Genomic DNA, 1,153,433 nt, shown 5'->3' with positions numbered 1-1,153,433 from the left:
AAAAAAAAAAAAAATTATTATTTCCTATGATTTCTAAAGTTCTCCTTAGACTCTCCTTCCCTACAATATTTCAACTGGTGAAAAACCCAACCAAAAAATATTAGTTCCTTCGTGGACGTTAGTCTTTACTGGTTGCCCAATCCATTCACCTTCCCCTGATTTTGGGAAAATGCCCCTTCCTCATTGTATGTGGTCATGGCAGTGAAGGCAATTGCCTGTCTTTGGAGACCAAGTGTTCCAGATCCTTTCCTGGTTGTCCCAAGGGTCAGCTGTGTGACTTAACCCCAGCCGATCAGTTCTCTCTCTTCTGGGACTAGGAATATTGAGCCAATGATACAAGAATGAAATAAACATTGCAGAGTTGATTTCGTTTCAGTGGCAATAAGAAGAAGTGTGCTACCCAGACAAGGTTTGCCATGAGATGGTTCTGTTCTTCCTGCTTCCTGGTTTTCTAAACCCTCTTTTGCTCCTCTCTGTTCACAAGACTTGTCTTGCAGCCTCTTAGCCTGTCATCCCCACATACACAAGCACCATATCCATCCCTTCCCCTAGCACGAAGGTCCTAAATAAATGTACTTTGGTTTAAGCTAACTAGAGTCAGTTGTTGATCGCAATTAAGGTAACTGATAGAATATTCTAGAGATGAAAGTGAAATGACAAAAGATAATTTGCAAACTATTTTTTATTGAAACAAACTACTTGTGAAGGGAAAATTTGATAAGTTATTTGCTATGTGGAGAAACAGACCACACTGTAAGGCCGGTTGCCTCGCCAGGAGCTCAGACACACCCATCCCTCTCCCTGCCTGAAACTTATGTCACCAGAATACACCCATCATCTAGCTTCACCTTGGAAATCCCCTCTGCACTCAGCACTAAGCTCTGCACTCGGCACCTAGCCCACTCACTGGAAATCCCGCCTACCTACCAATAGCAACTTACCCCGTCCATATCCTGTTTCTGCACAGCCAATCAAACACCTTCCCTCCCTATAAAACCCCATGCCTGAGAGGAGTTGGGCGTGATTTCTCTGGACTCTTTCCCCGGGACCATAGAACCTCACCCGGGAGCCGAATAAATTGGCGTCTAATTGTTCGCATGCAGGCCTCAGTTTCCTCATTTTAAACTCGGCAATAAACCTCACAAGATTATAACCCTTACACACACAACTTATAATTAAATGTATTTTAAACTATTTTTTCTTTTAAATAATTTTAGTATGTCCTGGGAAAATGGAAGCCATCAAATTTTAAAAGATAAGGAGGCAGTTAATGATGTAAGGACTGTCCCTCCACTTTATGACAGAGTTAGGGAGGAGGGTATTAATAAATAATACCAGAGATTTTAAACTTGACAGAGTGAAGCCTGAAAAATTCTAAAATTTATCTAGATTAGGGAGAGTGCTGGATCAAAGATCAAATGACCAGAGTTATGGCAGTGGAGTGAGCAGATGTGACAAGAGGACATGTCATCAATGGCCCCAATTAATGCTCTTGTTGACAGGCAGCTGAGTCATTAAATGACAGTGAACGAAGAACTGTGAATGAGAAGAGAATCCATGAGTAGGAGAAGACAGCATAAGGAAACCAAATGATACATGCACAGCTTGATAATGGCTCCACTCAGTTAATGCCAGTTATTAATTTTTACTGATAAACTTCAGTATGTAGGTATCACCAACTTTATTAGGAAATTACTTTTCATGTATATGTCTGCTATTTTAATTTTTTGAAATGATAGGGAAAAAATGCAAAGATGAGGAATTCTGTGTTATAGTAATGTACCATATCATGGGCAACACAGAGCTTGGACTGAACGGGTGAGAGAGTGTTTGTGTGTGCGTGTGTGTGTGTGTGTGTGTGTGTGTGTGTTGAACATAAATATACAGAAAAGCAAGAAGAATGAATGGAAATAAGCTTGAATTGCCTGAATCTAGATTCATGCTGGAGAGAAACAAAACCAACATAAAGACTGTAGTTGAGACTATAAGAAATGATGCATGCTTAAGGCGTACTGGGAATAGAAAAAAGAGCAGAATTCTAATAGAAGAGTTCTGAGAGAAATGCACGTTAAAGAGAAAGAAAAGGCAGCAAAAAAAATTAAAAATATATCAGAGAACCTGGCTGAAGAACTACCAAGGGAACTAAGAAAATACACTACTCAAGAGAAATGCCGCACACATCAAAAAAATGCTGATAAAGACCTCCAGGTTGAGTTGTGTATAAATGCATTATTACAGCATTGCAACGTTTTTCTGATTTTTAATTAAAGTGCATTTATTACTAAACTTGGTAATATACTGAAAAGCATTTGGAATATACCAAAGATCTATTTTGACATTTTACCACAATATAATTGTTTCCAGAGAATGCGTTATGTGTATTTTAGTGGCAAAAATGACAGTCAGGGGCCAGGTACGGTGGCTGACACCTGTAATCCCAGCACTTTAAGAGGCCAAGGCAGGAAGATGATTTGAGGTCGGGAGTTTGAGACGAGCCTGACCAACATGGTGAAAACCCATCTCTGCTAAAAATCCAAAATTAGCTGGGCATGGTTGTGCATGCCTGTAATCCCATCTACGTGGGAGGCCGAGGCAGGACACTCACTTGATCCAGGAGGCAGAGGTTGTGGTGAGCCGAGATCTCACCATTGCACTCCAGCCTGGGCAACAGCAGTGAAACTCCGTCCCCCACCAAAAAAAATTAGTCAGGGACATCAAGACTGCTGGCAGCAAAAAAAATGTGTGCTTGGCTAGCATCGAAGGATCAAAGTGGGTTGAGCCAAGTCAATCCCAGACATAGTTCCACGTATTTATGATTTGTTTTGTTATTCTGCATGGCAAGAAAACTACTTTGGACTCAAGCAGGCTTGTTTGAGCTCAGCTCAGCTCCTTTCTAGGTGTGTGATCTCACTTATTTAACTTCTTCAAGCCTCAGTACCCTCATCTATAAAATGTAACAGATAATATCTACTTCAGTGAGGGTTGCATTCCCTAGTGTTCTTCATTAAGCCTGATTATATATAATGTGTTTGATATTGGAGTTATTTTTTAATGCCTGTATCTATCTGGTAAGATTTCAGAAGCTCCAACTTATGGCTGGGTGCGGTGGCTCATGCCTGTAATCCCAGCACTTTTGGGCAGATCACCTGAGATCAGGAGTTCAAGACCAGCCTGGCCAACATGATGAAAACCCATCTCTACTAAAAATACAAAAAAAAATTAGCCAGGCGTGGTGGTGCATGCCTGTAATCCCAGCTACCTGGGAGGCTGACGCAGGAGAATCACTGGAACCCGAGAGGCAGAGGCTGCAGAGAGCCAAGATCACACCACTGCACCTCAGGCTGGGTGACAGAGCAAGACCACATCTCTAAAAAAAAAAAAGAAAAGAAAAGAAAAAAAAGAAGCTTCAACTCACTTGCCTTCTTTCCTTATCCCTGTCAGCATCAACGCCTCCACTCCATTTGCAGATTCAAACCCAAACTTCCCACTTCAGATTAAATCCTTTGGCTAAAGAATGTCCTGGTTTAAAAGATTAAAAACAGCGAAAGATAATGCATTAGCCTTGTCAGTCAGTTATGTATGCCCCAATCGATAAGTTTATTAAATTTTTGGCTGAGAGTGTATTTCAATGGGGGTTAAAAAGTCATTGGAAGTCCTGAACCCATCTGGAATAGTGGTATAAATGTATCATCCTGAGAAGGAAAACAGGGCAAATTGGGAAACCTGGAAGCACAGAAACAAACTTTATCTTCTTTATGAATATCTCCCAGGATCTAACTTAGTTTAGAAAGTGTTATTTCAGGCAGGGTGGAGAGAGGAAAAGAAAGCTCTGTTCAATATTCAACAGTTATGGCTTTCTAAAGTGCCATGAGGGTAAAATATAAAAGCTTTTATTAAAATTCAGGCATTCATAATACATTTTTATTTATAGATTGCCTTTATTCCCAAAGCTCTTGGGACTTTGCAGACACATTACAATTCAACCTCAATTTATCTTCACAAGTGTGTCACTAAAGTGTGTAAGGAGTACGTGTAACTCTATTATCTGCAGATTACAGATAGAGAAACGAAAGCAGAGACAGATAAAATAATTTATCTCTGGCCTCACTACACGTAAGTGGTTGAGCAGGGAACAGAGCCAGTCATGTAACAGATGCCTCTCCTGTCAGATAAGGACATCACCATCCCATCCCAGCTAGCACCTGCCTTGCTCTGAATCCTTAGTACAGACTAATAGAAGGCTGGAAAGATGGAGGTTCCTACTCAGAGAAATAAAAATGAACAGTTCAGTCTCTGATAAATCATTGCTGATAAGGTTGCTGTGGATTTCGGGGCTGTTAGGTGAGCCAGAAGTTGAGGCCAGTCTAAAGGGCAGAGCTGTTTTCTGTCCATTAGGTGAACAACTGAGTGCTCTAAAGTCTACTGTGCCTTCCCCCATTCCTGCCTTTAGCCAGCTTCAAGCCCAGAGTGGCCGAGCAAGTCACATGCAACTTCAGCTCAGCTGAATGTGTCCTGAATCCTAACCTAAGCCACCCACCAAATCAGAATCGTGCTGCAGCCACTCTCTCTGTCTAAGGTAAAACTGGAGCATACACCACTCTGACACTGAGCTAAATTCTGAGACAAGACTTTCACTTTGTTTTTCCATCAGTTATTTTCTTTTAAAAGTCACTGTTTGGAAGAAAACAAAGGAAAACCTAGCATGAACATTTTCAGGAAAGGATAATAAGTGAGCACTCGTTCATTATTTTTGTTTGTAAAAACCTACTGTCCTTTCCTGGGAAAAATGAAATAAGATGGTAGAATAATCACTAAAATTGGATGTTTAAGAATAAGTGGTTAAGATAACTTATTTTAGATAAAAATGTAGAAAACCTTAAGTCAAAGCCTTTCTTATTGCTTACGATTGCGACAAACGTGAATTTCGGTGAACAAAACTGGATTCAAAAATTCATGGCTGGCTTAGATACAAACTTCGCACTCTGTCGCTTGAAGCAAAGCAAAATAAAGCCGCCTTTATTTTTATAGCAGTTTCTATTCCTCTAAACAGACCTCACAATATAATTAAATAGTATTACTTCCTCTTCCAAAATGTTTTACATTTTCTTTTATCTATGCGTTGTTAGAATGTTGCCACTGCTCAAAATGTACTTCCCTTCCATCCCAATTAATAGTGATAAAAGGTTTGATTCACTAGGAAGTTATAACAACCCTAAGTTTATATGTGTCTAATGCTATGGCCTCAAAAAATGTAGAGCAATAATACATCAGAACTACAAAAAGAAATATATAAATCCACAATAAGAGGGGCAGATTGTAACACAGCTCTTACTAACCAGTAGAAGGAAAAGACAAAACATCAGTAAGGATATGGAAGATTTGAATACGAGCGTAGCAGACCTGTCCTTTTCCAGTACACACAGAATATGGTATTTATGAAAACTGGGTTCTCAAGAAATTTAAAAAAAGAACAGGAAATTAAGCCACAAAGTTAAACTAAGGAAATATTAAAGCTAAGAGCAGAAATTGGTTTCTGTCACATATTCCTGTGTTTCCGTTTTTGTTGTTCTGTTTTTAATAACTCTTTCAAAACCTAAAAACCATTCTTTGCTCACTGGCCCAAACAAAAACAGGCCATGGGCCAGGTTTGGCCTGAGAACTAGTTTGCCAACTCCTGCTTTAGATCATACAGACATTAAAATGATCATAGCAACATATTGTAGGCCAGACACAATGGCTCACACCTGTAATCCCAGCACTTTGGGAAGCCAAAGCAGGATTACTTGAACATAAGAGTTCAAGACCAGCCTGGACAGCATAATGAGACTCATCTCTACAAAAGAAAAAAAGAAGAAGAAGATATTATTTTAAAAATTTCGTGTCAATCAATTTTAAAATTTAGATGACATGGCTGGGCATGGTGGCTCACACCTGAAATCCAGCACTTTGGGAGGCCGAAGCAAGCAGATCACTTGAGGCCAGGAGTTTGAAACCAGCCTGGGCAACATGGCAAAACCCCATCTCTACTAAAAATATAAAACTTAGCTGGGCATGGTGGTGCACACCTATAATCCCAGCTAGTTGGGAGGCTGAGGTACAGAATCACTTGAACCCGGGAGGCAGAGGTTTCCATGAGCCAAGATCATGCCACTACACTCCAGCCTGAGCAACAGAGTGAGATTCTGTCTAAAAAATAAATAAAATAAAATTTACGTGACATGGACAAAGCACAAGCCACCAAAACTAAGACAAGAATGAAAAGTCTAAATGGCCTGTTAAAGATACTGGATTCTCAGTTTAAATTCTTCCCACAGAGAAAATGACAGGCCCAGATGGTTTGCTGGTAAATTCCACCAAACGTTTAAACAGACTTTTCTAGAGAACAGCAAATGAGAGGCACTATTTCACTTTATTTTTGAAGTTATTATGATAACGTTGATATAAAACCATGACAAAAATCTACAAGAAAGCAAAAGTCTAAGCCAATATCACTCAGAGCACAGACTGAAAAACATCCTAAACAAAATTCTAACAAACCAAATGTAGCAAAATATAAAAATCTGAGTTCATTCCAGAGTGCAAGATTGGTTAAAGATTTAAAAACCAGTCAGTGCAATTTATCACATTAGTGAAAAAGAGAAAATTCATATGATCATTTAAATAGATGGAGAAAACACTGTGATAAAATTCAAAATCTATTCGTTATAGAAATTTGCATCAAACTAGCAATACAAGGTAGTTTTCTTATTTTGATAAAGAGTATGAAAAGGAAAGATACAGCAAGCATTATGCTGAGCAGTGAAATGGTGAAAGCTTTCTACTGAGATCTGGAAAAGGACGAATATGTCTGTCGTCGTCACCACTTCCTTTCAACATCGGAAGAAGGTAGCCACCAGTACAGAAAGGGAGCCCAGCTAATACAGAAAAACAAAAGGGAAGGAAAATGAGGGATAGGGAATGGGGGAAAAGACTAGAAAGAAAGAAATAAGAAATAAAACCCAGATGAGATGTGCATGTGTTCACGGAAGTGCCAAAAGAATGTCAGAAAATTAGCATTAATAAGACAGTTCATCAAAATTGCTACATAAGTAAATAAATGTATTCCTTTTCCCACTTTAGGTCAGGAGGAATATTCTCCTGATACCATCCAGATGCCCCAGTGGCTCCTAAATATATTACCTTATGCCAGCAATAAACAGAAAATAAAATTTTTAAATGATATTATTTATTATAAACCAAAAATGTTAAATTATTAAGTATTAAATCTAACAAAAGACATGTAAGACCTCTAAACAGAAAACTATAAACCACTGGGAGACATTGAAGAAGACTAAAACTAAAGGAGAGGCATACCATGTTCATGCATTTGAAGACTCAATAATGTAATGTCAGTTTTTTCAAACTGCCGTATAGAGTCAGTACAATCCCAGCTAAAATCTTAACCCATTTTTAAATGTTTTATGTGTGTGTTTATATTTATGTGTATGTACATTTGTCTTGTTGTTGTTGTTGTTATGGAATTGGAAAAGCTGGTCCTAAAATGAAAATTCATTAAAATGCAATTGGGCCAGTCTGATTCCAAAATGGAAATATATGGAAATGCAATAGATTCAGAATAGTAAAGATACCCTTGAAAAAGTACACGATGCAAGGACTTACTCTAACAGGACATTGTTACACCCTAACTGTAAAAATAATTAAGACAATATGGTATTGATTAAAGAACAGGCAATAAAACAATTAAATGAAAACAAAATGCTAGAAATAGAGCTGTTTGTACCTAGATCCTGAACTGCAGCTAACACGGCACTTCAGAATAGCAGGGAGAGCAAAACTTGACAAGTGTTGCCGATAACATTGGATCTCCCCAGAGGTGAAAAAAAAATGGACTTTAAACTCAATCACACACCATTCAGAGAAACCAGTGCCAGAGAGATTGCAAATTTGTGTGAAAAAACAAAATTCTGAAGCTTCTAGAAGTTAGTAGAATTTCTTCATGACCTCGATAGAATTGGAAAAGACTTCATAAACAGGACACAAAAAGCAAAATCCTAAAAAGAAAGACTTATTAATGTTACTATATCAAGTTTACTGAGACACCAATAAGACAGTGAAAAGTAAAACACAAGTAGGAGACAATATTTTTAATACATATAAACAATCCTACAAACCAATAATAATAATAAAGGTGAACAAATAGAAAAATGTGCAGATTTGAACAGCCACCTCACAAAAGATGATATCCAATAGTCAATGAGTGTATGAACATATGAAAGGTACTGAGTTCACTGGTTAATGTAAACTCAGGGAAAATGTAAATAAAAGTAAAAGCCATCCGTGTGGCTAAAACTTAAGACTGAAAATACCAGTCATTGAGGCATCCCCTGTTGCTTGGCGTATAAAATTAGTACAATGTGCTCAGCAATCTGAGGACTGAACGCAAGCACACTGTAGGATCTGGCACTTGCACTCCTAGGCACAGATGCGACAGAAATGTGTACATACATGCACTAAGCACCATGTAGAAGGACGTTCTTAGCTCCACTATGTGTTCTTGCCGCAAACTAAAAACACCCCAAATGCCCATTCACAGTAAAATCGATAAATGAATTGTAGGTGTGATTCTATAATGGAAGATTTTTAAATACTGAAAAATAAAACTTACAGTTAAAATAAAATCCTGGTTAAATTTCACAAACACGTTGAGCACAAGAAGCCAGCCATGAAGGCATTTACATTGGGTAGCTTCTTACTATAAAATTCAAAACAGACAAAACTAAACTATAGAGTTTGGCAACACAGGCCTAGAATCTGTGAAGCAGGCCAGGCAGCGATTCCAATAACGGCCAGGGGAAGATGATGGGGTGCCGGCAGGATTCTGTCTCTGTTTTGTTACTTTTCATTTAGGTTTGGGGGTACAAGTGAAGGGTCGTTACATGGGTAAACGTGTGTCACGAGGGTTTGTTGTACATGTTATTTCATCACCCAGGTGCTAAGCTCAGTACCCAGCCGTGATCTTTTCTGCTCCTCTTCCTCCTCACATCCCCCGCCTCAAGGTGACCCCGATGTCTACTGTGTTTCCTTCGTTGTGTTCATAAGTTCTTCCCATTCAGCTCCCACTTACAGGTGAGAACATGTTGTATTTGGTTTTCTGTTCCTGTGTTAGTTTGTTAAAGATAATAGCCTCGGGCCGGGCGCGGTGGCTCACGCCTGTAATCCCAGCACTTTGGGAGGCCAAGGCGGGTGGATCACGAGGTCAAGAGATCGAGACCATCCTGGTCAACATGGTGAAACCCCGTCTCTACTAAAGATACAAAAAATTAGCAGGGCATGGTGGCGCGTGCCTGTAATCCCAGCTACTCAGGAGGCAGAGGTTGCGGTGAGCCGAGATCGCGCCATTGCACTCCAGCCTGGGTAACAAGAGCGAAACTCCGTCTCAAAAAAAAAAAAAAAGATAATAGCCTCCAGCTCCATCCGTGTTTCCACAAAGAACATGATCTTGTTTTGCTTTTGTTTGTTTTGAGACGGAGTCTCGCTCTGTCGCCAGGCTGGAGTGCAGTGGCATGATCTTGGCTCACTGCAACCTCTGCCAACTGGGTTCAAGGGATTCTCCTGCGTCAGCCTCCCGAGTAGCTGGGACTACAGGTGCATGCCACCATGCCCAGCTAATTTTTGTAGTTTTAGTAGAGATGGGGTTTCACCGTGTTGGCCAGGATGATCTCAATCTCTTGACCTCGTGATCCACCCACCTCAGCCTCCGAAAGTGGATCTTGTCCTTTTTTATGACTGCATAGTATTCCATGGTGCATATGTACCACATTTTTCTTTATCCGATCTGTCATTGATGGGCATTTAGAGTGAGTCCATGTCTTTCCTATTGTGAAAAGTGCTGCAGTGAAGATTTTATTTCTTGCTCTGGGTGGTGGTTACATGCCTTATGAGAAATTGTTAGGCCACACGTTTTTTTGTTTTGGGTTTTTTTTTTTTCTTTTGAGACGGAGGTCATCCAAACTGGAATGCAGTGGCACAGTCTCAGATCTCTGCAACCTCCACCTCCCACGTTCAAATGATTCTCCTACCTCAGCCTCCTGAGTAGCTGGGACTACAAGCACCTGTCATCATGCCAAGCTGGAGTTTCACGCTGTAGGTCAGGCTGGTCTCAAACACCTGACCTCAAATGATCCAACCACCTTGGCCTCTCAAAAAGTGCTGGGATTATAAGTGTGAGCCACTGTGCCTGGCCTATATATGTTTTAATTGCAAAATCTAAAAGCTTAAAGTGTGAGCCACTGTGCCTGGCCTATATATGTTTTAATTGCAAAATCTAAAAGCTTAAAAAAAAAAACCTTCAACTAGAACCTGTTGGTGGTATCCAGTGACACTGCTACTCACAGCAAATGGCCTCTTAAATTGAGCCCTGGCCTTTGCATTGTGCCTTCAATAATCATACATTAAAGCACAAGACAGCAATTTTTTTTTTTTTTTTTTGAGACTAAGTTTTCTCTTGTCTCCCAGGCTGGAGTGCAATGGGGCGATCTCGGCTCACTGCAACTTTTGCCTCCCAGGTTCAAGCAATTCTCCTGCCTCGGCCTCCCAAGTAGCTGGGATTACAGGCACCTGCCACCATGTGGCCAACGAATTTTCACAACACAGCAATTCTTACAGACGCTATCATCTCACTCATTTAAATAAAATTTAGAGTTTTTCTTTTTCTGCAAAGTGAATTGTAAGAATTTTCAGAAGAGAAAGAGCAGCAAACATTTCAAACCACATGTAGTTTTAATTAAAGCTCTCCTAGTAGAAAAAAAAGCTATCATCAGCTGCTGTACTTACCCCCGAGGACCTCTGTAGGAGTGCTCTGCTTTCCTTAGAACTGCCAATGTGCACGCACACTCGAAACCGTTGAGAGATGGTGGCAAAGATCCTCACCTTGTGTGGCAGCCCATCACAGGAAGGAGCCCAAGTGAGCTCTCTCTTCACCATGGAGCTGCCTGCCACCCAAGACAGGCATTTCACGTGTTGGCTGTAGCGGCCTTCACCTCCCTTGTCATTCCAATTAAGCTACTAAAATTAACACAGAAGTCCCAGCTGCTTGGGAGGCTAAGGAGGAAGAAGCATTTAGCCCAGGAGTTCAAGAAAGACCATGCGGGGCAACATACAGAGAGGCCCTGTCTCTACAAAACAAAAGCAAGTTTTTTGAATTAGCCGGAGTATGCCTGTAGTCCCAGCTCCTGGAGAGGCTGAGTCAGGAAGATACGTGAGCCCGGGAGTTTGCTGCAGTGATCTATGAGAGTGCCACGGCACTCCAGTCTAGGTGACAGGTGAGACCCTGTCTCTAAGTAAGTAAATAAATAAGTGGAAGTACTTCAAGCTAAACTGTTAAGGTAGATGCTCTTAAAGCGGTCAGAAATGTGTGCCCTGACTTCTTAGCAAGATGCTTTTCTACTTCGTTAACCTCAAAAAGAAAAAAGTCTAAAGGTCACACCTATATTCATGTGGCTTCATTGATTTCCTCAGTTTCTATCCACTAGATGAACGTTTACTGTCTCCATTTTTTTTTTTAATTTCTATTTGATATGAGCGAGTAAACATTTATCCTTTAAAATCCTCTCCACTCACCTTCACCCTCCCCCAACCAAACCTTAACTTTTCCTGGGCTAAAATCTCCGCTAGTGTCCATAGACAATGATACATACCGAGAGCAAAATAAATCAAATGGGAAATTTAATGCACTCAATACAGGTGAGCTATAAGTCACTTGTTTTATGAAGAAAGGATAACAGTGTTTCTCATGCTAGAGCACACTGGCTTCCTGAACAAAGTTCAGTGCTTAAAGCTGGGGGGAGAGGACCTATTTCTGAAAACAGATAAAGCAGAGTTTTTCAATTCCAGGTTAAATACGAGAGAAATCTCTTAATGAAGATATTTTTCAGACTAGAGCAAGCTCCTGAGGGACACAGGTTGAAGTGACATCATTTGAGACATTTAAATTATAGTGAATAAAGTTCTCAAACCCACCACAAAGAAACACTCTTTGCAGAACTCATGGGAAAATGACGGGATTTATAATAGGCCTTTTCTGTGAGGAGGTTAGCCTACACGGCAGACCCACTGTTGAATCAATGTTATTCTAAGTGGAGTGTGGCGTATTGTAACTCAGTTCCTCCTTCTGTGGAGAAGAGCATGAATGGGTAGGTTAGCCAAAAAATTAATAGGCTTTTTTAAAGCGGCATATTTCTTCCCAAATCCTAACTAATTATATGAGCTTTTCCTCAAGAATGACGTGCTTCAATGCCCATTTTCTTTCGAGTATTTTTTTAAATGTTATCTGCTCCCCAAGACTTCCAACCCGCTTTCTCTAACAAACCAGCATGTAACACAGGAGTTCTGAACTAACACAGCTTTGAATCTCAAATGTTTAAATTTAAATATTCTGCCTTTTCGGTCAAGTGAATTTAACAGTGACCCTCCAAGGATTTTCCACCTCCAGGGTGGCCCAGCACAGCCCTCGTTAAGCATGTAGCACTCCACAAAGAGTAAATCACTTATTCAGAATCAGCCCTTACGAGCTAGAAAAACCACCTTTCAGAGAGTCTCCATTTCAAAGGACAGTTGCCATGTTCTATAAGCCTATTGATTTTTCTTCATTGCTGGGAGAAAGAATGTAAACAGAACTGCGTATTTACCCATGGCCTTTCTGATACCTTTGCTCTGAGAGCTCAGCGCTTCTGTCCCACGTGTATGAAAGGCTGCTATTTCCAGAGCTGGTCCATGTAAGACGATTAATGAATGGCCAGACAAAATTCTGATTAATGCTCCACAATTAAGATTCACCTTCACTTCAAGAGCTTTTTATAAGTTCATAGTTTTGGCCCCACAGACTTTCCCCCTTGGTAACTGCGAACGTTTGACGGCCACTGTGTTTGCTGCCTGTAACATACGGCTGATTGAATCGAAGTTAGGGAAAGAACCAGCGGATTCCTAATTACGATCCACTCCATAGATCTGAAGCCTGAATAAGCAGGAAACAAGGGAAGGCTGCAGAGCCTAGGAAACCTAACATTATAGCGGTGCTTGTACCAGGATGCGAGTATTTCTAAAAAGGCCTGAACATCATTTGTTTAGCGTTTGCTCTTTCTGTCTTTTAATCACGCAAGGCAAAGAAAAATAAGATGGAGATTTGTTTTTATCTATGTGATTTTTGCACATCTGGACATTGGACATGTGGTATTCTCATAATCATATATTAGTACACATTTGCATTTCTAATAAGGCAAACACACTGGATTTTCATCTTATATGTTCTTCTCCATCCTCAACACTCCAGTTATGAAGATACATGTATATATTTTTTAATGTATGTTTCAATTTCAAATGAATTTTTCTACAGCAGTTAATGGTAACTCACGTCCTTTGAAATGCTGCCCTCAGGCTGAAGAGTAAGGCAATAAATGAAATATTCATTAACTATTGCTGCTGAACATTTAACTAACAGTGCAAGGCACAGCACTAGGTGTCAAAAGGGTAGTCACATAGTGAGACACAGCTTTTCCCTTTGTTTTCAGTGCTTGGGGAAGTAAGCAAGGTGAACAATAGCAGTATAATGTGAGACAGGTCATGGACTATACAAAACAAGCATATGATTTGATTAATGCCTTCCACTAGCCCATGCATGCTATGAATGAAACCTAACACAGTGACACATAATAGGTTTTAATAAATATTAATTATGAATTAATAAAGGAAGGAGGGAATATAACATACAGTTACATTGGTTGGACTTTAGAGGAAAATCACTTCTGATTGTGGGATTCTAGGTACGCTTTTTTAGGAAAGATTTTGGTTTAAGTCTTAAACTAATGAATTAGCTTATAGTGGGTATGATGAGGGTCGCTCTACAGAGATGGTTCAAGCATAGGCAAAAAAGTAAGATACAGGATATATTTGGGTGGCACAATTAATCTAATTTGTTTGAGGAAGTCATCTATAATACTTGACTTTTTTTCAGCATGTTATAAATTTTATAAAGACACATGAAAAAGAGTAGTGGGAGACAGACCTAGGAAGGTATATTGGGAAGAGATCTTGGATAACCTTGATTACATACAGGTTAATGATGATGACAAAAAGCAGTAATCCATCAATGTCTGCGGGTTAATTCAAACGGTAACCATTTATTCATCACAGGAAATGTTCTCTTTTCTGAAGTCTTTCAAGAACTCATGTACTGAAATTAACATATTAGAATAGTAAAGATAAAGTAATGGCTGTCCCTAGAATTCATTCTCAGGATCAACTTGGTAGGTAGCAGAGATGGATCGTTCCACTGAAAATTGACATCTGTATTAGAAACTTCATTCCTTCTCCCTTTTTCTTTTTGGCAGCTTGCCAGCCATAACTAAAAATAACTCAGAATGTTAATTTAAGAGGTGATATCTATGGTGTCTTTATCTGCTAACAATCATATTTTTATTATAAGAACTTAGAAGAAATAAAATATCTCACTGAAAGGCTGTGTAGTGCTGAGAATGTAGTTTCTTTGGAATTTGTGGCAAAAACTATCAGTTGTTTACACCAACAGCTGTTCTTCTCTAATAGTATATGAACATTATAAAATCCATTGTTTTCGACAGCAAATATAGATACCTAGAGACTTCCCGGAGTACAGTCTAAGTTTCTGACTTTCCTTACTAGTGTGATTATGTGAATAATTTGTGGCCAATAAAACATAAGCAAACTTCCGTGTACAACTTCTAGAAAGAGAAGAGATGTGACTTTCTTCATCTCACTCTTCACCTTGCTGTCTGGAATGTGAACATGATGGCTGGAACCTGATCAGCCTTCTTGGATCAGGAAGTAGCCTGGGAATAGGGATAGAGCTGAAGAGAAGGTGCTGTATTCTTGAAGATTGTGAAGATACTATGCCATTTCAGGCTTTCCTGTGGGTTCTATTCATAGGTATTAAATAAAAGTTTACATTATTTAAGTTCCTGTAATCTTGGGTTTTCTGTCACTTGCAACTACATACAAACTTATATACTTTGAAATGTAAATAATTTGAAATCCAGACCCATCTCACATGCAAGGATACACAAAGACTGAAAACAAAGGGATGGAGAAAGGTTTACCAACCAAATGGAGAGCAAAAATAAACAAATAAATAAAAAGCAGGAGTTGCAATTCTCGCCTCTGATAAAATAGATTTTAAAGCAACAAAGATATAATGGTAAAAGGATCAATGCAACAAGAAGAGCTAACGATCCTAAATATATACGCACCCAATACAGGAACACCCAGATACATAAGACCTATAAAGAGACTTAGCCTCCCTAGACTCCCACATAATAATAGTGGGAGACTTCAACATCAATATTAGATAGATCAACGAGACAGAAAATTAATAAGGATATCCAGGACTTGAACTCAGATCCGGAACAAGTAAACTTAATAAACATTTATAGAGCTCTCCACTTTAAATACACAAAATATACATTCTTGTCAGTACCACATCGCACCTACTCATAGGTTTAAATGAAATATCGATCAGCCATTATTAAGCACAATTATTGGCATAAAAGAGGTTTTCAATACCCATTTTTAGAATAAAGCAACATTCCCATTCTCTCTCCCTCTTTTTCTTCCTCTTTCTTCCTCTCCTTCATTCCTTTTTTTTTCTTTTTTCTTTTGTTTTTTGTTTTTTTTTAAAAAGAGCTTATATAGAATTCGTTTCCCTAATTACACATCATAACCCAAATGTATATAACAGGATCTTCTGCTTAATGTTTCTGTATTTTCCTATTCTACAGCTGAAGCAGGACTTTAAAAAAAAAAAAGAAATGTTAAGAAGTGAAAGAAATTTTAGGAATAATAGCAATATATAAAGCATCTTACAGTTAAATTAGAATGTTGCTAAGGAAATGTTCATTCTTCCCCGTTGTATAGAAGGAACACACTTCCCTACTGATGGATTTGGCCATGCGACTTCCTTTAACCAATAAGATGTTAGCACACATGACCTGCGCCAAGGCCAGAACTGTGTGTGATTGAGTTTGCCCTCCTGCACGCCCTCCCAGGGCCATGAAAAGAGCTTCTGTTGGATAGCTATTACTTCACAGACCAAGTCCCAAGAGGAGTATTCATGAAGGCCACTCAAGCCCAACCCTCAGCCAGAGCTTGAAGAAGCTGAACTAGAACTCACACACAAAGGAATGTGCAAGAAATAAATACTTGACAATCTTAAGTCACTAGATTTTGTGATTGTCGTCCAGCATTAGCTGGCTAACGTGCATCTTCTGCAGACTCTGTTTAAATTCGTCAGGATTTTAGGCGTTGAGAACTACAGGCTATGGTTTTCAATCCAAAAAATCATCCCTACAATTCACTACGGCATTAAACCAGCAGATGACCAACATTTTAGTACTGGTAAAGTGACTTGAATATACAAATGCTTGGCTGGGTGCGCTGGCTCACGGCTGTAATCCCAGCACTTTGGGAGGCCGAGGCGGGTGGATCACCCGAGGTCAGGAATTCGAGACCAGCCTGGCCAACGTGGTGAAATCCCATCTTTACTAAAAACACAAAAATTGTCCAGTCATGGTGGCACGTGCTTGTAGTTCCAGCTACTCAAGTGGCTGAGGCAGGAGAACGACTTGGACCTGGGGGGGCAGAGGTTGCAGTGAGCCAAGATCGCCTGCCACTGCCCTCCCGCCTGGGCAACAGAGCGAGGCTGTCTTTAAAAAAAGGTACAAATGCCTAATTCATATTTACACTACAGTATGACGCTATGTAAGTAAGGTCAGAAGCCAAGGTATTTGTACGCGCAACGGCTTTTACAGTTTTAAATAGAACTCATAGACTCATTTGTCTGAAAATGTGACAGTATCGCAAGCAACTGCCTTTGCCATGACTACCGGAGCATTTGAAGTTCTCCTTTTATGTGAATAAACTGGAGGAAAGTAACGTGCTTACACCACTTATTCCCTCGTTTATTTCCCTCATTCATTGCAACTGACATGCCAATCATTCCTGTTGAGGACATTCATAAACGACAATTTCAAGAGGTACAAATGATGGCGAGAGGTTTTTTCTTTCTTTTTTTGTTTTTTGTTTGTTTAATTATTTTGCCCAAAACACTCTCTAGCCTTAGAATCCAATGTTTTAAATTCTCTTTTGGGCTTATTTGCTTAGCTGCCTGAGAAAGCCGTCATCTCCTAATCTTCCTAATAAAACTCTCTTCATTTGTTCCGTTCTCCTGCTTCTCTCCAGCGCCATCACCACATGCATGTAGACATATTTTCCCTCTAGTTTGCTCTTCCTTGCTAGCAGCGGCCCCAGACACTTGACTGTGGACTCACGGGGCTGTCAGGTATCCATAGACCTCTCCATGAGCTCACCCTTGTTAGCTGCAAGCTTGGCTTCCTAAGCTGTTCTGCAGTCTTTCACTTGCCACCCATGCAGCAGATCGGCCAGTGACTCTCCATCACTCTCATTACCCCTTCAACACTTCACTGCGTTTTCTTTTTTCTTTTCTTTCTTTTTCTTTTTTCTTTTTTTTTAAAGAGACGGCGGCTCACTCTGTTGCCCAGGATGGAGGGCAGTGGTGCGATCTTTGCTGACTGCAACCTCCGCTTCCCCGGTTCCAGCAATTCTCCTTCCTCAGCCTCCCAAGTAGCTGGGAGGCACCCGCCACCACACCCGGCTAATTTTTTTGTATTTTAGTAGAGACAGAATTTCACTGTGTTGCCCAGGCTGGTCTCAAACTCCTGAGCTTAGGCAATCCACCCACTTCTGCCTCCCAAAGTATTAGGATTACAGGCGTGAGCCACCATGCCCCGGCAGTTCTTTCTTTTTTCTGTAATAAATCCAAGCTCCTTCCCTTTTCTATTATACATCTCTTGTTCCAGCAATACTTATAATGGCTCTGATTCCCCAACCAAACCATTTGTCTATACGGCATTTACTTTCCACGATATCCTGTTCTCCTCCCACAACCACACCATTCACTACTGCCATGTGGTACTCAAAAGCAGACCCTTCTGAACTTTTGTGCATCAGAAGGCATATAGCGTGCCAGGCTCAGTGGCTCATGCCTTTAATTCCACCACTTTGGGAGGCCAAGGCAAGACGATCTCTTGAGCCCAGGAGTTAAAGACCAACCTGTCACGCCTGTAATTCCAGTACTTTGGGAGGCTGAGGCAGGTGGATCGCAAGGTCAGGAGTTCAAGACCAGCCTGACCAACATGGTAAAACCTCGTCTCTATTAAAAATACAAAAATTAGCTGGGTGTGGTGCCACATGCCTGTAATTCCAGCTACTCAGGAGGTTGAAGCAGGAGAATTGCCTGAACCTGGGAAGTGGAGTTTGTAGTGAACCAAGATCATGCCACTGCACTCCAGCCTAGGCGACAGAGTGAGACTTCATCTCAAAAAAAAAAAGACCAACCTGAGCCATATAGTGAGACCCCCAACTCTACAAAAAACTTAAAAATTAGCCAAATATAGTGATATAAGCTTATTGTCCCATCTACTTAGAAGGCTGAGACTGAGGCTTAAACCCAGGAGACTGAGGCCACAGTGAGCTACGATCACATCCCTGCACTCCAACCTGGCCAATAACGCAAGACCCTGTCTCAAAAAAATAAAACAAAACAGCTAAGGCGTATAAGAGCAAAGATAGAAGTCGTCTTGGGTTTTTTGTCTCAGTAGCCTAAACCCACCGTGTGCTGGAGGCCGTCATGAACTCACAGGAGTGCTGTGGGATGTTTAAACTGTTAACTACCAGACACAAACTGCTACTATTAAGTTGTTTGAACCTATTTGATAAATGAAACCATTAGGGTTTTGGCATTTTGTTTGTTTACTTCTTTCTTTCTTTGCCTTAGTTTAAGGATTCTATGAAAAAAAACGGACATAGTAAGGACACTATGAGCCTGGAAAGGCAGGGAACCTCTGTAGAATAGTAAGGGCTCAGGGCACAGAAAAAATGTAGGAGAAAACACAGAGTAAGAGCAAGGCTTGCCCTTCACCGAGGCCCTGACTCCCGCGAGACTCCTCGGCACAGAGAGGTGAGGAAACGAAGGGAGGAATGGGTGGACCCAGAAGAGCGGAACCCAGCTTTTCCTAGAGCCCAGCTTCTTTGACATTCAAAGAAAACCCAGATAAGCATGTGGGATTTATTGAGCAGAGGAGACTTGAGCCCTATTTTCTTAGTAGCGTCTTAGAAATTGGCAAGAGAGGGTCTTAGCCTCCCCCCAAACTTTACAGAAATCAGCATGACATGGGAGTAAAATGTGACTCCCACGAGCCCTAGAAAGGCATGAAAGTAGCTGAGAGCAGAGGACCTCACTCAGACAGGAATGAAGAAGCACCCATGACAATGTACACTGTCTTGGTCAGCTCTGGCTCCCAGAACAAAATACCACAGACTGGTGGCTTAGACAATAGGCATTTATTTCTTACAGTTCTGGAGCCTCGAAGTCCAAGATCAAGGTGCCAGCAGGGTCGGTATCTGGTGAGGGCTCTCTCCTTGGGCTGCAAATGGCCACCTACTCAGTACACCTTCACATGATGGAAAGAGAAAGAGTGAGCTCTAACTTCTCTTATTCTGCTAAGGACGTTAATCCCATCCTGGGGCCCCACCCTCATGACTTCATCTAACCCTACTTAACTCCCAAAGGCTCTACCTGTCAACGCCATCACACTGGGTTAGCACTTCAACCTAAGAATTTCGGGATGAATGTTCAGTTCATAACATACGTGGACAAGACAGGACGATGGGTGTCTTGAGATGCGTGTGTGATCAAATGTCCTCTTCCGCCATAAAGGCTTAGAACTAAGGAAGCACACCAGGTCTTAAATGCAATCCAAGGAAAGGGGAGGTAAAAGACATGGGGAAACTGACCACAATTAAGTTTCCACCACGCTGGAGGAGTAGGTGTTCGAATAGAAATTAAATTGGGTTATTGAAAAATAAACGTCCATTTCTGACATAATTTCTTCTGTGGACTAAGATTTAAACCAGCTCTGACTGCACATAAAATGGAAGTGATTTCACCACTATTGGGGCAGGAGCCATTTTTAAACGATTCTGTTTTCCTTTCTAAGACCAATACCCTGTCTGAGCACAAAGAAAAAATGTGTTTTGATCCCCCTGACGGAGATTGTGACTCAAAATTCACCATGCCCACTGTGACACATTTTGTAAATATTAGAGTTAGAGGGCCGGACGCGGTGGCTCACGCCTGTAATCCCAGCACTTTAGGAGACCGAGGTGGGTGGATCACGAGGTCAAGAGATAGAGACCATCCTGGTCAACATGGTGAAACCCCATCTCTACTAAAAATACAAAAAATTAGCTGGGCATGGTGGCGCGTGCCTGTAATCCCAGCTACTCAGGAGGCTGAGGCGGGAGAATTGCCTAAACCCAGGAGGCGGAGGTTGCGGTGAGCCAAGATCGTGCCATTGCACTCCAGCCTGGGCAACAAGAGCGAAACTCCGTCTAAAAAAATAAAAGAAAATATTAGAGCTAGAAGGAAACACTAAGACTGTTTCTTCAGTGGTTTCCAGGCTTTTTTAAGCTCAAATACTTTTTCCCAAATGGAATATTCCAAATAGAATATTATTAGAGACCCCAACATATAGCATGGATTAAAAGTGATATGATGTTAACAACATTTTATTCTTTATTTTTTTTTTAATAAAGATGGGGTTTCACCATGATGGCCAGGCTGGAACCTCAGGTGCTCCACCCACCTCAGCCTCCCAAAGTGCTAGGATTACAGGCATGAGCCACTGCGCCCGGCCAACATTTTATTCTTAATTCAAATGTATAATATGTATTAATTATACAAGGGACCAATGATAGACTGTTTTATAAATGCAGAGAAATTGAAAATTACAAGTTATTAGTGTGAGCTATAATCTTAAATCAGACATGTAGTTTTAAACCAGACAGGATGCCCAGTTTATTTCTGTATATTGTATTCTCCATTTCTGTTGCCTGATTTATGAGATAAATAGTTGGAAGTGGTAATAAATTTCTAATAGCTTACCTTGTTATCTCAGGTTATTCTTCAGTGTTCTAATTATCTATTATAATGTAACAAACCACCTTAAAACTTAGTGGCTTAAAATGACAATTTCTGAAATTTAGGAATTCAGGCAAAATCTAGCTGGTTGATTCTTTTGGTCAATGTCGCTGTAACTGGAGTCACTCGTCAATGGTACTCAAGTCACAGATGACCTGATCTGGCGTGGTCGAAATGGCCGTACTCACACGTCTGATGCTTTAGTGGGCACAGGGAGGAGGTAGGCTCAGGTGGGCCTGTCTCCCTCTGCATACACTCAGAGCCTCTCCGTGAGGTCACTCTGGCAGGGACTCAACTTCCTTGCATGGTGGCTCAGAGGTCCAAGAGTGAGTGTTTCAAGAGACCTAGGCAGAATCTGCAAGTCTTATTATAACCTAGCTTCAGAAGTTCTGAAGATACCTTTCAAAATATTCTATTAATCAAATGAGTCACTAAGTCCTGCCTAGGTTCAAGTGTCCATGGAGTTGAGCAAATTGATGGTGGCCCACTTGAAGAAAAGTTAGCACATCCGGGGAAAGCAAAAAAAGGCATTCGAAAGAAAAATGACATTTCATTATTTATTAAGTAATAATATCCACAAACATTTCTTAATTTATGTGTTCAGTGTGGAGATAATCGGTAAGCATTACTTCAGGCCGCCATTGTGGTGGAGAAATAATTTTCAGACATATATTATGAAATTAAGACATGTTAAGTGGTCTCATTTTTAAAATCCCAGGTGCCTGATGAATCATTTTGTCAGACATTTTCTGATATTTTCAAAACAATGAGATTTATGCTAATTCGTGTATCGAGTCTCAGCTTTGTTTTCATTTCTTTACCGGCACTTTAATCTATAGCTGTAACTCACTGGGACCTTGAATTCCAAACACACATAAGCTTGTCTAGGTTCTAGAACTGAGTGCCCTATCACTACAAATAATCCCGAAAAGCCTACAATTGAAAGCTTAAGCTTTAATAAAATTGAAGTTTGTGTGGCATTATCTAATACTGGTGGGAAGATGCTAGAATCTTTATAATCGCTAGTGCTTGTCTTATACATCCTATGATGACGAATTAAATACATCTTGGCAACAACTGTTCTATAAGCCACCAATCCTTTGGTGCTTTTCCCCTCTACTACTGCTCTTATACAAACTGTAAGCTTTATTGCCGAGTTTAAAATGAGGAAACTGAGGCCAGTATAACAAAATGAAAATCCAATTTATTCAGCTCCCTGGTGAAGTTCCATGGTCCCGGGGAAAGGGACTTGGGAAGTCCTGCCAACTTCCTGGGGCATGGGGTTTTTATGGCTAGAAGGAACGAGCAACAGGGGGTGCTCTGATTAACTCCAGGGGAGCGGGATTGAGACGGGGCGGGCCGCTATGGGTTAGCGGGTTGTTGGGCGGGTTTTCCAGTGGGAGAGCCGGCCAGGAGCCTTGCATCAGCTGGAGCCTTCCAGGGGAGCATGCGGCAGAGCTAGGTGCCAGGTGCAGAGCCTGGTGCCGGGTGCAGAGGCGGGTGTGTCCAACCTCCCGGCGAGGCAAGCGGCCTTACGCAAGCATGGAAGACATTCCTATGTTAGCAGTATTTGCACGCTGATTTTACCAGTCAGCTTTGCTTTCTGGTTGCTACGTGTCATTCATTTGACAAATCATCTTCACACCTGCCTCATGTATCACAAACTAAGCAAAAATGAAAAGCATTTGCAATATCCATTGTGCATACGGAGGCATATAACATGCCAGGCTCAGTGGCTCATGCCTGATGTAGACATTTCAGGCATGAACTCTTTGTAAAGATTTCATACCATCTCAGCTTCCTAACCAGGGCATCAAGTTCTTTTGATGCATTCTTAAATCCTCTTTAGCATACGTTATCAGACAACGTTACTGACCTGCATCTGTATTTTTTACTGTGTCATATTGGTTATCTATTGCTGTATAACAATCCACCCCCAAAGATCTGTGACTTCAGAAGCCAACTTATTGTTCTTAATAATTCTGTGGGTTAGATAAGCTGTTCTCCTGCTAGTCTTGCCTGAGTTTACTCCTGTGTTTGCATTGATCAGGTGGCTTGCCTGGGGCCAGAGGATTAAAATAGATTCACACAGACGTCCTGGGCCTTGGTGCTGGCTGTTAGCTAAGCCATCTTCCTGCATGGTTTCTCATCATTTGGTAGCTAGGTGGCTTTACGTGGTGGTCAAAGCATTCCAAGAAGGAAAGGCAGGTGCTCCACTGAAGGTCGAGTGTCTATACAATATAACTTCAGCAACCTTCTATTAGTGACAGCAAATTCCAAGGCAAGACCAGATGCAAGGAGCTGGAAAATAGATTCCTCCTCTTGAAGTGAGGAGCTGCAAGATGGATGAAAGAATCTGGAATCCTTATTCTTAGATGCACAAAATTGTATTTCAAAATGGTGTTATAACTTGCCGTAGAACACAGAAGTATCTTGCAAGGCAATCATGTTGGAGATTTGGTCATTCTTGCTACCACAGAGCAAATCCCAAACGTAAATAATGCTTCATTAAAAGCGACTGTGCTTTTATGTCTTTTCTTTCTAACACTCTAATCCACTGGAACCCTGAATTGCCAAACAAAAGTGAATTAGCCTCATGGGGACTGAAGAGAATTTTCTGCATATTGCTTTCGTTTTGCATACCCCTGTCACTTTGGTCAATAAAATTTAAAGACACATTTAGTACTTTATAGACAACGTGTTTTATCCTAGGCTTGATCAATACAGTATGTCTGTCTTAAAGTGTGAGCCTGATCGATATCACAATTTCCATCTTGACATTTGCTTTTTAAATATCCTGGTTTTAACCAGCAATCCATTTCTAGTTGCAGGGGTAACTATTCCACGACATCTAAAAATATGCATATGAACATAAAAGTGAAACCCAAAACACCAAAGCATGTTCACTGTATTACGAAGATAAGGTAACAAACACACAAAATAAAAAGCAACCATTCAAACATACTGCCACATGCATGCTTAAGAGGAGACACAGAAATTGGTCACTTACGAGAATATCACTAATGATGACGTGAACGAAAGCAGGCCAGTCAGACGTGTGCTTGTCTTGCTTGTCATTTCTTTGGTGACGGACTGTGCATTCATTTGCATAGTTTCCTGTGAATGGGCAGAGGTGGGAGAATCACTTGAGCCCCGGGAGGCGGAGATTGCAGTGAGCCGAGATCACACCACTGCATTCCAGCCTGGGTGACAGAGGGAGACCCGGTCTCAAAAAGAACAAAACAGTCATTTTTATAATTTACACTTCCTAGAACTAAAAATAACCGAATTTTCCTATCAAGTTTGTGCACACACACACGCACAATCTCACAGAATAACATAAAACATCACAAAGAGAATGCATTGCCATCAGCATTCCCTTTGGCCAATGTGGAGCAAATCCTCCTCTTGGTGTCTTCAGCAGCTCTAAGTTTTTAAGTTAAATAAATCACAGTGAAGCACTCTTGCTGACATACATTTTCAAAGTCGGTTTTGATTTTAGGGCTCTGACTCACCAAACTACTTACTGACTTAATTTCTCAGATACAATACCACATAGATGTAATCAAGAACCAGTCCTCCCAATTGTCAAAAAAAGACAATCTTCTACTCTTTCATAACTGTAGAATTATTACCATCCTCGGCATACTTTGAAAACTTTATGCCAAAGACTGAAGAAGAGACAATATCTAGTGTTGAGGAGGCTTCAGGAAACTCAGTATTCTAGGTTGGTACAGTAGTTCTAGAGGGCAGCTTGGCAATAAGTATGAAATCGGTGTTTTTAAATCATCCAGGTCTTTCAATTAAGCAATTTTACTTCTAGCAATTTAGCTTAAAGAAACAATCTTCTTTGTACATAAATTTTACTAGAAATCACAGTATTTTAAATATCATTAAATTAGCAACTACCTAAATGTCCAAGAGTGTAAAACTGGTTAAATAAACTGTATTATGTTCAAACATGACCCAGTAGAACACAGTGACTAAGATCTCAGTATCTGCAGTGATCTGAATTTGAGTTCAAGTCACATACTACCTGTGTGACAGTGAGAAAGTTATTGAAATTTGCTAAGTCTCAGCTTCCTCGTGTGAAAACAACCTTGCAGCGTTATCGTGAAGATTGAGTAAGTATTTTAAGTATTTATAGCTCTACTACACAGCAAGTGCCAGTAGATCTGAACCACTAATATTCTCGTTGGTTTAATTGAATTGTTTGGGAGCCATTACAAATCATTTTATAAAAGAATCCTTAATCATATGGAGACAAAGAGTTACAACAGTGTATTCACGATGATGCCAAAATGGTGCATGCATTTATTCTCACAAAAAAATCACCGGCAGACGATCATTAACATGTTTAAAATGGTGTCCTCTAAGTGCTCAAGCTCTGGATGATTTTCATTGCTTTACTTTTCTTCCGGAAAAGTCAAAATTTTCCGTAATAACCAGTTTTTGTTCCATATGCAGAAAAGAAGACATGATTTTTTAAACCACCTTTACACAAGTTTGCTGCTTAAACTGTACACCGGGTTTTCTCAGTTGAGTTTTCCATGAAGAGAAAGCAGACTTCAAGCTAAGCCAGTGTCTTGCTGAGTGGAACGAGTGTCCACCACCCCGAGGAGATCTTCCAGCCTCCATGTAAAGCAAGTTGCTCACCTTTGTGCTTTTTTTTTTTTTTTTTTTTTTTTTTTGAGACGGAGTTTCGCTCTTGTTACCCAGGCTGGAGTGCAATGGTGCGATCTCAGCTCACTGCAACCTCCGCCTCCTGGGTTCAGGCAATTCTCCTGCCTCAGCCTCCTGAGTAGCTGGGATTACAGGCACGCACCACCATGCCCAGCCAATTTTTTGTATTTTTAGTAGAGACGGGGTTTCACCGTGTTGACCAGGATGGTCTCAATCTCTTGACCTCGTGATCCACCCTCCTCGGCCTCCCAAAGTGCTGGGATTATAGGCATGAACCACCACGCCCGGCCTATAATTTTTTATTATTAGACATGAGGAAACACATAGTTTCCGTGAAGAAAATAAAACTTTCTCTAGTTCTAAACTTTGAAAAAAAGTACATGGCATTTGGTGTCATTGATAATGATCAGAAGACAATGCCCTCAGTGACCTACAGCAGTAAACAGAGATTAGTTCTAATATATGTACTAGGTAGACGCGGCTCTTTGGGCTGGTTCTAAACAGATCAGACGCTGACACTTGTTTAACAGTTATATACCTAACGAATACATTTAGTGGTAGTGTAGTGCAAAGAGTAGCCCTGTTCTGGGCTGATCAATAATGAAATAAATTACTTAGGTCTCCTGTGTCGTAATTATAAATCGATCACTATAATCATACTATTCTACCCTTTATAGAATTGCTGTAAGAATTAAACAGAACGTGCTTTGTAAATTGCTATACAAATGCTATTTCTTTAAAACTATGAGCCGTTTGATGGTAAGAGCTGTATCTTCTTTATCTCTGAACTCCAACATCCCATCTCCTCACCACAGGAGTAGGCCAGCAAAATGTGCTTATTGAGAAAGCAGGAAAAACGACAGAGAAAGGCAGAGCAAATCCTCCTCTTATGCCCCTGGAGGTTACTTGACTACTCAAATTTTACTAAATGATTGCACTTTTAGTTTCCTGAGTATCAAAACCAGTTCTGTCTAAAGAGCTAAAAGGTAACGAAAAGCACAAAGGTGGGCCGGGCACAGTGGCTCAAGCCTGTAATCCCAGCACTTTGGGAGGCCGAGGAGGGTGGATCACGAGGTCAAGAGATCGAGACCATACTGGTCAACATGGTGAAACCCCGTCTCTACTAAATACAAAAAAAATTAGCTGGGTTATGGTGGCTCGTGCCTGTAGTCCCAGCTACTTGGGAGACTGAGGCAGGAGAATTGCCTGAACCCAGGAGGCGGAGGTTGCGGTGAGCCGAGATCACGCCATTGCACTCCAGCCTGGGTAACAAGAGCGAAACTCCGTCTCAAAAGAAAAAATTATGCAATTGATTATGTTTCCCTTGTTAGCTTGGCTTCCCAAGAAGCTCAAAGCCAATAGAACCCAATGTAAAAGTAGATACCCAGCAAATATTTGGTAAATGAATGAAAGAATGGAAGATTGAATGAATCAGGAAAGCAACGTTGTTGGCCCTTATTATTTTTATAGATGTTTTCTTTAATCCTTCTATTTCTGTTTATATTTTATTATTATTTTGTGTATTTGTATTGTAATCAGCCTCAAATCTCCTGCAGAATAAGACAGAAAATAAATAAATCAATAAACAAATATTTGGGTGGGAGGAGGGTGAGGGATAAGAGACTACTCATTGGGTGCAGTGTACACTGCTCAGGTGATGGGTTCACCAAAATCTCAGAAATCACCACAAAAGAGCTTATTCGTGTAACCACACAACACCTATTCTCCAAAAACCTATTGAAATAAAAAATCAATTTTAAAAATGAAAAATTTTAGTTTATAAAAAATCGATTGCATATCTTGAATATTAAGATTTTTATCCAAGAATTCCAACACAAGAGCCAACGCTTCTTAGCAGCAGGGCAATCTCTGCGTGAATCTAGACGTTCATTTTTACCGCTCCCATGAGGCAGTAAATCAGGATTTAATTTAATGGAAAGAAAGAGGTGACCCTGTAGAAGCGCTATACATTTTAAAGGCCCATTTAGGCTGGGCCTGGTGGCCCACAGCTGTAATCTCAGCACTTTGGGAGATCTCGCTGGGTGACCGCTATGCACAGTATAATGTTTCTCAGCAGCACCCTTACTCATGCTCTGCTCCAGCTGCAACCTGGCTAACTTCTAGGCATCCTTTAAAATAAACTCAGGAGTCTCTTCCTCCAGGAAACCCTCCTATCATCTCCCCTAGATACCTTGTTTCTACATCTTCTAAATACTGAATGTAAGTATCTATCTGTCTGATTTCGGCTCACTGCAACCTCCGCCTCCTGTATTCAAGCAATTCTCCTGCCTCAGCCTCCTGAGTAGCTGAAACTATGGGCATCCGCCACCATGCCCGGTTAATTTTTGTATTTTTAGTAGAGAGGGGGTTTCACCATGTTAGCCAGGGTGGTCTTGAACTCCTGACCTGAGGTGATCTGCCCACCTCAGCCTCCCAAAGTGCTGGGATTACAGGCATAAGCCACTGCACCCAGCAGAGAGAGAGTTTCAAGGCTTCATCATGGATGTGAAATGCAGCAGAAGACTGAGTTAAAGACAGAAAAGCATCCTGAGTTCTGGCAGGTAAGAGGTTAGCAATGACCTAGAAAAATACTTTCATTTTCACTGTTGTGATCGAAACCAGACTGAAGTGGAATGAAATAAAGTAAAAGGGAATTGAACATGTGAACCGCAAACGGAGCTGACTTTTTGGAGAAGCGCGTATGAAAAGCAATGGCATAAGACTGGGTGGCAGGGGGAGTTTGCAAGACTTGTCTGCCCCTGAACTTTGCTGTCAGTGTTTCCTGTAGGTGAGAGAATCCACTTTTTCATGAGCTAAACCTCAAGATGCGCAATTTGATTGTGCTGGCAACAGCAGTTTCATCTTTGTCCCGGATGACTCTGCTAGGGAGTTTTTCAAATTGCTCTCAGCACATCCGTGAATTGCTCCACTCACTCTCTTACTCCACTCCATCAATTTGATTGTCATGTACCTCCTTTCCTGTGCCTAACCCAAAGAGCTGACGCCTCATCATCACGGCCTAGATTGTTAGGGAGCGGCTGCATTCCAGGGCCTTCCTTTGGAGATGAAGTTTTCTGATTTGTCAAGCGATGCTAATAGCATTTCTGGGTAGATATATTGATAATGGTAGTAGAAGACCCATCAATATTTTAAAGAGGATTCAAGGGCCCTATAGTTTCTTTTTCTTAGCCTGATAAAGAATTGTACATTTTATACTGATGCAGTGTTGTTTATGAATTACATTTTTAAAAATTTATGGATACTTCAGAGTTACAAGTAAAGCATGACCCACTTAATTTAGCAGTACAAACAGAAAGAGGAAAATACTCCCTAAAATTACTTTATAGGATTCGCCTTATAAATTATTCATTTCATTAATGCGGAGACTCATTCAAACATTTATTGAGTGCCTACCAATCGCCACAGGGTATGCACAATATTACATGGGAGCATAGACAATCAGTTACATGACTTTGCCTGGGAATGTCATCCAAGGCACTGGAGACAGTCATGCTTGATCTGAGAATTGAAGCGTGAATGGGAGCTTAACAGGTGGACCAGTTGGGGAAGAGCATGTTTTAAAGAGGGAAAAGTTTTGTTCAGGATGAGTCATAATGGGTAAACCAAAAATGGAGGAAGCAGAGAGCAGTCAGAAAGCTATTGCAGTCACCAGTTCGGGTGAGATATGATTACCTTACTTTGTAACAGTTCCTGTCAGGAGCTGGACAGGTTTTAAAAGTGTAGTGTCTGACCTCAAAAAACCTTACATTCCAGGAAAGTCTGTAAATACTTTTGTAAGAGGCCAAGTAAAAGACAAAATGGGAACAGTTAGGTATGGTTAGAGAAACACCTTCTCCTTAAATCCATGATGCTGTTGGTTACATTGTGTCCCCCTGAAATTCATACATGGAAGTCCTGATTCCCAGTGCTCTAGCGTGTGACCTTATTTAGAAATAGGGTCACTAAACATGTAATTAATTAAGATGAGATCATGCTGGAATAGGATGTACCCCAATCCAAAATAATGGGTGCTATAAAAAGGGGAAATCTGGGGACACATAAACACAGTGAGAAGGCCACGTGAAGAAAAAGGCAGAGATCAGAGTGACGCTTCTACAAGCTAAAGCACACTAAAAATTAACGGAAGACAGAGGAAAGACAGAGAATCTGAAGAACAGATTCCTTCTCAGCCCTCAGATAGTGCTCAGCACCCTGTTGAAAACTTCATCTTGGGCTGCCAGCCTCCAGAACTGGGAGACAACAACTTTCTTCTGTCTAAGCCACCTTGGTAGCACTTTGCCACGGCAGCCCTAGAAAATGAACACATAGGCCTTCACAACCATTCCATAAACAGCCTTTTTTGTCAAGTCAGCCCGATGCCATCAAGTGTGTAGGAGTGCGGCTAGCGTTCATGAGAAGACCTCCAGCCAGAACGTATCACCAAGTACCCCAATGTTTAAGAAAGAACCATGTCCATGTCAGGGCCAAATCATGTCTGTCTTAGAGCTAACAGGTACAAAACCAATAGAAATGTGGTGTTCTAGTATTTATTTCAAAATCTATTCTTCTATTCCCTAGAGTATTCACAAAACCTTCCATTTGTCGTGACTCAGCTGGCTGCCTTCCACTATTCTTATTTTGAGCCATTTATTTTTCATCTATAGATTCAGCCCCACCCCAAATCCAAAATTAAAGCTATCCGTACTCAGAGATTATTTAATAAGCTCTGTGTCAGTGGGTTAATCATCTAATCTGCTTGGACAACGAGCAAGCTTTGTTCTAGAAAATTAGACCTCGTTTTGTTCTTTAAGATCAAATCCCCAGGTTTGGGGCCTGTCTTCAAAGACTAGGTCACATTGAACCTCCTTACATTAAGTCTCAATTACTGAGGCTGTTCCATGACTTCCCTGGTGACTCACGCTGCAGCTCACACCTCCCTGACGATCTGTGCCAACTTGGTGGATCTGCCCGGCTTCTGGATCCTTGCCTTCTCTGCTCTGACATGTCTAGCCACTAACTAGGCTCTGGTTCTCTTTCTACTAAGCAGTGAAGATTTTATTTTCCAGTTTTAAAAATACATTTGGCATAGCTGTTAGTATAAGTTACGTTATGCTGTGAGAACAAACAGCCCGAAACTCAGCACTTGAAACAACTGAAATTTCCCCCTCGCTTCTACTGTATGCCAGTTAAGAACCTCAGCTGTGGTGATCTGCTCTCCTCACTCTGGGACCCAGGCTGACAGTAGAGTAGCCACCACCTGGAATATCACCCACCAAATGTGGTGGTCAAGGGAAAAAGAGCTCTAAGGGGTCTGCCTTGGCAGGTAAATGCTGCAGCCTACAAGTGACTCACATGACTTTCACTCAAATGTCATCAGCTAGGAAATTCCGTATTTGATAATTCTGGAGAGGAGAACTGGATGTTTATAAGTGACACTAAGGACTACCACACTTGACAATTATTATTTATTTAATAGCTTTTATGTCATCTAGGTCCCTTTTTCTTGTTCACAGATTTCTAAATTAAAAAAAAAATAGCTATATAATATGCACACGGTGCTAGACCTGACAGATACTCTGAGAATAAATATTCCATAATCAAATAACACCCGTTGGGAAATACATTTTGTTTATCTCTTAGATATTCATTTACTGTCTATTAGCATTTTAAAACCTCTGCAATATTTTAAAAAGAAAAGCCTGTTTAATTTTACTCAATCCAGAATTTCCCTAATTTATTTAACCACGACTTTTTTTTAAGTACGATGTATGATCAGCCTAAGTAAAACACTTGGGTTGATATCACATTACCTTTTAATTTTATTACAACCCTACAGGGTTAGCTAAGAAAGAGTGTGTTAAAATTAAATTTTTTCTCTTTATTTTTCTAAAGATTTTGTATGGAAGAAAACTAAAATTATTGGTTTTGATAATCGATGAATTTCAAGTACATATGATTTATTTCCCACAGATAATTCAAACTTTGTATTGAAGAACGTTTTTTGAAAAGTCAAAAATATTTAATTGCATAATGAATGAATTTCCACAAATTCAAACATTAAATTGCCAATACTTTTCTAAAAGTAGTTCTTGCAAAGTGTTATCAATTGAGACAAGGTTTCACTTAGTGTCAACTTTTTATATTTGATTTTATTTTTTGCGACAGGGTCTTGCTTTGCCACCCAGGCTGGAGCGCGGTGGCACAATCATGGCTCACTGCAGCCTTGATCTCCCACGTTCAAGCAAACCTCCCACCTCAGAGCCTCCCATGCAGCTGGAACCACAGGCATGCACTCCCATGCATAGCTAAGTTTTTTATTCTCTTGTAGCGACAGGGTCTCACTGGGCTCGTCTCAGGCTCCTGGGCTCAAACCATCCTCCTGCCTTGGCCTCCCAAAGTGCTGGGATTACAGGTATGAGCCACTGTGGCAGGCCTGAGTTTTAACTTTGAATATTTATCTTTTGCCTTTCCTTTGTAATCCTATTTTAATTCTAAAACAGACTTCAAAGGGTGGCTTTTTAAAGGAACATGTTATAAATTAACTGCATTTAGTTTTACCATATGTTTTTCTATTATTAGGTATAATTATTGATTGTGAATCAATGTGACTTAAGATAAAGACTTATATCTGGATAGAAAAGTATTTACTGAAAATAAAAATAATCATAAACTTTATAACCTCTATCATAATATGTTTTTGCAAGTTAAAAAAAGCTGTCTTTTTAAATTACACCATTGCACAAAATTCCTTAGGTCACTCACTGTGAAAAAAAATTCTAGTTCAGCCTTTATGTAAGTTGAATATTTCTTTTATTGCTCAATGACTTGCAGGCTTTTTTTCTCATGACTATAAGGTATGATATCATATTTCTAAACCATATTTCTAAATCTTTACTCTTTCTTAGTTTCTTTTCTCTCTATTTAGAAAAGGTTGGGTCACATTTTCTTAGCAAATTACCAATTTTCAGTGTTAGACATTTGTTTCTTCATATGTATTTTTATATTTCAGAGTATTCTTTTCTCCAATATTCTTATACTTTCCTAGTTTCCCTACTGAACGTCAGCCCATGCCTTTAATTAGCTCACATTTGCTAGCCAAAGGCACATTTCCTTGACCAAAGATATGCTCTCACTACTAAAAAAAAAAGGTATTTCTGACCAGGCACCGTGGCTCACCCCTGTAATCCTGGCACTTTGGAAGGCTGAGGCGGGCAGATCACCTGAGGTCAGGAGCTCGAGACCCGCCTGGCCAACGTGGTGAAACCCTGTCTCTACTACAAATACAAAAATTAGCTGAGTGTGGCAGTGGGCAAGTGTAATTCTAGCTACTCAGGAGGCTGAAGCAGGAGAATTGCTTGAACCCGGGAGGCAGAGGTTGCAGTGAACTGAGATAGCGCCATTGCACTCCAATCTGGGTGACAGAGGAAGACTCTGTCTCAAAAAACAAAACAAAAGGTATTTCTTATAAAATTCTTCACTCCTCCTTGCCATACCTACACAAACACACACACCACAAACACCAATAACAGCTACAATCACAAAAACAACAATAAAAACCAGTTCTTCCACGCCGAGATGCCATTCATCTTCCTCTAGGAGTCTGACCGAGCCTCAGCAAAACAACGTGTTTAACAGCAGTAGCCGAGCTGATTGGCGGCTGATTTAAAACACATCTAACCAGTGTTTCCGGAAAAATGGAACAAAGCTGTAATAAACAGAAAGAAGTTGTTACACCCTAAACTTATTACGGGTAAAGGAAAGATCCCTTTGATTTATATTCTTAGTCTAGACAACGGGGTACGACTGAATCCATGCTGAATCCCAAATTACCAAACACAATGGGATTTCTTTGAATTATGAAACAGTACAACGTGATGAGGCTAATCTGACCTGTTACTGCTGCTTCCTTCACCTCCAGTAAATGTGGCAAAGTCACATACTCCTTGTGGTCTCCAAGTCCAGCTTGGTTGTAACTTTCATTGTGGAATTGTATTAAGCATGAAGAAGTCCGTTTGGTTCTTGAATTAACCCTTTATGGGCAACGGCAAAGTTTGGACATTTTATCTCTCTTATTCTTTTACCTTATTTCTTAATTTGTTCAGGAGCTAGAAGGAAAAGAAGGACACTGCTGGGTGGACCTCTACGGAGACCCCAAAACTTGATAAACTGGCTGTTAACATTGATAAATCAAAGAGAATGCGTGGTGGAATTAGAAGGAAAAAAGCATGCAGGAGTGGCCTTTGGCGGGGTAAGAGCAGGTGGTCGAGGGACTTAGACTTCAGCTTATGGCAGGCAATTTCGCCTCAGTGGTTTGTAGAGGCTTAGACTAGCCAAGCACATTTAACAGATGGGCAGGTGCTTTTTGCCTGCTACAGACTGGGAGTGAAGCCTTGAGTTTTCAGCCATGTACAAGGGTGACTATCATTTCTGGCAGCTTTGTCCTGAGATGAGCAACCTGTTTCTATAGAAGCAGGGGCTCTACTTGTATGTACTTGTATGTAGCTTCTTGTCCACTTGGACCATTCTGCAAAAGTGCAGAGACCAACTGAGCCTTGCATAACTGTGCAAAACTCACCAATGTCAATCTGCAAACAAATGTGCTGGCCAGGTGGATCTCTGCGAGGGTAAAAGCAGCCACAAGATGCAGACTGCTACATTTACTACTACTTGGATACAGTTTTCCTTATGCAAGCAAAGGAAACAGTCAACTAGGGAGAAAGAGCCTTAGAGTACAGATCTTTGAGGGTTTTTTTTGAGATGGAGTCTCACTTCGTTGCCCAGGCTGGAAGGCTCATTGCAACCTCTGCCTACCAATTTCAAGCGTTTCCTGTGCCTCAGCCTCCCGAATAGCTGGGATTACAGGGGCCCACCAAAATGCCTGGCTAATTTTTGTATTTTTAGTAGAGACAGGGTTTTGCCATGTTGGTCAGGCTGGTCTCAGACTCCTGGCCTCAAGGGATCCGCCTGCCTCAGCCTCCCAAAGTGCTGGGATTACAGGTGTGAGTCACCGTGCCCAGCCAGACCTTTCAGATCTTAAGGGATAAAACAAATTTTGCTGTTTTTACTGCGTTTCTCAGCCAGGCCTAAGACTTCAAATTAACCAAAGGAGTACTCAGTGTCCAATGAACCCTAAAGTGACTCTAACTTCAAATAATCTGCTGCCAATTTAAGAAATGTGCTGCTCAGTGTTTGGGTCCAATACTGCCATTGTGTGAGGAGGAGGCGAACTCTGGAGGACCTCATCTTGACATCATGTGTTTTGTCCATGGGCTCGTCATCCCCAGCAGTTGATAGCAAGTTCGCTCAGCATATGGTGATTACATACGAGGGAGAAAATTCCTAGCAGACTAATTTCTTAGCTCTAGGGGCCTCTAAGAAATGAGAAATTAAGAAGTTTTGAGTACAGTACAGACTCTGCATATGAAAGAAAGAAACTTCAAATGACACCAGGTAACTGAACCGCCACCATTGGCAAATTGCAGAATTTCGCAATGTCTCACATGACCATCTCAATTAAAAGTAGCAGAACGAAAAGCAGATTTTTATCCTAGCCATGATAAATGCACAATACAAAGGGTAACTTCTTTCTGGGAAAGGTCTAAATGGAAGATTCTAGATCAAAGTTTCCAGACAGTTGGAACTTTTTTGTGGGAGAGAGTGTCCTATTGGCAGAAGCAGGGACCAAGAGTCAAGGAACCCTGGCTTTGTTACCTGCAATGATTTTCTTTTCTACCTTGTCCATCTGTAAAACTAAGGATAGTGTTATCTTCAGGAAAAGTTCAGCAATGATACGTTGAATACAAACTACACGTTTGTGTAGGTCCTAGAACTCTCACCTGAAATATTGCAAGCATGGAAACTACACTTTGGCCGGGCACCGTGGCTCACACCCATAAACCCAGTACTTTGGGAGGCTGAGGTGGGTGGATCACTCGAGGTCAGGAGTTTGAGACCAGCCTGGCCAACATGGTGAAACCACCTGAAACCACCTCTTTACTAAAAAAATACAAAATTAGCCAGGCGTGGTGGCACACACCTGTGATCCCAGTTACTCAGGAGGCTGAGGCAGGAGAATTGCTTGAACCCAGGAGGCGGAGGTTGCAGTAAGCCGAGATCACACCGTGGCACTCTAGCCTAGCTACAGAGTAAGACCCTGTCTCAAAAACAAAAACAAAAACAAAACCCTACACTTTGTTAAAAGTATTTGGAGCATATTTTAATATGCAGCCCTTTCCTGTGTAGTCTTGATTTTTTTAATTATCCACCTTTCTCCTACCTATTTTTTCCTAGTTAATAAACCAGACAACACAGTTTCTGTCTTATACCAGCCACAGAAATACCTGTTGGCTCTTCTGCCATTGCTCCCTTCACTCTATGAGACTGCCGTGTCACTGCGTGGTAGGCTACGGCAGAAACCCCGTAGAGGCATCAGAAATCATTCTAATGGCACTGCTAGTCCCTACCCAACATACTTGCTCCTAATCAACCTGGAAACACCCCGAGTCCGTCTGTACCCTAGATCTAGAAAGACACAGGCCTAAGCTCAATGATAAGGTAAGAAGCCACCTTAGTATAATTCCGTTGCTCTCAACCAAGATTAATTTTAATTTCAAAACGAATCCAGAGTAGGGAGAAACCAGTTGCATTCAGAATCATTTTGTAAGACCTCATCTAAACCTGGGTGGAAACATTTAAAGCAAGTCATAAAACAACACACTTTACTAAATAGTCCCTCCCTCAGGAGACTGCTCCATTCCCCTCCCAGCTGAGGAGAAAGAAAGGCATCGGAAGCAGAGGCCCACTTGCATCCCACTGAGAATCTCAGTTGTTCTGAAGAACTGCCACTGCTGGCTCCTTTCACTTGTCGCAAACCTGGCTTAAGAGTAGTCACCTTATTCCATGCCTTCCTCGTCATTGTGGTCAAGAGGGTTAAGTCCTGTGTGGAAAATACATAGATTTCTGCGCATGAGCTCTTTGATCGGTCTTATGTGTCTCTCCATTTGTAAAGCAAATTGGACTTTATAATGGTAAACTTCTCAAGGACGGGAATATGTTTCTGAGCTGTGTGAGTGTGTGTGTGTGTGCATTTCCCACCATAATGAGCAAACTGTAGTTCTTTTACGGTGTTTTATTTATATGTACTTACAATTATCCTTTTGGTGCCTGTGTATCTTTTTGCGTGTGTTCCTACACAATACTAAACTATCACATTTAGCAGAGCGATAACAGAGTTTTCTATTTAAAGCTTCCTTTTTCATCTTCCAAGTCGTTCTAGAATGGTCTAACATCATCCTCTTACCTCACTGCCAGATACTAGTTCATCAGGGTGACATAGAATTTTAGTTCTTACATCGTTTTTTGTTGTTGTTTTTAAGAATGGGGCCTTCCTCTGTCACCCAGACCGGAGCACAGTGGCACAATCATAGCTCACTGTGACCTTGAGCTCCTGGACTCAAATGATCCTCCCACCACAGCCTCCCAAGTAGCTGAGACTACAGGTGTGCATCACCACCCCTGGCTAAATTTCATACATTTTTACAAAATGAATTGTGTAACACAACTTCACTAGCCAATGCAGGTCACCTTTCTCTATAACTACTAAATTAAAAGGATAAGAGCCTCCATCTAAGGGAGTGCAGGGAGTCCAGTCCCTCCCCTGGATTTGATGAAGATCATAAATTCTCACATTTCACAAATCCGTCACGGGTGCTTTGGGTCAACTGCCTCTGGGCTGCTACGTGCTGTCTGGAGGCTAGTTAGTCTCCCCAGAATGTAGACACAGATTCCCCAAAAAGCATAAAAATAAATGCCCCCCCCACCTTGAATTCAGAAAATACTGCTAACCCACATTTTAGCATATTTTCCTAAGGCCTGAAGAAATTGCAAGGAATTATAATAAAGAAAAGGGAAAAATGAATGTTGATGTGAGATGTTCATCCTAGAACCTGCAGTCTATTGGCATGCCATTTCAAAGGGACTCTTCTGGCAGACTCTTTCTTTGGACCCGAGGCTTTGGCATGTTCAGAGAAAAACCATTTAACATTCTCAAGATAAAAGCTCTTCTTTTCTATCTCTTCTCTCACAAATAACATATCCCCAAGCCCTGTCTCAAGCTCAGCTAGAAGAGGCAGAGCCAGGTCATATAACCAAAGTCTCTTCTGAGAGATAGTTACCCCCAAAATAATTCAGGAGACTTGATCTCTATTAGGGAATGACTTTATCAATGGGCTTCCCCATGGTAATTGTGGGCACTTAATCTACAAATAGCCAGCTTTTAAAAATGCTGTTTGCTTAATTTACAAATACTCCGCTCAGGAAATATGAGTCCTGTCTAAACAAAGGAAGATGGTGAACCTCAAGGCAAACACACCTTCCCACCATCTGTGCGGGAGTTGCAGGAAGGAAAGCTTGATGGTTTAGAATGTTTTAACCCCTTTTCCAACCATCAGGAATTTCTGTCAGGACCTATAGTCCCAGATTACTGCCACAACAGTATCATGAACATTTTTAAAGCATTACTATTTCTATAGAGTTTTGCCTCTGTAGACAGAAAGGCATTAAAGGCTTGTGTCTCCCTGTTTTCTTGCATTCAAGCACTTTCCCATCACAATTAAGCTTATTGGTTTATTCCTAAGAGCCTTCATGCTTGTGTTCTTGGAGCATTCAACTGCTGTTACATTTGGGAGGTGTGAAGTTAGTAAGGGATTGGCTTATGAACCACTTCGGAAGTAGCCTTCAGGAAAGTACTTACGGCCAGGCACGGTGGCTCAGACCTGCAATTTCAACACTGTGGGAGGCCAGAAGATCATTTGAATCCAGGGCTTCAAGATCAGCCTGCGCAACATAGCCAGACCTCATCTCTACTAAAAATTAAAACTAAAAATTACCTAGACATGGTGTTGTGCACCTGCAGTCCCAGCTATTCAGGAGGCTGAGCTGGGAGGACATGTGAGCCTGGGAGTTCGAGGCTGCAGTGAGCCGTGATCGCACCACTGCACTCCAACCTGAGTGACAGAGTGAGATCCTGTGAAAGAAAGAGAAAGAGAAGAAAGAAGGAAAGAAAGAAAGAAAGAGAGAGAGAGAGAAAGAAAGAAAAGAAAGAGAGAAAGAAAGAAAGAAAGAAAGAAAGAAAGAAAGAAAGAAAGAGGAAAGAGGAAGGAAGAGAAAGAAAGAGAAAACACTGATTACCAGGAAAAAAGGTAGGGCATTTTGTTGGTAAAAGAGTCACTGAAAAAAAATCTGTGAACCACGGTTTCAAGGGAAGCTTGTACTTATTCACCCTTCGAACTTCGTCATCTTCTGATGGGTGTGGTAGGCTTACTCAAAGAGAAAGAAGACTCCCAGAAGTTTCTCTATCCTTATCTTGAATTGTGGTTGTTTCTGCAATACAGAGGTAGTGTTTCACTATTTGGTCTACTTTCTTTATGTGCCACAAATTCTGTGATATTGGGAACCTCAACCAATTCAGTAAGAGTTGAAGGAAGAGAGAGGACGATATATAGTCCTTAAAAGATTGCCAAAGGAGGGCAAAACACTTTGGATACTATTTCAATCAGCTTATCATATTTTAAACCTGCCTAAGAATTTATGTGTAACCCTCAAGTTAAACAACAGTTGACATGCACGCATTCTGATAAAACTTGATTACCTAATACACTTTAAATTTCAGCATTAGTAGGAAAAAACATTTTTACTGGCAAAATTATGTCTTTTTTTTTATATAAAAATTAACATATGGAAGCATAATCTTAGGAAATGTGGTTTGTTTTATATGCATGCGTCCAACTCTAAAACCAACTTTATTGTTCCACGTAATTATCCAAATCCTACATATGTATGTTGCTACGTACTTAAAATATTCATTGTGATTATATTTGAACTTCTAATGAATACCCGGGACAGCAAAGACATGTCTGAACAGGTACATCGGTGCGTCATTAAGTGACACGTGTGTCCCGTGTATCGCAATCTTCCAAAGCTCCAGCACTCAGAGCTTTCTATCATGCAGGTTTTTAGAGCAGTATTTACTTTTTACACTAACATGATAAGAACACAAAAGACTTATTTTTTTTTTCTGGCCACTGAACTTTCACGAGAATGTTATGAGAACCTCATGTCCTACCGCGGCAACCCCCACCCTTGACTGTGTTGCCCAATAAAGACCAGATTTTCCGAATATTATGTTCTAACTGGATTTGTGACAATCATAAGTCAATCAATAGGAATCCTGTGCATGTGGCAAAGTCTATTTTAATAGTATTTTGAACTGAAAATAAGCAAGATTTTTTTTTTTTCAGACAGGGTCTTGTTCTGTCACCGGCTGGAGAACAGTGGCACGATTACAGCTCATTGTAACCTCAGACTCCTGAGACTGTAACCTCAGATCGTCCTATATCAGCCTCCTGAGAGCTGGGACTACAGGTGCCACCATACCTGGCGAATATTTTTTAGAATTTTTTGTAGAGATCGGGATCTCACTTTTTTGCCCAGGCTTGTTTCCAGCTCCTGAGCTCAAACCATCTTCGCCCTTCACCCTCCCAAAGTGCTGGAATTACAGATGTGAACCACTGTGGCCAACAGAAGCGGATTTAAAATTGTCATATCCAAAGAATATTACCCTAGCTCAACAGCTTGTTTTCATTCACATGTTCCACAGCATTCACTCTAAGTAAATATCCATTATTGTTCCCCAAATCCTTTTGGGGTCAGCAAATAATACTTTAAGAAAAAGTTTGTGGGGGGAAAAGGAAACTTTAATTACTTTCCATGGGACATTTGTTTCCTTTATTCCCAATGGAACAAAAGTGGTTCTTAGACCTAATTCTACAAAACCCGTGTAGCACATCGAGGCTAAAGACATGTATGCAATCACTAAGTCAACTGCACATGTGAGCAAACATGAGGGTAGAAAGACAATAGAGCTATTATGTCACTATACTATTATTCTAGTGGTCTCCAGAGACATCTTAGGAGAATGTTAAAATGCTCCCGTTATTATAACATTCTTTTTCTTTCTTTCCTCTGATGAAGAAGGTGGATTGATAACATAACATTTTTAAATTTTTATTTATTTTATATTTTTGGAGACAGGGTCTCACTTTGTCACCCCGGCTGAAGTACAGTGGCACGATCTCAGCTCACTGCAGCCTTGACCTCCTAGGCTCAAGCCATCCTCCTGCCTTAGCCTCCCTGGTAGCTGGGACTACAGGCGTGAGCCACCATACCTAGACAATTTTTGCATTTTTTGTAGAGACCTGTTTTTGCTATGTTGCCGAGGCTGTATTGAACTCCTGAGCTCAATCTGCCTACCTTAGCATCCCAGAGGGCCGGGATTACAGGCATGAACCACCACGTCTAGCCTATAATATAGCATTTGTAACGATTATCTCTAATTGTCTGCTAGAGAAATCTTATTTTGATACATGAATTAATAATTATAATTCAGAAAAAGTTTCAGTGGTATCCAAAGGAAAGATTTGACTGATATGTGAATGTGCTTGCTTATGAAATCAAAGCAACTAGAAAATATAATCACTTTAACTAAGGCCAGATAATCGAGGCAAAGTACCTGACCAGTGGCAATTGCCATTCAAGCATGGCAGATGTTTCGCTCTGGCATCCCGCATTTGCAGGCTGATGTTCAAACGTTTTTTTCCCCAAATCATTTCTCAGGGCTCTGCGTCCCCTGCTTTGAAACAGGATGCTGTTGTTCCCATAACATGAAGTCTATTCTCTAGGGCAGCCAGACCTCCGCTGAGGGCAAATCATTCTCAGAATCACTGCTCTGTTCCCATGACCTGGACCTGATTAAACAAATTACAGTGGCAAGCCCAGGAGTATTCCTCCAACCAGTTAGGCAGAAACTTGGGACAAGGCACCGAGGAGAGCAACAAGGCACAGCTAATTTTTTTTCTGGCAAGGAAAAGGAAAAAAAATTGACACCATAAACAAGGGATGGAATTCTATAAACCTCGATAGTGACGGTGAACAATAGCGTGAAACAAATAAAACATCATAAAATGACAAGCAATTACAGCCTCTGCAGTAAGTAGGTGAGCAAACCTGATCTATTAACTAGCTCAGATGTTCCAACTACAAAATTTATGAATCTAACAAAATTAATAGTATAATAACCAGTGCTTAAATTTTATATTAAAAACTGCCCATCAATGCACCTTCATCTTTTCTATATTTTGTTTTTTCTGTGTCTCTGGTCTAATTGACTGGAGTCCATCTTGTTTTAAAAGCTCATCACCCCAAGATCAATTCTACTGTTTAAAACAGGCAATCTTCCCACAACTTGTAAACAGAAAACTTGTCTGGAAATAGCCTGCTTTCTTTTCCTTTGTAAATGTTAATCAAACTTAACAGCATAGACTTGAAATTCAATTCAGTTTGGTTAGACATGAATTCAACTGACTTTAACACTTTAAATAATAAAACCATTAAGACAAAAGAGGGTCTAGACATTGCCTTATCAATATTCAAAACGGATATTTACAAGTGTTTCCCAAGTAAGGCAAGTCATAAGTATCTGATTTAATAATAGTATTCTTTTCCGCAACTAGTGTATATTGGGGAATTGCATCCATGGACAACTCCAAGGTCAAAGTTCTTGTAATACCATCTTTATATAGTTAAATGGATTAATTAGCAAAAAGATATCGATATCCCATCTTGAGAATATAATAATTCAGGCAGGCTATGGTCAATTTGTTTATTCAATAATAATTTATTGGGCACCAACGTGTATCAAACCCCCATCAGGGCATGAAAATCACCATAGACAAAACCAATATCTTCCAACATGTTCCACACTCATTATAAGAAGAAAGGAGCTTTCAGCAGTAGAGAAAGCTTTGCTTTTCCACAGGTCTCCCATTGTTTGTGAGAAAAAAGCTGTTTCTCATTTTCTCTAAATAGGGAGGCTTAAGATCACGGACAAAAATGAAATGAGAAGAGAGTAGATACTGATATATTTCTCTGTGGGGCAGAGGATGTACAAACAGCTATGCCCTGCCTTCTGTCTGGAGATTCCAACAGAAATGAGGATGTGGGATGAGACAGTGGCACAGGCATAGAGGTTAAACAGGGGAGGTTTTGAAGATTCCTACCCTTATCAGTGCAGACCATTGTTAAAGACCAAAATCATTAAGCTCTTGTTACCCACATTTTTTGTTGTTTTAGGGGCTCATGTTTCTCTCAAGCATAGTGTGCTCTCTGCTCATCTTATACATTAAAAATTACTAAGCAATAGGAAAATTTTGTCCTGAAAGACAGTACAGGCTGGGCGCAGTGGCCTACGCCTGTAATCCCAGCACTTTGGGAGGTCAAGGTGGGCGAATCACCTGAGATCAGGAGTTCAAGACCAGCCTGGTCAACATGGTGAAAACCTGTCTCTACTAAAAATGCAAAAGTTAGCCGGGCGTAGTGGCACACACCTCTAATCTCAACTACTCGAGGGGCTGAAGCAGGAGAATTGCTGGAACCTGGGAGGCGGAGCCTGCAATGAGCCAAGATCATGCCACTGCACTCCAGCCTGGGCGACTCCATCTCAAAAAAAGAGAGCAAGACTCCATCTCAAAAATATATATAGTGCATATTTATTTTTCTTTCAATAATTCTATCTTTATAGCTTGTACCTCTAGCTCACAGTAGCCATCAATGTAGTAACGCTATTTTTTTAGACATTAACATGACTATACGCATCTTTTATTGGACAGTAGCAATAAGAAAAATCTTGTTTGTGAAGTGTTTCATAGCTTACAAACCACTTCCACCTACATTATCTCATTTGATTAATGACCCTGGCAGGTGGCTAGGGCAGCCATATTTATCTTTGCTTTATAGAAACCAAGACTTAGAGAGGTTATGAAACAGCTAAGGCATCACAGTGAATTGCAAGTAGAGCTGAGATTTAAACCTTAATCGTGTGTATTCCAGCCCAGATCACGCGATCCTACGTCAACGTCTTATTTTCATGCTCTGTCTTCCACCCCAATTAAATTATGCTACCAAGACTTTTAGCCATCACTGCTGTAGGTGTTGCTAAGACAAATGGTTTTATCCCATCTTTAGTTAGCATATAAGCAATAGGTAATAAGTAAAAAGTCACTAGCTATCACTCTGCGTAAAGGAACCTGAAAGAAAGGGTTAATCATCATGCAAAGAGGATTATGAATGGCCTAAAGAGAAGAAAGAAAATAAAAGAGCAATGGTCCACGATAAAAGGGTCTTTTTAAAAATGTTTATTAGAAGAGCATTTCATCTGAAATTTTAATAAAATAATTATCCTCTTCGTGATTGGCTAAGATATTAATCTTGCTGGAGTAATGCTTTTATCTTTTAAAAGGTATCTGTTTGGTAAGACGGGCTGAGGATAAAATATTTAAGCTATTTTTAAGTCACTGAGCTTTTCAGTGACTCTTGACGCCAGGTCCCCATTTGATGCCTTATTGTACTATTCACTAAAAGCAACATGGTCAGCCACTTAGAACACCGCTTCTGGAAAGTTGCCTGGTCTCCCTCCACATTTTCAGATTTTTTTTTTTTTTTTTTGAGACGGAGTTTTGCTCTTGTCACCCACGCTGGAGTGCAATGGTGCAATCTCGGCTCACCACAACCTCCGCCTCCTGGGTTCAGGCAATTCTCCTGCCTCAGCCTCCTGAGTAGCTGGGACTACAGGTGCAGACCACCATGCCCAGCTAATTTTTTTGTATTTTTAGTAGAGACGGGGTTTCACCATGTTGACCAGGATCGTCTCAATCTCTTGACCTCGTGACCCACCTGGGCCTCCCAAAGTGCTGGGATCACAGGCTTGAGCCACCGTGCCTGGCCCTCAGATATTCAAATTAATAGAATAACATTTGAGATTGTTTCTGTTTAATGCAATTCACCAGCGGGTATAGAGCACCAGATGCCAGGCACCACAACATACAAAGACCAATAAAACTTAGTCCATGAACTCAAGAAACTTGAGAGAACAACTTCTACATATATAGCAATGTTTACTGGAGCCTGAATTTATATCTAGTCAATAACATTTTGAGCTGAATTGTCAGCACTTTTCCCTTTTTTAACAATGCTTCGTGCCTAAGAGATGGGCCCTGTGACTCTCTTTGTCACTAATCCCAGCAACATAAGATGTGATCGGCTGGACAGTGGCCCAAGCTGGACTAATTAGATCCAACTTAACGGAGAAAGAAAGAGGCAAGGAAAGACACAGAGACCCCTTATAACACAGAGGACACAGAGGCTCTTATAAATGAGCTCTGGGTTATGGGTCAGCTAGACTCAGGAAATGAGGGCTCTGGATAGGCCAGGCATGATTTTAGAGTTGCCAGGTAAAATACAAGCATGCTCTATTTTTGTTTGCTAAATCTGGCAACCGTGCATGATGTGCCATATAAAAGGGGAGTCAAGAAAGCTATTCTGCAAAAAGAGCAGAAACAGAGACATAACAACAATTAACAACTATGGTGAAAGTGTAGTGGGGAAGAGGGTAAGTTTCAGGAAAGGAAAAAATATCCCAAGGGTTGCCTCAGTCACTGACAACTTTTCAGCCCTTGGCTTCAATCCCTTGAGAAATGCAGCTGTATTTCTTGCCCTTGAGTTCTGTGAGATACCTTGCCTGTTTATGAGAGATTCTTTTTTCTTTAGCTAGCTTAGAGGAAATATGTTTCCTATATCAAACATGTCCAAAGGCATATATAATGTCACATTTTAAGAAAAAGTTTTTATTATTTCACAAATGTTAAAGAATTCACAGAGTCCACAAAACAGATGAATAGGAAACTTGTTTCTCATTTACTGAGTAGGAAAGTTTGCCTCAAGTACAATGAGATGTCTGGATCAGTACTTCTACAATGGCATTTTTGGAAACCTGCGTAGGTCTCCTTGGTTTCCTAGAAGGATCGTTAATGAGAAATGTACATTCTAGGTGTTGTTTGAAAATGTTGCCCCCAAAGGAAAAAGTATCTGCAGGATAAAGTTAGACTTCAGGCGTAGCTCAATTTCCATCATGCTGATTCCTCCTGTTCCTTTTCCTGGCCTCTTTCTTTCTCCTTTTCCTTTTTCTCCCAGGTCTCATTCTTTACTCTCCCTGCCTAAATTCCTCCAGAGGGGAAAAAAAGGCCATCAAAAAACTCACTAACACCTTAGTGTAAATTAGTTGAAAGTGCTATTCACACTCTACTATTTGCATTTTATTTTATTTATTTATTTATTTTATTTTTTTGAGACGGAGTTTCACTAGTTACCCAGGCTGGAGTGCAATGGTGCGATCTCGGCTCACCACAACCTCCGCTTCCTGGGTTCAGGCAATTCTCCTGCCTCAGCCTCCTGAGTAGCTGGGATTACAGGCACACGCCACCATGCCCAGCTAATTTTTTGTATTTTTAGTAGAGACGGGGTTTCACCACGTTGACCAGGATGGTCTCGATCTCTTGACCTCGTGATCCACCCACCTCGGCCTCCCAAAGTGCTGGGATTACAGGCTTGAGCCACCGCGCCCGGCCTAGTATTTGCATTTTAAAAGAAGACCTATTTCTGGGCTTCCCAGAACAACGACGTGTACACAACCGTATTTAATGTGGGGTGGACATAAATTAATATTAGGTCGTGGGTGAGACAGTCATCACAGTGAATATTCAAGCAGATCATCTTGGTCTGCATCAGTCTACTCAAACTGGGACATAGTTAGGGCTGGAGGTGCTGTGGCTCTAGGAAAAGGACCCATGGATAGGTAAGCTAGGGACAGTTGCCAACGGAACAATGGCCCAACTCCCAAAAGAACAAAGAAACAGAGCTGACAGGGACCGACCTGAAGGAAGGGCAAGAGACATGATCTAAAACATGCACTCGGTTTGTATTTCCAAGGTTAGTTGCAAGGAGAGGCTGAGTAAGGGAACTATATTGCGAGGTTCTTGAACCTAAACAGAGCACAGACAGCTAGGCATTTGAATTTTACCCACAAGCTGTCTAATTGTTCTCTCTGTCCAAAAACAGTTTGCCCTGCCTAAAACTTTACTACCTGCACGTTCTTTTTATTATTAAACAATCTCTTTTTGGCATTTTAAGGAAGATTATAAGTCGTTCATACCTTAATAAATGGTGAAAAAAAAAAAAAAACAGTCCGTTCCAGGCTATATTTTAAAATGTGGGAATGTTTTGTAGTAGCACAAACACTTCTGCCTGTAGTCCCAGCTACTGGGAGACTGAGGCAGAAGGTGCCCAGGAATTCAAGGCTACAGTGAGCTATGATTGTACCACTGCATTCAATCCTGAGCAACAGAGACCCTAGTCTCTTAAAGATAAATAAATAGACTGGAAGCAGTGGTTCATTCCTGTGATCCCAGGACTTTGGGAGGCAGAAGTGGGAGGATGGCTTGAGTTCAGGAGTTCAAGACCAGCCTGGGCAACATAACAAGAGGAACCCTAACGACAACAACAAAAATTAGACAGGTGTGTGTGCCTATAGTTTCAGCTACTCAGGAGGCTGAGGTGGGAGCATCTCTTGAGCCCTGGAACCTGAGGCTACAAGTGAGCTATGACTGTGCCATGGCACTCCAGCCTGAGCCACAAATGAGATGCTGTCTCTGAAAAAGATTTTAAAAACATTTAAGTAAGTAAGAAAATAAAATGTGGAAATATTCTTATGGTTAGGGAGGAGCAAGAATTAATTTGGAAATAGGGGGTACTTCGAGGGGCAGGCAGGCCCAGTTATGACAGGAAGGCAGCACTGATGACACTTAGTATCTAAAGTGCTAGAATTATGAGACAAGAATTGGAAGCCAAACCCAAAAAAGCCTTTAAATTCAATTTTTCTAGTTTACATTTTCTACAGCGTATCCATCCCACAAGATGACTCCCAGAACCCAGATGGAAAGAGCAATATATAGTACCTTTACGCAAACTGCATCCTTTCCCCCAGGTGGTGAAGAGCTATCCCAGGATCCACAGCCCAGTGAGCAGAGGGGCTGTAGATTCCAGCCCCTTCTCTGCATTTCCTTAGCTGGGCATCATTGTGCACAACTTACACAACCATATGTGCAGCGTTCCCCTCCCCCGGTCCTCCTCATACATACGTCTACATGGTACTTAATGAAACGTGACTCAACCATTAAGACCCAGCTCAAGTAGCACTTACGTTGTGATTTTCACAGGAGAGGCCTCTCCTCCACTGCCTTATGCTAACACTAGAGATGCATGGTAGTATAGTGAGGAACAGTACCAACCCTGGAGCCAAACTGCTTGGTTGCAAATCCCAGCTACTTCATCTCCCACCGTTCCTTTATCTATAAGATGGAGGAATGTAAGTAACGATCTCATCAGTTTGTTATGGATATGAAACGAGATAATACATGTAACGTACTTAGAACGGGATTCGGGACATAATGAGCATTCAGTAGATACTGGGAATTGCTGTAACCCAGTTGATGCTGATAGCCTGTCGTTATCCCAGTGAGTTTTTGATAGGCTGCTATGTGCCTAACTAACTTTTCTAGTCAAGGGAAATATTTTATTCATTTTTGTAGCCCTAAGACCTGGTTAAAAAAAAAAATTACAGGTTCTAGAAGATACTCTGTATATTTTTTAAGAATAAATGAATAAGCCTCAGGGATGCAAAAGCCAAGGAGATTCCTGTCTTGGGAAAACAGGATTCCAGAGGGAGAGAAGTCCCAAAGAACGGTATATGCCACATTTCTGGCCGAGAAGCCCAGGTCCACGTACACAGAAAGTAGAGATGGTCTTGTGCTCTGAACCTTTGGCACTGCAGAAAACGCGAACTTCCCGTTGCTTGAGGGCCAAGGAGAAAAGGTCTGTGGAACAGTGGGTGAAGAGAGGATTCCTTCCGAGACTAGACCCTGCCAACCCCAACTGAGAAGCGCCTCCTCCCATTTGTTTCATAAAAAAGGTGAGATGGATCCATGTGAAATGGGGCAAGCCTCTGACTGGCCAGGCTCAGGGATAATTGTCAATAGTAAACAGAAGGGACTTTAGATTACACATGTTTAGCATAGGAAGCACACCAGGACATTGGATAATGCCTAGAAAATGTTGGTACTCAATAAATAAGTGTTAGATTAATTCACAAATTATAGAAATAATAACATAGTGAACAAATAACAGGAATTTGACATTATCTTTTTTTTTTTTGAGACGGAGTTTTGCTCTTGTTACCCAGGCTGGAGTGCAATGGTGTGATCTCGGCTTACCACAACCTCCGCCTCCTGGGTTCAGGCAATTCTCCTGCCTCAGCCTCCTGAGTAGCTGGAATTACAGGCACGCGCCACCAGGCCCAGTTAATTTTTTGTATTTTTAGTAGAGATGGGGTTTCACCATGTTGACCAGGATGGTCTCGATCTCTTGACCTCGTGATCCACCCGCCTCGGCCTCCCAAAGTGCTGGGATTACAGACGTGAGCCACCGCGCCCGGCCAGGAATGACATTATCAATCAGTCAGTCGTGGTGGCCAATCCTCACATTATATTGTGAAGGTGGCTGGTTAGCAATGGTCTTCAGTGTCCTGAGGAACACTGGGTCAGGGAATTACTAAAAGTTCTGCAGTCATTTGCATTCGAAAAAGGCTGCATGCTATACAGTGAAGATTTCTTTTAATTAATGTAATAAGAACTCTGCTTAGCTTCGTTTGGTTAATGGCATGAAACGCTTTTCCCCTGCAGAGTGTTCAATAGTCTGACTATCTCAAAGTTTGAAAAACACATAAAACTAAAAAGAAAAGAGAGAATAATCAACTAGATGCAATAAAAAACGGTAAGGGAGACATCACCACAGATTCCACAGAAACACAAACCATCATCAGAGATTATTACAAACAACTCTATGCACATAAACTAGTAAACCTGGAAGAAATGGATAAATTCCTGGACACTTGCCTCCTCCCAAGCCTAAACCAGGAAGAAGTCGAAATCCTGACTAGACCAATAACAAGGGCAGAAGTTGAGGCAGCAACTAAGAGCCTACACCCAAAAAAAGCCCAGGTCCAGATGGGTTCACAGCCAAATTCTACCAGACATACAAAGAGGAGCTGGTACCATTCCTTCTGAAACTATTCCAGACAATCCAAAAGAGGGAAGAATCCTTCCCAAATCATTTTATGAGACCAACATCATCCCGATACCAAAACCCAGCAGAGACTCAACAAGAAAAGAAAACTGCAGGCCAATATCCATGATGAACATAGTCGCAAAAAGTCTTCAATAAAATACTGGCAAGCTGATTGCAACAGCACATCAAAAAGCTTACCCACCATGATCAAGTAGGATTCATCCCGGGGATGCAAGGCTGGTTCAACATACGCAAGTCTATAAACGTAATTCACCACATAAACAGAACCAAAGACAAAAACCACATGATTATCTCAATTGATGCAGAGAAGGCATTTGACAAAATTCAACAGCCCTTTATGCTAAAAACCCTCAGTAAACTAGGTGTTCATGGAAGGTATCTATTTATGACAAACCAACAGCCGATATCGTTCTGAATGGACAAACACTGGAAGCATTCCCTTTGAAATCTGACACTAGACAAGGACACCCTCTCACCACTCCTATTCAATATAGTACTGGAAGTTCGAGCCAGAGCTAGAAAAAGAAATAAAGGATATTCAAATAGGAAAGGAGGAAGTCAAATTGTCTCTATTTGCAGATGACATGAGAGTATATCTAGAAGACCCCATCGTCTCAGCCCAAAATCTCCTGAAACTGATAAGCAACTTCAGCAAAGTCTCAGGATATAAAATCAATGTGCAAAAATCACAAGCATTCCTATACATAATAACAGGCTTAAAGAGAGCCAAATCAAGAACGAACTGCCATTCACAATTGCTACAAAGAGAATAAAATACCTGGGAATACAACTAACGAGGAACATAAAGGACCTCTTCAAGGAAAACTACAAACCACTGCTCAACAAAATAAGAGAGGACACAAACAGATGGAGAAACATTCCATGTTCATGGTTAGGAAGAATTGATACCATGAAAATGGCCATACTGCCCAAAGTAATTTACAGATTCAATGCTGTCCCCATCAAGCTACCTATGACCTTCTTCACAGAACTGGAAAAAACCACCTTAAACTTCATATGGAACCAAAAGGGAGCCCACATAACCAAGTCGATTCTACGCAAAAAGAACAAAGCTGGAGGCATCGCACTATCGGATTTCAAACTATACTACAAGGCCACAGTAATCAAAACATCATGGTACTGGTTCCAAAACAGAGATATAGACCAATGGAACAGAACAGAGGCCTCAGAGGCAACACCACACATCTACAGCCATCTGATCTTTGACAAATCTGATCTTTGACAAAAACAAGCAATGGGGAAAGGATTCCCTGTTTAATAAATGGTGTTGAGAAAACTGGCTAGCCATGTGCAGAAAGCAGAAACTGGACCCCTTCCTGACACCTTACACTAAAATTAACTCCAGATGGATTAAAGAGTTAAACATAAGACCTAACGCCATAAAAACCCTAGAAGAAAATCTAGGCAAAACAATTCAGGCCATAGGCATACGCAAGGACTTCATGACTAAAACATCAAAAGCATTGGCAACAAAAGCCAAAATAGACAAACAGGACCTAATCAAACTCCACAGCTTCTGCACAGCAAAAGAAATAGTCATTAGAGTGAATCAGCAACCAACAGAATGGGAAAAAATTTTTTCAATCTACCCATCTGACAAAGGGCTGATATCCAGAATCTACAAAGAACTAAAACAGATTTACAAGAAAAAAACAAGCCCATTCAAAAGTGGGTGAAGGACATGAACAGACAAAAGAAGACATACAAGAGGCCAACAAACATATGAAAAAATGCTCATCATCACTGGTCATTAGAGAGATGCAAATCGAAACCACATTGTGATACCATCTCACACCAGTTAGAATGGCGATCACTAAAAAATCTGGAGACAACAGATGCTGGAGAGGATGTGGAGAAATAGGAACACTTTTACACTGTTGGTGGGAGTGTAAATTAGTTCAACCATTGTGGAAGACAGTGTGGTGATTCCTCAAGGACCTAGAAATAGAAATTCCATTTGACCCAGCAATCCCATTACTGGGTATATATCCAAAGGATTTTAAATCATTCTACTATAAGGACACATGCACATGAATGTTCATTGCAGCAATGTTTACAATGGCAAAGACCTGGAACCAACCCAAATGCCCATCGACGATAGACTGGACTGGGAAAATGTGGCACATATACACCATGGAATACTACGCAGCCATCAAAAGCGATGAGTTCGTGTCCTTTGTAGGGACATGGATGAATCTGGAGAACATCATTCTCAGCAAACGGACACAAGAACAGAAAATGAAATACCGCATATTCTCACTCATAGGCGGGTGTTGAACAATGAGAACACATGGACACAGGGAGGGGAGCACTACACACTGGGGTCTGTTGGGGGGAATAGGGGAGGGACGGCGGGGGGTGGGGAGTTGGGGAGAGATAGCATGGGGAGAAATGCCAGAAACAGGTGATGAGAAGGAAGGCAGCAAATCACACTGCCATGTGTGTACCTATGTAACAATCTTGCATGTTCTTCACATGTACCCCAAAACCTAAAATGCAATAAAAAATGAAAAACCCATAAAACTAAAGTTAAATTTATGCTTAGAAATATAAACTATAATGCATATTTGAAAACAAGAGCAATTTCTGGTACGAAGCCATGGCGTTTAAAAAAATTTTCTGTGGTGGATAAATACTGTTAGTGTTTCTATTTTCATTTTATTTTAATTATTAATTATTTATTGAGATGAAGTCTTGCTCTGTTGCCCAGGCTGGTGTAGTGGGGGTGATCTTGACTCACTGTGATGTCCGCCTCCCAGGTTCAAGCAGTTCTTCTGCCTCAGCCTCCCAGGTAGCTGGGACTACAGGCATGCACCACGATGCCCAGCTAATACTTTGCATTTTTAGTAGAGACAAGGTTTCACCATGTTGGCCAGGATGGTCTTGATCTCTTGACCTCCCAATCCACCCGTCTCGGCCTTCCAACGTGCTGGGATTACAGGCATGAGCCACTGCACCCAGCCCAGAAGTTGTTTTATCATCCCAAACGGAAACTTTACCCCTCAAACAATAACTGCATATTCCACTCTTCCCAGCCCCAGGTAACCTCTATGAATTTGACTATTTCTGTCCCTATGAATTTGACTATTCCATTTACCTCATATAAGTGGACTCATACACCCTGGCGTATTTCACTTAGCATCATGTTTTTAATGTTCATCCATGTGGTAGCTTGTATCAGAATTTCACTCCTTTTTAAGGCTGAATTATATTCCATCCTACGAAATATAATTTTATTCTATGTATATACCACATTTTGTCTATCCATTCATCTGTCAATGGACATATCAGTTGTTTTCCTTCTGGCTACTATGAAGAATGCTGCCGTGAACATTGAGAGAGAGGGAAAGAAAAAGAAAGAGAGAGAGAGAGAAAGAAAGAAAGAAGGAAAGAGAGAAAGAAAAAAGAAAGAAAAGAAAGAGAAAAAGGAAAAGAAAGAAAGAAGGAAGGAAGGAAGGAAGGAAGGAAGGAAGAAAGAAAGAAAGAAAAAACGGGTCAGGTGCAGTGGCTCATAACTGCATATATTTCCAGGATTTGGGGAGGCTGAGGTGGGAGGATCACTTGAGCCCAGGGGTTTGAGACTAGCCTGAGCAACACAGCAAGACTCCATCTTTACAAAAAGTTTAAAAATAAGAAGTATGTTCTAAGCTATAGAACATAAGTTCTGTTATTGTACATTTTAGTAGTCATCGTTTTAAGAAAAGTAACTTTACCACAATCTTTATGATTGCCCAATGTACTAAGTCAATCTTATGTATCAAACACTGAAAGACAGAGAACGATGGTTCCCAAACCACTCTTGGAAACACGGGGCATAGAGCAGGTACAGTGCCCAGGGATCAGAGATCAGACAATCCATGTACATATATATATATATATTCTCAATCAATGGATGATAAAAGTACAGCAATTATCAATAACATCATTAAAAAAATTTTTTTAAGTTGAGATGTGTATTTGGCAGTATTTACAAGCAAAAAAAAAACCAGCAACGTACATAGCAGAATAGAAAATGAGATTTTAGGCCGGGCACAGTGACTCACGCCTGTAACCCCACCACTTTGAAAGTCCGAAGCAGGCGGATCACCTGAGGTCAGGTGTTCAAGATCAGCCTGGCCAACATGGAGAAAGCCCATCTCTACTTAAATTACAAAAAGTAGCTGGGCATGGTAGTGGGTACCTGTAATTCCAGCTGTTCAGGAAGCTGTAGTTGAGGAAGGAGACTCACTTGAACCTGGGAGGCAGAGGTTGCGGTGAGCCAGGATCCCACCACTGCACTCCTGGTTGGGCGACAGAGCAAGACTGTCTCAATTTAAAAAAAAAAAGAAAGAAAAAAAACAAAACAATATGGGATTTTAGAGTAAAGGAATAACCAAGTTTAATGCAAAGGTTCCTCTTTTCTTTGTTTTGAGACTGAATTTCACTCTCGTTACCCAGGCTGGAGTGCAATGGCGCCATCTGGGCTTGCCGCAACCTCCCCGTCCTGGGTTCAAGCAATTCTCCTCCCTCAGCATCCTGAGTAGCTGGGATTACAGGCATGTTCTGCCATGCCCAGCTAATTTTGTATTTTTAGTAGAGACGGGGGTCTCTTCATGTCGGTCAGGCTGGTCTTGAACTCCCAACCTCAGGTGATCTGCATGTCTTGGCCTCCCAAAGTGCTGGGATGACAGGCGTCAGCCACCGCGCCTGGCCAGAAGGTCCTCTATTAGACAGTACGCTCCTGTGGTTTGTCCAATTCCTTTCTGTGTGTTGTATTCAATATTGCTCAAAAGGAATTGTCATCTGTAGATCGCAGACATCTTTTATTATTATTCTGAAATTTCATTATGTTTCCCTCTAAAGATAATTAACATTAGCCTTTTCTTATAATCCTTCTAGAAATTTTTCTCTGCATAATATTTTACTAATAAAATTGAGATTAAAATAGCACCAGACTACCCGTGTGTGTGTGTGTGTGTGTGCGTGTGTGTGTGTGTGTGTGTGTGTGTGTCTGGCTTCTTTAACTTCAGACAGATTTTTGAAAGTTGCCTTTTTACTTCACAAAATGTAATGATTATAAAAATAATTTTTTATCAGGCTGAGTGCGGTGGCTCACGCCTATAATCCCAGCACTTTGGGAGGCCGAGACGGGCAGATCACGAGGTCAAGAGATCGAGACCATCCTGGCCAACATGGCAAAACCCCATCTCCACTAAAAATACAAAAATTAGCTGGTGTGGTGGCGTGCACCTGTAGTTTCAGCTACTCAGGAGGCTGAGGCAGGAGAATCTCTTGAACCCGGGAGGCAGAGGTTGCAGTGAGCCAAGATCGCGCCACTACACTCCAGCCTGGCGACAGAGCAAGACTCGGTCTCAAAAAGTAATAATAATAGTTTTTATCTATACAATTACAATTACAAATGTAAAGATAAGTTATTGCATGAGATTCTGAATGAAACTATTGTCCTAGTTATTTTTACGGGTAGGATTTGTTAGATGAGCACGTATAAAAAGTGCTCTGCAAGAAGTCTTACTAATGTTCCTATCCATGTGTGTTAGTTCACTTTCTGTTGCTACAAAGGAACACCTGAGACTGGGTAATAAAGAAGAGAGGTTTGTTTGGCTTACAGTTCTTCATGCTGCACAAAAACGGCACCAGAAACCACTTGGCTATGGCAAGGCCTCAGGAAGCTTTTACTCATAGTGGAAAGTGGAGGAGGAGCAGGTATATCACAAGGCAAGAAAGGGAGCAGGAGAGATGGCAGATCTTTTAAACAACCAGATCTCGCATGAACAAATAGAGTAAGAATTCACTCATTACGAAGGGGATGGCACCAAGTCATTCAGGAGGAATCAGCCCCCATGACCCCCTCATCTCCCACTTGGGGATCACATTTCAACGTGAGATTTGGAGGGGACACATATCCAAACAATGTCACCATGCATTTCAAAACAGAGTCTTGGCTGGGCATGGTGACTCACACCTGTAATCTTAGCACTTTGGGAGGCTGCAGAGGGGGAATCGCTTGAGCCCAGGAGTTTGAGAACAGCCTGGGCAGCGACAGGAGACCCCATCTTTACAAATAAAATTAACCAGATGTGGAGGGATGCACCTATAGTCCCAGCTACTCAGGAGGCTGAGGCAGCAAGGTCACCTGAGTCCAGGAGGTTGAGGCCATAGTAAGCTGTGACAGCAACACCATACTCCAGGCTGGGTGACAGACTGAGACTCTGTCTAAAATAAAATTAATTAATTAACTTAATTAAAGAATAAAAAAATAAAATAGGGATGATGCTAGACAGAGAGTAAAGAGCATTTTTAGACATTTGTCTCACAATGTCCAATTGCCCTCCAGAAAATTCGTATCTATTTTAATTCCCAGAAGTGGTATATGAGAGTTCCACCTTCCCTGCAACCTCTATAGAAAACGGTATTTTCCCCTCAAGTCCTTTTTCTCCAGCCAGTACTTAAATAGTGCTTAAGAAAAGGACTCGTGTTTCATAACTGTTTCTCTCATTCCTAATACAGTGTCTGCCACATAGTCCTCGTTCAAGAATATTTACTAAAGAAAATGAATGAATAATAAACATTCTTCTAAGGTAAACATGAAGTGGATATGGGGAAATAATAGAGTGCAGAGGGAAAAAAAGGAAAAACTAAATAAAGAATCAGGAGGCTAGCTCTGCTGGTAAGCCATTTTATCATTAAAGGCACATAATTTAACCTATGTGACCTCTTCTCATAGGTTATGTGACCTCTTCTCATAATTTAACCTATGTGACCAAGAACTGGCTGCATGGGTGTTGGACCTGTACAGTCACACAGGGCCCTTACTCAGAGGCACCTGTGATTGATTTACTGTTCTGCTGTTGCCTTCTTGAAATGCTGAATCATTTTCAGCGGGAAGCCCGACATTTTCATATTGCAGTGTGCACCACAAATGATGTAGCTGCTGCTGCCTCTACTTCCTTAACTGTAAAGCAAGATAGTAGAGAAAATGAGGCCAATTCATGCCATAGCTCTTTGATTCTATGAGTTTTTCCTGAGCTCAACCCAAGAGGCTATGATTTAGGTACATACACATCTCAGAACAGGTTTGAGAGGCATTCTAATTGCTTCATGAAGATTCTTCCTTCTGTGAAATACTCACCCCTTTTCTTTAAGCCATCGCCAGAGTGGTCTCCTTCTGCCATTCCTTCTAATTCTGCTTCATAATTGCATTGGATTATACTTACTCCTACAATACTGCAACCCTTCACCTTTAAGTGTGAAGGGACTGGAAAACAGAAAGTTCCTTTTGATGACAAATTCTTCTGGTCTGAAAAGAAAGACTTAGCCAATACAGTTTCCTATAATGAAGGTATTGAGCAGAAAAAAAAGAAAGACTTTGAAAGATCATCTTGAGCTTCTAAGCAAGTCATAAATAATCAGAATCTTAGTACAATGTGGTTCCTTTCTATTTTGTTTAACTGTTTCTAAAAGCAACTCATTTCCATCCCCAAATTAAGTATAATTTCATAGGGGACAATTCTCATATACAACATTTAGGAAGGAAACAAATGCTGCTCCAGGTTTACTTTTGGGTAAACATTTTGAAAATAAGCAATGAACTATGGAGGAAAAAAACACAGCAAGCTGCCCAGAGATGGGAACTCCTTGTAAATTACTACTAATCTCAATTACCTGTCCTTCTTCCCTACTCCAGAAAAATGCCATCTTTATTTTAAAACTTTTTTTTTTTGAGATGGAGTTTTGCTCTTGTCACCCAGGCTGGAGTGCGACCAGGCGATCTCAGCTCACTGCAGCCTCTGTCTCACAGGTTCAAGCGATTCTCCCTGCCTCAGCCTCCGCAGTAGCTGGGATTACGGGTGCCCACCATCACGGCCGGCTAATTTTTGTATTTTTAGTAGAGATGGGGTTTTGGCATATTGACCAGGCTGATCTAGATCTCCTGGCCTCAGGTGATCCATCCGTCTTGGCCTCCCAAAGTGCTGGGATTACAGGCGTGAGCCACCGCGCCCGGCCTATTTTTTGAGACAGAGTTTTGCTCTCGTTACCCAGGCTGGAGTACAATGGCACAATCTCGGCTCACCTCAACCTCCACCTCCTGGGTTCAGGCAATTCTCCTGCCTCAGCCTCCCGAGTAGCTGGGATTACAGGCACACGCCACCATTCCCAGCTAATTTTTTGTATTTTTAGTAGAGACGGGGTTTCACCATGTTGACCAGGATGGTCTCGATCTCTTGACCTCGTGATCCACCCGCCTCGGCCTCCCAAAGTGCTGGGATTACAGGCATGAGCCACCGCGCCCGGCCAGTTCTTAATTTTTTTCTAATGTTTACTCTTTAGACTTCATTATATATAGAACAAACCACACGATTTAAATCTTCTTGACAACTTTGTCTTATTCCTAATCATTATTATTAACAGTGCTTTTCTACAGAGTATGTGTTTGGGAGAATTTTCATAATATTGGCATTGTCGATATTCCGAGCGCTCACTGAGCGCTGAGTAGACAGAATTTAATCATAACATATGTCTGTCAGCGCATAGTTGGCAAAGGTTCCCATTTTGGTTCAAGATTTCTGTCAAGTCTGCTTTCTGGTTGCAATAATATGATGATTTACTTGGAATGGGTAGTCTATAAAGAGAGTAAAGTGGTGGAACCCTTGGAAGGTCAGCTAACTTTTGACTGTTACAGTTCAAATGAAGATATCGAAGGAGGTAAGAGTGTAATGACCAAAATAAGTTAAAGCAGCTTCTGGGTTCGCCTCTCTCTCGGGAAACAAGGTAAGCAATGAGGGAATCTGGCTCATGGGAGACTTATTGAGGCATATGGTCAATTTTACGTATGTGATTTTGAATGTGTGTGCAGGGATTCATACATTTGCCCATTCGTTCAGAAAAGATTATTGAGCACCCGATATGTACCAGGAATTGTGCTACGTGCTGGTGAACAAGATGGATGTATCAGATAAGATTAAGTTTCACTGAGAGCAGCGACTGCCCCCCCCAAATAGCATTAGCTTAATGAAGACAGAATTTGATTTGTCCTTAATTTGTAAGTCTAAAGGAAACAGTCCAGAGCAGTTATGTTGGCTCTGCTGCCCTGAAGTCCTTAGGGACCCAGGCTGTATCCGGGTGTCTGCTCTGCCAGGCCTAGGGTGTGGCCCTTGTCTTCATCATTCAAGACAAGCTAAACCTTTCCTATACACATTCCAAGCAGCAGGTAAGGAGGAAAGAAAGAAGCAGGGCTAAGTTATTTGCCAGCCATTGTTTAAGGAAGTGTTCCATAACCTGCCACATATTTCTCTGTTCTAATTTACCAGAACCCAATCCTGGGGCTCGCATCTAGGTACAAGGAGCCTGGGAAATATGTATTTTGTTCAGGCATCAATGTGTCCAACTAAAAATGAGAGGAGGTCTTATAAGGAAGAAGTGAAGTCAGCGAGTTCTGCCATAGATCGCCCCAAATCTATTGTCTCTAATATCTGAACAACCGGAGGAGAAAGAAAGGAGGGCAGAGTTAGCTAAAAACGTAACTTATGAATTTCAAGGAATACCTGTAAAGGTGATGACAGTTAACAACACAACTCAAGTAGCACTTTTTCTAGGAAGATTTCCCTGACCACCTCTCCTCACAGTCACAGGTGGATGCCCTTTTTACAAGTTTTATCTTCCATCTCATGCAATATCTATCATGCCATTTATCGATGATACAATAATGGTCTGTTTCTCTCTTCCCAGCGCTTTCTCACCTCGACTTGACTATAATGCCTTCAATGAAAACCTGAATTTATATGTCTTTGCATCTTCAGCATCTCTAGCCTAATGTCTAACATATATTAGATTCATGAAAAGTGTTTATTACTCAAATTGATTGAATAAATTGCAAACAAAAAATCTCTACTCGAATGTCATAAAGGTGCTGTAGAGTAATAGCATAGAGAGAACTTCTCCAACTATAAAAATATTTGGCACCAAATTTTTTGCTTATGAACGCAAGAGAATCTTTTGTTTCCATCAGGACTATCATCTGATCTTCTGAAATGCTAAATGCTGGTGACAAACAGAATTGACTGCATTTTGTCAATGAGGAATGTTAAGACAATTACGAATAGTTTAAAATCATTCTTTTATCAAGACTATGAAAAATACTTTCTGAAAATACTCTGTAAAAAACATAAATAGCGAATTCTATCTACTTTATGTAAATGGTAAAGTTGGGCTCAGGGTGACATAATTTGAAATCGAATAACACATTGACTTTCCAACCAATGTTGTCTCCTGGGTCTATACTCTCATATAATCCCGGTGGGGCAGGCCTGCAGTGGGCAACAGTTTCCACATAGCTCAGTCTCCCCGCTTCCCCGTTACCCCACATGGCATTGTAAAAAAGAGAGAACTTCAAGCTGATATGATTCATTTTCTCAGCCCTTTTCAGTTTAAATCTGCTCACATTTCTTATTGTAGTTATTCATAACTTTTTCCTGATTTTCTTAGGTCGGACACATATGTTCTTCAGATCAGAAATTCAACTGGTAAGATACTTCTGAATTTACAACTGCTTGGTTTTAAGAAAAATGTATCCAAGACAGAGGAGTTTGTTCAAAAGTCTGAATTTTTTCCCTTAGCACTGTACACTGCTGTTTTATGATTCATTCAGTTGCAAAACAGTTGTTGAATCCAAACTATGCACAAGGCAAGCCTATGATAATGCACAAATTCGCATTTGCATTAAATTTTCCTTAATTTGGGCTGTAAAATACATTACAATTAACTAAAGATACGGCATTATGTATCATTATTTATATAGTCCCACAAGTAACTGGATCAAACATTGAATTAGAAATTCAGGGAAACTGGTTAAAATCAAGTGTGTGTGCGGGCGTGTGTGTGCGTGCATCTGTGCATGGGCGTGTGTGTACGTGTGTGTGCATGCGTACATGTGTGTGTGTGGGTGTGTGCATGTGTGCGTGTGCGTGTGTGTGCGTGCGTACATGTGTGCGTGTGTACATGTGTGCGTGTGTGTGTGTGGGTGCGTGCATGTGTGTGCGTGTGTGTGCGTGCGTGCGTGTGTGCATGTGTGTGCGTGTGCGCGTGTGCGTGCGCATAACTTTCTATTAAAAGATATGAATGGCCAGATGGGAAACAATTTCTTGCCTTAAGCAAGAACTGATCCAAATTATTAAATAAAAATAGTCCATTTAGAGTCTACTTAGAGAGTACCCATGTGCTGTGTAAAATGCTAATGAGGAGGGAGAAAATTAGTCTTCTTCATTCTTTCCCTTATCCCTTGAGCTTAGGGTATGAGATCTGATAGCCATGGCCACTTACAGCTACACATATCTTCAGTGATTATAAATTTACACAGGTTTTTCCTCCCAGTTAACATAGCTAAATTTTATTTTATTCTCTAACTACTACACATTACTTTTATCAATACTACTTTCTCTAAGAAGAATTTGTACATAAAGGAAGGACCATAGGTTTCTTTAACAAACTAAATATAATGCTGAATTCTTTCTGTCCTTCAGTGTCTTATTCAAAATATCTATAAATCCTTAGTAATTTTTAAGCCAGGTAGACAGCTCTGTGGAAAGCAGCTATTTTCATACACTGCTATGCTGCTCTTGGGCCCATGCCATTTTTTTCTCTTCTATATGGGACAGTCTATAAAAAGCTAAACGGAGTGTTAAATCTAAGAAAGGATAGAAACATAACTCACTGGCAGGTCACAGTAATACAAGCAGAAATAAGTATCAAATATGGAGTGCATTGTAAAACATAGAGCATTATGTAAATATAAGTGTTATTCTTCATTCACTTAAATAAAGTTTACTGAAGGCTAGATGATGAAGATAAATAAGATGTTTCATTTAGGAAGTTTAAGAAGGAGAAAAAGATATAAGCTATCATGTCATTTCAGTAGTTAAGATACGTGAGTATGGTAGGAGTTATCAGATTGGTCCAAAGGAATCAGGGATGGTTTCATATCAGAAGTAACTTTTGGGCGAAGAAGTTAAACATTGCTAGGAGAAAGAAGGCATTCTAGGGAGAGAGAGTGGCACGTGCGGAGGCTTGAAAGAACCCGGCTGGTTCAGAGAGCAGTGGACCATTCCATACGGCTGACACGCAGACCTGCAGGGCTTAGCTCAGGAAGGTCCTCGAATGACAAACGACAGGCTTGGGATTTTATCCTGTAACTGTTTTGAGCCATGAGAGGATTTCAAGTAAGAAAGAAACATAATTAGATTTGCATTTTTGAAAAATCATTTGGGTGGCAGTGATGAGTGCTCATATTAGGATATGGAAATAAGGAGGAGATAATCGTGTAATCTATTTAATGGACAGATAATGCAATTTATCGACTGACTAGGTGTGTGGAAATGATTTTGAAGTTTCTGATGCGGGTATCTGGTTGGAAGCTGGTACCATTCACTAAGAGGGTAGATGGGCTGTCACAAGCATTTGGAGGAAAAGTGACTTGTTTTGGCATGTTGGGTTTGAAGTATTTAAGGAACATCCAGAAGGAATGTTCCAGAAGAAACATGTCTAGAAGGAAATTTGATTTTCTAGAAATTAGGAGACAGGCCTAGGGTGGAAATATAGATTAGGAATTAAAACCCTAGGCAGTAGCTTTCATATGTTAGTGTATACAAGAATCACCAAAGTGCTTGTCAAATGCCAATTCCATTGTCTAACCCTCAGAAGGTCTGGTTGAACGGGTCTGGGGAAGGGCCCAGGAATGAATTTAAATAAGCATCCCCAGTGACTTGGTTGCAGATGATCTGTAGAACACGCTTCGATAAATATTGCCATAAGAGCAAGAGAACTACAGGAAGTAGTGCCATAAAAGCGAAAAGTGGAGGGCTTCAGGGAGTAGCAGTGGGGACTATGTCAATATGGTACAAAGGCCGGAGAAGCTCAGAACCAAAATACCCTGCACTTGGGAGCTTACAGCATGGCAACCGGTGACCCGGAAGAGCAGGCACGGTGACGTGGGGAGAGCAGATGACAACCGCAGCAGGTAGAGGAGTGACTGGGCCTGAGGAAACAGACACAGTGAAGAAGCTTGGCTCAGAAAGGAGTATCTCATGGACAGAATTTAAAACCTAATGTCCGAAGAAGGTGGTTCAAGCCCCAAGTCTACCACTTAATGGCTACGGTATATAATATGGATGAGAAGCCCATTTTCCTGCTTAGAACGTGTTATAACGTCTATGTTAAAGCATGCGTGTGGAAAACACTGTCAATTGCGCTTCCGAACTTTTTTATTAACAAGCCATCCAAGTGGCAGAAAATCCTAAACAATTCTATAGAGCAGACGTCTGTTCACTGTGACAAAACATCCCCAACTTCAGTCACCGGCGTGCACCGGACTTTAGAGGGAAAAAGTGTCATATTTAATGTCTTAAATAGACCTATGGCTTCACTTACCCCGTGAGGATCCAGAGGTCTGAGTGGGAAGTGGAGGTTAAAAGATTTGTCTAAAGTCACACAACTAATTAATGGCCAGGCCAAGTGTAAAATTCAGCCAGACCCCTGACTCAGCGTTCCCCTCCCGACCCTGCCCCCTGCTCCCGCAGTAGAACATACTTCTTTCCTTAATTCTCTGCTATTAGAATTTCCCTCCTTCTCTTTTATAACAAAGAAAAGTAGATAATTACAGTTTCCCTGATGGAGGTAAAGAAGAGGTGTTTCACTTGAACAGGTCCAGGGTTTCAGATGCAAGCTCCCTGAAAATATTTTAAACCATCTCCTTCCTTTTCATTCTCCATTCCTCCGGGCAGATGCCCTAAACACTGTCTAGAATCCCTGCTGTAGTCAAGAGATCAGCCAGCAGCCAAATAACTAGTGCTATTACATATTTCTTTCAATTCTCCCTTTTCATAACTGAAGAGCACCCCAGAACATCAACATTAAAAGGCTGTGGTTCAGGATAGACCTTGACAGGTTCATGTGACACCCTTGAAAAATAACAGTTACAGAAGATTTATAGTCCATGACAAGGATGGAGATGCTGCTTCCCACACTCCACTTACATCTCCATCTCCCTTTCTAAGCTGCCCAAAATAAGCCAAGTCTTTTATTTGCTATCACCCAGCAGAATGGTAGGGACCCTATACAGTCTATAGTGACTGAATGAATGGGTGAAAGAAATAATTTTATTTTTACCTTTCTGTATCCAGTTCCTAACAGAAAAAAGTTTTGATAAATTTGTTTCAAAATGTTATATTTCTTCTCTGCCTTAGACCTTTGTCTCCGGTCTTTCTGCCTAGATTTCCATGAAGCTAATTGGATCATATATTTTGCCCTTCCCTGTGGACTTTTGATGATATATAACAGCTTACTGTTGACTAGTTAAAAGTCACAGGAACTGTTTACAGTGTTCTTTATTTTGTGGCTGGGTGTGGTGGCTCACACCTGTAATCCCAGAATTTTGGGAGGCCAAGGTGGGTGGGTGAATCACCTGAGCTCAGGAATTCAAGACCAGCCTGGGCAATGTGGTGAAACCCCATCTCTAACCAAAAACAAAAAAACTTATCCGGGGCTGGTAGTTTGCGCCTATGGTCCCAGCTACTCAGGAGGCTTAGGTGGGAGGATCACAAGCCTGGGAAGCGGAGGTTGCAATGAGCAGAGATCACGCCACTGCACTCCAGCCTGGGTAACAGGGTGAGACTTCATCATCTTTATTTTGTGAATTAATAATGCAACATGTGATATACGAGGCACATCACGCATCATTTAATAATGTGATATATGAGGTATGGCAGAGATATTTGGAAAGACAACCAAATAAAAGTCACAGAAGTTTGCTGGTAGATTTTAATAAACATTTATATATGTATGAATTACAGATGCTTCTTCATGGTAAAAGGAATTATTTTCTCTCTCACGATCCTCTTTCTCCACTTTTTAGAACTCATACTTTTTTCCCATTCCCTTTAAAAAGGGAAACAAATTGATTAGCTGCTTTCTCAGATGTCACCTTCTTCTTTTTCCTTTCACATATTTTAGAAAACTTAACTTTGTGTTTTTCTTGTCATTGTGTTTTTCTGCTTTGTTTGAACTATAAGCTCTTTAGAACAAGGATTTTCCTCCGTTATATGGAGCGAGTGAGGTTTATTTTTAGCGCTCAGTACTTGTTAAACCTCTTGCTTCGGCTGTGCTGTGATCATCATTGGATAATCCTTCTCCAAAAGGCAGATCATGGCATGAGAAATTGAATCGTCTTATCGGATGGAAATATGAAAAAATAAAATAAAATAAAGCAGAGGTTAGATATGAGTTTAGATCTGAGTCAGTTATTGAAGGGGTATGGGATGATAAATGAAAAGAGGGAAGGCCAGGCACAGAGGCTCACGCCTGTAATCCCAGCACTTTGGGAGACCGAGGCGGGTGGATCACGAGGTCAAGAGATCGAGACCATCCTGGTCAACATGGTGAAACCCCGTCTCTACTAAAAATACAAAAAAATTAGCTGGGCACGGTGGTGCGTGCCTGTAATCCCAGCTACTCGGGATGCTGAGGCAGGAGAATTGCCTGAACCCAGGAGGCGGAGGTTGCGGTGAGCCGAGATCACGCCATTGCACTCCAGCCTGGGTAACAAGAGCGAAACTCTGTCTCAAAAAACAAAAAACAAAAAGGCGGATATTCAGCCAGGTGGGATGGCTCACGCCTATAATCCCAGCACTTTGAGAGGGTGGATCATCAAAGGTCAGAAGTTCGAGACCAGCCTGGCCAACATGGAAACCCCCTCTCTACAAAAGAAACAAAAAAATTAGCCAAGTGTGGTGGCACATGCCTGTAATCCCAGCTACTCCGGAGGCTAAGGCAGGAGAACAGCTTGAACCCAGGAGGCGGAGGAGGTTGCAGTGAGCTGAGATCGTGCCATTGCACTCCAGCCTGGGCAGCAGGGTGAGACTCTGTCTCAAAAAAAAAGCGGGGAGGCTGGAGGGGATATGTTATTGGGAAATAACTCTGTTGGGAGGTAGAAGCATTGGGAAGAAAATCAAATTCAGTGACCATTCTAGTGCTGACTCAAGATTGTGGAGATTCTGTGGTGGGAAGGGCATGAGTCTTACCTCACTACAGTGAAGGAGACTCACATATACACACAACTACAAAATAAAGCAGAACTAGATAAAGACATAGTTACAGAGACAGGGTACTCTAGAAAGATTTTAAGATACAGTTGTATTCATTAAGGATGGAAATTATTCATAGTGCCCATCTTTCTAATATTGAGGCTGCTTTAACTGGCTCTTGGAAGCCCTAAGGGCAATTATTTCCCCAAATCAGAAGCATGCCTCTTTTTGTATATGTGCCCTAAGTTTTTTATTTACTGCTTTTCCTAAATTTGGGTACATATTATAGAATTGTTATGTAAGATTCTAGACTGCCATTTAAGCACTATGAATGCGATTTCTTAAGATACATGTTTTTAATGAAGAGAATTTCTAACGCTTTTTGAAATGTGCCTTGCACTAATGAATCTTGTAATGTCAAAAGATTTAGAGCTAAAAGGAATTACCAATACTGTATATGGTCAACTTACAGACTTCCCAGTAGTATACAGTCAAAAAGTCTAATGCTGGGGCCGGGCACGGTGGCTCAAGCCTGTAATCCCAGCACTTTGGGAGGCCGAGGCGGATGGATCACGAGGTCAAGAGATCGAGACCATCCTGGTCAACGTGGTGAAACCCCATCTCTACTAAAAATACAAAAAATTTGCTGGGCATGGTGGTGCATGCCTGTAATCCCAGCTCCTCAGGAGACTGAGGCAGGAGCATTGCCTGAACCCAGGAGGCGGAGGTTGCGGCAAACCGAGATAGCGCCATTGTACTCCAGCCTGGGTAACAAGAGCGAAAAACTCCGTCTCAAAAAAAAAAAAAAAAAAAAAGCCTAATGCTGTAGCTGGACTAACTGGCACTAGATTTGCAACGTTATGATGATATTAAAAGATTCACTTTAGATTTTTTTATTTGCAATGACGGCACAATACAGACAGTAGCTCTCGATTTTCTTGCTGTATTATTTCCAGTGACCACTGATGCTAATGTGGAAAACTTCCTGCTAGTTATTCATTGATTAAAAAAAAGAGTCATTTTTTTCCAGAGACTGGGCAGGAGATAAGATGTCAAGAAGTAATAAGCAGTGAAATGAAAGAGGAGAATGCAAAGGAGCCAAAAGAGAAAACATGAAAATGATGTTATTTTTTCCTCCTTGTGTATGCAGATGGACAGGAAAATTATAGCAGTAATTGCAGACTCCTTTTCACTGCAGACAGAATGGCCTTGGGGAATCAGAGCATGGGAGAAAAAGTTCAGTGAAACTGCATTCTCATCCAGGCCCCACATGACTTGCTGGATATGGCTTTGTCCAAGGTCATTTACTCTTTCTGTGCCTTAGTTTCCTTAAATGTTGAAAAACATTATTTGCCTTTTTAAGTTACTGAGAAGATGAATGAGATCACGCTTCCGAAACACCCAAAACTGGTCACAAAAAGGTGCTATAAGAATACTAAGTAGTACTATTATTATTGAACTGTGCATCCTGTTGGAATGAGTCATCTTGCTGCAAAGATGCATAAGTGATTCCAAGTGTGGTAAAAGACCAGAGACAACGAGAAGAGTCAGTTACTCTTAGATGTCGTTAAGGGAGAAGATCTCAGTCGCAGTGAAATCTGCCCTGTTCAAAGAACAAAAGCAGGAGGAAGAGAGACAAGATTTTTTTTTTTTTGAGACGGAGTTTCGCTCTTGTTACCCAGGCCGGAGTGCAATGGCGCGATCTCGGCTCACCGCAACCTCCGCCTCCTGGGTTCAGGCAATTCTCCTGCCTCAGCCTCCCGAGTAGCTGGGATTACAGGCACGCACCACCGTGCCCAGCTAATTTTTTGTATTTTTAGTAGAGACGGGGTTTCACCATGTTGACCAGGATGGTCTCGATCTCTTGACCTCGTGATCCACCCGCCTCGGCCTCCCAAAGTGCTGGGATTACAGGCGTGAGCCACCGCGCCCGGCCCGACAAGACTTATTTTTTTAACTACAGGCATACCTAGGAGACACTGCTGGCTCATTTCCAGGCCACCACAATAAAGCAAACACAGCAATTAAGTGAGTCACACAAATTTTTTGGTTTCCTAGTGCATGTATTAGTTATATTTACAATATACTGTAATCCATTAAGGGTGCACTAACATTATGGCTAAAAAATGTACATAACTTAATTAAAAAATACTTTAGTCGGGCACAGTGTCTCACACCTGTAATCCTAGCACTTTGGGAGGCCAAGGCGGGTGGATTACCTGAGATCAGGAGTTCGAGATCAGCCTGGCCAACATGGTGAAACCCTGTCTCTAATAACAATACAAAACTTAGCTAGGCATGGTGGCATGTGCCTGTAATTCCAGCTACTCAGGAGGTTGAGACAGGAGAATTGCTTAAACCCTGGGGAAGGAGGTTACAGTGAGCCAAGATCGTGCCACTGCACTCCAACCTGGGCAACCAAGCGAGACTCCATCTCAAAAAAAAAACAACTTTAATGGTAAAAAATGCTATTGATCATCTGAGTCTCCAGCGAGTCCTAATCTTTTTGCTGGTGGATCTTGCCTCATTGTTGTTGATGGCTGCTGACCAGTCAGGCTAGTGTTGATGGAGGTAAGAGTGGTTATTGCAGTTTCTTAAAGGCAATAATGAAGTTTGTTGCATTGACTGACCCTTCCTTTCCCGAAAGATTTCTCTGTAACATGTGATACTGTTTGATAACATTTTACACACAGTATACTTCCTTAAATTGGAATTAATCCTTTCAAACCCTGCCACCGCTTTATCAACTAAATTTATATAATATTCTAAACCATTTGTCATTTCAACAATGTTCACAGTGTCTTCACCAGGAGTAGATTCCATCTCAAGAAATCACTTTTTCTTTGCTCATCCATAAGAAGCAACTCCTTCAAATTTTACCATGAGATTGTGGCAATTCAGCCCCATCAGGCTCTACTTCTAATTCTAGTTCTCTTGCTATTTCCACATTTTTAGTTACTGCCTCCACTGAAGTCTTGAACCCCTCATCCACAAGGGTTGGAATCAACTTCTTCCAAACTCCTGATAATGTTGATCTTTTGGCTTCCTCCCTTAAGTTACAAATGTCCTTGATGGCATCTAGAACGATGAATCTTTTCAATATACTTTTTCCAGATCCATCCAAAGACCCACTACCTATGGCAGCTATAGCCTTATGAAATATACTTTCTACATAATAAGACTTGAAAGTCACAGTGACTCCTTGATCCATGAACTGCAGAATGGATGTTGGGTTAGCAGGCATGAAGGCAACATTAATCTCCTTTTACGTCTTCAGGAGAGCTCTTGGGAAAGCAGGTGCACTGTCAATGAACAGAAATGTTTTGAAAGGAATCACTTTTTTTATTTTGAGCAGTAGGTCTCAACAGTGGACTTAAAATGTTCAGTAAGCCACGACAGATGTGCTGTCATCTTTGCTTTGTTGTTCCATTTATAGAGCACAGGACGAGTATAGTTAGCATAATTTTTAAGGGCCTTAGAATTTGTGGAATGGTCAATGCGAACTGGCTTCCACAGCTGCATTATCTCCTAACAAAAGAGTCAGCCTTCCCTTTGAAGCTTTGAAGCCAGACATTGACTTTTCCCCTCTAGCAATGAAAGAAAGTCCTAGATGCCGTCTTCTTCCAATAGTAGGCTGTTTTGTCTACACTGAAAATGTTTAGTGTAGCCACCTTCAATGATCTTAACTAGAGTTTCTGGATTATTTGCTGCTTCATCTTGTACTAGTGGGTGATGGAGATGGTATCTGTCCTCAAATCTCTGCTAGCTTCAACCTTTTCTTCTGCAGCGTCCTCAGCTCTCTCAACCTTGATTAGGCTTTGGCTAAAGGGAATGCTGTGGCTGGGGTGATTTTTCCCCAGACTACTAAACTTTTCTCCCTATCTGCAATAAGGCTGTTTTGTTTTCTTACAATTAGTGCATTCACCGGAGTAGCATTTTCAATTTCCTTCAAGAACTTTTCCTTTGCATTCCCGACTTGTCTAATTATTTGACATGAGGCCGAGCTTTTGGCCCCTCTTGGCTGTTGACACATCTAAGCTTTATCGTTTTTAGCTTTTGATTTAAAGTAAGAGACATGCAACTCTTCCTTTCACTTGGTCACTTAGAGGGCATTGTAGGGTTACTGGTTGGCCTGATTTCAATATTGTTGCATCTCAGGGAATATGGAGGCCCATGATGAAGGAAAGAGAGGAACAGCTGGACGGTGGAGCAGTCAGAACACATGCATTTATTAAGTTCCCTTTCTTACATGGGCTCAGTTCATGGTGCCCTCAAAACAATTCCAACAGTAACATCACAGATCCCTGATTACAGATCACTACAACAGGTACAACGATGAAAACGTTTGAAAGATTTCAAGAATTACCAAAAGGTGCCACAGAGACACGTAGTGAGCAAACGCTGTTGAAAAACGGTGCTGACAGACTTGTTTAATGCAGAGTTGCCACAGACCTTCAATTTGTAAAAAATAAAATATCTGCAAACAGCAATAAAGTGAATTGCGATAAAACAAAGTAGGCTTGTACAGCAAAGCGGTTATACAAATAGACTTTTGAAGTCCTCCAGTCAGTTTGAATCCAGGCTTTGGCAGGTATTTCTACGACTGGGCAAACTACTGTGTTTTTAAAGTTCATTTTTCCTATCTGCAAAATGGGGATTTTCATAGATTGTACACACACACACACACACACACACACACACACAAGGGTTTGTTGTGGGGATTTAAAAATGTACACCGTCACAAGGACTCAGTAAATTAAGCTATTATTGTGATTTATTGGAGACAGGGGGAAGTAAAAATCCACACTGATATTAAACGAATCTTTAAAAACAAGTAAAAAGAGAGTTTTTATAAGATACGACTTAAGGGGCCTACGAAGGGAAAAAACTTGTTTTGTCAAGTCCAAATCCACTCGTATTTCATGGGCCCGCATGTAGCCCAACCTTTGATATCTGGCGCACAGCAAACAAACAGGAAAAGCCTTTCGTGTGCTGTAATAAAAACAGCTTTCCATTTCAGAACGATAAATATATCTGGAAAATCAGTCGGCTCTCCAGCAGCTCTTACAAAACAGAGCTCGGACGCTGTTTCTGTTGTTTGGCGGAGACAAGTCCGGGGCGCGGGGAGGACGGGCCGCCTTTGAATCGCGCCCCGGGACGGCGAGCCTGCGGGCGAAGCCCTGGGGCAGGACGCGGCTTTTCTTTTTTTTTTCTTTTTTTTTTTTCCGTTTAATCGATCCCGGAACCTGAGCGCGGCGGAGGGGGCGGGCAGGCGGGAGGGGCCCGAGGGAGGCGTCTGGCCGTGGGGCGCGGCCACAGCTCCCATCCCCCGAGCGCGCGGCGGGGCGGCAGTCCGGCGGCCGCGGGGATGCGGAGGGGCGGCGACGGGGGCCGGACCCTGCCGGGGCGGCGGGGCGGGAGCCGCCCGAGGGGGTAGGGCGCGCGCGGGGGCGCGCCGGGCCGGAGAGGCGCGCTCCGGCCGCGCTCGCTCCGCGCTCCCTTCGCTCGCTCGTTCCCTCCTCCCTCGGCGGCCGCGGCGGCAGCAGGAGAAGGCGGCGGCGGCGGCCGGGGATAGACATGGCGGCGGATCTGAACCTGGAGTGGATCTGCTCCCTGCCCCGGTCCTGGACTTACGGGATCACCAGGGGCGGCCGAGTCTTCTTCATCAAGTAAAGAGCCGGGGCCGGCGCGGGGGCGGCGCGGGGGCGGGAGGGCGGCCGGCGGGGCTGGGGGAGCGGGTCTGTGCCCTGAGCCCCTGGGCTCCCCCCGCGCCCCCGCTCACGCCCCTTCTCACCCCTGCAGCGAGGAGGCCAAGAGCACCACCTGGCTGCACCCCGTCACCGGCGAGGCCGTGGTCACCGGACACCGGCGGCAGAGCGCAGGTAACGCCGGGCCCGAGTGCAGTGGGGCTCCGCCTGGAGGAGGCGGCAGAGCCCGGGCCGCCCGGCTCCAGACAAGCTGCCCCCAGCCGCGGACCCCGGAGGCGACGCGGTGCGGCGGGGCGGGGCGGGGCGGGGCGGGGGCGCCGCAGGTAGAGGGGCGCGGGGGGCTCTGCCGCAGGTACAGGGGCGCGGGGGGCTCTGCCGCCGGGACTTCCCTCCAGTCTCCGGGCGTCTCTTTCTCCCCAGCCTTCCATCAGCACCGGGAGGCGGCGCCCTCTTCCTGCGCCCTCTCCCCCTTCCCGAGCTAGACGACCCCTGCGCCCCAGAGTGGCGGCGCTCCCCTCCCTGAAACCTGGACTCCTGGGCTTTTCGTCTGCGGACGCCCCTCACCCCCGGGTGACTCCCTGCTGCCGTCTTCCCCCCCACCCCCCCCCCAGCAACCTTTAGGAAGTCCTTACCCCCTCTCCTAAAAGCCCCCGAGCCCGCTCGCCCGCCGGGATAACAGAACCACGTCCTCCCCCTCCTCCCGGGAGCGCTGCCTCCTGCTGTGCAGCCTCCTCCTCCTCCTCCTCCTAGGTGGGAGTTGTGGGTAGGTGGCTGATGGAGGAGGAGGAGGAGGAGGACAGGACTTCGGGGGCGCCGCGATGGTCCCTGGCGCGGAACGGCTCGGGAAACGCATGGCGCGTTCCCTCCTGCCACAGTAGGAGCAGCCGGAGCCGGAGGAGGCGTTCGCAGCCTCTGTCGCTGGCGATCCTGATTCAAAGTCCCCGGCAGCCGCACGGAGGTAGCACAGACTGCCTGGAGGCGGTGGGCGCGCGAGGGGGTGTCCCGCGTGGGCAGAGGGGTCCATGGGGAAGCGGCCCTCTCGGGTGGCTTGGGGAGCTTGTTTGAATGCTCAAGTGTGAGTGGAGCTGGAAAAAGGGCTCGTCGTAGTTTCGGTGCTGGTCTGGGTTTCTTTTGTCATTCTTTGTTTACATTCGTGAAACTTGTTTGTCTCTGAAATGTAACATGTGTTCTCTTCCCGGCCTGCCTCTAGTCCTGGTGACTGGAATGGAAAGGCTTGAGAGCGGTTTGGATCCGAGGCGAGGCCGGTTTCAGCAGTCCTCAGAGCTGGCCCCTGGGGTGCATTCCCTCCGACTCTGACATTCCCCGAATCTGTTAGTTGCCAGGATATTGAACAAACCTGCCTCTCTGTTAACAGTGCTGGAGTTCACTGAAGTGACTAATGTCTCCAAATTTGCAGAAAGGTGGGGGAGGAAAGGAAAGGCTGGTGTAGCGAGCAGGATGAGGTGACATCTTTAAGGCATTTCTGACTAATACACGTTTCTCAACTCCCCGGTGCAGGCTTCTGCTTCAATGTACCTTTCTGGTGTTCTACACGCATATTCCAACCTTGATGACCTCTTTGCTTTTATGGGTAATAGCAGATTGATTTCATAAAAGAGGATACGGTATTTAAGTTAGATAGGCTAACTATCCTATGCAGTTATGTGTGATACAAATATTTGTCCTGGTTACCCCCACAGATCTGATAACAAACAGGCCCCAGAAAAATTTTACTCTGTTATGTGATTTCACATTTTTTTTTTCCTGGTTTGGTTTACTTTGCTTGGACTCTGTGGTTTTGTATACATATCAGTTGTTTTTATTTCCACAAGGTATTTTGATGAAATCCAAACAACTTGTCATTAATAAGTAATATGTACCACATAATAATACCATTATTCACCTGAATCATTCCCAACGTTACTACCTGAAACTTGGTCAAATTTTTAGAAACACACACGGAAGTATTCCATGACATTTCTTTTCCACTAACTAAGTACCTAGGAAGTTCTCCCTTCTCTTCGGTGACACTTCCTAGATGAATTCATTTGTGTAGCTGAAAAATATGGTCTTAAATAGACACCATATACCCAAGAGGCAGGCGTTGCCTGTTACACAGTTTTGGTTTTTTGCTAGTCATTCATGGGTGTTTCACCCAGGATTAGGAGGCTTCCCTTTGCTTTCTTGGGTGCCAGAACATAGTTCCTCTCCACCCTAATACGTTAGTGTGTACTGAGGTCAGATCATCTCTAATATTGTGGATACTTTTCCGGTGGCTTTAAATTTGAATTGCTATTTTTCAAAAAAATGATATCTGCTATTGTACACTGAACACTGTTTTTGTTAGAAATCTACTTAATTGAAACAGCTAATAAATGAAAATGAATAATTAAAATGGATTGAGGCTTATTTTACTATTATTGAAGTAATACTAATTGTAATATATGTATTGTTTTAGATTTGCCTACTGGCTGGGAAGAAGCATATACCTTTGAAGGTGCAAGATACTATATCAAGTGAGTTTTTTGACTTTCATATTTTTTCCTTTGTAATTAGAATGCTGTGATTCCTCCCTGCTCAGTTGAATAGTTGTATTGCCAGTCATCACCATGATTTTCTAAAGTTGATCATATAATGTTGACTATGTTTTTTATTTATATAGTATTGGAATTTTGAGAGAAAAAATGGCACTCAGTCGTCTAATGTTACTTGCCTGGAATAGTCATTGACGACTGATTTGGAAATTAGATCATTTATGGCCACTTTAAAAAATAATTTTGTTTCCTTTTTTTTTTTTTCTTTTGGACTAGTCCAGCTTCATCAGAATATGACCACAATTACCAACTTTTTTTTTTTTTTGGTGCTTCTGTGTATATTCCTGGGTAATTGAGGATTGTAGTCTTTGGTCATTAGCTGTGTGGTACTTAAGATTTTGGTCTTTGATTATCTGTGCTAAGAGATAACAAAAAAACTTCGAGTCATGTGACAATCTTTTTTTTTTTAAATGAACCTTGTTCATATGTATTTTCACCAAGGCTGTTAATAGGTAGCAAAAGTGATGTAGAGCTAAGCACATTTTGACGACAATGGCGGTCAAGGATTAAAAATAGAGATCATTACTGAATATTTCATGAGCGTGTATTGCTTCAGTTTATCTAAATATATCTAAGTCAGGGTATTTTATTGATATGTTTGTTTAATAAAGGCTTTAGTAGAGCTAGAGAAAAGATGACCACTCAGTTTCAACCTTAAAACCAGTTCTTTAGAAAACTGAACGAATTTCTGTTCAAACTCAATAACTTAGTACGACTTGGAGATGATGACAGAGCCGGAGGTATTTTAATCCCCCAAGGGAAAATAGTGGTTTTGTCTTTTTATTTTTGTGTTAGAAACTATTTACCTAAGAGCTTGTTTTTATTGTTTAACATTTTTTGTTGTTTAATTTTAATAAACTGAGATGTGAAACAGAATAGTGAAATGCCAGATTTGGTTAAGACTTCAGTAGCTGGGGAGGAAGGCAGCAAAGCACACTGCCACGTGTGTACCTATGCAGCAGTCTTGCATGTTCTTCACCTGTACCCCAAAACCTAAAATACAATTAAATATATATATATGTATATATAAAAGACTTCAGTAGCTGGGGAGGAAGGCAGCAAACCACACTGCCACGTGTGTACCTATGCAGCAGTCTTGCATGTTCTTCACCTGTACCCCAAAACCTAAAATACAATTAAATATATATATATATGTATATATAAAAGACTTCAGTAGCTGGGGAGGAAGGCAGCAAACCACACTGCCACGTGTGTACCTATGCAGCAGTCTTGCATGTTCTTCACCTGTACCCCAAAACCTAAAATACAATTAAATATATATATATATGTATATATAAAAGACTTCAGTAGCTGGGGAGGAAGGCAGCAAACCACACTGCCACGTGTGTACCTATGCAGCAGTCTTGCATGTTCTTCACCTGTACCCCAAAACCTAAAATACAATTAAATATATATATATATGTATATATAAAAGACTTCAGTAGCTGGGGAGGAAGGCAGCAAACCACACTGCCACGTGTGTACCTATGCAGCAGTCTTGCATGTTCTTCACCTGTACCCCAAAACCTAAAATACAATTAAATATATATATATATGTATATATAAAAGACTTCAGTAGCTGGGGAGGAAGGCAGCAAACCACACTGCCACGTGTGTACCTATGCAGCAGTCTTGCATGTTCTTCACCTGTACCCCAAAACCTAAAATACAATTAAATATATATATATATGTATATATAAAAGACTTCAGTAGCTGGGGAGGAAGGCAGCAAACCACACTGCCACGTGTGTACCTATGCAGCAGTCTTGCATGTTCTTCACCTGTACCCCAAAACCTAAAATACAATTAAATATATATATATGTATATATAAAAGACTTCAGTAGCTGGGGAGGAAGGCAGCAAACCACACTGCCACGTGTGTACCTATGCAGCAGTCTTGCATGTTCTTCACCTGTACCCCAAAACCTAAAATACAATTAAATATATATATATATGTATATATAAAAGACTTCAGTAGCTGGGGAGGAAGGCAGCAAACCACACTGCCACGTGTGTACCTATGCAGCAGTCTTGCATGTTCTTCACCTGTACCCCAAAACCTAAAATACAATTAAATATATATATATGTATATATAAAAGACTTCAGTAGCTGGGGAGGAAGGCAGCAAAGCACACTGCCACGTGTGTACCTATGCAGCAGTCTTGCATGTTCTTCACCTGTACCCCAAAACCTAAAATACAATTAAATATATATATATGTATATATAAAAGAGTTCAGTAGCTGGGGAGGAAGGCAGCAAACCACACTGCCACGTGTGTACCTATGCAGCAGTCTTGCATGTTCTTCACCTGTACCCCAAAACCTAAAATACAATTAAATATATATATATGTATATATAAAAGAGTTCAGTAGCTGGGGAGGAAGGCAGCAAACCACACTGCCACGTGTGTACCTATGCAACAGTCTTGCATGTTCTTCACCTGTACCCCAAAACCTAAAATACAATTAAATATATATATATATGTATATATAAAAGACTTCAGTAGCTGGGGAGGAAGGCAGCAAACCACACTGCCACGTGTGTACCTATGCAGCAGTCTTGCATGTTCTTCACCTGTACCCCAAAACCTAAAATACAATTAAATATATATATATGTATATATAAAAGACTTCAGTAGCTGGGGAGGAAGGCAGCAAACCACACTGCCACGTGTGTACCTATGCAGCAGTCTTGCATGTTCTTCACCTGTACCCCAAAACCTAAAATACAATTAAATATATATATATGTATATATAAAAGACTTCAGTAGCTGGGGAGGAAGGCAGCAAACCACACTGCCACGTGTGTACCTATGCAGCAGTCTTGCATGTTCTTCACCTGTACCCCAAAACCTAAAATACAATTAAATATATATATGTGTATAAAAGACTTCAGTAGTTTATTAACAATAACAGATACCTAGCTAAAGTTACCTTTATTTCATTAAGCCTAGAAAGTTATTTTTACCGTGACATTTTTAAGATCATGTTACACTTCCAGTAAATTATAATTACCTGTATGGTTCTTTATTCTTTTGGAAAGATACTTATATAAAATGACAAGGGCTTTTTATAGGTATTAGGAATGCTTGCTTTTGGATGTAGAAATAGAGATGGTATGGTCCTCTGAATATTTTTTGGTGAAATATTTTATTTGGAGATTATACTGTACATTATGAGATGGCCTAAAATAATACTTGAGTGAAGTGCAGTCATCTAAAAGTTTTCTGTTGGTTAATTTTTGCCACGAGAGGGATGCTGCTTTTTTTCAGTGTAGTAGGATGGTGCTTATGAAGAAAAGAGTTTTTCATTTTGGGTTATTTATTCAATGTAATTTTTTGACTACTGTACATTAAGCGTAGCTCATCTTATAAAAATAGAGGTAACATTTCAATTTTCAATAACATTTTAATTTCTTTGCCTGCATTCTTGGATGAATGTTTATTTGACAGTACAAAATCTTATTCTGTGTGGGCTGAGTATGTATGTTTTAATTTAGAACTAAGCTGTTAAGACACTGAGTGAGTTTCTTTTGTTTTACGAGCCATTTTGATTAGATTTTCTTTTATGTTTACTTAAACAAATTAGAATTTTATTTGAGTGCCATGTCTAATGCCTTAAGTAGGTTTCTCTGGAAGATTAAGACAATATTAAGAAAGCTGTAGTGATTTTACTTTAACTATAAAGACATTTTTAAACCTGCAGGTTTTAATCATTTTGGTATTCATAGACACCCAGTAATTGTGTCCAAAAGTAGATAAGTAATTTGTAATATAATGAAAGTAATTTCTCCTAAAATTGAGCATAGTATAGCATATCACTCATTAAATGTTAAAAAAACTAACCATTGATGAATATATGATATACTGAATGTTAGGTGCTACTGCTCTATCTTTCTGCGTTATGTCAGAAGGCTGATTTCTTTTAAGATTAGTTAAATCCCTAATGTAGGCTGTAATCGCCTATCAACTTTTTACTTGTTTGTATTGTTGTGAGCAGTTAGGGATGTTTTATGATTCTAATAGGATGGGGGTACTACTTTCATCTGAAACTTCACAGTTTGGAGAACCTTCACATGCATTCATTCCTGACGTAGTCAGAATTATTACTTCCTTTGTCACACGCATAATAAAACAGCAGAAACATGCCTTTGGAGCTTCTAGTTTGCAAAGGCAGCAGGATGAGAGACCCCAGGAACATAAACTATATTTAGAATATTAGAGTGGAGGAAAAGATAGGAGTCTGAAGTAGGAACGTGATTAATGTTGGTGGCTATAGTTTTTCACTGTTGTTTCTTTCTCAGGTGAAGAAAGCTTGTTATTTATCAACTTTTATGTAAAGGAGGTTACAAGGTTATCAGAGTAGATTTTTGTTCACATGGGAAGTGGAAAGATAGGAAGGCCAATAAAAGACATGACAGCCCTTTTAGTGTTCCCAATCCTGTGTTCTGGAAGGTTCTCACAAGAAGGGAGACCTAAAGAATTGGAGTGGTTTCTACTTCCGTTCTGAAGTGAAGCACATGGAACTCTCAAATTCTTCCTCTCCTGAACAAATGTTGGTTGGTGTTAAAATTGGCAGGTTACCAGAAAGAATTTATCTTTGGATTATATTTTGATATTGACAGTTACATCTCCGTAGGAGGTAAGAGAAGGGAGGGCCTCGTAGTGGGGAAGTCATAGGAACTGAACTGCTCTTGACCTTCTTAACAACTCTGTAGCTCAGTCTTCACATCTTCAAATTAGGCTACCTGGAAAAGGGAACCTCTAAATTCCATTTCTAAGTTTCTTTGAATTTTATACTGTTCTGGGATTTATAATATTCTGGAAAACAAGGAACTCACAGTCCTAAGAAGAGATGATGTGGGAAATATGGAAAGCTAGCTTTTCTTGTAAGAGAGTCTGTTCTGTCTGCCAGACTGGAGTGCAGTGGCATGATCTTGGTTCACTGCAATCTCTGCCTCCCGGGTTCAAGGGGTTCAAGCCATTCTCCTGCCTCAGCCTCCTGCATAGCTGGGACTACAGGCACACACCAACACGCCTAGCTAATTTTTTGTGTTAGCCAGGATGGTCTTGATCTCCAGACCTCGTGATCCACCCACCTCTGCCTCCCAAAGTGCTGGGATTACAGGTGGTGTGAGCCACCTCACCTTGCCAGAAAGCTAGCTTTTCTATCCTGCTTAACTATTTATCCTTCCTCTTTAAGATTTGAATAGACAACCACAGATAAGTCTGAAGTATATAGTGCCAGAGTTATGTGTACTTTCTTTTGCTGCTTTTTGTGCTTACCTTTCCTTGTAAAATGTTTGTATACATATCTTATAAACAGATAGTATTGCTAATGTCAGCAAAGGACTTGATCAGAATAAGAGTTGTATAAGTTTGCTTTAGATAATCCATTTATTTTTTACAATTTAAAATTGGTTTTTTAATACAGGTTTGCAGCTAGATAACAAAATATTTAATATATGGGAATGTATTTTCCTTTACATCCATTTGGCCAAAAAAAAGGTAAAATATGAAAAAGCTTATTTATTTATTTTTTTGAGAAGGGTCTCACTCTGTCGCCGGGTTGGAGTGCAGTGACTGCGTCATGAAACACTGCAGCCTCAACCTCCTGGGCTTAAGTGATCCTCCCACTTCAGCCTCACGAGTGGCTGGGACCACTAGTGTGTGCCACCATGCCTGGCTAATTTTATTTATTTATTTAATTTGTTAGTTAGTTAGTTAGTTTTAGTGAGAGGGTTTCCCTATGTTGTCCAGCCTGATTTTGAACTCCTGGGCTCACACAGTCCTTCTGCCTTGGCCCCCAAAAATGTCGGGATTACAGAAATGAGCCATGGTGCCCGGCCAAAAATCTTTATGTTTTAAAGATATTTAATACTTTTTTTCTGAGTAAAGTAATTTTTCTATGTACCCTAAGCTAGCCAGCCTCTTAATTATACGACTGTGTGTTTGTGTGTGTAAATACATACAGAGTTTGAGTTTGATTGTTGAATTTCCATATTGTTTTTATAACTTAATTCATGCTATTTATCTTTATGAAGAATGCTGAAAATTAACATGAGTGAATTTTATAACTTGTAAAGTGTGGCTTGAAGTATTCCTTATTCGTACTAGAAACAAGTAATTTAGCCCATAAAGCACAGAAGAAAATCTTATACTTTTGAATTATAAAGCTTTCTGCTTACTCCTTGAAAATGCTGCTTGATGATTCTGTAATGACAGGTCATGGTAGCTTACAATGGATGTGTCATTCATTATTCTTCTGTGGTTCAAAGCTTTAAGATGGTTAACTTAGAGTGCCAAACAAATCTTAAGGCTCTCTGAATAGTAAGAAACTTTGTTCTGATTATTTCAAGATCATTGCAGCACTGGGGGTCAAAACAATATTTGCAGGGTATAAAAGAGTATGCAAATTTTGTGAAGTTATGTTTTCATACTGCTTTTTTTAACTTAAAATGCTAAGTTCTGATAATTGAATTTTTTCTTAGATATGCAAATAGAGAATGAGGTTTGTTTCAGTGTCTGCAATAGCTGGATCTAATGTATGCTAATTCCAAACTTAACCACAAGTTGGCTTGCAAGTGTGGAGGAGAATCAGTTTCTTCAGATTTTCACAATTCAAAATGTGAATGAAGATGGGGAATCTTTACATAACTGCTGTAGAGACATTAGAATGTATTAACTATATGTTTGATATTTAAAGTAGCTTTATACCTTACTTTTTTTTTTTTTTTTTTGAGACGGAGTTTTGCCCTTGTTGTCCAGGCTGGAGTGCAATGGCGTGATCACAGCCCACTACAACCTCTGCCTCCTGGGTTCAAGCAATTCTCCTGCCTCAGCCTCCCAAGTAGCTGGTTTTTCACGTGCCCGCCACCATGCCCGGCTTATTTTTTATATTTTTAGTAGAGACGAGGTTTCACTATTTTGGCCAGGCTGGTCTTGAAATCCTGACCTCAAGTGGTCCACCCGCGTTGGCCTCCCAAAGTGCTGGGATTACTACTGCACCTGGCCAAAAACTGTTCATACTTACTGTAATGTTATAACCAAATTTTGATTACTAGAGCTACATAATGCTTTAGAACACTTCGTGGGCATTATATTTATTTTTCATTTTTATAACAAAAGAGTTTGGGACTGTTAATATGTGATTCCTTACATGTATAAAGCATTTTATGCTAATTCATTAGGTACAAAAACAATTACGAACTACGATCTCAGCTTTCAAGGAGTTGGTAGCGTAGAGATAAATAGGCAGTGCATTGAAACAGGGAGATGGTGTGGGGAACACAGACTTACTTAGTGCTGGGCACTTCAGCACGGCAGTAACTCATGATCCTCACAAGAGCCTTGTTGTTGTTCTCTTTTTCAAGTTGGGGTGCCAGGCCTTCCAGCCACAGTGGTCTTTGTCGTGGAATTCTTTTACCCTTATTTTTAGCACCAGGACCACTGCTCAGAGCCAGGTTTGCTCAACATCCTCCTCGTATTTCCTGTGATGTAGTATAATGCCTGGCATCTAGTCAGCCTCTAAATTAGTGGTATCTGTGATGATGGTACTGCTGCCCCCTAGTTATTTAAGGAGTTAAATCAAGATGGAGAAAGAAGAGTCCCCACAACGCAAATGGTTGTATTTTAAGAACACTTTCTGGATTTGTCAAGGGATTTATCCTTCCCTAATCTGGGTAGACCCCTTCATTTCTTCTTCTCAAAGCTGGCTTATGTTTAGGAAGGGGGAGGAAGTGAACAAGACCAAAAAGACAAAAAGTATTGGAAGAGTTGATGACTCAGAGACGGGGCCTTACGTAGAACCTGTCTGTCCTGTACGAGATGGAATTTTTTTATTTGTTAGCAGATACTCTTTTCTTGTGATCGTTTCATTTTTTAGAATAACAGATTAATGTAAGATGAGGTTAAGGGTGAAAAATTACGTGTATATGTGTATGTGTAAGAGTTAATGGTGTAAAAAATGACACTAGGCCAGGCGCAGTAGCTCATACCTGTAATCACCCAACACTTTGGGAGGCTAAGACGGGCAGACCACTTGAGGTCAAGAGTTTGAGATCATCCTGGTCAACATGGTGAAACCCCGCCTCTACTAAAAATATAAAAATTAGCTGGGCATGGTGGCCAGCGCTTATGGTCCCAGCTAAATCAGGAGGCAGAGGTTGCAGTGAGCTGAGATCACACTGCACTCCAGCCTGGGCAACAGAGCAAGACTCCATCTCAAAAAAAAAAAATGATACTAATTTTCTGTCAGTTTGAGTCATGAGAATTCAGAGGAGGGAGAAGCAGCCTAGGCTGGGCTGCCCTGGAAAGACTTGAAGAGGTGGGAGTTGAGCAGGGCCTGAGGGTATGGATGGGATTCAGATGGGTTGATAAGACTGGCAGATACATTCCTGGCGGTGGGAACACGGATTATATGTGTAATCAGTAATGCTAACGATGCTCGTTAGTGATGCTTATGTAGAAGATGCTAGGATGATGGGAGGTGAGTCTAGGAATGCTGTTTGGAACCAGACTGTGTCTGGGCTTTGAATGTCAGGCCGAGGTTTTTAGTTTCTGGGCAAGCCTTTGCAGTGTTTTTCAGTATAGCATTAATTATACAAGATGAAGGTTTTTAGGGAGATTTTAATACAGGCAGCATGGATTGAACAGGAGCAACCTGGGAATCAGGAAGACCATTTCTGAGTCTGTTGCCATCATGGGGTAGTTACTTGAACCAAGTTGGTGGCAGCTGGAGTGGAAAGGAAAGAGGCCGTTGATCAAAGATATTAAAGAGGAGTTGACAGGCCTTAGGAGTCTTGCTGAGCAAGGAGGTTGACAGGAAAAAAAGAGGTCAGAAGCTACTCAAAGCCTTTGTGTCTGAGCAGCTACAAGAATGATGATGAGACCCTTGATGGAATAAAGAAGTACATGTGGGAGGGGGAGCCCTGCACAAATGGTGGTTTGGTTTTGGAGCTGTGTGGGAGGACATAGCATTTTAGGGGGCTAAAATCAGACTTTCACAAAGGACTCCTGCCACTACCTCCTTCTCCCCTCATAACAAACAAACACAACGCACTCCCCTAGCCTGTCTCAGCTACCTAAATGACTGTCTGCCTCTTTATAATAGATTCAGGCTGGGAATTTCATATTCATCCATCAAATTATTCATTAACAAATGCTTATTGAATATTTACTGTGTGCCAAGTACCTTAAGCCTTATGAATGAAACACACATGGACACTATTTTTAAGGACTTTATAGTTGAATTAGTGGGGGAGCCCGTAATTAAATAATCATACAGATATATAAGATAGACTGTGATAAATGCTACGAAGGATACCTAATGTTTTGACTACATATATTGAAAGGCCTTAGCCCAGTGTGGGAGTTCCCGAGAGAGCCCTTTGGTGTAGTTAAGCTCTGAACCCTCGCATAGTGGATCACAACAGAGCTGTGTAAAGTCACTGGAAAGGTGGAGAATAAATAGCCTCCGGGTCTTGAGATTGGACCACAACCTGAGTGAAATCATTGCCATATGTGAAGAAAGACTGGGGATGGAGTTGGTATGGTATGGCGATTTAGCAACAGGAGGAAGCTGCTGCCGACGTTGCTCTTTATCATCCGATAGAGAACAGTGTTTAGCCAGCCGATTTTAATGATTATCTCAGGCCTCGTGGCAAGGTCTTCCAGTCAGCCATTCTATTCTTTCAGTTCTCTTGAATACATTTTGAACTCATAGTTATGTGCCTTGGTGATTAGGTTACAACAGTAAATGAAATAAACTAAAAAATTCTGCCCTTCTGGGGAGTGGGATGATAAGGGAGAGAGTGTCAGACAGAGTAAACAATAAATAAGTACATTTTATAGCACATTAGACTACATAATCCTCGAAGGAGAAAGTCTACTTTTTAAGTCTACTTTGGTTTCAAGAAAAGGAAATGCGGTACTACTAAAGTCTATACGATCGTTAATAGTGTGGAAGAAGAGAAGCAGACTAAATCTGAAAATACTGAAATGAGTGGGTCTGGTAGAAACCCAGAAGAAATAGAGTGGTCCTCATGAGGTACAGATGATAGGCATTCAAGGCCCCTGGGGAACGTCTTGGTCATTAAGGAGTGTCCTCTGAAATACTTGGGAATTATTCTCTGAAGTGACTGGTAGCCACCCGTGCCCAAGAGAATCTTTTGAACTGTTAGTTCTCTGAAGGCAGAGATAGTCTTACACTGTAGCCATCTTTATGTTTCCAGTGCCTGGCACGTAGTAGGCAATTAGGTTTGAAACGAAGCCCTAGAGCAAATGAGAAGAAAAGCCTCTTTTCCTAAATCTGAGCATCCGAAGGCATTTCCTTGCTTCTCATTTGTCATCTAAGTCAGAACTTTGAGTGTTGTAAATGTAAGTGACCCAAAGCCAACTAGTATAAACAGAAAGGAAACTATTTTCTTTTTTTCTTTTGGAAACAGATCTCACTGTTGCCCAGGCTGGAGTGCAGTGATTCAATCTCGGCTCACTGCAACCCCCGCCTCCTGGGTTCAAGTGATTCTCCTGCATCAGCCTCTCGAGTAGCTGGCGTTACACATGCCCGTCACCACGCCCAGCTAATTTTTTTTTTGGTATTTTTAGTAGAGATGGGAGTTTCACCATGTTGGCTAGGCTGGTCTCAAACTCCTGACCTCAGGTGATCCACCTGCCTCAGCCACTGTATCCGGCCACGAAACTATTTTCACACTAATTTCAAGACTGACACAAATTAATTTTTCAAGGCTTTTCCTCACCTGCTTCCCGCCCACCCCCCACGCCCCTGCCAACAGAAAGCTTCTCTTTAACCAGGAAAATGGTTACCTGCACCCCCAAATTATACCCTTTTAGCTTTTGAACTTAAAATGTAAGTTTTCTTCTCTAGTTGCAAATAAAAAGATCTTGCACAGGACTTTTGACTACCGTGGATCACATGGCTGTTCCTAGAGTAGACACTGGCCCACTGGTCTTCAGTCATTGTCTGTCCTTAGCTAGAGCCACGGCACTAATATTGGCAAGCCATCCAGAAACATGTAATTAGAGAGGAAGGCCCAGTTCATGCACGGAAGTCAAGATGTGAAAGACTAAAAGCCCAGAGGTCTTCCTATAATATAGTGCAAAATGCCTAAAGGCCAGGAATACGATGAAGCTGAGCATCTGTAAATTTCTGAGAAAATAAGTAATGGTACCAGTGATCTTCAAGGGAGGTTTTTGCCTTGTGTTGCAGAAGGAATCGTTCAAGTTATTCGGGATGGTTCAGGCCAGGAACAGGGAGGGTGAAGGGAAAGTGCTGAATTTGGAGGAAGAATGAGTAGAAGCCAATCCTAGATTGGCTGTCCTGAGGCAAGTGACTTTGAAGAAACCAATTTAGCACAAGTAGCAGTAGAACTTCGCCATGGTAGAAACCTCACCCTGCTAGGTGAGGCCAGGGATTCTCTCTGGTGCTTCTGAAGTTACTGACTACTTGAAGAGTAATTCCCAGTGTCAGTGCTTCAGTAATGCTGCCAGTGGCTGCTTGCTGTAGATGCTGTCTGCATGGGGAGTGCTTTTTGTTCCCTATCCCTTCCAAATAAGTTGTATTCCTTACATATATTGTTTCTTTGGGTAGACATGCTCTAAAACAATTTGCCTCTAGGTGAAAATTCCAACTTTTACTGAAGTGGTTGAAGTGGCATATCATTAAATGTTAAGGCCAGGTGTAGTTGCTCACACCTGTAATCCTTACACTTTGGGAGGCCAAGCCAGGAGGATTCTTTGAAGCCAAGAGTTCAAGACCAGCCTGGGTAACACAGTGTGACACCCTCCCCCCAACCATCTCTACAAAAAAAAAATTTTTTTAATTAGCTGGTCATGGTGGTGTACCCCTGCAGTCCTACTTCCTCCAGAGGCTGAGGCAGCAGGATTGCTTGAGCCCAGGAATTGAAAGCTGAGGTGAGCTATGATCGTGTAACTGCACTCCAGCCTGGGCAACTGAGTGAGACCCCATCTCTTAAAAAAAATTGTTTAAAAGCTGTTCAGCCCAAAATATAAAACTCAGTAAAATAGGACAGTATAACAAAATTTTGAAAAGAAATGAGGAACTCCTTGCCTAATTTTATACAAAAAAATGATATAGGGGAAGGAACATGTTGAAATTAGTGTTAATTTTTTCTCTGGAAAATTCATTCCTATTTATTTTGAAAAAACGATTCTGTTCTATCACAACATAGATGTATTCTGATGACAGTAGCTTTTTAGTACATATATATAAGGTGTACATGTTTTGATATACATGTTTTGATATATCAAGCAGATTAACATATACGCCTGTAATCTACTCAGTCAGGACATTCCCAGTATACAGTACATGACCTCAGTCTCTAAGTTTGTTCATCCTCTGTAACTGTAGCTCTGTACGCATACCCACTTTGATATACATAGTCCCATCCTGCCTTATTTCTACTGTTTTTATGTGTTTGACTTTAAAAAAATGTTTAGCTCCCACATGCAAGATCATGCAATATTTTTCTTTCTGTGTCTGATTTATTTCACTTAGCATAGTGTCCTCCAGTTCTATCTATGTTGTCACGAAAGGCAAGGTCTCATTTTTTAATAAGAATATGATGAATAATATAATCCACTCATCTCTTGATGGACATGTAGGTTATTTCCTTATTTTGGATATTGTCGGCAATACTGCAGTGAACATGGGAGCGCAGATATTTCAGTGAGGTGCCAATTTCATTTCTTTTGGGTAGATACTGAGAAGTGGGATTGTAGATCACGTCTGTTAGTTCTATGAGGAACCTCCATACTGTTTTTCATCATGACTACACTAATTTATGTTCTTACCAACAATGTACAGGGATTTCCTTTTTTCTGCACCCTTGCTGGCACTTGCTTGGTCTTTTTTGATATGGCATTTTTTTAAAGTTACTAAGGAAACATCACAGAATTATTCCAAATCAAATAATAAAAGTATATGTTTAGTGTGTATGCTTCTTTTTAACCTGTTTTATAATGTTGAATTTTTTTTCTTATAAAAGCAATTTATTTTCACTGTAGAACATTTGGAAAATACTAAAGACTATAAAGATGGAGAATATAAAACTCATCACAGTCCTGTTATGCAGAGAGAATTTCTACTAATATTTTGACAGGTTTGCATAATTACATATGCAAATCTTATTGTGTACAAGTATATGCATATATAAATGTATATTATATATGCAGCCTATATGCATCTATTATATATAATTATATGTACAATTATGTATGTGGCACATATGCATTTATTATGCATATATAATGTTTCACATTGACAGTTGCATGTATATATTTTTTTAAAGATTTGAGTCTTACTGCTTTTAATAATACTGTGTCCAATCCTATTTTTATTAGCCGTATTGGTATCCTTATTATATATTTATTCAGTAGAAGACTTTTAGTAACTATGATGTTCTGTCTTAGGAATATATGATTTAATGATTCCTCTTATTCAGGTGACTTGGTTGTTTGTGAGTTTTTGCTGTGAGAAAAGTTGTTATATGAATATTCTTGTATGCATGTCTGTTTTACAAAATTGGAATTGAGAAAATACATGACCGTTGTACGTGGTTCATTACTTAACATCTGCCAAATTGCCCTTTAGAAAATTTGTGCAGATTTACGTTCTCACTGAGAACATATGAGAGAGTATGAAAGGGCCTTCATTTCTCTGTAACTGCAATAAGTGCTTCTGATTGGGTAGATGAAATTGAAGAGGTAACTGATGGAGAGTCTTTGTGGATTATTACTAGAGATTCAGTTGGTTTGAAACACACATTAGTCCTTCAGTTACGCGTGGCTACATAAACAACTACCCCAGAACTCAGTGGCTTAAAACAATAATGATTTCTAATTTCTTTCTTTTCTTTGAGTTGACTAGGCTCAGCTGTGCTGTTCTTCAGTTCCATGCAGTGTAACTGACGTCCCTTACTCAGCTACAGTTAGCTGAAACTTGGCTGGGTCTGGAACACACACCAGCGTCTCTCCTCATGGTCTTTCATCAGTTAGTCTGTCTTAAATTTTCTTTAAAGTATGGCAGTTGGCTTCTACGAGGAATTATCCTAGGAGGACACACCACAGTTTTCAGGCACTTACAAAACTTCTGCTTATATCATGCTTGTCGGTGTTCTCTTGGCTGATGTTAGTCAAACTCAAAAGTGGGAGGAGAACTACACAGGGGTGCGAATACAGGAGTGTAGGACGTTGCAGTCTACAAATGTGATGGACAACCAGAGATGGTAAGTATCAACCAGTATTGCAGCTCTGTTCAGTGCTAGCTGTTTGAAGCTCTGTATGCAGAAGCATTTGGAGACTAACGTCTGGATCATTGGGAAAGCATATTGTGATAAGCTGGTGACTTATGCAAGGATTTTGGTGAGGAAGTGGCTATACTGATGTGTTTACCATTACTAATTTAATATCTGTTAATTTTATCATAAAGTCACAAACTTAGAAAACGTAAATCATGAACTCAAACACAAGCCCAAATATTTTAAAAACTTATGAGTACCTGAGTAAATTGAGTCTTAAACTTTAGTTCATTCTAGTTTCGCATTGACAGTTAATACAGTTAGTAGTGAAAGATAGAAATAATTGGTGTCTTAAGGCTAGATTACTTCGCACAATACCCATGCTTTCCACCAGGACTGCTGTCTCCCACTGATGAGTGACACAGCTGTAGCAGAATTCAAACATAAGGATCAAAGTCCCTATACTCGTGATCAAGATAGTAGCGTCCTGGGTTAGATGAGGGTGTAGATATCTCACATATGGATTATTTGTGTGAAGGGAGTGAGTGTGCGAGAGAGAGGAGAGAGAGAGAGAAATTTTAAGTGCTTGACTGAATGGTCAATTTGACCTTTGGATTAACTCTATGATTATTGTAATTATCAGTGGCAGCATTTGAGTAAGAGTAGCACTGTAGCCCTCTGCCTTCCAAGGGAACTTACAGGAAGATGTTCCTCCTCCTCCTGATGCAGGAGTGTAGAGTCCTCGTTGCTGATTTTTCCCATCTACCCCACGTTCTGATCTCCAAGAGGTGATAAGTATCAGCAGTTTAGGGTCCATTCTTTTACTCTTGTCTCGTGGCATGTACATCCTTGTATTATATATAAATATTTTAACAAAAATGGGATTGTCCTACATGTAGTATTCTATAGCTTTTTACGTAATGAATATCTTAGGTCTTTTCATAGTCCTGGTCAGAGGTCAATATCATTCTTTCAGTAGCTATAAAACATGCCTTAGTCATTTTGTTATACTCCTGTTGTTGGACATTGAGGTTTTTTTCTGTTTTTTCTCCCCTCAATTTCTAAAAGTATGATAGGGAAAACATTTAAACATAATCTTTGTGGTCACATGCAAATATTTTTATAAAATAGTTGTTAGATGTGGAATTGCTAAAATAGGCTGTATTTATAGTTTAGCTTTAGTAAGTTGTTACAAGATACTGCTAAACCCCGTAAGTGGAGTTCAAAAATTGGAAATGTTTAAATGCGTAATTGTAAGATTGAGAAATAGTATTTTTTAGTAAGTCTGTGGAGCTACAAAAGTGACAATATGGGGCCAGGTGCGGTAGCTAAAGCCTGTAATCCCAGCACTTTGGGAGGCCGAAGTGGGTGGATCACGAGGTCAAGAGATCAAGACCATCCTGGTCAACATGGTGAAACCCCGTCTCTACTAAAAATACAAAAAATTGGCTGGGCATGGTGGTGCGTGCCTGTAATCCCAGCTACTCAGGAGGCTGAGGCAGGAGAATTGCCTGAACCCAGGAGGCGGAGGTTGCGGTGAGCCGATATGGTGCCATTGCACTCCAGCCTGGGTAACAAGAGTGAGGCTCCGTCTCAAAAAAAAAAAAAAAGTGACAATATGACACATTGTGCAAAACTGACTGCATAATGATTCAAAAAGCCCCAAATAACAATACATTCACTTCCTAAATGCCTTTGAGAATTACCATTGGAGACATTTGCTAATCACATTCAGATTAGTTTTTGGATTTTCTGTTTGGTTTGCTATTTGGCAACTTTTTTCCAAAAGTCCTAATTATTTATCCTCACTTGTATTCTTGTTGGCACTTTGGTATCACTGTACTTAAGTTTTGGCTAGTTCGATGGACATAAATGGTATCTTGTTTGAATTTACATGCTCCTGATTTCAGCCATGCTTGGTATCTTTTCCAATATTTATTGCCCATTTGTATCTCTTCTGTAAATAAATTTCCTGTTTCATATATTTTCTGTGTTTTTCTGTTGAGTTATTTTTCTTTGTGATTTATGTTAGATATTTATTTGTATTTTTGATGTCTAGGCCAGTTAGCTTAGATATCTTGAAATATTTATTTGTATTTTGAACATTATATATGTATTTTTTTTAGAAATTATATGCCTGTATTGCTGTCAGTCTGTGTCTTACATATTAGTAAAGCTTGTTTTTTCTAATTGTTATTTAGAAATAAGTATAAATAGAGGTACTAAGTGTTTTCTCCTTCACCCCAGTGGAAAGCCCAGTGTGCACCCACTTAGGCAGTTAGGAGTTCAGAATGTAATATGCCTTAGACCAGTAGCCAGTAAAAACATGCTCTCTGTTTTGTGATCACAGTGTCCACATGTGATCATGACCCTGTGGGCACTGAGAATTGTAGTGAAGTGGAAAGAAGCAATGGGTTAGACCCTGACTTTCTTACGTTAGTTAGCTGTATTGTTGTGATCAAAACCCTGTTATGTGCCAGTTTTCTCTCATGTGAAATGGAGAGGATAATTCTTGTCTTGCCCACTTTATAGGCTTGTGATGTTGTGAGTTAATTTATATGAACAAACTTTTAAAAACTGAAACATTACATAAAGATGTAAAATACGTGGGTATGTGTTTTGCAAGTTCATGCCATTGGGTTTCTAAGAGAATATGCCTCAATATCATTTATGCTGGAAAACAACTTAAAATGCATAGCCTGCTCATAGTGGTTTAGAAACGTGATCATTTAGTCTTCCTCTTATATAGATTTTACACCTCTTGAAAGTACGAACTGTTACACGTAAGTCAGTGAGTATTTGTTGATGGTGTAGTGTTCACTCAATAATACATGTCTTTCTTTTTTCTATTTAAGAAAGCTTTGTAACTTAGGAATGAGAAATCTGTTTCTTTGTGAAATGCCTAGACGGTGATACTAAGGAGGAGAGCTTTCCTTAAAGAGAAAGTTTAGGGCTGCAGATACAAGGCAGGACTTAGCTTGAATGTGTTTTACGGGAATGAAGAATTGAAGGTGTTGTAATAACAGGGACACTTACATAGGTGAGTGGAACTGAAAAACAAGGAGACAATACTGAAGGAAGTATGTGATACAGTGTACCCAGAGGTGACTATGAAAAGACAACTTTGAAGGAAGGTGTTGCTGGTGTTTGAAAAACATATTTTGCAGTTTTTTTTTTTTTTTGAAAGTGAGTCAATTTTACTGCAGAATGAATTATCAGTGAAGGGGTATGGTGGGGAGAGAAGTAAAAGAACCGAATGCCTCATCACTAATAAGAAGGAATAAGAAAATTCGAATTGCAAACTATGTAATTAAACAGGTTTGAGATATTTTATTTTTAGAGACAGGGTCTCCCTCTGTTGCCCAGGTTGGGGCATGATCAGAGCTTACCTCAACTTTGAATTCCTGGCTTCAACTGATCATTCTGTCTCCCAAATAGCTGGGACCAAGGTGTGTGCCACCACGTCTAGCTAATTTTTTTTTTTCTTTAGAGAAGGGGTCTCACTGTGTTGCCCAGGTTGATCTTGAATTCCTGACCTCAACTGATCTGCCTGCCTCGGCCTCCCAAATTGCTGGGATTAGAGGCATGAGCCACCATGCCTGTGAGGTATTTTAATTGTAATAATGTTCAGGTTCTGCAAAGGTGCTGGGGGTTAGACACTCTCAGGCATGTACCGTTGGCTGACACAGGCAGAGCCCATGACTAGTAGTAGCTTCAGTAGGCTGGGACCTGTGGGTGATGTTCACATTCCTCCTGAACCCTCTCTTCTCACTTGATTCTCAGAACAACCCCACAGTGTAGGAAACAGGACAGGCCTGGCTCAGTTCAAGTCAGCACACTTTTTATGCTTACCCAGATGAATGGGAAGAGGAGGTAACATGTATAATACCTACTTTAAAAAACTTAATTACTTAAACTCTTGGGGAGGACTGCAAACGAGAAATTAAATTCTTTTGAGAATTTGGAAAAGTAGATGCATTTCTGAACTTTCTATCAGAAAAGAATGATGAAGATAAGGAAATCAACTAGTTAATTTTTTTTTTGGTTGCTAACAGAAGAATCTCAGGTTCTTTCACACCTAATAAGCTGGACTTCTACAATATCAAGTCAGAGCCCCCTCCCCACACCTGCAGTTATGAAGGATGTTTAGTTCAGCTGCTCTTTTTTTCTCAGCAGGTTCTCTAAAAGAAGCTCTAGAAAGGAAAAAAAACTATTATTGGTAGGAGAAGTAAAGTTGTTTGATGGGATTGTAAGTCTTTACCGTATATAACAGTTCCTGTCTGGCCTGCTAGTTAAGCCTCATTACAGAAGATGAACCTGAAATTAAAATATTTAACAATTACTGGTTTCAGTTCCTTAAATACATTAATAGAGACAAGTAATAGATTATCAGAGTTGAATAGAGTAAATCATTATAATCCTGCTGTATCAGTTATTGTTCTATAACAAACCATTCAAAAACTCAGAGGCTGAAAACAGTAACTATATATTATTGTGCGTCCTTTTCCTGGGTTGGCTGGGCAGTTTCTCTGGTTTGTTTCTCTAGTTTCTGTGGGGCCTACTCTTGTGTGAGATCAGCTAGTCAGGTCAGAGGCTTTGCTGATCTTGGCTGGTCTAGGATGGCCTTATCCAGGATGGTGGGAATGACTTGGCTCTCTTCCTCTAGCAGGCTCAGGCTTGCTGTCTGATGAAAGCAGGCATCCACCCAAGTAAGCAGAAGCACCTGAGGTCTCTTGAGGCCTGTGTTTGGAACTGGGATAGTTATCACTTTTATTGTTTTCTCTTGGCTAAAGGCCAGTTCAGATTCAAAAAGTGGAGAAACGGACTCCATCTTTTGACGGGAGGAGAGTTGCAAACTAACGTTGTACAAGGTTGTACATGACAGGGAGAGGTGGAAGATGGAGGCATTTTTGTAATCCATGTAAAGTCCATGCTGAAAAAATTACCGAACCCAGCTAAAGTTTAGGTTCTTCAGTTTCAAATATGGGATTACACTTGATCCTGGACACACTGCTGATCATATATGTACTCCTTAGATTATATAGAAAATTATTATGTGGACATGTGTGCAATTCTCTTCTTTACTACAACTGTTAATTCCTAACTCCTGTAGGATAGGGTTATTATGTTTTTTTCTTTTGATGCCCTGTTCAGTTGGTTTGGTACTCTTATTGGGGCTGTGTCAGTTAAAGGTCCAAAATAGACCTGACTGCTTCTATTTTGGGGGCATGGAGGAAGGTATCATAGGTCTCAGTGCGCTTCTGAGAAGTCTTTCAAGCAGATGACCTCCCCTGTTCTGCCCACACCCAAAGCCCACTGACCAAGCACTTGCTGTCATGTTGCCCTGCCTTGTTTTCCCTGTAGCACTTACCACTGGTTCAAATTCTTGTTTACTTAACATGTTTTTCTTTTTTTTCTGTCTTGTGACATGAGCCTCACAGGAGTAGGGACCTCCCTTGACCCTCTTTACCACTAAATTCTCAGTAAAGAATAGTGCCTTTCTGTTCTTAGGAAATGCTCAGTGAATATCTTTTGAACACATGTAATTATTTTGTAATAAACAAGTCAATTTGTTAAAATACAGTGTGTTTAAATGGTATGTCTGTGGTGCATTGCAGACACTTGTTAGGTGTTTATGGAATCTTGAAGGAGGCCCATGGTCAGCAGGAACTCAGGGAAAATGAAAACTTGAAGCCACAAAGGGTTTTTCTAGATGAATCCAGTGAAAGGCAGATGAGCGGGAGAGTTTAGGTTATAATAAATTTATTGAAATGTTGAACTGTTGGACTTCAAGCCGGGAAGGAGGGAAGTAGAGCAAAAGTAATCTGATAGATTGGGATAGAGATTCTTCCAAGACCAGAGAATTCCCACAGGGAAGTAGTTAAACGTGTCTACTGTGTGGTTGGGGGTTTGGTGGTGCAGTGTGATCACTGAAGTAGTGATTTTAAATGTGCCAAGTTATGGGTGTGACAGGATTCTGGGATTAAGAGAATGGATGGCTCAGGTAGTTGAAGGACCTTGAGGGGGGGGATGAGGAATAGTATCTGTTCTTTGAGAGAATGCAATAGGATAGTTGATGGGTAAAGTCCTTAGCAGCCAAGGTACTGAGGTAATGCTTTGAAAAGAGATTGAGGGTATAGAGGAGTTTGCTAATTATGGAGCACCATTTCCATAGATAGTTAAATTTGTAAGATAGAGGTGGACTGTAGACTAGGTCGGGGATGGAAAAAAACGAAGCCTTGTAGGGCTTTGCCAGGTCAGTAAGTAGATGGATTGAGAAAAGGATTGGAGATGACGTGAATTTGGGCATTGAGAGGCTTGCTGAATTTAGTTTCAGTGGACTCCGAGAGAAAGGTGACCTTGGGACTTAACAAACAGAGGCCGTGACTCATTTAGGCAAGAGTGGTGGTCAGCCCAGGAATTTCTGGGTTCTGCCTGTGCTCCTCAAAGGGCATTTAGGTAGGTAGATTGTGAACTCTTCGTAGCTTACATGCTAAGCAGTGATATACTCATTTAGCAGCTTCCATATTTCCACTGTAGTTTTTCAGAATATTTTAAGTATTTTTTATTAGAAATGACATTTTCCAAATGTAAACTCTTTAAAGATGTAAAACCTTAGTGACATATGTAAATATTAAATAACAGTGTTTTAATTAATGTATATAGTAGTGTCGTCAAGTCTAAAATTCAAGGATCTAAGCTTGGAACCTGGACTTACAAACCAAAAAATCAAGTAACAAGATTTTCAGATTAGTATTTTCTATTTTTTGGTCATAAATTTTTTAACCTTGATTTTAGCAGTAGATATTTTAATGTAAATAATTAATCTTTTTTGCTGTTAGTCATTTTGAAAGTTCAAACTGTGTGATGAACCAGACCAAAATTTCATAATCTTTAAACCGCAAAGTTGCTTAATAGGCAACAAAGTAAGCAGGACAGCAGTGAAAGATTTGACAAATTCACAGAACCACCTGGAAATGATTTAGGAAAAGCTTTTGACTCTAAGCTCATAGATGGAGACTCTGTACATGAAGAATAATTAATAGCAACTACATTCTTGTCTTTAGGTCTTTGGTCAGATTGGTTTCTTTGAAAAGAGCAAAACAAGTTAAGATAATCTGTGTAATATTAATTGCCCATGCAATGCGGGTCAGTTTGTTTTATGCAGGTAGCGATAGTATGAACTTAGGGTCAAACCATATTTTTTACTATACTATTTATATATGATGGTAAGAATTAAAAAGGAAATCTTTGAGTGTGTACTTTATTTATTTCACTGTGGCAGTTTAATTAAATGCCAAATGAATATAACATTTGTCAGACATCAAGAAAAATAAGGTGAATAAGCACTGCACGTGATATCACCTTAAAATATACAACGTGTTTTTTATGTTGAAGAGTTCCTCTAGGAACTGTAAATAGGAGTGTAATTGAAGTTGTAAAGTATGTGCATTTCATTTTGGGAATTTCTTTATTACAGTCTTTTGCCCATAATATGTGTGGCAAATTTACTCTCCTGCGTTGTAGCTTACCTTCACTTTCCTTAAGGGATCTTTTGATGAACAGAGTTCTTGATTTTAATATAATTATTTGTCAGTCTTTTGTAAATTACCACAGGGTTTTTAAAAATTAGTATTATTCCATTCCAGTCCTTACATTTCTTTACATTGCTGGCTGGTATTGCCAGGACATTGATAGATGGAAGCAGCCACAGCGCTGACGTAAAAATGAATGCTTCTCATTTTCACCACTAAGAATGGTATCGGAGGAAGATTTTTGGAAGGCATCCCTGCCAGATAAGGAACTTCTCTATTTCTAGTTTGGTAATAACTTTTATTATGAGTTTAAGTATTGAATTTTATCAACTATTTGTTCTGCATTCATCAAGATGATTTTTTTTTAATTTTAGTTAAGTTATTCAGTGAATGACGTGAATTGTATTAGTACTCTTGTTGATGCTAAACCATTAATGGTAAACCTTACATTGTTGGGATAAACCTAACTTGATCACGAAGTACTTTTTTTTCCCAAGTTTGTATTTTTTAGAGCACTTCTAGGCTCATGGCAAAATTTAGTAGAAAATGCATAAAGTTCTCTGTTACGCACTGTGGACATCTTGCACCACAGTGATACATTTGTCATAATTGTACCTATTTTGTCATCATTGTCAACCAAAGTTCATAGTTTACATTAGAATTCGCTCCTGGTGTCTGTGTTCACTGGGCTTTGACAATTGTAAATGGCATGTATCCACCATCTAGTACCATACAGGATAGATTCACCTCCCTGAAACCGTCTGTACATTGTTCTTTTGGGTTTGTTGATACTTCATATAGACTTTGATATTTATGATAATAAAGTGAAATTGCCTTTAATTTTAGTATCTCGTACTGTCATCATCTGGCTTTGATAGCGAGGTTTCTCCAGCCTCGGAAAATGAATTGGAAGTTGTTCCACTTTTTATGCTGTGGAAGTTTTTATGAGATTAGAATCAGTCAGAGAAGGGGATATTAGCGTTCTCAACTGTTGCAGTGACATCTTGTTTTCTCTGTGTAGCTCTGTTCTTTTATTTTGAAATTATATTATCAGATGCATTTAAGTATAGAATTGTTATGTTCTGTTAAGTGTAGAATATGCCATCAGAATGAAGCCAATGTTTTTATCAGGAGGGGACCTCTACCCGTAATACTTGTGGCCTTCTATCTTGTCTGATTTTGATATGTAAACTTTCTTTTATTTAGCATTACTTACTCTTAATTTTTTTTTTACCTTTAAAAAAATCAGTTTATCCATATATTTGGATGTGTTTTTTTTTAAATAGCATGTAATGAATTTTTTCAAGTTTTATAAACTTTTTTTTTAACTTTTAGTCAACTTATGATTGTTGGTATGTTTAGGTTTATTTATGCTTTATTTTGTTCTTTCTTCTTTTCCTTGTTTTCTTGTTGGTTATTTAAAGGATAACTTATATGCTTTTAAAATTGTGTACAACCAAAATACTTAGCAATGGATAATCAATTTTTACCTCAGTATTGGACTTACAAGAAACTGGAATAGATTTCAGTATGTACCACAAATTCAGTGAGAAATTATTCTGGAAAATGCCCAATAAAAGGTTTTCATAATTTTGGAAGAAGTAGTTGGAAGAAAGCTGACTCATCCCTTACTTGTGAGAAGGGTTAAATGTGCTACTTAGATGCCTTTCACGTTTTTTTTGTTTGCTTGTTTGTATTCGTTGATGGAAGTAGAATGTATGGAGTGTCTTTTAGATTTAAAAACTGGAATCTACTAGTAACTGATATTTATATTGGCCTTTTTGTAATTGAAAATGTTGTCTTTTATAAAGGCATCAGACAACACCAAGTGCCTTCTGAATTACAGTCTGTACCTTGTGAGTACAGAGAAATGACAGGCTTTGCACTGAAGGATTTCCTATGCCCCAGCAATGTCTACTGATGTCAAGTTAAAGCCAAATAAGATTGAGAAACCTTTCTGTATGTGTCAGTATTAGGTCAAACCTCTGGGTTTACACGAGTGCTGCTCAGGCATCAGAAAGAAAGTGAGGAAAGGGGTGTGCTGTAATGGAGTCAGAAACGTGGGAAGGAATACTACAGGAGTTGTGCATGTGGAATAGAGTGCCACTGGCAGTTTCCTTCAGTTGCCTGTCTTGAAGCAGATTATTCAAAAGATGTGCCTAGGAATTCTTAGTCCTCATCGGAAAGCTCATTATCACTGGGAAGATTTCACAAGCTCTATGTAAAATAAATATGTTTTTATGATATCAACTGCTTTACCTGGCAAGAAGTAAATTCAGACAATCCTAAACCTGTTTTGACCACGAGATTGCATAAAAACATTTCTTTTAGATGCTTCTGAGTCATGAACTCACGATCATTTATTTAATAAGAAAGAGCCTGCTGGGAATGGAAGAAACCTACATTCTTCTAGTAAGTCCCCAAACCTTGGTTTTCCTTCACGTCCCTTTCATGTATGTGTGCATTTTGCTTAGTCTTAAGTCAGCCATTTCTAGTGCAGTTTGAGGACCTGTAAATTTTTATATAAGCCTAGGAATCAGTATTAGGGCTTTAAATGTGACCTATTTTCATCAAATAAAATCTGTTTTCCCTGCAAAAGAAGGTAACAGTTTTAAAGGTGTGAACCATAGTCTTGGACATAAAGTATTGTTAGTCTTTGTCCTGAATTTTTTACTACTTTGCCCTCAAGATTATGAGGACCTTCACTTAGGTAACAATTCTTATTATAGATATAATTTTTTCCTCATAATCCTCCTAATAAATCAAATACACGGAGAAGAAGAGCGACCATTTCAGGATTCTGTGAAACTTGAACATGAGAATAATACCTCACTGTCTTGAATATACACATACCCCTAGAAATAACTCAGATCACTGACTGAAAATAAGTCATCTGTGGTTGAAGATCTTTTTCTTCAGAGACATTCCTGAAAAGTACACATTGAGTAGCCCCGTTCTCTGTAATAGATAGGACAAGCAGACCCAGAAGTTCAGAGAAGGTAATTTTTATAATTGCTACATGTTATTTTTGTTTGCTTTTTAAAAGAATTATTTGTGTTAAAAAGTAGTTTCCATGTTATAACCTTGCTTTTGAGCTGTCCTGTATCAGTTATCGTGGAGAAGTTCTTATTGCAGGGACCGCTCTGGAGTGTGTTCTTTCATTGTTGGGGGTGGTCAAAAGGTTAGGAGCGTGTCCTTCTTTGTTTTTTTTTCTCTTTAGGGAATGACCAAGCCAGTCATTACAACTTCCGTGAGACACAAGAGGAAATAATTAGAGGTCTTTATGCAGCAGTGTGAAAAGTTGGCTTTTTACTTCAGAAAACTGATTTTTTTCATGTTCAGTAAAAAAGCACACACAAGTTCAGTATGCCAGTTAGAGTAAATATTTCTAGGAGCCAAAATGATAACATTGATGTTAGTTCTTACTGTGATCTCCTGACTCTGCTGCTGCTTCTACTTGTCACGTCCAAGAAGACTGTTTCTTAAAATAGAGCTCCCAGCAGTAATTTTTCATTATATGGCCGCATGGTGCATATATTTGGTATGAACTCTGAAAAGAGATTATGATGTTGACATCATAAGAATTTGCCTCCTTGTAGAGAGCATTCAAAAATGCATGCATTTAGGTTAGGCATTGACTATGTATTGGGAATGTATAAAAAAAAAGCTGTACAGGTCGGCCGTGGTGGCTCATGCCTGTAATCCCAGCACTTTGGGAGGCCGAGGTGGGTGGATCACTTGAGGTCAGAAGATCAAGACCAGCCTGGCCAACATGGTGAAACCCTGTCTCTACTAACAACAACAACAAAAAAACAAGTTAGCTGAGCCTGGTTGCATACCTCTAATCCCAGCTACTCAGGAGGCTGAAGCAGGAGAATCACTTGAACCTGGGAGCCAGAGGTTGCAATGAGCTGAGATTGAGCCACTGCACTCTAGCCTGGGTAACACACTGAGACTCTGTCTCAAAAATAATGATAATATGTATGTGTGTGTGTACACACACACACACACACACACACACACACAGCTGGCCCTTACCCTTGTGTATGTTATAGTCAAAACACAAAATCCCCACACTGAGTTTAAAATACAAATAAAAAGTTTTAAAAGTTAGGCCAGGTGCAGTGATTCATGCCTGTAATCCCAGCACTTTGGGAGGCTGAGGCAGGCAGATCACGAGATCAGGAGATCAAGGCCATCCTGGCCAACATGGTGAAACCCCGTCTCTACAAAAAAAATCATCTGGATGTGGTGGTGCACACCTGTAGTTCCAGCTACTTGGGAGGCTGAGGCAGGAACATTGCTTGAACCCAGGAGGTGGAGATTGCAGTGAGCCAAGATTATGCCACTGCACTACAGCCTGGGCAACAGTGCGAGACTCCGTCTCAAAAAAGAAATAAAAAGTTTCAAAAATTCAAATAAATTTACTTTTTGGTTGAGTGGGAAAAGATGAAATTAAATGAATACTTTATGTCAGATAATCTGCCAGGCACTGGGGATACAAAGAGGAAATAAGCAGTCTACAAATTCTTAGAACTTCATAATTGATTTTATTAATAGTCATTATTTAGTAATGCAACAAAATTTACTGATTTTAAATCCTTGTCCACTTGTTTTATATGTTATCTTCTGTTTATGGAGCACTTTTTTTTTTTTTTGAGACAGAGTTTCGCTCTTGTTACCCAGGCTGGAGTGCAATGGCGCGATCTCGGCTCACCGCAACCTCCACCTCCTGGGTTCAGGCAATTCTCCTGCCTCAGCCTCCTGAGTAGCTGGGATTACAGGCACGCGCCACCATGCCCAGCTAATTTTTTGTATTTTGAGTAGAGACAGGGTTTCACCGTGTTGACCAGGATGGTCTCGATCTCTTGACCTCGTGAGCCACCGCGCCCAGCCTATGGAGCACTTAACTACGTTCCAGGCAGTCTGCTGGGTCTTTTATATGCATTATGTCATTGACTGCATACACCATACAACCTACCCACCAGTTATTGAGCATTTATGTACCTGTCACTGTGCAAGCATTAATCTTAAAAATGAGGAGCCTAAACGTCACAGGGCTGGCCAAGCTGGGATTCAAGCTTGCAGCAGGTGGGTCTGCATTCTACTTAAAAGGATTTTTTTAGCAATTGTGCTTTATGATAAGACCCCCGTCTACAATGTAAACATACATAGAAGCAAACAGCTTTGCATTCAGTTTTATTCTTTATTCCTTTACTTAACATCTGGATCCCAAAAGGTCATCAGACTGTTAAAAATTCACCAGATTGAGAAAGAGGCAATGGAAGAGTTAAGTGATGCCTCACTCTGGAATAATTAGTCATCATTTTGGGTAACATATATAATATCTTATGACATCTTTATATAAAACCTCTACTCGTGTCAACTAATAGAGCTATTGCCGTAAACTTGGATCAAGTTTATAATTGAAATTTTAAAAATTTAAGTCCTTAAACTTAGATTTGAAATTAGTGTATTTTCTATAATCAAGTGTCCTGTGTAAAGGTGGCCATATTATGCTGGTGGCATTGAAAATTTCTAGCTTGAAGAATGTCTACTTTCAGTACATTTTGTGGATTTCCTCATCTTGGTTTTTTATTTTATTTTTTATTTTTTATTTTTTTAGGTTCTGGGCTTCCACCGACTATGGTTTTCCATTTAAAAGAACGAAAAAGAACTAGTACCTAAAATTTGCTATAAAAGACATGTCACCTGCTTTAGTGTTACCTCATTGCCATCTGACCGTATCCCTGCCCTCCTGAATCCTGTGGCTGTAGTGGAAGTCCTGTGTAGGTTTGAAGGGTAGACCACAGACCTACTTGTAGTTATGATCCAGTGGCATCAGCCGACCTCAGAATATACCACCTTATTTTATTAGTGACTTAATTTTCTTACTGTAGTAAATTGGGTATGATTTTAACTTGTTCGTTCTTTGTATATGTATACTTTAAATATACATATTTTCTATATGTATATTTTAACTTGTACATGATCAGACATCTCTATCATCATCTCTGAATTTAAATTAGAATTCTTTAACTCCTGAATAATTCAGCCGATGTTTTGCAACTTGAAACGTAAGACCAGACAAGTTACTGAATCTAACATTTCAAATATTTTCTAATGTGCTTTTAACTTTTGCTGGGCACAAATGGAAATTCTCAGCCTCTGTCATTAAAAAAAAAAAAAAAAGGGTTTGTTATTGTTTGGTAAGACAGATTAAAACACAGCTGGGAATGAAGTAGTTAGCCCAGTCTCACAGACATCAGCCTCCCTCTGTTTATTTCCTCCTGTTTAGATTCCTAGAAGCAAACAGCTGTGCGTTCAATTTTATTTTTTATTCTTTTACTTAAAATCTGGATCCCAAAAGAAGTAAATTGGGCATTTAGGTTTAGAAAAGCTGCCTTATCTGTAATTTTTATTGCCCTTTTCAGTTGAAACAATGATATATTCATAATCATAAAATTTTTTAAAAATAGTTACCCAGAATCTCACCATCAACATGTTCATATAGTTTACTCATAACGTAGGTATCATTCAGTCTGCTTTTCTCAGTAGATGATCGCTGTAACATTTTCTTACATATCTACAGATTCATAATCTTAACCTCTGCTGTTCTGTTACTGTTTATTCTGTTATTAAACATTTCATTCAAAATTATGTACAGTTCCAGGCCGGGCGCGGTGGCTCAAGCCTGTAATCCCAGCACTTTGGGAGGGCGAGGCGGGCGGATCACAAGGTCAAGAGATCGAGACCATCCCGGTCAACATGGTGAAACCCCATCTCTACTAAAAATACAAAAAATTAGCTGGGCACGGTGGCGCGTGCCTGTAATCCCAGCTACTCAGGAGGCTGAGGCAGGAGAACTGCCTGAACCCAGGAGGCGGAGGTTGCGGTGAGCCAAGATTGCGCCATTGCACTCCAGCCTGGGTAACAAGAGCAAAACTCCAACTCAAAAAAAAAAAAAAATACAGTTCCAAAATAATATTACTTTCAGTGATGAATAATGTACATTTTAAACTTTACTTTAAAATGACATTTCTAGACTGATTAAATGTTTACATTCTCTTAAAGCCATTTATGTCATACAAATTAGCATAGGTCTGCAGGTTTCAGTTCAAAGGATGTCAGGTATAGGTAAATAAAAACTTTAATTTGAACAATTCAAATAAATAGTCAAAGTATTTGAAGCCGTTCTTTTCTTTTTTTTTTGAGACTGAGTTTCACTCTTGTTACCCAGGCTGGAGTGCAATGGCGCGATCTCGGCTCACTGCAACCTCCGCCTCCTGGGTTCAGGCAATTCTCCTGCCTCAGCCTCCTGAGTAGCTGGGATTACAGGCACGCGCCACCGTGCCCAGCTAATTTTTTGTATTTTCAGTAGAAATGGGGTTTCACCATGTTGAACAGGATGGTCTCGATCTCTTGACCTCGTGATCCACCCGCCTCGGCCTCCCAAAGTGCTGGGATTACAGGCGTGAGCCACCGCGCCCGGCCTGAAGCTGTTCTTAAAGATAGTCAAGGCCTTGAGGAATGCATCAGAGACCCCAGTGAATTCATTTTTTATGTATATACAGGAATGCATGGTCGTATATAATGATGTATGTGTAATTGGCAGTAGTAAGCTGTTTATTATAGAAGTTGATGTCGGTCCTTGAGATGACAATTTGTGGATGGTGGAATTAAGATGATCTTGTGGTGGAGCACAGTTGGCTTCTGTGATTTGTTTCCTGATGGGCCCCCACATAGCTGTCATTTTAGTTAACATTGTTATTTATCTGTCATTCACGGATTTACTTTTATACTGTTAAATCTATTTTTTAGTATGTATTAAGTAAATAACTTTTTATGTTTTAGTTTTTTCTCTTCTCTTAAAATTATTTATTATGACATGTAGTCACAGAATTCCAGTGTTCTTATTTTTAAGATAAAGTTAATATTATTGAGCACAGACAGTCATCGCAGCCCATTCTTACCATCACCATCATCATCATCATCATCGTCACCATCATCATCATCATCATCATCACCATCACCATCATCATCATCATCCGTCCTACAGTATGACTTATACTTGGGTCAGAGATTACTCCTTTCATTCTTTTTAAACCAAAACCTTCTTAAGTTGTTTTATTGCAACCAAAGGGGACATAACAAAAATAATACTATGTGAACAAATACATACTTTTTCTGAATATAAAGGAACATATGCTGCTATTGGGAAATGTAGAATATCACATCAAAAATATTAATATCTGTACTCTACCACTGTATGTGCAAACTATTGACATGTGTTTTTTCAATTTCCTTCCTATACATTTATATAAGAGAATTGGGATTATAGTACACATATTCGTAACTTGATTCACTTAATGTATCTTGAGTGTTTCCTGATAAATATTCATGTACATCTTTTTAGTAATTATTAGAAAACCTGCCCATACCAATGGTAAATCCGCTGCCTTTTCAGCCTTCTTTTGTCAACTGCTGATGAACCTTTTTTATATAATAATAAACAGTGCTATGTCAGTTCATAAGTTTCAGATTTTTGGCATTTTAATGTTAAACCTTGTGGGGGTGTAGAAGCTTACAATCTCAATGTTATCCTAAGAATTTTTGCTCCTCAGGAATTTTATGGATAAATACTGAAAGAGAATCAATAATAACAGTATTAGTAAAAGCTCACATTTATAAAACAAGGGAGTAAGGTTTTGTTTTCATTTAAATCAAAGGATTTATTATAGAAACACTCATCTTTTAGTCTTTGAAATGTCCAGCACTGTTTTATTTTTTAAATCTATTTGAGTTTTTGCTATATTAATACTTTAAGTTAGAAATGTTCAGATCAATCTCTGAATAAAGGGCTTAGGACAATTCTCTGAAGAAAGGGAGTAGGAAAAGCACATATTTTATGTTTTTTTCCCCACTCTTTACTTCCGTAATTTTAAAGGAAGAGAAAAATGAAATGTGCCAGTTGCCCTCACTTGTGCCCTCAAGTGCTTGTTCTCACTTCCCCGGCCATAACTTATTTGATTAATCATTGGTTCTTCACTGGAAAAACACTTCAGTAAATGTCATAAAACTTCCATCTATTTGATACCCGATTTATAAGAAAACCTTTTGGCTATTAAGAACTAACAGATTTACTAGATAACTGCTTATTAAAACACAGAATCAATACCCTGCTCCCACCCCCTCACCGTGTCTCCACCCCGCATATTTGTGGGCCTCCCAACAGAATTCCATTTGAATTTACAGCTTCTCAGGTGATCCAGCGCGCAGCCAGCCAAGGGTGGGAACCACCGTTTTAAACTGATTAATGATAAAATTTTGCTCAAAGTAAAAACCAAACTTCCGTAGATTTAAAATAGGACTTTTGCTTTCTAAAGTGTTGGCCTTTCTTGCTGTCTAGGATTAGCAGATATCGAGATATTGATAGATTGAGAAGATACCAGTAAAACCATTTCTAGGAGCAAAACCTTTTTGGCATTGATAGAAGAGGATTTACCTTTGTGTTTTGGGAAATTAACCAAGATTGAGTATGTGGGTGCCAACTTCCAAACAGAACGGAGCATATTCTTTCCTTCAGGGGAAAGAAGTAGAATCTTGATTATAGTCAAACTAGGTGTTTCTTTTTAAAGTAAGTATCTGCAATAACTGTAATTTGATATGAAATATCTAAATTCTATTGGTGACAAATCAGAGGTACTGCTAATACATTGTGGCTTGTTGTATATATCCGTAATGGAAGGAAATGCTAAATTTTAATTAAGGAATAGTGAAGATAAAGGGAAATTTATTTTCTACCCGACTTAGTGGGTTTTCTGAATTCATCTCTAGACCTCTTGATTCCTTTGGATTTCATTACATTTGTTAGGGGCTGTCTTCATCTAAAACTTGTTTATTTCAGCGTATAGAAGACATTACATTGAAATAATATGCCTTCCCCAATAAAATATACCAGTGAACATAGAAGGCAGGCCAAGACTGTCATATGTATTAAATTATTAAGGATTTTTAGGGTTCAGTCAGAAGCTGTTTTGCACACTGACAAATATTTATGGGGTGCTTTCTATGCTGGGTACTGATCTAGCCTGTTTTACATACATCATCTAAGTTTAGGTGTTCTCTGTTTTATGGGTTGCATTTACCTTCTGCTCTTTAAAAAAGACATGTGAAATGGTTGACAAATTAAAGCACGATGAAAATAAGATATGAATGAAATTAGCAGTAAGTTAGCCTTAAAAAAAAAAAAAAAAGGCGGAGAGCCTGTGGTCCAATACAGGGACAGGCCATTTTTCTTTTTAATGAACTTCAGCAACTTTCCTGAACAAAGATAACCTAATGAACATTAAATTGATATAGAACAAGTCATTTAATCTCCCTGCCTCTCAGTTTCCTCATAGACTCTGGCAGCTAAGTGCCCTGTCTGCCTCAGAGAGTTGTTGTCAGGACTAAGGAGACAATGAAAGTAGAATCTAAAGTGCTGTATTTGTGGGCAGTGATGGTGGTGGTAGGAAGTAACTCATAATATTTAAAGTGTGTGAGGTGTGGCTAACACGACTCAACCTAATAATTTCACAGTAGGCTAGGACTCTGTAGACTAATCTAGTGTCTTCGTTTTATGCAGACAAAAAAAACCTAATATTTATTTGGTGCCTTTTAAGTGTCAAGAAACATTGCTGGCTCTTTTTTGTCTCCTTTAATACTTTAATATATTGTGTCCTTTAATACTTCTAAAATCATTTGGCAAAGGTAGGTATTGTAAATTCTCCCTGCCCCCTTTTAAGCAGATGAGAAACCCAAGACACAAAACGTAGCGAGTCCAACATCATGGCTAGTTAACCGTGATCCAGAATTCGAATCGACTTTCATTTGATCGTTTCTGCCATACTGCACAGGCTGCTTTGTCTGAGATACGGGTACTACCTTCAAATGTTATCTCTGCTATTCATCACCGATGAGTTTCAGTGTCCTGGAAAATTGTTTAACTTCTTGTTTGTGATTTTATTACAAGTTTTTCAGTATGGGCTTTCCATCTGTCTTCTCTTTCGTGTTCTCTTGGGAAAAATAAAATAACTCACTTGGGGCTGTTACAAATTTCTAATTTTCTGATTTCACCTGAATCAGCAGTAAATACTCAAAGGCTCTTTAAATGGCCCGTAACCCCCAACCACCTCTCTAGAGCTTATCCACCCACACCCTTCTCTCTCAATAGACAAAGTTGGCTGACAAGAATGTTCTTTCTCGAAATTTTTCCTTCTACCAACCAAACTAGGAATTGTATTCCATGTTTACTTCGATTCTTCCTGTTTGAAGGAGTGACAATTATTCTTCTCTCTCAAGGAATTCTTCTTCCCCTCCTCACTTACTGATTTCCACCCCGCAACCAATGCTCTTTAGATGTTTTTTCAGTAGCACTCTTTTCACTTTATTTCTTCAAATCAGAAAACTCGCGTAAGCCATTCCTTTTCTGAAAAGATTTCTTTTAACTTGTCCTCATTTTTGATATTTTTCCCACTTCTTTCTCTCCAGGTTATTTGTTTGTTTGTTTGTTTTAGGTGGAGTCTCCCTCTGTTGCCCAGACAGGAGTGCAGTGGTACAATCTCTGCTCACTGCAACCTCCGCCTCCCAGGTTTAAGTGATTCTCCTGCCTCAGCCTCCCGAGTAGCTGGGACCACAGGTGTGTGTCACCGCAGCCAGCTAATTCTTGTATTTTCAGTAGAGTAGGGGTTCCCCCATGTTGGCCAAGCTGGTCTCAAACTCCTGACCTCAAGTGATCCACCTGCCTCAGCCTCCCAAAGTGTTGGGATTACAGGCGTAAGCCACTGTTCCAGGCCTTTTCAGAATTTTTTTTTTTTTTTTTGAGACCGAGTTTCGCTCTTGTTACCCAAGCTGGAGTGCAATGGCGTGATCTCGGCTCAGGGCAACCTCCGCCTCCTGGGTTCAGGCAATTCTCCTGTCTCAGCCTCCCGAGTAGCTGGGATTACAGGCATGCGCCACCGTGCCCAGCTAATTTTTTGTATCTTTAGTAGAGACGGGGTTTCACCATGTTGACCTGGATGGTCTCGATCTCCTGGCCTCGTGATCCACCCGCCTCGGCCTCCCAAAGTGCTGGGATTACAGGCTTGAGCCACTGCTCCTGTCCTGGCCTTTCCAGAATATGTTTTAGTAGCCAGATTCATTGACTCCTTTTGAATGTAGCTGTTATATTAATCTTTCTAGTATTAAAGATAAACATTATATTAATCTTTCTTCCTTGGCACCATTGCCCACCCTTTGAAATCTGCTTCTTTACCTGACTCAGCACTGCTGTCGATGGAATCTCTCTCTGCTTCTCTGAGGGCAACTCAGTCTTGTCCCTTCGCTCATCTTCCACCTTCCATGCTGGCGGCTTTGCTTGCGTTTATCTTTCATGTATACTTATTCTTGATATCTGTTCTCCCTGAGTGGCCTTGTTCTCTCGATATATGTTATCCACAGTCACAGTTGAAACCTCCTGAAGTTTTATCTCCGGCTGTCTTTCCCCAGCCTCAAACCCTTTTTTCCATTTCTACCTATGGATGTCACAGACTTTTCTCAATTGAAGATATTCCAAAGTAAACACATTCTTTTCTCCCTGCCCTTTTTCCTCACCTCAACTCCTCCATTTTCCCTGTTTTTTTCCTCAAAAGCAGCCAACCAACTAACCTCAACAAAGCTCAACAAACCAACTGACCTCCCGAAAATAAAACATCAACAGTGAAAATGCCCTGCTCTGTCTTTCAGGAAGACCCCAGTCTTTGGGACACTCACACACTCAAATTATGCAGAAAACCTTAAGGGTTATAGTTTTGGAGCTGCTGAAAATTCCTTTTCCTGCTGGGGTAGAGATGACTGTCCCGCCGGAGGATATATCGCAGGTCTTCAAAGTGCTACGTGATGCTTGGTTTCCCAGTTTAGCAGTCTGTAAATGGCTTTGTAAGAAGCACACACTGTCTGTCTCATGATCACAGCACTATTTATGTCAAGCTTGCACACATGTATCATTGCGTCCGATACATGCCTGATGCTCAGTAAACATTTGTCACTTTATTTAGACACCTAGGATATGATGAGTACGTCACCTCTTTTCTGTTTACTCTAGTTTTTTTTTTTTTGAATGTATTACATTTTGGATCAAAAGAACCTTCTTTCTGGATAGGAACTTTTTATGTTATTGCATCCTGGACATCATTTTACAGGTTTTTAGAGAGCGTTTATTTAATCAGTTGTAAATTGGCAGTGATAAAATCTCTGACATTCGGAGGTGCGGTCTGGGGGCAGGAAAGAGTTAAACTAGAAACCTGTAATACCTGTTCAACCTGTGCTTTAACCAAGGCTAAGAAGTGTCTCTGTAGGATCCACTTCAGGGAACTTCCTACACTTCGGAGTTGGTACTATCATTTAGCCTCTAAACCCTCTGTGCTGGTCAAGCTGTTGAAATGCACAGTTACCCAATGAACAGTTTCAAGAGGGTTCATAAAAGGGAAAGCACAGTAAGTCCTCACTTAATGTTGTCAGTAGGGTCTTGGAAGCTTCAAGTAAAAGGACATTCAACAAGTCCTTGAACCTTGTTTTCCTCCTTGTCATTTTGTTACAAGGTTGATGGAAAAAGACATGGTTTCACTGTACTTCATCTCATTTTATAGACGGCAGCCGAGGCGAAAAGGAGGCAGTAACTGCGCAAGGTCAGATAGGCAGTCCGCAGTAGAGCTGGGATCTGGCTCCCAAGTCCCTGTGTTTCAGCTGCATTATGCTGCCTCTCATAATGTTCTTTTTTTCGATAAACTGTGTGTGGGCTTCTAAAATAGTAACAGTTCTTTATATAAAAGGGGGGAAAAAGTCTTAAATTAGAGCAAGGTTGAAGAAAGTTCAACTTAAACTTAACACTTGGCTGAATTTTATCTGGCTTATTCCGTATAGTATTGACCTCATCATGGTTCTCAAAGTCTTGTATCTAATGTTATGTAACTAAATGGCAAAAGACAGCAGTGTTGCCTCATTAGCTCTGCTTTGGCCTCTTTTATTTTTAATGTCTGTGGCTGTCTTTTCCTGGGTGGGCCCTATGTGCCCATACTCATCTTTCACACATTATTGATTATCACACCTAAGTGACCTGCCACATCCCAGATTTGTCCTTGTATACCTGACCTGACTAGTGGCTGTGATCCAGGAACTTTCCTCCCTGGCACCTGTGCAAAGATGAGTGGCTCCCAGCTGCTGAGAAGTTCCAGATCATGATTTCTCTAGTCTCTGCAGTTTACTAGTTAAGTATATCAGTTTTCCATGTTTGTGACTATAATGATGTGGATAATGATAAGCTGAACTTTAAAGAAAAAAAACCCTGTGTGTTTCACCTTTTCGTGCTTCTCTTCGAAAGCTGTAATGACTGCGGCAACATACATTTATTTATTTTTCCTAATTATGTGAATCATCTGAACTTTGGTTTGTCAATCTTTGTGATTCCTGTTAATATGTAGTCTATCTTATAGTTGTTTGAATTGAATTACCAAATTAAACCATTGGCTTTAAAACTCCTAAGTATTATCTGTCTGCTACCAAAAACATTAAAAACATTAAAGAGGTCACTAAGCATATATATTCATCAAGACACATAGTAACTACTCCCTGTAGACTTACCACATCATTAACAAACCAGTACTCTTCACACACCCATGCCCCACCTTTTCCACCTCATTGTTTACCCAGTGTATCTGTTTAGGATCGTTTCCCCTTTTGCAATCCATGCTTTGCGTAGATCAGTAATGAAAACCATCTCCAGGGTAGCCTTGGAGCAGTAGTCTGATCTCAGATTGCTCTGGGAGCTAAGAAGAATCTAGCCAGACAGCTAAAAAGAATGTCAGTTTCAAAAGGAACACTGAACGTAGCCTACTTATATGACATAGAAAACTGGCATCAGAAGCAGTTGCTTCTTTGAGTTAGGAACCTATGCAGAAAGAAGCTTTGATTTTTTTTTTTTCGAGACGAAGTATCGATCTTGTTACCCAGGCTGGAGTGCAATGGCGTGATCTCGGCTCACCACAACCTCCGCCTCCTGGGTTCAGGCAATTCTCCTGCCTCAGCCTCCTGAGTAGCTGGGATTACAGGCACGCCCCACCATGCCCAACTAATTTTATGTATCTTTAGTAGAGACGGGGTTTCACCGTGTTGACCAGGATGGTCTCGATCTGTTGACCTCGTGATCCACCCGCCTCGGCCTCCCAAAGTGCTGGGATTACAGGTGTGAGCAGAAGCTTTGATTTTAATGTCGGCATTATACTTGCTAACAACACTCTGCAAGTCTTCTGGGGCTTTTTTTTTTTTCCTATGGAGGCATGGTTGTGGGCAGAGCTGAGATAACTTTGTGTGTGTGTGATTCTTAGTTATGCTGACAGCTTTCAGGTTTTGAAATCCTGTGTCTTACCTATTGGTTTGACCTGTGTTATCCACACTTTCTCATCTCATCTCTTTCATTAATTTCATTCGCTCAACCCAGAGATGATTGTTTGACCTCTGCTTTGCACTAGGTGGTGTGTTTTCACTGGGCTTCCGTGTGAACAGAGACATGGTCATTGTACATACGGAGTCTTCGTTTTAGTGGGGCAGGTAGTCCTTAAACAGTTGTCGTATAAATAAATGTAAAGTTACAACTGTGGTAAGCTTGGTGAAGGAGAAGAATGCAGTGTTGTAAGATGTCTGCAGCAGGTTGACTACATTGAGATCCACAGGGTAAATAGGAATCATGCAGGCCAAGAAGGGAAGATAGGTCACTCTAAGCATACCGTCATTTGCCAGAGTCCTCTGGAGGGAGGAAACATGGCGGGCTTCAGGAACGCGAAGTGTGTCTGCAGCGCAAAGGACCGAGAAGCCTGGGCAGGTTGAGGCAAGTGGTACCGGGTCATACCAAGCAGGATCATGAACGCCATGGTAAAGACCGTCTTCAGGTTTTTTGTAAGAGCAGAAGGATCCCCAGGATCATACTTCTGTTTTGGACAGCTCATCCTGTGAGAAGAAATGAGAAGCCTGAAAGGAGATAGGAAAGTCAGTTGGGAGGCTCTGACGGATATTATTTAAGTCAATGTTCAGTCAGAAATTGGTGCTCAGATTCATCATCTTTGGGCTTTGTATTTGGGTTTTGCATAGTAGAAGCTCATCTTCCCATTTGCCTTGCAAAGAGCCATGAAGTCTACTTGAAATAAGTGAAGGTGAAAGTTACTTGAGATCCCTAGCTGTCTAGCCTCCTGCTCTCAGATGATCAACTGTCATTCTTGAAGAAGCAGCTCAGGTGAATTGAGGTCACAAGTGCCATCTTGGTTTCTGATTATTTCAGGAGTTTTCTCTTCAGTTAGATACGGTGGTAGCGGTGGCAGCAACAGCAGAAGTGGTAATTGTAGAGATAGTAGCAGACGTACATTTATGTCAGACACCATCCTGAGTACTGTACATACATACATTCATTTCTTTCTCTTTTTTAATATACATTCATTTATTTCTCATACGGTCTTATGATGTATTGCCTGGAAAGATTTCTGAAATTGCATAGTGGCCTGGCATGGAGGCTCATGCCTGCAATTTCAGCACTTTGAGAGGCTGAGTGGGTAGATCACTTGAGGCCAGGAGTTGGAGACCAGCCTGGCCAACATGGCAAAACTCTGTCTCTACTGGAAATACAAAAAAATTAGCCGGACATGGTGGCATACACCTGTAATCCCAGCTACTCGGGAGGCTGAGGTATGAGAATCCTTAGAATCTGGGAGGCAGAAGTTGCAGTGAGCAGAGATCACCCCACTGCACCCCAACCTGGGTAACAGAACAAGACTCTGTCTCCAAAAAAAAGAAAAAGAAAAATTGCAAAGCGCAGGTTGAATTCAGACAGGTTACTTCTAGTTTACAAGCTCTTAACCATTCCTGTAATTGGTGAAAGGTCTAAAATGTCAGGTTAGAGAGGTTAGGTAGAACCCAAGGTCAACACCATCCACTAAGTCACAGAGGCAGGATTCCAGCCCAAGGATCTGGGGCCCAGGCTGTATTTCCAGGTGAATTACAGATACCAGGAGAATAGTTTAATTAAAGAAGGTTGGGTTGCAAATGTCTACAACTAACCGTTAGCCTATTTTGTAGACATTATTTTACATAGCTGAGATCACATTTTATATGTAACATTGAAATCATAATATTCCATTTTAGGGTTACACTGTTAACTTACTAAACTTCCTTTAATTTTACATAAGAAAATATTGTATGGTATGAGAGTAAGAGTGTGTGGCGCTGACCCACCAGAATGGCTACAATGAAAAAGACTGAAAACACAAACTGTCAGCAAGGATGGAGAGCAGCAGCAGTGTAAATGAGCTCTCATACACTGCTGGTAGAAGTGTAAATTGGTGCTAGCATTTTGAAATACTGTTTGCTGGTATCTCCTAAAACTGAACATATGTGTGTATATATATCCTATGACCTAATACTTCCTCTTTCAAGTAAGTACCTAATAGAAATACATATATTTACCAGAAGACATGTACAAGACTGTTCATGGGAGCTGTATTAATAATAGGAAAACAACTGGAGGTTATGTAGCTAAATAAATTGTAGCCTATTCACACAATGAAATACTTTGTAACAGCGAGAGTGAACAATCTACAATTGCATTTAACAGTATGGTTAAGTATCTTTAATAGGTTTTGATGCATGTATCTTCATACCTTTTAAGATATTTTTATACACGTACAGATTTCTTTAAAAGGTAAAACTGCTGGTATTCCACTATATTATATCAGGGTGGGCGAAGCTGCTGAGTATAAGCCCAAAATGTAATGGCAGAAACAGCACAGAAGTTTACTTTTCACTCATGTAACGGTCTAGGATAGATACTCCAGGCTGGGGCTGGATTGGAGAGCTGTTTCTATTCTATGCAGGCTTTCAGGAACTAGGGGCGTTATCTCCATTAGCAGTCTTCAAAATGTGACTCCAAGGCCATACTTTCTGCTCATACTCTATTGCAAAGACCATAATCACAAGGCCACATCATTCTGTGTGGCTAGGTTGAGGGGAGTGTTTGGGGTGGAAATACAGTCTACCTGTGTGCTCAGGACGAACATACTTCGGTAGGCAGTAGTCTTTGGCATGCAGGTTATTTTTGCTGTTTTGTAGTCTGTTTCTTTCTCACACATACTAGTACATTGTGACTGTCTTCACATCACTGAATACAAATCTTATTACTGTTTTTAGTGGCAGTAGATTATTTCATCGAAAAGAAGAGATGGAATATAATTGAATGTGCTTGTATTGGTGGCTCATGTGTTTGAATTTTTGTTATTAACGGTGCTAAGTGAACATCCTTGATAAGAAAGCTGCTTTTTTTAGGTAAATTATTAGAAGCATAAGTAATGGGTCAAAAGATTTGTCCATTTTTAAGATTTTGACACATTTTCCAAATTGGTCTCCTCATTAATCTTCAGTGTCCATTTTTGTTTGGCATGTTAGTAATTTTAAAAATTGATTTTAAATAAGGCTTTTATTTGTATTTTGGCTGTTAATTCTTAATTGCCATAAAAGGTTTTGTTTTGATGTAGTCAGACCTTTTAACTCTCTTTTCTGCCTTCAGTGTTATACTTGGATTTACCCTTAGGTTATAAAATAGCTGTTTTCCTTCTCTGTGTTTATGTTTTTATTTTTTTATTTAGATTTCTAGTCCTTGAAATGATTTTGCACATAGAATCTAACTTTATTTTTGCAAAATGGTTGGTTAATTGTCCCAGTAGCATTAGTGTCTAAAATGCATGCATACATACATTTATATGTGTATGCACACACACATACACACACACACACAGAAATTGTATGAACATAAATAAAATATTTAGAACTGTTTTTATCTTTATAATGAGTGATTAGAGTCCAATAAGGTAGAAAGTAACAGTGTCTGGGTCATTTGAAGCAGAGAATGTAATTTGCATGAGGCTCTGCTTGGCTGGCGTTTCATGTACTCTTGGTGCAATGTCACACCATGAAGACTATGCCTGCCTGTGTGAGTGGCTGCTGGCTATAGCTAAAACAAATTCTTTCCATGGAAATTGAGATCATGGCAACTTCAAGGATTGTGTTTTTCTGATGTGTTGTAGATCATTTTAATTTACTTAACATGTGTGACTTTCAAACTGTTAAAAATAACCAAAGTCCTTAATCCTGGCTAGACGTTTTATTCACAGAAGGTTCTCCCTCAGTGTCTGTAACGTGCATCGAGCAAGTCTGCGGATATGTAGCAAGTGTAAGGACTGTGAAAGAAGGAGCAAACCTCTTCTGCTTGCTTTGCTTGATCAGCAGCCACGCTCAGGTTTGGCGAACAAGAGAAAGAAAAACAAACTTGGGTGCTGGACTGGTCTGGTACCTGAGGATCCCATGGAACCACCCTTCTGTCCTCCCAGGCTTATAGTGCGTATTTGTTAAAGTTCCTTTGGTCACAAAGACAGAAACTAAGCCCTAACTTCATCAAAGTAGGCTATTTATTAAATTAGTTATTGGAAGGATTCTTAGAGTTTGCAGTCTTGAAGGAGTTGCTGCTCAGCTGAATGTTGGGGCAGGGCAAAGATCTGGGTCCGTGAGCCGTGAGAACCTCTGTACTCTCTAGAGTGCTGCCGTTTGTTACAAGACAACTGTGACCACTTCCTCAGTCATATCCTAATTCCCAAGAGAGATCATCTGATTTCCTTCATGTATAGGAGGATAGCTGCATATTTAGTAAATTAAATCATATTAGTTTCCTAGTTTCAGCCTGTTTTTCTCATGCTTCAACCTAATAGCATAGGCATAGTTTGCTGGGACTCTGCTATGAGTCATGGGATGAGTTAAGAGAATTTTGAGGTGGTAAGCCTCTGCAGTTCATGTCTACCACATGGTCCTTTGATCTTCTCCAGTCTACGGATCTTGATTTCGTCATATTCCTTTACATTTTGCTACACGCCCCTAACCCCCTCGCTGAACAACCCCCCCGCCCCTGCCCCAACTGTGGATCAGACTCCCTATCCAGGGAAGCCAAATGCTGCTGGGGAGAATGACACACCGGCTGATATTTCACTCTTTGGCTGGGGGTTTTCATAGTCCCCACAACCTTCCCTAAGGCACCCATTCACCCCGTGAATCCGTTTAATTTCTGTTAGTTGATGATTCCACGTTGAATCGCAGGCTGTGTCACTGTTCTAGTCTAAAAGTGTGATATGTGCATCAGTTAGTAGAGAGACTAAAACTACTTCATACTGGTTGAGGGCTTCCATTTGTTCTTGACCCCATCCTGTTACCAGAAGGAGTTCTTGATCAGTTTCGAAACATAGATTTCAAGTTATAAAGCCATATGTTTTAAGGAGAGATAAGCTTCAGATTGGCTTTAGGATTTAAGCTATTCTTAGACAATCAGAGGGAACCACCTTCTGGCTGCCATTTTGCTGTATTTCTTTTTCTTTTTCTTTTTTTTTTTGAGACGGAGTTTCACTCTTGTTACCCAGGCTGCAGTGCAATGGCGCGATCTCGACTCACCGCAACCTCCACCTCCTGGGTTCAGGCAGTTCTCCTGCCTCAGCCTCCTGAGTAGCTGGGACTACAGGCACGTGCCACCATGCCCAGCTAATTTTTTGTATCTTTGGTAGAGACGGGGTTTCACCATGTTGACCAGGATGGTCTCGATCTCTTGACCTCATGATCCACCCACCTCGGCCTCCCAGAGTGCTGGGATTACAGGCGTGAGCCACCGCGCCTGGCCCTTTTTTTTTTTAGATTGGGTTTCACCATGATGGCCAGGCTGGTCTTGAACTCCTGACCTCAGGTGATCCACCCACCTCGGCCTCCCAAAGTGCTGGGGTTACAGGCGTGAGCCACCGCGCCTGGCTGCTATATTTCTTTTGAGGTATTCTCTTTGGTGGGCTTGACAGTTTTTGAGATTCACTGTTTATTGAAATTCTGTTTTTGAATTCAGTCAGTGGGAAAAATATTATGTTTTATGTATAAATAGGCTATTTTAATACAAAATGAAGCTTCAGAGTTTGTATAACCAAAGTGAATTGTATCTTATTTATGCCACAGATGAAACAAATCATTTGTGGCCTGTACATTTGTGGAAACCACAAGACCCCAATTTGAAGGCAGTTTATTGCAGTGATTTTAAAAACAAAAGTGCCCTACCAGTTACTTGTGAGTAGAAGAAACAAAATTTGATACTATTAACAATATTTTTGCCTGTGTTTGAATATTAAATTCATTTAAAATTCTTCAGTTTCCCATGCATTCCCCCTCCCATACATGCACCTGCAACATACACGTACACATTCTGATGTTCATAATGCCTTACTGCAAATAATAACAGCAATAAGAAAAGGCTCTTCAAATGAATTTAATAGCAACGGATAATATGAAATTACAGGATTCCTTCTAAGAATGTGTTATAGTCAGAAACACAGTAAAAGGTAAATGAATAATGGTGAAATAATGAGTCAGTATGCTGGAGGTAATGGCAAAGTGAAAAGAGCTGGGCATTGGAATCATCCAGAATTAGCTTCGAATTCCAGCCCTGATTCTAGCCATATAACCTCTGAGTTTCTGTCTCTTTTTCTGTAAAGTAAGCTAATTTTTGTATTTTTAGTACTGACGGGTTTCACCATGTTGGCCAGGGTGGTCTCAATCTCCTGACCTTGGGAGCCACTGCGCCTGGCCAGGTGATTTTATAATTAACTAACTTATTATTATTCATTTCTGGAGACCACATACTTTTTTGAAACTTGCTGTCTTTTCTTACATACTTGGTTCACAGTAAGCAGCCCACCTGGCTGGGAGGGTAGGGTAGTTGAATTACTTGGGAGGATAACTGTGTCACAGCCCCTGCATTTATAAAACCACAGTTGTAAAACTCTTGTTTATAGCTGTAGTCTGTTACCATTGTGTCTTTTGGTGTTTGACTAATAGGTCAATTGTAAGAAGTTTATAAAATATTTAGTCAAGTGAAAACTTTTCTGCAGTTTGGTATGTAGAATGAGAATAGTAATTAATTGTGATAACTATATTTCTCCTTGCTTTTTCCCCTCCCTTTCTCCAGAGAAAAACCCCAGAGACCTTGACTTGACCTATAGTAGGGGTGTGCTACAGAGAAACTGGTTTATTTATAGCTTGAGGATTGTGATGTCAGGTGATTCCTGAAAAGACTGTGATGGTTAAGAAGAAATCGATTGAGAGAGGCAGTGAGCATTTACATTCCGTGCCAAGACTTTGATGAGAAGACTGAGGAAGATGAAGATAATCAGTTTCTTCAACTGCCTCTGGGAAGATTTTACTTTTTCTTTTAATATAAAAATGAAGAGACACTCAGTATCAGCTGTGGGTTGTAGCAATACCCTGTAAAAAGTAGCTACCTGTAAATACAGATTTACCAAGCTTAAGGAAGCTCGATTTAGCTATTCTAAAATTTATGTGAATTTATTTATATTGATAAACAATTTTAATTAAATTGTTTTTTGTTTTGTGAGACAGAGTTACGCTCTGTTGCCCAGGCTCCAGTGCAGTGGCACCTCCGCAGGGACGGGGATTCCGCCAAGTTGGCCAGGCCAGTCTTGAACTACTGACTTCAAATAGTCAGCCTACCTTAGCCTCCCAAAGTGCTGGGATTATAGGCATGAGCCGCCATGCCTGGCCCTTTAAAATGTTTTAAAACTCTTGACTCTTGTAATAACAGTTTAAAACACAAACACGTTGCACAACTATACGAAAATATTTTCTTTCTTTATATCCTTATTCCATGTGGTCTTTATATAAAACTTTTTTTTTTTTTAAGCTTTTTAAAGTTTTTTTGTTAAAAACGAAGGCACAAACACACACATTAGCCCAGGCCCACACAGGGTCAGGATCTCCAGTATCACTGTCTTCCACCTCCACATCTTGTCCCGCTGGAAGGTCTTCAGGGGTGGTAACACTCATGGAGCTGTCGTCTCTTGTGATAACAGTGCCTGAGGCTGTTTATAGTTAACTTTTTAAAAGTAAAAGTAGAAGGAGTACACTCTGAAATAATAAAAAGTAGAGTCTGGAAAATACGTAAGCCATTAACGGTCATTACCCAGTATGACGTTCTGTATGTAATCGTACGTTATACTGTTATATGATTGGCAGCACGAGAGCTTTGCCTCAGCATCACCGTAAACAGTTGAGTGGTGTTTTGTGGTATGATATCGTGATGGCTACAACTTAACTAGGTGATAGGAATTTTTTTGCACCATTATAATCTTAAGGGACTACTGTTACCTGTGCTGTCTGTCGTTGACCAAAATGTCATTATGTGGTTCGTGGCTGTATTTGCAGATCATATGTCTGGCAAAGAAATTGTATCCAAACAACATAAAGGACTCTCAAAACTCAGCAATAAGAAAACAAACAACCCAGGGTGTAAATGATTTGAGCATGATATAAAGATATACAGATTGCAAATACATACTTAGATAATCTGCTTAACATCAGCAGTCATTAGGGAAATGCAAATTAAAATCAAAGTTATGTACATTGCATACCTATTAGATAGGTTCAAAACAAAGCAATGGAGACAACTGTTTGCTTGGTTCAGTGCTTACCTTTACCAGACACAGTTCTCCTCTGTATAAAACTAACTCATTTGATCTGTCTGCTTGGTTCAGTGCTTACCTTTACCAGACACAGTTCTCCTCTGTATAAACCTAACTCATTTGATCTGTTTGCTTGGTTCAGTGCTTACCTTTACCAGACACAGTTCTCCTCTGTATAAAACTAACTCATTTGATCTGTCTGCTTGGTTCAGTGCTTACCTTTACCAGACACAGTTCTCCTCTGTATAAAACTAACTCATTTGATCTGTTTGCTTGGTTCAGTGCTTACCCTTTACCAGACACAGTTCTCCTATGTATAAAACTAACTCAATTGCTCTTTTGCAGTGACCCTTAAGATAGCACCGTCATTATTCATATTTTCAGGCGATGCACCTGAAGCACTGATAAATCAAATTGGCTACAGACACATGGCTAGAAAATGGCGGAGCCAGGAAAGTATCACAGAATGTCATGAACGATATCTTTATTACTGTGTACCATATTCAGTGTGTCATGTGCTTTGGGGTGTTGAAGTAGTGGGGGTGACCATTCCGTTGTGTCTTGGTTACGTTTTGCACCTGGGCAATAGAATGGGAAAGTTTTTTTTTTTTAAAAGAAAATTGCTACTGATTTCCCTTTCTTATATGCATACACCATACACATAAAATTTTACCATCTGTTTATGAAAATATACAGTTCGAATTTCTTTGTGTTGCCAGTTTTCAATCTCTGCCCATCAGCATAGTGAAGAAAGGATTCTCCAAAAAAGACGTGCTCCATTCTTGGAGCGAGACACAGCTGATGGTGGGGACAAAACCAGTGCTAGCTGGGAGCAGTGCTTTTTTATTTTCTCCCCCCGCAACGCCCAGACACAGTAATGATATGGTACTGATACTTTTTATTAGCAGTACGACCTCAAAGATTCTCAGATCACTCAAATTTGAAGCTGTCATTGTCCCACAAATTTCTTTGGCTCCAGGGAACATGCCACAGAGGAGGAATACAGCCTAGGGGATAGCGTAAGGTGTCATGTTGGATCTATCGGGATTAACCTTACCATTTAAAAGGATATCATGTATTTTTATGCTTTAAGGGTTTGAATTTGGTCATGTCTCATTGGAATAATAGTTGTCTAGATAGTTCATGATAGTCGTGATAAAAAATGAGGAGCCACCATCAAAAATCAAACATTACGTTTTAAGTATTGGAATTAGGAGGTTTTTACCTTTCAATTCTCGTAGACTGAAGCTACTGTTGCTATAGCAATGATTTTCCACCTACATATAATTTGTGTTTGAGATAATTTTTTCTTAAACACATTTTAAAACTATAAAGTGAATAAGCGTAGGCATCGTAGCACCGAAATAATTCTTCAGATGGGAGAAAAGTAATTTGTTTTTGAAAATATCATGAGTAGAACCATGAAAACCCAACTACAAATCTAATTTTATTTTAAGATGTATCTCATTTAATACAAGGTTTGAAAAATTAAAACAATATAAATGCCAGTAAAGGGCATGTTATTATTCTGGCAACAATGAGCAGTGGGCTCTTAAATAGGTTTAGTTTCTTTCGTAGCTGTTCCTGCTAAACTGCTCATAAAATGATTATCAGAAAGTCACACGGGAGGTGGTAAGTTAATTCTTTGAGTATATTCAGGATATGTGTATATTTCTCCAAGTTTCTAATATTCTGAGGATTTTAAAAGCGAACATGGATAGTATAACGTTGCTAATCTTTTTACAATATGATTTGAGTCTTATTTTTAACATATACTTCATGTGATTATATTTATTATTTTTTCCTTCATAATAATCAGTTACTTCATTTTGTCCTGTAGTTGTTTCATGCTCTAAGAAAAATTTTGTAAGCTCTTAGAGTCGTGGGATGTGTACTTGGAAGCAGGCCTAGGGACCATTCTGCCCAATTTTTTTTGTTTTTTTGACTGAGGAGCTGATATTCTGAGGGCTAAGGTGACACCTAGGTCATTCGGTTTATTGCAGCAGAGCTGAGATCAGAATTAGATTTAAGCTGGGCTGGGAGCTGCAGTGGCTCAGGCCAGTTGTCCTGGCACTTGAGGAAGCGAGGCTGTGTTTCGAGGTCAGCCTGGGCAACATAAGAACCTCGCATTCATAACAAAGAAGAAAAGACTTACCCTGGGTCTTTTATTATTTACGTGATGCTGTGTCTTTGTTAGCCCCTTCCACACTAGTGGGCCACTTGGTTATATTTTTATCTGTACAATAGATTTACGCATATAAACATAAATCTCCATGTGGTCATCTCCGTTGGATTTAGATTAATAAGTTCAAGAATTCTAAACAAGGAGTTCATGCAACACAGGGAAACTACAGCCAGGCTTCGAAATTGTTTTGTAAGTGAGAGAAATTTTATTTGCATATGTAGCGATTTAAATTATTTGATTCCCATTAAGAAAATAATGAGCAAGCTAATATGTGCATAAAACATGGGAACAGTGAAAGTCAGACTAAAAGAAACAAAAATGGCCAATTTTTTAGAAGCCAGCTGGAATGAGGTACCTTATTCCTCTATCAAACTGGCAAAAATTTCAATATGGGAATGCCCCTATATTAGTGAAGGCAGAGGGAACTAGTTAGTCCTTTTTACTACTGATAGGAATGTAAACTGTAAAAATAGTATTTTACATTTATCAGTCCGATACCTGCAGATTTACCCTGCAAGTTTAATAGTAAAGTATTGATATTAGGTTGAACTTCCATATTGTTTATAAGGATGGCCATTGAAATGTTGTTAATACACACAGCACAAAATAGAAATTAAGCAGATGTTTTTTAGTAGTAAACTAGTTTTATAAATTATAGAGCAGTAGATTATATGTAGCAATAGATTTATATATGCTAACGTCTAGTATTAAGAGGAAAAAAGCAAGTTTTAAACCATGTTATATACTAATAAATTTATTTATACTTTTTTATTTAAAAATTCTGGCAGGACACAAAAGAAAATGTTAGCAATAATTACTTCTAGGTTTTATTGGGTTTTGACGTGGATGAAGCAGAATAGATTTTCTTTTACACTTAAATCTTTTGTAGTTTGTGGAAAAAACTATAGATGAACACTATACACGTGTTATTTTTAAGAAAGTTTGAAACAATAAAGTGTGTATACATTGCTTAAATCCTTTTGCTTAGGTACTGTGACCGAAGAAATCTTTCCCTAATTTTGAGTAAGTTTGTGAAGTTTGTTCTTTATTTCTTTATAATTTATTTTCTCTTAAAGAAAACAAACATATTTAGTACCAAGAGTAAAGTAAAGTATATTGGGAGTCAAGTAACAAAGTTTCATAATCAGTAGGATTCTGCCCGGCTTGTACCCTGTGCCTCAGTATTCATTTAGGAAGATAGGTTTGCCTAAGAGGTATGGATTAAAAGCCAGAAGGGAGTCATTTCTGAATTCTATAATTCTGTTTCTGAGTCTACATGTTAAAAATAAAAAATCTTCAAAATAGTGAAAAGTGAATATAATACAAATGTCTGACAGTTGACTTACTTTATTAAACCATGAGGTAACAAGATAGAATGTTATGTGGCTTGCTTTGGACGGAGTTCTCCAGACTCTGCCTGTCTGCCTTTTATTTAGGATAAATAAGAAAGGACATAGATAATTTAAATTAAAAAACAGAAAGATGGAGTCACATTATGTTGCCCAGTTTGGAGTGCAGTGCTGTTCATGGGCATAATGCCTCCACTGATCAGATCAGCACAGGAGGTCTGACGTGCTCTGTTTCCAGCCTGGGCCACTCACCGCTCCTTAAGTGATCTGGTGATTCCCAACCTGCTCTGTTTCCAGCCTGGGCCACTTCACCGCTCCTTAAGTAATCTGGTGATTCCCCCACTCCCAAGAGTTCCCCATATTGATGCTGAGCTTACTTTGGACACGCTATCAACATAGCATGCTGCAGCCCAGGACTTTTGGAGTCAAGCAGTCCTCCAGCTTCAGCTTCCTAAGTAGCTGGGACTATAGGTGCAAGCCACCATCCCTGGTACCTTTCTCTTTATTAACGGAGAAGATTGACAGCTGTTGTCTAGGTATTAAGTCTTGTACCAAACTGAAGTGTTCTCCTTGATGTAGGCTTAGGTATAGGCAAGAAAACTGAAGAGGAAATCACCTTATTTTGAGACATAGGGCGTGTTTTTTTTTTAACTTTATGTATTTACTTGAATTGACAAATAATAATTGTATATATTTATTGTATGCTCCATAATGTTTTGAAATATATATACACTGTGGAATGGCTAGATCAAGCTATTTAGCATATACATTGCCTCACATATTTATCTTTTGTTTTTGTGGTAAGGACACAAATATCTCTTACCAGTTTTCTAAGAATACAATATGTTGTTATTTATGTCACTTTTAAAAATATTGAACATAAAGATATGTTAATGATGTGTTAACAAAAATACGATACAAAATAGTACCGGTGGTTACAATTACTCTTTTTGAGTATATATGACTACCAGACGTGTGGTAGAAACCAGATTTCATGTATTATCTCTAATCCTAATAACAAAACCTATAATATTTCATTAGATAGATAAGGAAACTAAGGGTAAGAGAGGCAGGCCAATGCAGTTGTGAATGTAGACGAGCTTCATTTTGAAAGCGTTAGGAGCCCTTGGATGAATTTCCACTTCAACACATCTGATACGCTGTGCTGTATTGTCCCTCGGGAATAAGTTTTGTGCTCTTTTTTTGATAATACTGTTTAAAGGATCATACTAATTTTAAAGCACACCAAGAGTGGACCTGGAGCCTGTTTGAACTCTGTCATGACAAAGCATTGGATTTCTTTATACTTCCTTTCCAATTTATAGTTGAGGATAATCAGTCCTGTGCTATTAAATATTTATTTGCTTTTATAACTTATAATTTATAGGTGCATTTTTAGTTCTAGGGAATCAGTAAGAGGTAATTTCCCTACTCAGAAATGCTTGATTTGGCTTTCTAGTGGTAGGAATATTTTCTGCCGTTATTAATTTTCTGTGATGTAGCCAGTGCTGATGATCAGCCTCTGCGTGACTAATTGGATACCTGTGTGAGTTCACTGTGGAAATATAAGCTGTAGCTGTGAAACTGAGCATACGGTTCCTTAATGGCAGTTGAGGCTGTGATGTTAGCATGCTCATCTTCATGCTCCTGCACACAGCTTCCACGGCTCGTGGTGTGCCGTGATTAGGGTTCAGGAACCACTGAGCACTCACCCCCCACCCACCTTTCGGAAGTCTCCTTGGTCTGTTACTCCAGTGTGCTGGCCAAGTATTGTCTTTTCCTTTGTGTGCTGTGACATGAAAAAAATTGAGGATGCATTCACTGGTAGCAAGCCACATGTTTATAAATGAGTACGGCACAGAAATTGGTTTGATTTTTCTCTTGTACATTACATTTTGTTCAGAATTCATTGTTCCCTAGGTAAATGCAAGAGAGGGAGAGAGCTGAAACATCAAACTGATCCCATCAGGAAAGACAGTAGCATATTCGGGGGATTATGCTAGTATAATTTTGTAGAAAATAAAAGAAGTCACAAGCTAGAGAGACAGGTGCAGCATTGCAGCTGCATGAAGTGGAGCATGTAGTTTTCCAAGTAGATAGTTAATTTTATTCTTAGTTTTCATGATTGAAGTAATAATGTTGATAAAGTGAAATAAATTAAAATACGATGCTGGGAAAATGTGGAATGATAATACTCAGTAGCTTCTGGGAACCTGCTTACCTCTTTTTAGTGAGAGATCCAGGGTTTTTTCTGGTTGATGTAGATCTGGGCAGAAAATGGCAAAACTGATTTCAGCTCATGACTTCATTCCTTTAATTGTGTCCTTAATCTGCTTTACTGGATGTTAGTTTCCTTAATCTCTACAAAGGAGTTCTGGGCTAATATGCAGTGACATCTGTGAGTTGATTTCTTTAAAACAACAACAAAAATAAAAAACAAAAAACCCTCAAAACACAAAGTAGTAGAAGTAGAAGCTATAGTGGCTGGTGGAGTGCTACTGGGCAGGTTAGTCCCATTTGTTGAAATCTAGAAATCCATATATGTCCTAGTTGATTTATTCTGCTTGGGATTAGAAATCAAACGCTTAGGGTAGAGGAGGAGATTTTGCGTTCGTTTTAATTGCAGATACACATTACCTCTTTAAGAAATTTCTGTGACTCATATGATTATATTACGTTTTTATGTGAGACATTTAATTCCTTTGCACTGGGAAATTAGTTTTTCAGTTGCAGTTTTTTAAAAAGGTGAAATCGACTGCTTTATTTAACTGTTCTTCAGTGCTCTTTTCTTTATTTCATTTTTAATCCTACACATGATTGTTAGGGCCTCTGTTTAACAGTATGTATTATTTCTATTGAAACAGAAGAAACAGTTGTGGTGCATTGCAATCTCAGTTTTATAAATGTATGCGTATGGCTAAAGACTGGAGGGGAACCTGAAAAAAAAACTGAACAAAAGAATGAAGTGTTAGTTAAATATAAATTTTTAGAGCATAAGTTTTTCCCCGGTATTTGGGGGATTGGGGGCTTGTGGTTACAGGTGAGTTAATTAAGTAGCTGAAAGTTAGCCTCTTACTTGTAAGGACTCACAATAATACCCTTTTTTAGCTGACAATTAGAGATACTGAAAAAAAAAAATAGAAAAACGTTTTTAAAGAGAAAGGGTCTCACTATAATGCTCAGGCTGGACTTCAGCTCGTAGGCTCAAGATACCCTCCTGTATCAGCTTCCTGAGTAGCTAGGACTATGGCATGCCTGTGCCATGCACCACCACGCCTTGCTAACAGGATAAATTTGTATGAAAAGACTTGTAAACAAGTCTTTCAGAGGCTCCCCCCACCAACACACACGTGGTTAATGCTATACTTAGTTTTTATACCTTGTATCAGGGTGCAGTGCACTGGTGATTATTTTTCAGAGCACCGAAATGCCAGAGGTAGTAAGCAGATCTCAAACCTGTCAGCTTAGAGGTTTATTGTGTGTATCTGCTCTTTGAGTCTAAAAGGGATTAACAGCTGAATATAGACTTTAAATCACCATTGGGATTTAAATTTTTGCTCTGAAAGACTAGGTCATTTGACAGTAATCAAGAGTATTGTCATTCTCAAGACTGTTTTGCAAGTCCGGGAGAAAACCCCTCTATTATTAGCCCATAGGGGAGTCATCCTCAGGGCTGAGGCATGTGAAATCTGGGGTACTTCACACAGAGAAATAATAAAAAATATAAGGGGATTTGTCTTGTGGATGAATCCAGAAAGTTCTAGATTAGCAGTAAGCCCATAGGCAACAATTTTGTCAGATTCCAAGGATTAATAGTATTTAAAATGCACCTTGTTGTTACTTTTGATTCACAAATAATTTTACACCTGCAAGTATATTTTAGAAATTCACCAATATGAAGACTATTTGGCAAAAAAATTTTTACAGCGATTGATTGTTGCGATTATATTTTTAAAGACCCGTGCAATACAATGATGATTTAAAATAATGTTGGTCATATGAGTTTTTAAAATTGAATCATTTGTTATTAGAAGTAATATAAATATCTAAAAAATATGTATCTGGCTGGGCACGGCGGCTCAAGCCTGTAATCCCAGCACTTTGGGAGGCCGAGGTAGGTGGATCACGTGGTCAAGAGATCGAGACCATCCTGGTCAACATGGTGAAACCCCGTCTCTACTAAAATACAAAAAATTAGCTGGGCATGGTGGTGCGTGCCTGTAATCCCAGCTACTCGGGAGGCTGAGGCAGGAGAATTGCCTGAACCCAGGAGGCGGAGGTTGCAGGGAGCCGAGATCGCGCCATTGCACTCCAGCCTGGGTAACAAGAGTGAAACTCCATCTCAAAACAAAACAAAACAAAAAACCCAAGCTGATTCCTCAGACTGTGCTTTATATTCATCTGCGGCTCCTGAAAAACATCAGCCACAGCGTTCAAGCCTAAGCCCTGCTGAGACCCACCAAGTCGGACACCTCTGGGGTGGAGCCTGGGGATCTATTGCTAAAGAACTCCACAGTGCAGTCAGGGTTCAAAACCACCGTTGTAAAGTTTTATGTCTCACATGGATGGGCAGATAGTTGAAAAAGCACATTTAAAAATCTTCTAATTATCTTGTAGTAATTATAAAAAACAATCCATTTTGATTCTCTAATACAATGGAAAACATCAGATTAAAAAGAACTCTGAATAACATTTCACTGTTTACTCGAGATGACCTGAACTCTCGGTATAATGAAATGGAAGACTATCACGTTGGCTAGCCACAGACCAATACCCGTATGAATTAGAATTGAATTCTGCTTAGATCCTAATCATGGAACTTAAATTTAGCACTAAGATCAGATTATTAAAGGAAAACAATGTGATTAAATGAAGTAGAACAATAGTCCCTACAGTGCGTTATCTTTTGAAAATATTTGAAATCTCTTGAATGAAGCACAGTGATTGTGTAACATTAAAATAAGGATTCTGAAGGCTTAATGTATCACTAGCACAACATAATAAAAGATGATACTTAAAAGTATTATGTGGCTGTATTTGTTGTTTTTTTGATATTTTGAAAAGCCCTTTAGGGCCAGGCGCAGTGGCTCACGCCTGTAATCCCAGCACTTCGGTAGGCCAAGACGGGTGGATCACTTGAGGTCAGGAGTTTGAGACCAGCCTGGCCAACATGGTAAAACCTCGTCTCTACTAAAAATACAGATAAAAAACTAGCCAGGTGTAGTTGCAGGTCCCTGTAATCCCAGCTGCTCAGGAGACTGAGGCTCAAAAATTGCTTGAACCCTAGAGGCAGAGGTTATGGCGAGCCAAGACTGCACCACTGCACTCTAGCCTGGGCAACAGAGTGAGACTCTGAATCAAAAAAAAAAAAAAAAACCTTTAGAGAACAAATGATTAATCTGAGGCACCTATGGTAAGGTAATGGACAATGGCAAGGATGTTTTTGCTGATGGGGACGATTTGCATTCGGCTACAATTCCACTCCATTCATTAGCTTCATCAGAAATAAAAGGATTGTGTGTCTAGGTCTGCGTGAGCCCAAAGATGACTACGGCGATGTAGTCCTTGCTCTGAAGAGATCGTGTATTACATAATTTGCTTTCCGTCTTAGGATTTAAATAGTTATTCTTAGCAGCCGTTATATTTCTAAGGCAGCAAAACATTTATATTGTTGGATTATTTTTTATTTTTATCTTTTAGGACTTATACCAGTTAAAGCCCAGAACATTACTCTTGAGCAAGAGTAAGAACACATGCTCCTAACATTTCAAGTTTTTTGTTTGGCCAGATGAGGGCACTTTTTCTTTACATTTCTAGAATTTGAGCTGGGAAGAAGACTGTTTCTTCCCATCCAAGCTATTTCTTTCTTTCTTTCTTTTATTATTTCCAGTGAATCAAATGGTTTTGGCATTTTTGAATGTTTTAATTGTGCTGTATTCTCATAGATTCATCTTTCCATCGATCCTTCCCGAAAGGAAAAGCTTCAGTTTCTTGCAAAGATCTTGTATATGGGAACTTTAAAATGAATCACAAAATGGAATGGAACCAAGGTAGTTTTAAGAAAATACACATCCATGTTATTTGTAATTTTGCGTATAGTTAATGATGGAAGTTTAAATGTACTTTTAATTTAATTTGAGTGCTCTGACAATAGCAAGATGAAGTGGCATTGACTAGAACCTTCCCTTCCCCCTTATCATATTTCTAGTGCCTGCTTTACATTGAGTTAATTTTGTCTTTCATTATTGCCGTCAGAATTATACAGAAGTAATGGAGAAGAAATAACATACCAGAAACATTTTGTCTGCTGCTTAGAAATAAAGAAAAAATAAATATAAGTACAGAACCCAACAAGTATAAGTATAAAATATCAGAAATGCGGCATATTTAGCTTCCTTATTTGCTGTGAAAGGCCAGACCGAATAGGGTGAGGTTTTGAAGGCTGTGAAATGTACAGATACAGGCTATCTGCTGCAGCGTCAACAGCCTGCAGAAGAAAACCCAAGGCAGTAATGTTTAGGTTTATCTTAAAGGTCCCGCAAAACAAAGCTGTTGTCATTTCATCAGGGATGAGCCAAAAAAAAGTTTATGTTTTCTGAAAGTTAAGTTTCTGAACAGCGATGAAGCAGAGCTTTTGCTAGAGCTTAAAAACCGCTAGTGAAAATAAACACCAAACCATGATTGACTTAGAGGAGATTAAAGGGGTTTGGGGGAAAAGCAAAGATGAATTCAATGTGCAGGTTTGTTTAAAATTCCATACAACTTAAGGAGTCATGAAAAGGAAATATTATTGTATTTTGCATATATATATGAGTATGAATAGTATTTCCCTCGTATAGATTAAAGAAAGCTGTTATCGTTATCAGCTGACTCTGGAAAGAGGCGTCAGCTTAGTGAAGCCAGCAAACCTGAGTTTCCTCTGAGTGCCAGAGAGCGACTGCAGTCATATTCTCTCTCATGAGCACCAACTCTGCTGAGGTACCTTTCCTACATGTTCACTTACTCTTATCAACAACCCTGAGGGATAACGATTAGTATTACCATTTTACAGGCGAGAAAATTTAGAATATTAAGTAATACGCTGAGTGTCATGGAAACTGATGATAATGAATTTCTCAAACCAAAATTCAGATTATAATGACACTTTAATGTTAAGAGGCATATTACTGAGAAGCCAGTGGTTTGGGTTTCAGTGATGGTTCTCAGTCTGCTCTGCCCCAAAAGGCCATCTCTTGGTGTTTAAAGAGACAGCAGCTAGGATGCTTGATACTTCAAAGGAAAGATTTTTTTCTTGTTCTTTCTTTTTTTATTTTTATTTTTTTGCGATGGAGATTCGCTCTGTTGCCCAGGCTGGGTGCAGTGGTGTGATCTCAGCTCACTGCAGCCTCTTCCTCCCAGGTTCAAACAATTGTCCTGCCTCGGCCTATGCGTAGCTGGGACTACAGGTGTGTACCACACACCCAAGTAATTTTTGTATTTTTTGTAGAGATGGGGTTTTACCATGTTGGTCAGGCTGGTCTCAAACTCCTGACCTCAAGTGATCTACCCGCCTTGGCCTCCCAAAGCGCTGGGATTATAGGCACAAGCCACTGTGCCTGGCCTTATAAGGAAAAATTGGTTAAGGCCTCTGCAGAAACCATGTATGGTGCATTTGGATGGACTGTTGTTTTAGTCCTTTGGAGGAACAAAGTTTCCTAGTGTTTAATATCTACCATTATTATTCTAAAAGTAATTTTTAAAACCCTCAGGGAATGGCTGTGAAAAAGAGGAGAAAGTACTGATTTTTAAAGTTTCATTCTATTCCCTGACTTTTTGCCTTATAAATTTTGGTAGCAGTCTCGTTGCCTAGACCCCGTTTACCAAGCCATAGTCTATTTGAATAGTAAACCCCCCAAAATCTGATTTTATGGCTGAGAGATCTTTAATAAAAATGACTCCCTCTCCCTCTTTCTCATTAAACATTCACTGGGGACTTTTTTATATAGCAGCTATTTGTGCTTGGCATATAGGTTATAGATGTAAGATAGAGCTGTGCCCTTGCTAGTGAGTTTATAGTCTAGTGTAAGAGTTCAGTAAGCATGCCAGGCATCACAATGAAATGGGATAAGTACTATGCCAGTCAGTAGGATGCTGTGAAAGCATACCCCAGCCTTGTGAGGAGAGAGGGGAGGTCTTCATGGAAGACATAATGTCTGAATGATCAGATTATTTCACAGATAGATTGAGAGGTAGGAAAGGCTGATTTTGTTGAAAAGCATAAGTGATAGTGATGTTTGTTTTGAATATTTTGGTTGTGGCTATAGGTTTTGAGATCTACATGGGTTTTTAGTAACTTGGAAATGGAATTTTTCAACGAATTTTTAGCCTGGAAATGAATATCTGAGAGTCATTTGAATAGATAGAAGAGAGGACACTGGGGAATGCCTGTAAGACTCAGAGAGGTAGAACTCCCCTAATGCAGGTCCTGGAAGCCACAGTCAGAAGACAAAACAGTACTTCAAAGGGTGTTTGTTATGTAATCAGTGGAGGCAAATGCAGTGCTTCCAAGCTGAGGAGGCAGAGTGAGGTATCAGTTACTTAAATGTCAGCAATGTAGTGCAATGTTAGATTTAAATTAACGTTTTAGAAATGTACTTATTCTTCTCTGTACCTTTTTTTTTAAACATTGGTTCTTAACTTCGGAGAGGGGATTCATGGACCTCTTTGAAACTGTGAAGAATGGCTATAGATATACAGAGGTGGCATACATTTCTTTTGTGCCCTGCCCATCCTCTGTTTCTTCTGAGAATCCAACTCACATTTAACTTGGAGAAAAACTTGTTATTTGGTACTTGTTATACTCAGGACTGGTCAATATTTGTTCCATGCCTCTTGATCCTAGTCATGGACCAGGGGTGTGCACGTGACGTAAGCTGGACCAGCGAGACTTGATCCTGGGACTTTCTGTGAGCTCTGGAGAACAAGAATGTCTGATGTTGGATTTGAAGCTATAAAGATGTCAGCCCAGAGCTGCCCTGGTGGGGCAATACAGAGAGAAAGGCAGAAAGAGGAGAGGGGTAGGGATGGCTTGGGAGGAGGAGAGAGAAGGGCAGGAGATAAAGAAGAGAGAGAGAGATAGATACACACCTGATCATATTAGTTGAGTCTCTGGATCTAGCCATTCCTGAAGAATGCAAATGATTCGGGGGTCTCCATATCTGTAGGGGTCCAATGAACCAAAACGTGTCTCCACTTTTAACATTGTACTCCACAGATCTAGATGGTGTTGTTATTAACTAATTAATGACTGTCCTTGGAACAACTTGATCTTTGTTACACACACATACATACACAATATTGTTATTTATTGTAGTTGAGGGGATGGAATATTTTTATTAATGCCTTTTAGATTAATCAAGAATTAACACATCTTCCTTTGTGAAATATTGGGATTGTATTTTATCTGTTATCTGTCTCTCTAGGCTCATGAATGTACTTGCCAAGAGCATACATATCTTAGGAATCAGACCGTAAACCCATAGGCGCAGCATAATTTGCCAGAGGTCCCCTAAAATACTAATATAAGGCGTCCCTGGCTCTAGCTTGGTTAGGTAACTTGAAGAAAAAGAAAAATGGCTGTGCTAATTTTGTTAGGAGTAAGCTTTCAGTTCAGTAGAAAATGACAATACGTGAAAATATAATTCAAGGAACTATTTGCTGGGTGGTAACACTAGAAACAACAGCAGTTGGAAAGTACTTGATATATGATAAAATATCCAGTGGCCTAGTCACATCTGCCTGAGATCATACAGGTTTAAGTTAGGTTGGCCACAGTGAGGGCGATTATTTCTTTCCGGGCACTGCGCTTGGCAGTCATGTAGCTCCTGGCAGGTTCTCAGTAATGTTTGTTTTGATGAAATAGAACAAGAAACTTGGATTATAATAACGTGGAGAACTGAAAATGAGATTGAATTTAGTATACCGAATTTACTTTTCTTCCTCTAGAATAATACCAACTACTTTCTAATTAACAGCCAGAAGAAAAGGGGTAAGAGTAAAAAGTTTACATTGAAGCTGAGTCCAGTCTGCGTTCCCTCTGGTCGTATTTTCTTGAAACTGGCCCAGCCTGTGGTTTTTTGCTTTCTTCCTTTTTTTAAGAATACCGTTTATGATTTGTATCCATACCTTGAAGTCCTCTATTCTGACTGAGCTTTTTATCTGTAAGCTTTTTTGGGCATTTTATGCAGAATTTAATATCTTACTATTTTTTCAGAAGCATTCCTTTCTCTTTTGTGCAGAATTTGTATTTTATTCCTTCCGAAAGCTTTAGGCATTTTGTGAAATCAGAAGGTCAAGGAATAACAATATGCTGTTTCTGCCCTCTGGTGGTTGAAAGAGATGTTGCAAATAAGGAATTGCAAAGATGTGTCTTCGGCGACTCTCACCACCCGTGGCATTTTTGGTTTATTTTATTCCAGTTGCATTAATTGGTTCACAAATTTATCAAACACGTAATGAGCTTCTATATGACTGAGCTTATCAATACTCTAAAGTGCCTTATCTAGTAGCATTCTGGCCACTAGAGGCAAGTTAATATCTGTGAGGCCTTACAAATGGAGTTCCAAAAGCCCACTTTCGAGATCTAGATCTGACTTTTTGAACTCCAGCTTTGGATTGCAAAGTGTTTTCCTATCTACATCTAAAATTTCTGGATACGCTGAACTTCAGGTTGGTAGAACACATGATGAATGAAAATTGAGGAAATACTGCGTCAGTTATCAAGCAGTTTAAAACATCAGTAAGTATTTAATTTCTCAGTTTCTGTGAGTCGGGAATCATAGAAGTGACTTAGCTGGCTGGTTCTGGCTCAGGTTCTCTCAGGAGATTATAGATAAGATGTTGGTCTTCATTATAGTTAAGATGCAGGCTTGTCTGGGGCTGGAGGAACTGTTTCCAGGTTGATCCGGGTTATTAGCAGGTGGCCCCAGTTCTTCAGTCATGGTGCTTGGCTTTACCCCTAGGGAGTGATACAAGAGAAGGCAAAGAGAAGCCACAGGGCTTCAGTGACCTAGCTCAAACGTCAAGTTCTGCCATTTCTGCAATATCCTATATAAAAGTCAGATCTTTTTAGTGTGGATGTAGACTAGAAGATAGATAAGTCCTCAATGTTCCCCGTCTATTGCTTTTAAATGGAACGCTTAGAGAAGTAGGAAAAGAATGCTAATGAGATGAATGAGTGTTTCTATCTTGCTGGGATGTAGAACCCACAAAGGTAACATACAGGAACATATTTTTATGAAAATGGAACTAGACCACTTTTTTTTTTTTTTAATGTGATCTATTTCAATTTATGGGTTTTTTTTTGGCAGTTGAATGAGAAACATTTCTTCAGATAAAGTGCTTAGTAAGTGGTGGCTGACCAAGCTTTGCAGAAACGACTCCCTGCTTGCTGAGATTCTTTAACAAATTACTTATGTATTTGTGTTTCTTTCTTCAAGTAATGTCAACCATTTTTGGTCTGCCACCTGTCAGAACATTGCCATTCTCATCAAGGTCATTATGAAAAACAGAAAAAAAGCGAAGTCGATTGCGTGGTTAGGAAAGTGTGGCCACTTCACACATGCAGGTTTGAACATTGCTAGGTTATTAAGAGCAGGTACAAACAGAGTCGAAGTAAAGAAGTTGTCTAGACTAAATTTTTCTGATATTAAGAACATGAGGACTTTGAAGTAGAATAGAAAGGAAAATTAAATTACCAATCCTCTCTGCTCCTACCCCCAACAGTGTTACTCCCTCCTCTTGCTTTCATCCTATCTTAATACATTTTTTTCATAAATAAAATCTATTTTCAGGTCAGCATGTTATTTTCACGTTGAAAGACAAAAATTATGCTTCTATTGTAACGAATGTATGAGAAAGAAAAATAGAGGAAGAGAAGAATAATTTAAAATATTAAACTTTTATTAGTCTTTCATATAAAGATTTCAGTATCATTTTAGATTAGAAATGATGCTCCTGGTTCTGGAATTTTATCGAGGCTTCCGGTAATGGCCAAGTTAGAGGAAATATTTAAATGGAATAACTGTATCAGACCACGATGCTTGTTCACCTTCAAGGTCTTATTTTGCATATTCAGCTTATGGAAGTACTGTATTCATAAACTTTTTTTGTTTGTTTTGTTTGAGACAGAGTCTAGCTTTGTCTCCCAGGCTGGAGGGAAATGGCACGATCTCGGCTCACCACAACCTCCACCTCCCAGGTTTAAGCAATTCTCCTGCCCCAGCCTCCCTAGTAGCTGGGATTACAGGTTCCCACCACCAGGCCTAGTTAATTTTTTTAATTTTTTGTATTTTTAGTAGAGACAGGGTTTCAGTGCGCTGGCCAGTCTGGTCTAGAACTCATGGCCTTGTGATCTGCCCGCCTGGGCCTCCCAAAGTGCTGGGATTACAAGCATGAGCCACCGCACCCAGCCTGTATGAATAAACTTGTAATCCCTAAAGGCAAAAGAACAGATTAGAATACATATTATATTGACTTAGACTATATTCCTTTTTCAAATTAAATTCATTTTTTATTTTACCTCGCAATTGTCTGTTCGAATTTATAATTTACATACAAGGGCATTATATATACTTAATGGTAAGTGGGGTTAAATGTGAAAGAAAACCTTTTCAATGACCAATGTTTATTGAGCTTTTATTATACACCAAGACCTCTGGTAGCTTCTGGGATCACAGTGATGAATAAAACAGGCTCTGTCCCGGAATTTTTCCACCTGTCCAGTTTTTACACAGGTAAATAAAGTGTGTTTAAACGGATGTAACCTGAGACTATACAGATACCTAGTTTACCAGAGAAGAACCTCCCAAGATGAAGAGATTCACGGGGTCTGAAATAACCCAGTGCACCTGTGCCTGGAACTAGACAAGGAAGACGGGTTTCCCAGCCATGCCTGGTGAGAGGGACGGGGGCCGCACTGTGCAGGACCTAATGGACTCATCAAAGTCTTGGCATTTTCGGAGGATTCAGTGATGTGAGAATTAGAGTAGAAACAAGGAGAATAGCTAAGAAGCGATTGCATTTGTCTACATGAGGAAAGATGGTAGACAGGTGAAGAAGGTGGCAGCAGAGATGGGGCAGGTAGAGCATTTGAGGAGGAGATTTTGCACATAGACTACACAGGATTTGTTGGGTTAGAAGGGGGAGTAAATTGCAGCCCTGTGATTCTTGCAGCTGGGTGGAGGTTTGATGCTCAGAAATGGGAAAAAATATTAGTTTTTTTTTTTGAGACGGAGTTTCGCTCTTGTTACCCAGGCTGGAGTGCAATGGCGCGATCTCGGCTCACCGCAACCTCCGCCTCCTGGGTTCAGGCAATTCTCCTGCCTCAGCCTCCTGAGTAGCTGGGATTACAGGCACGCGCCACCATGCCCAGCTAATTTTTTGTACTTTTAGCAGAGACGGGGTTTCACCATGTTGACCAGGATGGTCTCGATCTCTCGACCTCGTGATCCACCCACCTCGGCCTCCCAAAGTGCTGGGATTACAGGCTTGAGCCACCGCGCCTGGCCCAAAATATTAGTTTTTTGCGGGGAAATGGTAGGGGGTCAGGGAGGAGTTGTGGATTGAAGGTTGGACATCAACAGAAATTCGTTTTTGGTAGGTTAAGTTTGAAACGGCTGCGGGAAAGCCAATGGGAGTTTCAGGCAGGGAGTTTGCTGTACCAGTGTGGACCTCGGGAATGGGTCAGGAAAATAAATTTGACACATCAACGTATTCATGCTATTCAGACTATTAAACAGACTGCTCTCGAGTCTTGTTTAGACCAGTGAGAGGACTAGAGTCACTTAACTGCTAAAATTTTATTAATGTAAATAACTCCTTTTTGAAAAATTAATAAAAGTGGAACTGTTGCTTAGAAAAAGGCTCTTTTGAGAACAGCCCGAATTTTCCTTTCATTCGAGCTTTTGTGATTTAATGCCCCCTCTTTCTATTCTTGACCTCATTCTAGTGGAATTTCATTACTTGCTCTTCTGTACTTTTCCAAAGATATTAATCTGTTTCCTTACTAATTGTTAAAATCTGGTTACAACATGTTGCATCTCCATGTCCTTCTTGTATCGTATATTTTAAAAATTATTATTCTGCTGAGTCTGCTCTTTGAAGTCTTACTTAGTGTCATTTTTTCCATAGTTTCACTTCACCATTTGATGGGAAATACTCAATCTTGAAATCCTCCTTCATCTTGTTAAAAAGTTTTAGGAAATATTTTGTTATATTTACTGGTAATTACATTTTCAGTGATAGAAATACTGGTTTAAAGTGAGGAAAACTTCCTTATGGATAATGATGCCTCTGTCTTGAAACACTGCAAACAAGTAAATGAATTATCAGTTGGATAACTATTTCCTCTTTTGGTCTTTCAGTTCCCCAAATAATTTTTTTTAAAGATAGTCATTCATTCAGGTTAATGCAAAGCACTGTGTCAGGTGCGGCAGGAGAGAAAACTGGGAGATAACTCAAACGGCATTCAAGGTGTGTGCTGCATCTGTGGTCCTCGTCATGAAAGCAGAGACCTTTACATGCTGCACGTGACTGTTGGAATCCTAAAGTCTACTTAGTAGGAAGTATAATTATTGCATGGACATTATAGCGTTAAAAATTAACCTTGAAAGCCTGGCGTGTCTGATTATTTCTAGCGTGTTGGAGAACTGAAGATGATTCATTTAGCCAGAAATTTCAGTTATCTCAGGGTTACCTTAGGTTCCCTATCCGATCTTCCTCTCATTGCTTCCCTTATTCTTATGAGACAACTATTAGGGTGTGTGTGTGTGTGTGTTTGAGACGGAGTCTTGCTCTGTCACCAGGCTGGAGTGAAATGGCTCAATCTCAGCTCACTGCAACCTCTGCCTCCTGGGTTCAAGCGATTCTTCCGCCTCAGCCTCCGGAGTAGCTGGAACTACAGGCACATGCCACATTAGGTGTGTTTTAAATGGGATGTCCCAAAGGAGAAGAGACTTTCCTGTTCTCAGCCCTCTCAAGATAAGCAGAACTGAGATTAGGAAAAAATCGACTGAGTCAGAGCCAGAGCCAACTTTCACAGGAATTTAAAAATATCAGTGTGAAAACAAAATGAGCAGTGCAGCCTAAAGAGAAGAATGAAAATGACGAGGAAAGTGAGCTGGCTAAGAACTGGACGAGTGTGGTGACTAGTTTCCTAGGATGTAAACATATTTGGTATTTTGTGTCATTTATTTTAAATTTTTTTGACCATGACCCACAATAAGAAATAAATAAATATTGGATGACCCACTGTCCACTTTATATAATACTAAAATGAAAACACTTTCTTCCCTTTACCACCTTGTCTTCTGTTTTATTATTTTAAAGTATAGTAGCAAACATCCTGTTAACTGCATTTTATTATTCACTAATGGGTCAGACCAAGATTTAAAAACGAAGTGCCTTATGAAAAGGTAAGATTCACCTGGGCAAGAATGGGAGCGAAGCAGGGCTTGCTTCCCGCATGTAACTGTGGGTCATAGGCCGGTATGTAGAAGTCAGACTGACGCTTCAGTAGCCTGGTACACAGCTTCCCACACTGAGTGCTTTGAGTTACCGTTAAATGTTGAAGTCTAGCAGCCGTCACTACCTTGCGGGCTAATTGGTTGTTAGTCAGTCTCGTCCCCTAAACTCATCTTACTGCCATACAGATGATTATCAACTGCTGCTGCCGAAAACCAAAATGTTCAGTTATGCAAAATAAGATACACTGTAACCTAATTAGATACGGGAATATCTGCTGTTTTCTCAAATCACCCCAAAATATAATGTAATGATCATTTCTTAGCATTCCCTGTTCCTGTGAGTCAGGAATTCTCAAGCTGCTCGGCTGGGCAGTTCCGGCTCAGGTTCTCTGATGAGATTGTAGTTTGATGTGGCCTAAGGCTTTCGTTTCTGCAAGCTTGAAAGCTCAGGCTGGAGGATCACGTGTCTGGCAAGTTGAGGGTGGGTGGTTGGTTTCTTTGCACGGGCTGTGTGACTCATCACATGATGCTTGGCTTTATCCATAGTGACCAAGCCCAAGAGAGCAAGGCAGAAGCTGTGCTGCCATTATGACTTAGCTCTGGGTGTCACTTTTGTCACTTTTTATTGGTGAAAAGGGCCAGGCTTGATCTGTTGCAGAAGGGGACTATACAAGGGTGTGCATACCCTTTGTATAGTCCTTGTGTAGGTTGGGGATCACTGAGGGTCATCTTAGAAGTTGGCTACCATACTTTAAAAGGATATCTTTATAACAATTGACTTGAGTTATTTTTTATTTCTTAGTATTTTTATTTTTTATTTTAATGAAGGAAAAACTGCACATGTAAATGCTTGTTTTATTTTTTGAATTTTATAAAAGCAGACATTTCTACTTTTTATGGGAAACTTGGAGAGAAGTCAAAGGTGTATATAGAAAGGACAAATTTTAGAAAATGAGATTCATGAGGTATTAAGAAAACTTAAATATTAAGGAGAACCCTAATGAAATTACAAGAATAGAAAATAATTTACTCTTGGCCTGGCACAGTGGCTCACACTTGTAATCCCAGCACTTTGGAAGGCCGAGGTGTGCAGATCACTTGAGGTCAGGAGTTCAAGACCAGCCTGGCCAACATGGTTGAAATTCTGTCTCTACTCGAAATACAAAAAAAAAAAAAATTAGCCAGGCGTGGTGGCATGTGCCTGTAGTCCCAGCTACTCAAGAGGCTGAGGCAGGAGAATTGCTTGAACCTGGGAGGCAGAAGGGGTTGCAGTGAGCCGAGATGGTGCTTCTGCACTGCCGCCTGGGCCCCAGAGCCCAACCCTGTCTCAAAAACAGAAAAGAAAAGAATTTATTCTTACTAAAATTGGTAATACTAATCATTAATAAGTGAAAGATCTAGTAAATAATTGGTCGGACGTGGCACTAAACTTTTAAGGAGTGATAAGACCGTCATAGACATTCTGCTTAATTAATAATTTAGATTAGGGGTCAGTAGCTGTGGCTTATGAACCAAATCCGGCCTGCTGCCTGTTTGTGTAATTAAAGCTTTGTTGGAATGCAGCCATACTTATTTGTATGTAATATCTATGGCTACTGTCTCACTACAGCAAAGTTCAGAGTCTTGACAGACTGCCCAGTCTACAAACATTTACTGTCTGGTCCTCTACAGAATGAATGTGTTGACCCTGTTGCAGATTTGAGACTTTTAAATTGTAGGTTAGGTTTTGGAGTGTTTATGAGGTGCATAAATCCAAGGACGGTAGCATGTGAGTGAACTTGAAACACAAGAGGGTGCAATGTTAATGTGGTTTTGATTTTTTTTTTTTTTTTTTTTAAGAAGGAAAGTCTTAATACTTAGAAGAGGGACAGAATATAGTAAGATTCGCAAGAATGATGCTTGTTTAGGTAAGACTTTTGTTTATTAAGATAATTTATGAACTGTCAGCAGTCCCCATGTTGGGAACACATGAAACCGATATTTTAAAAGCAAATATTGTTGATTAAACTAGGTTATTGTGAGAAGGCAGATTAGATTTTTAATCAGTTTCTTACTCCAAATTGAAAGTTAGATATTTATTTTATAATTGGAAGTCCATTCTGATTTACAGAGTTCTGATTTTTTAATTTCTGTGTAGTCATTCGGTACAATTGCAGTTTTGCTACATTGATATATATTGCATTGTGGTAAAATCAGAGCCTTCAGTGTGTATCTGTCACTGGAATAGCACATATTGTACCTACCAAGCAATCTCCTGTCATCCACCCTCCACCTACCCTCCCATCCCTCTGACTCCCTGTATGAGGGCATTCTTGCATTGCTATAAAGAAATAGCTGCGGCTGGATAATTTTAAAGAAAAGAAGTTTAATTGGCTCATGGTTCTGCAGGCTGTACAAGGATGGTGCTGGCATTTACTCTGCTTCTAGGGAGACCTCAGGGAGCTTTTACTCATGGCAGAAGGCGAAGCAGGAGCAGGCATGTCACAGAGCCAGAGAAAGAGCATTAAAAGAAAGAATGGCACAGGGAGAGGTGCCTCACACTTTAGCAATCAGATCTCACAAGAACCCACTCAGTATTGCTACTACAGCACCAAACCATGAGGGATCCATCCCCATGACCCAAACACCTCCCGCCAGGCCTCACCTCCGACGTTGGGGATTGCATTTCAGAAAGAGACTTGGGCAGAGCAGATATCCAGACCGTATCAGTCGGCATCGTCCTTCATTCCGTACTCTGCTTGCATGTGTACTCATTATGTAGCTCCCACTTAGGAGTGAGAGGTGCAGTGTTTGTCTTTTCTGTGTCTTAGTTGTTTCACTTAAGATAATGGCCTCTAATTCCATCAATGTTGCTGCAAAAGACATGATTTGATTCTTTTTCATGGCTGAATAGTATTCCATTGTGTATATGCACATTTACTTTATCCAGTCCTCCACTGATGGACAGTTAGGTTGATTCCGTATCTTTGCTATTGTGAGTAGTGCTACAATACACATAATATGTCTTTTTGATGAAACATGCATTTATCTTTTTGATATAACGAATTCTTTTCCTTTGGAGAGTTCCCCAGTAGTGGGATTGCCAGATCGCCTGGTAGTTCTGTTTCTGGTTCACTGAAAAGTCTTCGTACTGATTTCCATAGAGGTTATACAAATTTGCATCCCTACCAACTGATGTTTTCTTTTAATATGAAAGAACGGTCTAGAGAATATGCCCCTCATTAATACCCTCCTTTTACCCATCTACTGCAGAATGACTTTAGGAGATGCAGATATTTACCAGTTTCATTCCACAGACAGATTGAATACTGAAATTTCTGTGTAAGAGGCACAGAGGATTCAGATTTGTATGAACAAGGGCAAGAGCTCCAGGCACTTGTAAAGCTAGAATTGGAAATCTCAGATAAAACACATTTCTAATGGTACCACCAGCATACATTCCACTGAATTGGCATGGTGATCATCATTAATACCTGCTTTTTAAAACCAATGAGAAGGATTCATATCAAATATACTTTAAGGTATAAAAAGCAAATTATTTACAGGTAAAGCTGGTTTTTTAGCATTTTAATTTCAAAACATAAAAATAGTTACCACTTATTGGGCTTTTATACCGTACTAGACACCGTGTTAGTTACATTTCAAAAATTTTCTTGTGTAATGTTCACAATAATTCCGTAGGGTGAGAAATAGTCTTCCTGTGGTGAGACTATTGAATAAACGAAACTTCTGAACCCTGGAGTTTAACTTGCCCAAAGTTAGTGACAGGACCAGGACTCGTGCCTGAACCATCGCACTCCACATCACACTGCTAGCACACGCACCTGTCATCTTACTCCTGGCTCCTATTATTTCCCTTCTTTATTTCCTTTCCCTTCCTCCCACAACCTCTTTTACTCCATTTCTTTTATTTATTTTTAAATTTGTTAATTATACAACTAATACATTCTTAACAGAACCATTCATGTAGCACAAAAGGATACAAAGTAAAGAGACTGGGTTAAGTGATAGCTCTTGCCTGTAATCCCAGGACTTTGTGAGACCAAGGCAGGCAGATCACTTGAGTCCAGTTTGAGACCAGCCTGGGCAACATGGTGAAACCCTGTCTCTTCACAAAAATACAAAAAAATTAGTCAGATGTGGTGGCACACACCTGTAGCCTCAGCTACTCCGGGGCCTGAGGTGGGAAGATTATTGACCCCAGGAGGTGGAGGCTGCAGCAGTGTGCTGAGATTGCACTATTGCACTCCAGCCTAGGTGACAGAGCGACACCCTGTCTCTCAAAAAAAAACTTTAAAAATGCCGGGCGCAGTGGCCTACACCTGTATTCCCAGCACTTTGGGAGGCTGAGGTGGGTGGATCATGAGGTCAAGAGATCAAGAGATCAAGACCATCCTGGCCCAACATGGTGAAACTGTCTTTGCTAAAAATATAAAAATTAGCTGAGCGTGGTGGCAGACGCCTATAGTCCCAGCTACTCAGGAGGCTGAGGCAGGAGAATCGCTTGAACCCGGGAGGCAGAGGTTGCAGTGGGCCGAGATCACATCAGTTCTGTTATCTGCCTTTTGTGTATGTATTTATGATATATGTGGATGCAGAAATAATGTATGTATGTCCCAGATACCTTCCGTGGCAGCGCACACACTTCTTTCTGCCTGTTATTTTTGACAGCTGCACGATGTGTTCCGTACTGCGGAGGAACTTTAATTTGTGGAGCCGTTCTCTACCTGTTTCCTCTGGCATCTTTCCCTTTGTTGCTGTTTATGTTACTTTGCCTAATCAGCATCTGGTGCTTGCCTTACCTATACTAATTGAGATCATCGAAATGTATCTAGTTTCAGTTTTCCAAAAGCAATAGTTATGTTTTTTCTGTATTTTATTTAGTCTAATTTCTTGAAGAATATTTTGTTTTTGCAACATGAGGTCCTGTGAGTCTTTTCTATAAACTTTTTGAAAAATCTGTCATCTTCCTTTCCGAGTTGTCAACAGAGATTATATTTTAAATGTCAGTACTGATTAAATACTTTTTTAGGGATTAGCTATTTCAATAAAATGTTTTCAGTTAACACATAAAGACAACTTAATAATAGATTCTTCATTGGTCTTTCAACTGTAAAATTTTGTGTATTGTTAAATGCCTATAGTGAAAAAATTTGAACCACAAACTGTCAACAAGTAATTTGTAATTTTCCAGTAGAAATTAAGGTCACTAGCATAATTCCTGGCATCGTATTAGTAATTTATTTAAGTAAAAAATGCAGTCTACCATAATTACTGATATATTGGTTAATTGTGTTGTCGTAATTCTTATTATAGACTATCTTTACTATCTTTTTTAGATAACTATTCTAAAATACAACAGGAGTTGTCAGTATACCGTATTTACTTGAATACAGTAGATGCTGATAAATATCAGGTGAATGAAAGGATGTACGGAAGGGAGAAGGAAAATGGAGGAAGTTGTAATTTGTTAATACAACACCGAGAGTGGTTATATTAAAATATAAAGAATAGGCCGGGCGCGGTGGCTCAAGCCTGTAATCCCAGCACTTTGGGAGGCCGAGGCGGGTGGATCACGAGGCCGAGAGATCGAGACCAACCTGGTCAACGTGGTGAAACCCTGTCTCTACTAAAAATACAAAAAATTAGCTGGGCATGGTGGCGCGTGCCTGAAATCCCAGCTACTCAAGAGGCTGAGGCAGGAGAATTGCCTGAACCCAGGAGGCGGAGGTTGCGGTGAGCCGAGATCGTGCCATTGCACTCCAGCCTGGGCAGCAAGAGCGAAACTCCGTCTCAAAAAAAAAATTATATATATATATATATATATATAGAGAGAGAGAGAGAGAGAGAGAGAGAGAGAATAAAAAATGCCATATCTAGCTAGCAGAAGTATCTCTTACAAAGCAGGAGGAAAACCTACCATGTGATCTCTTGTTCTAAGCAGGTGTGAATGAAAGAGGGACTCCATGGCAAAGGAGAAAAAGCACAGGCTCCTTCTAACCCCTTCCAGCCAGCTCCTAGCAGTGCAACCCTGTTCTGCCTTTCCTCATACGCAGTATGAACGGTGAAACCTCTGTGACAATGTTCCGGTATAACCAAAAGATGATTCGTCTATCCACAACACCCGGTGTGGGTCTTAGCAAATGGTGGTTGCTATCGTGTTGCTGTTAACGCTACTACTCTGGCTTACGGGGTTTTTGGTTTGTTTTCTCTCACTCTCCCTCGCTCTCCCTTTCTTTTAATAGAAGTAGCTTAGAGTAATGATTTTTTTTCATAGTTTATTATTGAATGGGAAAATAAAATGAGGTTTTTGGATTCCAGCACTGATTAACAATATTGACAGAATTAAAACTTTCAAATCCTTGTTCATTGGCTGTGATAGAGTAAGAGTTTAGTTAAATCCTGAGAGCCAACCTGTCCTATTACCTTTAGAAGTGAGTATGCCTCCTGGCAGCCGTAATTCCCTCCCTGCCCTTCTGTAGAGATCCCTTCCCCATTGACTCCAGGCTGCACTTCCAACACTAGGAACCTCTGCCCAGATCTCACTTGATTCACTTCTTGGCAGCATTCAGCATCGCTGGGCCTTGACATCCTTTTTCCTGACTTCTGAGGCATCATCCCCTTCCGGGTTCCATCCTGCTTCATGAGCATTCCTTTCCTGATCGTTTCTCACTGCTCCAATCCTACTGGTCTCTCATTCAGACCAGGCTCCCATACTAGTGTGGCTATTTTTCAAACGTATCAGCCATACTTATTTTGGAAGCTCTTCCGTGTTCCTACCTCTGGGTGTTAACACTGACCTTTTCCTCTGCCTGGCTTTTTGCTCCCTTTCTCCTCATGTCTCATCTTTTGACTGATGCTTCTCCTGACCCCTGTGTTTCATCACCCGAGCCACACTCCTCAGCCACACTCTGCTCTTTCTTTCATAGCACTTACCACCTTCTAAATTACTATGTCGTTTGCTTATTATGATTATGTTTGCTCTTGTCTTCTCTGATGGAAGCTCCCTGAAGACAAAGATTTGTTTTTCCCACAGATACACCAAGCATAGGACTAGGCACGTAGTTGGCATTGTTGAAGTCACAGGGTCTGTCTGGTGTTGTGTGTTTTTTTAAGTCACCTCATTCACTTACGAGGCTCTTTGTACACCCTACACCAGTCACTCACCCATAAATCTTCATCTCCGCCTCTGCTGATCTCCAATATACTGACCTCTCCATATAGTGTCTAATATATACAGTGAGAAAACCACTTTGCCGCCTTTGCAGCCATCCTTAATTTTTCTGTTTCACTCACCATCACCCCATCTCCCCCCAGTGTGTCATCAGGAAGCCTTGTTGACACTCCCCTCTAGAACGTATTCCAAATCTGCTCATTCCTCTCGGTCTCTGCCGCACCTCCCATCTGTGCCAGCATAATCTTTCACTCACACAGCCGAGGCAGCCTCTGCTTTTCCCCTGCTTCTCTCCTCTCGACCCTTTACTATTCTCCACAGTAGCTGGATGCATTTTCATGTAATTCAGATCCTCTCAGTGTCTTCCAGTGGTTTTCCAGAGCCCTTCGAATAAAATCCAAAGTTCCTTGTCTGACTTACAAATCTAACCCTAGTTGACTTTCTACTTGGATTAACTGTTTTCCTGTCACCCTACCATACTCTAGGCACAGAGGCCTTCTTTCATCTTTTAAGATACGATAGGCTTAGAGCCTTGAACCTAACTGGCCACTCTCTCTCGGAATTTCTCTTCCCCCTTTTGTGACTTCAAGTCAGTGCTTAACTGTTGCCCCCTCGGGGCTTTTTCTGACAGTCCATTCACGGAGTCATTGAAGCTGTCTGAGTTCTTTGCATCACCCTTTACACTATCTCATGTAGTCTTTTGTTTATTGAGTTTCTTCCCCCCTGAGAATATATACGTGAGAGCATAGACCTTTTTGCTGCTGTTATACGTAATACACAGAACAGTGTCTGGCACATAGTTAATACTTAGTAAATATCTGTGGAATGAAGGATTGCGTGAATGAAGAAAGGGAGAAGATTTTTTTATTACAAATCTTATAATACTTAAGATAATATTAACTATCTGATTAACACTATCCTTAGGCAGAGTGGGGGGGAAAAGGTGGCTTTTCTGATTTGGGGGAAAGGAGCACTAAGATATATTTATTTTTCTGTCTTTTAAAGAGCAGAATGCAGGAATAGTTATACCCTATCCCCGTTTTTCTATGTACATAGTAAAATATTTAAAACAAAATTTTCTGTGAGACCATTATTCAACAGATTATTTCATGTATGCTTTCGTTTTTTTGTTTTTCTAGCAAAACGTGACAGATTTTCTTACAGTCTAAACATTGTCTAAAAGACAGCTTGAATGCCAGAATAATGTATAGTTAGGTCTATTCATTGTCTTGCCATGCTAAGTAGATGCTAAGGATTTATCAGTAAAAGTCACAGGATCATTAAGTTTATTTTATAGAAATATGTTTTAAATTTTACAATTCTTTTTTGTAAAACAGTAGCAAATTATTATGTAGAATTTATACCTCTGCCCAAGATTCTTGCAAATATATGCTCCTGATTTTGGAGAGATCTTCCTAAAGATTGGATATCTAAAAATCAAAATGTTTTTTTCCTTTTTTGAAAAAATGCCCTCTGTAGATATCTAGGTGGGAAAGCAGTAAAGTATAAATAAAAATCTTTTATCAACATCTAGTGTTAGTACTTCATGACTGGATTGTCAGTGTGTTGTACTGAAAAGTGTCAGTGGTTCGTCCCGAAGGGTGAAGTGGTGGCGGTGATGGCAGCACCTATTTCTAACTTGTAGTTTCTCATTTTCAAGATCCCGTTGCTACTCATGGGTTTTTCTTTCCAATGGTTGGTTAAAATTCAGGCTCGTTTCATGAATACATGACAGCGCGATATTAGGAGCCTGCAGTTGCTCCGTAGCCAGCCACGCTCAACTAAGTTTGATGTAAATATTTGTGCTGCATCATACACTTTGCTGAGATACCAAGTCCCAGTGAAAAGTAGCATTAAACCTTAGGACCTCAGAAGCCATGCAATGAAAGCACGTTCTAAGACTTGAGCTTTTTTTCTGAAGCTGTTGTATAATGGATTCTATATTTTATTCTCTAAGCTAGGTGAAATCTCAAACTTTTTGGAAAGGGTCATAGTTAAAATCATTTTTATCACATAAAAGAAGGAAATCATGTCATTTGCAGCAACCTGGATGGAACTGGAGGTCAGTACGTGAAATAAGCCAGGCACAGAAAGACAAATAGCACATGTTCTCATCCTTCAGTGGAAGCTAAAAAAAAATGAGGTAGACAGTAGATTGATGGAGTACGGGGGAAAGGAGAGGTAGACAGTAGATTGGTGACAGTTTGGGGGAAAGGGGAGGTGGAGAAAGGTTGGTTAGTGGGTACAAACATACAGTTAGATGGAAGGAATAGGCTTAAATGTTTGGTAGCAGAGCAGGGTGACTGTAGTTAACAGCAATGTATTACACGCATTTCAAAATAGCTAGAAGAGAGGACCTAAAATGTTCCCAGCACAAATAAAGGATTCGTACTTGAGGCGATAGATCCCCCAAATACCCTGACTTGATCATGACACTTTCCATGCATGCAACAAAGTATCACTTGCCCCCCTTAGGTATTATGTATCAATAAAAAAACTTAAAATGTTAAAAAAAAGTTTTATCCTTTATTCATCCAGTTGAATAGATTTCCTTTTCATTCTTCCAGAGAGTAGAAGATTTAATGGAAGTCCCAGGATCTGTATGTGGGCCTATGACTAGCTTCACTTCTTGGTCACTAATACTAGTTGACAGAACAGCATATTCTAAACTGATTGTCCTTTATCCAGTAGCTTTCCTGTTCCCCGTTACAAACGTTCCAGACTTTTGATTACTCACCTCAGAATGCTCGTCCCACTCCTCTTTCTTCATTCCTAGCAGATCATTCCTTGGAGAAGAAAATAGAAACCATCAGGCATGAACTGCATTAGCTTTTTCTTCCTCTTCAATTTGAATGTGTCTGTATCTTCCTTCATTTTGTAACCCTTTCCTTGCTTGCTATTTCTGCTTTCCAAAACCAAGGAAGGAATTTTGACAAAAATGCCAAAGGAATTCATTGGGGAAAGGATAATCTTTTTAATAAATCATATTATGGTAATTAGCTAGCCATATGTAAACATAAAAAAGTTTTAAAACTTAAAGCCCTTAATCATAATCGTATTATACACAAAATTAAATGAATTATTGATTTAAATATAAAAACAAAAAATGTAAAATTTCTAGAAAAAAAGATTATTTGTGACATTGGGTCTGGTAAAGATTTCTTAGACATGGTTAAAGACTTATAAAAGAAAAAAATTGATAAACTTCGTCAACATTTAAAAATTTTGCTTTATCTATGTAAGGCACTGAAGAGAATGAAAAGACAAGTCACAGACTGGAAGAAAGTATGCGCGAATGACATATTTGCCAAATAGCTCATATCTAGAATATATAAAGAACTTTTACAACTCAACAATAAAAAGAAAATAGCTCATATCTAGGATACATAAAGAACTTTTACAACTCAACAATAAAAAGACAAATAGCTCATTTTTTTAAATGGGGGAAAATTTTAAATATATTTCAAAAGAGAATATACTCAAATGGCCAGTGAACACATGAAAAGATGTTCAGCATCATTAGATGTCAGCAAATTGCAAATTAAAACCACACCGAGGAACCCGCCAGAGTGGCCATCATCAAAGACCGCCACTGTCACGTATTGCGGAGGATGTGGAGAAACTCAAACGGTTACGCTGGCGACAGAAATGTGAAATGTCGCAGCCGCTTTGGAAAGAGCTTGGCGGTTTCTGGAAAAAATTAATTGAAATTTGACCAAGCAATTCTACTACTTTACGTACAAATCTTTGTGTCAACACCTCGATGCTGCCTAAAAGGAGCCAGACACAGAGACTACACATTGTACAACTCAATTTTTATGCATTTCCCAGAAAGGCAAACTATAGAGACGAAACAAAGCAGTGGTTGGTTGCCTAGGGCTCGTGGTGGACATGGAGAGTGACTGTAAATGTGACCTGAGGGAACTTTTTTGTGGTGATAGAAATGTTATAAAAGTGGATGTGCTAATAGTTGCACAACTCTGTAAATTCACTAAAAGTCACTGAACTGTACGCTTAACCATAGGTGGGTTTAATGAAATGCGAATTATACCACAATAAAACTAAATAAAAGCTGAGTTAGTACCACTTGCCTTGGGTTCGTTACTTTTTGTTCAGTCTTAATTATTCTCTTCACAGTTACTCCCCACTCTTCCCCTACCTCTTTCCATGTTTCTTTACTAATGAAAATTACTGTCAGTAGTTCTGCTTCCTAAGTTCACTGCCCTTTAGATCACGTTTAGACCGTGGGTTTCCATCACCACAAAAAAATTCCAAAATCTGGGTTCAAATTTCAACTCTGTTATCTGTGTGACACTGGATAAGCCTCCGAGTCTCTGTATCCAGATTTTTGTATACCAGCTAGAATATTAATAAGATCTATTACTTGAGGATTTGTGAATATTAAATGAGACCATGTATTTGAAACATTCTCTAAGTGCTCGCTGTCATTCATCCCCTTAAAAAATGACTCATAAGTTGAAAGGCTGTGATCTAGAGCAGTGGCTCTTAACCAGAGGAAGCTCAAAATTTAGGGAGGTTTTATAGACTGGCTTCACAGTGACAGGTCAGGTTGAAAGGTATTTGGACCGAGAGAGAGAGAGAGAGAGAGAGAGAGAGAGTTAGTTTAGGAAACATATCAAGTTTTGCTGGTACAGAAAGGGTAAATCAGTAAGTTAAAGAATAAGTGATTCCCAGCACTTTGGGAGGCCGAGGCGGGCAGATCACTAGATCAAGAGATCGAGACCATCCTGACCAACATGGTGAAACCCCGTCTTTACTAAAAAATACAAAAATTAGCCGGACGTGGTGGCGCACTCCCAGCTACTCAATAGGCTGAGGCAGGAGAATTGCTTGAACCCAGGAGACGGAGATTGCATTGAGCTGAGATTGTACCACTGCACTCCAGCCTGGCGCCTGGCAACAGAGCAAGACTCTGTCTCAAAAAAAAAAAAAGGGAATAAGCGATATATCAAGATTTAGAAAAGAAGGCCTCTAGTTAAGTTTAAAGGATGTATGTAATTACAAGGTGATCTCCATTTTAAATCAGAACACTTAAGCTGGATGTGTAGGAGGCAGGAAATTCATGTTAGAGAGCAGTTTAGTGATATGGAGGAATTCATAAAGTGAATTTGAAAAGAGAAGTACTATGCAGTGTGGCCGGACTTACTGCCTCTTCACCTGTTCTCATCTACCTATTTTTGTAACTATCTCTTTCTCAGGCTCCTTCCCTCTTCCTTTATCCAGGTGAAGAACACTTCTTGCCATCTGCCTCCAGATTCCACCCCAGAATAATTAGCTTTTTATCTTTCTTCCTTCCCAGTGTTGACAGCCTTTGCTTTCTACCCTTCACACTGTCAACACCACAAGTTCTCCAGTCTCCACGCCACCGGTTCCAGGTCCTCCACTGTCCTGCACCTCAGCCGTGACCTGGCTGTTTCCTCTTCTTTCTCTCTCCTGTCTAGTCTAGATCCTTTGTATTCATCTGGGCATTTCAGAAAGTTCACCCCTGTCTCACAAAGACCTTACTAATTCCCTTCCTTAGAATGCTCTCTCTTCCTCTGTACTCTCTAGAACACGGAAGCACCGTTGTCTTTGCTGTAATACTTAGATTAGTTATATGTACTCTTGCCTCATCTTTCCTATTAATTGAACTCTTAAAAACAAAGATAGTTGGCCGGGCGCGGTGGGTCACGCCTGTAATCCCAGCACTTTGGGAGGCCGAGGCGGGTGGATCACGAGGTCAAGAGATCGAGACCATCCTGGTCAACATGGTGAAACCCCGTCTCTACTAAAGATACAAAAATTAGCTGGGCATGGTGGCGCGTGCCTGTAATCCCAGCTACTCAGGAGGCTGAGGCAGGAGAATTGCCTGAACCCAGGAGGCGGAGGTTGCGGTGAGCCGAGATCGCGCCATTGCACTCCAGCCTGGGAAACAAGAGCGAAACTCCGTCTCAAAAAAAAAAAACAAAGATAATTGTACTCATTTTTGTTTCCATTGTGCATTGCATTGTACCATTACTCATATATAACATGTTCTCAAATAATATTATAGATCACAATTAGATTTTTTATTTGTTTCTTTTTAGTGAAGAATTTTTACTTTCTCAGTCAGGAATCACAGCTTTCCTTGAGTCCTGTCGGTAACTTACTCTTCCTACAGAACTGTTCCCCCCATACATACAGTGCTTAGAGCCACAAAACGTAGGCGTATTGACACATTTTAATTTTTACGATAATCTTGTCCCAGGAAGGGCCTTATCTTAGCTGTTTCCATGGAATGACTATTTCCTGTCTTCTTACCTTCCCACACCCTCCCTGTTAGTAGGCAGGATGGTAGAGGATTGTGAGGCTACTGTTCTCAAAAATGAGACATTTATGTAGGAGGGTGATTTACAACAGGGAAGTAATGGAAGTGACCAGGAAGGGTTTCAAGGAAAGGAAAAGCCCCAATTAGTGTATGGGCCCATTTAAAGATGGGTCAGCCCCATTCCGTCACTGATGCTATCCTGAGCTTGGTGTGTGTCAGGTGTTCAGACACCTCCTATTTTTGCTTGTCTACCCAAGGTGAAAGTGGGAGGTAGATGTGAGAGTTTTCTGGCTGGTTTTAGTGGGGCTGTGCTAGATCTGGATTTATGGAGGAAGATTGAAATGGAGCAGAGGATAAACTTGACCATATTTTCATCATCCCAAAGTAATGGCCTTTGCAGCAATTGACTCAGCAAACTAGGTGAATTATGTACTTGACGGCACGAACATGCGTACACAGAATAGTTGATTTTTGTGTCATTTTTTAAAAACTTTTTCTCAAAAATGCAACTTTTTAAAAAGATCATTGTATAAGGTTATCAATATTTGGGTGACCTTTGCTGTATAACTTATAAATCTATTATTTAATATATAAACAACAAATGAGAGAAATTCTGTCACTGTAGTTTGAAGAGAGCAAACATTTTAATAAATACATTGAACATTTCAGTTTATTAGTCTTTATTAATATTTCCAAAGGAGAAATTAAAACACTTACTTTGCAGATTGTTTTACTTTGTGAACAGGTAAGAAGACAGAATAAGAGGTTGAAAAGTGAAATATGGATAGTTTATACTTTGCTTAATTTATCAGTGGTCCTATTTACATTTTGGGATCACATCCTGAATGCTTTGCAACTTTCTATTCATTCTAGCATTTTGGGATTCTTATGTTGACATAGTTAATTCTGTATTGAAACCTAAGGATTTGTTATTTAATAAACACGTAGAAATAATAATTTCTAGTTAAATGAACCACAAAAAAATTATGAAGTTAAAAACAAATCAGTTATCATTTGGTGGTTCTGTATAGTTTATTGTCAGTTAATGATCTTTATTAAATTTGAAGCTTTCTGAGTTTATTTGGAAGTAGGTCATCACATGCTGAGATGAAATACCAAGTCATTTAAATTAGATACTGAGCATGCTTATATAAAGCACTTACTCTTGGAGATTGCAGTGTGGTTCAGATTTCTTCCAGTGGAAAGAGCAGAAAAGAGATCATGGTGTGCCTCTTTGTCATCATTCTGTCAGAAAGCATGTAATTTGTCTCTGGAAACCAGAAACCTGAGACAAAGAAAAGAACGCAGATTTTTAGGAAAAGGCTATTTGGTGAGTTAATTGGCTGTTTTATTCTATTTTGCTCTAATTGGTCAGTTATTCCTAGCTAGTCTGTATCTTTTCTTATATCTGCTGCTCTTTTGTACTATGCTGAAGCTTTATGTAGCAAGCAACTTAGCTGAGATTGGGAGAATTCTTCTGAAATATTTCCATCACATTTCTGAGGTGACACGTTCATAAATTGCTATGATGATACTTTCTCTTGTTCTCCACACATTTTATTTGCTCGCTTGTGCTGAATAATGCTGGCAGAATTGTGTGGTGAGAGACTTCAAGATTTGTCTTTTTGGATAGTTTAGCATTTTTGTTCTTACATTTTTTTTTGCTTTCACGTTTCTATACTATATCTACCAAAGTAATAGGTACCTAAGATCCAGTTCGCATAAGATCAAAAATTCTTTAAAGAAAATGAGAGGGTGTATTACAGTAATATGTACACATATATTAAAAAGGTGGTTCAAAATGAAAGTTTGCTTTGTAATGTAGTTGGTCGTTTAAACTACTCTAAAATAGAATGAAATTGACATTTTCTAAAATATAAGGTGTTACAGTTATTTTATATTCATATTTAGAATTCTGTCTTTAGTTACCCAATTAGCTACAGAAGTGTTACCTGATAATAGTTTTGCAGTTTTAGGCTATTATTTTCTCTGAGCTCATATTAAGGTGATCAATCAGAACATAATCTTATTTAAATGTTTTTTTTTTTTAATCCAAAGTGTTCATGTTTTGCCATGAAGTTAAAGGAGGGTGGTTTTTTTGCATTTTCTCCACATTGTGCTCTTAAAATAATATGTAATATTTAAAATCTATGTTATTTCAGGATGAACACAATTTTGATTATATATTTATAATAAACTTGGCAATCAAATATCCAGAGCCTTCTCCTGGAGATTAAAATAGCGTTACTCTGATAAAGATAAACCATTATACTTTTTGAAGATTGAAAGAAAAAATTACCATATTTATTTCCTTCAGGGAAAATCATGTTTGTTAGGACACATAAATGTCAGGTAGGGAATTTGAGGCATATAAGGTGCTTTAAAGAGTTCTAGAAAAATTACATGGGGGGTGGGAGTGATAGGAAGAGACTACTGAAAGCTTAGTACCTTCAGATGCCAGGCAATTATGTGAGGCTTTCCTGAAATATCTTCATTTTGTGAACTTCCCCCACTATGCCATTTTCCAGGATTGGTACATGTGAAGGAGGTAGGTGTATACTTAAGCTTATATATTCATGAAAAGGGAGTGTTAGCGTTTGGAGATGAGGACTGGGTGACAGGACTCGAGAAGTCTGTTCCCACTTCTTCACACTGACTCACTTGTTTGACCTTGCACATTATGCATGCACTGTTTGTTTCTGCCTACTCTTAGTATACTACTTTACCATGGCAATAAAGCGGTTCATTTATGGTTTCTAAAATAACATTATTTCATGGACTATGACAAAGATTCACGAAGGGTACAAGTCACTAATAGCCATTGTGGGGAGAAAGCAAACAAATTCTATCAAATGTTTTTTTTTTTAACTAAAATATTTCAAGTGTATAAAATCTATAAATTAGTCTTTTGTAGTCTTCGAAACTAATCTCGGAAATACATATTCCATGTGTATTATGTAATTAAATGGTGACAGATGTGGTTTTAACTTCGTTCTCTCATATTTACTGTAAACTGGATGGCCGCAAAATTTTCATGGCAAAATCGTACTATTATACTATTTTACACTATTTTATCTTATTTATGTAGTCCCAGATACCTCTAATCATAAGTCTTCATGATGTTCAATAGAAGAGAAATAATGAGTAGAAGATCTATTAAAGAACAGTGTGGAGACCTACTAAGAAAATGAAAGAAGAATGCAGAAAGAAAAATTATTGATGGCAAAGATCTCTTTGCCAGGTTTCTAGATATTAAGTGTATATCTATATATCTTATTCACTTTCAAATTATTAAATTATCTACTCATTTAATGTAACATCTGCCCATTAAGGAGCACTTATTTCCTTAATTTTGGTGAATCTCTGTAGCGCCTAAAGATCCTAAGTGGTGGTAGATGAAAGGGGGTTTTGTGGTCAGTACATTTGGGGAATAACAGGCCACAGAGGATTGTTCATAGCAGAGCTTCTTGCCCTTTAACATCTTATTCAGAACTTTATCCTTGAACTTCATTTTTTCTGGCCTAGGGGTTACTAAGAAAAATATAAGATGTAATTAATTAAACATTTGGCAAACATTTCAGTAATTGTCACTATAAATTTTTATATTAATATCTGGATAAGTGAAGGAAAAATTGTCAGTTTGCTTTTTATCTTCTATTTTGTAATCTTAGAATTGCAGGGTAATTAGATGTAAAATGTATTATTAGTAGAAAAGGTGATTATAATAGTTATATAAGTTAAAATGGCATTTTTGAAAGCCACTGGGAGTGTACATTACAGTAGGAGTGTAGGCAGCGACTACTTGAAAGATTTGTAATAAAATAGTGACTGAGTAAAGATTTTGATAATTCTCACAAGTTTCCACTAATTAAAGTTACTCCTTAGAATGCAGCATGGTGTTAGTCACAAAGTAGGCATTCAGTAAATGTTTATTTAGACTGGACACGGTGGCTCACACTTGTAATCCTAGTACTTTGGGAGGCTGAGGTGGGTGGATCACCTAAGGTCAAGAGTTCGAGACCAGCCTGGCCAACAGGACAAAACCCCGTCTCTACTAAAAATATAAAAATTAGTTGGACATGGTGGCGGGCACCTGTAATCTCAGCTACTTAGGAGGCTGAGACAGGAGAATCGCTCGAACCCAGGAGTAGGAGATTGCAGTGAGCTGAGATTGTACCACTGCACTCCAGCCTGGTCAACAGAGCAAAACCTCTGTCTCAAAAAAAAAAAAAAAAAGTTTGTCTTTTCACTTTAATTTAAACCTTCTGCCTCTTCATTGAAACACATCATAGTCATGGAGGCAGAATACTTATTGTCTGCCGCACTGGCCTACCCACCTACTTTAGTCAACTTTTTCTTACATTGTATTTTGAAAAATTGATCATTAGATTCAGTTTTCAGCTCAGTTTTCATTTTTTGGCATTCCTGTGAAATTAAAACCTAATATAAATAGCAGTTTTCTTTGCTTTAACTTAATGACTGTACTTGTTCTGAAATCCTTGTTTATGCTAAAAAGAGAGAATACAAATATTAATAGATCTAGGGGCAAGACCTCCTATTCTTAGCTACTTAAAAGCCTAAGATGGGTCGGTTACTTGACCCAGGGTATTCTGCAGATTGAATGTTAGACTCAAATATTTGACAACAGTATGATTGTCCCTGAGAATGGAGATAGATTAAGTTTCCATTAAGCTTAGTATAGAATTGATACTTTTGTGATTTAGGAGCCATATTTATCTCAAAAGAAAGTACTTGAAATTGAATGTGCAATTTATACAGAAATAATGTAAAATATGAGGGGACGTCAAACATTTATGGAAAACACATATTATGATAAATGCATGTACATGGATTTCATAAATTTTTTTTACCCCAAAATAAACTCATACTAACGTGTTAATAGCATGTCTGACCAGGATCTAGTTTGAGGCACTCAGAAGGATAAGATACCAATTTGAAAAGAACTCCTATCAGAGCAACATGAATTCTGCTAAAACTGAAGCAAGAATAAATGTCAAATTTATGATGCAGCTTGGGTGGAAGGATGGTAAAATCACTGATGATTCACAAAAAGTTTATGGGACAACGTTCCAAAGGAGTCAGCAGTTTACCTGTGGATGCCTCATTTTAGGAAGGGACAGGGCGATGTTAAAGATTGAAGTTTGCAGTACCAAACCATCCATATCAACTTGCGAGGGAAAAATAAATCTTGTCATTCCCTAATTGAAGACTGACAGCTGAGATAGGAGCCACCACCACAGACAGCTCGACTGGTTCAGCATACACAAATCTGACTGAAAAATTAGTTGAGCAAATTTTCCACTCAGTGAGTTCCAAAACCCTTGCACCCAGATTAGCTTCAGAGAAGAGCAGAGCTTCCAGTGGAAATTTTAAACAAGTGGGATCAGAATCCTGAAGCATTTCTTTGAAAAATTCTAACAGGAAGTGAAATACGGCTTGACCAGCACGGTCCTGAAAACAAAGCACCATGAGAGCAGTGGCTGCCAAGAGGTGGGAGAAGCGACCCGGTCCTGAGCAGAGGCCACAGCACCAATTCTGGAAGATGCTCAGGCCATGTTGCTTGTTGCCTTTCTTATTCACATCTGCTTATTATGAGAATGTTTTGAGAAGGTCAAAGCTCTGGTAGAAATACGTCTGGGAAATCATCCCCAGGGAGTTCTTCTCCACAACAGCAATGCTTTTGCTCGTTCCTCTCATCAACCAAGGGAATTTTGTGAGAGTTTCTACGGAGGTCATGAGGCATCCATCTTATCATCTTGATTTGGCTCCTTCTGACTTCTTGTTTCCTAATACTAAAAATCTTAGAGGATGCCCATTTTTTTTCAGTTAATAACGTGAAAAAGACTACATCGACATGGTTCAGTTCTCAGGGCTCTGATTTATTTAGGGATGGACTAAATGGCTGGTATTCTCCTTTACAAAAGCGTTTTAACCCTAATGGAATCTATGGTAAGGATTAGTTTGTAATTTTTATCTTTTAAATCCATTTTTCCACAGACTTTTTTAAGTCTCCTCGTAACGTCTTAGTAAAATGCTACAAATATTCAGAGATTTTTATTTCTGACATTTTAAAAATTGTAAGTCAGAAATCTAGTTTGTAAAGGGAAAAAAACCTTTAAGTCCAGAACAGAGGACATGTGACTTATTAATATAAATGGAACTTCTCACCCTAGCTGTCATTTAGCATGAATGATTTACAGTGGAAGAGGTTCTGGGTTTTAGGAGTTGGGATCTTTTCCCATTCTTGATGTCTGGTGTACAGCTTGTCTGCTGTCCAGCACACATCTTTCAGTTATTTTCCATTTCAGATAAGCAGTGATTTTTTTTTTGTCACAAAGGTATTTTTCTGATATATGCATAAATTTTTTGGAGTTATACATTTTCCTTGAGAATAAATATCTGAATTATAGTTTAACTCAGTAAGAAAATATGATTTTTTAAGTATATCAGAAACATATTTTCCCTTTGAGGACAAGTTGTCAGAGGCAGGAAAGGAAGAAGTACAGCAGTTAATATGTAGCCAGTACAATTTATCTGGGAGATGGATTACTAAGGTTAGTAAGTAGAAATTATAGAACAAAGAAGGTGAATGTTGGGAGACTTAACCAGCGTATGTGCGTCCTGGTTGAAAGAGACGTTGTCTTTTTCACTGCCTTTCTCCACTTTCTAAAGAGTTATAAGGAAGCCATGTTTTTTTCATATTTAAAGAGTTGATCTGTTTATAAATTTTAACAAGGACATTCGATAGAGCTACTGTTATAAATCTGGACATTGAAACTTAGCAATGTTTTTTAAGGTTTATGGAGGTGTTGTCTAGGGTTTATGGAAGAATATTACATTATACCCTTTTTCTTTTTTTAAAATACTTTAAAACTATGAAATAATTATTGTAAAAGTACTACAGATATACCAAAGGTATGAATAAGATAGAGAGTTGCCCCTACACTTTATTCTTGGGTTTTATAAGACATACCATGTCCCCACCAACGTGAATAGTGTCCCCCCACTTCAGGGTGTGTACTGACAGTATTCTGATCCCAGAATCTGTGAAGGTTACTTTCTGCGGCAAAGACTTAGCAGACGTGCTGAGGACCTTGAGAATCAGGTTTTCCTTGATCTTGGTGAGGAGGGCAGTGGCCAATGCAATCACAAGTGTCCTTATAAGGGGAGGTGGGCAAAGGGAGACTTCAGCGAGCAGTGTGACTCCTGAGGCAGAGAGGCAGTGGTGGGACCGCAAGCCAAGGCATGCCGGTAGACGTTAGAAGCTGGAAGAGGCGAAGAGCTGAGTTTCCTTTGCAGCCCATGGAACCCCTCTCAACACCGTAGTTTCTGCATATTAAAACTGATTTCTGGCCTTTAGAGCGGACAGAAAATAAATTTCTATAGTTTTAAGTCAGTAGAAGATATCAAAACACCTAGTTACAAAAAAATGTATGTTAAAGATCTTAATTGGCTTATATTTGCAATTCTAAACTCAGGCAAGACCTCATCCTGTAAAATAGAATGAGTATTGTGATGAGCTGAGCAGAGGAGGTTGGCTTTAGTGACAAAACGGAAGCCAAAGCAGGTAACAAAAAACAGATCTGTTGTTTGAAAGTTACTTTCCTTGTAAGGTTTAAAGCAGGAGGCACTGCCTTATCATGCCAGCTAAAACTGGCCTATTCGGGGATTTGGCTGTTATCTCCATTCCTCTCCTGATCTGGCTCGGGGGTGTGAACTCCAGCATGAGTAACTCCATTTTAGTTTGGCCCATTGAGCCTAATTCAGGAGCTCAGTCCAGACCGATGACCTTCTATGAATTTTAATTCACGGCGGCGAGTGTTAGTTTCCTGTGACTCCTGTAACAAATTACCACAGCGTTGGTGACTTTGATGATTTAGTCATACCTGCTAAGTCTCTCACAGTTGGGATCACGTGGAATATTCAATTTTATCATTCTACTTTTCACCTGACTTCATTTAAAAAAATTGTTTTTAATAATTTTGTTACAAAAAGTGATGTATTCTTATTGTAGAAAATGTTTACAAATGGACAAGTAAAAAGGAGAAAAGTCATTCACGATCCTGCTGTTTTAACGTTGGTACTTTGGTGGCTCGTGATTTCTGTGTGTTCAGCTTTACTCTGATGCTGTTGAATAATGGCCATCTTGAGGACAAATGACTTCTTCATATCTCTTTTTTCTAATTTTCTAATGTCTATTAGTTCTAATTTTTCTAAAAGTCTATTAGGCTTTTGTTCATTTTCTTCTTAGGTTTCTTTTAAGGCACTAGAGTTATTGAGTAATGAGTCAGAGGAAGTAATTGAAACTCAGTCATGTTGGGTTTAGGTAAATAGAGAAATTAGTGATCTCATGCTTCTTTCTGTTATAAGGATTAAAAGATCTTGAACATAATTGGCCAGGTGTGGTGGCTCATTTGTAATCCTAGCACTTTGGGAGGCTGAGGCAGGCAGATCGTCTCAGGTCAGGAGTTCAAGACCAGCCAGGCCAGCATGGTAAAACCCTGCCTCTACCAAAAATACAAAAATTAGCCAGGCATGGTGGCCTGCACCTGGAGTCCCAGCTACTCAGGAGGCTAAGGCAGCAGAATTGCTTGAACCCAGGAGGCGGAAGTTGCAGTGAGCTCAGATGGCACCACTACACTCCAGCCTGGGAGACAGCGTGAGATTCCATCTCAAAAAAAAAAAAATACACACATACAAATATATCTATACCTATATTGATCTATATAGATAGATATAGCTATCTGTTAAAACATTACTTTCAAGTAAATCTGTTGGTAAGTAGATTTTGAAAAATTAATCGGCTGCTTGCAGTGGCTCACGCCTGTAGTTCCAACACTGAGAGGCAGAGGCGGGCAGATCACCTGAGGCCAGGAGTTCAAGACCAGCCTGGCCAATATGGTGATATCCCACCTCTGCTAAAAATACAAAAATTAGCCAGGCATAGTGGCAGGTGCCTGTAATCCCAGCTACTTGGGAAACTGAGGCACAAGAATTGCTTGAACCCAGGAGACAGAGGTAGCAGTGAGTGAAGGTCGTGCCACTGTACTCCAGCCTGGGCAACAGAGCAAAACCCTGTCTCAAATAAAAAAAAAAAAAAAAAAAAAGAAAGATGAATCCGTGCTCACTAGCGTAGTTTTAATCTTAAATATGTATAATTTTTGAAGCGTTGCATGACCAGTGTGTTCGTAAATTCATCAAACATATCCTCACAGCATCTACAGGGAAGATATTCCCATTTCAGAAAGAAGAAAACGTGGTGAGAGTGGATTTGTGTGTTTTTTAACTTCAGGTTTACAGCGACCGTAAGTGGCAGAGCCGGAATTCAGGGCTGCTCCGTGTAACTCCAAAATTCCTAATCTCTAAATTGAAGAATTGTTTTCAGTCTTGTCCCAGTACCTATACTAGATTTCTAGGAACTTTAGACAACTTCTAGTCTACCAGGTAGGGGAAATAGGGTCTACAAAAAGATCATTTATGTCAGATAGTGAAATAAACATGGGATCATTTACACATTCCAGACCCAGGTGACCTAAATCTTCAAAGATGGTGACTGATCCCTCTGGAGCAGGTGCTGTGTACAGTGAGAGAAGTATGCGTATTGTGTGCAGTGGTATGGATAGGGAACGATTTCTTCTGGCCAAGGATATGAGAGTGTGGGTGGCCTTTCAGAGCAGACTATGTATGTTGGGTTTGGAAGGATGAGTAAGCATTTACTAAGCATGGTTTCTTTGAAAAAAAAAAAAAAATTGCTAAGCAGAAAAGCAGGGATGCGTGGCACTCTAGACAAGAGTGAACAGCAAGACCAAAAGATTATAGATGTCTTCAGGGAACAGGTCATTCAGTGCTGCTAGAGTATTCAGTGCGAGGTGCTTTTGGGGCAGGGAGCACAGACAGTTGAGGAAGGCAGATCTGAAAAGCCTTGGGTGCCATGCTCAGGAGCATAGACATCACTGTAGGCTTTGGTGAGGGTCGTTTTAAGGGTTTCAGTAGGAGGACAGAACAGAACACACCACGTATTAGATAAACGCAGCAGTGTGTAGGATAAATTGGAGGAGGAGACTGGGCATAGATTCCCTAATGTTTGAAATAGTAGAGTTGAATTCTTCTTTAGAAAGAAAGAAAAGAAAAGACAAACAAAATAGTACAGTTGAAAATGGGACAAGGATTTTAAACTGTGGCAGCAAAAATAAAGATAACATGTAGGTTAAGGAGACAGAACGTTAGGTTTGATGAACTGGGATGGCAGGTAGCAAACCTAAGAGGGGGAACTATTCTCTCTATTAGCATTTGAATTGTGTTTGGCACAAGAATTTTCAGGGGAAAACAGGTTTAACTGGGAATAAAGATAGGACATTTTAAGTCTGAAATACAGATAGGATATTCCTTTTGTTGAGAAGCAAAAGTTGTATGTAGGGCTCTACACAACGTAGTAATACTGATAATACTAATATTATGAGAGCAATATATTTAGAATGTATAGGGTTAGTTAAAACATCAGTATTGTTACTGAATGATAAGAAGATTAATAAGGAATGGGTTAAACCACTTAAGGATGGAGTGTGTCAAATGAGGGAGTATTGGAGGTAGAACCTTCAAGGAATGTCTAGCTGCTGGCGAAGGAATCTATAAATCAGCAGAGCGGACCTGGCAGAAGTGATTAGCATAAAAGAACCAGATGACTGAGATTAGGAAAGCCAGGAGAGGGGACTGATAACCGTCTCAAGTGCTACACATCAGTCCTTTGAGGTGAGGACCGAGAAGGAGCCATCAGGGGCCTTTGCTGGGGCGGTGGGGAGAATAGAATTAAGATTACGGTTCGTGGAGGAGGGAAGGACCTGGGAGGGAGGGAGAAGTACAAATAGCCGTTGTTTGTTTTTCAGCTGGCAGTAGGAGCCAGTAGAGAGAAAAGGTTGAAAATGGAGGGAAGAGAAGAACCAGTTGTTAGGACAACGTGCCAGGAAAGTTGGGAAGAAAACAGATCCAGGGATGTATGATGGAGGGTGGGTTTAACTACCCTCAGATTTAAGAGCATCAAATATTTGCCTGGGGCATGGGAGTGATTAGGAGGGTGGCTTAAGGAGAGTGACAAAAATGTTAGAATCTGCTAACGGGAGAATGAAAGCAAATGAAAGGATTGTCTGCCAGGTAGTGTTAAGAGCCCATCTGAAAGTGAAAGCCAGGAATTGTGTATCACGTCAGTCAGTATGCGTGGGGAGACGCTGCCTTTCATTTGAAAGCTGCATATTTCCTTTTTTTTTTTTTTTTTTATTGCTCTAAAATGTATTCGCTTACTAAAGGCTATTTCTTCTTTTGCAATCCTTGGAACTTCCCAGTCAGTTTAAGCTTGTTTAGGTTAGTCAGCTAGCCAAAGGGGTTTTTTTTTTTTAAATCTAAAATATAAAAACATGTTATAAGTTACAAATAATACAGAAGCTGTAATAGAATCCAGACGCTGAGTAATTATTTATTGAGTGTTTAGTGCTTTCTAGCATGCAGAAATGGCCAAAGAAATATGGCCTCTGACATGTTGATGGCTAACATTTTACCCTTGTGTGTGGAGGTGAGGGGCGGTGCCTATAGCAGTTTGGATAACGGCATCCCCTCCCACTTTGAGTTACGCTTGTTAAAAATTTTAAAACATTCTTACATTTGAAATCATATAATCATATTCTTCTGAGAACATGTCATAAAATGAGCCATGTAAAGAACCCTATTCTACTCTCTGAGACCCCTATAAAAGCTTTAGCAGTTTAAGTCTTAAGTAATTCCGCAAGTTAAAAAAGAATTGTTCTAGCCAATATGAGCTATAATAGGCACTCGATAATTGCCAGCATGGTAAATATAGTATCAGCAGCTTGAAGAAGCACTGACTTTTGGCTTTCTGAATTGATTTGGATCTCCAAAGGTAAAATGATAATTTAACAATAAGTTGACCCCCAGCTTACAATGAAGATGTATTAGAAAAGGTTGTAGAATGTTGAGTATGAATTACATTTCTGTTTACTGTTTTTTTCTGGAAAACTTAAAAGATAAATATAAGTAATAAACTGTAGATAAGTTTAGAAGTAAAGAACGTCACACAATGCAAACTTGCTAAGCACGGAAGTCAGTAACGTTGCTGTAGGTGAACTTCAGTTTTAGCTGTTTCCCGTCGTAAAAGGGAAATACAAGTTACCATGCTGTCAGAAAGAAGAGGCACTTGGGTTCGTCCAGAGAGACAGTTTTACCTTGAATAGAATTTCTTGTGAGGGTTTTTATTTCGGAACACTGGGTGGTATAATGGACAATTTGCTGTTCAAAATTGTTGCAGCAAAATAGGCAGGCTCCTTTGGTTTTTTATTACAGCTGTTTTTGAAAAAAATCTGAGAGAATGACATTGGACACATCTTAGCATAAGTGATTCTTAGAGAACCTAAACTAATGTTACCTTCTAGTAGTTAAATGTCCTATTGGCCAGGCGCGGTGCCTGTAATCCCAGCATTTTGGGAGGCTGAGGCGGGTGGATCATTTGAGGGCAAGGGTTCAAGACCAGCCTTGCCAACATGGTGAAACCCCATCTATACCAAAAATACAAAAATTAGCCGGGCATCGTGGCAGGCGCCTGTAATACCAGTTACTCAGGAGGCTGAGGCAGGAGAATTGCTTGAACCTGGGAGGCAGATGTTGCATTGAGCTGAGATCACGCCACTGCACACCAGCCTGGGTGACAGAGTGAGACTCCGTCTAAAAAAAAAAAAATGTTCTGTTAAGGGCAGAGCCTAGACTGCCTAAGGGATTCACTGCCTGGATGGCTGTGGACCAGGAACTGTTACTAGAACATGGAGGAGATGAAGGTGAGACACAGGTTTTTCATATCATATTTTCTTGTAAATGTGATTACTATCTTCCAGATCTACCGGTTGTCTCCTGGCTACTGTTAACCTCTTAATATGTTAAACATAACCTGGGTCACTTCTAATCCTTCTTCTCTCTCCAGAAAATGTCCTCCCTGACTTCTTTCCTCAATACTGTAATCACTGCTGGAATTACTTTGATTATGTTTTATCGTCATGGCAGTGAGGCTGCCTTAGAACAATATTGCCTAAATTAAGTCAGTGCAGTGGCCAATGTTTGACTGGTTTTGACCTTCAAAATGGCAACACCAAAGATTCATCCCCATGTTGTAATTATGATTTTTAAACTTATCATATCAATTAATATAACATTAAAAGGGATACATGAGGTTTTTCTTAGTCATGCAAAAAATATTTTACTCTGTGCTCTGTAAATACCTACTATATGTTAGGCATTATTCTATATGCCAGGGAGATGAGTGATATTCTGTAAACAAGAGAATTAGGCATGGAGAATGCAGTTTACTCCAGGAAGGGAAAGATGAACTAAAGCAGCATATTACCCAGAATTGCAGAATATATTTGGGCATCAAGGAGTTAATGGAAAGGCTAAATAAATATGTATGGAATGATATATGTGATATGTGAGGAGCTTGGCACACAGCCTAGCACATAAGTACTCAGTAAGTTTTAATTGTGCCAGTTGCTTTTGTTGCTGTCATTATGCCAATTGTGGGATAAGGTAAGGATGCAAATCAGAATTAAAATGTTTAACAGGTATAGATAAAAATACAGCACATGAAGGAAGTTGGAAAAATAGTCCAAGTTGGAAAATTCTTCCTGGGTCAGAGCTAAGGAGAATTCAGTGCTGTGGAAGCCAAGAATGTAAAGATTTCCAGTCATCAAAAGCTGCGTAGACATCAACAGTATGAGAAAGAAGCAGAGACGTTAATGTGGCAATGATGAAACTATCGATTGACCTTTAAGAAAGCAGCTTCAGTAGCATGATTGGTGTGGACTCTTGTGGAGGAGTTTGGCAGAAAGAGAAAGTGAAAGAGCTGAGAAGTGTGCTTCTTAAATTTGAGGATTTACACAATGTTTACAAGCTTTCAGAATAGTTAAATCGATTACATTAACTTTCTATTGCTGGGTAACAAATCATCCCAAAATAATAGTGTGTAAAACAACGATGAATATTTCTGTGGGTCAGGAAATTGCCACAGTTTAGCTGGGTAACTGGCTCAAGATTGTTGGATACCATCCTGGGGGCTGGCTACCACAGGTGGTAAAGAGAGGACGTCAGATGATTTAAGTTATTTCAGTAAATTAGAAAGTAAGATTATCTGCCAAGACGTGTTAAGAAGCTTAAGAATAGTGGAAGTCAGTAGCTTCTGTGGTTGGGGACATGAATCGGAGAGGGATAGGATTGTCAGATAGCATTGTTTTAGATACATCAGAGACAATGCTCCACAGAGAGTAACAACAGGTTACCAGTAATGTTTGCACAAAATGTTTACTCCTCCAGTGTCACATGAGAAAATGGAGTTATTTTTTGCCTAAATTCTAGCTCTTAACTTTCTCTATCATGAAAAATTGAAGATGTCAGTGATTTTTTTAAAAAGTAATGCCATATATTTAATCTAGTTGGAGAGAATAGAGGATAAAAATTTGAGTGCTAAGCACTTGAATAGATAATGTTTTACTCATTTACAAAAGAAACGTTAATTTCATTATATGCAACAAGAGACAACATATTCCTGTATATTTATAAGTTCATGGTCTTTGCAGCAACAGCAAAAAGTCCTGTCGAACAGAAATGTTTCTCCATCAAGTATTTTCCCTGTAAAAATTAGGTCTAAAGTTGTATGATTGATGAGGCTCCAGTGAAAAGGAGTGGAGAGTATTTCAATAATTTGTGTGTCTGAAGCAGTTGATGGAAAAGTTGCCAGATGGCTTTGAATTATCTAATCATATGTATAGATTTGTGTTTACTTATTTGGTTGTATAAGCAGGTTATCCTGGCAATGGAATCACTGTTTGGTTGCATTTTCTTCTATATGTTACTACATTTTTAAGAAAGAAAAAAGCCCACAAATAAGTATTATTTATTGAAAAAGAAACTACAGTTGACCCTTGAACAACAAAGGTTTGAACTCTGCTGGTCCACTTATATGTGGATTTTTTTTCCAACCAAAAGAGGATTAAAAATACAGTATTCCCAGAAACAAAATATGTATATACTAAGGACTGACTTTTCTTTTTTTTTTAAAGACAGGGTTTCACTATGTTGGTCAGGCTGGTCTTGAACTCCCAACCTCAGGTGATCCGCCCGCCTTGGCCTCCAAAGTGCTTGAATTACAGGCGTGAGCCACCACTCCTGGCCCCTGACTTTTCATACACATGAGCTCTGCAAAGATTAGCTTCTGCTGATTTGGGTGCATACAGGGATGATTTGGGTGTAAGCAGGTGATCCTGAAACCAGTTACCTGAGCATACTGAAGAGTGACCGTATATGTGAATAAGACTTAAATTATATTTCCAAATTTGGGGTGGAATCAAACATGTTAGCAATCGTTCTGTTGATTACACTCCTATTTTTAGTCTGGTAAGACTGTATTTATTTTTTATTTGTGTGTTCGAATGTGTCTGTGTTGTTTTCGCTTTTGGAAACAATTACGAAAGATTTGTGAATTATTTCTTTGTATGCTATTCCAGATACTCCTGTTTCCCTTCCTTTTTTTTAGTTCTTCCCTTGAATTGGCAATCATAACTTAGAGACTCTTGTTTACAATACATTGAATACTTGTAGGTTACCTGTTACTATTTTAAAAGCATGCTAATGTAACATTTTACATATGCCTTTATTTTTTAAATACAGTTAAATTTCTTTTAATCTTAGGCTTTAATTGAATTTTTTCCCATGGATTTTTCAGAGGGGAAGGTTATTCTCTGTGCCTAATATATAGCCTCAATTTCTGGTGTCAATCAGAGAAAAATAACTGATATAAGATCTTTATATAATTGGTTTTGGTGTGCATATGGACAGGGGAGTCTTTTAAAAATAGGAACAATAGAAGTACCTTTCTGGTTTTGTCAAGCATACCATAAAACAGCAGTTAATACTTACTCTCAAAAAAGATTTTCTTCTTTCAAAAAACAATTTCACACAAATGATGAGTTGATAAATAGAAGAATGGTAGATGGAAGTGTGGTAAACAAATACAATGTTACATAATTTAAAAACTTAGATGATGCCTATAGATGTTAACCGTACAATTATTTCAACTTTTAAGTATATTTGAAACTTTTCATAGTAAAATGCTGGGAACATAGTAAAATGCTCCTGCCCCACACCAAAAAAAAAGAAAAAAGAAACAATTTCACACAGAGGAAGTCCAAAAACTCTCCAATTGCTTTTTTTTTCATTTCTTTTTTTTTTTTTAACTTTTGGGTAAATGCTTTTATCAGCGTGTGTTCATGGAATGCAGTTTCACCACGTGTGTTGACGGAATGCAGTTATAATTTCTACATAAAATGAAGTTAATTGCCTTTAAATAGCTGTTAGCCACATTTCCAAATGAAATGCTCAATACTTCTTGAGAAAAGTTACCAGTTAACTGACGTCAGCTAGCTTGCAGTCTGCCTCATTAAGTTTGACAGAAGTATGAAAATGAAACATAGTTGTGTGCTGGAGCCCTGATGGTGGACAAACTATGTCACTCATGACTCATTTTACACCCCTGATGGTGCACAAACTATGTCACTCATGACTCATTTTACACAGTACAACTCTAGGTCTTTTATAAAGCCAAAATTGGGTCAGAATTTATAGTGAGCATGTTAAAAGCTATGGTGTGCACTATTTCTTGTGAATGTACCTTAATCTCTTTAATCTTTTCTCTATAAGAGATTGTGACCTTTGGGTTGATTGTATTTTTGTGCTGCTTTTTTAAAAACTGAGAGGTTGAGTAGTTTGTTATTGGTTCTTACATGAAATGCAGACCTGGACAAACTGATTAAACTGATTTGCAATTTGTTGTCTAGCGAATTACGTGAATTTTAAAAGAAAGCATAATTCCTTCATTAAAAATATCTGAACTCAATAAGAAAACAGACAACCCAATTAAAATATGAGCAAATGATTTGAACAGACACTTTGCCAAAGAAAACACACAGATAGCAAATGAACATACAAAAAAATGCTCAACACTTTTGTCTTATAGGGAATTGCACATTAAACAACAGTGAGATACTACTGCACACCCTTTAAATGGCTACAATCCGAAAAACCGGCCATACCAACTGCTGGCAATATTGTGAATCAACAGCAGTTCTTATTCACTGCTGGTTGGAATGCAAAATTGGAAGACAACTTGGCAGTCTCTTACAAAGCTAAACATAGTCTCACCATATGATTCTGTAGTCATGCTCCTAGGTATTTCCCCAAATCGGTTGAAAACATGTCTGTCTACACAAAAACTTGCACTTGAATGTTTACAGCAGCTTTATTCATAATTGTCAAAACTGGAAGCAACCAAGATGTTTTTCAGTCGGCGGATGAATAAACAAACTGCGGTATATCCATACAATGGAATATTATTCAGCAGTAAGAAGAAATGGGCCATCAAGCTGCGAAATGGCATAAATGGGTCTTAAATGCTATTGCTAAATGAAAGAAGGCAATATAAAAGGTTTACATACTGTATTATTATTATACACGTTCTGGAAATGGCAAAACTATTATAGAGTGGATCAGGGGTGTAGGGAATGGGAGAAAGGAGGAAGGGTTGAACAGGTGTGAAGCACAGGGGAGTTTTAGGCTGATGAAACTATTTGTATGATACTGTAATTATAGTTATGTGACACTGTCAAAACCCATTGAAGTGTACAACACAAAAAGTAAAGCCTGACAGTATGCCAGAAATCCTTGGGGATCTCAAAATCCCACGGTAGAATGCAGACTGTGACAAAGGAACCTATTACAAATGTATGACACAACCTCACTGAAGGGCATGGGGCAAAAAGGTGCTGACCTAATTAACTTTGGTAATGATAAAAGGCAAAAGAAACTACACAAATACTTTATTCCAGTAAGGTCATCAAAAACAAGGGAAGTCTGGGGAACTACCATAACCAAGAGAAGGCTGAGGAGACACTATGAGTAAATAGAATGTGGCACCCTAGAACAGAAAAAGGCATCGGGTGAAAACTAAAGGAATCCGAATAAACAGTTGACTTTAGTCAATTTTTTAAAAATATTGCCAGGCCTGGTGACACGTGCCTATAGTCCCAGCTACTCAGGAGGCAGAGGTTAGGAGGATTGCTGGAGTCCAGGAGTTTGAGACCAGCCTGACAGCCTGAGCAACACAGCAAGTCCTTTATTTCTAAAGTGTGTGTGTGTGTGTGTGTGTGTGTGTGTGTGTTTATATTTGTATACATACTTGCACATATTCACACATACACACAGAGTCCAGCTTTCTTTGAGAAAGATCCTCAAAGCTACCTTTTTTTTTATTCTTTGGACTTACAGATACAGATGGGTTGGATTTAGATACATTTGTGTTCATTTCCTAATTAGTGTCTGCAATTTCTGTTTTATGCTTCAAATAATTTTGTGCTTTGTAAAAATCTCGGTACAGTTTCCATTTGCAAATGTAGGCAAAGCCTAATTTAATGATTTGTTTATTAAGGGAATTGTAGAGTGCCCTCACACAAGTGGAGACCTTACATGCATCCCTTATTGCATTCTATTGATCAAAATAGCAATTTAGTTATAACCAGCTTCTTCCTATGAAGATTTTGAAATGGCCTATAATAAAAAGACAATCAATTAATCATATATAAATAAGAGAAAGTGGAAAGTCAGTACCAGAGAAAATATATGTTTGAGTCAGACCCGTAGGGGTAAGTAATTTTTGAAGTGTCAGCACATCAGGTTTTCTTTTAGCTGCTCTTTAATTCTGGAATGACAAGCTCAGATGCCTCTGAGAGCCGGGCAGATGCTGTAAATACGTGCAGCTGGTGAAGTGTAATCTAGTAGGAGGTGGTGGAGTCTCTGCTTACCCTGCCAAAGACATTCACTTGATTGGACACCACACTTGGGAGGTAGCTGCCAGTTTACTTTAATTTTGGCCTAAATTTTTGCTCAGCAAATCAGCTCATATAATCTAAGGGATATTATTAAGTAAACATTTGATTGTTTTATGGAGAAGGGAGGAACAACAGATGTGAGTGGAATTTTGCCCTTTTTTCTTCATTGTTGTGTGACATAAAACCTGGTACTATCCAGATAGCTTTGCAGTTAGGCACACCTAACCAATTTTGATCCCTGTATCCAAACTGTTGCTGAGTGCCTCCCTCTACGACCGTGGGTCCTAAGCGGAAATGTTTGCTCTGCTGTTGTCTCTGGGATTTTATGCCAAGACATTTACACGCACTCTGCCTCTGTTAGTCAAGCATACATGGGTAATGAAAACGATATCACAACTGATGCCTGGTGGACAGTGATCATAAAATGCATCTGATAAGAGAGAAGCCTCCTAATTTCAGCTGTTAAAATGTTTTTATTTTTTAAAAAAGCATTAGAGTAAATTAAGTAGGATACTCTAGGATTATTTATATAGTTGTTTTCATTGTGAGATCATATACCAGTACTTTAGAACACCAGTCACTTATCTGGGAAATCTGGGGCGTTTTGTCTACAGCCGTACTTGTTTGTTTTGTTAGATTTAAATTAGTCACTTTTTCTTTGTACAGGTTTAATTTGGTGTTTCCCAATGCATGGTATGCATATCCCCAATAGTATATAAAATGATTTTTAGGTATGTTGTCAGCTGAGATAAGCCAGTTTAGGCATTTGAAATTGGTATAAAAATGGTCATTTAAACTGTTCCTATAAGAATAGTAGAGCCCCTCTGTTTTTGTTAGACATTCCAAAAAGCACCTTACATCAAAGATTAACTCAGAACGTTCTGGTAGAGGGATCAGCTCAGTTGATGGGATCAAGCAGCAGAATTCTTCACCGCGAGGGAGGAAGAGCCAAATGAAATTCTACACTGGAACAAAGCTGTTTGGCTCTCAGGATAGCCGGATTCTTGTTTCTTATTTATGTAAAGACCGAAGAACCAACCACCTACTTTGAATAGCATTCATCTCACTGTGAAAAAATATTTCCAGCCAGGCATGGTGGTTCAGGCCTGTAATCCTAGCACTTTGGGAGGCTGAGGTGGGTGGATCACCTGAGGTCAGGAGTTTGAGACCACCCTGGCCGACATGGTGAAACCCCATCTCTACTAAAATCTCAAAAATTAACCAGGCATGGTGGTACACGCCTGTAAACCCAGCTATTCGGGAGGCTGAGGAAGAAGAATCGCTTGAACCCAAAAGGTGGAGGTTGCACTGAGCCGAGGTCGCGCCACTGCACTCCAGCCCGTGCAATGGGAGTAAGACTCCATCTCTATATGTTTCCAACATCCCTTATGCTAATTAGTGAACCCTCTGATACAGAATCGGTTAGTGATATTTGTAGTGCCTATGTGACTATTATTTAGGTTGCCTTGAATGTGAATCATTGATGGGTATTTAATATATTAACTGTCTTCTTCCACTGTTTACACTGAAGTGTTTTAAAGTTAATTACAGTATAACAAGGTAGTATGTGGATGAAATATTCTCATTTTAATATTGTGTGTTAGAGAAATAAAGCTATTTTTGAATAAAAATGTGCAATTTTGCAGACACTGCTTAAGAAGAAACTAAGTTGCCTTTTTAATAAAGTAACTCTCAAGTATTTTTAATGACACATGTGGCACTCAGATGTGGCAGAAGTTCAGAGAGGTCCAGAAGTGACTGAGTTTGAAAGTCTGCTGTAACTCAATGACTTGTTTTGTTTTTGTTTTATTTTATTTTTTCCCTGGACAGAATTCTACCATTACCTTCTTTTCCCCCTGAGTTGCTCTTTATCAGTGGGTCTTGCTCCTACTTGGCATTAAGCCAGTTTCTGCATTTCATAGTAAAACATTATCCCAAGGAACACGTACCTTCTTTACAACCAAATAGGGCCATATGAAATTAAAAAAAAGAAATCATTGCATAAAAAAAGTTTAGGTTTAAATGGCCTTCAGTTTTAGAGAATTTAATGAAATATTTCTAAATACATATGACTTAGTTACAGAATTTTAGACAATTTTGCCTCAGTGACTGTCTCCTTCTGCTTAAAGCATTTTCAGTCACCACCGATTAGTGTTCTAATGAAATAAAAGTAATATTTCTTTAGATAATGATAGTGATAATATTTCAAAAGTACATTGCTTCAAATAAATATACTAAGTATACCCATTCTAAAAGCAAAATTTTTGACATTTTAGCCAGGCATGATGGTATGCACCGTTAGTCCCAGCTGACAGGAGGCTGCAGTGGAAGGATTACTTGAGACCAGGAGGTCAAGGCTGTAGTGTGCTATTGTTGTGATTGTGAATAGCCACTCCACTCCAGCCTGGGCAACATAGCAAGACCCCATCCTTATAAAAATGGGGAAAAAATAATCTGCTAAAATTGAGGTTATCCAGAATGGGATGGCACTTTTAGGACAATGAGGGACAGATACCAGTGGAAAGTGTTTTTGCAGTCCCTTGATTCCATACAGTAGGAAGTGCCTATCAGTACTTGGCCTGTAGAGCTCCCTTAAGTCTGCTTCTCCAAGGGTGAGAATCTTTCTATCTCAGTATTTCAGGACCACAAAACTGCTTCATTTTACTCCATCTTTGGGGAGAGATGATAAACAAAGGCCTACTGCCTGTTTCAGAGCCACAGTCAGCTTCCATTCCGCAGGGGAGAAGTATACAGCACTTTTCATTACTCGAGGCAGAAATTGTGGTGGACCAGTGCAAAATTTGCTTACCACATCTAAAACATCTGAGGGCAGGATATTAATTTTCTGTCTCTTTTTTAATTTCAAATTTGCAAACAAGTAAAATTCTAGAACATTTGAGGTTTTAATTATGGCATCTGTAGAGTTTCAGTACAGCATTTGCAGGTCTTGCTTATTATTTCCCTTGTTACATTATACTGTATGGTCCACCTTCTAGAGAGGACCACTTTGATCCTAGTAGAGGAACAAGGCGGTAGGAAACAGTTAATCCCACTTTCCTCATAAGAAGCAAGAAAAGCATTACAAGGGGATATGAGAGGGTCCAAAACGACCAAAGAATTGCCTCAGGGAGCTTCGTAACTGTAAATTATTAGGGTCTCCTTCATCTGTGGTTTAGATCAGAATGCTCTCTAACCTGTTTGTCTTTTGAACAAGTTGGATGTGCAGTCTGGCAATTCCATTTGCAGTGCGAGGATTTATCTGAATGTAGACTCACATTTGAAGTCTTCTTAGAGGGCTGGAGGTGATGAAGATCACCCAGGATATATTCGGTCAGGGGAAAAACTGTAGAAACTTGTGCAATTGAAGCAAGTCAAAATACGAACCAGAACTGATTAAATTCCCACGTCCATCTTCCTTCAGATCTTTACATATTTCATATTAATGCTATGTTAGTTATTAATTGTGGTAAAATTCATATCACAAAAGTGTACAGTTTATTGTGTGCTGCTGATTGGTATTTTAAGGTGTACAGTTCATCAGTATTAATACATTCATTCGCAATGGAATGCAACCATTACTCTATCCAGTTCCGAAGACTGTGGTTCTTTCCACCTTTGGCTATTATGAGTAGTACTGCTGTGAACATTTATGTACAAGTATTTGTTTGGATACCTGTTTTTAATTATTTTGGGATACATACCTGGGTGTTGAATTGCTAGGTCATATGGCAATTTCATGTCCAACTTTTTGAGGTAAACTGTTCTCCATAACATCTGCACCGTTTACATTCCTGTCAACCCTAAATATTTAAATATTTGTGTTGAGGTCCTGAACTGACTCTTGGACTTCCAGATTAAATTGTGAACAATGTGGAATTTTTTTGTTACAGTTAGATAACACTAGCAGATACTGTTAATGAAATTTCTCAAAGAAAAGCTGTGAAACTGGTCCATTTTTAAAGTTTGTGTTTGGACAGTCATAATTTTTTAGGTCAATTATCTTCAGTCATCTGAGCATGCTTTTTAAGAACAGTGTTTAAGAACTGAATTTGCATCCCAGGACTTTGGGAGTCCGAGGTGGGTGAATGAATCGTCTGAGGTCGGGAATTCAAGACCAGCCTGACCAACTTGGAGAAACCCCATCTCTACTAAAAATCCAAAAAGTGAGCCGGGCGTGGTGGCACATGCCTATAATCCCAGCTACTTGGGAGGACGAGGCAGAAGAATCGCTTGAACCCGGGAGCTGGAAGTTGCGATGAGCCGAGGTTCCAGTGAGCTGAGATCGCACCATTGCATTTCATACTGGGCAACAAAAGTGAAACTCTGTCTAAAAACAAACAAAAACAAAAAAAAAAACTGAATTTGCTATGTTATTTAAAGTACTATGCCTCATTGCTTTCTTGTTTTGTCTTTTGTATATAATATGTAGATAACACTTTTGAAATGTTTAGCCAATTTAGGAATCAAAGAGTTATACGGATAGATTAGTTCGAACTGGAGAATCTTTATAGCAGTGTTTCAGTTGTTTTTTATTTGACGGACAGTAATTTTGCTGTATGAAGAAGCCGGTTATACCCTTCCAGTTTCCAATTCAGTTCCTCTTTTGCGATGTTTTCTATTATGTACGACTTGAAGATTTGGCAGCTGAATCTTTTCTTGCTCATGGTTCACGTTTTCAGTTACTTGATACACTGAACGGACTTCTCCATTTTAAATTACATTTGGACTGATTAAGTGTACCTTGTTTTGGTCACAGACTGTGATAGACCACTCTTGGTGCCTACCAAACTGCTATCTGCTCTTCCTTCCAACTTTCTTCCTATTGAAAATAATCCCAATTTTGTTCTGGTGATTTTTTTTTTTTATGTCATGTGCTCTGGGAAGGTAAGCTTCCTCGGCCCCAAGGTCTAAATAATGGTTATTCTTGTAGAGTTAATCCTGTTCCCCATGCCAGTAATTGGTTTAAGCTGAAGAGCTTTTGTGAACAGATTAAACACAGAGTAGTTTTTTCTTTCAAGTAAAGCAGTCTCAGAGATCAGTATTCCAGGTTGGAATCAGAGTTCCTTCCATTTTCTTGCTTCACCATCCTGGAATGAGACTGATCTCTCAAGATTAAGTCATGCTCTGAAATGGCTGTTACTATGTCCAGAAGGTATAAAAATCAGAAGGGCAAGTGAAATAATTTCCTAAGGTCCCCCACCTCATTGGCTATGCCTAATTAACATGCCTGCACCTAGTTGCAAGGGAAGCTGGGAAATGTAGTGCTTTCGCAGGTGCATTCCTTCCCTGGAAGCTGAGCAATAAAAGAAGAATGGGCAGTGGGTAGCAATGACCAGAATCTCTGCCACAGCAGCAGTTGTTGACGGTTAACCAGGTTGTTTAGAGTTCAGTAGCAGCTGTTTTGCAAAAACCTTTATAAGAGAAAGTTTCATTCATAATCTAGACAGTAACATAAATTAAGTGAAACTCGTTTTCAAGTCCATATCGAGTCTCATTTTCTTTCACATTCATTTCTGTGATCATTCACCGCATTACCTCTGGACAATGAGAACCCACAAAGTCCTAGATTAGCGCTTTTAATGGTTGTGGTGGGCTCTTAGTATAGTCCTGTTCACAGTAAGTGAAACTACTTCACGGGAAAATTAGCTTTCTCAAGGGCATTTGTGATAAATCCACACCCTCGCCAATCTCCATGTGACTTACGGTCCTCTGCTGATAAATCTCCTGTGATTAGCACCCTTCTCTCCTTATTAGCTCTCTGTGGCGACTCGCGACCTTCGATCCTGCTCTTCTCCTGCCTTACTAAGCCAAACTAACCATTTCATTTTTACACCAATATTTTGGCACATGACTTCCTGTTTTCTACTCTCCAGCTCCTGCCTGCCCTTTGTAGGATTCAAGCTCAAAGCCCATTTACATTTTTCTCTGGTTTTTTTTTTCTGATCTACATATCTTTTAGCACAACGGCTATTGTATGATGAGCTCTAATTATATGTCAGACACTATTGTAAGACTTTTAATGTTTTCATTCATTTCGTCATAAATATATGAGGAAGATGTTGTCAAACCCATTTTGGAGACGAAGGAAGGACTGAGGCACAGAGAATTATTAGAATAGTTTTCCGAAGACCTGATCCAGAATTCTGAGCTAGTCAGCCTGGCTCCAGAGTCCATTTATGTAGCAGTGTATCTGATATTCATTCTCACTTCTGTTTTACTTCTATACTTACCTATCCAATTTACCTCCCCACACCTATTTTTTGACACTAGATGGCAGTATATGTAACATTGCCAATAAGCTTCCAAAATAAGGATGAGTGGTTTCATTTAAAGGAAAAGAAAAAACTTGTTGACAAAGGAATTTGTACAAATAAAGTGTAAAAACAGACAAAGAAATCTGCCCTCCAGTGTCCGAAATATGAACGTAGAAGTGTGGCAAAGTTGAAACTTGTTTTTGTTTTCTTAAGTCACTCATAGCAGAGAAATGGTTTTTGTTTGTTTGGTTTTGAGGGGAAATAGCCATACCCCAGTGAAATGTGATGTTGGCGGGCAAATGGTCTTGGCTGGAGTTGTTGACATGAGACCACGTAACTGTATTTGTTATGCAGTGTCATGGTGAGTAAAGGACAACTCAGTCAGTTACTTTTTCAGGACCTTTCATTGAGTCAGTGGTAGATAAAAGTGTCTTTTAGGTCCTAAGGCTGTGTCTTAAACAGGAGACTCCATAACACAGTCTGTCCTGTACTGTGGTGGTAAAACTTTTTTAAAACATGGGTATTTTCCCACTTCCCCACAAGAGTAAACAGGAGTTTCTTAATAAGTAAATCAAGCTAACACACAAAGCAACCATTGTAAGAGTTTCTTTGAGGCCTGTTTTTTTGATGATAATGAAACGGGTACACTATCATATGCTTAATTCTATTCCTGTATCAAAAACATAGGATGTATCTTTCAAGCAGATGGTACAAGTGTAGAATTGACTGTCAGAACTTGAATAATGGATGTTTTGTTGGTAAATCAGTCTCTGCAGAAAATGAGTTAGATTTTATTTCCTTCAGAATGAAAATTATTTTATATACAGTTAGAGTGTAAGTCACAAACTACCATTCACAAGTGTACGTTCACATAAATATATGCAATTTTTGTCAATTTTAAAAAGTGTATATTCATCCAAAAGGTTATACTTAGGACCTTCATAAGGAAACTAGAACTGAATTTATAGATACATATATACTTACATACATATATATATTTTTACTCATATAGCTTGAGTTGTTAATTTCATTTTCATCGTATTTACGATTTCATATTCATCAATGTGTTCTTGAATCAGAATTTATTGTGCTAGAATTTGAAGATTCTTTCATAAAGCACGAGTTTTTACAAACCAAATTTTTTATTACCATTATAAAATCAGTAAATTTAAGTTTTTATACTACATTTGTTGCATATATACCCTTTGACTGGAAATTTTTGTAGAACTGTAGTGATTAACTTGAAAATGTAGTTAAAGATGCCAGAGTCCATTAAAAGAGCCAGCACTCAGTCTGTTTTTTTCCATTGAGAGAAATCGCCTTCAAGCACCCAAAGATAGTTATCGAGTTTAAATATGCCAAAGGAGATAAAAATATAACCACACATTTCTCCTATAGCTCAGAAGCTGAGATGCCATATAATAACAAGGACACAGGAAAGAGATGGGATTCGTTTTCTTGCTCAATCATCGCTGCTTTGTAGATTGTATTTCTCATTTTGGTTTGTAATTGGCTGTACGAACGAACTTATTAGATGTTAGTCCAGTCTCCACCTGTCGTGCAAAATAGTTTCTAGTGACGGGTCTTTGAGTTGGAAGTGCCCGTGGCTCTGAAGTTTGCTGCTGATGCTGATTGCTCCCAATATGTAGTACTGGAAGCACCTGAGTGAGGGAGACTGGGGAGATCTCTCTGAGAAGGTAACATTTGAGCCGGACCTGAATAATGTAAATTCGTAAGTTATGACGGTTCAGAAGAAGGAACTTGTGGCTACTGATCTCATGCAAGAAGGGGAAAGAATTTAGAAAGGACTTGGAAGAAATAAGGGGAAGAGAAAATGTCTAAGTCTCTCAGTAAACTGGCCTCAGAGGGCCAACTTGTCATTGAGAACTTGAGAACTTCATATTCTCAAATTAAATGGTTCTGAATGCCATTAGAAGCAAATGTATTTTAGAAGTTGCCACTCTCTGAGGAGGAAGATTCTAGTTTGTGAAGGGCTTTTTTGTTGTAATTGGTCTCTTCCTAAGCAGGTGTTTATGGATTCATTTGATTCTTAAATCATTCAACTCTTCCAATTACTTTTTCTAAGAGTTTGCTGTGTAGTGAAATTTCAACTCTAAAAGAAAACCAAGATGATAGCATGGAGCAAACTTTGAACATTTCTTGGGTAGCAGATGAAACATATCTGAACTACTGTGTCAGCATCAAATGGGGGTGACTGACATTGTGTTTAGAAGTTTTTGGCCCCACACCCACATCAGTTGTCTTTCTTGGTGTCATAGAATTTATTCTTATACTCTACTGCAGTTACGTAGTGGTTACCTGAGCTGTAAGTTCATAGGATGTTTGGAACCTATCTCAGGTAATCATTAGGTGTGAGGGTTTCGTTTCTGTGAGCTGATTTACTCCTTACCTGATTCCCAAGTTTTAGCAGAAGATAATGAGGATGTGAGAGAGAGAAAGACACCGTATTTTCAAATTATTTTGAAATTTACTTTTGTGATTACTTTGGTTTTTCTATTCTTTTTTCTTTCTTTTTTTTTCTTTCTGAGACAGAGTCCCACTCTGTCATCCAGGGCTGGAATGCAAGGGCATAATCTCAGCTCGTTGCACTTTCCGGGTTCGAGTGATTCTCTCACCTCAGCCTCCTGAGTAGCTGGAACTACAGGCACCCACCATCATGCCCAGCTAATTTTGGTATTTTTGTGGAAGTGGGGTTTCACCATGTTGGCCAGGCTAGTCTTGGGGAACTCCTGACCTCAGGTGATCCTCCCACCTCAGCCTCCCAAAGTTTTGGGATTACAGGTGTGAGCCACCGCACCTGGCCTCGTTTTTCTTTTTTTAAAATCAAGAACACATGGCATGTGGTACACCAGAATTAATGAATTTGGAAATTTGGGAAAAGGGGGGAAAGGAGGTATCATTATTCTTATTTTTGCCTCTGTTTAAACTTGGGATTTAACATGCAGTTGTACTGGTATTTTTCTGATGTGAACAATTCGTATAAATGACCTAGACGGTAAAAAGTCAGTAGTCAATGATGAAACCTTTGCATGCATCATGTTGTACAGCACTATTAGGTACTGTATGGAAGAGAGATTGGTAGGAGATTTGTTTCTTTTTTGTTGTTGCTGAGACGGAGTTTAGCTCTTGTTGCCCAGCCTGGAGTGCAATGGTGCAGTTTTGGCTCAGTGCAACCTCTGCCTTCCGGGTTCAAGCAATTCTCCTGCCTTCATCTCCTGAGTAGCTGGATTTACAGGCATGTGCCACCACACCTGGCCAATTTTGTATTTTTAGTAGAGATGTGGTTCCTCCATGTTGGTCAGGCTGGTTGGTCTCAAACTCCCAACCTCAGGTGATTCGCCCACCTCAGCCTCCCAAAGTGCTGGGATGACAGGCCTGAGCTACTGCGCCCAGCCAGAGATTTGTTTCTTACCCATTGAAAGAACTATTTTGAGTTACGTGTGATGAGTAAATCGGTACCAGTTTATGGGATTTAAAACAACTCAGTGCTGGATTGAATTGTTTGAACATAGCCTGTTGGCCATCGTGAAGGAAACTGGGTTACGTAAGTCAAGGTCGAGGCAGGCACTCTGAAGAAGAGAGTGGTTGAAGCTTTAAATGGCACCGAGAAGTAAAGTAACATAAGGGCTGAACAGTTATAAGTATCACATTTAGATCTTTCGTCATTACCACAAACGCTGCTGAGGAATGTGCTGAAACATGTTATTTGGGGGAGAACACTTTGGAGCCCCTCACTGGATTTTTTTCTCTAGCTTTTTAATGAAGCATTGTTCCAGACCTGTAGTAGAGAGAGAACGTGAAAAAAGCATCAAGATGAATTGAGATTTAGGATTCTCCTTGATTTAAAGACCTTTTTAGCTCTGGTGAAGTAGTGGAGCATTGATCCACAGTCTGCCTCGGCTTTTTTTTCCTAAAATGTGGTTTGGGCAGAATTGAGGAAGCTAAACCTGCCATCCGTGACAGGGAAAGCTAGGCAGAATTTTACAAGGAACTCGTGAGAATTGCCCTATTTGTAATGTATTTTTTTTCCTTAAATGAATAGTTTCTCTTTTAACACGGCATCCTTTTTAAATATAACATTTACATTACATCTTAGATGTGTGCTTTTGTAACTACTGCTTCTTCTAACTGAAACCTCCTCTTGAAATAGTCAGGTCAGCTGTCAGTTGAAGCCTTTTCCAGATTCCCCCAGGCATTTAGCCATTTCCTCTTCTGTGCTCTACAAATGCAGTTGTGTGATAATGATCTGTTTACAGCTCTTTCTCCCTCTTATTAAACTGTCACTTCAGGCTGTTAGGGCCTTGAGAGCAGGGACCTTGTCTTAGTCCCCCTTTCACACCATGTTTTCCCTGTGGCAGCCCTTCTGTACACAGCGGCTGAGTGAAAGGGGCCTGATCCTCAGGTTCTACAGAAACTGTGCAGGGTGCTGGTAACTTAGAAACCAACACTTGGTTGACTAGATGCTTCTTGGTATCCCTCATAAGCTTCCACAGTCTCTCGACACATCCCTGCTGATTCGATTTATTGTTTTCTCCTGGCAGCCATACGCAGAGCCACCATGCCACTGTGTGATGATGCAAACATTGTGCTGCAGTTTTATCACAAAAATGGCTGCCTTCAAATGGGGTGATTTTATAGCATGTACAACAGTGAATAAGCCTAAACCAGCTCTGCTAGAATAATACAAAATTTCTTCTTAGTAAGTTTTTAGGGGTGTTTTGTTACAGCTGTCTCAGAGAAAACAGTGAAGGCTTTATTATATAATAAACAGAAGATCAAATTGGTTTGGGGGTAAGATAGTAAGCTAATTACATTTTAATCTTCATACAGTGTTTATAGGTTATGGTTTTGGTTTTTTATTATCTTTTCGTTTCTCTATGTTAAAATATAACATAAATGGGACTGTCCTTCACTTTTCAAACTGTGGAAAAATTGTTTCATTGACTTCTTTTTTATGTTTCTGAGGATGGATTTGTTTTCTTTTATTGTATGAGGAGTTTAAACTTGAACATATTTGAAACTAGCAAAACCTTCACTGAAAAAAATGAGAAAGATCATGAATCACTACTCCAAAACATATGCAAACCCTTCTGCTTACAGCAAACTGTGTTGGCTTGCTTATCTATATTTCCAATTACACGATGAAACAATTTTGTTTTCTCAACTTGAGATGCTATTTTTAATTTTTCTTACAGCAGTTTCATAGGAAAGGAATTTGTTTTAGCACCAGTTATGTTACGTGCTAGATTTAGACAACTCAGTTTGAGGTATCTAAAAATTTTTATATCATTAGCATTCTAACAAGGTATGGACAATATGTCTCGTAAAATGGTTTGCCCATACACTCTTAAAAATCACAGTTTTGGGTAAAGGGCATGAAATGTAGAAGAAATATAGTCGTCCGTCAAATGTCAGTCAGTATTTAAACAAACGCTTATTACGTGGTGAGCACTGTTCTAATTGCTTGGCATGGTTTTTCTCATAAAATTATCAGAAAAATTTCATGAGGATTACATTATTATGTTTATTTTCTGAGTAAGGAAATGGAGTCACGGGGAGGCTCAGTAACTTGCCCGTGGTCAGAAAACTATTGAGAAAAGGAGCTGGGCTTGAACTGGTGTCATCTGACTTCATAGCTGATGTGCTTTTGATCATTAAGCTGGTCTGGTCTGCCTTCTGTGTGAACAGGCATATGAAGAAAGGTTAAACCTTACTTGAAATTAAAACATACACATGTGCACAGTGTGGTGGCTTTATTGCAAAGAAGAATAACTGTCAGTATTCAGTGTGAGCTGACATGTGAGGAAAGGAGAAGTTTAATGCACTGAGGTACAAACACGTGTTGTTACTTCTTTTTGGAGGACAGTGTGTGTAAGTGTTGAAAACATGCGCATGCTTTGACCTATCCATTTCACTTCTGAGAGTTATCCTACGTAGCTCAACACAGAAAAGCACAAAAATGTCTGAGCAGGCATCACAAAAGGAAAGATGGGAATGTAATTGCTGACATGGAAACCTGTCCAGAGCATATTATTGAGTGGAAGCAAGCATGTTGCAAAACATCATGTTTTATTTCCCTCTGTTGAATAAATACGTGTTTATGTTACAAACTGTGGTTTGAAATGATGTTAACCGCTCTTATCTTCTGCTAGTTAGGATACCTTAGTAATCAAATGTCTGCACAGCACAGGCACTCTACCTGGGTTTGCATCCCGTCTGATCACTTATTAGCGTTATTAGCCACAATAATGCCAATTATCATGGGTGGGCAAATTACTTAACTACTTTGTGCCTTAGTTACTTCAGCAAAATGGAGATCACTACTATAGAGTCTATCTTGTTGGGTTATGAGGTTCGCATGAGTTTGTAAAATGCTTAACATAGTAAGTGATTAATAAAACTGAGCAACCATCATCATCATTGGTGGTGAAATTCCAGGTAGTTTTAGCGTTTTATATACCTTTTATTGGTTGAATTTTTTGAAACAAATATGTATCATCTTGGAAAGAACAAGAAAAACTGTTTTTAGAGTCATTTTAGTTGGTGTGCTTACAATTTAAACAAGAAATATCCATTTATTTAGAGATAAGATTATTTTTAATACTCTTAAACGTTTTCTTCTAAAACTATTTGCAGCCGTCTATCGTGGTATTTTATCCTATGCTATATGCCAATTTTAAGGGAATTGAAATCATATTTTACTCTCGTGGCTGGAAGGCGTGCGTAATCACAACAGATTCTGGAGGCTGCAATGACAGACAGTGACGTCATCTGGTGTCAGACTTCCAGAGTGGCAGGCCAGCCTCACAACCACAGTGTTTCCTCAGTGCTTCACCCCACAGTGCTCATTGAGAACAGCGCAAAGACAGAGAAGTTGAGTCTTATTTTTACTCCAGTGTCCTTTTTGCCTGTAGTTGAATATCCTTTTAAGGATTGATTTTGATGAAGGCTGGTGAGTAATTCTTGCTACTTTTATGTATTAATAAATAGCTAATGGCTGAGTGAACAGTAGCCCTTTTCCTCAGTTAATGATCTCTGTAGCCCTAGTGCCAGGCACAATGCTTAGTGCAAAGGACTTACATACTGTACATATATTTTTATAAATGGAGTATTGTGTTGTTTTGTAGAAATGTAAATATATTCATTAGGTTTTCAATTGCTTGAGCGTTTTAAGGTTTGGCATTGGAAATGTCTTCCTCTTAGTCTCTCCTTAACTTTGGCTACATGAATATTGCTTTGAAATGTAAAGATTTTTACTTAAAATCTTATTATTCCTTGTTTATTTTTAACTTACTCGGAGAAGATGCTTGGTTTGCCCCCAGACCTCCAAAGAGAATTAAATGAACAATTCCTCAGATGTTCCTGTGGAGATACTAACATTATATATTATATAATGTTTTTATAAGATGTATTAATATTAGTCTAAACTTACTGATTGAAGCTGCTACTTCTTTAATTTTTTAATTATTTGGGCCATTTCAGTGGTACGATTCAAAGTAGGAATCTTTATTGACCTAAAATTTAAGAGCAATATAATGGTAGGAGATTATGTATTATAAAGATTTATTATTAATAATATCAATTCATATTTCTTTGAATTGTACTATGTCAATTGATTTTGTTGTTTTAAAGGCTTAGTTTAAGAAGTAGGGTGTGTTCGGTTTTTTCTTTTGTTTTTAGACATAGCTATTTTGCTTATAAATTCTCTTTCTGGGTTTCATACGGATGAATGATATTGTGATTTCATTCTATTCGTACTGTACAAACTAAAGCCGATAAAGTCACATTTTGCCATTTTGGGCATAACTGTTTTCTAGCATGTTCAGCAGCAACTTTGTGATTTCAAGGTCTTATAGAAAAATTTTCAAAGAAAGTTTTTTTCTTAAAGAATAAAAAAAGAACAGTTTCTTTTTATAATTGTCCTACTCTAGTTTTTTGTTTGTTTGTTACTCTGGTTTTCAAGTCTAGTTGAGGTAAAGATGATATGAAAATTCTTACAAAATATGTTGAATATTTTCACTTCAGACCCTAACCCTATACATATTTTTGGTAAATCACACAGTTAGCTCATCTAAGTCAGCTATTTATATGTGAATGTGAAAAGAATAACAAGTGTTAGGAATTAGCAATAGCTACTTCATATTATGACTTCCAGTATATGATATGTCCGTACTTAGAAGCTTAGAAATCTAAAAGTAGGGTTTCAGGTTTGCTCTGTTTTCTTTGTCAGTCTGAATCAAGATCCACAATTTTATTCCTTAACTTGCAGAATTTTCAGATTCCAACTAAGATTCTACCCAATTTAAGTATACAGAGGAATATTTCTACTTCCCTTTTAAAATGTATCTTGAATCCACTGAAAGATTGAAGTTTAAATACAGATTTTAAATACAGATTTTAGACTTAATCGCTAAGTGACTGTGGTGATGATGAATTGGAATATTCGCTGTACATTTTAAACAAAGATGTTTTTGAGCATTATGACATCATAGGCCATGGGTTGCTGCTAAAGTTCAAGTGAGGAGAAAGCATTTCAACTTTTTTTTATATGAACAGGAAATTCAATGTGGCAAAAAAAAAAAAAAAAAAGCAGTAAAAGAGGGCAATGAACAGAGCTGTGGGAATAACTTGAAATTAACATAAAAGTTTTACTCAAGAATCAAGCAGTAGAACAGAGCGCTTGTCTGTTTTCCAATGAATAAGGTTTGCTTTGAGGAATGCTTTCCACCAAGACTGTGTAGCCTGCTTGCAAAAGTATAATTGTACTGCTCTTCTTTGTTTGAAATTTAGCCTAGTAAACTCCGATGGAATAGTATTTTTTTTAAGGCCCTTGTAGTGTTAAACTACATTTTTGTTTCCTTGTGGAAGACAGTACAAAACCTTGTGTATATAGGATGCTTAATAAATATTTCAGCATGAATAATGAATTGGCAAAAGCAAGTTAAGTACATGAGGAGGATATCTTGATGTTTGCATTGTAGAGATTCCGTCTTCAATTTGATGATCAAACCCTGCCAGTTAACTGTGCTGTTGCTAGCATCCCATGTGTCGTAGTCTGCTGAAGGAAATGTATCTCCAGAGTGAAATATTGCCGTCACAGCGTCCTGCAGTGGCCACTGGATTTCCCCCCTACATGTGTCTAGTTATTTCCCACTCTGCTCACAATGTCACTGCTGTAGGAATTGGGTTACTTACCCGGCTGTTCTGGGTTTGATTTCTGTCCCGCTCGTGCCTTGTCTGTAAGTGAGAAATTTCTCAGCGCTTGAGGATAATGATTTGGTGACTGAACTGAACCTTAATTAAGACTGTGTGCATCACATAAGTACATTACTATTTGGGCCTTTTCAGAGTTTTAAAAAATGCATTATTTTGGTATTGAAGTAAAAGGAAACCTAGGAGTAGAGCAAATACATTGTTTCAAAATTTTTATAACATTTGATATACATAAATATATTCTTATGCAAAGTCTAAATTTTCAACCACATTTCTGTGTGCCCTTGCCCACTTCAATCTGACTAATCCCACTGATTCCACCAGGCTCAGTTCAGATGGTAGCCACTGCCACATGCCTTCTCTGCGCTTTTCCTTTCTAAACAAGATCAATCCCTCATTGGTTTCCCCCTTGTATTTTGTTTATGGTTATGTGACTCTTCATGTTTATTTATTTATATTTATAATGTTATTAAGGCTGTGTCACCAGTGCCTAGCTCATACAGAATGAATAAAAGAATAAAATTTGTTATGCTACGAGATAGCTATTCTGAAAGAAAGCCAACTGTTTTTTTAGAAAATCTTTGTTTCACAGGGATATCGTTTGACTTATGAGTCAGCTACTTTTTTATTCTTGAAGAAATTGTTTAGATAAAGCTCATGCAGCAATATGAAAATGAATAACTACTGCATGATGAAGAATAAGTGATTAGCAGTTTTTTCCTATTTAAATTGAACCGTTACTCTTGTCAGTTTGACTCTATTGGAAAAAAAAATGTGTTTTATCTACAATAGAATAATTGGATCTTTTAAAATTGTGTGGTTATTTATGTATAGGGTATAATTTGGTTAACTTTCTAAAGTGTATGTGACCACATGCAAAAGAGTAGATGCTTAAACTTTTTCTAATTTGCTGTTTGCTTTCTTCCCAAGGGTGTAATAAATTTCTGTTTAATGCATGCTACAATAAAATACTACCAATCACCATTCACTGGGGAGACTTTTTTTTGAAGACAGAGTCTTGCTCTGTTGCCCAGGCTGGAGCATAACACCATCATCGCCCACTGCAGCCTTGAATCCCTAGGCTTAAGAGATCCTCCCACCTCAGCTTCTTGAGTAATTGGGACTACAGGCATGCAATTCCTCACCTGGCTAATTTTAAATATTTTTTTAATTGTGATTTTAAAATTTTTTTGGTAGAAACAGGGCCTTCTGTTATTGCCCAATATAGTCTTGAACTTCTGGCCTCAAGCAGTCCTCTCACTTCTGCTTCCCAAAGTGCTGGGATTACAGGCTATGTATGTTTTCGAATGCCACATTATTGCTTTTAAATGACGAGACTATTTCTGATCATTGAAATGTTTCTGAGTTGGGGGTCTGTCCAGTTTTACTTTATAAGTCAGTCCCTGTGAGCATTTTTATTCTGTTATATGACTATGTAAGTGCTTTTTTCATCTATCATTCTACAGTAAACTCTAACCTGGGATCACATTATCAGTGTGCCTCATTCATTAAATTGTAGTTGTATGTAAGTCATTATACTTCACAGATGATTCAGAGAGCCAACAATTATTTAAAGCAAGGAAGTAACATAATTCACTTGTTTTCAAGAAATCTGATTCTACTAACACATTCACGTTCAGCTAATGTTTGGTAAGGGCTCTATTAGATACAGCTAATATACCTTGGTGTGCAACCAGATACTTTATCCTTTTAAAAAGGTGGGAGTGGGCCGGGCGCGGTGGCTCAAGCCTGTAATCCCAGCACTTTGGGAGGCTGAGGCGGGTGGATCACGACGAGGTCAAGAGATCGAGACCATCTTGGTCAATATGGTGAAACCCCGTCTCTACTAAAAATACAAAAAATTAGCTGGGCACGGTCGTGCATGCCTGTAATCCCAGCTACTCGGGAGGCTGAGGCAGGAGAATTGCCTGAACCCAGGAGGCGGAGGCTGCGGTGAGCCGAGATCGCGCCATTGCACTCCAGCCTGGGTAACAAGAGCGAAACTCCGTCTCAAAAAAAAAAAAAAAAAAGGTGGGAGTTTTGTCGTGCTGCTTATGGTTGGTTGGTTTGGCTTTTTGGTTTTGGTTCCTGTTCTACAGAAGGAAGTTGAAACATAGCTTAGAGGATGGACTCAGTAGGGAAGAGTCTTGTTACAATGAGGTGGATTCAGATGCTGTTAAGAGTGTCTTGTGTCGTACATGATAAATACATACTGTCTTAATTTTTCAGTTGAAAAATGAATTGTAAAAATAGCCTATAATGGGTACGATGGCTCATGCCTGTAATCCCAGCACTTTGGAAGCTGAGGTAGGCAGATCACTTGAGACTAGGGGTTCAAGACCAGCGTGGCCAACATGGTGAAACGCTGTCTCTACTAAAAATACACAGATTAGCTGGGCATGGTGGTGGGTGCCTGTAATCCCAACTACTTGGGAGGTTGAGGCAGGGGAATTGCTTGAACCCAGGAGATAGAGGTTGCAGTGAGCCAAAATTGTACCACTGTACTCCAGCCTGCCTGGGCAGCAAAGTGAGACTCTGTCTAAAAAAAAAGAAAAGAAAAAGAAATTGTAAAAATAAATACAATTAAAAATAAGAGAGAGAGAGAGTCTTGGAACCATATGCGCCTGCATAGTGGCTGAGTTGTTATTAGCTGTCTGGTCTCATTAGGTAATTTCTGGTGTCTTATAACCAGATATATCACTTAATTCTTGAATACTTGGCAGAAAATTACTTGGGCAAATTAGTATATACATTTTAAGAATCATATTTCTGTTTTAACCATATAGTACCAGTTAACCTTCCCATCTTCTTAAATGCTTAAGTTCAGATTTACTCAAATGACTTACAGGTGAAAGAATTACCTAAATTATGTTAAGCACTTCTGCTTTTAATTTGTCAAGTGATCTAAAATGTAACTAACTGTGCCATAACACTTGGGATGGATGTGATAGCTACATTTTGTTTTTAACTAGCATGGTGTTAATTGAATCATTCTTATATTATTTTCAAATTTGCTTTAAATTCATTAAAAGATGTACATTTTATAATTTTATTTTATTTTTTTGAGACAGAGTCACACTCTGTCATCCAGGCTGAAGTGCAGTGGTACGATCTCAGCTTACTGCAACCTCCACCTCCCAGGTTCAAGCAATACTTATGCTTCAGCCTCCCTGGTAGCTGGGACTATAGGTGTGTACCACCGCACCTGGCTAATTTTTGTATTTTTTGTATAGACACGGTTTCACCATTTTGCCCAGGGTGGTCTCGAACTCCTGACCTCAGGTGATCTGCATGCCTCAGCCTCCCAAAGGGCTAGATGACAGGTGTGAGCCACTGCACACAGCCCATTTTGTAGATTCTTAATGTGTAGGCTGGTGTTACTTGAGAGCTTTTTAAAAAGATAACTTAGAAATTATCAGTGAAAAACCAAATTCTAAAACAGGTGAGTTGGTATGTGAGCCTTTATGTTTTGAACATTTAATTTTTTCCCTCTTAATGTCTGTAATGGTTTCAGCTTTGTACTTACAGTGTGACATCATACTCATATTTTCTCATGGGGTTTAAGTCATCTCCTCTGAGTCAAGCAAGACTTTCAGTTTCTCTTGGATGCAACATATGCTTTACAGGTGTTTAAATTCTTTGATACCTGTAATGGGAGAAATGTGACGTAACATTTCTAAATCTGTTGTCGTGGTAACTTTGTCTGAACAGCCAAAAGAAGAAAATGATTGTGAAGCTTCCAAGGATGAGAGGCATTGGGTTTAAAATTAAACTGGAATTGGGAAAGGTTTCCTTACTGTGCTTCAGATAGAAATGATCCTGGGGTGATGGTAGGCAGTGAGATGAGAGGAGGAAGGAAGAGGAGCAGTGAGGGAGTCCGCAGCATGTGCGTGGCACATCCGCTGTCAGTGGAAGAAGGAAAGTATGGCTTTATTCTGTTCTAGTGTCATTGAACAGAAGATGAAAGGCAGAACCGAGAAGTCTCACTGGCTGTGGGAAGAGCTGGAGAAAGGGGCAGCTGTTGAAGGGTTGGGATCTGAAAAGCAGAGCTGCTCAAGCCTTAGAGGCACTCCTACTTGCATGTGACTTCCTGCAGCTTTCTAAATGCCTTGAGCCTCAGTCAGTGTGTTCATAAAGTGCAAATAACACCTACCTCAGAGGGGCTCTGTGAGGATTGATTGTCAAGGCCATTATGTGGCAGCTGAGTATGTGAGTAGCACTGAGTGAGATGCTCAAGTGGTAGCTGTTATGGTGGTCATCGTAATATTTATTGCTGGGGGTGAGGATGAGTGAGGTTTTCACACCTGATTAATCTATTCTTTTCCCCCAAGAAATTGGAGATCATCCATTTTCTAAATGATGGGAGGAGAAAGAATGGAAAATAAAGGGTTAAGACCTGAAGGGGAATTTGTAGATGACGGGGTTTGAGCGGGCTGTCTGGAAGCAGTTAGCTCTAAGTTAAAGGCAAATGGCATTTAGAACTAAATGTGGGTTAGGGAAATAGATACTTTTCATGTTTTACCCTCAAAAAAATTACAGTCTTTGAGACTGCTAACTCAGTGGTTATTTCTTCACGTAACCAAGACTCAAGAATTCAGTTCCAAGAAAGCCAGAGCACTTTTAATGTTTTTCTTTTGTTCTTAAAACATTGCCTTTAATTGTAGGCGCAATTTTCTGTGCCAGCATATTTTCAGTTTAAAAATAAATTGTAGAAATAGCCCTTGTGGCAGCCAGATTTCAACAGAACATTTTTCTTCTTTTTATTACAATAAAAATAAATTAAAATAGTTAACTATGTAAAACATTAAGAAATTTTATAGTTAATAATAATTTTTAAATTACTTGACTAGCATATATCGAATTGATTTCATAGCTAAATGGCTGCTGCGAACATGTTTTTTAAACCTGATTAAGATTCAGCTGTTTGAGTTGTAAAATTACAAGACATGGTATGATTTTTATTGATGGAAGCTCTTCAATTTTAAGACAAGCCCGAGAGTATAATTGTTTTATAGAGTAATGAAACTAAGGCCAGCTTGAGAACACAGGAAATTATAGTACTCTTTTTGGTTTCAGTAGAAGGATACTGAAAACACAAGTTAAAAGCACACCTCTGAGCTTTTTGCTACATAGTTTTCTTCGTAGACAAATGCAACAGCTTCCATAGTGTCCACACCTCTTCCGCCCCCCTCCAGTCTCACATCATTGTGGCAACTTTTGTGGGTTGGGCGTTTGTAAAAGTCCAAATCATGATTCTGGCTTTGTTGCCGGGACTGGCAGAAGAATTGCCAAATGGCAGCTGCCAAACCACTGTGCTATCCTATTTTTCTTAAACTAAATTAAATCCTTCTCTCTTTCCCTTAAGGGAAATACATGATTCAGAGCAAGTCATACAAATGGGTTCACATGTGAGTTTAGTAAGAAGCAACTGAAATCCCTCCTGTGGGGTTCTAAAATACATACTACTCATTTTGCAGAGTAGATACATATTCAACAGTATTACCATGGTTACTGTACATACGAAACACTGTAATCAAACTTGCTTTGCCTGGTTGTAATGTATCGCTCAGAAGACTAGTATTGGCTGTTACTAGCAATATGTTAATAGCAATTTCAATATCCGTTTTTAAAAAGCAGAGTGGATTTTGGATTAAAGCAGTCACTGAAGTTATTGATGAAATAGAGATTAAGGGAAAAAAAACCACTAAAAACATATGCTCTCACAAGGATTGCATTATGAAAGGTAGTATGTACCCAAAACATTAAAACATTTTTCTGAAGGTAGAAACAAAATATCTAAAGGTCTGAAGTTTGGGTTAAATCACCCTTTTACCTTCTCAAAGCAAGAAATTAGTAAAACCATTTTCATCTTTACCGTATAAAAGAAATCTGCTTTTGAATCTGCTAGCACAGATATTTTCTTGGGGCCATGTTTAAGTTGCTTTGTCTAAGAAAATAGGGTATTTCTGAGCTCATAGCCTCTTCTACCCCCAATCCCACCCCACCCCACCCCACCTTTTTTTTTTTGCTATTATAACCTCATTTTACCCACTTTCCCCTAGGTGGACCACAGACAAAGTTGTGAATCTTGACTGGAGTAAGCTTACCATAACGGTCCCATTTATTGTGCCATGGATTGAATTGGACATGAAATCTCATAGAGACTCTTGAGAAATATAGCCAGGGAGCTTCTGGGAAACTAACTGCAAAGGAATATGCAAAGAAAAACTTTCTTTTTAACTCTGCACTTTGTGGTTCAGGGTCTTACAGCAGCCAGCTTGGGCTTGTGAGGATGCCTAACTGAAAAGCACAGAGCAACCCAATAAAGATGGCAGTGCCAATCCTGAGTCATCATGTCTTTGAAATCCTAAGTATTATTTAAAAATCGGGAATAGTTTCTTTTCATACTTGGTTTAAAGAATATGTCTCATTTACTATGTGCATGGTTATGATTTACCATGGTTATAATTTATGGTTATATGTAAACAGGATATATTCTTTAAACCAGGTATGGAAAGGAACTATTCCTGATTTTAAAATAATACTCGTTATATGTAACATTACTTGAATTTTTAAATTTTTATTTTTATTTTTATTTTTTTTAATTTTTTATTGCATTTTAGGTTTAGGGGTACATGTGCAGAACATGCAAGACAGTTGCATAGGTACACACATGGCAGTGTGTTTTGCTTCCTTTCTCCCCTTCACCCACATTTGGCATTTCTCCCCAGGCTATCCCTCCCCACCTCCCCCTCCCACTGGCCCTCCCCATTTCCCCTCAATAGACCCCAGTGTTTGGTACTCTTCTCTCTGTGTCCATGCGTTCTCATTTTTCATCACCCACCTATGAGTGAGAATATGTGGTGTTTCATTTTCTGTTCTTGTGTCAGTTTGCTGAGGATGATGTTCTCCAGATTCATCCATGTCCCTACCAACGACACAAACTCATCATTTCTGATTGCTGCATAATATTCCATGGTGTATATGTGCCACATTTTTCCAATCCAGTCTATCATCAATGGGCATTTGGGTTGGTTCCAGGTCTTTGCTATTGTAAACAGTGCTGCAATGAACATTCATGTACATGTGTCCTTATAGTAGAACGACTTATAGTCTTGAATTTTTAAATCTTTAAATCTAGTACATTTAGTACTGGATTCATTTCTATGAAAAATCAAATTCTGATATTTTAAAGAACTTCTAATCAGGGTACTTTACCTATAGATATCAGAGGAAAGGTTTTTGCACTCAGTGAAGTTCTGCACGGTTTGGGTCTTACTGTTGGATAACAGGAATTTTAATACCGAATTTCTTTCATCTGTAGGTACTTAATTGCATTGAATAGTTTCTTTATAATTTGAAGTAACTCTCCATTAAGAATGAAATAGTCCCTAATAAAAGACAAAAAACAAACAAACAAAAAAGAATGAAATACTCCCCTCACTTTAATGGGCTTTTATGATTTTAACTGAAAATTTGAAACACCGTATTAACAAACAAGTCTTTTTTTCTAATTGCACATTTTTATTGGGTTTTATATTGAAATGTGCACTTTATGCATTTATTTTGATGAGGAAGAGTGTGTGCGTGGTTATGTTTTTTAAGGAATGCCATTGGCATCCTCCTTTATATGTCTCCTGATGACGGAAAACCAAAGCAATGTAGATGCTATGAAAAGTACCTTCCATTACCCTGGAAAGGGAGGCAAGCATAGCTTCCCTCATTTTCAGAGTGCTGTCATACAGTTAGTTACTTATATAGAAGAAACCTTTTACTTAAAGTTGACTCAAACCTGGTAAATTGTTCTTCCTTCCATAAATAGTTTATAGGAGCTGTGTGCGTTAGCTTTCTCTTTTTATCTAAGCTTCTGGAAAGCTCAGAACTAAAATGTCTGCTAAAAAGTTCAGTGTGGCCCAGGTGCTCCAGTAGTTTCCTACATAATTCATTATTTGGTTTATAAAATACATAAGATTGGAAAAGAATTAGGTCAACTAATGAATTTCCATTTTATCTCCAGTAGACATGTCATTTTAATGTTATATGATTTGATGGAAATATATATACCACTTTATATACACACTGATTTAGTCATCTTAAAATCCTTCACAACCAAATTATTATTAAATGAAATAATAGTTTCATAGAAGCTTTATTAAAGTGTCAGGCCTTTCATTTCACGCTGCTGATTATAGCAAAAGATTAAAACTCTGGTAACAAGTAGGAAAAAGACATAATGCCACAGCACAAGCGATCTGTCTTACTATTTATCAATTTCTTGCTGTCTTTTCTTTTTTTTTTAAAAAAGAAAAGGTGGAAGTGGGGCATTCATTCATTTTATTCTGACCTTTAGAAGGGTATGAACAGTAAGTTGAGCTTGTTTTCTTTAGCCCTGAACTCACTAGAAAAACGGAGTCCTTTTTTTTTTTAAAGAAAGGCAATGTCTTGCTCTGTTGCCCAGGCTGGAGTGCGGTGGTAATCATAGCCCACTGCAGCCTCAATCTCCTAGACTCAAACAGTCCTCCTCCTCCAGCGTGCCGAGTAGCTATTTTAAAAATTAGGTAGGTGTGGTCGTGTGCACCTGTAGTTCAGCTGTTTGAGAGACTGAGGAAGGAGGATTGCATGAACTTGGAAGGTCGAGGCTGCAGGGAGCTTTGTTCACACCACTGCACTATGGCCTGGATGATAGAGTGACATTCTGTCTCTGAAAAAAAAAAAAGAATCAAGAAATTTTAAAAATTAAAATTTTATAAAGTTACAATAAGCTAGGCTTAATTAATTGAAAGAAAAATATTTTTATAAATTTAAAGTTTTTAAAAATATTTTTAATAAATTTGATGTAGCCTAAGTGTCGAGTTTTTATAAAGTCTACAGTAGTGTACAGTAACGCCTTAGGCTCTCACATTCAGTCTCTGCATACTCACCGACTCACCTAGGGCAACTTTCAGACCTGCAAGCTTCATTTATGATAAGCGCCCTATAAACATGTCCCATTTCTCATCTTTAATACTATACTTTTTTTTTTTTTTTTTGAGACAGTCTTATCTGTTTCCCTGACTGGAGTCCAGTGGTGCGCCGCAGCTACCAGAGTAGCTGGGATTACAGGCATGCACCACTGTGGCCAGCTAATTTCTGTATTTTTAGTAGAGATAGGGTTTCATCATGTTGTCCAGGCTGATCTGAAACTCCTGGCCTCAAGTGATCCACCTGCCTTGGCCTCTTAAGGTGCTGGGATTACAGGCATAAGACCATATTTTTAATGTTCCTTTTCTATGTTTAGATATATTTAGATACACAAATATTTGATATTGCAATGGCCATTGGTGTTCAGTACAGTAACATGCCATACCGTTTTTAGCCTACAAGCAATAAGCTCTGCTATATAGCCTAGGTTTATAGTAGGCAGCACCAGCCAGGTTTGTGTACCTGTGCTCTCTGATGTTCACACAACTGTGAAATCACCTAATGTATTTTAAAATGTGTCACCATGTTTGGGGTTGAGTATGATGAAACAAACAAACAAAAATGTTTCACCATAGTTAAGTGACACGTGACTGTGTTTGGGTAGGCACAAAGTCAAACTTCTAATTTAAATAGTTGGCCAAATACTAATATAATGATGACGTATACTCAATATCCTGCAGTTGATAATAGTTGTAATAACCTTTATCAAGTGCTTATTGTTTTCCACATCTCCATCACAAAGTAATTTCCATGAGGGCAAGGATTTTTACGTGTTTTTCACTGCTTTATGATACATTTTAATTTATCAGTTAGGCACAGTGGGCCAGGTGTGCTGAGTCATGCCTGTAATCCCAGCACGTTGGGAAACCAAAGTAGGAAGATCACATGAGCCCAAGAGTTTGAGGCCAGACTGGGCAACCTAGCAATTTTTTCTGTTTTTGAAAAAATTAGGCACCTTAAAAGATGAACTGCATTAACTAATAAAAATGTACCAGCATGCCAGTATCACTGGTCTTGTTCTTTGAAGGAGGGGGGTCATTATTAAGTAAAAGAAGGATTGTTTGAACACAAAAATTGCAATACCTCCACAGTTGATCCAAGAACCAAGGCAACTATTAACTAATGGGGCATCGACAGTTTAGAGACACTGGACAAGGGATGATTCACATCATAGATGGGGCAGAACAGGATGGAGAGAGATTTCATCACCCTACTCAGAACAGCTCACAATTTAAAACTTACGAATTGCTTATTTCTGGGATTTTCTATTTAATATTTTTGGACAGCAATTGACTGAGGGTAAGCGAAACCACAGATAAGGGAGGACTACTGTATATAGATACATATCTATATAGATGTTATATTTATAAAAATATCTGTGTGTGTGTGTGTACATGTGTATGTTGGTTAAGTTAAGGAATAACCTGTGACATAGCTGCCTTTATTCATTTGAGACACAGAGAGGTAAAGTAGGTTGCCAAAGATCACCTATTCGTTAGGTGAAGGAGCTGGGGTTCAAACCTGTGTAGTCTGATTTCAGAACCTGTGCTCTCAACTGCCATTGTTTTCTTCAGCCTCAGTTGTGTTTAGAGAAGTGCAGGAACATGTATTAGTAATGTTAGTAAATAATTGCTTTCCCTGTTCGGTAGACTCAGTTATTTTAAGGGTTATCATAGCCTCGTGCAGGGCTTCCCACCCGCAGTACTGCTGACGTTTCTGGAGGTTTATTTTACGTGGAGCGCTCTGCTCTGCATTATAAAATTAGCAGCACCCTGGCCTCTACCCACTAGATACCAGTAACACCTCCCCAGTTGTGACGTTCAGAATGTTACGAGGGGTTGCCAGATGCTCTCCTGGGAGGCAGAATCACCCAGGTGAGAACCACTTGTCTAGACCTACTCACTAAAACATCCTTGAGGGAAGTCTGGAAGTAAGAGTAGGTAAACACTAGCATCGTATTTAGAAAGGTTTGGACTTCCTACTCGGCCACAGTGACTATAGAGACAAGGTAGGTATTAGTTTGTTCTGTGACCATAGGTATGCTTTATATCAAGACCTGAATGTGGCCAGGTGCTGTGGTTCATACCTGTAATCTCAGCACTTTGGTAGGCCACGGTGGATGGATCACCTGAGGTTAGGAGTTCAAGACCAGCCTGACCAACATGGTAAAACCCTATCTCTACTAAAACTACAAAAGTAGTGAGGTGTGGTAGTACATGCCAGTAATCCCAGCTACCTGGGAGGCTGAGGCAAACTGAGAAGGAATACATTTAACTTTTTTTGTAAGAATGGAAGTAACATTTACACAAATATACACTCCCAATAGATAGTAGTAGGAAAGATATATTTAGGAATCTCAAAAGGTTGGCAGCTGTCACAGTGGCTCACGCCTATAATCCTAGCACTTTGGGAGGCTCAGGTGGGTGGATCACCTGAGGTCAGGAGTTCAAGACCAGCCTGACCAACATGGTAAAACCCTATCTCTACTAAAACTACAAAAGTAGTGAGGTGTGGTAGTACATGCCAGTAATCCCAGCTACCTGGGAGGCTGAGGCAAACTGAGAAGGAATACATTTAACTTTTTTTGTAAGAATGGAAGTAACATTTACACAAATATACACTCCCAATAGATAGTAGTAGGAAAGATATATTTAGGAATCTCAAAAGGTTGGCAGCTGTCACAGTGGCTCACGCCTATAATCCTAGCACTTTGGGAGGCTCAGGTGGGTGGATCACCTGAGGTCAGGAGTTCAAGACCAGCCTGACCAACATGGTAAAACCCCGTCAATACAGGAAATTATCTGGGTGTGGTGGTAGGCACCTATAATCCCAGCTACTCAGGAGGCTGAGGCAGGAGAATTGCTTGAACCCAGGAGATGGAGGTTGCAGTGAGATCACACCATTGCACTCCAGCCTGGGCGACAAAAGCAAAGTTTCTTCTCAAAGAAAAAGGAGGCGGGGCTGTGAGTTTGAATTTCATTGCTTTTGTAGACTGACTTTAATGTTACAATAACAAAATGGTCATTTAAATACCTACATGTTCTTTTTTTTTTTTCCTATTCTTTTTTCAGCCATAATGAAAGGAAAGTGACCTGCAAACATCCAGTCACAGGACAACCATCACAGGACAACTGTATTTTTGTAGTGAATGAACAGTAAGTAGAGTTGATGGAACGCCTGTATTTAAAATAGGGTTAGCATTGAAATTGCTGTTATTTATACTTCGTTCAGTACAGTTTAACAGCTGTCTTATCTGGACATGTGTAGTCAAGTATAACATAATGTGTCATACAGAAATCTGACTTAAATATTTTTTCATGAGGATTGTCATTTCAGAAGCTGTTTTGATGGTACTTCAAACCAGTAAGCTCTAGAGCCCAGGGTGCAAGCCTAGAGAAACTGTAAACTTGGTTAGATTATTCAACTAATTTGAGCTCAGTTTTCTCATCCTTAAATCAGATAGTGGTAATTACTATTTTACAAGAGTTTTATAAGCATCAAAAGAAATATGTGTACGAATGTATCATACTATAAAGCTATTCACAGAATAAGTTACTGCAATTGTTATTGTTTGCCAGTTTGTAGTATCAGAATAATCTTATAATTCATTTTTAATTTTTAGTTGGATGACAAAGTAGAATATCTGCAGTAATGCCTATTAAAAATAAACATGATGGGCCAGGTGTGGTGGCTTTATGCCTGTAATCCCAGCACTTTGGGAGACCTAGGTGAGCAAATCACTTGAGGTCAGGCATTCGAGACCAGCCTAGCCAACATGAAACCCTGACTGTACTTAAAAAATACAAATATTAGCCAGGTGTGATGGCATGTACCTGTAGTCCCAGCTACTGAAGAGTCTGAGGCAGGAGAATCAGTTGAAACTGGAAGGCAGATTCTTCAGTGAGCCAAAATCATACCGCTGTACTCCAGCCTGAGCAACAGAATGAGACTCTTGTCTTTAAAAATAAAAATAAATAAACATGGTAATAATAAACATTTTTGGCTTAGGAAAAGTGTTGGCTGTATTTAAAGTTGTTGTAAGTATTAAGGCCTGACTCTAGAGTAACTAGGATCGAACCACTTTGAAAAAGTAGGACACTCGCATTGTTAACTCCAGGGAAGTGTTATTGTAAAGCGGGTGACATACCCAGCAAGTTCTAGCATTTTGACATATATTTTCAGGACTGTTGCAACCATGACATCTGAAGAAAAGAAGGAACGACCTATAAGTATGATAAATGAAGCTTCTAACTATAATGTGACCTCAGATTATGCAGTGCATCCAATGAGCCCTGTAGGCAGAGTAAGTTATTTTGCTTTTTTATTAATTATTGATAAGGAGTAAACAGTATCTATACCGTTACTCATAATAGACTTAGAATTATAGAATAATCATTACATTTTTATTATTACATGAGATATAAGTAGCATTAGGCTGAAATATAAAGTAATAAGATTATAATTCAATGACTTACATTTTTAAATTTAGAATAATATTAGAAATACAATGATATTTTCGAGAGAGAGTGGACACACAGTTTTAAAGGTGAAGAGTAATGTAGTAGCCTAGAAATCAGATTTTCTGACTATAAGAACACCTTGATTATGCCTTGATTGAGAAAACATTTTTCAGCAAAACTATTGTAATAGTGAATTACGTTTATTATAAGGAAATACATAATTATAATAATAGTATTTTAAATGCCTGTTAAGTTTTTTGAAATAAAATTTTGTTAGGAGATTACAAATGAATATAAATTTTCAAATAATATAAATAATTTTTGATTATTAAGTAACATAAATCCCACAGGCTGAGCATGATGCTTTATGAGTATATTTTAATTAAAATCTGGAAGAAACTGATGAATGGATTGAGGGCCACGAAGTCATTGTCTTGAAAGAAAGTTGAATCCATTCCTCATACTTTACACCAAAACTTTTCTAGATGGATCAGTTGTTGCAGTGTTAAAAACAAAACTATAAAAGCACTAGGGGGGAAAAAATGGAAGATTTAAGAAAAAAAAAAAAAGAGCTCAGAATGCAGATGGGCTTTCTAAATATGACATAAAACCCAGAAGTAACAATATAAAATAATGAGAAATTCAACCACATGTAATTATTATCCATGCAGAGTATCTGCAATTCATATAGCAATTAAGAATAATTTCTTTTATAATTAAAGAAGTGCTTTGAATCAATAAGAAAAGGGTTTATGAGCCAGTTTGGAAACGGACAAATTAATATAAAATCAGTTCTCAGTAAAGAAAATGGAATTTACTCTTAAATAGATGAAAAAAGATGCTCAGCCTCATCCATAATATGAAAAATATTATTTAAAACCAGAAAAAGACACCATTTTCACCTGCAGATTTCCAAAGGTCAGAAAGTTTCATAGCACAGCATATTCACAAGAGTATGGGTAAATAGGCATTCTGTTTATATAGTAAGCACCAAGAAATAATGAAACAAAAGAGTGGATATTAAAATATGCCGTCGTTTCAGAAAAATATTCAAAACCATGAAACCATGAGAACAGTTATTTTAGACAGATAGACACACACGTACGCACAACGATATTGGTTGCCCCACAGAGTGGTGCAGTTAGCTGGGTGCGAGAGCCCAAGAGTGAGAAGTAGATTGATCCTTGTGTATCTTTCTGTGTCTTTCAGTTTTATAATGTTTTTAAGCATTATCTGTCTGAAAGTAAATTAAAATCCATCAAGAAAATATGCTTTAAGAAGAATTTTGTTGATATTGCGCCTTAAAATTCTCTTATATACTGATAAAAAGTTCACAAAAAAACAAAATTCTAACGAAGTATGCTAGATTTCTCTACAAGTAGGAAAGCAAGAGATGATTTTATGTTACGTCATAGCTTCATCGTTTTCACGTTTGTTGGTCACCACTCAATTCCTACCAAAACAAATCTTCATGGTAACCGTAGCACTGTTTTGAAAGATTATACATCCTTGTGCGTACTTTGAAGAATCCAGTAAACTCCATGTGTCTGGTATCATTTAAGTTCAGAGTTGTCCATAAAAAAGAAAACACTATTTCACATTAAGCAGATCCTTCCAGTCTTGTTTTGACTTGATGTGATGTATTTGTTTATATTTAGTAGCTGTATGTTTCTCCTGACTGAGTGCTGTTAACGTTCTTTAATTGAACCTGCACTATTAAATGCAGATATAAAGGGGAAAGTTATATCTTAAAGGTCTGTTAACAGTTTTTTCTCAATGTCTATTCATTTTATATAGCAGGTAGGACAAAATACTGCCACATACTCTGTCTTTCTAAAAACTGTATATCCTATCCAGAGTTTAAAGGAAGGGCTGTAAAACTTGTGGTATCCTGGGGGGAACATTTTGGTGCAGAATCCTTGTATGTCAAGAAAACTAACCCAGCAGAAGTAGAATTTTAGTAATTTATCTGAAAAGATTTAAGTCCTGCAAGTCTTGGGAAAATCTGAAAAGAGATTAAATTTGAAGAGGAAAATGAGCTCAAATATCTAGGCATTACTATCACATTTTCTGTCCTACTCTTTTTCTATTTAGACTTCACGAGCTTCAAAAAAAGTTCATAATTTTGGAAAGAGGTCAAATTCAATTAAAAGGAATCCTAATGCACCGGTGGTCAGACGAGGTTGGCTTTATAAACAGGTATTTTTTTTCTATTTGATATGAAACAAAAGAGAGAATTAGAAGTAACCTTTTTAACGGCATGTACCTAAGACAATTCTATAAAATCATAAAATTAAGAAGGAACTACGGAGAAGCCACCCAGGTTCTTTGACTGCTTGTTATCCCTGAAGAATATCAAGGAAACAGTGAAGATAGAAAAAGGGGTGGACATTACTCAGAACAGAGATTGTATGTTTTGTTATGGGTATTTCTAGATTTAAAATTAAATATATGCTATATGAAAATGTTAGAAACAGCATGGTAAAAGTATCCAGGTAGAAATATTTTTTAAATGTCCAAATTGAAATAAACAACTAAATATTAATACAAGGGTACTGTTCATTTTTCTATTGATAAAAAAATCATTAGAGAAATATACAGTTATATATTTCTCCTCCTTTATATAGAAATTTGGTAATTTCAGATTTTTCTGTTTTTTTTTTTTTTTTTCAGTCTTTTGATTCTATAATATGAGACTAGTCTTTCTTCCTCTTAAGTTTTTTGGTTATGTTTTCTTTCTTTATTTTTTTTTTCTTTTTAATTTGCTCATACAGAGTTTACTGTCAGGCATCCTGGTAAGTTGAGGTTTCTCTTGTTGTATTAACTGGGGAACTTGCTATCTCAGCTTTTTTGGAACCTTACTAGTTTTGGAATTAGTAAAGATGTGTGTACATTACCTCCTTGGATTTTGGCGATTACATAGAGGCTGTTGTTTACTTTCCAGTTTGCAGCTGGGTTTCAGATACGTGGCTGGCAGATAACTGAGGTCCTCAGTGTTCAAAGGCCTTTTTCATTCTCTGATTCTATTTGCTTACAGATTATACAAAGAAAGTTAAATGTTAGTTCATTGGTGCCTGTTTATTCTGTTAAATATTGCTAATTGCTTTCAGGTGACCTAATGATTTTTATTTATTAAGACTCATAATTTTTATTTAAACATCGTTGTCTATACATATATATTTTTTTCCCCAGCGCCTGATCATTGACTGTATTTTAACTATCTGATATTTAAGCTTATCTAAGCCAAAAGATGTTTGCACATTTAGTTTCTTTTTTTTTTTTTGAGACAGAGTCTTACCCTGTTGCCCGCCCAGCCTGAAGTACAGCAGCATGGTCTCGGCTCACCACAACCTCTGCCTCCCAGGCTCAAGCAGTGCTCCTGCCTCAGCCTCCCAAGTAGCTTGGATTACAGGCATGTGCCACTGCTGCCCAGCTAATTTTTGTATTTTTCGTAGAGACAGGTTTTCACCATGTTGGCCAGGCTGGCTTTGAATTCCCTTCCTTCAAATGATCCACCCACCTCAGCCTCCCAAGTGCTGGGATTACAGGCATGAGCCACTGCACCCAGCCCAGTTTCTAATAGAAAATTTGTTGCATGTTTTCAACTAGTCTTTAGAGTAAGTCCAACTTTATGTTCAAATATTTCAGTGCAAAATTGAACCTAATAGCCTGTGGCACTCCTTATTTAAAATAGCTCTTGTTCTTATTTCTTGATACCTTGGTTAATTTAGCATTGCAAAAGTGTTACCAAGTAACTTCTATAATAAGTGTTTATTTTGGGCCAGGCACAGTGCCTTATGCCTGTAATCCCGGCACTTTGGGAGGCCAAGGCTGGAGAATCACATGAGCCCAGGAGTTCAAGAACAGCCTGGGCAACAGAGTGAGACCTCCTGTCTACTTTTAGGTCAGGAGTTCGAGACCAGCCTGGCCAACATGGAGAAACCCTGTCTCTACTAAAAATATAAAAATTAGCTGGGCAGTGGTGGCACACACCTGTAATCCTAGCTTCTCAGGAGGCGGAGGTTGTAGTGAGCCAACATTCTACACTCCATCCTCGGTGACAGTGTGAGACCTTCTAAAAAAAAAAAAAACTTGAAGAAGATATCATATACTGTTTAGTTTTTTTCCTTTTTTTTTTTTTTTTTTTTTTGGTATAGCTGCCAATTTTAAGGTCAAATCTTTTGCTTTGAAAGATTTTACCCATGTTAATTTCTATAGTTCTAAAGTCATTGTTAGATGATTCCCACAGCTAGAAATAAATTTAGAAATAATCAATGCACATCCAAAATGGCCTCTTTTTTTTTTTTTTTTGGTATCTGTTTAATTTTTTTTTTTTTTTTTTTTTTTTTTTTCCAGGAAGGCAGGAAGGGAGGAAAGGAGGAAGGGACGGAGGAAGGGAGGGAGGGAGGGAGGGAGAGAAGGGAAGGAAGGAAATCAAGCAATGAGAGAGACATTGCTGACCTGGATCTAGAGGTCTACAAGTTGATTTCTTTTTTTTCTTTTTTTGAAAGAAGGAAAGAAAAAGGAGTGAAGTAGAGGAAGACAGAGGAAGAAAAAGAGGGAGAGAGAACGGAAATGTTACTTTATTCTAAAAAAAAAATGGGTATTAATAATGTCCAATCAATGTTTCATTTAAACCTATGAGTAGGTGTGATGTGGTATTGACAAGAATGTATATTTTGTATATTTGAAGTGGGGAGCTCTATAAATATTTATTAAGTTTACTTGTTCCGGATCTGAGTTCGAGTCCTTGATATCCTTATTAATTTTCTGTCTCATGGAGTCTAAGTCTCTATGTATCTGGGTGTTAGGATCATTAGCTCTTATTGTTGCATTGATCCTTTTATCACTATATCTTTGTTGCTTTAAAATCTATTTTATCAGATGTGAGAATTGCAACTCCTGCTTTTTATTTATTGATTTATTTTTGCTCTCCATTTGGTTGATAAATCTTTCTCCATCCCTTTGTTTTGAGTCTTTGTGTATCCTTGCATGTGAAGTGGGTCTGGATGTAGCATACCGTTGGGTTTTGGCTGTATCTTTTGATTGGGGGATTTAGTCGAGTTAAATTTAGGGTTACTGCCATTTGATGTTAACTGGCTGTTTTATCCATTCGTTGATGCAAATTCTTCTTTATGTTGATGCTCTTTACTTTTTGGTATATTTTTAGAAAGGCTAATCCTGGTTGTTTCTTTCTATGTGTAATGCTTCTTTCAGAAGCTCTTGTAAAGAAGGCCTGGTGGTAATAAAATCTCTGAGTACTTGTTTGTTCATAAAAGATTTTATTTTTCCTTCAGTTGTGAAGCTTAGTTTGGCTGGATATGAAATTCTGGGCTGAAGGTTCTGTTCTTTGAGGATGTTGAATATTGGCCCCCACTCTCCTCTGGCCTGTAGGGTTTCTGCTGAGAGATCTGCTGTAAGTCTGATAGGCTTCCCTTTGTAATTAACCTGACCTTTCTCTCTGGCTGCCCTTAGTATTTTCTCCTTGGTTTCAACCCTGGTGAATAACGATTATGTGCCTTGGGGTTGCTTTTCTTGAGGAATATCTTTGTGGTGTTCTTTGTACTACCTGGGGTTGAATATTGTCCTGCTTTGCTAGTTTAGGAAAATTTTCCTGAATAATATCCTGAAGAATATTTTCCAGCTTGGATTCATTCTCTCCGTCACATTCAGGTACACCTATCAAACGTAAATTTGGTCTTTTCACATAGTCCCACATTTCTTGGAGACTTTGCTCATTCCTTTTTATCCTTTTTCTCTAATCTTGTCTTCTTGTTGTATTTCATTAAGTTGGGCTTCGACCTCTGATAGCCTTTCTTCTGCTTGAACAATTCGAGTGTTTAAACCTGTGCATACTTCTCAGAGTTCCTGTATTGTATTCTTCAGTTCCATTAATTCACTTATATTCCTCTCTAAGTTGTCTATTCTCATTAGGATTTCGTCAAACCTTTTTTCAAAGTTCTTAGTTTCTTTACATTGGGCTACAACATGTTCTTTTAACTCACAGAAGTTTCTTATTATCCATCTTCTGAAGCCTGATTCTGTTAATGGGATGCGCTCCTTCTCCATCAAGCTTTGTTCCCTTGTTGATGAGGAACTGTGATCATCTTTAGAGGGAGAGGCGTTCTGATTTTGAGTATTCTCAGCCTTTTTACGCTGGTTTCTTCCCATCATTGTAAATTTATCCACCTGTCATCTTTGTAATCACCAACTTTCAAATCAGGTCTCTGAGTGGACGTCCAAGTTGTTCATTCCCAGGGCTGAAATATGAGCAACCCACTGCACCGGCCAAAACAGTGGTGTTAAGACTGATGGTGCTTTTCTGCCCGGGAATCTCCAGTCTGGCTTCCTTCTTGAGTCCGTAATAAGCGGCTCTGCCTTCCCGGAGCTCCAAACGTCGGTCAGAAGGGGAACCAGTCCCGTTTACTCTGCACCGAGAGCTGCCGCGCCGAGGCGCCGGCACAACCACTGCGCCGGCCACAAGAGTCGCGCTGGCAACCCGTGGGGCCCCTCCACTGGGAATCTTCTGGTCCGTGAGCGACGAAAATTCATCTGAAAGTGTGGCGTCCTCTCATTCTCTGAGCTTTCACTGGGAGCTGCAATCCCGAGATGTTAGCGATCAGCCATCTTGGATCGTTCCTCCTGTTTAATTTTTACATGCAATTTTGCTACATTGCATATGAGAAAGTAATTTTTATTAAAATTCTAATTTTGTTTTGAGCCTGATATTTTAGTGAACTAAATTACTTGGAATTAGCTGCCAAATAAGCCCTCTTTTCTGCATGATGAGCAAATTCCAAGCTGTAGACCAAGAAGAAAATAGTTATGAAATATCTTTGTATATTAAGGTTTCTTTATTTACAGTCATTTTAAATCACATTACCTTTGGAATAATTTCAATTCACGTATTTTTGTTGTTGTTGAAGATGAACATGTTTATTAAATCTGGTTTACTAGAATGCACACAATCCTACATGGTTACAGTTGTCTCATCCTAGCAGACGTTTGTATTGAGAAGAGTGAATTTCAGATCGCTTACAAATATGAAACCAAATCAAATTTCCTTAATATATTCCTTTTACATGGTGGTGTTACTTTACGGAGACAAGTCTAGTTGAGAATATCTTAAGGCCCTAGAAAACTACCTCCAAATTTTTAATTGGCCTTTTAGTTAAGTTATGTTACACATATATCAAACATTCCTTGTTTTAAAAGTTTACTTTAAAAAAAATGCACAAGGTGGGCCGGGTGCGGTAGCTCACGTCTGTAATCCCAGCACTTTGGATGGCCAAGGTGGGCGGATCACAAGGTCAAGAGATCAAGACCATCCTGACTAACATGATGAACTCCGTCTCTACTAAAAAAATACAAAGATTAGCTGGGTGTGGTGACACATGCCTGTAGTCCCAGCTACTTGGGAGGCTGAGGCAGGAGAATTGCTTGAACCCAGGAGGCGGAGGTTGCAGTGAGCTGAAATCACACCATTGCACTCTAGCCTGGCAACAAAGCAAGACTCTATCTCAAAAAAAAAAAGAAAGAAAGAAATGCACAAGGCCAGGCACAGTGGCTCACTCCTGTAATCCCAGCACTTTGGGAGGCCAAGGCGGGTGGATCACCTGAGGTCAGGAGTTCAAGACCAGCCTGGCCAACATGGTGAAACCCCGTCTCTACTAAAAATACAAAAACATTAACCAGGCCTAGTGGCAGGTGCATGTAGTCCCAGCTACTTGGAGGCTGAGGCAGGAGAATCACTTGAACCTGGGAGGCAGAGGTTTCAGTGAGTTGAGATCGTGTTATTGCGCTCTAGCCTGAGCAACAAGAGCAAAACTTTGTCTCAAAAAAATATAAATAAATGCACAAGAAGTTAGTTTTTATTGTTTCAGAAATAATCTTTAAAAATGCTGATTTAATGCAGGACAGCACTGGCATGAAATTGTGGAAGAAACGCTGGTTTGTGCTTTCTGACCTTTGCCTCTTTTATTATAGAGGTAAGTTTACCCTAGACTATCTTAGTGTATTATTTTGTAATTGATAAGTAAGTTATGTATTATATGTATGTATTTTAAGTATCAGATACTTTTTTAAAAAGAGTATTATAATTCTGTGTGCTATTTTATTATCAACAAATAGTATCAAACGAATTTTTTCTTCTTTGACATATCATCTGAGTCTTGGGGTTATGATAGAATAAATACGGTACTTCAGACCATCGTGGGTCTGCGTTCTAGTCCAGCTTCCCTAATCTTCGCTCTATAATGCTGCTCGAGTTTGATGCGTTACAGATACAACCCTTGGTTTGATGAGGTTCTTTTCACACGTCAGTTTAGTCGGGTCTAGCTTACGGTTCCGTCAGGCACCCAGTTCTGCTCCACAGCAGATGATATGAGCACATACGGGACTACTATGAGGTATTAGCAAATGAAAAAAATAAATTACAAAGAAATATTTTCATTCTGGACGTTTTTTTGACGAAGCACTGATAACTTTTCTCTGGTTAGTAAATTATTAATTCCGTTTTAAATAAAAATCCAGAGATGTTTCTATTCATATGCCACAATCTCTGAGATACTACAAAGTTTACCTGCCAATGAAAGCCATACCTAGGTGGTGCTCTCCAGAGAAATCTGCCTCAGCTGTAGTACAAAGTCATGAATCTGGATTCTCTCTCCTTCTTCCCTACTGTAAACTTTGGTTGTAAACTGCCACAAGGAATTAGATTGTCAATCCTTGATTAATAATTTATGACTTCTCTTGAGAAGTATAAGTTAGAAGATATAACAGAGTTTTAGAAATGATTAGCAGTTTTTATATTTTTTGACTACACAAAAGACCTGTAGCAAATTTATAGTTGTGTATTGAAGCATTATAATAATTTGGAATTACTAGAATCATTTTCATCTGCCAACGGTACGAGAGAATTCCTGCTGATTCAGAATTAACCAGCCCTATAAAGTTGCATCTTGTCATAGAGTTGTTCCTCAGCCTGCACTTGTGGTATTATCTTTAATTAAACGCTAAGCTTACGCTACACTTTTCCTTAGGGGTTTTCTGACTCTTTCAGAAAGTTAGAAGTTGTATTTCAGGCATTATCCTTAAGCTGATAATTTCTCTTTTCCTCTCTTTTTCAGTATACTTATGGACTACTTATAACAAGAAAATGTTTATTATGTCTAATATAAGAATTTGTTGGATTTTTAGGGGGTGGGTGATTTTTGAGACGAAGTCTCCCTCGGTCGCACAGGCTGATCTCGGCTCACACCTCTGCCTCCCAGGTTCAAGTGATTCTCGAGCCTAAGCCCCCCAAGTGGCTGGGACTACAGGCACACGCCACCACGCCTGGCTAATTCTTTTGTTTTAGAGGCTGGGATTCCCCATGTTGTCCAGGCTGGTCTCAGACTCCTGACCTTAAATGATCCACCCACCTCAGCCTCCCAAAGTGCTGGGATTATAGACGTGAGCCACCGCACCCAGCCAAGAATTTATTGATGTTACTTTTTGGCCAAAAAACACTGAATTCCTTTTAATTTGCTATTTTTGTTGCCCAGGGAGGTGGCGCTCATCACTTTTATTATAATAGGAAAGCTTTTTTTTTTTTTTTTTTTTTTTGAGACGAAATCTTGCTCTGTTGCCAAGCTGGAGTGCAGTTGTACAATCTCGGCTCACTGCAGCCTCCGTCACCTGGGTTCTAGCAATTTCCCTGCCTCAGCCTCCCAAGTAGCTGGGACTGTAGGCATGCGCCACCACACCCGGCTAATTTTTTCTTTGTTTTTTTTTTTTTTTGTAATTTAGTAGAGATGGGGTTTCACCATGTTGGCCAGGATGATCTTGATCTCCTGACCTCGTGATCTGCCCACCTCGACCTCCCAAAGTGCTGGGATTACAGGCGTGAGCCACCGTGCCTGGCCTCTAATAGGAGAACTTTTCATATTTGAAAAATGTGAAAGTGAGTCAGAAACCATGCTAATGGATATAAAGTTCAGAACAGTGGACACTGGGGAGGGCTGAACATAGTACCGATTGGGTACTGTGCTATCTTGGAGGCGGATTCATTCGTACCCCAAACCTCAGCATCACGCAAGTTACCTCCGTGACAGATCCACCTGTGTACTTCTGAACCTATAATAGAAGCTGGGGGAAAAAAAAAAAAAAAAGCTATGCTGAGTCCGAGATTCCTCATTATTAACCACTTGCATTTTACCTGCAGTGTATTTATTAAGTTTAGTAGTTTCCATGCAGGAGGAATATAAAAAAGAAGAAACTGTAGAAACAAGAGAAATATCATTTAACTCGCTTCAGATGACGACTCTGCAGATTGTTGGAAAGAAGTATTTGATATTATACATTTTCACTATGTTATCAATAAGAAATGTTAGATTTTAAGTTAAAATAGTTAGATTTTAGTGAGGTGATCATAGTAGCCTGTATATATTTATTTGCATGTTTACTATTTGGTGAGTACTCTGCTAAGGCTGAGGCAGGAGAATCACTTAAACCTAGGAGGCGGAGGTTTCGGTGAGCCAAGGTAGTGCCGTCGCACTGCAGCCTGGGCAACAAGAGCAAAACAGCGTCTCAAAAAAAAAAAAAAATGGAAAAGATAGATTAAGGCACAAAGGGCATTTGTTTGCCATTCTAATGAACTGTATCCTGAATGCAAGAATAATGATAGGACCAGGAATACAAGTTAGGAAAATCACTCTAGCGCTTTAATTAGAAGCCAAAAGACCAGTTAACAGTGTTGGAGTGTTCCAGGTTATAAATGGCAATTGTGATATTTACCCAGCTGTGACTGCATGCATTTTTTGTCTTACTCCCAAATATCTTTAAAACTAAGTAGAAATGGAGAATCTAAAATGTCACTTGAATCCAGTAAAATGTTGAGATTCTTATGGCTCCTGTCCCAGGTCATGTTCCCCAGGAAGCAAACTCTGTGATGGAGATTAATATGTAGAAAGCTTTTTGGAGAGTGTTGTTCTTGGAACCGTCAGCCGTGGCAAAACGAAGGAAGGAAGAAAACGGCAGAAACAAAATGGGCCGCCATGCACTCTCAGAAAGGCCTCTGCTGACCCCATAGAGAGTTCTTTCATTCCACAGACATTGCTCAGAACTCATTCTTCGTCAGTCTGTGAGGCACTCTAGGTGATAGAAACTAGGACCGAGCTTAGGTCGGGCTTGATATAGAACTAAACAGAAGAATGCTGTGATTAGGAGCAGTTTAAGAAGCTGAAGAACTCGGGATAGTCATTTGACAGAAGATGAAGTTTTTTTATATGCTCTGTCTTTAATTTTATATAATAAAGGCAGTATTTACTTAATGCTTCACTCTCTGTGCCGAGTTTTTTAATGTGTATTAAACCCTCATTTAATCCTCATAACAATCTTTTGAGGCAAGTCCTATTATCCCCAATTGTATAGAAGAAAAAACAGATAGGAAGCATTAATAATGTGCCTAGGATCTCACAGCTGGTTAGTGTTAGGCAGGAAAACAACCTCAGGTAATCTAGGGAAATCACCCTTTGCCATAGTGCCTCTGTCTATCCTGAAGAAGCTTTAGGAAAGATGATTTTATCATGGGACATAGAAGGATGTGTTATTTGGTTAAAATGATTTTTTAGTAAAGATGACTTCATCAGCTGTTTCCGATGATACCCTTTATATAAACATAAACATAAAATTGAATTCAAAATTAGGATGTGACTTATTCTTTTAAATTGTCATATTCTCCATAATTCATGACTGCTTTCCAACTCTTTTTAACCTTTCGGACTAAATCTATACTTTTGTTCATTCTTATACGTATTAATGAATTGTACCAGAATGAGCACAGAATAGTAAAAACAAAATTTTGTTCCATTATTATGAGAAAAGCTATTAAAAAAAAGCCTCCATTTAATAAAACTTTTTCCCTTCTGGATGTTTTGCCAGAAACATTCTAAATGTTTAGAGATGAGGGAAAAATAGATAAAATCCCTTGTTAAGTTTTTGATAACTAGGAAAAAAAAATCACACACAGCAAGCATAATAAAAAGAACTACCTCCCGTCGATGGTTTCTCCTTGGTGAGTTTGTTAGCCTGATGACACAGCTTTATCAACTCCTCTTACGGGTCCATAACAGGGAAGTACGTATTTCAGTTTTCGTAAACGTCTCTGCCGGCGAGCAGCAATTAATGATGTGAATCTGTGCTTTGTCAAGATTAATGTTTGTCATTTTCCTAGGCATGTTTTCTGTGCTTGCCTTGGCCTGTGATTTTGCCACACTACTCTGTTGTACATGACAATGACTAGTAAAATCAGACCTTCAAAGTTAGATATTTTAAAAAGGATGTAATAGTTTGAAATCTGTATTCACTATACTCCAAGAATGTTATGAAAAATAAAAATAAGGCCAGGCGCGGTGGCTCACGCCTGTAATCCCAGCACTTTGGGAGGCCGAGGCGGGTGGATCACGAGGTCAGCAGATCGAGACCATCCTGGTCAACATGGTAAAGCCCCGTCTCTACTAAAAATCAAAAAATTAGCTGGGCGTGATGGCGCGTGCCTATAATCCCAGCTACTCAGGAGGCTGAGGCAGGAGAATTGCCTGAACCCAGGAGGCGGAGGTCGCGATGAGCCGAGATCGCGCCATTGCACTCCAGCCTGGGTAACAAGAGCAAGACTCTGTCTCAAAAAAATAAATAAATAAAAGAAAAATAAAAATAAAAAGTAAATATCTATTCACAGGTGTCTTCATTTACTCAACAAATTTTTTTGAGCTTCTACTACTGTCGTTGTGTCTTTATAGAACTTACATTCTAGTATGGAGAAAAAGATAACAAGCAAATAGCTAAAACATACAGCATGCCGGAGGTGTCGGGAGTAGGCTGTGGTAACATCCCCAAGGGAGAGCAGAGAAAACGTTAATAAATAGCATTTTAAAATACAGTAGTCAAGGCAGGCTTCCTGGATGAGACCTCTGAGCAAAGCCTGAATGACGTAACCCACAAAGCCGTGTGTTTGTCTGGGGTTAGAAGGTTGGAGATTTAAATCCTATCAGAAATGAGGGTTGAATAATGCCATTACTGATATACCAGTATATTTGCAGTGAATGACGTGTAAAGGGGCTTTGTAGAATGTAGTCTATATACCAAGGTATAAATCCTTGCGCTATTTGATATTTTCACTGAAAACTTTATAAAGAGGTGCCTCAACATGAATATAGTTCATTGATGTACAGGAACCTTTGATTTGGCAAAAATAGATCTTAAAGAATTTACCGTGCATCGTGAGAACATTTAAAATTCTAATCAGATGTTAACTTCCCTCTTAGATGAGAAAGAAGAGGGTATCCTGGGAAGCATCCTGTTACCTAGTTTTCAGATAGCTTTGCTTACCTCTGAGGATCACATTAATCGCAAATATGCTTTTAAGGTAAGGAAATAATACAGTTTTTAATTCTGTGTTCAAAACTCGCATTGGTTAAAAATGGATGTTGAACCATAGATTATTACAAAAGCTATTTTAGTTATAGTGATTTTTATATTTAAAATATATTAATTAATGGTCTTGTGGTCGTATAGAAGAATGTCCCTCTAATTAGGAAGCACATGCTAAAATATTTAGGGGTCAAGTGTCTTCGTGTGTATGCTTTCAAATGGTTCTAGATCAAGCAAACACGTCAGAATGCTAATAATTGATAAATACAATTATGGATGTCCTACCGATTATTATAAGTTCTTTCAAGGTTACTATACGTTTGAATTTTTTTTTAATCCAAAAATGTTCCACTTCCTAAGGGTTTGAATTTTTTAATAATAAATTTTGGGTCTGGACACCGCTGCTGACCCTGTAATTGTAGCACTTGCAGAGGCCAAGGTGGGAGGACCACTTGAGTCCAGGAGTTGAGGACTAGCCTGTCTCTAAAACAAACAAACAAATGACTATACTAGCCAGGCATGGTGACTAGTCCCAGCTACACAAAAGGCTGAGGTGGGAGGATAACTGGGCCTGGGAGGTCAAGGCTGCAGTGAGCCACGATTACACCACTGCAGTTCAGCCTGGGCAACACAGTAAGACCCTGTCTCAAAAAAAAATTATTCATAGGATAGACACAGTGGTTCATGTTGTTATCCTAGGGCTCTAGGAGGCCAAGCTGGACAGATAGCTTGAACCCAGAAGTTCAAGACCAGCCTGGGCAACATGGTAAAACACTGTCTCCACTAAAATTAGAAAAATTGGCCAGGTGTGGTGGCATGTGTCTGTAGTCCCAGCTACACAAAAGGCTGAGGTGGGAGGATCGCTTGACCCCAGGAGGCAGAGGTTGCGTTGAGCCAAGATTGCACCACTACACTCCAGCCTGGACAACAGGGTCAGACCCTGTCAGAAGAATAATAATAAATATGGAGGCAGAGTACTGTAAGAGACAACAGTGTTTTCAGTAAAGGTACAGATATGTATATATATGCCCAGGCGTGGTGGCACATGCCTATAATCTGTAATCCCCACTTGGGAGGCTGAGGTAGGAGAATTGCTTGAATTTCCAGGAGGCAGAGGTTGTGGTGAGCCAAGATTGTGTCATTGCACTCCAGCCTGGGCAATAAGAGCGAAACTCCATCTCAAAAACAAAATTGTTATATTAGCCAAGGAGAAAAAGAACAGGGAAGGTATGGGGGTGAGGTTAAGGAGTTGGTTGGGTGATGGATGGCCTCAATGAGAAAGAAAGTAATGTAATTTGAGTGAAGACCTGAGGATAACAGGGGAGTATTTTCATATTTAAATTACCTTCATCAAAATAAGCTTTATCAACAGTGTAAACCAGAAAAACATAATTAAATATTTTATGCTGTTATAACAAAGGTTAATAGTTTGAAAACTTAAAATTATAAGTTTATGAAGTACACATGTAGAGGTGCATGATATTAGGACTATTATTTGGTCATGAATTTAAAATTCATATTGCTTATCAATTTAGCAAGTGTTTATTAATTTGTGCTATTTGTAGGACTTTTTTTCTGGGTTTTTAAGACTCTTAAAAAAATACTACAATGTGAAAATGGCAATAAAAGTGACCATGCCTCGGAAGTATATTGTTTGGTTTAGTTTTAATTTTATCTGTAACAAGAATAGTAATTGGTTTTTCAATTTCTCTCTTGTGTGGCTATTGTTTCCTCTGAATTTATGAGCTGCTTTACTGCTAAGCTTGTTGACGTTGACGCAAATGCATGTCAGAATGGTAAGTAGAAACTTTACAGGCAATTACTGAACACAAGCGTGGAACTTAAAGCTAGAGTGGGTATTTTTACTTTGACATCCTCTGGTAAATATTTCCATTTGGCTGACGGCGAGCATGGGTGGGGTTTCTTAGTGTCTTGAGTCAAGGCTAGAACTGGCTCTTCTTAACACCAGCCCAGTGTTGCTCACATTGATCACAAATATGGGCAGTGATCTTTATTTTTTCAAAATCCCGCTCAGAGGGTCCAGTAATACTTTGTAGGTGGTTTTAATAATCTTAACGTAGAACATTTGAGCTATTTATTTAGGAACAGCTCGAAAAGGAAACACCATTTTGGATCATTTGTAAATCTTTTGTGTTTGGGTGTAGACATCTATAAAGAATTCTATGAAATACTTATAAAATACAGCAATGCTTTTTGAGGCCTAAAGAAATTGCTAATGCAGGAGGGAAATGCCTTAACATGTACATTTCTATGAATTTTGTTGCTGTTTCCTTGGAATATTATTGAATAAAGAGGTGTGGCCAGGCATGGTGGTTCACACCTGTAATCTCAGCACTTTGGGAGGCTGAGGTGAGCAGATCACTCGAGGTCAGAAGTTCGAGACCAGCCTGGCCAACATGGCAAAATCCCATCTCTATGAAAATATAAACATTAGTTGGTCATGGTGGTCCATGCCCTGTAATCCCAGCTAATTAGGATGCTGAGGCAGGAGACTCACTTGAACCCAGGAGGCAGAGGTTGCAGTGAGCCAAGATCGCACCTATACTACACTCCAGTCTGGGCAACAGAGTGAGACTCTGTCTCAAAGAAAAAAAAAAAAAAAAAAAGGAGGTGTGAATTGCAGTAAATGGAAATTGCTGGAAATGTGGGGATGGAAAAGGCACCACTAAATCATGCCTCGCCTCCTTTTTTTCCATGCTCTTTTTTTTTAAATTTTAGAGTGTGCATTCAACTTAAAGGAAAAGAGTGAAGTCAAGAGAAAAAAATTAATATGTTAATAGTTATATTTTTTTCTTGATTCATTTCTGTATCTCATAAAAGATAAGCCAACCTTCTCTGGAATTTGATAGCCGGGATCTGTGTGAGGAATGACTTACCTTTTTCCTCTTTCTTTTACAGAATCCTGTATTTTATTTAAAATGATCGTGTCATTTACAATCAGGCAGCCCATCCAAACATGCGGACCTATTATTTCTGCACTGATACAGGAAAGGAAATGGAGTTGTGGATGAAAGCCATGTTAGATGCTGCCCTGGTGCAGACGGAGCCTGTGAAAAGGTAAAAGCTTGTAGAGAAAATGATGGTGATTTCCACTTCCATTTGATTCCATGCCTTGCAAGTATTTCACTGTCATGGCACATATCATTTTAATAGTCATGGTATGAAATCATTTTTTCCTCAGAAAGCAAGGATCAGTTCTTGTTCTGAATTAAATTAATACACATTTTGTTACTTTGCAGTACCACCTACATTTTATTCCACTTTTCTTCTTTATTCATTTTCACCTATCAGTGGACTGGGGTGAATTCAGAATCCTAACATTCAAACTGAATGTTCTTTCTTCTTACAGAATTACCTTTAATTTCCGGTGAGTACATTTTTAATTGTTACCTTAATGCTACGCAGATTTTTATCCTTCAATATGGTGTTTTTAACATTCTAAATCTTAGGAGAGAGTTTATTTTTATGAAGTTAATTTGTGTTTTTGTGTAATACTATGTTGATGTTTCTAAAGTGTAATAAATTACAGTAAGAAATTTTGATAGTTTCTTCAACATTTCTGATTAATTTTTGTTGTTTTGTGATGAATGTCTCCAGAAGATAATTCATCAAGCATTTAGATTATTTCCAAATATATCCACTTCTTGAATTGTACCTTTTTTATATTGAAACTCCACTACTCAGATTCCTTGATAATACAGATAAGTGCTGTTAAAATTGACCCATGTGTTTTTCCCTGCTTGAAGAAATGAATCATTTTAATATTCCTCTGATTAGATATATTTAATACGTCTAGTCAGAGGAAATCTGTTTCTCAGACTACATAAATACAAGTAGTGTAATTGTTGTTTAAAAATATGTATTCCTGGCCGGGCGCGGTGGCTCACGCCTGTAATCCCAGCACTTTGGGAGGCCGAGGCGGGTGGATCACGAGGTCAAGAGATTGAGACCATCCTGGTCAACATGGTGAAACCCCGTCTCTACTAAAAATACAAAAAAAAAAACTAGCTGGGCATGGTGGCGCGTGCCTGTAATCCCAGCTACTCAGGAGGCTGAGGCAGGAGAATTGCCTGAACCCAGGAGGCGGAGGTTGCGGTGAGCCGAGATCGCGCCATTGCACTCCAGCCTGGGTAACAAGAGCAAAACTCCGTCTCAAAAAAAATAAAATAAAAATAAAAATATGTATTCCTATAATTTGAAGAAAAAAATACGATGCAAATAAATTTTTCTTTTAATCAGGGACAGTTGAGCACGTATCTTATATAAGAAAGATGGTAATGTGCAAGTTGAGCCTTTTTCTCCTCTTCTCAGGAAATGAGGGATTATATAAATGTAGTCCTTTGTTTTTCTTATTCTAGTGTGCATTTTAATAAAGTCTTGGCTTTTTGGCTAAAAGACTTAGGTTGATGTTGTATATTTGTGCTATTTTTATAAATATGAAGTCTAAATCAAGTTACCCAATCAGTAATAATTAGAGCTGGGGAAAAGCTGAAAGGAAGAGAGGGTCTAGGATGTAGTTCTAGGGCATCTATTTTTAAGAAAAACCACCTTAGTCATATGCATATTCCAGATTGAGAGCAGATAGAAGGAAAATCTGTTTTTGGAATTACATGTGTAAAAATTATCTGTATGACATAAAGATGAGGTGGTTCGCGCTGATAATGAGAAAACGTGTAGGTGAAAAGAATTCATTTAAAATCTTCAGACTGAGCACAGTGGCTCACACCTGTAATTCTAACACTTTGGAGGCTGAGGGATCATTTGAGCCCAGAATTTTGACACCAGCCTGGCCCACATGACTTAACACCATCTGTACCAAAAATTAAAAAATTAGCTGGGCATAGTGGCACACACCTGTAGTAGTCCTTGCTACTCAGCAGGCTGAAACAGGAGGGTCACTTGAATCAGGAGGGTGCTGTAAGCTGTGATTGTGCCGCTGCCGTCCAGCCTAGGCAGCTGAGTGAGCAGAGTGAGACCCTGTCAAAAAAACACAAAACTTCAATATATATATATATTTTAAGAGATGGGGTTTCACCATGTTGGCCAGGCTGGTCTTGAACTCCTGACCTTGTGATCCACCCATCTCAGCCTCCCAAAGTGCTGGGATTACAGGCGTGAGCCACCACGCGCGGCCAACTTCAGTACTTTTAACTTCAAAACAAAATGTTTAGGGAATTGTTTAGAAATCTGTATAATAATTAATATTTATGTCCAAATAATTTTAATGTTGTGTATACTTTTCTCAGAATTTCAACTTGTTTCTACTTTATTTTATGAAATTTACCACTCTAATAATTACTCATAGTTTGGGAAGATGAAGATGACGGTTATTTGGCTTGGCTTTTGGCAACCTGATAGTTCACCTGACAGTTCACTGGTTGTGTCCTTACGCAGTTTTCAGCCAGCTGTGTTGGTTAATTAATACCACCTGTGTGCCCAGATTACAATCCGTCATCCTGGAGAAATTACATGTTTTTTCCTACTCCTAGCTCTTGGCATTTTTATCCCACCCTATTAGATTTAGTCATTCAAAGTGAAAGTAAGTATAGGGAGATTCTGCTTGCTTGGTTTTAAGGTAGTGCACTCATTGCTTTATGGCTCAAATACTTAAAATATTTATTAGAACATATCACTTGAGAGATGTAGCATGCAGTTTTTAACTTGCGAGTTCGTTTTCCCTAACTTTTATAAAGTATTTCACCTATTCACCACAGTGTCATAGTCTCATAGTGTACAGATCATTGATAGCCAGAAAAAGAGAACTAAGTATAATATGGATTCTCTGAATAATTTCCATCTCTAAGCCCATTATTTTCATTTTGTATATCGCAGTGTATTTCCTGCAGTAACTTAAATGTCACTTTTTAAAATTAGATCACAGGTTTACGTTACTTACGGTACCTTAGCGTACTTTTCGGAGTCAGCTTTGTTCCATTTAGGGAAAAGTCTTCACATGTGTCTTTTTGACTATTTTTTCAATGATAAATCTTTTTGGGGGGTGGAACACACCACAGTTTTAATTTAAAATAATGCATTTAGGCAAAGCATGGTGGCTCATGCTTGTAACCCCAACAATTTAGGAGGCTAAGGTGGGAGTACTGCTTGAACCCAGAAGTTCAAGACCAACCTAGGCGACCAGTGAGACCCCATCTCTAAAAAAATTTAAAAATCAGCTGGGTGTGGTGGTGTATGCCTGTGGTCCCAGATGCTCGGGAGGCTGAGACAGAAGGATCACTTGAGGCCAGAACGTTGAGGCTGCAGTGAGCTGTAATCATGTGACTGCACTCCAGCCTGGGTTATAGAGCAAGAGACCTTGTCTCAAATAATAACGATAATACTCATGATGACAGTGATATTAATAGCTTTAGATAGACTACAGTAAATATGTTTTAAAAATCTCTTCAGTTAATTTATGTTTAATGTTCAAATTCCTACCCTCCCAAGTAACATGGATACAAGTGCTTTTAATGTAAATTTTCTGACTTTTTTCTCTTCTTGTTTTGAGATGGAATCTCACTGGATAAAAGTCTCCCAGGCTGGAGTACAGTGGTGTGATCTCAGCTCACTCCAACCTCTGCCTCCCGGGTTCAAACAGTTCTCCTGCCTTGACCTCCCAAAGTGCTGGGATTACAGGCGTGAGCTGCCGTGCCTGGCTGAGTTTTATTTTTCAAGAGAAACAAGCTCATAACCTATCTTAGTTAATTTTCCCAACGTCTAATATCACCTCTAATCTAGAAGCTGTGGTTTATGTCTAACTGAAATAAATGGATAGTTCATAAGTTTAAGAAAAATAATCACCTTTTTTTTTTTTCATTTTTTTGTGTGAACATATTCCAAACTTTTAAGTATCTTCATCTATCATGGATTACAGATAATATGTATATAGATCTACATATTTTCCACACATCATAAACATTGGCAGCAGTACCATACCTAGTTTCTGATAGAAGCATTTTTATTTATGGGAATATGGAGGGTTGACTGGCTCCTGAGAGGCCTCCTAGAGTGACATGATCTTGGCAGTTTTGTGCAGGTTTAGACACTTAGCTTGATCTTGTCAGAGCCTGGAAGTGATTAGGCTCAGGGAAAGACCTAGAATAGTGAGTAATACAACTGTCAAGTGGCCTAGACAGAGGCTGTTAACTGGCACATTCTTTCAGTGGGCAGGTGGACATGGGATGCCAGATTCGAACCCAAGGTTGCTTGACATGATGGAATTACACTGGTCATAAGGTCTGTGCCAGCCACTTAGTCACAGATGCCCTCTGATCTTGGTGGCACAATTATAGCCATTTACCAAAGAGGAAGCACGGGCACTTTAAGTGTTCTGTACTTGGCCCAAAGACACAGCTAGTGAGAACAGAGTTGCAAGCTGGGCATGTGCAGTCAGGCTCCAGGAGCTGTAAAATCATACTGAGTTCCCCTTGAATACAGACTAGAAACGTTCATCATACGGTTCAGATCTTAGATAGCATCAGGCTGTAATTTCCTGTTGCAGCCGTTTCCATAACCAGAGTCACGTTTGTCTGATGAGTCAACAAGGAGCTAATCCTGGCTGGCAGCCATGTTGATGCTTTCAAGGGACTAGCTACTATGGTCCTTTAAGAGTAGATTTTGTGGACCGGGCGCGGTGGCTCACGCCTGTCATCCCAGCACTTTGGGAGGCCGAGGCGGTTGGATCACGAGGTCAAAAGATCGAGACCATCCTGGTCAACAAGGTGAAACCCCGTCTCTACTAAAAATACAAAAAATTAGCTGGGCATGGTGGCGCGTGCCTTTAATCCCAGCTACTCAGGAGGCTGAGGCAGGAGAATTGCCTGAACCCAGGAGGCGGAGGCTGCGGTGAGCCGAGATCGCACCATTGCACTCCAGCCTGGGTAACAAGAGCGAAACTCCGCCTCAAAAAAAAAAAGAGTAGATTTTGTGATTTAACTGTCATAAGGCAATCTTAATTTGCTTTATTTTCAGATTCCTAATGATGGGAGCACACATCACTTTTTACCCTCCAGTTCTTGATGTTTTCTTTTTTCCCTTTTCTGTTTATACATTCAGGGGTGTTGGCTTGAATGTTAATGCCACATCATTGGGTATTTGTGTAGACATGTTCACTGTGACCCTTTCCAGTCCTCTTGCCCCCACCCCCATAAAGGATAATTTTTTCTAGATTGAATCCCAGAAGTAACATGGGCATTATTTCATCTGTGATTTTCTTCTCTGATTTCAGAGTGGACAAGATTACATCTGAAAATGCACCAACTAAAGAAACCAATAACATTCCCAACCATAGAGTGCTAATTAAACCAGAGATCCAAAACAATCAAAAAAACAAGGAAATGAGCAAAATTGAAGAAAAAAAGGCATTAGAAGCTGAAAAATACGGATTTCAGAAAGATGGTCAAGATAGACCCTTAACAAAAATTAACAGTGTAAAGTTGAATTCTCTGCCTTCTGAATATGAGAGTGGGTCAGTCTGCCCTGTTCAAACTGCACACTACAGACCAGTCAGCTTAAACAGTTCAGAGAACAGAATAGTCAACGTCAGCCTGGCGGATCTTAGAGGTGGAAATCACCCCAGTACAGGGCCCTTATATACAGAGGCTGATCGAGTCATACAGAGAACAAATTCAATGCAGCAATTGGAACAGTGGATTAAAATCCAGAAGGGGAGGAGTCATGAAGAAGAAAGCAGGGGGTAAGTATCTATCTTGTCATTTGAACCCAGGTTTCTTTGATGCTGTGTTGGTGTAGATTGGTTTCTGAGCTACTGATTAAAATATTGACTTAAATTGTGCTTTAGCTGTTACAGCTTCATTGTATGCCATATCTTTTGTTTATGAAGATCAGATATAAGTATTTATTTTCTGTCTCTTATTTTCTGTCACCCAACTTTGCTAGTGGCAAGGAGTCATCCTACCTGACCAAGCACAAGAAAAGGCTTGGGTTATAGGTAGAGATTGCATTTATTTGGGAGAGGGAGGGAGTAAGCCCTATCCTCCCAGCCCACCCCTGTCATTATCACCTCTTCTCTGACTGTCCTCCATTACCATGTTTCTGCAGCTTGGTGCAATGCAAGGATCTCCTGAGACAAGCAGTAAGGAGGCTGTGAAGGCCTACAGCTCTCTAATTTTCAGTCTTATTCTTGGGCTTTTTGAAAATCAGAATGTACATAACTAAGTATTAAATTCAAGGCCAGGTACAGTTGCTCATGCTTGTAATCCCAGCACTTTGGGAGGCCAAAGCAGGAGAATCATTTGAGGCCAAGAGTTTGAGACCAGACTGGGTAACCTAGCAAGATCCCGTCCCTGTAAAAAAAATTTTTTTTAATTAGCCAAACATAGTGGTGAGTACCTGTAGTACAAACTACTTGGAGGAAGTTGAAGTGGGAGGATTGCTTTTGAGCCCAGGAGTTGGGGGCTGCAGTGAGCTATGACTGTGCCACTGCACTCCCGCCTGGGCAGTAGAATGAGACCCCAACTCTAAAAAAAATAAAAAGTAAATATATTTATGTGAGCATTTGTTTTTGCATGCACTTTTTCGTAATACATTTATTTTACAACTAATATATGCTAATTGTGGGACCACAAAGTAAAATAATGAAAAGATGTACGGTCCAGGTTCTCACAAAGATAATTCTCTAGTAGAGGAGACGTTAAATAAGTAAATGCAATTTATTATGATAAATACAATGAAGGCAGACCAGGGTGCTGTAGAACAACACATTTCAGGGCAACCAACACAATCTTAAGGATTCAGAGTCCAGGAAAACCTTTCCGGAGGAAGCAAAACACAGCTGTGATACAAAGAATGGCATGCACATTACGGCTCAGAGGTCCAGGGTTGATAGAGAACAGAATCAGAAGAAATCCAGTATGGCTTGGTTGTAACTGGGGAAATAATGAGTGAAGAACAAGGCTAGAGAGATAAGCCAGGAGCAATATATTCAGATTGGTGTCTCAGAAATCTGGACAATAAATGGAGAAAGTTTAAAAGTTACTTTAGTGATTGAAATGAGAAGAGGAAGAGGATGTATGCTTGATTGCAAACTAGTCTAGCTCACGATTAAGTTTAGTGCTGGGCATGGCGGCTTGTGCCTGTAATCTCAGTGCTTTAGGAGGCCAGGAGTTCGAGACCAGCCTGGCCAAGATGGTGAAACCCCATCTGCTAAAAACAAAGATTAGCCAGACATTGTGATACTTGCATGTAATCTCAGCTACTCAGGAGGCTGAGGCAGGAGAATCTTATCTCGAAACTTGGGAGGCAAAGGTTGCAGTGAGACAGGATCACGCCACTGTACTCCAATCTGGAGTTCAGCGAGACTCCATCTCAAAACAAAAAATTAAGTTTGAGTACTTGAGGGAAATCAAGAATGACACCCTGCCTTTTTGGCCTGGGCAACTAGGGTGCTTTGGTGCTTTTTACTGCAAAGAAAAGATTTGGGAAAAGAAAAGATAGTGGTTGGATGGGTTATTGAGATAATGCATATGTTAATTAGCTTGATTTAGCCATTCCACAGTTATATATACGTATTTCAAAACATCATGTTCACCATAAATATAATCTTATTTGTCAGTTTTCTTTAAAAAGAAAACTGACAAATGCTCAAATTTACCAGTAATCAGGGAATTGCACATTAAAGAACCAATTAAACATTATTTTTCACTTACTAGATTGACCAAAATCATAAATAAATGAATGAATGAATGCACGAATGAATAAATAAGATTACTTAATGTTGAATGGAATGACAAATATGAATAAGCTTGTATATTACTAGCAGTAAAATAATACAATTTGATTAGACAGAAAAGAAGCAGGAAGTAGTTCTGGGAGGAAAAAAATGAAAGGGTGTTTGGAAATACTTGGAAAAGTAATGAGTTTTGGGAAAACAATAAAAATCCAAATCAGAAGATTTCCGAGTCTCTGCTCACCAGGTTAAATCTCACTTCAAAGAAGAATCCCATTTCCAAAAGGTCATACTTTCTTAAGTTTAAAAGTATATAGAGAGATTCAACAGATATCTGGAAATTAGAGGATTTTCTTAAATTGTTAAGCATAATTGCTAGTTTTAGGTTCCTTTTTGAGAGTAATGAATATTAGTAAAGTCTTTCTGGGACTTCTTTTGGAAATAGACCAACAGCTTCTGAAGGCTGGTTTCAGGTTATTTTGAGCTACGATTTTCTCTCAGTCCCTCTTACGTTTTTGGGTTAACTGTTATGCCAGTTTGTATAAATACTGTTATTTAGATGTTCTTTTGAAATTGCATGTGTCCACTTTGGATCATAGGAAAATATCATCTGTGTTATGAAAACTTCATCATAAAAAATAGTTTGTAGTGTTTTATAATGAAATGATCTTTTCATTGGTGGAAGGAAACGTAATTGTAATTCAATGTATAATTTATTTTTTAAAAAACTTTATGAAACCCTTTCTTTCACTATTGAAGTTCTGATAGGAAGAAAAAGGTTTACTATTTAGTCAAATAGTAGATCCCTGCATCTGTGAACAAAGCTTTAGTTTAATTCTGAGTGGCAGGCGCTGTTAAGATGCACGGTGCCTTAAGTCATTGCTCTGCATGGCAGAACCACAGGGACAGGATGTTTATGCTTGGCAGGCAGCTGCTGGTCAAAGGGGCACTAAATCTGATGAAGGGGCTTAGAGTGTTCATTTCTTAAGCTTTCGGTTAAAAGTAAATCACACTTTGCTTAATTTGAATTTCTCTGGGGAAAAACGTCACTAAAGAGACTTGTAGTTTTGAAAAACAGGTCTCGAAGTGCTAGAAATATATGGGATAAAAATACATTTACTTAATAATAATTTAATTTTTAATTAAAATTCCCCAAATGTAGTTCCAAAGATGCAGAAGAGCCTTTTAATGTCATTAATTAACCAAGCTTACTGAAAAAATATATATCCTACTATTAATGATCATATGATAGGTTGACAGTTCAGGTTCAACATATATCTCTACAACAGGGTCCAGCTCACACGTTAGGGATACTTCAGAGCACTTGACAGAAGTGTTTTAGGGTAATTACGTTTTTGAACTGTAATTTGCACATTTGTTTATAGGCAATTTTTGGTGTGTTTTAGATTGATAATGTATATCCTCTTCCTTATATGTTTCTGTGCGATAGCTCAGTGCTTAATCTCAAGCTTTTTGCATATTAAGCCCACTGTAGTGTTTCTTGAATTTACGAATGACAAACTGAACCAAGGTGTGTCAGGCTCAGTTGCTTTAGTACTGGGGCAGCCTCTTTGATGGAATCAAGTCTCCCTAACTGACATATTTGTACATAGTCATGGGGTCACCAGCTCTGTACCTTTTCCAGTTTCTGACTTTTGTGTGATCAGAGAAACCGAAGGAGGGGAGGAAGACCAAGCAGAAACAAAACGTGAAACAGCTGTGAAGGGAAAGCCTCAAGGAATTGAACTCTTTATAATGGAGACATATATTTTTTTTTTTTGAGACGGAGTTTCGCCCTTGTTACCCAGGCTGGAGTGCAATGGCGCGATCTCAGCTCACTGCAACCTCCGCCTCCTGGGTTCAGGCAATTCTCCTGCCTCAGCTTCCTGAGTAGCTGGGATTACAGGCACGCGCCACCATGCCCAGCTAATTTTTTGTATCTTTAGTAGAGACGGGGTTTCACCATGTTGACCAGGATGGTCTCGATCTGTTGACCTCATGATCCACCCGCCTTGGCCTCCCAAAGTGCTGGGATTACAAGATTGAGCCACCGCGCCCGGCCTTTTTTAAAAAAAAAAAACATAGTGTCACTCTGTCGCCAGGCTAGAGTACAGTGGCACGATCTTGGATCACTGAAACCTTCACCTCCCGGATTCAAGCGATTCTCCTGCCTCAGCCTCCTGAGTAGCTGGGACTACAGGCATGCACCACCACGCCCAGCTAATTTTTGTATATACTGGTTATATAAGAGAAATTGGGTCTCTTTCTCCCTCACTCTACCCCTGAAGGCGTTGGGTGCTTGTCCTAAATGCAGTGGATCTTGTCTGGACGCATTTTGTTCAATTTTGAAGAGCCTCTTTTCTAGTGGAAACATTGAAATCCTGAAAAACAACCAGCACGATGAAGGAAATTTAGCTTAGGAACAATGGTTGAAGTAATTAGAAATATTTAACATACAAAATGAGGCATAGAATTTGGAGCTGTAGAATAAGTTTATGATGCAGTCATCTTCTAGATGAGAAAAGGGGATCCCAGTTTCAGTTGGCCATTCAGCTAGATTTTGGTAGCATATAAAGGGCTCTCTGGTACTGTAAGATTATATCCTTCCTAATTTTATACTGCCTTTTTATTTTTAACTAAGTCACTATGATATATGAGCATGATTGTTTAAAAATAATATATCTTTGGCAAAATTTAAAAATAGAGGTTTTTTAAAAAAATCAATCCAAAAGCTTAGGTATCACTGGCATAATTAAGAGTGGTGCTTTAGAAAGTAGGAGAGCTGCATTTGAGTTCTATCTAGACCTTGAACTCTTTCTGTAACCCCAAGTATGATCTCTCGGACCAGCATGGTGGCTCACGCCTGTAATCCAAGCACTTTGGAGGCCAAGGTGGGCGGATCACCCGAGGTCAGGAGTTCAAGACCAGCCTGACCAACATGGTGAAACCCTGTCTTAAAAAATAATGATAATTATTATATATATATATATATATATATATAGAGAGAGAGAGAGAGAGAACTTGGCTTTCCTGATTTTTGATCAACTACTTTTCCTATGTTACTGTATCTTTAACCCATGAAGAGAAGGTTTATTTAACATGAGATTTTTCTCTTAGTATAAAAGTAACATAATTTTACTACCCCAATAGACCCAAATTACAGAGGTATTTAATTAATTGTTTGCCTCATAATCCAGAATGCACTCAATTCATCACATCTAATCACAGTGAAATCGCTCTCTTTTTTTTTTTTCTGAGACAGAGCCCTCCCTCTGTTGCCCAGGCTGGAGTGCAGTGGTACAATCTCAGCTCACTGCAACCTCCACCTCCCGGGTTCAACCAATTCTCCTGCCTCAACTTCCTGAGTAGCTGGGGGTACAGGAGCATACCACCACACTCGACTAATATTTTCTAGTTTTTATAGAGATGGGATTTTGCTATGTTGAACTCCTGACCTCAAGTGATCCACCTGCCTTGGCCACCCAAAGTGCTGGGATTATAGGGGTGAGCCACTGCACCTAGCCTGAAGCCTTAACAATAATATATCGGTATTTGTGCAGTGTTACTGACAAGTCTTTGGGTCAACAGAGAGCTCTTACATGCAGATTATCAGCGAAGGAGTCCCAGATTATTAAGAGTATGGTCAAATAATTTTCCCATCAGATCTTTAATCCCTTGTGGTCCATGTAATCACCAGTATCTCTGACATTTTTCCAACCAGTAGGAGCCCATATGATATTAGGAGAAAGTTGTTAACTAAACATTGAAAGAAGAGATCCGGAAACCTCAGTTTGTGGAGTCTCAACCCTTCCACATACTTGGTTCATTGAATATGTTGACTTTTGTGTTAGGATGTACATTTACGCCCATGGAGATGATAGTATATGATGAATACTTGTAATCTAATCTTCCTTTTTCTTTTTCTTTATTTTGGGGGTGGGGTGGGGGAGGGCACAGAGTCTCTCTGTTACCCAGGCTGGAGTGCAGTGGCATAATCTCAGCTCACTGCAACCTCCATCTCCCAGGTTCAAGTGATTCTCCTACCTCAGCCTCCTGAGTAGCTGGAATTACAGCCATGCACCACCATGCCTGGCTGATTTTTGTATTTTTAGTAAAGGTGGGGTTTAACCATGTTGGCCCAGCTGGTCTCGAACTCCTGGCCTGAAGTGATCTGTCTGCCCCTGTCTCCCAAAGTACTGGGATTACAAGCGTGAGCCACCGCACCCAGCCTAATCTTGCTTTGTCTAATCTAGATTTTCTTGTGGTGGTGGTTGTTAAAAAGTTATGTTTGGGAAAAATAAAAAATTTGCCAGGCATGGTGGCATACACCTGTAAACCTAGCTACTTAGGAGGCTGAGGCAGGAAAATCACTTAAGCCCAGGAGGTCCAGGCTGCTATGTACTCCACTGCACTGCAGGCCAGGCGACGGGGTGAGAACCTATCTCAAAAAAAAAAATTATGTTCATATTTAGAATCTGAATTATATCTACACTTCTGTTTCTAAAGGGAATAGATGGCCAGGCATTCATGCCTGTAATCCTGGCAGTTTGGGAGGCAAGGGGAAGCCGATTGCCTGAGCTCAGGAGTTCCAGGTCACCCTGGGCAACATGGTGAAACTATGTCTCTACAAAAGTACAAAAAATTACTGGGCGTGGAAGCTGGTGTCTGTAGACCCAGCTGCTCAGGGGGCTGAGGCAGGAGAATCGCTTGGACCTGGAGGGTGGGCTTTGCAGTGAGCTGAGATTGCACCAATCCACTTCACCCTGGGCGACAGAGGGAAACACTATCTCCAAAAAAAAAAAAAAAAAAAGATTATAGGAAAACAAAAATGCTAACTTTACACAGAGTTTTTAATTGACTTCTTTTTTCTTTTTTCTCTGGCTCCCCTACCTAACTTTAAAAAAAAGTTTTTTTATCGTGGATTTCACCTAGCATGAAGTTGGCTCTGTGATAGATTTATAAATTCAAAGAGTGTGTTTATCAAAGTGTTTTTTTTTAAAATAGTAACTGAAATTATATTCTTTCATTTTTGGAAATGGTAATATTTTGTGCTTAGTAATATGCAGTTACATATCCAATTCCCAAAATTAGCATTTTAAAAGAATTATACTTTGCATGCATAATGTACATGAAGCATTTTTAGATTGCTTTAAAAAGCCCCCTGAAAAATATTCCACCATCTACGAAGTGGAATATTAATTCCTATGCTGGAAACATTATAAAATTGCTTAGATTGCAGATTTATATCTGAAATATTGTGATATTTAAGTATTTTATCTTTAAATAATAGAATTCTGAGCTTCAGCTTCAAGTCATTTTTATGTTTCAAGTTAGGAAAAGCTATGAAAGGAAGTTATTCCTTCAAACCCAATGTACTGATGTATCTACTCTCATAAATAACCATGCTTCCTGAAAGAAAACGTACAACAGAAGAGTCAACAGTCAGCATACACTTGCAGTAATTTATTTCCTTTGTGTTTATCAAAGTGGTATGACTCTATGGGTTTTACCATGTGGTATAACTTTCTGCTCTGTGGGTATAACTCACTTTATATTTCCTCGATACGTAGATGAAATATACATACATTCCATCCATCCTAGTCCTCTGATGAGATGTGTGAACATGAGAATTTATTTTTGTAAAAACAAATAAAATATAGGGACAGAATTGACATGAGATTTTGAACATTCTTATTTCTCAAGTGAAGAATAATACTCTTTCATCTTCAAACTATACATTGTGTGAAACTAATAGTCTTTTGTGTAATTGATATAGATGCTGTTTGTCAAACAGAATTTCATAAAAAGATTAAAGTCTGTTAATAGTTTATACCTCGTATGCTATTTCGGTATTTAAAAATATATATATTCTAGGCCGGGCATGGTGGCGCATGCCTGTAATCCCAGCACTTTGGGAGGCTGAGGCAGGTGGATTACCTGAGGTCAGGAGTTCAAGACCAGCCTGGTCAACATGATGAAACCCTGTCTCTACTAAAAATACAAAGATTAGTCAGGCGTCATGGAGGATGCCTGTAATCCCAGCTGCTCAGGAGGCTAAAGCAGGAGAATCGCTTGAGCCCAGGAGGCAGAGGTTGCAGTGAGCAGGGATCAAGCTATTGTACTCCAGCCCGGGTGACAGAGTAAGACTCCATCAACAAAAAACATATATATATATATGTATTCTGGTGTATATTTTATGTACTGGAACAAAAGAAATGTACACTAACTTAGAATATAAATAACTCTCCTTCATTTTTACATTTTAATTATTTTTTTATTTTAGAGTAATTTCCTACCAAACATTACCAAGAAACATGCCAAGCCACCGAGCCCAGATTATGGCCCGCTACCCTGAAGGCTATAGAACACTCCCGAGAAACAGCAAGACAAGGCCCGAAAGCATCTGCAGCGTAACCCCTTCCACTCACGACAAGACGTTAGCACCTGGAGCGGAAGAGAAACGGAGGTCCATGAGAGATGACACAATGTGGCAGCTCTACGAGTGGCAGCAGCGGCAGTTTTATAACAAGCAGAGCACCCTCCCTCGACACGGTTCTTTGAGTAGTCCCAAAACCATGGTTAATATTTCTGACCAGACAATGCACTCTATTCCCACATCACCTTCCCACGGGTCAATAGCTGCTTATCAGGGATACTCCCCTCAACGAACTTACAGATCAGAGGTATCTTCACCAATTCAGAGAGGAGATGTGACAATAGACCGCAGGCACAGGGCCCACCACCCTAAGGTAAAATAGCCGCTGATTTTATGTTAAGTCACTACTTTATAAATGCTGTGTTTTCTTTCTGGTACCCTCCTTTCAGTGTGAGAGACGAGACAATGGGGAGAGAGTCAGCAAGGCAGCTCTTTCTTGTTTTAAAAATTAAATAAAAGGGCCAGGCGCAGTGGCTCATGTCTTTAATCTCAGCACTTTGGGAGACCGAGGTGGGCAGATCACAAGGTCAGGAGTTTGAGACCAGCCTGACCAACATGGTGAAACCCTGTGTCTACTAAAGATAAAAAATTAGCTGGGTGTAGTGGCAGTCGCCTGTAGTCCCACCTCCTCAGAAGGCTGAGGCAGGGGAATCAATCGCTTGAACCCAGGAAGCGTGGGTTACAGTGAGCCAAGATCACGTCACTGCACTCCAGCCTGAGCTAAAGAAGGAGACTGTCAAAAACGAAAAAAAAATTAAATTAAAATCTTTTACAATGTTAAGAACTCATGTATAAAAAATACCTAATTGCAACATTTCATCTCTCAGGAGCACAGGAGCAGTTCTTTTGAGCAGATGGATTCTGTATTCTCTGCTTGATACCGTATCTCATCAGTTCTCCATGTAGGTTAACACCACATGCAGTTCTTGGTTTGTTTTAGGTTTGGGTGTTTTGTTTTGTTTTGTTTTGTTTTTGAGACAGAGTCTCACTCTACTGCCCAGGCTAGAATGTAGAGGCACAATCTCAGCTCACTGCAACCTCCACCTCCTGGGTTCAAGCGATTCTCCTGCCTCAGCCTCCAGAGTAGCTGGGATTATAGGCACGCGCCACCATGCCGGCTAATTTTTGCATTTTCAGTAGAGACGTAGTTTCACCATGTTGCCCAGGCTGGTCTTGAACTCCTCACCTCAAGTGATCCACAGGCCTCGGCCTCCCAAAGTGCTGGGATTGCAGACATGAGCCACTGTGCCTGCCCTAGAACACATGCATTTTTCTTGGCTTTTCATATACTTGCAAATTCTACACCTACCCTCTCTGGCATACCTGCAATTTTATATCAAGCTTATCCTATTGTTTGTGAGGATAAAAGTGTTAACTGTCTTCTAACCAACTGAATATATGGCATAATGAAATATATCCTTAAACACTCAATTTGATATTAGAGGAGCTTAATGTTATGTATACATTTTTAAAAATGGAGATCATGTTTTACTTTGTACATTCAGTTAGTTTAAGCATTGCTTAGTATAGCTTTTTTGAAGCGAATTCAGTGTGTCTTGTATCCCATCAGCTTTTCATAATGCTAAAGCAGTGGTTTTGATTAGTCAGCTAGTACACAGCCAGTTCCTTAATGTCTGTTCTAAGGTGCTCTTTTTTTTCATACTAAAGAATTTCTTGGCTGGGCACAGTGGCTCACACCTGTAATCCTAGCACTCTGGGAGGCTGAGGCAGGCGGATCACCTGAGGTCGGGAGTTCAAGACCAGGCTGACCAACATGGTGAAACCCCATCTTAAAAAAAAAAAAAAAATTTCTTGGCCAGCTGTAGTGGCTCATGCCTATAATCCCAACATTTTGGGAAGCCACGGCCATAGGATCACTTGAACATGGAAGACTGAGGCTGTAGTAAGCTGTGCTTGTGCCACCGCACCCCAGCCTCGGCAACAGAGCAAGACTCTGACTTCAAAAATAATAATACTTGTTTCAGTCATCGGAAGATAAGGGTAAATAAAATAATAATAATAAGTTATTGCTTTATACTATTTTTAAATGCTTATTCTTGTGACAGGCTGAATCTTTCAGCTGCATTATTACGTAAAACATTTGCTTGATATTTCCACAAATAAGCACTTCTTAGAAATTAATAAATTAGGCCAGGCGGGTGGATCACGAGGTCAGGAGTTCGAGACCAGCCTGACCAATGTGGTGAAACCCTGTCTTTACTAAAAATAGAAAAATTAGCCAGGCATGATGGCTCATGCCTATAATCCCAGCTACTCAGGAGGCTGAGGCAGGATTGCTTGAAGCCGGGAGGCGAAGGTTGCAGTGAGCCAAGATTGCACCACTGCACTCCAGCCTGGTCGACAGAGCGAGACTCCATCTAAAAAAAAAATAGGAGATTAATAAATTAATCAGGAATTTTCCTTTGAAGAAATCTTTAATCTGCCTCAAAAAAAGGCTCACTTTGAACTCCATTGTAACAGAGTTCATGTTTCCTCACTTTGTACTTAAAGACTAAATCATGATTGATAAACATGATTTAGTTTTTATAAGAAAAATTTGACCTAATACAACTTAGTGTGTGGCATAACAAAGTGGCTCTAGATGACATGCTCTCGCGGTTAATAGTATTTTTCATGTTCTTACCCAGAATATATCATCGGTTTCCACAGCACATATGAGATGAATCTATATTCTCTCTCCAATTCCCAACTATCTACTACTGCTACTCCTAAAAGACTTCTCCAAAATTGCCAAATTCTTCCTTCAAACTATCCTACCCTCATCCTTGTTCTAGACCCGTGGTTCTCAAAGTGTAGTTCATGGACCCCTGTGGGAGTTCCCTCCCCACGACCCTTTCAGGGAGTCAAAACTACTTTTATAATCATAATAAGGCATTATCCATTTTGTTCCCATTGGCTATGGTGAGTATAATTTCCGGCACCTTAGCATGAATCAAGGCAGTGGCTCCAGACTCTGCTAGTGGTCATTGTGTCTTTCACTGACACACCCTTCAAGTGAAAAATAAAGTATGAGGTTCACTTAAATCTCATTCATGAAACAGTAGAAGATAATTTTATTGTTACATATTCTTCTACTATTACTTGCGATGAAATGGCAAATGCACAAAGCATTCCTATGGCATACCAGAGTCTCACAGGAAAACGTGATTGAGTTGCAAGCTGAATTAGCTCCTTTTTTTGTGAAACACGTTTTTACTTGAACAAAAGGCAATTATCAATATTCAGACATGGTATTTGATAGACACATTTTCTCAAACTGAATGCTATCCTGTCACTTCAAGGGAAAAAACTGACAGTGTTTGTCACTGATGACATTTGAGTGTTCAAGCAAAAAATGGAATTTTGGAAATCACGTATCCGCCACTCTGAACTTGACAGCTTTCCGGTGCTTAAAGATTGGTGGTGATATAAACCCTAGTGATTTTTTTATATTGTATACTAACATATGTCAACATTTGGAACATTGCATAACTCATTGAACCAATATTTTCCAGATGACCAGTGTTTGATATCGCAAGATTCGCTTGAAGTGCAGATAGGCCAGTGGGTATTTTATGTAACAGTATCAAAAGTTCATTGATAAGGTTTTGGATACCACACTAACCTTTAAAAAACAAAATACCACTTTTTTGAGCTATAGCGCAATGTCAAAGATGAACATCTATAATTATCAAGAGAAACTATTAAAGTTCTCTTCCTTTTTACAACTAAGTGTATTGAGGGTAGATTTTTTTTCACATACTTCCACTAAAAGAGATTATCACAACAGATTAAACACAGAAGCAGATACAAGAATCCAGGTAGACATTAAAGATTTGCAAAAGTATAAAACAATGCCACTCGTGCCACTACATTTTCTTTTTAAAAATTTAAAGGGATCCTGAAGCCAGAGAGTTTTTAGAGAACTTCTAAACCAGACCATAGAATTACCCTGTTCAGGCTGGGCACAGTGGCTCATGCTTATAATCCAAGCACTTTTGAGAGGCCAAGGTAGGCAGATTGCTTGAGGCCAGGAGAGACCAGCCAACATGGTGAAACCCTGTCTCTACTAAAAGTACAAAAATTAGCCACGCGTGGTGGCATGCACCTGTGATCCCAGCTACTTGAGAGATGAAGGTAGGAGAATCTTTTGAACCTGGGAAGTGGAGGTTGCAGCGAGCTGACATTGTGCCATTACACTCCAGTGTGGGCAACAGAGTGAGACTCTGCCTCAAAATAAAACAAAACAAAAAAAAGAATTACTCTGTTCATCCACATCCATTTTTGTTTTGTTGTTGTTGTTGTTTTTGTTTTTTTGAGACAGAGTCTCACTCTGTTGCCCATGCTGGAGTGCATTGGCACTATCTCGGCTCACTGCAACCTCTGCCTCCTGGGTTCAAGCAGTTCTCCTACTTCAGCCTCCCAAGTAACTGGGATTACAAGTGCACACCACCACGCCTGGCTAATGTTTTGTATGTTTAATAGAGACAGGGATCTCACCATGTTGGCCAGGCTGGTCTCGAACTCCTGACCTCAAGTGTTCCCGCCTTGGCCTCCCAAAGTGCTGGGATTACAGGTATGAGCCACTGCGCCCAGCCCCGCGTCAGTATTTTATTACACAGAAATTTTAGTCTCTATCATCTTTCATAAGCACTAATAGCAATTTGAAATGGTATTTCATAATATGAATTTAAGATTTCTCCTTGCTGACATTGACAAGAAAAAAAAAAACTTTACCACAGAATTACATTGTGCCTTTACTTTCCTAGCATGTCTATGTGCCTGACAGAAGGTCAGTGCCAGCTGGCCTGACTTTACAGCCTGTTAGTCCGCAGAGCCTCCAAGGGAAAACGGTGAGTAATATCTTTCTTTCCCATACCATGTTTTATTTATGTGCTGCACAGGAAGATACATATCTAACGTAGTTTTTAAGTTTGAATTTTCAGAGGTGTCTCCCAAAGAAAAAACAGTACTGCTTTTGTGCAGGAGATGCTCATCAGAAGAATTTGGAATCACGAAGCCATTTTAGTGTTTTAGTGGATACCTTTTCCTAAGCGTCTGACTGCCTAAATAAAAGATTATATTTTGAAACTTTATGGCCAGGTGTGGTGGTTCATGCCTGTAATCCCATCACTTTGGGAGACTGAGGCGGGTGGATAGCCTGAGGTCAGGAGCTCGAGACCAGCCTGGCCAACATGATGAACCCCGTCTCTACAATAAAAATACAAAATTAGCCAGGCATGGTGGCACATGCCTGTAATCCCAGCTACTTGGGAATCTGAGGCAGGAGAATCACTTGAATTCGGGAGACGGAGGTTGCAATGAGCCAACATCACACCATTACACTCCAACCTGGGTGACAGAGCCAGACTGTCTCAAAAAAAAAAAAGAAAGAAAGAAAGAAACTTTGTTGTATAAGCTAGGTGGGTTTCTTTGTTAATTCCCTTATTCTTAAAACAAGTTACAGTCAGTCATTAGTGGACAAATCCAGCAAGCAGCTATTTGTAGTCAAACTCTGGTGTATGATGTTTTCCCTGTGAATTTTTAGATTAACTTCTAAAGATTAACAGTTAATAAAAGAAACTGATTTACGTATCAGCAGAAAGACCGTAAGAAACATTTACCATTATCATTTCATGATCAGTGTTCTTTTCCATTGGGAAGGAGTTACATTAGCAGGACACTTCCAGTTAAAGAGAAAAGATGACTTTTCCTCAGTTTAGTTTAATTCATTTTTTTAACAAATTTTTTTACTGGCTTTATTGTCAGTAGATAGTTTCTGTAAAGGTGTGATTTTAGCACCTGTTCATTATTTAAAAATTCTCTTCCTGCAGTAATCAAAACAAATTCATCTTCTGTGTTTTGTAAAAACATTGTTTTATCTTTTACACGTTTAGATAAAAGGAAACATTTCCTTGCATTAAGCTACCTGCAGTTTATTTGTCAAAGATTATAAATATTACTTGCTTAAAACAAGAACTTTTAAATGTTGGAATTTTAAAACATTAGATTTTGACCTAACAAATAGGCATTCATCATAAAGTAAATGCTGATCTCGTACCACAAATGTTTCTCTCCTCCTTGCTCCCTCTAGTGGAAATGTAGCATCAAACTTATTTCCCACCTCCTCCTTTCTTCGGTCAAATGTGCCCCTTTATTTGACCTCAAAATCTAAATAAAGTTATTGGTATCTTTCATCCTTTTGAAGATTTCTTAATGTTTTTAACTCCATAAATAATAAACCAGAGTTTCAGTATTTCTTGTGGTATCACTCTGGGTTCTTAGAATATCTAAATCTCTTACCCCACCTTAGCTTCTCCCTGGCGAGACTCCAGGTGCTGGATGTGATGATCATAAAACAAGGATCATCTGGCATCATGAGGTCACGAGACAGGATTGGAATCGGAGCAAGAGCAGCTGTTCTTTTACTCTTCCGTGGCTCATTCTTTAACTCTCACACACCCAACATTCTTTGATGGTTTGGTACACAGTGGAAGTCTCACCTGCGGATACCCAGTTTTATCAGAGGGATCCGATAGCAACCACAGTTTACTTCTACTAACACTTTTTCTGTCTGAAGGCAATAGTTTTTAATATGATTCCAGATACCACTGAAAAACGATTTGTTTTTGAAAAGAATTATAGGAAAATAAAGAGCAATAGCAAATAACAGAACAGAAGAGAGCTAGTGCAATGCCGTGGTGTAGGCAAAACAAACCAATCTCAGAAATATTTTTTAGCCTGGAAGTTCTAAGAGTACATTGCAGCCCTCAAGTGAGGAGAGTCTCCCTTTAGCCCACTTCCATTTTGTAATCATAACAAAGCTCAGAGATATACCAAGTAATACTTGAGGGGCTGTAAGACTGCCAATGCCCGTACTTTACCGTATTTCTAAGAAAAGTCTATCAAATTGGCCCATTAAGGAATTTCATCCACCATTGAAAATTTGTTGGTTTTTTTTTGAATCGTAGTCACCAATCAGGAACCAAAAACAAGTTTTCCCAGAGTGAAGAAGGAGGGTTTACATGCCCATGGAAATTTTCTCTTTTAATTAAAAAATAAAACTGATCTTTTAGTCATTAAAAATGCTATGAAAGCACTAACATTGTCATTTCAGAATAAAACTGGGAAGTGATTAATTGAACCCAGATACCAAGTTTAATAATGTGAAGATATCCAAGTTTTACATTTAATTTATTTTATTTTATTTATGTATTTACTTTGAGACAGAGTCTCGCCCTGTCGCCCAGGCTGAAGTGCAGAGGCACGGTCTCAGTTTACTGCAACCTCTGCCTCCTGGGTTCAAGAAGTTCTCCTGCCTCAACCTCCCAAGTAGCTGGTATTACAGCCATGCGCCACCATGCCCAGCTAACTTTTTGTATCTTTAGTAGACACAGGGTTTCACCATGTTAGTGAGGCTGGTCTCGAACTCCTGACCGCGTGATCCACCCACCTCAGCCTCCCAGAGTGCTGGGATTACAGGCATGATCCACTGTGCCCAGCCTGCATTTATTTTAATTATTTTATGCTCCTTCTGTTAGAAAGTTGGACATGCAGGTATTTGTACTATTGCTAGAAAAGGTGTGATTTTTTTAGACAGCTTACTAAAATATCTTTTGATAATTTTTTAGCCACACTTATATGCAAACCTTTATAATGGTTTTTTGGCATTGTGCTTTTTTGTACTTAACATTTAAATATTCTCATGAGTTCTGAGAAAATGCCTTAATGTACTGTTGTTTCGCTGTATCTTTTAAAGTAACACTGTTCCTTCTATTTCTCTAGATATCTATGCATTTATGTAGGACCTATCATCATAGTGCCTAGGCACTGTGTTTGATGTCAACCATAAGAGGAAACTTGCCAAGAAATATTGATTTAATATCTGTCACTTAAGACAACAATTAATCTGTTTTCCACTGTTTGGATTCTTAAATTGTACTCCTTCAGCCGGAGGAGCTTACACTGCTGCTAATAAAGCTGAGGCGGCACCAAGCCGAGCTGGGCAGTATCCGGGAGCACACGTTAGCACAGCTCATGCAGCTAAAGCTCGAGGCCCACAGCCCAAAGGTCAGCCACTGAGATCTGTCTGTGTTGTCTGCCACCATCACTCACCTCCAGCCACTCGTTGGTTCCTATGATCAGTGTCCTTAGTGTTGCGCATGAGCCCAGACCATCGTGGTGACGGCCTTAGAATCTCCTGTCAACCCTTTGAGAACTCCGCTTATTTATACGTGACTGAAAGAAAATACAGGGAGGGTGCGTTTCTTCTTAGCCTCCCACCCACCCGCTCCCCCAGTCTTTGGTTTTGAGGAAGGAAATGCGTACAGTACTCCACGTATGCGTCAACTTCGTGTTGTTATTCACTGAATACCATGACTTCCACGTCTGGTAAAGCAAATATTGAGAAGTCCTGTAATTTCTAGTAAAACGATGAATTGGAAATTCATTATAGCTTTAATACTGCCTTTGAAATCTTAAAGATTAATTTTAAAATGTCTTCTATTTTTAATGAGTGAACTCATAACCATTTCTCAAAGGGTTTGTGGCTCAGGTTGTATAAGAAACATCTCATTGAAAGAAGTAGTACTATATTACAGGAAATAACAGTTTGCTAAAGCGATTTTAAGGAATTTTTTCTGCTTAATAGTTCATTGTTCATATGCATGTATACTTAATTTCTTACCAAACAAAGTATAATTTTATATGTCATCGGTCCCATTTACAGGGGAGCATGTGCACAAAAGTTGTTGTATACTGTGATATAATAGGTGATAGTAAATTACCTGTTTTTCTTATTTCAAAATTGACCTTTTCTTGAATTCCACATCCTCTTTCTCTATCCCTTTTTTCTTAATTGGTGCCTACTAGAACGAAATTCTTTCACATCATCTCCAAAGGAACACCATATATTTGGATCATCAGGTGGGATTCAGAGATTTTCTTACTTTTTACTACTTAATGGAACTTCTTAAATATAGTACCCTTTTCCAGGTTACTCAGCTATTTCAGTCACTATGAATTAATGACATGACTTTTACAAGTGACAGAATATGATGAAATCCTTGACCAGGTGGATTTAGGAATTCCATCATATACAGGGAGAAAGGACAGGTTTGGAGGTAAAGGGGGATGTAAATGCCGGGCCACCTAAAATTGAGACCCCAAATTCTCTAGACTTCTTCCTTTTTACCCCATTAAAACACCTACTTCTTGAGGCTTATCTTAGCTTGGAGCTGACCTAATTCAAGGAGCAGACACCAAGCTGTGAATTGTCTTGTTGGAAGGCAAGACGGAGGGTGAATGTAGTAGGCTCTGTTTTCCCAAAGCGGGGTCTAAAGATGGGCGAAGTCAGCCGGATACAATGGCTCGCGCCTGTAATCCCAGCACTTTGGGAGGCCAAGGTAGGCAGATCACTGGAGGCCACGAATTTGAGACCAGCCTGGCCAACATGGAAGAACCTGTCTCTATTAAAAATACAACAATTAGCCAGGTGTCACAGTGAACATCTGAAATCCCAGCTACACAGGAGGCTGAGGCACAAGAATTGCTTGAACCCAGGAGGCAGAGTTTGCAGTGAGCCAAGATGTCACACCACTGCACTCCAGCCTGGGTGACAGAGCAAGACTGTCTCAAAAGGAAAAAAAAAAAGGGAAGTGGGCGGGTAGGAAGGAAAGAAGAAAGGAAGATGGGTGAAGTGTATAGTGGAGGTGATTTTCAGTTGCCTGTCCTTATTCCCTGTTTGCCGTGTACTTCCAGTGTTTGGTTTTTGCCAACATGTGGAGAGCCAGTTTTATAGTGACCTACAGTTCATAGCATTAGCTCAGCGGTGGTACCAGGTGTGGCTTGTTGAGGTGAATGTTCAAAACGGAAAGTTGCAATGGGCCGGGCATGGTGGCTCACACCTGTAATCCCAGCCTTTGGGAGGCTGAGGTGTGTGGACCATCTGAGGTCAAGAATTTGAGACTAGCCTGGCCAACATGGCGAAACCCCATGTCTACTGAAAATATAAAAATTAGTCAGGCATGGTGGTGCGCACCTGTAATCCCAGCTGCTTGGGAGGCTAAGGCAGGAGAGTCACTTGAGGCCTGGAGGCGGAGGTTGCAGTGAACCGAGGTCACACCACTGCACTCCAGCCTGGGCAACAGAGTGAGACTTTTGTCTCAAAATTTTGAAGAAGTGGCAGTGAACAAGGAGTGACTCTCTCCTCTTTAGTTTTTATAAAATGCTCTATTAATATTTAATTTGGGAATCTTTTTGTTACAAGACATGATTTATTTCATTGAATGCATTTTTTCATGTAAATTAAGCTAAAACTTATTCTAGCTTGTTTCAAAATGTCCAAACTTGAATATTTTATCAAATAAAGAGGTCACTATGGAAAATGTTACGAGACAAATGCTTGCATTTTTATATTTGCCTGTTTGAAACAAAATAGTAACGTGCTACTTTAAATTAGTTGTATTTAAAGAGAGAGTTTACGTTAGGATAACCCTTTGAAACGTGTTAACTCATTTTTCTTATTTTAATTTTTAAAAGTAACATAGTTTTGTTAGTATAAAGTTTATATACTTTCCACAAAACATTTTCGTCATCACTTTGCCCCATTGGAATGCTTTAAAAAATAAGCATTTCGTCCAAATTTCAGAACTTCAGTCCAGAGATTGAGGCTATTGAAATTGAACCCCAGTGTATATCATGCATTTTGAAAGCAGTCTGATAAAGACATGTTAGCTAATAAAATAGAAATCTGCGTCTTCCTTCAAATTCTGCACTACCAGATAGCTGCTAAGATACGTGAGAAATTTAAAAAAAAAAAAAGCTCCTTTGTATTTAGAGCTACAGATAGTCCTAAAAATAGTGAGATATTAAAAATGAGGTGTAGAAAACAATGATATAAATATGAATTTGAAGTTATCTCAGAAAATGAACCTTGTGGTTTACTGTAATTTATTACTGACCTCTTTGAATCAAAGCTGGAATTGCAGAGACACAGAACTTCAGCAAATTTTAGAGGAGGACAGGTAAATACGTCCAAAACTCCACCATTTGCTAAGAAGCCCCTCCCCAATCACGGTCCCGGGTGGAGCCTGTGTGTTATCCCTCTAAGGCTCATCCCCGTCGCTCCTCTCTAAGCAGGCTTTGCTGAACCTTTTCCTGCTTCGTGCTTGTGGTCCTGCCAGTGACTTCCAAACATCCCAACATGTTACTGATCTCTGTTCTCTCAACATGTCACCAAAGCTTTTCCAGTAATTTACCTGCAGTAAAGTTAGTCCATTTTTCAGTTTTGCGTTAATGAGAAGGATTACAGAATCGTTTGAATGATATTTTATGTCTGAAGTAAGACTATTTTGATAGCAAAAATTGGGCCATTTTCAGGTAATGATTAGATAGCATGTGAAAACATGGTGGAGACTTTGCCCAGAAACTCAGATACGCTTAAATGTATATATCTTAAGGTTTCCTAAAGAAAATCTCTCTTTAAATAATTGTATTAAAAATTTATGATTTCAAATAATTGCATTTAATAGAAATGAAATTACTTAGTTTTGAACTATTCTATATTTTATGTCAGTAGTTGTGGCTATTAAATTATATAACAATAGTTCTTGATAATTTTGAGTTTTAATAAAATTTTTCATTCAGCTGAAACATTTCCAGCTTTTAATCTTGTTACTGCCAGTAACATAACATTTTAGATTACCAGGTCTGTTGTTCTTGTGGGCATTATAGGCTCCCTGGATTTATGAATTGATTTATAAGTTTTATATAACCACAAATTTGAAAGTAAATTATAAAATCTGAAAGAGGAAAAGGCTCTGGTCACATTTTATGCTGTATATCATAACAAATAAACACGTACTAATCTATTCTCAAACTTATTCTGCCTCCCCTAATAGATCATCAGAACAACCCAAGACCAGCCACAAAATTCAGTTTTCCTCCTGCCCCTTGTAAGGTGTTACAGTAATCAGAAGCAAAACTAATTTATTTAAATTCTGTTCATCCCTGTCACTATTCACAAAAAAGATCCAAAGAGTAGTCTCAGAGTTGCTGCTGGAATGTTTAAAAACAAATAAAAAATAAAATTACCTTATCTGAAAGTCTACAGATTTACATAGTAAACAGTCAATCCAAAAACCTTGACTTCTTGTGCCTGTAACTTCAGCAAAATAATCTGGTTCTCACTATCACCATTTATGAGGATGAATCATGTATCGAAGTGGTTTAAAAATAACAATAACTTGGCTGGGCACAGTGGCTCACGCCTGTAATCCCAGCACTTTGGTAGGCCGAGGCAGGCGGATCACTTGAGGTCAGGATTTCAAGACCAGCCTGGCCAACACGATGAAACCCTGCCTCTACCAAAAATTTTAAAAATTTAAAAAAATTAAGTGGGCACCTGTAATCCCAGCTACTCGGGAGGCTGAGACAGGAGAATTACTTGAACCTACGAGGCGGAGGTTGCAGTGAGCCAAGTCTGCGCCATTGCACTCCAGCCTGGGCGACAGAGTGAAACTCTGTCTTAAATATATACATACATATATATCTATACTAACTACATGGTAGAATTTTCTTCAGTTTTTTGTTTCATTATGAAGTACACTATTACAGTTTGTGTATGCTTCCGCGGCCCAGTTAGTATATTATTCGAAGTCCACATTTATGTAAGACTAGCCCTGGTTCGTCATTTTTGTGAATTTTAAGATAGCATTACTGTATACATAGAGTAATCCCAACTATATTTTTTATGTATCTCATCCGTGCTCTGTGTAGAGAATGAATGAATACACAGTACATCAGTAACTCATTTTGTTGCTGAATATTGGAGTTGCTTTTGGTTACAGTTTAGGGAAACTTGCTAGCTTCATCCTAAAATGCATTTACTGAATAGATTGAACATGTATTAGCTTTTTCCATGTTTATTTTTCTGCCTAACAGAATATAAAAGGGGTGGAGGAAGCCGTAAGCCAAGTGTTGCCCTTCCTGTGTCCTTGCCATGAGGTTGGAAGTAAATTTCAGATGACCAGCAGTCAGAGCAGGGTCTCCCCCGCTGAAGATTGAAGTCTCCTGTTGTAGGTCTTTGACAGTGCCATAGTGGCGAGTTGGTATTTTATGAGGGAAAGAGAAAATTTCGGAAAAACACATTTTTTTTTTCTATCAGAACAGGGCAGGTCAAGCATAAGCTGCCTTACTGAGCAAGCATTTTATTATTAGGAGTCCCTAAAAGGTCCCACAGAGCCAGGTGTAAGTCATTTGTTTGAAACAAGAGTAACGGGTTTCCTGGGGAGCTGATTGTAGCCAAACCATTTGATAATATTTGGTTGTAAGATACAGAAGGAGCATACTGGTTGTTGTGGCTCCTTTCCCCTACTGGTTATTAGGCATTTTTAATAGTATCCCTGGTGGTTAGATTCCCAAGCCAGTCCATGAAGCACAGTATCTTACTCTGTGCTATATCTGAAGACTAGACTAACAGTATCACACACCCTACCCACATTGAAGAAAACAGCTCTCTTAAAAACGTACTCAATGTGGCCGGGCGCCGTGGCTCACGCCTGTAATCCCAGCACTTTGGGAGGCCGAGGCAGGTGGATCACCTGAGGTCAGGAGTTTGAGACCAGCCTGGCCAACATGGGGAAACCCCGTCTCTACTAAAAATACAAAAAATTAGCCGGGTGTGGTGGTTCATGCCACCCGCTACTCGGGAGGCTGAGGCAGGAGAATTGCTTGAACCAGGGAATCAGAGTGAAGCAAGATCACACAACTGCACTCTCTCTCCAAAAATAAAAAAGAAGATGGGCAGGAGGGACAGAGATGAAACCCCAAAAAATCTGGAGCAGGATATGGAATAATAATGGCAAAACTCTAAGATTTAATGGATTAGATTAGAATTTAAAATGTAGCCGGGCGTGGTGGCTCACGCCTGTAGTCCCAGCACTTTGGGAGGTGGAGTTCGGCAGATCATGAGGTCAAGAGATTGAAAACATCCTGGCTAACAGGGTGAAAACCCGTCTCTACTAAAAATACAAAAACGTAGCCAGGTATGGTGGCATGTGCCATGCCTCCAGCTACTTGGGAGGCTCAGGCAGGAGAATCACTTGAACCTGGGAGGCAGAGTTTGTAGTGAGCCAGGATCGTGCCACTGCACTCCAGCCTGGGTGACAGAGCGAGGAGCAAGACTCTGTCTCAAAAAAAAGAATTTAAAATGTGTCTCGTAAATTGGCCTGAGAGTGCATATGTTATTATCATGGGTCTGTTCTTACTAGTAATTAATCTGTCCTATTTTTAGCTATATATATATATATGTTTTTAACCAATCTTAGTGCTAACTGGGGAAGACCTCTGTTTCTTGGTGTTCTCCAAACTGAGAATTCATCTTCATCTCTTCGTCATTTTACTAGCTGTCGCTGTGTGAGTCTTCATCTCTAACCTCTCTGGGATTCTCCCAGAGAGCAGGGTCTATAGTGTTGGGCTTTCTTCATGTGGGCTCATTTGCAGGGAATTTCGTGCTATCAAGCTACGAGAGAAGAGAGTGAACAGGGAAGGGATGTTTTATCAACTGCCATGGGCAACTTGGGCCTTATCGGACAGTTGCCTGTTGACAAATGAGTAGAAACACTACAGAATTACCCAAGTGAACAATAGAAGTAGGAAGCATCTGACTGGCTCCCATCCTCCATTGATTAAGGGTTGCCCTGTGAGACCAACTGACCGCCACATTGAGGTTATGCATGCATGGAGTTCCCATACACAAAGTGGTGGACTCAACAAACATCTCTCTACAGTTTCAGTTACGTATACCTCTGGCTGCCTGCAGAGATATCCGTTTGGAGTTTCTGCCTTCAGCACATCCTCAAGGTACGAAAACATCTTTTGTCGTCCTTTCTTTTTTTGAGACACAGTCTCACTCTATTGCCCAGGCTGGAGTGCAGTGGCACAATCTCAGCTCACTGCAACCTCAGCCTCCCGGGTTCAAACGATTCTCCTGCCTCAGCCTCCCGAGTAGCTGGGATTACAGGTGCCCACCACCACACCCAGCTAATTTTGAATTTTTAGTGGAGATGATGTTGGCCAGGCTGGTCTTAAACTCTTAACCTCAGGTAATGCACCCACCTCAGCCTCTCAAAGTGCTGGGATTGCAAGGCGTGAGCCACCACACCCAGCCCAAAGCTTGTCATCTTTATCTTTCAAGTCCCTGACCAAAAAACTAAAGCAAAAAAAAAGCCTGGTTCAGAATATCTGTTACTGTTAACGTTGCTCATACCACAAACCTTATTGAATACATCGTCCTTGAGAAGGAGCCCATGGGCGTGGAGAGCCATCAGCCCTCTTCCTTTACTGTTTGCTTACACCTGCACCTGAACACCCCCAGTGGAAAAGAGGGTGACACACAGAGAAAGTGAGGCCCAGTCTCCTCTACAGGCTATGGGTGGGACAGCCTGACACCAGTCTTTGACAGTCTGGCTCACTGATCAGCAAGAAGAAAAGCAAGTGGCAGACTACCTGGAAGGACCTAAGGTATGACTAAGCCTCCTTGGCATCCCGCCTGCCACTGCCTCACTGTAATGATGGAGATTTTCCAAATTTGTGAAAATGGCAGAATTACGTCACACAGGTGCCTGGAATTGTATAATGTTCTTCTAAAATCTTGTCTGCTGAACATCAGCATGGATTAAAGTTAAACTGATAACTTTAAACTGGAATTAAATGTACTTTAAAAACAGTTTTACTGAAAACCGAAATCATGAGATTCTATAGAACTATCTGAGCAGATTTTTTTTTTTTAGCTGATTACATGTTGGCATGATGTTTGGTCAAGAAAACAAAGACTATCAGCCGGGCGCGGTGGCTCACGCCTGTAATCCCAGCACTTTGGGAGGCTGAGGCGGGTGGATCACAAGATCAAGAGATCGAGACCATCCTGGTCAACATGGTGAAACCCCGTCTCTACTAAAAATACAAAAAATTAGCTGGGCATGGTGGCGCGTGCCTGTAATCCCAGCTACTCAGGAGGCTGAGGCAGGAGAATTGCCTGGACCCAGGAGGCGGAGGTTGCGGGGAGCCGAGATCGCACTATTGCACTCCAGCCTGGGTAACAAGAGCGAAACTCCGTCTCAAAAAAAAAAAAGAAAAAGAAAACAAAGACTATCATAACACCTTAGTAGGCGAGATTCCTCATTACCCTTTAGTCCGCAAAGCTTGGGAGTGTATCCTCTGTAATGCTTTTCCTGAATCTTTGTATACACATGGCAATATTCCTGGGCTCACATCTAGATTTTGTTGTATATCCCATTTTATTGTATAGTAGTCCTGGATGTGTCTTACCTTAATTTTCCTGCCTTTGGATAATAAGTTCCTTGATATATGCCTGTAAGCCTCCACTCTAACATTTATAAGATAGTAATGTGAACCTTTTAGGGTTGTTGAGGATTAATTGAGGTAGTATCTATAAACTCTCTATAAACACAGTAAGAGGAGTTAATAAGCTCTCAGTAGATGGGAAGTCTGTGACTGCTGAAATTGAAATTAGGTTCAATTGCTCATTTAATCTTCCTAAAGGTCCTGCCACATTACGTCTTTTAGCCAACTCTGGAAATTTCACTAACTCCTTTTGCCCTACCAAAAAAAGCCTCTTTTTGTCATGTAAGCCTTCAGTCTACCACTAGCCCGTCACAACTTGGGAAGTAATTCCTCCCCCATAAACCCATTTCTCCAGCCAGTGACTCACCATTTCTCAGACACTTCCGAAGCACTGCCTTCCCTGCGTGGGTGTGTAGTCCCTGTTCAGCCCTACTGTGTAAGTCTCACTTCAGTTCACAAACCACCGCCTTCTGCAACGCCCCACTTGTTTCAGATGCACAGGCTCTTCAGCATATGGACCAGTTACCTTTATCCCCATTTAATCAGATTCCATGACTTGCCCAAAATCACAAGCTAGGATAGGAAACCTTGTATTAATGGATTTCCTTTCACTTTTAAAAAATTTTAACTTCTTTCAAACTTAATGGGTCAGTCTGTTCAGAGTTTCAGGCTGTTGTCTTTGTTACCTGAGGAATATCAGCTTCTGGATGGCTCTAACAAGGTAGCAAAGTGAAAACGAAATTTCCCTATCTTTTCTCAAATGTATAATAGTTATACAGTTCTATTTTTATTTATAAAATTTTATAAATATGATTTTGTAGTTGCAAAATTACAAAAGTAGCTCGTTATAGCAGGCTTTGCTTTTGACTTAATAATTTTACAGTAGGTTTTTCCTCTATCTTAATTTGATGTACATTTTTCAACAAGTTTATCCATTCTGCAAAGATCTGTGGAACTCATTGTAAGGCACTATGCTAGTGCCTACAATGTAGAATTTTTTTTTTTTGAGACAGAGTTTCGCTGTTGTTACCCCGGCTGGAGTGCAATGGCGCAATCTCGGCTCACTGCAACCTCTGCCTCCTGGGTTCAGGCAATTCTCCTGCCTCAGCCTCCTGAGTAGCTGGGATTACAGGCACGCGCCACTGTGCCCAGCTAAGTTTTTATATTTTTAGTAGAGACGGGGTTTCACCATGTTGACCAGGACGGTCTCTATCTCTTGACTTCGTGATCCACCCTCCTCGGCCTCCCAAAGTGCTGGGATTACAGGCGTGAGCCACCGCGCCTGGCCCAATGTAGAATTCTTGAATTATTTTCAAGACCTGGAAGGAAATAAGTTGAATATAAATGCGAAAAACATTTCTAAAATGGATGGAAAAGTGTCATTTTGTTGTTGAAACATAAGCTGATAGATCTTTGAATTAATGGTGGGAATTCAGCTACTCAGTGCTATTTGTAACTTCTAAGAACACAGTTGACCATTAATAAAATCTAGATCCTTGTATCTAGAAGTTATTTTAATTTTGATTTAAAATTCAAATATATTCTAGAGTAGAGTTATCCATGCCAAACACAAGTACCTTTTTGACTAACAGAGATGTAAGATTTTCACTTTGGGAATGTGTGTCCCTTAAAAATGGTAGATTTTAGTGTATCCTTAAAATATTGGCAAAAGATGATCTCAAACCTATGTTCACAGTAAAAGATTTTTGTAATTGATCTTGAGTTCTTTTAATATTTTCTGTTTCCTGTGGATGCCAGGAATAAACATAGTAGTAGCCTTGCTTGAAATTAAAGGAACAATGATTAGGAAAAGGCCATTAAACAAGGAAATTATATTAAGCTACTAAAGTTAATATATATATATATATCAGATCTGTAAAATTTATCCATAGCCAATGTAAGTAAATTATTTGGAATGGCACTAGCCCAGGCCTTCAGAGTTTGCTTTCAAATATACCACAGGTACATAATCTATCTTCTTTGAAAAAAGGGGCAAATATTATAGTCTAGCTATATCTTTATAACAATAGTAGTTTTTTTTCAAGTTTTACTTAAAGGAAAAACATACAGCATAGATAATGTATTCAAATTGCTTTAAAACTTCTGAAGTAATCTCAATAACCCTTCAGTTATAAAGAGACTTATTCACATTCTTCTATTACTGAAGTCACTTCAAATTTCCCTGCTTCTTGTTAAACAGAGTGGTTTCAATAGGTGGTCACACCCTTCAATCTCAGGTTCCTGGACTTTCAGATGTGCCTAGAGAGAGAGTGGAAGGCAGATTTACATTGTTATTATCTAAATGTCCTGTTTATAAAGACCACCCCCCATTCCCTAAAGCCTCATCCTGGGCATGTCTAATTCTTTAGCATTTTAGTTTTGCTGCACATTTTAAGAGTTTATTGATGTAGACACAGGAGGACATTCTTGAGAAGTGGAGTCTTAGGTGATTACCCTCTGGGGTTTTTTGCTTTTGTTAAGACAGATTCCCAACTTGAGTCTTTTCTGAAGAAGTCAAGAACTCAGGAAAAGTCCCTTTTCCACTTAAATGGAAAATGACAGCAAGAGCTGGGTCTTCCTAGTTAACAGCGAAGGACAGAAGCTTTGCCCTGTATCCACCCAGACTGTTCAAGAAAAAGGAGCTATTAGCACAGGATTCAGACTCACGTAAACCGAGTTACAAGACAGCTTGAGCAAAGGTTTCCCCTTCTGTAAATGAGATGCAGATCACAGGAAAAATCCTACTTACTTGACTGGTCTAGATTTTTTTTTTTTTTTTTTTTTGAGACAGTCTCCCTCTGTCGCCCAGGCTGGAGTGCAGTGGCACAATCTCGGTTCACGGCAACCTCCCAGCTCAAGCGATTCTCTTGCCTCAGCCTCCCAAGTAGCTGGGATTACAGGTGCACGCCACCATGCCTGGCTAATTTTTTTTTGTATTTTTAGTAGAGAGGGGGTTTCACCATGTTGGTCAGGCTGGTCTCGATCTCCTGACCTCGTGATCTGCCCGATCCTTTTTGCAGCTTTGTTCTGTTGCGGCTGTTGCCGGAGACAGGGTCTGGCTTTGTCACCCAGGCTGGAGTGCAGTGGCAATCGTGGCTCACTGCAGCCTGAACTTCATTAGGCCTCAGCCTAGAGGGTCTGGCTTTGTCACCCAGGCTGGAGTGCAGTGGCAATCGTGGCTCACTGCAGCCTGAACTTCATTAGGCCTCAGCCTCCCGAGTAACGGGAATCACAGGCCTGCACCACCATGCCCGGCTACTTTTTTGTAGAGACAGGGTTTCGCCATGTTGCCCTCCCAGTCTCCGGCTCCTGGCCTCAAGTGATCCACCTGCCTCGCCCTCCTGAAGTGCTGGAACTGCAGGCATGAACCAGCGCGCACGACCTTTTCTCTTAAGAAAAAGAGTAACTGGCTGGGCGCGGTGGCTCACACCTGGAATCCCAGCACTTTGGGAAGACAAGGTGGGCGGATCACCTGAAACCAGGCGTTCGAGACCAGCCTGGCCAACGTGGTGAAACCTCGTCTCTACTAAAATTACGAAAGAGTAGACAGGCGTGGGTGGCGCAGGCCTGTGGTCCTAGTCACTCGGGGAGCCTGAGTCAGGATTGCCTCAGCCCAGGAGGCGGAGGTTACAGTGACCCGCGCAGGATAGCGCCGTTGCTCTCCAGCCAGGCAACAGTGCAAGACTCCGTCTAAAGAAATAGTTATTATATTTGCCCAGCAGACCTCAAAACTGATAAAGAGGCCAGGATTAAGTATCAGATTTTCTAGATAGTTTTTCTAGTCATTTGGGCTTAAAATTTTCAAGTAAAAATAGGTGTTTTTGTTAGAAATACACTGGCATTACCTAAGTGCATGTCCAAGATGTTGCCACGTGGCTTGTCTTATTTACAGCGAGAGCTGATTATGAAAACTGTGGGCTTGGAGACGAGGTGGGGTGGCCGTTTTCTCGCGGTCTCCAACTCGCGAGCTCTTTTTCCCCATCCCCGGGGCGTGCGTCCGGCAGAGAAACTCAGGCGGTGGCAGCAGCGGCAGAAGGGGTGGCCTCGGACACCCTCCCGGCGAACCGGTTTCTCTTCCCCTCCCCACTGTTTGTTGTGTGTTTGATGTGTCAAAGGGGCGAGAACGCGAGCAGTACCCTGAGCAGCACCACCCTCGTCCCCAGCACCGCGGGCCCGGTGGCGGGGTGGTGGCGGCGACACCGAGGTAATGGGTGACCAATGCCTCCCCAAGTGCCAGCTCTGAACAGATGCGGACTCTCGGTTTTCTAGGCAAGATCTACGCACCGCGCCTGTTCCCACTGGATAACTCAGCTCTGCCCGTCTCATCTCGTTAAGTTCCATGATGCACAACGTCTGACAAACACTGTGTTCCTGACAGAGCTTTGATGGCGTACCACATGCTGAAGGAGCGACTCTTGATAAGGTTAAGGCTTTGTCTCTGTTGGCACCCGCTACCGCAATGGCAGGTGTCGTGCATGGTGAGCGTCTGCCTACTCTGAACGCACTTACTCAGACTGGTGCTGTCCCACTGGCTGCTTTGGGGGCTCCTACTCTTGATCCTGCCCTTGCTGCCCTTGGGCTTCCTGGAGCAAACCTGAACTCTCAGTCTCTTGCCACAAATCAGTTGCTGAAGCTCATGAGTACTGTTGATCCCAAGTTGAATCGTGTGCCTGCTGGTCTTGTTTAACCAAGTATGAAATTGGATACCGCTAGTAAAATAAAGGAAGCGGCCAGACTCGGTGGCTCACACCTGCAATCCCAGCACTTTGGGAGGCGGAGGTGGGTGGATCACTTGAGGTCAGGAGTTCGGGGAGACCAGCCTGAACAACATGGTGAAGCCCCGTCTCTACTTAAAATTCCAAATTAGCTGGGCATGGTGGTGCATGCCTGTAATCCCAAATATGTGGGAAGCTGAGGTAGGAGAATCGCTTGAACCCAGGAGGTGGACATTGCAGTAAGCCTAGATCATGCCATTGCACTCCAACCTGGTCAACAAGAGCAAAAAATAAAAAAAAGAGGAAGCTATGAAGAGTACAGGAAGCACAGCCCCTAATTCTGCTGCTATAGAACCATGTAAGGAAGAGGAAAAAAGAAGGCATTCAAGATCAAGATCACGTTCTAGGAGGAGGAGGACTTCGTTTTCTAGATGGTCAGGAAGCAGATCAAGAGGGTGGGCCGAGCGCGGTGGCTCAAGCCTGTAATCCCAGCACTTTGGGAGGCCGAGGCAGGTGGATCACGAGGTCAGGCGATCGAGACCATCCTGGTCAACACGGTGAAACCCCGTCTCTACTAAAAATACAAAAAATTAGCTGGGCATGGTGGCGCGTGCCTGTAATCCCAGCTACTCAGGAGGCTGAGGCAGGAGAATTGCCTGAACCCAGGGGGCGGAGGTTGCAGTGAGCGGAGATCGCGCCATTGCACTCCAGCCTGGGTAGCAGGAGCGAAACTCTGCCTCAAAAAAAAAAAAAAGAGGGCGATCACATTCTAAATCTAGGAATCATAGATGATCCAAAAGCCCAAGACAGAGAAGATCATCTTCCAGAAAGAGGTAGAAGGTCGAGGAGCACATAAAAAACAAGAGACAAAAAGAAGGCAGAAAGGAGAGGTTCTGAAACCACCAAAAAGGTAGAGCACAGCCAGACGTTCCAGAATTGCAAGCAGAGAGAGACGACGACGAAGAGGCAGGAGCGGAGCAAGATCTAAAAAGCCTCGGTCTCCTAAAGCAAAACTGTCTTGCTCACCGTCCCCTGGGAGACAAAAAAGGAGAAGAAAGATAAAGAAGTGGGGATGAAAGAGAACGATCAGCAAGCAGGAAGAAGAGTAAAGATAAAAGGACCGGAAAAGAAAATCAGAGCATGATACGGACTTAAAAGTTACACGGGATTATGGTGAAAAGGAACAGGGAGAAAGAAGAAAAAGAGAAGAAAGCAATGGAAGCAGGTTCCCCTAGAACACAGGAATGTTCTGTGGAGAAAGGAACTGGTGATTCACCAAGAGAATCCAAAGTGAATGGGGATGATCATCCTCCTGAAGAAGACGTGGATATGAATGAATATTGCCTCTGTGGGAATTCAGCTGTATACATGCATCAGTGTCATCCCTTTGTGTGATTTCTGAATGCTGTATTTGTTCATCTCAAACCTTGATGTACATAGCTCTGAGTTATAAATGGTTACAAAGCTCCCATTATTGATATTATTTACATCGAAAAGCATTTAGAAAATGGTACGACGTAAGCAATTCTTGTCGTGGTGAAATCTGACTGAGTAACCAGGCAGTTTTGCTGTTGCTGCTGCTTCATAGCAGAAATGAAAAGCTGCGTGCATCTACAGCAGGAATGGATTATGTCATCTGATCTCCTTTACTAAGTTCACTTACGTTCATTGCCGTAATAGAGCTATGTAGGAAATGCACTGATTGCATGTTATTGTGGCAAGAAGATCCTAAATATTAAAATCCTGCAACACGATGGATCTACTTATGGTCTTGTTTTTGACATGACGACCTTCTTATAGTTCCATCTGGAAATGAGCATTTGAAATAGATAATCTGGCCAGGTACGGTGGCTCATGCCTGTAATTGTGGCACTTTAGGAGGTTGAGGCAGGCTGGCCAACATGGTGAAAGCGTGTCTCTACTAAAAATACAAAAATTAGCTGGGCATGATGGTGGGTGCCCGTAATTCCAGCTACTTGGGAGTCTGAAACAGGAGAATCACTTGAACCCAGGAGGTGGAGGTTGCAGTGAACCTCGGTCACGCCACTGCACTCCAGCCTGAGCGACAGAGTGAGACTGTTTTTAAAAAATAATAAGACAAAATTAGCTGGGTGTGGTGGCACGTGCCCTTAATCCCAGCTACACAGGAGGCTGAGGCAGGAGAATTCCCTGAACCCAGGAGGCAGAGGTTGCAGTGAGCCGAGATCATGCCATTGCACTCCAGCCTGGGTAACAAGAGCAAAACTCTGTCTAAAAACATATATATATATATATATATATATATATATATATATATATATATATAATAATATATATATATATAATAATATATATATATATATAATAAGACAAATCTTGATACTGTACCTTTTGCTTGACCTCAAGTTGTATAAAACCAATAAGCTGCAGTAGTATTCTTACTGCACACAGTGATTTCACGTTATGTATGCAAAGTAGTTCAGCAACTGTTTCTTTTTTTTTTTTTTTTTTTTTTGAGACTGAGTTTCGCTCTTGTTACCCAGGCTGGAGTGCAATGGTGCGATCTCGGCTCACTGCAACCTCCGTCTCCTGGGTTCAGGCAATTCTCCCGCCTCAGCCTCCTGAGTAGCTGGGACTACAGGCACGCGCCACCATGCCCAGCTAAATTTTTGTATGTTTAGTAGAGACGGGGTTTCACCATGTTGACCAGGATGGTCTGGATCTCTTGACCTCGTGATCCACCCGCCTCGGCCTTCCAAAGTGCTGGGATTACAGGCGTGAGCCACCGCACCCCGCCAGCAACTGTTTCTTAGTTACAGAAGTTTCAACCTTTACTTTCGTGCAGTAAAAACCAAAGCAGGCTATAGTCTGTGCCATGATAATGTACAGTTTTTGAAATTATTTCATAAGACTTTGATAATAAAACCCTTAAAAGAAAATCGTTTAATATCTGAATCATACATCCTCATTTCTATTATGATGAAATAATCTGCCTTTTATAATAACTTTATAATTTAACAATTAAGTAACATATGTAGACTGTTAATACCACTCTTAAAAGGATATCTAGGATTCTCATATTCAAACAAGAAGAGAATTAGCAGTACTCTTTTTTTTTCTTTAAGAACTTAAAGACTGGGTGCACCTTGGGAAGCTGAGGCGGGTGAATCATCTGAAGTCAGGAGTTTGAGACCAGCCTGACCTGCATGGTGAAACCCCGTCTCTATTAAAAATACAAAAATTAGCTGGATGTAGTGGCAGTCACCTGTAATCCCAGCTACTCAGAAGGCTGAGGCAGGAGAATCGCTTAAACCCTGGAAGTAGAGGTTGCGGTGAGCCAAGATGGCACCATTGGTTTTTTTTTCTTTGTTTCCCTGTGCCTGTAAAAGTTAACGCTTACTCTATCCTGTAGTCTGTTAAGTGTGCAGTAGCATTATGTCTAAGAAAACAAAAACCTGCCGGGCACGGTGGCTCACACCTGTAGTCCCAGCACTTTGGGAGGCCAAGGCGGGAGAATTGCCTGAACCCAGTTGGCGGAGGTTGCGGTGACCCGAGATCGCACCATTGCACTCCAGCCTGGGTAAGGAGAGTGAAACTCTGTCTCAAAAAAAGAAAAGAAAAACCTATATTGCTTAAAAAAAAAAAAAAAATATTAATGATCATCTGAGCCTTAGCAAGTCCTAATCTTTTTGCTGGTGGAAGGTTTTACCTCCATGTCTGCTGACTGATCAGGGTGGTGGTTGCTAAAGTTTGGGATAGCTGTGGCAGTTTCTTAAAATAAGACAACGATGAAGTTTCCTACATCAATTGGATCCTCTTTTCATGAAACGATTTCTCTGTAGCATGCAATGCTGTTTGAGAACATTTTGCCAATGGTAGAACTTCTTTCAGAATTGGAGTGCAGTCGGACATGGTGGCTCATGCCTATCACTTTGAAAGGACAAGGTGGAAGGATTGCTTGAGGCCAGGAGTTTGAAACCAGCCTCAGCAACATAGCAAGACCCCTTCTCTGCAAAAAAAAAAAAAAACTTTTTTAATTAGCCACGAGTAACACACACACTTACAGCCCCAGCTATTTGGGAGGCTGAGGTGGCAGGATCGCTTGAGCCCAGGAGGTCAAGGCTGCAGTGAGCTCTGATTGCTCCACTGCACTGCAGTCTGGGCTACAGAGCAAAACTTTGTCTCAAAAATTTTTTTTAAAAAGTACAATTGAACTGAATCTTCTTATCCTTCTGCTGTTTTATCAACCAAGTTTATATATTCCGAATGCTTTGTTGTCATTTCAACAGTGTTCACAGCCTCTTCACCAGGAGTAGATTTTATCTCAAGAAACCACTTTCTTTCCTCATCCGTAAGAAGCAGTTCCTCATGCCCTCAAGTTTTAGTGCGAGACTGAAGCAATTCACTCACATCTTCAGGCTTCATACCCCTCAGACTCATGCATGAGAGTTGGAACCAATGTTTTCAAACTTCTGTTAATGTTGCTGTTTTGACCTTCTCCCTTGAATCACAAATATCTAGTAGAATGGTGAATTGTTTCCAGAAGATTCTTCTTTAATTCACCCATGTCCATCAGAAGAATCACTATCTACAGCAGCTATAGCCTTATGAAATGCACTGCCTAAATAGTAAGAATTGAAAGTTGAAATGACTCCTTGATCCATGGGCTGCAGAATGGATTTGTGTTAATGGTCATGAGAACCACATTAATCTCCCTGTGTGTTTCCGTCAGCACTCTTGGATAACTAGGTTCATTGCCAATGGCCAGTAATCTTTTGAAAGAATCTTTTTTTTCTGAGCAGTAGTTCTCAACAGTGGGTTTAAAATATTCAGTAAAGCATGCTCTAAACAGGTGTGCTGTCTAGGCTTTGTCGTTCCGTTTTTCGGAGTATAAGCAGAGTAGATTTAACATGATTTTTAAGGGCCTCAGGATTTTCAGAATAGTAAATGAGCATTGGCTTCAGCCTAAATTACCAGCTACATTAGCCCCAAACAGTGTCACCCTATTTGAAGCTTTGGAGCCAGGCACTGTCTTCCCCTCTATAGCTGTTAGAGTCCTAGGGAGCATCTTATTCCCATACAAGCCTGTTTTATCTGCATTGAAAATTGGTCACTGCAGCCACCTTCTGTAATTATCTTAGCCAGATCTTCTCAGTCATTTGCTACAGCCTCTTAACCAGCCCCTGCTGCTTCACCTTGCACTTCTACGTTACAGAGATGGCTTCTTGCCTTAAACCCCCTGAATCAAATTCTGCCAGCTTCCAACTTTGCTTCTGCAGCTTCTTCACCTCTCAACCTTTATAGGACTGAAGACTCAAGTTAGGGTCTTGCTCTCTGGATTAGACTTTGGCTTAAGGGAATGTTCTAGTTGGGTTGATCTCTCCAGATCACTAAAACTTTCTCCCTATTAGCAACAAGGCTGTTTTGCTTCCTTATCATTCATATATTGACCAGAGTAGCACTTTTAATTTCTTTCAACAACTTAATTTCTTTACCTTCTCAGCTTGGGTAAATGTTTGTCACAAGAGGCCTAGCTTTTAACCTGTCTCTGCTTTTCAACATGTCTTTCTCACTAACCTTAATCCTCTCTAGCTTTTGTTTTAAAGTGCTAGGCATGCAACTCTTCCTTTCACTTGAACTGTTAGGAGCCATTGTAGGGTTATTAATTGGCCTAATTTCAATATTGTTGTGTCTCCGGGAATAGGCAGGCCCAAGCAAAGGCAGAGAGATGGGGCAATAGCCAGTCACTGAAACAGAAGAGTCACATTTATTGATTTCACCATCTCTTATGAGCGAAGTTCCTGGCTCCCCAGAAACAGCTGTAAAAGGTTGAGCCAGGAGGATTGCTTGAGCCCAGGAGTTCAAGACCAGTCTGGGCAACACAGTGAGACCCCTGTCTCTACAAAAAATTAACTGGACACGGTGGCATGTGTCTGTAGTCTTACCTTATGCAAGAGGCTAAGGTGGCAGGCTTGCCTAAGCCAGGAGGTTGAGGCTGCATTGAGCCGCGATAGGGCCACTGCATTCCAACCCAAGCAACAGATAATAACAGTAATAATTTTTTGAGTTTAACTGATGTGTTCCAAATACGTTGACATTTAATTAGTTTGACAAAATTAATTTATAGTTACAGAAATCAGGTTGGTGGTAAAGGAACATGAGGGAACTACCTGGGTAAATGGAAACATTCTGTATGTTTTGGTTGTTACGGATTTGTCAAAAGTCATTGCTGTACCACTAAAATCTGTCCGTTCTTCAGTGAAGTTGTTTTTCTGTTTTTAATACCCTCACTGCCAAAAAACAGTTGTAGGCACAGAGATTTAAAAATAAATGTTCTAGCCTGAGTGAAACTTTTCATCGGAATACTGTTAAAAGACATGTGTGTGTTCCTTGAGTAAATCTGCATGTGGTATTATACTGTGAGAAAATCCATAGTTATCCCTGAATTGACTAAAAAGTAGATTAAACCAGTCACAGGTTTTTGACTTGACAAACAAACAAATTTTACTGAGTGAAACATTGGCAACTAGACTAAAAATATAATCGTCTAGGAAAAGAGTTTTAAGATTTAGTTTTTTCTTACATTATATTAATACATTTTTGAATTTTAAGATTAATTAACTTGTGTTGTAGACTTAGCTGAAATCAGTAAAGTAGCATTTGCCAGCCACAGTAGAAATGCTTATTTTCTAATAAATGAAAATCACGTAAAGTAAACGCTGTGTTACAAATTGCCGTTATAAGCAGACCTGTCAGCCTACAAATGGTAAAACTGTATTCGTCGTGATTGTCTTTTGAGTGCTTTAACTCAAGTACAGAGCCTGATAAAAAAAGTATTTTTCTGGAGGCAGTAATGAAGTACAACATAGCTGGAAATGTTAAGCTTGGTTTCAGACTACCTTTTTAGGAGCTGAGACATACCAAGTCTTTGCTGAATAAGTCTTAGTGTAATATCCTTGAGTAATTCTGCATGTGGCGTTATACTGTGAGAAAATCCATAGTAGAGTGTCTATAGATGTCAAGATTACCTTTAATAAAATATGTGATTAGGTGATGTGTTCAATATATTATAATATTTGTAGAGATCTAATTTTTTATAACCTTACACAGAACTGAATATCATTTTCAGGTTTATTACTGTATACATAATCAATTAAATGATAACATTTTTCTCCTGAATGTTTAGTTTATCCTTTGAATTACGATTTATCATCTATTTTACTATATGTAGGAATATTCGTTCATTGACTATATTGTGATTATATGTATAAAGTAAAACTAGTTGTAACAATGTTGCAATTAGTAATTTTTTTTATAATCTTGGAAGTATCTCACAGCATTTAACGCTTGTTTAAAATGGTTTATATGAATTAAATCTGTACAACCATGGGATAAAATGTGAACACCTGCACTGTTAGGAAGATATTAAAGTAGAGGCTATATTTACAGTGTCGTCTTTCAAATCTAGCTATGCTGTAAACTGATGTTTGCTGTATGCTCCTCCTGATTTGAAATAGATGAAAGAAAATGAACCTATTATCACCATGGTTCACACAATGATTGAGAACTCGGCGCTAAGACCCCAACTGTACCAGCAAGTAAGGTCTTGGACAGTGAATGATACTGCTTTACCATCTGCAAAATCCCTCAGTGACAGTTTTGATTTATCCTCAGATTTACCCATGACATCAGTGCTTTTCTTGTTTTATTTTTCGTTTATGTTTATTTGGAAAACCACAATTCATCCATGCTTTTCAAGATGCTGCAGTATTCTTAGCATGGCTTCGCTGAACATTTTGCCGTTGAATATTAAATGTGCCATTTTCCTAAAGTTTTTGTGCAGAGTATTTGATTGTTATGTACTTGGAGGTCTGCAGTACATTTGCAAAATTACTAGATTTCCATATGGTTTCATTAACTCTAAAAGCATTATACCTAATTTTTAGGGAAAAGGCTTTGTAAAAATATTTACTTCCGGGGTAGCCCTCCAGTTTCCTCCAACCTAGAGTTTAAATCTAGTTTCTGTACTATGGTATGGTAAAACTTAGAGGGAGCCACTTTTTAACGTACTGGTGGGTATTTCCCCCCAGTATTCTTGCCATTCTCAAGCAGTCCGCAGGACTATCGTATCTTACCCTATTCTTTTTCCGAACCGAAAATGTGTGTCTTGGAGTTGGCTACTTAGGGACCTTAGTAATCTGCAGATCTGCAAAAGAAGTCATATATGTTCCTATCAGACTTTTGTGTATTCATGGTCTAAATGTTTCTAGCTATGTGTTTCTCAACATCAGCTTCTTCCACTTCAGCACCCTCAAATTACTCTGGCCTATGACCTGTTACAGTCTTTTATAAATCATGCAAAAGAAGAAAATTAACTAACATGAAAAATGAATATGTATTTTGATTAAAATATATAAGGCACCTAGTAAAAAGGGCTTGGAGCTCACACCGGCTTTTAAGGCCCCTGTTGGGTTTAGTTGCCATGGGACCTGCATCACAGGGCTGTGTAACTGAAGAACAGATACAGGTGATGAGAGGGTGACTGACATTTCAGGACAGTTCTCAAAATGTTTAAAGCACATTATTAGCTGACTGAAAATAGTCTCAAATTGTAATAAAGAGATTAACAAACTATTAAATATTTAAAGTTAAACAGCTTTACTTATCAAAAGAAAATGGAATCTTTCAGTTCTTAAAGTCACCAGATTATAGGCCTTGGTACTGAATTCCAGAGTACCACACTGAGAGTCTTCATACTTATTCCAAAACTGATACCTTCTGCAGTGCCTGATGCTGCCAGTCAAATGCGTCATTTATAAAATGCTCAATTGACATGCAATCAAAGGGATTTTGTTACAGTGTCACATTTTGCATATTGTAGGTAAGAATGGTAACCTGGATTTCCTCTTTGGTTTGGTTAGTTTTTCTTTTTTGTGGTGCTCAACATTCATGGTTCATGATAGAGAAGTCTGATAGTTTCAATTATTCAGTTGCATTCAAAGTTCTCATTGAGGTTTTCCCAAAATGTGGAGATCTGAAATGGAAAGGACTAAAGGGGGGAGCAAAAAAAAAGTGAAGGTGTCTGAGACTGGCTCAGTATGGTGTCACTGACCTTGCATGCTGAAAGAGCAATAGATTTGTCTAAATGTTCCTTCATATTAATACTTGAAGGAAAACTAAAATTGTACAGAACAGAAAGATCTGAATGTCTAGCATCACTGACCTTGCATGCTGAAAGAGCAATAGATTTGTATAAATGTTCCTTCATATTAATACTTGAAGGAAAACTAAAATTGTACAGAACAGAAAGATCTGAATGTCTAATGTCAGCAGCCATGACTGAGCATGGCTCAGCCACCAGTTATCAGGAAATCAGCGTTGACTCTGAGTGCTATTAAGGGTAGGGAGTCTTCAGACTGTCTTATTTTTATTCAGCCGCTAGTAAAGGACTTAATTATTGTAGGGCATCCTTAATAGATTCAAGTGACAGCCTGACACATTTTTTAAGCTCTGTTTATAAATTTGCACAAATTGAAATTAGATTTTATTTTTTCTCCAGGTTTCCCTTATCATGTAATTATTATCCAGGGAGAATCTTCATGAAAAAGTATAAATGTACTGCTACAGTTTGCTTTTCTGAGGTTGCATTACAATGTTGTATTAATAAATTCTTGATATTTAACTAGAAATACAATGGCAAAATGTTTTATAATGTATTTTTTTCTGATTCATAGCCACTGAGTTTTTCACTCAGGAGGACCTTTATGGAAATGTTTGCATTTTCTTCCTCGGAGAACATCCGAGAAATTACCTAGGAAATAATTTTCTTAAAATTGTTCAAATAAAAAAGACTGAATTGGCCGGGTGCGGTGGCTCAAGCCTGTAATCCCAGCACTTTGGGAGGCCGAGGTAGGTGGATCACGAGGTCAAGAGATTGAGACCATCCTGGTCACCATGGTGAAACCCCGTCTCTACTAAAAATTACAAAAAATTAACTGGGCACGGTGGCGTGTGCCTGTAGTCCCAGCTACTCAGGAGGCTGAGGCAGGAGAATTGCCTGAACCCAGGAGGCGGAGGTTGCGGTGAGCCGAGATCGCGCCATTGCACTCCAGCCTGGGTAACAAGAGTGAAACTCTGTCTCAGAAAAAAAGAGACTGAATCCAGGCCAGGCAAGGAGGCTTATGCCTATAGTCCCAGCAGTTTGTGAAGCGTCAGTCCAGGAGTTTGAGACTAGGCTGGGCAGCAAAGCAAGACCCACCCTGGCTCTACAAAATATAAAAAAGTTAACCAGGCATGGTGGCACACACCTGTAGTCCTAGCTACTCAGAAGACTTGAGACGGGAGTCCAAAGCTGCAGTGAACTGTAGTTAAAATTATACCACTGTGCTCCAGCCTGGGTGACAGAATGAGACACTCTTTTTTAAAATAAATAAATAAAAGCATTCTAGCCCACCTTTCGCAGTTACATTTTAGCACCATAGGTTTTACAGCGTGAGTAATACCAGGGAAATTAATCACTTGATAAGCAATTTGTCCTAAAAGATGCAATATCAACAAATGCGTACAGTCCTATGAGCATTTTCAATATCTGATATTACCAAATTTTAAAATATTTTTCTAAAAATCCTTCTTGGAGTTTATATTTCATGTTCATATGCTTTAAAATATATATAGTTGACATACCTAAGGGATATTGAAGTTGAATTTTAATTAACATAAATGACTTTAACTTAATGCCAAGACGGTTTTTTGTTGTTGTTGTTAAAGAAACTATCAGACTTTATTCTGAAAAGCTTCTGGCATCCTAAATAAAACATAGCACATGTCCTTGTGTAGTTGGTAAAATCTCTGTTACACACTCCTCAGCCTGAAGTTGGAGCAGTGCTCAAGTTTATGTAATTACTACATAGCCCGTTGTTTCATTTGCTTTTCTACTGTTGCTATGATACTTCAAATGAAGTCTTCAAACCAAACCTCCCCTTTTTATTTTTACTTTTTTGCTAAAGTTTATTTGAAAAAATTGATAGACAGTGTTACCATGAACTTAAATATGCAAAACTTGAGTTAACCAGAATGCTCATGAAATTTACATTTTTCTTATTAGTAGGATTTCTTTTTTCTTTTTCTTGTTTCCTTTTTTCTTTCTTTCATTGTTTTTGGTAGGGCAGGGGGTTGGGAGAATGTTGGGATGAGGGGTCAGGATTTTCATCTTGAGGACAAAATAGCAACCTTTTCAATCCTATGAACATGTTTGTTGTTTTTTTAAGGAATAATTTTGTTTTCTCATGCCTCTGTTGGAAAAGCAATGTTTGGCAAAGGGCTTAAGAATTTGATTAGTTGATGTTTAATGAATATGTTTATTGAATAATTTGATAAATGATTTAAAGAAAATTTTTGGTGGTACTAGAAGTAGAAATACCACAAAAATCTGACTGATGTGTGTAACGTTTATGTGGCTACAAAGGATATATCACTCCACAGTAACCACAGTGGGTATTTTTCTTTATTATGATATACTAACTGATATAAAAATAAAGCTGCAATAAGATTCCCTAAATAACAATAGTATCTCAATATCCTAAAGATTTACTGTAAATTACTAAGTTTTCACCTTAATATACCAGTCTTTTTTTCTGTTCACTCTGAGATACAGGGTACTGTTGATATTTTAATCTAGATGTAACACTGTCCACTAGTTATATTCAGATTCTGTGGTCTAGTAAAGCTGTTTTGCATTTAACTTTAAATATTAAGCAAACTACCACCGGGTGTAGTGGCTCACGCCTGTAATCCCAGCACTTTGGGAGGCTGAGGCGGGTGGATCACCTGAGGTCAGGAGTTCGAGACCAGCCTGGCCAACATGGTAAAATCCCGTCTCTATTAAAAATACAAAAATTAGCTGGGCAAGGTGGCCCACGCTTATGATCCCACCTACTCTGGAGGCTGAGGCAGAAGAATTGCTTGCACCTAGGAGGCAGAGGTTACAGTGAGCCAAGATCATACCACTGCACTCCAGGCTGGGCAACAGCAAGACTGTCTCAAAAGATAAAATAAATACTAAGCAAACTATATTTGAGCATCTTAGTAGCTTATGGCCTTTAGTCTTTAATTTGTTATAAATGTGAAAAATGTAATTTTGACATTATCTTACTTTTTTTTATTATGAATCTACCTATTTAAAACTTTTTATTACTTTTTAAATATAGGAATATAAATTATTTTCTTGGATCTAGGTGCTTTAATTTAGAGTGATAGTTGACACTTCTCAGGACACACCTGAGGATACTTACTTTAAATAGTGTAAGAGTATTCTAACTTTGGTGATTAAATTCATTTTTCATGTAATACTCATTTCTATGAAAGTTTTGTGGTTTAACAATCAGTGTGCATACCCTTGAAGAGTCACAGCTTCATTTGCATGAGGTATGTGAAAGTAATGTCTTGAAGTGAAACATGTAAATCCAGGATTTACTGTATGTTTGGAATGCTTATATTTTTACCTTCTCCTGATTCCTACATTTCTAGCTCAACTCAAAGTTATCTCCTGTTTAAATTATGCCTCCTTTTAAAACTGTGACTGTCAAGCCGTTTCTTTCATAGAGAAAACATGCAGAATTGTCATTTATACATTCTTATGTATTATGCTTATATGAAATTTACTTTTTTAAAAAAATTTCTCTGCAAAGGATCCCCAAAGCATATATGAAATTTTATTTTTTAAACTGGAATATAGTTGGGACACATTATTTCTAACCGTACCTTGAAAAATATTGGTGCCATTTAGTAAACATACAATGAGCCCCGTTTAAATTTTTTCTACTATATTTTTGTTACTTTCTCACTGTCAATATAAAAATCAAAAGACAATAAAAATAATCTGAAGTATTGTCTGCAGAGGCTATGATTTTATCTGTGGTATAACTAACTGGGATGGCTATTGAAATCTTGCTAAGCACCATCAGAAGTAAGGATTTGTTTAGCCAAAAGATACTGGGAAGAAGTTTCGGTACACTGAATAATTTCTTAAAATATAATAACACAGCCAGGCATGGTGGCTCATGCCTGTAATCCCAGCACTTTGGGAGGCTGAGGCAGGTGGATCACGAGGTCAAGAGATCAAGACCATCCTGGTCAACCATGGTGAAACCTCGTCTCTATTAAAAATACAAAAAAAAAATTAGCTGGGCATGGTGGCGCGTGCCTGTAATCCCAGCTACTCGGGAAGCTGAGGCAGGAGAATTGCCTGAACCCAGGAGGCGGAGGTTGCGGTGAGCCAAGATCGCACCATTGCACTCCAGCCTGGGTAACAAGAGCGAAACTCCATCTCAAAATAATAATAATAATAGCACAAATGGCGTCAACTAACACACATAAATTTGAACATTGACTCTTCGTAGTTGATAACAGGCTTTCAGTATGAGGTTTTGAATGATTTTCCTCTTTTCAATTAAACCCATCCTTTTCCTTCATTGTCTTTTAGTTCTTAAGACAGAAGAACAAGATAAGTCTATATTGTGTATGTGTGTTTTATATTATGTATATGTATACAGTATGTTACAGGTTTTGTTAAATAAGGTGTGTTGACATTTGAGTGTACACATACAGTGTGTCGTGGGTACTGTGAAGGATGGTTTTGACTGTCGAACTATGCTTGATTCAAATATTTGATTTGATACAGTTGCTATGATTGTATTTGTCAATTTTTTTATTAAAATAATGTGTGTCTTTAAAACCAAGAATGTAAGGTACTGTATTGGTTTTGTTTGACCAGCATATTACCGTGTTTAACAAGCTTCTTGCATACATCATTCTCGTGTATCTTGCATATTATATCTCTGTTAAGTATTTTTCTACTTTGTTGATCTGTGTTTGAATTAAACTTCTAAAAGTGTAAGAATCATGAAAATCTATTTTTGTTATATTGTCATATATATTTAATATAAATCTAAAATATTATAGGCTAAATATATTTTTAAATAAGATGTTTTAAGTTGCTCTATGATTTTTTTCTTATAGCTGTCACAAGATGAAGGCAGAGCCACATTATACAAATACAGACCTGAAGAAGTAGATATTGATGTAAGTATTAGTATGATATGTATTGTCAGTACTGTGTCATATTCTCTGCCAAAAACACTGGAAATAAGCATGACCAAAAAACTTCTTTCTCCCAAGTCCTCCGGAATGACATCAGATAAATTGATATTGTGTGTGTTTGTGCTCTAAATTATTATTCCCTGCCCTCTACGTCCCACTGCTCCCAACTGTTAGCAGTTGAACATATTAAGCATCACTTACATGAAAGTGAAAACTGTTCTGATTTTTAAAAGCTAGAGAATGGCTGGGTACAGTGGCTTACACCGGTAGTCTCAGCACTTTGGGAAGCTGAGGAGGGTGGATCACTTAAGGCCAGGAGTTTGAGACCAGCCTAGGCAACATAGCAAGACCCTGTCTCTACTAAAAATAGATAAATTAGCTGGGCATGGTGGCGCATGCTTGTAATCCCAGCTTCTCTGGAGGCTTTGCCATGAGAATCTCCTGAACCCAGTAGGGAGAGGTTGCAGTGAGCTGAGATCGGGACACTGCACTCCAGCCTGGTAATGGAATTAGACCCTGCCTTAAAAAGAAATTTATGGAAGACTGGAGGCAAAGAAGAATTGCTGTGTTTTTTGGATAAAGAATCAGCCTTTAGACATTTTATCACTACTTCTTTTTAAATTAAATTGCATTTATTGTATATCATATTTTATTTGCCACACCTTCCTCCCTCATTACTTCCCCTGATTTTATTCCATTGAGTTGTACCCCCTTTTGTTTTGTTTTGTTTTGTGAGTCCGGGTCTCTCTTTGTCACCCAGGTTGCGTGTAGTGTCACGATCTCAGCTTACTGCAACCTCTGCCTCCTGGGTTCAGGTGATTATTGTGCCTCAGACACCCAAATAGGTGGGTCTGTAGGAGCACACCACCACACCCAGCTAACTTTTTGTATTTTTTTTTCTAGTCGAGTCAGGGCTTCGCCATGTTAGCCAGGCTGGTCTCGACCTCCTGACCTCAGGTGGTCTACCTATCTTGGCCTCCCAAAGTGCTGGGATTACAGGGGTGAGCCACCAAGCCCAGCCCTGCCTTTTTCTTTTTAACACCTTTCATTTGTGTAACCTGAGCCTTGTTGTCTGACAAAGATAGGGTCGTTATTTGAATAGATAAATGGCAAAGAAGGTAAAGTCTCAGATTTCTTCCTTTTCTGTCATTATGCCATAAAGTTCCTATTTCCAATTTGTCCAGTGTTTTCATTTTGAAATATTAAAACTGGTTTATTGTACTATTAAAATGTTATTAGAGTACTTTCTCATACTTTCATATTTAAGAAATTAGGGATAAATTAGGGTAATATTAAGAATTTAAAACACTAAAACTGATGAAATTTATTTTAATAATTAATAATATTTTTATTTATATTTCAGTTAGAAGTGTTCTGTTGTTTATATTCTATTCTAAGAATCTAAGAGCATGAGTCTTTAAATATATAACAATAGACTCCAGTGAGCATTTTAATTAAGGACTGAATATGTCACTTAACCTGTTTAGCAGATCGTAGAGGCAAAATGCTTGCATGTGTATTTGTAAAGCATTCTATTATCTTTATAAGCTAGATTTTGGTCATAAAACGACTGCTTACGTCCAATTACAGAAAAAATAAAAGACTGCTAACAAGACATCTTCTCTTATAACCTAGGCCAAGCTGAGCCGATTATGTGAACAAGATAAAGTGGTGCATGCTCTGGAAGAGAAGCTGCAGCAGCTCCACAAGGAAAAAGTAGGACAGTTATGTTTATTGTCTACAATTGACGTTACTTTATGCGATTCTTATCAGGACGCTGATAAGTAAGAAGAATTAGTCCAGCGATGCGGAACATTAAGTGTGATTCTCTCTATTGCAACAGTACATGCTTGAGCAAGCTTTGCTCTCAGCCAGCCAAGAGATAGAGATGCATGCAGATGACCCAGCAGCCATTCAGACAGTGGTGTTACAGAGGGACGATCTACAGAACGGACTGCTGAGTACCTGTCGAGAACTTTCTCGAGCCACTGCCGTAAGTACATTTTTTCCCCCAATAAAAGTAACTCAAATACGTAGTTCTCTTTTTTTAATACTGGGCTCTGTTTAGGCTTCTTCTTTATTATTTTAGCAAAAAATAGTGATTTGTTATTAGTGCACTTACCTTTAGGAACAGAAAAATAAAAGATTAGCTTTATTTCTGTAATTAGTGGGCTTTCTGTTGTTTATTTATTTATGAGACAAGGTCTCACTCTGTCACCCAGGCTGGAGTACAGTGGTTTGATCATAACTCACTTGTAGCCTGAATAATCTCTTGGACTCAAGTGAGTGCTGGCGCTACTACACCTGGGTAGACTTTTTTTTTTTTTTTTTTTTTGATACGGAGTTTCGCTCTTGTTACCCAGGCTGGAGTGCAAGGGCGCGATCTCGGCTCACCGCAACCTCCGCCTCCTAGGTTCAGGCAATTCTCCTGCCTCAGCCTCCTGAATAGCTGGGATTACAGGCACGCGCCACCATGCCCAGCTAATTTTTTGTATTTTTAGTAGAGACGGGGTTTCACCATTTTGACCAGGATGGTCTCGATCTCTTGACCTTGTGATCCACCCGCCTCGGCCTTCCAAAGTGCTGGGATTACAGGCGTGAGCCACTGCGCCCAGCCAGTTGAAAACTATTTAATGATTTGGTGTCTGCTCTCGAAATTCCTGTCTTAGAAAATTCCTTCCCTTACCAACTGGAATTAATAAATTAAATCTCATCAACAGGCTTAGAATTCACTCCATCTCAAGGTTAGCTTTAGCTCAGTTGGGAAATTTGTTGAAAATCTCTTAATAAATTAGCCATGGACCAAATCTTTTATCCAGAAAAGGGAAAGAAAATATCTTAATAGAAATGAATTTTGCCAGGAGTGGTGGCTCACGCCTGTTACCTCAGCACTTTGGGAAGCTAAGGCAGGAGGATTGCTTGGGGCCAGGAGTTTGAGACCAAACTGGGCAACTTGGAGAGACACTGTCTCTGTGAGAAATAAAATAATTAGCTGGGCATGGTGTTGTACACCTGTGACCCTAGTTACATAGGAGACTGAGGTGGGAGGATCTCTTGAGCCCAGAAGGTCAAGGGTACGTGATTGTGCCACTGTACTCCAAGCCTGGGTGATAGAGTGATACACTGTCTCTAAAAAAATATATATATAGTAATAATAAATAGAAAATAAATTAGTCTTGTTTGAGTATCCCTTTTTCTGGTTTTTATCCTGTGTAATCACTTTCCTGGTTTCTTTTTCCTTGCCTTCAATGATCAGTGATTATGACAAACCCTCAGAGTATATCCTTCTAAGGCAAGTCTTACTGCATAGAATACAAACTGTGTTATTTGTGCCTTTATGTAAACTTATTTATATTTGTAGCTTAAGGCTGCAAATGTTAGCATGTGCGTAACATCATACTGGGCATATGGTTGGCACTCAGTGAATGTTGATTAGATTTAAATTTGAATTACATTTTTGCTGGCAGAATCTCAGAGGATTCCACTGATTCTTTCACAGTCAATTCATAGCACTGGTTCAAATCTAAGCCCCAAGCATAAGAGGAATAACATTAGCAGCCCTGTAGATCAAAGCTGTGATTCTGAGAACATCTTCTCACCTGGTAGGCCACAAAACTACCCAAAACTAGGATCAGCCCAAGGGAAGCATGTATAGCAGTGGCCCTATACATTTTGTTTATTTTTATTTTATTTTAGATTTGGGAGTACACGTGCAGCTTTTTTAACTGGATATATTGTATGATGCTGAGGTTTCGCGTATGCTCAGGTACTGAGCATAGTCCAAGAGTTACATTTTCAACTCCCATCCCCCATTCTTCCCCTACCCCCAGTACTCCCCAGTTTCACTGTCACCGTCTTTATATCCATCAACGTTTAGCTTCCAGCCGTAAGTGAGAACATGCAGTATTTGATTTTCTTTTCCTACATTAATTGACTTAGGACAGTGTCCTCTGGCTGCATCCATGATGCTGCAAAGGACATGATTTCATTCTTTGTTATGCTTGTGTAGAACTGTGGTGTGTATGTACCACTTCGTCTTTATCCAGCCCACCATTGATAGGCACCTAGGTTGATTCCATGTCTTTGCTATTATAAATAGTTATGTGATGAACGTGCGAGTGCACGTGTCCTTTTGGTAGAAAGGTTTGCTTTCGGCCAGCCGCAGTGGCTCATGCCTAATAATCCCAGCATTTTGGGAGGCTGAGGAGCGTGGATCACAAGGTCAGGAGTTCAAGACCAGTGTGGCCAACATGGTGAAACCCCATCTCTACTAAAAATAGAAAAATTAGCCAGATGTGGTGGTGTGAGCCTCTAGTCCCAGCAACTCAGGAGGGTGAGGCAGGAGAATCGCTTGAACCTGAGAGGCGGGAGGTTGCAGTGAGCCAACATAGCACCACTGCACTCCAGCCTGGGTGACAGAGCAAGATTCTATCTCACAAAAGAAAGATTTGCTCTTTTTTGGATATGTACCCAGTGATGCAATCGCTGGGTCAAATGGTAGTTCTGATTTAAGTTCTTTGAAAACTCTCCAAACTGCTTTCCATAGTGGCTGAACTGGTTTACATTTCTACCCACTGTATAGAAGCATTTCCTTTTCTCTGCAGTCTTGCCAGCATCTGTTTTTTGACTTTTTAATAGTAGCCATTCCGATGAATGTCAGATGGTATCTCATTATGATTTTAATTTGCATTTCTCTGATGATTAGTGATATGGAGCGTTTTTTCACATGTTTATTGGCCATTTATATGTCTTCCTTTAAGTGTCTGTTCATGTCTTTTGCCCATTTTAAAAAATTTTTAAAAATGGGCAAAAGACATTATTTGTTTTGTTTTTTCCTTGTTCAGTTGCTTAAGTTCCTTATAGATTCTAGATAGTCAACCTTTGTCGGACGCTTAGCTTGCAAGTATTTTCTCTCATTCTGTACGCTGTTTACTCTGTTGATAGTTTCTTTTGCTTTACAGAAGCTCTTTACTTTAATTAGGTCCCACTTGTCCATTTTTGTTTTTGTTGCCATTGCTTTTTTCTTTTTTTGAGACAGAGATACTCTCTTGCCCAGGCTGGAGGGCAGTGGCATGATCTTGGTGCACTACAGCCTCCACCTCCCAGGTTCAAGCAATTTCATATGCCTCAGCTTCCCAAGTAGCTGGGATTACAGGTACCCACTACCACGCCCAGCTACTTTTTCTATTTTTAGTAGAGACAGGGTTTCACCATGTTGGCCAGGCTGGTCTTGAACTCCTGGCCTCAAGTGATCTGCCCACCTCAGCCTCCCAAAGTACCACACCTGGCTGAAGGATTCTTGTAGTTTGAGGTCTGACACTTAAATCTTTAATCCGATAGGCGTGGTGGCTCACGCCTGTAATCCTAGCACTTTGGGAGGCCGAGGCGGGTGGATCACAAGGTCAGGAGATCCAGACCATCCTGGCTAACAGGATGAAACCTCGACTCTACTAAAAATGCAAACATTAGCTGGGTGTGGTGGCATGTGCCTGTAGTCTCAGCTACTTGAGAGGCTGAGGCAGAAGAATACCTTGAACCCAGGAGGCTGATCCTTGAGCCGAGATCATGCCACTACACTCCAGGCTGGGTGACAGAGCAAGACTCTGTCTAAAAAAAAAAATCTTTAATCCATCTTGAGTTAATTTTTGTATATGGTGAAAGGAACAGGTCAGTTTCACTCTTCTACATATGGCTAGCCAGCTATTCCAGCACCATTTATTGAATAGGCTGTCCTTTCCCCATTGCTTATTTTTGTCAGTTTGGTCAAATATCAGGTGGCCATAGGTGTGTAGCTTTCCTTCTAGGTTGTGTATTCTGTTGCCTTGGTCTGTGCCTGTGTTTGTCCCAGGACCATGATGTTTTAGTCCGTAGCCATATAGTATCGTTTGAAGTCAGGTAGTGTAATGCTGGCTCTGTTGTTTTTGTTTAGGATTGCTTTGTCTGTTTGGACTCTTTTGGTTCGATATGAATTAAAGAATTCGTTTGCTAGTTCTGTGAAAAACGACGGTAGTTTGATAGGAATGGCATTGAATCTGTAGATTGCTTTGGGCAGTATGACCATTGTGACAATGTTGATTCTCCTAATCCGTGAGCATGGAATGTTTTTCCATTGGTTTGGGTCATCTGTGCTTTCTTTCGACAATGTTTTTTAGTTCTTCTTACGGAGCTCGTTCACCTCCTGGTTAGATGCATTCCTAGGGGTGTGTGTGTACGTGCGGGTGTGTCTACTATAAATGGGATTACGCTCTTGGTTTGGCTCTCAGCTTGAACACTGCTGGTGTATAGAAATGCCAGTGATTTTTCCACATTGATTTTGTGTGCTGAAACTTGACTGAACTCATTTATCAGTCACAGGAGCCTTTTGATAGGGTCTTTAGGGTTCTCTAGGTAGAGATCACATCATCCATTAGGAGAGATAGTTTGACTTCTTTTCCTATTTGGATGCATTTTATTTGTTTTGCCTGATTGCTCTGACTGGGACTTCCAGTATTATGTTGAATAGGAGAGGGGAGAGTGGGCATCCTTGTCTTTTTCCAGTTCTCAAGGGAAATGCTTCCAGTTTTTGCCCATCTCAGTGTGATGTTGGCTATATATTTGTAATAGATGGCCCTTACTATTTTAGGGCACATTCCTTCAATATGGAATTACTTCTTGAGGGCTTTTATCATGCAGAGATGCTGGATTTTATCAAAAGCCTTTTCCATGTAGCTGAGATGATCATACTTTTTTTTTTACTCTGTTTATGCGGTGTCTTACATTTATGATTTGCATATGTTGAACCAATCTTGCATCTTAGACATGAAGCCTACTTTATCATGGTGAATTAACTTTTTGATATGCCATTGGATTTGGCTTGCTGGTATTTTGTGGAGGATTTTTGCATCTATGTTCATCAGGGATATCAGCCTTTGTTTTCTTTCTTGGTTGTGTCTTTACCAGGTTTTATATCAGGGTGATGCTGGCTTCGTGGAATGAGTTAGAGAGGAGACCCTCCTCCTTAATTTTTTTTTTTTTTTTTTTTTTTTTTTTGCATTTTAGGTTTTGGGGTACATGTGCAGAGCATGCAATACAGTTGCATAGGTACACACATGGCAGTGTGTTCTGTTTGCTTTCACCCCTTCACCCACATTTGGCATTTCTCCCCAGGCTATCCCTCCCCACCTCCCCCTCCCACTGGCCCTCCCCTTTTCCCCCCAATAGACCCCAGTGTTTAGTACTCCCCTCCCTGTGTCCATGTGTTCTCATTTTTCATCACCCGCCTATGAGTGAGAATATGCGGTGTTTCATTTTCTGTTCTTGTGTCAGTTTGCTGAGGATGACATTCTCCAGATTCATCCATGTCCCTACAAACGACACGAACTCATCACTCCTCCTTAATTTTTTGAAGTAGTTTCAGTAGAATTAATACCAGCTCTTCTTTGTACATCTGGTAGAAATCAGCTGTGAATCCAATGGATCCACGGCCTTTTTTGTTTGGCAGGTTTTTTATTACAGATTCAATTTTGGAAGTCGGTATGGGTCTGTTCAGTGTTTTCAGTTTCTTCCTGATTCAATCTTGGGAGACTGTGTATTTCCAGGAATTTAACTATTTTATCTAGATTTTCTAGTTTGTGTTCATAGGGGTGTTAGTAATCGTCTCTAAGAATCTTTGGTATGTCTGTGGGATCCATTGTAATATCACCTTTGTTGTTTCTCATTGTGCTTATTTGGATCATTTTTTCTTTGTTATTCTGGCTAACAGTGTATAAATCTTGTTTTTCTTTTCAAAGAACCAACTTTGGGTTTCTCCAGACTGAATGTGGTGGCTCATGCTTGTAATCCTGGCACTTTGGGAGGCTGAGGTGGGCACATCACTTGAGCCCAGGAGTTTGGGACCAGCCTAAGCAACATGGTGAAACTCCATCTCCACAAAAAAAAAAAAATTGCCAAGCACAGTGGTGCCTGCCTGTAGTGCCAGCTCATGGGAGGCCGAGGCAGCGGGATGACCTGAGCCCAGAGAGGTCCTAGACAACAGAGTGAGACCCTGTCTCAAAAAAACAAAACAAAAGAAAAGCAGTCCACAAGAAAGCTAACAGAGATGTGGCACAATAATACTTATGTGTTTCAATCATCCCCTTTGCTAGCCTTTCTATTTTTGTTGTTGTTGTTGTTGGTTTTTTTGTTTTGTTTTTCTTTCTCTATTTTTATTATATTTAGAATTTTGAACAATAAAAAGCAAGTACTTCCTTTAAGATCAGAAGATAGTTTTGTTTCATAAAAGACTTAGAGAAGAAAATGCAAGAGTCATAAACTGGAAATTTTGAATATGGATAGCTTTATAATTGTGGCTAACACTTGAGCCTCACTTTATAAAGTTTGAATTGGTGCCCTTTTAAACATCTTTTTAGTGTTTCAAGTCCAGGCTAAGTGAAAAAATAATAAAACGTAAACATATTTTTAGGTTAAAAAAAGTCAGTTTAGGCCAGGCGTGGTGGCTAACGCCTGTAATCCCAGTACTTTGGGAGGCCGAGGTGGGCGGATCGCCTGAGGTCAGGAGTTTGAAACCAGCCTGACCAATACGGAAAAACGCCATCTCTACTAAAAATACAAAATTAGCTGGACATGGTGGTGCATGCCTGTAATCCCAGCTACTCAGGAAGCTGAGGCAGGAGAATCACTTAAACCTGGGAGGTGGAGGTTGCAGTGAGCCACGATCGCGCCACTGCACTCCAGCCTGGGCAACAAGAGTGAAATGCCATCTCAAAAAAAAAAAAGTCAGTATAGTCATTAGATAGTATAGTAAGGCATGCCATGTTCTTAGTAAGTGGTGATTTTATTTGTGAAGCAGTTATATAACGAGAATAAATTCATTTAAAAATTCTTTTTAAAAAAACTCCTCAAATAATTAAGTACATTATTTAAATGTGAGCCAAGAAATCTCTATATCATGAAGGTAAAATGAAAAAATTAATAACTCAGACTTAACTTTCTTTTGATTGATCTGAAAAATCAGCTGATTCTAATACCAGTGGGCAGGACTGTTATAGTGGGGTATTCGTGACCAAAAGGTTAGATTTTAATTTTTTTGCCTGATCCTCAAAATATACCAATAAAATTAATTTAAATATTATAAGGCTTTAATTTTCCAAGTTATAGTAGTGGACATTAATTTGTAATATTACTTAAAATTGGAAAAAGATGTTTGAGCTTAAATTGAGAAGTTAACCAGGCATGGTGGCTCATGCCTGTAATCCCAGCACTTTGGGAGGCTGAGGCGGGAAGATCATGAGGTCAGGAGTTCTAGACCAGCCTGGCCAGCATGGTGAAACCCCGTCTTTACTAACAATATAAAAAATTAGCCAGGTGTGGTGGCAGGCGCCTGTGATCCCAACTACTTGGGAGGCTGAGGCAGGAGAATTGCTTGAACCTTGGAGGTAGAATTTGCAGTGAGTTGAGATCATGCCATTGCAGTCCAGCCCAACAACAGTGAGAGATTCCACCTCAAAAAAAAATGAAGTTAATAAATAATTATGCTGCACCTAATGCCTCTCCCTCATTTTGATATTAAAAACCTATGTCAATACTTTTCCAAAGTTAGAGATTTTATTTTCTTTTATTTTTGTTATTTTGAAACGGAGTTTGGCTCTTGTTGCCCAGGCTGGAGTACGATGGCTCGATGTCAGCTCACTGCAACGTCTGCTTCCTGGTTTCAAGTGATTCTCCTGCCTCAGCCTCCCGAGTAGCTGGGATTACAGGCGCCCACCACCACACCTGGCTAATTTTTGTATTTTTTTAGTAGAAAGGAGGTTTCACCACGTTGGCCAAGCTGGTCTCCAGCTCTTGACCTCAGGTGATCCACCCACCTCGGCCTCCCAAAGTGCTAAGATTACAGGCATGGGCCATTGCACCCAGCCAATCCTTCCTTAATAAATATCATAGTATATGTCTGCTATATAGCTGTATAGCTAAATATTAAAATCCTCATTAATTTTTTTGGAAGTCTAGAATTTCATTACATCTGAGTGTTTAGACCTGTTTCACTTTCTCCCCCACACTGACCATATCTTTTCTCAGTACGGACTATTTAGAAGTAAGCACAATTAAAATTTACTCGTTCCATACCCTAAACTTAGACAATTAAAAAATAAAAAATCTTGACCAGGCATGCTGGCTCCTACCTGTAATCCCAGCACTTTGGGAGGCTAAGGCAGGAGGATCGCTTTAGCCCAAGAGATCAAGACCAACCTGGACAGCATAGTGAGACCTTGACTTTAAAAAAGATTAAAAAACAATACCCCAGCATGCTGGTAGGCACCTGTACTGCTTGGGAGGACAAGGTGGGAGGATTGCTTGAGCCTAGGGAGGTGAGGCTGCATTGAGCTGAAATCACGCCACTGTACTCCAGCCCAGGTGACAGTGAGAAAAAATTCTGGCCTGGCACAGTGGCCTGTAATCCCAGTTCTTTGGGAAGACTGCTTGAACCCAGGAGTTAAAGACCAGCCTGAGCAACATGGTAAGACCCCAGATTAAAAAATTGTCTGGGCGTGGTGGTACAAACCTGTAATCTTAGCTACTTAGGAGGCTAGGACAGGAGGATCACTTGAGCCCAGGAGGTCAAGGCTGCAGGGAATTATGATTCTGCTACTGCACTCTAGCCTGGGCATCAGAGCAAAACCTTGTCTCTAGAAAACTACAGCAACTGGGCACGGTGGCTCACTCCTGTAATCCCAGTACTTGGGGCGACCAAGGCGGGCGGCTCACCTGAGGTCGGGAGTTCGAGACCAGCCTGACCAACATAGAGAAACCCCATCTCTACTAAAAATACAAAAAATTAGCCAGGCGTGTTGATGCACACCTGTAGTTCTAGCTACTCAGGAGGCTGAGGCAGGAGAATCGCTTGAACCTGGGAGGCAGAGGTTTCGGCGAGCCGAGGTTGCACCACTGCCCTCCAGCCTGGGCAACAGGGTGAGACTACATCCCAAAAAGAAAAGAAAGAAAAGTCTGAAGCAGTCCCTCCTCCTCCCCAACACGCACACTTTTTTTTTTCTTTTATTGGAGTATAACATGTTCTCAGAAAAGCACACGGTTTAGGAGTTTGGCCAACATCTAAATCAAGACATTGAGTTTTACTAGCATGCTAGAGGCTCCTCTCCCAAAAAGAACACTACTAGATTTTTTTTCTTTTCTTCCTTTTTTTTCTTTAAAATTTTTAAAATTATTTTAGAGACACGGCGTTGTTATGTTGCCCAGATGGGAGTGCAGTGACTATTCACAGATGCAGTTGTATCCTCCAACTACAGCCTCCAACTCAGCCTCACGTGATCCTCCCCCTGCCTAGTCTCCTGAGTAGCTACCGCCTAGCACCTGACATTTAAACTATAGACGAGTTTTGCCTGTTTTTGAACTTTTTTTTGGAGACAAAGTCTCTGTCACCCAGACTGAAGTGCAATGGCACAATCGACCCACTGCAACCTCCACCTCCTGGCTCAAGTGATCCTCCCTTCTCAGCCTCCCAAGTGCCTGGGACTGCAGTTATGTGCCACCACAACTGGCTAATTTCTGTATATTTTGTAGAGATGGGGTCTCCTTGTATTTTCCTGGCTTGTCTCGAACTCCTGTCTCAGCCTCCCAAAGTGCTGGAATTACAGGCGTGAGCCAGCACACCCAGCCAATCACCTAAGTTTTTTAAGCTAGTTACAACAGAATATACAAAATAAGATAGCCCTTTAAAAGAGAGCCTTTAGGCTGGGCATGGTGGCTCACGCCTGTAATCTTACCACTTTGGGAGGCCGAGAAGGACAGATCACTTCAGGTCAGGACTTTGAGACCAGCCAGGACAAAATGGCAAAACCCCATCTCTACTGAAAATATAAAAATTAACCGGGCATGGTGGCACATGCCTGCAGTCCCAGCTACTTAGGAGGCTGAGGCAGGAGAATCTCTTGAACCCGGGACGGGGAGGTTGCAGTGAGTGAGATCATGCCATTGCACTCTAGTCTGGGCAAGAAAGCAAGACTGTCTCAAATAAATAAAAGGGAGCCTTTAGCTTGAGGTAAACTGTATCGCTGCTTTTCAAAAACCTGTTCAGGTTATTTTAAGGAACCTTACTTTAACATTGAGTACGCTGCTTTCTTATCCCTGCTGTTGCCGTTGATACACCGACATTTCCCAGCAGAGCTTTACTCCGAACAGTTCAAGACAAGAAATTTCTGATCATGAGAGTTTCTTAGACAGAAATTATTAATTCATTTGACAAGAGTTTTTTTCATTTTTGTTTATTTATTTTTGTGTGTGTGTGTGAGACGGAATCTTGCTCTGTCGCCCAGGCTGGAGTGCAGTGGCATGGAGTGCAGCTTGCTGCAACCTCCGCTGTCCAGGTTCACGCGATTCTCCTGCCTCAGCCTCCTGAGTCACTGGGCCTACAGTTGCACGCCACCACGGCCAGCTAATTTTTGTAATTTTAGCAGGGATGGGGTTCCACCATGTTGGTCGGGCTGGTCCTGAACTCCTGACCTCAAGTGATCCATCCACCTTGGCCTCCCAAAGTGTTGGGATTACAGGTGTGAACCACCATGCCCGGCCTAACAAGAGTTTTCAATAAGTATTTTTTGGTTGACTTATATTTGCCAATACCACACTAGATTTTAATAATAAAATAGTGAACAATATGGACTTTGTCCTTAGTTTATCAGTTTTTACACTCTCTGAAACACATAAAGAGTAACTACACTCCGGTAAGTCAGCATCTCTGAAACAAGATGATACGATGATGTTTGGGGGGTCTTTTTGAGATAGGGGTCTTACTCTGTCACCCAGGAGTGCAGTGACACGATCTTGGCTCACTGCGGCCTCTGCCTCTTGGATTCAACGGATTCTTCCTCCTCAGTCTTCTGAGTAGCTGGGACCACAGACGAAAGCCATGAGGCCCAGCTAATGTTTGTGTTTTCAGTAGAGACAGGGTTTTACCATGTTGGTCAGGGTTGGTCTCGAACTACTGAGCTCAAGTGTTCTGCCCCTATGAGCCTCCCAAAAGTGCTGAGTTTGCAGACGTGAGCCATGGTGCCTGGCAGATGATGTGTTTTTAAGCACCTCTAGAATTACTCTATATGCAACAAATGAGAAGCTCTTAAAGACCAAACATCAAAATCTTCTCTGTGATATGGTTTGGGGATGATGTTTTTCCAAAGGAAGGAAGTACAGATGAATAATACGGTCCATATTGAGTCTTCACAGACAGGATTCCCTGAATTGTTTAAATAGCTAAATTAGTTATTATATTACTGTAAGTTTACTGTAAGTAACATCGTGTCATGCTTCTGATGTTATTGAAATTCCAGTATGCTAAAATACAAAGTATTTTTATTCGTGGAGAACTTTTAATCAAGACAGATAAGAAAATGCTTTATTTATGCCTCTTCTGCATTTCAGGAAAAAAACAGCAGCACAATAATACTTACTTTGCTTAGTAAATTTTTGTTGAATTGAGTAAAAAAAAAGGGGGGGACAAAAATGGGTTATAAAAAGTTCTATTTTGCTCAATGTAAGCTACACAACTTTCTAAAATCTAGACAGTTACGATTGGAGCGATAACACCATAAAAGCACATTTTCCCCATTAAAGTAATGAATACTTTTTGGTTTTAGGAACTGGAACGAGCATGGAGAGAATATGATAAGTTAGAATACGACGTGACTGTTACCAGGAACCAGATGCAAGAGCAGCTCGATCACCTCGGTGAAGTTCAGGTGCACAAGTCTAATGTTCTTTATATTGTTTTATGTAATATTCTTTATATTGTTTTAACTGGTACTGTGTAATCCACCTTGTTAGCGTTAGACATGCCCTTAACAGTGTTTACATGACTAGCTACCTGAGACCTGGATTTGAATACTTTTAATGACGGGAATCTCATCATCTTACAAAGTAGCCCATCCCCTCTTGTTTAAGAGTTCTTTGTTCTGTTGGGCACATGGTGAGCCCTGGAGTGTTCTGTGCTCCTAGCGGTCTCAACTCTAGTTCCTAAAAACATGGCTTCATATCCTTTCACAAGTCTGTCTGTGTCACTTGGTATTGAGATGTTGAATTACGGATTTATCAAGTAATGGATATTTTATCTTTTCAATAAAATGATTCTAATCCATTCTATATTAAAAATTATATTTGGCTTGTTGTCATAACTGACATATTATTACAAGAGGGGAAAATACAATACCACTTGCTGTAAAGAATCCGGTTTATAAGCAAGCAGATCTGAGACCTAGTTCCAAGGTTTTCTTATCTGTAAATTAGAAGTAATAATACTTGGCCAGGTGCAGTGGCTCACGCCTGTAGTCCCAGCACTTTCGAGGCTGAAATGGGTGGATGACCTAAGGTCAGGAGCTCGAGACCAGCCTGGCCAACATGGCAAAACCCTGTCTCTACTATAAATATATAAATTAGCCAGGTGTAGTGGCAGGCATCTGTCTGTAATCCCAGCTACTTGGGAGGGTGAGGCGGGAAAATCACTTAAACACAGGAGGTGGAGGTTGCACTGAGGTAAGATCGCACTACTGCACTCCAGCCTGGGTGACAGTGACGCTGTCTTCAAAAAAAAAAAAAAAGAAATAATACTTGTCTTAAAATGTTGCTCAGAGGAATGGACATGATAATATGTTTAAGAAAATAATATAAGTTAAATTATGCTTATGACCCAAGGTAAATTTGATCATTTTAGTTGGAAATGCATGGATTTAACAGACAAATCAATATAATGAATAAAAGATTAGTGAGTTCGAGACCAGCCTGACCAACATGGTGAAACCACATCTCTACTAAAAAATACAGAATTAGCTAGGTGTGGTGGCACACGCCTGTTGTGATCCCAGCTGCTCGGGAGGCTGAGGCAGGTGAATCGCTTGAACCTGGTAGGTGGAGGTTACAGGGAGCCGAGGTGATACCGTTGTACTCCAGCCAGGGCAACAAGGGTATAGCTCCATCTCAAAAGAAAAAAAAATCAGTAGGGTCGAGTCAGAAAAATCAGCTACCCTCTATCTGTGTTGTCCAGTGTAGTGATGGCCTCATGTAGCTATTAGGCATGTGAAATGTGACTATCGTGACTATACAGTTGTATTTGTGTTAAATATCTAAATTAATTTATTCAATTATTGAATCAGGGTTTTGTTCTGTCACCCAGGCTGGAGTGCAGTAGTATGATCCTGGCCGAAACCTTGAATCCCTGGGCCCAGGTGATCCTCCCACCTCAGCCTTCCAAAGTGCTGGGATTGGCAGGGCACAGTGGGTCACACGTTAACCCTAGCACTTTGGGAGGCCGTGGTGGGAGGATCACTTGATGCTGAAAGTTTGAGACCAGCCTGGCCAACATGGTGAAACCCCACCTCTACTAAAAATATAAAAGTTAGCTGGGTGTGATGGTACACACCTGTGGTCCCAGCTACTTGGGAGGCTAAGGTGGGAGAATCATGCAACTGTATGCCAGCCTGGGCGAAAAGGGAAACTCAAAAAAAAAAATAAAAGTGCTGGGATTACAGGCATGCGTCACCAAGTCCAGTTTGTTGGTTGTTGTTTTTGAGACGGAGTCTCGCTCCGTCACGCAGGCTTGAGTGCAGTGGTGCGATCTTGGCTCACTGCAACCTCCGCCTCCCAGGTTCAAGCAATTCTCCTGCCTCAGCCTCCCAAGGAGCTGGGATTACAGGCACCTACTACCACACCCAGCTAATTTTGTATTTCTAGTAAAGACAGGGTTTCACCGTGTCAGCTATGATGGTCTCAAACTCCCAAGCTCAGGTGATTCACCCACTTCAGCCTCCCAAAGTGCCAGGATTACAGGTGTGAGCCCCCATGCCCGGCCAGTTTAAATGGCCACATGTGACTGGGACTTCTGTATTGGACACTAAAGTTATACTGTCAGTAATCAGCCACAGGCTTAGACCAATTACATAACAACTCTGGGTCTCAGTTTCCACAAATATAAAATAAAATAATAATACTTACTCCTACTAGGTTATTATGAGGATAAATATGTTTAGATTTTTGTATGTAGGATAAAACCAGGCACATAAAATGCGCTATATGTTTGTTAAATAAATAAACAAGGAAACATAACGTAAAACTATAGTGTTAAACATAGTACAGTAAAAAACAGACCAATGGAACAGAACAGTTTACAGCAGACCATGAATATCCACAACGCAGAGAGAGAGAGAGAGACAGAGGGGATTGTTGAACAGCATCTGGCTTTATCAGTTAAAGACTTGCTCTCAATGAAGGCAACACAGACAGAGTAAAAAAGATGACCTCTGGGAAAAGGTATGTTTGACCTCAAAAATTTAACAAGGGATAACTATCTAGATTTGCAAGGAAGTTCTTTTTGATGTGGAGAAATAATGCATTAGAAAAACATACAAAGGATGTGAGTAACTAATCATAGGAAAACTCAAATTACTATCAAGTGTTTGAAAAATAGTTCAGAGTTGGCCAGGCACAGTGGCTCATCCCTGTAATCCCAGCACTTTGGGAGGCCAAGTCAGATGGATCACTTGAGGTAAGGAGTTCGAGACCAGCCTGGTCATCATGGCAGAAGCTCGTCTCTACTAAAATACAAAAAAAAAAAAAAAAAAATAGTTGGGTGTGGTGTCACACACCTGTAATTCCAGCTACTTGGGAGGCTGAGGCAGGAGGATTGTTTGAACCCAGGAGACAGGTTGCAGTGAGCCAAGATCGCACCTCTACACTCCAGCCTGGGTAACAGAGTGAAACTTGGTCTCAAAAAAGAAAAAAGAAAAAAAAATAGTTCAAAGTCAGTAGTAACTAGAGAAATGCAAATAAAATGAAAATTAGATTTGCATCATATACCCTTCCAAATTGGCAAAAATGTGTGTATACATATATATCTTTTAAATTTTATGAAAAAGTAATGCATGTTGTATATAGATGTGTAAGATCTGTTATTTATAGTGATCTTCCCATCCTCTGTGTCAGTATTTATAGCTCTGTGTTTGGCTCTTGCATGAGTACTCTCCCTTTTTTACTTTTTGATGCTTCTAGGCTGTAGCTTGGAAAACTAGGTAACTCAGGTCATGCAGTACCTTTCTGGAGCTGCATTAGTTCATAGTCTTCAGGCTTATAGACTCTTTTTTCTTGAGTTTTTTTTTCCTTTTTTTTTTTTTAATCTTTTAATCAACTCCCAAGTGCTTGGAAGGCTTTGAAAATGTATTTCTTTTTTTTCTTCCCTGAGACAAGAGTCTCACTCTATCACCCAGACTGGAGTCCAGTGGCACAATCTCTGCTCACTACAGTCTCTTCCCCCCAGGTTCAAGTGATCCTCTCACCTCAGCCTCCCAAGTAGCTGGGACCACAGACATGCACCACCTCCCCCAGCTAAGTTTCTGTATTTTTGATAGAGATGTGGTTTTTCTATGTTGCCCAGGCTGGTCTTGAACTCCTTAGCTCAAGCAATCTGCCCACCTCAACTTTCCAAAGTGCTGGCATTATAGGTGTGAGCCACTGTGCCTCGCTGAAAATATATTTTTATCCCTTAGAGGACTTTATAGCATATTGATGGAATACTGATTATACTATAATATCTATAGTCATTAATAATTGATACTCAGTGAAAGAAAATATTGTTCTAGGTGATGTGACAGTTTTTGTACACTATTCCCTATTTTTAAAAATAAAGTGGGCCAGATACGGTGGCTCACACCTGTAATCCCAGCACTTTGGGAGGCTGAGGTGGGTGGATCACGAAGTTAGGAAATCGAGACCGTCCTGGCCAACATGGTGAAACCCCATCTCTACTAAAATACAAAAAATGAGCCGGGCGTGGTGGCACGTGCCTGTAGGCCCAGCTGCTTGGTAGGCTGAGGCAGGGGAATTGCTTGAACCCAGGAGGCGGAAGTTACAGTGAACCGAGATCATCCACTGCACTCAAGCCTGGTGACAGAGCAAGACTCTGTCTCAATCAATCAATAAAAATAAAGTGGACTGGGTATGGTAGCTCATGCCTGTAATCCCAGCTACTAAGGAGGCTGAGGCAGGAGAATTGCCTGAACCCAGGAGGTGTAGGTTGCGGTGAGCCGAGATCGTGCCATTGCACTCCAGTCTGGGTAACAAGAGCAAAACTCCATCTCAAAAAAAAAATAATAATTAATATATAATAATTTAACTTCAGTGAATGACTTTTTTCTTATGCGTGGTCTGTCCATTTTTACTGGTAGACGGAATCAGCAGGAATTCAGCGAGCACAGATTCAGAAAGAGCTGTGGAGAATTCAAGATGTCATGGAAGGACTGAGTAAACACAAGCAGCAAAGAGGCACTACAGAAATAGGTAAGTTAGCTTTGATTTTCTTTTGTGACTGACCACAGTATTACAGTCAGTGTCACTTAGTGACAGGTTATCTGAGAAATGCGTTGTTAGGTCACTGTGCCACACAATCACAGTGCACTTAAACCTGGATGGTATGGCCTACGACACACCTAGGTTATTGGGTATAGCCCGTTGCTTCTGGGTTGCAAACCAGCATGTGACTATATGTACTGAACACTACAGACAGTTGTAACACAACGTTATTTGTATATCTAGACGTAGAAAAGGTAATGTGTTGCACTATGACATGCAGGCTACAACTGGACAATACGTATTTCTCAGCTCTGGCTGGGTGCAGTGGCTCACGCCGTTAATCCCAGCATTTTGGGAGGCTGAGGCAGGCAGGTCACCTGGGATCAGGAGTGCAAGACCAGCCTGTCCAACATGGTGAAACCCTGTCTCTACTAAAAATACAAAAAAAAAAAAATTAGCCAAGCATGGTGGCGCATGCCTCTCGTCCCAACTACTCAGAAAGCTGAGACAGGGGAATCTTGAACCCAAAAGGTGGAGGTTGTGAGTGAGCCAAGATCCCACCACTGCACTCCAGCATGGGCAACAGAGTGAGATTCTGTCTCAAAAAAAAATTAAAAAAGAAATTTCTCAGCTGCATTGTAATCCTGTGGGACTACAGTTGTATATATAGTTTGTTGCTGACCAGAACGTTGGTATGTGGCACGTGACTGACTGAACGTCTAAATGGAATGACACATATAATTGAGTTTCTTTTGTTATTTTAATGAATTTTTCTGAACAGGAGTCTTCTTTTAACATTGAATCAGAGCACAGGTTTCTAAAGTACAAAGCAAAAGCTCTGTCAAGCATACCTCAACAAAAATAATTACTGTCTTGTGTGGATAATTATAAATACCCACAGTGTTTATGCTTCAGAAGTTTTATCCTCACAACAAAAACTGGAATCTTGCTATACCTATTTTTCAAAAATTTGCTTTTTTCTCCATAACAATACAGTATAAGAATACATTGTGTAAGGGAACTATAATTTATTTATCAATTACCATATTGATGGATAATATATGTTGTTTCCAGAGTTTTTTATTTTTGCTGTCATAAGCCATGCCATGGTGAACATTTGTAATACGTGTAACTAAACACATATGTTCGTACTTTCAAAAGGTAAGAAGTAAGCACACATTTTCCATTTTGATAGCTGCAGCCAGACTGCCCTCCTGAAGGGGTATTTCAAATTATATTAACACCAGCGATGTTTGAGAAAACCCAATTCCCCATACTCTTGTTTAAACTAAATATTTCTTTTCTTCTTTTAATGTAATTGGTTTCCAGTTCTGAAAACAATAAGTGAATGATTAGAAACTGAACACTTCGGCCGGGCTCAGTGGCTCACGCCTGTAATCCCAACACTTTGGGAGGCCAAGGCAGGCAGATCACAAGGTCAGGAGTTCAAGACAAGGCTGGCCAACATGACGAAATCCCAGCTCTACTAAAAAAAAAAATTACAAAAATTGGTCAGGTGTGGTGGTGCACATCTATGGTCTCAGCTACTTGGGAGGCTGAGGCAAGAGAATCTCTTGAACCCTGGAGGCGGAGGTTTCAGTGAGCCAAGATCTCACCACTGCACTCCAACCTGGGCAACAGAGAGAGACACTGTCTCAAAACAAATAAAAATAAATTTAAAAAAACACACATGAAATGAAATTATTCTTTTGGCCAGGAGTGGTGGCTCACACCTGTAATCCCAGCACTTTGGGAGGCCGAGGCAAGTGGATCAGGTCAGGAGTTCGAGACCAGCCTGACCAACATGGTGAAAACCCCACTCTACTGAAAATACAAAAATTAGCCAGGCATGGTGGCACACGCCTATAATCCCAGCTACTCAGGAAGCTGAGGCAGGAGAATTGCTTGAACCTAGGAGGCGGAGGCTGCAGTGAGCCGAGATCAAGCCACTGCACTCCAGCTTGGCCAACAAGAGCAAAACTCCATCTCGGAAAAAAGGAAAGAAATAAATTGATTTTTTTTTTTAGCTGTATGTGGTGGCTCATGCCTGTAATCCCAGCACTTTGGGGGGCTGAAGCAGGTGGGTCACTTCAGGTCAGGAGTTCGAGACCAGCCCGGCCAACATGGTGAAACCCCACCTCTACTAAAAATACAAAAATTAGCTGGGCATGGTGGTGCACACCTCTAGTCCCAGCTACGGGGGACTGACGCACAAGAATTGCTTGAACCCAGGAGGCGGAGGTTGCAGTGAGCTGAGATCACACCATTGCACTCCAGCCTGGGCAACAGAGCGAGACTCTGTCTCAAAAAAAAAGAATAACCGTTGTGCTCATAGAAAAACTTAAAAAAAAAAATTTTTTTTTAATAGTATTAGATTTGTTTAATATAGCTGCGTTTTCTAACATTTCTAGGTATGTTAGCATCAAAGCCTTTCTCAACAGTTAAGTACAAAAATGAGGTAAGTTTGGATTGTTTTTCTAACTATAAATTACTTTTAATGCTTCAGACATGAACTAGAAGTAATTGTCTTCTCTAATCTTAGTAACAAAAACACTTTTAAAGTATATTGAATAGGTATTGTTTTAATCTTGACATTTTATTGGGTCAGTAATTTGGTGCTTCTAATATATGATTTTTCTTCCCTTTTTTAATGCAAAAAAATGGAATCTCTGCTTTTTATCTATGTTAGAACTTTAACGTTGTACTTTGTCTAATCTAAGTAGTTTTTGAATACTTACTGTTTCTTATGTAAAATTTAAAGAGTGATTGATAGATAACTTGACTGTGTGTCATCCATAAGGAAATAACTACAAAGAGATACTGTCAACCTAACCAAAAGAATCTGTTATTTTGAATTTTGTATAAAAGCCAGTCAAAGAGATGATTTTTTTTTTCCTCTCTTAAAAATGTGGGGCCAGGTACAGTGGCTCATGCCTATAATCCCAGCACCTTAGGAGGCCAAGGCAAGAGGCTGGCTTGAGTCCAGGAGTTTGAGACCAGCCTGCTAAACATAGCGAGGCCCCCGTCTCTACAAAACATTCAAAGATGAGCCAGGCATGCTGTTCCTCTAGTCCTAACTACTTGGGAAGCTGAGGCAGGAGGATCCCTTGAGCCCCAGGAGTTCAGGGATGTAATGAGCTATGTATGTGTGATCAAACCACTGCAGTATAGTGAGACCCCATCTCTACAAAATAAATCCATAAATAAGGTAAATTGAAAATATGAGTAGGATTTTAAAATCAGTTTTTTCCTTCTAGTTTCAAAATGAAACCCAGTAATTAGTTTTACATAGCAGTCTCTTTCAGTGTTCAGTGTGAAGCTAACCTATATGTCACAGGAAAGAATTAGATATAATTTTATGTTAAATTCCCATTATTGGCTCTGATAAAAATTGACAATCTTACTTTTCATTATTAGACTTTTGGCTTGGCAGTGTCCCTTTTAGTATCTTAAAGTAAATTTAAGTTGATATACCATTGCAAAGAATTTAGATATGCTTAATTCAATCTGCTTATCTAAATAAGGTGACTGTTCTACAATCTTTAGGAAGAGGAAGTAGCCCCACCTCGTCCTCCACTTCCTCGGTCCTATGACTTTACAGAGCAGCTTCCCATAACCCCCCCTCTGCCCAGTGATAGCAGCTCCTTGCTCTGTTATAGCAGGGGCCCAGTTCATCTGCCTGAAGAAAAGAAGATGTATCAAGTTCAAGGATATGCAAGAAATGGATCTCACTGTGTAAGTGGCTGGAATAGCCACAGAATAACCAATCATACATGTCCTCTCATTTTTGAAAGTTTATTTTACACTCAAAAATTTTTTTTATTTTAATCTTTATAACCTCATTTTTAGCCAGCAGTTTTTGGTTTATATATAATTTTATCATTTGTGTCTTTCCTGTTTTGGTTTTGCTATTCTCATTTTTAATATTTTTATAATTTTAATATTTCATGATTTCATAGCATTTTTCATATTTTCATAAAGTGGTAACTTTCCCCATGATGAAGGAGCCATATATCATTTCAGGATATTAGAGGCAAAATTATACCTTAGATCAGAAAGAAGGGAGAAAGAAAAAGACCGTTAGTAGGAATAGTAAAGGGGCTGAGATGTGGGCATTTTGGTCTAGGAAAACTATTCAGAGAATATTTCTGAGGGTGTTGCTAAGGAGAGATGTCACCCTTGAAAATGGGAAATACATTTAGGGTTAAGCAAATAATGTAGGATGTAATAAGCAAAGAGAATAAGGAAATAAGGACTGAGCAAATTTGAGAACAACAAAAAGTCTGTGACAAGAATGTCAGTGCTGGGATGAGCCTCACTTAGACCACCTTCTGAATGAAATTGATTGAGTTAATATAATCATTTTTAGCCCTCAATTATTTCATGATAAAAATGTGGCTTTGTTCCTAAGAGAAACAGAAATACTGTTTTTTGTCGTTTGTTTTTTTTGTGTGTGGTTTTTTTTTTTTTTTTTTTTTTTTTTGAGACAGGGTCTCACTCTATTGCCTGGACTGGAGAGCAGTGGCATAGTCTCTGCTCGCTGCAAGCTCCACCTCCTGAGTTCAAGTGATTCTCCTGCCTCGGCCTTCCAAATGGCTGGGATTATAGGCGTGCACCACCATGCCCAGCTAATTTTTGTATTTTTAGTAGAGACAGGGTTTCACCATGTTGGCCAAGCTAGTCTCAAACTCCTGGCCTCGGGTGATACACCCGCCTTGGCCTCCCAAAGTGCTGGGATTACAGTTATGAGCTACCTTACTCAGCCAAAAATATTCTTTATTAAAACAAACTTTTGCCACTTAAAATTTTTTCATATTTCTTCTTTCCATGTAGTCGTGACATAGGTATATATCCCACATGGCTCACTAGGGGTACTAACTTTCAGAGTTTGATTTGTGTCTTTAGCAGGAAACTTTTAGCAGGTTTTTTTGTATAATTACATGTCTTCCTTTCAAGGGTCCAGATTATAGACTCTACAAGAGTGAACCAGAGTTAACAACAGTGGCAGAAGTCGATGAATCTAATGGAGAAGAAAAATCAGAACCTGTTTCAGAGATAGAAACTTCAGTTGTTAAAGGTCGGCATTTGTAACATGGTTTACGTCTTGTTTTTTGGTGTTTGAAGACCATTTACTGCTAAGATAACAGTAAATTCCATTTACATGTTGACGCATTACATAGATGAGTTCAACCCTTTATCTGAAACCTTTGGAATCTGATGGGTTTCTGAGTTAAGAAATTTTCAGATAGTAAAAGATAAAATGGCCCATAAATGATAGATGCCATCTCAGCCAGGTATGAGGAAGCATTCTTTTTTTTTTCATACTATTTCTACGATATTCATTCCAAGTGCCATAAGTAAATGCTAAAAATAAAAGACAGCTGGGTGTGGTGGTGCGTGCCTGTATCCCAGCTACCCAGGAGGTTGAGGCAGGAGAATCGCTGGAACCCAGGAGGTAGAGGCTGCAGTGAGCCGAGATCACACCACTGCACTGCAGCCTGGGCAACAAAACAAGACTCCATCTCAAAATAAATAGATAAAAATAGTCCAGGCGCGATGGCTCACATCTGTAATCTCAGCACTTTGGGAGGCCAAGGTGGGTGGATCACCTAAGGTTAGGCATCCAAGACTGGCCTGGCCAGCAGGGCAAAACCCCATCTCTACTAAAATACACCAGGCCAGGTGTGGTGGCTCACGCCTGTAATCCCAGCACACTAGAAGGCAGAGGTGAGTGGATCACCCAAGATAGGGAGTTCCAGACCAGCCTGGCCAAATACCCAAAAGTATTTGGGGCCAAGCACAGTGACTCACACTTTGGGAGGCCGAGGCAGGTGGATCACAAGGTCAAGAGATTGAGACCATCCTGGCCCCAACATGGTGAAACCCTGTCTCTACTAAAAATACAAAAATTAGCTGGGCATGGTGGCGCGTGCCTGTAATCTCAGCTACTTGGGAGGCTGAGGCAGAAGAATCGCTTGAACCTGGGAGGCGGGGGTTGCGGTGAGCCGAGATTGTGCCATTGCACTCCAGCCTGGGTGACAAGAGTGAAACTCCATCTAAAAAAAAAGTATTTGGTTTTTTTAAAAGCATATGACTATTTGATCACAATAGCGTGTGAATCAGGAGAAAGTTTATTGGTGTTAATATGCTTTAACATCTTTGTTTCCTTCTGACTCATGGTAATCATCTTGATTAACTTTCAACTTTCATAAGTTTAAGTATGCATACTAGGGTGTAAGATAAAAGAAATTGTCGAGACTGCAGAGAGCTGTGATTATGCCACTTTCACTTCAGCCTCAACAACAGAGCAAGACTCTGTTTCAAAACAAAAAAAATAGACTGGATGGCTTCAAAACTAGTAGGGAGACAAATGGAAGGAGAGAAAGATAATCCAAAAAAGAAAAGAAGTTGGAAAAAAATGCAAAGAGAAAAAATACGTTGGTACAAATAAATCTAAATAACTGCTAATTGCAACAAATATAATTGGACTGAATGCTTTATTTAAGAAGATTGGCTGAGGCTGGGGGTGGTGGCTCACGCCTGTAATCCCAGTACTTTTGGAGCCGAGACAGGCAGATCACCTGAGGTCCAGACCAGCCTGACCAACATGGTGAAACCCTGTCTCTACTAAAAATACAAAACTAGCTGGGTGTGGTGGCATATGCCTGTAGTCCCAGCTACTAGGGAGGCAGAGGCAGGAGGATTGCTTGAACCCAGAAGGCAGAGGTTGCATTGAGCCAGGATCGCACCATTGCACTCCAGCCTGGGCAACAAGAGCAAAACTTCGTCTCAGAGAGAAAAAAAAAAAAAGAGTTGGCCAGGCATAGTGGCACACACCTGTAACCCTCGCACTGCGAAAAGCCAAGGTGGGAGGATTTCTTGAGCCCAGGAGTTTAAAACCAGCCTGGGCAACATGGCAAGATTCTGTCTCTGCAAAAAAACAAAAAATTAGCTGGGCTTGGTGGCACATGCCTTTAGTCCCAGCTACTTAGGAGGCTGGGGTGGGAGGATTGCTTGAGCCCAGGAGGCGGAGGTTGCAGGGAGCTGAGTTTGTGCCATTGCACTCCAGCCTGAGCAACAGAGCAAGACTCTATTTCAAAAGAAAAGGAAAAATACAGAAGCAAAAGTGAAAACAAGTACCTACAGGTTAGCTGTTTTAACATTGTTAGTGGCTACTTTTTTGAGGCCATATTGTATGATTTTTAAAAGCCAAGCAGAAATTAAGGACATTTAGGTTGAACTAACTTGTTAGGATGGTGATAGAGATGTATCAGTGTGACAAAGGGGGGCTTTTTTTAAAAAACAGAGATGGGGTCTCACTATGTTGAGCAGGCTGGTCCCAAACTCCTGGCCTCAAGCGACAATCCTCCCATCTTGGCTTCCCAGAGCCCTGGAATTATAGACAGTGAGCCACGGCACCTGGTCAAAAGGGGGTTTGTTGTCATTAATGTTCTTTAAAATGTCGTAGGCTAATCTGTAGAATTTTTTTCTTCTCTTTTTTTGTTTTTGTGAGATGGAGTCTCACTCTGTCACCCAGGCTGGAGTGCAGTACCGTGATCTTGGCTCACTGCAGCCTCCGCCTCCCAGATTCAAGCCGTTCTTCAACCTCGCCTCTTGAATAGCTGGGATTACAGGCACGCGCCACCACACCCAGCTCATTTTTTTTTGTATTTTTAGTAGAGACAAAGTTTCACCATGTTGGCCTGGATGGTCTGATCTCCTGACTTCGTGATCCGCCCGCCTCGGCCTCCCAAAGTGCTGAGATTACAGGCATGAACCAACCATGCCCAGCCAATTTTTTTTTTTTCTTTCCATTTTTTTAGAGACAAGTCTCACTATGTTTTACTCAGGCTGGTCTCAAAATCCTGGGCTCAAGTGATCCTCCCGCCTCAGCCTCCCAAAGTGCTAGGATTGCAGGCATGAGTCACCATACCTGAACAGAGTTTTATTTTAAAATGTAACCCTACATTTATCTGGTGGTATTATTGACTGATTTTGACTCTGTTTTGTTTTATTTTATTTTATTTTATTTTGAGTTAGAACCTCTTTCTGTCACCCAGGCTGAAGTGCAGTGGGGCAGTCTTGGCTCACTGCAACCTCCGTCCCCTGGGTTTAAGCAATTCTCCTGCCTCAGCCTCCTGAGTAACTGGGATTACAGGCGCCTGCCACCATGCCCGGCTAATTTTTCTAATTTTTTTTAGTAGAGACAGGTTTCACCATGTTGGCCAAGCTGGTCTTGAACTCCTGACCTCAGGTTATCTACCTGCCTCAGCCTCCCAAAGTGCTGGGATTACAGGCATGAGCCCCCATGCCTGGCCTTGACTCTTCAGCTAAATTTGCTTTCTGATTTTAAAAGGGTCAGAAATTAATTAAGTTAAAAGAAAGCAATGCTGTATGAAAGATGTTTTTGTAGAACTTACTGCTGTTTTAATTTTTAGGTTCCCATTTTCCTGTTGGGGTGGTCCCTCCAAGAACAAAATCACCAACACCAGAATCTTCGACAATAGCTTCATATGTAACCTTGAGGAAAACTAAGAAGATGATGGATCTAAGAACGGTATTGCACTGGAAATTTACTTCTAGAAAGATTCTCAGAGCTGTTTATCGCCTGCTTTCATGTTTTCCTTTTCACTGTCTTATCAGAATCCTTTTTGCATTCTCAAGGATAAACATAACAATCTTAGTTATTCTAAAAATGTTGTTTGAAGAATTAGCACATCAGAGGACAGACCTAGTTAATACCTAATTTAGGTTTTCTTTAGATCAGCCTAGACCTGGGGTCATAGTCATAGTCCGCAATTTGTGGAATCTGTTCTCTAATCGCTGTTCTGCACTCCTTGATGCCTTTAAGAATTTCCTTGATGAGAGGTATGGACGTGTCCTGTGGCCACCCACAAGTTAATGGGTTTTCTAGCATTCATGAGGTTGCAGGGCCTTTCAGCTGTGGTTTTAATAGTTTTAGAGTTTGCCAGTCCTCTGGTTACTCTGAGAAACGTGAATTGGAACTGGAAAATAAATCCCATATTTCACGTTTTCATCTGAGATTAATTTAAATCAAACTCTAAACCAGTCTAGTTTTGTTCTTTGGAAAATGCTGAGGATACTGAACCCCCTTTCCCCAAGTATTCTCTAGAAATGTGGGCTGCAAAAATACTTCTTCTTATCTTTATAAATACTCTACCTATTTGATATGAGATAATTTTAAGCTATAAGACATGACTGAAAGGTAGTACATATGCTATATGGCAGGCCGGGCGCGGTGGCTCGCACCCGCAATCCCAGCACTTTGGGAGGCTGAGCCGTGCGGATCATGAGGTCAAGAGATCGAGACTATCCCAGCCAACATGGTGAAACCCCGTCTCTACTGAAAATACAAAAAATTAGCCAGGCAGCCTGGCCGGGCACCTGTAATCCCAGCTACTCGGGAGGCTAAGCAGGAGAATCGTTTAAACCCAGGAAGCAGATGTTGCAGTGAGCCGTGATCGCGCCACTGCACTCCAGCCTGGCCACAGAGTCAGACTCCATCTCAAAACAGCAAAAACAAAAAAAAATATATGGCATGCCAGCATGCCTGGCTCATTTTTTTGTGTTTTTAGCAGAGATGGGTTCCACAATGTTAGCCAGGATGACCTTGATCTCCTGACCTCGTGATCTGCCCACCTTGGCCTCCCAAAGTGCTGGGATGACAGGTGTGAGCCACTACGCCCGCCTTTTTTTTTTTTTTTTTAATGGATAGGGTTTCACTCTGTTACCCGGGCGGAAGTGCTATGACATGATCATAGCTCACTGCAGTCTCCAACTCCTGGACTCAAAGTATCCTCTCACCCCAGCCTCCTGGCTAGCTGGGATGATAAGCATGTGCCACCATACTCTGCTAATTTTTTTTTTTTTATTAGTAAATGATGGGGTCTCACTCTGTTGCCCAGGCTAGATATTCTTTAACAATATTTAAAGTACAGCTACAAAATACATGCCAAAAAACTAAGATGCATTTATATATAAGAAATGTACTGGGCATGGTGGCTCACACCTGTAATCCCAGCACTTTGGAAGGCCAAGGCAGGCAGATCACTTGAGGTCAGGAGTTCAAGACCAGCCTGGCCAACATGGTGAAACCCCATCTCTACTCAAAATACAAAAAAAAAAAAAAATTAGCCAGGTGTGGTGACACACGCCTGTAGTCCTAGCTGCCAGGGAGGCTGAGGCAGGAGAATTGCTTGAACCTGGGAGGCAGAGGTTGCAGTGAGCTGAGATCACGCCACTGTACTTCAGCCTGGGTGACAGTGAGACTCCCTCTCAAAAGAAAAAGAAAAGCAATACAATGTAATGTGTTTAATTAGTATAAAATTATAAAGATCTATGGAAATGAAGACTCAAGATAATATATCATTATTAACATTAGTGGTCATGATTCTGTGATACTGTTGTTTGTTCAGAGAGTTGGGCAATTTTTAAAGATTGGAAGATTTCATTGGAAATAGTAAAGCTAAAATAACAAGTCAACAGTAAAAGGACTATAAAAAGTACGTGTTAGGCCGGGCGCGGTGGCTCACGCCTGTAATCCCAGCACTTTGGGAGGCCGAGGCGGGTGGATCACGAGGTCAAGATATCTAGCCTATCCTGGTCAACATGGTGAAACCCCGTCTCTATTAAAAATACAAAAAATTAGCTGGGCATGGTGGTGCATGCCAGTAGTCCCAACTACTCGGGAGGCTGAGGCAGGAGAATTGCCTGAACCCAGGAGGCAAAGGTTGCAGTGAGCCGAGATCATGCCATTGCACTCCAGTCTGGATAACAAGAGCGAAACTTCGTCTCAAAAAAAAAAAAAAGTACATGTTAAAATCAAGCAGAGGCCAGGCACTGTAGCTCACACTTGTATTCCCAGCACTTTGAAAGGCCAAGGCAGGCAGATCATTTGAGGTCAGGAGTTTGAGACCAGCCTGACCAACATGGTATAACCCCATCTCTACTAAAAACCCAAAAATAAGCTGGGTGTGGTGGCAGGCACCTGTAGTCTCAGCTGCTCGGGAGGCTGAGGCATAACAATCACTTGAACCCAGGAGGCAGAGGTTGCATTGAGTCGAGATTGTACCACTGCATCCCAGCCTTGGGCAACAGAGTGACACTCTGTCTCGAAACAAACACACACAAATATAAAATCAAGCAGAAAGATGCTAGCAGGTTTAGGCCAGGCACAGTAGCTCATGCCTGTAATTCCATTCCTTTTAGGAGGCCAGGTCTGGAGGCTTGCTTGAGCCCGGGAATTCAAGACTAGCCTAAGCAACATAAGGAGACCCCATCTCTACAAAAATTACCAAAAGAACTAGCCAGGCATGGTGGCCTGTGCCTATGGTCTCACCTACTCAAGGGGCTGAGAGAGGGGAGATCACTTAAGCCCAGGAGGTCTAGGTGAGCTGTGATTACCCCATTGCACCCCAGCCTGGGCGACAGAGCAACAGCCTGTCTCAAAAATATATACTTACGTACATACAATTAAAATTAAAATAAGGAAGGGAAAATACATTTTACCATTTATTAAGTGGAAATAGATCATCATAAAGCTCTTCAGGGCCGGATGTGGTGTCTCAAGCCTGTAATCCCAACACCTTGGGAGGCCGAGGCGGGTGGATCACGAGGTCAAGAGATCGAGACCATCCTGGTCAACATGGTAAAACCCCGTCTCTACTAAAATTACAAAAATTAGCTGGGCATGGTGGCACGTGCCTGTAATCCCAGCTACTCAGGAGGCTGAGGCAGGAGAATTGCTTGAACCCAGAAGGCGGAGGTTGTGGTGAGCCGAGATCGTGCCATTGCACTCCAGCCTGGGTAACAACAGCGAAACTCTGTCTCAAAAAACAAAAAAAAGCTCTTCATCCTCATAATCTTCACATTGACTCGATGGAAGAAGAAGGAGTTGTTCTTACTGTCTCAGGAGTGGCAGAGGCAAAAGAGTTAGAAATAGAAGGAGAGGCAAGCACATTCAGTGTAACCTTTATTGAAGAAAATCCTCAGCTTCGCTCCTGTAATCCCAGCACGTTGGGAGGCCAAGGCGGGTGGGTCATGTGAGGTCAGGAGTTCGAGACCAGCCTGGCTAACCTGGTGAAACCATCTTTACTAAAAATACAAAAAATTTAGCTGGATATGGTATAGCAGGCACCTGTAATCCCAACTACTCAAGAGGCTGTGGCAGGAGAATCACTTGAACCTGGGGAGGTGGAGGTTGCGGTGAGCCGCGATCACACCACTGCACTCCAGCCTGGGAGACAGAGTGAGGCTTTGTCTCAAATAAATAAAAAGAAAGAAAGAAATCCTCCTGTAAATGGACTTCTGCAGCTCAATCCCGTGTTGTTCAAAGATCAACTGTGTATATGTGTATGTGTATGTATACCTTATTAAGCATTTTCAAATGACTCATTTATAGAAAATAAGTATTTTCATAGTTTTATTACTAATGAGAAAAGGTGTTTGCTTTATTAGTCTTTTCACAGCCAATGTATGACTTCAAACATTACATTTCCTCAATATGAAAGAAATCTGTATTTAGACACCATACCCCTGCTTTTCTCCTCGTCTGAGTCTTATGCAGTTTTCTTCAGGGTCATGGGACTGACTTGCTCCAGAGCTGCCATATTCTTCTTTTTTTTTTTTCTTTTGAGACAGACTCTCACTCATAGCCCAGGCTGGCACGGTGTTAGCTCACTGCAACCTCTGCCTCCTCCCAGGTTCAGGCGATCCTCCCACCTCAGCATCCCGAGTAGCTGGGACTACAGGCATGAGCCACCACGCCTGGCTAATTTTTTTGCATTTTTGTAGAGATGGGGTTTTGCCATGTTGGCCAGGCTGGGCTTGAACTCCTGGCCTCAAGTAATCCACCTGCCTCAGCCTCCCAAAATGGTGGGATTACAGGCATGAGCCACTGTGCCCAGTTTGCCCTACCTTTTTATGGTGGTGGTGTTTGTTTTTTGTTTTACCCAGATTTACTGGAACTGAATTATGGGGGTGGGTGGGTTGTTTGGTTGGTTGGTTCGTTGGTTTGAGACAGGATCTGGCCCTGTCGCCCATGCTGGAGTACAATGGCACAATCTCAGCTCACCGTAGCCTCCACCTCCTGGGCTCAAACCATCCTCCCACCTTAGCCTCCCTAGTAGCTGGGACTATAGGCATACGCCACCACACCTGCCTTGCTAATTTTTGTATTTTTGGTAGAGATGAATTTTCAGCATGTCGCCCAGGCTGGTCTTGAATTCCTGGGCTCAAGCAATCCACCCACCTCAGCCTCCCAAAGTGCTGGGATTACAGGTGTAAGCCACCACTCCTGGCCCGTATTTTTTTTTTTATGCCAAAAAAAAAATACTTTTTGTTCCTCTTGTTTTCTCTCCTCCCTTATATATCTTCTCTCTTTTTCTTTCTGTCATTGACCATACATCACCAATTACCAGTTAAAGATAAAATAACAATAACTTAATAAACATTTATAGAGCTCTCCACTTTAAATACATAAAATATACATTCTTGTCAGTACCACATCACACCTATTCATAGGTTTAAATGAAATATTGATCGGCCATTATTAAGCACAATTATTGGCATAAAAGAGGTTTTCAATGCCCATTTTTAGTATAAAGCAGCATTCCTGTTCTCTCTCCCTCTTTTTCTTCCTCTTTCTTCCTCTCCTTCACTCCTCTTTTTCTTTTCTTTCCTTCTCTCCTTTCTAAAAAAAAAAAAGGAAAAAAAAAGAACATTATTAGTTCTCTCATAACTTTATTGCCTGGAGACCATTGGTATGCAGTAAGGTTTTTTTTTTGGTTTATTTTGATCCTGTGAGTCTAAAATTCAAAAAGATCTTCCTGGGAAAATGTATTGGGTAAATTGTACTTCTTGTGATTCTATCAAAAAACTTCTCCAAGCAAAAACTATATATACACACACATATATATATATATATACATATTATATATATACATATTATATTATATGTAATATATATTATAATATATATACATATATATGTGTGTGTATATATATAATATTAACCATATATATGGTGAATGTTTTAATAAGTAGTTATATCTATAATTATGGTTACATGACAAATACTCAGATTTGGGGCATTTAAAAAATAAATAAATAAATAACAATTTCATGTGCGTTTCTGGTGATACCTAAATGACATTCAAAGCCTCTTCTTGTGATTTTGAAAACAAACAAATGCACTTTGCAACAGTTTTTATTCCATCCTACTTTTCAAAAGTTTTCACTTACGTATCGATGTGTTCGTTTTTACTTTGAAGCAAAGACCAAGAAGTGCAGTGGAGCAGCTCTGTTTGGCTGAAAGTACTCGGCCTAGGATGACCGTGGAAGAGCAGATGGAAAGAATAAGAAGACATCAGCAAGCGTGCCTGAGGGAAAGGAAGAAAGGGTTAAATGTTATTGGTGCTTCAGACCCATCACCCTTACAAAGCCCTTCCAATTTAAGGGATAATCCATGTAGGACTTCTCAGGTACGTGAATTGCATTTGAGTATTCTTTTGTGTGAATCTAATATCACTGAATTTTGGAATCAGAGCTACATGATGGATGGGTCTTAAAAGGTCTGTAGTACGGATAGTTATTTTATATGATTGAATTCTCGTGATAATAAGCTAAGACAGCTAAGTAAAATGTAAATAACCCTGATGAGTTCAGGAGAGCAGAGCTGAAGTATTTTTTGGATGCCCGGGGACCAGTTGTGGACTTAATGTCTCCAACGGTAACATGATGATACAGCTGCCCAGACTCCTTAGAGACACTAAGAAAATAAAAGGGTTTTCAACAAATGTAAAACGCTATGCAGGTTACCAAGATAGTCCCCAATTCCCCTCTCAATAAAATGTGTATTGCTCTGTGTCCTAATTTAACATGACCTAAACTGTAGCAGGAGGAGCTTCTAGGTAAAGCTCCAAGTGTGCTGACCGTCACATCTCAACTTCAGGCTTATAAAGTGATGCCATTTTGTTTCTTTTCGTTTGTTTTTGTGTCTTGCCCTTTATAAATTTAGAGACAACACGCTAGCCAACCTGTTCAGTAGCTTCTGGCTGGTCTGTCCCTGTTTGTAGACACTTGTCACCTTGCAATAGTATCTTAAAGCTTGTCTGCGGTGGCACCAGCGGAACATGCTTTCCTGTCCTAATGGACTTCCCCTCTTTCCATCTTATAGAGAGCAGGCCTTGCTGATGGAGACTAAACAAAGCAACAGTTGAATTGGGGCACATTCTACAAATTATAAAATGAATTTTATGAATGTTTATTTTTAAAGAGGCGAGAAAAATGAGTGGAATCGTGCTATATATATAAATGTTCTTTGTCAGTTTTTGTAGGAAAACTTCTTCATGAATGGAGATCCGGCTTTGTTCTATTTTCAGAATTAACAGGCACTATTTATAAAATATGTATGCAGGCACAGTATGAGTTTAAAAACGCCATGTGTCTTTTGAGCAGATTCGAAGGAGGGATGATAACATTAAGGAACTGGACACTGTCATTAGAGAAAATGATGTAAAGCCAGACCCTGAAACTCCCGCCGCAGAAATTCTTCAACTAAAAGAAGACGAACCCCAAAATGTGGACTTCAGCAAAGAGGTAGCGAGATTATTTTAGGACAGGCATTCCAAAGGAATAGATTTGTGAAGATTGAGTCAAGTGGTAAGGTTGAAAATAAAATATGTGTCTTTCAGTCACAGAGGCCATGGAGCTAAATGAAAAGAATAAGCTTTCTTTAGTTTGATTGATGTATTCAGCCACGTCCAAATATTCATTAATTGGTCTGGCACGGTGGCTCATGAGTGTAATCCCAGCACTTTGAGAGACTGAGGCAGGTAGATCACTTCAGCCCAGGAGTTTGAAACCAGCCTGGGAAACCTGGTGAAGCCCTGTCTCTATAAAAATATAAAACTTAGCCAGGTAGTCCCAGCTGCTACTGGGGAAGCTGAGTGGGAGGATCACCTGAGCCCAAGTTGCAATGAGCCGAGATCACGCCACTGCATTCCAGCCTGGAAATGCGGCCAGGCACAGTGCCTCACATCTGTAATCCCAGCATTTTGGAGGCCGAGGCAATCAGGTCACTTGAGGCTCAGAGTTCAAGATCAGCCTGGCCAACATAGGGAAACGCTGTCTGTACTAAAAAAATATAAAAGTTGGCCGGGCGCGGTGGCTCAAACCTGTAATCCCAACACTTTGGGAGGCCGAGGCGGGTGGATCACGAGGTCAAGAGATTGAGACCATCCTGGTCAACATGGTGAAACCCCGTCTCTACTAAAAATACAAAAAATTAGCTGGGCATGGTGGCGCGTGCCTGTAATCCCAGCTACTCAGGAGGCTGAGGCAGGAACCCAGGAGGCGGAGGTTGCGGTGAGCTGAGATCGTGCCATTGCACTCCAGCCTGGGTAACAAGAGTGAAACTCCGTCTCAAAAAATAAATAAATAATAAATAAAAGTTAGCACACGCCTGTAATCCCTACTCTGAAGGCTGAGGCAGGAGAATCGCTTGAACCCAGGAGGCAGAGGTTGCAGTGAACTGAGATCACACCACTGCACTGCAGCCTGGAGGGCAGAGTGAGACTCTGTCTCGAAAAAGAAAAAGAAAAACATAAAAATGCATTAATTGAAAATTTAAAACATAATCAGTTAGGGCTAGATTAAATTATCATTAATACCAGTTAAGGAATCTTATATCCCAATAGCTGCATCTTAGCAATATACAATATCTCTAGACAAATAACTTTTTCCATCCTAGTAGTAAAGAATGTTAATATACTTGAACCTAAATTTATTATCTGTAAATATTTGATAAGAGTATGATTGTTTAATAAACTTTATTTTGGAATCATTTTAGATTTGCTAGTCTAATGTGGTAAGAATTCTTTGAAAAGAAAACGTTTCTTTTTATCCTATAGTTAAAAAAAACTGAAACTATTTCATATGAAATGCTTTTTGAACCTGAGCCAAATGGAGTAAATTCTGTGGAAATGTCGGATAAAGAAAGAGACAAAGAAGAGATGCCTGAGGATGTTCTATACAGGTAATATTTAAGGAAAGCAGCGAAGGAATCATTCACAGAACTGTTCAGCTGCTTAAAAATGGTGAACTTCAGAGTTGAAAGTACTGGATTTCAGTCCCCGCGTAGCCACCTAGGAGCTATAGAATCTTGAGCAAGTTATGAAATCTCTTGAACTACCCGTTCCCCAGTTGTCAAAATGGAACTCGGGCTGGGCACAGTGGTGCACATCTATAATTCCACCACCTTGAGACGCCAAGGCTGGAGGATCACCTGAGCACAGGAATTCGAGACCAGCCTGGGCAACACAGTGAGATCTCATCTTTGAAAAAAAAAAAACAATTAGCCAGACATGGTGGCAGGTGCCTCTAGTCCTAGCTACTGAATCTAGCCTATTGTCCTAGAGGCTGAGGTGAGAGGATCACTTGTGCCCAGGAGGTCAAGGCTGCAGTGAGCCATGATTGTGCCACTACACTCTAACCTAGGCAACAGAATGAGACCCTATCTCAAAAAAAAAAAAAAAGAAAGAAAAAGAAAAAAGGGAATAATAGTATCTATCAGCCGGGCACAGTGGCTCATGCTTGTAATCCCAGCACTTTGGGAGGCTGAGACAGGTGGATCACAAGGTCAAGAGATCGAGACCATCCTGGCCAACATGGTGAAACCCTGTCTCTATAGAAAACAACAACAACAATAATAATAATAATAATAGTATCTATCTAACAAGTATTTTGTAAAGATTAATGAGAAAATGTGGCTGGACATGGTGGCTCACACCTGTAATCCAATAACTTTGGGAGCCCAAGGCAGGCAGATCACAAGGTCAGGAGTTCAAGACCAGCCTGGCCAATATGGTGAAACCTTGTCTCTACTAAAAATACAAAAATTAGCTGGGCATGGTGGCGTGTGCTTATAGTACCAGCTACTTGGGAGGCTGAGGCAGAAGAATCACTCGAACCCAGAAGGCAAAGGTTGCAGTGAGCCAAGATTGCACCACTGCATTCCAGCGTAGGGACAGAGTAAGACTCTGTCTCACCCCAAAAAAGAAAGATTAGCAGAACTAGAAAACAGAAATGCTATGGTTGAATGTTACAGGAATGCCTTTATTTCTTAAATGAATAGCAAAACTGAATTTGAAAAGTATTTGGCGATGTCTGATAAGAAAAATATCTCTGCTGAATTTTTGTAATAAAAAGCATAGATTAAAATACATTCAGTATGTTAAAAATTGGAGTTCATAATGATACAGCAACAACAAAAAAATTTCTTGGCCATTTTAAAGGATGCTAAGGAATGAACTTTTAATTCCAAAACTTAGTACATTAAGGGAAAGGATCAGGTGTTTATCATGTTTTTTTCCCCAAACTGTAACCAAATAGTTTGAGGAAACTTTTATTTTTAGATGAATTTCAAGGGAGAGACAGAGTATCATTGCTTCGTGGCCAGGCGCAGTGGCTTATGCCTATAATCCCAGCACTTTGTGGGGCTGAGGTGGGCGGATCACTTGAGGTCAGGAGTTTGAAACCAGCCTGGCCAATAATATAGTAAAACCCTGTCTCTACTGAAAATACAAAAATTATCCAGGCATAGTGGCACAGGCCTGCAATCCCACCTACTTGGAAGACTGAGGCACAAGAATTGCTTGAGCCAGGGAAGTAGAGGTTGCAGTGAGCCGAGATCACACCACTGTCTCAAAAAAAAAAAAAGAGGCCAGGCACAGTGGCTCATGCCTGTAATCCCAACACTTTGAGAGGCTGAGGTGGGACCAGACCAGCCTGACCAACATGGAGAAACCCCGTCTCTACTAAAAATACAAAATTAGCTGGGTGTGTCATTGCTTTGCTAACCCTAATGAAATAATGGGTTTGAACAGTATTCCTCAGTGGCTGCCAAAGCTATTAGCTGAAAATCTGATAAAGAGCTTTATATGAACTCTTTCTGTCATGTTAAAAATGTTAAAAATTTGGGGTTCCTGAAACCCCTGAACTCACCAAGCATTTTTAACATCACAGAAAGAAGCAATCTATTAATGTAGTACTTTATGACACCCACCTAATGAAGTGTTACTTGCCCCTTCAAAACCTAAATCTGAATAAGCCTCAAAATCATAGAACTTTATAGGAAATCTTGAAGGATACAATCATCAGAATCTAGAATGTGACAAACTATATAGGACAGATAGACCAGGTTCTTTTACATATAAATGGCAAAGAATAAAAGGGATCTGGGGCAATTTGTTTTAGATTAAGGTAGACTTTTAAGAAACTTGTTAGGGCTGGGCGCAGTGGCTCACGCCTGTAATCCTAGCACTTTGGGAGGCCGAGGTGGGTGGATCACCTGAGGTCAGGAGTTCAAGACCAGCCTGGCCATAATGGTGAAACCCCATCTTTTAAAAAAAAAAAAAAAAGGAAATTTATTAGGCAGCTGGGCTCAGTGGCTCACACCTGTAATCCAAGCACTTTGGAGGCCAAGGCGGGTGGATCACCTGAGGTCAGGAGTTCAAGACCAGCCTGACCAACATGGTGAAACCCCATCTTCAAAAAGAGGAAAAAAGAAACTTGTTAGGCAATATATGGACCTTGTTTGGATCCTGACTCTCATTCTAAAATGACATTATGAGGCACCAGGAAAATTTGAGCACTGACTAGATATTTGACGGCATTAACATATTAAAAATATGTACTGAAGTACTTACAGATTAAATATCAGATCTAGAATCTGCTTTACATGGTTTAGGGAACAAAGGTCTTTGGGCTTAGATGAAGCAAGACTGGCAGACTAAATTATTGACATGAGTATACAGATTTATTATTTGCTCTATTTTGTTTGAAACTTTCATAAAGAAAAGATTAATTGTAAGAAAAAGTTGTTAAACATAGGCGGTGGGTGGTGTCTTTCGTAACAAAAAAATTAGAAGAAAAATTAATTGTATTCTGTAGTGACAGATTTTTAAATACCAATCTGTTTTCATCAGCCCTCAAGATGAGACACAGATCACAAATTACCAACCCGAAGACCATGTTGAAGAAAATACCAAGAACAACGTTGACGAACAGGAAGAAACTGTTATTTCTTACGAACCAACTCCTGAGGTTTCCAGAGGAAATCAAACAATGGCAGGTAGATAAAAAACATTTCATAATTTTCTCCGTGGTGCTGCCTCTGAACTTCTTAATTTATTTTCCATGGGGAGATTCTAAGAAGGGAACCACTTAAGTACCTGGGTTTGCCCCCCCCAAGTGTACCTTCAGGAGGGGTGCAGCCCCTGCCACAGAGTCTACCCTGGCAGAGGGATAAGCACACTGGTTTTGTTTTTTTCTTTTTGCTTTCAATTTTCACACATAAAGTAAACTTTTTCTAATAAGGAAATCTTTGAGTACTTACAAAATCTGTTCCCAGGGCTAGATTCTCAGAGTATTCACAAACCTGCCACATTGGGAACTCTGGAGGATTTAATATCTAAACTAATTGAACGGGTTTGTTTACTCCAGCCTTTCTATAATCCATATCTGGCTGTTCCTTTAATTGTAGAAAATCATTATCCATGGCATGTTTAAAATCCAAGGCCGGGCACAGTGGTTCACGCCTGTAATCTTAGCACTCTGGGAGGCCGAGGTGGGTGGATCACCTGAGGGGTCGGACTTGGAGACAAACCTAGCCAACATGGTGAAACCTCATCTCTACTAAACATACCAAACTGAGCCAGGCGTGGTGGTGCGTGCCTGTAATACCAGCTACTCGGGAGGCTGAGGCAGGAGAATCACTGGAACCCGGGAGGTGGAGGTTGCCAAGATTGCGCCATTGCACTCCACCCTGGATGACCAAGCAAGACTGTCTCAAAAAAAATTTTTTTGTTCTCTGCTGTTCTCTCATACTTCTTGGACTCTTCACAAACCTTTTCTCCTCACCCTGTCACCCAGGCTGGAGTGCAGGGGCGCAATCTCGGCTCACTGCAACCACCACCTCCCCGGTTCAAGGGATTTCTCCAGCTTCAGCCTCCTGAGTAGCTGGGATTACAGGCATGTGCCACCATGCCTAGCTAATTTTGTTTTTTGTTTTTTTTTTTCATCCTGGTCTCCACATACACACACACACACACACACACACACACCCCTATTTTTTGTAGAAATGGGGTTTCACTACGTTGGCCAGGCTCGTCTGGAATTCCTGACCTCACGTGATCAGCCCGTCTTGGCCTCCCAAAGTGCTGGATTACAGGTGTAAACCACTGTGCCTGCCCCTTTTATTCGTTTTCTTTATGATTTTTAGGGGTAGGGATGGAAAGTAGTGCATATTATTAGCTTTGCTTTTTGTTTTGTTTTTCAGTTTTTTTGAGACAGAGTTTTGCTCTTTGGTGTGATCTCAGCTCACTGCACCTCCACCCCCAACATTTAAGCGATTCTCCTGCCTCAGCCTCCAGAGTACCTGGGATTATAGGTGCCCAACACCACACCCAGCTAATTTTTGTATTTTTAGTAGAGAAGGGTCTCGCCATGTTGGTCAGGCTGGTCTTGAACTCCTGAACTCGGGTGATCCACCCGCCTCCACCTCCCAAAGTGCTAGGATTACAGGCGTGAGCTACCACACCCAGCCAGCTTTGCTTCTTGTAGTCCATAAGTGAAAAAACCATTCCTATGAAACCCCACCACCACTCCTGCCCTTAAGAACAATGAAACTCACATATTCCGGACCATTCTTCTTAGGAAAAACATGTTCTGGATAGAACATCTTCAGTACCTATATAAATATAACATGTTTATGTTATATAAATTTAAATAAAATAAATTTTATTTAAAATAAATTATAAATTTATGTTATCAGTCATATTCCCTTGTAACAAATACTAAGCACTGCCTTTTCCTTTGCCTCCATCACTTACAAGGCAGTATGAGCCGGGCACCTGTGTCATCTCAGCTCTTTGGGAGGCTAAGGCAGGAGTATTTAAGCTCAGGGGTTCAAGACCAGCCTAGGCAACATAACAAGACATTTCTACTAAAAATGATAATTTTCAAAATTTAGACATGCAGGGTGGCACTCAACTATAGACCTAGCTTCTCAGGAGTCTGGGGTGGAGGATGGCTGGAGCCCAGGAGGTCGAGGCTACAGTGAGCTCTGTGATTACACTACTGCTCTCCAGCCTGGGCAACAGAGCAAGACCCTGTGTCAAAGAATAAATAAATAAGGCGGTATGCACAGGAAGTCTCACTTAAAAAAACATTGTCACTGCCAGTTTTGGTTATTATGCAGAAGGTCTGGATCAAAGTGGTGTGTTGGTATTAAAACCACCGCGTTTAAATCTTCTGTAGAATTCAGCTGCAGAGAACCAGAAACATTCCAACAGCAAATTAACCTCAAAGCAAAAAAAAAATTGTAAAGTAGGGTTTTTTTTGTTTTTTGAGACAAAGTCACCCAGGCTAGACTACAGTGGTGCGATCTCAGCTCATTACAGCCCCTTGCTCCTGAGTTCAAGCACTTCTGCCACGGCCTCCTGAGTGGCCAGGACCACAGGCACCAGCTACCGTGTCTGACTAATTTTTATATTTTTAGTAGAGTCGGGGTTTCACCATTGTTGGCCAGGCTGGTCTCGAACTTCTGACCTCAAATGATCCACCCGCCTCAGCCTCCCAAATTGCTGGGATTGTAGCCATGAGCCACCATACCAGGCCCCCCACAAAATTTTTTTTAATAGTCTTCAGGAAACATTTTATACTGAATATTTAGATTGCAGATTAGAAAATAACAGGCTGAGCACGGTGGCTCATGCCTGTAATCCCAACACTTTGGGAGATCAAGATGGGAGGATCACATGATGCCAGGGGTTCAAGACCAGCCTGGTCGACATAGCAAGACCCACATCTTCATTAATAAAAAAAATTTTTAATTTGTTTTTAATTATTTATAAAGAAAAAAATCACAATAGAACCAAATGCATCTATTACTTCCTTCTCAAAACATGTTCCAATTTTTGTGCGATTACAGCATCAGAATTTCCTTCTCCAAATGCGTCTTAAAGATTTTTATCTTCTCACATTTTCTTTGTGTATTTTAGTGAAAAGTCTTTCCCCATCTCCTGAGTCCTCGGCGTCGCCTGTTCCATCCACTCAGCCACAGCTCACAGAAGGATCACATTTCATGTGTGTGTAGTCTCAGAAGAAGTACGTCATTTCCCTTTGCATTTGTGCTTTAGAGATTTTTACTTGAATTTCATTATTCATCTGTTGGTTTAGTGAATTAAAACTGAGATTAGTTCTGGGCTGTACGTACAGATAGTTGGCAGAACAAGGACGCCATATCTTGGAATCAGGGTCGGATTTCTAACATTGGCCCTTCCAGTGATTGCTGTGTGACAGCATTTTCTTTGTCTCTTATTTCATCTTCCACAAAAACAACAAAATTTGGAGGGTATGGCCTGTGCCAAGACTTGCAGTGTTTTGCAGCTGTGCTTCTACTTAATGTTCCTTTCCATAGCCTGACCCGAGAATTCTGTTTAAGTGACTACAGGTTGATTATGTAACGTTTTTTATAGTTTGTGTGACATGTCTGCCCATTGGGAATTTGCTAATTATTGTAAATGACAATGAAATGTTTATGGTACAGCCAACTGGATGGAATATTAAAATCTTTAATGTCTATCTGATATTACCACGCCCAACCTAATTTCCTAAATTCTTTTAAACTTTATGGACAGCCGGGCATACTGGCTCACACCTGTAATCCAGGCACTTTAGAGGCCAAGGCAGGTGGATCACCTGAGGTCGGGAGTTCAAGACCAGCCTGACCAACATGGTGAAAACTTGTCTTAAATAAAATAATTTAAAAAAATAAACTTTGCTGGGCGCGGTGGCTCACGCCTTTAATCCCAGCACTTTGGGAGGCCGAGTCGGGTGGATCACAAGGTCAAGAGATCGAGACCATCCTGGTCAACAAGGTGAAACCCTGTCTCTACTAAAAATACAAAAATGACCTGGGCATGGTGGTGTACGCCTCTAGTCCCAGCTACTCATGAGGCAGAGGCTGCAGTGAGCCGAGATCATGGCACTGCACTCCAGCCTGGCAACAGAGCAAGACTCGTTCTCAAAAAAAGAAAAAGGTATCATGTGTGTTTGTGGGGCCCGGTAGAATGGCTTATGCCTGTAATCCTAGCACTTTGGGAGGCCAAGGCAGGAGGATCATTTGAGGCCAGGAGTTTGAGACCAGCCTGGCCAACATGATGAAACCTGTCTCTACTAAAAATACAAAAATTAGCCAGGCATAGTGTACAGTCCTGTAATCCCAGCTCGTTGGGAGATGGAGGCAGGAGAATCACTTGAATCCAGGAGGCAGAGGTTGCAGGGAGCCAGGATCACACCAGGCGACAGAGCAAGCGAGACCTTGTCTCAAAAAAAAAAAAAAAAAATGGCCAGGCGGGGTCGCTCACGACTGTAATCCCAACACTTTGGGAGGCCAAGGCAGCCAGATCACAAGGTCAGGAGATGGAGACCATCCTGGCCAACATGGTGAAACCCCATCTCTACTAAAATACAAAAAAAAAAAAAAAAATTAGGCATGGTAACGCATACCTGTAGTTGCAGCTACTTGGGAGGCTGAGGCAAGGGGAATCTCTTGAACTCAGGAGGCAGAGGTTGCACTGAGCCAAGATTGAGCCACTGCAGTCCAGCCTAGCAACAGAGCGAGGCTCAAAAAAAAATTGCATTGTGTTTCTTTGCTTTGTGAATTAAGCTATGGATATGAAGGAAAATATCCTTTGATTGTTTTGTGTTTTAGGATTTTCATGGCCGTGCTTGTCAGTTCTGTAGTTACAGAACGTCACCCTTACTTACTCTGGGAAATGGTAATTAATTAACATTGTGGTGTCAAAGTAATTTTCTCCCTCTTATTTTCAGCTATACTGACTTCTGTTGAAACCATTCAGAGCTAAAGACGTGGACCTTCAGCAGTGTAAGAAGATATTGTACAGTATATTTTAAATCTATGAAATTCATAGTTCTGATGCTTTTGGTCACAGAGCATCATTTTATCACTTCTGGAAAATGTTTATTCCAAAACAGCTTTAATGGCCCATATGTACACTCCGTAATGTCAAGGTTATTATTCTGACACCAGCTTGCTGCTATGATTTCAGAGCACACAAGTCAAGGTGCTTTTTAATGTGCAGTCTATTGCCAGAGCTTACTTAGTTGCTGATTTCCAGATTTCGATGTTTCTTAAGTCTAGGTGAATTTATATATATATATTTTTTTTTTTTTTTTTTGCTTTTCATTTTCTAAAGTTAGTTATTATTTCCAATGAAGCTTGTTTTCCTGTTTTGTTTTGTTTTTTTTCTTCCCGTTTTGGCTACTGCAGTGCTTTTGTTTCACACTTGATTTGTAAGAATTTTATATATATATATATTTAAAATGTGCCATTTTATTGCTAAGTGAAGTATGTCCTGTTTTCTGCTATAATTCTTTCTTGGTCAGATTGCAATGTCAGCAGTTACTGCCACACTCCTGTCAGCTTAAACACAAATGTTATCGCTTATCTTTTCTTAAAAAAGAAAAATAAAAACAAAAGTGTAGGTATTTTGAAGTACTGGGCTTATACTTCATTGGAATACATGTGTACAGCAATAAGCAGGTTTTCAAATCCAGTACTTAGTTTGTGTACAAATGTAATTATGTTCATTGTGTATATACTATACAATGAGCACATGTAATGTATTAAAGGCTACTTACTATTGTTTAAATGCAAATGTTCATATCTCATTTCTTTTTTATCATGTTAAATAAATGTTGATGTTCTTAAATTAGTTGCGTTAAAATTTTTGTTCTTTCCAGAATTGAAAGCCTAAGACTCAAGAGACTTCTAGAAGAAAAGGTACTCTGTTAATATTATAACCCTAGACAGCATCATAAACGACCCTTGTCAGTCCAGCCCTCCCATGTCAACGTTGAGGACCTTGAGTCTCAAAGAGATCAATTGACTTGGCCACAATTTAATGACACAATTTTGACCAGAGTGTAGTTTTTCTGACTTTTTCTCTAAGTACATTAGCTCATCACCACTAGAGGAGTTTCGTTTTGTGAAGTCTTCTGCCGTGTTTCTGTTTGTTTCCATGTTTTAGAAAGTAACTTCAAGCATCAGCAGTCCTGCTCTGCTTAGAGATCGGACTTGGAGAGGGGTATGCAAGGCAGCTATTTCTCTGGCGTGGGTAGCTAGAAACCATTTCATCGTAAGTAGGACCCTCAGAGATCGTTTTCTCCTACAATACGTTCTTTGCAGATGTTCACGCTCTTCAGAATCAATTACATTTTCTTCCCTCTGTAACCTTTTGTTCATGCTCTATATTGTTCCCAAAGTACACGGAAATTTGATGCTTTTGGATTCCTGCATAAAGTGGCTGAAACTAAATTGGCATTAGTCAGTCTTTCTTTCCTCCCATGCTATGTTAAAGAGGATTTAGACTTGATTCAAAACGCCGGTGTATAAAGATTCTTCTCCAGGAACACACAAAATGAAATGCAAGTAGATCCAATGTGTGAATGAATCAGAAGTTAAAATGGACACCTGTGTCCATGTTCCAACGTCTAAGATGTTTACATACACCACCTTTCTCTAAAGACGTCACAAAAAGTCTTCTCAAAAGAAACAGTCTGGCTACATAGCAGGTAAAAAAAAGAAAGAAAAAAGAAGCAGTCACCTAATTACTATTTCCCTCTCATCACGGTAGTGATCGTTTCTGACCTTTTTAGTGTGTCGGGGAAACAGTTGCTGTTTACTTGGGTTTTGTTTTGTTTTGAGATGGAATCTTAGTGTGTTGCCCAGGCTGGAGTACAATGGCACAATCTTGGCTCACTGCAACCTCTGCCTCCTGGGTTCAAGTAATTCTGCCTCAGCCTCCTGAGTACCTGGGATTGCAGGCTAATTTTCTTACTTTTAATAGAGATGGGGTTTCAAGCTGGTCTCACAGTCTTGACCTTGTGATCCACCCACCTCGGCTTCCCAAAATGGTGGGATTATCTGTCTGTCTCTTTGGTTTTATTAAGCACATTTTTCGACTATTCCAAGAAGGAAGAATGTTCCTTACTGGGATCCCTAGAAGCCTAGGAAATTTGGAGAGAGCAGCGTGAACTAGTTACGATTCCTGTCAGCATCTCAGAAAGCCAGGTGAAAATTTTTATTCACAGCCAGTTCGGTGCAGAGGCTCATGCCTGTAATCCCAGCTACTTGGGAGGCTGAGGCAGGAGAATTGCTTGAACCCGGGAGGCGGAGGTTTCAGTGAGCCAAGATCGCATCACTGCACTCCAGCCTGGGCAACAAAACGAAACTCTGTCTCAAAAAAAAAAAAAAAAAACGTCCAGGCGCAGTAGCTCGCGCCTATAATCCCAGCACTTTGAGAGGCTGGTATGGGAGGATCACTTGAGGCCAGGAGTTCAAGACCAGCCTGGCCAACATAGCGAGAACCCGTCTGTACAAAAATCAAAAAATCAGCTGGGTACAGTGGTACATGCCTATAGTCCTAGCTACTCAGGAGGCTGAGGCAGGAGGATCACTTGAGCCTGGGAGATCAAGGCTGAGTGAGCTGTGATTACACCACTGCACTCCAGCCTGGGTGACAGATCAAGACCCTGTCTCCAAAAACACAAAAACCAACTCTGTACCTCCTTGTAGATTTTCAGCTTGACAGCTACAACTTTTTATTAATTCAGATAGAAGAAAAGGGCCAGGCACGGTGGCTCATGCCTATAATTCCAGCACTTTGGGAGGCCAAGGTGGGTGGATCACCTGCGTTCAGGAGCTGGAGACAAACCTGGCCAACATGGTGAAGCCCCGTCTCACACCTGTAATCCCAGCACTTTGGGAGGCCGAGGCGGGTGAATCACAAGGTCAGGAGATCGAGACCAGCCTGCCCAACATGGTGCAACCCCTTCCCTACTAAAAATACAAAAATTAGACAGGTGTGGTGATATGCACCTGTAATCCCAGCTACTTGGGAGGCTGAGGCAGGAGAATTGCCTGAACCCAGGAGGCGGAGGTTTCAGTGAGCCAAGATCGCATCACTGCGCTCCACCCTGGGCAACAAAACGAAACTCTGTCTCAAAAAAAAAAAAAAAAAAAATTCCAGGCGCAGTGGCTCACGCCTATAATCCCAGCACTTTGAGAGGCCGAGGCTAACGGATCATGAGGTCAGGAGTTTGAGACCAGCCTGGCCAACATGGTAAAAATAGAAAAATAAGCTGGGCATAGTGGTAGGCACCTGTAATACCAGCTACTCCGGAGGCTAAGGCAGGAGAATCACTTGAACCCAGGAGGTGGAGGTTGCAGTGAGCTGAGATCTGCAACTACACTCCAGGTGACAGAGTGACACTCCATCTCAAAAGAAAAAAAAAGTCAGCGCAGTAAGTGAGCGCAGATGCTTCTTACAGGCTATACCAAAAGGGAATACTAGTTCTTGAAAAATTTTAATCAGTACTTCCCATCTGACCTGGAGCTCAGCTTACCTAACTCCCCCATATTGGAGTGGTACACAACGAGCCTTGGAAGTGTGGAGACCAATGGTAAGGAGGGCAGACAGGTTGGCAGGGCCTTTACTTCAGGTGGACGAATCAGCATTCAGGAGCTACCTCACAGAGCTGGGAATCTTGCTCTAAATAAAGTGCTTCGTGCTCTGGGTTCTGGTGGGTTGATGGCCGTCTTAGTGCTCAGTGTCCTGTTGCGTTGGTGGCTTATCAAGTCCCTCATACCCACCTACCCCCAGTTTATATAGAAAGTTGACAGTCATACTGCTGTTGTGGTGACCAAAAATAAAACATAACATTTTTCTTTTGCTGGCATATGCTCGTAATTGTTTTTAAAAACCCAGCTGGGCTAGATGCGGTGGCTCACACCTGTAATCCCAGCACTTTGGGAGGCCGAGGTGGGTGGATCACGAGGTCAAGAGATCGAGACCATCCTGGTCAACATGGTGAAACCCTGTCTCTACTAAAAATACAAAAATTAGCTGGGCATGGTGGCGCGTGCCTGTAACCCCAGCTACTCGGGAGGCTGAGGTAGGAGAATTGCCTGAACCTAGGAGGCGGAGGTTGCGGTGAGCCGAGATCACGCCATTGCACTCCAGCCTGGGTGACAAGAGTGAAACTCCATCTAAAAAAAAAAAAAAAAAACTCAGCTGAGTGCAGTGTCTCATACCTGTTATTCCAGCACTTTGAGAGGCTGGTATGGGAGGATCACTTGAGGCCAGGAGTTCAAGACCAGCCTGGCCAACGTAGCAAGAACCCGTCTGTACAAAAATCAAAAAAATTAGCTGGGTACAGTGGTACATGCCTATAGTCCTAGCTACTCAGGAGGCTGAGGCAGGAGGATCACTTGAGCCTGGGAGATCAAGGCTGAGTGAGCTGTGATTACACCACTGCACTCCAGCCTGGGTGACAGATCAAGACCCTGTCTCCAAAAACATAAAAACCAACTCTGTACCTCCTTGTAGATTTTCAGCTTGACAGCTACAACTTTTTATTAATTCAGATAGAAGAAAAGGGCCAGGCACGGTGGCTCATGCCTATAATTCCAGCACTTTGGGAGGCCAAGGTGGGTGGATCACCTGCGTTCAGGAGCTGGAGACAAACCTGGCCAACATGGTGAAACCCTGTCTCACACCTGTAATCCCAGCACTTTGGGAGGCCGAGGCGGGTGAATCACAAGGTCAGGAGATCGAGACCAGCCTGCCCAACATGGTGCAACCCCTTCCCTACTAAAAATACAAAAATTAGACAGGTGTGGTGGTATGCACCTGTCATCCCAGCTACTCGGGAGGCTGAGGCAGGAGAATCACTTGAACCTGGGAGGCAGAGGTTGCAGTGAGCCAAGATCAAGCTACTGCACTCTAGCCTGGGCAACAGAGCAAAACGACGTCTCAAAAAAAAAAAGAAGAAGAAGAAAAGGATGCAAGTTCTGACATACTGCCAATACTGCCTCCCCACTTTTTTTTTTTGAGACGAGTGTTGCTCTGTCACCCAGGCTGCAGTGCGGTGTCACAATCTCAGCTCACTGCAACCTCTGCCTCCCGGATTCAAGCAGTAATATTGAGATATAAGGTGCTGTTACAGATACCGTGTTGATTGTTACCTAATGAATTTGTTTGCTTCATTGTGTTATTGTTTTTTGTTGTTTGTTTGTTTGTTTGTTGTCTTTTGGGACAAAGCCTTGCTCTATTGCCCAGGCTGAGTACGGTGGTGCGATTTTGGCTCACTGCAACCTCTGCCTCCTGGGTTCAAGCAATTCTGCTGCCTCAGCCTCCGAGTAGATGGGAGTACAGGAAGCCATCACCACTCCTGGCTCATTTTTTTGTATTTTTAGTAGAGACAGGGTTTCACCAAGTTGGCCAGGCTGGTCTTGAACTCCTGACCTCAGGTGATCTGCCCATCTCAGCCTCCCAAAGTGTTGGGATTACAGGCGTGAGCCTTCGCGCCCAGCCCCATCATCCATTTTAAAAAGATGCAAAGGTTTATACCTTTTTTAATAGGGATTTCATATCATTCCTTTTTCCTCTTGAACTTTTATTTTTACTTTATTTCTCTTATACCTTGTCACAATAAATTATGGTAGGTTAAATTTAATGACTTTAGTTACTTGTAATTCCATTTATCCGTTTCTGTGAAATCTTGTTATTTGGACGTTACAGTCATTCTCTTCTCCCCACCCTGGAGGATTTTACACTGAGGTCAGTAAGATTCAGAGAAGCAGATTTTTATGTGTAAAGCAGAGCTCATGTGGAAGGTGCACAGAACCTCTGGAGCCTTGGGACAGGAAATCAGAGAGAAGGTAACTAGATACTGAGTTCAAGAATGTTATTCTTTTTTTTTCAAGCTGGAGTCTCACTCTGTCACCCAGGCTGGAGTGCAGTGGCACGATCTTGGCTCACTGCCACCTCCACCTCCCGGGTTCAAACGATTCTTCTGCCTCAGGTTCCCAAGTAGCTGGGACTACACTGGAGTGCCACCATGCCCTGCTAATTTTTGTATTTTTAGTAGAGTCAGGGTTTCATCATATTGGCCAGGCTGATCTCAAACTCCTGACCTCAGGTGATCCACCTGCCTCAGCCTCCCTAAATGCTGGCACTGCAGACCTGAGCCACGGCGCCCAGCAAGAAAATTATTCTTGCTCACCAACCCTTGAGATGTTTCTGTGTACTGATTTGAAGGCTGCCCCAGACTATTAGACTTCTAAAATATTTGGAAGTTTAATGATTTGTGCATACGTCTCACTTTACCCACAAAAAGGTTTTGTTCTGTTGTGTTTTGTTTTTTGAGATGGTTTTGCTTTGTCACCCAGGCTGGAGTGCAGTGTTGCAATATTGGTTCACGCCCAGCTAATTTTTGGGGGTTTTTTGGTTTTTTTTAGACGGAGTTTCGCTCTTGTTACCCAGGCTGAAGTGCAATGGTGCGATCTCGGCTCACCGCAACCTCCGCCTTCCGGGTTCAGGCAATTCTCAGCTGATTATAGCCTTGACTTCCTGATTTCCTGGGTCCAGGCAGTCCTACCTCGGCCTCCTGAGTAGCTGGGACTGTAGGTGCATCCTGCTACACCTGGTTCGGTTATTTTTGTTTCTTTTGGTGGTGGTGGGTTTTTTTCCTACTACTACTACTTCTGGTTTTGTTTGTTTGCTTTGTAGAGATGAGTTCTTGCGATGTTACCCAGGTTAGTCTTTTTTTTTTTTTTTTGAGACGGAGTTTCGCTCTTGTTACCCAGGCTGGAGTGCAATGGTGTGATCTCAGCTCACTGCAACCTCCGCCTACTGGGTTCAGGCAATTCTGCTGCCTCAGCCTCCTGAGTAGCTGGGATTACAGGCACGCGCCACCATGCCCAGCTAATTTTTTGTATTTTTAGTAGAGACGGGGTTTCACCATGTGGACCAGGATGGCCTCGATCTCTTGACCTCGTGATCCACCTGCCTCAGCCTCCCAAAGTGCTGGGATTACAGGCGTGAGCCACCGCGCCTGGCCTCCAGGTTTGTCTTAAACTCCTGGGCTCAAGCAGTCTTCCCACCTCAGCCTCCCAGAGTGCAGGATTACAGGCATGAGCTACCACTCTCAGCCAAAGAGTGTATTTTGTGTGCTAATGAGATGACTGGTAGCTGGGGCTCCTAGATTGGCTCTGGTTGGGGATTTGTTGTCAGGGGAACCAACCAGATGACTAAAGGGTTGGACCTTTCAGCCCCACCCCTAGACCTGTGGGGAAGGGAGAAAGGCTGCAGGTTAAGTTGATCGCCAATATTCAATGATTTAGTCAATCTTGCCTATGTCATGAAGCCTCCATAAAGGACACAGTTCCGATGAGATTCCAGATGACTGAATGTATGGAGGTTCCTGGAGAGGGCGTGAAGGGTCCATGCTCCCTACCCTATTAACTCACGTATGCATCTCTTCATCCGTATCCTTTATTATAAGCCATGAATGTAAGTGTTTCCCTGAGTTCTGTGAGCCCTCCTAATAGATTAATCAAACCCAAGAGAGGGTCATGGGAACCCTGGTTTGTAGCCAGTCAGTCCGGGGTGGCTTGGACTTGCGATTGGCATCTGAAGTGGAGGAAGTTTTAGTGGGGCTGATCCTTCCACTCGTGGGAACTGACACTATCTCCAGCTATGTAGCGTCAGAACTGAATTAGAGGACAGCTAGCTGGTATGCACTGGAGAATCTGCTGGAGGTTTGCTTGGTGGGTTGGTAGGGAGAAATCCACACACATTTTGGTGAGCAGATGTGCTACGTTGTAGTGAGGGGTCTCAACAGAGTCTCACATTCTCACTGGCCAGAGCCAAATGGCAAGGCCACCCGAGCTGTTGGGGTGTCTGGGAAAACACGTGTTTCACTTCCCAGACGTTAGAGAAAGGCAGTGAGAAAAGAGTTGAAATGGGTGTTGAGTGAGCCAGGCTGCCAAACAATATCCCACAAACTAACCATCCACCTCACAAACTAATGTCACCTACAGGGAACTGGTTAAATAAACCAGAGAACATCCATTGTGTGTTGTCCTTATTGTATGGTGTGGTTAATCTATGAAAAGCTATTCTGGGAGAGATCCAAGATGGCCAATCACTAGCAGCTCAGGCTTGCAGCTCCCAGCGAAAGCACAGAGAACAAGAGGACGCCACACTTTCAGACGAATTTTTGTTGGTCAAGGACAAGGAGATTCCCAGCGGAGGAGCCCCACAGGTCACCGGCGCAACTCTTGCAGCCGGCACAGCAGTTTTGCCGGTGCCTCGTACGGCAGTTCTCGGTGCAAAGTAAACGGGACTGGTTCCCCTTTGGGCCGACGTTTGGAGCTAATTGAAGGGATTCAGGAGGGAAGCCAGACCAGAGACTCCTGGACAGAAAAGCATCAAGAATCTTGACACCACTGTTTTAGCCAGCACAGTGGGTTGCTCAGATTTCGGCGCTGGGAATTAACAAGTTGGATGTCCACTCAGAGACCCAATTTGAAAGTTGGTAATTACAAAGACGACAGGTGGATAAATTTACAATGATGGGAAGAAACCAGTCTGAAAAGGCTGAGAATACTCAAAATCAGAATGCCCCTCCCTCTACAGAGGATCACAGTTCCTCATCAGCAGTGGAACAAGGCTTGACGGAGAACGAGTACCTTCCAATAACAGAATCAGGCTTCAGAACATGGATAGTAAGAAACTTCTGTGAGTTAAAAGAACATGTTGTAGCCCAATGTAAAGAAACTAAGAACTTTGAAAAAAGGTTTGACGAAATCCTAACGAGAATAGACAATTTAGAGAGGAATATAAGTGAATTAATGGAACTGAAGAATACAAGAACTCCGCAAAGTATGCACAGGTTTTAACAGTCGAATTGATCAAGCAGAAGAAAGGATATCAGAAGTCAAAGACCAACTTAATGAAATGAAATGAGAAGACAAGATTAGAGAAGAAAGAGTAAAAAGGAATGAACAAAGTCTCCAAGAAATATGGGACTATGTGAAAGGCCTAATTTACGTTTGATAGGTGTACCTGAATGTCATGAAGAGAATGAATCCCAGCTGGAAAATATTCTTTAGGATATTATTCAGGAAAACTTTCCTAACCTAGTAAGGCAGGATGATACTCAACTCCAGGTAATACAGAGAACACCACAAAGATATTCCTCAAGTAGAGCAACCCCAAGACACATAACAACCAGTATCAGTCATCCCAAAAACTTACCAAAAGGTAAAAGGTATCTCCATAATGAAGAATCTATATCAACTAATGGGCAAAATAGCCAGCTAGCATTAAATGACAATATGAAACTCACAAATATCAATATTAATCCTGAATTTAAATGGATTAAACGCCTTAATCAAAGACACAGACACCCAAACTGAATAAAAAGTCAAAACACATCGGCACACTCTATACAGATCCATCTCATAAGCAAGGACACACAAAGACTCAAAACAAAAGGCTGGAGGAAGACTCACTAATCGAATGGAGAGAAAACAAAACAAAAACAGGAGTTGTAATTTTCGTCTCTGACAAAATAGACTACAATAGTAACAAAGACTAAAAGAAACAAAGAAGGACATTACATAATGGTAAAAGGATCAATGTAACAACAGGAGTCAATGATCATAAATATATATATGCACCCAATATAGGGGCACCCAGATACATAAGACAGGTTCTCAGTGACTTAGAAAGAGACTTGGACTCCCACACAATAATAGCGGGAGACTTTGACACCACATTGTTAATATTCGATGGATCAACGAGATAGAAAATTAACAGGGACATTTATGATTTGTACTCAGACCTGGAACAAGTAAACTCAGTGAATATCTATAGAATTCTTCACCCCAGGTCCACAGAACATACATTTTTTGTATCACATTACACCTATTTTGGACAAAAAAGAAAAGCTATTCGGCCGGTCACCGTGGCTCAAGCCTGTACTCCCAGCACTTTTGGAGGCCGAAGCGGGTGGATCATGAGGTCAAGAGATCGAGACCATCCTGGTCAATATTGTGAAACTCCGTCTCTACTAAAATACAAAAAATTAGCTGGGCATGGTGGTGCGTGCCTGTAATCCCAGCTACTCAGGAGGCTGAGGCAGGAGAATTGCCTGAACCCAGGAGGCGGAGGTTGCCGTGAGCTGAGATCGCGCCATTGCACTCCAGCCTGGGTAACAAGAGCGAAACTCAGTCTCAAAAAAAAAAAAAAAAAAAAAAATAAGACAGTAGACAAGATAATAGACTTACGCTATGCTGGTATTATTTTTTTTAGGGCTAGTTTTGATTTTAAAATGTAACTGTGTAAGTTGTCTAAAACAGTGTTTTAAATCACCAAAAGCCATTCCATCCAGCCATCAACCAAATCACTTGAAACTCAAAGGGGAGCGCCTGTTTCCTGTCGATGTTCTTGAGATTTCCTCAGAGATGATCCATTCACAGTATCGAATTCTTCCAGACCATTTCACAAATAAGTTTTCACTTCGCATCCTGACCCGTGACTTTCTTTTTGGCAAGCTGATTGGTCTTCTTTCAAAAACAGATTCTATATGCTTGTGGCCTGAGCCTGTTCCTGAAATAATTATCATTTTGTTTCATCAAGTGAGCTTTTCTCAGGCAACTGGGGATGTGCCGGAGTCTGTCCTCTTAGAAATACAAGTGAAATGTAGCAGATTGCCAATAACTATATTTTCCAAAATGGCTTATTTATGGTTTTCCCTTTAAACTTGGCTTTGGATCAACCCAGAAAGTTTTGCAGCTAACATTTAGCGGTCACTCGGGGGGCAGAAGTCGTCATTGGGTTGATTTTAACAGACTAGTTTATCTCCTGCTTCTGGCCCAATGGGACCCTAAAAATGGAAATTTACTTTCTGCTCTTTATTCTAAAACGAAGACGTGATTGCCTGCCAAAAATAAATCAGAGAATGTGGAAGTGTTTTAAGATCCAGAATGAACATTATCAAGTATGTCCAGGTTTTTCTGTGAATGAACAGTATACACGTCTCTTTAACAAAATGAGATCCTGCAGGAAATACTGGTTTATAATCTCCTGCCCCTTTTGCTACATATACAGTGAACAGCTTTTTCTTTCTTTCTTTTTTTTGCCATTGCCCAGGCTGGAGTGCAATGGCACCATCTCGACTCATTGCAACCTCTGCCTCTTGGGTTCAAGTGATTCTCCTGCCTCAGCCTCCCCAGTAGCTGGATTCCAGGCATGTGCCACCACACCCAGCTAATTTTGTAGTTTTAGTAGAGATGGGGTTTCTCCATGTTGGTCAGGCTGGTCTTAACTCTTGACTTCAGGTGATCCACCCGCCTCGGCCTCCCAAAGTGCTGGGATTATAGGCATGAGCTACTGCACCCATCCTCTCGTCTACTATCTTGATCTGAAGGGAACACTAGGCTTTGGTCCTTAACACTATCGAAGCTAAAATGTTCTGGGAGACTCAAGAAAGGACTGTGGTTGCTTTCAGAGAGAGAGTCATTAGTTCTCATAAGATTCCTGTGAATGAACCAAAAGTAGACTCTGCAGATATATTTTGTGGAAACATATAATCTGTGGCCCAGCTGCCTCGTTTCACAAAAGTAACACAAGTAAAAGAAATAAAATTTAAAGGAAGGAAAGAAAGTGGAAATCTGGAAGCAGTAGAAAGGCTAAAAGCATGAGGCTTGGAGGCAGAAGGGAGCAAGGATCAGAAGGTACATCAGGGTGAACTGGAGAGACCAATGAAGTTCACAGCCGGCGACAGAACTCACTGAGAATCTTCATAAATGTCTGATGAAACCCCCAAAGAATATACTGTTTAAAATCAAATTTAGGCCGGGTGCGATGACTCATGCCTGTAATCCCAGCACTTTGGGAGGCCGAGGCGGGTGGATCACCTGAAGTCAAGAGTTAAGACCAGCCTGGCCAACATGGAGAAACCCTTTCTCTACTAAAACTACAAAAAATTAGCTGGGTGTGGTAACAGGCACCTGTAATCCCAGCTACTCGGGAGGCTGAGGCAGGAGAATCGCTTGAACCTGGGAGGCGGAGGTTGCGGTGAGCCGAGATCATGCCACTGCACTCCAGCCTGGGCAACAAGAGCAAAACTTTGTCTCAAAAATAAAATTAAATAAAATATAAAAAGGTTATACTGCACTGAAAATAAATGGAGTCGGATGACATGTCTCTCGTGTGTGTGTGTGTGTGTGTGTGTGGGTGTGTGTGTGTGTGTGTGTGTGGGTGTGTGTGTGTGTGTGTCTCTTTTATATATATATTTATGTATTTATTTTTTCTTAGATGCAGTTTCCCTCTTGTTGCCCAGGCTACAGTGGAATGGCGTGATCTTGGCTCACTGCAACCTCTGCCTCCCAAGTTCAAGCAACTCTTCTGCTTCAGCCTCCGCAGTAGATATGATTACAGGCACCCACCACCGTGCCTGGCTAATTTTTTGTATTTTTAGTAGAGACAGGGTTTCACTGGGTTGGTCAGGCTGGTCTGGAACTCCTGACCTCAGGTAACGCTACCTCAGCCTTCAAAGTGCTGGGATTAGAGGCGTGATCACACCACTGCGCCCAGCAAAGTTTGATTGAGCGCTTACTGCATGCTGGGTGCTGTATGTCCCTGGAGATGCAGCTGTGAGCAAAACAGATATGGCCCCTCCAAGCTCACATGATTTAAACCATGATTTTTTGTTCTGGCAAGGGCGGAAGGGAAAGATTGCATAGAAGACTGATCTAGTGGGTGTGGTGGAGATGTTTGGACTTTCCCAAGGAAGCAAACTTGAGCCGAGATCTGAAGGGTGAGTAAGAGCTGATTAATAGAAGGGAAAGCGGCTTATGAGCCTTTGGTTTAGAAGGAACCTGAAATCAAGCCAGGCCTAGGCTGTAGTCTTTTTTTTTTTTTTTTTTGAGCCGGAGTTTCACTCTTGTTACCAGGCTGGAGTGCAATGGCGCAATCTCGGCTCACCGCAACCTCCGCCTCCTGGGTTCAGGCAGTTCTCCTGCCTCAGCCTCCTGAGTAGCTGGGATTATAGGCACACGCCACCATGCCCAGCTAATTTTTCGTATTTTTAGTAGAGACGGGGTTTCACCATGTTGACCAGGGTGGTCTCGATCTCTTGACTTCGTGATCCACCCGCCTCGGCCTCCCAAAGTGCTGGGATTACAGGCGTGAGCCACCGCGCTTGGCCGACTGTAGTCTTTAACCCCAGAGCAGTGGATAACTGCTGAGGTGTTTTAGGTAGGAGACTGACATGACCAGATTTGCCTTTTGAATAGATAACTGTGCCGCTTTGGTATATTCGCACAATGGACAGGTTATGCTGCACTGAAAATAAGTGGACTTGAATGACATGTCTCAGCAGGAAGCTTCACACAGATGTAGGATTGAGTGGGCTGGGTGGGAAGCAAGCGACAGAAGGATACATACAATGTAATTTTATCTCTGTGAAGCATAAAATATTCATGAAAATATACAAACACATATATGGACACACATAAACATTGTAAAAATATAAAGACCTGCGGAAAAGGATAAATTGCAAAATCGGGATATAGTTACCCCTGGAATGAGGAGAGGATTACAAGACGGACAGAACTGTTTTGTTTTTTTCTTTTTTAGAGATGGGTATCTCACTATGTTGACCAGGTTGGTCTCAAACTTCTGACCTCAAGCAACTCTCCTGCCTTGGCCTCCCAAAGTGCTGGGAATAGGCGTGGGCCACGGTGCCCAGCCAAGGCATATATTTTTTAAAATAAGTTGTTGACCAGGTACTGTGGCTCATGCTTGTAATTCCAGCACTTTGGGAGGCCGAGGTGGGAGGATCCCTTGAGTCCAGGAGTCTGAGACAAACCTGGGCAACATGGTAAACCCCTTCTGTATAAAAAGCATAAACAGGTGGGGTGCGGTGTCTCATGCCTATAATCCCAGCACTTTGGGAGGCCAAGGTGGGTGGATCACGATGTCAAGAGATCGAGACCATCCTGGTCAACAAGGTGAAACCCCGTCTCTACTAAAAATACAAAAATTAGCTGGGCATGGTGGCGCGTGCCTGTAATCCCAGCTACTCAGGAGGCTGAGGCAGCAGAATTGCCTGAACCCAGGAGGTGGAGGTTGCGGTGAGCCGAGATCATGCCATTGCACTCCAATCTGGGTAACAACATCGAAACTCCATCTCAAAAAAAAAACAAAAAAGCATAAACAAATTAGCTAGGTATGGTGGCACACACCTGTAGTCCTAGCTACTTGGGGGTTGAGGTGGGAGGATCACTTGAATCCAGGAGGCTCAGGCTGCAGTGAGCAGTGAGAGTGCCACAGCTCTCCAGTCTGGGTGACAAAGTTAGACCCTGTCTCCAAAAAAAACAAAAGACTTGGCGCAGTGGCTCACACCTGTAATCTCAGCCCTTTCAAGATTCCAGCACTAGCTTTGCGCAGGGGCAGTATTGAAGCCAATGAGGTTGATCCGAGGCGCGATTATTGCTAATTGAAAACTTTTCCCAATACCCCGACTTGAAACATAGTCGGCCCTGGCGATTTTTGAGTCTCTACGGAGACTGAATCTAAAAAAAAAAAAGAAAAGATGGCCGGGCACGGTGGCTCACACCTGTAATCCCAGCACGTTGGGAGGCTGAGGCGGGTGGATCAGGAGGTCAAGAGATCGAGACCATCCTGGTCAACATGGTGAAACCCCGTCTCTACTAAAAATACAAAAAAATTAGCTGGGCATGGTGGTGCATGCCTGTAATCCCAGCTATTCAGGAGGCTGAGGCAGAAGAATTGCCTGAACCCAGGGGGCGGAGGTTGCAGTGAGCCGAGATCGCACCATTGCACTCCAGCCTGGGTAACAAGAGCGAAACTCCGTCTCAAAAAAAAAAAAAGAAAAGAAAGATTCTACCACTGACCTCAACCAAACACCTAGCATTGCTCCTCTTTTTTTGCCTGATAAGAGATCACCAAACAGAGTGGTTATGTTAGGTCTCTGGAGAATGCACAGTAAAGGTTTTCTTTCTTTTTTGACAAAGGTTCTTGCTCTGTCACCCAAGCTGGAGCGCAGTGGCGTGATCTCAGCTTACTGCAGCCTCCACCTCCCGGGTTCAAGCAATCCTCCTGAATAGCAGGAACCACAAGCCCATGCCACCATGACTGGCTAATTTTTTGTGTGTGTATTTTTTGTAGAAACAGAGTCTGACTGTGTTGCCCGGGCTGGTCTTGAACTCCTGGGCTCAAGCGATCTGCCCACCTGAGCCTCCCAAAGTGTTGGGATTACACGTGTGAATCCCTGCACCTGATTCACAGTAAGGGTTTTCATGTCCTCTGCTTCACCTTTATATGTGAGAGAGCTTGAAAACTCCACCCTCTGATCCTTGCCATTTTTGAAACATGGAGAAGCATGAAGCTCAATTGCACATGTGTATATTTCTCCTTTCATAAATATTCATGACTCCTCCTACAGTTTATGGAATATGTATATTGCACCACCCTGATCAGCATAATTTCCTGTTTTCTTCGCCCCTCCCTCAAAGCGCCTGTCTCTGGCTTCCAGCAGAGGGCTATGCTTCGGGATGTCACCTGCAGGCCACCACACTTTATGAGAAATAAAGCTCCCCTTTCCAGACTTATGAACCCCATCCTTCTTTGATTGACAGAATGTAAAAAAGTGCAGCCACTTAGAAAACTGTTTCTGTAACAACTGTTTCCATAACCCGGAAATTTCGCTTCTACCTATATACCAAAAAGAATTGAAAACAGATGTTACAAAAAATGACACACACAAAAAAAGAAAAGAAAAAGATTTATGCAAATGTTCATAGTGACGCTATTCACAATAGTCAAAAGAGGGGAAAACCCAAATGTCCATTAATGGATGAACGGATAAACAAACTGTGGTATATCTGTACACTGGGATATTAGCCATAGGAAGGAATTTAGTACTGACACATGCAGCAACGTGGATGAAACAACGTGTTATGCTAGGCTGCGCTCGGTTGCTGACACCTGTCACCCCAGCACTTTGAGAGCCTGAGGCGGGTGGATCACCTGAGGTCAGGAGTTTGAGACCAGACTGGCCAACATGGTGAAACCCTGTCTCTACTAAAAATAGAAAAATTAGCCCAGGGTGGTGGCTCAGCCCCAGCTACTCAGGAGGCGGAGGTAGGAAAATCACTTGAACCCAGGAGGTAGAGATTGCAGTGAGCCCAGATTGTACCACTGCACTCCAGCCTGGGAGACAGTACGAGACTCTGTCTCAAACAGACAGACAGGTAGATGATAGATAGGTACATAGATAGGGCTGGGCGCGGTGGCTCACGCCTATAATCCCAGGTCAAGAGATTGAGAGACCATCCTGGTCAACAAGGTGAAACCCCATCTCTACTAAAAATACAAAAATTTAGCTGGGCGTGGTGGCGTGTGCCTGTAATCCCAGCTACTCAGGAGGCTGAGGCAGGAGAATTGCCTGAACACAGAAGGCGGAGGTTGCGGTGAGCCGAGATCGCGCCATTGCACTCCAGCCTGGGAAACAACAGAGAAACTCTGTCTAAAAAAAAAAAAAAAGATAGATAGATAGATAGATAGATAGATAGATAGATAGATGACAGACAGATAGATAGATAGATAGATGGGCCGGGCCTGGTGGCTCAAGCCTGTAATCCCAGCACTTTGGGAGGCCGAGGCGGGTGGATCACGAGGTCAAGAGATCGAGACCATCCTGGTCAACATGGTGAAACCCCGTCTCTACTAAAATTACAAAAAATTAGCTGGGCACAGTGGCGCGTGCCTGTAATCCCAGCTACTCAGGAGGCTGAGGCAGGAGAATTGCCTGAACCCGAGAGGCGGAGAATGCGGTGAGCCGAGATTGCAGCCTGGGTAACGAGAGCGAAACTCCGTCTCAAAAAAAAAGAAAAGAAAAGAAAAAGAAGATAGATGGAGAGAGTATTATGCTGAGTGAAGGAATCCATTTACAAAAGGCCACATATTGTATGATTCCATTGATGTGAAATATCCACCATAGGCAAATTCATAAAGACAGAACACAGATTAGCAGTTGCCAGGGGCTGGAAAAAGAGGGAAATGAGAAGTGACTACTTAATGGGGATGCGGTTCCCATTTGGAATGAAGAAAAAGTTTTGTTAATGAGATAGTGATGTCTGCACACTAAGCAGACAGTTACAAATATATGTACTTAATGCCACCTAGTTGTACACTTTCAAATTGTTAAAATGGTCAATTTTACATTATGTGCATTTTACCACAATTTAAAGGGGGAAATGAGGAGGCTCAGTCTCTGCACTTGACCATAACACTCATCTGACTTTATATACTTGCTCATGTTTCACAGAAGGTAGGGGTCCAGGCAGGGTGTTGATGGCTCATGCTTGTAATCCCAGCATTTGGGGAGGCTGAGCATGTGGGAGAATCGCTTGAACCTGGGAGGCGGTGAGCCAAGATCACACCACTGCATTCCAGCCTGACTGACAGAGTGAGACTCTGACTCAAAATAAATAAGTAAATAAAAATAAAAAGAATGGGCTGGCCGTGCATGGTGGCTCACACCTGTAATCCCAGCACTTCAGGAGGCTGTGGCAGATGGATCACTTGAGGTTGAAAGTTTGAGACCAGCCTGGCTAAACCCCATCTCTATTAAAAATACAAAAATTAACTGGGCATGGTGATGGGCACCTGTAATCCCAGCTGCTTGGGACGTTGAAGCTCGAAAATCACTTGAACCCAGGAGGCGGAGGTTACAGTGAACTAAAGTTGCGCCACTGCACCCCAGCCTGGGCAACAGAGTGAGACTGTCTCAAAAATAAAAATAAAAAAATATTAAAACACGCACTCTGAGTGAAGAGCCCCCCCCCAAACAGGCTTCGTGTAAGATGGCTGTTTATTCACCCTGGTGCGGGTGGGCTGAGTCCAAAAATGGAGTCAGCAAAGGGCGGTGGGATAGGATTTGGTTTTATAGGTTTGGGGTGGGTACTGGAAAGTTACGGAGTTACAGTTTAGGGTGTTTTTTTTTTGCAAATTGGGAGGGGGTGGCAGGATGTGGAGTCATGAGGTTGGCCAAGCTGGGAGGGGGTCGTAGGGTGTGGGATCACCAGGCTGACCAAGGTCTGTTACAAAGCCCAGTGGCCATATCAACTGGGGAGGGAATAAGGAACAATTGAGAACATCTCGGGGTCAGGATGCCTGTAATCCTAGCACCTTGGGAGGCCGAGGTGGGTGGATCACCTGAAGTCAGGAGTTCAAAACCAGCCTGGCCATCATGGTGAAACCCCATCTTAAAAAAAAAAAAAAAAAAAAAAAAGGCCGGGCGCGGTGGCTCACACCTGTAATCCCAACACTTTGGGAGGCCAAGGCGGGTGGATCACGAGGTCAAGGGATCGAGACCATCCTGGCCAACACGGTGAAACCCCGTCTCTACTAAAAATACAAAAAATTAGCTGGGCATGGTGGCGCGTGCCTGTAATCCCAGCTACTCAGGAGGCTGAGGCAGGAGAATTGTCTGACCCCAGGAGGCGGAGGTTGCGGTGAGCCGAGATCGCGCCATTGCACTCCAGCCTGGGTAACAAGAGCGAAACTCCGTCTCAAAAAAAAAAAAAAGCTGAGGTGGAAGGATCACATGAAGCCAGGTTGAGAAGCCATGATTCTGCCACTGCACTCCAGCCTGGATGACAGAGCAAGACCGTGCCTCAAACAATAACAAAATAAAAAGGAGGCCGGGTGTGGTGGCTCACGCCTATAATCCCAACACCTCGGGAGACTGAGGTGGGTGGATTGCCTGAGGTCAAGACCAGCCTGGCCAACATGGTGAAACCCCATTTCTACAAAAAAAAAAAAAAGAGAGAGAGAGAGAGAATGTCTCAAAGTTAATTAGGTGTGGCAGAGGTTGATCATTTCTTCCTCCTTTCGTGGTCTTCCAGGTACTTCAGATTTTTCAGAAATTCATCTGCAGTGTCCATGCAGGTCACAGAGGTAAACATGGCCTAAAAGGCCTTACAAAAAATAAAAAGAATGTGGAGATCCAGGTTGATTCCAGCTACTCGGGAGGCTGAGACAGGAGAGTCACTTGAACCCGGGAGGTGGAGGTTGCAGAGAGCAGAGATCACGCCACTGCACTCTAGCCTGGTGATAGAGTGAGACTCCATCTCAAAAAAAAAAAAAGGGAATTAGTCATTACGAAAATAATGCCTTTTCTTGTTCTAAATAAAATAGAAACAGAGGCTTGCTGTGTTGCCAACAATTGTCTTGAATTCCTGCCCTTAAGAAATCCTCCTGCCTTGACCTCTCACAGTGCTAACAGGTGTGAGCCATCACACCCAGCCTGCCTTTCTGAAATAGAAAGACAGCATTCAAGGCCAGGTGTGGTGGCTGACGCCTGTGATCCTAGCACTTTGGAAGGGCAAGGTGGGTGGATCACTTGAGGTCAGGAGTTTGAGACCAACCTGGCCAACATGGTGAAAACCCACCTCTACTAAAAATACAAAAATTGCCTGGGCATAATGGTGCACACCTGTAGTCCCTGCTACTTGGGAGACTGAGGCAGGAGAATCTCTTGAACCTGGGAGGTGGGGGTTCAAGAAAAAACTCCAAAGAAAGGTTTGATAAACAGTTCTGTATGAAAGTTCTTATTCCAGGGACTCCACCCACCTAAGATCCTTGGCTTTTGATAGCTGCTTCCACTGCCTGCTGAATCTTGCCTACAAAGATTACAATCAGATGACACAGGAATGAAGCCCAGGCTTGCTGGCAGGTTGGATGAGAAAGCTTTCCATCTGAGAACGTGCTCTAGAGCTGTGCTGAAGGATAACAGGTTATAACCTGGCTCTGAACTCTGGGAAAGTGCAGCATGTCCCAATAGTGACCTCCTGTTATAACTAGAAAACAGACCCATAAATGTGCAGACAGACTGAAAAAGTAGAGGAGGCCAGCGCGGTGGCTAATGCCTGTTATCGCAGCACTTGGGGAGGCTGAGGCAGGTGGATCTCTTGAACTCAACAGTTTAAGACGCCGGGCGCGGTGGCTCAAGCCTGTAATCCCAGCACTTTGGGAGGCCGAGGCGGGTGGATCACGAGGTCAACAGATCGAGACCATCCTGGTCAACATGGTGAAACCCCGTCTCTACTAAAGATACAAAAAATTAGCTGGGCATGGTGGCGCATGCCTGTAATCCCAGCTACTCAGGAGGCTGAGGCAGGAGAATTGCCTGAACCCAGGAGGCGGAGGTTGCGGTGAGCCGAGATCGCGCCATTGCACTCCAGCCTGGGTAACAAGAGCAAAACTCAGTCTCAAAAAAAAAAAATGAATTTAAGACTAGCCTTGGCAACAGGGAAATGAAACCCTCATTTCCATTTCTACTAAAAATACAAAAATACGTGTATGTGTATATGTATATATATATTATATATGTAAATATATATATTTGATTTATTATATATATGTATACACACATAGGCCTGGCTATATATATGTATAGCTGGGTATGGTGGTGTGCACCTATAGTACCAGCTACTCGGGAGGCTGATGTAGGAGGCTGAGGTGGGAGGATCACTTGAGCCTGGGAGGCGGAAGTTGGCGGTGAGCCCAGATGGTGCCACTGCACTCCAGCCTGGGAGACACAGCAAGACACCATCTAAAAAAACAAATTAGGGGAGAGCGACGGGGATGTTTTTTCCCTGCATTATGTATCTCACTTAAGACACTGAGATGTGACCTGGCAGATTGGCTCACCCCTCTCATCCCAGCACTTTGGGAGGCTGAGGAGAGAGAATTGCTTGATTGAGCCCAGGAGTTCAAGACCAGCCTAAGAAGCACAGGGAGACCCCATCTCTACAAAAAATTTAAAAATTAGCTGGGTGTGGTGCCTGACACCTGTAGTTCCAGCTACTGGGGAGGCTGAAGAGAGAGCAGATGGTTTGAGCCCAGGAGGTCAAGGCTACAGTGAGCAGGGGATGGGGCCGCTGCACGGCAGCCTGGGTGACAGAGCAAGACTCCGTCCCAAAAACAAACAAACAACAACAATGTAAAGAAAAAAACAAACATTAAGTTGTGAAGTAACTGTCTTTAAGTGGAGTCTGAATTATCACTCAGCTTGTTGGACTCTGGTGTCGATGAGGCCAACAGCTTGTCCACAGCGGGTCAGGAGATTCAAACACAGGCAGAGTTCTTCCATCATCAGCATCCCTACTTCCACTTTGTCACTGAAAAAGTGCTGTGATTCCCAAGGGATTTTTTTTTTTTTTTTTTTTTTTGAGACGGAGTTTTGCTCTTGTTACCCAGGCTGGAGTGCAATGGCGCAATCTCGGCTCACCGCAACCTCCGCCTCCTGGGTTCAGGCAATTCTCCTGCCTCAGCCTCCCGAGTAGCTGGGATTACAGGCACGCGCCACCATGCCCAGCTAAATTTTTGTATTTTTAGTAGAGACGGGGTTTCACCGTGTTGACCAGGATGCTCTCGATCTCTTGACCTCGTGATCCACCCGCCTCGGCCTCCCAAAGTGTTGGGATTACAGGCTTGAGCCACCGCGCCCGGCCCCAAGGGATTTTAAGGAGGCGATGTAGACAGGACATTTTCAACACTCCTGGGGAAAGTGTGTCTTTATATTTTTTAAATGTCGGATCAGTAATATCACTTTGATATTCAAGGCCCTGTTCTAAAACAGAAACTTGAGAAACTTAAGTGAATAGCAAGGAAGTTAAGGTTCAAATGCAGTATGTCTCTTCCCAAAGGAAACTTAGACACAGAAGAAAGAGCCTCACATTTGTAAGTGCTTTAAATCCTGATTTCCTTTCAGGTCACAGGTTTCTCTTCCCTTGCCAACCTCATACATAATGCAATGGCTTCAGCTTTTGGTGAAAGCTTGATTGATTCCTTCTCTCTCTCTCTCTTTTTCTTTTGAGACGGAGTTTCCCTCTTGTTGCCTAGGCTGTAGTATAACTGTGCGGTCTCCACTCACCACAATCTCTGTCTCCAGGTTAAGTGATTCTCCTGCCTCACCCTCCTGAGTAGCTGGCATTGCCATGACGCCTAGCTAATTTTTTTGTGTGTATTTTTAGTCAAGTCAGGGTTTCACCATATTGGCCGAGCTGGCCTCAAACTCCTGACCTCGTGATCCACCCACCTCGGCTTCCCAAAGTGGTGGGATTACAGGCATGGGCCACTGTACCCAGCCGATTCCTTCTCTCTCAACAGCAATCGAGAGAATGAAACAATTAAACTTAATAACACAGAGTAGAAAGAAAACTCCTCTGTGTTTCAGCCCTACCTTAGGAAGATCGTGTGGCTTTTGCATAATTTTAAAGAATTTTATGACAATAGTTAAATGGGTTATTTGTATACTCCTAATTGAATCAACCTGTCCAAACAGCTCACAGTTTATGAAGTTAAAGTGTTTTTGAGTAATTAAATAGAAGGTTTTTTAGTAGGATATGTAAGGGCATTTCAAGTGAATAAGGACAGCACCGTAGAGCTCAATTCTGACTTGGGCTCATCTTTCACATAGTCAAACGTTAAGCACCTTCTAGCCCACTTCTTCCTAAACAGGGTAACAAACGACTGTTAGTCATTTTAATCAGTAGAGACTGATACACTTCCTGAAATGGTTCTTTAGGTTTTAACTAACTCCCTCATTTAGTTTCCTTACTAATCAACCTGTAGATATAATCATTACCCAGTCATTATTGTCCTTACAAACACGTCAATGCTATGCTTGTTATACGAATACAGAGAAGACTTTTTGTATACTAATTAGAGCCAAACAGATAAAACCTAAGTTTTATTTCCAAATCTAATGTGTGTGCGTGTGTGTTGTTATTTTATTTTATTTTTCATACAGAGTCCTGCTCTGTCACCCAGGCTGGAGTACAATGGTGCAATCTCAGCTCACTGCAACCTCCACCTCCTGGGTTCAAATGGGCCTCCTGCCTCAGCCTCCCAAGTAGCTGGGATTGCAGGTGCCTACCACAACACTTAGCTAATTTTTTTTTGTATTTTTAGTAGAGACAGAGTTTCGCTATGTTGGCCAGGCTGGTCTCAAACTACCGACCTCAGGTGATCCACCTGCCTCATCCCAAAGTGCTGGGATTACAGGCATGAGCCAACACGCCTGGCCACAGTTGTTTTTCTTGTTTTATTTTGAGATAGAATCTTGCTGTCATCCAAGCTGGAATGCAGTGGGATGATCCCAGCTCGCTGCAACCTCTGCCTCCCGAGTTCAAGAGATTCTCATGCCTCAGCCTCCCAAGTAGCTGGGATTACAGGTGCCTGTCACCAAGCCCAGCAAGAATACAGGTTTTTTTGTTTTGTTTTGTTTGAGACAGAGTCTCACTCTTCTTGACCAAACTGGAGTGCAGTGGCGTGATCTCAGCTCACTGCAACCGCTGCCTCCCCAGTTCAAGCAATTCTTCTGCCTCAGCCTCCCGAATAGCTGGGACTACAGGCATGTGCCACCACACCCAGCTAATTTTTGTAGTTTTAGTAGAGATGGGTTTTCACCGTGTTGGCCAGGATGGTCTCAATCTCTTGACCTCATGATCCGCCTGCCTCGGCCTCCCAAAGTGCTGGGATTACAGACGTAAGCCACTGTGCCTGGCCCACAGTTTTTTAAGAAGACATTTTTGTCATTCTAATGTGTGTAGTGTTGCTGGTGAGGAGGCAGAGCCATAGGCGCTCTCATTCATTGGTGGTATAAATGCATCATGGTTGGCCAGGCGCGGTGGCTCAAGCCTGTAATCCTAGAACTTTGGGAGGCCGAGGCGGGTGGATCAAGAGGTCAAGAGATCGAGACCATCCTGGTCAACATGGTGAAACCCCGTCTCTACTAAAAATTACAAAAAATTAGCTGGGCACAGTGGCGTGTGCCTGTAATCCTAGCTACTCGGGAGGCTGAGGCAGGAGAATTGCCTGAACCCAGGAGGCGGAGGTTGCGATGAGCCAAGATTGCGCCATTGCACTCCAGCCTGGGTAACAAGAGCGAAACTCCGTCTCAAAAAAAAAAAAAAAAGATAAAAAATGGTTGCCAGGAATTAGGTGGGAGGGATGACTAGGCAAAGCACAGAGGATTTTTTTTTTTTTGACTCTAGTTCCTCCGGTAAACAAAGGGTCTGTGTGTGGGTGGCTGCAGTTCTTACTGTAAACACAGGATTTTTAAGGTAATGAAACTATTCTGCATTGATATTACAATGGTAGATAGATACACATTATTATATACTTGTCCGGAACAGAATGCACCACCCCAAGAGTGAACGCTAACGTAAACTACAGACTTTGGGTGGGGATGATGTGTGAGTGTAGCTTCTGTGTAACAAATGCACCGCCCTGGTGCAGGACACAGACAGTGCAAAAGTTGTGCCTGTGGGTGTCGGGGGACATGAGAACTCTGTACTTGCTGCTTAATTTCGCTATGAACCTTGAAACTGCTCTAAAAAAGTTTCTTACTATTTTAAAAATATTGAGTACATCCTACGTTGTGCTACGTGATGGACTGTGGATTCAAAAATGGATTAAGACAACAGCTGCCTTTAAAGAGCTCGTAGTCTTTTTTTTTTTTTTTTTTTTTTTTGAGATGGAGACTTGCTCTGTCACCCAGGCTGCTGGAGTGCAGTGGCACAATCTCAGCTCACTGCATCCTCCACCTCCTGGATTCAAGCAATTCTCCTGCCTCAGGCTCCTGAGTAGCTGGGATTATAGGCCCACGCCATCACACCCAGCTAATTTTTGTATTTTTAGTAGAGATGGGGTTTCCCCATATTGGCCAGGATGGTCTCAATCTCTTGACCTTGTGACCCGCCTGCCTCAGCCTCCCTAAGTGCTGGGATTACAGGTGTGAGTCACTGTATGTTTTAGGTGGAGCAATTACACCACTTACATTCAATGTTAATATTGAGACATAAGGCACTGTTATAGTTATCAGTTTGATTATTAGCTAATGAATTTGTTTTCTTCATTATGTTATTGTATTTTGTTTGTTGTTTGTTTTCTTTTGAGACAGAGTCTTGCTCTGTCACCCAGGCTGGAGTACAGTGGTGTGATCTCTGCTCACTGCAGCCTCTGCCTCCTGGGTTCAAGCAATTCTCTGCCTCAGCCTCTCAGGTAGCTGGGATTACAGGCGCCCACCACCATGCCCAGCTAATTTTTGTATTTTTAGTAGAGATAGGGTTTCATCATCTTGCCCAGGCTGGTTTTGAACTCCTGACTTCGTGATCCACCCACCTCAGCCTCCCAAAGTGCTGGAATTACAGGCATGAGCCACTGCACCTGACCTGTGTTGTTGTTTTATAAGTTCTATTTATTTTATGCTTTTAGGAGTTTCTATTCTGGTGCGTATCAGCCTTTCATTTCAAGATTTAGAACTCCTTTTAACATTTCTTGTAGGGCTGATCTAGTACTAATAAGTTTCCTCAGCATTTGCTTGCCTGAGAAAAACTTTATTTCCCCTTCATTTATTTATTTATTTTTTAATTGAAAACAGGGTCTCGCTATATTGCTCAGGCAGGTCTTGAACTCCTGGGCTCAAGATATTCTCCTCTCAAGCCTGTAATCCCAGCACTTTGGGAGGCCGAGGCGGGTGGATCACGAGGTCAGCAGATCGGGACCATCCTGGTCAACAAGGTGAAACCCCGTCTCTACTAAAAATACAAAAAATTAGCTGGGCACGGTGGTGCGTGCCTGTAATCCCAGCTACTCGGGAAGCTGAGGCAGGAGAATTGCCTGAACCCAGGAGGCGGAGGTTGTGGTGAGCCAAGATTGCGCCATTGCACTCCAGCCTGGGTAACAAGAGCAAAACTCCGTCTCAAAAAAAAAAAAAAAAAAAAAAGATATTCTCCTGCCTCTGCCTCCCTAAGAGCTGGGATTACAGGCCTGAGCCACAGTGCCCGGCTTCCCCTTCATTTATGAAACTTAGTTTAGCAGGATGCAAAATTCCTGGCTGACAATTATTCTGTTTAAGGAGACTAAAGATAAGACCTCAGGCTGGGCACGGTGCCTCATGCCTGTAATGCCAGCACTTTGGGAGGCCAAGGCAGGCAGATCACTTGAGGTCAGGAGTTTGAGACCAGACTGTCAATATGGCAAAACCCTGTCTCTACTAAAAATACAAAAAAATTAACTGGGCATGGTGGTACTCACCTGTAGTTCCAGCTACCTGGGAGGGTGAGGATCACTTGAGTCCAGGAATCCAGGAGGCAGAGTGGGACTGTGTTTCCAAAAGAAAAAAAAGACAGAACTGGCCAAGTGTGGTAGCTCACGGCTGTAATCCCCGCACTTTCAGAGGCGAAGGTGGGAGGATCACCTGAGGTCAGGAGTTTGAGATAGGCCTGGCCAACATGGTGAAAGTCCATCTCTACTAAAAATACAAAAATTAGCCAGGTGTGGTGGTGCACACCTGAAATCCCAGCTACTTGGTTGGCAGAGGCAGAATAATCGCTTGAACCTGGGAGGTGGAGGTTGCAGTGAGCAGAGATTGCACCGTTGCACCCCAGCCTAGGCTACAAGAGCAAAACTCAGTCTCAAAAAAAAAAAAAAAGTCTGGGGCTGGGCACGCTGGCTCACGCCTGTAATCCTAGCACTTTGGGAGGCCGACGTGGGTGGATCACCTGAGGTCAGGAGTTCAAGACCAGCCTGGCCATCATGGTGAAACCCCATCTAAAAAAAAAAAGGGCCGGGCACGGTGGCTCAAGCCTGTAATCCCAGCACTTTGGGAGGCCGAGGCGGGTGGATCATGAGGTCAAGAGATCAAGACCATCCCGGTCAACATGGTGAAACCCCGTTTCTACTAAAAATACAAAAAAATTAGCTGGGCATGGTGGCGCGTGCCTTGTAGTCCCAGCTACTCAGGAGGCTCAGGCAGGAGAATTGCCTGAACCCAGGAGGCGGAGGTTGCGGTGAGCCGAGATCGCGCCATGGCACTCCAGCCTGGGTAACAAGAGCAAAACTCTGTCTCAAAAAAAAAAAAAAAAAAAAAAGTCCAGGCGCAGTGGCTCATGCCTGTAATCTCAGCACTTTGGGAGACCGAGGTAGGCAGATGACTTGAGGTCGGGAGTTCAAGACCAGCCTGACAAACATGGTGAAACCCTGTATCTTAAAACAAAATAAATAAATAAAAAGACAGGAAATCCCTTCTGCTGAGCAGTCTGCTGTTAGTCTGATAGGTTTTCCCTTACAGGTTACCTGATGCTTTTGTCGCTATACTCTTAGAATTTCTTTCTTCATGTGGACTTTCTGTAGCCTAAGGACTATATGCCTCGGTGATATCTTTTTTGCAATGAGTCTCCTAGGAGTTTGTTGAACTTCTTGTACTTGGATGTCTAAATTTCCAGGAAGGCCAGGCAATTTTTCTCAGTTATTCTCAAGTAGGTTTTCTAAACTTTTTGCTTTCTGTTTTGAGATAAAATCTCACTGTCATCTACGATGGAGTACAGCGGTATGATCTCGACTCACTGCAAAACAACCTTCGCCTCTCGGGTTCAAGTGATTCTCCTGCCTCAGCCTCTTGAGTAGCTGGTATTACAGGCATGTACTACCATGCCTGGCTAATTTCGTATTTTTAGTAGAGACAGGGTCTCACCATGTTGGTCAGGCTGGTCTTGAACTCCTGACCTCGGGTGATCCGCCTGCCTAGGCCTCCCAAAGTGCTGCAATTACAGGTGTGAGCCACTGCACCCAGACTAATTTTGTATTTTTAGTAGAGACAGGGTTTTATCATGTTGGCCAGGCTGGTCTCAAACCCCCAGCCTTCAGTGGTCTGCCCACCTCAGCCTCCCAGAGTTCTGAGATTGCAAATGTGAGCCACTGCACCCAGCCAAAACATTTCTTTTTTCTTTTACTTTTTTTTTTTTTTAATATAGAGATGGGGTTTCACCATGTTGGCCAAGCTGGTCTTGAACTCCTGGCCTCAAGTGATCCACCCACCTCAGCCTCCCAAAGTGCTGGGATTACAGGCGTGAGCCACTGTGCCCAGCCCCAGCCAAAACATTTCACTTCATCTTCTTCCTCAGGAACACGTATAATTCTTAGAATTCTTAGGTTGGTGGTTTTACGTACTTATACTTCTTGGAGACTCTGTTACTCTGTTCATTTCTTTTTTCTTTTCTGAGACAGAATCTTGCTCTGTTGCCCAGGCTGGAGTTTAGTGACACCATCTTGGCTCACTGTAATCTCTGCAGTCGGGTTCAAGCAATTCTCCTGCCTTAGCCTCCTGAGTAGCTGGGTCTACAGGTTCATGCCACCATACCTGGCTAAGTTTTGTAATTTAGTAGAGGCGGGATTTTGCCGTGTTGGCCAGGCTGGTCTTGTCCTGATCTTACATGATCCGCCTGCCTCCCAAAGTGCTGGGATTACAGGTGTGAGCCACCATTCCTGGCCTAAACTATTTCTTTATTTTTATTTTTTATTCTTTTATTTATTTATTTTTTTTGACAGAGTTTCCCTGGCTGTTGTTACCCAGGCTGTAGTGCAATGGTGCGATCTCGGCTCACCGCAACCTCCGCCTCCTGGGTTCAGGCAATTCTCCTGCCTCAGCCTCCCGAGTAGCTGGGTCTACAGGCACACGCCACCGTGCCCAGCTAATTTTTGTATTTTTAGTAGAGACGGGGTTTCACCATGTTGACCAGGATGGTCTCAATCTCTTGACCTCATGATCCACCTGCCTCGGCCTCCCAAAGTGCTGGGATTATAGGCGTGAGCCACTGTGCCCGGCCCTTTATTTTTATTTCTTTTAAATTTTCCACAGAAAGGGCATCAGGTCTTTATTTCATTTAACTATTTTTGAATTTATTTTTTGACTGATTTTTTTTTTTTTGAGACAGGGCCTCTCTCTGTCACCCAGGCTAGAGTGAAATGGCATGATCTCAGTTCACTGCAACCTCTGCCTCCCAGGCTCAAACAATCCTCCTGCCTTAGCCTCCTGAGTAGCTGGGACTAGAGGTGTGCATCCCCATGCCTGGCTAATTTTTGTATTTTTTGTAGAGTCAGGGTTTCACCATGTTGCTCAGGCATGTCTCAACTACTGGGCTCAAGTGTCTGGCTGCCTCTGCCTCCCAAAGGGCAGAGATTACATTGAGGTTACCTGCCTGGGCCACTCTGCCGAACTGTTTTTTTTTTTTTTTTTTTGAGACAGTCTTGCTTTGTCACCCAGGCTGGAGGGCAATGGCACTATCTCTGCTCACTGCAACCTCCACCTCCCAAGTTCAAATGATTCTCCTGCCTTAGCCTCACGAGTAGCTGGGATTACAAGTGCCTGCCACCATGCCCAACTAATTGCTTTTTTTTTGAGAGGGAGTCTTACTCTGTTGCTTAGGCTGGAGGGCAGTGGTGCAATCTCGGCTCACTGCAACCTCCGCCTCCTAGGTTCAAGTGATTCTTCTGCCTCAACCTCCTGAGTAGCTGGAACTACAGGCATGTGCCACCAAGCCTGGTTAATGTTTGTATTTTCAGTAGAGATGGGTTTTCACCATAGTGACCAGACTGTTCTGGAATTCCTGACCTCATGATTCGCCTACCTCAGCCTCCCTAAGTGCTGGGATTACAGCATGAGCCAACACACCCAACCTGTTTTTTTTTCTTTTAAATTTCAAGATGGGGTCTCGCTATGTTTCCCAGGCTCATCTCAAACTACTGGGGTCAAGTAATCCACCTGCCTCAGCCTCCCAAAGTGTTGAGATTACAAGCCCAGCAAGGGTTTTAAAATTTTATTTTATTTATTTATTTTTTCGAGACGGAGTTTCGCTCATTACCCAGGCTGGAGTGCAATGGCACAATCTCGGCTCACTGCAACCTCTGCCTCCTGGGTTCAGGCAATTCTCCTGCCTCAGCCTTCTGAGTAACTGGGATTACAGGCATGCACCACCATGCCCAGCTAATTTTTGTATTTTTAATAGAGATGGGATGGTCTCGATCTCTTGACCTCGTGATCCACCCGCCTCGGCCTCCCAAAGTGCTGGGATTATAGGCGTGAGCCACCGTGCCCGGCCTTAAATTTTATTTTTATTTCCCCCTTGAGGATGTCACTTTAATACTTATAGTTTATTGTCACTTACCTTTGGCTCCGGGTGCTTTCCGTGATGAAGATTCCGTGTGTATTCCTTGGTTATAGAGAGTCTTTGTGCAATGGCTTTCTCACACGCTCGTTGTGGGAGCAATGTGCAGGCTGTGTAAGTCATTTCACTGTCTGTTGAGGGGCTGGAATAGCTGAGGTCTCATGAAACGTACCTCACTCCCCAGGATGTGCACTTAGAGAAAATTTTCCCCACTATTTTATTTACTGGGTTGAATAGTTCAGGCTTCAAGCCAGTAGGAACTACCCATGAGTAGAAACTGGCTGCAGCTAAAGCAGGTGGGTAAATGCAATGCCCCAGTGATGGGCAGAGGCTCTACCCTTGACAGAGGCAGCTGGGGAAGCTCTCAGCCAAATGCACTGTCTTTTTTTTTTTTGCTCCCCCCCCCCACCAGTGCACTGTCTTTTTAGCAGGAAGAGAGGGAATCCTCTCAACTCCCTTTCCAGGTCAGCGGGAAGGGGGTCTTCCTCCTAGTTACGCTCCTGACCCAGCATTCTGGCTGTTCCCATAAGACAGGCACCTCTGGTCAGGGAAGGTAGCTCACGCTTGTAATCCCAGCACTTTGGGAGGCCGAGGAGGGTGGATCACCTGAGGTCAGGAGTTCAAGACCAGTCTGGCCAACATGGTGAAACCCCATCTGTACTAAAAATACAAAAATTAGCCTGGTGTGGTGGCAGGCACCTGTAATCTCAGCTACTTGGGAGGCTGAGGCAGGAGAATTGCTTGAACCTTGGAGGCGGAGGTTGCAGTGAGCCAAGATCACTTCATTGCACTCTAGCCTGGGAGACAAGAGCAAAACTCCGTCTCAAAAAAAAAAAAAAAAAAAAAAAGACAGGCACCTCTATTCATCTTCAGGAATACTGTTGTTCCACATAGAGAAGGACTGTGACTCTCCCTCTCATGCAAGCCTGAACTTGGATGGCACTCCTCCTGTGGGGATGCAGTCACCCTGAAGTGTTCCAGAAAGGCTGTCTACGAATGCACCCAGGCCAAGCTCTCATGCTGAAAGCTCCCGCTATGTCTGAAGCTCCCCCTTCTCCAAGACCCTTCATCAGTACCAGGGATGCTTAGTATTAGGGTAGGGCTGCAGGCTTTTCCCACTGAACCTGTGCCTCTGCTGAAAGAAACTTCCCACAATTGGAAATACTGGGGACTCAAGTCCTGGCGCCTGGTTTCTTTTGTACCACAAGGGTTCTCCCTTAAGGTAGGACGCTTCCCTTTCCCTTAGGAGTGGCAGTCCCTGAGGGCCAGACTACTGTGAATACTGCCGCTCCTCTGGGTCTGACTACTCAGTGGGGCTGTCACACTCCAGATTGGTGCTGGGGAATGTCTGCAAGGGATCCCGAGATGTGCCCTGTCGTTAAGTCTCCCAGTAGCAGGTACCAGCACCAGCTCTGATGGGGGTGGGAAGAGAGTGACACAGACTCAGATTTCCTTGGTTACAAATGGCTTAGTGTGTTGGCTTCCTCAAATGCCAGCTGTAGTAGTAAGGTACTGGGCATGTGGACAGACTCAACACCTCCTGGTTGGCCAGGGTGATGCAGGCAACGGCAACAGCTGAGGTCAGGCAAAAGTTTTGTTCTCCTGAACACTGTGTGACTGTGCTTGCAAACCTATTGGGTTACGCCGGTGGGCCTCCAGCCAGGAACTCGTGCTTGCCAAAGAGCACGAGCAGTGGTGGTAACAGCGGAGTTTGTGCTTGGTTTATGTGAGCCAGGGGAAGTACTCTGGCCTCTCAGGCCATGAGTAGAGCCACCCCCCACTTTTTTTTTTAGAAGGAGTTTCACTCTTGTTATCCAGGCTGCACTGCAATGGCACAATCTCAGCTCACCACAACCTCCGTCTCCGGGTTCAAGCAATTCTCCTGCCTCAGCCTCTGGAGTAGCGGGGATTACAGGCATGCGCCACCACGCCCGGCTAATTCTGTATTTTTAGTAGAGACAGGTTTCTCCAGGTTGGTCAGGCTGGTCTTGAACTCCTGACCTCTTGTTATCTACCCGTCTTGGCGTCTCAAAGTGCTGGGATTACAGGCGTGAGCCATTGGCACCTGGCCGGAGCTCCACTCTTAAATGTCCCTGTCCCTTGTGTGACACTACCTGTGCCAGTAGATGGCAAAGCTAGGTGGGGGCTGGGTCAGGCAAGGGCAATGCTCTGGCTCCCCAAACGTCGACACAAGCCGTGGCCGCAGTGGGGATGAAAGGGCAGCTTACTGGCTACTGGAGTACTGTTCAAGGGAAGAGCACAGCCGCCTCTTCTGCACAAAAGAATCTGCATGGGGAGTTGGGGGCAGCTTCAGTAAGCCCCCAACAGCTCCCATCCGCAGTGTTCCACTAGCTACAGTTAGGTAGGTTCCAGGCAGCTTGCACTCAGAACCCAAAAATGCCCCAGGTCGCGGTGGCTCACGCCTGTCATCCCAGCCCTTTGGGAGGCTGAGGCGGGTGGATCACAAGGTCAAGGGATCGAGACCATCCTGGTCAACATGGTGAAACCCCGTCTCTACTAAAAATACAAAAAATTAGCTGGGCACGGTGGCACGTGCCTGTAATCCCAGCACTTTCGGAGGCCCAGGCGGGTGGATCACGAGGTCAAGGGATCGAGACCATCCTGGTCAACATGGTGAAACCCCGTCTCTACTAAAAATACAAAAATTAGCCGGGCATGGTGGCGCATGCCTGTAATCCCAGCTACTCGGGAGGCTGAGGCAGGAGAATCGCCTGAACCCAGGAGGTGGAGGTTGCAGTGAGCCGAGATCGCGCCATTGCACTCCAGCCTGGGTAACAAGAGCGACACTCCGTCTAAAAAAAAAAAAAAAAAAAAAAAGTCCCAGGCCGCGAACCTTCGCGGAGACACAGCAGCCCCGGCTTGAGGCCCCGCCCCTCCCGCGGCCACCACCAGCAACGCGAGGGCGTCCGGCTGCTCCGCGCACTTCCTGCCCCACCCTCGGGCTGCACAGCCGAGGCCGTCCGGGTTCCAGGCGATCGTCGGGCGCATCTCAGCCGGGAGCGTCTCCTGACCCGCGGCCATCGCCTGGGTCGCCTGGCCGACTTCCGAGAGGTCCTCCGTGAGGTAGGGCCAGGAATGGCTTCCCCGTCCCCGCGGGAGTCCGGGAGCGCGTGCCGGGCCCGTCCAGAGCCGCTGTACCCCACGTGGGCTCCGGCCTGCAGGGCGGGCGGCCGGGCGTGTCATGGCGGCCACGCGTGTCAGTCATGGCGGCCACCGCTCTTCCTCTCCGGCTCCGGCCGCCCCAGTGTTGTGTCCGCCTCTCGGTGCAGGCCGCCGCCCAGTGCTTCGTCCGCAGGGTCTGTGGTTTTGTGTCACGTCCCCGTGTGGCACCGTGGAGGGACGTTCACGGTGTGAGCCGCTGTCTTTGCACGTGGGAGGCGCGTGCCGACGCTCCTGTCCGCCATGTTGGGGAACCAGGGTTCACGCCGTTTCTGACGTGCAGCCGCGTGACGGAGGGAAGCGTTTCTAAGACGGGCTTTGCGGGGCGCAGTGGCTCACGCCTGTCATCCCAGCGCTTGGGAGGCCGAGGCGGGTGGACCACGAGGTCAAGAGATCGAGACCATCCTGGTCAACATGGTGAAACCCCGTCTCTACTAAAAATACAAAAAATTAGCTGGGCGTGGTGGTGCGTGCCTGTAATCCCAGCTACTCAGGAGGCTGAGGCAGGAGAATTGCCTGAACCCAGGAGCTGGAGGTTGCAGTGAGCCGAGATCGCGCCATTGCACTCCAGCCTGGGTAACAAGAGTGAAACTCCGTCTCTAAATAAATATATAAAAATAAAGATGGGGTTCAGCAGGAAAGAACCCTGGGTCTGGCCAACGGCTGTGGCTCTCTCCAGGCTCCTCGGGAAGAAATTAAGAACAAAACAGGAATGGGGGAGAGTGTAGTTCTCAGTTCTCTGGGTGGCAGCGGGTCCATTTGTTACGGGTCCAGGCGTATGAAACCCGGGGCCATATATTACAATGTTATTTTTTGCTTTTTTTTTTTTTTTTTTTTTTGAGACAGGGTCTTGCTCTGTCGCCCGGGCTGGAGTGCAGTGGCTCGGGTCACTGCAACCTCCGCCTCCCGGGTTGCGATTCTCCTGCCTCAGCCTCCCGAGCAGCTGGGACTACAGCGCCAGCCACCACTCCCGGCTAATTTCTGTATTTTTAGTAGAGATGGGGCTTCACCAGGTTGCCCAGGCTGGTCTCAAATTCCTGACCTTGTGATCCGCCCACCTCAGCCTTCCAAAGTGCTGGGATTAAAGGCTGAATCCCACCGCACCCAACCTAGTGAGATCTAGCTTATAAATTATTTCTCTCGTGAACCTTGCCTTTGCTGTTCTGGGATTATAGGCACTGGCTGTTTTTTTCCTTTTAATTGTCAGTTTTAATCAGGCGCCTTGGCTCACACCTGTAATCCCATCACATTGGGAGGACAAGGCGGGCGGATCACCTGAGATCGGGAGTTCAAGATCAGCCTGACCAACACAGAGAAACCCCGTCTTAGCCAGCCAGGCATGGTGACACATGCCTGTAATCCCAGCTACTCGGGAGGCTGGGGCAGGAGAATCGCTTGAACCCAGGTAGGGGAAGGGAGGCAGGAGAAATCGCTTAAACGGGTTGGGGGGGGCAGTGAGGGGGCGGAGAGGGAAGGGGGCAGATGTTGCAGTGAGCTGAGATTGCGCCATTGCACTCCAGCCTGGGCAACAAGAGCGAAACTCCATCTCAAAAAAAAAAGTCATTACCAAATTCAGAATCATCCAGATTTTCTCCTATGTTGTTTTCTGGGAGTTTTATATTTTACATTTAGGTCTATAATCCGTTTTGAGTTAGTTTTTGTGAAGGTGTAGATTCTTTTTTTTGAGACGGAGTTTCGCTCTTGTTACCCAGGCTGGAGTGCAATGGCGCGATCTCGGCCCTCCGCAACCTCCGCCTCCTGGGTTCAAGCAATTCTCCTGCCTCAGCCTCCCGAGTAGCTGGGATTACAGGCACGCACCACCATGCCCAGCTAATTTTTTGTATTTTTAGTAGAGACGGGGTTTCACCATGTTGACCAGGATGGTCTCGATCTTTTGACCTTTTGATCCACTCGCCTCGGCCTCCCAAAGTGCTGGGATTACAGGCTTGAGCCACCGCTCCCGACTAGATTCATTTTTTGCATGTGTATGTCCAGTTGTTCAACACCAATTGTTGAAAAGACTATCTTCGCAATGGCGTGATCTCAGCTCACCACAAACTTGCCTCCCAGGTTCAAGCGATTCTCCTGCCTCAGCCTCCTGCATACCTGTGATTACAGGCATGCGCCAGCATGCCCAGCTAATTTTGTATTTTTAGTAGAAACGGGGTTTCACCATGTTGGTCAGGCTGGTCTCAAGCTTCTGATCTCATGTGATATGCTCGCCTCGGCCTCCCAAAGTGCTGGGATTACAAGCGTGAGCCACGGCACCCGGCTGATGAAATACATTTTTACATTAAAAAAAAATGTTGATTTGAAGTAGTTAGTGGTCGGGGAAAAAGAAGTAAAGGTTAGGCATGGTGCCTCACACTTGTATTCCCAGCTACTCAGGGGGCTGAGACAGGAAGCTTACTCAAGCCCAATAATTTGAGCACATGATGGACAACACAGTGAGGCTCTTTTCTAACAAGGACAAAGAGTTAGTCTGGCGTAGTGATACACACCTATAGTCCCAGGTTCTCTGGAACCTGAGGCGGGAAGATTATTTGAGCCCAGAAGTTCACTGCAAGGTTGCAGTAAGCTATTGGTACCACTGCGCTTCAGCTTGGGTGACACAGAAAAACCCCATCTGTTTTTTCTTTTTAGAGACAGGGTTTTACTCTGTTGCCCAGGCTGGTCCTGAACTCCCGGGCTCAAGCAATCCTCCTGCCTTGGCCTCCGAAAGTACTGGGATTACAGGTGTGAGCCACGAGCCCAGCCAAGTCTATTGTTTAAAAAAGTGAAAAATGTAAGGAACATGTTTCTGTTAAGCTATGCTATTCTTTGTGTAAGTATTAAGTTTGGGGCTTAGAGAATACATATGTGTAGCTACTTAAGTACACTTAAAACATCTCAGAAAGAGTTATACGCCTCACCATAACAGAAAACAAAGACTATTTAGAATATTGGTTGTTCTGGAAAGGGAAACTGAGCAGTTGGGAGGCAGAAGTAGCAAGACTTTTCTTGGCCGGGTACCATGGCTCAAGCCTGTAATCCCAGCACTCTGGAGTCCGAGGTGGGTGGATCACCCGAGGTCAGGAGTTCCAGACCAGCCTGGCCAACATGGTAAAACCTTGTCTCTCCCACAAATACAACAAAAATTAGTGCGGTGGCATACACCTGTGATCCCATCTACTCGGGAGGCTGAGACAGGAGAATACGGGTGGTGGAGGTTGCAGTGAGCTGAGATCATGCCACTGTGCTCCAGCCTGGACAACAGAGCAAGGTTCTGGAAAGAAAGAGAGAGAAAAAAGAAAATAGTTTTCTGAATTGCAACAGAGTAAGACTCTGTCAAAAAAAAAAAAAAAAGAAAGAAATGGGAAAAGTTTTATTTTCTGAATTTAATGTGAATTGCCTATTTAAAAAATGCAAAACAGGCGGGGCACTGTGGCTCACTCCTATAATCCCAGCACTTTGGAAGGGGTGTGGATCACCTGAAGTGCGGGAGTTCAAGACCAGCCTGACCAACATGGAGAAACCCCATCTCTACTAAAAATAAAACATTAGCTGGGCATGGTGGCATATGCCTGTAATCCCAGCTACTCGAGGCTGAGGCAGGAGAATCGCTTGAACCCGGGAGGTGGAGGTTGCAGTAAGCCAACATTAAGCCATTGCACTCTAGCCTGGGCAACAAGAGGGAAACTCCATCTCAAAAACAAAAAACAAAAACAAATAACAACAAAAAACAAAAAAAAAAAATGCAAAGTTTTTTGGTTTCTTTTCCGGAAGATATATTTCACATAAATAGAAACAAGCACATATATATCTTTTTTTACCTGGAATAGAGTTTGGCATAGAATTGAGGAAAAATTGGGCAAGGGAAGTCAGGCATTCCCAGAAGAACCCAACCTGACTACAAAAGCTTGCAGCCTTCAGCTAGTGATTTTTAATTAGTTTATTTAATTTTGCAACACCGAAGCAAAAAAAAATTTCCGTGCATCATTTAATCTACCTGCATTAGTGTTTCCCTGGCAGGGGCTGCAAAATCATATTAGTTCAATTACAGAACTTCACATTATATTAGGCATAACTATTTCCCTCGGGTCCTAATTAATAAGGTTGAATCAACTTTCTGCCCTCAGCATTTGCGCTAAAAAAAAAAAAATCCCTATTGCATTATCCTACATACCCTTGGAAAAATAAAAAAAGAGTGAATGAATATCTTGTCTCAAAGGGTTAAAACCTCAGAATTATATTTTTTAAACTCATTGGAAAATGTCTTCCACATTCCACAGGATAAGGAAGGAAAACTATGAAATCACTTTGAATGGATTTGTTCAGCAGGGGAAGAGCTGGCTCCTTTTCCATGTGGACTGCCAAGTTCACCAGCCGTGGGGGAAATGATTTTAGTCTTACTTTCTTCACATACATTTTAAAACTTCAGTCTTATGGAAATGAAAATCCCATTTGGAGATCAGGTTCTTCACATGGATTTAATTTATATACCATTTGACCAAGTCAACCAGACGAGTTTAGCAGAAGGCTTTTTCATTATGATGTTATGGGCTTTGCCTCTGAGTCTTCTTTTCTGAGTTATAGAAAGTCAGTTTAGCCAGTACAGCATCCAATTTAGGCTTTGTACTTAATTACCTTGGGACTGCATTAAAACTTTCTTCTGAGCAATAATTACATTGCCTCTCCTTAAAATGCAAACTCTCTGAATCATAGTCTGATTTCACCTTCCAAAATCTAGAGTTTTCCTAGATTCACTGGTAGCTAAAAATGCTCCAGGGACCTGATTTCAACCCGTAGCTTTGTGGTGTAGTAGATATCAATGTGCAAAAATGGTGCAGACCAGGGCAAGAAAACAGAACATGTAGGGCTTCTCTCTCAAGAAGTTAGACCCTCTCTCTCTAAGATAGGGCCAGCATCCCAGCCTTCACTGCTCAACCTCCTTTTTCTGATCCCACATTATTGTTGGAAAGTATACATGAATAAATTTGCTCTGTCTGACAGAGCCGAAGCCTGTTGGGTTTAACAAAAGACTACACACCAGCATGTGCACCCACACTTATACGTGTACCCTGGGCTTCACTGAAGAACTTTCTGCCACTATTCTTTCCCTTCAAGGGAAGCTGGAGTAAACACACCTCCTGCCACTCCATTATGTCAGAGGTTTGTCTCTCCCATTAGTAAATCCACAGAGAGCAGGGACTTCCTGTCTGCCAAATGGTGTAGATGGAAGGGATTCAAATATTTGAGACAGAACCTGCATTGTGTCTGGCCCTTTAGAGAGGCTTTTCTCTAGCTGAGACGGCCAATTTGAACACCCTGCGCTCTCCCTAGCTTCCCTGTGCCTCTAGGAACTGCTTCTCTCCAGTTTCGTGACCTTCATCTACCCTCTTCCCCAACCAAAAGATTATGTATTCTTTGTCAGAAACCCTACAAAATCCTCGTACATAGTACTTACTTGTTGAGAGGTGGTTTCAGCCCGTGCAGATCTCAGTATCTAAGAATTCTCGGGCAGGACACTTTTGGAAGTGCCGGAGCTTCAATGCAGGAGCTTGAAGAGACCTGTCAGTGAAATGCTAATAAATGTAAATGGCTGTGTTTGAGGAGGGAGGGAAGGCTTAACTTGCTTTACAAGTGCTAAAACGCATAATTGGTTTTGGGTAAACTAATTTTACTTAAACTAAACTTAACTTCCATATCAATGGCAGAGTAATTGCTGATGACAGCAATGATTAAGTTCACTGAAGAAATTCACTGGAAGCTTATAGGGATGTTAACAGACGCGGGACAGCACCCATTTTACTGTAAATTAAAGAACAGGCAGAGCTCTTAGCAAAAGTCACTGGAAGCTTGGACTACAATTGAGAGTGGATCTCCTGAAACCATTTAACTCCGAAAAACAACCAAGTTAGCCTATTCTCATCTAGACCCTTTAGTGTAGAATTTAGTGTTTACTTTCAGCAGGAGTGTTGGAACAACTATCCAGCGGATTTGCTAATTCACAATATTAAAGGAAGCTTGGTCCGGAGTGGGGTGTAGCTCAGTGTTTCAGTTTGGGGACCTCCTCTACTGCAGCCCGTGCCCTGATGGGGAGACCCAGCCTTTCCAGAGAGCCACATAGACTGAAAATGCAGAGAGAATTTCCTCTTCTGTCTTTGGTTCTTAGCTCTTACTGAGCCAGAGGAGCCCCAGGATTTCTGGCCAGGGCCTTTTTGCATCTCTGAAAGGGGATTTTGCAAATTCCTGCTTCATAGAGATGGCAGGAGTAAATGAGTTAATCCATGTAAAGTTCTCAGAACAGTGCCTGGCACTAGTAAAGACTTATAATACATACTTGTTATTATTACCATTATTATTCTTATCTCAGGTTCTGGCACATCTGAGATCTCCATAGTGCTGGAACATCGCCTGAAGGAAATATATTCATTAAAATTTCTATTAAGCTCTTCCAGGGAAACTAGTATTTAATGAGCACCAACTACACTACGGAAAGAAAGCTCTTGACATAGATTGACTCGTTTATTCCTCATAATAACTCTAAAAATTATTGTGCACATTTTAAAGGTGGGAGAATAGACTCAGCGAGACTACGTAAGGTGGAGCTCAGAATTTTCTGGCCTCTGACTGGCTTGGATTTGAAAAGCTGTGTCCGACTCTACATCAGGTCCTTATTCACCTCACCCGTGTGAAAGGCATTAGTCACCAGAGCCCTGTCCATAAGCCAGCGCAGGTTTTGCATTACAAGGGTGCTGGTGGAGACAGCAAAGCTGGGTTCTTCTTATTCTGCAGCTGCTCTCAGCAGGGCTCTATCTGTCCTGAGGTAGTGCCTTTTCCAAGTCACACGAAGGTGTTCCCTGTACTCTCAGAGGCCCTGGAATCTTATGTCTTAAGGTTCAAAATTCAAGTCACATATGAACACCAGCGCTGATGTCAAGATCGCATATTTTGATTCCCAAAGGTATTTATTTATTTTCTGAAATTTTATAGAGATGGAATCTCACTGTGTTGCCCAGGCTAGTCTCAAACTCCTGGCCTCAAACAGTCCTCCTGCCTCGGCCTGCCAGGTGCTAGAGGACAGAGAAATATGTTCCACGAAAGGGGTCCTGATTCAGACCCAACAAAGGGTTCTTGGATCTTGCACAAGAAAGAATTCAGGCAGTCCACAGTGCAAGGTGAAAGCAAGTTTATTAAGAAAGTAAAGAAATAGCCAGGCACAGTGGCTCACGCCTGTAATCTCAGCCCTTGGGGAGGCCAAGGAGGGCAGATCACCTGAGTTCGGGAGTTTGAGACCAGTCTGACCAACACAGAGAAACCCTGTCTCTACTAAAAATAGAAAATCAGCCGGATGTGATGGCGCATGCCTGTAGTCCCAGCTACTTGGGAGACTGAGGCAGGAGAATTGCTTGAACCCGGAAGCCAAGGTTGCAGTGAGCCAAGTTTGAGCCATTGCGCTCCAGCCTGGGGCAACAGGAGTGAAACTGTCTCAAAAAAAAAAAAAAAAAGAAAGTAAAGAAATTAAACAGCCCTGAGGGCTGCTAGTTGGCCATTTTTATGGTTATTTCTTGATAATATGCTAAACAAGGGGTGGGTTATTCAGGCCTCCCCTTCCTGGCCTTGTCTTGGCATTTGTAAACTATCATGGCACTGGTGAGAGTGTAGCAGTGAGGCAGACCAGAGGTGACTCTCGTGGCCATCTTGGTTTCGGCAGGATTTAGCTGGCTTTTTTTTTTTTTCTTTTGAGAGAGTTTCCCTGTTGTTACCCAGACTGGAGTTCAATGGCACGATCTCAGCTCACCGCATCCTCCGTCTCCTGGGTTCAGGCAATTCTCCTGCCTCAGCCTCCCGAGTAGCTGGGACTACAGGCGTGCACCACCATGCCCAGCTAATTTTTGTATTTTTAGTAGAGACGGGGTTTCACCTTGTTGACCAGGATGGTCTCGATCTCTTGACCTCGTGATCTACCCACCTCGGCCTCCCAGAGTGCTGGGATTATAGGCATGAGCCACTGCGCCTGGCCTCTTTTTGTTTTAAATCGTAGAGATGAAATTTCACCCAATTGCCTAGGCTGGTCTTGAACTCCTGAGCATGCAGTCCCAAAGTGCTGGGATTACAGGCATGAGCCACAAAGGTTTCTGAGTTCCTCTCCTGCTCTCACTCTCACGTAACATATTCCAAATGGGGGCAGAGTTCATGTTCATTTCCTTCATCCCAGTTCTACAAGTATCTCTCCTTAAGGGAGAAGTCAGACTGGCCTGGGGAGACTTGGGAGGATGTGTTAAGACCCCAATCCCAGCAAAGCCATGTAGTCCTCCAGGTGTGTGTGTGTTCAGGCAGGTGTTTACAGCAGTGGCCAGAGGCCATGGGCACAGTGAGCTGGGCTAGGAGTCCAGGTGTCTTCTTTCTTCCAACAGCCAGCCTTCCCTTCCCACTAAAGTTTTGCTAAAAGCTTCTAATTTCAACTTTCTCTTGTCTCTTGAGATTGCATGTGAATTTCATGTTTTTTTAAGCTTTCTCTTCTGTTTGGACTATGTAGCAATTTGACTTGGCCACGCCCTTCACTGCAGCATTCCGCTCCCACCCCTCTCTAGCCTAGACAATGAGTCAATGTTAGACTCTTTGGCAACAAAGGACAGACCTGGCAATGCAGGTTTAATACACACATAAGTAGAATATATATGGACAAACAGCATGGTCAGGGTCAGGAGGGACATCTTGGGTTAAGGAGGAGGCTGGGGTCACTCACTGTACTCCAGTGATTTAGCTAAGAGGCTTCCACAAGCCAAGGAGGGGTCGGGATATTGAGTGAGAAGGATTCCCAAATTTCCTTCTGGATTGAATTAGGGTGGGGAGCAGGGCAAAGGTAAACACCGTGGTTAATTTTTCTTTTTTGGGCTTGGGGTGTTCTTGACCAAGGAGAGAGGGAAGGTTGCCTGCAGTAACTATGTTGGGACCTTGTAGGTGGGGTCAGGATTGGGGTTAAAACCCAAGGATCTCATTCCCCAACCTCCCTAGGTTTGGTGTCAGTATGCGCAGCAGCCTGAGTAGAAATACGGGAGAGGAAAAGGGACTTCACCCCTCCCTGCCCTCATCCCCATCTCAGGCTCAGCCGTGCTTGTTCCCGGCACAGTCTCTTCTCAGCACAAGTGACTGGGGACAACCAATGCTGGCTGCTCTAGGGGGTTTGATCTTAGGGGCCAGAGTGGATCCAGTGGTTTCTCATTAGATCCCTGGCTTACACCTATTATAGGTCCATGAGAGGGGAGCAAAAAAAGACCTGCTGGTGGCCGGATGCAGTGGCTCACGCCTGTAATCCCAGCACTTTTGGAGGCCAAGGCAGGTGGATGATCTGAGGTTAGGAGTTCAAGAAGAGCCTAACATTGGGAAACCCTGACTCTACTAAAAATAGAAAATTAGCTGAGCCTGGTGGCACATGTCTGTAATCCCAGCTACTGGGGAGGCTGAGGCAGGAGAATCACTTGAACCTGGGAAGGGGAGGTTGCAGTGAGCTGAGATCGCGCCATCGCACTCCAGCCAGGGCAACAAGAGTGAAACTCTGTCTCAAAAAAAAAAAAAGACCTGCGGCACTCCAATGTCAATGAAAAGTGTCAAGCTCTGTAAAATATTTGGAGATTTATTCTGAGCCAAATATGAGTGACCAGTATGAGTGACCAATGACCTGCGACACAGCCCCAGGAAGGTGGTCGGGCTATAGATTGGTTTTATACATTTTAGGGAGGCATAAGATATCAATCAGTACATGCAAGATGTACATTGATTTCATCCAGAAAAGTGGGACAGCGTAAAGTGGGGGCGGGGGGTGGAGGGGGCCCAGTATCCAGGTCATAGGTGGATTCAAAGATTGTGTTTGTTTTTTTGAGACAATGCCCAGGCTAGAGTGTTGTGGCACGATCTCAGCTCACTGCAACCTCTGCCTCCTGGGTTCTCCTGCCTCAGCCTCCTGAGTAGCTGGGATAATAGGTACCTGACACCACGCCTGGCTAATTTTTATATTTTTGGTAGAGACGAGGTTTCACCATGTTGCACAGGCTGGTCTTCAACTCCAGACTTCATGTGATCCACCTGCCCTGGCCTCTCAAAGTGCTGGGATTACAGGCATGATGAGCCACCTTGCCCAGCCCAAAGATTTTCTGATTGACAGTTAATGGAATAGTCAACTATCTAAACACCTAGAATTAATAGAAAGGAAAGCCTGCCTTAAGGTAAGGGGTTGTGGCCAGGTGTGTTGGCTCACACCTGTAATCCCAGCACTTTGGGGGAGGCCGAGGTGGGCGAATCACAAGATCAGAAAATGGAGACCATTCTGGCTAACGTGGTAAAACCCCATCTCTACTAAAAATACAAAAAATTAGCTGGGTGTGGTGGTGGGCACCTGTAACCCCAGCTATTCGGGAGGCTGAGGCAGAGGTCGCAGTAAGCTGAGATTGCATCACTGCACTCCAGGCTGGGTGACAGCGAGACTCTGTCTCAAATAAAAGAAAGTAAAGAAATAAAGAATGGCTGCTCCATGGGCAGAGCAGTGGCATGGGCTGCTCGAGTGAGTATACTTAACAGTTATTCTGGGGAAAGGAGAGGGCAGTTCCTGGATCTGAGGGTTCCTTCTCTTTTTAGACCCTATGGGGTAACTTCCTGATGTTGCCATGGCATTGTAAGCTGTCATGGTGCTGGTGGGAGTGTCTCTTAGCATGCTAATGTGTTATCATTAGTGTATAATGAGCAATGAGGACAGCCAGAGGTCACTTTCGTTCCCATCTTGGTTTTGGTGGGGTTTGGCCCGCTTCTCTACTGCAACCTGCTTCATCAGCAAGGTCTCTATGACTTGTACCTTGCGCTGACCTATCGTCCTGTGACTTAGAATGCCTTAACTTCCTGGGAATGCAGCCAGTAGATCTCAGTCTTACTTTACCCAGGTCTTATTCAAGATGGAGTCACTCCAGTTCAGATGCCTCTGGCAATTTCAAATTATGTTAATTATATTTTGGGAGATATATTTTAATTTTTTTCAGGGCCTGCTATCTGTCATGAGGGGAAGGGAGATAAAAGGGAAGTCGTGGGAATGTGGTAGTTTCTTTTTGCGTAGAAATAGCCCCCACCTCCAGAGTGGGGAAAATCAGCACCTGCTAAGGCCCTGGCCCCTGTTTCTCCTCAGGAGGAACTAGGTGAGCTAGATGTTTAGACAGCCAGCCAGAGCGTGCACACTGGCACACAGTAAGGGGGTTAGGACCAGGTTAATAAGGAGGTAAATGGGGGTGTGCCCTTGCCCCTCCCCTGGAGGATGGGAGAAAGGAGTGGTCTGATGAAGGTCCAGCCTTCTTCTTCTTCCTCTCCCTTGCTCAGGCCTTGTTCAGCTGGGGAGCCAATTTGATGATCTCCTCACAGGGCTTCCAGATAATGTCTTTATACTTTGTGGCACAGGGGATATGTGTTTTCTGGGTGCCCAGCTCATCCTGCTCAGATATCTTCAGCTCTTGGGTTCTGTAATCAACCACCATAGTGAATGGGTCAGGACAGCAGAGATCTCTGAGGACTAAATGCTCACCTGTCTTTTTTCTTGTTCAAATTCTTGACTAAGGGCCCTGGGCTTATGCTCTACAAACCATAAAATCATGCTCTACAGCTCATGCTCTGCAAACTGGAACATCATCTCACCAGATTTTTTTTTTTTTTTGAGGTGGAGTTTCGCTCTTGTTACCCAGGCTGGAGTGCAATGGTGTGATCTCGGCTCACCGCAACCTCTGCCTCCTGGGTTCAGGCAATTCTCCTGCCTCAGCCTCCCTAGTAGCTGGGATTACAGGCACGCGCCACCATGCCCAGCTAAATTTTTGTATTTTTAGTAGAGATGGGGTTTCACCATGTTGGTCAGGATGGCCTCGATCTCTTGACCTTGTGATCCACCCGCCTCGGCCTCCCAAAGTGCTGGGATTACAGGCGTGAGCCACCGCGCCCGGCCTTTGTTTTGTTTTTGAGACAGGGTCTTGCTCTGTCCCCCAGACTGGAGTGCAGTGGTGTAATGATAGCTCAGGGCAGCTTCAACTTTGTTTAAGTGATCCTCCCACCTCAGCCATTGGAGTAGTTGGGATATAGGCACCACCATGCCTGGTGAATTTTTAAATTATTATTATTTTTTTGTTTGAATCTCGCTCTGTCTCCCAGGCTGGAGTGCAGGGGCACAATCTCAGCTCACTGTAACCTCTGCTTGGGTTGAAGTGATTCTTTCGCCTCGGCCTCCCAAGTAGCTAGGATTACAGGCACCCACCACCACATCCAGCTGACTTTTGGCCTTCCAAAGTTTGTGATTACAGGCATGAGCCACCGTGCCCACCTGAATCGTTAGTTTTTTTTTAGAGACAGGGTCTCCCTGTGTTGCCCAGGCTAGTCTTGTACCTCAAATTTGAGCTATCCTGCTTCCTTGGCTCCCCAAAGTATTAGGATTCCAGGTGTGAGCCCCTGCATCCAGCCCAGATGGTTTTTTTTTTCTTTTTTTTTTTCAGATGGGTTTTACTTAATCTTATATGATGTGACCTACTTTTCAGCTTGACTGTGGCATAATATCACACGACAGATCAAGAAGGAAATCAAACTATTTTACTCAAAATATGTTTCTTTGCTATTTTTACTTTTCTTTTTTTCTTTGCCATTTTTAATTTTCTTTTCTTCTTTTTTTTTGAGATGGAGTCTCTCTCTGTCACCCAGGATGGAATGCTGTGGTGCAATCTTGGCTCACTGCAACCTCTGCCTCCTGGGTTCAAGCAATTCCCTGCCTCAGCCTCTTGAGTAGCTGGGACTACAGGCATGCGCCACCATGCCTGCCTAATTTTTTTTTATTTTTAGTAGAGATAGGGTTTCACCATGTTGGACAGGCTGGTCTCAAACTCCTGACCTCAAATAATCTGCCTGCCTTGGCCTCCCAAAGTGTTGGGATTGTAGGCATCAGCCACTTCGCCCAGCCTCTTTGCCATTTTAAAAAAGCTTTCTTCTACCTGAGTTTCTTGCCATATTTTTAAATGGTCTTGCAGAATCTCTTTTGGAAGCACCAGAGTCCATGAGGCATTTTATTTGTAAACATGTATTACATACCTAGAAAAAGAATCCCAGGATTTTCCCTCCCGTATGTTTTCGTCTTGCTTCCTCATGGTCCGTGATGCCAGCTGAAGTTGTCAGTACAGTGAAGCCAAACTGGTGGGGTGGGATGGAAGCATATTAGTCTATTTTTCGAGATCTTTGAGTTGCACCCCAAATCTGGGGCTGATTACGCCATACCTGTTTAGCCTGCTTGTGAGGTTCACAACAATTTCCCAGCTCTGTGATCAGTGATTTCAGATTCGCCGATGTAACCACGCTTCATGTCACAGTGAGAAACTGACAATGACTTTGACATTGTTTTTTTTTTTTTGAGATGGAGTTTCACCCTGTTGCCAGGCTGGAGTGCAGTGGCGCAATCTCAGCTCACTGCACCTCCCAGGTTCAATCAGTTCTCGGCCTCAGCCTCCCAAATAGCTGGGATTGCAGTTGCCCGCCACCACGACTGGCTAGTTTTTTGTATTTTTAGTAGAGATGGGGTTTCACCATATTGGCCAGGCTGTCTTGAGCTTCTGACCTCATGATCCCCCCACCTCGGCCGCCGAAAGTGCTGGGATTACAGGCGTGAGCCACCGAGCACAGCATTGTGGATGTTCTTGAGAGCGTCAGCCAGGACATTTATGCACATGAGAGGGCCCAGCACTTTTGCAGGCTGAGGCGAATGGATTGCTTGAGCCCAGGAGTTTGAGACCAGTCTGGGTAACATGGTGAAACCCAGTCTCTACAAAAATTACAATAATAATAGAGAAAAGAAAAATCAGCTGGGCTCCATGGTGTGTGCCTGTGGTCCCAGCTACTTGGGAGGCTGAGGTGGGAGAGACTTGAGCCTCGGAGGTTGAGGCTGCAGTGAGCCGTAATCATGCCACTGCGCTCCAACATGGATCACAGAGTGCGACTGCCTCAAAAACGTAAAGAAGGAAGAAGGGAGGGAGGGAGGGCAGGCATGAGAATGGAAGGGAGGGAGGGAGGAATGGAGGGAAGGAGGGAAGGAAGGAAGGAAGGGCAGGCATGAGAACAGAAGGAAGGGAGGGAGGGCATGAGAACTGACCATTCAGAATGCGTGCAAGCCATGTCACATAGCAGGGGGGCCACGGCCCCTGATGCGCCTGTTCCTGTAGTTAGCTGTTTGCTGGTGGGGAGGGTTAGGAAGCTACCTAGGCTTCAGGAGGGTGTTCTGGGAACTCACACAGTAGAATTTACCTGCAGTACAAATACCTTTCAGTATTTTAAAAACCAGTATATTAAGGATGGGTGTGGTGGCTCACGCTTATAATCCCAGCACTTTGGGAGGCTGAGGCAGGTGGATCACAGGAGTTCGAGACTAGCCTGACCAACATGGCGAAACCCCATCTCTTCTAAAAACACAAAAATTTGGCTCGCATCTGTGGTCCTAGCTACTCGGGTGACTGAGGCGGAGGATCTCTTGAACCCAGGACGGAGGTTGCAGTGTGCTGAGATTGTGCCACTGTACTCCAGCCTGAGTGACAGAGTGAGATTCTGTTTGAAAAAAAATTAAAAAAAGGAAACTTTATAAAACCAGTATGTCATATTTGGGAGATCTGGGCAACCATACTTCCTGCTATGTTGTTATATTGCCTTTGTTATATTTTCCTTTAAAAGACCCAAACACCGTAATGTACTTGTGTGTAAATTAACTTTAATCTACCCTGGAAGGGAGGTTAGTTATTATTAGACTTACCCTATTAGGAATTCACACCCTGGGGCTGGTTGGTTATAGTTTGAAGTGCCCTAATCAGAAATCCATACTCCCCAGGTGGCCACTTAGGCATTTCAAGGATTTTTTTTTTTTTTTTTTTTTCAAGGATTTTTGTTAAAATTTATTCCGGAAGTTTCATTAATTATTAGCATAAGGGATGTTACAAATATATTTTCTTTTTTACCTCCTTTTTTTTTGTTTTTTTTTTGAGACACTTGCACTCTTATTGCCCAGGCTGGAGTGCAATGTCGCAATATTAGCTCACTGCAATCTCCACCTACCATGTTCAAGCAATTCTCCTGCCTCAGCCTCCTGAGTAGTTGAAATTATAGGCATGCACCATTGCGCTCAGCTAATTTTTGTAGAAATCAGCTTTCATTGGTAAAATGTGTGGTGTGTTCCAGATATATGGCAGGCAGGGTAGAAATTTCTTCTTTCCCTTTTTTTGAGATGAAGTCTCACTCACTGTGTCACCAAGGCTGGAGTGCAGTGGGGCGATCTTGACTCACTGCAACCTCTGCCTCCTGGGTTCAAGCAATTCTCCTGCCTCAGCCTTCTGAGTAGCTGGGATTACAGGCACGCGCCACCATGCCCAGCTAATTTTTGTATTTTTAGTAGAGATGGGGTTTCACCATGTTGGCCAGAACTGTCTCAATCTCCTGACCTCATGATCTGACTGCCTTGGCCTCCCAAAGTGCTGGGATTACAGGCATGAGCCACTGTGCCTGGCCTAAGATGTCATTTTTTAAAAAAGGACCCTAGCCAGGTGCAATGGCTCACACCTATAATTCCAGCACTTTGAGAGGTCGAGGTGGACGGATCCCTTGAGGTCAGGAGTTTGAGAACAGCCTGGCCAACATGGTGAAAGCTGTCTCTACTAAAAATACAAAAATTAGCCAGGTGTGGTTGTGCGGACCTGTAGTCCCAGCTACTTAGGAGACTAAGGTGGGAGAATGGCTTGAACCCAGGAGCTGAAGGTTGCAGTAGGCCAAGATTAAGCCACTGCACTCCAGCCCGGGCAACAGAGCGACACTCAGTCTCAAAAAAAAAAAAAAGACCCTGACATACAGTAGCTTAAGATAGAGGTTTGTTTCTCTCTGCTGTGTAACAGTCTAGTCTGCAAAGGCATGCAGCTTTGCACCACAAGTCGCTCGGACCCACCTTCCTTCCATCTTGTGGCTTCACCGTCTCCACATGTTGAAGGTGGGTCAGTGACAGAGTCCTGTTCCAGCACATGAGAAAGGAGGTCAAACCAGCATTACACAGGAGAGGACCATATGCAGAGATTACTGTTAACAAATTCTGCTGTCAGTACTTCTCTAGCATCACGCTAGCTGGCATTTTGAATGTAAAAATGTGTTTTGTATTGGTGAAGCTAGTGATTTGTTAAAATAGCATGATGAATATTAGAAATAGTGGAATTAGGCCAGGCACCGTGGCTCACGCCTATAATCCCAGCGCTTTGGGAGGCCGAGCCAGGTGGATCAAATAGGTGAATTAGGCTAGGTGCAGTGGCTCCTGCTGTAATCCCAGCACTTTGGGATGGCAAGCCCGGTGGATCACCTGAGGTCAGGAGTTCGAGAGTTTGAGACCAGCCTGGCCAGCATGGTGAAACCCCATCTCTGCTAAAAATACAAAATTAGCCAGGTGTGATGGCACACCCCTGTAGTCCCAGCTACTTGGGAGGCTGAGATAGGACAATTGCTTGAACACTGGAGGTGTAGGCTGCAGTGAGCCAAGATCCTGCCACTGCACTCCAGCCTGGGGGGGTGAGACAGAGTGAGGCTCCAGCTCCAAAAAAAAAAAAAAAAAAAAAAAAAAAGTGGAATTAAAAGTATTGAAGGTATAAGGATTGCCTATAATAGTTAGAAGACTTTCCTTATGTTTTCATGAATAGCAAATGTTATCTGATACCTTAGGATGCTTTCTGATGCTTGATTCCTAAACTGTCCTATGGTGGGATTTATGTTATTCTTTTTGAGATAGGGTCTTGCTCTGTTGCCCAGGCTGGAGTACAGTGGCACCATCATGGCTCACTGCAACCTTTGCCTCCTGGCTGAATCATTCCCCCCACCTCAGCCTCCTGAGTAGCTGGGACTACAGACATGCGCCAACACACCTGGCTAATTTTTCTATTTTTCTCTAGAAATGGCATTTTGCCATGTTGCCCAGACTGGTCTCAAACTCTCGAGCTCAAGTGTCACCCATCTCAGCCTCCCAAAGTGCTAGGATTACAGGCATGAGCCACCGCACCTGGCCCTATGTTGGGATTTCTAATTCTATGCTGGTGACTAGAGGGCACACACACTGCTCCTGAAATGTGTTTGGGTCTGTCTTGAGTGCATCTGTCATTCTACAACACCTAAAAGGACAGATGGAGACAGCTGAAATCCACTGACTTTACAGAATCAGTTATATTCACAATCCTTTGGTAACTACTGTTTCTACCTAAAAAATTTCAATACTTAGATTAACTAAATATGCTTAGGTTAATTAACTGGGTGTAAGAGAGCATAAAAGGGTCTGGGAAATGTCTCCAGCTGAGCTGCCATGTACTGAAGAAAAGCGTGATGGTTAATTTTATGCGTCAACCTTGATTGGGCTAAGGGGTGCCCAGATAGCTGGTTAAACATTATTTCCAGCCTGGTGCCATGGCTCATGCCTGTAATCCTAGCACTTTGGGAGACGGAGGAGGCAGGATCACCTGAGGTCAGGAGTTTGAGACTAACCTGGCCAACATGGTGAAACCTCGTCTCTACTAAAAGTACAAAAATTAGCTGGCCATGGTGTGCACCTGTAATCCCAGTTACTTGGGAGGCTGAGGCAGGAAAATCGCTTGAACCCAAGAGGCGGAGGTTGCAGTGAGCCAAGATCTCACCACTGCACTCCAGCCTGGGTAACAGAGTGAAACTTTGTCTCAAAAACAAACAAACAAAATTATTTCTGAGATTATCTATGAGGATGTTTCCATAAGAGATTAATGTTGGAATCAAAAATTGAGTAAAGAAGATCTACACTCATCACTGTGGGCAAGCATTAGCCAGTTGGTTGAGGATTCAATAGAACAAAAAAGGCAGAGGAAGGGCCAGGCACAGTGGCTCACCCCTTTAATCCCAGCACTTTGGGAGGTCAAGGCAGGTAGATCACAAGGTCAAGAGATGCAGACCACCTTGGTCAACATGGTAAAACAAAAATTAGCTGGGCGTGGTGGTGCATGCCTGTAGTCCCAGCTACTTGGGAAGCTGAGGCAGGAGAATCGCTTGACTCTGGGAGGCGAAGTTTGCAGTGAGCTGAGATCACACCACTGCACTCCAGCCTGGCAACAGAGCAAAAGGCAGAAGAAGGCCGGGCATGGTGGTTCATGCCTGTAATCCCTTTGGGAGGCTGAGACGGGTAGATCACATGAGGTCAGGAGTTCGAGATCATCCTGGCCAACATGGTAAAGCCCCGTCTCTACTAAAAGTACAAAAATTAGCGGGTGCATTGGCACGCGTGCCTGTAGTTCCAGCTACTCAGGAAGCTGAGGCAGGAGAATCATTTGAACCCGGGAGACAGAGGTTGAGGTGAGCCGAGATTGCTTTACTGTGCTCCAGTTTGGGTGAGAATGAGACTCTGTCTCAAAAAAAGAAAAATGCAGAGGAGGTGTGAACTCTGTTCTTGAGGAGGGACATGCGTCTTCTCTATGTTTGAAACCTCTGGCTTAGACTCTGGGACTGATACCAGTGGCCCCATCCACTTCTCAGCCTTTGAACTTGGTTTGAACTACATAACCAGCTTTCCTGGTTCTCCAGCTTGTAGACAGTAGGTTGTTGGACTTCTATGAGTGAATTTCCATAATAAGTAACATCTCCTATTGACCCTGCTTCTCTGAAAATCCCTAATACGAGGAGGCAAACCGCATACATACATACATAGTCTTTACCATTTTTTGGGACACCTAAGAGTCTATCGTAGCAGAAAGCTTTGGCTTTTATAGCGAAGGAAACAATTGACAAGGACAGAGATGAGTTTATGTTGAGGGGTGGGAAGGACAAGAAATTGAAGGATTTTACTTTTTTTTTTTTTGAGACAGAGTCTCACTGTTGCCAGGTGACAGGCTGGAGTGCAGTGGTACGATCTCGGCTCACCGCAACCTCCGCCTCCGTGGTTCAATCAATTCTCCTGCCTCAGCCTCCCAAGCAGCTGGGATTACAGGCACATGACACCACGCCCAGCTAATTTTTGTATTTTTAGTAGAGACGGGGTTTCACCATGTTGGCCAGGATGGTCTCGATCTCTTGACCTTGTGATCCACCCGCCTCAGCCTCCCAAACTGCTGGGATTACAGGCGTGAGCCACCGCGCCTGGCTTTTTTTTTTTTTTTTTTTTTTTTTTGAAATGAAGTTTTTCTCTTGTTTCCCAGGCTGGAGTGCAATGGCATTATCTCCTATACTCCTAGCACTTTGGGAGGCTGAGGCTGGTGGATTGCTTGAGCTCAGGAGTTCGAGACCAGCCTGAGCAACATGGTAAAACCCTGTCTCCACAAAAAAATACAAAAGTTAGCTGGGATGGTGGCATGTGCCTGTAGGCCCTGCTACTTGGGAGAATGAGGCGGGAGGATCATGTGAGTCCTGGGAGGTCGAGGCTGCTGTGAGCCAAGTTTGAGCCACTGCACTCCAGCCTGAGGTAGAAAACAAGACCCTGTCTCAAAAACATAAAGTAAAAGAGATAAACTAGATAAAAGATTTCTTTCTCCCTTACAAAATGTCCACGGAGTTTCAGTCCATGGAGGCAGATGGCATTGCAAAATGAGGCCATCTAAGATCCAGGTTTCTTCTTTTGTGGTTCTGTCGTTCTCTAATGTGGTTACGGTTATGCATGGCTGAGGCTGCTTCACCCTCACCGCCATATCTGTGTCACAGACCGTGACCAGGAAGGAGATAGGAATCAGATACATGTCAGAAGGAGGATTAGCAGGATTAGCAGATTCTGCAAAAGCAGAAACAAAATAACTCAAGACAATTTACTTGTGGCCAGGCGAGGTGGCTCATGCCTGTAATCCCAGCACTTTGGGAGGCTGAGGTGGATGGATCACCTGAGGTCAGGAGTTTGAGGCCAGGCTGGCCAACATGGTGAAACCCTGTTTCTACTACAAATACAAAAAGTTAGCTGGCTGTGGTGATGCACACCTGTAGTTCCAGCTACTAGGGAGGGTGAGGCAGGAGAATCACTTGAACCTGGGAGGCGGAGGTTGCAGTAAGCCGAGATTGCACCATTGCACTCCACCCTAGGCTACAAGAGTGAAGCTCTATCTAAAAAAAGAAAAAATTACTTAAATTATTTAGGCAGGGCCTGGTGGCTCATGCCTGTAATTCCAGCACTTCGGGAGGCCAAAGTGGGAAGATTGCTTGAGCCCCGGGTTCAAGCCCAGCCTGGGCAACATGATGAAACCCCATCTCTACAAAACATTTTTTAAAATTAGCCGGGTGTGGTGGTGCATTCCTGTAGTTACAGCTACTCAGGAGGCTGAGGCGGGAGGACAGCTCTTGAGCCCCAGAGGTTGAGGCTGCAGTGAGCCACTGCAGTCCAGTCCGGGAACTAGAGCTAGACCCTGTCTCAAAATACATATATATTTTTTAATGTTTTACCAAGATGTAGACACGACAAAGTAGATATATGGGCAGTTAAAGAAATAAGGAAGAAAGTGAAGGAGGAGGAGAAATGGGGGGACTAAAGCTAGCAGCAAAGTAGCTGCCACACGTGCTGAAGAGCAGGAAGTGGCTGCCGCACGTGCTGAAGAGCAGGGCTGCCTGCTGTATTTTGGCTTGAGGCCAAGTTAATTTATCCAGACTGCTGATAGACTTTTTATTTTATATTTCACTTATTAAATACTAAGTTTATGGCCAGGCAAGGTGGCTCAGACCTGTAATCCCAGCACTTTGGGAGGCCAAGGTGGGCGGATCACCTGAGGGGGAGTTTGAGACCAGCCTGGCTAAAAGGGAGAAACCCCTTATCCAGTAAAAACAGAAAATTAGCTGAGCGTGGTGGCGCACGCCTGTAATTCCAGCTACTTGGAGGCCAGAGAATCCCTTGAACCCGTGAGGCGGAGGTTGTGGTGAGCAGAGATCATGCCATTTCACTCCAGCCTGGGCAACAAGAGCAAAACTCCATCTCAAAAAAAAAAAAAATTAAGTTTAGGTTTTTCTTCCCTACCTTCCTAGGATTTGATGGATAAAGTACTAAATGGTATTGTGACTTGTATGTTACAATAAATAGTCTGTCAATTTTAATTTTTTTCCTCAAGTAGTATTGGTTTTTTTTGCATTTAAAATTATTTCATTTTATTAATTTTTTATTTCCATAGGTTTTTGGGGAACAGGTAGTATTTGGTTTCATGAGTAAATTCTTAAGTGGTGATTTGTGAGATTTTGATGCACGCATCACGCAAGCAGTGTATACTAAATCCAATTTCCAGGTGGTATTCTTTATAGCCATGTGAAAACAGACCAGGAAACACACCCAACAACAAACAATGGGTGTGAACACCCTGCCCAAGAACTTAAAAGGAGCCACCTTGCTTCGTACACTGCTCACCAGGCTACTCCTATTTAGCAACCAGTTCTTCTCTATTGCATTTTGCTCACCAAGAGAGAACTAAACCAGCCTGGAATGTCTTATTGCCGCTCACTCTACTGCCCATACCCACATACCCACCCCGAACCCCCATGAACGTATAGCAGCAAAAAGATGAGGACTACCATTCACATGCCTATGAGGACCCAAATGTATCCTAGAACCTGACAGGGACATGATAGTTTTTCTCAGCAGTATAAAAAAGACCAGGACAATTGTAGTGGGCCACCCTCTGCCTTTGCGTGATCAAAAACACCAGAACATTATTTTAAGATATTGGGGCCATAAGGAGCCCTAAAGAGCATTTGGCTTGGCTGGGCATATTGGCTCATGTCTGATGTCTGTAATCCCAGCGCTTTGGGAGAATGAGGTGGGCAGATTGCTTGAGTTGAAGAGTTGCAGACCAGCCTGGGCAATATAGTTAAACCCCGTCTCTACAAAAAATAAGAAAAAATAGCCAGGCATAGTGGCTCACGACTTCAGTCCTAGCTACTTGGGAGGCTGAGGCAGGAGGATTGCTTGAGTCTGGGAGGTAGAGGTTGCAGTGAGCCAAGATCATGCCATTGCACTCCAGCCTGGGCAACAGAGACAGACCCTATCTCAAAACAAAACAAAACTTATTTGACTCAGTTGTCCCAAGGTGGTACATGTTAAAAGGATTTTAGGTGCTACATGAATAGGACTTTAAATAACATTGAATCGTATGATTTGATGAATATGTTAATTAGCTCAACTGTAATCATTTCACAATATATATATATCAAAACACCACAGTGTTACACCTTAAATATATATAATTTTTTGTCACCTATTCCTCACTAAAGCTCTTAAAAATAACATTAAATCCATAATAGGAGAGTTAATATATTTCAATTCTGTTTTAGTCTTTTTTTTGGAGGTTTCAGTGGGACGGGAGAATCACAAGGAAGCAGGTGTTCAGAGGAATGTGTTGAGTAGAGGTGAGGAACTAGGATGTTGAAAAGTAAAAAAAGGAGAGAAGGAGAGGAAGAAAGGAAGAAAAAGAGGGAGAGAAAACAGGAATATTGCTTTATTCTAAAAATGGGTATTAATAATGGCCGATCAATATTTTGTGTATTTAAAATGGAGAACTCTATAAATATTTATTGAGTTTACTTGTTCCGGATCTGAGTTGAAGTCCTGGATATCCTTATTAATTTTCTGTCTCGTTGAGTCTAAATCTCGTTATGGGTCTTATGTATCTGGGTATTAAGATCTCTTATTGTTGCATTGATCCTTTTACCACTGTATCTTTGTTGCTTTGAAATCTATTTTATCAAATGTGAGAATTGCAACTCCTGCTTTTTGTTTATTTATTTATTTTTGCTCTCCATTTGATTGGTAAATTTTTCTCCAACCCTTTGTTTTGAGTCTTTGTGTATCTTTGGATATATCGTTAGGTTTTGGCTGTATCTTTTGATTGGGGGATTTAGTCGATTTAAATTTAGGGTTACTGCCATTTGATGTTAACTGGCTATTTTATCCAGTTAAATTAGATAAAAAAAATTTATCTAATTTTTTAATAATAGAGAGTTTTGAACATTAAAGTTTTTTTGTCAAGTCATAAAATACACGAAAAGACAAAACATGTGGTGGCTATGCTAGTCACCTTTCACATTTTGCCTCTTTCCAACTGCAGTTTATAGAAACGCATTTTACTAAATTGGTAGTTCTCTTAGAACTACCAACCACACCTGCGTATGACCTCCATATTATGGATGGTGTCAGCCAAAGCCGCTGAGTTTCAAGATGGTTATACTGACAGACCTTAACTTGAAAATTATAATCATCATTTGGTCATGTTTTGGTTGGATTACAATCTACAGAATGGGAAAGCTCGCATCAGATTTCTAGTTCTTTCCAGCTTTGAGATCCTATCACTTCCATCCCCCTGTGAGATGTTACCTCTTTTCATACATACTTTCTTTAAACTCCAAGTCACTCAGAGAATGAGGCCATTATGCTGCTATTGATCTCGCTCACCAGCAGGATCAACACACAGAACCTAAATAAAGGAACCTAAAATAAAAGTCCAAAAGGTAACACAGCTGCCAGTTTTAGAGAGTTTTCCAGAAGTATCTCATTTGGAGTATAGCAGGAACCTTAGCTTGAGTCTCAGCTGGGTCTCTTGCTGGGCTCAAGCATGTCTGGGCATGTCTGGCAAACTGGCGGGGCAGGACTACAAGAAACCTGCTGCCGTGGGGGCTGAAGCTGCTTCCTGGAACAGAACTCATTTTAGTGGAAGAGAGATTAGAGAAGCCTTACAAGAAAGACGTAGTCATTGGATGGAGAGGAATAAATGCAGCGTGGGGTAGCTGTTACTCAAATCTGTCGCCAGTCTAGGCCCATGAAAGCATGTCTGGATCCCTGAGAGAAACAGAGCTCCGAGTGAAAACATAAAGAGCTGTTTCACTGAAACCGTATGACATTAGGCATGAGCAGTCTGCTGCGGGGTTCCCCTAACACCACAATCACCATTTCTTCTTCTTATACTATGACTTTGGCAGTTTGGTTTGTATCCCAACTTTTGGCCGGGTGTGGTGGCTCATGCTTGTAATCCCAGCACTTTGTTAAACCAAGGTGGGTGGATTGCTTGAGCTCAGAGTTAGAAACCAGCCTGGGCAACAAGGGAAAATCCCATCTCTACTAAAAATATAAAAATTAGCTGGGCCTGATGGCATGTGCCTGTAGTCCCTAATGCTCAGGGGGCTGATGTTGGAGGATGGCTTGAATCTGGACGGTTGAGTCTACAGTGAGCCGTGATCACGTCACTGCACTCGACCGGGTAACAGAGCAAGACCTTGTCTCAAAAAAACCCAGAAAAAACAAAGTAAACACACACACACACACACACACACCCTGGTTGGTGTCTGCATTACCTAGAACAGCAGAGTCAGGGAAGGGGTCCTAGGTGAGGAGAATTTCAGTTAGTGAAAGACCCTTTCCCCTGTAGGCTGGAGGTGTCCCGACTACCTTAGTAGGCTTGGTAGGTAGAAGAACCAATGACATTCAAATTATTGTTGCTAATTTCACCCCACTAGTGCTGTGGTTGAGTGTGAATATGTCTCCTAATCAAATAGCTCTTATGCAATAGTGTATTAATGGACAACTTAAATTATGTATAGCATTGCACACTCTCCAGGCTGGGAAGAAAGAACTCTGTAACAGTGATTCTCAATTTGTGAAAGACCAGTATTTAAAAAAATTTTTTTTTTCTGCACTGGGTTCAGTGGCTCATGCCTATATTCTCAGCACTTTGGGAGACCAGCCTGGCCAACATGGTAAAACCCTGTTTCTACTAAAAATACAAGAAAAGGAGCCAGACGTGGTGGCACACACATGTAATCCCAGCTACTCGGGAGACCGAGGCAGGACAATCGCTTGAACCCAGGAGGTAGAGGTTGCAGTGAGCCAAGATCTCACCACTGCACTCTAGCCTGGGTGATGGAGTGAAACCCTGTCTGAAAACAAAACATCTGGTAGACCAGTATTTTTGTAAAATAAGTAAAAATGAAGTACCAGAGTAATAAAATAACTGATGACATAAAGTATAAACTCTAGTTTTTTTATTAGATGAGTAATTTTATATAGACACAAAAGTACTCTGTCAAGTTGTTATAAAAGTTTACGAAAACGACTTTTACTACTTACTTAGCCACAGACTGGAAATGCATAGTTTGTGAATGGACACTGAGCTGGGGAATGACTTCGGCAAGAAACTCTGTCACACAGAGCTTCTGCCTCTAGTTCAACACTTCAGTTACTTAACTTTTGAGAGTGAAATAATGACACCCTGTCACTGTGGTTATGGAGGAGAGTGGCCTTGTTCCAAGGAGAGGCATGTGGAGCAGTGATGTCTGTAACTAAACCAAGAGGAAGACACGGAAACTCCAGTTTTCTCCAAAATGTCAATTTCGAAATAGTTCATTTCATCTTCATTCGTGGCTTCGATAACTTGCCTTTTCCATGTGTCTAATCTCCTTTCACTTTTCACTCTTTTTTTCCTTAATAAATCCTTCCCTGGAACTTCTCCCACTTTTCAACCTATCTCCCATACATTAGGTTCTATAGCTGAACAATGTAATCTAATCCTATCATACCTTTATTAAAATATCACAGTACCTACCTGTCAAATCATACACATATGCATACATGAGACAGGATCTCACTCTGTCACCCAGGCTGCAGTGCAGTGGTGCTCCTGGCTTACTACCAGCCTGGACCTCTGTAGGCTCAGGGGATCCTCCCAGCTCAGCCTCTGAAGTAGCTGGGCCTACATGTGTGTGTGCCATCATGACTGGCTAATTGTTTTTTTTGAGATGGAGTTATGCTCTGTCACCCAGGCTGGAGTGCAGTGGCACAATCTCAGCTCATTACAACCTCTGCCTCCCAAGTAGCTGGGACTATAGGTACGTGCCACTATGCCCAGCTAATTTTTGTATTTCTAGTAGACACAGGGTTTCACCATGTTGGCCAGGATGGTCTTGATCTCTTGACCTCATGATCCACCTGCTTTGGCCTCCCAAAGTGCTGGGATTACAGGCTTGAGCCACTGTGTCTGGTCCCCAACATCAACTTTTTATTTATGACTTACTGCAAAAAATTTTTTTTTTTTTTGAGACAGAGTTTCGCTCTTGTTACCCAGGCTGGAGTGCAATGGCGCAATCTCGGCTCACCGCAACCTCCGCCTCCTGGGTTCAGGCAATTTTCCCACCTCAGCTTCCTGAGTAGCTGGGATTACAGGCACGCACCACCATGCCCAGCTAATTTTTGTATTTTTAGTAGAGACGGGGTTTCACCATGTTGACCAGGATGGTCTGGATCTCTTGACCTCGTGATCCACCCGCCTCAGCCTTCCAAAGTGCTGGGATTACAGGCGTGAGCCACCGTGCCCGGCCCTGCAATCTGATTTTTAACTATGGTTAGCTTTCTTGCCATTATTTTTTATGATTTATTTACCTTGTCATGGATAAATATTGATGCTTTTCCACATATTGCTTCTCAGTTTGAGTTCCTCAACATGGAATTCTGTTCACGCTTTAAAATTCAGCTCAAATTAATGAAACCAAATACAGTTATTATATGTTTACTATGCACTTTGTTGAAATCCTGCATTTCTCAGGAATTATTCCTTGGTTAACTCGGACAAACATGAACCCTAATCTCCAGGGCTTAACTCAGTGTCTGGCACACACCCTTGTTGGAGCTCAGAAAATGGTACCCTGAAGTATGGCGCTTTGGCATGCTGAGTACTTTAGTCAGAGGTGTTTGAACCAGGCTGACTCCATTTTGAATATGGGCTAGGAAAAATAAGGCTGAAACCTACTAGGCTGCATTCCCAGGGTGATAAGCGTTCTAAGTCAGGATGAGATGGAGGTCAGCACAAGATACATGTCACAGATACCTTGCTGGTAAAAGGATGTGGTAAAGAAGTAGACCAGGCAGCAGGGCATGGTGGCTCATGCCTGTAACCCCAGCACTTTGGGAGGCCGAGGAAAGTGGAGCACCTGAGGTCAGGAGTTCAAAACCAGCCTGGCCAACATGGTGAAACCGTCTCTACTAAAAATACAAAAATTAGCTGGGCATGGTGGTGTGTGCCTATAATCCCAGCCTCTGGAGGCTGAGGCAGAAGAATTGCTTGAACTGGGACCCAAGAGGTGGAGGTTGCAGTGAGCCAAGATCCCGCTACTTCAATCTAGCCTGGTGACAGAGCAAGACTCTGTCTCAAAAAACAAACAAACAAACAAACAAACAAACAAACAAACAAACAAACAAACACCTCTCAGTTCCAGGAACTGCCCACCCTTTTCCTGGACAACTCACGAATAATCTACCCTTATTTAGCATGTAATCAGGAGATGACTATAAAAGTGGTCAGCCAGCGGCCACAGGCTGCTCTGTCTATGGAGTAGCATTCTTTTATTCCTTTGCTTTCTTAGTAAACTTGCTTTCAAGTTTTACTCTATGGACTTGCCCCAAATTCTTTCTTGTGTGAGGTTCAAGAACCCTCTTTTGGGATTGGGATCGGGCCCCTTTCTGGTAACACTTAGTGTTTTTTTCCTTTTTTTTTTTTTTTTTTTTTGAGACAAGGTCTTATTCTTGCCCAAACTAGAGTGCAATGGCTGATCGCTTATGGCGCACTGCAGCCTCAATCTCCTGGCTCAAGCTGTTTTTCCACCTCAGCCTCCCAAGTAGCTCGGACTATAGATGCACACCACCACACCTGGCTAATTTAAAAAAAATCTTTTGTAGGGATGGGGTTTCATCACATTGCTCAGGCTGGTCTCAAACTCCTGGACTCAAGTGATCCCCCTGCTTCAGTTTTTCAAAGTGCTGTGATTACAGCAGTGAGCCACTGTGCCTTGCCCCCATGCTGAGTACTTTGAACTAAAGGAGATTGGAAAGCCTGAGAAGCAAAGTCTCTGACTCAACTTCTGTCCTGCTGTGTCCCATCCCTCTTCCTCACCCTAAGCTAGTCATAGAAACGAACTCCTCTCCCCTCAAGCAAGTCATGAAACCAAGAAAGATCACTCTCCCGCTTCTCCTTTGAAGACTCATTCCAGAGAAGCCTGCTCTATACCTGGGTAGAAGGAACGCTACGCAGAGAGCTCAAGAAGAATCTGAATAGAAAGGCCTTGCTGGGGTTGCACACTCAGTCTATTAGTACTGGTTCATTCTCTTTTTGTGCGGCCACATTTCTACATGGATGTCCACTTTTCGTTGAATCTAAGCATACCAATGGACAGCTTTCCCCGGGTCGTTTTTTTTTTTTTTTTTTTTGAGACAGAGTCTCGCTCTTGTTACCCAGGCTGGAGTGCAATGGCGCGATCTCAGCTCACTGCAACCTCCGACTCCTGGGTTCAAGCAATTCTCCTGCCTCAGCCTCCTGAGTAGCTGGGACTACAGGCACGCGCCACTAAGCCCAGCTAATTTTTGTATTTTTAATAGAGACTGGGTTTCACCATGTTGACCTCCCAAAGTGCTGGGATTATAGGCGTGAGGCACTGCACCCGGCCCCCTGGGTCTTTATTTCTGAAGGCTCCTGTGTCACATAAGACTTAGGTTACATTTATTATGCTTTTCTTTTGTTAACCTGCCTTTTGTTGTAGAAGTGTTGGCCATGACCCTTATGATGGGTGAGGAAAGGTTTGGAGTGCAGTGGTGTGATCATGGTTCACTGCAGCCTCGACCTCCCGGGCTCAAGTGATCCACTTTAGCCTCCTGAGTAGCTGGGACTACAGGTGTGCTCCAGGGGCATGGTCTCACTGCTGATCTCAAACTCCTGGGCAAGTGATCCTCCCACTTTGGCCTCCCAAAGTGCTGAGATAACAGGTGTGAGCCACCCTGCTGGGCTTCTGATAGTTTTTAATTTAAAATACAGTTTACAGTGTATTTCACTTTAATCCGTTCCTTGTCTCTAAGATTGCCTTTGAAGTTTAAAATGTTTGAGGTTAATAACTGATATTGTACATGCCTCTGAAGGTATCTGTAAATGATAATGTCCCATGTTATTTTTATTTTTGCATTCCCTTGAGGTAACATTTTATATAACAGCTGTCCAAAGGCCTAAAGCAGAGGATGTAATACTGGGTACTCACGGTGTATGAAGGCTTTCCCAAACCGGAAGTGAGCACGGAGGCTTTGATTTCAGGCAGGCAGTTCCATCCTCACTTCCCCTGAGTAGAAGCATCCTTAAAACTGACCTGCCTGGAAATGTGTCCTTGGGTCAGGGTGTAATGTGGGCTCTTTTCCAGTCTCCTTTATTCCAATGACCTCTTCCCTAACTTGCAAAAGAAAGATGGATGCAACAAACCACCATGGAATGTGTATACCTATGTAACAATCCTGCACGATCTGCACATGTACCCCAGAATTTATAATTAAAAAAGGAAAGGCACACTTCTTCCTCATGCTAAGTCTTAGTAATGTCCAATACCCAGGTATGCAAAAACCCCCAGGACACCAAAGAAAGGGACAATTGACTAGAGAATGAGAATGAGTAACACCTCCTTTCACAAGTCAGCTGGTTTTCAGTTACTTGCTTTTAACAAGTAGAACCAGAACCTAATCAGAGTTGTCAGCTGATAGATCATTACAAGTATTGTTTCTTTGTTAGATCTTTATGTGATTTTTGGGCATATAATTTGAAAAGCATTCAAAGAATTGAGTGGCATTACTATAACAAAACTCCATTCATTCTCATCTGCTTTTTTATGCGAACAAGTTTTCTCAGCACTTATATCCATGGAATTGGAAACTTGGAGTAGAACAGATGCTGAACTCTTTCTCAGAAAAATCATCCATTGAAGATCATAACGTATATTAGAAAAAAAGTCCACCCAAGTTCATTTCTGCAAGATACATTAACATTTTGCTTTTGTGTTTAGTACTTACCAATATTTGAAATAGATTTGATTAGTTGAAATAGGCGCTTTATGATCACTGAAAATGTAAAAAACAACTCACATACTTCAATTTATGCACACATTTTTATTACAAGGAAATATGTTAAGATGATCAAAATGCAGTTCAAATATAAAATACATTATTAGGATAAATTCTAGAGGGGATATGGAACATCAATATGAGTTCCAGAATACAATATTTGGAAATTTTCCAAATATAAAAAAGACTATTGTTAAAAAATGGATACTATTGGGTATTAACTCTCTACAGTATTTAGAATCCACTGGCTCTACAGTATTTAAAACATGCGACAGTTGAAATATTTCTAATAAGCCGGAAGAAATGCAGCTGTCATTGTAAACTGCGTAAGAACGTACACAGATTTGCAAAATTGTTTTAGAAGGCTCTTGAACTAAAAAGGTTGAGGACCTTGAACCAAGATGTTTGCTGTGAGTTCAGGGTGTCAACCTCCCCGAGGGTTGAATAAGGGTGAATTAAGACCTGTCGCCCTATGTTGCACATATAAATTTAGTACCTTGCACCGTAGTGTATTTTTGCCCATTTTTTAAGCGCCTCTCTTCGTAGACGGCAGGCTCCTTCCATTCCTGGCGCAGCGCCTGTACAGTGGGGACAATCCCCAAACACCCCCGGAATGAATGAGTTCATCGTGAGACCTCGGAACGCTGTTAAAATCCCCGGCCAGCGTTGGAGTTTTCGTTCCGCGTGTTCCTGGGCTTCGAAGCCCGGCAGGGCGTGGGAAGGCCCCGAGGAAACCCTGAGCACTCGCTGGGGCTGGGGCTGGGGCCGGGGCAGGGGCAGGGGCCGGCGCCGGGCGGGGGCGGGGGCGCGGGCGCGGAACTCGCGGTCGGGGGAGGTGCCGCCTCGTGCCGCCGCGCAGGCGCGCAGCCGTCTCCGCGTGAGTGCGCGTAGTCGCGCGCCTGTCCCCGCGCGGGCTCCGTAGCGCGTGTACAGGCTGACGCAGCTCGGGGGCCCTCCTCCTGCTCTGCAGCGGCTCGGCGTAGTTTTGGGCGTTTGGGAGGGGGCGAAGGAGCGAGAGTCGAAAGAGGGAGGCGGCGGCGGCGGCGACGGGGAGGAGGAGGAGGAGGAGGAGGAGCAGGCGCCGCCATGGCCGCCGCTATCACCGACATGGCCGACCTGGAGGAGCTCTCCCGCCTGAGCCCTCTGCCCCCCGGCAGCCCTGGTTCGGCGGCTCGGGACCGGGCTGAGCCCCCCGAGGAGGAGGAGGAAGAGGAGGAGGAGGAAGAGGAGGCGGAGGCCGAGGCGGTGGCGGCGCTGCTGCTGAACGGCGGCAGCGGTGGGGGCGGCGGAGGCGGCGGCGGAGTGGGGGGCGGCGAGGCGGAGACGATGTCGGAGCCGAGCCCCGAGAGCGCCAGCCAGGCCGGGGAGGACGAGGACGAGGAGGAGGACGACGAGGAGGAGGAGGATGAGAGCAGCAGCAGCGGCGGGGGTGAGGAGGAGAGTAGCGCCGAGAGCCTGGTGGGCAGCAGCGGCGGGAGTAGCAGCGACGAGACCCGATCGCTGAGCCCCGGAGCCGCCAGCAGCAGCAGCGGGGATGGGGACGGCAAAGAGGGCCTGGAGGAGCCCAAGGGACCGCGGGGCAGCCAGGGCGGCGGCGGGGGCGGCAGCAGTAGCAGCAGCGTCGTCTCCAGCGGCGGCGACGAGGGCTACGGGACTGGGGGAGGCGGAAGCAGCGCGACCTCCGGGGGCCGGCGAGGCAGCTTGGAGATGTCGTCGGATGGGGAACCGCTGAGCCGCATGGACTCGGAGGACAGGTCAGTGCTCTGCAGCGTTTCCCCTTCCCTTCCTCCTCTTGAACTCCCGGGCCCCTCAGAGGGGGACCAAGGGGACTTTTTGCCGTGATCCCCCCTGCTCCCCGAATCCTCGGCCCCTCCCCCAGGCTCTCAACTCGGAAATCTTTCTCCGCCGCCGCGCCCCTCTCGCAGCGGATCGCGGCTTCCAACTCTCAAACCGTTCCCCCCCAACTCTCCTTTCCCCGCCCTCTTTCCCCTCGGCGCTGCGCTCCTCACGGACCTCGGGACGGCTCTAACTCGGAAACAGTCCCCAGACGGGCCCAGATCCTCTGGCGGAGCAGAAGAGGGCCTTGATGTACACACGTCGGTACTCAAGGTTAGCTTCATCCAACCGTGTTCGGGAACACTTGACAAGTGTTTCCAATATGGCTGGTCTCGCCTGGATTTAACAGAACTTCCTTGTCCAGGCGAGAGACCCCAGCTATCACTTTTCTCTACTTGAAAACAGGACTGTTCTTTTATTTTAAGTCATCGCCTCCCAGATCCCTCATTTATAGTCAGTCATGTGGTCTCTAACGTGATGTTAACAATCTTTTCTATTTGTTTTGCGAGCATGTCTGGGAGAAAGTTTTAAACACGTATAAATCGTTGTGGAAAAGAATAGTGAATTGATGGTCTTTTAAGATAATTTTGCGGCATCAGAAAGTTAAAATCATAACAAAGTACAGTCCTGAAGGTACAGCGTAGTTTGCGGCTTTATAGTAAAGCTTCAGCGTGAGAGTCATGGTTTTACATGATAATATTTAAAGCCACGCGTTGGAGAGGTCTCGGAAGGAATAAGTATTGTTTTTCTTACTAAAGCTTGTTAGAAGTAAGTGGAGAGTGACAAAAATGAGCATTTTTTTAAAGAACATTTAAAAAGTGTGACAGTATGTGTTTAAATTGTCCTGCCATTACTTTTGATCTCTTTGGGCTAGTTGGATTTTAATGTACTTTTTAAAAAACGAGACTTGCATCGTGCGTATTATGCCACTTCTAAAATGTATTAGCATTTATTTTGACCCATCTGCTTATGTTTTGACAATCAGATTTTTTTTTTTTTATACATGGTCCCCGGAAAAGCATAGCAATGGAAATTTTAGTGGTATATAGTGATTTTTATTTGAGTTTAATGTTGTGAAGTTCTTAGAATTCTAATTAATTGATTAAAAACGAACACTTTAGTTATAATGTTACAAGTAATACAGAGTCCTGGATAATTTGAAAATCCTAGCATTAGATTCTGTTTGACATCAACGTCTAATTAAGAAAATATCTTGGAGTAAAGTAGACTGTAAAAACTTGAGAAAAATTGTGTTGAGGCCGGGTGGCTCATGCGTGTAATCTTTGGGAGGCTAAGGTGGGCGGATCACCTGAGGTCGAGAGTTCAAGACCAGCCTGACCAAAGTAGAGAAACCTGTATCTACTAAAAATACAGGGTTAGCCAGGCGTGGTGGTACATGCCTGTAATGCCAACTACTCGGGAGGCCGAGGCAGGAGAATCGCTGGAACCGGGACCTGGGAGGCAGAGGTTGCAGTGAGCCGAAATCACGGCCCTGCACTCCAGCCTGGGGATGGAGAGAGACTCCATCTCAAACAACAAAACAGAAAAAAAGAAAAAGAAAAATTGTGCTGAACTGTGTAGGCATGGGTAGGAAGGAGAATGTCTTCAAGAAAATTAAAAATTAATGTAAACTGCACTGTGAAGCATGTGCTGTTTTCCGTCTCTAATACTATCACACATCTGAAAGTTGACACTAGTTTATAGAGTCAGCATCTACTACATTTTTCATTTACCAAGTATACATGTATGCGTGCCCAGCATTGTGCAGTTTAAATGTCTGCCATGTCATTCTCACAACTGTGGCGCAAGATAGGTATTATTTTGACTTTGGTTTAACCGATGAAGAGGAAGTTGAGTATCTTACTCAGGACAGTACATAGAGCATGGACATGGTGGAGCTGAATCTGAGCAAAGGTTCTCAAGTCCTCTGTTATTTCCACTTAATAATTCACCTTAGTGGAGTCCTGGCTTGGTGCCTCATGTATGTAAGCCTAGCACTATGGGAGGCCAAGGTAGACAGAGATCATCTGAGGTTGGGAGTTCGAGACCAGCCTGGCCAACACAGTGAAACTCTGTCTACATTAAAATTACAAAAATCACCCTGGAGTGGTGGCATATGCCTATGGGCCTGGAGTTGCTTGAACCCAGGGAGGCGGAGGTCGCAGTGAGCAGAGATGGTGCCACTGCCCTCCTGCCTGGGTGACAGAGTGAGACTCAAAAAAACCCCCAAAAAACAAGGGATATATGTCAGAGTTTTGTTTTTAGTTAGTATCTATTTATTAAATTACTTCAGGAGACAAAGGAATTATTGGCTAAGTAAATTTCAGGAAGTAGAGTTTTGGCTTCATTTGACAGGTATTAGCTTGAATATATAATTTTACATCTTATTTCATAATAAGTATATTGCAGGTCTCACAAATCCAACTAAAGTTAAAACTTGATAACCAAGCAAACTTGGTTTTCTTTTTTTTTTCCATTTTTTGTAAACTTGGTTTTCTTAATGCTTAAACATTAGAGGCTACAAAATACTGTTTAATGTCATCATTTCAGGGTAGTAGATTTGTGACTTGTATGAAGAAGTCTTACTAGTGAAACTGGCTTATGGTCTTGATAATCTTAGTTCTAAAACATCTCCTATTTGCCTTTGAGATTTTTCTACCAGTTATTTTGAATTTGGAAAGGATTCCTAGTTCCCATAAACTGCTGTAGATTACATCAAACTGGATTTTATAGATAGCTTTCATGGTAAGAGAACTTCATTTTTGTAACTAATGGAAGGATAATCTTTTTTTTTCTTGAGATGGAGTCTTACTCTGTTGCCCAGGCTGGAGCTCAGTGGTATGATCTCGGCTCACTGCAACCTCTTCCTCCTGGGTTCAAGCCTCATCCTCCCAAGTAGCTCGAATTACAGGCGGCTGCCACCACACCCGGCTGGTTTTTTTTTTGTATTTTTGGTAGAGACATGGTTTCACCATGTTGACCAGGCTGGTCTCAAATTCTTGACCTCAAATGATTTGCCTGCCTGAGCCTCCCAAAGTGCTGGGATTACAGGCTTGAGGCACCACACCCAACCTCATGCCTGGTATTCTTCTAAATTCTGGGGATACAGCAGAGTATAAAACAAAGCCCTTACCTCAGAGACAATCACGGCACAAATAAGTTGGTAACAGCGAGTAACGTCTATTATGAAGTGCTGTCTGATCTGGAATACCCAAAAGTACTCTATCAATTAGGTGTTAGATGTATGGCAAGAATCTGCAAATGAGTTTTGCAGAAATTTGCATAAGGATATGGTAGACCAAAATATTTCATTACAGCAGCTACATTTTAATCAATTTTCTATGTCTGTGGTGGGCCTAAAAGCCTTCATATACAACCTTTCATTTTAAATTGTTAATATGTACATGCAGAGAGTTATCTTGTAAAAAAAAGGGAGCTAGGTTTTTTTTAGAAGATAACTAGCCGCATGTACGTATTAACAGCAATTAGAAAAGAAGTGGAATGCTTCCTAAATTTGCGTGTCATCCTTGTGCAGGGGTCATGCGAATCTTCTCTGTACTGTTCGAACTTTATCATGTATAATGCTGAAGCAAGCACACCGGTTTTCTGTTGGTAAACAGTTTTGGAATGACTTTCCTAGTAATGGGAATTTGTTGTGGTGGTCTCACTCATGATGAATTTATTTTTGTGATGAATAGTTTGCATTTGTGAACATAATATATTGGTCTTAAAAACTAAGACCCATTGTGCCCCATTTAGTGGTAAGAAATGATGTTATCTTCTCAGATACTTAGTTTTTAAAAGAGCAGCCTAAAGAGATTCTTGGATTATTTTCTGTAAATTTTGACATGGTACATTCAAATTAGAACTTGAGCCAGGTATGGTTGCTCATACCTGTCGTCCCTGTACTTGGGAAGGCCAAGATGGGAGGATCCCTTGAGCCTAGGAGTTCGAGACTGGCCAGGGCGATGTAGTGAGATCTCATCTCTACAAAAAATGAAAAAATTAGCCAGACGTGATGGCACATGCCTCAATTCCTAGCTACTTGAAAGGCCGAGGCGGGAGGGTCATTTGGGCCCAGGAGTTTGAGGCTGCGGTGAGCTATGATCTGCCACTGTGGTCAAACCTGGGTGACAGTCGGAGCGTATTGTAGAGTCAGTGACTTAAGGTTTTGCGGGAGGGGAGACAGATTTTAGGCTTGGGTGGATGATGAGGGAGAGAATCCAGAAAGTCTGAGACATACAGGCAGGAATGAACCTAGCGTGTTCAGGAAACTCCTTCCTAGATCTAAGGATGCACACTGGACTTGGGAATGAAGAATTAGTCGCTCAAGTGAGGCTGTTCATCCCAACACAAGGATGTACATCTCTCAATATAGGTTAGTGAATCAAATTCTTTTCCTTCTCTTCACCTTCTGTCTGTATAACTCCTAGTTCACATTGAAGCCTTACCTTGAACAGGCTGGTTCCTTGTTAGACATATTGCCAGCATTGAGTTCTTTATTGCTTTCACCACAATATGGGTAATTGTTTTTTTTGTTTGTTTGTTTGTTTTGAGACGGAGTTTCGCTCTTGTTACCCAGGCTGGAGTGCAATGGCGCGATCTCGGCTCACCGCAGCCTCCGCCTCCTGGGTTCAGGCAGTTCTCCTGCCTCAGCCTTCCGAGTAGCTGGGATTACAGGCACGCGCCACCATGCCCAGCTAATTTTTGTATTCTTAGTAGAGATGGGGTTTCACCATGTTGACCTGGATGGTCTCGATCTCTTGACCTCGTGATCTACCCACCTCGGCCTCCCCAAATGCTGGGATTACAGGCGTGAGCCACCGCGCCCGGCTGGGTAATTGTTTGCTATTTATCTCTGCTGCTGGATTGTGTGCTCCCTGAGAAGAAAAGCCATGTCTGTCTTGATTGGACTTTATCTGTAGCACCTGGCTGCATAAATGTCATTTATTTCTGAATGTGTTACCTTGAGGATTGAATTTGAACAATAGTTTGCATTGTTTTTCTGGACACACCATCACTAGAATAACTGAGGGAACACTGAGTAGTGAAAGAGCGTGGAGGTGATCTCAAAATTGGCTTTCTTGTCTGTAAAATAGGAGCAGTGTCAGGGTGAGTAAGGTGACACAGACGCGGCATGTCTTTACTTCTTGGACTTACTCATATACCCGTTTCTCGTGAAGAGATGTTGTAGTGGAAAGAATGTTCCAGCTGAGGATAAGTGATCAGTATTGCAGTGTTGGCTTTATTGTCGTCAGGAAATTTGGCAAATCCTTCATTTCTGTGAAGCTCACATTGATTCTTTTTCTTAAAAATGAGGGTCTTTGACAAAACAGTATGAAAAACTTTGGAGCTCAGATGCGAGGATACTGCTGTAGACTTGGCAAGCGCCTTAAATGTAGTTAAGCAAATAGATTATATATTCTGTTCTTCCGACAAACCCAGAATATTGCCACGTGTGGCTTTGCTATATTCAGGATCTCAAGGATATTTTAGGTAGGTTCTTCTGAGTTTAAAAATGACCATATTTCTTTTTTAAAAATTAGTTAATTTTTGAAAATAGAGATGAGGTCTCGCTATGTCGCCTAGACTGGTTTTGAACTCTTGAGCTCACATGATTCTCTTCTCAGCCTCCCAAAGTGCTAGGATTACAGGCATGAGCCACTGTGCCTGGCCAGAAGTCATTATATTTCTGTTTCATATTAATGGTGTGGTATTAAAATACCCATTTGTGTTTATTTTCTCTAGGCTGTAACATTTTTAAAAGTAAAGATCAAGCCAGGCATGTTGGCTCACACCTGGAATCCCAGCACTTTGGGAGACCAAGGCAGGTGGATCACTTGAGGTCAGGTCCAGACCAGCCTGGCCAATATGGCGAAACCCTGTCTCTAGTGAAAGTACAAAAATTAGGAACATGTCTGTAATCTCAGCTACTTAGGAGGCTGAGACAGGAGAATAGCTTGAACCCGGAGGTGGAGATTGCAGTGACCCAAGATTGTGCCATGCACTGCAGCCTGGACAAGAGAGCAAAACTCCATGTCCCAAAAAAGTTAAAGATTGGGTCTCATTTATACTCGCAGAACTTACCTTCTGTACTCATACATTACCTGAATTCATTCTCAGTAATTGGTTGAATTCAACTGAATGTGGAAATACCTGATTGCATATTTCTTCTTTTTCAGTTTCATTAGTGTGGCTGATGAAAGAAAAAGAGAACAGTTGTTTTTGTTTTGTTGTGTTTTTTGCTTTGAGACAGGGTGTTGCTCTGTCTGTCACTCAGACTGGAGTGCTGCGTATCATCACAGCTCACTGCATCCTCAAACTCCTGGACCCAAGTGACTCTCCTGCCTCAGCCTTCAAAATAGCTGGAACTACAGGCATCCACCGCCATGCCCAGCTAATTTTTTCATTTTTTGTAGCAATGGGGTCTCCCTGTGTTGCCCAGGCTGGTCTCGAACCCCTTAGCTCAAGCAATCCTCCCTCCTTGGCCTCCGAAAGTGCAGGGATTACAGGTGTGAGCCACCACTCCTGGCCGTCATTACTTTTCATAAATACTTTTGAAAGTACCAAGATTAGCCTGATGTAGTGGCGGGTTCCTGTAACCCCAGCTACTCAGGAGGCTGAGGCAGGAGAATCACTTGACCCTGGGAGGTGGAGGTGGAGGCTGCAGTGAGCTGAGATCGTGCCACTGCACTCCAGCCTGGGCGACAGAGTGCGACCCTGCCTCAAATAAATAAATACATAAATAAATAAAACCGAGAATAGATGAATTGGCAGTAGATTTTTTAGTGTTTTAAGTTAATCTTGGAAGTTGTTGTTTCAACATGTGTTTTGAGGTGTTGAGTCAAGAATGACTGGTCATTCCTGCCAGACTATATACTGAAATCATTTGATAAGGTTTTTTTCCTCAGTGTTTTCTTAGTAAAGATCTTTTTATGATTTAACACTGAAAAACTCAAATGTAATTGCTTCTTTATAAAATGGGTTGTTCTTCATAGTGGATTTTTTTAAAACATACCATCTTCGTGTATATACATTTTTAATGTCTGTAAAAAGGTAAACCTAAGTTCCTAGTATAGTTGTGTTGAAGTGGAATGTTTCTAGTGTTTGTGAAGGTGTCAACTGTTTGCTGATCTTTTAAGCTGGGTGAAAATGTGGGTGAAGTAATCTTAAAGGGTGATAGATTTGATATGAGAAGTTTAAAGTAATGTGCTCAGCTCATAGTGGTGATAAAAGAATGCAGCCACCTTGTTTCCCATAGACTATATTTCATCATTGTTGCATAAAGTCCCTTTTGGCCAATTTAATGAATGTTGCTGGGTCTTCAGGAAAAAAAACAGTTTGTCTTTAACCAGAGAAATAATTGTGGGGATAGAAAGTAGTCTTTTTCTTGATGATAAAAATGCATTTTAGCTTTTTAAATTACAGTGATAATAGCGTGTAATAATAGTGATACTATCTTGGTTTTGGCTAAGGATTTCTAGTGTGCTTCCAGTTAACTTTTTAAACATTATTTTAGTGTGACAAAGCCATGTATTTTACTTGCCTTAAAAAAATCCTACTTAAGGTTCTTACTGAAAATGATGAGCATTTACTATGTGCAAAGCACTAACTAGGTTTAGGAGTTTACTCTGAACAAAGGTTTTTTTTTTTTTTTTTTTTTGAGACGGAGTTTCGCTCCTGTTACCCAGACTGGAGTGCAATGGCACGATCTCAGCTCACTGCAGCCTCCGCCTCCTGCTGGGTTCAAGCAATTCTCCTGCCTCAGCCTCCTGAGTAGCTGGGATTACAGGCACGCGCCACCATGCCCAGCTAATTTTTGTATTTTTAGTAGAGACTGGGTTTCACCTTGTTGACCAGGAGGGTCTCGATCTTGACCTCGTGATCTACCCGCCTCGGCCTCCCAAAGTGCTGGGATTATAGGCGTGAGCCACCGCGCCCGGCCTGAACAGAGGTTTATTTATAGGTGACAGTACAAATTTACTGGATCATATGGAAGTAGAGTTCCTTCCACCTTAGATGCATCCGAAGGGCCTTAGGGAAATGTGACTTATTTATAACACACACACAAAACACATGTAATAGACACTTGTCTTCACCTTTTTCCCCCTAATTGTTTGAGTTTAAAGAAAGCAAAACCAGGTGGCCTTACAGAATCTAATGTGTCTAAATTCCTTAATCCTGTTTAAGATCAGTTTTATGATTTAGTCTTTGTTCTTCCTAAGTAGAAAAAGTTACTGCCCCATTGCTCTGGGAAGGAGTATTTGGAGTTGAATTTTATGTTGTCATTGTTCTGCTCAAATCCGTTTCCATGGACGAGGTTGTAAATTTGGGACAATTTCTACCTGAGGACAGTGTTGCTTTCTGTGACTGACCATGAATTAATTTTATGAAGATGAGTCGTATTAATCAAATTTAATAGTTTATCTTATTAGTAAAACTATCTGCCTGAATGGGTCAAATTTTATGTATATATTTAATTATCTCTTTTGTGTTACACACTATGAATGTACAAAACCAAATAACTTTTGCTTGTGTGCTACACTAGATGAAAGTTTTGCATACTAGGTGAAAATGTCAGCCTGGTGTGGTGACTCATGCCTGTAATCTCAGCACTTTGGGAGGCTGAGGAGGGAGGATCACTTCAACCCACGAGTTTGAGACCAGCCTAGGCAACATAGTGAGATTCTATTTTTCTTCCTGCCTGTCCCCCTCCCCAAAAGCCAGATGTGGTGGTGCACACCTGTAGGCCCAGCTTCTCCGGAGGCTGAGGTGGGAGGATCGCTTGAACCTGGGAAGTTGAGGCTGCAGTGAACTATGATTGTGCCACTGAACTCCAGCCTGAGCAACAGAGTGAGACACTGTCTCACAAAAAAGTGTCATTTTTTGTTTGTTTGTTGCACTAAAGGAGTGTTAATGCCACTTTGATGTATTATAGGCTATATTTCAGTTATTTCCTAATCAGTAATTCAGGTTTCTCCTTTGAATGCATAGTAGTATGACAGGGGTTTTTTGGCATTACTGTTTTGCACTGGTTTGACTATGGGCAAATCCCATTTTGTGTCTTAGTTTCTCTGGAAGAAAACGGTACTAATAACACTTGTTAGAGTTGCTGTAAGCATTGCAGAGTTAATACATAATCAGCATTGTTCCAGTCATTACAGCTGCATGACAGCCCTTTTCCAACATTTAGTGGTTTAAAACTGCAGCATTTATGCTGGGCACGGTGGCTCACGCCTGTAATCCCAGCACTTTAGGAGGCTGCGTCGGGCAGATCATGAGGTTAGAAGTACGAGACCAGCCTGACCAACATGATGAAACCCTGTCTCTATTTAAAAATAAGAAGAAAAAACTACAGCATTTATTTTGCTTATGAATCTGTGATCTGGGCCCGGCTCTACAGGGTCAGCTCATTTCTGCTCTGCTTGGTATCAGCTTGTAGAAGCACCTTAAAGACTGGAAACTGGAATCAGAATGCTCACTGACTCATGGCACGTTTCTGTCACGTGTCTGGTGCCTGGGCTGAGAACACTCAAAACTGCTGGGGATCAGAACAGCTGGGGCTTCTCAGGCATCTTTCTCTAGCTCTGTGTATGTTCTTCACGGGATCTCTTCAGCTTTGCGGCTTCACAGGAGCCAGATTTCTTATCTGGTAGTTGAGGATTCCCAGGCTGAGTGTTCAGAGAGAGAGCGAGCCAGGCTGAAACTGTTCCTTTTTATGACTTTAGCCTTGGAAGTCTGGCAGTATTACTTCTACAGAAGTCTCAGGCCTGATCAGATTCAAGGGGAGGTAACACAGACCACACCTGTATAATGAAGAAGAGGAGTAGGATGGGATCTTTCAAAAATGACCATGTTTTAATTTTTTTTTTTTTTATTTTAAGACAAGGTCTCACTTGCTGGGTTTCCCAGGCTGGAGTGCAGTGGCTATTCACAGGCACAGTCGTGGCATACTGCAATGTTGAGCTCTGATACTCAAGCCATCCTGCCACCTCAGCCTCCTGAGTAGTTGGGACTACAGCTGTGCATCACTGCACCTGGCGTAAAAGTGGCCAACTTTTGTTATTTATTATTTATATGTTTTTGAGATGGATTCTTGCTCTCTTGCCCAGACTGGAGTGCAGTGGCATGATCTTGGCTCACTGTACCTCTCCCTCTCAGGTTTAAGTGATCCTCCTGCCTCGGCCTCCTGAGTAGCTGGGATTACAGGTGTGTGCCACTACACACAGCTAATTTTGTATTTTTAATAGAGGTGAGGTTTCATCATGTTGGCCAGGCTGGTCTTGAACTCCTGACCTCAAGTGATCCGCCTGCCTTGGCCTCCCAGAGTGCTGGGATTTTTATTTTTATCAAGACGGAGTTTACGATCAGGAGAAGGGCAGAAAAATTAAAAAAAAAAGAAAAAGAAAAAGAAAAAAGCAGACTGAGTTTTCACCATATTGCCCAGGCTGGTCCTGAACTCCTGGGTTCAAGTGATTTGCCTGCCTCGACCTCCCAAAGTGCTGGCTGGGATTATAGGCATGAACCACTGCTCCTGGCCAAAAGTGGTCATCTTTTAAAAAATACAATCTGACACAAGCACATAGAACAATGCAGAATATATAGCAAATGCTCAGTGTTAGCTGCTGCTATAAAAAGTGGGCACAAGATTTAGAGTGCCTTTTCCTATTTTATGTGGTAGGTTACGTAATTGCTTTTTTTTCCTTAAGAGTCATAACATGTAACAGGCAAGATTGTTATGGTTTTTTCTTTTTTGGTTCATGGTTTTCTTGAAGTAACCTGTTTCAGTTGGTTGTTTTAGCTTTTAATCCTTTTGTTAACCCTAGAATTAATATTAGGGCACATAATTGTAATCTGTTTCAATGAAGGGAGATGACAAATGGTAAGAGTTGTGTATTAGGTGTACAATCTCAGACTTCTTAAGATACAGGGGATTCTTAGATACTTTTGCAATGTTTTGAATTTTACCCTTCAAGAAATTTGATTATAAGGGTGGGAGAGACATAGTGTAATCTTTCTAGTATAAGTGGCAGTTTTATAGATGAAAGGAATATCACCTGTTAGATGAATGACAGCTTACGTATTAATGTGATTAGATTAAGACTTCCTTTGTATTGTTGTAATGCTTACCTAGTTTGATCAATAGGCTTTTAAAAACTATGTAGGCTTACTTTCTTCTAAGATTTTTTGTAGAGATTGGGTCTTGCCATGTTGCCCAGGATGGTCTTGAACTCTCGGCCTCAAGCAGTTCTCTCACCTTGGCCTCCCAAAGTGTTGGGATTACAGGCGTGAATCGCCATGCCTGGCCTGTATACTTCTTTCTTTCTTTTTGTGATAGAGGTTTGTTCTTGTTGCCCAGGCTGGAGTGCAATGGTGGTCTTGGCTCAGCTCACTGTGACCTCTACCTCCCGGGTTCAAGCGATTATCCTGCCTCAGCCTCCCAAGTAGCTGGGGTTACAGGTGCCTGCCATCACACCGTGCTGATTTTTGTATTTTTAGTAGAGATGGGGTTTCATCATGTTGGCCCGACTGGTCTCGAACTCCTGACCTCAGATGATCCACCCACAGCCTCCTAAAGTGCTGTGATTACAGGCGTGAATCACCACACCTGGCCTATATACTTATTTCTAAACATAGCTTTTGTCAATTATAAAGTTAAACTAAGCTGGGTGAGGTGGCTCAGGCTTGTAATCCCAGCATTTTGGGAGGCCAAGGTGGGTGGATCACTTGAGGTCAGAAGTTCAAGACCAGCCTGACCAACATGATGAAACCCCATCTCTATTAAAAAAAAAAGAAAGTTAAACTAAGTTCATAATGCTAATTCTTATCCTCTGTTAAATATTCCTCAGACTGGTAGAATTTTTGTCTCCTTACGTCTCATGGGTGTTTGTGGATGATACATATTTATGTCAGTTTTAGCATCCAGTTTCTTTCTTTTTCTGAGACAGAGTCTTGGTCTGTCACCAGGGCTGGAGGGTGGGGGAACAGGATCATAGGTGACTGCAGACTCCACCTTGGCCTCCCAAAGTGCTAGGATGACAGGCTTGATTTACTGTGCCTGGCCTCCAATTTATACCTTTACTCTGTTTGACTGCTTGGCCCTGCAAATCTGATTTGCAGATATGGACAGTTTTTTTGCAATCTCTGTGTGTACCTTAATTCTTTCTTTTCTAAAAATAGAGACAGGGTCTCACCATGTTGCCTGGTTGACTGATCTCCAACTCCTGAGCTCAAGCCATTCGCCACCTCTGCCTTCCCGAGTGCTGAGATTAACAGGTGCGAGAAACTGCACCTGACCACGTTAGTTCTGCTGGTGTAGGGACAGGGATTAGTAGTGAGGACATTTTATTTGGAAGACAACATTGCTTAATGACCTTAATTGTCTTCATTTCCCGTCACAAGTGCAAAAGTGACCAGAACCTCAAACTTGGTACAGAAACTCTAATACTGTTTTTTGTCAACTTTTTTTTAGATGAAGTCTTGCTCTGTTGCCAGGCTGAAGTGCAGTGGCGTGATCTTCGCTCACTGCAACCTTTGCCTCCTGGGTTCATGCGATTCTCCTGCCTCAGCCTCCCGAGTAGCCAGGCATGTGCTACCACGCCCAACTAATTTTTGTATTTTCAGTAGAGGCAGGGTTTCACCATGTAGGCCAGGATGGTCTTGTTCTCTTGACCTTGTTGTCTGCCTGCCTTGGCCTCCCAAAATGCTAAGATTACAGGTGTGAGCCACTTCGCTTGGCCTTACGTCAACTTTTAATTGTTACCCCCCCCCACACACTTGGCTAGTCCTGTAAGTGAAGGGAGCATTCAGAAAGTAATTGTAGGGGAAGGTTTTTAATTGGTTAAGGTATAAGGTGTATGATTTGCAGGCGTGATTAAATGTGAATGGAGATGTGAAGGCTTAAATTAGGGTGGTGGAAACACCAGTGCAGCAGAGCCGTAGCCTTTTTACTCAGTGACATATTTATAGAACATTCTCAAATTTGTCTATTTTAGTTTTTCTAATGTCAGTAAATTATACTTGGTTTCAGGTTTTACCCTCTCAATCCTTCAAGTCGCTGTCCTCTACATTCCTTTAAAGTTAGACATTTCAGTGCTTGCTTTGGAAGCAAATATACTAAAAGAAATAAAGTTGGACATTTTGGTAGGCTAGACCTCACTAAAGATATGGGGAGAAGAGAATGACCCAAAGTTACCAGAAGAAGACTGCTGATAAGGTTTGCCCCGTCCATTTACCTCAGACTTCTGAGATAGAACCTCGCTCTGTCACCAGGCTGGAGTGCAGTGGCACAGTCACAGCTCACTGCAGTCTTGGACTTCTAGCAATCCTTGTACCTTGGCCTCTTAAGTAGCTTGGATTACAGGCGCGTGCCAACATGCCAAGCTAGTTTTTTTTCCCTTGAGATGGAGTCTTGCTCTTGTTGCCCAGGCTGGAGTGCAATCGTGTGATCTCCGCTCACTGCAACCTCTGCCTCTCAGGTTCAAGTGATTCTCCTGCCCCAGCATCTCAAGTAGCTGCTTATTATAAGTGCCTGCCACCACACCAGACTAATTGTTTTTTTTTTTTTTTTTTGTATTTTTAGTAGAGACAGAGTTTCACCATGTTGGCCAGGCTGGTCTCGAACTCCTGGCCTCAAGTGGTCCACCCTCCTCGGCCTCCCAAAGTGCTGGGATTACAGGCTTGAGCCACCGCACCCGGCCTAAGTGGTAGTTTCTTAAAGATTATTTGCAGTGTGTATCAGAAACCAAACTTTTCTCAGTTACTTTAAGACCACAGTTTTGTCCTTTAGTCATGATAACATAAGCATCCATGTATTGCTTCCTATGCTCATGTACCTTGTCATTTAGCAAACTGCTCTTTATAACTTTCTCAATATTGGCAATCCTGTCGGTCCTGGTCAGGTCCGACAAGCAGATACTTGCCTGGAAGTAATTTGAGTCTCAAAGATGGGGCTTTTCTGGATGTATGAGTGAGATGGGCTTCGAATTTTCAAAGGAAACCATTTTTATAATATCATACAGTTGATTGCTCTAGCTGTTGGGAGGAATCAGAATCTGCAATTAATAAGGGCCATTTGATTGATGTGCACATGAAGGTTTGAGAAATACTGCTTTAGGTTATCCACGCGATCTGCACAGTGCGAGTATATCGTCTGGCTTAGGCATTCTTCCAAACAGCAGGCTATATAGGTCTTCACATTTCATGCAATCAGTAAGTGTTCATTGAAAAGGATAGTTAACTGTGTGAAAAGATGTTAACGTGGATGGTTCTAGAAATATAAGTTTAGGTGGATTGTCTCTTGTTACATAACGTATTATAGGAGGAAGGGCATTGCTTTCTGTGAAATCCCTATGTAGCTCAGTGTCCTGTCAAAATCAGAAGTTACCTGTCATTGTTTTCTGTTCTCTGCTGTTGCCTTCATCAGTTGTGAGAATGGAGAAGACCACTGGTGGCAGCATGTGTCTGGGGCCAAAAGGGAGTGTGACGGCTTAGGATTGGGTACTTCCTGGAAGTTGGAGGAGCCTAAGGGGGGCTGTGAAGCAGAACTTCGTGGGCCCTCTTCAGCCTGGGGGAGACTCTGTGTGGGGTGTCTCGAGTGTCCTGGGGACCTGCCTTTGTATTCACCATACCTTCTCGGCCATTGCATTCGCAGCTTGGTCCCCAGTGGTAGGCAAAGCTCCTGCCCTTGACACATTATGCTGTCTTTATGAGGAGCTCTGTCCACATGAGGTACTGTTTCAGATGTGTGATGCCACCGTAGACGGACTCAGCAGTGCTTTCTCTTCTCAGATTTTGGACTTCGTTGTATGGTTCCCTTTCTTTGGGAAAGATAATGAGCAAAAGTACATTAAGTACTATGTAGATAGATTGCATAATGATGTTTCACAGGTATATAAGTCTCTCTTCTTTTTTTTTTTTTTTGAGACAGTTTCGCTCTTGTTACCCAGGCTGGAGTGCAATGGCGCGATCTCGGCTCACCACAGCCTATGCCTTCTGGGTTCAAGTGATTCCTCTGCCTCAGCCTCCTGAGTAGCTGGGATTACAGGCACACGCCACCATGCCCAGCTAATTTTTTGTGTGTTTTTAGTAGAGACGGGGTTTCACCATGTTGACCAGGATGGTCTTGATCTCTTGATCTCGTGATCCACCCGCCTCGGCCTCCCAAAGTGCTGGGATTACAGGCGTGAGCCACTGTGCCTGGCCTTATGAGTCTCTCTTAACCCTCACTGTCCAGTTAAAAAAAATGGTCTTTTTTTTTTTGGTCTTACCAACAGAGGCATTGATTTGGTTTTCAACTGATGTTGGACCTTTTAATCAAGTGCAACATGGTTAAAATGGTATAAAAGGGTGTATACAGTGAAAGATAGGGTTCTCTCTCACTCTTCCCTTCCCCCAAACATTTAGCTGAGTTTTGTATATCTTTCTGTAGCCTTGGAGACTAGCTGTATCTCTGTCTCCCTCCCTCACTTAGGTATGCAGATTGGAACATTACTATGCACTTGTGTGGGTTTTACTTAACTATACCTTGGAGATTGTACCACGGTAGTTCATTGAGTTTTTATTACTTTTCCTGAGATTGTTTATAAATTGGGTATGATTAGTTGTTCACTTAGAATTATTAGTATTTGCCTTGGAATTAAATTAGTATGGTTTATGTAAGTATTTGCTTAGAATTGAATGCTCAAAAAATATAAAGCAAATGATAGAGAAAATAGGTAACCGTGTCAGGGTTAAGGGCTTCTTGATACTTGAAATTTCTAGAGTTTAAATAAAATTTGTATTTCAGTATAGAAAATCACTATTCCCGATTTATTCCTGCGACAACAAACAATATATGTGTATTCAGATCTTCAAGAGCTGATTTCACATTTGATAATCTTATGGAGATTACAGAATTTTAGAATGAAGCCATAGAGTTGCAATTTAGGATCTATATTGATGAGGCAGGTAAATATATATTTACTGCATTTAACTAGCTAGGTAGGTAGTCAGGTGAGCTCAGATACTAGAATAGCTTTTAAAGGAAAGCCTGAGCCAGGTGCAGTGGCTCACGCCTGTAATCCCAGCACTTTGGGAGGCCGAGGCGGGTGGATCACGAGGTCAAGAGATCGAGACCATCCTGGTCAACATGGTGAAACCCCGTCTCTACTAAAAATACAAAAAATTAGCTGGGCATGGTGGCGCATGCCTGTAATTGCAGCTACTCGGGAGGCTGAGGCAGGACAATTGCCTGAACCCAGGGGGCGGAGGTTGCGGTGAGCCGAGATCGCGCCATTGCACTCCAGCCTGGGTAACAAGAGCGAAACTCCGTCTCAAAATAAAATAAAATAATAAAATATAAAATAAAGGAAAGCCTGAGACTTTTTTTCATGTTTGAAGCATCCTACAAAAATATCTTTGCTTTTAAGAATGGGTACGTTTCTACCATGGGCAAGAAAACAAGACTCTGCCTCTACAAAAAGTAAAAACAGCTGGGTGCAGTGCCTCACACCTGTAGTCCCAGTACTTTGGGAGGATTTCCTGAGCCCAGGAGTAGGAGACCAGCCTGGGCAACATAAAGAAACCTCATCTCTACAAAAATTTAAAAAATTTAGTTAGCCATAGTGGTGCCTGCCTGTAGGCCCAGCTACTCAGGAGGCTGAGGTGGGAGGATCCCTTGAGCCTGGTAGGTCAAGGCTGCAGTGGAGCATGATAGCACCACTGCACTGTAGGCTTGGCAACAGAGTGAAGACCATGTCTTAACATCCCTCCACCCTCCAGAATGGGTGCATTTGATGTTAGACACGGATCATTATAAAGCTTACTTAATAAACTAACAAAATTCATGTAAATTTTCTCAGGTGTGAGCAAATAGGTCATATTGTATATAGGTGAATTGTTGTTGTTGTTGTTGTTTTCTGAGATGGAGTTTGCTCTGTTGCCCAGGCTGGAGTGCAGTGGCGTGATCTTGGCTCACTGGGGCCTCCACTTGCCAGGTTCAAGCAGTTCTGTGCCTCAGCCTCCCAAGTAGCAGGGATTACAGGTGCCTGCCACCATACCCAGCTAATTTTTGTATTTTTATTAGAGATGGGTCTCACCATTTTGGCCAGGTTGGTCTTGAACTCCTGACCTTGTGATCCACGCCCCTCAGCCTCCCCAAGTGCTGGGATTGTAGGTGTGAGCCACTGGGCCCAGCCTGAATGTTCTTTTTTAAAATAAGGTATATGCTCTAATAATTGTGGTTGAGTGTCATGATGCCTGCAACTTTCAAATGATTCAGAAAAACAGATTACAGATAGCAAATAGGGCAAAGTGTTAATTGAATTCAGACTTAGGTATACTTTGTGTCTTTGAAATTTTCCATAATAAAAACTTGAGGGGAGGGAAGCATGCCTCTTTAAAGTTAATATAATTTTCACAATTTGACTTGTGGTATTGCTTAAATTGCAAGCAGATACACAACTTTTCTTAGATTTAGTCTGAAAACATTCTTCCTCTTGACACTTATGATTGAAGAGACTTTGATGTAATTTATTATTGAGAAGATTTTGAAAAAAGAAAATAAGTGAATTACTTTTAAAATGAAGGCAGAAATGGGGTACATTTTATTAAGGTGTGAATTTTTGAGTGTTTTGCCTGTTGATATATACCTTAAGTAAATAAAAGAGTCACTACTCTGTAATAGTTTATTTTTGAGACAGAGCCAACAACACCCCGGCCTGTTGTTGATCAGGCTTGAGTGCCCTGATGCAATCTGGACTCACTGCAACCTCCGCCTCCCGGGTTCAAGAGTTTCTCCTGCCTCAGCCTCCTGAGTAGCTGGGATTACAGGCGCCCACCACCATGTCCAGCTAATTTTTTGTGTTTTTAGTAGAGATGGGGTTTCACCATGTTGGCCAGGCTGGTCTCAAACTCCTAGCCTCAGGTAATTCACCCACCTCGGCCTCCCAAAGTGCTGGGATTACAGGTGTGAGCCTCAACGCCTGGACATATGTAATACTTAGTAAATAAAAAGTAAAAGGGATTGATTGGCATTGTCTTTTTTTGATGGCTAGAGTTAATATAAAAAAAAAATTAGGTCCAGGAGAATATTTTTTATTTGTACTGTAGAAAAATCAGAGACCAGTTTTCTCTCTCCTGCTTTTTTATTTAGCAGGGAAAATACTGCAAAGTTTCCCAAATTCTTTGACGTGTAAAGAAGTAGGATGTGGCAACAGTTGTATTTTCAGATTAATGAAAAGACGAGGTCAGCAAGTGATTTGCAGAGCCATAAAGATAATGCTTTGATTGTGAATTATTTACAGCTGGAAACTCTTACTGCCTCGTGCTGCTTTGAACTGTGGAAAGGATGAGATGTGATAAGCTGTGTGTGTGGGGGTGTGGGTGTGGGTGTGGCTTGTTTTCTGTAGGATATAGTATCGAGTTCATGCCTGCCAAAAGTTTGCTGAAATTATTCCATATCTGATTTTGAGGTACTGTCGTGTTTCTGTCTTGATATACTTCATTGCCAACTAATTAATTACAAAGCATTGTTTCCTAATGGGGAATATGGTTACTATGCTTTGTTCACTTGGAGCAGAATGTCAAGTGGTAATCTTAATTAAATATTTATAAGATCATATTCATGTTAGTGAATTTCTAGGAATAACACAGCCTTTTTTCTTCTTTTGTAGCATAAGCAGTACTATAATGGATGTAGACAGCACAATTTCCAGTGGGCGTTCAACTCCAGCAATGATGAATGGACAAGGAAGCACTACTTCTTCAAGCAAAAATATTGCCTATAATTGTTGTTGGGACCAGTGCCAGGCTTGCTTCAACTCTAGCCCAGATCTGGCAGATCACATCCGTTCCATACATGTAGATGGTCAGCGAGGAGGGGTTGGTTTTATCATTTCTTTTTTTCACTCCCTGTTTTCATTAGTTTTATTAATTTATAATTGCTAGTTAGGCTTTTTTGATGATAATAATTTGGGATTATTTTTACACAGGGTTCATTTTTTCAAGTGAATATTTAATAATTATTTCCCATATACTTGATAGAATCAAAGAAAAATAGGCTCTGTGTTGGATTTTAGTTTGCTTTTAGATATGTTATTTTAAAGAAATTAGACTTTTTAACATATGTTAGGTGGCAATATTATACATGAGTACCCTGTATTCCAAGGTTCTGATGTTTTGAGTTGAGAACATTTAGAATTAGGACTGTTTGGTTTTCCTTTGTTAGAGGATCCTAAATTATTCCTGATGCTTAATTAACTGGGGAGACTATTGGTACCAGGATTAGTATGGCAGTTCTATTAAATGACAACCTGAACTCGTTATTTGTGAGTGAGAATTGATCATCTTTCCCAGGTCTTGTCACAGCTGCTTTAGATAGAAAGTTCTGATTAGTCAGTATTGACCTATATCTTTTCAGGAATACATTTAATTGTGTTAGTTCATGTAACTTCTATTGGGTAATGAGAAAAGAGCTAAGCAAATTGGGTAAGCCAAAGGTAATGCACCAAAATAATAATTTACACATGGTTTCAACTTTACCTAGATTTTTGTTGAATGTATTTTTCAAAATTAATGTCGCAGGACTGGTAATTTACTAATATTAGGCCACACGTCTCCTATCAGCTTGCCATCACTATTGAACAGATAACTGAGATGGTAAAAATCATCATGGTTTACGTTAGTGGGTAACTGTTTCCAAGGTTCTATTGATATTTTTTAGAGTATAGTATTGATCTTTTTTGTTTTTTTAAACATCCAGTCAAGCCAGCATTTCTAACATTTTAACTAGTGTTGTCATACTTGAATTTTATTTTACTTTTTTTGAGGCAGAGTCTCGCTCTGTTGCCCAGGCCGGATTGCAGTGGTGTGATCTTGGCTCACTGCAGCCTCTGCCTCCTGAGTACAAGTGATTGTCCTGCCTCAGCCTCCCGAGTAGCTGGGACTACAGGCGCTTGCCACCATGCCTGGCTAATTTTTATATTTTTAGTAGAGACGGGGTTTTGCCATGTTGGTCAGGCTGGTCTTGAACTCCTGACCTCAGGAGATCCGCCCACCTCAGCCTCCCAAAATGCTGGGATTATAGATGCAAGTCACTGTGCCTTGCTGAAGTTTCGTTTAAGACATACTCATCCCTGTCACAATATAATGTGTTAGCAGTCTTTGATTATTCAAACTTGATACGTAAACACTGGGACACTTGTCTTCTTGTTAGAGTTAATATGTATGATATCTAAGTAACAGTAAAATGTTATACTTACATATGATCTGCTAATGAACCATGTCCATCCTACAGCATATTCACTATAAAACTCCGCTCAGTGGTCAGGCGATTTTGGTAACCCAGGCTTCTCCCCCAGGCCATATGTCAGATACTTAGAGCGAAGTATCTTAGCAAGTTGGTTTTCTAGCTTTTGTAGATCAGCCTTTTGTGAGCCAGTGCTTGATGTCACTTGGTATATACCATTTTTGAGCATCATGGCATGATGTTTTTTTGTCACTTGAATTAGCAGTCGTATTTAGAATCACTAGCTATTTGGAAGATCACTGGGGTTCTCTTAGTAGATGTGGGAGAGGGGAATTTCATATTTCTGAGTCCTGGAATCCTGCAAGTTGAATTGGCATACAACCTGATGAGAATTACTGCTCTTTACAGATTTGTAGGAAAAATGCAGTTACAAACAGATTTTTATTAAATTAATTAATTAATTAATTAACTTATTTATGAGACAGAGTTTGGTTCTTGTTACCCGGGCTGGGGTACAAAGGTGTGTTCTCAGCTCACTGCAACCTCTGCCTCCCAGGTTCAAGCAACTCTCTTGTCTCAACCTTCCAGGTAGCTGGGACTACAGGCATGAGCCACCACATCTGCCTAACTTCTGGTATTTTGTAGAGACAGGGTTTCACCATGTTGGCTGGGCTGCTCTCAAACTCCCGACCTCAGTGATCCACCATGACTATTGGGCCTCCCAGCACTGATTTTTAAAATAATTAAATGTATCATGTAATAATCACTGTAACCATATACTTGTATCTTAGTGATGTTATAGAACTAGGTATGAAAATCTTGATATTTTTCCCATAAGTGTAATGTTGAAATGAAAAATCTTCCATGTCATTTCTTGAACCCTTATTCAAAATACCGCTTGATTAGCAATAATAAGATTCTCTAGCTGATTTTAAGAGTAATGCTATTTTGACCAAAGATAGGGGTCCTGATCTTTGAAGGAAATTATTTGCTAAACTATAAATGTAATGCTTCAAAGAATGGAAAAAATGCATCCCAGTTGCTTCCGATATACCAGTTATTGATGTAGACTGTGCTGTTTTTTTTTTTTTTTTTTTTTTGGTAGAGGTGGGATTTCACCATGTTGCCTAGGCTGGTCTCCAACTCCTGGACTCAGTCCATCTGCCCGCCTTGGCCTCTGAAAGTGCTAAGATGACAATAGACTATGTTTTGAGTGCTAAAATGTGAATGAGAGTTTGAAAACTTTGTACTACTATAAAAGACAAGAAAATTCGATCTGATTTTGTGCTTTGAGGTTGGCTTTGTGTTGTTGTTGTTTTGAGACAGAGTTGCACTCTGTTGTCCATGCTGGAGCGCGGGGGTGCAACCTCAGCTTACTGCAACCTCTGACTCCTCCGTTCAAGTGATTCTCCTCCCTCAGCCTCTTGAATAGCTGGGATTACAAGTGTACATCACCACGCCCAGCTAAGTTTTTAAATTTTAATAGAGACAAGGTTTCACCATTTTGGCCAGGCTGGTCTCGAACTCCAGACCTCGAGTGATCTGTCCTCTTCAGCCTCCCAAAGTGTTGGGATTACAGGTATGAGCCACCGTGCCCAGCAGCTTTTGTGTTTTGAAGAGTAGTTGTTGGCTGAAACATCAAATTTTTTTCTTTAAAATATTTTTTTTTTGCTGGGCACAGTGGCTTACACCTGTAATGCCAGTACTTTGGAAAGCTGAGGTGGGTAGATTGCCTGAGCTCAGGAGTTTGAGGCCCGCCTGGTCAACATAACAAAACCCTGTCTTTACAAAAATTAGCTGGGTGAGGTGGCACATGCCTGTGGTCTCAGCGCCTTGAGGGGCTGAGGAGGGAGGATTGCTTGAGCCCAGGCGGTCGAGGCTGCTGTGAGATTGGGCCACTGTACTCCAGCCTGGATGACAGAATGAGACCCTGTCTCAAAAAAAAAAAAACAAAAACAAAAACGTTTTTAATTTACAGTTCGGGGGCATTAAGTACATTTACCTTATTGTGTAATTGTCACCCATTCTCTGTCTCCAGAACATGTAAATTATCATCCCAAAGTGAAATCTGTACCCATTGAACAAACTACTTTCTGCTCCCACTAGTTCCTGGTAACCACAGCTCCACTTTCTGTCTCTGTGTATTTGACTGTTGTAGGTATCTAATATAAGTAGAAAACACCTGATTTTGTTGGTTTAATTATTTTTTTAGATTTCTTATTTCTTCTTTCTCTCTTAAGTGTTAAAGTGTCATCATGGAACAGAAACAGATGAGGAAAAAATTGGTAACCCTAGAAGATTTTATGCTTCTGATTATTGAAAGATGACAATTTTACTGGAGCAGTAAGTTAGCAAGATCTAAACTCTATTAATTTCTGTTCTTTTTCTCATTCTGCTATAATCTTTACCCTGGGAAAAAAACAAAACCATACAACCACTTAGCATCGTTTTTTTCCCTTTTTAGCTGTTAATGTTGCTGTGTTCATGTGGACTTCTTTGGAGGCTGAGTTTAGATTTTCCTGGCCTGATTTCTGCATTAAAATTAAACTAATCATTTAAACACCAAATTATGAATACACTTTTTTTTCTTAAATAGAGATGGGGATCTCACTGTCTTGCCAATTCTGGTCTTGCCTCAGCCTCTCAAAGTACTAGGATTGCAGGCGTGAGCCAGCATGCCCAGATGAGTATACCTTTTTAAAAAAGAAATCATGAGAGTGCTTTCTACAATTTCAAAAATAAAAACAAGACAGGCAAAAAGAGAATCTCTTAGTGTTAAATATGATAGAATTTTTTGTGTTATTTGGTTCATACTTTTTTATTTTTTGAGACAGTCTTACTGTTGCCCAGGCTGGAGTGCAGTGATGGAAGCTCAGCTCACTGCAGCCTCCACCTCCCAGGTTCAAGTAATTCTACTGTATCAGCCTCCTAAATAGCTGGGACTACAGGCATGTACCACCATGCCTGGCTAATTTTTGTGTTGTATTTTTTGTAGAGATGGGGTTTCACCATGTTGTCAAGTCTGGTTTTGAACCCCTGACCTCAGTTGATCCGCCTGCCTCGGCCTCTCAAAGTGCTGGTATTATGGGCGTGAGCCACCATGCCCAGCCTAGGCCCATGCTTCTATGTGTTACTGGTTTCTGAAGGTTAGACTCTGAGTTACCTTACTAATCAAATTTCAAATCCCAGAGTCCTCTTAATATACACCTAAGTCTTGGAAGGTGGGGAACTTGTAGGACTTTAGAGGCTCAATGTAAAATATGTTAGTGTATTTTCTTTCTTGGCTATTTCTCACATAAATACAATTTCTGGAAAGAAAGCTGTTTAGGTTTCTTGATAAACGATTTATTTTCTGTGGTCATTTCAGGTTTACTTTTGCATATATTCTTTGGTGTGTTTTTTGTTGAGGGCAAAGGGTGGAGATTTTGGGCAAGGGAGGAATATGATAGGGTACTATTGGAAGACTTGAATGAGTCCAGTTAACTGTAGCACTCAGGAGGTCAAGGTTGCAGTGAGCTGTGATTGTGCCACTGCATTCCAGCCTGGATGACAGAGCAAAATGCTGTCTTAAAAAAAAATGGTCTTGATGGTACCATGGAATCATCCGTCCAACTCCTCTGCCTGACTTTTGTGTTTCTTTTTTTCTTTTTTTAAATGAGACAGAGTCTTACTGTGTTGTCCAAGCTGGTCTTCAACTCCTAGGCTCAAGTAGTGCTCCCGCCTCAGCTTCTTGAGTTGGTGGGATTCCAGGAATGTACCATCACTCTCAGCTGCTCTTCCTGACTTTAGATGCTGTCTCTCTTTTCTTTTCCTGTCATTTTACTGAAAACAAGATCAGTTACTCGGTATAATTAGGCCTTTATTTTGGTGTGTAGATTATACTGTTAACTTGCTCTGCGTTTAGAATATATTTGGCTGATTTTAATTTACTGGTAGTAACTGAATTTTCTTGTGCATACTTAATCTGACAGGTTAACATTGCATATTTTGCAGTGGATTTTTTATTTACAGAAAGATTTTATGGATTTGGGCACTTTAGGTGCACAGGTGTTTATGCATTTATCTGTATTATACAAGCCATTTTAAGTATAGGCCATTCAAATACATTCAGGTACATACACTGGTACAAGAATACACTGGTTTAAGAATATTGAGCAAAGTGAAGGAGACTCAGACAACCCTTGGCTCCCAGGTTTATACCATCCTTATTCATTTTGGACATTTCAGAGAAGATTCCTGAAGGTAAAACCTATTCTGACAGAAACTCAGTACTTTCTAGAGTTCTCAATAGAAAGCCCAAACCTCCCTGTAACACTGAAATTTTGGACATCTGCACCTTACATGTAAGGCCCTTGAAAGCCTGAAGATTTCTTTGGCAGTCCATAAAAGTATGTATGTTTTTTGAGATGGAGTCTTGTTCTGTCACCCAGGCTGGAGTGTATATAGTGGTATGATCTCGGCTCACTGTAACCTCCACCTCCCAGGTTCAAGCGATCCTTCTCCCTTGGCCTTCCAAGTAGCTGGGATTACAGGCGTGTGTCACCACATCTGACTAAGTTTGTATTTTTAGTAGAGGTGGGGTTTTGTTGGGCAGGCTGGTCGTGAGCTCCTGACCTCAAGTGATCCGCTCACCTCAGCCTCTTAGAGTACTGGTATTACAGGCATGAGCCGCTGCACCCAGCCTAGGAGTCCTCCTATCTCATTATAGTACTGGGACTATAGGCATGCATCACCACGTCTGGCTAATTTAAAAACTTTTAGAGTTGGGATCTTGCTCTGCTGCCTATACTGGTCTGAAACTCTTGTCTTCTAGCCATCATCTTGTCTCAGCCTCCCGAGTAGCTGGGATTCTAGGCACAAGTCACTGTGCCAGTGCAGCGTAACTTGCTGTGTCATGAGAGACTGGACCTTGGATCCCTGTGTCTTATTCTGTTAAAATAGCCAGACCTTAATTTATTTTAAAATAGAAGAACCATGGCAAATTATATTCTTGAACACAATCCTTCCAAATTTGGATATAATTAGAATCCTATGGTATTTGGTTTTTCAGGGTCAATTTTAACAGTGGGAGAGTTTCTAAAAATAGTATAAAAATGTTTTTCACATATTATACATCTAAAAAGTCTCAGGTTTGAAGAAGACCCTTTTGTCAGATTTGGGAGTATTTTTATCAAAAGTCTTCCTAATGCAGGTTAGGAAAGGAAATAGAGCCTTGAACAGCTTTGCGTGTTTTCTTCTTTTTTTTTTTTTTAACGAACTCTTGCTTTTGTCCCCCAGTCTGGAGTGCAGTGGTGCAATCTCAGCTCAATGCAGCCTCTGTCTCCAGGGTTTAAGTGATTTTCCTTCCTCAGCCTCCCGAGTAGCTGGCATTACAGGCATGTACCAACCTGCTTGGCTAATTTTGTATTTTTAGTGGAGACGGGATTTCACCATGTTGGGCAAGCCAGTCTTGAACTCCTGACCTCAAATGATCCCCCGACCTCGGCTTCCCAAAGTGTTGGGATTACAGGTGTGAGCCACTGTGCCCAGCCTTTTGTGCATCTTTCTAAACGTCTCACCCCAGTATCGCTAAACACAGTTAACCTCGATCTTGTATGCCTACTTCATTTGCTATAAAATTTACCAAGCTGAAGATTTTGGTTTTTCTTTGAATCTGAAGGTGTTGCCTTAATTGTGTTACTAGACATTATTCCATGTAGACCGTGCATTCTCACTGATTAAGTAGTGGGAGTAATTGAATTACTCCCGTATAATTTCAGGATCTGCCATTATTACATATTTGCTCATAGAGAAAACAAATTTAGAAGCCAGATACTGTTACTTCTGCCAAATTTAGTGGTTGAGTACTGTTACGGAGAGGCAGTGCTTATTTCAAAGCAACTGAAGCCTGTATATTCTTTAGGAGTAATTCAGAGTAGGGGTCATTTAAGAATCTTTCTAACATGAAGGAGAATTCTTCCGTCACAAAAGTTGTTAGAGGAGTCATGTTGCTATTGTTCCGAAATGCTTTAAGGCATTTCTGTTTACCTGTTAGGTTAGTGCATTAAAAGTAGTGGCAAAAATGGTGATTACTTGTGCCTCAAACTAATAGTATGATACGTGAGAAAATTTTAAACCAACCCTTGATTCTTCTTTATTACTTGGATTGAAAAATAGGACTTTGAGCCGAGTAGTAGTAGTTGTTTTTTTTTTTTTTTTTTGTTTTTTGAGACGGGATCTGTCTTTCAGAGCCCAGGCTAGAAGTGCAGTGGTGTGATGACACCTCACTGCAGCCTTGCCCCCTCTGGCGGGAGCAGGGACCACAGGTGGACACCACCATGCCTGGCTAATTTTTGCATATTTTTGTATAGATAGGGTTATGGCATGTCCTGGGCTCAAACAGTCCTGCCTTGGCCTTCCAAAGTACTGGGGTTAGAGGTGTGAGCCACTGTGCCTGGTGAGTCTAGTAGTCTTGATTTCAAAAATTGATAGCATTATCTGTGTTGTGATTATCAAACAATACTGAATTAATTGTTTTTTTTTTGAGAAAAGGTCTCTTGTCACCTATGCTGGAGTGCAATAGTGCCATCTTGGCTCACTGTGGCCTCCATCTCTTCGGCTCAAGCAGTCATACTGCCTCATTCCCCACTCAATAGCTGGGACTGTGGGTGTGTTTGCAATTATGCCTAGCCAATTTTTATTTGTTACTTTTGTAACAAAAACCAGGCAGGATTTTGGTGTGTCATCCAGGCTGGTCTCAAACTCCTGGCTCAAACCATCCACCCACCTTGGCTTCCCAAAGTGATGGAATTACCAGTGTGAGCCACTGCATTGGGTGCATATAAGTATTGCTTTGTATTTCTTTTCTGCTGTTAGATTTATTTTTAAAAGTTATTTTTATCTCTGAGAACCTTGAGCATTAGTTTATAAACATGTTCTAGGGTTGGGAATTTTGAGTATGAAGGAGGAAGTTTATGACTTTATCTAATACTAGCGCATCTGTCGTAGAGTCAGTCAAATGGCAGTGGTGGTATCGCCTTATTACCCATTTGACATAAGGTGGTATGGTTTTTGAGTAAAAACTGACCTCAATTATTTGTTTATAGACTCAGTTTTTCTAGTCTTTTAAAAAATTTTAGACTGGCTGAAGAAAGGTTCTTCAGTTCCTGGTGTATCTTTCTTGTGTTCTATATGTATGTAGTATATTACAGTCTTGACTCTGATTGCTCTTACCTTAGAAAAGAACAGAGCCTTTAAACGGTTCCTTCAAGATGATGATTGTGGTAGACCCTTCTGTTTGTGATGTTGGGAATCGGTTTTCATCGTTCGGTGTGATGGAAATAGCGTGAGTTAGGAAATTGACATGTCACTGGTAGGCAGATGATAAAGTGCATTGTTGGTCTCGGTGCTTTCCAAACCTACTTATACTTAGTACCCTGAACCTAGACTGTGGATCTATCGCGACTGTAGGGTAGCTTATTTCTGTTGCTTTTATTTAAATTTAATATTTTGTATTCAGTTTGTTCCATAACAAAATTTCTGTTTGAGGCAGGGTCTTGATTATGTCTCTGTGTCATAATCTAGATAAAAATAATTTTTCGTGATGAGAACAGTGTAGGAACAAATATTGTTAGTATGCATGTGAGACCAGACATAGCCGGTAAAAAATTGTACTTCGATAATTCTCAGTCATTCTTTGAAGTCGAAAATAGTATCTTCTAATTACCGTTTATTGATTTCATTAATTTTTTTTACGCCTTGATATTTTCCTGCATTTAAAATTAATGTTCTTTTGTACAATAAATACAGAAATGTAAATATTGGCTCATGGTCCCAGTTCCTAGGGATATATTGCTAATATTATATACATTTCCTTCTGAATGGTATTCTGTGATCATTGTGGTAATTCCTTATGAAGGCGTGGGCAGCGGTATTAAGGAAGTCTCATACTAGGATGTTTGGACAGTTTATCAAAAAGCATTTTGATTGGGTCATACATTCAGTAGCTCTTGTTAGTTGAAGGCTTGTAACATGTTAATTTGAGTGTATGAGGAATCAAACTCTTCTTGAGAAAAGTCATGAGATTAATATCGCTTTGTTTTTCTTAACAGGTATTTGTTTGCTTATGGAAAGGTTGTAAAGTATATAATACTCCGTCAACCAGTCAAAGCTGGTTACAAAGGCATATGCTGACACACAGTGGAGACAAACCTTTCAAGGTAAGGATGTATGTATGTAAGTTTTTCCTTTAATTGATTGATTGATTCATTTATTTATTTATTTTTGAGATGGAGTCTCACTCTGTTGCCCTGACTAGAGTGCAGTGCTGCCATTCTGGCTCCCTGCAACCTCCACCTCCTGGTTCAAGCAATTTTCCTGCCTCAGCCTCCCTCATAGTTGGGACTACAGGTGTGTGCTACCATAGCTGGCTAATTTTTGTACTTTTAGTAGAGATGGGGTTTCACCATTTTGGGCAGGCTGGTCTCGAACTCCTGACTGCAGATGATTCTTTTGCTTTGACCTCCTAAAGTGCTGGGATTACAGGCACTGGCTGTTTTTTTCTTTCAAATGTTAGTTTAAGCTGGGTGCAGTGGCTCATGCCTGTAATCCCAGCACCTTGGGAAGCCCAGGTGGGCAATCATGAGGTCAGGGGATCTAAACCATCTTGGCTAACGTGGTGAAATCTGTCTCTACTAAAAATACAAAAAGTTACCCAGGTATGGTGGCATGTGCCTCTAGTCCCCGCTACTGGGAAGGCTGAGGCAGGAGAATCACCTGAACCCAGGAGGTGGAGGTTACAGTGAGCTGAGATCGCACCACTGCACTCCAGTCTGGGGGATAGAGTGAGACTCCATCTCAAAAAAAAAAAAAAAAGTCAACTTAAACCGACATGTTTCCTAATAGGCATATTTTTGCTCCTCCACATTTTTTTTTTTTTAAAAACAGCTGTTAGTTTTAACATTCCTATACATGCATCGAATTTCAAAAGTAGACGGAGATAAAGATCATTTGATCCAGTTTTTTCTATTTGAAGTATAGGAGAAATGTTGCTGTTGGGTTAGGGTCTTGAAAATAGCTAGTGGGTAGGAAGCCACGTTGGTTTTTGTTGATAATACCTTGTGGTCTGGCTGGGTGCGGTGGCTCACGCCTGTAATCCCAGCACTTTGGGAGGCCGAGACAGGTGGATCACGAGGTCAAGAGATGAGACCATCCTGGTCAACGTGGTGAAACCCCGTCTCTACTAAAAATACAAAAAATTATTTTGGGCACGGTGGCGCGTGCCTGTAATCCCAGCTACTCGGGAGGCTGAGGCAAACCCAGGAGGCGGAGGTTGCAGTGAGCCGAGATCGCCCCATTGCACTCCAGCCTGGGTAACGAGAGCAAAACTCCGTCTCAAAAACAAAAAAAAACAACAACCTTGTGGTCTGATGAGGATTGCTTACAGTGAGGGGTTTCAGTATTTTCATTAGCAAACGACATTGACTGTATGTAAAACAAGTAAAGTATAGGACATCAGGGATTTGATTCCTTTCCCTGGGTTTTGAGGTCACACCCCTGAGCTTAGTTGTAAATCACTTTTGTCAAATTGCATGTATTCTTGGAAATCTTTATAAAGAGCAAGTTTCTGGAAAAATCTTTTCCGTTTATCTTTATGAAAAATTAAATATTTTGGTTTCTATTTATGGAAAGCAGCATATGCTGTAGAGATTAAAAGTTTCTGTATAAAGGAGTTTAATAGTTGATAAGACAACATTCATTTGAATGAATACTGCGCTAGCAGCTTCCCTTGGATTTCACAGGGAGTGAGGTCATTCTAGTGCAGTTGCTTTTAACAACAATTTTTTTGGAAAATGCAATCAACAGGTGAAGATGTTATAACAAAAGTTTACAGTAAGAATTCTTTCTCTCTCTCTTGTTCCTGTTCCCCCTTCCTTTCCAATATATAATTATTATTACTTGTTGCTTGTGAGGTTTTCTAGTATTTTCTTATGCAAGCACAAGCAGATAAATATGTAGTCTCATTTTCCTTTCTTCCTTGCACAAAGTCTAGCAAATTGAATACTGTCTGTATATTGCTTTAAAAAAACAAATTTAATTTTAGAGAAGCTTTAATTACACAGTTTAGTTGTTTTTCAATATACCAAGTTTCTTACATTCTTGAAATATTATACTGTATATGTGTACCTTGCTTTTTTGTTTTAATTTGAATAGTTTTTTTTTTTTCTTCCCGAGATGGAGTCTTACTCTATCTCCCAGGCTGGAGTGCAGTGGCGTGATGTCGGCTCACTGCAACCTTGGCCCCCTGGGTTAAAGCTGTATCTCCTGCCTCAGCCTCCCGAGAAGCTGGGGTTACAGGCGCGCGCCACCACGCCCTGCTAATTTTTGTATTTTTAGTAGAGATGGGGTTTCACCTTCTTGGCCAGGCTGGTCTTGAACTCCTGACCTTATGATCCTCCTACATTGGCCTCCCAAAGTGATGGGATGACAGGCATGAGCCACTGCGCTGGGTTCTAATTTGAATAGTTTTTGAGGAGCAGGTGGTTTTTGGTTACATTAGTTAAGTTCTGTAGTGGTGATTTCAGAGGTTTTGGTGCACCTGTCACCTGAACGTGTACACTATACCCTGTGTGTACTCTTTTATACGTACTGCCCACTTTTCCCTCCTAGTCCGCAGAGTCTAGTATATAATTCTTATGCCTACTCATAGCGTAGCTCCTAATTATAAGTGAGAACACACAATATTTGCTTTTCCATTCCTGAGTTACTTCACTTAGAATAATGGTTTCCACCTCCATCCGGGTTTCTGCGAAAGCAATATTTTGTTCCTTTTTAGAGCTTGAGTAGTACTCCATCGTGTATACATGCCACATTTTCTCTATACACTCATTGATTGAAGGGCATTTAGGCCCATACCATTTTTGTGGTTGCAAATTGTGCTGCTATAAACGTGTGAACAAGTGTCTTTTTCATATAATGACTTTTTGTCCTCTGGATAGATACCCATAGTGGGATTGCTGGACCATGTTATAGTTCAACTTTTAGCTCTTTAAGAAATCTCTGTACTGTTTTCTACAGTGGTTGTGTTAGCTTCTGTTCGCACCAGCAGTGTAAAAGTGTTCCCTTTTCACCACATCCATGGCGACATCTGTTGTTTTTTTCCCTTTTAAAACTGTGGCCATTCTTGCAGAAATAAGGGGTTAATGTGTTGTATATGTTCTTTTGAGAAATGTTTGTTCATGTCATTTGCCCGCTTTTCGATGGGATTATCATTACTGTTTCCTTGATGATTTGTTTGAGTTCCTTGTAGATTTTGGATGCATAGTTTGCAAACATTTTTTCCCAAGTGCTGGGTTGTCTGTTTATTCTGCTGGTTATTTCTTTTTATGTGCAGAAGCTTTTTAGTTTAATTAGAGTCAATCTGTTTATTTTTGTTCTTATTACATTTGCTTTTGGGTTTTTGGTCATAAACTCTTTGCCTAAGCCAATGTCTGGAAGAGTTTTTCCAATGTTATCTTCCAGAATTTTCATGGTTTCAGGTCTTAGATTTAAGTATTTGATCCATCTTGAGTTGATTTTTGTATAAGGTGAGAAATGAGGACCCAGTTACATTCTTCTGCATATGGCTTGGCAGTTATCCCAGCAACATTTGTTGCAAAGAGTGTTCTTTCTCCACTTTATGTTTTTATTATTATTATTATTTTGAGACTGACTCTCGCTGTGTCACCTAGGCTGGAGTGCAGTGGCATGATCTTGGCTCACTACAACCTCTGCCTCCCAAGCTCCAGTGATTCTCCCGCCTCAGCCTCCTGAGTAGCTGGAATTAAAGGCACCTGCCACCATGCTTGGTTAATTTTTGTATTTTTAGTAGAGACAGGGTTTCATTCTCTTGGTCAAGCTGGTGCTGAACTCCTGACCTGAAGTGATCTGCCCACCTTGGTCTCCCAAAATGCTGAGATTGCTGGCATGAGTCAGGGTGCCCGGCCGCATATTTGTCTTTGTTTCTGGGATATCTGTTATATTGGTGTGTGTGTCTTTCATTCTGGGACCATGCCGTTTTGGTAACTATAACCTTGTAGTATCCAAAGTCAGACAAAGTGATGCCTCTGGATTTGTTCCTTTTGCTTCGTCTCGCTTTGGCTTTGTAGGCTGTCTTTTGGTTCCATATGAATTTTAGGAGTGTGTGTTTTTAGTTCTGTGAAGACTGATGATGGTACTTTGATGGGAATTGCATGGAATCTGTAGACTGCTTTTGGCAGGGTGGTAGTTTTCACAGTACTCTGCCCATCCATTCTCGTGGGATGTGTTTTCATTTGTTGCTGTTGTCAGTATTCCCTTCAGCAGTGTTTGGTAGTTTTCCTTGTAGACTCTTTCACCTCCTTGGTTAGGTAGATTCCTAAATATTTTCTTTTTTTGTAGCTGTTGTAAAAGGGGTTAAGTTCTTGATTTGTTTCTCAAGTTCGTCATTGTTGCTGTAGAGAATTGCTATTGATTTTGTGTCCTGAAAGTTTACTGTATTTATCAGATTACAAGCTTTTTGGATGAGTCTTTAGGGTTTTCTAGCTACATGATCATATCATTAGTGAATAGCGACAGTTGGATTTCGTCTTTACCCATTTGGATGTCCTTTGTTTCTTTTCTCTGGTTGCTGTGGCTGGGGCTTCCAGTACTTGATGTTGAATGGAAGTGGTAAAAGTGTACATCCTTCTCTTGTTCCAGTTCTCAGGGGGAATGCTTTCAACTTTTCCCCATTCAGTAGATTATTGGCTGTGGGTTTGTCATAGATGGCTTTTATTACGATAAGGTATGTTCTTTAATCATAGAGGGATGCTGGATTTTTTTGTTATATGCTTTTTCTGCTTCTATATTGAAATCATATGTTTTTTCACATTTTAAAATTCCTTTTATGTGCGGCATCACATTTACCGACTTGTGTATGTTAAACCATCCCTGCATCCGTGGTATGAAACCCACTTGGTCATGGTGGATTATCATTTTCATATGATGTTGGATTCGCCTAGCTAATATTTTGTTGAGGATTTTTGCATCTGTGTTGTCAGGGATATTGGTCTGTAGATTTATTTTTTTGTTATGTCATTTCCTGATTTTTTTTTTTTTTTGAGACGGAGTTTCACTCTCGTTACCCAGGCTGGAGTGCAATGGTGCGATCTCGGCTCACCGCAACCTCCGCCTCCCAGGTTCAGGCAATTCTCCTGCCTCAGCCTCCTGAGTAGCTGGGATTACAGGCACAAGCCACCATGCTCAGCTAATTTTTTGTATTTTTAGTAGAGACGGGGTTTCACCATGTTGACCAGGATGGTCTCGATCTCTTGACCTCGTGATCCACCCGCCTCGGCCTCCCAAAGTGCTGGGATTGCAGGCTTGAGCCAACGTGCCTGGCTGTTCAAGGCATTTTAAAATTTCCATTTTGATTTCATTGTTGACTCAAGGTTCATTCAAAAGTAGATCATTTAATTTCCCTGTTTGTATAGTTTCGAGGGTTCCTTTTGGAGTTAGTTTTCAGTTTCATTCCACTGTGGTCTAATAGGATACTTGATATAATTTAGATTTTAAAAAATTTATTCAACTTGTTTTGTGACCTATCGTAATGGTCTCTCTTGGTCTATCCATATCCTGATAAAAAGAATGTATATCCTGGCCAGGCATGGAGGCTCTTGCCTATAAGTAATCCCAGCACTTTGGGAAGCTGAGGCGGGTGGATCGCTTTAGTTCAGGAGTTCGAGACCATCCTGGGCAACATGGTGAAACTTTGTCTTTACAAAAAATTAAAAAATGAGCCGAGCATTGTGGCGCACACTTGTATAGTCCTAGTTACTTGGGAGGCTGAGGCGGGTGGACTGCCTGAGCTTGAGAGGCAGAGGTTGCAGTGATCTACGATTGTGCCACTGCACTTTAGCCTGGGTGACAGGTCTCAAATAAAAAAGCTATATTCTATAGTTGTTGGGGAGAATGTTCTGTAAATACCTTTAAGTCCTGTTGTTACAGGATATAGTTTAAATCCATTTTCTTTGTCGACCTTTTGTCTTGATGAGCTGTCTAATGCTGTCAGTGGAGCATTGAAGTCTCAGCTATTATTGTGTTGCTGTGTAGCCTGTTTCTTACATCAAGTCCTAGTTGTTTTATACATTTGGGAGCTCCAGTATTAGGTACTTTAGGATTGTTAGATTCTCCTGTTGGGCTAATACTTTTATCGTTAATGTCCCTCTTTTTTTGTTCTTGTTTTTGAGACAGTCTTGCCCTGTCACCAGGCGCCAGGCTGGAGTGCAGTGGCACGAGCTTGGCTCACTGCAGTCTCCGTCTCCTGGGTTCAGTCTTCCAAGTAGCTGGGACTAAAGGCACGCACCACCACACCTAATTTTTTTTTTTTTTTTTTAAAGCAGAGATAGGGTTTCACCATGTTGTCCAGGATGGTCTTGATATCTTGACCTCATGATCTGCCCGCCTCAGCCTCCCAAAGTGCTGGGATTACAGGCGTGAGCCACCGCGCCCAGCCGTGTTTTTGTAACTATTGTCTGATATAATAATAGTTATGCCTGCTTGCTTTTGGTTTCCGTTTGTGTGGAGTATCTTTTTCCACCCCTTAAGTTTATCTGAGTCCTGTGTGTTAGGTTGAGTCTCCTGAAGACTTAGTTGGTGCAGGAGTATCTGCTCCTGCAGATACTTAGTTGGTGGAATTTTCTCCACTCTCCCGTTCAGTGTATTTTAAGTGTAGCCTTTAGGCTATTTACATTTGGCGGTAGTATCTAGTTATGAAGTACTGTTGTATTCATCATGCTTGTTGTTGCCTTAATACCTGTTTCATTTTATTTATTTTTTATCTTCATTGAGTTATTTTATAGGTCCTGTAAGATTTATGCTTTAAGGAGGTTCTTTCTTTCTTTCTTTATTCTTTTGAGATGGAGTGCAGTAAGGAGGTTTTTTTTGCTCCTTGCAGTAAGGAGCAAGACATGGAGTCTTGCTCTGTTGCCTGGGCTGGAGTGCAGTGGCACAATCTTGGCTCATTACAACCTCCTACCTCTTGGATTCAAGCAGTTCTCCCTGCCTCACTCTCCCAAGTAGCTGGATTACAGGCGCCTGCCACCACACCTGGCTAATTTTTGTGTTTTTTAGTAGAGACAGGGTTTCATCATGTTGGCCAGGCTGGTCTTGAACTTCTGACCTCAGATGATCCACCCACCTCTGCCTCCAGAAGTGTTGGGATTACAGGCATGAGCCACTGTGCCCAACTTCCAGTGCCTTTTCTGTTTCTCTGTGTCTTTTATTTTCAGAAATTGTGATTGTTGTCTCTTTCTTTGTTTTTTTGAGGCAGAATCTTGCTCTGTTGTCCAGTCTGGAGTGCAGTGGCTTGATCTTGACTCACTGCAGCCTCCAACCTCCAACCTCCACATCCTGGGTTCAAGTGATCCTCATGCTTCTGCCTCCTGAGTAGCTGGAATTACAGGCGTGTACCACCATGCCTGGCTATTTTTGTATTTTCAGTAGACACGGGCTTTCACCATGGTGGCCAGACTGGTCTTGAACTCCCAATCTCAGGTGATCCGCCCACCTCAGCCTCCCAAAGTGCTGGGATTACAGGCATGAGCCATTGCGCCTGGCTTCCAGTGCAGTTTCTGTTTCTCTAAGAGTGTATTTTATTTCCAGAAGTTGTGACCTTTTTTTGTGATATCTTTCTGTCTGGAGAATTTTTTCATCCGCATCCTGTATTGTTGTTTTAATGTCTTTGATTTGGTTTTCAGCTTTCTCTGATATCACCTTGAGTAGCTTAATAATCAGCCTTCTGAATTCTTTATCTGGAAATTCAGACATTTCTTCTTGGTTTGAATACATTGCTGGGGTTATAGAACCCTGTTTTGTCACATTATCAGAATTAGTTTTCTGGTTTCTTCTCATTTGTTTCGACTGTTTCAGTGGAAAAGACTGGATCTCAAGGCCTGCTGTTCAGATTCTTTTGTCCCACGGGGTGATCCCTGGATATGGTGCTCTCCCACTTCCTCTAGGGATGGGACTTCCTGAGAGCTCGACTGCCGTGATTGTTACTGCTATCCTGGGTTTGGCCATCCAGCAGCAGGGCTACGAGGCTCTGGGATGGTGCTGGGGAATGCCTGCAAGGAGCCTGTGATGTGATCCATTTTCAGGTCTCTGAGCTGTGGATACCAGCACCTGCTCTGGGGGAGGTGGCAGGGGAGTGAAGTGGACTCCTGGGTAGTCTTCGGTTGTAGATACGTTTAGTGTGCTGGCTTTCTTGAATGCTGGTTATGCTAGCAGTGAAGTTGTCACGTGGACACACTCAGGACCTCTGGTTGGCCAGGATGTCGCAGGCAGTGGCGTTAGCTGTTTTCGCCTGGGTTATTCTGTCACGAGTTGCTTTAATGGCCTGAAAACCAAACCAGGCAGGAAGTGATGCTTTGAAGAGAGCACCAGCTGCAGTAAGAATAAATAGGGAGGTGTAAGCTTGCCCTGAGTTGGCCTGGGTAAGTATTTTGGTTTCTCAGGAGATGGGTAGGCTTTGTTTTATATTTGGCTAAAGGGACAGGTAGAGAAATACCATCAGGTGGGAACAGGGTTAGGTGGAACTGGGGTCAGCCTCTCCTTGGGAGGGGCTTGCCGCCGCGACTGTGAGATAGGGGGTTGGTTCTCAGGCCAGTGGGGTTATGTGCCATAGGGGACTTTGGCTGCCTCTGCTGTGTCATACAGTTCACCAGGAGAAGGGGGGATTATGGGAGACCTGGTTGCGAGAGACCTCATCGTGCTCCCACGCAGTGGGTGAGGCTGCTCTCACTCCTTCAGTGTCCTGCTCAGACCTGGCCCCAGGCTTCCCTAGTGAGAAAGCACGGCTCTCAGACCTCGCCCCACCCCATCTGCCTACTCTGTCAGCAACTCTGCGCTGGTATCTGCAGCAGTTCCTGTTCACTCCTCACATCCCTGTTCTGCTCAGAAAAATCCATGTCCGGTTGAAATTGTTACTAATCTCATTTGGAAGCTTCTTTTGCCCTGTGACCCTTCCCTAATTCTACTGGCTGCCTTCCCCTGGTACCCCTGTGCGATATAGTCAGAGATGGCTTCCCTGGGCTCTGGTTAGAGGCTGGGAATGCTTACAAGGCCCTTTTCACTGCTGCTTCTACTTCTTTTTTTTTTTTTTGAGACAGTCAGGCTGTAGTGGCGTGATCTCAGCTCACTGCAACCTCCGCTTCCCGTGTTCTAACAATTCTTCTGCCTCAACCTCTCAAGTAGCTGGGATTATAGGCATGTGCCGCTATCCCTGGCTAATTGTGTGTGTGTGTGTGTGTGTGTGTGTGTGCGCGCGCGTGTGCACCTGCCTGTGTGTTTTCTTTCCCTACGGTCTGGCATGTGAATTTTTTATGTTTTTAGTAGAGGCAGGGTTTTTCCATGTTGGTCAGGTTGGTCTTGAACTCCTGACCTTAGGTGATCCACCCACCTCAGCCCCCCAAAGTGCTGGGATTATAGGTGTGAGCCACTGCGCCTGGCCTGCTTCTACTTTTATATTTTGCATGGTTCCCTTAAATCCATTTCAGCTCTAGATAAGGTTAAATCCTTCTCCCATGATCTTGATTTTCAGATTTCCCCACTGGGGATCTGTGTTTGGAGGCAGGTTTTCCCTCTCTCACACTTTAGGAACTCATAGTTTTTTACCTGTCTTATAGAATTTTCAGCAGTGCTTCTTTGAAAGGATCTGTGAATTTTTTCGGGTTTCCTGGTACATTCCTGGGGTGGTTGTTGGAGCAGAAGTTCATGGTGTGAGTCTCCACGTAGTGTTTGCTCTACCAGAGCGGAAGCTGCGTGGTTGCCCTTTCTCCTGTCTTCATCCTCCTCCTCCTGACTGTACCTTGTTTTTTAAATGTACTTTATACTAGGATCTCTTTACCAGTTCGTAGTGAGTAGTCTCATTTTTCAGCTTTGGCCACTTCCATTGTGTAGTTCTAGCAGTTAAACCAAACTTTGTAAATACACTTGGGTTGCTTCTTGTCTTGCTATTACAAATAGTGCCGTCGTGATGAATCCTGAGTATGTGTCATTTTGTACACGTATAATTATGTATGTAGGAAAAAATCCCCTAAAATGATGTGAGTGGGTGGATCAAAGGTTGATGTAAAATTGGTCATTTTGAGGCCTGGCTCACACTGGTAATCCCAGCACTTTGGGAGGCCTAGGCGGGCGGATCACAAGGTCAGGAGTTCAATACCAGCCTGACCAACATGGGCGAAATCCCATCTCTACTGAAAATACAAAAATCAGCTGGGTGTGGTGGCAGATGCCTACAATCCCAGCTACTCGGGAGGCTGAGGCAGGAGAATCACTTGAACCGGGGAGGCAGAGGTTGCGGTGAACCCAGATTGTGCCACTGCACTCCAGCCTGGGCAACAGAGCAAGACTCTGTCTCAAAAAAAAAAAAAAAAAAAGTAAAGTAATTTTGGCAACTCTTGCCAAATTGTTATTCCCTAGACTTCATGCCATTGTCAGTAATGTCTGCCTTCTCCAGTGCCTTGCGGAGAGCGGTTTGTCAAACTTTTGGATGTTTGCTAATCTCACACTTAAGACATTATACCTTTTTTTTTTTGGTGATACAGAGTTTGGCTCTGTCACCCAGGCTGGAGTGTAGTGGCACAGTCTCCAGTGCAACACCCACCTCCCCACTGCATCTCTCACTGCAACACCCACCTCCCCACTGCATCTCTCTCTCACTGCAACACCCACCTCTCCACAGCATCTCTCACTGCAACACCCACCTCCCCACTGCATCTCACTCACTGCAACACCCACCTCCCCACTGCATCTCTCACCGCAACACCCACCTCCCCACTGCATCTCTCACCGCAACACCCACCTCCCCACTGCATCTCACTCACCGCAACACCCACCTCCCCACTGCATCTCTCACCGCAACACCCACCTCCCCACTGCATCTCTCACCGCAACACCCACCTCCACTGCATCTCTCACCGCAACACCCACCTCCCCACTGCATCTCTCTCACTGCAACACCCACCTCCCCACTGCATCTCTCTCACTGCAACACCCACCTCCCCACTGCATCTCTCACTGCAACACCCACCTCCCCACTGCATCTCTCACTGCAACACCCACCTCCCCACTGCATCTCTCACTGCAACACCCACCTCCCCACTGCATCTCTCACTGCAACACCCACCTCCCCACTGCATCTCTCACTGCAACACCCACCTCCCCACTGCATCTCTCACTGCAACACCCACCTCCCCACTGCATCTCTCACTGCAACACCCACCTCCCCACTGCATCTCTCTCACTGCAACACCCACCTCCCCACTGCATCTCTCTCACTGCAACACCCACCTCCCCACTGCATCTCTCACTGCAACACCCACCTCCCCACTGCATCTCTCTCACTGCAACACCCACCTCCCCACTGCATCTCTCTCACTGCAACACCCACCTCCCCACTGCATCTCTCACTGCAACACCCACATCCCCACTGCATCTCTCACTGCAACACCCACCTCCCCACTGCATCTCTCACTGCAACACCCACCTCCCCGGTTCAAGCAGTTTTCAAGCCTCAGCTTCTGGAGTAGCTGGGATTATAGACAGGCGCCACAGCACTCAACTAAATTTTTTTTGGTATTTTTAGTAGAGACAGGGTTTTACTACATTGGCCAGGCTGGTCTTGGACTCCTGGCCTCCAGTGTTCCTCCCCACTTGGTATCAGAGAAATTACATCTTAATGCAGTTCGTATTAGCATTTTTTCATTATGGGTTAGGTTGAACGTCTTTTCATATTCAGATTTAACCATTCAGATTTTTTTTCTTGATTTTTTTTTTAAATGGTCTTTGGAGGAAAAAATGAAGCAGACAGTAAAGGAATGAATGAGTGAATAAGTAAATGGCCTAATTAATTTTGTGGAGCACAGGTTCGATTACTTTGACACCCAGTGTTCTCTGTAGTCATACTCCAGATCTTGGTCGTGGCATTTGCTAGAAATGAGACCAGGAACTGCTTTCTTAACTTCCCGTCCAATGTGTAGTTAGTAGTACTAGTTACCTCATGGACTAGTAGTACTAGTTATCTTCTTGTTCAGTGTGTGCACAATAAAGAGATTATTTATTAAAGTAAAAGAATCATTTAATAGTTTACATTTTTATTGTATTTCCCTGTGTGTGTGTGTGTTTGTGTGTAAGTGTAAATATGTTTTAAGGCAGCCATTCTCCTGGGTGATGATGATGTATAGGCAGGTTAATTTGAAAGCCTGTACAATTTTTCCCCCCAATCCTCTTCTTAGAAACTGTAGACGTTTCCTATTGGAGAGGGGAAAGAAATTGTCTTTGAAAGAAAAAAGTTAAGGGACATGATTTAGTGAGGTATTTTTCCATACATGAATCACAGGGATTATTTAAATCAACAAAACATTAATGTCTAAAGTATGCAGCACTGTGCTAGGCATTATGGAAATGAGGTAAGGAGAAAAGCAGAGTAGGCAGGATGCCGTGCCTCACGCCTGTAATCCTAGCACTTTGGGAGGCTGACACAGCAGATTGCTTAAGCCCAGGAGTTTGAGACCAGCCTGGGGAGCATGATGAAACTCGATCTTTACAAAACAAACAAACAAAACACAAAAATTAGCCAGCTGTAGTGGCATGAACCTGTAGGCTCAGATACTCAGAACGCTGAGGTGGACGGATCACTTGAGTTCTGGCGGTTGGGGCTGCAGTGACCTGAGATCGTAGAAATTAGCCTGGGTGACACAGAGAGAGACTCTATCTCCAAAAAAAAAAAAGGCCTCTATAATCAGAACTTGCAGTCTTTGGGTTTATACAGATCTAAAGAAACTTAAATAATGAAATGTAAGTTGTTTAGTAGTAACCTATGAAAGATTCTCTGGAAACATGAGTTACAGATCAGTTAAGTTATAACGGGCTGGGAAAGGATAGTGGATGAGTGGCAGGTGACTATTGAGAGTGATAAGGTGATGTTTGAGGTAAGCCTCTTTTTTTCCATTTTGTTTAAAGGTCTGATATAATGTATAGTTAAGTGTCTAATGCACACTTGTTTAACAATTTAATGATTTCTTATGTTTGTATCCACACTTGTGACTACCATCCTGATGGAGAATATTTTCAGTAAGACAAGATTTCTAATGTCCTTTTTTGGTCTGCCTCTTCTCCTGCCCTCCACCAATCTTCCCAGGCTATCTTCTAATTTCTTTCATACTTTATGAACTCCTGTATGAACCTGTAGTTGTATGAATTCTTTTTTTCACTCAACAAAATGTCAGCAAGATTTGTACAAATTTTATGAAGCAGCCATTTAGAAACATTGCTCTGTGGTATTCCACTGTGCAGATAAATCTGTTCTCTTGCTGCTGGGCATTTGGACTGTTTCTAATCATTGGCTTTTTTTTTTTTTGAGACAGGGTCTCACTCTGTCACCCACGTTGCGGTACAGTGGCCTGATCTCTACTCAGTGCAGCCTCAGTCTCCGGGTGTTACTCACACCACAGTCTCCCAAGTAGCTGGGATTACAGGCGTGTACTACCACGTCGAGCTAGTTTTTTGTAGAGAGGGGTTTTGTCCTGTTGCTTAGGCTGGTTTTGGACTCCAAGGCCCAAGCTGTCCTCCCGCTGTGACCTCCCTAAGTACTGGGATTACAGGCATGAGTCATCATACTTGGCCATCTTCAGCTACTATTAACCAAGCTGCCCCATTGACATTCCTTTACATGTCTTCCGATTACACACACATACTCCTTTCTCTTAACTATATAATATCTTAATACTACCAGTCTTCCCCCCCTCCTCTCCCCTCCCCTCCCCTCCCCTCCTTCCCTTCTCTTTTCTTTCTTTTCTTTTTGTAGATAAAGCTTTGTAACCCAGGCTAGAGTGCAGCTGTGTGATGTCAGCTCACTGTAACCTCCAACTCCTGGCCTTAAGTGATCCCCCTGCCTCGGCCTTCCAAACTTAAATGGCCATCCTTTTCCTTCTGGCCATTCTAGTGGATGAGCAGTGGTGTCTTTTATTTCTTCACTTTGTAATGTTGTTGACCACATTTTGTGCTGTGGTTATCTGAATATTCTGTTGTGGGTGAAGTGCCCGTTCCAAGTCTTTGCCAATTGTGTTATTGGGCGGTTTGTCTTTTATTATTGAGTTAATAGAAATTCTTCAAAAACTTTTTAATATGTCTTTTGTCAGATATATGTATTGTAAATAACCTTCTCATGGTCTTTGGTTATCCTTATCCCAGTTTCTAATGGGGTCTTTTGTGTTATGGTGACAATAGGGATCATTTAGGAAATCTTTTTTTTAATACATAATTTATATACATAATATTTAATATTTTTAAGATTACTACAATTCAATGAGACTCCACCTCAACAAAAAGAAAAAAAAAGGAGCATTTAAAAAAGTAAAGTATTTAGGGAAGAGCATATCATATATGTAAGTGATTATGGTAGCAATGGAAAATATTTAAAAACAAGTATTTCTGATTAGTGAGCTTTGACTATCTAGAAGTTAAATGTTAAAGCAATTGTTGAAAAACGTTTCTCATGTTTTGTGGTAAGCAAGATGAAGTAAGGGTCAGACGTAATTATAGCAAAGGCTTGGTTGATGCATAGCAGAGCCTTGCACATTGCATATATATATTATTACATTTTAACTAAATGAATTCTTAAAATAATTATTTGAGTTAATTACTGTTGTTGCCCTCATTTTATAGATAAGGCTAGACTGCACAATCTCAGCTCACTGCAACGTCTGCCTTCTGGGCTCAGGTAATCCTCTCACCTCAGCCTCCCAAGTAGCTGGGACCACAGGCGCACACCACCACATCCAGCTAGTGTGTGTGTGTGTGTGTGTGTGTGTGTGTGTGTGTGTATTTTTTTTTTTTTTGTAGAGACAGGGTTTGTCATGTTGGCTAGGCTGGTCTCGAACTCCTGGGCTTAAGCGATCCACCCATCTAGGCCCCCCAAATTGCTGGAATTACAGACGTGAGCCATTGTGCCCAGCCATATTTAATATGGTCATATTAAATGTGGTCATAGTCAGTGGCAGTTTCCAAATTTCAGAGGCGGAAAGAATCTGGGGTCATTAATTATATTACTCTGGTGTATTTGTCAAAACCAAGAAATCCACTAAATTTCTATTTGGAGTTTTTCTTCCTTTAGACCACCTCTTCGTTATCTGTGAAACTGGTGCTTTCTGATCTGTGTTCTGATAGCCCCTTCTTGATCTTCACAGGACTTCGGGGAATACTAAGATGATCTTAGTACTGGCAAAGACAGTCTTAGTATTGCTTCATCCAAATAAATTTGTTTAGAAAAAGGAAAAATCAACTCAGTAATTCCATGTTTCAAAATTTAGAAAAGCTACTTGGCCACAAACATATTTTTTATTTTTGTTTGAGACGGACTCTTCCTCTGTCTCCCAGAGCAATGGCACGATCTTGGCTCACTGCAGCTTCTACCTCGCAGTTTCAAGCCTCCCAAATAGCTGAGATTATAGGCACCTGGCATCACACCTGGCTAATTTTTGCATTTTTAGTAGAGCGGGGGTTTCACCAAGTTGGCCAGGCTGGTCTCGAACTCCTGACCTCAGGTGATCCACTTGCCTTGGCCTCCCAAAGTGCTGGGATTACCATGTGTGAGCCACCACACATGGCCAGCATACATTAATACATAGGGTGTTTCAGTGCATTTGGGAGAGCACATTTAAAACAGTCAATGTTTGTATTAGTCTGTTTTCACACTACTATGAATATACTACCTGAGACTTAGTAGTTTATAAACAAAATAGGTTTGATTGACTCACAGTTCTACATGGCTGAGGAGACCTCAGGAAAATGACAATCACGGTGGAAGGTGAAGGGGATGCAGGTACCTTCTTCACAAGGTGGTGGCAGAGAGAGTGCAGGGGAACCTGCCATTTTTTAAAGCCATCAGGTCTTGTGAGAACTACTTCACTATCACAAGAACAGCATTGTGGAAACCGCCCCCAGGAGCCAGTCACCTCCCAGCAGGTTTCTCACTAAACATAAGGGGGTTATAATTCAAGATGAGATTTGGGTGAGGCATAGAGCCAAACCTTATCAGTGTTCAACAGCCAGTTTTTCCCTAATCATTGAAATCGGTTTCTTTTTCATCAGAACACTGTGTGGAGTGGCTTGAGTTCAGTGCTAACTGACAGGAGTGAAAATATAAAATATTTGAACACTAAAAACACACTCAGCGAAGTGAAACGGTCATGTAAAGAGTGGTACTGGACGATTTGAAGCAACAGCAGATTCGTCTCTGCCTCATTCTGTAGGATGTTGAGTAGTTGATGCCTAAAATTATTTTTTCCTGTAGGAGAGAATAGTTTGTATTTAAGTGAAATATGTGTGATTCTATTATTTTTCTTTAAAATAAGTACTCGTTAGTTCCAAATTTTACTTCTGTTTTTTTTAAATGATTTTTGATTGATAAATGACCAAAATCAAAGATAAAACAATTTTCTGTTAGAATTCTGTTACCGATTTCATTTCCAGAGACTGAGTCATTGATGAGTAAAATAAACTTTTTTGGGGGGTGGTTAGAGATAGGGTCTCCCATTGCTCCCCAGGCTAGACTCAAATTCCTGGGCTCAAGTGATCTTCCCGCCTTGGCCTCCCAGAATGCTGTGATTGTGTGCACATGGACTGAAATAAACTCTGGATGATGATTCTCTGAGTTGTAGATGCTGCTAGGGCCTATTCTTTGCTGTCTGGAAGAATCCTGGGACAGAATGACTCTTAAGACCCTATAGGGACCATATATAGATAATCCTGAGTGGAGTTATCACAAAATCCCTCTCAATGTATACTGGAGGGCTTACCTCTGAACTGTTGTTATCTCTGCCTTAATTGTACTCAGGTAGCTGTTCTTACCACAGATTTGTTGAATAAACCCGTACTAAACTATGAACCCAGTTGCAAAGATTTTCTTAGATTAATGTATGATTGTACAGTAGGAGTTAGAAACTGCAGGCATAATAACTTCTCAAATAGTGAAGTGAGGAAAGTGAGTTCTGTTTTTCTGTTTGTTTGAGACAGAGTCTCACTCTGTTGCCCAGGCTAGGGTGCAGTGGCAACATGGTGAAACCCCATCTTTACAAAAAGCGCAGCAACAACAGATTAGCTGAGTGTGGTGGCATGTGCCTATAGTATCAGCTACCTGGAAGGCTGAGGTGGGATGATCACTTGAGCCTGGGAGGTTGAGGCCGTGATCATGCCACTGCACTCCAGCCTGGATGACAGACTGAGACCCTGTCTCAAAAAAACAAAACAAAACAAAAAAAAACCCAAAACCCCAAATAAATTAAAAAGTCAATATTGCACTTTTCTGCTGTCTGTTTTAATAGCGTATAACATTAAGAAGGCTGCTAAAGGGTTTGAAGTAGCATGTTTCAAAAGAAAAATACTTTAAAAATACAGGATTCTCGTTGAGTGCAGTAGTTCATGTCCGTAATCCCAGCATTTTGGGAGGCCGAGGTGATTGGGAGACCTCAGGATTGCCTGAGGTCGGGAGTTTGAGACCAGCCTGACCAAATGGAGAAACCCCATCTCTACTAAAAATACCAAATTAGCCGGGCATGGTGGCGCAAGTCTGTAATCCTAGCTACTTGGGAGGCTGAGGCAGAACTGCTTGAACCTGGGAGGTGGAAGTTGCTGTGAACTGAGATCGCTCCATTGCACTCCAGCCTGGCAACAAAAGCAAAACTACATCTCAAAAAAAAAAAAAAAAAAAAAAAGGTCGGGGCGGGGGGAAGTCCAGAATTCCATCTGGGCAGGGTGGCTCATACCTGTAATCCCAGCATTTTAGTAGGAGGCCAAGGTAGGCAGATCACATGAGGCCAGGAGTTCGAGACCACCTGGCCAACATGGCGAAATCTCATCTCTACTGAAAATACAAAAAGTGGCTGGGCATGGCAGCGCGCACCTGTAATCCCAGCTACTTGTTGAGAGGCTGAGGCACAAGAATTGCTTGAACCAGGAAGGCAGAGATTGTGCCACTGCACTCCAGCCTGGGCAATAGAGGGACTCTGTCTCCAAAAAATAATAACAATAATTTAGGAACCCTAGTCACTGTTAGGATATCTAATTCTTTGTCACAAAAACTGCTTAAAAATGATTAATTCAAAATCAGATTTTTGTAGGAAGACGATCTCACTATTTTTGTATTACGTATAGTGGAAATAGCGGTAAACTAGCAGGTCATGAAACTTCTTAACCAAGTTTAAGTTATATAAAGTGAAAAGACTACTTAGTTCTTCATGCTTCCTTTCTGGAATTAGGTCTGAAAATACTAAAATTCGCTCTATGAAGTGAAAAGACTACTTAGTTCCTCATGCTTCCTTTCTGGAATTAGGTCTGAAAATACTAAAATTCGCTCATTTGTATTCCTGTCATGCACTACACAGCATGCCTGATACTATTTCTCTCTTATTTTCTTTTAGTGTGTTGTTGGTGGCTGCAATGCCAGCTTTGCTTCTCAGGGAGGGCTAGCTCGCCATGTACCCACACACTTCAGTCAGCAGAACTCCTCAAAAGTTTCTAGCCAGCCAAAGGCCAAAGAAGAATCTCCTTCTAAAGCTGGAATGAACAAAAGGAGGAAATTAAAGAACAAAAGACGACGCTCATTACGTAAGTGTTACACTCAGAGAATATGTATATATTTGATGGTTTTAAAAGATATCTTAGGATTTTATGCAAATCCACTTTGAATGTCAGCTCCTCTTACTTCTTTCTATTAAAAGTAATAAACGGGTAGGATAACCGTCTGTCAGTGTGAGAATTCAGTGGCACATGTTCTAGTAGCTAAGGGAGTATACGTGGCCTTCAAATGTAAACTGTATAGAATTAGATTCTGGAGCTACTCCGATTCTCTTCTAAAATAAGAACATTTAAAATACAATAATATTGGTATTTCTAGAAATATTTTAGAAAATTTGAACATGTTAAATATGAAATAAAAGTATCTATCAAGTAAAAGTTAAATAGCCCATCTACCCATGCCGGGCGCGGTGGCTCACACCTGTAATCCCAGCACTTTGGGAGGCCAAGGCGGGTGGGTCACAAGGTCAGGAGATCGAGACCATCCTGGCCAAACGTGGTGAAACCCTACCCCAAAGTCATGTGTGTACCTGAAGTGGGAGGTAGAGGCGCAGTGAGCTGTGATCGTGCCACCATGCTTGAACCTGGGAAACAATGAGACCCTGTCTCAAAAAAAAAACCAACCAAACAAACAAACAAACAAAAAAAACCCCACAAAACTGCATGTGGAAAGCAAAATACTTTTTTTTTTGGAGATGGAATCTCCTTGTCACCCAGGCTGGAGTGTAGTGGCACGAGGTGGGGTTTCACTATGTTGGGCAGGCTGGCTTCGAACTCCTGACCTCAGGTGGATTACCTGTCTCAGTCTCTCAAGGTGCTCAAAGTGCTGGGATTACAGGCGTGAGCCACTGTACCTGGCTGATGGCAAAACAATTTGAATGTAATGTTTGTCATAGTACCTAGTCTATTGTAACATACATGCAGCGATTATGTGCTTACTTACCAAAAATGGATCCTTGATGTTTAGATAGAAAATAATTAGATGAGAAGGCTTATAGATGTTGGGAGCAGGAACACACTTTGAAACCTCAGAGTGTAGCTGCTGATTGATTCTCTGTGTCAGCTGGTTAGTTTTAACTGTATATTCTCAATGAAGAAATACCAATGAGTGAATGAAGCTGTTACTGAAAGGGAGTCCACTCTAAGGGTAATTGGAAAGAAAATATAGATTGTACTTTACCCTTTCTTTTGGGATTGATTGGTATAGACACGACTCCAGACACTAATTACAGACTGTGAAGTTAGTCTCTAAAACATGGCAGTCTTTTTGTTAGTACAGAGTTACAGCGGACGAAAGAACAAACCAGAAGTGAAAAGTAAACTTCTTTTATTTAATTTTTTTTCTACCTCATTAACTGAGAAAAGTAAACTTTTAAAAACCTCTGTTAGATTTCTTTGTTGCCTTTTTTTAAGGCAGGGTCTTACTGTTGCCCAGGCTGGAATGCAGTAGTGAGATTATGACTTCAGCTTCAGACTCAGTTCTCCCACCCCAGCTTACCAAGCAGCTGGGTGTACAGGCCTGAGCCACCATGCCTGGCTTCTTATATATATATATTTATTTTGAAGAGATTCGGGTCTCTCTGTGTTGTCCAGGCTGGTCTTGAACTCTTGGGCTCAAGTGATCCTCCCACTTCAGCCTCCCAAAGTGCTAGGATTACAGGCATGAGCCACTGCCACACCTGGCCTTAAGCTTCTTTTTGTTAAACATGTTTATTTTTTAATCAACATTTTGACCTCCTTTATAAAGCAGAAATAACATTGTAGTCATTTTACTTGGATTAATATTGAGTAGCTTGCAGTTGCACATAGAAAATTGCTAAATTTATGTTATGGTACTCAAAAACCAGGTAACTTTTCCACCGGTGATTCGTTATTATTTTGGTCTCAGTGTATACACAGTAATCATTAAAATTTTCTGGCTTTTCCCATTATATACTTGGCATTATCTATGCAATTTGCTACTCTTTGTTTTGTAAAGAGAAGACAGGTTCAGTTAAATACCCAGTTCTTGCTTAGAAACAAATTATCAGCGCTGGCTTAAGAATGTTTCTTTTGACCATGCTGTTTTTCCTCTTACTAACTTAGCTAGTAAGGCAGGCTGTGCAGGGGCAGTTGGCAGAGAGAGGTGGTGGATGAAAATACCTTTTGTTATGTTTTATTGGGGAAAATGGGGTTAGTCCTGAATATATTACTTTATGAACTTTAAAAAGAATCCAAGGCCTTTTCAACTGTTGTGGAGAGCATTGTTAAGACAGTGCTGTGATTTGAATTAGCATGGTTCCAGCTGCTGCAGTTCGCTCTTTCTTTAAAAAGATACTCTCTGTAGAAGTTTAACCTTGTCTAGTATCTTCCTCATGTAATTCAAGAAGATAGTTTTTACATAACTGTGAAAAAATACCCTAAAAATAGCAGAGCTGCTATTTAGCAAATGTAATTTTCTGTTTGATAAAATTTGTTTTTTTTTTAAAAAATCCTTTTTGTTTGTTTTTTCTGAGACAGGGTCTCACTCTGTTTCCCAGGCAGAATACAATGGTGCAATGAGGACTCCCTGAAGCCTTGACCTCCTGGGCTCAGGTGATCCTCCCACCTCAGCCCTCCAGGTAGCTGGGACTACAGGCACACACCACTATACCTGGCTCATTTTTGTTTTTTTATTTTTATTTTTTTGTTTGTTTTGTTTTGGTAGAAATGGGTTTTTGTCTTGCTGCCCAGGCTGGTCTCCTGAACTCAAATGGTCCACCTGTCTCAGCCTTCCAAAGTGCTGGGATTACAGGTGTGAATCACTGCACCCAGCCTGATAAAATTTCTATTTAAAATTTTAAAAAATATATTTTTAATGCTTTTTTTTTTTTTTTTACATCAAAGTAAAGTGGAAAGAATAGTATGATAAATACTTGTAATGCTCTTCTGTTAGAGATTTACCAATATGGTTCATTTGTTTTATCTCCCTACCTGTATACTTTTTTGGTCATGGACCCAATTTTTTCTTTTTTTTTTTAAATGGAGTGTTGCTCTGTTGCCCAGGCTGGAGGGCAGTGGTGCGATCTTGGCTCACTGCAACCTCTACCTCCCGGGTTCAAGGGATTCTTCTGCCTCAGCCTCCTGAGTAGCTGGGATTACAGGCATGCTCCACCATGCCTGGCTAATTTTTGCATTTTTAGTTGAGAGGAGATTTCACCATGTTGGTCAGACTAGTCTCGAACTCCTGACCTCTAGTGATCTGCCCACCTCCGCATCCCAAAGTTATGGGATTATAGGCGTGAGCCACTGCTCCTGGCCATATCCAAAATTCTTAAGATGCATCTCCTAAGAATAAAGATATTTTTCTATACAACCCATCATTATACCTGAGAAGAGAAATCTTTTTTTTTTTTTTCTGAGATTGAGTGTTGCGTTTACTGCCCAGGCTGGGGTGCAGTGGCATGACCTTGGCTCACAGCAGCCTGTAATGTTAGCTTGTCAGTTTGTGATCTTTCAAACTTTTTGCTTTGTTTTGTCTTTGTTTTTTGAGACAGAGTCTCACTTTGTTGCCCAGGCTGGGGTGCAGTGGCATGACCTTGGCTCACAGCAACCTGTAATGTTAGGTTGTCAGTCTGTGATCTTTCAAACTTTTTGCTTTGTTTTGTCTTTGTTTTTTGAGACAGAGTCTCACTTTGTTGCCCAGGCTGGGGTGCAGTGGCGTGACCTTGGCTCACTGCAACCACTGCCTTCCAGGAGCAATCAGTCCTTGTGCTTCAGCTCCCTAGAGCAGCTGGGACTACAGGCGTGCACTACCACGCTTGGCTAAGTTTTGTATTTTTAGTAGAGACGGGGTTTTACCATGTTGGCCACTGAGTCTCAAACTTCTCTAGTGTCAAGTGATCCACCTTCCTCGGCCTCCCAAAGTGCTGGGATTATAGGCATGAGCCACCGTGTCTAGCCCCAAAGATGTTTTAAACTGTGTGTCTTATTAGTTAAAGAAAAATGATGAGCACATGGCCTTACTGTTTGTAGTTTATACATTGTATACGGGCAGTACTTGCTAGAGCGCATTCACACAAAGTTGCTGAGAAAGAATATTGGCAAAGGACGAGAGGAAAAGTTAACGAAAGCATTATTTTATTTGCTTCCTCTGATGGACCATGGCATACACCTGCTTTGGAGACTGCTGTTCCAGTTCGTATTCTTGGTGGTTACACTGGAGATGATGTGGTTAGAGGCTAAATGCATAGCCTGAAGATCGAGCACTCCTTTTATTAGCGTGAATTTAAATGATGGCTTCAGTGTTTAACTTTGAGCGAGGAGTGGTCAGTTTGAGTAACGTAGAGTGATGAGTTATTTTCCCCAAGTGTTTAATCTTCTTAGGAAAAAGCATATATTTGAGGAGCTTGAAGAAAGTACACATTTTTTTTTTTTTTGAGTAGCCACCGATCTAATAGGAAGGTGATTTGTTTCTCAGAACTCTCCCTGCACACCCCTGCAAATATCAAGTACTTTTTCTTTCTGATTTTCTGGTATCACTGCATTCTTAGTCTTTTGGGTTCTGCTAGTTTATTACTAGACGGTGTTTTTATTTTTTGTTGAGGAAATATCTAGGGGAAAGAGCTGTTTTTTTAGGTATGTTCATTTAATGTGCCAGCTGGTGAAAATATTCCCCCATAAAACCTTTGGTGGATTTGTGTAGATGTTCTGAGAACTCTTTGAATAGCCATAGTGTGAGAAATCAGCATATATGTAATTCAGAATATGCTGTACCAGGGAATCGAGCCAACTCTTTTATTAGTAAAATTGAATTTTCAATTACAGATATTGAAAAATTACATGTATTAGTATACTCCACAAATGTAAATAATCAACTTATTTTCTTTATTTTGGGCAACTTTCTTATCAGGAATAGGAATAGAACAATTTATAATAGTAGGATGAAAATTGAAATGTGAAAAATGTTCTTACCAAATTAAATCTTCAGTGTATAATTCTTTTTGTGTGATTACACTAAAATATTGCCTATTCTATATATGTGAAACAGTTTATTTTAAAAAATAGTTAATGCCCCTAGTCCTAACTACTTAAGAGGCTGAGGCAGGAGAATCACTTGAGCCCAGAAGTTTGAGGCTGCAGTGAGCCATGATCACACCACTGGACTGTAGCACCTTGGGCAGCAGAGGGAGACTCTGTATCTAAAAGAAAAAGAAAAAAATCCAGTTATATAACTTATTAATATAAATGGCCTTATGATTTGTAAGGCATTTTTTATATGCATTTGTTTTATTTACCTACAATTGAAAATCATTAGGATAATTTCCATTTTACAAATAATACACAGTGCAATGAAGGTTAAGTAGTTTGCCCACAGTCACACAGCGGATAACTGGTGGAGTTGATTGGTAGCTTTGGTGGACTGATTGGCCTCCAAAAATTTGTTTGTAATTTTATTAGATAATTGTTCAAATAGTTGTTCATAATCAAGAAAATACTTGTCAAAAACCTCAAAATAGGCTGGGTACAGTGGCTCATGCTGGTATACCTAGCACTTTTGGAGGCTGAGGTGGGCGGATCACATGAGTCCTGGAGTTGGAGACTAGCCCGGCCAACATGGTGAAGCCCTGTCTCTACTTAAAACACAAAAATCAGTCTCGCATGATGCTGCACGCGTGTAGTCTCAGTTACCCCAGAGGCGGAGGCACGAGAATCACTTGAACCTGGGAGGCGGAGGTTGCAGTCAGCTGAGATGGCGCCACTGCACTTCATCCTGGGTGAAGGAGTGAGACTCTGTCTCAAAAAAAACCCACAAACTTCAAAATAATACTGTATTGTCAGATCTGTACAAGTTGAAATTCCATGGCAGTACAAAATGGTCATGAGATTTATTTTGTATGTTTGACAATGATGAGTTTGAGACCCTTATGCTGAGGAGAGATGTTGGAGTAAAAGATAAAATTTTATGGAAAGTAAAGTAGCTGAGACGTGGAAATACGAGGTTTGAGGTCAGAACTTAACACACCGAAGGTCAGAAGTAACCTGCATTCACTCATTTGAAACAATGCTTTCCTATGTTAGCCTTCTCATCTAGAGTCCATGTTTTGTTAGCAGATAATATCTTGAATATAAATGCTATTGATACGTACTTGTTAATTATTTCGGTGTTTATTACATATTAGTTATGCTTTTCTAAATATTCTTTATGTTCTTATGTTGACTTTCAGCACGACCACATGATTTCTTCGATGCACAAACACTGGATGCGATAAGACATCGAGCCATATGCTTTAACCTCTCAGCTCATATAGAAAGTTTAGGGAAGGGACACAGTGTCGTTTTTCATAGTACTGTAAGTATTCTTTCATTTTTTCTAATTAAATATAAAGCTTTGCAAAAATATATTCTCACAATCATTTCTAAATCTCTCAATTAAGAAAATACAATTTAACAAATATCACAAGACCTTTTGCTTTATCAATACTGAAAATATTGCTTGTATTATTGGTTGTAAAGCACATATCTCCTATAATTTTACATGTTTGTGATCAAACTGAATATGTTAGCCTTACTTTGAGCTGCTTAGGAGTAATGCGGTGACAGGTCGTATAGTGCTACTGGGTACTGCTGGATTCTGACACTAGGTAGATGAGGTGTCTTTCTGACCTAGGCTGCTCACTTGCACAATTAGAATTTTAGACTCCTTTTAGCTCTAAGAAGTTTCATTCACCTTTCTGTTTACTGCTTGGAGCCACCCCTTCTTACCCCACACACCCGTCCAATGTTTGTTAAACAGAAAATAAGGTTATATTTGCGATTAGAGCTTTGTGAGGAAAGGATTTTAGCCTCTCGTGTTCCCCTCATGTGTCCCACGTGCCTAGAATTTTGCCTGGCGTGTGGCAGGCACTCGGTGTAATTGTTGAATGACTGTGTTGCCAATGTGGAAGGAAAGTACCCGACTTTGAAAAAGCGGAAAATCTAGCTGTTACAACAGAGGGTTACAACAGAGAGTTGTTCTTTCTTCCATGCCTCTTGTCATTTTGTTCTTCAGTCATTTTTAGATTGGTGCAGATTGGTGTCAGTAAGTTAATAAACATACATTATAGACCACACTTTTGGTGATTCTAATATCTGAAAAGTATGTGTTTAATTTTGGCTGTCAGAATACAAAATACAGGCTGGGTGCAGTGTCTGCAATCCCAGCATTTTGAAAGGCTGAGGTGGGCAGATCACCTGAGGCCAGGAGTTTGAGACCAGCCTGGCAAATGTGGGGAAACCCTGCCTCTACTAAAAATACAAAAATTACCCAGGCATGGTGGTAACACCTGTAATCCCAGTTACTTGGGAGGCTGAGAGAGGAGAATTGCTTGAGTTTAGGAGGTGGGGGGTGGGGGATGGGGGTGCGGTGAGCTGAGATGGCGCCACGGCACTGTAGCCTGGGCAGCGAGAGCGAAACTTCACCTCAAAAAAAGAAAAAACCACAAAAAATACAGCCAGGCGTGGTAGCCCACACTTATAATCCTAGCACTTCGGGAGGCCAGGGCAGGCAGGCAGATTGAACCTAGGAATTCAATACCAGCTTGGACAATATGGCAAAACCCTGTGTCTACAAAAGCATGCAAAAAATGAGCCGAGCCTATTGGTGTGCACCTGTAGTACTGGCTGAGGTGGGAGGATTGGCTGAGCCCAGGAGGTCAAGGCTGCAGCAAGCTGTGATTGCAGCACTGCACTCCAGCCTGGGCTACAAAGTGAGATCCTGTCTTTAAAAAAACCACACACACACACACACACACACACACACGTGCGCGCGCACTAAATATGGGTTACTTTTTAATATTTCAATTGAAAAATGCATGAGAATTGAAATACAAAGGTCCTCATTGATACTAGTATCTTGTGTGGTTTGAATCTCTATAATAATGAGGTGTTTCTGCATTTCCTGTTTACTTCTCATGCAGTTGTCCCTCCGTATCCACAGGTTCTGCGACCATGATTCCAACCACCCACAGATTGGTAATATTTCCGGGGAGAAGCACCACAATAAAGATAATACAAATTAAAAAGTACAGTGTAACAACTGTTTACATCATACCGGATTTGTGTGGGAGGCTTTGAGTAGGTCATATGCAACACCGTGTTACTTTATATAAAGGCCTGGCAGAGCATCTTTGGATTCCACTATTCAAGGCAGTTGGAGGTGTCCTTACTTACTTTCCAATTGTATAATTATATATAGCTTTCCTCTCTTTCTTTTGTACATACTTTTTTTTTTTTTAAGACAGATTCTTGCTCTGTTGCCCAGACTAGAGTGCCCTGGCACGATCTAGGTTCAGTGCAACCCCCCACCCCCTAGGTTCAAGTGATCCCCCTCCCTCAGACTCCTAAGTAGCCAGATTATAGGTGCATGCTACCACACCCTGCTAATTTTTGTATTTTTAGTAGAGGTAGGGTTTCTGCATGTTGGCCAGGCTGGTATTGAACTGACCTCAAGTAATAGACCTGCCTTAGCCTCCCAAAGTGCTGGGATTACAGGTGTGAGCCACCGTGCCCAGCCCATCTTGAGTTAATTTTTTATACGGTTAGAGTTCAGTAAGGATCCAGTTTCATTCTTTGGCATATGGTCAGCCAGTTTCTGCAGTGCCATTTATTGAATTTGGGTGGCGGGGGGAGAGTGTGTGTGTGGGTGTGTGGGCGGGAGTGCGGTGCTGCTTATGGTAGACGGCATTGCATTCCTGATTTGGTTGTCAGCTAGAGTGTAACTGGTGTGGAGAAATGCTACTGATTTTTGTATCCTGAGACTTTGCCAAAGTTGTTAATCAGGCTTATGAGATGTTGGTGAAATCTTCAGGGTTTTCTAGGTGTAAATCATAGTGTCAGTGAAGAGAAATAATTTGATTTCCTCTTTTCCTATTTGGATGCCTTTTATTGATTTTACCTGATTGATTGCTCTAGCTAGGACTTCTAGTACTAGGTGGAATAGGAACGGTCAGAGGGGACATCCTTGGGTTTTTTTTTTTAAACATTTATTTTTAATATATATATAGTTTTTGTTTTTGTTTTTTGAGACGGAGTTTCCCTCTTGTTACCCAGGCTGGAGTGCAATGGCGCGATCTCGGCTCACCACAACCTCCGCCTCCTGGGTCCAGGCAATTCTCCTGCCTCAGCTTCCTGAATAGCTGGGATTACAGGCACGCGCCACCATGCCCAGCTAATTTTTTGTATTTTTAGTAGAGACGTGGTTTCACCATGTTGACCAGGATGGTCTCGATCTCTTGACCTCATGATTCACCCGCCTCGGCCTCCCAAAGTGCTGGGATTACAGGTGTGAGCCATCATGGCCTGCTGACATCCTTTGTCTTCCTTTCCCTTTCCAAGACAGGGTCTTACTCTTATCACCAGGCTGCAGTGCAGTGGCACAAACATGGCTCACTGTAGCCTTGATCTCCTGGATTTAGGAGATTCCCCCTCCTCAGCCTTCTGAGTACAGCTGGGACCACGCTGAGTAGCTGAGTAGCCAGGAGCTACCACACCTGGCTAACTTTTTTATTTTTATTTTTTGTAGAGGGAGGGTCTTGCCATGTTGCCCAGGCTAACCTTGTCTTGTTTATGGACTAAATGTAAATGGAGGCATGCTTGACATAATGTAAGTTTTTAAATGTATTATGTAAATTAATTTGTGTTTTTAGTTACCACATAACCAGTGTTTGTGCCCTAACTTGAACTTTTCAGGTGGTGAAACTAGGGACTGTAAAGGTTGTATTACCTTTCCTAGTGTGATCAGTATAGTTGTGTGTTGTTGTTACATAGGGTTTATGGACCTTTACCCCAAACCCATTCAGTGATTCCAGGATGAGAGCTCTTGTGGTATTTAGATTGATATGTGTGATACTTACAGGGAAGATAGATCCTGCTTCAGCCTGGGCATGGGAGCCTGGTAAGGAGCTTACCCTTTGTCCCTCCTTGTGTTGCCAATTGATTGGCAGCAAATATACCAACTAAATGGACACTATTAAATAACTTTATTTAAAAAAAGCAAGATAGAAAATGGAGCAATAGTTAGGTATCAGTACATTCTACTCAAGTTTTAAAGTATTTAGGGTAGAATTGTGTATTTTGGAAATTAGATAAGGATATAAAGGAGAGAGTAAAGAACAAAATTTGGAGTCAAAGGCAAGAAAGTAGAAAATTAGATGCAAAGAAAAGGAAACTTTTTCTGAGATTGGAAGACATGGAGACATGAGTCTGAGGAAAGATGTCCTTATTTTCTTTTAAAGAGCATAGGAAATATAGTTATCTAAATAAGGATGAAACAGTTGGGGAGGAAAATATTATAGGGTTTGCAGACTAGAAAGAGTTAATATGGCTGCTCTGGGGATTTTATGGCGATTCAGCGTGATTAGGGCCTTGCTCAGCAAGGCTGGTTGAAGTCCTCTTTTGAAATTTGGGAACACAGTTTTATGGTAAGTCTGTAATTAGTTTTTTTTTTTTTTTAAAGAGGTCAGTAAGATGTCACCATGTCTAGAGTGTGGCATTAGAGCTATTTTGTGCATTCACTTAAATACTGAGCACTTCCTGTGAGCCAGGCACTAATGATATAGCGGTGAACAAAACAGATTAAAACCAACCAAACAAACAAAAAATAACATACCCCTACTCTAACGGAGGAGACACGGTTAAACAAGATAAATTAGTAAAATCGTAAAACCTCGCAACGAGGGCATAAACCATGCCATTATTAGTGGGGGATAAGCATTTCATCCAGAGGGAAGATCAGATGAAACATCCTTACATGGGAGTATGTTGGGTATATTAGAAAAACAGTGAATAGGCAGAGTAGACAGTGTAGCTGCGGGGAACAAGCGGAGAAGAGAGAGTGGAAGTTAAGTTTGAGAGGTAATTGGGAGAAGCTTGGTTGGACTAAGATCTTGGCTTTTATTCTGTGTGAGATGGGAAGCCATTGAAGGGAGTCGAGTAGACATGGTCTGATTTAGTGATTTTTTTTTTTTTTTTTTCTTGAGACAGAGTCTCACTCTGTCACCCATGGTGTAATGTGGTGGTATGATCCTGGCTCACTGTTGCCTTAAACTCCTGGGCTCAAGCAGTTCTCTCGCCCCAGTCTCCCAAGTAATTTGATCTATAGGAGCGCACCACCAGGCCTGGCTAATTTTTTGATTTTTAATTTTTTTTATTATTTGTATTATTTTTTTGTAGAAACAAAGTTTTGCTATGTTGCCCAGGCTGCTCTTAAACTCCTGGGCTCAAGCCATCCTTCTGCCTTGGCCTCCCAGAGTGCTGGAGTGAGCCACTGTGCCTGGCCTAGTTTTTTAAATAATATTTTCATTTTTATATTTTTGAGACTGTCTCTCTGTCATTTAGGCCTGAGTGCAGTGGCAGCATACCAGCTCACTGCAACCTCTGCCTCCGAGGTTCAAGTGATTCTTGTGCTGTAGCCTCTCCAGTAGCCGGGACTACTACTAAATTAGTGCCCCGTGCCCAGCTAATTTTTGTATTTTTAATAGAGATGGGGTTTTGCCATGTTGGCCAGGCTGGTATTGAACTCCTGACCTCAAGTGATCTGCTCACCTTGGCCTCCCAAAGTGCTGGGATTACAAGTGTGAGCCACCATGCCCGGCCCTTTTCTTTCTCTCTCGTTTTTTCCCCTGAGATGGAGTCTTGCTCTGTCATACAGGCTGGAGTGCAGTGGTGTGCTCTCAGCTCATTGCAACCTCCGCCTCTTGGGTTCAAGCAATTCTCCTGCCTCAGTCTCCAGGCGCCTGCCACCGTACCAGGCTATTTTTTTTTTTAAGTAGAAGACGAAGTTTTACCATGTTGGCCAGGCTGGTCTCAAATTCCTGACTTCATGATCTGCATGCCTCGGCCTCCCAAAGTGCCAGGATGACAGGCATGAGCCACTGCGTCCAGCCTATTTCTCTCTTAGTAAAGAAACTTGCTGTCAGTTTTTACTGAGGTATAATTTCTATATAATAAACTGCACCCATTGAACGTGACCCATTCTGTGAGTTTTGGAAGTTGCAGTCACTGAGGCAGGCCCCACGGTTCCGCTAGAACAATACCAGCACTGTGGTTTCCTGCTGTAGCTTTGTAGTGCATTCCTACCTCCACCTGCTGCCCTAGAAGTCCACTGTTGTGTTTTCCCTCGTGTGGGCTTTAAGACATTCGCTTTAGTTTCTGTGTTGAGAACAAATTGTAGAAAGTCAAGGGTAAGAGTGAAGTGGGGTTTGTCTTTTCAGTATTTCAAGTGAGAATGAGAGTGGCTTCAACTGGAATGTTTGCAGTGGAGTTGAGGCGTGGATTCTGGTTATCTTGGAGTTCCTGTGGACAAGACTTCTGGATAGATACTGGGTTTTAGAATGGGAGGCAACAGCAATGCCAAGGCATTTGGCCTGGGCAGCTGGCCAAATGAATGGAGTTTCCGTGGAGGCTCTCAGGCAAGCAGACTGGGGAGGAGGAATATCAAGAGCTCTAATTTGGACACATTTAGAGGCCTGTAGGGCATTCAGTGGTTCTGCCTCTTAGGCTGATGGGTATGTTTAGAGCTCAGAGGTCAGAGATGTGGCTACAGACAGAAAATACGGGAGAATTTAGTATATTTGTGGTATTTATAGGTATCAGACTGGATGAGATTACGTAGGAAATAAGAGCAAATAATGAGAAAAGTGTAAGGATTGAAGTGGTCGGGCCTCACCAAATAATCATTTCAAGTTCCATAGATTTGATAGAATGGTGGTCTAGTAATGAGCTAGTATCTCTACAGATAAGAGAATAGTGGTTATGATAAACTCGCCATGGAAAAGGAGGCACTGACTTGCATGTGCTTTCATTAGAGCCGCTCCTTTTGATGCAATTCTTAGCTTCACCGTGGGAAGAATATAGATGGTTCCAAAAAAAAGGAAAATGAGGGAACCAGAAATAGTGGCAATAATATTAGAAGTCTACAGAGAAAATAAAAAGTTTGCTCAGGATCATCAAAATAGTTTATGAAAATGAAAAGCTTTTTAGCTATAGAAAACATCTCTGAGGACATAAGAACATAGACACTTACATATATTGTAAGTTTAAAAACCTAGGAGGGAGTGAGGTGCATGCACTGTTAAGTCACAGTGAGGAGGCTGAGGGATCTTAACTGAGGGAAAGTCACAAAGGTGGGATTAATCTGAAGAATGATTTTTTTTCCTCGGGGAGGAAAGTGGAAGGAAGAGACATCCATAATGAGATAAGGTCTTCGTTGGACACAATAGAAAGGAAAGGAGCTAGGTGAGCAAATTCTCCGAAGTTCTGGAACTGGGAAGGTGTTGATGGAGGCACTACATGTTAAACAGAAGCAATTCTGTTAGTAGTAAAAAAAAATCCGGTACTAACTACAAATTTAAGTTTCTGTGTTATCAAAGTAACCTTTGTAGAAAATAACAATACAAATAATGAAACAGTTGATTAAGAAGAGGATATGAGGTACTGTTTGGTTTGCCTGATTTGCCTCATTATATTTTCTTTCAAGCCTTCTCCAGAAGAGGTCAGCAAAATCCTAGTTACCAGTTGGTTGGCTGCTGTGCTTGGTCGGCTTGCATTGTTTTTATGTATTGTTTAATTATAGAGGTATTTTGTTTTGGCATCTCCAGGCCTGTGTTTGGACTTTTTATTTAATTTTGTTGCCAAGTCTAGAATCAGAGTATTTATTTGACTACAGGCTTTTTTTTTTTTTTTTTTAACCCATATTTTAAAAAATAAAAAATCGAAACGGATTCACCATGTTGTCCAGGCTGGCGTGGAACTCCTGGGCTCAGGCAATCCTTCTGCCTCAGCCTTCCGAAGTTCTGCGATTATAGGCATGAGCTGCTGCGCCTGGCCTTACTACAGGTTTTTATATAGTGGAGACAGTGTTTTATTTTTGCTTAAACTTCTGCTTTTACTCAGTCCTAATACTGAGTTTTAGGATGACATTGTAACATTATTTTGTTTGGGTGGTTGAAACTTGATTTAAAAAATTGAGATTAAGATGATTAAAAGACTAAAGTGCTAATTTTCTTTATATGGAAATTTTAAGAGTTAAACATTATTATTTTCTGATTTTATTTTAAGCATTACCTTAATTTGGTAATGAAATGGAAAGTATATTGCTTTTTTTTTTTTGACATAGTCTTACTTTATTGCCAGGCTGGAGTGCAGTGGCGTAATCTTGGCTTACTGCAATCTCCACCTCCTGGGTTCAAGTGATTCTCCTGCCTCAGCCTCTTGGGTAGCTGGGACTAAAGGTGCATGCCACCACGCCCAGCTAAGTTTTTGTATATTTAGTAGAGGTGGGGTTTCACCATGTTAGCCAGATGGTCTCGATCTGTTGACCTTGTGATCCACCCGCCTCGGCCTCCCAAAGTGCTGGGATTACAGGCCTGAGCCATGGCGCCCGGCCTGCTTTTCTTACACTTCTTTAGGTCTTGCTGTTCAGATTGATGTACCATTTAACTTGCATAGATTCCTTAAGCTTAAACCTAAAAACTTATTGGGCTACCTTTCATTTAAAATAAAACCAACTAAAAACAGTAAAAAACTCTAGGACATAATAAGAGGCTTAGGTTGTAAATTAGAGACTTTTCCTTCTCAGTAGTATTTTTTCTTTACTGTTTATTCATTTAAAGATATTTCAGAGACTTTCTTCTTCCTCTTCCGGGGACATTGTCTGCAGGCACTCATGCTGTTGTAGGCTTTCCTACGATACAGCCTCTAACAAAACTAGGGTTGTTCACCTTTACACCAGGAAGGTTGGGAAAGCACCAAAATCTGCATGTGTCGTGTGCCCATGCAGACCTTGAGGTGTTCACGGTGTAAGACCGAAAGTTCTTATGAGAGTGTCCGAAACAGAAACATGGCCTTTGGTGGTTTCACGTGTTGTAAATGTGTTCGTGACAGGATCAAGCATGCTCTCCGTATTGAGGAGCAGAGAATGGTTGTGAATTTTGAAGACACAAGTACAGAGTCAGAAAGCTAGATTAAAACATGAAACTTCTGTGAGTAATAAGAATGTAAAGACTTAAAAAAAAATTTCATCTGCTATGAATGCTTTTGATTGGCTAAGGTAAGCTACATACTTAGATAGCAAAACAAATGGCATTTTTTTCCCTTAATTAATAATGATAACATGGCTTTAGTTTGATTATTTAAAGCTTCTTTAATTCCTTTTTGTTTTTTTCCTTTTGTGAAAATACATGATTAAAAGTGAAGCTGAGGCTGGGTGTTGGGGCTCACACCTGTAATTTGAGCACTTTGGGAGACCAAGGTGGGGCAGATCACTTGAGCTTAGGAGTTTGATAGCAGCCTGGGCAGCATGATGAAACCCCCCGGTACAAAAAACGAACAGAGTCAGGCGTAGTGGCTGCGCTTGTGGTTCTAGCTACTCAGGAGGCCGAGGCGGGAAGAACACTTGAGCCTAGGAGGCAGAGGTTGCAGTGAGCCGAGATGATGTCACTGCACTCCCTGGGTGACAGAGTGACACCTTGGCTTGAAGAAACAAATGAAGTTGAGAAAAGTTTGTTGAAAAATTGAGGTGATTAAAGACTAAAAGAATAAAGAAAAGTAGAAGAAGTTGTGTGCCACGATCTCAGTGCCAAAGCAAACCTGGTTTTTGTTTTTCCTTTTATTGTTTTGAGGTTTGCTTAGAGTAGTACATATTTTAATTGTTTAGATTAGTGGATGTTTTACTTAAACGTATACATTTTTCTTTTGTTTTGGACAGTCACAGTCATGTGGTGTGACTTTGTGCCTTTTACTTTGATATTAGTACCATTGCTCCTTGTTTTGTTTTGTGTGTGTTTTTTTTTTTTGATGCATAGTCTCATGTAGTCTCACTCACTTTGTTGCCCGGGCTTGAATGCAGTGTCAAGATCGTGGCTTGTTGGGACCTCCGCCTCCCAGGTTCAAGCAATTCTCCTGTCTCATCCTCCCGAGTAGCTGGGATTACTGGCATGCGCCAACCACGCCCGGCTAATTTTTGTATTTTTAGTAGAAATGAGGTTTCCCTATGTTGGCCAGGCTGGTCACAAACTTCTGACCTCAGGCGTTCTACTCACCTCAGCCTCCCAAAGTCCAAGCGTGAGCCACCATGCCAGGCCTGTTACTTGTTTTTTTAGTGTTTGTGTGAACCCAGTTTGAAATGACTGCATAGTATTCCATTATAATCATCTGCTTGCATTCTGCATTTATTAGAAATACCTGGGGTAGAGACTGAATTGTCTACCACACTCTGTGAGAGCAGGTAGGCACACAAAGGATTGGCAATAATGGTGTACTATGCTAATGCAGAGTAAGCACTTAGCATTCTGGAGGCATAGAGTAAGAGACCCTTCACTCATTATTAGAGCTGTGGGGGAGGATCCGTGCGGAAAAGGTGATAATGCACGTGTCCTAAAAAGGAGATGTATCGTTGTGTGTGCGCATGGCAGACACTGCATATGCCAGGCAGGAAAGTGCTGAGGTGGTGGGAGTACAAATTTGATGTGAATTTTATTTGACTTAACTGAGACCTGTAGTTGCTTAGGTTAATTGCCTGAGTTAAAATGAGTAATCAAAAAATGGGAGTGTATGTAACTTAAACATTTATTCTGAATATGTAAAAGAATGTTCAGTAATTTGTTATAGAGAGCCAAAGTCACACTTTGGAGTATAGATAAATTAACTGGGGTTTCTAGTCACAATTCTTGAATAAACCAAACTTAAATGTAGATATAATCTAATGATTTGCAGTAGTTATTTATTTATTTATTTATTTATTTTTTTGAGATGGAGTTTCGCTCTTGTTACCCAGGCTGGAGTGCAATGGCGCGATCTCGGCTCACCGCAACCTCCGCCTCCTGGGTTCAAGCAATTCTCCTGCCTCAGCCTCCTGAGTAGCTGGGATTACAGGCACGCGCCACCATGCCCAGCTAATTTTTTGTATTTTTAGTAGAGATGGGGTTTCACCATGTTGACCAGGATGGTCTCGATCTCTTGACCTCGTGATCCACCTCCTCAGCCTCCCAAAGTGCTGGGATTACAGGCTTGAGCCACCGCGCCCGGCCCTGCAGTCGTTATTTATTTAAAGCGGAGCCAGAACTTGTAGACAATTGAAAAGCTATTAGAGATACCCTAATGAGACTTGTTACAGTTTTTGTTCTTGATTTTTACTGTAATTCTGCAGTATATCGCTTTTTAAATAAGTGACCTTTTTCATTTCCTTTCTTTCTCTCTCTCTCTTTTTTTTTTTTTTTGATGGTGTGGGGCCTCACCTTCTCCCAGCCTGGAGTGCAGTGACACTGTCTCAGCTCCTGGGCGCGGGTAATCCTGTCAACCTCAGCCTCCCAAGTAGCTGGTGTTAACAGGCACACACTACCACAGCTGGCTAATGTTTTGTATTGGAACAGGGTTTCCTATGTTGCCCAGGCTGGTGTAGAACCCCTGCACTTACACGATCCTCCCACCTTGGCCTCCCATGCTTTGAGATTGCAGGCGTGAGCCACAGAGGACGTGGACCTTCAGGAAGCCTTCCAAAAGCTGTGAACAAGAGTTTTCATACAAATAAGTCTTTAGTTTTAGTAGAGTGGGATTTGTTTTATTTTACTTTTGTGTGCACAGTACTCTAATAGTATCTGAATATGATAATTGTTCTTCTGTAAAATATTGATGCTGCTGGTGCGCAGAAAGCCTGGAGAGTTATGTTCCGTTCAGTTACAGATCAGTCCAATACTTCTTTTATATGTTCCACATAGTTTGGGAAACTGTTCTCAATATGAGGCTAAGGGAGTTCAAGGCAGAAAAGCCCGAACAGCGGAGGCCTAGAGAGGCCAGATCCTGAAGAGTGTTCTGTACCACACTTAGAGTGACCCTTTCAGAAGTCCTCAGGGGAACTGTTGAAGAGTTTATCAGGAAAGTGATACTACGGAATTTGTACTTTGGGAAAAGCCTTCTGGGTATTGAAAATAGCTTTGATGACTTGAGGAGGTCCAGAAGAAAGGAGACCTGAACTCGGATAAGTTACGGCAGTGGCTGGAGATAATAGGTATTAACAAGTACAGTTCTTAGATCTCAGTGTTGGGATATTTGCTCTCCCCTTTTTAGGCCTGAAGTGATAACGGTGTTCCCTGTAATACAAACATCCTTGAGCACAGAGCTTTTACTGAATCTAGGTTTATTTTTTTAGAATGGAGTTCCAAACGGTTAATTAATTGATTTTATACTAAACACTGCTATAGGTGGTATGACCCAAAGGGTTCATAGAGTAAGAAAAGACCTATGTCATGGGCTTTTCAGCCTTGTGGGAAAGACAGAGAGGTTTGAGTGCTACAAAGCAGGGAAGAACTACAAAGCACGATGTAGTGGCGGTACTATCTTTTCCAGGGTATGAACACTTAAGTTCTTGATTACAAGTGTTTTTTTTATTTTATAATTTTTTTTTTTTTTTAAACATAAGAGATGGGTTTTCACCATGTTGGCCAGGCTGGTGACCTCAGGTGATCCGCCTGCCTCAGCCTCCCAGAGTGCTGCTGGGATTACAGGCATGAGCCACTGTGCCTGGCCCCCCTTTATTTATTTATTTACGTTTATATCTATCTATTTATTTATTTATTTTTGAGATGGAGTCTTACTCTGTCGCCAGGCTGGAGTGCAGTGGCACAATCTCGGCTTACTGCAACCCCTGCCTGGGTTCAAGCGATTCTTCTGCCTCAGCCTCCCGAGTAGCTGGGACCACAGGCGCGTGCCACCATGCCCGGCTAATTTTTGTATTTTTAGTAGAGACGGGGTTTCACCATGGCCAGAATGGTTTCAATCTCTTGACCTCGTGATCTGCCCGCCTCGGCCTCCTAAAGTGCTGGGATTACAGGTGTGAGCCACTTTTTTATTTTTTAATAAGATGAAGTCTTACCCTGTCTCCCAGACTGGAGTGCAGTGGCTCTGTCTCGGCTCACTGCAACCTCCATCTTCTGAGTTCAAGTGATTCTCCTGCCTCAGTCTTCAGAGTAGCTGGGATTACACGAGCCTGCAACTATGCCTGGCTAATTTTTGTATTTTTAGTAGAGATGGGGTTTTACCACATTGGCCAGGCTGGTCTCGAGCTCCTGACCTTGTGATTCACTCACCTTGGCCTCCCAAAGTGTGGGGATTACAGGCGTGAGCCACTGTGCCCAGCCCCAAAAGTGTTTTTTTAACAATGCATGAAAATGATGTTTTGCAAATTGTTTTATGATTTTTTTTTTCATTTCATTATTAGGTAATAGCTAAGAGAAAAGAAGATTCTGGGAAGATAAAACTTTTGCTTCATTGGATGCCTGAAGATATGTAAGTATTTGAAATACCCTGTGTAACATTTAATAAGTTTATGTTTTATTTTTTTAAAATCCTAAGCACAAAAATTATTTGTTATTAAATTCAAACAAAAATTACATTGTAAAACATTTTGAGGTTGTCAGGATTAAAGAGATAATCTGAAAAGTCTTAGACTATCTGGTTTACCTTACAGGCTTTGAAACTTAAGGTTTTTTTGTTTAAGCTGGGAGCTGTGGCTGCCACCTGTAATCCCAGCACTTTGGGAGGCCAAGGCGGGTGGATCACTGAGGTCAGCAGTTTGAGACCAGCCTGGCCAACATGGTGTAACCCCATCTCTACTAAAAATGCAAAAATTAGCTGGGTGTGGTGGCATGCACCTGTAATCCCAGCTACTCGGGAGACTGAGGCACAGGAAGAAGTAGTCGTAGAAATTTTTAATCATTTTTAGGATTTTTAGGGACCTCCAAGCAGTATACAAGCAGCCATAACTGTGCCTTTGTTTGAATCATTTATTTTAAAAATTTGTAAATGTTCTCTAGCATACAATGAATGATATTTTATAGAAAAAGCAGTTGACCAAAAGAAAAAAAATTCTTCTGATTGTGGTTTTGCTGTACATCAAAAAAAAAAAAGGCAATTGACTAGTTTTCTAGCAGTGATTACATTTTTTTGAGTTTTAGTGCCTATTCATAGCACTTTTGACCTAGATGTTTCTCAGTTCAGATATTTCATGTTTAATTTTCTTTTTATCTTTTTAATTAAAATTTTCATTTTATAAAAAGGAAATCAGGGTATCTTACAGAAATTTTGGACAAAATTTTTAAGTATCAAGAATTGAATAAATGTAATTGAAAGAGATTTTATTATGCATACCAAATTCACATATGCGGCCAATAGCTGGGCACAGTGGTTTATGCTGGCAATCCCAGTGCTTTGTGTGGCTGAGGCAGGAGGATCGCTTTTAGGCCAGGAGTTTGAGATCAGCCTGGGCAACATAGTGAGACCTCGTCTCTACAGGAAAAAAAACAAAAAACAAAAAAATTAGCTGGTTGTGATGTTGTCGCCTGTAGTCCCAGATACTCAGGTGGCTGAGGTGGGAAGATGGATTGAGCCCAGGAGGTTGAAGCTGCATTGAGTTGTGATTGAATCGCTGCCCTCAAGACTGGGTGACGGGGCGAGACCCTGTTCCAAAAAAATCAAATTTAGATGTGTGTATTCTAATGTTTTGAAAGTTGATTAATCCAAATATCAAAATACATTTATTTTAATTTTCTTACAGAGTTGAATTTTTTTGAATTTAGTATTGTAGCCACATGCTTTTTTTTTTTTAAATGGAGTTTAATCTTCCAGGGTTTTTATCTATTTATTTATTTATTTTTGAGACAGTCTTGCTCTGCCGCCCATGTTGGAGTGCAGTGGTGCACTCTTGGCTCACTGTAACCTCTGCCTCCTGGGTTCAAGTGATGCCTTGGCCTCGGGGGTAGCTGGGATTACAGCTGTGTGCCACCATGCCCAGCTAATTTTTGTATTTTTAGTAGAGATGGGTTTTTACCATGTTGGCCATTCTAGGCTTGAATTCTTGGGCTCAAGTGATCTTTCCCACCTTGGCCTCCCAAAGTGCTGGAATTATAGGCATGAGCCAACATGCCAGACCCTTTTATTTCTCTCTCAGTAAAGAAATTTGCTAGCTTCCGGGAAACTTGGCTTCCGGGAAACTTGTTCACTTAATATGGACAGAAAATGCCAGAATGTGCAGGCACAGGAAGTGTCAATCTAAAATGAATGTTATCTTACCGTTGACTTGTTTTTTAATTCATAGTCTGCCTGATGTGTGGGTGAATGAAAGTGAACGACATCAGTTAAAAACTAAAGTAGTTCATTTATCAAAGCTACCCAAAGATACTGCCTTGCTTTTGGACCCAAACATATACAGGTAATTTAATTCTTGCCTTTATGTTTTACTTTTTGAATTGTAATTTTCTCTCCCCCAAATTTGGATAAATTAGGACTTAGTTTTCAGAACCGAATTTTAATATCAAGCATATCTTACTACTTCCTGGCATTTTTTTCCTTTGGTGTGTGGACTCACAAAAAGTTTAAAAATTGTACAATCCAGGAAAATAGTATTTTGCTAAAGTTTATATGCTTGTTTAATCCCAGATTTATCTTAAGTAGTAATTTGAAGATAAATGCCCTTTTAACAAGGTAATTTCTTACATAGTAACAGACTTTTGTGGACCTAATACGTTGCATGAGTCTGAAATACCAAAACTGTTTTGATTTTTTTTTTGAACTTACACTTTCTCCAAACTTTCTGAAAGAGCAATTCAAATATTATTTGTTTGTTTTTTTATATGTAGCTTAGAGTGTTCACATTTCTAGTACTTTTATGATTTGAGTTTTTTTAGTGTACTATGCTTATAAAGGTATGGGGGGAAGGAGAAGAGACCAGAATTTCTGTCTGTGTGCTAAGTCACTTTGCTAGGTGCTTTGTATACTTTATCCTCACGGCTGCTCTGTGAGGTAGGTTTTACTGTCTCTGCTTTACAGATTGGAAAACTGAGGCAAGAGGTTAAATAGTCTACCTAAGGTCTACAGAATGTGATTGAACTCCATGGTGCCTCTATCCAAATGAGGTACATTAGAGTGATTTAAAAAGTGGTGGCAATGCTTAAAACCAGCTTTTAAAAGGCAGTCTTACCGAAAGGGCTTTATGTCTTTTTGAATGAAACTTTGTGTATTTTAGCTGTTGTAAAGATAGCTAATTTTATAGTGACACTTTGGAGGACGTATTCATTCCATGATGTACTTTCTGAGTGTTACTCACATAGACTCCTGTAATTTGAGACATTATTCTATGAGTGAAAGTCTAACTATAGACATTTCCATGTGGAAACAGTTTTCCCTACCACAAAAAAGGTGTTTTTGGGTGGGCCCAGTGGCTCATGCCTGTAATCACAGCATTTGGGACGCTGAGGCAGGCAGATTGCTGAAGTCTAAGAGTTCAAGACCAGCCTGGGCAACATAGCAAGACCCTATCTTTACAAAAAAATACAAAAATTAGCCAGGCATCGTGGCACATGGCTGTGGTCCCAGCTACTCAGGAGGCTGAGGTGGGAGGATTGCTTGAGCCTGGGAGTTCGAGGTTGCAGTGAGGCAAAGATCGTGCCACTGCACTCCAGCCTGGCTGATAGAGTGAGACCCTGTCTGAAAAAAAGAAGTTTCTTCTCGAACTTCTTTTGATGAAAGTGCTAATTAATACAGTAAAACTTCTTCTTTGTGGAATGAACTAGATCATCAAGGAGAAGAAGATTGAGAGTAGTCTACTACTAAAAATTTGGGAAGGTTACAAGTTACCACTCAGAGAGTTGTCGAAGGAGCATGGATCTTAAAGTAAGATTAGTCTGTGTTTCTGCCCGGCATCCTACTTCCTTCTTTCAAAGAGTCTTGCCTTCTCACCAAACCAGCTTATTTTTTTCTGCTCTTGTGCTATGTAGGAAGCAATTGAGATATTTTAGTGAAAGTGACTTGAAAAAAATTAAGCTTAGAACAGATATTCTGAAGTTCATAGGAACAGGGTTGCATATTCTCAAATATGTGTGTGATTCCACAATTCTTACCGATTTTATTGTTGGAAATGAGAATGTTATTAGGATATATTAGGTGCTTCTGTGGATTTAATTTTCCTTACCCGTATCCAAAAAACCATCTTGGCTAGGCGAGGTGGCTCACGGCTGTAATTTCAGCACTTTTGGAGGCCGAGATGGATGGATCACTTTTGGCTGGGAGTTCGAGACCAGCCTAGCCAACATAATGAAATCCTGTTTCTATTAAAAATGCAAAAATCAGTCGAATATAGTGGTGCACGCCTGTAATCTCAGCTACTTGGGTGGCCGAGGCATGAGAATCACTTGAACCCAGGAGGCGGAGATTGCGGGGAGCCAAGAACGCATCCTGCATTCCAACTGGGGCTACAGAGCGAGACTGTGTCCAAAAAAAAAGCCACCATAAAACTTACCTTTGACTCTTCATGCTTTCACTGTTCTGAAAATCAGAATTGAGTGTGCTGTAAAGTGGTACAGATTTGCCCTGGTGTAGCAGTCTTTTCTTAAATTTCTGGATTTTGATTTGGAAAACTTGTGAAATTAATTAAAATAAGAAAATTATTCTTTCTTGTTTTTAGGAGAAATAATTTCCTTCTTGTGCACATATCAAAATGAAAGCATGGCAAACCTTCTGAAAAATATATTTCTTCAAAATGAGACAAAATACACAGTTGGCCCTCTGTATCCACAGCTTCCACATCCATGGATTCAACCAACTGTGTATGAAAGCTATTTGGGGGTAAAAGATAACAATACAACAACAAAAAAAATACAAATAAAAGACCAGTGTAGGATAACGCTGGTTTACATAGCATTTATATTATGTTAAGTATTATAAGTATGCAGAAGGATGGATGCAGGTTATTTGGAAATCCTGCTATTTCCTTGGATTTTGGAATCTGCAGGAAATTCTGTTCTGGGGACCCCCACACTCCCACTGTGCATGCCGAGGGACAACTGAATTTATTTGGGATTTAAGCTTCAGGGTTAGTTGTTTCTGAGACCACATCTGTCTGTCTTCCCAGGCTTATCTTGAACTCCTGGGCTCAAGCAGTCTTTCTGCTTTCGCTTCCCAAACTGTTGGGAGGATTACAGGCATGAGCCACTCAGACCCAGCCAAGCGTCGGTTTTAAAGTACTAGTTGCCTAAAATGTATGTGTTACACATGGAATTCTATCTTAGAAACGCACAAGCAGGCGAAATTTAAAACTTCTATTAAGCAACGATTATTATGTAACTAAGTATGGATCCATATGTATAAATGTTTTGGAAATAAATTTTCATTATACTCTATGATCGTCACATTGCCTGTATCTTAGAAATATTTTTAATGTCTCTTGAAGCAGTGTGTTTGATTTAGTTGAATAAAAGAATTTCTTTTTCTCTTTTTCTAGAACAATGCCGCAGAAGAGGTTGAAGAGGTAAAAAATAAATAAATACATAAAAAGCAAACAAGCGGGGACACCTGCAGTCTTAGTCACTGACAATGGGTTTAGGAAAAGTTGCACATTAGAGTCAACCCCTTCCTTTTTTTTTTTTTTTTTTTTTTAAAAAAAAAAAATCCAGTATTTAGGATAATATTTATGCTTAGTGTAAACATTCTGTGAATGAAGTAGACTCTTCAGTGGAATATATTAATATATTACTGTATATCCACATTTTCATGGAATGGTACTGTGGGAGACTGAGCAAACACTCTTTTGGCAACTTAGTAGAACAGCTTCTTAAAGGCTTTGCATGCTTGCTGCTTTAAGCTGCTTTTCTTTTTTTCCCCCCCCTTTAGTGATTTCAGTAGTTTATATTGGAAAGAAAAACAATTACAACATGTGCCCTTACAAACACCAAAAGCACTGTAACGATATTTGTCTTGACAGTGTTTATTGATTTGAAGTCATATTAGGAAGTATTTAGACAATGAAAATTATCAAGAGATAATTTACTTTTCAATTATGATAAATAGATGTGATTGGTTGCCATTTGTGTTCTTTTGCAGAACTCTGATAAGAAAAGTGTTCAATTTGTATTTAAGCAAACAGTGAACGACGTTTGCAATCAACTAAAAATTCGTCTATCGAATTAGGGCTGAGAATTACTGTTAAAGAGTGTTGCAGTATGTCTGGTGGCTCCCTTTGCAGGACTAGGGCTTCCTCATGGGGTACAGTACCTTCATATTTACCTATATAACTAATCTGTTAACGGTTTTTGAAAAACCTTTCAAATTATTTGAACAATCTTCATATTTTCATTTAACCTATATGACTCTAATTTTTTTCTGAGGAAATCATTTGGTTTTTGAGTTGTTTTTTCTTAATGTAAGAAAAATTGTATTTTTTTTACAAGTATCTTCAAACTGAATCTTTTATGCACCAAAGTTGGTTTTGAAAAGGAAAATAAAATCACTTTCTTGCTTGGTAAGCAAGAAGCCATATCGATTTTTTTTAACTTACAGAAATGGAAATATGTGTAACTTGTTAGTATTGTATTAAACAAATGTTGCATAGAGATAATAGAACATTGCTTGTAAATAATTCAGCAGATTTGTAATATATTTTTATATTTTGAAATGTACTGTAGATGTTTTTCTAGAGGCATGGAAGTTAAATGTATATATTATGGTAGAAATAATATTGAAGGCTATGGTAATTCACTAGTGCTGCCAGAGGAATTGTTAATAAAAGCACCTTCTTTAACAATAAATGTCTTTCGCAGACTTAAGGGACTCTGTACTACTGTTAATATCTATCAGAACAAAACAAATTGAACATCCTTCCAGAAAGTCTTTGAGGGAGGACCTATGCCCATAATAGAATTATGGCACTCATTTCCGACAGTGATCATGAAATCAGTTATTTCCTTACTGTTGGAAGGACACGTTGGGAAGTGTGTGGTTATTTGCAGTGAAACTGCAGAAAATACTCCTGATTGAGGAGTTCTCACTTAATACAGTAATATAAAAACCAGCAGTTTTTACACTAAATTTTTTAAAGAAATAATAGACAAAAATATTGAATTAAACCTTTGGTTCCAAAATGGGAAAGGTTCCATGATACATAAATCATTTCTCATTTGCTTTACAAAATTAAAAAATGTAAAAATGATGAGAGACTTTATTCGTGAACAATGGGGTAAAGAGCTATTTACATGAAATGAGTCTTATAAACTTAAATGACGTGCGAAGGAAGGCACCGCCACTGGAAGGCATTCTGGAACGGTTGTTGGTAGGGTATTGTCCGTTTGGTCTATAGCAATGTGATTCTATTTTTGAAAAGCAAAGTGTTTCCTTTGTTTGTTTTCTTTTGCGTAAGCACTTCATCCATTGCTTTATTCTGTATCTGCGAAGTAACCTGCAATCTTTTTTGTTCTTTTTAAAATTTGATTTGTTATGAAATTGCCAAATAGAAGTGTTTCAGATACATAGTTTGTACCTGTATTTTTATTTTATTGCCTTATGTTCTTGTAAGTCATTCTTAATTGACCAATGATTGTAGACCTTGCTTGAGTATTTTTTCTAATAAAACAAAGCAAATCACATATAGCTTCAAATTGTAACAGTTTAATTCAATTTTAAAATGACACCTGAAAAGATACATCTGATATTTTCTAAAGAGCACAGTAAATAAGTTTTTTCATTGTGTAGAAATACTTGGATGTCAAAACCAGATTTCCTGATTCTTGATTAACTACTGAGTATTCAATCACTCATAATTCTTTTGCTGCTTATCTGATGTTGGTTTGATACCATTGATTAACACACCAAAAAGAATGTGGAATTGAAATAAGCTAGATTTATAACTTGTATGTATACATATATACACATAACATCCAATTATGATTGGGTAATAAGTGTGAAAATTTTAATTTGTGGTTTTCATTTATGAATGTCTGGCCATCTGTATTGTTCCTCCTGCCTTCTAGTATGACATATTTGTAATATGACACCTGAGATAAGTCTGTTGTCCAGAATGTATGTATTGCTCAGCACCAAGCCAGCCACAGCTCACAAGCGTGCCCATTTATATGTGTGTTTTCTGTGCCTGCTTTCTCCCTGCATTGGCAGAATTCAGTGGTGAGACCTTAGGTCCTGCAAGCCCCAAATTTTTACTGCAGGTTGGCAATCCCTAATCCAAAAATCTGAAATAAAAAATGCTCCAAAGTCCAAAACTTTCTGAGTGCTGACATCATGCCGCAAGTGGGAAATTCCACCCCAGACCCCGTGACTGGTCGTAGTCAAAGCGTGACTACAACTTCGTTTCACGCATAAAATTATGAAAACTGTCGTATAAAATTACCTTCAGTCTGTGTGTATAAGGCGCATGTGAGATATAAATGAGCTTTACGTTTAGTCTTGGATCCCATTTCTTGAGTCTCATGTATATGCAAATACTCAAAAATTTGAAAACATCCGAAATCTGAAATACTTCTGCTCCCAAGCATTTCGGATAAGGGATACTCAGCCTGTCTCTGGTCCTTTAAGAAAAAGGTTTTGGTTCCTTTGTCTAGCTGACAAAAAGTTTAGAAACATAAACCTAGACCACGCAACTTGCATTTTAATGTGTACTGTTGATCTCGTTAATAAGCCAGTACATTAAATTTTAGTGGAAGATTTAATGTATTTTACAGTAAATATTGCTGTATCAGGTACCTACAACGAATGGTGGTTTTTGGAAGCTTTTACATTGGGTTTTTAAATAGTTATTAATAGTCCTTCATTGCATCAGTTGTGTTTCTGTATTTATTTTACTAAGAACTAAATGATATTTTGTATGTCAGGTTGTGTTTGAACTATAAGGCACATCTGCTTTATCTAAAAGAATCTTGAGGTGGAAAATAGTGTAAAATTTAAAATTTTTTATATTTCTGATAAACTTTTTATATATAAATGTTACCGAAAGTTCTAATAAACTTTTTACATATAAATGTTACCTAAAAATGCTCTACTAAAGATCTTTGTATTTTAATAAGTGCTCCACTAACAATCTTTGGTATTTTTAGTGGAGCATTTTTTAAACTAGTGTACAATTTAAAATTTCTTATTTCTAATAAACTTTTTATATATACATGTTGCCTAAAATAAATACGTTTGCTGATTTTTTTTTTTAAGATTAGAATATTTAGGCCGGGTGCGGTGGCTCAAGCCTGTAATCCCAGCACTTTGGGAGGCCGAGGCGGGTGGATGACGAGGTCAAGAGATCGAGACCATCCTGGTCAACATGGTGAAACCCCGTCTCTACTAAAAATACAAAAATTAGCTGGGCATGGTGGCGCGTGCCTGTAATCCCAGCTACTCAGGAGGCTGAGGCAGGAGAATTGCCTGAACCCAGGAGGCGGAGGTTGCGGTGAGCAGAGATCGCGCCATTGCACTCCAGCCTGGGTAACAACAGCAAAACTTCGTCTCACAAAAAAAAAAAAAAAAAAAAGATTAGAATATTTAAAAAATTTAATGGTTATGAGGCTCTGTAGCTTTAAACTATTACAGTCGTAAAATGTATTCTTATTTTTATCTGAAAAAACTGACGTTGCATAATTTATTGAATCAAGTTTGCATGGTATAACACATGGTTCTGTTAATCTGAAAATTAGGAAGGATTTGTAAGCAGGTTAGAGCAGGAATTGCAACCCAGATTTTTTTTTTCCCTAGGTCAGAATTATTTTCACGGTACCAAACTGCTGCTCACAGAGTGAGAACATGAACGTGCACTGTGACACCACTACAAAGTTGTGTCCAGTGTTTCTGCCACAGCCAGTGCCTAGCATGATCATCCATGGCACAGAATAGTCTCTAAATTACTTGTTAAATGAGTATCATAGGTGAGTAATTCTTATAGTACAATAGTTTGGAAAATTACAGTGATAAACGGTAGTAGGGTTGAAGTGACCTGGCTTAAGCCACATTTTGTGACGTCAGATACCATTTCATAAGAACCTTATTTACCAGATGCAGTGGCTCTTGCCTGTAATCCCAACTACTTGGAAGGTAAGCAGGGAGGATTGCTTGAGGCCGGGAGTTTGAGGATACGGTGAGGACCCCCCTCCTCCACCCCGCCTTTTTACTTTTTAAGATGGTGTCTTGCTCTGTTGCCAAGGCTGGAGTACAGTGTCACGATCTCAGCTCACTGCATGCAGCCTCCCGCTTCCAGGTTGAAGTGATTATTGTGCCTCAGCCTCCCAGGTAGCTGGGACTACACGTGCGTGCCACCATGCCCAGCTAATTTTTGTATTTTGTAGTAAAGATGGGGTTTCGCCATGTTGGCCAGGCAGGGCTTGAACTCCCTACCTCAAGTGAGTCTCCTGCCTCGGCCTCCCAGAGTGCTGGGATTACAGGCATGAGCCACCGTGCCTGACCCCTCCGCCCCCCTCTTTAAAAAACAACAGCAAAAAAATGACCTAATAAAAGGAACTATGCTTCAGTTTGTTTAAATATTCTTAGTGTGTAGGGTTATTGATGTCATATTTTTACATGTTTGGATGTCATATTTTGGCTTACTTAATTTTTTAAAATGTTCTTTTGTTTGTTTGTATTTTGAGATGGAGTCTCTGTTGCCCAGGCTGCAGTGCAGTGGCTTGGTCTCGGCTCACCGAAACCTCCGCCTCCCTGGTTCAAGCAATTCTCCTGCCTCAGCTTCCCGAGTAGCAGGGATCACAGGTGCCCGCCCTCATGCCGGGCTAATATTTGTATTTTTAGTAGAGATGAGATTTCACCATGTTGGCCAGGCTGGTCTTGAGCTCTTGACCTCATGATCCACCCTCTTCAGCCTCCCAAAGTGCCGGGATTATAGGCAGGAGCCATTGTGCCCAGCCCAGAATTCTGTTTTATGTTACAAATAACAATTATTTTTTGAGACAGATTCTTGCTCTGTTGCTCCGGCTGTAGTGCAGAGGTGGGATCTTAGCTCACTGCAGCTTCATTCCGACACTTTGGGTTCAAGTGATCCTGTGGTCTTGGCATCCTGAGTAGCTAGGGCTCCAGGCCGGCACCGCCACGTTGGCTGCCTTTTGAATGTATTGCCCAGGCTTGGTCTTTTAACTCCTGGGATTACAGGTGTGAGCCACTGAACTTGGCCCATTTTTTAAAAAAACTAGTTTGAAGGAATTACCCAATTTTGATTTCTTGGTTTTTGAGATGTAGTCTCTCTGTCACCAAGGCTGGAGCCCAGTGGCGTGATCTCAGCTCACTGCAATCTCCACCTCTCCTGGGTTCAAGCGTTTCTCCTGCCGCAGCCTCCCGAGTAGCTGGGATTACAGGCGTGCACCACCACACTTTTTAGTAGAGCCAGGGTTTCACCATGTTGGCCAAGCTGGTCTCAAACTCCTGACCTCGTGATCTGCCCACCTCAGCCTCCCGAAGTGCTGAGATTACAGGAGTAAGCCAACGCACCTGGCCGGTCTTCTCCCCTCCCACCAACTCTCCCCTCCTTTTTCCTTCTTTCTCGTCTTACTCTTGCCCAGGCCGGAGTGCAGAGGCACGATCTTGGCTCACTGCAACCTCTGCTTCCTAGGTTCAAGCAATTCTCTTGCCTCTCCTCCCGAGTAGCTGGGTTTACAGGCATGTTTCACCACACCCAGCTGATTTTTGTCTTTTTAGTAGAGCCTGGGTTTTGCCAGGATGGTCCTGAACTCCTGACCTCAGGTGGTTCGCCTCCCTCGGCCTCTCAAAGTGCTGGGATTACAGGTGTGAGCCACCACGCCTGGCCTGGTTCCTTTATTTGAATGTTTTTCCTTGATCCTAGAGCGTTGCTGCCCTCAGAGAACCTTTTTTCCTCTGTAGTGTTCATAGGCTTCTGCTAAAAAAATTACATTTTGCGAGACCTGCGAGTTTATGATGAAATTGCAGCGGACTTACATATTTCTGTTGAAAGCTTTCACGAATCTATTTATATTTGGATGCCCCATGGGTCTTGTGTATACATAATTATTACATTTTGGGGACCCTTTTTTTGTTAGAAAAACAGTATTTTTAGAGAAAGGTGTGTAGCTAGGGAATAGTAATAGATTGTGAAACTGATAGCTTCTCTTGAGAGCTGGGCTCAGAGCAAGTAATGTAGGACAGACGCCATCGAGCTTTGCAGGTGAGTGGGTTATCAGGTTCCCAGCTCGTGTCCTCTTGAATTTCATAAATTAAGAGAGAACCTAGTTACTGTTTTTAGTGCCCATGTAGCAAGCGCCAGTCTTTGTAGACGTTAGCTTATTTAAATTTCGGTCTCTTGTTTTCATATGTGGCCTCCCCAAACCTGAAAGATCTGATTTCTTTTTAAATGTAATTTCAGAAGTCAGCGGTTGTTTCAGAATTTGTCCTAAGGATCAATAGTATCTTTTAAAGTAACTTTTAATATTGTTGTAATGACCAGATTGAAGAATTTATAAATACAGAAAGCAGGAACAAAATGGCAGTCTTTACCTTCAACTGACCTCAGCTTCCTGATCTCCTGATTAATATTTTTTTTGTGTGCTTTTTAAAATTGTTACACATTCAGTTCTGTGATTTGATGTTTTTTTTGGAGACAATCTTGCTCAGTCGCCCAGGCTGGAGTGCAGTGCTGCGATGGCCTGCTGTACCCTCCGCCTCCTGGGTTCACAAAATTCGTACTCAGCCTCCAGCATCCCAAGTACCTGGGACTACAGGCATGGATTTCACCTTTTTTACTTACCGCATTCACATAGATCTTTTTTTTTTTTTTTTGGAGACAGTCTGTCACTTAGGCTGGAGTGCAGTAGCATGAATAGGACTCATGCAGACTCCACCTCCCTCATTGAAGCGATTCTTGTGTCTCAGCCTCCCATGCTTCGGCTAGGATTACAGGCATGTGCCACCACGTCCAGCTAATTTTTGTATTTTTGGTAGAGATGAGGTTTCATCATGTTGGCCAGGCTGGTCTTGAACTCCTGACCTCAGGTGATCAGCGACCAGCCCGCTTTGGCCTCCCAAAGTGCTGGGATTAAAGGGGTGAGCCACCATGCCTGGCCTGAAATATACTTTGAATGATATTTGTATACTTTGATTTCCTGGAAGACATTGTTAACCGACTTAAAGAATTTTGTTCATTGTAAATTGTGAGTTGTGTGCATTATAAGCTTTCGCACTGCCAAAATGTTTTCCTTAGGAGGTGGTACCAACGTGAGCTTCCATCGACTGAGTGTGAATATTGTTGCTCATGCTGTGTTGATACTTAAATATTATTCTGGTCAGTCTAACGTGGGCAAGCGGCATAAGTATCTTTCAAGCCATTTCAGTTGTACAGTTAGATGAGTTTTGGTTGCTGTATATGTAATCACCAAAGAACATTTCCGTCACCTTTCATAGGTTCCACCCTGCTTCCTTTCTTCCATCCTCAGCTCCAGGCAACCACTGATGTGCGTGGCACTACAGCAGTTGCGTTTTCTAGCATTTTATATAAGTGGAATCATGCAGTGTGTACCCTTTGGTGTATGTTTTCCAGCATAAATGATTCTGAAAGGCATCAGTAATACTGTAATAAATATTTGCATTTTTTACTTCTCCAGTGCTACTGAACATAGTTTTTCTGTCGTTTTTTATTGTTTATACTTGATATTGGAGACGCTAAAAATTATCTAAAGTCTCTGAATTCAGATTGCCCTTTAAGATTTACTAAATAAATAAAAAAGACTTTTTGTTCTAGAGTATTGGTTGGGCAGCATTAAAGACATCAAGGCAGTTCGATAAAATGAATTTTTGACTGTTTAATCAGTTTTTTTTTTTTTTTGAGACGGAGTTTCACTCTTGTTACTGAGGCTGGAGTGAAATGGCGCGATCTCGGCTCACCGTAACCTCCGCCTCCTGGGTTCAGGCAATTCTCCTGCCTCAGCCTCCGGAGTAGCTGGGACTCCAGGCACCCGCCACCATGCCCAGCTAATTTTGTGTATTTTTAGTAGAGACGGGGTTTCACCACGTTGACCAGGATGGTCTCGATCTCTTGACCTCGTGATCCACCCGCCTCGGCCTCCCAAAGTGCTGGGATTACAGGCGTGAGCCACCGCGCCCGGCTAATCAGTTTCAATTTAAATCCGTTTTTTAAAGGTATATTGCTTATGATGGGGGTCTTTATGTTTTCATGTGCTGGAGACATTAAAACAAGTATAATTTATTGCTGTTGTAGTAGCAATGATATTAGGTCAACTTTTAGCCTCCAAAATAAAAATCATATTAATAGAAGGCAAAAATCTTACAGGACTTAGAAATACATTTAAAGACTTTCCAAAAAGACAACCCTCAAACTACCCAAATGGTATCAAGTGAAATATACATAGAAAATTATACCCATTCAGTATCAGGCGCTGCAAATTGCAAGGCCCTGCTCCCGATGCTGCAGATTTAGCAGTGAAGAAAACCAGCAATTCTGATCTCACAGATCTTAGAATTGTGTGTATGGGGGATGGCGGGCAATATGCAAGTGAGTGAAACACGGTGTAAATGCTGTGAAGAAAACGTGGGGAGAGGGAAGTGAATTTGTGATAGAAATTAAGCGGGGTGCTTGGTAAGCAGGGCCTTACTGAGCAGCCCTGAAGGAGCCGAGGGAGAACACATGCGGGTACCTGAGAGGAGAGGATCCTCATCTGAGAGAACAGCAAACATAAAGGCCCTGAAGCAAGAGCGTTCGTTAAAATGCTTTTTACTTGCTGTTCTCTTAGACTGTCCCAAGTGTGCTTCCAGGTGCTGGAGACACTGCGCCGAACAAAACATTAAAAAATAATCCCACCTTTTTAGGCCTTAACATTTCATCATGCTTGGTGTGTTTGTAATGCTGAGGTGGAGGTGAAGAGATTTCGAGGGCATGGAAAGCCTTAGGAGGGTTTTTTGTTTGTTTGGAGACAGAGTTTTGCCCTTGTCACCCAGGCTGGAGTGCAGTGGCGTGATCTCAGCTCACTGCAACCTCTGCCTCCCAGGTTCACGCAGTTCTCCTGCCTCAGCTCCCCAGTAGCTAGGATTACAGGTGCCCACTGCTGCGTTTGGCTGATTTTTGTATTTTTAGTACAGACGCGGTTTTGCCATGTTGGCCAGGCCGGTCTCTAACTCCTGTCCTGAGATCCACCCACCGTGGCCTCTCAAAGTCCTGGGATTACAGGCCAGGCCGGTCTCTAACTCCTGACCTGAGATCCACCCACTGTGGCCTCTCAAAGTGCTGGGATTACAGGCCAGGCCGGTCTCTAACTCCTGTCCTGAGATCCACCCACCGTGGCCTCTCAAAAGTCCTGGGATTACAGGCCAGGCCGGTCTCTGACTCCTGACCTGAGATCCACCCACTGGCTGTGGCCTCTCAAAGTGCTGGGATTACAGGCCAGGCCGGTCTCTAACTCCTGTCCTGAGATCCACCCGCCTTGGCCTCTCAAAGTGCTGGGATTACAGGCCAGGCCCGTCTCTAACTCCTGACCTTAGATCCACCCGCCGTGGCCTCTCAAAAGTGCTGGGATTACAGGTGAGGCCCGTCTCTAGCTCCTGACCTGAGATCCACCTGCTGTGGCCTCTCAAAAGTGCTAGGCCGGTCTCTAACTCCTGACCTGAGATCCACCCGCCTTGGCCTCTCAAAGTGCTGGGATTACAGGCCAGGCCCGTCTCTAACTCCTGACCTTAGATCCACCCGCCGTGGCCTCTCAAAAGTGCTGGGATTACAGGTGAGGCCCGTCTCTAACTCCTGACCTGAGATCCACCCGCCTTGGCCTCTCAAAGTGCTGGGATTACAGGCCAGGCCCGTCTCTAACTCCTGACCTTAGATCCACCCGCCGTGGCCTCTCAAAAGTGCTGGGATTACAGGCGAGGCCCGTCTCTAACTCCTGACCTGAGATCCACCCACCTTGGCCTCTCAAAGTCCTGGGATTACAGGCCAGGCCCGTCTCTAACTCCTGACCTTAGATCCACCTGCTGTGGCCTCTCAAAGTGCTGGGATTACAGGCGGGAGCCACTGTACCCGGCTGAGGGTGGTGAGGAAAGAAAGGTTTCGATCTGAATTAACCTCTGAAGAATTAACTGATAGGAGCAAAGGCAGAAATGGGAGGAGCAATTAAAAGGCTCTTTAAAAAATCAATGGCTTGAACCAGAATGAATGATGGTAAACATTGGTTGGTTTTGCTGTGAACCTAAAACTTCTATAAAGAACAAAGTCCATTAAAAAAGCGATTGGGATTTGGATTCTCATTTGAAGGTAGATTTGTTGATAGTGTGGTTTGGCATGACAGAGTCAGGGTGGACTCCAGTGTTTTTGGCCTAAACTACTGGTAGGATGGAACTGCTGTGAGATAGTGACGCCAAGGACTGCAGTGTCCAGCAGGGTTGCGGAGGGATGAGTTTCCGAATTCAGCTTTAACGTTTTATTAGACACCCAAGTGGGGGGCGTCGTGAGTCAGAGACTCACATATGATGGGAACGATGTCGGGAACGCTGAGGATGTAATGTACTTTTGAAACCTGTGGTAAGTCATTACACATGCAGGAAGGTAAGTTTATCATTTCACCTCCAGTGCACAGTTCATTCAGTGGGTGTCAGCTTATGCAAGAGCCGGATGCTGGACACTTAGCTGCAAGCAGTAGGGATTAATCTTAGACCTAGTAGAAATATACTTTTGATAAGCTTATCAACCGCCAGGTGGTGGTCAGGAATGATTGGTACATGGTCCAAGTTCTGGTGATTTAAAGAAAAAAAGGAACGGAAGGAAAACTGCTTAGCTTTAAATGCCAGGTTCAGTCAGCCATTTTACCAGGAGCAGTGGGTCATGCCTGTAATCCCAGCACTTTGCGAGGCCGAGACGGCTGGATCTCTTGAGGTCAGGAGTTTGAGACCAGCCTGGCCAACATGGTGAAACCCTGTCTCTACTAAAAAATACAAAAAGCAGCCAGACATGGTGGCTTGTGCCCGTAATCCCAGCAACTGGGGAGGCTGAGGCAGGAAGAGCACTTGAACCCAGGCGTGAGCTAGACCACCTCACTGCCCTCCAGCTGGGGCGAGTAACGTGGGTTAGGTAGCATTACCATTGTCAGCCGGAATAATACCGCTAGTGAACGTTTGTCCAACACCAGGTGCTAGACTCTTCTAGGTTACCTCAGCTGTATTAATTTCTTTAATCCTCCCGAAAACTCTGAGGCTTGTATTCCGTCGTCCTCATTTTATGGCGGGAGAGTCAGGTGTAGAGATGTAATATGACATTCTTGAGATCACATTTGGAATAGTCTTCAGGAGAATTTGTGGATGATATCCCAGAGGAAGTGATTTTGCAAATGGCGTAGGAAGAATAAAATTTGCAAGAGGAAACAGCAAGTGCAAAAAAAAAAAAGTTTACTACAATTTTATGAATTTTTAGTACCCAGCATATACTTGGTACTTGGGATAAAAATGAGTAAGGTGTTCTGTCCACCCCTTCCAGATTTGGGCATAGGAGGAGCATAGTGACAGCGTAATTTCTATACAGTGTGGAGTGCCCTGCTGGAGGTACGCCTGAGGACCCAGCCCCGGAGCATTTGGGCAGGCTCCCCTCAGAGGTGATCTTTCAAGTAGTACGTGGGACTCAGTGACGGAGAGTAGTGGAGGGGAAGATGGAGGCACTTAAGACGGGATTTCTGTGTGCTGCAGAGTAGAACAGCCTTATGTTTAGGTGATGGCCAGGAGTGGGGGGAGCTAAGTCTGAAGAGGTAGGGAGGACCAGTTGTTGAGGGCTTGTGTTCCATGAGCTAGAACTTGGCTTTATGTGAAAGATTTACTAAGATAACTTTTGATGAACCTATGTGAGCGGTGATGGGGAGATTAGCCCAAAGGCTGCTGCTCAGCCCTGCTCCCAGTGAGGGAAAAACAAAATAAATCACTTCAAAAACATTCAAGACTTACTGAAAAGTAAGATTTGAAAACATTAGAATTCATTACTGGGGGAATTAATGTGTTTTGTTTTGTTTTCTTCTGTTCTTAAAATATGTTACCCATTAAATCAATTCCAACTTCTTTGGGTATGATGGGCTACTTTAACTCAGGAAGGTGGTGGTCTTTAAGTGCCTATGTTTTCTTCCTTTATTTCTTCTCTTTTCACAGTTGAACATATTTCATCTTAGAGAATTTTGGTTTTTTATCTCCTGCCTCACTGGTTATTTCTTTAGAGATACAGGATGGGCTGGACACGGTGGTTCATGCCTATAATCCCAGCTCTTTGGGAGGCCAAGGCAGGTAAATCACCTGAGGTCAGGAGTTTGAGACCAGCCTGACCAACATGGCGAAACCCCGACTCTACTAAAAATACAAAAAACTAGCCGGATGTGGTGGCGCATGCTTGCAATCTCAGGTACTCGGGAGGCTGAGGCAGGAGAATCGCTTGAAGCCGGGAGGCGGAGGTTGCAGTGAGCTGAGATCATGCCATTTGCACTCCAGCCTGGGTAACGGAACAAGACTTTGTCTCAAAAAAAAAACTTAAAAATGTGTGTGTGTGTGTGTGTGTGTGTGTGACACACACACCGGATGGCCCACTTTCCCCTAAATGGATCTTTTGTGTCTATTAAAGAAGTGAACGTAGGAGAATGTCGACTCCAGCAATATGACAAGTTAGGCCGTCCTCAATGTCCTTCTTAGCTTACGTTGATGTTGCCCTGGAGAATGACGGTGGTGATGGCGTTTGTGGCTGTGTGTATGCCTGTGTGTGTGTGGGGGGGGGGGGGGCGTGGAGTGCAACGGGATGGTGAGCCGGTCTTGATGGTTTGGGCACAAGTCTTAGTTTCCACCATCCACTGAGGATGTAGGAGATCAAGATGGCCTAGATGAGTTGGGGAATTAGAAATGAGACCTGTGCACCGGGTAGAACTCCTGAAGGGAGTTGGATGAGCTCAGAGGATTAGTTCAGTCTGCTTAAATGTGGTCTGAATGGGAAGAATGAGTACAGATAGGCCTGGAGAGCCAAGATGGAGAGGGAATGAAAATGAGTTAATGTTTATATTGAATTAACATGTGACCACATGTTTGTGGAAGAGGTTTATGGAAATGGTTTTTGGTTTGTGGAGAAATTTTTCTGTAAAGAGGTATTGGAAATACCTCTGTCACAGCTGCGAATTACTAAGGAAATTTAAAAAAAATGTAACTGACATTTAAAATTTTAATTTTGTTGCTGTGTTTCTACCTAGGAAGCAGAAAGCATCTCCTGTTACCACTCTTATCCCCAAGGAAGGGCCCAGCATTGTGTCTTAAAGGTTTGAGCAGTTGTACAACCTGTTTTTACTTCTCAGCCCCAGTGGAAAAAGTGTTGGGTTTTGTGTTTCAAGCCCACCGTGGGGCCCAAAGTGGATCACACAGAGAATAAGAGGATGGGGAGGCAGGGTTGGTTGGAGGCTTATTCTTGGAAGACGCTCCCTTGATGTTGGGAAGGGTGGTGAAGACCTGTATCCATTGGCCTGCGGCCCCCATAATCATGTGTATGAAAATGACTGTTGGAAGCCTGTGGAGGGTGGACATGGAAGGCCTTGGTTTTGAGGATGTTTCTGAATATCTCTCTATAGAGCCTGAGATCGGAAGAGGAAGGGATAGCTGGGACTGCATCTCAGAGACCCCTGACGTGATGTTGGGCAGTGCTTCTGGTGTCTTCAGGTGCAGGAGAAACAATGGTAGCCATGAATCCACCACAGTCCCCTATTTTCCAAGCACGACGTAACTCCCCGAATTCTTATATGATCCTGGACAAACAGTTGGGATGACCTTATCCCAAGTAACGAGAGGGAGAACCCCTTCTTTTAAACCATGTTAAATGGAATGTTCCGTTAACCCTTCTAGCTAAGGGTACGTTGGGACCAAAGCTAATTTGACTAATCAAAATAAGAAATGAAACATGATCTTATTACCAAATACCATGAAGCAAATTCCTACCTACTCACGTTTGGATAATTAAAACTATGGGAGTCAAATGAAAACTGTTTTGCAAATGACACCTTCCAAAGCACTTTGCTTTTGAAGTATTTTTTTAAATGATTAATTTCTCTCATTCTGTCTCTAAGAAAAGAAATCCCATTCACAAATATATAACATATTCATTAATGTTCAGCCTTATAGTAAAACCAAATTACTGTGGTCTCTTTTTTGAAATCTGCCTTTTTTTTTTTTTTTGAGACAAAGTCTCACTCTGTTGCCCAGGTCGGAGTACAGTGGCATTGTCTCAGCTCACTGCAAGCTCTGCCTCCTGGGTTCAAGTGATTCTCCCATCTCAGACTCCCAAGTAGCTGGGATTACGAGTGTGCACCACCATGCCTAGCTAATGTTGGTATTTTTAGTAGAGACAGCATTTCATCATGTTGGCCAGGCTGGTCTCAGACTCCTGTCCTCGTGTGATCCACCACCTCAGCCTCCCAAAGTGCTGAGATTACAGGCCTGAGTCACTGCACCCGGCCAGAAGTCTATCTTTTGATAGAGGGTCTCTCTGCCATATTCATTCTCCAGGTAATGGCAAGTGACCTGGCTGAATGACCCTGCCAGAAATGTATTTGGGTAATTAATGTATTTGCATTTTTGTAGCACTTGTTATACTCCTTATAAAGTTGAAGATCTTCACATGTCTTGGCATAGGGGTTATGTGGGGATTCTTGCTTCTTCCTTTTGAAGATTTGAGTTTTTAGTATTTAGCTATGTGAGTATTTAGCTAGTGGAGAGAAACCATATTGGATTTGTTTTCTGTTCTTCCAGCATTTTCTACCCTTTTCTGCTTTTTTTAAAAAAATGTATTTTTTAGGAAAACACAATGATATTTGTTGGTGATAAAGATATGGTTATAATATCCTTCTGCAGCTTGGAGCGTGCTCTTCTGCCACTCTCCACACCTTTCCTTCCGGATACCTGGCCTTGATCATTCCTTCTTCTGACCTTGGCTTGAGGGTCACTTCTTCAGAACAACCTTCCTTGGTGCCCTGTTGTCTAGGTTAGTCCTCAGTGGTTTAGGTTAATGTCCTGTGGCAGCAAAGTACCCATCATGCTTGTTTCTATCTGTGTCAATGGTCTGAGCTGAAGGGAAAGCCCCACTGGGCAGAAACATACTCAGCATGACTCTTCCCAGGCAGTGTGGAGGATGTCGGGCTTTGGGCCAGCATCCTGGCGTGGTACAGTGAGCATGGCCTCTTCACTGGGCTCTAAGTTCCAGGAAGCCAAGGGCCTATTTCTCTTGTCCTCCCCTCTTCCCTTTCCAGTGTTTATGTTATCTAGCACCCGTTGGCATAAAGCAAACCGAAGTGAACTTGCAAATACATGATAATTTCACTGCTATTCTTCCTTTTATTACGGAGACCTTCGAAACTCGGGTTTCAGTTACCACAATAGCAGATCTTTTTTGACTCATAAGACAAAGCTGGGTATGCGTGTGACCGGGCCGTTTTTCATAAACATGGGATGCGATTTGATCCTTAGCTCCTTGCATGTGGTAAGTTCATTGATGAGGTAATTGGAGCTCAACTCCCTGATCCCTTGAGCGAAGATAATAATGCTGTTGAGAATCTGTTATTAGTTAGTTGCTGTGGGGAGAAAAAGCAGTTGTGTCTAACGGTGTTCGGGTTTTACTAGGGTAGGATATGTTTTGGCGTCACCTGAGAATCTAAAGAACTGGCCTATTTCTAGATAATGGGATCTTCTAGGAATTTGTTCAGCATGGTCTGGGAGCTTATTAGAAAGACAGAATCACAGACGCCGCTTCAGACTTACGGACCCAGAAAACGCTTTGCTTTTGTTTTAGTTTTTGTTCTAGGCAACGTCTCACTCTGTTGCCTAGGCTGGGGTGCAATGGCACAATCATAGCTTGCTTAGCCACAGTCTCCCAGGCTCAGGCGATCCTCCCACCTCAGCCACCTGAGTAGCTGGGACTACAGGCCTGCTCTACCATGGCCAATTTTTAAAAAGTTTTTAGTAGAGGCGAGGTCTTCCAATGTTGCCCAGGCAAACTCCTGGCCTCAACGGCTCCTCCCACCTCGCCTGCAGAATGTGCATTTTAACAGTATCCCCAAGTGATTAATGTGTCACTGCTTTAGTATATTGATTATATCAAAGGCAATTGAGGGTCCCTAAGGAGAACTGTTAGTAAATATTCATTCATTCATTTATTCGTCCACAAAGCAAGTATCTTTTAAGCATTTAATTTTTATTAGGCATGAGTAGGACTGGTCATAATACTAACAAGAATAATACAAGGAGCGTAATATAATGAGCCAGGCATTTTACACAGGATATTATTTCTAATTGTCACGCCAGCCTTGAAAGGAAGACGGCATTAGTCCTATTTCACAGTGAAGTTTCTCGAGGTTAAGTATGAATGCCCCTAACTCAGCAGGTGTAGGAGGGAGCCATGATTTCAGCCCAGTCCCATCTGACATGACCCTTATCTTTCTACCAATTCTGTCCTAAAAACAGAGATAGTTATCTTCAAAGATCTTATACTTTGAACTCCTCGATAAGCACACAGCTCATTTTTGGTGTAGATATGAAAAGGTGAAGAAACGTGGTCTGTTTACTTATGCTCCATGCTAAGGCCTCAAATGGAAAGGGAGTAGAGAGGAGAAAGCAGAACCTTCTACGTTAAAATGTTAACGCTTTTGGGTCCACACCAGATACAATAAATGGAATAAAATACCCATTTGCCTCACAATCTTTTTGTGGAGGAGTAAAAGTTATTTCAAAACACCGCATCTGAAAATCCCTAGAGAACTTTGCATTTCTCAGTGTTTTGCAGAAAATCTTGGGTTTGACCTCAAAATCTCGGTGGCAATGTCAGGTGAAAATCTGGATAGAGAGCAGTGTGATACGTGATATATTCATCTGTGTGACTGTGAGCTGGTGAAAATCAGGATAGAGAGCAGTGTGATACGTGATATATTCATCTGCGTGACTGTGAGCTGGTGAAAATCAGGACACAGAGCAGTGTGATACGTGATATATTCATCTGTGTGACTGTGAGCTGGTGAAAATCAGGATACAGAGCAGTGTGATACGTGATATATTCATCTGTGTGACTGTGAGCTGGTGAAAATCAGGATAGAGAGCAGTGTGATACATGATATAGTCATCTGCGTGACTGTGAGCTGGTGAAAATCAGGATAGAGAGCAGTGTGATACGTGATATATTCATCTGTGTGACTGTGAGCTGGTGAAAATCAGGATAGAGAGCAGTGTGATACGTGATATAGTCATCTGCGTGACTGTGAGCTGGTGAAAATCAGGATAGAGAGCAGTGTGATACGTGATATATTCATCTGTGTGACTGTGAGCTGGTGAAAATCAGGATAGAGAGCAGTGTGATAATGATATATTCATCTGCGTGACTGTGAGCTGGTGAAAATCAGGATAGAGAGCAGTGTGATACGTGATATAGTCATCTGTGTGTGAGCTGGTGAAAATCAGGATAGAGAGCAGTGTGATACGTGATATATTCATCTGTGTGACTGTGAGCTGGTGAAAATCAGGATAGAGAGCAGTGTGATACGTGATATATTCATCTGCGTGACTGTGAGCTGGTGAAAATCAGGATACAGAGCAGTGTGATACGTGATATATTCATCTGCGTGACTGTGAGCTGGTGAAAATCAGGATAGAGAGCAGTGTGATACGTGATATATTCATCTGCGTGACTGTGAGCTGGTGAAAATCAGGATAGAGAGCAGTGTGATACGTGATATAGTCATCTGTGTGTGAGCTGGTGAAAATCAGGATAGAGAGCAGTGTGATACGTGATATATTCATCTGTGTGACTGTGAGCTGGTGAAAATCAGGATAGAGAGCAGTGTGATACGTGATATATTCATCTGCGTGACTGTGAGCTGGTGAAAATCAGGATACAGAGCAGTGTGATACGTGATATATTCATCTGCGTGACTGTGAGCTGGTGAAAATCAGGATACAGAGCAGTGTGATACGTGATATATTCATCTGCGTGACTGTGAGCTGGTGAAAATCAGGATAGAGAGCAGTGTGATACGTGATATATTCATCTGCGTGACTGTGAGCTGGTGAAAATCAGGATACAGAGCAGTGTGATACGTGATATATTCATCTGCGTGACTGTGAGCTGGTGAAAATCAGGATACAGAGCAGTGTGATACGTGATATATTCATCTGCGTGACTGTGAGCTGGTGAAAATCAGGATACAGAGCAGTGTGATACGTGATATATTCATCTGTGTGACTGTGAGCTGGTGAAAATCAGGATAGAGAGCAGTGTGATACGTGATATAGTCATCTGCGTGACTGTGAGCTGGTGAAAATCAGGATAGAGAGCAGTGTGATAATGATATATTCATCTGCGTGACTGTGAGCTGGTGAAAATCAGGATAGAGAGCAGTGTGATACGTGATATAGTCATCTGCGTGACTGTGAGCTGGTGAAAATCAGGATAGAGAGCAGTGTGATACGTGATATATTCATCTGCGTGACTGTGAGCTGGTGAAAATCAGCATAGAGAGCAGTGTGATACGTGATATATTCATCTGCGTGACTGTGAGCTGGTCGCTGATTTCTCTGGCTCTCAGCACCTGTCACTCCCCAGGAGGTAAATAAAGAACACTGCTTTGGATGTAGCTCTGTGAGGCGAGGCAGGAGAACGCTTTTTATTACCAATCACAATTGGTAATAAATTCTGCTTTGTCCTCAGAATGCTGCCTGAGGTCCGGCTCTGTGTCTTCACCTTCTTGTTTGCCTGGAGAGATTCCGGCTACCGGCAACTGATGGAATGAAATGCCTTTGATTGCTGCTCCAGAGTATCGGGACATGCATTTTGCTGGGCAGTAAACACACTGTTCACAGTTATGGTCATTTTTCCAATGTTGCAAGAAAGACCATTTATGATTTTAGCACCAAAAACCCAATGAGATTGTTTTATTAGCCTTATTATAAAAAGACAAAAAAGAAAGAAAAGAGAAAACTATTACAAAGTATCAGCGTGTTCAGGTGAAGGAATAAGATACTTCTAATAGTTTTAAAGCTCAAAGCTAAGGAACTGGGGTATCTAAATGTAGCTTTAGGACTGCCATAGGTCGCATGAGCTTGCTTTCTGTTTGTGAAGGAAAACTTGCCAGTTGAAGAAATGTGGCACACATGCTGTAATATAACAGGAAAGGAAGGCTTTTTGTGCCAAGAAATCATTCACGTGAGCTGAGATCCTTTTAGCAAATCTGGTGGCAAGCTCTTTCTAAAAGCCTGCATGAAGAAGGCGATAATCTGAAATTGTGTTCATGGAGCCACCTTCAGCCTTTCATATGGAGTTTGCAGAGCCCGTCTAAAAGCTCAAATCCAGCCCTTGCCGTTCTGCTTTTGTGCAGCCAAATGGTGCACAAAGACCGCTTCTCTGGCTAATTGGAATAGCTTCCAGGGGGTGGTGATGGTTTTCACATTTATAGCAAGTTCTAGATCTGACTAGAGATGCCGCAGGCCCCCCAAAATGAGCCGTCAGTACTTCAGGGGTGGAGTTAACCAACTAGTGCCTCTCAGAGTAATGTTCGAGTTCAGAACTGCAAGGGCGGACAGTTCACGGGGGGGGCACTCCCTGTAACCTTTGTCCTTTATCACATTTGGCTCCATACGTTTTTCTTAAGTAGTGGCCCCATTTGCAAATCACGTTTTACTTACGATATTTTTATATTGCTGGAAACTCAAAAGCTTTCCGCCTTCAACTCCCTGAGCCTGGGTAAAATTCCACCCTTCTTCATATTTGCAAGTCTGTTTCCTCTTTGAAAGGGAAACACACTGTTTTCATCTCAGCTCTGTGTATTTGACCTTCCATATTACTGATTATTTCAGAAATAAAAAAGGAATTGCTGCCCCTGCATTCTTTTCCCAGTTTGAGTCCTTTCTCAGTTAGTGAGGCCCCTTTGACCTTGACCTCTGGAGAGAATTCAGCAAAGGCAAGAACTGGGCCAAGAATTAAATTGGATCAGACTTCTGAGTAGTGTCCAAAACACTATACTGGGGCTTCTATCATCCTGAATAAGGACCACAAAATGACCCCTACAATTTACTGTCCTCGCCAGCATAAGCATGATAGGAAATATGGGGGATGTTACTACTTTTTTCTTCCTTTTAAATAAGTATAATAATATCACAAAATTACTATAATAATAATTTTGAGGCAGAGTCTCACGCTGCTGCCCAGTCTGGAGTGCAGTCGCACAATCTCTGCTCATTGCAACCGCTGCCTCCTGGGTTCAAGCAATTCTCCTGCCTCAGCCTCCCAAGCAGATGGGTTTACAGGTGTACACTACTGTACCTGGCTAATTTTGGTATTTTTAGTACAGATGGGGTTTCACCATGTTGGCCAGGCTGGTCTTGAACTCGTGACCTTAAATGATCCGTCCACCTCGGCCTCCCAAAGTGCTGGGATTACAGGCTTGAAGCAGCTCACCCCACCCTGCTCTCTTATGAGGACATCACTCTTACTAGATTATGGGCCTATCCTAACTGACTATGACCTCATCTTTTTTTTTTTTTTTTTTTTTTTTTTTTGAGACAGAGTTTGGCTCTTCTTACCCAGGCTGGAGTGCAATGGTGCAATCTCGGCTCACCGCAACCTCCGCCTCCTGGGTTCAGGCAATTCTCCCGCCTCAGCCTCCTGAGTAGCTGGGATTACAGGCACGCGCCATCATGCCCAGCTAATTTTTTGTATTTTTAGTAGAGACGGGGTTTCACCATGTTGACCAGGATGGTCTCAATCTCTTGACCTCGTGATCCACCCGCCTCGGCCTCCCAAAGTGCTGGGATTACAGGTGTGAGCCACCGCGCCCGGCCGGCTATGACCTCATCTTATCTTGATTACTTCTGATTCAAACTAGGAACGCAACATATTGTTTTGGGGGACACACTAGACAGATACCAACTGAGCATCATCTAACTTACTTTGGTATTTTGTTTGGTGGTACCCTATGGAGAAAAGTTTTGGCCCACACTGGTAAGTAATTAAAAATGGGAGGTTGTTTTTTTTTAAAGAATGTTTAACCATGACACTTTGCAATCTCAATTTCAATTTTTTTCAGTTAAATGGATCCAGAAGTCTGAAAGAGCAATATTAGGTAATTTATAGACTGGTGTTAAGTTACTGACAGTGTCTTTGAAAACACTCACCTTCCTTACTGGGGAGTATTCACTTTTGAAAAGGGGTCAATGAATGGACTTCCAAGGAGGCTGAAATCATCGTCTTACTTGGCTGGCGCTGTGTGTTCAAAGCCTGAGTTCTTCAATGGTGACTTATTTTTTGTGCATGTGTGGAGACAAGTTCTCATTTGGTTGCCCAGTCTGGAGGGCAGTGGCACAATCTTGGCTCACTGCAATCTCCGCCTCCCGGGTTCAAGCAATTCTCGTGACTCAGCCTTCCAAATAGCTGGGATTACAGACACACGCCACCACACCCTGCTAATTTTTGTATTTTTGGTAGAGACGGGGTTTCACTATGTTGGCCAGTCTGGTCTGAAACTCCTGGCCTCAAGTGATTAACACACCTCAGCCTCCCAAAATCCCAAAGTGTTGGGATTACAGGCGTGAGTCACCGGTTCCAGCCTCAATGGTGACTTTTGAAAACATCTCGTTAGTGGCATGTTCTGTCAGACGTTCCCTCAGGACTTCAAAAGAGGAATAATAATTTTGTTTTTTGAGTGTAAACTTGGTTTCAGTTGTGTTGCCGACACTTTGCTGCTGTTGTGAGCAGTGATGTGGAAACCACGCACGGCTGAGTGAGCCCATCGCTTAATTAAAAATAGCATCTTAAAAAAAAAACAGAAGTGGGGAGGAAAATAGCGTCTAGGTACTTCACCTGGTACACCTATGTTCTAGAGTTGTTTACTCACTGGAATTTTTTTTTAAACAAAAACGTTATTTATATTTTTATTTGAAATATCTGTACCAGAACCTTGTCTTGAAACTATTAAAAACTTCAATGTTAAAACATACATTCTAGAACTGACTATCCTTATCAGGACAAATGAAGAAGAGAATGAAATAATAGCAATAATAGTGAAACCAAACCTTATGATTTGTAGTTGCTATATAATGAATTTTGCTGTTGTGTGCTGTTTAATATAAACCCTAACCCCAGCTCTGCTTAGCATTAGCTAACTCCTTGTAAAAGCTACCTTCTCTGTCTCCCCACATTCTCAGCAGAGCTCCCAGGCATCTCAAGACTCCTGCTTTTCTTGCTGACCAGTTGCAAGGTCACAGGGCAAGATCACACCCAAAGAATATACAATGGTTTCTCAAAATGCTGTTTTTCAAATGTAACATACATCAGAAAACGTGTTACAAATGAGCTGTTCTTTGTTCTGGCTTCAGGAAACGGAAGCTGCTAAGTCATCCTGGATGTATCGAAAGTACCCCATTTTCTTTCTCCTTTGCTCAGCCTTGGGGTGCTGATCCGCCGAGCTGGTGGCCACCTTAATAAAGTCCTCCTATTTCACCCACTGGTCTTTCCGGTCTCCTGAATATTCTGCCACATAAATAACTCTGAAAGGTGCTAAGTTCACAGGCAATGCCTAAATTAGACAATTGCGAAGTTTTACCAAAAGTCTTAAAATGTTGCAGAGACAACTATTTAGCACAAATACAATGACCATGAGCTTATTTTAGCAATTGCTTTTACCTGAGCAACTCTTTTCACTCCAGAATAGACTTGATTACATTTCAACAAGTTATTCAATGGTATATTAAAATGGAATCTAAACACTTTTTCCCCCAACCAGTTCTATTTTAAATAACACTTCTTTATAGTTCATTTGTGTGGCAAAATATAAAAACAAGCAAAATACAGAGATCAGCAAATCCACATTTTCATCCAGGTGAAGTGAAATTTAAGTTTTATTTATTTTTGGAAAAATTTAATTTTTAAAGAAATTCACCAGATATGTATTTTTTGTGTGTGTTTTTAGTAGAGACAGGCTTTCACCATGTTGATCAGGCTGGTCTCAAATTCCTGACCTCAAATAATGCACCTGCTTCAGCCTCCCAAAGTGCTGAGATTATAAGTGTGAGCCACTGTCCCCAGCAGATACATATTTTGAATGTGTATTTTTGGATTAGATCAGTGATACCAGCCAGTATGATATGGTCTCTCAAGGATATCTGCAGATATGTGGGGGCCATTTTGGTTGCCTCAGTACCTACAAGTACACTCACGCTTAGTTTTCCAGCTCCAAGGATGCTGGGTGACTTATACTTGTCCCACCTTAGATGCCAACAGGGCTTAAACTTTATCAGAAAATAAGAGTAATTATGTTTTTGTAAATGCCTGTTTATTGAACATAGCTCAAACTTTCATAAGCTCTTTTTGATAGAATAAAGAGCTTTCATTTTCACATTTAAATTTTGTTCACATAAAATTTTTGTCGATAACACTAAGTATTTCAATTAGGCAGGAACATCTGAGTTCCCTACTTTTGAGCTTACAGTGTTTTGTTTGAAAATCACGTAATTTGGCAGGACTATGGAACTGCTGTGTAAGATTTCACCTCATGAAATACAAGTTGAGCCGTTTCAGTCACACTAAGAATGAAACTGGGTGACAGATCATTCTCACTGTACTTTCTTGGCTTCCAAAGGTTTTCTGTGAAACTTCACAGGGACTTGCTCTCATATCATATGCTTTTGTTAGAGCAGTGCCAGAGTAACAATGCCAGAGTAACAATGCCAGACTGGCACTTTTCATCAGGAGGTGCAGTTGTGTTTTATTTATCATCATATTCCCTCATTAAGTTTAATTTTTAAACCGGTGATTAATTTCTGCTGATTATATCACTAGAAAAAAATTTAAAAATCTAAACAAAAAGTGTCCAAGGCTTACGATAAGCCTTAATCTTAAAGAATTATCATGTCATGTGTTACTTGTCTGCTTGTTGCTGTACAGCCTTCTTAGGCTTTCTGACAAGAGCCGGTGCGAAGCAGAAGCACTCGAACCTCATCTGGCATTTGATGAATTTGATTAATGCGGGCTGTGGTAAGTCGACTCCCCTGCGTAATTTTATGATAGAGGCCATGTGCAAGTCCAGAAAAAGTGTCACGCAGAATTACTACCTACTCAATACTTAACTATATGCTAGAGATGGCTAAAGCAGCTATATTTCTGCACAAACATGAAGAAGGTGGCATGGAAATTAACATGGTGGTGGTCTGCACAGTGTTCAAAGTTGGCGTTTTTAATGACACTTAAAAAATAGTTAAAATATATAATGGCTGATTTCTGACCAGACTAAACTCTCAGCCTGTCTAATGTTAGCTTGATCTAATCAATTTCATCCTTTTCCTCAGTCCAGTCTTGTAATTGCTATGTCAGTTTCAGTTTGCGGCAATACTAGTGCAAATATGGCTCCTTCTTAAGATTTTTCTTCTTTTCCCTCATGTGGGTCCTGGTTCTAAATTCCCAAGGGCTGACATGATTGACATTTGCCATAGCTGAGGAGGGAGCACTTCGTTTTTGTGGTCTTTCCTTGCCATGGTTCATTGGGCAGTGAATGGCAAGTCTGCCTGTGTTTCTGTGCTTCACCCGAAACACCTCAGCAGAAATGATAACCTTCGACTTTAGCTGTGTCCTTTTTTACTTATGTCGGGAGGCCTGTGCCATACCTTTGATTAAAAAACCTTTTTTTTTTTTTCTGAGACAGGCTGTTGCTTTGTCACCTGGCTGAAATGTAGTGCTGCAGCTCACTGCAGTCCCACGTAGCTGGCACTTACAGGGAGGTGCCACCATGCCTGGCTAATTTTTGAATTTTTTGTTGAAACAGGGTCTTGCTGGCCGGGCATGGTGGTTCATGCCTGTAATCCCAGCACTTTGGGAGGCTGAAGCGGGTGGAGCACGAGGTTAGAAGCCTGGTCAACATGGTGAAATCACATCTCCACTAAAAATATGAAAGAAAACAAATCAGCTGGGCATGGTGGTGTGCACCTGTAATCCCACCTGCTCCGGAAGCTGATGCAGAATTGCTTAAACCCGAGAGGTGGAGGTTGCAGTGAGCCAAGGTCATGCCACTGGACTCCAGCCTGGGTGACAGAGCAAGACTCTGCCTCAAAAAAAAAAAAACCTCAATAAAACAAAAAATCAGGGTCTTGCTGTGTTGCCCAGGCTGGTGGTCTCAAATTCCTGGGCTCAAGCAATTATCCTGCCTCAGCCTCCCAAAGTGTTAGGATTACAGGTGCGAGCCACTGGACCTGGCCTAAAAATTTTTTTAATTTTAATTTTTGTGGGTACATGGTAGGTACATATGTATGGGGTGCATGACATAGTTCGATATAGGTATACAATACATAATAATCACATAATTTACATAATTATTATGTAAATGTAGTATATATCACCTCAATACATTTATCGTTTGTGTTACAAGCAATCCAGTTATTCTCTTTAGTTATTTTACATGTACAATTAAATTATTGACTGTAGTTACTGTGTTGTGCTCCTAGGCACTAGATCTTACTCATTTTTTCTGTTTTCTGTACCTGCTAACCATTCCCGCTTCCTCCCCAGTCTTTCCCCACTACCCTTCCAGCCGCTGGTGACCATTATTTACTCTGTGTCTCCGTGAGTTCCATTGTTTTAATTTTTGTCTTCAACAAATAAGCGAGAAGGCAAAGTTTGTCTTTCTGTGCCTGGCTTATTTCACTTGACATAATGGCCTCCAGTTCCGTCCATACTGTTGCAAATGACAGCATCTCGTTCTTATTTTATGGCAGAATAGTACACCATTGTGTATAAGTACCATATTTCCTTTTTTTTTTTTTTTTTAGAGATGGAGTTTCACTCTTGTTACCCAGGCTGGAGTGCAATGGCGTGATCACCGCAACCTCCGCCTCCTGGGTTCAGGCAATTCTCCTGCCTCAGCCTCCTGAGTAGCTGGGATTACAGGCACGCACCACCATGCCCAGATAATTTTTGTGTATTTTTAGTAGAGACGGGGTTTCACTATGTTGACCGGGATGGTCTCGATCTCTTGACCTCGTGATCCACCCACCTCGGCCTCCCAAAGTGCTGGGATTACAGGTGTGAGCCACCGCGCCCGGCCCATATTTTCTTTATCCATTCGTCGGTTCACAGACACTTGGGTTGCTTCCAAATCTTGTGCATAGTGCTGCAGTAAACATGCAAATCCAGGCATCTCTTTAATGTACTGATTTCCCTTTTTTTTTCCTTGAGACAGCAACTTGCTCCGCTGCCCAGGCTGGAGTGCAGTGGTGTGATCGTGGCTCACTCCGGCCTCAACCTTCTGGGCTCAAGCGATCCTCTTGCTTCAGCCTCCCAAGTAGATGGGATTACAGGTGCACACCACCACACACAGCTAATTTTTTGTATGTTTGTGGAGATGAGGTTTCTCCATGTAGCTTGGGCTGGTCTCAAACTCCCGAGCTCAAGCAATTCTCCTGCCTCAGTCTCCTGCAGCGCTGGTGTTACAGCTGTGAGTCACTGCGCCTGATTTCGACTTCCTTTCCTTTGGATGTACAAGCAGCAGTGGGATTGCTGGATCATATGGGAGCTCTGTTTTTAGTTTTTTGAGGAGCCTCCGAACTGTTTTCCACAGTAATTGTACGAATTTACCTTCCCACCACCTGCATGCAAGGGCTCTCATTTCTCCACATCTTTACCAGCATTTGCTATTGCCTGCCTTTTGGATAAAAGCCATTTTAACTGGAGTGAGATGATTCTCATTGTAGTTTTGAGATGCATTTCTCTGATGATCCGTGATGTTGAGCACTTTTTCATAAACCTGTATGCCCTTTGTATGTTTTTTTTTTTTTTTTTGAGAAACGTTGACTCGGATATTTTGCCTATTTTTAGTCAGATTATTAGATTTTTTCTTATAGAGTTGTTAGAGCTCCTTATATATTCTGGTTATTAATCCCTTGTCACATGGGTAGTTTGCAAATATTTTCTCCTATTCTGTGGGTTGTCTCTTCACTTTTTGTTCATTGTTTCATTTGCTGTGCAGAAGCTTTTTAACTTGATGTGATCCCATTTCCCCATTTCTGCTTTGGTTTCCTGTACTTGTGACGTATTCAGGAAATCTTTGCCCGAACTGATGATGTCCTGGAGAGTTTCCCAATGTTATTTCTCTCTTTTTATTATTATTATACATCATAGTATTTAAAATATTTTCTTTTAGTAGTTTCATCGTTTGAGATCTTAGATTTTCATCTTTAATCCATTTTGATTTGATTTTTGTATATGGAGAAAGATAGGGGTCTATTTTCATTCTTCTGCATGTAGAAATCCAGTTTTCCCTGCACCATTTTTGAGGAGACTGTTCTTTCCCTAGTGTATGTTCTTGGCAACTTTATAAAAAATGAGTTCCCCGTAGATACATGGATTTGTTTTGGGGTTCTCTGTTCTGTTTTGGTTCCTATCGCTTCTGTAGAAGTCAAGTAATATGATTCTTCCAGTTTTACTCTTTTTGCTTAAAGTTTTCTGGGTATTTTGTGATTCCACATAAATTTTAGAATTGTTTTACCTTCTTTTTTCTCTTTTTGAGACAGGGTCTCACTCTGTCACCCAGGCTGGAGTGCAGTGACATGATCTCAGCTCACTGCAACCTCTGTCCCCTGGGCTTACGTGATCCACCCGCCTATGTCACCATAGCCAGATCATTTTTGTGTTTTTTTAAAATTTGAGATGGGGTTTTACCATGCTTCCCAGGTTGAAATTCAGGATTGTTTTTTCTTTTTCGGGGAAGAATGTCATTGGTATTTTGATAGGCATTACAGTGAGTCTGTAGACTGCTTGGATAGAATGGACTTTTAACAATATTGATTCTTCTAATCTATGAACATGGAATATCTTTCCATTATTTGATGTCCTCTTCAATTTCTTGCATCGGTGTTTTATACTTTTCATTATAGAGATCTTTCATTTTTCGGTTGATTCCTAAGTATTTAATTTTATTTGTGGCAATTGTAAATGGGATTACTTTCTTGATTTCTTTTTCAGATTTCACTGTTGGCATATAGAAGTGCTACTGATTTTGGTATGTTGATTTTGTTTCCTGTAACTTTGTTGAACTGATTTAATAGTTTTTTGGTGGAGTCTTTAGTGTTTTCCAAGTATAAAGTCATATCATCTGCAAACAAGGGTAATTTGACTTCTCCAATTTGGATGATCTTTATTTATTTCTCTTGTCTGATATCTCCAGTGCTATGCTGAATAACAGCGGTGAAAGGGGGCATCTTTGTCATGTTCCGTATCTTAGAGAAAAGACTTTCAGTCTTTCCCCATTCAGTATGATACGAGCTGTGGGTCTGTCATAGATGGCTTTTATTAGGCTGAATATGTTCCTTCTATATCCAGTTATTTGAGGGGTTTATTATTAAGGTTGTTGAATTTTATCAAATAGTTTTTCAACATCAATTGAAAGTATCATGGTTTTTGTCTTTCAGTCTGTTGATATGATGTATCCCATTGACTGATTTGTGTACATCGAACTATCCTTGAATCTCTGGAGTAAATCGCACTTGTTCATGATGAATGGTCTTTTCAGTGTGTTTTGTTGATTTCAGTATTTTGTTGAGAATTTTCACATCAGTGTTTATCAGGGATACTGACCTACAGTTTTCTTTTAAAATGTGTCATTGTCTGGTTTTGGGATCAGGGTATTACTGACCTTGTAGAATGAGCTTGGAAGTATTCCCTTCTCCTTTATTTTGTGGAATAGTTTGAGTAGGGTTGATGTTAGTTCTTCTTCCTCTTCTCTTTTTTTGACTCCCTTTCCTGTCCCCCACCAATTCCCCTGCCTACTCCGATGTTAATTCTTCTTTAAATGTTTGATAAAATTCAGCAGTGAAGGCATCAGGTCCTGGTCTTTTCTTTGCTAGGAGACCTTTTGTTATGAATGGCTTCAGTCCCATCACTTGTTAAGGTTTGTTTAGGTTTTGGGTTTCCTCATGGTTTAATCTTGGTAGGTTGTAAGTATCTAGGAATTTACAGTTCTTTTCTAGGTTTTCCAATTATTTATTTTTAATTATTTATTAAATTTTTTTCGTTCCAGAGGTTCTTGGGGAACTGGTGGTATTTGATTACATGAATAAATTAATTAGTGGTTATTTGTGAGATTTTGGTGCACTTATCACCTGAGCAGTATACACTGAACCCAATATTGGTTATTTGTGAGATTTGGTGCACCCATCACCTGAGCAGTATACACTGAACCCAATATTGGTTATTTGTGAGACGTTGGTGCACCCATCACCTGAGCAGTATACACTGAACCCAATATTGGTTATTTGTGAGACGTTGGTGCACCCATCACCTGAGCAGTATACACTGAACCCAATATTGGTTATTTGTGAGATTTTGGTGCACCCATCACCTGAGCAGTATACACTGAACCCAATATTGGTTATTTGTGAGACGCTGGTGCATCCATCACCTGAGCAGTATACACTGAACCCAATATTGGTTATTTGTGAGACTTTGGTGTACCCATCACCTGAGCAGTATACACTGAACCCAATATTGGTTATTTGTGAGACGTTGGTGCATTCATCACCTGAGCAGTATACACTGAACCCAATATTGGTTATTTGTGAGATTTTGGTGCACCCATCACCCGAGCAGTATACACTGAACCCAATATTGGTTATTTGTGAGATTTTGGTGCATCCATCACCTGAGCGGTATACACTGAACCCAATATTGGTTATTTGTGAGACGTTGGTGCACCCATCACCTGAGCAGTATACACTGAACCCAATATTGGTTATTTGTGAGACTTTGGTGCACCCATCATCTGAGCGGTATACACTGAACCCAATATTGGTTATTTGTGAGATTTGGTGCATCCATCATCTGAGAGGTATACACTGAACCCAATATTGGTTATTTGTGAGATTTGGTGCACCCATCATCTGAGAGGTATACACTGAACCCAATATTGGTTATTTGTGAGACGCTGGTGCACCCATCACCTGAGCAGTATACACTGAACCCAATATTGGTTATTTGTGAGATTTGGCGCACCCATCACCTGAGCAGTATACACTGAACCCAATATTGGTTATTTGTGAGACTTTGGTGCACCCATCACCTGAGCAGTATACACTGAACCCAATATTGGTTATTTGTGAGACTTTGGTGCACCCATCACCTGAGCAGTATACACTGAACCCAATATTGGTTATTTGTGAGACGTTGGTGCACCCATCACCTGAGCAGTATACACTGAACCCAATATTGGTTATTTGTGAGATTTGGTGCATCCATCACCTGAGCAGTATACACTGAACCCAATATTGGTTATTTGTGAGACTTTGGTGCACCCATCACCTGAGCAGTATACACTGAACCCAATATTGGTTATTTGTGAGACGTTGGTGCACCCATCACCTGAGCAGTATACACTGAACCCAATATTGGTTATTTGTGAGATTTGGTGCATCCATCACCTGAGCAGTATACACTGAACCCAATATTGGTTATTTGTGAGACTTTGGTGCACCCATCATCTGAGCGGTATACACTGAACCCAATATTGGTTATTTGTGAGATTTGGTGCATCCATCACCTGAGCAGTATACACTGAACCCAATATTGGTTATTTGTGAGATTTGGTGCACCCATCACCTGAGCAGTATACACTGAACCCAATATTGGTTATTTGTGAGACTTTGGTGCACCCATCACCTGAGCAGTATACACTGAACCCAATATTGGTTATTTGTGAGACTTTGGTGCACCCATCACCTGAGCAGTATACACTGAACCCAATATTGGTTATTTGTGAGACGTTGGTGCACCCATCACCTGAGCAGTATACACTGAACCCAATATTGGTTATTTGTGAGACGTTGGTGCACCCATCACCTGAGCAGTATACACTGAACCCAATATTGGTTATTTGTGAGACGTTGGTGCACCCATCACCCGAGCAGTATACACTGAACCCAATATTGGTTATTTGTGAGACGTTGGTGCACCCATCACCTGAGCAGTATACACTGAACCCAATATTGGTTATTTGTGAGACGTTGGTGCACCCATCACCTGAGCAGTATACACTGAACCCAATTTGTAGTCTTTGATTCCTCGCCCACTTTCCACCCTTTACTCCTGAGTCCCCAAAGTCCATTGTGTCATTCTTACGCCTTTGCATCCTCATAGCTTAGCTCACACTTAAGAGTGAGAACGTACAATGTTTGGTTTTCCGTTCCTGAGTTACTTCACTTAGAAAAATAGTCTCCAATCTATCCAGGTAGCTGTGAATGCCACTAATTCATTCCTTTTTATGGCTGAGTAGTATTCCATTGTATATATATACCACAGTTTCTTTATCCATGATAAAAATGTGTGTTTAATCTCAGCACTTTGGGAGGCCGAGGCTGGCGGATCACGAGGTCAAGAGATTGAGACTAGCCTGGCCAACATAGTGAAACCCCGTCTCTATTAAAACACAAAAATTAGCTGGGTGTGGTGGCGGGCCCCTGTAGTCCCAGCTACATGGGAGATTGAGTTAGGAGAATTGCTTGAAGCCGGGAGGCAGAGGTTACAGTGAGCTGAGATTGCACCACTGCACTCCAGCCTGGCGCCTGGCAAAAGAGCAAGACACTGTCTCAAAAAAAAAAAAAAAAAAAAAAGAAAGAAAGAAATGACGTGTGCTTGCATCTGAGTAGCATTCTCAACTTGATTTCATTTTGAGATCCCTATTTCATTTTGAACTGTCACTGTCCCATTTAGTCTAAGCTTTTGAAAATCTTTGTAGACTTCCTGTATATCAAATTTTGATCTGCTGCTTTAGATAAAAACCACAGCTCAGGTATCTCATCAGCAGGAAATTATCTCCCTAGGAAAGAAACTTACTGGCACTTTTGGGACCAGATGCCTATTCCTTGGCCAATTATTGTAATTAAGGGATCAGGTACTTTGCCCAACTTGAGTCCCATAACCTCCTCTGTAGTCCAAGGCATGGGACTCTTGATTGACAAGCACTATAGATACACATGAAGTGTAGGAGGAAGGTACAATTTAAAAAATAAAATGGATACAGGGAAGTAAAATAATAAATGTACATCATTTTAAGCATGGCCCTTGGGCGCAGGCCATTCTTGGTGGCATAACAACTGGATTTCTGCTTACAGTTGCATAAATTGTTCACCATAAAAGAACACCCTGCCTAGTCAGTGAATGGGGCTGATGTCCAGCCTGTGCCTTGCATATTAAACCATCGTGTGCCTATAATCCTCCCAGAGGTGTTTCTTTAACTGATACCCACAAATGTCCCATAGGAGCCTGAATGAAGACCCTCAGAGACCTCTCTTCTGTAGTAGGTTAGTGTATGGTGTAATATAAGAGTTTGGGCTGGGCACGGTGGCTCACGCCTGTAATCCTAGCACTTTGGGAGGCCGAGGCGGGTGGATCACGAGGTCAAGAGATCGAGACCATCCTGGTCAACGAGGTGAAACCCCATCTCTACTAAAAATACAAAAATTAGCTGGGCATGGTGGCGCGTGCCTGTAATCCCAGCTACTCAGGAGGCTGAGGCAGGAGAATTGCCTGAACCCAGGAGGCGGAGGTTGCGGTGAGCCGAGATCGTGCCATTGCACTCCAAAAAAAAAAAAAAATGAGTTTGATTAGCCCTGAATGAAGACCCTCTGAGACCTCTTTTCTGTAGTAGGTCAGTGTTTGGTGTAATATAAGAATTTGATTTTATTCTTTTGTGTATGTGTATGTTTATCCATTTTCCCAAGACCATTTATGGAGGAAACAGTCTTTTCCTCATTTATTGAGGCACTCTCAATAGATTTGAGGTTTATTGTTGGCACCCTCAATGTGATTTTAGTCTTCTTAAATTTGCTAAGAGTTGTTTTGTGGCCTCCTGTGTAATCTATCCTGGAGAATGTTGCAATGTGCCCTTGCAAAGAATGTGTATTAAGTGGAATGTTCTGTATATGTCTGTTAGATTGAGTTGGTCTACAGTGTTGGTCGTGTCTGTTGTTTCTTCACTGATTTTTTTTTTTTTTGGTGTGGATAATATATCCAGTGTTGAAAGTGAGGTATTGAAGTTCCCTTCTGTTATTGTATTGCTGCCTATGTCTCCCTTCAGTTCTGGTGATATTTGTTTAATATATTTCAGTGTTGTGATGTTCGGTGCATATATATTTATAGCTATTATATCCTCTTGATGAAATGATGCCTTTATAGTTATATAATGATATTCTGTGTCTCTTGTAACAGTGCTTCACTTAAAGTCTATTTTGTCTAATACAAATATAGCCACCCCTACTCTTTTTGGGTTACCATTTGTATGGAATATCTTTTTCATTTCTCACTTTCCGTCTATATGTGTCCCCTCGAAGTTAAAGTAAGTTTCTTGTAGGCAGCCTAGAGTATATTTTTTTCAATCCATTCAGCCAATTTTCCGACTTTTCTAGTCCTTTCAATCTATGACTGTCTTCCTTTGTGATTGGATAATTTTTTGGTAGTGTCTATGCATTTATTCTTTTTTCTTTATCTTTTCTGTATCTATTACAGGCTTTTTCTTTGTGATTTCCATGAGGCTTACATAAAACACAGTTTTTTTTAACTTTTATTTTAGGTTTACAGGTACATGTGCAGGTTTTTTATATAGGTAAACTCATGTCACAGGGTACAGATTATTTTATCACTCCAGTACTCAGCCTAGTACCCAATAGTTTTTTTTGTTCTTCTCCCTCCTACTGCCCTTCACTCTCAAATAGGCTCCAGTATCTTTTGTTCCACCCTTTGTGTCCAGGTATTTTAGTCATTTAGCTCCCACTTATAAGTGAGAACATACGGTATTTAGTTTTCTGTTTCTGTGTTAGTTTGGACGATGACCTCCAGCTCCATCCATGTTCTTGTGAAGGACATAATCTCATTCATTTTTATGGCTCTGTAGTATTCTGTGGTGTATAGGTACCACATTTTCACATTTTCTTTATCCAGTCTACCATCGATGGGCATGTAGGTTGGTTCCATGTCTTTGCTATTGTGAATACTGCTGCAGTAAACCTGCATGTGCCTGTGTCTTTATGATAGAATGATTTATATTCCTTTGGGTATATACCCAGCAATGGGATTTCTGGGTCAAATGATATTTCGGTTTTTAGCTCTTTGAGGAATCACCACAATGCTTTCCACAATGGTCAAACTAATTTACACTCCCACCAACGGTGTATAAGCATTTCTTTTTCTCTGCAACCTCGCCAGCATCTGTTATTTTTTAACTTTTTAGTAATAGCCATTCTGACTGGTGTGAGACTATCTCATTGTGGTTTTGATTTGCATTTCTCTAAGAATTGAACTCTTTTTCATATGCTTGTTTGCCAAGAGTTCAAGATATTGAACTCTTTTTCATATGCTTGTTTGCCACATTTATGTCCTCTTTTGAAAAGTGTCTGTTCACATCCTTTGCTCACTGTGTAATATGGTTGTTTTTTCTTATAAATTTACGTTCCTCACACATGCTGAACACCAGACCTTTGCCAAATGCATAGTTTTCAAATATTTTCTGTCATTCTGCCCGTCGTCCGTTTGCTCTATTGATTGTTTCTTTTGCTATGCAGAAGTTCTTAAATTTAATTAGGTCCCATTCGTCAATTTTTGTTTACATTACAATTGGCTTTGGCATCTTCATCATGAAATCTTTGCCAGGGCCTATGTCCAGAATGGTATTTCCTACGTTACCTTACAGCATTTTTGTAGTTTTATGTTTTATGTCTAAATCTTTATCTAGAATTGATTTTTGTATATGGTGTAAGAAAGGGGCCCAGTTTCAATCTTCTGCATATGGTTAGCCTGTTGTCCAAGCACCATTTACTGAATATGGAGTCCTTTCCCCATTGCTTCATTTTGTCAGCTTTGTCAAAGATCAGATGGTTGTAGGTGTGCAACATTATTTCTGGGCTATTTTGCCCCTTTGGGCTATGTGTCTGTTTTTGTGGCAGTACCATGTAGTTTTGATTACTATAGTTTGTGGTATAGTTTGAAGCCAGGTAGCATAATGCCTTCAGCCTGGTTTCTTTTTGCTTAGAATTGCCTTGGCTATTCAGGCTCTTTTTTTTTTTTTTTTTTTTTTTTTTTGGTTCCATATGAATTTAAATTTTTTTTCTAGTTCTGTGAAGAATATCATTTACAGTTTGATAAGTATAACGTTTTGGCTATGGACAGTATGGCCATTTTTAATGATACTTATTCTCCTATCCATGAGCATGGGACGTTTTTCCATTTGTTAGTGTCATCTCTGATTTCTTTCAACAGTGTCTTGTAATTCTTATTGTAGAGATCTTTCAACTCCCTCTTTAGCTGTACTCCTAGGTAATCTTTTCGTGGCTATTGTGAATGGAATTGTTTTCTTACGTTAGTCGTTGTTAGTGTAAAGAAGTACTACTGATTTTTCTACATTGGTTTTCTATCCTGAAACTTTGCAGAAGTTGTTTATGAGACCAAGGAACTTTTGGACAGAGACTATGGGTTTTTTTTTTAGGTATAGAATCATTTGACTGCAAACAGAGATAGTTTGACTTCCTATCCAAATAGGAGGTTTTCCTGTCTTCCTATTTGAATGTCTTTTATTTCTTTCATGATTGTTCTGGGTACCACTTCCAGTACAACATTGAATAGAAGTGATGAGAGTGAGCATCCTTGTCTCATTTCAGTTCTCAAGGGGAATGCTTTCAGCTTTTTCCCATTCAGTAAAATATTGGTTGTGGATTTGTTACAGATGGCTCCTAGTACTCTGAAGTATGTTCCTTTAATGCCTAGTTTGTTGAGGGGTTTGAACATGAAAATATGATGAATTTTATTGAAAGTTTTTTCTGCATCTATTAAGATGACCATGTGGTTTTTGCCTTTAGTTCTGGTTATGCGATAAATCACATTTATTGATTTATGCATGTCGAAGCAACCTTGCCTCCCAGAGATAAAGCCTACTTGACTGTGGTGGGTTAGCTTTTTGATGGACTGCTGCATTTGGTTTGCTAGTATTCTGTTGAGGATTTTTGTGTCTGTATTCATCAAAAATATGGACCTGAAGTTTTCTTTTTTTATGTCTTTGCCAGATTTTGGTATCATGCTGGCCTCATAGAATGAGTTAAAGAGGAGTCCTTCCTCCTCAATGTTTTGGAATAGTTTCAGTAGAAATGGTACCAGCTCTTCTTTATACATCTGGTAGAATTCAGCTATGAATCTCTCTGGTCCAGTGCTTTTTCTGATTGGTAGGCTTTTTATTATTGATTCAATTTTGGAACACATTATTGGTCTATTGAGGGATTCAGTTTCTTCCAGGTTCGATCATCAGTTTCTTCTGGTTCAATCTTGGGAGGCTGTATGCTTCCAGGAATTCATCCATTTCTTCTAGGTTTTTACATTTTTATAATTTTTTTAGTTTTTCTATTTCTGTGGGGTCAGTGATAGTGTTCCCTTTGTCATTTCTGGTTGTGTTTATCTGAAGAAGTATCTTATTTTCTTTATTAGTCTATCTAATCATCTGTCAATTTGATTTATTCTTCCAAAGAGCAAACTCCTGAATTCGATCATCTTGTATGTTTTTTTCGCATATCAATTCCCTTCAGTTCAGCTCCGATTTGGTTATTTCTTTTCTTCCGCTAGCTTTTGGGATTTGTTTGGTTTTGTTTTTCTAGTTCCTCTAGATATGATCTTAGGATTTTAATATGAGATGTTTCTAATGTTTTGCTGTGTGTTTAGCACTATAAACTTTTCTCTTAACATGGCTCTAGCTGTGTCCCAGATAATCTGGTATGTTGTATTTTTGTTCTCATTAGTTTCACAGTGTTTCTTGATTTTTACCTTAATTTCATTGTTTATCTAAAAGTCAATCAAGAATAGGTTGTTTAATTTACATGTAATTATATAGTTTTGACCAATTTTCTTAGTATTAATTTCTATTTTTATTGCACTGTGGTCTGAGAGTGTGTTGGTATGATTTTAAAATTTTGCTGATTACTTTATGACCAATTGTGTAGTCAATTTTAGAGTATATGCCACATGTGGATGAGAAGAATGTATATTCTGTTGCTTTTGGGTGGTGAGTTTTGTAGATGTGTGTTAGGCTCCTTTGGTCAAGTGTCCAGTGGAGGTCCCAGACATCTTTTTAGCCTTCTGCTTCAATAATCTGTCTAACACTATCAGTGGGGTGTCGAAGCCTCTCACTATTACCTAATCTCTTCATAGGTCTCTAAGAACTTGTTTTGTGATTCTGGGTGCTCCTGAGCTGGGTGCATGTATGTTTAGGATAGTTAGTTCTCATTATGGAATTGAACCCTGTACCATTATGTAATGCTCTTTTTTGATCATTATTGGTTTAAAGTCTGTTTCATCTGAAATTAGAACAGCAACCCCTGCTTTTTTTCTATTTTTGTTTGCTTGGCTGATTTATCTCCATCCTTTTACCTTAAGCTTATGGTGTCATTGCATATGAGATGGGCCTCTTAAAGACGGCATCGAGTTGGGTTTTGCTTCTTTATCCAACTTGCCACTCTGTGTCTTTTAACTGGGGCATTTAGCCATTCACATTCAAGTTAATATTGACATGTGTAGATCTGATGCTGCTACCTTACTGTTAGCTGGTTATTATGCAGACTTGGTTGTAAGGTTGCTTTGGTTGCCTTATAGTGTCAATAGTCTATATACTTAAGGGTGTTTTTGTAGTGGCTGGTAAAGGTCTTTGGTTTTTAGATTTAGCACCTTCTTAGGTAGCTCTTGTAAGGCAAATCTGGTGGTAATGAATTCCCTTAACATTTGCTTCTCTGGAAAGTATCTTATTTCTCCCTCACTCATGAAACTTAATTTGTCTGTTTATGAAATTCTTAGTTGTAATTTCTTTTTTTAAGGAGTGCTGAATACAGACCCCCGATCTCTTCTGGCTTGTAGAGATTCTGCAGAAAGATCCATCGTTAACCCAGTGTGTTTCCCTTTGCAGGTGACCCACCTCTTCTCTCTGGGTGCCTTAATAATTTTTCTTCCATGTTTACCTTGGATAATCTAATGATTATGTGCTTGGAGATGGTCATTTCTCTGCATTTCCTGAATTTGAATGTTGGCCTCTCTTCCTGAGGCTGGGAAATTCTCCTGGATGATATCCTCAGGTACATTTTCCAAGTTGTTTTTCTCTTCTTCTCTTTCAGGGATGCCAGTGAGTCATAGATTTTTTCTCTTTACATAATCCCATATTTCTCATCGGTTTTGTTTATTTTCCTTTCTACGTTTTTTTTTTTTTCCTGACAGTTATTTTTGAGAACTAATCTTCAAGCTCTGAGATTCTTTCCTGAGGTTGGTGTGTTCTGCTGTTAATACTTGTGATTGTATTATAAGATTCCTGTAATGTGTTTTTCAGCTCTATTAAATCAGTTTGTTTTTTTCTTATCATAGCATTTCATCTTTCAGCTCCTGGATTGTTTTACTTATAATCCTTAGATTCCTTGAATTGGGTTTTGATTTTCTCCTAAGTCTTGATGATATTCAGTCCTATTCATATTCTGAATTCTGTCTGTGTCATTTCAGCCATTTCAATCTGTTTATGAACCCTTGCTGGGGAACCAGTGCGATCATTTGGAGGAAGGACATTTTTTTTTTTTTTTTGAGACAGAGTTTCGCTCTTGTTACCCAGGCTGGAGTGCAATGGCACGATCTCGGCTCACCGCAACCTCCGCCTCCTGGGTTCAGGCAATTCTCCTGCCTCAGCCTCCTGAGTAGCTGGGATTACAGGCACGCGCCACCATGCCCAGCTAATTTTTTGTATTTTTAGTAGAGACGGGGTTTCACCATGTTGACCAGGATGGTCTTGATCTCTTGACCTCATGATCCACCCCACCCACCTCGGCCTCCCAAAGTGCTGGGATTACAGGCTTGAGCCACCACGCCCGGCCGCCAGGACACACTGTTTGTGAGTTGTTCTTGCACTGATTCTTTCTGATCCGGGCTGATGTTCCTTTGTCTGTGTTGTAATTTGAATACACTCAGTTGACTTCTTTTCCGGATGTTTTCAGAGGGCCGAGGCTTTGTGCAGGGTCTTTGTTTGTATTAATAGCTGAAGTCCTGTCTGATTCCACAGGAGGCTCTATTAGGAAAACATTTTTGGTGTTGAAGTTTGGGCTCTGATGCAGCAGATGGCGCTTGAATGTCATGTCCAATTAGGTAGCCCTTGCTCAGCCTTCTGCGTCCTCGGTGTATCTCCCTGTGCTTGCAGCCGCGCTCCCTCCCAGCGCTCCCGATGTCGCGCTCCCCCGCTCCTCCAGTGAAGCCGCGGAGCTCAGCTCGCCACTCCTGAGATCTGAACCGGGCTCAGGCTTTCCGTTCCCTCGGCAGCCTGGAGGAAGCGGGGGAGGGGACCGTGGCGCTGGCTGTGGAGAGGTCCTTCCCCTTGTCTCTCGGGGATCCACCCCAGAAGGCCGAGCCGCTGCGGCTCAGCGGGACTGGCCCGGGGCGAGGTGGCTGCCTGTGGGCCTGAGCCCGGGGGCCGGCCTGGTAACAAGCAGGGGCCCGGTTCTCGCAGCAGAGACTGGTGTCTTGTCCTCGGGTGGGCGCGGTGCGCTGGAGTGCGGGTGGAGCACTCAGGTTCTGTTCCTGTCCCAGTCGGAGGTGGCAAGGGCCGGGCGGCCGCTGGCGGAGAGGGGCTTCCGGTTGCCGCTGGGAGAGGGGCTTCCGGTTGCCGCTGGCGGAGAGGGGCTTCCGGTTGCCGCTGGCGGAGAGGGGCTTCCGGTTGCCGCTGGCGGAGAGGGGCTTCCGGTTGCCGCTGGCGGAGAGGGGCTTCCGGTTGCCGCTGGCGGAGAGGGGCTTCCGGTTGCCGCTGGAGCTCCACGCCGGGGACGCGCAGAGCTGCGCTGCTGGGAATGTTCGGCAGGGGGCGCTGCGCTGCTGGCCGGAGCCCGCCCTGATCGGGGAAGTGGGGGCCGGGGGCGCACAGGAAAGGAGCCTGGGCCCCTCTCTCAACGGTGACTGCGGCGGGCTGGAGGCGCCAAATTCCCAGGCCTTGTTCCTTCCCCACTCCAAGGGCAGCAAGGGCAGAACTGATGCAGTGGCTGCGACAGGGCGGCTGTCGGTTGCCTTTGGGACCCCTCCCTGGCGAAACTCAGCGCCCCCAGCACAATGGCTGTGCCCAGCGGGGTCCCGAGCTGCGGCCAGGCCTGGTGAAGAGTGGGGGCGGGGGCTCTCAGGGAGGAGAGGCTGGGCTTCTCTCTGCGTGGTGGCTGCCATGCCTCCAGGTTCCAGAGTAGCGACCAGGCCCTTCGTTCCTTCCCTAGCCCCGGGCAGTGAGGGCGGCAGCTGCAATGGCACAGGGGCTGCGGGTTGGCTCTGGGATTTCCTCTCCAGAGAGACACAGAGCTGCCACCTTTCAGGCTGGTTGTGCTGGGGACCCAGGTTGGGAGGCCCTGCCCAGTGAGGAGGAGCCAGGGCGGTCGCCCGCCTGGAAAACAGTCTGGCAGCTTTTCCATGAAGCCTGCTGTCCTGGGGTCTGCTTCCCTCTGGAACCTGGGGCGCAACCGGAGTGAGGACGGCAGAGCAGCAAACATCGTGGCCTGCCTGCATCCTCTGGGATCTGTGGCCCAGGGACGTGCAGAGGGCTGTCCCCAGCTCAAGAGCCGAGGCAGGGCTGACTGTCCTGGGGGTCCCAGGCCAGTGGGTCTCGCCCAGTGAGGTGCAGTGGCGCCAGGCTCAAACTCCCGGGCTCACGCAATTCTCCTGCCTCGGCCTCTCTAAGTGCTGGGATTACAGGCATGAGCCATTGTGCACCCTACCTTTTTTTCCTTATTTTTTCTTCCAAACAGGATATTGAGAGTCAAAAGAAAGGACCTGAAATAATCTAGGCACATTACACTATAGCTATATAATGAGCAAGAAACTTGAGGAAGAGTGAGATTGCCTCATCTGTGGCCTTGGGGAGAGGAGAGGAGGACATCTGGGTTATGGGATGTAGAGTATTACTTACAGGAGATTAGAGTTACGGGGTGATAAGCCCTCTCTCTGCTGGAGGAGGGAGGTGGAGAGAAGCCAGGTGGGTGTCAGGAGCCTGATGCGCTTCACTGGTGTCTGTCTTGAGGCTGCAAATGGGAGCCAAGCTGAAGCTTACAGAGAATTCATCAGCCACCAAGGATGGACTTGTCCCATGTATGGATGGTGGCAGTGGGTCACCTGCCCGCACACCGACACTGAGGAACCCTATCAAAATTATCCAGTCTGTACATTTCAAGGGTTCAGTTACTTCTCTTCCTGTTTTCCCCTCCTCTCTCCAAAAGCAAAGAAAGGGTAATCTTAAGGTTCAGAAGAGTGATTTGTTTTACCCCATGTAGTAAGCAGTTTTCTCACCCCCAACTAATAAACCATCTATTCTTTTCCCATTAAGCAGTTTGTATCACATAAAAATTTTTCATTTGGAAATGAGTCTGTCTCTGGCAGATTCACCATTTATAATAGGAGGCCCTGAACTTTTCCACACTTTCCGTGAAAGCTAAAGTTCATCAGCATAGAAAGAAAAGAAAGAGCTGTGGAACATATCCATACTGTCAATGACCTAATCAGGGGTAGGCAGTGCAGCAACCAGAAGACTTATCCACTGAACGTATGTAGGTTTTTAGTATCTAGTAGATTACACATACGGGACTTTGTAAATTTGAAGGGAGAAGGTTGGAGAATATGGCAAAGTAGGATCATATCCATACTAGTCAGTTAGGAAAAACAAGCTGGGAAAAAATGAGAACAGAATGGATGAATTACATAGGAATTTCTGAAATACTTCAAGAATGCCATGAATTAAATAGGATTTTATGAACTTGCCTGGGAAGCTAATGATTGTTTCTATGAGAAAACATATTTCAGTTTTCAACCGAGGATATCTGGGACATACCTCTCTTTGTCACAATTCCAGAAGAATTCCCAGGAATTTAACTTTCCCTTTCCTCTGGTCTCAGAAGAAGAAACTATACCCTCTTTAAGTTGAGGCTCCATAGAGAGAAATAGGAACAAACTTACCTAAAACACATGGTGGGTCGGAATGTTGATTTTTCTCCCCATGGAGAAAGGGAATTTTACGCCAATGAACGTAGGGTCTCTGATGGAAAGTCATAGCCATCCATATCTGTATAGAATTTTTAAAAAGCTTGGAAAGAGTGGGAACAGAGCCCAGAGCCAAGGGCTTGCTGGAAAAGCCGGACCGGACTTCCCTCCTGCATGTGAGTCTTGACTTCTTCCTGTGCTGGTCAGGGCTGCAAATGGCTGATTAGTATCACTGAAGCCTGACTGGCACAAAATGACATATTAATGGAGTATCTCATTTCCTTTGCATTCTGGGGACGAGTGGGATTGGCTTGATGCCCAGGCATACCCTGTGAACTCATGGAATGGAACTGGGCTGGGCCTGGCTAGCACCTGACAGACCCTGTCTATGAAACTAGGGAACATCATTTCCCACGGATTTGATTGGTTAGAACATGAAACTGACATGGCATGTGATCTGTCTTGCAAAGATCTGGCTCAGAAAAATGTTAAAAATATACTGATAGTTACTAAAATTTTCTCTGTATCTGCTGCTTAGCTGCAATAATTTTGTGGTAAAAACTGTATATATAAATGTATATTTATGCATTTTAGCACATAGAAATGGAAGTATTTGGTGTTATGGAAAAACAGAGGAGAGAGAGAGGTTATCTATCTACCCATCTGTTTTTCCTACCCCCATTTTCTCCTTTTTAAAAGTTAATGTAATAGGTAGATTAAAGACATCTTTAAATGACTGTAAAAATAAAGTTCATGTTTAGACAAATTTCCCAGTTGGAATTCTCTGTTTAAAGCACTCTGTTTTCACGGCCGGCACTGTGTATGTCACATTCAGAGATGTGGGCACATGGGAACCATTTGCAGAAAATGTCTTGGTTTACTTCTGAAACTGACATAATACAGGAGCAGTGGGTAGAGGCTCAACAAGCTGACTTGCTAAAGGCGGCTGTATAATCTTTCTTTTTATTACCACTGACATGCATTTATGAGAAGAAAATGGAAGTTATGGAGTGTAACCAAGAGGTAAATTCATGCTATCTCTGAAAGTGTATGTAACACCCAAGATTTACAGAAATAAGGAAGTTCATAGTGATCACTTATGGCTGAATTCTGGTAAGAAATGTTCAATTTTGGCCGGGTGCGGTGGCTCAAGCCTGTAATCCCAGCACTTTGGGAGACCGAGGAGGGTGGATCACGAGGTCAAGAGATCGAGACCATCCTGGTCAACATGGTGAAACCCCGTCGCTACTAAAAATACAAAAATTAGCTGGGCATGGTGGTGCGTGCCTGTAATCCCAGCTACTGGGGAGGCTGAGGCAGGAGAATTGCCTGAACCCGGGAGGTGGAGGTTGCAGTGAGCTGAGATCGCGCCATTGCACTCCAGCCTGGGTAACAAGAGCGAAACTCCGTCTCAAAAAAAAAAAAAAAGAAGAAATGTTCAATGTTATTTTACACTGAACTCCTTGGACTGAAAAATAATAATTGATTATAAAATAAATGGACAGTCCCAGTTTGGACTGTCAGCACGTCAATGACCAATGGTGGATTGTAAGAGCCTTCCAATTCATCTCTCTAGGCTCAATTTCTCCCTCGTGCAGTCAATCCATCTACAGTCTGCTGCCGGAGTGATCTTTAGCACTGGCCTGCCTTTCCCTGTCTTAAAATGTCGTAATATTTGTTCGATATTGCTTTTGGGAGAGATGAAAACTTGAGGTCTGTTGGTTAAAGCTAGATGAAGCTAGTTTACTTAAAAAATGTGTATATGTGTGTAGTTTACTTAAAAAGTGTGTGTGTGTGTATGATACATACACACACACACACTTTTTCCTTCATACGCTGTGAGCCTCGAAAACCTCACAGTTGTAATAGTTGCCAACTGGGGAATTTGACAGAAAATCTAGATAGCCTGCAGTAATTAAAAAAAAAAAAACAAACCAGAAGCTCTGGCAATGCTAGCTTTACATTTTTGCATAAGAATAATTACATTGTTTCTTTTGGAAGAACATGATTTCCCCTGCTTTTCACAGGATTCTATGCTTTCTATTCTTCTTTTCGTTAATATGATTCTGCTAATTTGTATGATCTATTTGGTATTTACAGGCATTTAAGGGTTTAACTCTTGGACTCTGGGCTCAAGTCCAGGTCCTTAAATTTGTGTATAAGAACCATCTGGTTTACATTAGCTTTTTAAGGCTCAGTCTCTCACATCTTCTCCTCTTTAATTTTATTCTCCAAAAATACAGGTTGTCCTAAGACGCAATATGAGTTTTACCATTTCCAGGCCTTTCTATCCATCTGGAAAGGCTTCTCTATTTACTGAATTATTCCTTCTTGAATTCGTTCCCTGATTTCCTTAGCATTAGACATTCTTTCTTGGTATATATTTCTTGACACTAAACATACTGTACTTTCATTATCAATTATATGACTTTATGTTTTACTTATTTGTATAAAATAAGGAGACACTTTCTTTGATGAGCAGCAGGTATAAAATTCCTTGTGGGGAAATCCAAGCCTTTGAAGAGGAGTAGCTTTGACAAGCTTGTTAGGAGCTGAAGTGGAGGCCTCCAGGTTGAGGTAGGAGCCGTTCTGGGACTGACAGAACCAGAGGAGCCTCTGCATGACTTATGGTTAGGGAGGCGAACAGGAGGCTATGGACTGGGGCTGGAAGGTAAATTTGAAGGACACGGAGACTTGGGAGGAGAGATTTTTTTTTTTTTTTTTTTTTTTAAACAGGGTCTCAGTCTGTTGCCCAGGCTGGAGTGTAGTGGCACGATCCCAGCTCACTGCACCCTCAACCTCCTGGGCTCAAGGGATCCTCCCACTTTAGCCTCTTGAGTAGCTGGGACTTTAGGCACACATCAACATGCCTGGCTAATTTTTTTGGATTTTTTTGCAAAAATGGGGTTTTGTCATGTTGCCTACGCTGGTCTTGAACTCCTGGGCTCGAGTGATTTGCCCGCCTTTGCCTCCCAAAGTGCTGGGATTCCAGGCATGAGCCACTACGCCTGGCCATGAGAACCTTCAAATGGAGGATTTAAAAAGTAAACACCACTAGAAGAATAAAAACACAATTATTTGAAAAGAAGTATAAGGGGCTGAGCCTGGAGAATGGAGTAGGAATAGAAGGCAGGTAGGGTGAGGCAGTTGCTTCTCCCTGTAAGCTGTTTATAGTTTCTGAATTTCAAAGCTCAAGTACATGGAATAGTTTGATACTTATTTAAAATTGCACCTAAATGTAACAATTCATTGTGTGTAATGTGAACTGTGTGCATGATCTAATAAATCACCAAATTTGGAGTGATTGTTTTTCTCATGAAAACCAGTGAAGAAGCTGAGATCTGAGGACTGGCTGATGTGATACTGGAAGTGTCAGCTTGTGAAGGTAAGAAAGCAGCTGATACATTAGCCACATTTGTATTTTTCTAAATGCACTCTCAAAAAAATTATCAACCTAGTACATGCACTTGATTTAAAAACATTTAAGGCAGCCCAGTCTCTCACGGCCTCTCTGCTCCTGTTTTCCAGCTCCAGTCTCATCCTCCAGGGTCAACTTGTTCTAATTCTTTTAAACTTACTCTATATTTAGCTTTTCTGGTTGTTAACCTTATATATGCTAAGGTTAGTGTGGCAGATTATATTTTCTAAAGATCATCATAACAATACCCCCTTTTTCCACAGAACCCTCTAGAAACTGGATTTTCTTCTACCAAGAGGTACAGTATTTGCCCTTCCTTTGAATCTTGGAGACAGCCTCTTGACCGTCTTGACCAATAGACTATTGTGCAAGTGATGTTATGTGACTTCCAAGGCTAGGTCCTAAAAATGTCATGAGCTTCTGCCTTATTTTTTTTGAAATTTTTGTCCTTGGAACTTAGCCATCTTGCTGTGAGGAAGCCTAATACACAACTAGAGTGGTCCAGATCGAAAGGAACTGAGACTTTGGCCCCCAGCTCTGGTGCCCCAACTGAGTTACTAGTTCACATTGAACATCAGCTTGTCATACATGTGCATGAAACATTTTATTTAATTAATTTATTTTTTATTTTGAGACAGAGTCTCACTCACCCTGTCACCCAGCCTGGGGTGCTGAGGTGTGTTCTCAGCTTGCTGCAACTTCTGCCTCCCAGGCTAAAGTGATTCTTGTGCCTCAGCCTCCTTAATAGCTGAGATGACAGGCATGCACCACGATGCCTGGCTAATTTTTGTATTTTTAGTAGAGATGGGGTTTTGCCATGTTGGCCAGGCTGGTCTTAAACTGCTGACCCCAAGTGACCCGCCCTCCTCGGCCTCCCAAAGTGTGGGATTACAGGCGTGAGCCACCATGCCTGGCCTACCTGTGCATGAAACATGTAAAAAATGAATTCTTCCAGATCCAAGTTTGAGCAATATCAGTTGTTGATGCCTAAATTGCAAATTTATGAGCAAAATGATTAGTTGCTGTTGTTTTAATCTGCAGATAAGTTACTATTTCTTGATTTATTGGTCTGAGAGTTTATCTCTTCCTGCTGTACTGATTTGGTTTAGAATCCTTGTAGATATTTTTTATTACTTAGTCTATTGTACCTTTTTGTGGAGTGTTATATCATTTCTCTGTTTTCTGCTGTCTTTTCTTGTGACTACTCCTGATAGGGTGTTTGACTTTCTGAATTCATCCGCAATGTGCCTTGCTTTTTTTCTATACATTTTTGTTTTTTGTTCTTTTCTATGGAATATTTTCTCAACTTTATTTTCCAATGATTCGATTGACTATTGTGGTAGGCTAAATAATGGCACCCAAATATATCTATTCTTAGTCCCTGGAACCTATAAATATTACCTCATATGGCAAAAGGGAGACCACTCCCTTATAAAGCAAAAGATGTGATGAAATTGAGGATTGTGAGATGGAGAGATTATCCCAGATTATCCAGGAGGGCCTAAGGCAATCACAAGTATCCAGAGAAGAGAAGAAGGCCATACTATGAAAGTGCTATAATTTGGATATTATCCTCACCAACATAATATTACAATTTGATCCCCAATGCGGTGGTATGGGAGGCGGGGCCTAGCGGGGAGGTATTTGGGTCATGAGGCTGGATCTCCTGTGAATGGGTTGGTGCTGTTCTCACAGCAGTGAGTTCTTGCTCTGATGAGACTGGATTGATTCTCTTGAGAATGGATTATCTCCCTCGGGAGCATGTTGTTATAAAGTGAGGTTCCTCCTCTTGTTTGGTTCTCTGTCTTTGCACGTGTCAACTTCTGCTTTGGCTTTCTCTGCCATGTTTGATGCAGCATAAAGGAAGTACTTCTGGCTTTGTCAGAAAGCAAGACATGCCCTTGAACCTCCCAGCCTGCAGAATCACAAGCTAAATAAACCTTTCTTCTTTATAAATTATCTAGTCTCAGATATTCTATTGTAGCAACTCAAAATGGATTGACTCATGCTGAATCTTGATTTTAGCTCAGTGATACTGATTTTAAATTTCAGGCCTCTAAAACTATAAGAGTGGCTGGGCACGGTGGCTCAAGCCTGTAATCCCAGCACTTTGGGAGGCCGAGGCGGGTGGATCACGAGGTCAAGAGATCGAGACCATCCTCATCAAAATGGTGAAACCCCGTCTCTACTAAAGATACAAAAAATTAGCTGGGCATGGTGGTGCGTGCCTGTAATCCCAGCTACTCAGGAGGCTGAGGCAGGAGAATTGCCTGAACACAGGAGGCGGAGGTTGCGGTGAGCCGAGATCGTGCCATTGCCCTCCAGCCTGGGTAACAAGAGCGAAACTCCGTCTCAAAAAAATAAAAAAATAAAAAAACTATAAGAGAATAAACTTCTGTTGTTTTAAGTCATTAGGTTGTGGTAATATGTTACAGAAGCCATAGGAAACTGACATAGATGGCAATAGAATACATGAAAAGGTACTCAATATTGTTATTCTTTAGAGAAGTGCAAATTAAAATCACAATTAGATATCACTACATCTCTTCGAATGGCTAACATTAAAAAAATAAACTGACCAGTGTGCATTTAATGAAAAATGGGATATGCAAACATATTTTCTTATATTTGGAGTCAAGAAATTAATAAGAAGGGTCACCTTTGGGATAGAAGTGGGTGGGAAACAGTGAGAGAGTTTTGACTTTTTATATTATTTTATTTTTAAATTCAGAATGTGTACGCATATTTGATTTCTTAAAAATGAAGACTTAGGCTGGATGTGGTGGCTCATGCCTGTAATCCCAGCACTTTGGGAGGCCGAGGTGGACAGATCACAAGGTCAGGAGTTTGAGACCAGCCTGACCAACATGGTGCAACCCCGTCTCTACTAAAAATACAAAAAAATTAGCCAGGCATGGTGGCATGCACCTGTAATCCTAGCTACTCGGGAGGAGAATTGTTTGAACCCAGGAGGTGGAGGTTGTGGTGAGCTGAGATCATGCCACTGCACTCCAGCCTGGGCAACAGAGTGAGACTTTGTCTCAAAAAAAAAGAAAAGAAAAGAAAATGAAGACTTATGCAATAGAAACTTAGGTCTGGATGCCTGTGAGTGAGGCTTTTCGACTGGTAGATTTCATATGAAAGGGCAAGGCCAGTGAGCCTGCTGCCAAGCTGGGGGATCCCTAAGTTCCAGAAGAGATTTGTTGAGGGGCAACAACATGACACTATTATGCTTCTTCCCAACCATCTGGGAAGAATGGTTCAGTCTATTTCATTGGAGATAAATCATTCTTTCCACGGTAGTGGAGGTCTGGGGGTTGTGTGACTGCTGAACATTCTGGTCAAGAAGATAGGGACAAAGAGAAAGCCAGCGTATGCACTTTCAACCCATTTCAGTGTCCAGCTCCATCCCTTTCTCTCACCCTCCATGGTAATCAGTGTTTCTGAGTTTGCAGACCTTCTGGGGCTCTGCTGGGCAGGCTCTCCTTTCTTATCCATAGCCCTCTGATGAGGTTTGTCTCTGTGTTCCCACCCAAATCTCACCTCAGGAATAGAAAACCAAATGTTCTGTGTTCTCACTTGTAAGTGGGAGTCAAGCTATGAGGACACAAAGGCATAAGAATGATAATAATGGACTCTGGGGACTCATGGGGAAGCGTGGGAACAGGTGAGGGATAAGAGACTACACATTGGGTACAGTTTATGCTGCTCGGGTGCTGGGCGCACCAAAATCTCAGAAATCACCACTAGAGAACTTGTTCATGTAACCAAACACCAGCTGTCCCCCAAAACTACTGAAATAAAAAAAGAAAACAGCGATCAAATGTTGTTTCCCGAGGAAGGATATTTGCCAAAACAGAATGCATCATGTTTTTACCAAAACTTGTCTTCTTCTTGGGTCTTCTTATCTCCAAAAAGGTCAACATTGACCAACTACCAAGCCCAACTCGGGGTAATTCTCCACAAAGTACTGTCCTTCAGCCCCGACCTTCCGGTCACTGAGTCTTGTCAGCTTCACTTGGCAGCGTCTCTTAATTCTGTCTTCTCTCCTCACCTGCCTTCGCGATTGCCTCATCAGGCCCTGATTACCTTCCTGTGGACCATGGAAGTTACCTCCAAGTGGTCTCATCTTACTCTTCTTCGTAGTTGTTCTTCAGCTGACTAGAGTGATTTTAAATATTGTAGAAATCGGATCAGATTAATGTCAAGGTCATATCCTTCCGTTGATAAAGATGTTGGTGTTGTATAATTCTTCAAAGTCATGGAGAGCAGTGTTTTAGTAAGTGTCAGTGACTGCTGGAAAGGGGAAAGAGAAGATGGCTGCCGTGCCTGGGATGCGTGTGAAATGACTGAATTTCCATTTTGTGTAAGTGGTAGAGGAGGGTACGGAGAATTAGACAAAGATTGATCTTGATGCTTAGCATTTGAAAGAGTGAGATAAAAGGAACGTGAGGTAAAGATTGGAAAGAGAAGAGAGAAGAGTAAAATTCGAATCGTAACTTTTGTTTCTAATGAGTTGGCAAGCGGCAGGATTGTTGCATTCACGTGAAGGAAATTAGTTTTACAAATTCCAGAGTATCTATAACAATTCCCTAAAAAGATACAGAGAAAAACCACTAGATGACATTGTAAAGGACAAGAAAAAATGTAAAACAGAGAATGAGTTATTGTTCCTTTTAGAATACCAAAAAAAGTTGCAAAAAATATTTTCACATTTTCATGAGCCTAGAATAGCAGTTTCTGACATCTGCAAAGCATCCTGAAATAAGAAGAGTGCAGACCTGGTTGGAGGCATAAATCTAGAATACAGATTAGGTTTGCCTTTTGTTTTATTTTATGAGACGGAGTCTTGCTCTGTTGTCCAGGCTGGAGTGCAGTGGCGCAGTCTTGTCTCACTGCAACCTCTGTCTCCCATGTTCAAGCGATTCTCCTGCCTCAGTTTCCCAAGTAGCTGGGACTACAGGTGTGCACCACCATGAGGTTTCACTGTATGTTGGCCAAGCTGGTCTGGAACTGCTGACCTCTGGTGATCTGCCCGCCTCAGCCTCCGGAAGTGCTGGGATTACAGGCATGAGCCACTGAGCCTGGCCTAGGTTTGCCTTTTAAATAGTTAAGTCTGGTACATCCTCTATTTGCAGCAAGCAAATTAAAAATAAAGACAGAAGGTGGTGGATTGTTCCCGTAATCCCATCTATTTGGGAGGCTGAGGCAGGAAGATCGTTGGAGCCCAGGAGTTTGAGGCTGCACTGAGCTATGATTGCACTCCAACCTGCGCATCAGAGTGAGGCCCTGTCTTTAGAAAAAAAGAAAAAATAATGAAAATTGGACAGCTGACAAAAGAAAATGCGTTTACATCTCACTCTATTAGAAACAGCTGTAAGTGTACTCCTTAAAATCCAACCAGACTGAAATGAAATAACAGAGGCAAAGTGATTTTAATTTCCTGAGCTGGGAAATCTACCTTTTCCAGCAAGACAGAAGATTTATGAGAAAGAGATTATTCATCTATTCAGAATTACCCGGCACAGTGCTATAAGCGTTTGAAGACAGTGGTGATAGGAAGAATAAGAAAATAAAATAGCTGTTTTATTGTGATATGAATAAAGATATTGCCATCAAAGCTTACTCAATAGTGCTTTGAGTGTAGATATATTATAAAAATTAAAAAAAATATTCCAGGAAAAGCATTTTACAATATAAATACCTTATAAGATTATGGGTGGGCGCGGTGGCTCACGCCTGTAATCCCAGCACTTTGGGAGGCCAAGGGGGGTGGATCACGAGGTCAAGAGATCGAGACCATCCTGGTCAACATGGTGAAACCCCGTCTCTACTAAAGATACAAAAAATTAGCTGGGCACGGTGGCGCATGCCTGTAATCCCAGCTACTCAGGAGGCTGAGGCAGGAGAATTGCCTGAACCCAGGAGGCGGAGGTTGCGGTGAGCCGAGATCGCGCCATTGCACTCCAGCCTGGGTAACAAGAGCGAAACTCCGTCTCAAAAAAAAAAAAAGATTAATAAAGGAAATTCTGTATAACTTAAAAACAAAATCAAAAGGAATCCCTGAGCTTCAGTTTACAGATAGGCTATAACAGATTGTATGATGTGTATACATCTATATGACTGGGTAGGATAGACTTTGCACAGAACCTCCTGGCCAAGGTGGCCTGGGCTCTGGTGGAGCTGATTTCGCCAGGAGGAAGGAGGAGCGTTTCCTGATTTATTTTCTTAGAGGAAATAACTTTTTGTAATCCATCCCCACCAAAGGGGGTGCTTTTTCCTAATTCATTAAAAGTCTTGCAGTATAAATATTAATAAAGATCAAGTTTATTGATCTTTATTATAATATGTAATATCTTGTTTATATATATATAAATATAAACAAGACCAAGTTGGCAGTATAAATATTAATAAAGATCAAGAAGAGTCCTTGGATAGCTGTGATAGAACATTGGTCTAGAAATACATAGGCCCAAGTTTAAGTCCTTCCTGAGTCACTAACCATGAATGTGGCCTTAACTTCTCTTAGTCTCATTTCCTCCTTTGCAAAATCACTTGGATTACTTCACAATGTTGCTGTGAGCATTGAAGATGGTAAGTCTTCATTTAGTGAACATACATTGAGCACTTATTATGTGCCGGGTACTTTGTTAAGCTTTGCAGATACAGAGCTGCAAGACACATAGGCCTTTAGTCCTTGCCCTTGGAAAGCTCCATGGGATGCAGACGGACCCATAAATTATAATGCATTGCAATCTTTAACGTGAAAGATTCTATGGACTTACAGAGGATTAAGAGGCCCAAGGCCCTCTTTTTCTTTTTCTTTTTTTTGAGACGGAGTCTTGCTCTATTGCCCAGGCTATAGAGTGGCGTGATCTTGGCTCACTGCAAACTCCACTTCCTGGGTTCAAGTGATTCTCATGCCTCAGCCTCCTGAGTAGCTGGGATTATAGGCACCCACCACTACGCACTGCTAATTTTTTTTTTTTTTTGTATTTTTAGTAGAAATAGAGTTTCGCCTTTTTGGCCAAGCTACTTTCAAACTCCTAATCTCAAGAGATTCACCTGCCTCAGCCTCCCAAAGTGCTGGGATTACAGGCATGAGGTACTATGCGTGGCCAAGAGGTCCTCTCAATGTAAGACCCCCTGACTTCCAATGCTACTCATTAGAAATGTATATAGCTAGATGCATTCAGATCTATAGTACTACGTGTATCTGGATAGGAAAAAAAAAGACACTAGTACGGACCACCTCTGCCACAAAGTTACCTTCTTGCAAATTAGAAAGAGAAATCTCTTCTAGACAGATAAGTTGCAAAAACGTAGCTCTTCTGCAAAGATTAATCAGAAGAAGGCATCCCTTTTGGTGGGCCAGGGCATAGGAGGACCAGATTGGAGTCATCTCTTATACACAGGGCCACTGTATAGGGCACAACCTCAGCCAGTAAACCTGGTAGCTTGGCAGTGTAAAATACTGCAGGATATAGCATACACATGTATATGTGCATGCAATTTAGGGGAAGGAATAATTTTGTGAACTTGGCCTATGTAAACAGACTGATATACTCCTGGAAAAGACCGGAGCAGTTTGCAAAAACTAAGAACCACGTGCCAGCTTTGCCATGTGAGCAGAAGAAGATTTTGTAGAGGTGTTAACAGAGCCCACCAGGAATACAGAAACGATTCTGGGGAGTTAGAACAGAGGAAGTGTAATGCAGGAACTGGTCACCAAGGCGATGGGATTGCCGAGAAGTCAAACAGGAGACGCTGAGCCAACCTAGATATTGGCAATGGCAGGAAGCTAATGTCACTCTTAGGTGGGGGTGACAGAGAGGAGTCAGTTTTGTTGGAGCCCAGAGACCAGGACCACTTTATGGGAAATGAGGCCACCGTAGGCCTAGGCGGTGTGAGCGGTCTCTGCAGAGAGACAGAGCCATTCTGGAGATGTTGGTGAAGGCAGAGAAGGGGGGAAAGAAACCCACTAGCCTCTCCTTTTCTTTACTTCTTCAGTCTCACTCAAATACTCCCCTGGCTGATACCAGATCGCCCAACTACAAGGAACCCTGGAAATGCAGCTGGTACAGCTCAGTACTCCGCTATCCAAAGCAGGCTGGTACAGCCAATGGAAACACATCTGAAGGCTCCAGATTGGTACGGAGAATAGGAAGAAAATATGAGACAGAACTGAGTAACCACAGAATGATACAAAGTTCTTTTTTATAAAGCTGCATGGAAAGAAGCATGTAGGCCCAGCATGGTGGTTCACACCTTTAATCCTGGCACTTTGGGAGGTTGAGGCAGGCAGATCACTTAAGGTCAAGAGATTGAGGCCAGCCTGGCCAACACGGCGAAACCCCATCTCCACTAAATATACTAAAATTAGCTGGGCATGGTGGCATGTGCCTGTAATCCCAGCTACTCGGGAGGTTGAGGTAGGAGAATCGCTTGAACCCAGGAGGCAGAGGCTGCAGTGAGCTGAGATCGTGCCACTGCACTCCAGCCTGGTGATAGAGGAAGACTGTCAAAAAAAAAGAAGCAACATAGAGGAAGAAAAGTTTAAGGTTTCCAGTTAAAATATATTGATATACAATGCCATCTCTCAGAAACTGCCCATTACCCCTGATGTGAGACCCCCTTTAGTTCTCTTGGATGCTGAAATGAAACCCAGTTACTGCAGTTGTGAATCTGGATACCTAGGGCCAATATCAGTCATCCACTGATCCCGCTCTTTGGAATCACACGTCTTTAGAGTACCACTTGGCTGTCTCTTATGCAAGTATCCTCTAAAACAGTGCCGTCTAGTAGAGTTTTCTGTGATGATGGAAACGTTCTATGTCTGTGTTGTACAGTCGGGAAGCCACCAGCCACATGTGGTCACTGAACACTTACCATGTGTCTAGTGTAACTGAGGGACTGTATTTTAAATTTTATTTAATTTTGATTATTTATAATTTAAACTTAAATCTCCATATGTGGCTGGGGCTACCATATTGGACAGATTTTCTATAAAATATTGGGATTGAGCCTTTGGATAATCTCACCAGTTTGTTCCACAAGGAAGAACAGTCTTTACTTTCCAGGTTTTCCCAGAAATTAAACTAACTCAGATCATCAGAATAGGTTGAAATTGCACTGGAGCCTCAGCCTTTGTGAATAATTCTATTATGTCCTCAATGCTTCATGCAACCAGGAGGATTTCAAGCCTCTCTTCCTGATGAAGTCAGGGGAGACAGAGAGACCTGTGGAAAGGTCCCTTTGCCAATATGCATCTGGGGAGAGCACCGAAGTCAGCACTGCAATTGCTTCATGGCCACAGAGTGGCATGGAGGCATCTGGAAGGTTCTTTTTGTTTCTGTTTTTTGGCCTCTGAGAGAGGCACAGGAAAGCCTAAAAGGGGAAATTATAACATCTCTGAGGCTTCCACCAAAGAAAATGGCTCAGACCAAAACCAAAACCAAAATAAAAACAATAATCCCAAAGGATGCCAGAAAGACAGGAGTATGACAGCAGGCCCGAAGCCTGCTTGCATTAAAAAATTAGGGCTCCTTCTAGGGCCACCTGGAGCACAAGTGACCCCTTTGGATGACAAGATCAGAGCAAAAAACCCTGGATGCACTGAACTTACATTTAAACAGAGAAAACACAAAAATGACTAAAATAACTCCCCAGAAAACCTGAGTTACAGGCAAAACAATAAGAGTTATTATGGTACATAGATAATGTAGGCGTGGTCAAGTGTATTCACAGCGGCTTTGTGGTAGTAAAAAAAGAGAGAGAGAGAGAGATTAAAATACAAACAGCAACAAAATAAAATCTTGTCAAAAGTAGAGTGGATAATTTGCAGAATCACTGAGAAAGTAGCACTATACCACCATAAAAATATGTGCATTAGTGTGGAAGAATTTACAAGATATTGAATGGAGGAATGACGTCTCAAAATAATATTTTAAAACATTATATAAGATAGCAGGCAAAGCTGAGTAATACTTCATTTAGGGATACATATATAAGTGGTGGCAACTATTAAAAAAAAAGTAGAGGCCAGGCACGATGGCTCGCATCTGTAATCTCAGCACTTTGGGCGGCTGAGGTCGGGGGTCGCTTGAGCTCAGGAGTTCGAGACCAGTTTGGGCAACATGGTGAAACTCTGTCTCTACCAAAAATACAAAAAAATTTTCCAGGCATGGTGGCATGCTCCTGTACTGCCAGCTACTCAGGGGGCTGAGGTGGGAGGATCACTCAACCCCAGGAGGCAGAGGCTGCAGTGAGCCGAGATTGCACCGCTGCACTCCATCCTGGGCAACAGAGTCAGATCTGGTCTTCAAACCAAACCAAGCTGGGCTCAGTGGCTCACGCTTGTAATCCCAGCACTTTGGGAGGCCGAGGTGGGCAGATCACCTGAGCTCAGGAGTCTGAGACCAGCCTGGCCGACATGGTGAAACCCCGTCTCTACTAAAAACACAAAAATTAGCTGGGAGTGGTGGTGCACCCCTGTAATCCCAGCTACTTGGGAGGCTGAGGTAGGAGAATTGCTTGAACCCAGGAAGCAAAGGTTGCGGTCAGCTGAGATGGCAGCGTTGCACTCCGGCCTAGGTGACTGAGCAAGGCTTTATCTCAAAAAAACAACCTCCCTGCCAAAAAACCAAACCAAACTAAGCCAAGAACTCCGTACCCCCAGCAAACAAACAAACAAACAAACAAACAAACAAAAAAAACCAACCTCCCAAAACCCAAATAAAAGTAGAGTGGGGAGGGAAAGCCAGGATAGTGGTTACCTCTGGGAGGCGAGGGGAGGTGGACTCAGGACATTCCATTTCCAGTTATTTTTCCAGTTACTATTGATTGCATGGCAATAGTAATGCCCTTTTTCTTAACCTGTGTAGTGGGGACAAAGTTTTTATTTTCTTCCTCTTATTATTGAAGTGATCTACAATGCTGAGCGAATAGCATATGTACAATATGATACTTCTCTGTAAAGTTTAAAATCAAGTAGAACCACATACGCTTTCTAAAGTCGTATTAAAAGCTTATAAAAATATACCCCAAATTCAAATTCAAGGTAAGGGTTGATTCAGAGGAGAGAGAAGAATCAAGGATCATGCAGAGTTCACAGCAGCTTGACTGAGGCTGTCATTTTCATTTCTTTAGCCAACTGGGGCTTGTCGTATTTTTATATGCCTGAGATATTTCAACAAAATTATAATAAGCTGAAGCCAGTGGGGCTTCATGGGAGAATCTACAGGTAACGCAGACCCGGAACTGCCCATGGACCCGGAACTGCCGATGGGCCCGGAACTGCCGGTGGACCCGGAACTGCCGATGGGCCCGGAACTGCCGGTGGACCCGGAACTGCAGATGGACCCGGAACTACCGGTGGACCCGGAACTGCCGGTGGACCCGAAACTGCCCAGGGACCCGGAACTGCCGATGGGCCCGGAACTGCAGATGGACCTGGAACTGCCGGTGGACCCGGAACTGCCGATGGGCACGGAACTGCTGATGGGCCCGGAACTGCCGGTGGACCCGGAACTGCCGGTGGACCCGGAACTGCAGATGGACCTGGAACTGCCCATGGACCCGGAACTGCTGATGGGCCTGGAACTGCTGATGGGCACGGAACTGCCAGTGGACCCGGAACTGCTGATGGGCCTGGAACTGCCAGTGGACCCGGAACTGCTGGTGGACCCGGAACTGCCGATGGGCCCGGAACTGCTGGTGGACCCGGAACTGCCGATGGGCCCGGAACTGCAGAGGAGAGCAAACAAAGGAAGCAAACAAAGGAAGAGGAACGCTGGATGACCTGCAGGTACGTGACAAGTGCCGGAGACAGGAAGAAGTCCATAGAGAACCTGCGTTGAGAGCAAGGAGATCAACAGGGAAGCGTTAGGCCTGTTGGCTGGGAATAATATAACGGTAACAGATGGCTGAGAGAAAGCAGAGGGGCCCAGTATCTCATTCATTCACTCATTCATTCATTGGACACATTTTAATGGACTGTTTCCACATGGAAGGCTTTGTTTCTCTGATTTCCTATTTTGTGTGTCTTCTTCAACAGGCGGAAATCACACTGAAGGGATTGAAAAATTTCAAACATAATCGATGTAAAGCAGGAAAGGGGTTATTAAGAGACTACTTCGTATCCTGCACTTTTTATTTGTTTGTTTGCTTGTTTTTGAGGGGCAGCCTAGGATGGGAGTTAAGGTTATGGGTTCTGAAACCAGACTGCCAGGTTTGAATTCCCCTCTACCAATTTTCGCTGTGAGCTTCTGAGCCAGTTGCTTTACTTCTCTATGCCTTAATTCCATAGTCTGTACAAATGTGGATGATGGTGTCTACCTTAGGAGTGGTGTTGTGAGGATTAAGTGAATTAATGTACAGAGAGCTCAGAACACATGCCATATAAGGTTTCCTATTATTATTAGTTCTAGCATCCCTAAATTTACTTAAGTTTGAAGGACCAATTAACACCTTAGAAACCGTGTCAGAAATGGTCATGGCAATTGGTTCCTCAAGAGGACGTGAGTGTGGAGAAATGCAGTGGGGCAGGAGTAGGAAAGGAAGATGATGAGGTGTGTCCAGGTAGAGAAATAGACTGGAAATAAAATTTCAGAAGCTGTTAGTAGCATATCTCAGTGGCTGACCTTAGGAACAGGTATTAAACTCACTGGATACATTTCATTATGAATAAAGGCTCTCCCTACTACTATTTAAGCTAGCAGTTGTGTCTTTGCTTCATATCTGCTATATACTTTCCCCATAGGACAGAGTTAGTTTGGAGTTCTAGCCTTCTTCATGTATTCCATTTCTTGTGACTTGAATGGACAACACTCAACATCAGGGAGGGAGAAGATAATGTCATCTATAAACAACAATAAAAGTTCTAAGTAGCACAAATTAGTAACAGTTTGGAGAAGGGATGCAAGCTTGTTTTGAAGAAGGAAAAGCAAATTCCAGCGTGATTTCCTTCTGATTCATCACAAAAAACTTTATGGGCATTTAAACCCTAGTTCTCTGCTTTATTCACTGATAATGAGGCCCAGAAAGTATGTGTTAATGTTTCGTTACTTTATATTTTTTCCAGGTTTATTTCAGTAAGTAGAGATCTGAAAATAGTATTTTTGAGGTACTTCTATACAGCAATTCTTCTATCTGGGATATTTTAGTATCATTGAAATGTATGTAAATTCTAGATGCATATGTTACTATGCTGAGGATTATTCAAAGCAGCGTAAGTTGATATTGTCTTAAGGAGGCCTTGCCAATTACTGTCTGTGTCAGAGGCTTGTGCTCGTTTTTCTTTTTTTCTTTTTGAGACACTGTCTTTCTCTTTTGCCTAGCCTGGAGTGCAGTGGTGGAATCATAGCTCACTGCAGCCTCAAACTCCTGGGTTCAAGTTGACCTTGCACCTCAGCCTCTCTAGTAGCTGGGACTACATGCATGCGCCAGCTTGCCCAGTGAATTTTTTTTTTTTTAATTTTCTTTCCTAGAGATAGGGTCTTGTTATGTTGATCAGGCTGGTTTTGAACTCCTGACCTCAAACAATCCTCCCACTTCAGGCTCCCAAAGGGTAGGGACTGCAGGTGGGAGCCAGCGCTGCTGACCTGGTGCTTATTATTTTTGCACTTCATTAACAATACCCTCAACTTTCTCTAGCCCTAAAGGCCAAGGATTGAAAATTAAATTTCTGGAGAAAATCCTTGGATAATTTCGCAGACTGGCTAAGCTTTCCGTTTTATTTACTTAATTGTTATTGAACGCCTAAGCCGGTGGGTCATTTGATTCTGAAGACACTGAGTCTAATGGTAGATTTTGGGGGGAACACTTCATTAAGGTTCTAATTTAGTTGGTTTCTTGTGTCACTGTTGATGGTCATTGACTTTCTCTTTCTGCCTATTGATTTCTTGGGGTCCATATGCTTTTTCCAATAGTGTCAATCTGAAGTGGTTTTCTTCTAATAAGAAATGCCAGGTTACTGTCTGGGGAACGTTAAACAACTTGATGGTGATTGTGCTTGGGAGGTGTGTTAGGCAAGGAATTGGCCACCTCATTTTATTTTGCTTGGCTCACTTATCATTTGTTTTAGTCTTGGAACCAAGAAATCGCAATATCCATCTTAGTGTGTGGTCTCTGATTTGGAAGGAATGACTTGGCAAGATTTTTAGAAATATTAAGAGCTCCCTTGCATAATGTACCTACTCAACATAATGGAAAAATGGCACAAAATTATCTCTGAAGTTGCAGCTAATTAATAAGAATAATGAAAAGGGATGTACCCAGAGGGAGCATTTCACTACTTGGTGATAATTTAGCTTTTTAAAACTGTTAAGAAAGAAATCATAACCAAAGCAATAGCAGCAACTTTTCTACCAGAACAGACATTTCTAATTAATTCCTTGGCCATTAAACCTTACAGGCCAATCCAGCTGAGCAATAAAAAAGCAGGGAGAGAAGAATGATGGAGAAAGTTTTCCTTTTTTGACTGTCAGCATTACCAGTCATATTTTTTCACTATTCTAAGTAGCCAATTGTGAGTTGCAAAAATGGCTAGGGAAAAATTATAAAGTCTGAAGTATTAGTTACGTGCTTATTAAAATAGAAATTCCACCTGTGTACTATAAAATTAAGCGATTCTAAGGAAAGTAATAGCTTTTAATATTCCTTCAGTAGGTCCTTTGTGACAGTTTTTGAGTTTGGCTAAAAAGAAGCAACATGGCTCTAATTTTCTTTCCAGAAGATGATGATTTTGGAATGGGAATGCTAATTTTCCTTCTGATTTGTGTGCACAGTCACTTTCCCAAGAATACTGAAACTGAACGTATCTTGTCCCTATTTTCCTTCTGATGTCAGGTCATGTAGTGATTTTCCTTCCGTAACTGCAGGTGGGCAGGGCTCTCCTCTTTCCCTTAGCACCCTTCTTAAATTCTTTGCTTGGATTAACATTAAGCCTAATTTGAATAGGAATTCACTCTCCTGTGTGGCCAGCAAAACTGCAGGTTCTGCTGCTTTTCACATTAAATGGTGTCAAAAATTACTTGAGTTGAGGATGAGAGGCTTTCACTGCACTGATGAAAAATATCTAGGACTGACTGCACTGAATGCATCCCTGTCCAGGGCACACCTCTCAATGTGCGTGCACAAAAACAATGCCTGACTTTCGTGAGTTCTTCGAAATATGTAAGATATGTTGACATGTATCTCGACACATGCTATGGTATTAGTGTTTATGCTCCCCCATCCCTAATTCCTATGATGAACTCAAATCCCCACAGTGATGGTGTTAGGAGGCGAGGCCTTTGGGAACTAATTAGGTCATGGGGGCGGAGCCCTCATGAATGGGGATGAGTGCTTTTATAAAAGAGGCCAAGGGGAGACTCCTAGCTTCTTCCACCATGTGAGGACACAGCCTAGCGTGCTAGATCTTTGATGCTGAATCTGCCAGTGCCTAAATGTTGGATGTCTCAGCCTCTAGAATTATGAGATATAAATTTCTGTTGTTTATAATCTACTCAGTTTATTGTATTTACTAAGAAAATAGGCCAAATACAATAAAGGTATAGTCCAAAACAATAAATACTTTCTTAGCTTGACTGGATCAAGAAAACATAGTTTTTATTATTGTATCCTGAAACAATTGAGGAGGCATGGCAGAGATTTTATAAGAAGAGGAAACTGAGGTGTGAAAATAAAATTAGGCTGGGTGCGGTGGCTCAAGCCTATAATCCCAGCACTTTGGGAGGCCGAGGAGGGTGGATCACGAGGTCAAGAGATCGAGACCATCCTGACCAACATGGTGAAACCCCGTCTCTACCAAAAATACAGAAAATTAGCTGGGCATGGTGGCGCGTGCCTGTAATCCCAGCTACTCAGGAGGCTGAGGCAGGAGAATTGCTTGAACCCCGGAGGCGGAGGTTGTGGTGAGCCGAGATCGCGCCATTGCACTCCAGCCTGGGTAACAAGAGCGAATCTCTGTCTCTAAATAAATAAATAAATAAATAAAAGAAAATAAAATTAAAAGAATTTTCCAAGTTCACTCATCCAGTAAGTGGTGGAAACAGAACTAAAACTCAAGCTTCTGAATCTTTTTTTTTTTTTTTGAGATGGAGTCTCATTCTGTTGCCCAGGCTGGAGTGCAGTGGCGCGATCTTAGCTCACTGCAATGTCCATCTACCAGGTTCAAGTGATTCTCCTGCCTCAGCCTTCCAAGTAACTGGGATTATAGGCATGCACCCCAACGCCTGGCTAATTTTTTTTTTTTTTTGTATTTTTAGTAGAGATAGAGTTTCGCCATGTTGGCCAGGCTGGTCTCAAACTCCTGACCTCAAGTGATCTGCCTGCTTCGGCCTCCCAAAGTGCTGTGATTACAGGCATGAGCCACCCCACTCAGCCCTGAATCCTTTCTAGGTCCCCCCACCCATTAAACCACATTTGTTCTATGACACATTGTATCATGCTATAATGGAGCTTTTAAAAAAATTAATTTATTTTTACACTTGAAAAAATAGAAATGGTGTCTCACTATGTTAGCCAGGTTGGTCTTGAACTCCTGGCTTCATGCAATCCTATTGCCTCAGCCTCCCAAAGTGCTAGGATTATAGGTGTGAGCCACCATGCCCAGCACTATAATGGAGTTTTTAGATGTCCATGAAGATGCAGCTATAGCAAAAATCAAAATGACAATAACATATTTGGGAATGTGAGTGTGAGGGCTGAAGGTACAATTCTACTGTTTTTTAGTTACGTGACCTTGAAATTTTAGTTAAGTGATTTTGTTTTTCCAAGAGAAGCATCCTTCCCCCCACAACCTCCCCCCAACCGCCGCCCACAAAGTATTATACTCCAGAGTTTCACAAGCCTTTCTCTCAATGTGGGTTAGAAAATCTGACCACCTTGTCCTAAATGAATGATGAATTTTTTCCTATATTTTAAATTTTTTTTTGGCCAATGAGTTGGTTATTATTATACCTTCAGTTTATGAATAAAGAATAAAGAAGCTTAGGACTACTATATGTACTATTTCTTTCTTTTTTTTTTTAGACTGAGTCTCACTCTGCCACCCAGGCTAGAGTGTAGTGACTCTATCTTGGCCCACTGCAGCCCCAACCTCCTGGGTTCAAGTGATTCTCCTGCCTCAGTCTTGACTGAGTAGCTGGGGTAACAGGTGTGTGCCACCGTGCCTGGCTAATTTTGATAATTTCAGTAGAGATGGGGTTTCACTATGCTGGCCAGGCTATTCTCAAACTCCTGGCCTCAGGTGTTCCACCTGCCTCAGACACCCAACGTGCTGGAATTACAGGTGTGAGCCACCACACCTGGCCACCACATGTAGTATTTCTAAACTTTTATGAAACACACCGTACTGATGTAGTATCAGGGCAATACACAAAAATAAAGATTCTAAAGAATGAGATACATGCCAGGTGCCGTGGCTCAAGCCTGTAATCCCAGCACTTTGGGAGGCCGAGGAGAGTGGATCACGAGGTCAAGAGATCGAGACCATCCTGGTCAACATGGTGAAACCCCGTCTCTACTAAAACTACAAAAAATTAGCTGGGCATGGTGGCGCGTGCCTGTAATCCCAGCTACTCAGGAGGCTGAGGCAGGAGAATTGCCTGAACCCAGGAGGCGGAGGTTGCGGTGAGCCGAGATCGCGCCATGGCACTCCAGCCTGGGTAACAAGAGCGAAACTCCATCTCAAAAAAAAAAAAAAAGAATGAGATATAAAATATAAATCACATTTCTCCTGTTTTCCTCTTTCCTCTCTCTAACGGATCAGTTGATTTACTGGAGTATGTGCAACCCACGTTGAAAATTGCTGTTCTAAAATATGAAGAAAATATTAATAGCAGACTATATTTATCAAGGACATACAGAACTTGTCAGTGTTTTTGTGACTCAGTTTCACTATTCCAAATCAAACACTGATTTCCAAGTGTGCATGTTAAGAATTAGAACCTTTAGATCTGCTTCATTCTGAAGGGAGAGTTGCTACAATGAAGTAACTTGAAAAGGTTAAATATACCAATAATTCGGAGGTACTTTAACAGGAAGCATATGGAAAAAGTCCCTATGCATGAGACTGTATGTCAGTAACTGAGGCTGACTATAAGACTGAATGTTTATGTTCCCTTAAAATTCATATGTGGAAACCTGCCCCTCAGTGTAATGATATTAGGAGGTGAGTAGGTCATGAAGGCAGAGCCCTCAAAAATGGGACTAGTACTTTATAAAAGAGAACCTGGAGACCTCCTTTGCTCCTTTTGCCACCCAAGGAAGAAGATGGCCATTTAGGCCAGACGTAGTAGCTCATACCTGTAATCCCAGCATTTTGGGAGGCTGAAGCAGGCCAATTACGAGGTCAGGAGTTCGAGACCAGCCTGGCCAACATGGTGAAAACTGTCTCTACTAAAAATACAAAAATTAGCCGGGCATGGTGGTGTGTGTCTATAATCCCAGCTACTCAAGAGGCTGAGGCAGAAGAATTGCTTGAACCTGGGAGGTGGAGGTTGCAGGGAGCCGAGATGGCACCAACGTGGGCAACAGTGAGCCTCTGTCTCAAAAAAAAAAAAAAGAAGATGGCCATCTATGAACAAGGAATTGGACTCTCAAAAGACAATGAATCCGCCGACACCTTGAGCTTGAACTTTCTAGGCTCCTGAACTGTGAGGAATAAATTCCAGTTGTTTATAAGCCACTCAGTTTATGGTATTTTGTATAGCAGTCTGAATGGATTAAGACAGGGCAGAAATTGGTACCAAAAAGTGGGGGTGTTGCTATAACAAATGCCTATAAATGTGGAAGTGTCTTTGAAACTGGGTAACAGATAGAAGCTGGAAAACTTTCGAGGTGCATTCTAGAAACAGCCTACATTGCCATAAATAATCCTTTAGAAACAATGCTGGTGAAGGCTCAGGAATTGAAGGGAACTAACTGTAGAGAAAGCATCAGTCTTCTTAGACAACACCTAAGTGATCTTGACTGGAATGTTAGTAGAAATATGAACAGTAAAAGCTGTTCTGATGAGGTCTCAGACAGAAAAGAACATGTTATTGAAAACTGGAAGAAGGTGGTCTCTGTTATAAAGTCTTCAAGAACTGGCCGAATTGTGTTCCTGTCCCAGTGTTTTGTGTAAAGCAGAACTTGCGAGAAATGAAACTGAGTATTTGGCTGCAGACATTTCTAAGTGAAGTTGAAGGAGTGAACTGATTTCTCTAGATTGCTTGTAATAAAATGAGAAAAAAGAAATTATGGCCGGGCGCGGTGGCTCAAGCCTGTAATCCCAGCACTTTGGGAGGCCGAGGAGGGTGGATCACGAGGTCAAGAGATCGAGACCATCCTGGTCAACATGGTGAAACCCCGTCTCCACTAAAAATACAAAAAATTAGCTGGGCACGGTGGCGCATGCCTGTAATCCCAGCTACTCGGGAGGCTGAGGCAGGAGAATTGCCTGAACCCAGGAGGCGGAGGTTGCAGTGAGCCGAGATCGCGCCATGGCACTCCAGCCTGGGTAACAAGAGTGAAACTCCGTCTCAAAAAAAGAAAAGAAAGAAGAAATTATTTAAAGATGGGATGATTCATCAAAGGGGAGGCAGAACTTAAAGATTTGGAAAATTCTCAGCGTATCTGTATTGAAATGAGAAGCCTGGTTTGAGAGAGAAGAGTAAGGGGGTGGCCGAATGGCTGTTTGGTAAGGAGATTTGTCAACCGTCTCAACAGAAGCTACCAGCTATTCTCCAAGGCGGTGGAGAACCCCTGAAGCTATTCAGAGACCATCGGGGTTGTCCCTTCCATTACAGGCCCACAGTATAAGCATTGGGGGCCGGGAGGGACAGAACAGTTTCAAAGAAGAGGCCGCTGAGGCCTGGTGCCCATAGCAGTGTGACACACAGGCCTTGCCTCACACCGAGGGCTCCATGCCCCCATTCCCTGCACTCCAGCTCTGTGCTCCTCAGCAACCCCAGGTAACGTTCCGGTGGCCCCCAGTGTGACGTGAGCTGTGTTCAGCACAGCTGTCTGGGTATGGTTGTCGCCACCTAGATTTCAAAGGATGAGGCCTCCTGGTAGAGTCATGGTCTTGGGACCCCAGCCCTGGAAAGCTGCAAGGTCAAAGCAGAGAACTGCTATGGGTACAGAGCTGCCTGAAGCTGGGCTAACTTTGGCTCAACAAGTATTCAGGGGCAAGACTGCTGCCTCAATGGGTCTAGAAGATGGGGTCCATGCCCCAGTGGGCCTGGAGGGCAGAGCATCAGGCCAAAGATTCTGCTTAAGCTCTGTTACTTTCTTCTTGCCTATTTTTCCCTTTTGGAATGGGAATGTTTATCCTGTGCCTATCCCACCACTGTATTTTGAAAGCACTAACTCGTTTGGGTTCACAGGTTCACAGTGGAGCTGATGAATCGCCTCACGATGGATTGTTTCTTGACTCTCACCCATATCTGATTTAGATGATATTTAGAGGAGACTTTGGATTTTAGACTTTAGGATTAAGGATGGAACGAGTTAAGACTTTTGGGATGCAGTGAGTATGTGTTACCTGTGAGAAAAACAGAAACTTTTTTGGGGGGCGCTAAGCATGAAATGCTATAAATTGCATACTTAGGTGACACCAATGTTCACGAGTTAGAATCTAAGCTCGATATGATGGTATTAGGAGAGGATGCCTTTGAGAGGTCATTACATCCTGAAGGCAGAACCCTCACAAATCTTATTTGTGCCCTTATACAAGAAGCTCTAAAGAGATCCCATGCCCCCTCTGTCATGTGAGGATACTGTGAAAAGATGGTTCTATGCAACAGGAAGTGAGCCCTCACCAGAATCTGCTGGACGTTCTTATCTCCAGAACTGTGAGAAATAAACCTCTGTGTCTGGTTTTGTTTTTTAGACAAAGTCAGGAATGCAGGCTCTGTCTCCCAGGCTGGAACGCAGTGGCACAATCTCAGCTCACTGAAACCTCTGCCTCCTGGGTTCAAGTGATTCTTGTGCCTCAGCCTCCCAAGAAGCTGGGATTACAGGCGTGCACCACCATGCCCAGCTGATTTTTGTATTTTTAGTAGAGACGGGGTTTTACCATGTTGGTCAGGTTGATCTCAGACTCCTGGTCTCAAGCAATCTGCCCACCTCGGCCTCTCAAAGTGCTGGGATTACAGGTGTGAGCCACCCTACCTGGCCTCTGTTGTTTATCAGCCACCTAATTTAGGGTACTTTATAATGGTAGCCAAGGAGGACTAAGACAAGGATCTAAAGCCTTCTCTCAAGATCTGTTTTAATGACCCATAACTCAACATCAAAGAGAGTATCCAGAGAACATGAGAAAATTAAAGTTTTGTGGAGAATGAAAGTGAGCACATGGATAAGCACAAATACTCATGCAAAGGGCATTTGTCACCTCACCATTTTATCTTATTTTTTACCACTGCTTTGTGATTTTGGCACTTTTTTTCCCCACTTTTTAAAATTTTGTTTTGTTTTTGAGACAGAGTTTCGCTCTTGTTACCCAGGCTGGTGTGCAATGGCGCGATCTCGGCTTGCTGCAACCTCCGCCTCCTGGGTTCAGGCAATTCTCCTGCCTCAGCCTCCTGAGTAGCTGGGATTACAGGCACGCGCCACTGTGCCCAGCTAATTTTTTGTATTTTTAGTAGAGATGGGGTTTCACCATGTTGACCAGGATGGTCTCGATCTCTTGACCTCGTGATCCACCCTCCTCGGCCTCCCAAAATGCTGGGATTATAGGCTTGAGCCACCACGCCCGGCCTTTTTTTTTTTTTGTAAGAAAAATGAAGCTCAGAGAGATTAAGTGACCTTTGTAAGATCACCAGTCACTAAGGGTGGATTCAACCCTGCTCAGGGTAAATCTGGTCTCTCCTCTGTGACACTCTGCCAAACACCCGATTATTCATCGTTCCTTGTCATTCCTGCAGTGAAAAAGGGAAGAAATGCTCCTGAAGTGAGGAACTGGGTATTTTTTCCCGTCAACCGACTAAACCTAGCAGTGTGGCTGAGAATCCATGGGAAACGTGGCAAAGACCAACAGAGGCAAAGGAAACTAGTGGAAGACGCAGGAAGAAAGTATGGAGGACTCGGTACAAACCCTGCATGAGGATAAGAAATATAAATTATATTTTGTCAAAACCAACAGTTTTTTTCCAAATATAGAAAAAGGGGCAGAGTGGAATTTGGATTTATATCCATCTCTCTCTAGAGCCTGTGATGTTAACCCTTTGCTGTACTGAGACTCAGAGGAGAGAGTCTCGGCAGTGGTGAATCCTTTGACCTGATAGGACATGGTGGATTTTCGTTTTTGGCTCTGTGTAAATTCTGTTGTTTCAATGTCCATACAATCAGCAAATGACAATCAAATTGATGGCTTAGCTATCTAAAAGTGCCTCCTGGACATTTCAGCTTCCTTGTGTACTGTGTATGGAAGTGCACATCATCTTGTTTGCCGGCGATTTGTGTTTTCTGGATCCTGATCTAGCACACTCAGATAGGAAAGGCCAAGAGAACTAAAATGATGGGTACTCTCCAATTTTGGAAGAAGGTAGATTAGAAGGGCGGGGCGGGAAAGAAGTAGGAATGTCTTGTCTGGGGAGGTGGAGTGAGTTCCCAGTGGTTACCGGGCTGCAGGGCTGCAGGTGGAGGGTAGCTCTCTGTATCCCAGTAACTACTGAGAGCAGGCAAGGGGTAGCCCCTCAATTGTTGGGTCATCCTCATCAAGCACTTGGAAATGAATGGAAGATTTTTTTGTTGCCGATGACTTGGGTGTGCTGTGAAATTTAATGCCCAGGTCAGAGATGGTACACATCTTGCCATGTCTCCGTCAGGCTTACATCAAGTAGAATGATCTTTCCTCAAATGCTGGTGCCACCCCTGTTGAAATTCACTGTGAGCTAGCCCTACCAACCTCAAAGACACTCTGGCATCAACAGTTGAGGAATGAGGGAAGAGCATAAAGAAGGTTTGAAAGATTCTGGGAATAAACCAGATGTATATTTAATATGTTTTATTCATATGGTTACTGTGTGTGTGTGTGTGTGTGTGTGTGTGTGTGTATTAAGAGATCTTTTTGAAGGCTCTCTTGTGTTATACTGAGAAAATTATTGAATTCCTTCATACATGTTGACATTTATGTGATCTGCTAACATGATTTAAAATTCAGTTATTACAAGGATATGGTTTGGATTTGTGGACCCACTTAAATCTCTTGTTGAATTGTAATCCCCATTGTTGGATGAGGGGCCTGGTGGGAGGTGATCTGGTTGTTTGAAAGTGTGTAATCCTCCTCCTTTGCTGTCTCTCTCCTGCCAACCATGTGAAGATGTATCTACTTCCCCTACACCTTCTGCCATGACAATAAGTTCCCCAAGACTTCCCTCGAAGCAGAAGCCTGTACAGCCCACCGAACCATGAACAGATTAAAGCTCTTTTCTTAATAAATTACCCAGTCTCAGGCATGTCTTTATAGTAGTGTGAGAATGGACTCATAGAGGGGAATGGTTCTTTTAGTGCATTCTCAAAATTCATTTGATGTCATTTTTAAATGTTTTCATCTTTATTCATAAGTGAAATTAGCTTATAGTTTCCTTATTTTTGAATTATCTTTATTATGCTATGTTAATAAGAACACGATAATACCTAATATAAATAAAATGAATTATCTGCTTGAGAATAGAGAAAATAAATTAGGAATTATTTGTACTTTAAAATTTAGATATAATTCAGCTGTTACATTTTCTGGGCCTGGTATCTTTTTAAAAATGATAACCTTTACTTAGCTTTCCAATGTCTTCTGTGATTATTGATCTCTTCAGATTTTCTATCTCTTACTTGGCAAAATATAGTAGTTTTTATTTTGGTAGAAAACTAACCATGTCCTCTAAATTTTCAAATTTATTACTGTCCCTAGAAAACAGAGGCAGAAGCAAGACAAGTGGTAAGGTTTTATTGAAAGGTGACATCCTGGGATAGAGATAGCAAGAAGGGAACAAGAGAGAGAAGGATGGAAAACAAATGGAAATTGGCATGTTACCAAGCTGACCACCGCCTCATGAATTGTGAAGAGTGTGGTACCCACCCAGACAGGACAGTACCAGACAGGCTGTCCGTACAGAAAAGACATGTTGGAATAGTCCATTGGAGGGCAGAAGGGAAGGGATTGCACCATCACCTTTCTCTCATCTCATTTCTCTCCTGTTGGTCAGTGTTTGCCTCGGGGAGTTCAGTCTATGCACTTCCAGGTGGTATCACCTGGCCTCTTTGGGCAGCTCCTGCAGAGGCCGCACCCCACCCTGTGGAATGCCAATTCCTTGGAGTCTGCGTTGGAGTCTAGAAGTGGCAGGAGGTTCAGAACCTTCACGGCTTCAATTGAATTGGGCCAAGAGGGGCCAGAGCTTCTGCAGCTTCGGGCATGATGGAAAGCCATTAGGAAGGTCATGTTTCCAGAGCCTGGCATTCCCCTTAGGACAGAATGAGATAGAGATGTCAGTAGATGCAGTGGTGATGGCAGCAGGGGCAGTTGTGTGGCTGAGGGCCCCTAGAGACAGGTGAAGCTTTGGGAATCTGAGGTGACCGTAACATGTCTCTGCAATATTTCCATATATTTCCATCTATATTTTTGCATGGATATTCTTTTATGATTGTTAAATCACTTAAAAATCTGTGTTTTATCATGATTAAAACTAAACTTTTAAAGACATGTTTATCACCTTGTTATCTTAAAGGTTGTATGTTTTTGCTTTTTCTCTTTTTCCACTAATCAGGTTTGCCAAGAGTTTATTCAAAAAAATATTTCTGTGGATATAGCTTTCTGTTTTGTATATTCTTTTTTTTTTTTCCTGAGTCAGAGTCTTACTCCATCACCAGACGCCAGGCTGGAGTGCAGTGGCGTGACCTCAGCTCGCTGCAACCTCTGCCTCTGGGGTTCAAGCAATTCTCCTGCCTCAGCCTCCCCAGTAGCTGGGGCTACAGGCTCGCACCACCATGCCCAGCTAAGTTTTTGTATTTTTAGTAGAGATGGGGTTTCACCATGTTGACCAGGATGGTCTCCATCTCTTGACCTCGTGATCCACCTGCCTTGGCCTCCCAAAGTGCTGGGATTATAGGCGTGAGCCACCGCGCCCGGCCTTATATTTTAAACTTCTTACATTTACTACTTGTTTTGTTTTTAATATTGATGGGTATTAAGGCATTTAATGGTATAATTTTGGCTTTGAGTATAGATTTACATGTTGCCCATGGATTTTTGGCATGAAATAATCTCCTTTTTTTTTGTTTTTTTGAGAGTCTCAGTCTGCTACCCAGGCTGGAGTGCAGTGGCACGGTCTCAGCTTACTGCAACCTCTGCCTCCCAGGTTCAAATGATTCTCCTGCCTCAGCCTCCTGAGTAGCCAGGATTACAGGTGTGCACCACCATGCCCAGCTCTTTTTTTTTTTGTATTTTAAGTAGAGATGGGATTTCACCATCTTGGCCAGACTGATCCTGAGCTCTGGACTTCAAGTGATCCTCCTGCCTTGGCCTCCCAAAGTGCTGGGATTACAGGCCTGAGCCACTGTACCCAGCCTCCTTACTGTTACTTTTGAGACAATGTGCAAGATACAATTATAATTTTGAAACAGGGTTCTTCTGGAGTGACAATTTCCAATTCAAATATGATATCAAGCAGCTTCTTCATGAAAGATTTGGGTGTCTCTATAGGTCTTTCTGTGGCTCGATCCAAACTTTTCCTTAGGAATCATTCTAAAGATAATTCATGGTAATGATAAATTTAGATAAATACTTGAAATAACCTTAACCCAGTTTTCAGTGTGAATAGACACAGAAAGTCAACTTGGAGCAAACCGTCTTTGTTTAGGCAAATAATCTTTTGTGTTGTCTTCCTCATTCAGGACAGTTGTCCCTGTCACGGCTGATCCGAGTTTTTACTCTGCCGCTATTTTGACCTTGTATGCATGACTATAAATGTTTTAGTCAGTCTTATACAGACATTGCTGAACTTATTAGTAAAATAGTTTTTGGAGTAAACTCTATTAAGCAAATTAAATTTGTGTCCACTGTAGCCTTACTGCCTATTATGGGAAGCAGACCCATCCTGCCTCTTGTGTTTAAGTGACTCTGTTGTCCCATTTCACTCTGGGTCCCATAATTTTCATTGAAATAATGGGACCTATTTCAAGAGCAGCTTTCCCCACTTTATCTTGATTTGTAGAGTTCAACCACTCAAGTGCTTCTCGCTCTGTAGCCCAGGCTGGAGTGCGGTGGCATGATCTCAGCTCACTGCAACTCCACCTCCCAGGTTCAAGTGATTCTTCTGCCTCAGCCTCCAGAGTAGCTGGGATTGCAGGCGTGCAATCTCAGCCACTGCACCTGGCTAATTTTTTGTATTTTTAGTGGAGATGGGGTTTCCCCATGTTGGCCAGCCTTGTCTTGAACTCCCTACCTCAGGTAATCTGCCAGCTTTGGCCTCCCAAAGTGCTGGAATTACAGGCATGAGCCACTGTGCCTGACCTAAAGTGCTTTTCACAAGAACTGACACTTCCCGTAGGCTTTAAATATTTCTCAGTGCCCTGGTGAAGACCTGGAGACCTGGACCTTTTTGGGAGACAAAGCTGGGGACAGGTAAGTTAGTTGCCTATGATAATTTTAATTTATTATTCTCCTCTCTCTCTATCTTTTCTTTTCTTTTCATCATACCATCTGGGAACTCAGCCTCATTTAGCATAGGTCATGACTGACTCCAGATTTAAGTTAAACCACCAAGAAAACAGCTGAAAGCAATGTGGGTTACCTGGCACTCGTATATTGGATCCAGAATTTTTTGGCATTTCTTTCCATGTGTATAAGTTTAGCAATTCTAAAGTTATGTTCTGTTCCCTCTAATCTAGCATTCCCAGAATCCATTTTTACATTCATTCTCTGGTTTCTGGTGATATAAATTAACCAATTCTTGTAATTTGTTGTTGTTGTATATTCCATGGTTTGACTTTGTAACTTATCTTAAAGGGCATGTTGGATTATGTCTTTAGTCTTGACTATGGAAACGAGGAGAGAGGCTTGGGAGGAACTGACACCCCTTGAGTAGCAATGACCTTAGGTGAGGTATTTAAAATCCAGGCTCCTATATTGCCAGGAACAGATTTAATGGATGAGGAAGCAATTTCATCTGGTAGTTTTAAGGGTTTTGGTATCTGGATTCCATTCTAGCTCTTTTTTTTTTTTTTTGAGACAGAGTCTCGCTCTGTTGCCCAGGCTGGAGTGCAGTGGCACAATCTCGGCTCACTGCAACCTCTGCCTCCTGGGTTCAAGCAATTCTCCTACCTCAGCCTCCCCAGTAGCTGGGACTAATTAGCCACCATGCCAGGCTAATTTTTGTAGTTTTAGTAGAGACAGGGTTCGTCATATTGGCCAGGCTGGTCTTGAACTCCTGACCTCGTGACCCACCCACCTCAGCCTCCCAAAGTGCTGGGACTACAGGTGTGGGCCACCATGCCTGGCCCTCCATTCTAAGTGTAAGGGCCCCACTATTTCTCAATTAGTTCCTTAACTGCCACTTAACAGTGGGCTGTGACAGCAACCTACTTCGCAATTGGGCAAATTCAGGATCACATTCTGTCTGAGTTTCAGTAATCTCAGCCAAACAACTGCAAGATATAGGGGACACTTGTTTAGGGCAGTCGCAGAAACCCTTTCATCTGTCCTTGTGTCTTGAGCTGGTAGCTTTAGTATTGAGCTTGACATCTTCCTTCTTTGAGCTTTCCTGTGTGGCAGCAGCGGTCACTCAGTCCGGCCAACAGAAGGTCACTGAATTCCAGGTTACTGCAGGCGGTCGCTTAAGAAACACTTTGGTCCCATGTAAGATGAACCGTCATGGTAATAGGATCGATGGGATCGTTACTACTTTCAAATCCAACTGAGGAAGAAAAGTTAGTCTAAGATTCTTATTTCTTTGTGTGTCTGTTGATAGCAAAATCTTTGGCTTTGGTTATTCTGTGGTTTACTGTTCTTAGTTTGAATCCCCTCTTGCTAGTTATGACAGAAAGGGCTGGATTTGAGGGTGCCCTTTCAAGGGATTGCTGCAACAACTTTATAAAGTCAGGCTTTGACTTTATAAATGCAAACAGATTGCAAGTTTTGCCAATTATATCTAAAGGAAACCCAGCCCGTCCCTGTTTCAGAGCCCTAATCCCATTTCCTCTTACCCTGACGATCATTTCCAGTGAGGACAGTTTTGCAGATATATGTTATCCGGTTATGCCTTAATCCCTTTGGCTCATGTTACTGCTACAAAGGTCAGGCGAAGGTATTAAAACCGAAAGGCAAACCCTACACTCATCTTTAATTGGCAAGGAAACGCTGCATTAAAATGTTTTATAAACACTGTCTTGTAACAAGGCCAAGAACTTACCTATTTCTTCTTTTTTTTCCTTAAAAAGACTGCCAATTGACTCTGATTTACCTTTGCGTAAACTTTTGCTTTTAATAGTAAGCAGACTTTTTTTGCTCTGAGATTGAAGAGTTGGTGGTTTTACTTTTAATTTTTAAGGAAAATAACTACCCCGGTGCCTTTTGATTTTCTGGAAGCCCAAGTCCTGTTTTATTAAAGCCAGTTCTTCAGTAAAAGAACATTGGCAAAGGACTATTTTTGTACTTCTTTCAAAATGACCTTAGGGGGTCCCATGCATAAAGTTTTTGGAATTAAAAAAAAAAATCCTGGTAATTGATGATTGTAGGTTAAGTGACTAGAGTCCCAGCAACCATGAGATCTTTTAGGCAAATAAACTATATTTTTATCCCCCAAACACTCTTTAATACAACAGGAAACAAACATGAAAGGGAGGCCTCAAGGAAGGTTGGCTGTTTATTCTGGGTGTGTTGTTCAGATAGTTGTTCCATTCTTTCTCTCCCTTATTTGCCAATGCTGATGCCCTAAGAGCTATTATTTTGTTCTCTTAGAAGCAGACCGCAGTTTTAGAAAATTTATACAGTTCAGGAGAGGTAAACTCATACAAAATCTTTACTTAATATTTTGTGAAGTTACTATCTCATGAGGTTCCATCTCCATCTAGGAAGCGTTTCAAGAGACTTATCTTTTTTTTTTTTGAGATGGAGTTTCCGTCTTGTTATGCACGCTGGAGTGTAATGGCGTAATCTTGGCTCACTGCAACCTCCACCTCCCAGGTTCCAGTGATTCTCTTGCCTCAGCCTACCGAGCAGCTGGGACTACAGGCATACACAACCATGCCTGGTTAATTTTTGTATTTTTAGTGAGATGGGATTTCACCATGTTGGTCACGCTGGTCTCGAACTCCTGACCTCAAGTGATCCACCCGCTTCGACTTCCCAAAGTGTTGGGATTATGGTTGTGAGCTACTGTGCCTGGCCTGTATTAGTCACATTTTAGGCATTACTACTTGAATGTTTTGCATAAAAAGTGAGTCAGTGATTCATCAACTTTTCAGGTTATTCTTTTGTCGCTTCATTTTGTAAGTTTCTAGGTTCTATCCATGCTTCATGTCTCAATTCATTTGTTAGAAGAGGAAACTGGTTTCTTGAATTGGTTTGAAAGCCTTATGGCTAAAAACTCAAGTCAATAAATTTTTATCAGGGACATAAATATTCACAGGGCACTGTGTTAGACTTTTTTGGAAGCAGAAAATAATTCATGATTTTGTAAACTCGATAGAAGCAAATGAAATAATAAACAGCTGCCTAGGTGAAGATAATCCTTTGCTTTGAAGATTTTCATGCTAAAGCAACTCATTAAGGGCTGGTCTTATGATTATTAAAAACATATGATTACCCATGAGATATGATAGGAGAGGTATTCTGAATATATTCACACACGTGCACTCCATGTCCCCAGTTCTCCAAGCTCGCAAGGCCTTTTATCTAAACTTTTACAGTTAGATATTTCATTCCTTTGAGATCTAGTAGCTTTTTAGACTTTATGAATGCCCTATTCAAGTTCAAGACCTTTTTTCTCTTTCCAAATTTTATTTTAGGTTCAGAGGGCAAATGTGCAGGTTTGTTTCATGGGCAAACTGCGTAACATAAGGGTTTGGTGTGTGGATTATTTTATCATCCAGTGAACAAGCATAGTACCTGATAGACAGTTTTTCAGTCTTCACCCTCCTCCCAGTCTCCACCCTCAATAGGCCCAGACAAGTGAGCACGTGTGGTGTTTGGTTTTCTGTTCCTGTGTTAGTTAGCTTAGGATAATGGCCTCTAGCTCCATTCATATTGCTACAAAGGGCATTATCTCATTCTTTTTTATGGCTGCATAGAATTCAGAGTGTGTATGAACCACATTTTCTTCATTCAGTCTACTGTTGATGGACATTTAGGTTGATTCCGTGCTTTTGTTATTGTGAATAGTGCTGCAATGAACATATACATGCACGTGTCTCTAAGGTAGGACAATTTCTATTCCTTTGGGTACACGCTCAGCAATGGGATGCCTGGGTCAAATGGTAGTGCTGTTTTAAGTTCTTTGCGAAATCTCCAAACTGATTTCCACAATGGCTGAGTTCATTTACATTGCTGTGAGTGGTATATAAGCAATTCCCTTTTTTCTGCTGCCTTGCTGGCATCTGGTATTTTTTTTTGCATTTTTAGTGATAGCCATTGTGACTGCTGTGAGATGGTATCTCGTTGTGGTTTGGATTTGCATTCCTCTGACCATCAGTGGTGTTAAGCATGTTTTCACTTGCCTGTTGACCACATGCATGTCATCTTTTGAAAAGTGTGTCTTTATGTTCTTTATCCATTTTTATTTTTTATTTTTTGCTTCTAAATTTGTTTAATTTCCTTATAGAATGCTGGGTATTAGACCTTTGTTGGATGAATTTTGCAAATATTTTCTCTCATTCTGTAGGTTGTTTATTCACTCTGTTGATAGTTTATTTTGCTGTGCAGGAGCTCTTTAGTTTAATTAGGTCCCATTTGTTCATTTTTGTTTTTGTTGCAGCTGCTCTTTTTTATTTTTGAGACGGAATTTCGCTCTCGTTACCCAGGCTGGAGTGCAATGGCATGATATCGGCTCACCGCAACCTCCACCTCCTGGGTTCAGGCAATTCTCCTGCCTCAGCCTCCCGAGTAGCTGGGATTACAGGCACGCGCCACCATGCCCAGCTAATTTTTTGTATTTTTAGTAGAGACGGGGTTTCACCATGTTGACCAGGATGGTCTTGATCTCTCGACCTTGTGATCCACCCGCCTCGGCCTCCCAAAGTGCTGGGATTACAGGCTTGAACCACTGTGCCCGGCCGCAGCTGCTCTTGAAGTCGTCATGAAATCTTTTTTAGGGCTGATGTCCAGAAATGTATTTCCTAGGTTTTCTTCTAGAGTTTTCATAGTTTTAGGTTTTACATTTAAGTCTTTAACCACCTTGGATTAATTTTTGTATATGGTGAAAGGAAGTGGTCTAGCTTCAACCATCTGCACATGGTTAGCCTGTTATCCCAGCACAATTTATTGAATAGATATTTCTTTCCCCATTGTTTGTTTTTGTCAGTTTTGTCAAAGATTATATGGTTGTAGGTGTGCAGTGTTATTTATGGGTTCTCTAACCTGTTCCATTGGTGTATGTATCTGTATTTGTGTACCATTACCATGCTGTTTTGGTTACTGTAGCCTTGCAGTGTAGTTTGAAGTTAGGTAGTATGATGCCTCCAGTTTGGTTATTTTTGCTTAGGATTGTTTTGGCTATTCAGGCTCTTTTTCGGTTCCACATGAATTTTAGAATAGGTTTTTCTAATTCTGTAAAAAATTAGACTTTTTCTAATTCTGTAAAAGTTTGATAGGAATAGCACTGAATCTGTAAGTTGCTTTGGGCAGTATGGCCATTTTAACCATATTGATTCTTCCCATCCATGAGCGTGGAAAGTATTTCCATTTGTTTGTGTTGTCTCTGAGCACAGTTTTGTAATTCTTGTTATAGAGGTTTTTTGCCTCCCTGGTTAGCTCTACTCCTAGGTATTTTATTTTTTGTGGCTATTGTGAATGGGATTGTGTTCTTGATCTGGCTCTCAGCTTGGATATTGTTGATGTGTAGAAATGCTACTGATTTTTGTACATTGTGTTTGTATTCCGAAACTTTGCTATGGTTGTTTATCAGAGCTTGGAGCTTTTGGGCATAGACTGTGGGGTTTTCTAGATACAGAATCATATTATCTGCAGAGAGAGAGTTTGATCTCCTCTCTTCCTATTTGGATGCCTCTTATTTCTTTCTCTTGCCTGCTTGCTCTGGCTAGAATTTCCAGTACTATGTTGAACAGGAGTGGTGAGAGTGGGCCTCCTTGTGTTGTTCTGGTTCTCAAGGGGAATGCTTCCAGTGTTTGCCCATTTAGTGTGATAATAGCTGTGGGTTTGTCATAGATGGCTTTTATTATTTTGAGGTATGTTCCTTCAGTGCCTAGTGGTGGGTTAGTGGCAGGTGGGCACTGCAGGTGTGTGCCAGCAAGGCGATGGGGTGAGGCCACGAGTGGGTGTGCACTGTGGTAGGTAAGGTCAGCCTGTGAAGGAGCTGTGGTGAGGCCAATGCAAAGTGCTCCTTTCTGGCATCGGAGGCTGCAAGTGGGTACTATTGGGCAGAGAACCTGAAAGAGGTGGACAGAATGTGGGTTATTGAAATCAGACTGGTCCCATCCCATAGACAAGATAGCCATGTTCTGTCCAGGTCCATCAGTCAACAAAAGCCAAACCACCTGGAGGAGCTTGGTGAGCCTTGGGGGATGGGTGTTTATAGCCCGTGCTCCACCTCAGCTGTTCCGTGCCAGACCTTCTTGCCTCATCACAAGCTGGAGTTCCGTCCTGCCACTTCTCCAAGAAGCTCTCTTTGTCAGCTCAAATGTCCATGAGGGTCGTGGGGTCTCCTGCAGCTAGAATTCTGGAGGTCCCTGGTGAGAATGGGCCACTCCTCACCTATTTAATTCTCTACCCAGTAGCTGCTGGGGGTCAGGAACAAGTCCTGGTGCTCTGTAGTCCTGTGCAGGGTTCCCAGCTTCCTTCCCCTTCAGTCCAGGGTCTTATGTGTTCCCTTGGTGTGCTGTCAATGCCTTTCTTATTTCCAGTGATCTACTGGGAGTATGCTGGTCTGCCTGATGGTCTTGTCTTGTGGTGGGAGATGCTCTTCCTGTTGACCATCTTGACTTTTTCCCGAATCAAAGTTCAGGACTTTGACTACATCTCTGTGAGTTCCTAGGAGGGAATATCTTAAAGACTTTGCCCACACCTAAGCAAGGACAGTGGACAGCTAGCTGAGAGCAGCACTGAGGATCCAGGGGCTCTCTGAGACGGAAAGGATCCTGTTTTCTACCTTGGAACTTAGTCTTGCCCTTCTTAAATGCGTCTTACCTGAACTTTGAATGCCCTTAAATTTTACTGTAGAACATATTGTTTGCATTTCACATTTGTTTCCATATTGCCATATAATAGCTTCCTAGCTCTGCTGAAAACATGCTTTTTGTTTAAGATGTGCACACATGCACTTGCCTCAAACCCGACAAACAATGTAGGAATGGAGATAAAGATGATCTCTTGGACTTCGGTGTCCAGTGCAGTAGTAGTTAGAGGTCAGCGTTCAGAATAAATGGCTTTTATGTCCTGTCTTGGATTATAATTGGATAACATAGTGAGTAATTTAGGAAGTGGCAAAGTTGTGTTTCTGTCTCTAAATCCCAAGAAGCTGTCTGTTTTGTTTTGTTCACAAAACAAAATCAGGGCCCAGAAGATAAGCTTTCCCTATTCCATAACTCATCTTAGCTTTTCTCTACATGTGGATAAAAATTAAACCTTTATTTTCTTCTGGATATCATAACCTCTGATTTTTCTGGGAACTCTGGAGGGACAGTGTCTTAATTGCCTAAAAGTTGTTTCTCTCAGAAACTCTGTTTGTTCTTCAGCCAGTAGGATTGGCCAGCATTGTGTCAGAAGAGCTGGACTTTCTCATCCAGCTGAGTCTTTGGAGGAAATGCTGTTTTTTATTGATTGACACCATGTGGAGGAAACTCTTGGAAATGACAGGTTTGGGAGGCGCGGCTTACATTTGCTTTGTTATGATGCCCGGCTTTTACGGTCTTTAAGACTGAACTGTGAAATAAGTTTTTATTTGAAATCAGCTCATTTTTGTCAACACTTGTTGCTCTGACTTAATCGAAGCAATAATGTAACACCACATTAACTGTGTTGTGGCAGAACTGTGTAGGAATGCTGGGCTGCTGCAATTGGTATTTATAGTATACTCTCTTCTTTCCAGTTATCTGGTTCATTCATAGCAGTGATTTCGGGTGCCCCACATCAGTGTTTTTCTTTGCACCTTTGCCTTCTCCCGTTCATTCTCTTCTTCTCCACTGTCCTTTTCACTACCCTTCTTGACTCTTTAAGCTGAGGCTGGAGCCATACTGGTTAATGTCTTTGTGCAAATGCGTCTCTGACCACATTTCACAGTGAAATTAAATCAGAGGGTTTCGTAGGTTTGTTTATAGCTGCTCTTGGTTCCTATTATGAAAATGAACCTTTAAAAAATTGGTCAATAATAGGATGTAAATAAAAGATTTCAGTCAGTCTTAAAGAAGTATCTTACTTGCAAAAGCAGTCTCTATTCAAGAACCAGAAAGCACCAGAGAGCTTTGGGTCACATGTTCATTTGCATTAAAAGCTTACTCTTTCCACTCTGATTTTATTGTGGTTCAGGCGAGTCCCATCTCCATGACTGTGACTTGAATTCCAGGAATATAGGCATGACGTCTTTGTTTTCCTGCTTTTTCACGGATGTATTTGAAAATCACTGTGGTCTAAATGTTTAATTCTGGAAAAACCAAAGTGATAAAGAGCTGGAATTGCTTTATACTCCACCATCTGTTTCACCATTCATCTTCTGTAATGAGAACATCATAGCAGGCTTCCCCACCTATTTCTCTTTAAGGCTCTGATTTAGCGCATACCAGAAAGAGATGAACCATATGCAGGTCTTTCTGGCTAGTGAGATTTTGTTGCCATTAAAAAAAATAACAGTCTTCTATTGAGCAATAAGTTATAGCAGAGGGCAGTTCACTGATCTTCACTCCCAGTTTGTGTACAAACTCTGCAGTAAAACATTTGTGAGTATACCACACGGTAAAGCGAAGTTACCTGGTGCAGAGATTCCAGGCTGCATTTGGATGGGACTTCCTTGTGTTTGCTTATTTGGTTTACCATCAAACTGGTCATGGTTTTACAAGTATTTTAGAAGTGAAACGAAGAAAAACTTAGAAAAATGTGATTTCTAAGCCTCCTACTTCATAGGGGCACACAGCAGGCTGTGGGTTTTGGCTCTGCATGTGAATGCAGAAAGACAGCTGCTAGGTACTATGAAATAGTTAAGTTCTCCATCTGGTTTGCAGTATGTGTGAAGGTTTGCTGCGGATCTGGCCTGACTGCCATGCCCCGGTTAGTTTGCAAATACACTGGTTCTTTTGGTTATAGAACATGAAGAGGGATCCTAAGTGCCTAAGTATCAAACTCTTACACAGGCATTCAGAAAAAATGGTGTAAAGACAAAAGCAATACCACTTTATTTAAAATGTGCTCTACTCAATTTCCAAAAGTCTAGCAAGGACAGAAAAATCTTAGGCCTAGTTTAAGTTGGTGATGACAGTGAAATGAAAAGGAACACACATATATTTGTGTTAGAATTGAAGCTGGTCTAGTACGTAAGATTGAGCACTGTGAATATAATGCTTTTTCTTTGAGAAGATTATTTTTCTTAATAAAACAACCCACATTTTTGTAATTTATAATTATATATGACAATCCCTGTAATTCTTGTTTCAGAAGATTTTGTAAAATCTAATATGTTCTATGTAAGACTTTTACTTTCTGCTTAGAAATAAAGTCATAATATCATTGAATGCTTTTATTTATTCAAAATCAGTTATTGAAGCAATCTCTGGGTAGCTAAGGTAATGCCAGCAGTCTAAATTCAAATCTCCCCATGAATGCTCAAAAAAATATGGAGATTAATGAGAAAAAATAAATCCACGCAAATCCCATGCTTGCAGTATTATTCAAAGACTGAAGGCTCTACAAATTTCAGATTGGTTGAGTGTACAAAAATGAACCCCTATTTCCCGCAGAGTTTCCTCTGAAGCTGTTGAAAGACTTGTGGACACTTGGGGTTGGGGGAAGGGATCTAAAACTTTGCTCAGAAGATAGAAGAGGAAATAAGATAAAATCATTTCCAGAAATTGAAAGTCCAACCTAAATTTTTTTAAACTGAAAAATGTCTAAAAACCAACAGCCATGAAGCAAAAAACATATTCTAAATGGAAAGAAATATTCCCAAATATGGACTTCAAGATATTAAAAGGCATCTTGAAAGAGAAATTCAAAAGCAAAGAATAAGAATGAGCAAAAATTGTTCTCTGGTGAGCAGATGCACGAAATCACACTCCCAAAGGTTGAGGGGGCTGAGAGGCTGAAGAAAAGAGGTTGACAAATTCAGTTTCTCAACAAGAAATATCTAACTGGGACTTACCCACAGCAGCAATGTCCTGGGCAATCGTGAGATGGAAGGTCCCTGCACCTACCCTCCAGAAAGTAATCTTTAAAGAACAAGCATTTGTGGCAAAATGCGTGCTGGTGCTTACATGCTCAGATTTTTTTTTTTTTTTGCCAAGATGTGTGACCGCTGTGTGGATTAGATCAGCAGCTTTATGAGTTACGTATCAAACAATCCAGGCATTGTTTGAAGACATTGCTGCAGAGCACCTTGGTATGTGGAGGTTAAACGTCGGTCATCACGGCGGTGTCCTTTCAAGGTGGCACCTCTGGCCGAGTGCAGTGGCTCGCGCCTGTAATCCCAACACTTTGGGAGGCCCAGGCAGGCAGGTCACTTGAGGTCAGGGGTTCGAGACCAGCCTGCCCAGCATGGTAAAACCCTGTGTCTACAAAAATACAAAAATTAGCAGGGCATGGAGGCACGTGCCTGTAATCCCAGATACTCAGGAGGCTGAGGCATGAGAATCACTTGAACCCAGGAGGCAGAGGTTTCAGTGAGCTGAGATCACACCACTGCACTCCAGCCTGGATGACAGAGCGAGACCCTGTCTTAAAAAAAAAAGGGGGGGGGGGGCCACCACGCCTACCATACAACAGGCTGTTCTTCTACAAAAACAGAAAGAAAAGTACAGTTGCTTGAATTTAGCAAAGAAAAAGATCAAATATCAGAAGGAAAGACTAAATTCTTAGATATAACAACATACCTAACACAAAATCTATTTGAATGGAAATTCGGCAAAAGGAAAAGTAGAAAAACAACCAAGAGAGTGAAAATGAAATAATAAAGGAAATAAAAAAGGTTAGGGTAAAATAATTGGAAAGGAAGATAAGCAAAAAAAAAAAAAAAAAAAAAAAAAAAAAAAAAAAAAAAAAAAAAAAGGGTTGCTTTAGGTATAACTGAAATCCCAGAAGAAGAAAAACAAAATAATGGAATCATATAATAATTAAAACTCTAATTCTAGAAAACTTTCTGGAAACAATAAAATGACTGACTTCATATATATATATGTATCACATATATAGATGTACATATAGATACACACATCTATCTATCTATCTATCTATCTATCTATCTATCTATCTATCTATCTCTATATATATTTTTTGAGAAAGGGTCTTGTTATATTGCTCAGGCTGGTCTTAAACTCCTGGGCTCAAGCAGTTCTCCTACCTTGGCCTCCCAAAGTGCTGGGATTACTGGCGTGAGCCACCACTCCCAGCCTGACTTTATATTGAAAGAATTTATTAGGTCCTGGGATTAATGACTTGGAACAATGAACTTTGAGGCATATCCTATTGAATTACTTATTTCAAGATAGAGACAAAAATCTTCATGGCTTTTAGGCAAAAAGGTCAAAGGAAAAGAGAATTATATTGGCATCAGATTTCTCATGAGCAGCAGAGAAAACAAGGCAACTCAACAGCATTTTCAAGAAAATCAAGGTAATAAAGTTTCAACCAAAGTTTTATATCCAATTAAGCTCTTTAGCTCTGACGGTGATAGAAAAGCGATTTTAAACATGGCGGAGAGGAAGGAAGACACTCTCCTAATGAGCCGTTTCTGAAGAGTCTACTAGAGGATGATTTTCATCCAACCAAAATATGACTGGAAAAACTTCAGCAAAGGACTGAGAAATCAATAAGTTTCATGAATCATTTGGAGAATAAGTGAGACATCATGCCCTTTAGCCCTGAATACTTCAGGTATATATACTAATAGCAGGAATGTTACCTTTCATAACGCCAATATAATTGCCAAAATTAGGATTGTAACGTGGATTCAAGTACTGTGTATCTGTATGAGAGAGGGCGATCGATGGCGAGTCCCAGGTCACAAATCGCTGTTAGCACTCCTGATTTTCTTTCATCTGCAGCCACTCTGTAGTCTTTTGCAATTTTTCATGACCTTCATGTTTTTGAAAAATACAGGCTAATTATTGCATAGAATACCCCTCAGTTTGGGTTTGCCTGATGTTGGGCTAATTCATGATATTTCTTCACTGTCACATTTGGGTTATGCTTTCCTTACAGAATGCCGCAGGAGTAAGTGAGATCCGCCTTTCTCAGAGCATCATATCTGGAGGTACATGATGCTAATTGTCCGGATATTGGTGATGTTAGCTTTAGTGAGTTTGTGATGTGTCCTAGATTTCTCCATCATAAGATAACCACTTTCCCTTGTAATTAATAAGTAATTTTTAAGAACATACTTTGAGACTACATATAATGGCCTATGCCTGATCAAATTTTCATCATTTTTAACAGACATTGATGATTATTACCTGAACCAAGTATTACAATAATGGTTGCCATCTTTCTTCATCTATTAGTTGGTAATCTATTATTAAAAAATCTTCTTGGCTGGATACAATGGCTCACGCCTGTAATCCCAACGCTTTGGGAGGCTGAGATTGGAGAATCACTTGAGCCCAGGAGTTTGAGAACAGTTTGAGCAAGGCAGGGAGACCCTGTCTCTACAAAAAATAAAAAGAAATGATCTGCTCCTGGTGGTGCATGCCTGTGGTCCCAGCGATTCCAGAGGCGGAGGCTGGAGGATTGCTTGAGCCTGGAAAGTTAGGAGGCTGAGGTGGGAAGATTGCTTGAGCTGGAGGTTAAGGGTGGAGTGAGCCATGATCGGTCACACTACTCCAATCCAGCCTGGGCAATGGGGAATCTGTCTCAAAAAACAAAAGAAGAAACTTTTCCTTCCGTTCCATTATTTTCTTATGTTAATATAACTCACAGAGTCTTATTTTATGTAATGTGTTATGTCTGTCATTATTGCTCTTTTATTTTCTTGTTATTTTTGTTGTTGCATTTTTGGTTTTGTGATGGAGTCCCCTCCGTCTCTCAGGCTGGAGTACAGGGGCACACGATCTCGGCTCACTGCAACCTCCACCTCCCAGGTTCAAGTGATTCTTGCGCTTCAGCCTCTCCTGTAGCTGGGACTACAGGCATGCACCACCATGCCCTGCTAGTAGTTGTATTTTTAGTAGAGATGGGTTTCACCATGTTGAGCAGGCTGGTCTTGAACTCCTGACTTCAACTGACCTGCCTGCCTTGGCCTCTCAGAGTGCTGGGATTACAGGCGTGAGTGCTGTGCCCAGCCTGTTATTTACTTTGATGTTCCAGTTTTAATGTTTTTAAGGGACTCATCAAGGTGGATTCCATGTCTTTGATCATGTTTCTGTTGTTCTTTGAGCACCTCCTTACTTTCTGGTATAACAAAATATTTCAGTCTTATCTTGTACTTTTCCTCCTCTACGTCCAAAGTCAGTCATTTTTCCAAGGAGCCTGTGTTCCATGTAGTGGAGAATGGTATGTGGTGCTGAAAACGTGGGCAAACGTTTTTACAGTGTCATTTTTCATAGAGCATTTCAGCATACTGAGCTAGGAGCACGTGTGTGTGTGTGTGTCTGTGTGTGTGTGGGTGTGTCTGTGTGTGTATACAAACGCATGGATATATAAATATATGTATATGTAATTATGTATGTGTGTGTATATGAAATGCATTCAGACTGATATCTCCAGTTCCAGTCCAACACCACAGAGTTCATCATGGTCTTGCTCTTTTCTGTATTTGTTAATTTTCTTACTCAATGGTGAGAAACCTGATTTTCATCAATTCTGTTATTATGAGCAAAGTTGATCATCTTTGCATATAAATTATACTTCTATGTGTTTTCCATGAACTATGTTTTCATGTCTTTAGCCCATTTTTCTCTTGGGCTTTTAGTCTTTTTCCTTCAATTTTTGATCTTATGACTTAGGGATATTATATTAGTCTTTTATCTGCAAAATATGTAACAAATACTTTGTCTTAGATTATTTGTCTTATGAGTTTGCCGTGGTTTCTGTCTTGCAAAAGTTTTTAAATGTAATCATGTTTATCAACCATTTCTTTTATCGGGTTTGTATTTGAAGTCCAGATTGCAGGTAACTGCATCTAGGTTTTTTTGTGGTGCTCATACGGTTTTATTTTTCTTTTTACATTTAGGTGTCTGATTCATTTAAGTTTATTCTAATATGTGGTATAGGTCAAGTTTTAATTATTTTTCTTTCTCCAAATGCAACTTAGTTTTCCCAGCACCGTTTAATAAAAGTGCTTCTTTGCCTGAGTTTTGAGATGCCACATGTACTAGAGTCTGTTGTTTATAGGCTTTCTTTTTTTCTTTTGTTTTTTTTGAGGTGGAGTCTCGCTCTGTTGCCTAGTCTGGAGTGCAGTGGCATGATCTCAGCCTCAGCCTCCTGGGTGCAAGCAATTCTCCTCCTGAGTAGCTGGGACTACAGGTGCATGCCGCCACACTGGCTAATTTTTGTATTTTTAGTAGAGACAGGGTTTCACCATGTTGGCCAGGATGGTCTTGGTCTCCCGACCTCGTGATCCACCTGCCTTGGCCTCTTAAAGTGCTGGGATTACAGGCATGAGGCATCACGCCTGGCTGTTTATAGATTTTCTATTCTATTCTATTGATCGGTCAACTGATGTACTGTTTCCACATTGGTGTGATTAAAGAGGCTTTATAATAGAATGAATATGTAATAGGACTAATGTCTTCTTATAACATTTTATTTTGTAGCTATTATGCACACAATAATTATTGTTTCTTCCTCTAGTGTTTTCTCTGCTGTTACTTTAAAATTTAGTGTTTAAAAATGTATATTTTATTCTAGTATTCAATCTTTTATGCATATTTTAATGCTCTTGTCCCTTTTTTTTTTTCATTTTTGTTTTAAATGAGATGGGGTTCTTGCTAGGTTGCCTCAATCCTGGCCTCAAGCCATTTTTCTACCCCAGCTTCCCAAGTAGCTGGGACTGCAGGTGTGGGTCACCATGCCTGGCTACTTTTATTAAAAATATTTTTTTAATGAGGGGGTCTGTGTCCCCTGTTTTAAAAATTTACTTTTCGTCTTTGGTTTGCCAGTTTCTTTTGAAAACCTTTCCTGTGGCGCAGCGGACTGCCCGTTCTTAACGGTTTCTTTGACTCTCACCTACTGCTTACATACCAATCCGCGGACTTATTTCTATTTTTATCCTTTCCCTCTATTCGCCTTCAATTTTAAATTAAGTCAGAAATTTGTTTCTATGTCATCAGAACATACAATATGTATATATTACTCTCCTGAATTTACCCCCTTCTATTTTTTTCCCTTAAATCTCCCTTCAGTGTATTAATTTTTACCCTTAGTCCTTTTGCACAAATTTTTCCAGTCTTATTTGGTTGGATGAAAATAATCCTTCAGTGGACTTTTCAGGAATGGCTCATTAGCAGAGTGTTTCCTCATTGAGGTGATTTGAATTGAGTCTGTTAAAATCCTCACTTTGATAATTGCACTGTGGTTATGAAAGACAAAACGTGTTATTAGGAAATACACCCTCACCCTGAAGTATTTAGAGGTAAAGGACACGATTTCTCACTTATTCTCAGATAATTCATGAAACACACACAAAGGAAATAATGGTAATTGAGGAATCTGCTGAAAGGTGCATAGAATTTCCTGCAACTTTTTTGTAAGTCTGAAATAATATCAAAGTTATATAAACAATTAATGTGGCACAGGTCCCTGTAGACAGACAGGGGACTCATGGTGTGTAATCCATGTGGCATCTGCTGTGTCAGGGTGACGGGCAGAGGACACCACACCTCTCAACAACCGGGGGCAAACGACATGGTTAGCAGAGGAGGAAGTCACATCCTCACTTGCTTCACGAAAAGTGGAGGTAGGAGAATCTCACCAGCACAGCGGCCCTTGGTCCTACATTAGCGAGTCTGCAGAGGGGTCACGGCTTAGGCTGTGGAGCGTAAGCTGTGCTGAGTCAACGGCTGCTAGAAAGTGTGAATAGACAGATCAGGGCTTTCTTTGCTGTATAGTTCAGAACTCCTGATGCGTTTTACCTGTTTTTTGGTTCTCTTCGTATAATAAGGAGAATGCATATACCAGACTAAAATAAATTTTATATAGAATTTTAAAATCACATACATTAACATATTATTATTTAATATATTTAATAGTTTCTATAACTGCTAAATGAGTTGATTATAGCTGCTCTTGCTACAGGAGGGAAAAACGGGTAACTGTATGAGATGATGGATGTGTTAATTTCTTTCACTATAGTAATGATTTTACTGTGTATCTCATAACAATATGTTATATACCCTAAATATACATAATAAAATGTACTAAAAACCCAAATCCTATGTCACATTGTACACCTTAAAAATTATCATATTATGGCCGGGCGCAGTGGCTCACGCCTGTAATCCCAGCACTTTGGGAGGCTGAGGCGGGTAGATCACGAGGTCAAGAGATCGAGACCATCCTGGTCAACATGGTGAAACCCCGTCTCTACTAAAAATACAAAAAATTAACTGGGCATGGTGGCGCGTGCCTGTAATCCCAGCTACTCGGGAGGCTGGGGCAGGAGAATTGCTTGAACCCAGGAGGTGGAGGTTGCGGTGAGCCGAGATGGCGCCATTGCACTCCAGCCTGGGTAACAAAAGTGAAACTCCATCTCAAAAAAAAAAAAAAATTATCGTATTATAATTATATAGTTATATGTTATAATTAAATATAGTTATATTTACTTTATATAAATTATATACGTTTTATATAAAATTTAATAAATTAAATTTAATTTTATTGGCTTTCCACTTAAGCCCTGGCAACCACTGACCTTTTTACTGTCTTCATGCCTTTTCCAGAATGTCATATGCAGCAGTTGGAATCATGCAGTATGTAACCTTCTCAGATTGCCTCCTTTCACTCAGCAATATGTGTTAAAGATTCCTCCATGTCTTTTCATAGTTTGATAACTCACTTTTTTTAACTGCTGAATAATATTCCCTTATCTAGTTGTACTTCAGTTTATTTATCCAGTTTTTTTCTTTTTACTGAAAGACATCTTGGTTGCTTCTAAGTTTTGGCAATTATGAATAAAGTTGCCATAAACTTGCATGAGTGAGCTTTTGTGTGGATGTAAGTTTTCAACTTACTTGGGGAAATACCAAGAAGCACAATTGCTGGATCGTATGGTAAGAGTGTGTTTAGTTTTGTAAGAAAGTGCTCAACTGTTCCCAAGTGGATGTAACACTTTACACTCCTATCACCATTGAATGAGAATTCCTGCTGTTCCACATCTTGCCAGCATTTGGTGTTGTCAGTGTTTTAGATTGTGGCCATTCTGATTGGTGTGTAGTGGTGTCTCGTTGTTTCGGTTCGCATTTTTCTAGTAATATATAATGCTGAACATCTTTCCATATGATTACTTGCCATCTGTATATCTTCTTTGGCAGAGCGAAACTCTGTCTCCCCCTCAAAGAAAGCGAGAATGCTGATGTTTCTCTTTAAGGAACTGGATTGCTTTCATCTATAGACATTCTGATTTATGTATTTGATAAAGTTTCTCTATTTGCATTTTTTTTATACAGACAGAGTCTCACTCTGTCACCCAGGCTGGAGTGCACTTTGGGAATAGAATATTGTCTCTCTGCTCTGCTGGTTGGAGTAGACAACCAGAGAACTGTTGGCACAGAAGTCTCCTTTCTCCCTTCTTTCCGCAAACTTGTCCAGTCCTGGGAAGTGTGGTGAAGAAATAAATATCCCTGAATACCGGTTTCAGCCGGGAGGCGATAGTGTTGTTTTCTTTTTTTTTTTTTTTTTTTGAGACCGAGTTTCGCTCTTGTCACCCAGGCTGGAGTGCAATGGCGCGATCTCGGCTCACCGCAACCTCCGCCTCCTGGGTTCAGGCAATTCTCCTGCCTCAGCCTCCCGAGTAGCTGGGATTACAGGCGTGTGCCACCGTGCCCAGCTAGTTGTTTTCTTTTGATAACTAGCAGAATTGCATGGCCCCTTCTGTTGGTTATCAAAGAAAAGCTAATGTGCGGGGCTCACGCTGCAGCAGGTAGCTATTTTGGCTGCTTAGTCAGGGACTCATAAATGACTATCAGCATCCAAGGCCTTGGCACTAGGCCTGACGTCCTAGTAATCGAGTTATGCTCCATCCTGTTTACAGTCATTTACGCAGTATTTTGATGGATCCGACAGTAATGAAACTCCTGGGCTTTGGCGTTCTGTAATAATTCACCATATTGTTGAATCCATAGGCAGAAAACAGACTCAGAAACATTTACTGGTACTTATCATGCAGCAAGCATCTAACAGTGTCTGTCACTGCCTAAGCCACGTCCTCCAACTCTGGCCTCGTATCTTCCCTGCAGCCCTCAGCCTCTGCCTGCAGCAGTCAGTGCCCAGTGAGAAACCACTTAGATAATGAGATGGTGGAGATGGGAAAGAAGTGAAGTTAGGTACTCTACTATGAGCAAGCACCGAGAATTTGCCTCATATGGAATCGATGGAACCAGATAGAAGATGGAAAATGTTATGTCATGCTCAGGATGTGGAAACCTCTTGGTTGTATTGAACATTCTCTTGAAGTAATCCATGCTTCTCCAGTACAGCTGCCCTTAGTGGGTAATATTTTTGCCCACAATGACAAAGTGAGTAGAAATATCATGTGGCAAGCAGTATGGTGCGTACCTTTCAAAGCGGGAGTTAATTGATTGGCCATTAGCAGGACTCCACTTTTAGGAAGGGCCCAGCTTTCCCTAGTTGGTAACCCCCTAAGCAGAGAAGAGGTACATGTGGTTTTGAAAAAATGTGTCCATCATCTGTTTTCTTCCTTCAGTCAGTTTGGAATGTACTGACCTTGCTTTGCCCGTTGAGTCTTAGGAAGTAACTGCAGGGGTTTTTAGGATCAGACGAGAAAATGCTCTGAAGGCAGACGAAAGGAAGTCTGTGCAGGGAGCCCCAGCATACGTCAGGGGAAAATGTCTGTGTCTAGAGGCAATCTCCTTTCTTGCTTCTGAACAAGGCTCTGAGTGGGAGGGGAAACATTTGCTGCCTTCCAAATGGAAAGGGCCATCGTGTCAAACTCTTGTTGGCATGAGCTGTCCTAGTAACACCTCTGTCCCTCCCCAGCCATGAGTAAAGATAGAGACAACGCAAACCGGAGCTCTTCATTGCTACCGGCCTCTTCTAAAATACCTTCAATTCGAGGGAGGTTTTGTGTTTTGTCTGGATATCAACTATTGTGAATTTATACTTGGAAATACTTGGTTTCTATCAAATATGAAATATAAAAAATATAAAATTAGCTAGAAAGGTAATGAAAAGTACAAGTTAAACCTTATAAGAATGCACAATGCATTTTAAAAAAATTCCATTTTAGACCAGGTGTGGTGGCTCATGTCTGTAATCCCAACACTTTGGGAGGCCAAGGTGGGCAGATCATCTGAGGTCAGGAGTTCAAGACCAACCTGGCTAACACAGTGAAACCCCATCTCTACTGAAAATACAAAAATTAGCCAGGCATGCTGGCACACGCCTACTTGAGAAGCTGAGGTGAGAGATCGCTTGAACCTGGGAGGGGGAGGTTGCAGTGAGCCAAGATCATACCACTGCATCCCAGCCTGGGTAACAGAGTGAGACTCTGTCCAAAAACAAAATTCCATTTTAATTTTAGATTCATGGGGTACCTGTGCAGGTTTGTTACGTGGGTAACGTGATGCTGTGATGCTGAGGTTGGGACTTCCACTGATCCCGTTACTCAGTGAACAAACCACCCAACCAGAAGGTTTTCAGATCTTGCTCCGCTTCCTTCCTCCTTGTGGAGTCCTCCGTCTCTACGGTTACCATCTGATATGGTCTGGCTACGTTCCAACCCAAATCTCAACTTGAATTTTATCTCGTAGAATTCCCATGTGTTGTGGGAGGGACCCACGAGAAAGGTGATTGAATCACGGGGGCTGCTCTTTCCTGTGCTGTTCTCGTGATAGTGAATGTCTCATGAGATTTAACGGGTTTATCGGGGGTTCCACTTTTGATTCTTCCTCATTTTTCTCTTGCCACTGCCGTGTAAGAAGTGCCTTTCTCCTCCCACCATGATTCTGAGGCCTCCTCAGCCACGTGGAAATGTAAGTCCAATTAAACCTTTTTCTTCCCAGTTTCGGGTATGTCTTTATCAGCAGCAAGAAATGGACTAATTAACTATCCTTATGTCCCTGTGTACCCAAAATTTAGCTCCCACTTATAAGTGAGAGCACACAGTATTTGGTTTTCTGTTTCTGCATTAATCACTTAGGATAATGGCCCCCAGCTACATCCATGTTGCTGCAAAGGACACGATTTTATTCTCTTTTTAATGGCTGTGTAGTATTCTGTTGGTGTATATGTGCCACATTTTCTTTGTCTGCTCCACCGTTAATGGGCACCTCAGTCGATAGCATGTCTTTACCATTGTGAATACTGCTGGAATGAGCGTGTGGGTACATGTGTCTTTTTGGTGGACTGATTTATTTTACTTTGGGTACATGTCCAGTAACGGGATTACTGGGTCAAATGGTAGTTCTGTTTTCAGTTCTTTGAAAAAACCTCCAAGCTGCTTTCCATAATGGCAAAATTACTTTATGGTCCCGCTGACGGCATATGAGCTTCCCTTTTCTCCACAGATTTATGAACATGTGTTATTTTTTGATTTTTTAATATTAGTCGTTTGACTGGTGTGTGATTACATTTCATTGTGGTTTGATTTGCATTTCTCCAATGGCTAGTGATGTTGAGAGCTTTTTCCATATATTCGTTGGCTGCTTACATGTCTTCTTTTGTGAAGTGTGTGTTCATGTCCGTTGCCCACTTTTTAATGGGTTATTTTTTTTCTTGGTTTGTTTAAGCTTCTTATAGATTCGGGATATTAGTCCTTTGTCGGGTGCATAGTTTGCAAGTATTTTCTCCCGTTGTGTAAAACTGCTGGTGCTAATTAGTGAGTCTGCCTCGCTGTGTGAACTACCCATGCCATTCCTCCCTTTCCCCAACATATTCCAAGCCAGCTTTTTATACTCCACACACCCTGATTGTTACACACTTAACAGGACATTAAAATTAGCGTTTTCTTAGATATCTCAAGAAATAACAATTGTAAAACTTCAAAGAGTGGTGCCATGTGACCATGGCCAAAATGTATAAATGAAAAGTCCCAAAACTGGTCTCCAAACTCTTGGCCTAATAAGAATAAGACCTTGCCCTTAGGGAGCTTCAGCCCAGTGAAGCAGTCACACTACCCAATGCAGGAGCCAGGATCCATTCCCAGTACTGGAATGGAGTCACATGTAACATGCCATGAGGAGGCACATGAGGCAGGAGAAGCTTGGAAAAGTGTCCCTTAGGAAGACACCTTTCTTAAACAGGTGTAGAACAGAGGAAGGGATGTTGTAATCCAAGGAATGGATGTGTGCAAAGACCACGGTGCTTGTGCAGATGACCTGTGCTGGAACAGTGGAAGGTTTAAGGGACTAGAGCTTTATGGTGGAGGTGGCATGAGATGAATCTAGGATCTCCTAGGGATGGGTGAAAATGGAACGTTGGGAGCATGGAGATAGGAGGAGGGTTACAGGGGCGTTCCTCAGCCTGAAGAGGGCTCAGTCTGAAGCGGGGCAGTGCTGGCTGGGGCATAGGAGGCAAATGCTGCCTGTAAATAGCTTGGATGTTGCATAAGTAAAACAGGTTACATGTATTTTTGTCTTCTCTGACCCTGTATAGTTTATCAGTGGGATAAGACCCCCTTGCTTTGGGATGGAAACCCAGGCAGGCCCATGACTCTCCTGCTTGCTCTCAGTAAGTTGATTATTCCGCTTCAGTTTAACTGCCTCAGACCAATCTGTTTCAGCTTTTATGTACAAAGTTGTGAGTTGTTTTTCAGTTGCCATGCCCTCCCCGCTCCAAGTTGAAGGTCATATAATCTGAACATGCCCAGAGTAACCAAACGTGTACCCACTAGTATAACCTAAGAGTTCAGATGGAGGAGTGGGGATTGCATTAAGTGGACATCGTCTGGCAGGAGCCAGGATCCACTCAGGTGGAGCCCTGGTGCCACCCCATGGCAGGGTCCAGTCCCTTACGCCTACTGGCATCACCTCATTGTAAGATCCAGTCAGATCACACCTTGTAACCCTCTATTTATAAAACGTGCCGCAGACCTCAGCTCAGGGAGACTGATTTGAACATCTCCTCTTGTCTCCTTGCTGGTCAACCCCCAACAAACCTTCCTCTTTGCAGGAGACTGGTGCTTTGATCTTTGGCTTTCCCTTAGGCAAACAACCCAGTTTGGTGCGGTGACATTAGTTTGCATATACTCAGTCTCAATTTAGTATTTAAAAACGTCCAGTTTAGGCTGGGTGTGGTGGCTCATGCCTGTAATTCCAGCACTTTGGGAGGCAGAGGTGGGAGAACTGCTTGAGCCCAGGAGTTCAAGACCAGCTTGGGTAACATAGTGATTCTTGCAAAAAATAAATAAATAAATAAATGGGGCATGGTGGCATGTGCCCGTGGCGTCAGCTGAGGTGGGAGGATCACCTGAGTGAGGAGTTCGAGGCTTCAGTAAACAGAAACCACGCCACTGCACTCCAGCTTGGGCGACGGAGTGAAACCCTGCTTCAAAAAACAAACAAATGAACAAACAAAAAACAAATAAAAATGTTGAGTTTAATATATTAATTGACACTTAAATCTTCATCAAAGATAAGACGACTCCCCCTCCACCTTCCAGCAGGGATTCTAATGAGTTCCTTCCCCAACCTTGGAATGTCTGGAACAGGTGTGAGGGAACCAGGAGTCTAAAGGGGAGGCCTAGGCGGGTTCTTCTGTGGCTCTCCATCCTCCTCCACTCTCTAGATGCCGTTTGGGCCCCATGAGATGGTGAGAGCTTTCTGTGCCTGGATGACATCTCTCTCTCCAGCCTTGACAGATGTTTAAAGCTGTCTTTCCTCCTTGTGACACTTTTATGAGCCCAACGTGTGCCCATGCTTTGCAAGTTGCAGCCCACTAGATGCGGATGATGCCTCTCCTCTGGCTTGCTGACGCCCCTCTGCTGCGGGTCCTCACAGCACACCATTCCTTACAGACTTCCCCTGTTGGAAGCACCTTGTCCTCCTAGGTGGTCCCTTGGTTGGGAGTTAAAATGTCTCCAAGTCTACCTCCTCTGGCCCTTGGCCACCAGGGATCCCCAGGAGACCCATACACATCTTCACCTTGGCAAACTCTGGGCATGTATGGCCCTTCCTATCCAGTGCAGTAGCCTCTGTCCTGCTGCTACTGGCTGCTGTATTTCTCAAGATACAAGTTGTACACACATCTCCGATGACTTGCAAGACATTTCCCACCCTCTGAGCGGTCCCTTGGAAGCCGCCATTGGGCTTGAGGTGAAGATGGAAGTAACTCACAGTGTGAACAGGGTTCCAAATAAGTCTCATTGCAGATTTTCTATTTCTTCACCTCAATCCTATATTCTAGAGGCCAGGGCTTCTAAGGGTGGTGAAGAGGAGGGCCGGGCCGAGAGTTTGGAAACCAGTTTTGGGACTTTGCATTTGTAAATTTTGGCTATGGTCACATGGCCTGTCTCCTTGAAGTTTTACAATTGTTATTTCCTGTGATATCTATAAAAATATTAAGTTTGTCTGGGCATGGTGGCTCATGCCTATGATCCCAGCACTTTGGGAGGCCGAGGCGGGTGGATCACCTGAGGTCAGGAGTTCAAGATCAGCCTGACCAACATGGAGAAACCCCGTCTCTACTGAAAATGCAAAATGATGCACCACTGGGTGTGGTGGTGCACACCTGTAACCCCAGCTACTAGGGACTCTGAGGCAGGAGAATTGCTTGAACCTGGGAGGCGGAGGTTGCGGTGAGCTGAGATCATGCCATTGCAGCAGCCTGGGCAACAAGAGCAGAATTCTGTCTCGAAAAAAGAAACAAACTAACAAAAATGTTAATTTTAATGTCCTGTTAAGTGTGTAACAATCTGGGTATGTGGAGTATAAAAAGCTGGCTTGGAATATGTTGGAAAAAGGGAGGAATGGCCTGGGTAGTTCACACAATAAAATCATTGCAAATTCATAACATGTTAGGTGCTATTCTGAACATGTTACAAAGAATCACAATCTCAATGGCCATCACTCTGTGAGTGGGTGTGAATATTCCCTCCCCCACGTTTTTATAGATCGGGAGATAGAGGTACAGAGGAGTTAGTTAACTTGCCCAAGATGGCAGAGCTGAAGGGATGGCAGAGCTGGGATTCCAGGCCGGGCACTCTGACCCCACAGAATGGACTCTAAATTGCTGTGTGGCATTGGCGGCCAGAAATTCTGCTAAGTGCTTTACATAGTTTCTCTCACTTAACCCTTTTAATAACTCTATAAGGTATGTGTTACTGTCATCCATATTTCTTATGGAGAAACAATCTCAGGAGGTTAATTAATTTGCTGAAGTTCATGTAATCAGTGAGTGGTGGGGCTGGAATACTAACGTAGGTAGGATTGATTCTCGAGGTTTGCTTGTAGCTGTGGCAATACTGGTTTCCTCACAGAGAATGCAGATGTGCATTTTCTGGGACAATGCGAAGGTGCAGACTGCACCCAGACCCCTGCGGTTCGAGTCATGCCCCCTCACCTCCCAGCGGGGGGCATTGGTGTCTGGCTCTGGAATGCCCTCTTAATTGCTCTGCTATGTAGAGCTCCTACTCCGTGCCTCAACCTCATTTGTAAACTGAAGATGATAATTGTACAACAGTGTGGGATTATTATGAAGATAAAATGAGTTAATATGAGTAAAATGCTTAGAAGAATGCTTAGTGCATAGTAAATGCTCTATACCTGTTAGCTGTTATTGCTACATTGATTCAAGATGGAATCAGAAAATATTGCTGGGTGCAGTGGCTCCAACACGTAATCTCAGCACTTGGGAGGATCACTTGAGCCCAGGAATTTGATACCAGCCTGGGCAACATAATGAGACATCATCTCTCAAAAAAAAAAAAAAAAAAAAGCATAGCCAGGGGTGGTGGCACTTGCCTGTAGTCCTAGTTACTTGGAAGGATGAAATAAGAGAATAGCTTGAGCCCAGGAGATCCAGGCTGTAGTGAGCGGTGACTGTGCCACTGCACGCCAGCCTGGGCGACAGAAAAGAAAAACAAAAAAAATCTTACTGTTAGCATGTGTCTGTTCCTAGGCTCTGAGTACACAGAAAGTACGAATTTAGGTTGTGGAAATCATGCTTTGTTCCTCAACGTTCCCAGGGACGGAGAACTTCTGTACAGAAGTAAATTGGCTCTCTGTCAAGGTGGTAATAATTGTTAGTTTTCTTTTTCTGTTTGCTTATCCTGCCACCTGAATACGACTATAAGCAATTACATAAGAATCAAGGACTTCAGTTTTTCTTGTTAAGAGTGAATTTGAACAGTCATGTCTTGCTGTGATCAAAAGCTTGTCTGAGAAAAAATGATGTTTGTGAACAGGATAGAGTCTTCAGTCTTCCCCTAATTTCTTTCCTTTTTTTCTGTTTCTCGAGACAGACTCTCTCTCTCTCTCTCTCTCTCTCTCTCTCTCTCTCTCTCTCTCTCTCTCTCTCTGTCACCTAGGATAGAGTGCAATGGTACTGTTTCACTGCAACCTCCACCTCCTGGGTTTGGGTGATTCTCCTGCCTCACCCTCCCAAGTAGCTGGGATTACAGACGCACGCCACCATGCCTGGCTAATTTTCTGTATTTTTAGTAGAGACAGGATTTCACCATGTCGGCCAGGCTGGTCTTGAACTCCTGATCTCAGGTGATCCACCAGCCTCGGCCTCCCAAAGTGCTGGGATTACAGGCATGAGCCACTGCGCCCGGCCCCCTAAATTCATCATATGGTCCAGTCTGTTCTTTTGACTTAGATGGATTCATGTATTCAGGGACAGACTATTGAGTGCATCATTCTAGATACTGGGGATACATCCGGGAACAAACAAAACAGACAAAAGCCACCTGCAGTCAGGGAGCTCATATTGCAGTGGGCGAGAGAGACAATGAACAAATATGTGAAATATATAGTAGGTCAGAAGGAAATAAAGAAATAGAGAAAGACGGGAAAAGAGGGGAAATGCCGGGGGAGGGGGTTGCAGTTTTGAATAGAGTGGTGTTGACCTCAAAGGTGGAGGCTGAGGCCCAAATGATAATTTAAATAGCCTGCTAGAGCCAAAGTGGGGACCGTTGTCCAGAAGGCTCAGAGCCCAGTCACCTTGGACGCGAGCTCCCTTTGGCCTTTGTTACAAGCAGGTTTCTAAAGGGAATGTTATCAGTGGACAACTGATACCAAGTTTTTTTGTCAGGAATTCTCACTGGTTTACAGCAATAATGATTTGTGATTGGCCATCCATGGTTAAGTTATAGGGTGGGCTATAGTGTCTAGTGTGGCATTATTAGGCTAATTTATATCTGCCTGTGGCCACAGCAAGTAGTTTCAAGAGATGAATACATAGCTCAAAGCAGGGAGTGGAGTGTGAGTGCTATCATCTGATTTTAATGTCTTTCTGGGCCATATATATATATATATATATATATATTTTTTTTTTTTTTTTTCAAGATGAAGTCTCACTGTGTCTCCCAGGCTAGAGCGCAGTGGCGTGATCTTGGCTCACTGCAACCTCTGCCTCCCAGGTTCAAGCAATTCTCCTACCTCAGCCTCCCAAATAGCTGGGATTACAGGCGTGCACCACCACACCCAGCTAATTTTTGTATTTTTAGTAGACAGGGGGTTTCACTATGTTGGCCAGCCTGGTCTCGAACTCCTGACCTCAGATGATCTGCCCTCCTCGGCCTCCCAAAGTGCAGCGATTACAGGCATGAGCCACTGTGCCCAGCCAGGCCTGATAATTTAAAAGGACCACCTTCCTCCAATAAAAGTTCTTTACTTTTTTCAGTGGTCAGGTTTAGGTATATAAACTGATATAAATGTGATTTTGTTTCAAAAATGGAAAGTTTTTACTATTCAGAGATATAGGCAGATGTATTATGGTAAAGTCTACTGAGATATTATAGTGAGAAAAGTCTGAGGTTTATGATACTCCAGAACTGGGGGAGGGTCACCAGGAAAACAGGTTATAGCCCAAGGCCTCCAAGGGGGAGGCCGTGTCAAGTGGTGAAACAGTGCGACAGGTATGAGGGGGGTCATGAATCGATTTGCTCTACTTTTGTGTATTTTTGGAAACCTCCGTAATAAACAGTTAAAAAAGTAAAAATGAGAACATCTTAACCATGCCCCTAAATTAAGACAATAGGATTCCATTGTAAAACAGACAAAAGTCCTAATCTATAAAGTTACAAAGTCAGAAGATAATCGAGGGTCATGGTCACTTTCCATGAAAAAGTCGCATCAGAAACCTGCTGAGGTCAGGGTGGGAGGTTGGTGAGGGGGCGTGGGATGGGGCACTTGGGGGACAAAAGCCTTGCAGATGGAGAAGCAGTGAGTGACCCAACCTGCCAGTCAAGTACCCAGGCTGTTGCTGGGGGAGAGTTGCTGCCTTGCCTAAGGGGCAGATGGTTTATGATGATGCCGCTCATTTGTATCGTGCTTTGCAGTTCAGTAAGGTCTTTGCAAAGCAACCTGGCAGGGCCGTGTCTTACTCACCATTGCTTCCCCAGGGCCTGGCAGAGATCCTGCGCTCCCTGAGTGCTGAACATTCATTTTCTCATTTCTTCTCCTACAACAAACCTATAGGACAGACAAGCAAGAAATCTGTATTTCCATTTAATACAGATGAGGTGTCAGTTAGGATCGTCAGGAGTCAAATCACAGAGCCGCCTGCTAAGTGGTAAAGACACTTGGCTTTAAGTCCTGTGGGTCTTTCCCTTCAGTCTCGGAATCCATGAAGAAGCCCAATCCTTTCATATAGAGTGACCGGCAGATAATTAACTTTTTGGTTGTGCTGTTTCTTTGAGAGGTGAACAAAACCACTAGTGCCCCATGCCTAGAGTTTGAGGGCCAAATTAAATTTCCTCCTATTGTGTGTGGCCAGAGAAAATAAGAAATTCTGTTAAAGTGTAAACCCAGGCATGAAATTGTCGCTCTTAATCTTGGTATCATTTAACATTGAACAAAGCAAACCAGAACGAGCCCGGCAAAGGCATTTTACATGCTGCTTAAAGTTACATGCCCAGGAAATCATAGGCACATGGCTACGTGCACATACATAGAATTTCAAGTTCAGTGCTTTAAATCTTCTTTCCATATGTAGAATGTTTATGAACAGCAAATACTATAGATGTGACTTTGGGGTTTAATGAAGAGATTTGTATGGATAACATATGTTTCCCTTTGTAGAAAACAATCTCTCAGTCTGTTGAAAATGCCTGAGTATTCAAGTGATCGTGGAATAATTGATTTGACTCTTAAGTCTTAGTTTCCTTCCCATCTTTTTTGGTGTGTCATGGTTCCTGGGAGAGTCTTATTTCTTATTCTAGAGGCCTGCTCAAAATAAGAAAATAAAAATACTTCTGTATTTTTAGTTGATTCTATGTAAATATGCCTTTGACAGATGTAAACATGTTTTAGGTGTTGGGAGGTACATGGTATATTTCAAACTGTAACTTCATGTTCTTTGCTTCAACTTTGAGGGGCAGATTTAATTAGCAGTTTAACCGAGTTTCTTTGCTCCTGGAAGAGCATACTTTAGGGAAGTCATCTTAGAGCAAGTTAGAAGCGAGTCGGCAATTCTCTTGATCTCGAGCGCCGTTTGAAACGGTATGAGTTAGTATAAAGTTACTCTGGCTGAGGATTCATCATCTTCTAAACACACACCTTAAAGAGGCAACAAATGTGTAACAGAACTTACCACAGGGTCTGATTTTATATTTTAATCTCATCTTGGATGTGCCCTAAACTCTGCAATATGTCTCCTGTGGGCTTTTCTAAAGGATCAGCAGTTTGAGATTTGGAAGGAAACCAAACGAATTTTAGCAGAAATGATTAAACCACGGAAACATCTATGGCTAGCCATGGTGATAACGGCACCTTGCCATATTGAATATTTTAAACTGAGGGGCGTGGAGAACATGGCAGAAACAGGGAGGTCGCTCTGCTCTCCTTCCATTCTGCCTTCACCCTTCTCCCGTGGCGCAGGGTATAGAGCCCAGGAAGGATTTTCTGATGTCCTCTGAAGCAGGTCATAAGCCGTTCATGTGAGAGGTGTCTTCCCTGTACCTGGAGGAAAGGAGCAGTCTTACTTCTGAAGGCACAGGGACACAGAGAGGAATCCGTATGAGCAGGCCTTGTTGCATTTCCCCCAGTTTACTTATGCTGTTGAGCAAATGGGCTCACTGCCTGATGCACACTTCTCTTCAAGAACTGTGGCACCAGCTTTTGAGAAAAGAAGGCCTTTATCGCAAAACCAGTCAGCAGAAGAGGCAGGAGGGGGCTCAAATCTGTCTCCCTAATTTGAGGTCTGGGGCGGGTTTTAAAGAATCAGAGGGCAAGGGAAAGGATTGAAGACGGTTGGCTGAGTGGGGTCTGATTGGAGGCCGTCACACTTGACCATTCACAGTAAGATATGTTAAGGCAGATTTTAGCCCTGGATCTTTGGGGCCAACAGAAACCCATGTTTCTGAAAGAGCTGTGTGTTTAGGTTCGGTCATAGTCCAGTCTTCTTGGTTCTGAGGGGAAGGAATCGTTGGTTCTGGGTGTGTACGAGGTGAAAGCTTTTCTATTGCACATGCCTGGGCTACACAATTTGTAGTTTTTGGCTCATTTATGCCCAAATGGTAACTTGACAATTTCTTATCAACAGAATAAGTTCCGTTTGGGCTGGTTTCGTGGTGACACTTACACCCTTTATCCTATCACATTCTTCCGTGACTCCATTCTTCATCAAGAACCTCCTATAAGAAACACTCAGCTTTAACTGTTTCTTTTTGCTTTTGTTTCCTCATGAAGGGTCTCATGACACATAAAACTTATATTAAACGTGTTTGTATGCTTTTCTCTTGTTAGTCTTTCTTTTGTTAGAAGATCCCCAGCCATGAATGTAGAAGGGTAGGTAGGGGAGAAAAAGGGATATTCTTTCTTCACCCGTTGCCAGGTTCATGACTGACACGCACCGCAACAAAGATGGACTAACAAGATAGAAGCACGACATGTTTAAAAAATGTTAGTTTTATGTGACCTGTGAATCTTCAGAGATGAAGACCCAAAGACCCAGGAAAACTGTGTTTTTGTGCGTCGGTTCAATGAACCGTGCTCACTTGTGTAAAGAATGACTGGACAAAAAGAGGCTATGATTTAATGTTAATAAACCAGGGGGAGGACAGCAAAGCACGTTTATTCAGATTCTTCTTGTCCTCGCTGGGTAGCATCCCTGCAGGTACAGGGCAGGACACCTGTCACATGTGGGTCTTCAAAAGATGGGGGGATCGAGAAGGTCAGAGATACCTTTCTGCTTATGCAGTTTTCTCAATTTCTTTCATCTTAAAATACTCAGTATGCCAAGGTGCCATGATCTGAGACAGCATTTCCTGCATCCTATCAGGTAGAAGAAAAAAAGTACTTTCCTCCAGTGACTTTCTTTGTAAATAATAACAAGAAGACCTTTTCTGACATTACAGTTAAAAATATGATCATCACCTGAGAGTCACTTGGACCGATGCGTTTCAGTTGACAAATCTTTTGGGTTTACACTTTAATCACTACTTTCTACTTTTATTGCACATGGTCACCAACTGTGGCGTGGTTTAGTTTTTCGATTTTGTATGCATGAGGTTTTCTTTTTCACTGATTTTTGTATATAGTTGACTTTGTAAATGCTACCTGATGGCCTGAAAAGTGGCATATTATCTGCTTTTAGTGAATGTATCTTTGCGTGCTTGTGTGGAATACTGTGTGTCTTATTTCTAGGCAACACAAACATATGTTGGCAGAACAACACCTTATTGTAGCAATAGAATATTGATTTCTCTTTCTGTAAAAGTACGTGACACTCTGCCCCAAATTCTTGCTTGGTATAAGAACATATTTGTTAGATAAAGAATAGTCAACAATCTCATTGAAAGACAGAAAGGCTACTTGGGTTGTGGGCGGTATGTCTTCCCTGCTGCAGATTATGAGTGTGTTTGGAGCCTTTGTAGCTGGGGCAGGAGTCTTTCAAAAGAGAGGAGACACCGTTTGTCCAATTCCATGTGAATCTCTGGCCTTCGGAGGCATTTGATATGTGAACATGGCTAAAGGATCTCAAGAAGAGAAACTTGCTTCATTGTTAAAGTTATGGGCTCAGCTGTCAGGGTCAGACTCTGCACAGAGCAGAAGGAGGGTTCCCAGGCTCTCTTGCCTACCAACAGGGCCAGCCGCTGGTGCTGCAAAATGGGTCCTTTGAGGGCAAACCTGGAAGAGAAGGCACGTAGACGTTTCAGCAGGAGCCCGCTGGCAGAAAGGAGTGCCGTTCTCTCTGGTATAAAAGAATCTTCATTTGGGACTGTCGCTAATATGGAAGAACAGGGATATTTACCCCCTTGACATTGAGAATGTATGTACATTTAGGTAATTTTTGACCTACTGTAAACGTTTCTTAATTTTTCTTTCCAGTAAATATCTTTTTTGACATATATATTGGCCACTGTGATAAAAATGTAGGGAAATGATGAATGATGTCATACTGTTGTGACTGTCCAGGGGCAAAATTGTCCTGAAATTTCTTAGAGGGGTTCCTCAGGCAAGTCAAATAGGAAGCCACCTTAAAATAAAATCATGTGGGCCACTCTGACGAGAGGACCGCTCTGATCTTGATTTTTTTTTTTAGCATTAATATTTTCCTACTGTTTTAAGTCCACCATTTTCTTAAGACTCGTAAAGTGTGAAATGGCACACCTGCATCCAAGGGATTCGACCGGTGGGGCACCTGCTGCATTTAAAATCTAAGGCTCTCAATAAACCCAGCTTGATTTAAGCCTGACCAAATAGGTACTGAAAATCTTAATGAAAAGGAGCTTGATGTTATTGGCTTATTTTCCACTTTATCTAGTTTCTGTCACAGTTGCCTGAACAATGTTCGATGACTTAATTTACTTTCTGGGGGACAGGCAGCAAAGAAATTCACACAGAAAGAGGAAGACATTCAAGGTGAACAGGTGTATGTAGAAAATGAGAATGTGGACTGGGAAATCTCAGATAGTTGTACTGAAATACTGATTAGACATCACAGAAGGGCCGAGTTCTCCGATAAGTTTACTTGAAATCATAAACACTTTAAAAAGTAGGTTGAAGAAAAAGTGATCTATTAGAAAAGAACATCAGCCAGAAACCAGGAGACTTGGTTTGTGTTTAAAAGAGCCCATGAATTCATGGGCTCCAGAATTTCAGCCTTCAAGGGACTGCTTTCTAGCGCTGTGACTCTGGGCAGGTTGCCTTCTTTTCTGCAAAATGGGCGTGATAATCGTAACCTACCTGTTAGATATTTTCTGAGGACAGAATGAGTGAACTTATGTGAACTGCACAGGACAGTGGCTGGCAAATAATAAGTGCTCAATAAATGTTGAGAATGAAAATTTCCAAGTAATTTAATTTTTTCAGAGCTCAGCTTTCTCATTTCTTTAAGACCAGTTTTCCCTGCTCTTCTTTTATGGGTAAGAAGAGCAATGTTTCCTGCCTTTCTTATATGGGTATAAGAAAAGATCACTGGCCTGAAAGAATTTTCTCTTTAGGAGAAGAGATAAAACATAACAGTCAAGGGCTCAAAGCAAAGTAAAAGCCATCAGAGGCCACTTTGGTCTGGGAGGATCATGGAAGTCTCCCTAACCGTGGTGCCAGCGCCGGTTGCTGAACTTGAGTATAAGTAATAACATTTAGAAAACAATTTTGGAAATGAAATACAGATGTCCAACTTTGTTATGCCAAATAATGCGGTTACAAACCTCTCTCTCCTGCCACCAAATAGCACCATAAATTTATAAAAGAAGTCACTTGAATATGGAAGGAGTTGTCTCCGCCCAAAGACAGTGCTTTAAATGGACTCTGTTTACTTTTACGGCATCTTGTTATGATGTAATTTTTCTTTGACCGCTTTGACTTAGGTGGAATTTAATCATGGGCCAACCCATCTACTTACCAGCGTTTGGGAAAGTCTGCTTTTAAGAGTGTGAGGATTTGAATCTTGCTATTCAAAGGTCATGAATAGCAAGAGGAAAAAGCATTTTAGCAAAGGCATCTGTATAAACAAAGACACAGGGACGCAGTACTGGGACCGTAAATGCTAGCTGCTTCATTAGGCAGGTTCCCAATTCCAGTGGTGTAACAAAGTACATTTGTTTTTCACTTATGTAAACCTGATATGGGTCAGGCAATCATCCTTCATCATGGAGCTATGCCATTTGGAGCACATGCCCTCCAAGGTGACTGGGAGGGGAGGAGAAAGGGGGAGACGGCGCTCGGCTCACAACTGCGTTCACCTGGAAGCGGTGCCTGCCATGAGCAAAACCAGTCCTAGGGTGCCATTCTTAGTGCAGGGCCCTGGAAGAGTGGACGTTTTCATGGGTATTGCTGAGCATCAGGCTGGTCAGCATGGTGGGCAAGTAGGAGGAACACTTTTCTGTTGGGAGTGTGTACAACCCTGGAAGGGGGTGAGGTGGGGGAAGAGTTGGGAAAAAAGCAGTTGTAATGATTACAGCAAGAACGGGAATTCTGGGCTGAGCATTTACGGGTTAAAAGGACTTTATTAATGATTTTGAGCAGGGACTAATTCTAAACTCTTCTTTACAAATAATAGTTACTGCAGGAAATAGTAGATTTGAGGAGAAACTGCATAAATCAGGCAGCGATTCTGAAGTTAAATTTGAAGAACACTACGGTAGTAGAATTGATGGAAATTCTCAACACCTGCTTGTGTATGGGAACAGAGAAAACTGAGAAGAGGGAGACACTGAAGAGCAATCTAAGGCATCTTGTCTTGGAGGTTGGGTGGATGACGTTAAATGACGTAGAACATCATAGGAAGAGCAAGCTTTGGAAAGCAGCGTAACGATTGCGCCAGGTAACTCAGTGCTGCACCTGCTGGGTTTTATGAGCCAGAGGAGTATCCAGACGCAGATGCCCAAGAGACAAACATCGCAGTTTGGAGGAAGGCAGAGATTGGGATTGACATTCAGAAGAAGATAGCTGAAGGCCGGGGCGTGAATGAGGTCTCTGAGTGGCATAAGTGCAGACGTATGGGAGCAGGTGGCAGAAAAGAGCCTTACACATTACATTTGGGCCCTTTTGTTAGCGCAGAGGGGAGAGAAAGTTAAGACGTGAAGAAGCCAGAGTAGGGATAAGAGAGGCCTGGGACAACGGGTGGAGGGGAGGGTCGGGGGTGTGGCTCAGGTCTGCGTTGCTTACTGGTGTCTGCACGTGGCTAGAAGAAAAATCCAACCTGAACTACCAGGAATCAGTTTAAGCTTTCCAACCTCAGATGAGCCTACTGAGTCTTCCTGAAACGCTCTTGAGTTCTCTCTAGTGAATTCACCTTCCCACTTCCAAAAAGGAATATTTTACATTTTCTCCCCTCTCATTAAGCCTCCAACACTCCCTCACACGCCTTACTTTCAGTCGATGACCTTGTTTATTGTGTCATTAAGAAATATGGGCTGAGAATGATGACTGTAATTCCAGCACTTTGGGAAGCCAAACTGGGTGGATCACTTGAGGTCAGGAGTTGGAGACCAGCCTGGCCAACATGGTGAAACCCTGTCTCTACTAAAAATACAAAATTAGCCGGGTGTGGTAGCAGGTGCCTGTTCCCAGCTACTTGGGAGGCTGGGGCAGGAGAATCGCTTGAACTCAGGAGGTGGAGGTTGCAGTGGGCCGAGATCACACCATTGCACTCCAGCCTGGGCAACAAAAGTGTAACTCTGCCCCCACCCCCCACCCCCCCAAAATAAGGAAGCAACCAAGAGACAGTGACGTCATCTTCCCACCATGGTCCCTCCACAATGTGTGTGCAATGATGTCCTCCTTGTCTGGCTTGCCCTGCATCACTAACTCCCGCTCTCCTGGATCGTCCCTATCAGCACCTAAGTGTGCTGGAATAGTTTCCATCTTGAAAAGCTCTTCCTAGCACCCCCACCCCCTCATTTCTACCTCACTTGTCTCTTCCTGATAGCAAAACCCCTCAGCAGGATTTCTCAGCTCAATGGCCTTTGCCTGGTGTTTTCTATTTCCAACTAATCAATCCTCTTCTCACATCCTGCTTTCAGTGCCCTTGTCAACGTCCACAACGATGTCCATCTTACCAAATCCAGTTGTCAGTTCTTGGTACTCATTTACCTGAACGCTTACAAGCTTCTGATGGAGTTGACCACTTCCCCTCTATTGAAATGCTCACTTCTGGGACCCCTCCTGACCTTGCTTGGTCTTCCTTAGGGGCTTCTCTAAATGCAGGAGCGCCCCAGGCCTCTGTCTCCGGATTGTTCTCTACCCACACTTGCTCTCTGCATGATCTTAGTCAGTTATTTGGTTACGAGTACTATCTACGTACACAGGACTCCCAAGTTTTCTCCAGTTCTGACCTTTCCGTTGAGTTTTAAATTTCTGTATCCATCACCTATTTGACATCTGTGATGGAATGACTAATGATAACTTAAACCCAACTGCTCAGAACAGAACTACCGGACCTTCCCTGCCAAGCCCACCACATCCAAGCCCTCCCAGCTCTCCGTTTCCCTTCCTCCAGCACGGGCCACACCATCCCTCCACTGGAGTTTGCAACAGCCTCTGGACTGGCCTTTCTGTTTCCACCCTTGTCTCTTCCCACGCCCTACTTAGGGTGTACTCTGTGCCATAGCCACAGTGATCCTTTTCAAATGGAAATTAGGCACATTACTTCCCATAAAGGTTTTCCAGAATCTTTTTGATAAAACCCAGCACCCCTTCTGGGGACTCCAAGGCCTCTTCTTTCTGACCTTGTCGCTCTCTGGCCACTTCCTGCTTTGCTCATCTTGCTCCAGTCATACCAGCTTCTTCTTGTTTCTCCAGCAACCGCGGACACCTGGATACCACAGCCTTTGCACTGCCGTTCCCTTTGCCTTACTTTCTCCCAGATGCCGAGTGCCTCACTCCCTCACTTGCTTCATCAGGTTTCTGTTCAAATATCATCTCCCGGGAGAAGCGTGCCATGACAATGCTGTCTGAAACAGCCACTCCTTACACCCTTTTCAGCCTTTTTGTTCTGTTTGATTTTTCCTTATGGTCCTTGTCACTACCTAAATTCATATCTATTTGTTTCCTCTTACATTGTCTGCCTTTTATACTGGAACATGAGATCCACAGTGCAGAATAAGGGAAGGAGAATGGTCTGCTTTATTTACATCTGTGTCCAGTGTTGACTGTGGCCCTACTGCTCAGAGGTACAGCTGTCTGGACCGTCTAATCTCTTACTGTGTCTAGCACACAGCAGGAAGTCGATAAATAATGCACTGAATGAATGAATGAGCACATTTTATTGTGTGGAATCCTGCGAGCAGCAGTGAGTGGGATATGACAGGGCTAACCCATGAACGGACTTCATTTCCCATTTTTAAGATTTTGCCTTCGTTGTTGTTGAGAAAGGGTTTCACTGTCACCCAGGCCGTGGTGCAGTGACACAGTCACAGCTGCTGCAATCTCGACTTTCCCCTAGTGTGTTCACTTTCTCCCTTCCAAAGCGACCCTCCTGTTACAGCCTCCTGAGCAGCTAGGACCACGGGTGTGCACCACCATGCTAGTTAAAACATTTCCTTTTGTAGAGATGATACCTCCCTATGTTGTCCAGGCAGATCTCGAGCTCCTGGGCTCAGGCAGTCCTCCCACCTCAACCTCCCAAAGTGCTGGGATTACAAACGTGAGCCACTGTGCCCAGCGCCCCCCACCTTTTTTTTTTTTTTTTAAACCTTTTTGTTTAACTTCTCCCTTCACCCCATCTCAATCCATCTACATGTACGCACGCATATTAGGAAAGCAGGTTTCTTGAGGTAGAAACAAAAACCTTCACTATATTTTGCTTTGACAGAAGGAAAGACAAAGAGTTTCTATTAAAATCTATCACTTGAATGGTGTGATTTAAGTCCTGTTTCAGAAGACAAAAATAGCTTTCCGGACTGGGTAAAGTCCCCCGGAAACAATACAGTTAATTTCATCTATTGTCTTGAGACAGAGCCTTCCTCTGTTGCCTGGGTGGGAGTGCACTGGCGCAATCTCAGCTCACTGCAACCTCTGCTTCCCAGGTTCAGGTGATTTCCGTGCCTCAGCCTCCTGAGTAGTTGGGACTGCAGGTGTGTGTCACCGCACCTGGCTAATTTTTGTACTTTTAGTAGAGATGGGTTTTGCCATGTTGGCCACTCTGGTCTTAAATTCCTGGCCTCAAGTGATCTGCCTACCTTGGCCTCCCAAAGTGCTGGGATTACAGGCTTGAGCCACTCCGCCCAGCCAGCAATATAGTTAAGAACGATTTTTATTTTAACTCTTATCACTCTGTAATTTTGACTCAATCTTTTTCAGGACTATTTTGATTAATAAATATCAAAATGTTAAAAAAAAAAACAAAACCAAAAACAAACCCGTCTATGTGGTAACTGGCAACATTTGGATTCCACACAGGAATTCTGGCATTTTTTACACCTCCACCTTCAATGGCTCCTCCTTCCCCTCCTGATTTCTAGTTCCTCAGAACTCCTACAGAACAGTAAACCCTTTTTTAAAAATTTAAATTGTAAAAACTGCATAACTTGGGGACAGAGGCCGTAAAGTGTTAGAGATCATGCTGCCATCTAAAGGGCGGAAAGGGTAGGAGGCTTCCCTTGTTAGCAGAAGCCGGAGACAGAACTGGAAATTTCACTAGCGGAGGGGCAGGTAAGAACCACTCAGCCTGCTCAGAAAAGCTCTTGCTCTCTCTGGTGACCTGAGGAAGTGAAGGTTGCTAGGTAATTAGCATAAGTGTCTGCAACAGATTTAAAGGCAGGAAATCACATTTGGATCTGATATTAGTCCCCTTTTTTATTTCTGGCGGTTGGGGTGTGTGTGTAGTAGGGGAAGTAGATTTTTACTCCCACAAAAAAAGAGTTTAAAAAGATTATTAACATGGTTGTCTTTGGGTGATGAAAATGTGGTGTTTTATCCCTCTTTGTTCCATTTCTCTGAAGTGTCTTCAAAGTACATTACTACTTAAGTGATTTTTGAAAAATGATTTAATTTTTAAATTTAAATAGGGGTAGGAGCAAGGTTGTTCCAGAAAAGTCTATGCCTTTTGAAGATCGAATTAAAAGAAATCTTTGATCACATTCAAAATCAATTACATTGAAGGGTTAATATGACATTTTGTGTTTTCTTTCTTTGAAGAGGCCTATTTCCCAGGCTCTGCTTAAAAAAAAAGGCAGAGGCTTAAATTGGAGAACAAATTCAATACCACTTAAAGTGTCCATTAGAGTGAAAAGTTAGAATTCCAGAAAATAGTTGGATAGTTCAATAATTTCAGATTTCTATAGCTAGAAGCCTTGAAAGAAATAGTTTGCCTTGTGAGGGATGAGCAGCCCCAGGACAACCACAGAACCACATTTAGGCTGACAAACAGGAGAGTCAGAAAAGAGCCACACACGTGGTAAACGACAGGAAAGCCTCCAAATCTGTACCAGGGTAAACCTGGCTGCTTTGCAAGTTACAGCTGAAACAGACAGATTGAGAAACTCGAGGGCTCCAAGGCTGTAGCACTTTCTGGAGGAAAACTGGAGATAAATAAACATGAACTGAGGTTGGGATTCAGGACCAATCCTTTAGTGTCTAGCCGTGGAACCTCGGGGATTTCCCGGGAGACAGGATCCGAGAAAAGCTAATCAGGCAAGACAAGCCTGGTGTGAGGTTTTGCATTTGTAGGCCTTGGTGGGAAAAGCTAATCAGGCAAGACAAGCCTGGTGTGAGGTTTTGCATTTGTAGGCCTTGGTGGATTTATGTTCTGTAACTGACACCCACTGAGTAATAATAACAGCTGGCAATTGTTGAGGAGTTATTCTCTGCCAGAAATTGCGCTAAGTGCTTTGCCAATATTATGTCACTTAATCTATCTCCAAATCTAATCAATAAGTGCTAATGATTTAGCATATTAAACAACATTCCCCAAACCAAGGAACTTCATTTACTGTCTTAAATTCACACAGCAGGACAGCCTGAGTCCATAAATTTAGCAACAATACTGCAAGGCCTCACTTAGCGTCATCAGTAGGTTCTTGGAAACTTCAACGTTAAGTGAAAGGACGTATAGCAAGTCCTCAGATAACATTCCTTCAATGTCTCATTTTGTTACAACATTGATGAGAAAAAAATTGGTTTGTTATATGTAAATTTCACTTGAAGTCAGTTTCCAAGAACCTGTCGATAATGGTAAGTGAGGACTCTCTGTACTGTGTTATCCTAGCTAGAACTTGTCCTCAGTTTTGCTTGCATACCCATACTGGAATTTTGATAATCAATACTTGTATACTTTTATTTACTGTTATATTGACATAGAGTGTTTTTCATTTTGAGTCGAAAATTTTACAAAAGATGTAATATGTGTTTTAAAACACTCTTAAAAGACTGTTCACAGCGGTGTATGCCTGTAATCCCAACACTTTGAGAAGCTAAGGTGGGAGGATCTCTTGAGGCCAAGAGTTAGAGGCCAGGTTGGGCAACATAGTGAGACCCCATTTCTGCAAAAATTTACAAAAATTAGCCAGATGTGGTGGTGTGTACGTGTCGTCCCAGCTCCTGGGGAGGCTGAGGTGGGAGGATTGCTTGAGCTCAGGAATCTGAGCTTGCAGTGAGCTTTCATAGCTTCACTGCATTCCAGCCTGGGCAAAAGAGGGAGACCTTGTCTCTAAAAACAAAAGCAAACTAAAAATAAAACCCTCTTAAAATATTCAATATTCATGATATTAAAAAATACTGTATTTTTTTTACTCCTTGACATTGTATTTTTACTCCACTTCTCCTACAGAATTTTATCCTGATGTTACATGTGTTTGTACTTCTATGGTTGTTCGCTGCGATGGTTAGTTTTTTGTGTCAACTTGGCTGGGCTCTAGTTCCCAGTTGTTCACCCAACACTGTCTAAGTACTGCTGAGAAGGTATTTTACAGATGTTGTTAACATCTACAGTCAGTTGACTTTAGGTAAAGGTTAACATCTATAAGCAGTTTACTTTAGTTAAAGGAGACTATCCTTGATAATGCGGGTGGTTGAATTAGTTTGTACTTGCACTACTATAAAGCAATACCAGAAACTGGGCAATTTATAAAGAAAAGAGGTTTAATTGGCTTATGGTTCTGCAGGCTGTACAGGAACCATGACTGGGGAGGCTTTAGGAAACTTACAATCATGGAAGGTGAAGGGGAAGCATGAACCTCTTGCATGGCCAGAGCAAGAGGGGTGGGGTGGGGGAGGTGCCACTCACTTTGACATAACCGATCTTGTGAGCGTCTTTCAGGAGAAGAGTACCAAAGGGGCAAATCTGTTGCCATGATCCAACACCTCCCACCAAATCCCACCTCCAACCTTAGGGATTACTGTTTGAGATGAGTTTGGGTGGGGACCCACATCCAAACCATATCGGTGGCGATTCATCTAACTAGGTGAAGGCCCGAAGAGTAAAAATTGAGAAAGGTTTTCTGAAGAAGAAATTCTGTCTCAAGACTGCAACATTAACTCCTGCCTGAGTCTCCAGCCTACCAGCCTAGCCCACAGATTTGTTAAAAGATAAACTAAGTCACATTCAAATTTATAGTTTATTTGAGTGGACAATGAATTATAGGTTGGGCAACTCCAGACCATAGGTAGTTCAGGGCTCCATAGGCAGTTCAGGGAACAAGGGAAAGCTTTTAGATGGTGAATACGGAAGCAAGGCAAAGCAATCATTCCAGTGGAAAGTCCCTAGCTAGAGGTGAGGTGGTGGTTTCTGATAGGCCTGGACTATGACCATTTACATCTAGTTGGGTTTCAGTTTGCTTACATAGGAACCCACGGTGCTGGAGCTGCCTTGGTTTAATGGTCTTCCAAAAATTATTATTATTATTATTATTATTTTTGAGATGGAGTTTCGCTCTTGTTACCCAGGCTGGAGTGCAATGGCGCGATCTCGGCTCACCGCAACCCCCGCCTCCTGGGTTCAGGCAATTCTCCCGCCTCAGCCTCCTGAGTAGCTGGGATTACAGGCACGTGCCACCATGCCCAGCTAATTTTTTGTATTTTTAGTAGAGACGGGGTTTCACCGTGTTGACCAGGATGGTCGTGATCTCTTGACCTCGTGATCCACCCGCCTCGGCCTCCCAAAGTGCTGGGATTACAGGCGTGAGCTACCATGCCCAGCCCCAAAAATTATTTTAACAGATTTCAGGCTTCCAAGGCTCCACAGTCAAATCAGTCAATAACAGCAACAACAACAACAACAACGACAACAACAACAAAATCTCTTACTCTCTCCCTGTTTCTGTCTCTCCATTATCTTCTGTTTCTCTTGAGTCCCCAGCTACATCCAGCCTTGTAAACTTAAATGTAACAACAAATATGTAAAATTTAAGTTAAAAATAACCTATAATTTTTTGTGACAATAAGGTTATTAGTGTTGAAATATTTCTTTGGCATCCAATTATCACTGTAATTATTAATAATCTGCAGCTACTCAAAATGGTATAAATGTATTAAAACACTTGGCAATTATTTTTAAAAGAGAAATATACAGAAAATACATCTCAATTAGATTCACCGAGGTTTATGTTTGTGAAACAATTTATGAGGGCTTGATTAAAAGAATGAATAATTGTATCTTTGATTCTAGAACCATCTACAGGTTTGAGATGGGTGAGAGGTAGACCTTTTCTATTTTTATTTTTAAATTGGAAGAAAAGTGACCAAGAAATAGGAGCGTGCATTCTGAGGCTGTTAACAGTGATAGGAAGAGCACCTGTGAAAACAGAGCATAGGGAGATGGATTACTTTAAAATCCTCTGGGACCTGGTCACTATTCTAAAATCCTTCTGCATCTCTAGAGCAAGTGTGCCCTGCTTGGAAGACTGTTGCTTATTTCGCTGGGTTTCAAAGTTACCCTGTTTCTCGCAAATATCCTGGTGGTGGACCTGGTTTGAACTTAGCAATTTTTGGCAAATCTCTGCTTTCTGCCTGTTTTCTGGCTTCTGTTAATTTGGGTCATGGTCGTCCTTTGGGGTTCATGTCCATGCTGGGTCTGGACTATCTTCTTTCCTGTTTTCCAGGCTCCTGTTCAGGGAGTTTCGTTGGTTTCCCAGTTTTTTACCTCCACCGCTTTATCTTCTGCTATTCACATCCCCAAATGGTGCAATTGCCTATGATCACCTCAGGGGGCTGGACGGCTGCTGGAGGCAGTGGCTGCATCCACCTGTCACCCGCCTTGCTTTTATCAACTACATCACGAGGGACCAATTACATTAAAAAACATCACATTGTGCTTCTTGGAAATCTGGCCCCTTTGCTTCAACCCATTTCCATTTTTTCTCTTTATCAACCTTTTGGTCTTCTGCCCGTTTTAAACTTAATTGCTTTTGTACTTCCTTCTTTGGCTTCAGATGGCTTTGTTTTGTGATACTCTTGATAAAAGAAAAAAACTTCGGCCGAATTAAATTGAAAGGAGTTTAATTGAGCAACGAACGATTCACGAATCAGGCAGTTGTCTGAGTCATAATAGGCCAAGAGACTCCAGGGCAGCCATGTGGTGGAAGATGTATGGTCAGAAAAAGGAAAGTGACATACAGAAAGCAGAACTGAGGTACAGAAACAACTGTGCTGGTTACAGCTCAGCGTTGGCCTTATTTGAGCACTGTTCAGTTGGCTACGTTTGATTGGCCAAAACTCAGTGTAGGCTAGGGTCTGATTGTACCTCCACTTGTTATAGTTCCTGATGTACAGAAAGACCTTTAGGGCAAACTTAAAATATGGAGGAAGGCAGCTGTAGGCTAACCTTGATTTAGCACTCTAAATGCCATTAAAGATCAAACCATAAAAAATAATGTTAAAATTTACTAAAATTTTGAGATCGAAGGAGCATTATAAATCATAATTCCTGCATGTGTGAAATAGATTTTGGTATTGTGCAGAAGTTATTTAAGCCTGGGGGGTCTGAGGGTATGAGAGAAGCTTTTGAGAACCAACATTCCTCTAAGACTTTCCAACCTAGATGTGATGTGGCACATTACACACGTGTTTCTGTCATGCTTTCCATCTTGTCAGGGATGCTACTGACCCCAGTGGTTGATACAGGATGGAGGAAGAAGGGGTGGTGGTTTGCCAGCGTTTAACCTAAACCCTTTCTCTTCTGGGATGCTATTTTATTTTATTTTTTAATTTTTTTTCAAGATGGAGTTTTGCTCTGTCACCCAGGCTGGAGTGCAGTGGCACAATCTTGGCTCACTGCAACCTCTGCCTCCTGGGTTCAAGCAATTCTTCTGCCTCAAGTTCCCAAGTAGTTGTATTACGGGTGTGCACCACCATGCCTGGTTAATTTTTGTATTTTTGGTAGAGATGGTGTTATGTCATGTTGGGCAGGCTAGTCTCGAACTCCTAACCTCAGGTGATCCTCCTACCTCGGCCTTCCAAAGTGCTGGGATTACAGGCGTGAGCCACTGTACCCGGCCTGTGATCCTTTCTTTTGTTCTGTAGGCACCAACTTCTTCTCCTGATGGTGGGTTTTTAAGCTGTAGTTCCCTCGTTCCAGTGGAACACTCTTGCTTATTTCACCTTTAGCCCCTTGCAATCAGGAGGTCAACCTCTGGCTTTTGTTTGCTGGGATTTCATTAGCTTCTCTAAGTAGCTCTATTGAACGGGATGCAAGACAACCTCTCTGCTGGCTCTTTCTCTTACCCATGAAACTCACATAGTACCCATGCTTGTCCATGTGGTGCTTTGTGTTTTTTACAAAAAGGTGCCTGTTCCTCAAGACACTTTATTTCTACCTATGGGGAAATTGTTGTAACATATGCCGGTTTTGTTAGAACAAGAACCTCTATTGCCATCTACGAGAATGTAAATAGACAAACTTGCGATGACTACCGTGTGATAAATCTTGACATTAGATGTTGTATCCTTGAAAGCATACAACTTGCACACCATGCATGGTGACCCTATGCCCACACGTGGTATACAGGAAACACATGATTTGCCTACATGAACTTTGGAAATGAAGGCTGATTCCAACACAGAAGCAAACTCTTCTTTATCTGGCTTTCATGTGTTAGGAGGATTGCTTTACTCTCAGAGGAGTCTTCTTGAAGCTCTCTCTTGCCCTCATGAGGTAAGGGTCAGGTTTTCCCTAAACTCCTTTGCAATGTTGAAGCATTATTGACTAGAGGGGCAAGAACTATTCCCAAATAAATTCTTTCCACAAATTCTCACCAATATTTAATAATATGCTCTTTTGTAACCTTGGTGTACATGAAGGATCTTAAGAGCTATTGATAAGGAGTTTTGGCTAACTCCTTTGCAACTTCTGCATATGGTTTCATACTTTATCATCTATTTTTTTCCTTGGTGTTTCAGTTGTAACTTCAATTTTAACTTTTTACAAGGAGATAGAAAATGCAAATGTTTCTCCAAACATGATAAACATCTTTCTGCCCACTCCAATGAGAATAATTAGTATGGGTAGAATTAATCTTCACTAGAAAACTAAAATTTACCAAAGAATAGCTTTTATCTGTTTGGTATAAGAGCAACGGGGAAATTTTCTTTCAGAACAATTTATTGTGGAGAGTATCATGGGGGTCTTATCTTTGTCCTTTCTGGAAGACATGAAGGATCGTGTGAAACAGATCCCTGAGGGCAGACTAAGAGGAGATGACTTAAAGCTGCAAATACCAAGATTTAAGGTTAAGCATGAAGAATTTCCTGCTATGGAAAATTCTTTAGCACTAGATTAAATATCATAAGACTCTTTCCCCAGTATTGACCTCCAAACAAACTTGGTCGGGTTGGTTCAACCACTTAGTTTCCCATAAGTGTTCATTGATCTCTGTGAGTGGATGACGGTTGACTACACAATTTGTCCGTGATTCAACTAGGAAACTTCTGTTAACAAGATTCAGTATAATTTCTCTTTCCATGAATATGTGGAATTAAATAGCCATTTTAACCTATGTAGACCAAGATAACCTTGTGATCAAGTATCATATTTAAAAAATATATGCCTATAGTTTAAAGCAATTAAATATCCTTACTCGGTTTCTTATGCAAATATGTAAGAGCAGCAGCTGGTGGTGAGGGCCCGTCTTCTATGGTTTTTTCACATCTGTGTGTTTTGTGAAGCAAAGCATCAACTTCCCCTTGTTCTAAACTATGTTTTGAAGGATGCGTGTGTAGTAAAGTTAACAACCGTGGACAATAGAGACTGTATCTCCCTGCAGAGCAGAGGTGTCCAATCTTTTGGTTTCCCTGGGCCATATTGGAAGATGAATTGTCTTGGGCTGCCCATAAAACACACTAACTATAGCTGATGAGCAAAAAAAAAAAAAAAAAAAAATCATGAAAAACCCTCATAATGTTTTAATAAAGTTTACCAATTTGCATTGGGCCGCATTCAAAGCCATTCTGGTTCACATGTGGCCCGTTGGCTGCAGGTTGGACAAGCTTGTTCTAGAACAAAGGGCAGATTTTCTTATCATTTTGTGTGGTAGGCAGTATAATGGCTCCCCAAAGATGTTCATAGCTTCATCCCAGGAACCTGTGAATATGTTACCTCGCATAACAAGTGAAAATTTATGTTATAGATGAAATTAAGAATGCTGATCAGCTAGAGGACCTTCGAATACAAAGGTTATCCTGGATTATTCAGGCGGGCTGAATGTAATCACAGGGATGCTTGAAAGTGGAAGAGCGAGGCGGAAGAGGAGGTTGGAGTGGCGTGATGTGAAAAGGACTCGACTTGCCTTTGCTAGTTTTGAAGATGGAAGAATGGGGTTATGGTCCAAGGCATGCTGGTGACCTCTAGAAGCTGAAAAGCTTGAGGAAATGGAGACGGAATTTTAGTGCAGCGAGGCCCAAGTTGGACATCCGACTTCCAGAACTGCAATATAATACATTTGTATCAGCGAAGCCACTGAATCTGTGGCAATTTGCTTTGGCAGCTGTAGGAGACCGTCCCACCTTGGCAGATAGAGGTAGTGTCCTCCTCCGGGGCAAACATACAAGCGTGCTTGCTATACAATCAAATAAGGCTGGCGTCTCTTCCAGGACATCAGGCAGGCATGCTTATTTCCATTATAGAATATTCAGGTTCTCCAAGTTCAGGGGTTTGATGCTGGTATTGTCTAGCCCTATTTGCGTCGCCTCGTGGGCACTGGCGCTTGGAGGAACTGGCCCAGATGCTAATACCCCGGCTACTGTGGTGAGTAATAACCTCTCATTTGTCTGTAATCCAGGAGTCTCATGTCTTTTGCCAGCATCCATAAACTCTAGCAGGCTGACTTGCTGGTTTGCAAGTAGGTCCATCACAGTGTTTGTTTTAATGCACTTCTGAACATTTCTTTAAACATCTGCTAGACTAGGGCTAAGCAACTGTAATTATTACCTTCAAGATAGTGTTTACTCTGTCTCCGTACTTTGCAGATGAAGTGTCAGGATGCCTCTCTCTATCTTTACAAAGATCAGAGATCAGTTTACAACAAGCTTGGAAATAAAAAACAAAACAGGGTGTTTACCATAGTTGGAAAAGCATCTCTCTCTTCTGACAATTTATGACTAGGGCAGGTACTAAGAAGTTCCCTGTCTCATTTCTCATCTACAGAATTTCCTTACTTCTGCATTTCTCCATTTATCTTTCTTTCTTCGTGACATGCTGTTTGAAGAGAAAATCCTTGGGAATTAGTCTTTCATTCTTTTCTCATGAGAAGCCCTGTCCTCTCTGAATTTTTGGTGAATTAGATTTCTCTCTTGGCTATACCATAAAGGCCTTGGCTTTTACAGCTACTTTCTTGTTTCCAGCTTGAACTCTGTTGTCAAAGTTAAGTCAGTGTGTCAGAAGTCATTTAGACCAAGGATTTTGTTTCACAGAAGTGAAAGCCAAGGCTTCTGATGACCAGAAGAGCTGTTGCCTTGTTTAAGTCTCTCCTGACCTAACTACCTAGTGTTTTGGGAGAAATTGTCTTAACCACTGTCATTTCCACCCTTCTGACACAAGGCCTGGCTCAGTTGCTGGTTTGGCTTAACATGATTGCGTCCCCTCAACAGCTCTAGAAATACAACTGTGAAACTGAAATTACCGTATTTCTAGGTTGACTGTGGCCAGAGAAACTGACCTATGGATGAATTGAAAATAAGCTTATAACCCTGATTTTTTTATAGTTAATTAACTTAGGGCACAGGTATGGAGCCCAACATGTGCCAGGGCCTGTTGGGTCCTGGAACAGTGCCTGGAGTGAGGCTGGGAGGGAAGCTTCCTAAAAGGTTGAGGAGGACTTTATTTGGGAAGAAACTGAGAACAGCGTTCTGGGAACTGGACTGTGTGAGAGTTTGAGTACTCTAGAGAAAGGAGAACATTATGGAGTTCATCTTCAACTTTTTTTAACTAGTAACTTGTCATTTTTTTCTAGTTAGAAACGTGACTGAAACATTTCTTCCTCTTAACAGACATAAAGAAAAAAGGATAGATTTCACTTTTCTTTTGCAATTTTCCTCTTTAAGAAACAGAAAGGTGGCTCACGCCTGTAATCCCAGCACTTTGGGAGGCCGAGGCGGGTGGATCACGAGGTCAAGAGATCGAGACCATCCTGGTCAACAAGGTAAAACCCCGAATCTACTAAAAATACAAAAAAAAAATTAGCTGGGCATGGTGGCGCGTGCCTATAATCCAGCTACTCAGGAGGCTGAGGCAGGAGAATTGCCTGAACCCAGGAGGCGGAGGTTGCTGTGAGCCGAGATCGCGCCATTGCACTCCAGCCTGGGTAACAAGAGCGAAACTCCGTCTCAAAAAAAAAAAAGAAACAGAAAGAAAAAAAAAAAAAAACCTTACATCTGTGGTCCTGGACATAAGGTCTTTTTTCTTTCTGTTTCTTAAAGAGGGAAATTTGGCTCTTGGAAGTCACCAATAAATGACATGGGCCACAGGCTTTGTCTTTTCAGCTGTGGGCTGATAAATCCCTGTGCTTGTTCAGGGTTATATGTCTGAAGTTTGTGTTCCTCTTGTCTGAGGAGTACAAAATAATCAATTTGTTAGTGGAAATTACCAGCTTGATTAATAGACAATCCTAATGTATTCTTTGTAGGATACATTATATATGAGATTTAAATTTGAAGGAAAGAAGACTGGGCCATGTAGAAGTTTGGTTCTTAACAGAGCCTATTCTTGATTGCAGAGAGTTTTGTACATTCTGGTAAGGGTATGCAGTTTTGCATTTTCTGTTCTGAGTATTACAGAAGGAAAAGGGGAAAAAAGCTTCCACATACAGCAGAGATGTACTCCCAAAGCGGGAGACCAGTGAAGCCCTGACCCCTGCTCCCCTCCAGCCTTCAAGGAGCGTGAAGAGCATCCATGTAACAACAGAAGATGCTTCAGAACGAATTATGAGTCCATAGAGATAAATGAATGTCTTTATTTGTTGCAAAGGAATGGCTATTATCAAAAAAATCCCTGATGCTGTCTCTCAGGCTGAACTTATGCAGAGGCAGGAGACAACATGTAATTCACTGACTGAGAAAACTGTAGGTAAGAACACATATGATTTCTATAGCTTTTATGAAAATGAAACTACATTTAAATTTAGGAGCAGTTTATATTGGTTGATATTTAATTAGTTAAGTGGTTAACATATAATATTTAAAAAATCTTTCAGTAGACAGTTTGAGTTAATGTTTATGGTCTAGTTTTTACTTGAAGACATTTTGCTACAGAAGAAACACGTTGTGATTTGTATACCCATTCTTGATATCAGGCTGGCCTTTTGTCCTGTGAAGCTTAAGCTAGTTACCACCATTTATCTGGTAACTGTTTCCAGAATTGAAGGGATAATTCCCGGAGAGAGATAAACTTTAGGAGTTTACTTTTAAGCCTCATAAGTACCAGGAGAACTCAATGACAGGATAAAAAGTTTGTCATAAATATTTTCACAAGATGGAAGACAAGAAAGCAAAGAGCAGGATAAAAAGAATTAAGGAATAAATAAAAATAAGTGAAAATGCTGCATTTCCTCTCATGGGATAGATTTTTCAACAACTCCTGAACTATGACCTCTCAAGTTCTTTTGCAGTTCTGTTCTAAGAAGTAATTAAATACGTGTAATATTTCTGTCTCTTCACAACATGAATTCATTCCTGCTTCAGCCTTAACAATTTTAGTAGAATTTATTGTTTATTCATATGTGTAAATATTGTGGAAAAAAAGCCCTAGATGAGTTAGTGTATGTGAGACATTTAGGCCAGGATTTGGCACATGTCTGTACTTCATAAGTGTTTGTTACTGTTATTTTTTAACAAGAGTAAAAAAAGCTCTTATGACGCATCTAGTATCATTTAAGCTGTTTATGATTAGTCCTCGGAATGCCTTCTGGGCAAAGTTTCCGCAGACCAACACCACATTAATTTGAATGCATTGAGCTGGTTTTCCAGAGGGCTGGATGACATTTTTGACCTTTTAGGATTTTTGAGGCTTTTTCTAATGGCTGAGGTCAAAATCTCCCTTTCCTCATCTCTTGAGTTTTAGGGGCAACCAGAGATGTTTTGAAGTAAACCAACCATTAGATGTCGCTTTCTTCTCACCGCTTTTGGTTTTAGGAAATGTGACCTGGGTTTAAGCCTTTTGATTTTCTTCTTTTTTTGAATGTCTATAAATAGTCTCTATGTCCCAGCTAAACGGGAAATTTAATTTTAGATCAGTAGATAAGAGACAATACTCAACTCCTTGGAATGATGAAATTTTGGGCCTGTTTTAAATTGGCCTGACTCAGTGTCCCTAGTTGACTAAATTTGGAAATGTAGTGTTTGTGTTTTTCTTTCTTACCGAAGTGAGCATGGCATTGTTTCCACACCAGACACTAATGCCGGGGTGTATCCTTATTCAGGTCAAAGCTAATGAGTGTTTTCTTCCTAGCAATCACTGAATGAAAAACATATTCTAGAGTTGCTTTTCCAGAAAACCTTTGTGATCTCCCTCCCCCATCAAAGGGCTCAGAAACATAACAGTTTGAAAAAGAGAAAATGTACTGCTCCTATGGTCTGAACATTTATGTGCCCTCCAAAATTCATGTTGAGACTTGGTATTAGGACGGGCGCCTTCAGCAGGTGATTAGGCCATGAGGCCTCTGCCCTTGTGACTGGATTAGTGCCTTACAAGAGGAGCGAACTGGCTTACGGTCGGTCCCCTTACTCCTTCTCCTCCTGCCCTGTGAGGACGCTGCTGGAGGAACATGCAGTCCTCACCGGACACCAAACCTCCCGGCGCCTTGACCTTGGACTTCTCAGCCTCCAGAGTGGAGAGAAATACGTTTCTGTTCTTTATCAACTGCCCAGTGTCAGGTAGCTTCTTATACAGCACAAATGGATGAAGATAACCGCTAGTCATGATTTGAGGAAAGAACCTGATGAAAGAACATCTTCCTTTCAGTCTTGTGTTTCCGGCTTTCCCTTCATCATTTCCGTTCTGTAGAAGCCTGATTTTGAGCTCTTTGAGACTTGTTTCTTCGGTGGCCATAGGCCTTGCTCTATTGAAGACCTTTAACTAGTAAAGATTGTTCACAACTTTGGGTCTGAGAATGTGCCCAAAATTTATAAAGCACTCATCTTATATGACAGGATTAAAATGTCCATGGATGTCCAAAACCAAAGAACAAGTAGCTTTTTGCATTTTATTTAGCTGACATTTCATCTTGCTTTTGCTCCTGAAATGAATACCCCGCAACCCTTAAAAGGCTCTGTTAGTTTGCTCTGGCTGCCGTAATGAAACGCCAGGGACTGGATGGCTTAGACAGCAGAAATTTGTTTTCTTATGGCTTTAGGGGCCGGAAGTGCAAGATTCGGGTGCCGGCAGTGCTTGTTTCTCATGAAGCCTCTCTCCTCGGCTTGCACACGGCTGCCTTCTCTCTGTATTCTCACGTGGTCTTTCCTCTGTGTGGGGGCCCCTGGTGTTTCCTCTGTGTGTCCAAATTTCCTTTACTTACAATACCAGTCAGGTTGGATTACTGCCCACCCTAGGGCTTCGTTTTAACTTGGTCACCTCTTTAAAGGCCCTATCTCTAAATAGAGTTATGTTTTGGGGTACTGAGGATTGGGGCTTCAACACATGAATTTGTGTGTGTGAGGGCACAGTTCAGCATATATCCCCGTCGGTAAAAAGCAGCCCAGTTTCTTCTGTTTCACATCAATCTCTTTCTGCTAGATACTCATTAAAAGTTTAAGCTTTTTCTATCTCTCAAGGGATCTCTCCTCATTCCTCCTTCTCAAGGTGGTGCATGCAGAAACTTAGTATCCTGTTGAGAGTAGAAGAGGCCTTTGCCCTCTGGGCCTTCACTGGGCACTACCAACTGGACCCTTATCCTCCCTTCTGTGTTTAACCTTTAACTAGGCCTTCTGTGCTGCTGTTTCTCATAGCGGGCTGCTTGGATCCTCTTCTCGGTCATTCTCTTGACTGTCACCACTAGTGGCTGTGAGATAGGTCATTGCCTTGGGTGGTAAGGTCTCTGCAGGCCCTCATTCATTTTCTCCAGATCGCATGCCTCTCCAAGTGATTACAAAAGACTGTAAATTGAATGAAAAGATTACTGCGAGTCTTTCATGGAAAACAAAGCATAGCCTAGTGTTTCCTAGTTATGGGATTCCTTTCCTGGTGTTTGAGCTACTTTACACTTCTGTAAGTTGTAGGAAACTGAAACTGATGTGTATGATTCTTGTCTGCAGCAATATCTAGTGGGATGCGACAGTTTATTGCCCTGCAGACAGCTCCATTTTACATGTATTTGTAAATTTATTACAGCATTATATATGTATTCTTTAAATTCTCTTTGGAGCCAGTTGTAACATCTTACCAGTTTCCGAATTAATTAATGACTTAAATACAATCTTTGAATGGTGCTCAGGTTGTATTTGTATGAAAGTCATTGTTATACTTCCCTTAAAAAAATGGAATTATCTTTCAGGAGGTCGAGATCATTCTGGTCAACATGGTGAAACCCCGTCTCTACGAAAAATACAAAAAATTAGCTGGGCATGGTGGCGCGTGCCTGTAATCCCAGCTACTCAGGAGGCTGAGGCAGGAGAATTGCCTGAACCCAGGAGGCGGAGGTTGCGGTGAGCCGAGATCACGCCATTGCACTCCAGCCTGGGTAACAAGAGCAAAACTCCGTCTCAAAAAAAGAGAAATTATCCTTTAAAAAGTCTGTTGTTCTCAGAATTTCCATGTTACCCATGTGAGCATATACAAATTTCAGAATCTACTACCTGCTTTTCTCAAGTAATGGACGACTGGAAATGCTTGATCTAGGTCATCTAGCTAGCCAGGGGCGGAGATCTGGGGAATTTTTTTGGCAGGAGTGTGGTGGTAGTGGTGGCGTTTCTATCAGGCTATTGCCCAGGAAGGTGGTATGTAGGCCCTAATTTCTTTCTTGGAGTCCCAGGAATTACACTACTCTTGCTTTACCTTTTAAATTATTAATATTCAATTAGTTTTGAGATGGAGTCTTGCTCTGTCATCCAGGCTGGAGTGCAGTGGCATGATCTCGGCTCAGTGCAACCTCTGCCTCCTGGGTTCTAGTGATTCTCCTGCTTCAGCCTCCCAAGTAGCTGGGACTACAGGTGTGCATCACCACGCATTGCTAATTTTTGTATTCTTAGTAGAGACAGGGTTTCACCATGTTGGCCAGGCTGGTCTCAAACTCCTGACCTCAAGTGATCCTCTTGCCTTGGCCTCCCAAAGTGCTGGGATTACAGGCGTGAGCCACCGGGCCCAGCCTGGCTTTTTAATTGTTTCTACTTCCTGCCTTGCTACTTGAGCTTTTCCTTCTGTTCCTATGTGTAGGAAAGCTGCTTCGATGTCATAACCTGCCTTCTTTTTACCTTAAGTCTCACAGTTCAATTTCATATTCTGGACTTAAAAAAATTCATCTCTGAAGGTAAGGCCTGTTGATTCAACTATATCCAAATATAATCTGAAACTTAAAATTGGTTTCCTTTGAGAAATTAATACCATTGATTCAATGTAAGGGAGACCCCTGGAAAAACTGGGAACTAGAAATTAGTGTAAGAAAATATATTCCCTTTATATTTAAAAATATCCGCTTTTTTTTTTTTTTTGAGATAGAGTTTCGCTCTTGTTACCCAGGCTGGAGTGCAATGGCGCGATCTCGGCTCACCGCAACCTCCGCCTCCTGGGTTCAGGCAATTCTCCTGCCTCAGCCTCCTGAGTAGCTGGGATTACAGGCACGCGCCACCATGCCCAGCTAATTTTTTGTATTTGTAGTAGAGACGGGGTTTCACCACGTTGACTAGAATGGTCTCGATCTCTTGACCTCGTGATCCACCCGCCTCGGCCTCCCAAAGTGCTGGGATTACAGGCGTGAGCCACCGCGCCCGGCCAAAAATATCCACTTTTTATGATTGTGATTTTTCGTGTGCATTGAGTATTTGTTGCAATATATAATGCAATGTGTTCTTTGGTGTGAAAGAAAATGCTTCTTCAGCAACATGCTAACTTAGTGATAGATCTCGTGTCTACTTCATATTTCTGGGGAAAATGCTTTGTTAATGCTTTGAATCTACTTTCATTGACAGCGAAGGTCAGTTCAGTGCTCTCACTCTATATTGTTTCTCTGCAACTGTTTTAAAAACAGAGTAAGCTTCTGGCTTTTTTCTAATCACATTTACCCTGAGTCATCTGTTATACATCGCTTTATTTTGTAAGTTGATCCCCTTTTTAATTCAAAGTATGGTTTGATTTCTCACACAGGAGCAGTGTTTGCATTTTGTCGGAACACTCCATGAGACAGTCTAAAGAATTGCCCTTTCTTTTTTTTCTGTAGAGCATCTGGTGACGTGTCCATCCTACATCCCAGATTTTGCTGAGTTTAATATTTTGTCCTTTAATTTATCCAGAACTTACATTTTCTGGCTTCCAATCATCTCCTTCTTAAATGTACTTACTTACTATTCTCTTACATCAGTAGCCAACTTTTTTTTTTTAATAGGCACTTTTATTTATTTTTTTGCATTTTAGGTTTTGGGGTACATGCGAAGAACATGCAAGATAGTTGTATAGGCACACACGTGGCAGTGTGATTTGCTGCCTTCCTCCCCTTCACCTATATCTGGCATTTCTCCCCATGCTATCCCTCCCCAACTCCCCACCCCCCGCTGTCCCTCCCCTATTCCCCCCAACAGACCCGAGTGTGTGATGCTCCCCTCCCTGTGTCCATGTGTTCTCATTGTTCAACATCCACCTATGAGTGAGAACATGCGGTATTTCATTTTCTGTTCTTGTATCAGTTTGAGTAGCGAACTTTTTTAGGAGGGTTAGGTGGAGGCGTATTTTCCACAGAGAATCAAAGAAAGTTTTATTACTTACTAATCCATTGATCAGACTGTGGGAAGCCAGGTTGAAACTAGAGTTTCGGCCATGGTTCAGGGCCACTCACAGAAAAACCATCCTCACATTGTATTCAACTTAATTCCTTCCTTTGCAAAACTAGACATTATTAAGATGGCATAAAACTTTAGTGTTTCTTACCTATTGCTAAAGCCATGTGTGGTAAATATATGAATATCAACACTAAATGTAATTGTCTTCGTCTTTTTCTGTAATAGAATGCCAGAGACTAGGTGATGTGTATGATATATATGAATATCAACACTTGTCTTAGTCTTTTTCTGTAACAGAATGCCAGAGACTAGGTGATATATAACGCAGATCAATGTATTGCTCAGAGTTCCGGAGGCTGGGAAGACCAGAGCATGGTACTGGCATCTGCTGAAGGCCTTTTGCTGCATCACAACGTGGTTTAAAGGCAAGTGATGATAGGAGACAGCAAGACAGAGAGGAAATTGGGCCAAACTCACTTTTGTGACACTAACCCACTCCTGTGATAATGGTGTTAATCCCTTCATGAGGGAAGAACCCTCATGGAAACAGAAGGCAGCCATCTGCAGAGCCGTCGTGACTCAATCACCTCTTAAAAGTCTCACCCCTTAAGACTGTTACAAAGGCAGTCACAGCTCAACCTGTGTTTAGGAGGGGACACTCAAGCCATGGTGGTAATCCGCAGTTTAGAGAGTATACTGCTTTGGAATGCTAATTTTTTTTTTAAATTTTTTCCTGAGACAGAGTCTTGCTCTGTTGCCCACGCTGGCGTGTAGTGGCATGATCTCGGCTCACTGCAACCTCTGCCTCTCAGGCTTAAGCAATTCTCATGCCTCAACCTCCTGAGTAGCTGGTATTACAGGTGTGTGCCACCATGCCTGGCTAATTTTTTGTATTTTTAATAGAGATGGGGTTTTGCCATGTTGCCCAGGCTGGTCTTGAACTTATGACCTCGGGTGATCTGCCCACCTTGACCTTCCGAAATGCTAATTTTAGAATACATTATTTTTACAACTCTTTAATCATAACAATAATCTCTAACAGCTATTAAATATTGAGTACTGAACTCAACATTTTGTACATATTAATTTCCTTCATAACAGGTGTTTGAGGCAGGCAATATTATTACTTTCATTGTAAAGATGTACAGCCTGAATCACACGCAAGTAAGAAACTGCCCCAATATCACAATTTAAAAATGTGCCTGGGATTTGTTTTAATCATGTAAGGTAAGACATGCAGACATGGAAAGGACTGTCATGGAGGAAGACATTTTTATTCCCAGTTCCCTAGACACAGGAAGCACAGCAGGCCATGCAGGGCCGCCTCGGGGAAGCACCACGGTCACTGACGAGGCAGAAAGAACGGGAGGAAAGCATGAGCAAGAATCTTTACTGTGGGTCCACAAGAAGAAACAAGTGAGGCAGGGTACATAGGCTTAGGATTGGCTAGTTCGAGTAATTTCAGGGGGCTCCAGTGTGTAGGGACTGCCTCTAGGTTTCTGGTACCTGGCCCTGGTATGCTTAGGGCAGAAGAATAATGCCTTCTGGAGTGGAAAAGACAGAGAGAGGAGGCGGCTTGAGGTAAAGACTCTGGATTAGTTGGGTTGCATGTGAAAGGCACACTTGCAGGGGAGTGGCCTGCTGTCTTTAAGAATGGGCTACCCCTGTCAGTGGGGCTCCAGATTCCAGAGCATCAAGAACACGAAAATCCCAGCACTTTGGGAGGCTGGTGGCTCACCCCTATAATCCCAGCACTTTGGGAGGCTGAGGCAGTAGGATCACTTGAGGTCAGGAGTTCAAGACTAGGCTGGTTAACATGGCAATATCCTGTCTTTACTACAAATGCGAGTATTAGCCAAGCGTGGTGGCACATGCCTGTAATCCCAGCTACTCAGGAGGCCGAGGCATGAGAATCCCTTGAACCTGGGAGTGAACCTGGAAGATGGAGGTTGCAGCCAGCTGATATACCATTGCACTCCAGCCTGGGCAACAGAGAGAGACTCCACGAAAAAAAAAAAAAAAAAAAGAGAAAAATTTAGTTAAAATGGTCACTCAGTATAAGTAGGAGAATGTGGATTTCTTAGCATTTTGATCAAGGAACTTCTGAACCCACTTGGTTGATGCCGATGGATTCTAGAATGTGACAGATGAGGCTGGAGTGGTAGCTCATGCCTGTAATCCCAGCACTTTGGGAGGCCAAGGTTGGCAGATCACTTAAGCCCAGGGAGTTTGAGACCACTCTGAACATCATGGTGAAACTCTGTCTTTTTGAAATAGAAAAATTAGCTGATTTGGGAGGATGAGGCAGGCAGATTGCCTGAGCTCAGGAGTTTGAGACCAACCTGGGCAACATAGTGAAGCCTCGTTTGTACTAAAATAGACAAAGTTGGCCAGCTGTGGCCTGCACCTGGAGTCCCAGATTCTTGGGAAGCTGAGGCACAAGAATTGCTTGAACCCGGGAGGCAGAGGTTGCAGTGAGCCGAGATTGCACCACTGCACTCCAGCCTGGGCAACAGAGTGAGACTGTCTCCATTAAAAAAAAAAAAAAAAAAGTGACAGATGGATTAAGATCCCTTCCAGTGTAATTTCCATATTCCTGTATGACCGAATGAAGAGTTTCAACAAGCTTTATAAGGCTGCTCTAAAGCCTTATTTGGCATTTGTTGGGTCCCAGCAGTGTCCTTGGTACGTCTTTACATACTGAGGTGGGCGCAGGGGCTGGTCTGCCCCCTTTGCAGTCAACTTTGCGGACTTTGGTTCATCTGCATTGTGATCCTCATCAGCCTGGCTGTGATGGACAAAAAGTTAATAGAGTCGAAGATCTTTACAGTTACAGAAACCACCATGAAAATAATAGTCTCGACTTGCATTTCAGTGCAAAGCTTTAATAGATCAGTTGTAAAAGAGCCTTATATGAATTTATTTAAGTGACTTTTAAGCAAGAATGTTTATATATTTATGCTTTTCCCAGCTGTTTGCAAGATGCTGTTGAAAAAATTTTTTTAAATTGCTTTATTTTGTTCCCCAGTTTGGGAGATACGGTGATCAGAAGGAAAATAAATAAATGTCAAGCTTTGGATAATACAGACTAAAGGTACAATGTGAATTTAGAAAAATGAATTTAGATTGCTTTGAAATGAGCTTAGTCAGGTTATTTAGTATCTTTGGGCCTTAGTTGTCTTATCTGTAAAATCAGAATAATTAATTTCCAGTACTGTCATGAAGTGTAAGTGAAATAATATATGTAAAATAATTAGCAGAGTCCTGACTTGTAGTTATAGACAAACAAATAGGACTGCAATTATTGTAAGTATTAAAGAGGCAGTGCTAACAAGAACAGGGCAGGATAAACTCTAGATATCCATACAAAGCTTTTCCCTATGCCTTATCTCCTATTTCATACTTGCCTGCCTTGCAACTTCCACTTCCCTTACGCTGGGTGAACCGGACCGTGATCTGATGTTTCCCTGTGCGGTGTCTCATGTTGTTTCCACCTGCGGAAGTGCCCCTCTATGACGTAGCACTCAAGCACCTCATCTCTCTCAAAACATGCCACCGGCCACACTCCTTTCTTTGCTATTTCACTGTATTTTCCAAATATTACTAAGGGTGCCTATAGCATGAATCTATGGTTTGAATATTTGTCTCCTCCTAAACTCATGCTGAAGTTTAATCCCCGGTGAGTCAGTATTGAAGGTGGGGAAGGGGGACTTTAAGGGGTGATGGGTCACGAAGGCTTTTCCCTCATGAATGGGAAAATTCATTAATGGAATCATACATTAATGGGTTAACGGATTAATATGGTATCATGGGCGTAGGACTGGTGGCCTTATGAGAAGAGGAAGAGAGACCTGAGTCAACATTCGAGGGTGCTGGCTCCTTCCCCGTGTGGTGCTCTGCATTGCCTTGAGATTGCGCGGCAAGAAGACCCTCACCAGGTGTGGCCCCTTGACCTTGGACTTCGCAGACTCCATACCTGTAAGAAATAAACTCCTTTTTTTTTTTTTATAAATCATCCAGTTTTAAATACTCTCTTATAAGAAACAGAAATGAACCAGGACAGAAAATTAGAATTGAGAGTAGGGTGGGGCTGATAATGAATACCTGACAATGTAAAAGTGGCTTCTGAACTGGGTAACGGGCAGAGGCTGGAAGAATTTGGAGCAGCAGGCTAGAAAAGCCTATGTTCTGCTGAAGGCTTGGAATTGGCTAGTTTGAACAATTTCAATGGGCTTCAGGGTCTCTGTGGGCTCCTTGAAGACTAGGGAAAGTTTGGAACTCCTTGGAGACTGGTTTAGTGCACATGACCTGAATGAAATCTGGACAGTAAAGGCCATTCTAATGAGGTTTCAGATGGAAATCGGGAACAAGGTGTTGGAAACTGGAGTAGCTGGGCGCGGTGGCTCATGCCTGTAATCCCAGCACTTTGGGAGGCCAAGGTGGGCAGATCGCTTGAGCTCACAAGCTTGAGACCAGTCTGGGCAACATGGCACAAGGCCATCCTTATGTCCTTGTTATAAACTGGTAAATAACTTGGCTGTGTCCATGGCCAAGGGCTTCGTGGAAGGCTGAACTTGAGAGTGATGAACTAGGGTGGCTGGCAGGAGAAATATCCAAGCAGCAAAACGTTCAGGCGTCTGCCTGGCTGCTATTAATTGCTTATGCTAAGCTGCAAGAGGGAGAAAATGACGTGAAGATGGAATTTATGATCAAAAGACAAGCAAAGTAGAAAGATTTGGAAAACTCAGCCTGGCCACGTAAAGGGTGAAGAAGCATGTTCACGAGAGGAAACCAAGGGTATAGTCCAGCTACCTTTGCCAAAGAGATTAGCATGGGTAGAAGGGAGCCAGGTGCTATTTCTTAAGATAATGGAAGACGGACCCTGAAGGCATTTCGCAGATCTTTGAGTCTGGCCCTCCCATCACGGCCCATCCCAGGCCTGCAGGCCTACAAGGGCACCATGATTTCGAGGGAGGGGCCCAATGCACACTCCACAGGCTTGCTGCCCAGGGCCACCGTGGAACTCTGCTCCCCAAATTCTGGTGCAGTGCTTCTCGGCCACTCTAACTGGAGTTCAAATGGTCCAAGATTTAAGTAAGCCTTGGCAGTGTCCATGTGGCTCTGATTCTGCAGACGTGGAGAAAGCAAGAGCTGTGGAGGCTTGTCAGCCTTTAGCCAGATTTCAAGGAATGTTGCTAAAGCCTGGGAGTCCAGGCAGAGACCTGTTGCAGGGGCAGAGCCACTGCAGAAAGCCCCCACTAGAGCAATGCCTGAGTGAAAATGCAATGTCGGAGCTGCCACAGAGTCCTCGCCTGGGCAATGCCTAGTAGAGCTGTGGAAGTGAGACCCCTACAAAGTCCCACTGGAGCAATATCTAGTGGAGCCATGGGAACCAGACAGCCACCAGGGCCCCAGAACTGTTGATCCACAGCCAGCAATGCCTGTCTGGGAAAATTACAGGTACTGGACTCTACCCATTATGAGCAGCCATGTGGATTGCTCCCAGTAAAGCCGTAGGGATGGGACTGCCTTAGGCCTCGGAGGCCTAATCCCTACCCCAGTATCTCCAGGAAGTAGCACATGATAGCAAGAAATTATTTTCCAGTTTTAAGGTTTTTTTTTTTTTTCAAATTTATTTTTTTTACTTTATATATATATATATATATATATATATATATATATTTTTTTTTTTTTTTTTTTTTTGTAGAGATAGAGTTTCACCATCTGGTTAGCCAGGCTGGTCTCGATCTCCTGACCTTGTGATCCCCCTGCCTCGGCCTCCCAAAGTGTTGGGATTACAGGCGTGAGCCACTGCACCCAGCCTCCAGCTTTAAGTTTTAATGTCTGCCCTTCTGGCCTATTACTCCTTTATTCTGGGCTATCTTTTCCTTTTACCATGGGAATGTTTACCCTATGCCTGTCTTACCGTTGTATTCTGGCAGTAAATAACTTGTTTTGATTTCATAGGCTTATAGATGAGACTCTGGAATTTGGACTTTTGAGTTGGTGCTGGAAGGAATTTAGACTTTGGGACTATGAGGATGGAACGAATGTGTTTGTATAGGAGGAGGACATGAGTTCTGGGGGGCCAGTAAAGGAATGCTATGGTTCGAGTATTTGTCCCCTCCAAAACTCATGTTGAAATTTCATCCTCAAGGTGGCAGCATTGAGAGGTGGGGACTGTAAGATGATTGGGTCATGAATGCTCTGCCCTTGTGTGTGGATGAATCCATTAGTAGATTAATGGAATAGTGAATGATGGGTTATCATGGGAGTAGGATTGGTGACTTCATGAGAAGAGACAGTGAGGCTTGAGCCTTGCTCATCATCATGTGATGCCCTTTCCTCCCTTGGGACTCTGCAGAGCGTCCCTACTAGCGAGAAAGCCCTCACCAGATGTGGCCCCTCAACCTTGTACTTAGACTCCATGAATGTAAGAAATTTCTTTTCTTTATAAATTACCCAATTTAAGATATCCTGTTACAAGCAACAGAAAATGGACTTAGACCCTCTTTTACAGTCTTATTCAAGTGTCCACTTTCTCTTACTGGACTGTAAGTTCCTTGATGGCAAGGAACTCTGTGTCCCCAGTATAAAACAGATGTGTCTGCCTTAGGCCTTGGGGGCCTAGTCCCCACCCTAGTATGTCCAGGAAGTAGCACATGATAGCAAGAGATTATTTTCTAGCTTTAAGTTTTAATGTCTGCACTGTGTCCCCAGTGTAAAACAAATAGACAGTTGTGAAGTAGGTGCAAAAATGCTGTAGAAACCCAGGGGACAGAGAGCCCACTTTTAGCAGAAGAAACCTGGATATCTGGACATAATCTGATAAATAATAGGGCTTCTTAATTAGAGGACAATGTGATGATCATATGTGAAGATTTTTTTCTGGAGGTGCATGTGGTGGGTGAGGTATTAAGTGGGGAGACTAGTTTTATGGTAAGGGCCTGGATTTGGCAGTGGGAACTGAGAAGGACCAATTTGGGAGACTGTGGAAGATACTACTCCATAGGATCAATGAGACGAAAGCCAGATGTCCCTCTCTTATGGAGTCCAATGGCCTGGCTTGTGTCCTGGCTTTGTCACCCACTGGTTGTGGGACTTGAGAAATTTACCTAGATTTCTGTGCTTCAGTTTCCTGAACTCCATAATGGGAATAAAAACTACCTTGGAAGTTGACGAAATGATACGGTATTTAAAGCCAACGAAGTCTAACACTTATAGGTGCTATGTAAGTTAATCTAAGCCTATTCTGAAGGCGTTTATATTGTATTTTAGAAATTATATGGGGATGATGCAAACATTTGTGTGTGTATGTGTGTGTGGAGAGTGGGTGGGGTGTGTGTATGTGTGTGTGGAGAGTGGGTGGGGTGTGTGTATGTGTGTGTGGAGAGTGGGTGGGGTGTGTGTATGTGTGTGTGGAGAGTGGGTGGGGTGTGTGTATGTGTGTGTGGAGAGTGGGTGGGGTGTGTGTATGTGTGTGTGGAGAGTGGGTGGGGTGTGTGTATGTGTGTGTGGAGAGTGTGTGTGTGTGGAGAGTGTGTGTGTGTATGTGTGTGTGGAGAGTGGGTGGGGTGTGTGTGTGTGTGGAGAGTGGGTGGGGTGTGTGCATGTGTGTGTGTGTGTGGAGAGGGTGGGGTTTGTGTGTGTGGAGAGTGGGTGTGTGTGTATGTGTGTGTGGAGAGTGGGTGGGGTGTGTGTGTGTGGAGAGTGGCTGGGGATGTGTGTGTGTGTGTATGTGTGTGTGGAGAGTGGGTGGGGTGTGTGTGTGTGGAGTGGGTGGGGTGTGTGTGTGTGGAGAGTGGGTGGGGTGTGTGTGGAGAGTGGGTGGGGTGTGTGTGTGTGGAGAGTGGGTGGGGTGTGTGTGTGGAGAGTGGGTGGTGTTTGTGTGTGTGGAGAGTGGGTGGGGTGTGTGTGTGTGTGGAGAGTGGGTGGTGTTTGTGTGTGTGGAGAGTGGGTGGGGTGTGTGTGTGTGTGGAGAGTGGGTGGGGTGTGTGTGTGTGTGTGGAGAGTGGGTGGGGTGTGTGTGTGTGGAGAGTGGGTGGGGTGTGTGTGTGTGTGGAGAGTGGGTGGTGTTTGTGTGTGTGGAGAGTGGGTGGGGTGTGTGTGTGTGTGGAGAGTCGGTGGGGTGTGTGTGTGGAGAGTGTGTGTGTGTGTGTATGTGTGTGTGGAGAGTGGGTGGGATGTATGTGTGTGGGGGAGAGTGGGTGGAGTGTGTGTGTGTGTGTGGAGAGTGGGTGGTGTGTGTGTGTGTGTGTGGAGAGTGGGTGGTGTTTGTGTGTGTGGAGAGTGGGTGGGGTGTGTGTGTGTGTGGAGAGTGGGTGGGGTGTGTGTGTGGAGAGTGTGTGTGTGTGTGTGTGTATGTGTGTGTGGAGAATGGGTGGGATGTGTGTGTGTGGGGGAGAGTGGGTGGAGTGTGTGTGTGTGTGTGTGTGTGTGTGTGTGTGTGTAGAGAGAGAGAATGTGGGGCTGGAAGACCAGATATGCTAGCTTGTCATGTTCTAGGAAACTAACTATCTGAGAGAATACATTAAAGTTTGGGGAGATTGTGGTGCCACAAACGCCAGGATAAATGTATATATGAACTGCACAAATACTATGGAGAATGAGGTGGCTAAGCCTAGTGTGGTGGGGTACGGGACGAAGGGGAAGGAGTAGGGGCAGAAATGAAAATTAGAAAACAATACTATGGAGACCTTAAAATAATTTTTTTTTTTTACAAAAACAGTAAGCAGTATATCACAGCTCAGGAGCTCCAGGACCACTCAAAAAGTGTTTTGTGAATCTTTCAAATCAATAGCACCGATTAGTCCAGAAAAAGGAATGAAAGGACCTCAAGATGGCAGAGTTCTAGTAACAGCGAGAGAGCAGCATGGTCAAAGGCAGTGGAGAGACAAATCTGGAGTTTTCCATCATGGCAAGAGGAGAAATGAATTTTAGCAAATGAAACTTGGGAAAGAGAGTAGGTGCTTAGAAAAGATTTTCTTTAAGAAAAATTTACATATTTTGCTTTTAATTGAAGGTTAGGATACTTTTCTTTATGTTTCTTTTTAGGTTTCCATTAAGAAATTGTCTGAATTCTGACATTTGGATTGTTTGATAATTCCACATGGAATTGTGTGTTAGGATATGACTTAAAAAAATTTTTTTTTTTTGAGACAGAGTCTCTTGCTCTGTTGCCCAGGCTGGAGTGCAGTGGCGTGATGTCAGCTCACTGCAACCTCTGTCTCCTGAGTTCAAGTGATTCTCCTGCCTCAGCCTCCAGAGTAGCTGAGATTACAGGCTTGAGCCACCACGCCCGGCCTACTTTTTGTATTTTTAGTAGAGATGGGGTTTTACCATGTTAGCCAGGATGGTCTTGACCTTCTGACCTCATGATCTGCCTGCCTGGGTCTCCCAAAGTGCTGGGATTACAGGCTTGAGCCACCAAGGGTAAGACTTTATCTTAAGCACATAAAGAACCTTTGATTGCCACTCCAACAGGTTCGAGATAAAGAGTAAAGTTTCATAAAGTATTGATTTGATTTCTATTTCTTTGAATCTTTACATCTACTTCTACATCCTCATTTTTAATTAGCTTCAGAAGTAGTTTTGCCTAAGAACCTGACAACGATCTCTCTGGTATGTAGTTTCTAATTAGAAATATACATATGGGGGCCGGGCGGTGGCTCAAGCCTGTAATCCCAGCACTTTGGGAGGCCGAGGCGGGTGGATCACGAGGTCAAGAGATCGAGACCATCCTGGTCAAAATGGTGAAACCCTGTCTCTACTAAAAATACAAAAAATTAGCTGAGCATGGTGGCGTGTGCCTGTAATCCCAGCTACTCAGGAGGCTGAGGTAGGAGAATTGCCTGAACCCAGGAGGCGGAGGTTGCGGTGAGCCGAGATCGCACCATTGCACTCCAGCCTGGGTAACAAGAGTGAAACTCCATCTCAAAAAAAAAAAAAAGAAATATACATATGGACATACATACTATGTATAATAATATACATAATGTACTATGTATAATAATATATAATAATAATATACATGATGTACTATGCATGTCATAAATGTAGTAATAGACATAATGTACTGTGTGTAATATGTAATAATGTACATAGTATGTATATCAATATACTTAGATGTATAAGTATATATATTGACTATACCTATATAGTCTATATATGTATAAATGTATGTATACGTCAACCAGTCAATCAATTATGTACAGATGGAACATATTCACTACTAAGATGTTAACTCTCCTTTTTCCTTCCTCCCTCCTTCCCTTTCACTTAAAAAAAAAATCTTTCATATCACTAAGGGTAAAGGTATATTATTTCTGATGTCACAGTTGCTTTAAATAATTCTAAACAGCTGATACAGATACCTTCTATCCCATTGACATAGAAGGAGGAATGGGAATTGATAAATGACAAGATTACAAATACTCTAATATTATTGTTAAATAAAACAGTGCTGTAGCAATAGCTCTTCTGAATAGCATCAGATAAGAGATCCTGCTGGTTACAATGGAGGGTTAGTGCCACCATTCCGACTTTCTGGAGAGGTCCTGTTTCCTCAGATAAGTCCTGTCTGCCTGCTTCATCGTGGGACAGAAAACCTCCTTGGGTTCTAGGGATCCTCTAGGTCAAAGACTCTTAAACTGGTGCATTGGAAAGATCTTGAACTCCATAAAGTTAATGCAAATATTATAACCACATTTTTTGTGATCAAATACATATAACATGGATCTACCCTCTTAACAAAATTTTAACTATAAGCATCATGTTGTGCAGCATCTATTTAGAACTTTTTCATTTTGTGTGACTGAAGCTTTATACCCATTGAATAGCAAGTTTCTACTTCCGCTCCCTCCAGCTTCTGCAGCCACCATTCTCCTTGTTTTTTTCTACGAGTTCGACTACTTTAAAAACCTCATAAAATGAAATCATGCAGTATTGTCCTTCTGTGACTGGCTGATTTCACATAGCATGATGTCCACTTTTGTGGAAAACAGTATGGAGATTCTTCAAAAAATTAAAAAGTAGAACTACCATCCCACATTCCCATTTCTGGTTCTTTATCCAAAAGAACCGAAATCAAGATCTGGAAGAGACATTTGAATTCCCATCTTCATTGCAGCAACTCACAGTCGCCAAAAGATGGAAACCACATTAATCTCTATTGATTGATGACCGAATAGAGAAAATCTGGTGCATGCATACAATGCAATATTAATATTATTCATCCATACGACGGAGGAAATCCTGTCACATGCTACCATATGAATTATAGCCGCGCCTTCAGGGAAAATCTTGGGGGAAATGTCTGCAGCTTTCTATCACATTCTGGAAGGAATCTGCGATCCAAAGAAAGCTGAACATCCCTGCATTAAGGCCTGCCTGACACTGAACAAACTCGAAGAAGTTCGTGTTTAGGCCTGTTCTGGATAATTAACGTGCTCATGGCAGTATCCCTGCCCAACTCTTAAAAGGTCTTTTTCTGAAGGTGCTTACTCCAGTCTGCTCTCACTAGGTAGCGCTCCAGAGGGGACACGGACATCCTGTCTTTTTTTTTTTTTTTGAGACAGGGTCTTGCTCTGTTGCCCAGGCTGGAGTGCAGTGGTGTGATCTTGGTTAACTGCAATTTCTGCCTCCCAGGTTCAAGTGATTCTTCTGCCTCAGCCTCTCAGGGACTACAGGCACATGCCACCATGCCTGGCTAATTTTTGTACTTTTTCAGTAGAGACAGGGCTTCACCGTATTGGCCAGGCTGGTCTCGAACTCCTGACCTCATGATCCACCAGCCTCAGCCTCCCAAAATGCTGGGATTATAGGTGTAAGCCACCACACCTGGCCACTAGCATCCTATCTTATGGAAACATACTTATTCCATTTCCTCAGAGTACTGCTCTTTGCTGGGGAAATGCAAATAAACTGAACTGAGGTTAATGGTTTGCTTTTCTCAGATGTGAGTATTTCTTCAGGGAAAGTCAGTGACCTAAACTGATAAAAGCAAACAGTAGAGATTTGAAGCTCGCTCGAGTTAGAATGGTGGATAAGATTATAACAGGGCTGTTCTTCCCAACTCAAGTCATACAACATATGCCTTTTCTATATGCAAGACTGATCTACCTACTTAAGAAAGAAGAAAACAAATCCACTGGACAATGCCACTGAAGATTATTTTTTGCATCTTTAAGAAAATCTTCTTAAAATTAATGTATGTTTGTTTGTTTGTTTTTGGTAGAAAATCTAGCCATTAAGTTAATTGTCTTTCTTAGGACCAAAGTCTCAATAGTTAATGGTTAAGGTTTCTGTTAGTTTTTCCTCTCTGAAAGACTTTGTGGCAGGAGATTACTGTCACATATGACTGAAGAATAAATAATAAATCTTGGATGAAAGTTTAATTTTTTTTCAAAACAGGACACTTCTCATGCTTCTGATTATTTTTGAGGCTGTTCTTTATTAACATTATGACAAGGATTTGGTAGTGGGAAAAGAAGTTCCAAACTTGTTTGACACATAGCTCCCATCTGCCTTTTAGTAAAATTTTTTTTTAAAGATATCTTAGTCTATTGTGCTGCTATAGCAGAATACTTGAGACTTGGTAATTTACAATGAACAGATACTTACTGGCTCAGAGTTCTGGAGGCTGGGAAGTACAATATTAAGATGCTGGCTACTTGCGAGGGTCTTCTTGATCACATGGTGGAAGGTGAGAGGATGAGAGACAGCAAGAGGGAGCTGAACTTGCCTTTCTGTAATGGCACCAACTCCACCTGGAGCTTTCCCGGCCTCATCACCTTCGAAGAGTCCCACCTCTTTAATACTGTTACAGTAGCAATTAAATTTCAACCTGGTTTTGGAGGGGCAAACATTCAAACTGTAGCATAAAGGAGACCTTACCATTTTACGTAATCCTTAGTAAAACTTGTGTGATTCATGTAATGGACACTGTAATTCACATATCGGTTACATTGGGAAGCTTGGGTATTTCCTATGGATTTTAAGTATTGGATAAACTTAAGAACATCTGTATGGAATATTTTCTGCTTGGAATCAAACTCATTTTTCTGATTTAGAAACTAAGAAGAAGCCTGTAGTCACTGCCTTAAAAACTGATCACAAATCAATTTGTAGAAATAGTGCTTCCCATCCCAACCTCACTTTTATTTTACATCATTTTTTTTTTTTACATAACAGATGTGACATTTAAATATTTCTCTAATGTTATTGGCGTAATGAACTTTGTCAAAGAGCCATATGGTTTATGCAAACACAAAGATAATCTTGGAACATGGGCATATGTAAGCTGAATTTAAAAAGCCTGTGAAAATAGTGAAAAGCAGATGGAGAGTTGCCATGGAAATTACCAACACTTAGAGGAAGAAAAATATTACTTTAGGGTCATTGGGCTTTCTAAAGGAATGGTCAGACTTGCAAAATGGTTTTCCTACCCAATTGTCAGTAATAAAAACAGATGTTGGTAGGTAAATATATATTTTATTTACCTATGATTTTATGATTTCATTGCATTCTGAATATATTACAAGTATGCACATTTTTATTGGTAAAGACCTTTTCGTAGTGGAAGAAAATTTAACTATTTATCACTACTTAAGAAATGTTCTTTTAAATTTTTCTGAATGGAAGTATAAGTTGTGACATTAGCTTTGGTTCTTCTTATGTAGGTTTTAATCTTGATATAAGATAAAATTAGTATCAGAATTAAATAGTCTATAAAGAAAGATGACTCAAATTTGCTCTTATAGATGAATTGTACCAATTGTAAAAAATAGAGTTAAGTCTAGATAGCTTAATAAAAGTAATTAAAAAAATCTTTTCGGCCATATTCTTTATTAGAAATTCTAATTGCTAGACACTGCTCTTTATCATAGCTTAATCACAGGGAAAGTTTAAAAATCCCAAAGGAAGTCATTTGCATGCTCATTTGTCCCAGCAATTATTTCTCACCTGATTGTTGTATGTATTCATTTCCATGACCTTTGGAAAAGTCAATAACTACATTCTAATTCTTTCTCCTTTCTTCTGGGGCAATTTCAGTTGCTGTGGTTCTGATGGAATAGACTAATCAAAAGTGGAAAAGAATTAAAGCTGGGGCCGGGGGATTTGGCACATCAACATAACATTTGGTAAAATGTGAAGCTGAATTCATGCTGTTTTTGACCTTGGAAATGAAATACCAAGAATAAAGGAATAAATATCTATGATTCCAACTTGTAGGAATTTATAAAATCTTGTTTCTTTGTAAAACACTAACATTACACAATAAAATTCAATGGGAATTTAAAATGAGAATGCTGGGATCAAATAATGCAGATGGATTAGCATTGAAGTTGTTTTCTCGTTGTTCTTTCTTTCCTTTTTTTTTTAAAGATTTGGATGGTAAATCGTCTTTCTGCAATTGTTTTATGGTTGCCATTGCAATTAAGAAATGGAAAATAAATTTCTGAGATCCAACAAAGTCTGATCTCATCAGCATCAGAACCATGTATGGAAAGAGAAGACAAAACTCAGACCTAAGAGGATAACAAAAGCGAAAGACCAGCGGGAGTGGGAAGAATCCTCATAAGTGGAGCAGTTGAAACTTGGGAATGTATCAGCCTTAGAAAATCGCAGCTGGAGACATCTGTCATTTGTGAGTGTGCAGTGGTTTAGTTGGCTTCATATCTGAGCTGGGGTGCTTGAGATCCCTCATTTGTTTTAGGCAAAGGGAAATCAGTGTTTCTCTTTTGTGAAATGCTTTGCATGTTTAGAAAAATACACATATACAGAAAAGTGCACAGACCACAGGGCATAGTTTTATCAGTTTCCACAAAAGAAGTTATTAATACCCTGACAAAGAAATACACTATTATTAAAGCCCAAAGACCATTCTGGTATAACTATCCAGTCTTTACAGCCCCAGATGGAACCACCACCCTGACTTCTTCTTCTTCTTTTTTTTTTTTAAGACAGAGTTTTGCTCTTGTTGCCCAGGCTGGAGTGCAATGGCGTGATCTTGGCTCACTGCAACCTCCACCCGCTGGGTTCAAGCGATTCTCCTGCCTCAGTCCCCCAAGTAGCTGGGATTATAGGTGTGTGCCACTACGCCCAGCTAATTTTGTATTTTTAATAGAGATGGGGTTTCTCCATGTTGGTCAGGCTGGTCTTGAACTCCTGACCTCAGATGATCCGCCCACCTCAGCCTCCCAAAGTGCTGGGAGTGTTACGAGTGTTAGCCACTGCACCTGGCTTTCCCTGACTTCTAAACTGTAGAATAGTTTTGCCTGATTCTGGAATTTATATAAATGTAATCAAAGAGGATGTGCTTTTTTGGTCTGTCTCTGTTGGCTGAACATTATGTTTGTAAGATTTATTCCTGGTGTTGCATGTAGCAAATCTGTGTCATCCTCAGGGCTCTATAGCACTAACTATTCTGTTGTAGGAAAAGTCCACAATATTTTCGTTAATATTAACAATGTTTTTGTAAACATTTGTATACATTTTTTTAGGGGACATAGATACACATTTGTGTGTGTGTGTGTGTGTGTGTGTGTGTGTGTGTGTGTGTACTTACCAAGGAGTAGAACTGCTGAAGCATATGGTAATCATCTTTAGTGGAAACTGCTGAATAGTTCTTCCCAAGAAGTTTTATGAGAATTTCACTTGCTTTTTATCCTTGTCAGCTCTTGGAACTGTCATTTTTATTTTTACCGTTAATGGCAGATGGTCGTGGTGTCTCACTCTGGTTTCGGTTGAACAAGCTGATGCCTTTAGCTATGTTTATTGACCCTTCGGATATCCTCTTTCGCAAAGTGTCTATTCAAGTTTCTTGCCCGGTTTTTCCCGTTGGATTGTCTGTGTTTTTCTTATTGATTTTAGGAGTTGTCTTGTATTCTGAATCTGAGCCTTTTGTCAGTAAGATGTATTGCAAACATCTTCCACTCTGGGGCTTAACTTTTCACATCTTAGTGATGTCTTTGATAAACAGACATTATTAATTTTAATGTAATATAATTGATCAATTTTTGTTTCTTTTATGGTTAGTGCCTTTTATATTCTGTTTAATAAATCTTTCATAAATTTTATAAAAATTGTGTTTTATAAATTTAATTAAAATATTCTTTCATGATTTATTCCAGGAGTACTATTTTTTTAAAAAATTTAATTGATATATAATAATTACACAGTCAGGTGTGGTGGCTCATGCCTATAATCTCAGCACTTTGGGAGGCTGAGGTGGGCAGATTACTTGAGCTTAGTAGTTCAACATGGTGAAATCCCATCTCTACAAAAAATACAAAACTTAGCTGGGCAGGATGGCGCATGCCTGTAGTGCTTGCTACTTGGGAGGCAAAGGTGGGAGGATCGTTGGATCCTGGGAGGTGGAGGCTGCAGTGAGCTGAGATTGCACCACTGCACTCCAGCCTGGGCAACAGAGCAAGACCTTGTCTTGAAAAACATAGTTATACATATTTTTGGGGTATCATATGATATTTTGATGCATGTATACAATGTGTAATAATCGGGGTAATTGGGATATCCATCAACTCAAACATTGATCTTTTATTTGTGTTGGGAACATTACAGTTATCTTCTAGCTATTTTGGAAGGTACAATAAATTATTGTTAATCATGATTTTCCTACTGTACTCTTGAATGTTAGAACTTATTCCTACTATTTAACTGCATTTTTTTTATCTATTAACTTCTTTTCATCCCAGCTTCTCCCTTCCCTTCCAGCCTCAGGGCACCAGCATTCCACCCTCTGCTGCCGTGGGATCCACTCTTTTAGCTCCCACAGATGAATGAGAACATGTGATATGTGTCTTTCTGTGCCAAGAAGCCCAGTTGTTTTAGCTTTCACATGTAGATAGATCTACGGTATATCTGGACTGATATTGGCATATCATGTGAGGCAGAAGCTCAAGATTCATTCATATTTTTACCTGCGGTTTTACCCAATTGATTCATATCCAGTTGACCCAGCCACACTGACTAAAAAGAACATCCTTTTCCTAACTCATTGTGTGTACTTTTATCATACATCGAGTGGACTCTTTCCTTTTCCATTGACTAATATCTATCCTTTCACTAATTCTCTTAATTACTGCAGCAATATATTAAGTCTTGATACCTGAAAGTGAAAGACTGACTATTCTTTTTATTATTATACAAATATTTGAGCCAGCTTGTTAAATTCATTAAAAATATTTAGCTGCGATTTGGACTGGGATTGCATTGAATCTATAGATCCATTTGGGAGAAAATGATATTTTTACAATATCAGATCTTCTAATTGATGAATATGATATCTCTCTCCCAATAATGTTTTGTATTTTTTTATTTTATTTTATTTTTTGGGGACAGGGTCCTCACTGTCACCCAGGCTGGAGTATAGTGGCACAATCATCTCTCCCTGCAATCTTAACCTCCTGGGCTCAATTGATACTCCTACCTCTCCCTCAGTCTCCCAAGTAGCTAGTACTACAGAGGTGTGCCACTAGGCCTGGCTATTTTTTGTTTTTGTTTTTGGAGAGACGAGGTTTTGCCATGTTTCCCAGGCTGTTCTTGAACTCCTGGGCTCAAGCAATCTATTCGCCTTGGCCTCCCAAAGTGCTGGGATTACAGCCACTGTGCTCAGCCAACATTTTGTAATTTTTGGAATAGAGATGTTACACATCACTCATTAGATTTATTTCTAAGTACCTGATGATTTATTCCAGAATAATTTTTATTTATTTTTGTGATAAAGGGACTTGTATTTAGTAAAACTGTCATGAATGTGCTATCAAGCGCCGTACAGCAGTATGGGTACCCAACCAATTTTGGGATGCAGAAAAACTTGAGTATGTCAGTTGTGTCTTTTCCTAATCTTCTGTTTTTGTAACAGGAGGAGCAGAGGAGGATTGTAGGGTAATCTACTTTTTAATTTATTTTTCCATCGGTTACTGGGGTACAGGTTCTATTTGGTTACATGAGTAAGTTCTTTAGTGGTGCTTTGTAAGATTTTGGTATCCACTGTACCCTGTTTGTAGTCTTTTATCCCTCAGCCCCTCTCACCCTTTCCCCCAAGTCCCCAAAGTCCATTGTACCATTCTTATGCCTTTGTGTCCTCATAGCTCAGCTCCCGCATATTAGTGAAAACATATGGTGTTTGATTTCCATTCCTGAGTTACTTCACTTAGTAGAATAGTCTCCATTCTCAACCAGCACTGCAAATGTCATGAATTCTTTCCTTTTCATGGCTGAGTAGTATTCCATCACACATATATACTACAGTTTCTTTACTCGTTGATTGAACGGCATTTAGGTTGGTTCCATGATTTTTCAATTGCGAATTGTGTGCTATAAACATGCACGTGCAAGTGTCCGTTTCGAATAATGACTTCTTTTCCTCTGGTTAGATACCCAGTAGTGGGATTGCTGGATCAAATGGTAGTCCTACTTTTAGTTCCTTAGGGGATTTCCACACTGTTTCCATAATACTATACTAGTTTACATTCCCACCCGCAATGTATAAGTTTAGTCTGATCACTGCATCCGCCCCAACATCTACTGTTTCTTAATTTTTTTTTTATTTTGGCCATTCTTGCAGGAGTAAGGTGGTATCATATTGTGGTTTTGATTTCCCTAATCATTAGTGATGCTGAGCATTTTTTCATATGTTTGTTGGCCATTTGTACATCTTCTTTTGAGAATTGTCTATTCATGTCCTTAGCCCACTTTTTGATGGGATTGTTTCTAGCCCACTTTTTGATGGGATTGTTTGTTTCTTACTGATTTGTTTGGGTTCGTAGTAGATTTTGGATATTAGTCCTTTGCCAGATGTATAGATTGTGAAGATTTTTTTCCACTCTATGGGTTTTCTGTTGACTCTGCTAACTGTTCCTTTTGTGGTACAGAAGCTCCTTAGTTTAACTAAGTCCCAGCTATTTATCTTTGCTTTTATTGCAGTTGCTTTTGGGCTCTTGGTCATGAAATCCTTGCCTACACCAATGTCTAGAAGAATTTTTCCAATGTTACCTTCTAGAATTTGTACAGTTTCAGGTCTTAGATTTAAGTCCTTGATCCATCTTGAGTTGATTTTTGTATAAGGTGAGAGATGAGGATCCAGTTTCATTTTTCTACATGTGACTAGCCATTTGTTGAAAAGGGTGTCCTTTCTCAACTTTATGTTTTTGTTTGCTTTCAAAGATCAGTTGGTTGTAAGTATTTGGGTTTATTTCTGGGTTCTCTATTCTGTTCCATTGGTCTATGTTCCTATTTTAATACTAGTACCATGCTGTTTTAGTGACTATGGCCTTACAGTATAGTTTGAAATCAGGTAGTCTGATGCCTTCAGATTTGTTCTTCTTGCTTAGTCTTGCTTTGGCTATGCAGGCTCTTTTTTGGTTCCATATGAATTTTAGAATTGTTGTTTCTAATTCTGTGAAGAATTACGGTGGTATTTTGATGGTGATTGCCTTCAGTTTGTAGATTGCTTTTGGCAGTATGGCCATTTTCACAATATTGATTCTACCCCTCCATGAGCATGGGATGTGATTCCATTTGTTTGTGTGTTGTCTGTGATTTCTTTCAGCAGTGTTTTGTAGTTTTCCTTTTAGCAGTCTTTCACCTCCTGGGTTAGTTATATTTGTAAGTATTTTATGTTTTTGCAGCTATTGTAAAAGGGGTTAAGTTCTTGATTTGTCTCTCCACTTGATTGCTGTTGGTGTATAGAAGAGCTACTGATTTGTGTACATTTATCTTGTATCTGGAACCTTTGCTGAATTCTTTTTTTTTTTTTCTTTTTTTGAGACAGAGTTTCACTTTTGTTACCCAGGCTGGAGTGCAATAGCGCGATCTTGGCTCACCGCAACCTCCGCCTCCTGGGTTCAGGCAATTCTCCTGCCTCAGCCTCCTGAGTAGCTGGGATTACAGGCACGCGCCACCATGCCCAGCTAATTTTTGTATTTTTAGTAGAGTCAGGGTTTCACCATGTTGACCAGGATGGTCTTAATCTCTTGACCTCGTGATCCACCCACCTCGGCCTCCCAAAGTGCTGGGATTATAGGTGTGAGCCACTGCTCCTGGCCTTTGCTGAATTCCTTTATCTGTTCTAGGAACTTTCCAGAGAAGTTCTTAGGGTTTTCAAGGTAAATGATCTTATCATCAGCAAACAGTGACAGTTTGACTCCCTATTTACTAATTTGGATGCCCTTTGTTTCTTTCTCTTGTCTGATTGTTCTGGCTAGGACTTCCAGTACTATGTTGAAGAACAGTGGTGAGAGTGGGCATCCTTGTATTGTTCCAGTTCTCTGAGGGAATATGTTCAGCTTTCCCCCATTCAGTATTGTGTGACTGTGGGTTTGTCATAGATGGCTTTATTACATAGAGTATGTCCCTTGTATGCTGATTTTGCTGAGAGTTTTAATTATAAAGGAATGCTAAATTTTGTTGAATGCTTTTTCTGCATCTTTTGAGATAATCATGTGATTTTTGTTTTTAATTCGGTTTATGTGGTGTATCACATTTATTGACTTGGGTATGTTGAACCATCCCTCCATACCTGGTTTGAACCCACTCGATCATGGTGAATTATCTTTTCAATATGTTGTTGATTTGGTTAGCTGGTGTTTTGTTAAGGATTTTATCATCTATGTTTATCAAGGATATCAGTCTGTAGTTTTCTTTTTTGGTTATGTCCTTTCCTGGTTTTGATATTAGGGTGATGCTGGCTTCATATAATGAATTAGGGAGAGTTCCCTCTTTCTCTATCTTGTGGAATAATGTCAAAAGGATTTGAACCAATTATTCTTTGAATGTCTGGTAGAATTCTGCTGTGAATCCATCTGGTCCTGAACTTTTTTTGTTTGTAATTTTTAAATTACCATTTCAATCTTGCTGCTTGTTACTAGTCTTCTCAGGGTGTCTAATTCTTCCTGACTTAGGGTAGGAGGGTTGCATTTCTCTAGGAACTTATCCATCTCTTCTAGGTTTTCTAGTTTATGTGGGTAAAGGTGTTCATAGTATCCTTGAATGTTCTTTAGTATTTCAGTGGTGTCAGTTGTAATATCTCCTGTTTTGTTTCTCACTGAGGTTATTTGGATTTTTTTCTCTATTTTCTTGGTTATACCAATTTTATGTATCTTTTCAAAGTACCAGCTTTTTGTTTGATTTATCTTTTGTATCTTTTTTTTTTTTGGTTTCAATTTCATTTAGCTCTGCTCTGATCTTCGTTATTTGTTTTTCTTTTGCTGAGTTTGGGTTTGGTTTGTTCTTGTTTCTCTATTTCCTTGAGGTGTGACCTTAGAGTATCAGTTTGCGCTCTTTCAGTCTTTTTGATGTAGGTGTTTAGGGCTATGAACTTTTCTTTTAGCACCTCCTTTGCTGTATCCCAGAGCTTTTGATAGGTTATGTCATTATTGTCATTTAGTTTGAAGAATTCTCAAATTTTCATTTTGATTTTGTTTTTGACCCAATGATTATTCAGGAGGTTATTTAATTGCCACGTATTTGCATTGTTTTGAAGGTTCCTTCTAGAGTTGATTTCCAGTTTTATTCCACTGTGGTCTGAGAGAGTGTTTGATATAATTTCAATTTTCTTAGCTTTATTGAGGCTCATTTTGTGGCCTATCATATGACCTATCTTGGAGAAAGTTCCATGCGCTGTTGAATAGAATGTGTATTCTGTGGATGTTGGAAGAAATGTTCTGTGTATGTCTGTTAAGTGAATTTGATCCAAGGCAAAGTTTAAATCCATTGTTTCTTTATTTACTTTCTGTCCTGATGACCTGTCTAGTGCTGTCAGTGTCATAGTGAAGTCCCCACTATTATTGTGTGGCTATCTTATTTCTTAGGTTTACTAGTAATTGTTTTATAAATTTGGGAGCTCCAGTGTTAGGTGCATATATATTTAGGATTGTGATATTTTCTTGTTGGACAAGGTCTTTTACCATTATATGATGTCCCTCTTTGTCTTTTTTAACCGCTCTTGTTTTAAAGTTGTTTTTTTTTTTTTTTTTTTTTTTGGTCTAATGTAAGAATAGCTATCCTGCTCACTTTTGGTGTCCATTTGTATAAAGTGCTCTTTTCTACCCCTTTACTTTAAGTTTATGTGAGTTCTTATGTGTTAGATGAGCCTCCTGAAGGCAGCAGATAGTTGGTTGGTGAGTTCTTATCCAGTCTGTAGTTCTGTATCTTTTAAGTGGAGCATTAAGGCCATTTACATTCAATGTTGGTGTTGAGATGTGAGGTACTGTTGCATTCATTGTATGATTTGTTGCCCGTGTACCTTGTTTTTTTGTTTTTGCTTTTTAACTTTGTATTTTTGTTTTATAGGTCCCGTGTGATTTTTGCTTTAAAAAGGTCCTATTTTGATGTGTTTCCAGGATTTGTTTGAAGATTTAGAGCTCCTTTTAGCAGTTCTTGTAGGGATGGCTTGGTAGTGGTGAATTCTCTCAGTATTTGTTTGTCTGAAAATGACTGTATCTTTCCTTCATATATGATCCTTTGTTTTGCTGGATACAAAATTCTTGGCTGATAGTTGTTTTGTTTGATGAGGGTGAATATAGGGCCACAATCACTTCTAGCTCATAGAGTTTCTGCTGAGAAATCTGCTGTTAGTCTGATAGATTTTCTATAGGTTACCTGGTATTTTTCTCTCACTTAAGATTATTTCCTTCATCTTAACTTTAGATAACCTGATGACAATGTGTCTAGGCAATGATCTTTTTTTGATGAATTTCCAAGGTGTTCTTTATGCTTCTTGTATTTAGATGTCCAGATCTCTAGCAAGGCTGGGGAATTTTTCCTCAATTATCCCTCCAAATATGTTTTCCAAATTTTTAGATTTCTCTTTTTTCTCAGGAACACTGTTTATTCCTAGATCTGGTCATTTAACGCAATCTCAGACTTCCTGGAGGCTTTGTTTATATTTTCTTATTCTTTTTTCTTTGTCTTTGTTGAATTGGGTTAATTTGAAGACCTTGTATTTGAGCTCTGAATTTCCTTCTTCTACTTGTTCAATTCTATAGCTGAGACTTTCCAGAGCATTTTGCATTTTCTCTAAGTATGTCCAATGTTTCCTGAAGTTTTGATAGTTTGTTTTTGCTATTTTCTTGGATATTTCTCCCTTCACTTCTTGTATCATTTTTTGGATTTCCTTGCATTGGGCTTCACCTTTCTCTGGTGCCTCCCTGATTAGCTTAATAACCTCCTGAATTATTTATCAGGTGAATCAGGGATTTCTTCTTGGTTTGGATCCACTGGTGGTGAACTAGTGTGATTTTGGGAGTGGGGGTGTTAAAGAGCCTTGTTTTGTCATATTACCAGAGTTGATTTTCTGGTTCCTTCTCATTTGGGTAGGCTCTGTCATAGGGAAGGTAGAGGACTGAAGGTTGTTGTTCAGATTCTTTTGTCTCATGGGGTGTTCCCTTCATGTAGTACTCTCCCCATTTTCCTATGGATGTGGCTTCCTGTGAGCTGAGCTGCAGTGATTGTTATCTGTCTTCTGGGTCTAGCCACCCAGCAAGTCTCCTTGACTCTGGGCTGGTACTGGGGGTTGTCTACACAGAGTCCTGTGATGTGAAGCATCTATGGGTCTCTCAGCTGTGGATACCCACATCTATTCTGGTGGAGGTAGCAGGGGATGAAATGGACTCTGAGGGTTCTTAGCTTTGGTGGCTTAATGTCCTATTTTTGTGCTGGTTGACCTCCTGCTGGGAGGTGGCACTTTCCAGAAAACATCATCTATGGTAGTATGGAAAGGAACTGGTGGTGAGTGGGGCCCTAGAACTCACAAGAGTATATGCACTTTGTCTTCAGCTACAAGGGTGGGTAAGGAAGCCCTTTCAGGTAGGGGAAGGGCTAGGTATGTCTGAGCTCAGGCTCTCCTTGGGCAAGTCTTGCTGTGGCTGCTGTAGGGGAGGGGGTGAGATTCCCAGGTCACTGTTATCTACCTAGAAGGATTATGGTTGCCTCTGCTGAGTCAGTCAGGTCGTCAGGGAAGTGGGGGAAATCCATCAGCACAGGCCTTGCTCAGCTCCTATGGAATCTGATGGGCAGGTCTCACTCCCATCCTGTGCCCTAACAGCCCCAAGTCTGTTTCCAGGCCATGAGTGAGCAGGACTTAAGAACTTGCTCCAGGCGACCCATCTCCCAGCTGCAAAAGCAAAGGGTTTTGGTTCTTCCTCTACCCCGATGTTTTCCCCTGTGCCTCTGGCCACCCTCCCAAAGGATCCCTGTGGTGCCAGGCCAGAATGGCCTCCTTGGGGACCCAGCAAGCTCCCAGGGTGTTTCCCGCTGCTTCTTTCACCCCTGTATTTCACTCGGCTCTCTGGATGGACTGAGCTCCAGGTAAGGTCAGAAACTTCTCCCACAAACTAGACCTTCAGTTTCCCCAGTAGGGGTGTGTGTTCAGGGGCGGAGGGTCTCACTTTCCCACTTCCACGGCTTGGGCACTCACAGTATTTGGGGTGTTTCCCGGATCCTGCAAGAGCAGTCCTCTTCCTGTAGAGGATCTGTGGGACCTCTTGGGATTCCTCGTTGTTTCTTGCAGTTGTTTGAGAGCTAAAATTCACAGCGCAAGACTCTGCACGCTGCTCTGTCTGTCCGAGTTGGAGCTACAATCTAGTCCTGCCTCTTGTCTGCCGCGGTGGTCCTCCGATGCTTTTTAAATGTTATTTTTAAAATTATATTTTCTATTTGTTTGTTGCCAGTAATACATAATAATATTAGTCATACTTTTTCTAAAATAGTAAGACTTTAGTATGGAACAAATAGTATTTGCTATATATATTTACAAATATTATTTACTCTATATATGTACTATATATATTATTTACTATATATATTATGTAATATATAATATTACAAATATTATAGAAGATTGACTACTAATGACATATCTATTCCAAAGGCAACAATTAGAGCAACACCTAAAACCTTCAACTGTTCTCAGCCTTTGCCTAGTCTGATTATGATTCTTGTTCTGCATTGAGCAAAACTGTGATAATTCCTTTTTCCAAATGTCTTCGATGGTGGAAGATCCCTAGATCTGTTTGCATTTCCCAGATATTTTAAAAGGTGCTACGACTTTTAGCTGTTGCCTGTTCCATATTGATAATGACCAGGGACCAGCTCTGGCCTTAGATGCTTTTTGTATCTTCTCTTCCTCTTTGCCTGGGGCAGGCATTATTTTTCTGTACAGAGAGTCTACAGGTTTTTTTCCCTCAGCAGGAAGAGATAGGAGAGATCGTTTTCATCACATGATCTTCCTTTGTCTAAACAGGTTTCTTTTTCATCCACATCCTCTTTCTCACTGAAGTCTTAAGATGCAAGCTGGTGTATACATTATGTGTTTCATTTTAGTATATGTATTATATATAGTCACTGATTGTTTTAAGATTTTCTTAATTCGTTTTTTTTCCCCTCAAAATATGGCTGGGAGCTGCCTGTGTCACAACCAGTCATGGTGTTTGTTAAAAGCGCAGATTTCTGAGCTCCTCTCCAGATCTATGAATAAGCAATTCTGAAGATGGGATTCAGGGACCATTTTATTTTATATTTGTTTTGTTTTATTTATTTTTGAGACACTCTTCTTTTTTCCTTTTTTGAGACGGGTCTTATTCTGTTGCCCAGGCTGGAGTGCAGTGGCACTAATCATAGCTCACTGCAGCCTTGAACTCCTGAGCTCAGTTGATCCTCCCTCCTCAGCCTCCCAAGTAGCTGCAAATCTTTTGAACCAACAAACAGAAAAGACCGGTTGTTTGAAAGCAAGCAGTTTACTCTGATTTATCAAAACTGTAGGCATGAAGAGCCCGAAGAAGTACCATTTAAGGCATTAGAAATAATTCCATGTGGACATTCATGCTTCATTTTAGTGGTGACTCATTCTATAAACATCCAGTGCTTGAACTGGGAGGAAGTGAGAGATAGTAATGTGCTCTTTTTGGTGGCTTAAACACTGTCCTCTGCTGATGAATGCTTGGGTCTAACTCTTGCCATCTTTTCTCCTGTGAAGGGGGTAAGTGGATGTTGGGAAGTGCACCCAAATGCCCCTTCTGCACTGAAGGAATTTACTTCCCCATTGGTTGCCCTCTGATGAAGAAACCACTTTGCCGAGATCATGACCTCTTCCTGAGGTAGCCTGCATCCAATGACAGGTCCATACCTAGTAGAGAGACCCACTCCCCCATCCCAACTCAGAACAGCATCAAAGAGCTAGTCCAACCTCAGAACCGCTTGTGAGAGTCAGCTGAGGTCTTTTCTGAGATGGTATCTCAGCCCAGTTTCTCATTCTGCCCAATCCTGCTTCATTTTCTTACCCCATAGTTATCAGTCCCTCCCAAACAACCTTCCTGAATGCTAACCTCTGATTCCAAGGCTGTTTCCATGGAATCTAACCTGCTATATAGGGTATTGAAAAGGCATATTTTCATTGTCGTAGGGTGGAAGTCACAATTAGTGTACATAGTGAGTTTAAATACTGATAAGCATAGTAACAGTTCCCAGTTGTAGAATACTAAAGAGACCCTAGAGATTCAGGAGTTATTTAGATCAGTAGTTCTTAAAATTGTACCAAGATATGTACCAGAATGTGTTGAACAGGGTTTTTTTTTTTTTTTAATGTGATTTCCCAAGCTTTACTCCAGACTTTCTGAATCATGATCTTTAGGGGCCGGACCCAAGATTAAAAAAATATTTTCAGGCAGGTGCAGTGGCTCACGCCTATAATCCTGGATCTTTGGGAGGCTGAGGCAGGCAGATCACTTGAGGACAGGAGTTCGAGACCAGCCTGGCCAACATGGTGAAACCCTGTCTCTACTAAAAATACAAAAATTAGCAGGGGTGGTGGCAAACCTGTAATCCCAGCTACTGGGGTGGCTGAGGCATGGAGAAGAGCTTGAACTGGGAGGTGGAGGTTGCAGTGAGCCAAGATCGCACCACTGCATGCCAGCCTGGGTGACAGAATGAGACCCTATCTCGAAATACTACTACTATTACTATTAAAATAATAATTTCCTGGTAATTTTGGTGAAACCAGTGTATAGTTCAGCACTTAAAAAATGACTAACCAGGAATAAAAAGTTTGTAAGTGAGAAAAAATTACAACCCCAAGTGCCTAAGCCCTTATTTTTGCCGTATGTATTTTTAATAAATAAAGATTAAGGTCTTACAGAACATCAAGACACATAGAAAGTGCTGGGTAAATGAAATGAATGAGGGAACAAAACTGCCATCCTCACACAGTTTAATTATTGCCTCTCTTGTGGAGGTAGTCATGTCTAATAACCCATGAGACATTTAGACAAACACTGTCAGACTCCGGGACCAATATAGGAGGAAACTCACACTGAAGCTACTTCTGCAATGCACAAGTTGCCTCGTCTTTCATCATTTCAGGCCATTCAAGCAGAATATGGAGGGCCTGTTGTTCCTGCAGTGGGGATTTCTGCACATGGAAAGAAGTTTAATTAGATTGTCTGGAAGAGTCTACAATGCAAAAGACAGATGGGGGCTCTCTGTCATCAGAGAGGAGAGAGCACAGTTTCCGTGGGATGCTTAAGTAAGGCCTGAGAGTGTTTACTTATGATTTTCAGCACGTCCAGCTTGGAAGAGGGCATGACCTGCAATGGGCTTATAGAGAAAAATGAATGAGCGCTGTGCTGTTTCTTCAAAAAACATTAACACTGGTTAATCTTACGTAGAAAGGATACTATAGGAAGGCTGTGTATGTGTGTGAGATAGAGTATGAGTGGTCTCTTTCCCACCCTATACTCAGGACAGTTCACATAGTCAGATTCCACTGGGTCTCTAATTGAGAGAACAGTCGTTTTTCTCAATGAAATCCAAGTTTTTCCTCCAGAGAGGAGCTTAGAATAAAAATGGGATTATGTTGTCTTATAGAACAACTCAGTACAGGTCACAGTGCATATACTTAATTGAATCTTTTTGTGGATGGCATTCTTTAATGAATTTTTAATAGAAGATACAGTGTTTTCATTTGGTAGCAACAAAAGGGAGAATTGCTTTATAAACATTTTAATAGAAAATGTATATATTGAAAGCTGTACTGCTTCCTCAAGAGGGTATACTATGTTTATTTCCCCAAAGCAGATGGTGCATCAGTATGTGGCCTCAAGGTATTGTCCTTGAAATCTCCAGTGTTCAAGTGAATGGACAGGAGAGCTTTTAAAAATTCCTTTTTGAAAATAATCCATTTGGGGAAGAGCACATTGTCAGGGTAATTTTTGAAGGCAAATATTCAATCATTTTGATTTAAACTCAGTGATCAGGAAACAAAGCATGCTATAATCGGAAGAATAATGAAACAGTGATTCTGGAATTGGTGTTATTACCTTTAACAAGTTGTATGATCATTAACCCCTTTTCTCTCTGAATACTGAAATTTTCTTGATATAGTTTGGCTCTGTGTTCCATCTCAAATTGTAATTCCCTCATCCGGGGAGGAGATGATTGGATCCTGCGCGTGGTTTCCCTCATGCTGTTCTCATGGTAGTGCATGAGTTCTCATGAGATCTGGTGGTTTTAGAAGTGTCTGGCATTTCCCCTGCTTGCACCTCTCTCTCCTGCTGCCATGTGAAGAAGGTTCTTGCTTCCCGTTTGCCTTTTGCCATAATTGTAAGTTTCCTGAGGCCTCCCCAGCCATGAGAGACTGTGAGTCAATTAAAACTCCTTTGTTTATACATTTCACAGCCTTGGGTAGTATCTTTACAGATGTGTGAGAACCGCCTAATATACTCCTCATCTATGAAATACTGGGATAGCTAATCTTTAGGGACACTTTGAGTTGTAAAATAGAATCTAATATTACCTGGTAATTTTGTGTAGGACCCATCAGCAAACCAACTTTCTTGGTTCTACTCACTATATGTAGATGAAAAGCCGTGAGTTTATGCTCTTAATTACCTCTGCTGATCTCTGTCGTAGAGTTACTCTGAGGATTAAAATGAAAAATGAGATAATATATTTAAAGTAATTAGCACGGTGCTTAGGTATAGCATAGAAAATGTTTAATAAATGTCCCCCCCAATCTCTTTATTATTTAGTCATTTAACCTCAGTGACAATGAACCTCGGTGTTTTTTCTAGACATACACACTTAATATTCCACATTAAACATTTCAGTTTTTTGGTAGTTATGACTGATATAAAATTATAGCTAAAGTCCCTATTCTTCAAGGCTTTATGTGAAATTCAGTGGAACTTCTCTTATCATGGATAAATTGCATTGGTATTTGCATGCAAATATGAAATGTTTTTCTTTAAAATTGTTTTCACTATAAAACTAACTTAAGGCCAGGTGCAGTGGCTCACACCTGTAATGCCAGCATTTGGGAGGCTGAAGTAGGAGAACTGCTTGAACCCAGGAGTTCGAGACCAGCCGGGGCAACATAGCAAGACCATGTCTTCTGAAAAAATACAAAAATTAGCTGGGGATGGTGGTGTGAGGCTGCAGTGAGCCATGATCGAATTACTGTACTCGAGAGCAAGAACCTATGTCAAAAAAACAAAAACAGAAACAAAAACAAAAACAAACCTAAGTTATATGCATGAAATAAAACTAGGAAGTAGGAAAAATTTTTCCTACCAAATATCATAGCCATTAATGTTAACATTTTAGTACTTCTTTAAAATTTATTTCATATTTAAGTTTTTAAAATCTTTGATTAGAGCATGTGGTAGATATAATTTAAAATTCTGTTTTTATCAATATTACAAGCATGTCTCACATAATTTGATCTCTTTACAATCATTTTAAGATACAGCTGGGTGCAGTGGCTCATGCCTGTAATCTTAGCACTTTGGGAGGCCAAGTGCATGGATTACCTGAGCTCAAGAGTTCGAGACCAATCTGGGCAACATGGTGAAACCCTGTCTTTATTAAAATACAAAAAATTAGCCGGGCATGGCGGTGTGCACCTGTAGTCCCAGCTACTTGGGAGGCTGAGGCAAGAGAATTGCTAGAACCCTGGAGGCGGAGGTTGCAGAGAGCTGAGATCGTGCCACAGCACTCCAGCCAGGGCAACAGAGTGAGACTCCATCTCTAAAAAAAATAGATGCAGACATTTGAACAATTGTTCTAAATGCTTATTAACTGCTTTTCAAATGACTTTTTGGGGGATTTTCTAGGATATAGTTATATTGTCCACAAATACAGATTTTACTTTTTAACAATTTCATGTTCTCAAAAATTGTCAGTAGTTCGGTGTAGTTGAATCAAGGCTTCAGAGGGTGGGAGTCGGCGATAACCCAGGAGAGAGGAAGTGGACCTGGATCACGAAGTCCCCTCAGTGTTACGCTAATAGTTTTGGGTTTTATTCTGTAGAAATGAACAGACGTGGAAAATGAAATTACATTCTCACTTTACTCCATACACAAAAGCAATTCCATATAGATTATGAAGTAAATGTGAAAGGCAAAAACGTAATGCAATTAGAAGAAACGAGGACTGTCTTCATGACCTAAGCACATGGAATAATTTATAAAACAAACATAAAGGACATAATCCATAGATTTTCACTAACAAATATTTATTGAATGCCTACTAAGCCAGACACTGTTCTATGTACTTGTGCTGTATTAGGGGACTGAACAGAGAAGACTAAAATCCCTCCCCTCACGTAATTATATATTCTTAGACTTTACAAAAAGTAACCCCAATATGTAATAAATCATATCGTTTATAAGAAGAAAGTGAATCCAGATGCCGTGGCTCACACCTGTAACCCCAGTACTTTGGGAACCTGGGGTGGGCAGATCACTGGAGCTCAGGAGTTTGAGACCAGCCTGGGCAACATGGCAAAAACCCATCTCTATGGAAAAAGAAAAACAAAAAACAAAACCAACACCGCCACACACAATAAAATACAACTCTTTGAAACCGCTAATGAAATAATGAACCTAGGCAATAATGATCAATGACTCTGAAGTTCCACTGTATATTAACAGTGTACTTCATTGAGAAAATTGCATTTAAGCAAAGACGTGAAAACAGTGAGGGAGTTTACCATACGGATCTCTGGGGGACAAACATTCCAAGCAGAGGCAACAATGAGTGCCAAGGCTGTTCCGTGGGAGTCTGTCTGAGGGTTAAGAAGTACAAAAAAAGCAGGCCAGTGAAGCTGGAACATAACGAGGAAAATTGTATGAGATGGAGTCAGATTGCAACAGGAAGCCCAGTTATGAGTAACTGGTAGGAGGGAATTGGCGTCAGTTGAATAGAGGAAGGCTGGTTGAGGTAGGTTTGTTGGGAGAAATCAGAAGTTAAGTTTTGAACAGTGTATGTTTGAGATGTTTATGGTACATCCGTGTGAAGTTGTCATGTAGGCAGATGGATATAAAGCTGAAGTTCTGGACCAGAAACTAAATGTGAAAACCATCAACACATAGATAGCACTTATAGCCAGGGAATGGCAGTCAGAGCCCTGAAGGGAGGAAATGGGTAGAAAAATGGAGACAACCAGGACTGAGTTTTGGAGAGACAGGCAGGACAACACACGTTTCAGGTGCTTCCTATCTACACATTAGTAAACTTTATTGTTGTACTTGATTGATTGATTGGTTGGGCTCAACTGATTCTCCCGCCTTGGCCTCCCAGAGTGCTGGGATTACCGGCATGAGCCACAGCGCCTGTCCTGGTAATTGTTTTCCCCCTTTATTTTAGAGCGGGAGTGGAAGTTTATGTAAAAGCTTTAGAGCAGTAAGGAAAGGAAAGAAGAAAAATACACTTGGAAGACAGCCAAGTGGGTGACTTTAGAAACCAAGTGTGTGGCCGGGTGTGGTGGCTCAAGTCTGTAATCCCAGCACTTTGGGAGGCCAAGGCGGGTGGATCATGAGGTCAAGAGATCAAGACCATCCTGGTCAACATGGTGAAACCCCGTCTCTACTAAAAATACAAAAAATTAGCCGGGCATGGTGGCACGTGCCTGTAGTTCCAGCGACTCAGGAGACTGAGGCAGGAGAATTGCCTGAACCCAGGAGGCAGTGAGCGGGGATTGAGCCATTGCACTCCAGCCTGGGTAACGAGAGCGAAACTTCTTCTCAAACAAGCAAAGAAACAAAAACCAAAAAATAAACAAGAAACCAAGTGTGTGTCTTGACCTCTTGACTTGGGGTTTTATACCTTGGCATACTTCCGGTACCTTGAGTTCCTTCTCTCCCCTCCTGAGATCTTCTTGGGAAGCTGCTGATCAGTTTCAGGTGTTTCCTGTCTACATCTATTAGTAGGCTGACCTTCTCTGGCACTGGCTGTGGCCAATGATTACTTTAGAGAAACAGTCAAAAGCTGCCTGACCATGCTCACCTGATAGTTACCCAGCACTCCTGCGGGGGGGTGTGTGTGTGTGTGCCCGAGCGCACGCGCGTGTGTGGGAGTCCTCTCCCGCCCTGCTCAGACCTGACCAGCTACCCGCTACACCATTTTCTTCCTCAAGATTCCAAGACGCCCCAAATCCTTGGGGAAAAATGGACGAAGGTCAGTCTTCGCTAACTGCTTTCTGCTGAGAGGGGCGGCGGTGGTGGTTCTGTGGCTCTTGTCCTCTTGCTGTCAGGGTTGGTTCTGTGAGTTGGTGAGAGCAGTATTCAGCCAGGTTCATGGGAGACGGGCAGAATTTCGCCTGTGTCATGTCCCACTGATAGGCAGTCTAGAGGCCCCCTGTAGACGGGTGACTCTTGAATATTGAGAGGACAGTATTCCTCACGGAGGACCATCTGGAGCTTGAGGGCCTTACTTGGAGGTGAAAAGACATGACTTACCTTTCTGCTTAAAGAAGAACCTCAGGTCTTCCAGGGCCTTACAAGTGTGTTCAGGAGCTGAGGGCGTGACTTCTAGCTCTGGCGTTTTGGACCTTTTCCGTGGCTTAATCGGGTGTGATGTATCCAGCTGGCAGTCTCTGGTACTTACCGAGTCAGTGCACTAAGTATGTTACCTGTGGAAGGTGTCCAAGTCCCATGGTGACAAATCAGTCTGTAGCAACCTCAGTTCTTGCCTCCTCAGAAGAAAGAATTCAACTGAGGGTCATAAGGCAGAAAAAGAGACAGAGGCAAGTTTCAGAGAAGGAGTAGAAGTGTATTATAAAGCTTTAGAACAGTAAAGAGAAAGGCAAGGAAGAAAAGGAAACTGGGCAGAGGGCCAAGCGGGTGCCTTGAGAAACCCAGTGTGCCCCTGGTGACTTTAATTCTATAAATTCTTTATTGCTTATTGGCTATATTTTTACAAAAAGGAATGGTTCTTCATCAATTACTTGATTATCCTGAGGTATAATTTTTACAGCAAAAGTGGGATGAATACTTAATTCTTTATGAGAAAGACAACTATTGATTAAATTTTTTAATGATTATAAGATCATTCAGCTTTTCTTTCAACTCCCTTCAAAGTTATATTCTAATTTGTTATAAATTTTATTTTTCTTTTAATTTTAACCCCATAATCTAGTTATAATTTTAATAATTATATTTTATATTATTAAAACAGTTTTAATGTTACTCTCTCCTTAAATTGGAGGTATTTTTCTTATAAACAGTAAGTGGCTGATTTTATGTTTTAGCAGAATAATCAATTCCATTCATCTTTATTGTAATTACTGATATATGTGTATTTATTTTTATCATCTAATTTTGGGTTTTTAATTTAGCCTTTTTTTCTTTTTTTTCCTTTTCTTGTCTACTTTTGAATTAAGCTCTTTTTCTTTATTCTTATTTCCCCCTCTACTAATACAGATATTATGCATATTCTTGTACGCTTTTCGTAGTTACCATTCTGCTGAACATTATAAAGACATATAATGCTTGAATTATGATCAACCTGCTTACGAGTGAGTCTAGCGTTTGTAAGTATTTCAGTTTTTAAGAACTAAGACTTTAACATTAGTTTTCTTTAGAAAATATTACTATTAAAATCCCCAAATTAGATACTATTGCTATAGGTTTATAAATGTTTTTCAGATTCATCTCATGGTTACCATTTCCTGTCACTGCTAGCATCTTTTGCATCTCAGAGCTTCCTTAAACGCTGTTTTCCTTTTTCATGAAGTGCATATTTTAGGCCTTCTTATAGTGATATCTGTTGATTATAACCTCTGTTCTTTTGCAAATGCCGTTATTTCAACTTAATTGGGAAAGATAGTGTTAATGGGAGATATTGTTTTACCTGAAAGTTGCCCTCTTGGCATTTTGAAGATATTTCACTATCCTTTTACCTTCTGTTGTTGCTCTTGAGAGATTAGTCATCGGTATGTTGTCCTGTCGTAAGTAATAAATTTTTTTTTTTACCTTTTTGGGGGCCTGTAAAATTTTCTTTGTTTTGGGGTTTTACAAACTCACAACATGTGACTAAGTGTGAATTTCTCCCTTTATTTACCCTGTTTGGATTTGTCTCTTGATTCTGAGGATGTGTGATTTCCTTAAGAAAATTCTGGGAAATCATCAGCTTTTACATTATTTAAATATCGTTTTCCCTTTCTAATCTCTCTTGAAACTGTAATTATTAAATTCTTTGATTTTTCATCTCATGGTTTCTCTGTGATGTCTCTGCACTCCCTTACTCTATTTTCTCTCTATTCTTCCTGTTAATCATCTTTTTTTTCACATTTTTCATCTGAGAAACTTCTAAACAATTTCTTCGTAAATATTTATTTACGAAGCTCTCTAATTCTCTTCGGATTTGTTTATTCATCTATTTAACCAGACATTAAATTTCTAATTTCAGTTGTATTTTCATTTTTAGGTCCATTTGGTCTGTCTTCAAGTCTGCATGATCAGTTTTGATAGTCTCTTTGTCCTTCATTTATACATTAATATAATTTTTAAATTATGTATTTCTTTCTATTTATACATTAATAGAATATTTTAATTATGTATTCCTAATTTCTGGTTATTCAAAATATGTAATTGCTGCATGTATGATCCTACCTCTTCTTGATTCTGGTCATGATTGCTTGTTTCTCTGTTATTTATTTTTGAGCTCCTAACCTTGACATTTTATTTTTGGAAATTATTTGAGAGGTGAGTTTAAATGTGTTTCTCCAAATATAATATGTGTTTGCTTTTGCCAGGTGCCCGGGGGGCACTACTGACCTAGGACTATTTTAAACTTACTTTCAGTTTGGAATTTTTCCAATAACAGAGGCAATGGAAATTCTATTCCTGGTCCCATGCAAGGGAAGGCCTGTAATTATGACATCTTAGGTGAGAATTTTTATCCCTCTTCTCCCAGAGCCAAGGCTATGGCAGTATACCTATTGTATCCTCCTATAAAGCTTTGCTCCTAATTCACTCACTTATGCCTATAGGCAGGATTATATGATCTGATTCTCTGCTTAAAAAAAAAAATTCAGGCATTGTCCTTTTCCCCCTGTGTATAAGTTCCATTAAAACCCAATTTCCAGGCCACCGGGGATCAATCCAGCCGGATTCCTAATTTCATTTTTTTGAATCTAACAAAAACCACTATGTGCTGCCACCTCACTCCTGCAAGAATGGCCATAATCAAAAATAATAGATGTTGGCATGGATGTGGTCAAAAGGGAACACTTTTACCCTACTAGCGGGAATGTAGACTAGTACAACCACGATGGAAAACAGTATGGAGATTTCTTAAAGACCTAAAGGAGATCAGCAATCCCACCACTAGGTTTCTATCCAGTGGAAAATGAGTCATTACATGAAAAAGATGCTTGCACACACATGTTTATAGCAGCACAATTTGTGATTGCAAAACTATGTGACCAGTCCAAATGCCTATCATCAATGAGTAGATAGAGAAAATGGAGTGTGTGTGTGTGTGTGTGTGTGTGTGTAAAATGAAATACTACTCAGCCATAAAAAGGAATGAAATAATGGCATTTATAATAACCTGGATGGAATTGGAGACTCTTATTCTAAGTGAAGTAACTCAGGAATGGAGAACTAAACATTGTATTTTCTCACTAATGTGGGAGCTCAGCTATGAGGATGCAAAGGCATAAGAATGATACATCGGACTTGGGGAAAGAGCTGGGGGTGGCGAGGGATAAAAGACTACATGTTGAGCATAGTGTACACTGCTCACATGATGGTGCACCAAGATCTCAGAAATCACCACTGAAGAACATGTTCATGTAATCAAATACCACTTGTTCCCCAAAAACCTATCGAAATAAAAAAGTATTATTCATGCTTCAAATTTAAAAAAAAGTTGTTTTTGCATTTTATCTAGATAAAACTGGTATAGAAGAAATAAAAAGTCTAAATAGATGAGAAACCATGGAATAAATGTAACATTTTAATGAATTATCTTAAAAAATAAATTCTAGATTCAGAAGATTTTATGGGTACTTGAAAATTGTTATGGAATAGATACATGTATAACATTTTCCAGAGCATGGGAAAAGAATATTTTAATACAAAATCCAGTGAAGATGTTCCAATAGCATTTCTGGGTCAATTTAATTTATGCATATTTTGAAATCTTGAACAAAATTCTGTCAAGCAATGTGTTAAAAAATAAATACAACATCAGGCTGGGTGTAGCAGCAAACCTATAGTCCCAACTGCTCATGAGTCTGAGGTGAGAGGATCACTTGAGCCCAGGAATTTGAATCCAGCCTGATCAACATAGCAACCGCCCATCTATCAAAACAAAAAACAAATCACATCTTAAAAACGGTTTTATTTCAGGAACATAAAGCTAATTGACTATTAGGGAATCTAACATTATAGTACAATATGTTATTAAAATCCATATTATTAATGGATCCAGAAAAGGTATTGAGACTATTCAGCACACATTTAGCATAAATGTTTAGTTCCTGGGAATAGAAACACAGCATAATTAAATGTACTTATTTTGAAATCAACAACTAATGTATTACTTCATGGTAAAATGTGGCCTACAGCTAAAGAGAAAATGTCAAGTTGGTGATTTCATTTAAGAATCAATTTTTGTAGCTCAAAATGGGAAAAAACGGAATCACTTAGAGGAAGGTTATGGTCGGAAGAGAAGGCATTGGAGAATAGACCTTTGGGAGTGCCTGCAACGAGTAGGTAGAAACAGAAAATGTGGTGAAAGAGAACCTGGGCAGTGCAGTTTCTTGGAAAATGTAATGAGGAAAGTGTTTTCAGAATACCGACAAAGCCAGATAATGTAATACCACGGAGCGGTTGAGAAAGAAAAGGACGAAGTTATTGGTGACTTTTCAGAGAGGTGTTTCTTTCTTTCCTTTTTGACACGGAGTCTTGCTCTGTCACCCAGGCTGGAGTGCAGTGGTGTAATCTTGGCTCACTGCAACTCCACCTACCAGGTTCAAGCGATTCTCATGCCCCAGCCTCCTGAGTAGCTGCGATTACAGACACGTGCCACCACACCCAGCTAATTTTTTGTATTTTTAGTAGAGATAGGGTTTCAACTTGTTAGCAAGGATGATCTCAATCTGACCTGATCAGCCCGCCCCAGCCTCCCAAAGTGCTGGGATTACAGGTGTGAGCCACCACCCCTAACTGAGAGGTGTTTTAATAGAGAGCTCTGGATAGAATCCGGATTGTAGTTTATTGAGGTATAGCCTGAAAATGAAATAGATACAGTCATTATAGAATTTTCCACCTTGTTTAGTGGTAAAGAATAGGAGAGCAACAGATGCGTGGTAAGGACAAAAATAGATCTCAAGGTTTTGTTTTTGTTTTTGAAATAGGCAGTGGTATTTATAGACTAAAAGGAAAACTTTTTTATGGAGAGATTAAAGATTTAGATGAAATAATGTCTTACATATTTATTTATAAACTAAAAGGAAGGAAACTTTCAGATGAAGAGATTAAAGACTGATGAAATATTGTTTTGGAGAAGTCAGGAAATCATAGGGTAAAATCTAAGTAGTATGAATTAATGGAGACACTTTATTATCTAAGAACGTAAGAAAGGAGGAAAATATGTGTGAGCATACAAAGAAATTGAGGAGTGGGAGGAGGAAGGTTATGGGAAATAATATTAGCCTTGATTTCTGTGAAGTGAGGCCATTTATTGAGACTAAAGATAACATGAGTAGGCTTTTAGGGGCTTAAAAAATGTAGGAAACGTTCTCTAATTTTCTTTGGGAGTGTCTGATGATAAGTTAATCAGGGATGATTAAAACACAGCTTAGCAGAATTAAGTGATGAGCTGAGATGCAGTGTCATCTGGAATGTGTTTCTATTATGGTGTAATTATATATATTTTAGGCCAGGTCTCCCAGAGATCAAAACTCTGAGATAAAAATTTGCAAGCAGGAAGTTTCCTGGAGAGGGCTCTCAGGATTAACACCTGTGGGGGAAGAGAAGGAAGCAGGATTGTGCAAAAAAGAGTGATTAAGTCGTGTTGCATTCTCAACACAGGCCAATGCTCTGGGCGGGCGCCCTGCAGAGACACCCAGCATGAAGGCGAGTGGGCCAGGCTGTTGTAAAGCCATGCTGATCTATGATTGATGCAGGCGGGCCCCTAGTGAGGAAATGTGACTTGGGCAAGGAGCCTCTTCTTAGCTGAGGGCTGCTAGCTAGCAATGCTCCTGCAGCAGGGAAAACAAATCTTAGCACTGGAGGGACTGGGCTCCACATCAGACCACCCCTTCTGCCACTCAAAGCCAGTTTTTTCATATAACTTCTGGGTGTGCTGGGCTCCTTTCCATTGGAGAAGCTTACAAGAGGAAAGTTAATGGATGAAGTGCTGTCTCTTCCACTGAGCTGGGTTTGAGTGGCCATTGATTTTAACCAACTCCTTTCTCTGATGGGTTCCCCTCGTCCTCAGCTTGCAACTCTTTTGGTTTTGGCAGCTTATCTTTTGGGGTACTCAGGTCCTCATCTCTGAGATATCTGAGCTCTTGGTTACCATGCCCCCTTCAGGCAACAGCGGCTGGACTCATCAATTTATCTTCAAATCTGGACAAAGCACACATTCAGAGATGCCCAGATGGATTAGCTGGAGGCCAAATATCTGTGCTGGCAGATCAAATACACTGAAACCCCTCATAGGATAGTACTAACCCTTTCCCAGTAAGCATAGAAGTCAAACTCATACTCATAATACGCGGCGATTGTACTTAAGATGAATCAATCACTGTCCCCTCCAAAGGGGAAAGTGTTCATTGCTTGTATTTGCTGTCAAACGTCTGGTTGGTTTCTTTGAGAAATGGGGTTCACTATTGGTGGAAGGTGGCAGAAGGTAGGTTACCCTTGGTGAGTGAGAGCCATCTTGTTCGGGCCTTCATAGTCTTCATTTCTACTATTGCTACTACATTTATAAACCGGTAATTCAATACTGGGCTGGCCAGTGACAGACTCTGGCTGATACCAGCTGGTTGACTGATTCTACTTGGTTGTTGAATTGTCTTTCCTGTGTTGAATGCTCTTTGGAGGGCGTTAATAATGCAAATATATGTACATTTCATGCCCATTCCTGTAAGTATATCCACATGCCTTTCCTCATGACCCTCTGCTTCTCTCATCCTTCAAGTTTTCTGCAATCAGCTATTTTACCAACTGGCCAAGCTGTATGCCACATGGATATTGGCCTGAAATTTTCTTTAGTTGTGTCTCTGCCAGGTTTTGGTATCAGGATGATGTTGATCTCATAAAATGAGTTAGGGAGGATTCTGTCTTTTTGTTGTATTGTTTGGAAGAGTTTCAGAAGGAACGGTACCAGCTCCTCTCTGTACATTTGGTAGAATTTGGCTGTGAATCCGTCAGGTCCTGGAGTTTTTTTGGTTGGTAGGCTCTTAATTGCTGCCTCAACTTCAGATTTTGTTGCTGGTCTATTCAGGGATTCAGTTTCTTCCTGGTTTAGTCTTGGGAGGATGTAAGTGTCCAGGAATTTACCCATTTCTTCTAGATTTAGTGGTTCATTTGCAGAGATATTTGTAGTAATCTCTGATGGTGGTTTGTGTTTCTGTGGGATTGGTGTTGATGTCCCCTTTATCATTTTTTATTGCATTTATTTGGTTCTTCTTTATTTTCTTCTTTATTATTCCGGCTAGTGGTCTGTTTTGTTGATCTTTTCAGAAAACCAGCTCCTGGGTTCACTGATTTTTTTTTTTTGAAGGTTTTTTTTGTGTGTCTGTAGCTCCTTCAGTTCTGCTCTTATCTTAGTTATTTCTTGTCTTCTGCTAGATTTTGAATTTGTTTGATCCTCTAGTTCTTTTAATCGTGACATTAAGGTGTTGATTTTAGATCTTTCCTCTTTTCTTTTTTGGCATTTAGTGCTATAAATTTCTCTGCAGACATTGCTTTAAATGTGTCCCACAGATTCTAGTACATTGTGTCTTCCTTCTCTTTGGTTTCAAAGAACATCTTTATTTCTGCCTTCATTTCATTATTTATCTGGTAGTCACTCAAGAGCAGGTTGTTCAGTTTCCATGTGGATGGGCGGTTTTGAGTGAGATTCTTAATCCTGAGTTCTAATTTGATTGCACTGTGATCCAAGAGACTGTTATAATTTCTGTTCTTTTGCATTTGCTGAGGAGCATTTTACTTCCAATTATGTGGCCAGTTTTAGAATAAGTGCAATGTGGTCCTGAGAAGAATGTATATTCTGTGGATTTGGGGTGGAGAGTTCTGTAGCTGTCTATTAGGTTCGCTTGGTCCAGATCTCAGTTCAAGTCCTTATTATCCTTGTTAATTTGCTGTTTTGTTGATCCAATATTGACAGTGGAGTGTTAAAGTCTCCCACTATTACTGTGTGGGAATCTTTTTTTTTTGTTTTTTTTTGAGATGGAGTGTTGCACTGTCACCAGGGCTGGAGTGCAGTGGCCCCCATCTCAGCTCACTGCAACCTTCACCTCCTGAGTTCAAGTGATTCTCCTGCCTCAGCCTCCCAAGTAGCTGGGATTACAGGTACCTGCCTCCACACCCAGCTAATTTTTTGTTTTTAGTAGAGATGGGGTTTCGCTATGTTGGCTAGGCTGGTCCTGAATGCTTGACCTCATGATCCACCCTCCTTAGCCTCCTAAAGTGCTAGGGTTACAGCCACCGCACCTGGTGTCTCTTTGTAGGTCTCTAAGAACTTGCTTTATGTATCTGGGTGCTCCTGTATTGGGTGCATATATATTTAGGATACTTAGCTCTTGTTACATTGATTCGTTTACCATTATGTAATGCTTTCTTTGTCTTTTTTGATATGTTAAAGTCTGTTTTATCAGAACCTAGGATCACACCCCCTGCTTTTATTTGCTACCCATTTGCTTGGTAAATCTTCCTCCATCCCTTTATTTTGAGTCTGTGTGTGTCTTTGCATGTGAGACAGGTCTCCTAATACAGCACACCAATGGTTCTTGACTCTTTATCCAATTTGCCAGTCTGTGTCTTTTGATTGGGGCATTTATTGCATTTATATTTATGGTTAATATTGTCATGTGTGAATTTCATTCTGCTGTTTTGATGCTAGCTGGTTGTGTTTTTCCTGTTAGTTGATGTAGTTTCTTCATATTGTCGATGGTCTTTACCATTTGGTATGTCTTTGCAGTGGCTGGTACTGGTTGTTCCTTTCCATGTTTAGTGCTTCCTTCAGGAGCTCTTGTAAGGCAGGCCTGGTGGTGATGAAATCTCTCAGTCGTTGCTTGTCCATAAAGAATTTTATTTCTCTTTCGCTTATGAAGCTTAGTTTGGTTGGATCTGAAATTCTGGGTTGAAAATTCTTTTCTTTAAGGATGTTGAATATTGGCCCCCACTCTCTTCTGGCTTGTAGGGTTTCTGCCGAGAGATCTGCTGTGAGTCTGATGTACTTCCCTTTGCGGGTAACCCAATCTTTGTCTCTGGTTGCTCTTAGCATTTTATCCCTTCATTTCAACACTGGTGATTCTAACGATTATATGCCTTGGTGATTCTGATGATTATATTCCTCTTCTTGAGGAATATCTTTGTGGTGTTCTCTGAATTTCCTGAATTTGAATGTTGGCCTGCCTTGCTAGGTTGGATAGATAATATCTGCCTTGCTAGATATTATCTCCTGGATAATATCCTGAAGAGTGTTTTCCAACTTGATTTCATTCTCCCCTTTACTTTCAGGTACACTGATCAAACACAGATTTGGTCTTTTCACATAATCCCATATTTCATGCAGGTTTCGTTCATTTCTCTTCACTTTTTTCTCTAATCTTGCCTTCTCACTTTATTTCACTGAGTTGTTCTTCAATCTCTGATATCCTTTCTTCCACTGTATCAATTCGGCTATCGAAACTTGTGTATATTTCACGAAGTTCTCTCTTTTTTTTTTTCATCTCCATCAAGTCATTTATGTTCTTCTCTAAGCTGGTTATTAGAGCTAGCATTTTGTCTAACCTTTTTTAACATTCTTAGCTTCCTTGCATTGGGTTAGAACATGCTCCTTTAGCTTGAAGAAGCTTGTTATTACCCACCTTTTGAAGCCTGCCTCTGTCAATTTATCAAACTCATTCTCCATCCAGTTTTGTTCCCTTGCTGGTGAGCAATTGTGATCCCTTTGAAGAGAAGAGGTATTCTGGTTTTTGGATAATTCAGTCTTTTTGCACTGGTTTCTTCCCATGTTTGTGGATTTATCTACATTTGGTCTTTGAAGTTTGTGACCTTTGGATGGAGTCTCTGAGTGGGTGTCCTTTCTGTTGATGTTGAAACTATTTATCTCTGTTTGTTAGTTTTGCTTCTAACAGTCAGGCCCCTCTTCTGCAGGTCTGCTGGAGTTTGCTGGAGGTTCACTCCAGACCCCATTTTACTGGGAATCACCAGTGGTGGCTGCAGAACAGCAAAGATGGCTGTCTTATTCTTCCTCTGGTAGCTTTGTTCCAGAAGGGTACCCAGCAATGCCAGCCAGAGCTCTCCTGTATAAGGTGTCTGTCAGCCCCTGCTTGCAGGTGTCTCCCTGTCAGGATACAAGGGGGTCAGGGAGCCACTTGAGAAGGCAATCTGTCCCTTATCGGAGCTCAAGCACTGTGCTAGTAAATCCATTGCTCCCTTCAGAGCTGCTAGGCAAGGACATTAAAGTCTGATGAAGTTGAACCCACAACCACCACTTTTTCCCAGGTGCTCTGTCCCAGGAAGGTGAGGGCTTTGTTTACGAGTCCCTGGCAGGCTGCTGAGTTTTTTCAGAGATGCCCTGCCCAGCAAGAAGAGAGTCTAGGGACAGTCTGCCAGCGGAGGCATTGCTGAGCTGCCCTGGGCTCTGCCCAGTTGCTGTGTCAATTTTCCAGTGACTTTGTTTACACAGGCGAGGTTAAAACCACCTACCGGAGCTTCAGCAATGGCAGACACCCCTCCCCTTACGAAGATCAGATGTCCCAGATCGAGGTCAGACTGCTGTGCTGGCTGTAAGAATTTCAAGCCAGAGGATCTTAGCTTGCTGGTGTTTGTGGCGGTGGGACGTGCTGGGCCAGATCACTTGGTTCCCTGGCTTTAGCTCCCTTTTTCAGGGGAATGAGTGGTTCTGACTCACTGGCCGCCTAGGCACCACTGGGGTATGAGAAGAAAAGAGAAAACTGCTGTGGCTAAAAGGCTGCCTGGTTTTGTTCTGGAAACCCAGGGTAGTAGTGCTGTAGGCACCGGAGAGAATCTCCTGGTCTGTGGGTTGTGAAGACCATGGGAAATATGCCTTATCTGAGCCTGAGTGTTAGTGTCAGGAAATGTCCCTAATGCGTTCCCTTGGCTAGGAGAGGGAGTTCTCCAGTCCCTTGCACTTCCCAGATGAGGCAGTGCCCCACCCTGCTTCAGCTTGCCCTTCTTGGGCTGCACCCACTGTCTAACCAGTCCCAGTGAGATGAACCTGGTACCTCAGTTGAAAATGCGGAGATCTCCCCAGTTCTGCATTGCTCTTGCTGGGAGCTGTGCACTGGAGCTGTTCCTAGTCGGCCATCTTGGTGGAAAATCTAGTCTGTTTTCCGACCATAGTCATCCTAGTGGGTGTGAAGTAGTAGTACATCCATGTTTTGATTCGCATTTTCCTAGTGACGAGTGATGAATAACATGTGCTTATTATCTATTTGTATGTCTTTCTCAGAGAAATGCCTATTCAAATCATTTTTTGCTCGTATTTTATTTGGGTTGTTTGACTTTTTGTTGTTGAATGGTAGGTGTTCTTTTGGTATTAGATCCTTGGCAGATATTTCATTTGTAAATAATTTCTCTCATTCTGTGAGCAGTCCTTTTGCTCTCTTGATAACGTACTTTGATGCACAAACATTTTTAATTTTAATCAAGTTTAATGTATATTTTTCTTTTGTTACTTATGCTTTTGGGTCTATATTTAAGAAACAATTGCCAAATCGAACGTTATGAATATTTACCTCTATGTTTTATTTTAAGGGTTTTAAAGTTTTAGCTCTAAGTCTTTGATCCATTTTGAGTTAATTTTTTTATGTGGTGTAAGGAATCCACTTTATTCTTTTGCATCAGGCTATCCAGTTGTCTCACCACCCCTTTGTTGAGGACACTGTGCCCCATTGCATGGATTTAGCATCATTGTCAAGAATCAATAGGCTAGAAGTGTATGCGTTTACTTCTGGACCCATCGACCTACATATCTCTCCGTATGTCGGTACTACGTTGTCCTGATTACTTTACCTTAGTGGTAAGTTTTGAAATTGAGGTGTGTAAGTCCTCTTTGTTTCACATTTGGATTATTTTCCCCCCATGGATTTAAGAAAATAGTGCGGTAAGACCCCTTACTATGAGATCTACTGTCTTAAACTTTTAGGGGTACAAACAGTATTGCTAATTATAGGCACAGTGTTGTAGAATGGATCTCTAGAGCTTATTCATTTTGCATAATTGAAACTTCATACCCATTGAATATCAACTCTTTGCACACGTAGCTTTTTTTTTTTTTTTTTTTGAGACAGAGTCTAGGTCTGTCACTCAGGCTGGAGTGGTGCGGTCATAGATCACTGCGGCCTCAGTGGGATCCTCCCACCTTGGTCTCTTGAGGAGCCAGGACTATGGGCAGGCACCACCCTGCCCAGCTAAGTTTTATTTTTAAATTTTTTGTAGAGATACGGTCTCACAGTGTTGCCCAGGCTGGTTGCAAACTCCTGGTCTCAAGCAATCCTCCCACCTTGGTCTTTAAAAGCATTGGGATTACAGGCATGATCCCCCATACCTGGACGCACTTAGCTTTTAATTGTGGACTTATAACCGTCAGCTTTTCATTGCGTTTTTTCTCCAGAGCATCAGTTGTCCCCAGTAATGGCCATCTAATTATATTTTTCTTAGAATTTCTGTTTTCCTGAAATTCTCAAAGTCCCAATAAATTTCTTTCTGTTGGTGTATCCTAGTTTAGCACTGGTGAAAGTGACAATTGTGTTGTCCACTTTGATACAGCTTTTTAAAAATCCAGTTTTGTACATATTCTTTTGACTCTTTCTAGTATGTGTTGGGTAGTGAGAGGTGTATGGTGGACCTAGAATTATCTGGAATCCATCACCAGTGATGAGGTCTTCATTGCCAGCCAGCCAGATGATATTCAAAGCCCGGTATTCCATCTTAGTGTCTGCTTTTCCAGAAGACTCCTGCTACCAAGGCAGACTATGGAATAGAGAGAGTATGTAGGAGACTTATCAGGGGATACTTTCAGGGCTAACAGTTTTTGTGGAAGGATAGGAAGAAGAACTGACTGGGCAGAGGGAGAAGTCACGCTGCGATTCAGTCTTCACGTAGCCTCAGCCAACTTCACAGGGCCTCAGAAGCCTTTTCAGAGTAGTCCCAAATTGGGACGAAGGGACTGTTAATCTTGTGCACTGACCTGTCATTCTATGGGGCTGTGTTCCTGGGTGATGCAGCTATCTTCAGCTGAGGGAGAGCTAAGGGCTAGCTGCCCACAGCACTTCCAGCTGCTGGGAAATAAACCTTTCAGTCCTGAAGTGGGGATCTGGGGAGCAGTCACAGAACCCACTTAATAATTATTCACTAACAAATGTAATTTCAATGATAGGTCTGAGGCAGGTGCAGACTTTTGCATACTTTTCTCTTATTGACACGAAAGAGGGAGTTAGAGCGAAGGAAAGCATTAGGTATAGGAGGGAGTGTAGGACATCTACTGGACGACAGAGAAAGGTGAAGTTGCTGAGACGGAAGAAACACTTCTCTTATTCCATGACTGCATCTAGGAATTCAGCTGTGAAGAAACGGAAGCAGAAGGCTGTATTTATTATTATTACTACTATTATTGTTTGTGTTTTGTCCTTCAGGAGCTTAGCAGAGATCTTGTCTAACTTCCAACATAGTGTGACTTTGCATGGTTTGTAGAGATTTTTTAACCTTATTAAAATAACTCTTTTCAGAGGATTCTTATTTGAGGTGTTATATTTTTGGAGTTCACTAATAGTGTCAATGGCATTTATTTATTGGTGCTTCATATTTGGTTCACCAGGAGGCATACTCTGAGATGGTGTTTATTTTTTAGGGTATGCATGAGGGAGAGCCCTTAGGATCAAACCTTTGAAGAGAGGTAGAAGCAGCAGGGTTGGCATGGGGAGGGGTCTAGCTGTGATGTAGTCTCAGCCAACTCAGTGGGGAGCTCTGGAGTGAGAAAGGCCTGGCAGAGATGTCTTGAACTGGGCCGACATTTCCAGTGCTTTTAAACTCTAATCAGTCATTTGACTGCGGGCCGCCCCTGGAAGGATATGACTTTTAGGGGAGAGGATTCTTTATGGCTGAGACTGAGACAGTCCCAGAAGGGGCTGACAGCAAAAGCTGCATACCCCACAGCTGGGGCCATAGATCTTCCTAGTGACTCCCTCAATGTCACATGGCTCAGAAGTGGTAAGGAATCTAGGATTTCTGACGCCTACTTAGGAGAGTTTCTGTCTTTCTCATGTGATGACCCAGTGGGACCAGCACCAAGCTTGCCAATATGGTCTCTAGGCCTTGTTCTTGGCAGCAGTGGCTGAGCTATGTGGACTTTATGTGAGAGCAATATTTCTGAAAAACCTCAGGTGGCCTAGGTTTAACAGACTAAGTTCCGGGATTGGCTGAGGCAAAGAATTTCTGGCATGGAGTCATTGCTAGTTTACCAAGTTCTCTCAGACAATTTATTATAAATCTGAAGGGACACTGAACTGGCCAGCTTGCTTCCCATTTTTGTTCATTTCCAGGGTGAATACTGACTTTGGCGTCTCTCTGGCTCTCTTTGCTGCCTGAGTATGTCAGTCTTGATCTAAAAATAGCCTGAATCTTAGGAGGTTCAATGTGGGTTCGCTAGGGTTCAATTTTTCTGGGAGTTTGGAGAGGAGGATGAAGGGAGTCATTAAGAAGAGAAAGAAAAGATTTTGTTTGTGGTGAACATGTATGGCTTTGGGCATTACAAAACGAGCCATTGCTTCAGGAAGGCTAGGTTAACATAGAAGAGGCTGTCCATTAACCTTTAAGCAAGCAAGGAATCGTGATTCAGCTGTGTAGACACAGTAGGAGAGAGACAATGACTGATGGCTGAAGAGACAGCATGGAGGTAAAACAAGAAACATGGTCCTGGAGTCAAAAGCTCTGGATTCTAGCTTTTACTCTGCTTCTTACCCAATATACCTTTGGGTCAAAGTCTTCATCTCTCTTGGATTTAGTTTCTCCACATTCCAAATGGGTCTGCTTATGTCGAATTTGCCTTATTCCTTTGATTGTTACAGGGAGCAAATGAAACAATGGATGTAAATAAGTGAAGTTCCATATAAAAAAGGATTCATTTCTTAGGCCCTTTCAGACCAATTCCAGGGCTTTGGGCAGTTTTTGGGACTCCTGTGATACGTACAAAATGTTAGGTGTGCTCTGAATGAAGAGAACAACCTAAACAGGCTTTGTGTGAGCAAGAAGGCTGTTGATTCCCCAAGGTGCAGATGGGCTGAGTCTGAAAAGAGAGTCAGCAGAGGGTGGTGGGCTAGGAGCTGGTCTTATAGGTTTGGCGAAGGCAGTGGAAAGTTACAGAAGTTACAGTTCAGGGTGGTTTTTGCAAGGGGTGAGTGGGTGTCAGAGTGAGGGGGGTGCTGTGTGTGTCACAATGTTCAAGTTCCAGTGTCACAAGTTTGGCTTATCAGTTGAGGCAGAACAACGATGGAATGTTGCAAGGTTGGTTAATCAGGCACTGCAGGAGCTAGCTATTCTCCTCCTTCAGTGGTTTTCTTGTTATCTTAGACTTTCTGGCTTCAGGAGGCCATCTGGAGGTGTACGTATGGGTCAGAGGGGTCACCATGGCTTGACCATGGTGTAATTCATGGTGCAGTCAGTTCAAAGAACCTTGCATTCCTGCCTTTTTATATTAATAATATAAAGGTAAAAAAGTAAAAACCACAAAAAGTGGGGGGCAGTAAAATTTTAGGGGCAGTACAGAGGGGTGATGGGTGATGTTTCTCAGGGCCTCTTTGCGAGGGATTGGGGGTGTCATGGAAACTTAATAATGGGAGACATTTTAGATTGCTGAGACATTTTGGGGCAGGAGTGATAGTGGGGTTGTTAGAAGGAGCATTTGCCATATTGACTGATTGGTTATAGCTTGGATATGATTTTGTAGGAATTGACAGATTAGTCAGAAAAGGCAAGGTCCAAATAAGAGAAGGAGAGGGATAGATATAAGGGCCTGCTAATGGAAGGAGCCATTATACCCGGTTAGAGAGTGGCCAGCTAGGTCCAGAACAATCATTTGCCTGCTTAGGGAGCTTTTGGGCCCTGTCTTGAAGTCTGTTGATGGCGTCATATACAAGGTCAGACTGGCTTAGATAAAAGCAGCCTTTTTCATTTAGGAATAGGCAGAGTCCCCCTTTCTTAGCAGTTAGTAGATTGAAGCCTTGGCGATGTTGGAGGACAGCTGCTGCCAAGGAATTAACTTGGGCTTGGAGGACAGATAGTGTCTGGGTTATGTCTGTAATGCTGGTGGAGAAATGATTAGAGAGACAGAAACGTGGTGATGGAAGGAGTGAGGCCCGCTATACCTGTCCCCGCTGCGGCGGTGGAGACTCCTCATCCTACAAGCAAGGGGATTAATGGAATGGCCTTTTTTTTTGTTGTGTAGGAGTTACAAGGGGGACAAGGAAGTGTTGATTTCCATTGGTAAAGGGGATTTTGGGAGTAAGGAAAATTAAGGTACAGGTGCCTGTTTAGTTGGCAGGAAGACACAGGTAGGTGGAAGAGCTACAGAAGAGAAAACGTTTTTGGCTTAGGCAGAACTGCAAGTGTGAACTGAAAGGTGAGAAAGTGTCTGGGGAGGTCTGGGGTCTTGTACCCGAATACCAAGGGAACTAGCAAGGGCTGTGGCTTTTCGAGGTTGCTGTGGGGTTTGATAGGGTAATTGTGTGGAAGGAGAGGTGTTGTTTTAATGGTGTATGAGAAAGCATTTGGAATGTATGAGTAACTGTTCGGTTGCATTAACAAGGTTAGGTATGAGCAGGCAGGAAGAGAGGTCTGGAGGAGAGTCTGCTGAGCAAGGGGAGGGCGGCCAAGCGTGGCGTGAGACACAGGGTAAATGCCTGCCTAGGCAAAACTTGCTACTGACATTCTGCAGACTGTGAGGCTGGTACGTTCCTATTTCTTGGTTAATGTGGGTAACAGGGCTTTGGAGGTGGAGTGTGAAGAAGCACAAAGAGGGTGGGAGGTTTTCCAGGGGAATTCCTGCGGGTGATTGTCAGGAAATGCACAAGCGGGTGGTGATAGGGATAGTTGTTTGTGCGGTTGATGGTCCAATAACGTGGGGTGTGGAGTTCGTATAGGGTGAGAGGTTATGTAGGTAGGTGCAAAGAAGAGCAGTGACCTGTTGTTATGAGGTATCTGGGGTGTTTCTGTGGAGGAGAGGAGCTCTTCCAGGGGGTCCAGGTGGGGCTGGTTGAAGGAAGTCCAGAGGTGTAAAGAGACAGGAGAGTTTGCGCAGTCTGCTGGTAGGGCGGGGATGGCTGTGTAGGTGGAAGAGGAGAGGGATTTTAGAGCTGCTCGGGAGAGTATAGGGATTTGGCGCTACAGGATGGACGGGGAGCTCTACGTGATTACAAGGCGAAGGTTTTGGACTAACCTGTAGGGCTCGTCCAGTTTTTGGACGGGTAGGATGGGGGTTTTGTAGGAAGAGTTAGTGGAAACTAAAAGGCTGTGTTGTAGAAAGTGGGTAATAACAGGAGTTAGGCATTTTTTTTTTTTTTTTAGACAGAGTTTCGCTCTTGTTACCCAGGCTGGAGTGCAGTGGTGCGATCTCGGCTCACCGCAACCTCCGCCTCCTGGGTTCAGGCAATTCTCCTGCCTCAGCCTCCTGAGTAGCTGGGATTGAGTTAGGCCTTTTAAGGCTTGTGCTGGGATGGGGTACTGGCGCTGGGTAGGATAAGGGTGGTTAGATTTTAAGGGGATGCTGAGTGGTGAGTGAGCAAGGGATGGGGAGGTGGTGTTCTACAGCCTAGGGTTAAGGTAGGGGGACATAAGGGGAGCTATTGAGGGAGGTAGGGCTTGCGGTGGTGCGGGGGGTGAAACGGCATCAATGCGTGTGGCTATAGCTCAGGAATAAAGAGGCAGACAATTTTACTAGGATATCTCGGCCTAACAGGGGAACTGGAGAAGTGGGGATGATCAGGAAGGAACGTGGAAAGGAGTGCTGGCCTAATTGACACCAGACTTGGGGAGTTTGGAGAGGCCTGGAGGCCTTGCTGTCAATTCCCACAGCAGTTAGGGAGGCCAAGGAGACAGGTCCTTGAGAAGAAGGCAGCGAGGAGTGGGAGGCCCCTGTGTTGATTAAGAAGGGGAGGGACTTACCTTCCACCGTAAGAGTTACCTGAAGCTCAGTGTTCGTGATGGTCCAGGGGGCCTCCGAGATGTTCAGGCAGCGTCAGCCTTCAGCTGCCAAGCCACAGCAACGTGAGTCAGACAGTCAGACTTCCAGTGGGGGCCCACACAGACAGGGCAGGGCTTAGGAGGAATCCTGGCGTGTAGGCATTCCTTGGCCCGGTGGCCAGGTTTCTGACATTTGAAGCAAGGTCTGGGAGGGGTAGCTGGATGCTGCAGTCTGGGCGCTTTGAAGTCTTTGTGAGCCAGTGGTGTGGCTGGGGTTTTTCATACAGTAGAGGCAAGCATCTGTAGTTCTGAGATGCCCTGTGGCTGGGCAGCTTCTTCCCTGTTACTGAACACCTTGAAGGCGAGGTTGATGAATTCCTATTGTGGGGTTTGAGGGCCATATTTTGATTTCTGTAGCTGTTTAATGTTAGGGGCTGACTGGGTGATAAAATGCATATTAAGTGTTTTTCAGGGGTGGCAGGGGAAGTAAGGATGATATTTAAGTTACTCCAGGCGAGATTGGAAGACTGGGTTAAGTATTAAAATTCTTGTGTATATTTGGTGGGATCTGATGGACATTTTGTATGGACCACAGAGTTCCCAAAACTGCCCAAAGCCCTGATAAGTGGCTGAAGACTGACGCTGCCTGAACATCTCGGAGGCCCCTGGACCATCATGGACGCTGAGCTTTGGGTAACTCTTACGCTGGAGGGTAAGTCCATTCCCTTTTTAATCAATATGGGACCACCCACTCCACACTGTCTTCTTTTCAAGGACCTGTCTCCTTGGCCTCCATATTTGTTGGATCTGACAGACTGATTTATTTTCCTTTGGGTATATACCCAGTAATGGGACTGCTGGGTCAAACGGTATTTCTGTTTTTAGCTCTTTGAGGAATTGCTGCCAATAGTGTATAAACAATCCTTTTTTCCATAATCTCGTCAGCAACTGTTATTTTTTGACTTTTTAGTAATAGCCATTCTGACTGATATGAGATGTTATCTTATTGTGGTTTTGATTTGCATTTCTCTAATGATCAGTGATATTGAGATCTTTTTATATGCTTGTTAACCACATTTAAGCCTTCTTTTGAAAAGTGTCTGTTCATGCTCTTTGCCCACTTTTTAATGGGTTGTTTTTTTCTTGTAAATTTAACTTCCTTATAGATTATGGCTATTAGACTTTTTTTCTGATGCGTAATTTGTAAAAGTTTTCTCCCATTCTGTAGGTTGTCTGTTTACTCTGTTGATAGTTTCCTTTGCTGTACAGAAGCTCTTAAGTTTAATTAGATATTTGTCAATTTTTGCTTTTGTTGCAATTGCTTTTGGTGTCTTCATGGTGAAACCTTTGCCCATTCCTATGTCCAGAATGGTATTGTTTATGTTATCCTCCAGGATTTTTATAGTTTTGGTTTTCATATTTAAGTATTTAATCCATCTTGAGTTTGATTTTTGTATGTGATATAAGGAAGGGGTCTAGCTTCAGCTTTCTGCATATGGCTAGCCAGTTATGTCAGCATGGTTTATTGAATAGGGAGTCCTTTCCTCATTGCTTATTTTTGTCAGCTTTGTCAAAGGTCAGGTAGTTGTAGGTGCAGACTTATTTCTGGGCTCTGTATTCTGTTCCATTGGTCTATGTGTCAGTTTTTGTACCAGTACCATGTTGTTTGGTTATTATATTCCTGTAGTATAGTTTAATGTCAGGTAGTATGATGCCTTCAGTTTTGTTCTTTTTGGTTAGGGTTGCCTTGGATATTTGGGCTGATTGTTGGTTCCACATGAATTTTAAAATAGTTTTTTTTTCCTGATTCTGTGAAGAATGTCATTGGTAGTTTAATAGGAACAGTAGTGAATCTATAAATTGCTTTGAACAGTATGGCCGTTTTAATGATATTAATTTTTCCTATCCATGAGCATGGAATGTTTTTCCATTTGGTTGTGTCATCTCTGATTTCTTTCAGCAGTGTTTTGAAATTTTCATTTCAAAGATCATTCACCTCCCTAGTTAGCTGTAATCCAAAGTATTTTATTCTTTCTGTTGCAATTGTGGCTGGGATTACATTCCTCATCAAGCTCTTGGCTTGACTGCTGTTGTGATATAGGAATGCTAGTATTTGTGTACATTGATTTTGTATCCTGATAATTTGCTGAAGTTGTTTATTAGCTTAAGGAGGTTTTGGTTTCAGACTACGGGGTTTGTAGATATGTGTTTGTGCAGTCTGTAAACAGGGATTGTTTGACTTCCTCTTTTCCTATTTGCATGCCTTTTATTTCTTTCTCTTGCCTGATTGTTCCAGCCGGGACTTCCAATTATATTGAATAGGAGAGGGCATCCTTGTCTTGTGTCAGTTATCAAGGCAAGCACTTTCAGCTTTTGCCCATTCAATTTGATGTTGGCTGTGGGTTTGTTATAGGTGGCTCTGATTATTTTGTGGTATGTTTGAAGGAAGGTAATAGTACATTTTTTTTCTTTTATTGGAGAAACAATTTAAAGTATTTGTATATTACTTTGGATGATAGGACTTTTTGTAAAGGATTAGATTGTATATAATGACTCAAACAAAATAACATAATTTAGTGATTATGTCAAATATGGTATATGTGTCATTTGGTGATTATATTAGGTACTCTGTCATAATCATGATTATAACATAATTTAGTGATTTTATTAGGTACCCTGTTATGCATAGTCTAAACTGACACAGTACTGAATACAATAAGATATTCAATAAGTCACTATTAAAAAGGAATTCTTACCTATTTAGATTTTTACTGGGGAGGGATACTTATGCTATGAGTAGAAATGAAGACATATTGCAAAGTTAGACAAAGCCCTGGAAAACATTTTTCTTTTAATTTGTATTTTCTGTGTTCCGTATTTACTGGTATTAAATACGACTTTAATTGGTAAGAATCCTTTTAAAGATAACCGGGACACAGAACTGATTAATGACTTGTTAGCATTGTGAGAGCTGGAGACAAAACAGAATGTTCTGGATCCTCAGCCACATTATCATGCCCATTTTAAGGACTGAATACCACATGTGTTCAAACACTCATGTGCCTAATAATCATGCTGAGATTACTGTGGGATTTCTAGAGTTACAGACTAACTTCTTGACTTTTTACCACCTTTCTGCCCAGCTATTTAGTGACAGCATAGTTGATTACGAGTTCTCTCGAAGTAGATGGTTCTAAGCCTGCTGTTCCACTCTTAGTTTTCCTTTCCTGTTCTATGCACTTGTACATAGGATTTAAATTCTCTATATGTTGCAAGCTCTCTGTGCCGAAGGAAACCATCTTTGTTATAAATGCCTGAAAGTTGACTATGTTCTCCCTTTGTTCTAGCTTTTGTTTCTATTATTACAATTAGTATAGTCTACCTAATAAAAAAGGGGGCACTTAACTATTTCCTAAAGGACTTATTAAGACCTTCTGCCTGTATTATCTAATTTAATCTACACAAAAGTCTTAAGATGTAAGTGTTGCCATTTCCATTTTGTAAAGGAGAAAATGAGCTAAGAAATATCTTGTTTGGAAAACCGTATTATTAGCATTCATTCATTAACCAAAGATTTATTGAGGTCAGTTTAAGACACTGAGTGTATGGTTGCCAAAAAGAGGGTCTTACCTTCATGAACCTTATATTCTAGTGGAATCTACATCACAGAACCTTTGACTTTAATACTGACATGTAATTGAACGACCCATACTGTAAAATCCTTGAAAGTAGAGATGATATCCGTAGACTATATCAATTCAATTACTGAATTGAATGAAATTCTGGCAATTAGGATTTATTCTTATCTGCCACCTGCTGTTTCCTCCTTACTGGATGTTTGAAAAGGTGCATACATAGGCATGGGTAGAATAGATGGATAGCCCCTCCTGAGCTGATTTTCTCCAGTGACTTTTCTTCTCCCCAAATTCCCATCAAGGGTTATTTAGCTGAAGGTTCTCTAATTTCTGGTTCCCCCTAGTAAGTGTCAAAAACAACATGGTATAAGAAACCCATAGTCTAGGAACTTGTCCTTGATAATTCAGCACAAATGAATTCATCGGTAAGTAGCGGTGGCTGTTTTCACTAGAGAAGCACAAGTTGAAGTACACTCGAAGAAAGCAAAAGTTCAGATCCTTTGTTCTGGCTGAGGCTTTCTTTTTTCTACCAGGCAACCGAGTATGGGCTAAGTAATGAGGGCAAATCACCAGGCCTAGAGCAGATACATGTGAAGGCAAAGACCAATGCTAAGGAGCTTTTGGTGACATAGGGAAGGAAGTGTGTCTGCGTGTGCGCGTGTGTGTGTGTGTGTGTGTGTCACAGTTTTGCCTGAAGCAGGACTCATATCTGAGTGTTGCCATTTGTAACTACTAAGAACACACCTCCTTTAAGCTTCGTTTCTCTTCGGATTTGGCTGTAAAAAGCCTGCACAGTTTATGTGGTGCTTTCGTTTCATGGGATACGATTATGCTTATTGTGTTAGGCTGGGTCAGCAATGTGTCAGAGCAGTACTGTATATCACTCCTCACCTAAATGCAGTCATGCATTTTCATAAAAGTAGCTACCTCCCCCTTGTGCCCATCTTTCATCTAAAGAGGAATTAAGGGAAGAAATGAAGCAAATAGTGTTTTTATGGATGTTTTTGCTTCATTTAAGCTGCCAGAGTAGTTTTGTGGTCCTAATTTAAAACCTATTATAGTCTAGAGAAGAGCTACCTAGAGGTGGAAAGTAAGAGGGTTTCACGTGGCTAAATGCGAAAGTGATTGTCAATGGCTGTTGGAACAATACTGAGGGCAATGAGGATCGTAGTGTTTTTGAAAAGCAGCCTGCAAATCAAATTCAAGGGGAGAAAAGATTTCTCGTTTTCTTATTTTTGGAGTCAGCAGGATTTCCAGCTGCATGTAATTTCAGGAAGTGATGTGGCTATTTATTCAATAATGCCTTGCAAATTTCCTGGGAAATGATGGAATAATTCTGATGAAGTTAAAGTGGTTATTGAAATATGAGATGTCATACTATTTGCCAAGTGTTATTTCTTGTCCATTTAATCATATGAATTCATTTTATAATGAAAGTAAACTCTTAGCAAAGACTTTCCATAGACATTTTCTAGGACTGAAAATACATTATTGAAATCCAGATCACCAAAGCCGACTGAATTAAATAAACAAACAGCGAGTGCCTCCTGCCGTGCCATGCATGATGCTAGGTATTGGGAAAGCAAAAAGTCACTTCACATTTTTTTTTTTTCCTGAACTCATAGAGCTTAATGACTGGTGGTAGGGACAGGCATTGAAGCAATGGGGCATTCAGACACCTGTAAAATGACAACACTGGGAAGTGCTATGTAGGGAAGGCTCATGGTGCTACAGCAGCATCTGGCATTCATGGAGAGCCTCTCGTGTATGTGGTGTCAAAGCTGAGACCTAAAGGATGAATAGAAATCACATAGGTAACGAGTAAGAACAAGAGTCCTTGAGGATGGCATGTATCGTCTTGAAAATTTCATGGTGGAGGGTAGCAGTACACAGTGGGGTGCATGGTACAAAAACAGGCTGGTGAATCAAGGGCTAAACCCTGAGCCTTGTAGACCAGGTGAAAAATCTTGTTGTCTATTTTAAGATAATAATGAAATAATTTTAGTAGCGGGGGTGAGGGTGGATGAGGGGTGATGCAACCATGTCTCTGCTTTGGAAATATTACTCTGGACGAACCGTGGAGGATGGATGTTAGAGGGTCCCAAGTGTGAATGGCAGAGCAGTTGTGAGGCTCCTAAAGATGTGCAGATGAGAAGGAATGTTAGCAAAGACTATGGATGTGGACATGCTTTATGGTTGGTTTAAAATCAATTTACAGTAGTTTCATCCCAGGTTCGCATCTATGTTCACTCACACGTACACATGAGCTGATGGTTTGTGAGATGTTTGAGAACCCGTTTCTCAGGATCCAGTCCTTGATTGTCTTTTCCTGCTTACATCAGGGAAGCCAAATGCATTTTTATCTCAAGTGCCTACTCTGGTTGACTGGTAGAAGGTCCTGGGAGAGCAATACTGAGAAGCTTCTGCAGTCACATAACGGCTTAGCAATAGAGAGCGCTTTAATAGCTCCTTCCGTGAGCACAGAGTTGGGAGTGGTGGCATGCATGCCTTTTCAGAGCCTTTACGGCTCACATTCCCCATGGCAGACTCACCATTTTTCTGCAGCGTATAGGAGTAGTACTTGTCCCAGCTCTCACAACTGTTTTCCTAGACACTCTGCCTCTTCTCCCTATGCTTTCTGGGATTTTGAAGTGCACCGTCTTGGGTCAGATTCGTTCTTCCTCTGAATGCGCTCAACTCTCTTAGACCCTTAACTACCATCTCTCCACTTGCTTTCTATCTTCTAAAACTTTGTAAACGTCTCTCATTTTCTGATATATCCATTGTATTCTTATTGTCCTGTGGATCACTATGTTTTTAGTAATCTCTTTTGGTCCATTTATATCTTCAGGGTTTCATTTATTCAATTTTCTGTTCGTTCAGTCTCCCATGTTTAATCAAAACTTGTGCCACGGTTTTCCACCTATGCTCTTTGGTATATACTTATTTAACTGAAGAAATGTGCAGCCATCAGAGAATATCGGTGAACAATTCACAATCTCTGTTAGGGCAAATGACTGGGTCTTGACATGTTTTGGCTGTGTCCCCATCCAAATCTCATCCTGAAAACCACTGCCATGATTCAGTTATTTCCCACCGACTCCCTCTCACAACACATGAGAATTATGGAAGCCGAGATTCCACAATCATGGGGATGGTTTTCCTCATACTGTTTTCATGGTAGTGAGTAAGTCCAATGAGATCTGATGGTTTTATCAGGGAAACCCCTTCACTTTGTTCTCGTCTTCTCTTCTTTTCTGCTGCCATGTAAGACATGCCTTTTACCTTCCTGCGTGATTGTGAGGACTCCTCAGCCATGTGAAACTGAGTCCATTCAACCTCCTTTTCTTTATAACTTACCCAGTCCTGGGTATGTCTTTATCAGCAGTGTGAGAAGGGACTAATACAGGTATGATTAAAATATTTTGGGCTTTGGTGTGTCTTTCCAGTTCCATCACTCCCCACACCTCCATAAGCACATTATCATTTCATACACCAATATACCTTTAGTTCACTGTCTTGACATATTTTCTAAGGGCTGTTTGTTGTTGATTATGTTCTCCGAGCTTCAAATTCCCTTCACTCCAGCTATATTCTTCTTACTCTTTGAAATCTGGTTTAGGTGCCCTTTATTTTGAAACCTAACTCCAAGTTACGATTCATATACTCTCTGTCACTCATCTGAATACCTCCTTTGGATTCATAATGTCTTTTGCTTTCTTGATTATAACATTTATGACCATATCAGGACATTTGATTCTCTTGTTTAGTTTATAAAGTAGACTGAACCCCTGGATGACAGGCTCAGGATTTATTCATACAGTATTTCCATGGACCTGTATTACAAAGTAGGCACTTGATACCTGCTTGTGGAATTGATGCTATGGGACTCCACTCCTAGAAGTGATCTGTTTTCATCACTTTAGTTCTAAGGTGCTATCTTCATAGTTGCGCTTCATGGACTCTCATTGTCAGGAAATTAACTGCGCAGAACGTGAGGTTACCAAGGGTCAGGTGCATGTTACTGATTCGGGCACAGGGAATTGTATGAGCCTTGTGAGCACAATGTAGAAATTCTCAATTGTATACACTGCAGGTGAAGTACATTTTATGTTGACGCACATGGTTAATTATTGAGGATTGGCTGACTATTAAAGCAATAGCCTCTTGTTCAATCTGTGTTGATGATGCAAATGGAAAACACAGCTAAAAATATCACTCATGTCTGAAAAAGCCAGCCCAAAAAATAAAAAGCAATTAGCTTGAACAGCTGGAAGCAGATTTTGCCAGCATGTGTGTTTACCGATGTTTGAGTACAGTTGGTTCACAACTTTGTACTTGGTGTAGTAGCATCACTCAAGTCCCAGAGGAGCAAACTTTCCTGATGTAGATATTTTTCCAAGCAGCCCCCTTCTTCCCTCTTCTTTCCCTCGCCCTCAATCATGCACTTAGGAGTCTATGATACATGATGTCAAATAACCTTAAGGACCTAGGAGGGAAAACAGGAGATAACACAGTAAATCAGAGCCAGCGGCCTCTGGGCCTATGTTGTCTATGTCTGAGTCCCAAATGCAGTGTTACCCTGTGACCTTGGAGAAGTTACTTACCCTCTGTGTACCTTGCTTTAAAATGGGCTTACAGGCCGGGCGTGGTGGCTCAAGCCTGTAATCCCAGCACTTTGGGAGGCCGACGCGGGTGGATCACGAGGTCAGGAGATCGAGATCATCCTGGTCACCATGGTGAAACCCCGTCTCTACTAAAAATACAAAAAACTAGCTGGGCACGGTGGTGCGTGCCTGTAATCCCAGCTACTCAGGAGGCTGAGGCAGGAGAATTGCCTGAACCCAGGAGGCGGAGATTGCAGTGAGCCGAGATCGCGCCATTGCACTCCAGCCTGGGTAACAAGAGCTAAACTCCATCTCAAAAAATAAAATAAAATAAAATAAAATAAAATAAAATAAAATGGGTTTACAGAGACATATTTCAGTATTGTTGTAGAATTAAATGACATACTTGTGAATTTCTTAGAAAAAGCTTTGGTATGTCATAATTCTATTATTCATTTATAGTTCAGAGGTCAAATACCAGTTTTGACTTCTTTTGTAGTGATGAAAAATATTCATTCCCAGCTACCTTGTCCAGTGAAAATCACACTGTCCTGAAATTCACACCAGAAACATAGAGTTAGTGCCAAGATCCTTCTGTGCCCTTGAATGCTTCTTAATATTTGTCATCTCTACTTCTATTCTAAAATCCAACTTGTACCTTTCATTTAAAAAAGGGAGCATCTACAGCCAATGAAGGAGTGTATCCTTTCATTACTATTCTGCTTAGTTTCTGTGTCGGTTGATGTTTTTTCTGTAGATTGTACGCTATCAATTTGAATGTATAGCAACATCAAACAAAAAAGCAGAAGTAATTAGGCTTGTCAGTCCCCAAGAATTTTTGGACCCAGTATCCATGAAGTGGTAGGTAGATTATAATACCTAATACAGAGTATCAGAATGAGCTCTTACGGACTCACGCATACTCTCGATGTGGTATGAGATGCCACTGGCCTGAGCTAATGCATTACTTTTTATATGAATGAAGGTATTCAGGGACTTGAGAATAATTTTTCTTAATTAGTGTAACCCCTGCTTCCATTTTCTTTATACTACGCTTTGCTCACTGGTGCCTCCTTTCATGTTGTGTGAAAAGGCAAATTTCAGTCTTGTCTTGATGAATTATTAATTCCAGGATTCAGAGCACAAATGAGTACATATGTATGCCTCTGCACATGCATACCTATGCTTATAAAAAGTGACAACTGGCTAGTTGTGTTGCTCACACCTGTAATCATAGCACTTTGGGTGGCCGAGGTGGGCAGATCACTTGAGGTCAGGAGTTCGAAACCAGCATGGCCAACATGGTGAAACCCCATCTCTATTAAAAACACAAAAATTAGCCAGGTGTGGTGGCACATGCCTGTAGTCCCAGCTACTCAGGACACCAAGACATGAGAACTGTTTGAACCTGGGGAACTCAAGTTGCAGTGAGCCCAGATTTTGCCACTGCACTCCAGCGTGGCCAACAGAGAGAGAATCCATCTAAAAAAAAAAAAAAGTGACAACCTGTGGAGACTTCTGTTTATAACTGAAGATGTTAAAGTGTTAAAAAAAATTTTACATACCTTGCAAAAAGTAAACTACTAAAGCTAATATTCCATAGAAAACTAAATGGATATCAGATAGACTTGTAGAATGTATAATACTGGGTATACCCCCTGAACAAACACTTTAACAGGTTAAGTCTATTAGGGGAAATGTCATAAAATTTCCCTATGGGAACTTTTCTCTGGATGAAATCATCAGGTCTATTAAGAAATAGGGAAAGTTTAAATATCTAAGACTTTTAAAAGTCTGAGAATATTTTAGACCATAACTATCAACACAGAGACTGGCTTAGAGGTAGAGGGAAAATAGTAGGGAGAAACAGATACTTTAGATAATTAATAGTGTGGTATGCTTAGCTATAAAGGGAGGGAAATGAAAGTGTGTACATATCCAGAAGCAAAGAAAGGTAGTCTCTCTTTCCAAAGCTGACTCAGTGCTTATGAGCTAAGTGTTTCACAGTTGGAAAAGTAGGAGGGCAAGCTGATAAGAGAACTAGGAACTACTCATGCATTGTCTGAATTCCTGCAGGGTAGAAAGTGGACACTCCAAGGGTATTGCTCTGTGATCATTAGGAGGGTTTGGAGTCAGACAACCCTGAGGGGAAGTCACGTTCCATAGTCTGTAGCCATTGGAAGTGTGTCAGTGCTCCTGACCATAAATCCACCTTAGCTCAGCTATGCAGCAACCATAATAGCATGCTAGCAGTACAAAAAGAGGCACATAGACCAGTGGAACAGAATAGAGAGCACAGAAATAAGGCCATACACCTATGACCATCTGATCTTCAACAAAGCTGACAAAAACAAGCAATGGGGAAAAGACTCCCTAGTCTGTAAATGGTGCTGGGATAACTGGCTAGCCATATGCAGAAGATGGAAGCTTGACCCCTTCCTTATACCATATACAAAATCAACTCAAGATGGATGAAAGACTTAAATGTAAAATCTAAAACTAAAAACACCCTGGGAGACAACCCAGGCAAGCCATATGCAGAAGATGGAAGCTGGACCCTTTCCTCACACCATATACAAAATGAACTCAGGATGTATTAAAGACTTAAATGTAAAACCTAAAACTATAAAAACACTGGGAGGCCATCTAGGCAATACCATACTGGACACAGAAACAGGCAAAGATTCCATAACAAAAATGCCAAAAGCATTTGTAACAAAAGCAAAAAGTGAAAAATGGGATCTAGTCAAACTTAAGAGCTTCTGTACAGCAAAGGAAACTATCATATTTACCTAGCAGGGGAGATACTATGATCACAAGGGTGGATTTCCCCGGGTGAGGCTTACCTATTGCACCCTGGGTGTGCTGACCCCTGCAGTTTTCCTAAATGTGAGAAACTTGACTGCATAATTTGTGGTAGGAGGGTGACTGAGTTTGCTGCAGCTCCATGAGGGAGGGCAGGGCCTCTGCCTGCTCCATGGAGTGGGAGGTCTGGATCTGTAGCCATGACTTGGGAGGCTGCAGCTGAGCCCAGAAGGGTGAGCCTCCTGCCTGCTACTGGACCTGAGAGCACAGGCTCCATAGCCACAGCTTGGGTGGCTGCAGTGTACCTGGGGAGCTCCCGCCCCAACTCAGAAAGGGCAAGGCTCCCCCCCTCCCCTTTTTTATTGCATTTAAGGTTTTGGGGTAAATGTGCAGAACATGCAAGATAGTTGCATAGGTACACATGTGGCAGTGTGATTTGCTGCCTTCCTCCCTTTCACCCACATCTGGCATTTCTCCCCATGCTATCTCTCCCCAACTCCCCACCCCACACTGTCCCTCCCCTATTCCCCCCAATATACTCCAGTGTGTAGTGCTCGCCTCCCTGTGTCCATGTGTTCTCATTGGGCGATAGCTCCGTATTCAGGTCTCCTGGCCAGCTTGTGGGCTTATGCGTCCTTTTAGATCTGTGAGATAATCTGGGACACTGTCCTGGATTATTACTCAACTCTGCACTTGTAATTCCTGTCCTTGACTGGCAGAGATCGCCTGTTCTGTGTATGGCTGAGGCTTTGGGGGAAGTGCTGGCATTTCTCCCCATGTTATCCCTCCCCGCCCTCCTCACCACCGGCCATCCCTCCCCTAGCCCCCACCACTGCCCCCAGTGAGGAGCATATATGCTCCTCTTCCTGAGTCCACGTGTTCTCATTACTAACACCCGTCTATGAGTGAGATCATGCAGTGTTGGGTTTTCTGAGAATGATGGTTTCCACATTCATCCAAGTCCCTACAAAGGACACAAACTTATCATTTTTTATGGCTGCTTAGTATTCCATGGTGTATATGTGCCACATTTCTTTGTCCAGTCTATCATTTATGGGCATTTGGGTTGGTTCCAGGTCTTTGCTGTTGTACACAGGGCTGCATTGAACTTACATGTGGTTTTTGTCTTTGGTTCTGTTTATGTGGTGGATTATGTTTATAGACTTGCTTATATTGAACCAGCCTTATATCCCCAGGATGAAGCCTACTCGATTGTGATGAATAAGCTTTTTGATGTGCTGTTGCGTTCGGTTTGCCAGTATTTTATTGAATATTGTTCTGTCAATGTTCGTCGTGGATATTGGCCTGAAGTTTTCTTTTTCAGTTGAGTCTCTGCCTGGTTTTGGTATCAGGATGATGTTGGTCTAATAGAATGAGTTAGGGATGATTCCCTCTTTTTGTATTGTTTGGTATAGTTTTAGAAGGAAGGGAACCATCTCCTCTTTGTACATCTGGTAGAATTTAGCTGTGAACCCATCTGGATCTGGACTTTTTTTGCTTGGTAGGCTATTGATTGCTGCCTTGTTATTGGTCTATTTAGGGTTTCGACTTCAGTCCTTGTTATTGGTCTATTTAGGGTTTCAGCTCCTTCCTGATTTAGTCTTGGTAGAGTGCAAGTGTCCAGGAATTTATCCATTTCTTCCAGGTTTACTGGTTTATATGCATAGAGCTGTTTGTAGTAATCTCTGATGGTAGTTTGTATTTCTGTGGAATCAGTGGTGATATCCCCTTTATCATTTTTTTAATTGCGTCTATTTGATTCTTCTCTCTTGGATTTTTTATTAGTCTGGCTAGCAGTCTATTTTGTTGATCTTTTCAGAAAACCAGCTCCTGGATTTACTGATTTTTTTGAAGGGTTTTTTGTGTCTCTGTCTCCTTTAGTTTGGCTCTGATCTTAGTTATTTCTTGTCCTCTGATAGCTTTTGAGATTTTTTGATCTTGCTCCTCTAGCTCTTTCAATTTTGATGATAGTGTGTCAATTTTAGATCTTTCCTTGTTTCTCATATGGGCATTCATTGCTATAAATTTCCCTCTTGGCACTGCTTTAAAGGTGTCCCAGAGATTCTAGTAAGCTGTGTCTTCGTTCTGATTGGTTTCAAAGAACGTCTTTATTTCTGCCTTCATTTCATTGTTTATCCAGTTGAGACTCAGAAGCAAGTTGTTCAGTTTCAAAGTAGTTGTGTGGATTTGAGTGAGTTTCTTAATCATGAGTTCTTATCTGATTGTGCAGTGGCGTGATAGACTGTTTTTTATGATTTCCATTCCTTTGCATTTGCTGAGGACTGATTTGCTTCCAATTATGTGGTCAATTTTAGAGTAAGTATAATGTGGTGCCGAGAAGAATGTATATTCTGTGGATTTGGGGTGGAGAGTTCTGTATATGTCTATTAGGTCTGCTTGGTCCAGCTCTGAATTCAAGTCCTGGATGTCCTTGTTAATTTTATCTCACTGATCTGTCTGATACTGACAGTGGAGTGTTGAAGCCTCCCATTATTATTGTCTTGGAGTCTAAATCTCCTTTTAGGTCATTAAGAACTTGCTTTATGTATCTGGGTGCTCCTGTGTTGGGTGCATATATATTTAGGATCGTTAGCTCTTCTTGTTGGATTGATCCTTTACCATTATGTAATGTCCTTCTTTGTCTCTTTTGATCTTTGTTGGTTTGAAGTCCATTTTATCAGAGATTAGAATTGCAACCCCTGCTTTTTTTGTTCTCCATTTGCTTGGTACATCTTCTTCCATCCCTTTATTTTGAGTCTATGTGTGTCTTTGTACATGAGATGGGTTTCCTGAATACAGCACAGTGATGGGTTCTGACTTTTTATCCAGTTTGCCAGTCTGTGTCTTTTGATTGGGGTGTTTAGACTGTTTACATTCAATGTTAATATTGTTGTGTATGAATTTGATCCTGCCAGTTACTGGCTGGTTTTCTTGCCCATTAGTTGACTCATTTTCTTCATTGCATCTGTGGTCTTTGCCAACTGGTTTGCTTTTGCAGTGACTAGTACTTGTTCCTTTCCATTTTTAGTGTTTCTTTCAGGAGCTCTTGTAAGGCAGGTCTGGCGGTGATGAAATCTCTCAGTAATTGCTTGTCCTTAAAGGATTTTATTTCTCCTTTACTTAATGAAGCTTAGTTCAGCTGGATATGAGATTCTGGGTTGAAAGTTCTTTTCTTTCTTTTTTTTATTGTACTTTAGGTTTTGGGGTACATGTGCAGATCATGCAGGATTGTTGCATAGGTACACACATGGCAATGGGTTTGCTGCCTCCATCCCCCGTCACCTGCATCTGGCATTTCTCTGTAAGTTATCCCTCCCTTACCTCCCCACCCTACTGCTGCCCCTCCCTTGGCCCCCCCAGTGTGTGATGCTCCCCTCCTTGTGTCCACGTGTTCTCATTGTTCGACACCCTCCTATGAATGAGAACATGTGGTGGCTGATTTTCTGTTCTTGTGTCAGTTTGCTGAGAATTATGGTTTCCAGATTCATCCATGTCCCTACAAAGGACACGAACTCATCATTTTTAATGGCTGCATAGTATTCCATGGTGTATATGTGCCACGTTTTCCCTGTCCAGTCTGTCATCGATGGGCATTTGGGTTGGTTCCAGGTCTTTGCTATCGTAAACAGTGCCGCTATGAATGTACGTGTGTGTGTGTGTGTGTGTGTGTGTGTGTCTTTATAATAGAATGATTTATAATCCTTTGGGTATATACTCAGTAATGGGGTTACTGGGTCAAATGGAATTTCTATTTCTAGGTCCTTGAGTAAGTGCCACACTGTCTGCCACAATGGTTCAACTAGTTTACACTCCCACCAACAGTGTAAAAGTGTTCCTATTTCTTCACATCTTCTCCAGCATCTATTTTCTCCAGGTTTTTTAATGATCGCCATTCTAACTGGTGTGTGGTATCTCAATGTGATTTTGATTTGCATTTCTCTAATAATCAGTGATAATGAGCATTTTTTCATATGTTTGTTGGCCTCATATGTCTTCTTTTGAAAAGTGTCTATTCATATCCTTTGTCCGCTTTTGGATGGGTTTGAAAGTTTAAGGATGTTCAATATTGGTCCCCACTCTCTTCTGGCTTGTAGGGTTTCTGCTGAGAGATCTGCTCTGAGTCTGATTGGCTTCCCTCTGTGGGTGACCCGACCTTTCTCTCTGGCTGCCCTTAGCATTTTTTCCTTAATTGAAACCCTGGTGAATCTGATGATTATGTGCCTTGGGGTTGCTCTTCTTGAGGAATATTTTTGTTGAGTTCTCTATATTTCTTGGGTTTGAATGTTGGCCTGCCTTGCTAGGCTGGGGAAGTTCTCCTGGCTAATATTCTGGAGCATGTTTTCCAGCTTAGATTCATTCTCCCCATCACATTCAGTACACTGATCAAATGTAGATTAGGACTTTGCACATAATCCCATATTTCTTGGTCGTTTTGTTCATTTCTTTTCATTCTTTTTTCTCTTGTCTTGCCTTCTGTTTTTATTTCATTGAGTTGATCTTCAACTTCTGATATCTTTTCTTCTGCTTCATTGATTCAACTATTAAAACTTGTGTTTCCTTCCCGTAGTTCTTGTGCTGTTTTTCAACCCCATCAAGTCGTTTATGTCCTTCTCTAAGCTGGTTTTTCTAGTTAGCATTTCATCTAACTTTTTTTCAAGGTTTTAGTTTCCTTGCATTGGGTTAGAACGTGTTCCTTTAGCTCAGAAAAATTTGTTATTACCCACCTTCTGAAGCCTGTTTCTGTCGATTCTTCGCACTCTTTCTTGGTCATGTTGTGTTCCTGTGTTGTTGAGGAGTTGTAATCCCTTGAAGGAGAAGAGGCGTTTTGGTCTTTGATGGTTTCATCTTCTTTTGTGCTGTTTTTTTTTTCCATCTTCATGGATTTCGGGGACCTGCCTGATGAGTCTGCCTATGGAGGTGCTACTGAGTTTCCAGGGTCTCCTTCAGGTTGCTAGGTAGGCTTCCTGTGTCTTTTTTGTTGACACTGGGTGGTTAGGCCCGCCTCTTCCACTGACCTGGAGGCACTGCTGGGTGGTCAAGAACACTGTCCTGTTGATAAGTAGGCTTCCTGTGTGTTTTGTTAAAACACGAAGCCTAGTCCCACCTCTTTAATGGTGGGTTACGCCTTTCCTCCACGGAGCTGGATCAGTCAGGGTTCAGCTCAGACTTAAGCACTGAGACACTGGCTGTGTAACCTGCTAGAGTTAGTGCTTCAGCCCTCTGGGGTTTGTGTGGGACAGTAGGGACCCACCCGGCTGCATGTCTGTCTCCCCACTTTCAGCTCCTTCTCTCTCTGGGCAGGTGGAAGGGGCGATAGCTCCATCTTCAGGTCTCCTGGCCAGCTTATGGGCTTATGCGTCCTTTTAGATCTGTGAGATAATCTGGGACACTGTCCTGGATTCTTACTCAACTCTGCACTTGTAATTCCTGTCCTTGACTGGCAGAGATCCCCTGTTCTGTGTATGGCTGAGGCTTTGGGGAAGTGCTGTGTCTGGACTGGGGTGCCAGAGGAGGAGCCTCCAACTCACTGGTCAGATGTACTTTCTGGGGTGAAGCAGCACCCCTCCCCACCTTGCTCTGCTCTGCCTGGGCATTGCTCACCATCCAACCGGATCCATTGAAATGCACCTCGTACTTGAGTGAGAGAGAGAGAAAGAAGCAGAAATCGAGAGATCTCCTAGCTCTCGATTTCTGCTTCTCTCTCGCTGGGTGTTGTTCACTGGAGTTGTGTCTATTTGGCCATCTTGTTCTCTCCTCTCAGAAACTTTTAAAGAAAGACACTATCTGCTTCCCTTTGGACCCGGTAGGTTTGTAACTTTTCGATATGGTAAATATTGTAGGATATAATTAAAATAAGTACTTATTTAGTTTGTAGAATAATATTTTGGTATACTCATACGCATTGTGTATTTTGGACACTTGGAAAAATGATTATCGTATTTAAGCTCCACACATCAAGTTACTGAAAAGCTCAGAGTTTTCATCAAAGCAGAGTGTAGATAAGTTTTAGAAGTATTTTATTGTATCAAGTTGTAAAGACGCAATTAGACAACTTAGGCCAGCAGATGGCACTCTTACCTTTGTCCTCATTTAAAGAGATGTTTGGGCTTGTGGCAACTTCTCTCATAACTAGATCTCAGAAACTGTTGAGAATTGTATTTTCCTATTTTTATTCAAACGCAGTTTTATAACAAAGCAATACAGCTATTTTTACTTTTATAGAGAAAAGTGGATGAATGGACAAAACCATTTCTATAGATAATCTGTTCAATTATTTGTTAGCACGTGAAAGTTAAGATCCACATGGATGAAAAATGCTCTGCAAACGCGTTCTGTAGTGTAGCAGTGTGTTTTCTTCCTTATTTATGAACGCAGAATCTTAATCTGATAAATCCAGCTGGAAGAACAATAGAATGAGAACAATGCTCCTCTTGTCCTTTGTTTCTGGAATTTCATAATATCTTGAAATCATAGGATTTTTGTGCGATAAGGAGCCTTTTGTGCGATAAGGAGTTGAACATGCAAACTTTTAGGTGAGGAAACCAAGGCCCAGAGAAGTGAAATGACTTGTCCAATTTAAAGGTAGAAATACTTGGTTTTAATTGAAAGCAGAAAATGGGACTCACTGTCTTCAGAGCAAAGCTGCACAGTAACCTTATGCTTTATAATCGTATTTTGCCGTGTTGTTGTCTGACGGCATAGAAGGCAAGGAAGCTTTGGCCACTTGACATATTGGTGGAAATCGATACATTTTCATGCTTTTTCTGCTTTTGCTTTTTTTCTAAATAAAACTTCACAAAGCAGCTAAGAATTCAGAAATGCCTGTCAGATATATCTAACAAGTCAAATCAGGCAAAAAACATGTGGTAGGAAACTTTTTCTGTGGTAAGTACAAATTTAAAGAGGGATGCATACGTCTTTAATCAAATTTAATTTAATAAAAAGGGGGCACACCAAGACTAGGGTAGTCTACATGTTGCAGGCATAAAATTTCCAAACCCTGAACTAGTTAACTGGGTAGTTCATTTGCAGTGGAGATATTTGTGGAACCAGGGTTGTATTTGTGGAACCAGAGATTAGTGGAGTAGGGTATCCAGTTGGTCTTCAAGAATATTAGTATACAAAAAAAAAATCTCGTCCCAGCATGGTGGCTCACGCCTGTAATCCCAGCACTTTAGGAAGCCAAGGCAGGTGGATCACTTGGGGTCAGGAGTTTGAGACCAGCCTGACCAACATGGAGAAAACCTGTCTCTACTAAAAGTGCAAAATTAGCCAGGTGTGGTGGTGCATGCCTGTAATTCCAGCTACTTGGGAGGCTGAGGCAGGAGAATCGCTTGAAGCTGAGCGGTGGAGGTTGCGGTGAGCCGAGATCACGCCATTGCACTCCAGCCTGGTGACAGAGCCCGACTCCATCTCAAAAAAAAACAAACAAAGTCAGTTCTTTATTGTTATGAATCAAATTAAATATGGATTATTCCATTTGCCTGGATAGCAATTTTTTTTTTTTTTTTTTTTTTTTTTGAGGATCACTTCCCTACCTTAGTCAGAATGGGAAAGCACCCAGGGGATTTAGTGAACCAGAAAAATGGTCTCTGTTCTCTGTGTTTGTTGATAGTTGCTGAGACGTTTGTTGTTTCAGTGTGTGTGTCCCTTTTGGAGGCGTTTCCCCTTTACCATTCAGTGCTCCACTGGGCACTGACCCAGAACCTTCCAGCTGTGCAGAGTTCTAGACATTCACACAGAAGCTCTGCTACTTCTTAGGTGCTGTGAAGGGTCAGCGTGTCTTCTCCCAGCCTACGGCCACTGCTCGTGTCCAGCACCCCCAGCTTCCAGTCTCTGGACACCCAGCTCACTTCGGGTCTCGTGGGGCGGAATCCTCCAGGCCCTTTGGGACTGTATTGCTTAATTTGCTCGAGTGGGTCTGAAACCAAAAAGGGTTCCTTGTCTCCTCGGGGTTCAGAACACAAAAGGGTGTCTGAGAGAAGAAAAGAAAAAAAATCATCTCTTTTTGTTTTTGGACGGTGTGTTTTCAGCAAGAAGGATAGGACAGTTTTTAATTTCTCAATAATGTGGCCTATTTCATAAGGCTGCACTTTGTTCTACCCATACATTTTTATGCCGAGTGACAATACAGGAGGAGCTGAAAGGAAGATCCAAATTCACAGAAGCTGCTGCTTCTGAGTGTTGACAGTAACCGGGTCCCTGAGCTCCCGCTTGGTAAAAAGTGGTTGAAGTGGAACAACTGTTAGAAGTAGGCAGAGTAGAGTTCGTGCGGAGGGCGAGGAGCAGTGTTGTTCTCCCAGAGGACAGGCCCCTTCTTTGCAGCCAGGAATGTTTATTGCTGCTTAATGTTCTATTGCCAAACTAGATTTCGTATCTTCTCAGAAACCTTTAGCTTCCTACAAAATAGAATCCTACTCCCTCCTTAGGGACCTTGAAAACTGGCTGGGTTAATTTATGCTGGTGCCTTGTTGTAGTCAATAATAATACTAATTAGGGCACGAAGGCATCATCTAGATAAGTGAGTAAGTGCCTCCCCACCATTTTTTTTTTTTAGTTTTTGATGTATCTCCTAGACTAGGACCTGAGATAAATGTAAATGCCTACAGAATACCCCAGTGAGCAAAGCTCGTCAGATCTGTAAGGCAGAAGAAAAATGTTATTTCTGATATGCCCGCCGATTTCTCCACGTGGTGGTACCACAGCTGGAAGTTGGAGCTGTGCTTCCTCTTCTAGCTCCGCCAGACGGGTTCCTACCTGCTTGTGGGAAACGACTGGGTGCATCTCTCCCCAGCAGCATGTCAGGGCCATCATGGTATAGTTTGAGATCTGCATGGTGGAATTATTTACAAAGAGGGGCAAAGACTAAAAATAATAGCTGGTTGATAAACCAGGACATTACCACTGAAAAATCACATTTGAACCAGCTTTTTGAATAATTTATTAAAACAACAACAATGTAAGGACCTAAAGGCTGTTGGTTTCAACTTTATGTGAAAGGAATACCTAGAGAGAGAGTTCAGGTGATTGATAACGGGAAGGCTGTTCATTCCCCATTTCAGTATATATTAACTATAGTTTTAACATTCCAGCACCACTTTGTTTAACAAAAATTAATTGCCTGGGTGCCAGTGATAACGTATCTTTAGAGCATGCCGCAACTTTGCTCCCTTAAAAGAAAAGTAGAAGAAAATGAGCACAAAGTCTTTTGAGTTAATGTTTTAAGAAGTAGGTAGAGAGAGAATAAGGAATGCTACTGCAGGTGTTATTTTTAGGAAGTTATTTGTACCTTGATGCTCATTGCTTTCCCCACCTCCCCACCCCAGCTTTGCCAGAGATAACTCCTGTGCAACCTAAATCACTTTGACAATTACCGCGGATTTAAAGGAGTGTTCTGGTAATCCTCAGGGGAGCAACTGGATTAAGTGAAACAATAAATAAGCCTCCAGGAAGCTTAGGTATCAAATATTCATTTGAAAAGCAAAACAAAAAAACAAAGGCCAGGTGTGGTGGCTCATGACTGTAATCCCAGCACTTTGGGAGGATGAGGCGGGCGGATCATTTGAGGTCAGGAGTTTGAGACCAGCCTGACTGAAATGGTGAAATCCCATCTCTACAAAAATACAAAAATCAGGCATGATGGCAGATGCCTGTAATCCCAGCTACTCCTGAGGCTGGAGCAGAAGAATTGCTTGAACCCAGGAGGTGGAGGTTGCAGTGAGCCAAGATCATGCCACTGCCCTCCAGCCTGGGCAACAGAGCGGGACTATTAAAAAAAAAAAAAAAAAAGTACAAATGATAGGAGTCTTTCTTTAAGATAAGGAGCCCTGAATTGTTGATTCTCGATTCTGTTGTCTCTGCAGTTGCTGATGTTCACATTTCAAGGATTGTCAGCTGCACAGCTGTAGAATCAGCAAACAGTGCCTCCATATCCCTCAGGAAGTCAGCCATACAGCCTTCCAACTGTAGGAGCATCTCATGTTGACGTCTTTGAATATCCCAGGATCCATCCTGAACCGTAGATGAACTAGGGCCCCAATCTTCAGCATCAGAGAGGGAGATGTTTTCCTGCATTTGGTTCTCACACACCTCTACAGACGTGGCTGGATCCCCTCTTCTGTCCCTCTAGGGAAGAGATGGCCTGGCATGGAGTCTGGCTAGACTACTGAACATTTATCATCATGTTTATGCTCCATCATCTTCTCTTCTTGTGACTTCTGGTCTTACAATCTTTATCCAGAAGTGATTCCCCAATTTCTTAGATCTTATTTGGAGGGAAAATTTGGATGTTTGAGGGCAAGAGAGGCACATGAAGGACTGGATTTGAACCTCCGCATGTCAGATCTTAAAGTTCATGGAATTAGGCACACATTGCTATAGTCAGTGGAACCCTCAAATCTGATCTTACTATAACCCTACGTGATATTTAAAAATGCTCCAGATTTCCAAAACACTATAAAACAAATTATCCGAATTTCAGACATGTGACCATCTGTAAGTGAAGATATTCAAGTTTGATTATGATATGTCCTTGTCTTGGAGTTTATGAGGAGAGTTTATGAGTAGTTTATTCAATAGACATTTCTTGGAGCTAAACATATATATGTGCATATATGTATAAGTATGAAACAAAGAATTTAAAACAATAAAGAAGCTAGAAATAATAGTGTATCACATTTACTGTCCACTTTTCCTATTCCAGACACTGGGATAAGGGCTTTTAAGGGAGTATTCATTAAGAAAATCTAGGATCACACATCTTATAGATTCTAGAGCCAGTCTGTTGGTACATCTGGACTGAGTCTAAGGGTTTAACCTCCACAATACAACAGTCACACTATACAAAATACAGCGTAAATTGGTACCAATGGGACATCTGCAGAATGATTTGAGGAGAAAAAACTTTTTGAAAGACACATTTAAAGCCTAATTTTGACGTACAATGCTGTGGCTCCAGGCTATAGGTTATATTAACAACTTAAAGTACATAGATTTACAAGTTTGAAAATCGGTTAAGATTTTGAAAGGAATAGATGCCACATGTACTAACTTAAATTTACAGCGCAAGTAAGTTACTTCCAGTTCCCATTCCTTCATCTCTCCAGTCCACCAAACACCACTGAGAAAATATCCATCAATTGTCATTTCAACTCAAAACCCTTCCCGTCATCACCTGCCCAGGATTTGTTTCACAAATTCATCTAAGTTGCCCCTTCTCAGCAGAAAACCTTCATGATCTTAGTCCTTATCAGAGGCTCTTATAGACATTGGTGGAATAAAGTCTAATGATTGTTTCATTTTTTATCTTCAATTGTCTTGTTTTTACAGCCACATCATTTTTGTTAATCACACATTCTCATTCCAAACTCCCTCCATCCCTCCCCTTGCAAAGACGAAAAATACACAAAATTGAGCTCCTAATGAGATTGGTGGCAAGTGTTACTTAAAAGTATTCCTTCGAAGACTTGCAGTGGATACAATTCTAAGACAGGAGATGGGACCCTCTTAAAAGATAGAGTTCAATTTAGACAGAAGGGCTTTCTGCTTTTCATTTGTGTTTGTTGAACAGTTGTTTCGTCAGTGGCTGCCTGAGAGAATCTGCCGATGATTTGACTCTGAAACTCTAGAAAAGAGTGCCTGCAGAAGTGAGTGTTCAGAAATCAGCTAACTGCTTCTCTAGACGGGACAAATACCCTTCTTTTTGGAATCCATTCATGCCTTTCCCAAAGGGACATTGTCACACAGTGTTTACACAAGTGCTTCCTATTTGTGACTTTGCCAGAATTGTGTTCTGTGTAATTCTGCTTACACGCCCTAGACTTCTTGAATTGCCAACATTCAGGCATCATTAGTGACCTCATTAATGCCATTTTGATAAAGTGTTTACATCATTGCTTCTCTTATATCTTGTTCTTGACGCATGTTGGGATGTCTGTTCCACATTTCGCCACATCCTTCATTTACCACATATTTGTTTGATGGGGTGTTTTTCAAGTTGCTAGTGTTCTGTACTTTTAATCCTTTTGGGCTAGAACCCAAATATTTGGTGTGCCAGGTCATGAGTGTTGCACCTTGACAAGAAAAATTCCAGTAAAGGCACCATAATGAGAAAAGTACTGTCTCTCCAGAGGTCTCATGTAGTTCACCTCCCTCCCTCAGGGCTACGTCAGGAAGAGTCACTTTTCTTCTCTGTACTTCTGTAGAATAATGACAGCCAGTTAGACTTGGATGTCCACAACTGCTGTTTTTTTTTTCTTTTACCAGTTCTAGGTAATTTCATTTCCACAATGGCTGTCTTTTACAGGGTGTGAGCTGCCTACTCTCTGGAATTGGTTGCTTTCCTGATGGAAATAGCTTCTGCCTCAGATCACCTCATCTTCCCTAGGTCCTGATACTGACTTCCCTGTGTGTTCAGTTACTGAATGACAGCCTTAACCTTAGCCTTGGGCTGTATGCTCCTTTAAACAGGATAAGACGCCCTGTTTCATAGAAGAGCTACGGCCAGGGTTGTCCAGCCCTGCTTTATCCCGGTTGGATCTCATCTGTGTGAAACCTATCTCAGAAATTTCTGCACGAATCTCTGGGGTTAGTAAACGGAGCTTTTGTTATTGGTGCTCCCCTCAGCAATTAGCAATTCCATTTATTCTGTTTTCGATGATCTCTCTTTGTTAAGTAGCAAAAACAATGTTAACTTTCTTTGCTGCTGAACATTTGACGTGCAGGTGTGCACTTTGACTGTTTAGAGGGGTAACTCTATGCAGCTGCACCTACAACAGCATCTACTTCTTGGCTGCCTTCCTTTTTTTTTTTTTTTTGAGACGGAGTTTTGCTCTTGTTACCCAGGCTGGAGTGCAATGGCACCATCTCGGCTCACCGCAACCGCCGCCTCCTGGGTTCAGGCAATTCTTCTGCCTCAGCCTCCTGAGTAGCTGGGATTACAGGCACACACCACCATGCCCAGCTAATTTTTCGTATTTTTAGTAGAGATGGGGTTTCACCATGTTGACCAGGATGGTCTCGATCTCTTGACCTCGTGATCCACCCGCCTGGGCCTCCGAAAGTGCTGGGATTACAGGCGTGAGCCACCGCGCCCAGCTAATTGTTTGTATTTTTAGTAGAGACGGGGTTTCACCATGTTGACCAGGATGGTCTCGATCTCTTGACCTCGTGATCCACCCGCCTGGGCCTCCCAAAGTGCTGGGATTACAGGCGTGAGCCACCGCGCCCCGCCGGCTGCCGTCTATCCAACCCCATCTCTAGCTTTTAAAGTGGTATTTTTGATTCATGGCTGCACTCAGATCATCCGGAGAGCTTTGAAAACATAAAGTTGCAGCCCCAGCCCGGACATACTGCATTGGAGTCTTTGTGGGTAAGAGCTGGGTGTTCTAAAAAATACCTTCTAGGCATTTCTCAAGTGCAGCAGTTACGTCTCAGCCTGTCCATTACTGTGACATTTACTCTACTGGCTGTGATTGGTTTACTCCTTAAACAGGGGTGCACATTCACACTTAAGGGCCAGGTGAACACATGTGGTCCAAGTTGCTGATGACTCTTGTCTCGTGACCACCCTTAGGTAGAAATTGATGCTTTGGACAAGAAAGCAGAGAGAATGCTCTCTGATGACATCTCTTAGCCTTTGAATCAGTTAACCTCTAAATTTGCCATACCTCCGAACTTCTTGTTATTTAAGAAAATAAATTTCTAAGCTGAGGAAACTGAGATCAAAGGGATTAAATCACACGTGGAAGAAACGAAAACTTAAGTCTTCAGTTCAGTGTTCTTTCTATGCATTCCATGAAGATACTTGTCAAACAAATTGGTGAGATTTCATCTCCTTTGGGTATATACCCAGAAGAGGGATTGCGGAGTCATATGGTGATTCTATTTTAATGTCTTTAGGAATCTCCACGCTGTTTTTCATAATGGCCATTAACGTTCCTACCAATAGCACACTAGGATTCCCTGTTCTTGACATCCTCACTAACCTTTGTTATCACTTGTCTTTTTGATAATAGCCCTCCTAACAGGTGTGAGGTGAGTGGCTTTAATTTTTATTTCGCTGATGGTTAGTGAGGTTAAGCCCTTTATAATATACCTGTGGGCCATTTTTTAATGGTATACACTAATTAAATATTTTTAATTTTTAAAAACTTTATAATTGACACATAATGATTGTACATTTTTATGAGGGACAGTGTGATGTTTCAATATGTGTGTACATTGTACAGAGATTAAATCAGGATATTTAATCTCAGTCACCTCCAACCTTTATCATTTCTTTGTGGTAAAACCTTCAAAATCCTCTTTACCAGCTATCTTGAAATACACAATTCATTGGCCTTTTCCTCATTCTTTTTATTTTTTGTTTTTATTTAGTTTAATTTTATGAGTACATAGTAGGCGGTGTATTATGGGGTACATGAGATATTTGGATACAGGCATACAATGTGTAATGCTCCCATCAGGGTAAATGGGGTATCCACCACCTCAAGCATTTATCCTTTCTTTCTGTTGTTAGAAACAATCCAATTATACTCCTTTACTTATTTTAAAGTGTACAATAAATTATTGATTGTAGTCATGCATCTGTGCTGTCAGATACTACATCTTCTTACTCTGTTTAGCTGCATATTTTTACCCATTAACCATCCCCACTTTCCCTGACCCTCACCACTACCCTTCCCATCTTTCTGCTCTCTATCTTCATGAGTTCAATTGTTTTGATTTGTAAATACTACAAATGAATGAGAACATGTGAAGTTTGTCTTTCTGTGCCTGGCTCATTTCACTTAACACAACATCCTCTCGTTCCATTCATGTTGTTGCAAATGACAGGCTCTCATTCTTTTTTAATGGTTGAATAGTACTTCATTGTGTATATGTACCACGTTTTCTTTATCCATTTGTCTGTTGGTGGACACTTGGGTTGCTTCCACATCTTGACTCTTGTGAATAATGCTGAAATAAACATGGGATTGCAGATATCAATTCAAGATAGTAATTTCCTTTCTTTTGGGTATTTACCTAGCAGTGGGATTGCTGGATCATGTGGTAGCTCTGTTTTCGGTCTTTCGGGGAACTTCCCAACTGTTCTCCACAGCGACTGTACTAATTTATGTTACCATCAACAGTATATGAGGCGCCCTTTTCTCCACCTCTTTGCCAGCATTTGTTCTTGCCTGTCTTTTGGATAAAAGACATTTTAACCAGGGTGAGATCATGTCTCATTGTGGATTAGATTTGCCTTCTCTGATCAATGTGTTGAGTACCTTTTCATATACTTTGCCATTTGTATGTCTTTTAAGAAATGTCTATTAGATCTTTTGCCCATTTTTTAATCGGATTATTAGATTTTTTTTCCCTGTGGAGTTGTTTGAACTCCTTATGTATTCTGGTTGCTAACCCCTTGTCAGATGGGTAGTTTGCAAATATTTTTCTCCCACTCTGTGGGCTGTCTCTTCATTTTATAGATTTTTTTCTTTTGCTGTGCAGAAGCTTTTTCACTTGATGCGATCCCATTTGTCCATTTTTTTTTTTTTTGCATGGTTGCCTGTGCTTCTGGGGTATTACTCAAGAAGTCTTTGCCTAGTCCAATGTCCCTGAAAGTTTCCCCAGAGTTTCGTTTTAGGAATTTTATAATTTGAGGTCTTAGATTTAAGTCTTTAATCTATTTTGAGTTGATTTTTGTATATGATGAGAGACAGGGTCTGGTTTCATTCTTCTGCATAGGGGTATCTAATTTTCTCAGCACTGTTTATTGAAGAGACTGTACTTTCCCCAATGTATGTTTTTGGGATATTTGTGTAAAGTGAGTTCCCTGTAGATGTATGGATTTACTTCTGGATTCTCTATTCTATTCCATTGGTATGTGTGTCTGTTTTCATGCTAATACCATGCTGTTTTGGTAGCTATATCTCTGTAGTATAATTTGAAGTCAGGTAATGTGATTCCTCCGGTTTTGTTCTTTTTGCTTAGGATAGCTTTGTGTATTCTGGGTCTTTTCTGGTTCTATAGTCATTCCATGTAAATTTTAGGATAGTTTTTCCTATATCTGCAAAGAATGTTATTGGTATTTTGATAAGGATTGTATTAAGGATTGTACTAAATCTGTTGATTGCTTTGGGTAGTATGGACATTTTAACAATATTGATTCTTCCAACTTAGGAACATGAAATATCTTTATTTTTTAATGTGCTGTTCAATTTCTTGCATCAGTGTTTTACAGTTTTATTGTATAGATTTTTCACTTCTTTGGTTAATTCCTTAGGTATTTTATTTGTAGCTACTGTAAATGGGATTATTTTCTTGATTTCTCTTTCAATATGTCTTTAGGTTTTGCCAAATATAAAATCATGTCATCTGCCAACAAGGATAATTTGACTTCTTTCTTTTCACTTTGAATGCCTTTTATTTCTTTTGCCTGACTGCCCTAGCAAGGACTTCCTGCAATACATTTAGTTAGTAGCTGTAGTCACCCTACTGTGCAATAAAACATTAGAATTTATTCTCCCTATCTAACAGTAAGTTTGGATCCGTTGACTAACTTTTCAGCTCCCTCTACCCTCTGGTAGCCACCATTTAAATCTGCTTCTATGAGGCCAACTTTCCTAGATTCCATGTATAAATGAGATCAAATAGCACTTGTCTTTCTTTGCCTGGTTTATTTCACTTAACATCACAACCTTCAAGTTCATCCATTTGCCACAAATGACTGACTTTCATTCCTTTTTTATAACTGAATAGTATACCATTGTGTAAATATACCACGTTCTCCTTATCCATTCATCAGATGATGGACTTCCAGGTTGATTCTTAGGTATTATGAATAGTGCTGCAGTCACTGTGGGAGTGCAGGTATGTCTTTGATATACCGATTTTAATTCTTTTGGATGTATACCCAGCAGTGGAATTGCTGGGTTGTATAGTAGTTCCATTTTTAATTTTTGAGGGATTTTCACACTGTTTTCCATAATGACCGTCCTATTCTATATTCTCACCCCTGTTGGCCTTTTTTATCTTATTTGGAGAAATATGTGTCAAGTCCTTTGCCTACTTTTTAGTTGAATTATTTATTTTTATGCGATTGAGTTGTCAGAGCTCTTTACAAATTTTAGGTATCAACCCCTTATCAAATATATGATTTGAAAGTATTTTTCCCAGTTGATAGGCTGCCTTTTCATTTTGTTGACTGCTTTCTTGCTGTGATTAAACTTTTTGGTTGGATATAATCCCATGTATTTATTTTTGCTTTTGTAGCTTTAGTTTTTGGTTTGATACCCAAAAAAGCATTGCCAAGGCCCGTGTCAAAGATTTTCTCCTCCTATATTTTCTTCTAAGAGTTTTATGGTTTGGGATTTTACATTTAGGTCTTTTATCCATTTTAAGTTGATTTTCATATCTGGTATATGATAAGGGCCCAGTTCTTTTGCATGTAAAAATCGAGTTTTCCATTTATCAAAGAGAGACTGTCTTTTTCCCATTGTGTTCTCTTGGTGCCCTTGATGAAAATTAGTTGACTGCATGTGTTTAGACCTATTTCTTGCCTCTCCATTTTTCCCATTGCTCTATGCTTCTGTATAGTATATCAGTACTATACTGTTTTGATTACTATAGCATTGTGGTGTAATTTTAAATTAAGAAGTCTGATGCCTCTAAGTTTATTTTTTTCTTTTTCAATATTGCTTTGCCTATTGTAGTTTTTTTTTTACGTTCTATGTAAAATTTTAGAATTATTTTTGTCTTTCTATGAAGAATGCTATTTAAATTTGATAGAGATTACATTAAATCTGTATATTGCTTTGGATAGTATGGACATTGTACCATATTCTTTTAATCTGTGAACACAGAATATCTTCCATTTATTTGTTTCTTTTTAAGTTTTTTTATCTATATTTTATTGTGTACAAGTCTTTCACTTCCCTGGTAAGTTTATTCCTAAGAATTTTTAAAAAATGAGATTGTTTTCTCGATCTCTTTTTCAGCTATGTTGTCATTGGTGTATAGAAATGCTACTGATTGAACTTCATCTTCACTTAAAAGAAATGCTATTGATTTTTGTATGTTGATTTTGTATTCTGTAACTTTACTAAATTAATGTATCCGTTTTAACAGTTTTTTGTGGAGTCTTTAGGGTATTCTGCATGTAGAATCATGTTGTCTGGAAACAGATAATTTTGCGTCATCCTTTCTGATTTGAATACCGTCCTTTTATTTCTTTGTGTTCCCGTGTTAATTACAGCATTATTCACGATAGCCAAAATATGAAAAGTACCCAAGTGTTCCTTGACGGAGGGACAGATGAAGAAATGGAATATGATTCAATCTTAAAAAAATGAGAATTTAAGGTTGAATATTATTCAACCTTGAAAAATGAGATTCTGCCATTTGCCACAATGTGAATGCACCATTTTACTATTTATATGTTTTCTGTAATATAGTATTAACTTCAAATATGCACAGCAGAATTATTAAAAATATAAACAGCCAGGCCCAATGGCTCATGCCTGTAATCCCAGCACTTTGGGAGGCCGAAGTCGGCGGCTCACGAGGTCAGGAGATTGGGACCATCCTGGCTAAAACGGTGAAACTCCTTCTCTACTAAAACTACAAAAAATTAGCCAGGTGTGGTGGCATGTACCTGTAATCCCAGCTTCTTAGGTGGCTGAGGCAGAATTGCTGGAACAGGGAGGTGGAGGTTGTGGTGAGCCGAGATCGCACCACCATGCTCTAGCCTGGGCGACAGAGTGAGACTCCATCTGAAAAAAAAAAAAAAGAAAAGAAAAAGTAGAAACTAAAAAATATAAAAAGTAGAAATTGGTGACCAAAAAAGAAATGGGAAAGCAGTACATGCTTCCAAAGAAGTCACAGTCTCTACGAGGGAGATTAGACAGTTTTCGGAAACCTTGTCAAACAATCATTATAACAAGCTTTTATAGCATGTTAGAGTTTACAGAGAATTTTGATGTCTATTATATATGTTATCCTCTCAAAAAACTCTGAGGTATAGGGTATCATCATTATTATTATTTTTTGAGATGGAGTTTCACTCTTGTTACCCAGGCTGGAGTGCAATGGCGTGATCTCGGCTCACCGCAACCTCCACCTCCTGGGTTCAGGCAATTCTCCTGCCTCAGCCTCCTGAGTAGCTGGGATTACAGGCACGCGCCACCATGCCCAGCTAATTTTTTGTATTTTTAGTAGAGACGGGGTTTCCCCATGTTGACCAGGATGGTCTCGATCTCTCGAACTCGTGATTCACCCGCCTCGGCCTCCCAAAGTGCTGGGATTACAGGCTTGAGCCACCACGCCCGGCCCATTATTATTATTCATACTTTACAGTAGAGGAGATTGAGGTTTAGATAGATTTTACTATTTGCTCAGGATTAGCCAATTGGTAACAGCAGGAGGAGTTAATCCCAGTGAGTCAGGCTCAGAATCAAGTCTCCTTTTTGCTATACCTCTATCTGTGAATGGTCTGATTTGGAATTTTATTGTTTACTCTTTACCTGGCTACAGAGTCACAGAATTGAGAAAAGGATAATGTGATATTACCCCCAGGAACAAGAGCGACTTGGTATACATGCCAGTCTAACCTATATGGGGAGTTGTGGGTTTCTGTTCCTGTATCTCGAAGGTAGGTGAAGTTTGTGGAAATTGTTGAGTTCAAGGGAGGGAAGTTTTTGTCTTGGGATCTTAGAGTCTAATTCCTTCCCAAGCAATTCTTGCTTGGGAATATTGAATATGGGTTAAATGGCTTAAGTTTACCCATCAGTAGGAATTGCGTTCAACCGTGGGAGCAGAAGGCACACTTCTGTTTTATTCCTATATATTTTTTATTATCTGATCTTATGACATTTTGTTGCATCTTTTCTGGATACAGTAGCCACATGCTTAATACACACTGAATGTACAGAAGTTTCTGTCCTGTGTTCCGGAGCTTTCTGGTCTTTTCCCCAATCCATTAAATTCAAGGCAAACAAACTGCCTCCATCTTCCATCTACAAGTTAAACTGCTTCATGACAAGCTTTCCACAAACTTCCTACAAGATAAAAAGAATAGGCTAGAAATATTTCCCTTGCATTGCTCATAATTCTGGGCAGATAGGAAACCAATTAAATGGCACAGCTGGATAAACATTCCAACTATAATTTATAAAGTTCAGACTGTGAACACATTTTCATTGTCTTCTTTCTCCATATGGAATCACATTGTTTCCTTTAATTATTTTTTAAAAAATGTGTTGATGTAAGATGGCATGTTCTTTAGCTAGTTAAAATAAATTTTTGCTGCATTTGAAATGAAATGAATTTTTTCACACTCAAACACACCTTTTTATTATATACTGAATTAGAAAATACAAATCTTATTAAAAATGCTTATCAAACATTGCCTCTAAAAGGTCACTAGAAATACAGGTAGAAGCATGTTATCACTTGACACTAATTTTACTCATTAAGTATAATTTGCAAAAATAGGTCACCACCCCACCATGCAATCAAGGAGAGGAAAAGGAAAGTTGCTATTCTGCAAAAGCATTCCTTTTAGCTTTCAAACCCAATAGCTTAATTTTGGGTAAAATAAGATTGTAAGGTAAGGCCATCAGTTCTAAGTAAGTTGATGATGCCATATATACACCCTCATATATATATGTGTATGTGTGTGTGTGTGTGTATGTGTGTATGTGTGTGTGTGTATGTGTATTTGTGTATGTGTGTGTGTATGTGTATGTGTGTGTGTATGTGTATGTGTGTGTATGTGTATGTGTGTGTGTATGTGTGTGTATGTGTATGTGTGTGTGTATGTGTATGTGTGTGTGTATGTGTATGTGTGTGTGTATGTGTATGTGTGTTTATGTGTGTGTGTATATGTTTAAATTTCAGCTCTGATTTAACACTAATGTACTAGTACAAACCATTTATAGGAACCATTTTATCAGTCTTATTTACAAACACACAATGAATGACAAAGATATGGAAAGTTTTTAAAATTGCAGGTAAATGTGGTCATAGTTTACTAAAGACAAATTTGCATAACTTTTTTAAAAACCAAAGAAAAATGCTTAGAAAGAAACCCCTACCATCTACAGTAGACCTATTGGTCATCACACCTAAAAGACAGATCAATGTAAGGATCATGATAAAATTTGTATTTTCTTTTCATAACATATCAATGAGACCTACTTAGAGGACTACCTACGTTACACGTTCTCTCGTGATTCCGTGAGAATATTAAATTATGGAACGCAACTTTCTACTCCCATGGCACATTACATTTGGTAACACTAATAAGGTAAATTTACATAACACCTAAATTATGATTACGAATGTTTAATTGCATATTTTCCTTTCTGTAGCTGTGACATGTAAAGCTTACATTTGCTACCATCAGGCCTCTTAAACCAAACTTCGTCGTAGTTAATTGTTGTAATTACAGCACTGGTAGGACCTTCATCTATTTAACGTTTAATTACTGTTAAAGTGATCGCATTAATTAATCCATATCGTTTGTCCACGTATATACCATCCCCATCATAACACAGTCTTCCCTCTTCCCATCCAGCCCTGTGCGGCTGTTTTCCACAGGTGGTTCCGTTTTCACTGTGTGCGGCCCCAGTGTAGACACTGCCTTCCTAACGGTTGTCCAGTCTTCAAGAATATCAAGATCTTGCAGCATATAAACTCTAGATGGACCTGAAACAAGCGGCTTCTTTTTGTCGGGACTGAGAGGATCCTTCCTCTTGTTTCTTGGCTGCAGCTCGTCATTGCACAGCTCCGAGGTGGTGTCAACGCTGGGCCTGTCCTCTTCCAGCCCTGTCATCTTCTCTAGTTGACGCTGGACTGTCTCATACAACAGCAGCTTTTCACTCTCACAACGCCGGCGGGAAGCCTGAATTTCACATTCGTGTTTGTTCTTTGCAGATTCCAACCAGAGCTCTCGGTAGATTCCTGCTACCTTTGTACGAACTTGCATATTTTCCTGTGAAGTTGCCTGCGGTGCTTTTCCAGCTGTGACTTCTTGTAGTTTCGCATCCACCCGACGTAATCGTTCTTTATAAAGTTGATCTTTGAGATGGGTAAACTGTTTCTCAAGATCGGACATTTCATCCAAACATTCCACTCTTCCTCTTTCAGTCTTCATCATCCATTTCTGAGCTGTTTCCATCCTCGGAGGCCGATGAGCTCTCGGTGTCGCCGTCCTTGGAGCTGCCCCTCATTTTCGGCGTAGTCCACCTCCGTCTCATCGTGTGGTTGGTCTCCTTTTTTTTTTTGAGACGGAGTTTCGCTCTTGTTACCCAGGCTGGAGTGCAATGGCGCGATCTCGGCTCACCACAACCTCCGCCTCCTGGGTTCAGGCAATTCTCCTGCCTCAGCCTCCTGAGTATCTGGGATTACAGGCACGCGCCACCATGCCTAACTAATTTTATGTATTTTTAGTAGAGACGGGGTTTCACCATGTTGACCAGGATGGTCTCGATCTCTTGACCTCGTGATCCACCCGTCTCGGCCTCCCAAAGTGCTGGGATTACAGGCGTGAACCACCGCGCCCGGCCGGTTGGTCTCCTCCTTATCCCCTCGGGAATGGACCTGCATTTTCCAGCCACGCCGTCGCTTCCCACTCCCGGTGCCCAGCCCGGCCACCGCCGCTTCAGTGAAGGGCGCGTGGAACGCCCCGACCCACCCAGCGGCCGAGCTTGCTCTCCCCCTTGGCCATGAAATGAATTTTTTGAGGGGAACCATTTCGAGGAGAAAATTTATTTACAATAAAGAATATTATTTGAAGATAGAAATGATTGAATTTCTGGGTCTAGCTCAGGCTGTGTTGGCACCTAAGCTTCCCTTCCAGCGTTTCTCAGCAGTTACCTGGTGAGATGACCTATTGGGATAAGTGTATAACTTAGTAACCGCCTGTCGTTCTGCTGAGGATAGAATCATTGCAATGAGCGCTTGGTTTAAAGCAGAGCCTGTTCCAAGTGCTTTACGTGGGTTGTGCTGTTTAGCCCCAAAATGACCTGATGCTGTGCTTATAGTCCCCCGCCCCATTTTGTAGATAAGGAGACAAAGGTATAGAGACGCGAGTAAATTGCTCTTTGTCACCTAGCAAGCTAGTAGGTAAACCCAGGAATTGTGATTCCAGATTTTAACCTTGATGCTGTATTACCTTCCTTCAAAAGAACTGACCAATTGCATTGGTTTTTAAGTGTCCTCTTCTTTCTTGGAACCACTAACTGATCAGCTACTAACTCTGGTCAGCCAGCCTTCAAACGACAATAACAGTTTTCCTTATCTCATTGTCAAAAGGCAGACCAGAAGAAATTACTTCCTGGAAACAATGAGAGAAAGGTAAGTAAGTTTTGTAGCTCTATTTAAAACATGTGGACAAAATTGACTATTGATTTTTTTTTTCTTTCATTTCTTGATTGTTGAGACACTTTCACTTTGCATGTGCTCAAAAATAGAACCATCTGATAAAAATTCCATACCTAAAAAAGTTTCCATTCGAAGTTCAGGGGTCCATGTGCAGGACGTGCAGATTTGGAACACAGGTAAACGTGTGCCATGCGGTTTGCAGCACAGATCAACCCATCACCCAGGTAGTAAGCCCAGCATCCATTAGTGATCATTCCTGATCCTCTCCCTCCCCCAACTGGCCCCAGTGTGTGCTGTTCCTCTCCATGTGTCCATGTGTTTTCATCAGTTGGCTTCCACTTATAAGCGAGAACATGCAAAATTTGTTATCTGTTCCCGTGTTAGTTTGCTAAGGATAATGGCCTCTGGCTCCATCCTTGTCCCTGCAAAAGACATGATTTCGTTTCTTTTATGATTGCATAAAATTCCATGGTGTGTATGCACCACCTTTTCTTTATCCCATCTTTCGCTGATGGACATTTAGGTTGATTCCATGTCGTTGCTATTGTGAGTAGTGTCGCAATGAACATACACATGCATGTGTCTTTATGGAAGAAGAATGTATATTTCTTTGGGTATATACCCAGTAATGGGATTGCTGGGTCAAATGGTGTTTCTGCCTCTACATCTTTGAGGAATTGCTACATTGTCTTCCACAATGATTGAACTAATTTAGACTCCCACCAACAGTGTATAAAGCATTCATTTTTCTGCATAACCTCACCAGTATCTGCTGTTACTTGACTTTTTAAATAATGGCCCTTATGACTGGTATGAGATGGTATCTCATTGTGGTTTCAATTCGCATTTCTATAATGATCACTGATATTGAGCTTTTTTTCATATGCCTGTTGGCTGCATGTTCGTCTTCTTTTGAGAAGTGTCCTTTGCCCACTTTTTAATGGGGTTGTTTTTTCCTTGTAAATTTAAGTTTCTTTTAGATGCTGGATGTTGGACCTTTGTCAGATGGATAGATTGCAAACACTTTTTCCCATTCTGCAGGTTGACTGTTTACTCTGTTGATAATTTCTTTTGCTTTGCAGAAGCTTTTAAGTTTAATTAGATCCCATTTGTTAATTGTTGCTTTGTTGCAATTGCTTTTGGCATCTGTCATGAAATCTCTGCCCATACTTATGTCCTGAATGGTATTGCCTAAGTTTCTTCTAGGGTTTTTATAGTTTTGGGTTTTAAATTTGAGTCTTCAATTTATCTTGAGTTGATTTTTGTATATGGTGTAAGGAAGGGATCCAGTTTTTTTTTTTTTTCCTGCATATGGCCAGCCAGTTCTCCCAGCACCATTTATTAAATGGGGAATCGCTTCCCCAGTGCTTTTTTGTCAGGTTTGTCGAAGATCAGATAGTTGTAGGGTTTGTGGCCTTATTTTTCTGGGTTCTCTATTCTGTTCCATTGGTTTATGTGTCTGTTCTTGTGCCAGTACCATGATGTTTGGGTTATTGTAGCCCTGTAGTATACTTTGAAGTCAGGTAGAGTGCTGCCTCCAGCTTTGTGGTTTTTTTTTTTTTTTTTTGCTTAGGATTGTCTTGGGTATTTGGGCATTTTTTTTTTTTTTGGTTTCATATAAATGTTAAAGTAGTTTTTTCTAATTCTGCAAAGAATGTTAATGATAATTTAGTGGGAAGAGCACTGAATCTATAAATTGCTTTGGGCAATATGCCCATTTTCACAATATTGATTCTTCTTATCCATGAGCATGGAATGTTTTTCCATTAGTTTGTTTTATCTCTGATTTCTTTGACCAGTGGCTTGTAGTTCTCCCTAAAGAGGTGATTCACTTCCCTTTTTAGCCATGTTCCTAGGTATTTTATTCTTCTTGTGGCCATTGTGGATGGGAGAAGGGAGTTCATTCATGACTTGGCTCTTGGCTGGCCTGTTGTTGATGTACAGGAATGCTGGCAATTTTTGTACATTGATTTTGTATCCTAGGACTTTGCTGAAGCTGGTTATCCACTTAAGAAGCTTTTATATATCCCATACTTTTTACTTTACTGCATTCTTATGAAAATAATTCATTAAGTCTCAAGATTGAATTCATTTTTTCTAGTTCACACTTGTAACTAGGAAGTGACAAATTCTCAAATTATTCCAATTGGTTGCTCACTGTTCATGGGTTCTGTGTTAGAATGTGACTGTGTTCCTCCATGGAGGGCAGAAAGTAGATTAGTAGTGGCTAATGATAAGAGGAGTTTACTTCCTTTAGTTTTTGAAATTTTTTAAAAATAAATTTAGCTTTTCCAATATCATATTTTAGATGCTTTAGATACGCAGGGTGTACAGAAGGTACATGGTGTTTCAAAGCTCATGTATTTACAGAGGCAGAGCTGGACTTACTTAGCATAGACCACTTCCAGCTAAATTTGTCTTTCTCTCTCATCTTAATTGCACGTTAATGATTGTAGATACTAGGCAAGCAAAAAACTGTGCTTTGAAGTGTTCTGTCTCTTTCAGAGCTCATTTATATATATAATTTGAAAATGTACCAAATATAAATTCTGCTATGTTCTCAGGAACTGTGGAACTCCTGCTCTGGTTTCAGTTGAACTCTTGATCAGTATCTCCAAGGATGATAAAGATTTAAGAAGCTGAGTCACACTAGCAAGACAGGAAAGAGAAAGGTTGGCAAATTGGAATGCTAATTACCTAATTAGCCCACTTTGCTTCCTTGTGAAGTATTGCCTCTATTGAGCTGTTATTACATTTTTGAAGGAATGTTACAAGAAACAGTCTTATGAAATCTGATGCTCCATTGGCAGTAGAAACGCTGTCAAGTATGTTTCCTACAGCATGGCTCAGTGCTCCATTAGGAAAGTCCCAAGTGATAAATTTCCATGTATCTCTAAGAGATAAGAAAAGTTCTGCCTTCTCTGAGGAGTGATTGTATCTTTATTTCTCATTTTAACAACATAAATCAACCATAACTTCCATTTCTCTTTGACTACCTTAGAGAGAAAAATGAATTATATAGACACTTATGATCTGAATATTTGTTTTTTTACCGGCCTACTGGTGCCTTAAAACTTTCCAAGAATATATTATTATTTATTTTATTATTTTGCTATGTACATTTTTGTTGCATGTTGCTTAAAATTCTTTGCAGGATTTGGTTGGGGTAAAAAACACTATAAATCTAATTTGCTGCAAGAATAACAACTGGGTGAAGAATGAGTTTTGTTCTTTGAATAAATGTATGAGGTCAGACTTCCTTTATGAAAGTAATTCCTTTCCTTCTTCTGTCAGGGAGAATAATCCTTTTCTTTATTCTTTTGATTTTAGTTATTGGGAACCTGTAGATTAAACTGACAGAATACTGATTAGCAAAATTAATAAATGAATGAAAAGGCAGATTTTTCATTTCTATACCTATATGGGAATTCACAGAATCATGTGACTCAAAAATGAGATTAGATTTAGAGGCTTATATACAGTATTAACAGGAAAAGGAGGAGGGAGAATGGCACTTATGGGAAAACATGATTTTTAGAAAAGATAAATGAACGCTTAGGCGAATAGGCGGGAGTTATGTTATTTTGTGACCGTATCTGTTTAGGCAAGTTCTTGTCTCTGTGCTGGTTTCTAATTTGTGGCTGCAGGAGTCCATCTTCCTTGGTTGTGAAACTCCTCAGGGAGGGCATTTATGACAGCTGAGTACTGTTGGAAGATTTTTCTTTTAGGCAGCTGAGGGAAGTTTGTGGCGGGGGGAATGGTGGGAAACAAACCCAACTCTTGACAATGGCATCTTCCAGGTCCCTTCATTCCTAAGAACACTGCTCTTGGGAAGGTAAGTTCATCTGGGTAGACCATTTGACTTTGCAAAATTTGGTTGTGGGTTCCAGAAATACATTTCTCTAAGTTTTAGTTAAATTTAATAGCTTAACACATTCTTCTCTTGGTTAGTAATGATGTATTCCCTAAGTAAATTTCCAGAGAACTGGGCTGACGTTCTGGTGTCTTAAAACTTTGTCTCCAACTCACCATGCAAACCTTCTGGTATTTCCTGTCCGCCACCCCCCCCGCCCCCCGCAACTGGTAAATGCATTCTTTTTTTCCCCCTTTAAATGGCAAATTTGTACTTATTTTTTGTCAGTTGATACTTTTTTGGGGGGACAGAGTCTCGCTCCACCCAGGCTGGAGTGCAGTGATGTGATCTCGATTCACTGCAACCTCCACCTCCCAGGTTCAAGCGATTCTCATGCCTCAGCCTCTCAAGTAGCTGGGACCAAAGGTGTGCGCCTCCATGGCCAGCTAATTTTTGTATTTTTAGTAGAGGCAGGGTTTCACCGTGTTGACTAGGCTGACCTCGAACTTCTGACCTCAAGTGATCCACCCGCCTTGGACTCCCACAAGTGCTGGGATTATAGGCCTAAGCCACTGTGCCTGGCCAATACTTCTTTTGAATAGAAACTATACTATTTAGCACTTCTTGTACCGGATATAGTGACAATTTTTGTTAAAAGTACAGACAAAAAAAATCCTTTCTTTTTCCACTTTCACTTTGTCCTAATTTGTTTGGTTTTTGGTCTAACTAGGGTTGTAGGCTCCTAATTACATGATTCCTGCCCAGATTAGAGAGTTAAGTACCAAAATAGAAAGAAGTTTATTCAAATGCACAAAATCTTCTCAACCAAAAACACGTATCTTATAAAAGATAATGCATATCTTATAAAGATACATCTTATAGAAGTATAAAGTATACCTTATAAAAGTCCAAAATATGTCTTCAGTCTATCTAGGTCCTTATGTCTCAACTATTATCCTGTTTTTGATTTCTGTTTACCAAATACATTCTATTTGTACTGTAACAACTTCCTAATTTATCACTCTGCTGCCTTTCTTTCAATCAAGTCATTTGTCCAGACAATGTGCTTTTTTAAAAGGTAAGAGAAATTGTTAAAGGTTAAAACCCGTTTATGGTTATCTAGTGCCCTTAGCTCAAAACGCTGACTTCTCAACGTGACCCACAAGGCCCTGTGTGATTTTGTCCCTACATCTCATCTGACTATTATTGCCTGACTAGGGTTTTTACCCACTGTGCAGATAGAGCCAAGTACAGAGACAGCAGGTATTACAGCAAAGGAAGAGTTTAATTGTCACAAGGCAATTGAATGAGAAGGATAGCAGGTATTTCTCAAATATGTCTCCCTGAGAATCCAGAGGCTAGGGATTTTAAAGGATCGTTTGGCAGGAAGATTGGGGATGAAACCATAGGAGTGTTGAGACTGTCTTCATGTGCCGAGTCAGTTTCTGGGTTGGGGTGCTGGTCACAAGACCAGTGGAGTTAGTTCCTTAGTTGGGATTATAAGCCACTGGTCTGGTTGGTGTCAGTTGGTCCACTTGCATGCAGAATCTGAAAAACACCGCAAAAACAAGTCTTACGTTTCACAGTAGTGTTTGTGATTCTTGGTTACTAAGGAAAAGCAAGGTAGGAAACAATGACAGGCTACTGTTTATGCCTATGGTTTTGAAGAGAGGTTTGCAAGAGGTGAGATCTCCAGTGGTTACAGCTGCTCGGTTCCTTGGCCAATCTGACTTCTGGAATCCATCAAGGGGGTCTGCATGACCCAAGAATCATTGCTCTTTAAGAGAAAAACAAGTTTATTAATCTTGTAGGCAGCCTGCCCAGAGGCCAGGATAGGAAGATTATTAGTTATTAGTGACTACTGTTCATTGAAATGACTATGTACAAGCAATCATATGTGGAGAAAAGGTCAGTGAGAAGGGAAAATATTTTATGAAAATGTAGGCTGTTACCATAATTCCGATCTCGGGGTCTTTTATTAATTTTATGAAGGTCGTTTCAATACATCATTTAGTATCAACTCCCGTCGTTTGTCCTTTCCAGCCACAGTGACTGCCCTTCTCTTCTTGCAAAGCACCTGCTCATTCTTGCTCAGGGTCTTCGTACGACGTGTTTCCCCTGTCTTGGCCGTCTTTGTCCAGCTTTTTTCAGGGCTAGTTCTCATCATCTGAATGTCATCTTCCCAGGAAAGCCCTCTCTGACTGCTTCCCTTGAAGTCACCCTCTTCTACCCTACTTACTTTCTCTCATATTTCTCTTCATATCACACCACCACCTGAAATCCTGTCTTTTGGAAACAAAGTCTCACTCTGTCACCCAGGCTGGAATGCAGTGACACAATCATGGCTCTCTGCAGCCTCAACTTCTCAGGCTTAAGTGATCCTTGCACCTCAGCTTCCTGAGTAGCTGGCATTACAGACTTATGCCACCATGGCTGGCTCATTTAAACCAGTTTTTATAGATAGGGGGTCTCACTGTGTTGCTCTGGCTGGTCTCAAACTCTTGGCCTCAAGCAATTCTGCTTCGACCACCCAAAGTGTGAAATTAGAGGTATGAGCCATCATGCCTGGCCTAAAATTATTTACTTGTTCATTTTCCTTCCCCTAAACAGAATGTAAACCCAATAAGATAAAGGCATTGTCTATTTTATTCCCTGCTGTGACCATATCTGCTCTAAAATGTACTCAGTGACTCTTTGTTAAGTGAATCATGTCAAATAGAAAGAAAATTGTATTGCTTTCTAAATAGTTACAGGGTGGCAAATTTTCCAATCAAACAGTAAATTCATAGAATGGACATAGAAACGTGGTTTTGAATCTATTTCATGCAAATATTTTGAATACAGTTTTACAGAAATGCTTGGATAGACATTCCTGCACAGTATTATATTTTAGAAATTTTGGAATAAGCGTGAACATCGAAAAGTTGGAAGTACAGTACGGTACTGGACCTGTTTTGTTCTTAAGTCATTTAGTAGTGTGTTGCTCAGTTCTTTGATGTGTATTTCTTAATAACAAGGACATTCTCCTATATAACCAAATCCAACCACCAAATCAGGAAATTTGCAATGATACGTTACTATGGTATATTCCTTAGAATCCATTGAAGCTTCATCAGTTGTCCCCATCATGCCACTGATAGCAAAAGGGTCCAGTACAATTACTCATTGTAATTAGGTCTCATGTCGCTTTATCTTTCTTTGTTTTAGTTCCTTAGTCTTACCTTAACTTTCACGACCTTGACACTGTGGAAAATAAAAGGCCGATTATTTTGAAGAATGATCTTTAATTTGTAATTGTGAGGAACACAACAGATGTGATGCTAAGTTCTCATTGCATCCCATCATGTGGTACCTGATTTTGATTTTTCTTGTTGCTGCTGGTATTGGCCTTGATCATTTGATTAAGAGGGTATCTGCCAGACATCTTCACTGTAAATGTACTCTTTTCCTTTGGTAATAGTAAGTACTATGTGGGGCAGTCCCCTAAGAATATGTGACACATCTCTTTCTCATCAGTTTTTCAATTTATTCATTTATTTAAATAAGTGTGTTTTCTGTTTCCCCCCCCCCCCCCAGTGGATTATACTTTGTTCTTTGTTACTGTTTTTACTTGATATGATACTCAAATTGCTCCCACTTTAGCTGGGAACTTGCTCAAGCTGGCTTTTGTGTCCTTTTGACGTACCTTTACCATTTTTTGTGTGCTTCTGTGATTTTTGGCATAACAAGACATTCAGGCTCATTTTATACTTCACTTGTTTTAATTCTGTCTATAGTCAGCTATTTCTCTATGAAGATTTAGTTTCGTTTAGTGAAGAATGATAATTGAAGGCCAAGGTCTGAATGTTAGGTGTGTTCATTGATAAGGAGGTATCATTGCTTCCAGGTCTTCCAATCGGCAGATAAGGGAATAAACATATACAACATTTACATATTTATAGCTATACTGACTTCCATATGTATGTGCATGTGTGTGTGTGTGTATGTGTATACATATATACGTGTCAAAAGTGGTTAGTTCACATAATTCTCCCAGTTTTAATACTCTCTAAACATATCCGAATATGCCCCTTTGGGGGAGTTTACATGGTAATGGCTTTGTTAGCCTAACTGTGCCCCAAGTCTAGTCTGACTCTTGATCACAAATTTAAAAAAATCTTATCCATGATGGGTATTGTATCCATTGAAATCTAAGAAAAGGTGTTGGCAGATGGGACATTTTGGGGGAACACATAGGGGAAAAGATTGAGAAATGTATACTTAGTATAGAAATACATGTATAATAATACATTTCCACAGTTATACTCTATTTGTTTACATTCATTAGAATGCACCCTTTCCACATCTCCCCCATCTGGGTTCAAGTAATCATTGGTTATGCTTTTGCTACTTTTTAAGCTACAACAAGTTGCTCAATATTTTTAAACCTTGTACTACTTTATTATTATTTACAGGTATTTAATATATCTTATTATATATTTGTGTAATGTGTGATAGTTGTATAAAAATAGGATCAACGTACGATGTGGGAATGGGCAAAATGAGATGCTTAGCAATTTCACACATCCTCAATAAAAATCAGTGCCGAGTCATTTCAAGACTGGTAAGTGCTGAGAAGCTGAGCAGGAGGAATGCAAGCATTTGAAATGTCAGAAATAAGATGTCCACAAAAATGAGAATATGGGCTCTGCCTGATGACTGAGTAACAATTCCAAATACAAAGTTATGTTTTCATAAACCCATGTGAGTGATTGGCCTTCAAATGTTAAAGTCCACTTTAATGTCAGTAAAAAAGAGAAATTATAGTGAAGAGTAATTATGAGAAAAAAAGAACTGCATTGGGATTGGAAACGCCAGTACGCAGGAAGTGCCACAGGTGGGAAAGCCAGGACGCCGGAAGTGCCGCAGGACAGAAAGCCAGGACGCCGGAAGTGCCGCAGGACAGAAAGCCCGGACGCAGGAAGTGCCAGGACAGAAAGCCTGGACGCAGGAAGTGCTGCAGGCGGGAAAGCCTGGACGCCGGAAGTGCCACAGGTGGGAAAGCCAGGACGCCGGAAGTGCCGCAGGACAGAAAGCCCGGACAACGGAAGTGCTGCAGGCGGGAAAGCCCGGACGCCGGAAGTGCTGCAGGTGGGCTTTCCCACCCAGTGAGGATAACTCGTAAGTGGAAGGCAAAGTGGAAACAAAATACCTCACCTGTTAAATGCCTCTTCTGGATTTCAGCCTCAAGCAATATCCCAGACTGGTCTTTTGAAATGACTAACATCAATAACTAATTTACTGCTGTTAATCATTTCAACTTATTAACTTAAAAAATAAAAACATTGTATCAGTTTCCTTGATAATACACCCTTTGACGTCCGGATCTCAATGCTCATTCTTTTCTTTGGCTCCACAACCCTCCAGGAATACCTAAATACCTGAGAAGCAGTTGCTTTTTCCATTCCAGCAAGGAAGAAAGCTAATGAGGGAAATAGCATTTGCCTTGAAGTAAGTTTTTCATTAATTTTCTATCTCATTTAAAAGAAAAAAGCAAAAAGATTTCTATAAAAGAGGCACATATGAAAATCTCTTAAGGATGCTGAATGGTTTAATTAAGAGTCAGTGTTATTTTCTTTTATTGATTTCAATTGGGATATAGAGCATTAGTTTTTTATTAGTTTTTTTTTATTATGGTCATATGGCTTTATAAAGTAATACTATTAAACTAATGTTCTACAGCATAAAAGGGAATTGGTTTATTGTGGTTTTTAATGTTTCTAGAAAGATTAATTTTGGTATAACGATTATTTTACTTCTTGATAGTACTATGGCTTAAAAAGATACAGAGACTTGGTGAGTAGAAATCCATCTTGGTTATAAACCTAGTTTTATGTTATGAAAAAGAAAAGAAAATTTACTTCATATTCTTTGCTTTTTCGTGCATTTTTTTGTTGTTCAATTGCTGTTATAAATACCATAAATAACCAATATTCAGAGTTCAGGATTTTTTTTCCCTCTTAAATATGAAGATAGAGCAACGGTAAGGTTCCTATATTGTCAAGGAGTCCATCACTGCATTGATTTGTCTTTGCCACTAGATGTCCCTGTATTGATGCTCCTTCTACCCCAGAGGCTTCTTTGAAAAGAAACGAACAAAATCAGAGATGTTTGCTACTCTTCAAGTCTTTTTCCTTCTTCTGAGTTAGCACCCTGGGACTTCCCAGATGCGACCCGCTTCTTTCCAGAAGATTAATTCCTGAGGACTGGACAGGAGTGGAATTCAGTGAAACGCGAGTAAAATTAGGTTTAGGCATTGGCCTAAATATATGCATCTGTTAACTACTCAGCCTAGAAAAAAATGTGAGAAGTTGTTAGATTGACAGAGAACATTAAACATGCTAAAATGAGAAGGGGCTTGAATATGAATTACATAATCAAAATGGCAGATAATTTAAAGTTACATTTGGTAATAGTTTTATATTTATGTTTTTTAAAATTTTAGGTTTGGTGGTACATGTGAAGGTTGTTACATAGGTGAACTTGTGTCATGGGGGTTTGTTGTACAGCTTACTTCATCACCCCGGCATTAAGCGTAGCACCCAATAGTTATCTTTTCTGCTCTTCTCCCTCCTCTCATCCTCCACCCTTCAGTAGAGCCCAGTGTCTGTTGTTTTCTTCATGTTCTTGAGTTCTCATCATTTAGCTCCCACTTACAAGTGAGGACATGCAGCACTTGATTTTCTGTTCCTGCATTAGGTTGCGAAGGATGATAGCCTCCAGATCCATCCATATTCCCTCAAAATACATGATCTTGTTCTTTTTTATGGCAGTATAGTATTTGTGTTTGGAATATGAGAATGTTTGGTGTTCTGGGAATGAATGGAAATTTCAGTAATAGGCTCATACAGATAATACTGACCTTCAAGGAAATCTGGAGTTGTTGAAATCTCTTACACAGCTTCTTAATTACTCTTCACTGTTTTCCAGGCTTGACAAAGATTGACTGTGTCAGCTACCAGAAAAATGTGACAAGGTAGCTTTACCCAAGCTAATTTTTTTTCGTAAGTTTGATTTTTACCTCTTAGTTTACCTACAAAAGGAGATAACTGAATGTTTTGATTCAAAATACCTCTTGTTCAATTTTAGTTGTATGGAGTCATACCATTCGATTGAAATAACAATAAAATATTTTTTATACTCTATTTTTAAATTATTATACTAAGTATATTTTTAGTAATAAAATACAATGTTAATATAAATAATCCATTTAAAATCTTAACTGATTAAAAACTTTTGAAGCAATATTTTTTATAATGGTTCATTTCAAGAATATTAGACCCTGTATTTAAAATATTCTAGGCATTCATTTATCAATTGGATATATTTTACCTGATTTTGTGGTTAAATAATCTTTTCTCTTAAATTTAGTATTTCATGATATGTTACTTATACCTCAGTATAGGGACATTTAGGGAAATGAAAAATAAATTAATGTCAAATAACCAAAATTAATGTAACTTTAAAAATCTGCAAATAAAAATAATCTGTATTTCAGGGGTTGCTTTTGTGCAAACTTTATTCTGAGTGTTGAAGAAAAAGACACAGTGGATGCCTAGTCTTCTGTTTGCCTTAATACAAAGTGATCTTTGAGATATGGCAAGCCCAGAGAATGGGAGTGACTGCAGGGGACTCATAAAGATGGTTATTCAGACTGTCTCTTAAACATAGAAAGAAAAGGCCAGGCGTGGTGGCCCATGCCTGTAATCCCAGCACTTTGGGAGGCCGAGACGGTTGGATCATGAGGTCAAGAGATCGAGACCATCCTGGTCAACATGGTGAAACCCCGTCTCTACTAAAAATACAAAAAATTAGCTGGGCATGGTGGCGTGTGCCTGTAATCCCAGCTACTCAGGAGGCTGAGGCAGGAGAATTGCTTGAACCCAGGGGGTAGAGGTTGTGGTGAGCCGAGATCGGGCCATTGCACTCCAGCCTGGGTAACGAGCGAAACTCTGTCTCAAAAAAAAAAAACAACAAACAAAAAACTACAATCTAGAAGCTGAGGAATTTGATATCCTGGACAAAACCCTTGGAAGCATTATTGAATGAAGTTTGTAGGCACTTTCAAGAAGGAGAAAGTGATCGCTGGAAATACGCATGTGAAATAAAAAAGTCCAATTAGAAGTGTGGAGAAATGAGAACTGATGACTGCTGTTAGGAATGCGAGGCGGTGCAGCCGGTTTGGAACAGTCTAGCAGCTCCTCTGATGATTAAACATAGTTCTCATCTGACTCAGTAAATTTGCTGCCGGTTAGATAACCAAGAGAGGTGAAAATATATGTGAACATAAACACTTGCACTTCAGTGTTTATAGCAGCATTATTCAGAATAGCCTAAAGGTAGACACATGTTCACCAATGAGCAAATGGATAAGCAAATGTAGTGTATCTATGCAGTGCGATATTGTTTAACCATAAAAAGAAATGAGGAGCTAATGCTAATGCATGCTACAGGATGAGTGAACCTTGAAAACGCCACGCTATGTGAAAGAAGCCACTCACAGAAGACCACATACTGTGTTTTTCCATCACACGAAGGTTCAGAAGAGGCAAATCCATGTAAACAAAGTAGATTAGTGGTTGCTTAGGGCTGGGGGAGATAAGCCAATGGGGTGGGATAGTTCAAGGGTATGGGGTTTCTTTTTAAGGTGGTGAAATATTCTTTTCTTTTTTTTTTGAGACGGAGTTTTGCTCTTGTTACCCAGGCTGGAGTGCAATGGCGCGATCTCGGCTCACCGCAACCTCCACCTCCTGGGTTCAGGCAATTCTCCTGCCTCAGCCTCCTGAGTAGCTGGGATTACAGGCACGTGCCACCGTGCCCAGCTAATTTTTTGTATTTTTAGTAGAGACGGGGTTTCACCATGTTGACCAGGATGGTCTCAATCTCTCGACCTCGTGATCCACCTGCCTCGGCCTCCCAAAGTGCTGGGATTACAGGCTTGAGCCACCGTGCCCAGCCGTGGTGAAATATTTTTAATTGACAGTGGTTATTGGTGCACCTACCTGTGAATATGCTAAAAGCCATTGAAATGAATGCTTTATTATTAAAAAAAATTTTTTTTTAGCGATGGGGTCTCACCATGTTGCCTAGGCTGGAGTGCAGTGGTGTGATCACGGCGCATTCCAGCTTTCAGACTCCTAATTCCTGTGATCCTCCTGAGTACTGAGACTACAGGTGCATGTCACTGAGCCTGTCTTATTTTATTTTATTTACTTATTTTTGTAGAAACAGGGTCTCGCTTTGCTACCCAGGCTGGTCAGAAACTTTTGACTTCAAGCTATACCACTGTATTGGCCTCCCAAAGTGTTGGGATTACAAGGCATGGAGCACTGCGCCCAGTGAATTGAACACTTTAAATGGGCAAACTGTACGTTAGGTGAATTGTGTATCAATAAAGCTATTTAAAAACGAAAAGAGAACTACTGTTATTTGCTACAACATGATGAACCTTGAAAACATGATGCCGACTGGGAGAAGGCAATCATAAAGGATCGTGTCCTGTATGACTCCATTTAAATAAAATGCCCAGAATAGGTAAATCTACACACACAGACTCGATTAGTGGTTGCCTAAAGGTAATGAGAAGGGGGTGAGGATTAGGCAAGTGACACGTAAGGGGCATGTGGTTAGTTTTGGGGGTAATAAAAATGTTCTACTGTAATCCCAGCACTTTGGGAGGCCGAGGTGGGTGGATCACGAGGTCAAGAGTTCAAGACCATCCTGATCAACTTGGTGAAACCCTGTCTCTACTAAAAATACAAAAATTAGCTCGGCACGGTGGCGCGTGCCTGTAATCCCAGCTACTCGGGAGGCTGAGGCAGGAGAATTGCCTGAACCCAGGAGGTGGAGGTTGCGGTGAGCCGAGATCGCGCCATTGCACTCCAGCCTGGGTAACCAGAGCGAAACTCCATCTCAAAAAAAAAAAAAAAAGGTTCTAAAATTGCTTTCAGTGATCATTGCACAACTATGAATATACTAAAAGCCATGAATTACATACTTAGCACATATACAGCAGAACTTGAAGAGGGTTCAGTAGTTCCAGACCTTAAAGCACATGTGCCATCCTGAGTCATTCTCACATGTTCTCCCGGAATGTGGAACCTCATCCTCCTGACACATGTGGACGCTGCCTCAGTTGGTGGCTATTCTTACTCCCTTCAGGTCCCCACGTACCCTCTGTCCTTGAGTTGGAGACTTTCCTCTCTGGGATTCTGAAGAGGGAGCAAATCACATCTTCTCCTTTTGCCTCTGTTCCCTTTTCTCCATGATTCCAGTGAAGAAAATGCCTGTCTCTCACAAGTTATAGACATAATTTTGAACAAGACTGTTTGATAAAATTTCTTTTATATTTTGAAAAGAATTTAGGATGCTGTAGGTTGGGAAATAATTTGGATTCTATAGTAACAATTGACTAAATGATCCAGAAAGTTAGCTGGTTATTGAAAGTCTTCTGAAGTTCCTGTTATCTGGTACCACTTTTTAAAATGAGTGATGTGAGGAAGAGGGCTATCAATGGCATGTTGACCATATTTCAGAGGGTGTGAAGTAAGAATGCGTTATAAATACATTGATGCCAAACCAGAGTCTAAGATAATTTTGCTAGGTTGAAATGTTGGATCTAATAAGAAACCAGTAGCACAGGAGAAAGGATTATATGGCTAATATTTATATATGTGCAAAACCTCATAGCTTTGGGTTATTATAATATAAATGAACACCTTATGAGAGAAGAAAAAAGATTAATGAAGTCTTTTTTTTTAATATTTAAGTTCTGGGGTACATGTGCAGAATGTGCAGGTTTGTTACACAGATATACACGTGCCATGGCGGTTTGCTGCGTCCATCACCCCATCATCTACATTAGGTATTTCTCCTAATGCTATCCCTCCCCTAGCCCCCTAACTGCCTACTCTTCCTCTCCTACCCCCCAACCTCTGACAGGCCCCAGTGTGTTGTGATGTTTCTCTCCATGTGTTCATGTGTTCCCATTGTTCAATACCCACTTATGAGTGAGAACATGTGGTGTTTGGTTTTCTGTTCTTGTGTCAGTTTGCTGAGAATGATGGTTTCCAGCTTCATTTATGTCCCTGCAAAAAATAAGAACCTATCCTTTTTAATGGCTGCATAGTATTCCATGGTGTGTATATGTCACATTTTCTTTATCCAGTCTATCATTGTTGGGCATTTGGGTTGGTTCCAAGTCTTTACTATTGTAAATGGTGCCACAGTAATCATGTGTGCATGTGTCTTTATAACAGAATGATTTATAATCCTTTGGATATATACCCAGTACTGGAATTGCTGGGTCAAATGGTATTTCTGTTTCTAGATCCTTGAGGAATCACCACACTGTCTTCCACAATGGTTGAACTAATTTACACTCCCACCAACAGTGTAAAAATGTTCCCGTTTCTCCACATCTTTTCCAGCATCTGCTGTTTCTTGATTTTTTAATGATTGCCAGTCTAGCTGGCATGAGTGGTATCTCAATGTGGTTTTGATTTGTATTTCTCTAATGACCAGTGATGTTGAGCTTTTTTTCCTATGTTTTTTGGCTGCATTAATGTTTTCTTTTGAGAAGTGTCTGTTTATATCTTTTGCCTACTTTTGATGGGGTTGTTTTTTTCTCGTAAATTTGTTTAAGTTCTTTGTAGATTCTGGATATTAGCCTTTTGTCATGGGTAGATTGCAAATGTTTTCCCCATTATATTGGTTGCTGGTTCACTATAATGATGTTTTTTTTTTCTTTACAGAAGCTCTTTAGTTTAATTAGAGCCCATTTGTGTGTTTTGGCTTTTGTTGCCATTGCTATTGGTGTTTTAGTCATGAAGTCTTTTTCCATGCCTATGTCCTCAATGGTATTGCCTAGGTTTTCTCAAAGAACATCTTTATTTTATTATTTACCCAGTATTCACTCAGGAGCAGGTTGTTCAGGTTCCATGTATTTGTGCGGTTTTGAGTGAGTTTCTTAATCCTGAGTTCTAATTTGATTGTACTGTGGTTTGAGAGACTGCTATGATTTCTGTTTTTTTGCATTTACTGAGGAGTGATTTACTTCCAATTTTGTGGTCAATTTTAGAAAGAGTGTGATGTGGGCTGAGAAGAATGCATATTCTGTGGATTTGGGGTGGAGAGTTCTGTAGATGTCTATTAGGTTTACTTGGTCCAGATCTGAGTTCAAGTCCTGGATGTCCTTGTTAATTTTCTGTTTTGTTCATCTTTTTATTATTGACAGTGGAGTGTTAAAGTTTCCCACTCTTATTGTGTGGGAATCTAAGTCTCTTTGTAAGTCATTAAGCACTTGCTTAACGTATCTGGGTGCTCCTGTATTGGGTGCATATATATTTAGGATCGTTAGCTCTTCTTGTTGTACTGATCCCTTTACCATTATAAAATGCCCTTCTTTGTCACTTCTGATCTTTGTTAGTTTAAAGTCTGTTTTATCAGAGACTAAGTTTGCAACCCCTGCTTTTTATTTTTACTCTCCATTTGCTTGGTAAATCTTCCTCTGTCCCTTTATTTTGAGCCTGTGTGTGTCCTTGCATGTGAGATGGGTTTCCTGAATACAGCACACTGCTGGGTCTTGACTCTTTATCCAATTGCCAGTCTGTGTCTCTTGATTGGCGCATGTAGCCCATTTACATTTAAGGTAATATTGTTGTGTGTGAATTTGATCCTGCTCTTTTGATGCTAGCTGGTTGTTTTTCCTGTTAGTTGATGCAGTTTCTTCATAGAGTTGTTGGTCTTTACAATTTGGTATGTTTCTGCAGTGGCTGGTACTGGTTGTTCCTTTCCATGTTTAGTGTTTCCTTCAGTAGCTCTTATAAGGCAGGCCTGGTGATCATAAAATCTCTCAGCAGTTGCTTGTCTCTAAAGGATTTTATTTCTCCTTTGCTTATGAAGCTTGATTTGGCTAGATCTGAAATTCTGGGTTGAAAATTGTTTTCTTGAAGGATGTTGACTATTGGCCCCCACTCTCTTCTGGCTTGTAGGGTTTCTGCTGAGAGATCTGCTGTGAGTCTGATGGGCTTCCCTCTGTCAGTGACCCAGTCTTTCTCTCTGGTTGCCCTTTGCATTTTTTCCTTCATTTCAACCCTGGTGATGCCGACGATTATGTGCCTTGGGGTTGCTCTTCTCAAGGAATATCTTTGTGGTGTTTTCTGTATTTCCTGAATTTGAATGTTGGCCTGCCTGGCTAGGTTGGTGAAGCTCTCCTGGACAGTATCCTGAAGAGTATTTTCCAACTTGGTTTCATTCTCCCCATCACTTTCAGGTTCACCGATCAAATGTACATTTTGTCTTTTTACATGATCCTATATTTCTTGGAAGCTTTGTCTTTCTTTTCATCTTTTTCTCTAATCTTGCCTTCTCATTTTATTTCATTGAGTTGATCTTCAACATCTGATATCTTTTCTTCTGCTTGATCAATTTGGCTATTGAAGCTTGTGTATGATTTGCGAAGTTCTCGTGCTGTGTTTTTCAGCTACATCAAGTCATTTATGTTCTTTTCTATGCTGGTTATTCTAGTTAATGTTTTATCTAACATTTTTTCAGGGTTCTTAGCTTCTTTGCATTGGGTTAGAATGTGCTCCTTTAACTCGGGGTAGTTTGTTATTACCCACCTTCTGAAGCCTGCTTCTGTCAATTCATCAAACTCATTCTCCATCCAGTTTTGTTCCCTTGCTGGTGAGTTGTGATTCCTTGGAGGAGAAGAGGCATTCTGGTTGTTGGAGAACTCAACCTTTTTGTGCTTGTTTCTTCCCATCTTCATTTATTTATCTACCTTTGGTCTTTGAAGTTGGTGACCTTTGGATGGGGTCTCTGAGTGAACGTCCTTTCTGTTGGTGTTGAAACTATTACCGTTTGTTAGCTTTGCTTCTGAAAGGCCCCTCTGCTTCAGGTCCGCTGGAGTTTTGCTAGAGGTTCACTACAGACCCTGCTTTACCTGGGAATCACCAGTAGGGGCAGCAGAACAGCAAATATTGCTGCCTTTTCCTTCCTCTGGTAGATTCGTCCCAGCTGGGTACCTGCCAGATGCTGGCCAGAGCTCTCCTGTCTGTCAGCCCTTGCTGGGAGGTGTCTCCCTGTCAGGATACATGGGGGTCAGGGAGCCATTTGAGGAGGCAGTCTGTCCCTTATCAGAGCCCAAGCACTGTGCTGGGGAATCTGTTGCTCCTTCAGAGCTGTTGGGCAGGGATGTTTAAGTCTGCTGAAGCTGAACCCACAGCATCCCTTTTCCTGGGTGCTGTGTCCCAGGAAGGTAGGGGCCTTATTTCTAAGTTTCTGATGGGCTGCTGCCTTTTTTCAGAGATGCCCTGCCCAGCAAGAAGGGAGTCTAGTGACAGTCTGCCTGCAGAGGCCTTGCTGACCTGCTGTGGGCTCTGCCCAGTTGCTGTGTAAACTTCCTGGTGACTTTGTTTACACAGGTGAGGTTAAAACAGCCTACCTGAGCCTCAGCAATGGGGACACCCCTCCCTGCACTGAGCTCAAATGTCCCCAGGTCAAGCTTAGACTGCTGTGCTACCTGTGAGACTTTCAAGCCAGTGGATCTTAGCTTGCTGGTCTTCATGGAAGTGGGGCCCACTGAGCTAGATCACTTGGTGCTCTGACTTCAGCCCCCTTTTTCAGGGGAGTGAGCAGTGTTCCAGGTGCCACCCGGGTATGAGAAGAAGGAAACAAACAAACAAAAACCTGCTGCCCAGTTTTGTGCTGGAAATCTGGGGCACTGTTGTTGTAGACACTGGAGGGACTCTCCTGTTCTGTGGGTTGCGAAGACTGTGGGAAAAGTGTATTATCTGAACCAGAGTGCTAGAGTATCAGGAAAAGTCCCTAATGGCTTCCCTTGGCTAGGAGAGGGAGTTCTCCGGTCCCTTGCACTTCCAGGGCGAGGTGACACCCCACACTGATTTGGTTTGCCCTCCTTGGGCTGCACCCACTGTGTAATCAGTCCCAATGAGATGAACCCAGTACCTCAGTTGGAAATGCAGAGATCTCTCCCCTTCTGCGTTGCTCTCACTGGGAACTGTGCACTGGAGCTAGATTTCTCTTCAGCCGTCTTGGCAGAAATCCCTCAACAGAGTCTTAACCTGCCTTTGTAATTCTGTTCTACGCTTATTAGGTCAGAAAAAGCCTGTAGTATTATCTTTATTTCTGGAAAACATACTGTAAGAAGGATAATGACTTGGAAAGAAAAGGGTCTGGAAATCATAGCATAAGAGTAAAGTTGAAATAAGTGGGAAAGTTTGGGTTGGAAATGCGACACTTTCCCTTGATGCCCAGTCTGATGTAATTAACTTCCTCTTCTCTGTTTTCAGTCCTTGAGAGTGTTATAATTCTGTTCAGAGAAAAATCCGGTACACTTAAGCCTTAGATTCCTGAAGGTGGGACGGTTTTCTATAGTTACCTTTTTGTGCTCTCTAGGATGGTATGAGGGGCTCATATAAATCTCAATGTCATACAGGTTTATTGAAGGGAAGAAGACTTAGACTTTAATTGTCAAATTGGCTGACAGATTGAGGGGCAACTAGGTGATATGTACATACGGGCCCATCCATGACAAACTTTTACTGTGATCAAGAAAAATGCTGACACACAGGAGAGAGCCCAAGGTGGCTGACTAGATGCGAAGAGGTTCTTCCATTGAAAGGCACCAGATCATCAAAGTTTGAATAATACAGTGTAAGAAGAACCTGCTGATTCTGGCTTTGGAGAAAGAGGAAGGGGACTGTGAGCGTCTAAAGGCTGGAAAAGGCCAGGAAAGGGATTCTTTCCCCAGAAAGGAACCCAGCCCTGTTGACACCTTGATCTTAATCTGCTGAAACCTATTTTGTACTTCTGCTCTCCAAAAACTGTAAAATAATACATTTGTGTTGCTTTAAAAATAAAAAATAGACCAGACCATCAAGTAGACTGGAACGCCCCAAAGACTCCATATAGTTCTTTGGAAGGAAGGCATTGAGAGTGCCAACTAAGGACATGGACCCCAGGTTGAAAGAGGAGGAAACTGGGAAGCCTGCATGTAGTTGCAAAGCACCAAGACTCATTCTTGGCCCTGAGTGACTCCCAGGGAAGAGGTGAGTGACATAGTTGTGCAGCAGCCCACTCTTGCCACAGACCTCTAGGGTCCTAGATATAGGAGACCCCATAACACCCATGGACATCTGAGCTGGCAGGGAGAACTGCCTGAAGAGTTGGTAGGGGCTGGTCTCCAGCCTTTGTGGAGCTCAGGTTTGGAGTAGGAATGGCTGCAGTGGAGCAAAGCCATGGGTGTCCATCCCCCAAGGCTTGCCAAACTCCCCTAGGTGGCTTAATCCTTTATTAGTTGGTAGACTTGGACAGAACAGGGTAAGTCTTGCCTGTAGGATAGAGCCAGTCTGATCTGAGTGTGCCTCTGTCTGCTGGTCTCTTCCACGGTCCCTGCATGGGCACATCTGCTTACAGTGTAGCATCAGCTTGCCAGTGACAGCACCATAGCTCTATCACTGACAGACTCCTCATACTCATTGGAGTACTTTGCACATGAATCCCTGCCAGTGCACACTCACTCACAGCCTCCTCCCCACTGGCACACACCTACTCGCAGCCTCTCCCTACACAAGACGTTATGTAAGACCTCGTAACGTTGTAAGTTCTTGCCTGAAGCCTCCTTGGGCTACCTTGTGGGTATGCATGCATAAGTGGACCCCCCCCACCACCTTACCAGTGCACATACATGCTGGGACCTTTGCTACCCTGCCAGAATGCTTTTGCCAGCAGCTCCTGTTGCAGTGTTCTTGCCAGTGGACTAGAAATATCTCACCCTGCCTTTGCAGCAGGTGCTTAATCTGGAAGGGCCAGAGAACAAAGCCCTAGGCCTCGTCCTGGCTCCCCAGGGTTAGAGCATGCAGCCTAGGAATGCCGAGCTGAGCCTTGAATACTTGAAAGCACCCAGAAAGGAAGCTATTGACTAAACTCAACTTATATCACAGTCAAACCCTCATGGGCATCAAAGAATATAAAAGCAAAAAGCCCCACTTTTTGCCCACACAGATGAAGAAGAACCAGCACAAAAACTCTGGCAACTCTAAAAGCCAGAGTGTCTACTTACTTCTAACTGATTGCACTAGCTCCTCAGCAATGGTCCTTATCCATACAGAAATGAAAAAAATGACATGGAATTCAGAATCTGGATGGCAAGAAGCTCATTGAGACACAAGAAGGTTGAAAGTTAATCCAAGGAAAACAGTAAAACAGTGCAAGAGTTGAAAGATAGCATAACCATTTTAATAACCAAACAATTTTCATTTAATAACCAAATGAAAAATTTATTAAGTTGTTGATCAGTTCTAGAAGCCTTTGGAGAGAAACTACGTAGTTTTCTAGATAGAGGATATACGGTCTGCACAGAGAGATCATTTGACTTCATCTCTTCCCGTTTGGATGCCTTTTATTTCCTTCTCTTGCCCGACCGCTCTGGCCGGGACTTCTAGTACTGGAGTTAACAGCAGTGGTGAGAGGGAGCACCTCATCGTGTTCCAGTTCTCAGGGGGCGTGCTTCCAGCTGCCGCTTGTTCAGTATGATGTTGGCTGTGGGTGTGTGGTAGATGGTTCTCAGTATTCGGAGGTACGTTCCTATGATGCCTACTTCGTTGAGAGTTTTCAACATGAAAGAGTGGTGAATTTTATAGAAAGTCTTTTCTGCATTTATTGAGATAATCTTGGTTTTTCCTTTCAGTTCTTTTATGTGGTGTTTCATCACACGTACTGATTTCTATGGGTCAAACCAGCCTGGAGTCCCAGGGATAAATCCAGCTTTATTGTGGTGGGTTAGCTTTTTGATGTTCTGGTGGATTGGATTTGCCAGTATTTTTACTGAGGAGATTTTTTATTTATGTTCATGAAGCATATCGGCCTGAAGTTTTCTTTCTTTGCTGTGTCTCTGCTGGTTTCGGTATCAGGATAATGCTGACCTCATAATATCGGTTATGGAGGAGTCCCTCTTCCTCAGTTTTTTGGGATGATTTCAGTAGGATTGATACGAGTTCTTCTTCATACAACTGGTAGAATTCAGCTGTGAATCCACCTTTTCAAGGGCTTTTTCTGGTTGGTAGGGTTTTTTTTTAATTACTGATTCAGTTTTATGATTCTTATTAGTCTATTCAGGGAATCATTTTCTGCCTGGTTCAATCTTTCAAGGTTGTGTGTTTCCAAGAATTTGTTCATTTTTTTCCCCAGGTTTTGTAGTTTGTGTGGATAGAAATATTCATAGTTACCTCTGGGGATTTTTTGTATTTCTGAGGGGTCATGGTAATACCACCTTTGTCATTTCTGATTCTGTTATTTGGATATTCTCTCTTTCTTCTTTATCAGTCTAGCTGGCAGTCAGTCAATCTTACTTATTCTTCAAAACACCAACTTTTAATTTCGTTGATATATGGTTTTTTACATCTCAACTGTATTCACTTCAGCTCTGATTTTAGTGATTCTCTTCATTCTTGCTTTCCTAGCTCCTCTAAGTGTGATATCAGATTATTAACTTGAGCTCTCTGAAACTTCTCGATGTGAGCATTTAGTGCTATAAACTTTCCTCTTAATGCTGTTTTAGCTGTGTCCGGAGATTCTGGTACGTGGTATGTTTGTTTTCATTAGTTTCAAAGAATTTCTTAATGTCTGCCTTACTTTCATACTTTACCTAAAAGTGGTTCAGAAGCAGGTTGTTTAATTTTCATGTAATTTTATGGTTTTAAGAGATCTTCTTTGTATTAGTTTCTGTTTTTCTTGTGCTCTGATCTGACAGTGTCACTGGTATGATTTCAAGTTTTTGGAAGTTGCTGAGGATTGTTTTATGGTGAATTGTGTGGTCAGTGTTAGAGTATGTGTCATGTGCAGATTAAAAGAATGTTTATTCTATTGTTAGGTGGTGATATGGTTTGGCTCTGTGTTTCCAGTGAAATCTCACCTTGAATTGTACTAATCCCCATGAGTCAAGGCTGAGACCAAGTGGAGATAACTGAATCATGGGGTTGGTTTCCCCAGTGCTGTTCTCATGATAGTGAGTGAGTTATCATGCGATCTGGTGGTTTTATAAGGGGCTTCCCCCTTAACTCTGCACTCATTGTCTCCCCTGCTACCATGTAAAGAGGTGCCTTCCAGCATGATCGTAAGTTTTCTGAGGCCTCCCCGGCCAAGTGGAACTGTAAGTAAGTTAAGCCTCTTTTCTTTCTAAATTACCCAGCCTTGGCTATTTCTTCATAGCAGTGTGAGGAAGAACTAATGTTGGGTGAAGCATTCTGTAGATGTCTGTTTGATCCATTTGGTCAAGTGTTGAGTTTAGGTCTTAACACCAGGGCCTACTTGAGGGTGGAGAGAGGAGAGTGAGGATTGAAAAGCTACCCGTAAGGTATCATGCTACCATCTGTTTGATGAAATCATTTGTGTACCCAACGCCAGCAACATGCAGTGTACGTACCCATGTAACAAAGCAGCACATGTACCCTTTGAACCAAAAATAAAAGTTGAAAAAGAAAAAAAAAAGAAAACTAAATGTTATTGTAAGCTTCTCATTTTTTGCTTGTTTTCTGTACTAACTGATACTGTTCCTCTGAAGACTAAGGGGGAAATTATAACGAGTGTTCCCGCAGAGGAAATTCATATTTAGGGTAGTTTTGACTGGGTCTCTTCAAGCTGTAAGCATCCATGAGAACCATTCATAATTTCTTTGGGTTGTTTTCTCTGGAACTGCATTGTCCACCAGTGGTTCTCTACATTCAGCTAAGCATTCAGGCTCACAAAACGACCATCGCCACACTTGATGCCAGTCCACCTGGAGGGAGCCTTAACTTGTTGGCAGGGTAGTGTTAGGTGTTCCCTGTCATTAAGACTCCTTTTAACAGTTAACACAGCTAATTTAGCCTCTAGAGGTACTTTCTGTCCAAATGACAGCTCAGATGAAAGAAGATGAAATCCGCGTGGGGGTAGGTGTGGAATCTAATTTAGAAGCACCTTACGTTCCACAGGAGTTAAAGTCCCTTGGGACAATTCCTTAGGCATAGCATTAGTTGAGGTTATGCATTCATCTTTACAACTAGCTAGTTAGGCAACTTTAAAGAAATTTTATTTCTCTAGGTCTTTGTTTTCCATGTGTAGAAAATGGGAAGGCAAAATCAAATGATTTTAAAGACAATTCTTGACTCTGATATCTTCAGGTTTTGGAGTGAGGCCTCTTAATGAAGATAGACACACAAAATATTAGATTGAGAATAAAATTTGGCCAAAGGATTATAGTTATGGTAAAATTAAATTTTAACTGATCAATACACAAAAATCTGGAGGATAACTTTGTTCTGTGTGTTCAGTTTTCAAGTTCTATAACTGTAAAGATCTATTAAGTGTAAGCCAGGTACCAGTGTTTATATTCAGGAACCCTGCTTTAATCTCCATCTGCTTGTGCGAATTAATTGACAGGATTTCTGGTGTTTGATTTTTTTCCCTTCTTTTATAATCACTGAGATACAAATTTTATATTGTGGGCTTTTAAACAAAGGAAGAAAGTTACATTTTTGATTATTTTTAAATGACTCTTCATTTATGCTAAGGATCCTGCTTTTTTTTGATATGATGCAGTGCTCCAAGAATCACGGTGACAAATGCAGGCAATATCAGAGCCCCGGAAGGACACTTTCTTGGGTGAACTTTTTCATTATGCTTCATTGAAGTTGCATATTTAAATTATAGCAAGGCACTGAAGCAAAGAACAGATGGATGTGCTCTGGGTCTGAGCAGTAACCTGGATACCTGGTCCACAGGTGTTTTCCCTCATAATCGCTGTGTACATGCACAGTGTCCTAGTATTCAGGGAAATGGCATGGAGGCACGAGGATGTTTTCCCCATAGAATACACTGAAATAGGTAATGATACTTTAGAAAATCATTAAAAATTATATTCCGGGGAAAGCTACTTCACCAGGGCAGATATTCTTGTGTAACTGTATATCCTACGGGTGGGTCTGGAGGTCCTAATTCCACAAAAGGCTACCAGAATTGGAGATGATGTGGCTCTTTTGTTCACCTCTCTTAAATCTTACGTTAATAAGGTCAGTGATATTCCCAGTATATTGAACACACATAAATGGAACCATGTAGTCAGAAAGTAACTTCTTTGAAATTTCATTGTTGTTTTACACTTGTTCAGTAAAGCTGGTAAGTTTTCTTGTCTTGCCCTGAAAATGTGTGCAGTCCAATGAACTTTCTAGACAATCTTAAGTAATTTAGAGTCGATATCCAAAAATAGAAACAGTCCTGCATAAGAGCCATTAATCTTCACTAAGAGATGAACATTGATTTAAAATGGAATATCCTCTTCTCCTGCAATCAAAACCTGCTGAAGTCTGAGAACTGTGTGTCCCCAGAATGAGAGGCATTCATTGGCTACGGGATGGACGTTCACTCTCGTGTCCACCTAGCCTCTATTCCTCTTCTCTTCACTTGCTGCCTTATTTCTAAACTCTCCCATGTTGGTGGTTGGGGAGGAAGGAGAGGACAGAGGCAGGAAAATTTGCTTCTCTGGTACCGTGAAGACGAGGAGGCCATAGTCTGGACACAGCACACGATAAAGCGGATTCTTTCCTGCTGGGCACATGTTGTTCTTCAGAGATGAGCCCTCCATTGCAGTTCCTCTGACACGGGCAAGTGCAATGTGCATTTGGTCTAGTTGCTCCTTTCTTACATTGCCCCAAGGAATAAAAACCTTTGTTTCTTTCTGTTGATGCTTGTTCATTTTTCTTGCAGGCTCTTTCAGCATCTAAAATTCTGCCTCAAGTTATCACTCCCACAGGAGACCACATTTGGTCCAAGAGAAACACTCTCTGCACTAATACATTGGCACTGCTAATTCCCAAGAAATAGCTCCTTTCCTGCTACTTGAGTCCGTTTCTTGCCACTGGGTTCCCGGCAGCAGAGGACACTGCCCCCTTTTACAGTTCCTTTTTCCTGGCTTTAGGTGAAGGGCAGGGCAATTCTGTGAGAAGCCTTTTAAAAATCCCCTTCTGAGTTTCCGTGGTGCTCGTAATCTGTTTCTTGACCCAAGTGCCCGCTATGTGGGTGTGTATTTAGGGATAATTTATTATGCTTTATACTTACATTTTATAACTTTTATCTGTGTTAATCCCCAGTAATACTCATTAAGAAACACATTAGCCAAAATAATGTCATCTGGTGCTAAAAGCGATGCAGGAAAGTACCTCCTTCCTAATCTCCAATCACAACCTTCGTACACTTTTCATGAAGTGTCTTCTCTCTGGTTCTTCTTTTTTGAATAATTTTGCCTCTTGTTGTAGCTTCTCACTTTAGAAAGTGCCTCAGTTGAAATTGTTTTATCACCTGTACATTCATTTTAACTACAATCTAGTGAATACTAATATCCGATAACATAATAAGCCTTTTACCTACATTATCTCAGGAAATCTTCCCACAAACTCAAAAAGGTTTTGCAAATGAGGAAATCAAGTCTCTGGGGATGCAGTCACTCGCCCGAGGTTGCAGGGCAAATACCCGGCTATGCCAAGATTTAGACCCCAAATTCTTTGACTCTGTAGCCCATGATTTTTTCATCTAGACAGTTCTCAGTCTCAGAGCAAGGATTATCATGAGTGTGACCTGGGGCCACCACAAAATATGTAATGACATTGCAGTTGCTGACCATGTCAGATTTCCAAGTCTTTCCCATTTGCTGAAATCGGAGTAAAAATATTCACATGAAGATCTCAAAGCTTGTTTGAAGACTAAGGGATTTTATTGTAAACATGGCTCTTGTGATGGGCAAAACTATTTCTGTCCTAAACGAAACGCAGAATAAGAGATGGAAAAAGGAGAAGGGATTGTTCTTAGAAATTTACTCAGCCACTGAGGTTGGTTGATAATTTCATTCCATAAAACAAATTATTAGTTGCCTAAGGACTAAGACAATTTACTTACAAACTTCACAAGAGTAAATAATTTAACTCTCTGCCATGGAATTGGGAAGCAATTGTCCATTCGATTAATTTTTGGGAAAACTTGTGTACCAGATGACCCAGGTACATGGTCTTCACGTGTGTAGCTGAAGCTGCAGAGAATGTTATTCAGCAGATATCGGATGAATATATCTACAGCAATTCAGTGAGGTCTAAGCATTATTTTGCAGAGTTCTTTTGGTGATAGAACACTGTGGGACCTCACAGTACTGAGACTCATGAGTTGACTGATTCCTTTCCTTGTTGATAAAACTGTGGATTAGACTAATAGCAGTTTCCATGTGTTGTAAGCAGAGATAAATGTATTACCTTGCTTCAGTTTCTTGGGAGACTTAATCCACTGAAACGGAATTGTATCCCAACAGTATTTTGTCTAAAATAGGATTTCCAAATTTCCTCATTGTAAACATAATAAAAATCCACTATACATAATTGAAAAAATTAGAGGATAGAAAAATTTCGACTTGGTCATTCTGAAGCAATAATTATGAACCTTTTTAATGTTAATTCTTTCTTTGGTATAGCTGGGCTCAGGGTGTATATACAATTTCATTACCTTTTTTTTCTTAAGCCATTTTTGTTATAAAATTAAATATATATATATTTATTATATATATATAAAAATATATATATATAGTTTAAATCTTACAAACTATCCAATCAGTGTTGAGATTTTCTAAGTCATATAATATGTATTTTCTTTGTTTTGTTTTGTTTTTAACTTTTAGCATTCAGGGGTATAAGAGCAAGTTTGTTATATAGGTAAACTACGTGTCATGGGGGTTTGGAGTACAGAGGATTTTGTCACTCAGGTAAGAAGTATAATATCCAACAGGTACGTTTTCTCCTCTCCCTCCCGCCCACCACCTTCAAGTAGGCCAAGTGTCAGTTGTTCTCTTAGTGTCCAAGTATTCTCATAGTTTAGCTCCCACTTGTAAGAGAGAACATGTATTTGGTTTTATGTTCTGCATGAGTTTGCTTAGGATAATGGCCTCCAGCTCCATGTTGCTGCAACAGACATGACCCTATTCTTTTTTATGGCTGCATAGTATCCCATGGTGTATATATACCACATTTTCTCTTTTTAATTTTATTTTTCCATAAGCTATTGGGGTACAGCTGGTATTGATTACATAAGTTCTTTTGTGGTGATTTGTGAGATTACGGTGCACCCATTACCCGAGCAGTATATACTTTACCATATTTGTAGGCTTTGATCCTTTATGCCCCTCCCATTCTTTCCCTCGAGTCCCCAAAGTCCACTGTATCATTCTTTACATATATATTATTATATATAATATATTAATATGTTATATATAATATATTAATATATATAGCATATATTATATATATTATATATAACATATATATAACATACAATATATAAAAATATATATTTATATAATATAATATTTATATAATATATATATTTATATAATATATATTATATTTATATAAATAAAAATATACAATATATATATTTTATTTCACTTTAGGTTCTGGGGTACATGTACAGAACATGCAGGATTGTTGCATAAGTACATACATTGCAATGTAGTTTGCTGCCTCCATCCCCCCAACACCTATATCTGGCATTTCTCCCCAGGTTATCCCTCCCCAACCTCCCTACCCACTGCTGTCCCTCCCCTAGTCCCCTCAAACAGACCCCAGTGTGTGATGCTCCCCTCCCTGTGTCCATGTGTTCTCATTGTTCAACACACACTATGAGAACATGCAGTGTTTGATTTTCTGTTCTTGTTTCAGTTTGCTGAGAATGATGGTTTCCAGATTCATCCATGTCCCTACAAAGGACATGATCTTGTCGTTTTTTATGGCTGCACAGTATTCCATGTGTTTATGCACCACATTTTCCCTGTCCAGTCTATCATCGTTGGGCATTTGGGTTGGTTCCAGGTCTTTGCTATTGCCAACAGTGCTGCAGTAAACATTCGTGTGCATGTGTCTTTATAGCAGAATGATTTATAATCCTCTGGATATATACCCAGTAATGGGATTGCTGGGTCAAATGGAATTTCTATTTCTAGATCCTTGAGGAGTCACCACACTGTCTTCCACAATGGCTGAACTAATTTACACTCCCACCAACAGTGTAAAAACATTCCTATTTCTGCACATCCTCTCCAGCATCTGCTGTCTCCCGATTTTTTAATGATCGCCATTCTAACTGATGTGAGATGGTATCTCAAGGTGGTTTTGATTAGCATTTCTCCAAAAACCATTGATGAGCATTTTTTCATATGTTTGCTGGCCTCATATATGACTTCTTGTGAAAAGTGTTTGTTCATGTCCTTTGCCCACTTTTGAATGGGTTTGTTTGCTTATTTCTTATAAATTTGTTTTTCTTTGTAGATTCTGGATATTAGCCCTTTGTCAGATAGGTAGGTTGCAAAAATTTATTCCCATTCTGTTGTTTGCTGGATCACTCTAATTATTGTTTCTTTTGCTGTACAGAAGCTCTGGAGTTTAATTAGATCCCATTTGTCAATTTTGGCTTTTGTTTCTAATGCTTTTGGTGTTTTAGTCATGGGTCCTTGCCTATGCCTGTGTCCTGAATGCTTTTGCCTAGGTTTTCTTCTAGGGTTTTGATGATGTTAGGTCTTATGTTTGAGTCTTTAATCCATCTGGAGTTAATTTTAGTGTAAGGTGTCAGGAAGGGGTCCAGTTTCTGCTTTCTGCACATGGCTAGCCAGTTTTCCCAACACCATTTATTAAACAGGGAATCCTTTCCCCATTGTTTTTGTCAGGTTTGTTAAAGATAAGATGGTTGTAGATACGTGGCATTGCTGCCGAGGACTCTGTTCTGTTCCATTGGTCTATATCTCTGTTTTGGTACCAGTACCATGCTGTTTTGATTACTGTAGCCTTGTAGTATAGTTTGAAGTCAGGTAGCGTGATGCCTCCAGCTTTGTTCTTTTTGCTTAGAATTGTCTTGGCTATGCAGGCTCTCTTTCAGTTCTATATGAAGTTTAAGGCATTTTCCCAGTTCTGTGAAGAGGGTCATAGGTAGCTTGATGGAGATAGTGTTGAATCTGTAAATTACTTTGGGCAGTATTGCCCTTTTCACTTTATACATTCTTCCTAACCATGAGCATGGAATGTTTTTTCCATCTGTTTGTGTCCTCTCTTATTACCTTGAACAGTAGTTTGTAGTTCTCCTTGAAGAGATCCTTTACATCCTTTGTTAGTTGTATTCCTAGGTATTTTATTCTCTTTGTAGCAATTGTGAATGGCAGTTCGTTCTTGATTTGGCTTTCTTTAAGTCTGTTATTGGTGTATAGGAATGATTGTGATTTCTGCACATTGATTTTGTATCCTGAGACTTTGCTGAATTTGCTTATCAGTTTCAGGAGATTTTGGGCTGAGACGATGGGGTCTTCTAAATATACAGTCATGTCGTCTGCAAATACAGACAATTTGACTTCCTCCTTTCCTATTTGAATACCCTTTATTTCTTTTTCTTGCCTGATTGCTCTGGCTAGAACTTCCAGTATTATATTGAAAGGAGTGGTGAGAGTGGGCATCCTTGTCTAGTGCCAGATTTCAGAGGGAATGCTTCCAATTTTTGCCCATTCAGGATGATGTTGGCTGTTGGTTTGTTGTAAATAGCTGTTATTACTTTGAGATATGTTCCATCGATACCTAGTTTATTGAGAGTTTTTAGCATAAAGGCTATTGAATTTTGTCGAATGCCTTCTCTGCATCAGTTGAGATAATCATGTGTTTATTGTCTTAGGTTCTGTTTATGCGGTAGATTCTGTTTATAGATTTGTGTATGTTGAACCAGCCTTGCATCCCTGGGATGAAGCCTACTTGATCATGATGGATAAGCTTTTCGATGTGCTGTTGCATTCAGTTTGCCAGTATTTTATTGAAGATTTTTGCATCTGTGTTCATCATGGACACTGGTCTGAAGTTTTCTTTTTTAGTTGAGTCTCAGCCTGGTTTTGGTATCAGGATGATGTTGGTCTCATAAAATGATTTGGGAAAGATTCCTTCTTTTTGGATTGTTTGGAATAGTTTCAGAAGGAATGGTACCAGCTCCTCTTTGTATGTCTGGTAGAATTTGGCTGTGAACCAATCTGGACGCTGACTTTTTTTTGGTTCATAGACTACTAATTGCTGCCTCAACTTCAGCCCTTTTTATTGGTCTATTTAGGGTTTCAACTTCTTCCTTGTTTAGGCTTGGGAGGGTGTAAGTGTCTAGGAATTTATCCATTTCTTCCAGGTTTACTGTTTTATGTGCATAGAGTTGTTTGTAGTAATCTCTGATGGTAGTTTGTATTTTTGTGGAATCGGTGGTGATATCCCTTTTATTGTTTTTTATTGGATCTATTAGATTCTTCTCTCTTTTCTTTTTTATTAGTCTGGTTAGTGGTCTATTTTGTTGATCTTTTTAGAAAACCATCTCCTGGATTCACTGATGTTTTTTTTGAAGGTTTTTTTTTTTGTGTGTGTGTGTGTGTCTCTATCTTCTACAGTTCTCTTATCTTAGTTATTGCTTGCCTTCTGCTAGGTTTTGAGTTTTTTTGATCTTGCTCCTTTGGCTCTTTGAATTTTGATGATAGGGTGTCGATTTTAGATCTTTCCTTGCTTCTCATATGGGCATTTATTGCTATAAATTTTCCTCTACTCACTGCTTTAAATGTGTCCCAGAGATTCTAGTATATTGTGTCTTCATTCTTGTTGGTTTTGAAGAACATCTTTATTTCTGCCTTCATTTCGTTGTTTATCCAGTCAACACTCAAGAGCCAGTTGTTCAGTTTCCATGAAGTTGCACAGTTCTGAGTTAGTTTCTGAATGCTGAGTTCCAATTGATTGTGCTGTGGTCTGAGAGACTGTTATGATTTCTGTTCTTTTGCATTTGCTGAGGAGTGATTTACTTCCAATTATGTGGTCAGTTTTAGATTAGGTGTGATGAGGTGCTGAGAAGAAGTTATATTCTGTGGATTTGGGGTTGAGAGTTCTGTAAATGTCTATTAGGTTTGCTTGGTCCAGATCTGAGTTCAAGTTTGAATATCCTTGTTAATTTTCTGTCTCATTGATCTGTCTTATATTGACAGTGGAGTATTAAAGTCTCCCACTATTAATGACCTCTTTGTAGGCCATTAAGAACTTGCTTTATGTATCTGGGTGCTCCTGTATGAGGTGCATATGTATTTAGGATCGTTAGCTCTTCCTGTTGCATTGATCCTTTTACCATTATGTAATGCCCTTCTTTGTCTCTTTTGATGTTTGTTGGTTTAAAGTCCATTTTGTCAGAGACTAGGATTGCAACTGCTGCTTTTTTTTTCTCTCCATTTGCCTGGTAAATCTTCCTCTATCCCTTTATTTTGAGCCTATGTGTCCTTGCACATGAGATGGGTTTCCTGCATACAGCCCACTGATGGATTTTGGATTTTACCTAATTTGCCAGTCTGTGTCTTTTGACTGGGGCATTTAGCCCATTTACATTTAAGGTTAATATTGTTATGTGTGAGTTTGATACTGCCATTTTGATGCTAGCTGGTTGTTTTGCCTGTTAGTTGATGCAGTTTCTTCATTGTGTTGATGCTCTTTACCATTTGGTACATTTTTGGAATGGCTGGTACTGGTTGTTCCTTTCCTTGTTTAGTGCTTCTTTCAGGAGCTCTTGTAAGGCAGGCCTGGTGGTGACGAAATCTCTCAGCAATTGCTTGTTGGTACAGGATTTTATTTCTCCTTCACTTATGAAGTTTAGTTTGGCTGGATATGAAATTCTAGGTTGAAGGTTCTTTAAGGATGTTGAATATTGGCCCCCACTCTCTTCTGGCTTGTAGGGTTTCTGCCGAGAGATCTGCTGTGAGTCTGATGGGCTTCCCTTTGTGGGTAACCTGATCTTTCTCTCTGTCTGCCCTTAGCATTTTTTCCTTTATTTGAACCCTGGTAAATCTGATGATTATGTGCCTTGGGGTTGCTCTTCTTGTGGAATATCTTGTGGTGTTCTCTGTATTTCCTGGACTTGAATGTTGGCCTGCCTTGCTAGGTTGGGGTAATTCTCCTGGATAATATCCTGAAGTGTGTTTTCCAGCTTGGATTCATTCTCTCCATCACATTCAGCTACACCTATCAAATGTAGATTAGGTCTTTTCACATAATCCCATATTTCTTGGAGGATTTGTTCATTTCTTTTCATTCTTTTTTCTCTAATCTTGCCTTCTCATTTTACTTCAGTGAGTTGATCTTCAATCTCTGATATCCTTTCTTCTGCTTTGTCAATTTGGCTATTGAAACTTGTGTATGTTTCGTGAAGTTCTCGTGCTGTGTTTTTCAGCTCCATCAATTCATTTATATTTCTCTCCAAACTGTTTATTCTCATTAGCATTTTGTCAAACCTTTTCTCAAGGTTCTTAGTTTCTTTGCTTTGGGTTAGAACATGTTCTTTTAGCTCAGAGAAGTTTCTTATTACCCACCTTCTGAAGCCTGTTTCTGTCAGTTCATCAGACTCATTCTCCATCCAGCTTTTCTCCCTTGCTGATCCCTTGGAGGAGGAAACGGTTTCTGGTTTGGGGTGTTTCCATTCCTTTTTGTGCTGGTTTCTTCCCATCTTGTGGATTTGTCTACCTGTGGTCTCTTTAGTTGGTTACTTTTGGATGGGGTCTCTGAGTCAATGTCCTTTTTGTTGATGATGAAGTTATTTCTCTTTTTTTACTTTTCCTTCAGGCCCCTCTGCTGTAGGACAGCTAGAGGTCCACTCCAGACCCTGCTTACCTCGGAATCACCTGTGGTGGCTGCACTACAGTAAAGGTTGTGCCAGTTTATTCTTCTGTTATCTTTGTTTCAGAAAGATATCCACTGGTTGTCAGCCTGAGCTCTCCTTTATGAGGTGTCTCTTTGGATATACAGGGGTCAGGAAGCTGCTTGAGGAGACAGTTTGTTCCTTATAGGAGCTCAAGTGCGGAGCTGTGAGCTCCATTGTTCCGTTGAGAGCTGCTTGGCAGGTACATTTAAGTCTGCTGCAGTGGAACTCATAACTGCCTTTTTCCCAAGTGCTCTGTCCTGGGAAGGTGGGGCTTTATTTATAAGTTCCTGACATGCTGCTGCCTTTTTTTCAGAGAGTTAGCCTAGTCACAGTCTGACAGCAGAGATGTTGCTGAGCTGCCTTGGGCTCTGCCCAGCTGCTGTGTGAACTTCTTTGTGATTTTGTTTATAGAAGCATATTTAGAAGTGCCTCAGTAATGGGGGTCTGCCTCAGTGATGGCGGATGCCCTTCCCTCCACAGAGCTGGACTGTCCTGGGTCCAGGTGCACTTGCTATGAAACTCTGAATCCAGAGCTTTTCAGATTGCTGGTCTTTGTCGGGGTGGGACCTGCTGAGCCAGATCACCTGGCTCCCTGTTTCAGCCACCTTTTTTTCAGTTGAATGAGTGGCTCTGTCTCCCAGGTGTTCCAGGCACCAGTTGAAACGGCTGCCTAGATTTGTGTGAGTTTGTATGTGGAGACCTGCTGTGCTGGCTCAAACAGCTGTGCTGGAAACTTGTGGCGCTTTTCAGCCTGGGAATCTCATCTGTGGGCAGTAAAAACTCGTTTGGAAATGCAGTGTTAACTCAGCCTGTGCCTTGTTCTCCCTGGAACTGCACTCCAGAGCTGTTCCTATACAGCTGTCTTGGATCATTCTTATGCCTTTGCATCCTCGTGGCTTAGCTCCCACATATCACAGAGAATGTTTGGTTTTCCACACAGCCATATGGTGTTTGGTTTTCCATTCCTGAGTTACATCACTTAGAATAATAGTTTCAGTCTCATCCAGGTCACTACGAATGCTGTTAATTCATTACTTTTTATGGTTGTGTAGTATTCCAACGTAAAAATACCACAGTTTCTTTATCCACGTGTTGATTAATGAGCATTTGGGTTCTTTCCATGATTTTGCATTTGTAAGTTGTGTTGCTATAAACACGCATGTGCAAGTGTCTTTTTTGAATAGTGACTTATTTTCTTTTGGGTAGATACCCAGTAATGGGATTGTTGGATAAAATGGTAGTTCTACATTTAGTGGGGTTTTTTTTTTTTAAAGAGGGAGTTTTGCTCTTGTTGCCCAGGCTAGAGTGCAGTGGCATGATCTCGGCTCACTGCAACCTCCACCTCCTGGGTTCAAGCGATTCTCCTGCCTTAGCCTCCCAAGTAGCTGAAATTACAGGCATGTACCACCACGCCCAGCTACTTTGGATTTTTAACAGAGACAGGGTTTCTCCATGTTGGTCAGCCTGGTCTCGAACTCCTGACCTCAGGTGATCGACCCACCTCCCTCTACACAGTGTTTTCCATAGTGGCTGTACTAGTTGACATTCCCACCAGCAGTGTAGCAGTGTTCCCTGATCATTACATCCACGCCAACATCTACAGTTTTTTGATTTTTTGTTTATGGCCATTCTTGCAGGATTAAGGTGGTATTGCACTGTGGTTTTGATTTGCATTTCCCTGACCATTAGTGATATTGAACATTTTTTCATATGTTTGTCGGTCATTTGTATATCTTTTGAGAATTGTCTATTCACGTCCTTAGCCCTTGCCTTCAGGTTCTTGGTCATGAAATCCTTGCCTAATCCAATGTCTAGAAGGGCTTTTCCAATGTAATCTTCTCTAATTTTTATAGTTTCAGGTCTTAGGCTTAATTCTTTAACAAAATGCACCAGATTCAGGTGCCTCTTCCGAGTTCTGGCCAGGAGGCTCTGGCTGGATTCTAATTGTTACAGAGTTCAGCTAGAGACTTCTTTCTCCCCATGGCATTTACCCCCTTGCTCTTCTGGCTGCAGTTCTGAAGGATTCCTGTGGTACGAGGCAGGAATGGGCTGCTTGGGGACCCTGTAGCCTCTCCCACTCCTTCCTCTACCCCTGTGTATCGCTGGGCTCTCTAGATTGACTCATTTCTAGGTAAGGTCGTAAACTTCTCCTGCCAACAGATCTTCAGTTTCCCCGGTGGGGGTGTGTGTGTGGGAGGGGGGATCGTCCTTTGCCACTTCCTCTGTTGGGACACTCACTGTCTTTGGATTTTCTCCCAGCTCCTGCAAGAGCAGTCTACCTCCTTCAGAGGGTCTGTCAGTTCTCTCGGGATTCCTGCTTTGTTCTTGCCGTTGATATGGAGCTAAAATTCATGACAGGAGCCTGTGCACCCTGCCCTGTCCGTCCAAATCAGAGCTGCAATCTAGTCCTGCCTCCCGTCCACCATGATGATCCCTCTCTCTCTTCCTATTCTTTACATTTCTGGTAAAATTTGGCTCAGAATCATTCTGGTCCTGAGCTGTTTTTGTTGGTAGGCTTCTTGTTATGGATTGAATTTTGGAACTCGTTATTGGTTTGTTCAGGGACTCGATTTCTTCCAGGTTCAGGGTTGAGAGGTTATTATGTGTCTAGGAGTTATCAGTTCCTTCTAGATTTTCTAGTTTGTGTGCATAGTCATGTTCATAGTAGTTTCTGAAGGTTTTAAATATTTCTGTTGGTCAGTGGTAACATCCCCTTTGTCATTTCGGATTGTGCCTAATTGCATCTTTTCTCATTTTCTTATCGTTGTCTGGCTAGCTCTATCAATCTTACTCATCTTTTCAAAGAACCAATTTCTGGATTCATTAATCTTTTGTTTTCTTTTGTGCGTGCATCTCAATTTTTTTTCAGTTCAGCTCTGATTTTGGTTATTTCCTGTCTTCCACTAGTGTTAGAGTTGGTTTGCTCTAGCTTCTCTAGTTTTTCCAGTTGTGATATTCAGTTGTTAATTTGAGATCTCTCTGACTTTTTCATGTGGGCATTTGGTGCTGGTAAACTTCCCTTTTAACATTGCCTTAGATATGTTCCAGAGATTCTGGAATGTTGTAGTTTTGGTCCCATTTGTTTCAGTGAATTTCTTGATCTTTGCCTTAATTTCACTATTTACTGAAAAATTCAGAAGCAGGTTGTTTAATATCCGTGTGATTTTATGGCTTTGAGTGATTTCCTTAGCACTGATTTCTACTTTTACTGCCATGTGGTTTGAGATCATGAGTAGTATATGGTTAGTTTCTCTGAATCTGCTGAGTATTGTTTTCTATTCAGTGGTGTGGTCAGTTTTAGAATATGTGCCGTGTGTAGATGAGATGAACATATATTCTGTCGTTGGGTGGAGAGCTCTGTAGATGTCTGTTAGTTTCCATTGGCCAAATGTAGAATTGAGGTCCTGAATATCTTTGTTAATATTCTGCCTCAGTATCCTGACTGGTACTGTCAGTCGGGTGTTAAAGTCTCCTACTATTAGGCCAGGCGCGGTGGCTCACGCCTGTAATCCCAGCACTTTGGGAGGCCGAGGTGGGTGGATCACGAGGTCAACAGATCGAGACCATCCTAGTCAACATGGTGAAACCCCGTCTCTACTAAAAATACAAAAAATTAGCTGGGCATGGTGGCGTGTGCCTGTAATCCCAGCTACTCGGGAGGCTGAGGCAGGAGAATTGCCTGAACCCAGGAGGTGGAGGCTGTGGAGAGCGGAGATCGCGCCATTGCACCCCAGCCTGGGTAACAAGAGTGAAACTCTGTCTCAAAAAAAAAAAAAAATAAATAAATAAAATGAAATAAAGTCTCCCACTGTTACTGTGAAAGAATGTAAGTTTCTCTGTAGTTATCTAAGAACTTGCTTTATTAATCTAGTGCTCCTGTGTCAGGCGCCTATATATTGAGAATAGTTAGGTCTTCTTGTTGAACTGAACCCTTTTCCATTACATAATACATTTCTTTATCTTTTTTGATCTTTCTTGGCTTGTCCATTTTGTCTGACATTAGGATTGCAACCCCTGCTTTTTTCTGTTTTCCGTTTGCTTGGATTTTTTCTCCATGCCTTTATTTTAAGCCTATGCATGTCACTGTGTGCGAGATGGGTCTTTTGAAGATGGCGTACCATTGGGTGCTGCTTCTTCATCTACCTTGACACTCTGTGCCTCTTAGTTCGAGGCATTTAGCCCGTTTACGTTCAGCGTTAGTATTCATGTTTATGGATTTGATTCATGTTGATAGCTGGTTATGATCCTGGCTTGTGTGGTTGCTTTAGTGTCACTGCTCTGCATGCTTAAATGTGTTTATGTAGTGGCTGGTGATGGTCTTTTCTTTCCATGTTTAGCTCTCCTTTCTGGATCTCTTTTAAGACAGGTCTGGTAGTAACACATTCTCTCAGCATTCGCTTGTGTGAAAATGAATTTATTTCTCCTTCACTTATGAAGCTTAGTTTGGCTGGATATGAAATTCGGGAAGTTTTTTTTAAGAATGCTGAATATAGGCCCCCAGTCTCTTCTGGCATGTAGGAAGTGTGCTGTTAGCTTGATGGGGTCCCTTTGTCGGGGACCTGCTCTTTCTCTCTAGCTGCCCTTAACATTTTTTTTTCTTTCATATCAAACTTGGAGACTCTGATGATTATGTGTTTGGAAATGGTCTTCCTGTGCAGTGTCTTGCAGGGGTCCGCTGTATTTCTTGAATTTGAATGTAGTTCTCTCTAGTGAGGTCGGGGAGTTTTCATGGATGATATCCTAAAGTATGTTTCCAAGTTTCTTGCTTTCTTCCTGTCCCAGGGATGCCAGTGAGTCATAGGTTCGGTTACTGTACAAAATCACACATTTCTTGGAGGTTATGTTTGGTATTTTAAATTCTTTTTCCTTATTTTTGTTTGCCTTGGTTATTTTCGATAGCCAGTCTTTGAGCTCTGAGATTCTTTCCTCAGCTTGGTGTGTTCTGCTGTTAATCTGCACAATTGCATTATGCAATTCTTTTTTTTTCTTTTCGAAACAGTCTCCCAACATTATGCAATTCTTGGAGTGTGTGTCTCAGTTCTATCAGATTACTTTGGTTCTTTTTTGTAATGGCTATTTCTTCTACAAGCTCCTTATTATTTTGTTGTGATTCTTAGGTTCCTTTGATTGCGTTTCAGTGTCCTCCTGAATCTCCATGGACTTAGTTCCTATCTGTATTCTGAATTCTATTTCTATCATTTCAGCCATTTCAGTTCAGTTAAGATAGTGTGGCCATTTGGAGGAAAGAAGGCACTCTGGCTTTTTTAATTGCCACAGTTCTTGTGATGGTTATTTCCCATCTGTGTGAGCTGATGTTCCTTTAACTGTGATGTTAAGTGAGTAGAGTCAGTTGACTTCCTTTCTGTGTTTTCAGAGGGTCAAAACTTTGTTCAGGGTGTTTATTTGTAGCTGATTCTTGTTTTTGGTTTCACAGGGTGAGTGTATTAGCAAAGTATTTTTGGTATTGATGTTTTGTGCTGTGATCCAGTAGGTGGTGCTTAAGTGCAATGGCTGCTAGGCAGGCCCTTGGTCAGTAACATTAGCTCCCCTCTGTTTCTTCACAGTGCAGTCCTACTCCCTCTCACTGCTCTGAAAGTGTGGCTTTATCTCCCACTTGGGTGCTGGCTGCAGATCTCAGCTTGGCACTCCTGGGCCGCACACCACAGCTCTAGGGTAATCCTTCCCCAGCTCTGAGGCAGCAGGAGAAGGGACTTCAGCGGTAGTTGTGGCAGAGGGCCTTTCACTTGTCTCTTTGGGCTCCATCCCAGAAACATGCAAAGCTGCTATTAATCAGTGTAATTAGCCTGCAGTGGGGCAGCTGAATGGTGGGTCCACACCAGTGGGGCCCCGCCTGGTGATGAGCAAGGGCTGTGGGTGGGACCTGGAGGAGACAGACTGGCCCTCTTCTCCTTAAGGCAACTGCTGCTTGCTGGAAGTGTGATTAAAGCACTCAGGGTCTTTGCTTCTTTCCTGGTCTGAAGGTAGCAAGGGCAATACCAGTGGCAAGGGGTCTTCTGGTTGCTTCTGGAAGCTCCACCTCAAGAGAAATGCAAAGCAGCTGCTCTCAGGAATGTTCAGCCAGGGGGTGGGGCAGCTGCTCTGCTGGCCTGATCTGGGGGCTCTGCTTGTTAAAGAACAGGGTGTCGGTCCACAGTTCACAGAGATGAGAGACTGGGCTCCTCTCCTCAGGTGACCGTGGTCGGCTGGAAGCTCGAGTGAAGCCCTTAGGCTCTGTTTTTTAATCTGGACTGAGGGCAGCAGAGGCAGAATCATTGCTGTGGTGGGGGGGAGGGGCTTTTGGTTGCTTCTGGGAGCCCCTCACCAGGGAAAAACAGTCACTAACAGTCAGTGTGTTTAACCATGGGCAGGGCAGCCGTTCTGCAGTCCCTGTGAGGGGCCCTGCCTGTGAAGAATTGTGGGGGCAGTGGGGAGGGAAGGCATCACGAAGAAGAGAGACTGCATTCCTTTTTGTACGGTGGCTACGGTATGTTGGAGGTGCCAGTGTGCCATTGTGCCCTGTGTTCCCTCCCCAGCCTGTGGGAGGTTAGGGTGGTATTACCATAGCTGCAGAGGCAGTGGGGTTGTGAGTTGTCTCTGGGACTTACTCCTCAGAGAAATATAACACCGCCTCTGAGGCACTAAAGTGTTCAGGGAGGGACAGGGTAGTTTTGCTAGAGTCCCAGGTTGGGTGGCCCTGTCCGGTGATGAGAAGCCAGGACGGAAGCCCACATGGAGAACAGTCCAGTCACTTTTCTATGGGAGCTTTGCACTGTTGTGGGGAACCGTGCCACTCCCTAATCACCATGTACTCTCCAGGGCAGAAGGCTATAGCAGCAGGGGCTGTGAGATGGCAAAAATGGTGGCCAGCCTCTCCCTCTGCAAACTTCCGTCTCCACGAAGTGCAGATCTCCCACTAGCCCAGAGCCCTGGATGAAGGAGGGCAGTGGGGTGGGGGGGGGTGGCTGGAGTCCCAGACAGATGGGTCCCACTCAGTGAGGAGAAGTGGGATCAGGGACCCACGTTAAAAACAGTCTGGCCACTTTACCGTGTGTCAGTTCTGCTGTGCAGGGGATCCATGCCACTCCCTAATCACCACTTGCTCTCCAGAGGCTGAAGCCTTATAGCAGCAGAGACTGCAAAGCAGCAAAAATTGGTGGCCGGACTCTCCCTCTGCACACTCCATCCCAGGGAGGTGCAGAGGTGCTTCCAGCCTGAGAGAGAGCCGTGGTTGGGGTTGGCTGGAGTCCCAGGCTGTGGGGTCCCACCCAGGGAGAAGCAGCAGGACACACATAAAAAACAATTTGGCCAAATATCCCTGATGAACGTTGATGTAAAAATCCTCAACAGAATACTTGCAAAGCAAATCCGGCAGCACGGCAATGTGTATATCCAGGGAACTAATTCACCGCGATCAAGTAGGCTTCATCCTCAGGAAGCAAGGTTAGTTCAACAATCGCAAATCAATAAATGTGATTCATCACATAAACAGAACAAAAGACAAAAACCACGTGATTATCTCCATAGATGCAGAAAAGGCTTTTGATAAAATTTAACATCGCTTCATGTGAAAAGCCCTCGATAAACTAGACAATGAAGGAACATACTTCAAAATAAGAGCCATCTATGGGAAACCACAGCCAACGTAATACCGAATGGGCAAAACCTGGAGCATTCTGGTCTCTCTCAGCACTCCTATTTAACACAGTATTGGAAGTCCTGGCCAGAGCAATCAGACCATAGAAAGGCGTAAAAGGCATCCAAGTATGAAGAGAAAAGATCAAATTTTCTTTCTTTGCAGACAGTATGATTCTATAGCTGGAAAACTCCATAGTTTCTATCAAAAAAATCTTGGAACTGATAAACAACTTCAGTAAAATTTCTGGATACAAAATCAATGTAGAGAAATGGGGAGCATTTCTATAAACACAACATCCAAGTGGAGAGCCAGGTAAAGAATGCAATCCCATTCATCAAAAGAATGAAATACCTAGGAATACAGCTAACCAGGAGGGGAAAGATCTCTACAATGAGAATAATAAAACTCTTTTCAAACAAGTCAGAGACAACACAAATGGGAACCATTCCATGCTCATGAGTAGGAAGAATCAATCTGGTTAAAATGGCCACACTGCACAGAACAATTTCCAGATACAATGATATTGGTAGTTCGATAGGAATAGCATTGTATAGGACTAGGAAAAACTATTTTAAAGTTCATACGGAATCCAAAAGGGCTGACATAGCCAAGGCAATCCTAAGCAAAAAGATCAAGCTAGAGGTATCACATTACCCAACTTCAATCTGTATTACAGGTCTCCAGCTACCCAAACAGCACGGTACTGGTACAAAACAGACACATAGACCAATGGAGGAGAATAGAAAGCACAGAAATAATGCCACATACAACCATCTGAAATCCGACAAAACTGAAAAAAACAAGCAATGAGAAAAGGACTCCCCATTCGACAAGTGCTACTGGGACAACTGGCTAGTCATATGCAAAAGATTGACCTTGGACTCCTGTCTTAATTAAGCCCCATACAAAAATCAAGATGGATTAAGTATTTAAGTACAAACCCTAAACTATGAAAACCCTGGGAGGTAACCTAGGCAATATCATTCTGTACATCCGAACAGGCAGGTATTTCACAACAAAGATGCCAAAAGCAATTGCAACAAAAGCAAAATTGGACACATGGGATCTGATTAACGTAAGAGCTTCTTCACAGCAAAAGAAAATACCAGCAGAGTAAATGGACAACCTACAGATGAGGAGAAAATATTTGCAAACTATGCATCTGACGAGGGTCTAATATCCAGCATCCATCTGTGAGGATTTTAAACAAATGTACAAGAAAAATCAACCCTATTAAAAAGTGGACAAAAGACATGAACAGACACTTTTTTCTTTTTTTTTTTTTCAGCTCCTAAGTCATCCTTATTTAGTCCTATGAACGGACACTTTTCAAAAGAAAACATACAAGTTTTTTTCCACGTGCCCAGCAGGCATATGACAAAAAAAGCTCAGCGTCACTGATCATTAAGAGAAATGCTAATCAAAACCATGATGAGATTCCATCTCACACCAGTCAGAATGCCTACAATTAAAAAGTAAAAAAAAAAAATAAGGCCAGGTGCAGTGGCTCATGCCTGTAATCCCAGTGCTTTGAGAGGCCAAGAGGGGTGGACCACTTGAGGTCAGGAGTTTGAGACCAGCCTGGTTAACGTGGTGAAACCCTGTCTCTACTAAAAATATAAAAATTAGCCCAGTGTGGTGGCACACACCTGTAATCCCAGCCACTGAGGAGCCTCAGCCTGGGAGGTGGAGGTTGCAGTGAGTGGAGATTGTGCCACTACGCTCCAGCCTTGGCAACGGAGAAAGACTCTGCTAGGAAAAAAAAAAAAAGTGTCAAAAAACATGCTGGTGAGGTTGCTGAGAAAAGGGAACATTTTATACACTCTTGGTGGGCATGTGGGTTGGTTCAACCATTGTGGAAAGTAGTGTGGCCATTCCTCAAAGAGGTAAAATGAGAACTACCATTTGACCCAGCAGTCCCATCACTGGATGTATACCCAGAGGAATGTGTACACTACTGCACATGAAGACACACGCGTGTGAATATTCACTGCAGCACTTTCACCATAGCAAAGACAGTCAACCTAAAAGCTCCTCGACACATTGGAACATCTGGTCGGGCGCCGTGGCTCATGCCTGTAATCCCAGCACTTTGGGAGGCTGAGGTACGGATCACCTGAGGTCAGGAGTTCGAGACCATCCTGGTCAACATGGTGAAACCCCGTCTCTACTAAAAGTACAAAAATTAGCTGGGCATGGTGGTGGGTGCCTGTAATCCCAGCTACTCAGGAGGCTGAGGCTGGAGAATTGCTTGAACCCAGGAGGCTGAGGCTGCAGTGAGCCGAGATCGCACCACTGCACTGCAGCCTGGGTGAGAAGAGCAAGACTGTGTTTCAAAAAAGAAAAAGAAAATGTACATGTACACTAGCGAATACCATGCAGCTATAGAAAAGAATAAAATCACGTCTTCTGTGGGAGCTGGAGTCCATTATCCTTAGTAAACTAACGCAGGAACCGAAAACCAAATACCACGTGTTTGCATTTAGAAGTGGGAGGTAAACGAGAGCTCAGGGAAGAAAGGAGGGGAACAACAGACAGCTATTTACTCTGCTCCTCGTTCTCCTCCCACCCTCAAGGGGCCTACTTAAGGGTGGAAGGTGGGAGGAGAAAGACGAGCAGAATAAATAACTGTTGGGTGCTAGGCTTAGTACCTGGGTGATGAGATAATCTGTGCAACCTAACAGTCTTGCACATGTACCCGCGGACCTCAAATAAAAGTTAAAACAACACGGAAAAAACAAAACCAGTCTGGCCTCTTTCCTGTGGGACAGCTGCGCTGTGCAGGTGCTCCGGGCCACTCCCTAATCTCTTCTTGCCCTGCGGTGCATGAATGCTACAGCAGCGGGGGCTGCAGGATGGCAACAGGGGCAGCTGGCCTCTTCCTCTGGGAGCTCGTCCCAGGGAAGTGTGGAGCTGCTACCGGCCTGAGTCCAGACGGGCGGTGGCTCTGACCCTGTAGGAGGAGGGTGAGGCCAGTGGCTCTTCCCGTGTAAGGTGCCGCAGTGGCGAGGTCTGCAGTTGCTTCTCAGTGACCGGATTAGGCTCCTTTCTAGGGGGAGTGCATGGGGACCTGACTTTCTCTGCGGCGCCAGCTGCAGCTGCTAATGCAGGGGTGCCCGGGGACTCCAGGCTTCCGGGCCTCCACATGTGGCATGTGCCTGAGTCGGGGCTATGTCCAGGCTCCACGCAGTTCTCCATGTCAGATTGGAGGCCCCAGTGGGGGAGTCACAGGGGAATCACCTGAGCCCAGGCTGCAGAAGTGTGGGTCCCCGGGGACGCTCACTCACTCTCCTCCCCGCCTCGCCTGCTCAGGGAAGCAGCTCCCCTGACTCCGTGCCACTCTCTGATATGAGCTTGTCCTGTCTCACTCCTCCTGGTTCTCTGTGGGTCATTTCCTTGATAAATCCCAATGTGGCCACCACCAGATCTTCAATGTATCCCGTTGAAGTTCTAATAATTACTTGTCGCTCTCTTCTCTCCATGACAGTGGGGCACACTAGTGGTCTCTGGTCAGCTTTTATTTTAGATTCAGGTGGTACATGTGCATGCAGTTCATTACATGGGTATATTGCACGATGCTGAGCTCTGGGGTACAATTAACACCATCACCCAGCTACTGGAGCATAGCACCCAATAGTTAGTTTCACTCCTTTCCCCCTGCCTCCTCCTTCCCTGTAGTAGTCTTCATTTTTGATAGTGGCCATTTTTATGTCCATACGTACCCAATGTTTAGCTCCCACATATAAGTGAAAACATACGGTATTTGTTTTTCTGTTTCTGCATTAATTTGCTTAGGATAATGGCCTCCAGCTGTATCCATATTGCTACAAAGGACCCGATTTCATTCTTTACAGCTGCATAGTATTCCATGGTATACATGTGCTACACATATTCTTTATCCACTCTACTGAGTGGTTGATTCCATGTCTTTGCCGTTGTGAATGGTGCTGCAATGAACATGGTAGAATGAGTTATTTACTTTTGTATACACACACAGTAATGGGATTGCCGGGTCAAAAGGTAACTCTGTTTTAAGCTCTTTGAGATATCTCCAAACTGCTTTCCACAGTGGCTGAACTGAATTACATTCCCACCAGCAGTGGACAAGTGTTTCCTTTCTTCCACATCCTCGCCAACGTCTGTTTTTTGACTTTTAGTAACAGCCATCCTGATTGGTGTGAGATGCCATCTCGTTGTGGTTTTGATTTGCATTTCTTTGATGATTAGTGATGTTGAGCATTTTTTCATATCCTGCTTGGCTGCTTTCATTTCTTGAGAACTGTCTATTTGTGTCTTTTGCCCATTTTTTAACGGAGTTTTTTGTTGTTGTTATTTATGTTCCTTATAGAGTCTAGATATTGGATGTGTGGTTTATTGGATGTATAGTTGGCAAAATGTTTTCTCCCACCCTGCAGATTGTCTGTTTACTGTTGATAGTTTCTTTTCCTGTACAGAAGTTCATTTGTTAATTAGGTCCCACTTGTCAATTTTTTTTTTTTTTTGGGTTGCAGCTTCTTTTGAGGACTTAGTCATAAATTCTTCCCCAAAACTGATTTCCAGAATGGTGTTTTCTACTAGTTTTCTTCTAGTTTGATGTCTTACATTTAAATCCTTAATTCATCTTGAGTTAATTGTTGTATATGGTACAAGGAAGGGGTCCAGTTTTATTCTTCTGCATATGACTAGCCAGTTATCCCACCGCCATTTATCGAATAGAGAGTTCTTTCCCCATTGCTTGTTTTTGTCAACTTTGTTGAAGATCAGATGGTTGTAGGTGTGTGGCTTTATTTTTAGGTGGTCTATATGTCTGTTTTTGTATCACCCCTGTGCTGTTTTGGTTACTGTAGCCTTCTAGCATAGTTTGAAGTTAGGTAATGTGATGCCTCCAGCTTTGTTTTGCTTAAAATTGCTTTGGCTATTCAGGGTCTTTTTTTGGTGGCATATGATTTTTAGCATAGTTTTTCATTCTGTGAAAATGACACTGGTAGATGATAGGAATAGTGTTGAATCTGTAGGTTGCTTTAGATAGTAAGGCTATGTTAATTCGGTTCTTCCAATTCCTGTGAATGGAATATTTTTCCATTTGTTTTGTCATGTATGATTTATTTCAGCAACTGTTTTGTAGTTGTCTTTACAGAGATCTTTCACTTCTTTGGTTACATGTATTCCTAGGTATTTTTTTTTTTTTGTGGCTATTGTTAATAAAACTGCATTTTTGATTTGACTGTCAGTTTGAATGTACTTGGTGTTTATAAATGCTACTGAATTTTATATATTGATTTTGTATCCTAAAATTTTATCGAAGCTGCTTATCAGTTCTCAGAGCCTTTTGGTTGAGCCTCTGGGGTTTTCTAGGTATGAAATGCTATCTGTAGGTAGAAGTAGTTTTAAGTTCTTACTTTTCCTGTTTGTATGCCTTTTATTTCTTTCTCTTGCCTTATTGCCCTGGCTGGCACTTCCTGTACTACACTGAATAGAAATGATGAGAATGGGCCTGTTCCTTGTCTTACTGTGGTTCTGAAAATGAATACTTCCTGTTTTCTCATGCTAAGTATGATGTTGACTGGGTTTGTCAGAGATGCTGCTTATTATTTTGAGGTATGTTCCTTAAATGCCTAGTTTCTTGTCTGTTTTTATCATTAAGCTATGTTGGATTTTTTTGGAAAGCTTTGTCTGTGTCTACTGAGACAATTTTATGGTTTTTATTTTAATTCTGTTTATATAGAGGATTACCTTTATTGATTTGCCTATGTTGAGTCACCCTTGCACCACAGGAATGACTGTTACTTAATCACGGTAGACCAGCTTTTTGTTGTGTTCCTGTGTTTGGTTTGCTGGTATTTTGTTGAGGATTTTTGCATCAGGAGTATTGGCTTGTAGTTTAATTTTCTTATTTTATCTTTGTCGGATCTTAGTATGAGGGTGATTCTGGCTTTGTAGGATGATTAGAGAGGAGTACTTCCTCCCCCATTTTTTGGAGTAATTTCAGTAGAATTAGTACCAGTTCTTCTTTGGACGTCTGCTAAAATTTGGCTGTGAAGCCATCTGGTCCAGGGCTTTTCTGAGTGGTAGGTTTTTTAAAATTATTGATTCAGTTTTGGAACTCAGTGTTGGTCTGCTCAAGGTTTCAATTTCTTTTTAATTCATTCTTGGGAGGTTGTGTGTTTCCAGGGATATTTATCCATTTTCTCTGGACTTTCTCGTTTGTGTGCCTAGAGGTTCATAAAGTCTCTGCAGATTGTTTGTATTTCTGTAGGCTCAGTTGTATTGTCACCTTCGTCATTTCTGATTGTATTTATTTGGATTTTTGGTCTTTTTTTCTTTGTGAATCTAATAGTGGTCAATGGATCTTCTTACCTTCTCAACGAGCTAAGTTTTGGTGTTACTGATTATTTGTATGGATTTGCTGGTAATAAGTTTATTCAGTTTTGCTCTGATTTTAGTTATTTCTTTTCCACTGCTAGCGTGGGGTAAGTTTGTGTTTGTTTTTCGGATTCCTCTAGGTGTGATGTTAATTTCGGATCTACTTAACTCTTTGAGATAGGCAGTTAGTGCTAAACTTTTCTCTTAATAATGCTTTTGCTGTACCTCAGAGATTTTTGCATGTTGTGTCCTTGTTTTCCCTAATTTCAATTTTTTTAAAATTTCTGCTTTAATTTTGTTGTTTACCCAAAAGTCAGTCAGTAGCAAGTTATTTAATTTCCATGTAGTTGTCTGGTTTTGACAGATCTTCTTGCGGTTGATTTCTGTTTTAATTTCACTGTAGTCTGAGAGTATAATTTGTATGATTTTGATTTTTTCAGTTTATTGAAGTTTTTGTGGCAGGACATGTAGTTGATCTTGGAGTATGCTCTGTGTGCAAATGAGAAGATTGTATAATCTGTGGTTGATGAGTGGAATATTCTGTAGTTGTCTATTAGATCCAATTGGTCAGTTGTGGAGTTTAAGTCCAGAATTTGAGGCTGGGCGCGGTGGCTGACACCTGTAATCCCAGCACCCTTGGAGGGCTAGGTGGGTGGATCACGAGGTCAGGAGATTGAGACCATCCAGGCTAACATGTTGAAACCCCAAATCTACTAAAAATACAAAAAATTAGCCAGATGTGGTGGCACATGCTTGTAGTTCCAGCTACTTAGGAGGTTGGTGCAGGAGAATCGCTTGAACCTGGGAGGGCGAGGTTGCAGTGAGCCGAGATTATGCCAATGTACGCCAGCCTGAATGACAGAGTGAGATTCCATCTCAAAGAAACATGATGAACTTTTCTATAAATTGTGGGGGGTTAATGTTTAATAATATAAAAAGAATTAGATCCCTACATCATGTCAGACACACATAATACCTAGTAGATTAAAGACTTAAGTGTGAAGGCAAAACTATAAAGATTTTAGGAGTTCTAATATAGGAGAATATCATTATGATGCCGAGGTGTGGGAGGGTTCTTCAGCAAGACGCCTAATGTATAAACCATTGACAAAGATTTATAAATCCAGTCACGCTAAAGTTAAGAATTGTTATCCACTGGAAGAAAGCAAAAAATGAATTCGTATAACAATAGATAATAGTAGATATAGGAAGTAATCAATAAAAGATGAGAAAGATTTTAAAAAATGAAAGCCAGGCAAACAAATTACTAGGAATTTTGTAGAAGAGGAAATGCTAATGGATCATAAGCATCTGAAAAAGTGTTCAAATCATTTATAATTGGGAAATGCTAACTCTTGTGAAATTGGCAGGTATGAAAAACTTGGACAAATTGCAGTCTATGCATGCATTGGAATATCATACAGCAGTACAAATTAATGACCTCGGCTGGATATATGAGAATGCTTGAATCTCAAAACATTTGCAGTAAAACAAATTGCAGAAGAATGTGTATAGTATGATACCCCTTATAGGAAGTTCTAAAAGACTCAAAACTCATTTTGTGCATTTATATGTGTGTGGCAAACATATAAAGAAAGCAAGGGAATAATTAACATTCAATTCAAAACAGCAGTTGGGAAGTGGTGGCTAGGAGAGGAGGCAGGGATACGGCTGCACCTAGGAGGGGCCCCGAGGGAACCTGTGATTACCAGGAAAGCTCTATTTTTTAAGGTGTGGGGGGCAAGTGCAAAGGTAATCATTTTATTATTTCTCCCTGAAATGTATATTCACATAGGTGGTATATTTTCACAGAAACAGTATAAAAGCATAAATTAAAGTACATTCTACTAAAAATAGAAAGTCTATTGGGTATATGGGCATATAACATTGTTTAACCTCGCTAATAAAGAGAAGAAATTTAAACTCGGAGATTGGTATCTTGATAAATCTTTGAAGGGTTTGCATTTTCATCTTTGTAATATGATTTACCAATATCCATTCAAAAGGAAAGCTGGAAAAAGAAGCCGAAAAGTATCAGAAGAAAATTCTCAAGAAAGGAGAACACTGGTTGATATTTGTAGTTGAGTGTGTCTTACCAAAATACGTTGAGAAAACTTTTTAGAGTCATAGGCAAAGACTACACAAAGGGGGAATTCGTTTTTATATCTGGAGTTGATAAAAACTATGTGTCATATAGATCATTGGTTAGTCCGTCCATGCAGGAAAGGAATGTGTGTTGTCATTTTAAACAGAGGCAGTAAAGTTCATTATATGAAAACTCCTGAATGAGTTACTGCTATCGAGATTCATTCATTAACTCCTGTGGAAGGAAATTCAGGAAGAAGACGTGACGATTTGGGGAGAGGGTCTTAGTCTGCTAAGGAAGCTGCCAACTCTGGAGAGTCATTTAGGAGAAGAGCGTCTTATATGAAGGTCAGCACAGGTCACATCATAGGAAAAGAGCATTTTGGAAATAGAATTGTTGATTTCTATATATACATACCACTCCATTTGCTGACATTCTAGACTTAAAAATGACCCTAGTTTTTTAAAAAAAAACCTCACTTTTACAAAGTTAAACTTAAAAACCCGGGGTGGGGCGGGGGGAGGAATGGTTCCATTTTTTTTTTTTCTTCCCTAGAGCTCTCTGAAAATTTTAGCCTGACAGTGTTTATTCTTACAAGCAATCTTTCTGGTTTTTTATGTTATATAGTTTTCATATTCTCTTCCCAGGACGGTTACTTTTTACCAGTTTGTAGGTGAATTGCATTTGGCATATTGATAGTTAGCAACTAGCGGGAGATAAAGTCAGGCAGGTATGGTTGGTTCTTGAGAAATAAACTTGAAAAAAATTTCAAGAATGCAAAGGAGGATCTTTGAAAGTGAATACGGCCCTGGAAATGAGCAGAAATGGCCTGATGTAGGTGTGATGGCAGATTCTTCTCTTATTTTTGGATGAAATCAGTTTGGAGGGTTTGGCTTTCATCTTATAGTCAGAAAAATTACAGGAAACATTCTGATAGGAAAAAATGTACATTAATGTTATTTTTAAAATACTGAAGCCAGATGGTCTTTTGTTTATCCTCAAAATTCTCTGAGTTGGTATCTGTTTTAGTTCATCTTGTGTTGCTGTAAAGTAATAACTGACACTGGGTAAATTTGTAAAGAAAACAGGTTTATTTGGTTCATGGTTCTGCTTGCTATACAAGAAGCATGACTCTAGCGTTCCTTCTGGTAAGGACCTCAGGAAGCTTCCACTCAACAGCAGAAGGTGAAGTGGGGCCAATGCATTACGTAGTGAGGGAGGAGGCAAGAGAGAGAGGGGAGAGAGGTTCCAGACTTGTATTCACAACCAGATCTGATGGGAACTAACAGAGAAGTCACTCAGTCTTCTGAGAATGGCACCAAGCCGTTCACAAGGGATCCACCCCCATGACCACACCTCCCACTAGGCCCCTCCTCTAACATTGGGGATCAAATTTCAATATGAGATTTGGAGGGGACAAATACCGTAATTATATCAGTGTACACCTAGGAAACACTAATCAAAGTACTCTACCATGGATTGTATGGCCAACTGCTAAGCTAAACACTTCAGTTCATTCACTCATGCAGCAGATGTTTAGCAAGTGCTGTGTGTGTACGTGTGTGCACATGCGTGTGTGTGTGTGTGTGTGTGTGAAAACCTCTGGAAAAGCCTGGGAATAGAACAGGCAGTAAGTCAAAAATGTAGTTACGATGCTTATTTAGACAACCTTGTGATATCATGAAGCAGAAAGACATTAAACAGCCACAAAAGAAAAGGACAGGATTCAGTAAAATAATAAAGGAGAGTACCTAGTCTCCTGTGAAGGTTACATTTTGCTGAGTCTGACAATATAGTTATATTAAATAACTTTTGATTGATTGGATGCCAATAGGATTATTACAGATCTAAGTGTTTTGAGAATTCTTTCACTCATGAAGTTTTCACTTGTCAAATTCCCAATCTTTTCTTGCCTTTCAAAATAGCCTGGAAAGAATAGGCATCTACCTTTGACAAACCTAAGAAATGATCCACAATTCCAAGCCCAAGGAAAATGTAAGTGAAAGAAATATAAAAGATGGAGTCAAGCGTGTTAACTTTGTTTTAATACTATTGCCATATTTTAATTTTATCCATTGTTATTTGAGTTTTGAGAACGATTCAGGCTGCTATTGACGTGGTTTTTCTGTAAGGAGTTGTATGATATAGGAATGTTTTTGTGAATCTTATTTCATACAAATTAATACTTAAACAAGTTTGGAATGAGAAAGTCGGTTTGCTGAAATCTCAAATTTGCAACCTGTTGTATGAATTTGGGTAAGTCTTTTTCTTTTTAATGTTTATTATACTTTAAGTTCTGGGGTACATGTGCAGATCATGCAGGATTATTACATATTTATACACACGCCATGGTGGTTTGCTGCATCCATCACCCTGTCACCTACATTAGGTATTTCTCCTAATGTTATCCCTCCCCAATCTCCCCACCTTCTGCTATCCCTCCCCTAGCACCTCCCCCACCACCAACAAGCCCCAGTGTGTGATGTTCCCCTCCCTGTGTCCATGTGTTCTCATTGTTCAACACCCACTTATGAGTGAGAACATGCTGTGTTTGATTTTCTGTTCTTGTGTCAGTTTGCTGAGAATGATGGTTTCCAGCTTCACCATGTCCCTGCCAAGGATAGGAACTCATTTTTTTAATGGCTGCATAGTATTCCATGGTATATATGTGCCACATTTTCTTTATCTAGTCTATCATTGATGGGCATTTGGGTTGGTTCCAAGTCTTTGTTACTGTGAACAGTGATGCAGTAAACATACGTGTGCACGTGTCTTTATAATAGAAAGATTTATAACCCTTTGGGTGTATAAAATTTGGATAAGTCTTAATCTTACTGTGGCTTACATTTCTTATCTGAAAAAATAGGTATTTTTTCATTACTGCTGTCAGAATTAGGAGATAGCATAAGTAAATTACTTATTACAGTGCCTGGAGCATGTGATTTCTCAAAGCATGAGGCTTCACCAGTGCATCTGTCCATAGAGTTATGTATAAATTGCCTTGCCCATGATAGGTGCACAATAAATCTTATTTTTAAAATGCATCTGAGTATTAGATGAGTTTTTAGCTGAGGCTTTGGTTTTGGTAATCTCAGAGAAGGCGATAATTACTGTATAGAGTATGACAGGAAAAAAATGGACTGCCATCCAAAAATATATTGGGCAATCGTTAGACAAATTATTTGATATGACCACTACGCATCTAGTTTTTATAAAAGTATTTCACCTTTTTATATAACTTGTCAGACTAATTATAGATTAGGTACGTGATAATGTATATATTATAAACAGTGTTCTGTGTGCTGGGCCTGGTACTTAGCACACCCTGTATGCATGTGAGCTATGGGTTGTGAATACAAATGCTCCTTGACTTTCAGTGGGGTTACACCTGACAAACCCACTTACAGTCCAATTATCAGTAGTCAGGACCATCTGTCTGTAGCTCCCTTTGTCTTTTAAGTATTGTTGTCTTCATTCTGCCTTAGAAAGTGTTTTATGATTCCAACTTCCATGTGAGTTTTGGGAGAGAACTGGGTGGGACTTAAGAGGACATCAAATTGATAATTACTCAAGTAACAACAACCAAATAATAAACGTGGTAATTTCTTATTTTCTGCATAATTCTGTACTTTACAAAGAACTTTCATGTAATTGATTTTTTTTTTTAAGACCGAGTTTCACTCTTGTTACCCAGGCTGCAGTGCAGTGGCGCCAATTTGGCTCACCGCAACCTCCACCTCCTGGGTTCAAGCAATTCTCCCGCCTCAGCCTCCTGAGTAGCTGGGATTACAGGCACGCGCCACCATGCCCAGCTAATTTTTGTATTTTTAGTAGAGACAGGGTTTCACCATGTTGACCAGGATGGTCTTGATCTCTTGACCTCGTGATCCACCCGCCTCGGCCTCCCAAAGTGCTGGGATTACAGGCGTGAGCCACCGTGCCCGGCCCGTAATTGATTTTTTTATCCTTTCAACAATCCATTAAGAATTCCCTTCTTCATTAAAGAAGACTGGTGTTAGTCTCTTTCTACCTACTAATTATGAGATAGCAATGGAGCATGGTGGTTTCTCAGAAAACATTAGGCTTCACCAGTGCTTCCTTACGGTTAAATATAACCCAACAGTCCATTACGGTGAGTCTCATACAGACTTTCTCCCCCCTCTTCCTTCTTCTCTTTATTCTTTTTAATGAGAAGAGTGAACCTTAGGGAGAATAAAGGACTTTCTCAAAGGTACACACACAGGAAATGGAAGATCTGGTAACTTGATCACAGGCTTTTACATGCGGACCCCAAGTTATCAACTGCTTGCTGGGTCTCAGATAAGCCAGCCCCATGCACTCATTCCTCATACCCCTACTTTATATATGAAAAAAGACCATCTAGTGTTAGTCTCTTTCCATCTATGCAGTTACATTTTGTTTGCTGATTTTCTAGATGGAAAGTTTTGAGAATCGTGATACTTTGGCCACAATGCCCGCAGGTTTTAACCATCGGTTATAAATGCCTGTGGCAGCAGCCTCGTCGTCCCTGCTCAAAGGAGCATTGTTCATTTTCCTTCCTGTGGTCTCGGGCTGGACTTACTGAGTGGAAGTAGTCCCCCATTTTTAGAAGAGGAACGCTGAGATAGATAGTTCCCTTACCAGGCATTTTATGAATCTTAAAATGGTGTCATTTGTAGTGGTCATCCATGAGTGTTTATTTCAGTGGCATAATAATTTGCTCAACAAATACTTTGTTGCTAAATCACAATGTTGTTGGAGACTTAAAGTGACTTTTTCTCCTGAACTGCTTCGGAGAGAATTCTGTAGTTTTTCTTCAGAGAAAAAACAAGGATGTAGAACGGAGTCCGGCACTCTTCCGTAAACTTTGCACTTGAGAGCCTTGACTTCCAAGGTTGCATCTTGAGTCTTTGAGTCAGTTTCCCCTTACTGTTTCATATATATGATTTTGTTATTAGAGCATTACGGTGATGACTTGGGTGTGGGTTAACCACTCTTAATTGCAGTTTTGATTTATCTATGATTTGGGATTCAGTCATGACCTTTCTCCACCTCATGAATCCACTCATCAAAAGTTGACTGCATAGATTTTTTTCATTGGAAATTGAACTGCTTCCAGACCACAGAGGTGGCTCCTCTGTATGACTTCAAATACTAGTTTCAAGTATCAGAGTGTCTGGGCCAGCCAAGATGTCCTTGAACAATAGAGGTCAGTTCACTGCGGTGGTTCAGGCTTGTGGTTCTCTTTCTTGACTGGAAGTTCTAAAGCTGGAGCCAGAACCGAGACATTATGCTTGCTTCAGATAAATCCCGAGTATAAATTAGTCAGAAATTAAGTAATAGCATTTGGCAAGGGCATGAGAAATATCCCAGGGTCTTGAATATATTTAAATGCCATAAATGGTGAAATTTGAAGCTCATTAAATATGAGGAAATGATTTAAATAATAAAACCCTAAACTTCAGACTCACTGTTATTTTCTTTTCCCACCTTCAATTTCCTGCCAGGAAATAGTGCCGTAGACCAACAATCTTGTGGTTCAACTCTTTGCTGCCAAAGGAGTACATTCAAGTTATCTTAAACTAATTCCTATAAATGAATGTCTGATTCTTAAAAACCTCTGAGGGAGATTCCATAAACTCCTTCAGTAAACTTTAGCAATGTTTGACCTTGCAGTCAAAGGTGGTTCTTAATGTTTAAACTAAACCTCCTTGCTGCTGTCAGACTATCATCTGTGAGTTTGTTTTTATAAATATCAGAGATGGAGAAGATTTATCTTGAGACTACATGAGAAGTACTTGAAATAACACGTTTGCCTTTACTAAATTATTTCCTGAAACAGTTTTTTTTAAAAAATTCTTTCAATGTTATAGGAATAGCTCTTGCATCTATTCATTTAGGATTCTTATTAAATAAATTGTATTTATGATATATAATCCTTATGTAGTGGTAACTTTTTTTTTTTTTTTGAGACGGAGTTTCGCTCTTGTTACCCAGGCTGGAGTGCAATGGCGAGATCTCAGCTCACCGCAACCTCCGCCTCCTGGGTTCAGGCAATTCTCCTGCCTCAGCCTCCCGAGTAGCTGGGATTACAGGCACGCGCCACCGTGCCCAGCTAATTTTTGTATTTTTAGTAGAGACAGGGTTTCACCATGTTGACCGGGATGGTCTCGATCTCTTGACCTCGTGATCCACCCGCCTCGGCCTCCCAAAGTGCTGGGATTACAGGCGTGAGCCACCGCGCCCAGCGAGTGGTAACATTTTTGCTGGTGTGTGGGTTTGGAATGATCCGAGGGCCTTTTCTATCCTGACATTACACACACACACACGTGTATATATATGTATATATTTTTAGTTATTGAATGAATCAGAAAAGCCTGTTTTACCCTAATCTAGTTCTGTTTCTTGGACTATAAATAGTGTGACTAAGACTTGGACAAGGCTGTGAACTTTCCTCTGACTTAATTAGAGCAGTGTTTTTCACTGGTTATTCCCGAGAGGCGGGTCAGATCTGATAGATTAGCTCAGTTCAAATACTGCGTATACCGACTCAACACAAGAATGAAAGCCAGCATATGAGAAATGACACAGATGTGTAGGCTTGAAATAATGTTTTCAAGTTTATATTATGGATGTCTATCTACTCTGCAGTTTCCTCGGATAAAACTCTCCATTCATGAGATTTTATATAAGTTTGGATGTTACGGATTCTCACATTTTTTTGTTCTTGCCTAAACTCCTCTTCTGAAAAATTTCCTCTGAATGTTAGATTATATTTACAACTGTAGTCCCTGTAGTGCCTTGGATTTTCATGGATACCCCATACTCGGCAGGTACCAAATGGAATCTTCCGCTCAGACTTGCCCTCTCCCGTCTTAGTGAGTGATACCGCCATGCATGTGGTTAGCTGCTCAAGCTGGCGTCTTGATTTCATGTACCTGTCGGTTGGGATTAGGTTTTACCCTGTCATAGAACATGCCAAGTCACAGAAACTAAAATGAGATAGCAGTTTGCTTTAGCTGTGCATAAAAATCTGTATCGGCACTTGAGGACTGTATGGTGCCCTATAACATTAAGGACAGTTTTTTAAAGAATATATCTTACTGCCTTTTATGGATGGTGGCATCCAAGTTCCAGACAGCAGGTTAAAGGAAGCGAGAAAGAAGAGCAAATTGCATATGTCTCTGTCTCATCAAAGAGATTTCAAGAAGCTGCCGTATAGACCCTGGAGCTGACCATCCAGTTGGCCCTCTTTAGTCACGTGGCTATAGCTAGATGCAAAGGGAAAGTGGGAGCTGTAGTTTCCATTCTGGGAAGACATGTGCTCTAAATTGGAGGCTTGATCACTATTGAAAAAGGGGGAAATAATGGGTATTGCAGGATAATTTGTGCATTCCCAAACATCCATCAACACACTTACACACTTCTGTTCACACAAGTACAACATCAGCCACTCCATAAGGAAAACAACTGCCAAACACCGTCAAATCACTCATCTACTCAAAGTCCTTGACCTTTGGGTGAGCCGGTCTGTTCTCCGTCAGGGCCGGATGTAGCATTTTGTGGTCTGGTGACCTACAAGCTAAAAGATGTTCCATCTGCCCCGTAAGTGCTAAAAATACAGTGGTACAGGAGGAGCAGAATAACTTCTGGGAGACAAGAAATGCATAGGAGTCACTATCCATAGCAGCTATCAAAATCTGCAGGACAGGCATTATGAAAATTATGAAGGTACTTCTCTCTGGCATTAGAAAAGGTCCTGGGTTTAGTTTATCTGGTGTCTCCTGGTCTGGCTTTCTGGTAACTCCCCAGTGCCATGTTCTCTGTGATGCCTGCCTCTACCCTTTGGGACTTAGTCATTTTCACTCTCGTCCTCTCCACAGCTGTATCGAAGTGCACACCTCCCGAGCATAGTCCACGTCCTACTGGTGTAGATTCGGTGGCCCAGGGATTGCTTTTTGGGTGGGGGGGGGGGTAGCTGAAGAATGCATGGGGTGGATTTCCCTAGAAAACAATGTGAAAGTGAAAGAAGGAACCAGCGATGCTTTGCAGGCAAACATCAACACTTAAGAGTTAGATGGAGAATATGGACCTGAAAAGGAAGAGAGGGAGGAAATTGTCAGGAAGGGGACAGGCATGAATTTGTGATGTCCTACAAATCAAAAGAAAAGAAATTTCAAGGAAGAGAATGTAGCCCAAAATATGTATATAGTGAGGTTTGTAAAAGATACAGAAATCGAAGCGTCTATAATGTTTGGTAATTAGAAGTCCCGTGAGACCCTGCAAAGCAACAACAGTTTCCGTGGAGAGTCGGTGGGCACAAACCCTGAATGTGGTGGGTGCAAGGGTGTAGGGAGAAAACGGAGGCAAGTTTGAACGTGGTTATAAAGATAATCAAAGGGAGGGGGGACATCAGAAAGTTGAGATTCACTCAAATTCTCCTTTTTTTATTAGAGAGAAAAGATAGTATTTCAACTTGCAAGGCAATAGGAATGATGCCGTTTGTATTGACTTGCTCCCTTTCCCAGCTTTAGATCACTCGATGTGCTCTATTACGGTAGGTGGCAGAGACTGGGAATTCAGGATTTTTTTCCCTTGGCAGGTAGTTGGAGGCGTTAAGGAGAAGAAAATTGACCAGAGCTCATTGGACATTTACAGGCTGAGAACAGACTGGAGGAAAAAGAGAAAGTGTTGATACCCAGGAATATTTATTGAAGAGAATTACTTTGTAAAAAGATCAATAAAACATGACCGTTATGTGCAAGACACTGTGTGCACTAATGCAGTGAGCGTTCTCTAAAAGAAGAAACCATCTTTGTAATTCACACTTTTCTGCAGTCGAGTTTAATGACGAGTTCTTTTAAGTCCCTATTACATGATCCATGTAGGAAATTTCCCCTAGGATTTGGTACTAGCATTAACCGTGTCTTCTTTGAGAAACATCACCTGTCTTTTCCTTGTGTGGAGCAATATTAGATCACATCCTTCGACATCTCCCATGCACCAGGCACGATGCCCAACACTTCACCTACATTTTCTCAGGGTGTTCTCGCAATGTCTCTTTGAAGAAAGTACTGTCATTCCACTGGTGAGGTTAAGTGACAGTCTCTCAAATTTTCACTCCTCCTTAGCTGCCAGAAAGCTTAGAGCAAACTTTTAAGCCCAGTCATGGCAACTCACTGACCTCTTCTTTTATAAACACAGCAACAAACAAACGAGAGTGAAAAAGGCACGTCTGTTGCCTTCCTTATAATCAGAAATTCTTAAACACTCAAGTACAATGACTCGATTTTAGTGTAGGCTGCTGTTGTATAACAGCTGACTTATTTTTCACATCATTTTCTCCTTTCAACTTCTTTCATCCTCAAAAATAGTTAAATTCATCCTTTCTTAAGTGATTTTTTGAATATATAATGATTTAAAAAAAGAAATAGGGTACAAAAATTGAATTTTATGTTTAATTCCATTTGAGTAGTACCATTCTATTATTATTATGAGTTGAGTTCCTAATTTAAATTTTAGACTTTTGATATTTTCAATAAATATACAATGATACAAATATCTACTATCACATATGCTCCTTTAGGTCAGGGCTCTTTATATATATAAAATAACATTTGCAACCATATAGCATATTTTACATATATGTTTCTAGGAAGGAATCATATAAGATATTTACATAATTAATAAATTGATTTTTGTTTGTTTTGAGATGGGATCTTGCTCTGTCGCCCAGGTTGGCGTGCAGTGGCACAATCTTGGCTTACTGAAGCCTCAGATCTCTGGTTGAAGCAATCCTCTTGCCTTAGGCTCCTGAGTAGAGAGGCTATAGGCACGTACCACCACTCCCAGCAAATTTTGTAGATTTTTTTTGGACATAAGATCTCACCAGGTTACCCAGGCTGGTCTTGAAATCCTGCCGTCAAGTGATCCTCCTGCCTTGGCCTCACAAAGTGCTGGGATTACAAGCATGAGCCACCACACTTGGCCCAAAATTTGATGTTTAAAATGCAATTTGGAGTAAACATAATTATGAGGAAAAAAATTAATGCTGCGTATATTACTTTTCCTTGTAGATTTTGGTTTGGGAAAGCCTTTTTTTTAAAAAAAAAATCTAGACTGAATAATATCCTATGTAAAAATATGGAATTATAAAATAATTCTTTATGCATCTAAAATAACATTTGGCCTTAATTTTTATGTCCTGTAGAATTTCCATTCAGAAATTTGAAAGTAAGATTACATAACGTGATGTTCAGATGACTCTCAGGCTGTTTGTGTGTGTACAACTTGTTTGGGCAACTGTTCTCGTTCAACTTGAGTAAATATAATTTACATTCCTCCTAAGAGACGAGGACACTGACCTTAATTTCCTCTAGTTTTAGATTTAACTTTGATACATGCAATAAGAATGATAATTTATAAGAATGAGCATTTTCTCATGTTAATCATTAGTCATAAGGATAACTAAGGATGAGTAACTTTTATTTATATTTAAGTGTAATATTTATTTATTTTTAAATTGCATTTTAGGTTTTGGGGTACATGTGAAGAACATGCAAGATTGTGGCCTAGGTACACACATGGCAGTGTGATTTGCTGCCTTCCTCCCCTTCACCTGTATCTGGCATTTCTCCCCATGTTATCTCTTCCCAACTCCCCACCCCCCACTGTCCCTCCCCTATTTCCCCCCAACAGACCCCAGTGTGTAGTGCTCCCCTCCCTGTGTCCATGTGTTCTCATTGTTCAACACCCGCCTATGAGTGAGAACATGCGGTGTTTGATTTTCTGCTCTTGTGTCAGTTTGCTGAGAATGATGGTTTCCAGTTTCATCCATGTCCCTACAAAGGACACAAACTCATCATTTTTGATGGCTGCATAATATTCCATGGTGTATATGTGCCACATTTTCCCTGTCCAGTCTATCATCAATAGGCATTTGGGGAATGAGTAACATTTTCATGCTGTGGCTTTAGATGAATTTGCTCTTTGAGAAGTTGATAATAGAGATAATTGTCTTAAACTTTAAGGTTTTCCCAATTAAAACTAATTTGGAAGCATTTTTCTAAATGTAGAGTAAGTTGGAAGCCTTATGTGTTGGAGTGGATTGTAAATATTTAACACAATAATTGCAGTTAACCGCTGGTCTACCAGGATGCAAGACCTTCTATAGGTCATAATTCTGGGACTAAGTGACTCATCACTCAGATCCCTCTTTAACAAAAGTGTAAGCAAATTTTTCTCATAATTACTTTGAAATAGCAGTCAAATACACGAACAGATAATTTGTTCTATCCTATCAATATTTATTGATAACCCTCTATATGCAAAGCACAACATTCATCCTTTAGGGATAAAAACAGGCATCAAACTTTGCACTCAAAGAGGTTACAGTTTAAGGGAAAAAAATAGACATGTTCACAAAATACATAAGGCCCTAACAGAGGAGCAGATAAAGGGTCTTGCCTGGGGCTTAAGAATTTATCATTTATCTGCTGAATCCCCGAAAGTATTTGACATGACCAAATTAAAGGTGATCAGCCGTAGAGTTTGAAACCCCCCAAAACAGAAACAAATACAAGCCCGTTCCGTGGTTGTGGTGAAGGCGCATTAAACATGTGTAACTAGTTTACTGAACGCTGTGGACTCCAGCTACTTCTGCGGTGCCACAGTGAGCCTTCCTCACGTTGCCTAATAATGCCTCGTACTTATCCCATTTTTCCAGTCACTTTCAGTTACTAAACACTGTGTCTGGCTCAGTGTGAAGCACTGATATCATATCCAATTCCATGGATAGCTCCTTCCCTTTCCCCAGCACTAGCCAGGCTTACGCCTCAAAGACTCCTTTTCTCCTTTTCTCAGTTGGAAGAAAAGATGGCAGGATCAGAAGAGAATGGTTTGCCACTGGGTCACCTCCTCCCCTTCCTTTTTTGGGGTCCTTGTCAGGTCCTAAGGTGTACTGAGTGAACTGGAAGGAAGGACAGGAGAATTTAGTTTTTTTTGTTTTGTTTTTTTTTTTTAGACAGAGTTTTGCAACTCTTGTTGTCCAGGCTGGAGTGCAGTGGCCGATCTTGGCTCACCACAACCTCCGCCTCCGCCTCCGCCTCCCATGTTGAGGCAATTCTCTTGCCTCAGTCTCCTGAGCAGCTGAGATTTTGTATTTTTAGTAGAGACGGGGTTTCTCCATGTTGATCAGGCTCATCTCGAACTCCTGACCTCATATGATCCGCCCTCCTCGGCCTCCCAAAGTGCTGGGATTACAGGCTGAGCCGCTGAGCTTGGCTGAGAGTTGCATTCTTGAATTACACAACTGGCTGCTTTTGGTGTTGGGAAGGCAGCCTGGTCTTTTGTGGGCTGAGATTGGTCTGCCCATTGCTGGTGGCTTCCATTCATGTGGTGTTTTCTGGTGGTGGTGCATACTGTTTTCTTGGGAGTGCTGGACTTCAAAGGAGTAGGCCATCTTTGGGCTTCTTGGGGGCTGTGGTGCCAGCCTTCTTTCCTAGTGAGGGACTGGCAGCTCTAGATCTCATGTCTTCACCTCTGTGCTTTTTCACATGGACTGCTGGGACTCTCTCTGCTGTTCTTCATGCCCCTAGAGAGTGTGAGGGGACTGTGTATGGCATTGCTGCCCATCATCATCTCAGACACACTATGACATGTCCATGTTTGCCTTGTAGGAACAGCTGCTTTAGCATGCCTTCTTTCTTTGGAAATATGTGGTCCAGAAGCAGGCCAAAGTGTCCAAGTTCATATATGTCCCTGAACACATATCATGCTCCCTCACAAAGACCATCATTTTATTCTAATGGTAGGAGCACCTGCTTGGGTGCTCTAGCCTCAGAATCACCCTGCCAGGGAGTAGGGGAGTGACCTCCTTTCTTCCGGGTGAGTGAGTCCCTGGGGATTCTGCCTCCCTTGGCTTCAGGATGAAGAACCCCCCATTTACCTTTATCCTTTTTTTGTTTCTAATTTAAATTTTTAAGTACTGGGGTACCTGTGCAGGATGTGCAGGTTTGTTACATAGGACGTTTACCTTTTTTCTGTATCATCTGGGTCATCTCTTCCCTTCATTTCTCTTTCTCTTTGTTGTCTGCTTATTTGAATTAGATTGTGGTGGATGTAGGAGCTGTTGGCAGAACCAGCTTAGCTGCTGTTTAGTAAACCCCCAGACGGTGTTTGCCCCCATTTTTTACCCCTTTAGGACACTGTACTTAATAAATTCGTCCTCAATTTTGGGTTCTTCTTGTTAATTCTAGGGCAGTGGAAAAATAATCTCACTCAACATCATGTAAAATAGAGTCACCTGCTTCCATACCTAGCCCTGGCTATTTCTGGTATTTAAATTTCTTTTTTAAATAGCAATATAGGAATGGCAAACAAAAGTTCTTTTCAAAGTCATTGTCATTTTATATACACAGCTTATTCAACTTTCTCTCATGGTTTTTAAGATTAGAAGTGTTATAAACATCGTTTCCTCATGCTATTATGAATGACACAAAAATAGTTTCCAGTGCAGAAAAATATTCCACTGTGTATTTGACATTGGTCATTTCACTTGACAATGAATCATTACTTAATAATTTCATAATTTTGGATCACGTGGATAGTTTCACATAAAAATCATGTAAATAATGCTGAGAAGAATATCATTGGACATACATTTTCCCCTCTAACTTGGATTATTCCATTTGTGTGAGCAATAACTACTTTAGGAATGACAGCTGGAGTCACTGAGCTTAGCTTCTCAGAAACTTGGAAAACACTTTGTATTAAACACAGATGTAATTTTGTGTTGTTATCTCTCTAAATGGTATCAACTCTGACCCTGGGAAAGATGTTAATCCCTTCCTTTTGGCTTTTAGCTAGGTTATGTCTCTAAGCTAATTTTGAGTGGAATATTTTTATGATTTAACATTTTATTTTCATGGTTTGGCAGCAAGTGATTTGTTTCTGTGCTGGGATTTTGGCAAAAGCTTTCTGAAAATCTCAGAATTATGTCAACCAATTTACACTTTCTGTGATCCAAGACCATGATCGCTTCCCTGAATTCCAACAACTTGGTAAATTTAGAGGAGCTTCAAGAATGCCTTTTGTGGAAACCATGGTGGAGGTCCCCGATTAGACTTCCTTCTTTAATTAGTTCACCTAGCAGCATAAACCTAAACATTTATACTTTTTTTGGAATATAGCCAGAACTTTAATAAATGCCATCTTGTCAGAGTCTGAAATGAAACAAAACATTGAAAAAGATAACGGCAAAGGTCTTTGTTCCTTACGATGGCACAGGTGGGCTCGGTGTGTACAGCTCATCAGGGAACTGAAAGAATGAGCGGAATGAATGTATTGTTAGGGTTTGACTGCACAACAGCGGATCCCTGAAGCGGACAGCGACCAGAGGTGGATGTGGTACTGCCAAGCGCTCTCTTTTTCAGTTTGAGGGAAAAAAAGAGAGGGCCCTAAGCTCTGAGTATGAGCAAATGAATTTGTAAGGTACAGACCTCTTACAGCAGACATCTACTGTTAATGTAGGTGAACTGACAAGGATCCTTGCTACTAAATTCCTTTGCAGTCACTTCCTGGGGACTCACATTCACAGGGTAGTGCATTCCTGATGATAATGAAATGTAAACACCAGTATCATGATGTGGCTTAGCATCAGCTAGAATTGCAGTTGCTGGTTGCATAGACTGGCTCAAATGAGCTGGGTCACAGCACAAATAGATCTTAAAAGATAGGGGGAGAAATGCCAGATATGGGTGAAGGGGAGGACGACAGCAAGTCACCTACCATGTGTGTACCTATGCAACTATCTTGCATGTCCTGCAAATGTACCCCAAAACTTAAAATGCAATAAAAAGGAAGAAAAACAAAAAAGATAGTAGGCCTGAGGGACCTTTGTTAGTGAGGGAGCTGAATGAATGGGGTTATCATGAATTAGTGTGGGAAGTGAATAAGAATTGCCTGACAGGCCACAGAATGCAAGAACATATTTGTAAATGGTACATCTGATAAAGATCTAACATTCAGAATCCATAAGGAACTCACACCACTCAGCAAGCAAAAAACAAATAACCCCTTTAAAAAGCGGGCAAAGAACATGAACAGACACTTTGCAAAGGAAGACATTACAAGCAGCCAACAAACATATGAAAAATGTTCCATGTCACTAACGGTCAGAGAAATGCAAATGAAAACCACAATGAGATGTCATCTCACATCAGTCAGAATGGCTGTTACTAAAAAGTCAAAAACTAACAGATGCTGGTGAGGCTGTGGAGGAAAGGGAACACTGTACACTGTTGGTGGGAATATCAATCAGTTCAGCCACTGTGGAAAGCAGTTTGGAGATTTCCCAAAGAACTTAAAACAGAATTACCGTTTGACTCAGCAATCCCATTACTGGATGTAATCCAAAAGTACATAAATCATTCGGCCAAAAAGACTCACATTTTCATGGCAACAGTTCACAATAGCAAAGACATGGCATCAACCTAGGTGCTGGTCAATGGCAGAGTGGGTAATGTGATACATATACGCTATGGAAGATTATGCATAAAATACTAAAATCATGTCCTTTGCGGCAATATGGATGCAGCTGGAGGCCATCATCCTAAGCAAACTAACACAGAAACCGGAAACTAAATGCTGCATGTTCTTATGTATAAAAGCAAACTAACACAGAAACCGGAAACTAAATGCTGCATGTTCTTATGTATAAAAAAGTGGGAGCAAAACCTTGGTTACATATGGATATAAAGATGGGAATACTGGATACTGGGGATTACTAGAGGGAGCAGAGGGGGACAAGGGCTGAGAAACTATTGGGCACTACCTGGGTGATGGGATCATTTGTACCCCAAACCTCAACATCACCCAATATACTGAAGTAACAAATCTGCACGTGTACCCAGAGTCTAAAATTCAAGTTGAAATTATTCAAAAAATTATATAAGTATTATAAAAGCAAACAAATGAAAAAAGAAATCTACTCAATTCTTGTAAAAAGTGGTTGATATGATTAGACCTCCCAAATCTCATCCTGAATTGTAATCCCCATATGTTAAGGGAGAGAACAGGTGGAGGTAATTTAATCATGGGGGTAGTTTCTTGTGATACTAAGTTCTCATAAGTTCTGATGGTTTTATGAGTGGTTCATCCCCCTTCTCTTGGCCCTCCTTCTTCCTGCCGCCTTCTGAAGAAGTTGCTTTGCTTCCTGTTTGCCTTCTACCATGATTGTCAGTTTCCTGAGGCCTTCCCAGCCATGTTGAACTATGAGTCAATTAAACCACTTTCCTTATAAATGAAAGGAGAGATGTCTTCCATCATCAAGACAAATCAAAACTGCTGCCTTGGGCAGTTCTTTATAGCAGTAAAAAACTGATTAATAGAGTGGTGTTCACTGTCTCCTAATTAATGTGTGAAGTGCAAGAAGTTATCACTTATTGGAAGTGCTTAATAAATATATGTATATGTGCTTAAAAATGAATAGCTCACCAGAGTTGGAGGTTGGGGTATTCTGAATCATCTTTGGTCTGGAATGCTGCCCAGTATAAAAACCTTTTGCTTGATCAAATAAACTTTGTTTAAAAAAAAAAATGGCTTGATGATTTGGACCTTAAATCCAGATGGTTGGCTAATGTCATTTCCTAAGACTGATGGGGAATAAAATAGTAGGGATTGCACAGCAGCAGGCTGGGTCTGCAGAGAGGAGTGAATCCAAAAAGAATAAGCAGGAGGCATAATGGAAGAAAACTGCAGGAAATTAGAATGGTCAACATTTCGGCTCCCAGCCCAGAGAACTAGCCAGGTTGTTTTCTCAGGATAACTTTGTGTTTCTTTTGGGGAAGTGACATTGGGAAGGAGAAACCCAAACTCAGCTTTTTTCCTATATCTTGAAACCTTCTGTGGATCATATAAATATCTTCAGTTTAAGGAGCATTATCTTTTCATTTGATTTTGATAGGCTAAATAAGTCACACTACTTAATGACTTAAGTAAAGACTTAAAAATAATATACATTTATATGTCAGTCAGTTAAAGCAGAGCTGACTCAAGATGAAACAAAGTGAACTTCCTCTACTCCATTGAGTATCAGCTTAATTCTCTCGAGCTTCTCCTTGTCTCTCCTAATGAGGAAAGATAGCTGAGGAGGCACATTGGAAGATCCTTCTATAGGTTTGTTGAGAGAACACTAAACTAGAATACATTTATCATAATCAGGCTGATGTAGAAGTGAGATTGGAAATCTGATTATGGACACTTTACTGCCTATGACAGAAAGCTATAGGTGGTTTAGGCAAGTCAGGCTAGACATGTTAATGAAGTAACCTTCTCTTCCTCTAATCTCTTTCCAAACTTGAACTCCTTAGGTTTAGGCTCTGAATTTTAGAAGAAGGATTACTTCACAAGGAGATAGGGCAGGACATTTTCTCTCATGACTACTCTGGAGTAAGATACTTAGAAAACAAACAATATTATAAAAGGAGGCCTTTTTCTAAGAAAAGTCAAAAGAGTGTAGGACTGGAGGAGACTCCTGGGACAGCAGAAAGACAGAAGGTTTCCACATTCTCCTGTTGGTGTGGAATGTACATCTACTAAAACCACCACAGTGCTCATGCATCCTGTTGGCCATCAAGACAAATCGCGACATACCAACTAAAGAACATTTAAGAGGGACAAGAAAAAAAATAAAATCCTTCACAAAATATAAAACACATGAGAATTATATTTAAAAATGATGGAAAGTATTTTAACCACCCAAACGAAAAGCTCAAAGATGAAAATTTTGGTAGAATTTGTTGAATTTAAAAATGGACAGAAGACTTCAGATAAAGTTAAAATGGATCCCAGAACCAAGATGGCTGAATAGGAATGGCTGTGGAGTGCTGTTCCCAGTGAGAATGCACAGGGTGAGTGATCACTGCATTTCCAAACAAGTTTTTACTGTCCACAGACCAGGAGATTCCTGGGTGGAAAAGAGCCACGAGTCTCCAACACGGCTGTTTCAGCCAGCACAGTGGGTCTCGGTGCAAAATCTCACACAAATCTGGGCAGCCGTTTCAGCTGGCACCTGGAATGCCTGGGAGACAGAGTCGCCCATTCAACTGAAGAAACAGGGAGCCAGGTGATCTGATTCAACTCTCTCTGTGGTGGGGAAGGGTGTCTGCCATTATCGAGGCAGTCCACCACTACCCAGGCAATTTGCCTTTACTCAGGCAGTCTGCCATTACAGAGGCAGTTCTATCTATACCTCTATAAACAAAACCATAAGGAAGTTCACGCAGCAGCTGGACAGAGCCCACAGCAGCTCATCAACACCTCTGCTGGCAGACTGTGACTAGGCTACCTCCTCGCTGGGAAGGGCATCCCTGAAAAAAGGCAGCAGCATTTCAGGAACTTATAAATAAAGCTCCACCTTGCCAGGACAGAGCACCTGGGGAAAAAAGGTGGTTATGAGTTCTGCTGCAGAACTTAAACATACCTGCCCAGCAGCTCTGAACGGAACAATGGAGCTGACAGCTCAGCACTTGAACTCCTATAAGGGACAGACTGTCTCCTCAGGCAGCTCCCTGGCCCCTATATATCCAAAGAGACACCTCATAAAGGAGAGCTCAGGCTGACATCTGGTGGGTATCCTTCTGGGACAAAGATAACAGAAGAAGAAACGAGCAGCAACCCTTACTGTTCTGCAGCCACCACAGGTGATCCCTAGGTAAGCAGGATCTGGAGGGGATCTCCAGCAGTCTTACGGCAGATGGGCATGACTGTTAGAAGGAAAACTGAAAAACAGAAACAAATAACTTCATGAACAAAAATGACATCCACTCAGACCCCATCCAAAAGTCACCAACTACAAAGACCACAGGTAGATAAATATACTGAGATGGGAAGAAACCAGCACAGAAAGTATGGAAACACCCAAAACCAGAATTCCTCTCCTCCTCCAAGGGATCACAACTTCTCACCAGCAAGGGAACAAGGCTGGATGAAGAATGAGTGTGATGAATTGACAGAAACAGGCTTCAGAAAGTGGGTAATAACAAACTTCTCTGAGCTAAAAGACCATGTTCTAACGCAATGCAAAGAAACAAAGAACTTTGAAAAAAGGTTTGATGAAATGCTAACAAGAATAAACAGCTTAGAGAGAAATATAAATGAATTGATGGAGCTGAAAAACACAGCAGGAGGACTTTGTGAAGCATACACAAGTTTCAATAGGTGAATTGACCAGGCAGAAGAATGGATATCAGAGATTGAAGATCAACTCAATGAAATGAGAAGGCAAGATTAGAGAAAAGAGTAAAAAGAAATGAACAAAGACTCCAAGAAATATGTGATTATGTGAAAAGACCTAATCTACATTTGATAGGTGTACCTGAATATGACAGAGAGAATGAATCCAAGCTGGAAAACACACTTCAGGATATTATCCAGGATAACTTCCCCAACCTGGAAAGGCAGGCCAATATTCAAGTCCAGGAAATACAGAGAACACCACAAAGATATTCCTCAAGAAGAGGAGCCCCAAGGCACATAATCATCAGATTCACCAGGGTTGAAATTAAGGAAAAAAATGCTAAGGGCTGCCAGAGAGAAAGGTTGGGTTACCCACAAAGCAAAGCCCTTCAGACTCAGAGTGGATCTCTCTGCAGAAACTCTAGAAGCCATAAGAGAGTTGGGGGCCAATATTCCACATCCTTAAAGAAAAGACCTTTCAACCTAGAATTTCATATCCAGACAAACAAACCTTTATAAGTAAAGTTGAAATAAAATGCTTTATGAACAAGCAATTGCTCAGATATTTCAACACCACCAGGCCTGCTTTACAACAACTCCTGAAGGAAGCACTAAACATAGAAAGGAACAACCAGTACCAGACACTCCAAAAACATGCCAAATGGTAAAGAGCATTGACGCAGTGAAGAAACTGCATCAGCTAACAGGCAAAACAACCAGGTGGCATCAAAATGGCAGGATCAAATATACACATAACAATATTAACCTTAAATGTAAATGGGCTAAATGCCCCAATCAAAAGGCACAGACTGGCAAATTGGATAAAAAGTCAAAATCCATCAGTGTGCTGAATCCAGGAAATCCATCTCATGTGCAAGGACACACATAGGCTTAAAATAAAGGGATGAAGGAAGACTTACCAAGCAAATGGAGAGCAAAAAAAATCAGGAGTTGCAATCCTAGTCTCTGATAAAATAGACTTTAAACCAAGAAAGATCAAAAGAGACAAAGAAAGACATTACATAATGGTAAAGGATCAATGCAACAAGAAGAGCTAATAATTCTAAATATATATACACCCAATATAGGAGCACCCTGATACATAAAGCAGGTTCTTAATGACTTACAAAGAGACTTAGACTCCCACACAATAATAGGAGGAGACTTTAACACTCCACTCTCAATATTAGACAGATGAACGAGACAGAAAATTAACATGAATATCTAGGACTTCAATTCAGATCCAGACCAAACAAACCTAATAGACATTTACAGAACTCCCGACCCCAAATCCACAGAATATACATTGTTCTCAGCACTACATCACACCTACTCTAAAACTGACCACATGTTTGGAAGTAAATCGGTCCTCAGCAAATGCAAAAGAATGGAAATCATAACAAACATTCTCTCAGACCACAGTGCAATGAAATTAGAACTCAGGAATCAGAAACTAACTCAGAACAGCACAACGTCATGGAAACTGAAGAACTGGCTCCTGAATGTTGACTGGGTAAACAATAAAATGAAGGCAGAAATAAAAATGTTCTTTGAAACTAATGATAGTGAAGACACAGTGTACCAGAATCTCTGACACATTTAAAGCAGTGTCTAGAGGAAAATTTATAGCAATAAATGCCCACATTAGAAGCAATGAAAGATCTAAAATTGGCACCCTATCATCAAAAGTGTATGAGCTAGAGGAGCAAGATCAAAAAAACTAAAGAGCCAGCAGAGGACAAGAAATAAGATCAGAGCAGAACTCAAGGAGTTAGAGAAAAAAAACCCTTCAAAAAATTAATAAATCCAGGAGGTGGCTTTTTGAAAACATCAACACAACAGACCACTAGCCAGATTAATAGAAGAGAAGAATCAAACAAATACAATAAAAAACAATAAAGGGGATATCACCACGGATTCCACAGAAATACAAGCTACCGTCAGAGATTACTACCAACAACTCTATGCACACAAACCAGTAAACCTGGAAGAAATGGATAAATTCCTAGACACTTGCACCCTCCCAAGCCTAAACCAGGAAGAAGTTGAAACCCTGAATAGACCAATAACAAGGGCTGAAGTTGAGGCAGAATTTAATAGCCTACCAATCAAAAAAAGCCCAGGTCCACATGGGGTCACAGCAGAATTCTACCAGACATACAAAGGGGAGCTGGTATACCACTCCTTCTGAAACAATTCCAAAGAACCAAAAAGAGGGACTCCTTCCCAAATCATTTTATGAGACCAACATCACCCTGATACCAAAACCTGGCAGAGACTCAACAAGTAAAGAAAACTTCAGGCCAATATCCATAATGATCATAGATGCAAAAATCTTCAATAAAATACTGGCAAACTGGTTGTAACTGCACATTAAAAAGCTTATCCATCAAGATAAAGTAGGCTTCATCCCAGGGATGCAAGGCTGGTTCAACATACACAAGTCTATAAATGTAATCCACCACATAAACAGAACCAAAGACAAAAGCCACATGATTATCTAATAGATGCAGAGAAGCCCTTCAACAAAATTAAACAGCCTTTTATGCTAAAAACGCTAAATAAACCAGGTATGAATGAAACGTATCTCAAAATAATAAAAGCTATTTATGACAAACCCACAGCCAATATCATACTGAATGGGCAAAAACTGGAAGCATTCTCTTTGAAATCCGGCACTAGACAAGGATGCCTTCTCTCACCACTTCTATGCAATATAGTATTGGAAGTTCTAGCCAGAGCAATCAGGCAAGAAAGAGAAATAAAGGGCATTCATTTAGGAAAGGAGGAAGTCAAATTGTCTCTATTTGCAGATGACATAATAGTATATTTAGAAGACCTCATTGTCTCAGCCCAAAATCTCCTGAAACTGATAAGCAACTTCAGCAAAGTCTCAGGATACAAAATCAATGTGCAAAAATCACAAGCATTCCTATACACCAGTAACACACCTAAAGAGAGCCAAATCAAGAACAAACTGCCATTCACAATTGCTACAAAGAGAATAAAATACCTGGGAATACAACTAAGAAAGGATGTAAAGGACCTGTTCAAGGAGAACTACAAACCACTGCTCAAGGAAATCAGAGAGGACAAAATCAGATGGAAAAAATGTTTCATGCTCATGGTTAGGAAGAATCAATATTGTGAAAATGGCCATACTGCCCAAAGTAATTTATAGATTCAATGCTATCCCCATCAAGTTACCTATGACCCTCTTCACAGAAGTGGAAAAAAAATCACCTTAAACTTCATATGGAACCAAAAGAAAGCCTGCATAGCCAATACAATATTAAGAAAAAAAACACCAGAGCTGGAGACATCATATTACCTGACTTCAAACTATACTACAAGGCTACAGTAATCAAAACAGCATGGTACTGGTACCAAAATAGAGATATAGACCAGTGGAACAGAATAGAGGCCTCAGAAATAAGACCACACGTATACTACCATCTGATCTTTGACAAAGCTGAGAAAAACAAGCAATGGGGAAAGGATTCCCTGTTTAGTAAATGGTGTTGGGAAAACTGGCTAGCTGGGTGCAGAATGCAGAAACTGGACCCCTTCCTGACACCTTACATTAAAGTTTACTCCAGATGGATTAAAGACCTAAACATAAGACCTAACACCATAAAAGCCTTAGTAGAAAACCTTGGCAAAACCATTCAGGACTAGCATAGGCAAGGACTTCATGACTAAAACACCAAAAGCATTGGCAACAAAAGCCAAAATAGACAAATGGGATCTAATTAAACTCCACAGCTTCTGCATAGTAAAGGAAACAATCATTAGAGTGAACCAGCAACCAACAGAATGGGAAAAAATTTTTGCATTCTACCCATCTGGCAAAGGGCTAATATCCAGAATCTACAAAGAACTAAAACAGATTTACAAGAAAAAGCAAAAAAAAAAAAGAAAACTATTCAAAAGTGGGCGAAGGGTATAAACAGATGCTTTACAAAAGAAGACCTATATGAGGCCAACAGACACATGAAAAAATGTTCCTCATCAGTGGTCATTAAAGAAATGCAAATCAAAACTACACTGAGATACCATCTCACGCCAGTTAGAATTGTGATCATTAAAAAATCTGGAAACAACAGATGCTGGAGAGGATGTGGAGAAAAAGGAACACTCTTACACTGCTGGTGGGAGTGTAAATTAGTTCAACCATTGTGGAAGATAGTGTGGCAATTCCTCAAGGACCTAGAAATAGAAATTCCATTTGACTCAGCAATCCCATTATTGGGTATATATCCAAAGGATTATAAATCATTCTATTATAAAGACAGATACACACGTATGTTCATTGCGGCACTGTTTGCAATAGCAGAGACCTGTAACCAACCCGAATGCCCATCGATAATAGACCGGACAGGGAAAATGTGGCACATATATGCCACAGAATACCGTACAGCCATAAAAAATAATGGGTTCATGTCCTTTGTAGGGACATGGATGGATCTGGAAACCATCATTCTCAGCAAACTGACACAAGAACAGAAAATCAGATGCCGCATGTTCTCACTCATAGGTGGGTGTTGAACAATGAGAACCCTTGGACACAGGAAGGGGAGCATCGCATACTGGGGTCTGTTGAGGGGGACTAGGGGAGGGAGAGTGGGGTGTAGGAAGTTGGGGAGGGATAACATGGGGAGAAATACCAGATATAGGTGATGGGGATGGAGGCAGGAAACCACACTGCCATGTATGTGCCTGTGCAACAATCCTGCATGTTCTGCACATGTACCCCAGAACCTAAAGCGCAATAAAATATATATAAAAATTAAAATGTCCTGATCATGTTATTTTTTGAAAACAAAGGCAGGTAAAATTAATATGAAAATATTTAAGAAAAATACTGATAATAAGCAAAAATCATTAAGGAAAAGTGTGTGACTAGAAGAAAAAATAAAAGCAAGAATTTTAAAGATGAGATAGAAGGTAAATACACACATAAAATTAAGTAGCATCACGGAGCAATAAGTGAAGATAATGCCGAGACGTAGAGATTTTTTTCAGAAGACAAAATATAACCTGATTGAGATAGAAATGACTTGACCAACCAGCTTGAAGCCAGCAAGTGGCAGAAATCCTTAGCAAAATTCTGAGTTGGAAACAGTATTTTGTAGTGTGAGGGTCAATTTAATAGAATCCCTAATGGGTAGAGATTAGAGAGGGAAAGAGAAGCGTGTGGTCGTAGACTCCTGCCCATCTGCACACCTTGGGCACCAGAGCCCATGTGAAGATTTGTCAGCAATTATTAGCAGGTGGGCAGAGCCTTGGGGCAGTCAACCTCAGCTGTGTTTGTGGGTCCTGGGCCCTGTAAACTCTACTCTGAGTTTAGGTGGTGCAGATGTACTTCATTTTTGATTATCCATAGTCATGGAAGAAAGGATTAGTTTATGTAATTAAAACAATCTGCATTTGGCTCTGGGGTGTGTGGGTTTTTTTTTTAATTAAAAAAAATTATTCCACATCCCTCTCTTAAACTCTCCCCAGAGGTCATTGCTGTTAACACTTTCCTGTATGTCATTCTTGTCCCTTTTCTGTGAATTTAAAACATGTATAAATATATGCTTGTAGAATCTTGTACGTAAAGAATAGTTGTAGCTAACAATTTAAATATTCACCAGATGCCAAGTACTGTAGATGGCACATATTACTGAGTCTGGCTTTACATGCTTTAATTCATTTAATTCCTGTCGTTCTAATTTTTATTTTAAAGATGAGGGAATTGAGGCAAATGAGCTCTCATAACTTGTCTCAGGCCATCCTGCAAGTGGGGAGTGGAACCAGGATGTGCATTTAGAGTCCCCACTCTTAAGTGTTACGGATGCTTTTCTGCTTCACTAATTGGGATCATCCTATACCAACCTTTTACAACTTACTTTCACTCTTAGGGATCTATCATAGAGATCTTCCTGTGTGAGTACTTATAGATCAACTTTATTCTTTAAATTGCTATATTCTACTATGTATCAAAAGTTATTTAATTATTTCCTTATTTATGAGCATTTAGGTAGTTTGTAATTCTAACTGCCGGGCACATTCATGTCCTTTGACAGATGTTTATGGAGTACCTACAATGTGCTAGGCCTTCTTCCTGGTGTTAAGGAATCAAAATAAACAAAGCCTCTAGTGTCATAGCATGTATTTTCTAGTTGTAGAAGTAGTAATGAAGTAATTGTATTATCTATAGCAAAACAAGTAAATCTATAGGGCAATGGAGAGTAATAGAGCAGATTAAAGGAATAGATGCCATGAGGGTGCCATTGTATGTGTTATAACAAGGTGATGGATCATTAATTTTTTTCCTTGTTTAAAACAATGTTTTGGGAATTATAGACTCACTAGAAGTTGCAAAAATAGAGGTCACATGTGCACTTTGTCCACCTTCCCCAGTGGTCACATGTTACATTAACTATAGTACAATATTGATATAACTTGGCTGTGTCCCTACCCAAATCTCATCTTGAATTGTAGCTCCCATAATCCCCATGTGTGGTGGAAGGGACCCAGTGGGAGGTAATTGAATTATGGGGGCAGTTTTCCTCATGCTGTTCTTGTGATAGTAAGTTCTCATGAGATCTGATGGTTTTATAAGGGGCTCTCCCTTTGCTCAGGTCTCACTCTCCTCTCTCCTGCCACTAGGAGAAGAAGGATGTGTTTGATTCCTTTCCCGCCATAATTGTAAATTTTCTGAGGACTTCCCAGCCATGCAGAACTGTGAGTCAGTTAAACCTCTTTTCTCCATAAATTACCCAGTCTTGGATATTTTTTCATAGCAGTGTGAGAATGGACTAATGCAAGCATCCAGACAAACTGACAATACTGTCTACAGACCTTGACATTTCACCAGGCTTGACAAGCGCTGGTTTGTGTGTGTCTGTATGTGTGGTTCTCTGTAGTTTTATCACATTATCACATGTATAAATTGATATAACCGCCAACTGTTTACTCTTAAGTTGCCATTTGAATGAAACCTGAAGAAATAAGGTGGTGAGCCAGGACATATCTGGATGGAGAAGGCTTCAGGCAGAGCCCAGTAGCAGTAGGAATGAAGTGAATATGTCATCAGTGCAAAGGCACTGAGGTAGATGGGAAGCCAGAGAGGCTAAAGAGGAACTTTGGAGTGAGTGATCAGAGAGGTAGTGGGTTAGGGAGGAGAGTCCAACCATGCAGGAACTTTTAAACCATGGAGAAGGCTGGTTTTTCCTGAGCGAGATGGAGAGTTGTTGGAAGGTTTTGAGAAGAGGAGCACCAGTCAGACTTGTTTTTGTTGACTTGCTGTGGCTGCTCTGTGGCAGGCAAACCAGTCGGGTTGTGAGTGTATGGATTGTTCCCAGGGATTCCCTTCCTAAAGGACGATTATGTGTCCTGACTTGTTACTGTGTGGTATGCAGAGACAGCCTGTTGGAGCATTACCCCCGCTGTGCCACCCAGCCACCCATCAAACTGTCGGGCTTAGACCATGTAATGTTTGTTTAATGGAATGTTTGTAGTATGTTTTGTTTAATAGAACATTTGCAGACAGGACCTGTGAAAAGCCTTACATTAGATTACATGGTTCAGCTCTACTCCTTGGTTCTGTTTGTTGCCGTGAGAATAACAGGTAGGAGATCCTCTTTCATGCCGTATCTTGGAATGAGAAGGCACGTGAGGAAGAGCGCAGCCTGTAGCGAATCTTCAGCTTATACATAACACAATGAGAAATAATGTGAGCCATTAGGACGTCAGGGCCTATTATTGCGGCAAAGTTGACTCATAAAGAGATCCATTGCAGTAAGCTGGATGATGCTGGTTCACACTAGGGTAGCAGAAATTCTTTTGTGCATATAAATTATTTCGGTATGATTGCTGCTTCAGACAACGTGTGCGTACTGTCTCATTGTCCTAAAATTGTCCTCAATCTACGCAAGTATTGACTGTGCAAGAAAATGCCTGTTTTCTTACATATTTTTCATTCTTTTCTAATCTGAGGGGTAACACGTTGTCTCACTGTTACATGCATTTCCACAATTCCTAGTGATATTGAGCATTTTTGCATATTTCTCTTTTAGCTCTTCCTCCTACCTTGAGAGATTAGGTAATACCATCCTACTGTTCCACACTTCTCCCACTTCTGCTGTTATTCTTCAGTTTAATAATATATTTGATGGAGCGTGTACTGCATGCCAGGGAGAGCCCTCAATCTTTTATATATATATTACCTAATTTAACTCTCACAAAAATCTTAGGAGGTAGGTAGCGTTACAGTGTGTATTATTGCCACCTTTATGCCTGAGAAATCTGAGGCCCGAAGCTGAGAAGCAATTCATCTGGAGTTAAACAGCCGGGGTTAGAGGTGGGACTTGAAACCTGGCTGTACTCAGACTGTCCTCCTCCTCCCAATTTCTACATTGCCTCTGGAGCATCAGCCCCACCTGGTCTGATCTGCTCGTTCTTCCTGGAATAAGCTTTGTTTTCCCTGACCTTCTGGTTTATTACATTATTCTCCTGGTCTGCGATGATTTCAGGTCCCTTCCAACTTCCACCCAGTTTTAAAATAGATTCTTCCATTATTTTTCTGATGATTAAATTATAATATAAATTTTACAGCTGAAATTCTCTTTGTGGAGAAGAGCAAGGCACATAGTAGACAAAATATGTACAGAATCACCTTGAACAAAACTCCTTTAATATTATTTCATGCAGACTTTTAGTTCTTTAAGGGGTCGTAAAGTTTTCAGTTTCTATTTCAGTGTTAAGGGAGTCTCTTCCTTGAGATGATGAAGCTTGTCAGTTGAATGAGGAGCCTCTTGATGGCGTGTGTCGCCTTGCCCTGTATTTTAGGTGTCTCACCCATTCTGTGTCCTGTTGTTGCCTCTGTACTTGTCTTCTCATTGCAAGAGGGTACTGGTAAAAGACAGCATGGTGAGAAGCCTCAAGTGTAACACAAGATAAAGGCAAAGCAGGCTGTTGCTTATCCACACCTTGCTCATGTTTTGACTTTCTAACTTAAAAAGTGTGCAGACATTGTCACAGGGATTAAGAGATGATGGCCTCCAAATAGTTTCCTCTGCCTTCCTCCTTCTTTATAACTAAACACACTGTATGTTTCCTTCCACCTCTAAGTTTAGTTTAAAAATGAGCAAATATTAGGTTTTTTAGTTTTTTCTTCTGTGGAAAAATAGCAATTTCATATTTCTTTCTTATTCAATGACAGTAGGAATGATTGCTTTCTCCCTCATTTCTTTGTGTCCTCTACGTGTCTTTGAAAATATGTGTGTTCTAACTTAATTTTCCAGTGTGGTGAAACAGACAAGTGTGTCTGACATGTATTGAACAGGAAATTTTAAAAAAGTTTTTATGTGTAGGGCCATCTGAAGTCAGGCAAGCAGTTAATTAAAGGACATCCATCTATGCAAACAGGAAGAAGTGGTCCAGCTGGGAAGTTGGACCCATTTGGAATGCAGTAAAATCTTGTTTCCAACATGTGTCTAAATTTAGATAAATTTTTTCTTGTTGAATGATTACATAGAAGTGGAATAGGATATTTCTCTAAAAATGTTATCATTATTTCCAAGGTAAGAATTTATTATTTTGTTCAGAATTTACACGAGGCAGTGCATTGTGCTTTGGAAATCATACCTGCAGACTGAAACAAAAACAAATTTTTTTTGCATCTGTGTTCAGTAGGGATGAAACCTTAGGTTACCATGATATTTTACTTTTCAGATTAGCATGGAAGAATTGTTTTTTTAATAGCAAAGATAAGCTCTAAAAGAATTAGAATATTCCATAATTAGGTTGCTATAATTTTTAAAAAAGAGCTAATATTAATTGCCAACGCTTTGGTAATCAAAATATGCAGAAAAATGTCATCAAATGTTGGTACATGGCCCTCATTATTGTGAGTCAAATCATGTTCTCACAAAAAATGGTAGCTTATTTATCTCACTTCTTCCTCCTCATAATGACATTTTGGAATAATTAAGGCAGGCTCCATTAAGCACGTGAATGTTTTTCATAGAAGAGTTTCTAAAATATTGTGAAAACTTTCTTTTCTGTTAAGCTTATCACAGATAAATTCAACTTTCCCTAATGTTTCGGGGAAATCTCATGAACATGTATTATTTGTGGTGCTAGAAGATAGCTCAAAGTGTGCATGGGACAATGACAATCATAATACTTGTGACTACATAGGACATTGTGTGCAGGTATGCTTCCAAGGGCTTGCTTGTATTAGCCCATTTAATTCTAATAAGAACATTGTGAAGTAAGTACTAGTTTCATTCTCATGCTACAGATGAAGCATCTGAGGCAAAAGCCCAGAATGTTTCCATCACCAAGGGGGCCCAGCTAAGAGGCTGTAGTGCCAGGATTCACTTTCAGACAGTGCCCTCCGCAGAGCCTAACTTCTCAGCATTCGTGCGTTACAGCTTCTAAGATAAGTACGGGTTCAGAGTCGAGTCTGAATTTTGGCTTTGCCACTTGGAAGCTGAATGAGAATAAGTTGCTTGGCTTTTCTAAGTTCCAATTTTCTTATCTTAAAATGAGGATGATGATGGCGCTAACATCATAGTGTGTTGTAAGGAAGAAATGATATTCTGTAGCAAAGAGCTTAGCACAGTCATCAATAAATATTAACCTTTGTTGTTGCTTTTTATTACTCCTGTTATGTAAAAGGACGAAAACCTACCAGTGGTCTGTGCTGTGGAGAACTGTCTGCATATCTAAGAAACGGTTCTCAGATGGTTGGTTTTTTCGAGTATGCTCCTGTTGTCTTTTTCCTCATTGGTTATCTATTGTCACTGTTTGGGGTTTAGGCAAGAATGTAGGCTAGAAATCCTGGCTTCACTGTTTCCAGGTTTATCCTGTGGGAGGCAAACTCCATCACTTCTCTAAGCCACAGTTCTTCTTCTGTAAAATGGGGGTCTATATTCTTACTGAAATGCTTGCATAAATTTCACAGAATCATGTTGTCCCTTTGTAAACTGGATAAGAATTTTGAGGAAAAATTATACATATTCAGATGTCTTCAATCTAACCTTCGTAGTATGTGACATTTTCTGTGATTTTATTTCCAAGTTACTCTACTTACTTCATTTTAAATTTGGTCAGAACGAACTTATTCATTCTTATTTTTCCCAAATGCCTGATTGCTTTCGAATGTCTTCTGTTTGTCCTCCCTCCTTAGTGCTGGCAGATTTGGTGTATTTGTTGCCGTCATTGGGGTGGTTTGGTGGGAAAGGTCTCCCCAAGGGAGAAAGCGTTTATCTCTCTCCACCCCTTTGTGGGGAGGGCAGGCTGGCTTCAGTTACCACTTTTTGACACATTAATATTGTTGAAATTGATTGTATGCATCAGTTCTTGAAATAGTTGAGTTCTGCTCTCCATTTTTCTGTCTGCTTTTAATTCAAGCCAATTTCCTTTGGTTCTTTTTGTTACTGCATAAAACATATTGTTACTCTGTGAATAATGAAATGTTAATAATAATGATACATATTTTTAAAAGGAAAACACTACATAGTTGTGTTTGAACGAATTGTTAGGTGTGAAAACAAGCTCACGTCAGCTTTTAAGCTCCTTCTCTACCTACTTTAAAGATTCCTGCTGGGGGCGGTGGCTCGTGCCTGTAATCCTGGCACTTTGACCGGCCAGGGCGGGTGGATCACCTGAGGTCAGGAGTCTGAGACCAGTCTGACCAATATGATGAAATCTCATCTATATTAAAAATACAAAAATTAGCCGGGTGTAGTGGCATACACCTGTAATCCCAGCTACATGGAAGGCTGAGACAGGAGAACTGCTTGAACCCGGGAGGCGGAGGTTGCAGTGAGCCAAGATGGCGCCACTGCACTTCAGCCTGGGTAACAAGAACAAAACTCTGTTTCAAAACAAACAAAAAAAATTCCTAAATTTATTAATCACCTTTTGCTGACCAGACAAAATGGTATGGAGGACAATTTTGCAAGAAACCTGCTGTCATAAAAATAGTCACGTCATAGGGAGAAATGATGTAATGATGTGTTCTAAACACAAAATCTATCACTAGATCTTCCACTTCTTAACATTGTTAAGTTCTCAGTTCTCCATTTTTATACCAATTATTTAAATTTTAGCAAAGAAAATTTGGCAATTATTTGTCCATTGACCCTTTAGAATTTAAACTTTTTTGAATAGATGACATTTTCATATGGCTTTTAAAGATAAATATTAAGGAGGTAGCATTGAAAAGTCTCTTAGCTGTTTTTGATAAATTCATTTTTATACACTTGCCCCTTCTTCTTTTGTTAAATTTGTATGTATCTTAGAAATATACATATAAAAGCAAAAATTAATATATATCCATATTTCATCCATTTCTTACACAACTTGTTTTTGTTAATATATTATAGATATCTCTCCCTATTCATATCTAGAGATAAGAGACATGTGGATATCATTGTTTAATTGGTCTTGTATAGTCACACATTTGAGCCATTTTCTATTTCTTTGCTACTACAAAAAAATGTGGTGAATAGCATCATATTTGGTTGGTGCAAAAATAATTGCAGTTTTTGCTATTTAAATTAATGGCAAAACCCGCAATTACATTTGCACCAACCTACATGTATGTCATCCAGCATGTGGGAAGTTTATCTGTAGATAAGTTCCTAGAATTGAGATTGCTAGGTCGAGGGATCATGTACTTTGAAGTTTTAGTGATGGCCAAGGGGCTTTCCACTGGGCACTGCACATGCCGGTCAGCAAAATGGGAGGCTCTTCTTTTTCAGCTTTGCCAACAAAGCACGTTATCAAATGCTAGGCTTTTGACCCTCTTGTACATGAGAAGTGGTACATTAGTGCCGTTTTGGATTTACATCGAGTTTGAGTGACGTTGAGCATCTTTGCACAGGTTCAAGGATGTGGGTGTCTTTCTCTTTGACTTTCTAGTCGTTGTTTCTGTTAGGTTGTTATCTGTGATGTCAGTCACAATTTTTCCCCCAGTTTGTTACTTATTTTTGGCTTCACTGAAAGTATTTAATAGGAGTTTTAAAATTTTTAATATAATAAATTTGTCAATCTTTTATGGCTTTTGAATTTCGACAGCTGGTTAGAAAGGCAAAAATCCTCTGTCCACAGGTATTGAGGCATTTTGTCCGTGTTTGCTTTTAGTAATTTTATGGTTTGATTTTTCTATATTTAAATTTGTAATTCCCTCGGATTCAACTTTACCTTTTTCCAGACGGTGATTCATTGTCACCACATCATGTACTTTATCTTTTCTTCACTAACATGAGATGCTGTAAGTATTTGGGCTCATGTTTGGGCTTCAATTCTGTTCCACTAGCTTGTATGTCTACTTGCATCTCTGTAATATTCTACTTTTTTCATGAAGTTCTAAATAATTTAAAAAGTTGTAGGTGCCTAGCAGAGTCCCTGACCTCTTTCATGTCTATGATTAGTCAGAATAATAAGTATCTACTTAATGAATTCTTCTAGTATCTCTGCGTGTAGTTTGGCCATGCTGAATGAAGGAATAGGATGATTTGTTTTGGATACTGTATGTGGTAGCAATGAAACGAGTAAATGAGGACAGAGTTAATCGTTTAAAAATATTCCAAAATTTGACATTACATGCAAACCTATGACATTGAAAGAAATTAATTATCTGACTAGAATGAAAATGCTTATGGGCACATTTCATTGTGTCCCCACTTCCAGTCCAGCCCTCTTTTTCTTCATTGTTGGTACTGTTGCCAGGGTGGGCTTTCTTACACATAATCCTGTCAGCCTTTATATGATAATTTGGTGACTCTTCATTGGCTTGTGTGATAGTGTGAAGTTACCATGAGTGGCAGCAAAGCCACCTAACAATCGAAAAATGATTTTTGAGCACAGATGTGTTTGGTGAGGAAGTGCTACATAAAAGAACAAAATAACCTTGTCCCTGATCCCATGGAGCTTGTGGTGTAATAGAAAAGACTGATATTAACTGATAATTACAGTAAAGTGTGACGTGGACCATGACAAGATACTACACTAGCTGTCTAGTGTCACCACCTGACGTGACTCTCTAGCTGTCTAGTGTCACCACCTGACGTGACTCTCTAGCTGTCTAGTGTCACCACCTGACGTGACTCTCTAGCTGTCTAGTGTCACCACCTGACGTGACTCTCTAGCTGTCTATTGTCACCACCTGATAGTGTCACCACCTGACGTGACTCTCTAGCTGTCTGGTGTCACCACCTGACGTGACTCTCTAGCTGTCTGGTGTCACCACCTGATAGTGTCACCACCTGACATGACTCTCTAGCTGTCTAGTGTCACCACCTGACATGACTCTCTAGCTATAAACTGTTGGCAGTTCCCTGAATTCATTATTGTTGTTCATCTCTAGGCTTAAGCATTTGTAACATTGTTATTGGAATACTTATGTGCATTTGGATACATTGCACTGATTCCCTTCATGACTCGGTTGGATCAGCATCTCTTAGGGGAAATACTCTCATACCCTCTGCCCTTCCCTGCTTCCTCTCTTTTCAAATATTATCGAGTGTCTACTGTGTTCGGTGCTGGATATGCATGGTGATCCACAGTAGTTGGATTCTTGGTTTCACATTGTGCCAGATGCTATGCAGTGCATGAAGAATACAAATATAAGTAAGCAAGTCCCGTTTCTAAGAAGATTGCAGGGCTGGGGAGACATATAAAGGAAAACGATCAAACTTGGGAGCAAGTGAAATGCTGGTGATACTCAGAGGATATTATACAAAAGCCTGAGATAATCTTTTTGGGGAAGTGTGGGTTCAAGTTAATGACTCTGGAGGAGGTGGCCCCTAATAGGAGTCCTAAAGAATGAGTAGGTGTTGGCCAATTAAAGAGAATGAGAGTAGGAGAGAGGGCAATTCTTGCCTGAACAAACGTTCTGAAGTGAAGACCAGCGAGAAGAGTACAGCGCACTAAGAGCAGTCTTGAACGTTTCTTGCAAGAGAGCCTTGCGGCCTGACCAGGAAGGTCTGTCTTTGTAGACCCTGAGAGTGAGACTTTATTCAAATGCAATAGAAAGCCATCAAAGTGTTTTCAACAGGGGACTATCATGATTAACATGACTAAACTACTACCCTGACATTTTAGCATAAAGGGATAAGAAGCAGCAAGATTGAAGTCTGGTAATGTGATGCCTTCAGCTTTGTTCTTTTTTGTTTAAAATTGCCCTGGCTATTCGGGCTCTTTTTGGGTTTCGTATGAATGTTAAAATAGTTTTTTTATCTGGTTCTGCGACCAGTGTCATTGGTAGTTCGACAGAGACAGCATTGAATCTCTATGTTATTTGGGCAGTATGGCCATTTTAATGATACTGATTCTTCTGCTCCCTGAGCATGGAATTTTTTTCCTTTTGTTTGTGTCATCTCTGATTTCTTTGAGTAGTGTTTTGTAATTCTCATGGTAGACATTTTTCACTTCCCGAGTGAGCTGTATTTCTACGTATTTTATTCTTTTTATAAAAGCTGTGAATTGGGATTGCATTCCCGGTTTGGTTCTCAGCTTCGTTACGGATGTGTAGGAGTGCTGGTGATTTTTGTACATTGATTTCGTATCCTGAAACTTTGCTGAAGTTGTGAATCAGCTGAAGGAGCTTTCGGACCGAGACCACAGGGTTTTTAGATGGAGAATCATGTCGTCTGCAAACAGGGATTGTTAGACTTCCTCTCTTCCTATTTCTTTCTCTTGCCTGATTGCTCTGGCCAGGACTCCAATAGATGTTGAATAGGAGTGGTGAGAGAGGGTATCCATGTCTTGTGCCAGTTTTAAAGAGGAATGCTTCCAGCTTTTTCCCACTTACTATGATGTTGGCTGTGGGTTTGTCATAGGTGGCTCTCATTATTTTGAAATATGTTCCTTCAGTACATAGCTTACTGAGTTTTTAACATGAAGGAATGTTGAATTTTATCAAAAGCCTTTTCTGCATCTATTGAGATAGTCATGTGGTTTTTGTCTTCGTTCTGGTCCTGCAAAGCTGGAGGCCTTACCTGAACTATACTGAAGCAGGAGAAGCAGACCTCTCAAACACCAAACTGGGAAGGAAGAAGTGTTTATTATTATTATTACGGCCAGGAGCTGGGCTACAATTTGTCTAAATGACCAAGCTCACCTAACAAAGAGAAGCTCTGCCTTTATATAGGCTTACACTTTAGATATTACACATGAAAGAATCTTAGGTTCACAGCCTCAGAAATTACGAGTGAAAGGGTCTTGGGTTTACAGCTTTAGAAATCACATATGAAAGGGTCTTGGTTGACGGGGGGAGTGGGGTGTGGTTTTGATCTCGTTTAAGTAAAAACGATGTCTTCCAGAGAGATTCACACCTGCTATTTACAGGAAGGTGATTTAGGAGGCCCAGTTGGCCAGCCTTTTCTTCTATTGAAATGCATTGTGGAAGTCGAGGGGGAGGTGATGCTAGCTGCCTGGGTCTCCTTCCTCACTATTACTGGCTAATATCCCAAGGAAGATAAATCATTCTAACATAAAGACACATGCACTTGTATGTTAACTGCAGCACTGTTCACAATAGCAAAGACATGGAATCAACCTACATGCTCTTAAATGATAGACTAGATAAAGAAAATGTGGTACATACACACCATGGAATACTATGCAGCCATAAAAAAGAGCGATTGTGTCTTTTGTGGGAATGTAGATGGAGCTGGAGGCCATTATCCTTAGCAAACTCACAGAGGAACAGAAATCCAGATACCACATGTTCTCACTTAGAAGTGGGAGGTAAACGATGAGAGCACATGGCTAAAAAAAATGCAATGATGTGAGTTAATGGACGTGTTAAGTAACTTGAATGTGGTAATCGTTTCATAATGTATGTGAATGTAAAGTAATCATGTTGTCCACTTGAGACTTATACAATCTATTTGTCAGTTATACCTCAGTAACCTGGAAACAACAAGGAAAGTAGTCCAAAGCCAGATGCAGTGACCCATGACTACAAGCCAGTAATTTGGGAGGGCAAGGTGAAAGCATCAAGCCCAGTGGTTTAAGACCAGCTTTGGTAACATAGGGAGTCCTCGTCTCTACGGGAAATAAGAAACATAGCAGCCATGGATATGGTGGACTCATGTCATGACATTTTCTTTTCCCTCTTCCAGGCTTGGAACACCTATGCTTTATCTCTTCATCAGAAGAGACGGACTGCATTTTGTTTAAACTTTTATTTTAGGCTGAGGGGTACGCGTGCGGGTTTGTTACACAGCTAAATTTGTATCACAGGGATTTGTAGTGTAGATTATTTCGTCACCCAGGTGCTAAGCCCAGCACCCAATAGTTATTTTTTTCTGCTTCTCTTCTTCTTTCCACCCTCCCCTCTCAACTAGACCCCAGGGTCTGCTGTTTCCCCTCCGTGTAGCCACGTGTTCTCATCATTTACCTCCCACTTCTAAGTGAGAACACATGGTAACTGGTTTTCTGTTCCTCTGTTAGTTTGCCTAAGGATAATGGCCTCCAGCTCCATCTGCATTCCCACGAAAGACACAGTTTCTCTCTTCTTTTATGTCTGGATAGTATCCGTGGTGTGTATGCACATCTTCTTCATCCTGCCGCATACCTGTCATCCCAGCTGCTTGGGAGGCTGAGGGGAGACAATGTTTTGAGCCCAGGAATTCAAGGCTGCATTGAGCCATGATCGTGCCACTGCACTGCAGCCTGGGCAACAGGTTTAAAAATGGAGGTGGGACTGTCAGGCTTTGGAAGGAGATTACACTTCCATGATGTGGAAGTCATGATGTGGTACTCATTTCAAAGGCTCAGATTTGGAGGAATTGGCTCTCTCGTGTAATTGGACAATTGGACATTTGTAGTGCTATTTTGTGAGCATGAATGCTTTTTATAAACCAGAATTTTACAAACGATGACTCACCTTCACCATCGTCAGGAGATCCTTAAGGTGTTGCTTCACCGGCCAGAAACCTCTGGCCAGCAGTGCCTCTGCTGGGGCTTTGCTTGTGCTCACCGGGCTCATTCTGCCCAGTTGACCCGGCAGAGTGTGCTCAGCCTGCGCTACTGGCTCAGACGCCACGCCTGCCGAATGCATCAGGTCTGGAGCGGGGACAGGTGTGTGAGCGAGTGAGCGTGAGGTTGGGCCGTTGCACACAGCCAGTCATGCCGGCTGTGGCGGGGCGGGCCGCTCCTGGCATAGGCACTGGCTCCATGCTGGCTGTGGCTAGACCAGAAGTACTGCGAATGGCTTCTGCTGTGGGCAGCAGCCCCTGGACGAGGGGAATGCGATGGCACCTGAAAGCTCAAAGCGTCGGGAACCGCAGAGCCCCCAAGAGGTTGTTAGAGTGTGTCACGGTCCTGGCTCTGGAGGGAAGGGCTGCAGCTCTTCTCTCCTTGTCTCCCACAGTGTGGTAAGTGGAGGCATTGTTTCAGCCCTGTTTGTGTTACAGCCGTTCGGTGGGTCCCGAGTTCTTGTTCCACATCGAGGAGGAACGAGGTAGTGGACAACTGGAGGGTGGGCAAGATGGAGAGGAGCTTCTTCGAGTGACAGAACAGCCCTCAATAGACCCGAAGTGGGGAGCTCCCTTCAGCAGGCAGCTTGTCCCCACCAGTGAGTGACGGTGGCTGAGCCTGGGGTTTTTCATGTGCTCAGAATGGAGGAAGTGCATGCTGATCGGTCCATGGGTGGCCACTGGCTGGCCTGGAAAATGCACGGTCGGATTGTCCAGTCACCAGTGAAGTTCTCACTCCAGGCTGTGGATTTTGCCTGGAACTAGCAGTCTGGCCTCCAAGCTTCATGTCGTCCCTGGCCTGAAGGTGGTGTTTTACTTGGGACCTGCCCCTTCAAGCCTAGGAGCCTTTCTGCCTCCCAGTGCCATAAACATGCCATCCATCGTGCCGAGGCTATGCTGAGGGGCACCTGCAGGCCCATGTGGAACTGCCTTCAGCCTTCCTGGGTGCCCTCCCATGCTCATTGGTATCCAAAGTCCATAGGGGGCCAAGGCAGCAGGGGGTGGCTGGTGTGTCAGCGCTGCCCTGAGCACACACACACCTGCCTGGACGTGGCTGGGACACAACATTGTTCTGCCCTGGAGTGGGTGCCAGGAGCAGGAAGAGGACAGGGAGCAGGAGCAGACACTTTCAAGCCCGGGGAGATGGGGGGCTTCCTGGGTCTCAGGGTGTAGAGATGCCCAGGTCTGGGGTTGTGGCTGGGCAACTCTGCAGCCCCAACTTGGTAGGGGACTGAACTCCTGCCTGTTCCCAGCCCTTGCCAGCTCTGTGGAGCATGCAGCCCCAGCCACACCTCCGCAGCTACAGCCTGTGTCCCTACAGCAGCTGCTCCAGATAGGCCACCACCACCGTCCTGATCAGTGTTCAAGTGGCTACTGGGCTCTGTAGGGAGGTGATTTGCAGGATCAACATAGAGGGTCAAATCAGGCAAACCAAAGTAGAGCCTTTCCCTCAAGGTGACTTAGACACACGAGGAAGGTCCATCCGTGACACACTGAAAGACACGTGCACCAGAACTGCTTAGTACAAAATCGCATCTGCTTTTTTGTCTAATTGTGGGTAAAACACAGAACATGAAATTTACCATCTTCACCAAAACAGAAGAATAAGAAGCAAGACTGCAAATGGGAACAGGACAAGTTAGATTATTTTTGTGAGTTCTAGTGCAAAAGGGACACAGTTTGACGATGTGGCGGATGAAGATGGCATGGAAGGCAGAAACGTAGTATGGTGTGGCACGGCAGAGACTTTGATGCATGTAAGCAGGGAAATGGTTTTAGATGGATCGTCCCTGGTGGATAGGTGGGGGTTATTAGGGATTTGAGAATTATGAGGTTAGAGAGAGGAAGATGAGTTTGGAGGCCATGGCAGTACTGTAGGTGAAAGACGGTGAGAATGTGAAACAGGGTAGTCAAGACTAGGGAGAAAGTAGAAGGGGGAGATGGGAAAACTGCACTGAAGGTGGAATCACAGGACTTGATGAGAGATGAGATGTGCAGATGATTGAGACAAAGGTTTCAGAAATGACTAGCCGCTCATTGGTGCATTCTGTAGAGAATGCAGCGGTCGTCCTGTAATCATGTTTATTGAGGTCCATTTGCCTGTCTCCATCACCTCTCACCTGCCTTGGGGTCTGAAGCAGCGCAGCTAAATACCAAAAACAAATGAATCCTCCAAATCCACCAAAGCCAGCTCCAAAAGCACTGATACATAACGGAGGCTTTGGGGCTTCTTCTTGTTCCTTGTGCTTGTGCATTCTAACATTCCTTTTATATATGTAACATTTGTTAAGTGCTCACTGTGTCATGTGAGTTTTAAACAATGGATGTGCATTAGCTGATTTATTGTCACAACAGCCCTATGAAATAGGTTGTGGTTTATTTCCATTTATACAGATAAGGCAACCAAGCCACGGAATGATGAGGCAATTTCCAGAAGATTCCCCAGTTAGTAGTGGCAGTTGGGTCTTGAACTCAAGAAGGCTGACTTCAAAACTTGTCATTGTAATCACTGTACTTTGTAAATAGAATTGTTTTCATTTCTCCTTTTTGTTTATTGTTGGTCTATAGAGGCACAAGTGATTTTTGCATGTTAATCTTGTACCCTGCAACCTTGCCTAATTCATTTATTATTAATAGTTTTCTGTATTATTCTGGGCTGCTGCTCTGACTTTTGTTATGGTGCTTTTTTCTTTCTTTCCAAATGTGTAGCTACTTATTTTAGAATATCCAAGGCCTTTAAAATATCTTTTGTATTTTTAAAATGCTACCAAAAATGTGCTTTTTATTTTACTTTTTGTGTTGTTTGTTGCATTTTCAAGTGCGGAAGGAGTAGTATGTTAAAGACAAACAGTACTGTCATCAGCTTAGCCCACTGAGAGGTTCCGAGCTGATTGTTTTGGTTGGAGAATTACATGGAGTTAATACAATTTTAGTCACTCCGATCAAATGACCCTCATCCAGTTAGGTAATTTAGGTAGCCACACTCATTCTGGCAAATTATGACTGCTCAAATCTGTTCCCAATTTGAAGGAAATGCAGCTATGTAACTTCCTTTCATAGTTAAAAAAAAAAAAGAGGCCAGGCACGGAGGCTCACGCCTGTAATCCCAGCACTTTGGGAGGCCGAGGAGGGTGGATCACAAGGTCAAGAAATCGAGACCATCCTGGTCAACATGGTGAAACCCCGTCTCTACTAAAAATACAAAAAATTAGCTGGGCACGGTGGCGTGTGCCTGTAATCCCAGCTACTCAGGAGGCTGAGGCAGGAGAATTGCCTGAACCCAGGAGGCAGAGGTTGCGGTGAGCCGAGATCACGCCGTTGCACTCCAGCCTGGGTAACAAGAGCAAAACTCCGTCTCAAAAAAAAAAAGGAAGTAACTTGTTTCTCTCTCTCCTTTACTAATTTATGGTTTCCTGATAATCAGGGTTGACTTTTTGTCTCCCAAATGGGTTTTCCCCTGCCCTGTCCCAATTCCATTTTGAGTTTTAAAATTAATTTTTCTTTCATTATTACTCATAAGACACATGTTGAATTTTATCAGCTGTTAAGATGCTGAGAACATATTTTTTCTTCCGCCGTTTTAGTGTCTAACCTAGAACAGTGCTTCCTATTGCAGCTCTGACCTTAGCCCTTGTTTTTGATAGATGTTCAACAGATGGATCATGTCCTAGGGTCTTAAGACTCAGAGAGAGAGAGCTTGGAGGTCACTTTCTGGTGAGAAACTAACCCTCGCTCCCCACTCCTAGTTTCAGAATTTCAGTGCGTATCTTGATTTATGTGGTGCGGTTCTTACTCTCAGTCTCAACACAGAAAAATGAAGACATTCGCATCCAAGGCAGCAGAGAGTCATAAAAAAGCACCAATCGCTTCTATTCAGATAACAGGGCTCCTGGATTCTCAATGATCAAGGGAAGAAAAGAGCCAAGACCAAAAACCACGATTAGGGAGATGGCTTACGAATCTGGCCTCACAGCTTTTCTAAAGATTCGTCCCTGAATTTGCTCCCATTCAAGCAGATTTTCAGTGCACCGAGTTCCCTCTGACAGCATTATGGTTTAGTATCCACACATTCATGTATAGGGGCAGCTGGGTTAAGTAATCCTAACATCCTTCACTTATTCTCACTGAAACTATAGTCTGCAATTCCTCTTGTCTTTCACTTGCATTTTATATTGGATTATGATTATCTCTGCAGATTCATTTCTTTGTACCGAATAAACTTTATAATAAGTGGAAAAAAGTAACATCCTCTATTTTAGACAAGTGTGCTTTCAGATATCTTGGCAGAAAATTCCTTATTGACTCCATTAGTATGATTACATTTTTCTGTCTTGTATTTTACTTAAATTTTAGTATTTTGTTGAAATGCATTTTGTTGCATTTGAAAGCTTCTGTGACCTTCTTCCTCTGTTTCTTAAGATTTGCGAGAGGTAATGGCCACAAACTTATACTGTAGTTAAGAGAGAATATTTAGTTTTCTAAAAACAGAGTTTTATAAACGTGCTTTCAATAACTTAAGCACAAATACTTAGATTATATCTGTAGATTTGGAACTTTAAGTATAAAGGCAGAGAAGTTACATATAATTTATTGGTATTTCAGGATACATGTTTTTTCCAAGTGACTTAAACCTCTTAAATGAATGGAGGGAAAAATCTTTAGATGTTCCAGCCCACATGGCTCTTGGGGGTCTCAGCTGCACTTTTAGGTTGAGATGGCCTAGTGAGGCTTGGCTTGATGGGGCCCTGATCTGTGCACCCACACTCTATTTCGCCCCTACTCTGTCTGTCCCCGGTACTTGGCCTGCTCCTTCTTAGGTAAAGACCCTTGCACCGTTGTGTTCTTTGTCCCAGGAATGCCCCTCCTTTTACTAGTACCCTGCCTAAAGTCTTCTCAAGCCTCAGTTTCTCAGCCTTTATCTTACTTCTTGGGTAAGCCGTGTCTGATCCGCCACTCACTCTCATGAGAACCTGTAGCTTTAAGGAAAAGTACTTACTTGTATGTTTTCTGAAAAGCACACCAAACTATAATTAAATAGTTATTTTTTTATATTAGTCTGTAAGCTCTGGAGGGTTTTTCTCTCCCCTGTGTCCTATAGGCTGGTAGAGGTGGTTTTTTTTTTTTTTTTTAACTTTAAGTTCTGAAATACATGTGAAGAAAGTGCAGGTTTGTTACATAGGTATACATGTGCCATGGTGATTTGCTGACCCTATCCACCCATCATTTAGGTTTTAAGTCCCACAAGCATTAGATATTTGTCCTAATGCTATCCTTCCCCGGCCCCCCCACCCTGCCAACAGGCCCTGTATGTGACGTTCCCCTCCCTGTGTCCAAGTGTTCTCATTGTTCAATTCCCACTTATGAGTGAGAACATGCAGTGTTTGGTTTTCTGTTCCTGTATTACTTTGCTGAGAATGATAGTTTCCGGCTTCATCCATGTCCCTGCAAAGGACATGATCTCATTCGTTTTATAGCTGCGTAATATTCTGTGGTGTATATGTGCCACATTTTCTTTATCCAGTCTATCATTGATGGGCACTGGGGTTGGTTCCATGTCTTTGCTATTGTGAACAGTGCTTCAGTAAACATACGTGTGCTCATGTCTTTATAGTAGGATGATTTATAATGTTTTGGGTATATACCCAGTAATGGGATTGCTGGGTCAAATGGTGTTTCTGGTTCTACATCCTTGAGGTTCAACTAATTTACATTCCCACCAACAGTGTAAAAACGTTCTTATTTCTCCACATTCTGGTAGAGGTTTTAAAATGTCTGTTTTCCATCGATGGGTTCTAGGATCTAACACAGTATTCACATTCCAGTAATTCAGGGAAGAATGAATTACATTTTTTCCTTGTCTTTCTAAAATGATTGAAATCCTTTGTGAAAAGGGCACAGACACAGCATGCAGACAAACAAGAGAAGTAATTGGCACCCAGTAGTAAAGGGCTTGGCGATACTGACATAAAATATTCTGGGAATTTGAAATATTTTAGAGCAAATTCTCCAGTCGAATTTTTAGGAAGGCAATTAAAAACTTTGAATTGGTTGCATCCAAGACACGATAGGCAATATAAAAGCAAATACAGTGCATTGCTACCTTGGCATTAATATTATATCGACTGTGACTGAAATTCCCCTAATCCATTCTTTGCTCTTAGTTCGTGCTTCACATCATAATGTAATAAGTTCAATATGAGTTAAAAGCAATAATGTGTCAAATTCCATTTGCATCCTTTGACTGTAAGCAACCGAGTAATAAAAATCCACACCAGTGTTTGGGAGATGACTCTGGGGCATGGCTCTCCACAGGATGTCTTAAATGCACATGGAGTTGGAAACCCAGTGACACTGGATTCAGAGAATTTGGGGCCGTGGGTCTTATTTTTACAAAGGAGAGTGCAAAAAAACCCAAAAATTTGTTGGTGAAAAGTTACCATATACATATATATTGCAGAGAGAGGGGAAACTCTATCCTAACTAGTATCTGTAGTATCCAGTTAGTTAAAGTGATGACATTTCCTTGGGAACTGGGAAGGAAAGACTAATAACTGTGATGATTAATTTTATGTCAACTTGGCTAGACCACAGTTCCCACATACTTGGTCAAACGCTGGTCTGGATGTTGTTGTGAAGGTATCTTTTACATGAGATTGACATTTAAATCAGCAGACTTTGAGTAAAGCAGGTCGCCCTCCATAATGGAGGTAGAGGGCTTCAATCACTCAAAGGCCTCAAGGGAAAATGACTGATCTGTCCCAGGGAAGAGGAATTCTGCCAGCAGACTGCCTTGAGATTCAAGCTGCAATATCAGCTCTTCCCTGGAGCCTCAGCCTACTGGTTTACCCTGCAGATTTCGAACCTGCTGACTCCCGCAATGGTGAGAGCCAACTCCTTAAAATCAATCACTTTCTCTCTATATATACACATAAACACAAAACACACTACACACACACAAAACACTACACACTACACAGTCACTCTCTCTATATACACACAAAACACACTACACATACAAAAAACACACTACACACACAAAACACACTACACACACACAAAACACACTACACAATCACTATATATACACACAAAACACTACACACACACAAAACACTACAAACTACACAGTCACTCTATATACACACAAAACACACTACACACTACACAGTTACTCTCTCTATATACACACAAAACACACTACACACTACACAGTCACTCTCTCTATATACACACAAAACACACTACACATACAAAAACACACTACACACACACAAAACACACTACACACTACACAATCACTATATATACATACAAAACACACTACACACACAAAACACTACAAACTACACAGTCACTCTATGTACACACAAAACACACTACACATACAAAAAACACACTACACACACACAAAACACACTACACAATCACTATATATACACACAAAACTACACACACACAAAACACTACAAACTACACAGTCACTCTATATACACACAAAACACACTACACACACACAAAACACACTACACAATCACTATACACACAAAACACACCACACACACACAAAACACTACAAACTACACAGTCACTCTATATACACACAAAACACACTACACACACAAAACACACTACACAATCACTATACACACAAAACACACTACACACACACAAAACACACTACACACACTTGGCTCCATTTCTCTAGAGAACTTTGGTGAATATACTAAGCGTGTCTAAAATGATATCTAACAGCTTGTGTGGTTTTGTTTTCATAACTGTCATTTAAAACTTTCTTTTTGTGACTTACAAATCTTTTTTTAAAGTTTCATTTTGTTGAATTTCTCTAAATTTCTATGTTGTTGACAGTTTAAAGCCAAAACATTTATAAATCTCCAGTCTAATCACATTTCTAGAAGCAACACATTTGTCAGTAGTAAACCTTTTACAGAGTAAGATTTTACCAGGAGCTGACTCGCCCACCACGTAGGATGAACCAAATCCTACTTTGTGTCGTCCTCATGCTGTAGAATATACAAACAGCACCTCCTACCTTGGTGTACCCAAGCACACAATGCCTTAAAAGTAAGTGGCAGATACAAGGCTGTTGGGTTTTTTTTTGTTTGTTTGTTTTTTTGACAGAGTCTCGCTCTGTTGCCCAGGCTGGAGTGCAGTCTCAGCTGACTGCAACCTCCACCTCCCAGATTCAAGCAATTCTCTGCCTCAGCCTCCTAAGTAGCTGGAATTACGGATGCCCACCATCACCCCCGGCTAATTTTTGTATGTTTAGTAGAGATGGGGTTTCACCATCTTGGCCAGTCTGCTCTTGAACTCCTGACCTCATGATCCACTGGCCTCGGCTTCCCAAAGTGCTGGGATTACAGGCGTGAGCCACCATGCCTGGCCGGCTTGTTTTTTTCCCTTTCAAAAACATACTTTATATTTCCTCTTTTATTAAATAAACATCAGTTTAGCCTTTTATGGTAGCAAGAAATAAACATTTTAAGAGATCTTTGTTATTATTTATACAAATTCACAAACAGTACAATTAATTGATGAGTTTCTCTGGGTTTCCTTAACTCCATGACCTCATGTGTTGCTGTGGTGGATTCTAAAATATAACCACAAAAAATACAACAAAAATGTACATTCTACTCAAAGGTAATTTCTTTAAAGTCACACCTAGTTCTCCCTTGCACCACTCTGTGCACGGCAGGGAGGCGAATTGCCACATCCCAGCAGGAACTTTTTCCCTTGCTGGATTCTAGAGCATCTGTGAGTTGCATCCCTGAGAGTTTCCCCTTCCTGCCAGAAGAGTGGAGAAACAGTTAAAAATCGGAAGGTGGAAAGTCTACTTTCAGACTCATCCAGAGGAGCTTCTAAGTTGAGAAAGGCCATCACAGAGAAATGACGGGCCCTGAATAAGTAACTGAGACCTCTGTCATTCACCTTCCAATTAATGCCAGTCCTGGCTAAAACAAGGATGCCTCCAGAGCCCCGGTTCAGCGTCTGTGCCCTCCTCCTCCAGAGCCCCGGTTCAGCGTCTATGCCCTCCTCCTCCAGAGCCCAGGTTCAGCGTCTATGCCCTCCTCCTCCAGAGCCCCGGTTCAGCGTCTATGCCCTCCTCCTCCAGAGCCCAGGTTCACGTCTATGCCCTCCTCCTTCAGAGCCCAGGTTCAGCGTCTATGCCCTCCTCCTCCAGAGCCCAGGTTCACGTCTATGCCCTCCTCCTCCAGAGCCCAGGTTCAGCGTCTATGCCCTCCTCCTTCAGAGCCCAGGTTCACGTCTATGCCCTCCTCCTTCAGAGCCCAGGTTCACGTCTATGCCCTCCTCCTCCAGAGCCCCGGTTCAGCGTCTATGCCCTCCTCCTCCAGAGCCCCGGTTCAGCGTCTATGCCCTCCTCCTCCAGAGCCCAGGTTCACGTCTATGCCCTCCTCCTCCAGAGCCCAGGTTCAGAGTCTATGCCCTCCTCCTCCAGAGCCCAGGTTCACGTCTATGCCCTCCTCCTCCAGAGCCCAGGTTCAGCGTCTATGCCCTCCTCCTTCAGAGCCCAGGTTCACGTCTATGCCCTCCTCCTTCAGAGCCCAGGTTCACGTCTATGCCCTCCTCCTCCAGAGCCCCGGTTCAGCGTCTATGCCCTCCTCCTCCAGAGCCCCGGTTCAGCATCTATGCCCTCCTCCTCCAGAGCCCAGGTTCAGCGTCTATGCCCTCCTCCTCCAGAGCCCAGGTTCACGTCTATGCCCTCCTCCTCCAGAGCCCAGGTTCAGAGTCTATGCCCTCCTCCTCCAGAGCCCAGGTTCAGTGTCTGTGCCCTCCTCCTCCAGAGCCTAGGTTCACGTCTATGCCCTCCTCCTCCAGAGCCTAGGTTCACGTCTATGCCCTCCTCCTCCAGAGCCCAGGTTCAGAGTCTGTGCCCTCCTTCTCCAGAGCCCCGGTTCAGAGTCTATGCCCTCCTCCTCCAGAGCCCCGGTTCAGAGTCTATGCCCTCCTCCTCCAGAGCCCAGGTTCAGTGTCTGTGCCCTCCTCCTCCAGAGCCTAGGTTCACGTCTATGCCCTCCTCCTCCAGAGCCTAGGTTCACGTCTATGCCCTCCTCCTCCAGAGCCCAGGTTCAGTGTCTGTGCCCTCCTCCTCCAGAGCCTAGGTTCACGTCTATGCCCTCCTCCTCCAGAGCCTAGGTTCACGTCTATGCCCTCCTCCTCCAGAGCCCAGGTTCACGTCTATGCCCTCCTCCTCCAGAGCCCCGGTTCAGCGTCTATGCCCTCCTCCTCCAGAGCCCAGGTTCAGTGTCTGTGCCCTCCTCCTCCAGAGCCTAGGTTCACGTCTATGCCCTCCTCCTCCAGAGCCCAGGTTCACGTCTATGCCCTCCTCCTCCAGAGCCCAGGTTCACGTCTATGCCCTCCTCCTCCAGAGTGCAGGTTCAGAGTCTATGCCCTCCTCCTCCAGAGCCCAGGTTCAGAGTCTGTGCCCTCCTTCTCACTATTTTGCCAGCCGCTGTCTTGCATGAGGTCTGCCCCATGCTCTTTGTATCCTTTCCCTTGCTTTTCCTTTATTCTTTGCGGTCCTGCTAAAAGACTGGAGAGAATGGAATCCAAAGATTTACCAAACACTTACTATATGTCACCTACTGTTTTAAGTGCTTGGGTCCTATGAACAGGTAGTTTTTTCATCCCACTTTTACAGGTGAGAAATGTTAGGAGTTTGAATAAGCTCCCAGCGCCACGTATTTAACGGCAGATTTGAAGCAAACTAGTTTGAGGCCAGAGCTTATTTACTGTATAAGTGTTATCCTCAGTGCTGAGGGATAAATCAGTGATCTGTTTTTCCCGTCAGATCTGAATTATGACGATGCTGCCAAGATGAGTTAGACGGGATTTCTAGATCCTAGAATGAGATTTGGTATCCAAGAGCTGCTCAGGCTTTTCACGATAATTCTCTAATCATATCCGTAGATTGCATCTTCCTTTTCTCTCTTAGTTTTTAAATTAATAATTGATTCACTTTTATTTGATTTATGGCAACGTTTATTTTATCTGCTGCATAACAAGTCTTTCTAGCTTCTAAATTTTTAATTTATAGCAAGACTAGGATTTCAGAATTAGGCAGTATTTTGTTGCTAGAGAAAGATAATTTTGCCAGAAGTCATTTGATGTATTTTTATGGTTTTCGTCAGCCCCATGAGGCCCATAAAAGAGATTGGAAATCCACCCTTCAATTATTGGAGAAGAATACTGAGGTTTGAAGGGATTTCCCCTGGAAATTAATAATTCCTATCAGATGAGAGATACGAATCCAGAAGGTGAGGTTGATACTGAAGTGCTGGGAAGGGAAGAGCATGGTGCCTTTAAATGACACTGAAGTGGGGAAGGGAAGGGCTGGGTACAGGAGGACGTGGCCCCTGGCTAGGACTCCACCCCCACAGACCTGGGTGAGGACAGGCATTTCCTGCCTGAATGTTGCATTTTCCAACGCCAACCTGCCCGGCCATTCCCCCATCTTAAACCCGAGATCCAGCAGGGCGAGGTGGCTCACACTTGTAATCCCAGCACCTTGGGAGGCAGAGGCAGGTGGATCACAAGGTCAGGAGTTTGAGACTAGCCTGGCCAATATGGTGAAACCCCATCTTTACTAAAAATATAAAAGTCAGCCTGGTGAGGTGGTGGGCACCTGTAATCTCAGCTACTCAGAAGGCTGAGGCAGGAGAATCTCTTGAACCTGGGAGGCAGAGGTTTCAGTGGATCGAGATTGCACCACTGCACTCCAGCCTGGGCGGCAGAGCGAGACTCTGTCTCAGAGAAAACAACAACAACAACAAACCCTGAGACCCTAGTGGGCAGACACACAGGCAGCCAGATGTGAGAGAAGCACATCAGCAGAAGAAGACACAGCGGCTGGTCCTTGAGAGCTCACCAGCAGAAAAACAAGGCAGGCACTGGCAGGCCAACAGGCCATTTAAACGCAGAAGATGTGGAATTTGGCCAGGGCAGTCAGAAGAGAGCCTGGAGCCACCGAGCAGCGCAACTCCAGGGGAAGACCATCTCCCTTCTAATTCCCCCATCTGCTGAGAGCTACTTCCACTCAGTAAAACTCTGTACTCATCCTCCAAGCCCATGTGTGATCCGATTCTTCTGTACCCCAAGGCAAGAACCCAGGATACAGAGAACCCTCTGTCCTTGCAACAAGGTAGAGGATCTGATTGAGCTGGTTAACGTAAGCTGCCTATAGACAGCAAACGAAGAGAGCACCCTGTAACACAGGCCCACTGGGGCTTCAGGAGCCGTAAACATTCACCCCTAGACACTGCCGTGGGGTCGCAGTCTGTACGCTCCCCTAGAGGTTTGAGCAGCGGAGCACTGAAGAAGCGAACCCCACCCTCATCACACAGCCTGCTAGGGGGACAAGGGAACTTTTCCCATTTCAAGGTGATGAGTAGGGAAGCAGGTTACTACTGAGACCTGAGTGTAATCTTAAAAGGATGAACAGGAATGAACTAGTGGAGAAAGTGAAAGTAGAAAGAACATTCCAGGAAGGAGTAAGGAGATGGAGGTTTGAGATCCCCTGGAGCGTGGGGAGAACTGTGAGAGGTTTGGTCTGGCTGGAAGTATGGGGAGTGCCGGACGTGGCACAGGAGTCAGGAGCAAGATGAAGATGTCAGTCACTCTAAAGGGAACTGTGAACGGATTCTGAGGAGGCCGCATGGTGAGAGATGTCTTTGTGGAAGACTAGCCTAGCAGAGCCTTGAGGGTGGACTAACGGGACAAGGTAGGATGCAAGGAGAGAACCTATGAGGCCACTGTTGGTATCAGTTTGTTTGCCCGGCGTCTCTGCCCCGTGTTGGTATCCGCACTCTTCCCTTTTTGGTGTAGTAACTGCTCCTCTCCTACTCCAGATGTGTTTGGGGGAAATGCCCAGTCACAGTTCCCTACTCCTGACTCTTCAGTCAGGAGTAGTGAAACACGTTTCCTAGGAGAGAGGTACACGCTTCCTAGGCATGGGCAGTGATGGTGTCCTATCCCTTGGCACTCTGATCTGTCTAATCAACAGTGTGTGACGGCAGTTAGGTCCCTCAAATTTGGGGTTAGGATTTGTAAATATGCTTATATGGAAGACGGAAGCATTCTCTTTCTTCTAGAATTCCTAAACTGAAATGGAAAACCTGGGTCTCCCTCTGGGTGTTACGTGGGTTTCCTACGGCACTGGGAAAGAAATAGCACAAACCGGGTGCCCTGTAAAATAGAAACGTGCTCTCTGGCAGCTCTGCAGGCTGGAAGTTCAACATGAACGTGTCAGCAGGGTGGTGGTCTGAAGGTTGCAGAAGAGGATTCTTCGTTGTCTTTTCCAGCATGTGGAGGTTCCCTTCAGTCTTTGGCATTTCTTGGCTCCTAGACACAATGTTGAATTAAGTATCACTCCGGAATCCACCTCCATTGTTGCACTGCCATCTTCTTCCTGGATGTCTCTGTCCAAGTTTCCCTGTAAGGGGGATGCTAGTGATTGAATTAGGGCCCATCCTAACTTAGAATAATGTCATCTTTTTAAAAATAATAAGTTAAAACCAATTTTTTTAATTATACTTTCAGTTTTGGGGTGCATGTGCAGAATGTGCAGGTTTGTTACGTAGTTATACACGTGCCGTGGTGGTTTGCTGCACCCATCACCCCGTCGTCTACATTAGGTATTTCTCCTAATGCTATCCCTCCCCTAGCCCCGCAAACTCCAAGAGTCCCTGGTGTGTGGTGTTCCCCTCCCTGTGTCCATGTGTCCTCATTGTTCAACTCCCACTATGAGTGAGAACATAAAGTGTTCAGTTTCCTGTTCCTTTGTTAGTTTGCCGAGAATGGTGGTTTCCAGATTCATCTATGTCCCTGCGAAGGACATGAACTCATCCTTCTTTATGGCTGCTTAGTATTCCATAGTGTATATGTGCCACATTTTCTTTATCCAGTCTATCATTGTTGGGCATTTGAGTTGGTTCCAAGTCTTTGCTCTTGTGAACAGTACTGCAATAAATATACGTGTGCATGTGTCTTTATAATAGAACAATTTAAAATTCTTTGGGTACATACCCAGTAATAGGATCTCTGGGTCAAATGGTATTTCTATTTCTAGGTCCTTGAGGAATCGCCACACTGTCTTCCACAATGGTTGAACTAATTTACATTATCACCAACAGTGTAAAAGTGTTCCTATTTCTTCACATCCTCTCCAGCATCTCGTCTCCTGACTTTTTAATGATCGCCATTTAATTGCCGTGAGATGGTATCTCAATGTAGTTTTGATTTGCATTTCTCTAATGACCAGTGATGATGAGCTTTTCTTCCTATGTTTGTTGGCTGCATGTCTCCTTTTGAAAAATGTCCGTTCATATACTTTGCCCACTTTTTTTTTTTGAGACGGAGTTTCGCTCTTGTTACCCAGGCTGGAGTGCAATGGCGTGATCTCAGCTCACTGCAACCTCCGCCTCCCGGGTGCAGGCAATTCTTCTGCCTCAGCCTCCTGAGTAGCTGGGATTACAGGCATGCGCCACCATGCCCAGCTGATTTTTTTTTTTTTTTGTATTTTTAGTAGAGACGGGGTTTCATCATGTTGACCAGGATGGTCTCCACCTCTTGACCTCGTGATCCACCCGCCTCGGCCTCCCAAAGTGCTGGGATTACAGGCTTGAGCCACCATGCCCAGCCTTGCCCACTTTTTGATGAACATGCTTGTTTTTCTCTTGTAAACTTATTTAAGTTCTTTGTAGAATCTGAATATTAGTCCTTTGTCAGATGGTTAGACTGCAAGAAATTTTTTTTCCCATTCTGTAGGTTGTCTGTTCACTCTGATGATAGTTTCTTTTTCTATGCAGAAGCTCTTAAGTTTAATTAGATCCCATTTGTCAATTTTGGCTTTTGTTGCCATTGCTTTTGGTGTTTTAGTCATGAAGTCCTTGCCTATGTCTATGTCCTGAATGCTATTACCTAGGTTTTTTTTCAGGGTTTTTATGGTGTTAGCTCCTATGTTCAAATTTTTAATCCATCTGGAGTTAATTTTTGTCTAAGGTCTAAGGTGTAAGGAAGGGATCCAGTTTCAGCTTTCTGCATATGTCTAGCCAGTTTTCCCAAGACCATTTATTAAATAGGGAATCCTTTCCCCATTGCTTGGTTTTGTCAGATTTGTCAAAGATCTGATGGTTTTGGGTATGTGGCATTATTTCTGAGACTTCTGTTCTGTTCATTGGTCTGTATCTCTGTTTTGGTACCAGTACCATGCTGTTTTGGTTACTGTAGTCTTGTAATATAGTTTGAAATCAGGTAGCGTGGTTCCATATGAAATTTAAGGTGATTTTTTTCTAATTCTGTGAAGAAAGTCAATGGTATCTTTATGGGGATAGCATTGAATCTATAAATTACTTTGGCAGTATGATTATTTTCACAATATTGATTCTTCCTAACCATGAGCATGGAATGATCTTGCATCTGTTTGTGTTCTCTCTTATTTCCTTGAGCAGTGGTTTCTAGTTCTCCTTGAAGAGGTTCTTCACATCCCTTGTAAGTGGTATTTCATGGTATTTAATTCTCTCTGTAGCAGTTGTGAATAAGAGGTCACTCATGATTTGGCTCTCTGTTTGCTCTGTTTGGCTGTTATTGGTATATAGAAATGCTTGTGATTTTTGCACATTGATTTTGTATCCTGAGACTTTGCTGAAGTTGCTTATCAGCTTAAGGAGATTTTGGGCTGAGATGATGGAGTCTTCTAAATATACAATCATGTCTTCTGCAAGTAGAGACAATTTGACTTCCTCTTTGCCTATTTGAATATGCTTTATTTCTTTCTCTTGCCTGATTGCTTTGGCCAGAACTTCCAATACTATGTTGAATAGGAGTGGTGAGAGAGGGCATACTTGTCTTGTGTTGGTTTCAAAGGGAATGCTTCCAATTTTTGCCTGTTCAGTATGATATTGGCTGTGTGTTTGTCATGAAATTTTTTGAGCTATGTTTTATTAATACCTAGTTTATTGAGAGTTTTTAGCATGAAGGACTGTTGAATTTTGTCGAAGGCCTTCTCTGCATCTATTGAGAAAATCATGTGGCTTTTGTCTTTGGTTTTGTTTATGTGATTAATTACATTTATAGATCTGCGATGTTGAACCAGCCTTGCATCCCAGGAATGAAGCCAACTTGATCATGATGGAGAAGTTTTTGATGTGCTGTTGAATTCGGTTTGCCAGTATTTTATTGAGGATTTTCACATCAATGTTCATCATGGGTATTGGCATGAAAGTTTCTTTTTTAGTTGTGTCTCTGCCAGGTTTTGGTATCAGGATGATGTTGGTCTCATAAAATGAATTAGGGAGGATTCCTGTTTTTGTATTGTTTGGAATAATTTCAGAAGAAATGGTACCAGTTCCTCTTTGTGCTTCTGGTAGAAATTGGATGTGTAACCATCTGGACCGGGACTTTTTTTGGTTGGTAGGGCTGTTGATTGCTGCCTCAATTACAGACCTTATCATTGGTCTGTTTTGGGATTCAGCTTCTTCCTGGTTTAGTCTTGGGAGGGTGTAAGTTTCCAGGACTCTATCAGTTTCTTCTAGCTTTTCTATTTTATTTGCATAGAGTTATTCATAGTATTCTCTGATGGTAGTTTGTATTTCTATGGGCTCGGTGGTGATATCACCTTGGTCATTTTTTATTGCACGTATTTGATTCTTCTTTCTTGTCTGCTTTATTAGTCTGGCTAGCAGTCTATCTATTTTGTTGATCTTTTCAGAAAACCAGCTCCTGGATTCATTGATTTTTTTGGAAGGGTTTTTTGTGTCTCTATCTCTTTCAGTTCTGTTCTGATCTTAGTTATTTCTTGTCTTCTGCTGACTTTGAATTTGTTTGTTTTTGCATCTCTAGTTCTTTTAATTGTGATGTTAGGGTGTTGATGTTAGATCATTCCTGCTTTCTCTGTTGGGTATTTAGTTCTATAAATTTTCATCTACACACTGCTTTAAATGTTTCCCAGAGATTCTGGTATGTTGTGTATTCATTCTCATTGGTTTTAAAGAACATCTTCATTTCACCCTTCATTTTGTTATTTATCCAGCAGTCATTTCGGAGCAGGTTGTTCAGTTTCCATGTAGCTGGGCAGTTTTGAGTGAGTTTCTTAATTCTGAGTTGTTATTTGAGTGCACTGTGGTCTGAGAGACTGTTTGTTATGATTTCTGTTCTTTTGGATTTGCTGAGGAGTGTCTTCCAGTTATGTGGTCAATTTTAGAGTAGGTGTGATGTGGTGCTGAGAAGAGTGTATATTCTGTGGATTTTGGGTGGAGGATTCTGTAGCTGTCTATCAGGTCCGCTTGGTCCAGATCTGTGTTCAAGTCCTGGATATCCTTGGTAATTTTTTGTTGATCTGTCTGATATTGACAGCGGGGTGTTAAAGTCTCACATTATTAGAGTGTGGGAGTCTAAGTCTCTTTAGGTCTCTAGGAACTTGCTTTATGAATCTGGGTGCTCCTGCATTGGGTGCATGTATAATTAGAATAGTTAGCTCTTCTTGTTGCATTGATCCCTTTACCATTATGAAATGCCCTTTTTTGTCTTTTTTTGATCTTTGTTAAAGTCTGATTTATCAGAGACTAGGATTGCAACCCTGCTTTTTTTTTTCTTTTTTGCTCTCCATTTGCTTGGTAAATCTTCCTCCATGCCTTTATTTTGAGCCTATGTGTGTCTTTGCATGTGCGATGGGTCTCGACTCTTTATCCAGTTTGCTAGTCTGTGTCTTTTAATTGGGGCATTTAGCCCTTTTATTTTTAAGGTTAATATTGTTATGTGTGAATTCGATCTTGTCATTATGATGCTATTTTGCCCGTTAGTTCATGCGGGTTCTTCCTAGCATCAGTGGTCTTTACGATTTGTATGTTTTTGCAGTGGCTGGTACCAGCTGTTCCTTTCCACGTTTAGTGCTTCCTTCAGGTGGTCTTGTAAGGCAGGCCAGGTGGTGACATAATCTCGCAGCATTTACTAGTCCGTAAAGGATTTTATTTCTTTTTTTGCTTATGAAACTTAGTTTGGCTCAATGTGAAATTCTGGGTTGAAAATTCTTCTCTTTAAGAATGTAGACTGTTGGCCCCCACTCTATTGGCTTGTAGGGTTTCTATCAAGAGATCTTTCTTTAGTCTGATGGGCCTCCCATTGTGGGTAGCCTAACCTGTCTCTCTGATTGCTTTTAACATCTTTTTCTTTTTTCAACCTTGGTGAATCTGATGATTATGTGCTTTGGAGTTGCTCTTAAGGAGTATCTGTGGTGGTCTTTGTACTTCCTGAATTTGAATGTTGGCCTGCCTTGCTAGGTTGGGGAAATTCTCCTGGATAATATCCTAGAGAGTATTTTCCAGCTGGGCGCAGTGACTCACGCCTATAATCCCAGCACTTTGGGAGGCCCAGGCGGGTGGATCATGAGGTCAAGAGATCGAGATGATCCTGGTCAACATGGTGAAACCCCGTCTCTACTAAAAATACAAAAAATCAGCTGGGCATGGTGGCACGTGCCTGTAATCCCAGCTACTCAGGAGGCTGAGGCAGGAGAATTGCCTGAACCCAGGAGGCGGAGGTTGCAGTGAGCCGAGATCGCGCCATTGTACTCCAGCCTGGGTAACAAGAGCGAAATTCCATCTCAAAAATAAAAAAAGAAAATTAATATCAGTAGAATGACCATGTCCACTCAGTTTGACCATAAGGAAAATAAAACAGCTCTAGGACCAAAAATCCAGCAATTATTTCACTGAATCTGACAACTTTTTATACTCTGTGAAAAATGATGTAAGGTGAAATTTAAACTTTGTCTCTATCATGATCTGTTCTTTTTTTTTTTTTTTTTTTGAGACAGTCTCACTTTGTCACTGTCACTTAGGCTGGAGTACAGTGGAATGATCTTGGCTCATTGCAACCACTGCCTCCTGGGTTCAAGCGATTCTCCTGCCTCAGTCTCCCAAGTAATTGGGACTACAGGTGCCTGCCACTGCACCTGGCTCTTTAAAAAAATTTTTTATTTTTAGTAGAGATGGGGTTTTACTATGTTGGCCAGGCTGGTCTCGAACTCCTGACCTTGTGATCTGCCTACCTCAGCCTCCCAAAGTGCTATACTTATAGGCATGAGCCATGATGTCCAACTCTCATAGTCCTTTCTTTGTCCACACCATCTAGCAAGTATTTGTCACTTATGTAAATCAAAAAGCATGTTTAAGAAAGCCTATATATATATGTGTATATATATATGTATTTAAATTTCTCTTGAATCTTAGGCATTCTCTCAAGACCTGAGAGTCTAAAAACTTCATGTGTTTAATTTGCTGGATTTCAGTCATTCCTTGTATCCACTCTACCTCCTAAACGTTTTCTTTCACAGGCCTTAGCATTTCTCTCTGTCTCTTTTTCTGTCTCTCTTGCTCTCATTTTTCTATCATATAAGTGTTTTTTTTAAATCATTTCCCTAGGGTTGCAAATAATAAGCTCAGTAAGGTAGGAAATACTTGTGTGCAGCACCTTTAAAGCCAAAATGATTTCACGTAATGAAATAACTTAAGTGCTTCTAGTTACGTTAAGTGACTCTCTAGGGGCCAGGCACTTTGGGACAGGCATTAGCTTCCAGGCCACTAGGTACCATTTAAGGAAAGCGGTGGAGCAATTTGCCATACCACAGAGAATTGCGTCTTGTAGATTTATACTGTCTTCCGAAGGACTTACAGTGCTTACGCACAGACCATCTCTTTTGTGCTAAAAACACTCCTAAGTGTTATTCTGTGTTAGTATATTGTTTGCTAGGCACCTCATAGAATTCCTTCAATGAGAGATTATTTGGAGTCCTACTATGTGCCAGGTTGTGTCTGAGTTTACAGAGCAATATGTAGCCCGGTACGCACTTCAGGGTAGCAATCTACTGAGCAGAGAGACCTGAGCAATTTGTACAATAGAGAGGACGGCTGAGGCCGTAATAGGGGTGAATGCAAATGCTCTTGGAGCTCGGGAGACTGGGTAATGAACAGCTTGGAGGATGAGGCTATGAAACTTTGAGAGGAGACTATTGAGCAAAGTCTCAATGACACAAGAAAACACAGATGGAAACCTCTCTCTATCCAATTTCTTTTTCAGGTGGAAACATTCTTAATGTTGAACTTTCTTCCAGGTTATGAAAAACGGCTTGGGGTGTGTGTGTTGGTGGGATTTAGGGAGGATAAAAGGAGAATGTGAAAATAACTTGGGGACCTTTGAGAAGAAAAATACACATCTCCCTAATATTCTCCTCTCTTCCCTTCCCTTTTGAGAACCACTGTTGATGATGGTGATGTGTATTGCTCGTTTATTCTTGCCGTGCAGAAAAATATTAGTAATTTCCTGGAGCGTTACTTCATTAGTTGGAAGAACTAGCTCTGTGTGAAGTGCATTATTTTTGAACTTCTATTTTTAAACATTTTGCTCTATCAAATATATCTTATGAATGACGTCCCCAAATTTAAAGGAATTGTTTTACATAAATGAGGAAGAAGGTATTTGTTCACTCATAAAGTGGTAACAGGTGGCAGAGTGAGATCACTCCCCTTCCTTGGCTAAGGGAGCTGTTAGTTTTGCCCGTTCTCCCCAAAGACAGTGCTAGTTGGAATCGTAGTTGGTTGTTGAATCAAGTAGAATTTAAGAACTGTGAGATAAGCTGTTGAGGAGAGTTATGGATTTGCTCTCGTTTCTATGAGAGCTCTGATTTAGGAGAAACCTTTCTTAGAGATGAGGGATGGTGAGGTCCCTGGGTGAGCACTCAGGAAATCTAGGTGCTGGTCTTGGTCCTGAAACAAAATATCCGTGTCATTTAAGCATCTGGAGATTCATTTCCTTCATCTCTAGGATGAAGTGTTTGGATTTAATGATATCTCGATTCCTCCCCACGGTAATATATTATAATTATGTGATTGAGTAAACTTGATGAAACTTTTCATAACATGTTATATTAGAATATTCATTTGTTCACTGAGTTTCCTCTGTCGGTTACATATTTTACCCCTCTCCTCTGCCTGAGAAATTTCTATACGTTCTTCAAGACTCAGGAGCAAAGAAAACAACTGATGTATTTTGAATATTATCTGTGTATTGGATACCATGATAAATTGAGTGAGCATGTATTTGGGTGATGAACTATACCATGCTGAGGTCTCCAGCCAAAATCACTGAATTACTACTCACAGCTATTCTATGAGATGGTTGTTATTACCCCTGTTTTTCAAGTGAAAAACTATAATTTGGAAAATACTAAGGAATTTAAAGTTTCATTGCTTGTAAGTGATTGAGTAATTTTTTATTTTTTATTTTTTGAGACGGAGTTTTGCTCTTGTTACCCAGGCTGGAGTGCAATGGCGCGGTCTCGGCTCACTGCAACCTCTGCCTCCTCGGTTCAGGCAATTCTCCTGCCTCAGCCTCCTGAGTAGCTGGGATTACAGGCACATGCCACTGTGCCCAGCTAATTTTTTGTATTTTTAGTAGAGACGGGGTTTCACCATGTTGACCAGGATGGTCTCGATCTCTTGACCTTGTGATCCACCCGCCTGGGTCTCCCAAAGTGCTGGGATTACAGGTGTGAGCCACTGTGCCCGGCCATGATTGAGTAATTTTACCCTGGTGTTCTGACCTCACATGTGTTCAGTGCACCGTGACGCCAAGATCAAGTGTCACTGTTTGTAGAAAACTTTCCCAACCCAGTCCTCCATATTCTTTCCCCTGGAGAATCATGGGCCTGTGTTTACTACTGAAGAATTACGTTATATACGTAAACGTACATGTCTGAGATTTCTCTCATTGGAATCTCTTCCATCCTGAAAACAAAGACCCTGTCCTGTTTATGACTGTGCCAGCAATGTTCACAGGTTGGCTTGTTCACATGTTTATAGGCGCCCACCTTGTATTTAGTAGCGTGCTTGCCGATAAAGGGGAAAGAGACTCAGTGTCCAGTTTTGGCTTCTAGAAATGTTAGCTGTGTGACTTTGAGCAAATTTTATTTTTTCTGAGCCAGATCCTATCTAAATTTCAGAGGTTGGAAAGATCAGTGGGGATAACGTAACGTAAGAAAAACATTTCTATTTGTAGAATGCTTCTCTTTGTCAGATACTGCGCTAAACCCTTTAGAAGACTGCCTACCAGAGCCTCCATGATAGGGATCCTATAGGGTTGAAGTGTTGACTGCCTTGCCCGTTTTACAGAGCCAGGAAATAGTATGTAGAGACAGGATTCAAACTCACCTACCTGAAAAATGCCTTTTTATGTTGAAATTCCATCTTCAAAGATAGTATAAACAGCTGAAAGAATCTTGGGAATTCTCAGCTAAAGGGTCTTAATGTTAAGTGTTAAATTTGTGTTTGGCAGTCAGCTAGGATTCAGCAGCTTTTTTTAGTCCTTTTAATTATAGGCATTGGGGCTGGGCGCGGTGGCTCAAGCCTGTAATCCCAGCACTTTGGGAGGCCGAGGCGGGTGGATCACGAGATCAAGAGATCGAGACCATCCTGGTCAACATGGTGAAACCCCATCTCTACTAAAAACACAAAAAATTAGCTGGGCATGGTGGCGCGTGCCTGTAATCCCAGCTACTCAGGAGGCTGAGGCAGGAGAATTGCCTGAACCCAGGAGGTGGAGGTTGCGGTGAGCCGAGATCGCACCATTGCACTCCAGCCTGGGTAACAAGAGCGAAACTCCCTCTCAAGAAAAAAAAAAAAAAAATTATAGGCATTAATCTCTAAAATTGCTTGTATTGCAGCACCAGAAGTCAAGTATCTGATGTAAGTGAAACTCTCAAAGCCTCTTTCTGACTATGTTTCCAACAGAACTGTGGGTAGTATTGCACAGCTGAAGGCAATATTGTATGAGGTTTGAGCCCAGATTTTGGAATAGGTAACTGAAAATAATGTTCCTCATATTGAGTCAGTCAGGATTTCTGCAGACATATTGTGGTGCTTAATTTTGTATGAAAACTTGACTGGGCTAAGGGGTGCCCAGATGGCTGATATAACATTATTTCTGGTGTTTCTGGAGGAGATCAGCATTTGAACCAGGAAGTTGAGTAAAGATCACACCCTCGTGAATTTAACCTAAAATTAGAGAAGGAGAAAAAGACTCACCCTTCCCGAGGCTGGTGGTGATCATCTAATCTGCTCAGAGTCAGATTAGATAACAAGGCAGAAGACGAGTGAGTTGACTTTGAACTGAGACTTCTGTCTTCTCCTGGCCTCAGACATTGGTACTCCTGGTTCTTGAGCCTTTGGACTCAAACTAGGACATGGACCGTTGGCTCCTCTGGTTCCCAGGCCTTTGAGTGTAGACCAGAACTACACCATTGGCTTTCCTGGGCCTCTGGCTTGCAGGTGGCAGTTTGTAGGACTTCTTAGCCTCTGTGATCTCATGAGCCAACTCCTCATAGTACCTCTCTTTCTATATATCTATATATTATGTATTGATCCTGTTGCTGTGGAGAACCTTGATGAATACAAAAGGATAACTGATAATAATGCTCCCTTGAGTCAGTGAGTAATTGCGTAATTACAAGTTAACATGGTTTTTGGACTTGAATAAATCTTTCTTTAAAAAATACGTGTAAAAAGTTAAACTTGTACTTTGGGAGGCCGAGGCGGGTGGATCACGAGGTCAAGAGATCGAGACCATCCTGGTCAACATGGTGAAACCCCGTCTCTACTAAAAATACAAAAAATTAGCTGGGCGTGGTGGTGCGTGCCTGTAATCCCAGCTACTCGGGAGGCTGAGGCAGGAGAATTGCCTGAACCCAGGAGGCGGAGGTTGCGGTGAGCCGAGATCGCGCCATTGCACTCCAGCCTGGGTAACAAGAGTGAAACTCTGTCTCAAAAAAAAAAAAGTTAAATATGAGCATAACAATAACAAACAACAACAAAACCCTTTGGTGACAATAATTCTGTTACTATAAAGCAATAATACTGCCCCTTATCCAGGCCTGCTTTCGAATATTGAGGCTCTGCTAACTGAGACAACGGAAGGGTGTACACGTTTCGTATCGTACTTTATGTGAGGGTAGGTGCTTAATAAGAATTCAATGGAAAAAAATGTGTACGGATGATTCAAACAATTTAAAGTTGCTTCATTCCATGACATTTGCTTTTTATTTTAAGTTTTACTTTAAGTTCTGGGTTACGTGTGCGGAGTGTGTAGGTCTGTTGCATAGGTACACATGTGCCATGGTGGTTTGCTGCACCTATCAACACGTCATCTAGGTTTTAAGCCCCACGAGCATTAGGTATTTGTCCTAATGCTCTCCCTGCCCTTGCCCCCATCCCTGACAGGCCATGGTGTGTGATGTTCCCCTCCCTGTGTCCATGGGTTCTCATTGTTCAACTCCCACATATGAATGAGAATCCCACATATGAATGAGCAGTGTTTGGTTTTCTGTTCCTGCGTTACTTTACTGAGAATGTCAGTTTTCACTTTATTCATGTCCCTGCAAAGGACATGAATGCATCATTTTTTTATGGCTGCATAGTATTCCATGGTGTATATGTTTCACATTTTCTTTATCCAGTCTATCATTGATGGGCATTTGGGTTGGTTCCATGTCTCTGCTATTGTAAATAGCGCTGCAACAAACATACGTGTGCATGTGTCTTTATAGTAGAGTGATTCATAATCTTTTGGGTATATACCCAGTAATGGGATTGCTGGGTCAAATGGTATTTCTGGTTCTAGATCCTTGAGGAATCGCCACACTGTCTTCCACAGTGGTTGAACTAATTTACACTCCCACTAACAGTGTAATTTACACTCCCACCAACTATTTCTCCACAGTCCAGCATCTATTGTTTCCTGACTTTTTAATAATTGCCATTCTGACTGGCATGAGATGGTCTCTCATTGTAGTTTTGATTTGCATTTCTCTAATGATTAGTGATGATGAGCTTGTTTTTATATGTTTGTTGGCCATATATATGTCTTCTTTTGAGAAGTATCTGTTCATATTCTTCGCCCACTTTTTGATGGTGTTGTTTCTTTTCTTGTAAGTTTAAGTTCCTTGTAGATTCTGGATATTAGAGACATTTGCTTTTTACTAGAGGAAAATGCCTCAATTCTGGGATTCTTACTATGAGGTCCATCAACTGTTACAATCCTATAGATGAGTTTCGTGAACTAAAAAATCTTCTGCACATTTGCCAAATTGTACATATAATCATCTTTTTAAGAAACCAAGTTCATAATTTTTATGAGAATCTCAAAGGCATTTTGCCTTCCACTCACTCTAATGCCCACCCTTCCAGTATTCCTTTAATGACTGATACTCCTTAGGCATTTGATGCTGGCCAAAGGAAAGCAAAGGTCTTTCTTACACCTCTTAAGCCCTACCTGAGTTGGTATCTGGTCACTCACCTACCTTTAAGAGTTTCTTTGTTAGGCAACGCACACTGCAACTCTGATGGTAAACGAAAAAAAATTGATTTACGTAAGCTGGCCTGTGCCCTGTTTTTGATATCTGACCTCGCTTCTAAGGTAGTCTAAAATCGTTTGAAATAATATTGCTACGGGCCTGCGAAGTTTCTATAGGTGTTTTCTTCCATGTCCAAAACATGGTTGGGTAAAGATCAGGTGTCTGTCAGCCTCACTAAAGATCAAATGCAACGCCGAGGCTGGTTGCTCATGAATGAATCATCTCCCTACAGCTAGAATTATTCCCCTTAGCAAAAGGTATCATACGCTGAGTTGAGAAAAATGTGGAAGCTGCTGGATTTTAGGTTATACAATTTTTAGTCTCTACCATTAAACACTTTAAATAGAAATGTTCTGGCAGTGAAGCTGACAAAAATATAAGCAGTTCTCATAAAGAAACAAAAGTTAACGCGTGTGATTATTTCTGCCATGTTAATCTACAGCAAAACATGTCCTATTTTTTGGTCTACTTTGGGCTTGAAAGGAATATTTTTTAAAACCCAGTTAATGGAATTTTTTAACCTGTTTTGATCATGAATATTTCAGTCTAAATATTTCTCTCTGGAAATAATCAAGATTGTTTATAATTATAAAGTCGTTTCAGAACAGTGTCAGGATTAATTAATATAGTTAACACGTCCAATCTCTTTTGAAATATTCAAGCTTTGTTTGAGTTTTCTTTTTCTTCCCTGGATGCATGAGAAATTGGAAGCGTGTAAGAACAGTTGGCATAGATCGTTCCTTCTTGAATTCAGTTAAGCTTATCACAAACCATGTCATGGCCAGAGCTTAACGCATTGTCCCCCTTCCAGAAAACCATTTGCCAAATGTAACATGGTTCAGATGGTGGGAAAACTGGGAAGCGTTCGCATTTAACCTAGGCTTCTCCCGCAGTGTGCGAGTTTAGAGATGAGGAGAACGTGCTGATAAGTCAGCATACCTGCCTCCCACCTCCCCCACTTCTGAAAACCACAGAAGCAGAAGCTGGCGTTGTTGGGTCCTTGACTTGGAGTTTTCTGGTCTGAGCCTATTTGGTAGCAACATGTGAGGGTGAAGGGTGCCTGGATGGATAACGATGCATGTTATTTAAAAATATGATGCTGCCTGAAGACTACAGCCAGCTATTTGGCCTGTGAATATGGAGACTCTTTCATCTTCATCTCATTTGGTAATTAGCCCACTGACCCTGTGCAGACTAGAAGCATAAAAAAACATTTTGAAAAGTGCAGAGGAAGAAGGAGGATTAAGACAAACATTTATATAACCAGGAAAAATGACCCAGGAAAGACGGGAAATCTGGTGACACTCTGTTTATCCACAGCAATGTTAAAATAGTTTGTAAGTGAAACAAAGCAGAGCCCTTGAATAAATCACTGAGAAAGTAGAAGGATAGACCGACAGCCAAGAGCATGTCACAAGCTGTCCGTGTGATGTGATCCTCCCCTATTATACCAGACTGATGGCTTTCCATTGAATATCAGCTCTCTCTTTCCCCTCTCCATCTTTTTCCATCATGGAATTATGCGAAAGTGGGCTGCTGTGAATAGGAGTTGGAAGGGGTTGAGGGTGGCATAACTTATTGGAAAAGGGGAGAATATCAGGATGTTTGGGTTCTAATTAACACCCAAACATTAATTTAAATCAGAGGCAGCTTAATAAATGTTTAATATCTGAAAAAAAAACTGCATAGCAATCTTATGAGGGGTAAAAGTCTCACTAGGGTTTCTAGTCATCTGCACTATGAGAAGCTTTGCTCTTCTGAGGTTAGCATAATTGGGGTTGGTCTCTGTCTAAATGCTAAAGCAGGCCAGGTGTGGTGGTGCACGCCTGTAGTCCCAGCTACTTGGGAGGCTGAGGTGGGAAGATCATTTGAGCCCAAAAGTTCCAGTCCAGCCTGGGTGACATAGTGTACACCCCTGTCTCTTAAAAAATAAAAAGCTGAAGCATGGAAGTTATCAGAAAGTTAACTGAACTTTTCTTAACTTATATATAAGTGGCTCTGGTTCAGTGCCAGGTAATTATCTCCAGGGAAGGATAAGCTCTTTTGCAAGCAGGTTTCAAATGTGTGATGGTCTGACTGCTTGCCAGTTAGATGCTAAGAGCCCTAGCCTGGCATGATGAAGGATGCTGCTTGTTTGTAAAGCACATTCTCCTGACATCAGGATTCTGAGAGAAGTCCGTGGACTGGTTTACGCGTGCTTTGCATTCATTCATTTATGAGTGGGATTGCTCAGGTGTGGGTGAGAAAGGCAAACAACAGTTCTTTGTCCTCAAGAAACTTGGCATCTGCTTGAGAAGTAAAAATTTGAATAATCATACAGATTGAGGAAGTGTAAAATGTGAGACGGATGCATTAAATGACGAAAGCATTTTAAGTAAGAATTGCCCTGGATTCAAGGGAGGTAGAGAGCAAGCAGGCTAATCAGGAAGGTTTGTGTGGAAGACGGGCCTTCTTCCACACCACTTCACGTTCATACAGTGCCCCATGGAAGCGTGGATTTTACGTACATCATCTCTTAACTGAGTTTCACGTTATTACAGCCATTTTAAGTTGAGGAAACTTAGGCGTCTGGAGAGGAATTACTGGCTAATTTTCATACAGATAGTAAGGAGTCCTCACATCCAAGTGTGACGTTTAAAGTCCAAGACCATTTCTGCAGCTCCGGGCCTCCTTCATTAATAGGTAATATGCTTAATCCTCATTATTTGAAATTTGCCTCCTGCCCATGTTTATCTGCAACCCTCAAATCAATACTTGCGACCCATTTGCAGTCATTTGAGGTCATACGCAGAGGGGTGAAAGAGTTCACCCGCCCAACAGGCACTCTGCTGGCTGAGGCTAAACAAGGTGACACTCTGGCTTATTTCTGTTCTCATGCCATAATCAAGTATCCTTCTTGCAGTCTACTTAGTGCCAGGCTTTTAGCATTTTTGTACTTTTTGTTGATGATTTCTCTGTTTAAACATCCCCCAAGCACAGTGTTGGACTGCTGTCTATTGTTCCTAACCGCAAGGGGGCTGTGATGTGTCTTCTGGAGGAAATACTGTGTTAGATAAGCTTCGTTCAGGCATGAGTCACAGTGCTGTTGGTTGTAAGATCAACGTTAATGAAACAACACTATGTATTTAAGACGTCGTTAAACAGAATCATAAAACAAAGTTGTATGTTGATCGATTGACAAACATGTTGCGACCAGAGGCTGGCAGGAAGCAAACCCTGTATTTCCCCCAAGGAGCAATGCTTCAGTCTTCACTAATTCAGTGTTCAAGGTGACTTTATAGAATATAACTAGCACAAATAACAATAAATAACTTTACTTAAATGCAGCGGGAGGCTATTGCAGGCAAGGAAATAGTTTGAGCAGACGAATAGAGTTGGAGAAATTAACGGCTATTTAAAACAGAGAAGAGAAAACATTTCTTTTTGTCACCAGGCTGGAGTGCAGTGGTGCAATCTCGGCTCACCGCAACCTCCGCCTCATGGGTTCGAGTGACTCTCCTGCCTCAGCCTCCTGAGTAGCTGGGAATACAGGCACGCCACCACGCCCAGCTAATTTTTGTATTTTTTAGTAGAGACGAGGTTTTACCATGTTGGCCAGGATGGTCTCGATCTCCTAACCTCGTGATCCGCCTGCCTTAGCGTCCCAAATTGCTGGGATTACAAGTGTGCGCCAGAAAATAGACATTTCTAATTGGAATCAAGGTGCAAGAGCAATTGCAGGAGATAAGCTTTAAGATGCCAGATGGTGGGGGGTCCATACATCCAGCTGGTGATTTTGAGCTGAATCTTGCAAATGGATTTAGAGCAAGGATGTCATAAAAACCTCTCTGGGAGGAAAGTAATTTGGTAGGGACGAGCAGGAAGAATTGGGCTGGGAAACAAGGCAGTAAGGAGAGCTGTCGCTATGCCCCCACCTCAGCCGACAGGGATTGATTGGCCGAACAGGAAGCCAGTCCTCTCCAGGTCTTGAGCAACGGAGTGAGGGACAAGCTGACAGAGGTGAAGCCATTTCAGGGAACTGGAGGAAGGTCAAGGAGAAAATTCAAAATAACAAGGAAGGCAATTTAGGAAAGATCCTTAACTGAATGAGGAGCCAGTGTAAATTTTGGAGTCTGTGGGTGGTGTGGTTGTGCTCCTTCATGTGTGTGAAAACAAGGTTCTGAGGAGACCAGGCAACCCCAGGGGTAGCCATGGAGACTGCAGCAAACAATTCCAAATATGTGTTTGGCTCATCTGGATCCCTCTGTAATTTAACAGTCACAGCCAATTTCTAAGTCAGGAAGAACCAGACTGTTCCTTGTTAGGCCTAGCTTTTCTTAGGGCTGTTGCTGGAAGTTCACTGCTTTCCATTCAGATTCAAATCTTGTATCAGAACACACGTGTGCACACGCGATCACACATATGCACATGTACAGGGTGTTCTGTGGCACTCGGTGAACCATGTCAGCACAGTACGTAACAGCCACCAAAAAAGAAAAGGAAAAAGAAAAGAAAGTCTATGGCTGCTTCAAAATCACAGCCGGCGATGTCCGACGTCTTGAGTGGCAGCTTCAGACTTAGGAGGCGGGCTGCGCTGAAGCAATCTCTTAATATTTATCTTGTAATATTTCCGTTAAAATTGACTTTCAGGCCGGGCGCGGTGGCTCAAGCCTGTAATCCCAGCACTTTGGGAGGCCGAGGCGGGTGGATCACGAGGTCAAGAGATCGAGACCATCCTGGTCAACATGGTGAAACCCCGTCTCTACTAAAAAATATACAAAAAATTAGCTGGGCATGGTGGCACGTGCCTGTAATCCCAGCTACTCAGGAGGCTGAGGCAGGAGAATTGCCTGAACCCAGGAGGTGGAGGTGGCGGCGAGCCGAGATTGCGCCATTGCACTCCAGCCTGGGTAACAAGAGCGAGACTCCGTCTCAAAAAAAAAAAAAAAAAAAAAATTGACTTTCAAAAAATAAGTGGAATGAAAGTACTCATGAGTCACCGAGGCTTTATTAAAAAGGAAAACCTGGATATAGATGCCTCTCTGGGTTTCTAATTTCACAAGAATTCACTTAACGTGACACTCACACGTTTCCTCTGCAGCTGAAGGTTTTTCAGTCTTGACCAGGCTCTTGAAGGAATCTCAACCCGATGTGAAAACAGGTCTCTCATCAGGCATCGAGTTTCGCCCTATCAAGTAGAATTCTCACAGTTGAACAGTTTCCTCAGGAAAGCCGCTCCTGCATCCTCATCGAGAACCAACCATTGCCTCCTTAAACGCCTGCAGCAGCCCTGTTAGACTGTGGTGCTTTTCATCATCTGACTGGTTCTAGCCGTGTTTTTTGTATGTGTGTCTTCTCTTTCGATCGTCAGCCCTGCAGGTCAGAAGCCATATCTTGTTTATCCTTCTGTGTCCCACTCTCCCTGGTATACTTTTTTGCTCTGTTGAATCGCTTGGGAATAACTCACCCACCACAGAAACTCAGGTTCTAAGTAATGTAGTTGGTGTTACTCGTCATCTGAGGCTGACTGTAGGTACGAATGAGTTTCTCATCTTCTTTGCAATGAAGAAGATATATTTTGTGAAATAATGTCTAACTGTTTGAATAATGAGAAGCAATTTTCAATGGCTTTTTTTTTCACACTAACCAGCGTGTTACAGAGGGCAGCCTCAAAGATTAACAAAGAAAACGTGGTGATTCTGAGAAGGGTCTACCAGGATTAAAGGAAAGGGGGTTCACCCTTTGGGAGGGAGAAACCAAGAAAAGGAGGAAAATGGGAAATGGAGAGCTTCTTTATAGATTACTTTTAAGGTCTCAATTCTGCTAACATTATTCACATAACTTTATTTTAATTACTTTACTTATTTATTTTCCTGCACTTCCCAGTGACAAACACATAACTTTATGGCTAAAGACATCCTTGGTTTTCTTCCCTAAGACACGCACAGTCAACACAGGGAGTCAACCACATTGAGTATATGTCTAGGGCCAGGATTCAGCTTTCAGGCACATCTCATCTCTGCCTTTCATCGAATTCACACGCTTTTCAAATAATACAGAAATAACATTAGAAACAGTCAACTCGTATCGGTTCATTTCTCTTTATTTTGAAACTCACGTGACAAAGCCGCTAGCTTTGCATTTCTTGCTGATACTCCCCACATTCCTGCAGCCGCTCAAGCACTCAGCCGGTGTTTGTGGAGTGAGCACTCCAGGAAGGCCAGAGGCTAGCCAAAGAGATAAACACACTTCACAGACAGACTCAGGTGTCAGTCCACGTCGTGTTAGATTCCTATAATCTAACATTATAGGAATCTAACGCTTAGGAATTCCTTAGTTTCTAAGTGCCATCCTTCCAGATACAGAAGTACTCAAGGAACTTTGAAGAAAGCTCGGTCAAATTAATGGATTTCTCAGTGTACCCAGGTTCGTATTTCACTTCCTCTCTTAGTCTACTCTCTTTTTTCTTGTTTTCCTCACTGGGTCGATTCTGTCAGCCTCCATCCCTGTTGTAACCATTGAGATGCCTCGAGATACGCCTTCATTAGAGCCGAAGTCATCCTCTGCCCAACCTCCTGCCGCACCAGCAGGTCATACTCTTATCTCACCAACATCTCACAAAATCCAGAACGGGTCATATTGCTACTATGTTTCACAGAATGAAGTGAAGACTCTCTAGCACTGCGCCTGGCAGAATCCTTGTTTAATGGAAGAAACTGCCATGTTTCCCACCCCGTCCCCTTGCAGATTGGATGCCAAGGGGTATATTTCTGTCGTCTGTTGCTTTGATTCCCTAACAGTGTGGAATATTACGCAGCCATAAAAAGAACTGTGTCTCGAGTCCTTCATCTCCTGTGTATTGACTTTGTTCCTTGCTGTCTGTTCTACACCAGTTCCTGGTATTGTCAGCTCCAACCTGGTATTAGGACCTTGCTTCCAGATCACTCTTTTTACCTGATGGTTTATATATGAGCCAGTGTGGGCTGCCATAACAAGGCACTAAAGACTGGGGCACTTAAGCAACAGATATTTAGTTTCTTACAGTTCTGGAACCTGGAAGACCAAGGTCAAGGCGTTGGCAGCATTTGTTCCTCCTGAGACCTCTCTCTTTGGCTCGCGGATGGCTGCCTTCTCACCATGTCCTCACATGGTCTTTCTTCTGTGTGCGAATATCCCTTGTTCTCTATTGTGTGTTCAGATATCCTGTTATAAGGGTGCCAGTCAGACCAGATTAGGGTCTACCGTGAAAAAGAAAAAAAAACTTTCTTTTTAACTTAATCCCTTCTTTAAAGGCCTTATCTCTAAATATAATTTCATTTTGAAGTGCTGAGGATTAGGGCTTCAATATATAAATTTTGAAGGCACTCAGTTCAACTCATAGCAGTTTGATTTCAAAGTTATTGACCCAGGATGATAACCCATGTTTGGTTAACCTGTTTATAGCAACAGAATAAAAAAGGGCTATATGCTTTTCCATTGAAAATAATTCTTAAGCTGTAGATTTTTTTTGTTGTTTGTTTGTGGTTTTTTTTCTTTTTCTGAGACAGAGTCTTGCTCTGTCACCCAGGCTGGAGTGCAGTAGCACAATCTTGGCTCACTGCAACCTCTACTTCTCGGGTTCAAGTGATTCTCCTGCCTCAGCCTCCTGAGTAACTGGGACTACAGGTGCATGCCATTATGTCAGGCTTATTTTTGTATTTTTAGTAGGGACAGAGTTTCAGCTTATTGGTCAGGCTGGACTAGAACTCCTGACCTTGTGATCTTCCCACCTCAGCCTCCCAATGTGTCGGGATTACAGGCATGAGCCACTGTACCTGGCCTAACTTGTGTTTTTATAAAGAGTTCATTCAGTGTCGTAGACACCTTCCAACTGCACTGAAAGATTTTATTTCAGTTGGTTAACGTTTCTAACACACATGAAACGTTAAGCTGGGATTTGTAATTGTAGAATTGATTACCACCGAAGGAAGGAGACCAGATTTACTTGATTAGTATGTTGATACTTTGTACCAAATCCTTTTTGTCCTGCAAAACAAAGAAAATGAGTGAGACCATGGTTGGAATGGAATGAGACTATTCATGCTGTAAAATTGTCACGAGTTGGTTGATACAAAGTAAAAAGTACCTTAATAAATGATTTTTAAAGGCTAGGTTGAAATTGGAAAAAGATTTTTAAAAAATCACTTATTTTGGTGGAAGGGGTAATGCTTTTATGTGTGTTTACATTTTCCATTCAGCCTGTCAAATGAAAAACAAACCCTGAGAACTCCAGATCAAAGGGGCCTCACTGTGATGACTCTTCTGAGTGTGGTGAAGGATGGAGCTGCTGATTCGCCTTTAGCACAGCTTGAAGCGTAGCCTCTCCTTTCTGTGTTAGATAAAGTGCCTAAGAAGGGGAGGGGACACTTCAGAAGTCACTAATGATAGGAAACAGGATAATGAGAGCCACATTTACCAAGGGAACATTTTCATTAGACAGTTCATGACTTGAAAGCAGCAATCATTTAATAACTCTTTCTATTTCTCTCCAGCCACCAGCCCCACCATTCTTCATGTGCATTTTTTAAAGTGATGATTCTTTTTTTTCCTTTATTTCTTCTGAAAGAAAACCAGGCTACATGCGCAGGGCGTGTGTGTTTGTTGCATAGGTCTACGTGTGCCATGGTGGTGTGCTGCACCTATTGACCTGACCTCTAAGTTCCCTCCCCACACCTCCCACCGGACAATAGGACCTGGTGTGTGTTGTTCCCCTCTCTGTGTCCATATGTTCTCAGTGTTCAACTCTCACTTATGAGTAAGAACATACAGTGTTTCATTTTCCATTCCTGTGTCAGTTTGCTGAGGATGGTGGCTTCCAGCTTCATCCATGTCCCTGCAAAGGACATGATCTCATTCCTTTTTCTGGCTGTATAGTATTCCACAGTGTATATGTACCACATTTCCTTTATCCAGTCTATCAATCATTGATGGGCATTTGGGTTGGTTCCATGTCTTTGCTATTGTAAATAGTGCTGCAATAAACATACATGTGCATGTGTCTTTAGAGTAGGACCATTAATATTCCTTTGGGTATATACCTAGTAATGGGATTGCTGAATCAAATGGTATTTCTGGTTGTAGATCCTTGAGGAATTGCCACACTATCTTTCACAATGGTTGAAATAATTCACATTCCCACCAACAGTGTAAAAGCATTCCTATTTCTCCACAGTCTTTCCAGCATCCGTTTCCTGACATTTTAATAATCGCCTTTCTGACTGGCATGAGATGGTATCTCCTTGTGCTTTTGACTTGCATTTTTCTGATGATCAGTCAGGTTGAGCATTTTTTCACGTTTCCTGGCCATGTGAATGTTTTCCTTTAAGAAGTGTCTCTTTATATGGTTTGCCCACTTTTTGATGGGGTGGTCTGTTTTTTTTCTTCCACGTATATTTTGAAGTTGCTTCACTATCCTGATTTTACTCTTATATCCTTTAAAAATTCAGGACCATTTTAAATTGTACTTTTGTGAAGACGTATTTGATGGAGTGCAGGTGTTCCAATTGCTAAATGCAGGAAACAGAACCTAAATAGTGAAAGCCCAGGGTCGTTTTTCTCTAACGGAGCTCTCGCTATCTCCATTTTCCTTCTGGGTAAAAGACGATGTCCCGTGAAGCTGAGGCTTGGGGAACGGGTGTTTGTTCAGTGCGGCAGGGTCTCTCTTCCCCAGCACAGGAAAAGAGGAACTTTATATCATTTTGCCTTTTATATCACGAATGTTAACTTGAGACCTCAAGTAACAGGCACTCCTTCAATTTCCAAATCTTGAATGTTGCCATATTATTTACAGTTAGAACAGACATAGCCATCAAACAACACTAGCATGAAACCTTCCTCCCTGTCTCGTCGCTGTGATAATCCACTCTTCCCTCCCAAATTCCTTCTCTTCCATTTGTGCGTCTTACAGGGCGCAGCAGATGGAGCTTTGCAATGCCATGGAAAGGAGCATTCTGTCAGCTCCGTTTCAAAATCCAATAGGAAGAAGTATTTTTTGTTTTCTTGCTCTTTCTTCCTCTCTTGTGGTTTTGGCTTTCTAGCTTGGTTGTTCAACAGATCCAGGAGGCTCAGATGAGATGTTCTTTCCTGTCAGACAGGATCCCAAAACCTTTTGAGGTTTCTCAAGGACTTGTTGCGATGAGCCGAAAAGTCTGTTCGCTTTCTTCACTGTTGCCAGAAAAGTCATTAGGCCATTTTTCTAATTATAGTGATCTTCCCCAAATGGCATATAACTTCAGATACAAATGCCATGTAAGTTGGCCAACAACATTCTGCAGTGAAGCACTTTACCGAGACCATTTGTGTGTAGGCAAAGTTGTCTTCTCTGTCCCAGTAATGACTGGGTTTTCTTTCTCAGTGTCTTGCTCAAGACGTTACAGTATTTTTGTGTGCAACGAGCATGGACAGTAATTATTCCTGTCAATGGCATTTTGTGCAGAGTGGCGGACAAAATTAAACTGGTTTTGGAAAAAAATGTTTATTCTCAGTAGAGCAAAACAAGATTCAATTGTTCTCATGTTGCGATATCGACCAAAAATCTCTACAGATGGGAGTTTCTCTGTGACACACAACACAGAACTAGATTTTTCTTTCCTAAGAATAATCCCTTGTAATTAGCTTTCTCTGTTATGCTAACCAAGAAGAAATTAGGTCCTGCTGGTAAGTTCTGTGGTCTGAAATAGGCTCCCAGCAGGTAAACTGCTACTTTTCCTTGTTCCATTTGTCAGCAAAGTTATTCAAACAATACATATTCCAGAAATTGGACTTTGCTTTGTCTAATCACCCTCCTGGTTTTTCTGGAAGGGATTACTGGTCTGGGATAAGGACAGGAGGGAGAAGGAGCCTATAGACAATGAAACTGAGGACTAACTTACAGAAGAGTCAGGATGGATTTCTCCGGGAAATGATGAAGTGGATTTCTCTGGGAAATGATGGAGTTATGATGTTTGAAAAGAAGGAATAAAACCGGATAGGAATTCCACAATGAAAAATGAAGTTTGCGTTAAAGTGCGGTAACGATACGTCACAGTTTCTGAGTGGTTTGTGGATGTTGCTTAACTTAATGGCACCAACGCAGACAAGCTCATTCCTTCAGATTAGTGCCGTCAAACCATTAAAACCGGGGTGCTGATGAGCAGAAGAGAGTTCATGAAGCAGGTGTTTCCAGTACGATTAGGCTGTTCTAATCATATTGTAATTGACGAGTGGCCCAAGGCTCTGGTGTGAAAAAGAATGACTTATTTGTGAAAAGTACAAATGCCCAAGTTATTTTTCCAGAAATTGTTTTTAGTAGATCAGAGGTGGTGCCTTGGAATCTGCATTTTTGCAAGCTTCCTAGGTCGTTCTGCGGAGGTAGTTCTTAGCCAACACTTTTCCTCTGTTGCTCTGGGGATTTTAAAGGATGCAGATTGACAGCAGCTCGGAGCCCAGTTTGAAGCTCGTTCTACCGACTGAACAGTGCCATGTAGGCATCCTGTAAAATACCTTAACATCAAAGGGACAGAGAGATAATAAAAGTTCGGCCAACCTTGGCTGGGATAGATTAGATATTTTTGTCTAAAAGCTATTCAGGGTGGAATAATGGTCTGCTAAAATAAAAATTAGATTATTGGGCGCCGTGCCATGCAATGTTTTAAGGGGACAATTGTTTAGATTTTCTTTAGAGAATAGTAAAAGGAAGTGGAGCTATAAATGGGTTTTAAGGGAATAGGGTATAAAAATGTACATTTGACAAAGGGGTACCATGTTACATTTGGGAAAAGTCTTAAGTGGTATTCTTCAGATGTTAAACATATTAGAATGGGGGACTGGCCCTTCTGAAAGAGGCTTTTTTTAAAAAAGTAAAATTTAGGGGCCGGGTGCGGTGGCTCACGCCTGTAATCCCAGCACTTTGGGAGGCTGAGGCGGGTGGATCACAAGGTCAGGAGATTAAGACCGTCCTGGTCAACATGGTACTAAAAATACAAAAAATTAGCTGGGCACGGTGGCGCATGCCTGTAATCCCAGCTACTCAGGAGGCTGAGGCAGGAGAATTGCCTGAACCCTGGAGGCAGAGGTTGCGGTGAGCCGAGATCGCGCCATTGCACTCCAGCCTGGGTAACAAGAGCAAAACTCCGCCTCAAAAAAAAAAAAAAAAAAAAAAAAAAAGGTAAAATGTACGCTACTATTATTTCCGTGGATCATCACTATAGTATACGTTTGTTTCTTTGCCCGCTGTTTGAATTCCGTTGTGTCCTTCTAGCCCATCTCTCTCCTGGATTATATACCTGAAAAACCTTCAAAAGTCACTCAGGACAAGAGTGCTCCTGTCAGTGAACCATAGACTCTAGATTTCCTGATTGCCTAGAGGTAAAAAAGAGGGCAAAGCCACTTTGGATTTATTTAAATTTAAAATAAACGTTTGCGTTAAAAGGAACTTCCCAACCAACATTTCTTATGGTCTGTTTGTAGTCGCATGCAGTAAATTCCTCTGGGATAGAAATTTGTAATAAAGATGACTCCATTGCAGTACTTTTAAGTCCAGGAACAGCCTTATGAGAGCCAGTTTTTTAAAGGGGAATATAAACCAGTAATGAAAATGCTGCTGAATTCTAGGAACCTGCTTTTTCCAGTAATCCCCAAATTCCCTGCTTATCCTCACCCTCATTAATCAGCCGAATAGTCCAGTGAGACTGGCTGTTTTTTAATCGAATAATTATAATTTGTAAAGGGTCAAAAAGGATACGAATATGAAAAGATTGTAGAAAGTTTCTTCAGCTCTACTGTCTTAATTCCCAAATAACCTTGAAGGGTGCTAAGGCAGGACATGATGAAGAAAAATTGCCAAGGTGAAATAGCAGATCCCAACTTCTGGAATCTGTCAATGTTACCTTATAAAGAAAGGTTATTGTAGAGGTGATTCAGCCAAAGACCTTGAGATGGGGACTGGATATGCCCTAATTCCAATTACCAGGGTCTTTGTAAGAGAGAGGCAGAGGGAGATTTGCTACACAAATGGGAGGCAGTGGGACCACAGAAGCAGAGATTGGCATGATGTGGCCACCAGTCAAGGAATGGTGGCAACCACCAGAACTGGAAGAGGAAGGAAAAAGTTTTCCCGTGGAGCCTCTACAGAGGACGTGGCCCTGTGGACACCTTGATTTCCACTCTGTGAAACTGAGTTCAGACTTGTGGTCTTCTGAATTGTAAGAGAATACATTTCTGTCATTTTGAGATCTCAAGTTTGTATTAATTTGTTATAGCAGCCCAAGGCAACTAATTCAGGCAGTGAATCGTTCCCAGACACCCTTCTTCTGACTTGTACCCTGGTTTGCAGTCATCTGAGAAACTTCTTAAAAACTTTGGATCCCTGTGGCTCATCACAGATACATAGAGAATCAGAATTTTTAGGAATAGGATCCAAGGATCTATATTTTTCACAAACTTCCTAGATGAAATGCTGCTGTGCACCAGGCTTGATAGCCATTTCACTAGGATGCTCTATTAGTTTTCCATTTCTGCTGTGAAAAATCACCACAAATGTAATGGCTTCCAACAACACAAACTGATTCTTACACAGTTCTGGAGGTCAGAAATTCAAAAGTAGTTTCACTGCGCTAACTTCAAGGTGTCAGCAGGACTGGTTCCTTCTGGATGCTCTGAAGGGAGGATCTATTTTCTTGCCTCTTTCTCTTCTAATGGCTGCTTATATTCCTTGGTTTGTGCCCTCTTCAAAGTGCATCAGTCCACTTTCTGCTCTGTCATCACGCCAGCTTCTCTGACTCTCACTTCTGTCTTCCTCTTAGGAGGACCATTGTGATCACATTAACCCACCTAGGTCGTTCGGAATAATCTCATCTTAAGATGATCATCTTAATCACATCTTCAGGTCCATTTCACCATATGAAATGACATTTTCAGGTGCCTGGAAGTAGGATGTGAATATATCTGGGGAGCTGTTTTTCAGTTCACCACAGACCCCATAAAAACACCTCATGTAGAAACTTTAGATGTAAATGAGCTTCAGTAGCAGGGGTCATGCTTAATTCATGATGTATTCACCTGCCTTTTTCTTTTTTTTTAAATGCCATTGGAGTGAAAATATGACTGCTTTTATCTTTGTTTAGTGGCAGATAATAAAACATGCAAAGCTGCTAATTTCACAAAAGTATTATTATTTCAACATTACAGATCGTTTTATTTGATTTTATTTTTGACTTTGCTTGAAACTCTCTCATAAACACATTAATGTAAATATTGCATAAAGGGGAGTGGCCATAGGGAAGCTTTTCACATTCCAAATTGCCATCGTTCAAATACATGCATGTTCTAAGTAAAAACACAATTCTTGCTCTGCAAATGTAGGTTTAAGCCATCCCAAATAAAAATTCACATAAATAAAAACTGAGCATTCCTATGCAAGTGTGATCATAAGATGAGTCCTCAAGGGCACTTTTTCGAACATTTTCCCCCCTAAGTACTTCTTTATAAAACGTGTCAGGCTGCACTTTCAATATAGAATTCCAGATTTGAACTAACTTGTAATAGACACCACAGAACATGTAAATGTACATTTCTTTACATTATATGTTGATTCTGTAGTGATGTCTCCTTTTCTCATGCCTCATAGTAATAACTTGTGCTTTTTTTTAATTAAACAGTCTTACAAGGCTGTACATTTTTTATAGTAACTGATTTAGCTGTATCCCAAGAATTCTGATATGTCTTATTACCATTTAGTTGAAAGTATTATTTATATGAATTGCTTTTTTGTTGACCCATGCATTACTTAAAAGTATACTTCAACCCCTATATACATGTCCTTAATGTTTTAGAGACCTTTAGTATATTTTTCATTTCCAAAATAATCCTGAAATCATGGCAGATATTATTTCATTTACCATCACTTTTCTTCCTTCCTGGTATAATTGCCATGTGTTTTAATGACTTTTTTCCCCTGGGCATAGAGTAATAGCTTGATGATGATTTTCCTTTAGAGCCTTACAATGTTATGTTGCTTTCTGACCTTCATCATTTTTACTGAAAATTTATTCATCAGGGGGTGCTATACATATTTCTTTAAAAGTAGTGTGCCTTTTCCCTTGGGCTACTTTTAAGAGTTTTCTTTGTTGGATATGCCTAGGTATGCTTTTCTTTATATTTGAACTGCTTGAATCTTATAATACTTTTGAATTCATAGTCTGAAGATTTTTAAGTTTTACAAAATTGTTATTTGGAACCTCTTTAGATACTGCTTTATCTAGAAAAAGAATGACGAGTCTCTCATTCTTTTTATGAGACTCTAATTGCATAGATTTTAGGTTTTTTCACTTGTTTTCATATGTTTCTTGTGCTATTTTCTGTATTTTTTCATCCTCTTTTCTCTATATTTTACTCGATATTTTCTGCTCACCTGTGTTCACTCTTCTTTTTCTCTGCCTTGTGTAATTTGCTGTTACATTCATCTGTCCCATTCTTAGTTTGGGTTATTTTTTATTTCTAGAATTAAAATTTATCTTTAACTCTAGCTCTTTCTTTCAAGTTCTTTCATATCTGTCTTAACTCTAGTTCTTTGGTCAAATTATCTATCTTTGTCTCTGTTTTCTTAAGCATATTATTGGTATTTTAAGTATTTTTCTTCATAATTTCACTATCTGGGTCAACTTTATATTGTCCACCCACTCACCACAGTTTTTGGTCTCAAGATTCTGTTTTCTGGCTTCTTGGTAATTGGTAAATGAATGCTGGACATTTGTATAAATAGGTCTAGAAGCTCTGGCTTATGCTTTATCCTTTCAGAGAGATTTTAATTTTCCTCTAGAAGGCAGTTGAGGCTCAGAAAAATCACCTTGATCTGATTGAGTCCCAATTTCAGTTTCACCTTTATCCAAGAGTTTAGTCCTTCAGAGGTATCGGGAAAACGCCTGGGGTTTTTTATCAGTGCCCTTCCTTATAGACAGACCCCACAACCCAAATTAACGTTTCCCCAGATGCCGCAATCTCTGCTTTTTAACATTTCAGCAGTTTCTTTCTGGTTGTTTCTTGAGCAACTTGCACTGTACCATTAGAGTCAGCACAGAGCCACATGGAGTGGGGCACTCCTGTAGTCCCAGCTCTCAGGAGGCTGAGGCAGGAGGAACCCTTGTTCCTCCTTGTTGAGCCCAGGAGTTTAAGGCCAGACTAGGCAACATAGTGAGAACTAGACTCTAAAACAAAATAAAAATAAGAAAAAGAGTCAGCAAACAATTTGAAGTAGAAGTTGCACATAGAACTTTGAGGTCACTACTGCATGGTTCTCTTTTCTTCAGTATCTTGGCCCCTCAAGTCCTGGCTGTGTTGGTGTCTCTGAACTCCCATCTTTGTTTCTTTCACTTAGTGACACAGTGACAAGCGTTAAGACACTTCTCTCTGCTTTGATTCTGTCTTTTAAACTACAGAGTGGCAAATTTCCCAAAGGAACCAAGCAGTAGGTCAGGGAAGGGCTCCCCTCTATTTACTCCCTTCCCTTTAGGAGTTTGGCTCTTTAGATCTTGGTTGCTTTGGCTGCTTTCCAATGCTTTCAAGGAGCTTTATATATCTATATTTGTATTGTTTTTATTCTGTTTTTGAAGTAGATTAGTTTGGTGCAAGCTGTTTTATCACAGCCACAAAAAAGAAAGAAACCTCCAGTTACTGGTTTTCTTAACCTACCGTTTCTTCAACTTATTTTTATAATCAAAACTTTTTCTTCTTTATCGGATGAGCGTTTCAAAGAAGATTATTTAGGAAACACTACTTCAACCATGACAGTCTATCTACCGTTTCTCAAATGCACCAAAGTGTTTCCTACTGGGCTTCCTTCCTCACTTTCTCCCTGCCAGGAACGACCACGCCCATACTTCTTTTGTTGCTGAAATCACAGCAAGCTCTACTTTTTTCATGAAGGATTCTGTGATTCTCTGAAGTTGAACCGAAACCATCCCAAATGCCATTTTTTTTAAGATGTAGGAGGTGGTTATGTTTTCTTTTTCTGTGTGATGGGAGCATTGTAAATGATCATTTTTCTTTATGGCCCACCAGGAATTTCCCTTTAATAAAGTTTAATAATAAGTGCATTAAGCCTATTATTTGTGTTCTTAACTATTATTGAGCTTTTATTCTGATTGGTACTTTCTCTAACTCTTATTATGTAAGTATTTGTGTTCTATATAGGTTCTTCTAAATTTTTACAAACGCTTTATAAAACAGACTGAGAGTAAACAATAATCAGACAAACAAATTTCTTCTCAAGGCCATTTCACTTAAGTTGAACCTAACTTTCAATCATTTATGACTTATACTTTTCCACAATTACATTGTGATTTTATTGACGGCATACTTAATTCCTTGCCTAGCACGTACACTTGGGGAAACAAAACATTGTTTTGATTAACTTTGTGCTGTAGATTATTATAGTGCTAGGAGCAGAGTCTCTGGGACCCCGAGTACCTGGTTTGATTCTCACCTCTGCCTCTTACTGCTGGAGATCTTGGGCAACTTGCTGAAACGCTTTTGCCTTCTTTGATTCATATTTAAAATGGCCATTTGTTTGCTCTAGATTAAAGTGATACATATAGATAAGGCACTTAGAAAACTATTGGCACGTTGGAACTCCTCAAAATATTACATAGGCAATTTGAGAAATTGTTATAGTCTATATTTGAAATGGTGACTTTTATAAAATTTTTTCAAAGTGCTAGCAGTTATGAAATGGCCCTGCAGTACTGTTCAGTGTTTGCCAGCTTTACACTTATGTAGCTGTTACCATAGAAAGTGAATAAAAATACGGTTGCATTAAGAAATACACAAAATACTTTCTTTTTTTTAATTTTAATTTTAATTTTTTTATTTCATTTTAGGTTTTGGGGTACATGTGCAGAACATGCAAGATAGTTGCATAGGTACACATGTGGCAGTGTGATTTGCTGCCTTCCTCCCCTTCACCTCTATCTGGCATTTCTCCCATTGCTATCCCTCCCCAACTCCTCACCCCCTGCTGTCCCTCCCCTATTCCCCCCAACAGACCCCAGTGTGTAGTGCTCCCCTCCCTGTGTCCATGTGTTCTCACTGTTCATCACCCGCCTATGAGTGAGAACATGCAGTATTTCATTTTCTGTGCTTGTGTCAGTTTGCTGAGAATGATGTTCTCCAGGTTCACCAATGTCCCTATGAAAGACATGAACTCATCGTTTTTGATTGCTGCATAATATTTCATGGTGTATATGTGCCACATTTTCCCTGTCCAGTCTATCATCAATGGGCATTTGGGTTGGTTCCAGGTCTTTGCTATTGTAAACAGTGCTGCAATGAACATTCGTGTGCATGTGTCCTTATAGTAGAACGATTTATAGTCCTTTGGATATATACCCAGTAATGGGATTGCTGGGTCAAATGGAATTTCTATTTCTAGGTCCTTGAGGAATCACCACACTGTCTCCCGCAATGGTTGAACTAATAGACACTCCCACCAGCAGTGTAAAAGTGTTCCTATTTCTCCACATCCTCTCCAGCATCTGTTGTCTCCAGATTTTTTAATGATCGCCATTCTAACTGGCGTGAGATGGTATCTCAATGTCGTTTTGATTTGCATTTCTCTAATGACCAGTGATGATGAGCATTTTTTCATATGATTGTTGGCCTCATGTATGTCTTCTTTTGTAAAGTGTCTGTTCATATCCTTTGCCCACTTTTGAATGGGATTTTTTTTTTCTTGTAAACCTGTTTCAATTCTTTGTGAATTCTGGATATCAGCCCTTTGTCAGATGGGTAAACTGCAAAATTTTTTCCCATTCTATTGGTTGCTAATTCACTCTAATGACTGTTTCTTTTGCTGTGCAGAAGCTGTGGAGTTTGATTAGGTCCCATTTGTCTATTTTGGCTTTTGTTGCCAATGCTTTTGGTGTTTTGTTCATGAAGTCCTTGCCTACTCCTATGTCCTGAGTAGTTTTGCCTAGATTTCCTTCTAGGGTTTTTATGGTGTTAGGTCTTATGTTTAAGTCTTTAATCCATCTGGAGCTAATTTTAGTGTAAGGTGTCAGGAAGGGGTCCAGTTTCTGCTTTCTGCATATAGCTAGCCAGTTTTCCCAACACCATTTATTAAACAGGGAATCCTTTCCCCATTGCTTGTTTTTGTCAGGTTTATCAAAGATCGTATGGTTATAGATATGTTATGTTGCGTCCTATGCCTCTGTTCTGTTCCATTGGTCTATATCTCTGTTTTGGTACCAGTACCATGCTGTTTTGATTACTGTAGCCTTGTAGTATAGTTTGAAGTCTGGTAGTGTGATGCTTCCTGGTGTGTTCTTTTTACTTAGAATTGACTTGGCTATGTGTGCTCTCTTTTGGTTCCATATGAAGTTTAAGGTGGTTTTTCCAGTTCTGTGAAGAAGGTCATTGGTAGCTTGATGGGGATAGCATTGAATCTGTAAATTTGGGCAGTCTGGCCATTTTCACGATATTGATTCTTCCTAACCATGAACATGGAATGTTTCTCCATGTGTTTGTGTCCTCTCTTATCTCGAGCAGTGGTGTGTAGTTCTCCTTGAAGAGGTCCTTTACGTTCCTTGTTAGTTGTATTCCTAGGTATTCTATTCTCTTTGTAGCAATTGTGAATGGCAGTTCATTCTTGATTTGGCTCTAAGTCTGTTATTGGTGTATAGGAATGCTTGTGATTTTTTGCAAATTGATTTTGTATCCTGAGACTTTGCTGAAGTTGCTTACCAGTTTCAGGAGTTTTTGGGCTGAGACGATGGGGTCTTCTAGATATACTATTATGTCATCTGCAAATAGAGACAATTTGGCTTCCTCGTTTCCTATTTGAATACCCTTTATTTCTTTTTCTTGCCTGATTGCTCTGGCTAGAACTTCCAGTACTATATTGAATAGGAGTGGTGAGAGAGGGCATCCTTGTCTAGTGCCGGATTTCAAAGGGAATGCTTCCAGTTTTTGCCCATTCAGTATGATATTGGCTGTTGGTTTGTCGTAAATAGCTTTTATTATTTTGAGATACGTTCCGTCAATACCGAGTTTATTGAGGGTGTTTAGCATAAAGGGCTGTTGAATTTTGTCAAAGGCCTTCTCTGTGTTGATTGAGATAATCATGTGGTTTTCGTTTTTGGTTCTGTTTATGAGGTGAATTACGTTTATAGACTTGCTTGTGTTGAACCAGCCTTGCATCGCCAGGATGAATCCTACTTGATCATGATGGATAAGCTTTTTGATGTGCTGTTGCACTCAGATTGCCAGTATTTTATTGGAGATTTTTGCATCTATGTTCATCATGGATATTGGCCTGAAGTTTTCTTTTGTTGTTGGGTCTCTGTCAGGTTTTGGTATCAGGATGATGTTGGTCTCATAAAATGATTTGGGAAGGATTCCCTCTGTTTGGATTATTTGCAATAGTTTCAGAAGGAATGGTAACAGTTCCTCTTTGTGTGTCTGGCAGAATTTGGCTGTGAACCCATCTGGACCTGGGCTTTTTTTGTGTGGTAGGTTCTTAATTGCTGCCTCAACTTCAGGTCTTGTTATTGGTCTATTCATGGTTTCGACTTCCTGGTTTAGGCTTGGGAGGATGCAAGTGTCCAGGAATTTATCCATTTCTTCCAGGTTTACTAGTTTATGTGCATAGAGTCGTTTGTAATATTCTCTGATGATGGTTTGAATTTCTGTGGGATCTGTGGTGATTTCCCCTGTATCGTTTTTTATTGCATCTATTTGGTTATTCTCTTTTCTTTTTTATTAATCTGGCTAGTGGTCTGTCTATTTTATTCATCTTTTCATAAAACCAGCTCCTGGATTTACTGATTTTTTGAAGGGTTTTTTGTGTCTCTGTCTCCTTCAGTTCTACTCTAATCTTAGCTATTTCTTGTCTTCTGCTAGGTTTTGAGTTTTTTCGATCTTGCTTTTCTAGCTTTTTCAATTTTGACGATAGGGTGTCAATTTTGGATCTCTCCTTTCTTCTCATGCAGGCACGTATTGCTATATATTTTCCTCTAGAGACTGCTTTAAATGTGTCCCAGAGATTGTGGTATGTTGTGTCTTTGTTCTCATTGGTTTTTAAGAACTTCTTTATTTCTGCCTTCATTTCATTGTTTATCCAGTCAACATTCAAGAGCCACTTGTTCAGTTTCTATGAAGCTGTGTGGTTCTGAGTTAGTTTCTGAATTCTGAGTTCTATCTTGATTGCACTATGGTCTGAGAGGCTGTTTGTTATGATTTCAGTTGTTTTGCATTTGCTGAGAAGTGATTTACTTCCAAGTATGTGGTCAATTTTAGGGTAGGTGTGATGCGGTGCTGAGAAGAATGTATATTCTGTGGATTTGGGGTGGAGAGTTCCGTAAATGTCTATCATCTTTGCTTGTTTCAGTTGTGAGTTCAAGTCCTGGATATTCTTGTTCATTTTCTGTCTGGTTGATCTGTCTAATATTGACAGTGGAGTGTTAAAGTCTCCCACTATTATTGTGTGGGAGTCTAAGTCTCTTTGTAAGTCATTAAGACCTTGCCTTATATATCTGGGTGCTCCTGTATTGGGTCCGTATATATTTAGGATCATTAGCTCTTCTTGTTGTATTGATCCTTTTACCATTATGTAATGACCTGCTTTGTCTCTTTTGATCTTTGTTGCTTTAAAGTCTATTTAATCAGAGATGAGAATTGCAACTCCTGCTTTTTTTTTTGCTCTCCATTTGCTTGGTAAATGTTCTTCCATCCATTTATTTTGAGCCTTTGTGTATCCTTGCATGTGAGATGGGTTTCCTGGATACAGCACACCGATGGGTTTTGGCTTTTTATCCAATTTGCCAGTCTGTGTCTTTTGATTGGTGCATTTAGCCCATTTACATTTAGGGTTAATATTGTTATGTGTGAGTTTGATACTGCCATTTTGATGCTAGCTGGCTGTTTTGCCCATTAGTTGATGCAGATTCTTCATTTTGTTGATGCTCTATTTGGTATGTTTTTGGAGTGGCTGGTGCTGGTTGTTCCTTTCTATGTGTAGTGCCTCTTTCAGGAGCTCTTGTAAAGCAGGCCTGGTGGTGACAAAATATCTGAGTACTTGCTTGTTTGCAAAGGATTTTATTTTTCCTTCACTTCTGAAGCTCAGTTTGGCTGGATATGAAATTCTGGGTTGAAAGTTCTTTTCTTTAAGGATGTTGAATATTGGCCCCCACTGTCTTCTGGCTTGTAGGGTTGCTGCTGAGAGATCTGCTGTGAGTCTGATGGGTTTCCCTTTGTGGTAACCCGACCTTTCCCTCCAGCTGCCCTTAGCATTTTCTCCTTCGTTTCAACCCTGGTGAATCTGAGATTATGTGCCTTGGGGTTGCTCTTCTTGCGGAATATCTTTGTGGTGTTCTCTGTATTTCCTGGACTTGAATATTGGCCTGCCTTGCTAAGTTGGGGAAGTTTTCCTGGATAATATCCTGAAGAGTGTTTTCCAGTTTGGATTCATTCTCTTCGTCACATTCTTGTACACCTATCAAATGTAGATTAGGTCTCTTCACATAGTCCCACATTTCTTGGAGACTTTGTACATTCCTTTTTGCGCTTTCTTCTCTAAGCTTGGCTGCTTATTTCATTTCATTGAGTTGATCTTCGACCTCTGATATTCTTTCTTCTGCTTGGTCAATTTGGCTGTTGAAACTTGTGCATGCTTCGTGAAGTTCTTGTGTTGTGTTTTTCAGCTCCATCAATTCACTCATATTCCTCTCTAAGTTGTCCATTCTTGTTATCATTTCATCAAATCTTTTTTCAAGGTTCTTAGTTTCTTTGCATTGATTTAGAACATGTTCTTTTAGCCCATGGAATTTTCTCATTACCCACCTTCTGAAGTCTGATTCTGTCATTTCATCACACTCATTCTCCATCCAGCTTTGTTCCCTTGCTGGTGAGGAGTTGTGATTTCTTGTAGGAGGAGAGGTGTTCTGGTTTCGGGTGTTTTCCTCCTTTTTGCGCTGATTTCATCCCATCTTTGTGGATTTATCCATCTGTCATCTGTGTAGTAGCTGATTTTCAGATTGGGCCTCTGATTGGACATCTGGAATTGTTGATGATGAAGTTATTTCTGTTTCTTAGTTTTCCTTCTAACAGTCTGGCCCCTCTGTTGTAGGACTGCTGAGGTTCACTCCAGGCCCACTTGCCTGCAGATCACCTGCAGCAGCCACAAAATACTTTCTTCTGAAGTTTGTGTTTTCACTTTCTTATACTGGTGGGAACACTTTCAGAAGTTAAGGGATTAGAATATTAGCATGCTAACACATTCATCAGTGATCAAGTATGCTTTTTATAATCTATCAATGATAGGTTTAGAAACCCCTGGCAGGGGAATGCTAACTTAACTAAAAGTCATAAGATATGATGTATGTAAGTATTGTTGGTAATGGTCACTGAGATAGTTTTTAAAAATAGTATGTTATGATTGTGGTTGGCCACAGTAGCATGCAGGTCCTTCCTTTTCTTGAGCTTACACTTTTATATGAATTCTGTGAGGCAAATTCGTGCCTCAAAAGAGCAAGGTAAAATAGCTTTATTATCGGCTTAATGTTGGACCTAATCTTCATTGTAGGACTCTATTAAGGAAGACTGGAGGTTTCTGCTTTCTATACCAGGTGAGCCTTTAGAACACTCTTACAAAGCCAGACAATGGACCTTTGCCTATTTTCCTTTACTCTTATGATGACAAATTTTGAAACTTATCATCTTGGGCCAGGTGTAGTGGTTTCCGCCTGTAATCTCAGCACTTTGGAGGCCAATGCAGGCAGATAATTTGAGGTTACAAATTCAAACCAGCCTGGCCAACATTGTGAAAATCCGTTTCTACTAAAAATACAAAAATTAGCCAGGTGTGGTAGTACATGCCTATAATCCCACCTACTCGGGAGGCTGAGGTGGAAGGATCACTTGAGCCCGGGATATGAAGTTTGAAGTACGTGCTTAGCCTGGGTGACAGTAAGACTGTCTCTAACAAAAACAGAAACAAAAACTTACCATCTTACTGGAAAAGAAAACACACCTACAACTACCATAGGAAACAAAGAGTGAGTAAAAGCATTCGACCATATGCCTAGTGTAAGGGTTATTGTCTTGCGAGGTTTATGGCCGAGTTTAAAATGAGAAAACTGAGGACTGCATGAGAACAATTAGACGCCAATTTATTTGGCCTCCGGGCGAGGTTCTGTGGTCCTGGGAAAGAGGCCAGAGAAGTCACGCTCGACTTCTCTCCGGCCTGGGGTTTTATAGCAAGTGAAGGCATTTGATTGGCTGTGGAGAAACAGGACATGGATGGAGCAAGCTGCTATTGGTAGGTAGGCAGGATTTCTGGTGAACGGGCTAGGTGCCAAGTGCAGAGGGGATTTCCAAGGCAGGCTAGGTGCCCGGTGCAGGGCTTAGTGCTGAGTGCAGAGGGGATTTCCAAGGCGGGCTAGGTGCTGGGTGCAGAGCTTAGTGCTAAGTGCAGAGGGGATTTCCAAGGCGGGCTAGGTGCTGGGTGCAGAGCTTAGTGCTAAGTGCAGAGGGGATTTCCAAGGCGGGCTAGGTGCTGGGTGCAGAGCTTAGTGCTGAGTGCAGAGGGGATTTCCAAGGCGGGCTAGGTGCCGGGTGCAGAGCTTAGTGCTCAGTGCAGAGGGGATTTCCAAGGCGGGCTAGGTGCTGGGTGCAGAGCTTAGTGCTAAGTGCAGAGGGGATTTCCAAGGCGGGCTAGGTGCCGGGTGCAGAGCTTAGTGCTCAGTGCAGAGGAGATTTCCAAGGTGGGCTAGGTGCCAGGTGCAGAGCTTAGTGCTCAGTGCAGAGGGGATTTCCAAGGCGGGCTAGGTGCTGGGTGCAGAGCTTAGTGCTAAGTGCAGAGGGGATTTCCAAGGCGGGCTAGGTGCTGGGTGCAGAGCTTAGTGCTGAGTGCAGAGGGGATTTCCAAGGTGGGCTAGGTGCTGGGTGCAGAGCTTAGTGCTGAGTGCAGAGGGGATTTCCAAGGCGGGCTAGGTGCTGGGTGCAGAGCTTAGTGCTCAGTGCAGAGGGGATTTCCAAGGCAGAGCTAGATGATGGGTGTATTCTGATGATGTAATTTTCAGGTGGGGAGAGGGATAGGCGTGTCTGAGCTCCCAGCGAGGCAACCGGCCTTACACCTAGAGCCGGGCTGGTCTGGGTTGCTGGCCTGGGTTTTCCCTAAGCTTGGAGTAGCCTTAGCCAGTGAGAGAGAGTGCATAAAGATTTCACAAAAAGCAAGATGACCAGGTCTTTAGGGTAGCTTAGACTCAGCCTGTTCTGACCCCCCCATGTGAAGAAGAGAATTGGAAAGTGAAGCCAAAGACATAGGTGCTTAGGCCTTCTCACTGGCCTTATTAGCACTGTGGCTGCATGATGGAGGAACAAGAAGGCCGGGAGAGTAAGAAAAAGACATAGGCATTGTTGTGATGTTGAATGAAACCTGGGATTTGTTGTAGTCACCGGAGCTTCTAAAAGAAAATCAGTCTGAAAAGAGTGTTGCTCTGATAAGTGTGGAAACCTAACTTAGTGTTGTCTCCATTCCCTAAAGAAATGGTGAAAACACTGTCCTGAATTTGATTGGTCCAGGTTAGAATTTCAGAGGATCTCTTGTCTTAGATCTGGAATCTTTATTGCAAAGGAGTGAAAAAGGAATGGCTGTTAAAGCCAATAGATGTTTTATAATTTAGAAATGTCTTTTACATAAAATGGAGCCCTGTTATCAAAGCCCAACTTAGGTCATCGGAAAAACAAGCTAGATATGAAAAACTGATAGTGAATGCATCAAACACTTCACTGTGTCACACACACACGTTCACAAGTGTGCATGTGCATACTGGTTCATTGCGCAATATTTATATTGTCGAGCTTCTCCTATCAATATGTATCTATTAACTGGAGTTCAGATTTTTTGAATAAGTCATTATTCATAGTCTGCAGTTTCTAATTTTATTTTTTTTTAAAGTGGAGTGAGCTCTTTTTTTTTTTTTTTTTTTTTTGAGACGGAGTTTCGCTCTTGTTACCCAGGCTGGAGTGCAATGGCGCGACCTCGGCTCACTGCAACCTCTGCCTCCTGGGTTCAGGCAGTTCTCCTGCCTCAGCCTCCTGAGTAGCTGGGATTACAGGCACGCGCCACCACGCCCAGCTAATTTTTTGTATTTTTAGTAGAGACAGGGTTTCACCATGTTGACCAGGATGGTCTCGATCTCTTGACCTCGTGATCCACCCGCCTCGGCCTCCCAAAGTGCTGGGATTACAGGCGTGAGCCGCCGCCCCCGGCCTGTGAGCTCTTAAATACATTTTTAGAGTAATAGGAATTCAGGATCTTTCTTTTTTTTCCTGAAACTTACTGTTGTCTTACCTATGTTCAACTCAGTAGAAATTATTAATAATTTAAAAAATCAACTCATCTTTATTATAGTTTTTAAAACACTCATATTTCAATGTTTTTTCATATTTACATTGCATCATTTATAAATTTAAATTACATAATTATGATAAAGCAGGATAAGTATGTGAACAAATACAGCAGATTTTTATTATCAGATCTTTAAGGAGCAGAAGTGCTTCTCAGTTCTGAGATTCTAAGGACTGTTGTACATTTCAGAGTCAATGAGGAATGTTGATTAATGTGGCAAAACATACATACCGAGCATAAACAAGAAAAATAATCTCTAACATTTTAGATACGTTATTTGCTAGTGGAAGTTGATAATGATATAGTTTTCAAACCCTTTGCAAAATCCATTGGCATTTTTTTTCACACAGATTTTCCTGAGGCACTTTCTGTGCAAATGCAAACAAGTATGCACCTCCTGCCCCCAGCTTTCTATATCACCTTTGGACCCTGCAAAATACTCACTAAGGCTAGACCAATTTTGGCTCAAACCAGGTCTGAGCTGCTCTTTGAAACTTGGAGATATTTGTATCTAAATTTGAGCTAAGATAAATGGCGTTTGAGACCAGGTCATGAAGTCCAAGTTTGGGGGAGTAAAACAGAATGCAGTCAGGTGTGGGAGCCCAGTGTGTGCAGCCCCCTGATAGGAAGGACAATGGCAAGAGACATCATTAGGGCTTGAATATATGCACAGATTCACCACCAGCTTTTTGAAGCTTGTTTGTGTTTTTTTATGGTTGTCTTATATATGCAGCAACTGGCTCTCTCTGTATTTGGCTGTGATAGAAAAGTTAAAAATAAAAGATAGGGGTTTTAGATGATTTTTCATGCAATCCGAAGTTAGAGGCAGAACGTTAATAATACATGACACAGTAGAAAGCCTTCTCAATGAATGCTTTCAAATAAGACTTTCTGTCTCATGCAGTCACTTACTCACTTAGCAGCACTGTAAGTCTGAAGCCCGTGTAGGTGGCAGCTTCCGGGGAATGTGAATATACATGAGTGTGTGAAAATAGGGTTATGAAAAGTAGCTAAAACCTTGAGTCTTTTTTTTCTTTATATTTTCAACTTGGCCCTTGGGATAAAGCTGCACCACAAATTCAGGGATACCAAGTAGAGAACAAAATAACTGGAGTGTGCTGGATGCTCCTAGACCTTCTTAGATCTAAGAAAGCATACATAGCATAGTGATGAGAGAGCGAGTGAGCTGTATTTTCATAACTGAACGTTGACTGTGAAAGACAGAGTAGGGCCGGGCGCGGTGGCTCAAGCCTGTGATCCCAGCACTTTGGGAGGCCGAGGCGGGTGGATCACGAGGTCAAGAGATCGAGACCATCCTGGTCAACATGGTGAAACCCCGTCTCTCCTAAACATAGAAAAAATTAGCTGGGCATGGTGGCGCGTGCCTGTAATTGCAGCTACTCGGGAGGCTGAGGCGGGAGAATTGCTTGAACCCAGGAGGCGGAGGTTGTGGTGAGCCGAGATTGCGCCATTGCACTCCAGCCTGGGTAACAAGAGCGAAACTCCGTCTCAAAAAAAAAAAAAAAAAAAAAAGAAAAAGACAGACAGACTAGCCATGTTTATATAGGAAATGAGTTACTTGGATTTTCCTGTGAAGTATTAAATAGTTTCACCCTAATTTTCTTGCATTCAATAATTTGCAGTCAGGTCATTCATTCATTCACTGAGTAAATATGTAAGCACCTTCTGTCTGTGATATTACACTCTTCCAAGTCGTTTAAAATCTGATTCAATAGCTGAGGGGAACAGGTGATGGTAACAGAACATGAGCATGGTCTAGGCAAATATTACAGAAGGGAAGTGAATTGGAACCAAATAGTCAATATTTCTTCTTGGCTTAATGCAACCCAGCATTACAGAGAGGGAGGAATGACAGTGACTAAGTAATCCTTTTATCACCGTGTCTTGGAGTTTCAGTATTTGCTTTTCCGTTAGGAATTAAAGAGGCTAAATTTATATTTTAAAGCTTAGAACTTTTAGAAAGGAAAACTCTCCTTGAGCACAAGCAACTGTGCCTTTAATATATGTTTCTCGGACTAGAGTTCCTTGTACTATAGTTGGTTGACGTGCCTGGCCTCTGGGAGTACCTCTGTTGGGACCGTGCAGTTTAGAAGTAACAGAAACTAGCTGTGAGTCAGTCGGCTTACACGACTGGAGGAAAAGCAGTCGGTCATGACAGCAACCATCAGAATTCATCAAATTATATGCATGTTCTCTCCGGTAACTTCTTTATTCTGATATTCTCCAATGCACATTAAGAGATAATTAGAGAAGAATTGTTCCCTCCAAATGACATTTAGTTTCTTATAAGCCATTGAACTGCTAGAGGCTGAACTGTGTTATCTTCTACAGTAGTTCATAATTAAGATGTTACAATGCACATAGACATTGTGTATCTTGAAATATGCATAGGAGTTCATACTATATATTTCATTATGTGTGGAAATTTTCCATTTTAGCCTACCTTGTTTCGATTAGTTTTAAACAAACAAAAAAGCAGGAAAACAGGGCAAACAGACTCCCCATTTTACCCTGGGTGTTTTGGAGAATTGAGTCTTTACCAATTGCCAGATATAAGAGTAGAAGCTGATTTTCCCTGGTAGATCTATTTAGAGTCAGCCTGGAAGCAGCTTCTGACTTTTATTTTGTGGATGAGAGTTTCCCATGACAGTGAATTAAGTGAAGTGTGAAGGTCGTGGGTGCTAAGCCGGGTGTCCCGCTGCTGAGCTGATTTTGGTTGATACTGCAGAGTAAATTCAATTCCGTATAGCAAGTCAGTTGCACAATGTTAGGCTAAAAATGCCTGTAAAAATCAAAGCACTCACATAAAAAGATTCAACTAAAGAAATAATGAATTGGACTCAGTTTTGATGATCAAGATAATCATCACCAAAGATTTTACGAGGGCAGCACAGTGTCACATGATGAGGAAGGAGACAGATGGGATGGGAAGATGGCTAGATTCTTGAACAGGAGAATGAATAAAGAGAAGTAAGAACTTTGAAATGGTAGTCTACTTGAGATCTTACCCGTAAATACATATTTGTGGGGAAAGTCTAATGCTTGCAAACACATTTGTAAGTGAACCAAAAATGCCCCGTGGGTTAAAGCATTTCCCCACCCATTTGCATTTGAGGACAGCGAAATACATGTTTAAAAAGGAAATTAAGTTCAATAGCTTTTGGTATGTTTGAATGGGAACATATATCATTTTTTCAAAGCTGCAGTGATACTCTTTAAACCGACAGTGGGTCTGGCCACATTTCCTTCATTTCACATAGTGATTGAACTTGTGAACTCGCATGGCTTCAGACATTTCAGTGGTGTTGGCTGTTTTCAAAACTTCAGCTTGGAGGACTTCTCATTACTTTTATTTGTTTTCATTGTGAAATTTTTGATTATGTTATCCAGTCACTCACTGTTGGTGAAAGCAAAGGGAAAAGTTACCATTCATACCCTTGGTCTTCTTGGGTTAAATGATGTCACCCAGCAGAGATTAGGGCGGGGGTGTGTGGGGCAAGTAGAAAGAATGCTGTGACTCGTACACAGGCTACAGGACCAAGAAGATGAGCACTTGCACGTCTGGCTGTGAATAGTTCCACAGAGAAATTAAAATTTCATTTATTTTATTTTATTATTTATTTATTTATTTATTTTTGAGATGGAGCTTTGCTCTTGTTACCCAGGCTGGAGTGCAATGGTGCGATCTCGGCTCACTGCAACCTCCGCCTCCTGGGTTCAGGCAATTCTCCTGCCTCAGCCTCCCGAGTAGCTGGGATTACAGGCACGCGCCACCATGCCCAGCTAAGTTTTTTTGTATTTTTAGTAGAGACGGGGTTTCACCATGTTGACCAGGATGGTCTCGATCTCTTGACCTCGTGATCCACCCGCCTCGGCCTCCCAAAGTGCTGGGATTACAGGCGTGAGCCACCGTGCCCGGCCCTAAAATTTCATTTATTATCAAAAGAGGGACTATGTCTCTTCTGAATACATTGGAATGTGGTTTTTGCTCTCATTGTGACAATCGTACTAATACCCATCAAGAGCACATTCATTCCTGGGAAATGCTGTTTGGAAGAAAATTCTATTTACTTCTCCATGGATCTTCCTCAGCTAACTGTGCAAACAAAGAATGGCTTATGGCTTTCTGTTCCTTTCATTGTATACCCGCATTCTATATGAGAATGGGTAATATATGAGCATTTCAAAACACTAACCACAGTATTTCAAATTATTATTAATTGTATGGAAGTTTTTTTCTCTCATCGTATAGTTTCCAAACATATTTACACAGCTTTTAGTAATTTCAACATTTTTAGATATGCACTTTTATCATCTGTCAAGCAATTTCATCATTCAGATAATCATGTATTAGGAAGCTGTAAAAAACCCACCTTGTGAGCACCTGCTGTACAGTAAGGGCTTTCCATGGACTAAGTCAATATCCATAAAGACTCAAAGACGTAGACATTATTATATTTGTTTTATAAGTGACTACATGACATCTGTCCAGTGTGTTCAACATGAAGTTTTTAAATCAGGATTTGAATAAAATCCTTTTCTTCCCCAAAGCCTACAACAAAGATGAAAATAAATAACTCATAAGCTCACACCAGAGGTAAACACTGGCAGCGTTTTCTAATATATTTTATACCTTTTCAAAAGCTCAAATATATGTCTCATCCTACTCCTACTCCCCACCTCTCACAGTTAGGGTCTCTGTCAGCAACAAATTCCAATCAGATGGTTCAAGTGAGACCTCAATGAAGGGATGATTTGCTGAGGTGTGGGTAAGGCTGCAGAAGGCAGCGGGCAGGGGGTGGACTCTGAGGAAACTGACACGGCAGCCATCACCACCCTAGCCTGAGTGGGTCTGGCAAAAAATAATGTCACTGAAGCCCAGTGAAAGCTGGAATCCTGGAGGGGGAGTTTCACACTGGAACTGTAGACTGGAAGGAATGCAACCACTGCCATGGCCACAGAGCAAGACTGGAAAGAGATAGAACCTGACCTCCAATGCTCTTTCCCTCCTCTCGTTTTAGGGTCCTCTTGGTCATCTTATTGGCAGAACCTATCTGGAAGCCAGCCTCGATGGGAGCCCAGGTGACAGGGTTAGCCTCTGAGAACACAGAGAAGGGCAAAGAGTTGTGGAGGAGTGCAAATTGTGAAAAGCCAGCACAAGGTTATCCAATGCATGATCGTTTTCTGTTTTAGTAAAATTAACATTTAAAAATGGCATAATAGCACTTTACCACCTGAATATGTCATAATCTTTTATAATGGAATATTTAGGTCATTTGAACACTTATTATTATTAATCCTATAATAAACACCTTGTAGATAATAGTTTTATACATACCTTTTATCATGTCCTTTGAATAAATTCCCGGAAGAGGAATTGGAGTTTGAAAGTCTGTGCATTTTTGAGATGCATTATAATACAACATACTGCGACCATTAAGTATGCAGACTGATTCTTGAGGACGGGTTTTCCACATTCAAATCTTGGCTTTGCCATTTACCAGCTGTGTGACCTTGGACAGTTAATTAATCTCTCTGAGATTCAGTTTCTTCCTCTTTAAAACTGGGCTAATAATAACATATGGCTATTTTTAGACTAGTTAATAAATGTAAAACACTTATAATGCTGTCTGACTTACAAGTACCATATACATATTAACTATTGTTATTTGTAAGACAACTTTTTTTTCCCCAAGATGGACACACTCTGTCACCCAGGCTGGAGTGCAGTGACACAATCTCTGCTCACTGCAACCTCCACATCCTGGGTTCAAATGATTCCCCTGTCTCAACCTCCTGAGTAGCTGGGCTTACCGGCGTGTGCCACCACACCCAGCTAACTTTTGTGTTTTTAGTAGAGACAGGGTTTCACCATGTTGACTAGGCTGATCTTGAGCTCCTAATCTCAGGTTATCTCCCTGCCTTGGCCTCCCAAAGATCTGGGATTACAGGTGTGAGCCACCGCACCTGGCCAACAGTTTTTTTTTGACGGAAACACTTCTACACTGCTGGTGGGAATGTAAACTAGTACAACCTCTGTGGAAAACTGTGTTGGAGATTCCTTAAAGAACTAAAAGTAGAACTCCCATTTGATCCAGAAATCCCACTACTAGGTGTCTAGCCAGAGGAAAAGAAGTCATTCTACGAAACAGATGCACAAGCATGTTTATAGTAGCACAGTTTGCAATTGCAAAAATGTGGAACTAACCCAAACGCCCAGCAGTCAATGAGCGGATAAAGAAACTGTGGGATATATGTACAATGGAATACTACTCAGCCGTAAAAAATGAATTAATGGCAATCATCACAACCTGGATGGGGTTGGAGATTATTATTCTAAGTGAAGTAACTCAGGAATGGAAAACCAAACACTGTATGTTCTCACTCATAAGTGGGAGCTAAGCTGTAAGGATGCAAAAGGCAGAAGAATGGACTTTGGGGACTTGGGGAAAGGGTGGGAAGGGTTGAGAAATAAAAGACTATAAATTGGATTCAGTGTATATTGCTACACTAAAATCTCACAAATCACCACTAAAGAACTTACTCATGTAACCAAACGCTACCTGTTCCCCAAAAATCTGTATAAATAAAAAAATTTTTTAAAGACAACGTATTTTGAAAAACCGTTCTTCAAACCTAGTTTGTACTAGTTTACATTTTCTTAAGCAGTCTTTAGGGGACACATGTCCCCATACTTTCACCATTTCTCTTCATCTTAGCCAATTTAATAGACCAGAGATAGTATCTCATTACCATTTTAATTTTTAGTTGAAATTTAATTTGGAGATGAATGTACTTCCTTTAATATGGAAAGGATTTAAAAATCCTGTAGTGCTTCAGGGTCATTATGAACATCAATCACCATAGTTCTGTGGTCGCACATGCGTGATGGCTAATAGAGATTTCTGGTTTGGAATACTGGCTGCAGTGTTTAATAGCTTAGTGACTATGTAAATAAGCTACACTAATGAATATTCATGAAATCTTTAGCCCAGCTAAATGCATGCTCTGTCAAAGGGGTTAAATGAATGCAAAGATTTTCCACTATGAAATGCTGGATATATAACAGATGTACAATTCCAGTGTGGGACGGGCCCACCACTGTTTCCCAACAGCCGCCACGCCGCTCATGAAATCGTCCTTGCACCTGCTCACGTGGTGTGCATCTGTGCTTTGTTGGCAGTACCACTGGCATCCATGTAGGAGACGGAACGAAACGTGATTGTTTGATGTCTGTAGCTGTTAGTGCCTGGTAAGATGCTTCTGGTGATAATCTTATTTACAGCTTCCTCTCTCGTGACCTCATAGCTCCCCTCTCAAATTAGTTATTCAAATGCGTCACTATCACCATGCAGCAGGCTAAGCAATTCATCTATTCTTGAAAGAAATCTGCTCCAAACTAGCAGTAGAGATTCCTCTGTAAAGTTTAATAATGAAATTTCAGTTACCTTTCCTTAAATGTAATGGATAGATGCTTTAGATCTGACTCAACTATGACCGACAAGCAAGCACGTGGTGAGTCGATGATGGTGGAGAAAAGCGATGACTTCCTCTTGCTGGCAATTTAGTAGAAATGGCTGACGCACTGAGGTTATCCAATCAATCTGTGTCGTGGTGTGTAACGGGGAAGGAGGCTGTGGCATGTACGTTTTCATAGGAAAGACTGATTGAATAATTTTTTAGTTTTAGTTTTTTTTTTTAATTTAAAGATAAAATGGCATGTATTTACTACGTGCAATAGATCGTTTTGAAGTACACACACATTGTGAAAGACCCAAATCAAGTAGGCTGTTTCTTTGCTCTGTTGATTGTTTTCTGTGCTGTGCAGAAGTTTTTAGTTGGATAATATTTTTATGATTCGTTCTTTTAAAAAATTCTTTATTTAGGCCAACGTCATAAAGATATTATTCTCTTCTCTCTCAGATTTTTTTTTTTTTTTTTTTTTTTGAGACAGAGTCTTGCTCTATCACCCAGGCTAGAGGGCAGAGGCATGCTCTCTATTCACTGCAACCCCCATCTCCCGGGTTCAAGCCATTCTCGTGCCTCAGCTGTCCAGGTAGCTGGGATTAGAGGTGTGTGCCACCATGCCTGGCTATTTGTTTTGTACTTTAGTAGAGATGGGGCTTTGCCATGTTGGCCAGACTAGTTTCAAATTCTTGGCCTCAAGCAATTCACCTGCCTTGGCCTCCCGAAGTGCTGGGATTACAGGCTTCTCCTAGAAGTTTTCTAGTTTTAGCTTTTAAATTTAGGTTTGTGATCTATTTCAAAATAGTTACTTATGTATGGTTTGAGGTAGGATCAAGGGTCGTTTTTCTCAATGTGCATATGTGATTATTCCAGTTTTATTTGTTGAAAAAATTTTTCCTCCATTAATTGCCTTTGTGCCATGAAAATCAATTGAATGTGTTTGTCTGAATATATTTCTTAAATTACTATTCTTTGTTGTTGCTCTGTTTGCCCATCATGGTGGTTTTCAAAGTGCGGTGCGCAGATCGATGGGGCTTTTGAAATTCTTTTAGAGAGTCATGAGGCCAAATTATTTATGTAATAATACTAAAATAATTTTTTTACACTGAATTGATGTTTGTACTTGATTGTGTAAAAGCAATAATGGGTAAAATTGTTGGTGCCTTAATATGAATCAAGGCAATGGCACCAAACTGTACTTACTGTCATTGTATCCATTACTAGAACTTCCAGTGCGAGGTTAAAAGGGAAGGGTGAGAGGGGAAATTTTTGCCTCGTTTCTGATCTGAGTGTGAAAGATTCTGGTTTCTCATTATGAAGTATGATGTTAGTTGTAGGTATTTTGTGTAGACTCCATCCAGTTGAGTTAGTTTCCATCTATTCCTGGTTTGCAGAGTCTTTATCGTGAATGGGTGTTTGGTTTTGTCAAATATTTCTTCTGCATCTATTGATACAACATGTGATTTTTATTCATTAGCCTGTTGATATGATATATTATATTACACTAACTGATTTTCAGATGTTGGGCCTGCTTTGCATATCTAGGATAACTTCCACTTTGTTGTGGTATATAATACTCTTCATACACTGTTAAATTCTGTTTGCTAACATTTTGTTGATGGTTTCTACTTCTGTGTTTATTTAGCATGTATATATTGGTCTATAGTTTTCTTGTAGTATCTTTGTCTGGTTTTGGTTTACAGTAATTCTGACCTCATAGAATAAATTATGAAGTATTTCCTATGCTTCTATCCTTTGAAAAAGGTTGTAGAGAACTTTTAGAATTTCTTCCTTAAGTGTTTCGTAGAACTCACCAAGGAATCTTTCTAGGCCTGGTGGTTTCTGTTTTGGAAGGTTATTAACTATTGGTTCAATTTCTTTAATAGATAGGAGGCTATTCAGATAGTCTGTTTCTTCTTGTGTGAGTTTCGGCACACTGTCTTTCAAGAAACTCGTTCATTTCTTCTGGGTCATCAAATCTGGGGGCACAGACTTCTTCACGGTATTCCTTCGATGATTCTGTGACCTGCAGTGATGTCCTCACTTTCATTGCTAATGTTAGTAATTTGTGTCTTCTGTTCGTTTTTCTGAGCCTGGCTGTAGGCTTATCAATCTTCTTGATCGTTTCAGAGTCATCTTTTGGTTTTGTTGATTTTCTCTACTGATTTCTTATCTTTGATTTTATTGATTTCTGTACTAATTTTTGTTTCTTTTGTGTACTTTGGAGTTAATTTACTTTTTTATCTCGTTTTCTAAGGTAGACACTTAGAAGGTTTTAGATCTTTCCTTCAAACATATGCATTGAATACTATCATTTCCCTCTAAGCACTGCTTTTGCGGCATCACACACGTTTTGAAAAGTTGTATTTTCATTTTTATTCTAGAATTATTTTTAAATTAAAATTTCAATTTGTTTGCTGTTGTAACATAGAAGCACAATTTACTTTTGTTTATTGACCTCATGACCTGCAGTCTAGCTCTGTTTATAGCTGTGTGTGTTTGTGTTTGTGTTTGTGTGTGTGTGTGTGTGTGTGTGTCTATTCCTTAGCTTTCTCTATGTAAACTATCAATTTACCTCCTTACTGGGACAGTTTTACTTTCGTTTTGATCTTTACGCCTTTTATGTATTTTGCCTTTTGTTTAGATTGGGACTCCTTAGAAGAGCTTAAGGGCTGGCCTTTAAGTGGTCTTTCCTTGTTTGAAGAGGGTGATAATAAGAGCTGTCAGGTGGTGATGAGTTTTTTCTAAGCAAAAACTCAGTGGGATCCAGAAATAAAGGCCTTGAGGAAATTTAGGACAGGAACTGGGATTTGGTTTAGTCTGGATAAGAACTTTGACAAAAGCTACCTGAAGCTTGAGGACTTTCTAAAATTTGGAAAAGGACTCTACTCAGATCAGTCTGGTTTCTGAAAAGGAATCTATCTTGGAAAGCTGCCACATGAAGTGTTTTTCTTAGGATAATATGAATACTATTGGTCTAACTGTGGCAGATTGCTTGTAAGGATTCCGCCTCCAGCAGCCCTTACCTGAATTCCTTCCCCAAACAAGTGAATGCAAGCACTGTGCCACCTGCAGCTGACTCTTCCCAGACAGCAGGTGCATATGGCGCTACCACTGGAGTTAGAGAAGGGTGAAGACTTGGCAGCCACCATGTCTCTCATTCAGAAAAGGTGGGGGTGTATGATATATATGCCTAAGTCAAAACATGGTCATCCATCATAAAACGTTGATGTGGTGAAGGGAATCATGAGAACAACGTTTTCAGAGAGTTGGTTAGCACCAACTTAGGCAGAAAATCCACATTGAACTTGTATTGGTCTGAATTAGCAGAAAGATGTGACATGAGACACTAATTTGAAAGTTGACTGTTTTCTTTGTCACACAAGATGTCTATATTGAGCGTCTGCACTGTGTTCACCACAATGCAAGATATTCTAAGACAGGAAGTTATACTAGCTCTGTCTTAAACAGTGGTCAGAGAAATACCTGCTTTGTACAGATTGAAATTTCATGATGATATTGAGGTAATGTCAGCTGTGGACTGGAAGTCCTTGGAGATATGGCCAACACACATACAGAAGCACATACATTAAAAACCAAGGAGATAAAGGTGTGCTTTCTCAAACCAGAATGTTTATACACAGAGTGCTTTTTGAGATAAGTGGACTAGAAATTCTTTCACTGCAATCTGCTTTCCTACTTAATTGACATTTGGGCTCATTTATATAAGAAATTGTATTAAAAGGGATTAAGATTCAAGAATAAATGAGCAACATTAATTTACTGTCACTTATTAAAGATTACTGGTATCATGGGAACAGACCTAGGACTTAGAGACACACAGGTAAGGAAGGAATAGCATTGTGGTTAAGATACCTTCATGTTGAGGGAAATAAGGGATACTTTTAAAAATAATTGCAATGAAGTTTAATAATAGTACAAGTTTGAGAGATATTCATAAGGACATTGAAGTTTAGAAAGGCTTATTGTCAAATATATTTATATAGCTATACATGTATATTGTTGTTAAACTTGAATTTTAATATACATGTAATTGTGAAGCGGTTTATGGACTACATTATTTTTCTATTTTTTTGTTTTATCTCTTTGGTATGTAAATTGTTTGCCAATGAATTGGCTGAGATTTCATTTACTAACTTGACAAATGTTTGCTGACCATCTACCACATGCTAGGCATGGTTAGGCCTTAAGAATAGAGATGATACTATATGGTTGCTATTATCACAGAGATTAAAATCTAGTTAAAAGATACAGGCGTGAACAGGTAGTAATGAAGGAGTGTTAAAAAGCCATCTTATATTCTGAATGCCACAAAAGTGGAGGGCAGTCCAACCTGGGTTGAGGGAAGAAGCAATCAGGGAGGGCTTCCAGGTTAAAGCTTTGTCTTGAAGGATAGACAAGAATTGGCCAAATGAAGGAGTTGAGTACCTGAGATTGGCATAAGAAGTTTCAAGTAGGAGTAATTGTAGCTCTGTTTCTAATAGCTTGCTGTGAAATAGAAAAAGAAATGATGGGATATAGTCAGAGAAGAATGTTTGGTTTCTTTCCTCTGAGTATTGGAAGTGGGGAAATCACATAAGGAGACTTGTATTTTAGAACGTTTGCCTTCTAAATAAGACTCCATGTGAGCAGAAATGTTTGACATTGCACTCGTAAAAAGAAGGGATGATAAGCCATACTGGGACAAACAATTCCACACAGGGACACGCATAGCGTAGACTGAAGCACATGTGTGTAACCACAGTGCTTATGTCTAATGGAAGCATAATGTATCTAGAATATGATTATTAATAATATAAAAACTTTTATAATTAACATAACCGATTTTTAACATTGCATTGTTTTGGAAGGCTGAAGTGAAAGGATCACTTTGAGGGGTTCAAGACCAACGTGGACCATAATAGTGAGACCACATCTCTACAAAAAAATCTTTAAAGATCAGCAAGGTGTCGTGGCACGTGCCTGTAGTTCCAGCTACTTGGAAGGCTGAGGAGGGAGGATCACTTGAGATCTAGGAGTTGAAGGCTGCAGTAAGCCACAGTTGTGTCACTGCACTCTAGCCTCGGTGACAGAGCAAGATCTTGTCTCTAAGAAAACAGACAAAAAACAACCTCCCCCCACCCAAAAACCCATTACTTTGTTTAATATGACATTATTCCTCCTTTCTCTTTGTTTTTCCTTTACACCCAAATATGTGTTAAGTTCTTCCAGCTAAAAGAACTTCCTGTTTAAGCATGTCCAGTTATGTGTGTGTGCATAGATGTTTTCTAGAGCATTTTAGGAGGAAGTATTGGGGGAAAGGTAAATGCAAAATCATTAGCATTCCTGGAGTTGACTTTTTTGTTTTTATTCTTCAAGCCTACGTGAGCAAGTAAAAACCAGGTGTAGGTCAGGCTCAGCTAGAAGATGAAGATACAGTTTTGTGTGTGTGAAATATATCTGTTCTATAGGCCTCCCACGTTGGTCATTTTCAGTTGGTGCCTAAGGTCATTTAAGGAGATGATTTTCCTTTCTTGCCTCATTTTCCGCATATGAGCTCAGTAGGCCTATTTTCCCCCTTAATGTAACCCTTTTCTGCTTCATCATTCTGGACCTCAAGTCAGGAAGAAATGGCAATCAGAAAGAACTGAAGAAGGATTTTTTTTTTTTTTTTGAGACGGAGTTTCGCTCTTGTTACCCAGGCTGGAGTGCAATGGTGCGATCTCAGCTCACCGCAACCTCTGCCTCCTGGGTTCAGGCAATTCTCCTGCCTCAGCCTCCTGAGTAGCTGGGATTACAGGCACGTGCCACTGTGCCCAGCTAATATTTTGTATTTTTTTTTTTAGGAGAGATGGGGTTTCACCATGTTGACCAGGATGGTCTCCATCTCTTGACCTCGTGATCCACCCACCTCGGCCTCCCAAAGTGCTGGGATTACAGGCGTGAGCCACCGCGCCCGGCCAGGATTTTTGTAGTATCTGAACTTTTGGAGTCGACTTGATGAGTTCCGATGTAAAGTAGTGTTTGACTTTGTACTAAGCCATGGGCAGCAAATTTAAAAAGCTATCACATGGGCTAGAAATTGCTGAGAGGCTCAACTTGATACTGAAAGGGTTCAGAATCATGACCCTCTTGTTTGGATTGGTGTCTCCTGGGTGATACTGTTCTGTTTTTCCTTTTGTTCTTTCTTTTCTTTGGCTTAGAACACCCTCTATCTGATAATATTACAATAATCTTTACTTAGTCTAAGTGGGAAGAAATTTGCTAAGCAAGGCTAACTTTTCTCTGTTTTTATAACTATTTCTTTTTGCTTATTTTTACTGTAGAATCACTCTGGTCCCTATCTAATATAGCTAAGTGGAGAAGAATGTCCTTTTCAAGTAAACTTTAAAACATGCTGAGTTATAAAATAAAGCAATATTGATGATGATTGGGAAAAGGGAAAGGTTTTACATTTGGAAAGTGTAACCAGAGCTGTGACAAAATTTTGATCTGATTGAAAGAAGAGAGAAAATTGTTCAAAATAGCAACATGATATTTCACAACCCTGAAGTTTCTTGCAAGTTTCTACATTGTGAATAACTTTCACCATCTTATTTTTTATTCCTTCGTTTTTAAGTAATATAACATCCAGAAAAAACGCAGCAAGAGGACTAAATACCTTTTGAGAGAATGCTATTTGCAGCCAAGTTTTCTTGAGGCTCAGGGACTATATATAGATCAGATTAGATTCAAATGTATAATTCAGAGTGGCTTCTTCTACAACAACATCTAAATGATGATACTTCATTGTTGCTTCTAATAGTAAAGGAAAAGAAAAACGATTTCAGAAGAGGAGAGAGAAACAGTAGAATTTCCAGAAAAAATCCTTAGATATGCCGTTTTACTTATGCATATTTGGAAAACAGAAGAGAGAAATGAATTAAGCAGCTGTGTGCCACATCAAATGTCCCAAGTGATCTGATAAATATGTATGTTGTACTTTACCTGCTTAAAACTGTGTCATTTCAAAACAAAAGTATTGATTGTATTAATGAAATTCTAATGTATTATGGCCAGAGTAGTTTTGCTTTTAAGTTAGCGGACTTTCCTTAATGTTTATGAACATGCCCTCTCCTCGCAAATTCTGCCTGAGAGTATTGCTGATTAATCAATAGCACACTTAATAAAATATTTTTATCTTGTATATATCCACGTTTATTCTGAGTGCCTTACTTTGTGAACCTAGTAGCCATGATTGGACACTTTATGTTGTTAACACAATGATTTAGTTTTTACATGGGGGTACTGGAATTTAAAAAGAAAAATAGGTTTTAAACTCAACTGGAATCTTTATCTCCGGTTGATGCAACATAGTGTCCTTGGTGCTTGTTAAAAGTGCCAATGCTCAATCTCTAGGCCACTGAAACGAACCCAGAAACCCCGAAAAGGTGGCCAGCATTTGCATGCTCCATAAATGTGACAGGTGAGTCAGCTGACTGGGTTCTACTGGGCTGGAAATGGTTAAGGGATCTCCAACGGCATCTCAATTGATTACATGTTCTGCAAAGTGTTTCCTTTAGACTAATTAGCAGCCATCTGGCCAAGGCATCATATTTCCTGTCTTTTCAACCTGGTTTTCTGCCCAAGGTCTCTAATTCTCAATCCCCTAGGGAACAGAGACAAGAGATTAGGACACTATATCATAGACTTGCTTGTGTCAGGGAAATAGCTTTCCTCATATGCATTATTGTGAGTCTTGTCTTTTATAAAACTTACCGTGCTTCCCAAGTCATTGAGAGCGGCGTTCACATGAGTTGTGGGGATTAGATGGTGATGGCACAAACGCCTCCTCAGCTACCTCTCTCTTTATCTTTCACCAGCAATAATATAACAAATGATGTTTTCACATTTAAAGACATGATCCCAGGGAGGAAATACTCTCTGCAAGCTGCTGCCAGACTAGAAGCCATTTGATAGTCCTTCTTTGCTCTCTGACCACTCTTGAGATGGAGCCAGCATTGTACTTTATTTTGACTTGGGTTATGATGATTGTTTTCCCAACAGCCATTGTAACATTGTATACCAATCCTTTTCATTGTTGGCAAATATCTTTGACTCTTGTAAGGCTAGTAAGTTACTAGCCTAGGTATTTTATGATAAAAAGTATGAATTAAATATACAAATTGCCTCTAAGGGGCTTATAGGCTAATAAGAAAGATAAATGGCACATTAGTAATTAAAACTGAAAGGAAAGCCATTCTTGCAGTGAGGGAACAAACTAACTGCCAAGGGGGAGTTTGGAATATATTTCTGGGGATAATGTATTTGTTGAGGAATAATTTACTTCTAGCTGGGAGCAAGAGATTGTGGGAGATATTGTGGAGGAGGTGATTTGTGAATTTGACCTTGAAATAAATCTGAATGGTGACCTCTGGTGATGTGGTTGTTGGCAGATAGAGCAAAGTGGCAAAGGCACAGGAAGGGTGAGTATGGAGGACTTTATATGAGGACGATGTAGAGTTCAGATTGCCTACTGGAGATTGGAGCCCAAATTAAAGAGAACTTTAGTTCTTAGCTAGCTGATTCAGACTTGCTGTGTGGTTAATTGGAGAGGCAGCAAAAGTATTTTAACTGGGAAGAACATTTTTTAGTAAGATTATTCTGGCAGCAAGAAATAAAAAGGGAAGAGACTAGAAAGAAGGAAAGGGTAGTTGAGGAAAAGATTGTCTAACTCTTGTCATGCTTTAAAATTAAACTCAGCTAGTATGACTTTAAGATTTTTTAAATTTACAGAGCAGTCAGGGAATTAACTCTCCTTTGGAAAATTCCATTAATGACAGGGTCTGGCGAGATAACATCATTAATGATAGAGTATTTGAATTTTGAGACTATATCCAGATGATGTTTCTGCTACTACGACTTCATTTTTCCAGGATACATTTAATTCTTTGAAGCATTTTTACATTGAAAGTATGACATTGCATCCTCAATTTATTTCAATAATGTTCAGTTAAGATAATAGATTGCTATAAGTTGAGGTACTAAAGTTCTGCAGGAAGTCAGTGACTTCCCTGGAAATGACACTCAGATTTTGCAACTTGTAGCAATTCTGTCTTCATATTGTCTTTCCTTTGTCTTTTTAATTCAAGTGAATACAGGAGCGCTGGCTTACAACAGAAGCTGTGATTAGTTCCCATATAAATCCTCTTTTTACTCATTTAAGGAAAGAGGCTTTTCCTTGATTATACAATCACAAATTCTACCTTTTATTTCAGGAAAGCAGACTCTTCAGTCATCTAAAATGGTTAAAAAAAAGTCTGAGAAGGAAAAAAGGCATAGTTATCCTTGGGAATAGAAGTGTACATAAAATTCCATTTAAATTATTATATGAAAAACATCCTTCTGCTCCTGTGCTTCTTCCTACATCTATCAGCTTTGTAGGTTTAAACATGCATCCAACAGCATTTAACACTGGCAAATTTAAATGCTGATGAGATGGTATTTGAACTGATCTTTTTCTTCCTCACTGTGCCTAATGGATTACTAAATTTAAGAGCTCAGGGCATAGTTTTGCCCTCCTCTGTGGGTGCCTGGCTCTCATTGACGTCAGTGGGAGCCCTGTGTCTCTGTAGGGCAGAATTTGGCACTTACATAGAGAATATTTTTAAACTATAAAATTGAATTACAAAGGTATTGCATCTGCTTTTTATATAGTCATTGTTTGGTTTATTAAAGAATGTTTCATAAATCTAGCCAATTTTGCAGGACCTACATATTTAGCTAAGCAAACTATTTTTAGAAATTACACAAAGAGGAGAGTGAACTTCCCTTTTAATTGAACATCAGAGTTGCTTAGGATTTACAGAAATGAGAATAGTTTGCAGTTGAAAGTAAGCTTATTATTAAACTATGCTTTTATTTTCAGCAAACATGCTGGGTAGTAAAATTTAGTTTTACATCCTTGTTGTGAAAACACAAATGAAATTGGTAAACAAAATATTAAACAGATCCTTCTCCCCACTTCAACATATCTTTGCCTCCTTCTTTTTTTAATGGTAGCATTGGTTGGATTTCATGGAGCATATTTGTGGTACCAGTGTCAGAATAAAGATAACTGAGGGTTCTTTCCTTTTACCTCTGGATCCTACATCTTTAGCCAGATTTTTTTATTTTAAATCAACTCTCTTATGCCCCTTCTTGTCCAACTCTCTCAACTCCAGTCCAGGGGTAGGACAGGTGCTTGTGACGGCAGAGGTGGATGGTCACCAGCCCTCCTGGTAAGTGCTTACCAAATAAAATAGAACCATGTTGCTTATCTATCATTTGATGGATGCCACAGTCCCTAAGGTCCTGGTCCTATCTCCAAAACTTGTTTTCTGAACAGCAGCAATGCCAAGTTTTTATTTTTCCATGCATTTGTTGTGTGTCTGAGTAGTTTTGACAGTATATGTCTTAGATAGTGCGACAAGACTTTCACATCCACAGGTCTGCAACACTTGGCATCCTCTGTCAATGGCTGTCATCACTGACAGAATACATCTTAAACTTCTTGATGTCTTTCTCATGTTGCAAGCTGCAAACTAACCCAGTAATAATTGCATTTTTGGAGGCCTTGCTTTGAAATATCCAGAAAAGAACTGACACTGAAAATCCTTAGGTTTTTGGGGGCTGTGCAGTTTTAACCCCATTTGCAGATTTACCTTCCGAATTAGTACAATACTCATAATTTTTAGGGTTTTTTTTTTTTTTTTTTGACAGCTCCCACATTGCTGTGGGAGGGGATCTGGAGGAGTCCCAAATTTTTTTTTTTTTTGAAATAGAATTTCCCTCTTGTTGCCCAGGCTGCAGTGCAATGGTGCAATCTTGGCTCACCCCAACCTCTGCCTCCTGGGTTCCAGCGATTCTCCTGTCCCAGCCTCCCGAATACTTGGGATTACAGGCATGCACCACCATGCCTAGCTAATTTTGTAATTTTAGTAGAGATGGGGTTTCTCCACATTGGTCAGGCTGGTCTCGAACTCCCAACGTCAGGTGATCTGCCCACCTCAGCCTCTCAAAGTGCTAGGATTGCAGGCCTGAGCCACTGTGTTCAGCAATTCTCATGATTTTAACTGTAAACAGTACATGCTTTTGGTAAAATTCAATGAATATCACCTGGGGATATTCACCTTTGAATTCCTATACAAAAACTTGAAGGAAAATGGTACCACTGGCAAAAATACTAACATAGGCCAATTCCGAATCTTGGGGGAGATGTAGAAAGTTCCCTGGTTTTGTACTTCATTGTTCTAAGTCTGCTTCTTTGGAAAACATGCCAGCAAGAGCACGCTGGGGAGAGAGCCAGACGTTTCTGTGATCCCAACACGTTTGAATGTTGCTACGGTAGACATGAAAATAAACAGCGAAAACCTCCTACTCCAAGTGGAAACATTCCTCTTCCTACTGAAAATTATAGAACCCAACAGGACTCAGTAGGAGATATTATAATTCAGCAAGACCGGGAGCACTTGGACTCCTTGGATGTATTTATCATTTTCTTCCACCTCTTCCTTTTATAGATGAAAACATGGCAAATGGGAGAAATTAAGGGATCACGGCACAGCCAGGTAGTGACAGAGCTGGGACTGAAGCCGGTTTCCCAGTTCATTATTCCAGTGTGGTTTCTTCTTCACATTTTTCTTGAAAATGTTTTAGAAACTATTCCCCCTTCCTCCTGCCCTTCTCTATGCCCTGGTGATGAGAGGATGGGCTGGTGGTATTGTTAATATTTGAACAATGTTTCCATGTATTGGCAGGAAAAAATTGAGTTTTGCTTTTCTCTCCTCCCTCCCACCCTGCCACGTTCCTCTTGTCTCCAGAAGTTTAAACAACGTCTTGATGTGGCATTTGGACTATACCCTTCACAAAGGGTGTTTCATAACACCCCAATAAACACTTGCCCAGTGTTCTGTTCCTTTCAGTCTCTTTTAGGTGACTTTGGAAGACTGAAAAAGAAATTGCATTTGAACTAAATACTTCAGTCTATTTTCCCAAAGGCTTGACTAAGAGTGGAAAGTTTTAGGGTTCTGTCGCGTTGGTTGAAAGGACTTTTGAGAATAGTAATCATTTTGTGTAACACAAGTCACAGCAAAGGTGACTGTTCTGTCTTTTGTAAGCCAAGTGTTGGCTTCTTATTTTGAGGAGACTGTAAGGGATGCCGACAACACTCTCAAAGGGACATTCAAGAGTGTTTTAGAGTTTTACGTAAACGTCATTGGTGCATAAGAGCCGTGGAGAACCTAAGTGGTCTGAAGGACTTAACTGCAAACAAAGCAAAACAAACAAAAAGTGAACGTTACAGTCACGAAGACAAGATCAACTTACAGATATGTTTCCCTTCCTTATCGAGATACAATTTACATAGAGTCAAGTGCCCAAAATGTGTCTAGCCTGTATACCGGTATATCTCCATTCAACCACCTTTCAGATCAAGATATAGAATATTTCCAGCATCCCAGGAGGCGTGCTCATGGAAATGCCTGTTGCAATGTTCTCACGGTCTTTCCACTAAGTATTAATAACGTTTATTTGGCTGCAGACGTTAATGTGATCATAGCCATGTTTCTCCTCTTCCACTTTACCCTCTAAACTGAAAAGTGCACATTCTTTATCAACAATTATTAAGATAAGAGGAAGTCACCTAATCAACAGATAAAATTTTAGCTCTGAGATTTTATTAGCTATTAAACTTGGCTGGCAATAAGAATTGGGCCTAATTCCTCTAAAATTTTTTTTTTTTTTTTTTTAAACGATGTAGCCCTTCTGTTCTTCACAAATTCTTTCACAGGAATTGTTTAAACTAGATAACGGGAGTAAGGTCAATAGCAAGATCCTAATTCCAAGTTTTGTCTGCCTCCGAGGAGCTGAAAAACTCTGTGTCAAATTTGTTTTCAGTATCTTTTGGAAATCTAGAAGGTTGGAATGAAAGAAGAAAATTTATCTGTGGACAATTAAGGAAATTATTTAAGATCATAAAGAAGGGTCAGTTTAAACCATATGAAAATGTGGTTCTTCTGAGAAATGAAAACATTTAAAATGTTATTAACTGTAGTCTCCATCTTCTAGACTTTATACTTGAACTGTCCAGTGCTTCTGCCAATCACCACCGGACTTCTAAGATTTTGAGCATTTCATTTTGCAACGAGAGAAACTAAACCCATGGTTTGGGATTCATTGTATTTCAGACCTGTGCACGAGCCTTTACCACGTCACTACTTCTGCTCTAAATAATGATTTCTCTCCTGTAGGATTTAGAAAATATGACTTCTGCTTCAGTGGTTTGCTAATGATAAAAAAGGACAGAAAAACATGAAAATTTTGTTTTCTTTTTGTCACATTTTTTTGAAATACTGCAAAATAGCAAGGTATAAACAATGGTCTAGGTTTAAAACATTGTTTTGTTTTCTATTTTGGGGATAATCTTTCCTTTTGTCTTCTTTGCTTGAAATTTTCCCAGAGAGAGAGGAACACTGTCTTATCTCATATTATGTTTATTAGCATTTCAGAGTTTAAGTAAACGAATGGATTGTGCAAGTATTGAAATGTTTTTGATTATTTAGATAATAACGTTGAGCTGCCTTTCTGAAAGCAATAGTCTTATGTCATAATTTAAGATTTTGATTTCTGGGTAAGAGTTTTGAATATTGGAAATTGGGAGTTCCAATGGCGAACGTCTTAACTGTACTTAGAATTTCTGTTTTTTTGTAAGACGGAAACTTGAGAGTATTAAATGCATATGTGAATGGAAGGCAACAGTGCAGTGAAGTCATTGCCATTTTGTTGGATTATTTTTACCAATAGGATGTTCATATGATTTGACCTTTTGCTCTCACTGTTTCAACTGCATTGAGTTATGGCATCCAGAAGAGGGAAGGTGAGTTTCCTGCCGTATTCTCCACTGGCAGGTATGACATGAATAAGGTTGCATTTTTGGGGGCCATTCACACTTGGATAAGCCATTCATGGGCAAGAAAGAGACCAAGAAGATGAATTAATATCTGTCTCATATGAAGTACAGTGAAAGGAAATGAGCATATTCAGCTTATATTTGAGAAAATATTTAGGAGAAATATAAAGTAATTTTCAAATATTTAAAGGGCAGAGAGGGGTCATAAGCATATTCAATGATTTATGACTCCAAAGGGTAGCACTAGAATTGATGGTTACTAAACCATTTTGATTCTTATTCTATAACGTTTTTTGCTCCCTTCTACTTTAAAGTTAATGTTTTAGTTCACACCCTCCTTAATATTAATACTTCCTGGTCTCCTGTAATAAGGTCTCCATTTATCTCCCTGCTTTGAACAGTTTCCCCTTTCAATCCAATCAGCATATTGCTTCTAGCTTAATATTTCTAAAGCATAGTTATTTGTAGATTACTTCCCTGCTCAAAACCCAACTCTTGTCCCCTATGCAGCAGTATCCTGACTGGGGTACACGTGTTGCAGGAGGCTCACAAAGACTTCTCAAGAGATTCTTAGGCATAGATAATTTCATGAGCATTAGTATATAATTGACCTGCCTGCTGTGAGGATGGGACACAATTTGTGAGTTTTCCTTTCCCGTGATTTCTCATTCATTCGCTCTTTTCAGACCTGACAAAAGAAATGCGTAGCGTACACATCATGAATTTTGTGCATTAGCTCAGGTTTTAGAATTTCTGGTATTAAGAAAGGGACAACTTGAAATAATGGTGATAATTGGACTCTAGTTACATCCTCTTGTTGATAAGATAGTATCTCATTCCTTGCTGTGAATAAAATTAGGGTGAATCTAATAGAGTTGTTAGATGATAGGATGATGGTCTCAAATATTTTTTTATGATAGATCATTGCAGTTTCTGCCAAATAACTCAAAGGTTCAAATATGTGATATTTCTATAATAGAATTTGTTTCACTCTTATACTTATTTATATGATGCTTATAAACATCTCTAAAAGTAAAAACTAAGACATAGATTTGATGCTGAGTAATAAATAATATTCATCCACTTATACATGAAATAAGTTTTTAAAAAAGGCCTAACCTAAAAAAAGGTAGATAATGGCATAGTGCCTTTAAAATAATGAGGGAAATGATGTTTAAATGGGAATATATAACTAGTCAGATTATAAATCAGGTGCCAATAAAGACATTGTGAAATGTTTGCAAAATGAATAAAATGACTACCTCTGCCTTATTAAGGAATACATTTCTAATATTTTTACTTTTATATCTAATAATGATCTATTGAAATGTATCAAATATTTAGGTTTCAACCAGGTGTGTTCTGATCGTCATTATTATGATAATCTGGAACATTTTGGTGACAGGAAATAAAGTTTCTTTACATCTCAAACGTATTTTTTTTTCAGAGAAGTTAAAAAGGGTGATTGAGAAAAGACTGGGGAATTTAGGATAAAACTGTGGAGGAAAGGGGATGAAAACGCAAGTTCAAGAAAGAAAAAAGATGTAGAATTTCTAAGGGAACATGAGCACATACTTCTCAAATGAATGCTTTTGCATTCCAATAGATACATTACAAGATTGCCACAGCAAGTTTTCTTTTAGGTCAGTATTTATAAAGTTGCTGGGAATTATATTCTGGCAACTACTAAAACTATGATATTTAAGATAAAATATAGCAAAGAAAAAAATTGTGCAGATAGTATACAGCCTTTTCAAAATTCTTTGAGGAATATTTGAACACAATATTTAAAGCCCTCAGAATAGAATCCACAGTCTTTACACGGCGGTGACAGTCCCGTCTATGTTTTCAGCTTGTATTTTGTTTACGATTATTCTTCGCCTCCCATAAATATTTGCCAAACTCTCCTCCTTTCTGTTTGTGGAAAAGGTTCTAGGTTTTTCATTGTTTGCACCATTATCTCCATGTGAAATGCCTTTTTCTTCCCATTTTCCACCCTAAAAACTCTACCCATCTTACAAAGCACTATCCTCTCATATTCTACAGCACTTTTCCTCTTACTTGCCATCTAATTTATCCAGCTTTAACTCTGTGTTAGCGTATTTGTGGTATGAAGATGAATAAATTGTGTTCTTCAACCTTAACTAGTTCCCAGTCTGTATTTGAAATTCCCATACTCAATTCAGAACAAAAATCAGTGACTTTTAGTATTTCATATTGTTTCATGCACTGATATTGAGGTCTCTTAAAATTCCCTAACCAAAATAATTTTCTTGAGATTTTGTGACTCCAAACCTCCCATCAGATAGCTTAACTACATTCTTTCTCTCTGTTTCACATTTACTGCTAACAGAGACTATCATCTGGGAAAAAATGGAATTTCAGCAGATAATACACCAGCTGGTGTCTTGTGTTATATCGGTGACGTATGACTCTGTAGCAAGGTCTTACTTATTCTCAAAAACATGTAGATATATCTAGTGATGGAAAAAATCGAAGTTAGTTTAACAGAATGCTGTTTGTCTTCGTGCACAGAGAAAGTATATTTTATGTAGAAAGATCTGAAATGCCCTTTTAAGAACCTGATGTACCGTAATACGTTTTGATTGGGATATGTTTACAAAACAAAGCAAGATGCAAATGAAAAAGGGATGCTGTGCCATGACATTGCCTCAGACATCAAGAGCCCGTATATCTATGTTGTACTTGCCTACGCAAAGGAGCATTGACTTGTTTTGGACACAAGTTCTAGCAGTTGGGCTAAGTAGCAAACATTGGTGAGAAGAGACAGGTTATACTAGACACTGAGCTCCTTAATGGCAGGAGATGTGTTGTATCTATCATTCCCATTACATATTTTAGAAACAACTATTACGTATTTTACCTTATTTGTTTCTAATACTTATAGCAGCCCTGAAAAGCAGGTGATTATTAAAATGATTATTCTCATTTTACAGATGGTGAAACTGAGGCTCAGATATGTAAAGTAACTTTTCCAGAGTGATGCTTTAGAAATGCAAGATTTGACGTTCAAGCTTGGATTTCTATTTACGGTCTTCTCAAATACGTTGCAATATTATAAAATGAAGAATAAGAGGCATTGTTTAAATGTTTATTGAATGTTAAGAGGACAAAAAGGGTTGGGTGTGTTGGCTCATGCCTGTAATCACAGCATTTTGGAAGGCCGAGGTGGGTGGATCACCTGAGGTCAGGAGTTCGAGACCAGCCTGGACAACATGGCGAAACCCCATTTCTACTAAAAAATAAAAAAGTTAGCTGGATGTGATGGTGGGCACCTGTAATCGCAGCTATTCGGGAGGCTGAGACAGGGAGAATTGCTTGAACCTGGGAGGCAGATGTTGGAGTGAGCTGAGATTGCACTACTGCGCTCTGGGCTGGGGAACACAGTGACTCGGTCTCGGTGGAGTCGGGAGGGAAAGAAAAAGAAAGCTTTGTGACAGGAAAGTTTGCAGGCCCTAATATGCTTTGGTTGGAAGAGGAAGCTCTATAGAAATAGCAGCAATAAGAGATAACTGCCCAAAGTTTTCAGGTTGGGTGGGACTCACATTTTAAGATCATAACTGAAAGAATTCTTAAGCCTCCCTTAGCGAAGTTTTTCTGACTATTAGGCACATGCGGGTAACTCTGGCAGTTTCAGAGAAGCAATGGAGAAGGAGGCATTTCCTTTACTAAAAGAATAACAGTTCGGCTTATTTTTTCTCATAAATGGAAAAGAACAACAAAAGCATTTGGATTAGATATAATTTGCATGTTACAGTATATAAATTGGTCACTGCCTGATGTTCAGTGATTCTTCCCCAGTTTCAAATCCTTTGGGAATGTGTGTTTATTCCCTGTATTTTAAACATACGTTATGAAAGTGACTAGTCATATGATTATATATCGTAGCTTCCCTGCCAGGCAGTAACTGGTAATTGTTCAAGGGCAGACAACAAACTGAAGTTAGTCTAGTCATAGACAGGGTTACGATTTATTATCCAAATGGGGTCACTTTTTCCTCAGCTTTGTGATTTGAAAAATTTCAAGCATACCAGAAGTATAAAAAGAATGATACAATAAATACAATATGCTGAATTACCTAGAGTCTACAACTGTTAACATTATGTGACATTTGCTCTATAGCTCTTTCCCTATTGATGTGTCCCTTTTTTTCTGATTCATCTGAAAGTAAGGTGCAGACATGATTATGCTTTTTCCTTAACTACTTCAGCATGTATTATCTCACAGACACAAAGAATGTTTTCTACGTAAGTCTGGTGTTGCCATCACACCCAGCTATTCCCCAAATATTCTTGTTGCATGTTCCCCCACTTCCCAGGATTATGTATTTCATTCAGTTATTATGTTTTGTCTTTTCTTTTAATCCCCTTTTCAATACCATTTATGCAACCGACGTTTTTCAAGAACCCACAGTGATTATATTAATCGAGAATGTCACACAATCTGGATTTTTCTTATTTCTTTCTTATTCTTAGCTCCAGATTAAACATTTTGGCAAGAACACTCAATAGGTAATGTTACAGGAACTGGCAAACTTTAGAGTGGGAGGGTGCACTCTTAGTCATTATGCTGAAATGACAGGTATAAACTGGAATGCTTGGCCAGGCCAATCATAGAACCCCATCTGCAGCCAAAATAGCTAGTCTGGGAATTGGCACAGGATTGATCTAAAATGGGCCAATAGAAGGTTTTTAAAAAATGTTTTAATTTCTTTTATTAAAAAATGTGAAGTATTTCTGACAAAACGTGTAAGTTGTTAGGTCTGCATATTTACAGTATGATTTTCAGTTATTTTTTAAATTACTAAAGAAAATGCCATGCAAGACCCACAGAATGATATGTAGATACATATATACACAAATATATAGATGGTATTTTGTATACAGATTTATTTACTTTATATGCCTATAAAAGTAAAAAGATGAACTGGTAGCATTACTCCTCACTAAGTGCATCATTGTAACGGCCTCTAGGAAGGTGATCAGAATAAGGAAGCAGAGTAAAGAACTTTCTCCTTCTCTGTAATACCATTAATTTTAAAAACAAGAGATAATGAATTCATATATTATTTGCTTTTTAAAACCGTAAACATTCAGAAGATCTGACATAAGTTGAAAATCTTAGGCGTGGCCTACTGTGTGTGGTAGAAATATGACTTGTTATTGCCTTGGATTTTTCTGTACAAATATGTATACATACACACCCCCCCACACACATGTATTATTGTACTTTAAGTTCTAGGGTACATGTGCAGAACATGCAGGTTGGTTACATAGGTATACACGTGCCATGGTGGTTTGCTGCATCCTTCACCCTGTCATCTACATTAGGCATTTCTCCTAATGCTATTTCTCCCCTAGCTCCACATCCTCCAGCAGTCCTTGGTGTGTGATGTTCCCCTCCCTATGTCCATGTGTTCTCATTGTTCAGCACCTGCTTCTTAGCGAGAACATGCAGTGTTTGGTTTACTGTTCCTGTGTTAGTTTGCTGATAATGACGGTTTCCTGCTTCACCCATGTCCCTGCAAAGGACATGAACTCATCCTTTTTTATGGCAGCATAGTATTCCATGGTGTATATGTGCCACATTTTCTTTATCTACTCTATCATTGATGGGCACTTGGGTTGGCTTCAAGTCTTTACTTTTGTGAACAGTGTTGCAATAAACATACATTTGTCTTTATAATAGGACGATTTATAATTCTTTGGGTATATACCCAGTAATGGGATTGCTGGGTCAAATGGAATTTCTATTTCTATGTCCTTGAGGAATCACCACCCTGTGTTCCACAATGGTTGAACTAATTTACATTCCCATCAACGGTGTAAAAGTGTTCCTATTTCTCCACATCCTCTCCAGCATCTGTTGTCTCTTGATTTTTTAATGATCACCATTCTAACTGGCGTGAGATGGTATCTCAGTGTGGCTTTAATTAGCATTTCTGTAATGACCAGTGGTGATGAGCTTTTTTCATATGTTTGTTGGCTGCATAAATGTCTCCTTTTGAAAAGTGTCTGTTTATATCCTGTGCCCACTTTTTGATGGGATTTTTTTTTCTTGTAAATTTGTTTAAGTTCTTTGTAGATTATGGATGTTAGTCCTTTGTCAGATGGGTAGATTGCAAACATTTTCTCCCATTCTGTAGGTTCCCTGTTTACTCTGATGATAGTTTCTTTTGCTGCAAAGAAGCTCTTAATAAGATCCTAATTAGATCCCATTTGTCAATTTTGGCTTTTGTTGCCATTGCTTTTGGTGTTTTAGTCATAAAGTCTTTGCCCATGCCTGTGTCCTGAGTGGTATAGCCTAGGTTTTCTTCTAGAGTTTTTATGGTTTTAGGTGTTATGTTTAAATCTTTAATACATCTTGAGTTAATTTTTGCATAAGGTGGAAGGAAGAGATCCAGTTTCAGCTTTCTGCATATGGCTAGCCATTTTCGCAACACCAATAGGATACCCTATTTAATAAATAAATAAAAACCTGTTTTTGTCAGGTTTGTCAAAGATCAGATGGTTGTAGATGTGTGGCATTGTTTCTGAGGCCTCTATTACATTCCATTGGTCTATATCTCTGTTTTGGTACCAGTACCATGCTGTTTCGATTACTGTAGCCTTGCAGTAAAGTTTAAAGTCAGGTAGCATGATGCCTCCAGCTTTGTGTGTGTTTTTTTTTTTTTTTTTTTTTTGGTGGGAGGGTGCTTAGAATTGTCTTGGCTATGTAGGCTTTTTTTGGTTCCATATGAAATTTAAGGTGTTTTTCTTTTCTTTTTTTTTCCAATTCTGTGAAAAAATTTAATGGTGACTTGATGGGGATAGTATTGAATCTGTAAGTTACTTTGGGCAGTGTGGCCAATTTCATGATATTGATTCCTCCTAAGCATGAGCATGGAATGTTTCTCCATCTGTTTGTGTCCTCTCGTATTTCCTTGAGCAGTCGTTTATATTTCTCCTGGAAGTGGTCCTTTATATCTCTCTTTGCAGCAATTATGAATGGGAGTTCACTCATGATTTGGCTCTCTGTTTGGCTGTTATTGGTGTATAGAAATGCTTGTGACTTTTGCACATTGATTTTGTATCCTGAGACTTTGCTGAAGTTTCTTAACAGCTTAAGGAGATTTTGGGCTGAGACGTGGGGTCTTCTAAATATACAATCATGTCTTCTGCAAATAGAGGCCATTTGACTTCCTCTTTACCTATTTGAATACCCTTTATTTCTTTCTCTTGCCTGATTGCTCTAGCCAGAAGTTCCATTACTATATTGAATAGGAGTGGTGAGAGAGGGCATGCTTGTCTTGTGCCAGTTTTCAAAGGGAATGCTTCCAGTTTCCGCCCATTCAGCATGATGTTGGCTGTGGGTTTGTCATAAATAGCTCTTATTATTTTGAGATACTTTCCATCAGTATCTAGTTCATTGAAGCGTTGTTCAATTTTGTCAAAAGTCTTCTCTGCATCTATTGAGAGAATCATGTTGTTTTGTCTTTGGTTCTGTTTATGTGATGCATTACATTTATTGATTTTTGTGTGTTGAACCAGCCTTGCATTTCAGGGATGAAGCTGACTTGATTGTGACAGATAAATTTCTTGATGTGCTGTTGGATTTGGTTTGCCAGTATTTTATTGAGCATTTTTGCATCCATGTTCATCATGAATAATGGCCTGAAATTTTCCTTTTTAGTTGCCTCTCTGCCAGGTTTTGGTATCAAGATGATGTTGGCCTCATAAAGTGAGTTAGTGAGGATTCCCTCTTTTTGTATTGTTTGAGATAGTTTCAGAAAAAAATGGCACCAGCTGCTTTCCTTCCTGGTAGAATTCAGCTGTGAACCCATGTGGTCCTAGACCTTTTTTGTTTGGTAGGCTATTAATTGCTGCCTCAATTTCGGACAATATTACTGGTCTTTTCAGAGGTTCGACTTCTTCCTGGTTTAGTCTTTGGAGGGTGTAATTATCCAGGAACTTATCTGTTTCTTCTAGATTTTCTGTTTAATTTGCATAGAGGTGTTTATAGTATCCTCCGATGGTAGTTTGTATTTCTGTGGTATCGGTGGTGATAATGCCTTTATCATATTGCATCTATTTGATTCTTCTCTCTTTTCTTCTTTATTAGTCTGGCTATCAGTCTATATATTTTGTTGATCTTTTTAAAAAACTGGCTCCTGGATTCATTGATTTTTAAAAAAATTTTTTTTTCTGTCTCTAATAACTGCAATCCTGCTCTGATCTTCATTATTTCTTCTTCTGCTGGCTTTTGAATTTGTTTTTTCTTGTTTCTCTAGTTCTTTAATTGTGTCATTAGGATGTCAATCTTAGTCTTTCTCTTGTGGGCATTTGATGCTATACATTCCCTGTACACGCTGCTTTAAATGTGTCCCAGAGATTCTAGTATGTTGTGTCTACATTCTCTTTGGTTTCCATTCATCCAGGAGTCATTCAGGAGCAGGTTGGTCAATTCCCATGCAGTTGTGTGGTTTTGAGTGAGTTTCTTAATCTTGAGTTCTAATGCGATTGCGCTGTGGTCTGAGATACTGTTATGATTTCCGTTCTTTTGCATTTGCTGAGGAGTGTTTTACTTCCAATTATACGGTCAATTTTAGAATAGGTGTAATGTGGTGTTGAGAAGAATATATGTTATGTTGGTTTGGGGTGGAGCATTCTATAGCTGTCTATTAGGTCTGCCTGGTCCAGATCTGAGTTCAAGTCCTTGATTTCTTGTTTATTTTCTGTCTCGCTGATCTGTCTAATATTGACATTGGGGTGTTAACATCTCCCACTATTATTGTGTGGGAGTCTAAGTCTCTTTGCAGGTCTCTAGGAACTTGCTGTATGAATCTGGGTGCTCCTGTAGTGGGTGCATATATATTTAGAATAGTTGCATCTTCTTGTTGCACTGATCCTTTTACCACTATGTAATGCCCTTCTTTGTCTCTTTTGATCTTCGATGGCTTAAAATCTGTCTTATCAGAGACTTGGATTGAAATGCCTGCCTTTTTTTGCTTTCCATTTGCTTGGTAAATCTTCCTCTGTCCCTTTAATTTGAGCCTATGTGTGTCTTTGCATGTGAGATGGGTCTCCTGAATACAGTACACTGATGGGTCTTGAGTCTTTATCCAGTTTTCCAGTCTGTGTCTTTTAATTTAGGCATTTAGCCCATTTACATTTAAGGTTAATATTGTTATGTGTGAATTTGATCCTGCCATTATGATGCTAGGTGGTTATTTTGCCCATTAGTAGATGCAGTTTCTTCATAGTGTTGATGCTCTTTACAATTTGGTATGCTTTTGTACAGTGGCTGGTACTGGTTGTTCCTTTCCATGTTTAGTACTTCCTTCAGGAGCTCTTGTAAAAGACCATGGAGAAAGTATAGCATCTGGGCCGTAGGGCAGTAAAGTCTCTCATGGCTTCCCTTGGCTAAGAGAGGGACTTCCGTGGACGCTTGTGCTTCCCAGGTGAGGTGATGCCCCACCCTGCTTTAGCTGTCTCTCTTTGGGCTGTACCCAGTGTCCAAGTAGTCCCAATGAGGTGAACCAGGTACCTTAGTTGGACATACAGAAATCACCCACCTTCTGTGTCGATCTCACTGGAGCTGCACACCAGAGCTGTTCCTATTCCGCCATCTTGCCTGGGAACCTTTTTTTTTTTTTTTTTTTTTTTTTTAGTATTTGAAATTGATCTGAGATCTGAGGCAAAAAAGACTCTTACAGACTGGTTGCTAAGCTGTTTGTCTAAAGCTGGGAAAGATTTAAATGTAGATAGAAAACAGAGTAAGTGGATGCTGATGGCATTCATCCTTTGGTTTCAGTTGTCTCTTAAAATTAGGTTCACCTCTGCTCTTCTAATAAAATTTATTGAGCATTTATTATGTTCCAAACAATTTTTAAGTGCTTTGTGTGTATTAAATCACGTAATCCTCCTAGCACGGTTCCATGAGATAGTTTTTGTTACTGTCTCATTTTAGAGGCCAAGGAAGGAAAGCTGAGTTCACTTGCCAAAGATTGCACAGCTAAAAGGGGATGATGGAACCAAAAGAAAAATCCATAGCACACAATCTTGATCACAGTGGTAAGACCACACCAGCAGGGATGACGCTCCGCCTACTGTTTACTCTTGTGCTTAAACTAGCAGGCTTGGATTTCTGCCTGCGATCCCGCAGTCCAGGTTAATACACTTAGGACTTCTAGTCTTAAGACATGAATGGATAAAACCCTATTCTCAGACCCCATTTTTGCTTCTTTCAGACACAGGCCTTCATTATGCTTACGAGTGTGCTCTTAAGAGTTTTCCAACAATTTGCTTGTAAGGCTCTACAGGATATTACTGTAAGGAGCACATTAATAAAGAATTTTGGCAAAGACAGGATTGAAGCTTAGATAATTGTTTAGTCAAACCAGTTAAAACATTGAGGACATCAATTAAGAGGAAACAATATTCCACACATTGAACCTCTTTCACTGTATTATCTAAAGGAAATTATTTTAAGAGGTTCTATTCTTAATGTATTGGAAGACTGTGTACTCAGTTTTAAAATACAAAACAGAAGTTAGTATGAAAGAAGTGGTCTTCTTGATGACAAGGAAAGATGACAGGGTATTGTGAAATCTTAAAATGTATGATTGGTTGCAAATTGTTCCCATGTAGTGGAAGTAATTTGTAAATAAGCAATGGTGAGTCAGATCTTCCGTGGGTATTGTAATGCATGCCAGTGAATAAAGTCTAAAGTTACATAGGTATGATTTAATCTTGAGTTACATTGCTGTCAGTTCATGTATATCAATAGAGTCACTCCAAGTTTTAGGACTCCAGGTATAAGTTTTAGAGGGTGTGTGTGTGTGTGTGTGTGTGTGTGTGTATGTGTGTGTGTGTGTGTGTTTATGTGTGTGTGTGGTGGGGGGCTTCCTCAGGCTGGAGTGCAGTGGTGCAGTCATAGCTCACTGCAGCTTCAGGTGTTCACCCACCACACCTACCTGATTTATTTTTTGTAAAGACAGTGACTCGCTATGTTGCTCAGGCTGGTCTTAGACTCTCAGCCTCAAGCGATCCACCTACCTCCGCCTCCCAAAGTGCTGGGATTTCAGGCTCAAGCCATGGTGCCTGGCCTGATATTTACGATTTTAAAGATGTAATATGAAACTAAGATATTGTCCAGATGTATAAGTTCCAGACCCAGTTTTTTACTGTCAGTCGTTCCTGTGTATGAGGGGCCATATGCGTCAGTTTTCTGAGTATTTTTCATAATAAATTTGGAATCAGCATTTGATTGAGAAGGTTAAAGAAGAGTGTGACAGGTATGAGTTAAAGGAAATAGTGTTTCTGTTGATAGAGCGTCTTGACAAGGGGGCTGTTGTCACTTCTGCTGTAAAGAAGGAAAAGTTGAGTCATCAAGTTAAGCTACTGTTGAAGGTCAGTTAGTAAACAGTGGACTTGAAACTAGAACTCGGGTTTTTCCCACTGCGAAGAACAAAGATTTCTGTCACATTCTGGTGCTTAAGAAAGAGAAAGTGCTGAGGAATGAGTCAAAGGAAGAAATCGTGGGTGTAACCCAGGACTGGCGGCAAGCCTTGATTTAGAATATTTGCTGAACGTAACACGTATGCTAAAGAAGGGTTAAGCCGTGTGATCATCCAGTGATTTTGCTTTTGTGTAATTTATTTCCTTAATCTGGAAAGAGAATCAAAGGTTAATGCTAATACTGTTACAGAAAACTGAACTCTATTTCAACAAATACGATTGGCCTTTAGTATATGTGTAATACTGTGTTACTAAAAAATAGCAGAGCTTAGAATATTTTTACACACATTTTTTTTTTCCAGCTTCTTTTATTTCTAGGGGCATAGACATATGAAGCATGGTGGTGCCAAGTTATATTTTTGATATCTAGTGAATTTTTCCTTTGACTGTAGGCTAAGATATTTCAGTCAGACTTCATTTGTTTTAGGAGTCGCTTTAGCCAGCCTAGACTGATTTCCAAGAGTGGATTGCATTATTTTTCAACACTCATGTCACATATATATTTTATCTGTTTTTTTTTCTCAATAGAAAGGATTTGTGCTTCTCTTTTAAATTCCGTGAGAAATATACACGTATTAATGTCCCACACTACCCCCCATTACATGTTCAGGCAAATGTAGATTTCATCTTAAATTAATCCCTCAAGCACTGCTATCAGAAAAGACATTTTAAACTGTCATAACAAGACCTTGCTGGTGACAGCAGACTTGGAGCAAGGCTAGAGTTTGGTGCAGTCATTGTTAAAAGTTCATGTTCGTCTCATTACATTCTTGCCTTTAACTCTCACTCATAAGCAGCCAGCAATGACAGATGAAAATGGGAGCGATTTCTTTGTGTTGGCAAAATCACAATTCAAGAAGACATAGTTTCCTTAGTTATTTTTACAGTATACTGTTTATAGTACTTGATATGGTTAGATGAAAAAAAATCCACTCAAACTTTTTTTGAAAGATAAAAGGAAAAGCCTTGAAATGTTTATTTATCTAACCCGAATGAAATATTTTCTTCTGTCCGCATGTGTCCAGGTTATTATAATGGGATCCAGAACTATATGAGACATAAACCTCAGATATGTTCAACATGATGCTAGGTAGTATACATTTTAAACTCTGTTTACGTGTGCTATAGATTCTCTCTGTAGAAAAGTGTTTTATATATATGTACACACATATGGTATTTTGCTTACAATTTAAGTTGTTTCTGAACCTTCTGATGCCCATTCCGGGACCCAGATTAGCCACCGTGGATTCATTTATAACTTGTGTGGTTGCCATGTAAAGGTTGGGTGGTGTGTTTTTAAGTTACGATGGCCGACTTGTTTAAGGCACCCGTTTGGCGCTTTGGCTCAACCCAGAGTGGAGTGGTATCTCTCCGTGGTCTCTCTCTGTACCTGGACGAGACCCCTCTGCTCTCTCAAGCTGCTCACTGGCACCATACATAGAGCAAATTTTCAAAATTTTTCTCCATTGTAATTACCTTTATTGAAAAATATCTTATGAATGGCAGTTCATCAAAACATGCCATTTATTTCCTTTTCCTTCTCCTCTTCTTGTTCTTCTTTATTCTTTCCTTCTCCTTCCTCTCCTTCTCCTCCTTCCATATCTTCTTCCTTCTTCTTCTTCTTAATTCTTCTCTTCCTCCTCCTAGAGAAATGGTCTCACCCTGTCATTCGGGCTGCAGGGCAGTGGTATGATTATAGCTCACTGCAGACTTGAACTCCTGGATTCAAGCACTTCTCCCACCTCAGTCTCCTCAATAGCTGGGACATGCATGTCACGATGCTTGGCTCTTTTTATTTTTATCAAGATGTTGCCGAGGCTGGTCTTGAACTTCTGGCTTTCAGTGATCTTCTTGCCTTAGCCTCCCAAAGTGTTGGGATTATAGGTGTGGGTCACCATTCCCGGCCCTGGCATTTTATAATTCCTTGATGCATTTTTGCATTAAGCATTTTTGTTTTTGTTTGAGTTTTCAGTGAGAGCTCCCTTTGCCTCATAAACTCCCCCTCCCAAACCCTAATCTCTTAACAAAACTGGAGTTCTCTGTCTGTATTTACAGCTTCTGTCTCCTTTTGCTAGATTAATGAGAAACAGTTTCTCTATTAGTGAGTAGAAAAAATGGGAATTTGATATTGCCTAAAAGTCATTCAGCAAAAAGCTACATTATTTCTCTCTTTCCTTAGGAGGATAAATGAGTATTTTTTGGTGATAAAATATGACATATGTAAAATGAGATCTTTTCTGGTGATAAAATATGGAATATGTAACTGGACAACAATACAAACTAGAAGTTAGTTTAAGGATTTATTTATAGCTCCTCTGAAAATTACCTAATTTTATTCATATATTGATAGTATTACAGAGTTACATATGTAGCAATAACTGATACTTTGTAAAGATTGCCTAAGGACTTCAAGAAGAAGACCTGGGACATTTTGAAACCCACAAAGGGCCAAGTTATTAAAACGACTTGAAACCAGTTGTCTATATAATGATGATGACCTAGAGGAAAAAAATTACACGCGGCCCCTGACTGTGAGCTTTCGTTGTCTTTGCAAGACAATGTATTAAAGTCTTGGAAATGTGAAAAAACGCTGGCACAGTCACAAGTCTCAGAGCATGCTGCCCGTGGTAAACTATTGGCTAACAAAGTGTGGGACGAATCCCGGGCATGCTAATTAATGGTACAAAGGAAAGTTTTGCAGACATCGGATTGAACCTCTCGACGAAGTATTTCAGTTTAAACTCCACTGAACGTGGGTACTCCCACAGCAAAATCTTGTCTTGCTTCTGTTGGAAAGAATTATTGAAGAAACTTCCAGTTAAAGTTGAAATGATTATGGCAAGCCTGTGTTATAACTATGTGGTAAATGTCTAGTCTTAGACAACTGGTCTTATTTTAATGTGTTTATTGTTTAATTGCTTGTGAGAATGATTTATTCTTTCATAGAACTGAGATTAATGGCAACTGGCAGCTTTATTGGCACTGCTGTCAGAGAAATGACCAAAAGTCTCAAAATAGAATTGAGAAGACAGATGCTAGGCACAGGTTAATGTCAGACTAATATAGCTACAGATAACTGTATTTTAAAAGTGTTACTACTTCAACAGTTTTAGTGTGTCCATTAATATCATTTTTCATTTTGATTTTTTAATGTATGGGGTTGAGATGATACTATGGGATTGAGTGTAACTGCCCTTTATAGAATGTGTAGGACTGATATTTTTAAAAATGCGCAAAGATCCAGCACTTAAAACGATTAATTTGAAGCCCTAAGGTTTCTTTTATCTTCTGTATAATAACATTTTTGGTGGAAGTTTGGATCCTTTGTACAAGGATAACATATTTTGGGTATTCATTGTTGTTAGAATGCCCTAAGCCTTTATGTGTATTTGGAATCTATGTCACATCTGTACAGATCATGTGAGGCCTTGTCACTTACGTATTTTCATCTGTTGGTAGATAGAAAAACACTTGCTATATCCTTTACATATTCATGTTATTGTTGTGTTTTCTCTGTCAGGTCGGATTTTCATATTAACTAGCTTTGGAGGTGGGCGTTGGAGAAGACTGCCACTCCACACATTAGCAGATTGTTACAATAGGTTAAGCGTGCTGAGAGGTCTTATGTTCTTCAGGGCACAAGTTCAGTAATACAGGGAATGCATTTAAATGGGAAAATATAATCTATAAAATGTAAGAAAGTGCATGATAGCTATTTGGTAGAACAAAATGAAAACTCAAGATGTCAGTGAAGAAGAACCTAGAAAATATAGTGCTTTGTTTTCACTTTATCACAAAATATAATATGTAGAAAAATAAACAAATATTTGTCAAGTGGACAAATGATTCTGTGGTGGACAGTGTAGCCACCCTGGAGGTCAAGAAGCGTAATGTGGCCAGCTCCCAGGAAGTCCCCAACCACGTTTTTCCCGCTCTAATCGCAGCCCATCTCTGACCTAGAGGTATCCATCCTCTTGTCTTTTCTCATAAGGGTGTAAAAAAAAGTAGGAGAGTACTAATCCCTGAAATGCATTGCCAAAAAGCTACATTTTAGTTTAGTTGTTTCTTTTTAAAAAAAAGCCTAGGCCAGGCGTGGTGGCTAGACTTTGGGAGGCCGAGGTGGGTGAATCACGAGGTCAAGAGATCGAGACCATCCTGGTCAACATGGTGAAACCTGTCTCTACTAAAAATACAAAAATTAGCTGGGCATGGTGGCGCGTGCCTGTAATCCCAGCTACTCGGGAGGCTGAGGCAGGAGAATTGCCTGAACCCAGGAGGCGGAGGTTGTGGTGAGCCGAGATCGCGCCATTGCACTCCAGCCTGGGTAACAAGAGCGAAACTCCGTCTCAAAAAAAAACAAAAGAAAAGTCTATTTGAGTGGCCTCATATATTTCTCTTTGCCAACCATCTGTATCTCCATATTGCATTTGTGAGACATATCCACATCGTTATATATGCTATAGTTGCATAAAGTTTATTTATTTTCATTACTGTGTAGTATTTCATTGTATGGATACACCACATTTATATCTGTCCTACTATTAGAAGACATCTGTCTTGTTTCCAGCTATGACTGTCCTTGTACTTGTATTCTAGGGTGCATTAATACTAATTTCTCTAGACATGAAATTGTTAAGTGGAAGGAATACAAAACTTCAGTTTTACTAAAAAATGTCAAACGGTTTTCCAGCAATATATGGGATTTCCCATTGCCACATCCTTACCAGAACTTAGTATAGTTAAATTTTTAAAATGTCTGTTAGTCAGATGAATATATAATGGTTATAGAAATTTGCATGTCCCTTATTACTAATGATATTGAGCAACATTTTGCAAGTTTGTCATTTAGATGATATTTTGCCTATTACAATTTTGTCCATTCTTCTGTATTATCTTTTAAAAATTTCTGGAAATGATTTTAATGTTCTAGTTAAGTTTCTTTTTGTGTTTATGCATTGCAAACATCTTTCTCTTTTTGTGATTTTATTTCTTTATAGTTGTTTTAGATAAGATGTCCTTAATGTTACATAAAAAATTTATCAATTGCTCCTTCATGAATAATTTTGTTTGCATCTTATTTAAGAAATTTTGGCTGGGCACAGTGGCTCACACCTATAATCCAGCACTTTGGGAGGCTGAGGTGGGCAGATTATCTGAGGTCAAGAGTTTGAAATCAGCCTGGTGAATCCCCATTTCTACTAAAAATACAAAGAATTAGCCGCACATGGTGGTTTGCACCTGTAATCCCAGCTAATGGGGAGGCTGAGGTAGGAGAATCACTTGAACCCAGGGGTGGAGGTTGCAGTGAGCCAAGGTTGTGCCATTGCACTCCAAGTTGGGCAACAAGAGCTAAACTCTGTCTCAAAGAAAAAAGAAAAAAAAAGTAATCTTTCCCTATCCTAAAGTCATAAGGATATGTTTATTACTTTAGTCTTTATCTGATTGGTTTTAGTACAATTTGTGAATTAGGGTCTGATTTTATTTTGCCCTACATGGATATTTAATTTTCCTGGCACCATCTACTTAAAAAGCTGCCATGACTTTACTTATGAATAATGGCATTTCTGTCATATACAGGTGCCCAGACCAAAGTGGCCTGATTCTGAGCTCTCTGTCACTGGGCTAGTACCACACTGTTTTATTTACTTCAGTTTTAAAATAAGTCTCAACATCTGTTGGAGCAAGTCTCCCTACCTTGTACTTCCTCTTGACTTTTGAACTTTTGTGTATGTTTTAGAATCAATTTGTCAGACTCTATAAAATGACTATTGAGATTTTGTTTGCAACTGAATTGAACCTGTTCAGCTGGGAAGAAATGACATCACTGTAACAGGAGATAGCAACCCCTGAACATGTTTTTGATTTCCATTTATTAGCTCCTTTTTACTGTTTCTCGATTAGTAGCATACATTTCTCTGTAGAAGTCTTATACATACGTTAATTGATTTATTTTTAGGTACTTTATATTTTTGATACTATTGTAAATAGTACCATTTTTGTAGAAATAAGTTTTTATATTGATTTTGGCATCCAGGAATGATGCTAAGTTTTCTCATTAAAAAACTGTAGGTTTTCTTTTTGATTTTATAAATGCAATTACTTCCTGTGTGTATAAGGACAGTTTTACTCCCTTTTTTTCAATTCTTACACATTTTATTTCTTTTTCTTTTCTTATTATACTAACTAGAAGCCCAAAAACAATGTGAATCACAATTGTAACAGTGGACATTTTGTCTTATTCCTATCTCAAAGGAAATGACTTTATTAAATCTTATAAGTTCCAAAAAACCATGTTTTTTAGATACCCTCTAGCCCAGGAATTGACAGTCTGTGTGTGCTTCATGGGCAAAGGCAGTCTACCACCTGTTTGTGTAAATGAAGTTGTGCAGAACACAACCACACTCATTCACGTACGCATTGTCTATGGCTGTTTTCACACCACGACTGCACTGTTGTTTAGTGTGGCAAAGGTCATAGAGCCTGCAAAGCTGAAATTATTCTTTGGCTCCTTAACAAGAAAAAGTTCGCCAATTCCTGCTTTACCAGACTAAAATATTCTTTTCTATATTTGCTAAGTGTCTTTTATCATTAATAAACATTGGATATTGTCAGATGTGATTCATATATTTTCTGCATTGAGATAAGATGATGGTATAGTGAATTAAATTGCCTTTCTCATGTGAAACTAAACTTACCTTCCTGGAAGAATGTAAGAATATACTTTTGTTCAAACGTACTATTTTGAAACATACTCTTGGATTTAGTTTGTTACTATCTTGCTGAGAGTTTCGCATCTTTGTTTATAGTTAGATTGAACTAAATTTTCTGTCTTACTGTTTCTTTGGGTTTGGTGTCAAAGTTATGCCATCCTCTAACGATGAGCAGAAATTATATTTGGACAGCCAGCCAATGGAGCCGTTTGTTCCTGGCGTTTAGTTGTGGGAAGACTTTTGATTCAGTCTCTTTCATGGTTGTAAAATCCTATTTCCTCTTTGTTCTTGAGTCATATTTTTCTGGGAATTTGTCCATTCGTCCTAGATTTATATTTATTGTTATAAACTGTTCATAATATTTTTTAATCTCTTTAATATCTCCAAGCTGTTCCTTTTGTCATTTCTAATATGGTTGTGTCTTCCCTCTCTTCTACTTGTCTGCCAGTGGTTTATCAGTTTTATTATTCTTTTCAAAGAACTAATGTTTGGCATTGATTCTTTCTATTGTGTGTGTACTTTTTAGTTCATAAATTTGTCTACTAATACTTAGTCTTATTTATTTATTTATTGAGGTGGAGCTTCACTGTTATTGCCCAGGCTGGAGTGCAGTGGCGCAATCTTGGCTCACTGCAACCTCTACCTCCTGGATTCAAGCAATTTTCCTGCCTCAGCCTCCCAAATAGCTGGGATCGCAGGTGCCTGCCACTGTGCCTGGCTAATTTTTGTATTCGTAGTAGAGCAGGGTTTCACCATGTTGGCCAGGCTGGTCTCAAATTCCTGACCTCAGGTGATCTACCAGCCTCCGCCTCCCCAAAGTGCTGGGATTACAGGCATCAGCCACCACACCTGGCCCTTTTTCCTACTTTTTAGGGGTTTAATTTGATGTTCTTTATCTAATTTATTGAAGTGAATGTTTAGCTCAATGTTTTGAGCCTTTATTGTTTCTCAACATATGCCTTTAAAGACTAAAGGTTCTCTACACTAAGATGATGTTCTTAATTTGATATCTTGCATTATAATTTTTTTCATTTATAACCTTTTCTGATTGTTAACATGGCTGCAACTCAAGGGAAATTTTCTAATGTTTTAAAAATACCAATTTATAGATTAACTGTATGTTCATACCAAGCTTTCTCTGTATGATTTTCTCTGAAATTTGTTAATACTCACTTTATCGCCCAATATATGGTCAGTAAATGTTCCATGTGAACTTATAAAGAACGTATGTTCTGTAGTAGATTATTGATGGAATCTACTGTAGTGTTAATATGTCCAAACTTAAGTCAAGTTTGTAAATCTCTTTCTGCTGTTCTGTCATTAATTATTATGCCTGCTTGTGATACGGAGAGGACGTGTGCTGGGAATGGAAGAGCCTGGTCCCTTTAAATGACAGAAAGCCCGGGGGTGGTGGGGGGAAGGGAAGTGCTGGGTACAGGAGGGCGTGGTCTTTGACTAGGGCACCACCCCCACCAGAGGCCTATTTGAGGTTATATTATTATAGGAAAACTAGAGAAGAAAAAATGAGGTTGTCTAGGAGAACCCCTTGGAAAGATTTAAAGCAGAGTTTGAGGATTTAAAATGATTGTCATAAACCTCTGTAATTGTTTAAAATGCACTTATGTATCTATTCTATTTCTATAATCATCAGATGTGTGAATTAAGAAAGGTTAAAATTGACCAAATCTGATGATTCTAAGATCAGAATATTGCCCCAAATCAAGTCTACTTAATGACTGGATCAGGTCCAAGACATGAATTTCTGGAATCATTTTCCAAGCTGGTTTCACCCCTCTCCCCTTAGCACACCGTGACCCAAACATCCTGCTGTTTGCTGTGTCTTAAATTCACTAAGGAATTCCACTCTCAGGTTATCAAGAAGAGAGAGAAGCAGAACCTCAGGTCATTGTGTTTAATGCTTCCTTTTCCTAGGCAGGTACACTTCTGTTCATGTTAGCTCTTCAGAGAGACCTTCATGATCATTCTGACCATACTCTTAACCTGTCTTATTCTTCGGAGCTCTTAACCTTATCTGACATTATATCCTCTCTTGGGAGAGAATTATTATCACTCTCCCCTCTTATCAGATGCGAGGGTCTTTTTAAAATTCATTGCAACATTTTCCCTGTAATGATTGACATAGAGTAGGTGATGAGCAGTTTTTAGCTGAATGAGTGAATGAATGAATGAACCTTCATCAAAATGGTTTGATTGATCAAGAAATAATTGTATGAATTTTCTGGGTGCAAATAATTCTTTTTAGCATGATAGAGAGGTAAAAGCAAGAATCAAACAAGATTACAGACTTCAAACTATTTATAATCCAGTTGAGGACAGCAGATACATAGCAATGATATAATCCAAACATGATATAAAGAAAGGTAACACAGGTAATCACAAGACCATGGGCAATTCATGGCCAAATGTATTATTTAAACAAGTGCTGTGGAGGCAACAGAAGGAAATGTCACTGAATTCTTAGCGATACTCTTCCTGAAATTTCTTTAGTTTTCTGTATGAGCTGGGCATACCACTGGTTGTTCGATAACTGCCTTGGAGGAGAAAAAGAGAAAGGAGAAATGTGTAGTATCGAGAAGAGAGAGAAGCAGAACCTCACTTGTTCCCTCAACCAGACTATGAGTATCTCTAGGGCAGAGACTGTGTTGCATTCATAACTCATTCACAAATAATTCACATATTTATATCTATGAAATTTATCTGTTTATCTCTATATGTATGTATGTATACACACGTGTCTAATCTATGCTTGCTGATTGGCAATGGGACATCAAGATGTGGGCATGTTACAGCCACAGGACTTTGTAAAATTAGTTGGTAAATATAAGAGTAGGCTGGTAGATTTATGTATCATTCCATCCTAAAATATTATTTTGCTTTTTTACACCATCTTTTCTCTGGGTGTGAGAGGGAGACCTTGGATTAGTGAACATGCTTAAGAGATCACTTTTGTCCCTTGACAGACCAGGAGTGGCATTCTTTTTATTTTGATTTAATTTTCCACTCTTGCTTAACCTGGACATGTCTACCTTCTGGTTTTCAACATGTTACAGATAATTTCTATAGTTGAATCCAAAGTCAGATACTATAGGAAAAATCTCCCTAAGAAAAAGTACTTTATATGGGTTTTCAGTGGCATGTGGACATAAAGATTTATTTTGTTTCTTACCATGACTTGGTTTTATCACTTTTAACTAGAAGATTGGCAGTTCCCAGAAAAATAATGATTCCTACATATTTTACTCGTTTAAAATAAAATTCTCCCCACCAATTTCTTATTTTAAAATAAATCCACAATAAGAATTTCTACTTTGGCCAGGCATGGTGGCTCATGCCTGCAATCTATGTAGACTGGGGGCTCGAGATGGGAGAATCCAGGGGCTCGAGATGGGAGAATCCAGGGGCTCGAGATGGGAGAATCCAGGGGCTCGAGATGGGAGAATCCAGGGGCTCGAGATGGGAGAATCCAGGGGCTCGAGATGGGAGAATCCAGGGGCTCGAGATCAGCCTGAGCAACATAGCTAGACCCCATCTCTACAAAAAAAAAGTACTTTTTTTTTAGTTAGGCAGGTGATCTGGCACATGCCTGTACTCCTGTCTACTTGTGAGTCTGAGGTGAGAGCATTGCTTGAGCCCAGCAGTGCAAGGCTGCAGTGAGCTGTAATCACACCACTGCACTCCAGCCTGGGCAACGGAGCTGAGTCCTGCCACTAAGAGCAACAACAACAAATGCTCAGTATTTCAGCAAACTCTACTGCTCAAAATATTTTAGTTGTTTGATTCTAAATTATATATTTTGGCAGTAAAATGAAGTTTTCTTTAAGAACTATAAGTCACTAAAGTTGGTATACAACCCCCCACTGCTAAATTTGACTGGCTTTAAAAAAAATTAAAAAAAAAAAAAAAGAACTATAAGCAACTATAATAGTGCACTTACTCTTCCTCTAAATGAACCATGAAACCCTCTCGGTTTTTATTTTTCATTTGACCTGAGCATCTGTCTGGGGCTGTGGGGAAGAAGCAGATGCCCACTAAATCTGGATGACTTCCTTTCCTGACGATGCTATGAATAACTGTAGCTTTCCTGCGACTCTTCATGGTTATTTCATTTATATGCCAGTGCCTCGTGATTTTATACTTTTGTTTTAAACCTCTCTTTTGAGATTTACACTTCGTTTTCCAAATTCTTGCTCGTTATTCACTTAGTTATTCCACAGGTGCCTCAGTATATGCATGTACTTGCACAGGTATCCCCTGAATCTACACAAATAGAATTAAATAAATTTTTAAAATCTCAAACAGAATCTGTCCACTCCCCAATAGACCTATTGGCTCCTTACCTGCTATTATCCTTTCTCAATGACGGCCACAGCCAGTCGCCCAAGGCACGGGCTGGAAGTCGGATTTTTCTTAACTTTGCCTAAGAAAAGTTATCAAATATCAAATATTGCAAAATGTTACCAAGTATTTCCATAATTATTGCTTGAAAACCTTTCCTGTAAATGTCTCTTAAATATCTTTCCTTTATCTTCACTCTCAGTTTTATCACTTGTTCTATTACTGTTTTGCTCTGTAACTTTTAGCCAAGTTATTTAACCATTTTCTTTTCTTTTACATTTCTTATGCTTTACGTTCTGGGGAACATGTGCAGAATGTGCAGGTGTGTCACGTAGGTATACACGTGGCGTGGTGCTGTGCTGCATCCATCACCCCGTCATCTACGTTAGGTATTTCTCCTAATGCTCTCCCTCTCCAATCCCCCCACCCCCTGCTATCCCTCCACTAGTCCCTCACCCCTGCTCCCCAACAGGCTCTGGTGTGTGATGTTTCCTGCCCTGTGTCCATGTGTTCTCACTGTTCAACACCCACTTATGAGTGACAACGTGCAGTTGGTTTCCTGTGCTGAGAATGATGATTTCCAGCTTCATCCATGTCCCTGCAAAGGATGTGAATTCATCCTTTTTATGGCTGCCTAGTATTCCATAGTGTGTATGTGCCACATTTTCTTTATCCAGTCTGTCATTGATGGGCTTTTGGGTTGATTCAAAGTCCTTGCTATTGTAAACAGTGCCGCAGTGAACATACATGTACATGTGTCTTTGTAGTAGAATGATTTATAATCCTTTGGGTATATACCCAGTAATGGGATTGCTGGGTCAAATGGTATTTCTAGTTCTAGATCCTTGAGGAATCGCCACACTGTCTTCCACAGTGGTTCAACTAATTTACACTCCCACCAGCAGTGTAAAAGTGTTCCTAGTTCTCCGCATCCTCTCCAGCATCTGTTGTCTCCTAATTCTTTAATGATCACCATTCTAACTGGCATGAGAGGATATCTTAATGTGGTTTTGATTTGAATTTCTCCAATGACCAGTGATGAAGAGCTTTTTTTTCATGTTTGTTGGCTGTAAAATGTCTTTTTTTGAAAAGTGTCTGTTTATATCCTTTGCTCACTTTTTGATGGGGTTGTTTGTTTTTTCTTGTAAATTTAAGCTCTTTGTAGATTCTGGATATTAGCCCTGTCAGATGGGTAGATTGCAAAAAATTTTTTCCCATTTTGTTGGTTGCCAGTTCACTCTGATGAGAATTTCTTTTTCTGTGCAGAAGCTCTGGAGTTTAATTAGATGCCATTGGTCTATTTTGGCTTTGGTTGCCAGTGCTTTCGGTGTTTTAGTCATGAAGTCCTTGCTCATGCCTATGTACTGAATGGTGTTGCCTAGGTTTTCTTCTAGGGTTTTTTTTTTTAATGGTGTTAGGCCTTATATTTAAATGTTTAATCCATCTTGACTTAAATTTTATATAAGATGTAAGGAAGGGATCCAGTTTCAGCTTTTTGCCTATTACTAGCCAGTTTCCCAGCACCGTTTATTAAATAGGGAATTCTTTCCTCATTTCACTATGATTTGAAAATTACAGGAAAAGCTTCATGTGCTAAGATATCTCCTGGTATCAGTACCTTAAATTTGACTCCTAGAATATTCATTTGGCCCTGGACAGCATTTCAGCTCTCGGTAATTTCCAACTGCAATGCAAACACTCTTAGCAAGGTTAAGACCATATATCATTCATCTATCTCGAAAAAAAAAGTTTAGCAGATAGTTGGGAGGAAGTCTTTATCTTGGTTACATCATAAGGTTGGGAAATGGAGGAGAAAAAGAGGAAGGGCACTGAAAGAGGAAGTTGAGGATGCTCACTCTTGGCTTTTTCAGAGTTTGGCAGAAGACCAGCCTTGGTGTCACTTACTGATTAGAATGTTATTTTCCTAGGATTTGAGTATATGCAAATTCAGGTGAATAATTAGTTGAACCAATTAAGAAGGTGCATTTAGAATATATGAGAATATTGCAGAGACTGAGAATAAACCACACTGTGCTTGCAAACACGACAAAAGCAATATCGTGTGATGTTCTTTCCCTGTGCTTGGAAAGATCAAAAATGAAAGTAATTATGCTGGCAAAGCACGTCCAGCTAGAACTTTAAAAAAAGAAGGTCTTTGGACCAATAAAAGACAATGTCTTCAAAATAAGAGAAGAATTGGAAGCTGAATGAGAGGTCAGCAAGGACAGAGAGACCCAAGAAAAATCAGTACAAGAATGATTATAAATCTAGATCTTGACTTTTGACATTATATGCATAAAAAATTTTACAGTAAAGACATTTAAGATTTAATGTAGTAACAAACCTGAAAGCTTACAAGCAATTATACAGAGAATGCAAATAATATTCAAAATTCATTTATTCATAATATTAAAACAGTTCATTGAAACCTTGCTACATAGCTGGGAATACACGCACATGCTACCACACCTGGCTAATTTCTGTATTTTTAGTAGAGACAGGGTTTCACTGTGTTGGTCAGGCTGGTCTTGAACTCCTGACCTCATGATCTGCCTGCCTCGGTTTCCAAAGTGCTGGGATTACAGGCATGAGCCACTGCACCCGGCCAAAATCGAGCATTGTTTAATGCATATGTTGGTCATTTGTGTGTGTCTTCTTTGAGAAATGTCTATTCAGGTCCTTTGCCATTTTTTTTTCTGCTGGGATATTTGTTTTCTTGCTGTTGAGTTCCTTGTGTATTTTGGCGCTATCCTTACCAGATATATCATTCACAAATGTTTTCCCATTCTATAGGCTGTTCTTCACTCTGTTGATTGTTTCCTTTGCTGTACAAAACTTTTTAGTTGGAGGTAGTCTCGTCTATTTTTGCTTTTATTGCCAATGTTTTGATGTCATATCCAAAAAGTCATTGCAAAGACCAATGTCATGGAGACTTTCCCGTGTGTTTTCTTTTAGTTGTTTAAGAGTTTTAGGTCTTATGTTTAAGCTTTCAATGCATTTTGAGTTAACTTTGGCATATGGTGTGAGATAAGGGGTTCAGTTTCTTTTCTAGGTGGCATACTTCTTATGAGAATCTAATGGCTGATGATCTGTCACTGTCTCCCATCACCCCCTTGTGGGAATGTCTAGTTGCAGGAAAACAAGCTTAGGGCTCCCACTGATTTTATGTTATGGTGAATTGTATAATTGTTTCATTATGTATTACAATGTAATAATAATAGAAATAAAGTAAACAGTGTGTACTAATGTGCTTGAATCACCCCCAACCTAGTCAGTGGAAAAATTATCTTACACAAAACTGGTCTGTTGTGCCAGAAAGATTGGGGACCACTGCTTTAAAGTAACATCCAATTTATCACACTGAACCAAATAAACATTCAATGCCAAAGTATGTCTCGAATTGATTGTTCTATCATTTTACCACCCTCTAATTTTGCTCAAATGTATCTCTTCACTGTACCACTGAATGAACTTTCTAATTGTTCTCTGCCTTTTATTATTATCTCTTGCAATTCATTCTCCATACTAGTAATCAGTAATTTGTTTAAAATGTAAATTTCCTTGCTTATCATGTTTCAGAGATTCACAGCTGCACTTAAGATAGAATCCAAACTCAACATTGTCTTTGAGTCTCTGCAGGCTCCTGCCTCTCCCTCTAGCTTCATGTTACTCATTTTACCTTATTTTTATCTTTTTTATTAAGGTATAATTTACAAATAAAAATTGCATGTATTTACAGTATACCACATGATGTTTTGATGTATGTATACTTTATAAAATGTTTAAATGAAGCTAATTAACATATTTGTCATCTCACACTTACCATTGTTTTGTGTGATGAGTACATTGATGATCTAAACTCTTAGTAATTTTAAGGTATAAGCTACACTATTATTTGCGGTGGTTACCATTGCATTACAATAGATCTCCAGAACCTACTCACGCAGTCTAACTGAAACTTTTTACCCTTTGACTGACCGATATCTCTCCAACCCCCCACCCCCGCTGTCTCCTGGTGTGCCCCCCCTACCTCCCCAAACAGCATGACCACCAGCTTCATCTTGTACCATTACTCCTTACTCAGAACCAGCAAATACAGCTGGCCTCCTCCAAAGCTCAGGAGCACTGAGGTCTTCACTGAATCAGGACTTTGTCCTCAGGCTGTTCCACCTAGAGCACTTTTCATTTCACTCCCTGTTCAGGTTTCAGCTGCAGGTCACTTTCAGGAGATACCTTCCTAGGTACCAAATAAATGAGCTGCCACCTGTTTATTTTTCTCATTCATTTTAATACCTGGGTCTTTTCCTTCATAGTGATGGTCTCAACTGGTAACTATGTATGTTCGTTTATTATTTATGTCTCTGCCAACTAGACTGGATTATACTATTATATCTTTTGCTCTACCTTTAACTCTTAACTGAGGTCCCAATACTTCTGTGTGCTTTTCTTCATTTTAACAGTTAACAAACTGATTTAATTGTCTTTGTTTGTTTGTTTTGTTTTCTCCACTAAACTGTGAGGTATATACTGCTGGGCCTTTTTTCTTTTTTTCAATTTAATGTATCACCAAATCGTTACAGATAGTAGTTAATAAATGATGATGAATAATTAAATTGTTAGTGTACATACCTTGGTGGTCCTAAGTCCCATTGCGCAATGATTGAAAGAACACAACATGGGAACCAATAAGATTCTAGAGGCTTGAATATGCATGTTTTAAAAATTAGATGCAGTACACACCTGTACATATGGGATAGTTGGGGCTCAGGACACATCATCCCAAAATATGAACATAGTGACATATGGCACCCCAAAGTATACTTCTCTGGTGTACTTTAAGCTGAGAACAGCATACACGGGAGGAGTAACCCTGAAAAGCTGTTAACACTGAAAAGCTGTGTGATAATAAATAAATTTACACCTGTGGAGGAAATCTACATTAGTAAAGATAGATATATCAGGAGGAGGGCTGCTCTGAGAGACCCTTTATCTGCATAATAGGACAACCTTTATTCATTATACATTTCCCATAACTTCTTTGATGCCCATCTTTCCTCTCCATTAGAAGCTTCAAGCTCCTATTACTTTCTGTAGCTCAGGATGTCACAGGCTTCAGTCATCTGACCCTTCTTCAAGTCTCATACTTTGTGGAACTCCCATACACTATGTAGGTAATTAAAATGGGTGTTCTTTTGTTAATCTGCCTCATGTTAATTTAACTGTTTGCCCAAAGACTCTAGAAGGATGGAGGGAAGCCACTTTTTCCTCCTCTACAGGATAGTACACAGTTTAATTTTAGAATAGCAGGAATTTCATGCAACTTCATGCTTTTAAATAAAGTTAATTTTCTAAATGCAAAATCATCTGTGATTTAAATTTTATGCTTTCCTAACTCATTTTATATATGTTAATTTACATATGAACAAGAACTAAAAAAAAAAAAACCTCTTATCCTGTGTCTTTATTTTTGTTCCTGAGCTGTGGGCATGTTATGTATGCCAGCAAAAGGGAATTCAAGTAACCAGATTAGAAAGGTAATGAAGAACACAGTTGAGCAAGAGACTCAGTCCCCAGCCCTATGCTGGAGTAAGGTATGGGAGAGAGAGAGAAGAGAGGTAGGCAACAATGGGAGGTTTAATATCAGAAATAATGTGTTTGGAGAGGAAGGAGTGTTTGAATGTCTGATAGGAAGCAGCCATTTACAGCCGATTTGACCCTAAACATGTGAATTAAACTCTTTAGGTTTCGGTTTCTTTTCCTTGTGGATGAAAGGACTAAACCCCATTAGAAATACTTTCCTGCTCTGTGATTCTTTGATTCTTATTTTTTCTGTAGTAGTGGGAAAACAAGACAGAAATCTGAGAAAAAGGATAGGAAAAAAATCACAGTTATTAAACATAGATGCAAAAACCAGAGATGATTTCTGGTTATGGAAGGAAAAATACTAATATATGAGAAAGTGAGAATTTAGATCTTCCTTCAGCCCCCTCTGAATTTATTTGTTTAACAAATATTTATACAGTGCTAGTACATATTTATGTAGCATTGATTACACGCTGGGCATTGTTTTAAGGGATTTATAAAGATTAACTCGTTCAACAAGAACATAAGTGCTACAATTATTCCTATTTCATTGCTGAGGAAATAGGCACAGAGAGGTTAAGTAACTTAACCCAGGTCACATAGCTGGTAAGGGCCAGAGCTGAATTTCAAACCCAGGCAGTCTGGATCCACAGGTCATGCTCTTGTAATGCTGATTTTACTGTTAGAATTTGCCATACATTTTCCTCAATGAAAACCTCCACATCAAAGACAAAAACTTATTGAACTGTAACAAAAATAATCAGTCACCGCAGACATATTTAGGCTAACACATACCCTATTTGTTTCTGTGTAATTACATTTTCTCAAGAGCCTGCCGCAGTTGGTATCACCGTTTCCTTGTGAACTCTTCAAGCAAGACTAATGCAAATGGAGAGAATTGTTCTTTGTTCAGCTGCAAACCAGGTGGCACAAGCACAGAGAAGAAAGCCAGGCTCCAGAGAAGGTGTGAGGGTACCCAGCTCTCAGAGGTTCTTGCATCATTAATCAGAAAGTATTTGCCTTCAATTGACTACAGTTTTTTAAAGTCGATATCTCATTTTTCTCCCATCACTCTAATTAAAAAAAGAAAAATAGCAAAACACGTACCAAAAAATCCTCCCCAAAGCAAGACTACGAAAATAAAATAGTGTTGTCGTGAGCAAACGCTTGAAGCTCGAGTGTTATGTCGACCTTGTACTGCAGGAGGCAGCATCTCATTAATAAAACAATGACCACGTGTTTGCGTTGTGGTCCGTGATGTTTTTTGTCATGTTTGTTTCAGTATTGTGAAGTGGATTATAATTGTCTCATTCTCTAATATGCTTGGTTTCTATTCAGAAAGTGAACAACTTAAGGCTTTTGTAAAGGGGTTAGAAGCAGTGATTGCTGCTGGTTTACTTTTGTGAAATTAAGTCCCTTTCCTTTTCTATTGTTTGTCTACTGTTTCTTGTGCTCATAGTTAAAGCTTAAAATCTTGGAGTTGAAGGAAGCTAGGAGACCATTTCCCTTGATTTAATTCTCCGATGTTACAGATATGGAAACAAGATTACAGTGGTTCAGTGGCTTGTCCAAGCCAGGGCTGGCTTTTCCACCGCAGGTCCTGTGCTCACGGCAAGCTTCAGCTTTTGCTCAGTCTGGGGTTTTCCCTCTGTAACACCCTCTTTTCTTTTTCCCAAGCAAACACATCCTTCTTCCACCTCATATCCCTTTATTTTCTTTCATCCAATCCAATTTGTTTTAGAAGGAGATTCACAGTGAGTACCTGTGAAGTTCATGTTCATGTCTAGAGGGTAATTGAAACTTGTTAAACTTCAAGCACAGAAATGTCCTGGGAGCCATCCATCAGAGGGGCTTTGAGGCTCTGCTTGCAGAGAGAGAGGTCCTGACTGCTGGAGGCGAGGGCTTCCTTTATTCCGGGGTACTACAGTGACGTCAGTGTGTGTTAGAACTCAGCATTGCGCCTCAGGTCCTGTGGCACTGACTCTCCCCTCCCCACCATCATCTTTTTACATTTTACTTAAATGTGCATGAATTTGCATTAATGTCTCCTTTCTTAAGAATTGCAATTGATATCTCAAGATAGACCTTGTGCTCTCTCTCTCTAGAACGCTAAAGTGTTCCTGGATTTTCTTGTATTTGCTTCTTTCCTTAAAAAACAAAAAATCTTGCATTGCACCCATCAAAGTTCATTTACAACACGCCAGTCTATGGTAATATTTCCTTCCTTTACCCTAGATCATCTGTATCGATAGCTCTTCTCTTACTATTGTTCAAAGAAAAACTTTCATCAGATTAAATTTATCAGAGCTTAATTGAGCGAAGAATAATTCTTGAACCCACAGCCTTCGAAACCAGAACAGGTTCGGAGAACTGCAGCCCACAAAGTGGTCAGGTGGCATTAATGAACAGAGGATGGACGCCAGGGGCAGAGCTCTCCTGGTTACAGCCTGGTGTTTGCCTTACGTGAACAAGATCTGATCATTTGTCTACCTGCAATTAATTGAAGCTCAGCTGTTGTTACACAAGTACTCCTAAATTAGGTCTTCTTTTACGTTATGTGCTAAGTGAGGCTGCGGTTAGTTATGAAAGGACTCTCATCCTGGGGATCCAAATTTAGTTTAACACTAGGTAACGTTCAAAATCTGGCCTCTGCAACTAGATTGTGACCTATTCCAGGTTATGTTCACATTCGTTTTGCTGTAGAAGATAGGCAGCTCTCAAGGGCATTAGCGCACTCAAAGCCCAGCCCCTCTTTTAACCCTTGCTACCACAAAGAAAAAGATTTTTGGCTAATTTGATTTATCAGATTTCAGGATACTGAGTAGGCCACATTTGCCAAAGGTTGATATTGGTTAAAAGGTTACCTGCAGATATGACCTTTTCTTCTCTCTTTCTTCTAAGTGACGTGACAGGCAAGCCGATACAAAGGGCAGTCTGGCCACCCACCTTACTGTCCTCATTTAAAAAATCTGAGGTAGCTGGCCGGGCGCGGTGGCTCAAGCCTGTAATGCCAGCACTTTGGGAGGCCGAGGCGGGTGGATCACGAGGTCAAGAGATCGAGACCATCCTGGTCAACACGGTGAAACCCCGTCTCTACTAAAAATAAAAAAATTAGCTGGGCATGGTGGCGCGTGCCTGTAATCCCAGCTACTCAGGAGGCTGAGGCAGGAGAATTGCCTGAACCCAGGAGGCGGAGGTTGCGGTGAGCCAAGATCGCACCATTGCACTCCAGCCTGGGTAACAAGAGCAAAACTCCGTCTCAAAAAAAAAAAAAAAAAAAATCTGGGGTAGCTGCCTGATAATAAAATTTAGATTTGAACTTAGGTAGAAATCACTCTTTAGCCTTGAACCCGGTTAACATAGAGCTGCACACTGGAGTTTCCGGCTTTGCCAATATCAGTAAAGTATCATTTGATTTTGCCTTTGCTCCTTTATGTCTCCATGAGATCCTTAAGGAGAGATAGTGTGTGCCTGACACTAATGCAGGATTTGGACATTTCTACAAGATTTTTTTATAAGTGAGCATGTTAAAGACTTACCTTTTTAATTGAACCATAAGTGTGATAAATCTGGTTCAAAGGAGTATAGGAGAGAACAAGTGTAGTCACTGAAAGAATAAATATTGAATGAAAGATTGCTAAGTTAGGTGCAGTGTAGTCAATGTCTTCTAGAGCAATTAAATATAATGTTGGGAGCTAACTTTTTTTTTTTTAACCTGACCAGAGTCATTTGGACTTAGTATATAACATCTGTACTAATGTCTAGTAGACAAAATTTGTTTTCATTGTTATTTGATAAGATTCATAAGTTTTCTTTTTTCAAAATATTATTTTAAGTTCCAAGATATATGTGCAGAACGTGCAGGTTTGTTACATAGGTAAACGTGTGCCATGATGGTTTGCTGTACCTATCCACCCATCACCTAGGTATTAAACCCCACATACGTCAGCTATGTGTCATGATTCTCTCCCTCCCCCGGCCTCCCAACAGGACCCAGTATATGCTGTTCCCCTCCCTGTGTCCATGTGTTCTCAGTGTTCAGATCTCACTTGTAAGTGGTATATGGTTTTCTGTTTCTGTTCCTGTGTTAGTTTACTGATTATAATGGCTTTGAGCTCCATTCATGTCCCTGCAAAGGACACCATCTCATTCCTTTTAGTGGCTGCGTAGTATTCCATGGTGTGTATGTAGCACCTTTTCTTTAGTCTGTCATTGATGGGCATTTGGGTTGATTCCATGTCTTGGCTATTGTGAACAGTGCTGCCATGAATATTGTGAATATGTCTGAGTGTATCTTTATAATAGAATGATTTGTATTCCTCTGTGTATATTGAAAAGGATTTGTATGGCAAATTCGAACTCCTTTTATGAGGCCAGCATCATCCTGATACTAAAACCTGGCAAAGATACAACAACAACAACACTTCAGGCCAGTACCGCTGATGAACACTGATGCAAAAATCCTCAATAAAATGCCGGCAAAGTGAATCCAGCAGCACATCAAAAAGCTTATCCACCAGGATCAAGTCGGCTTCATTCCAGGGATGAAAGTCTGGTTCAGCGTCCGTAAATCAATAAACATAATTCATCGCATACGGAACTAAGGACAGAAACCTCATGATTATCTCAATAGATGCAGAAAAGGCCTTCGATAAAATTTAACATCACTTCACGTTAAGAACTCAAAATAAACTGTGTATTGATGAAACACACCTCAAAATAATAAGACCCATTATGACAAACCCACAGCTAACATCATACTGCATGGACAAAAGCTGGAAGCACTCCCTTTGAAAACCTGCACAGGACAAGGATGCCCTCTCTCACCACTCCTGTTCAACACAGTATAGGAAGTTCTGGCCAGGGCAGTCAGGCAAGAGAAAGAAATAAAAGGCATGCAAACAGGAAGAGAGGAAGTCAAAATGTCTCTGTTTGCAGATGATATGATCCTCTATCTAGAAAACCTGGTTGTCTCAGCCCCAAAGCTTCTTAAACTGATAAGCAACTTCAGCAAAGTCTCAAGATCCAAAATCAGAGTGCGAAAATCACAAGCATTTCTATAAACCAACATTGTAAGTTTTCTACAAGTTAACATCTACCCTCATTGAGTTGTAAAATGGTCTAATCAAGAGTAAATAGTGAATCAAACGGAGGCAAATAGTTTAGAGAATTAAATAATCTTTGAATGTGTGTGTTAGACAAGCTCTAGCATGACTTGAAATAAAATGTCATCCTTTTGCCTTTTCCTAATTTAGGATATTTTTTTCCTTCACATTCCCACCTCATAATTGTAAATAATCTCTATAAGTAATTCTTGATCTCTGCCCCCAAAATGATCTTGGCCTGGTTCATTAGAAGGTATGGCAAGAGCATACACTAGTATATTTAGTTTATGTCACCTTATAATATGGCCAGCAAACAGAGAGATTACAGTGCTAAATGACTATAAGACCAGAACATGTTGCACATTTATTAAGCCAAGATTGCATTATTAAAAGGCTCTCTACAGAATTTTAGAAACATTTGATTAGCAAAATTTTAAGCATATGCAGAAGACGTAATAAATATCTGTAATAAATACTCCTGAATTTGTTTCCCAGCTTCCATAATTATCAACCCATGGCTCATCTTGTTTTTTCTGTAGTTGCCCTCCCAACATGGAATTATTTCAAAATTTTCTTAAATCTTTATTGAAGTATAATAAAGCATAGGTTTATTTTAAGCTCTGGGATACATGTGCAGGACGTGCAGGTTTGCTGCACAGGTAAACATGTGCCATGTTGGTTTGCTACACCTGTCAACCCATCACCCAGATATTCAGTCCAGTGTGCATAAAATGCGTATGTTTTAAATGTGTAATTTGATCAAGCGACATTGGCAATGTCAATGTCATTGGCATATGTATGCACCCAGGAAATCATCTCTAAAATCCAGATACAAAACCTTTTCAGCATAGCTAAAAGTTTTCTCTTCCTCTTTGTAATCTCTCATCTGTCTTCAGGCAACTACTGACCTACTTCCTGTCTTTGCAGATTGATTTGCATTTTCTAGAATGATATGTAAATTCAGTCATGTAGTGTATGCTCTTCTTCTTTGCTTGGCTTCTCTCACTAAGCATAATAATTTTGATGTTCATCCTTGTTATTGTGTGTCTCCATAGCTTAGTGTTTCACGATATGGATGGATCACAGTCTGTTTATCCCTTCACCTGTGGATGGTCATTGGGTTGTTTCCAGTTTTTAACAGCCGTTATGAGCATTCATGTACAAATTTTTATGTTTGGGTTCTCTTGTGTAAATACCTGGCAGGAGAATACCTCAGTTGTATGGCAGGTAACTGTTTAACTCTTTATACAGTGTCAAATTGTTTTCCAAAGTGGCCATGCTACACCACAAACCCTGATATGCTTTGAATTTCTGTTCCCACCAAATCTCATGTCAAATTATAGTCCCCTGTACACAGCGGTTTGGTGGGAGGGGACTGGAGCATGGGAGCAGATCTCCTTGCTGTTCTCATGATAGTCAGTGAGTTCTCACGAGATCTAGTTGTTTAAAAGTGTGCAGCACCTCCCTCGTCTTTATCTTCCTCCTTCTCTGGCCACGTAAGATGTGCCTGCTTCCCCTATGCATTCTGGCATGATTGTAAATTTCCTGATGCCTCCCCAGTCATGCTTTCTGTACAGGCTGTGGATTGTGAGTCAATTAAACCTCTTTTCTTCATAAATTACCCAGTCTCAGGTAGTTCTTTATAGCAATGTGAGAACAGACTGATACAAACACAAAGAAGTAAATGAGAGTTTCAGTTGCTTCCTATCTCACTGAGACTTGGTAAGGTTATTTTTATTCTTAAAAATGTAGTCATTCTGGCCAGGCATGGTGACTCATGCCTATAGTCCCAGCAACTCAGGAGACTGAGGCAGGAGGATCATGAGGTCAGGAGTTCAAGACCAGCCTGGCCAAGATGGTGAAACACCGTGTCTACTAAAATTAAAAAAATTAGCCAACCGTCGTGGCAGGTGCCTGTAGTCCCAGCTACTCAGGAGGCTAAGACAGGAGAATCACTGGTACCTGGGAGGTAGAGGTTGCAGTGAATCGAGATAGCACCACTGCACTCTAGCCTGGGCAACAGAGCAAGACTCCATCTCGAGAAAAAAAAAAATTCGTCATTCTAATGAATGCATACTTGTATCTTATTGTAATTTAAATATGTAATCTCCCTAATGATTAGTGATGCAGAGCAACTTTTCATATACTTTATTCATATGTCTTTTGTGAAGTGTTCACAACTTTTGCCCATTTTTTTTTTTTTTTTTGAGATGGAGTTTCGCTCTTGTTACCCAGGCTGGAGTGCAATGGCGCGATCTCGGCTCACCGCAACCTACACCTCCTGGGTTCAGGCAATTCTCCTGCCTCAGCCTCCCGAGTAGCTGGGATTACAGGCACGCGCCATCACGCCCAGCTAATTTTTAAAGTATTTTTAGTAAAGTCGGGGTTTCACCATGTTGACCAGGATGGTCTGGATCTCTTGACCTCGTGATCCACCCGCCTCGGCCTCCCAAAGTGCTGGGATTACAGGCTTGAGCCAAGGCGCCCGGCCTGCCCACTTTTAAAATTGAATGTTTGTCTCATATATGTCTTCTTTCGTAAAGTGTCTGTTCATATCCTTTGCCCACTTTTGAATGGGCTTGTTTGTTTTTTTCCTGTAAATCCGTTTGAGTTCTTTGTAAATTCTGGATATCAGCCCTTTGTCAGATGGGTAAACTGCAAAAATTTTTTCCCATTCTATTGGTTGCCGATCCACTCTAGTGACTGTTTCTTTTGCCGAGCAGAAGCTGTGGAGTTTCATTAGGTCCCATTTGTCTATTTTGGCTTTTGTTGCCAATGCTTTGCCTGGGGAGAAATGCCAAATGTGGGTGAAGGGGAGAAGGAAAGAAAAGCACACTGCCATGTGTGTTCCTACGCAACTGTCTTGCATGCTCTGCTCATGTACCCCAAAACCTAAAATCCAATAAAAAATTAAAAAAAAAAAAATTGAGTGTTTGTCTTCTCATTGAGTTACGAGAGTTCTTTAGGTATTCTGAATCCAAGTTTTTTTGCCATACATATGTGTTGCAAAATATTTTGCCCAGTGATTTGCCTTTTCATTTTCTTAATGATGTGCTTCAAAGAGCAAAATTTTTAATTTTGATGAAGCCCAATTTATACATTTTTAAATTATTCATGGTCTTTTTTCTTCTGGGAAATTTTTGTTTGCTCTAAAGTCTCAGAGGTAGTGAAATAAAATGTATGTTTTCATTGTTGATTTTCCACTTGATTCTGTTGTGATCAGAGAACATGCTCTATAGGATTATGATGTTTTTAAAATTTATTGAAACCTGTTTTAGGGTTCTATGCTCCGTGTTGGTGAATGATATGGTTTGGCTCTGTGTCCGCATCCAAGTATCATATCGAATTGGAATTCCCAATGGTAGGGGAGGGACCTGGTAGGAGGTGATTGGATAATGGGGTGGATTTTTCCCTTTGCTATTCTCATGATCGGGAGAGAGTTCTCATGAGATCTGGGTGTTTAAAGGTGTGTGGCACCTTCCCCTTTGACTTGCTGTCTCCTGCTCTGCCACGAGATGTGCTTCCTCTTTGCCTTCCGCCATGGTGGTAAGTTACCCGTGGCCTCCCCAGCCATGCTTCCTACACAGTGTGTGGAACGGTGAGCCAATCAAATCTCTTCTCTTTATAAATCACCCAGTATCGAGTAGTTCTTTATGGCAGTGCGGGAACAAGCTAATACAGTGAATAGTTCATCTATATGTATAATTAAAAATCACGTGACTTCTGTAGTTGCTGATTTTGTTAATATTAATTGTGTCTTGGCGGTCCATGGTATTTTTCAGATTATCTGTGTTTTTACTGAGATTGTGTCTGACTCTTTTATCAATTGCTGATTTTGTTAATATTAATTGTGTCTTGGCGGTCCATGGTATTTTTCAGATTATCTGTGTTTTTACTGAGATTGTGTCTGACTCTTTTATCAATTGCTGAGGACGAGGTGGTAACATCTCCAACTTTGATTATAGAATTGTATAATCCTCCCTTTAATTTTGACAGCTTCTGCCCTAGTACCTCATATATTTCAAATCTCGGGTAGTAAATTCATACCTGTTCATGATTTCACATCTTCCTTTATTATTATTTTTATTAACTCTGATAATACTATTTGCCTTGAAATCTATCTGATATGTATATGGTCACTTCAACCTTCTTAATCTGACTTTTTCCTTGGTATATATATTTTTAATCCATTTTATTTCAACTTACGTCTTTCTTTATATATAAATTGTAGTTCTCTTGGACAGCATATATTTGTTCTTGCTTTTTTTTTAAATCCATTCTGAGAACCTCTGCCTTCTATTTGGATTGCATACTTAATATTTAATCATATTACTGATACGATTGGATTCATGTCTACTATAGTATTTTTTTCTTCTGTTTGCTCCTATGCTTTTTATTCCACTATTGTTCCTCTCCTACCTTTTTTTTTTTAAATTATTTGAATATGTCTAAAACTCTATATACTATGGTTTGGATGTGGTTTGTTTGGCTCCTCCAAGTCTCATGTTAAAATCTGATCCCCAGTGTTGGAGGTGCGGTCTGACGGGAGGTGTTTAAGTCATGGGGGCAGATCCCTTAAAAATGGCTTGATGCCATCCTCTCGATAATGAATTCTTACCCTGTTAGTTTCTTCAAGAGTTCCTTCTAGAGCTGGCTATTATAAACGAACTTAGCACCTTGCCCCTCTGTCTTGCTTTTTTTCTCTCACCATATGATCACTTCACAGGCTAGTTCCCCTTGGTTTTCTGCCATGAGTGGATGCATGCTGGGACCTCACTGGAAGTTAAGCAAATGCTAGCACTTGCTTCTTGTACAGCCTGCAGGATTGTGAGCTGAATATAAACCTCTTTTCTTTACAGATTGCCCAGCTTCACATATTCCTTTATAGCAACAAATGAACTGAGACATTATATAAGTTATCTCGTGGCTTTTAAGCTATACCTCTTTGTATTATTTATGTTTAGTGATTTTTCTAGGGATTTTATTGTATGTCCTTAACTTTTGAAGTCTATTTAGAATAAATATTTTATTGCTTTTTGTAAGATGTAGAACCTTGCAAGAACATAGGTTCATTTGCCCTCCTCCCCGGGCTGCTGTTTTTATGCTGTAAGTGTCAGGTGTATTACATCACATACATCTAAATCCCATAAGACAATGTTATAACTTTTGCTTTAAAGTCACCTGTATTATTAATAAATTAAGAAGAAAAAATAGTCTTTTCTTTTACCCCCAATGCTTACTAATTCTTATGCTCTTCATTACTTCCTGAAGATTCAGGATTTTTCTATTTTTGTGAGGGGTTTTCTGGTTAAAAAAAAAAAGAAAGAAAATTGGAAATACTTGACAACAAATTGTGAAAGAGCTGTAACACTGATGTAGGGTTTTCTATGATATCATTTCTTTCTCTAGCCTGAAGAAATTTCCTTAGTAACAGAACAAACAAATTTCTTAGCAGGACTTTGTAGAAATGTGTACTATAAACAAATCACAGCACTTATTTAAACATAGTAGGTTTATCACACCAGAATAATGACATATATTTTCATATATAAAACTGCAGAAAATTCAACACATTTGATTGTGTAATTGTTCTGTCAAATTACATCATTGTAAAATGGAAGACAGACTTATTCATCCTCTGTACGAAAACTATGTTACCCTTAAAATTAGAGAGACTAGGTTGCTTTATAAATTCCAAAGGGTTAGTGAGAATAACATATCATTTAAAGAGTGTTAATAAATGAAGAGCTAGCAATGAATCAAGAAGAAAGGGACAGTGCCTATCCTATAAACCTTAAAAACTATACTTAAATTTTTCCAAACAAATAATGTCAATTAATTTCATTGGTTCAAATCTGGTTTTCTACTGCTTTTTGAAGATCCATGAGTCTGTTACTTGAAGTATCATTGAGTAGAAGCACTTATTATGATCCTTTCCATCAAGCCTCTGAGAACTTCCTTCTTTGTAGAAAATCCAATTCATAAAACTTCTAGGAGAAGCAAGGAAGAGAAACATAAATTGTCCATTGATGAGAAGACAGTCCAGGTCTCAAAATGCTGTTTTATCTTGCAAAAGTGAGACAGACAAAAAAACCAAAACAAACCCAATCGCAAACAAGTAAGATCCCATCAAAAAGATGATCTGTTTTTCCTCACTTGTCAGAGAATAAATCTTGATCTTTACATGACAGAGATTACAAAATGGGCAGACAAGAAAATTGTGTTCCTCTTCACTGCCGTCACCAACTGGGAAAGCAAACCAGAATCAGAACCAAACTTGCACAAGAACTGGGAGAGGAAACAAAGCCGGAGTCAGAAAAACAAAGCCAACAGAAAAATAGAGTCTAAGAGGGGGAAATTCTGATGGACACTGGAATCACCTGGGGAGCTAAGAAAAGGCATGCCTCCTGATGAGCATTTCTCAGGCGACACAATTTAATTTGTCCAGCTCATATGTCTTCTTGATGGAATTTCCGAAATGTGGTGGAATGCACTTCTTGTTGGAATTTTCAAAAACGGTCAAAATATAATTTTCAAATATTTAAAACATGGTATTATTGCAAATATAAAATGAGCACATTAAAGATATATCTAACTCAGTGAAGGAACCAGCAGGATGATAAATTTTGTTTCCCATAATCTATTTAGTAGCAATCTAACTCTTCACAGACATATCTTATAGTACCTTACACACAGTTGACGTTTATGTATAGTCAAGGTTATTGATTTTTGAAAGTTACTGCTTGCTTTTGACTACAGAATGTTACATTTCTAACATATCCCATTGTTCTCTATGTTACAAGTACTTTCTATTCTTGATATCTTCACATTTTTATAAAATTCATGTCCTTGCATTTTCCAGGTCGCTCCTCTGAAGTTACTGAATTTCTGTTGATTTTACATTAAAACCCCATTTTTAATTTTCCCTTTAATCTACACAGAAATATTCAGCTTCATCTCTGGATGCAGAGATTGTTTTCACACGTAAAAGCTGACACTCCTTTTGCAGTGAAGAAATCCTCATGAACCAACAATATTGACAAAATATTTATTATATGAATTAAATGTTTACAAAGATAACATTAGGTATAAATTTCTTATGCTTACAGCTCCTATACGAATATAAACCAAAAGTATTTTCAAATTTAATACAAAAAAAGCACAGAGCCAATACCAGGGGTTAAACTATTAATTTTATGTGACAGATGATGCCAATATGAAAACTGAGTAGTTTATTGGCATAAGAAACTACTTATTCTTATAAGTTGTTGGCCTAAGAAATTAAAGGTTGAAGTCTGGAAGAGTTAAGAGTTACAATCTTTAGATCAATAATGCCCAAACTTATTTTTGTTTTGCATTTTTAATTCGTCTCGGTAAGAATTTCTAAGTTGTCCCCCCAGTGTATGTGTATGCACATGTATGTATGTGTTAATACGCACTACCACATGAATATATGTTGTTCACTAGTAAAACATCCAGGGCAAACAAATGATAAAGAAATAATACAAAATGTAAATAGAGCTGCTAGTAATGTCTCTTTTGCACTCCATAAATCACCTTGTGCTTTTTCTGGGATGTGTGCCCTTCCTTTGAGGTCTGCCACTCCAGACTGACTCCATCATGGAATTGTCACGGTGAACTATCCTCCACGTGTACCACCTTGCCTGTAGATCCTGTTCTCCTCCCGTCCTCCCCTAGGGGACTGATTCCGGTGTTAATGTCACAGTGGTCCTAACTTGCTGCGGCTGCCATGCGGATTGTGACAGTTGCTGGGTTGAGTGGGAGTGATGTCGGAGCAGCAGGAAAGCAGGTCCTCTGGGAACGTCAGCCGCGGCAACGGACTAAGAAACAAATGTTTATGTTTAAAAACTGTTTTGGTTTCCCTTTTACAACAACATGGAGAGCCACTTAGCAGGTTAACTCATGAGTGGTTACAACCAGTAGCATGGGGTGATAGAGCCTGTCCAGGTTTGACGTGGGCTCTGGAAATTTCTGAAGATCTTACAGTTCCCTGGAGTCTCCTCACTAGGCAACTGCTTCTCTGCCTCTGTGTCATTTGGATAGCAGAGCAACACAATGATCTTAACAACATGAAGTAGTGCAAAACAACTCCCTTAATCCAGGTTCCCGTTCACAAACATTTCCTTTCCAACCTGTCATTTAGGCCTCCCTTTTCCATCAGAATCAGGCTTGGCAGGACATCCTTCATCAGTTGTTCGTGGTTGGACTTGGATGACTTTTTTCAATTTTATCATAATGTGCTTTTCACATTGTTTTAGCAGTTAGTGACACAGACAGTGAATAATTAACAATACTGTGTAAAATTTCCCTTTATCTTCATAGAAGAATAAACAAGAGGACTGAAAAATAAGATGTTCAGTTGAATCAACTGCTAGAAAAACATAATATCATCTGAAAAGAGTTTTGAACTGCATAATTCATTTTCTTGTATCCATTTTCTCTATTCTCCTCACCAGGCTCCAATAACCTATCAGCATGTATTGGTCAGAGCATGGGAATGTATATTTTGAAAAATTCTCCTAGGGTGATTCCAGTAGTCCTCTCCTTAAATCCTGAAGTTTGACCATAAGAGTTTTTATATTTTTATTTTTAATTAAAATTTTTTTGCTATATTTTGTTATTGTGATAAGAATACTTAGCATGAGTGTTACCCCGTTCACAGATTTTTAAGTGTATAAGAAAGTATTGTTAACTACGCACACTGTGTGGTATAGTAGACCTCTAGAATTTACTCATCTTGCATAGCTGGAACATTATATGTATTATGATGTTTGATTAGCAGCTGTCTGGCTCCCCCTTCCCTATCCCTGGCAACTACCATTCTCTGCTCTGTAAGTTTCACTGTTTTAGATCCCTCAGATAAATAGGATCATGCAACATTTGTCCTCCTGTGACTGGCTTATCTCACGTAGTATGATGTCCTCAAAATACATACATGTTGTTGCATATTGCAAGATTCCCTTCTTCTTTAATGCTGAATAATAATCCATTTTATGCATATGCCACATTTTGAAAATTCTCGTCTGTCAGAGTACATTTGGGTTGTTCCCATATCTTGGCTATTGTACATATTACACAATATGTACAATAATATGCAGTGTGCATGGGAGTGGAAATATCTCTTTAAGATCTTGATTTCAGTTTTTTTGGGTAAATACTCAGAAGTGGGGCTACTGGATCGTATCATAGGTAGTTCTGTTTTTAACCTTCCTAATGCTTTCTATGGTAGATGCACCATTCTGGAAAGTTTCTATATTGTTTTATTTGTTTGCTTGTGGTGAATGTGAGAAGAAAATAATTTAAAGATTATTTTTCAAGGGAGGTTTTGCGGTGGACTTTTTATTCTTTGCAGAAGAAATAGAAAATAATTCAACTTGAATAGTTGGGAGATGGATGTGGCAGAAGACTACAGTCACATCTTTGGGTTCATTTCTTATTTATGGGTTTAGAAAGGTCATTAGCATAGTTATTTCTGAATGTATGTCTGTAAAACAAACGCAGAAGAGGCCACAGACATAAGATGTCTTGATTGTTCTTGAATTGTGGTGTAGGATGTCATCATGTCAGGAGAGGGGTGAGGTTTGAGGTCAAAATTATTTGGACTAAAATTGCAAGTGGCATAAGTATTTAAATGTAGGGAATTGATAAATTAATTAGATATCATTACTGGTAATAAACCAGACCTATGTTCTAGTCTTAGAGTAGCCTTTGCATTTTGGAAGTTTCTTGTCCCTTCTCGTCTCCAGTTCCCTCATCTGTAAACTAAATGGGCTGGACTAAACATAGCTTTCACACGGTGTTAGAGCAGAATTCTTCTCTGAATGAAGCGGGGAAAGGAAACAGAACGTGTCAAATAGGAAAAGAGGAATCTGTTTTGGTTGAAGTATGTTGCTAGGATCGCTCTGTCTTTTAAATGAGCTCCTAAGGCGTCCTAAGAGACTTCCTTCATGCCATTCTGACATTACTGGTTTGTGGATCAGCATTTGAGAAGCTCTGGGTTCCTTTCAATCTCCAAAATTCGGTGAAGATATTTCTGTGATTTGGGTGGTAGAGTAAATTTTTTTAGAGTGGATGCAAATTCCACCGTTTATTTCTGTTTACTAATTGAAAAACTTTCCTAAGGAGGCGATAGTCTTACTCCTATTCGAGTCTGATTCCCTTAATCTGGATGCTGCCTTTGGCAGTGCTCACTCAGTCTGTCTTCTCCTCTCTTTCCTGCATCTCTTTATCTGCTTTGGATTCTTGCGCATGCTCAAACTCCTTTCACATACCGGCTTTTCACTTTTCTCTCTCTCTCATTCCAAAGCAGACAAACGAGACAACCTCTCCGTTCACACTTCATTCTCTTTGAATTACCATCCTAGTGAAAAAATAATACATGTTTTCCTTCTCGATTGCCTCACTGTGCATGATCTATTGCAACTTGGCTTCATTATTACCCGTACATGAAAGTTTCTTTTTTTTACTAAGTTTACCTCTTACCAAATCTAATGAAAATTTTCAGGTTTTCTTTCACATGACACTTTAAGTCATTCAACTCTTTTGCGTCACACTTTTTAACTATGCATCCGTTCTCATGATTTATTTACTAGTTTCTGTTGTGGGCTCTTTCTTCTATGTCTGCTTTTGATGTGTGCTGTTTCTCTTGTGTCTTTTTGACACAAGATTTTTTCCTATTGAAAATCCATTTTCATCCATGTCCAAGGCTCTGCCTGCCAGTTATCTGTTGATAGTCTAAAAATCTGTACCCCCAGTTCAAGCTGTTCCCTAGATAACAAGACCCATTAATCCAATATGGGTCTCCGCAAAGGCATCTCAAACTCAAAATGTCCACGATAGAATTCACATGGTTCCTGCACAAACCACGCCAGTTTTCAATTCGCTTCTCAGCTCCAGTTCTTCTACTAATTGCCTTCTCTGTGATAATGGAGCTAGACTCTGTCAACATTTGTCCCTCGTTAGCCGGCGTGGTGTTAAGCTTTGTCGGTAGTGAGTGTTGAGGTTTCTCTTCCTGGTTCATGTGCTCCTCTTCATAGGCTCCAGCAATGCACCATGGCCAGGAGCCAGCAGTATGGGACACTTCCCTGTGGGCAGCTTTCCTCTGTACCCCAAGAGCAGCTTTCCAGTGGATTCTGCATCCTGGCACCTTTTATGTATGGTTCCCTCCAGCATCCGGGCTGTTGGGATCCTAATGTGTTCTGCTGGTGTGGGATGCTAGCAAAATGCTTTGTCATCACTTGGTCATGGCTGCCTTCTCTGTCAAGGTCTGAAATTCAACTGGTAGGAAATAGATGTCTCTTTCAGATTTGTTGCGTCGTCGGGTGTTCTGTCCAAGCCCCAGAGGTGTAGTGGCTGCTACCGATATCTGCCATTTCTGTTGTCTTCAAAATTCGCTTCTCCTTTGAGTAGGTTATCCCTTATTTTAGGTAACAAGTCTATGTATCAACATTTCTCTGTTTAGAGTACTGTGTGATTTCTGTCTCCCCATTTGACTAGGCTCATATACTTACCTCCTTTTCGTGTTTTTCATCACAGAGACTGTAACTACCAGAACTCATTGTCACTCCTAATATCTAATCAATCAACAAGACTTATTCACACAGTCTGTTTCATGCCTTTCTCATTGCTCTTCTCCACTTCGTCTCTACTGTCTTTGCCCTTGGTTATACCTTATTATCTTTTCCTTAGACTCTCACAGTAGACTCCTATCGCTGTGTTACAGCTAAGTTTTATCAGTATAATAAATATAATACCCATTTAGTTAATCTCTTATATTAGTCTTATAAATTATACCTACTTGGAACTCTAGGGCATATTTTCATTAGATAAAATGATCATGCTTTGATTTTATGAAGACCTTTGAGTATACGTCTAAATTGTTATGTAAGACTTAATTGTAGCTGGTTGTTTAGAGGTCTGATAATGAACTCTTAAGTCCATACTATTGAACCAATTTAATTTGCTTCATAGCACCATTGCACCATGGTTAAGGGTATGGCCTTTGAAGCTAGCCTGCCTACTTTTAAGTCCTGACTCTAGTATTTATATGACCGTAGCAAAATATTTCACTTCTTTGTAACTTGGTTTTCTTTTTAAAAATGGAGATAATCACTTAATTCACTAAGTTGTAATGAGGATTAAAGTCTTAGAACATTTCTTGTCACCAAATAAATGTTAGCCATTCTTGTTATTGCATTGATTATTAGAAACTATATTCTAATTACTAAGAAACTATATTGTTCTAATTCTAATAATCACTCTAATGATCAGAAAGTGTATTTTTTCCAAAAACACATTTAACGCTCTCACTCTTGTTTTCCAATGTTCTATGATGATGATAATGGTAATGATAATGATGATGATGGTATGGAAGTCATCATTAAGGCTCAAACACAGTTCTTTTCTTATTTTGGCAATGGCCTATAAAGCCTTGCCTTACAAGTAAGGGGAAACAAGGCAGAGAGTATGGATAAATTAGTATGAACTGGTCACAGGTACCGGAAAACAAACTGAAAGGGCACAAAGGAACAGTCCTGTGTAGTGTTTCTTTACAAAGGACTGTTTTTTTTTGTCCTCGGAAAACATTGACTAGCCTGTTGATTTCTCCGTGGCCCTAAGTCTTTGGGTAGTATACTTCCTGTAATGAACTGGATATTTATTTTCTGATTTAGATGATACTCGTTTAAAGCATTCTGCGTTTCATCATTAGAGAGCTCTTCCCTCAGCAAAAGCTGTCGTGTTATTAGAAACACTCAGGGCAATTAAGGAAGGAGGCTACATGAACTCATCCGCTTGACAGGGCCTTTATTACGTTTTTTTTTTTTGAAAAGTTAGCTAGAGCTATGACCATTTAATTACTTGATATTTGTCAAAAAAGTGCCGATTTCAGATACTTAATGACTGACAGCAAAGCAAGCAGAAAACCAGCACAACATCTGCCCACATGGAAATCACTTATTCGAGACAGACCTTTGACACCAGCTCTCACAGACCATTCCAGCACTGGAAAGAGAGTCTCGACAGAAGGGCTGTAAAACAACCCTAGCAACGTCAAGGGCAACTACACTTGAACAATGTGTTCGTGACAAAGAGTACTGGAAAATGTCTGTGCCCTTTAATGTTCTTAATGAAAGTATTTGGTTAAACTGTGATCTCTAGTATTAATTTCCTCAACCTTAAAATATTTGGCTGTATAGAATTTTCTTCTTTCTGTACTCTCAATCGTCTCCAAATGCTAGGCCTCTTGACAGGAGAAATTATGTGGCTCCGATATATTATGTTCCAGATGGGGGTGAAGAAGAATTATATGGAACAGGATGGGTTCTAGTTTGTCATAGGGCAAATTTGCCAATGAACACCAAATGCAAAGCACATTTTAAAAAAGGTGTTGCCATTTTTGATTATTTACCTAGGAAATAGGTCTCCCCCATGGTGGATAACCATTCCTTTAGCAACTGATACAAAAGACTAATTGAAAAATCCTAAATTGAGAGAGGAAAAAAAGGAAAAATCCTACTTTCTGACCTCAGCTTAGGGTATTTTTCTGTCAGAATGAGAAATGTGTTTGTTATATGATCTATATGTGTGTGCTTATATGGGAATGGGTCTTAAAAATTTCCACATCAATGAGAAATACCTAGGAAGCTTGTTTAAAATTAAAGCTGTAGATCTCATCCTCAGAGTGCTGGTGTAGAAATTTGATAATTCTGATGGAGGTGATCAGAAGACTACACTTTCAGAAAAACTGGTTTATGAACTAGAGAGAAAAAAACTAATAATTTTAAATGAAAGAAAAGATCACCTAATTATATTGTGGAAACCATGCCGGGTCCTAAAAATACAGAGATTATTCAGATACTTTCACAGGAGGGATAAAAGTTTGAGCTGTGCTCACTCTCATGGCAATGGCAGGGAAACAGGGCCCCCTCGTAGTCTTGTGTGGAGTTATTTGGTAAAAGCAGAAATGCTCCAGGGGCTGTCTCACAGCATTGCTAAGTGTGCTCCTCACCACCCTCTCACCTCTTCTCAACAGAGGCTGTGATTATTTGAAAGTCGTAGGCATTTTTCATGCATAATGCCACCCCTGTTGAACTTGAATACAATTACTGTAGGTTGACGAATGCATTTGCTTGATTTTCTTATCCATATTTTGAGCTAGTGCATCATGATGCAAATTTAAGCAAAATAAAACACCATCATATTTTGAGCCAAGAATGCTGTTCTTCCTTTACAAAGATTCAATAGAGTGAATTAAATCAAGTTCATGAGAATGAACATCAGGGAAACACATGAGTGTCACATCTGCTGTCATTCTGGGAAGGCTCTTCTAAGGACTCTCCTTACAGCCATTTCAGGGCACTGGGTTTGGAAATACCTGTAAATTCAAAGCAGTACTCTGGTGCCTTCCTCAAAGTTCAAAGGCATACAGAGTCGAGGAATGAAGATTTTTCTGTTGGCTGAGGGTCAACATCTTGATGCTTTGGACTTACTCTAAAAATTAAAGACAGGAAGAAAAATAATTAATAAGCAAGTTTTCATTGTCTGGTGAACAACTTCCCGGGAAAGTTTATTCTCCATTCCTATGTTTTGGGAAAACAGATCTTCATTTTCTCTGCAATGTACTATCAATATTATGTATTTATACTTTTTATTTGAAGAAAAATCTTTTGAGTCTTAGTCTTTTTATTCCAAGAAATGTAAATATGCAATTTAATCTCTTCCTAAGATATGTTAACTTGACTCAAAAATAATCCTCAGTAGATGAGCTTATTCCCCAGTATAATATCATCATTTATAGAAAATATCTGTGTCTACTTATTAGTCAATCGATGCTAATTTGTTGGACGTTTGCTATAGCCCTAATTTTGTGACTGTCAGAAAAGATAAAAGTATTTGTCCTTTTCAGCGAATCTACACCTAGTTGAGCAGAAATGTCATGAAACACAAAAAGTAACTAATAATTCAGTAAAGAAAATGCCAAGTGCCAAATGTGTGACACAAATAATAAATGAGCGCAGTTACTGAGAACCAGGCGGAGGACAAGCAGGTTCTGGGAGTAGCTGGGAACGTGCAGAGCAGCACAAAGCTGGGGCATCACTTTAAAGGATGACTGGAGTTCTATACATGGAGTTTGTCGGGGGAGACAGGGATGGAAGAAGATCTTTCAGATGAGCAAAGCAATATGAGAAGTCTGAAATTTTATCATGACTCAAAAAAGTAGAGATGGAAACTTGAGAGTTGGGGAGAATAAGGAAAAGGAAGACAATATGAATATTGTTGGATGAGTTTTAAATGTATTCTATAATAAATGGAAGATTCTAAGATTTTCTAGACAGGAGAGTGACACTGAGTATACTGGTCATTTATGTAGTACTAAGAAAAACAGGAAGTCGGGTATTAATCTGGCAATCATATGTATGTTGCATTTGACCGTGACCATTGGTTAATTACTCACTTGTGTTTCCGTAGGTCTATAAACACACATCTTTCATGGTACACCATAAAACAGTTACTGTACTGTACACAATAAATATCTAGAGTGCTTACTGTGTCCTGGGAGCTCTTCTAGGTACTGTTATTATAGTGGTGAAAAGAAACAGTCTCAGCCCTAATTAAACTTATGTTTTAACAGGGGAGATAGACCAGAATAAAATAAAATCATTATACAGGATACGACATTGACTCAGATAGTGATGTTACGAAGCAAATATAGAAAATGTGGAGCTAGAGAATGACAGATCGAAAAAAGACCAGATGGGAGTAATCAGGGAAGGTCTCTGAGAAGGTTTGGTGTACACCTGAAAAAGGAGAAAGGAGGGAGACACTAGAAGAGCTGGAGGTCAGGTGTTCCAGGCATTAGATTTTATTCTTTGTGTGACAAGAAGCAATTGTGGGAGTTGGTTTCATGTATGTATGTATGTATGTATGTATGTATGTATTTAGCAGAAGAGTCATGTAAACTGATTTATGTTGTAAACGTGATCCTTGACGTCGGCCCTCTTCCTGGTTTGCAGATGGCCCCTTGCTGTATCTTTATATGATAGAGAGATGGGAACACACACACACACACACACACACACACACACACACACACACACACACAGAGAGAGAGAGAGTGAGAGAGATTGAGCTGAGCTCTGTTCTCTCTTCCTTTTAGAATAAAGGCAATGAGGACACTAATCCTATCATGGCAGCTTCCCTTTCATGACCTCATAGAAACGTAATTACCTCTCAAAGACCCCACCCCAATACCATCTGATATGATTTGGCTGTGTCTCCACCCAAATCTCATCTTGAATTGTAGCTCCCATATGTCGTGGGAGAGACCAAGTTGGAGGTAATTGAATCATAAGCAGTGGATCTTTCTGTGCTGTTCTTGTGATAGTGAATAAGTCTCATGATAATTTGATGGTTTTATAAAGGCGGGTTTCCCTGCACAAGCTCTCTCTTTGCTTGCCACCATGTAAGACATGACTTTGCTCCTCCTTTGCCTGCCACCATGTAAGACATGACTTTGCTCCTCTTTTGCCTGCCACCATATAATACATGACTTTGCTCCTCTTTTGCCTTCTGCCATGATTGTGAAGCCTCACCAACCATGTGGAACTGGGAGTCAATTAAACCTCTTTTACTTATTAATTACTCAGTCGTGGGTATGCCTTTATTATCAGCATGAGAATAGGCTGATATACCAACAGAAAGCCCAAATGTAAGTCTTTGATATATAAATTTGGGGCTGGGGGAATAAACATTCTGTTCATAGCAATCTACCACGAGAGGGAAGTATCAAGGCTGATGTCACTGAGAATGCCATGGCTGTTTGGATCCTGCTCGTGCTGAAACCAAACAAATGTGGCATCTGTCTGCAGCTCCCTCACATCATCATTCATGTTCCTGCATCATTCTCTGTAGTCTGGGTGAATACTGGTTTCCAGTCACCCTACTGAATTTGTTACTGTGCTTTGTTGGTGAAATTACAATGCAAGTCTTGCCCAGAGAATGCAGGTAAATGTTAACTATAATTCGTTTTCTGGTTACTTTAAATTTACTTTTTAGAATCCTGTAATGTAAATGTAAAATACCATATCTCCCAACTATGTCTTCTTTTCAGCTCTTTTAAGTTTTCCTCATATATTCCTCGAATGTGATCTTTTTCAGTGTTGACTCCATCCTCGTCTTCCACATGCCACCACCAATGGGGAGGAGTGAAAATGACCTACTGGCAAAGTGAGAATAGTTCTCTTCACTTCAGGAGCCTCTCTCCCTCATTCACTATGGCTTCAGGGTGACCTGGGAGAACATGGCCTTGCCACATTGATCAGGGGCAATGACAGCCATCAGAAGGGTCCATTTAAATGTTGCAGAGCAAGGGTCCCAAAATCCCCCAGAGGAGATATATGTAGATACCTCAAGAGGAATGTCGAGACTGCAGAAAGAGTGGGGGACCACACTGGGAGTAGAGGGGGTGGCCAGTGAGTTCAGAATATTTCACTACTGCTACCCCTGCCACGCTCCAGTGCTATAGACTAGAGACAGCATCATAGTCAGAAGAGGGACAAGCAAAAGGCTACACGTGGGCCCTATGCGAGGCTCAAGCACAATGAATTTATACGCCCAGCTCAAGGTTGGGAGAGGTGGTGTGATAGGCAGTCTCTGGGATGGTCCTCACTGATCCCTATCTTCTTACATTCATGTTCTTGAGTAATCAGCTTCCCTTGAGTGTGGGCTAGACTCACTACTTGCTTCTAATAGAAGTAATGGTGCACCACCCCTGAGATTAGGTTACACAGAGACTGGAGCTTCTGTCTTGAGCATTCTCTCTTAAAATTTTCAGCTGAGAAAAGCCAGCTGCCATGCTGTGGGCAGCCCCTGTATGAAGGATCAAGTCCTGCCAGCAGCCCTCTGGGTGAGCTTGGAGGCAGATCCCTCAGCCCCTCGGATCTTCGGAGGGCTGTAACTTCACGGAGACCTTGAGGCAGGAGCACTCAGTTAAGCCGTTCCCAGACTCCTAAACCGCAGGAATGAAGATAATAAATGTCTGTTGTTTTAAGCCTCTAGATTTGGGGGTAATTTGTTATGCAGTAATAAATAACTAATACAAGTGGAGACAAGACTCACCGTATAGATAGTGTTCAAAATTCTGGGGCTGGATGAGATACCCAGGGGAAGCGCGTCATTAGGGAAGACTGATGACAGAGCCCTGAAGCACCAAGGTCAGAAGCGGAGGAGGGACCAACCCAGAGGACTATGGAGCAGTGGTCAGTGAGGGGGGGGAAAAGCCGGGGGGCGCCGGAGTCCTCAACGTCCAGTGAAGCATGATTTTAGAAGGGAAGATTCTTTTTTTTAAGTAGGTTGAATAAGATGAAAATTGAGAGTTACCTATTTACTTGGTAAAATGGAGACCATTGGAAACAATGATGAGAGCAATTTCAGTAGAGTGATAGAATCTGAGAAAAGCGGATTTAAAAGAGTATCAGGTGAGAAAGTAGAGGGAGCCCATCCAAGCAGTATGTTCAGGGAGTTTTGCTTTGATAAAAATTAGGAAAGTGGTATAGCAGGTGGAACGGCACACGAGGTAAAGGAGGGGAATGCAAATATGGGACCTATTCCAGCATGTCTGAAGTGACGGGCAGGAGTTGGGAGAAAGGAAGGACTGATGTAGCAGAGCAGGAAACAGGTTGGTCTCACACATCGCCGTTTCAGCCAGGTGGGCAGGAGAGGACGGGTCCTGTGTACAAGCGGACATAGACAGGGGCGCTTATTGTTTGTCCAGTTTTATAAAAGACAAGTCAGATTGTAGGCAGAGACGCAAGTAAACTGACGGGAAATGATGTCATCTTTCTTTTGATGCCTGTTATTTTCTCACTGAAATGGGAGATGGGTGAGGGGGAGCTGCTGGTTTTTTTTTTTTTTTTTTTTTTTTTTTTACGTAGTTTCACTCTTGTTACCCAGGCTGGAGTGCAATGGCGAGATCTCGGCTCACCGCAACCTCCGCCTCCTGGGTTCAGGCAATTGTCCTGCCTCAGCCTCCCGAGTAGCTGGGATTACAGGCACGCGCCACCGTGCCCAGCTAATTTTTTGTATTTTTAGTAGAGACGGGGTTTCACCATGTTGACCAGGATGGTCTTGATCTCTTTACCTCGTGATCCACCCGCCTCGGCCTCCCAAAGTGCCGGGATTACAGGCTTGAGCCACCGCGCCCGGCCTGATGTTTTAAGGGAAGGAACGCATGAGATAGGTCGTCGAGGGGACGAACAGACTACCGGAAAAAGGCAGTGGTATTACAAAGGCTGAGATTTGTAATAAAAAATGTGAGGTGAGCTGGCATGACTATGATGGTGCCGATAGGACGGCGTCCGTTCCTGCTGTTTTCCTCCAGCTCAGCTGCTCTGCCGTAGCCATGGATGAGGAAGAAGAGGGAGGGTTTGGGTTCTGTTCGGGGATCGTGGCACAGCAAGAAAGGGACAAAGGATCAGAAGGTGTTTGCGAACTGTGATCCGAATGGTGCATCATGGCATCTAAGCTGAGTAAATAAGGAAAGAAGGGAGTGCAGGAATGGGGTGAGGGACAGGGTATCAATAACAAGACCATCCGTGGAGGTCAGCATGGGGTTTGCGTGCTGGCAACGTCCTCCACTGCCTTCCCTTCTGTGACCTCTCCGTCCCTTGGTCACAGGCCTGCAGCGCTCCAGCGGTAGGAAACGACCTGCCACCCCCTCAGACGGGCCAGGCTGTTGTGCACAGGCACTTGTATTTCTGCACATTGCTTTCCTCTTCGTTTAGAACGCTTCACTTCATTTCTTTTTCAGACTCTAACAGTCGCCTCCTCCACGGCAATCCTCTAGCAATGATCAGTGTCCCGTAGTTATTTTTTTTATGTGCTTTAGTCAGTTTCCCTAATTAAAATGTGAGTCTGGTGACAGCGGAGACCATGTATTATTCATGTTTGTATTTGTGGCACAGGGCTTGGTCTACATGAAATAAATGGCCTATGTTTCTATGTCTCTGGCATAAAAGAATGTTTTGGGGGAGCTGCGGTAAAGACAACAGATGAGGAGTGTCCTCTCACAGAATATTTTATTTCCACTCTCGTGTCCCCCATTATATTCAAGAGGCATATGGCTTTTTGAGAGTGAAAATATTTTAACAGTACTTTTATGTAGCTTCCGTATTTATTTCTTAATTTTTATATCAGCTTCATCATTTATAAACAGTAACAGAGCAGGAATAAAAGTAGGATCCTTCGGCTGGATCCATAGCCACTCTCTCTATGAAGAGGAGAGAAAAGCTTCTCAACAACAACTTTATTCTTTGTGGACACGTGGGTGAGTCAGTAAAAGCATGTGTAATACCGACAAGGCTACAGCTTAGATTTCATGAGAAGCGTGTTGTCTCTCATATTTACCCAAATTTGAGCATAATGGTGCGGAAATGTGGATAAATTAACTGTACTAGTTTTCTGGAAGAACCCCTCAGTTCATGAAGTGGAAACAAAGAAATCATTGTGTAGATAACACGAAAGGGCATTCACTTAGCAACTTTGGTTAATTAAGGTTAATTCAGAATAGCTTATAAAGATAGAAATAGTCAACTGAGTCAGAGAGATTACCAGGCAAAAGTCTGTGGAAGAGACAGAAAAAAAGAGATAAGTAACTAAATGCAACATGTAACGATGTTTATAATGGAAATATAGCTTAAAGCTCACTAGAGCAAATATTATTGTGACACATTCTGCCCAGAGGAAAAAATTACAAACTCTAGGATCTGTTTTTAAGCATGATTACAATGCAAAACAAATGACAGTACAACCAACATTTGCAATTCCATAATGTTCATTGTCATATTTATAAAATAGAAAGGTGGACTTCTGATAGGTACTATTACCATTTTGTCATTTAATAACATGAGAGAAATTAGCCTAAAGTTGATCAGAGAACAAGAAAATCAGAAATATTATTTTATATTGTTCAAAATTGACATTGGTGTCATAGAAATAAAAAAATTAGTGTTGGTAATAAAAATGTTATCTGCTAGAATAAAAGGACATTCTTCCCCAAAATAGACATTTTTTTATTCTTTTTAAGGAGAAGACATTTAATTATCATGGTTATCGCTTAGTATTGAAACCAACCATGTGTGAGACCTTTCTTGAAGTGCAGATTCATTAATCAAAAGTTATCACTGATTAGCTTGTATGCTCTACTACACCAAGAAAAATCTTAGCCACTCTGGGAATGCTTAAAAATATAGAAAGGGGCTACATTTATACAGGTGTCATTTACTATTAAATTTTTATTAAAGTAGACAATACTTTGATGACAGTAGAAGATGTTTTTATTACAGCATACATAAGGAATTCCTTGAGCATGTTCAATTTTTTATTTTGGAGTAAGTGTACTTAGGGGGCACTGCATGAAACTTCAGTCACAAAAGGGTTAAAAACATTGGTTAGGATTGAAGTATATTCTCTTTTCCAGAATTCACATGAATAGTTTAGAAATTCTATCACAGCACATTAAATGCTATTATACTGATTATTTATCACATGGTTAATTATGCCTAATGCAAACTGAGAGTTTACTGCAACTGATTATAATTAGATGTGTTTGGCTGCAGTTAGAATTTATAATGGGTTCGAGGTTTATATTTTTGCTTGGTGTGTGAAAGGGAAAGGCTTTGGTAATGAATTTATAGCAATAATTAGGTCATAAATTTACTGCTAAATGCACTACAGTTTAGCAATTCTACATATGCATATATCTCAGGACTGAGCGCATATGCACATATTTATCTGCCAAACGTAACCAAAGGCACATTACATGGCTGAAAGAAATTGATTTTCTTTTGCTATCTGGTTTTTATGTCACTGTTTTGAAGGCTCTTTGAGATCACTGAATTGAGAGGTATGACTAGAAGTTTTTCTGTATATATTAAATAGTGCAAGACCTATTGAAACTGCTATGATAAATGAATACCAAATTCAGTTACATATTTTCATTAGTCTGGGCATCTGTGCGAGTAAAGCCTAGTAGCTGGGAAGGATTGCAGAATAGCACGTCTAAAATTTCCCTGGACGGCACGATAAATGCCGTCAACAGGATGTCAGCACACCTCTTGTCCTTCCATTTTCTGTAGTTGATTATGTACTTTCAAAATTAAGTTTCTCAGGTTGGCAATTGTGAATATGACTATTCCTATTTTACTTTATCCTCTTATGTACAGGGAGCAAATTTACCTCAGAAGTCACATCAGAAAGTACATTTGGAGTCTTATTTTTGAAGTACACAAATAAATTTAATTTTAACATTTAACATATTTTAGTAATAAAATACATTTAATACATTTTAATGTTGTCGAAAGATTTTGTTGTCTATTCCGTTTGGTATTTTGATAGTTGACTGAACGTTGGGAAGAAGTGCTAATATTCCTTTTTTTTATAAATATATATTTTTTAAGTTCTGGAGTACGTGTGCAGAATGTGCAGGTTTGTTACATACATATACACGTGCCATGGTGGTTTGCTGCATCCATTCCCCCCGTCATCTGCATTAGGGTTTTCTTCTAATGCACTCTCTCCCCAACCCCCCTCCCCACCTGCTATTCCTCCCCAAACCCCCGACCCCCAACAGGCCCCAGTGTGTGATGTTCCCCTCCCCATGTTCATGTATTCTCATTGTTCAACTCCCACTTATGAGTGAGAACATTCAGTGTTTGGTTTTCTGTTCTTGTGTCAGTTGCTGAGAATGATGGTTTCCAGCTGCACTCATGTCTCTGCAAAGAACATGAACTCATTCTTTTTTATGGCTGCATAGTATTCCATGGTGTACATATGCCACAGTTTCTTGATCCAGTCTATCATTGATGGATATTTGGATTGATTACAAGTCTTTGCTCTTGTGAACCCTGCCACAGTAAACATACATGTGCGTGTGTCTTTATAATAGAATGACTTATAATCCTTTGGATATATACCCAGGAATGGGATTGCTGGATCAAATGGCATTTCTATTTCTAGATCCTTGAGAAATCACCACACTGTCTTCCACAATGGTTGAACTAATTTACACTCCCACCAACAGGGTAAAAGTGTTTCTGTTTCTCCACATCATCTCCAGCAGCTGTTGTCTCCTGATTTTTTAATGATCACCATTCTAATTGGCATGAGATGGTATCTCAATGTGGTTTTGATTTGCATTTCTCTAATGACCAGTGATGATGAGCTTTTTTTCTTATGTTTGTTGGCTTCATGTCTCCTTTTGAAAAGTGTCTGTTCATATCCTTTGCCCACTTTTTGATGAACTTGCTTGTTTTTCTCTTGTAAACTTATTTAAGTTCTTTGTAAATTCTTGGTATTAGCCCTTTATCAGATGGGTAGATCACAAAAATTTTTTCCTGTTCTGTTGGTTGCCAGTTCACACTAATGATGGTTTCTTTTGCTGTGCAGAAGCTCTTAAGTTTAATTAGACCCCATTTGTCTATTTTGGTTTTTGTTGCCATTGCTTTTGGTGTTTTAGTCATGAAGTCCTTGCCTATGCTTATGTCTTGAATGGTAGTGCCTAGGTTTTCTTCTAGGGTTTTTATGGTGTTAGGTCTTATGTTTAATCCATCTGAAGTTAATTTTTTTAAATTGTATTTTAGATTTTGTGTTACATGTGAAGAACATGCAAGATTGTTGCACAGGTACACATATGGCAGTGTAATTTGCTGCCTTCCTCCCCATCACCTATATCTGGCATTTCTCCCCATGCTATCTCTCCCCAACACCCCAACTCCTGCTGTCCCTCCCCTATTTCCCCCCCAACAGACCCCCTGGAGTTAATTTTTATCTAAGGTGTAAGGAAGCGATCCAGTTTCAGCTTTCTGTATAGCTAGCCAGTTTTCCCAATGCCATTTATTTAATAGGGAATCCTTTCCTCATTGCTTGTTTTTGTCAGGTTTGTCAAAGATCAGATGGTTATAGATGTGTGGCATTATTTCTGAGGTCTCCATTGTGTTTTATTAGTCTATATCTCTGTTTTGGTACCAGTAACATACTGTTTTGATTACTGTAGCCTTGTAGTATAGTTTGAAGTCGGGTGGCAAGATGCCTCTAACTTTGTTTATTTTGCTTAGGATTGTCTTGGCTATATGGGCTCTTTTGTGGTTCCATATGAAGTTTAAGGTGTTTTTTTCCTATTCTTTGAAGAGAGTCAGTGGTAGCTTGATGGGGATAGCTTTGAATCTATAAATTATTTTGGGTGGTATGGCCATTTTCACGATATTGATTATTCCTAACCATGAGCATGGAATGTTTCTCCATCTGTTTGTGCCCTCTGTTATTTCCTTGAGCAGTGGTTTGTAGTTCTCCTTGAAGAGGTCCTTCACATCCCTTGTGAGTTGTATTCCTAGGTATTTTATTCTCTTTGTAGCAATTGTGAATGGGAGTTTGCTCATGATTTGGTTCTCTGTTAGTCTGTTATTTGTGTATGGGAATGCTTGTGATTTTTGCACACTGATTTTGTATCTTGAGACTTTGCTGAAGTTGCTTATCAGCTTAAGGAGATTTTGAACTGAGATGATGGGGTCAGCTAAATATATAATCATGTCATCTGCAAATAGAGACAATTTGACTTCCTGTTTTCCTTATTGAATACCCTTTATTTCTTTTTCTTGCCTGATTGCCCTGGCCAGAACTTCCAGTACTATGTTGAATAGGAGTGGTGAGAGAGGGCATCCTTGTCTTGTGCCCATTTACAAAGGGAATGTTTCCAGTTTTTGCCCATTCAGTATGATATCAACTGTGTGTTTGTCATAAATAACTCTTACTATTTTGAGATACAGTCCATCAGTACCTACTTTATTGAGAGTTTTTAGAATGAAAGGCTGTTGAATTTTGTCAAAAGCCTTCTCTGCATCTATTGAGATAATCATGTGGGTTTTGTCTTTGGTTCTGTTTATGTGATGGATTACGTTTATAGATTTGCATATGTTGAACCAGCCTTGCGTCCCAGGGATGAAGCCAACTTGGTCGTGATAGATGAGCTTTTCAATGTGCTGTTGGATTCAGTTTGCTAATATTTTACTGAAGATTTTTCCATTGGTGTTCATCATAGATATCGGCCTGAAATTTTCTTATTTAGTTGTGTCTGTGCCAGGTTTTGGTATCAGGATGATGTTGTTCTCATAAGATGAGTTAGGGAGGAGTCCCTCTTTTTCTATTGTTCGGAATAGCTTCAGAAGGAATGGTACCAGCTCCTCTTTGTACCTCTGGTGGAATTCGGCTGTGAACCCATCTGGTCCTGGACTTTTTTTGGTTGGTAGGCTGTTAATTGCTGCCTCGATTTTGTTATCTGTCTCTTCAGGGATTCAACTTCTTCCTGGTTTAGTCTTGGGAGGGTGTAAGCATCCAGGAATTTATCTACTTCTTATAGTTTCACTGGTTTATGTGCATAGAGGTTTGTAGTCATCTGACAGTAGTTTGTATTTTTTGAGATTGGTGGTGAGATCTCTTATCGTTTTTTTATTGCATCTATTTGATTCTTCTTTCTTTTCTTTTTTATTAGTCTGGATAGCAGTCTACAAGAAGAGCTAACATTTCAAATGGCAAAATAAAGATTCAGACATTTGTATTAACCTACACATGTACCCCTGAACCTAAAATAGAAGTTGGAAAAGGAATTCATACCTCTTGCTAGGTGGAAATCAGTTCTTCATAAGAATATGTGAAAAGTCCATCAGTTAGTTCAAAATTAGTAGGCAGGTCATGAAGTTTTAACTTTGCAGCAAAATGTCAAAAATGAGTTTGGGTTTTAGTGAACTACAGGCTTAAGAGTAGCCAGTTGGTGCTTCAAAAGTTAAAACCAAGAGAGCTGAGAGCTGTGCTGAGGTTTAGAATGGTGAATGAGACTTCCTGCATCTGAGGTGTTTGCGTCCTGTCTCCTGGCCTATGTTAGGGCCTGTGTGCTGCTAGGGCATTCCTGATCTGGAGTCCAACATGGTGAGATGAGGGGAGAGGAGGTAGAAGGGTTCCCAGGGTGGTCAAAGTGAATCTTGACAGATGTGGAGGAAATTGGTAATACCTGACCTCCAAGGGAGAGTTGGGGTCACTGGACATGCACAGTCTGGAGAAGAAAAGACATCATGGTGACTCAACCGAGTGCCAAAAATTAAACACTGTCATTCAGGAGAGGAAATAACGTTTATTTTTCAGTGTTCTGGGGCACCTAGAAGGCAAAGTGATGAGAATATTTATATTATTTCAGGAAAAGAAAGTTTTCCAACGTAAGCATGAGCCAGCACTGGGACTGCTCATCTCACAGTGAGTCTTTGGACATCTGAAGTGAGCAAATGAGACCCAAATGCCCGGATCTTTCAGGCATAATATGTGGAGGAGAGTCTTGTATGACATGGGAGCTTGGCTCTGATGACCTCCCAAGTCCCTAGCTTCTTTATGATTCTTTAGGTTATCTGGACATTTCAGGGGGCATGTTTTGTTCTCGTGTTCAACAACACATAAAAGCATGTGAGGTCAATAAGTATTGCATCTGGGAAAAGAGAAACAGAATTGTGAACTATTCAAGGCCAAAACGTACTTAACAAATGGAGTTTTTAACTTGAGGTTCCTGTTTTTAGTCCTGTGTACAATGAAGATTTCTGCTGGTGATTACTTTCAGTTGCAACATTATAATTCACAGAATTGAGTAGGAATTCCAAAATATAGAAAAAGAAAGAAAACCCAAAACTGTTAGAATCCACATGAATTTTAATGATTTATTAGCATATGCACAAAGCGTGAATGTTAAATATGGCAAATTGATTGATCCGAGGCAAACTTCCAAGGGGGAAAACGCTGCATCCTCTGTCTCTTTCAGTTAACATCTGCCATGTAGTGGAGGTTCCAGAGAAAAAGTGAGAGGAGCTGAGTTTGCACCCTTGACGTGGAGAAAATCAGCTCCTTTCGGACCAGAACGGAGGGCAGAGGAAGGGCTGCAACGTGATGGGCAGCGAGGGGTTTGGCCCTAAGAAAGAGGAGGTAAAATGAGTCCGTACAGTCCTCGCAGTTGGTGGCGGCAGTGGGGTGTGGGAACTAGCAAGGATCACCCCTGAAGCCTGAGAACCTGGAAAGGACAGAAACCCTATGTCCTAGAGAATGTCAGGGAAGGGTTACCTGCTGAGGAGGTGGTAGTAGGTAAAGCTTGCTTTGCAGAACGAGCCATAGGAACATTTACCAGGGTAGGTCTCAGCAGGTTGAGCCCCTCAGGCCTAAGCTGTTACCTGATGGTGTTTCTGGGCATTAACATCAGAATTACAGAACATTTGTGAGTCTCCAGCCTTTTCACAATCTGTGGGGAAGCAAAGAACTCTAAGGGGAGAGGGAGGAATGGGGGTGTCTGGCAATGGATGGTTCCCTAACTGCTTACAGGTAGGTGAGAGAGAATGTGTGTGTGTGTGTGTATGTGTGTTCAGCGACACTCTTCCACCCTTTAGGACAACTGCTTAAAAAGTACCTGTAAGGAGGGAAACAGTCTTTAAAATATTTTCTCTTTTAACTGCTAAATAATGAAACACAATCCAGAACCACACTGAGTCAGAGTGCAGCTTTTCAACATTTTCTTGCTGCTTTTAAAGCAGACAGTCCCCTCCGCCTTGGCAGAAGGGAGAGCAGTTGAGGTGCTGTTGCTCTCTAGTAACCATCTAGGGTTCCAGGCTGGCCCAGACCGAGCTTTGGCTTACTGTATTATAGAGGCAAGATACCTTTTAAGTGAAGCCCTGCCTAAGAGAACTGCAAAAAAAAAAAAAAAAGTTGGGGTGGGGGGTGCCTGTAAGGAGACCGCCTGCGGTGGCTCATGCCAGTGATCTCCGCAGTTTGGGAGGCCGAGGTGGGAAGATCACTTGAGCTGAGCAGGTCCAGGCTGCAGTGAGCCCTGTCCGGGCCACTGCACTCCAGCTTGGGTTACAGAGCGAGAACTTGTCTCAAGAAAGAAAAGTACCTGTAAGGAAAACAGACAGACAGACATAAAGTCACAGAGCACGGGCTGTTGTTTAAAAGCGTTCCCATACCATTAGCATTTCTTTGTTCCCCAGGTCTAGGCCTTGTCCCCAGCCTGTCCTTTATCCATCCCTCTGCCAGTCTCTGGTCTAGGGTGCATCATCTCTTGACTGGATCACTGCCACAGCATTCTGATCACCCACTTTACCTATTCTCTGCCCTGTGGCCAAGGCGATCTTTTTAAAAAGCAAAGCAGATGGTATCATCCTCATACTTAATGTGCTCCAGTGGTTTCATTTTTCCTCTGAGGGTGAAGACTAAAGTCATTACCATGGCCTGTGAGACCTGATGTCATCTGGGCCCTACTCCTGTTCCATGAGTGCTCCTCTCTCTCCTCTGTTCTCTGCCTGCTGTAATGTGTGGAGTCAGTGCTGTGGGACTAGCACAGACGAAACTCCACCGGAGGACCTGGAGAGAGATGCAAACAGGAAAAAGGTCTTACCAGTGTGAAAATATGAAATAAGGGAGATGATGAGATAATATATCTGAGGCTTAAAGGAAGGAAAGGTCCAGTATTACAACCGCAACCAGGAAACAGAAGATTCCTCCGGGGTTAAGGCCCGGTTTGGGTACAAGTTGCTCTTTCCCTTACAGATTGAAAATTTTGCATGGGGCTACCTGTTCCTAAGGTTCATGAGATTCCTCTCTGGTCTTCATGACAGTCTGTAGAGTAAAAAGGCTGATCGCAGCTAAAGTCCAAAGTCCTTTATGAATTTTTTATCAAAATTAGATTTTCAGAAACTGTGGCTGCTCAGTGGCCTTTAGGTATATAATAGCAGAGCCAGCAATTCAGTCTTCTTTATGGAGTTGAGGTGAGCGAATACAATTCAACTGAGATCAGACAGTGTAGGGGTTAGGGGTATCTCCCAAAGGACGTGGGTGAATTTATTCATGATTCATATTAATTAATAGCCGCTATCATAAGTGAATGCCGATGGTTCGGTGGCTTAATGGAATATATTTCTTGCTCACGTAAAATCCAAGTCGAGTGTTTGTGGCTGGCGTTCCAGGCAGTGACTCAGCAACTTGAACTCATTTCATCCTGTCAGTTTCCATCTCCCGTAAACCTTAGAGTCTTATAATTTCAGTGAGCAGATAGGAAAGGATGGCGAGGAAGGCGCAACTGCTCTGTCTATTTCATTCTAGAAGGGATTCACCCTGGCTCCCGTTCCATCGGTGAGGACCAGTCATACGGCTCTGCCCTAACACAAAGTTGGGTAGCTGCTTTCCAGAAACAGTTCAACACCGTGGAAGGAGAGCACATGTTTGGTAAGAAGCTGGTCATATCTGCAACAGAGAGCAAAAGAAAAATCATGTCTCATCTGTTGATTCCTACCCATTATTATCATTGTTACTGTTGTTTTAATTTTAAGTTCAGGGGTAGATGTACAGGTTTGTTACATAGGTAAACTTGTGTCATGGGGGTGTGTTGCCCAGATTATTTCACCACCCAGGTGCTAAGCCTACTACCTACTAGTTACTTTTCCCGATCCTCTCCCTCCTTCCACCCTCCTCACTCTGGTAGGCTCTGGTGTGTGTTGTTCCCCCTGGGTGTCCGTGAGTTCTCGTCATTTAGCTCCCACTTATAAGTGAGAACATGCAGCATTTGCTCTTCTGTTCCGGTGTTAGTTTACTACGGATAATGGCTTCCAGCTCTGCTCCTGTCCCTGCAAAGAACGTCGTGTTTCTTTTAACCTACTGTTATTATGTATTAATTTTTCTTCCTTTATCACTAATGTAAGTTATTTGTAATTTACTGATTGAATCTAAAAACAGTTGGATTCTGAGGAGAGGAGAGAGGCTGATAGGATTTCCATTTGTGAGAAAGTTTGCTCCGTACGGTTTTTGTCTACGGGATGAATGAGTGTTCTTTTTCTCATGTGGTAGTGATAGGGTGTAGGAGGTAGTGAAATTCTTGTTTGAGATCTGCCTTGTACTCCCATTTTGACTCATGTCCAATGACTTAATGGCATTTTATATGGACACACACACACTTGAGGGGCTTGGTAGAGATATTGTTTACTGGTATGAATTTTTCTGCGTGAATATTATATAGTAAGTAATGTTCAATATATACGTTTTCTTTGCAACATGAAATATGACAGTGAGTTGTTTTTTTTCTGTAATCCACTCATGATGGACAGAAAGTATTAACTAAAATGTTTGAGGCTGAAGAATAAGTTACGAGTACATGGGGAAAAATTACCTGTTCTACTGTATAAGAAGGCTTAGTATTGCTGAGTATTCTTCCTTAGTAGAATACTAATAACGTATTAGTATTAGATAATAGGTTATTATATAATGTATTAGCTAATGCGGGAGACTGGACCAGAGAAGGTGAGTACAGTGTTCACATAAGAGGTTAACACACTGCGGTTGGCTGCAGAGTCTGAAGCGGATCCTCTGATATTGTTGTTTTATGTTCTACACCTAATTAGGTAGAAAACAAATTTAGAAAACCCCTTCTTCCTTTACTAATGCCAAGAAGGACCAGTTCAAGAGCCATTCGTATGTCTTTCTTTCTCTCATGTTCTTCATGTTTGAATATTGGAAGGACAGAGAAAAAATTCATTTGCTTAAGAAAAGCAAATATACTGGGTGTGGTGGCTCATGCCTGTAATTGCAGCACTTTGGGAGGCCGAGGCAGGCAAATCGCCTGAGGTCAGGAGTTTGAGACCAGCCTGGCCAATGTAGTGAAACCCCATCTCTACTAAAATACAAAAATTAGCCCGGCCTGGTGGTGGGCGCCTGTAATCCCAGCTGCTTGGGAGGCTGCGGCAGGGGAATCACTTGAACGTGGGAGGTGGAGGCTGCAGTGAGCTGACATTGTGCCAGTGCACTCCAGCCTGGGCGACTGTGCAAGACTCTGTCTCAATTTTCTAAATCTCAATATCACTAAAATATGGAAACAGCGAGAATTCTCAGAATGGAATAGGCCACTTTGTACGACGGAGTTCTCCATCATGTGGGACCAAAAAACAAAACAGAAAAGACAGTAAATGTTCTATGAGTCTAGTGGATGGAGTTCGGCTAGACAGAGAGAGCAGCGTATCTGCTATGAAGGAAAGTTAAGGAATGTGGATTCATCAACTGAAATTTTATTCAAGTCCCATGTACTTATCTAGGGTGGCATTTTAGTGACTGGTGCTGACCCAAATACTGTTTTGCTGAGACATTTTACCCCGAGTATAAACAGGTGAACGGTGAGGTTTTACTCTCACAGTTAGCGCCATCTTGTGGTGGTTGTGTATTTGCAATAAAATACCTGGGTGGGCATAGCAGAGGATGATCTCTGAGATGTAAAGTAGAAAGATTCCATGGAATATTATGCAGTCATCAAAAATGACGAGTTCGTGTCCTTTGTAGGGACATGGATGAATCTGGAGAACATCATGCTCAGCAAACTGACACAAGAACAGAAAATGAAATACCACATATTCTCACTCATAGGCGGGTGATGAAAAATGAGAACACATGGACACAGGGAGGGGAGTACTACACAGTGGGGTCTATTGTGGGGAATAGGGGAGGGACAGCGGTGGGGGAGCTGGGGAGGGATAGCCTGGGGAGAAATGCCAAATGTGGGTGAAGGGGAGGAAGGCAGCAGAACACACTGCCATGTGTGTACCTATGCAACTATCTTGCATGTTCTGCACATGTACCCAAAACCTAAAATGCAATTAAAAAAAAAAAAGAAAGATTAGGCTGTGTCGTCAAGATGATGACACACATACAAAGCCTGCACTTCTTTATATATCAGGAGTGTCTGCCAAGGAGCGGCCAGCAGAGAGTTTCATGCATTGAGGGTTCTAGCATCTGTCAGAACACAGAACTAGACCTAAGCAGTGGGCAGTACTAGCAGACACGGTTTTCCACATATTAATATCACTGAAATATGGCAACAGAGTTGTCTCAGAATGGAGTAGGCCACTTTGTAAGACAAAGTTCTCCATCATGCAGGACAATGGTTAGGGATTCAATTCTTGGGCTGGGATTTCAAGCAGGTCTTCTGAGAGACTGAATATACAAATGGACAATGGCTGGGCCGTACACAAAGAGAGAACCCTGACCCACAATCTGCAACAGCCAGCCCAGAAAATCAATTCATGGTCTCTAGTAATCAGCCCAGGAAGCCAACCCACTGTCTGTCAATCAGATCTGTAGGAAGTCAGATCATTCTCTGTAGCAACTGCTCCAGGGAGCCACACAATAACCCCTGTAACAATCAGTCTCAGACAACCAGGAATTGATTCATAACTGGCAGCTTCCTTGATTTTTTTTTCCCTTTTTCCAACTTAGGTCCAACCAGAAAAAGCCAAATATGCCCCCTAACCAGTCACACAGGTTTCCTGGTTTCCCTGCTTCTAGTTAGCCATGCCAACAGCCTCCAAACAGGGCTGACCTGAAACCTTTGCCTTTTTCTACTCTAAAGCTTTCCCACTTCTCTGCCTGCCTTTGGGTCTCTGCCAAAATGCAAGCGATGGAGGCTGACTCTCTTGCGAGAGCAGGCTCTTAAGAAATAGCCTTTGCCTGTTCTCATTTGCTTGGTCTTCATTTGTTTCTACAATTCTAATGACCTTCTGAATTTAGATTCTAAAAACCCAAGTAAGAAGAATTCTAACCACAAATTACGTCACTCATTAGCCCATGCCAATTTCTCAGTATTGTGACATCACCCCTTTCAGGTTTTTAGGCTCATGGCACGGGAGGTGCCTGTGGTAGAGGAGTGAGCCTGGTCTTGGTAGAAAGCCTGGGAGCACTCACTCCTTGCTGGGAGCACTCCTTGCTGGGAATATCTCCTGCCTCTGCGACTGTGTATCTTCAAGACGCTCTCCTTATCCCTCAAATGGGAGAAGTACTAGCTCACAGTGTTTCTTTTTTGAAACAGAGTCTCACTCTGTTGCTCAGGCTGGAGTGCAGTGGGATAATCTCAGTTCACTGCAACCTCTGCCTTCCAGGTTCAGGCAGTCCTCCTGCCTCATCCTCCCAAATAGCTGGGACTACAGGCACACGACACCATGCCTGGTTAATTTTTAATTTTTATTTTTTTGTATTTTTAGTAGAGATTGGGTTTCACCATGTTGGTTAAGCTGGTCTAGAACTCCTGACCTCAGGTGGTCTGCCCGCCTTGGCCTCCCAAAGTGCTGGGATTACAGTTGTGAGTCCCCACGGCCGGCCGTCTCAGTACTTCCTATGGATTGGAAAATACAGTGCTTGGGAGAGTGAAAACAAACGCTTAAAGGGTTTTTTTGTGTTGTGCTTTCAATGTCACCCACCACATACGTTCACAGCACTTAGCCTGTACCAGTCACTATTCCGAGTGCTTGACGAATAACTCCCCCAATCCTCATAACCTCCCCAAGATGTTGGGGTTAATATCCCCTTTTAACAGTGAGGACACAGAAGCTCGGAGAGATCCAGTAATCTTGCAAAAGTGCACACGTAGTGAGTGGTTGGTGAAGAATTAGGACTGTGATTTTGCTCATGACAAATTCTCACATTATTTATGAAAAACATGCCATCCTCCACCAGGCACAGCCGTGACCCAGGTTCTAACATTTCACTTAGACTGCTACCGCATTCTGAGCCGGACTCCTCATTCACAGTCTCTTGACAACAAATGGCAGTAAAATCAGATTTTTTTCTATTAAAGGTCACCTATTTGATACTTCCCGATAGTACCCAATTGCCTCTGTTATTAGACTGCAAACCTTGTGCCCAAAAACCTTCTAAAGTGTGACTCAAATGTAATGAGCATTTTGTTATACACCAGGTTTTATACTAAACACGATATGTATGTGTGTGTGTGTATATATATATATATATATATACACACACACACATATTCACACATATAATCTCATATATATATATACATAATCATATATATACATAATCTCATATATATACATATACGTATATGTAAAATCTCAATTCTTATGGAGTGGGTACTATTTTGAATCCTGCATTTATGAGGATACTGAGGCTGAGAGAGACTATGTGATGAGCTTGTGGTCAGTAGGTCTAGGATAAGTGTGTCCAGTGTCAAAGTGTGGGCTGACCACCTCTGCCTTCTTTCTCTCTTACCTCCTTTTACTTTGTGTTAATAAGTTTTGTATAAAGCTACTTATTTTATTTCCCGTCCTACTCCCTTAGATCAGCTTAGGGTGTACAGTGTTTCATTCCAGAGTCTCCTCTTCTCAGCCACTGTCCCCTCATCTCAATGAAATCAAACCCTTGGTCTGGGAGACACAGCTTTCCTATCAGTTGCTTCGCGGTAAGCGCTTCCCAGGTTAATGCGGTCAGATAAGCCCTCAACACTGGCAAACTTTACGTATATTTGGAGTTGTTTTGATGCAGCTTTTTCAATCTGTATCATTTAATTTATATCTGATCCTTATGTAGGTGCTCTGTGTTTTTTCTTTGTCTCTCTTCACTGTAGTCTGTACTAGATAGAAAACAATAGCATTACAGAAACCTCTGCCAGGCATGGGGAATATTTTTATAAGTCCTTATAGTTCTAAGGTCTACATTCAAAATTCAAACCCTATCCTAATAGTAAAAAACAAAGAAAGCCTCGTAGAACAGGGGCTGTGAAAACAGTCTCATTAATTTCTACTAATCCTTTTTCCTCTAAAGCAAAAAGCAGAATTAGTTAGCTTCCCCTTCAACTAGGTTCATATCTTTATTTTACTCATTGCCTGACCTCACATTTTGGTACTTGACTAGGAAAAGGGTTCACCATTGTATAATTCGCCAATCACAGCTCTTTCTTTTTACCTTGCTTTTGCCTCTGCCCTGTATTGCAGTCACAGTGTTAATGTACGCTGTAGAAAATCACATTTATTTAAGCGTGGCCTTACCCTCACATAAATATATCCTTTCTAGATGGTTCTGTAAAACACATAACTGCTTGGCACAGATACAGAGATGCACGCAATCACTGGAGAATGTAGCTGGCAGGGTGAGAGGACACTTGGCTCAGTAAGGGGAAGAGAATTCAAATAAGTCCAAGGGAGCCTACTTCTAGCTTTCCTCTTAGAATTGAGTTCACTTTGGTTCCCATGTTTTATTGTTTTAACTTAATATCATATATATTATACTACGTATCAGGAGTTTTATGTATATCTCCTTTTTATGAGGATATGATTTTATACAGCTGCATTGTCCAATATGCTAACCACTCGCCACATGTGGCCAAGCTATACTTGAAATGTAGCTGCTTCAAATTGAATTACTCGAAGCCTAAATATATTCCAGATTTCAAAAACTAGATAAGAAAAAATGTGACGTTAAATATCTCCTTAATTTTTTTATTTTGATCATTTGTTAAAATAACATTTTACTATATGTAGTTAAATAAAACGTATTCTGTTTAAAATACAGCGACTAGAAAGCCATCGCACACATGGCTTTCATTTGTGGCTCTGATTGTATTTCTATTGGAGAGTGTTATTACGGACGTCAGTGACTGTGCAGTTTTCAGACTTGCATATATGCATGTTTTGTGGGATGTTTATGCAGTTGATACTAAATATTTGTTGAAATTGAGAAAGCAGGTTAGGAACTTGGTGGAAGTGAATGAGTGATAAGGAGCTGGAAGGGCTTGGTTAGTTCAGAGGGCTAAAATTTGCAGTCAGACATTAAAGAATAAAGGTATCATGGATATAATGGAGATGTAAGAGTCAGGAACTTTCCAAACAAATGCTATGGGGTTGATGGAGAATAAGGGAGGATAACTACAGCATTCCTAAGATAGTTGACAAATATTTACTGAGGACCTAGAGGTGCCAAGTTCTGTTTTAAACATCAGTGATGCAACATTGATTCGTGTATTACATTTTACCAACCCTTCAGGAGCTCCTAGCCAAGGGTGAGGGTAGACATACGTACAATTAATAATGATCCAGTGAGACAGCTAGTCAGAGTGAACAGTATTTGCAGAAATGCCATGTATACAGTACAATGGAGCAAACAAGCTAAGTTTTAGAAAGACCTTGGGCAGCCAAATGGCAATTAGATGAGAGTTTAATCATGTGAATGGGAGGTAAGAGCTCCAGAGAGGTTGTCCTGAAATTCTTACTGCTTGTTTTCCTTGGAATAGTTCCATAGGTAACAGGCTTGAAACAGAAGGGAGTTCTGGAAGTATTATCTGAGAGAGTTTTTAACTAACTTTATCAACCGTACTTAGGGTAACAGAAAATGTGCTAAGTGTAAGTGACTGGGTGTGCATTTTGAGCATCGGCCAAACTTCCAGCTGCCTAACAACAGAACAACAAGCGCCTGTAGGGTATTCCAGGCATTCTCTCTCCAGGCCTTCTTTGGGCTTATTTGGTTGTGTTTGGGAGACGAACTAATTTTCAAGCGAAGCAGGTGTATCACCATGTTGGGTAATTACTGTGCAATGTACTAACCAAACTTTTTACATCCCTGTGAAATTTTCTAGCAGCAAAGGAGATGTCCTCAGCTGTGTGCCAGACAGAGGCTGCACCGTTATCTCGTTCAGTTTTATGCCCATTCTGAATGCAACATTTCATTTGGTGACATTTCCAAAGTAGTGTGTAGGAAACTTGTTCATGTGATGTTTACTAAGGTCACAGGGCTAACATTTTTGTCCACTTCGTCTGTGAGAACTTGATAGAGAAAAACACTTCGCCTTCTTTCAGAAGAGACATGAAATAGAGATCTGGACCACTTGCGGATATCGAAGCACCTCTGGAGTCTCGTGCGAGGGTGGTTTATTGGCTGCCGTGTCCTAGCAAAGCTTACATTGCCTGAATTGTGCTCATAAGGAGTTATCCTTGGAATTCGTAGAGCTCAGTGGGTCAACAGACCCTACGTATGGTAGTGGGAATCCGATGGTAATCAGGATGAGATGAGTGAAATGATCTTATCCATTTAATCGACCCATAGAGTTGCTATAAAAAATTTCCAACTCAATATAATTTTTATTGCCTAGTGTATACTTTTTCATATTACTCAAGAAAATTCTGTAAAAGACGTACCATTATCCCCATTTAACAGAAGAAGAAACTGAGGCCCAGAGACATGAAATAATGGTCCATTGTTGCCCAGATAAATTCTGAGCTTCTAATTCGATCTCAGGATTGTAGATACCAAAATGAATGCCTTCCTTTCTATGCCATGCAGCTACTCATTGATAGCAGGTGAGGGAGGGCTTGCTGGGTAACTCTCGACTCCTGTCACTTTGATATTTTCTTTTTAGTGACCTGAATGTGTCATTTAACTTCTCAGACCCCTTAAACAGAGGAAACCAGTTGCTTCTTTCAGTAAAGATTGAAAAACTACATTTCCTATCTTAAAAATAGGGAATATAATGGCTAGACTGTATTCCTGAAAAAAACGGAGAAACAATATGAAATGTGACAAAGTAATAAGATTTTCTTTTCTGCAATGGTGCGTGCGTGCACTCACACTCACCCTGCTCTCGTGACCCGGATAGAATCTCATTTATCAATTACATTTTTCTCCAAAATGGAAATGTTACAAAAATAAATTATTCTAAAATAGTATACTAGGAGTATCCTGTTTTCCTAGAAAGCATATGAAAACCTCATCAAAATTCTCATTCACCACAATGGCCCTCGAGTAGTTTACTTTCTTTTTTTCTCATTGCTCTTGTCCAAGCAGCTAGAATGTCTGTCCCACCCGACTGAGAGCGATGTGTGTCTCTCTCATTGGATCTTGTCTTCATGGGAAACTAATGAACTGTTCAGGTGCCTTTAGTTAGTGTGGGTTTGTAAACAGTGGTGGCAATTAAATAAAATAATTAGAAAACCAAAACTAGTTAAATAATTCAGTAAATATTTACTTTTTCACCACTTAGGCTCTGATATTATCAGTTCCTAAGAAACACCGGCCGGGCTCGGTGGCTCAGGCCTGTAATCCAAGCACTCTGGAGGCCAAGGTGGGCAGATCACCTGAGGTTGGGAGTTCAAGAAACAAGGATATATATATATCTCCACCAATGAATCCTGTCCTCAAGTAGATAAAAGTGTTGCAGATGGAGAAGGACACTGAGAACAAATGCTGCATGCTAAACACATAGGGGGTTGCTGGGTGGAGGGAGTAATTAATTATAAAGGGAAGGTTGGGTAAGTTCACCACATAATTCACAGAAATATCATCTAAACTGTGTTTCGAAAGAGATTGCAAGAAGAGAATTCCAGGTGAAGGGAAATCATGGACAAAAGCCCTGAGATTGAACATAGCATTTGAATGTCAAACCTAAAGAAAGGATTCTCAAGTAACTTTGGGGTTACCTGACACTCGTGAGGAAGCTCTATTTGGGTAGTCTGAATGTTTGTTTTTCCTTAAGTCACCTCAGATGAGTTTGAAATAACAAATGGGATGGCACGAAATATTTCGTTATATTTGATTGGAATGCTCTCTTGGCAAATTTCTTTCTACTTAAACATGACCAATGTACATTAATTTAGTTCAGGTATTATATAGCATTCCACAACAGAAGTTAGTCTTGCTGAGGCATTCTTTATGTTGTTGCTGTTGAAATCATCAGAATATCTCCTGATACCCTGTTAATTAAGAAAAAGTAAATGTATTAAAAATGACTGCAATAAGAGTGAACACCGCCTTGGCAACTCTCAGCAGCGTGTCTGAAGGGGAAGTAAGAAGAGAATATTTATAGGGCTTTGCCATCTGCGCTCGAGTTCTTTAAGGGAGAGTCTGTTAAGGTAGGGAACTGATTGGGATTGGGCAAAGTTTTTGAGAGAGCAGGCTTTATATATATATAAAAAAAGATTAAAAGATGATGTTTAAACTCTTATCAAATAAGAAAATAGTTTATTCAGCAATTTACTTGAACATATTTATATACCATAAATACAAATAACTAGCAATAGTGTTCTGAAAATATTTTCCAAGTGCTTATTGTTAGGAGCAAATAAAATTTTTGGCTGGGGAATTATTAATGCTCTGTTGTGTTTTAGGTTTTGTTATTTTATCACTGAGGCTGCTTCTGTTTTATATATATATATATATGCATACATATAATATATATAAATATATATATTATATATAAAACAATATATATATTTTAATACCTATTAAATAAAAATATATTTTACTTCTATAGGTCATTGAGGAATAGGTGGTATTTGGTTACATGAGTAAGCTCTTTAGAGGTGACTTGTGAGGTTTTGGTGCACCCACCACCCGAGCAGTGTACGCTGAGCCCAGTTTGTAGTCTTTGACTCCTCACCCCCTTCCCGTCCTTTCCCCCTTGTCTCAAAGTCCCTTGTGTCATTCTTACCAGGCTGCTTCTGATCTATTTGTAACTTGCTGCTTTGCCTTGAACATGGACTGACTGAGAATAGTCACTTTCCTGACTCAGGGAACGTACTATTCACAGACGCTCAGTACGAAATTGCTTAAGGATCAGATTTTTAATGCAGAATCTCTATCCTCTATATTGAAGTATATATTATTCAGAAACGACCAAACTTGCTTCCTGAGAGAGAGATTTTAGTTATTATCATAGCTTGGTTGATACCTCTACTTCTCTTGTCTCTGTCCTGTCATTGAGGAAATGAGATGAATTTTATACTGTTGTATTATTTATTTAAAAACATATAAACATCAGCAGTATGATAGAGAATGTGTATTATCTATTCCTTAAAGGTGATTAAATATCATTGAAAATGCTTATTTGGGAATATACATTGCAATTAGGCTGCAACAAAAGGTTCTAATCTAGTAGTTCTCAACTTTGTCTACACATTGGAAATACCTAAGGAAGTTTGAAAAATACTAATGACTGATCCTACCCCCCAGAAATTTTGATTTTATTGGTCCTGGGTGTGGAAACTTAAAACTCTCCCCAGATGATTCCAACATGCAGCCAGGATTGAAGACTACTGCTCTAATCTAATTTGGGGTGGAGAGTCCTGTAGATGTCTATTAGGTCCACTTGGTTCAGAGCTGAGTTCAAGTCCTGGATATCCTTGTTAATTTTCTGTCTCATTGATCTGTCTGTCTAATATTGACAGTGGGGTGTTAAAGTCTCTCACTATTATTGTGTGGGAGTCTAAGTCTCTTTGTAGGTCTCTAAGAACTTGTTTTATGAATTGTGTGCTCCTGTATCTGGTGCATGTATATTTAGGATAGTTAGCTTTTCTTGTTGCATTGATGTCCTTACCGTTATGTAATGCGTTTCTTTGTCTCTTTTGTTTATAAGCAATTTGGTCTGTTAAAAGTCTGTTCTATCAGAGACTAGGATTGTAACCCCTCCTCTTTTTTTGCCTTCTATTTGCTTTTGAAATATTCTTCCATCCCTTTATTATGAGCCTATGTGTGTCTTTGCACATGAAATGGGTCTCCTGAATACAGCTCAGTGATGGGTCTTCATTCTTTATCCATTTTCCCAATCTGTGTCTTTTAATTGAGGTATTTAGTCCATTTACATTTAATATTAATATTGTTATGTGTGAATTTGATCCTGTCATTATAATGCTAGCTGGTTATTTTGCTCTTAGTTGGTGCTTTTTCTTCATAGCCTCAATGATCTTTACAGTTTGGTATGTTTTTGCAGTGACTGGAACTGATTGTTCCTTTCCATGTTCAGTGCTTCCTTCAGGAGCTCTTGTAAGGCAGGCCTAGTGGTGACAAAGTCTCTCAGCTTTGCTTGTCTGTAAAGGATTTTATTTCTCCTCCACTTTGGAAGTGTAGTTTTGCTGAATATGAAATTCTGGGTTGAAAATTCTTTTCTTAAGAATTTGAATATTGGCCTCCACCCTTTTCTGGCTTGTAGGGTTTCTGCTGAGAGATCTGCAGTTAATCTGATAGGCTTCCCTTTGTGAGTAACTCAACCTTTCCCTCTGGCTGCCTTTAATATTTTTTCTCTCATTTTAACCTTGGTGAATCTGATAATTATGTGTCTTGGGGTTGCTCTTCTTGAAGAGTATCTTTATAGTATTCTCTGTATTTCCTGAATTTGAATGTTGGTCTGTCTTGCTAGGTTGGGGACGTTCTCCTGGATAGTATCCTGAAGGGTGTTTTCCAACTTGGTTCCATTCTCCCCATCACTTTCAGGTACACCAATCAAACGTAGATTTGATCTTTTCACATAATCTCATATTTCTTGGAAGTTTTCTGCATTTCTTTTGACTCTTTTTTTCTCTAATCTTGTCTTCTCACTTTATTTCATTGAGTTGATCTTCAATCTCTGGTATCCTTTCTTCTGCTTGATCAATTCAGCTATTGGTACTTGTGTATGCATCACAAAATTCTCATGCTGTGTTTTTTTTTTTTAAGCTCCATCACGTTTTTTATGTTCTTCTTTAAACTGATTAGTTAGCAATTCCTCTAACCTTTTTTCAAAGTTCTTAGCTTGCTTGCATTGGGTTAGAATGCTCCTTTAGCTTGGGGCCGGGTGCAGTGGCTCAAGCCTGTAATCCCAGCACTTTGGGAGGCCAAGGAGGGTGGATCACGAGGTCAAGAGATCGAGACCATCCTGGTCAACATGGTGAAACTCCGTCTCTATTAAAAATACAAAAAATTATCTGGGCATGGTGGCACGTGCCTGTAATCCCAGCTACTCAGGAGGCTGAGGCAGGAGAATTGCCTGAACCTAGGAGGCAGAGGTTGCGGTGAGCCGAGATCGCACCATTGCACTCCAGCCTGGGTAACAAGAGCGAAACTCCGTCTCAAAAAAAAAGGAATGCTCCTTTAGCTTGGAGAAGTTTGTTATTACCTACCTTCTGAAGCCTACCTCTGACAGTTTGTCAAATTCATTCTCTATCCAGTTTTGTTCCCTTGCTGGTGAGGAGTTATGATCCTTTGGAGGAGGAGAGGTGTTCTGGTTTTGGAATTTTCAACCTTTTTATGCTGGTTTCTCCCCATCTTTGTGGATTTATCTTCCTTTGGTCTTTGATGTTGATGATCTTTGGATGTGGTTTATGTGTGGACACCCTTTTTGTTGATGTTGATATTATTCCTTTTTGTTTGTTAGTTTCGTTCTAACAGTCAAGCCTCTCTGCTGCAGGTTCTGCTGGAATTTGCTGAGGTCCACTCTAGACCCCATTTCTCTGGGTATCACCAGCAGAGACTGTAGAACAGCAAAGATTGCTGCCTGTTCCTTCCTCTGGAAGCTTTGTCCCAGAGGGGCACCTGCCAGATGCCATCCAGAGCTCTCCTGTATGAGGGGTCTGTCATCCCTTACTGGGAGGCATCTCCCAATCAGGATACATGGGGATCAAGGACCCACTTGAGGAGGCAACTTGTCCCTTATTAGAGCTCAAACTCTGTGCTGGGAGATCTGCTGCTCCCTTCAGAGCTATTAGGCAGGGATATTTAAGTTTGCCGAATCTGTGCCCACAGCCACCCCTTCCCCCAGGTGCTCTGTCCCAGGGAGATGGGAGTTTTACCTATAAGTCCCTGACTGGAGCTGCTGCCTTTTTTTCAGAGATGTCCTGCCCAGGTGGGAGGAATCTACAGAGGCTGTGTGATGGCAGCAGCCTTGCTGAGCTGAGGTGGGCTCCATCCAGTTTGAATGTCCTGACTGCTTTGTTTACACTGTGGGGGTAAAACTGCCTACTCAAGCCTTAGCAATGATGGATGCCCCTCCCCCCACCACGCTCAAGGGTCCCAGACCGACCTCAGACTGCTTTGCTGGCAATGAGAGTTTCAAAGCTTGCTGGGCTCCACGGAGGTTGGACCTGCTGAGCTAGACCACTCGGCTCCCTGGCTTCAGCCCCTTTTCCAGGGGAGTGAACGGTTCTGTCTCGCTGGTGTTCCAGGTGCCACTAGGGTATGGAAAAAAAAAAAAACTCCTGCCACCAGGTCGGTGTCTGTCTGAAACCCAGGGCCCTTGTGGTGTAGGCAGCAGAGGGAATCTCCTGGTCTGCGGATTGTGAAGACTGTGGGAAAAGCACAGTATCTGGGCTGGCATGCAGCGTTCTTCCCAGTACCGTCTCTCACAGCTTCCCTTGGCTAGGGGAATGAAATCCCCCATCCCCTTGTGCTTCCCAGGTGAGGCAACACCCCACCCCACTTCAGCTCATGCTCTGTGGGCTGTACCCACTGTCCAAACAGTCCCAGTGGGTTGAACCGGGTACCTTAGTTGGAAGTGCAGAAATCTCTCATCTTCCGCCTCAGTTCTTGCTGGGAGCTGCAGACTGGAGCTGTTCCTATTCTGGGAATCTGTTTCTAATGAAACTTGTGTGGCTGGGACTTTGCATATACATAACACTTCATATGCTTGTTTTCATGGTTGCTTGCTAATATATGTTGGTATGTGTTACTGTAAGACCCCCTTTCATTACAGTGTATTTCACAGAGATGAGATTATAGTGGAAGGACACTCCCTGCCCTCCGTTCCCTTTAGCCATTGGAAGTTAATGATAACTAACTTAGGGCATTTTGTAATACAAATAGTCTTTTGTAAGGAGTAGTTTCCAGGTGAACTTCCATCTGCACAGCATTCCTCAGAAGCCATGGTGGGGACACCATGAAATGGAACTTCTTATGTACAATATTCAAATCTGCTTTGGTTGAATTTCTATTATCTGTCATTTGGTCTGTATAATTATGTTACCCAATACTTTGATAATTGCTGTGAAAAATGACTTCTGAGTCTAGGGGAATCCTAGCCCTTCTATTTTGTCTACGTAAGTTTATTGTGATATCATTTATATACAGAGAAATGCACAGATATTAAATGTACACATCAACTGGCATTGAAAAATTGAATACATCTGTGTAACTCTTATCAAGATATAGAAGATTTTCCTCAGCCCAGGAAGTGTACTTGTGCCCCTTCCCATCTAATCACACCCTCCCCCGCACATCCCAAGCATCACTAATTGATTAGTTTTACTTAATCCATTATTTAATTTAATGGAATCATACAGCATGCACTCTTGTGTCTGCTGCATTTCCTGAGCATAATGCTTTTGAGATTTATGTGTTGCTGTGTGAGTAGCTTGTGCCTTCTTATTGCTGAGAAGTACGCCACAGCATAAATGCCAGTTTGTTTATCCATTCTTCTGCTGCTGGTCAATCAGCTATATCCAGGTTTTGGCTATTATGACTAAAACTGCTATAAACATTCTTATCCAGGCTTTTAGAGGACATGTTTTCCTATCCCTTCAATAAATAGGAGTGGAATTGTCATGGGTAGATGTGTGATTCTGACATCTTATATGTCCACTACCGACGTATGAGAGTCCCAGTTGCTCCACATGCTAATCAATATGTGTATTCCATCTTTTTCATTTTGAGCATTCTAATGATATGTAATGCTTTGTTGCTTTTTATTGCATTTTAAATTTTCATTTCACTGATGACTGTGTTGAACACATTTTTATGTGCTTATTCAGTACTTTTATATCACCCTTTAAGAAATATCTATTGCCTATTTTTAATTGGGTTGTTTACCATTTTGGTTTTGAGTTGCAGGAGTTGATTATTCTGAATTCCAATCTTCTGTTATTTATATGTTGCAAATATTTTTCCCAGTCTATTTTATTAATGAAAGTTTTGGAAAAAAATAAGTTTTTAATTTTGTTAAATAAGATTTATCATTTTTTTCTTTTATGGATAGTGCTTTCTCTGTCTTAGCTGTGAAATATTTGCCCGTCTCAGGTTGAAGAATATCCCTCTATGTTTTCCTATACAAGTTTTATAATTTTAACTTTGACATTTGAGTCTGCAAGTCACCTTGAAGTCATTTTTGCAGATGGTAGCTTCTCTTTTCCCTTTGAGTGTACTTCGGTGCTCTGGTTAAAAATCGTCTGACAGCATATGTGTGATCCATCCCTTCTCTTGTGAGAAACAAGTTTAATAGTCATGAAATAGCAGATGAATGTGCCATTACACAATAAATTATGTGCCGTATGTGCTTAACAATGAAAGTGTTGTCTTAACAGCAGAAGACCAGCATCCTGTCATACTTGCCCTTATTTCTCTTTAAAATATTCAGGAAACATCATGAATAGTCATAAAATAGTCACAAAAGTAATACAGCAAAATCTAGCCATTTTTCTACTTACTAAGTAAGTCAAAATGGGTTGCCTTGTGAATCTTTTTACATTCATTATATGGGGCACTTAATGAACATTTTCATTCTGGAGATTCACATTCTTTAGTTTCAGAGCATTTTATGGTATCAGTTCTTTAATGATTGTCTTCCCCACCAGCATCTAATCTGTTCTCTTTCTGGTGTTTCTATTAGTTGCATGAAATACCTCCCAGATGAATCAAATTATTCCTCTCTTTTTCTCTTACCTGTCTCATTGACTTTTTGTCTTGCCTTCTGGGGCATTATTATGGAGTATGGGCTATTTCCAGGATATGTTTTCTAAGACTTCTTTTGAATTTTGTATTGCAGAAATTATACTTTATTATTCCAAGAGCTCTTTTTTGGATTTTTTCTTTGTTTTATTATATTTCTTTCTTATTTACTTGATCCGGTACCATCTTTTGCTGCTGTGACAATGTTGTGATGATTCTTTTCTGCCTTGTCTGTTGTCTGCATTGTCTGCTTCCTCCTAGCTACTGTTTTTCCATTTGTTCATTTTCCCAGCTACATTTTATGCTGGATTCTTTACTCCAATGCCCAATAATTATTGGCTGTGCATTCATTTGAGTGAGGAGGTAAAGAGCTGGTTGGAATATTATCAGGTAAGTGTGGGCTTACACACTGATCGCCTTTACTCTAGGAAAGCCATATGACAAGCTAGTTAGCTTTGTCATTAGGGGACCTACATGTTAGTAGATGTGTCTTTCTCTCTTTTCTCTAGATAAAGGGCCCTACAATATTCTGTCTGGGGACATCCGTCTAGCTGCTGCCATTCTGGAATCAATTCAGTATGTTAATCCCTGTTTTTGCTATGGCTGCATACTGGCCCTTCTTTGTACCTGGAGCTTGGGGTTACTCTTAGAAGGTTGCTCATAGAATAAATCCTTGGTCTCTTCTTTTCCCTCTAGAAATTCTCCATTTTGGGCACAGATCGAACTGCTTCCGTATGTCTGTTCTTACATTGCTGTAAGGAAATACTCATGACCCTGTAACTTATAAAGGAAAGAGGTTTAAATGACTCACAGTTTAGCCTGGTTGGGGAGGCCTCGGAAAACTGACAGTCATGGTGGAAAGCAAAGGGGAAGCAATGCACTTTCTTCACAAGGCAGCAGGAAGGAGAATGCCAAGCAAAGGGGAAAGAGTCCCTTATAAAACCATCAGATCTCATGAGAACTCGCTCACTCTCATGAGAACAGCCTGGAGGAAACCACCCCCATCACTCAGTAACCTCCACCTGGTCTCTCCGTTGACCCACGGGGATTACAGGATTTACAGAGACTACAATTCAACGTGAGATTTGGATGGGGACATAAAGTCTAACCATATCAGCTTCTTTTAATAATATTTTTTGAAAAAATCACTTTAATACCATTTGCTTATTCTATCTGGTTTCTGAGTCCTTCTGCATTGTCCTTTGTGTTGTTATTCTGAGGTTCCACAAGGAAAATCAACTAGTTTTTCATTAGTTGACACCATTGTAGGCACTAGTTTTGACGGTTCCTGTTTTGCTAAGCCATTGACCATTCTTTCATCTGTTTTCATATCTATAGAAATGGATTGCATTATACATGTCTCCTTGCATCAAAGATATAATTGAATTTTCTCTTTCTTGTTCTAATTATTTGGGGTGATTCTTTGAGAGGAGAAAAAAATGAAGATGTTTTTACTATTCATCTTCAAACCACTCATCTAATTGACTTAAAAAAGACTTTTATACTGATGTAACTATAAAACAAGAGAAACGTGCCTATTCTATTTCTTTTCTTAGTAGCAAAACTAGTAAGACACTTGCATCAAACCTTACTGGAAGAAAAACATCTATAACCTGAAAATGAAGGTGAGTATGAGCAGGACTTGTTTCTGACAAGTCGTGGAATGCGTGATACATATGGTGAGCACAGACAGGTTAGCTTTCTAACTCACGGTAGAGTGCACTCTTACTCCTACCCCTTTCTTGGCTTAGATATTTCGTATCTCTGTTGCATTCATATGCCGAATCTCACATAGGTAAGCATTCGTATAATCTTTATAGAAATAAGTAAAAACTGTTACCATCTTAGGGTATTAGGTGGCAATAAAGGTTAATTCCATATTTATTGTTCATGTGTATTCTGAGACAATCACTAGAGATGCTACCTGGTGGCTCACAGGATTAATTTCGCTTTTATAAAGTGGATCCCCTTCAACGGATTACTTGCTGTATCTTGGTGCAAGGCTATTCTTGAGCTACTTCAAATATTTTCCCACTTTATTGGAGGTTTAGTATATATTATCCTTCAAATGTGCTATAAATCACTTTAAATTAAAAATGCTTTTATGCCTGCAGTTGGGCTGCTTTTCACAGTTTTACAAAAGGAAGAATATAGGCATTCTGTTTTATTCGACTTAAAACCATTTATTCACATTCTTCTTGGAAGGTAGATGAGGTAACTACCTATGAGAATGAGCTAGCTGATACCCTTAGTGAGCCGTCGGCTCTCTCCCCTCTCATCCCATTTCTCATTAAGAGACTGACCTGAATTTCTGGATTATGTGAGAGCCAAACCCTGGCAATGACTTCTGCGAATGACCACAGAAGTGGGTGGGGCAGGAGGGTAAGCAGGTTGTCGTTGGCAGCTTTTTGGGATGATGTCCAAGTGGTGAGCAGCAATCCTTTAACGTTGCTCGGGCTCTTACTACGCTGTGAGGCCTCATCAATCAGGCCAGGAAAATAGGCCCGGCACAGTGGAATTAAAAATCTAGCAGGGTCAGCATCCTACACAGCATAAGCTGGTTTCCACCCACTCCACCCCCCCATCCTGTTTTTTTTTTTTTTCTAGTACATTTTCCCTAAAACTTTTAAAGGTAGAGTAGGGAGAACATCAACATTTAAAAAGAGATGTTACAAATATGGCTGTGGAGATCACATGCTCCAAAAGACAATTAGGTCAACCTGTTTCTTCTTCTTCTTCTTCTTTTTTTTTTTTTTTTGCATGGTGCAGGTTAAAAAAAGATTCCAACTAAAGAGCGACTGAACTCACCTTAAAGAATGAATACATGGGATGGATCTGTATAGGTATGGGGTCTGTATCTACATCAATAAAAAATGAATTAGAGGTTGAAAGTGGAGAAGCTGGATAATTTAAGAGGAGGAAAAGGCAAAACTAAAGATAATTCTTATTAAGCTTAGTGTGCTGTTAAAACTCAGTAGCTATCATTTTAGAAAACTTCTATAATAACAATGTTAAATTTCTTTTGGAAGGCAGAAGGAAAGAAAAATTACTGATCATCATGTGCTGTTATAAGAATGGACTTTCTCCTAGTTTAAGATATTACTAAACATGGCAACTGTGCAGCAGATTATGGAAAGTAACTAATTTGATTTCTAAGAATTTATTTCTTTAATTTTGTCACTGTAAGATTCTACTAGCTTAATATTTAGAAGCAAATTTTATGTTTTTGTGACAGTACCTTAAGAATACTGAATGAATTTCTAACAGGAATAAGAAATGTACATTGACTTGAAATCACGTTTTAATTGTATGGCAAATTCCTATACTAGTTTCCTCACACAGTATGCCAGCCATTAGACTTTGGAGAATAAACAACACTCAGTAACAAGAATGCAGCTTAATTCACAAGTTTTAACTGTGATAACTTTCTCTCTTTGGAAGATGTTTTTAAAGACGTAAAACTGAATACATCTACCAGTACTGTTCATCAAAGCTTATAGTAAACATCTAACCTTCCCACATCTCTGACACTGCAAACTGTCAGGAGCATTGATTTAGAAGAGGTTTATAGACAAGGAAATTCACAAAAACATTTAGAGATCATCTCTCAGCCAATGCTGCCTAGCTTTTTGCCTTTCCGCAATAATGCAGTCTTTGTCCATTTGAGTGATAAATAAAACATTATTGAATGCTTTGACGCTAATATTTACCCTTAACACGTGCACTCCATTAAAAGATCCTAAAGAAGCATACCATGCTGGCTTTTTTTTTTTTTTTTTTTTTTTTGAGACAGAATCTCATTCCTTTGCCAGGTGCCAGGCTGGAGTGCGATCTCAGCTCACTGCAACCTCCGCCTCCCGGGTTCAAACAATTCTCCTGCTTCAGCCTCCCGAGTAGCTGGGATTACAGGCACGTGCCACCATGCCCAGCTAATTTTTTGTATTTTTAGTAGAGACGGGGTTTCACCATGTTGGTCAGGATGGTCTCGATCTCTTGACCTCGTGATCCGCCCGCCTCAGCCTCCTAAAGTGCTGGGATTACAGGTGTGAGCCACCATGCCCAGCCGCATGCTGACTCTTAAGGTTGCAAATCCATCCGTAGAAGAGAAACAGCCATCTTCCTTTCAAAGGATCATCCTACCAGCTGTACTGTTCATTTTTGTTCATTTCTCAGTGTTGCCTCCATTGATGAGCAGCTTCTTCTTAGACCTACTCAGAAGTCTAATGTCCTTTCACCAACTTTGATGATTTGTCCTTGTTTTGAGACGTTTTCTTTCATTACTAAAATTCTCAGAATGAGCTACTCTTTTTGCATCTGAGTTACTTCCACTCATTGTGAAATCTTTATATTCTTGATCGTCGACCCTCATATCCAACGAAAACAGTCTCCTGAAAGCTCTCACTTTCTGTTCACCAAATACAGTGGCCACTTTCTTGCCCTTAGTAGATTTTAATGTTCGGCAGCCTGCTGCATTGCTAAACCACGTTTCAATGCTCCCTGTGACCACAGTTTCTGAGCATGCATTCGTCCTTTAGAACCCGGCTCCCAGCTCCGTTCTTGCACCTTCCTGCAGCATCTCCAAATCTTCCACCCTCCGGGCGGTCCAGACTCTGCTGTCACCCCCTGCACTGGCACTGTCAGACCCTGCTGTTCTACTCCTCTCCATCTGGACTGCCTATTCCTGTCCCTGTCCCTTATGTGACTCCTGAACTTGTATTTTATTCATCTTTCATCTTCAATGCTATTTTCTTCAGAAACCTAACCTTCCATCCTTCAATTCAAAATTAATGGGTGTTTCCTGTGTACTTTCAGACACTGTGTTTCCTTGTAGTTCTTCTTGCATTCGTTTATTCATTATGCTGGTTCAGCCAGACACATACTATCAAGAACTCATACTCGAAAAGATTTTGAAATGCTATTAAGTAGTATTGTAAGGGGATGCACATTTGTTCTGGGAGGCTACAGGAGGGTCTGCAAAAATGGCATGAGGGAGCTAAGTAATGCTTCCTGAATATGACACATGAATTGAAATTTACCTAGCAAAAAATATGGGAAGGGTTTTCTCAAGCTTTGTCCGTCTATTCAGAAAACATCCACATAACAACCGTTATGTGCCAGGCATTATATTAGACACTGAAGATCAAAAATCAAAAAGCTGTAACATCAACAATGGTGATAAAAACACCTTTGGCCCCTTCTTTTTTTCCTGAAGAAGACAAAGAACATTGACCAAAAAAAAAGTTTTTCTAAAATTCAGTCAGGACGTGCTTTCTGAGTGTCTGCCATATTCCTTTCATATACCAGAGTAACATGTATTAGCACGTCGTAGGCACTCCAAAATGTTTGCTGAAAATCGAGACCAAATGAAGGAATCCTCTTTACCCACAGTGGCCATCATGGCCATTTTGACTACAGTCCTGTATTTAAACAATTATATTTTATTTGCGTGAAGGAGGACTAATGACTATGAGCACAAATATGGAAGTTCTGAGGATCATAACCCAACACTGTCGCAGCCAGAGATGGCTAAAAGAGGCGAGAGGGACTGAACAGAGTCCTAAAGAAAAAATACGGGTTTATGAGGCAAAGCGTAACAAGTTCATTTAGAAGCCAAGAATCACAGAGGCTGTATTGTATTCTGGAAAGGTTGATAACTGGCCTGGCTGCAGAACAGGGGGAGTGTGTAGGTCGATTTGCTAAAAACGGATTCTTGGTTCACACTGCTGTTGCTTCTTTGATCAGGGACTCTGATTTCTGAGTAGTTGCCTATGTCACTCTTGCCTCAGGGTCCCAGATACCAGTGGGAAAAGTTTTAAAGAGGGGTATGAGATTTATATCTTCATCAGATCTGCTTGATTGCATTGTGGAGACTAATTGGAGGCTGGAAAGGGAAGATAGAGGAAAACAAGAGACTATTTTGCGCTCCTTATGTGAAAGATGTAGGTAGCCTGCCCTAGGGAGAAACCATCGCAAATGCATTAGGAGATAAAATCAGCCAGTGAACAGGGTTGGCGTTGGTGGGAAGTGGGAGCTGATGGCAAAAGAGATGACAAGGATGTCTCTCAGTGTTATGGCTTGTGGGCCCAGATAGATGGTGGTACCATTACTGAGATGAAACATACGGGGGAAGGAATTCATATGAGGAGATAAGTTCTATTTTGGACATATTGTGTTTGAGGATTTTACTGTATTTTTTACAAGGTAGCAAACTTCTTCAGTGCAAGGCTTATGAATTGTCACCCTTGTATGCTCAGAGCTGAGCTTCTAGTACAAGAGTTTCCCTGTCAGTGTCATCGCTGTGTATATTTATATATATGGTCATATATATTTATATGCAATACATATAAGTAAATATATTAATAAATATATACTTTTTGCAAAAACATTTAGCTCTAGTGCTGAATTATGGTTATTCTACCTTGAAATTTATTTCTTAAATTACTTAAAATATTTTAGTTTCATTATAAAATATTGGTACATGAAAGGAATTATCACTTTAATGGAGTTCTTGTTTTCCACTCGTTTCAAGTGGTTAAAATTAAGGAAACAAATTATAAAAACTTGTATAATTAAGATTAATCCAAAATTAAGATTTAATAAAGTTTAATTAGTGAAGAAAAGAGAACCTTTAAAAGTTGGGAACACTAATTAGGTATTGAATGTAGAGCTCTTTCTTTTTTTTTTTTTTTGGCCGGTTTGACTCTTTTTATAGAATAAAACTGATAAATGAGAAGCATAAAAAATGTGAATGAAACAACAAAATATTGTCCCTCTAAAGGAAGGCAGTAGAAGTCTCTCGGTGTTATTGATTGCCTCTCTGTCAGGAATGTTCATCTTTATGGATCTAGAGCCCACAGCTTCCAGTGACGCAGGTTGAAGATACACAGATAAAGCCATGCTAACCCCAGGAAATAAATTGCATAGAGGTATCTCCTGGTTGGCAAACAGCTTGGACATTCTGATATTTGTTGCCAACAATTACTCACCTGACTCCTTTTATGGGTGGCTATCTGGTGACTGATGTAATGGCAAGTGTGCATTATTCTTATTGACCGTGTGTTAAGGAGCCACGGGACAGAGACACTATACAGAGCAGACTGCAGGAAATAACCAGGATGGATGAAGTGCCGGGTGAGAGAACAGTGAGGAGCGTAAAACTGTCACATGACTAAATCTGGACAAATACTCTGTACACTGAGGGTATTTAACAATGCCGTCGACGTTCATCACGTCTTTCATCAACTCTCCTGCAAAGCGTTTTCTCATACTGTGGAGCAGGTCCCTCTGGTGCCATTAAGTTTTCTTCATGAGTGTCACGGATTCTCCGAATGCCCTGCAGAAGCTTATAGACTGCCCTTTCTCTTCTTATGTCTCAGTATTTTAGTCCCACACGACCCTCCTGCTGTTGACAAAAGAGAGGGATGGTTTGACAAGCACAACCGGGATGATGCATGGACTTCAATTCATGCAACATTCACACAGGGCGAGTCCTCCGGGTGAGTCACCGTGGCAGCACTTCCTCCGCCCCCTCCATGGAATGTTCTGCTTGGCTGACTCAACGCCCTCTGAGAAGCTTGGCACTTAAGGTTATGTAAGCAGTGCAGAAATGTTCAAATATTCATCACAAATATGGCCGCATGAAAAGGAAGACAAAACAAAAACAGGAGGAGGAGTCTGGGGTGAATAGCTAGCTAAATCAATGAGGGTAAACCGAAGAATAGTAAGGGATTTACACTGTTGGTGGGAGTGTAAATTAGTTCAACCATTGTGGAAGACAGTGTGGCGATTCCTCAAGGCCTTAGAAATAGAAATTCCATTTGACCCAGCAATCCCATTACTGGGTATATATCCAAAAGACTATAAATCGTTCTACTATAAGGACACATGTACACGAATGTTCATCGCAGCACTGTTTACAATAGCAAAGACCTGGAATCAACCCAAATGCCCATTGATAATAGACTGGATTGGAAAAATGTGGCACATATACACCATGGAATATTATGCAGCAATCAGAAATGATGAGTTTGTGTCGTTTGTAGGGACATGGATGAATCTGGAAAACATCATCCTCAGCAAACTGACACAAGAACAGAAAATGAAACACCGCATATTCTCACTCATAGGTGGGTGATGAAAAATGAGAACACATGGACACAGAAAGGGGAGTACTAAACACTGGGGTCTATTGGGGGGAAAAGGGGAGGGCCAGTGGGAGGGGGAGGTGGGGAGGGATAGCCTGGGGAGAAATGCCAAATGTGGGTGAAGGGGAGAAGAAAAGCAAAGCACACTGCCATGTGTGTACCTACGCAACTGTCTTGCATGCTCTGCTCATGTACCCCAAAACCTATAATCCAATAAAAAATTAAAAAAAAAAAAAAAAAAAGAAAGGGATTTGGAGACCTCACCTGGAAGTAGGGATTTACTCCCTGAGGTGATAAATAAAATAGATTCGGGCCACGTTTAGAGTGCTGAAATATTACTGGCTGGCCTTTAGCCCAACATGATTTCAGCCCCTTTCCCATGCTACTCAATAAAGTCAAAGAAAATTATTTTATCATGGGAAGATAACAGTTCCTTCTCTTTGTAAAACGTTAGCTAATTATTGTTATGGCCTACATTTTTCTTTCCTTCTTTTTTCTTTTCTTTTCTTTTTTTTTTTTGAGACAGAGTCTTTCTCTGTTGCTAGGATGAAGTACAGTGGTGTGATCTTGGCTCACTGCAACTTCCGCCTCCCGGGTTCAAGTGATTCTGCTGCCTCAGCCTCCCGAGTAGCTGGGATTACAGGCACCCACCAGCATGCCTGGCTAATTTTTGTATTTTAGTAGAGATGAGGTTTCACTGTGTTGACCAAATTAGTGTGGAGCTCATGACCTCAGGCTATTGGCCTGCCTCAGCCTCCCAAAGTGCTGGGATCACAGGCATGAACCACTGCACCCAGCCTGTATTTTTCTTATCAACATATCCACTCATTCATATTGTAAATTGCTATCTAGCCAGAAAGGTTTTCTTGAAGTTTGGAATCAGAGCAGACAGCAGCATATGCTCATCTGTGGTTACTAAAAGAATATTGAATGATTTGGGCCTGACTAAAGAGATGATTTAAGAATTGAGTATGCTCATTTTTTAATAAGGAAAATATTCTATCCAGGAGACTAAGCCCTTCACAAACCAACAAATAAATTGATTAACAAGGGACTTTGCTCTGAAAAGTTTGTCTGTGTCACACTAATCTCATATTAATATGCAAATTAATATGAAATTAATTTGCATATTAATTTCACTCATAATTAGTGTCACCAATGAATGATCAACTTATGAAAACTTATAAATGCCTAAGTGTGCTAAGTTCTCCTCTTTAATTGGTTGTGAAATACAGGTGAACATGATCATAATGCTAAAACCACTTGGGCATATAAACACTGATACGGCCATTAATGGATTTGTTTGGAAAATACCTTTAGGTCTCAGTTTAGCTTTTAATTTTGGATGAGCGTCGCACCATTGACTTGGAGCCATTTTGGCTGCTTGTATAAAATGTCTAGGTACCAAGACAAGAGATTGTGTAAATATACAGATGTTTTCTTATGAGCTGAAATGGAAATTATTTTCTATAAAAAACCAATTTGACCATTTTCAGTTCTGGGAAGACAGACTTTGGCTATGTTTTTATCATTCTTTTAAATCTTTCATAGAAAACCCTTGATGACAATTTAGGGAAGATTAAACAAATTTCATTTGGAAACAAATGAAAACAGTGTTCAATTATCATATTAGATGCTTTTGTCTTTATATACTGATAAAGAACCATGAGCAAAAAAGGGCCAAAACACAGGTCGTTTTGCTAATACAGAAATAGAATTTGATATATGAGCAAAGGGTTGAAAGGGAGAAGGATGCCTCCATTGCCGTCACCCCAGTTCAGGTCACCCTCTCTCCTGTTTAGACTGTGATACTTGATTCCTAACTGTTCTCCATGCTTTTCACTTGCGTTTTTCTCCCATCCCTTCTCTAGAAAAGCTGGTGATTTTTTACACCCCGTGCTCTCTCCCACTTAGGGCTGCATGCGTATGTTATATATACATCAGTTCCTTCGCCTGGACTGTCAATCCTGAAGTCAGCTCTCTTTGAAGTCTCCTTCTCCATTAAGTCTTCCTTGACCATAATTTCCAAGGCAAATTCCTGCCTTCAGGTCTCCATTGTCCGTCTGCTGTTCATGGTACACCTAGTATGCTTGTAGAGCTATAACTCTAATTTTATACTAATTATATCTACATGTGTTTTTTTTCCTTTTCACTAAACTGTAAGACCTTTGAGGGCCTCGTGCAGCCTTGATTGTAGGCACTCAGAAATAAAAGAGGAGGAGAAGGAAAGGAAGAAGAAAGTGGTGGTAGAAAGAAGGCAGGGAGGAAGAACTTCCACAAGATATTTGGTGAATAAACAGTTGGCTACTGTGCCCGACACACTCAGCTTACAGAGTTTACTCATGGAATCTATTACAGAGGTAAAGGTAGCTTAAAGAGCCATGAAATAGAAACAGGTCTTTTACATAGAAATATTCAAAATTAAAACAAGTGAAAAAAAGATAAATAATGACCTAAAGCACGTTCAAACAAAGTCTGAAAGGATCCAGTGTTCTGGATGCTTATCTGATTTCCATGTGCAGACTTCTCAGAGTTCTGTCATTACTCACGATTACGCTGACAGTGGAGTTCCCAAACATTGTTTGACCACCATCTGGTTCAACATTTTCAATCACTCCCTGGAATTTCATTTTAGTGCTTCCAGACATTTTGGTCAGATACTCATTTCTGCAATTCTAATTTCAAAGAAATTGCGGAATCTGATCAGCAAATCATTTCAAAGTAATTTTCTCAAGGAGGGCAAGGAGAAAGTATTATTCCATTTCTTCTCCTTTTAAAACTCATGTGATAAATGCCCCATTTAATTTAGCCTTATCTTATAACGTTTTTTGGCAAACATGTGTGTTGTGTTCTCAGATTCACCACAAATAACTCTCAGTTTAACTCCAGTTTAGTGGATGTTTCATGGCAAAAAAAGGACTATAAAATAGAGCCTGCTGATAAGCATGCAGGCAATTGTCCCTTTAGTTTTGCACACTGAAATGATTTGTCACTGCAAAGCATCTAAATGTACACCAGATAATAACCCTTGGACTGTTTTATTTGGCACCAAGTATAAGATGTTAAATAATTTGGATAATATTCGAATTTGCAAGTTATGGTTTTTTAAAAAATTCTCTTTCAGTTTAAACATTTTTATTTTTCATAATACAAGAACCATAAGTCTTTTAGTTCATTTAGAAAAAAGTTTGGGAACAGTAATGTTTAGAGATGGTATTGCTATTACGTGTCATTGCTATGCGCAGTGCATACTGTATATATTGCCGTGTGTCATTGCTAAGCATTATGGCATCAGTGAAGTAATGACGTGGGTTCTGTCATCGGTGGGAATGCATCAAAGAACTGCTGTGTGTTTCTCTCAGAAAGGAATGCCTTCTTCATGGAACCTTAGGTCCTTGTTTGCACTCAAATTATTATTTTTAAGTTTATTGTGGTTAAGTAACTTGTCTGTCTGATTTATTCAGTTCTCAAACTGTGCTTATCTGACTCTCCCTTTCTATATCCATCACGGATTTCTACACTTGGTGCTACAATGTTACCACAGGTTCGAAGGGTCTCAGTGTGATAGAAATTAACATGTGGCCAAAACTGTTTTTCCAGAGGAGGCGTCACTGAAGCTTATGCCCAGACATATGGGAGGCAGCCCAAAAGAGCGAGAGAGGACTCCTTGCCTGATGCCCCAAAACAAGCTGGTAGGGCTTTCTTCCTAGACAAAGTACAGGGAATTGACATCAGGGGTAGGGTATGCAGGCTGGGCGGGGCAAAGCGCATGAGGGGTGTGCAGGTCAGCGTGTTTGGTTACCATGGTTATCTTGAGTAATGGACCACCTGGTGGTCTGGCCACTGGCAACAAGGATGTACATCAATTGTCCAGCATTCCTTCCACTTGGTTATTTCCTAAGGCCAGTTCCTGGAACTCTTTAAGTAAAAGGCATGCTTAAACACGATGGCATCAGTGAGCTGGTCGTGTGGGTTTTGTGATCAGTGGGAATGCAGGACAATGCCCTAGTGGGGGTGAGCCGAAGCCAGGCCCTGTTATACTGAGTTTGAATATGTCTTATTTTTGTCACATAATGTGTTATTATGTGCTGTTGGTTTTCTACCACCTCCTTCAAATCTATTTGGATGCTAGTCTTTCCGGTGAGCGTTACGTTAAACTTCCAACTAACATTCAAGATCTTTTGTTAATTTCATGGAGTTGCCCTTTAGGTATAGCTATCCACAAACCTCCCACTTGAGATCAATATAAGCAACCCCTTCTGCTTCTGCACTGTGGCTGCCAGCCCTGTGGTAGAAAAGTCACACCATTGTGTGGACCGATGCCATGGCAAATTTATGGTTTCCAATCTCAGCTGGCCCTGCAACTCAGGTCAATAATCCTTTTAGCAATCTCTGGTTGGTTCCCATGCCCATTACTGCAGCTGGCATGCCGAACTTTAGCCACTCTTCTCATGCCCTTTCTGATCACCCCCCACCCTGAAGCCATGAAAAATGAAAAAGGACCTTGCCTCCTACCTTTGAAATAAAAGTTAAAAAAAGATAATTCAGCCCACAAACTTCTAGCATTCAAATTTTTGTATACTTCAGGACAATTTCTATTTTGAATTTCTATTATACTAAGGTGGTAAAAACTTACTTCTCCCAGCCAGTGATTCCCACTGCCCCTGTATTTTCTCCTTGTGTTCCGACTATGTTGGGGGAGGGGGCTGCCTAAAAAGGCATAGAGGGCTTTCTGCTTCTGATGTCTGCTGGCCACGGAGGCATATTCTGAGCCCTCTCTTCCCCGTCTAGTTCTTGATCAGTCATTGACATGGGTTTCTTAGAGATGTTTGTTTCAGTGTCTATGGCTTTTGAGTTAGGGGGACCCCTCCCCTACTGATATGAAACTGTTGGGCCCACTTTGGGAGTGCTTTTTGTCTCTCCCAGGCAAAAAGCAGGGATGTCTAGGAGATCGCCAGAGGTGCCATCTGTTAGGCCTGTGGTTTTCTACAATGGCGGGATGGAAGAATCATCTGACAGGCTTTCCAGCTACCAATACTCAGGGAGGACTTCTCAAAGTGTGATCCAAGAACAGCATTATTCAGCCTCACCTGAAGACCAATGAGAAACTCAAATTCTTGGCACATCCTACACCTACTGAATCACAAACTGTGTGGATGGTGTCCAGAAATGTGCATTTTTTTTTTTTTTAGATGGCATTTCACTCTTTCACCAGGCTGGAGTGCAATGGCGCGATCTTGGGTTGCTGCTCCTGCTCAGCCTCCTAAGTAGCTGGGACTGCAGGCACAGGCCACCATGCCCAGCTAATTTTTTTTTTCTTAGTAGAGGCAGGGTTTCACCATGTTGGCCAGGATGGTCTTGATCTCTTAACCTTGTGATCCGCCTGCCTTGGCCTCCCAAAATGCTGGGATTACAGGCGTGAGCCACCATGCCTGGCCAAAATCTGCATTTTTTTTTAAAAAAGAAGTCCTCCTGGTGATTCTGATATCCGCTGAAGTTTGAGACCCTGCCCTGGGAAAGAGCCAGAATATTCCTGTAGTCCCCAGGTAATTTCAATGTTTGACTGGAAATGAGAACCGCTGTGTTAGACATACAGGAAACCACTCTTTTGGGGGATTTTGCCACCTCTCAAAGACTCTTCTGGGGGAAATGAAATGTCAGTTCTATCTGATTTAGAACCCACACATGTATTATGCATCTGGGTGCTTCTTACGTTTCTGGATTAGCTCTGGAAACAGGGCACAACATCCCTGTCTGCATGTCCTAGCCAGGTCCCACCATTTTTCTTCTGATCTCCCTGTCCTCAGCTTTCAGAATCTTTTCTTCACTTGGGGAGTGTGGGGAGTATGGGTGAGAAGAGAATTACTCCAGTTCATGATGCTTTCCTCCAAAAGTTTTTTTTGAGATGGAGTCTTGCTCTGTTACCCAGGCTGGCGGGCAGTGTCATGATCTTGGCTCACTGCAACCTCCGCCTCCCGGGTTCTGGCAATTCTCCTGTCTCAGCCTCCAGAGTGGCTGGGACTACAGGCGTGCACCACCACACCTGGCTTATTTTTTGTACTTTAGTGGAGACGTGTTTTCGTCGTGTTGCCCAGGCTGGTCTTGAACTACTGAGCTCAGGCAATCTGCCCACCTCCAAAATGTTTCACTGTAAACTATAAGAACGTCCTCTCTGTTCTTTCAAGGACCTAGGATTTTGAAACCCAAAAGCCAGGCAGGACCCTCCCCTCTAACCCCTTTACTTTCTATTATCACATCAAAAACTCAGATGTGCGGGAAAATTAGTTATTTTTTTAAAATCTGTATTTCAGTTAATTTTTTTTTTTTTTTGCCAATCAGTTTGAGCTTATGAGGTTAGCCTTGAACTGATGACCTCGCCTTCGCAAGCGCCATGACCTCTGGCGGGAGCCACTTTGGACCCCGTTCAGTTAAATTTTTAATGTGTGCTGCCATTCTGCTAAAGTGTGAGAAAGTTCATCTCAGGTAGTCAGTGCAGGAATCTCCTCACACTTTATGCTGAGATATGGGTGGTTTTTGTTTTTTTCTGGTGTGGTCAGGGAGAGCTAGGTAATAGCAGGGGGTCTCACAGGTGGACAGGGCGGCACACCCGAAGGAGCTGCCTGGAAGGAGAATGAGCGGTGAATTTCCTCGGGGAACTGCACGAATGCTGATGTGCAGCGGGTTGAAACGCGGGTGCATGGGTGAATCTCTGCACGGCCGGTGAAGTTGAGTGCTGTGTTTTCTCATTCTTCTCTCCAGTATCTTGGAAGTCACTAGAGTTCAGAACTTAGATGCAAACCTCCAAAAATAGTGTGTGAGGAGTCGCGTGGGTTGATGTACATTAATTTTCTGTGACTCTTGGCGCACTCTCAAGCTAGAATGAGAAATTTAGCTAAGGAAGAAAAAAGTGAAGCAAGTTACCTGGGTGTGTGGCTTGAGGTTGCTCCTGCTGTACCCGTGTCTAACAGTCCTTATCACATTCGCTTTTTTAAAAATTCAGGTATTTATTTTGAAAGAGGTTCAAACACAGAAAAGTGAAAAGCACATTCTGGAGGCCCGCCACGTGCTCCCTCACTGAAGCTCCTGTTAACATTTTCATACATTTGCTCGATCACACCCTTTTGTAAATATTTCTCCATGATCGTTAGTCTTTTTCTGGACTATTTGAAAGCAAGCTGTAGATGGGATGCCCTGCTGATGCTGTATCCTATGGTGCGTGATTTCCCTAAACAAGGACTCTCTTTTATCTGACCCCAGGAAACCTTCCAAATCAGGAAATGATTGGTACGATACTATCATCTCATTCACATCTCCCCAGCATTTCCAACAAAGTGTCCTTGCTGTCTGGCCCAGAATATCATCTGGGAATCCGTGCTGGATTCAGCTGTCTCTCTCCAGTTGCCTCCAATTTACAATACAGGTGTTTCTCCCTCCCCCGTCTTTGATGCCATTCATAGTTTTAAATAACCTAGGATCTATGTTCTGTATATAGGATGACACTTAGGCTGGGCCTGTCCAGTGTTTCCTGATGACTGGTCCCAGGGCAGGCTGTCTTTGTGTTTCTCTTAGCGTGTCTCATTCCGGGCACACCTTGTCATGGTTGGTGCCTACCTGTTTCCTTCACTGTAAAGTCACTGCTTCATCTTGTATATGAATTCTAATCATAATACTGTGTGTGGGAGATATCCAAAGATCATGCCCATGTCCTGTTGTTACCAAACATTCACAGACCACCTTTGGGCCTCTGTTGACAGTTGCCACCTGCAGTAACCATCATTCTCGTGGTTAATAAATAGGCATTTTTTTCCCTTACCTGCTACATTAACTTCTTGGAATTCTAGCATATGAAGAACTTTCTCTTCCCATTTTTTTCTTTTAAATGTAATCAGCATGGCCTCATGGATTTCTATTTTATTCTTGGTTTTTAATCTGTTACTATCAGGATCAATTTTGATATCGAACATGTCCAACAGAAGATCCATTCAAGTGACTCCTGTGTCTTTCTGACATCTCCTCATTATTCTTCGAGCACTTTCTTACTTTCTATCCTCTGAAGATATTTCACCTTAACATGTAGTTTCCCTGCCCTGATCCTGGAATCAGGAAGAAGTCCTGGTTCCAAGCTCTGGGCACTCAATGTGTTCATTGTTAGTGGGACGCCATTGCTTCTGAGCCCTCTCAGCATATAAAGCTAGGAAAAGAAAATTGTGTGTGTGTGTTTGTGTGTGTGTATAAAAATACAATTTGTATGTTTATTTGAATAAACAGATAAATCCAGCTTCCAGAAACCTGGCTCTTGTTATGCTCAATAATGTACCTTGTTGAGGTATAATTGATTTCCTGACCACTCCTCCCATTTCCACCTCCGTGTGTCCACTCCATGTGCTGCACCTTCTGAGATGTCAGCAGATGGATCCATCATCGGCTTGGATCCATCTCTTCTCCCATTTCTCACTTCCTCAGAAGCCTGTGGAGCCCTGCCACAAATCTCTCTGTGCTCCTTCTACCCTCAGTACTACCATGCAGTACTCTCCTCTGTGGTGGGGAAAGGAAGGAAGGAGAGAAGAAGGAAAAGTCTCAAATTCATTTTAATCATTCCATCCAAGTTGTTTTTTTCCCTTTCCAAGCTTGAGATTCTTGATATTGAGGACAGAAATTAGCATTATATCCATTTTATATTCACTGTCCTTTATAAACTCATTTGCATGTAGTAGGCCTCTGTAAATTATTGATGAATTGGTCTTTCCTCTGGCTTTATACTCTTGGTTCCAAAGTGATAGTCATTTGCAAGATCTTGCCAATGACTGCTCTTGAACGCTGAGTTGATGAGCACGACTTGCTGTTCAGCTGCCTGGAGCTGCTGAGGAGATGATCATGGTAGAATGGATGAGTGAATGCATCCTTTGAATTCCAAGTTCCGTTTATTATTTTCTTAGGAGAGGTATGTTCAGATCAGAGTCCTTTTGTGTCTCCTCCAATGAGGAATAAATGAGTCTTTAGGAGATACCAGGCTTAGGTTTAGGATAATCCCATTTTTGATTCACTGATTTTTGTTTATTTCAGTGAAGGATCTGGGGTGTTTTTGCTAAGTTCTTAACTTAAAAAGCAATAGTTTTCTGAAATTTAGTAATTTCTGCCATAGCCACAAATTATATACATTATTGCTTTGTACCTGTGAAACTGTCTTGTATAATCAATCTATTGAATGATTGACTTTTCCTAAGCCATGTCTTACCTTTGTATAATATTTAGAGTAGTGCTTAACCCGGAATAGATACCCAATACGTATTTATTGAAATAGATATTGCTGTTATGTGCTCTAGAGTACTGCTGATTTTCACCTATCTCACTATGAGAACTCAGGTAATGTCAACTATAACTCAAGTCGATTGACTGGTGATCCAACTGAGACATACCTTTAGTACCCATTCTGTGCTTTGTTATCATAAATTTTAGACATTTGTGTCCTAATTGATGAATGCACCTCTCTTTCTTACCTCAAGTAGAGCAATGGATGGAGGAAAGACACTGGATAATAAAGAAGGATAAATCTGCTGGTGTGGGAAGTGGAGGTATGGAGAGGAGCCCCGGCACCTGCAGTAGAGTAGATGATAAGATATAAAATCTAGAGTTCTTTTAAAATCTCTTAAAATTTTATTTGTCTGGCTTTAGGTAAGAGGAAAAAAAACTATGATTTTAAATTACAGTAGATTGCAAAAACTCACACTGTAGGTAAGATGGTGTATTTCGCACTTTCACCCATTTCTATCCCTGGAAGACAGGGCTAATCAGTGAGGGCATTATTTCCTTATGATTTTGGACTCTGCTGCCAAAGTTTTTTCAATCCGTGTTCTAGATAACCCATCAGTCACAGCTGATTCTTGAACTGAAGGTTTTTGGCAAGCCCACCAAGAGAATCTGGAGCAAGAAGCTGATTCTGTCGCACAGGGTTCCCGTTTCTTCCGCACTAGATCTGGAATGAGTATACTAACCCCGTGTCTACCCTAGGAGCATCTTATTTTTCCTATATGGTTAAGACCACATTAATGTCAACTTTCTGATGACTGAAAATTCCAGGTTTAGAAAGTCCTAGATTGCACCGCTTTAGGTGTAAAAATTCTTCTTCTTCTTAAAAAGCTTTTCCCATTCTTTTCCTTTAATACCATCTGTAAAAACTCTATCATGCTAATTCACCATAAAGCTTTTCAGATTTACACATTCCAGATGCTGAGCTGCGATAGGTCTTGACCAACAGCACTCACAGTCTTATTCTTAAGTGTGTGTTCTGCCCATTGAGTTGATTGTGCAGGTGTAAATGAAATCATGTTTAAGCACACTCTGTGGTTGGCTTTTTGCCTTTCCTTTCTCTAGCATCTGGGATCAATCAAAGCAGCATGCAGCTGGATGGAGGTAAACTATGCTGTGCGTAAAGCCTCATCTCCTGCAATATTATGTAGAAATGACTCTTTCGTGTTTGTCATGCTGATCTAAGAGAAAGTCAGCATCTCAGATGTGGTATCACTGACTCTTGGACCGTCATAAAAGCAGGTCATGTCATAAAGGATTTGCCGTTTATGTCAGGTTAACTGACCATTACTTAAAATCCGTCAGTTAAGTTGTATCACATAATTGCTCAATTGAGCTTTTAGAACTTTTCCTGTAGTACTGGTTGTTCTTTCCAAGTGGAGGCGAGTTGTAATCAATACCCAGAACATTGTTCTGCATGAGGGTGATGGAGTAAACACAATACCCTTCGTCTGCTTCAATCAAGGCTCACGATGCTACAGAGGAGACAGTTCCTCACAAAGACATCTGGCAGCCAGAGTGGAAATGTAGGTCAGCTTCAGATGTGAATGTTTGGAATCACTTAGCTGGAACAACACAGTGTGTCAGCATTAGCCCACATATAATCAGAACAGTTCCTGTTATGTGCAGGGAAACGAATGACTGAGAACCACATGTTAACCTCCCTTTATGGCGAGGAGCCCAGAAATACCAGTGGAAACTGCACATGTTGACTGGAAGAGAAGACGTGACCCATCTACTGTATCTGAGTTCCCAAGCCTCACTCGGTAGGTCGGGCACCCTGTAAAGTAAAATTTGAGTATTGACAGAAAGTTTTCCTTTGATACTTGTATGATGCTCACATTTAAACGGCTCTTGCTCTCATTGAAACAAACTCTCAGATATGGATCTAAACCACCCTTTTATCAAAACATTTTAATGACACCTGCTTTGATAGGTAGTCATTTAGGAAGGAGTTGAAGAAGAAAACACTTGTTTAGGATGTCATGGGAACCCTCTAAACACCCGGATATTTGTTGGCTGTTGTTTTCCAGTTGCAGTGGAGCTCGTCCTTAACTTCCAGTCCTGACATACTCAGTCCTGACATACTCAGGACTGGGAGATACGGACGAGCTCTATTGGTTGAAATTTCACTCTTGATGCCTAAACTGAAGTGCAATGGCACAATCTTGGCTCACCGCAACCTCCGGCTCCCGGTCTCAAGAGGTTCTCTTGCCTCAGCCTCCCAAGTAGCTGGGATTACAAGCATGCACCACCATGACCAACTAATTTTTTTTAATTTTTATTAGAGATGGGATTTCTCCATGTTGGTCAGACTGTTCTTGAACTCCCGACCTCAGGTGATCCATCCACCTCAGCCTCCCAAAGTGTTGGGATTACTGGCGTGAGCCACCGTTCCCAGCCCCTGACATAGTCTTAATCCTGCATAGATCCAAGGGAATGAAAAAAAGAATATGAAAATGGAGAAATTAGGTTATGGGTTTAAGCTTTTAAAAAGTCAATACGTGATGAGCTTGGTAAGGGAAAAAGGTTGAGGCTTTTGAAGATATAAAAAGTTTTTCCATTTCAGCCTCTGTCCGAAACCAGATTCTTTTATCTGCTTGTTCACTGTTTAGTTGTAGTTTTGTTTTTTTTTTCAGTTTTTTCCTTATCTACAGAATTTGCCTTGGTGCTGAGTCAGTATTACTTTTGGCCATTTGTAAAGAAGTCTGACTTAGTTACACATGGAATTGATTTTTCACACATTAGCTTTGTCCTGAAGTTAGTGAAATGATTGCTTCATTTCTAGGCCTCATGCTCATATTTCAGGAAGAAGGAAAATGGTAAGTTTGACTAGAAAGGAGCATGTTAACTCTGTATCTATTCTTTTTATCAACAAAACAATCTTACAGAAACTCTTCCCAGTAAACTTCGCTTTACATCATATTGGGCAGAACTATGGTCACATGGATTTGGCTTCAAATGAATCTCCGTGGGAGATGAACATTTTTAATTTGGCACATTCCCACCATGAGCAAAATCGTAATTCTGCAAGTAGTGACGGAAGGGCAAATAGGTATTGGATAGTAACTAGTAGTATCGGCCACAGTTAAGTCAGCTTCATTCTTGCTTGTTTTTCCATCAGGAAAATGGCACACGTAATTCTAGATTACAGTGATCGCTTAGCCTAACCAAATCATTCTTCAGGCTTCCCCAAGTTTTCTTTTTAAATCACAGATGGGAGTCACTCCCAGTTTCTTCAGGAAGCAGCCTGTGTTCCTGTAACACACATGCTCTGACTCTGTTTCCCTTCTGAGCCCTTTGTTTCTTGCTGGCACATGCTGTATGTGCAGGCCTTCTGAACCACACATACTACTGAAAATTCCAAGTACTCTTTTTTTTTTTTGAGATGGAGTTTCGCTCTTGCTACCCAGGCTGGAGTGCAATGGCGCGATCTCGGCTCACCACAACCTCCGCCTCCTGGGTCCAGGCAATTCTCCTGCCTCAGCCTCCTGAGTAGCTGGGATTACAGGCACGCACCACCATGCCCAGCTAATTTTTTGTATTTTTAGTAGAGACGGGGTTTCACCATGTTGACCAGGATGGTCTCGATCTCTTGACCTCGTGATCCACCCGCCTCGGCCTCCCAAAGTGCTGGGGTTACAGGCTTGAGCCACCGCGCCTGGCCCCCGAGTACTCTTTAATGACTCCATGTATTTGCATGTGCTGCTTCTTTTGCTTACGTTGTTTGTCCCTCATGAGTCTTGTGAAATAAATACTATGGTTGGTTGGTTGGTTTGTTTTTTTGCAGCGCTCTGCATTGTCATTGCCCACAACATTGGGGTCCAGTTGGCTACAGCTACTCTTGCTACCATACAGTGCTTAGGTCATGGATCTATTGCTTTCTCTCACTCTTCAAGTTGTCTGTCTGTCATCCTCATGATACTGTGAGTTTCAAAAGGGGTCATGTTTTATTTGCCCATGTCTTTTTCACATGATGAATTCAGCACCCGGCGTTAGGTGAGCCCTTGATAAATGTTGCTTGGATGCATGAATGAATAAACTAATTAGCAGTGCACATTGTTGCATTGAAGATCTCTGCTTCCATTAAAGACCTCATGCTAATCTATGATAAGATCAGATTAAATCTGCATAATACTCTTCATAAATGTGTTAATTTCCATGTAGTTGTTATGATATACTTAGCATAAGTAACTATTGTTCTATGTGCTTAGCATAAACAACATCTTTTGTAAACAGCAAGTAATACTCACAAGAGTGATTCATTAATATGTTCTAAAGTACATGTTTAAAGATGTTAGATACAATATTTAGAACCTACAATGGTCATGCACAACATGGAAAAAGCCATCTGAAGCCTATGTCACTAACCTCTGCAGACATCCATGATGCCACATATCGCTAGGCTCAAGAACTGCAGAAACACTTTCTTGCAGTGATTCTGGAGTGAAGTAGCAGTGGCTGGATAGAAATCGCACAATTCCCTTCTCTAGTTCAAGAAAGTTAAATGTTTATTGGTTTTTCATTAGGCAGTTGTTTATGTACATTTTTATATATTTTTATTTTTTGTTTTTGTGTAATTTTTTTGATATAGGGTTTTAAGGAACTATATTCAGAATTAATAAAGTCTTCGATGTCAGTTATCACTTTGAAATATTTTTGCTTTCCTTATTTGGTTTTCTTATTTTTCTTTCATTTTAATGTTTATTTTAAAATTTTCCTTTAAAATATTTATCTCTGCATGCCACTGTTTGTGTTAGTTTAGTTCAAGGAGTTGTTTCTATGTTTCCATTTAGGGAAGTATCTCTTCAGCATAAATTCAGACGAGACAATGATAATAATGAGTTCAAAGTTCCAGGTTTTAAAAAAGGAGCCTGTGTTTGTGAAAACCTTCAGAGGATGGAAACAGCAAAGACTAGTTGCAGGGGAAGATAAGTCTTTACCTAAGAAAGTGTCCTGTATTCGAATTCTCCAGTTTCTAGTGACACTGGATGTCTATGGGTCACATGGACTGTGAGGTATTCTCATAAGAGTAAAGTTTTGTTGTGACATGTGTTATATTCAATAGTGTTCAGGTATCTGTGGGCTGGATGATACTTCTCTGGCTAGCCCTGAGCATAAACTTGACTTCAGAAGAGAACATGCAGTAAAAGACAAACCTCTCCCCTTCTTCATACTTGAGTTGCAGCATTTGAAGTCTGGAAAGGCATAATCAGATAAAGGGTTTTATGTTACAGTAGTAAGAGGGCTTTACTAGGTTTCAGAGCTTTTTCTTTCTTTAATTCACGTCCCTAGTCTGAATTAGTTTTCCTCCTCCAAACTTCTTGGCCTATGTCATAAATTTGAACCTTTACGTGGATTGCTTTACATTGCTTCCCAGTTGTGTCCTATCTCGACTTTTTGACCCTATGAAATGTCGAAGACGAACAAGGCTGGTTTCATGGTAAGCCTCTTTTCTGAAGAACACCCATTCGTGGCAATGAGAGAGAAATTACATAACAACAGTTTTAATGAATAACATGTTCGTAGTGGTCACCTTAAATATTTCAAAAAATTTTTTTTTTCCAAAAATAAAGGTTGATTTTGAAATTAAGCTTTATTATTTATATTTTACAGACATACATAGATTGGAGGTATTTGCTTTTCATTGTTCACCTGGTGGTAGAAATGCAAGATGGGTCAATTTTCTTGACTTTCTAAGCAAAACCAAACTGACATCAGCCTTGAGAGTTGCGTGAGTTCTCTTGAGCAGGTCTCAGACTAACTCTGATGCCAGCTCATTGCCAAGATTGGCAAACACAGACACCCCCGCTGTGGTTGCTGTGAAACATGGCAGAAGGAATGCTCCTGGTCAGAGCTTGAGCTTGGTGACACTCCATTTGCAAACAGATCGCTGGTGCTTGGCTTGATAAATACACACATACACTCTGTTCTGAAGAAAAGTAAACTATGGCCAATTCTATTTCATAACATCATCCTCAAGTCAACAAATTACCAGGAAAATTTGGAAAGCATTTTTTTTTGGCTATCTTTTTGTGATACCCCAGAAGAGCGTTTTACCTAAATCAGCGGCTTTTTGAAAATTTCTATGATTGAGGATTTTTACAAACCATATGTTTTAGTGTATGTCTAAAAATCTTTGCTATTTCCCAGATATTGGGACAGAAATTTGAACTTTTCTCAATTCATGAAAGTGGCAGCAATTAGCAATGCTATTCAAATGTGTTGCCAACAATTAGCTTGGCACACGTAGTAGTTTTTTATTTATTTTTATTTTTTATTATGCTTTAAGTTCTGGGGTACATATGCAGAATGTGCAGGTTTGTTACATAGGTATACACATGCCATGGTGGTTTGCTGCTTCCATCCCCTATAATCTACATTAAGTATTTCCAATCTAATGTTATCCCTCCCCAATTCCCCCTCCCCTACTATCCCTCCGCTAGCCCCCCAACCCCCGACAGGCCCTGGTGTGTGTTGTTCCCCTTCCTGTGTCCATGTGTTATCATTGTTCAACACCCACTTATAAGTGAGAACATGTGGTGTTTGTTTTTCTGATATTGTGTCAGTTTGCTGAAAATGATAGTTTCTAGCTTCATGTCCCTGCAAAGGACATGAAATCATCATTTTTTAAGGGCTGCATAGATTTCCATGGTGTGTATGTACCACATTCTTTTTTTTATCCAGTCTATCATTGATGGGCATTTGGGTTGGTTCCAAGTCTTTGATATTGTAAACCGTGCTGCAGTAAACATACGTGTGCATGTGTCTTTATAATTGAATGTTTTATAATCCTTTGGGTATATACCTAGCAATGGGATTCCTGGGTCAAATGGTATTTATAGTTCTAGGTCCCTGAGGAATCGCCACACTGTCTTCCACAATGGTTGAACTAATTTATACTCTCACCAACAGTGTAACAGTGTTCCTATTTCTCCACATCCTCTCCAGCAACTGTTGTCTCCTGATTTTTTAGTGATCGCCATTCTAACTAGTGTGAGATGGTATCTCAGTGTGGTTTGACTGGCATTTCTCTAATGACTAGTGACGCTGAGCTTCTGTTCATAAGTTTCTTGGCTGCATAAATGTCTCCTTTTGAGAAGTGTCTGTTCATATCCTTTGTCCACTTTTTGATGGGGTTGTTTGTTTTTTTTCCTGTAAATTTGTTTAATTTCTTTGTAGATTCTGGATATCAGCCCTTTGTCAGATGGGTAGACTGCAAAAAATTCTTCCCATTCTGTTGGTTGCTGTTCACTCTAATGACTGTTTCTTTTGTGTGCAGAAGCTCTTAAGTTTATCTAGATCCCATTTGTCTATTTTGGCTTTTGTTGCCATTGCTTTTGGTGTTTTAGTCATGAAGTCCTTGCCTATGTCTATGACCTAAATGGTATTGCCAAGGTTTTCTTCAATGGTTTTCATGGTGTTAGGTCTTATATTTAAATCTTTAATCCATCTGGAATTAATTTTTATATAAGGTGTAAGGAAGGGATCTAGTTTCCGCTTTTTGCATATGGCTAGCCTGTTTTCCCAACATCACTTGTGAAATAGGGAATCCTTTCTCCATTGCTTGTTTTTGTTGGGTTTGTCAAAGATCAAGTGATCGTATATCAGTGGCATTACTTCTGAGGCCTCTGTTAAGTTCCATTGGTCTATATCTCTGTTTTGCTATCACTACCATGCTGTTTCAATTACTGTAGCCTTGTAGTATATTTTGAAGTCAGATAGCATGATGCCTCCAGTTTCCCCCCCACCCCACTTGGCATAGTCTTGGCTATGTGGGCTTTCTTTTGGTTCCATATGAAGTTTAAGGTGGCTTGTTTCCAATTCTGTGAAGAAACTGATGTAGCTTGATGAGGATAGCATTCAATCTATATATTACTTTCAACAGTATGGCCGTTTTCATGATATTGATTCTTGCTAACCATGAACATGGAATGTTTCTCCATCTGTTTGTGTCCTCTCTTATTTCCTTGAGCAGTGGTTTGTAGTTCTCCTTGAAGAGGTCCTTTACATCCCTTGTTAGTTGTATTCCTAGGTATTTTATTCTCTTTGTAGCAATTGTGAATGGGAGTTCATTCATGATTTGGTTCTCTGTTTGTCTGTTATTGGTGTATGGGAATGCTTGTGATTTTTGCACATTGATTTTCTATCCTGAGACTTTGCTAAAGTTGCTTATCAGCTTAAGGATATTTTGGGCTGAGACAATGGGGTCTTCTAAATATACAGTCATGTCATCTGCAAATAGAGACAATTTGACTTCCTCATTTCCTAATTGAATACCCTTTCTTTCTTTTTCTTGCCTGATTGCTCTGGCTAGAACTTCCAATACTGTGTTGAATAGGAGTGGTGAGAGAGGGCATCCTTGTCCTGTGCTGGTTTTCAAAGGGAATGCTTCCAGTTATTGCCCATTTGGTATGATGTTGGCTGAGGGTTTGTCATAAATAGCTCTTATTATTTTGAGATACATTCCATCAATACCTAGTTTGTTGAGAGTTTTTAGCGTAAAGGGCTGGAGTTTGTTTGATCTTGCTCCTCTAGTTCTTTTAATTGTGAAGTCAGGGTGTTGATTTTAGATCTTTCCTCACTTCTCCTGAGGGTATTTACTGCTATAAATTTCCCTCTAGACACTGCTTTAAATGTTTCTCAGAGATTCTGGTACGCTGTGTCTCCATTCTCCTTGGTTTCGAAGAACATCTTTATTTCTGCCTTCATTTCATCATTTATCCAGTAGTCCTTAAGGAGCAGGTTGTTTGCTTTCCATGTGGTTGTGTGGTCTTAAGGGAGTTTCTTAATCCTGAGCTCTAATTTTGTTGCATTGTGGTCTGAGAGACTGTTTGTTATGATTTCTGTGCTTTTGCACTGAGTAGTGATTTGCTTCCAATTATGTGGTCAATTTTAGAGTAAGTGCAATGTGGTGCTGGGAAGAATATATATTCTGTAGATTTAGGGTGGAGTGTTCTGTAGATGTCTATTAGGTCCACTTGGTCTGGATCTGAGTTCAAGTCCTGGATATCCTTGTTAATTTTCTGTATCATTGATCTGGGTAATATTGACAATGGAGTGTTAAAGTTTTCCACTACTATTGTGTGGGAGTCTAAGTCTCTTTGTAGGTCATTAGGAACTTGCTTTATGAATTTGGGTGCTACTGTATTGGGTCCATATATATTTAGGACAGTTAGTTCTTGTTGCATTGATCCCTTTACTGTTATGTAATGTCCTTGTTTGTCTCTTCTGATCTATGTTAGTTTAAAGTCTGTTTTATCAGAGACTGGGATTGCAACCCCTGCTTTATTTTTTACTCTCCATTTACTTGGTAATTCTTCCTCCATCCCTTAATTTTGAGCCTATGTGTTTCTTTGCATGTGAGATGGGTTTTCTGAGTACAGCATTCCGATGGGTCTTGACTCTATCAAATTTGCCAGTCTTTGTCTTTTAATTGGGGCATTTAGCCCATTTACATTTAAGGTTAATTTTGTTATGTGTGAATTTGATCCTGCCATTTTGATGCTGGCTCGTTGTTTTGTTCATTAGTAGATACGGTTTCTTCATAGTCAATGGTTTACAATTTGGTATGCTTTTGTAGTGGCTGGTACTGGTTGTTCCTTTCCATGTTTAGTGCTTGCTTCAGGAGCTCTTGTGAAGCAGGCCTGGTGGTGACAGAATCTCTCAGCATTTGCTTGTCTGTAAAGGATTTTATTTCTCCTTCACTGATGAAGCTTGGTATGGCTGGATATGAAATTCTGGGTTGAAAATTCTTTTCTTTAAGAATGTTGAATATTGTGCTCCACTCTCTTCTGACTTGTAGGGTTTCTGCCAAGAGATCCACTGTGAGTCTGATGGGCTTCCCTTTGTGGGTAACCCGACCTTTTTCTCTGGCTGTCTTTAGCATTTTTTCCTTTATTCCAGCCCCAGTGAATCTGACAATTACATGGCTTGGGGTTGTTGTTCTTGAGGAGTATCTTTGTGGTATTCTCTGTATTTCCTGAATTTGAATGTTGTCTGCTTTGCTAGGCCAGGGAAGTTCTCCTGGATAATATTGTGAAGAGTGTTTTCCAGCTTGGTTTCATTCTCTCCATCACATCCAGGTACACACCGATCAAGCATAGCTTTTTGGTCTTTTCACATAATCTCATATTTACTGGAGGCTTTGTTAATTTCTTTTTACTTTTTTTCTCTAATCTTGCCTTCTTGCTTTATTTCACTGAGTTGATCTTCAATCTCTGATATCCTTTCTTCTGCTTGATTGATTCAGCTGTTGATACTTGTGTATTCTTCATGAAGTTCTTGTGCTGTGTTTTTCAGCTCCATCAAATGTTTATGTTCTCTGCTCTGGTTATTTTGTGCAACCTTTTTTCAAAGTTATTAGTTTCCTTGTATTGGGTTAGAACATGGTCCTTTAGCTCAGAGAAGTTTGTTATTATCCACCTTCTGTAGCCTGCTTCTGTCAGTTCATCAAACTCATTTTCCATCCAGTTTTGTTTCCTTGCTGGTGAGGAGTTGTGATCCCTTGGAAGAGAAGAAGTTTTTGGGTTTTGGCTGTTTTAGCCTTTTCGTGCTGGTTTCTTCCTGTTTTTGTGGATTTATCTATTTTTGGTCTTTGAAGTTGGTGACTTTTGGATGGGGTCTCTGAGTGGATGTCATTTCTGTTGATGTTGAAGCTGTTTCTTTCTGTTTCGTAGTTTTCCTTCTGACAGGTCCCTCTGCTGCAGTCTGCTGGAGGTCCACTCCAGACCCCGCTTGCCTGGGAATCACCCTTGGGGGTTGTAGAACAGCAAAGATTGCTGCCTGTTCCTTCCTCTGGTAGCTTCATCCCAGAAGGGTACCTGCCAGATGCCAGCCAGAGCTCTCCTGTATGAAGTGTCTCTTAGGATAAACAGGGGTCAGGGAGCCACTTGAGTAGGCAGTCTATCCCTTATTAGAGCTCAAGTGCTGTGCTGGGAGATCTGTTGGTCTGTTCACAGCTGCTGGGCAGGGACGTTTAAGTCTGCTGAAGTGGAATCCACAACTCCCCCTTTTCCTAGGTGCTCTGTCCCAGGAAGATGGGGTTTTTTTTTATGTCTCTGTTGGGCTGCTGCCTTTTTTCAGAGATGCCCTGCCCAGCGAGAGGGGAGTCTTGTCACAGTCTGCCTGTAGAGGCTTTGCTGAGCTGCTGTGGGCTCCACCCAGTTGCTGTGTAAACTTCCCAGTGACTTTGTTTACATAGGCAAGGTTGAAACCCACTACCCAAGCCTCAGTAATGGTGGATGCCCCTCCCCGCACTGAGCGCCAATGCCCCAAGGTTGAGCTCAGACTTCTGTGCTGGTTGTGAGAATTTCTAGCCAGTGGATCTTAGCTTGCTGGTTTTTGTGGGGGTGGGACCCGCTGAGCCAGATCCCTTGGCTCCCTGTCTTCAGCCCACTTTTTCTTTTTCAGGGGAATGAGTGGCATCTCAGGTGCCACTGGGGTATGAGAAAAAAAAAAAAACTGCTGTGGCTACAACAGCCACCCAGTTTTGTGCTGCAAACCTGGTGTGCTGGGGTAGGCACCAGGGGGAATTTCCTCCTCTGTGGGTGGTGAAGACCGTGAGAAAAGGGCAGTATGTGAGCCAGAGTGCCGGAGTGTCCAGAAAAGTCAATGATGGCTTCCTTGGCTAGGAGAGGGAGTTCTCTGGCCCCTTGGCTTCCTGGGTGAGGCAATGCCCTACCCTACTTCACTTTGTCCTCCTTGGGCCATTTCCACTACCAGTCCCAATGACATGAACCTGGTACCTCGGGTGGAAATACAGAGATAACTCGCCTTCTGGATTGAGAGATTGCTCTCGCTGGCAGCTGCGGACTGGAGCTGTTTGTATTTGGCCATGTTGGCAGAAACCTCCCTGACACACACAATAATTTTAAACTAATTAAATGCTATGATCCGAATGTTGGTGTCCCTCCAAAATTCAGATGGTGACACTTAGTACCCAATAAGATAGCATTAACTATTTGGGGCTTTAGGGGGGTGATGTTGGCTACTCCATTATGAAGGGGATTTGTGCCCTTATAAAAAGATGAAAGGAAGCCTCTTTGCTCCTTATAGCACCAGCAGACACATCGAAGTCACCATTTATAAAGTATTACGTTGGTGCAAAAGTAATGGCGGTTTTTGCCATTGAAAGTAATAATGGCAAAAACGGCCATTCCTTTTGCGCCTACCTAATAGAAAACTCTCACAGGCACCGAATATGTTGGCATCTTGGACCTCTCGGTCTCCAGAATTGTGAGCAATGAATCTCTGTTGTTTGTAAGTTACTGCAGATAAGGTATACTGTTGCAGCAGCCCAGACAGACTAAGACTCTGGACTAAGAATTCAAGCTAGAAAAAAACAAATGAAGATGCTCAAATATCATGCACTCGATGTTAGGAAGTTATCAAACTATTGAGTAGAAAGGTTTTCTACTTTGAGTCATCTGAAAGACAAGGAGAAGTGCACGGTTACAACACTTTCTGCTCTATACAGCCTGACCTTTTTGTTATTTCAGGTGTTTACAGCTTATATTTGTTGCATTTGTTTTGATCCTTAGAGGAAGGGGGAGAGGTAGATCAAGTACTAACATCTCTGGGTACAGATGGTAACAGATGATTTGTCAAGAGCAAACAAGGGGAGTGACTGTGACTGTCTGATTGTTTGTTTACTCTGAGACTTCTCTGTTTCAGCCTTCCACCTTTTTTTCATTTTCCATCCCAGACAGAAAGATTCCTTTTGTAGACAGACTGTCTGTTACTTCTACTCCATTGTTCATACTTTTCTCTTTACATCTTACTCTTTTCATCTGCCAAATACAAATAATAATAGCACTTACCTCATAGACTGACAGGGGACATGTAAAATAAAATACATGAAGCCCTGTGCATTAGCATACTTTCATTAATTCTCATGTTTGCTTTGGACTTGTGCACATGCAGGCGTGCATAGGACCAGCAAAGTACGCACAAATACTTGCTCATCCTCCAGGCTCAGTAGCTGTGGTTCCACTCTTGCTGGGTAAAGACAGGCCTCAGTTTATCCACAAGAAGTACAAAGTATTGCCTACAGCCACAGTTTTCAAACTTTTCACCTTTTCTGTACAGTTTGAAAAATTATTGGGGTTCCCCAAAGAGCACTTCCTTCTGTGGGTCTTAGCTACTGATATTAAACATTAGAAGTTAAAATTTTAAAAATGTTTGTATATGTATTTAGATTTATTTAAAAATAACACTAATAAGAGAATTACATGTTGATACAGTTTTTAAAAAAATAGTCTATTTTCTGTTTTTTTAAAAATCTATATTTTTTAAATACTATATTTTCTGAAATAAAAAAATTTAATGAGAAAATCTTGCTAAGGGTTTTTGAAATCTGTTCTCTCTCTTGATACAGGAGGACATGGTGAATTCTTGGCTTGGCCTGTGATACATTGAAATATACAAAGAACAAGGTATCACAGGTTTATCTGTGTGATTGGCACATATTGCATGCCTATGCAAATAAAGCAGGTTGAATTTGTAAACGGTATTAGATGATTTATTTACTCTGTTAATAAAGCACAAGGAAGCTTTTCTTACACATACTTTTCTTTAAAAAATTTAACTGAATTTTGGATTATAGTGCTGATTATCAAGATTAAATTACTAAGGAATAACAATATAAGAAAAAGTGGCCTGGTGTCGTGACTCAGGGCTATAATCCCAGCACTTTGGGGGGCCGAAGTGGTTGGATTGCTTGAGTTCAGAAGTTCAAGACCAGTCTGGGAAACATGACTAAACCCTGTCTCTACAAAAAATACAGCCAGAAAAAAAAAAAAATTAGCTGGGCCTAGTGGTGCACACCTGTAGCCCTAGCTGCTAAGGAGGCTGAGGTGGGAGGATCACTTGAGCCCAGGAGGTAGAGGTTGCAGTGAGCTGAGATTGCACCACTGCACTCCAGCCTGGGTGTTAGGGTGAGACCCTGTCTCAAAAAAACAAAAAAAAAAAAAAAAAAAAAGAAAAGAAAAAGAAAAAAGAAACAGTGCTTCAGTAAATTAATAGCCCTAGAGATGGGAAATAAATATAGAAATGGATTGCATTTGACCGTATTAAGTTGTATTTTTAAAGAAAATGCGATACCTATTGTTCTCCTTATGCTATCATAACAATGACCTATATTTACTGATGATGTGACAGATGCTGTTTTAAGTACTTTCCATGTTTTCATCTATTTTAGTCTTCACAATAGCCCAGTGAAGTAGGTGTTATTATTGCTGGTTCTATAACCTTGAATAATTTCTTTAATCTTTCTGTGGATAATAAAAATTGTATACATTGCAAAAAAGTACATGTGAAGAATCTAACAGATGTTCTAGCACAAAATAGATGCTTAACAAATGGTAATTATTGCTATTCTCTATTCCTTCCCACCTTTTCAGTAGAGAGCTGTCCAAACGTGAAGTACTCATGGAAGCAGTGCTTCAATAAACTCACACTGAAAGGGAATAGAAAAGAGGAGAAAAAACAATGCACAGCTTTTTTTCCTCCTGTTTTGTTGTTGTTGTTGTTGCTGTTCAGCCCCTTCTTGATTTCTAGTAGATTTTGGGTCACCAGCATTGTGCTTATTTTCCCCACTCTTAGTATAAACATATCTTGACATTCATGTTGCACAATCACAAGTTCTAAAAGAAAACAACAAAACAAAACAAGACAACAAAAAACCACTTCTGCATTTGCTTCATCTATAGAAACCAGCGTTCCCTGTGAGAATGTAATTGCTAACATTTGGAATAATTTTTGAAAGTTTCCGCAAAGCTGCTTGTATTTAAAATATTTTTGAAAAACACATGTGTGGATTTAAGTATGTGCTGTATTTATTTTTCCTTATCAAAAGCTGTTGATTAGTATTTACATAAATATATCACAAAAAAGATCAGTCATTTTTCCGTGCTGCAGATATGCCTGGAAAAGGTCGGTTTGTTTCTATTTGAGCGTGTTAACTCTTCGCAGAAAGATGGCAAAAATGTATTTGTTTGACTTCTGTGGATTTAGGTGCATCTGTTGGTGCATACTGCATTCCTATAATAGGCCCTAATTTAGACGGACTTCGTTGCCAATAACACCAAATTGCCAAATAATTGATTGGGTATCTTGAGCTTTGTGGATGACCAAAAATTGCATACAGTCCCATTGTCCAGGCAGAAATGACATATTAGCGGCACCAAGGTAAAGACATAAATACAAGAAGGGATCAGGTTTGATTTTAAGAGGATATTTGATATTTTTCAGGGATTTAGACCTCAGAACAAGATTCACTAAGTGTCTAAGCCCTCTTTCTGTTTTTCCGAGAAGGTTCTGGCTACAGTGCTGTGTGAAGCCGTACTAGAGTCAGAGGTAAAAGCAAAATGTGTGCCTTATATATATCTATTAATGTATTACCTTATTTGGAACCAAGTAGAAGTAAAAGCTCTACAATCAAAAGACGTGACTTTAAAGCTCCATGTTGCCCAATGTTTTCTGCACAAAGTAATACAGGGCTTGAAAAAACAGCCTATATTTATTTATTTAGAGGAGTTTCTCTCTTGTTGCCCATCCTGGAGTGCAATGGCACGATCTCAGCTCAACACAACCTCCGCCTACGGGTTCTAGCAATTCTTGTGCCTCAGCCTCCTGAGTAGCTGGGATTATAGGCATGTGCCACCACACCCTGCTAATTTTATATATATATTTTAAATTAGAGACGAGATTTCTCCATGTTGGTCAGGCTAGTCTTGAACTCCTGAACTCAGGTGATCCACCCGCCTCGGCCTCCCAAAGTGGTGGGATTTCAGGTGTGAACGACCACATCCAACTCTTATTTTTGAGACAGGATCTCACTCTGTCACCCAGGCTGGAGTGCAGTGGCATGGTCTTGGCTCACTGCAACCTCCCCTTCCCAGGTTCAAGTGATTTTCCCACCTCAGCTTCCTGAGTAGCTTGGGACTACAGGTATGTACCACGCCTGGCTAATTTATGTATTTTTTTGTAGAGATGGGGTTTCAGCATGTTGCCCAGGCTGGTCTCGAATTCCTGGGCTCAAGTGATCTGCCCACCTTGTCCTCCCAGAGTGTTGGGATTACAGACATGGGCCACAGTGCCCAGCCTCTTCCTGCACTTAAAGCACGATACCTGATGAATCCAGAAGTTCCCTTTTCCTGTCTTGAATGAACCCATCTTCTGCCTTTGGCTTCACTTGAGTGCCTCACATGTGTCGCTTGAAATCAGAGAACAAGTTATCTGGAGGTTACCTCCATAATGTCTGTTCCATCTATAAGGTCCCTTTCTTTTCCACCGTGGAGCACAATGAGTTCATTATTCTTTGTATGAAGCACTGCAAACACCTCTGCCTGCCTTCTTTTTTACAGTCAATTGTAAACAATACTGCCAAGTAATTAATGTTTCTAAAATGCATTTCTGAGCATATCGTCACCAGCCAACTCCAGGTCGTAATGAACTGATCCCATTTCTTATGAAATTAAATGCACACTCCGTTGCCAAACCTTCAGTGGTCTCTCGATTGGGCACTGGTTTAAATTTGCAGCCTCTGGTGTAGCTACTCCCTGCACTGTAGACAAACATCGTCACTGTTTCTCATTCATGTTGTAGGTTTCTATTTCTCTGTGACTTTGCCTTTTCTGATTCCCATCAAGATTACATTTTTATTTCTAGGCAGTCTTGCTCTGTCACCCAGGCTGAAGTGCAATGGCACGATCTCTGCTCACTGCAACTTCCCCCTCCCAGGTTCAAATGATTCTCGTGTCTCAGCCTCCTGAGTAGCTGGGATTACAGGTGCCTGCTACCACCCCCGGCTAATTTTTTAATTTTTAATAGAGACAAGGTTTCACCATGTTGGATAGGCTGGTTTTGAATTCCGACCTCATGTGACCCGACTGCCTCGGCCTCCCAAAGTTACGATTACAGGCAACAATTACACTTTTCAAAAGTCTATCTTTAAATAAAAAATACTTTTTAAAGTGTTTCCTTACTTCCCTCTATGACCTGATGTGATTTCTCCCTCTTTCAAACTTTTAGATCGACTTTGGTGGAACCACTCATAAAATTTCTTATATTCGAACTTACTGTGCAGCTATTTTCTTGTCTAATTTTTCCTAATAAATTTCAAATCCTTCCAGAATATGAGCCATGCATCTTCTCATGTTCTCATTTTTGTATGAGGTACAGGACCCAGTGCAAAGCTGTAAATATGATAGAATACAAAAATGCGTCATTCAGTATTGCCGACGTGTCCCCAGTCACCATCATCCTGGCAACAAGCGAGATTCTCAGCACTTCCCTGAGTGATTCTGACTCATTAGATTTAAGTGGAGGCCCAGGAATCTATATTTTTAGAAGTGTTTGAAATGATTTTGATGATTAACAAAATTGAAAAAACACTGGCTCAGTTGAATAAAAATTGTTTATATATCCTGATTAGTGTTTGAAAAGAAGTATTTATGAGAGAGGCTGGATCCTTGACGTGTTTATTTACTGAAGAGGATGTGTTTTAGAAAGTTATATACAGGTAAACAGGAGGTTATCGTCTGTTAGCGTCTTCACTGTGAAGTTTCCTGAATCAAATCTTTGTTTTGTTTTAGTCTGCTCTTCCTGGGGTTTATGAGACGGCGTTTTGCCATGATGGTGTTTGACCAGTGTGTTTTCAGAGTCTGAGCTGGGAAGGCAACAATTAGAGAAGGAATGTCGGGGCTTGGGAGAAAAAGAGAGTCAGCTATAGGGTGAAATGTCTGAGGACTGTGTTTCTGGAATCACATGCGCCCTTTGGAGCAACGTGCAGCCTCCAGTGAACTGTGATTTGGCAGGAAAGGCACATGGCCCTAGATTTCTCACTGACCTCTGCTTGGCAGTTTTGGACTGCTGGCGAGTGCTTTGTAGGCAGAGCCCATGGAGTGCTATTCTCAAGGTGAAGACCACAGGCTTTTCTCTCCATGCTGCAGTCAGCGCTGAGCCGGCGCTGGAAGCTGCACCTGTGGACCCTGCTGCTGGCCCTCCCTGCCTGAACTAAAGGCACCAATAGGAGGAATTTGCTCTTTCACATACAAATAAATATGTCTGTTAATTTAGGGCAAGAATGGGACTTTATAGAAAAAGACTACGAAAGAAAGCCCTAGGATTAATAAATATAAATGATCTCCTTGCAGCAGATTTTCTGAGTCTAACTTGTATAATGTGCTTGGAGCAAATCTGCCAGGGAAAGGATACCTCCTTAATGGAATTGGCCCTGCTGGCAAGGGTACTATTAATGAAGCAGATGTTGTTCTCTCAGTCTTCCCGAATGCATTTATAGCAAGTAAAATTCCTTTCCTTTGATCAGAAATAAGGTAGTTAATACATCTTCAGGAACTGGGCTGCTGCTCAATTTTCTGATATAGTTGTAATGAGTTTTTTGTTAGCAGACTTTTTCCATGAAGAAGGGATTTCTCACTATACGTTGAGCCCTGAACAGTAGCTCTCATTCTGTTTAAATACCGCCGAAGAAAGGTAAGTGGTTTGGAAGCTGTGGCGGTCTCTCCTGATTTAAGCTTGTGTGTGGATATCTGTGTGCTTCAGTGATGCCCTCAGTAGTGATGCTCCGGACGTGCACTTGTAAGAGAAGAACTGGGGTGGGGTAGGTTGAAAGGGCTGGGACCTTAGATCACGATGGACCTTGGGTGACCTTGGGTGACCTTGGGTAAGGCACTCCACTTCTATGGTATAGAGAAGACAGTACTTAACACCCTGGGTTACCTTGAAAACTTAATTCTATACCATTTGCAAAAAGTGTCTGACTATCCGCTTTGTGTCTAATGATAAATAAGATGGTGCCTATTCAGGAGCGGTGGCTCATGCCTATAACCCCAGCACTTTGGGAGGCTAAGGTGGGCAGATCACTTGAGGTCAGGGGTTTGAGACCAGCCTGGCCAACATGGTGAAACCCTGTCTCTACTAAAAATACAAAAATTAGCCAGGGGTGGTGGCAGGGACCTGTAATTCCAATTATTTGGGAGGCTGAGGCACGAGAATTGCTTGAACCTGGGAGGTTGCAGTGAACCAAGATCAGGCCACTGGGCTCTAGCCTGGGTGACAGACCAAGATTCTGTCTCAAAAAAAAAAAAAAAAAAAATGTTGCTTGCACTCAGGAACTTACAAACACGTGGGAAGATCAAGATGGAAGAATCCAAATAAGCTTTAGAGAAGGCACCTCTTTGCTCCATTTCCAGGAACTATAAACCAAACCTTACTAATAAGAGCAGAAAGCAATTCTGGAACACCCAGGGCCTTTTTGAAGGAAGGTACAACACTTTAACCCGGCTGAAATTCTCCCTCATATGAAGAGCAAAAAAATTCCTAACTTTCCAGGGAAACATTAGCATTGCTTAAAATAAGTCAATAGTAAAATAAAAGTTACAAGCATTTTAGAATAATAGAATATGCCAGTAATGCTTCAGAGATGAGTTTTAGCTTCGCAGCATTTTCCAAATACCAAAATGCCTCTGGCTTTGTGATGTGAGCAAATTGTCGATTGTGTTTATTTTGCTATTTTCTGATTACTTGTGTACTTCTGGGCCACCTTGAACAGATTTGCTTGGTGACTCCTCTAGATTTTGCAATGGTATCCTGAACAGAGTGCTATCACTCTGGAAAACTCAGGACTAATAGAACTCAGTTTGTTCAATCCCACTGCAGCGGGGCCAGGATTAGGGTGAGGTGAGTGAGGTGGCAGCATGCACATGCAGTGTGGCATGGCCAAATGATGGCCTCCGAGGATGTCTCAGATCCTGTCCCTGGAGCCCGTGAGCATACTGCCTTACTTGGCAAAAAGAACCTGCAGATGGGTTAATGGACCTGTAGATGGGAAGATGATATTGGATTATCTGTGTGGTCCAATATAACCACAAGGATCCTTAAAAGGGAGGCAGGAAGTCAGAGTAATTTCATGTGTGAAAGACTCAACGCAACTGCTCTTTCTCAAGATAGAGGAAGAGGGCCATGAGAAAGGAAATGCAGGCAGCCTCTGGATGCTGGAAAAGAGCGGGAAGACAGATCCTCCCCTCAAGCCTCCAGGAGAAATGCAGCCCACATCTTGTTAGTCTAGTAAGATTCATTTCAGACGCCTGATAGGCAGAACAGTAAAATTACAAGTCTGTGTTGTTTTACACAAATAAATTTAAGGTAATTTCCAGGGCAGCCCTAGAAAACGAATTCACTAAGTTTATTTAAAGTTTTGATACTGTGCTCAGCAAGGATTTTGCATTCGTTTTGACTTTTTTAGAACATTGCACTACAATATTATTTATCGTAATGAGTTTTCTACAGCCAGGCCGGGAGCCACCCCCCGGTTTTGGTCCTGCAGTGCGGGCTCAGTTTTGCCCCACAATACTTCATTGCTGGCAGCACTGGGAATGTTAGTGCAGCCTCATGTAGAAACATGATCAACCAATCTGTAGATCGTATCGCTTGTCACTGCTCCTTGTTCAACTTGAAGAATTGTTGAGTCTCTTATCTGAGACTACAAAGGAGGTTTGCTTTGACTCTGGCAGACTGTTTAGCATGAATGAACATGAGCGGCAATGTGACAAAGAGCATATGAGGAAGAATTGTTTCGTGGAATACATTTTAAGCTTAGAGATCGTAAGACTGAATCGTTCAAGTGTATTTCTGACATTGAATTTTATACTCTCATTTTATCACCTGTAGGGAGGACCTTTTAAACCGAACTTAATATCAATTATTTACTCACTTCGTCTGACTTAGTTGTCTTCTATTAGGGAAGCCCGAGGTTCTATTCCAGACTTGTCTCATAGGCTGTCATCCTATAACTAGTGAAAGATCCAGTTCATTTTATTTTCTTTTTCAGTTAGCAAAATAGTGTATGGTACCGCCGTCCAACACAAATAACTAATGTGCATGGAGAAAAACAACAAAAGTGACAGATAAAACAATAGCAACGACATCCACCATTTATAAAGTATTCCATTTTCACATAATCCTCAAAAGAACTCCACAAGCCACGTTCTGTTATCTTCATTTCCCTAAATGAGAAAGTTGAGGCTCAGAGAGACAATAATACACAAAAATAGCCAACACTTAAATAGAGTTGACCATATTACCAGGCACTATTCTAAGGGTTTTACTAGCTCACTTAATCCACAGCACCCTGATAGGCATGATCTCATTTCACAGATGAGGAAACTGAGGCATACGAAGGTTCACCGGCTCAAATGGAGAAGTCAGTTTACTTCTAGTCGTACTGGGGACGAATACATTGAGAAACAGGAATTCAGACTCAGATGTGTTCAGTTTTGAAATGCCATGCTCTTTTCACCATGCCAGTTGCCTCCTAGAACCTCAAACTGGAGTCTCATTAATCTAACTGATCTCATGACCTTGCCACCCTTCCCGTTCCCTGTCATAATCACGTCATCTGCCTTTTAACGAACTCCAGGTACAGCTCTGGTCAGCTCCCTGGGAGAGGTGGAGAGAGTCACTTCGCCACTGCCAGGGGCTCAAAGCAGTGGCTGTCAACACCACACCCTGAAGGTCCCTTCCTCCTAGGACTCCCTTCCTAATGCTCCTAATCCTGGTAGTACCCATGGCAAAGGGGTGAACTGCTCTTCTCAGAGAAAATTTATGACCCCGACAGCGTGACTTTACAGATCTTTATTGCCTTACTGCCCTGGGAAAGGTATTATCTGACCAGGGTGGGTAGTGATAATGCTTTTACATCAATAGAACCTATCACAGTGTTAAAGTACAATCCATAGAATCTGTTTCACTCCACTTAGCATCATGCCGGGATATCTTTAAAGGGACACTTCAGAATAAAAGTCTATGATTTACCTGTAAGAGACCTTCTTTAGGTTTCATTCAAGTATGAAAGGCTTTTTTTTTTTTTTTTGAGTGTTAAGAAAGCTGATTAATATTAGGTGCTTTAATTACACATTTTAAATCTTTCTATTCCTAGTTTATTGTAATCTTAAATTTATTTCAAAGGATCTATTGTAGGAGGTACAAATTCTGTCAATTTATATTTTAAATTAATTTAAAACTAACAATGTGACATTTTTCTGAGATGAAACCCTTGATACCTTATGTCCTAAGATGCATATTTGTGATCTTACATACATCAAAAGATAGGTTGATTTGGATGATTCTGTTTTTATACATTTAACATTTGTGAATAATAGACAGAGGGTATCAGTTTCATAGCCTAAAACCTACTAAGAAACAAGGCGAGAAACAATGAAAAAAAAAGTTTGACCAAAAATCCAAAGACCTGGCGTTTGTTTCTCCCGTCACTAGCTATGAAATTGTAATTCTCTGGGTCTCAGTTTCCTCTTCTTTAAAATGCAATTAATAAAATGTATCCTTCCTACTTTATAGGGTTGACTTTAAGGAGAAAATTGGATAACGTAAATATGGTTTGAAGAGAAATAATGTAACCTCCTCTATATAATTTGAACTGTTGAAATTTGTCCTTAGGGTGTCTGTTTCCTAGGGACTACATATGCGAGTTTCATTTACACATTTTGATCGTATCGTAATTATTTGCATCGAGCATTGTATATTTGCATTTCTTGTATATGTAGAACCAGTAACTGACAGGAAAAGCATTTGTTGTCAGGAGAAAGTTTGAGGTTTTGAGGTATACTGAGTTAGGATTTGGGACTTGGCTTCTGCACCATGCTCTGTTACGTGAATGTAGTTCTATTGCCGTTAGAGGTCATTTTACCTCTCAAGGCGCTGGTTCCTTTATAAGTAAAAATCACGGGGATTGTATGAAATAGAATCTAAAAAGTTTTCTTCACAGCTATTCAGCCTTTGCTGCTGCCTTTCATTTTCAGGTTTTAATGTCAGTTTTGGCTATCAAGGAGAAGATAAAGAGCAATTGCATTTTTGCTGTGTTTTAGTTAAAAATACGGAAGGAACTGACTCAAAATCATGCATTTAAACACAGTTTCCTAAGACTCATTCACATACTTTAAGTTTTTTATTAGTATCTTCATTAAACTCCTGTTTAGCATAATTTAAAAATGGCTAACATTTATTAAGCATTTCCTTTGTACAAGGCTCAATAAACACTTTTTATACTTTATATTATTTAATACTAAAAAATGACCCTAAGCAGTAAATGTGATGATTAGCTCTATTTTAGAGAGGAGAAGATTGAACCTAACAGACTATGTAATTTGCCAGTGTAACACAGTTGCTAAGTCCAATGTTGTATTTGAATCTAGACCTTTGTTCTACATTATTCCACGTAAAAGATTCCATTTCAGTGTATTTCATGAATTATCAAATGCAAAAGGTTTCTATTAACCGAACAATAACTCTGTCTTAAGATAGGAAAGACTATATTTAAACACCTAGACCTAAATATTCCTCACCCAAAGATATGACTAAAGAAAGAATTTGGGAATCTTGACTTTGAATAACATTGACACCTAGTCTTGGTTTAGAATGGGTGTGGATCTCCCAAGTTATGTGTTTTTTAAAGAAATTTTACCTTAATTATGGACTAAATAATTATAGTAATATGTAAGATACAATTTGTTGGCAACATAAACATCGTCTTTTTGAAAAGTGTCTGTTCATATCTTTTGCCCACTTTTCTTTTTCCGAGACAGAGTCTCTCTCTGTCACCAGGCACCACACTGGAGTACAATGGTGTGATCTCGGCTCACTGCAACCTCCACCTCCTGGGTTCAAGCAATTCTCCTGCCTCAGCCTCCCAAAGTAGCTGAGACTACAGGTGTGCACCACCACACCCAGATAATTTTTGTATTTTAGTAGAGATGGGTTTTCACCATGTTGGCCAGGATGGTCTCGATCTCTTGACCTTGTGATCTGTCCATGGCCTCCCAAAGTGTGGGATTACAGGCGTGAGCCACCGTGCCCGGCCTCTTTTGCCCACTTTTTGAGAAGACATTTATGCGGCCAACAAACATGAAAATATGATAATCATCCCTCGTCATTAGAGAAATGCAAAACAGATGCTGGAGAGGATGTGAAGTAGGAAAGTTTTACACTGTTGGGAGTGTAAATTAGTACAACCATTGTGGAAGACAGTATGATGATTCCTTAAGGATCTAGAAATAGAAATACCATTTGACCCAGCAATCCCATTACTGGGTACATACCCAAAGGATTAGAAATCGATCTGTTATAAAGACACATGCATACATATGTTCATTGTGGCACTGTTTACAATAGCAAAGACTTGGAACCAAGCAAATGCCCATCAAAGATAGACTGGATAAAGAAAATGTGGCACATATGCACAATGGAATACTATGCAGCCATAAAAAAGGATGAGTTCATGTCCTTTGCTGGGACGTGGATGAATGTGGAAACCATCATTCTCAGCAAAGTGACACAAGAACAGAAAACCAAGCACTACATGTTCTCACTCATAAGTGGTTTTTGAACAATGAGAACATATGGGCACAGGGAGGGGAATATCACACACTGGGTCTGTTGCGGGGTTGGGGGCTAGGAGAGGGATAGCAGGGGGTGGGGAGATTGGGGAGGGATAACATTAGGAGAAATACCTAATGTAGGTGACGGGGGGATGGAGGCAGCAACCACCATGGCATGTGTATACCTGTGTAACAATCCTGCAGGATCTGCACATGTACCCCAGAAGTTAACATAATAAAAAAAAGATAGAAATATTTATTGTTACCTTACATTCCACACTCATCGTGGGCAAGGAGAGAGCATTTATACAGCAAAGTCAGTGAAAGAACACAATTTGTGACATGTTTCCTTCATGGTAGAATTAGAAATGAGGATAAGGGACAAGGCTAATTGATTTATGTCTCCACGAAACCACTATGTAAACACGATTTAGATGCATAATTTTTAATTTTTAATTATATCCAGTAGAGGGAGATGGTATATTAACTTTTACGTTACAGTTTTCACTTCCATATTTTTAATAATTTCTTACAGCACCCTAATAGGTAAAACCTAGGATAAGCATATGTTTTGATCTTTGAAAGACGTTGGAAGTGATATGAAGTTAGTTCATTTAGAGAGCTAAATGTAACTCACTTTATTCGAAGGGAATAAAGTTATAATGCAATACTTCAGATTTACTTGTGGATAAAGGAGAGAGTCTAGAATAATTTCATAGGGAGGTTAGACAAGGTTTCCTTTACCAGTTGATAACTTGAAGCAGCTTCACCACATCCATCTTCCAGTATAAACAACGTGGAAGGCCCTGCTTCGGGTGTACATCACAGGTATAGCGGCTGCGCGGTTCTCACTGGTGATTGGCCTGATTTCTCCTCACAAATCCATGAGGGTGGAAAATAGTCACACCCTCCATCAGGATTCTTTTATTCTTGAAATCAATGATCAGATGAAATCAAATGGTGGACCTTTGGCTGATAGAGCTATTTCTTTATTTTCATAAAAATGTAAATGTCATATGAATATTGTAGTTGTTCTTGACACAAATCAATACTGAAAGGAAAGTGCCAGAATTTAGACATGTAGAAAAAGACACCATTATGCAGAAGTTGGAGAAAAAGAAAATAAAACTTTCAATGCAGTGAAAATACCAGAGGTAGATTCCTGGTGTGCAGTAGCTCATAATTTTTTGTTTCTTGACCAGTTAAAGAATTGTTTTTTTTTTTTTTTTAAATCATTTTCTTGGTTCCTTCTTTAATAGAACAATTTTTAAATATAAAGTTGAGATGAATAATATAAATGTTTTATTAAATGGCAGTAGAAATACGAATGAGTCATTTGAGAAACTCTAGACATAGTCAAACCAGTTACAACTATTTCAGCATTCAGTTCACGGTCTGAAACGACTTTTCTTCGGCCTTCCCCTCTTCTTTCTGGTAAGTGCCCTGCCACACTTTTCACCTCCCCAAATGCAAAACAAATGCTATCAATGAACAACTTTCATTGCTGGTCTCCAGCTGACACTGGTACAGACTGTATCTCAATAGGGTGCCTATACAACTTCTAGAACATTCTAGAAAAATGTTGTAGAGGCTACAGGGCCTGGGTGATAACCTGTGAAAAGTACTCAAAAGCACAGTTGGACTAATTCAGGGCTACAGCTTGAATATTTTACTCTTGATTTGATGTTTTTGTTTCTCCATGAAGCTGCTACATAGAGAAGTGATTCTCACATTGTAGAGCACTGACTCCCAGAATTTCACCATGATGCTAAGATGTTTTTCACATGATCTTCATGGATGCTGCTTCTTTGCCTTTCAGGGCTGATTTTGCTCCAGCTCTGGGTGTACCTCCTGTGAAGCATCCGCAAAAGATTGGGTCACCAAGCCTGCTGTGATATTTTTAGTTTTAATGAAAATTTTGTGAGTCACTAGAAGTGTTTATATCACATAGCAGATAGGATGTCACTCAAGCATGCTTATCAAACATAATTTTTCCAAAGTATTTTTCTCTTTTATTTCAACAATCGGAAATTTTCTCTCATGCCCATCTACCCCAAGAGTGCTTCCTATGTATCAAGGACAAATTAATTTATTACTCTCCTCTTGAAGGACTTTATTGTTTTAATATGTTTAATTCTGCTTTCTATTCTGTGTGTTTCGTCTACTTCCTGGTTTTAACCAATAGTCCAGTATGAAAAGTATGACTGAATATATAAGCATGAGCTCCTTAGCCAGACACTTGTCTTGGCCTATGAATGACTAGAATTAACTAGGAAGTTTTAAATAAATACTCAGACAAAACAAAACAAACCCCAGTAATTTGGGGTGGGAATCATTTTTGTGAAACTAGTTGTAGTCTCTTCATGTGTGAATTTCAGTTATTTCCCCATTTTCTATTAAATTTTGCATTACGTAAATCATGCCCTAAATTATACAATTCACCTTACCAATTTAAAAAATGAATTGGGGCTAGGTACAGAGGCTCATGTCTGTAATCCCAGCATTTTGAAAGGCCGAGGCGGGTGGATCACCTGAGGTCAAGTGACTAAGACCAGTCTGGCCAACATGGCAAAACCCCTTCGCTACTGAAAATAGAAAAATTGGCCAGGTATGGTGGCAGGTGCTTGTAATCCCAGCTTCTCAGGAGGCCGAGGCAGGAGAATTGCTTGAACCTGGGAGGGAGAGGTTGCAGTGAGCCAAGACTGCGCCACTGCACTCCAGCCTGCGTGACAAGAGCGAGACTCCATCTAAAAAAAAAAAAATAGAAGTTTTAAAACTTTAACAATACACATTATAGTTTTAACAAATTTGATTTATGACATGTAATAGAAAAAAATGGGGGATATATCGACATTATTCTGAAAGATAATTTGTAGCAAACAGCTTGGCATGTGAAACAGACTTCTGAGACCACTTAGGCATGAGGCTCAAACCTTGTTAGACTCTGTGGTTGTACATGGTTTTTGTCTTTTAATGACTTATGAATTCCTTGTCCTCTTTCTTGTTTCACGCTTCTTGTAGTCACATTTTGTCCCATAGCATGGAATGGAATGATTTTATTACAATGCTTGTTAGTATCATTGTGCTAGGCTTAATTAATGAACAAGGCTCTCAGTGGATATTTCAAGTTGATTCATAGTGCTTTTTCTTTTAAGCAAACATGGAACAAAGTCCATGGAGCTTCCTCTAATTGCTCACAAACGTGGCTGGCTTAACGTGTGGTGGAAAGAGCGTATAACTGGAACAGGAAAGACCCAGACCCAGAATGTATTTATTTCACTTATTCCTAATTGTGTGGCATTGGCTATACCACTCAGGTCAAGAGATTGAGAGACCAACCTGGCCAACATGGCAAAACCTCCTTCTCTACTGAAAATACAAAAATTAACCAGGTGTGGCAGCAGGCATTTGTAATCCCAGCTACTCAGGAGGCTGAGGCAGGAGAATTGCTATGTATCTCTGCCAATCAGAGATTAAAATGTAATCTTTTCTGTAAAATCTGAATGACAAATGCTTGATCTGCTGTCTTGAGTTAGACTCACATGGAAAAGTTCTTTGCACACTATAAAATGCTTTAGTAGCATAACTTCAAATTAAGAGAAGCATATTATTCATGCTTCACTGATGATCAAGATAAACTTACACAGTAATTTCACATTCTTGATAAAAGTCACAATTTTTCATCCTGCATACTTAAAACAACTTCCTGTGTGCTGTTAAATTTGAACCATTCTAGGAGTTTTGCCATTATACTCCATCTGGAAGCACTATAGGGGTCTCAGATTTGCGAGTGGACATGCCTTATTTCAAATCCTGGCTCTACCACTCATTAGGTGTAAGACTGAGCAAATTTCTTGATCTTGTTTTAAGTCTCCATTTGCCTTGGAAAGGCGACCATAATACCCACTTGATGAAGTTATGAGAAATAAATGAGATAGATTTTTAAAAGCACCCAGCCCAAAGTGGGTATAAATGAATGATGACTATTTTGTGATACTAAGGAGGAAAACACCTAGCAGGAGGAAGGCAGCTGACTGTTGACACCTGACCCAGGCTATCCGGTTATTAGAACCCATCTGAGCAACTTCACCGGCTGCAGTGGAGATGGGTCAAGTTTTCAGTAATTGACAGTTCACTATGTTATCAGTTATACGTTTTTCATAGTAGTTAGATTTTTTCATGCCAAATACTTATAAATCAACAAATACCGTCTTGTTGGCAAAGACAGCTTTCAAAACAAGCACAAATAGAATAGAATTGCTTTCTGACTTCTTTAAAAAGAAGTTTGATAACATTTTACCCGTTTAGATTTTAAACTTGGTGTTATATAATGTTTAAAACCTCCGTTTTATTCACAAATTACTACATCTGTTGTCAGTCCTAAGTAAAATTAACCTGGTGAGGAATGTGTTAATCATTAAAAATGGAAATAAGTGGCAAGTGATATCACAATCAGAGTATCTCATTCTCAAGGTCAAAGGTTATCTCTCCTCCTCCGTCCCCCTGACCCGCTGGAGATTATCATAATGCTCAAACATTTATAAACTAACCCAATGTAATTTTTCTCAAATATGTATACTATGTGCTCATTTGGAAACTTGGAATCCTCTGGCTCTTGTCTTTGTTTTCCCATTAGCCAGTCTTCTGGAGCATTTAACAGTCATTAGTGTGACATGACAGGGTGGGGAAAAAACATGAGAGATCAAAATGAAAATCGGTCTGACAGTCTCATACATCAGCGTTACACTGTAAGTCACCGCAAGGGCTTTGTAGGAAAGTGCAAACGCGCTCACTCTTCGGATAAATTCTGCTTCTAGTTCTGGCCCTAAAGGTGATATTTTACAGGGTGTATGTTGGTCGGAAGTAGGAGAAGAAATAAATCAGAGGGTGGCCTATGTACTGGGGAGAGGCACCTTCCCGGGAAACCAGTCTTTTCCAGGCTAAACCATGGGATTTCCTAAAGTAGAGGAGCAGAGAAACAAGTGTAACAAGAGTAAGGTGGGTGGTGTAAAAGCACTCTGGAGTAGATAGGAAAAAGCTCGAGAAAATCCACAGTTAGCACAACTCACGGTGCCAGCCTACCATGCTTCATAACTATCTGCAACTCCGAGCAGATTGCATAGAAGAGAGGAGAAAGGAGAGGGAGAGAGAGAGAGAGAGGGCGGGAGGGAGACATACACACACACAGACACACACCCCCACACCCCCACAGAAGAGGGGCTAACAAGTCCAGAGAAAAAGGACTCAGGAATGCAAGACACACAAATGGCAACATAACCTTAAAAATAAAACAGTGCAGCAGCATCACTGCTGGAAATGGAGAGGGCTAGAAAGATACCGAGATTCACATTTAACCATTGAGGATTGAAAACAGACCCTCAGCCTGCTGTGGAAGGATGGGTCAGTGGTAATAGGTCATATTCACTGGAAGGCACGGAGATAGTTGTTGTGCTTAAATTAAATGTCTAGTAAATTCACATATTGCTTTTTAAAAAATCCATAATGTATACTTAAGTAATAAAGTCTTTTGTCTTATTCAAATTTTAGTTTAAGGATGAGTGAATAATTACATGAAAAATAGGGAGACAGTAAAGTATCCATTTTCTTGTTCTCTGTACCTGGTTTCTGTTGCAGGAAGGTATTCAAATAATGTTTGTCGAATTGAACTAAATTGAAGGACAAATTTCTGAGCGTTGTCATTTTACCTTTTTGGCATCTGTACAGGCTTTAATTTCATTCTCAGATGCCTACTGGCTCACTCAGTGTTAGGGTCAGCTGGGTCAGACGCTCCTCGTGGGAAGTTGCGTAGTTTGGAAGCCTGGAATGTGTTGTTTATGCTAATGAACGCACAGCTATCTTCTCCTCCACGGTAAGATTGTCATTTGGCTGTCAAATACTGCTTATCCAAAAGCTGTTTTTTAATGTATTTAAAGTCTAAAGAGATATCCTAAGCTCCTCTATAAAGACTCGTGAGCTTGAACTATGAGTCAGTTAAATTTGTTTTTTGTTTTAAATCATATTTCCCCACAATGTTTCCTTTATTCCCTATCTCGTAGATAGAGTTCACATGCTTGCCAACAATAAGTTATCTGAGCCCAGTAAACAGTATCCCTGTTTAGCTTCCTCTCATTCGTTTGTCTGTTTTCTATCAGTCAAAGAGGTGTCATGTTGCAGACAGATCCACATTGCTACAAGATTCTTTTTACCTTTATTGCTAAAAGGGGTAAAATAGGGTAATTCAGTAGAGTGTGCTTTCAAAATTATGTACATAGGTAGTTTGAAAGCATATTAAGAGTCTGTTAATGAAGGTTATCCGTTGAACTAGGTGAATAGTAAGTGTATTTATATGTTACACATGGCGGGTCTTTATTACTATGCTCTTTTTTGTAGACTAGGATTATTTTTGCTATAGTCACTCAAGAAACATTTATTAAGTAGCTACTATGCACTAGTTTTGGGCTAAGTCATAAGGATTAAAAAATGAATAGAGAAATTCAGAAGATACCTTCCACATGCTTCGGTAACCAAGTCAAGGGATCTGTCTGCATTTTTACATGAATATTCTGATTTTCTTCCAGTTTGTCTAATGAATGAATTATATATAATGCTGTCTAATGAATGAATTATATATAATGCTGTCTAATGAATGAATTATATATAATGCTGTCTAATGAATGAATCATACATAATTCTGTCTAAGTCTATCTTGATCTAATCCTCTCTTTTTTTCAAGAACTTTGCTCCTGCTATTGCCCCTTCTGTGGTAAATATTTCTTCTTTTTGCATCCTATCTTTTAGTAAACATGCCATAATATATTTCATCTTTAGAAAACCCACTCTACACCACTTGTTATACTTTATAGCTTGTTAAAAGATAATTTTCAAAAAAGACAAAGGTATGGCTCTTCTACAGATATAAAAGAGCCAATGTTAAAGATTGTATTGAACATATTATTATGGGAGAATCCAGAAGCTATTAAAGTCAGTCAGAGAAGAATCCAACCTCATCACACTCATTATTAGTATGGCTACTATCAAAGCAAACCAGAAAATAAGTACTGCTGGTGAGGATGTGGATAAATTGGGGTCCTTGTGTGCTGTTGGTGGGGATGTCAAATAGTGCAGCTGTTAGGAAAAACAGTATGGTGATTCCTCAGAAAATTAAAGTAGAATTATTATACCATTCAGCAATTCTTCTTCAGGGCATATACCCAAAAGAATTAAAAGCAGGGTCTTTAAGAGAGATTTGTATACCTATATTCGTAGCAGCATTATTCATAATAGCCAAAAGGTAGACGTTCCACTGATGAATGGATGGATAAACACACTGTGGTATAAACACACGATGCAATGTTGCTCCGCCTTGAAAAAGGAGGCAGTTCTGACACATGCTAACTATGGATGAAACTTGAGGCCGTTTTGCTCAGTGAAGTAAGCCACTCATTAAAAGCCAAATACTGTATGATTTCATTTCTATGAGGTACTTACGGTCAAGAACTTCATAGAGAGATGGTAGAATGGTGGTCACCAGGAGCTATAGGGGAGGAGAATGGGGTCACTGTTAATGAGTACAGGGTTTCGGTTTTGCAAGATGAAAAGAGTTCTAGAAAGGGATGGGGGTGAATGGTTGCATACTAGTGTGAATGAACTTGACACCACTGAGCTATATATGTACTTAAAAATGATTAAGATGGGAAATTTTGTGTATATTTTACCGCAATCAAAAATAAATTTAGCAAGAAAAGAAAACAGAGGAAAGAAAAAGAAGTTAAGGAAAAAAGATGTTAAGGGGGAAAATAATATGAAGAAATATATAGAGGGAGATTAGGAATTTTTTTTAATTTTAAAATTAATTTAAAAAAATTGACAGATGAATTATATTTTTTAAACAAGTACAACATGATGTTTTGAAGCACACATACATTGTGGGATGGTGAAATCTAGCTAATTAACAACTGCATTACCTTACACAGTTAACAGTGGCGTTGCCTCACATCCATCCATTCTACCATTTTTGTGGTGAGAGCGTGTGACAACTGTTCTCTTTACGTTTTTCAAGAATACAACATATCATCCTTTATACAGTCACCTGGCTGTGCCATAGATCTCTTAAAATGTATTTCTCTTGTCTACCTGTGATTCTGTATCCTTTGACCAACATCTCCTTATTCCCCTTTCTCCCCATAGCCATGCAGCACCTGTTAACTGCTGTTCGACTGTCTACTGCCATGAGATCGACTTTTTCAGATTCCGTATACGAGTGAGATAGCAAGCTATTTGTCTGTCTGTGTTAAGGACGCTTACCATCCATATTGCGGCAAATAGCAGGATTTCATTCTCATGACTGAATAGTACTTCACTGTGTATACGGACCACGTTTTCTTTGTATCTTCATTTGCCGACGGACAGGTAGGTTGATTCTGTATCTTGGCTCTTATGAATAGTGCGGCAATAAACATGGGGTGCCAACATCCTTTCGACATACCAATGACATATTGGTATGTCATTTCCTTTGGATAAGTACCCAGTAGTGGGTATTTATATATCATGTAATAGTTGTGATTTTTAATTTTTATTTTATTTATTTTGAGATGGAGTTTCGCTCTTGTTACCCAGGCTGGAGTGCAATGGCACGATCTCGGCTCACCGCAACCTCCGCCTCCTGGGTTCAGGCAATTCTCCTGCCTCAGCCTCCTGAGTAGCTGGGATTACAGGCACGCGCCACCATGCCCAGCTAATTTTGTGTATTTTAGTAGAGACGGGGTTTCACCATGTTGACCAGGATGGTCTCCATCTCTTGACCTCATGATCCACCTGCCTCGGCCTCCCAAAGTGCCGGGATTACAGGCACGTGCCACCGCGCCCGGCCAATAGTTGTAATTTTTAATTTCTGAGAAATCTCCATACTGTTTTTCATAATAGCTGTACTCATTTATATTCCATCCAACAGTGTACAGGGGTTTCCTTTGACCTACATCCTTGCCAATGCTTGTTATCTTTAGTTTTTTTGATAATAGTCATTCTGGGGTGAGGTGATATCTCGTTGTGGTTTTAGTTTGGATTTCCCTGATGATTAGTAATGTTGAGCATAATTTTTTCATATACCGATTGGCCATTTGTATGTTTTCTTTTAACAGACATTTAATAAATGTGCAAATAGAGGCAAAAATGGCTTCATCTGCAGTGGAAGAAGAAAGTTAACAGGTCCTCTAAGGGACAGAATTTGTTTCCATGTCCACAGACGAGAACAATGTTTTGCACTTCTGTCAGTTACATGTAAGAGATGAAGCTGTAAAACAGTCCCCATTGAATCAGAATCAGAGAACCTGGAGGAGTATCTCTAAGCAATGCACCATTTTCCAGCCAAGCACAATTTTTTCTCTAAAACTAAACTCTTAGAAGAAGTAGGCTCGACTTTCTGTTGTTCCCGTCTGTGGAAGGATAAAAAGGGTCACGAGTTATTTGCAGCTGCTCACATCAAGAGACGGAGTCCATTGGCCAGGAGCGCGGGCTCACTCCTGTAATCCCAGCACTTTGGGAGGCTGAGGCAGGGGGATCACGAGGTCAGGAGTTTGAGGCCAGCCTTGTCAACGCGGTGAAACCCTGTCTCTACTAAAAATAAAAAAAATTAGCTGGATGTGGTGGCAGACACCTGTAATCCCAGCTATTTGGGAGGCTGAGGCAGGAGAATTGCTTGAATCCAGGAAGTGGAGGCTGCGGTGAGTTGTGCCACTGTGCTACAGCCAGGCAACAGTGTGAGACTCCATCTCAAAAAAAAAAAAAAAAAAAAAAAAGATGGAGTCCGTTTTCTTACTCCTTGAATCTAGACTGGCTTTTTGAGTTGTTTTGATTAATAAAATGTGGTAGAAGTGGCCTTGTGCAACTTCTGAAGGTGGACCCCCAGGAGGCCCTGCAGCTTCCACTCCTGCTGTCTTAGAAACCTGCTGCCCTGTGAATGAGCCTGAGCTACCCGCTAGAAGGACCACGTAACGGAGGACCAGAGTGCTCCAGCCAACACTCTGCCAACCACCAGATATGTCAGTAAGGCCGTCTTACAGCATCCAGTCCTGTCCAAGCTGTCAACTGACCATGGCCAGTGAGAGTCCATGTGAGAGGAGCAGAAGGGATGTCCAGCTGGACCTAAGTGAAGTTACCAACCCACGAAATCGTGAATACATGAATCACTTTTAAGCCAGTAAGTTCTGGGGGGATTTGTTATTCAGCAAATATGGTAACTGACACATAATTTCAATCAATGGTACCTTAATGTTTCCAGTTCTTCATACCCCGAACTTCAGAGTAACCTTGCCTATTCTCCTTTTTTCGTATCTGACATCTGACTTATTAGCAAGTACTCCCAACTCTTTCTTCAAAATACATCTCAAACCTGAGTCTTCTTTTTGCTACCTTGGTTTGTCCTAAGCGTTATGCTGTTTTAAAAAAATTAAAAGCTCGTATAAAATAGACACAGAAATAGTCTTTTTAGCTTTAAATATGCATGTATTTATTATATTTATAATGCTTACAATATTGTACTGTAATTAATCATGTAAATGTCTATTTTCCACAAGCCTATAAGCAGTTTGAGGGCAGTAGCCGCGCCATCCTCATTCAGCCTCATCACACATTATTTTTGTAGTGGTAGTATTACGCTAGGTACGAGTAGGCTCTCAAGGAATCTCTGCTAAGTAAATTGGTAGTAATGCAAGATAACAAAATAGCAATTGAAGTTAATAAAGCTCTTATTAACCCATTTATGTTGGAGGTTGCAATTTTTTGAATTCTTGCATGCGTGGAAAATCCGATCTCGGCGATGCACTTGAGCAGTGGGATATAAGCGACTCCCACATGGGTAGCATTCCGGTATGTTATGCATTGTCTTGACATCGATTTTCCCAGAGCTAATAGTGTTATCCTAGTCCTGGAAAGCCTTGGCTTCCCTGAGGCACATTCTGATTTCCTCTTGCGGCTTTGGGCAGTTTTTTGAGTCTGTTTTTCTGCCACCCAGATCCTATACTCCCTGAATGATTCACCCTTGTATCTCCTACGTCACTGCATGTAGCACTTTATGCAGAGTAGGTATTAGTACATATTTCTTGAATATTACTGAACTCTCTAAACTCAGTATTAAAGTGGAAAGCTTCACTGAAAGGACAAAAGTATTTTCCAAAGACTTGAATGTCCATATTAAAAATATGAAAGACTTTCAGCCAAATACATATATTTATATACAGGGGAAAAAAAAAAAAAAAGGCAAGCAAACCAACAAAACCCAAAAAAGCCAACAGTTGTTTTTTAATCAGGGAGCAGCAAACTTGTTAGACTATCAGGCTTTTGAAAAGCACTCAAATACATGTTCTTGGTTAGTGTGTTTTCTCTTCTCATCTTGTTCCTCATCTAAAATATTAGTGTTAAGAATTCATTTTACCATTATTGAAACATTAGACTTTGGTAATTTTGGAAATATCTAGTGAATTCTGAAAATTGGAGATATGAATTTACTCTTTGCACAGCATGATTACCTCTTTTTAAGAAAGATATTAGTATAAAAAATTCTTTTAAAAAGCCTGGTCAATGCCAAACTTTCTTGTGATAGAAACAGAAACACATATAGCATACATTTTTAAGAGTGAATTGTTATCTCCGAAATGCAGTTTCCACAAATCACAAAATTGTCTTGGAAGTACCCATCTTTTAACTACGTGAGCTTCTGCAAAGTACCACAGTGTCTGTAGAAGTGGAATTCCTACCCAAATATCTGTTCTGAAAGCTTGAATGGCTTTCCAAGGGCTACACTAACACGGAATTGAAGGCAATCAGCATGCTGATTCTCAGCTTCCAAGTGCAGTCTTTGCTATAATTAGTAAAAATGTATATGACTCTTCTGTAATAGAAAACAAGCTTTCTCATCTTACCTCCTTACAATCTCCGTTTCCCTTCTTTACAAAGGCATGCATCCTGAATTGGTGCGTGGTCTCAGGTATAAAATCCAACTCAGGGACAAGGAATATTACACTTACTGGGATTGATGTTGAGAATGTAGATGACTCTGGTGACCCAGTAACAGACACATCCTTTTGTAAGATGTGGCAATTTCCAATTCTTTGCTTTCAAAAAGTAAGTAAGTAAGTAAATAAATAAATAAAAGGAAATCCTACTAAAGTGTTAACTGATTGATCCGTGTAAATCTTGTCACCTGACTCAGAAAGACTTGACATTGCTCTCACAAAAGGTCTTCTATTCCTGACTTTTATGTGAAAAGTTTTTCAGTCCTTACATTTGGAAAACAGGAATAAAACTGATTCTGAACATTGTTGAATTCCAGCTGTAAGAAATTTTCATTCAGATACATGAGCTAATCTTTTTTTTAATGACCATCTATTTGAATCAGCTTATGAATAATTTTATTTATAGGTTTAAAACAGTCTGATTTATAATGTATGTTATTTTGATTGTATGCTGTTAATAACTGCAGTAACTCAATTCAGAAAAACTATTTTCACCCTTACGGCCTCATAGCCGGAGGATACAAACTGTTAAATTTCATATATACATATGATAGGGTTATAAGTAAAATAATTTTAAGCTTAAAACATGTTAAATAGAATAAAATTAGTTGAAGTTGACCAGAAGTATCAAGAATTAGTTTGAGAACAAAAAGAAAGATGTAACACTTATGTTGAAGAAAAATTTTTCATGTTTTTTTTTTTTTTTTTGAGACGGAGTCTCGCTCTTGTTACCCAGGCTGGAGTGCAATGGCGCGATCTCGGCTCATCGCAACCTCCGCCTCCTGGGTTCAGGCAATTCTCCTGCCTCAGCCTCCCGAGTAGCTGGGATTACAGGCCCACACCACCATGCCCAGCTAATTTTTTTTGTATTTTTAGTAGAGACGGGGTTTCACCATGGTGACCAGGATGGTCTCGATCTCTTGACCTCGTGATCCACCCGCCTCGGCCTCCCAAAGTGCTGAGATTACAGGCTTGGGCCACCGCGCCCGGCCTCATGTGTTTTTAAAGTAGATGATTGATATCAAATTGCTGTGAAATAATTCAGAGGAAAAAAGGAATCAGTTGTGTGGAAACAACAAATGCTTTGGGGCTTCAGTAAAAATGTGAGAGTTCCTTAGCGCAAGGGCTGCAGTTTACTCAACTTTGTGTTCTCAGGCCTAGCAAAGGGTCTGATGCAAATCGCAGAAAGCATTTTACAAACCTCTCTTCATGAACATCATCCGTTTCCTACGACTCGTCTGGTCAAGTGCTAGACAACTGTGTCAGGAGACCAGGGCTATGCCTCAGATCAATCTGTTCCTTCCACCTGCAGCCCCGGAAACTTGGCCTTCTATGGACCTTGTCACTAATTTTTTTATTTCTTTGATTTTTGTCCAGTACCATTATTTGCAACGTTATGCAGAAACCAAAACCCTTGCTTTACATGCTTGCCGAATAAGGGAAAATGGATAAATAAAAGGGAACAAGTGCATGAAGGAATAAATAAATGACAAACATGAGACTTTCTAAAGGAATTTATTAAAATGGTATTTTCATAACTCAACTTTAAGCTGGTTTTTGAAACATATAAGTCATCTCAGAGCAGCTTTTAAAAAATCCTGTGGTTTTATGTTGCATGGTTTCTATCATGTCTCACTGTTGTAAAGACTGCATTTCAGAAAAGGCTAGATCATACAACCCCAATTTAGTTTTACAGAATTAATGGAGTAAGGGTGAGGAGAGAGATGCTGAGGCTATAAAATGAATTTAAAATGTTGTTTTTTTAAACTAGGAAAAAGTTTCCAGGATCTGCTTGCTTAACAACTACAATAAACATCACATGCGAGGTAGGAGAGTGAAAATAATCACTCTCCTGTGATTAGTTTGAATAATAATGACTGCAAATGAAAATATTTGTCATTCAGTGGTTGACTCAAACCATGTTTTTCTGAAATTTGTATTCTTTGCTTAGCAGAGAACTAAGCACATTGTTGTAATAAATAAGTTTGTTTTTACTTGCTACCAAAATATTAGTATTAATTTAAATTTAAAAGTTAAAATTTTTAAAAATATTTCTTTAAATGTACTATGTAGTCTAGTACAGTACATACAATAGTCATAGAAATGAGATGAAGGAAATCATCCCTTGTATCAATCAGGAAAATCAAGACTAATCAGATGGAATTACTTTATTTTATTTTAATTAGTTTTCCAGGACTACTATATTAGAAAATAAATGGCAAGAGAAGAAGAATTTATAAGCAATCAAGATTAGGCATCTTTGCAAAATAATTGTATACAGAATGATCTATAAAACATTGATTTAAGAATAAATACCTATGATGGAATTTTAAAATGAAAGAAACTATGCCTAATGAGATTATTATAATAAAATCTGTAATCCTTGGGAAATCTAAAGAAGAAAAAGTACCTTGATCTGGAACAAGAGAAAAGGAAATGTGGGCTTTGGTTACTCCCTCTAAATTCAGTGCAAAACCATTAACTTTCATCAATAGAAGATTCTATCTGCAACCCTTATTTGTGTCAAAGATGGCTTGTGAGAAGATTTTAAATGTAATGATGATGCTTGTCAAACTCAGGAGCCTTGGCAAAATTGTAAATCAGTGATATTTATTTTTGGGGGCTGGTCACAATCCTGAATGCCATAATTCCAAATTTTCAAATCCTGAGAGATCAAGATGCTGAAAATATAATGCTGAAAAAATAATTTAAAAAATTTCTTAAAAGATATTTACTTAACTTTTTTTCCGCTTAAAGACAGGGTCTTGCTCTGTTGCCTGAGCTGGAGTACATTGGTGTGATGACAGCTCCCTGCAGCCTCACACTCCTGGGCTCACTCGAGCCTCCCACCTCAGCCTCCTGACTAGCTGGGACTATAGGTGAGTGCCACTACATTGGCTAACTGTTTACTTACATTTTTAAAAGGACGTTTATATGAGAAACCTATAAAAACACAATAGAACACTTCAATAGGTGAATCGACGCACTAAAATCGGCACTGATATACATATTTTTGTAAGCATCAACAGGTACACTAATGACAGTCACAAGTATAACAGTTATGAGCAGGCAAACCATATTTATAAATACAGAGGTCAAAGACTGAAATGTATAAGTGCATATCACAATGGCTGGTAATTGTGGGCGCTCAGCTTTGTAACTGCAAGTCATCTGAGACTTTTGACAAGATTGATCATAAACCACTGGGGGTCGCAACTCCATCGTCACCAAACCAGTTGCTTAAAGAGCCAAGATGTTGAGACATTTTCTCTCTCACAAATGCAGATGTACACAAGGGACATCTCTTCATTTATTATGGAAGTTTTAATGTTTTATGCACATGCACACACAGTCAACATTGTGATAATGCACTTTTATGGAGGCACATTTCTAAAAAAATACATAAATCAGCACTCTAGAAAAGTCTACATAATTTATACCTCTAGTATTGGAAATGATGCAAAGATGAAATGCACAGCATATTAAATTATTTTTAAAAATGATGAAATAGTGGGAAAAAACAAAAAAAAAACCATGAAAAAATTTTGGCATATTTCAAAGTGTATTACAGGGTCAGATTGCCTAGAGACAGCCCACGGGAGCTGGCCAACTTCATATAGTTGACAGTTAACTATGTTTTGAAGTCTTCTATCACAATGAATATCTGCTTTTTTCTTCTAGGACACGGTTCTCCTTGGATAATATGTTCACATTCATTTTCTATTTGGTGCTGCTCTTTTCGCAACTCTTTGATCTGATATACATTGCTATGAACATGCCCTGTTCAGTGTTTCCGTTTTCTGTGCCATGCTTCTGTGTGGTTCTGGCTTGGTGCAGATCCATTCTGCATGCAACACAGAACACAGATTTGGCAAAAGCAGTACTGGCGATCAGAGAACAGCACCGTCGCATAAGTGTCCTCTTATCCTACTACGCACATAATTATTTTCAAACTGTTCAGTAACTTAGCTGGCTTCTTCAGGCAAGTACAGCTTTAATTTGTTAAAAGCCCTGGAATGTCGCAGCTGGAAGGAATGCCAACACAGGCCAGTGAGGCATTTTTAAACTGAAGTTTTCATTCTTGCCATGTCGTGCAGGCAATCTACACACGTGAATTTTTCTCCAAATGCATTGAGCTGAACGGGAAAAACAAGCTTTATTGGCAATGCCGTGAAATTCGCTCTTTGGAAATCTTTAGTGGCTGATTCCAAATCTGTCATAGTTTGGGGAATAAACTGAAATTTCTTTTCTTCTTTATAAGGACAGTAACAAGGTGATAGTTCCGCGTAGCATGATGTGACTTTCCTACGATGCTGATTTTTCCAAATTTTAAGTGTTTAGAATTTTAGATGACAGGGATTTCGATTTTAGAGATCTTGATCTTTTAGGATTTCAACATTGAGGATTGTGGCATTCAGTATTGTGTCTTTTGAGATTATGATCTAAACCCTTAAGCTTCATTAAAAAAACTTTTAAACAGCTTTTTCTGGGCATTAAAAAAATTCAAGGGGGGAGTTTCTTACATTAAGAGAATCTTTTGAAAGAAAACGTGTGATGGAGAAATTTTTGAGGAGGACATCTTTATCTCATCATTTCTAGTGAGCAAACTTTCTCTACTAGGTCAAGATCTAAACAAACACAAATGTGGACAACAGGGAGAGAACCCGTTGACCTACCGAGACACGCTGCCAACAGCATTCTGAAGACTTGCCAAGATGCCTTTATGAAGATAGCGTGAATGAGATTCCGAAAGTGCAGAATAATCCTTTTAAGTCCACCCAGAAAGTAATACAAGATAAACAGTTATATAAGATTCTGTGAGGACTACTTCAATATTGGGAAGAATTGTGGACTTTATCATTCAAGGAAATATAATTTTATTGTAAGATCTAATCTTTGTTTTTTTATAGCCAAATGGAAACATTCATGCCTTAATACAAAGTTTGGCAAAAAGAACTAAAGAAGACACCAGAGAAGATTTTAACAAACAAGAACTTATTAGGCCAAAGATTTGCCATGAAATAATGATTCATTTAGTTGTTTTCTAAAGTGTTAGATGTTGACGGATACTTTTATTATGAACTGTGTTCTCTGAAGGAGACTTTTATTATGAACTGTGTTCTCTGAGGAGCTATTTTTATTTTCACATTTTTCAAAGTGAATTATTTTGCTAATTCTTTAACATAAAAATCTTCAACCACATGATTTGATATTTCAAAAAGCGATTAGGACAGAAGCATATGTACTGGGATTTATTTTTGGATCCTTGAAGTAGCAAAGCGTAGTGGAACTCCTTAATCCATAGAGTAGTTACTTCGCTGTGTGATGACTCTTGATTTACCCCCGAATTACCCTTTCCACGAAACAGTATTAAAGAGACCTTAGTAGGCTATAGAAAAAAATACTTGTGATCTACTTAGAATATTCATGAGGTTTTCTCTTGGTGGATTTACATCACATTTTATTTTTTAAAACCCCAAATATCTTTATTTTAAGATTCATAAATAAGAGAGAGGCCTGCAGATGGGAGTCACCAGCAGGAAAATACAATGCTTTGGTCAAGCTGACGACTGCTGTTGTCCAGCTCTGTACAGACTCTCCTGCTGAAGACTGAGGGGGGCTTATTTCAAGTCCTCTCTAGTTCACTGCCAGCATGTTCAGATGGAATTGGTCCTGTGACTCAGTTTTCTGTGCAAGAATAAGATTTGTACCTCTATGAATCTTCTCCACCTTCTTCATCTAGTAAACACTTATGCTACAGGTCTCCTCTCAAGTCTGTTACTATATGCAAGTATTGTACATAAGCAGACCATTTAAAAATGTTTAAAGGAAGATATATATTGATACGGTTTGGCTGTGCACTCAACTCTCATCTTGAATTGTAGCTCCCATAATCCTCACGTGTCGTGGGAGGGGCCCAATGGGACATAATTGAATAATGAGGGCAGGTTTTTCCCATGCTGTTTACAAGATAGTGACTAAGTCTCATGAAATCTGATGGTTTTATGAAGGGTAGTTCCTCTGCACATGCTGTCTTGATGCCACCACGTAAGATGGGCCTTGGCTCCTCCTTCGCCTTCTGCCATGACTGTGAGGCCTCTCCAGCCATATGGAACCGTGAGTTGATTAAACCTCTTTTTCTTTATAAATTACCGAGTGTTGGATATTTCCTCATAGCAGTATGAAAATGGACTAATACATATATGCATACGTAAAGCCATTTCAAGAGACTTTGCTTCCTGAAGTTTGTAAATGTAAATAAATTTATTGTACCATCATTTAGGTTACCACATTCCTCACTAACGCAGAAACAATATCTAAAATGGGTACTTATGTGGTTATTAAAAATATAGCATGAATATGGCTTTTGGGAAAGTCAATGACAGATATATTTTGAGGCCACAATTCTACATCTCTTGCGATTCTGTTGTACACATTTGGTATTGAACAAAAGCCAAAACTTTGGACTCCTTTGATTAAAGCCAAGGTCAAGTAATCCTGCTGGTTCTCTCTTCCCATTTCTTGAGGGAAGGATGTAGTCATATAAGATGCTATTTAGTAAAATGGTGCCTGTGAGTTCGACGTGCAATGTCTGGCAAGTGTTTTTCAAGGTCTTACATACACACTATATTTCCCTTCCTCCTTTCCCCTCTTCAGCCTCAATCCCCATCACCCAGTGTTTCATAAGGTTTGACTTTCTGTAGCTTATACTGTAAAACCCCAAGTATAACCTTGTCTAATAATATTAATTGCCCTTTCCCTAACTCGACATGCCTCCCTGGAGATTGTGATGGGTGATTCTTTCTCCTCCATCTTCCTTAAGCATTTTTGGTCTAGTGGAATATTCGGTGGCAAAGCTCTCATTCTGGAAAACGTTTAGCCGTGCAAGCAGAGAAGAAATAAGCCAACAGTGGTAAACAGAGTTAATGCATATAGTTAAATCTTCTAAACATGTCTCCTGAATGATGCCACATTTTCCTTTTTCAAACTGGGAATCAACAAAATGGAGGAACAGTTGAGGTTTGTTAAGAAATTTCCCTTCTTATCCATAGAACTAAGATTTTTTTTTTTTTTAAATAAAGAAGGTCATAGTGGGCCACAAATGATGTGCATTTCTAGGATCCCAAAGTGTTTTATTGATGGAGTTATATGTAGGGATTTAATGGAACTGTGGTTGAAAGATGCTTTGAAAGTCTTTGATCACTGGGATATCACTGGAACAAATGAGCTAAAAGATTTTCAGAGTTTCTTCATTTACCCAGGTAACAGGGTGAGGGTAACGGTGGAGAGAAGGGGAGGTCCAGGGCATTAATGACTAGTACTCCATGTGAAAAGAAGAATTGACTGGTAACATCTGCACTGTTTTCATTAGCAGGCTGCCATATACTGTTGTGCAGCTTTTGCATTGCACAGTTCTTGGGAAGTTGGGCGTTCATATTTGTGGCCGTTATCAGTTTCTGTATTTATAATGGCAATTTCCCAGCAATTTTCTAGGTATGTTGTCCTGAGAAACTGTTAGATTCCTCTAATTTTTGCAAAGATACCTTTGGGAAGTTGAAGGACTGCCCGATTACTATTAGACAATCCTGCTACTGATACATACTTGTCTTGTGTAATTTGGACAAAATATAATATTCCTGAATCTTAGATTCCTTGTTTGTAAAATGGTTAAAACATATCTAAATGTAAGAATTGTTGTAGCATGTGAGTTTATGTGAGTATATGAATGTGGCCGTCACAGCAGCTGTAAATAGACGATTATTATTATAAATATTGTTAAAGCATCGTGATGTTTTATTTTAAGCTGATATTCTTTCTTTATGCTGACTTTACACAGAATTTTAAAAAATATACTTGAGTTTAGTATTTGCATACAACTACTGATGGAAATCTGATGAAAAACACTAATAGTACTTTATAAAAGATATTTTCAATATGAACTTTTTGTTTCCATTGTGAGAAATTGAATTTCAAAACGTAATTATTAAATATATGCCTGAATTTCAAATATGTTTTTGTCTATCCAGCTAATTCAAAATGTTATTATGTAATAATAGTTAAATGTCATGTTTACTTTATTAGAAGGAATACCTTCAAATTATTATTATGATTACCATTTATTTAGCATCTTCAGCATGCAGGGCATTTATAAAATCTGTAGAAATGAATTTTCTCTAAATGCAGCAAGTTGTATGACCGACACGCACTGTCTATAAAAGATGACTTGGTTGGCAGAAAAGGAAAGAGTTTCTTCAGACATTCCAGCCCCAGTCAGCCCTGGTGACATCTGCATATCAGGTAACGCCCCAATCCCTGGTCACATTTGATGGGTCCAGGATGGAATGTGACCCAGGCTGAGACAATCAGACTTAGTCTCTTGATAATTTAAACTCAGAGCTCCAGTGACTGAACTAGGCAATAACAGACATTCTATGTGGAAGTTAGAGAGAGTCGGAGACAGGAAACTCAACTCACTAGAAAGCTGCTGTTATAGTAACTGGGTGTCCTAGGTTCTTGGCCTCCCCTGCCCCAGGAATGGGGAAAGAGGTCCTGGAGGTGCAGTGGGCTTACCGTTCATATAAATATCATGGACCCATAGAGTTTGGCAGAGAGTGATTTATTAGGGGAGAGAGAGAGAGAGAGAGAGAGAGAGAGAGAGAGAGAGAGAGAGAGAGAGAGAGAGAGACAGTAGAGAGAGAGAGAGAAAGAAAGAAAGGAAAGAGAGAGAGAAAGTAGAGAGAGAGAGAAAGAAAGTAGAGAGAGAGAGAAAGAGAGAAAGAAAGGAGAGGGAGAGAGAGAAAGAAAGAAAGTAGAACGTGGAGTTTTGATTTGAAGTTATTCCCGCCCCATTCATGTTCTTGTCCAATGGGAGGAGTTCTTTCAAACGTCCTCTGGAGTGATTGATCTTTGCCTTTGGTCCCAGATTGGTTGTTTGGGCCCACAACAGAGCCTCTCCTTCCAGGGCTTTTGGCAGGCTTTTGTGAACAAAGGAAGCTCACCCGGAATTTTACCCAGCCTGCGTGGGAAGGCTAGACAAAGAGCTCTAGGTTCCCAGAGGGGAGGGGAATGGAGGCATGGTGCTGGGAAGTTCTTGCCTTGGAAACCACGCCCCCGTGGACCTGGGAGGAGAAGGGAACATAGTTCCTCATTTTGGAGAAACAAAAATAACTGCTTTGCAGAAGATGGTCTGGAAAAGTAGAGAAGTTGCCCAAGAGAGGGACAAAACTGCTTTAAGAGTTTTTCTTTTTTTTTGGGGGGGGGGGGAGCTAAATATACTTTCTATATTTGGTAACTCTAAGATAACCTTGTATCTCTCTTCTAAATTCCCCCTTCCACTTGAACTTGAATGGTGGATTCCTCTTACTTTCAACTGAAAGACACTTAAGATATTTGTCTTGTTTTAAGGAAGATTTAATATAGTTATTTCGTGAGCAACAAAAGCCTTTTGTTGAGCTACTGTCCTTCCAGTGAGACACACACACACACACATACACACACACACACACCCCGTTCTAGATCAGTTGGAAGAGGATCATGGAGGCAGTCACCACTTTCTTTCCTCTTTCTTGAATATAAATATGAATGTAACTGATTACATCGTCTAGGAGATGAAAACGCAGGAAATGTCTTTCCAGTGGCTTCTGGTTCTTCCCAACGTGAAATTTGGAAGACGGTTAGGAATAATTTCCAGCCATTTTAGATGCATGTAGTTTCCGCTGGATAAGAAACTAGAAAATAGGGCAATGGTGCTGTTTTCCCTGAGGTACCTACAATACGTCTTGTGATGCAGTCTTCATAAGGCACGTGACAAATTTCATAATTTTGCTGAGTAGAAAAATTAGAACAATGAATGTCTTTTACATCCATAACAGCTGAAACTTTAGATTTGATCATTATCTTCTGGATTCCATTATATTCTGTGGGATTTTTTATTGTTTTTTTCCTTTATTAACTAATGAAGCAATTGGCCAAATCTGGTAGTACAACACCATATGGAACCTACCTTGCTATCCTTGTGGGAAATTTCTTAAGGTTAAAATTTGATTGTGGGAATAGTCAAATTCGGAGGACTCTTTTAATAATAAAATTGTAGACAATGGAAGAAGGCTGAAGCCTGCCGATAAAATAGAACTTGGCACTTCTTGGAATTCACATAAAAAAGCACTAGCTGCTATGATACATAGTGTAAGACGGTGCTTTCATTACGTAGTATCTCTGACCAAAACCATACACTATAAAGGCCATAGAATGGGTGATCATTTGCTTATCCTGTGTCTGTTGATACTCATTTTTGCCCTGTAAAATGAATTATGAATTGTGCATGTGGTGGTCATTTACCCTATCGCTAAATGCAGCTAATTCTGGGTAAAAGAGAACAGCTGTTTGACATTCGCCCCCAAACTTACTGAGGCAGAAAGGAGGACTTGCGTTATCCAACTGAAGTAGCCGGGTAGTCTGTTCTTGCCGTTTGGGTTAAAATACGCTGTGCCTTTATCTCCACAAAACAGCCTCATTGTGTTGAGGTTGTTTGCCAGTTTCGTTCTAGCAAGCCTCATGGTAATGGAATATTATTATTATATATATTTTTTGAGACAGAGTTTCGCTCTTGTTACCCAGGCTGGAGTGCAATGGCGTGATGTCGGCTCACCGCAATCTCCATCTCCTGGGTTCAGGCAATTCTCCTGCCTCAGCCTCCTGAGTAGCTGGGATTACAGGCACACACCACCATGCCCGGCTAATTTTTTGTATTTTTAGTAGAGACGGGGTTTCACCATGTTGACCAGGATGGTCTCGATCTCTTGACCTTGTGATCCACCTGCCTCCGCCTCCTAAAGTGCTGGGGTTACAGGCGTGAGCCACCACCCCCAGCCGGGATGTTATTTTTAATGGGACTTTCAGGACAACAATCAAATTTTGTAAATTATATTTTAATACTTTTGATTTCTTTGCCTTCGTGAGAAGAGAGAGAATATGATGAAATTTGGGGAAAAAGTGAAATTTTTCCATTGCAAAGACTATTATGAATAAATACATAGAATGTTTTGAGGAAGTAAAAACTGATTTAACAATGTTATAACACAAGAAATTGTTGAAGACAGAAACAAGCATGGAACAATTAAGTGGAGAGGGATTCTGTGTGCTTCATGAAAACAACAATGAAAACGTAATTTGATTTATAAACCAAAATGAATGCTTTATAGCCGTGACCACATAACACCATTGGATTCCCTAAAACTATTTCAGCATCCCAGTCTTGTTAATTCACATTGCATACTATTACTAACTTAACTATGCCGGGGTAACATATTGAAATTATAGAGGAATTATTGACAAAAGGCAATATTATGTTTTCCAAATGCAGAATAATTCACATTCCTATACCAGGGCCCCTAATCACTAGGAGTTCTGACAGCCCTTCAGTAAAGGCAAAGAAATGATCAACCACAGTGAGAATCCTGTTTGTATGCAAACAACGCTTCTGAAAGTGCTTGATCTCAGTTTGTCTATCTAAGAAGTTTAATCAACACCCTAAATTTCTGCAGTCTAGTTCGAAACTGTAATTTGTATAATCAAACATTCTATGGAGTACAGAGTTAAGCATACATTCATACCATGTAAAGTTCCAGTGAGTGGACGTAGATTATTGAGGCTTTGCATCCGTTCAGTAATCCACGTCAACAGGCAGAACAAATAATCGTTAAGGAGAATGAAAAAGATAACTTGTTGCTTTGTTCAAGGTCATTTAGTAGATTGGTAATTAAGTTCATTCTTTATTTCTGCTTCCGGTTCTCCAAGAGTGCTGTTCTGACCCATCATCGCCATAAAGCCACCCTGTAGTTGACCTCACCCTACAGTTGAGCAATCCTTTTACTCTCCATAAACATAGAATGCTGATTGTGATATACTACAAGATATAATAGAAGGTCGATTTTATTTCAGTTTTCCTCACTTCACAAGTATACTTAAGTACTGTAGAGGCATATTCCTCCTGATAATCACTAGGAGTAGAGGCTATAGCAAATTAAAATAATTAAGCATTTAGATGTTAAAAGTTGGGGGTATTGATAAAAGGAAGAGAATATACTCTGATTTTTAAAAAGAGAAAAAAATCAAAGAAAAAAGGAAAGCAAAAAAGAGAGAAAGCAAGCAAGTAATCAAGCACAAAGTCATGACAGAGTGAAAATAAATATATTTTGCTGGTTAAAAATTAACAGGTATCATAAAACCAATGACAGTTTCCTTTGATAATGTATCAACTCAAACCCAATAAAAGTAGTTGAACAGGTCATGCTTCTGCTTTTCATCCCCCTTTTAGGTAATGCCATTCTTTCATTGTGATGGTCTTACTTGTAGTTGAAAAAAATTTATAGCTAAATAAGCTAATGAATGTTAACCATTTTGTCGTGTGAAGGCTGAGGATTGTAAATAAACATCAAAAGGAGTGATTGTTCTTTAGATGACGTCTGTTTATAATAGGAGGCGTGAGTTAAGCAATGCATCTCAAATAAAAGATGTTTTACTGCCATCATTGCTCGTTACCTGAGCTACCCACATGACCAGAGTAAAGTTAGATAAGTGGAGACAAATAGTCCACACTGGGCCTGCACGGTGGCTCATGCCTGTAATCCCAGCACTTTGGGAGGTTGAGGTGGGAGGATCACCTGAGGTCAGGAGTTCAAGATCAGCCTGACCAACGTAGTGAAACCCCATCTCTACTAAAACTATAAAAATTAGCCAATTGTGATGGTGGGGGCCTGTAATCCCAGCTACTCTGAAGGCTGAGGCAGGAGAATTGCTTGAATCTGGGAGGTGGGGGTTGCAGTGAGCCAAGATTGTGCTACTGCACTCCAGCCTGGGCAACAGAGGGAGACTCCATCTCGGAAAAAAAAAAAAAAAAAGAGAAAGAGAAAAGAGAGAAATACTCTACACTGGGTCTTAGAAGATAATAAATTCTGAGCTACTATTTCAAATTAAAAAAAAATTGTTAATCTGTTTCGGAAGACATTGATCCATGTTTGACTGCAGCCAAAAATGCCAGCATAATACCAGGTATCACACACACACACACACACTTTTTTTTTTTTTTTTTTTGAGACGGAGTTTCGCTGCTACCCAGGCTGGAGTGCAATGGCGCAATCTCGGCTCACTGCAACCTCCGCCTCCTGGGTTCAGGCAATTCTCCTGCCTCAGCCTCCCAAGTAGCTGGGATTACAGGCACACGCCACCATACCCAGCTAATTTTTAAAATATTTTTAGTAGAGACAGTGTTTCACCTTGTTGACCAGGATGGTCTCGATCTCTTGACCTCGTGATCCACCCGCCTCAGCCTCCCAACACACACACTCTTGTAATGAGGGTATTACACAGAAAATTCTTATGGTCGCTTCTAACTTGACTATTGGACATTGCTAAAATTTTAAAGAATATATTTACTTATTTTTTACTGTTAATCTTGCCAGATAATTGGCAAGATATTTTTAATTTAAATATATGTTATTAAACTGTACATTTTCAGAAACTTTTGTTAAGGAAAGAAGATGAGTATAAATGTTTATGTAAGACAGCGATTCTAAGGTTAATAGGCAAATCAAGTTTGCTGTAGGAAAGGAGAATATTTTAGAGACTATATATCTTTTAAAGAACTAGAAGCAGCCACTGTATTTAAAGCTATGTATTCCCTTCATTGGTGACGGTCACATTACTTACATTTTTCCCTTAATTCAGTTGCAAACTTACAAATTCATATTGTTCCTTTTTTCAGTATACTTTATGTACTAACTTAGTCATTTAACAACTTTTTTTCTGATAACATGATAGTGATATCTTTGTTATCAGTTACTGGAATATATCATACAAATTGATTTTTCAGGCAGTTGACAGAGCTGCAAGCTATAAATATTTTAACCATTTGAGGAGTATTCTTTCTCAAATCTAGTACATAGTTCCTACTGCAAAGGATATACTGAGAAAATGTAAATGTTGTTATGTGTGCCAAAAAGATTATAAGTGGCAGTGGTCTATTTTGTTGCAATATGACTCTTGGAGTTTTACTTAACCTGCAGTTTTGTGTCCTATCTACATATATATATACATATCCACTGAGGGCAGGGATCCCTACTGTCTGAGTCCCGCATGGGGCTCTCCAGAGAGTGAGTGGGGGGTAACTGTTTGTGAGTTACATGTTAGGGGCTAAATTGTGCCTCCCCAAATTCATATTTTGAAATCTTAACCCCCAGTATCACAAAATGTGACTGTGTTTGGAAATGGGGTCTTTAATGAGACAAAGTTAACAAGTAGTCATTAGGGTGGGCTCTAATCCAGTGTGACCAGTGCCCTCATCAAAGAGGAAATTGCACACAGACACATACAAAAGGAAGATATCTGAGGACTCAGGGAGAAGGTGGTGCTCTTTGATCTCCGTCCTCTAGCCCCCAGAACCAGGATAACAGAATCTGTAGTTTAAATCAATCACCTAATCTGTGGTACTTTGTTATGACACCCCTAGAAAGTACTGAAAAGTGATAATCCCGTGTTGCTCTGTGGGAGAACCAAGTTTGCCAACAGAATGTTATGCATTTATTATTCTTACGCTTTTTTTTTGTCTTGTATCTCTCGGTGGGTCTCAACAGGTCAACTTTGACCTGTCACTTAAAAGTGCTTGAATACTAGAATATTCACCTCATGAGAATAATTAAAACTCTCAAAGCCTTTGTGGTTTTTTTATTTCTGCATTTTAAGTTGTCTTTTGAGCTTTTTTTCCTATGGAAAGAGTCTGAGTAACTGGAGATATAGCAGCAGAGTTCTATTTGAAAGTCTTTTCTGTACTAACCTTATGACTTTTGTATCTATTTCTCTGTCAAAGGAGATTGGTGGTAACACTTTATCAGGGAGCTGTGGGATTCAAGTGAAATGCTGCATGTGAAAAATCACTTTGCAAGCTTAGCAGTGTGGCTCAAACAAACTCTCATCATTATAACTAGAAGTCTGGCCTGCTGACAAATATCTGTTGACAAGGAAGGATTTGTTGTACCAGTTAGTTTATCGTTAACCAACAAAAAATTATTGAGTCAGGACACACATCAGATGCATGTGGTCATTTCTTTGAAGATAGAGAATGGCAAGGGGAAGATCTAAATTCATGTTGTGAAAGGATTGGCTGTAGTTTCTTTGGAATTTTTTTAAAGGCTGGAGAGATAAAATTTTGTCTTTTCTCTTTTAATAATTTTGAATTATACTTTTCCCCTCATTTAAACTTATGTTTTATTTATTTTTGATTATTCAGCGTGACATATCTTTTAAAAACAATTTTAGGAGACTGAGTGCTGCTGTCTGCCCAGACTGGAGTGCAGTGGCAGCATCACAGGTCACTGAATCCTTGAAATCCTGGGCTCAAGAGATCCTCCCACCTAAGCCGCCTGAGTGGTTGGGATCACAGCCCTGCACCACCACCACCAGGCCTGTCTAATTTTTGATTTTTTTTGAAGAGACTGGCTCCAGCTGTCTTGCCCAAACTGATCTCAAACTCCTGGGCTCAAGAAATTCTCCTGCCTCAGTGCCTCCAAGTGCTGGGATTATAGTTGTGAGCCACTACTGTTGACCTGATATATAATTTTTCAATCCACTTAAATTTTTTAAGTTTTGTATTTTTTAAATTGTGGATAAAATTGTATACATTTATCATGTACAACATGATGTTTTGAAGTATATATACATTGTGGAATAATCAAGTGATATTCTACAGTCTTTCATATGACCACAAATTTATAAAAGTTCATATGAAATTTTTATTAACAACGGTTAGTTTGATTTTGTTTAATTTGTCGACATACAAGTATTTAGATATGACTCAAATGTGAGTATATTGCATTAAGTGTCTGTTTTCCCTTTTATCAGTTATACTTTATGAAGCAATTTAAAAATAAATAAATTAGCCTCCAACTATATAACCAGTGATATCCAGCTTTAAATGCAATTATTTTCAAACGTGCTGGTGTGTGTGAAACCCGACAGCTATTGGTTACACACTAGCAGCAGCCTCACAGTAATTAATGCCAGATGTGTCTAGCCATTTCATTATTAATTGGCTATTTGCAAAATTCAGTATGGTGCTTTGAAAAGAGGTACAGTCATCGATGGGCATTTGGGTTGATTCCAGGTCTTTGCTATTGTAAACAGTGCTGCAATGAACATTCGTGTGCATGTGTCCTAATAGAAGAACGATTTATAGTCCTTTGGATATATACCCAGTAATGAGATTGCTGGGTCAAATGGAATTTCTATTTCTAGGTCCCTGAGGAATCTTCCACAATGGTTGAACTAATTTACACTCCCACCAGCAGTGTAAAAGTGTTCCTATTTCTCCACAACTTTGTAGGGACATGGATGAACCTGGAGAACATCATTCTCAGCAAACTGACACAAGAACAGAAAATCAAACACTGCATGTTCTCACTCATAGGCGGGTATTGAACAATGAGAACACATGGACACAGGGAGGACAGCATCACACACTGGGGTCTGTTGGGGGGAATAGAGGAGGGACAGCAGGGGATGGGGAGTTGGGAGAGATAGCATGGGGAGAAATGCCAGATATAGGTGAAGGGGAGGAAGGCAGCAAATCACAGTGCCACGTGTGTACCTATGCAACTATTTTGCATGTTCTTCACATGTACCCCAAAACCTAAAATGCAGTAAAAAAGAGGTACAGCCTTTATTTTTTAGAATAGTTTCTGTTCCGATAACCTTTCAACATATTCCTGTCTCTTCTTTTTCACGTTAATTTCATGTACATGTCACATATAATGTTAGATCCTCACACCTCTGGGTATGTTCTAAACCCTTTCAATGAACATAGACTAGGTGGGATGAAAGGCTGGCCCTTTTAAAGGACCAAAACTTTAAAAATGAGATTAGTTCATACAGAAACAGAAGGCCTCTTAGTAAAAGTTAAACAAGCAAGTTTAAACAAAAATCTCCTTCAAGTTAGATTTACTTTGGTAATATTCAGATTTTTTTAAAATTATACTTTAAGTTCTGGGGCACATGTGCAGAATGTGCAGGTTTGTTACATAGGTGTACACGTGCCATAGTGGTTCGCTTCACCCATCAACCTGTCAACTACATTAGGTATTTCTCCTAATGCTATCCCTCCCCCAGTCCCCTACCTCCGACAGGTCCTGGTGCCTGATATTCCCTATCCCTGTGTCCATGTGTTTTCATTGTTCGACTCCCATTTATCAGTGAGAACATGCGGTGTTTGGGTTTCTGTTCTGGTGTTAGTTTTCTGAGAATGATGGTTTCCAGCTTCATCCATGTCCCTCCAAAGGACATGAACTCATCCTTTTTTATGGCTGCATAGTATTCCATGGTGTATATGTGCCACATTTTCTTTATCCAATCCATCACTGATGAGCATTTGGGTTGGTTCCAGTCTTTGTTATTGTAAACAGTGCCACAATAAACATGCGTGTTCATGTGTCTTTATAGTAGAATGATTTCTAATCCTTTGGGTATATAACCAGTAATGAGATTGCTGGGTAAATGGTATTTCTAGTTCTAGATCCTTGAGGAATTGCCACACCGTCTTCCACAATGGTTGAACTAATTTACATTCCCACCACCAGTGTAAGAGCATTCCTATTTCTCCACATCCTCTCCAGTATCTGTTGTTTCCTGACTTTTTAATGATCACCATTCTAACTGGTGTGAGATGGTATCTCAATGTGGTTTTGATTTGCATTTCTCTAATTACCAGTAATGATGAGCTTTTTTTCATATGTTTGTTGGCTGCATAAATCTCTTCTTTTGAGAAGTGTCTGTTCATATCCTTCACCCACTTTTTGATGGGGTTGTTTCTTTCTTGTAAATTTGTTTAAGTTCTCTGTAGATTCTGGATATTAGCCCTTTGTCAGATGGATAGACTACAAAATTTTTCTCCCATTCTGTAGGTTGCCTGTTTACTCTGATGACAGTTTCTATTGTTGTGCAGAAACTCTTTAGTTTAATTAGATCCCATTTGTCTATTTTGGCTTTTGTTGCCATTGCTTTTGTTGTTTTAGTCATGAAGTCTCTGCCCATGCCTATGTCCTGAATGGTACTGCCTAGGTTTTCTTTTAGGGTTGTTATGGTTTTAGGTCTTACATTTAAGTATTTAATCTATCTCAAGTTAATTTGTGTATAAGGTGTAAGGAAGGGGTCCAGTTTCCGTTTTCTGCACATGGCTAGCCAGTTTTCCCAACATCATTGAATAGGGAATCCTGTCCCCATTGCTTGTTTTTGTCAGGTTTGTCAAAGATCAGATGGTGGTGGATGTGTGGTGTTATTTCTAAGGCCTCTGTTTTGTTCCATTGGTCTATATATCTGTTTTGGCACCAGTACCATGCTGTTTTTCTTACTGTAGCCTTGGAGTGTAGTTTGAAGTGAGGCAGTATGATGCCTCCAGCTTTGTTTCTTTTGCTTAAGATTGTCTTGGCTATGCAGGCTTTTTTTGGTTCTATATGAAATTTAAAGTGGTTTTTTTCCAATTCTGTGAAGACAGTTAATGGTAGCTTGATGGGATGGCATTGAATCTATAAATTACTTTTGGCAGTATGGCTATTTTCACCTAAATTGATTCTTCCTATCCGTGAGCATGGAATGTTTTGCAACTTTTTCTGTCCTCTCATATTTTCTGGAGCAGTGGTTTGTAATTCTCATTGAAGAGGTCGTTCACATCCCTTGTAAGTTGTATTCCTAGGTATTTATTCTCTTTGTAGCAATTGTGAATGGGAGTTCATTCATGATTAAGCTCTCTGTTTGTCTCTTATTGGTGTATAGGAATGCTTGTGATTTTTGCACGTTGATTTTATATCCTGAGACTTTGCTGAAGTTGCTTATAAGTTCTAGGAAATTTTGAATTGAGACATTGGGGTTTTCTAAATATACAGTCGTGTCATCTGTGAACAGAGACAATTTGACTTCCTCTTTTCCTATTGAATACCTTTTATTTTTTTCTTCTGCCTGATTGCCCTGGCCAAACTTCCATCACTATGTTGAATAGGAGTGGTGAGAGAGGGCTTTCTTGTCTTGTGCTGATTTTCAAAGGGAATGCTTTTGGTTTTTGTTCATTCAGTGTGATATTGGCTGTGGGTTTGTCATAAATAGCTCTTATTATTTAGAGATACATTCCACTGATACCTAATTTATTGAGAGTTTTCAGCATGAAGGATTGTGGAATTTTTTTGAAGGCCTTGTCTGCATCTTTTAACATAATTATGTGGTTTTGTCATTGGTTCTGTTTATGATGGATTATGTTTATTGATTTGAGTCTGTTGAACCAGCCTTGCATCCCAGGAATGAAGCCAACTTGATCGTGGTGGGCAAGCTTTTTGATTCGTTTTGCCAGTATTTTATTGAGGATTTTTGCATCGACATTTATCAGAGATATTGGCATAAAATTTTGTTTCTGTTGTGTCTCTGCCAGGTTTTGGTATCAGGACGATGCTGGCCTCATAAAATGAGTTAGGGAGGATTCCCTCTTTTTGTATTGTTTGGAATAGTTTCAGAAGGAATGGTAACAGCTCCTCTTTGTACCTCTGGTAGAGTTTGGCTGTGAATCCATCTGGTCCTGGACTTTTTTTGGTTTGGTAGGCTGTGAATTGCTGCCTCAATATTGGTAGATTCATGGTTGGTTGGTTTTTCCTAGGCATCTTGCTGTCACCAGATTGGAGTGCAGTGGTGCAGTCCTGGCTTCCTGCAACCTCTGCCTCCAGGGTTCAAGGGATTCCCCTGCCTCATGCTCTCAAGTAGCTGGTTCTACAGGTGCACGCTACCACACCCAGCTAATATTTTGTATTTCAGTAGAGACGGGGTTTCACCATATTGGCCAGGATGGTCTCAATCGGCTGACCTAGTCATCAGCCCTTCGGCCTCCCAAAGTGCTGGGATTACAGGCTTGAGCCACTGTGCCCGGCCAGATTTGGGATTTTTTTTCTTTTTTTTTTCACTGATAACAGTATCTGAGAATTATAAGCCAGATTTGGGGTTTTTAACTCCTGTTTTAGAATCTGAAATGTGAGGGGTAGGACACATCTTGTTTCTTTCTCTTATCTTCCTTACTTTTTTGCGATGAAAATAGATAATGTAACATTGACTCTTTTAGACATATCCTCCTATTAAGTGCTGTTTTTATTCTCAAATTCTGTGTGCTAAAAAAAATCTTTATCTGAATGACAAATGCAACTTGTACTTTAACCCAGTTAGGTCTCGGGAGGTGATCCCATAAAGACCAATCTTCCTTTCCTTGTGATCTGGTGACACCTGAAGGATCATATGGAGGATTCAGCTACGATCGCTCTATTCTAAACTCAGCCAATAAATGCTCCATGCTCCAAACAGATGTTTTCCTTTTAGGTCGTTGCACCACTTGTGGACCATTTTCCTTCCCTAGAGGAAACATCAGCATGATCGTAAACTAGAAAGCTTCTTCTGAGCATCCAAGGACACACCCAGGGATGGCAGCAGCAGTAGCGGGGAGTAAACGTGGAAAAGCGGAGATGCATTTTTTTCATGAATTTGTGACCCACTCTGCATTTAATTTCTCTCTTTTTTTTTTTCCATTTCTTATTTCAGAGGTCACTTGGTGTACTTTGAAAGTGAATGTTTTTATTTTTATCTTTAAAAATGCTTTATTGCTGATTTATTTAATATGGTGTTTACAACACAGCCTGGAGCCTCTCTGATTTACAGCGTAACATACCCAGAAGAGTCCCTCCTAAACTGTACTGGAAGAGAGAAATTTTAGGTTCTCACTCTTAAAAAGTCAGACTTTTCAAGACAGAGAAAGAGGTACTTATTAAAAGAATATTCTCCGAAAAAGAACAAAGATCAGCTATTTAATTGAAAGAGTAAACTGTCTAAAAAAAAACATGTTTTCTTTTTTTTTTTTTTTTTTTTTTTTTTTTTTGAGTTCACTCTTGTAACCCAGGCTGGAGTGCAATGGCATGATCTCGGCTCACCGCAACCTCCGCCTCCTGGGTTCAGCCAATTCTCCTGCCTCAGCCTCCCGAGTAGCTGGGATTACAGGCACGTGCCACCGTGCCCAGCTAATTTTTTGTATTTTTAGTAGAGATGGGGGTTTCACCATTTTGACTGGGACGGTCTCGATCTCTTGACCTCGTGATCCACCCGCCTCGGCCTTCCAAAGTGCTGGGATCACAGGCATGAGCCACCGCGCCCGGCCTCATGTTTTCCTTTGTAGTGGTTTGCTTTCTGTGAAGAAGGATTAAACACTTTCTCTCTGTAGAAAATAATCCCAGCTTAATACAAATGTGAGTTCCTGTTTTCAGATGGTGGTATTATTTTATCGCATGTGCGATCACAGCTGTAGGCACATTTCACTTCCTTCCAAGCTTGATGTTGCCTACATGTCTGCCTTGAAAACATAACGTCTCTGTGTTTACTGGTGCAGCTCACCTGCATGAAAACGTTGTGGCATTGTGAATATAGAGCGTGAGGGCAAAATGTGGGAAATGGGAAGGCATTTTACCAAAATACGACCAGGAGCACATTCTTTTTTAAAAAGCATCGTTTATATCTCCTTCAGAAAACTGTCCCCAGACTGAAAAAAATCAAAGAATTTATTTTATAAATTTTATATTTATATATTATAAATATATATATATTTATAATATAAATTTTACTTTAATAATATTTAACAGTGTTTTTTTTTTTTAAATTTAGACAGAGTTTCACTCTTGTTGCCCAGGCTGGAGGTGCAGTGGTGCCATCTCAGCTCACTGCAACCTTCACCTCCTAGGTTCAAGTGATTCTCCTGAGTAGCTGGAATTACAAGTGCTCACCGCCAAACCCAGCTAATTTTTTTGTATTTTTAGTAGAGACGAGGTTTTATCATGTTGTTCAGGCTGGTCTCAAACTCCTGACCTCAGGTGATCCACCTGCTTCGGCCTCCCAAAGTGCTGGGATTACAGGCATGAGCCATCATGCCCAGTCATTATATTTTATATTATAAATTTTCTCATTTAGTTTTGTTTTTTGGCCAACTGAAGGAAAGTTTACAAGTTTTTCATTCAATTTGTACTAATATTTTGGAATGTCACCAGTATTTATTTATTGTCACTCTATATTTATTTTCCGGCCTACCTGGTGACTTAAAACCCAGTTTAAATTTTTAGTGCAGCCTGGGCAAGATGGTGAAACCCTGTCTCTACCAAAAAAAAAAAAAAAGAAGAAGAAAAAAGAGAAAAGAAAAAAAAAACATTAGCCAAACATGATGGTGCCTGCCTGTAGCCCCAGGTACTCAGGGATCCCGAGGTGCGCAGAACCCGTGACCTTGGGAGACTGAGGCTGCAGTGAGTTGAGGTCGCACCACTGCATTCCAGCCTGGGCAACAGAGGGAGGCCATGTCTCAAAAAAAAGTTAGTGAACAAAAATGAGTCAGAAATTCAATAATTCAGAAATATCTTCTTCCTTTTCTTAGTTCTTTCTATTTTTTTTTTCATTAAAAAAACAAAGTTATGGTTTCTAGGGGAAGGAAGGGAGTCAGGCACAATAAAACTGATTTTAGATCTTAGTTGGAAGAAGGAAACTGAGGTTTCTGAAACTATAATCTTTCTGTGCAGCAGTCTACAAGGATGACTAAATGTGTGAACTTCTGTATGTATTAGACTTCCCTTATTGTTTTTTGTAAAATTGCTACCATCTCTTTTTTAATCTGCTAATGGATATAAGAGATATGGAAGATTAATTCAAGTTTCAAATGATAGACTAGAAATGAGCCAGAAAAGAGAGATGGGTTGTTGGAATCAGACGGGTGATTCAGAACTCTTCCTATTAGTCAGTCAGTCTGTCAATCAATTATTTAGTTGATTAATATGTACATTAAGCAAACATTTGCATTGTCTCCTGTGAGTCTGGCGTGATGCTCGACATACAAGGTGAACAACTGTGATTGCCGTCTTCAACTGTGTAGCATGTACAAGGCTCCACATTAAACCATTTACTGATGGTTTCTCCTCCAAGCCTCAACACCACATTATGAAGAAAGGATCATTGCACCATTTCATAAATAAGGAGCGTGAGCTTAGCTCAAGTTAGCCCAGGTAGTAGGGAGCTAAGCCAGGCTTATGCCACCGTTTATCTTAACTTTAAAACCTTACGTTCGTTTTATACCTCCTTTGGCTCATTTTCTAAAGAAGCGGATTGCTAAGCCTTATTGACAGATATCTTCAGAGAGGCGTCACGTCGTGGTTAGCACTGCAGGCTCCAAGCTTGGCTGACTGGGTCCAATTCATGCTTTCTATTCGAGGACTGTGGGCAAGCTTTCTATTCCTCTCTTTCCTACTGAGTAGAATGGGAGCATTAATAGTGTGTACTTCTGTACACACTATTGTACAGAAATAATAATTGAACAAGAAGTAAGTAAGTTAATAGTTAAGAATACATATTTCAGGCCGGGCGCGGTGGCTCACACCTGTAATCCCAGCACTTTGGGAGGCCGAGGCGGGTGGATCACGAGGTCAAGAGATCGAGACCATCCTGGTCAACATGGTGGAAGCCCGTCTCTACTAAAAAAAAATACAAAAAATTAGCTGGGCATGGTGGCGAGAGTCTGTAATCCCAGCTACTCATGAGGCTGAGGCAGGAGAATTGCCTGAACCCAGGAGGCGGAGGTTGTGGTGAGCCGAGATCGCGCCATTGCACTCCAGCCTGGGTAACAAGAGCGAAACTCCATCCCCCCAAAAAAAAAAAAAAAAAAATACATATTTCGATATTAGGTTCTGGGGTTTTTATTCCAATTTCTACCACCAGTTACCTAGGGCACCACAAAAGCCACTTTAATCTCCGAGTATTAATGTGTCAATATATTGCTAGGCATCTAGTGTGCAGGTGTGAATTATTTTAGAGATGTATATATATATATATGCTGTGGTTTGAATGGTCCCCTGAATTCATGTGTTGAAACTCGATTCTTATTGAAAGATAGAGCCTTTTGGGAAGTGATTAATGGATTAGTGCCCATAAAAAAACCTGGAGGGGACTAGCTTGGGCCCTTCTGTTCTTCTGCTACATAGGACAGGAAGGAAGTTTGTCCTTTCATTCTTCTACCTTGTCAGGACACAGCAAGAAGGCCCCCACAAGACACCAATGCTGGCACCTTAACCTTGGACTTCCCAGCTTCCAGTACTGTGAGAAATAAGATTCCGTTATTTATAAATTACCTAGTCTGTGGTGTTTTGTCGTGGCAGCACAAATGGACTAGGACAATATATAATTTAAAAAAACCTTACTCTTAAAAGATTAGGGTGGGGTGGCTAGCTTCTTCACACACTATGCCAATGGCACGCCTGTTCCAACAAATCTTTTGTGCCCTATGTGAAACACCGCCTCAGGCTTATCTATAAAACCTCCTGCACTTCACTGTGGAAGCAGCAACCCATTTTCTCTTTCTTTTTCTTTCTTTTTTTTTCTGAGATAGAGTCATGTATTGTCACCCAGACTGGAGTGCAGTGGCATGATCTCAGCTCACTGCAACCTCCATCTTCCAGGTTCAAGTAATTCTCCTGCCTTGGCTTCCTGGGTAGCTGGGACTGCAGGCATGCACCGCTATGGCTGACTAATTTTTGTAGTTTTAGTGTAGACGGGGTTTCACCATGGTTGTCAGATTGGTCTTGAAATCTTGACCTCAGGTGATCCACCCACCTTGGCCTCCCAAAGCCCTGGGATTACAGGGGTGAGCACTTGGCCAGCAACTCATTTCTCCAGAACCCCTCTCTGTGAAGAGAGCTCTTCTCTTTCTTTTACCTATTAAACTTCTGCTCTGAACCTCAAAAAAAAAGTTATTCTTCAACTTATTTATTTATTTTTGAGACGGAATTTCGCTCCTGTTACCCGGGCTGGAGTGCAATGGCACGATCTCGGCTCACCGCAACCTCCGCCTCCTGGGTTCAGGCAATTCTCCTGCCTCAGCCTCCTGAGTAGCTGGGATTACAGGCATGCGCCACCATGCCCAGCTAATTTTTTGTATTTTTTTTTTAGTAGAGACAAGATTTCACCATGTTGACCAAGATGGTCTCGATCTCTTGATCTTATTCTGCAACACCCATTTTTTCAGTTTAGGACTTTTATTTTTCATTTTAGGACATAGATTAAGATTAACCTGTTCTTCTGTTGTGACAGTCTCCTATTTTTTCTACTTTTGTGCTTTGATTTCTATTATCATACTACCATTCTAGGTTGAACTTTAATCAGCTCTTGCGGAAACTCCTGCAGTAGCCTGGTCTCCTGCCTTAAGTTTTTCTTCCCTTGAATCCATCCAGCATACTACTGTCAAATTGGTCTTTTCAAACACCACTTTCAGCATTTATGAGCTAAACAGAACTACTCACGTGAGTCACGCTTTCCTGTATCATGAACGTACTGTTTCTCTTTCACTTCTTTGAATTTCTTTTGATCTCTACCTCTGTGATTGTAGACAAAACTCTCATCTTTGCATTATTATACTCATGGAATAACGAGGAGTCAGGAGAGTGGCACATGAGCTAGAGGCAAGAAGGAGAACGGCCTTTATTTACCAAACATTTCAAGAAACGATTTTGATTATAGAAAGACCTTAGAGCATCTCAAAGATGAGACCAAGAGATGGGCAGAGTTCAACATATATGTAAAGACTTGGAAAAGGCTGGAGAAAAAAATACAGTGGGGAAGAAGGGAAATCATAGGCAAGAAAAGGGCTTAGCAAAATAATGAAACTCTCAAGCTGCGTAATAGATTGAAGGAGGAGAGAAGACGATAAAAGGCCTTTGAGAACTCGATTATGGACTACGGTAAATAACAATGTATTGTATTCTTGAGAGTTGCCAAAATAGTAGATTTTAAGTATTCTCACCACAAAAATGCTAAATATTTGAGGTAATACACATTCCATATGTTAATTAACTCAATTTAGCCATTCTACAGTGTATTCCACAATTTCAAAACAACGTGCCATACATGATAAATATATACAACTTTTTTTTGTCAATTTAGAAATTTAAAGAAAGTTTTTAAAAACTGCTATCCGATACTGAAGTTACCCTGTGCACTACAGTGTAACCCTCACTGTTATGCTTTAAATATTTAGCAAATCTCTAATCTCCATTTTAACAATTAAGGTCCTGGCCAGAAAGGGATAGTCACCTAGATTTGGTAGCCAAGGAGTTTTAAAAGGGATTTTACAAGAGATATCGTCAGGGTACGGATGGTGCAGTTGCCTGGGCCTAAAGAAGTATAGAAAAGCAGCACTGACCAGAAGGAACCCAGAGAGAGAGAGAGAGCCGCTCTGCTTCGATGGGAAGGCCATTCACCTGATATTGTAGGAACTACAGGTAGATAAATGCCGGCAATATGCAGCAACCCACCGAGAAGGCAGCTGAAAAATTACCTCCTTTGCTTCTCTGTACCCCCGTGCTCTGCTCTTGCTGCATCTTCCATTCGCCGAACCCAGCTGGATGTCAGTGGGCACAGAACATGCCTTTCAGACTCCCAGGTTACCAGACAAAGTAGATGAAGAAGAGAGCGATCTGGAGGCAGAAACGGAAAACATCCAGCACATGCCAATTGTGCGAGTTGTATCTGGAGAGATGAGAGAAAAGGAGGCGTGTTTCACGTTTGCATCAGTGCCTGGTAGACAGAAGGAAGCAGCATCAAGAGTCAAGAAGGAAGATGCTGAGAACTCGGCCAAAACTGGAATTAGAAATAAATAGGCACAGTGTAAACCCCGTCAGAGGAGGCTCGCTAATTTTCCTCTTCAATTTGAACGGGGATTTGATTCAGTGTTATTGGAATCTCAAAAGGCAGAGTGAATCAGCTAAAATATGGGTTGTTTCCTTATTTGTACATATATCCTGCTTTCTCCACTGTAAATCTCCCTAAAGATACGGGAGACTGCCCACCTTTATTTCACCTCTTACCCACTAAGACAATGCCTTATACATAGGGTGTGTTCCAAAATAAGTGAATGCAACTTCCCTGCTTAGAAAACTTCCATGGCATCCTGAGCTTGCCTTTCAATGCCCCTAATGGTATTGCCTCAATTCACCATTTCAGGTATAATCCGATTTTGCTCTAGGTATTTGATTAGTTGTTTTATTGTTTTCAATTTTTTGAAGAGTTGAGTATCTCATATAGTGCCCAAGCTGGTCTCAAGCTCCTGACCTCAGGTGATCCCCCCACCTTGGCCTCCCGAAAGGCATGAGCTCAGCTTGATTAGTTACTATTGATTATTATTATTTTTACCTAAAAATGACTTTATTTTTGACATCTCTGCCTTTTCTCACTTGGTTTCTACTCTCACTTTCCAGACCTTATACATGTCCTTAAATGCAGCTCAGTTTTAACTTCAGAGATAAATCTACCGCGGACCTCAGTTGCTGCCTTTCAACTTCATATTTGAAAACTTCACTGGTACCGTGGATTAAAAATATTCAAAATTTCTGTCTCTCATTTATCAGTTGAAGAAATCAAAACTCAGATAGGCTAAAATGATTTATTTGTTCAAGCTCTCTAGCTGACCTATCCTAATTATGGCCGGTTTGGATGGTGTATTTCCCTCAGTTTGGTGTTTTCTAATCAAGTGTACCTAGACCCCTACGTAGTTCATATTTTTAATATTTTCCCCAGGGTTAATGAACTGCATGTGTTTACCCAAGATAAGGCTGCATGGCCCGACTTAAATGCCAAATTTATATTAAGTCAGTGTGGTATTAACTGTACACACATTTATCTTTGATTGATAGAATAGGGAGGGAAATGATTTCATAAAGCATCCAATCTGTAGCTGTTGTTTGAAAAAAGCAAAAGAAAAGAGGGTCCGATGAAAAGTCTGGGAAGCACAGAATGCCCTGTTGTGAAATGTGGAGAATATTTAAACTGAAAAGGACCTTAGAATATTTTGATCCAAATCTTTATTTTACCAGGCAGGTAAACTGTGGCAAGGAGGCTGAATACCCTTGCCTTGGTTTGTACAGAGATGGTGTTTGAATGCATGTCTGGGTCTTTAATATCCTTTGTATTACTGCATGCTGCTGTAGAAGCTGCTTTAACATAAATGTTAGTTTCTAAAACGTCAGCACTCATGAAGGGCAGTGTCGTGTGGATGTGCTAGGTAGGAAAACCTGGATCTGTGCCACCTGGACTTGGTGTCACATTAACACTCCATGGCTGGAGAGACCAGTGTTTCTAGGTTCTTGCTGCTTGGTATACAGTATAGGTAAACTCTTGCAGTGATGTGGAGATGGAAGCAAATGTCACTGAGCTGGCCATGTTCCCACAGACATGGTTTAATTATGCCTGTCTGTTCAGAGTGACAACACTTACGTCCCTTAAGTTGCCACTGGTTTTTAAAACTATGATAGTCCCATTTATTCCCTTTTATCCTCTAACGAATTTCTACGTAACACTACAATTATAATTTTCACCAGTACAGCTTACATTTTCTATCTGTTTGAATTCTCATTAAATTTTAATATATATGATTGTAACTTAATAAATCAAGTTTCCAAAATCCTCTTCTATCAATGTCTATTTAAGCATCTAACTTTAATATTAACTTCCTGGAGGTGTTTCTAATTTCACATGTGGGCCGGGCGCAGTGGCTCATGCCTGTAATCCCAGCACTTTGGGAGGCCGAGGCGGGTGGATCGCGAGGTCAAGAGATCGAGACCATCCTGGTCAACATGGTGAAACCCTGGCTCTACTAAAAATACAAAAAATTAGCTGGGCACGGTGGCACGTGCCTGTAATCCCAGCTACTCAGGAGGCTGAGGCAGGAGAATTGCCTGAACCCAGGAGGCAGAGGTTGCAGTGGGCTGAGATCACGCCATTGCACTCCAGCCTGGGTAATGAGAGGGAAACTCCGTCTCAAAAAAAAAAAAATAATAATAATAATAATTTCACATGTAAGAAAAATGGAAACAAGCAGTAGCTAATACTAGCTAATAAGTGTGATTTGAAATGGCTAGAAAAGATTAGGAAAATGGAGTCCTTTTATCGTGTTACATAACGCAAAGTCAAAAGAAACACCATATTCCTCCTGAGATGAAAACCTCCTGTTAGTTTTCATCACATACACCCAGTTTTGGCTAAGTCATAATACACATTGAGTTAGACCTGAGCCTATTTTTCTTCTTCTTTAAATTTCTTTTATATTAACACAGTTCATATTAGAAGGAAAAAACAGGAAATAAAAGAAGTTTTAGTCCTAAACAATCTGAAAGGAAATGGCAAAGCTGCCCAATTCCATATTTCATAGTTTAGACCAAAGAAAACATTTGTTTTTTAAATATCTTCTTAAAAATATTTACACAGTTGATTTAAAGTTATATCAGTTTATGCCCTTTGTATGTTTTAGATAACATTGTTGAATTTCCTCTGACTTAACGTGAGATGGACTTGCCTGTGTGCAGAGCTATGCAGGCGGGCACTCCCTTCGCCATCCCAGCAAAAGCCATTTATTAAGCAGCTGTTGTTACTAGTTTACAAAAGGTTTTTCAACACTGTGTGCTTGTGACTTCACCTCTCACTTTGTTTTGAGGAAAACCACGTTCCTTAGATTCTCCTCTCTTAACTCTCATTATGCCAACTGATAAGTTTAGATGATGTTATTTTGAAAACTGGGTCCACATTATAATATAAACATAACTTCAATATTCCTAGCTACCTACAAGGCATATTTTCATACTGAATACAGCAAATCTATGAAATCTGAAAATAAAGGCGCTTTATGCCAAGTCATACTCTTTAGGCAGCTCTCCGCAAATCTCAGAAAAAACAGGACCCCAAAAAATTTTTGTGACCTGAATCTAAGTTGGCAAGGATTCCCATTCAAAGTGGGTATGTAGCTACCTTTTCAACAATCATATATTTTTTGCAGTCAGACGGACTATTGTAGAGAAGCAATAGATAACCCGTCCCACCTGTGGACAGGTGCCAGGAGGTGTCTGTTCCCTGAGTGCAAACATTCATGAATCAAATCTGTTTGTATCTTGCTTTGCTGACCCCCAACACTTTCAGCAAGGGGTGAAAATGGTGTGTGAATCAAGACAAGTTGAAAAATAAAGCAACACGTATACACACCTGATGCTTTGCTGTTTTCAGTAACAGCTCATGTGGACTTCAGTTAGTATTGCTCAGAATCTTTAGGGCTGGACACAGCGGCTCATACCTGTAATCCAGCACTCTGGGAGGCCGAGGCAGGCGGATGACCTGAGGTCAGGAGTTCAAAATCAGCCCGACCAACATGGTGAAACCATGTCTTTACTAAAAATATAAAAATTAGCCAGGTGTGGTGACATATGCCTGTAATCCCAGCTAGTTGGGAGGCTGAGGCAGGAGAATTGCTTGAGCCTGGGAGGCAGAGGTTGCAGTGAGCCGAGACTGCACCATTGCCCTCCAGCCAGGGCAACGAGAACAAAACTCTGTCTCAAAAAATAAAATAAAATAAAAATTTAGATATTAGTTACACTTAAATGGGAAAGATACTTCCAAGTTCTCTCTGGCAGGAAAGATACATATTATAGCATGTCTGCAGTGTATGTATAATTTTGAAGAATATAAGTCAACTCATCAATTTGGAAATCATTATGTATTAAAAGATTATTTGTAAAGCAATTCTTTGAAATGAGAGGTACATTCCCCCGTAGAAATAACATTATAAATGCTTTGTAGGTTGTCATGGCAGTCTTCTAAGCCCTATTTAGCTCGGACTGTAGCTGCATAGAGCTCGAGTATGATAAGGTAAATAAAGCACACTTATTCTATGAGAAAACAGATCCTGAGGCACAAAAGACTGAGGCATAATGTCTGCTCATAAAATAGCCTGGCAAGAGAAATGGGACCTCTTATTTCTGTACCCCTTTCAACAACTCATCAAGGATACGGAGCTTGTTGGGGCTACAGTGATAATAGGGAAAACACAGAAGATGCATGACTAGAGGTCTCTCATCATGGCCAGGAGAAAAGTTCAGTGGGTTTTCAAGGGGAAGTGACTTGCAGGTCAAAACAACCGTTAAACTTGGTGAAAGGGAGTTTCCCTGTGAAAATGCTAACGAGCCAATTTATATAAAAATCTTAGAATTGTAAGGACCCTATTACCTATGAAATGGTATGGAAAAAATTTAAATTTTAGCCCGAAGTATTTTTCTATTTATTTCTTTTATTTTCATGCTTGCTTAGCACATAGGACGGGGGGGCATGAAGTAAAGGGAAAAAACGAAACCAAACAATACGTTGAGTCACCAGTACCCAGGAGGGCAATGAACGGATGACGAGTAATACAGAATATCATGTCGTCTCTGAGTCGGTCTGTCGGAGGTCTCCTCTCCTCCCTAATGTGGCCCCCAGTCAGGAGACTTCGCTTCACACTGAAGGGAAGAGAATCTATCCATGCTTACAACAGGGATGAGCAACAGGGTGAATTCATGCAAAACCCAAGGAAAAGAGAATATTGCTCATGGGGAACAAAAGGCCCCTACTTTATGGAGCAGGGCGGTATCAATGCACAGACTAAAGAAAAGCAACTTCAGCAGCAAAGATACAGTGGTAAAAGGATCAATGCAACAAGAAGAGCTAACGACCCTAACACCCAGATGCATAAGACCCTAAAGAGATTCAGACTCAACGAGACAGAAAATTAGTAAGGATATCCAGGACTTGAACTCAGATCCGGAACAAGTAAACTTAATACATATTTATAGAGCTCTCCACTTTAAATACACAAAATATACATTTTCCACTTTAAATACACAAAATATTGATCGGCCATTATTAATACCCATTTTTAGAATAAAGCTACATTCCCGTTTTCTCTCCCTCTTTCTTCCTCTCCTTCTCTCCTTTTTTTTCTTTCAAAAAAAAAAAAAAAGACCGAATGTAATTTATCCCTAGAGCTAGGTTCTTTCCTGTACTAATTATAATCTGATTAGAACATATATGATATAATATAAAGACATATAGTCTAAAGATTATAGTAAGACTAAAATCTTTAAGATATATCTAACATCTGTCTAGTTAACCAAAAATGTGTCAATATCAATTCACAAATATAAAGTATGTATGTCTGAGTTGAATATGAATTCAAGAAGAATTACAGATTCAGCAACACTGAGAAGACTTGAAAGAATATCCTAAAAGCAAGCCTCTGTGTTGGTGAGAAAGGTCTCAAGAAAGAAAAAAAAAAAAAGAAAAGCAACTTCAAGGTAAAAGGTGATGATAAAAGAAAGCACAGACATTTTGCAAAGCGTTAGAGAGGTCAGCAAAGACTCTTTCGCTTACAAAAGTGTTTTCGACACCGTGTGCTTTGTGACCAGTCGGTATGTAGTAATTTGTATGTAAATTTAACTTTATCTGTATGATAGGGTAGAAGATCCTCTTATAATAAGGTTCTGGAATGAAGAAAATATCACAGTAGAGACCAACAGAGGACAAGGATTGCACACACAGAAGACGATCACCAGCCTGGGGTACGGCAGAAAGGCCTCTGAAATTTACTGAAACAGGAAACATTCCCTTAATTATTCTGGCTAAAGACTTTGGTCGGTCCCTTATGTGAGGATGACTGGAAGATGTGTTAGAACTCACTTGGAGATTGCAGGGTGTACTTATGCTGAAGCTAATGAATTCCAGGCTCTCAGCTACTCTGCTAATCCTGTCTTCATAATGCCCAGAAGTACAGAATGTAATGAAATTGATATTTGAACTAAGCTGCTTCTATGTGTCTATTATGGTAGGATTTTGAGACCTAGAATAGGAAAAGCCAAGTATGTGGAACTCAAATAGAATTTTGTTTGAACGAAATTGATTTCTGACCATCTATATTACAGGGTACAGTGGTTTTGTCACCGTCAGAGCTATTTTATTCACTCTTGATTCTTATTATGATACTAACCAGGTCCATTTGTGGATTTATAATAAACTTGGCTCTTTATTATAAATATGAAGTTGTGACTATTTCCCTCCCTTTCTGTTTGAGTTTTTATAGCAACTATTACCCAAATAATTCAGCTGTACCACAACTTTTCTTAATTTGCTCGGACAGTATAAGAAAGAAGACAATTGAGGTCTGAGTCATGCAAGTTAAGAAATAAGTATGACTGGGCCGGTCGCGGTGGTTCATGCCTGTAATCCCAGCACTTTGGGAGGCCGAGGCGGGTGGATCACGAGGTCATGAGATCGAGACCATCCTGGTCAACATGGTGAAACCCCGTCTCTACTAAAGATACAAAAAATTAGCTGGGCACAGTGGTGTGTGCCTGTAATCCCAGCTACTCGGGAGGCTGAGGCAGGAGAATTGCCTGAACCCAGGAGGCGGAGGTTGTGGTGAGCCGAGATCACAACAGTGCACTCCAGCCTGGGTAACAAGAGCGAAACTCCGTCTCAAAAAAAAATAAAAAATAAAAAAATAAATAAAATAAAAGAAACAAGTAGGACTTGTTAACGGCACAGCTGGGTGTCTCCAGAAACCATCGATTATGTAGAATTACGGAAGTGCAAAGTGGTGGAGATTTTCCAGCAAAGGCTAGCGCAGTTTCCCACCAGACGAAGCAGTCCTGCTGCAGGATCTCAGCTCGATCCCCTCCCTTCTCTCTGGATAGGTTCTGGGACACCGACGTCCCATGACGAGCTGGTTTATTAGGGCAGGCTCTTTGCATGTTCACCTAAGCTACTTTCTGTTCTTTCTCACTCCGAGCTTTGGTTAGTGTCTTACAAACTCAGAATAAGCTTTTCATGAAATGAGCCATCACGTATTTGCAGATAATTAGTGTAATTATTGTTTTCTCCTTTAGGTTAAATGCTCATGTGCCAACACATTTTGGATCTCTCAAACTTCATTCGGCCTCTTCAGAATAAAGTTCAATTTGTCAGTGCCCCTCTTCCAGTGGGTATATGGGTACTCTTTTCCACAAGTTGTCTGACTTCTGGAAATTTTAGTGGGATGATCCCTTCCACCAATACCTGGGTTCAGATACTGTATCTGCTCATATAACCGGACGGTGCATTTTAGCATTGCTGACAGCTTTATCATATCCTGTGGTCAGCGGGACTGTCTTGTCTTTTTCAGATCAAATGTTTTCACATATGGTCTATTGTATCCTGGAACAGTCAATTAAACAATTAAAAGCATGATTTTATATTTACATGTGATAGATTGCATCTCTTGATTTCATTGTCGCATTCGTTCCATTAATTGGAGATCTTTCTGAATCCAGATGTAATTTATTTGCTATATCCCTCCCAGCAAAGTGTCATCTACAAACTTGATGAGGCTGTCTGCATGTCTTCCCTCAGGTCACCTCAATAGCACATGGGCTTGGCTTCCCTCTAGCTTATTAATCTATTGATGTGCACCCATCGGTTTAGTTACTGCCAAAAATTTATGTCACCATGGACACGTTCTCATTTCAAAAAAGATGTCAAAAATGTTCATATCTAACACCTTCTTTAATTTAATTGTGATTTTCTCTGGCAGTTTTCTATAACTTTGTTAAAGAAAGTGAACAGGGTTATTTTATCATGACCTTTCTTTTGGAATATATGCTGGCATCACAGACTTTTGTAGGAACCAATACTGAAAACACGTATAGCAAACTTTCTGAACTCTGGTTCACAGAATCTATCCCTTCTGTGCTTAGGTAACCAGGAAAATGCTTGCTTAGTTTGGAGTTCTGGCATTCCTCCCATTTGAAATCATTAGTTTTCAAAGATTCCAGATGTTTGTTCTATAGTGAACATCTGTGCCTTGTTTCATTTCTCTGGGGGGCAATTCAGGTAAGCCAAGAGAAGGGAATGTGTTTAAATTAGATATTCTCTGACACGTTTCACCTTCATTGTGCTCCAGTTCTTTTTAAAACATTTTTTTCTCCCTTTTATTAACTGAAGAGTACCACCTTTATTTTCTTATTTTTTCTTAGAAACAGGGTCTTGCTCTTTCACCCAGGCTGAAGTGCAATGGTGCAGGCTTAGCTCACTGCAGCCTCGAACTCCCTGGTTCAAGCGATCTTCTTGCCTTAGCCTCCCAAGTAGCTGGGAATAAAGGTGCACATGGTCACACCCAGCTCCTTTTTCCGAAGTTTTTGTTGTAGAGATGGGGTCTTGCTACGTTGCCCAGGCTGGTCTCAAACTCCTGGTCTCAGGGGATCCTCCTGTCTTGGCCTCACAGATTGTTGGGATTATAGGTGTCAGCTAATGTGCCCCGCATAGAGCACTACTTTAAAACAGAAAGTGGTAACAAAATACAAGAGTAGTAGCTTTTCTGATGTTTATTCATATAATATCTGCTTTATATAGTTCATCTCTCTTTTTGAGCATCATCTTCCTTGTTATACACTTAAAATTACCCCTATTTTTATCCTTTTTAAGAAAATGATTGTTTATCTGGGTCATTATAAGTTTTCAGAAAATTTTGGCAGGCCAGTGACATACGTTGTATTCATCCTTGCTTACACGTCCTCCTCTATGCTTCGTATCTTTAAAACATCTCTTCAGATAATTTTCTTTCTCATTTTAATTATTTGAAATTATGTTGATAGATTGCACTACAATCATTTGTAAGTTTCCGGCTATTGAATTTTGCTCATTTTTCTATCATTTATGTTCTCTCGTTGGCTTTATTTGGAGTCTAGCATATGTGTAGTCCTATGCAAGTTATTCTATTTATTTTTTTTCTGTTTTTACTTTCACTGGTAGTATTTTTAATTACAAGGCAACATGAGCACTAACCCATAAGGATTCTGTAATTTCCCCAGAAATAACTCTTCTCCTTAGAGGTCAACTGCCTTCTCTGCACGTGAGGCATCAGCACCATTTGGGCAGTCACCTGCAAGGAAGCGTGGGTCCCAGCTCTGTGGTGGCCCCTCTCCTGGTGTCTAAGGCACCAACACCAGACATAAGCAGCCCCTCTTCAGAGGTCTGGATCTCAGTTCTGCAAAGCCCCTCTTCCAAGCTTCTGAGTTTTCATAACCTCTTCTTGTCTCCTCAGGTTCAGGGAGTGGTATCTGCTTCCTGCATCATGCCTTACAGTCCTTTCTGTCAAATCCCTGCTGTTCATATAACTGGATGACTTCAATTTTCTGAGCGGTATGTGCACTATTGACGTCAACATGAATTCATGATTTCTTCTTTCCTTATCCCTAAGTCACATTCAAAAGAAAAGTAGAAACACATCATCCAACTACCATGGGTGACCAGCTTTGTATCTAGCACATTTAAGTCACCAGAGATATCATCCAGAATTTTTTTTTTTTTTTTTTTTGCTTGATTACTTCTAGCTAGGAGGGGTTCCTGCCCAGAGGAGATATCAGGTGTCACTATGGAACAGCTGAGTTTTAGGGAGCTCCAGACCTCCATGCCTGTCAGTACACAGGTATGCTCCTCATGACAAGCTCCTCCTGGGGCAAGCTCCTCATGCCACAGAAGGAGAAATCAAGGCCCCGAGGAAGTTGCCTGGCCTGACCAAGGCTGCTCTGTGCTGGAAGGCAACGACCAACTAGGTAAACTCCCTGAAGGCAGGGACCTGTCTGTCCAGTTCACAGCTGGATCTCTGGCATATATTAGGCTCTCAATAAATATCTGTTCAATGAATGAATAAAGGTACAAAACGATCAGTGTGACCGCCTGCAGCATGGGCCAGTCATTCATTCTCAGTCATAATAACAGCTGGCATCCACTGAGGTCTTACTAAGGCCAGGCATGTTCCAAGCTCTGCATGTGTGTTGACTCATGCAGCACTCACTGCGACCCTAAGAGTGAGGTAGGTATGACTATCATTCTCCATTTTGCACATAGGAAACCTGAGCTTTGGAGATCTTTTTTTTTTTTTTTAAGAGAGAAAGAAAAAGAAAGAAAAAAGGAAAGAGAGAAAGAATAAAGAAAATGAAAGAGAGAAAGAAAGAAGGAGAGAGAACGGGAGTGTTGCTTTATTGTCCAGGATAGAATGCAGTCTAAAAATGGGTATTGAAAACCTCTTTTATGCCAATATTGTTCTTAACAATGGAGACAGGAAGGAATGAGGGAGGAAAATAACAAACAAGCAGCCAACCAATATTTCATTTAAACCTGTGAAACGCTATGTGATTGCTGAAGAGTGATTTACTTCCAATTAAGTAATCACTTTTAGAGTAGGTGTGATGTGGTACTGATAAGAATGTATGTTTTGTATATTTGGGGTGGAGAGTTCTATAAATGTTTATTAAGTTTACTTGTTCCGGATCTGATTTCAAGTCCTGGATATCCTTGTTAATTTTCGGTCTGGTTGATCTGTCTAATATTGACAATGTGATGTTAAAGTCTCCCACTATTATTGTGTGGAAGTCTAAGTCTCTTTGTAAGTCATTAAGAACTTGTCTTATGTATCTGGGTGCTCCTGTATTGGGTGCATATGTATTTAGGCTCATTACCTCTTCTTGTTGCATTGATCTTTTTACCATTATGTAATGTCCTTCTTTGCCTCTTTTGGTCTTTATTGCTTTAAAGTCTATTTTATCAGAGGTGAGAATTGCAACTCCTGCTTTTTATTTATTTATTTATTTTTAATCTCCATTTGCTTGGTAAATCTTCCTCCATCCCTTTATTTTGAGTCTTTGTGTATCCTTGCATGTGAAATGGGTCTGGATGCAGCATGCCGATGGGTTTTGGCTTTTTATCCAATTTGCCTGTCTGTGTCTTTTGATTGGGGGATTTAGTTGATTTAGATTTAGGATTAATAATAATATATGTGAGTTTACTACTGCCATTTGATGCTAGCTGGCTGTTTTGCCCATTAGTTAATGTAAATTCTTCATTATGTTGATACTCTTTACTTTTTGGTATATTTTTGGAAAGGCTGATACTGCTTGCTCCTTTCTATGTGTAATGATTCTTTCAGAAGCGCTTGTAAAGCAGGCCTGGTGGTGATGAAATCTCTAAGTACTTACTTGTTCACAAAAGATTTTATTTTTCCTTCGCTTGTGAGGCTTAGTTTGGTTGGATATGAAATTCTGGGTTGAAAGTTCTTTTCTTTGAGGATGTTGAATATTGGCCCCCACTCTCTTCTGGCATGTAGGGTTTCTGCTGAGAGATCTGCTGTAAGTCTAATAGGCTTCCCTTTGTGGGTAATCCGACCTTTCTCTCTGGCTGCCCTTAGTATTTTCTCCTTCATTTCAACCCTGGTGAATCTGATGATTATGTGCTTTGGGGTTGCTCTTCTTATATCTTTGTGGTGTTCTCTGTATTACCTGGAGTTGAATATTGGCCCGCCTTGCTAGGTTGGGGAAGTTTTCCTGAATAATATCCTGAAGAGTATTTTCCAGCTTGGATTCATTCTCTTCATCACATTCATCACATTCAGGTACACCTCTCAAACGTAGATTAGGTCTTTTCACATAGTCCCATGTTTCTTGCTCATTCCTTTTTATCCTTTTTTCTCTAATCTTGTCTTCTCATTTTATTTCATTGAGTTGGTCTTCAACCTCCAGAATTTTTTTTTATTCTAAAATTATTCTTAAATATATCAATAAAAAGTGAAGGATCACTGGGATAAGCAGGTTTTGCAAGACTCTTTAAAGTAGTTTCTATTCTTTCTCTTGTCTTACTGTTGCTGTTACCAAAGTCATTACATCAACTTTTACTCTGTGACTCCCTCGACATAGTTTCCTTCTGGATTCCCTGCATTACTTCTTCATTATTGTCAAGGAAAGCTTGTTTTTCTTAAGATGCTACAAGGAAAAGTTATGTTCCCTTAATTTTTGTGCCAATTTGTCAACAAATATGTGCTACCTTTTTTTTTTTTTTTTGAGACGGAGTCTCCCTTTGTTGCCCAGGCTGGAGTGCAGTGGCACAATCTTGGCTCACTGCAACCTTTACCTCCCAGGTTCAAGCAGTTGTCTGCCTCAGCCTCCCGAGTACCTGGGATTACAGGCATCTGCCACCACAGCTGGCTAAGTTTTGTATTTTTAGTAGAGATGGGATTTCACCATTTTGGTCAGGCTGGTCTTGAACTCCTGACCTGGTGATCCACCTGCCTCAGCCTCCCAAAGTGCTGAGATAACAGGCGTGAGCCACTGTGCTCGGCCAAGATGCACTCTTCTAGACTGGAGATCAGCTCAGGAGGAAGTCTAATATGCTACAATCTGCAGGTTATCAGAACCATTCATAAGGTGTGCAAATTTTCTAATTTTCTCTGGACAGTTGATATTTTAAAATGTTTTTTTTGCTACTCACACTTACAAAACTGTCTGTATTTGTGCCACAATCAAAATTTGTCCACAGTATGACAGTGAAAATAACCCTAGACTTGTGCAATAGTTCCCAAACAGTTTTGTTTCAGGCACACCTGATACTCCTAAAAGTTATGTGGGTTATGTCTATACATATTTATTGAGTTGGAAGTCAAAATTGAGAAATTTTAAAAATAGTTTATTTAAAACGAATACATATCATAAATTACATACTTTTGTGAAAACCTTTTTTGTGTTATTCCTGTTTCTTGCAAATCTATTTAATGTCTGGCTTCAGTAGAAGACAGCTGATCCTATTATGGCTGCTCTGCATTCAGTCTTTTGTAGTATGTTGTTTTGGTTGAAGGAAATGAAGACTCCAGCCTCACACTGATACCTAGCTTGAAAGTAGAAGAATCTTCTAGTAGCATTTTCAGGTAATTGTGAGTAGTTTCTTTTGATATTATACAAAAATTCAAGAGATAGTTTCTTAAGGTTCTGTCTCGCGATGTGAGACCTAAAAGCTTATTAACGAACTTTATGCTCTGTACATTACAATCGCTGGTCTCTTGTGTTTTACCCATCCTTGCTTTTGTAACATGATATATTATTCATTTGGAAACTCTTGATTCATTGAGTTAATGCAGTCCTCCTAAATGTTGACATATTTTATTATACAATATTAAAAACGGCTTTTCTTAAAATAGCCACTGAGCTCATTTTAAAAGACCTTAAGTATTGAGAAATAATCCAACTCACAGTGGCAAATCTCAGTTTTCCAAAATTCAAATTTTCACCTGAAAACTTGAATTTTATTATTGGCAACAAGCCTGTCAATTGTTTTCCTTGAAGTAATTAGCTAACTTTTTTCATTTTTAAGAAATGATCAACCAAATGGACAAATCTGCATGATGAGAGTTTATGTGCATTCTTTCAAGTAAAAATCATGTTCTTGAAAAAAAGCACTGGTTCTGTTTGCAAATCAAGATCCCACACATGTCCTGTTACTTGAGAAAACCATTGTACTCTGTTATGTAGCAGAAATGCTTTCTGTGTGCCACCCATTGCTTCACATAGAATATTTAAAAGATGTAGACTAATGGACCATGATTTAATAAAATTGATATATTTTACTGTTTCTTGAAGGAAATTCTTAATTGAAACCCTTTGTTTGTTTTGTTTTTTTTCTGAGATGGAGTTTTGCTCCTGTTACCCAGGCTGGAGTGCAATGGCGCGATCTCGGCTCACCGCAGCCTCTGCCTCCCGGGTTCAGGCAATTCTCCTGCCTCAGCTTCCCAAGTAGCTGGGACTATAAGCATGCACCACCATGCCCAGCTAATTTTTGTATTTTTTTTCTTTTTTTTTTTAATTGCATTTTAGGTTTTGGGGGTACATGTGAAGAACATGCAAGATAGTTGCATAGGTACACATGTGGCAGTATGATTTGCTGCCTTCCTCCCATTCACTCTATCTGGCATTTCTCCCATGCTAACTCTCCCCAACTCCCCACCCTCCACTGTCCCTCCCCTATTCCCCCGAACAGACCCCAGTGTGTAGTGCTCCCCTCCCTGTGTCCATGTGTTCTCACTGTTCATCACCTGCCTATGAGTGAGAACATGCGGTATTTCATTTTCTGTTCTTGTGATCAGTTTCCTGAGAATGATGTTCTCCAGGTTCATCCATGTCCCTACAAAGGACACGAACTCATCGTTTTTGATGGCTGCGTAGTATTCCATGGTGTGTATGTGCCACATTTTCCCTGTCCAGTCTATCATTGATGGGCATTTGGGTTGGTTCCAGGTCTTTGCTATTGTAAACAGTGCTGCAATGAACATTCGTGTGCATGTGTCCTTATAGTAGAACGATTTATAGTCCTTTGGATATATACTCAGTAATGGGATTGCTGGGTCAAATGGAATTTCTATTTCTAGGTCCTTGAGGAATCACCACACTGTCTTCCACAATGGTTGAACTAATTTACACTCCCACCAGCAGTGTAAAATGTTCCTATTTCTCCATATCCTCTCCAGCATCTGTTGTCTCCAGATTTTTTAATGATCGCCATTCTAACTGGTGTGAGATGGTATTTCAATGTGGTTTTGATTTGCATTTCTCTAATGACCAGAGATGATGAGCATTTTTTCATATGTTTGTTGGCCTCATGTATGTCTTCTTTTGTAAACTGTCTGTTCATATCCTTCACCCTTTGAATGGGCTTGGTTGTTTTTTTCATGTAAATCTGTTTTAGTTCTTTGTAGATGCTGGATATCAACCCTTGCAATGGGTAGATTGCAAAAATTTTTTCCATTCTGTTGGTTGCTGATTCACTCTAATTACTGTTTCTTTTGCCATGCAGAAGCTGTGGAGTTTTATTAGGTCCCATTTATCTATTTTGGCTTTTTTTGCCAATGTTTTGGTGTTTTGGTCATGAAGTCCTTGCCTATGCCTATGTCCTGAATGGTTTTGCCTAGATTTTCTTCTAGGGTTTTTATGGTGTTAGGTCTTATGTTTAAGTCTTTAATCCATCTGGAGTTAATTTTAGTGTAAGGTGTCAGGAAGGGGTCCAGTTTCTGCTTTCTGCACATAGCTAGTAGAGATGGGGTTTCACCATGTTGACCAGGATGGTCTCGATCTCTTGACCCCATGATCCACCCGCCTTGGCCACCCAAACTGCTGGGATTATAGGCGTGAGCCACCACGCCCAGCTGAAACCCTTTTTTAAAATTTAAATTGAGAGTGTGTAGAGGAGTTGTTGGGTGCCATGCCCTTATGTAGGGCTAAGGCACAAGTAGCTTTGCTCACCTTTGCTTCTGCACCAAGAGTGCAAATGTGAACACGAAGAAGTAACACTTTAGTGATAAAAACACTGTGGATATTTCTAACTCCTGAAAAGTTTTCTAGGACCCCTATGGGTCCACAGAATACATTTTAAGGACTGCTGCCCTAGAGCAATATTTTTATTTCACTCACAATTCAGACACTCTTAGAGGTAAAATATTAATTCATGTAAGCACACACTCTTTTTCTGTTTTCAGTAGTTTAACTAATTTGAATATTTTTATTTTTGGTAATTATTTAACACTGTATCTCATGGCTCAAATGGTAGTAAATGACCAAAACAGCATAGGAGAAAGTAGCAAATGTATGTGTGGTCTCATCATAAGAACAGTGTTAGGAAAATGTTCTCTTTCTATATCATCTGTTGTAAGTACACTTTGCATGGAAAATTAGAAAGGCTTTTTCTTTTATAGATATTTATTCTCATCATGTTTGCCATTTTACCATTTAGGTACTCCACTTATAAATTTTCATTACTGAAATTGTCTAATCTCCTTAAAATGAGTTTATGCCAGTAAATGGTGGTGCTTTTGAGTCTAAACAAAAATTTACTAATTTTACTTCATTATATTTATGGTAGGCAGCTACTCAGGTAATATTTTCCCATTCTGATATGTGCTATCAGGATCTATGGCCTTTCTCAAGAAAGAAAGAAATTTGTTTTACAAAATGGAGTAAAAACTAAAAAAAACTAAGCTTCTTTTCTGAGTTTGTAAATTATCCTCTTGTCACAGACATGAACTGCTGCTATCTTAAATCTTCCACTCCCAAGGGAAAGTGTGTCTTCCTGCTGTCTTTTCTTTCTTTATTCTCACCCCTGCACATGTAAGTCTGGTCTGCTCATGCTTTCCAGACTGTCTACGCTTTTCACGGAATAGTAACGATGGATGAGACTGCTTAAAATATGTGCCATGTTGGTATAGTAGCTATTATTTCAACAATGCCAAGCAATAGCACAGCAAAGGAGATGCAGTCTTCCTAGAATTCGTTTTACTTTAACTGAGAACAATCTTAGTAAATCTGACAAATTAACACAAATAAAACCCTCTGGTGACTTCAGATAAAGTGGAAAGAAAACGAGCTCTTTCTGCTGCCTCTTATTTTAGGCAAAGTTCACAGGGGAAGCATTTGACTTGACCACTTTATGATGTTTAGATACATTTTCAGTACTTTGTGTATTTTTCATTGTAACATTTTAAATCCCTGTTAAGGAGCCGGAGTGATCATGTGTAGCACAGATGGGAAAACGCTTCTCAGAAGCAATGGGACATTAACAGGTGAAATGATATTTACGTCTTAGAATTTCTTTACGTTTTTGAGAATCTCATTAGAAACCTATGCTTGGATAGAAAGTTCTTTGGGCAGATTTCACCAAGGAGAGCCCATTGTCCTTTGTTCTTTTGCTGAACCCAGTATTGCATACAACTGCCAGGGTACAACCAAGCTCTGGGCTGATGGAAAACAACATCAACAAGCGGATTGACCTAGACTCCAGCCAGCAGAGCTGGGTTCCCTTGTGGTGGGAAGGCATCAGAAGGCCATCGGCTCTAGGGATAAAACTGAAAACAAACAAACAAAAACTCTGGTAAGCCACGTAGAGAAAGACCATGGCTGACAACACATGAGTGGTCCCTATCATTCCAAAGTGATGTGGGTATCCTTAATTCACTTTTATCTTTTTGGAGACGCTGAGAAAATAACTCTAGGCATTCTGAAATCACCGCCAGTAGTATAATAATACATAAACAAAATATGGTGCTAGATTTTGAATAGCTGTTAGTAAGACAAACAGCTCCACAAAGCCAGTCTCTCCTTAATACCTACTCTTCTAAAAATTTCGCATTAGTCTTTCTTGTTCTCAGTACCTTACATAATCACACTTTCATGCCATCTTTCCCCAACCCCACCATGAATTTCCCTCCATTTAGAAGAGAAGGTAAAGAAAAATACTTTCTTATAAAATTCTTTTGCTGTCTCACTTTTTCAGCATTGACACAGCATCCAAGGCAGCTGTCAGCAGGGGATGCTTGGCGCTTCAGAAATGTGTATCAGCAGAACACATTCTGTCCTTGTGCCAGGACAGATTAGAGGAGCAGCCAGCAGGGTAGTTACTGGTTCTGGTAGGGAGAGAGGAGTCTACTCAGCACTCCCTGTGCTATCCCTGCCCATCTACCCCTTTCCTTCCCAACTTCCTGCTTACGGAGATCTCTAGGGCTGGGGCTATGGAGCTCTGAGCTAACCAGTTATTATATTGATTGTGAGGTTCCAGAGCTTATCTTAACCCGAAAGAATTATTAGAACCTGCTCCTCCTTAGCCCTATACCAGTCATTTTCAAACACAGGTGTGCTGTGTAAAGTGTGAAGTGTCTGAGACTTTATAGGTAGACAAGGGATCTTCATTTGTAATAAATATAGGTTAATTTTAACTAAAATAATCTCAAGATTAATTTTGAGAAACATTTAAAAATTCAGTTTCCACCTCTTCTTAGGGCATCATGCAACTTTGGCATCATCCCCAACCGTGGGGAAAGGAGGACATTGGAAAAACTTTCAAGTGAATCTGATCTGGATCCTTCATTGGCAACCGTTTCTGTAGACCAGGAGTCCTCAATTCTGGCTCTACCACAGACTCACCTAGGGAGGGTCTTTTTTTTTTTTTAAATGTAGTTACCCATATCCATTTACTCCTAAATATTCTGATTTACTAACTATTGGTATTTTAAAAAATCTCCCCAAGTTATTTTCATATATAGATCTCAAGTAGAGGTTCTCAGTATGTGGTTCCCAGATCACAATCACCTGTGAACACATTAGAAATGCACATTTTCAGCCCCATCTGAGATGTGAATCGGGAATTCTGGGATTGGAACCGGCACCCCATCTTTAAAGATATAGTATGTATGTATGATTCTAATACATACTAAATTTGAAAACCACCGCTCTAGACCAAACTTCAAACTTAAAAAAAATAGACATTTAGATATTACAGTTGAAGCCTGAACATCATGGGCTGGAACTGCAGGGATATTTTTTCATCCACATGTGGATGAAAAAGACAGTATTTGTGGGTTATGAAACTCGAATATATGGAGGGTGGACGTTTTCCATATGTGGACGCCAACTGTGGGGACTTGAGTATGTCTTCCGTCTCTTCCATGTTAGAATAATATTTGCACACAGATACCTTAGTAAATAATGCCATTCCTAACATAATGGTTTATTTGCTGTAGGAAGAACATTAAATGAATTACAGTGATAGAAAATAACCTAACCTCCCACCAGGAGATGTAGGATGCTGTTAACCTTGCTGCTCATTGCTGTATCAGTTTGAGTGTTAGCATTCTTCTAAAATAAATGTAAGAAAGCCAAAAATGAATAAAACGCTGAAAGAGAATAAGCACAAATTTGTAGTATTTCTCCTCTCTCCCCTGGTATTACATGGAAAGGGTAGAAAATAATGGCATTCAATACATTAAGCAGCTTTCTAAATGTGGCTTCTTTTCCAATTAATTTTAAAGTTTAGTAAATGAAGTTGTGACATTTATTTGGCAGTTATGTAGTAAGATATTTTTATATACTAATGCAGATTCTAAGAATACACAAGCATTAAATTTCTTAATCTTTAGAGTAACGTTTGAGGTAGCTGTGGCTGCAATGTAAAGGAGGGAAGCAAAATGGCGAGAGATGCAGTAATTTCCCCGAGCTGACCCAGCTATCAAGTGGCCGAACCTCTGCCCTCAGCATCAAAGCTGTGGATTGGTTCTTTAGTGTCTTAAAACTTCATTTTGTTCAAAACGGCTTTTTCTCCATGACCTAAATTTTTCTTATTTCCCTAGTGTTTCTTTTTGCATTTGTTTATAATTTTGGGTTTTTTTTTTGGAGAAAATGTTTTATGTCACTTCTGTTTATGACTTACATTACAGTTTTTCTGTTTTTAATCATTTGGGGTAAGTAACTGAGAAAAATCTGCCCTCTCAGTCACGAGATGTTTTGAATCTATTGCTTTAACTAAGCTGAGATATTATTCTGGAAGTAAAAAGAGATGAACATGTTTCATTTTCACGTTTTCCAAGGTGATGTTAGCAGATTACATCTTCTGAGAAAGACGAATTTGACTATTGGAATAAAGCCGCCACCAAATTTAACCATTTTCCCAGGATTTGCTTTTCATATTATTTATCACGTTAATAGGTTTCTACATGTTGTGGGTTTGGCAAGGTATTACACAGAGGGGCCAGAAAGCTAATGTCTTGATATTTCTGTGTCAAAATAGTCAGAGAAATTCAAGCTGTCAGGTGTCAGAGAAAGTCTACCCCTTATAAATTCTTGGCCCAGTTTTGTAAACCTAGTGATTTTGAATAAACCTCCAATATTCTCATTTATGATGAACAATGTGGTGGTTTCTTGCACCATAGTTTACATTATTTTCAGAAAAAAAAAAAAGGAAGAATGAAAACAAGGAGAGTAAGAGATGGTTATTTTCTAAAATTCTAAGCTGAGTACATAGTTATGAGATATATTAAAAGATTAAAACTGACTAGATGTTACTGAATATTATGGGTGGCTCATTAGGACTTATTTCTGCTTCTTTCCATCAGAACTGAGGACGGAGTTTATTTGGACTGGTCGGGGTAGTTAGTAAGAGGGTTGATTTATCTAAGGGCCTATATTTTCAATCGCTGTCATTTTTTATCCCTCTGCATTTTAATATCTTTTACCTCTGGGCACAAATAGGTATCTACAGGGTTGTGCGGGGCTGGGCCTAAGCTGGTTGGAGGCCCCTCCTTTTGGGCAGATCCTGAGGTGTTCACTACTCTCCTTGTCTGCGTTCAGTCCCGTGGTGCTTGTGTTGAGCCATTTGTCAATCCTGGTGAAGGTGAAAGTACCTGGAGCCTAGAGGCTCTAGTGTCTTGGGTGTAAATCCTGACTCCAAGCCACATTGCTGTATTACTTCAGAAAAGCGACTTAACCCCTCCACCATTCATTTTATTCCTTTGTAAAACTAAAATACAAATATCTACTTTATAAATGTATGATGAGACTATGATTAATAACAGCTCCAGCAGCTGTGATCACATTGACAGTCACAGAACAGCCCCATGGCCAGACCCTCTTCTGAAATGCCGAGCACAACAGTAGCTCGATAAACATGAGCTGGTATCTTCACTGGCCTCTCAAATTGCTAGCAGTAGATAGTCTACATGCTGAGCAACATTAGAGAAAGTTTTCTGCATCATCAGACATCAAAAAACAATGTTTGAATCACTGAGCTGGGTAAGGTTAAAATTTTTACCCAAATTTGTGTTTTTGCCACCTCTATTAATCTAATGGGAGTTATGCAAATGTCTCAGAGGATTGAATGTGGCCTTAAGTCATTAAAATTTGGTTGTCTGTACGCCTTTAAGTGTTTTAGTGTGACATTGGCTGTGCTTTGGGATCGATCCCTGCTTTTCAAGGCAGTGTGAGGCTACATGCCTAACCTCAGCAAATGCGAGTGGCTGAAGGCCTGCACATTGTTAGGAATTGCAATAGAGTTTTACACAAAAATTTTCATGGTGCTATCAGTATTTCATCAGTAGGTGGACAATCTGGTTTTTATCAATTCAGATACACAGCTTATCTGTAGACAGCCAGAAAGTGAGCAGAATACCTCCAGGAAAAAAAATTATACTTTCAGATTAGCTCTTTCCTGGAAAACAAAAAATAGCAGGAGTTAGTAATTCATGGCCGAGGAATGCAAACACCAGAGAATCAGCCATTTTGGGGAGAAGGAAAAGAATATTCTGTTTATTGCTATCTTTAACTTACTGCAAAACGGCACTTGATAAAGTTGTGTCTAGGGCTGACTTTCACCAGGTATGCTTTACATTCTAAGTGAGGAGAATACAGATTAAAAACTTTCCTCTGTATCCTTTTCAGTAGCGATGCTCCCATTGTTTTGAAGTGCTAAATGTTAGCTATTACCACACATCTGCAAGTGCAGGGTGTAGATGAGCTTGCTTAAATCAGCCAAAAAGTTGGTGATGCACCCTGATGACCCACATCTGTTCTCTTCCTTGAGCCAATAATGTGCATGAGTCAGAGAAAAACACACGGGTTCAGTCAACAGCAGCTCTTTTTCTTCATTTTAGAAATGACTGGGACTTAAGAGCTGGAAATGGCTTAAAAATATGTATCTAGTCCTTTCCCTGCCCAAAGGCGAGCATATGGTAGACAGTGTTTTCGTTATGAACCAGATCCTAGAAAAAGGATTTTACAACTTCCTCGATCACATTCAAGTGTCTAGATTCCGCACATTGTAATTTATTCATTCTTTTGCCATTTTAGCTAAATGTTTACTGCTGAAGATTGCGCTTATCTGACATCACTCTACTTTCTGCTGAATGGGAGGGCCACTCCCTTCTATGTTCTTTAATGCTGTCACTGACTATGGGGTCTCAGCGTGGCATTTAAAACATCCTGGTGGCACATTTTTGGTAAAATAAAAACCATGGCTAATTATCTCTTTACAAAAATATATAGTGTTCACTTATGTGGCTTCCTTATATGTCCTTTGAAACTCCTTTATATCTATGAGTGTGTGGACGAATAAAATATACAGTGGAGAATAGTAGAGACTTTGCTTCGCATTTCTCTTGCCCCTGGAACTAACAGTCTTCTTCGCTAAGATTTGTGCTCCTTTATGCAACATCATCTTGCAGTGTGTGAGCTTTGTAGCTTAGGGAAGCTACAACGCCTTTCCTAAAAACAGATGGATGAGGCTGGGTGTGGTGGCGCATGCCTGTAATCACAGCACTTGGGGAGTCTGAGGTGGGCAGATCACAAGGTCAAGAGATTGACACCATCCTGGCCAACACAGTGAAACCTCATCTCTACTAAAAATACAAAAATCAGCTGGGCGTGGTGGCGCGTGCCTGTAATCCCAGCTACTCAGAAGGCTGATGAGGCAGGAGAATCACTTGAACCCAGGAGACGGAGGTTGCAGTGACCCGAGATTGTGCCACTGCACTCCACCCTGGTGACCGAGCAACACTGTGTCTCAAAAAAAAAAAAAAAAAAAAGATGGATGACTCTGAAGTCATATGGTTGTTTGTACAAGACTCTCTTTTTTAGAAGCATTAACTTAGTATTTAGTGGAAAGGGAAAAGGTGCACAAATGTGGATGGAATGCACATGTGAAAAGGGGGGAATCTTTCATTCCTAAACACAGTTCCTAAATTTCAGACTTAACGCAAATAAACAAGATGCACCAAAAATGACAAGTGGGAAAATAATGGCACCTGTTTGGTCGGAGAAGATGTGGTCTCAGCTCACCTTTCCCACATCTGTGCTTTCTGTGTCCAGCATGTTCCCCACCCTCTTTGAGTCAATTATTAGGACTAGTGGAAAATAAAGGATAGATGAAAAATGAAGCCAAGTTACCAGGAAAAGTATTAACTCCAATCAGCTTCCACTCTCCCAAGCCATGACCCTGAAGCTTTCATTTATTTACCATTGGGCTTATGGCATGTTACCTCACAGTCATAGAATAATTCATATTCATTTGATATAAAGATAGTTTCTGTTTCATTTGTTGGTCATCTCTAGACATTATTCTTGGTAAAGTTATATAAGCGAATCAGGGTTATTTTGATTTGTAAGTGATAGATATTCATTTCGTTCTTAATCTAAACATTAATTTATTGGCTCAAATGATCAAAAAGCCCAGAAGGTGGATATAACTTTAGGTATGGCTCCTCCAGACATGTATTCTCAAACAGGGTCCTCGAGAGTCTCCGTCTTTCTCTGCCTTGACTCTGCTTTCTTCCGCATGGGCTTCACTCTCAGGAAGGATCTTTTTACAAGTTAGAGAAAGAATAGCTGGTTGCCTACACACATCCTCACCGCGTCACAATTCCGAAGGAAAGAATGCTTCTCTTTGCTGGCGTTTTGAGAAGTACTCCCGACATGGTGGCTTTACTGTCCTGACTCAGGTCACACAGCCCTCCCTGAATACTGCAGCGGGTTGGGGATATTGCTGCATGATCTGAGCTTCTCTTGATCAGCCCAAGATAGTGGTAATAATTGGTAGTACACATAGATTGAAAAATCTCCCAAGTGAGAGGACCCGTGGACAAAGGGCCTTCCTAGACTTTTATCCTTCTGTGAAAAAGTTTACCAGAGAGCTCAGAAGCTACTTCTGCTAGAATGGAATGTAAGGCATAAATCTCCCCAGCGAGTCCTTACTACTGGCCTAATAGACGCTCCTGAGTTCTGAAATTCTTGTTGCTTCATCCTTAGGCCATGTCTCTTTTTTGGCGTCTATGCCAAGACTACATAACATCCCTTTATCCATAGCTACATTGCAGTACCCACAGGTTTTCCATTTGATATATATAGGGGCTTTTCATAAGCAGATCTAGCTCTAGGCTACCCTGGGAGGTCAACCTCAAGCAGGTAATTAGTTCCCCACAGGAAGAGCAAAGTGTTCCTAGCAGAAGAATGGAAACTGGTAAGAAAGCGGGTGATATTCATATCAGCGTATATTAAAAATAAACTATTATCAAAGCCAATATATTTTCAACTTTTAGTTTATGATGAATGGCAAAAGTAGACATTTTCTATGGTTAAAGATATTTGCGACTAGGAATTTTTCATTATAATGTACATAATTCTTTACATAAGTATCTAACTAGCGGCCTTTTTAGGTTTGAAATTACTTTTGCGCGTTTGACATATATTTATTATTTCCATTGTGTATTATTCATGGTTCGCCAGAGAAACAGAACCAATAAGGGGTGTGCGTGTATATATTTTTTAACTTACTAATTTTAAGGAATTGGCTCAAGTGACTACAGAGTCTGGCAGGTACCAAAGTCTGCAGGCGGGGCGGCAGGGAGAGATGGGGAAGAGCAGGCGGGGCCGGCAGGGAGACACGGGGAAGAGCTGACGCTGCAGGTCAAGTCCAGAGGACATCTGCTGCAGATTCCTAATTACTTGGTTGGCGGGGAGCGGGGGGGGGGCTCAGTCTTTGGTTCTATTTAGGCCGTCAGGTAATTGTATGAGATCCACCTACATTTTGGAGAATTCTCTGCATTAGTCAAAGTCCATTGATTTAAATGTTCATCTTATCTGAAAACATCCTTGTGGCAAAAAACAGAATAATATGTGGTCAAATACCAGGGCCCTGTGGCCCAGCCTGGTTGACACATGGAATTGACCATCACATATTGTAAATTACAGTGTGGTGGCAAATGTAGTTTTATGAATTTGTGATTTTTTTTTTTTTTGAGACGGAGTTTTGCTCTTGTTACCCAGGCTGGAGTGCAATGGCGCGATCTCGGCTCACCGCAACCTCCGCCTCCTGGGTTCAGGCAATTCTCCTGCCTCAGCCTCCTGAGTAGCTGGGATTACAGGCACGTGCCACCATGCCCAGCTAATTTTTTGTATTTTTAGTAGAGACGGGGTTTCACCATGTTGACCAGGATGGTCTCGATCTCTTGACCTCGTGATCCACCCGCCTTGGCCTCTCAAAGTGCTGGGATTACAGGCTTGAGTCACCCGGCCCGGCTGATTTTGTGATTATTTTCATGTTTCAATAGTTTTCATGCTTTTTGGAACTTTATGTTAGAGTTTGTGACTGTGGCATCTTTATCCCCATACTTCCCTACCTAAGAAATGCCACGTGGCACCTATTTGCTTTACTGCTGAAGTAAATTCAAATAAACATTGTTATAAGAATTTGCTGATAATATGATTAGGTCACCGCTTAAGATTTTTTAGCAGAAAACCTAAGATATTACAGAGATAATGTTTTAAAATACATTTTAAAAGCAGAAATTGTTTAGTTTGGTAATTTTTCTCCAAAGCAGAAAATATTAAAGACATTGAAAATGAGCAGAAAAAAAGGTTCCACATTTTCTAAGGATTAGCAGATTATAAGGGAGGGAGGAGGTAGGCCTCATGGTTCTCACGATGGTTTGATAATAGCCAGGCCAGCCTATTCATTCATCTAGTGCAGGACAGAATTCCCCCGTACACACGTTTTCACATCACTCCCACTTCCTGCATGTTTCCAGAAGGGAAATTTGCTATCTGAATCAATAGTTGCTACTTTCAATGTATTTCCTTCCAGAATTCCAGATCCAGACCCAAAACAATTTGGCCTTTTACAGCTTGGCATCAGTCCCAGGTCTTGGATTGATTTATTTAATTGTTTATTTCTCATTTTCTTTGAAAGTGTCTATTCAATTTGTGCAATATAATTAAAGATATGTAGAACCTGTAAGGCATTCAGATGCAAAGAAGCCCAGTGAACTCACAATGTTGTGTGAGAGTTAGTGCATGTTTGCTTTTGCCCGCTCTGGGTATCAGAATTTTGACTGTCATGATATGCTAGTCAGGATATCTTTAATAATCTCGTCATGATGTCTTGTATTTCCTTACTTTAGGGAGACAAGGAAAGTGTTAGGTTAAAAATGACTGAACACATGCAGTGGACTGGAAGTAACATTAATTTTACTGTGGTGTTGGCAAGTGATTCTGATAGTTATTTCTCATTCTTTGTTCATTTTAGAACAGGAGAAGTTTCTTTAACCTGTATGGCCAAGAGAAATAGCTTTGTCCTTACCCAGATGCAATCCACCCCCTTCTGTGCCCTCTTCGCTCTTACGTTGCCATTTCTAAACACAACCTCATGCGGGCGCGGTGGCTCAAGCCTGTAATCCCAGCACTTTGGGAGGCCGAGGCGGGTGGATCACGAGGTCAAGAGATCGAGACCATCCTGGTCAACATGGTGAAACCCTGTCTCTACTAAAAAAATACAAAAAATTAGCTGGGCATGGTGGCACGTGCCTGTAATCCCAGCTACTCGGGAGGCTGAGGCAGGAGAATTGCCTGAACCCAGGAGGCAGAGGTTGCGGTGAGCCGAGATTGCACCATTGCACTCCAGCCTGGGTAACAAGAGCGAAACTCCGTCTCAAAAAAAAAAAAAAAAAAAGATCCGGTCAGATTATTCTTCTTCATCTGCCTTTGTGTCTCACAAAATTTACCTCAAGAGTCACTGTCAACTCTCCTACTAAGAAGGCTCATTTTTTTCATTACCCTTGGGAAAGCTTCTGTTGTTAATTGCCTATTATTCTGAAGCTGCACTTTTTGCCAGGCCTCATGTATATCATTGTCTCTCGTTTCCAGGCTTCCTGTCTTCTGAACAAGTACCTCCACTGGCTAAGTGCAGTACTATACTCTGACACTAAGTCTCTGCTCCCTACTGGGTGTCCTGTAATTGAGTTCGGTTCTGACCCTAATTACCAGGCATTAGAGCTGATTCCCTGTCTTCGTCCATTCAGGCTGCTATACCAAAATACTGTAGACTGGGAGGCTTACAAACAACAGAAATGTATTTCTCACAATTCTGGAGTCTGTGAGAACTGCCAAAAAAAAGTCCAAGTTGCTGGCAGATTTGGTCTCTGGGGAGTGCCAGTTTTTTTGGTTCACAGATGGTATTTTTTTTTGCTGTGTCTTCAAATGGCAGAAAAGATGAGCTGGCTCTCTGGGATCTGTTTTTTATAATCGTAACATGAAGGTTCTGTCCTCTCAAAGGTACTGCTTCCTAATATCATCACCTTGCATTTAGGATTTTCACATGCACATTTTGGGAAGAATCAAGTGTTCAGTCCATAGCATTGCACAAGTTAAGAACAAAGCCTGTCACAAGAAATTCTTCAGCTTCAGATGCCAGCCACAGATTTGAGTATCTCCAAGCCGCCCACTCTTCTTCCTGACTGGCTAAAATTCCAGGGCTTTTTCCACCCACTTCAGGTTCAATAATTTGCCACAGTGACTCAGAACTCACTGAAGGTGCTATACTTATGATTATAGATTTTTGAATAATACAGAACAGGAACAGACAAATGAGCGGCATAAGGCAAGGTTGGGGCGGAGGGTGAGAAGCACACAGTTCTACGCCTTATTCTCTTGGAATGCAGGCATGTCACCCTCCTGCACCTCAATGTTTTGACCAACCTGGAGTTTCCAGTGAGCCCTAATGTCCAGAGATTTTATTGGAATTTTATTTTGTGGGCATGATTGACGAAATCATTGGCCACGTGATTGCACTAAATCTCCAGTCATTCTCCCCTTCCCAGAGGTTCAGTTGGTGCAAAGTTCCCAGTCCTCTAATCACATAGTTGCTCTATCTGGTGACCAATGCCCAGCGTGAAGTGATTCAGGGTCCCACTCTGAGTTGCCCGATTAGCATAACAAAGACTCTCCTTATCACTCAGGAAATTCTAAGAGGTTTTGAAGCCTTGTGCCAGGAGTGAGCGACAACAACCAGATATGTGTATTTTGTATTATACCACAAACTTCTAACTTCTGAACCCTGTGTGTGACATGGTCAGAAGAAGTTAAATTGGTCCACTTTTAGTGAGAAATTTCTGCCTGGATTCCAAGCTAAAAACTGTTCTTCCATTAAGTGGAAATGTGGATGTCATGACGTTTCTGCTGAAGTGGCTACGTAGTCTTCCTTAGCAGGTCAGGAACTTTTTATGTAACCCTTTCAGGTGAGATGAAAAACTGCTTCTTAAAATTAGTATTTATGTTTTCTTGTAGGAATTGCATGTTTTAAATTACTTACTAGAGGTAAAGGCTTAGCTGAGATTTAAATGTTTCTTGAGACTCTATTCTATATAAGACACTTTAGATGCAAATTAAAATGAAAAAAAAAAAAAAAAACCAGTTTCTCTTTTCTCTAGCTCTTAAACATGGGGCTGCCACTTCTTTGCCAGGCCTCATATACATCGTTGTCTCTCCTTTCCATGCTTCATGTCTGGGTAACAGTATGTATCACTGGTTTTCAAACTTTCTTCTCATTCAAACAGAGCTATTCTTGTTGAACTATGAAGTCAAGTCCTTCACAGAACCTCAGCACTTGGTTTAACACAGCATAAAAAATTACCAATACAGGATACATTACAAAGGCAAAACACAACTTACTAAAGGAACTAGGATAGACAGAGTATATGAGAACAGAGATGTAAGAGAGAGGCCATGGAAAGCTGAAGCTTCCTGTGAAGGCTGCTTGGGATAAACAAAAATAAATACGAGCTTCTGAGTGTGGGGAATAAAAGAAGTTATAAAATGTGTTTCAAGACACCATAGTTTGTTCTCCATTTAAGCTGGAACGTAATGTATATACAGATGAGCAATAATGTATGGAGCCATACTCTATCTGGTTGGCAAAAGGGGGAGGTGAAGAGTTTTGTTTTGTGTTAGAGGGGAATTGAATGTTTTTAAGAGGGAAACTTGTGGGATGGATTGGGCCAGATAAGACTTGCAGGCTGGAATACAGTTTCGGCGAGGCACGGTGGCTCATGCCTGTTATCCTAGCACTTTGAGAGGGTGGGGAGGCGGCTTGCTTGAGCCAATGAGTGCAAGCCCAGCTAGGGCAACATGGCAAAGCCCCGTCTCTACTAAAAATACAAAAAATTAGTCATGCGTGGTGTTATGCACCTGTAGTCTCAGTTACTCAGGAGGCTGAAGTGGGAGGATCACCTGAGCCTGGGACGGGGAGGCGGCAGTGAGTGGAGATTGCGCCTCTGCACTCTAACCTGGGCGACAGAGAGAGACCCTGTCTCAAGAAAAGAAAAAAATAATAAAAATTAAAAACAGTTTCAAGAATTGAGAATGTTTAGGCAGGAGATGATTTCAACGAAGGATGATAGTAGATATGGAAGGAAAAGTAGAGAGAGACATTGTTAACTTTGAAAAGGAAGTAGTCACAGCAGTTCACAAGAAGAAATGAAGAATAACTGAGGTGAAAATACCAGAAACTTGAGAAAAATATAAGATCACACTTGGCTGGCATCAGATAATACTTTTTTCAGGCAAAAGAGGAGTCCGTTAAAATCAGGAGGCTCTTCCTTTGTCATGAAATGTTTAGGTTTATATACTACTTGCAGAAAAACCGCAGTAATTGGATTTATTCACCCATTTATTCAAGTTTTTGAGGGCATAAGATGACTCAAGAATGTATTGCAACCACAGTCTCTCTGATACTGTACGTTATCGTTAAAATACATTACCCCATATCATTGTTACGCGTGGAAACAAAGACGTGACATTGCAGCACCACAGAAGCTTCTCTTTCTGTGCAGGACTCTGGGGAGTGTTTGGAGCATGGAAGCAGCATCTGGACAATACTTGCTTTCTGAAAAGTTAGGTGAGCAAACATTGCGATGGCATTCTTACAGCTGAAAAGCATATTTCAAAATCAAACAGGAAGACAAGTTTAAGGTAAACATCAGGATGAATACTGATTTCAAACATTGCCCTGAAACTCCCTAACTGAGTCGAGCCAGCCGAAATCTTTTAGACTGCTGCATTCCTGGCGTCCTTGCAACGCCCCACGTTGAGGCCGTCTACAGGAAGCCATTGACTCAAAACACTTTGGTCAAGCACTTTTTTATTTTAGGTACTAGCCAAATAATTTTTTTAAAAGCAAAAATATTTTGCGGATGGACTCATCGAAGTGCTGAGCACACTGCAGTCTGCGGCTTCTTTTCCCTGAAATCTGAATGAATTGAACAGTCTGGTCTATTTATTTTTAATTACTAGAAGCTTAAGGTTAATTGCTGTGTTTTCATACTATTAATTCCCTCCACAAAGAGCTATGCTATTGGTTTACCACATCTGACAACCAGTTTCCACCAGTAGCCAGGCATCCGGCTAACACAGGAACCAAGTGAGGAAGAGGCAACCGAAGGACTGACTGATTATTTTTGTTCGTAGGGGCGTGTTTAAAGGATGAGAGAAACTGATTTTCTCCTAGAAGAGTTTGAGATTGTCACATAACATCTTTGTGTTCCTGATGAATAAGGAACATTTTTCTTACTTTTAAACTGCAAATTTCCTTTTTAATTTGTTACAAAGAGTTGGAAGCTTCACTGTACAAACGAATTTTTGTAATTGTGAGTAACTTAACTGAGGAGAATAAGCATGTTTGGGCCCAGAAACGGGTATATCCCAAAATCTGGTGCTTCGATAGGCTGGACTGAAGGAGCTTCATGGTCTATTTGGCCTTCTCCCAGCTCATGTCTCAATGTCCTGTCTCTCCCAAAGCACAGAACGAAGTTGTTCTCTGAAGTTTCCTTATGTGCCTAAAGAAGAAAGACGAAAGTAATCACCTCTTGTCTTTTCCCTGAGTCTTCATTTACTGATGTCATATTACAGGGAGAAAGACTGAAGTGTCAACACACCTGGACAGATGTTTCTAACCGTTACCTGCTCTGTGGGCCCTATAGACACTGTTCCAGGCCATTGTATGTTTTCTAAAACCCACTGAATTCCCCTAAAACTCCTTTACTATCCCCCTAAAATTATCCACATTTTCCCATCTTTCTTTCCCCTAAGAATAAAGATATGAAGCCAACTGTACTTTACTGGATTGTCCAGGAGTCATCCTTCTCCAGTCCTCCTATGCTACAGATGTTCAAATGGATTTATGTGCCTTTTCTCTTATTAATCTGCCTTTTGTCAGTTGATTTTCAGTGAACCTTCAGAGGGCAAAGGGAAAGTTTATCCTTGGCCCCTATAAGTGCAAAGTCAATTTTTGTCTGAAGGCTTTCTCATTGGCTTCTCCACACAGATGTTTCAGCCAGATTTAGCCAAAACTCCCTTGATCTGTGAATCCAAAATTATTGTTAAAAATCTCTGCTGGCTGGGCGCGGTGGCTCACGCCTGTAATCCCAGCACTTTGGGAGGCCGAGGCAGGTGGATCACGAGGTCAAGAGATCCAGACCATCCTGGTCAACAAGGTGAAACCCTGTCTGTACTAAAAATACAAAAATTAGCTGGACATGCTGGCGCGTGCCTGTAATCCCAGCTACTCAGGAGGCTGAGGCAGGAGAATTGCCTGAACCCGGGAAGCGGAGGTTGCGGTGAGCCGAGATCGCTCCATTGCACTCCAGCCTGGGTAACAAGAGCGAAACTCCATCTCAAAAAAAAAAAAAAAAAAAATCTCTGCTAGTCTCCCTGGAAATTTTCAGTATGTAGAGTAAGAGGCCTACATTTTTTAAGAGTTTTATGGTAAAGCAGAGAAGTATTACAATTAAAAAATATAAAAATTAATTGATATACATATATATGTGTGTGTGTCTTGCAGAACGGTTGGCTACCATTGTATGATGAAATAGGAGCAGTGCTGATGTACATCAGGAGGCAGGTGGCCTCAATATCTATGTAATTTTAACCATCTGAACTTCTAATTTGGTTCTCAATTCCTTTTAAATAAGTAAATTGATACGTTTGATCATTTTTGCCAAAGCTCATGTGTTATTACATTATATGATATACATTTGAACTCAAGGTAAAGACTGAGAGTTAAACCCTTTCCATAGTGATATGCTCAAAGCTACTGTTCACACTTAGTGGAAATAAGTCCAGCAAACAAAATTGCTAGCTTGTGTTTCTTTCCTTCCTTCCTTCCTCCCTTCCTCCCTTCCTCTATCTCCCCTTCCCTTCCTCCCTCCCTCCCTCCCTCCTTCCTTCCTCCCTCCCTCCCTTCCTCCCTTTCTGTCTCCCCTTCCCTCCCTCCCTCCTTCCTCCCTTCCCTCCCTCCCTCCTTCCTTCCTTCCTCCCTTCCTCCCTTTCTCTTCCTCTGTCTCCCCTTCTCTCCCTCCCTCCCTCCTTCCTTCCTCCCTCCGTTCCTCCCTCTCTCCCTCCCTCCCTCCCTCCCTCCCTCCCTCCCTCCCTCCTTCCTTCCTTCCTCCCTTCCTCCCTTCCTCTATCTCCCCTTCCCTCCCTCCTTCCTTTTTTCCTCCCTTCCTTCCTCCCTCCCTCCCTTTCTCCCTTCCTCTAGCTCCCCTTCCCTCCCTCCCTCCCTCCCTCCCTCCTTCCTTCCTTCCTTCCTTCCTCCCTCCCTCCCTCCCTCCCTCCCTCCCTCCTTTCCTCCCTTCCTCTAGCTCCCCCTCCATCCCTCCCTCCCTCCATCCTTCCTCCCTCCCTCCCATTAGATGCTACATGACTGAGGGAAAGTTTACAAGTAATACAGATTTGCTCAACGTGGGAGTTTTCTGTATTGAAATGAAAAATCATTCACTTATACATAATTTTTTGTTACAGCTTGTCATTTATTCTTCAGCTTGCCATCACTGCCACCCTGAGCACTGAAATCTTCTGAAAATAAGTAGTTAGATAAGCAAGTAGGAATAAGAGACAATGGAATAAAAGAGATGTTGGGCTGAGGTTACTTTTAATGTCTGTATTGGAATATTAGGTATTGGGTGTGGATGGTTACATGTGCTCACAGGATCTAGTTGCTGGGGTGTTGCACACTTGTAAATTTACTCTTTAATGTCTGTATTGAAATATTAGGTATTGGGTGTGGATGGTTACATGTGCTCACAGGATCTAGTTGCTGGGGTGTTACACACTTGTAAATTTACCCTTTAATGTCTGTATTGAAATTTTAGGTATTGGGTGTGGATGGTTACATGTGCTCACAGGATCTAGTTGCTGGGGCGTTGCACACTTGTAAATTTACCCTTTAATGTCTGTATTGGAATATTAGGTATTGGGTGTGGATGGTTACGTGTGCTCACAGGATCTAGTTGCTGGGGCGTTACACACTTGTAAATTTACCCTTTAATGTCTGTATTGGAATATTAGGTATTGGGTGTGGATGGTTACGTGTGCTCACAGGATCTAGTTGCTGGGGCGTTACACACTTGTAAATTTACCCTTTAATATCTGTATTGGAATATTAGGTATTGGGTGTGGATGGTTACGTGTGCTCACAGGATCTAGTTGCTGGGGCGTTACACACTTGTAAATTTACCCTTTAATGTCTGTATTGGAATATTAGGTATTGGGTGTGGATGGTTACGTGTGCTCACAGGATCTAGTTGCTGGGGCGTTACACACTTGTAAATTTACCCTTTAATGTCTGTATTGGAATATTAGGTATTGGGTGTGGATGGTTACGTCTGCTCACAGGATCTAGTTGCTGGGGTGTTACACACTTGTAAATTTACTCTTTAATGTCTGTATTGGAATATTAGGTATTGGGTGTGGATGGTTACATGTGCTCACAGGATCTCGTTGCTGGGGCGTTACACACTTGTAAATTTACTCTTTAATGTCTGTATTGGAATATTAGGTATTGGGTGTGGATGGTTACATGTGCTCACAGGATCTAGTTGCTGGGGCGTTACACACTTGTAAATTTACCCTTTAATGTCTGTATTGGAATATTAGGTATTGGGTGTGGATGGTTACATGTGCTCACAGGATCTAGTTGCTGGGGCGTTACACACTTGTAAATTTACCCTTTAATGTCTGTATTGGAATATTAGGTATTGGGTGTGGATGGTTACATGTGCTCACAGGATCTAGTTGCTGGGGTGTTGCACACTTGTAAATTTACCCTTTAATGTCTGTATTGGAATATTAGGTATTGGGTGTGAATGGTTACATCTGCTCACAGGATCTAGTTGCTGGGGTGTTACACACTTGTAAATTTACTCTTTAATGTCTGTATTGTAATATTAGGTATTGGGTGTGAATGGTTACGTCTGCTCACAGGATCTAGTTGCTGGGGCGTTACACACTTGTAAATTTACCCTTTAATGTCTGTATTGGAATATTAGGTATTGGGTGTGGATGGTTACGTGTGCTCACAGGATCTAGTTGCTGGGGTGTTACACACTTGTAAATTTGCTCTTTAATGTCTGTATTGGAATATTAGGTATTGGGTGTGGATAGTTACGTCTGCTCACAGGATCTAGTTGCTGGGGCGTTGCACTCTTGTAAATGTACTCTTCACATTGTTTGTTACGGTTTGCTTACCTCTTTCTGGTGAGGTAGAGACTTGGCTAATATATGTAACAGCAGCTGAATGATATTTTCTTCTTTTCTAAAATCATCTGAGTCTTTTTGTTTCCTCTGATATTTTAATTGTGCAATCACAAGGCATTCTCTGGCCACAAAGGAAAAAAGGGTTTTTGTTGTTGTTCTGCTATTGATTTAGTGTTTTGAATCCTTAATGGTTTAAAAGAATAGCAGTAAGAATTGGTCTGCCAATTTTTGCCTGTTAGAAGTAATGTGTAATGTGCTAAAGGAAATTAATAAAACCCTTCATTTTATACACCATATGTTTTTAAACCTTGAGAAAGCCACAGTAACGTATGAATACATTTGAGGTGACTTAACGAATTAAACATGTAATTAAACTAATTACATCACAGAATAGGTGTAAGTCGTCTTTATGAAGAAGATATGGTTTGAACAGTACCTCGAATGGTGTATTTCCATAGGCAGAGGATGATGTAATAGAGTGAATAACGCTATTGACTATTGAAAAGTTGAGTTTGACATCAGAGAGTTTAACATCAGAGGATGAGAAGTCCTTTGGGTTGGCTGGGTCGTAAGGGGCATAGAGACCTAGTCAACTTGGGATAGTTGCTTTCAGTTTCCTGCATGGCCTGAGATGCCAGAGGAGGAGTTCACGTTTGTTGTCTCAGAAATAGCTTCTGTCTGAAAGATTTTGAGTATGTGGGCAAAAGAGTGATCATAAAAGCCATGGTGTAAAACTGGATCTTAACGATTCTACCCACCTGCTATGATTATTCTTCCAGTGACAACTGTGAAATGTAAGGTATGTACTAGAAGTGCATTCAATAAAAACGCACAGTTTGTTGACTAATTATAAACCAAACACTTATGTGAAGAAATAATACATCAATAATATCCAGAAGCCCCTGTTCACCTAACCCTTTCCCATTATCTAAAGATAACTGCTGTCTATTTTATGGTAATCTTTTCATTGTTTATTTTCTTTATGCTTTTACTCTCCACCTATAAAGCAGTAAGAAATTTTAATCTATGAATTTTTAATGCCTGATTCCTTTTATTCAGTAGTATGTTAGTATGATTTATCCATTTGTATGTAGCTCTACTTCATCCTTTTCTCATTGATGTATATATTCCATTGTATGAATATACCACAATTTATTTATCCAAACTACTGTTGCTTGCTAGAGGTCCAGGTGCAGTGACTCATGCCTGTAATCCCAGCACTTTGGAAGGCCAAGGAGGTGGATCTCTTGAGGCTAGGAGTTCGAGACCAACCTGGGCAACATGGTGAAAAACACATCTCTACTAAAAATGCAAAAATTAGCTGAACACGGTGGTGGGGGCCTGAAGTCCCAGCTACCTGAGAGGCTGAGTCAGGAGAATCGTTGAAACCCAGGTAGCAGAGTTTGCAGTGAGCCAAGATTGTGCTACTGCACTCCAGCCTGGGCAACAGAGGGAGACTCTGTTTCAAAATAAATAAGTAAAATAAAATTAAAATTAAATAATAAATAGGTGAACTACTGTTGCTAGAGTCTTTCCAGTTTAGGTCTATTATGGTCAATATTGATATGAATATTTATGTACATATTTCTGCATTTCATTAGCGCATATACCTAAGAGTAAAACTGCTGAGTCATTAGGGTGTACATAGATCACCAGCATATTTTCCAGAGTGGTTGTACCAGCTGCATCTCTACTGGTAGTCTATAAGAGTTCCCATTTCTCCGTAAAGTCAACATTTGATATTTTCAGATTGTATTTGCCAGTCTGCTCTCGTTACGGTTTCAGTTTTTATTTTCTGATTACTAATGAGATTTAGCATATTTTCACATATTTGTGGCCATTAATTATTTATATTTTGAAGTACAAGTTAAAGGCTGTTTATTTTTCTGTGGATTACTTTTTCTTTCTGATTTTAGGAGTTTTTAAAAAATATATTCTAGACCTAGTCCTTTGTTGCTATTTTATATATGCTGGACAAATTATCTAGAATTTCTGATTTATATTTTCACCTTCTTTGAGTTTTTTGATAAATAGAAGTTGTTCAAAATGCTTTTAAATACACGAAACTTTTCCTCAGTGTGTGGATTCCTTAAGTGTAACACCATTTGTATCTTAAAAATTCCCAATGTCATTGTATTTGTTTTCCATTTTCTGTCATAGTAAATCACCATAAATTTAGTGGCTTAAAACAGCAAAAATGTATTACCCAACATAGCTGTAGTTCAGATGTCCCACAGAGAAGGTGTCAGCAGGACTGTGTTCCTCCCAGGAGGCTCTAAGGAAGAATTCATTTCCTTGTTTCATTCAGCTCCCAGAGGCTTCCTATCCTCCTCCATCTTCAAAACCAGCAATGGCAGGTTGAGTCTTAGATATTCTGCAATAATCCCTCCATTTTAAGGTCAGCTAGTTAGCAATCTTAATTCCATCTGCAACCTTAATTTCCCTTTGCCAGATAAACTATTGACAGGTTCTAGGTTATGACAGGGAGTGACCTTTGGGTGGTCACTATTTGGCTTACCACAGTCATCAATGTATTTTAAAAATATGTGGCCCAGGTATGGCAGCTCCCACTTCTAATCCCAGCACGTTGGGAGGTGGAGATGAGCAGTCACCTGAGTTCAGGTGTTTGAGACCAGCCTGGCCAACGTGGTGAAACCTTGTCTCTGCTAAAAATATAAAACTTAGCCAGCTGTGGTGGCGCGTACCTGTAATCTTTGCTACTGGGAGGCTGAGGCATGGGATTGCTCGAACCCACAGGCAGAGGTTGCAGTGAGCCGAGATCATGCCACTGCACTCCAGCCTGGGCAACAGAGTACAAGTCTGTCTCAAAAAAAAAGGAAAAAAGGACTTCTAATACGTTCATTGTCTTTCCGCTTCTACTTATTCTTCATTAGCGTGTGTTTGTTGAGTATCTGCCCTATATACAAGGCAAACTTTCAGGCTTTGGGGATTCCTGAGAATACTTAAAACATCCTGCATTCCCACTGAGGTGGGGAGAAACAGGTAAAATGACAATGGCTACGTGACATAATAAACACTTGATAGGGGTTCCCTCCAGTCTTGGTGGTCGTGGAAGGTTTGATAAAGGAGAAGGGAGAATCAAGTATGAGATCTGAAAGAGAAGTGGTTTTAACCAGATGAAGGAGTCAGCGCAGGAGGGAAAAAAGTGTTTGAAACAGAAGAAATAAGATGTGCGCATACCCGGAGATGTGGCAGGGAGTGGGGGATGCTGGTGGAACTGCAAGTAGTTTACTCTGGCTGTGAGGAAGACTGAGGTGGCATAAGAGAGAGGCTTGAAGTCCAAGTAGGGGCCAGATCTTAGTGACTTTTGGGAAGGTGCTTGGTGACCTTTGGAGATGTTGCTTGTACTTTAACGAAGGACGATTGTGAATTCTTCAATTCGTAATTCCTATGATACTATAAAGTGTAACAAGTATTCCGATTACGTGATACAGTACCACACTATTGCTATAACACTATAAATCGAGATTCATTGAGATGTGAGACATCGAGAGACTTTGCCTTAGTACCCAACAGCATTTCACTGTGATGTGAGTCTAAGGGGTACAGTCTGAGTGACAGCAGTAGAGTAATGTCAGGCTCTTTCAGGGCTGAAAAGAAGTCACTTTTCTGTGTTTAGTGGCCTGCTACAGCTGCAAATTCCAATAGCAATAAGGAAGTATGAAATAGCCTTTCCCATTGTTTGTTTAAACAGAATTTTTAGCATCTTCTTTATCTAGTGAAGTCCATTGTAGATTTGCATTCAAGATTATCAAGTCAAATTCTCATCTTTTAATAAGTGTGGTGTGAATATAACACATTAAATAAAATCCAAAGTTAATATAATACTTTACAAAAAGCTATAATTTGGGAAAAATAGTCAATATTTCAGGGGGTCTACTCCCATCATACTAAATTCAACAAATTTTTTTTTTGAGACACAGTCTCACTCTGTCATCCAGGCTGGATTGCAGGGGCACAGTCTCCACTCACTGCGACCTCCACCTCCCTTGTAGCTGGGATTACAGGTGTGCACCACCATGCCTGTTTTTTTGTTGTTATTGTTTGATTGTTTTTGTATTTTCAGTAGAGACAGGGTTTCACCTCATGTTGGCCAGGCTGGTTCTGAACCCCTGACCTCAAGTGATCCACCTGCCTTGGCCTCCCAAAGTGTTGGGATTACAGGCCTGAGCCACCACACCAGGCTTCAACAGATTCTTATTAAATTTCTGTGTGTATATGTGTGTTGCTTAATGTGACTCTTCATATAGTTAAATGTTCAACCTGAAAGTTAGTCATGGAGAAGATTGTTTTATGGCATATCTAGAGTTTTTATTTCTCTAGTTTCATATATTCGTGTTTAACAGATATTTATTGAGCATCCATGTTTTTATTGTTTCTGCTGATTGTTTTTAATTCCTGTAATAAATACCTAATAAGCAATAGCTGTGTACATTTACCACATAGCTTAGGGAATCAGGCATGAACTGGCAGGATAAAAAGGACAGAAAACAAAAACAAAAACCACTTAGGAATCATTAATACTCATTGAAAGCCATGGTCAGCAGGAGGAAGAGGAACACAACCACAGTTGTTCCTCTCCTTTTCTTATGATTCATCTATTATATTCATTTCTATATCCATGCCTTCCATTAAGAAAGATAATCATAAGTTTTCCTATTCTTTTAATTTACCAAGTTGCATTCAGGGTGTATTTCTGTAGTTAGGAAAAACTTCTAAATGACCATAAATCATGTTTAACTGTGTGCCTTTTCCTTCCCTATCCTTGAAAAACTCCAATTCTGAATATATTTTATGACTCGAAAGAAGCATTTCTATATCATTATATCATTTACTTATAATATATAAAACTGGCAGGAGCTTGTGATTAAAACCAAAGAATATTAATCTTGTAATCTACATGCCCTGGAGACGATTGCATGTAAGTCAATATAAGTCTATATAAGACAACTTATGTAAGTTTTTCTTATATACAATTAATAATACCTTCCATGATTTTCAGACAGCTTAAGTTCATTGATTACCATTACAGGCTAATCTAATTTAATTCATTTGCTCAGTTACAGAAATATGGACGAGTAAAATGATGTGGCGCCATTGGTTCTAAATTGCGTCCTTTGTTCTTTTATACAGTTACATTATACGTAAGCCTGTGGTTCCTGAGACACTTGGCCTGATTTTAAGAAGTTTTAAGGTGGAGTTTTCTTGATTATATTAAACAAAGCCTTTCTAAACTAGAAGAATCAGATTGCCTTCATGTTTACTGAATTTCCCTTCCATGATAATTCAATGCGTAACATTTGCAGAGCTTTCAAAATAGGGAAGAATTGAAAATATATTTATAATTTATGATCTGCTTGGCAGGATAATTATTGTTCTGTTCTCTGTCATGGAATATGTGTAATAACACTGATAACACCAAGATACACTTTTCCACTGGAGACTTTTTGATATGTTGCTAAATGACTATTTGCTTTTAAAGAAACAACAAAACGAATCCTCTAGTGTTTTTTTTTCTTTTCTAGTATATTATTGTCAGTTTTAGTCAGTTCAACTTTAACAGAGCAAGTTTGTATTTCCTTATGACCACTTTGTACTATTTACTTACAGGGTATGGGAAGGGGGAGTCCGTTTCGTCGCTATCCAAGTTCACAGAAGAAAAAAAGTTAAATGTTTTAATCATTATATCTAATTGTACTAGAAAATAAATCACTGACAGCAACGTGAGAAGTTTTTCAAACCCAATCTAAAATAAAGAATGGTCATAGGAAAACAGGAAACTGCCGGGAACATAATTTAGTAACAAGTCAAGATGTGATTTAGGACCTTGTAGGTCCCAGCCCTCGAATGGTGACAGCTTTTGTGATTTCCGTGCTTTCGTTTCCTTGTCTACAAATTGTTAATACTATAGACTAGTTTAATTTGTCCGAGACCGCTAGAGTCCAGTGCCCTTCTCAAAACTGAACAATACGCTGTACTTATTAATGGAAATAAGTTGATCCTATTTATCATACTTACTCATTTGGCTGGGAAGCATTACAATCAGTTCACATACTATATTTGGCCATATAGGAAACTAGAACTTTTAAAAGGCGTAAAGACCTCTTTATATGCTCAGCTTTGAAAGAGGTTGTCGACGTTCATTTAGAGCATTTCTTACCGTGAATTCATGATTCAAATAAATACAGTGTTTACGTTTACTTGGCTACAATTAGCCATGGTTCCTCTGTAGCAGGGACGATGGGTGCTGTGCCATGCAGAGAGTTTGGATCATTAGGGATCAGCTCTCTGGGAACATAGGAATCAGCCATCAAAACGGCATGATTTATACGATAATATGCAATTTTCTCTTTCACACTGGCTGGGGAAGTCAGTTCTTCCTTTATTTTGATATGTAAAAATAACAAAACTTAAAAATTCTGTGACAACCACAATAAGAGTTCTTTTTTTTTTTTTTTTTTTTTTTTTTTTTTTATGTGGAGTCTTGCATTGTCACCTGGGCTCAAGTAAGTGGAGTGGCGCAATCTTGGCTCACTGCGTCTTCTGCCTCCCAGGATTAGGTGATTCGCCTGCCTCAGACTCCTGAGTAGCTAGGATTACAGGCTCCTGCCACCATGCCCAGCTAATTTTTTCATATTTTTAGCAGAAATGGAGTTTCACCATGTTTGTCAGGCTGGTCTTGAACCCCTGACCTTGCGATTCGCCCCCTAGCCACGTATCCACCGTGTATTGGACTGTCACATTTCCCTAGGAAATTTTATGAAGCATTATCTCCGGAGCATGTAGATTAGAAGATTAGTATTCATTGGTGTTAGTCACAAGATCCTGCTTGATGGAATGCCAAAATAACTTGAATCCTATGCCCACAACCTGTTTAATGTTCTGGTAATAAATTACTTTCTTTTATTGGGTAGTTCCCATGATTGCACTTTTGGAGAGACAGAAAATTAAATAACATCACAAAACAATTTTTGTTTACTAGGTTTCTTCTGCCTATGTCTTCTCTTATTTATTAAAATGTTCTTTAATCTTAAATCCTCATTCCTGAGAATAAAATAGGGCTTCCTGGCCCTATTTTTAGCATATAATTCTTGATAGTTGCTATGTCTTATGATAATTAGCTATTGCTTTGCCTTTTTTTGGAATAGAAACTCTGTCTCCATAAAAGTCATGTCAGATATTTGAGCTCAATTCTATTTTGGATCCCAACGAGATTTATGTGTCGTTATGTATCAGATTCCTCTAAAAGGATCTGAAGTTAAATTCACAGGAACCTGTGTAATACACAAAATAACAGTTTGATGAACAATGGCGTATTACTTCTAAAAGCCATACGCTATGACACAGCTCTTGAGACACTTAATATGCTGACTTTTCTGAGGTTATTCATAAACCAATTGTGATGAAAATATTTAAAGCTTCCTTAATCTTCCATTCGTTAACCAGGCCAGATCTTTCTTATAGATATTTATTATAACTTTGATTATAGTTATGTGGATTTTTAAATTGTGCCCTTGGTATGATTCCCTCAGGGAATAAGAACAATGAAAATTGTTTTCACCAATGACATGAAATACCTGCGACATCATGAAGTCACCATTGGCATCCCTTGATATCAGGCTAGGTCTTCCATGTTAGGCAGAAACGTGGCAGCCAGACAAGTTTTGCAAGTGTCCTTTGATACCAGCAAGCTCATGACTGGAGCTGGCTTGTTTTTCCAGGTATAAGGGCTACCCTCAGAAGTCAGCCCAAATGACTCTAAGTCTTTAAAAGTTTTCACTCATCAGGCTGGGCGTGGTGGCTCACACCTGTAATCTCAGCACTTTGGGAGCCAAGGCTGGTGGATCACCTGGGGTGAAGAGTTCGAGACTAGCCTGATGAACATAGTGAAATCCCGTGTCAACTGAAGGCACATAAAATTAGCCAGGCATAAGTGGTGGGTGCCTGTGATCCCAGCTACTTGGGAGGCTGAGGCAGGAGAATTGCTTGAACCCAGGAGGCGGAGGTTGCGGTGAACCAAGATCACGCCATTGCACTCTAGCCTGGGTAACAAGAGCGAAATTCCATCTCAAAAGAAAAAAAAAAAAGGTTTTCCTCATCCTTATGTATTTATTTCAGGATATCTGTCCTCTCTAAAATATGGAAGGAGTTCCAGCTTGGTTTAATTCTCAAATATAAGTTTAGGTAACTTATCCATGTTGGCAATTTTGAAAAAAGACCAACTTTTCGTTGTTTCCAGACTTCTGCATCAAGGTATATCACAGTTGACCTCATATGAATGCATATCTTTATATAGGATTTTCTTTCTATATGGATAACTTCTATTCAGAATTCATTCCACAATATTTTATGTAGAGAATGTCATTTTTAACAATTAGAGATCAACAAAGAAATAATACAACTTCTAGCAATAGAGTCTGAGTCTGAGAAGTATCACGAGCACCTTCTTTTTAAATTACTATACGTTCACTTTGCCGAGATGTTCTCTAGATGGGAATATCCCTTTGTTTTCACAGTAACACTGCTGAACTCTGTGATGAAGTGGTAATGATGTAAGCCCATCAAAAAGCAATTTCTATTTCAAGATACCTCTTTTTTTGATAAATAATAAAGTTGGGACAACTAAACATGTTAACTGGAGTTGTGAGAAAGATTGTAGTGAAATGTAAGGTGGTTTTGTGTTTCAGTCTTCATGATTACCTTTAACTCCTTCATTTGACAAATTGGAGAAAATGCGGAGAAAAAAGGAGTCTGGGAGAAAAATCTCAGAGGGTAACCCTGCCCTCACTTCCTAGCAACATTAGTGGTGACAGTGCTTACGTGGGTGACCTGTTCTTTGTAAGCCAGATGTTACTTTCATGTAGATCAGTAAGAAACAATGTGAGAAAAAATGAGACCCTAATCCTAGTTCCTATTAAAGTCAAAACACTAAACCTAAACAAATAAAAATGAAGAATCTAAAATATTGCTCAGAACCTACGTTCTGTCATTGCCAATTTTGCTTCAATCTTCAAAATCCATTTTTCCCTCACTCCTTGGTTTGCTAGCCTGCCTGCCTTCTTCCTTCCTTCCTTCCTTCCTTCCTTCCTTCCTTCCTTCCTTCCTTCCTTCCTTCCTTCCTTCCTTCTTTCCTTCCTTCCTTCCCCTCCCTTTCTTCCCATTCTTTCTTTCATGAAACATTCTTCCTGTGTCCACAAATGCCAGCTGTTAGTATATATGTACAATGAGACCAGTTCCTGCCCTCAAGGGCTTACAGTCTAATGTTAGAAACAGAAGGAAGCACAATATGCAATGACAAGAATTCAGGTGATGTTGGGAGATGGGGAGGGAGGATAAAGCAGAAAGGAGTGGGATTGTATTCTAGGCAATAGGAAAAACAAAATTAAGAAGGTGAGTTTTTAGAAAGACCTTTCCTAAATTATTTTCCTCACTTTTGAAAAGAAAAATATGCTAGTTTCACCTATAGGGATTTTAGCTACACTGAAAATAACTTTTTATGCTGTGTTTTCAAAATCAGACTGAAGTATCTTCTTGGTTACAGTTGTTTTGTATTTTTGTGTTTAAAATGGCAGGAGTCCCTTCATCCCAGATGGCATTTCACAAGACTGCAAGCTCCTTTTCTAGAGACAAACCACCTTGGACAGGAAAACTTACAGCTGTTGGTTTTTTCCCTGGGTGAATTAGTGTCCTCTGTTTCTTTTATGTAACTTGATAAAGAGATTGAATTTCAGCTGTATAAAGCTATAATTACATTGTCACTACTTTCATGTCCTTTTATCTAAAATAATTAAGGCTGGGGGAAGGAAAACCCAGTTCCATTCAAAGGGTTTTAAAGAAAATGCCTGCTTAACATCAGTATGACTACAAAATATGTACATTTCTGGAAATGATTTGTTAAAGCTAAACTGTACTTTAATGATTAAACATAGGATTAAACACAGTGATATATTTAATAAATATATTAACTCTGTGGACATGGGCATAGCGATATCACACAAAAGTTATTACATCAGTCAGTTAAAATTTTTTTTAAAACAGTATTTCCTCTCTTCCTATTTGAATACCCTTATCTTGCCTGATTGCCCTGGCCAGAACTTCCAATGTTTGCAGATGACGTGATTGTACATTTAGAAAACCCATCCTCTCAGCCCAAAATTTTCTTAAGCAACTTCAGCAAAGTCTCAGTATACAAAATCAATGTGCAAAACTAACAAGCATTCCTACACCAATAATAGAGAGCCAAAGGATGAGTGAACTCCCATTCACAATCACTACAAAGAGAAGAAAATACCTAGAAATAGAACTTACAAGGAATGTGAAGGACCTCTTTAAGGAGAACTAGGAAACACTGCTCAAGGAAATGAGAGGACACAAACAAATGGAAAAACATTCCAAGCTCATGGATAGGAAGAATCGATATTGTGAAAATGGCCATACTGCCCAAGGTAATTCAAATATTCAATGTTATCCCCATCAAGCTACCATGAACTTCCTTCACTGAATTAGAAAAAACTACTTTAAATTTTATATGGAACCAAAAAAGAGCTCTCATAGCCAAGACAATCCTAAGCAAAAACAACAACAAAACAACAACAACAACAAACCAAAGCTGGAGGCATGATGCTACCTCCAAACTATACTACAAGGCTTTAGTAATCAAAACAGTATGGTACTGGTACCAAAACAGATATATAGACCAATGTAACAGAACAGAGGCCTCAGAATAACACCACACATCTATAGCCATCTGATCTTTGACAAACCTGACAAAAAACAAGCACTGGGGAAAGGATTCCCTTTTTAATAAACGGTATTGGGAAAACTGGCTAGCCATATGCAGAAAATTGAAACTGGACCCCTTCCTTACACCTTATACAAAAATTAACTTGAGGTGAATTAAATACTTAAATGTACGACCTAAAACCACAAAAACCCTAGAAGAAAAGTGAGGCGACACAAATCAGGACATAGGCATGGGCAAAGACTTCATGACCCAAACACCCAAAGCAATGGCAACAAAAGCCCAAATTGACAAATGGGATCTAATTAAACTAAAGAGCTTCTGCACAGCAAAGGACACTATCATCAGAGTGAACAGGCAACCTACAGAATGGGAGAAAATGTTTGCAATCTATCCATCTGACAAAGGGCTAATTACCAGAATCTACAAGGAACTTAAACAAATTTACAAGAAACAAAACAATGCATCAAAAAGGGGGCAAAGGATATGAACAGACACTTCTCAAAAGAAGAGGTTTATGCAGCCAACAAACATATGAAAAAAAGCTCATCATCACTGGTCATTAGAGAAATGCAAATCAAAACCACATTGAGATACCATCTCACACCAGTTATAATGGTGATCATTAAAAAAATCTAGAGGCAACAGATGCTGGAGAGGATGTGAAGAAATAGGAACACTTTTATACTTTTACACTGTTGGTGGGAGTGTAAATGAGTTCAACTATTGTGGAAGACAGTGTAGTGATTCCTCAAGGATCTAGAAATAGAAATTCCATTTGACCCAGCAATCCCATTACTGGGTATATACCCAAAGGATTGTAAATCATCCTATTATAAAGACACATGCACAAGTATGTTCATTGTGGCACTGTTCACAATAGCAAAGACTTGGAACCAACCCAAATGCCCATCAATGATAGACTGGATAATGAAAATGTGGCACATGGCTGGGCACGGTGGCTCAAGCCTGTAATCCCAGCACTTTGGGAGGCCGAGGCGGGTGGATCACGAGGTCAAGAGATTGAGAACATCCTGGTCAACATGGTGAAACCCTGTCTCTACTAAAAATACAAAAATTAGCTGCGCATGGTGGCATGTGCCTGTAATCCCAGCTACTCAGGAGGCTGAGGCAGGAGAATTGCCTGAACCCAGGAGGCGGAGGTTGCGGTGAGCCAAGATCGTGCCATTAACAAGAGTGAAACTCTGTCTCAAAAAAAAAAGAAAAGAAAATGTGGCACACATATACCATGGAATATCATGCAGCCATAAAAAGGATGAGTTCATGTCCTTTGCAGGGACATGGATGAAGCTAGAAACCATCATTCTCAGCAAACTAACACAGGAGCAGAAAACCAAACACGGAATGTTCTCACTCATAAGTGGGAGTTGAACAATGAGAACACATGGACACAGGGAGGGGAACATCACACACCAGAGCCTGTCGGGGGTTGGGAGCTAGGGGAGGGAGAGCATTAGGAAAAATACCTAATGTAGATGACGGGTTAATGGGTGCAGCAAACCACCACGGCACTTGTATATCTATGTAACAAGCCTGCACATTCTGCACATATACCCCAGAACTGAAAGTATAATTTAAAAAGAACCCAAGAGTGTTTCCATTTTTTAGAACTTAAAGTTTCTGGAACATGTTGTGCAGTTACCTAAATTCCTCACCAAGTGATTCTATGGTGGTGGCTTGGGAAAATGGAGTGTGTAAAGGAGGTACAGAGGATAAGGGAAGGTGAGTTCTGCCAGTGGTTTCTCCTCTTTCACGCTAATTATTTAAATTGCCTAAGTCTTCTTCTGATTTCTACCTTCTTTCCTGCCGACCTGACTTTTGGGAGGGATTTCCTTTCCAGCAACTAATATGTCCTTTCTTCATCTTGTTTTTATTATTAATACCTAAAAGCCACAAATCACACAATAGCTATTTACAGATCTGGGTTCCCGGAGTGAATCACTAATCTGGGCTCCGGCAATGCTGTCTTTTCTCTTTTACTGCATTTATGTGATTCCATTGTAATTATTTTTTTCTTGGGAAAGCTAGGTGCCATTTGTCTTTTCTTGCTCACTCATACATTCCAGAGCGTGAAAGGATGTTTGATAATACATTTCTGTTTGATAAATGGATAAATGAATGAGAGTTTGGTTGAAGACACACAAAAAGTGTGCTTGGAGTGTATACAACTTTTAGATGTCTGCTCATTCACTGTCGTACTGGTGAAGAAATTGCTTCATATTGCTTTTGCTTCAAGTCTAGTGACTTATATGCGGAATCTCGGGGTTTCTATTTTGCAGAATTTACATTGATAGATTATATTTTTTCTTTCTTTTTTTTTTTTTTTGAGGCGGAGTTTCGCTCTTGTTACCCAGGCTGGAGTGCAATGGCAGGATCTCGGCTCACCGCAACCTCCGCCTCCTGGGTTCAGCCAATTCTCCTGCCTCAGCCTCCTGAGTAGCTGGGATTACAGGCACGCGCCACCATGCCCAGCTAATTTTTTGTATTTTTAGTAGAGACGGGGTTTCACCATGTTGACCAGGATGGTCTCCATCTCTTGACCTCGTGATCCACCCGCCTCGGCCTCCCAAAGTGCTGGGATTACAGGCTTGAGCCACCGCACCCGGCCAGATTATACTTTTTCTTCAGGGGGATATTATTAAACACTGTGGCAGATTTTATTTTCCAATATAGCCTATTCCTGTGCTGTTCTTACAGTGTGACATGACATTTCTCCAAAGAAAGAAGATATTCTATATTCCCAGTACAGAGCACACGCTAGCCTTAGGGACTTGCTTCTAAGGGACGGCGTGCACTGGAGGTGACTTCTAAGAGGCTACATCATAAAAGGTGAAACAGCGTCCACCTGGCTGTCTCTTCTCTCTCTATTGAGACATTTGTCCTTGGAACCCAGCCACCATGCTGTGAGAAAGCCCAGGCCCTGTGGCAAGGCCATAAGAAAGTGCTACAGACAGCATCCCCAGCTAAGGTCTCAGGCCACAGCCAAGCATCCACGGCCAGACATGTGAATGAGAGCCTGCAGATGATTTTAGTCCCTTTGAAGCCTTCCAGCTGAGGCCCGACATCACAGAGCAAAGCCATCTCACTCTATCTTATCTGAATTTCTGAACGACATACTAGATGAGCAAAACAAATGGTTGTTTTCTGCCACCATTTTAATTCAGCCTTCGTGACTAAAGGTCTAGCTTTTGCTTTCGTATTACTTCTTGAAATAATTTTTTATTAAGCGATATTTCACATATCATAAAACTCACCATTTTAAAGTGGACATTTCCGTGGTTTTGAGTATATTCACAAGGTTGTACAACGATCATTCTCTAACTCCGGAACATTTTCATCAGTCTGAAAAGAAGCCCCTTTAAAATCTTAAAGTAGATGACGAAAATCTGTCTCCTTCTGCTTGCCCCCCACTCTGAGTAGCTTCATCTTGCCAGGACTGTGAAATCTTATGTGCGTGTCTAGGGCTGACTTATTCTGAGGCTGCTGCCAGGGATTTAGCGTTTGGAAGCACTATAGGAACCACACTTATGACCACCGTGAGACAAAAATGCTGGCAGGAGAATGATCCTGGAAGTTGTCAGTGATTACTCAGATGAAGCTTGTGAGGTAACACAGAGCTTCCTCTGTGCCCGGCACTGATATAAGGACTTTACATGCATGAACTCCTTTAATGCTCATAAACCCTGCTCAACAGATCAACTGGGTGTTGGGGAAGAGCTGAGGGTTCGCCTCTGACATCCCTGTTACAGATTGTCATTAGGCTCAGTTTGTTCCAAGGAGACTCTTGGTCACCATACTGGCCAAAATCAATGGCTGTTCTGCAATTTCTTGTGAAGGACGAAAGGACCACCCCTACATCCTAAGCATACACTTCAAATTGTTTTGGATGACATAACACTTTCTTTAGTGCACGAGTATCTATCAACCCTAAGAAAATCTAGACTTAAGTTTAGAAATACTTAAGAGAATCACACCTTTAGATCACTGTGTTTGTGTTAAGGAACCTATTCATATTTAGAGAGATTTAAGATGATTTGGACTTTCAAGTAGTAGTAGGTCAGTCCTGGAATTCTCATTTGAAACTTTTACTAAAATGTATATAGAATATTAAAATATTTTGAGAACATATATATGTAAGAACATTGATTAAGAACATGTATATGTATATATAGTTCAAATACGTATATTAAAATATTTTAAGAATACACATATTTATAACACACCATATTTTAAATTTTTTTCATTAGATGTATAAAACTACTTGAGTACCTGAGAAGGTTCCTTAGTCAAATGAAGTACTCAAAAAAAAATATTAAAAATATAGATGCAGAGTTGATTGAGCCTTCAAATGGCAGTCTCCACTGTTGATTCCCTAGAACTTGGAAATGACTTCCTCACATGCTCCCTCTTGTGTGTATGGTGGGACTCAGGACAGTTTTTTTCTCCAAACTAAAACTGCTACTCCTCAGTATCCTGTACTACCATATCTCACACACCGTGTATTAAAAATTACAGATTTATCAAATATTGTGTAAGTCGATTATGAAGTCTCTCAAATTTTAGTGCAAAGTTATCAGACTCTTAAGTTCAGTTGCAAAGATTGCGTTTCTTTACCAAAGCACTCACAAAACTAATTTTAAAAACATGAAGTGCGAATGTTTTCATTTTCTGGACTGAATCGACCCCCCGTGAAAGAAAGGATGCTCATGACTGCTAACTTGAGGGCTAAAGTGCAGAGAAACATTTCTTCACATTATTTATGTTGCAGGTTGATACACTAAATTACCTTTTTTTTAGAAAACATCAAATATAGGCAATTTCATATGGTTCTATCTACTAATTAGGTTATTCCATGCTTACTAGTGTCTCTAAACAGAAACGTGGTAATAATTGTCACAATTAGTTTTTAACCTGTTTTTGCATTTCTAAATTAGAGAATATTTTGAATCATACAAGGTTTATTGTTACTATATTTGGAAGAATAAAATGGCAATATATTTTTTGTAAGCTTAAATGACCCAAGAAATTACGTTTAAAAAATTGCTCTTCTTTATATTCATTGTGAATTATAAATCAGTTTTTGTATTAGGATTAGATTTAACTGTATGTAAGAAAATCCAAATTAACAGTAGCTTTTGTATTTTAACTCAATATATTTAGTAATCAAAAGCAAACTGGCCAGGCACGGTGGCTCACGTCTATAATCCCAGCTCTTTAGGAGGCTGAGGTGGATGGATCGCTGGAACCCAGGAGTTCGAGACCAGCCCGGGCAACAGGGAAAAACCCTTGTCTCTACAAAAAATTTTTTAAAAGCTGGGCATGGTGGTGGGCACCTGTAGTCTCAGCTACTCAGGAAGCCATGGTAGGAGACTTGCTTGAGCCCAGGATGTCAAGGGTGCAGTGAGCCCAGATCATGTCACTGTACTCCATCCTGGGTGACAGAGCAGATCCATCACAAAAAAAAAAAAACAACACTAAAAGAACAAGTATTATTTATTTATTTTTAAAGTTGACAAATCTAAATAAAAACAGCAACAACTCTAATATTTTACATCAGAATATAATTAGTATGATCATTTTGGAAGGGAATTTGGCAATGTATTAGGGTGTTCTTGCATTGTTATAAAGAAATACTTGAGAGTGGGTAATTTATAAGAAAAAAAGGTTTAATTGGCTCACAGTTCTGTAAGCTGTAGAGAAAATGTGGTGCTAACACCTGCTTCTGGGGAAGCCTCAGGAAGCTTACGGTCATGGCAGAAGGTGAACAGGGAGCGTAAATCTCCTAGTGCAGAGCTGGAGTGAGAGAGAGAGGGTGGGCAGAGATGCCGCATGCTTTTAAATGGCCAGCTCTGGAAAGAACCCACTATCAGGGAGACAGCACCAAGCCACGAGGGATCTGCCTCCATGGTCCAAACACTTCCCCAGGCCTCACCTCCTGCACTGAGGATTATAATTCAGCATGAGATTTAGGTAGGGACAAACATCTACACTGTATAAGGCAATATGTAGAATACAAACATTTCAATTAAGGGAATTAGTCTGTGGGAATAATTTAAAAGAAATAAAAATGTATAAAATAATATATTTATTGCAGCATTTAACATAGCAGTCCCAAATTAGAAAGCACCCAAATATTCAACTGTAGAAGAATAGTTATGTAAATAATAATGCATCAGTAGAAGAACCATTATGTAACCATTAAAAGTGGTAATTGAAAAATTTTATACACATTGAAAATGATAGTTGTATATTAAATTAAAAAGACACAATTATACATTCAAACCTGTATAGTGAGACAGGGCCAAGGTAGCTGACTAGAAGCAGCAGCATTTGGCAGCTCCCATTGGAAAAAAACATAATAAGCAGGTGAATCCTTCACAGGCAATGAAGGCATCCAAGTTTTCTCATCAAAATTGACTAGAAAGCTGGTGTGACCCACAGAGAGAAGGAAGAGCAGTGTGGCGTGGTGGCCCACCCGAGAACCACATGGGGAAGAGGAACTCCCTCCTCCCAGCCAAGGGAGGCGGTGAGTGAGCATGCTACCCAGCGGGGGAAACTGCTTTTTTTGCAGAACTGTGCAACCCATGGATCAGAAGATTCCACTTGCAAACTCACCCCACTGGGGCCTAGCGTCCCAGCCCCAGAGCACACAGATGCTTACAGCCATTTGGCTGGAATCTGCTTCAGTCTACAGAACGCCTGGAGGGAGGGATGACTAGCACCAGGCTGCCTGCCTGCTGTAGAGGCCACTTGAGCTCCTTGGCGTAGGGGATGCAGCCAGCACTGGGACTTGCAACACACTAAGCTCCCTGGGTGGGGGAAGAGTGGTACCTTCCTAATTAAACTAACAAGCTTCTGCACAGCGAAAGAAACTACCATCAGAGTGAACAGGCAACCTACAGAGTGGGTAAAAAGTTTTGCAATCTTCTCATCTGACAAGGGGCCAATATCAAGAATTTACAAGAAACTTAAACATATTTACAAGAAAAAAAACCCTATCAAAAAGTGAGCAAAGGATGTGAACAGATGCTTCTCAAAAGAAGACATTTATGTGGCCAAGAAACACATGAAAAAAACCTCAGCATCTTTATGATAGAATGATTTATAATCCTCTGGGTATATATCCAGTAATGGGATTTCTGGTTCTAGATCCTTGAGAAATACAAATCAAAACCACAATGGGATACCATCTCATATCAGTGAGAATGGCGATTTTTAAAGTCAGGAAACAATAGATGCTGGAGAGGATGAGGAGAAACAGGAACACTTTTACACTGTTGGTGGTAAATTAGTTCAACCATTGTGGAAGACAGTGTGACGATTCCTCAAGGATCTAGAACCAGAAATACCATTTGACACGGCAGTCCCATTACTGGGTATATACCCAAAAGAATAGAAATCATCCTACTGTAAAGACACGAGCACACATATGTTTATTGAAGCACTGTTTACAATAGCAAAGACATGGAACCAACCCCAATGCCCATCAATGATAGACTGGATAAAGAAAATGTGGTACATATACATGATGGAAAACTATGCAGCCATAAAAAGGAATGAGATCACGTCATTGGCAGGGACATGGAAAAAGCGGGAAGCCATTATCCTCAGCAAACTAACACAGGAACAGAAAACCAAACACTGCATATTCTTGCTCCTAAGTGGGAGTTGAACATTGAGAACACATGGACACAGAGAGGGGAACATCACACACAGGCCTTATTGGAAGACTGGGGATAAAGGGAGGGAACCTAGAGGATGGGTCAATAGGAGCAGCAAACCACCATGGTTCATGTAAACCTGTGCAGCAGACCTGCACATTCTATATGTGTATTCCAGTTGTTTTGAGAGAACCACATACCTCATACATAGCTAAAGCCTCTGTCAGTAGGCTAGTTTTGGGTAGTATCATCTGAATGGTTCATTAGATTTTTTATATTTGTATCATTTATTTGTTGACCTAAAAGGAAGAAGCTGAAGCAAAGTTAACATAGAGAGTTTATTTGGGACAAAGTTGATGAGTATGGCCAGGGACACCCTTCTAAGTTGACTTGGGAAGGGCTCTGGCAAACCAAGGAGGGGCTCAAGCTTTTAAAGAAAGTCATGGAATATTATGCAGCCATCAAAAATGAGTTCGTGTCCTTTGTAGGGACATGGATGAATCTGGAGAACATCATTCTCAGCAAACTGACACAAGAACAGAAAATGAAATACCGCATATTCTCACTCACAGGCGGGTGATGAAAAATGAGAACACATGGACACAGGGAGGGGAGTACTACACAGTGGGGTCTATTGTGGGGAATAGGGGAGGGCCAGCGGTGGGGGGAAGCTGGGGAGGGATAGCCTGGGGAGAAACACCAAATGTGGGTGAAGGGGAGAAAGGAAGCAAAACACACTGCCATGTGTGTACCTGCGCAACTGTCTTGCATGTTCTGCACATGTACCCCAAAACCTAAAATGCAATTAAAAAATTAAATAAATAAATAAGTTAAAAAAAGAAAAGTGACATCAGGAGACGGGGCAATTATAAAAGTAGTTCATCAGGAATTCTCACTGTTTTACGGAAATAGCTTTGAGTGGCCATTGACGGTACATGGTTAAACTATAGGGCAGGAGTTATGGTGGCAAGAGTATGGTATTTCACGGCTACTTGGCAGCAGTTGGTAGTCACAAAATGCCCACATAGCAAGTGTTTTCCAGAAGTAATTCGTTAAATGGGGGTGAGACTTCAAATGCCCCTGCGGGACTGATGATTTAGAGGAGCTCTCATTGCTCAGATAATACTTTTTCTTTCTCACATTCAATATTTATTCAAGAAATGCCTATTAAATGGATGGATAGATGGTGAATGATAATACGAAAAATATTCAGTGGTATGCAGTGTCAAAGACACTATGTGACAGCATGATTAAAACATCAGCTTGGAGCCAGACATACAGGAATTCAAACCTCCTAACTGCCACTAATGAGCTCTGCAATCTTGGGAAATAAATTCTCTGAGTTTCAAAGTAGTAGTAGATGTGTGTGTGTCTAAATTGATGACAATCATATCTCCTTAACCGGTTGCCTATGAACACCAAATGAGCTCATATACCCAAAATAAAACACCAACTACTACTATTTTTTTAAAAAGATATAAAACAGTAGTTACATATGAATACACAAAAGCAAAAAATACATTAAGAGTATGATCTTTTTTCCTGCATTTTAACTTATTGAAATATATTACCTTTATCATTGATTGGATTGAATGTGTATGCACTTTAAATTACTAACAGAGGGGCACTGAAGCAGGATCTTTGTCTTCAAGGAATCTCATACAGTTTTGTGTAATGTCTAAACAACTAATGAAAATACTGAAAGGAAGCATTTGTTTATTCAGAAAGCCGTTGAGACAGGTTGACATAATGCCATTGTGAATTAACTTCAGTGTTCTACTTTGTTGCAAAGTTTTAACCCTCTGATATTCTGGGCAGGTGTTTTGGAATTCATCCAAGTGTAGAATGATCAGTCTGTACTCTGACCCTCTCCACCCTTCCCATACAATAGTGCTCACATCAAAAGATTCATAATAAATAGTTTTAATCTCATTTTTTGTAAGTTTTTAAATTTAAATTTTTAAACAAGAGAAGAAAATAAACAAGAAACAAACAAACAAAAATCCCTTCCACCTGGGTGTTTAGTAAAGGTAGCCCTTCCCATGTCCCCCTTAATCCCTACACCCACACTTTTCCCGAAGACAATACAATTAATCTAAAAGTTGCCCTCATAGCCATTTTTATAAAGAGATTGAAAATTATAGTTCAGCTCAATGGTATTAAGCACATTCATTCCTACAAACATTTTAAAATACAACAAGAAGGACTTTCCATGACCTTAACACTTAGTTATTTTCCTCAGCAATTGGCTTAAACGGGAGAAGAGCAAATGTCAAAAGGTTTCATTCTATGAGTTTCCAGAAGGTATTTATCTCCTTCGATATCAAAAACGTGCCAACGTTTCAGGAAGATTTCTCCTATTTCACTGAAACTAGTAGACACATTCTTCAAGAGCAGTTATTCTGCTTTTACTAACTTTTTCCTGAAGAGCAAAGGCAGGGTTGAAACGTTCCCAACCACATCATCTAACATTTAAGGACCTACTATGTGCCAGGTTTTATCTACAAAGCCTAATTACAGCAACAATCTTCTGCTTTAGGTGGTATTACACACACTTTGTAGACAGGAAAATTGAAGCTCTATTTTAAGAGGATTACAGTCTAAATCTTTGGTCTGCATGCCCACTGCCCACTGCTGGTTCTACCCACCCCAACTGCCTTCGGAACTTGTGCAGCGTCTTTCGAAGAGACCCTGGTGTGGATATCGCACAGGCTGACGCCCCAGATGCCACACAATGCGGAACGTTCCAGATACAACTATTTATCTCAACCACTCATTGGCATTTATTGCTTAAAAAAAGAACAGCCCCTGAGTGGAGATGTGTTACATTCTTACGGTTTTATTTTAGACATGATTCCATTCTGCGTTACATTACTGGCTCTGGTAGATGTTTCTCCTGTGTGATTGTGTACCTGCTAAACTAGTACATAAAGAGCAAGTCTGCAATACATAGGTATGGGTATAGCATATAGAATATACAGAACAGATCTAGAGAGAGCAGAGTATATAAAATGTATAGCAGTTTAGTGCCGACGCTAGGGCTGAGTGCTCTCACTTGTACTGCGGTTCCTCAGATGCTAGAAACACCAAAGCCTTAGGGCAACAAGGAAGAATTCTTCAGGATCTGAAATTTGTTGAAAGAATAAAGTTTAAATAGTTCTGTGAGTGAATACAAAGAAATACATAGATGAGAGATAGATAGATAGATAGATAGATAGATAGATAGATAGATAGATAGATAGATGATAGATGATAGATAGACAAACAGACAGAAACAAAGCTTTGCTATTGGGAATCCTGAGAATAACTGACTTTGATTTGACAGAAGGTTTGATCCTCTTTCTTCCTCCCTCTCTCCCTCCCTCCTTCTCTCCCTCTCTCCTTCCCTCCCTCTTTTCCTTCCTTCTTTACCTCCCTCCCTCCCTCCTTCTTCCTCTCTTCCTCCCTCCCTCCTTCTCCTCCCTTTCTCCTTCCTTCTCCTCCCTCCTTCTCCCTCCCTCCCTCCCTCCCTTCCTTCCTTCCTTCCTTCATTCCATTTTGGACAAAAATAAAATAGACTGCATATTTCCTTGTGTTCTGTTACGCTAACATTTTTCAATGATTGTAATATATGTCTCTCACTGAGCTAAACACCCTACCTGTACTCACATTTCATCCTTACAGTCAACCTATGAAATAGGCATGATCACCCTTTTTTCACAAAAGAACTTGTGGCCTAAAGAAGCCAATAAACTTGGTCTAGTTCTCAGTAGAGGAAGAGGTGAAGCTAGGATCGAAATACAGGTCCTTCTGACCCTGTTACCCCAAAACTTGTTTCATTACTGCACTATATTATCTCTGAATAACTCAAGTCTTTGTAATAATTCTGTATTCTAAACTTTAATATTGAATTGACCTGAATCTGGCCTCGTGCACGCGTGCGCGCGTGTGTGTGTGTGTGTGTGTGTATAGTAATCTAGGAACACTACATACATACGTATTATTTAAGCCACTGAATATAAATATAAATGGTGTTGTGGAAGATGGTGTGGTGATTCCTCAAGGATCTAGAACCAGAAATACCATTTGACCCGGCAATCCCATTACTTGGTATAAACCCAGTGGAATATAAACCGTCCTACTGTAAAGACACACGCACATCTATGTTTATTGCAGCACTGTTCACAATAGCAAAGACTTGGAACCAACCCAAATGCCCATCAATGATAGACTGGATAAAGAAAATGTGGCACATATATACCATGGAATACTATGCAGCTGTAAAAAAGGATGAGCTCATGTCCTCTGCAGGGACATGGATGAAACTGGAAACCATCATTCTTAGCAAAATTACACAGGAACAGAAAACCAAACACTGAATGTTCTCACTCATAAGTGGGAGTTGAACAATGAGAGCACATGGACGTGGGAAGGGGAACATTACATACCACAGCCTGTCAGGGGGTGGAGGGCAAGGGGAAGGAGAGCATTAGGACACATATCTAATGCATGTGGGCCTTAAAACCTAGATAATGAGTTGATAGGTGCAGCAAGCCACCATGGCACATGTATACCTATGTAACAAACCTGCACGCTCTGCACATGTATCCCAGAACTCAAAGTAGACAAATAAATGGTAAGCATGTGTACCTTTATTTCGCGGCACAAGAGTACAATGCTTTTTTGGGTTCATGACACTTAACTCTTTCTATCCTATGCCCCCGCTCACTGAGGAGGCAGCCGTTTTTGGCCAAAGAGATGTGGTTCGTAGAATTAGAGAGGTATATTCGGTTCTAGATTTGATACATACTATCATTGTGGTCTCATTTTCTTCATCTTTAAAATGGGTGTAAGTAAGATTGCCTACTTCGAAGAGGATGACGGATAATCTAACACTGCAGCTGGCAACAGTGAATTCTCGACCACCGTCGGTCATTATTATCAGAGCATGTCACTGCCTGATAATAATGGTCAGGTGGCTAACCATAATTCCGCACTGATACCAGTGTTCCTGTTATATCTGGCTCTTCAGTCACTTGTCGAGTCTAATCTGTTTGGGCTCAGAAAACAGTTCCTGCATTGGTAACACTGCAAAATGGACTTGTGCAGGGTGTTGGCACAGAGACGAGGGTACGAAGTCAAGCCAGGAACAAAACAGCAGTGGAAATGCTGAGAAAATATGGTCACTGTTCCAAAGCTCAGTCTGAGGATCCGAAACAGAATCAGAGACGTGACTGCAGCCGGGTACTGGAGTAGCACAAGAGATGACAATGGAAATACCGAAGTCCGTGGCTCCGTCTGGGCTTGCGGGCTGACAGGAGAAATCAGAAGACAAAGCCCAGGGCTCAGGGGAGACACGCCTGCCTGGGAGCACGTCCTGTAGCCGCTAGTTTGCGGTAATCCTCCTTCTGGAGCCTGGAGTTTTCCCACAGCAAGTGGGAAAATATATTTTTTATATTTTTTGTAAGCGCAATTCTCCAAGACTGGCATCTCTCAGTCAGAAAACAAACTTTTGAGATCTGAGGTGAAGGTACATAGATGCTGAGTAAAGGCATACGGAGCATTTTTTTTTTTTTAGCAGTGACCATGCATTTTAATATGTATATTTTGTTTGATTGAGTTAGATATCTTAATATTTATCAATACATTCTTAGCTAAATGATAAATAAATTTTCTTGATCACATTTATGTGTAAATAAGGTTGCCAGATAAAAGGCAAAATCTTGAGTTGAATTTGAATTTCAGATAAATAATAATTAAATTTTTAGAATAACTATGTTTCAAATATTGCACGAGACATACTTATTCTAAAAAAGTATTCATTATTTGCATGAGATTCAAATTTAACTGGGAATCGTGTTTTTTTCCCCCTAAATCTGGAAACTATATATGAATGACTGCAATAATGGGAATAACGAGTTATTGAGCACTTTCAGGAACAGTGATACGATTTTAACCCACATTATCTTAATTTTTCCAACAATGGATTAACACAGTTATTCTCATTTTTCGGTTACAAAACTGGGACTAGAAAGATTAATTTCTAACCGTTTGCAAATGGTAGAGGTAAAATTCAAACTTAGCTCTGTCTGACTCCCTAAATAACACACACGTACTCTGTGTATATGGATGAGAAGGTCAGTGCACCTGTCCCGGCTTCTTTCATATTTGGATATTTGGATTCCGGATGCAATTATCATTTATTATTCCTTATATGCATAAAATGCAACCATTTTATCTCTCCGTATGTTTTCTTTGACCAAAAGGAGAAAACACATTCTGTATTACTTGAGTTCAGACAGGCAAGTGGCTGAGCTTTCTCAGCGGGTGCCAGTTTTCCTATGCAGTCTGAAGCTGTGTTTAGGTAACTCAGAGAAAGCCTTCTGGCCCCCCTGCTTCTGACGGGGTCCTGGGAATACCTCATAGCAACGACGTCAGCTTCTCATTCATCTTTGTGACTTACCTAGCATTAGGAACTTTGCCGAGGCGAACATTATTTTAATGTTGGTCGATCGGCCACTCTCCAGGAGTTAATTGTTGGCAATTATCCCTTGCCCTTAAATATTAAATATTACAAACAGGGGAGGCTAACACACCACTTAGGAAAACGAATGTCATATTATTACCGTGACACCTAATGATGAACGTCTGAAGCTTTGGAGGGCCCCAGCCTTTGCATTTTGAGATTTGGGAAGTTTTGCTCTTTTCCTTAACTAACATTTTAAGTGATCACTTAATCACTAGAAACCAAACTACTGTCCTCTAAACTGAAAAACTATTGACTTTTGGAGAATATATTATCAAGGACCAGAATAAAAGAACTACAACTTACATCTCCTGTCGCTTCTTCTGCGGTTATCAACTCCTGTTGGCAAAACGCTCTAGAAGCATTTACTGTTACTGTGACTACAGCAATTATATGAAGCCTTTAAATAACGCCCAGCACCCGTATTGCTTATTGCATTTGCCTTTAAGAATCTTGGCAATTCAGAAGCTTATTATCATTAAATAAGAGATCTTCATCCTAACATGTTATATAGAAATACTAGTTTTAAAATACTTTTTAAAAGAAGTTGTTTTTAGCTAATTCCTTTAAAAACAAAGGCAGTAGAAAAAATGTAATCTCTTAAAAATGGGACATGGTTTTTGTCTGCATGCGATTCATTTCCATTTAAATACTTTGACATAAAAGTTGTTCAGTATTTCAGTTACTAGTTTATTGCTATTGTCTGTCTTTATGTAGATCACAATAAAAATATCAGAATTTTATTTCTTAAGTTCTGGTTTCGTATTTGAAAACGTATGCAACTGGAACATTATTTTCAGCTACTTGAGTCTTGTATAGAAACATTCAAATGATTCATTGGAATTTTCACTTTTCATCTGGATGTTTGGGTTTTATGCCAATAGAGTCCCGGCTTGAATTTCCTGTGATAAACGTTGGCAAGATGCTCTGCCTCTCATACGACAGCAAAGTGTTTGAAAGGAAATGAGTGTACTGGTCTTTGATGCAAATTTCTCACTGGATCTGAGATAGCAATGGTGAAATATTTGAAATGGAATTGGGGATCCCATGGTAAAAGAAAAATAATTTCTCAAATTCTTGAGGGGCAAAGTAAATAATAGTGTCTTGAAACTCGGCATGATTATCAGGAGGTTGGAAACACACATACTCCTATTACGATTACCTCAAACATCACGGAATAGTTAACAAGCTTCTCAGAGGTCTTCCTTTGCATTCTTCTGAAGGTACATTTTTATACTCTAAAGACAATGATGTTTGCACACTAAAGCACATGACATGTAGTCTCATTAGGTTAACTTGACACAACCCAGTGCAAAGCAATACTTTTTAATAACCAGTGTGTAAGACTTTAAAGAAAACGTCACCAACTGATGCTCATATAAGAAAATGGAGAATAATAACAGCAACAGCAAACACCACTGTGGTTACAAGTCAGTAATAGAATAATATTAATACTTTCTGAGAGTTTACGATTTCTTCTCTCTTTTATTTTATTTTAAATAATATTTGTATGGAATCGAAAATATTGATGCTTTATCTATGTAATACCAAGTAAAACTATAAGGAAAATGGTCAATTTTAGGAGATCTGGGTCTAAATATTGTTTACTTTAAAAATATGGTGATCGATTTCCTTCTGTTTGTATTTCACATATTTTCTGATTGTGTCCATGTAGCAATGTTATAAATATAAATTTAAATGTTGACGTTTTAAAAGTTTGCCATTTATAGTGATATTTAAGAAAACAACTTTCCGATTGAAATACTCAGTTAAAGCAATAATCAGTTGCTGTTGGTTCTTTGTATGTCATGCTAATTACAGATTTCTCCTACTTATATCAAGATGTTTAATTCAGTTCCTAGTTTATCTTGATTATAAATTTAGATTCTTTTCCTGAACCATGGAAGTTGAAAATAAAACTGTCAGAAGATATTTATGTGCTTTATTTAGACATAATTTATATAATTAATTGTAATTGGTAGTATAGCTATTAGAGAGAAACCAGTTAAAAGCAAAATAATCCACCAATCTTTTAATTTACTTTTTATAAAATAATCATCACATTATACTTGATTTTGTTCTATATATGCATTTGATTTTAAAATGCCTTTTGATTGTGTCGTTTCTACTTACAAGAAATGACTTGAGATATTTTTCCCCTTGAATTATTTAATCTTCTTGTCCAGTGTGTTAATTATGAAAATATTTAAGACTCTCCTGTTTTACTAATGATGCTGATAAGTCTGAAGAGTGAGAATTGGGAGTAGATAATACTGTTATTATTGCTCAGCAGGCGCCTTGTTTACTTAGAACAATGGGAAAAAGAGTTTTCTTGGTGGCTTTCTTGTTACACAATGTGCTAAACATCGCAAACTACTTTTTTTTTTTTTTTTTTGCTCTTCTGAATAAACGTGCTCTTAATCACCCCAATTCTCCAGTAAAATACGCATTTTTTGCCTTTGTAAAGGGAGAATTGCAACATCATACCTTTAATTGAATCTTATAATACGCTTAGCGATTGAAGTTGCTTTCATAAATATATCTTCTGTTAAAATTCTGTGCAGGGAAAATAATGGTCCATGCTATCATTATCGCCTTCCTCATCTAACCGTAGGCCTCTAAGCAAAGTTCCTGTGGGCAATGGACGTGTTTACGCTGGGAGCACAGCTCAAGCCTGTATGTCCCCTCATAGGTGCTAGGCGCAGTTATAAACACTTATGTACATCAACTTCTTTATTCCTCATAACAACCTTAAAAGAAGTTACTACTATTCTCGTATCTATTTTATAGAAAAAGGAAACTGAGACGTGAAGAGGTTAGATGACTTCGTGGCTGGCACACAGCTGGCTGTGGCGGGACTAAGGTTTGAATTGAGGCAGTCCGGCTCCGCAGATTTATTTTTACGCACTATACTGTACTGCCTAATAAGCAGACAGCGTGTCAGTGGTTGCCTGGGATGTTGAGCTGTTTGATGTAAACAGTGAAAATTTTCTCGATGTTGATTGTGGTGCTGGCAACATGAGTGTATTCATTGTCAAAACTCATCAAACTGTGCATGTAAAATGGATGCATTTTATTAGAAGGGAACTGTACCTCAGTAAAGTTGATTTATAAAAAAGTGTTAAGAGGCACTAGGTAGTCCTTTATATAGTGAATTTTGGTAACCGTTAGTGGATGGTAGACTTTGGTAATTTTTGAGTACAGTGCACGTTATATGGCCTAACTGATATATGGAGAATAATGTACTCAAACAATGAGCAAATAGACATCGCTTTTGAATGGTGTGGAATAGTTAGCACGATTTACTCATAGGTGGGATCATGTGTCTATGCTGTGGATTAGCTTCAGACCCTTTACATCCTCATAGCTCTTTGTCTGCTTGCTCTATGACACAGAGACCAATATTAAATTAGTTATGAGTGTGTTTTTCTTTTCATCCTGTCTCTTTAGTCTTCCTATAATATCAATCATTTTTATTAGCTGCAAATAAAAAGTTCTATTAGTTACAAGTAGAGATTTTTTTAGCATTGTTATGTTTCATACTGGACTGATTTATCATTAAGAATAATTAAGAATAATCTCCCTTGATTTCTAGTCATGCGTTTCAACTTAAAGTCTTTTAAAATGGGTATTAATATAGCCACACCACATTCTTTGCCTAATGTTTGCATGACATATCTTTTTCTGGCCTTTTGCTTTCAATCTGTTTTCTATTTTTATTAGGGATGTGGGCTTGTATTTGTTTTTGCTTTTTTTTCCCGTAGTCTGTCAGTCTTTCATTTATTTTTATTTAAGTTTTTTTTTTTTCTCTTTGAAATGGAGTGTCCCTCTGTTGCCAAGGCTGGAGTGCAGTGGCGTGATCTCAGCTCACTGCAACCTCCATCCTCCCATGTTCAAGCTATTCTCCTGCCTCAGTCTCCTGAGTAGCCGGAAGTACATGAGCCCACTACCATGCCCAGCTAGGTTTTTTTTTTTTTTTTTGTATTTTTAGTGGAGACGAGGTTTTACTGCATTAGCCGTGATGGTCTTGATCTGCTGCCCTGGTTATCCACTCTCCTTGGTCTCCCAAAGTGCTGGGATTACACGCATGAGCCACTGTACCTGGCCCTATTTTCATTTAATTTTATTGCTTATATAGTTGAGTTAAAATCTACCAGTTTTCTATTTCTATGTTTAAGTTAGTTCAATCTGTTTTCTTTTTTCTTTCCTTAATTTTCTTCTTTTTGATTTATCAATTTTTAAAACTTCTTCACCTCTATTAATTTGTTAGTTATACATTGTTTCACTGACATTTCACTTGACATTACAATATGCATGTTACTGAAACGGTAAAATATAACTTTTACCGTTCTCCAATAATGCTAAGAATTTTCTTATTTTCAAAATTTTTGTGAGTACATAGTAGGTGTATATATTTATGGGGTATGCTAGAAATTCACATTGCTAAAATTCCACTTGCCCTTGCTCCTTTACGTATCTTATTGTCATATATATTTAACCCCAAAGAAATTAGTATTGTTTGTTCAATCAATGTTAATTTATATTCACCACATAATTTATCATTCCCATTGACTGAATCTCTATGTTTCCTACTAGGTTTTATTTATTTATTTATTTCTGAGATCCTTTTACTATTTCTTTCTGTGAAGATTTTCCGGCAATACATTTTCTGAATTTCTTTTATACTAAAAGTCTTTATTTTGCCTTTATTTTTTGATGGACTTTCCCCACCTCACTACAGAGATCTATGTAGGTAGATATTGACTTAGAGTACTTCAAAAATGGCATTTCATTGCTTCCTGGCTTTCATCATTTCTGTTCAAAATTCAATTAGGGCCAGGCACGGTGGAGCATGCCTGTAATCCCAGCACTTTGGGAGGCTGAGGCAGATGGATCACCTGAGGTCTGGAGTTTGCAAACATCCTAACTAACATGGTGAAACCCCCATGTCTAGTAAATACAGCAGAATTAGCTGGGCGCGGTGGTGCATGCTTGTAATCCGAGCTACTTGGGAGGCTGAGACAGGAGAGAATCACTTGCACCTAAGAGGCGGAGGTGGCAGTGAGCTGAGGTCATGCCATTGCATCCTAGCCTGGGCAACAAGAGTAAAACTCCATCTAGAAAAAAAAAGAAAGAAAAAAGAACACTCAATTAGTCTTATTGTTGCTACTTGTAATAAGGTATCTCCCTCCAGTCTCCCCAACCCCTGCTCTGAGTGCTTCCAAATTTTCTGGTTTTGGCTTTGAGAAGTTTTTCTATGATGTGTCCAGGTTTCATCTCACGTGTGTTCATCCTGAGAGTGAAAGAGCTTCTGTAATCTGTGGCTTGATGACTTTCATCATTTTCTCTTCAAATATGGCCTTTCCTCTCCTCTGGTATTTCAGTAACATATGTCTGACATTTGGATTATTTTTCTTATATTCATTTTTGCATTTTTAAAATCCTTTATCCTTCTGTGCTTTAAACATTTTTGTGTTCATCTCTATTTCAGTTCACAAGGTCATGATTCTTCTCAGTCTAATCTGCTATGATGTCTCTTTATCAAGTGTCTTATTTTGTTTTTCGTTTCTAGAATTTTCATGTGAAATTCTTTATTCATTTTGTTCATTTTGTATTCTTTTTCAACTTTCATTTTAGACTCCTGGGGTACATGTGCAAGCTTTTTACCTAACTACACTGCATGATGCTGAGATTGGGGCATGAATGATCCCACCACCCAAGTACGAGTGTAGTAACCAACAGTTACTTCTGCAACTCTTGTCCCACTCCCACCTCCACCCTCTAGTAGTCCTTAGTGTGTATTGTTGCCATGTTTATGCCATGTGACTTTTTTTTTTTTCCGAGATGGAGTTTCGCTGTTGTTACCCAGGCTGGAGTGCAATGGTGTGATCTAGGCTCACCGCAGCCTCCGCCTCCTGGGTTCAGGCAATTCTCCTGCCTCAGCCTCCCGAGTAGCCGGGATTACAGGCACGCGCCACCATGCCCAGCTGATTTTTTGTATTTTTAGTAGAGATGGGGTTTCACCATGTTGACCAGGATGGCCATGTGACTTTTTTTTTTTAGATTTAAATTCTCTGGTAAAAGTTTCCATCTTTTGATCTATCTTTCATCTTTCTGTTTGTTTTCTTGACTGTATTAGTTATAATAATTTAATGTCCTAATTGAATAATTTTAATATCTGGATCATCTGTGGATATCTTTTTATTGACTTTTTTCTCAGGGTGTGAAGTCATATAGTCCCGTGTTTTGGTAGGCCTGGTTCTTCGTCTGTTAAGGCTGTTATAACAAACGACTATAGACTGGGTAGTTTTTTAAACAACACACATTTATTTCTTACAGTTCCGGAGGCTGGACGTCCAAGGTCAGGGTTCCAGCATGGTTGGGTTCTTGGTAAGCGCCCACTCTTGGCATGCAGATGGGTGTCTCCACACTGCATTTTCACATGGAGGGAAGGAGCTCCAGGCGCTCCAGCCCCTTATAAGGGTCCTAATTCCATCGTCATGATCTAATCACCACCCAAAAGCCCCACATTCTTATTTTATGACACTGAGTGTTAAGATTTCAACATACGAATTTTGAAGAATACAATCATTACGTTTTTAACAGCTGGTAGTTTTTTGATTCATTGTCTGACATCATATATGAAAAATTGTAGAAGATTGATCATATTATCCCCAAATGGCAGAAGGAGTAGGGGCCTGATTGTCTTGAGTCAGAAACTAAATCGAAGGCCAAATTGAAGTTGTGTTAAGGCTCTATCTAGATCTCTTTCCTCCCTGCTTCTAGGACGTCGTTCCCAAGGTATTCTGATTGAGGTCCAGGATGCTTCCTGGGTTCCATCCCCTCAAAGTCTGTTTCCTAAGCACAGTGAGATGGCCAAAATCTTCCTGTTTCCCAAAGGAATTTTGCTTGGCTTCTTGGATTCCTTTCCTCACACAGCTGTAGAATTCAACCATCATCATGAAGGACACCCAGCAAAGTGCCGCATGTTGTTCGCTGCCCCCTCATTTCTCACAAGAATCCCATCCGCTCAAGTCTCTAAATTGTGTCTCTCCAGCCTCGTGAGATGGCCTGAAGTTCTGATGGTCTTTCTTTCTCTTTAGCAAGGAAAGTTTCTTGGCCTTTTCCCTGAATCTTCAGCCTCTTGCTCTATGCACAAAACTGACAAGTACATTGAGGGGAAAAACAAATTTAAAAAACCTAGCTATGAATTGTCCACTTGCCTCCCCAGCCATTTGCCCTTCCCAAGACCTCATACTTTCATGTCCTGTTTGCCCTTGGCAGCAGTCTGATGCCCACACCTTATTCTACTGCTCAGCTATCTAGTGGTGTTCAGCAGAGGCTTTGGTTTAATGAGAGATGCTCCAACATGCCCTATTATGAATCTTTGCATTCCAGATAAAACAGCGTCAGAATATCAATTCAAAGCAGCAATATATTAAAAACAATAATAGTAGATTTATAACTCACTTACATGATATACAAATTGGAAAAAATGAAATAAGAATATAGTGGATCAAAATAATGGAATTAATTAAATGGAACGAATAGATGTCTGTTTGGCTATATTCGGATAATGGTATTTTAATCAGGGTTCTCCATAGAAGCATATATACATATATATATATGCACGCACACAGTCTCTACAGTACTTTGTTATAGCAGCCTGGATAAACTAAGACTGAGCAAAAATTAGCAAAAGAGGAAATAATTTCCTAACCTTTTAAATTTTTAAATATAATGATAAATTTGTAACTTTTCTCATTTATTATACCAAAACGAATTTCGGGTAGATCCAATTTTAAATAAAATTTTAAAGTCAGCAGAAAAGAGCATAGAATATTATTTATAAGTGTAAAAATCATCACCATGCATCATGAAATAATCCAGAAAGGAAAAGATGGATGTGTTGACTATTAAAGATTGTAAACTGTTCAATTACAAAAATTATGATCAAAGAAAAATGGCAAAATGGGAACAATTATTTACAACACATGATGAACAAAAAGCTAATTTTACTTAATATACATAAAACTAAAAAAATTAACAATCGTCTATAAAATGGTAAAAATGTATGAACAGATATTTCACCAAAAAGGAAAAAGAAATGTTAACCATATAAAAGAACTGTCTTGAGTCTAGATTTTTTATAAAACTGTTAACAATATATTATGATGCTCAAACATTTAAAAATTAAACCAAATAATTCCACTTTTTAGAGAGCAGTTTACCAAAATTACTCAAAATTAAAGGCATATATTATTTGACTCAGAGGTTTCCCTTCTAAGAATTTATCATACAGAAATATTCCCAGAGGTTTCCCTTCTAATAATTTATCACACAGAAATATGACCATAATTCTACAAAGTATATTCAAATATTTCAATTACACGATCATGTGAAATAGCAAATGAATAAACAAATATCTACCAATAAGAGATGGGCTAATAAATAATAGTATATTTATTAATATAATGTCATGCAATCAAAAAAGGAATGAGAAATGAGTCACTGAAGAAAACTATCAAAACTAAATTGTTAACAAAAAAAGCAATTTGCTGAAAAATTCGTATACATTATCCGTGTTTTCTTTTGGCTACAAAAATAAGTTTATTAGGCTTATATTTGCATAGACAGTTTCTGAAAACAGGCATGAAAATGGTGAACTCTGCTTCCTGGGGAGTGGGCCTTGGGTTCAGTGGCGGAGGACAACATCTTCTTCTGTACTTTGCATTCTTCTATAGCATCTGAAATGTTCTAACACATGGATTTACTTTCATTATTAACTTTTCAAACTATCTTAAAATGATATGGTAATGCTAAGTTTCAAATTTTATACTAATTTCGATCAATAATTTCTTTCTTCTTCATCATTCCCTCTTTAAAAGAAATCTCAGCGCTCCCCACATGTGTGAAAAACGTCTGATTCAAACGGTATGGAAATCAAATGATGTCAATGGGAAGAACAGTTCAAGGGAGGAAAAAGAGATATGTTGACTGGATTTGAGTTTAGGTAGATTGCTAGCCAGCGTTTACATACTTGGGTGACATGAAGGCTTGCCGACATTGCCTTGTCTAAGACCACTGAAAAGGTCAGAGCCTTCTGAGAGCGAAGCGCCAGCAACTAAGGTCCTCAGTAAACGGAGGGCTCCAGTAGGTAAGTCTTGTCTTGACCGTAGTCCTAGATATGAGGTCAAGTTTCCTACTTGCGATTTTTCATTCATTTAACCAATATGCATTCAGTGCTTGCTTGTGTAATATGGTAATACTAGGCCAGGCACTGACTATCTAGTCCTGAATAATAATGAAGATGTCTACATTAAGATCTCTGACAAAGTCTCCAAAAATCAGCAATGGGGAAAGATATTCTATTGAATAAATGGTGCTGGGAAAACTGGCCGGTCATATGCAAAATGAAAATGAAACTGGACCCCTACTTCTCACCATATACAAAAATTAACTCGAGGTAGATTAAATACTTACATATAAGACCCCAGAATAGAAAAATCCTAGAAATAAAACTAGGAAAAATAAATAAAAGTAAAACAAATGCCATGGAAAACCAGCCGTATGTTCTACACAGGGAAGCGTCATGATTCACATGACTAAAACATTACTCTGAAGTACGAGCATAGAGTGGATGAGAATTAACACTACACATGGGAGCAGGACGAGTTACATTATTTGTGACAGTTTTTGAGTTCTAGTGCAAAACAAAAATACGGTCCTCTTGATCAAGAATTACTACAAATTTCAAGACAACAGCAGAGCATTGAACAAAACTCAGGACTGAGTGGCTGCACAGGTCTCATGCCCATGAGGTTGTTCTGAATAGGTAGCTCAGGGAAGAGGCTCATAGAGAAATCTAGAAAAGAGACTGTTAGTGACTTAGACTATCCTGTTGGCAATGAAAATGAAGAGAAGTGCATGGATTTAAGATATATTTTAGGGCTGGGCGCGGTGGCTCAAGCCTGTAATCCCAGCACTTTGGGAGGCCGAGGCGGGTGGATCACGAGGTCAGGAGATCCAGACCATCCTTGTCAACACAGTGAAACCCCGTCTCTACTAAAAATACAAAAACTTAGCTGGGCATGGTGGTGCGTGCCTGTAGTCCCGGCTACTCAGGAGGCTGAGGCAGGAGAATTGCCTGAACCCAGGAGGCGGAGGTTGCGGTGAGCTGAGATCGCACCATTGCACTCCAGCCTGGGTAACAAGAGTGAAACTCCCTCTCAAAAAAAAAAAAAAAAAAAAAAGAAAAAAGATATATTTTAATGAAAGAATAGACAGATTTTTAAAATTCATGAGATGGTGGCATGTCCTGAGAAAAGGAAGTCAGTGATGCCATCCATGTTTCTGTGGCCTGGCTTTGGTGTTTACGCACTGGGAGAAGGAGGCATCTTTGCCAATCTGTACGGACTGGCTTTGGCAGGAAGAGCCCTTCATCTGTCAGCTCTTTGACGTAGGTTAGCTGGCAGGGCCTAAGAGCAAGCTTGCTTTTGGAGTTCTTGGGCAGGCTGGCCCAGTGCCTGGGTCAGTAGGCAGGTGGGCCTGGAGCTTGTATCTGCAGGGGCTGGCTTGGTGCAGGATTTTCTGGGTCTGGCGCTGGTGTTGGTGGTGAAGTTGGGTACTCATTTCACTCTTTTCCCCCAATGTGAAGGGTTTCTCTCTCTGAGCTGCAATACATGGGCTTAGGGAAGGATTGCTGTGGGTAATGTGAGGTTGTGCCCCTTATTATTTTCAATGTTTCTTTTCTTATTTCTGTGTTCAGCTGAGGTGCTAATGTCTTACTTGTATTCCTTAGCTCTCATGAAGATACTGCCTGCATGGATGCTTGTTTCCATTAGGGGATGAGCACCAAAAACTCGGCTGCCATCTGACTGAGGTCATTTTCTTCAGAATCTTATTTGTATGTTGAAGTGGTGGTGAAGGGCTGAAAACTTTCCTACTGGCCATTCTTTTTTTTTAATTGCATTTTAGATTTTGGGGTACATGTGAAGAACATGCAAGATTGTTGCATAGGTACACACATGGCAGTGTGATTTGCTGCCTTCCTCCCCATCATCTATATCTGGCATTTCTCCCCATGCTATCTCTCCCCAACTCACCACCCCCTGCTGTCCCTCCCCTATTCCCCTCAACAGACCCCAGTGTGTGATGCTGTCCTCCCTGTGTCCATGTGTTCTCATTGTTCAACACCCACCTATGAGTGAGAACATGCGGTGTTTGATTTTCTGTTCTTGTGTCAGTTGCTGAGAATTATGGTTTCCAGGTTCATCCATGTCCCTACAAAGGACACGAACTCATCATTTTTGATGGCTGCGTAGTATTCCATGGTGTGTATGTGCCACATTTTCCCTGTCCAGTCTATCATCGATGGGCATTTGGGTTGGTTCCAGGTCTTTGCTATTGTAAACAGTGCTGCAATGAACATTCGTGTGCATGTGTTCTTGTAGTAGAAGGATTTATAGTCCTTTGGGTATATACCCAGTAATGGGATTGCGGGGTCAAATGGAATTTCTATTTCTAGGTCCTTGAGGAATCGCCACACTGTCTTCCACAATGGTTGAACTAATTTACACTCCCACCAACAGTGTAAAAGTGTTGCTATTTCTCCACATCCTCTCCAGCATCTGTTGTCTCCAGATTTTTTAATGATCGCCATTCTAAGTGGCGTGAGATGGTATCTCAATGTGGTTTTGATTTGCATCTCTCTGATGACCAGTGACGATGAGCATTTTTTCATATGATTGTTGGCCTCATGTATGTCTTCTTTCGTAAAGTGTCTGTTCATATCCTTTTCCCACTTTTGAATGGGTTTGTCTTTTTCTTGTAAATCTATTTTAGTTCTTTGTAGATTCTGGATATCAGCCCTTTGTCAGATGGGTAAACTGCAAAAATTTTTTCCATTCTGTTGGTTGCTGATTCACTCTAATGACTGTTTCTTTTGACGTGCAGAAGCTGTGGAGTTTCATTAGGTCCCATTTGTCTATTTTGGCTTTTGTTGCCAATGCTTTTGGTGTTTTGTTCATGAAGTCCTTGCCTACTCCTATGTCCTGAATGGTTTTGCCTAGATTTTCTTCTAGGGTTTTTATGGTGCCAGGTCTTATGTTTAAGTCTTTAATCCATCTGGAGTTAATTTTAGTGTAAGGTGTCGGGATGGGGTCCAGTTTCTGCTTTCTGCCCATGGCTAGCCAGTTTTCCCAACACCATTTGTTAAACAGGGAATCCTTTCCCCATTGCTTGTTTTTGTCAGGTGTGTCAAAGATCAGATGGTTATAGATGTGTGGTGTTATTTCTGAGGCCTCTGTTCTGTTCTATTGGTCTACGTCTCTGTTTTGGTACCTGTACCATGCTGTTTTGATTACTGTAGCCTTGTAGTATAGTTTGAAGTCCGGTAGTGTGATGCCTCCAACTTTTATCTTTTTGCTTAGAATTGACTTGGCTATGTGGGCTCTCTTTTGGTTCCATATGAAGTTTAAGGTGGATTTTTCCAGTTCTGCGAAGAAGGTCATTGGTAGCTTGATGGCAGTAGTATTGAATCTGTAAATTACTTTGGGCAGTATAGCCATTTTTACAATATTGATTCTTCCTAACCATGAACATGGAATGTTTCTCCATCTGTTTGTGTCCTCTCTTATTTTGTTGAGCAGTGGTTTGTAGTTCTCCTTGAAGAGGTCCCTTACATTTCTTGTTAGTTGTATTCCTAGGTATTTTATTCTCTTTGTAGCAATTGTGAATGGCAGTTCGTTCTTGATTTGGCTTTCTTTAAGTCTGTCATTGGTGTATAGGAATGTTTGTGATTTTTGCACATTGATTTTGTATCATGAGACTTTGCTGAAATTGCTTATCAGTTTCAGGAGATTTTGGGCTGAGATGATGGGGTCTTCTAGATATACTATCATGTCGTCTGCAAATAGAGACAATTTGGCTTCCTCCTTTCCTATTTGAATACCCTTTTTTTCCTTTTTCTTGCCTGATTGCTCTGGTTAGAACTTCCAGAACTATATTGAATAGGAGTGGTGAGAGAGGGCATCCTTGTCTAGTGCCAGATTTCAAAGGGAATGCTTCCAGTTTTTGCCCATTCAGTATGATATTGGCTGTTGGTTTGTCGTAAATAGCTTTTATTATTTTGAGATACTTTCCATCAATACCTAGTTTATATAGGGTTTTTAGCATAAAGGGCTGTTGAATTTTGTCAAATGCCTTCTCTGCATCAACTGAGATAATCATGTGGTTTTTGTCTTTGGTTCTGTTTATGTGGTGAATTACGTTTATAGACTTGCGTATGTTGAACCAGCCTTGCATCCCCGGGATGAATCCTACTTGATCATGATGGATAAGTTTTTTGATTTGCTGTTGCAATCAGCTTGCCAGTATTTTATTCAAGATTTTTGCATAAAGTTCATCATGGATATTGGCCTGAAGTTTTCTTTTCTTGCTGAATCTCTGCTGGGTTTTGGTATCAGGATGATGTTGGTCTCATAAAATGATTTGGGAAGGATTCTCTCTTTTTGCATTGTTTGGAATAGTTTCAGAAAGAATGGTACCAGCTCCTCTTTATATGTCTGGTAAAATTTGGCTGTGAACCCATCTGGACCTGGGCTTTTTTTGGTTGGTAGGCTATTAATTTCTGCCTCAACTTCTGCCCTTGTTATTGGTCTATTTAGGGTTTCGACTTCTTTCTGGTTTAGGCTTGGGAGGATGCAAGTGTCCAGGAATTTATCTATTTCTTCCTGGTTTGCTGGTTTATGCGCATAGAGTTGTTTCTGATAATCTCTGATGATGGTTTGTGTTTCTGTGGAATCTGTGGTGATATCCTCTTTATCATTTTCTATTGTGTCTATTTGATTATTCTCTTTTCTTTTTTATTAATCTGGCTAGTAGTCTATTTATTTTGTTGATCTTTTTGAAAAAACAGCTCCTGGATTTATTGATTTTTTGAAGGTTTTTTTGTGTCTATCCCCTTTAGTTCTGCTCTGATCTTAGTTATTTCTTGTCTTCTGCTAGGTTTTGAGTTTTTTTGATCTTGCTCCTCTAGCTCTTTCAATTTTGATGATAGGGTGTCAATTTCCAATCTTTCCTTTTTCTCATGTGGACATTTATTGCTATATATTTTCCTCTAGACACTTCTTTAAATGTGTCCCAGAGATTCTGGTATGTTGTGTCTTCGTTCTCGTTGGTTTCAAAGAACTTCTTTATTTCTGCCTTCAATTCATTGTTTATCCAGTCAACATTCAACAGCCAGTTGTTCAGTTTCCATGAAGCTGTGCGGTTCTGAGTTCGTTTCTGAATTCCGAGTTCTCACTTGATTGCACTGTGGTCTGAGAGACTGTTTGTTATGATTTCCATTCTTTTGCATTTACTGAGGAGAGATTTACTTCCAATTATGTGGTCAATTTTAGAGTAGGTGTGATGTGGTTCTGAGAAGAATGTATATTCTGTGGATTTGGGGTGGGGAGTTCTGTAAATGTCTATTAGGTTTGCTTGGTCCATGCTTGAGTTCAAGTCTTGGATATCCTTGTTAATTTTGTCTCGTTGATCTATCTAATATTGACAATGTGGTGTCAAAGCCTCCCAGGATTATTGTGTGGGAATCTAAGTCTCTTTGTAAGTCATTAAGAACTTGCCTTATGTATCTGGGTGCTCCTGTATTGGGTGTGTATATATTTAGGATCGTTAGCTCTTTTTGTTGTATCGATCCTTTTACCATTATGTAATGTCCTTCTTTGTCTCTTTTGATCTTTGTTGCTTTAAAGTCTATTTTATCAGAGATGAGAATTACAGCTCCTGCTTTTTTTTGCTCTCCATTTGCTTGGTAAATCTTTCTCAATCCCTTTATTTTGAGCCTTTGTGTATCCTTGCATGTGAGATGGTTTTCCTGGAGATGGCACACCGATGGGTTTTGGCTTTTTATTCAATTTGCCAGTCTGTGTCTTTTGATTGGGGCATTTAGCCCATTTACATTTAGGGTTAATTTTGTTATGTGTGAATTTGATCTCGCCATTTTGATGCTAGCTGGCTGTTTTGCCCATTAGTTGATGCAGTTTCTTCATTGTGTTGATGGTCTTTACCGTCTGGTATGTTTTTGGAGTGGTTGTTCCTTTCTAGGTTTGGTGCTTCTTCCAGGAGCTCTTGTAAAGCAGGCCTACTGGCCATTCTTACTTTCTCTATTGACGTGTAGCGTGAAGTCATCAGGTGAAAGGAGAACCAGTGGATGAAGTTTGAGGAGACAGGACAGGCGTAAAAAAAGCATCTTGGGATAGAAAAGCAAGTCTATTAGAAAAACACACCGTAGGAAGACACAACAGATTTCGTTACTGAGAAGCATTTTGACTTTTTAAAAGAAAATGCACTTAAAAAGAGTCTTACTGCAACACTATTCACAGCAGCAAAGATATGGAATCAACCTAAGTGTCCATCTATGGATGGCTGGATAATGAAAATGTACAGGGTGTGTGTGTGTGTGTTTGTGTATGTGTGTGTGTTTGTATGTGTGTTTGTGTATGTATGTGTGTATGTGTGTATGTGTCTGTGTGTGTATGTGTGTTTGTGCATGTGTGTGTGTCTGTGTGTATGTGTCTCTGTGTGTGTGTATGTGTGTGTTTGTGTGTGTGTTTGTGGGTGTATATGTGTGTGTGTTTGTGTGTGTATGTGTGTGTGCGTGTGTGTATATGTGCATTTGTGTGTGTATGTGTGTGTATATGTGTGTATGTGTGTATGTATGTGTGTTTGTGTGTATGTGTGTTTGTGTGTGTGTGTGTGTGTGTGTAATGAAATACAATTGAGCCATAAGAAAGAATGAGATCGTGTATTTTGCAGCAGCATGGACAGAACTGGAGGCCAGTATCTGAAGCGAAACTCTAAGAAACAGAAAGTCAAATACTGCATGTTCTCACTTATTAGTGTGTATACATGGACAACAGAGTGAAATAAGAGACACTGGAGACAGTAGCGGGGAAGAGTGGGAGTGGAGTGAGGGATAAGAAATTACTTAATGGGTACGGTGTTCATTATTCAAGGAATGGTTGTAATAAAAGCCCAGACTTCACCACTACATATAACAAATGAATTCATGCACTTATACTCCTTAACTTTACTCAAATACAAAAGAAGACAAAAATAAAGTAAAATAAAAACAGTCAATTTGGTCATGTAATTTTTAGGTGCAATATTCACTGGCAAGGAGACCATAAATGTTTTAATCCATTTTGGATTAGAGTTTTAGTAAGCTGGTACATAAGGGAAAAATGGCAAAAGAGTTAAAAATAATTGTGGCAGAGAATTCATGAAGAAGGACCACATCATCTAAGATAGAGAAGGAGGCAACTGAAGCCCGGAGGGGGCAGAAGGTCACTGCAAAGAATGGTCGACTGGCTCATGGGCGTCTTAGACAGATGGGTGGAGAGCTAAATGGTGGTGGCGAGAGAGAGAACATCTGTGATCAGCATTTTAGAGATGGGGCATTTTTGGGTAAACAAGTGAAGAAAGTGGCCGAAGGGAAGCAGAAGAGAATTGCTGGAGTGAGACGGTCAAGAAACCGAGAAGCCAGACTGCTCAGCGGGGCATCCGTATTGATGCTGGAGTCATTGTGCACGATGGTGGAGCTCAGCCGAAATGCCGAAGTGTCATCCGGGAGGTAACATCTTCAATAAATGAGGGGCAATAAATGGGAGACCGACAGACAATATCAGGAACAAAGGAGCTGTGTATTTTCTCAAATTGGCACGAAACTAAAAGAAGCAGGGAATTTACAGATGAACTAATGGTGTGGAAACAGCAATCGTATTTGTGAAGATGCCTATGGTGGACACAAGGGTGCCTGCTGTACTTTTGAGAGGAAAACAACCTTCGCGTGAGAGGGTTGCAGGGAGGATGAGCCCATAGAGGACATCCAGCATTTAATAAAGGCAAGGGGCTTCAAGGACTTTCAGGGGAGAGGTTCGGGATATCGGTTTGTTTGCTGATCAAACTGTGGGACTTCCAGAGGGCACGGTGTGATGGTAGTGAGAGTAGCGGGCATGGTGGCTAATGCGGGACATTCAGCTCTAGTGACCGCCTCTTGCATTCTTTCCTTGATGGTGTGTCGGTGGTGAGTGTGGTGATGACTAGTAAAAAATGTGTCTTCTCATATTAATCCTGGTTCTGTTCCCAGTTAGGTTCCAGTCAAGCAGCTAACGATCCTAAAGCAGAGGCGACTCTCTGGTTAGAAGGTTTGATTATTCCCAGAATCCTGGATGAGGGGCTTACCCAGGGCAGGCCTGGGCTTCCCGCAGTGACAGAGACTTTGATCTTCCTTTCTCAGTGCCTTGGGGGCTACTGTCTCCTAGACTTCTGGGGAGCATTTGGTTCAACCGAAGTGTTTTTTCAAATCTATTCCTAAAACAATATTGAATACTCCAAGTTATGACTTTACAATGATAGCAACAAAGTGAATTTGATCATTTTCTGAGTTAGAGGACACCTTTGAACCTGCACATTATCGCACAGTAAGGTCAATCCGTACTAACCCAAAGCAAAACTTAAATATGCAGATAAAGTGCTGGTGAAATGCTATTTTGCATAGACCTAAATAGTGTAATTTGCCGGTTTTGTGAGTCAGGCAGATGCAGTTCATTTTGAAGCAGCCTTTGGGTCTTTTCACATGATTTGGCTATTCTTAGATTTCTGAGTCATTCTGTCGTCCATACTAGTCATTTTTCAATTCCATATTCTCTATTCATGTGGGAGATGTGATATTAATGTATCCAAATTTGGCTATGTGGCTTAATACTCCAAGCAAACAGGCTATATATTCATTTCTATTCTTAGCAATACCTTGGGACAAGTTGAATGTAAATAAAATATGTCGGCAATACACTGTAAACTGTAGATTTCTGGTAAGAGATGCCAGGAAGCCTTGGCATGCACATTATTGCATAATTGTTTTGATTCTATTTGACTATCCTCTTAACAACTAAAATCCCAAAGCAGTAGGAATACTTACGAAAGGAACAGAAATGTGGATAACATGGGATGAGCCAAAAGACTCTGCCAATGTCTTATCCAACAAGAACAGCATCTCTTAAAGACTAATGCAGCAGTACGTTGATACCCAGAATAATAAATTCATGGGAAATGAAGTTTCCTTTAACGGAGGATAGTAATAAAATCTTTATCCAAGGCATCATTAGGAGAGCTCAGAAGCGTAGGTACAAATAGGATTGTCAGGGCACCGAGGAGGGTAATTAGGCTGGTGAATTCAGCAGAGGAGAATAGAGAATCCGCCGGATAAGTTAAGGATCCTGATGTTTCACTGGGGAGGAACCTCTCTGATCCTCACCTGAGGAAACCGAGTGTTCACCAAACTGATGCTCCTTGAGGATACAGGTTGTGCCTTCCTTGTCTTTGTGACACTATTGCTGTCAGAATGCCTGGCATCTAGTGGACATTCAAGGAATCCTTGTTGAACTGAGAGAAACTTCAGCGGGAGGGTAAAGCAGATCTGACACTTGCCCTTCCGTTCAGAAAAAGCCAGCATGTCATTGGAAGCACCTCACTCCCTCCAGCCAGGCTTCAGCCCTGCACCTCACATCAGCCACTTTGAAAATTACAGTGGAGGAAAAGAATTGAGCCTGTCCCATTTTTCACTTCTTCCTTCATTTTTATTTTTGTTTCTCTATCAGGAAACTTTAGGCTACCACACCTGCTTCAACGGCAGGAGAATCTCAGCCCTGGAGAGTTGACCCTCCAGGTAAAGCGTTAGGCTTTGATAGAGTTTGTCTGGTAAGGGCTGTAGATCTGGTTTGGGCCCCAGGCTATCCTCCCTGTCCTCAAGAATCACAGTCTGCTTGGTGTAACTCCTGGCCCACTCATCCAGCACCTTTCCAGGAAAGTTAAGCAGGTCGATACTGAAGAGCAACATGTAGCACGGGTCTGCATTTTTGCTGCTTTGTACTCAATGCGTAGCACTGTTAAGTTTCATATTACAATCTTCATGCTTTTGTGAATGTTTGAGATAGTCTTCATCTTTACTTAATGTGAATTATTTTTTTCCCGGAAGCCAGAAGACCAAAGTGCCACACATATCATCGGAGAGAATTCCAAGAAAGAGGGAATGGTCTATAGTATCTCAGGCCATAATGAGCATGAAATAAATTTAGAAGAGTATCCCCTGGAGCTAGCGATGTGGCCAGTGGCATCCTTAGCAGGAGCAAGCTCTTTGTGCTGCTGGGAACAGAAGCCAGTGTTCTGAGGTCATGAAATAGAGACAGGTGGGCCGGGCGCGGTGGCTCACGCCTGTAATCCCAGCACTTTGGGAGGCCGAGGCGGGTGGATCACGAGGTCAGGAGATCGAGACCATCCTGGTCAACATGGTGAATCCCCGTCTCTACTAAAAATACAAAAAAAAAAAAAAAAAAATTAGCTGGGCATGGTGGCGCGTGCCTGTAATCCCAGCTACTCGGGAGGCTGAGGCAGGAGAATTGCCTGAACCCAGGAGGCGGAGGTTGCGGTGAGCCGAGATCGCGCCATTGCACTCAGGCCTGGGTAACAAGAGCGAAACTCCATCTCAAAAAAAAAAAAAATATATAGAGACAGGTTCAGGCTGCATTTTCAAGGAGCTTGATTGAAAAGAAAAGGAGATGGCGAGATTAAACCTACCGTAGGAACTTGAGTAATGAGAGATTTTTTTAGATGGGACAGACTTAAACATATTTAAAAGCTGTAAGAAAAGATTCCATTTCTGCTAACTCCATATGTGGATAAAAGGTAAAGTGGGGCCATGGACGGGCCAGGCCCAGAGGTGAGCACAAGACCTAGGAACCAGTCAGCAAGGTGAGGGTGAGAAGCCTCCGGGCCTCAGAACGAGGGAAAGAGTCCTCGGAGAGGGGAGAGAAATAACAGGCAGGGGGGTTTTCAACTCTCATTTATCTAAAGGGAGACCCTCAACTGGAGGCAACAGGAAACAAAAACAAACCAGAGTAAATAGAGTCGTGAAAAGCCTTCAAGAAAGCCCTAGGAGGCAGAGTGTGAAGTTGCCTGTGCTTTGAGAATTTCACACCACTTTTCCTACACAGCTGCCGTTGCCCACAGAGAAGAAACAGTGAAGGGTGCCGGTCTCTCTGGGTAAAGACAGACATGGAAGGTATTGGAGAAAGAGTCTGTAACTGATAGAATCAGGTCCCTGAGAACACGGGGTTGGGCTTCCATCCTGACCGCAGGTCGAGTAATTAACGTCATTAACATCATACACACTATACACAGGATTCTGAGCCAAGAGAGTCACTGGAAGACATTTTGTATATGCATATTTACACAAGATCTGCGGGGACATTTAGCTTGCTCTAAGAGTCTGAGAGGAAAATACATATGCGCATTAAAAAGTTTGCATATTGTGTTTAAAAAAAAATCCCCAATAGTCTTAAGCCTTCCAAAAACTATGATCAAATAGACTTAATATAATATTTGTATTAAAATGACATTACCCGATTTTTAAATGGTTATTGTTCTTTTCAGCTGAAAAGACACTTTTTAACCGGGCTTTCTCTGTACCAATCTCAAAGTAATGCTCTTAATTTCAGTTTGATGAGACTCTCTACGCTTATGGGTTTGTGTTTTCTTTGGATTTAAGCTAATCCATCAAGAACAGCCCTAACTTTCTCAGGCTCCTGAAGCTCCACTTTTTGGAACTGTTATATTTGCTGTTGGGGAGTGACTTTGGCGCCAAGAACTTGGCTCAATAAGTATTTTCAACAAAATTACTAATATTATACATTTTATACTTATGAATTCTATGTTACTATTCCGTTGTGTTCCTCTGGGAAATCTGGATGCATTGTCGTGCCTATCTGGAGTCACTGGTTCTATCACATCCAGCATTATTTGAAATCAAAATCTTGTATAACGATGCAACCGTTTGTCCTGATGAAATTAAATGCCTGGACTCAAAATCAACTAAGCGGAGAGAACAAAAGCAAAAAAGAAATAAAAGTACTGAGAGTATTTTCTTTCCTTTTCCTTTCTTTTTTTCAATAAAAAGTAATAAAAAGCAGGAAGTTTTTCTTAAAAACTGTCTCTCTCTTTTTTTTTTTTTGAGACGGAGTTTTCGCTCTTGTTACCCAGGCTGGAGTGCAATGGCTCGATCTCGGCTCACCACAACCTCCGCCTCCTGGGTTCAGGCAATTCTCCTGCCCCAGCCTCCTGAGTAGCTGGGATTACAGGCACGCGCCACCGTGCCCAGCTCATTTTTTGTATTTTTAGTAGAGACGGGGTTTCATCATGGTGACCAGGATGGTCTCGATCTCTTGACCTCGTGATCCACCCGCCTGGGCCTCCCAAAGTGCTGGGATTACAGGCTTGAGCCACCGCGCCCAGCCAAAAAATTCTCTTACTGGATACTTTGCTATTAGATGCTCATTTACCTACATTGTTACATTTTGGGAAGTGTTTTACCAAGTGATTCACTAAGTGAACTTAATAAGCTAAAATATTTATTCAGACCTTGAAATTAGCTTTTCGAAATTATAAAGTTGTTTTTTTCTTCAAAACTTGTATCAGGACCTCCTAAGAGTCTTCCCTATTTGCCATTGCCATTCTACTTTCTGTCCCTCTAGAATCACACAGCAGAGTTTGCTCACCTTGTCAAGACTTGCTGTGGGATCTTTGGGGTGTTACTTCACCAGCTGGAAACCTCTGTGGCTGGCGGCGCCTTCCGCCTGAGTCTTGCGAGTGCCCGCTAGGCTCCTTCCACCCGCCTGACCTGGCAGGCTGTGCTCTGCTTGCACTACTGGCCTGAATTCCACACCTGCCAAGGGCGAGCCAGGCATGGAATGGCAAGGGGTGTGGGGGCGAGTGAGCACGGGTCCGGCCTCTACGCACAGCCAGGCATGCTGGCTGCTAAGGCAGGGTGGGCAGCTCCAGGTGCCGGCACAGGTGCAGCTGGACAAGATGTTCTGCACGTGGCTCCCGCTGTGACCACCTGCAACTGGACAAAGGGAACACGATGGTGTCTGGAAGCTTGGAGAGGTCAGGAACTGCAGTGCCCCAGCGAGGGTGCCATAGCCCTGGCTCAGGGAGCCCCTAGGTCTGGGCTCCCCAGAGGGCTGCAGCTCTTCTCTCTTTCTTATCACCTGCAAGGCGGCAAGCTGGGGGGCATGTTTAAGCGCTGTTTGTGTTACAGCTCTTTCAATCCTGCCCATCTGGTGGGTCCCAAGTTCTAGTTCCACATCCAGGAAGAATGAGGGTACATGGACAACTGGAAGGTGAGCAAGGCGAAGAGGAGCCTCACTGAGCACAGAACAGCTTTTAGGAGACCCAAAGTAGGTAGCCCCTTTCCACAGGCAGGTTGTCCCAACCAGTGCCCAGCTCTCAGCTCTCAGTGGGGTAGAGACCTGCAGTAGCTCTTTTCTGCAGGCAGAGAGACCCCAGATGGGTAGTTTGTTCTTGCAGCTGGTAGTCCTGACATCTCTCTGAGTCTGGCTGACTCTAGGTTTTCTTTATGGGCTCAGAAGGGAGGAAGTGCATGTTGATTGGTCCATGGGTGGCAGTGGGCCAGGGAAAAAGCACTGTAAGTTCTCGCTCTGGGCTGCAGCCTCCACCTGGAGCTGACAGTGCAGCCCCCAGGCTTCAGGCCATCCCTGGCTTGAGGGTGAGGTTTCACCAGGAACCCACCCCTTTCTGTCCAAGAGTCTGCATGCCTCCTGTCACCATCTATGTGTTGTCCACCATGCCCAAGCTGTTCATACTGAGGGGCACCTGTAGGTTTGTGCTGAGCGACCCCCAGCCCTGCCTTGGCCTCCCTCCCATGCTTGTCAGTCCCCAAACTCTGGAGGGGGCCAAGGCGGCAGGGGGCTGGTGTGTCAGCACCACCCAAAGGTGTGCACAGTCAGTGGGGTTGCGACAGCACTCGGGCTCAGCCACAACTTTGCTTTGACCTGGAGCGGGTGCCAGGAGTGGGGAAAGGCCAGGGAGGAGGAGTAGGTACCTCCCAGCCTGTCTAGGAGACAGGTACGCCTGTCTGAGAGTGCAGGTACGCCCAGGTCCAGAGCCACAGCCAAGCAGCCGTGGTTGTGCCTGGGAGTGTGGGGCTTCTGCCTCGCCCACCGGGTAGGGGGCAGGGTTCCACCTGTTACCGGCCCCACCAGCTGCACAGCATGCAGCCCCAGCCACACCTCTGCCTGCGGTAGTCGGCATCTTTGCAGAGGTGACTCCGGAAGGGACACTGCTGCCATCACTTTGACCTACAAAGGTATGGAAAACATGTTATGTATTCATTTTATATTTCCTAAAATATTTTGATTATTTTGTATTGAAGTTTCAATAGGATCTGAAAGGAGATAGTTAAGAATTCAGGTTTTTGAAAAGAATGCTGCTCGTTAGATGAATCTGAGCTCTTGCATTTGCTAATCACATTGATAATTTAGAAAATTAGTAGAGAATATAAATATATATACACACACACACACATATACATATATATATTTCACTTTTTGAGACAGGGTCACACTTTTGTCACCCAGGCTGCAGTGCGGTGGTCTGATCACAGCTAATGCAGCCTTCACTTCCCGAGCTCAGGTGATTCTCCTGCCTCAGCCTCCTGAATAGCTGTGACTTAAGACATGTGCCTTCATGCCTGGCTAATTTTTTGTATTTTTAGTAGAGACGGGGTTTTTCCATGTTGCCAGGGTTCAAGTGATCTGCCTGCCTTGGTCTCCCAAAGTGCTGGGATTAGAGGCGTGAGCCACTGCACCCAGCCATATTTTTATTCATTCATATAATGAATGAGTGGCATCTGATTTATGTTTCATGCCAGACCAGTGCTCCAGGGTCTTGCACTGATTCCCACGTGTATTATGTCAATATCTGGTATAATAACACTGTCTTATAGTAACCATGATAGAATCTATGATGAGGATATTTTAGAAAGTCATTGAGTTATAAAATCTACTTGATTGAAGCAGATTGTAAACCCCAGCTATGGTTCCATTGGATTAATCAAAGCAACAACAATTATAGCTTAAGGATTTCTCTATTTTGTATCAAAAGCAAACTAAGAGTATGTTCTCGTGGAAATGAAGTGAACAATAATTCTCTTTCTTTCCCATGTTCACTCTTCTGTTTGTCTCTGAGTAGAAAATTATCCAGTAGATAATGGTTTACATAGCTGTTTAGAGAAAAGAAAATTTTTTTTTTAGATGGAGTCTCACTGTCGCCCAGGCTGGAGTGCCACAGTGCGATCTTGGCTTATCGCAACCTCCACCTCCTGGATTCAAGCAATTCTCCTGCCTCAGCCTCCCGAGTAGTTGGGATTATGGGCGCCCACCAATATGCCCAGCTAATTTTTGTATTTTTAGTAGAGGTGGGGGTTTTACCATGTTGGCCAGGCTGGTCTTGAACTCCTCCCCTCAAGTGATCTGCCCAGCTCAGTCTCCCAAAGAACTGGGACTACAACAGGTATGAGCCACTGTGCCTAGCCTTAGAGAAAAATTTCTGTCAACTGATTACAAAATGATTGGAGTTAACACAATCATCCAGAGGAGAGCAAATCCAACCTGCAAAGGGCATAGATACCATCTGGATGGATTTATTGGTTCAATTAATAAATTACAATGACATTAGATATTTGGCATTTACCATGCAGTCAGTGTGGGAATGCTTATAATTACAAGCTAATTTACTGACCCAAGTTATTTGGACAGATGAATGTGGTAAGATGGCTTAGTCTGTTTTATGTTGCTTATAACAAAATACCTAAAACATGGGGTAATTTATAAAGAAAAGGAATTTATTTCTTACAGTTAAAAAGACTGAGAAGTCCAAGGTCTGAGGGCTGCGTTTGGTGAGCGCTGGCTCGTTGGTAAGGACTCTGCAGAGTGCTGAGGTGGTGCAGGGCCTCACGTGACGAGGGAGCTGAGTGTGCTAGCTCAGGTGCCTCGTCTTCTTATAGAGCCCCCAGTCCCAGTCCTGTGCTAACCCAGCCATTGACCCATTTCTCCATTAATCTATGAATGAATGAACCCATCCCTCATGACCCAATCGCCTCCTAAAGGCCCACCTTTCAATACTGCCACGTTGGGGATTAAGTTTCAACATAAATTTCAGAGGGGGCAAACATTGGCACCATGTTGTAGGATAATGTGCAGACAACCAGTGGATTTCCCATCCTCCATTCCCCCTCACTGAAATGCTTTAGACCTGTGACCCAAACCCGTTTTGGCCAGCCAGAGGTTTTTCAAAGGGAAGCTGCCATGAATAGCTTTAAGACAGAAAAAAATTGGGAAAAGAGGTGACTGGGCAGAAGCAGCCACCACTCCACCACCATGTAAGTTGATCTTGTTAAGCTGTGGAGGGAAGGAAAGAGTTAGAAAACCATAATTTTAGAAAGCATAGAACAGGAGAATATTACAGCATTTCTGATTACATTTAGAAATGTAAGCCTGAGAGTAGAGAGACTAAATGTTGCCTTTCGCTGGAATCCCAGAAATTGTAGTCTTACAGATATGTCCTTGCCAGAGAAGTGACAATGGGCAATGAAGAGAGCTGTTGAGAGACTGGAAGTGGCAGAGAGGGCTAAAAATAGCCCTAAATATCTTTTCGTCCCAAGAGAGCAGCTAAATTTTCCCAGTGCCTCAGTAAAAGGCATAGAAGTTTGCAAAGCAAGAAATCCTACTTTCCAAAAAGGCCTTACACAGGTGACATGGGTTAATAATTACGTTCTGTCAGATATCTATTGCTGTGTTACATTCCTGCCCTCCAAAACCTAATGGCTTCACACAACCATGTATGTGCTCATGATTCTGACATTTTGCCTTGGGCGAGCCAGGCTGTTTTCCGCAGGCCTCACCTGGGCTTACTCACGTAGACTGCGCTTGACTGGGGCCGGGTAGGGAGGCTGCAGTGAAGGTGGCCTCTCTCTCATGTCTAGGTGTTGGTGTTGGCTCTCGCGTATATAATCAATGATGTGTGAAATCTCTTATCTTTCAGAAGCTGGATCCAGGCTTCCTTAAAGAGCATGGGTCATTTCCAAGCATGCAAAGAAACGCTGCAAGAGTTATTGAGAATTAGGCCCTAGAACTCATTATGTCACTTTTTATCACATTCTGTTAGTCAAAACAAGTCCTTTTCAAGGAATGGGAAATGAGATTCCACTACTTAATGGCAGGTGTTCTAATGTTTTTGCGGCCCTGTTTCATATACTACAGTCCACTCTCTGGGTACCATTACTTACATTCTTCCCATGCAACACACGCTAACCCTCCCTACAAAAGTCTTATCTCTCGAAGTGTTTAGATGTGTACAGTGCATTACAATGGTTATGTGCCAAATATGGCTACTGAGCACTTAAAATATGGCAGATCTGAATTGAGTTGTGCCGTTACTGCAAATACAGGATTTCAAAGGCTTAGTAAGAAGATTGTAAAATATCATTTAAATACTTTTTAATGTTGATTATGTGTTTAAATCATAATTTGGACACATTGGGTTAAAAATATTTTTTAAAAATTATATTCACCTGTTTTTAAGTTTGCTCACTTTTTAATGTACCTACAAAAAAAAATCACATAAATGGCTTGTATTATATTTCTATTGCATAGCATAGATTTAGACCAACGGTCGGTGAACGTTTTCTGTAATGGACCAAATAACTATTTTTGGTTTTGTGGGTCACAGAGCTGCTGTTGCACCTATTCAACTCTATTTCTTTCTTACTCTGAAGCACCCTTTTGCTGAGCATACTATTTCAGATTAATAATTGTTCAGTTCATTAACAATATAATTTTGAGAAGTCAACTGTGAGACTGACGCTTTTAAAAAATAGTCTTATCTTTATTTCCTCTGAGTCGTTACTGTTTTCTTATGTTTTTGCAGTTTTACTGCGATGCGTTTAAGTACCGATTTCCTTCTAATCACTGGCTTTCTCGGCTGTATAGATCAATAGCATCACTATTTTATTTAAAATTTCACATTTATTTAATAAAGTCCAATCTCCAATTAATTTTCTTTTTTTTCTAAGTCTTCTGCCAGCTTTTCTGTCTTTTCTGTCTTTTGACTATCAATGTTGGATAGTTCTGGATAGTTTCTTCTGCCTTATTTCTCAGTTGACAAATTCTTTAATCATAACTACTGCTCTAGTTCACATCATTTAAATGATTTTTTTTCAGTTAATTATTTTCTGTTCAGTTCTTTCTCTTCTCTATCATGTCACATTTTGTATTTTCTTTCTTTTTTTTTTTTTTTGAGACGGAGTTTTGCTCTTGTTACCCAGGCTGGAGTGCAATGGCGTGATCTCGGCTCACCGCAACCTCCGCCTCCTGGGTTCAGGCAATTCTCCTGCCTCAGCCTCCCGAGTAGCTGGGACTACAGGTGCGCACCACCATGCCCAGCTATTTTTTTTGTATTTTTAGTAGAGATGGGGTTTCACCATGTTGACCAGGATGGTCTCGATCTCTTGACCTCATGATCCACCCGCCTCGGCCTCCCAATACATTTTGTATTTTCTACTTGCCTACCAAATTTTGAATCTTGGTGTTACTTTTATGGGCATTTTAAGTATAATTATTTCACGGTGTGAGTTTGACGATCCCAATAAGTAACAGTTTGGTTTTGGTTTTTGGGGTATGTGTGTGTCTACCTTTTTTGTCCATTGTGTCTGTCTGCTTTTACTCATTGTATTGTCTTTACTTCTGCACCTGTTTGATTTGACTCTGATAATATATTTAAATTATTTGGAAAAAATTGTGATGCCTTTCATATATCATCCTTCATGGAGGATTTTCCTTGGGTTTTTCTAGATACTTTGGGGTTCTACCAATTCCGGACTACTGTTAAAATAATTTCAGGAGTTGAGCTTCCTTGACCTAACAGATGATGGGATGCTAAACTGGAAGTCCAAAGGGGGGCTTGCTTAGTTAGTTTATCCTCTGCAGAGGTGAGTCATCAGGTTCTCCAGACTAGCAAGTGGCCGATTTTGAATTCTCTTCCTCCAGTCCTGCAAAACCACCAAAAGGACTGCTCGGCCTTTCAACTGCTCCTGCAGAATTGACCAGTGGTTATAGGGTAAGTGTGATGAAGCACCTAAGCATATATATCTGATTTCTTATCTTTTTCCAGATCTTGGCCCAGCGAGCACTGGTGTATCTTGTAATCCCCTTGATATTCGTGAGAAAAATTTTGTCTGTAGTCTCCTCAGGTTTACGTGTAGCACAATTTTACTACTCTTTTTTTTTTAAATCATCTTTACATTAAGAACTCCTTTTATAACTTGAAAATTTATGATAAATGTCAGTGTTAGGGAAATGATAACAGTGACTGACATTTCTATCCAAGTTCACAGAATTATTTTAATTAGAGAGCTTCACAAACATCTTTATTATGCGCATCTGTTTGTAAGATTTCTTTCTAAAAAGGGTTTAAAATGTTTAAGAGAGCCAGGCGCAGTGGCTCATGACTGCAATTCAGCACTTTTGGAGGCTGAGGCAGGCTGATCACAAGGCCAGGCATTCAAGACCAGTGTGGCCAACATAGTGAAACCCCGTTTCTACCAAAAATACAAAAATTGGCCAGCCCTGGTGGAGCATGCCTGTAGCCCCAGCTACTCAAGAGGCTAAGGCAGAAGAATTGGTTGAACCCAGGAGGCAGAGGTTATGGTGAGCCGAGATTGTGCCACTGCATTCTAGCCTGGGCAACAGAGTGAGACCCTGTCTCAAAACAAAATTTAAAAAAATGTTGAACACTCTAGAATTTATGCAAAAAATTGAGACACTGGGATATGCAGGTCCTTTAGGAAGGGCAATGAGTAAGTACTTCTAGTAAATTATGATATATTAAAATAACTTTCAGAATTTTGGGCATTCTTATTAAGTTTTCATGAAAGTTTTAGATCAATGCATTGGCATAGTTTTAGATATTTGAATGAATTCTCTTTCCCCGTTTGTGTTAAATCTATTTCTTTCATTCTAAAACAGCTTAACTTTAAGATTTTATCCCACTTTTTAAAAAAACTTTAAATTCTATCATAGTAACGACAGATCAAGTAAATGGAATTTTGAGAAGAGTTTTCACTATCTACTTCTAATGGGCAAAATGCTGCAATGCTACCTGGACAAAGCAAAAAATCAGACAGCACTTACCCTAGAACAAGTGAGGATTGAGATAGGAGCTTGGCCTGGCCACTGCGTTTGAAAATCACGTATGGTGCATTCCAGAGGCACTGTCTCTTTTAGCAATCCTTTAGCACAAGATCGTCTTGCACAGAAGTGCACTGTAAATGTTACATGGTGCCCATTATAGCTTCGAGCTACAGTCCTGGAAAAGCTTCTATTTATGTCTCTTGGAAACAGCTTTTATCAGGAAATGGTTTGCCTTCCTCATTCACCTTCTTATAATCTTCATGAGAATTATGTTTTCTTCTGTGACACAGAGAAGGCCTCGAGCTTGCTTGTTAAAATAAAATGTATGATAGAGTGATTAGACACATACACTGTAATTGGGAAATAAAAAGAAAAGGTGGAATCACTGCCAGCGGCGGCAGAACCCCAAACTGAGAGGTTCAAACTGAGATACAACGTTTATTTAAAACAAATCTTACTCTGCAGTGGACTCATGAGAGCATCCAGTCTCAAGTTTCTCTTGCTTGGTCAACTCCTTTAACTTTTATCTGACTGTTTATTCCCTTAAACGGAACTAAAGTTTTGAGGATAATTTTGCACCAAATAAGTCATATCTTAATGTAATCAGGCAAGAAGAATTGAAAATCACTTTTGTGACATTTGGTTGGCCCCATTGGATTTTAAATAGAAGCAAAAACCGTAAGTCAAACTCTGCTGGTTCCTGATAATTATAATTTTACAAGAAATGTAAGCACAATCGATTTAAAAATAAAAACTTGCACCAGTGTTTTGTTTCTGACCCGTTTTCCCTTTACTGATCTGGATTTCTCTTTCTTTCAGAATGAATGGCTTAGGATCAGAAATCCTCACGATTTGGGAATGATCTGCATGTTTATTTTGTGAAAAATGATAGAAACGAAGCATTAAGATAAATCAAAAGGTAAGAGTTGAAAACGGAATGGAAATATCCTTGTAGATGTAATATTTAATCAGCACAATTAAAAACTAAGCAACAGGAAAGATACAAGGGAATAAGGAGTTAAACTTTGACCCCAGTTTGGATCAATTGTGCATGTGCTGGAGATTTCCAGAGAAGAATGTTTGTCTTGTGCATAAAAAACAGTTGGGAAGAGGGGGTGGGCAGGAGAAGCCACTTGGGAAGAAGGGCTACATGATATATGCACCAGTGAAATTTCAGCTGTAGAAAGTACATAACCATTCCTAATCATGTATAATGAAAGACTGGTACTCAGGCCAAGAAAAGCTCTTTTAGCTTTAGAAAGAGTAGATCAGCATGGCACTTTCGTTTCTTCTTTGTCTTTCTGCTTTAGTAATATCAGACTATTAAACACACACTCACACACACACAGTTGTTTTGTTGTTTTTTGAGATGCAGTGTTGCTCTGTTGCCAGGCTGGAGTCCTGGGTTCAAGATTCTCCTGCCTCAGGCTCCTGAGTAGCTGGGACTACAGGCATCCGCCACCACACCCAGCTAATTTGTGTATTTTTAGTAGAGACAGGGTTTCACCATGTTGGCCAGGATGGTCTTGATCTCTTGATCTCGTGATGTCCCAGCCAAGCTTTTTAATGTGGCAGTTCTTTAACTCTTCATCACAAACCTATGAGGCCAAAACTATTTTGAAGCTGATGAAACCGCAGCATATGAGGCGAGGTTCTCTTCCCAAGATGACATGGCTACAAATGGTGTCCTAGCTCTAGAGTGTTTCTTCAACACTTACGTCAGACTCCAGGTGACGCACCCTACTTAGCCTCAGTGACTGTAAGATCATGCAGGTCATCCTTGCCACATCTTTCAGAATTGCCTAGAATCCTTAGGACTTAAGATTTAGAGAACCCTTTAGCCTTAGTGAACAAAACCTCACTTGTCTTTGTGTTTTTTGATTTAAAAACATAATTGAAGACTTCCTTCATATTCCATTATAAATGAATTTTATGGTCGTCTATAACATGTCTTACATGATGGAAATAGTATTCCTCTCATGAGAATCCTATTCCCATACCTTCCTTTATCCTAAGAAAAGGACAAGAAGGTAGACCAGCCTACAGCTAAACATAATAGATAAATATCTCCTGTCCTCTGGTGTAGAGTGCATTTCTGATATCACTGTTCTCTCAGTGAGGAGACACTCATAGGAGACACTGGTGGTGATCTTAATGATGCTCAGAAATCTATAATGCCACACAAACACACACACACAGAGGGAAGCATTAACATAGTCAGAAAAGAAAAACTCAGATAATCTTTAGAAGATTAAAGACAAAGGCGAGTCAGTGCACTTGAACTCTTAAATATTGACTTTCTTAAAAAGCTGTTGGCCGAAAGTGAGGAATGACTGTCATGAGTGAGAGTGGTATCAATTGTATCAAGTAGATCTGGTGGCAGAAGCTCAACTGTTGTGCAGATGAGTCAAAAAAGAGGTAAAAATAGACTTGCTAGTGCGCTTAAGGGAACACTGATTATGAGGCAAAACTCTTAGCTTTTGGTACAATATTGGTTGCCAAGATTATAGTTAGTTTCAACAGCCCAATTCTATCAACAAATCCCAAGACTTGCATCAGGAAAATGGGCCAAGTTATGATAAAGGCACAGTGGGCTTACCTTCTCCACAGATAATGAAATGAGAACGCAATAGGGAGATTTAGAACAAATCATATTTTGTTTTTTTCAGAATATATGTCACCATTGGAAGAAAAGGACAATAGCGAAACTGTGAAGGGGTCAGGGAAAAGTCCTGTATCACCAGTATCTGTGCCTTACTCACATTACTGCCTCTACCTGGAGTGTCCTCCCTTCTTGTCTACCTGCAAAACTACACTCGTTTTTCAAGTCTGTCTTCTTGTGACACTTCCTTTATGAAGCCTTATTTTCCCCTTGGGCTTTCTCTTCTTTGTACATCATGATTGCCTATAAATACTTCTGTCGAAATGTTACCTCTTGCTGATTCCTTTCTAAAGAACAGACTTTTCACAGACACACAATCCTACAATAACGCAAGAGTTTACTCCAGATTACAGATGGAGAATCAGAAAAATCTCACAGATGTGATGAAACTTCTTCAAAGGCCGGCAGTCAGAAATTTAAGGCCAGGGGGCTGAATCTACATGTGTCTCACTCCAACATTAATGTGGTTCTAAAACCACCTCAGTCATCCCATAGATAGGTTTTTTTTTTTTGATAAACATATAAATTGACCATATTTAAACATGGAAATAATTCTGATCTTAATGTTTGAAACTTACGTTTGTTTTATCTGAGTTCCTTCCTCAGGAAAGGACTCTTAGACCTTTCAAAATGTATCAGAGAACTGAAACTCACCAGATCCTCACATCCAGACGTGAGAGGCCCAGCGCCTCACTCATCACGATAGCTTCCTGCCTGGTTCCTGTTTTCCCACACGGAGTTACATTTCTTCTCTACTACATAAACCCCAAGTTTATTTGTCAGGGGATAGAGACTGATCTCCCCTCTCCTCAGCAGCAGCACCCAGTTAAAGCCTTCGACCCTGGCAATGCTCAGTCCCTCAGCGATGAGGTGTGTAGTGAGCAGCATGACGTACGCCAGACCCTGGTGTTTCAGTAACAGCTCTCTAATGCCAAGTCGTTCTATTTCTTTCCCATCTTACACTGCGAGAGATTGAGAACAAAAATGTCCTCCATACATTCCTATAATATCTACACAGTAAATAGTGGGTGTCCAGAGACTGCTTTTGGCCTAAAGGTGTAGAGCAGGACCGCTGTTCCAGGTAGGTTCTGTAGGAGCTGGAATTCCATATAATTGAAATGGGGCAAGGGATGGTCAGAACAACCGCTTTAAGACTATGTTAAGAAAACATGACAAAATCAGATTCAATTATAGAATCTTACGAAAGAAGAAACCAGTATAATGGCATACAAGGCAGCATATCTTTTTAAGGACAGAGCTATCCGAAATATAAAACGTTTACCACAAACAGTCTAAAGAATCTGAAAATATTAGACGAAATCTCTAAGAAAAAACACCAACTGATAGAGTTTGGATCTGTCTTCACCCAGATTCCATGTTGAAATGAAATCCCCAGTACTGAAGGTAGGGCCTGGTGGGAGGCGATGGGATCGCGGGGTGGTTTCCATTGGTTCAGCAGCATCCATCTCATCGTAGCGCTTTCATGCAATCCGGCCGTTCAGAAGTATGTGGCACCTCCCACCTCTCTCTTCCTTCTCCTCTGGCCATGTAAGACGTGTCTGCTTCCTCTTCCCCTTCTGCCACGATTGAACGTATCCTGAGGCCTCCCCAGGTGTCATGCGTCCTGTACAGCCTACAGAACTGTGAGCTGATGAAGCCTCTTTTCTTTGTAAATTACCTCGTCTCAGGTATTTCTTTATAGCAGTGCAAGAACAGACTAACATGCCAACTATAGTAATAGAGTGGTGAGAATGTATTAAGCTGAAAATGTTCAAATTAAGTCATGTCTTTACATAAATTATATAAACTACTTTTAAGGATCAATTTACTGTGTCAGCATTTAATGCCTTCTCTATGAGAGTTCCAACTAAGATGACATCTTCTACATGACAGTCTAATACAACAAATGCTTTATTAGTCAGGGTTCTCTAGAGGGACAGACCTAATAGGATAGGCATATATAAAGGAATATTAGGAATATTGACTCACATGATCACAAGATGAGGTCCCACAATAGGCTGCCTGTAAACTGTGAAGCAAGGAAGCCCATCCAAGTCCCAGCACCTCAAAAGTGGGAAGCCAACAGTACAGCCTTTAGTCTGTGGTCGACAGTCCAAGAGTCCCAAAGCTGAAGAACTTGGAGACTGATGTTTGGGGGCAGAGAGTGTCCATCACAAAAAGATGTAGCCCAGAAGACTAAGGCAATCCAGTCTTTCCACGTTCCTCTGCCCACCCAGGTTGAGGGTGGGTCTGCATCTCCCAGTTCGCTGACTCAAATGTTAATCTGCTTTGGTGACTCACAGACACACTCAGGAACAATACTCTGCTCTTACAGTCTGATCAAGTTGCCAGTATTAACCATCACACATTCAAATATACTTCTGCTTACTAAATGACAATACCTGCAATGTAAATGATTATATATGTGATTGTATCTACCCGATGCGTTATATATGTGACCATTACAGAGTTAAGTGATAGATTTCTTGCCACTAAAGAAACTAAAGTTTTTTAGTAGATGTCAAACATACAGAGTAACAGAGGTTGTAGGCTGGACTCGTGTCATGCGCCACTCTGAATCTGTATAGAATGGAAGAATGAGATTATCCTGATTTAAACCCATCATCTGGGGTGACGTTACTGTTGGTCAGTCATTCGCAGTGTCACAGCGTCTCCATAGAAGAAACTTATGGAGGGCATCACCAAAAAGACACCATTTGACCTGAAGAAATTGGGAAAAGCAAAACACATTAGTATAATTGAAGTAGCTGAACAAAGTTGTGGAAACCTGAAAACCCTTGACACGTTCATGGAAGACTGAGCTGTTAACTATAATTGGAGAATAAGGTACAGGGTGTGGAATGCCAGGAAGGGCTTGGATCTCAGAGAACAATCTATTGCATGCTAAATGAAACTGAATTTTATCTTGTAAGGTGTCACTCAAGAATTTTATGTGTGTGTGTATGTATGTACGGGAAGTTAGTTTTTCCTTCTAGAAAGTTTGTCTATGATAAGGAGGATTTATGATGGAGGATTGGTAAAGGTCAGTTGATTTAAGCCAATGTTGCCCCATTTCAGTTATGTAGAATTCTAGCTCCTGACGTATCTACCTGGAGTAGTGGAATTGCTCTAAACACTCATCCATTAAAAAAATAGTTTCTGAACACCTGTTATTTAATTTCCAGACATTATAGGAATGTATAGAAGATTGATAATGAAGAAGAAGAGGAGAACTTCAGTTAGGGAAAGCATAAAGACTTCCATATGGTAGAAGGAGAAATGGAAATAAAGAGTCAGGCACCAGGAATGTCAAAAAAGTAAACTCGGTTATTCTGAGGGTCTGTTTACAAATGGCGCCTGAGGGAGAGGGAGCAGTCTCAGGTAGTGTCTTAGTTCAGGCTGCTTTAACAGTGTACCATGCACTAGGTGGCTTAAAAACAAGAAAATTCATTCCTTACAGTTCTGGAGATTGGGAGTCTAAAATCAGAATTCCAGCATGGTTGGCTTCTGGCAAGGGCTGCAGACTGTGCCATTCTCATTGTATCCTCACATGGTGGAAAGAGCTGGAGAGCTATCTGGGGTCCCTTATATATGGAGACTTATCCCCCAGTGAAGGTCCACCCTCATGACCTCATTACCTTCCAAACACCACTATATGAAGGATTAAATTCCAACGTATTAGTTTTGAGGGTCACAAATATCCATTCCAGTAGAAATGGCTTCTGGTTTTCTGACTTGAGTGACTTATTAGATTAGGTTGCTCTTTACTTATATAGAAACATAAGAAAAGCAGTAGGATATGGGGAAGGCAGGGACAATGCATTGATGGAATTCTGCCTCATATGGAACATGTAGGCTTTTGAATAATACAGATTTTTTTTTTTTTTTTTTTTTTTTGAGATGGAGTCTTGCTCTGTTGCCAGGCTGGAGTGCAGTGGCGCAAACTCAGCTCACTGCAACCTCCACCTCCTGGGCTCAAGCGATTCTTCCACCTCAGCCTCCTGAGTAGCTGGGACCACAGGCACACGCCACCATGCCCAGCTAATTTTTGTATTTTTAGTAGGGACGGGGTTTCACCATGGCCAGGATGGTCTCAATCTCTTGACCTCCTGATCCGCCCGCCTCGCCCTCTCAAAGTGCTGGGATTATAGGTGTGAGCCACCGCGCCCAGCCGTAAACATTTCTTGGTTGTTGTTGGCTGTGTGACCTTGGGAAAGAGGTTGTCAAATTGAGTCAAATTAAGAGAGATATCAATTCAGCATTTTAAGGAACAGATACAGTTACTAAGCTACCTAATGAAACACTGAATAATTAGAAAAGAATTGAGGTTAAGAAGATTCTCTTTGTTGAGCCTTTAATACTAGTTAGTATATGTCCACAGTCTAATATCATAAGCTTTCTCTTTAGACTAATATTTAGATAAATTTAATTCTGAGTGTCAATCATAGAAAACCATAATTAATTGCTATTTGGCACATTATAAAATCACTACTGTCTACGTTAATATTAGTAGATTGGTATAATATAAACATCTCTATTTAAATCTGTATACTCTGCAGAGGACTACTAAACTGATGAATTATAGTGTAAAATATTTTTTGATTATAATGCAAAATACAACCATAAATATGATCATTGCCCTTAAGTGAAAACAAGGCAGATGAACAAAAAACAGATACATGCTTAGAACAATGAAAAGAAACCACAAAATTCCATTCCTAAAAAACTTTCCCCTTTTCCAGGAAACTATAGTAGAAAAGATAAAAAGAAATAAGACCGTCTCTTTAAAAATACATAGAAAAAGTGATTGCCAAGTCAGTATTTAAAATAGCAAAAATTGGCTGGGCATAGTGGTTCACACCTGTAATTCCAGCACTTTGGGAGGCCCAGATGGGTGGATCACCTGAGGTCAGGAGTTCTAAACCAATCTGGCCAACATGGTGAAACCTTGTCTCTACTAAAAATACAAAAAATTAGCTGGGCATGGTGGTGCACACCTGTAGTCCCAGCCACTGGGAGGTGGAGTCAGGAGAACCTCTTGAACTCTGGAGGCAGAGGTTGCAGCAAGTGGAGATCACACCACTGCACCCCAGGCTGGGCGACAGAGCAAGACTCCATCTCCATAAATAAATAAATAAAAATCAAATAGCAAAAATGAAGGAATTTGTCCTGAAAACCTGACTGAATCAGTCAGGAGCAGGTACTGGGGTTCTCATTTAGTACAGGGTAGCCAGATATAGAGAGCTTTACAGGAGAGTAGATTCATTTTAATTGGAACAGGACCCTGAGGAAAAAGAAGTACGTCATTGAGGTTGCTATCTAGACTCGCAGTGACTGTGAGTCTAGACTACTCAGTGAAGCAATCATTTTCTTATTTCATTAATTCTTCTTAAAAATAAACTTAGTCTGTATTCTCTGGAAACAAAAACTATAAAACTTGTGTATTTAACGGGAAGTGAATGTGTATGTTATGAATTCATTTGTCTGGAAGTCTGGAAAGTATTACTGAATGTGGTGAACATTTATCAATTTCAGCAACAACAAAAAAGCACACAAGATCAGCAGTGAAAGAGACAAAAGTCTCCCAGGGAAGGATTTAGATTTCATCACCTATTTAGGATCATTAACTTGCTACAAGTTAAATAAATTTAGCATGTCGTAGATCTTCACATATTCAGTGATAATTAAGCTAGATGTGTAGCATTTGACTATTATGTATTCATAGGTGTCTGTTCCTTGGCTGCAATCCCGTTTATTCAGCCACGACTTTTATCTGGCCACTAGTCATGGGTTGATTTCATGTTTCAGAACTTATAGCATATCTAGTATGATACATGAGAAAGACACCCTCCATTTGTAATCATGTGTTTATATCAGGAATTTATGACTGCCTTATCAAATAATAAAAATAATTTATAATTTTCCTTTTGTTTCAATATGTAAATTCTTTTTCCTTGCTCCAAATAGTATAGGTTATTAATCCGGTAAGACATCTATACCTAAGTGTGGGTGTGTGTGTGTTTTCCAGGTTGAATTAATTTATGTAACTCTCTATATTTAGAGATTTTTGGGGAGCTCCTAGAGAAGGAACATTTTAAACAATCATTTTCTTGTAAATAATTTTGCAGGAGGCAAAATGAGGTTTTGTCCTATCCTGAACATAATAGATAAATTATGTTTTGACTAGTAGTTTTTTTTTTTATTCAGCAACTGGTTCTACTTCTAGAGTTATGACTGTTAAATATTATCCAAGCACTCAGTGTTCTCAATATTGGAAGTGAAATTTAATGCGATAAGAGGTGTATGTTTCTGGTCTGTAAGCTGCATAGCAGTGATTCTTACTGCTTCTGACAGAGCAGTCTTATTCCTCATGCTTTGTGTATTCCCGTTTCACCCATTCTTTCGGGTTAATATTTCTTCTAGCCTGTGTTCTTTTCTCCTGTCAGAGAAGCCAGGCAAAATAAAAACAAGCAGTGAGTAATTTCATTTTAATATAATTCTTGCACCAAAACGTATGAGAAATATTTAAATGAGCAGGGAAAAAAAAAATCCACCTTGATTTGACAAACTAGGAAAGTGAATTTGAAAGGGTGCGGGGCTGTGAAATCAGTAGTCAGGCTTTATTGTTCTCAGGTTCTCAAAATCGTTTTATTTCTTAGAACTAGAACTTAAAAGAAACACTTATCAAGGGAAGTGGTGAGTTGTCTTGCTCTCCAGCCTGTTGTCGTCGTGAAAATTGAGAATACAAAATTCAAATTGCACAGTGTCCCAAATATTTGGATTCCACAGCCATTAAGATGGATTGATCGCCTGTTTCAGAACTCACAGCCTATCTAATGCACGCGATGTAAGTACACTATCCTTCCAGCCCGAAATTCTGTGATTCTACAGTGGAACCACTTGCATTTATCTGGGGGAGGAGATCTCTTCATTCCTTGTATGTGATGTGTTAAGCTGATGGTAAATAGCTGTTGTTTGACAAGGGGCCCTGTTGACCAGAACTATGTCTGGAGCCATAGTTGAAAAAGCAAGTTTGTGCTGGGATTCCCAGTGTATCTGTTTTGGAATCAAGTTACACGGTAATGTGACTACAGTTATATTAATTGACAGGGACTGTAGGTTTACACTACAGAGTCTCCTCCTAAAACATAGCCTGAGGAGGAAAACCCCTTCGCTAAAATCAATCGCTTGGGAAACGGTCTGTGCTTGCCGGCAGTGAGGGGGTAAAAGGCAAGGTGGAAAGGAAATCTGTCATTCTTCCACCTTTATCACTGTTCACATTCAAACAATGACAAGGTCATGCTAATACTTCCTGAACATTCCATCAGTCTGGCTTTCCTTTCCTTCTTCATCTCTACAATTACTGTTGGTTCAGCCTCTCACCCACCTCTCCCCTGGACTCTGTACCATATATATAAGTTCTAATTTTTTTCTTTGCTTATGTTACTTTCTTCGCCTAGAATATTTCCTTCTTCCTAATTACTTTGTCCTGTGTCTGATTAATTCCTTTAATCTTTTAAGTCTCAATTCAAGAGATTCCTCTGAGATTTAGTGTCAGCTCTTTTGCAAAAGACTCCCTATGTCCCTTAGGAAGTTTAGGGCCCCTTTTCTGCTCGGTATCGTGGGTGTAACATGCTCACTGCACTCACTGCCTTGCATCCCACCCTTCTTGAGAAGAGGGGATCTGTGTTAGTTATCTCTGCGTTCTGTGAACATAACAAAGTACTTGCTCCATAGTGGTTGCTCCATAAACTGTTTCTTGAGGGCCTGAAGCTTGCTCCGAATTTCCACTCTATAGTACCACTAGAGTCAGCTGTTCTTCCACAAACATTTCTCATCTAAGTTGCATTATCATTCATCTCTACACTGTTACCTAGCCTTATCATCTCTCTACTTTCATTACCTTTTTATAATTTTCAAGGAACATTCAGGGTGAATTTAAAACTCTGACTCATCCCTTAGAATACCCATAGATCTGGCCTTTGCCTCTTTCCCTCTCCAGCCTCCCCATTCTTCACTCTTCCACGTGTGTCTCTGAGACAGATGTGTAGAACTACTCGTGCTTTCTCGTAATTAACCTGTGTTTCAAGCCTGTACGACTGCACATACAATTTCTCTTGTGCCTAAACATTTCCTTCCTTCCAGTGCCTCCTTCCTTCCTCTAAATCCTGTCCCTTTCTTGAATTAGCAACTCTCTTGGGAAAGACTTCCCGGAGCCACTTCTACTCACGTCACCTCCCCAATCCAAGCTCTTGTGTGTTCTCACTGCACCCTGCGCTTTCTCTGTGATGTCCTTATTACGCTTCACCAACTTTGTCAGTTTCTGTTTCCATTTCTTCTGTGTAAGTATAGGCTCCTCAAGGGAAGAGACTGTGTCTGCTTGGACCTGTGTTTTTGGTACTCAGCACAGTACTAAGCTCAATTGCAAAGGAGAGAATAGAAACGGAGAAAAGGAGAAGGAGAAGAAGAAAGAGGAAATGGCAGCGGACATGCACTGATTTCCAGATATTTGTAATCATTCCAAATAGTGAATCTTTTTTTTATAAACAAGAGTCTCAGTAGCCGACTGATTACTGTCCTCTCTGTTTCTTTATAAATACTTTATAAAATAAAAATTAGTTTTACAATCAGAATATATTTGATCCCCACAAATGAATAAAGTTTTTTGGGTATTTCTATCTTTAAAGCTCCTTAAGTTCTTGAAACTATGAAGTGAGAAATCCAGAATGTGAATCCATCTGACTCACATAAATTGGGATTATCTGAGACCCTGAATAGGACTGGCTACATAATTCATTGAGGCCCAGAGAAAACTGAAAATATGAGTTGCTTTGTTCAAAATTATTAAGAATTTTAAGACAGCAGCAGCAAAGTATTAACAAGTCTAGAAACCTTCTAAGTGCAAGGCTCTGTGCAATGGCAGAGGTCACGTACCACGCAGCTGGCTTCGACATGCCATTCCGTAGTGCCAAGGTGCTCTGCTGTCCAGTGCTAACAATGTCACATTTGCCAAAAGCAAATCTTCTCCTGTTGGATTAGGCAACATCTGCCTTGTCGGACCATAAGAGCGAATGCATTGACAGTTAAGGACCGAGCACAATGTGGGATAAATGTTTTGATTATCTCACAGTAACCCGGCACATTCACTATCCCTTCTGTCTAAGCCACTTTCTTTCAAAATCTCCTTCACCCAAGTGAGTCCTGTGCTTCTCTTAAAGCATCGGCTGCTCTGGGAAGGACTTCTTCAAGCCCATCCTCCTGCCTGGTCTAAACCATTATCCTTCTGTGTGTCGCACCCTCCTCTGCCTCTAGTGGGTCACTCACGTTGATTTTACTCTGTTTATGTAACAGTAAATCAAGGCTAGGAGAGTAACATGGCTAAGAAATAAATAGCGTGGGATAACTTAGGCTTCCAGCTCCTTTCACTAACTCAGGCTTCTTTTATGCTGCTCTAACCTGTTGCAGTTCACTGTCCCCTTAGTGTTCAGCGTTAGCCACCCTCGCCCTCTCACCTTTTATCCCCCTGGAAGAAACACGCTGAAGGTTGATGGAATGATAGCTATTTTTTAGGTAGAAAGTGGCACCCTATCACACACATGTATCTGACCTGGGCTTCGTGATCTGGTGCAAGTGTATGACCCAGTGCATGTGAGGGTAAGTAGGCATTTTTATGTCTCCAGAGATGGGAGCAAAAAGATGAGCTTAGAACACTTGTCTATCTCACTTCTCTAAGAACAATACTTACCAAGCTTTCCTATGAATCTGAAAAGGAAGGCCAACGTTTCGCACTTTCTGGGAAGCTAGAAGACAATATTCTCATTACTTGCAAGACTTGGTTTGCTAAAATGCCAAGTGCTCTTTTTTTCTTTACTTTTGTAAAGTGACAAATAATAATTGTACATATTTGTGGGGTACATAAGGGTGTTTTGGTACACTAATGTCACATTGGAACTGTTTCAGTGGCAAAATAGACATTTTACTATGATATAATTTTTAAAAAGCTTGACTACAATTTAAATATAAAAAATACATGTATGGGTCTCTACCTTTAAAAATGAGGCTTGATGTAGAGAGCAGCACAGTGGAGATTAGAGATCACTCTGCATGTGACAGAAGGTATGTGAAAGGCAAAACAGCGTCTTTGAAATGTGTGAACTGTGGAGTTATGATCAAGTGAACATTTTTCATCATTTAAGTGGCTTAATTAATTGACAATGAGGTAATTGATTTTTAGAAGGCATTTTAAAAGTGTGGTTAAGGATGGAAACTTTATAAAATGAACTCATAAATCTTTGATAATCCTTAAACAGAATAGGGAACTGTTGGCTTCAGTGAGCTTTCTATTAACCCTGTAAGCCCACATGAGGTTAACACAATGAGACTGGTTTGTAACCAGATGTTAATTCTTCCTAAACGGTAGTGCGGTTCATAGTTATACAGAATCTAATGTGGAATTAATTTAAAACATCAAAAGAATGTTAATTATCTGTAGATACTTTTCTAGCATATTGCGAGGAAACCTCGATGAAACGAAAGAAATTCTCCATGGGGATTCTAGGAAATCTCACTGGCTGTTAAGTAGCCTGTCTCTGAGGGTTTTCAGCAGGTGTCTCCATTGTGACCAGGGGAGGAGCATTTACATCTTAACTACACGGAAATGTGTGTGGTTGAGACTGACACATCCATAAAGGACTGATTCTCTGTATCTGCCAAGGTCTCTTGGCAAAGGCTTTGGATCCGAACGCTGAGATTTCCTAACATTTCCTGAATGGGTACTCTTTCACAAGCACAGCGATATTACTGCGGATCCTTCCAACTCAAGCATGTAACTTCTTCAGTATGATGGTAACGGAGGTCATATTTTGAAACCTTTAACTATGCATTCTTCTTTAGCTTTCCAAGCAAATGACATTTATTATAGTTGTCCCAAGAATTCATCAAACCTGGAGAAGATTAAAGGATGTTATTGCGAATGGAATGATGCAATAATTTCTGACATGGAAAATAAGATTTTAAAACTTTCTTGTTTCCTTTCACTGGACCAGGAACGCTGGTGGATGAAGACAAAGGGAAGACATTACTCATCCAGCCAAAACTCTGTGTCCTTATTTTTCCTTCCTTGGGCTGCTACTCTAAGACATAAAAAAGAGTAAATAAACAAGAGTAAATGAGGCCAGAATTTAATTTTTATGCCCACTTCTCACTTGAAGCTCTGACTTTTGCAAGCTACTCCTTACATGACCTTATGAGATAAATGTTATTCTTATTTTTACAGCTGAGGCAAATGGAGATGAGTACTTTACTCGAGATTACACAGATGGCACAGAACCTGGATTTGAACCCAGGACAGTTTGATTAACCACTCTTAATCACAATGCTATATTTCCTCTCTGTACTGCAGTGGGGAACATAGAGGCACTAAAATTTTAAAAACTTAATTCAGGCTGGGCGCGGTGGCTCACACCTGTAATCGCAGCACTTTGGGAGGCCAAGGCGGGTGGATCATGAAGTCAAGAGATCGAGACCATCCTGGCCAACATGGTGAAACCTCATCTCTACTAAAAATACAAAAAATTAGCTGGGCATGGTGGCGCGTGCCTGTAATCCCAGCTACTTGGGAGGCTGAGGCAGGAGAATTGCCTGAACCCAAGAGGCAGAGGTTGCAGTGAGCCGAGATCGTGCCATTGCACTCCAGCCTGGATAACAAGAGCAAAATTCCGTCTCAAAAAAAAAAAAAATTAAAATTATGAAAGAATGAAAGTCCATAAATGTTCATGCTTTTACATTCATGGAATAAGTAAATTTCTGATCGTATATTTTCAGTTGGTGTGATAGGGTATAGCATTTGCTATGCGGGTTTAGTAATGTATTAAAATCTAATACAATTGTGTGTAGTAGAAACAAAAATTTTAAAATGTCACTTGGACTTCTATGTGTCATGCTAAAAAACAATTTGAAGCATACTTTGGCTCAGTTGCATCTAAGCTAAACACATTTTTTTCTTATGTGGCTCTCTTGAATGGTTTTGTAATTATTGAGATTGTGAATGATACCAAAATTTCTGGTCTTGATTTATCAAGTACCATAAACGTTCGTAATAGGTTTGTAATTTCCTTAGAGTTTCAGGAATTAAATTAATTGCTATTATAAAAATGATCTTTGAAGCTCTTATAGGGAGGGTACTTTGTTTATATTCTTGCCGTTTCCTGAGAAATGGTGTAAATATTTCATAATTGTTTTGGGAACCAAACTTTTTATATATAGGCATATTTTGAGTCTTTATGTCATCCGGTGTCACTATCCAACACATAAATTATCTCTTTCATCTAGATATTATTTTTTACTTTTAGGTACTTAGCTTTTTATTTACATGTTTTAAAGGATATTATTTCACAGCAGTTTATTTGAACTAAATGAGATATTTATGACATTAACTTTTAAAATTCAATGGTTTGTTTCTATTGTGTGTGTGTGTTTTTTTTTGTGGACTAGCTGTCTCTAGTTCAAGGTTTGCTTTTGCTTGTAAACTTATAGTGTTACAATTAAATAATGTAGCAGTTAACTACCCTGGATTAAAACGCTCTCAGGCAATTAAACCACAGTTGTAAATCATTGGAATTTGGAAAAATAATCAATGTCATATGACAGTTGCATGACACATGATGGATCTGATTTTTAATATATGCCATCTTGATTAGAAAATGAAGATGGGCTTTCTATAAAATTTCATGCATAGATAGAATTAGGCGGAGGAAGGGAGAAAAGAACAGAGAATATGTGATTTATTTCCCAGAAAAGTTAGGGGAGGCAAAATTCAACTCAGAAAAGTGATAAAACTGCAACAGTTCCATGAATTCAGTCACAGTTTTCGATTTACTGTGATTAAAGGAAATAAACATTGTATTTGATAAAAACAAGTTAAAAAAGGAAGCAAAGGTCAAACACAACTGGAAGTGACTGAGTTAGACACTCCGGTGTTGCCTCCCCCTGCTTAGCTGGTATCAGCGGGACTTCCTCTCACCTTTTTGGCTGTGCCTCCCTCCATATAGATATTTTATTATCACCAGTCATCTGCTTTTTTGTTCAAGATTGATTTGGTTTATTTCTACATGCCTGTGATTATATGCAAATAAGGTCAAAACAAACATTGGTGTTTTTATTTTTTAGGAAAATCTCCAAGAGTTGGACTGAGGAATCATGCTGTTGCCAGTAACTGGCCTGTGACATAGCTGAACTTTATCATCCTCAGTAAATGATCAAGATCGTGAGTTATACAGGATGTAGCCCAGATCCTCACCCTTGGGAAGTAAGTTGTAGGCTGTTGATTAGGATTGGGGGTTGCCTGCGACGGACAGAAATCTCCGAATAACAATGTCTTAAACAATACGGAGGTCTTCTTCAACTAGAATCTAGTGTCACCTGTAGTGCCACCTGTGCCGAGATAACAGGCTGGGTCTGTGATGGTCAGGGATCCAAATGCCTTCTATCTTGGTGCTGGTGCACAGTCACCAGGTGGCGTCCAGCTCACGGGCTGCCGTGGCTGGTGAAACTCCAGCATCTTATTGCTGTTCTAGTAGCAGGAAAGAAAAAGAACCGACAAGGGCGCGGCTGGATCACGAAGAAAGGAGGAGAAAACAGACATTGGAGGGCGACTGTCAATAACCTACATCGTCTCCATAGATGAAATTTTAAAATATACTGCTAAGTTTTAAAAATTATTTGTATTCATATTTTCAATGGTAAAACTATGGAGCATTCTGTCGTTTGTGCCGATTGTTTTACCAAAGAATTGAGATATAAGAAGAGACAAGAAGAATTAGATATAAGAAGAGTAAGTAAGTCCTGGAAAAGTGTAGAAGGCAAGAGAGATGTGAAATGTGCTTTACGTTATTGTGATTTCGAAATCTAGTTTGTGGAAAAACTGTGCTTATAAAGAGCTGAAACTTAATAGAGGTGGAAGAAAGTAGGACACGATTGAAGTTTCTGGTTAGAAAGTTGCATTTCTTAAAAAAAAAGTTTACTGTTGAGAGGGGTTGGCAGTTCTACGACGGCAGGAATTTTTGTTCATTTGGTTCATTTATATTTTGGGGAACTAGAAGAGTGCTTCAAACAGAGGAGGGGCTAGATAAATGTTGAATTAATGATTGATCAATTTGTGGATTAAATTAGAGTAAAAGATGAAGAAACATTTCAATACATAAATTACAAGCATATTGACAAAAGAGAATACATTTAATACTAAATTTGAAAATTCACCAAACATAGTAATGACATCAGTTTTTCCTTAGCTTATTCACTAATATGAGAAAACTTTGTGGGGCAGGAACAACTTGAGTACATATAAAACCCACTGAAAATGTCTAAACATTTCCTAATTTAAAAGACGCTCTTAAATTTTATTAAGCTAGGAGAGAAGACTGAGACTAAGCAAGAATTTATTTGTAGCAAGTCACAAAATAAAAATAAAATATGTGGCCTCTACTGCAACAGTCATAAAATTGTGGGAATTTTAATGCCGTTCTTTCTGAATTTAAAGACGAAAACCAGAGGTTTCCTCATCATGATGCAAGTCTTTTCCATTTATGAGTGATAATGTTTCCTGGGTAAGTTAAAAAATGAAAACTCTAAATACTGTATGTCTTTGTGTGCTGACACTCAGAACTATGCAAAGATAAACACTTCCTCACAATCTGTAAGCAGAAGAAAGGCCTTAGAAGTAAGCTCTGCAAGTTGTAAAACATGGGTTGACATGTACTTAATCTTACATTATTGGTGTAATTAAGACACATCTGGAGATTACTGAGTCTTGAAATATGTAGATGACTGGTGAATTAAGTGTTTGGCTGACAGAGATTTCAAATTTGAAATTATAATTTCTTTAAAATGCTTTTTTTTAAAAAAAATCTTCTGTTGTGACTAGAATTATTTTTCAAGAATAGAAATGCAAATATATTATGGACCCTTTTCTTGGCCTTCAACAGAGAGCCATGATTTTATTTTTTTGTCAAATAGAGACAATAAATATTTTAAATATATTTGGGAAAGAGAGGAACTATATCTTGCAAACTAATCTCTATTTTAATCTTTCAAAGTACACATGCCCTTGCTCCAAAACAGTCAATTCATTATAAGTTTTTCTTACTTCAAGGAATGAACTCAGATCAAGTAACATTAAGGTGTTCATTGAGAGCAGGGTTTGGTCTGTTTATTCACTCTATTCTCTGCACCTGGAACAGGTCCTGGCACATAACAGATGCTTAATACATATTCGGTATACAGGTGATTGAGTGAATAAATTAATGAATGAGCAGCTAATCATATGCATATGTAATCCCAGAATTCCAATTTTACTAAAATTCTGCAAATTATAACTTCAAATTATAACTTCATCTATGAGTGTGTCAACCTGAATGTTTGGAGTTGGCCAATTGTTACAGCAAGAACAAATAATTCACTTCCATTCTACTTAATCCTTATGAGTACTTTAAGAACACCACGGAGAAAATAAACTTAGTGCCTGCCATTAATAGACATTGGGAAATAATTGGTAACCAAACTGATGAACTCAGAAAGGCTCAGTGGCTCTGGGGTGAGACTTGCCACGTGGTGGAGAAAAAGCGATGCTTCATTGATCATACCTCTAATAACTTGTTGCAATTTCATATATCCCCATAATTCACATTTCTGCTTTTATTTAGCCTGTCACTTCTAATATATATTGCTTTGGTTATAAGTTGATGCCAATGATAACACCATTGCTAAGAATGACATTGGAATGACATTAGCATGATTTTATTAAAAGCTTCAAGCATTATTAAATCAATAACCCATTTGAAAGATAGTAAAATGTCTCACAAAGCTTTTGTTTTGTTTAAAGTCCTTGCTTAGAGTAACCAGTATTGCCAGTTACAAGCAATCAGCATATATCCCAGACATATCTGAATTTTGAGTATTAGAATTTAGCCAATTAGGCATCTTGGGAATGGGAATATAACCCTTAATTTAAATTGGTTTGAGAATTAAGATTGCAGAATAAGACTGATGGCCAGTTTCTAGAAAGTAGCCTACCAAGATACTTCAAGGAAACCTAATGAAACTGTGGTGTGGCCGTCTGCTGAAATTATTCTCCTGTCATTATCAGCGGACCCTGTGCCAGTTTTCCTCACTTCTGGTCATGTATAAAGTCTGTTAATTTTATAGTGTTCTGCCCAGTCTGTCGTGCAGACTCTGGCTGGGCGATGAATGAAAGGAGTATGCAGACACAGGTATTTCGCCTGTGAGGATGGCCGGGGGACCGCACGGATTAGCACTGCTGATGAGAAAGTGCGGCCTTGATGAGTTGGAGATGCTCATATTTATTTTAGTACCGATTTAATGACAGAGGCTTGGAGCAAACAGCATTTGTGGGTAATTAACATTGTTGACCGCAGAGGAGGGGGCAGTCTTGCTCGCGATGATCAAAAGTTAGTTTCTAGAGAAATAAATAAACAAACTTATCTAGATAAATTCTTCTGTACTCTTTCTCTGTCCGCTTTTTGCTATTTGCCTCGGAGTAAGAACAGCCACCTCCAGCTTATTCTTCTCTGAAGCTTGGCGAAACCTCCCAGCCTTCTAAGAAAGCTGGCACCTTTCCTATCATTTCCCCCACTGTCTTGACTAATCTCCTAGGGAATTGCACCTCCACTCTTCTCTCAAAAGGTGTGTTCTTCCTGCATCCTTCTGTCTGGGAGCTTTTGCTTTTATCCTTCATTTTGGCACTTGTGTTTTTTAGCAGTCAGTATTTGCTGGGACTCAGTTTCTGGCTCCCTTCACATGTGTTTTGGGTTTGAGGGTGTCCCTTTCTTCTCCTGAACTCCTTCTGCTCCTAGGGTAGTGTGGCCTCACCCTGAAAAGGAGAGGATATGTATCCTTCTTCCCATCGCATCATACTTTTCAAATATGCATTTTTCTCAAGTCACACCCCTACCTGCACACGGCCCTTCCTAATTCTTCAGGATGCAGTTGAAAGTCCTTAGTATTTTCTATAAAGCTTCTGTGATAATGTCAAGGCTCACCTCTCTCAGACTGCATCTCGTCATTTAATGTTGAACGACGCTGAGATACCCTTAGTTCTCCAAACGTGCTCAGCTTTCTCTCGTTTCACATTCTTCTCCTTGTGCTGAGAACACTCACCTTCCTGATGGATGATGCTGTTCACCCTCAGGACTTAGTTTATGTAACTCGTCCCTCAGGAAACCACCACGGCTGCCTCACTGCTGGTAGGGGGTCCAGCTGCCCTCTTCCTGGTGCCTGTACTTGTCACTGTCAGGGAACTTATCCCTTATATTTTAATCATCTGTTTACTTAAAGGAAGTAAACAAATAATAAATCCTTGCTGAATTTAAATTTCTTGAGCACAAGACCTGCGACTCTTGCCTATTTTATGTATGGAAGAATGCTGACCACAAATTAAGCAGCCAATACTTTTTTCTCCATTAAAACAAAGGTATTTTGACTTATTTAGAATTGTATTCCAAAAACCCCAAATTATTAATATTTTCTTTCTGATTTCCTTAGATTCCTATGGATTGTTTTCCAAATTCTTGAATTTAAATTTCTGAAATAAAAGACCAATAATTCATTTTAAATGATTTTAAATTGTGATTAAAAACATAAAATTGCCTTGACCATGGCCTGAAAATATTGGAATAGGGCTCACTCAGCTTCATTAGTTCCTGAATAGTTTATAATTGCAGGTTCATCTTTTTGGTCCAATATTTAAGAAACCAGATTGCCAGCTGACTTGGGTCTTTGTTCAATATTGCATCTAAATATCTAGTTTTACTCTTTTCAGAGAGAGAATATAGGTGGCACATTTTTGATGCTGGAATTTATAATTTTTTTGCAGATTAATATATATATGTATTAAGTAAAACAAAATATACATAATATACTATATATTTAATGTATATTATTTATTTTATATATGTTTTATAAACAATATATAAAAAACTATATATATTATTTATATAGAGAGAGACCTTATTATACATATAGTTTTTAAAGGATCATGTGCACTGGTTATTTAAATGCTTACAAAATTTGATATATATAAAATTCTGAATTTCATTCTAATTTTTAATATCCGGTAACATTGTTTAAAGGACAGGCACTATGTATAACATTGAATGATTCTATGTCAAATCATTGCTAAATACTAAGAATTTTGCCTTATGTATTTTGGTATGTTTTATGAGTTTTACGTCATATTAATGACCCTTTTTTACTCATGTTAAAAAAGCAACTTTCAATACTTCAAATACTATTGTTGCACTTTTGTTGTCTTTATCTAATACATTGTGGCCAGTTGGTTTCTGTTGTATCTTTTCATGCTATTTAGTTTTAATTATATTTCAAGTTGAGATTGTTGAGTTGGACTGTTGGGAAATGTCTCCTTCAACTCCCCTCAAAGCTTGAGTAGGAGGGGTTCAGGGTGAGAATCCTTTGCTTTGTGAGCCTGGGGTCATGGAGCAGAAATGGCTGCTAGAAAAGCCTAAAGGCACCGGCTGCCCTGACCAGCCCTTCTGCAGTTGTCCAGAAAGGAGCCTGGTTGCCTTAGGAACAGCCTGTGCTGCCACAGGTCTTCGGAAGGAAGGCTCCTGAAGGCCAAATGGAAGAGAGAAACACACCTGAAGTCACCTTGGAGTGGTGATTGTTTCCCTGGAGAGTGTAATGGACCTCGAGAAATCAGAGTGAAGTCGTAAATGGTCAGGCATTACGAGACCTCAGCTGTATTTAAAGAGCAACAATGAAGAGATTCCATCGCCAGCAACAGAGTTCCATAGGAAGGAAAAAAAATGCTCCAAGAGAGAATCAGGAGAAACCAAATCCAGACCGAGCCGGTGCATGTCAAGTGAGAACGTCCTCGGTCCTTACTGCTTTTTAATGTGCCTCCCTCAGATCTGGATACTCTGAAACTAGTTGTTGAGAGAGGGAGGTGGGATGGACGTTTTAGGCAGTGAACAAAAGAAAGAGGTAACTGAACCCTTCCCACTCTGCAGTCTAGCAACCTATTCCTTAGCCTGAGGCGGGAGAGGGGAAACTGTAAATGAAGAATGACTTGGGGATATTTTCAGTATGGAAATCAAGCTTTTTGTAACTAAAAGTGACCAGAAGACTTTATGTTTTCTGAGAGTGATCGCAAGAGCCGTGACACCTACCTCGGCTTTGTTCAAATGATCCAAGGAACTAGCCTCAGAAAACAGATTTGCACGGGTACTGAGGGAAAAGAATCATTTTCTGTTCTGTCTTTTGGGAAATAATTACAGCTACTGGTGACATTATGAGTTTTCCCTCTGTGTGTTTTTCCTCATCACTGGCTCTCAAACTTTAATACATATCAGAACACCAGAACTCAGAAAGAACAGAGAGGGGCAGGCTTATTAAAGAGGGGCAGCCTCTGGGGGCTATACCAGGTTCCCAGGTGATTCCGATTCCAGCCAAAATTTGGGTACCACTGTCTTGGCCATATTAGTGGTAAAGTGTATTAAGCTGTGTCATGAAATACGTGCTAAATGCAAATTAAGTTGGAATTCTCCATGGCAGAGATCTTTAATTCATTCATGTGCACGTTTCTCATATTGCTGATTCTTCCTGTTTACCTTTCAACAATCTTACTCCTGTTTCTCATTTCTTTACATCCTGAATAACTACTGCCCTTCTTACCATTCCACATTCATTTTATATACAGTTGCTGTCATTAGGGTACCTCATGTTTCATTATAATCCTGTGTGTTCTCAGGCAGTACAAGGAAGGCCACAGAAAAGACTGCCAGCCTTGATACTGTGATTTTTTTTCTTTTTAATTTATAGATGAGATCTTACTATGTTGCCGAGGCTAGACCCAAAGTCCTGGGTTCAAGTGATCCTCCAGCCTCACCCTCCTGAGTAACCAGGACTACAGCCATGTCTTTTTTTATACTTAAAAAAACCCACTTTATTGAGGTACAGTTGACATACAAAAAGCTATACGTATTTAATATGTACAACTTTGTAAATCTGGATGTAAGTAGACACTGCAGTCTGTCATAAAGACATCTGTTAACTCCAAAACGTCTTCACATCCTCTTTACTTATTACTAGTATTATAATTATGATGCGAACACTTAACATAAGAATTACCTTATAGTTCTAATAACAATTTAAGTATTAGTATTGTTAACTATAGGGGCTTTACAACAGATCTCTAGAATTTAGTCATCTTGCAGTGAATGAAAGTGCAGGTATCTCTTTAACACCCTGATTAGAATGACTTCCCAGATATCCTGGGACGTGGGGTTGCTGGATCATATGGTAGTTCTATTTTCAATTTTTTGGGGAACCTCCATACCGTTTTCCATAGTGGTTGTACCAACTTACATTCCCACAAATAGTCTAAAGAGTTCACTTTCCTCCACGTCCTTGCCAACACATTATGATTTTTTTTTCCTAACAGGTGTAGGGCGATATCTCTGCGGTTTTGAATTGCCTTTCCCTGATGATTAGTGAAGTTGAACATGTTTCTATGTACCTGTTGACAATTTGTGTGTCTCCTTTGAAGAAATGTGTATTCAGGTCCTTTACCCATTTTTAAAATCATGTTATTTTGTGTTTTGACATTGAGTTTTAAGTTTCCTAAATATTTTGGATATTAACTCTTCACCAGATGTATAATTTACAAATACTTTTTCTCATTCTATAGGTTGTTTATTCACTCTGTTTATTTATTTGCTGCATAGAATCTTTTAGCTTGATGCAATCCCATTTGCCTATATTTGTTTTGGTTGCCTGTTCTTCGGGTGTCATATTCAAGAAGGCATTTTCAAAGCCAATGTCGAGAAGCTTTTTCCCTGTGTTTTCTTTTTTTCCTGGCATTTTTATGGTTTCAGGTCTTACATTTAAGCCGTTAATCTGTTTTCAGTTGACCTTTCTCTATGGTATAAGATAAAGGACCAATTTCTTTCTATTGTATGTGAATATTTAGTTTCTATGTGCCTTCACTGAACAGACTGATTTTTCTCCATTTTATGTTTTTGGATGCTTGTTGCTGAGTTAACCATATATCCATAGGTTTATTTCTCAGTCATCTGTTCTGTTTCACTTGCCTATAAATCTGTTTGAATACTAGTACCCCAGTATTTTGATTACTGTAGCTTTGAAATATATTTTATTTTATTGATTGATTGATTGAGACAAAGTCTCACTCTGTCTCTTAGGCGGGAGTGTCTCACTCTGTCTCTTAGGCGGGAGTACATGGTGTGATCTTGGTTCACTACAACCTCCACCTTCTCGGTTCAAGCAGTTCTCCTGCTTCAGCCTCCCCTCCTGAATAGCTGGGACTATAGGCACACACCACCAGACCCAGCTATTTCTTCTTTTTTTCTTTTAGTAGAGATGGAGTTTCACTGTGTTGGCCAGGCTGATCTTGAGCTCCTGACCTCAGGTGATCTATCTGCCTCAGCCTCCCAAAATGCTGGGATTACAGGCATGAGCCACTGTACCCGGCCTGTAATATATTTTAAAATCAGAAAATGTGACACCTCCAGCTTTGTTCTTTTAGTTTAAAATTGCTTTGGCTATTTGGAGTTTTTTTGTGTGTGTGCTTCGATATGAATTTTAGATATTTTTTCTGCTTTTGTAAAGAGTGTCATTGGGATTTCAATAGCGACCATATTGGATCTGCAGATTGCTTTAAGCAGTATGGACCTTTTAACAATATTCTTCCAATTGGAAGAACATGGAATGTATTTCAATTTATTCGTTTCTGCTTTAATATCTTCCATCAGCATTTTATTATTTTCTTCATTTCCTTACTGTGTAGTATGTTCGTACACAACTGATATTTGTGTACTGCAACTGTAATGGACTTGTTTATTACACCTGAAAGTTCTTTTGAGTAGTCTTTAAGCTTTTCTACATATATAATATCATGTCATGTGTTAACAAGGATCATTTCACTTATTTTCTCATTTGGATGTCTTTTATTTCTTGTCTAATTTATCTGGCTAGGACATCGAGTACCATGTTATAAAGAAGTAGTGAGATAGTTATTCTTGCCTTGATCCATGTCTTAGAGAAAAAAATTTCCGTTTTTTACCATCGAACATACTGTTAACTATGGGCTTTTCACATATAGCCATTATTGTGTTGTGGTAAATTCCTTCTATACTTAATTTGTTGAGAGTTTCTATAATAAAAGGTGTTACATTTTGTTGAGTGATTTTTCTGCATCTATTGAGATAATTACATGATTTTTATCCTTTGTCCCCTTGAGGTGGTGTGTCACATTTATTTCTTTGTATATATTGAATTATCCTTGTATTACAGGAATAAATCCCACTTGGTTATGGGATATGATTCTTTTAATGTGTTGTTGAATTCTGTTTGCTCATCTTCTGTTGAGAGTTTTGCATCCCTGTTTGTCAGAGATACTGACCTTTCGTGTTTTTTTTTTTTATGGTCTCTTTTTCTAGCTTTGGTACCAGGGAGATGCTGAACTCAAAAAATAGGTTTGGAAGTTTTCCTTCTTTTGTTTTTTTTGGGAGAATTTAAGAAGGATTATTATTCTTCTTTCGCTTTTTCTTTTGGGAAAGTTTTTGATTACTGATTCAATTTGTTATTGGTATGTTCAGCCTTTCTATTTCTTCTTAATTCTTGTGAAAGTTTTATGTTTCTTATAAGGTTGTTTGTTTCTAGGAATTTATCCGGTTCTCCTAAGTTGTCCAATTTGTTGGCATGTAACTGTTCATAATAAATAGCTCTTCTTTTCCTAGTTCATTGAAGTATAAAGTTCAACTTTTTATTTGAGATCTTTCTCTTTTCTTTGGTGTAGGCTTTTTCTGCTGTGAACCCACCTCAGTACTGCTTTTGCTGTGTCTCATACATTTTGGTACATTATGTTTTCATTTTCATTTGTCTCAATATCTTTTCTGATTTTTCTTTTGACGTCCCTTTTAACCCAATGGTACTTCAAGAATATATGATTTAATTTCCATGTATTTGTAAATTTTGCCATTTTTTTTTTTTGGTTACTAATTTCTAGTTTCATTCTATTATGGTCAGAAAAGACACTTGAAATAATTTTTTGATTTCGTTTACTTTTCTGTGTTGTCTTATAGTTCACGGAGCTTCTTTGAAATAATTATTTTGAATTATTTGTCAGGCAATTAATAGATTTCCATTTTTTAATTTCAGTCGCTGGAGCTTTATTTTATTCCTTTGGTATCATAATAGTTTCCTGATTCTTTGTAATTCTTACTGCCTTGTGTTGATGTCTGTTCATTTGAAGAAGCCATCACCTCTTCTGGTCTTTATAAACTGGCTTTTTTTTTTTTTTTGAGAGGGAGTGTCGCTCTTGTTACCCAAGCTGGAGTGCAATGGCGTGATCTCGACTTACCTCAACCTCCACCTCCTGGGTTCAGGCAATTCTCCTGCCTCAGCCTCCCGAGTAGCTGGGATTACAGGTACACGCCACCATGCCCAGCTAATTTTTTGTATTTTTAGTAGAGACGGGGTTTCACCATGTTGACCAGGATGGTCTCGACCTCTTGACCTCGTGATCCACCCGCCTCAGCCTCCCAAAGTGCTGGGATTACAGGCGTGAGCCACTGCGCCCGGCCCACCTTTAACATTTTTTCTTTCACTTCATCCTTGGAAAATCTGATGATTACGGATATCAGGGATTATTCTCCTGTGTAGAATGTTATAGAGCTTCTCTGTCTTTCCTGAATTTGACTGTTGGGCCCTCTAACGAGGTTGGGGAAATTTTCATGACAGTATTCCAAAATGTGTTTTCCAAGTGTTTTGCTTTTTCCCTGTCCCTTTCAGGGATGCCAGTGCTTTGTATATTTGGCTTCCTTACATGATTCCATACTTCTCAGTGGTTTTGTTCATCGCTTTTTATTATTTTTTGGTCTGTCTTATTTCAGAGAGTAAGTCTTCAAGTTCTGACATTCTTTTCTCCACCTGGTCTATTCTACTGTGAATACTTGTGACATTTAAGTTCCTTTTTTTTAACTGGCTATTTTGTCGGCTCCTAGTTCATCTTATTTTGATCGTGAGTTCCCTTGGATTGGGTTTTGCTGTTCTACTGAATCTTGGTGATCTTTATTCCTCTCCACATTCCGAGTCCTATTTCTGTCATTTCAGCCCACTTGAGCTACTTAAGAACCTTTTTTGGAGAACCACTGTGGTTGCTTGGAGGACACAGGACAGCCTGGCCATTTGAGTTGCCAGAGTTCTTGGGTTGTTTACCTCATCTCTGCATGTTGGTGTTCCTTAACTGCTGGGCTGTTTCTAATTGAGGTAATCAGGCAGGGGCAAGGCAGCTGTGCCAGAGTCCCGGGTCAGGTGGCCCTTCCTAGTGAGAAGCGTGGACTGGGACCTGCATAAAGAACACTTGTGTGAGGTGGGTGCCTGTGCCGGAGTTCCAGACCAGCAGCTGGGCCTCATGGACTCCCCAGAGCCTGGAGGCAGCAACGGTGAGGGCTGCAAGGCAGCAAAGACCTGCCCCTGTCACTGGGACATCTGCCCCAGGGAGCTGCAGAGCGACTACTCACTCAGTAGTCCCAGCAGGGGGTGACTAGGGACCCAATCCTGGAGGACCCACCCAGTAAGAAGATGCAAAATTTGGGGCCCACGTAACAACCAGCCTGGCCACTTTTCCGTAGGGCTGCTGCGGGAGGCTGAGGGTCCACTTCAGCCCCCAGTTGCCTCAGGTTTTCCAGTACTTGAGGTGTCAGTAGTGAAGCCTGCAAAACAACAAAGATGACAGCTGCTCCTTTCTCGGGGAGCTTTGTCGCAGGGAGGTGGGAACCTGTATCTGGCGTGATCCATCTGCGGGGGTGGTTGTCATGGTCGGTTTGGAGATTCTGCCCAGTAAAGAGACACAGGATCCAGGTCTTGGCATGAACGCTCAGTCTGGCTGCTTCACTGCAGAAGGGCCGCCCTGTGCTGGGGAGCACTTCGTTCCCTGCTTTCCTCAGCCTCCCCAGAGCCCGAGGCAACGATGGCCAAGGCTGTGAGAGCAAAGATAGAGGTCCATCCCCGCAGCTGGGATGTCCGTCTCGGAAAGACTGAGGACCACTGGCAGCTGGAAAACACCAGCAAGGAGCCTGGTGACCCGCCAGGAGTTCCCACTGAGTGAGGAGAAGCAGGGTCGGGGGACTGTATCAACAGCAGCCTGGCCACTTTCTCACAGGGCACCTACACTGAAGGCAGCAATGGTAAAGAGAAACAACGAAGATGGAGCCCGCCCGTCCCAGAGGGGTGCGATGCTGCTCCCAGGGGCTTCCTGGAGTTCCGAGTCAACGAATCCTGCGAAATGCCACGGAAGTGGGGCCGGCAGATCATCACTGCTCAGCCTTCTGGAATCAGCGGCTCTCCGCGGGGTATGTATGAGGGTCTAGCCTCCCACTTTGCCAGAGTTGCAGCCACTTTTGCTGGGAAGCCTGGACATCTAAAGCTCCCCGGGCTTCTTGTGTGCCTGAATGGGCTGCTCTGTGCATCAGACCAAAAGATGTGGTGGAGAGGGTCCGTGAGGGGATCTCCTGACACAGGGGTGCAAAGATCCATGGCAGAAGCATGGGTGTCCGGGGTTGCTCGCTCACTCACCACTCCGTGAGCTGGGGAGTCTCCCCTGGCTTGGTGGTTGTATGGCCTTGCTTTTCTCCATTCTTCATGGCTTGAATTGTTTTCTTGATGATTCCCAGTGCATTCACCTGGATGTTTCAGTTGAAGGTTCTGTGTTCACTCACTCCTGTGTCTCTCTCTGAGAGAAGCAAACACTGACTGCTTTTAGTTCGCCATCTTCCTCAGTTTTTACGTTTTCAATCCTTATTCAGTTCAGAGTTGTTTTTTTAAATTATGATATACAAGTGAAATTTATCTTTTCTCATAACTGGTAACTGTTTTTTAGCTCCATTTATTAAAGAGTCTCTTGTCTCATCTCTGCATATACCGAATATCCGTACTTGAGTATTTCTGCTTCTGGGCTTCTGTACTCTACTCCGTGGCCAACTGGACAAGCACTATGCCACCCACCCTGTTAGATATCGTAGTTTCATCTCAAGCCCCATTTGTTAAAATTTCTTTGCACAATTTTTAGATTAAAGAGATTCTCTATAATATAATCCATAGATTAAATATATTTGAATGTGATATCATCCGTCTTATTTTCCTTTCAAAATATGTGTTTCAAAAGTAGTGAAATTCTGAAATCAAATATTTATTGAATATTCCAAAATGGAAGAAATTAAAATGCTTTCTTAGTATTGGTACCTTTGGGATTTTACTTATAGAGAGATTGATTTTTAAATTAAAAAACCGACAGATTTTAAATTCTAAGCTAGTATTCCCTGAGGCTCCTTACTGCTTACGGCCTGTTTCTCCAACTGTAGAATGGCCTGATGCAGTATATACCTCAAAGTGAGTTTTTGGTAATAAAAAATAAAAGATTTAATATCTTTTTATTAAATGGTATTCACTTATTTAGCATTTGCAAAGGTATTTTAGATATTCAAGTTTCAGCACATTAAAAAATTTAGTTTTCTTTTGGGTTACATTCAGTGTAATTTCTGGCATGTTCATTTGCCTGGAGAGGATTCTCATAAAGAGAAGAAAATTGCTGTAACCTGATGACTGCACTTTTACATGTCCAGCCTCACTCGAGGGGAGCCCAAATATGCTTGAGGATGCGCAGTAGGGTATGGCTTCAGGGATTAGTGTAAACACTCCTCTAATCTACCCTATAGACTAGGAGAGCCTCAAAATTACACAGATTTTTTTTTAACTTAATCAGCACTAACTCTGAATGCAAAACGGTTTGGAACCTTTAATACCATTGAATCCACTCTTTTGAGTGAAAGTTTTTGAGACGTCAGATGAGAACTACAACTTTGATATAAAATCACACCCTGAATTCTTCCCCTGTTTATTTTTTTCTCAGTTTCTCAATATAAAGATGAGATAGATACATCGACAATCAGCTGAATCCTCAGTTGGATTTTGACAATATGATAAAAGTCACCTGGTAGAAATAGCCAAATGGAAATTCCTGGAACTTCCATCCTGACCAAAGGAGTGGCTCCATTGCAATTCCCATTGACTAAATGAATCCCACTCCCTCTGCCTATTTTACTTAATCCAAGTTCAGAGTCTCAGATGGAAGCATTTGCTTGGAGGAGCCCAGGTTTTGGGCCAATTACTTGATGCTGGTGGGAGACAGAAAGACAAGCAGGTTTCAGCTCTTTTCAGGTTCTGTGGAGAGAGATTGTTCAACAGAACATATACCATTGTGAATTCTGCAGACGTACCAGGTAGGTCAGAGTCTAGGCAGCCAGAGTCAGAAAAGTGTAATTTGCCCAAGATCACAGAGCTAAGAGAAAGCGTTGAATTCATTAACTCCAGATCTTTCCATCTACAGCACCACACTGTCATCTTTATTACCTTCAAGACCAATAGTAGACATTGTATGTGATTAGGTAAATAACGATAACACTTTGGATTTATATCTCAAAAAATAACAAATTTGGAGCTACTTTAACACTCCTATAAACTAACAACTTAGTAGTTTAAAAAAGTGTATTACGTTATTTAACAGATAGCCAACTGAGTTAAAGATAAATGAAGACTTCCCCGTGCTCAAACTGTAGTACATTGAGCATTACTTGTTTTTCCTAACTCTCTTTCAACACGTTAGTATCCATTACCTGCCTTCTGAAAACAAAAGGATATGGCCACGAACTAAACACATTGGGATTTTCTTCCCAGAAACTATTTGTATGATGTAGGGATTAGTAACAGGAAAGCTGAAATTTAGGAGATGTTGGAAATAATAGATTTAGTCAGACTGGGCTATGAGAAGATTAGAGCTGAATTTACTTATCACAGCTTTAAATAACACAGGGTCCAGCTTAGTACGTGTCCCTCTCTTAAATGGAAACGTACTTTTAAAACTTCTTGGCCTATTTCCACCTTAATAATCCAACACCATCTGTAAAAACAAAACTGGTATTATAGGTCTCCACTAAATGGATTATGTGCTTCTTAGCTGGCACCTGTTCAGAGCACTTAGGTGACTCAGATTAAAAGCAGATTCATATCTATTGATTGAGCCTAGATAGAAAATTTAAATGTTAGGAAACAGTGGCCGTTTTAGAGCAAAAATATAATGAAAACATATTAGATATTTAATGTTAAGCTCCTTGAATTTGAGATTATCAAAGAGAAGGGAAATTCGTTTGTATAGAAAAGCACAATTAATGAAATGCTTTCGCAATACAACTCCATGGTGAAGCACTGGATACTATTGGGATCATGTAGTTATGTTTTCATATATCATGTAGCAAGTCACAGCATCAGGAGGGTCCTTGGCTCTGCTGAATTGCATAACTTGGGAACTTTCTACAATATTGGGCATACGTGGCCTGCCTGGCTCAATGTGGTGGCCCTGGATTGAGCACTAGAACTTAAGTGTCATCATGCAGCCCAGGGGTTTATTTTTTACCTCAATTTGGGCTGTCCTTGGCCCAGAGAGGAATCCAGAATGAAGACAAGCAAAGACTTGAGTTTTATTGTAATTTGCCTTGTATTATAGAAACACACTGAATTTTTTAAAATAAATTTAGTAATTCAAGAAACAAAAATTATATAGGAAGGAATACTAGTTGCAGGAAAATGTAGCCCACACTCCAGTGATGCTTTGAAATTCAAAGATACCAAAATTATCCTGGACTCTGATATAAAAAAGAATGAATGCTTTTTCCAAACTTGCATTTTATTGGATGCACAGACTGGCATGGACTGGTACACTTTATAGATGGCCTAAGACCTAGGAGCAAACACTCCATCTCATTAAAAGGCAACATGTTTTATGATAAAATGTTGAACTAAGAAATAGTGTAACTTATCATGTTTCTTAAATATTTAGGGAGCAATAGCATGAATATTTCAGTGAATGTGGCTATGGAAAAATGCAGGAAGAAAAATTAAAGCAGAAGTGGGCAGAGGGCAAGGGTAGCTATTTTTTCTTCTTTAGGACCAGAAGAAAAAAAAAAAGAGTAAAGCAAGGCATTCCCCAGAAACAAAATAGCAAATAGAAGTTTTTCCTACAGGTTCTTTCTCTGCCTATCTTGCTGAGAGCTTTACTGCCCAATATATCGTCTTGTGAGAAAATGTTTGGTAAGAAATGACTTCATACTAACATGGTTATTAGTCCATTTTCACATTGCTGTAAAGAAATGCCTGAGACTGAGTAATTTATAAAGGAAGGAGGTTTAATTGATTCACAGTTGAGTGTGACTGGGGAGGCCTCAGGAAGCTTACAATCATGGCTGTGGGGGAAGCAGACACCTTCTTCGCAGGGTGTCAGGAGAGAAGGGAGAGCACAGGAAAAACTGCCCCTTTAAAAATCATCAAATCCTCTGAGAACCTCCCTCATTATCATGAGAACAGCAAGGGGAAAACCACTCCCATGATCCCAACACTTTCCACTAGGTCCCTCCCTCAACATCTGGGGATTACAATTCGAGGTGAAATTTTGGTGGAGACACGAAGCCAAATATTGCGTGGTGAAGCTAATATGTCTACAGGTCCCCCATCTAGGTAATGGATTTGTAATTTGGTGTGCTGATGGGGAACGTATTTTGGAATAGAAGCTCCAGCACTTACAAACTTAATAAAAAAGTAAGAGAATGTAGACATGGTCCTTGGTCCTAAAATATAATTGACCTTCTTATTAATCAAACCTCATTCACGGTTTAGCTAAAAGAGGAGTCGCACAGAAGTAAATCTCTTAAAGCAGAAAAATGTTTGGAAGTGGCCCTTGTAAGACATTTTACTCAGTGCAGTGTATCCCAGCCTTTGGTGTTTATGAGAACCACATGAAGGAGCGTAAAAAATATAAATACTTCTTTTTCATCAGCCGAAATTCAGAGTAGAGGGTCTAAGGGAACCCCAACATTTTAATTCTTCACAAACTTTCAGAATATTCGGAAACATGTGGACTTGAGAAACACACGGTAATCCCCAGATCCACAAAGCCCAGGATTTCTATTTTGTTTTAACAGTAGCTAAGCTATCAAGAGCATGTATAACACATCTCTGGAACCGAAAACTTAAGACGGAAGGGAAGAATGTGAAAGAAATTGCAAGGAGCTGACTGAAAATGAATGTCAGAACTGTGACCGCTGACGGTTCTTCAGATAGTGTATGTCTTTGGAAAAGTGTCCCTTGAGCATAACATTAGCACTAATGGTAGCTGGATGTTTCAGTGAAGTCCTTTGTCAATTACAGATGTTTGTACAGAAGTAGGTACAATTCAGTATTTTGGGAAACATAAATATCCATCTAAAGAGGTAGTATTTGAATATGTTATGTTAACAGAACATGTAAAGATGGAAATATTTTTGTATCTCGACTTACAAGGCATGCCTATTTCTACTGTAGATTTTCTGAAGGAAACATGTTTAATCTTTTTTAACTATTCGCTTATAGTTCCTAAAACAAAGTGCTGCTTTTTAGAGAATGGAAAGCAGTAACTAAGTGTGAAGTTATCTCAGTTTGCTGGATGCTAGACATCAAGGAGTTCCTGAGCTCGTATGACCTGCAGACTTTATGGACTAAATCAGGACAAAAGTTAAAAAAATCAGACAAACCAAAAAGTACCTAGAAAACTCTTTTTCTTTGTAGAAAAACAAACAGGACGATATTTTTTAAGACCGTTAATATATACACCATTGAAATTGCTTTCAAAGGAAATTAAAAGGAATAGAATGGCATGCTAGTGACATAAAATATGTTAGAATAAAGTAACAATACGTGTGTTAGCATAAAACAGAACAAGCCCTAATGCAATGTGCTGCAGGGAAAAATTAAGTGTGTTGAAAAAAAAACAGAAAAAATATAAGAAATTTGGCAAGTAAAAGACAAAAGGGACTATAGAGAATGAACTTCTGAGTCCCCACAGAGAGAATAACAACGTTCTCTGAAGATGGAAGCCCATGGGGCAATTGGACTGAGTTGGTTTCAAGTTGAGGCCTTAAAGAGAAAGAGAAACAGTGATTGTGAGATTATAGAGCTGGGACATATTTGAAAGATGAGTTGTGTTCTGCTTGACACGTCTCCTTGAAGCCGATGTGATGCTGTCGTAGGCGTCACATAGAAGGGGCTCTCTGGTCCCTATTTGTAAATCACAGGATTCATATTTAATATATTCCCCAGCACACTTAATTAATGCCTAGTACCATGTCCCACTCTGTCCTGGTCTTAAACGTCATTCCTCACGATCCTATGTTTACTTCAACCCCACACTCTGGGCTTCACAGTTACAGTAAAGCTTTGGCTGTGTCCACGCTCTGCTCCCCACGTTTGATCCAGTCCTTGGTAAAAGCTTTGGCTGTGTCCACGCTCTGCTCCCCACGTTTGATCCAGTCCTTGGTAAAAGCTTTGGCTGTGTCCACGCTCTGCTCCCCACGTTTGATCCAGTCCTTGGTAAAAGCTTTGGCTGTGGCCACGCTCTGCTCCCCACGTTTGATCCAGCCCTTGGTGTCCCCATACCATGACACACACCCAGCTGCTCGTGGCTAGCCTCTAACCCACTTTGTTTTTGCCCTGTGAACAAGACTTACAAAAATTAGTTCAACCTATTAATTGTGAAGTTAAGTAAATGAAGCACTGTAGAGGTCAGGTAGCTTCCCAAAGCTCTTCACGTCTGGGCCATTTCTACTTTCCCTTACTCTTGTATCAGGCTCAGGAGTGCTGAAGTGTCTCCTCAAAATCCTGTTTCCCATCTGCACATTCAGCTGGTTAGCAGACTGTCCTGGTCTAATTACATCCATTCGTTATTTTCCCACCAACTGTTCTCTCTTTTTAATTCTCATATTGCCTTAAAACACCTTGCAGATACATAAGTTCAAAATCTGGTCCTCCTGGCCAAATTTTTAAAAGAATTTTTTTTTTATTTGGAATTCCTAAGTAATAACATGTTAGCCTTTTTGGCATACAAGTGCTCCTGGGTGAAATGTGTGTTCACGCCTCCTCTTTTCTTAGATACTGCTTGCTGTTATTCCTACTGCGGAAAGATTTAAAGGCATTCTATCTTACTGAAGAGAGCAAATTTAGAATGTGTGAAATATGTTGTATGTTTTAAAAGCCAGAATAATGCTGGAATGCATAAACATGCTTAGTATAAACAGTTCACGAAGTACAGTATTCCTGTTTTGTTCAGTGGGAGTTAAGCTCATAAAAATGCATGCAGGCAGGTGGATCACAAGGTCAAGAGATCGAGACCATCCTGGTCAACAAGGTGAAACCCCGTCTCACTAAAAATACAAAAAATTAGCTGGGCATGATGGTGCACGCCTGTAATCCCAGCTACTTGGGAGGCCGAGGCAGGAGAATTGTCTGAACCCAGGAGGCGGAGGTTGCGGTGAGCTGAGATCGCTCCATTGCACTCCAGCCTGGGTAACAAGAGCAAAACTCCATCTCAAAAAAAAAAAAAAGCATGCTACATAGCCCTAGTATATAAAATTTAAGAAAAAGGTGGAGAACCTGAACTTAATTGCATGGGGCTAAATAAAAATGGCTGTCCATACTATGAAAGCTGAGAGAAACTGGCCATTTCAATTGTACTCTACACTACATGGCTTCAGAGTTACCATTGTCTTTTGAAGTAACGTCATCTTAAATGGCTGTGTCTATTTGGCATTTGTAAAAGCATGAAGATTCTCAGTTCAGGTCTGGCCATGCTACCTTGGTATACATGTTGCAGATGAGAAATTGTGGCATACAGCCTCTGCCAAGGTGGAGGGACATTGTGTTTCCAAAATAACAGAGGCAAAGATGAAGGCATGTGTGTAGCACTTTTGATATATATATTCAAGGTTTTAAAATTCTGGGCAGACTATAAAAATGGAACCCTATACATAATCCTAAAAAAAATCATAAACATACTGTTTCTTTTTTATTACCATTTTCACTGATTTTTTCCCTGACCTGTAAACACTAAGAACATTTTCTGGGCTTCAGTGTTTATAAAATTACATATCCTAGATGCTTTCAGTGTAAATTTACCTCTAATAGAATCCTACAAGTCCAATTTAAGTGCTCAGATTTCTATTCTGGGTTCTAGTAATATAAAATATGAAGCTTCCAGTAAACTTAAATGATTGCTATTGTGTGGACCTGGAGTATAAAAGTCATTGCCTTGTATGCTCAGTAGCTTCCACTGGTTTTAGCACCTCAGCAGGATTTTGGAAAGCATCACTGGCATCACAGAAACGCCACTTGACTTACAAGGTTTAACAACTTGGGGAAAGCAATCTTAGGCAGAATGAGAATGAATGTGGTGGGTTGGGGAGGTGTGGGGCGTGGTGGGCTGCCTGGAAACCAGAGAAATGAGGATAGCTGGGGGAGAACCTTTCTGGTGTGCTGTAGCCACTACTGCCAGAGCGATTGTTCCTCATTTGCAGTTTGTAGAGGTGAGACTTCAGGAGCATAGAGATGAGAAATTGTTACTGCAGGTGACAGCTTAAGCCACATATGTGTACATTTTCACCAAGTCCATGCATTCAAAATCAAACCTGCCATGTACAAATTCACCAAAAATTCAAGAATGGCATTTTGTCCTTAAAAGCTATTTGGTCAGCTGCTGATGACTTGGACCCGAAATACCACATGCACTGTGTATAGCCTGGCCACCCAACATACTTTGTTGTCAAACTGATGACTGCATTTTTCAGGTAGAAATGGAGAAGCATTTCTAAGCTCCCAGCTTAATTTTCTATAGCTGCTAATCATTTTCTAAACCAGATTATTTTATTACCCTAAATTCCAATTCTAAAAGTAATACATAAATACCAATCCTAAAAGTAACGCGTTACAGTGCCGTATTGGAGGTAGATTTGGGGTATGCATTATACCAGCCTACTCGCCCTCATCGTTAGCCTTCTCTGTGTCTCAGTGCCTTTAGCCACAAACCCACTGGTAGTGTCCAAATCGAGCTGTCAGTGGTGAAGCTGGGAGGAACAGAAGATAGTAATTCAAGATTCAGAGAAATATCAAAGATCAAGAATGAAGTAGGCCGGGAGCGGTGGCTCAAGCCTGTAATCCCAGCACTTTGGGAGGCTGAGTGGGGTGGATCACGAGGTCAAGAGATCCAGACCATCCTGGTCAACGTGGTGAAACCCTGTCTCTACTAAAAATACAAAAAATTAGCTGGGCACGGTGGACGTGCCTGTAATCCCAGCTACTCAGGAGGCTGAGGCAGGAGAATTGCCTGAACCCAGGAGGCGGAGGTTGCAGTGAGCTGAGATCACACCATTGCACTCCAGCCTGGGTAACAAGAGCGAAACTTCGCCTCAAAAAAAAAAAAAAAAGAAAGAAAGAAAGAAGTGACAAGATTGTGAGGAAGGCAGACAGTGGCAAACTGTCAGCATCTTGGTCACGTTTTTATGTTCAGCGTGGCAGGGTGATACAGAGTCCAGAGAGGGGTGCATGGAAGTCCATAAATCAACAGGCACAAATGATAAAAATACTACACATCATTTACTTGTTTATGCTGCAAAAGTCACTAAATATTTTAGACTTCACTTGACCACCTAGTAACGTTCATGCAGTTGACTGATCTTTTTCAGAACCACAAGCATTCTAGATGATACTCTGCATACGTTAGTGTATTAAATATTCCTAAGAAGACTAATATGTCCGCTTCGGCCGGGTGCGGTGGCTCATGCCTGTAATCTCAGCCCTTTGGGAGGCCGAAGTGGGTGGATCACCGGGTTAAGAGATGGAGACCATCCCGGCTAACATGGTGAAACCCTGTCTCTACTAAAAATGCAAAAATTAACTTTACAGACTGTGCCTAGTCCCAGCCACTCGGGAGGCTGACTCAGGAGAATCGCTGGAACCCAGCAGGCGGAGGCTTCAGTGAGCTGAGATCCTACCACTGCACTCCAGTCTGGGTGATAGACCGAGACTCCATCTCAAAAAAAAAAAGACTATGTCCTATGTCTTATGTCAGCTTCTATTCGATCCTCACTTTTCATGTTGAAGAGACTGAGGCTCAGAGAGGTAAAGCGACTCACGCTACGTTACACATTCAGGTCTGTTGGACCCTCGAATCCTAGACATTAATGAGTGTACTTGGTTGTGTCTTTTTTATCACATTGGAAAAGAGATGAAGACGTTAACAGGGGTATATATGGATGATGACAAGGATTAGGAGAGTTGATGTCTCCATGCAACATAAGATCAGGTTTAAAGCAATAGTTGAGCAAGCAATCTAGAAGCTGACAGAAGCTTGGGGTCCAGTGGGAAGTATTAATATACAGCAAAAGAAAAAAGCAGGTGCAGAGACAAGAGGAGAACATTGAGGACGGAAAGAACAAGAACTGAAAGAATATCAAGAACCAACAGAGCAAGTTATTGAGTTCTTCATTCAGTTGACTGTTGACGTCACCTAAACGGGGTTCTCAAAATGCATGTATAAGATGAGCCATTGGAGCACGAAGGAAATGTTAGAATGTTAATCAAATACTACTTAGATGATGTTACTTATGAAAAACAGGTATACTAATTTATCAGTGTTAAACATATAAATTGATCCTAGTGGTGTGGCAGCTGCTACTGTTACTGCTCTTCTGATTTTTCTCCTCCTCCTTCTTCTGATTCCTCTTTCTATTCCTCTCCTCCTTCCTCCTCTTCTTCACCTCCTCTTCTTCCTTCTCCTCTTTCTCCTTATTCTTCCTCTTTCCTTGGAATACATGAAGCAATCATATATAATGTACATTTCCTAATATATCCTGAAAGATAAGCAGGAATTTACAGCCTTGAAGGGTTGGTAGTGTATTCTGGTTTACCTGAGCCTAATGAAGTGAACTTATGAATTATAGTATCTTGTTTTAACTATAGTAACTCTTTTCCAAATGGACAAATCGTTCTAAAAAATTGCTGAAAAAAACTATGGAATCACAAAAATTAACAATGCAGGGACAAGCAAAGAAGACAATGGCAGAGCTGCTGTATTTTCTGCTTCTAGCACAAGTCCTTGGTTGGCCACATTAGAAAGTAAAACACAGATGTTTAATCCCACTGATATATTCATACCAAGTTGTTGTTCTTGCTGAGAACACTCATGGTTTTGTACATTAAAAAATAATATAAATTTATGTCATTTTTTTGCTTCTTGAGATTTAGGATCCACCTGTCACCATGGAGGGAGGCCTAATAGATGTGGGGTGGGATGGAACAGTCTGCATTGGGATGGTCCCATGAGCAGTGGCAGCCATGGAAGCCGATTTCAGGAATCAGCATCCTTAGTCCAGCAAGTGGAGTAGGTGGTTGAAGTAGCCAGTTAGGAGCAAGCACGCACGTATAGCATTTGTTCTGTGGGGCCGGCTGAGGTGGTAGGTGGTGGTCCTGAGCATCATGGATGGGCTAGTCCATGCTTCACAGTTCACAGAGAGTCAGCAGTGGATTGTGTGAGGAGAAGTTTGGATTTCTGTTTTCCTTTAGACAGAGAAAATTTGTTTCCCCCTATTAATGGCTTTTAGATGGTAGAAAATCACGCCTGTAATCCCAGCACTTTGGGAGGCCGAGGTAGGTGGATCACGAGGTCAAGAGATCGAGACCATCCTGGTCAACATGGTGAAACCCCGCTCTACTAAAAATACAAAAATTAGCTGGGCACAGTGGCGTGTGCCTGTAATCCCAGCTACTCAGGAGGCTGAGACAGGAGAATTGCCTGAACCCAGGAGGCGGAGGTTGCAGTGAGCCGAGATCACGCTATTGCACTCCAGCCTGGGTAACAAGAGCGAAACTCCGTCTCCAAAAAAAAAAAAAAAAAAAGAAATTTTGGATTTAGTGTTTTGATCTTAACATATTTGTGTCTCCGCAAAGAAGAAAATTAGAAATGTAACAAGAGGGTTCTATTTGATTCATTTAAAAAATAGGAAGTGGTACCCAGAGTGAGGCTGGCATGTCGAACAATCACGGAGAGCAAGGCCATCTGTCTATGAGTGTGTGTGTGAATCAGGATCTGTTTCTTAATGGAGTATGTAGACAGTAACATTCCTTGAAGCAATATATGCAGATTCATACTTTTTTGCTTAAAATTACTTCTCTTTTCTGGCTAAACTACTTCCCGGCTTCTCCTTGATATTTTCAATCACTTAAGACAAGATTTACATGATGTAAGTCCTGTTTCTCATGACTATAATTATAAGACTAGTTTAGTTCCATTTTCTTGTAGAAAAATGCCTACATTTTACTGATGTTTTGGCCCCTTATTATAAACTCTGCTGTCTGTGGAGCGGGAACCATTCTGACAAATTGTCTCTTTGGGAACAGAAGTATATTTTATTGAGTCAGTTATCTTGATAAATCATATTATATTTGAGTTTTTGTAGTTTTGTGGATAAACATTTTTACTTGGAATTCCTCTGTTGTTCCCTGTGTTAGCGCCCATGATTCAACAATCCTGGATCTTGTCATTAGTAGTATATGTGGAGTAGAACTCACTGTAAAAATTTAAGAAGTGACTTTACAACACAGCTTCTCTAATACAGTATTTCATACCCCAAACACAATTCAAAATAAAAGAATTGATTAGAAAGACTTAGCACAAAATCCAACAGATTCCATGTAAGAAATATTGATTAGAACATATTCTACTAGGGTCTACAGATGATGTTTATGTCCCAAATGTTTATTTTAAGTTTGTTAGAAATACCATCTATTAGTAAAAATTACATATTGACAGTGAGATGAGCACATTCTGAGCATGGACTCAGATGCCAAAAGATGTTAACAGCATCAAATGGAGACGTGAACCAAGAAGGTGGTTTCACCAAAGACACAAGAGAAATGAAACCACATACCTTTTGCAATGTAAACTAAAATAGACTGTACAAAAATATTTTGCTAGTAGAGAAATGGGTGATCAGTTCGTTGTTACTTTTTTGTTGCTGTTTCTAGAATAGTTATTATAGTTACTTAATATCTAGTTGTAGGGCAATTATATGTTGTAGAATTCTGTAACAACAAAAGGCCTAAGCTAAGGGGATGACTTAAAAGAAAAATAAGTATTTCAAAGATTCAAGTAATTTTTCGGGAAATACTGAACAAACATCCTATAATTTTTTTAAAAACTTGAAAATTCCACCTTACATTTTTCACCATTGTCAATTATTCAAGACCTATTACAGACCACACAACTTTAAGCTTTGAAAGAAACCCACAAATACATAATTTAACTCATTGTGTAGCTAAGGAAATAAGATTAAAGAGATTAGTGATTTACTCAGCGTCCAGTTACATGCAAGTCAATTTTGAACCCAGGTCTCCAAATGTCCAGTCCAATGCTTTCCCCACTATTGCCTGGCAGGCATCACATATTATTAAGTTTGTTTTGTGTTTTCTGGGTGGTATTTGCATAATTCTGGGACGTAGCAGAGATTCAATAAATACTTCTTACATATATAAATGAAAAATGGCCTGGAGGTAACATAAGTCAATATTCCATTTTTCATCATAGTTTTCATCAACAAATCTTATATTTATTCCTAGAATCTATTGTACACCACAAATCAAATGTGCATAGTAAATAGATATATATATTTTTAAAACCTAGCCCAGCCAAATTGATCTTGAACTTCTCTGTGCTTCTTCAACAATTCTGATGCAGAGCTGAAAAAAAAAAACCTGTAAGTTTTATTTTGGGGTAACAAGCTTCAGTCCAGGACTGAAAAGAGATCATTGCAATCTGCAAAGTTCAAGAGTGTGTAATTTTGGCAGTTCAGAAACAATTCATAGCTGTTGTTCTCAGGAGCTCTGCAAAGATGCCAAATGTGTATCAGGCTGCCTTCTAATACAGGGAATAGCAAGTAACAATGACACATTGACTGGTTACGTATTAAAATTATTTCCGGCTGGGCGTAGTGGCTCACACCTGTAATCTCAGCACTTTGGGAGGCCGAGGTGGCTGGATCACGAGGTCAAGAGATCGAGACCATCCTGGCCATGATGAGACCCCGTCTCTACTAAAAATACAAAAATCAGCCGGGTGTGCTGGCACGTGCCTGTGGTCCCAGCTACTCAGGAGGCTAAGGCAGAAGAATCGCTTGAACCCAGGAGGCAGAAGTTGCAGTGAGCCGAGATTGTGCCACTGCACTCCAGCCTGGTAACAGAGCAAGACTTCATCTCAAAAAAAAAAAAAAAAAAAAAAGAATTATTTCCATAGTAATATAATGTTAGAAGACAAAATCAGCTGCATGAGCTGCGCAGAAGATTGAATTGAATGCAGGATGTTGGGTCAGAGTGGAGTAGAGTTTTACAGAACAGAATAAAAGCAATACCTAGGAAAGCTGTTCAGGTAGGGCAGGTCATGAGTTCTGAAATAAGATCTTAACTTGAAATGCTTCTTTGCTCTTCAATTTAGACAATGTAATGTGCTGAGCTCAATGAGCTCATGTATGACCTGGAGTGAAGATGCCTATCTTGGAGGGTTATCGTAAGGATAAAACAGGATTATGGGGAGAACCAGCAGGTGTAGGCATTACCCACTTTTGTTTTGTTTCAAATATATAATATTTTAGATTGTGTGTGTTTGTGTGTGTGTCTTCCCTACTACACGGAACAGTTTGACCCTAAGTAACTAACAAATAGCATTCTAGCCATATTTCAAAGATATTAAGGAAGTCTAACCTTCTAAATGTTAAAATGCAAATTTTATAGTGGTTCTACTTATGTTCAATGGAAATTATTGAAGAAAAAATCAGCATGGAAGGAGGAAATAATAAAACTGCTTTGAATTGATGAAGTAGCTTGAAAAAACTGCCTGGAGGCAGGTCAAAACTTGAAATACAGTTGCGACGTTCCATGCAGTGCAGGGTGTAGTGTGTATCCAAAGTGCAACCAGCGTAGTCTAGTACAGCACTATCACAGTGTCCAGCCGTGTCCCCCTCTCTCCTCTCCCCCCACCTCTCTCCTCCCCCCCCACCTCTCTCTTTAAGTGCCCTCTGTCTCTTCTCTCTCTTTTTTCTCTCCTTGGCCGCCTCTCTCTCTCCTCTTTTTCTGTACACTCTCTTTCTTCTCTCTGACTCTGCTTTCTGCTTTCTCCTCTCTGACTCCTCTCTCTCCTTTCTCCTCCACCCTATTCACAGGTTGGATAGTTTCTGATTTATTTGACAAAGGATACAGCCATTCAGCTAGAATTCAGGAGCCACCGAGAGCAAGGACAAAGGCAGCAGGCCTTGACAGAACTTGAGGCCCACCAGACTCTCAGGTTGGAATGACAGCCCATGTTCTCAGTGTTAGGAAGATTCCATGTGTAAGGCGGGCTCAGTAGATCTGAGAATCTTAATATATGGCTGTAACATCATTCTTTTTCGGTAGGGCTTACGGTGTTCTTCAGGGCAGCATGTAGATTTAATATTTCTACTAGAGGGAATGCTGGCAGACAGTAGGAGTCAAACTCTTCCCCTGTGAAGAGCAAAGTGGTTGACTTCTCTCCTTAGGTCCAGATCCGTTCTGGATAATCCATTCCCCACAGTCACAGTCTGAGTCTGGATTTTGGAATATCTTTTTATGAAACGGTTAGGTCTGATGATGAACTGGGTCTTAGGACTAGAATCTTAAATTCATTCCTAATTTTTATGAAGTCACCAACCTTTTACACATATGCTTTAAAAATGCCTGTCTATGAACAGAACTCACTCTTGTGCTTATCACCTTATAGAAGAACAAAACTAAATATAAAACGCTCATAATTTGTATTGGTCAGTATATAATGCATTAAAAACAAGTTGATTTCTTTTATAGCAAACTTTGTACTACACTCCCCTGTTTAAGATCATCAACTTTTTCCCCTATTAAATGCCTAAATCAGTACTAATATTCTAGCAGCCATTTCTTCATGCTTTTTATTTTTGTCCTATTATTTTTTCCTAGTAAGTCACCTAAATCCTCCTCTAGCTTTTTCTCTTTTCTCCTTTCTTTCCTCCTTATTTCACGTGATTCAAATATCAAAAATATAAAAAGTTATTCAGTGAAACATTACTTCCCCACTAGTTCTCAATTTTCTCAGTATATATCTTGCCTCCCTCATTACTCAGGTAATCAATATTACTTGTTTCTTTTTCGACTTATAAAGAATATTTGTATAAATACAAGCCAATAAAATAGAAAATTTCACTTCCTCTTTTAAAACTACAAGTAATAGCGTATCACATACATTTGTATTCAACAAGATGTATTCAATCTTCCGCTGTTAAGAAGAGTTGCAATAATCCATCATTTCACATACGTTCAATTATATCTGAGGAAAATTCCTAGGAGTCACTTGATAAATTACCAAAATGCTCACCAGGGATATAGTACCAATTTATACTCTCATCAGCCATGGATTAAAATCTATTCCAAAATTCTTCCCAGTTGAATATGTCATGAACTTTTGGATTTTTGCCAATCTGAATGGGAAGAGGAAAACAATATTTTTTTCAGTGTTGTTTAAACTTGTATTTCTCTATGGTGAATAAGGTTAAGTATCTTTTAAAATATTTTCAAAAACTATATTTGCTTTCCTATGAATTGTTTTTGCGTATTCTTTGCTCATTTTTTCTTTTGGGCTATTGATGATTTTCTTATTAATTGGTAGGTCTTTACGTGCCAGGGAGATTAATTTTTTGTGACAAAAATTGGGAAAATGTTTATAAATTTAGTTTGCCATTTGGTTTTTTGACTACATTGATAATGTTGATTCTGTTTTGCTGTGCAAAAATTTAATTTTTATGCAGTCAAATGTATTTTTTTCTCCCTACAGCCTCTAAATATTATGTCATAATGAGAAAGGTTTTCTTTTCCCCCCAAACTGAGGCTATAAATTACTTCTTTCGTGTTTTCTTCTTTGGTTTTGTATTCCATAATAAATATTTAACTTATTTAAATATTTCTTTTAGGCCAGGTGTGGTGGCTCACACCTGCAATCCCAGCATTTTGGGAGGCCAAGGTAGGTAGATCACCTGAAGGCAGGAGTTTGAGACCAGCCTGACCACTGTAGGGAAACCCCATCCTTACTGAATTACAAAAAATAAGCCAGGTGTGGTGGTGCATGCCTGTTATCCTAGCTTCTTGGGAGGCTGAGGCAGGAGAATTGCTTGAACCCCAGAGGGGGAGGTTGCAGTGAGCTGATATTGTGCCATTGCACTCTAGCCTGGTCAACAAGAGCAAAACTCCATCTCAAAAATAAAAATTAATAAACAAATAAACACATATTTCTTCTAGTGCATAGTCCATATTCTGAGCTAGGCATCCAACCTTATTTTTTTCTCATTGGCTATCTAGTTATACCTACATTTTGGTATTATTAAAAAGTCTGGTTTTGGAGACTTCTACTCCTGGGAAGATGGAATAGATGTCACTTTCCCCCTTGCTCTCCCTAAGGACAACTAAAGTTCTTGGACATCATTTGTAAACTAAATATGAGAAGACTCTGACAAGTAGAGAGAAAAATCTAATAACAATATCATTGGAGCCCTGAAGTGAAGGATAAAGAAGGCATTGCTAAATAATTACGGTAATAAATAATGGCTGACAATTTCCTAAATTTGCCAAAAGCCATAAACCTACAGAATTAGGAAGCTATGTGTATTCCAATTATGGTAAATCCCCAAAAATCCACACCAGGACAAGATTCTCAAGCTTGTAAAAACTAAAAACAGAGGAAAAAAATCTTGAAAATACCACAATTACATTTTCCCTGTAAGGCAAAAATAATCCCAATGAGGGTGAATTTTTTATCAGAAACCATGAAGGCCAAAGGGATGATATTTTGTTTCCCTCAGAATTCCATGAAGAGCAAGCATGTAATTTGGGCCTTTAGATATATTTAAGACGTGTTCACATTAAGATGAGTCTACTTAACACTGCATTTTAGAAGATTTTATTCCAAGAGTGGGATTTTTAATTGTCAATCTTTGTAGAACACTTAGGTTAATGCTATGGTTCTCAAACTTTTTGGCCCCAGAACTTGTTTATAATCTTAAAAATTATGGCCGGGCGCAGTGGCTCACGCCTGTAATCCCAGCACTTTGGGAGGCCGAGGCGGGTGGATCACGAGGTCAAGAGATCGAGACCATCCTGGTCAACATGGTGAAACGCCGTCTCTACTAAAAATACAAAAAATTAGCTGGGCATGGTGGCCGTGCCTGTAATCCCAGCTACTCAGGAGGCTGAGGCAGGAGAATTGCCTGAACCCAGGAGGTGGAGGTTGCAGTGAGCGGAGATCGCGCCATTGCACTCCAACCTGGGTAACAAGAGTCAAACTCCGTCTCAAAAAAAAAAAAAAAAAAAAAATTATTGAGAACCCCAAAAGGCTTATGGTTATTTAGTCTGTATCTGTCAGTATCTTCTATATTAAAAATCAGAACTGAGATACTTTAAAAATATGTATTAGTTAATTTCTTTCAGAATAACGCTAATGAACTTATTACGTATGAACATAAATTCATATATTTAAAAGTACACTTTTCAAAGCAAAAATGTCTCATGGAAAGATTGGCATCATTATGCATTTGCTGATCATTTCAGTGTCCGGCTTAATAGAACACAGCTGGAGTCGCGTGTATGTTTCTGCATGCCATCTGTTTTGGTATATTATTTTGGTTGAAGTTTATGTACAAAATCTGGTTTCGCACAGATATATAGCTACAAAGTACAGAGTATTTGAATAGGCTTTTCAGGTAATTGCGAATATCCTTCTTTGACATGTCACTGAAACTCAACATTAGGTATTATATTTAATATATTTTATTTTTTTGAGACGGAGTTTCCCTCTTGTTACCCAGGCTGGAGTGCAATGGCACGATCTCGGCTCACCGCAACCTCCGCCTCCTGGGTTCAGGTAATTCTCCTGCCTCAGCCTCCTGAGTAGCTGGGATTACAGGCACGCGCCACCATGCCCAGCTAATTTTTTGTATTTTTAGTAGAGACGGGGTTTCACCATGTTGACCAGGATGGTCTCGATCTCTTGACCTCGTGATCCACCCGCCTCGGCCTCCCAAAGTGCTGGGATTACAGGCATGAGCCACCGCGCCCGGCCAATATTTCATAAGTGTTAACCTATATGTGGAATATTAAACCATATCAATGAGGTTGGGGTATTGTGTTACATTAAAGTGCGTTGTCCATTTGGCACTCCAAGTGGATCTTTTCCTTATTCGTGCTTTTGCGAAATCACACTTTGGTCACTTGAAAAATAAACGTTCACTGACTTACACAGATTTTCTAAATATTGATGTATTTTATTAAATAATTTAAAGGTCATGTTTATTGACATCAGAAAAATCTTTGCATATTGGAAAACTGAGAAGTTCAAAGTAGTACATATAGTTTTTTCAAGATTCTAATTTCTGCTTAGTGTTTTTTCTTCAATAGGCTCACTTGGTTTATTTTTGAAAGTTTGTCTGCTAAATATGACAGTCAGATTAACCATGGGCCGTCAATTATTCTTTCCAGTAAAAATGGCGCTTTATGAAAAAAAAATCTGGTTCCACTTACATCAGAAACAATTGTCCAAGTGCATTTCCTTGGGATAATCATTACTCCTTGATATGTAGAAGTATTCTGTGTGCCTCCATTTTGTTTTGCAGAAGTTTGCTAAGACATTCCTCGAGGACTGAAGTATAATAAGGATATGATTTTTAATTTTTTAAAATGTTAGTGGGTATACAGTAGGTGTACCTATTTATGGAGTACGTGAAATATTTTGATACAGGCATATAATATGCAATAATCATGTGATAATAAAGGAGCTATCCATCCCCTCAAGCATTTATCCTTACTTTGTGTTACAAACAATCCAATTATACTCTTTTTTGCTATTTTAAAATATAAATTATTGTTGACTGTGCTTACCCTGCTGTCCTATAAAAAAGCTCGATCTCATTCGTTCTATCTAGCCATATTTTATACTCATTAAATGCCTCAGTACCCCACCCTCCCTGGCCCCACTACCCTTCCCAGCCTCTGGTAACCATCATTCTACTTGCTATGTCCATGAGTTCAATCGTTTTAATGTTTAGCTCCCACACATAAGTGAGAACATGCAACGTCAGTCTTCCTCTCCCTGGTTTATCTCATTTAACGTAATGACCTCCAGTTCCATCCATGTTGTTGCAGATGACAGGATCTCATTTTTTTTTTTTTAATGGCTGAGAAGTGCCTCATTGTGTTTATACCACATCTTCTTCATCATTCGTTTATAGACATTTAGGTGCTTTCAAATGTTGGCTATTACGAATCGTGCTGCGATAAGCACGGGAGTGCAGATACCTCTTCGATATACTGATTTTCTTTCTTTCTGGTATGACACTTAGCGGTGGGATGATGGATCTTTGGTAGCTGTATTTTCAGTTTTGTGAAGAGGCTCCAAACTGTTCTCCATAGTGATTGTACTAATTTATATTTCTATTAACAGTACTCAAGGGTTTCCCTTTCTCCAAATCCTTTCTAGCATTTTTTACCACCTGCCTTTTGGATAAAACCCATCGTAACTGTGGTGAGATAGTATCTCATTGTAGTTTTGATTCCACCTTTTAATGTACTTGTTTGCCCATTTGCATGTCTTCTTTTAAGAACTGTCTATCCAGATGTTTTTGCCTATTTTAAAATCAAATTATTAGATTTTTTCCTTTTTTTTAGACAGAGTTTCACTCTTGTTACCCAGGCTGGAGTGCAATGGCGCGATCTCGGCTCACCACAACTTCTGCCTCCTGGGTTCAGGCAATTCTCCTGCCTCAGCCTCCTGAGTAGCTGGGACTACAGGCACGCGCCACCATGCCCAGCTAATTTTTTGTATTTTTAGTAGAGACTGGGTTTCACCATGTTGACCAGGATGGTCTCGATCTCTTGACCTCGTGATCCACCTGCCTCGGCCTCCCAGAGTGCTGGGATTATAGGCGTGAGCCACCGTGCCCAGCCTGATTTTTTCCTATCTCATTGTTTGAGCTCTTCATATATACTGGTTATTAATCCTTCGTCAGATAGATCGGTTGCAAATATTTTCTCCCATTCTTTGCGTTGTCTCTTCACTTCGTTGGTGGTTTCCTTTGCTGTGCAGAAACTTTTTAACTTGATGTGATTCCATTTGTCCAATTTTGCTTTGGTTGCCTGTGCTTGTAGAATATTACTCAGTAAATTTTTACCCACTCCAATGTCCTGAAGACTTTCCCCAAAAGTAGCTATTGTAAATAAAATTACATTCTTGATTTCTTTTTCAGATTATTCACTATTCGCAGATAGAAATGGTACTGATTTTTGTATATTGATATGGTATCCTACAACTGTACTGAATTTGCTTATCAGTTCTAATATGTTTGTGGTGGAGTCTCTAGACTTTTCTAAATATGAGATCATGTTATCTGCAAACAAGGATAATATGACTTCTTTCTTTCCATTTTGAATGCTCTTCATTTTTTTCTCTTTCCTGATGGCTCTAGCTAGGATTTCCAGTACTGTGTGGAATGACAGTGGGTGAAAGTAGGCATCCTTGCCATGTTGCAGATCTTCGAGAAAAGACTTTCAGGTTTTTCCTATTCGGTATGATACTAGCTGTGGGTCTGTCATATGTGGTTTTTATCATGTTGAGGTATGTTCTTTCTATACGCAGTTTTTTTTTTTAAGGTTTTTATCTTAAGGAGTTGAATTTTGTCAAATACTTTTTTAGCATAAGTTGGAATGATCATACAGTTTGTGTCATTCATTCTGTTGACATAATGTATCCTACTGATTGATTTGTGTATGTTGAACTATCCTTGCATTCCTGGGGTAAATCTTACTTGGTCGTGATGAATGAGCCTTTTATGTGTTGTTGAATTTGATTTGCTACTATTTTGTTGGGGAATTTTGCATCAATGTTCACCAGGGACATTGGTCTGTAGTTTTCCATTTTGAAAATGTGTTTTTGGTTTGGCATCAGGGTAATACTGTACTTGTAGAATGAATTTGGAAGTATTCTCGCCCCTTCTATATTGGGGGATAGTTTAAGTAGGATTGGTATTAGTTTTTCTTTAAATGTTTGGTACAATTTATTACTAAAGCCATGAAGTTCCAGTTTTTTCATTGCTGAGAGACTTTTTATTAAAGCTTTGATCCTGTATATCGTTATTGGTCTATTTAGGATTTGGATTTCTTCATGGTTCAATTTTGGTAGGTTGTAATATGTGTTGTAATATGTTGCTTATATGAGCCTCTAGTGGATCCTTTGAATATCAGCAGTATCAGTATCTCCTTTTCTACCTCTAATTTTATTTATTTGGGTCTTCTCTGTTGTTTTTCTTAGTTAGCCTGGCTAATGTTTATTGATTATGTTTTTGTTTAATTGATCTTTTGTACTGTGTTTGTTTCAATTTCATTTATTTCTGCTCTGGTCTTTGTTATTTATTTTCTTCTGGTTTCTGATTCAGTTTGCTACTACTATTCTCATTCTTTATGTGCACAAATAGGTTGTTTATTTGAAGTTTTCCTATTTTTCATGTACTTACAGCTATAAACTTTCCTCTTAATATTGTTCTTCCTGTATCCCATATATCTTGGTATGTTGTTACCCTTTGCTTCAAAAATCTTTCGATTTTTTAATTAATTTCTTCACTGGGCCCCTTCATTCAGGAGCACATGTTTAATTTCCATATGTTTATATAATTTGAAAAATTATTCTTGTTATTGATTTCTAGTGTTACTGTGATCAGAGAAGTCATTTCATATGATTTCAGTATTTTGAATGTCTTAAGACTTGTCTTGTGACCTAACATCTGGTCTGTCCTTGAGGATGATCCCTGTGCTGAGAAGACAGTGGATTCTGCAGCTGTTGGATGAAATGTTCTATAAATATCTATTAGGTCTCTTTGGTCTATAATGCACATTAAGCCTGCTGTTTCTTTGCTGAATTTCCATCTAGATTACCTATGCACTGCTGAAAGTGGGAGGTTGAAGTCTCCAGCGATTGTTGTACTGGGGCCAGTCTTTCTCTTTGGCTGTAATGATACTTGCTTTATATATCTGGATGCTCCAGAGTTGTGTGTGTATACATTTACAATTGTTATGTCCTCTGTAGAATTGGCCCCTTTATTATTATATCATGACACCTTCTTTGTCTTTTTTAAAGTTTTTTTTTTCAAATCTATTTTGTCTAATACAGCTACTTTTGCTCTTTTCAAATTGTCATTGGCATGAAATATCCTTTTCCCTCTCTTTGTATTCAATCTATATGTGTCTTTATAGTTGAAGTGTAGTATGTTTAATATAGGCAACAAATCAGTGGGTCTTATTTTTTTTAATCCGTTCTCTGTCTTTTCATTGGAGAGGTTTGTCACTTTATATTCAATATTCTTATTAATAAAATTTTGCCGTTTTGTGATTTGTTTTCAGGTTGTTTTGTGGTCTGCTCTTCCTTCCTTCCTATCTTCTTTTTAGTGAAGGTAAATTTCCCTGGTGGTGTGATTTAATTTCTTGCTGTTTATTTTTTCTGTATCTAATATATATTTTTTTATTTGTGTACCATGAGGCTGCAAATCCTGTTTTATAATCTATTATTTTAAGCTGATAACAACCTAACTACGTTTGCATAAACAAATAAACACGGAAAAATAAAACGAATAAAAGCTGTAAGCTTCAACTTCATCCCTTGATTTTTAACATTTCGTTGCTTCTATTTATATCTTATTGTGCTGTGTCTTGAACAAGTGTAGCTGTTTTTGATTGGTTCATCGTTTAGTCTTCCTTGTTAAGATAAGAGTAGTTTACCACAATTACAGTGTTACAATATTCTGCGTTTTTCTGTGTACGTACTATTACCAGTGAGTTTTGTACCTTTGGATGGTTTCTTATTGCCCATTAACATGCTTTTCTTTCAGGTTGAAGACCTCCGTTAGCATTTCTTGTGAGACAGGTCTGGTGTTGATGAAATCCCTCAGCTTTTGTTTATCTGCAAAAGTCTTTCTTTCTCTTTATTTCTCTTTCATCACATGAAGGATATTTTTACCAGATACGTTATCCTAGGATAAAAGTGTTTTTTGTTTTTTTTCTCCGGCACTTTCAATATGTCATGCCACTCTCTCCTGGCCCATGAGGTTTCCACTGAAAAGGCTGTTTTCAGATATACTGGAGCTCCAGTGTATGTTATTTATTTTCTCCTGCTGCTTTTAGCATCCTTTCTTTATCCTTGACCTTTGGGAGTGTAATTATTAAACGTCCTGAGGTAATCTTGTTTTTGTTAAATCTGCCTGGTGTTCTGTAACCGTCTTGTACTTTAATATTGGTATCTTTGTCTAGTTTTGGGAGGTTCTCTGTTCCTTTCCCTTTGAAGACATTTTCTACTTCTCTCTCTCTACCTCCTATTTAAGACTAATAACTGCCAGATGTGCCCCTTTGAGGCTATTTTCTAGATATTGCCCAGGGCAGGTCTAGAAATTTCATCCAAGACCAAAATATTTTATCAGAGACCCTAAGCACCTGCTTGGTGCTCTACCCCTCTGTGACTGAGACAGTATCAAAGCTTCAAGACGAAGAATCCTTTACTCTTTCCTCTGCTTTTTTCCCTCCTCATAGTCAACACAGTTGGGAATGGGCTGGGTCACACTTGAAGCCAGCATGTCTCTGAGTCTCATCCAAGGTACGATGTAGGTAATACTGCTGATTATTCAGGGCCAAAGAGCCTTTTAGTCAGCAGGTGATGACTCCTGCCATACTGAGTGCTGCCCTTCAAAGAAGCAGATTTTCCTCTGGCCTCACGTGTGTCTAGAAATGTTATCCTGGAGCTAGAGCCTGGAATCGGGGCCTCAGGACTCTGCGTGGGGCCCTCATCTACTATGGCTGAGCCTGTATTGGAGTTGCAAGACGAAGCCGTCTTTCCTTTTTTCCTCTCTTCCCCTCAAGCTGTTGAGTGACTCCCAGATCCATGGGCTGCACTGCCTGGGGTTGGGGGAGAGGTGGCACAAGCACTTCCTGGGCTACTTTAGCTGGTATCTCACTAGGTTACATGACTCCCAAGTCTACTGGCTCCAATCCCAGCAGGATTTGCCCAAGAGTTATAGTCCTTGTGGGCTAGACTGTCCCAGAGCACTTTAGCTTATGGTGGCGAGGCTCGCCAGAACTCAGTGTCCAACTGCTAGGATGGACAGTTCCCGTCTGGCTAGCAGTAGTCTTCACAGTCCCTCTGTCTGTGCTGGCTGAGCTGTGCCCGGTGTTACTACCGTGGCAGGGCAGCCCTGAGTTCCAGTGAACATTCGCACCGTCACTGGACTCTCTCTCCCTCAACTGCACAGATTTTCTCTCTGTGCCATTCGGGTGCTTTTGGTGGATGGGAGAAGGGTGGCATCCTCAATTCAAGACTGTTTTTCTTCCCTTCTTCAGTGCTGCTTTCAGTTATATGAAGTGAAAACCAGGTACTGTGATCACTTCCTTGATACATGGTTCTGATGAAGATGCTTTCTATGTGTGGATAGTTGCTCAGTTTGGTGTTCCTGTGGGGAGGGCAGTCAGCAGAGGCTTCTATTTGACCGTCTTGCTCTGCCTAACCTCAAAATTCAGAATTCTTACAGCTTCAAGGACATACTGAAGTTCATCTGAAAGTTTTTTTTTTGTAACTGAAGACACATGACAGTGAAGTATGCAATGAGTGCTGTTATGGTTAGATGTCACTACTTTGATTTCTGCTAAAATGTAAGATTGGCAATATTGGTAATATTTGTCAGTATCACTACAAATATCTACCCACTTAGAAGGGTAAATACCATCTTTGTGTTATTATAAAAATACTTTGAACTCATGAACCTCCTCAAACCGTTGCTGGGACCCCCAGATATCAATACTCCGAGAACCTCTGATCTAATGTTTCTTTGGTCAGTTTCTATTTGTTCTTGACTATAGGCCAGCATGAAAGTAATACACTTCCGCCTCTCTCTTCCCCACTGGCTTTGGTCAACAGTACTATCTTTCTTCCTGTTTACCTTTGTATCACTAAATATGCTCAAACATCTATTAATTCATCTGCCAGCATTAAATGATGTCCTTTGACTCCAAAGATTAAATATGAGGTAATCAGCAAATTTACTCTACCTCGAACCTTCATCCTTCTTCCTCCCCAAATCTCCATTAGTTCTATCATTTCTACACTGTCGGGGTGTGAACATTACGTTCTGTTCTGGTGCTTCGGTTCCTCTATCTGTTTTAATCTTAGTGCTTACTGCCGGTTCATTTGCTGTGGTTTCAATATTTGCCTCGTCTGGCTGAAGTTCAGCCTATAGTTTTTTTCTCTTATTTCATAAGAAATACTTATGAAAATGCTACTTCTGAGGTTTTATATGTGCCTTTTGAAAGATGCTTTGGCTACATATTCAAACCTTGTGCAAAGTTTCTTTTCTTGGCTGTCTTGTACTTATGATATATCCTTGAGGATTTTTCTTCATTTTTGAAGTCTAACATCTTTGAGAGGCTTTCTTGGGTTCATAATTCCATTCAATTTTGCCTGATCCATTACTTTGTATCTCTCTAATCTCAGTTGTCTATATACGGGAATTTTTAATTTCTTTTTCTATGTTTATCTCCAAATTTTTTTACTTTTTTATTTCTTTTTCCCCACTATCCCAATTTGTACTCTCTATATACCATGTTGTATTTTTCCTGGAAAACTTAGAGGAACACTCTACACTTCATCAGGGAAAACGCTTACAGTCATAGGATTTCTCTTCTTTCTCTTTCTTGCTTGCTTGCTTGCCAGCTTTTTGTTTGAGACGGGGACTCACTTTATCACCCAGACAGGAGTGCAGTAGCACATGGCCCACTGCAGTCTCAACCTCCCAGTCTCAGGTAACCCTACCACTTCAGCCTCCCCAGTAGCTGGGACTACAAGAGCGTACCACCATGTCTGACTAATTTTTGTATTTTTTGTAGAGATAAGATTTTGCCATGTTGTCCAGGCTGGTCTTGAACTCTTGGGCTATAGTGAGCTGCCTGTGTTGGCCTCCCAAAGTGCTAAGATTACAGGTGTGAGCTATCACACCTGCTCCCTTTCTTTTTCTTAAGTCTTAGGAAAAAGCAATTCATCATTGCTAAGTAGTATCTGATGTCACAGACAATTCAGTTTCTTGATGTCAGGAGAGATCCCATTCTCAGGAACTTAGAAGTGGATCTAGAGACTCATTTCTTTTTCCTCAACATTGATGGTGATAGTGGTTGTGCTGGTGGGAGCATTAAATACATTTGAAGCTGCAGTTCTGGTAGGGTTTTCAGCTTTGCATATTCAATTTTTATTTGGGTATGAAATCCAAAGGTGTAGCCTTGTAACCGCAGATCCACATTGGGATCTCCAATTCAGTTTAGCTATAAAGAAGGTAGCATTTAGATCTGTCAGACTCTAAGATGGATATCTCAGGTGTTTCTGAACTTACCTGAGTCTAAGAGGTAAGGTGAGAATCCTACTCCAAATCTCAGAACTCCTGCTCAGTGTAACTGCTTCCTCCCAAGCTTCAATTTTTTCAGGTGTAAAATCAGACTTAATGTATTAGTGAGCTAAGTTATAAATAGCTCCTAATCCAAGCCTAGTACATATTTGCTTTATAAAATATTAGCACCACACTCATCCCTCCCCAAATAGATACCATACTTTATCTCAAAGAAAAGAGAGTGGTTATTTAGGCTCAGCTGTGGTTTCAAAAGTTGAGTTGTAGAACTTTTTTAATAGATATTTTGTGAATATTATGCTCAGGCACAATCTTTAAGGCACTATGCTAAATTCTTGGAATTGAGCGAAGCGAGATGTCTTTCTCAAAAAGCTTGAGGTAAGTATGTGTAAATAAAAGACGAAAAAAACGGCTGTGCAATGTGCTAAATTTTTTTTTTTTTTTAATACTTAGGAACACCTAGAAAGCTAAGGGGAAAAAAGATGGGTATTTAACAGCCTGAAAGTTGAAAGAGTAGAAATGCTTCCCAGAAAAGGTAGAATTTCAGCTTCAAGAGGAAAGTATTGTGAAATAACATGAAAGATGTTAAACCATTCCAATAACTGTAGGTAACTGAAGATGTTGGGAAAAGAAGGCACGGGAGCAACATGGGGAGATGATGTTGGAAATGCCAGCAGAAGTCAGTTACCGAAAGGCTTTCTGTGATGTGATAAAGCCTTTAATTGGGGTTCCCTGCTAAATGCACAGGGAACTCACTAAGGAGTCTAAGCAGGAAAGGAAAATAATCATTTTGCTATTTCTGAAATTTCACTCTGGTTACAGCACAATACAATAGACTTAGTGGGAAAAAAAACCAGAATCTGGGACATGAACTATAAATCCAGTGAGGAGTTGAGTGAAGAATATTGGGCTAATAAGGCAGTGGGAATGGAGTGGGACTGGAATTGTGAGTTATTAACGAAGTATAGTTGTACAAACTTAGTGATGATTTAGGTGAGGAGGATGAAGGAATGAGAAAGTCAAGAATATGTCTAGTTTTCTGACATAGATGACTCAACTGATGATCAGATAAAAGTTTTGGGGAAAAGATGCGGTTTTAGTGTTGGATATGCTTTTTGTTTAACTTTTTTTTTTCTTGAAAAAGAAAAGGAAAGAAAGAAAAAAGGGGTGAACGAGAGGAAGAAAGAGGAAGAAAAAGAGGGAGACAGAACGGGAGTGTTGCTTTATTTTAAAAATGGGTATTGAAAACCTCTTTTATGCCAATAATTGTGCTTAATAATGGCCGATCAATATTTCATTTAAACCTATGAGTAGGTGCGATGTGGTACTGACAAGAATGTATAGTTTGTGTATTTAGAGTGGAGAGCTCTACAAATGTTTATTAAGTTTACTTGTTCCGGATCTGAGTTCCGGATCTAACTTTTTTAATAAACTATTTTAAGTAGTCTTTTAAAAATCGTCATTTTTAGTTATATATAATGCATAATATGACATAGTCTATATTTAAATTCATTAAATAGTTGCTAAGATATTGAAGGGAGCTCCCAAATATCCAGTTTTCCATATTATAAACATGGTACGGTACATTCGTCACCATTAATAAACCAATATCGATGCATTATTATTAGCTTAAGTCCATACTTAGTACAGATTTTCTCAGTTTTTACTTCACGGCATTTTTCTATTCCAGATCCCATGCAAGATAACACATTACATTTAATCATTATGTCACCTTAGGCAACTTTTCACTGTGACAGTGTCTCAGACATTTTTCTTGGTGTTGATGACCTTGAGAGCTATGAGAAGTGTTAGGTATTTTTTAGAATGCCTTTCAACTGGGGTTTGTCTAATGACTTCTCCTCAGGGGTTTTGGAGAAGACCACGCAGGTAGTGTCATTCCTGAGATGTCGTGTTACAGTACATGCTCTCAGCATGACTTAGCACTGTTGCTATTAACCTTGATGACCTGGCCAGAGTCGTGTTTACCAGGTTTCTCCACTGTAAAATTACTCTCTCCCCTTTTTTTCTTTTTTGTTTTTTTAATTTTTTATTGCATTTTAGGTTTGGGGGTACATGTGCAGAACATGCAAGACAGTTGCATAGGTACACACATGGCAGTGTGTTCTGTTTGCTTTCACCACTTCACCCACATTTGGCATTTCTCCCCAGGCTATCCCTCCCCACCTCCCCCTCCCGCTGGCCCTCCCCTTTTCCCCCCAGTAGACCCCAGTGTTTAGTACTCCCCTCCCTGTGTCCATGTGTTCTCATTTTTCATCACCCGCCTATGAGTGAGAATATGCGGTGTTTCATTTTCTGTTCTTGTGTCAGTTTGCTGAGAATGATGTTCTCCAGATTCATCCATGTCCCTACAAACGACACAAACTCATCATTTCTGATTGCTGCATAATATTCCATAGTGTATATGTGCCACACTGTATTCTTTGGAGGGAAATCACTGTCCATAGCCCATACTTAAGAAATGGGCAGTTATATCCCACTTCATTGAGAGAATAGTATCGACATAAAGGACTTCTTCTGCATGAAAGATTTGTTTTTTCTCTGTTTACTTAATATTTGATCACTTAGTTATGTAATTAGGGACTCCTGGCTGTTCCTTTTATATTTTGGATTATTATCCAATACTATTTTATTGTTTTCTCAAATTTTTGCAGCTTCTGTATCCTATTGGGGGGAAATACCCATATCAATGTTTTTTAGTACTTCCTTATATTTTACCCTTATAAGATGCTCCAGGGTTATTTTCTTTCTTTTCTGCCCCAGTCCTATAATCAGCTATTTCTCCGAGGAGCCCTGGTTCCTTTTGTAAGAGAGCAAGGAAATACATGTGTGTATACTCACCTGTTGACATACACATATTTATAAATATTCATAGAGGAATTCACCTGTGTCTACATTAAGCTGACATGAGTTTGTCATCTAATACCACATTGATTATGCTAGATTTCCTCCCTTGCTTCTCTCCTTTTCCACTACAACAGTGAAAAACCTGGTTCCCACCTTCTGCCATCAATTACATAATTGTTTAATCCTACTATACAAGTACAGTGGTTTCAAAATTGTTAAGCTGTATTCCCATGGGAAACAATTTTGTTAACTAGAGGATATTGCTTATGTGCAGGTCATTTTTCCTCTATTTTTATGACTTGTTTCTGAAGTTATTTAAGTCAGGATCCCCCTTCCCCATCCACTTCAGTGATGTTGCTTCACATATTTGTAGTATAGTTAGATTTTTTTTGTCAAAATCTGCATTCAAACCAGGATCCCAACCTCCTATATGATTTCTTAAACTTGCACTAATTGTCGTTTATTCTTTCTGCTGGAAAGTTACAGGTTCTAATGCTTATGACAAGCACATAAATGCACCATCCACCATTATAGTTATTTCACAGAATGGCTTCACTACACTTAAAAAAATACCCTGTGATTCACCTGTTCAATAGTTCTCCCAACCCCGAGCCCTTGCCAATCACGGAATAGATTTGCTAACCATTTCTATACTTTTACTTTTTCCAGAGTGTTGTATAGTTACAATTATAAAGTATGTAGCATCTTCAGGCTTCTTTCACATAGCTTAGTTTCTTTCACTTAGCAATATGCATTTAAGGTTCTCACATGTCTTCTCATGGCTTGATAGCACATCTGATTTAATCACTGAATGATGATATTCCATTGTGTTGATATAAGCAGTGCCTTGCTTACCTGACATTTTACTCTTCTTGATCTCAGTTACCCACAGTCAACTGTGGTCCAAAAGGATTAAATGAAAAGTCCCAGAAAAAAAACAATTCATAAATTTTACATTGTGCCTTCTTCCGAGTAGTGTGATAAAATCTCACACGGTCTTGCTGTATCCCTCGTTAATCACAAGAAGGACTGCAGTTCAGTACAATCAGAGATTTTGAGAGAGAGAGGCGACATTCACATAATCTTTATGACAGTGTATTATTATAATTGTTCTATGTCATTTCTAGTTACTATTGTTAATGTCTTTCTCTGCCTAATTTACACACTGACCTTTATCATAGTTACAGGGTTTGGCACTATCCATGTTTTTTGGCATCCAGTGGGGGTCTTGGGATATGTCCCTTGAAGATAAGGGACAACTACTTACTTGGGTTGGTTTATCTATTCGCTTATTGAGAAGCATACTGGTCGCCTCCAGTTTTGGTGACTGAAAAAGCTGCTACCAAACATTGATGCAGGCTTTTGTGTGGAAAGAAGCTTTGAAACACGTTGGGTAAATTCTGAAGGGTACAATTGTTTGATTTTACGATACGACTATATTTAACTTTGTAAGCAAATTTCTCAACTGTCCTCCACAGTGACTGAATCATTTTTGCATTCCCACCGCAATGAACAAGAGTTTCAGAGGTACATACAAACAGCGAAGTAATATTCAGCCATAAAACAAGAATGAGAGCCTGCCATTCGCAACAACGCGGATGGAACTGGAGGTCGTTTTGTTAACTAACACGAGGCCCAGAAAGACAAACTTGCATGTTTTTACTTATTTGTGGGAGTCAGATATGAAAACAGTTGAACCCATGGAGATGAGAGTAGAGTGACAGTTACCACAGGCTGGGGAGGGTGTTGCTGGGGAAGGGAGATGGTTAATGGGTGCACAAATATAGCTAGAGAGAACAAATCAGATCCAGTGTTTGATAGCACGACATGGTGACTAGAGTAAACAGTAAGTTATTTTACGTTTCAAAATAAAGACTATAATTGGATTGCTTGTAACACACAGAAAGGGTGAATATTGGAGGTGATGAGTACTCCATTTACCCTGATGTGATCATTACACCTTGTGTGCCGGTATTGAAATAGCTCCTGTATACTGTAAATATGTATATATGTATATGTACCCACAAAAATTAAAGATTGAGAGTTTCTGTTGGTCTGAATTCTCACCAGTGACTGGTATTGTCAGTTTTTAAAAAAAATTGACTTGCCCTTTTCTAATAGATATGTACTGGTCTCTTATTCTTGTTTCAGTTAGCATTTCCGTAATGCCAAATTATGTTGGAAGCCTTTCCATATCTTTATGTACATGTTTGTCCTGGTAAGGAGTTGGGCAGACCAATTTTAATAGAGTTGTTGGTTTTCCTTTGTGGAATTTCAAGACACATTGCATGTTTTGGATACAATTCTCTTATCAGATAGGCACTGTGCAAATACTTCCTTCCAGTCTGCAGCTTATCTTTTTATTCTATTTCCAGTGTCTTTTGCAGAGATGAAGTTTTACATTTTAATATTTTAATGCATTTTTACCTAACAATTTTTATATCATTGATTATTCTTTTAGTATTGTATCTAAAATCACATCACCAAACCCAAGATTGAGTAGATTTTCTCCTCAGAAATCTCATTCTTGTTACAATTAACAGAAAACTATAAAACTTTCTTAGGAAAGCATTTTACATTTGGGTTCCTATTTGGTTTGGAATAAATTTTAATATAAGATCTATGTCTAGCTTTATTATTTTATTTATGGACATGTAATTATTTCAGCACCATCTGTTGAAAAGCTATCTTGTCTCCAACGAATTATCTTTGAACCTTTGTCAAAGATCAGTTGACTATGTTTGTGTGACATGTCTAGCTTCTCTCTGTTCCATTGATGTGTGTAACTAGTCTTTCACCAATACTATGATATTTTGATTATTATAGCTCTAAAGTAAGCCTTGAAGTCAGATAATGTGAGTCCTCTTATTTTCTCTTCAATATTATGGAATTTTTTTAGGTGTCTAGCCTTTTCATATAAATGTTAGAATCAGTTTGTTTATATTTACAAAATAGTTTGCTAGCATTTGGATTTGAATTGTATTGAATCTGTAAATCAGGTTGAGAACAAACTGACATCTTAACAATCTTGTGTCTTCCAAATTATTAAGACAGAATATACTCCCATTTATTTTAATCTTCTTTGATTTCTTTCATGAGATATTTGTAGTTTCTGCATACAGATTCTGTACATATGTTATTAGATTAATGCCATTTTTGGAAGGTTATTACAAATGGCATTTTAAAATTTCAAATATTAATTGTTCATTGTTGTATAAGGAAGTAATCGACTCCTGTATATTGACCTTCTGTCTTGTTATCCTGGCTTATAGTTTATAGATTGTTTTGTAGATTCTTTCAGCATTTCTACACAATCATGTCATCCGCAAATAAACACAGTTTTATTTCATCTTCTTCAAATAGGATATTTTTTATTTCTTTTTCCTATATTAATGCACAGCAAAACCTCCAGTATTGAGTAGGAGTGGTGACAGAGGATGTCCTTGCCTTATACCCTGTCTTGCGGAGAATGCATTTGTTCTGTCGCTATTAAGTATTATGTTAGCTGAAGGATTTTTTTGTAGATTTTTTCAAGCTGATGAAGCTCTCCTCTAGTCCTAGTTTGTGAATAATTTTATCATAAGTTGGTTGGATTTTATTAAATGCTTTTTCTCTGTCAATTGACATAATCATTTGATTTTTCTTCTTTAACATGTAAATTGATATTTAATGTCAATTTCAGCCTTGCATACTTGGAATAAATCCTACGTGGTTGTGGTATATAATTATTTTTGTACACTGCTGTATTAGACTTACTAATATTTTGTTGAGAATGTTTGCATTCATGTTCATGAAAACTACATTAATCTGTAGTTTTTTTGTTACGTTTTATCGGGCCTTGGTCTTCTGAGGTATCGCTGACCTTACGAAGTGATTTGAAAGTATTCTGTCTGCTTTTATTTTATGGAAAAGATTGTCGATACTTGGCATTATTTTTTCTTTAAATGTTCGTGGGAACTCATTATTGAAACCATATGGGCTCTTGTGCTTTATTATCTATTTTTTTTTTTTTTTTTTTTTTTGAGACGGAGTTTCGCTCTTGTTACCCAGACTGGAGTGCAATGGCGCGATCTCGGCTCACCGCAACCTCCGCCTCCTGGGTTCAGGCAATTCTCCTGCCTCAGCCTCCTGAGTAGCTGGGATTACAGGCACGCACCACCATGCCCAGCTAATTTTTGTATTTTTAGTAGAGACGGGGTTTCACCATGTTGACCAGGATGGTCTCGATCTCTTGACCTCGTGATCCACCCGTCTCGGCCTCCCAAAGTGCTGGGATGACAGGCTTGAGCCACCGCACCGGCCCTCTTGTGCTTTATTTTTGGAAGGTTATTAATTACTGACTCAATGTTTTTAACAGATACAGCACTATTAAGGCTATTGCACTTGGTATGAGTTTTGGCAGTTTCTTTTCCAAGGAATCGGTCCATTTCATCTAAATTAGCAAATTTGTTTCCATAGAATTGTTTATCTAATTTCTTTGTAATCATTTTAATGTCTATGATGTTGGTAATGATCTATCTTGCATTTCTGACATGGGTAATCTGACATCGGTAACACAAATACCAATCATAGACATTAAAATGATATCATAGGCATTAAAATACTTCACTGTGTCTGTGTGTCTGTCTCTATCTCTCCATTTCTCTTTCTTGTCTAGCCTGGTTAGAGTCTTATCAATTTTACTAGTATTTAAAAATTTTATTATTTAATTGTACTTTAGTTCTTGGGTACATGTGCAGATCATGCAGGACTGTGGCAGAGGCACACACATGGCAATGTGGTTTGCTGCCTCCATCCACCTGTCACCGACATCTGGCATTTCTCCTCATGTTATCCCTCCTCAACCTCCCCACCCCTCTGCGGTCCCTCCCTTGCTCCCCACAACAGACCCCACTGTGTGATGCTCCCTTCCTTGTGACAATGTGTTCTCATTGTTCAACACCCACCTATGAGTGAGAACATGTGGTGTTTGATTTTCTGTTCTTGTGTCCAGTTTGCTGAGAGTTATGGTTTCCAGATTCATCCATGTACCTACAAAGGACACAAACTCATCATTTTTTATGGCTGCACAGTATTCCATGGTGTATATGTGCCAAATTTTCCTTGTCAAGTCTATTGTCTATGGGCATTTGGGTTGGTTCCAGGTCTTTGCTATTGTAAACAGTGCCACTATGAACATTCGTGTGCATGTGTCCTTATAGTAGAATGATTTATAATCCTTTGGGTATATACTAAGTAATGGGATTGCTGGGTCAAATGGAATTTCTATTTCTATGTCCTTGAGGAAGCACCACACTGTCTTCCACAATGGTTGAACTAATTTACAGTCACACCAACATTGTGAAACAATGTAAAAGTGTTCCTATTTCTCCACATCCTCTCCAGCATCTGTTGTCTTCAGGTCTTTTTTTTTTTTTTGAGACCGAGTTTCACTCTTGTTACCCAGGCTGGAGTGCAATGGTGCGATCTTGGCTCACCGCAACCTCCGTCTCCTGGGTTCAGGCAATTCTCCTGCCTCAGCCTCCTGAGTAGCTGGGATTACAGGCATGCCCACCATGCCCAGCTAATTTTTTTGTATTTTTAGTAGACACGGGTTTCACCATGTTGATCAGGATGGTCTCAATCTCTTGACCTCGTGATCCACCTGCCTTGGCCTCCCAAAGTGCTGGGATTACAGGCTTGAGCCACCGCACCCGGCCGTCTTCAGGTTTTTTAATGATTGCCATTCTAACTGGTGTGACGAGGTATCTCAATGTAGTTTTGATTTGCATTTCTCTAATAATCAGTGATGATGAGCATTTTTTCATATGTTTCTTGACCTCATATATGTCTTCTTTTGAAAAGTGTCTGTTCATATCCTTCTCCCACTTTTGGATGGTTTTGTTTGTCTTTTTCTTGTAAATCTATTTTAGTTCTTTGTAGATTCTGGATACTAGCCCTTTGTCAGATGAGTAGATTGCAAAAATTTTTCCCATTCTGTTGGTTGCTGGTTCACTCTAATGACTGTTTCTTTTGCTGTACAGAAGCTCTGGAGTTTAATTATGTCCCATTTGTCTATTTTGGCTTTTGTTCCAAGCTTTTGGTGTTTTAGTCATGAAGTCCTTGCCTACACCTATGTCCTGAATGGTTTTATCTAGGTTTTCTTCTAGGGCTTTAAGGTGTTAGGTCTTATGTTTGTCTTTAATCCATCTGGAGTTAATGTTAGTGTAAGGTGTCAGGAAGGGATCCAGTTTCTGCTTTCTGTACACTGCTAGCCAGTTTTCCCAACACCATTTATTAAACAGGGAATCCTTTCCCCATTGCTTGTCTTTTTTCAGGTTTGTCAAAGATCAGATGGTTGTAAATATGTGGTGTTGCCTCCAAGACCACTATTCTGTTCCATTGGTCTGTATCTCTGTTTTGGTACCAGTACCATGCTCTTTTGATTACAGTAGCCTTGTAGTATAGTTTGAAATCAGGCAGCATGATGCCTCCGGTATTGTTGTTTTTGCTTAGGATTGTGTTGACTATGCAGGCTCTTTTTTGATTCCATATGGAGTTTAAGGTGGATTTTTCCAGTTCTGTGAAGAAGGTCATTGGTAGCTTGATGGGGATAGCATTGAATCCATAAATTACTTTGGGCAGTCTGGCCATTTTTACAATATTGATTCTTCCTAACCATGAACATGGAATGTTTCTCCATCTGTTTGTGTCCTCTCTTATTTCCTTGAGCAGTGGTTTGTAGTTCTCCTTGAAGAGGTCCTTTATATCCATTGTTAGTTGTATTCCTATGTATTTTATTCTCTTGGTAGCAAGAATGGGAGTTTGCTCATGATTTGGTTCTCTGTTAGTCTGTTATTGGTGTATAGAAATGCTTGTGATTTCTGCACATTGATTTTGTATCCTGAGACTTTGCTGAAGTTGCTTATCAGTTTCAGGAGACTTTGGGCTGAAATGATAGGGTCTTCTAAATATACAAGCATGTCATCTGCAAACAGAGACAATTTGGCTTCCTCCTTTCCTATTTGAATACTGTTTCTTTTTTCTTGCCTGATTCCTCTGGCTAGAACTTCCAATACTATATTGAAAGGAGTGGGGAGAGAGGGCATCCTTGTCTAATGCCAGATTTTAAAGGGAATGCTTCCAGTTTTTGCCCATTCAGTATGATATTGGCTGTAGGTTTGTCGTAAATAGCTTTTATGTTTTGAGATATGTTCCTTCAATAGCTAGTTTATTGAGGGTTTTTAGCATAAAGGGCTGTTGAATTTTGTTGAAGGCCTTCTTTGCATCTAATGAGATAATCATGTGGTTTTTGTCTTTGGTTCTGTTTATATGGTGGATTACATTTATAGACTTGCATATATTGAGCCAGCCTTGCATCCCTGAAATGAAGCCTACTCGATCATGATGCATAAGCTTTTTGATGTGCTGTTGCAATCGGTTTGCCAGTATTTAATGAGGATTTTTGCATCCATGTTCATCATGGATGTTGGTCTGAAGTTTTCTTTTTCTGTTCAGTCTCTGCCAGGTTTTGGTATCAGGATGATGCTGGTCTCATAAAATGATTTTGGAAGGATTCCCTCTTTTTGTATTGTTTTGAATAGTTTCAGAAGGAATGGTACCAGCTCCTCTGTATGTCTGGTAGAATTCAGCTGTGAATCCATCTGGACCTGGACTTTTTTCAGTTGCTGGGCTCTTAATTGCTGCCTTAACTTCAGCCCTTGTGATTGGTCTATTCAAGGTTTCAACTTCTTCCTTGTTTAGGTTTGGGAGGGTACAAGTGTCCAGGAATTTATCCATTTCTTCCAGGTTTACTGGATTTTGTGTGTAGAGTTATTTGTCGTAATCTCTGAGTGAGCTTTGTATTTCTGTGGAATCAGTGGTGATATCCCCTTTATCATTTTTTATTGCATCTATTTGATTCTTCTCTCTTTTTATTTTTATGAATCTGGCTAGTGGTCTGTCTATTTTGTTTATCTTTTCAAAAAGAAACAGCTCCTGGATTTATTGATTTTTTGAAGGATTTTTTTTTTTGTTTCTCTATCTCCTTCAGTTCTGCTCTGATCTTAGTTATATTTTGTCTTCTGCTAGCTTTTGAGGTTTTTTTTTTTTTATTTTGCTCTACTAGCTCTTTCCATTTTGATGGTAGAGTGTTGATTTTAGATCTTTTCTTGCTTCTCATGTGGGCATTGTATTGCTATAAATTTCCCTCTAGACACTGCTTTAAATGTGTTCCAGAGATTCTGGTATGTTGTATCTTCGTTCTTGTTGGTTTCAAAGAATATCTTTATTTCTGCCTTCATATCATTGTTTATCCAGTGAACATTCAGGAGCCAGTTGTTCAGTTTCCATGAAGCTGTGCTGTTCTGAGTTAGTTTCTTAATTCTGAGTTCTATTTTGATTGCCCTGTGGTCTGAGAGACTGTTTGTTATGATTTCCATTCTTTTGCATTTGCTGAGGAGTGATTTACTTCCAATTATGTGGTCAATTTTAGAGTAGGTGTGATGTGGTGCTGAGAAGAATGTATATTCTGTGGATTTGGGGTGGAGAGTTCTGTAAATGTCTATCAGCCTTGCTTGGTCCAGATCTGAGTTCAAGCCCTGGATATCCTTGTTAATTTTCTGTCTGGTTGATCTGTCTAATATTGACAATGGAGGGTTAAAGTTTCCCACTGTTATTGTGTGGGAGTCTAAGTCTCTCTGTAGGTCATTAAGAACTTGCTTCATGTATCTGGGTGCTCCTGTATTAGGTGCGTATATGTTTAGGATCGTTAGCTCTTCTTGTTGCATTGATCCTTTACCATTATGTAATGTCCTTCTTTGTGTCTTTTGATCTTTGTTACTTTAAAGTCCATTTTATCAGACACTAGGATTCCAACTCCTGCTTTTTTTTGCTCTCCATTTGCTTGGTAAATCTTCCTTTATCCCTTTATTTTGAGCCTTTGTGTATCCTTGCACATGAGATGGGCTCCTGGATACAGCACACTGATGGGTCTTGACTTTTTATCCATTTTACCAGTCTGTGTCTTTTGACTGGGGCAATTAGCCCATTTACATCTAAGGTTAATATTGTTCTGTGTGAATTTGATCCTGCTATTTTGATGCTAGCTGGTTGTTTTGCCTGTTAGTTGATGCAGTTTCTTCATTGTGTCAATGCTCTGTACAATTTGGTATGTTTTTGGAGTGGCTGGTCCTGGTTGTTCCTTTCCCTTGTTTAGTGATTCTTTCAGGACCTCTTGTAGGCAGGTCTGGTGGTGACAAAATCTCTCCGCAATTGCTTGTTGGTAAGGGATTTTATTTTTCATTTGCTTACGAATCTTAGTTTGTCTGGATATGAAATTCTAGGTTGAAAGTTCTTTTCTTTAAGGATGTTGAATATTGGCCCCCACTGTCTTCGGGCTTGTAGGGTTTCTGCTTAGTGGTTGCTGTGAGTCTGATGGGCTTCCCTTTGTGAGTAACCTGACCTTGCTCTCTGGCTGCCCTTGGCATTTTTTCCTTCATTTCAACCCTGGTGAATCTGATGATCATGTGCCTTGCCACCATTCAAGTCCAGGAAATACAGAGAACACCACAAAGATATTCCTCAAGAATAGCAACCCCAAGGCACATGGGGAAGTTCTGGTTAATACCCTGAAGAGTGTTTTCCAGCTTGGATTCATTCTCTCCATCACATTCAGGTACACCTATCAAATGTAGATTAGTTTTTTCACATAATCCCATATTTTTTGGAGGCTTCGTTCATTTCTTTTCACTCTTTTTTCTCTATTCTTGCCTTCTCATTTTATTTCATTGAGTTGATCTTCAATCTCTGATATCCTTTCTTCTCCTTGGTCAATTCAGCTATTGAAACTTATGTATTCTTCCCTTAGTTCTTGTGCTGTGTTTTTCAGTTCCATTGAGTTGTTTATATTCTTCTCTAAGCTCTTTATTCTAGGTAGCATCTCATCTAACCTTTTTTCTAGGTTCTTAGTTTCTTTGCATTGGGTTGGGTTAGACCATGTTCTTTTAGCTCTGAGAAGTTTATTACCCACCTTCTAAAGCCTGTTTCTGTCTTCATTAGATTTGTTCTCCAACGATCTTCGATCCCTAGCTGGTGAGGAGTTGCAATCCTTTGGAGGAGGAGAAGCATTCTGGTTTTTGGTGTTTTCATTCTTTTTGCACTGGTTTCTTCCCATCTTAGTGGCTTTATCTACCTGTGGTCTTTGTAGTTGGTGACTTTCAGAAAGGGTCTCCCAGTGGACGTCCTTTTTGTTGATGATGAAGTGATTTGTGTTTCTTAGTTTTCCTTCTAGCAGTGAGGCCCCTCTGCTGCAGGACTGCTGGAGGTCCACTGTAAAGCCTGCTTGCCTGGGGATCGACCGTGGTGGCTGCAGAACAGTAAGGATTGCTGCTGGTTTCTTCTGATATCTTCATCCCAGAAGGGTACCTGCCAGATGTTGGCCTGAGCTCTCCTTTGTGAGGTGTCTCTTTGGGTTTACGGGGGTCAGGGAGCTGCTTGAGGAGACAGTCTGTCCCTTATACGAGCTCAAGTGCTGTGCTGGGAGCTCCATTGTTCCTTGCAGAGCTGCTGGGCAGGTACTTTGAAGTCTGCTGCAACGGAACTCATAACCACCTCTTTTCCCAGGTGCTCTGGCCTAGGAAGGTTGGCTTTATTTATAAGTTCCTATTGTGCTGCTGCCTTTTTTCATAGTTGCCCTGCCCCACACCAATTTTATTTATCTTTTTAAAGAACCATCTTTTCATTTACAGATCATCTGTCAGTCTCCTGTTTACAATTTTATTGATTTCTGCTCTTATTTTTATTTTTTTCTCTGTGGTTTATATTTAAATTGTTCTTTTTCTCCAGTTTTCTGAGGTGGAAGCTTAGTTTGTTGATTTTAGATTTTTTTTTTTAATAAAATATGTCACTAGTACTGTAAGTTTACTTCCAAGAACTGCTTTTGCCACATTAAACAGATTTTGATAAAAGTTATTTTTGTTTTCATTTACTTGAAAATATCTAGAATTTCTCTTGAGACTTTATTAACCAATGAGTTTTGGAAGTGTGTTAGCTAATAGCCAATAACTTGGGGTTTTTCAGCTTTCTTTCAGTGATTGATTTCTAGTTTAATTCCATTGCGTTCTTAGAGTATACCTGCTATGTTTTCTATTCTCTTAAATTTGTTAAGGTGTGTGTTATAGACCAGAATTTGATCTATCTTAGTGAAGTTTCATGTGCACTAAAGAAGAATGTGTTTCTCCTGTTGTAGAGTGAAGGATTCAATTTTTTAAAAATGGCAGTTATGTTAAGGGGAATATGAGGATGTTACTGAAAAGAAACTGAGATAGAGTCTGATAATATGTGCAATTAGGCTAGTAAATGAATAAATCAGGATCCAAAATGAAATAAGTCAGGAGCCAAATTGTGGAGCTCATGGTCACTGGCCTGTGATTTCTCCCAGAATAAGGACTGGAAAAAAACAGTGGATCAAAACTGAGAGTTTTCAGAGTTGGAGAGTGGCAAGCATATTGACAGTGATACATTAAGAGAATGAAGACATTTCATGTGTGAATGTGAGTGTGTGTGTATTTCATGTCTGAGAGGATTTGGAAAAGAAATATGTTCAAAACGTTCTAAAAACATTGGCTTTTGTTGGTATGTGTAAGTGATAGTTAACCTAAATACTTCCTGAGCTACAAACTGAGAAATTGATTTCTTATCTTTTCCACACTGTTATGTCCATTCGATTGCCACTTTGAGATAGAGAACACATATTATTAGATAAAGTACAGCAATATGGTTTAACACTAACTTGTTTCTGCCTTGGGGCTGGATACCAGAATTTTGCCCCATTGTGACCTTTTACCTCTGAGTCCTTGGCATTCTTCCATAATCCCAGTCCATAGGATACTCTCACACACCCAATTCCCTGTTTTGCCACAGCTTTATTGCAGTTAGTTTCAATCTTACTTCTTCTCTAATGGTTCTTCTCACTAAGCCTTCAAACATTTTCCCCAGTGCTTTTGAAAACCTCCATTTTGCTCGCAATCAATGTTGTCTTTAATCTCAGTCTAAATTTTTCTTTGAATAATATTTCTCTCACTTTGACTAACCTGTTACTTGGACTACACCAATTATACCACCTTTTGGGGTCTGCTACTATCCATAGCCATTGTCTAATCTAGAAAATTCTTACCATTGATGATAACTGCATTTAACATGCTTATCTTCATCACAGCAACTGGGACTTTAACAACTAAATCACTGTAATCCTCTCTAGTAGCTGGGCGCGGTGGCTCAAGCCTGTAATCCTAGCACTTTGGGAGGCTGAGGCAGGTGGATCACAAGGTCGAGAGATCGAGACCAACCTGGTCAACATGGTGAAACCCCGTCTCTACTAAAAATACAAAAAATTAGCTGGGCACGGTGGTGCGTGCCTGTAATCCCAGCTACTCAGGAGGCTGAGGCAGGAGAATTGCCTGAACCCAGGAGGCGGAGGTTGCGGTGAGCCGAGATTGCGCCATTGCACTCCAGCCTGGGTAACATGAGCGAAACTCCGTCTCAAAAAAAAAAAAAAAAAAAAAATCCTCTCTAGTATGTGATACTGGACAGCTTTCAGTGTGTCTACAACTGGTACACTTGATACCTAATCTCATTTTTTGTGACCTTCTCTGTTTTAATGGTCGTTGCCTCCTCTCCATGTTAGTAATCCACATACTTGGCTATACCTTACAATTTATTATCCTCCCAGAATAATTTTAAACCGGTTTTAATGTATGAAATTCTCCTGGCCTCTTGTTTTTCTGCCTTTGACATGATTCCACTTCCACTGAACTTATCTTTGTATGATGTCAGCCTCCAGGACTTTGGCTTCTTATTCATTTCCAACTGGAGTATCTCTACTCCAGTTATATTTACTTTGCTATCCACCTCACCTAAGCTTCTTGACTTTCCCTTTCAACCTTATTCTCACTTTCACTTTTGCTGTTTTGATGACATCTCTTATCCTGCCCTCTGAATCATCAGCAAGGGGAAAAACAAGGTACATCCTTTCTCCTTCCATGGCACTGATGGTTGAAGGCAAATGTTACCTAAACAGGATAATTGGTTTCATCTGAAATCCCTTAGGGATGCTTAATATTTATTTTCCTCTTATCCAATCCAATTCCTTCTTGCCACTCCTGTCATTTTGTCAATGCATATATTACACATTTTAATTTTCTGTTACTTTATTCAAGTCCCTAAGCTTGACTCCCTTATTCACAACTGACATCTTCCTAATATTTTAGAGAGATGACAACTAATATGGCTCTGTATTTACTTACATCTTCTTTCATCTTTTCCAAAAATGAATTATTTCCTCTTCTCTGATTTATGCCTCTTTTAATCTTTTCTCAATAATTTTAATTAAATATGTTAATTATTATTATTTTCACTTTAAGTCTTTTATTTCATTTTTCTCTTAATTCTTTTTCTTAACCTACAAACATATTGAAGTCACTTTGTTTTAAAAGAACACTTCTTTCCATGATCTATTTTCCCCATGACACCACCTTTTCTTTTCTTTTCATTAAGTGTTATCTACATTTTCTTCTGCCACTGAAAGAGAGAGAATTTTGACAACAGTGTGTGGATTGGATGAGCTGTCAGCGATAGCTGTGTTGATTTTCTGCCATTCATTGTTGAGTCTCCAGCAATCAAGCTTCAACTCCTACAACTGGACTGTGGATATTTGTCCTTAATCTCCTGATTTGTAAACATAATAATGAGAAGATAATGTTTTGCTATCGTGCTAATTTTTCTATTATAAGTTCATGTATGAATATGACATGTAATCACACAGGGAAAAAAATATAAAGAAGCTAGAGATTTAAATGTCGCTGTACTCATCATCTGTGTGATGGAAACTTTAACAAACCTTTATTCTCAGATGTGTCAGCAGGGTTGGCTCAGATCTCCAGCTCTTTTGCCTACTACTTTTGACTTTAGCAAACTACTCTTAGCTGTAGTTTTCTCATCTGTGAAGTGTTTATAGTATCCTTTCCCAGAGTGGCTGGATAATAAATAACCGTACAGAAATGCCTTGCTCTCCAAGGAAGCACTGAACAGAAGTCGTTTCCTTTTTTATCACCTGCTTTTACCTCTCCCTTTAAGATGGATTTGCTTCCCATGAGATGCCTTATCATATTTTGTACACTCTTATGTTTTAAGCAAACAGTGAGTGACCGATGAAGACGTTTCTACAATTTCCCCTGAGATAGCGTTTCACAGATTAAGAGATCTCATTGCCGTGGAATGTTTCCTGATCTTTGGCTAAAGTAAATAGCTCAGCAGGACCATATATAGAAAATCAGGATGAGCTGAGTTTATGACTTGATACTTTTCCATCAACGATGGACAAAGAAAAGTTAGGTTTCATTATAAAACTGTCTTGAGCCACTTTGGTCCACTTGTTTTTAACACGGTATTCATTTTCTTTATTCTCATGGTGAGAACTAGCTATTTCCCTCGGCGAGTTTTAAATTAACAGGTAAGTTTTTAATCTTTTTAAATAATGTTTTAAAATGTCTCTTCCTCTTGACAATGACAGCACCCTCTAGAGAATATTTCATACATTATTTATCCCTTGTTTATTTTCTTCAATAAAACTTAACATTATGAATATGATTCTCTTGGCGGGCGCGGTGGCTCACGCTTGTAATCCCAGCACTTTGGGAGGCCGAGGCGGGTGGATCACGAGGTCAAGAGATCGAGACCATCCTGGTCAACATGGTGAAACCCCGTCTCTACTAAAAATACAAAAAATTAGCTGGGCATGGTGGCGCGTGCCTGTAATCCCAGCTACTCAGGAGGCTGAGGCAGGAGAATTGCCTGAACCCAGGAGGCAGAGGTTGCGGTGAGCCGAGATCGCGCCATTGCACTCCAGCCTGGATAACGAGAGCGAAACTCCGTCTCGGAAAAAAACAAACAAACAAACAAACAAGGCATGTTATTATTTTATGGTCTAAAGTTTTAAGATTTTGCATGCAACACTGTATTTCCACCATCGTTTCTTGGCCAGTATTCACTGAAGATATCTTTGTTCCTTTATCTTCGTTAATCTCGTTTAGACTTCCGGCTTTAGAATTCTGACTTAAGGAAGTTGTCCTTCAGCTTTAAATAAGAGAGCCTGAATGGTCAACTTTTTGCTACGTTGGTTTTGCTATACAGTTTCACCATATTTCCTTTTCAGTATGTCCTAAGGTGAAATTTGTTATGGACTTGTGTTTAATCAGGCAAAGTGAAATGAGGCAATTATTTTGTGACTTCGATCAGTGGAAATAAACACTCTGGATAATTCAAGCCCCATCTCCCACTTTTTCTTTAATAACATTTACTGAAAATTCACAGTGAATTTTTAGGTAATTGTCTTAATCTTCTTCCATGTGCCTGAGTAAACATAGCTAATGAGTCTGTTTTACATAATGAAACGTTAGGGAAAATTCGAAACATAAGCCTGGCAGGGACTTCCAGAGGTCATCTGGAGCACTTCACTTCCTTTAAGCAGGCTTCCTATAAATTTTTCTTTTAAAGAGAATGTCTGTATCTTGGTTCATATTTGCAGATGACACACAAGGCTGAAAGATCTAGAAAATATAATTGTGAGTTAAAATAATGTTCAAGAAATGGGGATGCTCTGTCAGTTTTATAAAGATGAAATAGGGGCTGGGCACGGTGGCTCACACCTGTAATCCCAGCACTTTGGGAGGCTGAGGCAGTTGGATCACGAGGTCAAGAGATCGAGACCATCCTGGTCAACATAGTGAAACCCTGTCTCTACTAAAAATACAAAAAATTAGTTGGGCATGGTGGCTCGTGCCTGTAATCCCAGCTACTCAGGAGGCTGAGGCAGGAGAATTGCCTGAACCCAGGAGGCGGAGGTTGCGGTGAGCTGAGATTGCACCATTGCACTCCAGCCTGGGTAACAAGAGCGGAACTCCATCTCAAAAACAAACAAACAAAAAAGATGAAATAAATAGGAATAAATAAGTTCTATATTTCACTTCAAATTTCAGTCGTATATATACAAAGTGTGGGATAGGAATAGGGAGGAATGACAAGGTAGAAGGAAGAAGGTGGCTGGATCAAAGCTTGTACAGTGGCCATGTTTCAGAGAATTAAACGATGTGCTGGTTTCTACCTCACCTAAGGCAACCATTTATACTCCCAATCTAGCAGGAGAATGGATGATCATCTGCTGCTGAGAGACAGACAGTTCACCAGGGAGAACAGACATGCCTTATACTTAGCTTATATGTTCAGCTGACACTGTCTGATGGAGTGTGAACTGAAGAACTGTCTTTCTTTTGCCTCCTCTTTTCCCATATAAAAGACTCTCAGCTACAGAGAAGCAAAAGAGCTCAGAGAGAAAAAATAAGTTAGAGCTAGGAGCAACATGTAGACACATGTGTGGGTGATTCCCCATGAGATCCAGGATTGGTAAAAAAATTGATGCCTTTGAGAGGCCAGGGTGGGTGGATCATTTGAGAACAGGAGTTTAAGACCAGCCTGGCCAGCAAGGTGAAACCTGCCTCTACTAAAAATACAAAAATTAGCCTGGCGTCGTGGTGGGTGCCTGTAGTTTCAGCTACATGGGGGTGGGGGGAGGAGGAGGAGCAGGGGTTGAGGCAAGAGAATCACTTGAACTTGGGAGGTGGATGTTGCAGTGAGCTGTGATCGCACCACTGCATTCCAGCCTGGGTGACAGAGCAAGACTGTCTCAAAAAAAAAAAAAAGAAGGAAAAAATGATTGTTCCTTGTGCGTCCCTTTATAAACTCAGTGTAGTTGGGAATTTTGATTCTGTTGTTCATATCAATTGCAAGCCAAGCATTACCTGTACTTCCAACACCCAAAAAATAATCTCACGCTTGGGAAGAAGGCAGGAGCTCATCTGAATCCATCCTTCATTAGTGTTCTTCTGAATTATGTGTTCCATCCACCTTGCCTGCATTTTTGTGGGACCAGACCACTGTTGATTTTACTCCTGATCTCGTCCTAAATTAATGAATAGCAGAGTTTTAATGGGAACTATTTTTATGCTGCTACTTGCATAATTGCATCTGTGTGGAAGGTCATCTTGGGGCACACTTCCCCTCTCTTCATACCCCTGTCTTCTCTTCACCACACCACCAGGTAAAGTTGTGTGGTTGAAGCAGACCTGGCTGAGTGGCTGGGATAAACAAAGGAAGATGCTCCTCTGGTTTTTGTGTCTCCCCAGATTTTCTTAACCCACTGTCCCCTGAGTTCTAGCCACTTGCTCAGTTGAGAACTTGAGCGGCCTTGCTGTTTGCCTTCCTCATCTTCCATTGCTGCTACCTTTCTTAGCCTCACCAGGTAAGGTCTGGGTTTGGGTACCACCTTCATCACACCCACCACTGTGGGAACCATAGTGGCTTTGGTACCCAAGTCGAACTTAACTGGACCAACAGAGACTCTGCCTCTTTATGCCACTTTCCAATTCGGAAACACATCATCTCTGACAGTGGGATCTGGTTTCCTAGAGTGCCCAGGTACACAAGTGGGTAATGCAGAGGCATTAATGGCCACGCAGTGAAATGAACTTGGACTCATAGTGCAGGACATTGAAAGTGCTAATACTTGTATCACATCTGTGGCCCTCTTTCCATCCCATCATATTCGGGAGATGAATTTTTACCTCTGCTTCCTGTAGAAAATTCATTATTTTCAATTTCTAAAATATATGAGTTACCCACTAGTGGCCAGCAATTATTATTTAGCGTGGAACAAATACAAACTATGTCATATGGGAACTCCCTCAGTCTTCTACAGCCGAATATACAAATCTGGTTATATCTGCTGCCATTCTCCCTCGTCCCCTTACATTTCATCCACCATGACTGAGGCCGACACATATGTGGAGCTGCAAGGAAGGCTGAGAAATTTAACACATGGAAAGGCAAATGGGGTTTTCATGATTGGTTTTAACCAAATGATGTTCATTTTCTGGGAATTAGTACATTGCTCCTGTGTACAAATCAGAGATTTGTTACCAAAACAGGTTGTAGACCTATCCCTGTAGGTCTAACAGGGAGGGCATCTGTGGCTGAGGATTTGCGTCACTACTGCATTTTAGGAGCATGCTCAGTCGTGGCTCAGAGTCATTGTTTTATGAACCTGTATACCTTCCATATATTCCTCCAGTTTTAGACACAGTGCCTTGAAGGTTCCAAAGCTTGCAAAATTGAAAGTCCTGGTTGGGTATGGTGGCTCACACCTGTAATCTCAGCAATTTTGGAGGCGAAGGCGGGAGTATACTTGAGACTAGGAGTTGAAGACCATTCTGGGCAATACAGTGAGACTGCACCTCTACAATTTTTGTTTTAATTGGCCGAGTGTGGTGGTGCATACCTGTGGTCCTGGCAACTCGGGAAGCTGAGGCAGGAGGATCCCTTGAGCTCAGAAGTTTGAGGCTACAGTGAGTCATGATCATACCACTGCACTCCAGCCTGGCTGGTACAGCGAGACCCCGTCTCTAAAAAAGTTAGAAAAACAAAAAAGCAAAGAAAATCTTAAGCAACAGTCAAAACTGCAGTAAATTTTGACTCCCAATTAAGAAAGAAAGATGCCAACACATGTGCCATCAGCGGTTTCTCTCCTAGAAAAATAATAATTTCTTAGGAATCTGTGAGGCCGTTGCAGTTCGACTGTGAAGCAGTTTTAAGTGGTGATGTAATGAGGAAATCTTCAATACTTCCTCAGTCTGGCAAAGCTTTGTAATGCGAATGTCTAGTTTTCCCACTGTAACAACCAGTTCAGAACTAGGCATTATGAAATTGTAACTCAAGTTGTGGTGAGACCTCCGCAATGATTTTCTGCATATTCCAGAAACCATAATGGTTTGGGTCTACCAGACCACAGTTATTTACAGCACTTTTCTACTGGTTTGATAATCATGGTGAACATTTTTTCCCGAGCCAAACTAGTGTGAATGTTTTAATCTGAGCTATACCTGAGGACTTAGCTGCAGATTTCAAATCTAGGTTGGTAACTCCTCAGGGATAGCACTTGTAAAACTAGGCCCCCTCAATGTTCAGTCTTCAAGTAGAGTCATACTAAAAGGCAACACACATGAATACTAGAATCTATGAAAAATAATGTCAGTCTTCAAGGCAGATTGTTTTTTTCAAGGGAGCAGGCAACATACTATACAGCAAAAGTAACACTCTTCAGACATGACTCCACCCGTCTCTAGTTTTCACTCTCATATGAACCAGTTAAAAATATTCCCTTTCTCCCTGGCCACCAGCCAGATGCCCTCACTCATTTCTGCATTTTCTACAACAAGCATAGACACAGCATTATACTCAAGCTCCTGCTGCCCTGAAGTCTCATCTTCCTGGCTGCACTCCTCACATCTCATGTGGAGATGCTCTTGTTGTATAACATGTTCATAGATGGACCAGACATTGAGATGGGATTTATGGTGCAAGATTACATAAGAGGTCAATGCCAGGGAAGGAAGGGGGAAGAACTAGATAGAGTTGGGCAGAGAAGCTGAACCGTGGTACAGGTCTAACAAAGCCTCTGCAAGCCCAGTAAGGAAATCTGAAATAAGTGTTCAGAGAAGCTGAACCGTGGTACAAGTCTAACAAAGCCTCTACAAGCCCAGTAAGGAAATCTGAAATAAGTGTTCAGAGAAGCTGAACCCTGGTACAGGTCTAACTAAGCGTCTACAAGCCCAGTAAGGAACTCTGAAATAAGTGTTGACCGCTGCAGTGTGCCTTCAGCTGTCAAGATTGATGTATCCAACCTCTCTCCATGACAAGTGTGGAACATTCTGGGAAAAATTTGACTTCGGCAAAACAACTCTCTTCACCTGGGGATAACGACAAAGGAACTGCCGCTGAAGACCGTCTGCTGCCCACACTATCTTCAGGAGAACAAAAAGAACTTTCTTGAAGGGTGAATCTGGGCAGCATATCTCTGTCTCCCATACTCAACCCTTGTGCTGCTCAAATCTATTTCTCCATAGAAGTCAGCTGATGTTAGAACTAATGTTTTCTAGTCTTTTTCCTTTCCTTTCATGTTCTTAAACAACTAGCCAGGACATGCATCACTGCCTATGACCCTATGTATCCTAACTAGAGTCAGTGCCCCTCCTGGTTCACAACCAGTGAAAGTGTAAACAGATGGCAGGCCGGGCGCGGTGGCTCATGCCTGTAATCCCAGCACTTTGGGAGGCCAAGGCGGGTGGATCCCGAGGTCAACAGATCGAGACCATCCTGGTCAACATGATGAAACCCCGTCTCTACTAAAAATACAAAAAATTAGCTGGGCATGGTGGCGCGTGCCTGTAATCCCAGCTACTCAGGAGGCTGAGGCAGGAGAATTGCCTGAACCCAGGAGGTGGAGGTTGCGGTGAGCCGAGATCACGCCATTTCACTCCAGCCTGGGTAACGAGAGCGAAACTCCATCTCAAAAAAAAAGAAAAAAAACCAGTTAGATTGCCATCTCATGCCAGGGGCTGTCTGTGATCCATTACTGTCAAAATGGGCTTCTCATTGTCAACCAGGTAATGCATGATCAGCTCCCAAATTCCATCTTATCAATTGCTTATTGAACTACTGCTTGTACCAGTGTTCACAGGGGTTGTGGTCTCTAGAAGCAGATGCTGAGACAGAGTTCAAAGGGCAAGTTGTTTATTAGTAATGATCAGCTGCATTGGGAAGGAGTTTGGGAGAGGAAAACGTCAAATTGCAGTGCGGAGCTGACAGAACCTTAGTCCCGCAAGGAGGTCTTGAATGAGTATAGCCCATCAGAGAGTTCCATGTGTGGGCCAAAATAGCTGGTCTCTCCACTCCTCCTCACTCTGTCACCAGCTGCAGCCTGCCCCTGAGAAAGGCATGACCTTAGATGAGGAAGTCTCTTTCGCTGTGTCCAACTGGAAGGAGCTGACAGCTGTAGGCTGTTGCTCGCCACTCTTTCTTGAGCTGGTCAGTTAAATCCTTGAAAAGAATTCTGGTTCTTTGTATTTGTTTCTACTGTAGTTGTGCTGGGCAGAGACAAGTTTCCGTTGAGGCAAAGAGAAGAAAGGAATGTTTGGTGAAGATGGTGCAGATAAGATTTATTTTTCATGAATTCAGAGTTCAAAAGGGTAATATCAAGGAGCTGGGAAAAGGAATGGAATGAAAATTTGAGTCAGAAGAAGAAAATCCAAAACATGATGGGTGTTAGAACACAGGAGAGGATAGAAAGGTTTTCAGTTTGGAAGATGATGAGAAAGTAGAAATAAAGGGTATTGTTCATCTCCACACTGCTAAGCAATTTGGCCCCGTGGTTGCATCTGCAGCTGTAAAGGGTGGCGAGGCTTGTGGAGTGAGATCTGTTTGCTCCTGCTCTAAAACGTAAATGGCCGCACTGAGCAGCTGCAGATGGGCCAGGAATTCTGGGTCCTGCATGGGTATTTAGACTCGGGGCATGGTGTTAACGTTTCTGTGTCCGTATTTTAATCCTCTTAGCTGACTTGGAAGATTTAAGTCTGAGACTTAACAGAGCCTGCCAGAGCTGATGGGATAACGTGGAGCAGATTTGCCATTCTCATGTACAAGAGATGCCAGCTCTTGAGAGCCTTAATTTTAACACGGAGCTTAACATGCCTTAGGTCGGCCACTAATTCATCAGAATTAAGAGGAATGAACAGGTGCACTTTTCTTTGTAGCAAAGAAGTTAATACTAAAACTGTTAGTGTGCACTGTAGGCAGACATCAAGGCCACTTGGATATTTGTCATGTGGCTTATAGCCTCAAAAAAGGGGTTCATTTTTATATCAATTATCACTTATACATATGAGTATACTTTTTAAAGAAAGATAACATACTGCTCTATGAAGTTCCATTTTCATTTAACAATAAGTGAATTACATCTTTCTATGTCAAGGAATATGTGACTAAATTATGACCACGTATATTTTATTAATGACCACTTGTATTTCGTTATATATTTTTGTCATAATGCATTTAGAAAGTCCTCTGCATTTAGACATGTTATAGATATATATGTTTAAGTCTCTGGTGATTCTTAGTCCCTTTATGACTGTAGACTGATACAATTACTTCTTTATGATGAATATCCAGAAGCTGAATAGTTGAGTCAAAGTATCTAAATACGTGTTAAAAGTTACCAAATCACTCTCCAGGAAAGCAGTCCAAATGTACACCTGAGACAGGGTAAGGTAAGAATGTTCTACGACCTCTCCAGTATTGTGTTCAAGAATTTATTCATTTCTGCCAATCTCATGCTCAAGCATTATATCCCTTTTTAAAAATTTTATATTATTAGTGAAATTGACTGTTTTCTCATGTGTTCTTTGAAAATTTATTTTAATCTTGTGAAATTACTTCCTGTCTTCTTAGCTTATTTATTTGTATTTTTGTCCTTTTTTTTTTAAAAAAGCAATGTATATATCAAAGACATTTACTCTTTGTCTTTATGTATACATTATCTTTCTCATTACTCTTTTTATGTAAAAGTTTGTATTTTAAATTAGAAATTAAAAATTTCCAATTTAAACCAAACTTTCTTTCTTGTTTTTTTGCTATGGTCTAATGGTTAAAACAATCTGCCACATTCTAACGTGACATAAATACTTCGTTTATAGTTTGTTTTTCATAGTTAAAAATTTTAGGGTGGGTGCGGTGGCTCACGCCTGTAATCCCAGCACCTTGGGAGGCCGAGGTGGGTGGATCACGAGGTCAAGAGATCGAGACCATCCTGGTCAACATCGTGAAACCCCGTCTCTACTAAAAATACAAAAATTAGCTGGGCATGGTGGCACGTGCCTGTAATCCCAGCTACTCAGGAGGCTGAGGCAGGAGAATTGCCTGAACCCAGGAGGTGGAGGTTGCGGTGAGCCGAGATCGCGCCATTGCACTCCAGGCAGGGTAACAAGAGCGAAACTCCATCTCAAAAAAAAAATTTTAATACATCTGAAATTTATTCTAGTGCCAGATTTTAAGACATCTGAATGTACATTTTTTTGTTCATTAGTGAGACACTTGACCCAATAGCATTTATTGAAGAATTAATTTTTTTCTCATTGTTATATCCTTGGTATGATTGTGGTCTTTGAATCACCTTATATTAATCTGTCTCTATATTCTACCCTCAGAATTACACTGCTTTAATTACTATAGCTATATTATATATTTTAATATCTTAAAGAATAGCTGTTAATGCATTCTTTATATTAAAAGTTGCAACTCAGATTTTTAGAAATTGCAACGCTTACTAGCTGAAGCAAACAGTTTCAGCTTATAGAATCCAAGGAAGCTTTGACAACCTTGCTTTCATACTTTTACCAGCCAGCAAGGACTCAAGAACAAGAGAAGTTGGGGGGATCCTAAGTCTCTGCCTTCCTGGACATGCCAGCCTCATTTTCTCACTGTTCTTATTCTCAGGGCGGGAAACATGGCTGTTGACAGCTATTAGTTTAAGGCTTAAACTATCAGACTGAAATTAATTTCAAGTTTTGTCTATGGGCTTGTTAGAATTTTCTGACAAGGAATGTATTAGCTCAGTTCAGGTTTTGCATCGTCCATGCAGGTGAGTACCTGTGAGGATGATTATACCCTTGGTGGGACCTTGGTAATGCATTTTGGAATACATTAGCAGGTTCGTAAATTATAAACAAGTTGTTTTGAAGTTACGGTTAGAATTGTGATGGGTAAAATATTTTGACAAAGAAAATGCAATGTGTCTAAGTAATATGATAATGCTTTTGTTTTCTCTTGTTTTAATATTAAATTTGCTGTTTAAAAAGTGGGTCTGCATGAATGATTTAAGTATTTGAAGCACATGCTTGGTGTATTGGTTATGCAGGAGTGTCTTTAAGCTACGTGGATTTGTTTAGAAGTCCAGAAGTTTTTTATGACATGACAATGGGCAGCCATGACCTGGTCATATAAATTAGGTGGCCAGACTACCTACAGTAGTAGTGTAGTGAAGGAAATACCTCCTACATATAAAACTGGAAGACTGGAAGAGGCAATAGGGATTCTTTTATTCATTTATTATTATAAAATAGGTTGGTACAAAAGTAATTGTGGTTTTAATGGCATGCAAAAAAATTCAGTTTTCATGAAATTAAAACAAGAAGTGAGCTTTAATTATGACTTCCATTTTTACTACCATTCCATGATTCTTAACCTTCAACAACCCTTTCTTTTTCGCTGTCATAGCATTGGTTCAGTCTAGTCTTCTTTCCTGTCAGTCTCATCTTCTAACCTGTCAGCTTCTTTAGGTCAGGGGCTTTCTTATTTCTCTTTGAATGCTAAGAAGCAAAACACTGTTTTTAAACATGTTTGGTGCTCTATACATGCGTTTTATAAGTAACTTAAAAAATAAAGATAGCATAGATATAACAGAATTTCGAGTGGACTAGAAACTAGGTTACTTATTTTTACACGTTCAAGTATTTTACATAATCACATTTTATATGAATTTTTTTCCTTAGGCCTTTATCTCTTTCTTGGCTGTAGTTCTACCAATTACTCATATGCTGCACACCTTGTAGAGAATATAACTCATATCTTTTTCTATTGAACTGAGGCCATTTTTTCCCTGAAGTGTGTTTGCTGAATAGAAAACCTAAATATCATACATTAATTAATAGATGTTATATGCAGGTTATTATTCCATAGTATAATATTTCATAGTGGGAGAAGAGTTTACTAAGATAAAACACACAATATTGCCAACTTAACCTCACATCAAATGAGCAAACAAGCATAGGCATCCAAAGGCTTTGGGTGGGTTTATATGCTCTTTGAAAATAAATGCCCGCAAGATTAACATTCTATGAATTTGGAACTTAGATCTAGCTCCTAGAATGAAAATAGATTTTCAAAAATATACTTTCAATTATAAGCTTTATTATAGTATATTCTGTATACAAGCAAGTGCACATGTGTGCACCTGTGCAACCAGAAATCATTCCCCAAAGTTCCCTGGTGCCCCTGGTTCCCTAGTGTTCCTCTCTTTCCCAGTTCCCCCTCCCCAGGAAACCGCTTATCTGTCTCTGTCACTGTTGAATAGTTTTCATTTCTATAGTTTTATATAAATAAAATCATATGTTATATATTCCTTTTTTTCTTTTTTGGTCTGGCTTCTTTCACTAAGCGTGATTATTTTAAGATTCACCAATAATTTTATTGATTATTTATTCAAGATTCACTCATGCTTCTTTCACTAAGGGTAGTTATTTTGAGATTTATTCATCTTTTAAAATATTTAATTAGTTCATTTTTTCTTATTGCTAAGTTTTATTTTGCTGTGTAGATATACCACAGTTGTTTATCGTTTTACCTCCTTATGGACATTTGAACTGTTTCCAGTTTTTGGCTGTTACAGACAAAGCTGCTATGTACTTCATATGTAAGTCTTTGTTGGACGTTTACTGTCTTTTCTCTTGAATAAAATATCTAGCGTTTGGATGGCTGGATCACACAGTACATGTTTTCTCAACAATTGATTTATTCCTTGTTTGTGGGTTTATTCATTCACCTTCCCCGCCCCTCCAGCAGCTACCGCAGTATTGGCCGTTCTAACGGGAGCGTAGTGGTACCTCCCTGTGGCTTTAATGTCCATTTTCCTCGTGACTAACGATGCTGAGTGTGTTTTCATGCGCCTTTTCACCATCTCTGTTAGTTTCCTTTGACTGGTGTAATAAACGATCACAAATTTGGTGGCTTTAAAGCAACGGAAAGTTATTCTCTCACAGTTCTGGGCCTGGCTGCCTAAAATCAGTCTCCCTGAGTCAAAACCTGGGGCTGGCAGGGCGCAGAGGCTCGGCGGGAGGGCTGCGGGGAGAATCAGTTCCTCCACCTTCTCTGCGTTCAGCACAGCGCAACGTTCCTTGTATTCCGTGGTTTACGGCCTCTCCCTCCATCGTCAAGGCCAGCTAGGAAGCCACTATTCTGTCTGACTCTGTTTTTGTCGCATGACCTTCCTCTCTTTTTGGAGTCAAAACGTCCTTTGTCTGCCTCTTTTTTTTTTTTTTGAGACGGAGTTTCGCTCTTGTTACCCAGGCTGGAGTGCAATGGCGCGATCTCGGCTCACCGCAACCTCCGCCTCCTGGGTTCAGGCAATTCTCCTGCCTCAGCCTCCTGAGTAGCTGGGATTACAGGCACGTGCCACCATGCCCAGCTAATTTTTTGTATTTTTTTAGTAGACACGGGGTTTCACCATGTTGACCAGGATGGTCTCGATCTCTTGACCTCGTGATCCACCCGCCTCGGCCTCCCAAAGTGCTGGGATTACAGGCTGTCTGCCTCTTATAAAGAACATGTGATTGCATTTAGGGCCCGTTTGGTTAATCCAGGATAATCTCCCAATCTCCAGTTCTTCAATCACACCTGCAAAGTCCTTTTTTAATTTTCATTTTGCCATATAAAGTAGCATTCACAGGTTCCAGAGATAGAAGATGTGGATAAATGTTGTAAGCTATTTTTCGGCCTACGGCGTCATTTATTGCTTCTTTGGTAAAGTGTATGTTCAGATCTTTGGCTCGTTTGTGTTGTTTTCATCAGGCTGTTCCCTTTTAATTCTGTTTGGAGAGATTTCTTGTACGTACTCTGGATATACGTTCTTTATAAGATATATCCTTTGCAAACATATATTAGCGCTCCCAGTTGGGCTTGTCCTTGTATCATCTTAAAAGCGTTTTTTGAAGAGCAGAAATGCTTAATTTTTTAGAGAAATTTTATTTCAGTAGCTTTTGGGGTAAAGTGGTTTTTTGCTAAATGGCTGAAGTACAGAGTGGCGAATTCTGAGACGTGTACCTCGTACCTAATACACAGTTTTGTTATCCCAACCCCCCTTTCCGCCACCTCTCTTCCAAGTTCCTGAGGTGTATTATACCACTCTCTCTGCCTGTGCATCCTCCTAGCTTAGCTCCCACTAATAAGCAAGAACATAATTTTTAAGGTTTCCATTCTGGTGTTAACTTCACTTAGAATAATGGCCTCCAGCTTCATCCGAGTTGCTGCAAAATACATTATATCTATCATTCCTTTTTATGGCTGAGGAGTAGTCCATGGTGTGTGCAGATACCACATTTTTCTTTATCCACTCATTAGTCAGTGGGCACTTCGGTTGGTTCCATATCTCAGCAAATGTGAATTGCGCTGCCTTAAACATAGGTGTGAACGTATCTTTTTCATATAATGACTTCTTCTCCTTTGGGTTGATACCCAGCGCTGGGATTGCTGTATTGAATGGTAGATCTATGTTTAGTTCTTCAAGGAATTTCTATACTGTTTTTCATAGAGGCTGTACAAACTTACACTCCCACCAGCAGTGTATAGGCATTTGTTTTTCCCCATGTCCGTGCCAACATCTTTTTTTTTTTTTTTTTTTTTAGTAATGGCCATTCTTGCAGGCGTAAGATGGTATCTTATTGTGATTGTAATTTGCATTTTCCTGATGATTGGTGATATCGAGCTTTTTTCCCATAAGCTTATTGGCCATTGGTATATCTTCTTTTGAGAACTGTCTATTCATGTCCTTTGCCCACTTTTTGAATTATTTGAAACAAATTTGAAAACAAATTATTTTGAATTTGTTTTTTGCTTATTTGTTTGAGTTCCTTGTATGATTCTGGATACTAGTCCTTTGTCAGATGCATAGTTGGCAAATACTTTCTCCTATTCTGGTGGGTTTTCTGTTTACTCTGATTATTGTTTCTTTTGCTGTGCAGAAGCTTGTAGTTTAATTAGTTCCTATTTATTTTTACTTTTGTTGTATTTGCTTTTGAGGTCTTATTCATGAATTCTTTGCCTAGGCAGATGCCTAGAAGAGTTTTTCCAATGTTGTCTTCTAGAATTTTTATTATTTTAGGTCTTATATTTAAGTATTTGATCCATCTTGAGTTTATTTTAGTATAAGGAGACAGACAGGGATCCAGTTTCATTTTTCCATATGTGGCTTGCCAGGTTTCCCAGCACTATTTATTAAATAGCGTATTAATTCATCAATTTGTGTTTTGTATGCTTGTTTAAGATCAGTTGGCTGTATATATTTGGCTTTATATCTGGGTTCTCTATTCGGTTCCAGTGGTTTATATGCCCAGTTATATGTTTACCAGTGCCATGCTGTTTTGGTAACGATAGCCTCACAGTATAATTTGAAGTTGGGTAATGTGATGCCTCCAGATTTGTTCTTTTTGCTTCTGATTGCTTTGGCTACTTGAGCTCTTTTTTGGCTCCATATGGATTTTAGGATTGTTTTTTCTAATTCTGTGAAAATAATGTTGGTATTTTGAGGGGAGTTGCACTGAATCTGTAGATGGTTTGGGGCAATCTGGTCATTATCACAGTATTGATTCATCTAATCCATGAGTGTGGGATGTATTTCTATTTGTTTGTATCATCTGTGATTTCTTTCAGCAGTGTTTTATAGTTCTCCTTGTATAGATCTTTCAGCTCCTTGGTTAAGTATATTCCTAAGTATTTTTATTTTCTTTTGAAGTTGTTATAAAAGGGATCGAGTTTTTTATTTGGTTCTCAACTTGGTCGATATTGGTGTATAGCAGTACACGAATGTGTGTAACTGATTTTGTAACCTGAGAATTTACTGAATTTGTTTTTCAAATCTAGGGGTCTTTGAAGGAACCTTTAGGATTTTCTAGGCATACAATCATATCATCTGCAAACAGCAATATTTTGACTTCCTCTTTTCCACTTTGGATGCCCTTTCTTTCTTTCTATTGCCTAATTGCTTTGGCTAGGACTTCCAAAACTATGCTGAATAGGATTGGTGTAAGTGGGCATCCTTGTTTTATTACTGTTCTCAGGGAAAATGCTTTAAACTTTTCCCTATTCAGTATGATGTTGGCTGTGGGTTTGCCATATATACAGCTTTTATTATTTTGAGGTAACTTCTATACCTAATTTGTTGAGAGTTTTTATCCTAAAAGGATGCTGAATTTTGTTGAAAGCTTTTTCTGCATCTCTTGAAATGATTCTGTGGTTTTTAAATTTTAATTCTGTTTATGTGATGTATCTCATTTATTGACTTGCACATGTTAAATTGTCTCATCATTCCTGGGGTGAAACCCACTTGCTCATGATGTATTATCTTTGGATGTGGTGTGGGATTCAGTTAGCTAGTATTTTGCTGAAATGTCTGCATCTGTGTTCATCAAGGTTGTTTATCTGTAATCTTCTTTTCTTGTGTCCTCTCCTGATTTTGGTACCAGGGTAGTACTGGCCTCATAGAATGCTTTAGGGAGGATCCTGTCTTTCTCAATCTTTTGGAATGGTTTCTGTAGGATTCCTACCGATTCTCCTTTCAGTGTATGGTAGAATTCAGCTGTGAATCCATCTGAGCTTGGGCATTTGTTGTTGTTGGAAATTTTTTAATTACTGATTCAGTTTTGCTGCTGGTTTTTGGTCTGTTCAGGGTTTCTATTTTTTCCTGATTTAATCTAGGAAGGTTGCATGTTTCTAAGAATTTATCCATCGCCTCTAGGTTTTCTAGTTCATGTGCATAAAGATGTTCATGGTAGCCTCAAATGATCTTTTGCGTTTCTGTGCTGTCAGGTCTAATGTGTCCAGTTTCATTTCTAATTAGGCTTACTGGAATCTTCTCTCTCCTTTTCTTGGTTAATCCAGCTAATGGTCTATCAATTTTGTTTAACCAGCTTTATGACGTTTTGTTTATCTTTTCAAAGAACCAGCTTTATGTTGCATTGATGTTCTGTATTGTTTATTTTGTTGAGATTTTATTTAGTTCTGCTCTGATCTTTGTTATTTCTGTTATTCTGCTCGCTCTGGGTTTAGTTCGTTCTTGTTTCTCTAGTTACCTGCGGTGTGAACTTCAGTGGTCAGTTTGCTCTTTCAGACTTGGATGTAGATATTTTGTCCCATAAACTTTCCTCTTAGCCCTGCTTTTGCTTTATCTATCAGAGAAGTTTTGATAATTTGTGTTAATATAGCACTAAATTCAAAGAATTTTTATATTTGCATCTTGATTTCATTGTTGGAAATCATTTCGAATCAGATTATTTTATTTCCATGTATATGTATAGTTTTGAGGGTTCCTTTTGGAGTTGATTTCTTTCTAGTTTTATTCCACTATGGTCTGAGAAGATACTTGATGTGATTTTGATGTTTTAAAATTTATTGAGACTTGTTTTGTGGCCTATCATGTGGTCTGTCTTAGAGATTGTTCCATGTGCTGATGAGAATAATGTCCATTCTGTAGTTCTTGGGTAGAATGTTCTATAAATATTTGTTAAGTCCATTTGTTCTAGCATCATTTAAATCCACTGTTTGTTGACTTTCTGTCTCAATAATCTGTCTAGTGCTGTCCGTGGTGTATTGAAGTCTCTCACTATCTTATTTATGTGGTCTAATAATAGTTGTGTCACTATCTCATTTATGAGGCCTAATAATGGTTTTATGAATCTGTGAGCTGCAGTGATCGATGCGTAGAAATTTAAGATTATAATATTTTCTCGTTGGATTGATTCTTACATCATTTTAAAACGACATTTCTCTTTTTTCATTGTTGTTTGGAAGTTGTTTTGTCTAAGAATAGCTACTCCTGTTTGCTTTTGGTTTTCATTTGTGTGGAATATTTTTTCCACCCCTCTACCTTGAGTTTATATGAATCCTTCTGTATCAGTTGAGTCTCAAAGACAGTAGATATTTGGTTTGTGATTTATTTTTAATCTGTTTGACCATTCTGCATCTTTTAAGCGGAGCACTTGGGCCATTTTCAGTCCACATTAGTATTGTGATGTGAAGTACTGTTCTTTTTGTC

The 1,153,433-nt window shown here is 40.6% G+C and overlaps 3 protein-coding genes, 1 long non-coding RNA gene, 2 other non-coding genes and 4 pseudogenes across 83 annotated transcripts; 7 read left to right on the top strand and 3 right to left on the bottom strand.

Annotated features, from left to right (window-relative positions):
- The first annotated feature begins 71,299 nt into the window (after nt 1–71,299).
- PLEKHA5 (pleckstrin homology domain containing A5) lies at nt 71,300–309,885 on the top strand. Of its 50 annotated transcripts, XM_035255198.3 has the most exons (32): nt 71,300–71,618; nt 71,752–71,831; nt 74,116–74,173; nt 198,655–198,738; nt 199,766–199,886; nt 202,138–202,242; nt 207,959–208,031; nt 213,348–213,448; nt 216,416–216,531; nt 216,824–216,841; nt 221,699–222,166; nt 230,442–230,907; nt 235,364–235,447; nt 238,545–238,664; nt 239,466–239,519; nt 259,171–259,251; nt 265,134–265,169; nt 265,670–265,732; nt 267,386–267,466; nt 267,594–267,743; nt 279,373–279,474; nt 283,945–284,056; nt 286,480–286,526; nt 287,615–287,803; nt 289,025–289,145; nt 292,507–292,625; nt 298,360–298,569; nt 299,546–299,686; nt 301,000–301,124; nt 304,075–304,220; nt 307,150–307,255; nt 308,984–309,885. In XM_035255198.3, exons 1-31 carry the CDS (start codon nt 71,527–71,529, stop codon nt 307,242–307,244), a joined length of 3,858 nt encoding a protein of 1,285 aa, XP_035111089.3. In that variant the 5' UTR covers nt 71,300–71,526; the 3' UTR covers nt 307,245–307,255; nt 308,984–309,885. The 50 variants fall into 50 exon arrangements, 49 of the variants coding, with proteins under 49 accessions (XP_035111089.3, XP_035111090.3, XP_035111091.3 ...); XR_013522445.1 differs by lacking the exon at nt 265,134–265,169 and having other exon boundaries at nt 238,380–238,664; nt 287,728–287,803; XM_035255199.3 differs by lacking the exon at nt 216,824–216,841.
- Nucleotides 250,822–251,970, top strand: LOC118144415 (serine/arginine-rich splicing factor 11 pseudogene; annotated as a pseudogene).
- Nucleotides 251,984–253,196, top strand: LOC144576512 (uncharacterized; annotated as a pseudogene).
- A 13,584-nt stretch (nt 309,886–323,469) lies between the features above and the next one.
- Nucleotides 323,470–323,600, top strand: LOC118144531 (U4 spliceosomal RNA; annotated as a pseudogene).
- A 49,608-nt stretch (nt 323,601–373,208) lies between these two features.
- Nucleotides 373,209–488,352, top strand: AEBP2 (AE binding protein 2). 5 transcript variants are annotated; one of them, XR_008473585.2, is made up of 10 exons: nt 373,209–373,886; nt 392,622–392,829; nt 402,286–402,393; nt 420,652–420,838; nt 426,994–427,118; nt 440,019–440,086; nt 441,894–442,007; nt 445,074–445,100; nt 449,318–449,487; nt 464,265–488,352. XR_008473585.2 is itself a non-coding variant. In XM_035255194.3 (9 exons), exons 1-9 carry the CDS (start codon nt 373,219–373,221, stop codon nt 464,344–464,346), a joined length of 1,587 nt encoding a protein of 528 aa, XP_035111085.2. In that variant the 5' UTR covers nt 373,209–373,218; the 3' UTR covers nt 464,347–488,352. The 5 variants fall into 5 exon arrangements, 4 of the variants coding, with proteins under 4 accessions (XP_035111085.2, XP_035111086.1, XP_035111087.1 ...); XM_035255194.3 differs by lacking the exon at nt 449,318–449,487; XM_035255195.3 differs by lacking the exon at nt 464,265–488,352 and having other exon boundaries at nt 449,318–458,160.
- LOC118144595 (U6 spliceosomal RNA) lies at nt 377,459–377,565 on the bottom strand. Its single transcript, XR_004729363.1, has one exon. It is a non-coding gene; the product is annotated as a U6 spliceosomal RNA (small nuclear RNA).
- LOC144577828 (uncharacterized) lies at nt 459,869–465,990 on the bottom strand. The gene is made up of 2 exons (XR_013522444.1): nt 465,876–465,990; nt 459,869–464,496 (listed from the first exon to the last, which is right to left on the bottom strand). It is a non-coding gene; the product is annotated as an uncharacterized LOC144577828 (long non-coding RNA).
- Nucleotides 486,785–1,083,821, top strand: LOC103795080 (uncharacterized). Of its 25 annotated transcripts, none has more exons than XM_078338228.1 (11): nt 486,785–575,023; nt 575,748–575,907; nt 586,315–586,576; nt 616,284–616,458; nt 623,209–623,325; nt 945,889–946,110; nt 946,839–947,896; nt 952,467–952,588; nt 955,721–955,826; nt 1,065,479–1,065,578; nt 1,080,489–1,083,821. In XM_078338228.1, exon 1 carries the CDS (start codon nt 502,231–502,233, stop codon nt 502,801–502,803), a length of 573 nt encoding a protein of 190 aa, XP_078194354.1. In that variant the 5' UTR covers nt 486,785–502,230; the 3' UTR covers nt 502,804–575,023; nt 575,748–575,907; nt 586,315–586,576; nt 616,284–616,458; nt 623,209–623,325; nt 945,889–946,110; nt 946,839–947,896; nt 952,467–952,588; nt 955,721–955,826; nt 1,065,479–1,065,578; nt 1,080,489–1,083,821. The 25 variants fall into 25 exon arrangements, with proteins under 25 accessions (XP_078194354.1, XP_078194356.1, XP_078194364.1 ...); XM_078338230.1 differs by having other exon boundaries at nt 954,330–955,826; XM_078338238.1 differs by lacking the exons at nt 1,065,479–1,065,578; nt 1,080,489–1,083,821 and having other exon boundaries at nt 486,785–502,810; nt 572,275–572,354; nt 955,721–970,418.
- On the top strand, nt 633,640–633,805 carry LOC118144743 (U1 spliceosomal RNA). The gene has a single exon (XR_004729481.1). It is a non-coding gene; the product is annotated as a U1 spliceosomal RNA (small nuclear RNA).
- LOC100405630 (breast cancer metastasis-suppressor 1-like protein pseudogene) lies at nt 654,978–655,920 on the bottom strand (annotated as a pseudogene).
- Nucleotides 1,083,822–1,153,433: the final 69,612 nt, after the last annotated feature.

Source organism: Callithrix jacchus, chromosome 9 (genome assembly GCF_049354715.1).
Source record: "Callithrix jacchus isolate 240 chromosome 9, calJac240_pri, whole genome shotgun sequence".
Classification (NCBI taxonomy): Eukaryota; Metazoa; Chordata; class Mammalia; order Primates; family Cebidae; genus Callithrix; species Callithrix jacchus.
Note: the sequence above shows the minus strand (reverse complement) of the source record. Positions and strands in the feature narration are given on the sequence as shown.

Excerpts from the sequence above, each read along its gene's own strand:
- LOC103795080 (XM_078338228.1), top strand. The coding sequence starts at position 502,231 with ATGGGAGAATCTACAGGTAACGCAGACCCGGAACTGCCCATGGACCCG.
- PLEKHA5 (XM_035255202.3), top strand. The coding sequence starts at position 72,432 with ATGGAGGAGGAGGAGGAGGAGGACAGGACTTCGGGGGCGCCGCGATGG. Across the intron at positions 199,887-202,137 it reads CAATGAGCCCTGTAGGCAGA|ACTTCACGAGCTTCAAAAAA; the intron begins GTAAGTTATTTT and ends TTTTCTATTTAG. Across the intron at positions 213,449-216,415 it reads ATCGCAAATATGCTTTTAAG|GCAGCCCATCCAAACATGCG; the intron begins GTAAGGAAATAA and ends ATTTACAATCAG.
- AEBP2 (XM_035255194.3), top strand. The coding sequence starts at position 373,219 with ATGGCCGCCGCTATCACCGACATGGCCGACCTGGAGGAGCTCTCCCGC. Across the intron at positions 420,839-426,993 it reads CAAAAGACGACGCTCATTAC|CACGACCACATGATTTCTTC; the intron begins GTAAGTGTTACA and ends GTTGACTTTCAG. Across the intron at positions 427,119-440,018 it reads GTGTCGTTTTTCATAGTACT|GTAATAGCTAAGAGAAAAGA; the intron begins GTAAGTATTCTT and ends TTTCATTATTAG.